The following is a 1,153,433-nucleotide window of genomic DNA, read 5'->3' on the forward strand; positions in this document are numbered from 1 at the left end:
TCATAGTCTTTCAGAATCCAAGTTAGTCTCTTTTGTTTCAAATTGTTAGGCCAGTTATAGTTTTGGCCCACCGGGATCAGCAATGATGATGAACCAATCATCCTGGCTAGAACTCTATGGAAAATTACCCCACTATTCCTGATTCTCCCCCTTGGGTGGCATGGGTCACAAGTTTTCATAAAGAGTCAATTAGTCAATTCCATACTTTGACCTTGAAGAAGAAGGTTAGCAAGCTGAGAGGCCCAATTAGTAAAACCTGCAAGATGTGTGCATATCAAAGTTGCATAAAAAGCCATGCCAGTAAAGTCATCAGCACAAATGCAGGATAGAATTAATAGCAGTGTATTTTAATTGAGGCTAGTATACGATCGTTCCCCAACCCCACCCCGTGGGAGAGCGAATATTAATGGGAGAGAGAAAGATTCATGTATGTTCATCGTTAGCATTTGGTTTGATGAGCGAGACCAAAGATAATTTTGTAAAGTGGAGTTAGAAACTGTATACTTCTTTATTGTCCCATCACAAAAAATGTTCAGTCTAAATGAACCTTAGATCTCTGGGTACTTTGTCATGCTAATGGTAACACGATGCAATTGATTTCCTTGAACCTTTTCTCCATCCCTTTCAGCGAGGTCGCACCTGAAAGCACCTCCTATGTTGCACAGATAAATGCGATCTATTCTGCAAGTCCTCTCTACAGAGGCACCAGATTTCTTTCTTTAGAGGACACTGGCATGGTGCCTTTGGCAGTGCAGGGTTCAAATGTTGCAATTCCAGACTTACACATTTTTGAAAAAAACCCTGCTCCGCATGTTATCTCTGACTGGCATTTTTTCACTTAGTCGTTTGCTCGCTGGAGAAATGTCATGTACAATTTGATCCGTCCTAGTGATGCCTGTGTTCTCTAAAGCAAAGTTTCTCCCAAGTACAGCAGGAGCAGCTGCAGTTGAGACCAGAGTAGTAGCTTACGTGTTACATTGCCAATGCAATCCATTTTGGTAAAGATCAAAGATCACCTCCAAGAGCAAGTCTCACTAAAGGCTATGTCATCATGTGTCTTTCTTCTGTTTAGGGAAGATCAAACCTCAAATTAAGGGTATGCCTGCTTATGGGCAAAGGAATTTTAGGGAGCAATCTGAAGGCGTGTCTACTTGTAAATATGTCACATTATTCAGTGGGGCTTTCTCCCATGGAAGAGTTTTTAGGATGGCAGCCCTTGGGATGGAGATAACATCATAATTCATGTAGTTTCATACCAATAGCAGTCTCCATGTTTCAATTATAGCTTCAAGAGATTGCGAACCAAGGGATGCCTGTCTGGAAAGCAAAGGGAAATACAAGTAATATTCAAGGCAGCAGTACAAATAGGTGGATAGTTGTGAAAGAAGCCTTTATTTAGTTAAAAACTAGCTGAATCCAGCAGCTTGATTTGTCAAGTTCATGGAGACTTTCCACCAAGGACCTGAAGTTTCCAATACTTCAGAAATGTAGAAGCTATTTAAATGCCTTAAGTATCCCAAACTATAGGAAAACCTTTTTCTTAGTTTGTTGTAATGTTTTGCCATCAGCAATTCTTGAGGGTCACTCTAAGTACATGCCTTTAGACAACTGATTATGTCCCTTGCATCCCTCTTGAAATTAGTATAAGAAGGTTTAGCGCAGATGGAATGGCTCTGTTTTTGGCTATGGTACTAGGCTGCTCAACAGAAAAGCTAGCTACCTTTCTACTTGTTGGGAAGAATGTACCCATTACTGAAAATGTGCCAATATTTTTCATAGTAGCCGTTATTCGAAATAAATTATAAGTGTGCTGGGGATCAAGGGGGAGGTGATTAGGCTCTCCTAGATCCCCATAGATTTAGCCCAGGATTCATTTTTGAGCCACAGTTTCTCAAAATAAAACTTTGTTGTTGTTATTAGGTGTGAAGTCGTGTCTGATTCATCACGACCCCATGGACAATGATCCTCCAGACCTTCCTGTCCTCTACCATTCCTCGAAGTCCATTTAAGTTTGCACCTACTGCTTCAGTGACTCCATCCAGCCATCTCATTCTCTGTCGCCCCCTTCTTCTTTTGCCCTCAATCACTCCCAGCATTAGGCTCTTCTCAAGGGAGTCCTTCCTTCTCATGAGGTGGCCAAAGTATTTGAGTTAAAATAAAACTACATGATGAAATAACTGTCAATCTAATGTTAGTAATGGCTATGTTCTGTTTTAATGCTTGTCTCTTCTGTTGACCGTAGAATAGACTTCTTGTTGTGCATGATGGTCAAGCTCCCTAATTTTGGGTTCACTTATTTAAAAAAAGAATCACAGCTTTCCTGAATAACTCTTAAGTTACTTTGTATGTTGGAACTCACTTCGGTTCTGCTCTGTCTGTCTTTTTGGTCCAGAATATCCCCACATAGGTTACTCACTATACTAGTAGGAAGCAAGGTGGAAGCTAAAAAGGCAAAAGAAGATAGAAGAGGAAGAGAGAAGACAAAGTGCTCACTTTTTGTACCCCACTTTTTACTACTTGGAGGAGTCTCAAAGCTGCTACAATCACCTAATCTTCTCTCCACAACAGATGCCCTGTGAAGTAGGTGAGGCTGAAAGAGCTCTGAGAGAACAGTGACTGGCCCAAGGTCACCCACCTGGCTGCATCTGGAAGAGTATGAATCAAGCTACAGAGTCGACTTTCAGCTTTAAAATAAGGTGCTTATGTCTTTGCAGTAGGGTTCTCTCCACAATAGCCTTTTCAGTTGAAGTTGCAGCTAAAAGACCTTGACTCTCACCTTTGGCTCAGGGCTCGTAACTCATGATACAGGCAATTCTCTTATAGACAGGTTCACAATGGCAACAACTGAGGCTAAAAGTGTTCTTGCCATCAGAAAGTGGACTATATGTATAACAATGGGGTCTCCCTTTGTCAACACATGTGTTCCTTTTTCTACCTTCAAAATGTTAAAACATCTGTTCACATAAACTTCCAAACCAGAATATAGTTTGTATTTTCTTTGACATGACAACCACTCTCAAAAGTCTGTTTCCTGTCTCTCTCCCTGTAAGTCTGTTATGAGTTCCCAGTTTGTAAAATAAGAGGGAAGAACTAAAGGAGAAATCTTCCTGGGAAGTGCACATTCTGCACAGAGCAGTGGTAGAACACAGACTTTGCCTGCAGAAGTTCCCAGTTCGTTTCTTGGATTCCTCTGTTCAAAGATCTCAGGTGCAAGATGTTGGGAAAGACCATTCTCTGCCTGATAGAGGTAGATGGACCGGTGGTCTGACTTGGTTTAAAACAGTTGCACATCAAGAGGAACATTTCATTGCCCTCCCTCATAGGTGAGTACTCAAAATGAAAACCTGTCCGATGTATAATGCTTTAGGTTCAGAACGTTATCCACTTAGAAAGTCTATAAACTGTCAATACAGCACCTATAATGGGATTCACCCACCATGGCAAAGGCAGGGAGGCTTGGTTATCCTTATCCTTTCCTAGACACAAGCGGAGAAAAGTTATATTCAGTGCCACTCAGGGGGTCTATATATGAAGCATGTTTACTATTTAAAACAACTAGTGGGTCCAGTAAGATGGGTAATTTCACCTGTTCTACATCACACTCTCTGGGATCTCCTTGCTAACCAAATTTCATTGCAATGTCAATTCTGCATCATCAAGGCAAAGTAGTTCTGTGCAAGGTGGTTAAGCAGCATACAAATGTCCACGCATGCTGGCAACCTGCCACAGTAACAGCAGTAGAGGCTTTAAACTTGAGTTGCTATGGCATCTTTACAGACAACCGTTTTGCGGCATATTAAATACATAGTGGTTACTCTGTTGTTATGGGGGGACCCGCACATCCTTTCCCAAGATTGCACTGATTGCCTCAGAAAGTTACACATTTCCTAGGACTCAGACTGCCTGGGAAATGCTTGTGCCACAATGGAAGTAGTTCGCGCTGAGCAGAATGTAGTTATGTGATCATTGCAGGTCTGCAGTCTCTCTGAGGTTCCAGGAACATTTTTTGGACATAACTCAAGGTGGTGGATGGTGCCGAGGGGGGGCAGGGCAGGCACAACTGCGTCTATGTCATCAGTGCAATCGCTTGCAATTCTTTGCAATTCTTTATTGTACTCTTACAGCTCCCCCCCCCACACCAGCTTCACAGCAAAAATTTCACTCTGAAAATGGGTGTGAGGGAGAGGGTTTTTGCAAAGAGTTGATTCTCCTTACCTTCTCCAGCACAATTCTCTTTTCAGTTAATAAAATACGAACAATTCCTTCTGCCTCTCCTCAACAGGGCAATCCCCTGCAACATCGCCAGCTATTTTGCAAGGATAAGATATTGCTAGAGTGAGTGGCAGCATGTGAGTGATAATTATAAGTAAGTATGAAGTGAAATTGATATATGGTCATTGCAGCAGCTATGTGAATATTATGGAATTTGTAAGTTGCTGTTTGTTTTTTGTAGGTGACATTGTTATATCACCAATAGAAGTGTAAGACTTACCTAACAGACATAAGTTAATGAGCTAATAGTAAATAATAATCATGAACATTTATAATATAAAAATGTCATAAGTTAATGAGCTAATAGTAAATAATAATCATAAACATTTGTAATATGAAAAATGTAAGAGAATATTGTTAATTTGATTTTTTTGTTTATTAGCAGCTATCGAAAAAGACAGTCATATCCGAAAATGAGGTATCCCAGATCTCGTTCTGGCATGTTTAAAAGTGAACAAACTTTTGCCATAGCAGCCAGCTTGATATTTCTTCATTTTGCCTGGACTCTTGGCTGGTTGGTCTCCTTGCTAGCAATTGTTGAAAATGTAACATGCAGGCATCCTTGCAGTTGAAATAAGGAAATCTAACTAAAAACCACAGGCTTGCCTGTAAATAACCACGGGGAGAGTTGCATTGCTTTCTCTTGTGCCATTATGATATCAGACTCACCGTGGATCTCATTCTGAACACTAAGCCTTTCGAAGCTTTTTGTGTGCATTTGAGTAAACGCTCCTGCTTCAGACGTATTTTTACATTGCTCAACATAAAAAAGCCCTGCCTAACATACATTGCCCCGCTGGAGCGGACCCTTCCTTTCTTCTGAAGCTGAGAGAACCATTGTGCTTGCCGATCAGTAGCTATGGTTTCTGACACTTGATCTGTTTATTCCACCTGAAAATCTCTGACCTCTGCATTACCTGTGTAAGAAGAAGAATGGAGCGGTGGAAATACATTGACACAGGATTCTCCCTTTACTTGCAAGACAGCTATAGATGTAGGGCATTTGAATTAGAATAGGCAAGCATGCCCTTTGGGATCCAGCTACAGTTCCCTCTAGTTTTCTGATTTCAAAGGCAATCGCTGAGGGGGAGCACTCCCCCTCTCCCCAGCCCAGCTTTCGCTGTCAAAGTCACAGGTTACATTAACCTGGACATTGGCAAATTCATCCTGTACTTTCTCCTTTGAGACATGGGGGAGCAGTCTGAGTTATTTTGCAATTACTCAGAGAAAGAGAGAGAGAATACTCATGCTAAGCCACACTTCGGTGTCTATGGGATAGAAACAGCCAGTGGAAATGCAAAGATCAAGCGCTAGGAGAGAAAGGTCAGAGGCTATACAGGACACCTAATGAGGCTGTCATTTTTCAAACTCATTGGCCAATGATGATGCAGCGACACAACCTACTGGGCACTATGGTTCCATGTCTAGCATCTCAGCTGAATTTGTTAATTCCAGCAGGGCCAAATGGTTGTGGATTGAATTTTTGTCCTCTACCAGATTCTTTAATGTCACATGTGTCAAGACAAACAGTAAACATTTATATATAAATATATATGGAGCAAAAAACCATCCAGAGAAACAGTGGGGCTTTTGGATGGCAAAGGGATTGCTAAAGGAAGATGGGGAGATGGTAGAGAAGCTCAATGACTTTTTTGCTTTTATGTTCACTATGGAAAGTGTGGGGCACATGTTCATGCCACAGCCCCTATTTTCAGAACAGAAGCATGAAGAACTGAGATGAATTGAGGTGACCAGAGATGAAATTCTAGATCTACTGAAGAAATTAAAAATCAATAAGACTCCAGGTCCTGATGGCACACCCCTAAGAGCTCTTAAGGAACTCAGATCTGACATTATTGATTTATTAACATGTATTGCTTAATTCAGGCACTGTACCAAGAGACTGGAGAGTAGCAAATATGACAACAATGTTTTAAAAGGGACCCAGAGAGGAACCCACTCATAAACACTACACCAAGCTGGGGATTGAGAAGGAAGGGGATTGAGAATAAAACGACCAATATCGTAATGCCCCTGTATAGAGCTAGGATACAGACATATTTAGAATACTGTGTACATTTCTGGTCACTGTATTGCAAAAAGGACATTGCAAAGCTGGGTAAAATACAGAAGAGAGTAACCAAGATGATTAAGTAGCTGAGGTACTTTCTGTACGAGGAAAGGCTGCAATGTCTGAGAGTTTTCAGTGTAGAAAAGAGATGATTTAGGGAGAAGACTTGATAGAGGCTTATAAAATTATGCATGGGGAGGAGAAAGAGCTTTCTCCCCCCACCCTTCCCAGTACTAGAAATCAAGGGCATCCATTGAAGCTGATGGGCAGGAGGTTCAAGATGGACCAAAGGAAATGCTACACAGAAATGATTAAAATGTGGAAGGATATAGTGAGGCCACAGGAAGAAATAGCTTTAAGAAGGGATTAGGCAGATTCATGGAGCACAAGTGGAGGCTGAGGGGAACCTCCACATTTAGAGGCACTAAGCCTCTGAATCCCAGAGTCAGGAGGCAGCATCAAGAGAAAGCTTCAGTCTCTCTGCCCTGTTGTTGGCCATCCAGAGGAACTGATTGGCCTCAGTGTGAGACAGGATGCTGGACTAGATGGATTGATCTACAGGGCTCTTCTGATATTCTTATTATGTGTGCATTCGGGCCTATAGTCTGTTGAGTACACAGGAGCCGGTTGCCTACAATACTCTTGTTCCCCGATGTTCCTATTTGATAACCCTACACATTCTCATGAATTAATAAAATGCATCAGATGGATGTATCTATAAATAATGGAAGACACAATGGTATTTCTATTAAAGAATGGTTGGCAGCGTGCTGGAGACTAAAATAGTAAATTGTGCGTTTTAAAACCCACACTCTTATTTACATCTGTACCATTCATATATCGTTACAGATTTCAAGAATATTTAAAAATGCACCTCAGAGGTTTTTTTGTAAAAAAACAAACAAACAATGTATCTGTGAGGAATTGTTTTAAAACAGGACAAGTGCATCTTGATCAGTCTCTGTCTCCGGAATGAAACCACTGATGGCTCCCCCTCCCCCCCCCCCGTTAATCTACCTAGATGTGATTTCAGGTAAGTGGCCAAAGAACAGGATTGCCAACAGCCTGAAGAAGAAAAAAAATGTCCTGCTTCTTTAACAGAGGCTTAATGGGTCATTATTTACTAGATGGTATTATTGACCAAAACTAATATGGAAAAGTAAAGATATCAGCCTTGATATCAACACCATTTTCTTCCCCATAACAACCTATGGATGCAAAAGCTGGACCCTAAAGAAAGAAGACAGGAGGAAAATAGAAGCTTTCGAAATACGGTGTTGGAGACGAAAGCTGTGAATACCATGGATAGCCAAAGTTACCAACAAGACAGTTTTAGAGAGGAGAAAACCAACTATGTCATTATTACGGCTAAAGCTCACTTGCTTTGGACACATCATGCGATCAAATTTGTTAGAAAAATCCTTAATGCTCGGCATGGTCAGTGGCAAAAGGAAACGTGGTTGCCAAAGGATCTGCTGGCTCGAAACGATCCTAGCATTGTTGTCTTTTCCAGTGACTCTTGTCTCAGTTTAGTCCTCTTGGATTCTAGGGAGAGTTCAGGCTTGATTTCGTCTAGGACCCACTTATTCGTCTTTTTGGCAGTTGGCGATATCCATAAAGCTCTCTTCCAAAACAACATTTCAAATGAAAACTTCCTTTCTGTCAGCTTTCTTCATTGACCAGCTTTCACACGCAGACTGAGTAGCGGGAAATACCACAGTGTGAATTAATTTGGCCAGTACTGTCACAGAAAATACCCTGCTCTTACCACTTTAGTATAAGCTAACGGTGATGATACATCTTGATCTTTTCAGGTCTATGAGTCTCTATGAGTGGCCCATTGGATGACATGGGGTAAGTCCCCACCTGGAGCAAATTATCTGCCCTATAACTATGTTGCATGGTTACTTTGATATTTGCAATTTAAGCTCCATTGTATGTAACAGAACTTCCTTCTAAACTAATCTACCTGTAAATATTGCGGATGGACCCCACCATTTCCCCCTGTAGTTCATCATCCCGTGGTTGAAACCTGCCGTGGAAAACCAGGTTTTGGAACCAGTTTCCTTTTAACAAGTCAAACAATTAGAATGTTGAAACATGGAGTTAAAGGGCATGGATTTACCCCCCCCCCCCAATATTCCATGAAAGCTCACATGCAATAACTGTGGCATGGGAATGTTTATACAAACAGGATTAGGATCTCTGAGCCTGTAGTTGACAGTTGTAGGCTCACGTGATGCCAGTGTCCATTCCCATCCCCAAGTCTTCTTCAGTCTGTGGTGTCACAGAAGGACAGACCCCTGTGGTCCAGCCAAGCTCCTTGCTGTCAGAGAGCTAGGGCCTGGGCTAATTCATTGCGGTGGAGTGTAATTAAACTGCACCAGAGTTGTTTCCCAGGTAAAAAAAGTGTGGGAAGAGAATGTGTGTCAAAAGAGACATACCCCTTACTGTGTGCGCTTTATTGTTATACCACAACTAATATATTGTGGGAATTCCCATGGCGTCCATGATAAACTGTATTGGCGGCTTCCCTAAAATAGACCTTCTACCAGCGCATGTTACTACAGTAGTCCGCAGTTCCATTAATCCTCCTAATTTATTATATTACAGCTGTATGTGAGGTCTCCTAAATTTATTGCACCCCTTTTATCTTGATAAAAATGCTTGTTTCTCCTCTGAGATGAAGCCATTTATTATTTGTTGTGTCTCTCTTTTAACAGCCACCCGCCTAAAAATATAATTACTGGCTGAGAAATGTAAACTGCATTTGACATATCTTCAGCTGTAAAATGTAAGGATTTTATTAGATCTCCTTGCTGCTGCAGTAGAGGAAGATACTAGCACATTGCATTTTTATTTAGTTAATGCTGGGTTTATAAACAATATATACACAGAGAAAACAAATAACCTACAAAATCTTTCTTTGTAAGATCCTTCCATTTTATGAGAAGGTTACGATATAACTTTATAGCCAGAACCTGAATGTTTCAGTTTATGAATGTTTTGGTGATACAGCTCCATTGTGTGTGTGTGTTTTTTTTAACTCAATAATATATTTCTCAAATTGTTTTGTATGAAATGAAAGTGGGACACAAGATGTGGCAATTTCACATGCGCATTCATCGTTCAGTAACTGTCATAGCAAATGATAATGTACATATCTAAATGAGACAATCATAAATGTGACATCGCAAGCAGAATTTTCATACGGATTCATCATTGATGCTTTTCTGTCGAATCCTTTCACACATTGAGTTGTATATATGCATGAACATTAGCATAAGGATCTGGCCTCATCTTCATTCTGCTACTTTGCATGCCACTAAATAACCTTTCAGTAATAAATAAATACTGTTTTGATGCATATGCAGCATATTAATATCAATTGGCAATAACACACAACTCCTTCTTCCACTTTCTCTAACCTTACAGATCCAAGTGGATAGCCGTGTTGATCTGAAGGAACAGCAATGAGGCCAACCATTTGCCCACTTGGCCCATGTCCATCATGACTCTTAAAAACAACAGACATAAGACTTGGGGGCCACCCTCCGGGAAATAATCAACCTCTCATTTTCAATAGGAGAATTCCCTGAGGGTTTAAAAGAGGCTGTGGTATGCCCATTGCTCAAAAAACCATCCCTGACCACTACCGCCCTGTCTTGCATCTAGCGTTTCTGGGGAAGTTGGGTGAAACAGATGCTATAGACCAAATATCAACATTCTTGGAGAAAACTTCAGCCTTTGACCCATTTCAGTCAGATTTTGGGCCTGGCCACTGGGTGGAAGCAGCACTAGTTGCCCTGACAGACTACCTTTGCTGCCAGCTGGACTGAGGTGGATCAGTGCTGCTTGTACTATTAGATCTGTCTGCAGCATTCAACACAGTAGATCATGAGCTCCTAGCTCACCGCCTCGCCAATGCCGGGATACAGGGGACAGACCTCAAATGGCTGATCTCGTTCCTCCGGGGTTGCAGACAGCAGGTAGTAATAGGAGAAAGAGTATCCAACCACCATCAACTCACATGTGGAGTCCCACAGGGAGCTGTCCTCTCTCCTGTCTAATAGCCTCATGCACCCTCTTGCTCAGCTGGTGCAGAGACTTGGTCTGGGTTGCCACCAATATGCAGATGACATCCAGCTCTCCCTCCTGATGGATAACTCTCCTGATCCCCCCCCCCCGAACCCTTAGCCAGATGCCTGGAAGAAGTGATAGTGTGGCTCAAGCAGAGTCACCCGAAGCTCAACCCTTCAAAGACAGAGGTCCTGTGGCTGGGTAGGAAGGGACCAAGCAAGGAAGCACACTTACCCAACCTGGACAGAGTGCGTCTAACAGTAGCCCACTCCACCAGAAACCTGGGTGTGATTTTTGATGCCTCCCTCTGCATGGAGGCACAGGTCACAAGAGTAGCGCGGCAGGCTTTCTACTACCTCCGCCAAGCCAAGCTACTAACACCCTACTTGGGTAGAGCCTGAGGAAGGTAGAGTTTGGGGAGGAGACAAGAGGGACTTCAGTAGGAATAATGCCACCTTCCAAAGTAGCCATTTTCTCCAGGTGAATGGATCTTGGTCACCTGGGAAACTGAAAGAAGCTGCTACTGTCATCTTCCAGGATGCTAGGCCCACTGGGAGTACCTTATTGTATTAATAATCCTCTCTCTGGTCAGAGAATAATCACCATTGCCCTTTCATGACTGCTCATAATGATTCCCCCAACCACCAAGAAACGTGGTGCTGCCACTGAGCAGACAAGAGTCACTGGAAAAGACAACAATGCCAGGAGAAGCTGATGGCAGTAGGAAGAGACTAAAGTTTCCACCCTATAATCAAAGATCAGCAGTTATTTGAGAGCCAGGGAAATGGGCATTTCAATTATATTACAAGGTGAACTTTAGGATGGAAAATGTTACCACAGGAGAAAGGGGGGAAAGGAGATGCAGGTTGCAGCTTTCAGTGACAGCCTTAAGTTGCGATTCCTCTCTAAGCTATTGTGAACTCTCCAAAGAGAGAGTTCTTGTGATCTCTCCAAACTCTCTAGTTTGTTGCTATCCTAATCTGAGTGGGAAGAAGAGTCGAGCCATTAGTAAACGCATATTTATAATATTTAGCTCTGTGTTGCTGGTCTGCTAAGAATGACCATCAACTGTCCCCCCACCCTCCCCCTGTCCCCCCACCCTCCCCCATCTGAGTGTGCTCCCTCCTCCAGCTTCTACCATGCTGCTAAGGTCTATGTCAGACAGATCCCCTGTCATGTCGCTCTTTCAGGCAAAGTTTTCTTCAGAGAACTGTCACCACCCCCTGGAAGGACCTCTTCAGCAGAGACAGAAATTTCACACAGAAATGGCAGAGTGGAGTACAGCAGTTTCAAATAGAATATATGTCTGGTTGATCTTATACTATTTAGGAGCCTGGATAACATTTCAAGGCTGTGGTGTACAAATAATATTGTGAAAGGGGGGGGGGGATGCTTTTATTTCGGCTTGCCTTTTAATCAAGTAGATGAGTGAAAAGGACTTTGATACCATCTTCACCCAGGTTTCACATTTTACTTAGACAGAAAACAGAACCTATCCCGGGCTATATTAAACAATTTCACAATAAATACAAATAAACGTTTCTTATCTCTTCTTGTAAATTTATGTGTATAAGCACAACCAGAACGGCCTCTAGATTAAACCGTTTTCAATTTTGTTTTCCTCAGTGGTTGTCCTTCTAAAATACAAAAGCATACAATTAATACAGGCTTATCAACCATTTTTACAAAACAGAAGAGAACATATTTAACTGAACATAGTCATTATTCTAGTCTACAATAGTACATACCTCCTATAATTTTTATAAACATACAGTCATTGTTACTTTAATATATATATAAATCAAAAGCCAGCTTTTTGGCTATTATCGTAAAACTTATAAAAATTATAAAGATTATACTAAAGGGCCAAATCTTACCTTTAAATTATATTATATATATGTGGCCTTTGGCTCTTAGGTTTGGGGAGGTCTGTTCAAAAGACTCATCCCACTGGGTTGTAGACTGCCTCTGGTAATTATACTCTAGCTGAGAAACTTACTCCATGCCACACCTATACCAATTAAAGCTGCAGTCTCATCTAAAAGCAGAGAGTTCCAAACATATGTAAAAAATATATTTTAAGGGCTCTAAATTCTCCCAATTGGCCATGAAGCCTATCAGTTAGGATTTAAATTATAATAAACTTTCTTCCAAGGTACCCCTATAGAGGCTATTGATCTTAAGTTTAAGAAATGACAGCATCATTTTGCAGTCCTTGTGTTTGCAGGTGCTACCTCACAGGAAGCAAGAAAGTTCCAAATTTGTGTTTAAGCCTTTAGGGCTCATGGTTTCCAGTGAGTAAATGTAAAAACTTTCACGTTGTCTCAAGATCTTATTGATGTCCATCTTGTGGTGTCCAACAGTTGAGATTTGTTCAAGTCCAAAGAATAGTAAATCTTCTGGTTTGTGTCCTTTTTCCATGAAGTGAGTCACCATCGGAGCATCTGTTATCTGGTGTCTAAGTCTGGACTGGTGTTCCTGGATCCGGACCTTAATTGGACGGCTGGTGATACCAATGTACAATTGCGCACATGGACATATAATACAGTATACCAAGTTTTTACTTGAACAGTTAATAAAACGATTGATCCTCACATAGAAGCCATTACCTGTTGCTCTGTATTCCTTGATAGGTAACAAATACTTACAAACCCCACATGTACCACATTTGTAATTGCCTTTAGGAAAGTTACTTGCTGATGTTTCAGTATTACATTGTTTTTTATTAATTAGTTCACCTATAGTGTGGTTGCGCCTCCATGCTAATCTTAACCCATTTTCACATCCAGGTAAGTCCCTGATTAAATGCCAATGTTTAAACAATATTTTTCTGATATTTGTGGCAAAATATGAATAATCAAAAGCACAGGTCAATTTCTGATCTTTTACTCTCTTTTTGTACTGTAATAAATCATGTCTCTCCTTGGCATCTACCCTAGTTTTAGCCTGCTTGATAATAGATGGTGGGTAGCCACGATGTTCAAGGGCTTTACCTAATTCCTTACTGGCATTTTCATAAGAAGAGGAGTAATAGTTAATACGTTTATGTCTCAAAAATTGCCCATAGGGTAAATTTCTTATAAGGTAGGGAGGATGAAAGCTATTGAAATGAAGGAGTGTGTTACGATCTGTTGGTTTTTTGTATGATGTGGTGGTCAATCTACCATCTGGTTTTAAAGTGACCAAAGTGTCTAAAAATGGTACTTCCACCATGTCATGATGACCTATAAATTTAATTGTGGAATGCTGGTTATTAACCCATTGTATGAATTGTTCTATGGAGTCCGGATTTAAATAAACAAGAAAAATATCATCCAGGAATCTGGTATAAAAATTAATATCAGACTTAAATGGATTAGTAATATCGTTGTACAACCACTGGTTTTCAAGGTAAATCATAAAGAGGTTTGCGATGGTCGGGGCCATCGGGGAGCCCATAGAGACTCCATGAGTTTGTAAGTATAAATTGTCTTCAAATTCAAAGTAATTATTTTCAAAAATCAAATCCAATAAATCCAGCAAAAAGTGTGTAGGTGGGATACATAATTGTCTATTGTCTAACAAATTTTGTATAACTAATCTTGCCTCTTCCAATGGAATGTTGGTATATAAGGATGTGACATCCATAGTCATTAATACTGCTCCTTTTGGTACCCTTAATTTTTCTATGAGGTTAATAAAGTGGGTAGTGTCTTTTAACAATGTGTCTTGAGTTGGAAGCAGCTTCTGAAAATGAAAATCTATAAATTTGGCTAAAGGTTCCAAGAAGGATCCACATTGTGAAATAATTGGTCTGCCTATGGGTGGACGGTCAGGTTTATGTATTTTTGGTAAAATATATATGTGAGGGATCCTTGGGTACTTGTTTTCAAGAAAAGCAGCTTCATTATTATTAATATATCCAAGTCCCAAGCCCTCATGTATTACAATCCTGATCACTCTTATGATCTCATTAATACAACTATAATTAACAGGTTTATAATATTTTCTGTCATTTAGTTGCCTGAGGACTTCATTTCTATAATCCTCTGTGTTAAGTACTACTATACCTCCTCCTTTGTCAGCTGGTTTTATAGTAATGTCTGGATCAGATTGTAACTGTTGCAAAGTATTAAATTCCTCTTGGGTAAGATTAAAAGGGCATTTCTTCTCTTGTATTTCAGTAACTCCAAATCCCTAAGTACCATTTTTTCAAAAGTGCTTATTTCAGGTACCTCTATTAAGGGTATAAATGTTGATTTTGCTCTAAATCTAACTGGTTGTGTAATCTCTGTAGACTGTGGAAAATAATATTTCAATTTAAGTAGACGTGTGAGCTTAAAAAGGTCTACTCTGGTGCGAAAGGCATTGTATTTAGGTACAGGAACAAAGGAGAGGGACAACCACTGAGGAAAACAAAATTGAAAACGGTTTAATCTAGAGGCCGTTCTGGTTGTGCTTATACACATAAATTTACAAGAAGAGATAAGAAACGTTTATTTGTATTTATTGTGAAATTGTTTAATATAGCCCGGGATAGGTTCTGTTTTCTGTCACAATAATTTTGAACCGTCCCTTTCTTTTCGTGGTGTACTCTTATCTTGTGATGGCTACTTGGAAACGAGGCTTTGCCTTTAATAATGAGGATAGAGATAGAATTACTCAAAACTTACCTCCTTTAAATGTGAATAATGATGCCCCACCTGGGGATTGGGAACAATTAACATATTTGTCTAAACATAAATTGAGAACCCATTTACATGCTGTTTACTTAAATGAATATTTAAACAATGATAGAATTCCCAGGGGCCTTAGAATACAAAAATATCCTACATTATTCACAGACAATGATGACTTTAAACAAAAATGGGCTGCTATTCTTACCAAATGCTCATTTGATCTCATGTTGTTAATCATAGAGCAGAGTTCCAAACAAATAGAAACCATGGACACTGAGATTTCTCAGCTCAAAAATAATCTTAAATCTAAAGTGACTCAGGATATTTATGATAATAAATTAGAAGAATTGGACTCTAATATTAAGAAACTGACTGAAAGTATTAAAGAATTCAAGAATCGTAAGTTCAATCGTGATCAGAGAGACTATGCTTCAGATAATGTTTACCCATGGTTAACATATAAACATCCTCGTTTTAAAACAAAAAATGTTACTTGGGATCCAGATACTTTTTCTGAATCGGAAATAGATACTGCAAGCTTTTCTAGTGAGGAACCACTACCTCCAAGAGGTGCTTTAAGACCCCAAAGACGCTTGCGTCAACCTAATAGATATCAATCGGATTTTCAGGGGAGCAGGAGAGGATCCCGCAAGAAATAGTCTTTAATTTATCCAATAAGACACTAACTGAAACACAAATCAAAGTTTTAAACAAAGGCCTCTCCTTTGTTCCTGTACCTAAATACAATGCCTTTCGCACCAGAGTAGACCTTTTTAAGCTCACACGTCTACTTAAATTGAAATATTATTTTCCACAGTCTACAGAGATTACACAACCAGTTAGATTTAGAGCAAAATCAACATTTATACCCTTAATAGAGGTACCTGAAATAAGCACTTTTGAAAAAATGGTACTTAGGGATTTGGAGTTACTGAAATACAAGAGAAGAAATGCCCCTTTTAATCTTACCCAAGAGGAATTTAATACTTTGCAACAGTTACAATCTGATCCAGACATTACTATAAAACCAGCTGACAAAGGAGGAGGTATAGTAGTACTTAACACAGAGGATTATAGAAATGAAGTCCTCAGGCAACTAAATGACAGAAAATATTATAAACCTGTTAATTATAGTTGTATTAATGAGATCATAAGAGTGATCAGGATTGTAATACATGAGGGCTTGGGACTTGGATATATTAATAATAATGAAGCTGCTTTTCTTGAAAACAAGTACCCAAGGATCCCTCACATATATATTTTACCAAAAATACATAAACCTGACCGTCCACCCATAGGCAGACCAATTATTTCACAATGTGGATCCTTCTTGGAACCTTTAGCCAAATTTATAGATTTTCATTTTCAGAAGCTGCTTCCAACTCAAGACACATTGTTAAAAGACACTACCCACTTTATTAACCTCATAGAAAAATTAAGGGTACCAAAAGGAGCAGTATTAATGACTATGGATGTCACATCCTTATATACCAACATTCCATTGGAAGAGGCAAGATTAGTTATACAAAATTTGTTAGACAATAGACAATTATGTATCCCACCTACACACTTTTTGCTGGATTTATTGGATTTGATTTTTGAAAATAATTACTTTGAATTTGAAGACAATTTATACTTACAAACTCATGGAGTCTCTATGGGCTCCCCGATGGCCCCGACCATCGCAAACCTCTTTATGATTTACCTTGAAAACCAGTGGTTGTACAACGATATTACTAATCCATTTAAGTCTGATATTAATTTTTATACCAGATTCCTGGATGATATTTTTCTTGTTTATTTAAATCCGGACTCCATAGAACAATTCATACAATGGGTTAATAACCAGCATTCCACAATTAAATTTATAGGTCATCATGACATGGTGGAAGTACCATTTTTAGACACTTTGGTCACTTTAAAACCAGATGGTAGATTGACCACCACATCATACAAAAAACCAACAGATCGTAACACACTCCTTCATTTCAATAGCTTTCATCCTCCCTACCTTATAAGAAATTTACCCTATGGGCAATTTTTGAGACATAAACGTATTAACTATTACTCCTCTTCTTATGAAAATGCCAGTAAGGAATTAGGTAAAGCCCTTGAACATCGTGGCTACCCACCATCTATTATCAAGCAGGCTAAAACTAGGGTAGATGCCAAGGAGAGACATGATTTATTACAGTACAAAAAGAGAGTAAAAGATCAGAAATTGACCTGTGCTTTTGATTATTCATATTTTGCCACAAATATCAGAAAAATATTGTTTAAACATTGGCATTTAATCAGGGACTTACCTGGATGTGAAAATGGGTTAAGATTAGCATGGAGGCGCAACCACACTATAGGTGAACTAATTAATAAAAAACAATGTAATACTGAAACATCAGCAAGTAACTTTCCTAAAGGCAATTACAAATGTGGTACATGTGGGGTTTGTAAGTATTTGTTACCTATCAAGGAATACAGAGCAACAGGTAATGGCTTCTATGTGAGGATCAATCGTTTTATTAACTGTTCAAGTAAAAACTTGGTATACTGTATTATATGTCCATGTGCGCAATTGTACATTGGTATCACCAGCCGTCCAATTAAGGTCCGGATCCAGGAACACCAGTCCAGACTTAGACACCAGATAACAGATGCTCCGATGGTGACTCACTTCATGGAAAAAGGACACAAACCAGAAGATTTACTATTCTTTGGACTTGAACAAATCTCAACTGTTGGACACCACAAGATGGACATCAATAAGATCTTGAGACAACGTGAAAGTTTTTACATTTACTCACTGGAAACCATGAGCCCTAAAGGCTTAAACACAAATTTGGAACTTTCTTGCTTCCTGTGAGGTAGCACCTGCAAACACAAGGACTGCAAAATGATGCTGTCATTTCTTAAACTTAAGATCAATAGCCTCTATAGGGGTACCTTGGAAGAAAGTTTATTATAATTTAAATCCTAACTGATAGGCTTCATGGCCAATTGGGAGAATTTAGAGCCCTTAAAATATATTTTTTACATATGTTTGGAACTCTCTGCTTTTAGATGAGACTGCAGCTTTAATTGGTATAGGTGTGGCATGGAGTAAGTTTCTCAGCTAGAGTATAATTACCAGAGGCAGTCTACAACCCAGTGGGATGAGTCTTTTGAACAGACCTCCCCAAACCTAAGAGCCAAAGGCCACATATATATAATATAATTTAAAGGTAAGATTTGGCCCTTTAGTATAATCTTTATAATTTTTATAAGTTTTACGATAATAGCCAAAAAGCTGGCTTTTGATTTATATATATATTAAAGTAACAATGACTGTATGTTTATAAAAATTATAGGAGGTATGTACTATTGTAGACTAGAATAATGACTATGTTCAGTTAAATATGTTCTCTTCTGTTTTGTAAAAATGGTTGATAAGCCTGTATTAATTGTATGCTTTTGTATTTTAGAAGGACAACCACTGAGGAAAACAAAATTGAAAACGGTTTAATCTAGAGGCCGTTCTGGTTGTGCTTATACACATAAATTTACAAGAAGAGATAAGAAACGTTTATTTGTATTTATTGTGAAATTGTTTAATATAGCCCGGGATAGGTTCTGTTTTCTGTCACAATAATTTTGAACCGTCCCTTTCTTTTCGTGGTTCACATTTTACTTATTCAGAAGCTGGAGCTTTCTTTTGAATAAATGTTCTTCAGATCAAGTGTTAGGAAGGATTATATAATTTTTTGCCTTGAGATAGCCATTGAAGAGATAATTTTGACGATTCAGTTATAATCTCTAGTCCTTTGATCTCGTGACTGTTAAAACAACAGGCCAACTCCTTTTTTTTAAAGTAATAAATCAATGTAATGCTTTGTTAGGCTAATTGTTTCTAGAAGAATTGGGGGGTGTAGTTTTAAGCTAACAATAAAACACTGTAAATTATATGTCTGGACCATATTACTGCATAAGGCAGACCAGAGAAGCACCTCATATAATATATTATCGGTACAAAAAGGTAATTATTTCATGTATTTTTACCTACAGCCTCAAGACTTAATAATTTCCACTACTAGAACCTATATAGAAATAATTTCCACTTTCAATGAGACTGATTCTCAAGTAAGTGCATATAAGATTTATTTACTTTTAGATATTTATACTCTCCTCGTTAGGGACCTAAAACGGCTTACAACATCATTTTCCTCTCCTTCATTTTGTCCTCCCAGCAACAACCCTGTGAGGTACGTTAGGTTGAGAGAGACTGACTGATTCAAACTTCCAGGGTAGAATGAAAATTCAAACCTGGTTTTATGTAGAATTGCCAGCTCTGGTTTGGGAAATACTTGGTGCTTTTGGTGCTTTTGTAGATAGAACCTGGAGAATGTGGGGATTGGGGAGGGGAGGGTAAAATGCCATAGAGCCCCTGCCAGTGTTTGCTAGTGTTTGTAGTCCATGAACATCTGGAGGACCACAGGTTGACTACCCCTGACCTAGAGGCTGACAACCTTAGCTGTCTAACCACATTGGTTCTGGATCCTTATATAACTGAAAGGGCCTAAAATTGGTCATATGTACCACAAAAGCTGTGCAAACATTTGATATGGGTATGGTACATATTGCTAGCAGTCTGTGCCCCAAACCTTGGCACACTCTGTTGTGCAGAAGGATCTGTTCATGCAGGGGGGACTTGGCCAGTTTTTTCATGCTTCCTGATCATGTCTTATTGGCCATTTTCAAACTAGCTTTGTATTCCATTTTGAACTGGTTGTGAATGGGTTTTTTCTGTCATTTCAGACATACCTGTTTTAGTAATTGGCTGCTAGCGGAATTTATTTACCTGTTCATACAAACCTGATTGTGTCCGATTAGCAAAGTGTGGTTGAGCCACTTTTGAGGGAAATGGCTTTCTTCCATTTTCTACTGTTTTGTTGCACTTCTGAACTGCTATGGTGTGCTGTTTAAAATGTCTATGGCACTTCCTACAGTGCCATTCCCCCCCCTTGTCCTTTTTCACTGCATGATTTTTTTAATGAACGTTCTAAGTTGAGTGCTATAACTCTAGACCAAGGCAGCATTTCAGTGCTATAGCAGCACCATTCAGATGCCCTGACTCTATTAACTCATAGTGCCTTTACAGTAATCAAGTGCAGTGTTGGTTTAACACTATAGCCCTCTACTCAAAATGTTAAAAAAAGCCCTCCAAAGAAGATTGTGCGGCTAAAAAGAGCAAGGAGGGAGGGATAGACAGCACTATTTGGAATGACCAATAGTGTTTCAGAGATAGCTCATTAATGGGAAAAAATTATCTGTATTTATTTCTTATTTCTTAAATTTCTAGGCCACCCCTCTCCAAAGAGGTCTTGGGGTGACTTACAACAGGAAGATAAATCTCGTACCGTAAAATGATAAAACAATAAAATCCTAAAACTAGTCTCCATTAAAACTACTCATTCACTCCGTCACTTAAAACATCCCTGTGGGCCTGATGTTATAGTAGTTTGAAATACCTGTCCTGACCTAGAAGGAGGGACTGGCTCAGCAAAATCTGAGTGAGGGATTTGGCAGGGGAGACCCCATTAGTATGAACCCGCCATCCCCGTGTCACTTTATTCGAAATCAGGCCAACAACGAATAATATCTGGTTTAAACGGTAATGTGAAAATCCTCTTTATAATGCACTGGCCTCTCTGTACACCTGCCAGCTGGATCCACATAGAGGTCAGAAGCACAGGCTGAAGGCACAATCCAATCCTTGCCCTTCATGCTTGTCCATCTTCACATATGAGTAGGAAAGCATGAAGGTGCAGTCAGAAAAAACAATCCAGCTTCTTTCACCAAGGTCTGTCCAACTTATGGCACTTTGTTAAAACCAATAGGCCTTCCTTTGGCGTAGATGAGATGAGGAATGAGTTGGGGTATCTGAGAGCCTCAGATCGCTTCCTCTGAAGCAGACCTGTTGGAGGAGAAATAGGATTGTTCTGGGATAAATAGGTTGAGGTGTAAACAAAACAGATCAAGAGGCTGGAGAGGGAGTGATGACAAAGGTGGGGGAACAAAGGAAAGAATTCTGAAATCCTGTAGCAGAGAGATAAAAATTTAAAAGGGGTTGAGAAATCCAATCCCTTCATATTAGGCTGTCAGTAGGGTTGCCAACAGGCCAGGGGAAAACAAAAGAGCTTGACCTTCCCCTATCGCTTTAGCAGGTTTGATCAAGCAAAACTTTTCAGGGGCTGAAGCTAAACATTGTCACCACCTGGTTCCTATAGATCAAACACTTACGAAAGGCAAAGCTAGAGGTACTTGCTTCAAGAACTGGCATCCCTTTGTCCTCAGGTGCAAACCTTAGGAGTCAGCTACAAGAGAGAGGATTTTGTTGGGTGCAGTTCCAATGGAATAATGCCAAGATAGAAAAGGTGGAAATAAAAGCATTTTCTTGTTATAAAGATACAGGAGCCTCCTTGGAGACTAGACTTGACCACCCTCTTATTCATGTCTATTGAAGTCCATGCTCAGTTATTTGGAGAGGACTCCATCCACAAAACTTTCACCCTGACATGCGCTCTCTCAATATGATTTGTTCCTAAACTTACAGTTTAAAAGCTTTGCCACACAATGTTTGCCACACAATCCCTATTTGAATAACATGCAATACGATGCAGTCGTTTGACTGTCTGATAAGAGACACACAACAGGACTAGCGATTTGATAGTGGACCATATCATGCTGGACAGAAGTATCTTGGGAGGTAAAAAGGTGTGCCAGATTTGTAGTTCGCTGCTGTGAATAAGAAGGTTCATGTCTAGTATAATCCTGAAATGTTCAAATCTACGAAAGAAGAAGTCTTATTTTCCTCTCTGCCTGGCTACTTTTGCTTACTGAAGATCCCCTGGCACTTTGGAATGATTAGAATTGCAATTCACCTGGCAAACATCCAGCCCAGATAATTCCATTTTCCCTGCTTAAGTTTCTTCCGTTGTTCCAATTGGATTAAACATTATGCTGATTTCTTGTACTCGTGTAATGTTGTTGTTGTGGATTGTTAAACTGGTATATCATGCCCCCTTTCCTGTTCCCTACTTCCAGAGAAGCTGAGTACCAGTACTGTATAAACTCTGTATATAATTTGATATGAATATTAAGTCATTGTCTATTCTGATGGTATCACCTGGGATGAGGGTGAGGAGATGAATGTATGGTCAGTCTCAGATTAATTAAGACAATTTTATTTCACTTCTGTTATACCCTCTGGCAGTTATACCACGCATTGCAACAGGACACTATAAAAGGTACATGGCACTTCATTTGTAAAGGGGAAATGGGAAAGAAGATAAACTGAGACACAAAGTTGGGACTCTCAGTTCCCAGTCCAGCCCTCGAATCACTATACCATACTGAGAGAGAGTGGTTTGCTTAAATATATTTTCTTTACCAGCCATTTGGGGTGACCTTTCTATGGGGCACTGAATGCTTACAGTTGAAACGGGAAACTGGACCAGGCCAGACTCCTTTGATGGGAGCTTTTCTTTCTTGTCAAACTGCTGAGTCGCATGTTGTACCTCAGTCGCCTGTCACAAAGCCCTTTCTGTCTGGATCCTGTCCTTGAAACGACTACAAGCCAACAGAGCATGAACCCCAAAGGTGGAACGACTAACCTAAAAAGCTCCCCACCGCCCAACACAATGGCTACAGCTGTCACAGTAGGACAATCAAGCAGATTTTCTGCTGGTGTATTTTTCTCATCATATGCATGACAGAAAATCTAATGGGCCCTGTTAGGTTCTTTAGTAACTTTTAAGGCTCTCTAAAGTTGCCCTTTATCAGCTCCCATCAATGTTTCCAAGATGTGAACCAGTTTTCCAGAGACTATTGGCTATAATTCCCTCTTCTTAAGCACGGTGGTAGTTATAAGCAGAGAGTAATGTACATTTAAATAATTAAGCACAAAGAATTACCCTTTATAATCTAACATATACTTTTCTTTATTTAGAATATGCTCTTTCGATTGGAGGTTTTGAGCCATACAACTAAATCACAAACTACTGCAGAATGGTGCTAAAAGAAAATTACACCACTAGTAAAATCGGATGATTGTCATATTAATCCTTAGCAGGGGAATGTCTCAACGATATTATGAGAGACAACAATTTGGCCATAGATATATAAAACTTGAGGACTAATGTCAGCCAACAAAAAGTACCTGGGGTTCAATGTCAAGTTGATACTTACTCAAAATGGGGGAAGTCCACATTTCTCACAATTAATACCATTGGTCACAGAATGACAAAAAATGATCAATGATCATGCCAGAAGCACAATAGCAGATTTGTCCAGAGAACGGATTATTAGCAAATCACCCCTTCAATTTGGCTGAAAGCAAAGCATTCAGTACAATAACATATGCACACACAGGCATGTGTATATTTTATTTATAAAAAATACCGGCCTTTTTGTTTTCAGCCCAATCTGTTTTACAATGTCTAGTAAAATAGCAGCAATAACTAGCAGCAATAACCATTTTCAGCATGCAATAATTTAATTTCTACATTGGGTTGTGAGAAAACAAATCTTCATCGTCCTCTAGAAAGGAGAGTGCCAATAAGACATTGTGGTGAAAGAGTGCCACAATTTCAGGGGCAACACAGGTAAAGGTATCCCCTGTGCAAGCACCAAGTAATGTCTGACCCTTGGAGTGACGCTCTCCAGCATTTTCATGACAGACTCAATACGGGGTGGTTTGCCAGTGCCTTCCCCAGTCATTACCGTTTACCCCCCATCAAGCTGGGTACTCATTTTACCGACCACGGAAGGATGGAAGGCTGAGTCAACCTTGAGCCGGCTGCTGGGATTGAACTCCCAGCCTCATGGGCAAAGCTTTCAGACTGCATGTCTGCTGCCTTACCACTCTGTGCCACAAGAGGCTCTACCACACAGGCAAAGCCCTGCTTTCACTGAGAGAGGAAAACACTTTGGTTGCTGGTGCAATACAAAGGAAGGAACTTAAAAAAAATTACATTGATAATAGATATGGTTTGCTATGAATTAGAAGCAAAATCACTTAACAACTATAGCAGGGTGAGTACATTTGGTAGAGACCACGCCGAACTATCAAAAGGTCTTAGTTTCAATGCCTCACATCACCTTAAGAGAGTTGGGGATAACAGGTGTTAGAAAAGCCTCAATCTGTCCGAGAACCTGAAGGGCCACTGCCGATCTGAACAGATGAAGTTCAGCTAGATTGGCCTATGGTTACCTTGGGGTAAAGCAGTTTTACATGCACTATTCTGCAGTTTTACATCTCCTTGCTGTGTCTGCCTAGCATTATGTGTATCAGGGGTGACCAAACTGTGGCTCTCCAATGTACCATGAGCCCCTGGAAATTGGAAGAACCACAGTTTGGCCACTCCTAATATAGAATCATAGCCATGAAAGGATGGGTTCAGCTAACTGATTTGTTTTCCTCCTAGCAACAGTGTTTGATTTCCCCAAAAGTTCAGAAGTTATAACATCCTATGAAGAATGTAACCCCCCCCCCATGAAAACCACCACTGTTATGCTAAAGATAGGTTTTCAGTGCAGTGGTAGACAGTTGCACCCTTTTAAACCCATTTGCATCAATAGGCTATGACCCTGCTTAGAATTCTTACTGATCAGTTGTGTTGCCTCTGTTATTTATTATATGACGTTCTATTTATCCCATGATGGTCCATGTAAACCGCCCGGGGCCGTATGGGAGGGCGGTGTAAAAATCTAACATAATAAATAAATAATAATAAATGACTATACTGTTAGAAACCACTTAGCCTAACCAGGGCAAATTCAGATGTCAGAAACACAATAGTTTCTTCCTTCTTGGGGAGGAACCACCATCCCCCCTGAAATTTAGCCTCCATCAGACCATTTGGGGGGCAAAAAGTACTTCAGTGCTTATTCAGATGACTTATTCATGAGGTCTATACAACAGGAAGGTGAGGGAAAGCAAACCTCTCAGGGCTCCTACAGAAAGGCCTGGGGTCAAAGAGTAGTCCATGCTTACAACAGAGCCACTGAAGGCCAAAAGGAAACTTGGAATCAACGCACCTTCCTCCATGCCGCTTCTGAATGGGAATGCAAGTTTGGTGTCAAATTTGAAGGCAGCGGGAGACTTCAATCGGCCAGCGATTGTGCTGAAAATTTAGATATTTTACCCAAACATTTTGTATATTTACTCTTGATTTGGAGAGACATGATACGCAGGTCAGCAAATGTCAATAACATTTTAATTGCCAAAGGATTTTTTTACAAAGCCACCTGGGAACGGGTAAAACAGGATATGGCCTATTATTCACGGCTTCTCTTTATGAAGCACGCCCTATTCTCAGCTGTACACATGATAGTTGCCGTGCATACAGATAGAGTCTTAACAATACCCATCTGACATTTAAGCATTTCACCCGCTGCTCAGGACGGCCCGCTTGTGCTTTTAAACTTGGTTCTTGGGCTAAATGCAAAGGAACCACTGTGTGACTCCCTGCTTATCTTCTGTACCTGAGTCGGCCAAGAGCTTAGATGTGTGTCGGGTATCACCTAGGGATTTAAGCAAGAGCCATTTTGAAGTTAACCCAATCCCATGCCCTGGACTGTGTTACCTTTGATTTGATGACAGTTAACTACCAAGCTGTCTTATGCCACTAATTGGCATCAAATTCATCTGAAATGTGTGTGCACAAGCAGTTCTGTTTTCCTCAAAATTACTTAAGTAATCTGTTACAGCCAACTGCAACGGTGCCAGTGAAAACGGCCAATGCTACATATTCCCCCAATAACTTTCCTTTTGGTTTATTCACTGAAACATGATTGAGTAGACTATTTGCATAATATGCCCTTGTCCTGGCATCTCATGGTTCCAGCACCTCTTGATGGCTGCATCCACATTGACCGTTTACGCACTGGGAACTTCACTGCCCCAACTCCCGTGCAGGAGCACAAATCGGGGGCAGATGAAGAGCACCAGGCCAAATGATCCCCTGTGTGGGTGCAGGAAGAGGTGGGGCAACCTGCCACGACTAACACTCCAGCCTGCAGCCCAGCAGGAAACCTCCAGTGCATAAACGGTCATGGTGATCCTTGGTTTCCTTCTTGCTGCCACCACAAATGCAGAAGCATTCATAAGACAACAGAGAGTCCACTTGGGAATTTTGCAAGCATGCGATCAGCCACCATTTCCCCTGATTTTTTTTTCTTCTGCCCCACCACTGTGTTTAAAAAACAAAAGCAGGAATGGAAGATTCCCTATAGCATTAGTGGAAAATGCGTATAGTGGTGGAAAATGCCATAAAGTCACATTTCAAGGCAAGAGATGGTGGTTTGCCATTGCCTGCCATTGCCTGACCTTAGACTTCCTTGATGCTGTCCTATCCAAAAACTAACCAGGGCTAGTCCTGCTTACCTTCTGAGATCTGATGACATTAGGCTGGAGTGAGCCATCCACATCAGGGCCTGGATTTACTAGCTGTTCTGAATTCCTTGGTTCATTTTTTTTTTATGTGAGCCTCTGGTTTTCTGGGCTTCGGCTACATTCTTTCCAAACCTGATTTGGGAAAGAACCGAGCAAATCAAGGGAGAGCCCAAAAAGTAGGAGATCAGGGGATTATGCCATGTCATGTGGCATTCAGTCTAGTTTGGATGCCAAAATTGATTAAAAACTCCATGTGGAAGCAATCGTGACATTTTGTTGCATGCATGCTTTGCAGACACTTTTCTGTTTGAAGGAAGAACTTATTATATTACACAAATTCTTCTGGAGCTACTTAGTTCCTTAAAGAAAGATGGGCCTGTCATAGCCAACCTGAGTTTGAATTGAGACTCAAGTCACATGGTCATTACTAATAGGTAGATGTTTTCAAAACAGGACATTGGAGGGGGAAGCAGGGCTTCTTCACCTCTATACCTTCCCTCTGCTGGTGGCCTGTTGGTTGCTCTCCTGTAGCCTGCGCTTTTTAGGTTGGGGAATACACTTTATGCACTTCCCCAACTGGTGCTTTAAAATGGCGGATGTAGTGAGCAATATGCTGCCTGGCCGCTGGATGTTGGCAACATCATGCGGAGCGGCCGGAATATAACGACTACCTAAGGCAGGGGTAGTCAAACTGCTGCCCTCCAGATGTCCATGGACTACAATTCCCATGAGCCCCTGCCAGCATTCTGCATCTGTTAAATGTAGTGAAATGCTTACCTTAGGCTCATGGGAATTGTAGTCCATGGACATCTGGAGGGCCGCAGTTTGATTACCCCCGACCTAAGGTAAGCATTTCACTACATTTAACGGGTGCGGAATTGCCCTAAACATTAACCTTCTATGTTTACTTAAGTGAGTATTTTATATTTACTGACATTACAACAATTCAGGGATTTCATTTCCACTGGTGCCTTGTATCTGTCGTTTTAGGACACAATTCTGTCCAAACTCCATTTCTACCATCTCTTTCAATAGGACTTGAAGTGAAGCTATTACAGGCTGGCTGTATTTAAAATGTGCATGAAGTATAACTTTTGGTAAGATTAGTGTCACTCTTGGAAAAACAAACAAACAGGAGCGCTCCCATGGGCGCTTTCTTTGGGGGAGGCTAACTCAATTGCTTTGATGTAAAGGTTCTGTCTAGTTCTTTTAAATATTCCTTTGACGTTGTATTGCTCCACTTGTAATCGACTGTTATTGCCCTAGATTGAATTTGCAGAGTGAAGGTAAATCTTTTGTGATGTGATTGTGCAGCCTTAAACTCAATATTGTTCAGAGGGTCCTTTATAACTCTCTAGTTTCTCTGCAACAAACAGGACAAATTTTCATTTTTACCCTTTTAGGTTTTTATTCTTTGTTCTGAAACCGAAACGGAGGATTTTTACATGCACATTCCATGAGCTGAGAATTCTTGCAGCACAGCAAAGGCCATTGGTAATTGTCCTCTGAACACCGGTGATGCTTTAAAAATTAATACATTTCCAGGATTATTATGTTCCAGAAAGCACTTGGCAATATTGTTACCCAAGTTGCTCCAGAGAAAGCAAGCAAAGTTTTGTGCTCATTCCAGCAAAGTGTAGCAATAGTTGTGGTAAAAAGGGGGTACACACTGATGGGGTGCAGTGTGGCCAGTGTGTTAGGGTTGGATGGGAAAAGCCCGAGTTCAAATCCTGGTGTGGCATTTATCGCAGTCCCACACTTCATATGGCAAATACAATGGCTGTATCTATACCAGAGTTATCCTGTTTCCTGCCCTGAGAATGTTCAGCTAGAGTACATGAATTCTTAAACATTCATGTCCATGCACCTGGGAATCATGATACTTTGTTTTCTGACATAAGGCCAAGGCTTGGCTGATAGATGGGGTGATTTTTCGGACAGGCTGAACCTTGCGCTGGTTAAACATTGCAGGCCAGCTCTTCCTGACAGTTTTCTGACTAAAACAGTGCAAACAAAGTGCCACAGGTTCAAGAGTTATACACGATGTATTCTGATTATACTTGCATGTGTACCAATGGTGCAAGCACATACACTACAGATGAAGCCAGTTCACCATCACCGACTGTGGCCTGCACATGCGTACTGACAGTAAACTACCATCTGAAGCTGATGTTGGATTGCGATATTGCTAGAAAATCTTAGTGTGTCATCAAGACAGGCCAGGCTTACTTGCACATGGAAACAATGCTTTTTAAAGGGGGGGGATTTAAACCCCTAATGCAATATTTTATCATTTCAGATTTTTGTGCAACCCTGAGGAGTTCCTCAAGTTTGCAAGAAAATATGTTTAGGTTTGGCATGTTTCCAGTCCATGGATTTAGGTATCTGTACGGACCACCCATCGCTGTTAGGTATATAGATATTAGGTTTATAGATATATATGTGCTTTAGCTGTGCATTAGCAAAACTTTAGCAATCTACTGGGGATAGCAGGAGAAGAAAATGAATTATTATTATTAGGATTTTGAAAGGCTTGCATGGTGTTGCTTCTCATGAATATACACTGTATTTCTGGTTGGAATTTCAGCCAAAATGCTCAAGAAAACCAATACTAATTAGCCTGAAACACATCAGTAAACACAACTTTGCTGGCCCAGAGTTGTGTAGGGTGACAAGCCAATGGGCTCAGACAAGGTCATTGTAAAGAATGGGGTTTAGTTAAACTCCCCTGAGTCTACCTTTCAAAAAGAGAAGCAGTCAACAAGACACAGTTGTCTTGATCAGCATTCAGAGTCATTTCTGTTCTGGAGAGGATGGTTGGTTTACAGGCAGTCTGCATACAGCCTGTCCCGGTTGTTTCCAGTACCCTCGGCGTGCTCAATTGTTCCCGGCTGGTGCTCTTATTCCAAAAGGTTTGGCTCAGGCTTTTCCTCCTGGCTGAGTGCATTTTGACTCTCTGTAAGTTAAGAGTCTTTTTGTGAGATGTAACTTTGTCTACTATAACATGATCTCCTCTCTATTCCTTGACCTTTTTTTAACAAGGCACTTTGGCTAAATTCAACCTTGAACTTGGCACAATAAGTAAAAAATGAGGAGGAGAGGAAAATGTGGCTATTAGCCAGCTTTATATCTCCCTTACTTTGGGGACCTTCATGACCTCAGCGAGAAAAAAAGAAACTGATTTGTATATAACCAGCAATGTGCTTTTTGAGTACCATCACCGCAAACCTTGTCTTCACAAAATAAACTTCTGTTAGGAAAGATGGGAAAGGAACAGAAATATTCTGTGAAACTAAGGGGCCTAAGATCTTTGAAAAGAAGGTTCCATTCCAGCCCCCTGGACAAAAAAAGAGGAGTCTTTTTGAAAATGAAAGGGGCTCAAAACCAGTTTGTGATCTGGAATTAAAGACCCTTTCTCTTTAAAGTTTTTTTAAGTTATTGGGTATGCCCAAGCTCTTACGTGTGCCTAAAGCAGTCCTTCATGTTCTGACTAATAAATATCTTATGATTTACATTTTCTGGGGAAATTTTCTGGGGAAATTCGGTGGCTGATTAAAGTATCCTGACATTCTCTTGTCCTTTAGGTTGTTGCCTGCCAGCATTAAGGAAACTGTTGGATGATGTAAGAGAAGGGTGCCTGGACAGTTACTGAAAATTAACAATAGGAGCTTAAATTAACTCAGGCTGTTTCCACATGGAGTATTTTCTTTATCTTTGCTTTCAAAATGGAGCACTTTGGGAAGAAAGGGAAGCAGCCACACAATTTCAATCTCTAGTTGTTCTTTTCCCAGGTTTCCTGCATCCTTTATATGCTCTTTCCCAAACTTGCTTAAAAAGGTAAAGGTAAAGGTATCCCCTGTGCAAGCACCGGGTCATGTCTGACCCTTGGGGTGACGCCCTCTAACGTTTTCATGGCAGACTCAATACGGGGTGGTTTGCCAGTGCCTTCCCCAGTCATTACCATTTACCCCCCAGCAAGCTGGGTACTCATTTTACCGACCTCAGAAGGATGGAAGGCTGAGTCAACCTTGAGCCGGCTGCTGGGATTGAACTCCCAGCCTCATGGGCAGAGCTTTGAGACTGCATTTCTGCTGCCTTACCATTCTGCGCCACAGGGGGTGGTGATAGTTCGCTGAAGAAACTTGCTTACATCCACTCTTTTAAGAAAGAATACTGTTTAGCTTCAGGCAGATGCCAGTGTACATGGCTTTAATTGAGGCAGATGACTAGCCTTGGTTATCAAAGGTAGGTTGCCAGCGTCTGTAAATGACACATGAATTGTCTGAATAGTCCTAGGTCAGCTTTATGGGAAAGCAATAGATACGGCAACAGCAGGTCAGCATCCAAGGGAAACATGCTGAAGTCATGTTGAAGAACTCCTCCCACAAGCTTTTACATGCTCCAAGCCCTACATCACACCTGCAACAGCTACAGTGGTCTGTGCAAATTTGCACCCGCTATCAGTAACCTTCCAGGTGGTGCTGCCAGACTTCAAAAGCTGAATTAATAGCCAGTAGCTCCCACTCCCAGATGGTGTAGTGAATAGTAGGCACAAGGCTGTAAGGGTCCTGTGGGGGTTTCTCACTGGAATAGCATAACACATACTGCAACACTGGTGGCATCAGTCTCAACCATGAATGATAGGCTTGGACTTGGGTAGCATAGCAGCAGCTTGGTCCCAAACTGGGTCTTTATTATTATTATTATTATTATTATTATTATTATTATTATTATTATTATTATTATTATTATTATTAGATTTATTTCCCGCCTCTCCCGATAGGCTCGAGGCGGGTCACAACAACTAATCCCATTAAAATTCCCATTAAAATATCAATCTACTTACTAACATGGCAGCTAAAAATCCCATCCCTCCCCCAATTATTAAGAGGTGAAGAGGAAAGGATAGGGGAGTAGCGTACACTCCAACTCCTAGGGGGGGAGCGATGTCCCTGATTTGCTGACCCCAGCCTCAACCATAGACCTGGTGGAAGAGCTCCGTTTTACAGGCCCTGCGGAAAGCTGACAAATCCCGCAGGGCCCGCAGATCACCCGGGAGCTCATTCCACCAGGTAGGGGCCAGGACTGAAAAAGCCCTGGCCCTGGTCGAGGCTAGGCGCACTTCCTTCGGGCCGGGAATGACCAACAGGTTCTCACCCGCAGAGCGTAAGGCCCTGCGGGGGACATAGAGCGGTAGGCGGTCCCTCAGGTATGTGGGTCCCAACCCGCGTATGGCCTTGAAGGTTAAAACCAAAACCTTGAACCGGATCCGGGCAGCAATTGGCAGCCAATGCAGCTGCCTCAGCACCGGCTGGATGTGGGCCCTCCAAGATGTTCCAGTGAGGACCCTGGCAGCTGCATTTTGTACCAGCTGTAGTTTCCGGATCAGGGACAAGGGTAGGCCTGCGTAGAGCGAGTTACAGAAATCTATTCTGGAGGTGACTGTCGCATGGATCACTGTGGCCAAGTGGTCAGAGGACAGGTAGGGCGCTAGTAGCCGGGCCTGGCGAAGGTAGAAAAATGCCTGGCCCACTACTCTCTTGACCTGTGCCTCCATAGTCAGGGAGGCATCAATGGTCACACCCAAATTCCTAGCTTGGGGCACGATGGTAAGTTGCACCCCTGCTAGGGTGGGTAAACGCGTTACCTGTTCCTGCCCCCTTCCCCCCAGCCACAGGACCTCCGTCTTGGAGGGGTTGAGTTTCAGGCGACTCTGTTCGAACCATTCTGTCACCGCTTCCAAACATCTGGCAAATGGTTCCGGGGGGGAGTTCGGGTGACCGTCCATTAGGAGATAGAGCTGGGTGTCATCAGCGTACTGATGGCAACCCAGCACAAAGCTCCGTAGCAGCTGGGCCAGAGGGCGCATAAAGATGTTAAACAATGTGGGGGAGAGGACCGCACCCTGAGGGACCCCGCAAGAGAGTCTATAGGGCCGCGAGAGCTCATCCCCCACAGCAACCCTCTGGGACCGGTTCTGGAGGAAGGAGCGTATCCAGCACAAGGCTGTGCCCCGTATCCCTGTACCGGCCAGGCAATGGACCAACAGTTCGTGGTCCACCATGTCAAAGGCCGCCGATAGGTCTAAAAGGACCAACACGGCTGACCCGCCTCTATCCAGCTGGCGACGGAGGTCATCCAGCAGAGCGACCAAAACCGTCTCCACCCCGTGGCCAGGACGGAAGCCAGACTGATATGGATCGAGTGCTGAAGTTTCCTCCAAGAAAGCCAGGAGCTGGTCCGCTGCCGCCCTCTCCACCACCTTGCCCAGGAACGCTAAATGCGACACTGGGCGGTAGTTAACAGGGTCCAGCGGGTCCAGCGATGGTTTCTTCAGGAGAGGGCGGACCACCGCCTCCTTGAACCCCTCAGGAAACTCTCCCGTACTCAGGGAGGAGTTGATGATGTCTCTGAGCTGGCCCCCTTTGTGGAAAGCCTATTGAGCTTCCGCTGACCAATGGAGAGGTTCTCAGGGCTGTAGCAACTTGGTGATAGACACAGGTGAGGAGGCTGTCAATAATAACTGACAAAATCCAGGAACTTCTGGACATCCTTCCAATTCCAAAGTACCAGCCAGGACAGCACTGCCGCCACCGTTTGGAAGGGGGCATCCTTATACCTTTTGGGGGCATCCTTATGCTTTTCCACAGCATCCCATTCAAACACACATTTCTCCAGTTTGGCATGCAACTCGTATTGCCAGAGGCATTGTAGGAAAGCTTACATGTGTTCAGTCATCAAAATATATTATGATGAAATGATCCAGCAAATCCTAAAAGATGCCATTCATAAAACTCTGGAACATGACTGGAGCATTACACAGGCAGAACTCATACTGGCCATACCAGATACCAAATGTGGTCTTCCATTTGTTCCCAGATCATATGCTCACCAAGTTGTGAGCTCCTTGAAGATCCAACTTGGTCTACCTCCTGCCTCCCCCCCAACTGATCAAAAAGCTCTGGAATCAGTGGCAGAGACAAGGGTCTCCAAAGTGCAGATCCTGCTTGCTCTACACGGTTACCGAAACATACATCTCCAATCTGGACATCCCCAATACTATTGGGAAACGGGACATGGTAATGATGTCAAAGCAAAGCTGCTCTTGATGGTGCTGAATGTGCAGGTCCAGAGGTAGAGTTTCCTGAGTGACAGTACTCAAACAGAAAGGCTGACCATCTATGGTTTCTATCAGGATTGCATGGAAGACTGCACATACGCCAAAGGGGGAAGACTCATGTGGAAGCAAATTACAAATCACCAAAGAGCTCTGTGTGTGCATGATGTGCCCTCAGAGCACATGCACCAATGTTTCTTGGAACTGCCTCCTGCCCCCCACCCCCCAAAAAAGCTTCCTCCCGTAGGCTTCTGAGAAAGCTCAGAAAGACTGGGCCAATTACGAATCGAGCTGGGGGAGATCTTGCCCATCATTCAAGGAGACATATGCACCTTATGTTTAAGGTTCTTTGTAGTAATTTTATCGCTGCTGCATAATCTACTATCAGGCCATAATAAAAGAAGAAAGATGCTTGCACAACTCAGCTGATAGCGATAACAAGGCTTTGATATGCTGAGCTGCCATCATCTCTGTTTTCAATGGGTGAATTCATTCAAAGCATTCTAGAAATAAAAGACAAGGAGCAATTGCTTGGTAGCCGCACAGAATGCCTTTAGATGAGAAAGATCACCTAACACATTTTCTTTTTGTTTCCCATTTGTGTGCTGCTTACATCAGATGCTGCTGCACAGATGCCGGTTGTTGAGTCTTGCCAGCGATGATCCTCCTTTGTGGTTGATTGCCGTTTTAACATTTAGTCGCTGTCCTCTCCCCCCCTCCCGCCGCCCAAACCCCCTTGCAATTCAAGATTGTTTTCCATAATATGCTGTTAATAATGATGCAAAAAGAGATTTGCTAAGAATCCAAGCCGATGAAAATATTGCATTGTTCCAATATTTCTACAATATTTGTTAATACGTGCAACTTGATTTCTTTTTTTTAAATAAGCTGTTTACCTTTAAGTGTTGCCAACCAAACAAGGCTAGCATATAGTCAAGTCAAATCAAACTTTATTGCACTAGCCCGTAGGCTGTCACTAGCATATAAAACTGCTTCATCCTGAATCAGACCATTGATCCATCAGTCTACCCAGACTACTCAGACAGTGGCTTTCTGGGATCCCAGGCAGAGGTCTTTCACATCAGCTACTCTGATGAGGGAGGTTATACATGATGCGGGCTGAACATTTGGACACCCTAGGTTTTTTTAATATATAAATATGTTCCTGTTTGCAATATCAATGTACAGTCAAGGCAATTATTTCAGTGGAACCATCTCACTAACAACAGGGATCTCCTTTTATCATCTCCTGCCTTGTCCCACATCCTGACCATATTCTAATACTATTCTTGAACCATACCAAAATTAGGTACTGTCTTCTCACGTTGTTCTTTAGTGGTAGTGATACATAAAGACTTCAAAGGCACCGCAAACCAAATTTTTAACCAGACAGCACGGTCAGCCCCACCCCATTAGAGTCGGTTTCCCTTGTTTTCATATATAAAGGAACTTTCTTCCACGAAAGGTGGGATTGTCCTAAAATCCAGTTTCTAATTAAGAACTTTGATATATAGCAGAGGTTCTGAACTTTTTCAGCCTGGGGAATTTTGACACAGGAGGGTGGGAACAAACACAAAATGGCAGCTACAATATGCCGAGCCAATGTCAGAATGTGAAGTGAGGTGATACGTAACTCTAATAGTTGCTTTTCAACATTTCAGGCAGAAGATCTGCTTAGTAAGATGCTTTTAAAAATGGAACTACTTCCTTTCAATTACACAATGAAAATCCTTGTGCTATGTTATCAGTGGCTGCTGAAGCAATGTGATTGGGTTTTTGTTTTTTGATTTTATCTGAATAGGCAAATCATGTCTCCAATAGCTAGTCAGAAACCCAGCTGGGCAAAAGCAATGTCTGAGCCTGTCAACTTTCTGAAACGCTCTGGAAAAGCTCCGGAAAAGGTGTTGACATGGCATCCACCATGAGGCACCGTTATGGGGACCTCTGCTATATACAGTGGCCATCACATGATATATCCTCCCTATAGACCAGGAATTTCCAACTAGGGTTCTGGTAAGAGCTCCCCAGGTGTTATGTGCCTTTTCCAGAAGTTTGGATGGCTGCTTCCATCATTAGACATCACTGGAGCCCACTTCCCCTGTTCTCCAGGTCTACTCTCTTTCTCCTGAATGCTGAAATGGTCAATGATTAGTTGATTGACTGGCTCCTACATCTTACTTCTGTGCCTCCTTCTCTAAAGGGCCATGTCACCACTTCTGGGGTTCCTTGAAGCCTGAAACATATTCCAGGGGTCCTTCCACAGTCAAAAGGTTGAAAAAGGCAGCTATAGACCAATATATGACTTTGCTTCCAAAATGGGCTTGAAGAATTTATGATTCTCCCAGTCTTAGTACAAAATTACTACTCAGTCGTAATGTGAGGAGCTGACCCATCCACAACCTGGTCTGCCAGGCACAGGGTCTCTGGATGCAAACCGAGATTAGGCTGAGGTAGAGATGATCCTTGATGGATAATAGGAGTTGGACAGCAAGAGCCTTACTGTAGGGAGCTGTCCAGGGGAAGCATACACTAAGTTAGAGAGCTGTCGGGTATGTGGTCCTTCTGCTGGTTGAGGTTTCAGTTCTGGCTCTGGTTCAGGGGCTACTGATTCTACTGGCTATTAAACAGAAGCCATGCTGGATAAGACTTGGGATCTTCCCCTAGAGGTTGTAGGGAGCAGGAAACTTCAGGTGTAGAAACCCCAGTGGACTCTTTAGTCCAAAGGACTGAAGTCCAAAGGAATCCAAAGACTCCTTTGAGGAGTCTTCTCCCTTAGTCTAGGTGAGACAAGGGCTTTCACCAGTCCAGATATGGTTTGTATTGTTATCTAGGTTCATGGACGTCATTTACATTTTCACAGTTCTATTTTCACCACTGAAATTAAGAAAATTGATCCTGATCTTCCATGTATTTTAGTAAAGTATCATAGATGTCCCAGATGCTGTATGTTCTGGGATGTCCCTGACACATAGTAAAGCCCTTGACTAGAATCTTTGGTTTTTATGGTGGATGGATTTCAAGGAGAAAGAAACACCACATGTATTAATGGATTTACATATCACTTTTCATTCACACTAGCAGAGTGTGTATTAGAACTGGATTGACCAGCTATGGAAATGTTTGTGGCGTTGTGTACTGCAGTCAGCCTCAGAAGTGTGTTTTTATTTGACCTTTCAAATTAGAGTCAACCAAAGTATTTAAAAATCTAATAATTTTCTATTCTAATCTAATAATTTTAGGACTCCATGTGTCAAAATCAGCAAATGCCCCCTCCCTAGCTTATAGTATAACTGCCCTGGGTGAAGGCTGTTGAGAAATATTTTCACTCAATGTTTTCCTGTGTAAATGGGATGTAACAGCTATATTTAAGTCCAGTAGAGACCAACAAGTTTTTGGGGGTAGAAGCTTTTGAGATTCAAAGCTCCCTTTCTCATATCTGAAGACAGGAGCTTTGAGTCTCGAAAGCTTATACCTCCAAGATCTTGCTGGCCCCTAGGGTACTCTTGGCCTCAGATCTAACTGTTCTACTGGAAACCAACATAGCTATCCTCTAACACTGAATACATGGTAGTGTTCATGTCTTAAAGTGATCACATGGGGTTTCCATGAACCACTGAAAAGAATGGATCTACCTTCTATCATGTTCAATGCATACATAGAGCTTTGAAACAAATTCTCTTTCTGAACTGAATCACACACTGAGATCATTGCCAACATTACCAGAGGACCATGTTTTTGAAAAATCAGAGTCTTCTCTGATGTAACTAGTTTAGAGCCTGAATTTAGCTAAGCCATGAATAAAATTTAACTTAAGGAAACCATCTTTTCAGAACTTGGAACTTAACATTTTTACCATTCAACAGAGACTGATATTTTAATATTGTCTTTGTTCCTGGGCTGGTATCTCTAATCTGGAGAGTTTCAGATATTGTTATTTTTAAGCTTTAGTTTGTTTTCCTAGACCCATAAACCACTTTAAATGAATTTCTTTCTCCCCATAAAGTGGCTTATACATTAATGAATCCTAACCTCAGGAGAAGGCCTTAGTATTTTTTAAAAAAACTAATCAGAGTTCTCCTGCTAACCTATATATTTTATTTTTTCCCTGGCCTTTTATCTATTTTTCCAAAAGGGTTAAAATTGGGTGGCGCTCTGGAGTTTACAATAAAAGTAACTATTAGTGAAAAACAATCTGATACCTTCAGCTTACTAGGACCCTGCTTCTTCCCTCTAATCTTTCAGCAAGACTCAAGGGAGGCTAAAGTTTAGATCAGTCCATTCTCTTTAGAACTTTGATTCATGATTAAATTCCGTCTAATGAAGATGACTTTGCCATCTCACGTTCATCAGCGGGCCCTGCACAGAACAATGACAAGATCTACCTTGTATAGAGGGGTATTGTTCCTTCCCCTGGTGTACCACAGCTGAGTGCAGCTCTGTGAAAATTTACATGTACAGGGGACCTGTGAAAACCAAGTAATGGTGACTAGTATTCTCAAGGGCACCATAGTGATCTGTGTTAAAGATGGTGCTATTTGGCTGAAGGATGTAAGTGGTACCGTCCTTTATATTCTCTTTGCACAAAAACAATATGTAGAATTACATAGCATTTAAATAAATTTAAAGCCTGTAAGAATCCCCCTCTTCAGATATTGCACTCATACCGGTAAGAGAATTTCTAGAATCTTTTACCTGCATAGATTCATAGCATGTTTCACCACAGGTTGTGTCAGTGATATGCAGTGGCTCGGGAACTCTTTGACATGTCACCTGTGGCTATTTTGATCACTGTCCCTCCCAGTGTGGCACCTATTCCATATTCCAGGGAAGTGGATAAAGCCATTGCCTCACAAAGCATGTGGTTGGCAGATGATCCGTACCTTGACACAGCCACTACTGGAGGGTAAGCTTCAAGCCACCATCATCTACAGGTCTTGTGACTGGAATGGAAGTCCAGGGCCCATCCAGCAATCCCCCCCGCCCTGCTTTGCAGCTTTTGCTCTCTATTCTGCCAGAGAGAGAGATTTCATAGCCCACACATGCAATTTCCAAATGTATCAGGCATGTTGAGACCTTAACAGTCAACTCTTGTTTACACACCCTAGTTAGTCTCAATATGCATCTTGAGTGTTTTTTCACCCCCATTCAAGCTCTATTTGCCTTCGTTATTTAAAAGATAGAAATGATGAGATTCTAGTTTTATGACGTGGACAATAGAACACAGTAAGAACCAATGCTGGCAAGGAACGTCTTAGCTGATATTGTAGTGAAAGGAAACAAATTGCTCTGTCCTTATCTTTGAAAGAGGATCCCGTGACAAGCTAACTTGGCCTCGCGGTAAGGTGCTCAGTACCAAAAAAAGAAATGCAAAATAGAAAAGCAAAGAGCCATTAGGCTCTCGATCTCCCCCCACCTTCCCCCCATTGCTTAACGGAGACATTTTCATTTTGGAAACATTATATGGAATAAAATAATAGGAATCAATTTAATACAATCCAATAAATATTTTCATTACATATGCATAACAAATAAAAAAGCATCCCAGGGACAGTTTACTGGGGATATTTCAGCACATGGCTGTAATATCTCATAGCTGAAAGATGTCCATCTGTCAGAGATGGAAGATCAAAATCAAGCTATGCTACAAGCTTAAACCAGGATTTAGTCTGCTCAACTGTACAGTTCTAAGCAGAGTTCTAAGTCCGGGGTACTAGAAGGGTGAGATTAGACTCAGGATTACGGATCATATGCAAGAGAGCCCAGTGCATTTTGACTGACATTTCTCTTTACAATTGAATCTATTTGCTTGCCTTGCAACCTATAGAGAGGAAATATGCCTATGTGTATCATCCAGGGATTGACTTTTAAATGGGAACAGGGAAATGCCAGTTATTCTTGCCTTGTTTTATCTGTGTCAGGGATCCTTGTTGTCAACCTTAGCACAATTACCCAAGCAAAATGATGAACGTGTGCCATTACACACTAAGGATCTATGTGTCAGATGGTAACCTATATAAACATGACTATCCCGAATCTTAAGTTCTTGTGTAATGGCTCTAAGGATTGATCCATCCACCCATACATCTTCATTATGGCCTGTGGTGGGCATTACTCTGCACAGAGGATAGGAGATTCATTCCATCAGAGTTGGCTCAAACCAAGAGGGGTTTATAAGTCAAAAAGTGGTCAATATATAAACCAAATGAGCAGAAGACTGGCAGGAAAATATGGGGGGAAGGAAAATCCTATCCCTGCTGGTCTCCACTCTGGCTTGCCATCACCTCTGCCTCCTTTCTCTGCCACTCTTCTGCCATCACCACCACCTCCTCCTTCCCACCGTTGTCACTTTCCCCCCCTCTCCCCCCATCATTACCACTATCTAACTCCCTTCCCTCAAACCTTCTGATAGAATTACCAACTCTGGGTTGGGAAATATCTGGAAATTTGGGGTGTGGATCTTGGGGAGGGCTGGGTTTTGGGGGGGGGGGAACTCAGCAGAGTAAAATGTCATGAAGCCCATCTCCAAAACAGCTGCTTTCTCCAGGGGGACTGATCTCTGTAGTCTAAAGTCCAGTTCTAATTCTGGTACATCTCCAAGGCCCACTTGAAGACTGGCAAACCTATATCACCAGCTTCTATTTCCTCCTTTCCCATCACTGCTGGTGCCTCCTACCCTACCATCCCATGGCCTGCTCCTTCTTCCCATTGTTGCTTCTGCTGCCACCACCTTCTGTTGCTCCTTGTTTCTTCTTCTGTCATTGCCAACACAATCTCTCCTCCAACTAGGGATGCCAGCCTCCTGGTTGGAACTGGGGGTCATCTGGAAATAGTTCATGTCCAGACAATGGAGATCAGTTCCCCTGGAGGAAATGGATGGTTTGGAAGGGGGACTCTATGCCAATGTACCACAATATGTATCCTGTCCTTTCGAAGCTCTACTCCTAATTCCCAACCTGGATCTGGTAACCCTGCCCTCCCATCCCCCACCAGTGGCCAGGGAGGACATGGGAACCTTACCCCTACTCTCCTGCTGTTGCTTTCTCCTCTCTTCCATCTGTTTAATAGGGTGCCAACTCTGAGTTGGGAAATTCCTGAGGAGGGTGGAGACTCTGAGGAAGGTGGAGCTTGGGGAGGGGCTTCTGTGAGGCATGATGTCATACAGCTCATCTTTCAAAGAATCTGTTTTCTCCGAGGGAACTGATCTTAGTCATATAGATGTAACTTGTAACTCTGGGAATTCACCACACTCCATCTGGAATTTAGCAACTCTACAGTTCAACCTTTGCCTATTACTTAGATTTTTTAATAAAATAACTCCTGTACTAATTGAAAATTTTGATCATTTATATAGTCTAGCTTGATGATTGATATATATTGCTTTTTATTGATTTACTGCTATATAGTGATGGTTGTTGTTATTGTACCATTTTATAGTTGATTGTTTTATACCTTTTTTTTGGAAATCAGAAATTGACCTGGGAATCGGTTCAGTTGAAACTGCAGGTTATCCATATTTTAAATAGCTATATAAATAAATTTCTTTTCTTTCCCCCCCAAAACAGGGTCATGTCTTAGATCTCCCAACATCCTATTATTAATCTAAATCTCAAAATTGTAATAGTTGGCTCAATTGTTCATGATGCAGGGGGCAAAAAAATAAAAAAAGAGTGCTGAAATATCATGTTTTCTTCCATCTTTCACTCATCTTTCAAAACTTGAATGTGAATGGGATTTTTCCCCCTTCCCTCCCAAAGCCTCTCTCGTTTTAAATGCTTGTTGTCTCTAACGCCGATCATGTTTCTGAGAAATTACTTTATGTAAAAGATTGAGCAAGATAAAGTTGCCACATTCCGTTTTATCTTCTTGGTTGAATTATTAGGGCTTAAAGTTGTGGTGACAAGCCTGCGGCCCTCTAATAGGCCTTGTTGCCATGGGACTGGCCGTTTTGAAAAGAACTAGACCTTCGGCCACCAAGGCCCTTTTTCGTATTATCTTCCTGCTTGGCCAACACACAAATCCTTAGTCAGAGATAGCAAAACTTTGCGTAGTATACATGGTAACACTTGCTGACAGTGCAACCCTTTGAAAAAACAAAAGGCCAGAAAGCCAATACCACTGAACGCCAAAGTGCATCACACAAATGACAAGCAGAGACTCTTCCATACAACAAGCGCTTTGTGATTCGTCTCCCACTCTTGTCTCTCCCGAAGTTGGTGGCAGGGGGGGAGAAAGAGTGAGGCTGTTCTCATGTAAGTCCTGCACACAGAGTGGTTGGACTCAGCCGAGGAAGGAAAACGCCTGCTAAAACTCTGCAATGAAGTGGCTAGATGTAACTATACACTTTCAATGTGCTTTGGCAGCTGGATTTTCCTGTGCAGAACAGGAAAATCTACTTCTAAAGTGCATTGAAAGTGCATCATCTATTGTGTGCAGAATAGGCCCTGGATATGGAAGTGGCTTACCCTAGAATTAAAGCCAGGGAGGAATCAGGGGATGAGAACATACGATGCTCACTGACCAAGAGAAACATCACCACTCTTAAATTTGGATTTTGTGTCTACTCTGAAAGACTCTGGACCTAGTTCCCTTAATCTTTCTTTAATCTGTAGGACCACAACCAAGAACAAGGAACTGAAGTATCCCCTCCCCAGTTAATTTGTGAAATGTTCATAGGTATTATTGAATAGCCATCTAGCCATAACATAGAGTCTATCAGTCTCTGAGTGGTAAGGCTAGGTGGGCTCCAAAAGCTGATAAAGATCTCTACCTTCAAAGCCTGTTGGAAAAGTTAGTCATTTTGGTAACAGTCTTTCCTTCAGGTTTTTAGCTCACAATGAATTACCTCACAGACCACTGATTGTGTCAGGGATCTCACAGAACCCAAAGTTTTCTTTCTGATTCATGCAGAGACTAGCTAGATGATAATGTTGTCCAGTTAAATTTTACAAAAATCACTTTGAGACAGGAAGGTTATTTGTAAGGGTGCTCAAATATAAAATTAATGTGTTTGAACATGTAAAATTTGTCTCATTCTTGAAAAAGTGTTTTTCCACCTGCCAGACTTGGCAGCCCTGACAAAGAAGGTCACAAGCAATTGGGTCAGAAATTCCGTGATATCTTAACCTGTTCGTTCATCATCTCATGTGACCATTAGGGAATGCAGGGGCAGGATAGTGGATGGTTTTGAAATTGTGGACATCTTTTTTCTCTTCCCCTTTCTTGTTGCCATATTCCCATGTATGGCTGCCACTGCAGGGAAGGTAGACGAAATCTTCCTTTCTGTTCTGACAAATACTATTGATTGGAGGTGTTCTAACATAAACAAAGTAGCAGATAAAGCAACCAGGCCAGCACTGCTGGTAACTCTGATTTTTTCGGGAGCAAAGGAGAAAATCTCAATGAGAATAAGTCTTGCTTCTTGAGCATCAAGGAATTTTTTAAAAGGCGCATGGAAGAATCGCATGCAACGTTGATGAAGGGGGGGGGGGATGAAGGCATCCAACAAAGATCATAACAAAGGCAGAGGTTGCTCATGCCGACAGGCTCCATATTTGAATTTGGACAAGCTGGGAGCAGAGCATTCTTACTCAGTGGGAAGCCCTCGAGACTGGCATTCACTTTACCCACTGGCCTAATACAGCCCCCATGCTTCTGTGACCTTCAAGACCCATCTCTCTATTCACTTGAACCTCAGTCCTCTGAAAGTATCATTAGATCAACCTCCTCTGAAGTCTTCCCTGAATATTGTAATGGGCAAGAACAGAGGAAACACGATGTTCATTGGTTTCTCAGTGTTGCTTGGGGAGATTTCCTTCCAGCGTTGAGATTGATCAAAATGAATATATCTTGTTTTTGCATTGGTAAGAACAATGCACAAAGTGATCCTTGGGTTGTGTATAGCAAAGTGTACGTGTGAGAAAGGATGCTTTGATATTTCCCTTTTCCACTCTGGGTTATGGAAATAGGCCTGAATGTTAACAGTTTCAGAATAAATGAGGAACAACCGGCAATGCCATTAACTCACACCCTCCACTGGTTAAAATTGGCTGTACTCATTAAACAATTAGCTTAACTCGCTAATTAAGCTGATTAAAGGTTTCAACATTAACAGGTGTGTATGTAAGGGGGGGGAAGAAATATTGGAAAAAAATTGAATGAAAACACATTTTAAAATTAATCCCAAAAGTTATGACCTCAGTGCAAGAAGAGCAAATGTTCTGAATCATTGGTGATGCCTCTCTTTCATCAAGTTCCCAAGATAACTCTGGAGCCCCAAACCACTCCTTATAGAAGCAGAACTTCACAAGGGTTCAGGTGCCATCCTTTCTTCATTAAAATAGCATCCACAGATGGTATTGGTTGAGAGACAGGGTGACTTTTTTTTTAAGATAGATTAAAGAATGGCCCTCATTATGTTGCTCTTCAACATGGTACTTTTGTTTACTGCATCTTACCATAACAGGACTGACAAAACAGAGAGGTTTTTTAATTGCAAGGGAGTTGGAGAAAGCTTGCATCTTTCCAAATTTCCTTGAGCGGTACTACAGAGTTTTCAGAACTGTGCCTTACATTTATGCTGCTGTATGCGCAGCCTTAAGAAAAATTCTCATTGTTAATCTGCCAGTGAGATGCTGACCTCTGTCCCCTCAGAAACAAACTCAGCCGTCAATCACATTCTCATTAGACAGAGATATGACTCTGGATCCACAAATAACTGTCTTGTGATTGACATCTCATCTGCAGTCATTTTTTTTTTTAAGAAAGCATCTTCAGTTTTTAAAGACTGGGCCAGTTAGCCCCCACAGCGCTGAGTGCAGATTTAATGGTAATCTGTAACACTGTCTGTAACATAATCTATGATTTACTTTACCACAATATCACTGAAAAGCAGGGGGAGGGGGGATGGATGGTTTTGTACTACAACCCCCCCCCCCCCACAAAAAAAATCAGGAAATATTGCTTTCCAGTCATGTTATTACACCGAGCGTCCCAAAGAGAATAAATCAAAACTGTTTTCTGGCTTTCCCCTTTAGCATCTAAACTTTGCCTTTGATTCATTTTATCTGTCAGTTTATACACTTCAGCAATATCCCAGATTTTAATTAACTATTCCCTACTGGCTGCGTTGATAACACTTTCCCGCCGTGAGTTGTTATAGTTTTGGCCACAGTGACAAGATTTTTCAACAGTGATTTTCTAGCCCACGGAAAGTCATTTCCAAAACAATTCAGGAGCAAAGTTTGCATGCCAAAGTTTAGCCTTATGTCAGCACCTCCTCTAGACATGATTTTAAAAGTTCTTGATTAGAACGACCCAGTGGAGGACAGTCGTCCCCCTGCCCAATCATTGGCCCATTGGGATTTCTCCTGGTGGCCTGAATAGCTACTCCATCCCATCCTCTGGGAGGTTGTTTTAGAAGCATGGAGTAGCCACTGAGAAAGCTTGGGCCCAGGGAGTAATGACAATAGACCTTGTTTTGAAGAATGAATGAAGCTGCCTCACAGGAAAGAGGGAAAGGCAGTCCTTCAAATATATGGGCCCTAGGTCATGAAGTGCTTTAAAGGTATGTAGAAACATTTTTAATTCGATTCAGGAATTATTCTGCAGCCAGTGAAGGGATCTCATAATAGCAATGGCATGATCCCCCCGGTTAGCCTCAGATGTCAAATACAGTTCGCACCAGCTCCAGTTTCCAGATTGCATTCAAGGGCAGTCCCATACAGAGTATGTAACAGTAATCTAGCTATCATAGACAGATTATGCACAGGGCGGGGTGGCACCAGCAGGGCAGCGGGGCTAATCCCCAATTATGCATGACTCTGCTGCCATCCCAGCGCTGGCCTGGTGTAGCACTCTGGATGTACGCAAACATAGAAACTCCTGCATTCCCCGCAATACTCCTGGGTGACATCTGCGGCCCTTCCAGTGCCGGCCTGAAGGGACACCTCATGCCTCTGTCAGCTCCAGGGAACCATGGAGCTGGACGGGGCATTCCCTTACCCACACCTTGGCAGGAAAGCAGCATGCCACTCCCCTGCCATTGTGCGGTGTGGGCACCGTGTCCCCCTGATCCCACCTCACTGCCACTGCTAACATGCAGCACACTGGGCTCTCCAAGACCTGGCATTGTGCACACTCGCCCGCTATGCCAGGGCAGTCTGCATACACCGTGGGATTCCCTCCCCCATGCATACGCTGGAAGTGGTGGGGCATGCCATCCCGGTGTAAGGACCCAGCAACTGCCCGGTGCATAATCGATCATAGAGTTGCTCAGTCCAGTCTGGAAATTCATGGAGACTTTGTGGTGGAGCCTAGAGAGGAAGCTCCATAGGGATGTAATGCCATAGGGTGCACCACCCAAAGCTGTCATTTCCTAGGGGGACTCATCTCTGTAGCCTGGAGATCGGTGGTAATTGTGTGAGGTCTCCAGGTTCCACCTGGAGGTTGGCAACCCTAAATCATGAACATGTAGTAGCATGGCCAGGTCACACCCCATGCCGGGACCAACAAAGGGCAGCAGGAGCTGCCGTTGCTGCAGAGCTGGCTGTCTAGACTAGGGTTGCCAACTGCAGGATAGGAATTTCCTGGAGATTTGTGGGTACAGTGGAGAAAGTAGAGTTTAGGGTGAGGTGGACCCTCAGCAGTGCATGGGGGCCATTGATTCTACTCTCCAAAGCAGCCATTTTCTACAGGGAAACAATCTCTGTAGTTTGAAGATTAGTTGTAATCTCCGGAGGTTTTTAGGCTAAACCTGGGGGCTGGCAACCCAGCTGAAAGCCAGCATAGTTGTATGATCCTAGCAGTCCAACCCTGCAATAAATCAGTCACATTTAGAACCCAGACTATCAAATAAGGCCCATAATCTAATATCTAATATCCATGTGGTAGCATTTGGACCCAATATATACATATATATTTCCCAGTAAACACTCTCCATACAAGTTTTTAAAGTGACCAATATTGCCATCAAAGTATGGGAACCCCCAAAGCAGGAATTAATGGAGTTTGCTGGAGGGGGGGGGGTTGTGGGCCCTGCTTTTCAGATTTGGGAGGAATTAACAGGCAGAGTCATAAATATTTCAGGCAGCTGACGACAATGAAAAGTAATTAAACCAGCTCCAGCAACAGGTGTTGTATGGAGAAATGCTGGCTTTTATCATGAAGTTGTGGGGAGGTGTGCTAAGGATGTGTGTGTGTGTTATTTTCTCCTCTTATTCGCAGCATCCCCTGGGGAGATTATTCTAATGCCAGCGTTTATAGGATATAATGAAGCCACATTAAATATGTATCTGACAGCTCGCAAACCTGTAGGAAAGCACCCACCCCTCTACCTGTGGTTACATAAGAGGAGCTTGCAAGGGGGACTCACAGCATGACAATGGCAGAGTTGCTTTTTTTGTGGGGGGGGGGGATGAATTCCCAGCCCTTGCGTGCAAATACAGAGGTGCAGGGTGTTTTTCAGCTCATGGCTGCTTATACATTTATTTATTATTCATTTATTCTTCATTATTCACTTATACCCCACTTCTTGGTGGTGTGATGGTTGAACAGTGACAGAGTTTAATCCGGAAAACCAAGTCTGATTCCCCACTCCTCTTCCATATGCAGCCAGTTGGGTGGGCTTGGGCCAGTCACAGTTTTCTTACAGCTGTTCTCGCAGAGCAGTTCTCTAAGAGCTCTCTAAACCCCACCTGCTTCTAGAACATCCTCAGATGGTCAGATGCCTATAGGCAAATCCGAAAGGTGGTCTGGAGAAAAGTGCCATGTTCTATTAGGGGTGTTAATGGAATACTATTTAGTATGTAATATTATTTACATCTGTGCTATGAAAAGCTTTGGCTGCCCATTTCTATATATTAAACCACTACTCAAGGGGCCTGATATCTTTTGCCAGGCCATGTAATATGTAAAATGGCTCCTAATAGCTTTCTAGAACTTTTCCCATTCATTCCAACAGGGTATGGGAAGGAGATCAGAGAATTCACACAAAGAGAATAAGAAGCAACTGCAAATTCTGTTGTTGTTTTTTTCGTGGGGGGGGGAGGAATAAGAAAACTGAAATTGAGTCCACTTATGACCCTGCTAGTTTAGCACAAAACATTTAGGATTACTTCATTTGTTTTAGTGCCAGCACTTGGGAGGTCTAATACCAAGCCCTAAATAAAAACCTCTTTGCCATCTTCAACTGCATTTCAGTTGAGGGAAACGACCCCCCAGTGATCAAATTAATACAGCCAAACCTGGAAGCAAATACAATAGATTTTTAAATGAAACATAAATGTTTTAGGACATGATCCAGCTGTCATCAAGCACTCTTGTTCCAGAACATGAGACCAGCATGTATTAAACTCTCCATTCATTCAAATTCCTTAATCTGTATCATCCTTTGTATTTTTTGCATACTGTGAAAACAGTATGGCAGACTAGACAGATCATGACTCTGATCAGCTAGGACTTTTCTTAAACAGTACATGTGGAAATGTGCACATGCAATGCTTTCATCTGTGCAGGGGCCATGCTAATCTTCTCTGTATCGTTCCAATTTTATGTGCTGCCGAAGTGAGCACGTGCACATGCAATGCTTGCATGTTAACAAGGCACATGTGTTAAGGGGGACGATGGCTGCTGCCCTAGTCTTCCTTCCACAAAGCCATATGCTCTTCTGTGAAAAGTTCCTCTCATCTGAGGTTGTGGTAGATTCAATAGCTATTCCCCTGTGTGTGGGCAGAGCAACAGCCGCCCCATTAAAAAGGTGAATTTATGGCAAACAGTTGATGGCTGCTGACCTTAGAAGACAAAGACTCAACTTGGCTTTGTTCATTTCCAAACTTAGCACCTGAATTGTGAGGCTAAGACAATGGAATCCCATGATGCACTGCCTGAAAGCAAGGGGCTTTGCATTTCAGCATTCTGTTTTAATTTTGTTGGCAGAAAAACAAACTTGTTTTAGGAAAAGGAAAGAGATTCCTAACTGTTCTGTTGTTTTCATTCAGGCTGTTTGTTCAGGAGGAGCAAGTGTGTTCAAAAGAGTGGGAAGTCTCCAATGAGCCAATCAGGACCCGGGAGGAAAGTATTTGAAAAATTACAGGAAGTTCCTCATTGAACTATGCTAAATACACCTCTCCTCTGATGCCCCCTGTAGGTTAGTCTTCATGTCCTTTTGAATCATGCACACTGCAGATCTTGCCAGTCCCAAGAAACTTGATCCTTCAGAATTCAGATATTTGATGTTCCTATTCTTATTATTATGTTGCTGTTCTGAACACAGCCTTAAAATATATATATTTTTATATATATGGAGCTTCCGTACTGCCCCAAGACCAACAGACTTGGTGCCTAAAAACCAAGATACATAAATAATCAATAGAAGGACAGGTTAAACAGGTTAAAAGTATAAATAATCATATATATATAATCTAAGCACTAAAAATGAAGACTGAGAGTTTGGTACTGTTTCTCTATCCCAAGCTGCTCGTCTCACTTCAGACAGTTGAAGCCTGATCCTGCCTATTAATCAATCGCATTTCATCCCCCATATCTTCCCAGGAGGACCCTTGTGAGGTATGTAATGCTGAGTGTGAGTAACTGACTCAAGGTCACCCAGCCAGGTTCCATGGCAGAGCTCCATCTTGCAGGCCCTGACCTGAGGCAGTTTGGGGGAGTTTAAATTCCCTCTGTGGTGGCAGGTGCTGGGAGTTACTCTGGGCTCAGCCACAGTGGTGGATGTGGAAGGCTGTTTCCAGCAATGGATTCTGGGATCCTCTTTGAGCTCAGAGCAGCTTCCAGACAGTGCTGCAGCCAGCCTCAGTGATGGTGTGAGGTCTAGAACTGTGCTGAACTTGGTAATGCAGGAGAGATGGAATCCCCCTGTGAGTATTGTGGGCACCCCAATTATGTAATATGTTGAGAAGCTAACAATTTTGTCATCTTTCTTTTCACTCTAGAGTAATTAGGCACAGGAGATAAAATGGTAGGTACCAGATTGAACAGAGGCTTAGTGAGGGCAGGAGGCCAGGCCAAGCAAAATTGCTTCCAGCTGATCCACGCCCACAGCTTAACAAAGTGGAACACATGGAGCTAAAAAGATTCAAAGATATGTAGCACTGAAGCCATCAGCCAGATGGTTTCTGTACATCAGCTTTGAACACAAGCAGGTTCTATGACGAGGGAGAAATCAGAAATGTTCAACAGTCCTATTTAACACCCTCCATCATCCTTCTGATACTGTTTCTTGGCATCATACACTATCTCTGAGACACAAATGATTTGTAAGTGCATAAAACATCAGGATTCCTTGGCACCTATCATTAGAGAAATATTATTTCATTGCCAGGAGTGCATTTGGATTTCCTGGAGACTTCTGCCTTTTTGCCTGAAGTGGAGAGAAGAGTTTCAAATACCCATATGTTCAGGTCTGCTCTCGGCATACAGCCTGTTAGATGTTGTTGCTGCTTGCCCTGATGTAATGTTACATTAGACCAGCATTCTTAATGGCTCTCTCTTGTGGCTTTGACACTTTAGAACTTGTTCTAGCTGTGTTTTAAAGGTTGTACTGACTTAAGGAGAATATGAACTTACTGAGACAAGGCACCAGGAAAGCTTTAACTGATAAGTCAGCTGAGCTCATTTTCCAGCAAATTATAATCATTAGGACTTCCATCTAAAACTCTATCCTCTGAAGTTGCAAACTAAGTACCAGGCAGAGATTCGTACAAAATTCTTCCTCTTCAAATTTCTTCTGTATTTCGGAATTCTGGATTTCTTAGGGTTTTGTTCCCCAGAGGGCTCCAATGTTCAAGAAACTCTCCATGAATAGGTGGCCAGCTGGATCCAACTATTACAGTGGTCCATCTATTACAGAGTCCTGCTCTACATAGTAGCCAGCTAGTTTCCCTGTAGATGCCAAGAATGTCTGCAGACTTCTAATCTGGCGAGCCAGATTTGATCCCCCACTCCCCCACATGCAGCCAAACTGGGTGACCTTGGGCTCACCACAGCACTGAGAAAGCTGCTCTAACCGAGCAATGATATCAGGGCTCTCTCAGCCTCACCTCCCTCACAGGGTGTCTGTTGTGGGGAGAGGAAAGGGAAGGTGATTGTAAGCCACTCAGACTCCTTCTGGTAGAGAAAAATGGCATATAAGAACCAACTCTTCTTCTTCTTCAGTAATATCTGAGCTCTCAGCCCCACCTACCTCACAGGGTGTCTGTTGTGGGGAGAGGAAAGGGAAGGAGATTGTAAGCAGCTGTGAGACTCCTTCGGGGAGAGAAAAGTGGCATATAAGAACCAACTCTTCTCCCTTTAAAATAAAATATATATATTAAAAAAGAAATAGCACTAGAAGAAAGAATTGCCTCCCCTCCTCTTTTGAAGGCCTCTCCCCTCAAACAGAGGCCTGAACATTTGCATCCTTTTATCTAAAATTCAGGGGATATAATCACAGCATTATAGGTCATGTAATGTTTTATGCCCACGTGGATATGAAAACAAGACAGCAAGGATAATTTAAACCTTCTTATGTAATACTCTTTGATCTTCCTGGTGCGTATTTCTAAAGACAGACAATGACATGGGTGTAGGATCATAACTTCAGCAAGAGCAGAGGGTCGCAAACTTTGGGATAAATGTCATTCCAAACAGCAAAGGGGCAAATAGCTTTAAATATGAACCTCAACAAGAATCCTGAGATTTTGGACGTGGCAAACCAGAAGAAATGAGCCCCCTATGGGGCTGTGGTATCTGGGGTGGTGGGGGGTGACAGAGGCAGCTGTTCTGACGGCCCAAACATGAAATGAGTCTAAACTTTAAGCCAGCAATAAACAAGTGTCTCAAAATCCATGCCCACGCAAGAGCACATGTTTGGCTTTCCATGCCCCACAATGGATGTCCCACATCAACTTCTTTTTTCCCCCTTGTTCTTCAGGTTTCCTGCAGCCTCTTGACTGTCCCTGTCACCCGGTGCCAGATGGGAACTGAGAGCTAAGCTGATCCACCTCTTTGTGGTGGAAACCCCCAGAGCTTCGGCTACAGGTTACTGAAACACTCATGAAAAATTCAGAGCCTCTATAACAAGCTTGCTGAAAGTAAAATGTGTGTCACATTATCCAGCCACCCTTTCTGATAGCCGAGAGACGCTGCTGCAAAACTTTGATATGGACATCGGAGGACGAGTCGAGGGGCTAAACGTATCTGTGATACAGGCCTGGAAGGATGACAGGGAGATGAACATCCCAGCAAGAAAACAGAGAGAAAGGATTCATGTTAGAAAAAGACAGACAGTTGAAACTTTTGCTTGAGCCAGTCCTAGGCACAGAGCGGAATAAAGAATTATTAGTGATTTTTAGAAGCGTTGGTTTTTTTACCCTGATTGGTACGGCAGCAGAAATGCAGTCTGAAAGCTCTGCCCATGGGGCTGGGAGTTCAATCCCAGCAGCCGGCTCAAGGTTGACTCAGCCTTCCATCCTTCCGAGGTCGGTAAAATGAGTACCCAGTTTGCTTGCTGGGGGGTAAATGGTAATGACTGGGGAAGGCACTGGCAAACCACCCCGTATTGAGTCTGCCATGAAAACGCTAGAGGGTGTCACCCCAAGGGTCAGACATGACCCAGATACCTTTACCTTTTTAAGGAGTCCGAAAGTGGCTAACAATTGCCTTCACTTTGTCTCCCCAGAAAAAGGCACCTTGTGCAGTAGGTGAAGCATTCTGAGAGAAGCATGCTAGGTCCAAGGACTTCACCTGGAAGAGTGAAGATTCGATCCTGGTTGGTTCTCTGGAATTTGCCACTCTTGAACACTATACCAGCCTGACTCCTAAAGATTTCACTGGAATAGTCCAGCTGATGCATTAAGAATTACTACAGTTCACAACTGCTGGAAATGAAACTGGAAATTCATAAAAATCCAAAAGACAGAAGAGCTTTGTGTTGCTGGATCACAACAAAGGTCCATCCAGTGTAGCATTGTTGATGGCATCTGGTTACCTGCTGTAACTCACAGATCATGCTTTGGATCAGAACCCCAAAATAAAGAACATTTGGTTTTGTTATCTCCTGCTTTTTACTACCCAGAGGGGTGTCTCAAAGTGGTTTACAATCCTCTGCCCTTCCTCTCCTCAAAACAGGCACCCTGTGAGGTAAGTGGGGCTGAGAGAGCCCTGAGAGAGCTATGAGTGGCCCAAGGTCACCCAGCTGGCTGCATGTGGAGGAGTGAGGAATCAAACCTGGTTCTCCAGATTAGAGGCCACCACTTTTAACCACTTCACCAATGCAGCAGGGATCCCTTCTGTTGACCCCTCCCCCCTCCAAAAAGCTGCTGCATTTTAATTTCTTAATTTGTTTTGTCCTGAGGTCTGAATAAAATATGTAGCAATTTAATCATGCAAGGTCAGGGGCTTGTCAGTGCTTTGAATTGGGTCTTCCACTTCAAATGCTGGGAGGGACATCAAATGACCATCTTCTTGGCAACACACACTTCTGCCTGCTCCACCTCCCAAACTGATAATAGTATCTCAGCTAATCAGTTTCCTTATAAGCCCAAACACCCAACAGGATGTGCTGTATGTTTATCAGTGACACGTAGAAACATCAGTCTCTCCCGTTCATATTTTTATTGCTCATGCTGTGTTCTTCCATTGATACCCAGCCCCACCAAATGGCTAAGATAGAATTCAGAGTGTTTTGAGTATTTTTTTAGAACTATAAACCCCTTCAAAGAGATGGCGCTACCCAGTATGTGTGAGTTAGCTTAGCATGGGACACTCAAACACACAGTAAGGTGGAACAATAAGCAATATCCTGGCAGGAGTAGCAGCAGAAACAAAGTCTGCGCAATTCAGTGAGGGTATCCTGGAGGTCATGATCTGGTCCCACCACCTTTCCCTTTCATCAAACCTTCCTGGACATCTCCCTCTGGACAGGCTCCTATGTTTACTCTCCCCCTCCATCTTTCTTTGTACTTGGAAGTATGCCTAGGTTAGAGCCTAACAGGGTTTATAGCACAGTGGTAGAGTATGTAGGTGAGAGTGCGTTTGCATGTTCTTTGTACCACGTTTTCCTCTTAGTTCTCTTAATAAAACGTTCAGCTTCCAGTCTCTGTTTATCCCTGGGGATCTCCCCACCGTTATCTGAAGCAGTGTCCCGATCCAGAACCCAGGTATACACTCAGTTCAGCAGTGGGTCCCAATCATAACTGCCCAAGATATACATGTAGAGTTTGTTTGATGTGCCAAAGGGGGTGCTCCTGTAGTTAGGAGTTACCAACATTGTGGGCCATTCAGGTAACTCTATGAGCAGAGAAGATGATAATTCTACCTTGTTCATCATCCCTATCATCTGACACTCAAAAGCATATTACTTTTGTCCAACTACCCATCACATTTAAAATATCATGGTAGAGCTACAGGAATTAGCAATCCTTGAAAAAATACAGACTACCATGACTTGTGGTAGGGAATTCCATATGCCAATTACATGGCTGATCAGGTCTGAGCCCTGCTGAGAAATTGCCTTGAGTGAAGGTTTCAGAGGGAAACCATGTTGATCCACAATAGGACAACAAGATTCAGCTGAAGTCACACCTCAGAGACTCACAAGCTTTTGAGCAGGGGTGGGCAAAATGTGGCCCTCCAGATGTCCATGGACGACGATTCCCATGGCAGGGCATTCACTGGCAGGGGCTTGTGGGAATCGTAGTCCATGGACATCTGCAGGGCCACAGTTTGCCCACCCCTGCTTTAGAGAGTCAAAGCTTGATCCAGTGGATCCAATCCACTGGAGCACTGGCTCTCAAAAGCACATTTTTCAAAAATGTTGCTTGTTTCTGTGGTGCTACTGGCCACCAATCTTGCTGCTCATTGAAGAAGAATATTTAACACTTGTATGGAGCTTCACGTTTTCAGAGCATGATACAACTGGCCTGTAAGGTAAGGCAGTATCATTATCCCCATATTGCAGTTGCTGTGGGATGGGCTTAAGGGAGACATGATAGTTCATCCAAGGACTTCATGGGTCACAGATCATTTGCTTAGCCACTGCTTTGCTCAAGTTCACCGAATGAACCTTAGTTTTCGTACAATGAGTTAGGAAACTGAGCGTTTTATTAGAATCGATTTGTAAGATCTCAACCCATCCAGGAACTAGTCTTGTGTTTCCCTCTCGCTATTTTATTGTGACTATAAATTGCTGCCCATCTCATTTATTGCTTTACATTTTGCAAGTAAACATACCTTTGCCTTTGTTAAACAATGACAAGATTAGAGCTCAATAGCTTCTGTCTGCTATCCTCAAGGCACTTGTTTCAGAGTAGACAGGCTGACGTCCATAGGACTGTGATAGCTTTGGAAAGGGCTTCATATGCTCATAGGTTATTTGCATAAGACACTGAGATAAGATACTTCTGAGGACAGAACAGACTTTCCTTGTAACACAAACCCAGTTCTGGTGTGCCTATGTTGAGATTATTACTCTTGAAATTATACCCAACCAGAAACAGGACAGAACATTTTTAATGTCACATACAGAATGGCTATCATTTGTTAGCAGGAAGTAATTCTAAACAGCTCTTCAAGGTAAGCATTCTGAAAGGTGGTCTAAATTCCTTCCCATTTGTAAAATGAAAAGCAGAGACTGTTAAAATCCTAATCCATTAATTAGTATGTGGACTGTATGCATTAGGGTATTATTACTAGAAATAAATTACTTTATCTTAGGAACATTTTACTTGTCTAGCCAGTACTGTTGAGAAAGATGTGCTAAAAGGGAGCTGAACTTTGCATAATCAATTGCTGAAATAAGAGCAGACAAATTTAATTTTGCACTGTGCATTTTGAGGAAACAGTACACAAGGTGTCCCTAAATAGTCTGGAAACCATAGAATGTCAGATAAATATGTAATCCCGCTCCATGTGCCCCCAGGAATCATTGTGACCACTTGCAGTAGGCCATAGCAGCTGCAGGTGATAACAGACCCCTGTAGAACCTACAGCTCTTGAAAAGTGTGTGCCCACCCTTGCAGTCCAGACATAAGACATTTGCATGCAAGGATGAGAAAGCACTCAGCACTAGATTCTTTGGAGGAAGAAGAGGGACGGTTTTATGGTGTCAGGCCATGAATGCATCTAGCAAGGTCATGCCCCCATGTGATGGGACTCCATATGACATACTCCAAGGCTCACATCTAATCCCAGTGACCCTCTATGTCAGGGGTAGTCAAACTGCTGACAGGGGCTCATGGGAATTGTAGTCCATGGACATTTGGAGGGCCGCAGTTTGACTACCCCTGTTCTATGTGTGCGGAAGTTGGGATGCCACCTGGTCGAGGAAGGTTCAGAGTAGAATCAAGCATTACCAACACCTTGGAGCAAACAACATTTTATTCCAGTTGCATTCTTTTTCAGGTATGTTTAAATCTTTTGAGATGGCTTAAACCCAGAGAAATTAACTTGAAGCTGTACTTACCTTTAAGGTTTGTGTAAAATAAAAACATAAAACCTGTGGATGAACATAACGCTAGTGTCAGGGTCTGAAGATTTGAGAGGTGAGTCCGGCATGGTGGGGCCCTCCAAGGTTCCACCTTCACTTGATGACTCTTTTATAGGCCTCAGAGAGTCAAAAAAAGGGAAAGGGGGTTCAGCTGCACCCTAGTCTGTCGCCCATGCACTCCTGGCCTCTCTGCAGATGCTCCTCATCCACCCTGAGCTCTTCTTTCTTAACTCATCACTTACCCATTGTTAAGTTCCACCTCCTGGGCAAAGTTCCCTAGGATTCACCAAGCCTCCCTCTCTGGAGGCCACTTCCCCCTTCTAATGGGATATCATTCATCTGACCCCCACCTCCCTCCACCTCCCGTGGTGACTCTGCTACCATCTTTCCTCCCTTCTTATCCTAACATTATATTTTATACATATTATAATCTTTAAACAGCCCTGTGGCGCGGAGCGCCACGGACTGTATAAAAGAGTAAGGGCACTGTGGGAGGAGTTAGGGCGGGCCCTGTCCAGGATAAAAACTCGGAGGGGCCAATCAGGAGCCGCGAAGCGGCTCCTGATTGGCCCCTCCAAGTGTCCATCCCGGCCCAAGCAGGCAATGGGGAGCCGCGCGAAGCGGCTCCCCATTGGGAGTCGGGGGCAGGAGGCCGCGCCCATCTAGCGCCCATTTTATTTGAGATTAAAATGGGCTTTAGATCTAGTGGTATATAATTCAGACCTGTGCTCAGTGAGGAATACGCTTTTCTTCCCTTGTATCCATTCAACTGTGTGTCTATGGGAAGCTCTGGTGCCATATTGACATGGGCTGGAGGGTTTCTACCATTAAAATATTGTTGATGTCTGGGGGAATTTCTGAACCTGACCACAGTGACATGAGAAATCCTATGCAACCCTTAACCTATACCCAGCAAGCAACATTAATGCTCTGTAAACTGTCTTTGAAGGGAGGAACACACTGACCTGTCTCCTGTCCCCAAGGTAGGCATGCTGGGATATCTGCAGAAGTCAAGTCAAAGGGTTGCCTTTATTTCTGAAAACAAACTTTTTTTGTGAAGCTGGAAATGGGAAGAAGAGAGCCTTGCTGGGAAAACAAGTCAGGTGAAAGTCTACCCAGACACTGTGGTCCAATTACCTTAATGAAATCCATGAATAATTCATGCCCTTTTTTATTCGTTTTCGCAAGGCCTCCAGCAGTTTCTGAATTAATGTCCAATTTTGCTTTATTTCATTTTCCATGTCTTTATTGTCCAACAACCTAATCCTCTGCTAACTCGGGTCTGGCTGCTTCTACACTCCTTCATTGTTTACCGAATGAATAATGGATGACTGATCACTTGCGGTTGTCGCTCGGCCCATCCCACCTTCACCTTCTCAGCTCACCTGCGTTGCTGTTTTCTGGGCTCCTCTCCCCCTCTCCCCTCCCCACCCCAGTAGATTTGTTGCATGGCTTGGTGTCGCTTACACGTTTGATAGGCATTGGTGGCCGCAAGTCCATTCCAATCTCAACTGCCTCCGTCTCTTTTCCTATGAAGGCTTCGGGCCAGAACAGAAAGTCCAGAACAGAAAGTCCAGAACCAAGTTGGGTCAAAAGACTGTCCAGAACAAAAAGTCCAGAACCAAGTTGGGTCAAAAGACAGTCCCGAACAGAAAGTCCAGAACCAAGTTGGGTCAAAAGGCAGTCCCGAAGAAGTCCAGAACCAAGTTGGGTCAAAAGGCAGTCCAGAACAGAAAGTCCAGAAAAGTAAGTCCAGAACCAAGTTGGGTCAAAAGACAGTCCAGAACAAAAAGTCCAGAACCAAGTTGGGTCAAAAGACAGTCCCGAACAGAAAGTCCAGAACCAAATTGGGTCAAAAGGCGGTCCTGAACAGAAAGTCCAGAACCAAGTTGGGTCAAAAGGCAGTCCCGAACAGAAAGTCCAGAACCAAGTTGGGTCAAAAGGGAAGGCCTAATGCTGGGCCCAGCGTACGTCATGCATACGGTGTTATGATTTTATGAAGCAAACCCTCAAGCATGCTCACAATTGGTTTTGTTGATGCTTTAAAAAAATCAACAGGGCGTGCCAGCAAGAGTTTGCCTACTTTGAATGTAAATCGAACTGCAATCGCAGCTCCTTTTTCGACGGTACAATGCCAGGATTATATGGGGATACCATTAAAAGTGCAGAATGCTGTTGCCTTACAGATCATTGCCAAGATAACCCTCGCATTAACACTCACGCAGAGGAGATGCCAAATTAAACTGGATGGCTTCTGTGCCCTTTCTTCTGGAAGACACAGTCATCTGAATGAGGTGGTAGAATTCCAAGGAGGTAGAATGGACCTATGATTGCCAACTCCAGACTGGGAAGTTCCTGGAGATTTTGGATGTGGAGTCTGACAAGAGTGGGGTCTTGAGGAGGGGAGAGAACCTGGCCAGGTGATAATTCCCAGCCAGTCGGTTTTTCCAGGGGAATTTATCTCTATCGACTGGAGAGTGGTTATAACCCCAGAGCTCCAATCACTGCCTGGAGGTCAGCAACCCTAAAGAGTCAATTCAATTTCCCCAACTGCTTATTAGCAAAAAAATCAGTTCAGAAAGATTCTATCCAGACTCCTTGGTTCTCCCAGTTTTGTATTTTTATGGGCAATTTTCAAAGTGGTGCATTAAAAAGAAAACACAATCCCATCTTCAGATCAATTACTCTCAGTAGCCCTCAGTCCCTAGCACTTGTAGGCCAGACCATAGCAAGGCTGGACTATCTGCAAACTAGTGGCAGCCCACTCCTGAGATAAAGCGAGACCAGGAAAAACAATGGCCTATTTTATATGTTTGAAAGCACCTAAGAGGCATGGATTTGTTGTATAAAAAGTACCATTCAGAACCAGGTGATCCTCTCTCTATAATTATTTCCAGTCCTTGTTCTATAGTGGGTCAATTAATTTATTAATTGTAGCTTTATTTTACTCCCTTTGGCCCGTTTTACACAACAATGAGGGGAAAATTAGTGAAAAAATTATAAGCAACATATTAGATTGACAAAGAAGTCACTCATAACATTTTGAATAATATTGACCACTTTGGTAAATACATTCCAACAAATTGACAACTAAGGTAGTTGAGGGTTTTTTCTCTCTCTAATACAGCCTTTAAAAAAAAAATCCGGCTGCCAAAGAATGGTGTACACGTTTTACAGTGACCATAAAAAAGTTATTTTATGGCACCAGCAACTTGCTACAGGATGTGTTTTATACCACTTTATTAGGACTTGGCTTCAGGCCTGGTGCTGAACAACTAAGGCATGGTGTTCAAGCCATAAAGCCCCCGCCCTGTCGTGTGTTTCCCATTTCTTATCCTCCAACGCTCTAAAACTGTAATCAGAATGTGTAGGTTGTAAAGGCCACAACAGGGATTTTTAAAATTCAGTATCAACATATGCAAAATGCTGGATTCAAATCCAAAATTATACTACTAATTGCATTTCCCTCCCCCTATTGCTTAGCATTGTAGTTACTCAGGAAATCAAACCTTGACCTTGTCCATCATAGACCGTTTAAGCACTAGGAACTTCACTGCCCCAGCTCCCGTGCAGGAGCACAAATTGGGGGAGGATGAGGCACGACAGGCCAAATGCTCCCCCATATGAGTGCAGGAAGTGGTGGCGCAACCTGCCATGACTAAAACTCCAGCCTGCAGCCCGGCATAAAACCTCCAGTGCATAAACGGTCATAGAGATGAGTATGCTTAAGGCTATTGAAATTAATATTCTTTAGCAGACTTAACTCTGTGTTGGCTCAAAGCCTTGAAAAGCTTTTAGAATCTGATTAATTATGTCTTGTCTGGAGCAATTCAGTATTTCATGGCGTCCTCAACAACCATGGGCCTGTCTTGGATAATAGCTGGTCCTACACATGGTGCGAGTCACGTTCTTGGTCTGGTATTTTGTTCTGGGTAGGATGAACATGGCCCAAGAGTGGAGGAACTGATGGCTGAGACTCTTCAGGAATTGGGGCAATCTATTAAACATGATCCACCCCAGGAACCAGGTGGATCCTAATGGTTTTCTGATGGCACTTATATATTTTCCTCTTGATATGCTTGTTGCTCCTTTTAGAGCAATGGATGACATCTGGATTGGGGTGTTTGACCCATTCATTCCCTCTCTCAGGTGTTAAAGCCCTTGATTTCCTTTAGTGATGTGGGTAATGAAAAGACAAGGGAGATGGTTAGACTAAAGGTAGAGGAAGGCTCCAGATGAATCCAATATGACATAGGCTAAAGCTCATTTTAAAGCAGACTCTGGAGCAGCAACATAGGTCAGTGAAGCTGTTCCAGGCGCTCACTGACTTGTCGGATCTGGTCTACAGCAGCAGGTGGACATGACTTTGTGAAGGTCCACTCCTGCCGTGATCCACCTCTTAGAAACAGGAGTTCTGCACAATAGCCACTCGTATCCTAGGATGCCATTGAGAAAGGTCAAACACAGTAGTCAGTTACACCCCACCCTACCCAGACAGGTTACTAATTGCAAATATACTCCTTTCCTGAGATGACAGCTGCAAAGACACTATAAACATTATAAGTGCATGGAATGATTATATGACATTGCCAGTGTGCTATAGTGGTTAGAATGTTAGTCTAAATTAGATGAGCAGCTGACAGTACTAGGTATGGAGTTCCCAATCAGGGGTTTTTCCCCTCTCTTTAAATAGCCGGGCTATGAAACTGCAATTTGGGTCAGGACTATAGCATGGGGAAAGCCATTTAACCCTTCATCTCCGCACCTTTCCCCCCTACCCAAAATGATTCTCATGTGCCTGTAATTCACTTCAATGGGGTGAACAGAATTCCTGCAGGATCATTTCAGATTCAAGAAATTATGAGGGGAGAGGTACTTAAACAACCATCTCCCCTCTCTGTAGCCCAAATCTAAGTCAGGGTTCCATGTGCCAAGCATTCAAAAGAGGAGGGAAATGCTGGGCGCTCACAGAACAATTTCTGATTTGGTCAAGGTATATATTTCTCAGCCTCAAAGGATTATGTGAGGATAAAATGGGGACAAAACCCATATGTACCACCCTGTAGTCATTGGAGGACAGGTGGAATAAAATGTGATAAATGCTATTAATCCACTAGATGTACTCAGAAAGCCTGCCTTTCTAGCTAACTGTTGAAGCTCAGAGCTGTCAGACAATGAGGAACAAAGGCTAACATTCTGGATAAACTTTAATGTGGTTGGCTTTTGTTACCCATCCCAAGCTGTCAGGTTTGAATGGGCTAAAACTTCTGCTGGGAAAAAAACAATCTCAAAAGGTGCTTATATAGCAACTAAAGGTCATGACTATACCCACAACATCAAGGAACTATATACCGAACAGTTATATTTTCATTGCTCAGTGATCTTTGGGGAAATGAAATAATTCCAAAGAGATACTCCAGAGCAGAGGTGACCAAACTAGGGCTTTCAAGATGTCCACGGACTATAATTACACTGAGCCCATGCTGGCAGGGGCTCATGACAATTGTCATCCATGCAAATCTGGAGAGCCATGGTTTGGCCACCCCTGCTCTAGACATTGTCTATATTGGCACAGTACCATCTTATACTCTTTGAGAGTTATTGAGGGCTATGGTCTTAAGAATGGTATGACTTTATGTTTGTGCTATTAAGTAATACTCAGCGGGTACTAATTTGCTGGTGCTACCTGCCCCCAGGGAGATTCACCTGGCCACGGCCAAGGCCTTTTCTGTCCTGGCCCCAACCTGGTGGAATGATCTCCCAGAAGAGCCAAGGGCCCTGCAGGAGCTCTCAGGGTTCCCCAGGACCTGCAAGATGGAGCTCTTCCACCAGGTCTTTGGTTGAGATCAGAGCACAGGAGATAGGATAGGCCTCTCCATGTTAGATTGTCATCTAGTGGTGGATTACTGGCACCCATAAATCATTCCCATGAGGCACAGAGAAGGAGCTATCTGAACTGGGGGATGGGGTGGAGAATAGGTTTCTGCCGCCAGGGTTTTTTAACACGAGGATTAATGATATTTCATGTATTTTATGTGGGGTTTTACTACCATGTAACCCGCTGTGGAACAGCTTTGCTGATAGCAGCAGGCAATAATAATGATGATAATGATGATGTAAAAATATTTTATTTCCTTACAAAGTTAGTGATTGAAAAAGGCAATTTTGGAGGCATTGATGACCTAGCCTACTTAGCAACTTCAGCATCCGAACTTGACGAGTCAGAAATATATTTTTAAAGGAAAAGAAAATATCTAATCTGCGGAAAAGCCAATGAACTTCAAAAAGGAAATATAGTCGAGAACAGAGGTTCTATGATTGCTTTGAAAGCCCACAATAATCCGTGGAGCCCTGATCCTAACCATGCTTTTTAATACAATTTTTTTTTTCAAGATTAATAGAAAATCCAGGCTTCGTGGCTATGTTTTTGGTTGACTTAGTTCAACTAAAGTGAAGTTTATTTAAGTCCTATTGATTTCTGTGGGGGGCTTAAATCAATTTGGCTTGATCAGCTTTGAGAGAACTGACTGCTTTGGCGTAACACGGTCTTGTGAATTAGGCTGGCACATTGTGTAGGCAGGGGTCACTCTATTGTGCTTTTGATCTAATGATGATATCAATGTTAGCTCAGCTACCAAGGCCATTTTTTAAAAAATGAGACACCTCTCAAAAGCATGGGAGTGGGAGAAATGGGAATATGGTAAGACCAGTTTTTGTGAGAGTGATGGTGGTGGAATGTGCCACCAAGGCACAGCCAACTTATGGAAACCCCAAAGTGATTTCAAAGCAAGAGGCAATCAGAGGTAGTTTGCCATGGTCTGGCTCAATACAACAACTCTGGACTTCCTTGATGGTCTCCCATCCAATTACTAACCAGGATCAACCTTGCTTAGCTTCCAAGATCTGATGAGATTGGACTAGCCTAGACCATCTAGAAGTAGCAAATGACTAAACATAGAAATCTGCACTATATTAACAACTGATATATCTAATCAAATGGTTCCCTAAGACCCAAGCCAAGCAGAAATCTCTTTGACTGGGAGTGCCAGTGATCAAACTTCAGCATAAAAGGCACATTTTCTGTCCTCTGAATAATAGGCCCTTGCCAGGTACACTTAACAACACAGCTTTGAACCTTCTGCAGGAACCAAGTCGTGCATTATTTGGTTCCAATAATATTATAGACTATCCCCTCCCTTTGTACTCCACCATGACACTTGAGACTAAAAGTTCACTCTGCCTATACCCATCAATGTACCAAGCCCCTGTCACAATAAGGAAATATTTTTGGAGGCCGGCCCACAATTTTAGCACTCTTTTCTTCAGCACTTTGCTATAACATGTGGGTTTAGGGTGGCTTTTAATAACTAGAATTAAGCAGATGTGGAATTGTTTTAATTGAATCTAGCACTTTACTATCTTTTAATGGGTTTCATTGCAGGTTTTATTGTCAGTTTGCTGATCCAAGACTTTGAGATACAATAACAATATGGATAAACAACTTGAAAACAGCCAGAATAGAAAGCAATCCAATAAATTACATCCTTGTATCAGTTTTGTACTTCTGCTTTTCTAGGATAAGTAACTGTCCATGTCCTACTATATAATGATTTGCTCCACGGAGATTGGTGGTGGAAAGTGCCATTAAATTGCAGTTGATTTATGGCCTTCTCATAGCAACGTAGTCTCCCATCCAGGCATTAATGCAGACCCTCCTTAGCTCCAGAGGTCTGACAAGATCTGGGCCATCCATCTCAGGGTGCGAAACTCACAGTCTTACAACAAACCTAGAAAGCACTCTTGGTGTACATTGGAAGCTAGAAGCCTCAGAAGGTCTACTACCATGGACAGATCCCTAATGGGAACACAAAAATTGCTGTATTTCTGCAGCTTTCTGTTTCTCAATGACAGCCCATAAAATGTACCAGACTCACAGAGCCTCTCTGACACCATGCCTTTCTCCCCTGTTTTCTCCTCTCACTCAACTCATCATTATTCATGGACCCTTCTGGTTGCTCCTATCCATCTGGTATGATTGCTATACCTAGAAAATAGTCACTGAATGTAAATCATCAAAGTGCAACGCCTTGCTTCCTTGCCCACCTAAATTATGAATATGACTTCAGAGATTGTAGCTACAGTGGTGCCAGTAAAAGCCACTGCATTGTGTCTATCTGCATTGCAACTGTTCTGCACCTCCAGATAAAGAAACCTCCTCCCTACTTTTCTTTTGTGTGTGTCACATCCCATCAGGCAGCAGCCAGCCAATGGCAATCCTATAGGGTTTTCAAGCCAAGAGATGAATGAGGGTGGTTCGGCATTACCTATCTCTGTTTCATGACTTCCTTGGTGGTGTCCCATCCATGTACTAACCAGGACTAACCCTGCTTAGCTTCTGAAACATGATGACACCAGTTAATTCCATGTGGCCAATAATGTGGCTAGCCTGGACCATATAGTTTAATGTTCTACATGCTTTGTATAAGCCATTTGTTATTCAGTATAAGCCACCAAAGAGAGGGAAGGAGGTGGCCAGGCACCTACCATTGTGGCTGCACCCGGGCAAGCTGAGGACCCCATCCTTCCAGATGCCATTGCTGAGGCCATGTGAGCACAAGAAGGAATGGAACTGCCAGTCTCCATTGCATCTGTGCAGAGGAAGAAACCCCGACATATGTATGTGTCTTCAAGTTGCCCAACTCACAGTGACCCCAACAAGGGGCTTTTAAGCAAGTGAGAAGCAGAAGTGGCTGGCCATTACCTTCCCCTGTAGAACCTTCCTTGATGGTCTCCTAGCCAAGGACCAGACTGCTTAGCTTTCCTTATCTGGCTAGATTAGACAGTTTTCATACCACTTCCTTCCCTCCCCATCTCTCAGAGCCCAAGAATAATTGACTGCTAAGCTTGATAAGCTGCTATTTCTGAAAACAGGGTGTTTTTAACCCTCTGATATAGGAAACAGCCAAAGCAACAGGAGAACCGTAAAAGGCCACTGAAACATCTGTCCCAGTAGTTCTATGTATTATTTCAATTTATATCCCGCCATTCTCTGTAGAATCATAAAACCAATAAAAACCCCATAAAAAACCCCAAAACAGTCATAACACCTAAAATAGAAGAAGAAGAAGAAGAAGAAGAAGAAGAAGAAGAAGAAGAAGAAGAAGAAGAAGAAGAAGAAGAAGAAGAAGAAGAAGAAGAAGAAGAAGAAGAAGAAGAAGAAGAAGAAGAAGAAGAAGAAGAAGAGTTGGTTCTTATATGCCGTTTTTTCTCTACCTGAAGGAGGCTCAATGCAGTTTACAGTCACCTTCCCTTTCCTCTCCCCACAACAGACACCCTGTGAGGTCATCCAGCTGGCTGCATGTAGGGGAGCACAGAATCAAACCTGGTTCACCAGATTAGAAGTCCGTACTCCTAACCGCTATACCAAGCTGGCTCCTAAAACACAAGAGGCGGTATAGCCCCCATTCTTCTCCCATTCGACAGTCAATTGTCATAGGGTGAAGATTTGTAGAGTGGTATCACGTTGGTTAGAGGAGGGGCCCCAGTTGTTCCTAGTCCCAGCTTCAACCAAAGACCTGGCAAAAGAGCTCCATTTTGGAGGTCCTGCGGAACTGAGAAAGCTCCGTATATACGCACTGCATATTTGTCATATTTCCTTATGATTTCGTAAGCTTCCTTGAGATCCATATACAGTGGAAGGTCAGAGCTATAAATAAAAATGAATATACTAACGAAATACTCACTAATAAAGCATTTTCCCTATGTAAAGTATGTAGAATTGGCCATACAAGTGAAATGAGCCTCACGGTTTCAGAAGACCATCGAAGCGTAGCATTCATGTGCACAGATGAACACAAGAGCAATTGTTTTTACATGTGCCTTTAAATTCATACCAGTGCAGATGCGGCGTTCGGTTAAATGTTACTGTTTGCAATACCGTTTATGACCTCAGCAGGTATAATACTGCAGACCTGAAATTCAGGCAGCTTACTGAGTGTGAAGTTTTATTAGTTCTGTTCTACCATCTCCCTTTTTTATGACAATTCCTAAATCAGTTTAGATTTTCATCTTGTTGTCTCACATCCTTGAGAACACCTGCCTCTGTGTTGTTAACGAATTATTATTAGGTGTAGAAGTACGTGCAATGTGGTTCAGTTGCAATGAAAAGTCAATAGAAAAGTTTATGGCAGGCTGTGTAAAACTTAAAATTTAAATTAATCATAGGACTGTGGCAGTAAAAAATAAAACACACACACCCCTTCAGACTCTGCATTATTAATTTGTTGTTTGGGAAACTTGGTGAACAAAAGATGCCCCAAAGAGCAAATTTTTCAGAGAGACCATGGTAGGTTTAAAATATAAGTTTGGAATTTTAAAAAAATGCAAATAATTTCCCAGTAGATCTGTACGATTATCTACATTTCAGCCACAATAATTTTTGGAAGGACAGTTAGAAATCTGCAGACATCAACGGATTATGCCAGATAGCTACACTACACAGTATAGCTAGGTAGCTGGTCAGCCACATACTGTATTTAAAAGGAACCACCATAAAGTAAACCTGATTCCTCCATTTGACTTCATGTATCCCGAATGCTTAGAAGGCCAGATCCTGAAGATGAAACTCAAATACTTTGGTCACATCATGAGAAGAAAGGACTCTCTGGAGAAGAGCCTAATGCTGGGAGCGATTGAGGCCAAAAGAAGAAGGGGACGACAGAGAATGAGGTGGCTGGATGGAGTCACTGAAGCAGTTGGTGCAAATTTAAATGGATTCTGGGGAATGGTAGAAGACAGGAAGGCCTGGAGGATCATTGTCCATGGGGTCACGATGGGTTGGACACGACTTCGCACCTAACAACAACATCCTGAATGCCCTTCGGGACATCAGGATGAATGAAAAGAAAGAGTATTCACTAAAAGCAGGCAAAGTTCAAAGGATGATTCACTATCCATTTTTGCAATGAGTTCATAATTCAAGAATTAAACCCTAAACTGTTTTACTCATAAGTCAAGGGTAATTTATGTATATCTGAATGGATGTGTCCTGAATGGATATGACCATTAAAGTACATCTGTATGGTAGTGCAGGCACCATTGGGAGACCACTAGAAATACCCACTACCCTGTGGTTTCTTGCCACTGTAGCTATGTCAAGGTGACATGTTTCAATATATTTTATGGATGACCCACACTGGTTCTAACCCCCTCGAAGAACAGAGATGACAGCTTATCTCCATGAACTTTTAAATGCAATTGGAGCTGTTTCTTAGGGTACATAGGCACAGAATTCCCATCCCTAAGAATAACTAACACCAAATACTCATTTTCTTTACTTTTTTTGAATAAACATATTAAACCTCTAATATATTTCTCCACACACACACATTAAAAAACCCCACCCAATTTCTGGCTCTTTCACACACATGCACACTCTCTCACATGAGACAATCATTCCTCTTCCTGATCCATTGGTCCAGTGAAAGATATTTCATCTTATCCAATTGCTGTTAACTGTGGTCCCATGGTGCCCATCCATTGAATATGGGGCATATCAAACACTGGACAGTTATTGTCCCTTCCCTCCCAATCGAGCGTATTTGCCAAGTACTTCTTATCTAATTGCTTTATGTTGTTCCCTCCCTTGGAGCAGGAAGCCGGCATGATTCCCCATCCCTCAATGTAAAATATTGACCGTAGATAAGATTCTGGAGGACTGCAGCACGATGGGAGTTAAATAGACACCTGACTGGGTTTCTGGAAGCTCAACGCACTTCAATGGACGTCCGTGTAATGCAGGAATGAAAAACACAAAGGAAGCAGAAACTGAAGCAGCTGAAATGAATAGGTTCTGTCCAAAATCTAGTTTAGAAAAACCTTCTTGCAGCAGTTTCACTAAAGAGACTAGATTTTAGCTCTGGTGCTAGTACAGAAGCTCTGGTATTCTGAAGGATTTGTACTCAGACACCTGAGTCAATTGGGTAACTCTGCATGTTGCTTTTCCTACTTATATGTTGCTAAACATTTGCAGGAAATATAAGAGGGGAAAACATTTTGAAGGCCTGAGGGGGAAATTCCACATGCACTCATTTTTGTACATTCAGAAGGATCAAATGAAAGAACTTTTCCTGGATTCAGCCAACAGATGGAGAAATCCCCATATTTAATACTCCCTTTGCCAATTCAATTTTATGATATTTAGACTAGCCTTATACCCTTGATGTTTCTCTAGAGGGAGGGAAGGAGTGAGAAATAAGAGTCAATTCAAATATGGATTGCCCTCCCACATACAGTCAAAGAAGTTTTACCATTCTCTTATCTTAGGTGTTTGAATTGGTTCTTCCAATTCAATAATATATTCACAATAAGGAAATAGCAAAGGCCTCTGTCTGGACCCTGGGTATCATGCACTGGAAGCTACCTTGGATGGAGCACTTTCAGATGGAGAGGGACTGGAGTTGAGCACCACTCTTTTGCACTCTACATTGGCAACCAGAGCTGGTGCATCCATGTCAGCCACCTTCCTCAGTCCTTTGAAAGGCATGCCCAACAGCCACCCTCAACCCAGAAGTTTTAGGAAGGCATGGCCAAGTCCATGAAGTACCAGTGGAAGCAAGCGCTCCTCTACTGCTCTCCTTCCTCACCGTAAGGGCAGAGGGGCTGTCATTGCTGTCATTGATCAGCTGACTGTCACATGGTTCTTTGCAGTGTACATGAGCCATCCCTGGTACATGACCTGGTGGACAACAGGTATGGTGCTGTCATGTGCCAAAAGATTTGGAGTTACCACCACTCCTACTACACAACAGCCTCTGGACTGTCTCACTGTAAATAGCAGCTAGAACAACTGAATATTCCTTACGAACATTTTTAAAACCTGCACTAACGCAACCTGCATATTAAAAAGGAAAGTTATAGCTCACGTCGTCCCTCTTCTTGTATATGCTAATTTTCTACACAAGGAGGTTTTTAGGGAGTAGTTATCTAGATAGATATAGATTTAGATGAGGGCCAGTTTGGTGTCAGGATCAGAGTTTGAATGTCCAGCCAGGTAAACTTGCTGGATAATTGTGATGGACCCAACAGAAAATGAGGCTCTAAGTTATCCTTTCTCAACTTTTCCATCATTGAGAAATGGTTGAAACATTCTTCAGGCTTTGAGAAACCCCAGAATTGGTGTGATCATGCAGAATACTATTGGGAAGCAGAGCTGTGTTCACGCCCAACTGGGGCCCCTCCTCTTCCCACCCCCTCCAAGCCCATCATTGGCCATTTTTTTTTGGGGGGGGGGATCAACATATATAGTCATATCACTCAATAAATGTCAAACAAATTTTAAAAATTCATTAAAAATTCATTAACTCCTACCCATTCAAGAAACCCTTCCAGGGCCATCAAGAAACCCCAGGGTTCCATGAAGCCCTCATTGAGAAAGCCTGCTCTAAGTGCTGAAATGAGTGCTGAAATCTAAGTGCTGAAATCTCACTATGCAGAAAGAGTCAGGGCAACAGGCTGCTCTGTGATTGGCCAGCCACAGCTGAGTGGGAGTTGGTATAATGGCTGTGAACCAAGGGAAGTCAGCTTGACTGAGAGTTCAGTCTGACTCTGATTTGATTCTCACGATCTTTAGCTGATAAACTCCTCCGAGGGGAAACTCTAGTGCAGGGGTAGTCAAACTGTGGCCCTCCAGATGTCCATGCCAGCGAATGCAGGGGCTCATGGGAATTGTAGTCCATGGACATCTGGAGGGCCGCAGTTTGGCTACCCTTGCTCTAGTGTGAAAGCAGAGTCTGCTGCTGAGAGTTAATCTACACAGTGCTTGGGCAACTAGAGCAGTTATTCAGCAGTGAGAACTTGGATAGGTGGTAACTCCAAAATTAGGCTAAAGTGAAATGTGACTCCTAAGGAAGAGGAGGAGAAACCCTTCCTAGATAGAAAGGATAATCAGGGGTGTGTTTCCTCAGATATATGTGTGTGAGGTAGAGCCCTAGTCATAGAATCATAGAATCATAGAGTTGGAAGGGGCCATACAGGCCACCTAGTCCAACCCCCTGCTCAACGCAGGATCAGCCCTAAGCATCCTAAAGTATCCAAGAAAAGTGTGTATCCAGCCTTTGCTTGAAGACTGCCAGTGAGGGGGAGCTCACCACCTCCTTAGGCAGCCTATTCCACTGCTGAACTATTCTGACTGTGAAATTTTTTTTCCTGATATCTAGCCTATATCATTGTACTTGTACCCATTACTGTGTGTCCTCTCCTCTGCAGCCAATGGGAACAGCATCCTGCCCTCTTCCAAGTGACAACCTTTCAAATACTTATCATCAGACTATTTTATGTATTGTTCTCTGTTATAATGTAAACCGCCCTGAGCCTCCGGGGAGGGCGGTATAGAAGTATGATAAATAAATAAATAAATAAATAAATAAATAAATAAATAAATAAATAAATATCACCTCAGAAGGCAGTGGACTAATGAACAAATGTGTTTGGGTAACTGTGAAGAAACCTCTCAACTTATGGAAACTATAACATCTGAAAGAAAAGCCTGTAATTAAGTACTAGAAGCTGTGAAACAATAAATTTGTTGAAAGCCAAACAGGTGTTCTTTTTTTTAAGAAAGGACAGCTCAATACCTTACTGAAACTGAGTGAAGCCAAAAAGACCCAATAGTGACAGAGTGGGACCACGAGCTTCATCTTTATATAACAAAGAAAACATTGCTACTACGCTAGCTTGGTCTCTGAGGAAACAACAGCTGTTTTGGAGGGAAAATTTACCTCAGCATGGGGAAGGGTATAGATCCATCACAGAGATCCATCACAGAGACCTTGGGCCAGTAATGCTTTTTCAGCCGAACCTGTGATGATAAAATGGAGGAGAATGATTCAAACTCCACCACTGTGGAGAAGGGTGGGATATCAATGAATTAATTACATAAATAAATATCTGGATCATTCGAGCATACAGTCACCTCTACAGTATGAAAGCGGGCCGGTACCAAAATGTCTCCCCATAATATTATACAAATCTGCTGTATGACAGTTCCATCTTTTCCCTCACAGGTTGGTGTAAAAATCACTTCTCTAGTTGTAGTCTGAGGCTCAACTACTTATAGAAGATCAAGTGCTATTTCAATGCCCTGAAATGCTTGAAAGAAGATATTTTGCCAGTTCTGAAGAGCAGTGGAACTGCTGCAGTACTTCTGGGCAGAAAACTGTTGTGCAGCATAAGACCTGCAAAAGAACACTGAACAATCTGTACTTTCCCAGCATTATCACAAAGCCTAGGGGACACTGGTATCCTCTGAATGGGAGCTACAAATGGGATGAGAGCCAGTTTGGTGTAGTGGTTAGGAGTGCGAACCACACCAGGTTCAATTCTGCACTCCCCCACATGCAGCCAGCTGGGTGACTTGGGCTAGCCACGGCACTGATAAAACTGTTCTGACCGAGCAGTGATATCAGGGCTCTCTCAGCCTCACCCACCCCACAGGGTGTCTGTTGTGGGGAGAGGAAAGGGAAGGTGACTGTAAGCTGCTTTGAGACTCCTTTGGGTAGAGAAAAGTGGCATGTAAGAACCAATTCTTCTTCTTCTTCTTCTGTAAGTCAATTAAATTAACGGCTGCTCAATAGAGCAGGATATCCACAGACACTGTTTATCCTCAGATGCATAAGAGAAAGCTGTACTTCCTGAATGAGAAAAAAAAATCACTTGGGAGGGATTATGTATTTTACTACCTATAAAAGGTTTAATATTTTAAAGCTGCCATATTATCAGAGAATCCCGATAACTACTTTTCGTGAGCTAGAACAACGGCTGAATTGATGTGCCTGAATCCCTCTCTTGCCTCTTTCCTGCCTCCACATTCGACTGGTAAACCCCAGATAAATGTTTGCTCAAGAAAGGGCCGCTTGTCAAAAGCCCAGTCTCAGTGGCTTCCCTCGCACTGTTTGTTCTGATCTCTCAACCACTGTTATAAAAGGGAATTCTGCATTATTTTGGCGGCTCTTACTCCACTATGAATTCAGGAGCGGAACTAACATGGCTGAACTGTTAAACTTTTAGCTGGCTTTTGGATAGCAATGCCCGAGACCAGTGTTATGGGCTATTGTGTCTCCTCTGTGTATGTTTTGAAGGAGGTTAAATTACCCAGCATGATCTCTAGGGGAGGAATTCTGACTTCAAACGGAGGTTCTCCCCTCTTGAATATAGATAGATCAGCCAGATGGGCTGGTGCACAGTTTCATTGATATACCACAGATTAGCTGGCCAATAAAACTTTAGCATCCCCCTTTCACTCCAGGCACACGTAGACACCCTGCAAAATGGTTTAGCCATGACTTAAAAAAAAGAAAGAAATCCATTTAAGGCTCAGTGCTGAGTAGCTAGTTCAATCCATTAACACAATGGGGGAAAAAACACAAGTACTTTAAGCTGAACATGGAATGTGGCACTTTATTAAAAGTGATGGACATGCCTAACTTAACATTGTCAGTGCCCTGCAGAAAGCAAAAGAATGTCTGTTCTGGCTGGAGAATCTGTTTTACTCTTGAATTGCCATGAATAAAAAGGAAGAAAAACCTCCTGCATCATTTGTGGAGAACAGTCAGAGATTGTGATACAAGCAAAGATTAAATCCAATGACTTTTGTTTACCTGGTTGATTTTTGCTGTCCCTACAATCAACATTGCTATGTTCAGGAGAACTAAGTGTAGCGGTGTCTGTTAGACCCTCCTTCTCATGTACCTGTTCTGGAGCTGAGCTATGAATGTATATTCAACAGGTTCACATTTTAAAAGCATTTTAAAAAATACCTGGCCAGCTCAAACCAATGGTCCATCTAGTCCAGCATCCTGTTCCCCACAGTGGCTACCTGGACCCATTCCGCACATGTTAGATAATGCACTTTCAATGCACTTTAGAAGCAGATTTTCCTGTACTGCACAGGAAAATCCAACTGCAAAAGTACACTGAAAGTGCATTATTCAACATGTGTAGAATGGGCCCTGGATTCCTGGATGGCCCGGATGGCCCCTTCCAACTCTATGATTCTATGATTCTATGATTCTCCAAGAGATCCACAAGTAGGAGAACAAGAATTAATCTCTGGAATGATACTGTCTTTGGAGGTTTCATTCCACTTACGGATCTACCTTGCTGGAACCTACTTTACCCTACTTGAAAATTATTTACACTTGTGGACCTTTTTTATGAGTCTAAATATGATCTTAGACCAAGGCACTAGCTAAGACCAGGAACACACACCACTGTTACCACACAAAAAAAAAACAGTTTCTAGAGCTCACACCTGGCCTATAGCCATGGTTGCTGTTCCCCAGCCAAGGAAAACATAAGAGTGGGGTGAGCTAGCTTTGTACGTGACGTTCAAAAAAGGTCTTAGAGAAAGATGTTCCTTTTGAAAGGCAGAGCACCCTAGAACACAAGAAAGGTGTCTGCCTTGTATCAAGTCTGACCTACTGCTTGATATGGCTGCAAAACAGATCAAGACAAGCAAAAGGTGTGCCGACTAAGGACTGTAGGATCTTGGGGAAACTGCTTTCTCCTAATTCTCTACCAACACTCAATGGGCTGGCAGGTGGGGCAGCGAGGTAAGCAAATGTGTGAAATACAGGCCTTACAACCAGCAGGTTAGAACCCCCTTTTTTTTCCTTGCTGGAATAAAGGTAAAGGTAAAGGTATCCCCTGTGCAAGCACCGAGTCATGTCTGACCCTTGGGGTGACGCCCTCCAGCATTTTCATGGCAGACTCAATACGGGGTGGTTTGCCAGTGCATTCCCCAGTCATTACCGTTTACCCCCCAGCAGCAAGCTGGGTTCTCATTTTACCGACCTCGGAAGGATGGAAGGCTGAGTCAACCTTGAGCCGGCTGCTGGGATTGAACTCCCAGCCTCACGGGCAAAGCTTTCAGACGGCTGCCTTACCACTCTGCACCACAAGAGGCTCTCTGGAATAACAGAGCCAAATAATGACTCCCCCCCCCCCCAGCTTCAATTGCTAGAGTTAGAACATTCCGAAGATGGTACAGCAGCCATACATGTCAAGGTGTCTGCATTCTGGCACTGCAACTGATGAATCAGTCTGTGAACCCCTACCATACCGAATATTAGAGGAAGAGTACCCGGCTCCTTCTCAGATACTCAAATTAGTTCAACTTTGCCTGCTCATTTGAACTCAGTTAAGGCTATGGCACAGGGGTATTGTGTGTTACATTCTTTCGTATGTGCAAGGAGTAAAGAGGGGTGCTGAGAACACCATTGTGACAACACAGTATCCAACCAAAGTTGTTGTGCATTGTTCCCGAGGTGGGCTGAATCCCCTCCCCCCTTTAGTTGGGATTTAGTTCATGCCCACCCAGAGGGACTTGCCTCTGTGCAAATATAGTTCGGACTTTGCTTGTGTTGTGTGCGAGGGCTCTAGCTCACGGTTTGCCATTGTTTACACTTGCTCCTGCTTTTGCGTGCTCCTCCCTCCAATCTAAATGGATATTGCACACTCTTAGGGCGGATACCTGTCATTTGCTTATAACCCCTTTTTAAAAGCACCTGTGATAGTTACAATGCAACAATAACAGTGGCTCATGTTCTGGCACTCTGCTCGGCCGAGTTCAAACACCTTTCTCCAGCCCACAGAGTCGTCTTCAGTGTTGGTCCTGGCCCTTCCCCAGTTAGAGGGGGGCTCTTTGAACTGGAGATGAAGGCTTCAGAGTTTTCAGTGAGCAACAGTATGTGCCTCTGGAACAAAAGTCTGTGCTTGTGCTACGGCCAGAGTAGCTTTAAGAGGCAACACAGCAAGTAATAGGATGGGATACTGATCAGCTTTGCATTGCTAAGAACAGGGATGTCTGAAGCTCCTCCTACAGAGACTATTTGATTGCCACTCTCATCTTTTTTTTTACCACTGAGAACCCCCTGAAATATGCTTCAGGCTTCGAGAAGTGGCACAACCATGCAGAATATGATTGAGAAGCATAGCTGTGGACATGCCCCGCCCCTTCCCACCCCCTCCACATCCATCATTGGCCACTTGGGAGGGGCAGGTCAGCTTGACCATATATGGTCATATCACCTGCTAAATGCCCAGGTCTATAGGTGCCCAATTTGGATCAGGGCCACAATGTGCAGTGAGAGAATGTGCCATCCTGTGCCATTTCCCCAAAACAGTTGTTGGGGCCACAATTTGCCTCAATGAGGAAACTCAGGTGGGTTCCATCAAGACACGTGGAGGCACCAAACACTACCTCCAGGGCCATTGCAGGAGGGGAAAGCATAAGCACCAATGTGTCATAGTCCCGATTAGGTTCCATGTTTCCATTCATCTGGCAGGAAACTTGAAGCATGCATCTGATCATGCAGATCTATGGAAAACTCAGGGGGAAACATGAAATGCGGTCAGATCTTCCGTCAGCCTTCCAGTGCTGCAATGCAATATATAGACCCTAGATATAGATCTCTGACATGTCAAGCGTACATGTCATAGGTAGAAGCAGAGAAGCAACAGGCTCATACCACGCTACGTGCATAACTTGTCTCTCCAACATCTCATTAAAATCAGGCAAACTGGACTGCTATGTATGCAGGTCCCTGAGAGACAGTGTGGTGTAGTGGTTAAGAGTAGCAGACTCTAATCTGGAGAACCGGGTCTGAATCCCCACTCCTATTCCACATGCAGCCAGCTGGGTAACGCTGGGCTAGTCACAGTTCTCCTGGGGCTGATGTTCTCACAGAACAGTTCACTTAGAGCTCTCTGTTGCGGGGAGAGGCGGGAAAGCTGTTTATAAGCCACTTTGGGATTCCTTTGGGGAGTGGAAAGCAGGGTATAAAAATTCGGCTCTTCTTCAGAAAAAAAAAAACAGAAGACCTAGCCAGGCCCAGACAGAGGTCCAGAGAAGCCTAAGCCTCTTGCAGTTTTTCAGGCCCCTGGCTGCAGTAAAACAACCAACCTCCCAAAAGACCACCCCAAGGACATAGGACAGCCAGCTTGGAGTAGAGGTTAAGAGTGTTGGACTAGCATCTGGGAGACCTGGGCTCAAATCCCCACTCCTTTGAAGATTAAATAGTGGAGAGGAGGATGAGGCACATTAAAACAAGGGGCAAAACCGATCAAGTGCCAAACAATGAGCAAGGGGGTGGCACCTCTGCCCTTTCTCCCTTGGTCTGATACTTGGGGCTTCCGGATTGTACCACTGCATGGCACGGGGGAGGGGAGGGGCGACCTTAATATATTGAAAGGTGGCTCACATTCCAAACCCCAGCGCGCTCTTTCCAAGGTGGCTGGGGGACGGGGGGGGGGGGAGGTTTCCAAGGGTGGCTCCCGCCAGGCCCCCCCCCCGCCGCAGTGGTCCCGTCCAAAGGAGCCTCTCCGGGCCCGCAGAAGGCTCCGTCGGACGAGAAATTACAGCAAATAGGGGCAATCTTGGCAAATAGATGGGGAAGAAATGGAGATAGTGACAGATTTTATTTTCCTGGGCTCCAAGATCACTGCAGATGGGGACTGCAGCAAAGAAATTAAAAGACGCTTGCTCCTGGGGAGGAAAGCTATGGCAAATCTAGACAGCATCCTAAAAAGCAGAGACATCACCCTGCCAACAAAAGTGCGTTTAGTCAAGGCTATGGTATTCCCAGTTGCATTGTATGGCTGCGAGAGTTGGACCATAAGGAAGGCTGAGCGTCAAAGAATTGAGGCTTTTGAACTCTGGTGCTGGAGAAGACTCTTGCGAGTCCCTTGGACTGCAAGGCGAACAAACCGATCAGTCCTAGAGGAGATTAGCCCTGGCTGCTCCTTAGAAGGCCAGATCCTGAAGATGAAACTCAAATACTTTGGCCACCTCATGAGAAGGAAGGACTCCCTGGAGAAGAGCCTAATGCTGGGAGCGATTGAGGGCAAAAGAAGAAGGGGACGACAGACAATGAGGTGGCTGGATGGAGTCACTGAAGCAGTAGGAGCAAACTTAAATGGACTCCGGGGAATGGTAGAGGACAGGAAGGCCTGGAGGATCATTGTCCATGGGGTCGCGATGGGTCGGACACGACTTCGCACATAACAACAACAACAAGGGGCAATCTGCTGGAATGGATGATCCCCATACAGGAGTGAGAATCGAGCCCTGTTTCGTGCCTTTTAAATCTTCCCAAGGGAGTGCGAGTAGACCTCTAGCAAAGCAGGCTTCTGGCTTCTCCGGCCCGGGCGCGCCCCTGACCCCCGGCCGCCGTGGTGGGGCCTTTGTGCCGCCCTCGCGTGCTGCCGGCTCCGGGGGCTCGCGGGCTCGGCGCTGCCTGGCTGCTGCGCGGCTCCTGGGGGGCTTGACTAATGCGGGCTCTTGTGCTCGGCCCATGATGAAGAGGCCGATAGGGCGGGCGGGCGCTGCGCCGCTGCCGCTCCCCGAGGGGCCGCCCGCATGAATGGCCTCGCCGCTCGCCAGCTGACAGCGCGTGCTCCGCTCCAGACGCCCGGCCGCGGCCGCCAGCAGCCCCTGCCAGAGCCGCCCGGCGCCTGCGCGCGCCCCATTGTCCCCGGGCCGCCCCCGGCAGCAGCCCCCGCCCCCCAGGCCCGCCCCCCCTCCTCGCCCTGCGCAGCTCTTCCTGACACCTGAAGGGGGGGCGGCGGCGGCTTGAACTTGGCCGCCGGAAGACCCGATCCGGCGCGCGTTTGCTAGCTTGGGAGTAAATCCCACCCAGCCGGACTTCTCCCAAAGGCGACCGCGCGAAGAGGAAAGGAAGGAAGGGCCGATTCCTTCCCCCGCCCCCGCGCAGCACGATCCTAGGAAGGAGGATTGCTCCCGGGGGAGTGGCCGGATCTTCGACCTAATGGCCCGGTCTCTGGCAGGGTCGGCTCTGGCTGGTATTTGGAGGGAAGACCTCCAAGGGAGACCAGCGGGGTGAAGCAGTGGCCACCCGCCTCGGAAGGTCTCTTGCCTTGAAGTCATCCATCCATCCAGTTCATAACACACTTTTGTGACCTGGTAGAATTCAAGTCTGTTGGAAAACGCCAAGGACGCTGGGACCATCGGAGTACTATCTGTTTCTGGGACCCAAAACAACTTGCGTTGCTCTACACTTTAACCTCACAACAACCCCGTGAAGTAGGTTAGACTGGCGGTGGAGGAATGGCCCAAAGTCACCTAGCAATCTTCCCCCATTGGAACAGGCTATTATGCAATTTCCTCATGTTTTAATATGGCACTTCCGCTATTTCTCATCTTTGGCTCGATTAGAGTGCGAAACTTGCAAACCCAGGGTGGGGGGACCCTGGTTTTGCAAGTTTCACACCCTAATCGCACCCTAATCCTATTGCACTGTTTATTAGATGCCCCATCCTACTGGCTGCTTTGCTGCACAACACTGTAATCCGCCGTGAGTGTCACTGGGGAAGGCGGCCTATAGCGAAGGTAAATAAATAAACTTGATTAAAGGAATATTTTTAAAAGCCTCCTGGCGCTTTGGGGGATTATTCCCCACTGCTAATTCACTAGGATTCGTTTTTTTAAAACGGATCTGGGTTTGGGACTAGACTGAAACCGCGACTCTGGTCCCGGTTCTAACACAACCAAGGAGAGTTGCCCTGAGAGAAACGCTTTGAAGGCCATTTGGTCACGCCGCCCTAAGGCTGCAGGGTCGTGCTGCAGCCAGATCTGAATTATGAAAACTCCGTCGAAGGCAACAGGATTCCCACCCACGTGAGGTTCGTAGGACTGCCGAGCTATTGTCCCGCCCCATAGCTTGCTTTTAGGACCTGCATCTGCGCAGCCCTACAGAAGAAGAAGAGTTATAACCCGCATTTTACTACCCGAAAGAGTCCCAAAGAGGCTTGCAAACACCCTTTCCTTTCCCCACAACAGACACCCTGTGAGGTAGGTGAGGCAGAGAGCTCTGAGAGAACTGCTCTTCAAGAACTTCTTAACCACTACACTACTGGAATGCAGATTTGTTCTGCACGAGCTTCTACTCCGGTGAAGCGACTGGCGTGCCCTGCAGTGCCTAAGCCTGGCCCATGAGGTTGCAGTCTTCCCCCGCATCGACCTGGGAGTCAGCGCCACTGAACTCAAGCTCACTCCCTGAGTGGCCTCAGGAGAATAAACGAAGCTGCCTATCAGACCCTTGGCCTGTCAAAGTCCATATTGGCTCCTCAGCGGCTGCCCAAGGTCTCAGGACTTTCCCATCAGGCCTACCTGATGCTTTTAACTGGAGAAGCCGGGGATTGAACCCGGGACCTTGGGCATGCCAAGCAGATGCGCTACCAGGGAACCTCCCCTCCGCTAAAGGCGGCTACTCAGAATCCGGGTGGGGCTTTCAAGGCAAGAGCCGTGCAGAGGTGGTTTGCCATTGCCTGCCTTCACGTCAGGACCTTGGCACCCCTTGGCGGTCTCCCGGCCAAGTACCAAGCAGGGCTAGTTTTTGAGATCCCACGAGACCCGGCTAGCCTGTGCTGCTCAAGTCTATTCAAAAGTCTGCTCGAAGGGAGCTTACTCCCAAACAGTGCGTTTAGCATTGCACGATTACTCCGGATCCCCAGTTGTATAAGCCCGGAATTGTGCGAGTACGCCCGTTCCCCCTCCCTTTACTTGAAAGCAAAAGTTAAACAGGAGTCCAGGTCCTTAAAGACATTAATAACATTCATTCCAAATTGGAGAGGTAGCTTGGTGTAGTGGTTAAAGACCTGCCGACTCTAATCTGGAGAGCTGGGTTGGATTCCCCGCTCCTCCACATGCAGCCAGCTGGGTGACCTTGAGCCAGTCACAGTTCTCTGTTCTCGCAGAGCAGCTCTCTCACAACTCTCTCAGCCCCACCTACCTCACAGGGTGTCTGTGGTGGGCAGAGGAAGGGAAATGTGTTTGTAAACCGCTTTGGGACTCCTTCCGGTAGTGAAAAGCAGGGTAAACAAACAGCTCTTCCCTGTCTCACACCTTAGAGCAGGGGTAGTCAAACTGCGGCCCTCCAGATGTCCATGGACTACAATTCCCAGGAGCCCCCTGCCAGCGAATGCTGGCAGGGGGCTCATGGGAATTGTAGTCCATGGACATCTGGAGGGCCGCAGTTTGACTACCCCTGCCTTAGAGTCAGGCAAGATTTCCTTGGTGTAAACTTTAGAGAGCCAGAGCTTTTGATTCTCCAGAGTTCACACCCGGACGATCTTGTTGTTCCCTAAACTGGCCCGGAAGCTAGCTCTTCCCTTGCAGACCAACCCAACTGAAACTTTTATTCCAATATAAACTTTTCTCGGGCAGAGCTCGCTTGGCCAGGTGCAAGGAAACAGTTGCCAATAGAGGCGAGACGATCGACTCCCCAGTTTTTTCCCCCCTAGAAAGCAAATAAGTTTATGTTTCCGACAGCCGTCCGGAGTTAATCTAAACCCTTCCGTCCCCTTTTAACTAGATTGCGGGCCTGACTCATGCGGTGAGCGCAGAGACGACGGTTTCCAGGCAAACGATTCCGTTTTAGGCGGCTTGTGGTTTCTGGGGCTGAAGGTCGGGATTTTTAGCCAGCTGGACTGAACGCTCCGGCGCTCCCCCACCCACTATGATCTAAGGCAACAAAAAAACTCTCTCCTTAACTAGACACACAAACACGCGCAGATCAATACGGGGTGGGATAGTTTTACTCAATTGCAAAGCTCCTCCCTCTACCCCGTCCCTCGCTCTGATGCCTCCAAAACATTTCACGCTCCGGTGCAAAAATTCCAAGAAGCCATCCTAATTTCCTAAACACGCGTTTCCTCATTGAAAAAGACCAACTTCCTTCACAACAAAAACATAAGAGGAACAGGTGAATTGGGCACCCATTGGGAGTGATGGCGCGTGGGGAGAGAGATCTGAAAGAGCCGCGCGTGAGCAGCTCCCCTGTTCTGTGTGCCCCTAAGAAGCCATTCGACCTGAGCCCAGGCTGTCCGAAGGCAGCCCCACGGATCCCAACGAGGCTTACTCCAAGCAAGTGCGCCCGGGACTGCTGCCTGCCTTAATGCTTCGGTAGACGTCACTTGCAGAGAAACCGGCTGAGATTTCAAGGAAGGCTGCAGTGCCCTGCCCGTTTACTCAGGAGTCATTGCCGTTGAACTCAGTGGGGCTCGCTGCCGAGTAAAGGTGATGCCACGTGTTTGAGAGGACCCCCCCCCCCCACCAAGGCAAAAGCCACCCACACCGCCCAACCGACGTTAAACCCTAGGGCAGGGGTAGTCAACCTGTGGTCCTCCAGATGTCCATGGACTACAATTCCCATGAGCCCCTGCCAGCGTTGCTGGCAGGGGCTCATGGGAATTGTAGTCCATGGACACCTGGAGGACCACAGGTTGACTACCCCTGCCCTAGGGCAACCCTACGCGGAGAAATTAGAAGGAAAGCGCATCCCAAAAACGAGATTCGATCCGAGTGGCGAGTATATGGCACGAGAGGAGAGCCCAACCGCGCGCGTCACTTCCAAGGGGGTTTGCGCGGGGCTTCGCTTCTGCCCATGTCAATTTCACTCGAGCGACTTCGCGGCGGGGTCCTCGGGAGGGACTCCTGCGCGACCCATTGATTCCGCGGGAGCTGCTTCCCAGCTGATGCGTAGGGGAGGAGGCGCCGGAGGGCTGATTAAAGCCACGCCGCGGCCTCGGGCTTTGTTCGCCCGGAGAGCCATTAAGCATGCTTCGCTCGCGCGCGCACATAACTGATTCCTTCGCCCGAGTCTCTTGGATACTTGGATCGGGCTTGGGAAGGCGCGAGCTAATTGCTAATAATGGAGTGAAAGGAAGCAGCCAGCATAGCGGGAGTGGCCCGGCATATGGCGAATGAGCGGCCTTCGACGCTCAATATTCACGTTTCCAAAATATTAATGAGATCAGAGCAACCTGCAGCTCCGCGTTACAGCTTGTTAACGGGGATCCGGGAGGGGAGGGGAGCGCTCGCGGGGGGCGGGGGGGGGTGGCGGTCTGGAAAACCGGTTGTTATGCAAACGCCGGAGGAAAACTTCGGAATGGAAATGTGCCCGGCTCCCTTATAATCCAGACCCAACGGGGGGGGGGGGGGGAGAGAGAGAGAAAGCAAAGATATTATCGCTCTATAAGCTATTGTTGTTATGTGCGAAGTCGTGTCCGACCCATCGCAACCCCATGGACAATGATCCTCCAGGCCTTCCTGTCCTCTACCATTCCCCGGAGTCCATTTAAGTTTGCACCTACTGCTTCAGTGACTCCATCCATCCACCTCATTCTCTGTCGTCCCCTTTTTCTTTTGCCCTCGATCTCTCCCAGCATTAGGCTCTTCTCCAGGGAGTCCTTCCTTCTCATGAGGTGGCCAAAATATTTGAGTTTCATCTTCAGGATCTGGCCTTCTAAAGAGCAGTCAGGGCTGATCTCCTCGAGGACTGACCGGTTTGTTCGCCTTGCAGTCCAAGGGACTCGCAAGAGTCTTCTCCAGCACCAGAGTTCAAAAGCCTCAATTCTTTGACGCTCGGCCTTCCTTATGGTCCAACTTTCGCAGCCATACATTGCAACTGGGAAGACCATAGCCTTGACTAAACGCACTTTTGTTGGCAGGGTGATATCTCTGCTTTTTAGGATGCTGTCTAGATTTGCCATAGCTTTCCTCCCCAGGAGCAAGCGTCTTTTAATTTCTTTGCTGCAGTCCCCATCTGCAGTGATCTTGGAGCCCAGGAAAATAAAATCTGTCACTATCTCCATTTCTTCCCCTTCTATTTGCCAGGACTATAAGCTATAGGCTGTGCTAAGTTTTTTTTAAATTGTTTTTGATTCTTGGCACAGTGACGTCAGTGGACGATTCTCGACGGCCAGCACAGCTGGAGGGACTCTCCGCGCGATTCTAAATATATTTAATGGGACTTGGTCCTTAACACCTTGACAGAGTCGTTGTAAACCACAACGGTTAATCTCTTGCTCAGGCAGAAAGGCTTTGCTTGGGATTTGGAGATAGTGGGTGTGGAACTAATCCAAGACATTCTGCACACTTTGGCTAATGCACTTTCAGTGTGCTTTTGCAACAGGAAAATCTAACAAAGTGCATTGGAACCACATTATCCAGTTTCTCTTTCCCACCCCCACCCCCACCCCCCTGGAAACGCCTGTTGGATTGAAGGATCTCACTCTTCTTTGAGACTAACAAAGTTTAATTCTGAGGCGAAGCTTTCCCAGTTCTCTCAGAGCACTCTCAGCACCGCCTGCTTCACAGGGGAGGCGATTGTCAGTCACTTGGAGGTTACTGAAGGTAGAGAAAAGCGGGGTCTAAAAACCAGCCCTTCTCCCTCCTCTTCACTTTAACCCCCACGCCGGGTTGGCACATGAAAGCTGATGCCCAGAATCAAACTGCATTGGCCTTAAAGGTGCCATTGGAAGCAAAGAGGTTCTGTTGCTTGGGACCAACAGGGCGACCCACCTGACTCTGCTTGCTGTGCTTTCAGACACGCTGCAGTTTCAGTCCAACTTCAGCGAGCCTGTGCAAGTTCATTTTGCCATTTCATCCAAAATCCAGCAGGAGTGGATTGATAGAGGATGGAAAGTGTCTTATTAAGTGCTGTGGAAGTGTTTTACTCTGCGGGGAAACTTGCAATTCCGCCTTGCCCAGCAATAGGGGACCCAGCGGAAGATGCCGTTGGACTCAGATTTTGCTGTTCCTCCTGAACAGACAGAGGATCCCACGGATATAAGCTTATTCCCAAGAATGTCAGCTGGGGGCTGCTTGCCAGAGTCTTGCCTTTCTTTGGAATCAACGGGGCCCTGGCAAGTCACCCTTGTCTGGCTCACGCAGGAGCGCTGGCAGGCGCGACTCTCTCTGGGGCACATCCTGGACACCAGGGACTGGCCAGTGAACCCCGCAGCGCCGGGGGAGGGCTCCGGGATCCCGACCTTAAATACAGGCGCAGCCCGACCCCAGGCCTCCGAAGTAAATCCTGCGGGAGTTTACGAGGCTTATTGGCGAGGAAACGCACGCAATTAGGACCCCGAGGCCCTGGTTTCAAGGCGGACCTTTGGCTTCAGGACTTCGCAGGATCGCTGTCAGCCGTTGCGTAAAGCGATTAATACCGTGGTTGCTGCCAGCGCCTTTCTGGCAGAGGAACAGACGCTACTTGAATGAGCTGAGAAACCAGTATGGCATTCGAGTACTCGATTATGCTACTGATTTGGTTATTATTATTAACTAGGCTGCAAAGTCCGCTCCTAAGAGCGGGCGGGGACCCCCGCGCCAGGACCCCCCCACCTGCCACCCCCTTCCCCGGCGACTCCCTTGCTTCCCTGGGGGCCTTGGAGCAGGCCTGCAGGGAAGCCTCCCACTGCAGTGGAGGCAGTTGGTCAGTGGGCCTCCGATTGTCAGTCCGAGGCCAAGGGGCCAATGGCCCCTGTTTCCTATCCCGGCCCGGCCCACCCCCCTTAGCCTTAGCGAATTATTTATACTGCTCCCCCAGCGGTTTACAGATAATTATATTTATTGGCTGTCCCTCCCTGACTGGCCCAAGGTCACCTAGCGAGTCTCCATGGGAGAGCGAGGATTTAAACCTGACTCTTTTAGGGACAGCGTTATAGAGACAACTGAGGCGTGGAGTTTCCTCATCTGATGAACTGGGTTTGATTCCCCGCTCTTCCTCCGCAAGAGGCCTGCTGGGTGACCTTGGGCCAGTTACTCTCTTAGCCTCACCTATCTCACAGGGAGTCTGTTGTGGGAAGAGGAAAGGCAGATGATTGTAAACCGCTTTGCTACTCAGAAAAACGGGGTATAAAACCCAACGCTTCTGCCTCTTCTTCGCTTTAACCACCACATCGCCCTGGCTCTATCGGCAACGCAGTAGGACTAGATGCCTGAAGGGTGTCCTCAGTAGGTTTGTTCTTTCCTCCTCACACCACCCCTGTAAGGTAGGCTAGGCGAAAGGAGAGGGACTGCCCCAAGATCTCTCAGAGAGTTCCAAGGCGGGAAGGGGGGGGGGACTTCGGGAGCTAAGTTAGCTCGGCTCCCTCCCTCCCTCCCTCCTCGCGTGGACTCGTCGAAGCACCGGAGGGGGTGAACTTTTTCCCCGGCGGCGGCGGCGGGCCAGTCACAGCGCTGGGCGGGCGGCGGCTTCTCCGGCAGCTCCCAAGTAACCCGAAGATGCGCGATGCTTATCTGGGGCCGGGCCGGGCGAAAGGTTAGCGAGGGGGCAGCAGGTGCTTTGTCCCGGGTCTAGACAGCCACGCTCTCGCCTACCTGCCCGGTGGGACCGGCGTTGGGCTCGCTGGCCAGGAGGGGGCGGGGAGCGGGAGGGAGGGAGGGAGGCCTGCAAAGGAAAGGGAGAAGGACGAGCCGAAACCTCATCTGGAGCCGCCGCCGGACTCCACCCTTTCCAACGCAGCCCCCTGCCGCGAGGGCGGGTCTCCCGGACGGGCGTCTGCAGCAGCAGCACCGCCCCGCGGGAGTCTCTTGCGGCCGGTAGAGACCTCCTTTCAAGTTGACAGATGGGGGGTGGGGGGCTTCCCCTGTCGTCTTTTTTTGGCGCAGGCTGCTCAAAAGCACAGCATCGGAGGAGGGGCGGACTGGAAGGACATGTGGCCCCTTAAACCCCCCTCCCCTCCCTCGGTCTGTGGCTGGGTACACAAAATAAAGCCACAAGCCCCGCCACACCAGAATGTTGGTGGGGGGGGTGGGGGTGGCAAAAGGACCAAACAGGGCTCGGGGAGGCAGGCCGAATCCGGTTTAAGGAGGCCAGGGGCGCTTTCACATGGGCTAAATCAGGCAGTTTCAATCCACTTCGGTGTCTGTTTGCAAGTGGATTTTGCCATTTCACCCAGTAAAATCCACCTGCGAAGTGGATTGAAAGCAGTTCGCAAGCGCGCGCTTTCCGAGGTGCTGTTCCACCCTAGGTACATATCCTCGGCAGTAAAGGCCGCTGAGTCCGCGGGGCTTACTCCCAGGGAAGTATGGCTAGGACGAAAGCCCTAACGGCACCCAAAGGAAAGGCTGCCCCCACCCCCACCCCCGGGCAGGTGAGGCCCTGCCGCTCATGGAGGCATCTGGTTTCTCTGCACTGGTCTGAAGGGGCGCCGGTCACAGGCGGGAATCGCCGCCCCGTCCGCATCCTGGTAGCCCCGGAATGGCTGGCCCGGACTGCCTCGGAAGTCGCCCTAAAGGCCTGAAGTCTTTCGGGCACCAGGAGACCCTTTATGGTCCGATCAGGGGTCCAGCCGCCAGCCAGGCGAGACTTAACTCAACTCAGGCAGGTCAGACTCCCTCGGGGAAGCTCCGGACCGCAGGGTAGAGAAATAGCCGTGTGGGAAACCGGACCAAGCGCTTCGGTGCTTTCGGATCTCAGAAATCCGGACCAGAAAGGGGCGGGGGAGTTCCTTTCCTATTTCCGGGGACTCCGATTGGGGACTGCCTGCTTGTCCAAAGGCGTTTGGTAGACTTCTGTTAAGTCAGCGAGAGTCACACGAGGAAGCGAGGGCTCAGCCATTTCCACGGGTCCCCCCTTTGGGTCAGTTCCGCTGGGGGCGCGCCCGCCGATTCTCTGGTCTGCAGTGCCCGGCGCTGGGAAGCCCCCTTCGAAAGCGCTAACTGCCCGTAACTCGCGAGTAGCCCGTCCAGAAGCTCCCATCATTTCTCGTAGGATTTCTCATAGGATAAAATCAGTGTCCAACAACGGATGCCTGCTTTGGAAAGCCTTTGTCGACTCCCCGGATTGGGTTGGATCGGTTTTGGTGGGTTTATGTCGGGATTTTTGTCTATAGCTGTTAGGAACCGGGCAGTTTCTAAGTGGAGATTTTGCGATTCGGTGGCCCTGGTTCTGGATCTGGCCTCCCTGGGAGAAGAGGGCGGGCGCGTTGAGGGAAAGGGTGCTGCTTCCCTGGGTCTAATCCAGCCGGTTCAGCAGGCGGGCAGACATAGTGAAGCGGGCTTTTGGACGGAGGACAGACCTCGTCACAGGACACACGATTACTGTACGGAGTTCATGGACACCAAGGATGGCGACGCCCACGGGCTGAGATTGGGGGGGGGGCGGTGACACTGTCAGCCCTCAGTCCTCTTCGGAGTTCATCTACGGCCAAGAAAAGGCTCAAATGGACACCCAGGAAGCTGCCTTATACGAAACCGGCCCTTGGTCTCTCAGGGTCTTTCCCCTCGCCTCCTGCCTGGCCCTTAGAAGTGGCGATGCCAGGGACTGAACCTGGACCTTTCTGCATGCCAAGCAGAAGTTCTTACCAGAAACCACAGCCCCTCCCCTCCCCCATGTGCTCAAATTCACCTCCTCCTCCCCCCCCCCTTCCACATGGATCCGGATTACCCTTGAAAACCCTTTCGTGGCCTAAGGTTCACACGGGAACATTTCCGCAGGGCGCAAAAGCAGCGGGCTAGGCTAGACGCAGGCCAAGGACGCCCTCGCTTTCTTTCACGGACGAAGTCCAGCATCGCGAGCCCTTTGGGAAGAACCCGGGCTCATTCGGCACGTGGGGGATCATGCACTTCCAATGTGTTTTTGCAGCTGGGTTTTCCTGTGCGGAAACAGGAGGGAAATCGACTTCGAAAGCGCCTTATCTAACGCCTGCCCGCTCCTCGGGAGTCCCTGCCGCTGAAGGGCCTCGAAGGGTGCTGTTCCCAACGGGTGTGTGTGTGTGTGTGTGAATCCCCCCCCGTTGGGTGTGAACGGGGGGGGGGGTTGGTGGAGTCTCCGCTTTCTCCAGCAACCCCCAGCAAGGCTGCCTGAGCGAGCCCCATCCGTAAGCACAAGGGACAGCGCCCGCCCGCCGCTCGGCAAGTGGAAGTTCGGGGGGTGAAGCCCTTGGCGCCGAGATCCGCGGCCTGTGAAGCGCGTGGCCCTTGCTTCTCCATCTCTCTCGCTCAATGGGCAGCGTGGCTGGGGTGAGGTCTGGCGCAGGAGGGCCCTGCGGGTGACACAATGGAGAGACGCCGCAGGGACCGCCCCTACCCCTTCCTCCAGTTACCAGGTCCGCACCTGCGCACTCCTCCGCCTAGTCCCTGGCCGCGCCGATTTGGGAGGGCAATCCCTCTCCTACGGCCATTGCTGGCTAAAACGGGGCCCTAGCCCCGGTCTACCCTCTCCCCCCCAAAAAAATCCCCCCACAGCGCTTCAGACTCGATGAAGCCCACTGGAGGGACCTCTGCAGAAGTTGGGTCTTGCATTTTCACATTTTCAGTGTGCGCGAAGCAGGAAAATCTACTTCGAAAGTGCACCGACTGCGTGTACCCCGAACTGTGTTATCCTGAGACTGGTATCCTTGGAGCAAGGGGATTTTTCTCTCTGGGAACTCGGGGGACGGGGGATTTTATTGTACTTTTCCGTGGGAATCGTCCACATCCAAGTCAGCTAGCCAGGCGTAATAGGGGTGGGGGGAGGAGTCCACCAGTTTAAAGTCGAGTGCGAATTTTATTGCGAAATCCCTGGTTTTAACGCCGAATGAGGCGGGAAACAGGGCTGCTGTTTAATAGAAGAAAGCCACGCGGCCCTTCAATCCGCGCACGCTGCATAATGCACTTTAGAAGCAGATGCCTGGATGCAGGGCAGATATCTGCGCAGCGCAGCGTGCAAACGGAGCACAGCAATGGGAAACAAACAAAACGGGCTCCCTTTGACTTTCAGAGCGCGTCTCCAACTGGTCCATTCGCCAAGAATTGATATTATTATAGTGCTGAAAGTGATCTTCTTGTGGTCTGTCATTGAACGCACGCGAATGCTTACATATTTCAACAGGATCGGGGTTAAGCGCCCTCGCCGTGCCATCAGCACACAGAGGAAGCGCCTCTGACTTCCAGGAGGCTCAGTCCAGCCTTGCACCGCTTCAGCTACAATTTCTTGCCCTTAAGCAAGTAAAGAAACAGCCGCTCGACTAATGCAAACTTTTAAAAACTTTTTTTATTTGATCTCGCTCTTTCTAAAAAAAAAAAGTAAAATAAACGTTACCTAAACAATGGCAGCCGGCTTTGCTAAAATAAAGGCTTTTGTAAAAAAGGTAAAAGAAGAACGAGTAGCAAACCAGACGGTGATAATAAATAAACCTCCTGATCTAAAACATCACAAAAGCAAATAATTGACATAAAAGTTTGACACAACAAACAGAAAATTGTTCGCTTTCCCCCTCCCCAATCCCGTCCCGTCCCGTCCCGTCCCCCCGCCCCCGCCCCCCGGTCCTGCGAGTCATTTGTTAAACGACCAGAGTATCGCAATGGCTGCGTTCACACGGGGGGACATCCCGTTGGCAATACGTCGTTTTTCCCCGGAGGCTTCGTAAAGTGCTGGCGGCAAATCCCACCTCCGAAAGGAGCAGGCATTCGGCCGGGAGGGTTCAAAGGGCGGGGAGGGGGGCGTCCGGAGCCTCCTTTCTCGCTGCCCCCCTCTTTGCAGGGGAGGGGGCTCGTTTCGGAAGACTTGAGGCGGCAGGCCCGCCAGCGGCCCCGGCGTCCTTGCAGACCGCGGCTCCGGAGCTCGAAGAGACGCCCTGGCTAAGGACGGAACCAGGGGCTGCGGAGTGGGGACCCTCTTCTAAGGAGGGACCGTCTTCTAAGGAGATCTAGGGCCGGCTCGCCTTCTCTGAGCGCTCGGCTCTGGGGCAGTCGCAAGAATGCGCCCGGCTTTCCTGGAAGGAAGGCCCTTTGCATCGGTGGGACAAAGCGCGAGTGAATCTTCTTTTTTGGGGGGGAGGGGGTGTGAGGAGTTGAACTGCGGGACCCGCACATCAGACAACCGGAGAGAGGTGGCAGTAGAAAGCACCGAACTGGCCGCCAGACGAAACCACCGCCCTCCGGTCACTGGTGCCGATTTTGCCACGTCCTTAAGGACTGGAACCTTGGCATGACGCCCGCCAGTTAGGATCTGTCGACGTTACGCCGCCCAGTTCAGCGGCAATGGTTGGAATTGCGCCGCATCCTACAATACAGCCCTGTGAATTGCGCAGTTTTTCCACGCTCAGCATCTCGTTCTACAGAGATGGGGGGGGGGGGCGGCGTTTAACTCCCTGCGCAAGCAGCCGCGTTTTGGCTAAGCTCCAGAAGGCTGCAAGGGACCCGCTCCCGCTTCAGCAGGCGGCACGTTCAGTCCCGATCTTTACCTGGAATCAAGTCCAGTGGATTTTTTTTCCAAGTAATGATCGGCTCTCTGCTTCGAGAGCGGTGAGAATTAACAGCGTTCATCCCCCGCGGAATGAGATGGCTGTCGATGTTTTGAGTAAACTGAAGTCCATAGTCTTACTTCCGAATAAACGAGTCTTCCGATCCCATTTCTAAAACTGCGCGGGGGGGGGGGGCGATCAAGCCACAATCAAGCACTTTAAAAAGTCGCGTTCCGGTCCAGGGCCTTCGGACATGTGTTTTACCTTCCCTGGGAAGGAAACGCCACCGAGTCCAGCAGGAAACGGCTTTTAAAGGGCTGATGGTGGGATCAGGTGCGAAGACGCTCGCCGAAAAATCTTTCAGACTTTTTCAGACTTTCAAGCTCGTTTGCAAGAGGAAAAACGGGGGGGGGGGAGTGGACTTGTTCAGGAATAATACGCACGTGCTTTGTGACCAGAGCTCGCAAGAATTAGGGACGAGGCGCTCTCTCCCCCCCCCCCCCCAAGTTCTGGAAACCGTTTCATGGCGACGCCTAAGGAGAGCAGCGGCCCCGAAGGGATGGGGGTTGACACAGTCCGGGTCTGTCCCCCGCACTGCTTTGGCCGGGATCCTGCCCTTGGGCCGGGCGCAGTTCTAGGGCGGCAGCGCTCTGCCCCCCGCCCGGCCTAGCTGGCTTCGTCCGAGTCACTGTAGTGGGATCGGGGCGAGAACTCGCCGTCGCTGCGGTGGGCCGGCGGCGAGGGTTTCCTCCGCTCGTGCGGCGGCTGCTGCTGGCCGGGGGGCGGCAGGAGCTGGGCGGCCAGGGGGGCCTTCTGCCCCAGCAAGGCGCTTTCGGCGAAGGCGGGGAAGTGGAGCGGGTCCAGCGGGCCGGCGTAGCCCCCTCCGCCCGCGGCCGGCGGCTCCGGGGCGAAGCGCGTCCTGATCGGGGCGCGGGGGGGCGGCGGCTGCAGCGCGCCCTCTGCCGGCGGGGGGCCGGGCGGGCGCTCGTAGACCGGCGGGCCGGCAGTGGCGGCGGGGGGCGTGGGCGGCGGGGGGCTGTGCAACAGCTCGGCCAGGGCGCTGATGTAGATCTGGGCCATCTGCAGCGTCTCGTACTTGGAGAGTTTCTTGTCGTTGTTGAAGGAGGGGATGACGTTGCGCAGCTGGTCGAAGGCGTGGTTCAGGCCGTGCATCCGCCGCCGCTCGCGGGCGTTGGCCGCCAGGCGCCTCTGCTTCTGCACGCCGCTCACCTGCGAGGCCGGCCGCAGCAGCCCCCCGCCGCCCGCCGCCGCGCAAGACGCCCGCGCCCGCTGCTGCGCCTGCGCCGGGCACGGGGAGGGGAGACGCGGCTGCTGCTGCTGCGACTGACGAGAGGCCAGCCGGCCCGGCGCGCCGGCCTCTCCCGGCGGCTCTTCGTCCTCGTCCTCTTCCTCCTCGTCGTCGTCTTCGTCGTCGTCCCCCTCGGCCGCCCCCGAGAGCAGGTAGCGCGGCGCGGCGGAGACGCGGCCCGGGCAGCAGATGCCCAGCCAAGCGGAGGGGAAGGCGCTGCCCCGGCCGGCCGCCGTGTCCGAGCCCAGCAGCAGGCTCTCCTCCAGCGGCGGCGGCGCGCCCAAGTCCCGGCCGCCTTGGCTCCAGTCGCCGGGCGCAGGCACCGCGCGCAGGTGGCTCATCGTGGCGGCCAGGGAGGCTGGAGGCGCCGCGCGGCGCGCCGAGTCCCGCCGCCTGCGCTGCTGCTGATGCCGCCGCCGCTGCCGCCGCACGCGCCCCCTTGGCTCACCCCCTCCCGCCGAGGGCAGCCGCTCGAGCGCTCCTTCGGCCCCGCGCGCGCTCATACAAGACGAAGCGCGCAAAAGAAACGGCAAGCGGCCCCTCTCTCTTTACAAACACACGGCCCGCGTGCCACCAGCCTTCTCCGGTTGCGCAGGGCGCCGCGCCCCCTTTAAAAAGCGGCACGCGCCGGGGTCCCCCCACCCCCTCCCTCGACACCCCCCCTCCCTCCAGCGGCGCCCCACCCCTCCACCTCCCGCCCTCCTCGCGCCAGTCGCGTGTCGGCTCAGCCATTGGAGCGCGCGGGGGCTGTCGCGTGCGGGGAGCCAATGAGTTAAAAGAGTTGCCGGGCTGGGTGTTTGCGGGCGCCTCCGTTTTTTTCTTGCTCTCTCTCTTTTTTTTTTTGGCCCGCGCTGGAGCGAACGGGCGGGGTGGGTGAGGGGAACGGGGTGGAGAGGAGAGGAGGGGAGGGGAGGCACGCAAGGCAAGAAAGTTGACACAAAAGGCCGAGCGGGAGCCCCTCGGGGCGGGGAAGGGAGGGGCCCCGGGAGGCACTGGCAGGGCGTCGCTCGGGCGCATCCAGGTACCTGCGAGCGGAGCCGGCCCGGCGAAGCGTGTGAGGAAAAGTGTGCCAAAGGGGGTGGCGCGCGGGGCGGACCGAATGAAAGCCTGGCCGCGCACACGGCCGGGGCTTTCTCTCTCCCCTCGCCAGCCAAGCGGCACCGCGGAGGGGGAAGTTTGAAGCTGGAGCCTGGAGCTCCCCAACGGCCGCGGGAAGTGAGGCGGCCGAGCGGCCCCGAGTTCCCTCCGTCGCTGTTTCCCAGCTGCCGGAGGCGCCTCAGGATTTGCCGCCCGAAAGTCCCCCATGGAGAGGCCAGGAGAACCTGCGCGGGGCCGGGCGGGCCGTGCGTCGCTGGAGAGCCTGAGCCGCATGCGCGTGGCGCCCTTGACGAGGCCAGCCGGACCGGTGGTCTGTCGCCTGAGTGCGCTGCGGGCCGCCGCGGCGCGCCTCGTCCGGCGGCTCTTGGCACGTGCCCTGGCTCCGAACTGAGGCCCCCCTTTGGACGCCGTGCATGGCCGTGTCAGAGGGGAGCCCTGTTGGTCCGAGGCGGAAGCGCTGCGGTCGAATGCAGGAGCGCCTCAGAGAGCAACAAGCCTTTGGCGGGATGAGCTTTCCACAGTCCAAGCTCCCTTAGTCGGATCGGAAGAGGGGCGCTTTGGCTCTTGAAAGCTTCTAACCCCCCCCCCTCTCGAATTTTGCTGGTCTCTGAGGTGTTCCTGGACTCGAATTGAGCTATATTGAAGTAAACTAAAAATACAGATTTGAGGATTTCAAAAATACTGCCCCTCCCCCTCCCCAGTTTCATACAAAATACACAGGGAGTTGGGAAGGGTGTAAACTGATTTTGTTCTTTCAGGAATTTGGGGGAACTCGTTGATAACTAGCAGGACTTGCTATTAATATTCCTAGTATCCTGGTCCAATTGGAGTACTTACTCCTTTGGTATTTTGCCTGCCAAGAGATTTAGCAAAGTCCGCAATTCGGTGGCTTTGGTTCAAGAGGAAATTTATATTCTCAGTCCTCTCAATTTGTATTCCAGGGCTGCTCACGTCTCCCAGCTACTTTACCTCCACCTTTTTATTCAGGTTCTCAGCAATTTTTTGTTGGCAGCCCACTATTAAGTCATCAACAAAAGTAGTCTTGTTTACAGTCAGGGCTTTCAGTCTTGTTTCAGTCTTGTTTACAGTCAGGGCTCTGCCTCGTTAAAAGCTTTGATTTTTCAGTAGCATTTTTGAATTCCATGCTTTTTAAAGTTTGCAGTTAAGATTCTCTTTTCCTTTAAAGTGATTTGGTTGTTCCATGTAGATCTCTTTAGACAAATCTCATAGAATCATAGATTTAAGGAATTAATTAAGGCATGCCACTTTAATGTCCAGATATTCAACATGCAATCCTCTTGATGCTGCTGTGCTTAGAAAATTCCAGATGGTGGTGTACTTGACAACAGGTGCAAAGAGAAGTCAGTCCCAGGTTGGGAAAATCCTTTTGCTACTACATGTGCTCCACACTTCCATCAGTATTGTGTCTCACCATGAACACCCATTTGCATTCCTCGACTGCCTCTATCTACCTGTTTCTTTCATCTGCAGGCAGTTGAAGCATTTCTTTCCAGTTTGAGGGTTCACTCATAGACTGGACATTTGTACACATGGGAAACATCAATAACACATTTATTGCTTCCTAGTACTCTCTGCCTTCTCTGTCCCAGCCTCTCCTGCTCCCCCCTCCTGAAAGATGGGTGTTTTGTTAACCTTCCTGGAGATTGTCAATCCCAGCCCCATATCAGTAAAAGAGACTTCTTCAGCTTTCTGGCTGGTTTGCCCTGTGGAATCTTTGTGTAGAAGGTTGGACTACATTGCTTTCATCAGCATGCACCACATTGCATATTTCAATGATAAGAGTGTTAGGATCCATTACTCTATATCCCTTTCTGCCTTGAGCATATCTAACAAGTATTCCCACTTCAGCTTTGGGGTCTAATTTCTCCCTTCTAGCCCTTGAGATGTGGGCCTTAACACCAAAAACCATGAAATACCTTAAGACTGGTTTTCCCCCATCCTACAATTCAACTGTTTCACCTATAAGTAACCTTAGGGAATTCTGTCGCAGAACCTTAGGGAAAGCTGCTGTATTTACAGCCTCTACCCTGCAGGTATCAAGCAGACTGGCTTGAAGAAAAGGGCAGTGTTCCCTCTCCTGTAGGCTTCCATGGAGGTGCTCAGCGGAGCTGTTTTGCTGTTTTGATCACACTCAGCCATTTCAGCACAACATTCCTGTAACAACTTTTGCGCAGATTGAGTTCTCCACAGATTGACAGAGGGCCTGAGGAGCACACATTGATGGTTCTTTGGAATCTGTTCTGAGAGTGCTTTAGGGGTATGCATTTGGTGTTAGTTTACCATGAAGGATGACAGAGGAGAATGATGGTAAGGGAGGTTGCAGATGCACCAGTGCTGGGGACATCCTGCAACTTCCAAAGTTCAGATACACCATGCATCTTGTGTATTAAGGTATACCTTAGTAAATGTATCATTTTTAGATTTTTCTGTGGACCTGTATTTTCTTCTCCTTTTTGTAGAAAAATGTGTCTTGTTTGTTCACAGCCTCAGTCTCTGGATCTAAGTATCCATAGATAGGGCCATCTTTAGGATTTATTGATACAAGTGGGAGGCCATGAGACTTGCAGGGTGAATCCCATCCCCCCCCCCTTGCCTGCTCAGCAACAGGTGCAGTTCCCTGTCACTGAACTGGACCCCATGTGGTTCTCCAGCAGTAGGTAGGTGAGGCTCTGATATCACTGCTCGGTCAGAACAGCTTGATCAGTGCTGTGGCAAGCCCAGGGTTACCCAGCTGGCTGCATGTTGGGGAGCGGGGAATCAAACCTGGCTTACCAGATTAGAAGCCGGCACTCCTCCTAACCACTACACCAACCTGGCCAGGCTTGATGCATCTCATGGATTCCATTGCCAGTGTTTGGCGGGGCCCAGTGTGGCTCCTGGAGTCTACTTGCTGTGCCTTTCTACCCCAACCCCAACACTACTGTTGCCAGAGCAGACTCCAATATAGGCCAGAAGGCAAGTGCATTGTCTAGGCATTTGCAAACGATATACAGTATTTTTGGAGGGGGAGATTTAACCCTCTCCCCCCCCCACAAATAATTTTTAAGGTTTTTAGCTGGTTCTGCAAATCTGGGCAGAGGGTCACCAAATTTGTATGTGTACGTGTTTTGGAGTCAGTATGGCTCGAATCTACAGATTTAGGTAAGTATTTGCAGATTAGGCCATACTTCATTAGATATGAGATCTGTCATTCATTCATTCATTCATTCATTCATTCATTCATTCATTCATTCATTCATTCATTCATTCATTCATTCATTCATTCATAGGTTGATATACCTCCCTGTCTTCAAAAACTCAGGGCGGTTGACAAAGTTCTAAAATACATATGCAATTCCAAAATATACATTTAAATTAGTCAAATTAAATTCTACATCTAAGTTTTAAAATATTAACATACCAAATGAAATTAAATGTTAAAAGCATTAAAACTGCCCAAATGCTTTCTTTCATGGCCATGGGAGGAGGTCTGTGTGTGTCATATTAAGGTGCCAGTAAAGGTTTCAGCTTGGCATAATCAGACAACCAGCGAATTCTGATGTTACTTCTGTCCTCAACCATATATCTGGTGGAACAGCTCTGTCCAGCAAGCCCTGTGGAAGTGTCAGAGGTTCCACAGTGCTCTGATCCATTCAGTGGAAGGTTCTACCAGGCTGGGGCCAGTGATGAAAAAGCCCTGCCTCTGGCTGAGGCCAGTCTAATTTCCTTGGGGCTGGGGGCCCTAAACAGATTTTTCTGTTCCTTAGCAGATATCACAAATCCCCCAAACCACCTCCTCCTTGTTTACAGTTTAGGTTCTTTCCATTTGTACCCTTTGTGGCCTCATAGCACTGCACCAAGATATAAACATGAGCCTCAACCTCAACCTGCTTCAGAGCAGATTTGCTGGAGGGACAACCCTGCCCAGGCACTGCCAAGTCAGACAGCCCAATCTGGAGGTCTGGAAAATGTATTTGAACATCAGTTTGAATATATGTGTGATTTATATTTAGGGGTTTAAAAAATGCACTGTTCTGATTCTATCTCTCAAATTTATTGTTATCCCTGTCTAAAATTTCTATAGTTCTGACAGTTCCATTAAATTCTGGTGGTGGGAGGGAGGATGCTTTACATGCCAGTATTCTGATTAGCAATTTAGCAGCCCAGTTCTATGCATGCTTGCTCAAAAGGAAGTCTATGATTTACTTCCCAGTGAATGTGCCTATGATTACAAGCTTGTAGATTACCTTCCTTCATTTTTAAGGTAGGTGTTAAGGCTCTTACAACATCTACACTGGTTACCAGTTTGCTTCTGGGTCAAGTTCAGAATTTTGGTTCTGACCTTTAAGGCCATACGCAGCCTGGGTTCTACCTATCTGCTTATGCCCCCCGCAGAGCACTTTGTGGGTATGAATCTGCTGGTTGTCCTGGGCCTCCGGGACATTTGCCTAGCCTTGACCAAGACCAGGGCCTTTTCAGCCCTGGCCTCAACCTGGTGGAATGAGCTCCGGGAACAGCTCCGGGCCCTGACAGAACTATCAAGGGAAGGATGTTATTCTGCCATCTGCTGGATTGTTAGATTGTAATATTGTTGTGTTATTGGGGATTAATTGAAGGGTTTTTTGTTGAAGCTGGATTGTTATATTTTTACTGTTCTTGTTGTGAGCTGCTTCGGGCCAACTGTGTCGGGAGAGGCGAGGTATAAATTAAATTATAATTATAATTATAAATAAATAAATAAAACATAGGCATCACCAAGCCATTGAAGACACCGTAGCTACCACTGCCCTTTGTTTATCCAACAGGAGGCCTGGGTCCAGCAACACCCTCAAGCTACAAACCTGCTTCTTTAAGGGGAGTGCAGCCTCATCTGGACAGGAGATGTCTGTTCCTTGGTTAAGCCTCCCCCACCCACCCAGAGGACCTGGGTTTTGTGGGTATTAAACTTCCCAACATTCGCTATTGCAGTTTCTGCAGCCTGGATCTGACTGTCAGCTGCATGTTGATGGCCACTCAGCCCATATCTCCGGATGACCTCTCACAGTTCTCTTATGTAGATATTGAAAGGCATGGGGGACAAGATGGAACCTTCTGTGACCCAAGGAGCGAATCGGCCGTCTTTCAACGCCACACTCGGACCTTACGTTCAAGGTAGAACCAAACCCCCCACAGTGCCTTCCAGTCCCAACCCCAAGAGGTCCAGAAAGATGCCATGATCAATGGTGCCAAAAAACACCAAGGAAAGCTGAAATGTATAAGGCCCCAAGCCCAAGTGAGCAGTTTCAGTAGATTTTGCTATGTCAAACTGGACTTGTGAATTCTCTCATGCTTATTGGGCTTCTTGATGCCATCTCTGGATCTGGCCTATGTCTCTTTTTTACAGCACTCTGCATTGTGTGAACAATTCTGTTTTAGTCCTTGATGCCACAGGAAAATTTTGCTTTGTTTAAATCCAAATGCTTTAGCACAATCTGACTGGGGCAAGCAGGTGGCCCATGAATGGATTAAATGTTTTGCTTTACATCGTGAAAAAAATGCCATCCCTAAACAAAGCAAGAACTTTTTTTGCAGTCATCATGATCCTAAACATGTCATAACCTGGAAATGCATCCTTTTAACATCAGGGTCATTGTTTCCAAGCAAGTGTGTCCAAGATCAGGACATACCAATGCTACAAAACTGAAAAGGTTTTGACCCCTGATTTGTCTGGATTCACCAGGATTCTGTTGAAACTACATCTTGAATCGTCGTGATATTCTTGTTCTTCTATAGTGACTGTTCCTGAGCAGTGTGCTGATATTTCCGATTCCTGTGAAGTTCTTTCTGCAGCAGGGTGTACCCTGAATCACATCAAAAGAACCAACTCCAACAAAAGAGAATAGAAACTCAAGTAAGCTTGAACATACAAAGAGAGGGGGAAGGAGAAGAGAAAAGAGCCAGGCTGTGTTGAATACTAAACGAATTCAGTCAACCCCAGGAGTTCTTCAACACTTACATTTATCTTATTCTAGGAGAGCAGAACTAAAGCAACACTGGCATAAACCACCTCCTGAATTTGACTTTGATGCTTTGCACGTAGGTGAAAGAGCAAAAGTCTTGTCAATAGACAGGAATGGGAGTTTTAATCGAGGATCGGATTTTTCCCAAAGGAGTTAATTGCTTGGTGAGACAGCTGCAGTCCTTCCACAGAGCCAATGCAGGGTAGTGGTTAAGCCTGGCAGCCTCAAAGCTGGAGAACCAGGTTTGATTCCCCACTCCTCCACATACAGCCAGATGGGTAATCAGTTCTCAAAGCTCTCTCAGCCTCACTTTCCTCACAGGGTGTCTGTTGTGGGGACAGGAAAGGAAGGCAATTATGAACCACTTTGACCGTTTATGCACTGGAGGTTTCATGCCAGGCTGCAGACTGGAGTTTTAGTCATGGCAGGTTGCCCCACCTCTTCCTGCACCCACACGGGGGAGCATTTGGCCCGGTGCTCCTAATCTGCCCCCAATTTTTGCACCTGCACAGGAGCTGGGGCAGTGAAGTTCCCAGTGGGTATATGGTCTTTGAGATCCCTTGGGTAGTGAAATTGGAGTATAAAAGCCAACTCTTCTGATGATGATGAGGCCAGGCTAGGCTGGACGCATTTCACACAGTGGTATAACTCTTAAAAGAACCTTAACTTTTAAATCGGTACAACGATTGGGAAAGCTGAGGCTATGAGAAGACAGAACTAAATTTACTTATGGAGTTCTTGGCAGAGGTGGGATTTGAATCAGGGACTTTCTAGTTTGTAACTCAGTTTAGCCACTAAGCCATTATGCTACACAACTAACTAGGATGATCAACTGATCAAACACAAATAACCCAGTGAGTTATTAATTAATCAGTTTAATCTCCCCAAGCTTCCCTATGAATAAGAAAGAAATGTTAAAAGTTATTTTGTGCAACTGCATATATTGCAGAAAGCACCAGTCTTAGAAGAGGCATTCCTCCATGTGAAAAAAGGGAGAAAAACTCTTTCGAGACAGCATTTACCATTTATCTTTAAATAAGCATTTACATAAACAACAGCCACCTTCCAAAAAAGCGTTGCCAAGTCATCCAGAATATCCTTGCAGTTTATAACCAAAGGTTGTTTATTTATTTAGTTCCCTTTCATCCTGCTTCTCCTCTAAGGATCTCAGGGCCACTATACCTGGTTCTCTTCCTTCTCCATCATCATCTCACAACAGCCCTTTGAGGTAGGTTAAACTAACAGTGACTGGGCTGCAATTACCCAATAGGTTTCACGCTGGGACTAGAACATGGGTCTCCCATGCCCTAGTCCAACATTCTACCTAGTACCCCATACAAGCTGTTTAAGAGGATTTAGCCAATCAATCACCTAAGAGTCTATAGCCCAAATATAATGTAAACATGATGTTCTATAGAAACTATATGTTTCCAGCCCAATCTTGCCAGTTTCAAAATAGCTGCACCCCTATGTCAAACAGCTGCCAAATGCCAAGGCTGCACCATCCTCCAGCAAAATAAGTTCAAATGGGGGACTCAAGAGCCAAACTGCAGAATTAGAATGCAAGAGGTTTAACATGAAGGACTGAACAGAGATTTGGGATTCTGTAGCCTGTACAGGGCTTTCTGCTATCATGCAGTCTTTGCCTTATGCACCTGATGGCTGTAGCCCCAATAAAATGTATGGTACACAAAGACTTGCTAGTCTTGAAGGCAGATCAAGATTTATTTTTGTTTCAACAAGCTAACCCTGCAGCAGGAAAGATCTAGATTTTGTCCACTATCATCTTGAGAGTCCAACAAGACTGCTGGGATATAACCTTTGAGTCTCAAAGTTCCCTTAGTCAGATACAAGAAGTTCGCCCTGACTCTTGAAAGCTTGCATCCCATCCTGTTGGTCTCTAAGAGCTGTAAAGAATGGGCGGTATAAAAATCCAAATAAATAAGATAAGATACTGCTGGATTTCAAACTACTTCATACTACTGCTCTAGATTGAAGCTTTTTTTTGGTAGAGCCTGAGGAGAGGATTGAGCTAAAATGCCACGGGGAACACCCTCCAAAACAGACATTTTCTCAGAGGGGAACTGATCTTGGTCGTCTAGAGCAGGGGTAGTCAAACTGCGGCCCTCCAGATGTCCATGGACTACAATTCCTAGGAGCCCCCTGCCAGCGAATGCTGGCAGGGGCTTCTGGGAATTGTAGTCCATGGACATCTGGAGGGCCGCAGTTTGACTACCCCTGGTCTAGAGCAAGGGTAGTCAACCTGTGGTCCTCCAGATGTCCATGAACTACAATGGCAGGGGCTCATGGGAATTGTAGTCCATGGACATCTGGAGGACCACAGGTTGACTACCCCTGGAGATCCATCATAATATTGGGAGATGTCTAGGTGCTCCCTGGAGGCTGGCCATCCTAGGCTGCTCTCTGAAACTACCTACAACAGGACAGTGAGCAGGTGCATTCAGAAGAGCTGGTTTATGTACCATGCTTTTCAGTACCTGAAAGTGTCTCAAAGCAGCTTACAATTGCCTTCCTGTCCTCTTGTCACAACAGACACCCTGTGAGGTAAGTGAAGCTAAGAGAGAGCTCTGACAGAACTGTGAATGGCCCAGGGTTATCCAGCCGTCTGCGTGTGGAAGAGGAGGGGGGAATCAAACCCAGTCCTCCAGAATAGAGTTTGCTGCTCTTAACCACTACCCCACGCCGGTGTTAGTAGAGTACATTGACCATTGTTAGAGTTGCCAACTTGCAGGTGGTTGCTTGTGTTCTCCTGGGACACCAAAGGGATCTCCAGGTGAAAAGCTGGAGAAAATGGCCACTTTGGCACGTGGGCTCTGTGGTATTACACCCCTGCTGAAGCCAGTCCCGCCCTCCTCTGGCTCCACCCCCAAAGTCTCCAGGTATTTCCCGAGCCAGTGCTGGCAACCCTATCACAAGTTTAGAATGAAAATGTATCCCAAATTAGCAATATTGCGCAAGTGGATGGCAATTTGACGAGGAGCAAGCGAGCAGGGCCTTCCGCACAGCTTTGAGGATGCATTTTCAGTGCACTTCTGCAGCTGGATTTTCCTGCGCGAAACAGGACACTGCACTTGCTTTAGGATGCTTAGGGCTGATCCTGCGTTGAGCAGGGGGTTGGACTAGATGGCCTGCATGGCCCCTTCCAGCTCTGTGATTCTATGGCTTTCAAAGTGCACTCTCCAAGGTGGCACCCAGCCTCCCGCAGCTCCCCGAGCCTAGCCGCTGCTCTCCTGCGTTGCCGAAGCGCAAAGGCACCTCTGGCATCTCTCTCTCTCTTTCTCTCTCTCACACACAGAGGGAAGGAAAGGGCGGCGCTTGCTCCCTTCCGCCCACGCCGCGCAGGGAGCGCCGGGCCGGTGGCGCCGGGGAGCGCCGGGTCTGCGCCGAGGCGCTCTGCCCGCCTGCCGCCCCCTCGGGTGGCGTTTTTGTGTCGCAGGGTTGTCCCCTGTGCAAACAACAGGTTGAATATTGTAGGTGCAGGTTATTAAAACGTCGCGCGGACAATGGCGGTCTGTGTCCCATTCGCCACGCTCGGCTTCCTCTTTGCAAAAGGGCGCGCACCATGGGACGCGGGGTTGGCTTCCCGCGGGGGCCAGTCTGCATAGCGGCAGCGCCAGCTCGGTCGCCCTGGAAATCGCCCCGCGCGGAGGGAGACGGGCGGAGGGACACCGAGCGTAGGTCGGCTTTTGGGGAGACCAAAGAAGCCCTTGAACAAATCGGGGCCTCAGGGCCCAGGGTTTGGGGCTTTCTTTTTTTTAAAGGTCTTAAAACCCCAACCTCTGGCCGTTTGGGAGACTCGCTTCCCCCGCCAAAACCTGGCAATGTTGCACCTTGAGGTTGCAAAGCAGGCCCGTTTGTGTGGCGGGAAGAAATGTTAAAAATACTGCGATGCCTGTTTGAGGCTAGATGATTTATCTGACTTTTTAAGAGTTCTAGCATAAGCTGTTCAATTCAAGCAACAATAGCAAATATGTATGTATGTATGTATGTATGTATGTATGTATGTATGTATGTATGTATGTATGTATGTATGTATGTATGTGTATGTATATGTATATGTATTTTAATTAAAGAATGGCAAGAGTTCACTGACTTAGGATCCCATCTTGGGACACTTGCGTTTTTGAAAATAACAATCAACCAGTTTCAAAAGACATCATATTTGGAGCAATAATTCAGCGTGTCCGGCAACAACCCACAAGGAACAATTCAGGCCCGTCTCAGTCTTCCTGCCTTGTGTCTAGCCAGTCCCTTGAAGATGCGCCAACTTGCAGCTGTGCTCTGCCTGGGGTTATCTCCTGTTCTTCACAGGAGTTTCTGGCATCCCTACCTTTTTAATATATAGTTTTATCCAAAGGAGTGCTGCTCAGGTGAGCCTGTGTTTGGAGCCCTCAGCTCCCCCTGCCCCCTGTTAGTGACAGGTGGCCTTGTTTTGCATTATGACTTTAAAATTAAAGCGGGAAATTATAAAGACATACACAAAGAATTTAGAATTAAATTCTAAATTTGTAGGCAGGTAGCATGCTAGCACAGGCTGCCCAAATCTCAGCAGATCTCAGGAGCTATGCAAGGTCAGCCCTGGCTATATTTGGATGGGAGACCTCCAAGGAATTCTGAGGTGGTGTCACGGAATCAGGCAACAGCAACGCCCCCCCCCCCAAACGTCTCTTGCCTTGAAAAACCTACAGCCTCGCCATAATTCAGCTTTGATTTAACTGCACTTTCGACCACCGGCACGCTACAGGGTAATCCAAGCCAGGTTCACACCATTCAAACTAAATTAAAATTGATGGGTTTAGGAAAATATAACTCTCTTTAGGATTGCACTGCTGGCATCTCACCAAAGATGTGATTTCCGGTTTGGGAAATACCTATAGATTTGTGGGGTGGAGCCCTTGGGGGCATGGTTTGGGGAGTGGAGGGGCTTGGTGGGCATAATACCATAATCCATCTTCCCAAGCGGCCATTTTCTCCAGGTAAATTTACCTGGAGATTGGTTCTAATAGCAGATGTCCAGCTACTACGTGGAGGCTGGCAGTCCTGTTTCTCACAGTGGAAATCTAAACATTTACCTTCATTTAAATGTTTGTGAGCCAGAAGCCTCATCTCCAGATGCAGAAACTGTCAGTTAGTAGAAATACAAACTGAATTTTGTGGCTTACAGATGCTTTTGCCTCAGCAAACATATTGTCTTTCCAGTGTCGCAAGGCTCTTTTTTGTTCAAAATAAAATATGTTATCTAGCTAAACATTGCATCCCTAGGCTAGCTTACCCAGAAATACGTACATAAAAATAAAGACAGAAAATACATCACACTGTCAAAAAAAGACATTTGGAACAACAAGAAGATATGATGCCAGAGATCTGGCATAAAAGACCAGGCATCAGGGCATATAACATTACAAACAACAATTCAGTACATAAGAAACCTAGTGTGGTGTAGTGCTTAGAACAGGGATCCACAGGTGCTCTGGAGAGGGTCCATTTCTGGAGAGGGTCTATTCCCCTCCTGCCTTAATGGATTTGAGTGCAAGCTAAGGAACCAGCTGCTTCCCTTGTTCCCCCTCCGGAGTGTGGGTGAGTTCTCTCATGGTTTCTAGGCCTGGGAGGGGTTGGAGCCTGTATACCTACTTCCACTTTAAACCACCATCTGTCTCCCCCCCCCCCAGTCCTCCTCTAGCCTGCCTGTTAATGCGGTCAGTGATGTCACTTCTGGTGACATGTCACTTCCAGGGGGCGTGGCAGAGGTGTGGCCAGCTGACATCACTTCCAGGGTTCCTTGAAATGTTGATGCAACCTTCAGATTTCCTTTTCTGCCTGGAAAGTTGTTATTGAAGGACACAATGTGGGCAAAGAATCATGAAAAGGTTTTTCTATGTACAGTCTCATCAGTTTGAGGTTTTAATTTTTTAAGTGTAATAGTTGTAAAACCTGACACGTGAGAACGTCTGCCAGTTTAAGTGGTCTGTGTATCATATGCCGGGGTCTGTGTATCATTTATGCTTCTATCCCATGAAGGATCAGCACAAAACTTACAAAAATGAACTATGAACTGGTAAATCTCCAGTAACAGTCCAGCCTTGAGTGTCTTAAAGCAAATTTGCTTTCTAAGTTTTTGGTAGGCTTGCCAAGTGGCCAGGAGACAAAAAAAAAACACCTCTGTCCCTTTAACAGAGGCCTCGTGCTTAGAAATGGACAGCTGTAGCTTTTATTGAATTGTAGCTTTTATTGAATTGGAGGTAAACAGCCCCCTAATCAGAGGGACAGGACAATTTTCCTCCAAGGAATCTGCAATCTTGCAGACTGCTGTTGGTGACCACTTGCTCTGTAATTGGAGGGGGACGCTTCAAGGCAGGGATTCCTGGAATCATCTATGCAAAATGCTTTGGTAACTCACGCAAAAGTGCTCTGTCAACAATTATTGTCTTCCAACTATTTATTGATGCACATTTCTTGTGGAGTCCTGGCTGGCCCTGGACAAGCTGAAGCCAGCCTTAGTTTAGCTATATCATTGTGGCCACTATTTTTCAAAATGTGCACAAGCAAGAATCCAATTTTTAGTACCAGCTTCACATCTCTTCATAGGAAAGTTTTCCTCTCCCATTCTCCACAAATCCTTTTGTACTGGAAATTTATTTACATACATCTAATCCACTCTAGAAGTGCAAGGCCAAATACAGAAAAATCTAATATTTACTAGTAGATCATCCCTCCCCGTTTCTTAAAAAAAGAAAAGGAATAGGATTGCAGTTCATTTTTTAAAGTAAAAAACCCTACTAGATGTACTACTAAAGCGCCACCTGCTGTCTACAGGAAATTTAACAGGTTTAAGAAACACTTGGAGACGATTTTCCCCTTTCAAAACAATTACAATTATGCCATAGTTGGATGAATGATTCAAGCAGCTATTTTCTTATGAGGGCTTTGATTCTGCTGATATGCAGTTAGTCCTGTATACATGTTTAAAGAGCAGTAACAACTTGCAGCTTGCATATCCGCACTGTATATACCTTTATCTGTATATTTCCCCCTGGCTACTGAAAGCCTTTCCAGGGCTGCCTAAGCAGCCCATACAGAGGGTCTCTTCTACCAATTTCTGCACAAATTCACTACAGATTTTTCCTAACTGAAAAGTTTGTGGCAGGACAGGGAAGTATTAGTAGTAGAAAAGTTAGTTCTTATACCCTGTTTTTATGACCAGGACGAGTCCCAAAATGGCTTACAAGCACAACAGGCACCCTATGAGGTAGTGAGCCGAGAGAGAGCTCTGACAGGACTGCTCTGTGAGAGCAGCACTATCAGGACTGTGACTACCCACAGTCACCCAGCTGGCTGCATGTGGAGGAGTGGGGAATCAAGCCCAGCTCACCAGATTAGAAGCCGCCACTCTTAACCACGACACCACCACAGTATTTGCCTTCTTGTTCTGTTTCCTTGCAGCTTCTGTTTCTCATTTATTTATGTGAAAAGGCAACTTAGGACTTCATTAAGCTCAGTTCCTTATTAATCTCCATATGACCAATATGTCCAATAACACAGTAATTTATGCAACATAGACTATGTTTGACTTCAGGTGCTTGTTATAATAAATGCTGCTTTTCAATATTGGGTCCAAGAATCGAAAGGAATGGGCAAAGTGGTAGGATGCTGTTTTCTGGCAGGACAGTACTTCTCTTGCAACTGCAGATGGTGAATGATACTGAAATAGCCCTCTGCTTTGGACTCTGGAGGTTAATACCAGCTGGCACCATCTCCTATAGGGAACTTCCTATAGGGAACTTCCTATAGGGAAAAGGTGGTTCTTTCAAACAATCCTTACCCTGCCTGTGTTCCTTGCAAGACACTCTTCACAGTCTGATGGAAGCTGTTTTATGCGTCAAAACAAAAAGAGAAACCAATCGACTGCCAAGATCTGGAGAAGACAAACAAGAACAGCTGTGCAGGAGGAAACAATATCCTTTCTTCCCAAAGCATTTCGATATAATTTTTTCTCAAGGGAATGCAATTAAGTAAAGTAGTTGAATCTGCTTAACCTTTCCATGCCGGAGTTCTAAACATTTCCTGTTCACAACGTTTCTGGAATCAGCGCAGCAGCAGTAGACCTGTACAATGCTGACTGACGGAACAGAACTAGAGTATTTCAAATGCATTGGGAATGGAAGAAAGTGATCCTTGTTTCCCACCACAGCTGTTTCACACACTAATTCATCATTTAATGGCTTCATCATACAGTATTCCACACATGCAGAACTTTCATATTGTTTCCTAAAATTCCCAGCAAGTTTCCCCCCCAATGAAATAGGTTCACATACAGTCATCAGGCATTGACAAAGAAGTGCCACGCATTCATGTATGAGCCATCCCATGCAGAATCAGATCTGCGTTAATAACATGGCTGATTTCTGCCTATTTTGTTTCCTGAAGTTAGATGTAATGGAGATGGTACTTCCAAGCCATGCCCTGCCCTTCTCCCCCACTAGATGGCGGAAGAGAACTTCATTCTTCCTCCAGGATGCTGGTCTTGTCCGCAGTGATAACCAAGTAGGGCAGCTCTGCACACAAACCATCACTTACTCTTTTGCAGAGCATTTCTGTCCCTTTAATAAGCATCCCGATCTACTATTTTGATTATAGCCAGGTTTAGGCCTTTCACATAAAGTCATGAAACAGGCAGCAGTTCCCGGATCTTATACACAAACTGAAGTTGCATTACAGACGATAATCAGATTGTGCTCAGTATGGTCTAATAAGTACTTAGTTATTGCATGTTTGTTACCACCCTTCCCTCGTGGGCTCAGGGGATAGCATGCAGGGTCTGTTTTCTCACACTATGCCAGCATTCAAACACAGCATCCATTTCATAGAATCATAGAATCATAGAGTTGGAAGGTGCCTCATGGGTCATCTAGTCCAACCCCCTGCACTATGCAGGACACTCACAACCCTATTGGTCATCCACTGTAACCTGCCACCCCCTTGAGTCTTCCCATAATCAGCCTCTCCATCAGATGGCTATCCAGCCTCTGTTTAAAAATTTCCAAAGATGGAGAACCTACCACCTCCCAAGGAAGCCTGTTCCACTGAGAAACCGCTCTGACTGTCAGGAACTTCTTCTGGATGTTTAGACGGAATTTCTTTTGAATTAATTTTATCCCATTCGTTCTGGTCTGTCCCTCCGGGGCAAGAGAGAACAGTTCTGCTCCATTTCCTAATGCATGGGCTGCCATGGTTAATGGTCAAAGTAGAAACTGCAGGCAGAAACCTAGACAGAAACTGCAATCAGTGGACCTATGGCAGCTGTAGGGTTTTGAATGCAAGGGATGTTCAGGAGTGGTTTGCCGTTGCCTGCCTCTCTGCAGCAATTCTGGAACTCTGGTGGTATCCCATCCAAATGCTAATCAGGACTGACTCTGCTTAGCTTCCAAGATTTGTTGAGATTGGGCTAGCCTGCAAGCCCTTCAGCTGAGCTCATTGCTGCTGAAACCTTCCACTTTATTTTAGCTTTCTAGAGACTCAGGCAGAAGTCTTTCTAAATTCTCTGCTGCCCTTGATATTTTATTTGTAAGGACTTGAATGTGAGACCGAGACAGTGCAAATCATATGGGGCAGTCAAACTGTGGCCTTCCAGAAGTCCATGGACTGTGCATTTGCTGGCAGGGGCTCATGGGAATTGTAGTCCATGGACATCTGGAGGACTACCCCAGTGGAGGCCTTTAATCTGGAGATCCAGGTGTGATTCCTCACTCTTCCACATTCAACCAGTTGGGTGACCTTGGGCCAGTCACAGTTTCCTCAGTTTCCTCTCCCAGCCCCACCTTCCTCACAGGGTGTCTGTTGCCGGGAGAGGAAAGGAAGGCGATCATAAGCTGCTTTGAGACTCCTTCAGGTAGTGAAAAGCGGGTATAAAAACTGACTCCTCCTCCTCAGAGATATGATTATTATTTATTCTTCCTTTTTGACATTGGGTTTATTTATTTATTATATTTTTATGCAGCCCTTCCCACATTGGCTCAGGGCAGTTTACAACATGACAAAATCACAGTTACAACTAAAACCATTTGTTATGCAATTCTAACCATGGTTACAATGATAAAATTATGTTTAATATTAAATTGTTCCCATTCCTGGCGGTAGTCTGTGCTTGCATTTCATCAGAGTGCATGTATGTGGGGGGGAATAAAGGGTCATGGAGATGTTTTAAGGCAACTGATGTTATTCATTTGCCTCTCAGTAATAGCTGAGTGTGTGTACGGAAACTGGTACCTTTGGAGTTACCTCCGCCCTAGGCCCGGTAGAACAACTCCATCTTGTAGGCCCCATGGAACTGTCTCAGGTCTTTCAGGGCCCTGATCTCACCTGGGAGCTCTTTCCATCTGGCTGGAGCCAGGGCCGAAAAAGCCCTGGCTCTGGTTAAGGCCATTTTTACCTCTCTGGGGCTGGGGACCTTCAGCAGATTTTGAGATCTAGAGCAGGGGCTCCTTTGAGGGATCTAGCGTAGGAGATGGTCCCATAGGTACGAAGGTCCCAGGCTGTTTAGGGCTTTGAAGGTAAGTACCAATGCCCTGAACTTGATTTGGTCCTCAAATTGGAGCCAATGCAGCTGAGAGAGCACCAGTCAAATTTGCTGTCTCCATTCTGTTCTGGTGAGGAGTTGTGTGGCTGCATTTTGGACTAGTTGGAGCTTCCAGATCAGATATAAGGCTAACCCTGCATAGAGCAAGTTGCCGTAGTTCAGTCTGGAGGTGACCGTTGCACGGACCACAGTGACTAGACCAGGTGTTGACAGATAGGACACTAGCAGTCATGCCTGGTATACGTGGTAGAATGCCAGGCAAGCAGTGTTCATGACCTAGGCCTCCATAGATAGTATGGAATCCAGGATCCAAGCTGTCAATTGAACCCTGTCAAGAGCTGGTCTTTGTAGTATCCCTTCAGGGGCTCACCGACCCAGACAGAGAACCTCTGTCTTAGTTGGATTTAACTTCAGCCAATTCCAGTTGAGCCAGTCTGCCACAACCTTCAGGAAGTGTACTTGGAGGTATAGATGGATGGCTATCCATCAAGAGATACAGCTTAGTGTCATCTGCATATTTGTGATGTCCTAGCCTGAAACTCTAGATGAACTGGGCAAGAGGATGGATATGGATGTTAAATAACATTGGGGAGAGTATTGCTCTCTACAGCAGGGGTAGTCAACTTGTGGTCCTCCAGATGTCCATGGACTACAATTCCCATGAGCCCCTGCCAGCATTTGCTGGCAGGTGGCTCATGGGAATTGTAGTCCATGAACATCTGGAGGACCACAGGTTGATTACCCCTGCTCTATGGGACCCCATACTGTATGACATACTGCTGGGAGATACTCTTCCTGACTGTCACTGTCTCTCCCTGACCTTGGAGAAAGGACTGTAGCCCCTTCAGGGTGGCGTTCTGTATTCCCATGTCAGCCAGGTGTTGGGTGAGCAGCCCAGGATCTACCACTGTAAGGTCTAACAAAAACAGCAGCGTTGACCCACCTAGATCCATTTTTGTCCAGGGTTCATCTGTCACTGCCGTCTCATAAACTTTCATAAGCATCTTATAAGATGCTTTTGCAACTTTGTCATGACTTTTTTTGCCAAGCTAGCTCTAAAAATCTCAGCTCCTGTTTCCATTCATGTAGCTCCTGGGTATATGATGAAGCCAGCTTGGGTCAGGAGTGAGGAGGATATCAGGGAGCAATTTTGTCAATGGCTTCAGAGAACCTGTTGTGCCAATCCCCTACCAGCTCATTGACAGGTTCACCTGGGGGCATCTGATCCTGCTTAGCATTCTGGAGCCCTATAAAATCCATAAGTCTCCTTGAGCAAGCACAAATTGGTTCTCCACCTGAACAGGATGGGGGCAGGTTGCTGATCTGAGCCTTCAGAGCAAAGTGGTCCAACCATGGCACAGGTATCACCTGTACCAGGCCCATAATAATGTATGGTGGGCATCTTAGGGGTGGTGGAACTGTGCCCATCACCATTGTACAAAGATTTTAGCTCTCACACCAATCACTTTTGGGTTTTTTTCTTCGGTATTTATAAAATGGTTTATTGATAGTGTTGCCTTACTCTGTAATCCACCTTGAGTCCCAGTGGGAAAGGTGGGCTATAAATTACACACATAAATTAAATAAATAAAGGTCACATAATTATTCCCCCCCCCCCACACACACATTATATAACAACAACATGGCTGGAGTTGATAAAGCTTTTCGTTGATGTTCCAGTGTTTTGTGAACTTTGGATATGACAGTTTCTTTTTCTGTTTAAAGTTGGAGGGATGCTTTCTGCTTACATTCAGAAAGGATTGTGCATCTGTGTGTAAAAGCTCCCAGAGTGAAAACATTCTCACTGCAAGTTTTGCTAATATTGCCTCTCAGAATCCTGCTGTTCCATTTGCCTAAGTACTATTCCGGACTGGCCTTGCTGAACTTCAGAGGTCTGCTGGGACCAGTCTAGCCTGGGGTGGTTGAGTCAGGACAGGAGTTCAGAAGTGGAATCAGCTGCCTAAGGAGGTGGTGAACTCCCCCTTCACTGGCAGTCTTCAGGCAGTGGCTGGACAGATACCATGGATGAGTTAGGCTGATCCTGCCCTGGGCAGCAGCAGCAAAATACTTTGTTTTTATATCTCGCTTTTCACTACTCAAAGGCGTCTCAAAGCAACTTAAAAACATCTGTCCCTTCCTCTTCCCACAACAGACACCCTGTGAGGTAGATGGAGCCGGGAGAGCTCTGTGACTGGCCCATGGTTACCCAGCTGGCTGTATGTGGAGGAGTGGAGAATCAAATGTGATTCGCCAGATTAGAAGCCACTGCTCTTAACCACTACATGAAGCTGGCTTTCCAAGCAGGGGGTTGGACTAATAGCCTGTGTGCCCCCTTCTGACTCTATGATTCTGTATACTAGTACAGGGGTAGACAACCTGTGGTCCTCCAGATATTCATGGACTGCAATTCCCATGAGCCCCTGCCAGCATTTTCTGGCAGGGGCTGATGGGAATTGTAGTCCATGAACATCTGGAGGACCACAGGTTGACTACCCCTGTACTAGTGTACCAATTTAGAATGACTATTTATTGGTTACCCCATTATTTCAACTTGTCAAATGTGTTTCTGTAGGAACCACATCCTGCTGGTAGCTCAGGGCATAGATGTTTTGAAAATATATCATCAGTATTAATGAAAGCGAGGGACCGATTTTAAGCAAGGGCAACACTCAGAGAGCAAGAATGAGTTGCCTGGCTTTTTGCTTAATCGTATTAACTTCTCTGGATTCATGCTCTGCATGCAGCCATTGCCCATGGAGAAGTTCCTCCTACATTTTTTAAAATGGGAATTCTTGCACATTACTTCTTCAAAGACAGAAATGTATCAACAGAACTCATCTCTGCAGAGGGCTTTGTGTTAAAGGGTTCCATGTGTTAAAGATTCCTGATGAAGGAACGCAACATGCACTAATAAAGTGCATGGAAATGTGTCCCATCGTGTTCAAGAGTCTTTAAGCCAGGGGTAGTCAAACTGCGGCCCTCCAGATGTCCATGGACTACAATTCCCATGAGCCCCTGCCAGCATTCGCAGGCAGGGGCTCATGGGAATTGTAGTCCATTGACATCTGGAGGGCCGCAGTTTGACTACCCCTGGTCTAGGCCAGGGGGCTCACGGGAATTGTAGTCCATGGTCATCTGGAGGGCTGCAGTTTGACTATCCCTGCTTTAAGCAGTACTAGTAAAGGCAGAAGTTTGGATCCTAAGACACCATGCCTCTTGCACTTCTTTCTGGCTGCTGCGGAGGCCTTCTTCCACTGCGGCATCTGCTTCCTCTGCTGCTGACAAGATCAATGTTTTGCAAGGAGCCCTTACATGGGAAGAAGCAAAAGCTCCAACTGCCATGGCAGAAAAACAGTGTCATAGGATCCAAGGCTAAGTTTCCTTCATCTTTGGTCTTAAGGTCCTAAGGTGTTCAGGAGAAAGAGAAATGCTATTATTTTGGTGTCAAATTGCAGCCAACGTATGGCAGGGGTAGTCAAACTGCGGCCCTCCAGATGTCCATGGACTACAATTCCCAGGAGCATTCGCTGGCAGGGGGCTCCTGGGAATTATAGTCCATGGACATCTGGAGGGCCGCAGTTTGACTACCCCTGACGTATGGTGTCTCCGCAGGGTTTTCAAGGCAAGAGATGTTCAGAGGTAGCTCTGCTATTGCCTACCCCTGCATTGTGACTGTGGACTTCCTTGGTGGTCTCCCATCCAAGTACTAACCAGGACTGTCCATGCTTAACTTCTGAGATCTGACCAGATAAGGTTAGCCTGGGCCATCCAGGTTAGGACTAGGTAAATATAATTATCCAAAAGAAAAACATTACTAGTGTGTCAGAGGGGGATTTGCAGGTGACAACCAGCATATGGAAGGGGTGCACCTAACTCTTTCCCCCAGTAGACAATTTTCTGATTTAAGCTGCTCCTCCTTCAGTCTTTAAAATCTTTTCCTCCAGCTAACCACTAAAACCACAAGTGACCCCGAATGGATAAAGATGTCCCCAGGTAAGGGAATTTTCAGGGGAGAAATGAGAGGAACAGGAGGAATTGTATTTCTGTCTCTCCCCGTCTTACTATTTTGGAGCAAAAGTCCAGAAGCTCTGAAGTGAGCGGTGACTCATGAAAGCTCATCCCTTGCCCCAGATTTTTAAGGTATCTTTGGACCCTTGCTGTTTCCTACTGCTAGAGGCACACTAACAAGGCTACCAGTTTTGATCTACTCTTTTGGGAAATGTATGGGTGAGGTCATAAATATGGCAAGATAAGATCAAGTTTTGCTTTCAGTTGGATCCTGGTGAATGTACCTTAGAATCCCGCAGAGCTACCCTTTGCAGCCTGTGTGCGTTTATGATAGTCTAAATAGGCAGGGAGGCAAGTTTAGAAAACAATTTTATTAGACAAATTATTTAGACAAATTATACACAGAAAGCTCTGCCACTTGTAACTGAGGCCTCCAAAATGTGTTTTGTATATCGGTATAATAGGCAACACATTGAAATAATTGGTTTATCACTAAAGTCACCGCAACATCTGGTATGTCCCTATAGCTTGCTGTAAAGAAATTTCCTTTTGTCCTTTTTTCTTATTTTTTTTAATAATCAGTTGTGTAGGAGCTCATGAATGTTACAAGGGGGAAACAAGTTGTGCATGCTTTTAAACACTTGTACCTTGGAAACAAAATGGCCTTGTTGCATGATAAGAAAATTGTTCTGCCTTACACAGTAGACAATATTATGAAGATTTCGTACAAAAAACAGTGACAGTACAAGATGCTCTTCCAGAACAGAATTAAGCATCAAAACAGAAGAGCTCGGAAGAATATACCTTTGAAAGTTTTCTTCTAAAGCAGATCACCTAATGGGTTCCTACACTCAAGTCCTAGCCACAGAATCAAGTTAGGTTAAAATAAGTATTTGAAAAAAAAAATAAAAATAAAAACACAAGATAAGTCGGCTTGCTTTCTACTTAATTGCATTTTAGTTTTTAAGGATTACAACTGAAAGCTCATTTTATGTTCTAAACAGGTAAGATTGTTAGCTTCAAAAATTGCCGGAGTGCCAAAGGAGGCACTATTTTCTTGGTCATCAGAAGACTTTATCATTCTATACAATTGGCACTCACGTCAAAAATACATCTATAATTGAATATGTAATAAAGATTTAAACAATAGCCCATTCTTTTTTCATTTTTTTCCTCTTTTCTCTTCTTGGAGTAAGATAGGACTGCAATTAAGGCCACACCGATCTTTTGCAATAGCTCCCCTTCCCCAACTCACTCCAGGCTTGCGATAATTGATAGTATTGATTTGGAAAACAGAGATTTATTAACTTTCCATGATCTGTTTTTCAAGGCCTTGAAGGCTAAAATCAACTGTCCCTGGATGTGGTTTCTACCTAAACGGGTTACCCATTTCGCCAAAGCAGTTCAAAAACAAAATGATCAACGTTAACCCTTATACGCTGCTGAAAAGCCAATGCGAAAAATTAAACCAATGAGTTACATCTAGGTACAAACATTACATTGCCCTGGATGTTCTAATAAAAAAGTATAAAATATGCTCTATCAAACAATGCAAATCAGAATAACATTAAAGCACCCTGCCTTTTCTTTGAGAAAAGACCCCCCTGCCCCTTAACATCTTTCCAGTATACAACACGTTTTTACTAAAGCTTTATTAGACAAATTGCAGTAGCATCAGCTGCCATTTTATAGATATATACATGTGTATATATATACATATACCAAGGTATGTATATGTATATATACATATGTATGAGATACTAATTTATCTAACAGAACAGAGGCTTCTGCCATATGATACAGTTTAATGTACATAAGAAAAAAAAACCCTTTTAAACACTGTACAATCACATAAAGGTCATATGCACTGTTGCAGTGCAGAAGTAGATCTAACTGTAGTCTTTACTGGCATAGCAATGGCTTCTTGAAATCCTACAAAAATTGCATTCTCATATTAGGTGGCCTGAATGGTCTCTCCCTTCTCTTTCTCCTTTCTTTCCTTTTGTTTTCTGGAAAGAAAAAACCTGCAAGGGTTTGCCTTTGGTCCACAGTTAAAAGGACACACAACAGTGGTGAAGCGTTGAATGAATGCAGCAGAACAAAGAGAAAAGACTGAAGTTATTGCAATTAATCATACTTAAAAGGAGAAATAACCCTCTGTCTTTGATGCAGACTCAATGTCCCTTTCCTATACTTCAAGTATATGAAATGTGTATTAATAGAATATTTAAATTGTGGCTCAGGTTGCATTCTCTATATCACTTGTTTCAGAGCAATTCCCTCGACCATAATGAGTTGGTTTCAACGTTAGGGCCATAGTATATTCTAGAGAACTCTTACTCTGGAGTCACAGCAGTTCAGACAGTGAAATTCCTCACGAGGAGCTGGACTGACAATCACGGCCTCAAGTAGTATCAGAGAGAAAGTGAGAAAGAGGAGGGGGAGAGGAAGGATAGTGAGTTGTTACTAATACTCCTGATTTCTTTTTAAAAAGTTACATCCATGTTAGTCCCACAATATCACAGCTGCTCCTTGCAAAGGGAGTCCTAAAAAGAAACAGTGACAAAACGCTGTTTGAAACTTTATATGGAGGTGCCTCGGTCTGGGTCATTACCGATGTTGAGCCCTAAGGTCGGAGTTGGTTGATACGGGATCGAGGACATTGTTTTGATAGGACTTCTGAAAAAGCCCCCGTTTGGGGCCCTGTGCCTAAAAGGGCCAGTTCGGTGCTCAGGAACACTGCCAAAAGAGAATCCAGAAGCAGCTTTAGCTGAAAGTGTACGACTAAGAGTCTGGATCTGTTCTGGTATGAAGGTTGTAGTGGTGATATGAGTGTTCCTGAAGTCACTGATTTGCTCCAGTGCTTGGCGTGTTGGTAAAGTGTCAATGTCCAGGGGAGTCAAGTCAATGGACGAGGTGGAGAACTGTTTATGGGGGCTCTCATCATCTGTGCAGAGGCTGTTCACGCGTCTATGGAGATGTTCCAGGTCAATTTCCTTGTCATCCTAGATGAAGAAGAAAAAACAAAGGGGGAAGAAAAAAAGGCAGCTTATTCATTGTTGTGAGGAGGGAAAACTCAACTGGAATTATCTGGACTTATTCAGATAAGGAACACAAGGCTTGCTAGATGTCACTAGGCTCAGAGTGGCCCCAACCATCTGCAAAGCCTGAAGAAAAACAGACAAATTAATGGGTTAATTTACAACCACTGAGGCAGGATGTAAATATCTGTGATCACTTCCCTGCAGGCTAGAACGGAGTGTTTTAGAAGGAATGCAGGTACCCTTTCCCCTTCTAAGGCATTCATCTCAGAATGCAGCATCTTAAGCACTGGGCTGTAGATGTTACAGAGAGATGCTTAGAGGGAATGTGAAAATTAGGAGTTAGGATGCTCGTGATTCAGAGCAATGACACATGGATAATAATGCTTAATAGCATGCTAAATGAAGATGAAGCATAGTGTAGACCTGGGTGGTGATGGAAGGAAGGTTGTGAAGGCTCCTTTCCCCCCCCCCCCCCTCTATAGATCACACTGCAATTCAAAATGTGGTGTGTTTTGCTGTCTGTTGGGGAAGAGCCGGTAAGTTAACAACGGAAAGATAACAGTGAGGGCATCTCTGCCGCCTCTTAGCTTGGTCGTTCTGAGAAGGCTATTGATCAGGGGTAGTCGAACTGCGGCCGTCCAGATGTCCATGGACTACAATTCCCATGAGCACCTTCCAGCGAATGCTGGCAGGGGCTCATGGGAATTGTAGTCCATGGACATCTGGACGGCCGCAGTTTGACTACCCCTGCTATTGATAGTAATTGGACGTGTATGTTTTGCACTGTAATGTTCCTACTGTGGCTGGACAAAGCAGCAACCCCTTCTAGTCATAATGAGACTCCCATTCATTTATCATTTGTGGTGGTTAAAAAGGTAAAGGTATCCCCTGTGCTAGCACCGAGTCATGCCTGACCCTTGGGGTGACGCCCTCTAGCGTTTTCTTGGCAGACTCAATACAGGGTGGTTTGCCATCCCCTTCCCCAGTCATTACCGTTTTATCCCCCAGCAGCAAGCTGGGTACTCATTTTACCGACCTCGGAAGGATGGAAGGCTGAGTCAACCTTGAGTCGGCTGCTGGGATTGAACTCCCAGCCTCATGGTCAGAGCTTCGGACAGTATGTCGGCTGCCTTACTACCCTGCGCTGCAAGAGGCTCATTTGTGGTGGTTAGTGTTCTACAAAAAGCAACATCTGGCTTCCTAAGTGGACAATTTGGATAAGTTATATATTAGTACTGGATTACTATTTTAACTCTCTTTGGGTGATTGAACCCTGGTGCAACACCTAAGATCAGTGTAATTACAACAATCTTTGCATGCAGATCCAGAAATGGGCTATATGTTATTCTGGGGTTCCACTTCCTTTAAGGGAAAAGGTTAATAACTTGGGAGTGCATGCTCTGGAACATCTAGATTAGTTTACTGCAATGTGTGCTGTGTGAGGCTGCCCTTGATGACTATTTAGAAGCTCCAGTTGATACACAAAGTGGCAGCCAAAGTGTTGACTGGAGTGGGTTGTATCATTCTAGTTGTACTCCAACTACACTGGCTTCCAATTTACTTTGGGGCTCAATTCTAGGTGCAGGTATCTTTAAAGTCCTGTCCAGCCTGGAACTTACATACCTTAAAGACTGTCCCCTCCCATATAAACCTACTCATACACTCAGGTCATCTTCAGAGGCCCTGATTCAGTTGTTCCTGCCATCTGAAGCAAAATGTGTGACAACTTGAGAAAGGGCCTTCTCAGTTGTGGTACCAAAACTCTGGAAATCTCTCCCCAATGAGATTGGTTTGTCTCCCTCTATTGGTGCAGGTGCAGATTTTTTTGTGTTGTTTTGTCTAGCAGACTGCCAATAATGGTGACTCATCCTTCTTCTAGTTTTTCATTGGGTACCTCCTGGAGCTGATTTTCTCAAAGAAAATTATAGAATAACCATAATACTGACATAGATATCAGATATCTTTTGCAAGCCAAATGGCAACTGTATATGGGCCTGGACTGACTGTGGCTTAATCCAAGTATAACAATAGGATCATCATAGAGGTGTGGGGGGAGGGGGGTGTTGCCAGGTCTCCCTGGCCACTGGTAGGGAATAGGGGAGGGGAGGTTGGGAAACTTCTGGAGATTTGGGGGTGGAGTCTGGGGAGGATAGGGACCTCAGTGGGGTACAATGCCAGAGAGTCTACCCTCCAAGGCTTCCATTTCCTCCAGGGGAACTGATCCAGGGGAACTGATGTCTGTAGTCTGAAGATGAGCTTTGTGGTGCATTCTGGAGGGTCCCCAGGTCCCATTTGGAGGCTAGCATCCCTAAGTGGGGAGAGGAGGGCAGAAATTATCATTCAAAACTAAAAAAAAATGGTACCTCAAAATTACTTAAACTATCATTGGGGAATCTCATGTTGACCTGCTCCGTCCCCTTAGATGCCTTTCACATGACCAGGTATTTTGTGTAATCATAGAATCATAGAATAATAGAGTTGGAAGGGACCTCATGGGCCATCTAGTCCAACCCTCTGCACTATGCATCCTTTTAATGTCTGATATATGGTCCACAAGTTTCCCCTCATGGGCATGTTTATAGATCAGGGCTGGGCACATCACAGAAGACAAGATAGGCAAAGAATAGAGGACACGTGAAGACAAGTAAAGCAAATGGGGACGAAACCTGCACAAAAGTCTCAGATATGGAAGATGTTGAGCCCTGCTGATAGAACAGGAGTGGACACACAATAGAGATTGAATTTTGGATGGAGGCCGTACAGAGGGTGGGGGGACTTCCTGGCAGGAAAACTGGGCCAAGGCCTGCATCCCTGGTGATGGGATGATGTCACTTCCAGTGTACAGTGCAAGTGATGTCATCACGTTAGTGGCAATGCAGGGATACTCAGGTATTTTGGCCAAACCTGTATGGAAGAAGTCCAGAGCTTACTTCAGAGCTATTGCCCAAACACCAAAGTGTCCCTGCCTCACAGGAAACAGATCAGGAGTGACATTTCTATGTTGTTGCTGACACAGGCCTGAGTCTTGTTTCCCTGCCTGTAAATCTTCCAATGGCCAGGGGTTCTCCTGCTCCCAGCAAAGGCCTGGCAGCCCTGAGGCCTTATGTATCCCAAATATTTACTTGAATATTGAACTATCCAAATCTTTGGCTGCTGATCTCTTAACAAGATATTAATTCAGATTTAGGGATCTGTCTGGCATGGGCATCTGAAAGTTCTGTCAGGATTAGGGGGCTTTAAGAGGGAAATTTAAGATACAGGCCATTTCAAATAGGTTTTTGCCCTGGGTTTGATGTGGATGGGAAATGCTTCCTCACAGCTTTGTGGTGCATTCATACCCGTCCCAGAGTTTCTCCAGCTTCCCCCTGATCGTTCCCAAATCTGGACTGCTCCAAAGTTTTGAGAAGGATTGTGGAAATTTACTTTAAAAATACTGGAAATTCAAAGAGACTGGTTCATATATTGTTATAGTGTTATATCAAGAGTCAACCGCAAAACATTTTTAAAATGGAAAAAGCCATGATAGCATGGGATGGAGGAAACGGCCGCTGCTGGGGGTCTGAGCAGGGTAACTGTGGAGGAAACGACTATGTGGAAAGCCCTACTGCTGTATTGGCTGCCACAGCCACAGCAGGGAAACCATGCATGCCGGAGTCTGTGTGGAAAAGACCTTGTAGTATTTATGAGAAATGCTGCATGGACATACATGTATGCTGCCTTTCTTATGTGTGACTTTGCCACACTTAAATTTTTAAAAATAAGCAGTGTTTTATAGTTAAATGGCAGAAGATTTTTTTTAAATAGCACTTAGGAAAGTAATGTGACATGCAGAATTACAGTATTATTTGGTACCAATAGGTGTTCAATTGCATTTCTTGTGGGGAAAATTTGTTCTACTGTCTGCTGTCATGCCTTTGTGGCTGATCTTCCACCTTTAATTCAGACCATTACCTTCATACTGCCTTGGCTGAGATAATTTATGTATATATTTAAAGGATTTGTATCTCACACTCTCCAGAATCTGTTCAGCTTGGGCATTTACTGAATTAACTTTAATGTATTATGGGTTTGCTCAATGTCCTCTGCTTTTATTTTTTTTTATTTTTTAAACTTTCCCCCAAATTTCAATTTAAAAAGCTATGACCATTGTGCGTATATACTTCAGTTGCATCCACTTATTCAAAATCAGCACAAGCCACATACAGACAGCTTGCAATATGGTATTTGTGAGCTTATATATGCATGTGTGTGTGTGTGTGTGTGTGTGGGAGGGGGTTCCACATGGGTTGTGTTTAGCTGGCAACCAACCACACTGCAATAGCAACAAGGCCAAAGCTGGAGTTTGAAAGCTTGCAACATTTTAAACATTTTAATCCACCCCGAGCCTTTTGGAGAAAGGATGGAATAAAAACCGAAACATAAAAATTAATAAGAGATAAACCACCATTTTTCCTTCATCTGATACAGATTTAGATACTCTGACAACAGTTTGCCTCAAGAACTGTATTTGTCTGAAAATATGCACTGAAGACCCACCTCATCATTATAGAAATGAACATTCTCAAAACCTCTGTACTAGTCTTGGTGAAATCCATTCATTCTTCTTGGCCACCACTGATGTCTCATCATGTATCATTCTGTGACAGCAGAGATGTCACAGGACTCAGGAGCAATATTGATAGAACTCACAACAGTTCAATAATTGACTCAAGGTCTGACAAATGTGAGAGGTTTGCATTAAAGGAGTTGTCCTGCTGAGATGTAAAGCCATCATGAACTACGATGTAACAAGCAGCAAGAGTCAGAAGTCAGAATAATCTAGTTAACGGGATCTCATTAAAGGATTAGAAAGTCTGAAATTAGATTATGATCTATTGGGATGGATTCCAAGGGAAACCTCCATTGAAAGAAGAGATCTGTGTCAGCAAAATGGGAATTTATTATCTTTCCCTTCCTGTTGTAGCCTAAAATATCCTCCTGAATGTTGCTCTGGAGGGCAGGAAATTCTGAGGAATAGCATGAGTACTAGGCCCATTCCGCACACACCGGATAATGCACTTTCAGTATGCTTTCGCAGCTGGATTTTCCTGTGCAGAACAGGATAATCCACTTCGAAAGTGCATTGACAGCCCATTATCTAGCATGTGCAGAATGGGCCCTAGTCTAATGTTTGCAGCAGGCAGAAGGAATCAGGAAAAATTCCCCAATCTCCCATCAGCAGGAATTTTCTGCTAGATCCAAGCCAGTATGCTTCCAGTTTTAAAACTAATTAAATATAAAATGTGTGGCATTAACAGGCATTAATTTTCATTCTGGAAGACCTCACCTATAAATATGGCGAGTAAAAGTTAAAAACTGGAAAAGAGCCTTTGTAAAATGTTGGGAAGTCAACCAAATTCTTCATCTGATTTACAGTATGAGGAAAGGCAAAAACTCTGTTTAAGCATCCTCTTTAACATGGGCAGATAACTTGGAAAGGAAAAGGAGATCCTGGCCTAATATCAGAAGTGAGGATTAGTTTGCAGATGGGGCTCTTGGTCCTGATTCTGGTATTATATCCATGGAGGGACTCATTTCACTTAACCTGTAGCAAGAAGCTCCAGAAGTCAACTGGAGCCTGCAGAATTGCAGCAGCTGTGATCACAGACTTTTTATTCGTATACTCGATAACAAACCCACATCACTTTGATGTGTGCGGATCTTTGTTCTAGCATCTGGGTTCACTTTTTAGGGTAGTTATTTTAATGACTAAAAAGTGACATGGGATTTGGTTAAACCCCCTGGTCCTTGGCTAAGGGTTTGGAACCCACAGGGGTATTACAGGTTCGTTAACACATTAACCTATTTTTCAAGCTTCTTCTGCTTAGCTCTTATATATTCTGTGTAGCTCCCTCTCTTCTTTCACTCAATTCCTTTAAAATTGGGAATTCTGCAATGTCGCTGTTGAGTTTGCTGCATCCCAGAATGATACATTATCTCAGCTGATGTCAGAATGAAAAAAAAGAGGAAAAGCTTAGGAGGGATATTCTCCCAAATGCCACCCCATGACCCACACTTTCACCCCTGAAGACATCAAAATGAGACATCACTCACAGGATGGCTTGTGCATAGCTCCATAAAATGATTGTTCCTCTTCTTTCACGGGTGCCTTGATCAACAGTGAAATATTCAACAATGTGGACATTTAAATTATCACCAGGCTTCAGAGTTTACATCCCATTGAGATTAATGGGGACAGGTCACACTTCTCTCAGAGCTACTGTTTAAGGCTGTCTGCAGACACAAGCAGACATGACTGCATGGGTTACTTTGGTTCACAACGGGAAAGTTATCTTCACAACCATAAGGCAATTTTTCAGTATGTATAATATATAAAAAAAAGAGTGAGAAGAAGCTTGCATTCTGAAGCACAGGGCAGATCCTGGGTAAGATGGACTAATATCACCTCCAATTTGGGGCACCAGAAGAGCCAATGGATTTAATGGATAGTCAAAATGAACGTTGAGAAGATTCATTCATAGCATAACCTTTGCAGCACTGAATAAACCCTGTGCATTGGATGAAGAGGGTATTCAGCACATCTTTTCATGCAAAGCTCCATTTATAAATGAAACTTTACAGCAGGGGTAGTCAAACTGCGGCCCTCCACCTGTCCATGGACTACAATTCCCAGGAGCCCCTGCCAACGAATGCTGGCAGGGGCTCCTGGGAATTGTAGTCCATGGACATCTGGACGGCCGCAGTGACTACCCCTGCTTTACAGGGTAACCTGAATTCATAGACTCAGTTGCAAGCCTGCAAATCATGTGTTAGATAACCAAGAGAACACTTTACAGGGTCTGTTCCCCCCACATTTGAACTGTTCAGGATCTGAAGTGCCTAGAGAGCCTTTTTGCCCCCAGGAAGTAAGTCACAAGGATGAATTTTGTACAAAGTTTCTTCCAAACAGCAGTCTGATAAATTGGAAACTTAGACTGATGGGGACTGCCACACTGTCCTTTTGTCAGCAGTCTGACTTACAAGGCCTGTTTACTATGCTGAATGTCTGCCTAAAATGAGCAATTCAAAAATTCAGATCAGCACATCAAAACAGGGCCCATTCCGCACACATAGGATAATGCACTTTCAATGTGCTTTGGCAGCTAGATTTTTCTGTGCAGAACAGGAAAATCTACTTCTAAAGTGCATTGAAAGTGCATTATCTATTGTGTGCAGAATAGGCCCAGGCAAGAAAACATGCTTTAAAAGAAACACTTCCTGTGCTTTGTAAAAGCAAGTGCAAGTTCACATTGAATTCGTAGATGACGATGAATTTTACAAATGCATCCCATTCTCTGAGAGAAATGGGTAAATGGGAGTTTGGAAAGCCTACTAGGGACATTTCACACATTATTTATGGGCAAATCCAGATCTGGCACCATACAAGAATGAGGGAGAGGGATGCAGTGAATTGCAGCTCACCGATATGTGTACCTGAAACACATTCCACTGCATTCACCTTTTAAGTATCTATCCGAAACACCCCAAATTGCAATGTGTGAAGTGGCCCTTAATAGCACTAAGGAAATTAAAGCAGACAGTAGATGCCTCTTGTAGTGAAGATGGTCTACAAAGGTGTTTGTTAACTGGAGAGCCAGTAAATCAGATTCCAAGGTCTGGAGTCAAGTAATCTAGATCCATACAATCATCCAATTCATTATGTATAACAAAGCAGTTCAGGTCTTCTCAAACAATTTATTGTATTTCGGAAATGAGGGAAGTTGTTAGAAAATTTGTGATATGCATCAAGGTCTCCTGGTCAACAAACAATCCCTCTATTTAGGCCCATGCCTACAAGCAAAACATTTCTTCGTTTCCCTGTGTTGAAAGACACTGGGGAGTGGGGTGGGGGATCAATTTTCACCTTGGTTTGCAAGTTTTGCAAATACGGAAAATTCTCATTGACTTGTCATTGTTTAAGCTAAATCACTAGTTAAATAGCCGAGACAGATGTAAAAGTTTAAGAATACAACGCAGAGTTAGCAAGCTGAAATCACACTGATTGTAATGGGATGTGTGTCCATTTAAGTTTTTGATATTGCACCCTAAATATTAAAAAAAAGCTCACGCAACACAAGGATGAATTCACACACGAGGGAGAATGTTGAAACTAGGGCTATTTTCTCAGTTAAAGCAGTTTAGTTAACTGATTTTCTACCGTTTAACCAATTAATTTGTTTATCAATCTATGTGTGTATACATGGCTTTTTGAGATATCAGACAAGTGTACGACAGTTTATACTTTAATACGTAAATTAATTCTCGATCGTTGTCGAAAGACCATGTGCAACTGTTCTCCCCCAGTGGGGCCCCCCACACTTCTTATTACTCTACTGTACCAGGATGAAAATGACTCTAAAGTATGCAAATACGCCCTTATTAAAATTTGGCCCAACTGAGTAATCAACTAAAGCTTTATTGGTTCATTTGCCAATTAAACTGATTAAAAGTCTCAGTTAACAGACAGCTGTAGATCACCAATCTTACCAATACCAAGAAAATATTAATTGCTAATTACGGTTAATGCTCAGGAGTAGCCGTTATCCAATTGTATTTAAATCCTACTGACATCAGTGGTGTAAACAAGGTAACTCTGCATTGGATTCTGGTGTGATATCGACTTCGTGAGACAAGTACTTTCAGTTTTTTTCACATCTGGGTGTTTAGAGAGCTATGTCTATCATTTCGAAATGCACATTTTCCTTCTCACCTCTAGTGCTATGATGAAATGGAAGGGTCTCATACCTCTTTTGAAGGAACCCGAGAGCCTTTTCTTTTATTCCACCATGTTTCCAACATTGCAATTAAACAGGAGAGAACTATTCCAGCAGCCAGTATGCAAAATACACCTGCAAAGCTCTTAATGTCCAAAGCTCCTCCTTTGTATTTGGGGTCCACAGAAGAGTATAGGTCACACTGGCCATTCTTGGGCCACCACTTATGTTTCAGTAGATCCATGTGTCCATTCTGCTGAAGTTCTAGAATCCTTGGGGAGAAACCACAAAATCATACCAAAGTCTGTTAGTGACAAAGATGGACATACATCCGAAAACCCATGCTATCAGGAAAAACCTCCCAAATTTATCAACATACCAAGGGAGGTGGTTCTAGTATCCAATTACAAGGCTACATCAATAACAACTAAAACATTGTTAATGTTTTAAATCCATTATTTTCAATGGGAGCCATAGGGATTTTTTGAGTGTGTGTGTTTTTTTTTTTGGCACATTTGAAGGGGGCCACAGACTGGGAAATATGAGACAGGGAGTCCAGAGTGTTTGGGGGGAGGCTGGTAACTGAACTGGTGAAATACCTTTGTGCCATGTATGATGTAATTAATTGCTAAAAAGTTCAACCTTTGTTAAAGGAAAGAAAAAGAAATCATGTATTTTGGCCCGTTGTGTGTACTTGAATTAATGCATTCAAGAAAAAACAACAACAACAACACACATGCTTCTGTTGGTCAAAAGTTCTAGAAACATTGAGTACAGTTAGTTTACTCTTAGCATAGGTCTTTGTTAGCCTAGTTCATTGTGCATGTGGCCAGCCTCCTGCAGGGGCCATGACCAAAAAAAGAGGGGGGAAAAGGCTTGAGAAGCCTGTTTTAAATGACCAGGCTCCAGCCTAGCACCATTGCTTGAACTCCACCAGTTTATATTGCCATTAGTTACATTTAAGCTCATCAGATTTACTTCTACGTAATGGCTGCAGCTACGCACCCTTTGAAAGCAATGGAGCATAAACATGCCTTACTATGCGCCCAAGGCTTTTAAGACCGGGAGGTGGTATGTTAAATGCAGCATGTCTACTCAGCCCTTGCTGCTGACACAGCAGAAAAAGAGAGGAAGGCTTGTGAGGTCAGCAGAGGCATAGCCACCTTAAGCTTTGTTTCGGGCATGGTGATGCCCACTGAATTGCCCCTGTACTGCTGAATGTTTGCACATTGCTTCACTCGATGCAGCTGATGGCCATCATGGCTGGCTGTGGCAGGGACCATGGGATGTTCTGGGAAGAAAGGTAAGTGGCTTTCCCTGAGCTACTTCACACAGTTCTGGCTCCAACAAAGAAACAGCCCTGTTGAGCAGGGGTAGTCAACCTGTGGTCCTCCAGATGTCCATGGACTACAATTCCCACGAGCCCCTCCCAGCAAACGCTGGGAGGGGCTCATGGGAATTGTAGCCCATGGACATCTGGAGGACCACAGGTTGACTACCCCTGCTGTTGAGTATCTGAGCTCTAATTAAGACACTGCATGGGCCAGCCAGAACCCTTTAAGCCCTGTTGCTTAAGACGTTCCCGTCAAAACAAGCAGGACTTGAGCAAACTTTAGCTGGTAATGTCTGTAGTCCTGCCTCTGTTGCTAGGGATTTCACTCAAAATATTCTAAGAGTAACGGTTGTCTTGCATGTTATTCTTTAAGATTTCATGGGTGCGCCAGCCAGAGAAAAGTCACACACCTTGCAACATGTTCAATGGCGACAGTAAAGGATCTGTGTATGTTGTGTGTGTTTCTCCTCTCGAAACAGTTCTCTCTTTTTCGTAGCATTTCAGTTGCGTAACGATTCTTTGATTCTCATTAGTAAATTGATGTCCCATTTTTGCCAGTATCGTTCTTAATAACATCTTTCTCAACAGAGGACATTTGCGTGTGACGATGCGCAAACATCAAGCTTCCTAAATGCAAGCCCACTAATGGATTTTAATGGATAGGAAAGAGCTCTTCCCCGATATCAAAAATAGGCGGTACTCAGAAATACGGATTTTTATAGCTAAGCAGAGGAGTTGCAGCCATGGAAAGGGGTGATTAAATCCTTCATTTGCAGAAATTATATATCAAGGCCAATGATAGGAGAATCAAGGTGACTTCTGTCTTCTTTTTCTTTTTTTTTTAATGAGGGCCAAAAGTCAGCCTTCCTCTCTTCATAATCAGCGAAATGTCCTAGCAATTTATTTCAGTCGTTTAATGTGAGGAGCTCACACGTGCTAGACTTCTGTGAGCACAGGAGAAATCTACTGCTTAGCTCCACTGCCACACAGTTTGCCATTAATTTTCAAAAGGTTTTGCATGGGAGAATAATGGAGGGCAGTTTGCAGGATAATATTAGTCACCGAAAGCACAGTTTTTAAAAAGGGTCCTTAGGCAATGTCATCCTTAATTTGACGGCAAACTTGTGCTGTGTTACGGATAGACTTCCCACAAGGTGGCAGCCTTTGCACACACAAGTATGTTCATTGGGAAAGTCGACAGGGATCTGACACTCCCCTCCTCCAAGAGACTTGCCTCCATGGACAAGCTTAAAAGGGAAGTTCCTTGTGTGTGTGTGGGGGCTTCTGGAAGTCAGGAACAAGCAGAGCTGCTGTTGGAGGTCTACCAGCATGGTAGGAGGCCAGTCCGTTGTGACCTGTCAACACAAAAGTGTCCACTTGAGCTGGCATGACAGAGTTGGGAGACAGGGAGGGGCTCCCTTAAAAGTCCCCACAAGAGCTGTTGCTTTAAGAAAGGAAAGCTATTCTTTACTGATAAAGAAATCTATGCTGGGATAGGAAAGGTTTAACTAGCTTTCTAAGTAGCAGCACATGTTGAGGGAGAGAGAGAGAGAGAGATCTGCTGCAGACCACCAGCAGGGTTGAGATCTAATAATTAAGTCACCTCCAATCTTTCCCATGTGATTATGCTCGCCAACTTACGGGTCTCTCCAGAGACTACACAGTAAGGCTCCGGGTGATTTTGCATTAAGGGCAGATCTTGTTCCTTAAGAGAGCAGCCAGTGATTTCTGCACTAGTGCCTCAGTAGATATGTGTGGTCAGTGAGGACCCGCTACGTACATCTGATGAACTGAGCTCTAGTCCACAAAAAGCTGATGCTTGAATAAAAATATACTAGTCTTAAAGGTGCCACAAGATTCTTGTTCATTTTTGCTGTAGGTGAACACATCTGCTGTTCATCAGATGCCCTCTACCTTTTTGATCCTCGTATGAGATATATCATCATGGTTATGGCTGCAAGGTCTGGATTGAAAAATACCTGGGGATTTAGGGGGTAGGGTTTGGGGAAGGGAGGGACTTCAGTGGTGTATAAAGCCATAGAGTCTGCCTTCCAAAGCAGCCATTTTTTCCAGGTGAACTGACCCTTTTTGCTTGGAGATCAGTTATCATCCCAGGAGATCTCCAGACACCACCTGGAAGTTGGCAACTTATAATACATTGCCCTGATAACAAAACCAGCACAGTAGGGTATAACTGCTCTGTTTGATTTACCATGTGGCTAAATCAGTACATGCCACGTACAATATCACATTGATGCCTCTCCAGGAATGGTGTGCTAATTAATGCTTTCTGAATATTTCAGCGGGAAGGTGGTATTATTAGGAAGGCGAAGTATAGCAGACAAAGCCATGATGAGTACATACACCAGTTTCTCTTTTTTCCTAGTTATATAGTCCTAAGAGTTAGAATCTAAACAGCACTTTCAGAGAGAGCCAGAAGCTCTTTAACAGATGGCTGGAGGTAGCATGTAATGCTGAATATACCAGGGCACGTTAACGGGGAAACATTTCTTCAGCTGCTGCCTTCTCTTCCTTGAAAACCAATGATGAGAGAAGTCAAGCTCTTGTAAAATGACCTTATGGAAACCATTTTAACTCCACACAGATGATGCTTTCCATGAGAAAAGGGTAAGCTCCTTGCTGCAACAAGCCCAAAAAGGCTTGCTTTAAGATTGTTGTTTTTAACTCTGGGTCTCAAGAGTTGCATTCAGATGATTCATTTCCCCCCCCCCCCCTGAAGTGAAATGAAAGCCATGATGCTAGGAACGAAGTCGAATCAAGGACAGGTTTAACACAGCAATGTAGATGTAAACATACCATTTACAATACGTTTACTACCTTATCCGGATGGTAATTTAAATACACATCTTATACGGATATATCAACAACCTCAGATATGCAGATGATACCACTCTAATGGCAGAAAGTGAAGAGGAACTAAAGAGCCTGTTGATGCGGGTGAAGGAGGAGAGTGCAAAGGTTGGCTTGAAACTCAACATCAAGAAAACAAAGATCATGGCATCCGGCCCTCTCAATTCCTGGCATATAGATGGGGAAGAAATGGAGATAGTGACAGATTTTATTTTCCTGGGCTCTAAGATCACTGCAGATGGGGACTGCAGCAAAGAAATTAAAAGACGCTTGCTCCTGGGGAGGAAAGCTATGGCAAATCTAGACAGCATCCTAAAAAGCAGAGACATCACCCTGCCAACAAAAGTGCGTTTAGTCAAGGCTATGATCTTCCCAGTTGCAATGTATGGCTGCGAAAGTTGGACCATAAGGAAGGCCGAGCGTCAAAGAATTGAGGCTTTTGAACTCTGGTGCTGGAGAAGACTCTTGCGAGTCCCTTGGACTGCAAGGCGAACAAACCGGTCAGTCCTAGAGGAGATCAACCCTGACTGCTCTTTAGAAGGCCAGATCCTGAAGATGAAACTCAAATACTTTGGCCACCTCATGAGAAGGAAGGACTCCCTGGAGAAGAGCCTAATGCTGGGAGCGATCGAGGGCAAAAGAAGAAGGGGACGACAGAGAATGAGATGGCTGGATGGAGTCACTGAAGCAGTAGGTGCAAACTTAAATGGACTCCGGGGAATGGTAGAGGACAGGAAGGCCTGGAGGATCATTGTCCATGGGGTCGCGATGGGTCGGACACGACTTCGCACATAACAACAACAACAACAAATACGGATTAGAAAACATGGAGGTCCTAGGTTCAGCCCCCAGGTTATATAAAAAAAACAAGCAACCCATAGTATTGGTAATGTAAAAGACTTCTACCTTAAATCCTGCAGAGCTACGGCCTGAGTAGAAGATACTGTAGCTACATGTGAATGTCTCCAGCCATTTCTTTGCCTGGTGAAATTATTCTGTCATTAGATGTTGCTGTGGTAGCAGTTTATGGTCACAGTACTTTCTATAGCTAATGGTTGAAATAAGCTTTCCCAACAGCTCCACCTACTGGCAGAATACACCATTACAAAGCACTATAAACATACAGAAGAAATGGACACCTGCCAAGAAAAAAGCAGCCTGCACAATGGATACTCATCCAGTAATTATCTGTAGCAGAGGAGGACAAATCTCATTGGTTTTGTCCAACCAGGATGAATTTTTTTTTAAGCAACCACAGGTAGAAGTCAAAATTTTTGCCCCACTTTGTGTAAGAAAGCTCAGGGCATGTGTAAACAACAACAGGAATCATCTGTTACAAATGACCCAAACCCCACATTATAAACAGACATGGGGAGCAAACCCCGCAAACAGTTTATCATGTAAATTCACCCCAAGCGATTTGCATTTTTATTTATTGAAATTATTTCTATACCATCTCTCAGCCATCAGTGCATTAGGCTGCCTTCACAGAGTTGGAAGGGATCTCCAGGGTCATCTAGTCCAACCTCCTGCAGAATGTAGGAATTTCACAACTTCCTGTCCACCACAGTGACCCCAATTCCATGCCCAGATGATGCCCTTCTGCCCACCCACTTCATAGCAGAGACGATGTAAGCAGTCACAATAAAAATGACACTGTACAAAAGCAACGCCAGCGCATAATATTTAATTTAGCAGCAAAGAGAGATCTTTAATCATGTACAAATATTTTTAAATGCCTAGCAACAGATAAATAACCCAAACTATGGAAAACATAACAGAATTAAAACGCCAAAGGTCAACCAGGAAAGAAAATAATAATCACATGCTTGGGGCGAAAAGCTTTGCAAAGAACGCATCAGACAAATAGCAGTGGGGAAGGCATTCCACTTGCTGCCACTACAGAAAAATCCCCCTTGCCTTAGTGAATGGGGGTGGGGGTGGGGAGGGCTCATTCAGTTAGGTCTTTAAAACAGACTTCAATGTTCAATCAAGTTCATAGGATTGGATCCACCAAGTAAGGTGTTCTGCTCACTGGAATGCTCGTTCCTGGGGAACGTGGCATGTGGTTGCCATGGCTTTGTGGAGGTACCTCCAGGACTGGGACCTGAAGTAGGAGAAGCACATGCTGGACTTCCATACTTGGCTTCCTGCTGTCAGAAGAATGCCAAGAAACAGTTCCACCTGCAGTTTATTCACAAGTTCATACCTGCTTCTCAGTCTATATTACATCACTCCAGTGGAGATTCCTCTCACTCCTCCTCCTCTGAAGAAGAGCTGGTTTTTCAACACTCTATTTCTCACTACCCAAAGAAGTCCCAAAGCGGCTTACAAAACAACTTCTTCTTCATAAGCCAGTGAGTTATGAAAGTGACATCCATGGAGGTGAATATGAGAAACAGTGTTCCTAAGCAGTTAGTATTGAAACATTAATTAATTAAATTTATATGCCACCCTTCCATGCAATTATTGTGAAAATAACTAATTCTGACTTGGATAGATTCAATAACCTTACTCATCTTAATGCCATAGTGTTCTATAAAACTGAATGCTTTTTATTATAAAATATAAGAAGAAGAAGAAGAGTTGGTTCTTATATGCCGCTTTTCCCTACCCGAAGGAGGCTCAAAGCGGCTTACAGTCGCCTTCCCATTCCTCTCCCCACAACAGACACCCTGTGGGGTGGGTGAGGCTGAGAGAGCCCTGATATCACTGCTCGGTCAGAACAGTTTTATCAGTGCCGTGGCGAGCCCAAGGTCACCCAGCTGGGGGCATGTGGGGGAGCGCAGAATCGAACCTGGCATGCCAGATTAGAAGTCCGCGCTCCTAACTACTACACCAAACTGGCTCTCAATTGCTTACCTAACTGGTATAGAGCTTCCTCTGGTTCAGTAAAACTGGCATTGGATACAAGGAACCAAGTTCAAGTCCTACCTCTGCCAAGGGGGTTATTTTGCTGAATCCAAACCATAGGGTTGGATGGAAATTTGCCTTTTTGCTCATGGAAGGAGACTCTTTATGAGTGGAAATCTCAACCTTGTGATTGGAACCAGCCCACAACATAGGAATTACTGTCTCTCAACCTCAGTTACCCATCTGTGATATGATAGGGACAGAGAATTCCATTAAGGACTTTGCAGGTTTTGACAATGCTGTTTAAATATAGACATTAATAGCAGTAATCATAATTCTCCTTGTTAATTCCAGGTGCAGATGGGCACAATCTCTTATCAGTGACTCAGGTATTCTTGCATTCTAATGCATCTGTGATTCAACTGATCTGCCCACCCCGAAAAATGAAAGAGAAAATCAGGAAAATTATGCCAAACAACTTTGCAGCCAAGTCACGTGTTTTCATTTTTGTTATCAAGAATTCAGTGTTTATGGGCCCTCAGATAACTTTGTTTTTCAGTACCTTCAGTGTACAGAAAACAACTATGCTTAAGCAAGTCTCCTTCATGACTTTCACTGGCTGTACATAGTAATATCTGTAGCCTATTTTTTCTCCTAGAAGCTCCACGGTGTATCTTCACAACAATCAGAATGAGAGAAAAAAAATGGTTACCCAGTGCTCTTAGTGGCTGAGCATGGATTTGAGTCCATGTCTTTCTGGTCCAAACCCTGTACTTTGTATATCACTTCATACTGGTTCTTCAGCGTGGCTTACTGAAACTTGAGGCACAATTGTAAACAGAGTTACACCCTTCTAAGTCCATTGAAGACAACGGGCTCTGAAAGGAACGCCTCTCCTTAGGGCTGCACTGTTGGTGTTCAGAACAGTGCAATTCATTTTACACTTTGTGGATGACGTTTTAACACCACCGTTTAAATGACAGATGATAATAACAGTAATCATAACTCTCCTTAATTCCAAATACCGAGCAGCACCAGTGACTCAGGTATCCGTGCTTTGTGATGTCTGTGATTCACCTATCTGCCCACCACCAAAATGATCATCTGGATTCAGACTGGCTTTCCACATGGAATTCTTGCCTATGTAGATGGCCCCATTACTTTAAATTAGATCCTTCCATTTAAAGTAATGCAAAAGAATTAGAAAAAAAATATGTCTTCCGTTCCGATAGATAATGAACCAACTTTACTGGAAGCTCACTCACTGAATTTGTATTGCGAATTATATAGCCATGCCTACTGGTACACTGCTAGGCATGAAACCTGACACCTTCTGCAAAATTTCATGAACTGATAATTGGATTTTACTTTTTAAAAAGCAACGAAACAATTACATGCTATTGAATCAGCTGGGGAAAAAATGCTGGTCTGTTTCCCTAATACCTGTAATTCTTGCAAGCATTTCCCCCGTTGTCGGAAAAAATAATCAGAGAGAATGAGATCACAGGGAGAAGCCCTCCTGATTATCACACCAGTCACAAAAGTTAGCTGTGATGGTTACCTTGACACACTTCCCCACTCTGAGATAAATTTTCCCTCCAAAATGGGATTTGTTCCCTCGCAGACTGTGTAGTCTTGTAGCATGGCTCCTTAGTTATAACAATGAAGCTTACTGTCCCACATTGTCCCTGTTAGATCTTTTTGGCTTTACTCAGCCCTGGAATTCTTTTGGGAAGTTGCAGAGACCTTTTTCTTATAACCCTTTATCAGAAAGGCATTCAGGTATTTTTGACAACACATAAATAAAAGATTTTATTTCACAAAGAGGAATAGGGAAGCTGGAATAAGGAATCAAGTGTGTGTGTGTGTGTGTGTGTTTTTTTTTTTTACAAAGCAGTTATTTTATCATATGTTCTTTGTTATAGGCTTTTGAGATGTTCATAAGCTTTTCTTTCAGATGTTAAAATTCTTTTAAACTGAGAGGTTTCCTTACTGTGTTTATCCACAAAATACATCTGTTTTCTTTTATCTTTTTATCTATCAAGTTGCCCTGAACTTCCATGGCTTTTACTTCTTCTTTCTCCCTTCTTAGAACAAAGTATCCCCTTGCCTACTGAGGAGTCTGAAGCTCTCTCTCTCTCTCTCTCTCTCTCTCTCTCTCTCTCTCTCTCTCACTCACTCACTCACACACACACACACTCACAAACACATCTGAGGAAATACACACTCCTGATTTCCCCTTTTTCAGAATTCTCTTTCCCATTTGGCCTGAATTGAGAGTTAACACATCACTACCCAAATTCCCATTGCAAAAAATCTGCTCTCATTGTCCAGACTCTGTATGGATTAGTTGTCAGTAAAAATCTTGGTTCTCTAAATAGAGTTTCTCCTCAGAGCAGATGGTCAGCTAAGAATCTGTCAGACTGCGCTCTGACCCAGCATCTGAATCAGAACAGACTCATATCAGACTGACTCCCTCTTCAGCACACAGCTAGAATATCAACTTCCCCTTAACTGTTTCTGGCCAATAAGAGCACTTAGAGCAGCCTGATGCTCTGGCTCTCTCTACCTAACTTTCATAGTACTGTCTGTTACACTGCCTGGTGGATATGTGAGAGGGAGCCTTTTCAGTGGCATTCCCATGATAATGGAACAACCTCCTCAGGGAGGTTTGCTTGGTCTCCTCACTATCCTTCTTCAGGACGCAGCTGACTGATTTATTTTTTATTTATTATTGCCAGTTCTAATTGGAGTTTTTAACTCATGACCTTTTATGGGTTTTTATAATTGTTTTATTGCTTTTTATCGTTTTTATATTGTAAGCTGTCTTGAGTTTAGCAAGAGAAAAAGGTAGCTAATTAATGTTTTAAACAACAACAACAAAATTGCTTGCAATGAACCTCCCCATAGCCAAGGTCAGCAGGGCAGTGTGACAAAAAGGAGAAGGGTGTTTTTCATGGGGAGCAAAAGGAATCTTAGAATGTGCCTCCCCTATTTTAGTTCACAACCTGTGTGAAATGCTGGGCATGTTCTCTGCGGACAGCCAAATACGTAAATTAAACCATGACGAATATTATGCACATTAGTATGAGATGAGCTATTCACTATGTTTAGTGTTCCAAATAAGCACTGGAGGAAGTTCTTAAAAGTAATGATAGTGTTATTCCTCAAACATGTTTGGTTATTCTGCGGAGTGCTTTGGTTTTGAAAGTTTGAAAGACAACAAAGTTCTTTTGCATATGGAAACAATGCTTTGAAGCTATATTCAATTATTGTTAGAGCAGAGGAAAATTAAAAATGCACAAGGGTCTGTTTACCAGCCCTAAATATTCTAATAACATTTTCTATCGGTTTGCCACCAATAAGCCTCTCTTAGGGATTTGAAACCAAGACATCAGTGTGGTGTTGTCACAACTTCATTCCTCAAATCCAGACCAGCGTTTAGACTGCCTGAGTCCACTCCAGGATTTGGTGTGGGTGGGAACAGGGCAAAAGGAAGCTCCAGAAAGACCAAGAAGTGGCTTTATTAAGTCCTGTTTGAAACCATGGAGCCTCCTTATTTTGATACCTAGCATTAAGAATACAACAATGAGCCAAGGTGGTTTGCTGTTGCCAGTTACTGCATGGCCATGTGGTCTCCCATCTAAGTAATGACTACTGCTAACTCTGCTCAGCTCTCAAGCACAGGGTCATCTGTGCTTCTAGCATTACATCCGCAATAATTCCCAAGAAAGCCACATGCATATTGGAGTTCTTTAAGCACAGTGCTTTTACAGCAAACAAGGAATGAATTCATAATGTTGTATTAAAAACACATATTGCTAGTGATATAAAACCCTGAATACCGGCATTTGGGATTTCAGAATCATAGAATAATAGAGTTGGAAGGGACCTCATGGGTCATCTAGTCCAACCCCATGCACTATGCAGGACACTCACAACCCTCTCGCTCATCCACTGTAACCTGCCACGCCCCTGAGCCTTCACAGAATCAGCCTCTCCATTATATGGCTCTCCAGCCTCTGATTAAAAATCTCCAAAGATGGAGAACCCTCCACCTCCCAAAGTAGCCTGTTCCACTGAGAAACCGCTCTAACTGTCAGGAACTTCTTCCTGATGTTCAGACAGAATTTCTTTTTAATTAATTTCATCCCATTGGTTCTGGTCCATCCCTCTGGGTTAAGAATTCGTGGGGCCCGCAGCACCAGAACCAGTTTAAGGATTTGCAGGACCTCAGCAGAGCATAACTGGTACTGGTACTTGTGCTACAACAGAGGGGCACCCTTACCAGAAATACTTGGAACTTTGGAAGCAACTGACTGCTTTATATTTTTCATTCTTATGGTCTGGAAACTGCAGAAGTATAAAGACCCCCTAACAGCCACAGTGTGAAGGCTTCCTATAACCGCTGGAACCATGGGCCATAGCACATGCTATGTGCTACTAGGATAAATCACCTCTGTATGATTTAGTTCAAAGGGCCTCTTGTGGCGCAGAGTGGTAAGGCAGCCGTCTGAAAGCTTTGCCCATAAGGCTGGGAGTTCAATCCCAGCAGCCGGCTCAAGGTTGACTCAGCCTTCCATCCTTCCGAGGTCGGTAAAATGAGTACCCAGCTTGCTGGGGGGTAAACGGTCATGACTGGGGAAGGCACTGGCAAACCACCCCGTATTGAGTCTGCCATGAAAACGCTAGAGGGCGTCACCCCAAGTGTCAGACATGACTCGGTGCTTGCACAGGGGATACCTTTACCTTTACCTATGATTTAGTTCAGTTTTCAAGCAAGGTTGACTTGGGGTTCCTCTTTCTGTCCCTTTCCTTCTGTCATCCAGATTAGCTTTTAAACTACACGTGGTGTCTTTATACAAAAGATAAATTATAAATAGAGAGAGAGAGGGAGGGAGAGTAAAGGAAGAAAGTGATGAGATTTCCAGAAGGGATGTAAAAACACACAATACTTGGAAAGACACTGAATAACAATAGTGCACAGAATTTCCAGTGAAAAGCAATACCATTGAGTTAATTACGCTGAACACACTTTCCTGAAACTGCAGCAGGTTCCTTAAACCATGTGCAGAGTTCTTATTGGTATCAAGAGGTCGAAGGGGCCATTCTACCCAGCCTCCTGCAGACCCAGTTTATGCTTAAGAGTAAAAACTGAAGACAAGTGAAAGCCCCAAGATCCAAATATTTATGGTAAATGGACCAATGCCAGTCTCCTTTCTGAGAGTGACAAGCTGACTTCTCTAATCCCATGCAAATTCCCATTTCTAATGTTGAAGGTTACTGTTTCCAACCAGAACCATATAAAATATAATCCCACTGGTATCAAGCATCTGGTTATGGCTCTAAACTTTCATAACAAATAGGTCTGCCCCAAACTAGAATGACCTTTGTCCAAAAAGGCCAGGATAGTCTAATATTAGAATGGCTCATTCTAATGGAAACCTCCAGGGATCTAAGATCCCAGACATTCTAGGTGACCCACAAGTTCCAAGGAGATTTTTCTCTTCCTTTTTTGCTCAGACCCAAGGCCAACATAGCTGACCATCCTGTTGCCCACAGTGGCCAACCAGGTGCCCCCAGGAAGCCAACAAGCAGCTCATGAAGCCAACTGCCCTCCCCATCTGTTGATCCCTCCAGCAGCTTATGCATATGCCTCTGATTCCATTCAGTAAATATGTCACTAATACATTTATTCTCCATGATTGTGTCTAATTTCCTTTTAAACCTTCTGTCCTAGTAGTCACCATGATATCTCGTGGCTATAAATCCTGTAAATCAATGTGAGAAGTATTTCCTGTTGTCTGTCCTAAATCTAATGCTCACTCATTTCATTATATGACCCCAAGGTTGTGTTACATGACGGTGGGAGAATTCTCTTTTATGACCATTTTTTATCCACTATGCATCATTTTGCAAATCTCCATTATTTCCTTTCTCAGTTATCTCTTTTGTTACAAAGTCCCAGATGTTACAAAGTCCCAGAGGGAAGCTTCTAAATAAGATCCTATGCATCTTTCTCAATTCTGTAATATTTTGTTTGGAGCTCAGAGGCGATTATGTCTGGTATACAGACTTCCAAATGTGGTGAGCCACAGATTTCTATAGATTCAGGTGGGCAGCAAAGTTTGAATCCAGTGGCATCTTTTAGAACAGTGGGGGTCGGGACCCCTTTGGGACCCCTTTCCCAGGGGTTGCAGCAAGGCAAGCAGCTTGGCTGTGGGGGGGGGGGAGCACCATCCACACAACATCCTTGCAGGGTAGATCGAGATAGAGAGTTTGTCTGTCAAGAGCAGTGGAAAAGAGCGAGATATGCATGGTGGGACAAGAGGCAGAACTGAACTGAGACACCCTGGGGGGAAAAACAATTTATATACAATCACGAACAATGGATCTTCACGCCATTGGCCAGTTTTGGTTTAATTTCTGTGAAAGAACATTTGCATAATTTTATGGTTGGGGGTCACACCAACATGAGGAACTGTATTAAAGGGTCGCAGCATTAGGAAGGTTGAGAACCACTATTTTAGACCCATAAAGCTTTATTCAAGGTATACTTTTTTGTGTGCACGCGTGCACATGAAAGCTGATCCTGAATATCAGAAGACGTGCACATGCATACAAAAGCTGGTACCTCAAATAAAACGTTGCTATTCTTAAAGGTGCCACCGGACTCAACTTTGTTCATCAATTTATGTGAAAGCATTATGTTGCTGATCTTATTTTCATATTCTTCCACAATAATCGGTGGGAAGCATGGGAGCATTTTAAAATAAAAACTGATATTTTTATTGTGCTATGCACCTGTATTGGATGCGCACATGGAAGACCATTGTATGTTGTGGAGAATCCTCACTGATGCTGTATTTGCCCTTAATTTACTCTTTCACTCTGCAGCCTGCCAAAGCCAATTCCTAGCTGGCTGTGCCTAGCATTGTAGTGCAACTCCTTCACAATTAGCCTATATAAACCCCCTGCGCCCCTCTTAGCCCTTCATACTTCACAGAGGGGACCAGATCTCCTTAGGGGGGCTTCTGTATACATCCCCAGGGCAACCACCTCCTCTGTTTTGAAGAAATGGGACCTTGCAACTCTGATGGAAAAAAAAATGCCAACTAGGATTTCCCAGGTCGGTATTACAAGGGAGATTAAAGGAAAACCTGAGGCAGGAAAGCAGGATGAAGATGTTAATGAGGTCTAATTATCAGGAGATCTCTGTTAATGAGACTTCTTATCACCTCATGGGGAGCAGGGGGAAGGGAGGAGGGACAGAAATAGGGTCCTGTGGAGATTGGGAGATAAAGCAGGCAGCCGAGAAAAGAAAGAAGGGAAAGAACAAGGAGCCTGTGAAGAGATGGAAGAGAACGTCAATGAGAATTTAAAAATTGTTATCAATTTGTACTCGATGCTTGTATTTTGGATCAGAAAAATATATTAAAGCTTAACTTCTGGCTTTCTGATGCAAAGATATGTTATAGAGCAAACTAAGATTGGAAAATGCGTCCTTAATGAATGGGATACACTAAAATTTCCTATGGGGGGAAAAATCCCTGAATCAGTGAAAGGATCAAGATCTCTGAAGGGACCAAGATCAAGGTTGGATACACACTTTTCTTGGATGCTTTAGGATGCTTAGGGCTGGTCCTGCGTTGAGCAGGGGGTTGGACTAGATGGCCTGTGTGGCCCCTTCCAACTTTATGATTCTATGATTCTATGACTGTCTTTCAAAGCTCTGTACAAAACCATTCCCTAACCACGGAGACACGGCATCCAATTAGCGTCTTAATGGCCCCTAAGTTGTTCTGACTAGTGAACTTTAATATTTTCATGTGTTTTATATGTTTATACTCAGCTGTAAAAGTCAAGCTCTAATTAAAAAAAAAAAAGGCAGACGTGATCTTTCCGATTGTGCTCTAAGTGAATAGATAATAAGTGTCATGAAACAAAGCTAAGAAATGCATAAAACTGCTGGGAAGGGCCAGACAGTGGTTCTCACAGAGACAAATGCCATGACAGCGAACTGATGAGGAGCAGTCTAGGTGATCTTTTTGAAATGTCAAAATCGTTCTTAGGCCCAGTATGATATTTAGGTCACAGTGTAAGGAGGGAAGTCGCGGGAAATAATTCCTTTTAATTGTTAGAAATAATAATCTCTGCTTGGAGCCAAGCTTTAGGCATAGTTGATGTTTGCTCTTAAGACAACTGCTGTTCAGGCACCCAATGTTGGAACCAAAGAATTTAAAGCAATACTATCAGGCCGAATTCACCTGCCCCAAAGAGGTTTTGTGTACATCTGCATATATTCTTGTAAAGTTATTACTGTCGATGCAACAGGATCAAAACCCTGACAACTCAGACGAACATTGTACTAAGCAAGCCACAAACAAACACAAATAGGTTTTCAAACTGTTCTTATTGGAAAGAGGTAAGTTAAATCAAAACACAGAGTCCAAGGGAACAAGGCAGGAGTATAGCCAAGGGTGCTAGAAAATTCCCTAGATAACAGCTTTTTCTTTTTCTTTTAAAGGAGATTTCAGGATAGCGTAAAAGCTACAACTGATGACTTTGGCACAAACTCAGGGACGGTGGTTTCAATTATTCTTTTAAAATGTAACTCTGAAAGCAATGACATTTACAAGGTTAAAAGGCCCTATCACATAGAGCATGCATCACATACAAAATCAATTTCAGTCACATGAAATAGAAATGGGAAAAGAAAAAGCTTTTTTTGTTGATTTTTTAAAATCCCCCAAAACTTATTATATAGGTACTAAGAATAACCCATCTACTTATTTAGAATGATCCCATGTTAGTCAATAATGCAGTTGAAGGGACAGCAGTTGGAAGATCATACCTATCAGTAATTGGAATGGAAGCTGGAATATAAATGCTGCATTTTCATTAGCTGAAACTCCAACCCCTCTATAAATGTCCAAGAAATTCATGGCAGTCCCTTGCATTCAGCTAATAATATGCACCAGCACTATTGTTTTAATGACAACTTGCCAGAGATAGAAGGAAAACAAAATCAGTGTTCCATCAGAAGACATTTTAATTTCCCCCTTTTTAAAATGTCTTTCTTGTTACTTTCTCACATAGTCCTTTCAGTGTTCAACCCATTAACATATGCCAAAAGTGCAAGATAGCAATGGAAGGAATCACAGAAGCTTAAGTTCTTAAGTCAACAAAAAGAAATAAATGAATAAAGCTTTTGTACACAGAGATCCTGCAAGTTGCAAATGTGACTGATCTGGGAACAGGACTGGCCTTACCCTTCCTCTGGAAAACTGCCTTGGGCACTAGATCCTCTTGGAACCCACTGCTGATCCTAGGCGATCAGCTGTTAGCAGTGGTCAGGAATGCCTTTTACTAAGTCATCTTGTAGACCAGGTGTAGTCAATCTGCGGCCCTCCAGATGTCCATGGACTACAATTCCCAGAAGCCCCTGCCAGCAATTGCTGGCAGGGGCTCCTGGGAATTGTAGTCCATGGACATCTGGAGGGGCGCAGTTTGACTACCCCTGTTGTAGACCCTTACAGGAGAGCAGTATACAAATTCAGATAAATAAATAATGATGATGATGATGATAATGAAGTTGGGGAGAAATGTTTAAATAAGCAAATGAATAGATATGAAGGGATATGTTGACATTCAGTCTTATCCTGGAATTGTGAGAAGGTGCCCTACAAAGAACATCAGACATTAAGGCTACAATTGCACAGAACAGTATTGCTAGCTGCTATAGTAATGCCTTTATTCACCTCAATGTGCAAGACTATTGTAAGTTTCCCATAAAAGTTGGATCCAGTCAGCTTTTTTACTCCATCTCTCTCAATTCCCCTCATTACAGTCCCTGTCCCGCGGGCCTTTTGTCCATTCACATTGCATGACTCTCCACAGAGCTTTTAAAGAATGGATAAGCTGGCAGGATCCAACCCGTAATCATGAACTTTTTGAAAAAAAGCAACAACCCCCCCCAGCAGTGACTGTTTGTTTGTTTTTGCAACACTGGCATAACCATCAACTATACCAGTATAAATAGCCAGCCAATGCTGTTGACTTCTTACAGGTTTAAACTTAATAAGGGATGCTTTATTGGAAACCGTGGTCATCCAGCTTCAAGAGCCAAAAATGTCTTTGCGTGGGGCTCTTAGCATAGAAATATTTGCTCAGTCAATCACACTACTGTGAGTTTCAATGACACAGAGAAGCGGTTTCATAAAAATGGAGTGCCATTCAATGGCGATCACAATTTGCAGAAGGACTCCACGTCTAGTCTGTTAATAATCAAATCCATCTGGTAACGTAGTGTGTGCATGACCCGAAGGATATTGTCAAGGCTGTATTTCTATCCTTGCCTTCCCAGACTTAAGTCCTTCTGCCCTTCCTCAGTCTTGGTAAATAAGACTGGTCTTCCCAAAGAGTAGTGGCTGATACAGCATTGTTCTAGTACTCAGGAGCCCTTGGTTCAAACCACTCAACAGCCAATAAGCTCAATGGATGACTCTGAGCCAAATTCTTTCTCTCTCTCTCTCTTGTAGCCTAATCTATATTACAGAGATATTTGCAGGAGTAATGGGGAAGAGCTGAGTGTAACAGAATTGTGATTGACCTTGGATTGTAGTAGAAGGACCTCATTTGGTCATATGCCTTGGGCAAGTCACTGTGACACTGCACAGGATTGTTTTGATATCAGATTCCACAACCCCATGAAGGACACATTCAATTCCTTGAAAGAAAGGCAAGATACAAGTGGGACAGATTATTTAAAAAAACAACATTGTATGGCATTAGTGTCATATAGCCAGCTGAAATTAGTTACAATTAACTTCCATGGAAAGCAATGAGACTTAAGACCCACTATGAATTACACAGGAGAACTCTAAAGCAGGACTGGGCCAGTAAAGTGGAAAAGCAGTGGCCTGTTAGGGGTGTTTGTCCCCTGCCTCTGCAGTCTCTCTTGCCTAGCTGGACTCTGAGCAGAAACAGGCTTTAGTTGTCTTATTTTATTCTGTAATGCTGAGTGGATTTCCTCTAGTCACCTAATGATAAAAAATTAAACACAACCTTGTAGGCAATTTGGCACTTAGCATCTTGGCATGCGTGATCTCTTGTTCTTGGGTTTTTTATGTGACCGTCCCATTCCTGCTATATAAATTGTCGCTTAGTCAGGCACACAGGCTGTCCCTGAGGAACAGAAGACTGTATAACACCAAAAGGATGCATTGTTTATATTATATATCCTGAGAGCATGTTACCATTTGGCCACTGACATTGGCAATTATACAGCAGCCCCTGGGAGAACAAATTCCAATGAGGGGGCCTGTTTTCAGGGCCCCAATTTGTCTCCGTTTTCATATGGCCTGTAACTTGGCCCATTCTAGATCACAAATTGGACAAACTCCAATTCTTGTTCTCAAAACCTTATAATTTCATCATCCAATCCTCAAGGGATAGTGTGCAGCTTGCAAGAAGACATTTCCCCCTATTTTCCTCACAATAAGATGTGTTCAGCCTCCAAAAGAGGTTTCTAACCATGCAGTGTCTTGGTATTTTAGCTGTTAATGTGACCTCAGTGCTTACTCATAGTGTCTTTAGCCGTATTAAAACAGAATACTAATGAACAGAAATTGAGATGGCCCAGTAATATGCCTCAATTTTCCAGAGTATACATCTTTGTAAGTCAAAGTTCAATTTGTTAGAATTTAATTCATGAAAGCTTATATTCTGGAAAAAAATTGTTGGTCTCTAAAGGTGCTACTGGTCTTGAATTTTGTGCTCCCTTGACCTGGATGGCCTAGGCCAGGGGTAGTCAACCTGTGGTCCTCCAGATGTACATGGACTACAATTCCCATGAGCCCCTGCCAGCGTTTGCTGGCAGGGGCTCATGGGAATTGTAGTCCATGGACATCTGGAGGACCACAGGTTGACTACCCCTGGCCTAGGCTACCCTGAATTCATCAGATTTTGGAAGCTATGCAGAGTCTGGGTAGTACTCTGGGTAGTACTTGGGTGGGATGACCACCAAGGTAATCATAAGTAAACAGTGACGTGACACCACTTTCTACCACCACTACAATAGAACATAGCGGCCACACACCCACCTGAAACTTATATGTTGCTGTTTGCCTGGTTTGGTCAGTTACTTTGAACCTTCTTTATGATACTGGGTTGGATCCAACCAGTTTTTTTCCACCGGGAGAAAAGGAAGGATGGGTGTGTCCCCTTTGATCGCCCAAAAAAGCTATGTTGGGGATCAGGGGACTTTCATGGAGAAATGCAATATGGCAATAAACAGGAAAGGCAATAGAGAGACTGATGAAAAAGCTGACTGAATCTAACCCAAGAGGGAAAAGATGGTTGGGTATATACATTCTTGTATAATAAAGATGGATGGGAAAACAGACAGGGAAAGCTGGGGAAAGAAATATCCCTGCAATAATGGCAGAGAGCGACATCTTGTAAAGCAAAGAAATACAGGAGTTCCGAGAACTTTGGAAAACAGATTGTTATAACAATATACTGATATTCAATTACTGATGAAAAAGAAGAAAAAAAACCCTGCTGGTGTTGGATGCCCTCCTGGTCCAACACTGGTAGGGGGGACACACAAAAACATAGACTGGAGGATTTTACTTCCTTTGGACTGGAAGCTTTGAAAACAAGTTTTGCAGCTATGGATTTACGGACCATTCTCCAGTAGAGAGAAGGCTTCTTTATGTTTAGTTTGGATGCAATTTCCCTGAAGGGACTTAATTCAATGATGGACTTTACCTGCTTTTTGTAGACACTTTTGCTCCTGTTGCCCTTTACATTAGTACATTATCTACACCCGGGATGTCAGGGTGAGCTTTAAATGTGAGATGTGAGACTAATAGGTTGGGCAGAATTGAAGAAGTGAGCCTTTTACTGAAGAGCTATTGCCAATGTGATATGCTTTCCTTTTGCAACTGAAATTGGTGATGTAAAATCTTTATATTAAGGGAGGCTATTTATGGATCTTGGTATAGTTCAGTGATTTAGATATAGTTTATTTTACATTATATTAATTGGGTACAGATGAAAGTATCATTTGATTACCATAGATAGTGTTGTTGCTTTACTTTAGACTAGCGATCCGCAACCTGTGGGCCGTGGACCACATGTGGTCCTTCAACTAATTGGAGGTGGGCCCCGAAGGATGCCTTCTTCCCCCCCTCCGGCCCTTTACTTCATCCTGCCCAGCCCTTTACAACACACTTCATTGCTGTGGCGTGTCTGTATCTTATTTTGAAGGGATGTTTAAACATTACCATAGCGATCAGAGAGCGTTAGGGCAGTGGTTGAGAGTAGAGGAGTAAACTACCCCCCCACCGGGCCTCAGTAAAAGGCGTTGAGTGGTCCCCGGCATTGAGTGGTCCCCGGTGAGTGGTCTCTGGCATTGAGTGGACCCCGGTGATAAAAAGGTTGGGGACCACTGCTTTAGACAATAATTGCAACCAGTGAAGAAGAAGGAGAAAGCGGGACTGAATACAGGGTTGGCCCCTCCAAGTTTTTATTATGGACTCGCCCCAACCCTTTCTCCTCCCACCTACCCCTTACTGCTTTATTCTTACCACTTCACAGGAGCGGTTTACAGATATGAGGATTGTTACTCACCATGAGCCACTACGTGGCAGGATACAAATTAAATAATTTGGCAGGAGTGGCAGGATACAAATTAAATAATTGAATAATAAATAAATAATCTGAGTAAGCTATTCATTTTACTCATACTTCTAACTGCTCCATAATCTTTGTGTCAAGATGAACATTAGGACGGTAAGGCAGGCTTTGTCAGTAAGCTGCAAATTCACAGCTGCAGGAAAAGACATCCAGTAAATCTCTGTCCTTCCTTTAAGAGCAGCAATAAATAACTCCAGAAGGAGTCTCACCCTTGGATCCAACAGCTGCCCAACTCTGCTGGAGGCTGAACAATCAGACAAATTGATAGGGGAAAACAGGAAGGAATATAGTGATCCTTGCTGAACCAGAGACACCTTATTTATGGTTTTATCAACCAACTATTCCCAAATTTTCACCTGTTACCAAGCAATTATGTGAAGGGGAAAAAACCCCCCAACTGCCCAAGAAAGCCCTAAGGAAATCTTTATATTGCCTTTCATGGAGTTCATTTCCTAGTTAGGAATACAGCTTGTGTGTACGGAGACTGAGAGTCTCAAACAACTGGTGTATGGATATTAACCCAGCTCATTTTTATATGTAGGAAGATTTAGAATGATAAAAAGGGAGCCTAGTTTATAATGACATGTTGGTAGAGTCGATGCACGATTTAGTTTGGGAAATGCCTCCCATTTCTCCATTTCCCTTTGGCTTAATTTCTTCCAAGTTTCAATATAATGGGTTGGATTCAGTCAGTCAGCTTTTTCACTCAGCCTCACAGAATTCTTCTCCTTATTCCAAAAGAAGGAGTTTTTTTAATACCGCTTTTCACTACACGGAGTCTCAAAGCAGTTTACAATTGCTTTCCCTTCTTCTTTGCACAACAGACACCCTGTGAGGTAGGTGAAGCTACAGCCCTAAAAGAACTGCGCCCCTCCTCTCCACACCATGGCACTGGCCTCCTACGCACCACCTCGGGTTTTGGTGATCACTGAGGCAACCAAGCAGAGCCGAAGCACACATCCCTAGATCCAAACAAGGAGGTTTATTGACTCTTTAAGTGAACCATCAGTCATGGCCAGTGCTAAAGTATACAGGTAGAATTCAACCAATGAGCTTAGATTTCTGTATCACCCACATGGTCTTGTCTCCCTCCCTGTCTCGCTTTTAATCCTTCCTGCATTTGGATTCAGCTAGTTCTATTCCCCCTCTTTAATCTGCGATGCTATTAAAGACGGTTGGAAATCATATAGCTAGATTAATGAATGGGTCCTTCTGCCTTTCTAAATTATAAAATGAATGGATTCCTGCCTTGCCTTTCCTCGGCTTAGGGTTCTTTCTGTGAGGAGAGACAAGAACATGGTATCCATAGCGATGTGCAGCTCAAGTCTTGATGCGGCACCCAAGTAGTAATTTAACACATTCACTATTCCCTTTATATATTTTTTTTGTAGTTTACAGCAGCCATAATGGTGTTGACTAAGTGTTTGTAGACTCTTAATGACCATCTACATTCAAGGCCAAAAGGTCTTGCAGCGACCACCCTGCTAGGAAATTTTTCATCACCAGGAACATTTTCCCAGGAACGACCGCTTGGATAAGTCTTGACTCTTGTGCTCCAAAATTATTCTGTAGCAGTCACATGCATAAAGGTAAAGGTAAAGGTAAAGGTATCCCCTGTGCAAGCACCGAGTCATGTCTGACCCTTGGGGTGACGCCCTCCAGCGTTTTCATGGCAGACTCAATACGGGGTGGTTTGCCAGTGCCTTCCCCAGTCATTACCGTTTACCCCCCAGCAGCAAGCTGGGTTCTCATTTTACCGACCTCGGAAGGCTGGAAGGCTGAGTCAACCTTGAGCCGGCTGCTGGGATTGAACTCCCAGCCTCATGGGCAAAGCTTTCAGGCGGCTGCCTTACCACTCTGCGCCACAAGAGGCTCTTAGTCACATGCATAAATGCTAATAAAGTCTTCTGCCCAGTTCATGCTGTATGTCCATGATTCTTGTGAGCAGTCTCACAGCTGATACACTTGTCTTGTTACCCACAAAGATTTGCAGCCAGACTGCAGCAGCAAGTCCCTGGTTTCAGCTTCTGTGTAGAACCGCAGCAGGGATCCAATTTAGATCAGGACCATGGTATGGAGGGGGAGGGGCTCCTGTCTCCTTCCCACATTGTTTTGGGGAGCTGAAACAGCATGTGGATGTCTGGGAGTAGAGGGGGGGGGAGCATTATTACCCCTACCAGCAGACTGCACATTTAGACTGTAATTGTAACCTGGGAGTTAAAACAACTAAAATAGTAGGTCTTAACATGCAAAGCACACCACTGTTAGTTTCCCCCTCACCGTCTCTCCCCCTTTTCCGTGCTGTTTATAAACAACTAAAGAAATTGAATTATCACGTGGCTGTATTCTATCATTGAATCAGGGAATTCACCAGAATAGAAATTAGGTATCACCTATATATTACTGCAAATGTGGCAGTTTTAAAATTCATTTTTACCCGAACAGGGCTTAAAATAAATAGCAGGAGAGCGTATTTTCCCTGTGTTTCATTTGTACCACTTCTTATATTCATGGCCTTTATATTCCTTTTTAATTATTTGTAAGCATTATGTTCCTTCTTTTGTCTAGGTTTTCATTAGAACAAGACACCTATTTGGGATAGAACCCCCTAGAGAAGACCCAAGCATAGAACTCACTGGGAAATGTGGGATTTAAGATACAACTTTCTTTTGGAAAGTACTGGCGAGAAAGCTTTACGGGGGGAGGGGAGAAAGGGTTAAAAGGTGTATTTTGGTCTCTCTGACTTTTGCTTCTCCATGTGACTGTTTGCGTGCCCTTCCTTCTGACAGGTTGTGCTCTCACCACAGAGGCAACTTCTGTGAAGTGACAAGAGGGTGTTTTAGTTGTCAATAGCCATGTTGTCTACTGACATCTTTATGCATCTTTCCGACAAGGCTACTCAGCCGGTGCAGAAGCAATCCTTCCATACTTTGCTTCAAGCACGGATGCTTTCATCTTCACTACATTGGAATAGACTCTAGATTTTAGGTTCTTTATCATTGGATTGAAATAAGGAAAGCAGAAACAACCTCTTCCAGGAGCACTTTCCCCTCTTCTGCTAGGCACTCTTGTGTTGGAAGGTAAAGCACAGCAAGGGAATGCCTAACTGAGGGAAAGAAAGGGACATGTGCACTATAGCCTTGTGCTGTAGCATAAACAAGGATGGGCATGAACCAGCCCACAAATAAAAGTTCATCACAAATTTTTGCCACGGTGTGTTCGCCAATTATAAAGCCACCATGAACGTCCATGATTTTTAAGACAATTGTGGCAGCTCGTGAAGAGCAGAAAGCGGGGGTTTAAATGGCCCCGAGCCATTTAAATGGCCCTGAGCCATTTAAACCCCTGCCTTCTGTAGTCTGTTGCTTAGCTGTTTGGTTTAAATGGATCAAAGCTATGCAAAGCCCTGCTTTTCGCTTCCCACAAAAAATGGTGGAGAGCAGAAAGCAGAGTCATGAACCAATACAAACTCATTCAATTTGCAAAGCGATGTGATGGTTCATGGTTCAGCCTTGAATCAAATGAGGTTTGTGCCCCTTCTTAAGCATAAACTACTTTTCCTTGTTTGAACAACGATGTGGTGAATTTGAGCAGGAAGTTTATATTTGGGCTCTGGACCTGCGCCACTCCCTGACACGACTGTATTAGTAAAGAATGACACGTGCTGGTATAGGTCACATGCTCAAATCTCAAGGATAAAAAGCCTTTCAGTTAAAAGCTTCCTCCAGTTTCATGTCTGCCTGTCCTGTGCAGGGGATGAACTGGATGGAGGCTAACTGGGTGACCCTGAGCTAGTATCTAAGGCAGGGGTAGTCAAACTGTGGCCCTCCAGATGTCCATGGACTACAATTCCCATGAGCCCCTGCCAGCATTTGCTGGCAGGGGTTCATGGGAATTGTAGTCCATGGACATCTGGAGGGTCGCAGTTTGACTCCCCCTGATCTAAGGGTTAAATGGAATAAGCACTCGTGTACCCTGGGTTGAGTATAACCAGCCTTTCCCTCAATCTCACTTTGCAGAGTAAAAGAAGAAGAAGAAGAAGAAGAAGTAGAAGAAGAAGAGTTGGTTCTTATATGCCACATTTCTCTACCTGAAGGAGTCTCAAAGTGGCTTACAATCACCTTCCTTTCCTCTCCCCACAATAGGCACCCTGTGAGGGAGGTGAGGCTGAGAGAGCCCTGATATCACTGCTCGGTCAGAACAGTTTTATCAGGGCCGTGGCGAGCCCAAAGTCACCCAGCTGGCTGCATGTGGGGGAGCGCAGAGTCGAACCTGGCATGCCAGATTAGAAGTCCGCTCTCCTAACAACTACACCAAACTGGCTATCAAGAAATTTGTTTCCTGACTCATTGAGCGTATACTTAAAATTTTGTTATAAGGGAGATAACCAAGAGGATAGGGCTTTTCTACATTCATTGTTTGTCTGCCTGTATAGCACTGTTTTTCCCGGACCATTTCTGCATGGAGGCACAAACATCGTGCTGCCTCCTGCTTGCTAATTGCTTGTCTTCATCTATCCATATAGTTCTGGCTACTTCCCCCTACTATTGCTGTCTTCCATCTTTGTTTTTTCAGCCGCATTCATGTGAAACACAGAATAGATTCTGTGATTCTGTCATTCTATGTGAAACACGTACGCTTTGTCAAAATACATTGTCTTGTACAGGGCTAGGCAAAAACTTCCATTGGCTCCAGTCTTTGTATCTTAGTACGCACACTCCTTTGAATAAACACACACTCAGAATCATTCGGTGGTCCAGGCATTCATTTTTTATGAAGTTGCTATGATTTTCTGTGCACAGAAGAAATCTTTTATCATTAGATTTCAGTCGTGACGGCGGAGACGGGAGTCAGGGAGCAACACAGATTTCCACTAGAAAAAGACAGATGTGTTAAAATAGCAGATCGCTTTTCAGCAGGCAAAAAGTATGTCCTGTTTCTGAGATACTGATGGAGTGATAAACAATGAAAATGGCAACCTGAACAGCAAAGTAATGAATTAGTAAATTTTTGCTTCACGCTTTATAAATGGGTACTTTTATATTCCAAGAAGCATCAACAAGACAGCAAGCTGCTTTAATGCAATGTACCATGGAGTATATTTTAATTCATGTTTGCAAAGGACTTACCATGGACGTTGCTTTTTCACAGAGCCCTTTCTCCACATCCCATACCCTTGCCCCACTACTGTAGTTCCTATGGCTTTTGCACACTATTGGTGTATGGTCTTCCACCTTCTGGGTATTTCCCAGTTCTGCTGCAGACTTCCCCAGAGCTATTGTGGTACGACCTTTCTTGAAAAATCATACTCAAAGTGGGTTTGGGAAAAGTGTGCCCAACTTGGGTTTGAGAAAACTGTAGACCTCTGCTCACAGCTGGAGCCAATTATTTTTGTGCTCTTTACCACCAGCAGTAGGCTTTTTACCAGCTTTTGTAAGTCAATAGTAGATGTATGGCTGTAGCGTTCTAACGCTATAGCAATCTACCTATTATAAGAATGCGAGGGGAAAGCATAGCTTCTGTATGGCGCTGCTTTGTCAGTGAGAGCAGAGTGGGGAATCATCTCTCCATGGGGAAGCAACCAAAGTTTCTGCACTGGGAGCTGATGAGGTGCACCGGGCCAAATGCTCCCCCGTACAGGAGCAGGCAACCTGCCTTGACTCAAACCTCAGCCTGCAGACCAGCGCATACACCCCTCAAAGAGCCTTACACTCTGCTACCTCCAACTGCCTGGTGATCCCTGGCCCCAAGGAAGCTTGCCTGACCTCAACCATGGCCAGAGCTTTCTCCATCTTGGCCTCCACCTTTTTGAATGAGTTCCCAGAGGAGATCAAGGCCCTAACAGAGCTGGAACAGTTCCACACGGCCCGAAAAAGGGAGCCTGGCATTGGGTTAAGGTCAACCTGAACCAATCACCTTCCATTGACCCCTGAGCCTCCCTCCCATGAAATCCACTGCCGATTTGTCCAACCCATGAGGCTGTCAGTATGCTGTAATTGAACTGATGTTCTCACCATTGTTCTCCTGTTCTATTGTTATCACTTTATTGTTATTGTTTTTATAACTACTGAGTTACCTGCATGGTTTTTCCTGTTTTATGTAAATCGCCCTGAGCCTCAGGAGAGGGCGGTATATGAATACAAATAAATAAATAAATAACAGAAAGGAATAATCAACTGTTGTTTTACTTTATTAAATTTATAATAACAAGCATCGGGGACGCCACAGGGGAGTGACCAGGGACACTGTCCCCAGCACCTGGCTTTACGGTGGGACCGCAAAGGACAACGGAGTCGCAGAACGTCCTTTCTGAAGGGGACCGAGAAATTCTGGAGAATGAGAAATTGGAAATAATAAACAATTTACTAGCAAGACTCCTGATGTAAAAACAATACCCAATGAAACTTCTGCCAGCATGAGTATTTGGAGAACGGCTCTACTAGCCATAAAAATGGATATGGCTTGTAAACACATAGCAGTTGTAAAAGATGGAATGGAGGGAGGCATAAAACCATCAGGAGGAGTTGCTTGATCCAGATGCAGTAAAGAAGTTTGTCAAATAAACTTTGTTGTGGAATATTTTTAAGGATTTTTTCCCTTCTTTGTGTGTGTGTGTGTGTGTGTTTTAACAGGCCATTTAACAAAGAGGGAGCATTTTTCATAAGCAACCCATTTCTCTGCCAGCCAATCTGTGCTGATTCTCAGGGGCTTCTGAAGGGCTTTAAGTTAAAAAGCATAATGTAGAGAAAGAGGCTCTCTTTGATTGCATGACTTGTGTGGGAGAATTTGTGACTCTTGGTTGCGAGCCCATCAGATTCATTTACCTTTATGTATATATTAAATAGTTTTGCAGGAGACAGGGTGAGCTGATGGATCCTACGTTCAAAGTGAAGATTTATTCAAAAATCCAAAAATGAAGAGATGTACCCAATTAGCCACTCACTTTGCATTAGCGCCAGCCAATTTTTATTTTGATGTGATGTCGACTGCAGATATATGAGAGACGCTCACTTGTTTTCTTGTGGAAAATTTATTACTGTCTGGTTTATTTTGTTGCTGTGCTGCCATTTTTATGCATAATGCAAAACATCCGTGTGAGCACAGCTGAATTTGTTATGCCCTTTGGCTAATACAAATTAAACTTAAAAAGAGGAGGAAGGTTTAGTTTCCGGCTACCAGGAAGTCTGGGTCTAAAGCTTGGATCGAGCCCAGAGAGCCTGCTGGGTGCTCAGGCCTGCCAAGAACTACTGCAGGCTCTCAGACAAAGATTTTCTCTGCCCCCCCATTACAGAGATCCAACTGAGACATTATACGAAAATGACTTGTCCAGCTTGGCAGGCCCCACAGTGACCAGGTCCCTTACATTTTGTCCCCATTCTTCTCTGCCTCTTGGCAACCCAGTTCCAAAGATGTCCCCATTTCAGACAAGAATGGCATTCAACAGCAGGTTGTGCACTTTCTGAGTGGGAAATTCCTGGTGATTCGGTGATGGAAGGGCAGGATTTATTTATTTGCTTGTTAGTTTATTTATTATATTTCTGTACTGCCCTCCCCGGAGGCTCAGGGCGGTTTACATAAACCGTATAAACAATACATGAAACAATCCATAACATATAAATAACCGTAATTTGGGGAAGGCAGGGATCTCAAAGGGATATAATGCCATAGGGCTGACCCTGCAAAGAATTATTTTATCTAGTGTAGCGATCCCCAACCTGTGGGCCACGGACCACATGTGGTCCGTCGACTAACTGGTGGTGGGCCGCGAAGGACGCTTACTCTCCCCCCCCGGCCCTTTACAACACACTTCAGGTGTCATTGTCTCCCATCACTCCCAGATGGGACTATCTCGTTGCAGAGAAACAAGCTCAGGGTTCCCATTGATTTGTCATTGTCATGAGTTAAAATTTCCATGAAAATAAAATGTTCCTTATGTTCATTGTTGTGGCGTGTCTGTATCTTATTTTGAAGGGATGTTTAAACATTACCATAGCGACCAGAGTCAGAGAGCATTAGGGCAGTGGGCCTCAGTAAAATTGTCAAGCGTTGAGTGGTCCCCAGTGATAAAAAGGTTGGGGACCACTGCTCTTGGGGAACGATCTTTGTAGCCTGGAGATCAGTTGTAATTCTGGGAGATCTCCAGGTCCCACATGGGGGTTGGCATCCTCGAGTAGGTATAGCCAGCTTGGTGTAGCTATTCATCTGTTTCTAATCTGGAAAGCTTCCATGCTCCCCATCCACATGCATCCAGTGGGGTCCTTGAGCTAGTCACAGCCCCACCTACCTTGCAGGGTGCCTGTTGTGGGGAGATGAAGGGAAAGCAATTGTAAGCCGCTTTGAGACTCCTCTGGGTAGTAAAAAGCAGGGTATAAAACCCTCCTCCTTTTCCTTCTTAGCAACAGAGTCCGGTTTACTGCATTTACTTCAGTAACAGAACTGTACTTTTCTTGCTTCCATTTCCCCAGTTTAAAGTAATGAGCTCAAGGGCTCTGAGTCAGAGAATATACCTTTTAGGTGCCAATTTGGAGCACAGATGCCATGGTTCATCTTGCCATTACACGCAAGTGCAGTTGACTTCTGCAGAGCTTATGCTTTGCATGCCTGATGTCCAGAACACTTTCATTTCCAAAGTAAAACTATTTCCTCTAGGAATAGATTTGCCTCAGTGAAGTTAAAGAAACTCTCAGCAGAGATGTAATGTGTGCATGAAACAAATTCTGCTTTCCCCACTGTGAGGTTGAGCCTCTGGATAATTCACGACCTTTAATCTCCATGGAACAGAATAACTGACATGTTCTACCTGTGTTGCTTCTCCTATTACAACACCCCTCAGTATTAGGAAGACCCCTAACTCGGACAAGGGCAGAGTCTGCACTTACTTTCTTTATTCCATTGTCAATCCTGTTGAATTCAGATCGCTTTGAACTCAGATCTTCCTTCCCCCCCCTCCCCATTGAAACAGGAAAGTCTTCTGCACGTGGTTAGGGTAGTTCAGAAGGGGGGGGGGAGCCAAGCCTCTTTCTTTCTTTTCTTGAAGGTGAGGGAAAGGAGCCAGGCAGGGAGCCTCTTTCTTTTCTTGGAGGGGTGGGGGAGAAGATCGAAAAAGGCAGAGAAGGGAGAAAAAATCCAGGACCGACAGAAGTTGAGAGAAATTAGGGGCTTCTCCTTTAAGGCAGGCTTGTCACATGACCAGGTGTGGCCTATCAGAGGTTCTCTACCACTGAGCTTTCTTTCCCAATCCGGATTTGAACAATATTGAGTGTTAAAAGCACTCTAAGATATCGCTCAATAAAGGTATGGTCACTCCGGATCAATCCTTCTTGCTGCAGAAGGAAAATTTAAATCACCCCAAATCCAAACGGAAATCGCATTCTGTGTAGAGGGCAGGGACTGAATCGATCTGGGGTTGGAATAAAAGCTCCGTGCAGTTTACACCAAGGTCTCGTTGTATATTACAGCCAGTGTCTTATGTCTAATTATCCTTTATGCCAGTGGTCCCCAATCCCCGGGCTGCGGCTCCCTCTTCCCGCCCCCCCCACAGTGAGAAGCTTGCCAGGCTGCGAACAAATCGGCCACTGAAGCGGCCGATCAGCTTGCGGCCCGGCAAGCTTCTTGCTTTGTGAGGGGGCGGGAAGAGAAGCTTGCCGGGCCGCAAGCTAATCGGCTGCTTCGGCGGCCGATTTCCTTGCGGCCTGGAGGGGCGGGGAGAGGCAGCGCAAACACGCACACGCAGACTTGCCATGCGTGCGCTTTTGCGTCCGGGGGCGCAAATACGCACACACGGCAAGTCCGCGCATGCGTGTTTGCGCCGGGGCTGCCGCGCACGCACGGGGCCCTGGGTCGCCCTCTCCCCGCACCCCGGCGCAGCGGTCCGCAGCCTAAGAAAGGTTGTGGACCACTGCCTTATGCTTATCCGGACAACCCTACCTTTTAAGAACAAACCAAGACAAACATGCTAAGTTAAAGCAGAACTGAAGTGGAAGCTTTACTAGAGTAATATCCCACATTCAGAGGAAACAATGGGCAGTTTTTATCCTTTTCCCAACGTGCTATTACATTTCCTCTCCATTGTTTAGATTCAAAATATTTATGTCTTCTTTCACCTAGTGGTTAAAAGCAAACTACAGACACATTAAAAAAACATCAGAAAACACAGTACAAGGATGTATTTAAATAATTAAAGCAGAAGTATCTGAACACCCCCTGAAATATGATGACAGTGCTTAACACGCCCCCCCCCCAAATGTAGCGGTAATTAGAGTATTAAACAGCAGGATGAGAGAACATTGGTGAAGGTAATAGCCAGATTTCAATTAGGAGGGGGGCAAGAGATTCAGGGGGTGGAGCCTAAGGAGGGTGGGGTATGGGGGAGGGACTTCAGCAAGTTATAATGCCATAGAATAGGGGTGGCCAAACTGTGGCTATCCAGATGTCCATGGTCTACAGTTCCCATGAGCCCTGCTAGCATGTGTTCATGGGAATTGTAGTCCATGGACATCTGGAGAGCCCCAGTTGGTCACCCCACCATAAAATATACCTTCCTAAGTGGCTATTTTCTCCAGATGAACTGATCTCTGATGCCTGGAAATCAATTGCAATCCCAGGAGATCTTCAGCCAGCACCTGAAAGTTGGCATCCTTACCTATATTACTTGTGCATCCCACTACTGACACTTGTGCCACCTGTTCAGACCACCATCCTATGCCACACTGCTTTTATCCCAGCAGGTACTCCCTTGATACTAAGTGTGGAGCACACACTCCAAATACCTCTTGCATAAGATTTGTTAGATGTATTCTTACATTGGGTTTTCTGAGCACAAGTTTTACAGGCATATTAAAATGTATGCATTCTGAAAAACTTGCCAATACATCTTAAAAAGCTTGTATACAGGGCAATATATTACTAACTGGAGTCAATTTTACTCACAGAGATATGTTGGTTAGGAATGAAGAACTAACATTTTTTCTTTCTGTTTTCTTAGAACACACTGAGAATGCCTAATGCAGCTTCTGGCCATGTTTATAAGCTTCTTGGGCAAAGTGAATATTCATGGAGCCCACTGCTAGCAGAAGCTATTTGCTGTTAATATATTATTTAAGGGCAGCACATAGACATTCATTCACTCCCAGTTTCACGACAGAAGACCCCAAAGTGAATGTGAATGTTTTGTTGCCATGTTAAAGGAGAAACTGACTGATTGATTTGATTTATTGCCCACCACTCCCAGGATGGCTTGTGGTGGGTTACAGCCTTTCATTAAAAACTCCCCAATAAAACAACAGCTAAAAAACACCATCCAAGACAAACTACAGTGCTTATATTAACTGTCCCTCACCTGGTGTCCCCGGAAAGAGCTATCCTGAGAGTTCACCCAATTAACTGCCATCACCTGAGGAGAGGCCTCTGATCTCACTGCCCTGACCTCAACCAAAGACCTAGTGAATGAGCTCTGCCTTGCAAGGACTGATGTCTTGAAAGCAATACATGGACCACTGTTTCTGTCTAGCTTACCATACCAGGGAAGCTGGTTGGAAAGGATAGTGCGTATCTCCATTCCTCTTGATTTATTTCCATTTCAGATTTTTTTCTATTGTTTTATTCACCTGTACTCAGCTTGTTTTAAATTCTGTGGAAGCCACCTTGCTGAAATTTGGAAATGAGGCCAAATCAGCTGAGCAAGGCTACAATCCCATGCATTCTCAACCCTGTTATGGGAAGGGGGAGCTCAATATATGTACCTGTAAATTTTCCTAACTGGGGCTTAAGCAAGAGCCAGCCTGGTGTAAGAGTTGCAGCTTCTAAAATGGTGAGCTGGGTTTGATTCCCCATTCTTCCACATGCAGCCAGCTGGGTGACCTTGGACTCGTCACAGTCCTGTTAGGGCTGTTCTCAAAGAGCAGTCCTGTCAGAGCACTCTCAGACTGTATCCACACTTGGGATATCATTTGGATTTGCATTTTTAAAGTGTCGAATTATTTGCTCATTCCTGCACTGAAATTTGCCACTTCGGGCCCAGACCCAAATTGCCCCCTCATTTGCCCCGCAGCAAAGAAATACCTAGAAAACTATATATATGTATATATTTAAGTAGGGACTAACAAGGTCTAATCGAGGGCTGCCAAATATGGAAATGCATGCAACTGAATTTTTCCCCTGCGCCCGCCATTTTGAATTGTTTGGTCCCATCTAAAGAATCATGTTCCTTTTTCTCAGCCTGACACCCTCCACCCTCGAGACCATCAATCTCCACAACAGCTTTCCTTCCAGTCAGCTCTTTGGCTGCACTGGGTGGGGGCACTAGTCCTCCCCGATCAATCAGGGGCACCTTCTGCCATGGCTGAGGCAGGAGGGGCCCTGTGCTGCAGTCCAGACAGCGTGGGGTGGGAAATTTCTCAAGCCAGCCAGTTCTGCTCCCACTCCAGCTCCACTGCATCCTGTCGGGCCTAGGCACATGCTGCAGCAAAGCACTGTGATTCCTTTGGCCAGCTACAGTGCCTCCTGCTACCTGCAGCATGGCTGAAGCCCCCTAGTCCAACCAGCCCAGGCAATGTTGAGCTACGTCTGCTGGAGACAGCAGGAGGAACAGCTAGTCCATGCAGGAGCTGCACTATCAGGGCTGTGTGGTGATGCCAGCCACAAAGGGCTGCTGATGCTGCCCAGCACAGCATGGATGTGGTTAGGGTTGGTGGCTGTGGGTTGAGAAATACCTGGAGATTTTAGGGGTGGAGCCAGGAGTGGGCAGGATTTGGAGCAAGGAGGGATCTCAATGGAGTATAATGCTATAGAGTCCACCCTCCAAAGCAGCCATTTTCTCCAGGGAAACTGATCCCTTTTGCCTGGAGATGAGCTATTAAACCAGGGGATCCCCAGGTCCCACCTGGGGACTGGAATACCTAGGCTGAGGTGGCACTGGACATAGATATCCTGCTTCCAAGCAATCCCAGGACACAGGAGGGAACAGGGCTGAGAAACCTGTGGGGGTCTGGGAGCTCAGGAAGAGGCAGCCCTCCATGGTGGTGAGCCATCAGAAACTTTTCCAGTGACTTTGATGGCTGGGAAGGAACATAAAGGAAACTTTGGAAGTCAATTAATTGGGAAGAAGCCATTTTCACAAGCCTTTTATACCCAGCACAAATCAGTCTGAGCAGAGTTAGTGCTTTGCACATGAAAAGAACATTGCAAATTAAATGTGCTCTATGAATTATTAATATATCAATTAACCGTTGGGTGATCATTTAATGAATCAATTAGAATAAGAATTACACCATCTCAATATACAGGTGACATTTTGAAGAGATTTAAATAAGGATAACATTTTCTCTTAACTAGTTATCGCAGTCAAATGATTTATTGTTGGGAAAAATCACACACTATCGAAATAATGAAATGTACGCCAGTTGTTAAACCTTCAGTTGTAAATCACAGTTCTGATAACATAGTTCTGATAACTTTTATCTCCAATTAATAAATCTGATCCCTGTGATTATTCAATTAATGCTTATAGTCATATAAACACCACAATTTTTCAGAATTTCCAAACATCAGGGTACTGTTTCATGTTCTTTCTTCCTTGTGTTCTCTTTTGAGATTTTTGTTTTTGCATTTATGTGGAAAATGGCATCTCTAATTTTTACACAATGATCATGTGTGGCTCTTGGAAAGACCTCTGTTAACCTAAGACAATGGAAAGCTTTGCTTGCCAGGGGTAGACCATATTAAACTTAGATGGAACAGTGGCCTGACTCAACAGGTTCATATGATTAGTGTGGGACAAGCAGGGGACCCACAAGGGCTTGCAGGGGGCATTTCATTTTCCACTCCCCACATCAGAGCTCTGTCAGAGCTCACTGAGTTTTGCAAGGCCTGTAAAGCAGAACTCTTCCACCAGACCTATGATTGAGGCCAATTGGCCTTCCCCCTAAATTGCACCCCCACCCTGGGATCCAGTTCCACACCCGTGGGTGGAATTTTCAGGTTTTAGAACTGATTTTAGAGTTGTCTAACTATGGAGTTACTGAAGCTGTCGGTGCAAACTTAAATAGACTCCGGGAACGGTAGAGGACAGGAAGGCCTGGAAGATCATTGTCCATGGGGTCGCGATGGGTCGGACACGACTTCGCATCTAACAACAGCAAACAATGTTTTTAAGTATATTATCAAATATATGTTGTCTACCACCCTGAGTCTACTTTGGCAGAGAGGGTGGTCTATAAATTTAAAGAAATAATATAAACAAATATTTCCTCTTTCCCTACCCTGATAGCATCCATAGCCTGTCCCTATTTCCTGCCTCTGTTTTTCCTTCCCACCTACCAGCCAACCTAAATTTCCTTCCTTCCTTCCTTCCTTCCTTCCTTCCTTCCTTCCTTCCTTCCTTCCTTCCTTCCTTCCTTCCTTCCTTCCTTCCTTCCCCCCAGTGGGAATACCAAAGCAGCTTATACAGCTGTCCTTTATTCTATCCTCACAGCAACCCTGTAGAGTAGGTTAGACTAAGAATGTGTGACTGGCCACCCAGCAAGCTTCCATGACGGCTCAAACATGGTGATTCAAACGTGGATCTCTGATATTCTAGTTCAACATTCTGCTCCCTAAACCACACAGGCTGTCATGTGGCACAGCTAGACATATGCAGGCGAATCATCACTGTAGGAGACATACTGCCAGATAATGTTATGATCAGGGACCACACTTCCTGCTTCATATAAAGCTAAATCAAGAGCCTCAGAATCTCCCTACCCTACTGGTTTTTGTGTTCAGTTCATCACTAGTTTCCTGGTGGTAGAAAGGGCTGGTTATTATGTGAGCAAAAGCTGCATTGCTGTTTCATGCATCTGGAACATGGAGCAATGTGTGGAGCTGAAACCAGGTGTTCCAGAATGGGTGTCAGGGGAACTAAGTAGTTTGTGACCTTATTGACACAAGATCTAAGAGAGAGGACCCAAGGTAAAAGAAGTAAGAGCACGGGGTAAATATTCTAAACAAATACATTCAAAACAAAAAGAAACCAGTTGCAAGCAACATGTGGTTTTGGCTTTCTTTTGCCATTGGAAAGAATCTGTTCGTTGTTGTTGTTTTTTTGCCACATCTGATAGAAATAATCCTACATGTTTATATAGCACATCAGTGTTCAAAATATCACATATTGTTTTGTAATCCTTATAAAAATGATGTACAGTAAGACAGATGTATCATTCCCATTTTGCCATGGGGTGGTGGGCTGGGGCAGAGGAACTTAAAACCAGTTCACAGCTCAATCTTTAAGGCAGTTCCTCATATATTTAAAACATCACTTTACTTCGGGGGATATTCAATGAAATTGATAGTAAATAGCATTGCAGTAGGTCTTTACAGGGGAACCTCCATCCTCTCTGAGAATCCGGCCCACAGCATGATGAGAATCTCAGCCTCAGATATGATTAAGACAGACAGGTTCATCAGTTTCCCAAAATATCTATGATTTTGAGCATTAGGGTAGATGCTAGTAAAGAAGGCTCACTATCACTCACTTCCACAGACACCCCCCCCCACCCCCCAATTCCTTAGCTTCCTGCTGAACGCCTATTATTCACTTAGAGCTTCCCCTTTGTATTCTCCACTGAAATGAAAGGGACTTGCACATGGTATCTGCTGCCTGTCACAAACACAACATCCATTTTAGCAGAAGACTTTTCCCAGTAAATTGTGCCCATGGTTCCTTAAAGGGTGGGAGGGAACCCATGAAGGATGTTTAACACCTACAGATGCAACTTCCTTTCCCGGTACTGCTTTTTAGCATGCATGAAACCAACGAGGCTTCCTGCACGAGGGATGAAGTCTATAAAGCAGTGTCAGAAACGATAACTTGCTGAGAAAGCAGCTTATTAAAAACGCGGCCACTGTTCATTTTTGAGTGACGCCTTCAGACTCCGGAGCGTCACGAATCTCAAAGAGGTGTTCGAGATCAATTCGTTCGGATGTTCAGGATAGGAGGAAAGGAAGGGGCTGCTTACGACAGCGTCTGGAGCTGTTCGGAGATGAAGTAGATTTCATTACCAATCCCCCATACTGCCGTCAGCAGGCAGGCATCGTCACCCATTACTGAGGGAACCCAGCTCCCCTGGAGGAATTCTGGGCAGTACCTGTGGCTTAACTTGCCTATGCAGTGAAAGGGTTTCTTCCACACACCATGGCTTCAGGACACGGCAAGGCAGACAGTGCCCAAGCAAGGTCTTTTACTGCCTGAGGCATAACATGAAAATGCCCCTCTTCCCAACTCACTGATCATTACTGCACATCTCTTGCACTTCCGCTGAGCCTTCACAATTTGTCACAAGTCGCCTCACACCACCTAGTGCTTATTTATTTAGGTGTTTTGTTGTTGTTGTTATTATTATTTCGATTTATTCCCCGCCACTTCTGAAGCTGGCTTGTGGCGAGTTACAATGTCTTATAAAATTCCCACTAAAACCCCCATTAAAAGACATAAAAGCCCAACATGGCGGAAGAACCCACTCCCAGCCCTCACTACTAGAGGGGTGAGGAAGGAGGTCAAAACGATGTACTTCTCATATCCGGGAAGGGGGCATTGATCTGCCTCGCCGAGCCCAGCCTCAACTGTAGACCTGGCAGAAGAGCTCCATTTCACAGGCCCTGTGGAACGCCAAAAGCTCCTGCAGGGCCCATAGCTCACCCACTAGGTTGGGGCCAGGGACCGAAAAGGCCCTGGCCCTGGTTGAGGCTAGGCGTGCTTCCCTGGGGCCGGGAACGACCAATACATTTTCACCCTGTGGGGGGCATAGGGTGAGAGGCGGTTAATTTTTTCCCCATGAGAACCTTTCTTTTTGCCTAGAGAGAAGCCCAGAGCATTTCATAATTGATGAAATTCATCCCATTTAAACATGTGTGATGAATTTAATAAACAGATCAGACAAAATGTAACAAAAACATAACAACCCCAAACTGTTCACAGTTTAAAACCATGGGCCGCCTCAACAGTTGCAGGTTGCGATTCACAGGAGAGACACAGGAATACAGCTGAGATATTGAGCTGCAATCGTTTGCAAATTATGCAGGGGTGAAAGGGTTAAATTCCCCCCCCCCCCCGCCCTGTGAAGCCTGAAACTGAATTGGGGCCCTGCACAGCTGCCTCTTATCTTAAAAATATGTTGGGAAGGTTCAGTCAAAGCTCCCCAAGAATGTCTTGTCTATTTGGCGCCTCGGTCACTGCGCTGGAGTTCCAGAATGCCCCATGGCTGCTCACCCGGCTCCCTCTTGCAATGCCAGAAATTTCATAGAAAGATCGAAACTTCCAGGCTTCAGAGTTGTTCAACGTAAATGTTATCACTGTTCTTGTATTATTTTATTATACCTTCTTTTTTTGTGCGTGAGATGCACCAGGGAAACGTGTTGAGGGCCAGCTTATAAATATTAATGAACGATAAAGCTTGCAAACGAACAAGGAGTAGGTTTCTCCTTTGTTGTAGAGGCCTCTTCCTTCCCTTCCCGCCCCCATACCTCCGTTGTCTCCTCGTCTATCGATCAATGATGCACAAGACTCTTCTGCTCAAATTGCAGCTTCATCTCAGATTGCCAGCAGTACTTCCGAATGCTCAAAAAAGACATTCAACCCGAAATTGCTCTAAATCATACTGCAAATGTTCTGCAAAAATTGAATGATCACTACTATCAATATTTAGATTGCAAACTTCTCTGTGCACGGGTTTTTCTTTGTCTTTGCGTTACTATGCTATATATATGCTGATGGAAATCAAAATAATACACTTTTTGTGTGTGACCATTTCCACATTTGAGACCTCCTTTGTTTCTGTCTCATTTTTGGTTTTCCATTTCATGCTGGGAGTCGATGCTAGGTTTTCTGCAATTTGGGCATCCCTCTGTTTCCCAGGCTGAAATTTGCCATGTTTTCTGCCTTTGGTTTGATAGGAGGCCAGCCTCCCATCATGCTTTGCTCCTGTTCTCCTTTTCCAATTTTTTCTTAATCTGATTGTGCATTTCTTTGCAATGGGCCTCCTCACTCCACCATTCTATGCATTTGCTGACTGCCTCCCCATCCCACTGCAAATATATTGGACATGATTATTTTAAAAAATAGTTTTATTACAATGCTGTGTTAAAATCAACACTGCTGCTATTTTTTTTCTTTAGAGGCAGCATTGTAACATGATCATCTTCTTAAAAAAATCAGGAGGGAGGGAGGGAGGGAGGATGGTGACGGAAGTGTTGCTGGAGAGGGGCGGAGCACTAATGGGGGCCGCAGCAATGAAAACCCAAATGCAAGAGTTTCCTCACTGGACGTCCCTGAATTAGGACCCGCCTCAAAAACGAATTCACCGAATCTGGGGATTCATTTGCTGCAGGGTAAGTGAGCTGGCAATTTGGGTCTGCACCCAAAAAGACAGATTTAAGTGTGGAAACAGATGCAAACTTTGGCCCTTTAAAGAGACCAAACTGATGGATATCACAAGCGTGGGAATGGTCTGCATGTAAACTGCCACATCTGAGTTGTGCCCACCGTGCAAGGTTTCCAATGCAGGTGACTAACAGAGGTGGTTTGCCATTGCCTTCCTCTGTGTAGCTCTGGACTTCCTTGGTGGTCTTCCATCCAAGTCCACGCCAGGGCCAACGTCCTTACCTTCGGAGTTCTGACAAGATTGGGTTAACTTGAGCCATTTCGGTCAGGGCAATATACTTTCTACTATGTACAAATATTTTTTTTAAAGCAAAGGGGGAAAGTAACTACTGAGAATTCATTGCAACCAAACTTGATCTTCTTATCGTGAGGAGTACCAACATTTGCTATTGTGGCTCTTTTTCTTTTCTTTTCTCTTTTCTTTCTTTCAGATTACAAGAAGGCCAAAGGGGACGTTTCCTTTTAGACACAATAGCACAACCTGACATCCTGCATATGGAGAAAGATGTCCAAGGTTGCTGATTGCAATCAGAGATATAAATTCACCAGTCAACCAACTACTCCCTAGTAACCTCCCTCCTTCTTTCTCCTGCTGCCGCTGCCAGATAAATTCTTGATGAATGAGAATTGGACTGCAGCACGGCATTCTGGAAACCTTGCTGCAAAAGAGCACTGATCTTTCTCTACGGTGTTGAGAGTTATACCTTCTAGAGTTTGCAAATATGAACAATACTTTTCAGTCTGCACTAACCCCCCCCCCCCCTCGCGAAAGCGCTGCAATTTCTTGAACAAAGAGTCAGAAGCAAGAGAGCCATTCTGGCCTCTAACAAACTTCGATTCTACAGGCACCTTTAAAACCAACAACGTTTAATTCAAGACATAAACTCTTGTGCGCATGTTGTTGGTCTTAAGGATGCCACTGGACTCAAACTTTTTGTTATGTTGCTTCAAACCAGCATGGCTACTCACCTGAATCTATTTCAACCTCTCTTTGTTTGTGCATGACTGGGGAAAGGGAGCCAAGATCTACAACAAGTTTCATAGATATCAGGAAAAAATTTTCACAGTCAGAGTAGTTCAGCAGTGGACTAGGCTGCCTAAGGAGGTGGTGAGCTCTCCCTCACTGGCAGTCTTCAAGCAAAGGTTGGATGCACACTTTTCTTGGATGCTTTAGGATGCTTTGGGCTGATCCTGCGTTGAGCAGGGGGTTGGTCTAGATGGCCTGTATGGCCCCTTCCAACTCTATGATTCTATGATTCTATATGTCTGCTTCTGAGAGAGGCTGTTGCTCAGCGGCACAAGACCAAGGTAACAATATGGGCCAAAAATTGCACTGCCAGGGGCCCTGGAGGGTTGCTGTTTGAGAAAACAACAGCAACTAGAGCGACAAGTAGCTTTGCGCAAAATAAGGCAGCTTCTCATGAATGTATTCAAGGTCAATCCCAGACAATCAGCATATGTTGAACAGCAGCAGTACCGACTTCTTAGATGCAGTTAACGTTCTTCATAAGAAAACAAGTCAAGTTCCTCTTGAGGAACATGTGAACTGGAAACGGTAAGGCGGGAAGACTTGCCCCCCTCATACCTCTGTAAAGTATGCCCTGGAAGGATGTAACCTTTACTGACATAAATCTGACAAAGCAACAGGGAGGTAAGCTAAAAAATGCTCTCTTCCAGTCCCTTTTTGCCACACAAACTATGGAATGAACAAAACTGGACCATACACAAAACCATGCTCTTTTCTCCCTTCCTTGCTTTCCCCTTTTGTCACTGAGTTTTTAAAATTTATGTTGTATTTGTTGCTGCGAGCAATGTTGTCATATAACGGAGAAGAACCTGCTCTTTAGAACAGGGGTAGTCAACCTGTGGTCCTCCAGATGCTCATGGACTACAACATGAGAAGGAAGCCATGGGCTATGGTTTGCAAGACCTGTGCAAAGATGTTAATGTGTTGGAGGTCATTAATTCATAGATTTGCCATAGGTCAGAAGCAACCTGACAGCACATAACACACACACTGAGATATGGTTAAAGGATACTGGCCTAATGTCCAGAACATGATTTTGCAAACAAAGAATATTTTCTGGAGTGACCTTTGTGGTGGCATGCACGCAGTAAGATTTGGTTCTTCTGTGCCACTTTTCTCTACCTGACGGAGTCTCAAAACGACTTAAAATTACCTTCCCTTTCCTCTCCCCACAACAGACACCCTGTGCGGTAGAAGAGGCTGAGAGACCCCTGATATTACTGCTCGGTCAGAACAGCTGCATCAGTGCTATGGTGAGCCCAAGGTTACTCAGCTGGCTGCATGTGGAAGAGGAGCAGGGAATCAAACCTGGCTCGCCAGATTAGAAGTCCACGCTCCTAACCATGACACCAAGCTGTGCTTAGGGCCATGAACTTTCAGGGACTGCTGATGAGTGATTTGCACACAACAGCCATGTTGAGTGTTACATTTCCTTCCACAAAAATGCAGTTAAACAGTCACATTGGTTGCTTTGATAGAGAAAACGATCACAAACTGGAAGCACAAACTAAAATAAAAAAGAAGCAACAGAAAACTCTCTGGCAGTAAGGGAAAAGAGTGCATTTGCAGTCCTTATGGAGAATTAAGTGAATGCAAGGACTATTTACCTTTTCACTGTAGGGAATGTAATGCATGGGAGAGAGACTTTCAAAATCGAATGGAAAGAGAAAAAAGATTTAGCAGTACAATTGAAGCTGAAAAGCGCACATTGATCTAGTGGAAAGCCGCGTAAGAAGTAGTTCTGCAACAGATGGCAACTTGCCATCTAGCGGCAAACTAGTGACCACACTTTCCTCATCTAATTTTCAATTGCAGCCGGACAGCATAATCTCCACTTTTTCCTAATGCACAGAACCCTATAACAGTGGTCCCAAACCCGCGGGCTGCGGCCCGGTGCCGGGCGGCAAAGGCCTGGCCGCAGTTCCCTCTTCCCACCCCCCCCAAAGCGAGAAGCTCACCAGGCCGCGAGCAAATCGGCCGCCAAAGCGGCTGATTAGCTCGCGGCCCGGCAAGCTTCTTGTTTCGGGAGGGGGGGGGAGAGAAGCTTGCCGAGCCGCCAGCTAATCGGCCGCTTTGGCGCCCGATTTGCTGGCGGCCCGGAGGAGCCGGGAGAGGGAGCCGTGGCCGCCGGCATGGCAGCAGCGCAAACGTGCGCGCGCGGCAGTCCACACACGCGCGTTTGTGCTGGGGCTGCTGCGCGTGCGCAGGGCCCCGGGCCGCCCTCTCCCGCCACTCCGGAGCAGCAGTCCGCGGCAACCGGAAGGTTGTGGACCACTGCCCTAGAATACAGAGCCAGAAGGGACCTCCTGGGTCATCTAGTTCAGGAAATACGGCAGGAAAAGAGTCACAAGTTAATACAGTTGCAAGGATTGCTAGTAGTATAATCTAGCGCAGCTCCTTAAATTATGACAGAGTAGTAAAATATACTGCTTATGGATTCTGTAATAACAGGACACTAAACCATCTAAAATGTCCCTTCAATGTATATCATGGTCAAGAAAGGCACTCTGCCTTAATAATGAAATACATTTATTCCATTCAGTTAAGATGCAATCCAAATAAGTGTGAATGAGGATGCCTGAATGAGATGTACATTTCCTAATTCTTAAGCATGCATCAGCCACTATTTTCCTATTGTCCATGTGGAAGCACATAGCTTTATATCCTTTCACTTGTAAATAATGAACCACATTTATATCACGCCTTCCTTTCTTTTACTTGCCTGCATATACAAATATTAAAAAGTTCCCCGTGTTTCCTGATTTGTATGACTTTTATGTGGGTTTCTTACAGGTAAACGTTCTTTTTTATGGGTTCTGAAAATTACCAGCTGCCTCACGCCTGGCCCTGCGAGATGCCAACCACCCCAAAATTTATGAACACTTAATAAAAAAGTTTTAAAAAGGAAAACAAGCTGGTCTGGCTCTTAAAAGGCCATAAATGAGTAATATTAAAACAAAAGATATATATAATATATATATATTACATTTTTGGATGGCAAAAAGAACAGTAAAATGTGTGGGTAGCCATAACACACATGCAGGAGTTTTCCCAGCATGCTGGCAAGAGCTAGATCTGCCAGGGGAAAACTGATAAGCTCTGTAACTGCAGCACTTAAGTCCAAGGGCCATTTAAGTGCCTTTGAATACAGGGCTGCTCCAAAGTCAGCATCTTATACATTGCTGACACAGGGTGGCTAATATCCCTCCCAGGCATATGCTGGTGGAATTCTCAGAGGCAGAAGCATCTTGCATCACATTCAGTACTTTAAAGCAGTGGTCCCCAACCTTTTTATCACCGGGGACCGGTCAACGCTTGACAATTTTGCTGAGGCCCGGGGGGGGGGTAGTCTTTTGCCGAGGGACGTCACCGCTGCCTGAGCCCCTGCTCCACTTGCTTTCCTGCCAGCTCCCCTAACTTCCCACCGCCCCTGGGGAGCGCTGCCAGCAACAGCTGCACAATGCCACGCTGAGTGGGAGCCCCAGCCACGGTGGCCGCTGGAGAGCACCAAAGGTGAGCCGGCGGCAGAGTGGCAGGGTTGCCCTCGAGGCAGCAGCTGGGGAGGAGGACGAGAAGGATCTGCGGACCGGTACCGGTCTCCGGACCGGGGGTTGGGTTTAAAGGACGGGTAACTCTGTTTAGGGCAGCATTTTAACAGTGTGATCCTAAGAAAGATCCTAAGATCCTACACAGTCCTGTGCAGTAGGGCTCGCTCTTAGGGAGGTGTTCTCAGGCTTGCAGGGCAAATTGCTCAACTCTTGATGAAGTCAACTGACTCCATTGCAAAGCTTCAGAAAAAAACCCAGCCGTCGCCAACTATTAGTTTGTTCCAAAGAATTCTCAAGGTCAAACTGTGCCCTGCTCCTTCCCTCTGCTACTGTTGGAGACCACTCCGTTTCAAGGAAATTATCGATCTAACTACAATCTGTTGAAATCCGGTGCTTTAGAAGGTTAGGATTTCTTTCTTGCCCACGAGTAGACTTTCCTGCATGTTATTGTGGTCATGCAAGAAACAGAGAATGGTAGTCACTTCCACTGTTAAACTTCTGCTTGCACAAGATATAGTGCGACCCATTTCTGGCAATATCAGCATTTGTTGCTGCACAAGAACTTGTGCAAGCAGAACTGTGCCAATTTCTTTTGATTCCAGTTTGTGCATCACTGGTTTACTTCTGGTGTAAAATCCTGGTAGGTGGACCTGGATCCCTCTCCCCCTGCCCTGTACCTGTGTGTGAAAGGAAGGGGAAGGGTGTACAGACAAATGATTTGAGGCTTGTTCATGCCACAAGAGACAAGATGTTAATTGTTCCGCATTTCTGAATACATCCCTTGTGTATGAGGCACAGGGAAAAGATATAGAATTTCTGCCAGGGAGGTTTCATCGACTGGCCCATTCACCCACATAAGGCAACACCTGAGGCAACCGTTAAGCTGCATCACTCCTTACAATTTTTGTGAATGTTCCAACATGCAACTTGTTCCAAACTTATGCTCCTGTTTCCCTGTTTCCCTAGAGAGAAGGTGGCGGCTTCTGGAATAATTTGATTTGAATCTGACGTATGAATAGTATTTTAGGGATTTCAATATTAAAGTGCGCACGATTGTTATTGCATTGTTTGATATGACTGTTGTCACCTGCCCTGAGCCCTCAGGGGAGGGCGGGCTATAAATAAAATCTGACTTACTTACCTGCACATGGATTGATTGATTTACGTGTTGGATTTATTTCTCGCTGCTATCGGCAAGCTGTCTTGCAGTGGGTTCCATGATGGAGATAAAACCCCACATAAATTAGGATTAAAAATTAAAACCATTCTCAACCCCCCCAATACAAAACTGAACTTGGTGGCAAAAGGTAACCCCAACCTCTTCCCCCATTTTCCGGCAGCCCTTTCCCAGTGCCTCAGAGGAGAGTCCCAAGGGGTAAGGTTGTCCTCTAAGGCAGGGGTAGTCAACCTGTGGTCCTCCAGAAGTCCATGGGCTACAATTCCCATGAGCCCCTGCCAGCAAATGCTGGCAGGGGCTCATGGGAATTGTAGCCCATGGACCTCTGGAGGACCACAGGTTGACTACCCGTGCTCTAAGGACTTCCCAGTTTATTTTAATAGAACAGACACCCCCAATACACAGATGTCCTGTGCATGCATGCAGCTGTTTACTCGACTGAAATGAATGGGAAAGCCACGCATGCAGCGGCAGCTTAGGCAAATCAAAGCAAGGCTTTGGAACAGGGCATGAGATTTGCATTCACAAAGAAAGCATGGTTGACATGACTGCCCTGAAGCTGGCTTTGCCGGCACTGGTTTCAGTGGAGCTGAACTAATCGACATGCTACTCTAAGCCCACTGCTATCAGTGGATAATAGCATCAGCGGCAGACAGAGAACGAAAAGAAGATTCCCAAGGGAAAAGGCCCATTCTGGATAGAAATGTCCAAAAGAGCCAAGCTTTGTTGCTTTAAATGAAGACAAACCTAAGTATTAGCCATGCCAATGTAGGGTAATGCTCTCAAGTGTGTGTTTTATTAAGGACAGATTTATTCAGGGCAAATCAACATGCTAGATTTTTAAGAGTCCTGGAAATGTTATCACATTGTTCAAACACGCCATTTCTCCATTGCATGTGTGAGGGGCATATCTGATTTTACCCATTCTGAACACAGCGGTGGTAAATTTTATTTCTTTTCGCTTTGGGCCCTAACCACCAAATGTCAAACTAAAATAACCACCTTGCATGGCAAAGAAATCCAAGAGCTCACAGGGGAGAAAAAAAAACTATTAGCAAGCACTGCCGAAGTCCAGCAGTAATACCCCAGTCCAAAGAATTATTTGAGCAAGTGTCCAGATCACAACTCGATTCATGTGGATGAAAATAATTTCGCTGTTGTTTCAGAACCATTAGGACATAAGTTGCCATGGTTTGACTGTGAGCACTGGCCAGATAAATCCTAGTCTGTCAAATGAACCCACATTCTTTCAGTAGTTTAAGGAGAAATTCGTTCTTTACGTTCATTGCAGGTCGCAGACTAATGACATCATGGAACCCAGGCATCCACACAGCCCCTTTCTACAAATACAATGACAGAGGGGAGAAGATGGAGATTTCTCCATCCTCTGTCTAATATTGCAGAAGGTCCTCGTTGAAGGGTCAAAGGGTTTGATGCCCTTGGAATTCATAGGTACTGTTCTGTACTGTGTTGTGGTAAGTCCAGACATGAACAACTCTTTCCCCTTCTCACATTTGTCCAGTGCCATTGTTTCTGGGGGGCTGTGTGTGTACTGTGGTTGTATAAAGAGCTTCCTTGTCACGAATCCAACCATTGGTCCATTTAGCTATGGAGACGGCCAGCAGCTCTCCAAGGTCTTCCTTAGCTCTGCAGCTTGACATTCATCCTCTCTCCCTTGCTATTTTTTTAAGCCTGAATGTCTAGCCTGAAGAAGAATCCTGGGAGACAGAAAAGCTTCCACTCTCCTTTGCGATAATTTAGCTGGCCTCAACAAAAAGCATTATGCCCTTGTTCTTTTGGGCTCTTATTTTAAAGCATCCTTTGCTTTGCTGCTTGGCCAAAGAGATTGTGGCTCAGAGCAAAGGCAGATTGGGAGGGAAAAATGGCCCTGGACAAGGGCCTAACACTGGCCTGTCTTGGCCCCACCCTACAATGAAGGAAGAGAAAGGAGTCATCCACCCCAGTACTTTGCACAGTGGGCCCAGGTGTGTTGGTCTGCACTGTGTGCAAGGCTCTTCTGGGCTGGTAGAATCTGCATGTTGCTTGCTTGGGCTAGAAACTGCCTTTCTTGAACCCCACACATCCAGCCAGACCTGAGAGCTGTCCTCCAGGGCCCTGCATGACTCACTAAGGATGGGAACCACCTTTCCCAGGCATGTGTGGCTCTTCCTTCTACCCTGGGCAGGGGGCACAGATCCACTGGGAAATTCCCTGATGGCTATAATGGTCAGGCCATCCCTGGTTCAGTGCCATGTAGAAGGTCCCAGGTTCACTCCCTTGCACCTCCAGTTAAAAGGATCTGGTAGCGGGCAGTGCGAAAGACCTCTGCCTGAGATCCAGGAGAGCCGCAGCTACTCTGAGTGGACAATACGGACCTTGATGGACAAATGGTCTGAATCAGAACCACACAGAGCTGGAAGAGCTCACAAAGGGCCATGAAGTCCAGCCACCTCCCCACCCCACCTTCTAGGTACTTAAAAAGCACACACTCTTGTCAGGTGCTTCTCCAACCTCTTTCTAAAACCTTCAGTTTAATGTAGTGGGTAGGAGTGCAGACTTCTAATCTGGCATGCCGGGTTCGATTCTGCACTCCCCCACATGCAGCCAGCTGGGTGACCTTGGGCTCGCCACAGCACTGATAACGCTGTTCTGGCTGAACAGTAATATCAGGGTTCTCTCAGTCTCACCCACCTCACAGGGTGTCTATCGTGGGGAGAGGAAAGGGAAGGGAAGGCGACTATAAGCCGCTTTGAGCCTCCTTTGTGTAGAGAAAAGCGTCATATAAGAACCAACTCTTCTTCTTCTTGTTGTTCTCTTTGTCAGTAACTAACACGAGAGCCATGTGGCAGGAACCCTTCCCTTCCTCTGAACCAGAATGCTGCTTTGTGTTCTGAAACCCTTCATCTGATTACTGCATACAAAGTGGTGAGTTCAGTCCCAAGTCTCCCTTTTCAACAGAACTGCGGGCAAGTACAGTGCATCAACAGCACCACGGAGTGCTGAGACAATCTGTTGTTTCTGTCTGCTTTAATGTCATTATAAGCAAGTTGATCGTGTACACTCCTTGTTGGCTGCATAAGTAGTAATTTACTAAACGGATGGGCTGTCACTAGAGTTTCTTGATGAATATTTAACTGCAGTCTCAGGAAGGCGAATCTGAGTTGGCAGGAGGGGTCAGCTGGTTGAAATACAGAAAAAGTCCCCAGCTCAGTAAATAAATGGAATCTGGAGGACAGTTTATGCACTGGGAGCTTCACTGCCCCAGCTCCTGTGCAGGAGCACAAATCGAGGGCGGATGAGCTGCACCAGGCCAAATGCTCCCCTGTGTGAGTGCAGGAAGAGGTGGGGCAACCTGCCATGACTCAAACTCCAGCCTGCAGCTCAGCATGAAACCTCCAGTGCATAAACGGTCGAGGAGATGCATTTCTGAACTATTATCCTCTGGGGTAAAATATGAGGCAAACAACGAAAGAGGGGAAACAACCCAACCCCAAATCTTCCGATCTGTGTCAAAAGGGTCAAGCTGTAACAAACAAAATTTTTAATATTTATCATATAGTGTGTACAACTGCACATATTAGATTCTAAACATTAGGGGGTTGTGCAATTTGCAAACATTCCTGGTGGATGGATGAATATGGCCTGTGACCCACATAATACCAGATGGGTTTTGGCCTCTCCTGCCTTCCTCAGTAGTTAAAATACATTAAGTATATATAACACACATTCAGAGAGTATTATATTATATGTTCGACTCTCTCTACTGGTTGATGTTACATTCCTCCAGAGCTATTGGGATTTCCATACCAGATCGAAGTTGTGTGAGTCCAGGCATCGTGAGGAAGAGCCCATGGAGGTTGAGAGGGGACATGATGGCTTACTTTTGTATTTGAAAGGCTGTCACCTAGAGGAGGGCAGGGAGTGTTTCCTGTTGGTAACAGAGGATAAAACTGGAAGTAATTGGTTTAAACTATGTGTAGTAAGGCAACGGACAGATATTAGGAAAAAATGTCACAGTCAGAGTAGTTCAGCAGTGGAATCGGCTACCTAAGGAAATGGTGAGCTCCCCTTCACTGGCAGTTTTCAGACAGCAGCTGGACTGATACTTATCCTGGATGCTGTAGGCTGATCCTGCACTGTGCAGGGCAATGGACCGGATGGCCTGTATGGCCCCTTCCAACTCTATGATTCCATTCTATGGCATACCTGTCTTTTGCCATCAGTGCTTTCTGAACACTCCTAGGCCACTGACTACAATGGGATTAGCGGGAGGCATCTCTTTTTAGGAATGCCGTGTCAATCTTGTTTAATAACTACTTTGCTCTTCACTGTTCAGTCACTTCACTCCATACATTTAACAATTCTTATATCACTTGCAAGTGGAGAAATATGTTTTCAATAAAGCAACCAGAATTTATAGACATATGCATATACATTTTTCCTATCGCCCCACTACTTTAAATATAGATGTTACATTACTGATCTGAGTATAATTTTCTGTTAGTAAGGCACAGGGAAGCAGACAAATCAACACACATATTATGCTGCTGAGGATATAAAACTCTTGCGTCGGTGTAAAACCATCGTATGGAACACAGGAATTGAAAATGGAATACAGTTAACGTCTGGCTTTCCAAGGTATGGGTAGGTAGAAGTCTATCAGCTTGTTAATGTAAATATACAACATTCACTCCCTGTCCTTCTCTCCTTTCTATGACCTTCAAGACAATAATTGTGCCATATATTCTATTGAGAATTTGCTATACTCTGGCAGATGATGTGAGGGAAATGCATCATTTGGTAAGGGACAAAAGACTAAGATGCCCTGGGATGTTTTGGAGGGTGCCTTTGTTACACTGTGGATAGAAGTTCTTGCATAGACTCCCTTTCTGTATCAACATGCCAACATCTGAAACATTCCACCCTTTTGCTCCTTCCTGTATCACCTCATCTTGTTCTCCTTCTGTTTACTGTCCTCCCTCATATGCTATAAACTGATACGTCTTTTTCTACAAGTCTGCCACTTAACCAGACTTCTGTCCATTGTGGCACAGATTTGTCCTCAAGGCACTGTAGTGCAATGGATAGATGGTCATATTAGGATTAGTGAGGACCATGCTTGAATCTCCACTGATGCATAGCAGTTGCAAACGTAGTCCCTCGATACTGGAAAGACTTAAGGCAGGGGTAGCCAAACTGCAGCCCTCAAGATGTCCATGAACTGCAATTCCCAAGAGCTCCTGCCAGCATACTCTGGCAGGGCTCATGGGAATTGTAGTCCATGGATATCTGGAGGGCCGTAGTTTGACCACCCATGACTTAAGGTTTTGCTTAAATGTACCTCAGCCACAAAGCTCTTTTGGGACCTTTTGCTTCTTTGTGGAAAAACGGAAAGTCTTTATCCCTTGGAAGATGGTCATGCTAATGATAATGGAATAATAGCTAATGCTAATGGAATAGCTGCCATGACCCAGGCTAGCCCAATTTTATCAGATCTCAGAACCTATGCAGGGTCAGCCCTGGTTAGGCCTTGGATGGGTAACCACCAAGGAAGTTCTGGGTTGCTAGGCAGAGGAAGGCAATGGTAAGCTGTCTCTGCTTGTCTCTTGCCTTGAAAACTCTTTGGGGTCGCTGTAAGTTGCGACTTGACAGCATTTCTCACCACCAATGGAGCAGCTAGATGGTTGAGCTTTTAGTTAGTTTCTTCCCAGACAAGTTAGGGAAGGTCTTGGGTATTTCAAAATCTGCAGAATTGTGGAGGAATAAGAGCCTCTTGTGGCACAGAGTGGTAAGGCAGCAGACATGCAGTTTGAAATCTCTGCCCATGAGGCTGGGAGTTCAATCCCAGCAGCCGGCTCAAGGTTGACTCAGCCTTCCGAGGTCAGTAAAATGAGCATCCAGCTTGCTGGGGGGTAAACGGTAATGACTGGGGAAGGCACTGGCAAACCACCCCATATTGAGTCTGCCATGAAAACACTGGAGGGCGTCACCCCAAGGGTCAGACATGACCCGGTGCTTGCACAGGGGGTATCTTTACCTTTACCTTACAGACTAGCTGGAGCTGGAGGATAAAGAAGATGAAAAATCTGCTAGCATGTTTCTCAAACCAGAAAAGTCCAATGTACAATTAGTGGTTTACGAATCATATTCTTCCAATGAATTTATAAACTAATTCAGTAAATTAGAAAAAATCTTTAAAAATTAATTAGACTTGGTGTATTAATTCATGTGTCTTGACAATGCCAAAAATTGTTGGAATAGAGCTATAGCTCCCCAATTTTGTATGAAGGGGAAGGAAATAGACAAGAAATCTCTAGTAAGGTTATGTCACCTGCAGGGCATAAATTCTTGACTGATTTCCATTTGAACCAATCTGTTTCCCCTTTGTCTGTCTGCATTAGAACATTAAATGTGCAGGCCCTAGACATCAAGGTAGATGTCACACAAACATTCAGTTTGCTTCAGCAGGATAGCGAGCTCGGTAAATACAGACAGATTTGACTTTTAGCAGTAACCAAATAAGATTGCATTCTGCTATCCCTTGTCATTTCCTTGGAATTGATGGAGTGAATAGAGATCCTTTCTGGATGTTTGATTACTGTACAATGGAAGCTGCATCCCTGCAGATATTTTCTGCATATCATTGAAAAAAGGCAATGGAACATATTCATTACTGAATCATGAGTAAATAAGTATCACAATAGGGAGTGAAGGCATGAAAAACAGGAAGGTGGGTTTGACACATAACCGAATTAAACGGAAAGATTTGCTAGGCTGGACAGTTTAACTGGCTGAGATCAAGTTTTGTAGTTCCCTGAGCTTTACCGTGTTGCAGGTTAGGCTAACTAAACAACAAGGAAATTTACATGAAAAAACTGCAGGGGGCAGAAACATGTTCTCCTTTTCAAGAATTACTTCAATTTTTTCCCCCAGAATCTCTCTAATACACCCATAGAAGAAGAAGAAGAGTTGGTTCTAATATGCAGCTTTTCTCTACCCAAAGGAGTCTCAAACCAGCTTACAGTCGCCTTCCCTTTCCTCTCCCCACAACAGAGACCCTGTGAGGTGGGTGAGGCTGAGAAAGCCCTGATATTACTGCTCTGTGCAAAGATTGCCTACTTGGCTACATGTGGAGATTGGAGAATCAAACCTGGTGCACCAGAATAGAAGCCACCATTCTTAACCACTATAGCAAGTTGGCTCTCTATATGGCATCCTAGACATGCCAGGTAAAGGTAAAGGTAAAGGTAAAGGTAAAGGTAAAGATAAAGGTAAAGGTAAAGGTAAAGGTAAAGGTAAAGGTAAAGGTAAAGGTATCCCCTGTGTATGCATTTTTCATGTAAGTGAAAGCCCGTCAAGTCACTCTCAGGAGAGAGTGTGCTAGAACTTTGGGATGTCATTAATTGTGTGGGTGCCCGTTGCCATCAACGTGAAGTTGATTTATGGTGACCCAATAGCGTTTTCAAGGCAAGAGACATTCAGATGTAGTTTGCCATTGCCTGCCTCTGTGTAGTCATCCTTTTATTCCTTGGTGGTCTCCCATCCAAATAATGATCAAGACCAACCCTACTTAGTTTCAGTCTAACAAGATTGGCTATTGTAGTGCAAACACAACCCCTCCCCCTGGGTGTAAACTGCACGGAGCTTTTATTCCAACCCCAGATCGATTCAGTCCCTGCCCTCTACACAGAATGCGATTTCCGTTTGGATTTTGGGCGATTTAAAATTTCCTTCTGCAGCAAGAAGGATTGATCTGGAGTGACCCTACTTTTATTGTGCGATATCTTAGAGTACTTTTAATCCTGAATATATTATAAAATTGCATTGTTTTGAATCGGGGCTCTCCTCCGTGGTAGAGGACCCGTGATTGGCCACAGTGGTCATGTGATGAATTTGCCTTAAAGGAGAAGCCCCTAATTTCTCTCAACTTCTGTTGGTCCTGGATTTTTTCTCTCTTCTTTGCCTTTTTCGATCTTCTCCCCCACCCCCTCCAAGAAAAGAAAGAGGCTCCCTGCTTGGCTCCTCTCCCCCAACCCTTCAAGAAAAGAAAGAAAGAGGCTTGGCTCCCCCCCCCTTCCGAACTACCCTAACCACGTGCAGAAGACTTTCCTGTTTCAATGGGGGGGGGGGGGAAAGAGGAAGATCCGAGTTCAAAGCAATCTGAATTCAACAGGATTGACAATGGAATAAACAAAGTAAGTGCAGACTCTGTCCTGGTCTGTTAAGACCAGCCTCACGCAGTGCTCAAATTTACTGGAGGAGGAAGATATTCCATTTTTCCTACCATTTGTGAGGATTCTTTATATTTATTGCCTAGGTAAAAAATGTGTGGGGTGGGATTGGTGGGAATCTCAATATGGAGCTCGTAGATTGCATTAAGGGCTCCTTAACTTTCACCTCATTATTTGAGCACTATCTCCATGAGTGGATTTTTGCCCTATATGCCATACCTCATATTTACCATCTTTGCCATACACCAGCATTAAGATATTTTTCTAGTGCAGCATAATAGAGACTTCCAGATAACTGGGATGGTTCCTTTTGGCTCGTTGTCCACAAATCAATTATACAATATGGAGCTTTCTTCACTTCTTTGCAAAATGGAGACTTATGTGAAGGACTGTTTTGAAACCTCTCCCGTACAGACAGTATAATACGTCAATTGTGTCATTGCGTAAAGAGAAAATAGCTACTCTGTGACATGTCCTTGGAGTGATTATAAAGAAAACAAGCAAGCTGTGATTGTTTCTCATTGAAGTCTGTGAAAAGTTAGTTCTTATCAGTCTATCGCTTGTCAAAATTAAGAGACGACTTCCATTCAAGCCACTACAAAATCAGCTATTACATTCCCAAGGGGGAAAAGAAAAATATTTGAGCCAACAATCTAAGTTGACATTTTAATTTGTGCTGTACATTTTCAGCCCAAATGGGCAACATGCTGACATTAAGAATGATGTTAACAACCCTCCACAGGTTTGGTGATTCTGTTTAGATTTTAATTGGGGATTTCTTGTTTTTCCCTCCAGTATCCAAAGAAACTGAAGCTTAAGCCAGGTACAACATTTTAATTGCTCAAAGCACCAAATTAGTGTTTGGGGAAAGCTGCTATTAATTTGCTGGCAGTAGAAATAATTAAGAAGAAAATTAAGGATATTTTCCCTTGAATTCCATTAGCCGAATAGTTAACTAAAATGGTCTGGGTTACACTGGGATCATATTCAATATCTCTTAATTCAGGCCACTGCACTGTGAGAACATTCTACATGCTTTGATCTTTGTACCACACTTATAAATAGGAATGTGTATTGACTAAACATCATGGTTACTTATAGGGTTGTGAGCTCAGGGTTGGGAAATACCTAGAACTTTGGGGGTAAAGCCAGGAGTGGGCAGAATTTGGGGTGGAGAGGGACATCAGTGTTGTACAATGCTATGGAACCCACCACAACACCAAGCTGGCTCTACCCTGATAGTGAATTTCCCCCACCCCCAATATCTAATTGGTACCATTCTACACACAGTTTAAAGTCTGAAAATTCTGCCCATAAGGCTGGGAGTTCAATCCCAGCAGCCAGCTCAAGGTTGACTCAGCCTTCCATCCTTCCGAGGTCGGTAAAATGAGTACCCAGCTTGCTGGGGGGTAAACGGTAATGACTGGGGAAGGCACTGGCAAACTACCCCGTATTGAGACTGCCATGAAAACACTAGAGGGCGTCACCCCAAGGGTCAGACATGACTCGGTGCTTGCACAGGGGATACCTTTACCTTTTATTTTACCTTCCATTTCATGTTCATTCATTCCTTCATGCATACGGCAGCTCAGTTGCGTATACTATCGGAGAGGGAATCTGTTCATGCTGCAGAAAACTGTCAGGCAGGAAACTCATGGTTACTGCCTAAAGTACTCAATTAGAACAAATAATATGCATCTTTTTCTTCGAAAGGTCACCACTCAGTCTGAATTACTCCCCAGTAATCAGAGCTCAAAAGCAGACTGAACAAAATAAAGAAAAGTGTCAAGGCTGCAGCTGAAATACGAGTTAGTGAGAAAGATTTTTGTAAGTGATTATTACTTTGAAGGAATGTGGCTATTGTCCACAATTTCCCTCGGTTTTGTGGAATTGCCCAATTTATCTGAATAACAAGACATTCAGAGGAGCTGAGGAAATAAAAAGCAACAGAAATACCTGTAATGTCAAGGATCTGCAGTGTATAATACTTTTTGGAAAAAAAAGTTAAAGAAGGTGCTTCTGTGGGAGATATGCATGCAAGGTGCTTCTGTGGGAGATATTCATGCTCCTCCTCACCCACGTTTTTGTAGACTATGTAAAAGCAGTATGTGCCATTTCTCTGTCTGTGACAAGGAAGAAATGTGTATATGTCTTGGTAAACTGGCTTTCCCCCATTGTTTATATTAAATTTTATTTAATGAATTTGAATATTTTCTACTTCTGTACTTTAAATGCTTTTTAATGAACTGTTTAACACCTTGGATACACTGAACTGGGTGGAAAGAAGGCATAGAACTGCTTTAAATAAATCAATACTTAGTCGGGAATTAGATTGTGTGATTTTTATTCTGAATCCTGAACCAATGTAAGTGAATTACAGTGCCATGCTTATAACCTCCAGAGGACTGACATCCATTGTAGCACTGACATGGCTAATATAGAATAGGAAATTGGTAGTTTATCCATGTGACTGGTTTCTTGTGTTTGGTTACAATTGTGCCAGCAAGTTGTAGCAGTTAGGAGTGAGGACTTCTAATCTGGTGAGCCGGGTTTGATTCCTCGCTCCCCCACATGCAGCCAGCTTAAAAAGCACACACTCTTGTCAGGTGCTTCTCCAACCTCTTTCTAAAACCTTCAGTTTAGTGTAGTGGGTAGGAGTGCAGACTTCTAATCTGGCATGCCGGGTTCGATTCTGCACTCCCCCACATGCAGCCAGCTGGGTGACTTTGGACTTGCCACGGCACTGATAAAAGCTGTTCTGACTGAGCAGTAATATCAGGACTCTCTCAGCCTCACCCACCTCACAGGGTGTCTGTTGTGGGGAGAGGAAAGGGAAGGGGATTGTAAACCGCTTTGAGACTCCTTCAGGTAGAGAAAAGCGGCATATAAAAACCAACTCTTCTTCTTATCAGATATGAAGCTTTATCATAGGATAAAAACTCTGCTTTATCTGGTTTAAAATGACCCTGTGCAAGGCAGGCAGGGACCTTAGACAGCAGACATTTTAATAACTACTGGTTTGAAACTCTGAATAAGTAAAAAAATCCACAGTATTTCTCTAATCAGCATTTCTCTAATCTCTTTCACACTTTAATTACCCTTTTCTATTCACACTGGCCATTTTTTAAAAAGTACACCATACATTGTTTTCAGAATGGAACAGCCCAGGCAAAGTTACGTTTTTGTTTGTGGCCAGGGTATGATTTATAAGAAACATTTCCCTACATGGAGTTATCTCTTGTGTTGGGGGGGGGGGAAATACATACATTGTTATCCATGAAGAGTAATTTGTGTACATGATACATAATGTTTTCCTTCATGGGGAGTTCAGCCCTATACAGACACCGAGCACAAAGATTTAACCTGCATCAATTTGAAGTGAGTATAGTCAACTGGCCTTGCATACAATTAAGAAGATAGCACTTTGAAACATGTCACAAAACAGGACACACCTAAGCTGTGTTTTAATAGTGCCAGGTACTCAATTATAACATGCCAGATGGATCCAAGAGAAAGGCTGTTTCTTTAGTTCTATTCAACTTCTGAGCACCCATCCAGAAATCTATTTCTACTCAAGAAGGGAGCAATCAATAGAGCAAAAGTTACACAAGTCCTGCATCAATGAGCAGAGAACTGATAAGTTACTGGCGCCATTCTTGACTCTTTTCTTGAACACAGAATTATGGACAGAAATAGAAACCTCTGGATTTGTTTTATCGCCTTTGAGCTGGATGTTATGTTATTCATACGGCAGGTTACCTCTCCCCCCCCCCAACCTTTAAAAGCAGCCATTCTCAGGAGACAGGCGGTGTAGATTCTCAAAACCAGACAGCTTAGCAAGGTGCTGATCAAAGCATTCTGCATCATTCCAAAAGCTTGCATACTCCCTTGCCAAGAGAAACAAAGTTTATGTTTTTTTTTAATTTATATCCCAATTGGCTCTTTATTCAGCATTAAAGAGCGTATCATATTGTTCTTCCCTCCTCTGCCCTTAAAAACAATCCTGTGAGATAGTTTATTGCTGGGAGAATGGCCCAAGGTCACCCAACAAGTTTCCATGGCAGAGGGAGGATTTGAATTCAATTTCCCCAGATCCTAGCCTAACACTCTAACCAGGGCCCAGTCTGCACACAATAGATAATGCACTTTCAATACACTTTAGAAGTAGATTTTCCTGTTCTGCACAGGAAAATCCAACTGCCAAAGCACATTGAAAGTGCATTATCCTATGTGTGCAGACTAGGCCCAGGGCTCACATACCCCAACCTAAGGCATATGATATCCTGCCCCTAAGACCTAACCCTTGCACCAATCAGTTATCTGGGGCAGGGGTTTACTTCCAGTGAGGAGAGGTTAGAAGGGCAATGTGATGACATCACTTCCAGTGCGCACCAGAATTGATGTCATCATATTGCCAGTGATATGGGACTCTCTGGTATTAGGACAAATGTCTTCTACCTCAGGGTTTTTGCCCAAATATTAGGGTACTCTTACTTGGCTGACGGTGGTACTGGGGGGACTGCTCACTGGCCCCATGGTACCCTCCATTCCTGGCTCAGCAAGTCTCTCCACAATTCCTATGATCAGTGGTATCTTAAAGTAGTCAAGAATCAACAGGGCCACACTCCCCGTAAAGACTGTTAATCAGGGAAACCTCTAGTCATAATGTAACTTCCAATCAAAGTTGATAGTCAATTTAGAAGTCACCTTTTAAAACAGAATATCTCCATTTTTTCACTTAAATAAAGAAAAACCTAATCAGACATTACTTTCTTCTAAGCATCTCAGGGCCATTTCCCACGGCGATCTTTGTTGCAAATTGTTTGCGGAATGAAAAATCGCCATTTAAAATAGTGGAATTCGTCGTTTTGCACACCTGGCTTTGTAGTGGAATCAGTTGCGTTTTTTAGCGTTTCCCACAGGCTTCCGGTCTCGGCAGAAATCGCTAGAAAGGAAGCGCTATTGCCAAGCTTGTCCCGCCCCTGGCCGTCAAGCAGCCAATGGGCAGCCGTTAGCATGCTCCCAAACAGCCCCTTTCCCTTTAAGAAAGCTTTTTAAAAAAAAAAAACAGACCCATAGCAACGAATCTACGTAGATTCCTTGCACTGGAGAGACCCATCCAGCTGCCTAATGTGATCTATCGTTTGATTGTATGATCGTTGGCACGCTGGCTCGAGTGATAAAAAAAAATTCCCCCCCCCCCTTCTCACGGGCTCGATTTTCGGCTGAATTTATGTGTAAAAAATAAAGGGACTTTATTTCAGCAAACGGGCTTTTATGTGGTTTGTGCTTAGTGACTAAAGGTGAAGGACTGAAGCCAGGGAAGCCTCTAAACAGAAAGAGGCTCGCCGGTGCGTTTATCCCCGCTCGCTCCGAGAAAAAAAAATGGCGATCGCTTCGCCGGAAGTTTGGAGGAGAGATCCAGGGGGAGGGACTTTGAAGAACCAGCTACAATGGTAACGCACAGGTCTTTAGCGCTACTGTTGCAGATTGGTTGCAGGAGTGTATCGCTATCCGGAGGGTGAATCCAGTTTTCTGGATTCCCCTGAAAGCGCCACAACGAAGCGCTTATTGCTGATCGGTTTCAGGATTGTTGCAGATTGTTGACGACGTCGTGCGTTATGGCAAATTAGTAGCGTTTTCAATCGGCAACCATTGTGCTATTTTTAAGCCGTGGGAAATGCCCCTCAGTGTTTTCTGAAGTGGAATATGCTGACTTGATACAGAATGCCCACTGAGTACACAGATAACCCGACATTTCTGTAACTCGCTGATTACAATAGGTAATCAGCAACTGAGATTTATACCATTATACTCAACTGCATTTTCTGATGCTATCTGCATACATCATCCTTAGCCTCTGAAGGTGACAATGGGAGGAAAGGAACAAAGGTAAGTCTCCTTTGAATTAATACAGACATCTCCAGCACTCTCTATGGACAAATCTCCCATTGAATAAGCGTTTTGGAAAGCCTGAAGGACTCGGAGTTTACCTACTACTTAATTAGTTCACTGAAATTAAGTATGGCATTACATTACTGTGGGGTTTGAATCATGCATTGTGGAAGATGAGAATTATCCAATGCATGTATGGAGAAAGAATATCAAGTGAACACTGGACACAGTTTGTATGTGTATTTATTGTATCTTGTGAACAGGTCTACAAGATGTTTGCACTGTGGTTGCTCCATGGAATGAAGCTGTCTGATACACAATGAGGAAAACACAAGGTGGACACAAGCTTGCTGCTTTGAAAGCAAAGTATTTCCTTCTCTTTTGTTATTACACTGGAGGGCTCCTCTCAGTTTTCATTTATATGCTACCACTTTTTGTCCTTGGGTGTTTGCATTCCAACCAATCAAATTGTGCTATTTGATAACATGACAGCCTTAGGTAGCAAGGCTGCCTTTATGATTTCATTGATCCCTTGTCTATTGAGCCAGGCTTTTCCCATTGATTTTAGCATGGATGACTTTGCTAGCAGATGTTTCATGTTTTATTTATCATTCAGGGGCATAAGAGACCAGACCAGACCAGAAGACTTCAATCTTTCTTGGTAAAATTTTTAAAAAAAAGATAATATGGATTGTGAATGAATAAAATGGGATTTACTTTTTCCATTTTCTTCTGCTCACTATTTGCTGATTTCTTTCACACCTTATATAAATAATGGGCATAACTCTGTTCAAAGATGAACTACAGGAGAGATTTTCTTGCAACTGGAGGAAGCTAAGGAGCTGCCATAGCAACAGCCTTAAAATGATCTACAAATGGTCCAGAATCATGGGACATGGGGTTATCTTGTGAAATCAGAAAAATAAACAAGAGAACTTTAGGATTTGTTCAATCAGGATCCAGATGTCATCAGAGGGTTTTTATTCTAAGATAAACATTCTTGCCTGTATTGATACGAAATGTTAGGTCATTTTCACATCGTTGTATGAATTTATAAAACTGTGAATGTGCCAGAGGATACGTATTTTTATAAGATGTGTATACTTCTTGGAGGTTAGCTTATTTTAAAATCAGGAATGCGATGTGATTTTCCACAAATTACATACTTTCCTTTCCATAAGAGGCCTGCTAGATCAATCCAGTGGTCCATACAGTCCAGCGTCCAACTAATTGCCCCAGAGAGCTACCAAGCAGGACCACAAATCTGTCCCCTGAAGTTGTCCACCTAATACTAGTATTCAAGGTCTACAGCTTCTGGATGTGGACATTCTCTTTAGTCATCATGATTATCAGCCACTGATTTCTCATCCTCAAAGCCCTCAGTCTAATCTAGAATTGGTCAGTCCTGGGATGCCTTTGAAGCTTCCTCACTAAGAAACTCAATAATGACAAAGAAGCTTCCCGGAAAGTCATATCTTGCTTTCTGTTGCTAATCTTACCTCACAAACCTGTGCTACATGGGAGTGCTAGCCGTGTTTAAGGGCACATGCCTAGTTACTGTGGGACAAAAACAAAACCCAGCACACTTGGGCAGTGCCACACATGAACTAAATGTGTGTCCTGGATAATGCTCTAGAACAGGTGTAGTCAAACTGCGGCCCTCCAGATGTCCATGGACTACAATTCCCAGGAGCCCCTGCCAGCTTTCGCTGGCAGGGGCTCCTGGGAATTGTAGTCCATGGACATCTGGAGGGCTGCAGTTTGACTACCCCTGCTCTAGAATCTTCTACAGAGTTCTGTGGAGGATGCTCAGTGGTTCACTGGAAGTCCCTTGACGGTGGAAACTTGACGGTGGAAACTGGTCTAATCTATCATCTCGGTGACTGTGCACCCTAATACACAACATGATAGAGCCTTTCAGTTTTATGACAGAAATTCAATCACATTACCCTCCACTGCCGAACATTCGCTAAGTCTATAAAAACACACACTGGTGCCCCACATAAAAAGAGTCCTTGAAATGCCACTTTTTAACTGTCGTGACAGGAGTCGTTTTAACTCTCTGACAGTTCTTGGATGGTCTGTGCTATATTGTTTAAATGCTTAAGGATCAAGTGCCTTTGTGTGGTAGGGCAGCGGAGATCTCACTTTACACCATAAGGCTAGCTAGAGTAAAATATGGTTTATTATATCCATTATTATAGATATATTATTATAATAGATATATTATTATTCACTATAGGTGGACTATCCAGATCTGTTTATTTAAAGATTAACTATAATCCACTTTTCTCCCCAATGGGAACCCAAATTGATTTACAACATCACTCCCTGCTTCCATTTTATCCTCACAACTGCCATTCTTTGAGGTGGTTTAAGCTGAGAAAGAGAGTATCTCGTCCAAAGTCATCCATGGCAGAGTGGGGATTCCAACCTGCATCTCCCTTATCCTGTTCTGACAGCCTCTATCCCACATATCATTGCTTGAGGTAGTGGATAGGGATGTACACACACCAAAAAATCCCATACTGTTTCAGATTCAGCTGGAAACTATTTTGATTTCACCTTTTTGAATTTGGCTGAATCAAAAAGTTTCATGGCTTTGGTGCAGATGCTTCACTTCCCACCTGTCTGGTGCAACATCCACCAAACAGGTGATAATGACAGGCGCCATGCCTGCTCCCTTTAAATCTCTCCCCAGCTAGGGAGAGATTTAAAGGGAGCGCGGAGGGTCCCTGTCATTATCGGCTGATTAGGGTGCTGGACCCTCCTTTTAAATGCTCACCCTACCTTTGCAGGCCAAGCTGAGAAGGTTGGTGAACATTTAAAGGGAAAGTGCCATGCCTACCAGCTGATGACAGCTGGGGTGGGATTTAAAGAGTGGACAGGGCACCTTATCAAGTGTTCAGTGTGCTGCTTGGTCCCTTTAAATGCCTCCCCCCCCCATCTTCACAGCACATCAAATAGCTGATAATGGCAGATGCCCCACCCGCTTGCTTTTAAAGTTTGGGGAGCATTTAGAGTGGCATGCCAAACAGCTAATAATGACAGGCAAGGGAGAGATTTAAAGGCAGTAGATAGGGTACCTGTTATTATTAGGCACACACTCTCCCTCTGCCTTCAGGTGCTGCCTGAGAAAGTGTGTATGTCTGTCGGGGAGGATTCCATTAAAAAATTGAATTGCCAAATTGCGATTCAGCCACCCTGATTTGGACTGTTTGAATGCAGGGAAGGGTGGATCAGATTGGATGAGCCGAATTATCACTGATTTGGCTACTTTTTGGCTTATCTGATCTGAACTGCCCATCCTACTAGCAGCAGCCCAGCTTTAATCATGGTAAATACTCCTTGGGACAGGCTATGAAAGTGCAAATATAGAACCAAGGCTTGGGTAGACTTTAGAAGCCTAAAAGTAACTATAGTAACTATATACAAGGACAATGAGACGATCATATTGTATGAACAAAATGACTTTGGAATTTTGGAGCCTGAACAAATTGTCTGCATTGGAACATATTACTCTACAAATGATCCCAGTTTGTTTGTTTGTTTGTTTGACATTTTCTCAAACCATATAACTTATTTGCTACATCCTGCTGGCTTGTACAAATGACTTGGTAGAGAATATGCTCCCCCAGAAGATAGAAAATACCATTGGCCTTGATGATATCCTGGTGGCTGACAGCCAAAACCCCTGCTTATGAGAAGAGTCTATTTTTAATCAAGTTGGTTGAGAGGATAGTGCCAAAATGAGTGCTGGAGATCCAGGGACAACACCCCCTTCCCCTGGAGCTGGGCAGGTAAGCATTTTTCAATATACTCAATGATTAAATTGTTGTACAGATCAAATGAAATCACCATAATGTCTGGGTTCTGCCTCCAATTCCCCGAGTGGCCAGAGGGATGCCAAGAGCTACAATCACTGATGGCCACTGGGGAAAGTTTGCAATTTATGAGTCTCCAGTTGTAAGAGCAACCACAGGCCAAGGACCAGCAAGCTACAGCACTGACAAGAGAACGTGACACAATCCCATCACAAGAGCTTGGAAGACTCACAGAAGGAGTTGGGGGCAAGCCCATGTGATCTTAGTACCTTCTTGTCACTGAAGGAACGAAGAAGAAGAAGAAGAAGAAGAAGAAGAAGAAGAAGAAGAAGAAGAAGAAGAAGAAGAAGAAGAAGAAGAAGAAGAAGAAGAAGAAGAAGAAGAAGAAGAAGAAGAAGAAGAAGAAGAAGAAGAAGAAGAAGAAGAAGAAGAAGAAGAAGAAGAAGAAGAGTTGGTTCTTATATGCCGCTTTTCCCTACCCGAAGGAGGCTCAAAGCGGCTTACAGTCGCCTTCCCATTCCTCTCCCCACAACAGACACCCTGTGGGGCGGGTGAGGCTGAGAGAGCCCTGATATTCCTGCTCGGTCAGAATAGTTTTATTAGTGCCGTGGCGAGGCCAAGGTCACCCAGCTGGTTGCACGTGGGGGAGCGCAGAGTCGAACCGGCATGCCAGATTAGAAGTCCGCACTCCTAACCACTACACCAAGCTGGCTCACCAAAGAAAAAGCAGTCTTGATATATTGCTTATTGACAGGTCTGTGAAGCCCATGGCAAGAATCTTTGCAGTTTTCTTTGTCATATAGCCTAGTTCCACCTGGGAGATCTGTTGGCAACAGTTAGAAGAATTGGTTTCATATCCTGCTTTTCACTGCCTAAAGAAGTCTCAAAGCAGCTCACAATCACCTTCCCTTCCTCTCCCCACAACAGACACTCTGTCAGGTAGGTGAGGCTGAGAGAGCCCTGACAGGACTACTAACAGCAAGATGGCCGCTCTTACACCAAGTATGCCTTTCCTCTCCTTCATAAAACAAGAACCGGAATAGAAAACCCAAGAAATCTTACACAGTCTTTAAGAAATCAATAGTCACAAGGTCTTCCTCATTCCCCTGCCACCTACGCCCTAATCCTCTTTTTAAAGCAATCTGGGAGAGCTTAAATGGAGAGAGGGAGAAAGAGATCTGTCTCAGCTGAGATGCTGGAAATAAATAGAAAACCATCCCAAGAAATGCCAGACAGGTGGTTTGTGGTCATTAGAGTGCATCTGCTTTAATGCTGCTCAATCTGTGCAGCCAGCCGCTGCGGTGTGTGTCTGCTGTGCTCGTCCCCCTATTCTCTCCATTATGTTTTATTTTGTCTGTTATGGAATAAAATACTGGAATCCATGGGACGTGAAAACCAAACCCGCGTAGATCTATTTGGAAGCAGCGGCCACTGATTTCAATAAGATTTACTCCTGCGCACTGTGAGCAGGGTTGCACTGCATACAGGTAACTCCTGCCCCTTCCTGCTGCAGTTATATATCTTCCCCTCCTGATATTACACATATGAAGCTGCCTCGTACCAGATCAGATCATTGGTCAGTCAAGGTCAGTATTGTCTACTCCAGGGGTGGGCAAACTGTGGCCCTCCAGATGTCCATGGACTACAGCTTCCTCGGGAGGTGGTGGGTTCTCCATCTTCAGAATTTTTTAAACAGAGGTTGGATAGCCATCTGACAGAGAGGCTGATTCTGTGAAGGCTCAAGGGGGTGGCAGGTGACAGTGGATGAGCGATAGGGATGTGAGTGTCCTGCACAATGCAGGGGGTTGGACTAGATGACCCATGAGGTCCCTTCCAACTCTATGATTTTATAGTACTATGATTCTGTTTTAATTTTATGTTGATTTTATTGTTATTAAACCTGTTACTGTTATTTACTGTACACTGAGTATTGTTCACCACCCTGAGATGATGAGTCTGAGAGGGGCAGCATAAAAATTGACAAATGATAGACAGAATAAATGCTGAAAAACAAACGAAAAATGACCTCACGGCTACTGAAAACAATTATTAGACAATATAACAAGATATTGTCAAAGTTATTATTAGATCAATTTCTTGGCCAGTGACAGAATTCCATGCATGGTATTTTCAACACAGACACAAAATAGCAATTTGTACTTTTAGTTTAATATGTTGTAAAAATGGCTGTCTTCCTTTATTTTGTGAAATGAAAAAAGGGACCTATTCAATCACAGCCATCTTCTACCTGCCACACAGCTATCAGTGGTGCAGTGGCAAGGGAGAAGAGATGGATTTGGGGGATCCAGGCTGAAGGCCTCTGTGGGCAAGGAAGCAAGCCGGCACAAGTGCTGACATAGCCTTGTGTGGCTACAAAGCTCCTGGAAGGAAGACAAATACGACAAATGGATGTGAAACTTCCTTTAGATGTCTCTTATCACTGAGTCCTTTGATCTCTTACAAGGACTTCTGACACAAGAACTGACTCAATGAAAGGGAAGGTCAGACATGATGAGTACATCGTGTGGCCATCAATATATTCAAAAGGCAGCATGAATCCCAGGCCCCAAGGGAATGCTTGTCCACATTCCGTATGCAGTAACTTCACTTGCTCTGCCAGTGGGCGTCACCCTTGAGCTCAGCCAGCTCTGGATCACACACTCCCTCCCATGCTAAACTGCAAAATTGAAAATAACAGGAAAGATGTTAATCCAGTCACTTTCTTAAAAGGAAAGAGCAGAAAACAAAAAAACCTTTCCGTTGCTTCTGAAACTGTGCCCGCAAAGAAATGAACAATTATTTATATGTATTCCAGGACTTTCTGGAAGTGGATCACTGGTTCCTCACCCTGAAGACCAGTTATGGCACAAGGTTCTCTGAAAGGTAGCTTGACTCGAAGAACCCATTGGTTCTTGGATAGTACAGCCACAGGGGAACACATCAGTTGTGCTTCTGGACCGAGTTGTGCAGAAGATGGACCACAATACACTATAAGGATGCCAGACCCTCTGGTGGGGTTGGGGGGGTCTCCCACTTTCAGTCCCCACTTCTGTGGCACTGGCCAACTGGCCAGCGCGGGGGGGGGAATACCCTCCACCCCCAGGGGAGGAACATTGGAAATTAATGCAACGTGTCTATATGACCGTGAAGTCAACTGTGGATTCTAACATCCCAGGATTTCTTACATCTCAGGGCTTCGACCTTCTTCTTAATGCCTGTGAAGAGGGACAGAAGCCTGAGCTCCCAACAGCACTTAAATTCACTTATGGGAAGGGTGTTTTAAGTGCTAAATCATAAGAAGATGGAACAACTTTCACGCTATTCCGTTGTTTGGCTCCTGGGACATATGGATTGAGGAGATTTAATTCCAAGGATTTCTCTCTTTTACCGCTTTGTCTCACTCTCAGTGTTTCGTTAATAGACTTTTTTGTGAATTATACAGAAAAGCAGCTTCTCTTTCATTTAAGCTCCCTGCAGGTGTTAGTTTCCATTATGGATACTGATGCTTTCCTTAGCGATGCTTTGTAACCGCTTACTGGAACGTATCAGTTATTTTTGCCATTTCGCATTTGCTTGCTTGTTTTTCAAACATTTATGGCTTGCTGCACGTATGACTGATGGGGGGAATCAGAGCATGCTGCGATGATAATGCCTGCTTTGAACGCCCCCTCCCCACCCTGGTTATTTTATGCCAGGCATTTTTTCTCATTATAATCTGTACCCCTGCTTTTATAACCTGCACTCCCGCCTGGGCCATACATCACCTGCGGCCAGCTATAGGGGCAACAGGGACTGCCAGCAGAAAGATCGAGAGCTCATACAACAGAGTACAAGAGAGTAGGTTGTTTTTTTGCTGCGGCCATCGATTGTATCGGGTTTTATGCTGTTTTTATTTGTTGTTGTTAGTTGCGAAGTCGTGTCTGACTCATCGCGACCCCATGGACAGCTTCAGTAACTCCATAGTTTGCTGTTGTTATGTGCGAAGTCGTGCCCGACCCATCGCGACCCCATGGACAATGATCCTCCAGGCCTTCCTGTCCTCTACCATTCCCCGGAGTCCATTTAAGTTTGCACCTACTGCTTCAGTGACTCCATCCAGCCACCTCATTCTCTATCGTCCCCTTCTTCTTTTGCCCTCGATCGCTCCCAGAATTAGGCTCTTCTCGATGGAGTCCTTCCTTCTCATGAGGTGGCCAAAGTATCTGAGTTTCATCTTCAGGATCTGACCTTCTAAGGAGCAGGCAGGGCTGATCTCCTCTAGGACTGACCAGTTTGTTTGTCTTGCAGTCCAAGGGACTCGCAAGAGTCTTCTCCAGCACCAGAGTTCAAAAGCCTCAATTCTTTGACGCTCGGCCTTCCTTATGGTCCAACTTTCACAGCCATACATTGCTAATGGGAAGACCATAGCCTTGACTAGACGCACTTTTGTTGGCAGGGTGATGTCTCTGCTTTTTAGGATGCTGTCACAGCTTTCCTCCCCAGGAGAAAGCATCTTGCTTTAAAAAAAATATTTGATGAAAACTACCACGAGCTGGCTTGGCTGAGAGTGGCGGTCTATAAACTCAATTATAAAATAAATTAACAGGCAATTGTCTGCATCATTAATAGCATTATCCTAAGCAGAGGCCACTGTCTTTAATGGACTTAGAACAGTATAACACTGTTTCAGATTTCACTGCGATTAATGCAAAAATGTCTTATCCAGTATGAGGACAGTATGTCTTATCCACTGTATGAGGACAGACATAACAGTGTTCTGCATTTTCAATCACTTACATTTCAGCTTTATGGATACCATGGGCCACCAAAATGACAAATGACAAATGAGTGGATCCTAGATCAATGCCTGAACTCTTCCCTAGAAGCTTTCATTCTATCCTGCTTTGGTCACATTACAAGAGGACAAGTGTCACCGGAAAAGATAATCATGCTAGGAAAGTTGAATGCAGCAGGAAAAGGGGAAAAGTTCCAAGAAGTAGCCACATTTCAACGCCCATCATCCTGAATCACTCCTATCGCAACTTCTATTGAATCAACCTATCCAAGGCTACTTTTTCCCGCTCTTCCCCTTTTATCAACCCGGATTGCTAGAAGGGGGCTGGATTTGATGGAGACAAATTTGATGGATTTGATGGAGACAAATTACTTTCCCAAGGTTATAAACTAAATATAAGAGAGAAATAAAGTACCTATGCAGACTCCATCAAATTTACTCACCAACATTCATCACACCCCCTCAAACATTAATTTCTCTCCTTACACCTCTCCCAGATTACACCAAATGTCCTTCTGTTACTTCATTTCACTACAAAACAAAAAATGCTGTCTAGTTGCAGGTGACTTACAGTGACCCAGCAGAGTTTTCAAGGTGCGTGATGTACAGAGATCTTTGCCATTTCCTGACTCTGCATTGTGACCCTGGTATTCCTTGGAGATCTCTCGTCTCAGTAGTGAACAGGGTTGACCCTGATTAGCTTTAGAGATCTGATAAAGCCAGGATCAACTGAGCTACCTAGCTGAGGGCTGCTTTGCTACAAACACCAATCCCTTCAAAAAATTAATTTCCCACCATTCTTTCCCTACTTGTAGTCAAAATTTCTTCCCAGATTTCCTGGGTCCTCTCAAGAAAGAAAAATTCTCCTTTCCTCATCTCATTCAGACTTGGTTGAGTTATTTACAGAGCTGCAAATTACTTTTCAGGAGAGAAGGCAGATCTACATTATGATGAGTCCTGCTCTTACGGTAAACAGTCCAAGGCCATCTTGGTGATGGAAAGTGTTGCTAAGTCAGAGATGACGTAGGGTTTTCAAAGTAAGAGGAGAACTGAAGTGGTTGGCCATTGCCTGCCTCTGTGCATCAACCCTTCACTTCCTTGGTGGTCTCCTATTCATGTACTAACCAACCCTCCTTAACTTCTGAGATCTGATGAGATTGGGTTAACTTGAGCCATTTAGGTGCACTTGCCACTCATATTAACGCCTTGCTACCAACATCTCTGCTTGTACTATCTAAGCCAGCCTTTCCCAACTTTTTTGCCATTGGGAGACCCCTGAAACATTCTTCAGGCTTCGAGAAACCACAGAAGTGACATGATTGTGCAGAATATGGTTGGGAGGCATAGCTGTGGACATGCACAGCCAGGGCCCCTCCCCTTCCCACCCCCTCCAGGCCCATCATTGGCCATTTTGGGAGGGGGTCGACATGACTATATATGGTCATATCACCCAATAAATGTTTTAACAATTTAAAAAACATAAATTAATTAACTCCCATCCATCCAGGAAACCCTTGAAGGACTGTCCAGCAACCTGATCTAAACCATGGCAACAAATGCTTAGTTTTAAGAGGCTGGGCTTGACTCGTGGAAAATTAAAGGGTTAAATTGACAGTAGCTACTGTTTACAAAACTGCCATCTGTGCCCAGTTACTAACCTGTTTCTACACCCTGTGGACTACAATTCCCATGAGCCCTTGCCAGCTGGCAGGGGCTCATGGGAATTGTAGTCCATGAACATCTGGAGGGCTGCAGTTTGACTACCCCTGCCCTGGCCCCCTTCTCCACAAATAACAATGCATTCTGCTGGCATTGTCTGAGTAAACCATGTCTGAGTAAACCATGAAACCCCCTTGGTGTCCTGGCACCAATTTTTTTCAACTACTAGTCAGGAGAGGAGGAAATCACACAAAAATCTATGTGCATTGATTTTTACTTGACTGCTTGGCCTTTCAACAGGCACATCAACTTGTGTGCAAACTGAATGGAGAGCTACTGGTGAGCGAAGCCAGGGCAATGTACAGATCTAGCTCTTTTTACTGCCTAACTAGGGAAATGATAACTGAGGCATACAGAAAACCACATCACACTTATGGATCCTGAGATACTGTAGGGGGGCTTCTTGTTGGGCTGCCAAATTTAGCTTTAGTCTAAGATGCTGGGAAATTTAATCTGTATAGCTATCAGTCAGCTCAGTGTGGTGAGCTCCACCTTGACTGACGTACATGGCAGCCTCTTTTTAAAGTTCCAACAATCCCTTTCTTATAGATCTGATGCGTCCATACCAAAACAGCACTCTTTCACACATGATAACGCGATGCCAGTGAAGCAAAAGAGATGGGTAAATAGAAGTTAATCAGACCAGTTAGCCTCCAATCTGATGAAGACTTACTATATTCTCAGGACAAGCTCCTTTGGGGATTACCAATAGTTGTAAAGAAGATAATATTTATTTGATAACTGATATGCAGTGAACAACTTTCCAGCATGATACAATCTTATTATTATTAAAAAAAAAGAATTAACTGTACTTTTTTTCTATACAAAATGAATTTCTAACCTGAATTCATGACTGTAACGCAGCTTTCCTTCCCGTTTGCCCAAAGTATATATTTGTATTAATTTATTCAGCATTACTGCTGTTTAATTTACTTTTTTATCCAACAGTTTCAATATTCTGAGTCTGAGCGGGAAGGTTTTCCCCTTACTCAGGAACATCAGTATTTAATAATAACAATCAGGACAGTTCATTCTGACAAATGTGTGTCAGAAAGAGACTGCTGTGACTTTGAAATATTGAAAGTGACTGATAACATAATGTGCAAAGCCGAATAAATGCATACAAATGGAAGTTTTAGCTGTGCCGTCAAAGCACAAACTACATCCAGTGTCTGGCCCCTGCACTGAAAGCGCGGCGTGTGAGTGCTTACAATGGCAAATTACAAAATGCACTCAGTAAAGTGTTTCTTATGAATAAAGAAGCATGCATAGATTTGGCTTGCCAGCTCTCTCTCTCTCTCTCTCTCTCTCTCTCTCTCTCTCTCTCTCTCTCTCACACACACACACACACACTGTCTCTCAACTCATTGGAACGCTACAAAGTGGAATAGCATTTGTTTTAAGCAAAAAGAGGGAGAGTTGAAAAGACTCCCATTTTGGTAGCATACAATAAAAAGCAAAGACACCAGAGCAGGGCTAGTCAAACTGCGGCCCTCCAGATGTCCATGGACTACAATTCCCATGAGCCCCTGCCAGCATTTGCTGGCAGGGGCTCACGGGAATTGCAGTCCATGGACATCTGGAGGGCCACAGTTTGACTACCCCTGTACCAGAGTATCCATTTTCATTGGGGATTGAACTGTATTGGGGAAATGGGCATATGGGTTGCATACTGAAGGTCCCATGTTGTGCTTGGCATAGGGGTGTAGGAAGAGCCCTGCTGAATTAGACCAGTGGTCTGGCTAGTTCTTAGGAGGGCATATTCCCTATACATGCCATATAGGGAATGCACCTTCATGGGTGCATATGGCAGTTGTTGCCGGCTTGGGTTGGGGGTTTACATTGGGATTGGGATGGGTGGGTTTTTTAAGGTTATCATTGTGTTTTCTTGCTTTTAAACTGTATTTTATGCCTGTTGTAAGCTGTCATGGGCTGGCTGGCTTGGGAGTGGCTGCATGAAAGTGGAACTAATAAATAAATAAACAAACCTACTTGACCTCCCTGGTCATCTTCAGAAGCCCTGCCTTGGGTGCCTCTGTCATCTGGGGCTAGACAGGGGGCAACCCAAAAATCAGCCTCCTCAGGTGTGATCTTGAAATTTTGGAACTCCCTATCCAGGAACAGCAGAACTTTGGCATCTGAGATCTGGAGATGGTAGGGATTGAACAAAGGACCTTCTGCATGCCAAGGAAATGCTCTTTCTGCTCTTAGAAAACTGAGTTGGAAGGCCTAGTGATCTAACTCAAGAGGAGGCAGCTTAACATGTTTGCTTGGTGCAGGAACACAATCTGGCATCATTTTGGAGGCTAAAATTTCAGTCTTGAGATGCAGATTTCCACATGTCGATTCAAGATCTGAGACTCTCCCAACTAACAATTCCTTTCAGCTTAACATAATATTTGTATTTAACCAATCTCATAAAACTCTCCGGAATGGGTTTTGCTCATATGCCGACTTAAGGCTACTCTGACCCCGGTGGGTATCGATTTATTTGGAAAAGTGCTTTCCTTAAATACTCCTTAGCATTTCACTTAGATTCCGTAAGACTCCCATTTTAATCACTCCCCCAAAGGATAAACATCTCTGTATGAAAGAGGATGTTACTGGCAAATGTCAGGGAACAGCTCGTTTCTCTAAGATTAATATTTTGATAGCCATATGCCAGTGAGAAATGCAAAGAAAACAATAGCTATGGAAACTAAGTGATAGTAGGCTTTCAGCCCTGAACAGCCAAGCAGGATAATTTTAACAATGCACCTGTGCTGACAGGAGTGGGGCGGGGAGGGAATGGAGGAGGACTATTTCTGCCCTGAACATGAGGTCATGATTGTGTGAATGCTTCATTCACCAGATCAAGGTTCTTCACCTCAAAGTCACATTTGAATGTTCTATTCCAGAGGTGGCCAAACTGTGGCTCTCCAGATGTTCATTGGCTACAATTCCCATGAGCCCCTGTCAGCATAATGGGAATTGTTGACCATGGGCATCTGGAGAGACACAGTTTGGCCACCCCTGCTCTATTAAAATATCTAACTGGGATGGTCTAGAATTAACCAATGTCATCAGATCTTGGCAGGTAAGCAGGATCTACCAAGAAGGTCCAGGGTTGCTATACCATAGTAGGCAATGTCAAACTTTCCCAGCCTGTCTCTTGCCTTGAGAGTCATGAGTCAGGTGCAACCTGATGGTACTTTGGTGGTAGCAAGTGCCATCAAGTTGCAACCAAAATATGGTGCCCCAGCAGGATGTTCAAAGCATGTTAATTGCTTGGCTCTACCACCAAAGTACCATCAAGTTGTATACTAGCCAGGTCAATCCTACTTATCTTCTGATCTGATAAGACAGGGGTAGCCTGGCCTCTCCCAGCCAGGACTATGAGGGCACTTTACATGCACACAAATGTTTAGATACATTTCCAGAAGCCTCCAGAATGGCATAGGAAATAGTGTGCAGACTGGATCTCAGTGTGCGGTCACGCAATTGCATTAAATCTGCATCGAATTTTTGCAGCCTGATAATTAGAACTGATAATTAGAGCTGTATACTGTCGCCTTGCCTATTTAACTTGTATGCAGAGCACATCATGAGAAATGCAGGATTAGAGGAGTCACAAATTGGGATCAAGATTGCAGGGAGAAATATCAACAACCTCAGATATACAGATGATACCACTCTAATGGCAGAAAGTGAAGAGGAACTAAAGAGCCTGTTGATGCGGGTGAAGGAGGAGAGTGCAAAAGTTGGCTTGAAACTCAACATCAAGAAAACAAAGATCATGGCATCCGGCCCTCTCAATTCCTGGCAAATAGAACGGGAAGAAATGGAGATAGTGACAGATTTTATTTTCCTGGGCTCCAAGATCACTGCAGATAGGGACTGCAGCAAAGAAATTAAAAGACGCTTGCTCCTGGGGAGGAAAGCTATGGCAAATCTAGACAGCATCCTAAAAAGCAGAGACATCACCCTGCCAACAAAAGTGCGTTTAGTCAAGGCTATGGTCTTCCCAGTTGCAATGTATGGCTGCGAAAGTTGGACCATAAGGAAGGCCGAGCGTCAAAGAATTGAGGCTTTTGAACTCTGGTGCTGGAGAAGACTCTTGCGAGTCCCTTGGACTGCAAGGCGAACAAACCGGTCAGTTCTAGAGGAGATCAGCCCTGACTGCTCTTTAGAAGGCCAGATCCTGAAGATGAAACTCAAATATTTTGGCCACCTCATGAGAAGGAAGGACTCCCTGGAGAAGAGCCTAATGCTGGGAGCGATCGAGGGCAAAAGAAGAAGGGGACGACAGAGAATGAGGTGGCTGGATGGAGTCACTGAAGCAGTAGGTGCAAACTTAAATGGACTCCGGGGAATGGTAGAGGACAGGAAGGCCTGGAGGATCATTGTCCATGGGGTCGCAATGGGTCGGACACGACTTCGCACATAATAACATAACATAATAAATTAGAACTGAACCTGGGTTACGAGAAACAAAATCACACAGCTTCAGATCTTCCACTGCCACAAGACACCGGGCACCCAGTGCTTCATTTCCTGCCCTGCACTCCTTCCTCTTCCAAAGCACACCTGTAGGTGTGCCACTGGGTGTGGACTTCAGGATCAGGGAGGCAACAGATAGGACAAATTTTAGGAGCATTCTTTACCTCTGCAGCTCAGACAATTTCAAGATACATGGGGATTCCGTGGCCTGCATCTTGACATCTCTAAAATGAAGACATCAGTCTTCCACAGGGGACGTGGAGACTACCCTCCCTTAGCCCTGAAGGTTAAGAAGATTAGAAAAACCAAGGGCCAATAAGCTAGAGTGATTCCCTCTCCTTCAACCCCAGAGCCCTTTCTGCAATGCATCAAATCCTTTAAGTGTCACACATTTCACAGTCCAATCAGCCTGTCCCTCTCCCGCCTTCTGACACACATTATTTCCATGCACTTGGCTATCCTTTCTTGGATTCACTGGCAACATGGTGTATCTCTAGAGGAAAAACCCAGCCTTTAACATGGTAAGGCTTGTACAGCCTAAGGCAAAAATGAAGCAGTTAACTATTTAAATGAGCAGGAAAACCATCTTTTCAGGGAGACGAGTTCTGGCTGTTTTAACACAGGCGGAACAGGCACGATGCTTCCCAGTGGTAGTTCAAATGTGATCAATGTGCGTGCATGTTTGTAATCTACCTAAAGAGCCTTTTGCTCCCTTCTCCCTTGGTTTCCCCCCCTCAGTGCGAATGAAAAATTCATTCTGAAATAAAGGTTGCGAACACGGCTGGGGAGTGTCCTGAAAGCAGATAAGTAATTTATACTATAGTAATGTGGCTGCTATATTACAGGACATTGCTTCCTGGAGAATTATTAGGGCTGCTGTCTCTGGGTTGGGAAATACCTGGAGATTTTGGGGGTGGAACCGGGAGTGGGAGGGATTCAGGTTGGAGAATAATGCTATGGAGTCCACCCTCTAAAACAGGGGTAGTCAACCTGTGGTCCTCCAGATGTCCATGGACTACAATTCCCATGAGCTCCTGCCAGCATATGCTGGCAGGGGCTCATGGGAATTGTAGTCCATGGACATCTGGAGGACTGCAGGTTGACTACCCCAGCTCTAAAACAGTCATTTTCTCCAGGAGAACAGATCTCTTCAGTCTGGAGATGAGCTATAATTCTAGGGGATCCTCAGGGAACTTCTGCACAGCGTTAGATGTTCTTGAAAACAATGCTACTGCTTATGTAGATCTGTTCAGCCAACATATTCTAACTATGCATTTGCTAGCACTGAAACCTTTAAAGCCCTTCTTAGACTAGGACAAGTGTATCTAGAGGACCCAAATATTGTATCTAGAGGACCAAAGTATTTGAAACTGAAATACTTTGGCCATCTCATGAGAAGGAAGGACTCCCTGGAGAAGAGCCTAATGCTGGGAGCAATTGAGGGCAAAAGAAGAAGGGGACGACAGAGAATGAGGTGGCTGGATGGAGTCACTGAAGCAGTGGGTGTGAACTTAAATGGACTCCGGGGAATGGTAGAGGACAGGAAGGCCTGGAGGATCATTGTCCATGGGGTCGCAAAGGGTCGGACACAACTTCGCACCTAACAACAACATCTAGAGGACCATCTCCTCCTGTGCCCTCTGGCACATGCTGGCAGGGACTCATGGGAATTGTAGTCCAGGGACACCTGGAGACCCACAGTTTGGCCACATGAATGATTGGATTCAGGGCAGTTGCTCTCTTCAAGTGGTATTCCTACTGGGAGCTGATTTGTGGTTAGGGTTGCCAACCTCCAGGTGGGTCCTGGACATCTGCAAATTACATAGGGGCTTCAGACAACAGAGGTAAAATGCTTGGATAGCTTTCTTATGACTTCTGTTATATCAGGGTTCAAAGCCAGTATAGTTTAGCATAAGCTGCCCATCTGCCATGAAAACATGGGGACACGACCGCTTTCCTGGTCTTCATCCCGGATCCCGTCCAGGTCCTTAAGAGTCCCGCTAGCTTGAGCCGATCCCGTGCAGGCACACAAGATGGGAGAGACGCGCGGGAGGCGAGGTGAGGCCAGTCGGAGGGAGGGAGCCGCCGCCCTGCCCCGCCCCGCCCCACCGGCGCATCCCGCCTTACAGTCCCTAAATTCTGGTCACCATAGTTTAAGCAGTTACACAAAGATGTTCCCTCCTGCTCCCAAATGCTGCTCTCTCCAGGCTCCATCCCCAAAATCTCCAGAAATTTCCAAGCCTAAGCTGGCAGCCCTACCACCATGGTAGAGAATGTGACTTGGCTGCTATTTTATTGCTTTCAATCCTAGAATTCTATTTTGAACTGAAGCCTATAGTTCAGGGAATATTGCCCAAGTTCTACTGCTTCTTTTTCATGTTGACTGCAAGAGACAAAGATGGACTTTCTTCTTCTGCAGCACTTGTTTTCCCAGTGTTTGTGCAATTGCAAGAAGCAACTGGAGAGCTCTGGAGAAATTACTTCTATTTCCTTGCTCTTTTGGCAATTTGTCCCATTATTTATGATTTGCTGTGAGTAAGCGCCAGCCTTCAGTGGGCTGCAACTTTCTATTAAGAAGTTCTCACAAAGCCCTGCAAATTGGCCAGCTTACTCTCACCCCTCATTCTCCCTTTGATCACAATAGTTAAGGATGAAAAGTCCAATTACACCATCATATTTATTCCCTTTGAAAGGTCAGGTGCACTTTCAGCCTCTTCAATAAGGCTATAAATGGAGTGGTGTTCTCTTTAAACAGGCACATTTTCTGTAGCGTTGAAGAAAGAAAAGCAACCATTTTAGAAATGGATACAGGCACTAGCAGGGTGTTTGGGGGTTTTTGTTTGCTTTTCTGTTTCAGTGATTCACTCGAACTTGTAGGCAGTCCTGATTGTCAGACAAAAATAAACAAAACAAAACAAAAGCAGAAGAGGACTGTGAACTTCTGCGATATCTATTATCCACTTTGGAATATAGCCATTCTGAGATGTCCAGCCGTATGGCAGGGGGTGGGGTGAGTTAAAATAAAAGATATGAGCTGAAATAGAAAAGAGAGTCTGTTTTCTGTGGAAATTCAGTGCACTAGCTGGATTATACAGGACAAGTTTTGGAAAACCAATGATTTTAAAAGATGTGGGTTTTCCTTCTCCTCTCCCCTTTCCATCCTGCAGTCCAGATACAAATTCCAGAATCTCCCCCACCTGGCACGGCCCAAGAACAAGAGACCTGAAACTTTTAATCAGAATGGTCCTTAAAACAGAGAGTTGACATTTGGGGATATGCCCCTTGGGGACATGTAAAGACATACCACACAAATCACTGAGTGGCTTTGCAAAGAATACTAATGCTCTTTGAATGATGTCACCAGCGTCCTTTCAAGATCTTTCCCCCTCTTTCCCATAGTGTTTCATGTCTGCAGTGGTGCTTGGGTTGCCAATAGGTGTAATAGCTGGGGGGAAGTAAGAAAGGGGAAGGGAAGGGCCTTAATAATGTTGCATAGGCACTGAAACACAAAGAGGGAACAAGTGAAGTTTTCTCAACCAGAGGGAGCAGTAAAAAAATTTCAGCAGGAGAAAAAATATATTAAAAGCTGGTGGCATTCATCTGTGCTAGGCCTGGACAGTTTGTGACCAGCCAAACATACCCCATTATCTGTGTAATATGCTCTTGTCATCTCTAGCAGTCAACCGTTCTCTGTTGCTGCAACCCAGGGCGGTAAGACAAGCCAGTGTGGTATAGTGGCTACAGTGGCAAACGAGGACTCTGGATGACCTGGGTTCTAATCCCAACATGCTCATGGGAGTGTTGTTGTGAGAGGGGTGGAGGAGGGAAAGATGGTATTCTAAAAGCCATTTGGGAGTCCAAAATGGGGGAGAAATGCGAGATGAAAATCAACAAATCTACCTGGAGGACTGGAGGACTAAAGGACTGGAGCGAATCCCTGGAGGGGATTCAGTTTGCTGGGGTAAAGGCTGTAAGAAGCAAGATCTAAACAGAAGTTTCCCTTTGTAAGTGAGCAATCTTATTTGCCTCCTTAATTTAAAAAAGTGGTATTCCTTGCTCTACGAAGGCAGTAATTTACATGATCAGTGCTATTTCTGGTACTATAATATAGACTTCATATTTTCTTAGGCTTCAAATATTATGGCACTCTTAACTCCCCCCCCTCCCCGAAGTAATACTTACCACTCTGTATGTCAGCAAGGATCTGCTGGCAAAAAATTGCAAAATGAGAAGCAGCTTTTTTTCAGGGGGCTTTCACATAGAAGGAAGGCCTGCCTGGCCAACTGAATAACTAACCTCATTCATTTTTGCTGACTCTTGCTGCTTCCGGTTATTCCTGGCTTACTTCAAATTAATAGTGTATCCTGTGCATCCATTTACATATAGTTTTTGATCTTTGTTAATACAACAGCCAAGGTAAGCAGAAAGACTTACGAGAGTACTGCCGATGTGCACGGCTGCGTGTGTTTTTAAACTCAAAGTGACTGGGTTATCGGATAGCAATGGGAACTGGGGGCTTCCAATTATGTTTAAGGGCACTAGGCTGGTAACCTCTCAAATCTATGAGATCTATCTTAATCCCCTTCTCTGTCTTTAGGGCCATTTATGATGCCGACTGTAAAGCAGAAGTGAAGTTTCTCATCCTGCTAATGGAGAGTGCAAGGAAGTGAATGAGATTGGAAGTCCTTTCTGTCACATTATCCTTGACCTCACAATAGATGGGACATGAACATAAATGTGCAATTACTGTACTGATAGACATATAGGCTAACCATGATAGAACTATGATGAAACCTGCTATTATTTTGTTAGATACACCACAGTGACCTTAATATACACATATAATGACCTAGCTCTGTTTCCTCACTTAGATACAGCATTTCCACCAAGTCCTGGCCCTACTTGGTGGAATGAGCACCCTGAGGAGATCTGGGCCCTCTCAGAGCTGGCACAGTTCTGCAGGTCCTGCATGACAGTGCTCTTCTACCAAGCTTTTGGTTGGGGCCAGTGATTCCATAACATCAAATGCTCCCTCCCCCCCGCGCATGGAGAACCTGCAGAACACAAGAATGGCAGAAGGTGGCATCTATTCAAGCAGGTAGGGCAAATGTGATATGACAGAAGTTTTTAAGTTTGTTCACCCAGTATTGCTCAATATCTGCATCACCTTAATCATGGAAGTCTTCACTCTTTTACGACAGCTCAGCTAAAGGACTCTCTTTGTCTCTCTTCCTCTAAGAGGGAGTTAAGGTATTTTTGGTCTGGATATCACTCAAGCATCACTAAGTCTTGCCTAAATTACATTAAGACAGTAATGGAAAGAGATGTGAAAGTGGGTATAATTAAAAAAAATAAATCACGCAGGGGAAGTAGTTTGGTTGGGAAGAATTTTGAGGTGCACTCTGATGAACTGTTGGCATGTCTATTTAAGAAACACATTAAACCTAGACCTAATTAGCCTAACTGATGGAGAAACTTAATGGGTCTACCAAGGAGGAGAAAGAGAAATGCCAGGAGGAGTGTGTGACTCATTTGGAAACTCTTAAAGAGTGTAGAATAATTCACAGAGCAGGCATTTGCCATTAACTCCCCTCTAAAGGGGCAGTTTTGCATCTTCTGCTTCTCTGCACAGTTTAATGAACAACACTGTGTCTGTAAGTTATCACTGTTTCATTTCACTTTAAGATCATAGCTTATAACTGTTGGCAGCATAGACTATGGAGACATATTGGTAGTCTGAGCTGTATGGTTAAAAACGTTTCTTTCTTCCTTTTCACCTCTGTCCATTGTGAATCCTTTTCTTCTCAATGGCTCATTTCCTTCTCTGAGAGGAATTAGTGCCTCCTTTGCATCTGGTATATTTGTTTAGAGCATCCCTCAGGGCATCCCTTTTCAGGGTACATCTATGTCAGCACTTGTAAACATGTTCCTACTTCTCTGTCCTGTAAAATGTGAAATGTTGTCTAGAAAAATAAATCTCCATCCTTCATCCAGAGCTTGCTCAACAAGGTCAAAGGCTGAAAATCCTTCCCTTTCCTTTCCCCACAACAGACACCCTGTGGGGTGGGTGAGGCTGAGAGAGCCCTGATATTGCTGCTCAATCAGAACAGCTTTATCAGTGCTGTTGTGAGCCCAAGGTCATCCAGCTGGCTGCATGTGGGGGAGTGGGGAAATAAACCTGAATAGCCAGATTAGAAGCTGCCGCTCTTAACTGCTACACCAAGCTGGCTCTCAGTTGGGGACAAACCTGTGGCAAAAAAACTTACCCACTGTATAGGCTAGAGGATTTGATGCCATTATTTGAGGGTGGTGGCTGCAGCTCTCCTACCATTTCTGAAGGCCTTCACATTCTTACATTCCCCTACAATCCCTGCAAGCACCACCATTTGGATTTTTAGGAATCCAGAAAATCAATGTTTTCTGTCAGTAAACCAGAACAACTTCCCATTATCTTCCTGTACACAAAGTGACCCAGAATATACAAAAAGCAATCATGATTATGCCATCAGGCTAAACCCAGGTAAAAGTTTGTGAGTATGGTTCGCTTTGAGTACACAAATAATACGAAACGTTTATTTGGCTGCTGATAGAACAAATAATGGTTTTCTTGAGTCCTAAAAATCTAGATGGTGGTGGCTAATAAGGTTTTTGCAGGAGACTCTTTCGGTGACCCTTAGCTGGGCTCCTGGAGATCGCTTTGGGTAAGAAAGGATCCTGCTTAAGATGTGGCCTCATTGACTTGATCAGCGGCCCCCAACCTTTTGAAGGCCGGGGACCGGTCTGTGGGGGGAGGGAGGGAGGCCCGGGCATCAGCGGGTGCAAACACGCATGTGTGAGCTGCCGCACATGCATGTTTGTGCAAGCCAGCATGCCAGTGGCTGTACCTTCCTCCCCCTGCAGCGCGGTGCTTGCCGGGCCTTTAGTGAAGCGGCCGCCGAAGTAGCCGATTCGCTCAAGGCCCAGCAAGTGCCGCGCTGCAGGGGGGGGGGAGAGGGTGGTGCCTCCCTCCCTCCACTGTGGCCCGGTGCCGAGGCTTTCATGGCCTGGCATCGGGCCATGGCCTGGGGGCTGGTGAATCCTGGACTAGATGACTGAATTGTGGGAGAATTCATATAAAAGCCAAAGGGTGAAATAACTTAATCTGGTGGTAAAAGTACACCAGGGTTGTCTTGGATGGCTCTCTCTGATGGCCACCCACCTTATCTCCACAGCACACAGAGGTGGGCCTGAGAGACAAATTTTAACTCAAAGAGGCAGCAGTGACCTCTTTGATGTTCCTGTCTATTCTGCCATCCTTCAAGGCTCCTTATAGTTGCCTCATGCAGATTCTAAAAACATGAAGCGTATATTTTTATTTATTTCATAAAAGCCATGTGTTACTAACCTTTTCCCCCCATATAAAAATGATTATATTGGGTGGGGAGGTGGGGAGAGACAGAATGAAACAGATTTCACCAGCAGATTTCAAACGGACCCCCATCACAGTGAGACATCTGAAATATTCATGCGAAGATTTGCTAATTCCAACAGCAAACTTTTAATCTGCTCCACTACTTAGAATGCAGAGCGCAGCAATTCAGCTTTCCCATTAGAATGCCAAAGGATGATTTCAAAAACCCACATGAGAGCAGTCATGGAAAACTGTGCCAAGGGAGCAATGAAAACCCTCTCTCATCAGAATGCTTTCTGTTGATGCATCTGCTTGCTGAGCTGCACTCTCATTTCTCATCACCAATGTTCCGATTGGTCCTCCCCTGCATCCGTGGCCCTCTATCCCTTATGACTCAGTCTTCAGTACTGATCATCTAATTATTTTCTCATTAATGCTACAATCTCCCTTCTTCATTCTCTTTCACCTCTAGAGATCTTGCAAACATCTGCTCATCCAGATAGGAAGCCTGCCACCAGACTTATGGGCCTAGGTACCGCTCAAAAATCTCCAGATGAAAAGTTGCTCCCTTAATATGCTCTTAGAAACCAATTGACACATAAATGCCACCACTTCCGTACATGAATCATCACTCTTGCCTTTAAAAAGTAAGAAAGCCTGTGGGCAAGTTGTGATTTTGTCCATTTTTTTTTTAATGCTGATTTATGGCAACCCCGTGGAATTTTCAAGGCAAAAGATGTTCAGAGGTGGCTTGGCTGGTTCCTTCTAAATCTGCCCCCTCCGTCCGAAATCTAATCACATCCAAAAATTGGCTCTAATTTCAGCACCTTGACTCTTTTGCTTATTAAGCAGTCAACACTCATTGCCCTATTACCTTTCAGTATGCAAAACTGACTTAAGCACCATAGAATGGTGGCCCACTATTTAGTAATTGGTATAATTGGCATAACGGTGGTAAAGAATGATTTGGAAATGGTACCTGGAGATCTCCTTGTGCTACAACTTGATCTTCCCATGGTCAGTGGCTGCTCTAGAGGGTGAAGTCTATGGCATTATACCAGGGGTAGTCAAACTGCGGCCCTCCAGGTGTCCATGGACTACAATTCCCAGAAGCCCCTGCCAGCATTCGCTGGCAGGGGCTCCTGGGAATTGTAGTCCATGGACATCTGGAGGGCCACAGTTTGACTACCCCTGCATTATACCCTGCTGAGGCCCCTCCCCTCCCTTCTCCAGGCTCCACCCCCAAAATCCCCAGGTATTTCTCAACCCAGAGCTGGCAACTCTATCCATTGATCAGCTTCTTCCCTCCCCTCCAAACTGAAATTGTTTATGCTTTTGGTTACCTTCTTTCTTTCAATACCTGAACACAAATCATGGCTTGGAAAGAGCTGCACAAAACACTCAGGATGTGGAAAAGGCTTCTCACAACCAGATTTAGAAAGCTCAATGTAACTTTTCCAGCTCTATCTTCTCTAAGTTTCACCTTTTCCAGTTTCAGCCAGGCTGGTTGCTGTGCCAGAGTGTTTGCAATTTCCTTTGTCGCTCAACAGCAAAAGCCTCGAATTTGTTCCCTTAAGTAAAGCTAGCTTATTGTAAGTATCTTGTATTACTTCAAGAGAATTTCCTCCGGCTAGATAACCGAGTGAGATCTGTGAAGTTGCTTCGATCCTTCCTTAATCAAAGTAATAGAGCAGACTTTTATGGGCTACTCCATTCAAATGTTCGTTTCCATTAAGAATGGAAACTGCAGAGTGATAACAACTGTTCTTGAGATTGGACAGTGTTCAGTCCTTTCTCTCACTGGGTAAAGAGCTCTTTCTTATTCGCCCAGCTGGGGAATCTCCATCTAAGGGGAGAAACCTGAAAAGTCAAATGAAGAGGTACTTCTAGTAGGAACTAATTTTATATGTGCCGCTTGCTAAACATTAGGCGTAATTCCTGTTTCTCCGTCTTGAAACAAATATGTGCATGATGCCACTAACTTTCGCTTCTTTCCATGCTGTTTACTTTTTGTTCAGTTTTACTTTTTAAGACATTGTAACCCGCCGCGAGCCATTTGGGAGTGGCGGGAAATAAATCGAAATAATAATAATAATAATAATAATAATAATAATAATAATAATAATAATAATAATAATAATACAATGCAAATTCTGATTTCTGTATGCAAATCATTTTCTAATTCTAAATCTGTGCCTGGGAATTTTTCTACTGTGCTGGCCCAGGATTCACTGCAAGTGGTATGTTTCCCAGGTGATACTGGGATTCTTGTTAGTATCAATGGGCATCAAAAGTGATGGTGTTTCTATCAAAGTACCCATGGAGCCAATTCCGAATCAAACCAAACTTAGTCTACCCATTGCATCTTTAGAGATCAATGCCTTTATTTCTTCGATGTTACATTTAGCAATGGCCACGCACAATATTAGTGCGAATATATGTAAATTAGGAATGCTTCCAAAAATTTGACATCGATGGGTGTTCATCTGTAGGTTCTACATATAAAGAATATCTTAAGAAATTCATATATCTAAACAAAACCATAACTGTAGCACCAGTATTGCTCTAATACTTTCTGATAGTAAAGAGGCTGTAGAAAGGGATGTTTTTTGCCTTAATTATATATAATTGAGGAGAGAGAAGCCTATGTTTTCTTTCTGGTTCTTTTAGTTGTCCTTGGTTCCCCCCCACCATTTTCAAAAGGGCTTAAAAGGCTTGACAGTTTTTTGGGGTTCTCTTCTCTTGACACGTTTTTAAGGATTTTTTTTTACTGCTTTGCATTGCTCAGTTTCTTAAACAGGTTTTTAATTTTTCTTTATTTATAATGTATTTATTTATCATTGCACTTGTTTTTGCCCTTTCTGTTTAGACTCAGGGTCGAGTCTGCCATAGGGTTTGTACTTTTTTTTTTGGGGGGGGGGCATTTCAAGTTTTTAAAACTTTAGTTTTTTTCATTCTTCTGTTTGTTGTTTTTCAGTTGGTCTTCTATAGTGGTTTTACAGATCTTTCTGCATTGTGTTTATTGAGGGCATGGTTTCAAGAATGCTCCTGTTGGGTCTGGAAAAATTAATTATTGTAACAGGTTTTGAAGCAAATTTCTTGTTAGGTTTTAGTAACAGTTAACTGTGAGGATCTTGCTATTTAAAAAAAAAATAATTTAGGTGAGGGTTTTTCCAAAAAAGTTAAGCAAGCTTTGATTTGACTTCCAAAATAGTATATTCTTTAGCCTGGCCTTTTGCTTGGTTTCTGTGGTTTGACACTAGTTCTGTTGGGTTTGCCACAGTGGTCTGTGGTTCTTCTGGGATTATGTGGTTTGATGTTGGTTTTGTGGGGCTTCTTGGTTCTGTTTACATTTTGAGGCTCTTGTCCAGTGGCTGCTCTTCTGTGTTTGGTTATTGGCTTCTTTGCCTTGGAGAAAGCATAAATTCCCACCTTTCCCATAAGAGAAAATGGAGACAAGTACAATGGCTGAGGCCAACTTGTTTTGAACCCCCTGGGATTTGGACCTCATGATCGAATTTGCTTAAAACTTGGGGGGTCTTTAGTAGACAAGCAGGACTAGATTTCATGCAATTATGGAATAATATTTTTGAAAACCAGCCCCTTCCTTCACTCATAAACAGTCTACCCATAAAAAATGGACCTCCAATTTTTTGGAATTTCACCCCCCCCCAAAAAAAAAATCCCATTCACATCCTGAAACAATACTGGGGATCCAAAATAACCCATAATACCACTATGGAAAACATTCCCCAAATCAAAATACTCCAATCCCCCCCACTCCAGTGCATATTCCTATCTGTAGATTTCAGGTAGGCATTAAAAATTTTAAAAAAACCTCTAACATGTCATCAAGATCTAACACAATGAGCAGGAAATACTATGAAAACAGGAAGCCAGGATATAAAAAGCCACAAACTTTCAGCTACCAGAGGTGGAAAAGGGCAAGAACAGAACTGAATTTAAAATCTGACTTGACACACTTATGAATGACAGGAAGATATATTTAACAAAGGCAGCCTAAGTATCTGTCAACTTTTTCAATAAACGTACAGGGAGAAGTGATCAACAGAGACCACACTACAGCACTGGTGTCCTAAACCTCCACATGCTTTCTTCAAACATAGTCTTTCTTGGAAGAACAGAGAAGTTGAACTAATTGGATGGATGTTCCAGTTATCTGTCCTATTTCTGGGCTCCATGAGAACAGCTTTCTGTTTCTCTTCCCAGATCTCATCAAATGGACTAACTTCCCCAATGTAGCTAACTCTGGAACTTCATGGGCAATTTTTGGATCTCAGTTATTTGTCTTTTATTTATTGGACTGTGATTCCCACGGCAAAATGGATACTATTCTTCTGACGCATTTCTTTGTTTTATTCTAATTCTAGACAAGAACGCAGTGACGTATGCAGGTTTGGGGGGGGGGTTTGGGTGTGTGCTTTTAAGTGACGATGGCATGTAACTACTCCAAAATATCTGCTATGTTAAGCACCATGGTTCATTTCATGAATAACCCTCTGGTCTAGGTAGATTTATACCCTAGCACAAGTATAAGATATATAAAACCCATAGTGTGATAAAAAACCCTATAATTTCACAGTTATTGTTCATACCACTTTGTTTCTTCATGTAGCACGCAGAATTTTTTTTTTTTGTAAAACCTTCCAAGTTTCAAGTACATGTGACAAGCTATTAAAAAGATGACTTTTGTAGTACTGGAAACAAGGTGGATGTCTGCTCATCCCCTTGCAAACTTTACCTCTGTGAGAATACATCTCTGTAGGGGCTGCCGTGTTGAAGAGCGATTCCATATCCTCGATCTGCAATGGTGTTTCCAATTGTGTAGAAAGAGCAATCTGGGTCATTGAGAGCAACATATTCTAAAACTGCCGCATCCCATACAAAGGCATAGTTTCCATATTTGACCTGGAACACCAACAGAAGAAGAAAGCTCAGGGTTTATTTTGAACGTTCCAAATGGGGCAGTTACAAAAGAAAGAAAATGTCCTTTTTTAAAAAAAAGTTACTGAGACTGGGTTAGGGAGATACAACTTTAGAATCATAGAATCATAGAATCATGGAGTTGGAAGGCGCCATACAGGCCATCTAGTCCAACCCCCTGCTCAATGCAGGATCAGCCCTAAGCATCCTAAAGCAACTTTAGCAACTTTAGCAACTATTCTAGTACATAAGAACACATTAAGAACTTCCTGCCTGTGTTCTGAAAGGAAACTACCATTATGATTATGTTTAATATCTGTCTATCATAACAAGGCAAAGCTGACCTGTTGTCTACATGAGCTTCATTTACTGTAACTTATATTGTGAAAAGAATCTGCTTGATAAGAACCTGAGTGTGCATGTTCGTGTGCACATGAAGTGCCATCCAGTTGCAGCTGACTTATGGTGATATCATAGGGGTTTCAAGGGTTAATCAAAGTGATTAAGCAGAGGGGCCTTCCTCTGCAGTTTTCTTTGGTGGTCTCCTATTCAAGTACTCAACCTGCTTAGCTTCCAGAGATCTGATGAGTCTGGGCTATACTATACCATCCCACTGCCCTAATGAGAACCTAGGAACCCTGAATTTGGGAATCTGGAGTTGAAGTCACTGTGTACTGTGTACTGTGCACTGTGTACTGTGTACTGTGACTACCCCATGTGTATTAGGACAGGGGGACCTTATTCACACAAGAAGGGAAATGACGCAGAACTGGGAGGAATTGGTTACCATGTAATCTCCCCCAAAGAAGAGTCTCCAGTCTGATTTTCCCTTCACATATCTGAAGACATGGCTCTGGAAAGCTCATCTGTAACCACTATGCCACAATTCCCAAAGGTCAGTCCTTTCCCATACTCAATGAACATTCCAAACCAAACATTTTGACACCCATATCTCCACATCCATGCCCTCATTTGTCTCCCTGCTACCACAACCTCCCACACAACACACACATTCAACCCCATGTCCTTACAAACTGGACAACCCCTCCCCTTCTTCTTCCCACCGCCAAGCTCTAGCACCCATTGTGTTCCTGGATACAATAGGCTTTGCCCCTAGTAGTAGTAGTAATAGCAGTAGTAATATAATAATAATAGTATTAATAATAATAGGCTTTATGCCCAAAGGAGCCTAAAAGTGGTTTACAATCACCTTTCCTTCCTCTTCCCAGCACAGATACCCTGTGAGGTGGGTAGAGTTGAGAGAACTGGTCCACAAGAACAACCCTAAAAGAACTGTGACTAGGCCAGGGTCACTCAGCTGACTGCCTGTGGAGGACTGGGGAATCTAACCCCGCTCTCCAGAATGGAGACCCCCGCTCTTAACCACTATACCATGTTGGACAAAGCACACAGGGTACTCACAGGAGTTCCTCTTTGCAGAGTGTAGCTCCCTTGAGCCATGAGGAAAAGCAGGATGTAAATATTTTAATTAATCAATAAATATATATTTTAATAAATATTACTCCAGGCAAGCATAGGGAAAGGCACTCCCAACATTATGAATAAAGTTTAATTGGCTTTATTTTGAGGATTTTGTCCTGGGAATAGGAAAATGAAATAAAGATCTATATAGCCCGCATTTTCTGCCCAATGTTATTTTTGGACGCAGTACTTCTGGTTACATGCTAAAGGACTAAACCAAGAAAACAGGAAGTTCCCTGAGGAAAGATACAGATGCTGGAAACACGTGACAAAGTTTAAGGGGTGACATGAAAACTGCCGTGTGTATCAAGCACCCCTTCTCCTTTATAATGTCTACTTCTTCTCTTCTGTGCCATCACCCCGAATATCTACTGCTTGTAGAGGCTGGGAAGTGCACAGCATAATGACATCAGGACGTGGGCGAAAGTGAATTATTATGAAGCAAAGTCATCAGGGATACAGTTTTCCGGGCTGCCCTTGTGCCTTGTACCATATAGCTCGCTCCTGAAGTGATCCCATCAGGCAACCACGCCCCAAGATGGTCACCTCAATTCTCTACACGCTGCTTATTCTCTGGCTGCCTGCAGAAGTCATGTTTCTTTGTCTCCAAAGTCCCACGCAGCACTTTCCCTTTAATACGCCAACCAATTATTCTGTCTCCAAAGGAAAGCTGAGGCAAACTCATTAAACGTACAGAGTCAACAAGGAATAAATATGTAACAGCTAAGTATAAAATAAACAATACAAAACAGGCTGCCTGGGCCCAGGCAAACCAAAAGGGAATTAAAAACCAAATAGAATACTAAATTGGACTCTATCATTATATCACTTAGATTACTGCTTCATGACACAGATGATATTTTGTGAAATCTGTTTACATGTAGGAGTTAGTCAAGCGTACCAGGCCAACTTCTCATTTGTAAGATGCGACACACATGAGACATTTTCTTTGGGGCTGCATTATTTCTCCCACCCACCCCCCCCGGCATAATCAATTCTTCCTTGCTAAACAAGACAGAGGAAAAAAATGTTTTCTTTCGAGATCACTTCGAGCTGAAAAAGTCCACTTGAGAAAAGTTCTGGTAGCAGATACTGGGGGACCCTGAAACGGTCAGGGCTTTTGCTAGTTTCAGGGTGCAATATTGCCCTGCTGTGATTTGAATATGCTGTGGACTTCCAGAAGAGTGGCGTTAACCATGTTAACCACAAAGGAATTCAGTATCACCATGCCCTGTTCCCATGCCTGTTGCTCTGGTTGGTTTGCACAAGTGACGTAGAATAGAGACACAAATTGTGAGGCATGAGCTGGCAAGGCCAGGGGATCAAAGGTTAGTTAGCATGAAGATTCTTTTATTTTCATTTGGCTCCTTGAAGAAGGTCAGCCTAGGCCAATTTGCTACAGGAAAAACCCCAACAGCAGTAGCATGGTGGATATGTTTGCTTCGGTGTCACTCCGCTGGCAGTGGCATGAGTGGGACAACATCTACTTGTAGGTGACAAAACGGTTGTGGAGGTTCTTTGCAGCCTGGCTTGAATGGGCTGAACAACATGAGGGGGGTGCTGCTTCTTGTGCCCCCCTGCGCATTTCAAGGCGGGATGTAGAGAGTATCTGCAGGCCCCCTAGAATGGGTGACAGTAGCATGAGTGGGAGAATGTCTCCTCTGGGAGGTGGTGATAGGCCCAAGTGAGACTGTCCTCTGCTGGATCACTTGGACAGTGAGTTGGCCCTAGAGTTGTGCAGTTGGAGGTTCTTAAAGGTAAAGTGGGTCATCAAGTTGCAACCTACTTATGCTTATCCCATGAATTTCCATCTCATTGGATTTTCAAGGCAAGAGGTGAACAGAGGTGGTTCGCCATTGCCTGCCTCTGTGTAGCAACCACAGACTCTCTCGGTTGCGAGTATTGACCTAACGTTGCTTTTGAGCTGTGATGAGATCAAACTAGTTTTGGAGGTTCTTAGCTACTGTGAAATTATAGAGCCGCTGTACAGCATTGGGTCAGGAAGTGGGTAATGTAAAGATCTAAATGTGAAAACCCAAGAGCAACTTAAACAATATAATACAGATATATTGCTTAGATCCCACGGCTTGACAAATGACACCTTGCAATTGTGAATGGAACAACAAATTGAGCAGTGCTGGAACTTTCTCATGGAAGGATACAAGTGGTCCAAGTGAGGGGCTTTCAAGGCAACTGAGGAGCAGGAGTGGTTTCCTAGAAAAGTCTTCTTTGATGCCCCCCCTCCAAACACCAACCCTGCTTAATTTACATGACCTATACAATGCTGCCTTCTCCTCCAAGGCCACAGGTGCCCTTATAATATTCTAGAACAGAGCCCCACTACAATGGACTGGAGCAGACGAACTTTAGATTTCCTTCCAGTCCCAATATTGCACTACCCACCGACTGCATATGAAAGGAAGCCCCTGCTTGAGAGAGGACCTGAGTGACCCCAATATAACTCCTGGCTCACAGGAGATTTGTATTCCTGAATCCTACATTTTCCTATCAGTGTATTACTTTTCATGTTGAGATAATAGCATTCCAAGAGGACAGCCAATTGGAATGCAGGGCACATTCGACGCCACAGTACAAGGGAGCAGCAAAGTGCAATTGGGACGAAGGAGTCAGATTGTCATTCTGCAGGAATCATGGCTTTCCAGTCAATCAGGGAAGAAAGCACCTGCACTACAAACTACATCCTCCCTCTCTCCATCATACTTTGGTAACATTAATGCGTCTGCTATGCTGGGGAGAAGCTGCCAAAAAAGAGAGAGAAGAGTTTGAGCATCTGATGAAAATTCCCCATTCGATATTGCCAACCAATCCAGTTCACAAGGGCAACTTTGTAATTCTGCATTAAACTGGAAATAACTTAAGGTAGATTGATTATCTGGCCAGAAGCATCAGTCCCTGTTGCTGTTGTTTGGTCTCCTGACACCTTAGTATGAGTTACCATAATAACAGAATGTGTATCGAGGCTGATACACAGCCTCTGCGCTGATTATATACATCAAGGGAAATAAGAACACCACCAGTGAGACATAAATCATGTCCCCGTGAGTGAGTATTGACATATTACAAGGCCCTCCTTCCTTGTAAGGAACATAATTGCAGCACAGACAGTCAAGCTGATCTCCACCTAGAGTAACAGAGTTACACCACTAAATTACGGGGAAATGAAATGCGTAATGATATGTTTTCCAGAATGACTGATAACATTTCTAAGCTTGGCCCATTACACATGCACATGTTCCTGCAGATTTTCAGAGCAGTAAGCCTTTAATCTTGACTCTGGATTCTGTGCCTGCCTTTCGCACCATTCTTTTTCCTCCTGTGTATTTATTCTGCAGCTACAATAAAAAAAATACGCATTTTCTAAATCAGGGTGGAATGTTACTTGTGATCAGGCTGTCCAAAGGTTTTTTTTTTCAATTGCCCTTTTGAAACTGCACAGTAGCACCCAGCCAGCCCCTTCTATTTAAATCCTTGTGGTTCAGGTTTTGTAGCATTAGTTCACTGAATGAAAGAGAACAGAAAGGAATGCAGGCAAAGGAGGGAGGGGGAACCTAATGTTGAAATTGATAAGACTATTTTCAAACTCTGAATGTTGGACCATAAGGAAGGCCAAACATCAAAGAATTGTGGCTTTTGAACTCTGGTGCTGGAGAAGATTCTTGTGAGTCCCCATTGCCTCCTTGGCCGCCATACACTACACCTCGATGCGGGGAAAGGAGCAGGGACGCCGCGTCAAAGACGCGGCGGCCCTGCTCCTTTCCAGCCGCACGACCTCCCAACTTGCCAGGAACGGAGCAGGGACGCCGCATCAAAGACGCGGCGGCCCTGCTCCTTTCCAGCCGCACATCCTACATGCTTCCTGCCGACTGTAAGGACCCTGCCGCTGCCTCCAGGTGCAGGTCAGCCACCCCCTGCCGCTTGCTGCCGCCCCTGGTTCTACCCCCCTCTCCAAACTACCCCCCCAGATCTCCCCCTTCATAACTCCTTCCCCGCACGCCGCCACGACCGACACTCCCCAACATCCAGCTCTCCTCCCTTGCGACCCACCCCAACACCGCCCCACAAGCACCCCCCCACTCCACCGCACTTCCCCGCGAAACTCTACCCCTCACACCATCCTTCGCCCCGCCACCCGCCCACACACACTCACACAAGACCTCACTCACCCCCTCGATGACCACACCGTTCTCCCCCGCTGCGCTCTGCCCGCGCCGCCGCGGCCAGACCACGCAACCCGTGCGCCTCGCCAAACTCCAACACACTGAACCACGCATGCGCCAAGTCCCGCGCATACGTGGCTCCCTCCCCCAACTTCCCCCACACCCTCCCCCGCTACCAGACACCACGCATGCGCCGGATCCGGAGCATGCGTGGTTCCCAGCCAACTCCTCCCAACCACCATCCTGATGCCCGCCGCTGCCTGATCCTCCTGCCCTCGCCGTCCACTACAGCCCCGAGCCTCAGGTGAGATCACCGGAGGACAGCGCGCCCTTCTCCAGCCCCAAGAACACCCTTCCCACGAGGCTTCCTGCCTACCCAGCGCCCGTTTCCGCCCCCCCCCCCAAAACAGCCTCGCTACCTCTCCCATGCACCTCGGCTCTCCCCGTACCTGGGACCATGCCCCACGTCCCGCACCCCTGCCTACCCCGGCCCAGCCCCCGGGAAGACTTCCCCCTGCCAAGCCATTCCCGGCCACTGCTCGCTAGCGCCCATTTTATTTCAAAATAAAATGAGCTTTAGTTCTAGTATTCTAAATAAAGCAGTTCTCTCTTAAACACAAAGGCCCATTATGCATGGCCACTGAAACGGTGGCATGAAGAATGCGGAGGAGGAAGAAGCGAAGCAAACCGCTTATGCATGGGACAGAACGCAACGGCGGCAAAACCCAGAGTATCCGATTGTGCACGCGGCTACTCTGAAGCCGCTTCTGGTTGAGCCCTGGTCCTGGGAAGCTCCACTTTCTTCCACATCTCACTAATGCGGCTTTTTCCACAGCATAAGTTGATTCTGCGCCCGGTTGCTGCCTGCAGCGTGCATAATTGGTGATTTTAGCCGCCGCCATTCCACCCCAATTGCGGACCTTCCACTCCATGCATAATGGGCCAAATAGAGCTGACTTAGAAGCATCACAGTTTCAGTAAAGGTCATGAACACATGAGTTTCTGATAGGAAGCTCTACTTTTTTGTATAGTTCCTTAAGCAGACTTTGCAACAAAGGCTTATTTGCTCATTTGCTATTTAGGCAAATAACTTCGGCAAAGCTTAAATTCCTAGCTTGCTGCTTAGAATAATATCAGCTGTGTATCAACATCCTCATACAAGACTAATGCACATTAACACAATATTAATGATAATTACCTTAGCCAGCAATGTCAAATCAACCTGACGACAGGAGCAGCCTAATGCATACCATTGCTGGGCAACTTCTATTCACTTTTTGGAAAACGCATGTCTTTCTCATCTTTCCAGTGTGACACCACAAAGTGCTAAAAAGCAGCAAGTCTCAATGATCACTAGCATTCACCTGAACCACAGGTAATCAAAACTGATGCCAATTTCAAGGAGGAAAAATTGGGGAAAATCCACAGCTAGACCAGGAAGAGAAAAGCCAAATGATCTCTTAACTTGACAAGGTCATGAACCACTCCTTCAGGGCAGTTCCCCAGGCATGCTGCTCTTTTTGAGAACCCTCAGGGGGTGAAATGATGATCTGTTTTAACTGAGCCCTACTCAAAAAAGCTGTCTACAGGAAACCTTTGCAGCTTTGTCCAGATTCCCCTGCTGGGGTTGAGGCTTATTAATTAAAAGAGAAACATTACATGTCTGCTTGGGAGGTACTTGAGGACTGATTCACACATGCCTCTCTTTTGCTTTAGGGTTCCAGCATCAAGTGATGGATGCCATGTGTGCATGAGCAGCTGCATCACAGATCAGACTTTCAGATCACTTTATGGTGCCCCCAAAGGTATTCAGTTAACACCACACATTTAGCCATGAACCAGCTGTGTTGGTTTAGCAAACGATGAGTAACCCTGTAACAGGTGAACTTTGAGGCATAAGCTTATGTAGGTAATAGTCAGCTTCAAGGGATGCATGGAGAGAAAGGAGAGAATAGTTTACTCAGTCCCCAGAGAGCGCCGTCAAAAGACTGCCTATGTTTGTGAGATCAGAGTGTTCGACTACTTATAAATGGTGAGTTTGCTTTTTGTGGACTGAGAAAATGTTACGGTCCTTCTTCTCTATCCACTTCAAAGCAGGCTATTTCCCCATGAAGCTCCTACCATAATTAACTAGTTCACTTCTACAAAAGGGAGCTTTTTGTGGGGATGAAGGGAGCTTTGAGTCTCAAAAGTGGATACCCTGAAAATTCTTCTTAGTGTCTAAGGTGCTACGGGACTCAAATCTAGCTTTTCTGCTGCAGACCAGCCTCGGAAACTCTCCATGAAAAGAATATCAGATGGTCTGCATTCCCCATATCTAACTAAATGAGGATCAGTGGTAAGAATGAGAGATTGTGCTTAGGTTAAGATTAATAGTCAGAGGGTTAAAAGGGGCGAGGGAGTGTTGGTGGAAATTAATTTAAAAATGCCAGAACTTTAAATTTTAAAAATGCTGTAAGGGGGGGGGGAAGCAGAAGGCTGGCATGATATAATCTAGTCTCATGGAATCAAATAAGGGCTGGTACCTGAAAGAGAAACTATCAAGCAAGACTCTGTGACCTGAGCCACAAGGGAGGGTGGTATATAAACAAACAAAAATCCATCTTTGGAGATTTTTAAACAAAGGCTGGATAGCCATCTGATGGAGAGGCTGATTCTGTGAAGGCTCAAGGGGGTGGCAGGTGACAGTGGATGAGCGATAGTGTTGTGAGTGTCCTGCATAGTGCAGGGGGTTGGACTAGATGACCCAGGAGGTCCCTTCCAACTCTATGATTCTATGAGGCCACCTCTGCTTCTCCCTTGCTGTGAAAGCCACTTTCTGTAACCTGATAGACACACTAAGACAGAATGCTTTAATTATTAGAAACAAAAAAGGAAGGTGTTATCATTAGGCTTCCAAAGCACAGAGATCCTGTTTCTTAAGCATGCAGAGACAGATTGGTAAAACTCCCTGCAAAATCTCCAAGATGCTCTTCTTAAGATTACTTCCTAGCAAAAGGGGCTGGCCACAATTGGGAAGGGTGGTGCTAAGCAGGCCTGGCTAAAGAAAGAAGGGCACAGCTATAGTCTGTCCAATAAAACTTTTGATGGATTATTTCCTGCCGATGCCCTGACCTGTATGGCCAAGGTTAGTCAGATCTCAGAAGCTAAGCTGGGTCAGGTCTGGCTAGTATTTGGAAGGGAGACCACCAAGGAAGTCCAGGCTTGCTATGCAGAGAGAGTGGCAATGGCAAACCACCCCTGTTCATCTCTTGCCTTGAAAAGCCCATGAGGAATTGCCAGAAGCCGACCATGACTTAACAGCACCACTCCTCTGACCGAAATATTCTTGGAGGAATTCTGAAAGGACCTTAATGAGTGCTAAGGACCCTGTGGTACTGTTGGTTTCATCACTGCCTGAAGGAGACAGTGTAAGGACACATGGCACATTGATCTATAATGACAATCCATATTATTATGTGTGTAAGACTTCGTCAAGTGATGAGAACTTCCAAAGGCAGGAGAACAGGACTTTGACCTCTAGTTCAAGACATGCAACTTCAGTGTCCCAGCTAAATATAAAGAGATTTTCCTCCCAGGTGGACCCAACATTTGTTCTACTGCTTCTGTTTCCATAAGAATCATGTGTTTGTGTGTGTGTGTGTGGGGGGGGGGAAGGGTAGTTTCCACTGATTCTCCCTGCTTAGTGCCACATTAGTCCATGACTTGATGAACTCAAAGACTAAGCCATCTATTCTTCATGTGTTTGCACATGGCGGTAAATATTTTAAATGTTAAATTCTTAGAGATTTTAATTGACTGTTAATTATTTTACGATGTTTATTATGATGCATTTTACATGATGTGCATCACCCTGAGCCAGCTTGCTGGGAAGGCAATATAGATATCTAGTAAATAAGTAAATAAATATGAAAAAGGAAGCAAGGAAGCCCAGCTCTAAACTTTGGCACAGAAACAATTCTTTTCCTGATCATTGTTTTGTGTTCTGTAACATGCTTGACTCCTACTGAAAAATGTGGTGCTTCAGGAATTTGGCAGGCAGATCACAGACATAGAAGGAATCAGACAGAAATGCAGGATGACATACTCTTTATCTTGGCTTGCTGCTTCAGGCCAGGCAGGCACGTAAATGAACACAGGAAAAGCTCTGTCTCTCCACACCTGTTAGATGTACTTACTGGTGTAGGTTGCCTCTGATAAAGACTTGCAGTGACAGTCTCAGTTACCTCCATCTACATGTTGAGGGCTGTTGCTGTGAAATCCCTGTATGTTGCATCCTTTCCATTGTATAAGTATTTCGGGGGGGGGGGGGAATCAGGAGCAAATTCTGGTATTGTTGAAGGAAAACCAACAAAGGACCCTGTGGTACTGTTGGTTTCATCACTGCCTGAAGTAGACAGCATAAGGACACATGGCACATTAATCTATAATAATGATCCATATTATTATGTGTGTAAGACTTTGTCAAGTGATGAAAACTTCCAAAGGCAGGAGAACAGTACTTAGAACTCCAGTTCTAGACATGCAACTACAGTGTCCCACCTCTACAGGAAACTGAGGGTAGCCCGGTGTGGCTGCTGCCATGCATAATAGGTCCTTGTGAAAGATTTTTTAAAAAATATTTCCAACTCTGACTTGGAGATCAGGTTCCCTTTTAGCAACAGGTAACGCTTGACATATTTAGTAGTAAACATGGTGGTTCTGTACAGACACATAATGGGCTGTTCTCTGCCATGCTAAACTGCCCTCCTTACAAAAAAATTGCTCCTCTAACAAAAAAATTCTGGCTATGGACCTGTCTCTAGATCATCGCGGACCACATACAGCCAATACAAGCCTCTTTTGTGTGATTAAACTTTTACAATAAACCCTAAAGATGATGTTTAGGGAAATAGTACAATATCTGATATCAATCAAGCATGTATTTCATTACATGTATTCCATTTCCTTGTGAACTGCCAGGAACCAGTAAGGAGTGGGGGTGTGGAAACTGAAACATAAATAACTAGGGGCAAAGCCCGTTGTATCCAAGAATACAACGGGCGCTAGAGCTTGGCAATGGGAAAAGGAAGGGGAGGAGTTGTCCTGTCTGTAAGGGCATGGGGTTGAATGTGTGTGTTGTGTGGAAGGTTGTAGTGGCATGGTGGCAAATGAGGGTATGGGTGTGGAGATATGGGTGTGAAGAACCTGTGGTTTGGAATGTTTGTTGAGTGTGGGAGAAGACTGACCTTTGGGAATTTTGGCATAGTGGTTACAGATGAGCTTTCCAGAGCCATGTCCTCAGATATGTGAAGTGAAAATCAGACTGGAGACTCTTCTTAGGGGAAGATTACATGGCAACCAATTCCTCCCAGTTCTGCGTCATTTCCCTTCTTGTGTGAATTAGGCCACATTCACCAAAATGCCCCTCTGCCCTAATACACATGGGGTAGTCACAGTACACAGGTGTCCACCCTGTTCCTTCTGTCTCCCATGTTTTCACTGTTGGTAAAATGTTATGTGCCCACATGCTTCGTTCATGGTTGCTCCTTAGAAGAACAGATTTTTGTACCCTATTGCTTACTACCTAAAGGAGTCTCAAAGCGGTTTACAAACACCTTTTCCATTCGTCTCTCCACAATAGTCAACCTGTGAGGTATGTGGGGTTGTGAGAGATCTGAGAGAACTGGGAATGGGCCGCAGTGACCCAGCAGGCCTCAGCATTTTCCAATCGTCTTCCCTTTCTCTCCCCATAGCAGACTCCACATGAGGGAGGTGGGGTAGCAAGCCTCACAGGGAAGTTGGCAACCCTAAGAGGAAGACTCTCTGTGCACAGCAGTCTTGACCTTAGTAAGGTTTTTATACTGTTTTTTTAATTTGCCAGGCCAAGGTTATTTGCCAGGCCAATATGTGTCTCCAGACATTTACTTGTTCTCTATTTAGTTTCAGGCTGTAAATATCTATTTAGATCTTCCTGCACTTTCCAGACTCACAGGACTGATGCTGGTCTGCCTGTCTGCACCCCAGAATACAAACAGTTGCTGGTAAGGGCTGGCCATAACCCATAGGCCAGGAGGGACACACCTGCACCACTCCCCACCAACTGCAGGCAAAAATGGCTCATTTGAAGGCTGGACTCTGAGGCATTGTATGATTTTGAATTCCCACCTCCAAACTTCCAGGAATATTTCCAACCCAGGGGGAGCCAACCTACAGGTGTGGCCTGGAGAGCTCCTGGAATTACAGCTCAGCTGCAGAGTATAAAGATCAGCTCCCCAGGCAGAAAGGGCTACTTTGGACAGGGTTGTGGTAGAAAAGAAACATTTAAGGCTTCCCACATAGGTTGTTGTTGAATTGAAAGACTTGAGGCCTACTGCACAGGGTTGTTGTGCAGATGAAACAGGAGACAAATGAGCCAGTTTCCTCTGCAGAATAACGCTGTGCAGTGGCCTCAAATCTGCAGAGAATTGCAAAGAAGAAAGACACATGGCTTGGCTGTGCCTAACCCCTGGGCTGAGCAGTATTTTAAGTGAGAAGGGGCTTTTCTGTGGCCTCCCTGTCAGGCAACTGTTTGGCAGAAGGGGAAAGTCACCCCCCCTCAAAAGGAAAGCCCTCAGACTCCCCTGCGTTGCTCTTGGAAAGGCCTCCTTTCCTCAGTCAGGTCCTGTCAGAAGCTCCTTCGCAGCAGGCCTGGAGGGGGGGGGAGGGGGAGCACTCTGCAGCCTCCTGCCAGCTCTGTCAGGGTTATGAGGCAATTTACAGTTGGACATGGCAGTTAGGACAGCCTTGGGGCGAAAAGGGCTGGCGCAGCCTGTCCAAGCCTCTGTTCTCATCCCCCTTGGCAGCCCTACTGACCTCCTCTCCCTGCGGTGGTCAGGAGCAGACTGGCAGCCAGACTGGGCTGGGTGAATGGAATTTTGGTCTGTCCTGGTGAGGGGCCAATAGGAAGGCACCTTGCGCGCCTCCCCATTGGCTGCTTGGCCCTGGATGGACACTCGGAGGGCCCAATCAGGAGCCGCTTCGCGATTCCTGATTGGGCCCCCTGAGTTTTTATCCTGGACAGGGCCCACCCTAACTCCTCCCCAGGTGGCCTTACTCTTTTAATACCGCAGGAGCGGTTAAAGATAATAAACTGAGAGCCAGTTTGGTGTAGTGGTTAGGAGTGCAGACTTCTAATCTGGCATGCCAGGTTCGATTCTGCACTCCCCCACATGCAACCAGCTGGGTGACCTTGGGCTCGCCACAACACTGATAAAACTGCTCTGACCGAGCAGGAATATCAGGGTTCTCTCAGCCTCACCCACCCCACAGGGTGTCTGTTGTGGGGAGAGGAATGGGAAGGCGACTGTAAGCCGCTTTGAGCCTCCTTCGGGTAGGGAAAAGCGGCATATAAGAACCAACTCTTCTTCTTCTTCTAAATAAAAACAACACCAGGCTCTTTGCACAATCATCGCTGTGTGGGGTCATTTCCGGACACTGAAATTTAAACTGTTCAAATACTCTTAATTCACCCTGCTGTTTTGCTAGGTCTTGTGGCTCTCGGTACCTTGAGAGTTTGAGCCCTTTGAAAAGAATTCTTCAAAGATGTTGGGGGCTTGAATCAGATGGGAACAGGTCTACTTTGATTTATATAGTTTGGCTTTCCAGAAGTCCTTTTTCTTCAAGTGCAGATTTATTTCCCCTGAAAACCTTTAGCTCAAATCTGACATTCACTGTAAACAGTGACAAATGAGCCTCAAACTGTTGTTGAAGTACAACTGAGTTTGTGGAATCCTCAACAACTCTGCAAATTTCCCTTATCCTATCAAACCTGTAGCAGTTCAATTGTCCTTTTGGGGATGCTCAAGTCCTTAGGGACAACATTTGCCCCTAGTGGGTTCCACCTTGTTAATATTTAACTTGTTTGCTAGAATTACATCCTTATCTTTTCATTGAAGGCATAAGGATCAGAATAGTTTGCATAAATAGTTACAAATGTGTCTTAAGGAGGGTGTGGGTGAATCTAAAAAAAACATCCCTCAGTATTCCACAAACATGCTCAACTATCTAGTGCAGGGGTAGTCAACATGTGGTCCTCCAAATGTCCATGGACTTCAATTCCCATGAGCCCCTGCCTGTGTTTGCTGGCAGGGGCTCATGGGAATTGTAGTCCATGAACATCTGGAGGACCACAGGTTGACTACCTCGATCTAGTGCATTATTATAGTGACTCAGGAGACTTTGCTAGGAGGTACTGCTTTCCAACCCTTCTTGCCAATGAGAAGGCAGGCTGTTCTCTTTGATTCCATGAGCTATCCAGAAACTGGGTGGCATGGCCTGCAAATACAGTTGGATATTGCTCTATCAATGTGTTACAGCAATCATTTGAAAATGCATCAGGTTGTCCAACAAGATAACCAAGTTTGTGAATGGCTGCTGTAGCATTACAACACAATATTCAAAAATAGGTGTGTGTGACCATTGAGTTGGACTGGAACACTTAATAATTCCAGCGTGGAAATATCCTACAGCCATGGAATGAATTCCATAGGATGTACTTAGAGGAATTCTTTAGGTCGTGGATGGTCTTCATACAGGCAAATTCATTTCAAAGGACAGGATGTAAATCCTGTCCGTCATTATTGGCAGACTGTTTAAATGGTGGCTCTTCCAGTGCATGCTAACTAAAAGGTGCTATCTTGTGTGGAGATCAGTCTTTCTACTGCTGTTGTGGGACTTCTGGGAGGGAAGGCGGCATGGTGTAGCCCAATCTTGTCATATCTGGGAAGCTAAGCAGGGATAGTACCTGAATGGAAGACCACTAGGGAAGACTCTGCAATGGCAACCCCTCTCTGCTTCTCATGTGCCTTGACAGCTTCTTGCTGGGGTTGCCATGACTCAGTATCAATTTGATGGTACTTTGGAAGCACAGTGGGACTTCCAGTTCTAGCCCTTGCTGAAGACCAAGGGCAAAACAGCATCTGAAGGGATGATAATATGTTTTGGTGGAATTATCCCTTTTTCTTATCAAACAAACCTTTCATGATAGATTCTGGATCAAAACACACTGTATTATGCCATCAGTTACATGATGCCATTCCTATACTTATTTCGTTGAGCTTTATCTATCAAACCTGGCAAAATTTATACCCAAGCAGATGTTTATTACACCATGTGACACATTTTATATCCATTATGTGATCTATGGTCTTCATTTCAGCAGGCTGTGCAATATATCTCTTCTATAAGTGCTTTTATTTGTTCTTCTATATGCTTTGCCATATTTTATGTCCCAGTAGGTCTCAATTTGCGCCTTACAGCTCACTCAAAAAGAAAGACCATGCATAAACATTTTTAAGGTCCAATTCCCACTCCCTCTTTTTAATACTTGGGAGAGTAAAATATGGGCGTGCAATTTCAATTTGTTGAGGTGGGAGAATATGTGACATTTTGTGAAATCCTGTGCCCCCTGTTCTGATAAATTTGAGAACTGAAATGAAAATACATGGCAGCAAAAGGCCGTCTGGAATTGGCTGCCCTCCTGTGATGTTGCTAAGCTCCTTGCGAAGTATATGCTCAGGCCGGCAATGTTGCTAGAAGCTCAAGTGACAGCTGTGGCCAGGCATGTTTTTCATCAGATTATTCTAACTTGTAGACCATGACCTGTTTTACACTGTTGGGACCTAGCCAACCAACATCCATGTTTGAGTCAGGTTCAGCTTCTGCAATTTGCTCCACATGGAAGGGCTGCTGAAAAGAGCTTCTTGTTATTTTAAGGAGACCGAATCCATAAGACTCATGCCTGCTCTCCCTCCTCTCCCAGCATGCAGAACGGTTATATGCTCAGGAGTAGCTACACCATATGGTCGGAGTCCAGACCACAAATAAGTAAAAATGGGAATTTAAAAGATACCAAGGGTAGCCAAGCTATGGTTCTCCAGATGTTCATGGACTGCAATTCCCATGAGCCCCTTGCTAGTAGTATGCAGCAATTTTGCAAAATTCTAAAACATAAAATAACCGGAAAATTAAAGCTCTAACAACAGAACAGTGGCAGTTATCCATAAACCCATCAATCACTGGTTAAAAACAATCCACAGGAAAAAATGTCAATAGGCATAAGAACATCAAAAGACTAGTGGTCCATCGGATCCTATACCATATACCAGGGGTAGTCAAACTGTGGCACTCCAGATGTCCATGGACTACAATTCCCATGAGCCCCTGCCAGCATTCTCTGGCAGGGGCTCATGGGAATTGTAGTCCACGGATACCTGGAGGCCCGCAGTTTGACCTCCCCTGCCATATACTGATCAACCGATTGATGTAGAAGTGCCAACAAACAGGGCATGGTGGCCAAGACCCTCCTTTGATGTACTGCTCTTGCACTGGATTTCAGCGGTGTCCACTAATGCAAGGGTAGTCAACCTGTGGTCCTCCAGATGTCCATGGACTACAATTCCCACGAGCCCCTGCCAGCAAATGCTGGCAGAGACTCATGGGAATTGTAGTCCATGGACATCTGGAGGACCACAGGTTGACTACCCCTGCACTGATGGACCTATTTTCCATGAATCTGTCTACCCCCTCTTTGAAGCCAAGGAGTGAAGATCAGTTCAGAAGCTCTATCAGGGGTAGTCAAACTGCGGCCCTCCAGATGTCCATGGACTAAATTTCCCATGAGCCCCTGCCAGCAAACACCATGGACATCTGGAGGGCTGCAGTTTGACTACCCCTGCAAAATTCACATTTAAATATACTGGGGCTTCCACTCAGTTGTGTTTCCTGGGGTAGCTAATGCAATCCTTCCCATTCATTAATTCAGCTGGTGAAAAGTGATGTTTTTTTATATCCCACTTTTCACTACCCAAAGGAGTCCCAAAGCAGCTTACAAATACTTTTCCCTCCCTCGCCCCCACAATAGCTACTGTGAGGTAGCTGGAGCTGAGAGAGCACCAACAAAATTACTCTGTGAGAACAGCTTTAAGAGATCTGTGATTAGCTCAAGGTCGCAGCTGGCTGCATGTGGAGTAGGGAATGAAACTGCTCTTTGACTACACCACACTGGGTCCTAAACTAAAGAGACATTCACTTCCCCAACATTGGCCATGCATCTGGAATCAAAAGGATGGTGTGAAGATAGGGATGCCAGTCTCCAGGTGGGACTTGGGGATCCCCCAGAATCACACTCATCTCATCCAGAAAATGGATGCTTTGAAGTGTGTATTCCAAAGAAGGAGGGTTGGTTCTTATATGCTGCTTTTCTCTGCCCGAAGGAGTCTCAAAGCGGCTTACAGTCGCCTTCCCTTTCCTCTCCCCACAACCGACACCCTGTGAGGTGAGTGAGGCTGAGAGAACCCTGACATCACTGCTCAATCAGAACAGCTCTATCAACGCCTAAGGTCACCCAGCTGGCTGCATGTGGAGGAGGAGTGGGAAATCAAATCAGGCTCGCCGGATCAGAAGACGGCGCTCCTAACTACTACACAAAGCTGGCTCTGGCATTGTGCCCCACTGTCCTTTCCAGTCTCCACATGCAAATTTCCATGGGCTTCTCAAGCCGAAGCTGGCAACCATCCCCCCCACTCCCTGCCAGTGGCCAAGGGGGACCTGGCAACACTATATAAATATACTGCACCTATTCCTAGACACAGATTTTGTTTGCAGAATGGGACTGGAATCCCCCTTTTGTCACTCACCAAAAGGCAGGCTTCCCAGCAGATCTGCTTCTACATAGAAACCCCGGCCAACCATGTCAAGTAGCTTGTTAGGATAGCAGGTAGTGCTCTGGACTGGTCCACAAAATTGCAAGCAACAGTCCTTCCCTGCCGGAAGAACTCCACAGAAGGGGGAGTTTCGCCATACCCAGGCAGCTAGTGGTTTCAGATCTCTGCTGGATTCCAGTTTGTTCCTTTGTTTGGCTTCAGGCACTGCATAAGTACTTCCCACTGTGTATAAGATGGAAAAAGCTGTGCCTCGTATTCCTTTTGTACATGTGTACAAAATACTAACAAATGCACCGCAAAGACATTCCATCTTGCGGACAGTGTGGTGCACAACTCATGCCTCCTAATTTATGTCCGGGGCCCAGAGCCTCTCGGTAGCAGTCCCGGCTTGTATTATACAGTTGCTTATCTGTTGCTTTTATTAATGGATGCATTGCATTTTGCTCTCTTTCTGATGGGATGCAGGTTATTTATGTGCCACATCATGCTATACTCCAGAGAAAACACAGTATGTTTTATGTGATTAAAAGGCATTCCTTGGGGGGGGGGGGTGGATAGGAAGAAACCTACATACACCAAATCAACCATTTGGGAACGTATAAGGTGAAACAGCAATAAACAACTTTCAGCAGTGGAATAGGCTGCTCAAGGAGGTGGTGAGCTCCCCCTCACTGGCAGTCTTCAAGCAAAGGTTGGATACACACTTTTCTTGGATGCTTTAGGATGCTCTGGGCTGATCCTGCATTGAACAGGGGTTTGGACTAGATGGCCTGTATGGCCCCCTTCCAACTCTATGATTCTGTGATTTTGTGAACTCCCCACCAGCATCAGGTCTGGTGTTAATTTGGACCCCCTTCTTATGCGGACCAAGGAGGAAATAAAATGTGGCTCCAGCTCAGAACAGACAGTGTATATCACACTTTCCCAAACCATAACTGTGCGCAGCTCCATTCCACAACACTGAATTGCGAGGATTGAGATTTTTACAGCTGAGGTATCTTTTCAGACTGACTTTTACAAAGATTGTTGACAACTCTTTGCGGTCTGTGGAGTATTGTGGGGGTGTGGACACAGCCCCTTACATTCCTAAAGAGCAATTTGTGAATTTCTAAGACCAAAAAAAGCAACCTGGATGAGGTTAGCAGCATTCCTGGAATGTACGCTGCTACTGCTGTTTACAACAAAGGCTTCCTCCAAAACAAGTTTCTTTGTTATCAAGGTCATCCAAAAAGGAAAGACAGCAGAGTGTCTGAAGCTGCAGGTTCATTGTGCAAAATCATAGCTTGTGGAGCACCTTCTCCCCATCACCTCTAGCTCTCTTGACAACAATCGGAAACTCAAGGGACAGAACTGCTAGATCTCTCCGACTTTCTCAGTGAACACCCTTGCCATAAGCCGCAAAAGCAGTTTATTGAGGCATCGGTACAAAGCTTATGATTGTTCTTGCTGGAACTGATCTAAAAGGCAATACATTGATCATAGAATCATAGAGTTGGAAGGGGCCATACAGGCCATCTAGTCCAACCCCCTGCTCAACGCAGGATCAGCCCTAAGCATCCTAAAGCATCCAAGAAAAGTGTGTATCCAACCTTTGGTGGAGACCGCCAGTGAGGGGGAGCTCACCACCTCCTTAGGCAGCCTATTCCACTGCTGAACTACTCTGACTGTGAATTTTTTTCCCTGATATCTAGCCTATATCGTTGTACTTGTAGTTTAAACCCATTACTGCGCGTCCTCTCCTCTGCAGCCAACGGAAACAGCATCCTGCCCTCCTCCAAGTGACAACCTTTCAAATACTTAAAGAAGGCTATCGTGTCCCCTCTCAATATAACCCCAGAAACCCCACCCCCAACTAACAAAAGGAGGGCTTCCCCTGGTTCCCAAGAAAAGTGTGAGAACTAGTCTTGTGCCCGTGTGCACGACTTCATTTGTGCAAGGCTGACTCAAGGCCAGCCAGCCTCACTGATACTGCCCAAGCTCCCTTCTCCTGTTCCCTCCCTTCCCAAGAGAAAATTAGCAATTAGGTTACACAAATGAGCAAGCACTCAAAGCAATAAAAAGAATTAGAATAAGTTAACGTTCCCAGACCGGCTTCTCACTGGCAGATGACAATATGCGGAATGACAAGGGCCATTGACAAATGACAGTGCCAAATGATCATGACAGGAGGCTGGCAGCCAGGCCGATTTGAGAAAACCTGGGACCTCCGACCTTCTGATGAATGGAGCTTTGACTCTGGAAAGCTCATGCTCTGAGAATCTTGTTACTCTCTAAGGTGCAAGTGGACCTAGTTTAGCTGTTCTTACCTACAGGCAGCACATCTTTCATGCAGGTAACATTAACGTCAGACAGTTTTAGTTTTCTCCTTCTGCATCTACCTTCTGTGTGTGCTTTTTCACCTTGTACATACATTTTTTCCCTTTTAGTCCCATGCGTATTTTAGACTCAGAAGGTGCTTTTGGAAGATGCCCCTGGGACCTGTTTGTACTATTTGGCTGAATTTCCAATGAGCGAATACTTCACAAATGGGCTCATTCACTATTCAGAAAAGACTTTAAAACTCCCTTATGACAACAGCTCTAACGGGAGCAACAACACTCCACAACACTTAGACTTATGTTTTCCAATCATTTGGAATGGTGTCAAGACGCGGAATTTTCACTCATTGTTTCTGCATAACATAATCCTTCCATAGAGGGAAAGGGGCTTGGTTATCACAGCCAGGTAATTGCTAATGGCATTCATATGGGTTAAGGAAAGGAAAGCTCAGCACTCAATGATCTATGAATTAAGGATACCAAGCATGATTCCTAAGGCTGAGTGACAACAAGTCTCATTTTATTTATGGTTATTATTATATTATGCAGCTAATCTGTTCCACATACTATATTTCTGGTATGAGCTTGGAGGAGGAGCGTGTCTCATGGCTTAAGTGCCACTCAGAACACCCACTTGGGGTGGTAGTCCCGCCCCTGAGTGCCTCCTAGCAAAGTCTCCTGAGTCACTATAATAATGCACTAGATCAGGGGTAGTCAACCTGTGGTCCTCCAGATGTTCATGGACTACAATTCCCATGAGCCCCTGCCAGCAAATGTCCCTGCATTAGACCATTACTATAGCTCATCAGCACAAATATTCTGGCCACCTAGTGCCAATATACACGCCCCAAGATACGTTTCACTGGGCTTGATTTAAGTTTGTTGCTGGCAGGCTAGAAGAACTGACCCATGCAATCCATGCAGCCAAATATTGTTTAAGCTAGGTCTTTAACCACTATGCATGCAGCCTCAGCACCCCAGAAATAGGAATCCTTGAAGAGCATTGCACTAGCACATTACTGCTGCATGCACAACAGCACTGCATATGTAGTGGCCTGGTTGAAGTAAGGAGCTGAACATCTGCAAAGTCACACAGGAAAATTCTTCTTGCCTGCCAGTGTACAGGCCTTATTTCTCCATTTGCATTCCACTTCTTTCCTTCCCAGCTATTTCAGGGGAAAATGATATAAATAATATATATAATATATATTTCAGGGGTGCCAACAATACTTAGCAGAGAATTCCTTTGTGATTATGGCCAATCTTCCGCAAATTTCTTTGCCATCAACAAAAAACCAAACCAACAAAGAAAAAAACTGCAAATTTTGCAAATTTCCTCCATGTGAGCAGAATAATAACTGAGCAGGCACATAGCAAATGAGACAGGTTATCCACAAACAAAAAGCAAGACATTGCAAAACAAACAACTGAAAAGTTTTCAGCAGGAAACAGAGTAACTGTGCAGACCTTTAATGTTTTACAAACCTTACTTTCAAAAGCACAGTAAATCGCGGGGAACATACACATTACTATTATCTTCTTTCATTTACTTTGAGGGTAGAATTTGTAATAGTAAAAAAGTAGATAAATGTGCCCCTAACATTCTTACTAGTATAAAGCTTGGAAGAGAAAATGAATTCTTAGCCAAGTTACCTAACAGCTCCTGCTAATAAGATCGTTATAATGATTTCAGTGGGGGGGGGGGGGAATATCAGGGCATGGGAATTTAAAAAGAAAATAATGAGAGTTATGAAACAATACTCCCCCCCCCCCCAGCTGACTGATACAAATGAAACACAGTTTGCCATGAGGCTATTAGGCATCCATTTTGCTAAGACATCCCTGAAGTGTTGACAGGTTTTAAGATACTGAATGTGGCTGCTGGGAAAGCTGGCTTTGGACTAAACATCATTCCTGTCATTATTGTCATCCTTCCAGGGGTAACACTGGCTCAGGGATTCTCTGTTTGAAAATAGGTCAGGAAACCAGCCTGATAAACTGTACAATTCCAGTGTAGACAGGGGCCAATCACTGCCAGATGCCAGCATTATTCAATGTTCTTTGTGATGTACTGTTTAAGTAGCCTTGATCAGGGGTAGTCAACCTGTGGTCCTCAGATGTTCATGAACTACAATTCCCAGGAGCCCCTGCCAGCATTTGCTGGCAGGGGCTCGTGGGAATTGTAGTCCATGAACATCTGGAGGACCACAGGTTGACTACCCCTGGCCTTGATGATTGGGGAGCAGGAAGCCAGTTTGTGCTGTCTGGCAGCCACATTCCCGTTTTTACTATTACAGGCCCTGTGGGAAATTTATAAAGGAGCTGAATGCAAAGATCAGGTTACACATTGGGAGTCTTCTGGGTAATTACAATGACACCCTACATCATGCCTCTGAGGGAGGGGACAGGGACATCATAAGAGCCCTGTATTCTGGGGCTTTTCAGAAACAGTCCAATCCCACATCTATAGATGTCTTTACACCCAATCCAAATTGTTGTCTGGCTTAGTACTGCCATTTTTGGGTCCACTCCATATCTACAGTCAATGTCATCAACCATTTTCCTCACAGCATTGATGCATGGCTTTAAGCTGATTGGTTAATTAAAACCCTACAGGACATTATCAGCAGCATAATAAACAACTGCCCATTCCAGTCAAGGCAAGCAGCCGTTGTGTGATTGGAGGGGAACATTTCTCCCTCTCCATCAGAATAAGGGAGGAAAAGGCAGAGAGAAAGCCTTGGGCCAAACAGTACTCCTATTGTTTGTGTACCTGAGTAGAAGCTAGAATATTCATGTCCTAGGCTTGAGGGGGGGGGGCAGACAAATTCCTTTTTATTGTGCAATTCGGGAGATTTATTTCACGCAACAGTAATTCAGTTTTCCTGCCGGCAAAATATTTTTGCATATCCCGTAAAATGTATTAATGTATTATTTAAGCATATTATGATTCCGTGCTACTCAGTCAAGGGAAGCAATTTTATGTAGAAGATGCAGATGTGTAGTCAGAAATGTGATGGTTTGGGGACATGGAGACACCTGATGCATCTGTGTGGTGATGGTGAGAGATTAAAGCTGTTCGGATCCCTTCATCTCAAACCATCTGTCTCATTGGATAATATCCTGGGTTGGGTCCAGTGATGTCATGGGGTGATGTAACATTTATTTAGCATTATTAGCAGTACTTTCACATACCACTAGTTATCATATGGCATGAGTATGTAGTCGCAGCTATGAAGCTTTTGCAGACTAAATAAAAAAATAACTAGGTAATAAACATAAAATGTAGTGGAAATGTTAGCACTAGATTATTGCATTCTGTCTCTACTTTACGCGTGTAGATGTTACCATAAGCAGGCCTGCATAGAAGTCTTGTTATAAGGAATATGTAACTTGGCATACTATCAGCTACCCAGGGAGAAAAAAAATTATTTGTCATTATACTGTCCTAGGGAGGAACAGGGGTAGTCAACCTGTGGTCCTCCAGATGTCCATGGACTACAATTCCCAAGAGCCCCTGCCAGCAAACGCTGGCAGGGGCTCATGGGAATTGTGGCCCATGAACTTCTGGAGGACCACCGGTTTACTACCCCTGCCGTAAAACACAACGGTATTATGGCCTCCATCTACAACACTCTTTTATTAATAAGCCTACAAAAAATCAGTAGTCCAGAAATATTTTTACAAACCTGACTCATGGGAACTGTAGTCCATGAACATCTGGAGGACCACAGGTTGACTACCCCTGGTGTAACAGTTAAGAGCAGCGGCTTTTAATATGACAAGCTGGGCTTGATTCCTTGCTCCTCCACACACAGCCAGCTGGGACACCTTGGGTTCCATCATAGCCCTAATAGTGCTGTTCTAACTACATAGTCCTGTTAGAAGCTTAGGAGACACAGGAGAAGACTCTTTTGTGTGCATGGTTGCGTATGTGTTTCTGGGAGGGGGAGCAACCGGGGAGCAGGATGGGGAAGTGAGAAGGGAGGGGGAAGTGGGGTGAGAAGAGGTCTGCATGTGTGCGTTTGTGTGTGTGTATTTGTGAGAGGGAGGGGGGGAGGGGGATGGATCAAAGAGCTCCAGAGCAGGCATGTGTTCCACATACCTATGAGAGCTTGGATGTCACTACTTTTGTTATAAGTCGCTTTGAGTAAGCAGAAAGGCAAATGATAGTGGAAACCAATTATCTCAAGTGACAGTTTTTAAAAAAGGAATTGTTTACAATGCAAAAGGCATCTGAGTTCATTCGTTACTGGATGGTTCACTGATACTTCCCATATTCCTACCATCCATCATTGTCAAGTGGATATCGGGGAGTGCCATTCAGCTTTCTGAACTACAGTAGAAGCATTAATAGGCAGTGTGATTTAGGTTAGATCCAAACAGTGCTATTCTAAGCAGGTTCTCTCCTAGGACCATTGACTTCATTTAGAAGGGTGTGATGCTGCTTAGGACAGCACTGGCAGTTCATTGCATAAACTGTAGCCCCTTCTCAGCACCAACAGCATGTGCCGTAGAACAGGGGTAGTCAACCTGTGGTCCTCCAGATGCTCATGGACTACAATTCCAATGAGCCCCTGCCAGCAAACGCTGGCAGGGGCTCATGGGAATTGTAGTCCATGGACATCTGGGGGACCACAGGTTGACTGCCCCTTCCGTAGAACACAACAGTATTATGGCCTCCATCTACAGCACTCTTTTATTAATAAGCCTACAAAAAATCATTAGTCCAGAAATATTTTTACAAACCTGCCCCTGCACAAATAACTTAACCTAAAAGCTGGATCCTTAATTGGATGTGCACTGCCTGCTTGTCCTGATCTGGATTAGCTCAGGTGAGCCTGAACTCGTCAGATCTCAGAAGCTAAGCGGGGTTAGCCTGGTTAGTGTTTGGATGAGAGACCACTAAGCAATACCAGGTTTGCTAAGCAGAGGCAGGCAATGGTAAATTACTTCGGGACATCTATTGCCTTGAAAACCTTACGGGGTCACCAGAATTTGGCTGCGACTTGCTGGCCCCTTCCACCACCGGAGACTTCATGCCTAGATAGTCACAGTCCTCCACATTCCAATTTGCAATTGGCCTAGAGGAAGTTTTTTACTTGCCACAGGCTTTCCGTAGGCTATTTGCAAAACTGATCTAGAGAGTTTGTTAGGTGAACAGCACTGGGGGGGGGGGGGGGTTAAGGAAGAGTTGGGTGATGAAAATGATTTTGTATGTGTGTTTGTGTGTGGGAAATATGTGGCCAAGAAGTGAAGGAGTACACAGAGATGACAGGATAATGGATCTGGTAAAGCTTTGCCAAAGATCTACCCATTCTTAGCCTTCCTTGTTTTTCTCATATCTGTGCATGGTAGAAATGCATGCACACAAGTGCATATATGTAGTTTATCGCAACCAAGACAAAGCAAGTCTAAAGACCAAGGCGAATGGCAATGTAAGAAAGGAAAGGAACAGAGAGAACAAGGGAGAAATGGAAGCAAACAAATTGTTGTTGTGTTTGGACAGAGGCCAGTTTCTTTGATAGACCCTGTAATACCTTTCACATATAATACTGAAAAAACCCAAGAATGATAAAAATAAATACATTTCACATCCTACCCCTGGATATAAATGATGCCTGGAAAGTCAATTCAATTCCCATAGAACCTTTATTCCTGTCAGTCATAGATCCTGTTCCAAACACACTGAAGCAAGTAAGCACAGAAGCCATACTGAAAAAAAAGCATACCGACTGCTGGATATTGTAAAACTTTCCAGGAGGGAGGGGTGGCCCTTTGAGCCTATCCAGAAATTTCAACTGGCACAAAACACTGCAGCCTATTTTTTTTTCAGAGGTGGGCAGAAAGAACACATGACCCCAGGTCTTCAACAACTTCACCAGTTGTCAATATGACTTCCAAACTCAGTTCAAAGGTGTACCCAAAACAAAACAGTCCGGGCCCAGAGAACTTGCAGTACCATTCCTATCTTTAGGTGTGCCACTGAGACTTTGGGATTATCAGAGGCACATGCAGAATGGTCCATCTCAGGTTTTGGATACCATGTAGAAAGCAAAGAGATATTAAAAAAAACAACAACATTGCAACAGTGGAGCAGTTCAGTTTCTCTCATTTTAAGGACTGCCAAATGCCAAGCCTCCAGGAATTTAGTGTGGAATTACCTGCCACCGTGCTACTCTATCCCCTTGCCTCAGCTAAAGGGCATCAGTCTCCACAGATCTTCTTTGGTTTTTATTTTCTAATTCCTCTTCCTCTTCAAGCTTCTCACCCTCCCATGAATTTCTGGAAGGAAAGACAGCCCTTTCCCCATTAGAAGACTTGCAAACTGGCCCAGAAATATTTACTCTCAACATCTACATCTCCTGGCTAATCAATTATTATCTGTCCTTTTCTTCCCCATTCTTTAGAAATGTACATATCAGAGATACTGCCGACTTCTGCCAGCATATCTTGAGTACATTTTAGTACTCTGCTTACCTTCCCCCTTTAGGTAACTGACTCTCTAGGGAACCTGGATTGATGGGACAGTATTAATAAGGAAGGGAATTGTGGCTTTTAAAAGCCTCCCCCCCCCCCCCACTCCTTGGGCTGTTCTGTTGTTATCGAGAGAGACTTCAGCAGAACTGGGCTCCATAATAGCCTACCCATCACATTTCAACCTTCTTTCTGAGCTCCTATCAAATGTCACAGCACTATTTAAGCAAGTGGATATCAATATAGGGGGAAAGTCTATACTACTAATTTGGCAGTGTAATGGGCTCTCTAAGGAAGTAGTGAGCTCTCCCTCACTGGTGGTCTTTTAGCAGCGGCTGGACAGATACTTATCATTGGTGCTTTAGGCTGATCCTGCACTGAGCCGGGGATAGAATTAGATAGACTGTGTTGCCCCTTCCAACTCAGTATTTTAGAGTCAGAGAATCTCTGGACTTTGGCAGAACCAAACTTTGAACTGGATGAAAAAAGGGGGTTAAGATTTTGCAATGAGATGGATGGAAATTCAAATTCAAATATAGAGCATAATCCAGAGCAAATTATAGGCATGTACATTCTAAGAATTCCAGTGTGACTTAAAGATGTCTAACTTCGCCTGGATTGCAATGACTCTAAAGCACATGTAGCAATCTGCTTAAATATTATGACTCAGTGGTCCAGAGAGAAATAAACAAGAGCTGTACAACATTTATCTGATCATGGTGACTCCCTGGCCATCTGATATGTCTTCCCAAATAACTCCAAGAAGTGGTTCACCTGCCATGACTCTTATTGACCGTTTACGCACTGGGAACTTTGCTGCCCCAGCTCTCATGCAGGAGCACAGATAAGGGCGGATGACACGCACCGGGCCAAATGCTCCCCCGTGTGGGTGCAGGAAGAGGTGGGGCAACCTGCCACAGCTAAAACTCCAGCCTGCAGCCTGGCATGAAACCTCCAGTGCATAAACAGTCATTGTGAGGGGAAGGTTTGTGATTTCTCTCTCAATAATAGCATGAACTAACAGGCTGATGCAAAAACTTAGTTCTCTTTTCCTCGAGGAATGCTACACATGCTTTGTGGGGCTTGTGCCTGTGGAGTGATCTCCAACTAAGAACACACCAGGGAACTCTGCACATGAAGCCCCAGTGAGGTTTGGACATAGCCATATTCGACCAATCAGGTTGCCACTCTTTCTCTGATTTAGAAGACCTCATTGAGCACTAGTGCAAGGGCACACACACACACACACTTTTACAAGCAGTGCATAGCCTACACCAGCCTAAGCAGGGTCAGCCCTGGTTAGTATTTGTTCGGGAGACCACCAAGAAAGCCCAGGGCAGCTTATAAGGCAAGCAAAGACAAATCACCTCTGAACATCTCTTGTCTTGAAAACCCCATGGGGTCACTATGAGTCAGCTGTGACTTGACCAAAAAAGAATTAACATGATTTTGCTTCTTCTTCTCTCTTTTTTTGAGGTTTGTTCTGAAACGTGCATGTGACTTTTCAACAGAGGAAATGTGTGCAGCATCTGGTAACTGAAAACTCCATTTTTGCAGACACAAATAGTAAAACAGGCGGGAAAAGGAATATTGCTTTTCAGTCACAAACATGTAGAAACTAGAACTGAATTCACAGAGAGCTAGTGGTTCACATATACATGATTATTCCTTGAGGACTGCAAGCCAGCTGTTTATTTGCATGTGAATTGGAACCTTCCCAGATCTAACACAATGGAGAGAACATTCATATGAGTTCATTGCATGCGTGCACACGCATATACACGCACACACACACAAACACAGAGGTAGGCTGTGGATTTTACCTTTTGAATGCCTGCTTGGGATTCCTGCACATTATTCTCGGAGCCATTGCTTCGGTTAATCATCTGCCATAGTTTGGAATACATGTTGTTCTTCTCAAAAGGATTCATCCCTTTGACCCGCACATGCTCATAGACTGCAGAATCCAAAACAGTGCCATAAGGAATATCGGTCTGCCTGGAGAGATCCTGGAGAGACCTTAAGTGTTGGAGGAGATATAAGAAGCGCATGAGACATGGATTCCATATCTTCAATCTACCAGCAAGCAAAGGGCAGCATGGATGATGACAGCTGTCAAGTCAATTTTAAAAATCATTTATTTTGCTTTATTTTATTCTTAGACATCAAAGATGGGCTAAGAGAATTGCCTTGGCAGAAGGGAAACTAGGGAGCCGAGGACAGAAAGAGAATGGATTCTTTAAACAAGCGACCTCTACAAGGGTAGTATTAGGCATTTTCTTTTAAAGAGCAAAACAGTAACTGTGGGAAAGGGGGAAGCTTTTTTAAGGAAGTAAAAGTTCACTGATCCACCTTCCACCAAGACTGCTCAAACATGCCAGCAAACAGAAAAGCAAAAAAGAAAAGAAAAAAGTCTAACTGTATTTCAGTTTTACAGGAAGAAAGGTTGTAAGAGTAGTGGTCAGTAAAAAGTGGAAATGTTGCACACAGAAATGCCTCTGATCTTGTTTACTGGGAATATCTGCTAAGTGTTCTGATTAGAAAAAGCCCCCATTATGTGATGGTCTCTCTTTTCACTCTTGCTGCTTCCACCTTGTGTAAAATAGACACCAACTATTAAACTAAAACTAGAAGAAGAGTTCATTTTTATATGCCTCTTCTCTCTACCAGGAATTGAAGCAGCTTACAATTGCTTTCCCTTTCCTCTCCCCACAACAGATACCCTGTGAGATAGGTAAGGCTGATATAACTGCTTGGTCAGAATAACTCTATCTGTGCTGTGGCAAGCCCAAGGCTACCCTGCTGGCTGTATGTGGAGGAGTGGGGAATCAAACCCGGCTTGTCAGATTAGAAGCCTCTGCTCTTAGCCACTACACTAATCTGACTCTTGTGAAATCAATGTGATAAGAATCACCTAATGCCAACAATGCAGTGTTAAATACTGAAATGTGAACAAGGGCTCAGCAATAAGGGATAAAGTCATCTCTTGATGAGTTTGTTTTACACTGTTGTAACAAGGAAGATGTTGCCACTGAGGTGGGATGAAAAAGGAAGATGGTTATTGAAGGAAGCGACTTGTGGAGGCAGGTACCTACCCAGGACAATAATAGAAGCATCTGCAATAAGTATTTGAATAACAGGTCGAAGAAACATTGTACCTGGGGATTTCAACATTACAGTAAGCAGAGATCAGAACTCTATGGTTTCCAGGGCTAGGCGTTATTGAGATATGCAGCTGAAATAGCTCACCTGTATTTTAATGAAATAAGGGCACATAGCAAATAAGGGTGCAAACAGGCTCTCCATATCATTTTAGGAAGGCTTAATCTTAACGAACTGGGATTTCTGGACTTTTTGTTGGCTTAATAGTTTCCCAGCTTCTTCATCTTATTTTTTTAGTATGTTGACAATACACCATCTAATATTCACTCTTTTATAGATTTATGCAAGTTCAAAATATTAATATATGGGGCTTCTGAAATATTACCAGCTCCAAATCAATTTTCTGATGATTCCTGAAAGTCTGCAGATTCCCCCCACCCTCTATTGACACATTCTTGTGGGCCACTTAACTGTGACTATTTTTCTTAATGACATTCATTAGACTTTCTGAAGGACTACTGCAATCTAACACCTAGGACCCATTAAATTTTGCTGGCACAAATTAGCTTTACATAAGTGCACAAATCTAACTGATGACACTTAAGGGCAGATATGAGGGCTAGAAGTGTGCAGTTTTTAAAATGTTATCACTGCACCATCAAATGTCCCTGTGTACATCTGAACATGTAAACATTAATATACAAATTTATTAATTTTATAGCCCAGCCTTCCTCCCAAGACTCAAGTTGAGTTATCAGGGGTAGTCAAACTGCAGCCCTCCAGATGTCTATGGACTACAATTCTCATGAGCCCCTGCCAGCATTTGCAAATGCTGGCAGGGTCTCATGGGAATTGTAGTCCATGGACATCTGGAGGGCCACAATTTGACTACCTCTGGGTTACATTAAATCCACACAAAATCCAACCCTAAAACAGCATTAATCCCAAAAAACTGATGATGTTCAAAGATCCTCAGCAAGTTTTGATCCAATCATCTTAATCATTTGGGGGACACAGTGGAAAAGACAGTTCTGTAGATGGTTCTAGACCATCTAGGGCTTTGAAGGCTGGCATTGAAACCCTGAACTCAATCTGGTCTCCAATCTGAAGCCAATGCAGCTGGGTGAACACTGGTGTCATGTGTGTCCTCCACTGGGTCCCAATGAGGAACCATGTTAGATTCTGAACCAGTTTGTGTCTCAAGGGAAGCCCTGCGTAGAGTGAGTTGCAGAGGTTTAGAGGTGACTATTGTATAGATCACCCTGGCTAGGTCTGGTGCAGAGGTAGGAAGCAAGCTGTCATGCCTAGTGCAGGTGGGAAAATGCCAGGTGAGCAATGATAATGATCTGGACCTCAGCTGAAAGGGAAACATCCAGAATCATGATGGAAGATGCTTCTTGATGGAAGACACTATCATTAGTTGAGCCCCATCGAGAGCCAGGAGGTATGTCAACCGACTCTCTGCCTACCGACCCAGCCCGAGGACCTCCATCTTCACTCCGCTTGAGCCAGTCTACCAAGGCCTCCAGGCATCTGGCCAGATAGTCCGGTGGTGTTGACAGATGGTTGTTCATTAACAGGAAGATTACAACTATATGAAGCATAAACTCAGCTCTACAATAAGCTGGAAATCAGTGTTTAATATTTAAAAAATAATTTTTGTCCTGAGTCTTGCAGTCTCGTTGGGCGTGAAGGTGGTACTAGACTCAAATCTTGCTCTTCTGCTGCAGGCCAATTTAGCAATGGGTCAAAATGAATTCTTCAGTACAACTCTTGTAGCAATAGCATAATAACACTGCCCCAAGACATCACAGAGAAAGGCGGTCTATAAATCAAAGGAATAAATAAACACCACTGTAATTTAATTATCAAAGGCTAGTGGTGTATAACCCATAATTATTGGTATCTTGCTAAGAAAACACAATTTATGCTTCATAGAAGAGCTAGGGCTGGTTTGTGTTCTTTCCTTACTTTCTTTAAGTCAGATTCAAAAGGGTAGCTGTGTTGATCTGAAGTAGCACAATAAAATCAGAGTCCAGTAACACCTTTAAGACCAACAAAGGTTTATTCAGGGCATGAGCTTTGAGTGCAAGCACACTTCCTCAGACTATGATCTCCTTACATGACAGGGACATGATATTCCCTGTCGTGTAAGGAGATCATAGTCTGACGAAGAGTGCTTGCGCTCAAAAGCTCACACCCTGAATAAATCTTTGTTGGTCTTATAGGTGCTACTGGAATCTGATTTTCTTTATTTCAATACACTGCAAAAGAGATAATAAAAAAGAAAGTATCCTTATTGTAAAATTTACCATTGTCCATTGGGATGTTCATTTCTTATGAGAAAGGATGAAGCCAACACAAATATGGACAAATCCATTCATAATAGGCTTTCCAGTAATTATGGATGGAGGTCCTGCAATATGAACAACCCATGCAAATTATGAGCAGGTGGCAATCACAGGGGGGCTCTCCAACACTAGAGGCAGGTTTTTCACACCTGCATAACTCAACTATGATAGATTATGAACACCTTTGGACAATAGCCAGCTTTCAGATCTTCAGAAATAAAAACGTGCATCCCATTATAGGATGGCATACCATTAATCTAACAAGAACTACAGGAATTAAAATACCAAAGTATTTGAGCCATAATGAACATAGCACTGATGTAATGAGTTAGCCCTGAGCCATTTCACTAACAGGAAAAATTGGGCAATATATCTCTCAATATAGCAACATAGAGTCATTTGACCACTGTCCTTTGACACTCATCTGCCTGATTGGTGTGTGCATCAGGGAAGATATCAAGGCCCATTTTTCATCAAGTAACCTGATCTTGTCAGATCTCATAAGCTAAGTAAGATTGGCCCTGGTTAGTATTCGGATGAGAGACCACCATGAAAGTTCAGGATCACAAAGCAGGGGGAGGCAACAGCAAACCTCCTCTTAATGTCTCATGAGTGGAAAACACCGCATAAATCTGTGGAGAGTTGATGGCACTTCCCAGTTCTTCCTACTGATTTTCTCATCTTTCCAAATCCATTGATTTTTAGGAATACCAGAATTGCTTTGCTGTATGGTTGTGACCTATCTAGTTTAGTATTCTATCTCCCACGATGCCCAGACTGATAGTTTGGGTCATGGGCAGGACATGTCGAGTTGCTTGGTTTTCTGCCTCCAGTCATTTGACTTCTTGTTACTATCATTGATGCACTGATGTATTTTTTATCTTTGTTCAATGACCTTTTTTACATTCTCCCCTTTTAAAATAGCTGCTGCTTTGATAGGGATCAGATTCAGAATTCAGGAAGCAGAGGTCACATGATTCTCTTAGATCCATCAGTGACTTTTGACACTGTGAGGCACTGATTTATTACACTGCTTGGAGAAGAAGTTCGGAATTACATGCAATGTATTCTTCTGATGGCTCAGTATTTCTTGTTTAATAGGACACAATTTCCAGTGGAAATGCAGAATGGCTTCTGAACTACAGTGGGGCAATCTTCATCCTTCCGGGGCCCTGCAGAAAAGTCCAGGACTGGGCCCCATAATTGCCATCTAGCTACCAGGGCCTCAATTTATGTGAGGCAGGCTGGAGCTGCTGTTAAAAACTGATGGCCAAAGTCTCAGATGGGGCAGACACAAACGATGGTGTGAGGCTGTTATCCTTCCCCCCCCCCATTGTAGGAGGGGCAAGACTGTGGGAAGTCGGCTCCCTACAGCATTGGGCCCAGGGACACTGACCCAATGTTTGTTGACTAAGACTGGCCCTGAATTGTGATCTATAACAGGGGTAGTCAACCTGTGGTCCTCCAGAGGTTCATGGACTACAATTCCCATCAGCCCCTGCCAGCAAATGCTGGCAGGGGCTCATGGGAATTGTAGTCCATGAACCTCTGGAGGACCACAGGTTGACTACCCCTGATCTATAACACTGACATTAAGTCATTAAACAAGATCACTCAGAATTTGGGAGTCATCCACATCCTGAAGATAACAGTTCTACACTTTGCTTGGTAAGTCCCCAAATGTAGTTATGTCTCAAACCAGAACCTGGATAAATGCACAGGTGGATGGGGGAGCAGAAATGGAAGAAAGAGGTCATGCTAGTCAGTACATTGGAATATTCTTTAGAGAATGGCCAGAAATTCTTTGTACAAAACCTTGAGGTGCTTTAGACATGATAGTTGCTTTTGGATACATAAGCACATGTCATGACAATGAAGGTTTTTAAAAATATGTTTAAAAATGTTTCATTTCTTCTAAATTCAGACCATCTGGCCATGCCAGTTACACTTCCAGTTAGCTTCTGGCTGGTTTACTATATCACGTTCTACACAGATTGTCCTCAAAGACCATTTAAAAGCTTCAGCTGGTGTAAAACACCAATTCCCTGTTGACCTATGGAATAGGCTGAGTTGAACATGTAACATCAATCCTGAATCAATTGCACTGGCTCTTATTTTGCCGCTGGGTTCAAGTCAATCACTTTAAAGGAGCACACACACCTGAAGGGACCACCTCTCCCAGGACAGGGTGTGCTTACTCTGATTGGCCCGACAATCTATCTGGACCATCACATGCAGTCCAGCTGACCTTGTTTGGAAAACAGTCTCTTAAATTCATCTGTCCCTCAATTCTGGAAAAGGCATTTCAGCACACAGTGCTTCTACTGTAGAGTGCTCTGGTTTTAAGAGGGATGTTTTCTGCTTGAGCAAGCTATTTTATTATTTGGGACTGCACTGGATGTTGGATAGTGGGATAGTGGCTGAGGTTTTGCCCCTCTAACAATAAACACATGGGAACAGACAGCCAGATGAGAGGCAAGATGTCCATGATTAGAATTGGCAGATGTTCCCTGTGTGTGACAGAAAAATACTGATTTCATTACTCAAGACAGTAGCTGAAACACCATGTAAAAGCAAACATGCCCTTTCTCTGAAAATGAATCACACACTGTTGCTATTCACTCAAGTCAATGTCCCATTCTTGTTCTAAAAAACTCCAAGATCAGCAAGGAACAAAATATATTTTCTGTGCACATCCCAAGTATATTTCATCAAGTATTTAAAAGGGTGGCCATATAGAGGATGGAGCAGAGTTGTTTTCTCTTGCCCCAGAGGGACGGACCAGAATGAATGGGATGAAATTAATTCAAAAGAAATTCCATCTAAACACCAGGAAGAAGTTCCTGACAGTGAGAGCAGTTTCTCAGTGGAACAGGCTTCCTCAGGAGGTGGTGGATTCTCCATCTTTGGAAATTTTTAAACAGAGGTTGGATAGCCATCTGATGGAGAGGCTGATTCTGTGAAGGCTCAAGGGGGTGGCAGGTTACAGTGAATGAGCAATAGGGATGTGAGTGTCCTGCATAGTGCAGGGGGTTGGACTAGATGACCCATGAGGTTCCTTCCAACTCGATTATTCTATGATTTCAGTTTGTTATTTAGGCAGCACTAGGACTGGGGAGATCAGTGATCAAAAGCTTTCTAGGTAACCTTGGACTAGCAACTCTTTCTCTCTCAGCCTGACCTTCCAGGTTGTTGTTAGGATGTATTAAGAAACGAGTGCTTGTTGGCCTCCTTGGAAGAAAGGTGAGGTCAAAGTATCCCCTGTGCCCACTGAAGTCCCTTAGTTGCCACCTATTAGCTGTTCACATTCCTAACATTGCCCACCTGGCATCTCACTTCCAATGCTTTGGTTTCATTAGTGGCCTTCATCCTGTGGAATGAGGTCCCTCGAGGGAGAGTGGTCAATCCTTAGGTGGTTTTAGAAAGTGCTGTACAGTTGTTGTTCTTTAATGCTTATGATGCTGCCTTATACTGAATCAGTTCTTCAAGCAGCAGGAGCACACCGAGATAATGGCAAAAAACTGTTTGTGTATTCATAAAGATATACAATATACAATAATGTACAAATCAAAAACTCTAAGTCTTGTTTATTGTCCAGTCCTTGGAAGCTAAAGGATAAACTCTCTAGAATGCATGCTGAACAAGGTTCCAGTACAGCACAGCCTGTTTCATGACTTTCTTCAGTTGCGTTAACATGCAGCTCTCAGTGGCATCGGGCTCACAATGGCTTGCCTCTCACCTTTAAATTAAGAGACTACAGAAGATATTTTTCTGGTACCTACTAATCCTCCATGGCATGAGGATACTGAATCAGCCCATTGGCCCAAGAAGGTCAGTATTGACTACTCTTTCATATCACTTCATATCATCTCACTCCCTGATCCTAGTCCAATACTTTAACCACTAGGCCAGAATAGCTTGAGCTTGCAGGGAGGTGTCAATAAGATGTTTGGTGTATTTGGTGGTTTTTCATTTGGAATTTCTAAGCTGGTCTGGAAAGGCAGGATATTCATATTTTAATTTCTCAATACATGCAAGAGATGTCTAGTCAGATTTACCATGGCATAAGTTTCAATGAACTAGAGTCCATTTCATTACACATATGAAGCACCACAATAAATCTGCTAGCTTTTAATGTGCTATCAAGCTCATTCCTTGAGTTTGCTGCAATAACTAACCATGGTTGTGCCTCTGGAACATGTCATTCATTGCAAGCCTGTTGCATCAGTCTACAAAGTCCAATGTGACACTATTTACCAGGAACTGAATCTAATTTCTAGGCCAGGGGCATCTGGTGTCCAGCCTGACAACACTGGTCTCTCCTGTCAATGGTTGGCTTTGGTCATTGGAAGAAAAAAATAACCAAGTAACACCCAAGGTGAGAATTTTCAGCACTGTTTTATTGTCTCAGGGCCACTGGGTCACCAGCAGCCCGAGGTTGTTTCAGTTAGCCTGTGGCTTGTGTGTCTGGGGCAGCCTTATGAAACTTGCCTTCCCCACATAGTTATCAAACTCCTGGACAGTTGTGCACAACTGCATGCAGGTAAGATGGGATTAACACATCAGTTTGTCAAAGCTTTGACATGACGGGATGAAGGCTGCTGTAAAAACCTGAGAAATTACAGTTCCCAATTTTCACATTGCCACTGTTTCTCTTAATATGTTTCGGAGTCTTCTGATGGAATTCTACAGCATCCGGGGTCATATCTTGTAATGCCCTGTAATTGCAAAGATACTTGCTGTGCCCATTACGGGAATGGGATAGGAAGGAGCAGTTCCTAACTCCCCAGTCTGTAATGAAAACACCTTGCAAATTTTAATCAGTGGCTCACAGGACTCCGTGTGGCTATATAACTCCCTACCACCAGAGCCAACACCGCTATTTCCCTGCATGTACTGTTAGTATAAATGATGGCCACAACAGATGGTGTGGAACAGGCTGTTGAGAAAAAGCAATGGGGGGGGGGGGAAAGGAGCATTCCCCTTGCACATCTTAAGGCTGTAGATGTTATTCCTTCCATCTCTCAAAAGGCAAGCAAAAATCATGCTGGAAACGACTGCATTCTCCATCATTTTGATTCGAAATCAAGAATGGAACAGGATCCAGGGGTAGTCAAACTGTGGCCCTCCAGATGCCCATGTACTACAACTCCCATGAGCCCCTGCCAGCATTTGCTGGCAGGGGCTCATGGGAATTGTAGTCCATGGACATCTGGAGAGCTGCAGTTGGACTACCCCTGGATAAGCAGAGCATGCAAAAGTAGGACTGCGATAGGAAAGTGGAGAAACTCTCTCGGTGGCATATCTGTGTACCTTTTGAGCTGTGGGCACATTGTTCTGCAAAAAAACAAATCTGAAACCTTCGATAGCCCAAGACAGGCAAAAGCAAATGGAAACCCTGATGTTTAAATTCTTATTGAGATGTTCATTGCCTTGCTATAAACTAACTGAGCAGAATACAGAAAACAACGCACCAAATTCTGCCAAGTCAAAGGTATCCAAAAAGAGCCTGCTGGAAGGATTTATAGCAGGGGTAGTCAAACTGCGGCCCTCCAGATGTCCATGGACTACAATTCCCAGGAGCCCCTGCCAGCGTTCGCTGGCAGGGGCTCTTGGGAATTGTAGTCCATGGACATCTGGAGGGCCGCAGTTTGACTACCCCTGATTTATAGGACAGAAAACATAGCCTGAGCAGGTTTGGATCCTGTTTGCCTAAAATGAGTATTAACCAGTTCTTGTAAATTCAGTTGCTCTCCAGAAGGAGAGCAATGCTATACGCTCAAATTAGTTATATATCAGTTTGGAGATTATGACTTCCCCAAATAATCTGTGGACTGAAGATTGGAGTCCCCCCCCCCCAGCCCCATTACCAACCAGGTTCCCTAGGGGTCCTTGCCACACTCAGTATTCCAGACCCCTATTGTGGAAGATCAGGACCAAAGCTTGACCCTGAACACCCTTAACTATTTACAGCTTCTACCACTGACTTATTAACTCTTCGTTCCCTAAATTCATGTATCCTTCTGAGGCATTTTACATGCTGCCGAGGGAGAAGATTTTATTTGGAAAGGCAACAGATTCCTCTGCTCCATCTCCACTACCTCCCATATAAACTCCTAGCAATGTTCCAGCCAGTTATGAGTTTTGAGGAAAGCCTTCCGGGATGCAGATTCACTAATGAGCAACAAGTTCAATTAAGTAGTTTACCAGATTCAAAGATGCAGAATCAATTAAGATTCAGTGCCTTGGGGGGCTTCAAAGATGCAGAATCAACAAAGTTCCAAGCTATCTTGAAACATCAAGGCCGACTACATGAAAACTGTTTCAGCCATATATTTTCTGGACAGAAACTCCTGACAATCTGTGATGGGGGAAAGAGTCATTCCTTGGCTCAGGAAATGAATATGGAGGAAGGAGTGGTTTGGCTAGCTACTCTGTAAAATTTGGGTTTCCTGCCTCAAGTTTTAAAAGGCCACATTGAAGACAATTTCTCCAGAGAAAATCGGAGTATGCCGCTTTGGTTTTGGAAGAGTGTAGGCATTACCTCAACTGTTTTGGTGCCAGGCAAGGTAATGCACAAAAGAATTGAGAATATAAAAAGGTATCAGGCTTGTTCCAATTACACATCCATCTCCTTGATGCTGGCTGTCCGGGGGAGATGCACAACTCATTCATTAGCATATACTTTGTGACAGGTGGGCCGGTTCCTGATGTCAAAAGAAACTTTGGACTGAAGACAGCCAATTAATCAAGACTGGCTATTCAGATTTTCTGTACCTGACTGGGCTTTTCATCACACAAGGGGAGGGGGCGTGGCTATTAATCAGTGTTACATCCATGGTATGAACATGCCTTAAGAAAATAAGGACTCAGATGTGGAATCCTAATGCAAATGGGTCAAAGGTATCAACCAATTGATGATGCTGTCATGGTTACACATAATGGCAAACCATAATTTGTTTCTTATGTGGACCAATCTTGAAGGCGCTTCAAGAACACTCATGTGAACCCTCCTCCCTTTCTTTCACCCCACAGCATAGCAAGGTAAATGGTTGTTTCTTTCACTTTTGCAGCAGGCCATAGCTTCATAGCTTGCCATTACATTTTATCTCTCCAAGTAAGGCTGGGGCTTAACCTGAAAACTGCAGTTTCAGACAGTGAAGACTGCTATAAGGACCTTCTGAATCCAAAGCAGATACAGCACCACTGAGCCGTTAACTCCTCCTCTATTTGTTCATACGTCCGGCAGAAAACTATGGCTTCCTATCACATCTGAAGCATGTTGGTCCCAGAGCCCAGTAGCATGTTAGAGACCAACAAGATTTCCAGGGTGCAAGCCTTTGCAAAAGTTTGGTGGTAGAAAGATGGGAAGTTCTGTCAACTCACAGCTGACTTAGGGTGACCCCTTAGGGTTTTCAAGGCAAGAGGTGGCTTGTGTTGGAACGTGCAAAATCTGTAGTGTGCCTGATTCATGAGAATATGAAGAATATCTTGCAGGGGGCAATGGAGGAGATGTGCCTTTAGCATAGTTAGATTAGGAACTTCCTGATACTCTTCAATCTCCTTCTATATCCTGATCAGCTCATTTGGAGACTTCCTGATCCCTTGAGCATATGCCCAGCCTGCCTCCAGAACAGACAGAATTAACAGAACCGAGCAGTTAGACAGGACTCTCTTCTTTTTCTATACAAGGTAGTTTACCTTCAACTAGTATTTTTTAGCAGCCTGGAGCTCTGCAAAACTTTACCAAGACTTCCCCATCGCCTGCCTCTGGGCACTGAGCCTTGATGTTCTCCCATCCAAAGGGTGAACCCCTGTTTAGCTTCTGAGATCTGACAAGATCAGGCTAGCCTGGGACATTGAAGTCAAGGCCTCACAATCTTATGCCCTCAAAATCTTGTTGGCCTTTGGGATTCAAATCTAGCTCTTGAAAACCAACATGGCTACCCACTGAAATGATGCCTGCGTCACTTTCCACACTCAAAGCAGAATGCTTCCTGAGCTGCCTAGTGAAAAATCTGTGCTTGGCACCACAGCAGTTAATGCTGCCCATAGAATCTGGCTGCCAGGTTTTACAAACCCCTATATTTATTATTTTAAAAAACCCAACAACATGCATTGAGAAAGAACAACTAATTTTGGCCTGACAGCATGCAATTCTTCAACAGTCCTTCGGCCAGAATCGTAATGTGTTGATTAGCTACCAGTTACATAGAACCCTAAAAATATATTTATGACGCTGTGCACGCGGTAGAAACAAACAACCCCAACCTACCCACTTAGTATGAGGGTGCTTTCAGTGCTGTCCTGGTGCACGTACTGCTGTCTGCCAGGCAGCAATTAGTCATTTAATAATGAGGGCAAACATCTGATTGCTTATTCTGAAGCACTGATTTATGACCGTAATTCAGATAAAGCTTCGCCTGTGTGGTTCTTCCCCCCCCCCCTGCAGTTCCAAGGATTAATTCTGAAGCAAGGAGACGAGAAGGGGCCCAGGAAGACAAGTGATCTGGCGCCCTGCGATGACAGCCATGTCAGAAAGTAATAACACTGCTAGCTGGGTGGTTTATAGGTCTGGATGGAACAGGTCTAGATGCCTTGAGAAAAAGTGCACACAGCAAGCTGAGAAAGGAATGGGATTCTGTCTTTGGCTGAATATAAGTGCTATCGGAAAAGGGTCAATGACCCTTTCATTTGCGACTCTCTAAACAGCCTGGCTGGCTTATACGAAAGTGTTTATGGGGTGTTCTCCATTTGATTTCAAAATGGGGGCCAGACCGCAACAGGGGAAGGATACTGAGCAATCTGATGTCTGCGCAATAACATAGATTTGTTGAGTAAGTATCAAGGCCCATTGAAACAACAGGCTCCAGAAAGTGGGGGCAGATGGAAGGGAAGCCAGCCAGTGGACTTGCAGAGGCAGGTGGCTGTAGGGCAAACTCCATGCTGGCCAAGGCTTGGCTGCGAGGTGGGAGTCTATGCCTTTGGTCCTCCAGAGCCTTGGCTCGGCTGCATTACGCAGACAGGCTACCAGGTATCAAGGCCTGTCCAGACAGTAGGCCCCCTGGACAAAATGGCTTCTTGGGAGGGTGGACTCTGGGGCATCACCACCAGTCTGCTACCAAAACGTGCCAAGTTGGAGGGATCACCCCCCCCCCCTTGCCAAGTGCCCAGGAGGCCCCAGCTTACATGCAAAGACTTGCTGAAAGGTCCTGGATCGATATGGAGGCAGCAGCTCCAGGGGGCACCCAATATCAGCTATGAAGTCAGCCTCCTTCAGGTGGTGGCCGCTGTCAGGACGCACCCTCCCATGGGCCACCCTGCAAAAGCAGGTTGTACAAGAAGAGCATGACTTTCTGTCAGCGTGGGGTGTTTCCCACCAACAGTAAAAAGGCAGTTCAGGTTGGTCACCAGTTGCCAGGCAGATCCCTCAGATGGCCTTTTTCCTATTGGTGGACCCCCGGGGCCAATCACCTCCAGTTTTAAACAGTGTGTAATTGAAGTCGCAAATTGGGAATTATTTAGGGGGGGGATTTACGTGGGTCTGTGTTGGTCTGAAGTAGCACAATAAAATTTGAGTCCAGTAGCACCTTTAAGACCAATTCAAGGCATAAGCATTTGCATGCATGCACACCTCCTCATACGATGGACTTTGAGGAAGTGTGCATGCATACGAAAGCTCACGGCTTGAATCAATCTTTATAGTCTGAAAAGTGCTATTGGACTCAAATTTTGTTTGGGAGATTTGTTTTCGATGGCATCATGTCAGGAACTAATGTTTAACGCCATTACTCATGGCTGCGGAACAAAGAGATGACACCTTATATTTTTACATCTTATTAAATTATATTGAAGCTTTGAAGATTGAAGTTCCCTGGCATCCCCAGTCAAGTGGTCCTAGGGAGCAAAACTCACTGTAGAAGACAATAATGCTAGGACATGTTGAAGGCGGCAGGAAAAGAGGAAGACCCACCATGAGATGGATTGATTTAATAAAGGCAGACACAGCTCTCAGTTTACAAGCCCTGAGTCCATGGCAGGATGTTTTGGAGGTCTTTCATTCACAGGGTTGCCATAAATCAAAAGTAGCTTGACATAACACATACTGGTAGCAAGGTAGGGATTGGCCTCTAGCTTGTCCAATAGACCAGTCAGATGGACCATTTTTTTGATTCAGTATAAAGGGAAATCCTGATGCCTCATAAGACGGCCCATGTCCTCCCAGCCTAGGAAGTTCTCTACTCCATTCCTTGGTGGAGAGACAAGAGAAGGCCACCATCACGCAGTTCTGCAGTTCCTTGGCTGAGTGGACTGGCCACTGGCCATACTGGAACTTACAGCATTCATCTGGGGCCATCTAATGATCATGGCAGAAGGTTTTGATGCCCAGTGCAGAAAAGCCCAATTTAACTGGCAGCAGTAGTTCAGTCCCTTGGTATCTTGATTCTACGTTAATAGGTACAAAGGAACCTGCCACAGCTACTGTGCTGAGCAGTAGCAGCTAGATAGATTTAGTTGGAAGAGATATGAGGAGAAGAGGCAAGAACTGAGAAAACTCATTTCTTTTTTTTGGTCCCCATAGCTCACAGATAAGGCTGGGTCTACATGGGCAGCACAATGAGGTGGGAACGGAATGGCAGAATGAACTGTACCATGCAGAAGGGGAAACGTCACTTTGTACTGCTGCACCATTAGCACATCAGGAAGAAGGAATATTCCCCAGCTCTTTGCCTTCTGTGCTGGTTTCCTATTTGCAGGTAATCTTTAACTTGGAGGGGGGCCCTCAGAAAAGTGCTTTCTCACATGCAATCTGCTAGCAGGAGCTGTCTGCGTGCAAAATGAAGGAAGGTTGCTTTAGAATAAAGTCTACTCCAGGCTTCTTGCTTTAGGACAGAAATAGATACTTATTAGTGTTAAAGAAATCCAGGTTGTGAAAGGAGAGGCAAGATATAGGCATTCTATCTGTCTAGCTCATGGAGGGAGAGAGACTCGGAGACTGCATGTTATTCCCTTGAAGGTTGGAGAGAGACAGAAATTCATAAAAATACTAATCTGAGATCAAAAAGAAAGCAGCAGAACTGACTAAGGAAATGATACAGAAAAATCTGACCTGTCCACCTTATTAACTCTATTGTGCCCACTAGTGCTGGTGCGCTTGATGTGTCCCAACACAATTTATATACAAAGTAATACTTATGACTTACTGCATACATCAGCCAATATTTCTGATTTACGTGATTGGGCATTCAAAGCTGACTCACTGATTGACCACTCTTCAATTCAGCTATCACAATCAGCCCCATGGTATAAAACAATTAAAAACGACCATTCTAGAGCATCATATTTAGTAAATATAACAACACGTAATCTTAGAATGGCCCTAACATCTTGGCAGTTTGAAATGATGCCATCATCCATGCTCTCTGGGCGATATCTCCGAATACCCACAGCCCAACGCATGTGTATATGTGGAAATCCATCTGTGGAGGACCTGCCCCACTATGTTTTGGCTTCCCTGTATTCTGAACCCAGGGGCAAATTCCTTGCCAAGTTATTACCAAACTCACACCCTATTTCTGATTTTAACAAAGTCACCTATCTGTTATCAGTTGTCGACCCCTATATCTCATAGAGGGTGGTACTTTTCCCTCTGGCTGCCAGGAAGATCCGAGCTAATGCATTTTTACAGGAGCCTCCACCTTGATACACCATTTTATCCCTTTTATTTAGCAGTCCATGTTTACAATTTTAGGTACACAATATTGGAGAAATATTGTTTTATTTATTTATATTTGTGCCATATTGTTTTAATTGTGTTTTGTAATGGCCTTTGGCTACAAACAATAAATGTTATCGTATCGTACAAAGTAATATTTGGTGGAAAGAGGGACAGGCCCTAAACCTGTCTGGCCCATGTGTACTGACCCTATGAATACAGACTCCTGCGTACATGACTGAGGCCTCCAGGGAAAAAGCAGGTTCTCAATCACATGTAGGCTATCTGATCAATGCACGGAGGCTGAATCAATGAATTTGATCCTACCCCACCCCCATCCCACTTGTTGACCAAATTCAGAACATTGACCTCCTAATGACTTCATTAGGAACAGCTACCAAAGACAGACCCGCAGAATGTAGGATTGGGACTGAGCACAGATTCTTTCCTTCCCCAGGATAGCCTTTGTGGCAACTTACTGGATGGAGTTTTCAATGCGAGTGATGGTGAGAAACGCCGCAAGATTTGCAGTGTAGGAGGAGACGACAATCAAGGCAAAGAGCCACCAGGCGCCCATCATCATTCGAGTAGCCAGTGTTGTATAGGGAACCTCTCCTCCTGTTAAACAGAAAAGGGGAAGTTAGAAATTGTGCTGCAAAGCATCCCTTCCTTATTCTTCAGGGGTGACTTCCACAAATAGCTTCTAGATGTCAGTACAGGTAGAGAGCCAGTTTGGTGTAGTGGTTAGGAGTGCGGACTTCTAATCTGGCGAGCCGGGTTCGATTCTGCGCTCCCCCACATGCATCCAGCTGGGTGACCTTGGGCTTGCCACGGCACTGATAAAATTGTTCTGACCGAGCAGTGATATCAGGGCTCTCTCAGCCTCACCCACCCCACAGGGTGTCTGTTGTGGGGAGAGGAATGTGAAGGCGACTGTAAGCCGCTTTGAGCCTCCTTCGGGTAGGGAAAAGCGGCATATAAGAACCAACTCTTCTTCTTCTTCTTCTTCTTCATCTACTTGGGTAAAACTGAATAGATTTTAGTCTGTAGTTGAGACATACACTATGCATGACACATGAAGCATAGAATGGGGTAGAAGGGCAGATGTGCCTTCATTCTACCTGTTCCTAACATGAGTGCCCACTTGAATTCATCAGTATATATCTGCCATGCATCTGTAAGCCATTTGTGAACTCTGTTTTGGGCCCATTTCACACACATCACCTAACTGTCAATGTGCTTTTGAACCTGGATTTCTCTGTACAAAATAAGAAAATCTACTTCTAAAGTGCATTGAAGGTGCATTATTCAACATCTTGTTCTTAATTATTAACTTTAATTAAGCTTTCCTTGTTGCTCTTCAGTATGTAGATAGTCTTCAAATGGGGAAAACTCCATTTAATACCGACATAGTAGTTACACACACTGCTTGGTGTAGTGGTTAGGAGCGTGGACTTCTAATCTGGTGAGCTGGGTTTGATTCCCCACTCCTCCTCTATATGCAGCCAGTTGGGTGACCTTGGGCTTGCCACAGCACTGATCAAGCTGTTCTGATCCAGCAATAGTATCAGGGCTCTCTCAGCCTCACCTACCCCACAGGGTGTCTGTTGTGGGGAGAGGAATGGGAAGGCGATTGTAAGCTGCTTTGAGCCTACTTCGGGTAGGGAAAAGCAGCATATGAGAACCAACTCTTCTTCATAATCTTCTTCAAGGCAACTGACATCTCTATATACAATGAAATGGTCTACAGCTTTCTTCAATATAATGTTAATTTTCTCCACTTATTAATACATTAGTCCTATTCCTAGGTTTAGAATGCTCATTGCCGGGATCATGTGTACTCTGGCCTTGGGAGAAGCCAGTTAGATTCAATGACTGTCTTCCTATAAAGATAGATTCAGATGCATAACTGTGTTGATCTGAAGCAGCAGAACAATATTTGAGTCCAATGGCACCTCTAAGACCAACAAAGCTCACATCGAGAATAAAGCTTTGTTGGTGGCTAAGTTTGGAGTTTGATGCTGGCTCAGTTTGGGTGTGTCTGCCCAAAAAGGCAACCATGGGCAGGACAGCCTATTTAATGATATGATGTTAATCAACTTACTTATTAAAATAAACCCAGTTAAACCCAAGCTGTTGTCTTGTGTCTTCATTTGCAAGCTGCCGAAGGAAAGGGAAGGCACTTTGAGACTCCTTCAGGTAGAGAAAAGCAGCATATAAGAACCAGCTCTTCTTCTTCAAACGATTTCTTCAGATATAAATGTAATTTGTTCTAGCTTCATATGGTTACGTAGCATCTTCATATGGTTACGTAGCTCTATCACATCACATGTTTTTTCCTCTGAACATATTATTATTATTATTATTTATTATTATTTATTTGATTTGTATGACTGCCACTCTCAGAAACCAGCTCACGGCAGTTCACAATGTTTCAATACAAATTAGTACATTAAAACCATTAAAATTTCCCATTAAAACCCCATAAACAATAGCTCAGTCAGCAATAATAGTTTAGGACACACACAATTATATCCCGCCTTTCAGATCCAAGGTTCTCATTCTCTAATGGCAGCAACCAATCCCCTCCCCATCACACGATGTAGAATCCAAAGTCTTTAACTCTCCCGCCCCTCCCCCCAAAAAACCCTGTGACTGAACAAAGGACAAAATGTCGAAACCAATAAAAATAACATCCACAAAGGTGTTTGTTAGTCATTGGGCTCTTGTACTGATTCATTCCAAATTAATTGTAGCTGTTAACTCTGTTCCTGCTGCATCACAATTTCAACTAAGGGCCATCCACCAAACAATTTTGAAAAACTGGGACTCAACCATGTAGTTATACTCAGCCCCAGGTTTGATTGAGTTAGGGCTTAACAGAGCTTTGACTGTGGTTAAAATGGCTCAAATTATCTAACCGGAAACATCTGTCAGATGCTGAACAAATCTTCACTGGGCTTCCTGCCCTTGTATCCTTTTGACACGAATAAGCTTTTAGATTCCTTCACAGACCTTTCATTTGGCCCATTTTAACACACAGACCTATATGACAGGTATTCTGGTATCCCCTGTGGACGAGGTATATACCTATGTAACTACTGGTGGCCTGAAACCAAGGTACATTTCCCCTGCTTTCATGATATCTCTGTGGCAGTTTGAAAAGTTCTTTGATAGTGCCTTCCTCTTGCAGTATTTCCCACCTATTCAGACTGATCCATACACTTACCCTCCTGTCTGGAATTGAAAAATGTATTACTCTTGCAATTGCTAAATAGGAATTAGTAGCTCTAAAAATCTGGGCTCCTGCTGTTTCCTGAACTTTGGAATAAACAGGAAGTACATCTAATGACTGTCTGGGTTTTTAATTTTATTTTCTATACTACTTTCTAACATTTGTAGATCTGCTTTCTGTGTGTATTTTTTTAAATGCTGAGTCTGTTGCTCTTATGAATTTTAACCAAGACTTTCTTGTGCTATCTTAAAGCCAATGTGCTAGGCAGACTTTGTGAATAAATGAATGGATTTTAGATTTATCGTTATATTAAAGAGTGACTCTGATCATGAACAAACTGCTTTGGCATACCCATACGTGATCACTTACCTTCATGCACACATGGGGCGATAATGTGTTTTAATCCAACTCGATTCTTTTTAGAAAGAAATAACAGAGCTTGGAAAGGTGCTGACTTACACCAACATCAAACGCAATCCAGTTATGTTGTTCAGAACGTCTAAATCAGGGGTAGTCAAACTGCGGCCCTCCAGATGTCCATGGACTACAATTCCCAGGAGCCCTTGCCAGCATTCGCTGGCGAATGCTGGCAAGGGCTCCTGGGAATTGTAGTCCATGGACATCTGGAGGGCCGCAGTTTGACTACCCCTGGTCTAAATTACTGAAATAACCCAACTTTTGTTTTATTAAGAAATACAGAGTGAGAACTACTTTAAGACTGCCCACTGCGAGAGTTTGAGCAGAACTAAGATTCTTACTACGCTTTTAAAGAAATTGAATGTTTCACATTCTGAGTTAATTATAAATGGGGTCCGCGCTACATGGATCTTTTGTCTTCAAAAACAAAAAAACGTCTATTAAATATGATAAGATCAACATAAGTTTCACGCTCTCCGACGCACGTTTCCACCTACTTCTGAAACTGTATCATTATCAGAAATGAGAATCTGCTGATTCTATCTGGAGATCTTAACTCAATATTAGGACTTTGGAAAGATGAATTGTTTCAGCTTAACTTGTAGAAACCTAATGTCATAGCTGTAAAATGAAGCATTTTAATGGGATATTTCCATTTCACAGTAGGTTTTACCACATCTTTTTGGAATTTTTCAATCTAAAACTAAATTACAATGAAATGGAACTTTTCAGACAGGCATACTAAATGAGCCCAATAGGGCTGATTGTCCCTTTGACCTTCCAGTGTCAATCTCTGTAGTTTGTGGTGATTTAAATTGAAATGGGCAGGGTGGTGAAGGGGAAACCTGTAATTTCCCAGGAACATTCACAGGCTCATTTTTCAAGCTCATGAATAAAAACCAAACGCCGTTTCCCCACAGTTTTTAATTGAGGTAAATTGGCAGGAGGAAGACGAACAAGTGAAAGTCAACCTCATGCCTTTCATTCATAGATAATATAGCTCTCCAGTTAGGAGGCCATTTGGCAGGTGGAAGGGAGGGCAGGGAGACCTGGACCTGGCAATGCCAGTCTTCTTCCATTCAAGCTGTATACAAATTTGACTTTTCATCTATTTCTAGACCACCTTTTGGCCCAAAGGTCCTCAAAGCAGTTGACTCAGGCTAAAATATCTTTAGAAAATCAGGGTAAAATTAGGATAAAGCCATCTTGCAAAGTACAGTAAAATGAAAAATTTAAGACACTCGGTAGTTTCAATAGCACCTTAGAGACCAACAAGATTTTCAGGGTGTAAGCTCTCAAGAGTCAAAGCCCACTTTGTCAGATACATATCCCAGTCAGAAGATGGGAGGGGGGATTACAAACCATGACACAAGCGTATAGTACAAATTATAACCCCCCCCCAAGCAGCCCCCCCTTGCATAGGCATAATCCTACAATGTCCACGTTTATACACTGGTGTCAATCAACATTTTAGAATTGATTTTGCAAAACAATATTTGCCTCCCTCTCTTTTACCTTCTCTTCCAATAGAAGAATCGTTTAAAGAGAATCTAAGGACAAACTGGTTATGTTCCTAACAGTCTTTCAGACAAAGTTTAATGACCAACAGACTGTAATTATTGTGCCTAATCAATATTGTCCAAAAAAAAAAAGAGAGAAAAGCTTGTAACAGAGAAATGTGACCCCTATTGGTTTAGTTGGCGTAATAAAATGGTCAGTTTTGGCAAATACAAGCTGTCATGCAAACTCCTCTGGACTACAGTTTTGATTCACTTGCTAGTTTTAAATTAAGGTTGACCTCAATGTGCCCTGAGAGTGGGCTGACCTAATCATATCTCCATGGAGTTAACTCCTATTGTCTCCAGGAAATGAAACTGTTTTCATTTCAGTTTTTATACCAATATATATTTGTACAACTGGATGGGACAGCCAAAGGAAAACAGCAAAGGAAAAGGGGGCTGCTCAGCCCAAAAGGAGTTAAATTGAAATCCTATGAGGGAGGGCGAAAACATCATAGTACCTGACAAAGGAAACTTTTGACTCCCAAATGCTTACACCCCCCCCCCTCCTCAAAACTGATCTGAGTATTAACTGGACACAAATCTATTTGGCTCTCTTGCTGCACACCAGCATGGTTACCCTCCTGAAACTGATGTAATAAGTTCTAATTTCGCTCCACTTTCAAAGCTGACTTGGAAAAGGAAAGTATTTGATTTAGAGGAAAAACAACATTACCTCCAGCCAGAGGGAATTTCACAGAAGGGGAAAAACTGGCTGAAAAGGTTCTGTAACAGTCCTAGCCAGACTAATCCCCATTACAGCAAGAAAAAGAACCATGTGTAGAACTCAGAAACACTTTAACCACTAATAAAATCCTTTTTTTATTTTTCCTTATTGAAAAAAAAATGAAACATGAAATATCTGAAAATTGGTTCTTCAGAAAGGAGCTTTTCCTCTGTGGAATACCACACAGGCTGTGATTTATACTCCTGTATCAACAAGCACATTCTTGACTGTCTGTCTGTCACATTTCTATCCTGCCCTTCCTCTGAGCAACTTGGAGCAATGTACATTTTATTCTCACAATGAAATCTGCGTGGGCAGATGCGGCTGAGAGGGAATGACAGGCTCAAGGTCACTCAATGAACTTCATGGGTGAGTAGGGATTTAAACCCAGTTCTTCCAAGTCGCAGTCAAGCACTCAAACCACAACACCAACTTGGTTCTCAACTACCTTAATCTTCTACCCTGACCACCCTGCCTGCCCTTCCATGACCTACTTATCTGTACTTCTCACAAATGTCTGTCTACTGTAATTGCAAACATGGGGTTATCTCATCTCCAATTTCTGTACAATGCCTGACTGAACACTGGTACTAACAAAACGCTACTTAATTCATTCTGTATTATGTTTCTGGCTGGTGAAAAACAAGGCCGCCTGTGAAGAATTCCAGGCAGATCCTGACAAAGTGGGTGAGTGGGCTACAATGAGGTAAATGAAGTTCAGCATAGGTAAGTGTAAGCTAACACGCACTGGAGCAGAAAATTCCAGCTTGCCCAGAGGGAACGAGACCTTGGGGTCATGGTGGTTAGCTCAAAGAAAATGTCAAGCCAGTGTGCTGCAGCAGTGAAAAAGCAAACTCTGTGTTAAGGATGATTAGGAAAGGGACTGAAAATAAGATGGCCAATAGTATTATGCCTCGGTATGAATCTACTTTGTGGCCTCGTTAAAAATACTGTGGGCTGTTCTGGTCACTATCTCATAAAGGGCAATGTAGAGCTGGAAAAGCATAGAAGAGGGTAATTAGGATGATTAAGGGGTAGGAGCATCTTTACTATAAGGAAAGGTTGAACAGCCTGGGACTGTTACTCTGAAGGGCCAAATAGCCAAACAGAACAGTCTGGGACTGTTTTGTTTGGTTGTTGGCCCTTCAGAGTAACAGGTTCATCACTATGTAAGAAAGATTGGACCACCCCTCAGATCCAGTGTGGCTTTACCCATCTTCTTACTATAATCTTGATGGCAACCAGCATTATGTTACCATGAGATCATGTCTTTGAGCTTTAATAATTTAAGCTGATAAAATGGAATGTTGCCATATGATTTGGCCTTCTATTGCTATTGTAACAACTGGTACAGTTTATGTATGGGAGGAGTCATCATATGGGAATGGAATTGCAGTCACTGTGGGTGGGGTGTGGGCAGGGAGCTGTGAATTTCTTGCATTCTGCAGGGAGTTGGACTAGAACAGGGGTAGTCAAACTGTGGCCCTCCAGATGTCCATGGACTACAATTCCCAGAAGCCCCTGCCAGCGTTTGCTGGCAGGGGCTTCTGGGAATTGTAGTCCATGGACATCTGGAGGGCCACAGTTTAACTACCCCTGGACTAGATGACCCAGGAGATCCCTTCCAATTCTATGATTCTATGAAATAATCCTTGCAGAAATATCCCAGATTTTCTTCAGGGATCATCTCTTGAAGGCCACTGCATCCTGTTGAGAACTGAAGGTTCAGCAAGCCTCAGAAAATTGGAATTAAAGATGTCAGCAGTATGATAATACAATTAAACAAAGTCAAATATTTTCCCATTTGGTGGTGCAAAAGCATGGAAAGAGCTAGCAGATTAAATGGCTAAATTGAACCAAGTTCCAGGGCAATATTGAACATGCAATTTCCTTACATATCTTAGAACATTTTCAAAGCAAGTTGGTCTTCATGGAGAATTAATTTGGATGTGTATCTGCATGAATTCTTCTTCAGAGACCCTATAAACAATTACTTAGTAGGCAAAAGTATTTACAAATGGAAGGAGAGATTTAAATTTAAGGCAGTTACCTGTGGGTGCGAGGACTTTTAATGTGCAGCCTCACAATTTAATCAGCTAAATTAGTATATCAAAAAACTGAAAGCCTTAGTTGCTTAATCGGTTGTGGCCAGTTTCAAGCCATGAGTGTTTGTTGGCTTTTAAAAGCTGTTTTTGCACTGGCGTGTTACTGTGAAGAGGAAAGAAAAAGGAAATAATATTGTGCTCCCTTATAACAGTCAGTATAGGGATAGGATAAGCAGCATATGGTAGAGTCCTTGCCAGCCAAATTTACAACCTGTACTACTCTCTTTCCATCACATAATCCTATCACACCATAGCTTCTCAATGTATCTGATTTTCATAGTGACCAAATATGGGGATCCTTAGGTCCAGAGATTGAAGCCGTGAAGAGACAACATAGACTTTCTACAAACTTGAAAAAACTCTACTGGCATGCAAAAAACCCAACAAACTGAAAATGTAAACAAGCACTAGGGGATGGGGTTTAAAACCCCCCAAATTAATAGAATCAGTACTTGTAGCTTTAAGAAACAAATGGCCTCAATGGTTGTTGCTAGGCAACCATGCAGAAACCAAGGCTTGATAGTTGGCAGTACTGAAAAGCAGAACCTGTTTTGGTCAGAGAACTCATCAGTGCCAAGCCCAGCAGTAGCTATTAGTCAACTTGCTACCACCCCAGTTGCATGATTTGCCCAAGCCTGAACAATTGCCACTGTGGTATCATGGTTAGAGCTTCACACTAGAACTGGGAGACCATTTTTCCATAGAAGCTTGCTGGGTGACCTTGAGCTAGTCACACCCAGTCAATATAACCCAGCTACCAGAAAGAATTATGTAAGCTGCTTTGCACCCCCATTATGGAGAAAAGTAGGTTATAAATGAAATAATTAAATGATAAGTATAACTGGAAGCAGATAAAAAGTTAGGATGGCCATTGGGTGGGAAGGAGAAAAGGAAGCTGGTGGCATGAGGATAGGGTGCTTCCCAGAAAGAGGCAATTATGCAGGAAACAGGATACAGAGAAAAAATAGGTACTCAATTCAGCCCATCAGGGCTGCCAGCAGCATACAACTGAGTCGTAGTTTGTCTAGGTAGAAGCTTCTGGGGTGTGGGAAGGAGGAAAAGCTTTCAGGGAAGGGAGGGGAAATGTTCCACTTGCATCTTCTATCAGGAATCATTGTTACCCGATTTTTAGAGACTTTCTGGGTATTTCCTGCACAGGACCCATCTACAGATCAAATAACTGCCATTGTTAACCCATGTACTATGATTTCCCTTTCCTTTTAAGCACCTAAACTCGTAAGAGATGCTTTCCGGCTTGGTTTCATGAACCAAAAGTCCCTTTGTTCATATATATTTTCCTCATTCCTGCAAACCGTTTTAACAGAGTAGTGTGAGACAAGAAAAATTATGTAGGCCTACTAAGTTGGATCAACTGGGCTGTTGACATAGCAACACAAGAGAGAGAAAAGAATAATAATGCTGCTTCCCCCAAAATTGCAATGCAGATTTTGAAGGTAATTGGATTTATCCTTATCTTCCAAACTAGTTTTACAGAATGGCAATACAATATGACAGCAAAGAACATCAGGTAGGGATTAAAGAGGGAGATGAATTAACCCAAATACCACAGGGTGTGTGAAGTGGAACTTTGCATTGTACAGCATCAGTCTAGAGTTTAATCAATCAAAACACCCACAGTAATACTTGGCTGTATGGGGGGGGGGGAATAACTCAGTGGTAGAGCCCACATTACCTATTTGGAAGGTCTCAAGTTCAATCTCTAGTATATCCAGATAAAAAGACTTCTACCTTTCAAAGTCTCTGTTCCAGCCTCAGCCTTTTTTCCTTCCTAATCTTGACACTCAGGACTTGTCCTGTAGACTACTGCTTGGCAAGGCAAGGTCTGGAATACAAAAGCTGGCACACCTGGGTTTTGAGTTGGTCAAAACAGCAGAATTCTCTTTCTGGCCCTCAGCTTAAATAAACTGATGCAAAGCAGCCACAGTTGTTCTGGAGGCAATTTCTGGAATGTTCCTGATGAGGCCTTAATTGGGTGAGGATCCTGCAGAGAACTAAGTCTAGCCTGGTTCTTCAGCGGGCATGCCAGCAGGTGTGCCTCCCCCCCCCATGGCACACGCTCGCTGTGCTGAGAGTGATTGGCTGCCTCCTGGTGCAGCAAGTGCCGTGCCGTGCCGTGCCGTGCCGTGCCATGCCGGGGGGGGGGGGAGGGAGGCATGCCTGCTGGTTTGCAGGCGGTGCCCACACCTCCCTCTCTCTCCCCAGTCCCCAGGCCTCCCTCTCCCCCCACACGTCCCCAGCCTGAAAAAGGTTGCGGGCCAGTGGTCCACAGTGTTGGGGGCTCTGCCTGAGCTCCCTGTTCTTCTTTGGGCCATATTTCTGGATCCCTGGGTTCCTCCTACAAGGTGTCCAAATCAGAGCCTCATATGAGACTACCAAAGCAGAGTCCAGAGCCAGCTCAGGCAACGCCTAGCTACCAGCAGGAGAGGGGGGAGCACCCCAGGAGAAAAATCGAGAAGAAACATAAAGTGTTGTCTAGTTACTGAAAGTTCTTACCATCGAGTTCCTGGAAATTCTGCAAGCTATCTGAAAGTTTTTACAATAGTTCCTAGAGCAACTTTTTGTCGCTTCCAGGAAACTCTAGGCATCACCAGAAATTCTATGGCAAGAAAACTGTACAAGTTGATAAGGGATTATTTTTCTTTTTGATTTTTCTCCTGGGACTTGAGGGAGGGGGATTAGCAGCCCAGCTGAAAGACAATCTATCAGACTCAAAGGATAAAGTGTCTGAAGCATACACGGCAGCTTCATTTTACATTCTTCTATCTTTTCAGGAGTCTAATATTTTTTGTGTTAATGAGAAACACACTCTAGAACAACAAAAGTTTTTAGGTTAGAATGTCCTTTTCTTCATGAGTAGCCAGGAAAGTGTATATTTGCCTGCTTTTAATTACTGTTGGCATTTCAAACTCTTGTGCTAGAGGCAACCATCTTGTTTCAGCTTGATCTTGTCTGTGCTTTCCAAAAATGACCTGATGCCATAAACTGTAAACAAGGCTCATATTTGATTTGATCTTAATTGAAAATGTCCAAATTTTGACGTTGAGTGATAATTACGTTACAACAGAATGGCAGGATGCTGCTTAACCGACAAACTCTACTATTATTCTAACACGTTGCATTGTGAATCTTTCTTGAACTTCTTTTTCTTACATTAGCTTATGCTTACCTGAAAAGGTCTGGATGGGAATTTTGCATCACATGAAATATAAGCTCACAGTCACCTTACTTACTAATACTTCAACCCAAAGCATCTTAATAAGCAGAAAACAATACTCACAATGATTCATTTCTTCCACAATTCTATTAAATAGACATCAATATATCCATTCAGTTAAGACTCTAGCCATTCTGCCTAGTGGATTGTGCCACCGGGCCCCAATTCCCTAATCTTAGCCTACTTCTATCCCCTCGATCTCTTCGCTTTCTTTCTATTCTTGTAATGAAGGTTCTCTCTTCTATCAGTGATATTAGCGTTGCTGTGACAAAGTAATTCCAAGAAAACACACATCCATAATGAAGACAAACAGCCAAGCAGTGAGTTCAGTCAGCCGGTATACTTTAACCTGCAGTTGCTCTATGGACTATTGGACTCCATGGACTATTGGGAATGTTCAGCCTGGAGAAAAGGAGGTTGAGAGGGGACATGATAGCCCTCTTTAAGTATTTGAAAGGTTGTCATTTGGAGGAGGGCAGGATGCTGTTTCCGTTGGCTGCAGAGGAGAGGACACGCAGTAATGGGTTTAAACTACAAGTACAACGATATAGGCTAGATATCAGGGGAAAAAATGTCACAGTCAGAGTAGTTCAGCAGTGGAATAGGCTGCCTAAGGAGGTGGTGAGCTCCCCCTCACTGGCAGTCTTCAAGCAAAGGTTGGATACACACTTTTCTTGGATGCTTTAGGATGCTTAGGGCTAATCCTGCGTTGAGCAGGGGGTTGGACTAGATGGCCTGTATGGCCCCTTCCAACTCTATGATTCTATGATTCTATGATTCTATGAGTATATGAGGCAACAGAAGCTTGGCATCAAGTTGGAGTCTCTACTTGGCATTGGTTCTGTTGGGCTTGCCCCATCAGCCCACGGTTCTGATTGGCTTCTGAATTTCATCGCCTTCAGTGCCATCATGCCTGATCTCATCAGACCTTTGGAGCTAAGCAGGGTGGACCCTGGCCAGCATTAGGATGGGAGACCTCCAAGGGCACTAGGGTCATAACACAGGGGCAGGCAATGGCAAACCACCTTAGGATGTTTCTTGCCTGGATGCCAGACAATTCTAGGATCTCCCAGCTATACTACGCACATATGATAAATAAATAACCACCACTACAACTTCCCACCCTCCCATCACTGTTAGGACACTTCAAAGCAAGGTGGTGTGGGATACATGCTAAGGCCAGAGAGACTTGAGAAAGAGGGGCAGCAAAAGAGGACAGAACAAATATGAAAGGGGGCCAAGGAAAGTGTGTATGTGGGATCGGGCAAAGGAGGTCAAAGGGAACTTGAAAGAAAGAAGTGTGGAAATAGTCAAGACACAGAGCAGCAAGCAGGCGTTTCCTGACCCACCAAACAAATGGAGGGGGTGTAATCTTTGGACAGGTTCTATACAATATGGTCAGTCTCTGCTACTCCCCTGACGTCTGTATCCTACCATTCTGCTCAGCAATCTGAAGTTTTCCTCCAGCTTAAGTGGATCTTCTGCCCAAGGAAGAGTCTCCTAAATTAGAGGAAGGCCTCAGACTTCATGGATGGGTCAGATACAAGCCAAAGACACCATTCCATCCAGTTCTCAAGAACATTCATGAAGTTCAGTGGATGAAGCAGAAGGAAGAAACGGTAGGGTATAAATTTAGTTTTATAACTAGAAATGTGTGTGCACATCTTTGGAAATGTTACACTTCCAATCTATTAGTATTATGCTTTCACACTGGTATTTCTCACCTAAGCTGCAGAATATTACAATTGTTACCACCCTGTCCAGCTTTTGTTTCCATTCACATTATTTACAGAAAAAATAATGAGAACACCAATTATTTCTGTAGGACAAGCTCCACTGCAAAAAAATAAAAATAAATAAATTACAGAGCTTGTAGACAAGTGTTACTGTTTTTTTAAGGGAAGAAATCACTGCTTGATCTGCGTGTGCTTATATTTATTTATTTGTACACATGTCTAAAGGCAGAAAACAGATAATGAGCCTCAAACACAGACATGCTATATTTTATCATGGGTGAACGCTAGCAGAAAGGGACAGGGAAGAGGGAGATAAGGAAGAAAAAGATCATTTGTTGCTACTTTCATCCATAATAGACATGATGCTTATTTTGTTCTCATCTTATCTCAGCCTAGGCCTTACACCTGTTTGGTACTTGCACTAAGTTGTATCACTCAATCTCTGCATCCACGCAGATTGTGGCTATTGTGGTTTCCGAGCTTCTGTGCGAAATGAGTAACTAACCAACACATTCTTGAACTACCCGCCAAGCTCTTTGAAACCATTATCTCTATAGACTTATTCCATCATTACGATGACATGTACTGGGAGTCCACTGAGAGAAATGTGCACTACCTGCTGATGCTCCTGATACGCACTCGTGGCCATTGCATGGGAATACAACAACACCCACATTCTTTGGGGTCAAACAGGGGAGCAAAGGTATTGGTGCACAGAGAATCCATGACAAGCCTTAGTGACACAAATGGCAGCTGAACATACCAGGAGATATGCATGCACATGCCATTGTTGGTGGTGGGTCCTCAGAGCTCTCTCAGCCTCACCTACCTCGCAGGGTGTCTCTTGTGGGGAGAGGAAGGGTAGGCAATTGTAAGCTGCCTTTGAGACTCTTTCAGGTAATAAAAAACAAGGTACGGAAACTCACTTCTTCCTCTTCTTCTGGCTTTCTAGATCTGACAAGCTTGGGCCATCCATGTCAGGGCTATGGTATATAAAGGTAAAGGTAAAGGTATCCCCTGTGCAAGCACCGAGTCATGTCTGATCCTTGGGGTGACGCCCTCTAGTGTTTTCATGGCAGACTCAATACGGGGTGGTTTGCCAGTGCCTTCCCCAGTCATGACCGTTTACCCCCAGCAAGCTGGGTACTCATTTTACCGACCTCGGAAGGATGGAAGGCTGAGTCAACCTTGAGCCGGCTGCTGGGATTGAACTCCCAGCCTCATGGGCAAAGCTTTCAGATGGCTGCCTTACCACTCTGCGCCACAAGAGGCTCTTATATGGTATATACTTGCCACTAGAATAATTCATCAGGACATAGCCTATATTACTTTTGTATATAGTCATGCTGGGAAGGGCAGGGCACTAACTAACTAACTGACTGACTGACTGACTGACTGACTGACTGACTGACTGACTGACTAACTAACTAACTAACTAACTAACTAACTAACTAACTAACTAACTAACTAACTAACTAACAAAACTGATATGGCTTGTGCTGACTACCAGGTTGGTTATACAGTTATACAGCAAGAAAAGTACCAGTAAGCCCTGTTACATAATTTGACCAACTAATTCCTTTCAACTCTACTCAGTTGCTGTGTTTGTACTGGTGGCTCTCCGTGCTTTGTGAGGCTACATTTATCGCATATGTATCATTGTACTCTGGAACATCCTGCCAAGATGGTTTAAAAATGGCCACAGAAATCTTCACTCATTCGGCAGTCTCTCATCAGAGTATACTGGTCAAGGTTCTCCCTGGGGATTCCCCTATGGCCCAGTAATTATTTTCAGAAGTCTCCATGCATATTTATGCCTCCAACAGCTGGTTGACACAAATCTCTATCAGTATAAAAACACAAATGTACATTGTACTTTTAGTAGAGAGTCCAATGTACCCAATATCAATCAATCCACAAAACACAAGAGTGTTTTTAATAGCAGCTGCAACATTTAATAGCGAGATGTGTGTTAAGCTTTCAAGTTCTGTACCGAGGTGTGCTGTACTATTGTTTATTCCAAATGGATCAAGCTACCAGAGGAAGCTCCTCTGGCATGATAGGAACATGTGAAATAATATTTATTTTATAATACCCAGCACAAATACCCAGTGCTTAGCCAGCTGCTGATCTCTTTAGGCAGTGCTATCTTTTGCCCAGCCTTACAAATCTCCCCACGAAGTGATTCTATCATTTTTATTCTGTGCCTTGATTAACAGAGAAGGGGAGAGGAATGTAAAGAATGAGAAAAAATTGTAGCTGTTTCCCTCCCTCCCATCTTATGAGTGTCTAGGGAGAAAGAATAGAAATTCAGGAGCTTTTATAAGTCTAGCTTAGATAGGAATTCAGGTCTCTGATTAAAAAAGAGGATAAAAAAGGAAATAAAAAAAGAGAACAGCCTTATAATAAATACAGTTACCCAGCTTCCTCTGCTCTTGTGACTTTTAGATGAAACTGAATGCATTTAAATATATATCGAACTCATAAAACAAAGGTCTAACAAGTTCACTCCATAAGCACAGGGATCCGCTGTAATAATGGGGAAAGGCTATCCCTTTAACTGAGCTCTGATGCCAATTTTTCTGCATCGCTACCAATGACAACGCTAGACAAACACTGAATTAATTCCCATTAAATCAGCATCCCAAAAGATCAAGTAGTCCTTTAATAATAACCTGGTTAAAATAATGTTGTCATCATATATTGGTTCTAGCAGGGTGGGCACCAGTCTACTCTGAAGTAGGGCAGCTGCCAGGGCCTAAGACTCCTAGAGTGCCACTGACCCTCAGTCATGCACCTCTCAGCCTCCTGTCTGTTCCTGTGGTCTCAACTGCCCAGGGTCCTTAAGAGTCACTCCTAATGGCAATGGCAGCTGCATGAGACCTGGCATAACCCACAACATCTGAAGGGCCCCTGCTTCCTCCCTCCCAGAACTCCATCAGTGCACTCTGAACCTGTTTGCACTATTTTCCACTCTTTGCACTGTTATAATTATCTGTTATTAGTGTCAATGCTGTGGTTATTTATATGTTATGGATTGTTTCATGTACTGTTTATACGTTTTATGTAAACTGCCCTGAGCCTCCGGGAAGAGCGGTATATAAATATAATAAATGAATGAATAATGAATAAATGAAAACACTGGCCACTGCTGCCAGGAATGAGGGTCCAGGTGGTGCAGGCAACTGAGCATGGGTGCTGATGTGGCTTTCAAATGGGAGAAGGATGCCCAGGAAAGTTGGGCACATGCAGTTGTAGGGGTGGACAAGAAAGCATGGAGGGGAAGGGGACCCGGTGGTGGTGAAATGAAGCCACCAGAAGTTAAAAGGGCTGCTCCTTCTGGAAACCAGCCAATCAGCAGAGACCAATCAACAAGTCAGTCAAACAAAGGGAGGGGGAAGAAAAAAGTCTCGGCAATCAGGTTTTTCTGGTTTCCAGGGGGAAGAGTCTATTTGGGTGCAGATTACAGCAGGTGGGTTAATGCTCTTTCCAGTTGGGGGAAATGACTGTTGTAGATCTCTGGCATCATTAGAGTCTGATTCGAACAGAAATCAGCAGGACCGAGGCTGAAAAAAACATGTGGGTGCCCACTCACCCCTGGTTTATAGTACATCTTGCAAACACGACTTTTCTCAGAGCTGGGAAGTGGTCATAGTGGCACATTGCCGTTGCTCTAAATGGCTAGTTGTCTCAAGTACAGGAAGCTTACCACATGGCAGAATGTTAGGCAGATTTGTTTTTTACTTCTTAAAACAAGTTCTAATGTGAGATCAAACTCGTTGGAGAAATCATTAATGCTCGGCATGGTCAGCAGCAAAAGGAAACGTGGTCGCCAAAGGATCCAGTGGCTCAACATGATCAAAGCTGAGAGACAGATGACCATGAGCCAACTGAAAGAAGCAGTCAGAGACAGGGATGCATGGAGAAGACTTCCCTATAAAATCGCTGAGGGTCGGACACAACTGAATGGATAACGTCGTCGTCATCATCATCATCATCATCATCATCATCATCATCATCATCATCATCATCAATAGAGATGAGCAATAGAGATGACTGGGCTGTAACAGTGCAAATAAACTGTTTCTGCAGCCCAGAATTCTACAGGAGCTTGATTGAAATGTGATACTAAGTGAGGCAATTGCAGTCTCCCATGGGACTTTGTCTTGTCCCTTACAACAGGGCTGCTACACTTGGCAAGTAGATATGTGCCATGTGTTCTGGGAGTCTTAAGGGGAGGGGCAGTTTATAAATACGATGATGATGATGATGATATAAATCTCACCCTCGCCCCTCCCACTTGGGAACCCCCTGATGTAAATAATGTATGAAAGTGGAAGAACAGCACTGCAAAGAGAGGAAACAGATTCTTACAGTCTGATCCTACATATGCGGCACTCAGAAATAAATCCCAATGAGATTAATTAATCAATCACGCAATTAGTCATGCAGATATAGCCAGTTGACTTAATCCTGGGCATTATTACTTAGCAACAAATGCAGCTAGCTTTAACCAGATGTACTCAAAAATAAGTGTGAATAGGATTCTATCCTTATGGGACATTCTCATGCATATTGACTCAGAAGGAAGTCTCACTGGAGTTTACTTATGAGTAAATGTGGATAGGTCTGCAGCCTCATGGTAAGACTGCCTGAATGGACTTCCCAAAGGCTTTTGACAAGTTCCCTTATCCAAGAATCCTTAGTCAACTTAACAGTCATGGAATAAGAGGATGGCTTCTCTTGTGGATAAAAATAATGGTTTAATGACAAGAAGCAAAGGAGAGGAATAAGTGGACAATGAAAGGAAGAGAACACTGGGGTCCCACAAGGATTGGTACTGGCGCTGGAACTATTTAATTTATTCATGAATGATCTGGAACTAGAGCTAAATAGCATTGTGACCAAGTTTGCAGATCACCCCAAATTATTCAGGATGGTGAAAACCAAGGCTGGCTGTGTAGAGCTCTAAGAATATCTCCACATATAGGCTGAGCAAGAGACAAATAAAGTTTAATGTCGGTAAGCATAAAAAACCCCCAACTTCAGGCTAACGGGGTCTGAATTTGCTGAGACTGAGAAGGCAAAACAATCTTGGGTCATAGTGGATAACTCAATGATAATGTCAAGCCAGGATGCTGCAGCAGTCAACAAGGAGCGGTGGGATAGAAATCTAATAAATAAATACATGAAACTCTATGTAAGGGATTATTAGGAAAAAGTCTGAACATTAAAAAGCCATGATTATAATAACCCTGGAGAGATCTATGTTGCAGCCTCACTTGGAATGCAGTGTACAGTTCTGGTCACCGAGTTATTTGCAGCCAGACACCCCCCCCCCCCATTCAGGGGTAGTTTATAGGTAGATATACAGAAAACACATCTCTTGAACCAGTGTTAAATCAAATAATAATTTGCTGCATACTACCTGGCTAAAATGGCCAATGGGATAGACATCAGTTGCAACTCAAATGCCAAAATGCACTGTCTATTCCCAAGCAAGTACAGAAAATATGGCCACAGGCCAGCTGTCAATCTCCAACATATCCCTGGACACTTACATTAGATTCTGTCAGCTCATAGGAGTGGTTTTGCTAATGGGTTTCTCTCCCCACCCAAAAGAGATGCATATTTTTGGGACAATAGGTTCTCCAAGAATGGTAAGCAATCTTGTCAGTTTCCCAATCGTTTCCTTTCTCTCACACGCACAGAATGGAATTAGCAATTCCTATTTACTGCCCCACTTAGACAGTTTCCCATCCAGCAATCAGCGTGTCATTAAGACACCTTAACATTTTTAGTTCTACTCTGGTAAAGCTATTACAGGTATTGTCTATCACCTGGGAACTAAATATGATTTATATATCTTATTTATATAAATATAATTTTATTTATAGCCTGCCATGCCCATGCAGTGGCTCATGGTGGGTAACAGTTAGATTTGGGGGTGGGGTCCGTTCCATGTGTTTTTTCCCCCTCTTGCGGTCGATTCGCTATACCATCACTCTGTGTCCAGCATATCTCACTGCAGATTTAAACTGCAGGTTTTATGCTAGACCCATTATGCACGGGCCAGAATGACCGAAGTGGCGGCAACAGGGCTTCGGGGAAAATCCCCGATTATGCCCGACGTCACTACCATCCAGGGCCCAACCCAGCCCAGGGCCACGGAAGGCCCGCGTTATGGAAACGCGAGAACTTCTGCAGCTTCCTGATACTGAGGGCGCCTGCAGGGGCTGGGGCGGGCCTTTTGGCCTGCCCAGCCCAGACCTATGGTGTCTCTGTAGGGACACTGCATGCCCCTGCAGGCTCTGCAGAACCACGAGCCAGCAGGGGCAACCCCCTGCCCCCACCAAAGCATGTGGAGGTGCCCCCCCACTCCTCCTGGCCATTCCCCATTTCCCCTGGGCTGCTGTCGCTTACCCCAGAGCAAAGCGCATGGGCACGCCACCCCTGTTTATTTATGGGGAACAGCGGAGCATCCTGCCCCACCGCAACGGCACGGTGGCAGTGCGGAGTAGCTGCCACCATGCATAAAGAGTCATTGTGATATAATATTGGATCAATTCCTAGAAGGAGCAGCCTACTGTGGAACAGACACACTTGAAGCAACAGGAACACATAAGCAAGGAAATGAGAACGCCAGAAAATCCCTTGATAGAAAATAGTCTAACTGTGGAATCTCACTGTTTACCTTGGGTTTACTATTGAAAATTGCTACCTTCTATTTTGGGACTGTCTCTCGACTGTATGACAATACAAAGAGTAGTTTGTCTCAACTATGAAATAAAATCTCATCACCATAATGCCTCTAATAAAAGAAAGTGAATGCAGGATTCTCCTACTGAATGGCATCGGAATAGCTGATGATGAGCCATTCATTGCTGTAGTAGAATTCTTATGAATAAAAGAATGGAGATGTAAAGAAACAAACACCACTTTGTACGGAGACAAAGATTTTGCTCAGAGGTTGTTTAGAAAGACTATAAGAATTAGCAGGCTTACTGTATCATGCATTTTTGAGTTCTACTGTTTCTATAGAACTTTATCAAAATAGCATACTGTCAAACTTTCAATGACTTCCAAACGGATGTGGTGATGTATTGCTTTAATGCCATGTGTTCAATGTGGCTGTCAAACAATAGGACAATAGGGTTTATTGTCTATTTCGGGGATTCACAACCAGGATTCCGTGGACCCCCTGGGGTCTGCAGGAGCTCTGGAAGGGGTCTGTGGCTTTTCTCTTCCTGACTTAATGGACAGCCACAAGTTAGGGAACAAGCTGCTTCCACTGGGGGACCTTCTCAGGATGCCCTGAACATTTACAGCAGGAGATGCCCTCCTCCCCTGAGGTTAAGACTACTCTTTCCCCATCAGCAGAAGCTCTCATGTTGGAATCTAATCTCTTCCTCTCCAGGTAATAATAATAACAATTATTATACTTTAGCTCATGTTCTTCACTGGGTGATGAGAGGAGACCTGTATGAGAAACTGGTTGAGGGACTCAAACCAACTCCACCCAGAACTGTCCTCTATGGGGAAAATGTCCATTAATTTCAGAAATGAAACACTGCATCACACTGTCAACATATCTCAGCATCAGGTTGGATATATCCAGCTTTTCCACAGAATAAAAATGGAGGAGAGGGTCCCCTAGTGCTGGGTATCATGGGATCTGCGTCAATGAAAGGTATGTGGGATAGGGGCTCGTGTAAAGCGGGAAATTAGTGATACTTACTGAGTGATAAATCTGGCTGGACTTGTCCATCTGCTATTAAGCAACAGAGGCTGCCTGTCAATAAGGTGCCCAGGACTACATTTCCAGGACTATTTACACTTGTACTACTGAATGCATCGAAGAGCCTCTTGTGGCGCAGAGTGGTAAGGCAGCTGCCTGAAAGCTTTGCTCATGAGGTTGGGAGTTCGATCCCAGCAGCCGGCTCAAGGTTGACTCAGCCTTCCATCCTTCTGAGGTCGGTAAAATGAGGACCCAGCTTGCTGGGGGGAAAACGGTAATGACTGGGGAAGGCACTGGCAAACCACCCCGTATTGAGTCTGCCATGAAAACACTAGAGGGTGTCACCCCAAGGGTCAGACATGACCCGGTGCTTGCACAGGGGATACCTTTACCTTTACCTTACTGAATGCATCAGATTTCATTTGATTGTGGCTAGCTCTTTTTCAGAATGATTTGGAGTATTTTGCAGGAGGGCTGACAAAGATCATCTTTGCAGCTTCTGGGGTTGTCATTTATTCTTTAGAGCAGTTTAGTGCTAAGCACTCCGAGTCACTTGTGTACCAGAGGACGGCTCCCATTTAAAACAATTTTGGTCACACAGATTTTCTTCTGGAATATTACAAACCAACAGAGAATGATTCACGGTTAATTAAGAAGAAATGTCAATAAGAAAAGAATGTTGTTGCAGAATAATGGCTTCCTGCCGGCAGGGATATGCCAAGAGAAAGATAAGACAAAGCCATTTATTAAGCAACTGTACACTACAGGCAGCGCAGTTCTACCGATTATTGGACGCCTCGGGTGGCAGTATAAGAAACAAGACTGAACGATGAATAGCTTCAAGGAGTAGGAGAAGACTGTAATCGCCCAGAAGTGCTGGCTTTTGCAGACTATCACATTGCACTTATGTAAAAGAACTCGGGAAAAGCGATTATAGCCAGCTCCGTTCCTTTAGTCTGCATATTAAAGGCACAATTTACGGGTTAGTGATTTCATCAGCAGCCATAATGTTCCAAATGTGACCAGTCATTCAAGATCTGTGCCACCCAAGACTTAATCACTGCATTCCATATTATTTCATATCACACAAGCAGTTCCCACTTCCCCAGGTGGTGGGCAAGTCCAGGATTAGCTGCTGCATGATTTGCATTAGAGGAGAATGTACCGGAGATGTGCTTGTTTCTGTGAGATTTCTTTACACACATATGCATTCAGCATTGTGGGAGCAAGCAAGTACCTGAACAGCCTGATCTGTAAAGTGCCATCATTTTTGAATGCCCTCTAGTACAGTCCTCTATGCCAGGGATCTGCAACCTGGGTTTGGATTGTTTGGGTTGAGAGTGTCCTGAAAACCCAGTTTATCTCAGGAGAGTATGAGAAATTTACAGTGCCAGAGTCATGCCCTCCTAAGAATGCTTAGTGTGGGTGAACAGATGACTATTGTGTTTTCTTTGTCAATATTTTGTCAAATTTCTGAGCAAAAATGAGGTTAAGGAAAGGGTGAAAAGGCAAAAGTGATGAGGCAGTTAAGAGCCATGAAACATTCACTGTAGTTGCAGAATGACCCTGCTGAACTGCAACAACTGTTCTTCCTTGAGTCCTCCCAAGAGATTGAGGCATTCATCTGCTATACCTGGTGTCTATCCACTGAAACATTATTCTTCTGAGTCTCACCCCACTCCCCGAGGGGCCCTTTGCTTTTCTCTATCTGCATTGACACCAGCAGGTCACCTGGAGTTTCTCTTGCAATGAGGGCCAACACTCTTATCCGGGGATAGTCAAACTGCGGCCCTCCAGATCTCCATGGACTACAATTCCTATGAGCCCCTGCCAGCCTTTGATCATGGGAATTGTAGTCCATGGACATCTGGAGAGCCGCAGTTTGACTACCCCTGCTCCTATCACTCTATTCTTTTTTACTTTGGTCTCAGACCAGCAAAATAAAAATGTACAAAACAAACATATACATAAGCAATCAGCAGTTATACAAGTAAGAAGTTGTAAATTAAAAGAGCAAAAATTATTAAGATAAAATGTTAGGTCACCTGTTGCTGGTGCATTTTCCAAGCAACAGCACAGAATCTTGCAGTTAGAAGTGTATGTTGGGGTACTTTGTCAGAGAGTAACAGCCTGACATATTCCAAATCTGGACAACCTGGGAAATTGTTAATAATAGATCAGATGGTCCTGGAAGGAACCGCTTGGTAGAAGGAGCAGCGGAGTAAGATATGCACTGTGGACTCGATTGCCCTTAATGCACAAGGACTAACCCTTTCCACAAGTGGAATCTTATCACTCTATTGACATCACTTTACAGGCTCCTCCTAGCTCCACATGATACATGTGGCCATCAAGGTGTGAGAGCTCCTTCCTGCAAGCTATCCCTAGATGGATTCGGCCAAAATGTACCTTGCTCCCTTTGTTTCACTAGTTTTATCCCCCTGGTTGCCCACCTCTCTTGGGATTAGCCCTTCTCTTCCTATTATTCCCAGGAAGTGATTCCATCTAGCCTCCAGCATCTTCACATCTCTGACACTCCTGAGAATCCCATTCCCATCAGGGTATGAGCTGGCCCTTTGATGTTCTCCACTGGATAGAAGCATTTGCATAACCAAACTGTAAGTACTGGGCGCTTGTCTGAGCAACTGATGAGATGACAAATGCCTTAGAGCAGTGGTAGTCAAACTGCAGCCCTCCAGATGTCCGTGGACTACAATTCCCAGGAGCCCCTGCCAGCAAATGCTGGCAGGGGCTTCTGGGAATTGTAGTCCATGGACATCTGGAGGGCTGCAGTTTGACTACCCCTGCCTTAGAGCCATTGATTGCCCTCCTGTTTCCTGACCTTTTACTGACAGAGAAATATCTTGGAAAGAATGCAGCCCCAAATTCCCATTCTCTTCAATAGGCTTAGAAGGGTGTAAATCAGTTTTAGGCTGGTATTCTCACTTGCTGCAGTGAGGGCAGACACTCACCTGCATCACCTAAAAAACCTACTTCACAAAGCAGGGACACTTTTAGTCCATGCAGGATGCCAGCTTCCCCTGTAGGAGTTAACTGAGTGCCCTGGAACATGTCACGTGGAACAGGTGCTGAGGAGGAAAAACCCTTACTGTATTTTGTTGTTGAAGATCCCTTAAAAAGCTCTAGAATCAGGGATATGTAAGCACTCCGATGAGCACCAGGATGCAAGGAACAGCAAAGATCCAGAAGTATCCTCCATCCTTTCTGCATCCTTCCTTGTTCCTGCGCCACTGGCATGGCTCTGATTGTTATAAAGCCATATTTCATAAGGCATTCCTGATAGTGCACAGAGGATAGCACACATCTGGGTTTTTACTGGACCAGAATTTGGGGAACGGGATTGTCTCACAGCAATAGAATCCAAGTAATAGAGTCCAATAGAGTCCAAGTAAACAACAAGGCAAAGGGGTGGCACGTTATAGTAGATGAGCGATTGGGATGTGAGTGTCCTGCATAGTGCAGGAGGTTGGACTAGATGACCCATGAGGTCCCTTCCAACTCTATTATTCTATGATTCTATGACTCTAACTACTAGTATTAGCAGCCTAATACCCAATGTTCTGTTCTGTTGCACAATGAAGAATAGATTAGGCATTCAGTCACACTACAATTTGAGAGCAACAAAATTTGAGTCCAGCCAGGGGCACCTTTAAGACCAACAAAGATTTATTCAAGGCATGAGCTTTTGTGTGCAGGCACACTTCCTCACATGAAAGCTCACGCCTTGAATAAATCTTTGTTGGTCTCAAAGGTGCCAGTGAACTCAAATTTTGTTGTGCTACTACAGACCAACATGGCTTTCCACTTGAATTTACAATTTGAGAAGAACAGTTTTCACTGAAGCTGCCTTTAAGGACTTCAGTCATTTTTGTTCAGTACTTAAAATTCAAGAGGAATACATTCAGACATCATGCAGCTAAGCCCTAAGGCAGGGGTAGTCGAACTGCAGCCCTCCAGATGTCCATGGACTACAATTCTCATGAGCCCCTGCCAGCATTCGCTGACAGGGTCTCATGGGAATTGTAGTCGATGGACATCTGGAGGGCCGCAGTTTGACTAGCCCTGCTCTAAGGTAAGTGATCCTGCCCCCCTTCTTGGTGAATATCTTCAAAATTCCTCTGCCGTCTTTGTGGTCATGCCGTATTAACTACAGCAAATCAATACAATAATTAAATAGTCATGGGCTTAGGGATGGGTGTTACATATTTTTATGCCTGGCTGAAAGGCTCAAAGTTAAGAGTTGATAAATAGCAGATTGCACCTGATCAGGTCCTAATTAGCTGTAACATTAGACTGCCAAGGACAATGAAAGGTCAGTTTCTGGCTGTTGTGTAATGGTACTGCACATTTTAACACACATGAATCCTAAAAACAAGCCTGACACCAGTAGAGGTGAACAGGAAGATCAGACAGAAATGTCCCTTCTTGATGTTACATTATGAGTTGAATCCAGAATAGATTTTCTGCTAATGGTAATATTAATTGAATTCCTCTTCCTGAAGCAGACCCCTAACTTGCCCCTCATGCCCTACCTGAGGGTCTCCTATTCCTCCAGGGAGGGGGGGGATCAATGGACTGCAGTGGGAGAAAGAGACAGAAACTTCTATGAGTGGAAAATTCATCTGGATACAGCCCTATGGTTGCTCTGTCTCAAAAAAGGATATTGCAGTGCTGGGAAAAAATAGAAAAAGGTTCAGATAGGTTGCTAGTCCTTAGGACTTTATAGCTGAAGGCAAAAACACATGTGTAACACCCACAAGATCTAGTCACCAAACATTTGTCAAGAATTAATATGAGTAGGGGGGAATTAGCATCTGCCCTCCCAATGTACAGTTGTTAAGTCAAAAATGTACAAAGCCTACCCAATACATTTTTATGTGAGTCCTTACCTCTAGTGTCCCTTTCTGAAAAAAAGGCTTAAACAAATGTTGGCCTCATAAATCTAGACTTTCTTGGAAGAAATGGATTACCAGGATGGATTTCAACTGGGTTTCAGGTTTGTTTGGGGGGACAAGAACATGTTTTGATACCCTGGCTGATGATGCTTACCATGAGTGGTTGTTTTGTTGCTGAATCCATGGACCTCTCCATGTCATGACTGGTAATATGGCTTTCCATCAAAACACTCTCTCCAGTTCCTTTCCTTATTCTCTAAACCTTGTGGGGTGTTTTCCAGTGTGTTTTCATGTGTTTACTGTACCCCTTTAACTCCCCCTAATAAAAAAGCATTTCCTGTTTAAAATCTGACTGGTTACTTTAAGTATCTCTAAAGGAACAATCCCTGTCAACATTCCTGGAGAGCTCAAGTTGTGTACCCATAACATTTGACAAGTACTTCAAAATGCTGGGAGTATTAGTCTGGAGGTTGGACTGAGGGGTAATCAGAACGTAGGTGACAGCCACTTCTTTTTTTCAAGTGAGTCAGGTGAGATTAGGGATGTCTTGAATCACTGCCGCCCAGTGGTAATGGGATGACCAAGGACTAATAAACAGAATGTCAGTCCAGATAAGACCCCAAGATGCTCAATCATCCAGTGCTTGCCCTTACAGTCTGCCTGAATGACCATCAGAGTCAATGTTCAAATGTACTTGTCACCTGTGTCTGAACTGCATCAGACTTTGAAAAAAGAAAGAAAACGATGAATGTACATATGCAATTATAGAGCACTTTTCCACAGCTGCCTAACCCAGTCCACCATGTCCACTCTTACCACAAACTCTAGTTATTAAAAGGCATTGGTATGTTAAAAGGGGAAAAATAATGCTGTTCTCAGAAGCAATGTATATACTGTATATTGGTGGTCATCAACCCCCAATCTTCAGCCCGGTACCAGGCCACGAAGGCCACGGTACCCGGCTGCCGGCAACCGCGCCTGCCTCCCCCCTCCACAGCGAGAAGGAAGGGAAGATGCAGGCGCGGCCACCAGCACATCAGCAAAGCAAATGCGCATGCTCACAGTTGCCGCTCATGCACATTTGGGCCCCCTGGTGACGAAAACGCGCATGCGCGGCAATTGCGAGCATGTGCGTTACCGCCACCTGGTGGCGAAAACATGCATGTGTGGCAACTTTTCCATGTCCACCAGGAAAAGCTACTAGCACCCTATCTGGTCCTGGAACACCTCGCCATAGTCAAGACTATATACAGGGCTGTCTACAAAGACTGGGACCATAGTTCACCATTTTAACAGCTCTACTGGCTGCTATTCAAAGAGCAAGAGCCTCTTGTGGTGCAGAGTGGTAAGACAGCAGACATGCAGTCTGAAGCTCTGCCCATGAGGCTGGGAGTTCGATCCCAGCAGCCGGCTCAAGGTTGACTCAGCCTTCCATCCTTCCGAGGTTGGTAAAATGAGTACCCAGCTTGCTGAGGGGTAAACGGTAATGACTGGGGAAGGCACTGGCAAACCACCCCGTATTGAGTCTGCCATGAAAATGCTGGAGGGCGTCACCCCAAGGGTCAGACATGACTCGGTGCTTGCACAGGGGATACCTTTACCTTTTTATTCAAAGAGCAGGGCCTGGAACAAGCACATTCAAAGAATCATCTCTTATTGTTTCATATACTAAACCACCTTGGATAGAGTGAGAGGCAACAGAAATATTTTAAATAAACAAATAAATGAACTTTTCGCAGCTCAGGCTAGCAGCATTTTGGCAGATTCTCCAAAAGACAAAAATGGGATCAGTGATCTATCAGAAACACATAGTAACAACACAAGGCCGCCCCTGGATGATAGAAACCAATGGAATGTGAGGGGGCTGAAGCCCCTTCCCCATATATCTCCATATAAAAAGGCTGATTCCCTTGCAGCTCTTATTAAATAAACATTTATTTTGTTTTCAAAGGGGGCATAGTTGTTTTTAGTGCCTAAATTGTACACTGTCTTCAATGCCCTGCAACTCAGGTACTCTGGCATCAATTTCAGACTGTTAGAAACTTGGTGTTTCAGCCATCCTTCTCCTCAGGTGAACACAAGCCAATTTCCTTTGCTTTGTCCTGCACCACGCCTCCTGCACCCATGCACCTCTGACTGAAGCATGTTGCCTGGCTGTGAACACCCTTCTCCAATGTGCACTAAACATAACCCCTCTTCAAAGACCTACAAAGCCTGTTCCTAAACCCCGCTCACATGAACCCAACAGCTGCTGTGGAATCCTCAGATGGGGGCTGAGTCAAGGTTAAGAAGAAGGGTTAGAATCAGCATGTACACGTGCAGCCTTCTGGTTTATCTTTGTAACAGAACTAGTTAGTAAAATTCAGGTGCAGGCAGATGTGATCACTTTATTGTTAAAGGTAAAGGTAAAGGTATCCCCTGTGCAAGCACCAAGTCATGTCTGACCCTTGGGGTGACGCCCTCCAGCGTTTTCATGGCAGACTCAATACGGGGTGGTTTGCCAGTGCCTTCCCCAGTCATTACCGTTTACCCCCCAGAAAGCTGGGTACTCATTTTACCGACCTCGGAAGGATGGAAGGCTGAGTCAACCTTGAGCCGGCTGCTGGGATCGAACTCCCAGCCTCATGGGCAGAGCTTCAGAGTGCATATCTGCTGTCTTACCACTCTGCACCACAAGAGGCTCTTTGCTTTATTGTTACACTGATTTTAATGCCTCCTTGAACAAGTGCATGGCAGAAAACCTTGCTCCAGGCATTCTTGGATGATCCTACAGCCTACACTTGGCAATGCCCATAAAGCGCAGTATTGAAAAATCAGCCCAACCTAACACTCGGGGACCAGAGCAGGTCAAAACGACATCTTTCTGTTACAGTCCAAATAGCGAGCCCTGTTTGGTAAATCACAACATGGATATTTTTATTCCAGAAAGAGCTATTTTATGCTTTCCACTCTGCCTCGCCTGGGGGTGGGGGAAAGGAAGGTCTTGCGCTTGCAAAGCTATGAATCTTTTGTCGACAACAAATAAGGGAGACACAGCCAGGAAACGTTTGGTGGCCGCAGACAAACAATTTGGAAGTACTGAAGTACCAACGCCACAAGGATCTTGCTGCTTTGTTCTTTTCCATGCAGGAAGCAGAAAGAGTTGTGCCTGTGTTGTTTGATAACAGGAATGACATGATTGTCATGTTTCAAACCACCAGTCGTAAGAGGCTTTCTTAAGTGAACATGACAATGCTTAGAAGTCCCATACTGCCTGGTTTAAGATCTGTCAATCACAATTAGCACCAAACAGATTTGCTGTTCTAAACTAAGCAAGCTCACAGACTTCTTTTTCTGTAACCTGGAAAGCTGATGAGAATACAGAAGCTAGATATAGCGCTGTAGCCAGTTAATCTGTCACTGGGAATTATTTTCAGATTCCCCCTCCTCCTTATTCAGTGGAGTTAGAGAGTTAGTATACATAGTATATATTTTGATACGTTGCCCATTAAATTTTTGCTTTCCTTTTTTTGAATTGCACCTTGTCCACCAGGCATTCGATGAAAACACAACTCTCTCAGCCCTTTCTAAAAAAGACCCTTGTCAATTTTCCCAATTCATGCACATCACTATTGTTCTTAAACAAACATCAAAGATTTGCACCTTTATTTTATAAAAGCAACACTATTGTCACCGGGAGAGCCCTAATATCAAAACGCATTTGAAACATTTTTGATATGAAATGCTCTGTTTCTTCTTTTAAGACCCTGCTCCTGACTTTGTGAGTAGGAAGATGATTGTTACACAATGGGGAAGACAAGGAGGAGAAACAGTTTTACACCAATGTCAGGGTCAACAGAAAGCATTTGTAATGTAAACACTTGGAGCATTGAGGAAATAGTTTTACGTCAGTTTGTTTTCAACAAAGTTTGCTTCAACAATGGGGCTTGTAAGAAGTATTAACTAGGCCTTTCACCAGCACCTTCATGATATAACAATTCTCAGGCAGGAAGGATGCAGGAGAGGAGAGGGAAAACAAGAGAAGCATTTCCAAACCTCTGAACAGTGGACAAGAGACATTTTATCTCCTCCTAGAGTTCAAACAAACCAAACAAATCCTGCGCCAGTACTTACATTCATAAAGCTGGCCACATGCCTCAGATTCATGCTCTAGTACTTCAGTCACGGGAAAATACAAGGCAAAAAGGGGCCATGTCATCGTTTATCTGACAGATGCCTGCGGAGTGGCCGGTACAGCACATTTCTGGTGCAGTACTGACCCATGAAAGATTACATTATCAATGCTACAAGCTATTGTTCCAGTCAACCAGCCAGTTTTAGAAGTCTGACTTCACTTGTATTCAGCACTTGAATCTGGCTGCTACTCTGTTCCCCGTTCCAAGCTGCAGTTGGTCTCACCATAATCCCACAGTCACGGATTTTAAAATAAGCAGCACCAAGAGTGAGCATCAGAGGTGAGCCCACCATTTGTGCCTCATTAGGGCACAATGCGAATAAGTATTACTTTGAAGAGGTTGAGCTGGAATCAAACAAAGAGGATTAAGGACACTATGGCTTCTCTCCCACCACTCAGCTTACCAAAACAGGAAGTCTTCCTCCTTCCTAAACATCTTTACTCTTCCAGCAGAAGAGCCATTTTCACCTGCTGACTAGCCCCTGTTAATGTCCCCCATTCTCCATAAGTCTTATAAGGCCAACAGAAGGGTGGAAAACGCTCTACAATGCTACCTGATACCCTTCACTGAATATGTCAGGGATTGAATCTGGAATTTATGGTTGCCAACCACAAAGTGTTCCCTGTAGATTTCCAGGTATTACATTTCATCCCCAGACTACAGAGATTGGTTCCCTTGGAGAAAACGGCTGCTTTGGAAGGTGGACACTGTGGCATTGTGCCCTCCTGGGACCCCTACCCTCCCTAAACCACACTCTCCAAATCTTCAGGTATTTCCTAACCTTGAAATAGCAACCCGCATAAACCTAACACAATGTAGGTGCTGGTTTTTATGCTTCTGTTGCCTAAGGCTCTACCCAGATCCATTTTCTTATTAAGATCCCTTATTTCTATCAGGTTTACTTGTGTCTAAGAGTCACCCTTTTCTTTCCATTAATGCCACTGCAAAATGGCTCTTTTCTCTTATTGTTTCTTGAAGTAGCTAGAAGAATGACCTACTCCCCAGGCACCATCCTCAAAATCTTCTAGCATTAGTGAGGTGGCAATTCTAATTCTGTAGGACCAACCCAAATGCTACAATACACAAACTTCTTAAGAGATGTTCTTCACTCTATGTTAAATACAAACAGCAACAAGGACTGTGAGGAAGGGTGCTCGGGGACATAGTAGAAAAACCTATCGAAGCTATATTTTATACATATGGCAGTGGTGAAAAATGGCGTCAAGTTACAGCTGACTCAGACAGATTTCTTGTGGTTGTCAAGGCAATAGACATTCAGAGGTGGTTTGCCATTGCCTGCCTCTGGATCATGACTCTGGCATTCCTTGAAATTATCTCAACCAAATATTAGCCAGTGGTGACCTTGCTTAGCTTCTGAGATTTGATGAGATAGGGCTAACCTGATTTCACAATTAAAACAGCAAGTTTCATTTCATGACTCATAATAAGATGTATGGGATGGGATCATGGTACATTTGTGGGCAGTGGACTATGCTACAAGTTTATTACTGGGCTCATAAATATGATGTTTCGTCCCTGGAGGCCTGAACATCTGACACTTCCAATCTTCTCTTCTGTTTTGCTTTCCAGTCTTCTGTGTCTTCCTCTGTTTCTTGGCAACATACATTCTCCTTAACCGACCCTTATTATTGAATTGCCTTCCACCCAGCTCATCCATCATCACCTTCAAGATGCATTTAAGGATTCGTCCCTTTACTTTGGCTTTTCTCATATCATTTGCTTCCTCTGTCCCTCTCTTTCCCATCCACTTTCCTTGTGAGTCATCTCTGTTCTCAGCATCAATGCCTATAGACAAGGAGTGTATCATTTTGTCTCCACAAGACTCCTTTGGATGCTTATGCAATCATAGTGGACACAAACACAAATACCTAAAGATACTTACACACATACAAAGCCTGTGTTCTATTACTAATGGGAGGGGTGTCTCCCCCTCCCCCAAGTTTTGCTGGGCAATTTCTTTTCTTACCTTGCTGGACAAAGGATCCGTACACAAACCACATGGAGTTGTAGAGGGTTGTTGATGTCATCGATCCCATTTGCAGACGTGGTGGATTAAGCCAATTTAGGAGGTATACCAGTAGTCCTACTAAAAGCACTGTTCCTGCTATGCAGGCCCAGAGGGAAAGGTCAAAGGGTGCCAGGCAAGCAAACATATCCATTGTCTTTTCAGCCTTCCGGAGTAGCACCCCCACGGAGTAATCCATATATCGGGTGGTAAAATCAACTACATTTTCTCTGTCTGGCGTTATGGTTAATGCAGAAATGCCTATGTCAGCTCTCTAAAAGAGAAGAAAAAACACAAAGAAGAAAATTAATTACATTAAATTTTCTGAACAAAAGGAAAATATAATGACAGTCACTTGACTTACAGTATTTGAACCTACCATGGATGAAAACCAGTTGCCAACAAACATCCATTACATTAAACACGACTGGCGCCTATTAACTCAAAAAAAGCAATTCTGCTAAGAGGAAGAGGAAAATAGATATCTAAATTTTGATAATTATTGGGGTGCATGACTAGATACAAGAATCTTATTTCTAAACTTTTCTTAGCATTAAAAAAGAACATTTTAAACATAGCTTGTCACCGGAGGATGTGGGCAATTTATCTTTTTATTCCCATCAGCACAATTAGCTATCCATTGAGTTCAATTCTTTCCTATCTTTCTTCTGAGCAATATACTTTTTTCATTACTAACATAGTACAAAGAGCCTCTTGTGGCGCAGAGTGGTAAGGCAGCCGTCTGAAAGCTTTGCCCATAAGGCTGGGAGTTCAATCCCAGCAGCCGGCTCAAGGTTGACTCAGCCTTCCATCCTTCCGAGGTCGGTAAAATGAGTACCCAGCTTGCTGGGGGGTAAACGGTAATGACTGGGGAAGGCACTGGCAAACCACCCCGTATTGAGTCTGCCAGGAAAACGCTGGAGGGCGTCACCCCAAGGGTCAGACATGACTCGGTGCTTGCACAGGGGATACCTTTACCTTTACCTTTACAAAGACTTAGTGGGTACTCATTTTGTTAGGGCTGCTGTTGTCCAGTTATTTTAACTTATGAATCATGAGTCAAAAATGTCATGCTAACAAGCAAAAATATATTGGAAGGAAACACATGAAAAAAATGCAGGACATATTAAAATTTAAATTCTCTATGGAAGCTAAGAATATGCTATTAGGTATATTGCATAATCAATTACCAAAAGTTTTAGAAGATATATTCCAATATATGGTGACAGTGGCTAGAATTGACCTACACAGCAAATTAGAAACTAGGTGTCTGTCCCTGCCTAGAAGAAAATTTTAGGATGCTTTGGGGTGATCCTGTGTTGAGCAGGGGGTTGGACTAGATGGCCTGTATGGCCCCTTCCAACTCTATGGTTCTATGATTCTATGAAAAAGAAAATATTCACCAAATATGTAGTAATGACAAAATTAACAACTTATCTGAGAAATAGATCAATCATGAAATTTGAGGCAAGATGGAGTGTATATTATTGCAAGGAGGAGACAAATTGAGCATGAAAAGTAGTTCAAAAATGGGTACACAAATGTGTTGAAATGTAGAAGCAGAATGAGAATACGTGCAACAGCATGGATATAAATGTATCAAGAAGTGATTCTTGAGCAGAAATATCCTCTACCTTGTTATTATGAGTCATATAACAGATTTCATTTATGTACTCTTATATATTACGTATTGTTAAAAGTTACGTTGAGTAGATAGAGGTGGCAAACATATATAATACCAAATATATGGTAAAGATGAAATAAAAAAAACATAGGTGTAAAACAGATTAGTTACGGAATTTAAAATCCAAAATGATGAATATAAATGTACCCCAACAGACGTATTATTGCATTTTATAGATAGTGTTTTAAAAATTATAATGGAGTGTTCGGGATAAATACTTTTTGTTTCATACATATCCTAGGTTACATTAAAAAAAATACACACAATTGTGATTTGCAGTCCCCTTTTACCTTTTTCTATCCCCGTCATGTCTTTACTTTGTTTTCTAAAAATACAAAAAATATATCTAAAAAATAGCAGGTTAACAATTTTATGTGAGTGGCTTTTCAGGAGAATAAAAGGAAATATGACATTACTATCAGCCATTTCAAGGAAACACTATGAAGTATTACCATCACAAGAGCTAAAATAGCCTTCAAAATAAAGAACTATGTCATCCAATATTAGCTATCTCAATCAATTAATATTGGACTCAGTTATGGGAACAGTACTACCAAACTACTTTTAAATCACATTGATGCAGAAAGAAGATCTTAGTTTCTGGCCTATTGTTTCAACCGCATTTCATTGTCTTCCAGTACTGTTTTGCATATTCCAGAATTTTGGCTCTGATGTGCAAGCTGTGTCCAAATTTCAAAAAAACAAAACACTAAAACTTTGATCTTTTTCTTAAAGCCAAATATAGCTTTCTTTAAGTTCAGTTTTTAATGGCCTCGCATGGGTGACTTAAGAGCTAATTGTGTTATAGATTCTGACCTGTAATCATTAAGCTCTTTATCACTTGACCTTTGATTTAGGCTCATTCAGGCTCCCCCCTCCCCCCCTCCCCCGAGGATTTTGTGCTTACTTGTCTCTGGCAAAAAGCTCTCTGATACAGCCATTTGGAAAAACAATAAATGCTATAGATGTGATGGTTCACAAGAAACTTTGGTCCATTTGATTTGGAAAGGCCCCATTATTGAATCCACTTGGAAAAAAATGTTATTGACAGAATTAATGTAGTCTTGCCCTGAAAGCTAGAACTCCCCTCTAATCACCTCATTCTGGGTTATGTCCCTGCCATCTGGAAACTCCCCAAACCTGTCATACTCCCCATTACCAGAGCATCTCTTGTAGCAAAGCGTATTATTTTACAGTTCCGGAAATCATGTTCTGTACTCATAACTGAAAATTGGGTTGAAGACCTTTCATATCTTTCTATTAAAGGAAGAATCATGCACTACAGGAGAGATAAAGCAGAGAAAGTTAATGCAGTTTTGGCAATCTTTTTGACAATTGTTCTCTAATTGAATGTTCCTCTTTCACTAGAATCTCGCCCATGCATAAAAAGTCTTTTCCCTCCCTTTAATGTTTTTAGGGGTCCCCCCCCCCAAATTGGATTTTATTCTCCTAGAAAATATGGACTGAGAAATGGAATTGTTTGTATGCATCAATGGCGGGCATTGACAAATGAAGAGATAACAAAACCTTAACTCTTCTTTCATACTCAGCAATTGTTGATATTCCACGACATTTAACAACAAAATTGGTGTTAACCCGGGGATAGAGCATGCCATATAGATTTATTTTATTAATTTATCCTTTGCTGACTGAAGTATAGCTGATGTATCTTCCTGTATGCTATCAAGATATCTCACAGTACATATCTGCCATGAAGTCACTATGAACTTACGGGGACCCCACTAAGGGCTTTTCAAGGCAAGGGAGAACAGAGGTGCTTCACCACTGCCTTCCTCTTCAGAGTCTTCCTTAATGGGCTCCCATTCATGAAATCATTGGAAGGGACTTCCAGGGTCATCTAGTCTAGCCCTCTGCAGAATGCAGGACATTCTCAACTTCCTGCCCACCCGCAGTGGCCAGCAGTTTCATGCCCAGATGATCCCCCCCCCCCTCAAGCTAGAATCCCTGGCCAGTCTGGTCTGGAAGAAATTCCCCTCCTGACCCCAAAAGTGACTATTGACATTTCCCTGGGCTGGTTAGAAAGGGCCACAAGAGCCAAGCATTGACACAATCCCTTCTGCCCACCCACTTAAAATCTGCCTAAATTCACAGAATCAGCATTTATGTAAGGTGGTTATCTAGCCTCTGCTTAGAAACTTCCAAAGAAGGAGAACCCAACACTATCTGAGAACCCACTGAGTACCAACCCTGCTTAGTTTCTGAGATCTGATGAATCTGGGCTGTACCATGCTACCTTCCCTCCTGGCTCACAGTAATGAAAGCATAAAACACACTTTTTAAAGGGGGGGGGGTTCTGAAGAGCAGATAATCTGTTTGGGCTGCAGAAGGCACCAGGTTCAATTCCTGGCATCTCTACCTGAGGACTTGAAGAACCTGCTTCTAGCCTTAGTACATAACACTGACCTTGATGGTCTGACCCAACCAGATGAGTGACTAAAATACCATATTTGCCGGCGTATAAGACGAGTGGGCGTATAAGATGACCCCCCAACATTTCCACTCAAAATATAGAGTTTGTTACATTACATCACAGTACTATGGGCCACTATGTGCAGTTATGTCTATCCCAAATGAAGTGCACCCGGCGTATAAGACGACCCCACCACTTGGAGGCATGTTTTTCAGGGGGAAAATGTAGTCTTATATGCCAGCAAATACTGTAAGTCTGCATTTATCACCCCAGCTCCTGTACTTACACATCTGTCTTGCTTGGAAGAATCACGTCCCCTGCTTGAAGTGAATGAATACCTAGAACTTTGGACACAAGGTTATGGCTAAAGAGCAAATCTTTTTGATTGGTTCTCATTTGTAGTGTGGATATTGAAGCTGCAAAGTAATTTCAGAATAATGAATTTCTTCCTTTGCCGGCAGATGTTTAATAGCACCTGAAAATGAAGCTGCTGTACCATATGGCTACCTGTCCCATTCATATCAACCACCCTGCCTTTGTTCCTCCAAGATCCATTTAAGATATGAAGAAGGCTATTAATACCCCTTCATCCAGCCCGCTTATTGCTCAGCACGTCTCCAGAGACAGCAGTCACAACTTCAGTAGGTGTTATTTTAACTTTCTTTTCACATGTGCAATTATAATTTCAGCAAAAAAACCCCCTAAAGACAGTCATGTTAACACTTAAAAAAAGAAATTTAAATACTGAATAAGTGACCGTCCTTTAAAAAAATAGCTATAAAAAGGAAATTTTAAATACACCAAGCCTTGACTCATTTGAACTAATGAGCTTTGTCTGTAATTAAAGCTGTGTGAGAGTCTTTATGAGAAGATGAAGGGGGGGGGGGAGGGTTGTGCAAGGCACACGGAGAATCTGTGAACAGTCGAATAGTAGAACTACTCAATCAGGGTACTGACCCCTGGGGATTTCCTTTCATCTCTGTCTAATGAAGGTGATTCCTCCTTATTACCCTAAAAGGGGGGAGGGGGATGTAGCTCACATCACATCTGAAGTGGCAAGATTTTTTTTTACAAAGGAGATTCCTCCATGTTTTTGATTCAGGGCCTACTTATTGATTCAGGAGAACCAAGGAATGGAAAGAAGGACAAAGAGGAGGAACATCTTTGCTTGTTGCTTTCCATCATTTTAAGAGATGAGGGCTGCTTTCCATTTTTCTGACTCCGGTATCTTTCTGAATTCCACATTGCAGGGAGAAGTTTGGAATATCCTCCCACCTGGATGAAGTTGCCTGCTCCAGATTGGGAAATGTCTGGTGGTGGAGCCCGAGGAGAGTGGTACTTGGGAGGGGGTACTTGACCAGAACATGTGCAAAGTATAACTATGGGCTGCCCACTCCATCGCTAAGCTCCAGAATGGAAGCAATGCTAATGGCATGCAAATAAAGTCAAATTACCTAAAACCTGGAAAGCAGAAAAGTGAAAGTGCCTATCATTACCCTGTCAAAACTAATCAATGAAACAGCTATTTACACAAGCCAGGTTTTGCTAAGTGCTTCATGGGGGTGGGGGATCTTCATGGGCAATCTTGTCAATATTTAGATGCTAAGGTGGCAGCCCATAATAAAAACATGTAGAGTGCAGCTCATGAGTCTTCAATAGCTAATGTTGGAGCATTATTCATTGTCATTTCTGGAGCGGCAGAATAATGCGTATTTGTCTTAGCAACATCCATAAAACGTCAAGAGAGACATCAAAGTCAGATTATGAACATGCATTGCAAGGGATGAGCCCCTTGTAGACATGAAATGAATACAGATTGGGGCCCACAGATATGTAATAGCCACGGTAGGTAGAAGCTACCACCAAATGGCAAGTTTCTAGCATTGTCACAGTTTATCACATACACAGAGAGATTTGCTTCCCTTCCTAATATATTGAAATGGTCCTAGCGCCTTTTGTTTGATTTTTGACCCTTGAGCAGATTTGGGGAGGTAAGATTTCCAGCATTTTCACCTTCCAAATTTGTTTAAGGTTTAATTTGCACAGTGAAAGTGACTGTTACAGGAGATGTGGAAATGATACTCCCCCCCCCCAGCCATTACATGTAGATTTGGGCCAACTTCAAGGTGAAGGAGGAAAAGGGAATTACTATGTTACCTGAGCAGATAGGATTTGCCATGCTGCACTAACATTTCCACTGCCTGCTGGTGCTGCATGACAAGACTTTCACCTTGAATTAGCTAAGTAGTAAATTGATAGACATGATTAACTGGAGCAGAATATCAATAGGGATGTGCGTCTCATTGAAGTAAATGGATGGATTTTCACATTCAGCTATGCATCCAAGGATAGATGCTGTCTGTCCATATTGCACTTCTTTGAACGGGATGTACCCCTTCACAAAGTACTGTACCTTGACAAGTCAACTAAGCATTTGTTTTCTTAACATATATAGCTCTCTTTCTTGCAGAGACCTGGCTGGCGGCAAAAATATTTAAAAACCACCAACAATGCAATAAAAGCATTAAGTATAATAAAAACTATAGATACTACAAAAATTATACAGAAAATTTCCAGGACATAATTGAATTAAGGCAAAGTAGCAGTGATCTACATAGGGTAAACTGTGTCAGTGGTAAACTGGGTCCAAATAGAACACGTTTGGGTATCTCACGACCCAGCTGCTGCCATGGGACTTTTCTGAGGATGAACTGAGTTGTGACAAAGCACCCCTTCAACTGCTGTGAGAAAGCACCCCTTCTTTAAACAGAGACCGCAGAAGAGAAGGTGGGAGAGCCAAAAAGCAGGCCTGCTTCTAACACACATTCACTCTCAGACAACATTCCAAGTTGTTTTTTTTTTCTGGTATCAGAAAATCAGAAAAGGGGCTTAGGGTTGCCAACTCCCAGCCTGGAAATTCCTGGAGATTTGGAGATGGAGCTTGGGGGGGGGGGGACCTCAGCAAGGTGTGATTTCAACAGAGCTGCCATTTTTCCAGAGGACCTGTTCTCAGTTTTAAATCTGGGAGACCTCCAGGCCCACCCATCTGGAGGTGGGTAACCTCTAGCAGTAACTACAGCTCCTTAACATACCCGAAGATTAGTGCCAGTGATGCTTCATGTGACATGAGCACACTCCCTCCGCTCGCCACACGCACATGCACTGGATTCTGGGAATGAATATTGCATGGGTGAAGCCAACTGTGACGATCTTTCCCATCCAATTATCACCCTCACTGGGAAAGGAAAGATTTGATGACAAATATCTCTGTGGGTTGCACACATGATCCATAGTGATCTGAAATTCTATCATGAGGCAGCAGCTCCTGAATTGCTAACTGTGTAAGCAGAGAGGGATGGTGGCTTCTGCATTTGCAAATTCATCCCAGCTATTCAACTGTGTTAAGTTCTATTTATGAAAAAAAACCCCACCAAAATCCTGTCGTTTTAGAAGCTTGAATTATACTTACAAATGCATTTCACATGAAATAGCTTGCTATGAAGTATACCTGCGGGCCAATTTTAGTTTTCCATATGCTTTTCTTCCAATGTAACAAAGGAATCACTGGTGCAAGCAGATTATAGAGCTGGAACTGGGGCATGTCACATGATGCTAGGGCATACGGCAGACCACAGGGCAGCTGCTAGACAGTCTCAATGAAGCCCTTTTTACTGATGTGCTGCAACGGCAAAGGACTCAGATGCGGGGAGAGAGCTGGGTGCAGCAAGGGAATTTTTATGCCATGGTTCATGCTCTGCTCCCTTGATTACCTTTTCTAGTTCATTTTTCCAGACACCAGATATACCTTCCGGTTATGTTCCCTGGAAATGAAGGCAGACTAAAAGACACAGCTATTTCATATATAGCGGAAGATGACTTTCCCAATGATTCTGGAGAACTGAAATGGGCTTATGACTGTTACAGTTTTGTGATTGTGTGGTCACATGTGGCACAGAAGTCAGAACGCCTTCTCCCTTCTCTTAATTAGATTTAATTACATTTTAAACACTGTTCGGGCAGCGCTGTTGCTGTTGCTGTATTGGTGGGATGTTGACTGTTTTGCTACGGTAGGCATTAAACTTTGTGTTATTTATTTGGCAAATGATACAGTCTTTTTAGAAAATATGTCAGCAGCATCAGTCCCAGTGATCCCAGTGCTTCTCATCCAGCCCCCTGCATTTGTGCTAAGTAAAGGGCCTCTTGTGGCGCAGAGTGGTAAGGCAGCGACATGCTGTCTGAAGCTGTCTGCCCATGAGGTTGGGAGTTCGATCCCAGCAGCCGGCTCAAGGTTGATTCAGCCTTCCACCCTTCTGAGGTTGGTAAAATGAGTATCCAGCTTGCTGGGGGGTAAACATTAATGACTGGGGAAGGCACTGGCAAACCACCCCGTATTGAGTCTGCCATGAAAACGCTAGAGGGCGTCACCCCAAAGTACAAGGTACAAGGGTCAACTGATATATCCTTCTTCCTGATTTACCTACTAAAGATTATGCCATGCAAACTGCAGCCCACATCATCGGATGCAAAAAGTGTATCCTATACTGGTACACAACGATATGTGTACAAATTTAAAATTACAGAATGAGAAACATGGTTTGGATCAATGTCCTAGGGCAATGGGCCGGTGGAATCTTCGTCCGGGGGCCCATAGTGCCTCTAAGCAACCCTGGTTGGAGCCAAAAATATCTGGAGCTACTTGACTGTGATTGCACACTGGGTCTGCATTAGAGCAGTGGACTCTAATGTGGAAAACAGGTTTTAATTTTCCACTTCTCTCTTGGATGCTTTGGGAATCTTTCAGGTAGTAAAAAGCAGAGTATAAAAAAAGCAGCTCTTCTTCTTCTAGTGAGAAGGAGATGTTCCCAGTGGCTATCACCAAAGCTTTCATGATCAACAGCAACCCAAACTGGGGGAGTCCCGTTTTGAAGAAGAAGAAGAGCTGGTTCTTATATGCTGCTTTTCTCTACCACAAGGAGTCTCAAAGTGGCTTACAATTGCCTTTCTTTTCCTCTCCCCACAACAGACACCTTGTGCGGTAGGTGAGGCTGAGAGAATCCTGATATTACTGTTTGGTCAGAACAGCTTTATTAGCGCTGGCTTCATGTGGGGGAGGAGCAGGGAACCAAACCTGGCTTGCCAGTTTAGAAGCCGACGCTTCTAACCACTACACCAATTATATCATTGTTGACTCATAGCCTTTACCTGTCATCCCTGCCTTCATAAGAGGCTGGGTGGATGTGGAGCCACAGGGCCCTACTCCTAGAAAGGGCTTTGGATGGCTGGCTTGCATTGCCAGGTGTCAGTGGTCTCCATCCTGCCTGCCACTCCCCCCCATTGGCCCAGCAGGCTATGAGGGTCCAGGGATCCAGGCAGGCCCATCGCTAGATCCTTATGGCTGCAGCCTGCTGGTATAAATTGCTGCCTTGTGGTCTGCCAATTGCAAAAGTGCATGATCCTTCCATGCTGTAACACGCTCTGTTGTATCAATAAAAGCTGCGGCCATTTGTATGCCAAAAGAATTTGGTGCCTGTATCCTCTTTTAGGTGTGGAGAAATGTCCCCCTGCCAAGCAAACTACTTCCTCTCTTGCCTTGAAAACCTGGTTGAAGATCCAGAAGTTGGGTGCCACTTGATGGAACTTTCCCTCCTCAATGTAAACGGGTTATTTTTTTAAAGAGGTGTAATCCCAACTAAGAGCCTCGTGGTGCAGAGTGGTAAATCGGCCGTCTGAAAGCTTTGCCCATGAGGCTGGGAGTTCGATCCCAGCAGCCGGCTCAAGGTTGACTCAGCCTTCCATCCTTCCGAGGTTGAAATTAGTACCCAGCTTGCTGGGGGGTAAACGGTAATGACTGGGGAAGGCACTGGCAAACCACCCCGAATTGAGTCTGTCAAGAAAACACTAGAGGGCATCACTCCAAGGGTCAGACATGACTCAGTGCTTGCACAGGGGATACCTTTACCTTTACCTTTCTCTTAATCCCAACCAGTGTGTCTTCAATGGCAAAATACATATTTATTGTGTTAGCATCTCCTCTCCTTTTTGTACCTCTCTTGCTCTTTTTCAGTCTGCTGTGATCCTCAGCTAACAGTTCACTTCTACAGAAACCTGCTCAAGCAAGCAATCCCCTCTTACAAGCATTATTAACTTTGTGGTCACAAGTGCACAGAGCATCTTCTGAATACTGGGGGTGGGAGAAAGTGTTTTCATAGCTTCCAGTTTTCTACTTCACAAAAGGGAAAGCTGATCTTCTGCATATGGCTGGTCCTAAGGATGGTTTTTGTTTCCTTCACTAACCGACTTACTTCCACTCAAACTGTTATTTGCTTATGCTGCTGGAGCCCCTTAGGGCAGCAAGGAGAAACGAAGGGAGAGGCTGGTAGCCAAGAAGCACAAGAAGAAATGAGAAAGCCAGAGTAACAGCTCGATTCAACAGGAGATCTCTGCATTTCTAAATAGTTGGTTATTTAGGATGAACTGCCATTAAAATGGGATAATTTTAACAAGCCAACCACCTGATGAATAATTCCAGCTAGAATGATCAACAAACAAGAGGAGGGTAATCTAGGTCTTACTGGGAACTGTGAAAGGTGGGATTTCCCACATGCCTTGGAGAAAATGCCATGCAGGTGCACCGCACAAAGCTCTGCTCTATTTAAATGCAGAAAATTTGTACTTGTCATAGCAACTGCCACCTCCTGCGATACATCTCCTGCAGTGGCACCGTTGAGATGTGACACGCCTCCTCAGTGAGGTGCTTTCAGCAGCTCATCATGCAAATGCGACTTGTGTGCAGGCGTAATTTGATGTCTCAGTAGAGCCTCAAATGCTCAGATTCATGCAGGCACCCCAAAAGACAAACTGTGGAATATGCAATTTGGAAGTGTTTGAACTGGCTATGGAAAATATATTGACAAACCAATCTGTAAAATTGTGGCTATCTCAAAGTCAGCCAGGACTTCAGTCAGGAACCTTTTAATGTGCTAGCACCCCCTTGTGCTGAATATAGGTTGGACTAAGTAGGGTCTAGTAGGTTTCACTCTTTGACTGTTTATGCACTGGAGGTTTCATGCCAGGCTGCAGGCTGGAGTTTTAGTCATGGCAGGTTGCCCCACCTCCTCCTGCACCCACATGGGGGAGCATTTGGCCTGGTGCACCTCATCCACCCCCGATTTGTGCTCCTGCATGGGAGCTGGGACACTGAAGTTCCCAGTGCATAAACGGTCTTTCTCTTGCCCACTGGTTCTCTTTGTCCTGGTCTGGGACCAGTATATCTGCAGGACTAACTCTTCCATCATGCAGCCTAAAGAGCACTGAGGTCATTGACCAAAGAATGCTTAGGTCAGGGTCTTTTTGGCCTGGATCCTGGCCTGGTGGAATACTTTGCTGAAGGAGATCAGGGTAGAACCTTAATCAGTTAATGAGGTCTCCAAGACTAGTAGGACACAGCTGTTCTACCAGGCCTGTGGTTGAGGCCAGGTGAAACATCAGACATAACATCAAGAAGAGCTGGCCTCACTGCGAAATCACTGAGGAAAATATAAAGATCACCCCCCCCCCCAAAGAAAGAAATGTGGCTGCATAGAAATGATAGATGTTTTAAATAGTTAATATTTATACTGGCTTTTAGAATTGATGGTTTTAATATATTTTAACCTGCCCTGAGCTATTAGAAAGGGCAGGAAATAAGAATAAAGGTGGTGGCAGTGGTGGTGGTGGTGGTGGTGGTGGTGCTCATATAAATGCTTCCAGTTTGGTGTAGTGGTTAGGAATGTGGACCTCTAATCTGGCATGCCAGGTTCTATTCTGCACTCCCCCACATGCGGCCAGCTGGGCGACCTTGGGCTCATGAAGGCACTGAGAAAGCTGTTCTGACCGAGCAGTGATATCAGGGCTCTCTCAGCCTCACCCACCTCACAGGGTGTCTGTTGTGGGGAGATGAAATGGAAGGCAACTGTAAGCCATTTTGACTCCTTCAGGTAGAGAAAAGCGGCATATAAGAACCAACTCTCCTCCTCTTCCTCTTCCTCTTCCATGGTTTCCAACAGTGCAACAGGTGATCTTGGCTTTGCCTAGCAAGTTCCGAACACACCTACTTCCAAAGCTTTGCGTCTTACATGAAAACTTAGGGCTGCCAACTCAGGTTTGGGAAATTCCTGGAAATATGAAGGCAATGCATGTGGAAGAAGCTCCATGACGATGTAATACCATTGAGTCTACTTTCCAGAAAGAGCCTTTTCCTCCAAGAAAGCTTTTCTCGGTAGCCTGGAGATCAGTTGTCATTCTGGGAGATCTCCAGCCACCACCTGGATGATGGCCACCCTAGCAGACCGACAGGCTCTACTTGGAGGTTGGCAATCTGAGACTCCTTGTGTTCCAAGAGCTACTGAACAAGCCTGTTTTCCCATTGTCATTTCTATACAATGCCATGAGTCCTGCAGCTCACTAGCAATACCAAAACCAGTCCCTACAGTGTCCCTATTTGGAGCTCTTTGATTGTGGCCCAGTGCTGACAGGGAGCAAAGCTAAGCATACAGTAAATCAGACAGAAGGCCACTTCTCAGGAGCAGCTTGCACTCAGCATGCGAGGAATCAATGCTGGCAGCTTGCCTAGTGGTTCTGTGTTGCCTTGAATGAGATAGGGAAACAGAACAAGAGGATAAGGGCCTGAAGAACAGAAGCTGCTGCTAAGTATATCAACAGATAATAGAGGTCAATAGCGTTTCGTGCTGAGGGGAAGAAACATACCACTGACAGGCCTCCTCAAAACATATCAGAGAAAGATTTCATTAGATAAAGGTGGCTTCAGAGCCTTCAAGCCCAGTTCAAAGGCCCTTTAAAGTTCTTAGAGGTTGGGAATCGAGTAGGGCTGCCAACATCCACATAGGGACAGACGGTCTCCCAGAATCTCAGCTCTTGTTCCTTTGGAAAAAATGGCTGCTTTAGATGTTGGACTCCGTGGAACAAACCCATCGAAGTCCCTTCCTCCCCCACGTTTCATCCTCCTCCAACTCCAGCCACAAAACTCCAGGAATTTCCTAACCTGGAATTGGTTAGAACCAGGATACCCCAAAAAACTTCCTAGTGTACCTATCCCATAAAACTCCCTAGTGTAACCAAAAAAACTCCCAAGTGTACCTATCCCATGTACCTATCCCATAAGCTTAAAGCTGTCAGGGGAAAGCCCTGCTGCCATCAGATGGGTTTTCTTAATGGAAGGACCAAGAACATGGAATTCTCTTCTTACAGAGTTCTTCTCTGCCCCAGTCTTCTTTAGGCACTTGCCTAAGAGAGTTTGTTTCAGCACCCTGTAAATCAGCCATCCCATCCTCATTTTAATGTCCATATGACAAAGGGTAAGATTAGGTTTAATACAATATCAGGAGCACTGTTCTGATATTTCTGGCATGACTTTCCAGAATAATAACAATATACCTAACATTTTCTATATACAATACTCATGCTCTTCCCAATTTTCTAACATGGTACTGAAATGATTCTTTTTTCATATTCACACTCATAGCTCCCATATGGACTGATTCCCTTAGAACCCTGCTTATCATCCCCAAATTATCACCATAATTAGTTAAAATGGCAAGCCTTGACACGAGCATTGAGTTTTGCATGAATTCAGTCCAGGGGAGGCAAAATATGCCGAGGATCCAATGGGAATTGAGCAGTGAATACATTATGCTGATTTTGTTTAATTTATTTATGGTAGTAAACATTTAATACAGAATTAATTAGAGGAGGAGATGGTTTATTAATTACAGATTAGAGCGCACACATTCCGTTCCCACATCTACATAACGTAAGTGTTATTGTGCCATCAATAAAACATTTTTCCGCTTATCGTATAGCTCAGTTATTATTCATAGTTATCAATATTTCCCCCTAAGTGCTGTGCATTATTCATGTAATATGTTAGTCATTAAGGCCATGTCATAATTTTTCAAGAATGGTTTGCCTTGCTTACTTATGGGCTGGTTGCTTAGCATTCGCCAGTGTAATTGGGGACTGCAATCTCAGCCCCCCAGGTCTTTGTGCTGCGAGGAAGGCATGACCAGCACAATAAGCACACCTCTGGAGTAATGCATCATCAACCACAGTCACGTTCACTGTGTTAAGTGGGCACAATGTTACGCCACATCACTGAATCCAGATCTGCATGAATGGATCACATTGCCTTTGCTGAAAACAGTTTCATTTTGTCCCACAAGATATCCTCCTGCGGAGAATTCTGAGAACTGGTGGATGCAGACAGAGGCCATTGTCACCCTGAAGATTCCAGGCCCCTGAGGAATTGTTTGGCATCACTGCTCCCTCTCTATTCTCCCCACCCCCACCCCCATGCTCATAATGTCAGCCATTGGCAATATGAACCATTGTCTCAGTGGGAAACACACAAGGATGTAGAGTGTGCCAAGCTTCCGTCTTGCATTTTAACAGTTAAGGACACCAGATCTGGATTGTGTGAAACATCCACAGGAAGAGCAAATATAGTTTCCTGCAGGCGAACACGGGCGCTTGTGGCAAGAAGCCAGGAAAGCAGAAGGCAGAGCTAATAGATCAGTTATCCTTGTAAGTCAGCGCCTCTGATTTTGTCAGGAATTGCCACCAAGCAAGGCTCAAACCCCGGGAGTTCCACTTTAAGAAATATTTATATTTTTAATTTTATTTATAACTTTTTTTAAAAACCTGGGCAAGAGACATCAGAGAAGACGAAGGCCATTTCACTGTCTGCTCTCTTGTCCCCTTTCAGGCTCCCACTACCCCATACATGGTTGTTATGGTTGTTGTTAGCTACATGGAACAAGATACAAGAACATAAAGTTTCTACAGAATCCCACTGCATGCGAAAAAACCAACAATTTAGACATAAGAGACCCTGATGACAAATGTTAAACAGACGGTGTACACCTATTTCTGTATACCTATTTCCTATTTAGGCAACCTGCACAGGTTGCGTTGAGTTTAAAAAAGAACTGTGGAGCAAAGAATCACAGAAGTCAGTTTGCTCCTAAGGGTGGTTTGCCATTGCCTGCTTCCATATCATGATCCCGTTATTCCTTGGAGGTCTCCCATCCAAATATTAGCCAGGGTCAACCTGGTTTAGCTTTCAAGATCTAATAGGACTGGACTAGCCTGGACTATCTAAGTTGGGGGTTATAATTTAAGTATTTAATTAATTATTGCAAATTAGAAGCTAGATAGGAAACTATGGCTGTAAAATAATACATCATAGCAAGTGTAAAATAATAGCTTAATATTTGGTGGGAAAGTCAAACCTGAATTTGGGGAAACAAGGGAAAAGATGAACACAGAACCCAAAAATAAATTGACAGCTTCAAACATTCCCAGCGTTAAGACAAGAGGTAGTAACAGCCTTACCTTAAACACTAATTCTCCTATCAATCCATTCCAACTCCCATTCTCCTGGGGGCGTCCATATTTGTGATCTGGTGCTACATAAATTTCATATGTGAAGCCAAGATACGTGGATAAGGATTCTAAGACATCGATCGAAAAGCCTTGGTATTTCTTTGGTTTCCCCAAAACATTTTCTGAAACCATCACAAATGGCTCTTCCTAAACAGGAAAGGAAAAAAAAGAAACACACCTGGATTTGTAAAAAAAAAAAAAAAAAAGGAAAAATCATGGCCTGAAATTGAATCTAAAGGCTTTAAAATCATGTTTTCTCATCATGCTTTATCGCGGCCCTTTCCCAGTTGCCTTGGAGTTGCTCTAAATTTTGGTCAAACTGGCAACTCTAAGCTACTATTTTTCTGTCATGTGGCAAAGGAACAATTGTCATGTTCTGACAGGTAGAAAAATTTAAAGGGGCTCATTGTTGGTTGACAGAACAAGCACTCTCCATCTTCTACACCACAGTATTCCATCAGTTCCGTATGAGCAACTGTGTACTGTGCTGTATAATGTGCCGTAAGTTCTTGTATGCTACAGGTGACTTCAACAGGTGCATAACTTGACTTGCAAACTCCTAAATCAATCTGTAGGCAGATGGACAGACAGAGAGACGAGGGAGCTGTGTAAGCAGTTTTACATAGTAATGCAAAGTCAATACTAGAATGGCACTTTGCAACCTGATCAGTTAGATGGATATCATTCCTTGAAGTCAAGTGACTTCCCATCCCATCCTAAGCAGTGCTACTCAGAATCCTACTCAAGTGAACTCTGTGGGGCTTGCTCCCAAAAACTTAGGATCACTCTCAGGTGGGTAGCCATGTTGATCTGAAGCAGCAGGACAAAGTCCAAGTCCAGTTTAAGGCCAACAAAGATGTAGTCAAGGGATAAACTTTTGGGTGCATGCACGCTTGTTCAGATACATTGAAATGGAAGTTACCAGGCCATATGTATAAGTAGAGGGTGAATAGCAAATTAGCATAAGCAGAATAAACAATGTTTAACAGATGAAAGGACCAAACTGGAATAACAAGTTCCAGTTTGACCCTTGCATGGTGTGTGCATCATTGATTTTGCTTATGCTAATTTGCACTGTTTGTTGTGAGGGAGGGCCCTTATGCATGGCCCTAGTCCAGCACGGCCTCTGATGGCCACCACAGCAAGAAAGGGAAGGTGGAAGAATCTTTGTTCCCTTGCTGCAGGCCATCGGAGGCCCTGAAGCAGGACACGGCCGGGAGGGTGCCAAGCTGGCACCAGCATCATGCATAAATGGGGATTAGTCCTGCTGTCATGCAGGCGCCAGCCTGCCTTTCCATGCCTGTGCATAATCTGTCTAGGCACCCTTGAGTATGTTTCACTGCCTTGACTTCAGTCCCCAGGTGGGACATGAGGCAGCTATCATGTTGAAAGAAAATTTCTAGTGGTAGTGGAAAGTGCTATCAAGTGGCAGCTGAATTACAGTGACCCCATAGGGCAGGGGTAGTTAACCTGTGGTCCTCCAGATGTCCAAGGACTACAATTCCCATGAGTGTTTGCTGGCAGGGGCTCATGGGAATTGTGGTCCATGGACATCTGGAGGACCATAGGTTGACTACCCCTGCTATGGGGCATGGTGCTGATAGGGGGTTATGGTAATTGTAGTTCATGAGCATCTGTAGTCCATGGACATCATGTTTTGGCCATCCCTGCCATATATGGTTTATAAAGCAAGAGGCAAACAGAGGTGGTTTGCCATTGTCTGGCTCTGAATAGCAACCCTGGACTTCCATGGTGGTTTCCAATCCAAGTTTTAATAAGGGTTGACCCTGTTTAGCTTCTGCGATTGGATGAGATCAGGATAGCCTGGGTCATCCATGTAAGGGCAAGTTTCTGGTATCTAACTCAGATTCTATCACATTCAAATCCTGACAAAAACCTGATCAAGTATACAACTGAAGAAAGATGTAGAGAAACTGGAGCATGGGAGGGCTATGAAGATGGCGAGGGGTTTGGAGTTACCAAGACATATGAAGAAAGGTTGGGGGAGCTTGGTCTGTTTAGCCTGGAGAGAAGACAACTAAGAGATGATCTTCAAATACTTGAAAGACTGTCATATAGAAGATGGAGTAGAGTTGTTTTCTGCTGTCCCAGAGGGTCAGACCAGAACCAATGGGTTGAAATTAATTCAAAAGAATTTTCAGTTAAACATCCAAAAGGTTCCTCACAGTTAGAGTGGTTCCTTAGTGGAACAGGTGTCCTTGGTAGGTGGTGGGTTCTTCTTCTTTAGAAGTTTTTAAGCACAGGCTAGATAGTCATCTGACAGAAATGCTGATTTTATGAACTTAGGCAGATTGTGAGTGAATGGGCAGGAAGGGATGTGCCAGTGTTTGTCTCTTGTGACCCTTCCTTGCATACCCAAGGAATTGCTGATTGTCACTGTGGGATGGTTGGTGAATTCTCTCCAGGCCAGGCTGGATTCTGGAGATTTTTTTTTGGGGGGGGGGAATCACTTGGGCATGAAATTGGGGTCACTGTGAGTAGGCAGGTAGTTGTGAGTTCCTACATTGTGCAGAGGGTTGGACTAGATGACACTGGATAACACTTCCAACTCTAGGATTCTATATCTTATTTTAGATAAGAAGGTTTAATAGCAAAATGGATAATATTCAACAAATTAATATCCTGAGATAGTCACTCAGTATTATTCATTTTCAAAAACAGGTATTAAGAAACTGAAAGACAGATATGTAAATCAAAGCCTTTACTTCTTTATCACTGATTGGACCAAAAGAAGCATTTTAAAAGCATCTAAGGAGTTAAACTAGTGAAAACCTGCTTGTCTATTAAATTAAAACAAATTGTGAATTCTTAGCACTGACCATTATGGTGTCAGATTTCTCATGTAATAAATCTGATCTGCTGGAATAAATGTGGACTAGCACACTCACACACAGAGAGCCCAGTACTTTATCATAAGTACATTATACACAGAATGTCCCCAGATCTGTTTAGAACACTGGGTGAAGAGTGTATTTCAAGTGCTGCTAATTTTTGTATTAGGAAGGATTTATTCACATCACTTGTTAGGTTATTCGATAATAGTGGCTCATAATTCAGAATTTGCATTCAGTCAGTTAAAAAGTGACTGCTAATTGCTCATTTGATTTACAAGACTGTTTAAAGCATACCAATTTTGCAGCTCGTTCTCAGCTTTTATTAAGCCATGTAAAAAGCTGATAGGTGAGGAAGGAATGGCTTCTAGAGACCTGAGCAAAATGCTTTTCAGATCCAAAGTTATTCCGGATATTATCAATTCTACTGAGCATGAAAATATGCTAAGGTGACCAGATTTCAATGCTGGTAAAGCGGGACACCATTGACCGGGGGGGGGGGGTCCTTGATTAAAATTTGGACTATATGGAGCAACAAATATTTGCATAGAACACATAGAATGCAAAAATAGTATTGTAATATATATATATATATTTAGAGCCTCTTGTGGCGCAGAGTGGTAAGGCAGCAGACATGCAGTCTGAAGCTCTGCCCATGAGGCTGGGAGTTCAATCCCAGCAGCCGGCTCAAGGTCAACTCAGCCTTCCATCCTTCCGAGGTCGGTAAAATGAGTACCCAGCTTGCTGGGGGGTAAACGGTCATGACTGGGGAAGGCACTGGCAAACCACCCCGTATTGAGTCTGCCATGAAAACGCTAGAGGGCGTCACCCCAAGGGTCAGACATGACTCGGTGCTTGCACTGGGGATACCTTTACCTTTACCTTTACATATTTTTAAATTTCAACATAGGTACAATTTGCCAGGTACCCCCAGATGTCCCTCCAAAAATGGGACAATCTGCTCACCTTAAAATATGCCCACAGCACAAGCTTTATCTAGTCTGTGGCTGACATAGCATATCTTGTTCCTGTATATGCCCTGATCTGGATAGGCCAGGCTAGCCTGATCTCGTCGGATTTCAGAAGATAAGCAGGGTCAGCCCTGGATAGTACTTGTATGGGAGATCATGACACGAAGGTAGGCAGTGGCAAACCACCTCTGAATGCCTCTTGCTCTGAAAACCCTAAAGAGTCATCAGAAGCCAGCTGTGACTCCACAGCAAAATACATGACAAGACTCAATCACCTGTGGAAGCTAGACTCACATTGACTCTTCAGCTAGTAATGTGAGTAATACTACGCTCCAGCCCTGGCCAATGAAGGGAACTGCAAGGAAATCAGCCATGAAATTCTCCAGGTAGTAAGAGCCCAATTTGTCTGCATTCTGCAGGGAGTTGATGACCCTGGAAGTCTCTATGATTCTAAGAGTGATAGTTTCTCAAGAAAGAGAATTTGTTCTGGTTTGCTGCAAGACTGCCTTCCTCTTTGCTTTACCCAACTGGACCTAAGACATGAAAACCGTCAAGATACCCACAGGCTAACAGAAACAGTGGTGTCCAAATAACTAAAAACAAAACAAAACCCTGCTGCCCACTTTTGGAGGACATAGTCAGGCATATTTCAGAAGGAACTCTGTCAGTGGGCGTTCTTATGTTATCAGCCTTCTGATATTACGTGTAAGTGAGTATGTAGACCAGGGGTAGTCAAACTGCGGCCTTCCAGATGTCCATGGACTACAGTTCCCATGAGTCCCAGCAAACGCTGGCAAGGGCTCATGGGAATTGTAGTCCATGGACATCTGGAGGACTGCAGTTTGACTACCCCTGGCTTAGACGATGAATCTTAAGCACAAGTCATCCATTGACCTTTTACAGTGCTGTAGTCCTGCACTGACTTGAATAAAACTACACAGTAATAAACCAACGCAAAGGTCTTCGGCCCATCTTGAAAACAAATCTAAAAGGAGCAGGAGATTACTTGTTAATGCTTCTGTTCCCATCTTCAACATGTGGTGCCTGTTTGAATGTACTTCCATTAAAGTTTCCCTGCTTATAGAAAACCTATGTGTTAGGAATCAAACTCTGCCTAATCTCCTCTTAATGGGAACTTTTTATGGACAGAGTGGGAGTTTTGTGAGAGGGCATTCAATTATACAGCCAGAGGAAGCCCTGTGGCTTCATTCCCATACCATCGTGGTAACAGATCGGATCAGAGCAATGGTCCATCCAGTTCAGCACCTTTTTTCTCACAGTGGCCTCCATATGTTCCTGAATGGCATGCAAGCAGAGCATGGGGGGCCAAAGCCTCCTATTATTCTCCACCTCCCTCCACAGCATTGGCATTCCTGTCTGTGAATATAAAGGCTCTGTTTAGTCATTATGAACAGTCATTCTGTCCTCTGTGAATGCAGTGCATCTCTGTACAAAGCCAACTAAGCTAGTGGCCTTCAATTCATCTTTTGATAGTGAATCCCACAAGTTCATTACTCCTTCAATGAATAGATATTCCATCATGTTCATCCTAAATCTATTGCCTATCAACATCACTGGGTGCCCATGACTTCTGTGTATTATGGAAGGAGACATGTGTAAAAGGCCAGCATCATGTAGGTGGGGCCAATCAAGTGGGTGATTCCCATGCAACAGTGACATGACTGGGAGCAGCAGAACAATCAATTGGAAAGGTTAATTTCACTGTCATGGTGCCAGACTCAAATGTAACCACAGCAGGAGCATGAAACAAAGCCATGGAGAAACCATTTCTACAAGACTGCTGTAATATTTAAAGGGCTCTCAGAAAAAGCTTTGTCACTTGATTTTGTCAACTTGGTAGCTAGAATAGGAGATAGACCATTCAGCTTCTGAATGAAGTCAAACTGACTTCATGTCAGTCTGCAGACTTATAGAACTTGTTTTGCTTTGGTATAAAGGTAAAGGTAAAGGTATCCCCTGTGCAAGCACCAAGTCATGTCTGACCCTTGGGGTGACGCCCTCCAGTGTTTTCTTGGCAGACTCAATACAGGGTGGTTTGCCAGTGCCTTCCCCAGTCATTACCGTTTACCCCCCAGCAAGCTGGGTACTCATTTTACCGACCTCGGAAGGATGGAAGGCTGAGTCAACCTTGAGCCGGCTGCTGGGATTGAACTCCCAGCCTCATGGGCAAAGCTTTCAGACGGCTGCCTTACCACTCTGCGCCACAAGAGGCTCTATTGCTTTGGTATAGAGAATTTATTATTATTTATTTAATTTACTTATCAATTTTACTCACTTCTCCAAAATGAGAACCTAAAACAGCTTATGTCATTCACCTCTCCTTAATTTTATACTCACAGAAACCCTGTAAGATACATGAGGCTGAGAGAGTGACTAGCTCAAGGTCACCTAGTGGTCTTCTGTGGCCCGAGTGGAAATTCAACCCTGGGTCTTCCAGGTGCTACTACAGCACTTTTAACCAATACACCACACTGGTTCAGTCCCTGCTGAGTGAAAGATATTCTTCTCAGCAATGTATGCAGACCAAATCAAAACATGAGCCCATTTTCGTTATTCTCCTGGAGATAAAAGGGCAATTACTTTATTTCTGTTTCACAAGTTTGACAATTATCAGAATAAAAAAACAGGCCCATCCGGATATGGCCATGTATGATGGGGAAAAGGAAAGAGGATTGAAAGAGACAGCTGAGCAGTGAATTTTTCTAAGGCCAACAGGAAACCAAAAGAATATGCTGACATTTCATTATTGGAAGCTATGAGTTCAGTTAGGGTAACACGAGACTGTTAAATAGTTTCACAAGCACTCTCATCAAATTATAGGGAATGCGAAGAAGTGATTTCTGCTGGTCTTCTTTTACTGGTACCCTGCTGAGGAACCACAGGAGTTACCACCCTCTAATTCTTTCCCTTCCAGAAATATCTAGAGATTGGTGGTAGCAGAAAAGGCCCTTGAGGATGAGAGCTCTGCAGGAGTTGTTCAGAACAGAATAGAGATTTTCTTAAGGGTGCTTCAGTCATTACAGGCAAAGGTCCTGTGTTTTCATCATGCCAACCATGGAGAAAAAAGGTTCCTCATCAGGCTCTAGTTTATTCTCTCCCCCTACTAGGCTATCCTTACACATGATGCTGCCTTATGCTGATGCATACCACAGGTCTATCAAAGTCAGTATCATCTACTCTGACTGGAAACAGCCCTCCTGGATCTCAGGTAGATGTCTTTCAGGGCACCTACTAGTTGATTGCTCTGACATGGGTGGCTCAGGCTAGTTCTTTGATCTTTTCAGAACTTGGAAGCTAAGCAGGGTCAGCCATGGTTAGTACTTGGATGGGAGACCACCAAGGAAGTCCAGGGTTGCTATGCAGAGTCAAACCACCTCTGAACATCTGTTGTCCACTGGATTTGCCATAAGGTGTCCACAACTTCATGGCACTTTCCGCCGCCACCATCGGATCCTTTAGATAGAGATCCCCGGTATTGAATCTGCAATGCTGTGCTTTCACAGTGGAAGTTCTACCAATGAGCCACAATTGTTTCTCCCTGTTCAGCCCATCCCCTCTGGGTAAATTTCTGCAAGCTGTTTAGTTTGAAGCACAGTTCCCTCTAGTATAACAATAGTGTGCTGAGAACAAGAGTTCTTTGATGGAGGAGAGGACAAACAGGAAGTTGCTTTACACCTTCTCACAGCTCACACAGCTCCTGAAGTTTTATGGTGAATCTCTTTTCTGTGTTAGAAGTGAGATTTGCATTAGGGATGCCAGTCTACTAGAATTATAGCTCATCTCCAGGCAACAGAGATCAGTTCCCCTGGAGAAAATGGCTGCTTTGGAGGATGGACTCCATAGCATTATGCCCTATTGAGGTCCCTCTTTGCCCCAAATCCCACCCACTTCCAGCTCTCCCCCCAAAGCCTCAAAGTATTTCCCAAGTCAGAACTGACAACCCTATAAATAGATGCAAACAAATGAAAAACAAAGACTTAATCCCATGTGTATGCAAAAGCACCTCCAAGTTTCACAAGAATAGCTGTCATCAGAATTCTGGGAAACTGGGACCATATCTTTGCAGAAGCCTTCAACTCTTATTTCTTCACTTTGTGAAGACTATATTCAGTTTCATCTACAGTTTCAAAAGGCACCATTGTTTTAAAATGTTACTGTAGTCAAGTGAGCTTTGGCTTTTGAAAGCAATCTTGTTGGTCTCTAAGGTGCACCTGGACTCAAATATTGTTCTTGTACTGCACATCAGCATGGTGACCCTCCTGAAACTACTGTTGGGAGGAAGTTTTCTTTTTTGGTCCACAGATACTAGTAGACCAATTTTTTTTTTAACTGACTGCAGAGAATCTTCTTCCCCAACTGGTAATTGCTTTTCACTTTGACCTGGCAGTGAAACCAACTGAGCCCTAGTACTCCTTAAACTCTGGGTACCCGATCTGCCTGGACAAAGCACCCCTTACCTACTAGCCATTGCTGCCATAACACATTGCGGGATGAATGCGCATGACCCAACTATTTGGAAATCTCCCTCCCCATGTTCCCTTTAAAAGTCATTTCATGGCTGCTAACAGTTATTTTGTTGTTGGAACTGTCTTGGTTTAATAAGGGAACCATCCGACCAAAGCTAGATAAAAGAGCATAGGAAAAATATGTTGATTGGTGAGAAATGGAAATGGAATCTGCAGGGGTCCACAGCATACAGGAAGGTTTGATCTGCAAAAAACATGACCTTATACACTGCAGTCAAAAAAAGCGAGAAGTTCAGGTAATTAAACTGCCTGTTAGCATTCACCAAGCATATACTATGACCCCAGTGCCTACCCTTTATACTTTTATGATCATACAGGGATATAATGTTTTAATATTGATATTTTAATCCATTCAGTGGAACTCAGCAGAGGAATCCAGGTCTAATTTTCATTTCTGCTAGGAAAGGCACAACTCAAGTACCAACCATAAGAAGCCGGATAAGAGCAAATGTGCAGCATCCTATTTCCTATGCTTTCTCTACGGGAAGTGATCTCTGTCACCAGGAGATCCTAAGGCACTGCCTGGAGGTTGGCTACCCTGTCCCCACAAGTCCTTGTCTGTTCCTGTTTCTTTCTCTCTAATACTTACAGACCAGGCTCATATAATCATATATCACTCTCTCTCTCTCTCTCATTTTGTTTCAGTAGGGAAAATAATGATAGAAATGTCTTCTCTTGCAAGGGAAATCATGTTCATTGTGGCAAAATCATATCACATGATAAGGGATGGGAACTGCAGCCTAGGATCCCTGTAGGACTAATCCATAAACACCTAGTTACTTTAAATGAAGCGAAGTCCTCTGGACCAGATGAATTACATCTGAAGGTCCTAAAAGGACTTTCAGATTTAATTTCTGAACCTCTGTACATTATTTTTGACAATTCTTGGAGAACAGGTGAAGTGCCAGAAGACTGGAAGTGGGAAAATGTTGTCCCCATCTTCAAGAAGGGGAAAAGAACAGAGTAACTACTGACCGGTCAGCTTGACATCTATAGCTGGCAACATTTTCGAACAAATCATCAAACAATTAGTCTTTGAGCAGCTACAGCAGATGGCCAGAATTACTAGGACTCAGCAGGGCTTTCTCATATATATATATATATATATATATATATATATATATATATATATATATATATATATATATATATATATATATATATATATATATATATATATATATATATATATATATATATATATATATATATATATATATATATATATATATATATATATATATATATATATATATATATATATATATATATATCATCAAACATCATCAAACAATTAGTCTTTGAGCAGCTACAGCAGATGGCCAGAATTACTAGGACTCAGCAGGGCTTTCTCATATATATATATATATATATATATATATATATATATATATATATACCTTTACCTTTACCTTTACCTATATATATATATATATATATATATATATATATATATATATATATATATATATATATATATATATATATATATATATATATATATATATATTGGATCATGGGAATGCTGTGGATATATTTTATCTTGATTTCAATAAAGGTTTTGATAAAATTCCACATGATATTCTTGCTGATAAGTTGGTAATATGTGGTATGGGTTCTATTACTATTAGGTGGGTCAATAACTGGTTGACAGATCACACCCAAAGGGTGCTTGTTAATGGTTCGTCATCTTCTTGGAGAGGATTGACACATGGAATGCATCAGGGATCTGTCCTGGGCCCTGATCAACAAAGTCATAAATGATTTGGATGAATAGATGTGATGGTGTTTCTGTGTTGGACCTGAGAATGACTCCTCTGTTTTAAGAGTCTATTCTTGTTCCCCTCCACAGTAGTTTCAGAACTTGAAAAGGCCTTTTGGGGGGTCATGAGAATTTGGTCCCATCACCCTGTGGGCTTTGAGGCCCTCACAGTATTTTAAAATCTTGTGTGCCAAGCTCTACAATGATGTCATCATCTCTAGGTGCCCTAAGGTAGCTGTGAATCTTGTTCACATAATAAAGGCATGTCCAAAAGAACATTTCAATAATTATTTGACCATCATCTGTCTTTGAAGACTAGTTAAAGTCCAGATCCAGTTGTCTTCTGGAATCAGAGCAGAATTTTCTTCTTCAAACTGTCTTCAGGAGAGTTTTTAAAACTGTATACTGTTAGATGTTTGGGTTTCTAATTATTCTGGAACAGGCTATCCTACATTACAAATGGAACGGTAACTCTGTTAACAGCTGCAGGTGTTTTGTTCTTGCTTGCATGCATACTTTTCTTTCTTTTAACTTGTCCATGTCTTAGGCCCCCAAATGTAAATGTTAATCATGCTGGACATTCTTGCTTACAAGTTTTTAGAAAGAATCTCGAGGCACTAATATTTCATTTTCTTGATGGTTTTATTGACCACGTTCCCATCTTTTACACTTGGGTGAAGAACAGCACAGCAGCTTGTTATTTTGAATGGAACAGCAAAAATGGTTAACCTTGATGTTGAAATCGATGGCTAAAATTTAATTGAAACATTTAATATTCTCATTATAGAATCTTTCTTGCTAGTCAGGCTAAAATAAAAGAAATTCTTTCAAAGACCATTCCTGATTGGGTTATAAACTGGCTATAAACAAACAAAGTTAACACTTCTATTTTTTTTCTTGTTTGTATTTCTACCTTGCCTTACTTCTAGCATTGAGCTCAAGGCAGTGTACATTGGATTTCTAAACTGGCACTGATTAGACCTTCTTAGCTTTAATAAGTTAGCTGTACCATATGTCTTCAGGCCATCTCCACCAACAGCTGATCAGGCCAAGCCAGTAGAAATCTGCAGACCTGAGGCTATGGACCAGCTGTCAGACAAGGTGTGAGCATGATAAATGTTTTTGACTTCTTTTCCATTAACATCGAGGGAAGATCCGCTGGTTGAATCTTCAGCTCATAATGAATTTCTGACCCAGTGCTGTCCAAACTTACTGTTGATGTTTTCCTTAGCTGGACTTAACCATTTTGAATCATTCTGCCAGTTCTGTCTGAAAGAGCACCGTGTCATACAAGGTCAACACAGGAGATCCTTCCAAAAGTCCAGCGTTCCTAAAGTTACGACAAAGAGTCCTTTCTGGGAAGTTCTTGTGGGGACTTGGTGGGAGGAAAGAGCTTTTCCTTCATAATCCTGAATGAAAGAAACCTTTCTCTGAGGCAGCTAGTTGAAAGTGAGGCAGATCAAAGCTTCTTCAAGAGTCCCTGTCCTAACAGCAATATCTATTTCTCTTGCCCTGAGAACTGTTGCTTCTGTTTCGAAAGGCTGTTAAGGCCTTTTGGAAGGAAGTTGGCAACAGGAAACCAATGTGATGTTTGAAGGCAGCAGCAGTAAACGTTACAGGTCAATAACTAAATCAGAGTCCAGTAACACATAGAATCATAGAAACATAGAATCATAGAGTTGGAAGGGGCCATACAGGCCATCTAGTCCAACCCCCTGCTCAACGCAGGATCAGCCCTAAGCATCCTAAAGCATCCAAGAAAAGTGTGTATCCAACCTTTGCTTGAAGACTGCTAGTGAGGGGGAACTCACCACCTCCTTAGGCAGCCTATTCCACTGCTGAACTACTCTGACTGTGAACATTTTTTTCCTGATATCTAGCCTATATCGTTGTACTTGAAGTTTAAACCCATTACTGCGTGTCCTCTCCTCTGCAACCTTTAAGACCAACAAAGATTTATTTAAGGCATGAACTTTCGAGTGCAATCAGTACTTGCACTCGAAAGCTCACGCCTTGAATAAATCCTTCTTGGTCTTAAAGGTGCTCCTGGACTCTGATTTTGTTGTGCTCCTTCAAGACCAACATGGCCACCCATTTGAATCAGGGCAATAACTAGTCAATCAAAACATACTTTCTATCGAATTTAACTGTTCTGTATTTTTTTAAAATCATAACTGTCCTTTATTTAATTCTTTAAGGACTACTTAAAAAAAAGATGTAACAGGAACAACAAAGTACAATTTCTTACCAAAAAATAGGAAACTTTTTCATAAACAAGGATAAATACCATACAAGGCACATTTCAGCAGTTTATCAAGTCCTAAGCTCTTTCGTCTATTCTCCTTTTAAATTTTCCCCTGGTATTTGGTTGATGTGCATTAAAAGAACTGGCTGTTGTTAGATGACAACAATTTTAAAGGTTCAAACAACTGAAAAATATTTATTCCTGAAGTCTGGGAGTTATTTTTAAAATACAGTCTCATGCACATGAACAAGTATTAAAAACAAGCTTTGCTTCGCAATTTTTCAAAAAGTTCTCATGATTCCATTATTCTAGTTTAGAACTTTAAATATGACATATAGAATTTAAGCAAAAGAAGGCAAAGAAGGGAATATCTGCATAAGACCTTTAGCAACTCAACCAAAATTGGAGGACAAAGAGAGAGTACCCTATTTGTTGTGTGCATAGGGAGAAGGTCAAGGAGGCCATTTCAGGTCTTGGATATACTGCATATGTCACACCAAATCATATTTGCCTCTGTGCAGAAACACATGGGCCCAGGCTGGCTAGTTCTTCTCAGATCTTGGAAGCTGATTATCCTTGGAAGTCCAGGGTTACTTTGCCGACCATGTAATGGCAAACCACTTCTGTTCACCTCTTGCCTTGAAGATGCTACCGGGTCTCCATAAGTCATCTGTGACTCGATGGAACTTTCCATCACCAGAAACACATAAAGGTATGCACTTATGGTAAAGACCCCTCACACAATTTGCTTGGGGAAAACGAATCCTTACATGTCATTTTGTTTATGGGAAAACTCCCTGTTCAGCTTCCACAGCCTCTGTTCTGGTTGGAAAGTATCTTGGACTCTCAGCTGTAGCAGTGAGAAATAATGTCAGGGATATGTTGGGACTTTCTCTAAATTGACCTGGAGTATATATTCTGAAGTCCCATTGACATAATCTAACAGAGATGAAATTCAGCACACAAGAGACTGGAGTGTTGCTTAGACTCCTAGTATTTACAACAGGCTTTGCCAGTGTAGTCGTTTCCTTCCTTTCCTCTCCCTGTGAAGTGGCATAGAGGAAGAATAGAATATAATTTTTCACCCTCTGTCTGAATTCTGTTACCATCCTCCAGTTGTGGCCTAGAGGTCTCCCAGAACTACACCTAACCATACTATAGAAATAAGTTCTCATGGAGGGTGAAATCTGTGGTAAAGCCAGTTGGGTATAGTGATTACCTGTGGTGACTTCTAATATGGTGAGCCACATTTGATTTCCTGCTCCTCCACATTCAGCCAGCTGAGTAACCTTAGGCTTACCACAACACTGATAAAGCTGTTCTGACAAAACAAGAATATCAGGGCTATCTCACATCCTCACCTCCCTCACAGGGTGTCTGTTGTTGGGTGAGGAAAGGGAAGGCAATTGTAAGCCACTTTGAGTCTCCTTCCGGAAGAGAAAAGCAGCATATAAGAACCAACTCCTCCACCCCTTCTTCCCTGCTAAGGTCCCTCTCCTCCCCAATAGTGTCCTTTACCAGACTCTGCTCTCAAATCTCCAGGAAATTCCCAACCTGGAGTTGGTCGCTTTAAGACTCCTTTGGGTAGACAAAAGTGGCATATAAGAACTTATTCTTCCTCTTCTTCTCTCAGTAAGAAAGAGGGGCTATAAATGAGGCTATTACTACTACTCTGATGATAATGATGAATTGTCAAAGTCGGATATATGACTGGTAGATGGTCTTCTGCAATTCAAGATTTAGCCAAGTTCTTGTGAACTGCTGATGCATCTTTGCAGGATTCTTGCTGTTCCAAACAACACTGTCTTATGGAGCTGAGCTGGTGTTATTTATTCAATGTCCAGAATGTTCAGGTGTTTCTTGAGACTACTAGGCATTGCTTCAAGGGCTCTAATGACAACTGGCATAACAGTAACCACCTTCTAGAAATTCTGTTTGTAGGTCTTGCTATTTGGTGGTCTTCACCTGTTCTTTCTTTTGTATTCTGCTGTCTCATGGGATTGCACTGTCAATGATCCAAATCCTATTTCTCTTTTTTTCTTACATTGTTGGTATCTGAAGTATTATGTTCCAGATGTTAATCTGTTCGAAGCTCCAGAAGGCAGTATTGCTTGGAACAGCAAGAATCCTGCAAAGATACATCTGCAGTTTACCAGATCTAGCCCAAGAACTTGGTTAGATCTTGAACTGTAACACTTCATCTACCAGTCAAGTATCTGACTGTGACAAACTGATAACAACCCAGAAGTTGAGATGCAAAACAATATTTAAAAATCATTATAAATATTTATTAAACAAAGTGCACCATTACAATATATTAAAAACAAAATAAAATCTTTTGGGTTCCTGACTTCTGTTCAGGCTGGGTTTTGGTTCCCTTTTTGGGGTTTGCAATTTAATAACAACAATAATAACAACAACAAGAAGGACATATCCTGGTTTCAGGCCACAAGTTGCCGGGTTAGGCATTCCTGCCTCTTCAGACTACAGAGATCAGTCCCCATGGAGAAAAGGGATGCTTTGGAGGGTGGAGTCTATTGCATTGGCCCTCACTGAGGTTTCTGGCCTCTCCAGGCACCATCCCTAAATCTCCTGGAGTTTCCAACCTAGATCTGGCAATGCTACCTCTCAATCTCCCGTTGGTGGCCATGGGGGTCCTGGCAACCCTATGGAAGGTTCAAACCTGCAGACATCTGTTCAACCTGCAGACATCTGCAGACATCTGTGATCTGTACAAAACAGAAGCTACTTTTTCCACAATTCGTGGAATAGCCTTCCAAATGGTTAAACTGCAGCTAGCTCCTGCGACGGAAGCAATTAGTTCTGTTTAGATACTGCATTACCTGAACTATTATTTTTTAGAAGTGCCAACAGTTCCCAAGCTCCTATTACTTACTACAAGTTATCTGTTTTAAATTAAAAATGACTGCCTCCCAGGAATCTCGTGAAGCGTATTTTATATTTACTGACAGCTTCCAATCCAAGGCCTGGTACAGCTCGAAAGAATAGCAAATAGCCAAGCACTTCTGTCATGCATCAATCCTCAGGATGATTTTATTCATCCAGCAATAAAATGAGCCCATTTATCAGTGCCGCTGTAAATTACCGGCATTTTAGAGGAGATTTTTCTTCATGGGGTTTGCTAGGAAACAGTTGTCCAGCTGCCTTCCCTTCTGCAGAGGACGTGACCAAGAGAGAAGTACAGAAAGCAAGGCATTCAGTGGTTTGGATAGATCTGTTTTTTTTCCCCAGCTAAAAATGTTAAGCACAGTTCTGTTCTGTTGTTTTTCAAATACATTTTTTCAATGCAAAACATGTAAATACTCTCTAAACCAAGTAGAGTCACAACCATCTAAACAAAGCAGCTTAGAAATTTGTCACTCTGCTTATAACTGCAGTGCGAATCCTACGTCTAGCTTGATGTTGCAGTGCATAAAAGTCCCACTGTATTTCACATAGATACTCCAAATCAAAAAGGAGAAAATATCCTGACCCAAGTCAAGAACCCACGCCCCCAACGGGTCAAAATAAGGAAAATGTGCTCAAGCCTCTGTAGGGTAAAACGTGTTGTAAAATTAAATATTAATATGTATTAAATTTTTTTAAAACCCAAGGCTTAAAATATGGCCTCATTAAAATCCAAGTGTATATTCATATTAATGCCACCACTGACCAGATGCATTTTGGCATTGCTGCCTTAATCAATGGTCAGGAATAAATAAATAAAGAAGCATACATAAAATACAGGAACATATATGTTAGATGTACAGTTGGCTCCTTTACATACAGTGATATAATATATTATGTAGGACACTAAGGACCTTAATTGATTCTATAGACCAGAAGGCCAGATAAAATTCTTTGAAGCCTCTTATGTTTCTAAAGCAGGTGCTGGTCCAGATGAGCACTTCCAACATCCAGTGAATGTCCTATAGGAGCCAGCCTTTCTCCGAAGTAGCATATTTTCACATATATACAACATAAGAGACTAGGGATACCAGCCTTCAGGTGGGACCTAGGGATCCCCTTGAATTACACTTCATCTCCTGAATACAGAGATGGCCTGGAGAAAATGGATGTTTTGGAGGGTGGACTCTATGGCATGAGTTCCCTGTCCTCCCTGTCCTCTACCCCCAAATCTTTAGGCGTTTCCTTACCTGGATCTGGCAACCCTATCTCCATCCCACACCAGTGTCAAGGGGGACGTGGCACCTATATAAGGAAGACATGGGTGTCAACCCAGAGAAATGTTCAGTTCAAACTAAGAGGGAGAGGAAGGATAATGTGAGACGAACAGGGCCAAATGGAGTTACATATGCATGTGCTTCATTTCAATATAAGCACTTCTTAAAACGTCTTCTGCTTGTCCACTAATGAGGGATTCAAAATTCTCATTCTTGCTCTTTTGATCACGAAAACCTTGTTTCAATTCAGCTAAGCTCTTGTGCAAATCAAAGCCATAAGACTTTATTTTCATGACATTCTCTGTTCCCTTGCTCCAAATTTCCACGTTATCTGTGCATCAATTAACCAACATTACATATTCCCAGAATTCAGAAAGAAAATCACTCCCCCCTTCCACTATAGCCCTGACAACCTTCCAAATGTTTATTTATGGGGATCAGCAGAAACTGAAGAACAACATAGCAGGGAAACACAAGGGCCTGTGAGAATGATCAGAAAATGCCACCTCCTCTTCTGTACCCTAAGTCAGGGGTAGTCAACCTGTGGTCCTCCAGATGTTCATGGACCACAATTCCCATGAGCCCCTGCCAGCAAAAGCTGGCAGGGGCTCATGGGAATTGTAGTCCATGAACATCTGGAGGACCACAGGTTGACTACCCCTGCCCTAAATCTCTGGAACTTCATTATTGGCTACATGGCCCTATATGTGGTGGTAAAATGTGCTGTCAAGTCACAGACAAATTTTGGCACCACTAGAGTTTTCAAGGGGAGAGATAGGCAAAGATGGTTTGCCATTACTTTCTTCTGCATAGCAATTCTGGACTTCCTTAGCAGTCTCCCAAATACTAACCAGGGTCAACTCAGCTTAGCTTCTGAGATCTGAAAAGATCGGGCCCATTTGGGCTATTTCAGTTCAGGAGGACATCTCTACACGTACAAATGGCCTATACTGTCGTTTATAAATTGTATATAAAGTGTACAACATGCATTCATTATAAAATGAAAGCTACAAAACCAATGAGGAATGTTGACGAGGTCAAACCAATGAAAAAAGAAAAGCTAATATGGTGTTGGTGGTGGTGGTGGAAAGTGCCATCAAGTCCACGCTGATTTATGACAACCCCATAAGGTTTTCAAGGCAAAGACATTCAGAGATGGTTTGCCATTGTCTGCGTAGAAACCCTGGACTTCCTTGGTGGTCTCTCACCTAAGTCCCAACCAGGGCCAACTGTGCTTAGCTTCCAAGCTTGGACTAGCTTGGGACACCCAAGTCAGGGTAAGCTAATGTACAAAGAAATAAAATAAGGAACATCTACACATCCCTATAGGCTAGCTACTTCGTGATACTGATATCCAAGACCAGATCTTCTACTTTGCAGACGTCCGCCACACACACTGTGTCTGCTGTTCAACGCTTATCCACAGAAGGTAGAAAACAAGGGAGAAGAGTAAAGACTGGGACCCGGTTCATGAAAGAAGGAAATAGTGGCAGGACACAAGCAGGAGGAACTATGTAAAGCGCAGCAGCTGAGAACTGGAACACTGGTTTCATTCCAATTTTTCTTTTGTTGGCCTTTTAGAAAGTGCTTCCTTGAACATATGTCATAATGCTGTGCTCTTTAAGTTTAACAATTTTGAGGCATTGTTAAGGATGGTGCCACTAGCCAGTTAACTGCTATTATTTGGGCTTGTGAACTGTAATAGCAATTTTAAATCAAACTAGTAATTTCTGTGTCATGGATTCTTTTTCATAACATAGCAAAGATTTTTATTCATCTTAATCACATTTATAGTGACAGGCAGCCAAATCTTTCATTTTAAAGATGAGATTATAGAGTCCCTCTAGTGATACTTTAGAGGCAATGACCAATGGCACTCATTTACATACATTTGCATTGCAGGAAACACTTCTTTTGGAATACAAAGTGTCCTATTTGTTCTCATTTTACAATGAACATTTCTTGGGAACAGAGAAAGCTTTGAACATAAGAGAAGCCATATTGAACCAGGGCAATGACCCATCCAGTCCAACACTCTGACCCATTTTGCACGGCAGCAGCCACGCCATGTACACATGGGGGAGAAAATCCCCCGGAGTATGGGCTGCCCTGATGTAGCGCATGCATGCAAAACACTGGAAAGCCCAACATGCTGCCTGGAGGCAGCAGCAGAGAGGAGGGGAGCAGGGGGGAGTGGGGAAATGGGCCCCCCACTGCATGATGCTCTCCCACCAAGGTGGGGTTGGGGGGACTCCAACTAACGCGCATGCGTGGCAGTTCCGCACATGCGCGTTTGTGTCCGCCAGCGTGCCGGCGGCCGCGCCTGCCTCTTCCCCCCTCTAGCAGCAAGAAGCTAGCCGGGCGGCAAGCTGAGCGGCCGCTTTGGCGGCTGCTTCTCTCGCGGCCTGGTGAGCTTCTTGCTGTAGGCGGGGGGAGAGGCAGGCGTGGCCGGCTGCGGCCCACTACTGAGGCCTTCGCGGCCCGGTACTGGGCAGCAGACCGGGGGTTGACGACCCCCGATCTACACCACCAATCATTCTTCTGTGTCAAAGGAGACTAGTCAGTTCATTCTTGAAAGATAAAATTAATAATGTAAGCCAGTGCTTGGCAATCCAAAATAACAATGAAGGGTGCACAAAAAATTCAACATTGGAGCACCATGGTAACCCGATTCTCAGTAATAAATGAGAGGTGAATGTTGTATTTGTGAAAAAGACTAGTAAGGCCTTATGCTATACCCCCAATCCCCCAGCCATTTCCAATCCGGTAGCTGTGAGCAAGGTAACATGTACCAAGCAAGGGGGAAACTGAGAGGGGAGGAAGGAGGTGGGAAGGAAACACAGGCATGTTTAAAAGAAAATAAATAAATATTAGCTGTCGGGATTCATTTTCACACTTCATTTCTCCTTTCTTACTTTCGACTTTGCAATTATCTTTTGTCTGATGGAAAAGATCTCCCCATCCAATTCAGTGCAGACTTGGCATTTATGTATGTGCTAGGACCCATGGCCATGTGCCAGAATTTATGATCATGCTGCAGAGTAAGTGAGGGAAAATATCACAATATAATACAACCCCCTCAAAAAAAAGAGTGGGCAGGCTTCCGGGGGGGGGGGGAGGAGAGTGAAATGTCAGTAATATGAGCAGAGGAGGGAATTGTCAGTGGCTGACATTAACTTCTGAAAAATAACACCAATACTCTAGAGCAAGATGGCCAGCTGGTGCCCTGTAGGCCAGATGTGATCCCTGAAGCTATTTCATCAGGCCTCTGGTGGCCTCACTAAAAATGTTTTCAAAGTGTAACTAACAGAGATTCCAGCAGCAATGCTTCATCTCTCTGTCAGTCTTCTTTTAGAATACCTAAATAGACAAATTGGTATATAATGCTTCACCTGAACATATATCTTCCATAACACTAATCCCTTTCTGCTGTTGCTGCTGCTGCTACGACCAGTAATACTTCTACTACTACAACTCATTAACATTTGTATAGCGCTTTTAGTTTTCCAGCACAAGACATGTATCTCATCATAGTAAATCTTACAAGCCCAAACTCTCCCTAGAGGCTAAAATGACCAAAACGAGACGCTCATACTGGTCACATTATGGTCACATTATGAGAAGACAAGAGTCACTGGAAAAGAAAATGCTAAGAAAAGTTGAAGGCAGCAGGAAGTGGGGAAGATCCCACAAGATTGACTCCATCAAGGAAGCCTTGGCTCTCAGTCTGCAAGCCCTGAACAAAGCTGTTAATGACAGGGCATTCTGGAGATAATTGATTCATAGGGTCACTCTAAATCGGAAGTGACTTGAAGGCATTTAACACATATGCCCAATTCTTACAATAGCCCTACAAGGTGATTCCCCCACCCCGAGGAAACTTCTATGGGAAAACTATTGGAGCATCAAGGGCGATTCCATCTGCTGAAGAACGAGCCCTCCTCAATGCCAACTGTAAAATGTTTTCAAAGTAACAGTGATTTTGATCTTGCAGCTCTTTAGTCCCTTCCTGCTTGCCTACACATATGGATTGAGAACACAAGTGAATGAGTCTTCATTTTTGCTTAGTATGAGAAGTGACAGGGGATAAGGCACTGTGCTCTGTGCCAAGTGGTTATCATCGTTTTAAACTGAGAATCGCCAGAGGTCTTCAACAAGAGCATTAAAGTGATAAGTGAAGAACACTGTAAATCTTAGCTGGGACTCTCTCTGCAGGGTTAGCTATCTCCCTCTCTCTGTCCATTAGGCAACTCCCCAAGGGGAGAGAGTTTAACATGAAATAAACTCTGCCTAATAGAAGCACCGCAAAGTAACGTATGGGAAGCAAAACATTAGCAGAAAAGATTCTATTTGTCCGTCACTGTTTTAAGTAATCATTGCTGAAAGCAAAAACAATACTGAGTGTCAAATTATATCCTGCCAGGGCCTTGTTGGTGGAAATGAAGGCTATTGCCTCCATGATCATGGCTGACAATTTGAAAATCATGAATAATATTTATCACATAGAATCATAGAATCATAGAGTTAGAAGGGACCTCAGGGGTCATCTAGTCCAACCCCCTGCACTATTCAGGACACTCACATTCCTATCACTCATTGACTGTAACCTGCCACCCCTTTGCCTTCACAGAAGCAGCCTCTCCATCATAAAACATATTCCTATTTATTATTTGAACTTGAACAATTAGTAGGGTTTCCAGGTCTGTGTTGGGTTGGAGATGTGGGGGATGGAACCTAGAGCGAGTGGGGTTTGCGGAGAGTAGGACATAATGCCATATAGATTCCATCATCCCAAAGCAGCTATTGTTTCCAAAGGAACTGATCTTGGTCATCTGGAGATTAAAGTGTAATAGTGGGAGATCTCCAGGGGCCACCTGGAGGTTGGCAACCCTAATTATATACAAAGATCAAGCATCCTGTTAGCACAGTTGCCATAATAAATCTTAGAGAATCAAAGTGTGAAGTATGAGTTGCCATTGAAATGAAATGTTCAAGCGAAACATCTGGAATTCTGACAAAATTTTAGCAGAATTTTTAAGCACAAGGTACCATCCAATTTCATCCCAAAGAAAAACTGATACAAGTTGAAGGACATGGTCTAGGATAGCCTTTTTCAAAGTTTTTACTACTGAGAAACCCCTGGAACATTTTTTCAGTCTTTGAGAAACCCCAGAAAACATGTTTGCTTACCTGTAACTTTTGTTCATCGACGTCTTGTGAGCAGACACACACTGGGCCTGCTCTTGCATAGGCCTGCCATGGAGAAGAGAGCACCTGCCCTCCCCAACCGCGCATGCGTTGGCTTTGAGGGAGTCAGAGCAGAGGCCGTGGAAACTGGGGCGGTAGTCGATAGCACCTTCTCCCACTAGGCCACCTTCAATCTAGACACTCTATCCAAGCTAGCTTTCAGGATAAATCGCTGACAGATTAGGCAGGAACCCACTACATGGGTCTCCCCCAAACACAAAAAATCATGTTTGTTAGACATTGGTACCTTAGTACTGCAATGGATGCAGTTCTTGAAGACTGCCTTTGAGGCCATTATGTAGACACTTCCACAAAGCACAAGATCACTCAGTTAGAATTAGAAAGTCAGAGCAACCTAGAACAGGGGTAGTCAACCTGTGGTCCTCCAGATGTTCATAGACTACAATTTCCATGAGCCCCTGCCAGCATTTGCTGTCAGGGGCTCATGGGAATTGTAGTCCATGAACATCTGGAGGACTACAGGTTGACTACCCCTGACCTAGAAGACATCCACTAGTTGCACGGCGAAAAGGGAAATGATGAGGTTGGGCACTCCACCCCTAGGTTATGTGCCCGACTGGCAGGAAAATCCTCACATGAACAGTCGGGCTGCCCTCTAGCAGAGCTTTGCTATAGAAGAGTTCTCAGAGGCAGGCCTGTGCAGGCGCAATCTCTATGTGGGGCTGCACATCAAGATGGAAGATGAATTGTTGTAAGCATGCAGAATATGATTGGGAAGCACACCTACACAGAGACCCTCCCCTTCCCACTCCCTCCAGGCCCATTATTGGCCATTTTGGGAGGTGGTCAACATGGCCATATATTACCTGATAAATGTTTAACAAATTTTGAAAATATATTAAAAATGAATTAACTTGCACCCATTCAGGAAATCCTTCCAGGGTTGTCAAGAAACCCCAGGGTTTCACAAAACTCTTTTTCACAAGACTCTGGCCTAGCAAAACATCTGAAAAAAATTAGGAGAGCTAACATCAGTAGTAAGCGTTACTCATTTTTGAAAAACAGCTGCCAAAGTATATACTGACTCATCCAGTTTTGATTTGCTATCCTTAGTGGGAGGAAAGGCTCAGTGTATATATTTACCCATCACCTAAATATTCATCGTGACAAGTGTCAAAGTTGAGTCAAAGAAAAGCATTCAAGCAACCTAAAATAGTACCAAGTAACAGATATATAGGGTTCATTTTGAAAAGTTAAAATGATGGCTGGTTCCGTTTTTACTCCTGGGTTGTTGTGTGTGTATGTGTTTTTCTAAAGGTTGTATCTCACACACTGTTAATGCAAGAAACAATGCATACCCATGAAGCAGACCCTTGAATCTTTGTTGGACTCAGTCCCAAATGAGCTATGTCCTCAGAACTAAGGGAAATTGCAAAGGCTGTCCTACCATGATACATAGTCAATGTATGGTGCCATCCTAAGCAGAACTATGCTCTTCTAAACCCATTGCCTTAGATGGGTGAGTGGATGGGTCATAGTCCTTTTCAGGATAGCACTATAAACCTTGTGAGCAAACAAATTGAAGGCCACAAATTAAAACAACTAAACTTCTTTTCAGTATATGTATCGCCATGACATAAATGCAGTACGGTGAGAGAGTCCTCTTCCTAGTTTTGGAGGAGTAATACCACTGTCTGACTAATACAGGCCATTTTGGCAGGACAGAAGATGGTTTTGCACTCAGGACAATATAGAACTATCTCACGCTTGTTCAAATGACTCATGCCACAAGTGTAGAAGAGTAGCCAGGTCTGCACCTGGGGATGGTTTGATCTCTCCCAAGGCAGGAAGGCAAGATGGACCTACTGTTTCATCTACCTTCCTCCTCCTTCAGTTCCTCCATCCACTTTATTCTGTCACTTGTTGAGAGCAAAAATAATTCTACTTTTTCACCAATGCAACCAGATGTCAACAGGCAATTAGTTTCAGAGGACAGTCATGTTGGTCTGCAGTACCAGAACTACATTTGAGACCAGTAGCAGCTTAGAGACTATCAAGATTTGTGGGGAGAGGAGGATAAATTTTTGAGAGTCAAAGCGTCACACCTCAAATGAAGCTGTGGCTCTCACACTTACCCTCAAAAAAATCTTGTTGGCATCTCAGCTGCTGCTGGACAAGAATCAAGAATTTTTGGGAGGAGTATAAGCTTTTGAGAGTTGAACCTCCCTTTTTCAGATGGGAAATTAGTGGATGCTGCCACTCCAACCCCTTCTTGAGACTTCTTTTCATTCCCTGCATGTTAGAAGCTTTCTTCCCTCCCTGTTTGAAAAGGGGAGTTATGCTGTAGGTGAAGCATGATTGACAGGAATGGAACAAGCTGCAGGAAAAAGCAGAGCCAGCATCACAGTGGTATGGCATCCCTAGCCCTCTCCCCTTGTGCTCACCTCTGTGCCGCATTGCACAATACCTTTGGCCCCTGCTATCTTGTAATTACTGCTGCTTCAGGCACAGTAGCCTTAGAATGTGTGGCATGCTGGATCTTCTTCAGGTGGAAGCAGGCTGTGCGCATGCCATTATATGAGTGGGAGAAAGGGACTTGCCAGATGGTAGTAGAAACTTGTTGTCTGAATTGATGCTCGCTCATGAAAGACTGCTGCACTGATGAATGGGCATGGGGGGTGCCTTAAACACAGGGTTCCCCCCCAAATATCTGCAATGTGCCATGTTTCCTAAACAACAACAGCCTCCCCACTTACAAACCGAAAGCCATTGCTGGCTGCAAATATCAGCCAAAAGACTTTGGGCATGTGGCGATCGTGCTGGGGGAACAAATCCACTGCACGTGAAGTGCTGAACTTTAAATGTCTCTCTCGTTTGGATCATATCAGCCTACTGGCACGAGTAAGAAGGCATTTCTTCCTCCTATGCGCATGAGTATCGAAGTTGCTAAATGTTCATATTATAATTGTTTGCCAGAAGAATGCACCCGCCAAGCTAACTGAGACGATAAAGTAGGAATGAAATTAGAGAAGCGGGGAGGGGGAAAAAAAAAAGACGACATGAAACTAATTTGAATTTCTTTTGATAGGGCACACTCACTGAGCGTTTTCATCGCAGAGATATTATGCGGAATCCATTTAGATCGGCATCAAGCAAAAATTACAAAGGCCAGCTACTGCTGCCGCAATGTAACTCTGATGAACATCAAATTAGCTTGAATTTACAAAGCTATAAATACTACTTTGTCTCTTCATAGTTAGCCTAATTTATTTTCATCGACAAGAAGAGGCAGCACAATTCCATTACACAAAACAAAGAGCTCTGAAAGAAAGAACGGGCTTTGAGCAGGCCTGCCAGGCTCAGAATGGGAGCCAGGTGAACGCAGGGTTGCCAGCTCTGGGTTGGGAAATACCTGGGGATTTGGGGGGTGGAGCCTGAAAAAGATGGGCTTTGGGGAGGGGAGGGACTTCAGTGGAATCCTATGCCATCGAGTCCACCTTCCAAAGCAACCACTTTCTCCAGGAGACCTGAACTCTGTTGCCTGGAGATCAGTTGTAATCCCAGGAGAATTCCAGCCACCACTTGGAGGTTGTCATCTTTAGGTGAATGAGGCACAATTTTCCCCTCCCTACTTCCAAATGGGCTGAAGGTTGGAGGAAGGAACAGCATACTGAGCTGGAACTCTCATGCCACAACTCAGAATTCTTCTGGGCTGCAGTGTCTGGTGACAGTAGAAGCTGTTCCTGTACTACTTTCTGTTATACGTTTCCTTGACGTCCCTAATGGAGTTTATCTGTATCACAAGGTATCTGGTTTCCTGCCTATCTGCTGCTAGATGGGTTGACCTTTGGCAACTTGCCAGCTGTCATCTTGGATCAAGGTATTTGCCAACCTTTGAGCTGCCTGTATATTTATTTAGTTATTTATATAATTTGCTCCTTTCTAGAGGTTCAGGTTGGGTAACTAACACTAGCAAAACAGTACTTTTGCATCCATCCAAATTTAAAATTCTCTACTTCCCTTCAACTTTGAAATGTGATGTTGGAGGAGAGTTTTACAAACACTGTGGCCTGCCAAAAAGACAAATAAGTGGGTTCTAGAAAATGAAATCACTAAACTGAGGCTATCATAGTTGGGTTACTTTATGAAAAGACTAGAGTGACTGAAAAAGACAATAATAAGAAAGGTGAAGCTGAAGGCAGCAGGAAAAGTGGAAAACCCAACTGAGATGAATGGACTCAATCAGGAAAGCCACAGTCCTCAGTTTTCAAGGCCCGAGCAAGGCTGTTAATGATAGGATGTTTTGGATGTCATTTATTCATAGGTTTGTCATGAGTTGGAAAGGAATAGCCAGTGCTTAACCCATATACACAGACTTCCCATGACTTAACTCTGAGACTTGCAGCCAATCAGTCTTACAGTTATATAGACGATGAAGGGCATCGTGAAGTTCCTTGAATGCCGTTCTGCCATATGATGGCTAGTAGAAAGCCTTGGATTCTATCTCCATGATTAATCATGCCACAAGACTCTGTGCTAGATTCTACAAAGAACAGCCTCAATGCAGCAGGTCATAGAATCATTCCATCAGCTTTGCTCCTCAAGGAAGCCTCAGGGCTGATTCTCACATAGACATCATACACTACCATGTATTTCATGTAGTGTTCTTTTGCAATAACATACAAGCCCATGTGTTTTTTTTTCTCCTTTGCATTAACACAAGCTGACATCAAAACCATCTGAGGAGGACTAGCATACTTAGTGAGGTGCTGTGGATGCAGCAGCCATGACCTATGCCTCTCAGTTAGCCAATAGTTATTTATATAATTTGCTCCTTTCTAGAGGTTCAGGTTGGGTAACTAACACTAGCAAAACAGTACTTTTGCATCCATCCAAATTTCTTTGTCTCCCTTTTTTGCCCTGCTGCAATTCTGCTTGCCTTCTTTGTTCCAGCACTGATTTTGATTGCAGATTTTCATGTCTTTACTTTAAAACTTGCATTGGTTATTTCTTTTTTTAAACATTTATACTTCCATGTTTATCTTCATTGGATATTGGATGCAGCTAACAATATAATATAAAATACTTTCCCAATATAACAATTAGAACATAGCAATACAGACCTATAAAGATGGAGAATCTGAATACAATTTCTCTCAAACACCATCCTAAATAAGAAACTTTTATCAGCCTTCTAAATAGTGGGGATGAAGCTATCAGGAAAATTCTTCTGGATAGGGCGTTCAGTTTGGCAAAAGCACTCCAGAAAGACCCAGGGTCTGGTAGACAAGGGGTGGTCAACCTGTGGTCCTCCAGATGTTCATGGACTACAATTCCCATGAGCCCCTGCCAGCATCACACCTCAAAACATATTTTGTTTCCGCTCCAATATAATTAATCTGTACTTAATCATTAAACTATTAGTAGAAATCAAGAGAAGCCATTAAAATGTATGTATATTTACATATTCAAGGGAAAGAAAACCCTTTCTGCTTACCAGAACTGTAACTACACGAAGGACCACCCCACGCATGTTATTCTCCAGCCTTCTGTCTGTTAAAGAGCCATTGAGACCAGTGACAGGATTCCAGCAGCCAAGCTTTAAAAAAAAAAAGAAAGATCATGATCATAACATATTTTCTCTTCTTATCATCTGGTCTTCCTGTTTACAATCCAATGCACTTTTGGTGTGCAACTCTCTATGATCAACAAAATGACAATCATTGCAAAATTAAGCCACTCTGAACCCAGCATCACCCAGCATTTTTACTGTAGAGAAACACCTGGAATTTTTTTCAGCCTTTGAGGACCCCCAGAAGACATGTCCCTTCAGGAAAGTAGGTGCAGAAGTAAGATATAAGAGCCAGCCAATCAATCAATAGATCATTTACCCTTTTTCCATTGTGATGAAAGAGACAGGGGAAGTGCACTACTGTGACATGTAGGCCCACCCCTGGTTGGGAATCCCTGCTCTATGAGAACGGTATGCCTTGTGTACTCCTGTTCCAAGCAGAAATATTAAAATGGAGAGTCGCACTAATACAACAAATCTTTGCAGTCTCGTCTTCCAGGAATAAGTTGACCCAATGCAGCCCTGTTCAGGTATCGGATCATACATCAATTGAATATAGGTAGCAACATTGTCTGTATGGCACAGACTCTTTTGTGCAAACAAAAATCCTTAAAAACCAGTATCCTCGCCCACAGGTACTGAACATACAGAACAGGTCAGACTTTTAGCTTAATATGCACAGGTTTGAGCAAAGCCAGTATTCATGGTGGCCAATGGTATCCACTCAAGAAAGAGCATCACATCCCTTTAAATTAAATGCATCTTCTGTATAGTACATTTTGGGAAATAGTACAATGTCACTATTATGCTGACCTGCATGGCTCAATCTTGTCAAATCTCAGAAACTAAGCAGCATCAGCTATGGCTAGTATTTGGATGAGAGACCACCAAGGAAGTTCAGGATTGTTAAACAGAAGTAGATAATGGCTACCTTCCACCAAGGTCTTCTCTTTTCTTGAAAACCTTATGGGGGTCACCAGAATTCAGGTGCAAGTTGACAGCAAAACAAGAACAAGAAGAGTTATTTTTTTTATATGCCACTTTTTACTCAGAAAACCTTACAATTCCCTTCCCTTCTTCTCTCACAACAAACACCCTGTGAGGTAGGTGAGGCTGAGAGAGCTCTGAGAAACACTCCTCAGTGAGAAGAGCTCTAACAGAACTGTAACTAGCCCAAGGTCCCACAGCTGGCTCCATGTGGAGGAGTGGGGAAACAAACCTGGCTCTCCACATTAGAGACCGCTGCTCTTAACCCCTGTGTTATTCCTAATTCTTTTTTTTCCTTTCTTTTTTAAGGTGTGTATTAATGTCACTTCGAGGCTCCTGCTCAACATGGACTCAGTTTAAGTTTCCCTGAAATTAATGGTGAGTTCCCAAATAGATTAGGATCTGTTTCTTTATATATTAATAATAAAATAGCCATTATTGAAAAAGACGCCAGATAATACAATTCAGTATTCCTCAGCTGTGCATCAGAGGCAACCCAGACAGCTGAACTGAAATGCAGCCACAAATCCTCCATCTAGAGTTTGCAAACTGTCTTCAATAATTTTTGAAGGAGATGAGTGCAAGGAGAAATCAATCTATAATCTACTGAGCACCACTGCTGTGAAAGCTGCCAAGGTGGAAGGACAAATGACGTGCACAGGAATGGCCAAGAGCGCTAATCAATGGACACCATAAAAGTTTCATTCTTTTCCTGGTCCTCCAAAAAGACCTCAAAGTGTATATGCAAACAATTTAAAGTGACTTTGTGGACTAATACAAGGATCTGGTTTCTGATATAACCGTAACACAGCAGGAAAAAAAAAGAATGTAGGCTTAGTCTGTAGAGGAGGCTTAAGGTTCAGAGTTGGCACTTCTAACTGAAATCATTTGTTCATAAAGAAAGCCTGCTGCAATTCTCGCATGCATGTTCATCCCTTGTCAACCCTGAATGATAATTTTCATGGCTGAATGGGCCATCAGAAACACAATGCTAATAATAGAGCTCATGTATCTGATGCCACTATGATGTTTTTCAATGAAATTGCTGGTTCCAGCTGCCATTCACTGGGTTGGACCCAGACTAATTTCTGCTAATGGTAGGGATGGAGTAATTTCCACCAGTTCCCTCTTCCTGCTGCAGACTCTCAATGTGCTTCTATCTAATCCTGTTCCAGAAGGTCCCCTGACCACCAAGAGAAGCATTTTGAGGGAGATAAATTAGTGGCCTGCTGGGGTGTGGGGAGCAGGAATGTTGTGTTTCCTTATCAGAAGTGACCTGATTGAGTGGAAAAGTTAGTATGGATTCATCCCCTTGAGGACACTAACGAAATGTAAACCAATTAAGCAATGTATGTGTCAACCAATCAAAAGAGACCCGGAAGCCAACTCATGACGGATTAGCACAACAATCTTAAAGAGGCAAGCTTGTTGAACATTTGATGGATTGCTTCTCTGCATCTGAAGAACTCAAACATGTCCAATTGTGGGGAAAAAGATTATTGCGCATTCATCATGAGCACATGTTGCTTTCTCACAGATGCTGCCACTGCCTGCTATTGTGTGCACCGCTGCCTCCAATTCAAAAGGCACATGAGTGTTGAGCCTTAAACCTTTGGAGTCTCTGTTTGCCTTAGTATGACAAAACTAATTAACAAAACTTGTGATTTTATTTATTTATTTATTTATTTATTTATTTATTTATTTATTTATTTATTTAGATTTATATACCGCCCTCCCCGAAGGCTCAGGGGAGGGATCAGTTCTTGCACTCAAAGTAGATCCTGCTGACCACACAGGCACAAAATAATGCAGGCCACTAAAAATAAAATAAAATAAAATAAATAAATAAATATAATAAATAAAATAAATAAAAGAAGCATCTTACTGGGTAGATGCAAATTCTGAGTGATCTGTCTGTACTTGAAAAATAGGTCACTTAAAAAACCTAACCATGATCCTGGGGGAAGATGTGAGATCAACTACTGCTGAAGTGCAGAAACAGTCATGATATACAACGTGAATAAATCAAATGCATCTAAGGCATGACTCCATCCTAACTCTAACCAAAGTGGCTACCATTCAGGGGCATTAGTACAGTGTTTGAGCTGTACAGCATTGCAAGGGACTGAGTCAGATGTAAGCCAGAATATCAATCAGGCTAGGTTCTTCTACAGTATTATTTTCATGTAAAAGTTCTCAGCATCTCTTGGGTAGAATGATGTAGAACATTCTGTTGTCAAGAGCACAGGTTAGTCCTATCGGAGAACAAGAGACCAAGCAAGACACATGGTTGTCATTTGTGCTAGTCATCTATCTGGCCCTGAAGTAAACCTTTCCCATTACCTGATTTACTGAAGTAATACATTGGCAAATCCACACTAATACCCAGGGGCTTATCAAAAGTTCCTATTCAACCTGTCCATAGATATATATTCTCATAAAGTAAATCGCAGGCCTCAAAGGGAAGAAATCAAACCAGGCATTTCTGCATTAAAATGGGAATGGAAAACTAACTGCTAGGTTGAGCAGTAAAAGCACATTAAATTTATTCAGCACTGTGTCATTCTTACTTACATAAAGAAACTAATTAGAACTTGGATCCAATTAGCATAGCCAAACGTGTTGAAAGTCTAATTACCAAAGATACTGTACTGCTCTTGTCAAATGTAAAACCCTGTGAAGTTTGCAGAGCGCTTTTGTTCCCTTCAGAGGTCAGCAAAAATCCATTTTTTAATTATATTCGTTAATGTGTACTTTTTATATAATTAGCTTTTCAGCCTAGTCCATTCTAGCACTTTGTCTGGTAAATGATATTATTGCACTAAGGCAACAAAAGTTTAGCCTGGATCTAATTTCCCTGCTTAAAAGGGACATTATGCTTTTTTCAATTATCTTCTTTGCTTTTTAAATTCAATCCCACTGCTTACATGGCACAATCATTCCTGAGACAAATGTGCAGCCTCAACCGTGGCCATTGAGAACATTGATCTTCAGCTGTAGAGTTGCTTGCTGGAGATAACATGTGGCAGAAGAAAAGAGCAAGCATCCAGGAGCACTTTAAAGACCAACAACATTTGTGCTCTTTCTAGTGCTACGGACGGACCAGCATGGGTGCCCGTCTTGGAGACAACATAACTGATCATTGTGTATCAGTGATGACTTGAATGGCTCTCAGTCCAATCAGTGATGACTTGAATGGCTCTCAGTCCAATAGAAATATATATAAATATAATAGAAATGTGTGATGTCAAGTCCATTCCAATGTATGGCAATCCTATGAATTAATGACCACCCAAACATCCTGTCATTAACAGATTTGCTCAGGTCTTGCAAAGCAGTACTGCGTCCCACCACAGAAGTGGTAGAAGTGGTATCTCCCGTCTTTTGCTTCATCCCCAGAGAAAGTCAGCAGGGCAAACCCTACCATTCCACTGAGCAACCTGTTTTTGTTTAATAATTAAAATATTTATACCCCACCATTCCTTATCGCTCAAGTTTACAACTTTCTTGCAATCTTTTCTGAAGCGCAAAGTGGAGAGAGGTACCTTAGGCTGGTAAAAGGCAATTTGAAGGATGCTTGGATTCACCCCACTCTTGTCAAGAAACGGAAGTCACTTTCACATCTCTTGGAAAGGCATTTATGTGCCTTCTGACTCTTACGCATACACACCTGCAACTCATCTTTTCTCTCATGTAGAATCACCTTTCTCTCTGTGTGTATTTCTGAAATGGAGAATCGAACCGACAGTTGCATGATACATCCCAATCAAAGGATTTCTTTTTATAGTCCAAGCATATGAAATGACTGACTGAATTTACTTGGTTCAGAGAATTATGAATAAAAATACTTATGTTTCTGGCTAATTAGGAAGACTTGCACCGAGTTAGTGGAGAGATCCATGAGCTCCAGAAGATCTTTGTGGCCCTCACAATCAAGTTCTTTAGGCAGCCCCACCCACTGGCTCTATCCGTGCAACAGCATGCACCATGAACATGCTGTAGCTGGCCACTTTCCCCTTGACTGAGAGGAATGATTCTCTGCATAGGTCTTGTCAGCAGCCAAATGCCTTCATTTGGAAACTTCATTTCTAAACAACAGACCCTGCAGCAGAGAAAGTGTGGTTGTGTGAATGCAATCAAGGTCACTTGAACAAGATGAGTTCAAGTCTTTTTTCTTTTTCATGGTTGCTCTGTATTCCGGCCTATGGTGAATACATAGTGTAGGATTAGTGCAGGGTGCATGCCTTTTCAAGAATATAAGGCTTTCAAGGCTGCATTGACGAATACAGCATTCCCTCTGAAATGTCAGTCCAAAGGCATAATGCTTTATAAATGTGGCAACCATTGGTCACATGGCAGCTTTATGTAGGTTTGTAACAGACATGCCACTCACAATTGCAGAAGGAGTGGGCACAGTCAATGGAGAATAGTTCTTTGTGCCAGATGGAAGGGATTGACATAGCCGATTATTTATTTAGTTTGCATACAACCTGCCTTTCTCATTGAGACTCAGGTCAGAGTACAGAGTACCCAGGCAGGAAAAAAAATGCAATCATATGGTATAGGGCATGAACTGAATAATGCAATAGGACTAGAAGTACAAACTGAACAATGTCAGCAACAATGTGACCGTACAGTATACGATATACATAAAGAATACAAATAAGGCTAGGAATACAAATCAAATGGCAATGTGAACAGTGCTAGCCCAGGCGAGCACAATGCAAACAATGCAGGATGTAGGATTACAACGCTACAGGTAATGGCGTTCTATCCAACTACAGATCAATTCCCTTACAAGAAAAAGCCTTACGAGCATTTCTGTTGTGCACATTCTGTGGAATGATAGTCCTGCAGGAGCCTCCTGAATGTGATGGAGCTTTGTATATTCACATTTAAAGGGTGTAATTGTGAAGCCTCTTGAAAAAGTCAAACTAAGTGAGGAAGGAAAAGCAAGCAACACTCTGTGGGTGGAGAGCAGGTAGAGATTGCTGCTAAATAAAATCACAGTAATGAGACAATAGAAAATGGCTTGGACAGAAGCAAAGCAGGGATTACATCCATGAGAACACACAAACCAAACAAAAATACGCTTACTTGTTCCTATAGGATTTCTGTGGAAAGGCTTTGAAATGCTGAAGCTGAATGCAAGAGTTAGAACTTGCCTGCCTTAGTGTTTGGAGGATCTTACAACAGAACTGAGAAAGGAGATTGGTAAGTAGATGGAGAAGAAAATCAGGATTAGCATGGTTGCCACATAGGCCCATTCTGCACACCTTGGATGATGCCCTTTCAATGCACTTTAGAAGCAGATTTTCCTGTTCCACACAGGACAATCCAGCTGCAAAAGTACACTGGAAGTGCATTATTCTAGGTGTGCAGAATGGGCTATAGTGATTAAGATGCAGCTGATATTGTCTCTGGATATTGGTTGAAAAACCAACAGAAGGGGGAAAGGGACACAAGAGCATCCCTTTCTTGCAGAAGATAGCCAACTTGGTATTCTCCAGTACTGCAAAAAAGTCAGTTTGGCCTGTTATGCACGGCCGCTGAAATGGCAGCATGGAGAACGCGGAGGAGGAAGAAGCAAAGCAAACCGCTTACGCACAGGATGGAACACAATGGTGGCAAAACCCAGAGTATCTGATTATGAATGCGGCTACTCCGGAGCCGCTTCTGGTTGTGCCCTGATCCCGGGAAGCTCCACTTTCTTCTGCATCTCAATAACGTGGCTTATTCGGCGGCATATGTTGACTCTGTGCCCAGTTGCTGCCTGCAGCATGCATATTTGGTGATTTTAGCCGCTGCCATTCCACTCAGAATGCGGACCTTCCACTCCATGCATAATGGGCCTTTGGGGTAACCCTACACATTGAAATAGGGCATGAAGAATCTGGAAACCATTCATGAGACACCTTGGTGATATATTCAAAGCATCTCCTAGTAAGATAAACTGCAAAAAAAGATGTTGTCTGAAAGGTACCATTCTCTTAGTGCATTTACCAATGGATTTTTAATGCTTCCTTGCTGCTGCAGAATTTGATGGCTATCTGACACCAGCCTGTAATGTTCTTTAATCACAGATAGACCTAGGCTGATTCTGCAATTATCTTATTTTTTCCGTTGTGGATCCTGCTGAATTCAGATCAATTTGAACTCGGGTCTTTCTCTATTCCCCACCCCCTTGAAACAGAATGTGTTTTGCACGTGATTAGGAAAGCTCAGAATGGGGAAGGAAGGGAAGGCTCTTTCTTTTCTTGAAGGGGTGGGAGAGAGGATTGGAGCCAGCAGAGGAAGGGGAATAAATCCAAGAAGCAAATATCTGCTGAGAGATGTTAGGGCTTCTGGAGTGCAGTCACTTTAAGGGAAGCCTTACAACCCATAGCCAGGAAGTCCTTGAACTGATGTCCTGGCCAATAAGGGAAGACTCCTTTGCTCCCAGGCACGGAGCAGTAAGTTAATTCGCAAAAAGGAGCTATCTGCACATTTACTCACGGCGGTCTTTCAAATATCAAGGCTTTTATATCCACTCCAGGATATTGCGGGGGAAAGGTAGGGTCACCATGAATCTATCATGGATGTTGCAGAGAGAAAATTTAAAGTGCCAAAAATCAAAGTGGATATCGAATTCAGTGTAGACTGCAAGGATTCGTTCGAACTGGGAATGGGTAAAAAGCCTTGTGCAAACTACACCCTAGTGTCTCCTGATCACAAAGCAAGAGATGTCACAGATATGCTTATAATCACAACCATATGCACTTAAAATGGGAATCTTTGAAGTCCATGGGAATTAGCTCTAAGTAAATAGGGTCTGCTTGTTCATATTAGCCACTTCAGGTGTGATAAAGATAGAGTAGAACAAGATCAGTAATTCATTTGCACATATTCTTTCTTTATTTCATGTCCACAATAAGCAGACGCTATTTAATTGGGCCCCACCTTGTGCATCGCATGACTCCAACAACAGCAACTTTGAGTTCTGCTCACACAGTCACATCCAAAATGACTCCATGCTCTAAGAAACCATCCTGCTGCTTATCCATTCTTCAGCACTGTGATATTCTGGGTTATGTTTAAAAAAAAACCTTTTAAAAATGAAGGATAGCCTCTAAAACAGGGGTAGTCAAAGTGCGGCCCTCCAGATGTCCACGGACTACAATTCCCAGGAGCCCCCTGCCAGCATTCCCGAGGAATCGCATTCGCTGGCAGGGGGCTCCTGGGAATTGTAGTCCGTGGACATCTGGAGGGCCGCAGTTTGACTACCCCTGCTCTAAAACATGAGGCATCTGGCTAACCTATGTGTGGTAAAAAAAAAAGCTGCAAATCACTGGCTATTGCTGGTCTGAATGTCTAATACCAGGAAGACATGCTGCTCTTCGGAAATGTAGATTTATAGTTTGGGTCTCTCTCCCCCTCTCTTTTTTAATCTTGATGCATCCCGGCTAGTTCATGATGGATGAGCTGGTCTTTGATGGCCTCCGATGCGCAGAAAGGAGAGGATATGGAGAAGAATGAGGGTGCTAATGGAAATGAGTGACATTTCTGTCTGGTTTCTAAGAAGGCAAAAGCTTGCAAAATGTTCAAGACGTAATGGTTGTTAGTGTCAGGTTCAGTTCAATAGAGTGAAGACATTAAAATAAAACAAAAATGACTTTTCTGTAAAGGTTTTAATGGCCTTCTCTTATAAGAAAATATAAACACAACTTCAGAACATATTTTTTTTCTGCAATTCTGTTTTGAGAGTATCATAGTATGAGCCAGCCTAAATGAAGACAAAGTAAGACTGGGATAATGTTTAAATCCAATGAGTTTTGTAGTCTAACGGTCTTCAACTCATGGGTCAAGATTCTTGAGTGGATTTGAGAGCCATAGGATTTACTTTAGGGAAGAAGAAGAAGAGTTGGTTCTTATACACCGCTTTTCTCTACCCAAAGGAATCTCAAAGTGGCTTACAATCGCCTTCCCTTTCCTCTCCCCACAACAGACACCCTCTGAGGTAGGTGAGTCTGAGAGAGCCCTGATATCACTGTTCGGTCAGAACAGCTTTATCAGTGTTGTGGTGAGCCCAAGGTTCCCCAGCTGGCTGCAGGTGGGAGGAGCAGGGAATCAAACCCGGCTTGCCAGATTAGAAATCGGCTCTCCTAATCACTACGCTAAACTGGGAGGAGCGTTTTGCTGCTCCACAGCCATTAAGAGCAAGGCTGCATTATCTCCTCTTCCTCTTTGCATGCAAAGAGGCTGTAGAATGGTAAGGTGATGTCACACAGTGGAAAAGGTTACTTTTTAGCAAAAGCTCCTTCTACCACATGACTAGGATGTCATAGTGTTGTAGCGGTTAAGAGCAGTGGCTTCTAATCTGGGTTTGATTCTCCGTTCATCCATATGCAGTCAGCTGGGTGACCGTGGGCTCATCACAGCCCTGATAGTGCTGTTCTCACACAGCCCTGCCTACCTCATAGGGTGTTTGTTGTGGGGAGAGGAAGTGAAAGTGATTGTAAGCCACTCCTTTGGGCAGTGAAAAACGGGGTATAAAAACCAACTCTTCTTCCTGTCATTGTTGATGTTTCTACACTCAGGGGAGGGGCAAGAGCTCAGTGGTAGAGCACCTGCTTGGAATGCAGATGGTTCCAGGTTCAATCCCCAGGAACTGCAGTTAAAAGGATAATGTGAAATAAATTTGCAATTGACCCTGGAGAGCCGCTGCCAGTCTCAGTAGACAATATTGATCTTGATAGACCAATGGTCTGGTTCTCTATAAGGAAGCTTCATGTGTTCATGTGTATATTCATTGACCTTTTCCTGGGTGGTCATGCAACACAAACATCAAGAAGAAACAGAAAAGTGGCAAAGTCAAGTGGGTGGAAAATCAGAACAAAACTTCAATAAAACAGCAACTTTCATAGAATCATAGAGTCAGAAGGGAAATCAAGAAATTTACAACTACCTGCCACCCACAGTTCCATCAATTCAATACCCAGATGTTACCCCCCCCAATAAAATAGTAATAATAATAATAAAAAAAACAGAATCCCTAGTGAGTCTGGCCTGGAAGAAATTTACTTCTCAATACCAAAGTGGCAATCAGCATTTTTCTGGGTATGCAAGAAAAGGCCACAAGAGCCAAGCATTGACAGAATCGCTTCTGCCCACTCATATACAATCTGCCTAAGTACCGTATTTGCCGGCGTATAAGATGACTGGGCGTATAAGATGACCCCCTAACATTTCCACTCAAAATATAGAGTTTGTTACATTACATTACAGTACTATGGGCCACTATGGGCAGCTATAACTATCCCAACTGAAGTGCACCTGGCGTATAGGACGACCCCCCCTACTTGGAGGCATGTTTTTCAGGGGGGGAAAGTAGTCTTAAACGCCAGCAAATACTGTACACAGAATCAGCATTTCTGTGAGGTGACTATCTAGCCTCTGCATAAAGACTTCCAAAGAAGGTCAACCCACCACCTCCCGAGGAATCCTGTTCCACTGAGGAGCCGCTCTAACAGTCAGGAACTTCTTCTGGATGTTTAGCTGCAAATTCTTTTGAATTAATTTCATCCTACTGGTTTCAATCAAACCACTAAAGCCAAGAGGAGGAGAAAACATTAATTTGGAACATAAATCATAGAACCATAGAGTTGGAAGTGACTATACAGGCCACCTAGTCCAACCTCCTGCTCAACGCAGGATCAGCCCAGAGCATCCTAAAGCATCCAAGAAAAGTGTGTATCCAACCTTTGCTTGAAGACTGCCAGTGAGGGGGAGCTCACCACCTCCTTAGGCATTCCTATTCCACTGCTGAACTACTCTGACTGTGAAATTTTTTTCCTGATATCTAGCCTATATCGTTGTACTTGAAGTTTAAACCCATTTACTGCGCGTCCTCTTCTCTGCAGCCAACAGAAACAGCATCCTGCCCTCCTCCAAATGAGCTAATAAAGGCATTTCACTGTATGTTTCATAATGGAGTGCCACCACTGTAATGGTGCTCTCCCCGGTGCCTTGCAGCACAATCTGAAAACCACTACCAATAGCTTGATTTGGGGACTGGGGCTTACTGTTGCTTAGCTGTACAACCAGTTTTGATTGACAGATTTCTTTGCAGGTGGTGGGCTGATTATACCCAGAAACACTTTCAGGCTGCATCTGACATGCTTTTAGATCTTTCCCCGCACTGGTGGACAGAAGAATGAATGCTAAGAAGGGCAGAAGGAAGAGGCTTCTTTGAGCTTTTTACCAAAAAGCACCCAAGGAGCCATTACTTGTTCCTTTCTTTAAAGAATAAAGGTCTTGGTTTCCACTGCAATCAGTAAGGTTGTCAGAACAACCTACCTTTTGTAATAATTTAAATGACAGGTAACATACAAGAAGCATTACAGGAGCTTTATAACCCACAACAGAGAACCCTTGCAGAGCTAAACTGCTGGTAAACCAATCATACAAAGGACGAGATGAATGAAGGGAACATTCTTGTCAGCCGTCTCCATAACAGCTGAATTGGTACAATACATTTTTATTATGGAGAAGAATCATGGTAGTAATGACACTGAGGTTTACCACAAGAACAAATCTGCAATTTATCCTGGAGATTAAATTACAGCTGTGGAATAAATCCCTTTTCTAAGAAAAAAGGAAACCTGTTGCTTAGGACATTAGATTCTTGAAACAGTTCCACATTAGTGAGTTTATACATATATCTCTGAGTTTACATTAAAGCTCAAACTTCTGGTACCTGCAGCACACATTCTTTCATAATGAACAGCGGAGGTTCCTTTTGTTCCTGGACTGATTGAACTTGCTTGCTCTCAGGTATCTGCTTCCTGCATTTTTGCTCCCTTCCCTTAGAGCAGGGGTAGTCAACCTGTGGTCCTCCAGATGTTCATGGACTAGTCCATGAGAATTTGGAGGACCACAGGTTGACTACCCCTGCCTTAAAGCACAGTTCTGATCCGAATTGGGACTGCACACGCCTGCTATTTAAAGAAATATCCAAACACTGGGAGTTCCAGCCACAGAACCTCCAGCATCATGTCTAGTTTCAAACAAATTCTTACCACCTCTACTAGCTGCTTTCATATCCCTAGACTGGGTCTGTATTTCCTCAAAGGGCTATTTATGAGTAATCAAGCCTGCAATGAATTGTCAGTGTTTAATTTGTATCATCCAGACACAAACCAGCCACGAAATAAATCACATGACTTGGCTCTATGGGTGACCCCTATTTAGAGTTGCCAAGTCCTTTCTGGCCACCGACAGGAGGTGGGCGGTATAATTGCAAGATCCAGTCTAGGAAACTCTTGAGATTTGGAGAGGAGCCTGAGGAGGATAGGGGCCTCAATGGATGACAATGTCAAAGAGCATTCATTTTCTCCAGGAGGACTAATATCTGTAACCTGGAGATGAGGTGTAATTCTAAGTGATCTCTAGGTTCTTCCTGGAGACTGACATCCCTATTTCATGGCAGCCCTGCATCTAGGTAGCCACTGAAGGAATTTTTGGACTCATCCAGCTGTGATTGGATCAAGGAGATCTTGATCTTGATATGTGCTGTAACTGTTTCTGCAAATTTTATTTTATTTTATAGAAAACGAGTGACTCAAGTTCTCCTTGAGATTCAGCCACTGGTACCCAAAACTCATTTCCAGTATTTCAGACGCTGTAAAATGAGTTGCTACAATCCTGCAAACCACTGCCAAAAAACAGAAGCTGTATCCATGGATCCATAGAAATACGTTCCCAAAGACAGCTTGCATAAACTGTGTGGAGTTTTTAAATGTACAAGAACTTCCAAGAATTGGCTGGTTTGCATTGGAAGATACAACATTCACAGGGCTGGAATGAATAAGCCAAATGAACAAGCAACCTTCATACAATCTGGGTGTGTACCTTGCCAAAGGATTATCAAAATATTGACTTCAAAACAGACTTTTTCTTGCATCCTCTAGAATAATCTTTTGATATTGATTGTTCTATCATTTTAAAAAAGCTGCACTCCCAAAGTATTAAAATTGTCAGGATTTAAAAATTCACAAAAATATTGTTAAAGCCTATTTCCAGAAATAAGACAGAAGGCATCGTGCCAGCCAAATGGTTCTGCTGGCAGACAGACTCTGGGACTAGATGACAAAAATTCAGCACAGTTCAGCAGTCTATTCATTTAGTGAGAAAATAGATATTGCACTGATTCTTCCAAGAATTTCTGTTGGTGTAAAAGTGTCCCCCTTCTCCATTTTGTCTTCGCACTGACAAAAGCTGTGTATTAGGGTAAGCTGAAACTGCCTGGCACAAAGTCACCCAGCAAAATCCAAGGCAAGCAGGGAATGTGCCCCCCCCCCTCCGCCAATGGGCCATCTCAAATTATTTTGTGCCTCAATCAAATTATGGGTGGCCAAGACTGGACTATATGTGTCACATTCTTCTGTACCACCATCAGCCAAGAGGAAGAAGAGCTCCAAGGAGGTGTTGGATAGTTGATGGATGACACTTCACCTATCACATTCTCAGGAAGGAAGAGGAAGGAAGGAAGGAAGGAAGGAAGGAAGGAAGGAAGGAAGGAAGGAAGGAAGGAAGGAAGGAAGGAAGGAAGGAAGGAAGGAAGGAAGCCCCCAATATAACTGCCAGCATCATGGACTGGGAGGAATTTGGAAAGCTGCATTACGTGCAAACCATAGCCATTACATCCTCCCATGCCACCAAGCCGTTCAAATTGTTACATTCCAAACAGTTGTGTGTATGGTGAACCATTCCTGGTCTCCCAGGTGCCCTTTAACAACTACATCCTGCTGCCTGCGGGATGAATCTTAGACAAAAGCCAATGCGCATTAGCAAAAAATGGAAAAGTTGATTGCACATGTCTGCTTTGTGCAAGACTAACAAAATAACTCCGCTGTGAATTTCATTTAGCCAAGAAGCAGTTTGCTTCACTGTGGAATGGGATTACACAGGGACAGCGTGCAGCAGAATCAATGCATAATAGCTATAATGGACATTTAAGCTGATGCACCATATCATCAAATTATTTTTCTTTCATGCACGCGCTGTTGATTAAATGTCGGAAAAATCAAAATGTTTCCTAGTTCACAATGGAAATGTAAGTGGTCAGTTTTCTAAAAAAAAAGAAAAGAAGGAAGTGTGACAGGAGGCTGTGAACCTTATTATCAGTTCCAAGAATGACAAAGCTTCTGGCCAATCAAATTATTGTAGCTGTTGAGCCAGTGAGCATGGAATGGAAGAAGCAAAGAAGAGTCAAAAAGAGAAGATTTCTTTAAAACTTGATTTGGGATAAGTTATAGACATATGTCCCTGCTAACAACGGATACCATTCTGGGGTGATAAATCATCAAAGTTTATAACAATCAGTGATTTCCAAAATAGATTATTTTAGAGGTTAGAAATAGCAATAATTTCATACACTGGTGCACAAGAAATAGTTTATATTGAGAATTCTCACCTGTGGGTATCATTTAATGTACAATTCTAAGGAAGATACTTGTTGCTGTTGGTTGAAATACTACCAATTAAATATATCGTTATTGGTAGCAATAAAACTTTCTCCGAACACGCCTATTTTAAGAAATCTGATTAACAGGTTTCTTAAATGGAGGATGTGTAAAATCTGAAATTCATAGAATCATAGAGTTGGAAGGGACCTCCAGGATCATCTAGTCCAACCCTCTGCACAATGCAGGAATTCACATCTGGCTTCTCACCCACAGTAATTGCAATTTCATGCCCAAGTGATCCTTCCCCCCCCCCCCCCAAACATCTCTGAATGTTGGCCTGGAAACTGCATGGGATCTTACTGAAACAGTCCTTATTTAACCGTTCATAGAATGCATTATAGGAAAATTAACTTAAAGGTGAAATTTTAATTAAGAATCAAAATAGTTTGTTATGACCATTATTAGAAAATATACTTGGGCAGTCACAGAACGGGATTCTGCATCCTTAAAATTATATTCTTTAAAATTGTAGCAAATCTGTTTGTCAAAGAACATACCAAGGGAATATAATCCAATGCAGAGTCAATCTTGCCTAATTGTATGGATTTGTAAATTTCCATGCACACAAATTGTTTGGTTGATTTTTTACAGCTCCACCCTCCCACAGCAGTCCTCTGACTCTCCGTAGTGATGGCCCTAAAGGAGTCATGTCCCACAGGATCAGCATTCCATGGGGCCATTTTGCACTACAGGAAAAGCGGGAGAGGCAGGGAAGTCATGCTTAGCAGATGGAAATTTCTTCTAAAAACTTACAATGGATCCAAGCTATTGATTTCAGGGACCTTAGGTCTGACCTAACTTGATTAGACCTAAATGTAAAGCTAATGGTATCCCCTGTGCAAGCACCGGGTCATGTCTGGCCCTTGGGGTGACGCGCTCTAGCGTTTTCATGGCAGACTCAATACGGGGTGGTTTGCCATTCCCTTCCCCAGTCATTACCGTTTACCCCCCAGCAAGCTGGGTACTCATTTTACTGACCTCGGAAGGATGGAAGGCTGAGTCGACCTTGAGCCGGCTGCTGGGATTGAACTCCCAACCTCATGGGCAGAGCTTTCAGACAACATTTCTGCTGCCTTACCACTCTGTGCCACAAGAGGCTCATTGATTAGACCTACTAGAGCCTTTTCTGTCCCAGCTGAAGGTAAAAGACATATTTAGGGAATTTACTTTCAGAGTAGCCCACATAAAATTCTGTTATGCATTTATTATTGCTAAATAGCAGATGCAGCACCCCCCCTTTCAGATTGAGTGCACGGAGGGGGGTAATGTTTACCTCTTCCTCTATCTTGGTCAGGGAGGCCACGTAGACAGCATTAACTGGGTCACTTTGGGTGTAGGAGATTGAGGGCACCTGAATATGCCCAGTGTCTCCAATTCTACCTGCTATGCTGTTTCTCCCATTCTCGATCATATTGCATATGCTTTTCTGTAAATGAACATTATGAAGATGAGTGATGTTCTGTACATATCTACGAACAGAGTACAACAAAGTATCACAGGCTGAAAGAGGAAAATAATATCTTGGAATCTCATTATATGGCATTGCATATATCCATTATACCAAGCATAAGCAAAAGCAATTAGCCAACCGGCATTAGTTCTGATTTAAACACTTTTTACTCAAGACACTTTCATTAACTGTGTTGACAGTCACTATCTATTATTCATTTCACCTGCACTCCACCGCTCTTAATATGCAGTCGTTTCTCACAGAGGCAGAGCCACGAATAAGTAACACAAGTCTAGATCATCAAGCTGGTATCAACAGAGAACAATTTTACTCTAGCTCAGGGGTAGTCAAACTGCGGCCCTCCAGATGTCCATGATCTACAATTCCCATGAGCTGGCATAGACATCTGGAGGGCCGCAGTTTGACTACCCCTGCTCTAGCTAAACTGAACCAAAAACAATGAGAATATGTCCCCATAGAATCTGATTCAGAACCGACACCTCCACCCCCAAGTTTACTGAAAAAATGACACCATCCATTTATTAAAAAGCTATCTTTTAAGATTATCCTCTTAGAAGAAAGCTGATTCAGGACGGGAGTATTGCATAAGTTGGCCACAACTCTAGTAGTGCATACACAACTCACAACCGCCTCCAAAGTAGCAACTCCTTGGCTCACGGACTACTGGTAAATGAAGACACATGAGATCGGTTCGTAAGAATTACAAGAGTCAAGTAACAGCTACCTTCAGGATTTATGGAAGAAATGTTCTACCTGCCCTTCCAATAACTCACAGTGGTTTAGAATGGATGACAAGATGAAGGTTTCCATAAGAAATCCCACCAAACTTGAAATTATAGATCCCCCCCGCCACCATCGATACATTGCCTTGAGGCAACAGGGAATTTGCATAGTCTTCTTCTGAGTAGACTGCATGAGAGAAAGACAAGCAAAATCCCCACCCACAAATAATTGCATGGTCCATGTCAAGAATGGGCGTTGTGATTTGGTGAATCACTCAAGAGGCCTACCATCAACCTACAATGGACACTATCTTCATTGCTATTGCACAAATATGCTATTACATGTTCCACTACTTTGTGTATTCTGAAGACCATTTTCTTGTTTATTTATATACTGGGGCAGTAATAGATGCAACATGTAGGTAAACAGCCTAGGGTGAGAACTTGAGCTATCACTGCCCCATCCCCTAAGCCTCTTGTGAATGTCAAAAAGAAGAAGGAGGGGAGACAGAACTGCCAGCCAAGCTACAAGTCTGAGTGAAGAAGCCCTTCTCAACTATTAACTGAAAAGATTAGAGAAGACAGAAATAATTTCACTCTATGCATATGGAAATAACAGCAGCCATAGCTACAAGGAGGGAAGCTGGGGGCGATGACTAGATGACTAGAACTGAACTCTTCAGGGATGGCATGAAGGAGAGGACATCGTACCTAACACTGCCTTTTCTCTAATTCCATGGCATCTAGCACTGAATAACTGTACCTTTACCACACAACACATAGACACATGAAGTTGCCTTATACTGAATCAGATCATTGGTCCATCAAAATCAGTATTGTGTAGTCCAGCCTTTTTCAAGTATTTTACTGAAACATTCTTCAGTCTTCGAGAAACCCCAGAAGTGGCATGATTGTGCAGAATATAGTTGGGAAGCATAGCTGTCTACACGTCCACCTGGAGACACTCTCTTTTCCATCTCCACCAAGCCCATCATTGGCCATATATGGTCATATCACCTGATACATATTCAACAAATTTGAAAAAATATATATTAAAACTATATTAAAAATTAATTAACTCCCACCCATTCGGGAAACCCTTCCAGGGTCATCAAGATACCCCAGTTGAGAAAGCCCAGTCTAGTCAAACTGGTAGTGGCTCTCCAACACCTCAGACTGAGGTCTTTCATATCATCTAGTACCTTGTCCTTTTAATTCAAGCTGTCAGGAATTGAACCTGGAACCTTTCACATGCCAAGCAGATGCTCTGCCACTGAGTCATGGTCCTGTCCCAGCAAGGTCTGCATATTCTCCAAAAGCAAAAGCATGCTTTCTGCAAATTGCTTCAACAAAGTGTTTCACTGTTGGCAAAGTAAAGTGATAGATTTGAATTGTAAACTGCTTTGTGGGGAGAGGAATGGGAAGGTGATTGTAAGCTGCTTTGAGCCTCCTTCGGATAGGGGAAAGCGGCATATAAGAACCAGCTCTTCTTCTTCTTCTACCTACTTATACGTAGCCATATACTCATCCCTATTCATAGTGGTAGAACATGGTAAGGATATTATTTACTCAAAACTGAAACACATCCTGTTATTTAATATTAAATCTGATTTTTAAAATATGTTCATGGCACCCAGTCAGTTATCATTGGTATCCTTTTTTATTTTGATGACTCAATTTGGCAGAGAATGTTGGATGGAAGTGAATGTGTCAGATAAATCAAGCGATGTGGATAATGTCCAACCAGCATAATACCCTGCTCTTGCCAACAAAAAGGATAGTACTGAATGGTTCCTATGTGCAACATTTCTGCTGATCATTGAATCAGTAGTCTGGAGAGGACTTTGGATTTCCTATAAACAGGAGCAGTGCTCCTGTCATTCTCTGCCCATGCACATTACTCCCAATGTGCATTTACAGGTTCCTTAAAAAAAACAAAAAAACGTGCAGTGCAATTGCTCCTATATGACTGAGCCGGTGTGTGAAAGAATGTTGGTCTTCATGCTCCAAAGTGCTAGCTCTACCCTCCCACCCTTCTACAATGCTGCCTATCTTCTTGAAGTACAGTTACTGCTCAATGGGTGTATTGGAATGCGTACCTTTATCGCTCTGCTGTCTTGAAATGTCAAATGCAAAACTCTGTGCCAGCTCTTCCAAACTCTTTGCTCGAGTTTCTTGGAGCGCATGTAGGGGAGGACTGGTAGGCCAAAACATCCCTAGAAGAGGGTTCCTCTCTCTCCTGCTGCCAAGCTTCTCCCACTATCTCATCCCCCACAACTGATGAAGGACTGAAGATCTGGCTGGAGGGAAAGGAGTTGCCACCACATTCCTCGTGGTCTTGTAAATGCTGCTATCTCAGGTTCCTTCACGCTAAAACATGTGCTGGGCTTATAACCTTGATAGCATAGTAGAGCCAGCAGAGACATTTCCCAGGATTTCTAGCCTCTGCTGGGCCTGATTCAAAGGTGCTCAACTGAGATGGCAAAGTGCATCTGAAAGAGCTCGAGAGAGAGAGAGAGAGGAGAAAAGGCACTTCAGCATTATCAAGCTGCTTTCCAAGGCAATTACAGCTGGGGGTGGGGAGGTGGGGAAGGATTCCTTTAATAATTCTTCATTCTCTCTTTTATTATTTCTGACCTTTCTGTGGATGCTTTACAACCCTATAGGCTATGCCGCCATCAGTGGCACATTAAAGCCGTGTGCCAGGCGCCTACCTCTTTGAAGCCCCCAGGAAAATAATGAGCTTTAAAAATAGATACACAGCTGAAAGTAACATGTTGACAGCTAAGATGACAACAAAGGACTTCTATTCAACTAAACTCTGTGCCTTTTAGAACTGCCATACCCTGGGGCACTGTAAGCTTTGCATTCCTTAATGGAATAAGGCTTAATTTAGCAAAAACAGTCCAAATAGGTAACAGGCAATGTCACTGCAGTACCAGAGGTGCCTACACGGCAGTTCTGACTTCTTCTCCAAACGATCTGAAAATTATTCCTCGGAAATGATTAATATTTCTTATCAGGGACATGCATGCAATGCCCTCAGAACCCTAACTTCCAGAGCATTCCTCCCCTTTGTCATGGCAGTAACGGAACTGGAAAGTAGCATTAACTCCATGCCGTAGAAATTGGTACCCAGAAAAAACAGAAAAGATGCTTTGCATACGACCCGCCAGTTGCAGGATGCTGATAATACAAGCTGAAGGTTCCCCATGGAGGCTTAAGAAGAACTGCAGCCTCACTTATGTGGAGAACCAGCACAGAGAAGCTGTTTCATTGGCCTCTTAGGGCCATAATTAAGGAACGATGCCCGCCTCCTGCCAATATGAACAATGAATGATAACTAATAACAATACTTAGAATTTATGTTGAACCATCAGTACTATTGTTTAATACAATGAGAACACCATGTATGAATCACATATACCCTTTGATATAGTTCATATTCAACAGTACATTCATTGAGGATTGTTGACACGATGTCAGGAAGTTCCAGATCTAAGGTGCTTCTAATTCACCTGCCATATGTTAGAGAAAACAGTAACAGAACCAGGACTTTATATGGGAAGCACCTCTTCAGCTGACCAGTTTGAAACAGAGCCTCTTGGCAGGTTTTTTTGGCACCAATCACTTCATTGGTGACTAGACATGAGGGAGAGGCATAGAAATCTCAAAATAAATCAGTAAATGAGTTTGTGCAATAGTGCTGCACATTCCTCTGAGAAACTGTTACAGGTCTTTGTCCATCCAACAGGTAAAGTGCTAAAGAATCTAGGATATTTGTCCGTACCAGTAAACCACGATATCTTTGTCAGAAATTCAAGCACAGAGTCTCTGCTTCCACAAATGAAAAATGTTCATTTAAGTGTGTTTCATTGAAACTTGAAATTTGTGATAACCATGCGGGGAGAATAAACATAATAATTTGCTGTTGATTTTATTTCTTCAATTCTCAACACGGAAGAATTAATTGAGCATATACACTTGTTGGTTCTTCTCAAAATACAAAGAAAAGCAGTTGGATAATTATATGAAAGGCAACACAGAACTGGAAGATGGGGCAGATGGAATCCTATTAACACTAGCTGTTAATTGGCCTGTAGAGTTAATATAAGAACAGATTTTCTCCCCCATAGTTTGTACACAGGGAATCTGAATTTCAATTCCCATTGCTATTAATGAGAATTGTGCATTTAATTTCCTCTGCACTACATTAAAAAGATGGTAATGCAAACATGATTGAGTTAAATCTCTGCAAGCTTCTGAATGCCTGTGAAATCTACAAGACTATACAAAAAAGTTAAAACATTTATCCTACATTAGGAATATCAGGGTACTTCCATGCAGAACCAAAACACTGACAGTGGAGGTAAATCCATATTTTGGTAACATTGATGGGAGTATTACTTTTGATCACCGGTCTTCATAATTCAACATGGTCAAGGTCACTTTCTGCATGACTGTTGTCCAAAGTAGACTCCAGATGTCCATGGACTACAATTCCCAGCAAATGATGGCAGGGGCTCATGGGAATTGTAGTCCATGGACATCAGGAGGGCCGCAGTTTGACTACCCCTATTCTAAGGGCACTGAAACATATAACTCTGCTAAGGACAGCACTGTGAATCTGTAATATTGGATTCTCATGCACCACATTTGCTTACCATAAAGTATAGATATCATAAAGGGGATGTTTCCTGAGCCAGTCCTGAGATCTACAAGATGCAGACATAAACGATAACGGATGACTGGTGCTTTTCAGTTATACAGCTATCAGCTAGAGTACAGATGAGTAAGCCAAGTAGTTTTGCTTATGTGTATTTCTCACATAGGAGAAACAGTTGGGAGTCGTAGCTGTAAAAAAGGCAGCAATCTTAATCTTTGCTGAGGGACTCCAGACATATGCTTTTAGCTTTGAACGATGCTTTCGAGAGGAGCGTGGGTAGCTTCCCATGATATGTTTGTAAACAAGACTGCTGAAGACAAGAAGATGACTTTCGCCTCAGATGGAAACCAGACCGGCACAAACTACTGCCATTAACCCTCCATTTGGCATATCTCTCCGCCTTCCCTCCACCATGGTACCAAGATAGGCCATAGGGCTTAGCCAGAGTCATAAGCTTCTGACATGAGCTGAGGGACAAGAGACAAAGGGTTATTGGCCTATTTGTCCCTACATGCAGTGTGTTGGTAGAAGCATTCTTGTGCACATTGACTTCAAATTTTACTGGGTGGGTTAATGGGCACTCATGTTTCTGTAACGTGAAGTTCATTTTATAAACTGCTTGCAGCCCCCGGAATGGAAGAGAAGAAAGAACATATTCCAAATAAATAAACATAGGGCTACCCCTGGCACAGGGTTGTTTGGTTAATCACTCAGATTGTTTCTGTTGGGAGCCAAGTTTAAAGAAGAAGTTCAGACAGAGAACTGTAAAGAAAGGAGAAGACATACCCCCTACTCACCACGTTGGGTGAGTCTGTCTACTTTCCCTGAAAGAAATGATAGAACACAGAGGAAATGGGGCCCCGGAATAGCCTTCACCTCTTGCCAAGCTGCCTTTTTATGAATTGTTGAAAGGTTTGAGTATAGAAATGTAGGAAGGCGAAGGGCTTGTTTAACAATAGTTGACAATGCAGGTAGAACTATGGTCTGGAAATAGATAAGATAAAATTTTATTTATAGGTAGCTAGTGTTTCATTTCTAGTTAGTTTTCCAGGGGTAACCCTTGGTCTTTTAAAACATGTCGCAGATAGATCTGACCTTTGAAAGGGACTTTTTTAACCAGCTCTGTTACAAAATCAGGAAAACCATGGGCTTAGAGTTACAGGAAATCATGTTATTACTATACCATGAGTGGTGTCCAGATGCATTTTATCCCTCTTTATAATTTGCAGGAAGCAGGATCTTAACCTGTGTAAATAATGTTTAATGTATGGACAGTATTGTTGATGCACCATGCTATTCTCTATTTCTTATCGGAGGTCATATCCCTTGAACTTGTCTTGAAACCCCTTTACAACTTTGAACCTATCACTCTGTTTTGACTGGTAACATGCATGCACTTTTACCTTGGTATTATTTAATAATCCAGTTCCCTGTGCTTTGATTATTGACCTAAACCACTGCAAAGGATATGAGAAATAAATGGCATCCATACTGCACTGACCTCTGGGCCCATAGCCAGAGGTCCCAGGCAACGTTCAGCTCGACAGCTAATAATAGGTAGAAGCAATTTCACAGGTCATAATGACTGAATGCATTTCTTATATAATGAAGAGACTTCTGAACTTCAAAGCACTTCAGGCTTTGACAGCATTGCTCATACCCAGACAAATGTGGTGATAATTGAGGTGCAGGAAGAGAACAAGAATTAGATATGCTCATTTATCCAACAGAATTATATCTTCTCCAGCTTTCCCCCCCTCAAAATTTCAACGTATTTGCATCTTTTCTACCTTCTGCACTGCCAACAGATATGTGGACATTGATAAAACACAGCCAAAAAAAGAATCACTATTGATGTAGCTGAATAATTATGTCCTTGACAAGTAGGTCAAAATAGTGAGCGAATCATATTCCCAAGGGATACCTGCCTTCTTTTCCAGGAATTTGGTTTGCCAACTGGGCAAACACAAGAGAACTTATAAATGCAACATTCACCAGGACATGGCTCTGGAACACACTTGGCTAATGCTTAGCATTGCGTTCCAATTGTACCTTAAACCAGAGGTAGTCAACCTGTGGTCCTCCAGATGTCCATGGGCTACAATTCCCATGAGCCCCTGCCAGTGTTTTCTGGCAGGGACTCAAGGGAATTGTAGTCCGTGGACATCTGGAGGACCACAGGTTGACTACCCCTGCCTTAAACCACATCATCAAGGAGATGTGGCGAAAAAGCTCAAACAGCACGTGAATCGCAAGATAAGTGAAGGTCATTCCGGAAAGCAATCTCACATCAGAGCTTTCCAGCATCTCTGATCATAACTCCCCTCCCCCAATCAGGTAAAGCCCACACACTTCTGTGATATGCTAAGTGCATAAGAAGAACACGAGACTCTCTTTAGAGACATTGTAGGGGGAAAAAGCTGAAACCAATCTGCTGTCACTCTGAACAAGGAACGATGATGGGATATACTGGTCAGCATTATCAATGTAGATAATTTGGGGGGAAGAATTAATGCGCTTTCTATACCAATTTAGAAGAAGAAGAGTTGGTTCTTATATGCCACTTTTCTATACCAGCAAGAGTCTTGAAGTGGCTTACATTCGCCTTCCCTTTCCTCTCCCCACAACAGACACCCTGTGAGGGAGGTGAGGCTGAGAAAGCCCTGATATTACTGAAGAAGAAGAAGAGTTGGTTCTTATATGCTGCTTTTCTCTACCCAAAGGAGACTTAAAGCGGCTTACAGTTTCCTTCCATTTCCTCTCCCCACAACAGACACCCTGTGAGGGAGGTGAGGCTGAGAGAGCCCTGATATTACTGAAGAAGAAGAGTTGGTTCTTATATGCCGCTTTTCTCTACCCGAAGGAGTCTCAAAGCGGCTTACAGTCGCCTTCCCTTTCCTCTCCCCACAACAGACACCCTGTGAGGGAGGTGAGGCTGAGAGAGCCCTGATATCACTGCTCCATCAGAATAGCCTTATCAGTGCCAGCTGGCTGCATGTGGGGGAGCGTGGAATCAAACCTGGCTTGCCAGATTAAAAGTCTGCGCTCCTAACCACTACACCAAGCTGGCTCCTTAGAAATCCAGTTTCTCAAGCTCAGCTTTTGGTTATTTGGGATAGCTGAAAATGCAAGCCTGTAGTACAAAATCAGCACATTGTACCAGAAGAATTATTGTCAGAGAGGCTACTATTAATGCCATAAATGATTGCTTGATAATAGACTCTGATACGGCGCAAGTGGAAACTGCTGCTTCTGATTGATTCCTGCTATTACAGAAGGTAGAGAGAGAGTTATGTTAATAAGCTAAAATTATGAAGGGAAAAAAAATCAGACAAGAAGAGGAAACATGATTTAAGACGAGATAAGAGAGTATAGATTGGAAAGTCAGTGCCCTGTGAAACATTGCATTTAAGGACTTATTGTAGGCAATTAACAAGAAATAAACTGATCCAGAAAAGCCAGAGTACATTCAATGGATCATTTCAACTTCAGCTTGCATAGGCATTAAGTTCAGAATATTACCAATTTAGAGATATAACATTAGCCTTTCAAACAAGCTAGTAACAACCCCGGAACATATTAAACCCAACCCTATAATGCTCAGCCATGTCCGCAATTAATTTTTTCCTCCTCAAGCCTGGCTGTAATGCATCTGACCAGAGGACATGTGCACACCCCTGCTTTGAACACATTCTGATATCATGGAACATGAAAGGCAAACATGTCCACAAAATTATATTGATAAATGTTTGCTGAATTATACCATGCTTTCTAGATATATCGGTCTTTGGGGCCCAGCAATAAATCAGCCAGTACTTAAAATTGTCTTTCAGGAAGATAGACATGTTGGTCTGCCAGAGATCAGCTGGATTTGAGTCCAGTAACATCGTAGAAAGCAACAAGAGTTTTTTGGGAGAAGCTTTGCAGAATCAAAGCTCGCTCTGTAAGAAACTTGATGTGTTTGCAGACTTCAAATTTGCAAAGAGGGTCAAAAGTACCAAGCTGCTTAGAATAATATAATTTTTTTATTCAGAAGAGAAATAACCTTGTGTGTGTGTGTGTATACACAGAGAGAGAGAGAGAGAGAGAGAGAGAGAGGGAGGGAGGGAGGGAGGGAGGGAGGGAGGGAGGGAGAGACAGTCAGTTTTGTCAGTTCTGTTCTGGAGGCAAGCAGGGAGGAAGTATGCTCAACAGGAGCAGGAAGTCTCCAACTGAAACAATCAGGGCATAGGAGGAGACTATTCCTAAACTAACTATGCCAAATGCACATGTCCTCTGATGCCCCCTGCAGGATATTCTTTTTAAGCTGGCGAATCATGCACACTACAGATCTTGCATAATCCAACACGATGGAGGGAACTTTGAATCTCTGCTACTAAACTTGAATCTAGCTCTTTTAAAAATACCTTGGGACTCATGGAAGTGCTAAGGAACAGCAAAATACATCCTTAGGTCTGAGGACAAAATGGAAAGGGACTCCCTAACTGCATACTATATGCATATTCATTTCTACATATCATTCTAATCACACTCATTAGATACAAACAGAGAAAGTTGATAAGGTGAGATACTGCTGATCTTAGCAAAGACAATCATTTCTAATGATGAGATGCAAAATTAGGGGGAGTGGGAAGAGAAGCTTCATTGCATGAAAATATGGGTTCTCCCCAAATCAAGACACTGATTTTATTTCTTATTTATTTAATGATTCTTCCAAAGGGTCTGAACGGTTTCCATAGTGATAGTTAACAAAAGCTTGCTACATACAGCATCATTAATTTAACTGAAAAGATGAATGTACAAAGGGATGTATTTTTGTTTTTGTCTAAAGCTGCTTTCCGTATCTGGAATTTCAGTGGGAGATAAATTGAGTTACACCCACAGGACCAAGAGAAGTTTTTTTAATCCTATATTTTTGGTGTTCATGTCAAATACAGCAAGGCCTCTTCAAGATGTTTTCCACATTTAGCGTCCCTCCTGTGAACAGTTTGGACTAATTTTTAAAGCACCTAGAGAAAATGGTACTGTTTGAACATTCAAAATGCTTTTCACACCAAAGCCTTTGTAAAAGACAAGGATAGCCAGGCCTTTTTAACATTATCCTCCCCTTCAGAACACCTTCTGTTGTCACAAAATAAAACACTGTCACTGAGATTTATTAGCCTGATGTTTACCCTCTTATCCTAATAGCTATGCTTAATAAAACACCCGTGACTTTCTTTTTTGGTAACTACACAGTGGTTGCTTTACTCTAGCGGCTCGCAATGCCAGTTTAAATATTAACGAGGTTTTCATTAAGATGCGGAATGATGGGTGGATAAGTTAATGGGAACTGCTTTACTCTACCTCCTCCAGTTCTGAGTATAAGTATGAATTAAATCCTTCATTAACACTACATACCGAAAGAGTTTTCACCTCAGTTTTGATGCAGATGATGTCTTATTTATAAAATGATTATTTTCATCCCTGCTTCAGCCATTTACAAAACTGAAAGTTTAAGGAATAGGTATCTCTTTATTATGACTTCATACCCCACTATATTCTATCATATCTAAAGTCTCAGATGCTTAAACACCCAGTCATGGGTTTAGATGAAGAGATGAAATGATGAAGCTACTTAATATTATCATCCTAAGTAGAAGTATATCCTTCTGAGTTCATTGACTTCATTTGACTGACAGGGGACATCATCTGCATAGGAGGGGCACTCTTAGTGGTCAGGATCGTCTGTGCCACATCTGGATTTCTTCCTAAATTTTCTAAGCAACAGATTATCCAGTCTATGCAAATTCAGAACTACAGGAAATAATGAATGTATTTGTGGGTGGGTGGAAAGACACATATGACACTCACACACACCTTGTATATTAGACAAGTAGATATCATGCGATGGAGAAAAATATTTATTTAGATATTTATACCCTACTTCCCCCTGCCCATGAGAACCCAAAGTTGTTTACAGCATCATCCTCCCCTCCTGGGAGAATAGGGGAGGGGAGGTCCGCATCGCACAGGACTGGCATGGCGCTGGTGCGTCCCTAATGGGACGTGGGCAAGGAGGCATGGGCTCAGAGTGCCTTAAAAGAGATTGGATCCCAGTGACAAGGGGAGCAGCATTCCCAGCGGGGGAAATGGGTGGGCCCCACGGCGCTACTGGGGTCTGGGTTCTTGTGGTCAGGTGACGACAAGTCAAGCTCCCTTTCATGCTGTGACAAGACTCCTGTAGAGTTAACAATAAAGCTGCGATCTTGTTTAAGCCAACAAAAATGTGTATGCGTCATCTTTGAGCCCAAGGTGCCCTCTTACAAGTCAAAGGTCCTGGCAATACCCTAATAGTGCCAAAGTTGGAGGCAATCTACTGAACTGAATCCAAGAGTGAGTTACATCGCAGTCCTATAATGCTAGTTGCACCTAAGGATTGCCCCTTAATGTGTTCTCAAATATTCTTAACTATGCTCTTTTCTGGACTGTCTCTTATCAACACGGTGCAGCGATTCTAAAGGAAGCCCTAGAAAAAACTGACTACAGCCGTTGTGGACCTTCAGATACCCTGGGCAGTCTTCTGTCTTGCAATATAACAATTCTTTCTGGGGAGAGGGGGAAAAAAGAAGAAGACCTATCCAGTTTTTAGTTTGTGAAAGCCTCTACAAATTTCCTTCCATGTTGTCAAAGTAAGGAATGGTCCCCGCTGGCTTTAAAGTTCCCGTAGTCCTCTTTATTTCTTTGAAGAATCGCCTTTTTGAACCAGGGCAAAAGCAAAGAACTGCTTGGGATAAATAAGCTCCCTCTCTCTCCCCTCAGTCACCATCAAAGCAAATCATTTTTACAGGATCGTGAAAGCTCCACTCACGGTTTGGTTCCCTCCATGCCAAAACCATTCATTAGCCTAAGATAAAATTTGGCATATTAAGCAGAATACCTGTAGAGCAATCTGAGCTCCATTAGTGAGCACGTTATATACATACAAACAGTACACATCCCAAAGACTTCTTCTTTGAAAGTGAGCAGTCGAAGGGGGAGTTTTTTTGATCATACTTGTACCACCGTCTGCTGAAACCTAACACGTAGTTCTACTGCTGGCAAAGAACGTCATACAGTGAGAGGTTGGAGCCATTCTGTACCCCACATAATCCGATCTGCCTGCCTCTGAAAAAGTAACAGAAAGCAAGGGAAGCACATTGTACTCAGGGAAGAGCAGAAGCCGGCCTGCTTGGCTTACGGAACTTTTGTGGCAGCGCCAAATCTTATTTTAAAAGCAACATTGCTGACTGGATGGCTCGAGTTTTATAATGCTGGCTGTATGTAATGTGCCTCTGCTCAATCTACAGCCATTGATTTATTACTATCCATTAAGGTCGCTGCAAAAGTGGCTTTAAATTAGTGGGCAAGAGGGCCAAACTGAGGCCTGGCGTTTTCTCTGAATCTGATCTCAGTAGTACAGAGATCAGTGTCCATCTAAGAGCCAAAGACTCTAGTAGAAACAGACGTTCTAGAGCAGGGGTAGTCAAACTGCGGCCCTCCAGATGTCAATGGACTACAATTCCCATGAGCCCCTGCCAGCGTTTGTAGGGGCTCATGGGAATTGTAGTCCATGGACATCTGGAGGGCCGCAGTTTGACTACCCCTGTTCTAGAGATTGGATGCTCTAAGGCTTCTGTTTCTTCTACTGTGCCTGCCGCTGCCGTGGGGCTTGCCCATATCTTTCCTGGTACCTGCCGAGTGTTTTTAGAAAGTGGGTAGGGACAAATGAGGCTTTTTGCAATATAACAATTAGCCATTGGAGATCTAATTGGGTGTGCAGATTTTTAGAATTCCTGCTTTGGCAGCAGATGCCACCACAGAAAAAGGAGTTTTAGTGTGTGGCTGAAAGGCAGCCATTTTGTCACTGGCTTCACCTCCTATGACAGTCTGTTTTGTGGCTGTGTCCTCCATGCTGTATAGGGATTTCAGTGGTGCCTGCAGGTTCAAGAAGGTCGAGGACTTCTGTTCTACAGTGTGCCATGGAGATTGTGAGAAACTATAAGGGTGGAAGATTGAGAAAGAGACGGGACTGCTGTTGGCTGGTGTCCTGTGGATTTTTCTCCTTAACACTGAGCAAAACCTGAAAACAAATTTGAGAGGGTTTTAAAGTTGAGTGATAAGTGAAAGAGGATTTAAATTTAAAATTCTGATTTTGGAGGGGAGAAGGGATCTCATAGGAAGAGGATGAGTTAAAAGGGTTGCGCTCTGAGGTGGATGTACTACCAGAGGATGTGCCATGACAGGAAGTGACATCATATCAGAGACAAATTGGCCATTTCACTTATAGGGAACTTTCTTGGTGGGCTGCTGGTGGCGAGATGCAAACAAAACCAAGATCTAGCAACTCTGTCAGAGCCTGAGACTCTACATTGAGAAAAGTCTTGGTTCATCTTTTGTCTCTCCCACACTGCTGCCAGTTTTCAGGAAGTAGCAATTGATGAACTATTCCTGTTCCTTGCCCTGCTGAGTGACCCCTGAAGCAGCATGGGGCCCTCTGGCTTGCTCCAGGACCATTTTCACTTCCTAGTCCAACTGGGCTCCCTCTCCCAAGTCTACCATCCACAGGAACCACAGTTAAATCTCCAGAAATTTCCAAAGAGCTGGCAACTCTATTTGCACATTTAGTATGAAAACCAGGAGAATGTGAAGATTCCTACTCAGAACCAGAAACTGAATTATGGTCTTTAAAAGGATCTTAAAGTTACATTTACCATTTGTTGGTCAGACCTAGGATGCTGAATTAAACTCTGGTAGGATATCAGGGGGGAAAAATTCACAGAGTAGTTCGGCAGTGGAATAGGCTGCCTAAGGAGGTGGTGAGCTCCCCCTCACTGGCAGTCTTCAAGCAAAGGTTGGATACACACTTTTCTTGGATGTTTTAGGATGCTTTGGGCTGATCCTGCGTTGAGCAGGGGGTTGGACTAGATGGCCTGTATGCCCCTTCCAACTCTATGATTCTATGATTCTAGGATGTGGGAGGTCCAGGTTATCACAGAAGGTAAGAAGGTCAGCCCTGGTAAGCATTTGGATGGAGACTACCAAGGAATGCCAGGGTCACAGCACAGAGGCAGGCAATAGCAAACCACTTCTTCATGTCTCTAGCCTAGAAAACCCTACTGGGTTGCCATAAGTCAGCTGCAACTTGATGACACTTCCCATCACCAGGATGCAAAAAAATAGAACAACCAACTATATTTGTGATCCGTTCTCTGTTGCTTTTTCTGAGCTAAAGGCAACCAGATCTATGACCTGTCCTCCAGCTGCACATATTTAACAGGCACGGCTCCCGCTTTCTCGTGATATGTGCTGGGTACAAGCACACAGTAAATCTCTAGCTAATCTTGGCTGGCTTTCCAGCTGTATTGATTCAATTCAAACTCTGTCTTTTTGAATTACCAGTGAAGCCTAAACACTAAAAACTACAAACCATTAATAAAAAACAAAGGGCTGATACTCTAAAACCATTAAGCTGTGCAATTAAACATGTACACAATGGTAACTGTGCCATTTGCACGATAGCATCCCATGTGTACTTTTGCATGGTAAGTAGCATTCGTGGATCTCCTCTCCCTCCACTTCCCTCTGCATAACAGATTCCTTCTGAGAAAGGGGGAAGAGGATATTCTGGCTGTGCCTTCTCTCTTCATGAGGGGCTGCCAAGAATGCAGAGCCTTTAGCTAGCTGCTATCCATATGGATCACAGGTCTGGCGACTCCTTCACATGAGCAAGCCAGGCTGCTGGACCCATTGATTTGGCACATATGTGCATGCATGCACACTCTACAGCCCATCCTTTGGGCATGAATTATGGCATGCTGATTGGCCTTGGCTGAACTGAGACAGGGAGGAACTAGCAATCCCCAGAGGCATTCTGTCTTTCAACTTTGCTGAAGTGTAGCCAGTGAATTTAGAAAACAACCTTGGGAATAAGCAGTAAGGCAGTTTTGAAAGTACAGGAACGTATTGTTGTAAAAGGTGTCTTCTACACAATACATGGGTTTGTGTTCAATGTAGTATGTTAAATATTTAAAGTATATACAAATTGTGGAAGCTTGAGGATGGTTGCCCACTTAAGAACATAAGAGGAGCCCTGTTGGATCAGAGCAATGGTTCATCTAGTCCAGCATCCTGTCTCACAAAGTGGACCACCAGTTCCTTCGGGCAGCCAACAATAAGATATTGAGGCTTATTTTTCAGGTTTCAAGGAATCAGGCCAGAAGTGATGCCAGCTGGCCACATTTCCCTGTCGTGCCTGAAGGGGACCTGGGGGACCTTGGGCTCACCACATGACTGATAAAGCTGTTCTTGTCGAGTAGTGATATCAGGGCTCTCCCAGCCTCACCCACCTCACAGGGTGTCTGTTGTGGGGAGAGGAAAGGGAAGGGGATTGTAAGCCGCTTTGAGACTCCTTTGGGTAGAAAAAAGTGGCATATAAGAACCAACTCTTCCTCTTCTTCCTTCTTTCTCCTTCCTCCTCTCCCCACTCCTTCTACCAGAGAGCCTCATATTTGATGAACATCTTTTTTTTGTGGGGGGGGGTCAGTTCTTTGATTGTTTCGTGAAAACATTTTCTAAGGTTCTCATCCAGTTTCTAAAACCCTTCTTTTTTCACCATGTGTTTCATTCAGGGAAAGTAAACAGGAAGCTGATATTTCAAGACTCTACCATAGCTGGGACTGTCATGTCTTAAGGGAGCTTGCAAAATCAAGCTATACTCTTCATCCAAGAAGCTATGAAAAGTATGACAAGCCTTTCCAAAGAAAATCCAAAATACAGAGCTGAACCCAGATTAAGCCCAAGGGTATTTGCCCACCAATATAAGCTTATAAAAATCATGCATGGGGCAGAGAGAGTTGGCAAAGAGGACTTTTGCTTGTTCTCCCAAAATACTAGAATTCGAGGGCATCTAATAAAACTCAGGGGCAGCATGTTCAGGATGACAAAAGGAAATACTGCTTTACACAGAGAGCCAGCTTGGTGAAAAGAGCCAGTTTGGTGTAGTGGTTAGGAGTGTAGATTTCTAATCTGGCCTGCTGGGTTTGATTCTGCACTCCCCCACATGCAACCAGCTGGGTGCCCAGGGCTCCACTGAGGAGAAAAGTGGGGATATAAATATCTACATAAATAAATATCTAAATAACCGCAACTTCATTTGCTCCCATGGACCATCTAAATTGATGTTACCACTACTCCAGTCTTACCAATAAAAATCATGAACTGTTCTGGTCAAAGTTCAAAACATTTTCAGCATTTAGATATTTTGTTCTAAACACAAGATTATTAATTCTGCATTTATCCATGGCTGGTAAAAATGAAAACAGAAAAGTGTGGAAATATCCACACAGCTAATTAAAGGAACAGAAGGAAGAAGTCAAGGAGCAGAGGTTATGCTGACTGCATTTTTCTTATGCTGCTTATGCTGTAAAAAACCCTGTGCATTTGAACAGTAAGTTATTATTTGATGGTAGCAAAAAACAAATATAGAAGACTCTTTTTAAAAATTTACATTCAAGTTGCATAAGGCTGAAGCAGAGTTGTTCTGAGTATAGTAAACCAAAGACTCACATGGCGAGAAAGAATAAGGTCACTGTGTCAATGATACCAAACAACAACTCCCAACAAAATAGCTCATATTTAAGCCATACCACATAACAACAAATGGCTTTCTGCCATTTGTGGGCAGAGCCCCATAGGCTCACCGGACTCCATCTGAGGCCAGAAGTTTCCCAACCACAGAAATCAATCCCCCTGGAGAAAATGACAGCTTCAGAAGATAAACTCTATGGTATGCCAGATTTCCTCAGATTTCTGTCCCCACAAATCTCCAGAAATTTCCCATGCAGGAATTGGCAGCCCATTTTCTTAAGAAAGGCCTTCCTAAATTGTCTGATACATGTTTACCTCCAAAAAACTCTGAAGCACACATTATTCGTCAAAAGTCCACATGAGGTAGATTGAACTGGGAAAGAGTAAAACGCCCATATCAATCCAGTGAGTTTGATTCCTAAATAGTAACTAGAAACTTCTCATCTTCAACAGCAAATGTAGCTACTGCACACGCTGGTTTCAACTTCCCTGTTGTTCTACTCCATGGGGACTCCAATGTACCACAAGTGGTATGCAGGCAGCACAGCTATAGCCACGAAAGTAAGATCCAGACTGTTTCCACAAGAGGAATCGGCCTCTGGACAACCTCTGGTTGCTGGCGTCATTTAGTATTATTTATTTATTTTTATACCTCTTACCCAGCAGGCTGGTTCAGGGCGGTGTACAACAATTAAAACATATGGATAATACAATCAGTTTTCTTTTTGATTTAACTGTCAGTGGTTTCAGTTCTTTGTTTATTGTTACAGTTTTTTAGATGTTTTATGTATTGTGTACACATGCTCTATTGTTTTATACAGAGTCTATACACTCTATACACAACATACTCATAATTTCATTCACGGATGCACACATAATGCTGAAACATGCATATACCTTGTAAAAAATATCATGAGTTCAATTTGCACGCGAGAGAGAGAGATGAAAAATCACAATGAAGGCAAGAAAATCACGGTCACATCCTCCAAGCCAGGGGTAGTCAAACTGCGGCCCTCCAGATGCCCATGAACTACAATTCCCATGAGCCCCTGCCAGCGAATCCTGTTTGACTACCCCTGCTCCAAGCCTTTGATTTCTACAATCCATTTCCTATTAAGTTCTAGAGAAGAGCTAAGCAAGTAAAACAAAGAGCTTGTCTGTTCAGTTGATAAACCACTAGAACAGGGGTAGTCAAACTGTGGCCCTCCAGATGTCCGTGAACTACAATTCCCTTGAGCCCCTGCCAGCAATGTCCATGGACTACAATTCCAACGTTCACTGGCAGGGGCTCATGGGAATTGTAATCCATGGACATCTGGAGGGCCGCAGTTTGACTACCCCTACACTAGAGCATATAAACTCATATATGGTCCTTACAAAGATGCTTCTGGGATAACTGAGGCCCTGGGGAGGGTACTGTAATGCAAAGACCCCTGTGGAAGATGTCCATTTGCCATGCTACAGCTGTTATGAAAGCCCCACATGGTGGCTCAGATTGTGGAAAGTTGATCTATTGAAGGCAAAGGCAGAAAACCATGGAATAGGTAACCTGAGCCTACATAAAACTAGCTCTCTGACTGACTACTGGGATGCTTTGAAGCACCAAGGACACAGTAAATGGACACTCTTTTCTTTCTCCAGTGGTTAGATGTGTTAAAAAGAAAAACAGACACCAATAGAAATGACAAGATACTTCCATCCGCAAGTTTGAGCATTTTTTTTTTAAATGCATAGTTCCCTCTCAGGTGTTAAGTTGTAAAGAAATTAAAGTGCACCAGCAAGCCAAGAATAGGATTGATTGGGAGCTGTGATACCTTCACAAGTTCATGCTGGGAATCTCCAGTAAGCACAATGCCTCTCTAATGTGAATCAATATAGGCAGCCTCGAGATGGCCCTTGTAGAAGAAAATGCAATCAAACGACCACTCCAAGAGAGCAATGATAATGCTACGCCCAGAGAAAGCCGTCATATCTCTGCATCAGAGGAACTAGCCAGGGAAAATAATTCATTCAATAATTGGAATTCTCTCTCTCTCTCTCTCTCTTTCTCAAGCCAACAGTAAAACTCGCAAAGATGTTTAAAGAGATTTGGGGCTGTGTTTTTTTTTAATTTTAAGAAAAGTACTTTTAAAACTTATTTTGACCAAATATACTCAGGTCAGCACTAAGCAGCCTTCAAAGGATCAGTGTTACATTTCCCACAACACGGGTTTCCAGCCTTTTTGAGCCTGTGGGCACCTTAGGAATTCTTAGAAGTAGAAGAAGAGTTGGTATTTTTATCCTGCTTCTCACTGCCCAAAGGAGTCTCCAAGCAGCTTGCAATCGCCTTCCCTTCCTTTCCTGAGAAAGCTCTAAGACAGGCTTACTCAGAACAGCACTATCAGGGAGGAGGGCAGAATCAAACCCGATTCGCCAGATTAGCAAGCCACCACTCTTAACCACTACACCACGCTGGCTCTTACATGGGGTGGTAGATGCAGCCATGAGCCAGCTTGGTATAAGTGGTTAGGAGTGCAGACTTCTAATCTGGCGAGCTGGGTTCGATTCTGCCCCCCCCCACATGCAACCAGCAGGGTGACCTTGGGCTCACCTCGGCACTGAGAAAGCTGTTCTGACCGAGCAGTGATATCAGGGCTCTCTCAGCCTCACCCACCTCACAGGGTGTCTGTTGTGGAGAGAGGAATGGGAAGGCGACTACAAGCCGCTTTGAGCCTCCTTCGGGTACGGAAAAGTGGCATATAAGAACCAACTCTTCTTCTTCAGTAATATCAGGGCTCTCTCAGCCTCACCTCCCTCACAGGGTGTCTGTTGTGGGGAGAGGAAAGGGAAGGTGACTGTAAGCCACTTTGAGACTCCTTCAGGTAGAGAAAAGCAGCATATAACAACCAACTCTTCTTCTTCTTCAGTAATATCAGGGCTCTCTCATCCTCCCCCACCTCACAGGGTGTCTGTTGTGGGGAGAGGAAAGGGAAGGCGACTGTAAGCTGCTTTGAGACTCCTTTGGGTAGAGCAAAAGTGGCATATAAGAACCAACTCTTCTTATTATTCAAAACCCTGCTCAAGACGCTCATTCTTAGGTCACCTTTCCATATACAGTCCAGTGGGACAGATTTCTTTCTTTCTTTTTTTTTACCGCAGCAGCACAGCTAAAGTTTTAAGTGAGGAACAGCCCCAAGATGTATTTTCTGGGTAGTCACAGACAGTTGAGACTACATTTAGATTTCATTGTCCCAATGTGCATTAATCAGTTTACACAATTGTATTCCTATCTGTGTCCATCTGAAGGAAGCCTTTTTGGGAGATTTCAATGTGCCTAGAATTTTATATTCCTGACATCTGGTCAATTATAAATCAATTCTCATTATTTTCAAAACAGATTCCTGGAGTTTGATCTCTCTGTCTTTTCTCAGACTGTTCCTGGTAGAGACCAGGGCTGCCAAGAGTCCTGTGCAGGTAAGGCCTCCCCCCCCCCCCCAGCTCCTGTTGTCCACTGCTGCTTGGAACAGGAGATTTTTTTTAACATGGATCTTCTAGAAATTCTTACCAAATGTGATAAAGGGTAGCTTTAGCAATCACCAGAAATTCTATGGCTTGGGTGGTGGAAAAAGCCATCCAGTCATAGCCATCTTATGGAAGCCCCATAGAGATTTTAAGGCAAGACAGGAACAAAGATGGTTTGCTATTGCCGGCCTCTATATAGCAACATCAGTATTCCTTGGTGGCCTCCCATCCAAATACTAAACAAGGCAGATCCTGCCTAGCTTGCAAGATATGATGAGATCATGCTAATCTGGGCCATCCTGGTCATGGCTCTATGGTTTTAGTATCTTTTTACCATGAGGATGCATTTAAAACAAATCTTCCATAATGCTGCAATCCCCCACAACCACCCCACTGGCAATCCTATGGGACCAGGTTGGTAAGCTCTGTGATAGTGATATGATTTCTTACTGTAACTATTTGAAAGGTTGTTACTTGGAGAAGGGCAGGGGATAGTTCCTTTTGGAAACAGAGTATAGGACCCATGATAATGAGTTTAAACTATGTGTAGAATCATACTGGCTAGATTTCAGGAAAAAAATGTTTTCACAGTTACAGTAGTTCAGTAGTGGAACAGACTACCTAAGGAGCTCCCCCTCACTGTCTTCAAGAAATGGCTGGATTAGGCTGATCCTTCATTGAGCATGAGGTTGGACTAGACAGCCTGTATGGCCCTTCTGACTTCATGTTTCTATGATTTTATTAGAAATCTTCTGTCCATAATAAATCAGTAGTTTGGGACATATTATTTTAACCATCTATATTCAATACATCCCTCCATTATAACCAACAATCGTAATACTAGCCAAAGTTTGATTCAAGTTCATGGCTTGATCAGAAACCATGTACTACTGAAGTAGTGAACTTTTTCTGCATGGGACATCATTGTTCTGGAATGAATTATATCACTAAATTGTTATATGCCAGAGAAAGGGTGTGAATATTTAAAATGGACATGAAAAATATTGATACTGCAATATTAATTTCAGAAGCAGCTTCTTCCAGTTTTCTACATGTCTTCTTACACACTGGTAACAGAGGGGGAAGAATCAATGGGTACCTTTGCGAAGTGCCGACATTTTAAAACCCAAACCAGGAAGGAATCCATTATATCTGAACTAAAGATAAAACACAGCACACAGCAGCGAGGAGGTTATATCATAGTGAATAATTCAGCCAGTCCAATCAAAAAATCAATGCAATATTCCACAGGAGGAAACACAACTATGAATCCAACAAATTTGCTATTATTCACACACCAAGGGTAAAAACCGGGCAGCAGCAGAGACTAGGGGGGAAAAAATCAAAGAGGAATATGAATCATGGAGTGACCTCAGGAACAGAAATAAGTATAACCTGACTGACTGATTTATTACCATCATCAGATAACTCTTTGAAGAGGACATATTTTATTAATCCCCGCTTTTCATCCCAGAAGAGGTGATGGGGACTCTACCAGGAGACTTTGGCTAGGGAAATTTCTATTCCATTTCCTGTTTAGCCACAACAGTTTTCAGTCTAGCCTCCCTCAGACCGGATTATTGTAAGGAAAAAAGAGTAGAGGACATGTGTACTACCCTGAACTATGGATTCAGGAACTTAGGATGGAAGGAAGGGAAAAAGAGAAAAGCAGATGAACGCTTACTGAAATGTTGACAGTTTGTCTTATGCTAAGTATGATTTGTGGAATCGGTTCAAGGAAATCAATGGAGTTTGGCTTAAATCTTGAACTTCGCATGGCATTGTACTGCCTCTAATTTAAAAGGCGTAAATTTATAAGATATACATTTTAAAAGGTGTAAATCCAAGTAATGGACTTATAGCAGTGTGGTAATCACAACGCGCCCATGGGAGTTAATTTAAGGCTGTCTCTTTCTCTCTAGGCACTTTCACACACAGTTGAATAATGCATTTCCAATCCACTCGCAATGCACTTTGCAAAAAGGATTTTACTGCGTGAAATGGCACAATCTACTCGTAAACAATTGATCAGTGGATTCAAAGTGCATCACTCAGCCTGTGTGAAAAGCCAGGCACCTTCAACTGCTGGAGCCACTGCTAGATCTCTGTAATGGTGCGTAAGAGACAGACATACCATTATACCCATCATGGGGATGGCCCTGAAAACAGCTTCTTCGTGGCAAGTTCCTGCCCTTCTTACCACAATGCGTAGGAAAGCTCAGCACTGACAACTATTGGCAGCACCAAAACACTCATAACAAGATGGGATTCTACTGCATGTTTCTAGATGTGACAACAGGGAGGGAGCTGGAAAGATTTAGTGTAGAACTAAGTATATGCCCTGGTTCAAATTTCACCTTTGCAAATGAACTCTCTGGATGGTCTCAAGAAACACCATGCTTTTTGGTATCATTACGTGCAGGTTTGGCATAAAAATATCTACCTGAGAAGACTGCAATTGGGTTTGTTGATTGCATGGATTTTGAAGATCTCTAAATATTTAAGGCAGGGAAGGCAGCATGGTCTAGTCCAATCTCATCAGATCTCAGAAGCCAAGCAGGTACTTGATTGGGAGACAATCAAGTAAGACTCCGGAAAGGAAAGCAATGGCAAGCCACCTCTAATTTTCACTTTCCTTGCAAGGGACTTGCTAGGGTTACCATAAGTTAGTTGCACAGTGTTGCCAGCCTCCAGGTAGTGGGTGGAGACCTCCCACTATTACAACAGATGTACAAGCAACCCTTTCCCTTATTCTAGCCTTCTAAGCTTCTTATATAGAGCATCCTGCTGTATCCTATCATTTATGTGTGTACATGGAGGGGTGTGTGTCCAGTGTTCTTCTTGGGCTCTGCTTCGGGGACTCTACCCCAATGGCTTCAGAGCATGAGAAGAATATTTATAGTGGCTCCCCTCTAATGTAATCTGGGCCTATTCTGCACACATTGGATAATGCACTTTCATTGTGCTTTTGTAGCTGGATTTTCCTGTGCAGGACAAGGGATATCTGCTCCTAAAGTGCATTGAAAGTGCATTATCCAACGTGTGTGGAATGGGCCCTGGAGTGGGCAACTAGGAGCTTCCTCATGGGTTTCTCCCAGACAGCCAGTATATTGTCATGGGTAAGGGTACTAGACTAGTAATCTGGAAGGCTCAGGTTTGAATCCCCACTCATACCATGGAAACTCGCTGGGTGGCCTTGGACCAGTCACACTCTCTCAGCCTCACCTACCTTACAGGGTTGTTGTGAGGATAAAATGTAGGCTAGGAGAATGATCTAAACTGCTTTGAGTCCCCATTGAAGAGAATGGTGGGTATACATGAAATAAATAAATAGGCACATGCTCACTTGTCAGCTGCTTCTGGCTCCTAGTGAGGATGCCTCTTCTCAGCTGCTGCAGCTGTTCCCAGCTGCCACGAGAAGCCACTGGTTCGTGGTTGCAACAGCTACTGGTGGAGACTGGGTGGGGCAGGTCTTCCCATCCCTGAACACTATTCTATAGGCAAGAGCTGTGAATTGTTTGTTTTGTATTTTAATGACTGGTATACTATGCTCTGTACCAGATTTGGTACCTGACTTGGCTTATAGTTGTTGCAAGATGAATAGTATATCATAAATAGCAAGGACAGCCATCAACACCTCTCCCCCCCCCCCCCAAAGACTTAAGGTCTTTTGTCAATGGGAGCTGGGAGTGGATCCAGAAAAATCAACTGACCATAAAGTAAAGCTACAGTTCCCAGGGAGCAAAGTGGATCTTACATCTTCGTGTTTTTGCTTTCTTCCTGCATCGTCCTGCTTGATATTTGAATATCTAATATGGAAAAGGAAAAGCGGATCTGACTTCAACTCTCTTTCTAAATTCTTTCCCTAGAGCTGCTCTTTCACTTGAGCTTTCTTTGGGTTTTCCCTGTCTCTGCCCCCACTTTCAAATGTGTCTTTCCTTTCTGCGCCGTGATTAATGCTCTCAAGCATCTTGTGCTCCCGTGTACAAAACTACAGCACAACTGCATTGTATTCCAAGAGATGTTTCCATTATTTTGGCTGTGTGTGAAAAAGATACAATTGTTCTCCCTGTCAACAAAGACAGAAAAGGAAAATTAATAACCATCTTCTGACCTGCAGCTTGAATTGTTTTTGCTCCTTCTAATTTCCTGCCAAAGCACACCGTATGGTTTTGCAAGGTGACATTTTCAGAAGCTCCGTACAGATTGATAGGCTAAACTACTGAGAAACAGAGAGGATTCTTATAAAGAATGACCTTCATCCATTATAAATTCAGACCTCATGATGCTATTACTGCTAAGAAAGGAAGAAGAAGAAGAAAAAAACGCTTCCCACAAATAAGCAGAAGAAAAAAGCTCCAGCAAGATATAGATCACAAGGCAAACAGAAAACAAAGAGCAATATTATCTGAGAAACCAAGATAATGCTCTGTGGGAAAAGTCTAATTTCAGTGTTTCTGCAAGGCATAAAACAGAAAGCAGCAAAGTAGTGCTAAAAACTTTTGGAAGTCTAACCCAGACTGAAACATAGGCCAGGGGTAGTCGAACTGCGGCCCTCCAGATGTCCATGGACATCTTCCCATGAGCCCCTGCAAACGAATGCTCACTTTTTTTTAGTGTTATGTCAAAACTGATTGGGCTAGGGTTGCGAACTCTGAGTTAAGGTGGACCTGTAGTCTTGGGGGGGTTGAACCTGAAGAGTATCCTCAGTTATGTTCAATGCTACAGAGTCAATCCTCCAAAGCAGATTCTGTCACCTGGAGATTGGTTCTAATTCTGGGAGGTTTCCCAGCCCCACCTGGAGTCTGGCAATCCCAGGCTGGGTACATGCTATGGCCCATTATGCACGGCCGCCGAAACGGTGATTGCGGGTCACATGGAAAACGCGGAGGGGGAAGAAGTGAAGCAAACCGCTTATGCACGGGATGGGATGCAACGGCGGCAAAACCCAGAGTAACCGATTATGCACGCGGTGACCCCGGCACTGCTTCTGGTTGTGCCCCGGTCACCCGGAAGTTGCACTTTCTTCCACGTTTCGCTAACGCGGCTTTTTCGGTGGCACGCACTGAATCTGCGGCTGGTTGCAGCCGGCCCTGTGTGTTATCAGTGATATTAGTTGCCGCCATTCCACCCCAAATGTGCACTATCCCCCCCGTGCATAATGGGTCTATGACTGATTTGATTTAGGTTTGATAGGGCCGAACAGCAGCATTGCAACTGGATTCTGGAAAGGAAGGGTTAACAGTACTGCAGAATGGTGGTGGGGGTACTGTTCTCCCTAAAATTCCCCTTTCCTTTCTGTAACTAAGGTGATAAGGTTTCTGTAACTGAACATCCAGAATCTTGCCAGCTGGCATGAGCACTTAATACAGTGGCTCTCATCCTGGGGGTCAGGACCCCTTTGGAGATCGAACGACCCTTTCACAGGGGTCACAGCAGGGCGAGCAGTTTGGCCGGGGTAGATCGAGATAGAGCGTTTGTCTGTCTGGTGCAGTGGAAAAGAGCAAGATCGGCATGGTGGGACAAGAGGCAGAACTGAACTGAGAAACCCTGGGGAAAAAAACAATTTATATACAATCCTAAACAATGGGTCTTCATGCCACTGGTCAGTTTCAGCTTACTTTCTGTGAGAACACTTGCATAATTTTATGGTTGGGGGTCACCACAACATGAGGAACTGTATTAAAGGGCCGCGGCATAGAAAGTTTGAGAACCTGTGCCTTAATAGAAGGCAGGCCCCACATCCCCGATGCCACAAACGGTGATGGTTCTCTGAACTGTGCAAGCTAGCAGAATGCTCTAGGAATGTTCCCCCACATCTTTATACCTGTCCCTGAACACCCCCTCCAGTAGGACCACTTGAGGGAAAGACTCCTTCACCCTGTTTGCTCCTGGAATTAATCCAACAGGTTGTCTGGGCAACAGCAAGAAAATGATCTAGAAAAGGGAACTCCTAATCTGTTGAGTTTTCTTGCTCCTGGCCATCAATGCCCTGATCTGGATAGTCCAGTCTAGTCCAATCTCAGAAGCTAAGCAAGGCGGGGCCCTGGTCAGTATTTGGGTGGGAAGTTCTGGGTTGCTACATAGAAGTAGGCAATCAAAAACCACCTCTGGATGTCTGTTGCCTTGAACACCCTATGAAGTTGCCATAAGTTGGCTGCAACTTGACAGCAACAGCAACAAATCACTGGAGAAGTGAGCTAGGCTTGTCACATCAGCGGTGAAGTATTCTTGATTGCTAAGGAAGATGCCAGTGCACTAGGCTTTGTGGATGTCTTGCCAAGTCGTTACTGACTCTCAAATAAGATCTATGCTTATGCCAAATCCACTTTCCGTTTTGTCCTCTCTCTCTCTCTCTGTGTGTAACAAAATAAACGGCTTTGCTTTTACTCTGCATAAGCTGTCACCGTGCAATGTGGTATCAAGCACTTCTGAAAATATGATCGAGAACCTCAAAACTACTATGTTCTGGAAGATTAGTAGCCATCTAGTACAGGCAGCCTTAGGAAGCTGAGCCACCTGCTGACAACTGAACTCCAGCAATAGCTCATAAACAATTAAGGACTTCTTTGGGGATCTGCCTACTGAGAATGAGATTGCTTGTGCTGATTTATCTTTTATTAGCTTGGAGAACTGAACAAAATCCACGCGCTGCAGCTTCATGCCATACGTGCCAAGTTATTTATCGCACAGAGAAACAAAATTCATGGAAAGCTAGACTGTTGTTGTTCGTAACACTTGAATAATGATTCCACTTCTGCATCTAGTCTAGTACAGTATCGCCACTATAGACACGCTGATTTAATTTAGAGCAGACTGGAGTGAATCCACATCCAATGGGCATAAGTGCAAACCAAGGAATGGGAAACAGCCATTCAAATAAAGTGCTATATTGAGACAGAATCATCCACTAGATGGCAATATAACTGCTCACAAGCCATGACTGCAGTTCTGTTCGCATGCATAAACAATACTAGGGATTTGTGAATCCTTTCCCTTTTTTTCCCTGCAGATATCTTCATGTCCCCAAACCGTGGCATCCCAGTTCAAGCCACTTCCTTGCATTTCCCTCCTTTTTTTGTTGTTGTCTGGCTTACGGCATTTCCCATACGGTTTTCAAGGCAGGACATGTTCAGAGATGGTTGGCCATTGGTCGCCTCTGTGTAGCAACCCTCAACTCCTTTGATGATCTCCCCTTCAAGTACTAGCCAGGGCTGACCCTGCTTAGCCTGTGAGATGTTGCTAGATCAGGCAAGCCTAGGCTAGCCAGGACAGAGTTTCTTGCAGTAGTGGACATTCATTTCAAAATGGAGTTATTAAGTCACTGCTGTGTGTTTTATGCACATTGTCATCTGCATTTGGATTAATAGTGTATTGTGCTCCCCATAAAACTCACAACCCGCTTTCCAAGCAGCTCAATGAAGACCTGAATTGCGGGTGCCTAGTCTGTGTATCGTTAAGAGTGGCTGAAATGCGTATTACCTTAACAACGACTTTGTTTTTCTTTTCAGATGGAATGATAAATTTTCTTACGTTTTCTACCTGTGCAAGATACCTATTAAAGGTAAAGGTATCCCCTGTGCAAGCACCGGGTCATGTCTGACCCTTGGGGTGACGCCCTCTAGCGTTTTCATGGCAGACTCAATACGGGGTGGTTTGCCAGTGCCTTCCCCAGTCATTACCGTTTACCCCCCAGCAAGTTGGGTCCTCATTTTACCGACCTCGGAAGGATGGAAGGCTGAGTCAACCTTGAGCCAGCTGCTGGCATCGAACTCCCAACCTCATGGGCAGACAGCTTCAGACAGCATATCGCTGCCTTACCACTCTGCACCACAAGAGGCTCTAAGATACCTATTAGCAAATGGAAATATGCACTTTTTTTAAACTGGGAAAAAAAAAAGGAATCCCAAATATCCACAAGTTTCCCTTCAGTACATCCCATGATAGATAAGCAAAAAATGTTTTTAATATATTAGAAAGTTATGAGGATGATGGATGCTCTAGAACAGGGGTAGTCAACCTGTGGTCCTCCAGATGTCCATGGACAACAATTCCCATGAGCCCCTGCCAGCATTCGCTGACAGGGTCTCATGGGAATTGTAGTCGATGGACATCTGGAGGGCCGCAGTTTGACTACCCCTGCTCTAAGGTAAGTGATCCTGCCCCCTTCTTGGTGAATATCTTCAAAAGGTTGACTACCCCTGATCTAGAAGACATATAAACAAATACTGAAGGAACAGGAAAGAATGTGGAGACAAGCTGATGTGATAACTGCTACAAGACGTGGGCATCCATGTTCATGATGTCATCACTAAGCCAGACACACAGCTACTGATACTACTGCTACTTATACTACTTTAAAATATAATGTTATTTTGGAATGCATTCAAAAACTCAATCCAATTCCCTTCTTTGCAAAGCCTTTACTTGCTTCTTCAGGAGGAATGCTGGATCAACTTCAACCCCTAGGCTCTTAACCAAGTCTGCACGATAAGAGACTTTTTTTTTCAGTGTAAGAAAATGAGCAAAAATACATTAGAAAAATACAGGAATCAGGTAAGTCAACTGGGCATTACATTCTCACTTGGAAGATTTATCACTTTAAAAAAAATGTCTAAGAAAGGAATCTAGAATCAGCTGGTCTGCTGAACTTAATTTACAGGTTTGACTCAATTTCCTTTGGCTTTAAATATGACTATGACAAAGGGCACGGGGGTTGGACAGAACAAGATGGACACTGGCCAGAACACTGCATGGCTGAGGGAGGTGGTGCAGGATCAGGGATCTTGGCAGCAGCTGTGCCATGGGATCGCCAAGAGTTGGACACAACTGAATACATGACAACAACAACATAATTATTAATAGTCTCAGCTTGTGTGTGCCTGAACTCATCTGCAATCTCAATATTTGCTCATGAATGAATGTTGTTTACTTCAGGGGTAGTCAACCTGTGGTCCTCCAGATGTCCATGGACTACAATTCCCATAAGCGTTTGCTGGCAGGGGCTCATGGGAATTGTAGTCCATGGAAATCTGGAGGATCACAGGTTGACTACCCCTGGTTTACTTTATATGGTTGACTCAGGCATCTATCTGTCTTATCAGTTTGTTTTCACTCTCTTATAATCTCAGGCTGCAACAGTCTTTCAATTGAACCCAACCTGCTTTTCCACAAAAGAAAGCTTGACTACAAGGATGGGGATCATGGGACCTACTTGGACAAGAGCCATTGGGAACAGGGGCTGTAATAAGAAGGAACACTGGGTGCAATTGAACTGGCTGGAACTAACCCATCCCCTCCAGGAAGGGTATAGATCTGTATTTGTACATATATAGAAATACACAGATATATAGAACTAGCCTGAAAGTTTTGGGCAATGAGGTGGACCCAGGGTGCAATAAGAAGCTGTGAACCCAAATCAAGGTGCAGCATGCTGCCTGATGACTGGCCAGGCCAGCACAAATCCCACATGAACTTCCATCCAGATTGACTGGGGTACTTGCGGTCTAAGGTGGCTGACCCCTCTGCCGCCATCTACGGGGAAGGCGTTGGGTGACGGTGAAAGCTCAGGGCATTGGTGGGCATTTCTCTTGGATGGCTATGGGATTTGGGCCCCTCATCCCCTACCCTCCATCTCTGCCCAGCTGTCCCTGGTGCAAAATCAGCTAGGTACGATACTGCCCACAGGAAAACCATACTGGGGATCACTGGGTTATACGTTTTCATATCATAAACTGTGTATAAAGAGTATACTTCACACATATCTGTAAAACCAAGCAGAAGAGTTTTGTGGAGTAATGAAACTGAAAGACACAGGACTGAAAGATAAAAGTTATCGAAATATGGAACATTTGGCTGATCCCTGAGGTAAAGCTTGCTTGCTTGTTTATCTGATCACCTAGAGGAATGCTCTTATTCTGTCTCACTGACTGGATCACTTTTTTCTCCTATCTCTACCAAACCCATCCTGCTCCTGATACGACAAAGGTTTTTGGTTTGCGGATACACAGGCGTCTTGCGACTGAAAGTCTAAAACAAAGGTTACAGAATCTTATCTTGCTCTCTGTTTTAAGTACTTGGAGTTTTAAAGGGTCTGTTTCAGATCATGTGTTTTAAGGAAACTGGCATCCCTCTTTTCAGTTGAAAGACATCAATGCAATGTTCAGATCAGCCAGGCTTGATCTGATAGCCTCCAAAAATTGTTCATGAAAGATTTATGGGAGTTATGTTATTTTCAGCCTCAGGAGAACTGACATCTCCCTTCAGGTCAACAGCCTGTTAGTTATAGAGCACTTGCTGCTGCCCATTGGTTTGAAAACATAAATCAGGCTATTGCTTTTTATATATATATATCAGCTTCATTTTCTGGAACGCAGTTCAAACAGCTTTTTCCCCATTGTGTCTGGGCAAAGATAAGTGCCGTGCAAATCTGGAAAATCTTTAGCAATTATCAGTCTTCGTGAGAGAAAAAAGGGTGGGTGTGCTGCTTCTAAGAACTTTTATGTCTTTTAATTATAAATAATATGCAGATCTAATTTAATCTGATAGAAGATGAAATTCACTGGAGTTCTTACATGCCTTCCCTTACAATCACTCCCCTTGGCTTCATTCAGATGTCACTCCAAACTAACAATTAAATCTTGACGTGTGTAAATTCACCTTTGCTCTTCCTCTTCTCCTCTGATCATTGCGGGAACTCACGGTTCATACAGGTAGCCGTGCAGGCTACTTGGAATTAGTTCTCACACAACACACTGGGGTTCAGTCTAAGTGTAGAATCCTAGGGGGTATTAATTCTGCTTAATGCATGAATTTACACTGGTAAGAAACCAATGGCTGGAGTTATTCTGCAATCCTAAGAAAAATTTCCTGTGAATAAATCTTATTGGGAAAATAATTGGGCTTATTTCTGAGTAGACCTGCTTGGGATTGCTCCCTGAAGACACTTCCAAGTGGGTTATCTGCCTGTGCCATGGATGCTCTAGGCCGGGGGTAGTCAACCTGTGGTCCTCCAGATGTTCATGGACTACAATTCCCATGAGCCCCTGCCAGCATTGTAGTGGGAATTGTAGTCCATGAACATCTGGATAATTACAGGTTGACTACCCCTGCTCTAGGCTAGTCTGTTCTTGTTGGACCTCACAAGCAAAGCACAGTCCACCCTGGTTAGTATCTATGATGGGAAACCACCAAGGAAGTCCTAGGTTGCTACACAGAGGCAGTCAGAGGCAAACCACATCTGTTAGTCTCCTGCCCTGTAAACCTTACAGGGTCACCCTAAATTGCCTGCAATCATTGATAGCAGTTTTCCTTCCTATCTGCCCTGGGGTTCAACACTGTTGAGGACTGTCTCCCCACGGCACCATGGCGCATTTCTGTTTCCTGTTTCCTCACACCACCATTTGTGGACTTTCCGGTGGTTCCCTGGCTTCTCTTTGATCTTTTTCAAGCCTGCTTTGCTCCAAAGTTTTGGGAAAGATCAATGTAAAGCTTGGATGACTGCAGTGTGGGTGGGAAAATCTGGATTTATACAGGGCATAAAAACCAATTCTTCTTCTTCCTGGGCCTCAGTATCAGTTTACAATGCTGTCTAGAGTACGATTCACAGGTGCAGCAAGTTGTGAACATGTCAACAAGCTGAGTTGTAGCATAATATTAGCTGCAATTGATATCTGAATGCCGCCGGTGTGCTTCAGACAAGCAAACAATGCATGTAAGTTTGAAGAGGAGGGCTGATAATAAATGCATTGTGCATTTATTATCATCCCTCCTCTTCAAACTTACATGCATTACATGCATTACAGACGCTAGTGTGCATGTGCTGTTTTTCCCCCACAACCAGAGTTAAATCGTCCTTTTAAAAAACTTTAAAAAAAAATTCCCATTCATGCATGTACTATGATACTATGGGTTTATTTGGGGGGGGCACCAATTATGCATTTGAAAGGGGACTCTTCCTCTGTTGTGCTGCAACCTGAACTCCACTCTAGCACATGCTGCTGGCAGGGTCTCATGGGAATTGTAGTTCGTGGACACCGAGAGTTTAGAACAAGGCATTTCTGTGGGGATACACTGGCTTTTGAATGTCAAAATTAACAGTTTTCCCCCTCTGTGGTATACTGTTCCTAGTAGAGAGTGGAGAGGTTGGACCACAGCAGACCCCAGGTCCCCATGCAAACTCAAAGCCCCCACCATACCATCCCCTCTCCATGAAGGATTTTTTAAATCACTGGTGAGCCCAAAATGGGATCCTTGACCCATAGACTGTAGCAGCTCTGCTTCCTCATTCTCCCACAAGTTGGAACCAGCATTTCAGACAGCTGCTAGGCCAATGCAAGGCAGCCCAGGGAAGACCCCTCCCATTTGGCAGCCTGATAAAATGTCAAAGAGTGGCCCCCGTCCCCCCAGTCTGCCATGGTCACTGATCAGAGATTGAGCTTTGTAGTCTCAGGAGTGTTTGCTATACTAGGAAAACCCACACATACGGGAGAAGTGATCCTCCTCATGTTTTTGTATGTGTGTGTATATATATATATATAAAAGACAAGGTACATCAAAAATAGCAGTTCACTCTTAGCTTGGGCCTGTTAGCTCCTACAAGAACCATGGCCAAAAAAAGTTTGAGAATGGCTGGTCCAGAGATATATCGGCATTTATGTGAAAAACAGAAGAATACTGCTTTAAAAAAAATGAAGAGGGTTATGAAGATGATAACAGGGTCATCAAGATGAATTTGGGGTTTCTTCAAAATGCCGAGGGAATCATAGATTCCTTGTGCTTCCCTCACCAAATTATGTGTATATATAAAAAGCTAACTAAAGATAATACAAAGGGAAGAGCCCTAAATATTTCCCCCCCTCAGTATGATTTCAGTCCAAATTGATTTTGTTTTTCTCTCATCTGTCAGTGCTACAGCATTCACAGTTCTGAATAAGAACACGCTGAATTTGGGTTCTGAGGGCACTGCTTGAGAGAACATTCCGATTTTGAACCAAAAGCCAAACAGTCAAAAAATTGTTACCTTGTGCCAGGTTTGTACACAGATGTGTCTCTAAATGCTTGGATAAAGGAACATTTTGTTTTTGTTTTCAGTGTCTGCATAGAGACAGGACAAAAACTCTTGCATGCTTCCTTCAAACCCAATATATTTTAATACTTGCATTTATTCAAATCACATCTCTAAGGTATATTACAAGCAAAACCATGGGGGGAAAAACCCTTTATAATGTTATTGATCTTACAGAGCTGAATGGTAGCCTTAAATCTTTTTAATGTGTATGTATTCCTATCAGGCTATACATATTTTATATACATACATTTCTTACTCCTTTGAATGCTAGTAGGAAAACAACTAAAAAGGAGGGGAGGGGACCCCCAGTAACGTAATGGAAACATAAAACAGAAATAAAAACCTTTTCCTGACACCATTTCAGAGAATTTTGTGTTTACATTACTGATGCTTTCATTTCTCCTGATGTAAATTTCTTTGGAGAAATGATTTGCCTCAGTATGTAGCATACTGGAAAACAAACAACTTCTAATGACGAATGGACTGACTGACAGTCTAGGCATCAGCAAATAGGTAAAAAATCAAAATAACGTGTGGATTAAAAAAAAAAGTTAGAATGGAATAAGCTCATGAGAAATCCAATCAACTGCCCTTTCACTTTTTAAAAAAATGTACATTTGTTGTTAATCTCCTTTAATATTCCCTAAAATGTCAACATCAATAAAACAATGTCAAAATTAAGGGAATGAGATGTAATAACATTTTCTAACCTATAATGTTGTGCCATTATTATTATTATTATTATTATTATTATTATTATTATTATTATTATTATTATTATTATTATGCTGCTGCTGCTGCTGCTGCACCTTTTCTAAGTGCTCAAAGTACCATGGATACATTGAGTTGAATCCAAACAATCTTTATAATGAATATATGGGTGGATGGGTCAAATTCCGCCATGAATCTTTTGCTCAGTCTCATCCAGTTTTCCTCCTTACTGTTTCATTTCTATCTCACTTTTGGGAACCCAAAGTGACTGACATCCTTCTGCTCTCCTCTGCTTTATCCTCCCCAAAACCATGAGAGATGGGTTATGCTGAGAGTGTGTGATTGGGTAAGCAAAAGTCCCTCGGCAAGCTTCCATGGAAGAGGAAGGATTCAAGCCCGGGTCAGACTAAGGTCTCACACTTTAACCACCATACCACACAGGCTCTCTTCCTTCCCCTTGTACCACCTGCCTGCTCCCCTGGCTGCAACCCGTCCCCCAAGGTGTTCATCTATGCAGTTTCATGATTCTGAATATGGCTTTTTTGAATGGCCAAAGATACCCATTCTTCCTTTTTTCACCACCACAAGGACCAGTTTGATTGAACTCATTATACCAGTAGTTCTTACATTGTGGTGGCAAGTAGTACCAAGAAGGATAATGAGATAAATGGTTCTGTCTAATAGCTTGTCATGAGCGCATGACCTTACAGGCCTTAAGACTGTAAAAGAGTGGATGGGGAGAGGCTTGTATCCCTCTAATATAATACTTTGACTGGGGGTCATCCACTGAAGGTGAAAAATGGGAGATTCAGGACAAACTAAAGGAAGTATTTCTTAACCCTTACTGCAACAGGATGTCTTGCCAGCCCACTTGAAAGGTTTTAAAAGGGGAAGATGGGGTTATCACAATGGCTACTAGTCATGGTGGATACATAGCCCTATCAGTACCAGAGGCAGTATTCTGGGGAGTATTGGCAGGGGGGTGCTCTTGCAGTCATCCTGCTTGTGTGATTCCTAGAGACAGCTGATTGGCCACTACGTGAAAAAAATGTTGGACTCAATGGGCCTTTGGTCTGATCCAGGACGTCTCTTCTTATTTGTCTATTGTGGGACAAGGAGAAGGTGACAAGAGACAAGGGGAAGGTGATTGTAAGCCAATTTGAGACTCCTTTGTGTACTAAAAAGCGAGGTACAAAACCCGACTCCTCCTCTTCTTCTTAATATAATTCTCTTCGCAAAATTCCGCAATTAAGTTATCTTGATCTATAGATTTGCGTCTGTATTTCAGTAGTGGTCCAGTTATTATTGCCACAATTTCTCTTGTATATCAATAATTAGACTCAAGACAGGAATCAGATCAGTACAGAAAAGCTCACTTTTTTTTTAAACTCCCGAATTGACAACTAGGTTTTGCTGGAGAAAGAAAGTGTGTGTGTGTGTGTGTGTTGTGTGTGTGTGTGTGGGGGGGGATTATGCTTCTCAGTTCCAAAGTTGCATACACAGCTTATCAACATTCTTTTCGGCTCTGGGGGCTGACATTTGGGGGTCAGATGATATCCACCAGGAAGGTCAAGTTGACACAGAGGTTGTGAGTTTCTGATCCTATTCCAGCCTGTTCAAACTTCAAACATATAAACAGCGTATGGTGAGTCATCAAAGCTGGGAAGCTGCGGACCTTAACTTTCCTGTTGGTATGTCAAATATTAAATCAAGGCAAACCACAGAGAAAAGGAAGCCAAATAAGCTGCTGGTGATGTACACTTGGAAGTGAGTGTAAAGGACATGGAAGCAGAAGGACTGGATTACAGAGGAAGGCTGAGGTGAAAAAACAGGCCAGACCTAGTGTGAAAAAAGGGCACTGAGATTATATATATCAATATTATCAAAAGCAGGGTGAGCAGATGAAACAGCTCAAATGAAGAAGTAAGATTTACTGGGGGGCAATTCTTGAAAGTGGATTAATCACAGCAAGCCTGGGGAAAGTATTATCAAGAGGGACACTGGATTTTCCATCACTTGCAAGCCTTCGGATCAAGGCTGGCCCTTGAAAAGATATATTTCAGCTAGCATACAGGTTGGTAGATCTAATATAACGATACCTGGATGAATTCTATGTTTCCCAAGGAAAGACGAAGCAGTGTTCAATGGTTCTTTTTAGACTTTAAATACATACGTCCATGACATGAGAATCCAGCATGCTCCTTGCCACTTGGTTGCTCATTTGGCAACCTGAACAGTTCCACTGAAGTCAATGAGTATAACTCGGTTTAGGATTGCATTCTATGATATCATCATGGGATTTTTCCCAGCCAATTTGAACCAAATGGACAGGGAAGCAGCCCTAGCAAGGACCTGGCTGGCAAAGGCAGGACTGTTTTCATATGAAACCAGTGAGGACAAGCCTTCTTTCAGTTTTATCTGTGCCAGTGAAGCAGCGTTTGACAGGCTGTGCTTCAGCTATGTTTTCTGCCCATCTACACTGACTCTTACATGGCTGTTTTGACTTAGTGACATGAGGGCTGTGCCAGTGGGTAGCCAGCTGTCACCTGGATGCACATTTGAGACTTGTCAACTATTACCATGCCAAAACAAGCAACAGTGCATTCTTTATAGGGGCATTTACCATGACAGCTATTACCTTAAAGGACTGCACACTCCCCTCTTTGTTCAAAAGGAGTAGCTGTATAGAACTACACATTCCTACCAAGGAGCTGAACTTTACACCTCATGCAAATGCAGTCTTCAGAAAGCTGCGTGTTTGTGTGTGTTCCACCTCACATTCTGACTGCTGCAAATCCCCCCTCCAAAATTAACACACATTGCTCATACTTCTTGTGCACTGGATCAACAACTCTTCCAAACACATGGTAAATATGCATAGTGCAGAAATAGGAGCCTTTCCATCAGAGATATCCAGACAGAACATGACTGTGGTGTTTTAATTGCTGTTTCATTGATTTTGTATCTATTTTAACTCTGTTTTTAGTTGTTTGAATAATGGGGGTGGGGTCTTGATTTTAGTGGTTTTAAAAATGTTTTATTATCATGGATGTTTTGGATTAGCTGTTTTGGTTGGCCTTGTGAAGGCAGAAAGGTGGGGCATAAATTCATGCGGGTATCTGTGTTGGTTTGAAGCAGAAAAACAAATTTTGAATCCAGTGGCACCTTTAAGACTAACAAACTTTTATTCAAGGTAGGAGCTTTTGTGTACACACACACATTGCATCTGAGGAAGTGTGGTGTGCACACAAAAGTCCCTACCTTGAATAAAATTTTGTTGGTCTTAAAGGTGCCCCTGGATTTAAATTTTCTTCAGGTGGGATATAACTTTTATAATTTTTTAAAAAATAAAATATTGTTTAGTACAATGCCACTGGACTATTATTGTATATGCCTCTAAAGGTAAAGGTATCCCCTGTGCAAGCACCGAGTCATGTCTGACCCTTGGGGTGACACCCTCCAGCGTTTTCATGGCAGACTCAATACAAGGTGGTTTGCCAGTGCCTTCCCCAGTCATTACCGTTTACCCCCCAGCACGCTGGGTACTCATTTTACCTACCTCGGAAGGATGGAAGGCTGAGTCAACCTTGAGCCGGCTGCTGGGATTGAACTCCCAGCTTCATGGGCAAAGCTTTCAGGTGGCTGCCTTACCACTCTGCGCCACAAGAGGCTCTTAGTCTATGCCTCTAAGAACTCATAATTCCTAACGCAAAGCCCTAATGTTATCTTAAATAAACATACTTCCCTATTACAGTAAACTGATATCATTTCCATCAATGTTGTAGAGTCATCCAACAATTTGTTTTGAAGAATGAATTATCACATCTTTTTGAATCAACAAACAAATGAGGATGACGGACTGGGCAATGGGTAAAAGCCTCTTGAGGTGTCATGGGCACAAGTTATGAAAAAATATCACTTGGCTGATCTTGGGATATTTTGGTAGCCTTTTTTCCTGTTCCAGGAGAGTTGGGTCAAAGGTCAGACAAATAACTGAATTAGAGATATATCATTTCCTACAGTACAGAAATCTTAAACTGTAAATGTGAATGTTTTAAAAGTCTCATTTTTGTTTTGTTTTACTCACCATATTTTGGGGGACTGCTTATGTTGTTCTTGGTTATTAAAATCATAGAATCATAGAATCATAGAGTTGGAAGGGGCCATACAGGCCATCTAGTCCAACCCCCTGCTCAATGCAGGATTAGCCCTAAGCATCCTAAAGCATCCAAGAAAAGTGTGTATTCAACCTTTGCTTGAAGACTGCCAGCGAGGGGGAGCTCACCACCTCCTTAGGCAGCCTATTCCACTGCTGAACTACTTTGACTGTAGTTAGCATTCACTTGCTCAATTAGCATTCACTTGCTCAGTAAACCTTTACAGCTGCAACTAATTTCTTAACTTTTAACAAATCTTTTTATCTAATACATTTTTGCAATGATCATTGAGTTTCAAAATCAATGAAATATGCCACAGTATTCCAAACTGCACTTTCCAAACTGTAAAGCATGGGTATCAAATTCAAAAACCGTTCTTGTGTATGCACACACACAGATGTGCGTGTGTACTTTTGCGGGGAGTAGCCCTTTTGCCAAAAACCACATGTACAAAGATAGGCTCATAAAATGTGTTAGCAAGGCCTTTGTGATCAAAGATCAGCCAACAGTGCACCTGTAGGGAGCCATGTGTCGCTAAAAATAGCCACTTTAAAAGTTTCCCTTTGTTTAATCACTAGCACTTTGCTTCTGTTGGAAAGGGTGAGCAGCACCACTTCCCCTTCTTCCTTCCGAGCCATTCACTGCTTGTTCCCTAAGAGGTTTTTAAAAATCTCTCCCACCTTCTTACAGTAGCAGAATTGACTACCAATCAATTGCAATGCTAAAGCACTGTAACGGGAGTTAATGAAGTGCTCTCAATCAGTGAGTAGCAAAATAATCTGAAAGCCACTTTAGTTCACTCACAGTGTAATTCTTGATCTAAAGTCTTTACACAAAGGACAACAACAATACATATGAGCTGTTTAACGGTTGTTGTTCGAGGTCAAGGAACACAGCTATGGTTATGCTTCTTAAAGTGTGAAATGAGCTTGTTTCCTCAAAGAGAGGCTGGGATGTCCCCTGACTCCAAAGCCACCCCAGATGAGGCATAGAAAGATTTCCCATTTCTTTCAAATGAAAAGTACCCCAAGGAGAGGCCTGGATCAGAATAGGGTGACCATTTCCACACAATATTTTTCCCCAATGCAAATCACCCTTAGATGCACACACTCTGTTATACTTATTAACAATGCTACAAGGAGAGTAGATTTACTAGTTACTTTATTTTTGGTTTCCTCTCCATTATTAATGCTCCAATAATGGACAATGAGAGAAACCACTACTGTTTTTTTCCAGGATACCAATAAAGATTCATGGTGAGCATGTGAATATCTCCTACAATATCATGCCTAGGACATGCCTTAGGGCAGGGGTAGTCAACCTATGGTCCTCCAGATGTCCATGTACTACAATTCCCATGAGCCCCTGCCAGCAAACACTGGCAGGGGCTCATGGGAATTGTATTCCATGAACATCTGGAGGACCACAGGTTGACTACCCCTGCCCTAATGGGTATGACAGCTTGGTGTAGTGGTTAAGAGCTTCTAATCTGGCAAGCTGGGTTTGATTATCCACTCCTCCACACACAGCCAGTGACCCTGGGCCAGCCACAGTCCTGATAGTGCTGTTCTAATGAAGCAGTAATATCAGGGCTCTTTCAGCCCCACCTACCTCACAGGAAAAGGCAGGGAACGCAATTGTAAGTTGCTTTGAGATTCCTTCTGGTAGAGAAAACTGGAGTATAAAAACCAACTCTCCTTCACAGAATCGTGTGGAAGATCATTAAGAAATGTTGATATAATAAAAATCCTTGACAGTCTTTGAATGTTTCACCCAATCAAGAGCTTCCATATCCAGTCTGACATCTTAATGAAGCTGAAAATCAGTATCAACTAATTTAAATTCAGGATTTTAAATTGTACAAGAATAAGTTCTTATTTTACAGATGCCTCTGCCTAAGTTCTTCTCCATAATTGGTCTTGGGGATTTCATGGGGTGGGGGTGTTCCAATGGCTTCAGCATTTCTGGAAATGTTACACTTTTAGCCCCATAGAGGAATATTACTCTTTATGGGCTGAAGATATAAATGTTGCATCCATTTTACAGGATTCAGAATGCCAGAATAAACCTGAAGTGTGTTTTTCTCCCAAACCATTTATTTGGCTCCTGTTCCTTTTGTTTTATTTTCTGCGCCATTAAAATACAAAGAGGGTTATTCCTGAGGGTCACCAGTTTTTCTTCTTGTTGTTTTGTGTTTCCGTGCTTGTTAGGCTTGTTATTTAGAGGAGTAATAGTTGGTGTTTCAGTAGTACAGGGGGAAAACACACACGCGCCACTCCAAACAGTAAATGTCAATAAATACATACCAACCAAATGTCAAATGCCAACCAACAGATGTCAAAACACGATGGCATTTTCCATTCAAGTTATTTCTTTACTTCATAAACTCTCGCCATTACAAGCTGAAAAGCCAAGGCAGAACCCCTCTGCAGATCATGTCAAAACATCCCCAGAGCCATTTGGCATTGACTGATCCATGAATTGGCAATGATTTGCTTTGTGCATTCCAAATGCCTGCCATAGGCCACCTATTGTGCACAGATGCCATCTGCTATCTGTGGAAAACCTGGTTAGAATGATAGCAGAAGACAGTGGGTTTCACAGCTCCTGCATGGCACACCGAATATCCTGGGAAGAATAAGCTGCAAATACGATCATGTTCTTTCAGGCCCCAGGTTGACAGCTCAGAATGCCTTGTGGGAAACTCAACACTTGCTCCATATATCAAATTCCATCCCCCACTCCCATGTAAATACATGGCCATTTCTTGGGGTATTGCTGAATGGATCAGCCCTTGGGAACAGTTAACATCCAATAATTAAGAAGGCAACAAGTAGAATGGCCATGTACTCTAGCTGGAAAGGAACCATCGTATTCCACTTATCCTTTTGGAAGAAGCATATATTATCAAATAGGATACCTATTGTACAATAAGATACAAGAACCATACATGATACAATAGGACATCTAGTGCTTCTAGCTGTGAATTATGTGGAATGGAGCAAATCAGCATAACACTGTTCTCAGCATGTCTCTCATACAATTCTGCCCTTATAGTGAATGTTGAAAGGTTGTGCCTTGGAGGAGGACAGGGAGTGATTCCTGTTGGCAACCGAAGATAGGGCCTGCAGTAATGGGTTTAGGCCATGCATAGAACAGTACCAGCTAGATAAGGGGGAGGGGGGGAGAACGGATTTCACAGAATAGTTCAGCAGTGGAATAGGTTGCCTAAGGAGGTGATGAGCTGGCAGTTTTCAAGCAGTGGCTAGACAGATATTTAGCATAGATGCTTTAAGCTGATCCTGTATTGAACAGGGGTTGAACTAGATAGCCTGCACGGACCCTTCCAACTCTATGATTCTACAAAGTCCTTTGATTGACGAAGACATAGCAGAAGACAGTCATATTCCTCTAAAGCTAAGTCTACATCTTCCCCAAGAGAGGAAATAGCAACTCACTGAATTCATTTCTGGTCTGGAAAGTGGATCCAGAAGATGGCATAAAAACCACTTCCTTGTAGTCTCAATCAGAATGCATTTTGAAAGAACCGAACACCGAATTCCCAGTGTCTCATCTCATTTGATTCTTAGAGAACAGGAGAGTGATGTGTCCACAATGAACCTACCATATCTGACATGCTGATTTATTATTTATTTTATTAGTACATTTTTATCCCAGCCTTTCTCCAAGGAGCTCTGTGCGGGATATCTTATTCTACCCTCCTCCATTTTCTTCTCACTCTGTGAGGTAACTTAAGCTGAGTGACTGACCAAAGGTTACCCAGCAAGCTTTATAGCAGTGACTTCATCCTGGGTTTCTCAGATCCTGTTCTCCACTTAAAACACCACAGTCGCTCTCACCTTACACCCTCTAGCACACTAGTTCTTCCATTGTCCTCAAGAACAATACCATTCCAAGATTTCCATTAAGCAGTCTTATGTCAATTATTTTAAGCTCCTGCTATGTCTTCATCCCTGCCTTAATTATAACTCTCAGACTTAGCAAAATAAGACTATCAAACTCAGACAGGCAGCTCATGGAAAGATACGACAAAAGTACCCCCCACAATAAAATTAACATTTCTTACATGGAACTTAAAAAAAAGAAAGCACACACAATCAGCAAAGACATCATAGTATGGCACAAATAGCTGCAGCATAAATGCTTTGTCCATTTGTTCTCCAAATAGGTTATTTTTGATATTATACCTATTTCTCAAAACAGCTGGAGTTGAACATTTGAGATGAAATCAAATTCAAAGGGCTCATTAAGAAAATACACTCCAAGTATCATCCTTGTTTATGTTTTCACACAAGGTGTTTTTTTTAGTAATTAGCTTAAATGTACATCTTAACTGTATATAAAATGGCAATGGAATCCACGGGTAGGTTAAAAATGTTTATGGAGTATTAGACTGAAGGGAAATAATTGTATAGTTAAGCTGAGAAAGGAGATTGTCATTTATACATCTGTAAAGGCCTGTGTTTTCAATGGAAGAAAGGTTCTTTGCCAGGGCAAAACGATGTCCTTTCCTCCAATGGAAAATACATTCAAGAATGGGTGCCTTTGGGCTTTGTCTCTTCCATATTTTCCTGCCTGACAAAGTCCTTGGTGCACCCTCATCTGTGTACTCACATCGGTTGAAGCAAGGGGGGTAGTGGCCAAAAGCACAAGAATGGGGGTATTTTTCCTGTGTAATACCCTGCTAATGGAACTGTTTCCCAGTGAGGGCTTGTCTAGCACTTAACATTATTAGTTTCAAGTGCTGGACTATAGTTGCCAGACCCCCCCCCCCTGGCCACTTGCAGGGGATGCAGGGGTAGCATTTGCCAGATCCAGGTTGGAAAGTCCACGATCCAAAGCATTCATTTTCTCACGGGAAACTGAGCTAGGACAACATGTTGACCCCCATATATATTTTCTTTCCCCTGAAGCACGGGTTGGATAGAAAGGGTGCTCCAGCTACGGCAAGTGGGGCAGGGCTGGGCTAGATCGAATGCTGCCGGGGTTTTAAGGGAGGGGATTTTTAAATGTATTTTATTGTGTGGGTTTGAAGCATTGTAACCTGCCTCAAGGCAGTGAGAAAATGGGAGTGGTGGATAATATATTGAATTAAAAAGAAATCTCTGTAGTTTGGAGATGAGCTGTGATTCCCGGGGATCCCCAGGTCCACCTGGAGTCTGGCATCCCTATCTTTGGCTGCATCAATACATTATATTTTTAAGGCTATTGTATGTTATAGGATTGTGAGCTGCCTATAGCTGAGAAAATGGAACATACCTGTTAGAAGAAACAAATATGCAAATAAGTGGGCCAGACACATACTGGAATGATCAGAGTAGTTATAGGACCATGATACCATTGCAAATTGATTCAAAACTTCAACAGTACATCAATAAGTGATGTCTTGAAGACATATTAGTTTATCAAATACTGCTGCTCCTGTTATGTTATATAGGAATTCACACTTTGAATGGCTCCTGATTTAGTAAGTGTTAATTAATAAATATTAGAAGACTTCTAATGTGTTCTGCTTCTCCATAGGTTACAGAAAGCAGAGGAAGTTGTGATTTCAATTACATCCATCTTTGAAAAAAGCAAAATAAGGAACAATAGCTCTTAAACTGGCCTTCATTTAAAATGTATTGGAATAAGAGGTTTCATAGCAATTTTGAAGGCACAATAATTTATCACACTAGAAAACAAAACAACACAAAAAGGCAAAATAGACCACAGCAAAGGACTTTATATGTCAGCAAAGCTACATAACACAACTTCTTTAAGTGCTATAAGCTTTACTTATCATTTCAATAAACCACAAGAAAATTATTTTCAAGGCACCCTGACTCTTTTTGGCATTCTCTAAAAGTGGCAAGAGGAAGGTTGGTGAACTGTAGACTTCTTGTATGTCTAAGCACAACCCAATTGGGGAAGATATATAAAGAAATGTGTGTATTTTGTCCCAGTGCCAGAAGATTAGACATCTTTGTATACTGTTCTGAATCAAAAGAAGAGAAATGTGAGCCACTCATGCTACCCCTCTGAACGAGGGTTGTTAGGTCCTCTCAAAGTTGCCTGTAGGGATGGCAGGGTAAGGTTGCCAGGTACAGGATAAGAAACCCCTGGAGATTTGGGGATGTAGCTTGAGAAGGACAGGAGCATCAGCAGGGTACAATGCCATAGATTCCATCCTCCATAGTGTCAATTTTCTCCAAGGGAGCTGATCTTTGTAGTTTGGAGATGAGATGTAATTCCAGGGGGTCCCCAAGCCCCACTTGGAGGCTGGTATTGCTACTCTGAATATTTCCAAAGAACATCTGAATCAGCGCATATAGTTTAGTCTTGCTAAATAACAGCAGCATTTTAATAGAAAGAAATAAACATGGCATTCTGGCTGTTCTTAGTTGTTCTCTGTTGTTAGAAAGGACAGAGCTGGTAAACATCTAGATCAGAGGTCATAAAGCACCAACACCCAAAGATACTATTAAAAAGTTACTAAAATTGATTTAAAAGTCAATTACTGGCCCCACAGAGAAACAACAGAAAATAGTTATCTCAAGACCATGGGAGCTCCTTCTTATAGCTCCTTCAGTGTGTTTTTGGCCGTTGCATGAAGATAATTAATGATGTACAGCAGAATTCTACTGACTTTGCTTCCCCTCAGGTCACATTCCTATATCTATGTGCTCCAAATATAAAGCCTGCAGCGAACCCCCACATATGATAGTGATGCCCTCTGTATCATGCCAAGCCATCCCACTGCGTGTAATAATCACTCTCAGGTAGGTTATTATTAACTCTGATGACTTGCTTGAAATGGACAGCTCCAAAAAAGAACATATAATCTGTGACCGAGGAGGCAACATGTGTCTAACCTGTATTACCTTGGATCACTCAAGGGGTAAGAAAGCAAGCAAACAAAAACCTGTTAGAGAACAAAACACTCATATCATCTCACCAGGAGATTCCCTTGTATAATATTTCATGCTGGCCTAACTAACCTTAAGAGGCTTTTTCTTTGCTGTGAAATAGGTGGGAAAAACACCTCTGAAAAATCAAGTAAATTAAGTGCTAGAATTCCTATCATACCTGTCAAGACTGAAATAGCTTTTTTTTCGGGGGGGGGGGAAGGGAGACCATGACATTCCTGTCATTTGGCAAATCATTCATCTAATGTCCATTTGATGAGCCTTTTTCTGTATTTTCTATTCCACATCTCTCTTATTATATTTATTTCCAGAAATGTTATCATTTATTTAGAAGAAAATGAGAAGCTAACATACTGGAATATATATATATATTGCAGATGATTTTCCATTTTATTTCTAACATCTGAAGTGATAAACATTTTGTCTCAAGAGAGATTGCAGAAGTTTCCATCATGGTGTCTGTGGTCGCCATGTTAACACCAACACCTTTTTCTAGTGCCCACCAAGTCTTTTTACAAAGTAAACAGAGCCAGATGAGGGCTTCTAATCAACCACGGAAGATTTGATTGGCTGAGTGCATTTTTTTAAAATCGTTGCTTTGACAGCAGCTACCACCATACTGTGTGATGGAAAGGGAATGGCGGCAGCCATTTTGTGGCAGCCGTTTTGTGGTAGCACCCAACATGCTTTGTCAAAATTCAAAAGGTGTCTGCAGGCTCAGAAAAGTTGGGAGCCCTTATTCTAATTAAATGAATGACGTGTTGAAAATACACTGATTATCTTTACAGATGGGCAACCTTGCCTTTACCAGGAGCTACTAACAAACTACCATTCTATACAAAGTGTTACCCACTCCTCCTCTTGAGAAAAAATACCAGGCAGTTGCTATATCTTACACAATGTGCGTAAGCTTCTTAAGAAATTGTAGTGTTTTAGCCAAAGTCCAAAATATTCCTAGGATGGTTTGCCCCATCAGAATGTTCAGTTCCAGTTCTCAATTCATTTGAGAATGAGTGTCAAATGCCAAAAGTTATTTAAACCCAGTATTCCATATCATACAAGAATGAGGTCTTACTTTGCGGATTCCTCTGCTAAGTTCTTCCCCATAGTTGGTCCCCAGGATTTCAAACAGAACGTTGGGATTACCGCCATTTTCTGCAAATTCCAGTTCACCCGTTAAGCCATTCACTCCGCCCTGAGTGCATGAAAAAAGGAGGAAATAAAATTTAGCCATATCTATGCCTTTATTTGTACAAAATGCAGTTCAGGAGTAATTGAGGACGTTATGAAATCTGCAATCTTTCTCCACCTGCCTTGTGAAACAGTAAAGATATTTAAGATCCGAAGTGGAGAAACATACAGTATTAACGATACTCATCCAGCCTTCTGTATTCCAAGTGCTTCAAGTACATTATTTTTTTATAGTCATTACAATGACCCGGTTACATAAGCCATTATGTCATTTTACAGATGGGAGGCTGAGAGAGAGAGAGAGACTTAAGACAGCCTAGAACAGGGATTCCCAACCAGGGGTCCATGGACCCCTGGAGATCAATGGGAACTTCAGAGGGGGTCCACAGTCTTTCCCCTCCTACCTTAATGGACTTGGACACAAGCTAGAGAAGCGGCTGCCTCCACCCAGAGGAATTGGTGGTTAGGTCATGGGTTTAAAAATCAAATGGGGGGGGGAGAGCATAGTTTGGGAGGTCTGGGCTATTTTCTCAGCTCCTGCCATTCTTTCTAGCCAACATGAGGTGTAGCCACCATAGAAATAGTAAAGGCGGGGAGAGAGAGTGAAAGGAGAGTAATGGGCATGAGTGGTGACGTTATTTCTGGGGGGTATGGCAGGGAGATGTGGCCAGCTGACCACTTCTGGGGATCCTCAAAGCCTGAAAAATCAAAGTAATGAAGGTAATGAATTTGTAAGCCAATACCTTAAACTGAGCCCGGTAACAAATGGATAGCCAAGGGACTGTTTGCAGAATATGCATTGTTTTGGATGATCAAAGACCAACCCCAAATTACAAAAATCAATAAATGTTTGTGGGACTGTTCTATAATCAATACTGCATGGTTTTCTGAATAGAGAAAGAAAATTTGGGACACAATTTTAGTTGTCTGCAGGGGACAACATCCCAAAAGAAAAATGCTGTACAGTGACATCTCTCTGTGTGTATTCTGTTGATGTCTTCCCAGGGGGGGAAATCCTATTAGATTTTTTTAAAAGTCATTCTTTGCAAATTAATAATAGTTACAATTTAATTTTTATTTCAATGTCAAGTAGCAGTTGAAGTCATGCAAGACTGAATAAGATCCAAAGCAGCATTTGTTAGATGACAGCAAAGAACTTTGTAACAAGATAACTTAGCGTCTTTCCTCTGAAGAATATACATATTTAAAATGTCAGATCTGGCTCAACTAGAAAGTGATTGCTCTTCTCATTGCTAATACTGACCTCAGCCAAGCGTACGAACTGAAACATGGTATTCCAGACAACATTTTAACCTTAAACACAAAATTGTATTATTTTGCACTTACGTATTACACCTTGGAAAAATTGTCCACAAACAATGATTAAAAGAACCACAGATATTAAGTAAATAGTGCCATGTATTAGAACTTTAATGAGGAAGCCCAGAAATGCAACATAAGCCTAGGGCCAAGAAAATTATCTTTTATCAACATCTGCATTATTATTCCAGCACCAGTTCCAGTTAGGAAACTCAGGACTTAATTACATGTTATATTTTCCCCAGGGATGTCCTCTCTAGTCTGGGTGTACTGAAGTGCTGTGCTTCCCAGGCACAGTTCAGGTTAGAACTACTGTACAAAGATCTAAGCCCCCTGCCTCCATGAGCCATGGTCCCAATACCAACTGGGGTCCCACACATCTGGAAAGCACAGCATTTCAGAACACACTTTGAATCATAGAATCATAGAGTTGGAAGGGGACATACAGGCCATCTAGTCCAACCCCCTACTCAACCCAGGATCAGCCCAAAGCATCCTAAAGCATCCAAGAAAAGTGTGTATCCAACCTTTGCTTGAAGACTGCCAGTGAGGGGGAGCTCACCACCTCCTTAGGCAGCCTATTCCACTGCTGAACTATTCTGACTGTGAAATATTTTTTCCTAATATCTAGCCTATATCGTTGTAGTTTAAACTCATTACTGCGCGTCCTTTCCTCTGCAGCCAACGGAAACAGCATCCTGCCCTCCTCCAAATGACAACCTTTCAAATACTTAAAGAGGGCTATCATGTCCCCTGTCAACCTCTTTTTCTCCAGGCTGAACATTCATCAACCTATCTTCATAGGGCTTGGTCCCTTCTCTACCCAAGTCAAGGGAGGCCCTGAGGAAGAAAAAAAAAACCATATAAAGAGCTATTTTCATCAACCCCCCAATCTACTCAAAGCCCACAGAGATTTTAAATGTTTTTGTTTTAGCACTGAGTTATGCTTCTTTCTATCACAACCTACTTTTAAGTTAGTGTCTGATATGATGGATCACATACAACAAAAGACTGCTGTTCAAGAACTTAAGTCCAAAGTTTCTTCAACACTTTGACAGAATGGCCTTCAGGTTCCAGTTCATGAAACTAACAGTGGAATCCTAATGCAGCCCATTGTTTTAACTGGATGGAGTAATGCCGCACTGGATTTCCCTGTGAGCACTCTGACATATATTCATACATTACCTACCTATACCTGACTGCCTCCTATATTTTCTTTAAGCTACCCTGCTTTCCTTGCTGTTTTGCCATGCTATCCTTGACAGTGTCCCTGATTCCAGATTTTGCCTCTTGGATCTGCCTGAACTCTTCTTCATAGCTGGAAGCTATTCCTGACCCTTAAAAACAAAGACAGAACACTTGACAAAGACTTAAGCATTCTACTCAACTAGACATCTCCTGCAAGTTATGCTGATAAGACCTTAGAAGCCAGCAATCTAACAGTTCTGGTTGAGAGATGTGCATCACAACTTATGTTCTGTAAGGGCTTACTGAAGTCTGGTAACTGAACTTGCTAGATAAAAGCAAAGCACATCACCAAAGTGATCAGCATTTTTGAAAGCTAATGGGTCGGAAGAGTACGACTCTAATAGACTTATAGATAAAATGCCAAGAGAGTAATGCAGTTACTGCTCCTCTTGTTAGCATCCTCTCTGTTCCTCTCTCTGTGCCCTTGGCCAAAACAACTGGAACACATCTGCACAGGTGTGATGTCATTGCTCACCATCTCAATTGGTGGCTGAGCAGCTCATTCCCATATATGGATATCTCAAAAGCCAGCGAGTTCTAGTGGTGAGGAGCATGGACTTATAATCTGGCGAGCCAGTTTGGTTCTGCTCTCCCCCACATGCAGCCAGCTGCGTGACCTTGGGCTTGCCACAGCACTGATAAAACTGTTTTGATCAAGCAGTAATATCAGGGCTCTCTCAGCCTCATCTCCCTCAAAGGGGAGAGGAAAGGGAAAGGGATTGTAAGCCGCTTTGAGACTTCTTCGGGTAGAGAAAAGCAGCATGTAAGAACCAACTCTTCTTCTACTTCTACTTCTTCTACTTCGTCAGATGTGACAGAATCATTTCAAATATTCCTCCAAGTACTGTTCCACTTGAGAATGTAGATGTGGCGGAAACTGTTTGAACATGCTCTTCATGTACAAAATGCCATTATATAGAAATTTAGTAACTTTTGGTGACAACTAGACTAGCACTGTTATCTCTGCTCTGGGAGGTTTACACAAGTGGAGAATTTTGACATGGGGCAGCACTCAATGTTGAGCCTTGCTGCCCCACTTCTGCATTATAAGGTGGCACTGGGTTGGATTCGATCAGCTTTTCTGTGGGCATAGGAAAGTTTACTGGCAACTGACAGAATATTTTACCTTTCCCATACTCTTTCTTCTTAAAAATGTTGACCCTTTTTCTTAAAGACGAGACACTTACGACAGAGATGGCATAAACAAAACCATTGTGCTGTGCATTTATTCTCTATTAGTGTCTTCCATATCTAATTTACTGCATCTACAAGCCAAAACACAATTTTTCTAACCCCAATCGGTTAGCTGAAATATCAAGCTTTGCCTTTTCTACTTCATAACTCATCACTATCCATCATTGACAATAAAAAGTCCGAAATCAGAATTTAGCTGTCAGACCCACAGATGATGCATGAGGCATTGGAGGTGGTACATGGCCCCCATTTCCACAGGGCACACCAAAGCCTCCTGTTTGTCAGTAACCTAAACAAATGTGAGTGGAAAGACCTAGGGGCTAGATACACGCAATGCTGTGGCATCATTTTTCTTTAGCTTATATCGTTGCTATAAGCCTTGCTTTAATAATTTACATGGATTACAAATGGAAATTGATATTTTCTAGCACTATCATTATTTCATATTACGACCCTATTCACTGAGTTCTTGCAGTCTCTTTACTGACTAATGGGGAAATTGTCACATGCCTGAGTGATGGAAATAGGGCCAGGGGGGAGGCATCCAATCCAAAGCAAGAAATATGTGGATAGATTTATTGTTTTCAAAAGCTTCAGCTAATCTAATTTATTACCTTTCCTTGCCGTTGCAGATGTATGATTGCATATGCATTTTAAGTCCGACACGACTTTTACTAATTTCGCTGGACTTATATTGCATTGAATGCAGTTCGGTATTTCCGGCCATTTCTTCTTCTTTTAATAGGATCTCTTATTCCATCCTTAAGTTACCTCTAGCTCATAAGCAAAGAGTAAGAGACCAGTAGCACCTTAAAGACTAACAGAATTTGTGGCAGGCTTTTGTGAGTTACTACTCACTTCTTCAGTTACTCATGAAAGCTCATACCTTGCCACAAATTTTGTTAGAGTTTAAGGTGCTACTGGGTTCTTGGTCTTTTCTGCTGCTGTAGACAACTACTCATCTTGATCTAGCACATAAGGAATACTGAAACAACTAATATCCATCTCTGAAATAATTTCTGTCATTAAAAAGTCAAAAACAGGTAAATACTATGCTGGCCACATTCTCAAGGCTATGCATCCCTTCCTTATGGGAGATAATTGTGTCTATGGATTGTTACAACAGCCATATCACAAACAAGGGCACAATGGGATCCAGCTGAGGAGGACCCTGTGGTACTAAAAGAACTTGCTCCTGGCCACCTGTGGACCTTCAGGGACTCCAGGAACCTTCTCTGGTCCACCAGGAACTTTCTTGGTAAATTAAAAGATAGATATGTTCATCATCTGAAATGCTTGTATTGATAAAACATGGTGTCACTGATTTTTATGCATGCAAGAAAGTGTACCTATAGCTGAAGAAACTTTTACTTAGATGTTGGAAAGAATATTTGTGTTTGCAAACAGCACTGCATTTTATTGGCAGGATAAGTCAATACGCTACTTAAATCCAGTGCGGCTTTGAAGGGCATGAAATCCAATGGCTGTCCAGTGAGCTTGTGGCTCAGGAACATAATTTAAGATGAAATGCATGGCTGTTGTCAAGGGCCCAGACTGGATACTTGGCTCAAAAGTGTGATGTCTGTTCCCATTATTGTTGTTTTTAGCAATATTCATATTTATTGCTGTAAATACAGTTGTTTGCAATGCCGCTGGTTTGAATGGGAAATATTTCTGGATATTTTCCACTCAACACCGGTGAAAATTTCAGAGATTGTACATCTCATCCAAAATTGCTTAGTTCCAAAGTTTCCAACAGATCAGAGGAAAGGTTCAACATTTATAGGCCATTAAAATAAAAGAGTATGAATTGACAGATGCTGTACTATTGAAAGACACAAGGGGCTTCTTGTATGCAGAGAAATGGACCATTGGCACTCCAAGAAGGCTGACAGCATCACAGAGTGGGATCAGGGAGACATCCGGGTACCGCCCTCCCCCAGGCATTCAATATTATATAGTGGGCACAGGCAGTGATTGCATCTGGTGTCCCCACCCCATCCAGATGGCCTGGAATTTGGGAGCCCCAAGCAGACGGGCAACAGGGCCTTTATAGTATGAAACATGCTATCCCAGGAAGCCAGGCAGTAGAACAGCAGCACAGGCAGAGGCTGGCATCTGAGAGACAGAGATGAGGGTTCCCTTCCCAAACCACTATCACTGATTGATAGAAACACTATGGAAAGAAAGAAGAATTCACAGAATTGTTTTCTTTAAAAGGTCTATTTGACTTTGTTAATGAGAAAGCTTCAGTGACAGTTTCATATAATTCAGGATTGCTTTTCTATCTGCTCCTGCCTCTGGCCACCTTGGACTCTCTTAACCTGACTGCCCTTCCACAGGAAAACAAATGGAACTTCCATTCATTTTTGTGACCTCATGTGATGAAAGTGTTTGGGAGGGAGGTATTAATTTGGACATGAATGCACAGTTATGCTCACAGGAGCTAAAGGAGACTTCTAGGAGTTTATGGGCAGAAGTGTGTCACATTGGGGCAGTTTTGGAATTACAACCCCCACTCCCACCCCCCACCTGCCATAGCACTGTGTGGATATTCAGTTGTTTGTTTGCAAAGATGAGCATTCGTTTTGCTTGGAATATGCAGATACTTTCTTTCCTTACCATCAATTTATCAGTCTCTAGTGCAATCGCTTGTTCTTGTGAATGAAGATTGTCCAAGCAATCTATATGTTTTTAATGGCCAATTAATGGATGCTGCTTCTTGTGCTGTCAAATGATGACGGTAATAACCAAAAGACATTTACTGCAATGGCAACTAAGCTAGGCATTCTCTTCCAGAAAGTGTTTGGAAAGCAAGACCTCTTTTCATTTTCCAGAAATGATATCAGACGTGTTTTTTTTCAAAACGCATTTGAAAGAACAAGTTAGTCTTTCTGCTTGGAGTTCACAAGCTAGCTACTCATCTCATATTGTCCTCTCGAGAAGCTAGACCAATACAGGTTGTATATTCTTCCTGGGGTTCCAGGGCTTCTTGTGTTTTCATAGGGATACAATAGAAAAGTATGCACAATGGCTCCCATGCTGTGAATGTAACTCAGAACAAACTCGGAGAGACCTTCCGTCTATACAAAGAAGGGGGGGAAATACACTTCTCCCCCCTTTTACAAAGATGGAAAAATCACACTTCGCTGAATTTGTCCTTTTATGAGAGGTACAGAAGCTTTCTCAAGGTCTATGCTTGGAAATACAACCATCAGCCACTTCTGGAATATCTGACAATCTGAGCCAGCCACTGTTTGCACACCTACAACATCCTCTCCCTGAATCCCCCATAACTAGGGCACCTAATTTTGGTCATCACAATAAATTATAACTTAATTTGCATGGAATGGATTGGACTATATTTCTCAAAACTGCAATTGCCAAATTATGCATCCACATCGGAAGGGGAAGCTATGAAACAAGGCAAAGTAGCCATTGTATTGGCTCACCAAGAATTGTCAACTTCAGATTGGGAAAGACCTGGAGATTTGGGGGTAGAGTTTGGGGAGGTCAAAGTTGGGGAGGGGCCTCAGCGAGGATCAAATGCTCCAGATTCCATCTTCCCAAGCAAGCAATTTTTTCCACAAGAACATATCGCTGGAGTCTGGAGATATCCAGGCCCCATCTGAAGGCTCCCAACCCTACTCACCAAACAAGCATGCAGTCCACAACATACTACCATCTCAAACTCCCACTAACTTTAGTGGCTCTGGATTGTACCACTAGCCTTTAATAACGATTAACCACATGGAAAATCACAGTTTTCTGATAGGAAGCAGCCACATTGATAGTAAAACATTCCTTTGCGGTCATCTTTATTTGCAGATGACAGGCTATCTGATGGGTATTCTGAAAAAAGAAGGGAAAAATAGATCTACAGATTATGCACAGCATTTTATCGGAAGGCTAAAAGGTCTTGTCTGTAAACTCTCCAGCTGTCAAATGCAGAGAGAGAATTAGTTACTGTGCTATTAGCCAGAGTTCTGTCGGAACCTCTGGAAAGTACGATTGCTATTATTTATGAAGTACAGAATTTGTGGGCTTTGACAAAGTAAAACAAATGCCACCCTGAAGGAGAACCATTAAAAAGCAAAAGCCCAGTGGTAATAGTTTGAAACCAGAAAAGAGATTAGAAATCGATTATTTCCACTAAGAAACACCAAGGAAAAGCTGTATCTGGCAAGCAAAGCCCCGTTGCTGCTGTCTGTGTTTCCACCGACCTGGAGCTCTAAACATAAGGGTCAGTTTTATATATCATGTGTGATTTAAATACAGATTACTTTGGATGCGAAACCTCTGCAGGCAAAAAGTAATTCATTAAGGAAAGGGGCTGCATTCAGGCCCAAACTCAGAGAGTTTCCTCCCAGTATTCATAGAGTCTCCTCCCAGTATTTCTTTTAGGGAACAACTTGGACTGTTTCATCATAAGAATCTACTGACTCTAACTATTTCTCTTTGAATGCTTGCATAAAACAAACAACAATTATTTTGTCTCTCTAGGAGAAATTCCAGCAGAATGAATGGACAGCCATGACTGAACAAACCAAATAAAGGATTAGTTTTGCTATAGCGCAAGAAAGAAAGTACATCTGCAGTTTAATATTGCTATAGCACAAAGAACAAAAATGCTGTATTTAACAAAATTCTTTTCTTCAACTGGACAAGGAAGTCTTATTAAGAAAGGTGTTTTTTCTTCAACATGCCAGAATGGAATGGACTAGTACCATCCTACTACCTTATAACATACATTTATGTTGCTATCAAAGAAAGAAACCTAAGGTAATGTGACTCAAGCATTAGGCTTTTTAAGTCATAACAGATTACAATTTCTTTCTCATATTACAAATTTATTTATGCACAATTTCCATTTTTACAAGACAAAACATGATTTGATAAACAATGTAAGTCGGGGAAATTTTGTTTCAGAAAAGAAAAATCTTATCCTTGTGAGAGGAATTTGACAAAGAAATAAATGGATACTGACTCTAAAGGGGGGTCACATAATGCCTAATGCCAAAGATTTATCGATGAATCATTCCTCTCTTTCAAAAAAAATTCAGTGTGAAGTGAGAGCACAAGCCTCAGCCAATTATTACTGAGACAGAAAGTGAGATCACAAGCATCAGCCAATCACTACTAAGACAGGAAGTGAGATCCCAAGTCTCAGCCAATCAACACTGAGACAGGAAGTGAGATCATATGCCTCAGCCAATCAACACTGAGAAAAGAAGTGAGATCACAAGCCTCAGCCAGTCATCACTGAGACATAAATTGATATCACAAGCATCAGCCAATCAACACTGAGAAAGGAAGTCAGACCACAAACTTCAGCCAATCAACACTGAGAAAAGAAGTCAGACCACAAACTTCAGCCAATCAACACTGAGAAAAGAAGTCAGACCACAAACTTCAGCCAATCAACACTGAGAAAGGAAATGAGATCACAAGCCTCAGCCAATCAACACTGAAACTGGAAGTGGGACCACAAGCCTCAGCCAATCAATACTGACAGGAAGTGAGACAAGACTCAGTCAACACTGAGATTGGAAGTGAGATCACAAGACTCATCCAATCAACACTGAGGCAGGTAGTGAGACCACATGCTTCAGCCAATCAACACTGAGACAGGAATTAAGATCAGGAGCCTTAGCCAATCAATACCATGACACAGGAATCAGATCCTTGATCAACTAAAGCCATTATTGTCTGCTCAGACTTGCAGTGGTTCTCTCCAATGTGTAAGGCTTCACCTACAGCCAGTTAATTGGAGATGTTGGGGATTGAACCAGAGACTCTCTGCATGCTATGCTGATGCTCTGCTACTGAGCCATTGCCCATTCCAGATCCAAAAATAACAATAACAATGAGAAATAAAAGGGATAAAGAGCCAACTCTGTTATTACCTTCTTAAACTGTATCTTTTTATTGGTGCTTTGCAAATATGCATAGCAAAGTTCATTTTTACCCTGTGGGAACAATCAAATGCAAGTCTGAGACGTGGGGGCTGACCAGGATCCCTGGAACTGTGCTAGATATGCATCTTGGACTTTGCATCTGGCCCTATCAATATTTCAAAGGTATGGACTTTTTTTTTTTTAGATGCTTTCCTAAACTCATTTTTTAATGTCAACAAGTAAGAAAACCTAAACTTGTTTAATGTTCTTGAGCCTCCATATCTTTCAAAGCATTCGCAAGAGGGATCTTTAGTTTTCCTTAGTCTTTTGCTGCTGCTTTCGCCTCCCATCTGGCCTGCCATTTCTCTTCACATTGCAAGGAGAATTGCCTCACACATGAATCATCCCACTGAAAGAGTGCTGAAAAGGGAAGGAGGAGTTTGTTTGTTTCTTTGATTAATTATCCCCCTTTTAAAAGGCAGAGGATAGTAGGTGACAAACTAGAAACATTAGCAGGATTGACAGAGCAAAGGACTGCATGCACTGAAGAGCTTTCCAAAGTGCAAAATCCTCATACTGAATGAACTGATGTCACATTGATAAACATTAAAAAAAACCAAAGCTAAGCAAAGTTTTAAAAGAAGATACAGGGCAACAAACAAAATGACTCTGTGGATACTCATTTCTAGTTTACAGTTAAGAAGTGTGTTGCATAGAACAGATGTAATTTCATCACCTATGTAAATAGCTCTTGGACTACACAAGGATTCCTGCATACAAACATGAACCTGCCTCACAAGGAATTAGATCCTTGGTCTATCAAGATCAGTATTGTTGACTTTGACTGGCAGCAGTTCTCCAGGGCTGAATCTGCATGGAGCTTTTATTCCAATCCCAGGTCGATTCAGTCCCTGCCGTATCCACTGAATGCGATTTCCATTTTTATTTTGGCTGATTTAAATTTCCCTTCTGCAACAAGCATGATTGATCTGGAGTGACCCTAGCTTTTCCCCGCAGTATCCTGGAGTGGATATAACCCTCAATATTTGAAAAATCGGCATGACTAAAGGTGCAGCTCTCTGCTTGTCCCGAGCTAACTAGCTGCCTTGAGCCTCCAACGTAGCCCTGATTGGCCAGGGTGTCAGTTCAAAGGCTTCCTCATTCATAAGCTGCAAGGTTTCTCTTAAAGGGGAAGCCCTAACTTCTCTCAGCAGAGGCTCCAGAAGTCCTAACTTCACTCAGCAGAGATTTGCCTCTTGGTTCCCCCCCCTCCTCTGCTGTCTCCAATCCTCTCCCCCCCCCCCCGCTTCAAGAAAAGAAAGATGCTCCTGCTGCTCTTGGCTCCCCATCCCCTTTTGAGCTTCTCTAATCACATGCAGAACACTTTTCTGTTTCAATGGGGAGGGAGAGGATAGAGGAAGACCCGAGTTCAAATCGATCTGAATTCAGCAGGATCCACAATGGAATAAACAAAGTAAGTGCAGAATCAGCCCAGGATCTGAAGTCAAGGTCTTTCACATCAACTACTACTGGGTTTTTTGTTTTTGTTTGTTTTTTTAACTGGATAAGAGAGGGATTGAACCTGGGATCTTGTGCAAGATAAGTAGGTGCTCTGCCACTTAGCCTTCAAACTCTGTATCTGTCAGGTCAACCCTGGTGAAGTATGGGGGAGGGGGGTAAAGTGCAAGATCCAGGCTGGGAAACTCCTGGAGATTTGGGGATGGAGCCCTGGGAGTACAGGGATCTCATTGGGATCCAATGCCATAGAGTCCACCCTGCAAAGTGCCCATTTTCTCCAGGAGACAACTTTGTAGTCTGGAGATGAGCTGTCAATCTGTGGGATCCCCATGCCCTACCTGGAGGCTGACATGAAAGATCCCCCAGTCTTCCTCTTACAATCTGCCTTTGTGGTGAGAAACATCCTAAAGAACTCCATCCTGACACACAAAGATGGTAAAATCCTTGATAGGCAATATCGAATGTCAAGTTTGTATATGCAAAAAAAGAAATGTAAGAAAGAACTTGTGGAGTTCTTTTGAGTTATTAAGAGAAAAAACAAACCACAAACTAAAATAAATGCAAATCATCAAAGAGTATACTCCTAAATTCTGAATACCAATTGAAAGTTGATGTTTTTAAAGGTTCAGCATTATAGATGCAAAAGTACATTTCATAAAAGTGAAAATGCAAGAAAGAGAAATTGCCCCTCGTGGGGGGAAAAGAGCATTTGGGGACAATACCTTTTTGATTGTATCCAACATGGACCTCCCTCCTTGCCACGGTTTCGAGTTCTTCCTAATGCAGGTCAAGCTTGCCATGCTGTGCCACTTCCGGTCCTCCAGCTTCTTATGGAAAGCGTTTGCCAGCAAAAGCACCGTATCATATATGTAGAGGTTGGTAATCTGTCGGAGAGATTAAAAATTGATTGCGAACAGCCAGCATGCTCGTGCTGGCAAGATTCATAAGCGGCTTGTCTCTCTGCTGTCATCACTTCGACTTTCATTAACTTTAATGCACTGCTATGAGGAGCAGAGTGCCACACGCCTTGGAAAGCGAGCGGGTCTCAGGGACTCCATATGAGATTGCGGTAAAACACACTTTGCATGCAAAGTGTTTGCGGCCGCTGCTGGCAATCCCCTCTCTCCATGCTCAAGCGCGAGCCCTGTTCACAAGTTATGGTGAACGAATCTACAATCAGATATACATAAGAACTTAAGAATAAAGGAAGAGTCCTGCTGGATCAGATGACCGGTCCATCGAGTCCAAGCACCTGTTCCACACAGGAGCCAACCAATAGCCCTGGGGGGGGGGGGCTAAAAGCACATGTGTTATACATACATACATTGGATGTACTCATGTTTCCTGCCAACATGTACAGAAGAGTATAAAGTGAAATGGTCAGCACCTCTTTATGCTAATGCATGGAAGTTGTCAGGTTCTTCCTCACAAACAGCAGGGAATGGGAGAGAGACTTACCAGGAGAGGAGAATGGCCCTGGTGGTATCACCAGCAATGTGGTGAAGTTTCTTCTGTGCATGCTGGAACTCTTGCCATGTCATGTCATGGCTTCCTTTTTCTCCTGGTAAGTCCCCCTGCCAGTCTCCCCCTTGCCTTGGCTGGAGAGCTGGCAGCCCTACAGTGCATACTTATTCGCTGGAATTTCTGGTTGGTCAATGAACCTTCCCAGAAAATATGAGCCTGTTCCCATTGTATCTTATCCTGCTATGATCTGGAGTGTTGATTTCTATTATTTATGTATTTATTTATTGCCTGGTTTTCTCCTCAGTGGGGATTCAAATTAGCTTTCAAACTGTTTTCCCTTCAGAACTTTATCATCACAACAACAACAACCTGTGAGGGAAATGAAGCTAGTGCCTTGCCCCATGTCACTCAGTGAGCTTCTCTGCCAGAGTGGGGATCTGAACCTGGGTCATGCTAATCACTACTGTTTGTATGCATGCATGCATGCATGCATGCATGGATAAATGAATTAACTGTCACCCATCCAGGAAACCCTTTCAGGACCATGAAGAAATCCCAGGGTTTCATGAAACCCAGGTTGAGAAAGCCTGCCCTATAGGGTAACCATAATGTTCCCAGAGATTTCTAGAGCGGTATTAACACCACTTTTAGGTTTTTTGGGTAGTAATGTTGCAGTGCACATGGCGTTCCCCATGTCCCTGACATGGTAGTTGCTGAGCCTAGTCTGGACTGGTATTGATGGAGAAGGAATATTATAAGGATGTACAGAGGCATGTCTGTAAGACTGTAAGGTTGTAGGAGATGGACTAAACTGCCAAATGTATATCCCTAACCTAGTTTGCACTGAACTTTTTTTCAAAGAGAGGGATAATTCATTGATAAGTCTTTGGTTAAAGCTCTATAAACCCGACTTAATTCAAGATCTGAAATTGTATTTCTTTGAAATCCTAACTCATTTAGTATTCTTTATACCTATGCTTGTTAAATTAAAACACACAGCATAATTGCTGCAGAATTATGTGTGTATGTGTGTGTGTGTGTGCCACTGAAATACAAAATTGGAATGAACTATTTTTTGGCATCTGACTTTAGCAGGCTTACTAACGAGCTGGAGGGCCTGGAAAACATTTCATTTTCAAGAGCTTATTCTAATGACAACACGGCATAGATGAGAAAGCATAGATGAGAAAGCAAACACAGTGTGATCACTAATGAGAAAACTTAGGATATAAATTATTCCCGTTTCCCTGGTCATTATTCTTCCATGGAATATTTTTTTCCACTGTAGCTTCCATAAGTTTACATTAGAAGATACTGAGACTTTATCACAGTTTATATCGATGTACATATTTGTTAATTTAGGAGCAATTTTGTGGAGCATCTATCAAATGTTAATGGGGCTCCAGAGAACAGAGATCAACAGTCATTCAACAAATATTTTAAGCCTTTAGCAATAGTACAGATGAGTACTTACAACACATTCAGTCATAGATAATTCATAAATGAAAGTTAATTTCTGCATCTGTGAAGACTCTTCCTGTGAACTCAGAAGACTGCTGCATTAATCCTTGTCACCTCAGAACACATTGTAGGGCAGCTGCTGAAAGATTGCTTTATATATTTATTGCTCTTCTACCTAAACACAACAGGTTTCTTAATGCACCATATAATTCAATGGCTGATACTGTTTTATTGCATGTTTCTCAGAAGCTATAGTGTTCTCTTGGAGAACAGAGACAGGAGGAAGGAATAGAACAGATGCAATGTTCAATAATGGCCCTGCTAGGAACTAAAAGATTAAAGTTTTTGTACTTGTTATTTGCAGAACTTCAGAGAGGATACCCCCTCCCTCCCAAAGGCAGGGGTAGTCAAACTGCGGCCCTCCAGATGTCCATGAATTAGTCCATGGACATCTGGAGGGCCGCAGTTTGACTACCCCTGGCTTATACTATGAACTTTGTGCTTACATGAAGCATAATGCAGAGAAAAATGTAACATGCAGCTGCATGGGATTGTAGGAGATAGACGTCACATGAATACTGTTGCCAATACTTGTAGATCAATCTAGACTGAGGGCCAGTGACATTCTCGACAAGGCATCTTGTGGCGCAGAGTGGTAAGGTAGCAGCAGACATGCAGTCTGAAAGCTCTGCGCATGAGGCTGGGAGTTCAATCCCAGCAGCTGGCTCAAGGTTGACTCAGCCTTCCATCCTTCCGAGGTCAGTAAAATGAGTACCCAGCTTGCTGGGGGGTAAGTGGTAATGACTGGGGAAGGCACTGGCAAACCACCCCGTATTGAGTCTGCCATGAAAACGCTAGAGGGCATCACCCCAAGGGTCAGACATGACTTGGTGCTTGCACAGGGGATACCTTTACCTTTACCTTTAGGTGGAAGAAAGAACCAGACCATGTTGGTGTCTCCTCAAACACCCAGCCTGTAAACTATGTGGGGTCATTTTCCAGTGATTTGGAACTTCGTTGGGTTGGAGGATGACCTGACATCACTGAAGTCTGCATAGGTGGAATGTTTATTCTCCGTAGCCTGACTTTTGGACACATCATAATTTTTATGTAGTATTAAGCAAGGCATGCTGAAAAGGAGTGTTCAGCTCCCACCCATACCTAGTTCCTAGCATCTTCCAGAAACACGGTTCTTGCTGCTTTTGACCTAATGGGACTGGAGGGACATGAAATGTCACTCTCACCTACCCTGGTGGCTGGCTATTATTCCAAGGCCTGACTTTCAGTCAGCCTAGTTCATTTGTGCTGCAGTGACGAAGAGACATCCTTAGCTGTATCAACAAAATGTAAAGACTAAGTGTGCATTAAAAGTTGCACTTGGGAAAGGATAATGGTCCCATATGTGCGGTGCTGAGCCGAAAAGAAAACATTTAAGATGTCCATAAGGAGAGAACAAAGGATATACACAAAATAGGGGAAGGTTCTTCACAGCTATGGGTAAGAAGATCCTCAGTTTTCCATAGGGCAATATGTTCCATAGGGCTAGGTTAGTGAATTGGACGATAAGGGTTTTCTCAGATGAGTGCTCAATTAAAGATAAACAGAAGAAACTTGAATTTTCAGTGCTGAAAATCTTTCTTAACAGGGACCAGCAGGTAGAATGGAGAAAAACAGGCCACGATGAAAACAATGCTTTCCAAACCTCTCAAATCTAGTGGCTATTCAAGATGAAGGGAGTAAGAATTCTGCATAAATGTTTACCTCTTTGTTCCATCACACCCCTTGCAAATGATTCACCTAGAGAAATTAAATTATTTAGGAAAAAATTATATGCTGTGTCTCTGGGGAAAGCAGCCCAAGGTGTAGGGATGGCGATTTCTGGGTGGGGGCAGAGAAACTGCTACCCCCCTGCTCCAGGTTCTTGCCACTGGTCTGGCAGCTGGTGAGAGGGGAAAAAATATAATGCAATTATATTATATCACTTCTAGGTTTCCCCCAGAAGTGTTGTCAGTATGCTCTAGGAATTGTCAGCTGCCATAGAGTTTCCAACGATTCCTAAAGCAGAAATGCTATTGCCTTTCTCTGCCTCCCTAGACTCCCACCAGCAGCTGGCGACCCTGCCAAGGCAACTTACAAAATAGAATATAGAACTAATTAGGTAACATTTTCTGTTTATCTTTTCATAGCTCTCGTTGCACCAGCAGGGAACGTTAATGCTAGAATGCTTTACAATTTACAAAACTGTAAAGTGCTGGGAATCCATTTAGAAGATACTGAATTCGAGACTTCCAATATCTCTGAGGCTGCAGATATAAATAAGGCTGTCTGCCACCTGTACAGTCTGATTTATGGACATCATCTCACAGGATGTACTGGAGGGGTGACAGTGACCCTGAGAGGCCATTAAACATTTTTTTATTAGTGAGTGGGAGTGTACGTTATATATTATGTACTACAGGGAGAATGGCCCCTATTGACCACTAAAAAGGCTATGCAGAGAATGATGGGACCCACAAGGACAAAAGTTGCAGTGAGAAGAGGAACCAAGTGAGATGGAGTAGAAAAGCTGGTCAGATCCACCCACTAACATTCCGTTTCAGGAGAACGGCTTTATCAGTGCTCGGACAAGACCAAGGTCACCTAGCGGGCTGCATGTGGGGGAACGGGGAATCAAACTCAGCTCGCCAGATTAGAAGCCCCCACTTTTAACTAATAAGATTGTCTAAAACTTTCTGGAACACAAGTTCAAAAGATATTAAGAGCATTTCAACCCCAGAAATGTGATGTAGGTCCTTTCAAAATATAGTCTGAATGCTGATGAACTGAAAGCTGCCCTTGTAGATCAGATAAACAAGATAATTAAAAAGAGGATTAAAGGGATTAACACACAGGCAGGCATGGATTGTTTTGCATAAAATGCATTTTTCATTATGGTATAGGCTCCTAAAAGTTAACATGATTTCTGAGACACATTTGGCTGATTTAACGTTCCCTCTCTTGCAGGAGTCTCTTGCTGCTCTCCAAATGCAGAAAACATACACCACATTTGGATGGCAAAGAATTCTCACCAGTGGGAGACTGTATGGCTGTATATTCCATACTTTGATATCTATTTCATCTGACATGAACATGGCGGTTGCAGGATATGCGGTTCATAATAATAATAACAACAAGGCTGCCATGTGGAAGATGGAGCAGAGTTGTTTTCTCTTGCCCCGGAGGGATGGACCAGAACCAATGGGATGAAATTAATTCAAAAGAAATTCCTTCTAAACATCAGGAAAAAGTTCCTGACAGAGCGGTTTCTCAGTGGAATAGGCTTCCTCGGGAGGTGGCGGGTTTTCCATCTTTGGAGATTTTTAAACAGAGGCTGGATAGACATCTGACAGAGAGGCTGATTCTATGAAGGCTCAAGAGGGTGGCAGGTTACAGTGGACGAGCAATAGGGTTGTGAGTGTCCTGCATAGTGCAGGAGGTTGGACTAGATGACCCATGATGTACCTTCCAACTCTGTTATTCTATGATACTATGATTCTATGAACTTTATTCTTATAACCTACCCTTCCCTGTGTGGCCCAGGATACACCGTGCTGAGGTCCCTTCTGTCCCCAAACCCCATGCCCTTCAGGTGCCCCCCAGTCTCCAGGAATTTCCCAACCCAAATTTGGCAATCCTACACATAAACACTCTTCTTGATTGATAGTGGGGTATGATTGGACTGTATCCCTAATACATGACTTAAAAGGAATTTCCAGGGTTTTACAGACTACAGACTACCATGTTTTGTTTACTTTTATTCTCTGTTTGGCAAAGGACTACGTGATCCAATTTGTATTTGAAGCACATCCAAATTACTCCAGAGAGAAGCAGCATTCTTTTTTTCTGTCCCAGAATGCTTTGGGCTAGGCAAAGATCTTTTTGCAGCAAGTGTGGTATAGCCAAATGCTGCCTGCATAATGCCTCCTCTGTGCACGTGTGTTTGTCCATGTCAGCCTTTGATGTGATAAAGGATTCAGTGCACAGCTTTTTAAAAAATCCAACGAATAGCTGCTTCAGTTACAACTATGGGCCAGTGACATTGGAGTTTTGAGGATTAAGGGAATACATAACAGGCCATTAGAATGTAGTTGCTAACACACTTGCATTATATAGGCCCTGCAGAGGCACTGCCTTTGGTAACTGGGCACAGATTCTTTTCCAATGGATGATGGTGGTTATTGGGAATTGATCAGGGGAGGGACTGGGGTTTCTTTAGATTTGTTTTTTCTTGCCATCGAGGAATTTGTTGTTCTCTTTATGGGCTTGTATGGCACCGTTTTATTACATTGTATTGTACTCTTTTATTCTTTTATTGTAAACCGCCATGAGCCCGACTGGCTTCGGGAGTGGCGGGGATAAATCCAAATATAAATAAATAAGAAATAAATAAATAAAATCATCTAAGGGATAAGGCTTACGTCTCTGAATAAAACCTAACTTAGCCAGCTTTGTAGTTGGGATTTAACCCTTTGCTTTCCACCTTAGAGGTGGGGGGATGGGACAGTAATTCTCTTGCTGCTGAGAAGAGTTTGAGATACTTACATGGAAATACACACAGGAAGCTGCCTAGTACTGAATCAGAGCACTGGTCCATCAAGATCAGTACTGTCTACTCAGATTGGCAGTCATTCTTCAGGATATTTGGATGATATTTGCAAAAGGGAGCTTCTCCACCAGGCATTTGCCTTGAGACCGACCACAGGTCCCCCTCAGACATCCCCTCCATGGCCTGAACCAGTCCTGTTCCTGTTATATTGTTGTTTATTTAAGATCACTGAAACTGCGTTATTGAGATTATTGTTGTTGTTGTATTTGTTTATGTTATATATTAATTTGTTCCATGTATCCCCCAAGTTGTTGTATGTAAACCGCCCTGAGCCCTATGGAAGGGCAGTATAGAAATCAAACAAACAAACAAACAAACAAATGAGGTCTTACACATCCCTTACTGCCAGATCTTTTGAGCTGGAGATGTCGTGGATTGAACCTGGGACCTTCTGCATGCTAAGTGGATGCTCTACCACTGAGTCAAAGTCCATCCCCAAATGGGTGAGAAGACTTTACTGGTTTTAACAAAGCAGAAGAGTCATAATGCCTTTCCATGAACAGAAGATACCTCCATGTTTTGGGAGAAAGGGTCCTTAGGATCACACAGTGATGAAGATATTCGGTGGTTCCCACGGAAACAGCGCTGACTTATATTCTGCGGCACGGGAAACGTTTGCCGAATAATAGTTAACCTTCCGATTGACTTTCTCACCAGCTCCTGCACGTCTGCATCATTTATTTCCTGCAGGATAAGGCATAATAAATATGGAGAAAATGTAAATGCCACTAACATATTATGAAGGAAAAAACAAGTGCTGGAAAAAATGTTCCATTGTTACCACATTTAATCAGGCCCGGGAAGGCTCCGTGTGCCCCAACCGTAATAACCTCCCACTGCTATAATCACCTGAAATTGTCAGTGTTTTCCACTGAAGCTGCAGGTGTGAGAAACCCATGAGGGGAACTCAACTGGGGGTCTATTTGGCATTCCCTTTCCATGCATATATCAAGAACAAAGGAAAGAAACAAAAGGGAGAGAAAGCTGCAGCCTGGAAGGGAGAGAATTTTTTAAAAAAATTGCCAGGGGAGAGGCCATAGGTGGGGCATCTCTCCCTCCAGCTCATTCTAGCATGATCAGCATGGAAAACAGTGCTGAGCCGAGGATGGAATCATGGGAAGGCAGAATGGATTGGGATCCTTAGCATTGGGATATGGAGGGTGCAGGAAGGCTGTAAGAATCTTCCTGTGACACTGAGGATGACTTTGAGGAGAACAAAAGCTCCAGCTGTCTCTAAGGAGGGAGGAGGAATGAGAGGAGTACCCGAAACCTGCTCTCCTCTCTGGCCAGGGGGAAATATGAACATTCTCCATCACTGCTGAGCTAGAGTGGCTGGCTGTTTGGCTTTCCAGATGAGCCACTGTCCTGGAAGGCTGCTGGTGGCCAGGAGCAAGTAGGTTGAAGCAAGAAACAAGCCAGGCTGAGTGTCTGTGAAGCCACTCAGCTCAGCCCTGGCAATGATGATTAGGGCCACTTTTTGGGAAGAGGCCTGGTCATAGGAACCACTGGCCAATTCTGAGTTAAGTGGCTCCAGCAGAGCTGGCTTGTCTCACCTTAAGGCCTGCTTAGCTTGGTTTCCTTCTGGGCCATTTTAACTTCTCAGTCTTCTCCTGCCTTACTATGTGCCTTTATTCTGGGTTTAGTGGGGTTGGAAGATCTCTGTTCACCTCCTGCTTAAACTTTTATCCCTTAAAATATTTTACAGCATCTTTTTATAATAACGGTGGCCCTCCAACATCAATGCAAGAAGTACAATATCACAGAGTCCTCTGTGTGTATGTGTGAAGTACCATCAAATTGCAAGCTGACTTGTAGCGACCCCATAGTGTTGACAAGGCAAGTGAAAAGCAAAAGTAGTTTGCCATTGCTTTCCTCTGGAAAGTTTTCCTTGGTGGTCTTCTATCCAAGTGCCAACCCCACTTAGCTTTCTAGATCTGATGAGGTTGGCCTATACTTTGCCATTCCATATCCTTCATAATTCTACTTGAGATGAAATAACAGGTATGGATAGATCATGTGGCATTAATAAAGATGGAGAATGGAACCCTGATCTGGTCAGCATTAGGATTCCTATAAGAAGGCATAACCTGTCTTTGTGTATCAGGCTGTCCAAAAATGACTTTTCAACCAGCTGATATATTAATCCATATTTAAATTAGAAAACCATAATTATCTGACACTAATACTCTGGAAGAGCCTCTTGTGGCGCAGAGTGGTAAGGCAGCCATCTGAAAGCTTTGCCCATGAGGCTGGGAGTTCAATTCCAGCAGCCGGCTCAAGCTTGACTCAGCCTTCCATCCTTCCGAGGTCGGTAAAATGAGTACCCAGCTTGCTGCTGGGAGGTAAACGGTAATGACTGGGGAAGGCACTAGCAAACCACCCCGTATTGAGTCTGCCATGAAAACACTAGAGGGCGTCACCCCAAGAGTTAGACTTGGGGTGCTTGCACAGGGGATACCTTTACCTTTACCTTTAATACTCTGGAAATCTGTAAGGTGCTTCTGGATTGAAATTTGTTGCTTGCTATTGACTGCTATTAAAGACTTCCCAGCTGATCCCTTCTTAGCTAATCCCAGACTTAAATCTAACCTAGGCCAGAGAGAGAATGTTAAAAATAGACATGTTAAATAAAAGGTAAGAGTTGCCACATGTAAATGAATATACTTAAAATTCCCAGAACAACTGGGTCAAATGGAGCTCCATTGTGATTTATTTCTTAGTGATCTTGCAAAACAAAATATGCTGAGAGATGTGAATTTTAAACATCAGTCTTTTCGACCACACTAAACCTATTTTATTCCTCTTTGTAGCTTGTCATATCTTTTGAAGCTGTCTGTTATTTATGTTTTTTATGAAGTATAGATTTTTTTTTTTTTGCAAACAAAATAACACCTGGCATCAGCTTTGTCCAGTGTAATATCCTGCATTTCTGGTCGATTAATCCTTAACGTACCATAGATAATGGCTTTTCTCAGTGTTTGATGCTGTCTTATCATTTTGACTGTATCATTTTGCTAGCTACAAGGAGGAGGGAAAAAAGCTGCTCTTTTGCACAAAATGCTAAGTATTTTTTTTTAAATACACTTGCAATATAATTAGAGGGAGGAGTTCAGAAGAACTTTACAAACTCCATTCAAAGGCACAGTTTTTATTCAATTGGAATGAAAGTAAGTAAGTTCATCATGGGTCATTTTGCTTATACATCTTGCATGCCACGAAGAGATGCATCTGAGTACGTATGGAAAACAGACACATAGAACAGTGGCAGCCAGCCTTTGGAGTCTTTGTTCCAATTCAGCACATAGGCACTCAGCAAATGTTCTCATGCCCAGTTGGGATTTCAGCCCAACAGCACAATTCTAGCTGCCAAGTGTACATGCAGAGACACAACAATGAACCCATTCGCCTCCAGCTCATCCTCTCTCTTCCTCACACTGTTTCCTCCATTGGTTAAAATTTAGATTGCAAACTGTTACAAGTGAGATTGTAAAATCCATGGATAATGAGCTTGTTCTACAACGTACTGTATACACGGATGGCACATTATTGACAACCGCTCTATTCTACTGTGGCTTTCCAGATGTCTATGGACTACAGTTACCACGAGTCCCTGCCAGCACCATGCTGGCAGGGGCTCATGGTAATTGTAGTCCATGGACATCTGGAGAGCCACCGTTTGGTCACCCCTGGTATATAACCTGCCTTTCTCCCCACTGGCAGTTTACATCATTTTCCTCTCCGTTTTATGCTCTAAACCAGGGGTAGTCAACCTGTGGTCCTCCAGATGTTCATGGACTACAATTCCCATGAGCCCCTGCCAGCAAATGCTGGCATGGGCTCATGGGAATTGTAGTCCATGGACATCTGGAGGACCTCAGGTTGATTACCCCTGCTCTAAACAACCCTGTGAGATAGGTGAGGCCAAGAGAGTGTGTGATTTCCATGGCACAGTAGAGATTCAAACTTTGGTCTTCTAGATAGTCTTAACCACTACACCACACTGGCTCTTTCTCTTTGTCTCATATGAATGGCAGACCTCAGTTCCCTATTAACATAAATGTGTCTACAAAGCATCGGTTCTGTTCTGTTAGCCCATGGACCCTACGTCATGTAGGACCGGGTCATCAGATGGGCGGTGTTTGCTTCTGTAGCAACGGAGTAGTTGTCATGACATTTAATGCCGTGAAATATCAAACTCACGTGACCACACGGCACTGCCAAGTTCTATTTTCTAAGAAGTTTAGACTTTCAGCTGCACAAACATTTATCATTTTGTCACTCCCCCCAAAGCATACAGCCTTGTTTCTTCAGTGTTCAGCAGTTCTGTGCATTTTAATTATAATTCACAGTTTTTCGGATTCTTCCTTTGCCTTCTGGCAGTTGCTGCCCCTTAGACATAACTGTGTATTTTATAAACACTATCTGAGAATAAAAATACAGTGGGGACAAGCTTCAAGCAGGAGTGGGCAATGTACGTATTGTCGCCAGAATGAGGCAGAGGACAGATTCACAGCTGCAGCATTTTGTTTTTATTAAATACACTGACGGGTATTTATTTTATATTGCCCTTCAATTTGATATTTAGAAGCAACTTCTTATGATTCATATTTTCTATAACAATATGATGGGAAAAAAAACAAATCCCGAAACACATTATATAAAATGAGTCAACTAAACTTTGTGTTATTTTTTTTATATACACAACCACAGAAAGGGCAAAACCGAATAGAAACTCCCTTGACATTCTTTTGAGGGGGAGTGCTGAAAAAATGACTGCATTGCCCCCAATGATGTCGTTCTATAGCCACATTTTATTGGCTGTATAACTTTCTGATATCATTCAGCCTTGGGGCTGCCAGTCCCCTAGCACAGATGGGGGACTCCTCAACCTCTGCTTCTTGCTTGAAGCATCAGCAGAAGAAGAAAAAACAAAAATGGTCAATGGCAACAGTATGATGTTACTTTGGGGGGAGGAAACAGGAAGTGAAGTCACACCTCTTACCCCTCCAAAGTGATCACGATGATAATGAGAAGTTTCAGTCTACTCTTATTGGAGGCACAACAGGAACTGAGCTTTGGTCAAGTATGCCAAAGGCTACCTACATGTCTCGCCATCTCCATCTCCCTGTCTTTTCTTATATTTTTTCCCTCAAACCTGCTTTTCTTTAAAATTTTGGGAAAAATCACAGTAAGGCCTTCGTGGTTGCTGTGTGGGTGGGAAGAGCTGAATGTTCTCATGAAAATTGTCTCTCCTGACCCAGTTCCTGCAGCAACCATTTCTTCACTTGGTAATTTTCCCTTTCCAAAACTAAGGTGAACTCTTGATTTCTTAAATATACAGATAGCAATTTCAAATATTTCAAAAAGACACTGACTCCCTTCCCAGATGGGGGCTCAAGGGAAGTAATACGCCATAATATGCATATTCCGAAAAAGCCTTCAGGTTGACAAGTGTGATGCATAGTATAATAATCAGTCACTGTCATGATGATCAATCTGATATAGCAACTGGAAAGGACTGGAGTCACCCGGGTTCAAATTCCTATTCAGACAGAAAATTCTCTGGTACCTTTTCCACACTGATGGCACATGGTTCTTTGTGATGGGGCCGTTTGCCCCGCTGCTTCCTGTGTCCTCATGAGGGACTGTTTTGGGGGACGCACACCATCCACCCTGGATTCCTGCCTCAACAAGGTAGCCAGGGCAGAATGGTTCTACTGTGGAGGGGTGGGGGGCTGGTTTTTTTTCCATGTTTAGGAACATGGTAGCAATATTATGTTCCTAAACCACAACAAAAAGGCCCAGGTGTCTCAGCAGCACTGTGCAGCACCGTGGAGCCACCTAGGGCAGGGGTAGTCAACCTGTGGTCCTCCAGATGTTTATGGACTACAATTCCCATGAGCCACTGGCAGTGTATGCTGGCAGGGGCTCGTGGGAATTGTAGTCCATGAACATCTGGAGGATCACAGGTTGACTACCCCTGACCTAGGGCATTTTGTGTCCCTTCTGGGACACTAGAGTCAGCCCATGGGCCTGGCGCTTGGGGCAGAAAAGAGAATGCGAAAATATCCATGTTCCCTTGGCACGGGACAATGGAGGGCTTGAGCACCGGCCTGGGCCTAATGCCCCATGCAGAAAAGGTCTGGGTCAGCTTGGGACTGTCACCCCTCTCAGTCTAGCCTTCTCATTCAGGAGTAGTGAAACTCAGGTGGGGAAATGACGGGACAATAAAGAGAAAGAAATCCATCGATCCAATGTATAACATCTCTTAAAATAGCAAGCAAATCAAGGACAGATTTTAAAACATGTTGAAAGGAACAAAATAAGCTGCAAAAAAATCACAGCATTTAGATCATAAGTGGACAATCAGAAGTCCTTGCAGCATATTTGGGGATTGTAAGTTTTCAATTTTTAAAAATATTGCTATTTCTAACAAGAACTGACAACCCACCAAAGAGCTGGAGAATCTTCCTTTTCAGTGTGTGCATTTTTGTTTTTAAAAACGTCTCATATGATTGTGGGGAGATGTTAGAAATGTCTGATGGGCAGCTTGTGCGCCTGGGGCCCTTACTGAAGCCTGTGAGGTTTTGCTGGAATATATCTTTCCATTAGAAAAACTGAAGCATCCTTCTAGGCTCCATGCTTGCAAAGATAAATCTCACTAGGTAACGGGCAAAACCAAGTTCTCATGTCACTTTTCAGTGCCAAGAAGGATTCTCTTCCTTTTATTAAAGAACTGAAGACAACCGCTGAGTACCATCTGCTTTCCCTGTTCCTTTCACTCTGCTTTTGTTTAGATTTAGAAGAACAACAAGAAGAAGGTTCTTATATGCTGCTCTCTCTACCAGTGACTTCTGTCAAATATTTCCATCTACAGGTCAAGGGTTCGATTTTGTATACATTTTGTATGAAAGCGTGACTTTCCCCACCTTCTTTTTCCAGCTGGAGTCTGAAATACCCCCTGAAATGGTGCTCCTCAGAGATGGGAACCCCCAGAATCAACATGAGGGGCTGGAACTGTCACCCTAGAGCAGTGATTTCCAAAGTGGGCGCTACCGCCCCCTGGTGGGTGCTGCAGCGATCCAGGGGGCGGCGATGGGCCACAGGTGCATTTGGGGGCGATGAATAACTATTAAAATTTAAAAAAATTAATTTCCAGGGCGCTGAGTAATATTTTTTTCTGGAAAGGGGGCGGTAGGCCAGATAAGTTTGGGAACCACTGCCCTAGAGGAACAATTGGTGAAAATTCTCTCCTACATATAGAAACTAATATTTTCTCCAGGACCCAATCCAAAGTGGATTAACTGCACTCTATTCGATCCATGTGACCTAATTCCATTGATATTGCAAATTGTAGGGTGCTATCATGACAATTAAAAAAAGGTACTCTTTGTTTTGTTGTAGGACACTTCTTGTGTGAACCAGACACCCAAGTGCCCAAAAAATAAATGCCTTTCCTTTCTTCATTGTTAATTTCATTCATTTTGATGGGTTCACTATTATTCCCACTTGCCTATTTTATCCTATCAAAGGAGTCCCCAATAAGGAGTCCATGGGTGCCTTGCTGTCTAGTCTACCGGCACCTCTCCTAACACTCACCAAATGATTTTAGAATGTGGATGGGGTCAGATGGGGCTCTTAAAGTTATTGATGTTTATGGCACAGCACAAACAGTAAGCTTCATGCAAAGAACTTTGTATATGCTAATAGAGCAGTGATATTCTTAAAATACAATGGAACTCGATTGTCATGAACATGATTGGGCTGCACCACGAAAATGCGTAAGACTGGAATATTTATTGAAGTGATCAGAGTTTTTCAAGTTTTAATAGGCTTTCTTTAAAAAAATATGTATTCCAGAGTGCTTGCACATGAAAGCTTAAACCTTGAATAAAACTCTGTTGGTCGTAAAAGTGCCACTGCTGCTTGAGAACAACATGGCTATCCCCAAACTAGGGTTGGGAGGCGCCATAGTGCTGGCTCACACTTTTCCTGGTGCTCGCCAAATGTTTGTAGAAAGTGGGTGGGGCTTGCACCCAGGAAGGCTTCTGACTGACCGTTTGAGTTTTGATTGACTAAGCAGATGTTGCTTTGGCAGGAGCTGCCACCCTAATAGAAGGATCTTCACTATATAACTAAAGGAAAGCCTTGGCAGCCATCTTATTATTTGTTTATTCTTACATACTTCAATGTATAGCCCACCACTCCCACACAGTGGCTCGTGGTGGGTAACAATCCTTCAGAATAAGCCCCATACAAGATGTAAAACCTCCATTAAAACCCCAAACAACTCCCACTAAAACCCACCCTGGTGGTGACAGAAACGCCCTCCTCCCAATTCAACAGACTTAAAAATTACCTCAGGCGGACAACCACAGGGGTGGCTTGATGGCCTGGCTAGCTCAGGGAGTGATCCAGACCCTGGCCTCACCTGAGGACCTGGCAGAAGAGCTCCATTTTACAGGCCCAGCAGAATGTAGAAAGTTCTGTCAGGGCCCTCAGCTCTCCTTGGAATGCATCCCACCAGGTAGGAGCCAGGGTCAAAAAGACCCTGGCCCTGGTTGAGGTCAGGTGTACTTCCCTCAGGCCAGAGATCTCAAACAGATTTGCACCTAGAGGGCAAGATGGCCTGGGGGGGGGCATAAGGAAGTAGGCATGTGGGGCCCAGGTATTGTGGTGCCCAGACTGCTGATAGCCTTAAAGATTAACACCAAAACCTTGAACCTGATCCAGGCTGCAACCAGTAGCCAATGCAGCTGCCTGGATGAGGGCCCTCCAAGATGTTTCTGTGAGGACCCTAGCAGCCAAATTTTGCACCAGTTGCAATGAATGAATGAAAGAAAGAATTAATTAAGTAATTAATTAATTAATTAATTAATTAATTTCTGGGTCAGGGACAAGGGCAAGCTTGAATAGAGTGAGTTACAGAAGTCGAATCTTGAAGAATGTCATGCAGGCTACTCCTGTGACCTGAGCCTTCATTGGAAGGGAGGCATCCAGAATCACACCCAACTTTCTGGCCAAGTGTGAGGTGTTAAGTTGCAGCCCAGCCAGTGTGGGTTTCAGGGAACTCTACTTTAACCATCCAGCCACAGCTACCAAACATCTGGCAGCCATTTTGTGTCTGTACCCACCATGCTAGGTCAGAATTCCCAAAGCACCTACAGGCTAGAAAAGGCTGAAAACCCCTGACTTACAATATACATTGTAGTTGCATCATCTGCATTTTCCAGTTACAGAATCTGCTGTTGCCAAGACCTGCCATCCCCACCCGCTTTTTAGTTCCTGATTCTACATTATGTACCCACTACTTTAAAAAGACAAGTTAAAAATATTACTCCCCCCATCCCCCTCTATGTAGATTGGCTGCCTTGAAGCACAGGTTTCCTGTTAAATCATAAACCGGGAAACAAACAAGCAAATAAAGCCTGATTACGCTAATTTATTGTAGTGTGGTGCAATTAAGAAATTCTAATAATTAAACATCAAAACAGATGTCTCTGGCAATCAAAAACATATCAAGGTGTATGCATATAACTTCTCCAAACAATACTTGATGCAGATGCAGAAAATTCAGGTAAGTAGGTGCTGTAGACTTTACATGAGAGACCAATTAGCTCCGCAATTAATTAAGATCAGGTAACACAGATGTAATAAATTGTTCATAAAATACATGGAGAAACAAGTGAACCCTTTGTAATAACAGATTAACTGATGGTATAACATCCCACTGTATAATATCCTAAGCCAGTAACATGCCATGGCATCTTTTCATGGCTTAAACTGATTTTTAAATGGATATTTAAATAGCTAAAATAAGTATGCAGAAAGGCATTAATCCTAACACTCAGGGGTTCTGTTGAGGAAAAACCTAGCATAGCCCCATAATCTACTCTACATACTAATATAATCACTTATTACTCCATGCATGTATGGGCATCCTTTCAGGAGAGGGAGGGAAAAATGACTGTTCCATGCACACATTGGGGGAAGCAAGATTCCCAGAAAGATTTTGGGACATAATGAACATTGAACTGTGAACAATGACAACAAAAGGAATGTAGTTTAAGAGCATTTGGTGTGCTATGTCCCATATTTTAGAAAAAAAGAAGATATACATGCATTCCAACAGCGGTATTGCATGTAATCTGAACTGAACATCATGGTGTACTGGTTAAGAGCAGCAGCCTCTAACCTGGAGAGCTGCGACTGGTTCCCTGCTCCTCCACATGCAGCCAACAGGGTGAGCTTGGGCTAGTCACAGTCCTGTTAGAGCCTGTTCTCGCAGAACAGTTCTCTCAGAGCTCTCTCAGCCCAACCTACCTCTCAGGGTGTATGTTGTGGGGAGAAGAAGGGGAAGTAATTCTTAAGCAGACTACTTTGGGTAATGAAAACTAGGGTATAAAAACCAACTTTTAGGAGTTCTGTTCATAGACACCATGTAGAATGAAATAACTTGCAGCCATTTCATCCTGACAGTGGGGCTTGTGGACCTTCCAGCTTTCAGGCCAAAAGGGCTGCAAGCCACTTCAGTGCTCCGGACTACTTCCCCCTATTCCAGTGTGGTTCATGCTCTAGTTTGTGCCCATCCCAAATCTCCACTTCCTGTTGTCAAAATTCAGAAAATGCCCACAGGTTCAGCAAGGTTGGGAATCCCTTAGTGACCTCTAAGACAAATGGCTAATTTGTTGTTTGAAAGTTTAAGGCCTCTCACAACCATTCTGCATGCACTGGCTCAGAAAATGTCAGCTTCCCAGGTACATCCCAGTTAAAATCACCTCTCTCTCCATTCACATTTTCGTAGAGGTGTTGGTACCATTAGTAACAACAGCCTCAGTCAAAGTTTCTTTGTCTTTTAAAAATTTAATGGAAATCAAACATGCACAATACAGCCGAGAAGAAGAATCAGGAAGGAGAGCGGGTGAGCTTAGGAAGGCTTAGAAAGGCCAGGGACAGAAGGCCTAGGTCAGGGGTAGTCAAACTGTGGCCCTCCAGATGTCCATGGACTACAATTCCCAGGAGAATTGTAGTCCATGGACATCTGGAGGGCCGCAGTTGACTACCCCTGGCCTAGGTGCTCAAAGGAATTCCTCATCCCTGACTGTGGGCCGGAGTGCTTATTCACGTTCCACTGAATGATTTCATTGAACAGATCTTACTCAAGCGTTCCTGCAATGACCCACTTATGTAATTAATGGGGAAACGAGAGGACCCAATTAAATCTTGTATAAATAACTTTGATTTTTTTTTTAACAGAGACCCAGCAGTGGCACTGGCAAGGATTCACTATCATCCTTTGTGAAGATTTGTGTGTGTGGTTCCTGTTAATCTTTATTTAAAATGTCTCCCCAAAGTGACAAGCTCTGGCCAGAAGAACAAAATCCACCAAACTCAATACACTCAGTAGGGGAGTGTTTTTATTGACGCTATTCAAACTTTCAAACTTCTTTCACTTCTATTCTCCCCCTCCTTTATTAAAACACAATTTCCCACCCGGCAGCGGGCCTGAACTTTGCTGCTGTAACTGTTTCCTGTTGGCCAAGTCAAGGCTGGCATGAACGCTCCCCAGCGCGCACGAAAAGAGGATTCACGTTCCCCGCTGACAGTTACCTCATTTATAATGATCCAGTGACAGTCAAAGGCAACCAAATTGGCTTCCACGACCTGAAAATAGAACACAAACCAGCCATCAGTCATCTTATCTCTGTGAAAGCCAATAGACTATTAAGTAGATGCTTCCCACCAATGACACAATAAATAAATAAATAAATAAATAAATAAATAAATAAATAAATAAAGCACCAGCTCTGAAAAGACCTTTTGCTATTCAAGTGGGAGAGAGAGAGAGAGAGAGAGATCCTTTGAGCAAAAACGCTACCCAAGGCTTCAGAGGTTACTGTTTGGCTTGCTAATTAAACGTGCATTTCCAGTGCAGCAGAGGAGACTGTGCCTCATCTGCATTCAGTATTTTTGTGTAAAAAGGCCAAATGGGTTTAAAATGTAATGCTGTCTGTTGAGTTGGGGAAAGTGTACGAGTTCAGTTGCTTCAAACCAGGGGGAGTCAAACTGCGGCCCTCCAGATGTCCATGGACTACAATTCCCATGAGCCCCTGCCAGCGAATGCTGGCAGGGGCTCATGGGAATTGTAGTCCATGGACATCTGGAGGGCCGCCAGTTTGACCACTCCTGCTTCAAACAATTGCTTCTGTAGGTGAAGCCTGGGTGGTGGAGTAGGATTGCCAGGTCCCCTCCTGGACATGAGTGGCAGAAGGGGAGTAGGGTTGCCAGATCTAGGTTGGGGAACTCCCAGTGACCGGAGGGTAGGGGCTCTGGGGAGCCTGAGGATGCAGCCTTGGGAGGACAGCTCAGGGGGGTCCAATGCCAAAGAGTCCCTTTTTAAAAATATCCATTTTCCTCAAGGGAACTGATCTCTATAGCCTGGAGATGAACTGGAAGCTGCCATGCCTATAGTGGAGTCACTTTTTTTGCATTCTGTTCCATCTTCTCTCCAGGGAGAAAAAACTGGTTGGCTGTGCTTGGGACTGAAAGACCACTGCAAAGGAGTCAGACCATACGGGAGCTTTTTCTCCATTCTCCAGCTATATTCAAGGCCAGTAGCACCTTGGAGAGCAACAAGACTTGGGGGGTATAAGTTTCCATGCGTCAAAGCTATAGATGAAGGGAACTTTTACACTCAAAAACATGTTGGTGTCTAAGGTGCTACCAGACTTTCACCATCTATTTTACTGCAGGCAAACAGGGCTACTCTCTGAAACGTTCTGCTCTATGAAACTCGGAGGCCTGGAAGCCATAGTTACAGTAGGTTCCGATCAAGAATTTGCTGTAAGAAGCCACTGTCAATGGCCACCACTTGTTCTTCCATAATGGGCTGGATCCAACCAGCCTTTTCAAGGACTCTTGACTAATTCCTCTCCTTATTACTGCCACCATCGCTCCTCATCAGTGGAAAACCTGCTTGGATCCAACCCAATTTTTGCTCTCATTCTTACAGGTTTCTTTTTTTCTTTTAGCTGACCCTACCACCCCCAGCTCTAATTCCCTGCTGAGAATGTGTTTATATACACTTAATAAAAAATCAAAAGAATTTTCTATCGAGTGAAGGAAGAATACCCCCTGCTCCCCCCCCCACGGTCCATACATAATAAATGACACACTTCCATTCCCATCTGATGAGAAATGATCTTAAAATGTAAGGATTTTGCTGCCCTTCACTCCAGTTTCCTTCCTGCAGCTCATTATAATAATAACGGGAATAATTTAACACAGGCATAAGATTTCCCTTGATCAGCTGTTATTAGGAACACATTTACACATTCATTATTATATTAAAAGAGCTTTAAAAACCCAAAGGCAGCACTAACACAACCCAGATCCAATTATCTGTCAGTACAGCAGTGATTACTTGGACAAGACGTGCCTTTTACATTCATGACCTAATGTTCCACAGCGCCCTTGTCTCTCCCCTGAGTCTGCAGTTTCCTTCATTTAGGAAGTCCATTGTAACATCCACAGGGAGACAAGGAAAGCAAATGGAATTGCACTGATGAATAGAGAAGGGCTCTGGAAAACATTGCTTGTGTTCTTAAATTCTGTGAAATAATTTGAATGAACTCTCAGAAATGTCTTTATTCATTTATATCCCATGGGGACACAATGCAACTTACATCATTTTCTTCTCCCTTTTACCCTGACAACAACCCTGTGAGGTATGCAGAGGTCTTTGTGGAAAGAAGGACAAATTAGGGGGAGAGTTGACTGTGCCAAGTCACCTCCAAATACCGCGCTGGAATCCAACACCCATTTCAAATGTAACAAGGCTACGATTCTTTCTCACCCCAACAGTAGTTTCCTGGAACACAGAATCGGCCACCTTCCTTTTAAATTATATTCAGAGATCCACTAATAATACTGAGATCTAGTATGGATAAAAGTTTCAATGTGTAGGTAGGTATACATTGCATTTCTAAACACACACACACACACACACACACACAATGCTGAGCCTTACAAATATTTGCACACATACCCACATTTATTCATGCAGACAACATCAGAATAAGTTCGCCTCAGTTCATATCAGCATGAAAATCACTAGAGAGAGAGAGCAAACTGGGGGGACCATCACCAGGACAATTTCATAGCTAAGAATGGGTTTATAATAAGATGTTCCCAGGCCAAGTCCAACTCTGTCCTATATCCCATGCTGTCCCTCAATGGATGCTGAGATGACACGCGAGCCACAGCCTTCTTGGCACAATTTTAGGGCCAAACTACAAGTTATGGAGATTATGGGGAATCCAGCTGGCTTAATATCCTAAAGCAGCAATAAGGTTTTTTGGGGTATATAAAAAATTCTGATTAAGTAAAGTAAAGTAAAGTAAAGACTGGGAACTGCAAGGAGGCTGCCATATGGAAGCTCCAGTGCTGCGGCATTTTATCTGAAGCTGCACTAGCAATGGGGGAACCATAGAATTGTGTCCCTGTATAGAGGCCGCGTTAGACAATGTGCACAGAACCAACAGGAAGGAATATAATGGTAGCCTACTCTTTCCTTGCTTGTGGTTTGCTCCAGCACTGGAGGCCTATGACAACCTAGCCCACTTCACTTTCTCAGCAGCAAGTTTTTCTCTCCCTTTCTGAGCAGCCTTATTTAATGACTAGAAAATAAGCCCGCTGTCTCCTAAATACAGCGGGCGCTAGCAGAGATGAGACCATTCCCGGGGCGGCCTGCAGCGTTTCCCGCTGCCCCACCCCACAGGCGAGGCCGGGGATGTGGCAGCCCGGGAGGCTCCGGCAGCGGCTCGGCAGCATGGTGGATGGGCGCAGCGCGGCCTACCATTGTTGATGCCGGCGTAGATTGGGGCCCAAGTGTGTAGAGCGACCTGGCCTCCCGAGTAGTCAGTCCTGTGGCAAGGGAGCGGGGCGAGCGTCCTCCCTGGCAGCCATCTGGCGAGGATGGCTGTTCGGGAGGACTGCAGAGTTGGAGGCGCGGCGTCCGGGAGATGGGCCAAGTGTTGGCCCTGGAGTGCCACTCGGAGGAGTTTTTATCCCAGACAGAGCCTACCCTAACTCCTCCCCAGCAGCCCTTACTGCTTTATTTAGTCCGAGGTGCCCGCGGCGCCGCAGGCGGTTTAAAGATTTGCTTCTTTTCTGTAGAATTATAGTTGTCCTACCATGTCACAATATGAAATTTTGCTGCCGTCTCAGCCCAGGGGCTTAAGTGAAGGGCCCAGGTTCCCCTTTAATTTAAACACCTGAAATGGCCCGTAAGTCAAGAAGTTGGGGATGCAACGGATATGGAATCTAGGGTAAGGCCATTCACTGCAGTAGCACAAGGCAATTTTTGGCAAAGGAGAGCAATAATGAGCAATCATATGGATGCAGAACATGGAGAAATCCATTTGGTGGAGGGCATATAAAGACATCCAGCAGTTTAATGGCCCACACCTCTGAGGGTTGTGCATGTTTGGAATTCATCTGTCTACATTGCTGGCATTGTGACAGCAAACAGTGCTCTGCACACATAAAAAAAGAGGGACAGATTGGAAATTTCCATATGAGACAGAAAGCTCATCATGGTGTTATTTATGCAACTCACATCTCACGCTGAAAAAAAACGAGCTAAACTATAGAATGCATTCCTAATGAGACTTGGAAAAGCATATAAAACTTTAAATCCTTTCCTCAGTATATTAAGTGAAACAACATTAACCCCTGGCAATCTCCTTTCCATAAATTCTTATGGAAATGTGAATGGTTTTCAAATACACATTGAAATACAAAGCCCAAGTTATAGTCCATATGCTAAGAGCTAAGAAAGAGCTAAGAAAAGGAGCTGTGATCTCATTTTAGCAATAATCGCTAACAGTACATGTCTAAGCAGAGTCATATTGTTCTAAGCCCTCTGAGGTTAACGCGCTTAGAAAGGTGCAGCTCTGATTATGATTATGCCTAGACCTACCAAGCCTTGCTGGTGGTGGGAGATTCTCTGCCACCAGACAACAAGCCCCACAACTGCTCAGCTGGCTGCAGGGGGGAAATGGCCCCAAACCACAGAGACTATTGGCAGTATCCCAACATGCTTATTTCATTGCCCTTGATCCTGGAAGTGATGTCAGTGTGTTGCTGGGGAATGTTCTGCATCGCCTGCAATGCACAAATGTCACTTCCGGGTCCACAAAGAGTTGCCTCATCATGCCGCAAGTGACATTATTACGGTATGTAGCCAGTGGGAAAGCCCCCCAATAAGGTAAGTCTCCCTCCAGTTGCCAGTGGGAACTTGGCAACCCTAATAGTCCTGCAAATGAGCTGAGATATGCCCCTCTCTTTCAGGCTGTCCTTCTTCTACAATGTGGAAATAGTTATTCTGGTTCATTCTTGCAGGGCTGTTGTAAAGATTACGAAGTGTGTTGAACAGTGTGTTGAAACAAATGCTGAGGCATTTTGAACGTGCTGCAGAAATCACAACACATCTTATTACACAACTACCATTTAATTTAATGGGTCTTGATTTGAACAAATTCTGACTTGTATATTTCTGTACCTAATTTATAAAATACTATTAGAAAAATTTAACTCAGCACAATTCACAATGAGCTTATTATTTATTTGAATATTTTTAAAGTTCAGTGATGGGCAGGCCCAAAGCTCTGTCACTCAAGGGTAAAGATCCTACAGAATCCGTGCTTGTAAAACTAAGCTCCAGGAAATTCTTCATCCCAAAATACTTGTTTTTTATTTTTTCCTCCCTTATTAAATCCCTTAGCTTTTTGCTTTTGGGAAAAGACTCCCTGATGTCACAGTGTTAAGCATGTCTGTATGTACATATGTGTCAACAGATTTATCACTGAGGTTTCTGGGAGTCTTCATAAGCAGAAGAGCTAAATGACAAAAGGGTAAGGGGGGGAATTAAATTGTTTGAATTCATGGCTTTTCCCTGCAGTGCCAGAGCAATAGGTTTCCCCATTGCTGAACCTTTAAAATGTAACTCCTTGTAAAAGTTTTCTTAAAGAAACACTTTGCCTGGGAATTGAGCCAAGGTTTAACTGCATTTGATGCAGATGAAGCAGCTTAGTCTTTCTAGAGTCCAGCCGGAAAAAAATTAAGGGAAAAAAAATCAGTGCCTAAAATATTCAAAACGCTGTATTTTAAAGTAAATGAAAAGAAATGAAAATGTTAACAATGCACATTTACTCGTGTTTATGTCCAAAGTCAAGAACACTAGAAACCCACAAAGGCTCCCAAGAATTTTGTGCAAGGAGAGTTCTGGAACCTCAGGAACTTACCAACCCCTGTGTCTGATCAAACATGGAGAAGTTCCCAACCCAACTGAGTATGAACTTTAATTCATAGAAGTATTTATCATGGAAATAATGGTCAATTTCTAACAAATTTCACATATTATGAGCTGTTTACAGGCAATTTTGAAACTTCATCTCTGGATGCCGGAACACCTACCAGCTTGATTCACCTTCAAGGATCCCGAGAGAACCGAAACTGACTGATCAGCTGATCAGGGATAAGCTATGGAATGGCCTCTATCCCTCCCAGCTTTATTACCTACATTCTTTTCATAGAGGACTTCCAACACAATGTGCTGCTGATCAGGAACCTACACATCCATAAATTAGGAACAGAAATCTTTTTTTCAACACCAGGGAATAACAATGGTTGTGATTAATCATTAACTACACCAAACTGACACATTGTATTGTCAAGATGACATTGCACTTCATCAGATCTGGGTGCCACTCAACCAATGAGCACAAAAGTGGATGAAGCAGGGAAGAAGATTATTATTTCTCTACAGAATGTACATTGGGGAGAGATTTTGCAGAGCGCAGGAAAAAAAATGCTGTCAAGAAGACAAGGGATGAGCGAGGAAAAGCCATCTGTCACTGGCAGGAACTCCGAAACTTCTGAGTGTTGGGAACAGCCTAACAATTTATCAGTGTTTTCTTCTGTCATTCCCTCTCAAACCTTCAAACCAACTAAATGTAAGACAATCTGAAGCAAACAAGTTGGCCATGCTGCCAGTTTACAAGCTTTTCTCATGTGTAACAGAAAAACAAATCCCCAAGCATTTGAAATAGCTACCTTGCATGAAGACCTAGCAATTTGGTAGAATGATACCAAAATAAGCTGTTAGGTTTGCTGTCACTCTTAGTGGTTCTGTTCTATTTTACCAGTTCTCTTTGGGGTATGTCAAAGCTAGCGCTTCTACCAGAAGTTCACAATACTGGCTCTATGACAAAGCTCAAGAGGAAGATGTAGTATGCTTTACTTAGGAGTTATTTTTTTCCAGAAATGAAGGCTTAGAAATGCCTTAAATACAGGCACAAATCAATAAATGAGTACATTAGAGTTGGTCAAAATGCATCATTCATTTATTGATTGTGTATTGCTAAGGCACATTATTGTGGGTCTTCAAATGTTTCATTACTTGTTCCTGGAGGACACAGAATGCCATGTTCTATTATCCTAAGATACAGTGAAGCTCAGAAATGTTTTCCAGTTCTACTAGGGCATCCATGTAAATCAAATTGTTGAGCCCAAACAGAATTGACTACACATTAGCTTTCAAACAACTGAATTGGGCCTTCATTTGAAAGTTTCTTATGATTCGTTCTAGTCAGATCAGTAAATGTACTATTTCTTCTGCTCTAACACTATTCAGGCCCAATTGCAAATGCTAGGAGCATATTTATCTTGTTACGGTGCCTGGAAATGAGGTTTGTGTATCATCAATTGTGTGCCACCTATATGGCCAAACTCAACATTTCATTAAAAAAAGAAACAGAATTTTGTCTGGTTTCCTCTGACCACACTTACTTTCCTTGTAGTAACATAATGGCTGAAAATAATGTCATTTTAAAAACTGGAGGAAGTCCTGTTTCCCCTGGAACTGTAGCATGGGAGGAAGAGACACGCTTGAAAACAGCATGGGACAAAGCATATATATATACACATTGTTATTCTGCCTGCTGCAAGCCCTGTCCAGTATTAATATACTCATGGCTCTTTACATATCCTAAATCAGGGGTAGTCAACCTGTGGTCCTCCAGATGTCCATGGACTACAATTCCCATGAGCCCCTGCCAGCATTTGCTGGCAGGAGCTCATGGGAATTGTAGCCCATGAACATCTGGAGGACCACAGATTGACTTCCCCTGTCCTAAATGACATCTATTTCCCATTTTAAAATGTTCATACAGTCAACATTTCTAAATTGAGCTTTTCACAACTCCCCAAATTTAGGACCATGAGATGCAGTGCTAGCCAGCAGTGAGAAATTAATAGTGGGATCCCAAGCAGAGTTATGTCCATCCAAGTTCATTGAAGTCAACAGACTTAGAAGGGTGTGACTCTGTATAGGATGGCATTGCAAGTCTCTTGGGAGCCATAAAAAGAGAAAGCTGCTTGCTGTATCTTAGGACAGCATGCTAAACTTGCTTTGTCCTTGCCTCCTTCTAATCAGTCTCAACAGAAGGCAGGTAATGCTGTCGCATCTGTGTACCAGGTGCAGCCAACCAATTCTATCATACTGATAATGACAATAATTACCTCCTCTTGGAGGATGCTAGTCACCAAGCTAGTGACATGTATTTTTTTTAAAGTATGTCCCCTCTCTTAATTAAAATTAATATCCCTCCAAGAGGGCGGCTGGAGCAGTCATGAAATCAGACTGCTCCTGAAACTAAACAGGCCCAGCCCAAAAATAGCCGCCAAAAAGCACCCAGAATTGATCACTCTAAAAAAAGAAACAAAACCAAAAAGAACCCCACCAATTTAACTACAGATATCTGAAGAAACGCAAAAGAATTGAAATAACAAAACCACTACAAATAGAAACAAGAACAGATAAGAAGAACCAAAGAAAGAAAAACAGAAACGGTAAGAAAACCAACCAAAACAAAACAAACGAAAACAACAACGGCTGGCTAACAACAAAGCCCTCCGGGATTGCCATCAAGGACTGTGCTGGGGCTGCCTACTGACCATCTACCAAGCCTGAACAGCCCCACGACCGGAGGAACCTGGAGCTTGCTGAGAACAGCCAGGGAGAGCCGACCAGCAGATCCACTGGAGCGGCCTGTCAGCGTCGCTGCGGGAAACGGCCTGCTGCAGAGGGACCCTCCTGCAGCCGCCCAAGCGGAGCCGGACTTCAGCCACAGCTGACCGCTGCTACTGTGCCACGCCCACCATCAGCACCGCGGCCACCACGTGAACGGGGCCGGACCCTCTGCTGCGTCTGTTCCACCGTCGAAGGTCGACAGGACGCCATTACCACGCTTCGCCTTCCATTCAAGCCCACAGCTGCCGCCCGATCAGAGCCAGGACCCCGCAGGAACGGAGCCTGGACCTCTACTGATTCCGCCTCGCCATAGCTGCGCCGTGTCCACCACCCGTGCCCAACCACCACCAAACAAAGCCTGACCCTCTGCTGCTACTGCCTGCCCATTGCCGACCCTGCACTACAGCCGAGCGACAAGGAAAAGAATCAAACAGAAAAGAAAGAAGAAGGAAAGGAAAAGGAACACTCACCTACAGAACAATAAAGAAAGAGAAGTACCAAGCCCTGGGGGGGGGGGAACGGGACTTGCCATAACTATCCCATCTGTAGGGGGGAGGGAAGAAGGTACAAACGGACCATTTATTTATTCTCAGAAGGGGGAAGGGAAATCAAACGGACTAACGAACTGAATAAGATTAATACCAAATCCTGGGGGGGGGGATTGCCATAAATATCCCATCTGCAGGGGGGAGGGAAGAAGGCACAAACAGACATTCTCAGAAGGGGGAAGGGAAATCAAACGGACTAACCGAGCTGACTAAGGTTGATGCCTATTTCAAAGGGGAGGGAAATTAGAAATTAAGCAGGAAGAATTTTGGCGGGAAGAAAAAAAGCGGGAAGAATTTAGGCGGGAAAAACTGTACAGACAGAAAACGGAGGGGAGGGGGAGAATAAGGGGAAAACTTCAAACAAACTAAGAGAAGAATCAAGTGGAAACATTGTGGTGTGCACAGAAAAGGGGAGGGGAAAAAAGAGGGGGGGAGGGAAAGAGCAGGGGTGGTGGGGGGGAATAGAAAAAGGAGAAACATTTTTAAAAGGGAGGGAAAGAGACAACAATCTATGCACAGGAATTATAAAAAAGGGAGAAGAATTAACCCCCAACCCTCAACCTAACGACAACCCATCTGACCATTGACTGACCCCAAATTAAATTAACACTTTACCCATCTACCCATCCGAACAATTATCATCAACTGATCTACCACAACCCCACCATCAATTTAACTATCCCAAACCCACCCAAAACAATTAATTCCACCAATTAATCAACTAAATCCTAAAATTGAACTACCCAAACCCACCCCAAAACAATCAATTCTACCAAACAATCAATTCTATCAACTAATTGAACTACCCGACTATCGCCTGAACTACCCAAGCCACCCCAAATCAATCAACTCCACCAACCAATTGAACTACCCAACTACCAACTGAACCACCCAAACCCACCCCAATCAACCAATTCTAACAACTAATTAATTCAGACCATACCTAACAACCCACCCTCCACTTGCCAAACAACGCTAACTGTCCAACCCAATTCCACCCAACCCACAAACATCCAGTCCCAAATCACAACATGAAATAACACAGAGGCCACACATACACCACACCCACCACACACCCTGGACTGGGCAACCCTGAGGTGCCGCAACAGGCGATCGGGGCTACCCCTCCAGATACACATCCTACACATAGCACATAACTGTCACAATTGGAACTGGGAAGTCCTGAGAGGCTATAAATAGCGATCGGGACCAACCTTCCACAGATACACAAAACCCTACACCTACATTAGAAACCAGCAATAAGCACAGAACCAGGGTGGGCAACAACCCTAGCTAAACCGCAAAACCAAGAACTAAACCAACAGCGTCCATGGAGCCCATCATATTTGAAAGAACGGAGGAAGGGGAGAAAGCGGGGGCCCTGAAAGGGTCAGGGATCCCAACAATAAGGGGCAGAGGCAGAGACAGCGGATGGCGGCGACCAAGGGGCCCAGAAATCAACCATACACGGGCCCCCTCCAGACTCCGCCCCATCCCTCGCGACACTAGGGTGGAGGCAAAGGTGAATAACCCGCCTCTGACACTGGTGCTGTGCAACGCCAGGTCAATAAACAACAAAACCTCTACCCTGCAAAACTATTTTGGACCGAGGCGGGTCGGCACTGCTGATATTACTAGACCTCTCAGCAGCGTTCGACACAGTCGATCATGAGCTTCTAGCTCGCCGCCTCACCGATGCCGGAATACGAGAGACAGCCCTCCAATGGCTGATCTCCTTCCTCCGGGATCGTGGACAGAGGGTTGCAATTGGAGAGAAAACATCAGACCGTCGTCAACTTACTTGTGGAGTCCCACAAGGAGCGGTCCTCTCTCCTATCCTATTCAATATCTTTATGCGCCCTCTCGCACAACTGGTACGGAGGTTTGGGCTGGGTTGTCATCAATATGCCGATGACACCCAGCTCTTCCTCCTGATGGATGGCCGCCCTGACTCCCCCCCAGAAGCATTAGCCAGCTGCCTGGAAGCAGTGACGAGATGGCTGAAGCAGAGTCGTCTGAAGCTCAATCCTTCAAAGACGGAGGTCCTGTGGCTGGGTAGGAAGGGCCCATGCGAGGAAGCGTGCCTGCCTGCCCTGGATGGAGTACAGCTCTCTACGGCTCACTCCGCCAGGAACCTAGGCGTGATTCTGGATACTTCCCTTACAATGGAAGCCCAGATCACAAAGGTAGCGCGGCTGGCATTTTACCATCTCCGCCAAGCCAAACTACTAGCGCCCTACCTGGCCCCGGAACACCTAACCACAGTGATCCATGCGACGGTCACCTCTAGACTGGACTTCTGTAACTCGCTCTACGCAGGCCTGCCCTTAGCCTTGACCCGGAAACTACAGCTGGTCCAAAACGCAGCGGCCAGGATCCTCACAGCAACACCGTGGAGGTCCCACATCCGGCCCATTCTCCACCAACTGCAGTGGTTGCCAGTTGAATTCCGGATCAGACTAAAGGTTCTGGTAATTACCTTCAAGGCCATTCACGGTCAGGGCCCAGTGTACCTGAGGGACCGCCTCCCTGCCTATGCCCCTAAAAGAGCTCTGCGCTCCACCGCCACCAACCGGCTAATGGTCCCTGGCCCTAAAGAAGTCCGCCTGGTCTCGACCAGGGCCAGAGCATTCTCTGTACTGGCCCCCACCTGGTGGAATGAGCTCCCGGAGGAGATCAGGGCCCTGACGGAGCTTAAACAGTTCCGCAGGGCCTGCAAAAAGGAGCTCCTCCACCAGGCATTTGGTTGAGACCAGGCACAACCAACAGCGAATGAAGGGCCCCCGCTCCCCCCCTCCCCCCATCTCCCCCCTTCCTCCCAGAACTCCACCAGAGCGCTCTGGACCTGTTGTGGTATTGCACCGTTCCATCGTTATATTATTTTATTATACTGTTATACTGTTACATTATTCTGTTATATGGTTACAACCACTGTTATTAATTACTGTATGTTTAATGAAGACTGTTTCATGTATCGTTGATTAGTTTTAATGTAAACCGCCCTGAGCCTTCGGGGAGGGCGGTATATAAATCTAAATAAATAAAAAATAAAATAAAAATAAATAAAACTATGCTATTGTTTTGAGATTTTCCCCCCATCTTGGGCCAAGCTTCACAACCTTACCAATATAAACAAGGTCTACTGGGGAAAAGGGTTTAGACCAGGGGTATTTGACCTGTGGTCCTCCAGATGTCCATGGACTACAATTCCCATGAGCCCCTGCCAGCATTTGCTGGCAGGGGCTCATGGGAATTGTAGTTCATGGACATCTGGAGGACCACAGGTTGACTACCCCTGGTTTAGACTAAGCCACCATTGCCAAATTAAGGGGGGAAAACCACTTTGCCTCATCCCCCATAGAGACCTGCTTACAGAACAATATTTTTTTATTAGTCCCTCTCATCTGGACTCTCTCAGGGAGAGACAGTGCTATCAAACTGGAGAATTAGAATACTAAACTTAAGCAATGTACCTGTCTGAGTCTAGTCCTAGATTTTTAATATTTAATGTCTTTACCCACTGCAGTCTGCAAACTTTGCCAAGCAATAATAGTAATAATATATAGTAATCATAAAATCCATACAACTGCAACAATAAAAGAAGCAATACCCCCTATAAGACAGAAATTAATTCCAGCAATTGAAAACAGTTGGAATGAGGAAGACCCACTCAACATGAGATGGATTGACTCAATAAAGGAAGCCTCTTCTACCAGTTTTCAAAACCTGAGAAAGGCTGTTAATGACAAGACATTTTGGAAGTCATTAATTCATAAGGTGACCATAAGGCAAAAGTGATTTGGCTGCACATAACACACCCACACGTACGTCAAGAATTTACTCTTGTCTATAATCTCACACCATAACTGAAGGGATTTATGAGGCAGAGTGGAGTACTATTATCACTATTATCTCTTTAAGTATTTGAAAGGTTGTTACTTGGAGGAGGGCAGGATGCTGTTGGCTGCAGAGAAGAGGACACGCAGTAATGGGTTTAAACTACAAGTACAACGATATAGGCTAGATATCAGGAAAAAATTTTTCACAGTCAGAGTAGTTCAGCAGTGGAATAGGCTGCCTAAGGAAGTGATGAGCTCCCCCTCACTGGCAGTCTTCAAGCAAAGGTTGGATACACACTTTTCTTGGATGCTTTAGGATGCTCTGGGCTGATCCTGCATTGAGCAGGGGGTTGGACTAGATGGCCTGTATGGCCCCTTCCAACTCTATGATTCTATGATCACTGACCAGTTTGCATATGTCAGCTCAGGAGTTTCCATGTTTCCCACCAATCCACTGTGTGCTGGAGATTTCTGAAGGTTCAGCTCCTTCAACAGAACTAAAAAGATCCAATTAACTCCAAATAACTGAATTTATTGATCATTCCCTGGATGAAAAGAAAGTGCACTTGTTTTTTTGGACCAAGAAAAACTCTCTCACAAGTGCTGTTACAATGTCCCTTGTTTGTTATCACCATACATGATATAGTGGGAATTTAATTCAGAAATTCAGCATATTATTGTTATTGTTGTTGTTGTTGTTGTTATCATTTATATGCCACTCTTCCCTATGGCTCAGGGCAACTAAAAGAATTTCAGATATAAAATATAAGATTTCAATAAAATTGCAATTACATAATTTAAAATAATTTAAAATCACCAGTGCTCATTCCATCTAAACATCTTCTATACCAGTGATGGGAGATGGCATTGTAGATGTCCATGGGTGGGTTTGGGCAGGAAGGCCAGAAGATGTTAACGCTGGTTCCTGGTCTCAAACATAGTAATTATATTATCTTGAAATTGTGATTTTCTAATTATATGGACTGGCTGGAAGCTGTTGCTAAATTTCTTGCATATGTTTTGAAATATAGTATTAAATGATTTATTGATTGGGGGGGCTCCCTTTTCAGAATCCTACCAACCTATGGTTGAAGGGATAGGAAATAATACAATAAATGAAAAGGCATACCTCCTGGGGGCCAGGGACAACCAGGAGATTCATACCTGCACAGCAAAGGGTTCTGTGAAGGACATAAGGAGATATGTAGTCTCTCAGACAGGTAGGACACAGAACCTTGAGCCTGATCCAAAAGCCAACTGGCAACCAATGCAGCTGTCTCAGCATAGGCTGGATGTGGGCCCTCCAAGAGGACCTAATGAGGACACTCACAGCCGTGTTTTGCACAAATTGTAATTTACACGTCAGAGTCAAGGAATGGCCTGCATAGAGCGAGTTACAGAAGTCTAGTCTGGAAGTGACTGTTGCATGGATGACTGTGGCCAAGTGTTTTGAGGACAGGTAAGGCATTAGTAGCCTAGTATGGCGTACATAGAAAAATGCCATTTAGGCTACCTTCATGATCTGCACCTCCTTAGACAGGGAGGCATCAAAGATCACCCCAAAATTCCTGGCCGCTGGCACAAGTGTAAGCTGCACTCTGTCTAGGCAGGGGGGATACGCTTCCTAATCCTCCTGCCCAGACACAGGACCTCTGTCTTGGAGGGGTTGAGTTTCAGATGACTGCTTGAGCCACACAGACACTACTTCCAAACATCTGGCAAATGTTTCCAGAGGGGACTCCAGCTGGGGAGTCCAGCTGGCCATCCTGACACCAAGGAGATAGAGCTGGGTGTCAAACCCCAGCCCTAAACCCTGGACCAGCTGAGTCAGAGGGTTAATATAGATGTTAAAAAGCATGGGGGAGAGTATCACACTTTGTGGTACTCCTCACGGGAGCACGAAGGGGCATGATAGTCTGACCATGGGATGAAATTACTCGATTTAGCTCTGCGTTCTGCATTCAAGTTGATAAGATTCCTTCCCTCTGCCTGTCCAATTCACAAGAATGGAGATCCCTAAATCTATTCTTGGTCCCCGTGACTTCTATGTGAAATCCCCATTACTTTATTTTAAAAAGCAACAACAGCAAGATTCAGCTTGGTGCAGTGGTTAGAAGCGCTGACGTCTAATCTGGCAAGTTGGGTTTGATCCCCTGCTCCCCCACATGCAGCCAGTTAGGTGACCTTGGGCTTGCCACGGCACTGATAAAACTCTTCTGACCGAGAAGTAATATCAGGACTCACTCAGCCTCACCTACCTCATGGGGTGTCTGTTGTGGGGAGAGGAAAAGGGAAGGCGACTGTAAGCCACTTGGAGACTCCTTCTGGTACAGAAAAGCAGCATATAAGAACCAACTCTTCTTCTTCTTCCTCATCACCATCTATGCACTTCTGATCCCACAGCATAAATGCAGTTGTGTTCAGGCCATCTAAATTGCTTAACCCAAATTCCGTTCGACGTTGCTGCTAAGACCAATTGAGCGTCCTGTTCAGAACTGTAAGCCCCTGAAATTCAATGTAATCCTTTTGTCATGCCAGGAATATTGAACAGAGCAGTGTTTACACAGATAAGGCTGCAAAACGGACCACATTATGAGGCATAGAATGACAACTGATACTCTTCCTCCACACGCACACACTTTACAACAATGTATGGCATGGTCTGGAGCTGTGTTTCTGGCGCACCCATCTCCCCTTACTTTCTGGCATGAGTTCAATTCCTCGCAACACAGTAAAAACCCATCAGACAGCATCACATAACTCACAGAAGTACTGCTTGGATGAGAAACCAATTGTCACGGTGCAGTCTCATTGGCTTTTCTCTTCTGGCTGGGTAGAGATGGAGGCACTGCAAAATCCTGATCTACCCATCCGTGGTCTGTGCTACAAAGAACAACAAATGCCTGTTTGACTGCAGACCTGGCTCTCCGTTCCCAACTGGAATGTCACTGAGCATCTTTTAACATTCAGAACCACCAGCCAACATTACCCATGCTAGTGCAGAGCGATGGGCTGCTCATTGTTAGAGCTGGGTATAAGGCTCTCTCCAGGCCCTTCTTTCTCCCTAAAGCCAGAAAAGTCACAAGTGTGCTTTGGTGTTCAGGTTATCCAGGAAAGCAAAAAAAAGAGATGTAAGCTCAGGCAAATTATAACAACAAGCTCTAATAGTGTGATCCTATACAGAACGATATGAGCCTCTTGTAGAGCTGGGTGGTAAGGCAGCTGATATGCTGTCTGAAGCTCTTATCATGAGGCTGAGAGTTCGATCCAAGCAGCCGGCTCAAGGTTGACTCAGCCTTCCATCCTTCTGAGGTTGGTAAAATGAGTACCCAGCTTGCAGCTGGGGGGTAAAATGGTAGTGACTGGGAAAGGGAATGGCAAACCACTCTGTATTGAGTCTGCCGTGAAAACGCTGGAGGGCGTCACCCCAAGGGTCAGACATGACTCAGTGCTTGCACAGGGGATACCTTTACCTTTATACAGAACTATGGTTTTCTAAAACTATTGATGTCCAAAAGCCGAAAAGGGTATAACTCTTGTTTAGGATTGCAACTTTCACCTGTTTGCTCATCAACCTGTGTGTGTTTGTGTGCAAAAGGGAAGAATGTTGGCACATACATGGGACTTCAAGATGCCAAATTAAAAGATGATGTGCTTGAGAACAGTAGGGGAGGTGTCAAAAGATGAAAGCTTGTTTATTTAAGGGCAGGAAAGAAGTAGGAAAGAAAAGGAGAGCGCTGGAGAATTTGCGCCAGGATCCAGGTTGGAGTTTGAGCTGGGGCAGGTTCTTCATGCTCCTGCACAGGGCAGCATGTGGTCCAATGCACCTTGTCTGCCCCAGATATGTTCTCCCACACAGGAGCCAGGACAGTGAATTTCCCAGTGCAGAAATAGTAAAAATGTACCATTTGTTGCAAAGTTAAGAGCTGGAATAGATTTGTTCCCTGCAAGGCCTCTGTCCAGATTCTCAGCACCTGTCTCCATCCTTTTTCCCCACCCTTCCCCCAGTTGCTGTTTTATTAAACTACTGCCATGTTATCAGGTTATCTGTACCAAGATGTCCTGCTGAGGACGCAGCTAGGCCCATCTTTTGTCTCTGTCCATAGCCTTTGAGTTTCTCAGTGGAGAAATCAGTTGCAGTTTTATAAAGCACGATTTTGCCCACCAGAAATCTAAGCTCATAAAGCTATTGTCACCACAGGCAATAGGCTGGGAAGCAGCATTAATCTCTGTTTCCGAACAACAGACAGGCGCATGAGCAGACAAACACACAATTGCCGATGTAATTAAGAAGCACAGACCAAGGCAGGCTCTTTTCTGGAATGTTTTGTCTTCTAAAAGAGAAAATATAGCGCACTGTGGCATCTTTCTTTTCTTTTACTTTCTTTTGTGTATAATTTTTTGCTAAGTGGTCAGTAGTTGGATGGAAGACCACCAAAGAAGTTTGATATGTGAAGGAAGGCAAGAAAGAAGAAGAGTAGACCTTTCTACCCTGTTTTTCTTTACTTTAAGGAAGTGGTTCTCAACCTTCCCAGTGCCGTGACCCTTCAATACAGTTCCTCATGTTGTGGAGACCTCCAACCATAAAATTATGCAAGTGTTCTTTCACAGAAATTAAACCAAAACTGACCAATGCCGTGAAGATCCATTGTTCATGCTTATATATAAATATCCCCCCCCCCCCGGGGATTCTCAGTTCAGCTCTGCCTCTTGTCCCGCAATGCCGATCTCGCTCTTTTCCGCTGCTCCAGGCAGACAAACGTTCTATCTCAATCTACCCCACAAGGGCTGTTGTCTGAATGGTGTCATCCCCCCCCCCCGGCCAATCTGCTTGCCCTGCTGCGACCCCTGTGAAAGGGTCATTTGACCCCCAAAGGGGTCCTGACCCCCAGGCTGAGAACCACTGCCTTAAGGAGTCTCAAATTGACTTACAACTGCATCCCTTTCCTCTTCCTACAACAGTCATCTGGTGAGATACATGGAACTGAAAGATGCCATTTTCCAACCTCATTCTGTTTTATTCTGTTTTAGTAACTGGTTGCTAATGGATTATTCCCTGTAATTTCAGACAGACTCATTTCAGTAACTGGCTGCTAGTGGAATTTGGTTGCCTGTTCGTACAAACACACTTGCATTGAGTTAGCAAAGTGTAGGTGAGCCACTTTTGAGAGAAATGTCTATAGCACTTCCTCCAATGCCACTTCCCCCCCTGCCCTCTTTCACTGTGCAATTTTCCACTGACTTTTTTTAGTATTCTGAGTGCTACAACCAATATAATATTTCAGTGCTATAGCAACACCACTGACTCCATCTCAACGGTGCCACTATAGCACTGAAGTGCCATATTGGTTTAGAACTATAGTGCTCTAATTAGAAGACTAAAATCCTCCCTGTAAGGGAGATCACATGTCAAACAGGGCAAGGGAAAAAAAGTGGCACTGTTTGATATTACCATATTGATTCAGAGATGGGACAACTGTGACTGGCCCAAGGTCACACAACAGGCTTCATGTAGAGAAGTGGAGAATCAAACTTGGTTCTCCAGATTAGAGCCCACAGTCCTTTACCACTACACCTCAGCTTGTCTCTGGCCTGGAATGCCCCATGGATAGGGCTGCAATTTGATAATGTGTTCTCCTTCAGTATCTTTCTGCTTCTCTTTGTTCTTCTGGCTGATGCCATAAAGTTAGGAGTCTGCCTGGAGAGCCAGGCAATACACTCCACCCATCACAGAATTATACTGTGAACAGCATTACAGGGGAAATTCTAACCCTCATTATATCATTTACAAACAATTCCCACATAATGCAACTTCACCAACACAACCATGTTTCTTATTCCCTCTGTACAACATCTTGGCAGGATCAGGAAACACACAACTGGACAACAGTTGGTTACATGCTAACTGTTCCTAGGTCTGGCAGCAGGCAGAGAGTAGAGATCTCCTCTAGCATAATGCCTGAATGATCGATCTGCCAGGCAGAAGATTGGTGTTCCAAACATTATCTGTGCCATATTCTCCTCAGGGGCAGAAAGTGTTTTCAAGCCACAGCTAGCATATGATGACTTTGAGGGGTTTTCAAGACAAGAGAGGTTCAGAGGTGAATTGCCATTGTCTGCCTCTCCAGTACAACCCTGGACTTCCTTGGACTTCCATCCGAGTACTAACCAAGGCTTAACCTGCTCACCTTCCAAGAGTTGACAAGATCAGACTAGCCATGGCCATGCAGGGGAGGGCATGGTGTCTTTAGGGAGTTTTAAAACAAAATCAGGCTTTCCATGTGTAATATGGAGTTCACGTACTTTAAGTAGTACTTAGATAATATCTGTGAAGTACTTTGACTGCTCAGTAAATGGTGGTAAGTGTAACTTAGGATCAAATAATATCATGATCATGGGTCTCTTATTATCTTTTAAAAGCTCCTTAAAGCACTCAAGTACAGCTTCTCCAGAGGCCTGGGTTGAACTCACACTGGGAGGGGAGCAAAGATTTATTGCATTACAACTGATTTGAAGCAAGTAAATAAAGAACTCAAACTGGGGAAAGCCAAAAGAATGTGCTAGATCGTACCAATTTTTCTGCTGGAGCAATAGAAAGGAGGGGCCTCCTTTGAGTTCTGAAAGGACTATGCTGGGGATCATCAATGTTTGTATACAAAAAAGCCACATGATACAGATTGAAGGAAGAGCAGAAGTGGGTAAGAACAATATTCTTTTTCCACTGATGAAGATAGAAAAAAATAAGATTGTATCTTAGAATGGAGTCAGTATGTTACCATTTTAGCCATACCACAGCCAAATTTTATTTATTTATTTATTTAGGTTTTTATACCACCCTTCCATATGACTCTGGTAGAACACACAGAGTGCCTGCAGAAAATGTCAGGTTCTATTACTGATATCAACTAAAAAGCACCAGATGTGATGTATTCTCTGTCCTAGCCCCTGGAGCAGTGCTCCCAGCCTTTTTCAGGCCGGGGACCGGGGAGGGGGGAGGGTGGCCTGGGGACTGGAGGGAGAGGGAGGCACAGGTGCTGGTGGGAGGCATGAATGAAAACGCAAAGGGTGGGAGGCTTGGGAACAAATGCGCAGGTGCAGCAGCTCCACGCCTGCGCATTTGCACCCGGCGTGAGTGCCACGCTGCGGGGTGAGTGGAGCTCGCCGGCGGGCACAAATGCGCAGGCATGGAGCTGCAGTGCCTGCTCATTTGCGCCCATGCCTCCCCCCTCAGTGCGGCACTTGCCGGCAGATGCAAACGCGCAGGCCATGCCGCTGGGGGAGGGAGGTGTGCCCACCTGCGTGCCGGCACCCACGCCTCCCTCCCCCGCCATGGCCCGGTACCGGGTTGTGGCCCAGGGGTTGGGGAGCACGGCCCTAGTGTACAGCTACCCATCGTAATACATAATGTAGATAGGCCAAGAATTCAAATAATTATAAGGCAGTGTCACATCTGGGCCATCCTGTAGTTCCGACATATATTAGAATGCCTTAACTCATTAGCCACTTTGGTGGCCAAAAATACTGACAAGTCACAGCTAACTTATAGCCACCCTGCAGCATTTCCAAAGCAAGAGATGATTTGCCATTGCCTCCCTCCACATCACAATCCTGGTATGCCATAGAGGAATTACACTCCAATATTAGCCATGGCCAACCCTTCTTAGTTTCTGAGGTCTGACAACATCCGGCTAGCTTTGGCTATCCAGGTCAGGGCATTAGGCACCTTACCTACATAAAATACATAATGTTGTTTCATCCTCTACTTCTAATACTGTGCACACACAATATTAAGCTGATTAGGTTGCAGTTATTTCTAAAACCATGACCACGGACAGCTCTGAAATCACATGACTGAATTACTGGCTCTCTAGTGCACTTGAAGCAGAACCTTTATTGTTCAGTTGTAAAACGGGCTGAAGGACAAGTGAAAACCACTCTATATTTATTAAGATAAAGTTAAGAGGTTAAATGTGTTCATTCCACAGGTGATGGGAACCCATGAAATCCCCCATAAAGCCAAGCTTGACATAGTAATGAACAATTTTCCCAGGTACACCATGAAGAAGGCCAGGCATTTTGATCAAGTTGTGATCAAATGGACTTTGCTGACAGCAAATATCTCCAGATTTGTGGGGTTGTGCTACAAACGCCGCAATGCATTGATGTAAACAGCCATAGCGGCAACAAGGATCGGGTAGAATATACTTTTGTATGTAAAGTAAATGCTTTAAACACCTGCTTTAAAACTGAGATTGGATTTCAGCTCCTCAATTTTAAGAGCAGCCTGGCCAGTTTTCCACTTGCACTGGCATAAAAGCCAGTTAACATTCTTTTGAACAACTTCTGATCCTTGGAATTCAATTGCCACAAAAAGGTCCCCATTCTGTTTATCTTGTGGCACTCATGGAAAGCTAAATTTGCATGGCAGTTAGAATTACAGAATGTATAAGCTGAAGACTAGCACTATCAAGTCCCTTGAATGACTACAAAGTGAGTTACCACAAAGTACAAAAAACAGGATGGAAAAAAGGGGAGATTAGAAGAACTTTGTTTTTGTAACTTGGTCTATTTGAATCTTCCCCCCAAGCAATAAATACATTTGCTTCAAATAAAACATAGCTGTGCTTACCTACAACTGCTATTCTTTGAGTGGCTCTCTGTACAACCAGACACACAGATGCAAATATACACCCATACAGGCTAATTCCTGGAAACAGGAGTACAAAAAACCTACTCCATAATTCTTTTAAGTGGAGGAACTGCATCAAAGTCCCCTGGGACACCAAAATTCCCTTGGGCCAGCCTTGACTCAACCAGATTTCCTTCAATGGATACCTGAGTAGTATCAGATCACTTCTGTGCCAGATCCCAGACTATTGGGTTCAGTTCGCCCAAGAACCTCTTTAGTCTTTCTATGATTCTTTTTGCTTCAAGCCTTTTAGAGAGGGCATAAAAAGGCATTACAGTCTCACTGGAGGTTAAGGACCCTGAACAGACTTATGATGACTAGTAGTTAGTATTATCACTAACTCAAACCTGTTTAAAATCTCTCTTCATAGCCTCTGTCAAATGCAACTTTGAAAAGGTTTTGAGAAATATACATTCACATGACTTAAAACTATTATCCCAAGTTAAGTCTAGAGTCTCCAAATAAAATGGCCTTTTTTGTAAATTAGCATTTCTAAATAACTCAAAACATTGGGGCCCTTTCTCCAAACAAGTGTGCAATTAGTCTACCAACTAAAAAGCACACGAAGTCATACTTTTAAAATGATTCTACAGAGCTAAAAAATTTCAGTATTCAAACAATGGCTCTGAAAAACTAGGGCCGTTTCCAAGCTAGTTATTTGCCGCAGGTTTGGTGTTCCAGGTATCATTACTGCTTTGTGCTACATCTGTTCACCTCCCAGGACTTTCCTGGCTTTCCTCTGATCTTTCTCAAACATGCTTTGCTATAAAGTTTTGGGAAAGTTCACATCAAAGGCCGGACTGCTACTGGGCAGCTAGGATTTTCTTTATCCTGCCCAACATGGTAGCTAATTTTTCCACAATGGCCATGTGGAAAAGGGAGCTTTTTAAAAATTGGCAATTGAAGGAAATTATATTGATATAATGGCATAACAATATATGTCATGGGTTCAAGAGCCAGCATGGTGTAGTGGGTAAAAGTGGCAGCCTTTAATCTAGAGAGCTGGGTTTGTTTGTCCACTCCTCCACATGCAGCCAGCTGGTTGACCTTGAGCTAGTCCTGCTAGAGTAATTGTTCTGGGGTACTTCTGTCAACCTCAGATATGCAGATGATGCCACTCTAATGGCAGAAAGTGAAGAGGAACTAAAGAGCCTGTTGATGCGGGTGAAGGAGGAGAGTACAAAAGTTGGCTTGAAACTCAACATCAAGAAAACAAAGATCATGGCATCCGGCCCTCTCAATTCATGGCAAATAGATGGGGAACAAATGGAGATAGTGACAGATTTTATTTTCCTAGGCTCCAAGATCACTGCAGATGGGGACTGCAGCAAAGAAATTAAAAGACGCTTGCTTCTGGGGAGGAAAGCGATGGCAAATCTAGACAGCATCCTAAAAAGCAGAGACATCACCCTGCCAACAAAAGTGCGTTTAGTCAAGGCTATGGTCTTCCCAGCTGCAATGTATGGCTGCGAAAATTGGACCATAAGGAAGGCCGAGCGTCAAAGAATTGAGGCTTTTGAACTCTGGTGCTGGAGAAGACTCTTGCAAGTCCCTTGGACTGCAAGGCGAACAAACTGGTCAGTCCTAGAGGAGATCAGCCCTGAGTGCTCTTTAGAAGGCCAGATCCTGAAGATGAAACTCAAATACTTTGGCCACCTCATGAGAAGGAAGGACTCCTGGAGAAGAGCCTAATGCTGGGAGCGATCGAGGGCAAAAGAAGAAGGGTACGACAGAGAATGAGGTGGCTGGATGGAGTCACTGAAGCAGTAGGTGCAAACCTAAATGGACTCCGGGGAATGGTAGAGGACAGGGAGGCCTGGAGGATCATTGTCCATGGGGTCGCGATGGGTCGGACACGACTTCACACATAACAACAACAACTTCTGTCAAAGCTTTCCCAGCTCCACCTACCTCACAGGGTATCTGTTATGGGGAAAGGAAGGGAGGGTGATTGTAAGCTGCTTTGTGTCAACTTTGGATAGTGAAAAGTACAGCATAAAATCAATTCTTCTTAGAATCATAGAATGACAGACCTGGAAGGGGCCTCCCTGCCCTCATCAGGCTCTACCCTCAAAATCACCATGTAATTCCAAACTGGGATCCTAAGCCCTGGATAATGGTGCACAGACTTGACGATCAATATTGTTCATGTTTCACATTTAAGGGCTAGTAGTGATATTAATATTCCAGGCATCTGTAGAATACAACAGAATATGCAGGACAACAAAAACATGCAACGAAAATTCTGACTCTTAGAATTCATAACACTGCTAGAAGCCTGTCAGTGTCTCTCTCACATCAGCACATCACTGAATTTTTTCTATTACTTTATTTTGCTTAATTCTGAGTTTCTTATTTGATAGTTAATCATTTTATCAGTGAAAATATAAAAATAATTAACTGTTTTTAAAAAAGCCACTTGAAATTCAGAAAAGCAAAACCTCTATCTTGTTGGTACAAAATGATCTGGAAAGGATAAGGCCCATTATCCAAAAAGCCAATTTAGTTGCATAAAATCCACTGAGATGTCCAGAGATGCTCTTGAGGAATACTTAAATATAGTCTGAAGCAAACGCACAGAAAAATATTGCTGCTTCAAACAACAACAACCCACTAACAGTATAATTTACTTTCAATGCTGAGACTCTCCAGTGTTGTTGTTAGTTGCGAAGTCGTGTCCGACCCATCGCGATCCCATGGACAATGATCCTCCAGGCCTTCCTGTCCTCTACCGTTCCCCGGAGTCCATTACTTTGTAATAAAGTTTGCATTGAATGAAATAGTTCAATTGTTCCATAACTAAAGAAATAAATCTATTACTGGGAAACTGGATTCTTTTATCATTTCAATTTAGAAGCTTGTATCCTGGGTCCTTCTATTGAAAAGGAGAAGAAAGAAGAGAAGAAGAAAAAAGAGGAGTTGTTTTTCATATCACACTTTATTTATTAAATTTATATATTAAATTTATATATACTTTTCTGTACCATAAGGAGTGTTAAAATGGTGTTACAAGCACATTCACCTTCTCTCCCCACAACAGACACCTTGGGAGGTAGGTGGGGCTGAGAGAGTTCTAAGAGAACTTGGAGTAGCCCAAGATCACAATGGAGGTTTCATGTGGAGGAATGGAGAATCAAACCCACTTCTTCAGATTTATGTATTTATTTTTCAATTTATACCCCATATCTCCCAGAATGTGAACTCGAGTCCACCACTATTAACCACTACACCATGTTGGCACCTTGCCTTGTACCCATCTATAAACAAATATGTTCCACTTAATATTTTAGGTAAGGCCTAGGGGGAAGAGCTGGCTTAAGTGCCACTCAGGGCGGCTGTCCTGCCCCTGAGTGCCTCCTCCTCCAACTGGCTTGACTGTCTGTTTAGTGTCCAGTCAATCACTTTCTGTCCCCCATCTCTGACCACCCCGTCCTCCTTCTACTTCCCTCTGAGGCTCAGAGGCTTCAGTTCCCTGCTCCGTATCCTGCGTATCTGCAGAGTTCTTCCACCCCACCCCCTCCCCAATCTACACCCATTCTATTCCTGAATGCAATAGGCTTTGTCCCTAGTCTATCATAAGATCATATCAATGCTTTTTAGATTATTAATCTAGGTATCAAACCCACTTCTTTTAAAACCAGATTTTACAATACATGAATCCAAGTCTTTTGCTATAATAAGTTTCAAGATTACCAATGGCTTATTGAATTCCTTACTGTGATGAATAATATTCAGTACTTTACTAATGTTTGGTGTTTTGGAGACATAAATTTTGTTTATAGAAAAGTCATGGTCTTATTAAGTCTTTGTAGTGTGAGCTGTAAATATTGTGGCATTCTTACTGATGAATCTGTATAAATTTCCTAAGGTTTCTGTGAAACATTTTCTTTTTTCCAAGCTTCTGCACCATCACCTTTCTTCAATAGATAAACACTTTAATTATGGGCATTTACAAGGTTCTTTGAAAGATACCATAGTATTCATCAGTCACACTGGAATTCTGTTTGTCCATTAGGGGAATGTAGCAAAGCTTTTTAAAATACAACTGTCGGTCTGATAAGGCCAGACAAGGGTCAGATTCCACAGGCAGTATCAAAAGATCTGAAGAACCAGAAGCAGATAACATTGCCCCACACAGGCAAGAGTTTATGTTCTAAAAGCAGAAGTTGAAGGTCTGAATGACCCAAAGCAGGGAGATTAATCCAGAGTAGGCATTAGATTATGTTTCAGGGCAGTGGAGTGACAGCAAGGAGCAAGTACTCAGTAGAATAGGATTCTCTCTTCAATGAAATTTGTTATTCAGAATGAAAACTATTCTAAAGATGGATGGAATGAGCCTAACAGATGTTGAAATCAATTGCCAGCCAGTGATATCCTAAACAGGGTTACACCCTTTCATGGCCATTGACTTCAGTGGATTTAGAAGGGTGTAACTCTCCTTAGGATGGAGTGCTACATCAGCCAATACAGCAAATAAGGTAGTTCCCTTGAGGAATATGCTTTAGATCTCAAAGCTTGCAGCACAAATGTTGCCTGGGTGGCACAGGAGATAAGATGGTATAGCCTGCAGCAGGAAACTACACCTGCAGTATCCCCACCTTCACTTCAATGTACAACACTGCAAATAATGGAAAATATGATACCAGCTCCAAATTCAATCTGTATTTTACTCCTGTCTATTACAACTGTATATTCTCCTACTAGAGAATCAAAGAAAATCTCCACAAATATTGACTCAGAGGTTTCCACATCAGCATCTTAGCGGAGCAAGATGACATTAGTTGTTGGCATTCAGCAGCTATGTTGAATTGTATATTTAAGTTAATTCGGTGTGCATGAGCTTTCATTAACAGAGCAACTGTTCAGTCTTGCTGCTGCTTCCTGTTCCATTAAGGACAACTCAAGTCTATTCAAAGAATCTGTAATTATTGGAACCTTGATTCTCCACCAACTTATTGGTGATGGCAAGCGCTGTTGAGCCACAACTGACATCTGGTGACCCCATAAGGGCTCTCAAGACAAGAGATTTAAAAGAGCGACTTGTCATTGCCTGCCTCTGTGCAGCAACCCTGCACTTCTTTGGTGGTCTGCCCTTAAATCAGGGGTAGTCAAACTGTGGCCCTCCAGATGTCCATGGACCACAATTCCCAGAAGCCCCTGCCAGCATTTGCTGGCAGGGGCTTCTGGGAATTGTGGTCCATGGACATCTGGAAGGCCGCAGTTTGACTACCCCTGCCTTAAATAAACAAGCCTTCATCTTTTGACACCTCCCCTACTGTTCTCAAGCACATCATCTTTTCATTTGGCATTTTGAAGTTTGATGTATGTACCAACTTTCTTCCCTTCTATACACAAACACACACAGGTAGATGAGCAAACAGGTGATAGTTGCAATCCTAAACAAGAGTTATACCCTTTTTAGGCTTTTGGACATCAATAGTTTTAGAAAACCATAGTTCTTTATAAAGGTAAAAGAATCCCCTGTGCAAGCACCGAGTCATGTCTGACCCTTGGGGTGATGCGCTCTAGCGTTTTCATGGCATACTCAATATGGGGTGGTTTGCCAGTGCCTTCCCCAGTCATTACCGTTTACCCCACAGCAAGCTGGGTACTCATTTTACCGACCTCGGAAGGATGGAAGGCTGAGTCAACCTTGAGCCAGCTGCTGGGATCGAACTCCCAGCCTTGTGGTGAGAGCTTCAAACAGCATGTTGGCTACCTTACCACCCTGCTCTACAAGAGGCTCAAGATATCAGGCAAAGATGGACCAATCAGGTACATTTATTATAGCTTTGCACGTCAAAGGCAATATTAACCACCAAACCAGCAATCTGGAAAAGGCTAGTCCCAATGATATTCAAACTGTCCAGGGCCAGAGACAGCAAACCATGGACTGACAGCAGGAGAGCACCCGAGCCTCAATCCCTGCATCATGATGGTAACTTTCCAGAAGAGGGAAGGGTTGAGCAGCTCTTCTGTTACACAGGCAAAATTAGCAGGGGGAAAAGCAAAACATCTGATCACACTAATAAAATAGTCTTCAATCCTTCTAATTTCTCACATCCTTCAGAGTTTATTGTGAGCCTGAAATGTCAAGAACAGAACAAAACAAAACAGAACAGTCATTTCCAAAGATAAAATTGGTGAATCATCCAATGTTAATGGTGGGCAGAAGTCATCTTGTGCCGTTAATTTAAATGGGAGAGAGTTACGTCTGTGAATTACCTCCTATTGAAATCAACAGCATTTAAATATGCTTAATTTTGGCTAGATATTTGCTCTTTGTTGTCATATGTGGTATGCCATTTCAGTCTTTACCCTTTCATTCCCGATGGACAAATTCCAGGTCAAAACAACAGCGCAGATTTCTCTTTTGGCTTTTATTGTACACATGCTATTGGAAAGATCTCTGTTACAGGACACATCAGAATGTGAGAAGCCTGCCCAAGAGCATCTCCCACACAGGTCTTTAGCCAGGTGACCACCGCACAACATTGCGCCCAGAATGTAAAGCTGCAGAAGTGGTTGCAAAGCCAGATTTTCATCACAATTAAGCAGGGCAGCTGCTGAAAACATTCTGTCCATGGAAAGACAGATGGAGAGTTCTTTTCACCAAACACATTTAGTGTTAGAACTCTACGAGGCCTTTGCAATTTTTTCTAAAGCTTACAAATGTGGCAGGATTGTAGTCAGTCCCTTGTGGCAGGAAGAACCAATGATGGCACTAATTTATAGTGAACATGCATGCATATTTCTATCAACATCTTGCTGTTGTTTTCCCCAAGTGTTCTAGTGAACTTTCTAATTGAGAAACATTGTCAGCTTATACCCTAAAATGATGACTTAAAGCAGAGGTTCCCAACCCCCAGTCCAGGGACCAGTCCCAGTCCGTGGATTAGTCGGTACCAGGTTGTGGCTCCTCCTCGTCCTCCTTCCTGGCTGCTGCCACGGGGGCTACCCTGCCACTCTGCCACCGGCTCACCTTTGGTGCTTTCCAGTGGCTGACATGGCTGGGCCTCCCCCTTGGCTTGGCAGTATGTAGCTACTGCTAGCAGAGCCCCCCAGCGGGTGGCGGGACGTCAGGTGCACCGGCGGGAAAGCAAGTGGAGCAGGGGCTCAGGCAGTGGAGGAGATGCCCCTCAGCAAAACACTACCTCCCCCCCCCCAGGCCTCAGTAAAATTGTCAAGCATTGACCGGTCCCCGGTGATAAAAAGATTGGGAACCACTGACTTAAAGAATGCTGTTTCCTACTTTTGTTCCATTTCTTCTTCAGGTCAAAGGCCATTCAAACCTCTTTAGGAAACATGGGCGCACGGACACCAGAATCAAAATGGATATCCAAATATGACATTCTGCTTGTGGTTGGTCATCCTCATTCCCTTCTGCTATTTTTATTTCCACTGGGGAAAGAACCATATACCTGGATAGCCCAGATTAGCCTGATCTTGTCAGATCTTAGAAGCTAAGTCAGGTCAGTCATGGCTAGTATTTGGATCAGAGACCTTTAAGGAAAACTTGTGATAAATAGGCAAGCAATGGCAAGCCATCTTTGGAGGTCTCTTGCCTTTAAAAACCCTGCAGATTGTCATAAATCAGCTGTGACTGGACCACATTTTCCACCACCATCCATATTGTGCTTATTGTTTTAGTAGATGCCCCATCATTTGAGAGCTGTACCATGGGAGCTCTACCCTCCTGTCAGTAACTAAGGAAGATCGAGAACAGCTGATTACAAAGGTCAGTGAAATAAGCAAGAAATCTGGTCTTGTCTTAAACTCTAAAAAGACAAAAATAATGACCACTGTAAAAACCAGACATGTCACAATAACAATTGATGGTGAAGAGATCGAATGTGTTCACGAATTCATTTTTCTTGGATCACAAATTGATGTGAGTGGTGATGGCAGTAGGGAAATAAGACGTCGTATTGCTCTGGGTTACTCAGCAATGACGAGCTTGAACTGAACATGGAAAAGCAAGGATGTAAACCCGACTACCAAATGTAGATTAGTTCAATCTATCATATTCCAATAGCCACTTATAGCCATGAAAGTAGAATGATGAAAAAAAATAGGACAAGAGAAGAATCCATTCAGTTGAACTCTGGTTCTGGAGAAGGCTTCTGCAGGTTCCATGGACAGCAAAAGTCACAAACAAGGAAATACTACAGCACCTATATCATTGGTAGGCAAAATCAAGAAATTGCAGCTCACTTACTTTGGCCATATCATGCGAACCAACTCAATGGAGAAAGCAATTATGCTAGAACTGGTCCATGGAAAAAGGAAACTAGGCTGACAAACAACATGGTAGTTAGACACAATCAAAATGGACACTGGCCAGAGCATTATACAGCTAAAATAAGTGGTGAAAGATCATAAATCATGGCAACAGCTGAGCAAAAAGGATCGCCAAGACTCAGACTCGACTGAATGGCTAACATCATCACCATCAGATGTCCCAGTCTGCAATCTATGTACAGAGAGCCTCAAAAGGCCCAGTTGGGGGTTAGTGTCTGCAAGGCTAGACATGTGTTCCCTGGTAACATTTGCTTAGAATGCCAGGGGCCTTCAAACTTCCACTGTTCTTAGTATTTATTTAATGGAGCTACCGAGAAGTTGTATTTTCTCCAACAATGGAAGGTAGGAAACGTGTGAGAAGGAACTATGGGACTAGAATGTTTGCACACACTGAGTATTTAGAAAATCACTTATTTGTGACAATAGCGTGCATTTCTGATTTGTGTGCAAATTAGAGAAATATGTAGCTGGGGCAAGAGACAAGCAGTGTCATGTCAGCAAGCCAAACTTAATGATTATGACATTCAAACTCTCTCTCACACATACATCTCACTTTGTCTGCATTGAATTATCTCCCATTATCCTTCCATACACCAGCTGTATTAAAGACTGTCTCTCCTTTTGGTGCCCTCTCTTAGGATTGTCCAATCAGGCTACCCGCTTTTTATGGAGAACGTCTAGTCTTTTAGAAAGTCTCACAAGAGAGGGAACAGAGCACTGTAGGAGACATGTAAAATAATTCCATTTCAGAGGCCATTTGGTGGAGAATATTTAGGAAGAACTGGCTGTGTTTTTATCTTGACAGACAGTTGTATTGTTTTTTATGTGTTCGCCTGGTATGTGTGTAGGGGCCAGTGCATTATTAATGGTGGAAGAAAACATCTTAGACCTCAACTGTTTGGCAACCAACCTTTTTCTCCCTGCCTAGCTGCAAACATCATGGCTCAGCCATCAGCTAAGATGTGACCTTCAACGCCCATGCTTCAATAACCAAGTATAATTACCTGAATCTTGGAGCTTTCTTGGCAACCTGATGAGGCGTATCAGATTTCCCTGTCTTCCTGGCCTGAAAACTAGTGACCTAAAACACACAAAATGTACATACCCTGGAGACTCCGGAGCAGAGCACTGCAAACGATAGTGTTAGGCTCAGACGCGAAGGTGTTTATAAAAGCGCCATCAATTATTTTGGCTGAGTTTCGGATGTGAGATTTAACACAAGGCTAAGATCTGCACTCAGATGTGAACTCAAATGCAATCTTCTTAGTGCATTCATTGATTGCTGAATGCTTTGCTTCAGCATAGAAAATTGTTCCAATAAATCACCTTAAAGCATGTAAAATAAATTGAGTGCACACCTTTCCCATTTGTGGCCATTAACTGCAGCAACACTAAGGCAGTGTACAGGACATGACACGACGGAGAATTTAGCACAAGTTGTTTGTTACACCTGGTAGACTCATCCACTGTTACTGAATCCTCCCCCATGGTTCTTTCTTTTAATGGCTCCCTGGTAGCATTGTGTTTCCAACTGTGTTCCTAGGAGCCCTGGTGTTCTGCAAAAGCAGAGCTGATGTTCCTTGCTGTGAAGACTACTAATCACAGACAAGCTGTCTAAAAGACAACTAGGTTGCCATTTCTGAGAATCTACCCAGATGTTACAAAAGAGAAGTGATTGTTCCTGTATTCCCCACATCTTCACTCAGCTATCACAACCAATATTTCCCTGCCTTGAGCAAGGAACAGCCAAAGATCTAGAGTTCTGACAGGGAAACATTACATCAAGATTGTTGTTTACTAAGTACAGCAAGCACATATCTTCCATAATGTCCACATAGACCTTGTTCTTCAGAGGAAGTTCTAAGACAGGGGTTACCAACATTTAATTTTTCAGTCAACAGGTAACTTTGGAATGCTGATAGAGCATGGTGAGCATAGGCACAAAATGGCTGCCTCAGGAGGCAGTGCCAGCCACAAAAAGGCTGCTAGAGCTTATGTTCAGTCATACAATAGAAAACCTTGTGTTTTGTTGGTAGCTGCTGCTTAAACAATCTTAAAAAAAATCTGCATAGCCAATCCAGTGGCCAGTCAGTAGGCCTGCTAGCCAAAAGCCTCAAATGTACACACCCACTTCCTAGAAACACTTACATGCACCAGGAGAAGTGTCAGCAGTCACTGGGGCACAGGGACCATGCTGGGGAACCCTGTTTTAAGGTATAGTCTAAGTCAGGGATAGTCAAACTGCGACCCTCCAGATGTCCATGGACTACAGCGAACGCTGGCAGGGGCTCCTGGGAATTGTAGTCCATGGACATCTGGAGGGCCGCAGTTTGACTCTCCCTCGTCTAAGTATTCACAAAGCAACAATGAGTCCTAAGAGCCCTGGCTAACATTCCATGAGAGCTGTGAGAGTTCTGAAAAAAAATGTGTTTGAAACATCTGCAATGCACATGCATTTCATGTGCTTTGGAGACAAATCAGAGTAAGAATGATTCCCTGTGACAAGAACTGTACATTAAATCGTAACACTGGTGCATGTGGCCTGCTTTTCAATTTAATGATTTACTGTAATGAAATCCACAACCCTTTCCAAGAGTAGCAAAGCAGCCGGGACCATGACTTACTTCTATTTTAATTCGAAAACATCCTCAGTAGTCTGGCTGGAAACAGTACTTCCAATTTCAGAAGTGCAAAGAACTGTCCAAGGTACTGATTCAAAACATGTTTACAGAGGGAACTGCAGATGATACAGTGGTAGGATCATAGAATCTATATGGTGCCATTTACATGTCTACTGTGATGGATTCTCTCCCCTCCCCTCCAATTGAAAGTAGGCGGTAGAAATTAAGAGGGGGGAGGGAACTGGACTGGCCAAGTGACAGATGGAAACACATATGTAGAGGGACACAGGTATGTGAAAAGCAGCTGCTGCGGACGGTAACTTCAGGAAATAGAGGATACAGCAGCCATTAGGCAGGCTTGCTGTGAAGGGGGTTTATGAACAAAGTGAGCCAGACTTTACTGAGATCTTGATCTACTAATCTCATTGGAGCCTAAAGGGAAAAAAAAATGTAAGACTTCTGCAAGGGTACCTTCCACTCTGTAACCTGAATAATTTGTGCTAGTTTCCAGAGGAATCTAGCTCCACATTTTTGTAATCTCTGAATTATCTGGATGTGATTCATGTTTTTTTTCCCCCTCTGTCACAAGGGGAAATTTCTTTCATATATCTCTGGAATGAAGGCTTCACAGTCGGACAACCACAAAGAATGGGATGCCTTAACAATGAATTTATATAAAGGATCACATAATTATTCTTGTTAGTACTGGCATACAATAGCCTCTCCCTATCAAAGACAGAATACACCAGGGGTAGTCAAACAGCCGCATTTGATGTGGTCGACCACGAGTTATTGGTACACCGCCTCGCCGGAGCTGGAATAAGGGGGACTGCGCTTCAATGGCTGGTCTCCTTCCTCCAGAACCGGATGCAGAGGGTTGCGATGGGGGAGTGTATGTCGAGTCCTTGTGAGCTCCCTTGTGGGGTTCCACAGGGGGCGATACTCTCTCTCACACTTTTTAACATCTATATGCGCCCTCTAGCCCAGCTGGTCCAGGGCTGTGGGCTGGGTTGCCACCAATATGCGGATGACACCCAGCTCTACTTCCTAATGGACGGCCGGCCGGACTCCACCCCGGATACATTTGCCAGCTGTTTGGAAGCAGTAGCTGGATGGCTCAGGCAGAGTCACCTGAAACTCAACCCCTCCAAGACGGAGGTCCTGTGGCTGGGCAGAAGAGGGCAGGACCAGGAAACGCGCCTCCCATGCCTGAACGGGGTGCAATTAACACCTGCACCAGTTGTCAGGAATTTGGGAGTGACATTTGATGCCTCCCTCTCTATGGAGGCTCAGGTCACCAATGTAGCTCGGACGGCATTTTTCCATTTTCGCCAAGCCCGGCTACTAGCGCCCTACCTGTCCTCGGAACACCTGGCCACAGTGACCCATGCAACAGTCACTTCCAGATTAGACTTCTGTAACTCGCTCTACGTGGGCCTTCCCTTGTCTTTGACTCGGAAGTTACAGCTGGTCCAAAATGCGGCTGCCAGGGTCCTCACTAGAACACCTTTGAGGGCCCACATTCAGCCGGTGCTTCGTCATCTGCACTGGTTACCAGTCTGTTTCCGAATCAGATTCAAGGTATTGGTATTGACCTTTAAGGCTATACGCGGCCTGGGTCCCATCTACCTGCAGGACCGCTTGGTTGCTTATGCCCCCCGCAGGGCACTCCGCTCTGCGGGTATGAATTTACTGGTTGTCCCGGGCCCACAGGATGTTCGCCTGGCCTCGACCCGGGCCAGGGCCTTTTCAGTCCTGGCCCCAACCTGGTGGAACGAGCTCCCAGAAGAGCTAAGGGCCCTGCAGGATCTACCAGCTTTCCGCAGGGCCTGTAAGACGGAGCTCTTCCGCCAGGCATATGGTTGAGGCCAGGGCAGCTCTCCCACTAATCCATCAGAGGATCCCCTCCAATATTGAGATCTCTAACACCGAGATCATGGTTAGATCTATTGTATTTGTGCCACCCTCTTCTGAACATTATTCTATCCACCAGGCTGAACTAAGATCAGAATTGTGACCACCGCCGCTATATGTTATGTGATATGTTATATGTAACTTTTAATTGGGGTTTTTATGGGGATTTTATTGTGTTTTAACTATTTATGTTGTAAACCGCCCTGAGACCTATTGGGAGAAGGGCGGTCTAAAAATTAAATAATAATAATAATAAACTGCGGCCCTCCAGATGTCCATGGACTGCAATTCCCAGGAGCCCCTGCCAGCGAATGCTGGCAGGGGCTCCTGGGAATTGTAGTCCATGGACATCTGGAGGGCCGCAGTTTGACTACCCCTGGAATACACGTAAGCACTTCCTATTCTGATAGGTCATAAAAGCAAAGATTCAGCTCCATGTGAACACAAACTTAAAGGCCCTTTACACACGCCATTTTCACTTGGCACTTGTGCATTTATATTTTGATGAAATTTGGCAAATGCATCTCCCAAAATCTCTTCTGTTTTCTAGAAATATCATATAGCAGTGTGAAATGGGAGCTTTGGAGTACAAAAAAAAAAAAAAGGAAACATTTTGGTTTAGTCCCGTAGCTGTAAACTTTTTGCTAGCATCAAGCTGCTATGGCAGACAGTTTGCATTTTTATATGTCAACAGATACTCCAGTGGATTTTTATACCAAATTAAATGTCTATATTTCTACAGCAAGCCACATCAGTCCAAAATGTGAAAGAGACAACATTTGTAGAAACAGATAAGAAGCTATCCTCTTATATTTGATCTGCTCTTCTTTGTATCCCCTAGCCATTACTTGGCCAGAACATTTCTAAAAGGCCGTGACCATGCAGCAATTACAGTATTTTATATCTGGCAAAGTATGTGAACCATCTGGAAGGCAAATACTGTCTCCCATTTCCCTTTCAGGTGGTGCTGGTTTAAAGTTGTTTCAGCCTCTGGGTCCTAAAGGATGCCATGTTACACAGCCAAAATGGGATCCCATCAAAAGCTAACACAATCTGCCAAGTACTGTAATGGATAGCCTCAGCTAACATGTGGTTTCTGCATTCGTGTTACGATTATTGTTGGAAGCTACAAATTTGAAAGATGATGTTGCAGGCAAACAATGTTTTTACGGTGTAGTCTAAGAGTGGGGATATTCATCTAGAGCTCTATCCTACCCATGAGTCCATTTTGCCTGTGTTATTCCCATAGTAATTTCTTGCTTGTGTATATTCCCAGCTCAACATGACTCCAACTGAGCAAGAAAAACTTTAGCATTTAGATTAGACAAAAAGCATGCCTGAAGGTCCTTGACTCAGCTTGGTAGAGTGGTTAAGAGTGGTGGCTCCTAATCTGGTGAACTGGGTTTGATTCCCTGCTCCTCGACATGCAGCCAGCTGGGTGATCTTGGGTTCATCACAGATAAAAGCTGTGCTCACAGAACAGTTCTGTCAGAGCTCTTTCAGCCCCACCCACCTCACAGTGTAGGGAGAGGAAACAGAAGGTGATTGTAAGCCACTTTGAGATGCCTAGTATAAAAAAGCGGCATATAAAAACCAACTCTTCTTCTTCTTCAAAACATTGTAAAAAATGGTTGTTAAAATACTACTTGGTAAATTTCAGGATTATGTTAAGCAATCTCAAAGCAGCATTGTTTGGGAGTTCCAAAGAACAGAAGGCAATGTAAATATATTTAATAAAGACCAAGTAGTTTGGGTTTTTCCATATTGAGAAAAGGTTTCTGTAGAGCAGAAAGTGCTCAGAGAGCTTTTAATCTCTTTTTTCCTCGCGGAAGTTTGAACTCAACTAGGTGGATCAGCAGTATGTTCAGTTCACTGCCTCAGAACACCATGCTGGCCATTGACTGAAGAAAGGGATTAGGCAAATTCATGGATAGGCCCATCTATAGCTATTAATCAGGATGATATAATGGAACAAATATGTTCAGAGAATTGGGGTGGTAGGAACACAGAGATTCTTTGGTGCCTGTGATTTACCTGTAGGCCACCTGGCATGCCTGGTTGGCCATTGAGTGAATGCTGAATTAGTCTGATCCAATTTTTCTGCCCTTATGTGGTTCCTCTGTTAGAAACGCATAACATGAGGCAGGCTGCAAAATATTGGAATTCTGCTTTCCCCAGACCAGTCCCAACACCATGTATCCACAATGTATTTGTTGGGCTGAAGGCCAGATTGCAGAAATAGAGAAAATAGCAACTGAGCTGCAGCATGCTGTGTGCTTTCTGAGACTCCTCAGAGAGCTTCAGCTGTGTGGAAGTATTTCACATATGTCTCTAATCCCCTATTAAAAGAACATCAGAACATCCTAATGACAACATTAGAAGAACTAGGCTACACAGAAGGAGTCTACACCGTGGCTCTCTTTATCATGCTACCATTGCTTGGGGAACGAGACACTGCAGGATGGGAGCATATCATGGCCTCTTCCCACATGGCCTTTGATGACAAATGCAGCATGGAAACACACAGAACATGCTCCCATGATGCTAAAGTAATGCAGAGAGGCTGACAGTTATACTTTTGTGTTTCAACAGATGAAAAAGATATTGCTATATCTTTTAATCAATTGTTAAACTCTCAAAACAGTGCAATAGAATCAGAGTCCAGTAGCACCTTTAAGGTCTTAAAGGTGCTACTGACCTCTGATTCCATTGTGCTACTTCAGACCAACAGGGCTACCCATTTGAATCTCTCAAAACAGTGTGAGTAAACTGCCATTTCCCCGCCTGTACAAAGTTAAACTGATTACTTTTAATTACTTTAAAAGACAATTTTAACTCTTCACAATTTACTAGGTGACACTAAAATAAAAACCATTTCAGTGCCCCTGAGCAATAAAAAGAATCTGGCCATTAAAAAGCAGTTCTGAAAAGTGGCTCCCACATTCTCAAGAACTCTCTCTACGACTCCTAGGAGCTACAATAAAAACAACAAAAGCAAGCTGGAAAGCACTTTACTAAAGTACTTATATAAATGGGTGAGAAGGGAAGACTCACTTATTGGTTATCAAAACAGAAGCACTGTCTCCAGAAACTGTTTCTTCAGCTCCTGACATAATAGAAAAACTATTAGTAAGTCAAGGGGAAACCGAACTGGAGTTGCGGGTCCTTCTACAAAAACATGATGGGGGACACAATGCTATATAAATACAAATAAATTAAATAAACAAACAATACAAGATGGAAAAAATATCAAACTGTGAGCAATGGCACACAACTGCCACACATTTTGGTAAGTGGTAAGGTGCAACTGAACTCTTATTCTTTTCTACCAGTGAAGGGGGAAACCTCTCACAAATGTAAGAACCACAGGAAAGCTTTGCAGAATAGAACCATGTGCTCAGACATTTTAGTAGCTCTACCTTATAGATGTCTGGGCGAAAATCTGCAATCAGGGCAGTAAAGTGAGCAGTCCAATAGATAACCAATAATAATTTGTATTCAAAACCATACATTTGTATAGAACTTACTTCAACTTAGTTTTTAAATATTTCCCTTCTAATTAAATAACTTTAATCCATTTTATCATCTTCATATTTGATAATATTTTACTATAGATTTCATATTACATAAGTATTTTCTTTTTATCCTCTATTTAATGTAATTATTTATTTTCAGCTATATATCTGAAAAAGACTCAATTTTTCTTGAAATTCCAGTGTCAATCTGTTGTGTATTAAAGTTGTCAAGTTTGCCATTGTTGCATATTGATTTTGTTTATTCTTCCACTCCTTCAAATCTGGGCATTTCTCTGTCTTTCATTTTGCTGCAAATATTACTCTGGCCATTGTCACCATATAAAATAAATCACTGTATATTTTTGCTATACAGCTTGGTAAGATTTAGAGCCTCTTGTGGCGCAGAGTGGTAAGGCAGCCACCTGAAAGCTTTGCCCATGAGGCTGGGAGTTCAATCCCAGCAGCCGGCTCAAGGTTGACTCAGCCTTCCATCCTTCCGAGGTCGGTAAAATGAGTACCCAGCTTGCTGGGGGGTAAACGGTAATGACTGGGGAAGGCACTGGCAAACCACCCCGTATTGAGTCTGCCATGAAAACGCTAGAGGGCGTCACCCCAAGGGTCAGACATGACTCGGTGCTTGCACAGGGGATACCTTTACCTTTACCTTTACCTTAAGATTTAACAGCACATTTTTTGGAATCCACTCCAAACATTAATATCTTTTAAAATTCCTTTGCATTTCTTTATGTATTTCTATCCAATATGTTCTTGATTTGTTACATGTCTACCACATGAGAAAATGTCACATTTGTATTTTAACATTTCCAAAAATTCTCTTTGTAGTCTTTAGTTACTTTTGCAATGCCACCTAAAGATCTGGTGGAATGAGCTCCCAGAAGAGATCTGGGTCCTAATGGATCTAGAACAATTCTTTGGGCCTGCAAAAGGGAGCTCCTCCACCAGGCATTTGGTTGAGGTCGACCGGAACCAACATCTTCCACTGGGCTCCCAAGCCTCTCTCCCATGAAATTCAACACTTTAGCTGATCAATCATGGATCCATTCCTATTTGTAGTTATACATTTACTGTCCCCACTGTTTATTACTGTTCAATTGTTATTTAAGGTGACTGGTTTTCTCTGTACTATTCCTGTTCCTTTATGTTTTATGCAAACTGCCCTGAGCCTCAGGGGAGGGCGGTATGTAAATGTAATAAATAAAATAAATATAAATTTTATACTAGTTTTTCATTAGTATTTGACAATCAGAAAACTTAATTTCCTTTGCCCATAAACTTTCACATTGCCAAATATGTATGTTTTCTCCAAAATTTTGCATCCATTTTATCATACAACTCTTACTTGGTCTTATTCAGAGTTATAGTACAGCAATATTTTATAACTTTTTTCGTATTAAGTGTTTTAGATTCCCAGTGATTAACTGTTCAAAAAATTGTTTTCTTTCTTAATCAGCCTCCTTCTTTAGTTATTTGTTCTTTTAATTTTAGTGATGATTTAACACCAATGGTCTTTTTTGTCCTTGTTTGCCAGGGTTTTATCCTTGTTTTATCCATGTTTATCCAACATATTCTCATAATTATGTTTTCAATTTTCTTTCTTGTACTATTATCACAATATATATCAATTGGAGATGTCAGTGGCAACGTCAGCGAACTTATTCTATTTTTGTATTGAAACCATATTCCTTACAGACTATTTCTCCAGATACGATGACCACCTTGTTTTTAAATCATTTTTATTGATCCCTTAATCCATAGGTAATTAACTTTGCCTTCTTTAATGTCAATTGTTTCCAGTTTTATATTTCTTGGATGTAAATTTGTAATCCAGTCTGACACCCAGACTAGTGTAGCTGCTTGGGGAAAAAATGTGATGTTAGGTATGGCTAGACCTTTTCTTTTTTCCTCCTGTAATACTTTAAATCTTATTCTTGGCTTCTTGCTGCTTCATATAAAATTATTTGGAATCATAGAACCATAGAGCTGGAAGGGGCCAGGCCCTCTAGTCCAACCCTCTGCTCAGTGCAGGATCAGCGTAACGCGTCCATGATAAGTATCTGTCCAGCCACTGCTTAACAACTCCACTGAAGGGGAGCTCACCATTTCCTTAGGCAGCCTATTCTACTACTGAACTACTCTGTGAAAAATATTTTCCATGATATCTAGTCAGCACCATTCTACACGTAGTTTAAAGCAGGTCCTGTCCTCTGCTGCTAACAGGAACCACTGCATGTATGGACATTTTCATTGAGCCTAAGGTCTTTCCCTCACCGGTTACTGTAATTCAGGATGACATTTTTTATCAAGACATGATTTGCATTGGCTTGCAGTGACACCATTTTAGATTGTAGGACAAGGCGTTTGGAAAATTTGGAAAATGCCAGGTAGTAAAGTGGACATTCTACACATTTAATTTGTCTTTCCTCCCTCCTCAGAAATGCAGTGAGTGGTATTTCAAAGGAAGTAGGCTGAAGATACAAGGATTATTTGTGGGAAAGTTTTTTTTGGGGGGGGGGATCACCAAGTCATTGCCAACTTATGGTAGACCCACAGGATATTCAAGGCAGGAGATGTTCAGAGGCAACTGCCATTACTTGTCTCTGAACTTCCTTGGTAGTGTCCTATATATATAATGACCAGGATCAACCCTGTTTAGCTTCTGGGATCTGACAAGATCAGGGTGGCCTGGGATATCCAGATAAGGGCAGAACGAATATAGAATGGAAAAAGACTGATTGCCCAGGATAACCCGATTTTGACAAATATTGGGAACTAATCAGGGTCAGCCTTGGTTAGTGCATGGGTGGGAAGCCACCAATGAAGCACAGGGCCACCACACTGAGGCAAGGGATGGCAAACCATCTCTGTCCATCTCTTGCTTTGAAAACCCCAACTCACCAACTACACTGAAATGGAGATGAGCCAAAGGCAGAGACAAATTCATACCAGGCAAATGCAAGCTAAAAAATGGTCAAGTTCATCTGCTGTTGATAGGAAACCACCAGCTAATCCTTTTAGCCCCAAGCACTATTAGCACATTGCTTTTATTTACTGTTTCTGAAAGCATGCTGAACCGCTAAACACCTCTATAGTACAACTGTCAATATTCACAACACAAACACATTTGTAAATTTTGTTGTTAGTTTTAGCAGATGTTGGGCTGTTTCTTGAAAAGTTGTGGCCTTGAATCAATGCTCTAACAAGCCTTAACCAAAAATATAACACAGTAACTTATTCCACATATTGCTCAAGAGGCATGCAGCAAAAATGTTTTGTTGCCCCTGAGTTATTAAGATGGTAAGTTTTCCAAAGTGTGACATGTCTTATAAAACACTTGCTTGTTGAGTGTGCCTATGATCTTGAGGAACTAGCAGCTGTTAAAGGATACCAGGTTTGTTTATGATGTATGCAGGGTTTTTTTTTTTTAGTTTGCAGACAACTAAAAATGGAAGATTGCTTCGCACAGAAGCATATTCTGTACAGATAACAGCATGAGTTCTGCCTCCTAAATTTCCTACTTATGGCAGCAGGGCGAGATGTTCCTTTCATGGCTATATTTTTAAAGTAGGTTATTAAAGCTGTAGTTGAGAGGTGCATTGCTCGTAGACACCAAAGGTGCAGCTCGAGAGGAAAATTTGCTGGATTTTATGAGCTTGTGTTAGGTATTTACAATTCACTAGGTGCCCTCACTATTCCGGCAGTTGCTTCTAGAACATTTTAACAGGCCTCTCTTCCGGTATTTGACACTATCCTTCCTTTGACTTTGCATTTGTTTGCAAAGTTGGTTTCCTGTAAAAAAAAAGTTAAATAAAAAGTATATTGTGTGTATCTGCTGCACTATTAGAAAATACATTAATATGGGCATAAAAGGCTAAAGGAGGATTGAAGCATAGAAGAACCCTTTTCCTTTGATAGTGCTACACCTTCTTTGGTTTTTCTTTAATGCCACAGGATGATGGCTAAAAACACATGTATCATGCTGTAGGGCTGATATTGGCTATAAATGTTTGTTGAATGCAGAATGGTAGTGGCTAGATTATGTGTATAACAGTACTTACAAGATATCGGGGGGGGGGGGAGGATTCAGAGTAAATCAGCTATGGATTCTGCTGCCTAAGGAGGTGGCAAGCTCCCGCTCACTGGGAAGTCTTTAGGCAGCAGCTGGACAGTTAGTTATCATGGATGCTTTAGGCTGATCCTGCATTGAGCAGGGGGTTGGACTAGATGGCCTGCATGATTTCTTCCAACTCTATGATTCTATATCCAGTGGTACACCTACATGGCCAGTTGGTTGTGCCGAGCTAGGGAAGCGTACCAAGTCCAGAGAGCAGTCCAAGGTCAATAGCCAAGGGAGATGGAAGGTGGGCAGATGGAAGGTGGGCAGGGAGCAGAGTCAGAACCGAGCTGAGGTCGAGAGCCGGGGAGCAAGTCAAAGCCAAACTGGAGTTGGAATCCAGAAGTGGGATCCAGGAGTCGAAGCCAAGGGTCAGGAACTAGGAACATAGTCAGAAGTTGAAGCAAGAGTTTGGAGCTTGGAGTATAGTCAGGATCCGAAGCCAAGGGTCTGGAGCCAGGAGCACTGTTAGCAGTCAAGCTGAAGTCAGGAATCGGAAGTCAATCAGTAGAGCTTCACCGCAGCAAACTGGAACAAGGAGTCATCTGGAGAGGCAGGTAGGTGAACGCATGCACTGTACCTATGGAGGACCTTGCCTCCAAGGTCCTCCTGAAATACACCATAGCCAGGTGGGGCAGCCCTCAGCCAGAGGGCTTACAGCTGGACCTAATCCTCATCAGAGGGAGGCATTGGAGCTGGATCTCTTCTAGCCTGACAACTGTCAGGGTGGACCTGTGGCACCGTCTCTGCCACTTGAGTGATTGTCCCAGGATAATGGGGGTTTTGGGCCAATGGCACCATTGCTGTCACTCTGAAGTAACCTCAGGACTAGAAGGGGTCTTTTCTAAAGGCTTGATATACACTGGCACATATGATTGGGTCTCCATCTGACTGGTGCCAGGCTACTTATCATCTGGGGCCTCAATGGTCTGGTTTCCTTGGCTCTCCAAGAAAATACTTGGCCCAAGCAATGCATCCAGGTCGGCTGCAGCCTCCAGAGATCCCTTGGATGCCTGAGCTGGGAGCACAGCCAGATCAGGCATGACAGAGATCTCTCAAAACTGCAACTGATCTCCAGATTACATACATCACATTTATTTATAACTTATTAATTTAAAACATTTATTTCACTTCTCCAGGAGAAAATGGTGACATGGTCCCTCCCTTCTATAAACCTGATCAATATTTAAATCCATAATGACTTTCATTACCTTGGACTGCACTCTAGTCTTCTTGGAATAACTCTACAGTTACTGATTCACCTGGTAACAGGATTTAAATGCATTTAAATGACTGGTTGAATTTTTTAACCCTCTCTTGGCTGCAGGTTGGTGGACAAAATACTTTATGATGGTACCAAATGTCCTAATACTTCAAGGAAGAAGTCACACAGGCCAATACAATCAGGACTATTTTGAACTTAATGTAAATAAGAAACAGGTCAACATGGATACTTATTTGGGGAGAGCAGAAGGGAACAATTGCCTACCAGCCAGTATTTCAGATATGTGATCTCTGCTCCATTATAGGGTACTGCCAGTCAACAGAGGGTAAAATCTAATGTTATTATTTATACAACACAGATTTAAAGGGAAAAAAGATTATTTTATTTGCTCTACAGCATAAAAAAGAGATGATGTTGAATTTTTAAAGGCGGCAAATCTCCTGTGGATTCTGCCGTGATGCAGATATTATATTGGTGCTTGAGAAAATAAGCCCTTTTCTCAAATTTCCATAAAAATCCAATTTACCTACTTTATAATTTTCAAGGCTTAAACTATAGGGCATGCTTTGTGTTTTCTAAAGCTTTGGAACTGATGTAGATTCATCCTAAGCTTTTCTGAATAGGTCCTGCCTTTCTCTCTGTCCTCCCACACTTCCTAAGCAGCTTCCTTTCTAAATACCTTACGCTTGCCAAGGCAAGTTAATTTGGGCAGAATTGTAAGACTGTAAGAAGACATTTGCATTTTGGATTTGCAAAGCAAATAATAATGTTTGGGAAAGGAGGGGAATTAAGTTATTCTGGCCCCAGTTAGTCCAGATACACCCCAGCTCCAGCCAACTGAGCTAGGTATTAGTCGGGGCCCAGCTATGACTTTAGCTTGCAGATTGTCCATTCCAAATTCCACCTGCAGAGCTCCATCTCCATCCCCCTGTCTAGAGATGATATGAAGGCCTTTACCTGGGAAGGAGAAAGGCTTGCAGACTGATAGCTTTATAAACCTTCACTGGCATGACATTTCCCCCAAAGATCAACTGCTGATTTAGAGACCTTTCTGCAGTGATCAAAACAAGTTTTTTTTTGAGGTGTGGACAATGTGCCAGCTGCAGCTTCATAATAATAGTGGCATCAGTCTTGACACATTTGAGTTTTGAGTCATTATGATGTTATTTTAGATTATTCATGACTGAAATTTGTAAGCTGCTTTGAGTCCTTATGTAAGGTGACCAGATTTTAACATTGGTAAAGCGGGACACCATTGACCGGGGGGGGGGGTCTTGATTAAAAATGTGGTCAATATGGAGCAACAAAAAGTTTCATAGAATGCATAGAATGCAAAAATAGTATTGTAATATATATATTTTACTTTCAACATAAGTACAATTTGCCAGGTGCCCCCAGATGTCCCTCCAAAAGTGGGACAATCTGGTCACCTTATCCTTATGCATCACGAGAAAAATGGCACATAAATTATAATAATATAAATATATACAGTCAGAGTTCCTGGACAGAGTGCAGGGATAGTCTAGTTATAACAAAATCTAGACCAAGGACTGAAGCCCGGTGCTCAGGGTGCTAGCCAACATAAATACTGCAAGCAGCATGAATACTGAAGGTCAGAGACACCAACAGAAAGTTCTTGTATTCCAGCTGGTTATCTGAGACCTTCTGGAGCCCCAGTGGCACCCTGATCCTGCCAAATTATTATCTCTCCTTTTCCACCCAAGCAGATACCGGGAGTATCTAGGTAAGCACTACATTTTCTTGTCTGGGTATAATTCTATCACTTTTTTTGTGGCCCGAGGGGTGATCACAGGGGTTAAAAAGGTGAATGGTCCAATTATGGTACATCTGATTCCTGTTTACAGGATTTTTCTTAAAGTGCCTCAAGTTCATGTTCATTTGTAGTAGGATGTGCACGGGGGATTTTTGGTGTCAGCAAAGAAAAAGAAGAAGGAGGAGGAGAAGGAGGAGAAGAAGTAGAAGAAGAAGAAAGAAGAAGAGTTGATTCTTATATGCTGCTTTTCTCTACCCAAAGGAGTCTCAAAGTGGCTTACAGTCGCCTTCTCTTTCCTCTCCCCACAACAGACACCCCGTGAGGTAGGTGAGTCTGAGTGAGTCCTGATATCACTGCTTGGTCAGAACCACCATGAAAAGGCTGCAGGGTCATGGTAAGTCATTTATGACTTGAGAGCAAAAAAAGAAAAGAAAAAGAAAGTCATGTTTAGATGGTGATAATTGGAGTTCAGAAGAGGCATGGGGTAGTTTTTACACTCACCCAATACAAGCTATCGGCATATTGTTATGTATGAATTTCTCAGCTCTGGATTTCAGTGCTGCGGTTTTCTTTTTCCACAAATGCCTTGGGTAAAGAGCTTAGAAATGTTATTTCATTCTTAAATTCAATTTGGGTACAGTGGGAACATCATGAATGTTCATTCATTCATAATTGCTTTTATCTATGCCACTGCTATGCACCTATTTCTAATCTTTTTTATTTAATCATTTCAGAAAGTATTACATTCCTTTAAAAAAATCCTTAGGTAGAACACTGAGTCATTGTTAGCTGGGGAATACAAGATTTTCACATTGAACCTAGAACAAATAAACTTCTGATTATCCCTTAAATCAGAAAGCTGAGCTGTATAAATAATGAATATTTAAAGAAACATTCACTCACCGCACAATACTGTAATTGAATGCCTTGTGTGTTATTTTGATTTCGCCCCAAAATATTTTTGTTACCGTGTGATTGTTTTCAGATAATCCTTACAAGTGGATTTCACAGATGCCTTAAGAGGTCTCATCCCAAAGGAAGACAGGTCCTGACAAAAATGTTTCAGAAACAAGCATCCAACCAGCTTTTCTGCTTGGTATTCAGAATCACATAGAATCACAGAGTTGGAAGAGACCACAAAGGGCCATCCAGTCCAGCCTTCTTGGAGACTTGAAAATCACACACTCTTGGCAGGTGCTCATCCAATCTCTTACTAAAAATATCCAATGAAGAAGACTCTACTACCCTCCAAAGCAGCATATTCCACCTACAAACAGCCCTCAGCATCCGAAAATGCTTTCTAATATTTAAGTAGAAACTCCTTTCTCATAATTGGAAGCCATTGCTCCTAATCCTAGTTGCTCCCCTCTTCAACATGTCTGTCTTCTACAGAGTTAAACACGGCTATCATAGCATCACCCCTTGCTCTACTCTTCTCCAAGCTACACATACCCAACTCTCTCAACCTCTCCTCATAAGCCATGGATTCCAAACCCTCAACCATCTTAGTTGCCCTTCTCTGGACATGTACTAACTTGTCGATATCCTTTCTGAACTGTGGCATCCAGAACTGGACACAATATTCAAATGAGGTCTAACCAATGCAGAATAGAGTTTTATTATAAGAAGGGAGTAGGGGGTCACTATTGAAAAAAGTCAATGCTAGGGATCATGGGAATCTACATGTTGTTATATGGGGACTGTATTGTACTGTTGAAAGAGATGGAATGAAAAACGGCTCTGGATCCAACTCAGAGCTCCTCACTGCACAGAACAATATCTAGGGCAGGGATAGGCAAACTGTGGCCCTCCAGATGTCCATGGACTACAATTCCCATGAGCCCCTGCCAGCGAATGCTGGCAGGGGCTCATGGGAATTGTAGTGCATGGACATCTGGAGGGCTGCAGTTTGACTACCCCTGATCTAGGGCATGGAGCTGTTGCTGCTGTTCTTCTTCTTGCCTACCTATAATATCAGTGTGGTTGAGTGGTTATAGAGTCAGGCTCAGATCTGGAAGACCCAGGTTCAGATCCCCACTCCGCCAGTAAGCTCATTGAGTCACCTTGGTCAGTCACGTGCTCAGCCTAACCCACCTTAAAGTTTTGTCGTGAGGATCAAATGGACAGGGGAGGTGTATACTTCACCTTAAGCTCCTTGGAGAAAAGACAGGATAAAAGATGTACTAAAAATACATAGAAATTGCCATCATGCTGTGTATTTCCCCCTCCTTGTTGTGCATCACTGGCTGCTGCTGTTGTGAAATTGTGCAACGTGATGGAATCAAAATGTGGGGGTAAATTGATAGTGCATTAGGTGCGGGAGAAATCCACAGGCAAATGACAGGCAAATGACAAGCATGACTGGTATCACAAGACTAGGACAAGCAGAAAGAGAAGAAAGGAGGTGTGCTTTCCGTATTCATTAGCAGCTAACTCCTTCCTTCTAGGCAATGCTGTTTTGCATTTCAGAATTGAATTCCACCATTCCCTCCTTCATGCTGACAAGTAATTCCCTGCTTGATATGTTAATCTTTCTTCTCCTTCTCCTTCTCCTTTTTTTTCTGCTTCCCTGCTGAAATTAAGAAAGAGCTTTTCTGTTATGGAAGTGACTCTGACACTGATAGTGCTTGTAAGTACTTCATTGTTCCTGAACGTATAGATGGAAAGCCCTGAGTGTAATTTTATAACCTTTGCTTTGATGTAAAGACAAAATATAGGCCAAAACATAGGCAAACAGCCAGATGCTCCTACGTACAAGTACTCTGCTTTTGACAGTTGCCAAATCAGAAAGAGTGACACGCTGTCTTGCGCTACAGATATATTAAAGCAGCCTAGCTTCACCTCCTAATTCTGACAGATGTCTGTTCTGTCACCCGGGATGAATGATGTGAGAGCACAATATCTGTTTCCTTACTGCAAAGTAGGATGAAACCATTTTCTTTTCCCAAAGTGCTCCCTTTAGGCAGCAATCTCTTCTTCCTTAGCCAAATTTCCATCTTTTGAAAACACCTAAAATATTGTAAGTACTGTAGAGCAAGGGTAGTCAACCTGTGGTCCTCCAGATGTTCATGGACTACAATTCCCATGAGCCCTGCCAGCGTTTGCTGGCAGGGGCTCATGGGAATTGTAGTCCATGAACATCTGGAGGACCACAGGTTGACTACCCCTGCTGTAGAGAAACAAAGAGTTTCCTGTTGATGTTCTAGAAGTCTCACATTGCCGAGAGGCTCAGAAGATGGCTAGTTCAACATATGACATTGTCTTATCACAAGGTAGATGATCAGTTCATTGTCCCCAAAGCCAGTGGCTTTCTAGCACAGGGGTCTCCAATCTGGTTCCCATGAGCACCATGACACCTGTCAACACCTTTTCTGGCATACACCAAGAGATTTTAGAACATGAAGGGGGGGGGGATATGGGGCTTATGCCCAGCAAGGCTTCTGACTGGCTATTGGAGATGTGATTGACTATGCAGATTTTTTTAATCTTGCTGTGGCAGCAGTTGCTCTTCACTGTTAACCTGCAGCAAATATTTTATGGCTGACTTCACTTCCAGTGGCATCTGTTATGTGGCCACGCCCACCGCACTGAGTCAGAAGTCCAAAGTTAAGCAATGCAAGCAGTTCCGGAAAACACAGTGCCAAGAGCAACACAAAACAGAACCTGTGTTGGTTCTATGCTTCAAACATGCAAGATAATGTGTGGCAAAGTCTCTTCTTTCATTCTGGTTAGATCTTATAAAAAAACAGGGGACAGAGTTTCCGGATTAAGGCTCTGTACACCTGTATGCTGGGGCAAGTCAGACTCCCTAGGTTGCATTTTATTGGACCTGATTCCCTATGTGGAAAAACTAACCACACAAGACCTTATCTGCTGAGGAATACAAAAAAGAGCCTTAATCCAGAAACTCTGTCCCCTGCTTTTTTACAAGGGCTAACCAGGATAAAAGAAGAGAGTTATGTTGCATGAACTTCATCTTTGAAGCATACAGCCAACACAGAATTCCAAAGGTGTGGGGGGGTAGGCATTAAGATCTCCCGAAAATATGGGTTTTCCTGAACACCTGATACCTCTTTCCCTTATGAAGATGGATTAAGTGGGTAGCCGTGTTAGTTTGAAGCAGCAGAACAAATTTAGAGACCAGTGGCACTTTTAAGACCAACGAAGTTTTATTCAAGATATGAGCTTTCGTGTTCACGCACACTTCCTCAGATATAATACCCATGACATATTCTCTTTCCCTCATGTCTCTTAAGACACTTCTACTTTTCAGACTAAATGGCCATTCTCAGAAGCCGTTCCCTGTTACCAAAGAAACTGCAGTTGTATGATGAGATCATGAATCTTTCACAGAGGATTCTCAGTGGCATAATGTATCACACATCTCCACTATTCTTTCATGACAGTTAAAGTGACATAAAACTGATATAGTGTGAAGTATGTCCAACATACAATTACATGGTATTGCTTACAAATATAAATACTCTTATGTACCATAGATCCAAGAGCCTCTTGTGGCGCAGAGTGGTAAGGCAGCAGACATGCAGTCTGAAAGCTCTGCCCATGAGGCTTGGAGTTCGATCCCAGCTGCCAGCTCAAGGTTGACTCAGCCTTCCATCATTCTGAGGTCGGTAAAATGAGTCCCCAGCTTGCTGGGGGGGGGGGGGGTAAACAGTAATGACTGGGGAAGGGAATGACAAACCACCCCGTATTGAGTCTGCCATGAAAATGCTGGAGGGCGTCACCCCAAAGGTCAGACATGACTCGGTGCTTGCACAGGGGATACCTTTACCTTTTTACCATAGATCCTTCACAGTTGCTAGCTTGCAATCTGGGGACTACCATTCAATCTACTATTCATTAGAGAGAAAGAGTGCCCATGGCTCTCAAACCCCCCTCCCATTTCTCCCTTTCATCCATTTTTCTATCTCTACCTACTGCACAGTACATCTAGAATCCCTGCTGTTTGTTATATAAATGATGACCGGGGGTAGGGGGAGAGAGATGAAATGACCAAGAAAGAAATGGGTTGGAGAAACCATGGTTGTCTACTCTCCATGTTACAAGTAGATTGTTTGGAACCAAGTAGATTGTTTGATGTCACTGTGCAGAATCCCTGAAGGGGCAAAATTGTGAAGTTGCAGTAGAACAGTACTTTCTTATAGAAGTAGAGCAGGAGATTCAGTAAAAGGTTGCATCCACTGAGCAGTAATGTGGGTACACTGTAATAGATCTGCAACTCCATATAGTAGGCCTCTTCGGTCATCAGTAGCTATGGGGGGATATGCATTTTTTTGGGGGGGGGGTTCCTGTGGAGCAAGAAGAAAGGGCCGCATTGTCATGTGGAGTCCACTGGATTTTTCCAGCCTCTCTAGGATCAACCAGAAGCATAGTAAGAACTTGCAAGTTTGTTCCTTAGGCTATTTCCATGACTGTTCAGAGATCAATCCCAAACTATATGTATTTCAGTTATTAAAATCTACAGCCTCTTTTAGTACAGGATGATATATATATATATATATATATATATATATTTAGTAAATGCTGAAACAAAGCTTTGGTTTTACTTTCCTATTCTCACCAGACATACTGAAAGATATGGCTACCCATACTCCCAACAGTTAACAAATTACTGCAGAGACAGAGTACAGAAATAGCAATATTGAATAACATATACCTCATGTTAAACACCAGCAGTGTAAATCAATGCAGACATCTTCCTGAACAGCTGCAATCAAGGACCCTAGCTAAATATATTTAAATTCCACTCAATTCCACAGAACCCATATACATATAGCAGGAAACAGAGCAAAATACAAGATTGCAACATGTTCATAGAATCACAGAATCAGAGTTGGACGGGGCAATAGAGGCCATCTAGTCCAACCCCCTGCTCAACGCAGGATCAGCCCAAAGCATCCTAAAGCATCCAAGAAAAGTGTGTATCCAACCTTTGCTTGAAGACTGCCAGTGAGGGGGAGCTCACCACCTCATTAGGCAGCCTATTCCACTGCTGAACTACTCTGGCTGTGAAAAAATTTTTTCCTGATATTTAGCCTATATCATTGTACTTGTAGTTTAAACCCATTATTGCACATCCTTTCCTCTGCAGCCTCCTGCCCTCCTCCTAGTGACAACCTTTCAGATACTTAAAGAGGGCTATCATGTCCCCTCTCAACCTCCTTTTCTCCAGGCTGAACATTCCCAAGTCCCCTTCTAAATGATGTTTCCTCCCTCTTCTAAATGATACGGATATAGAATAACCTTGAGTCCCCAGGGACATAGTCTTTCTTAGTTTTGGTTGATTTCAGGAGAGCTGATTAGATGCATGCTCTTAGCAACTTGAAAAACATTATCGATGCAATGAAATCATACAGCACAACCATTGTTACAGGACTGGGCAAGGCAACATGAGATCAACAGTATAACTCATGAGCTGCCTTCGGAGTCTAGCTGCCTTTTGAGTCTAGAAATTAACAACCATCATTGCTGAGTGATTGAATTCCTCATAGGAACTATCAAGAAACTCAGTTTCTTATCCTCAGCTTTCTTCTTTTAATTTCCTCTTGTTCCAGATGAGATATCACTAGATTTTATAAGCCAGAACAGGTTGTGTTTCCTTCTGGTCTGAGCTTAACAAAATGCATATTCGACCAAAGCTCCTTTGTAGTATTTTTACATAGCCCAAAACCCATTTAAAGTACACGTCTGCATTGCTATGGGGAAATGCCTCAACAGAAAAAACATTTTTTTAATTGCATTTTTGTGTTGTTTCGGGATCACACCACAACAATAAAACATTTTCTTAAATCCCTTTTTGGGATTCTTTGTATGATGCTGTCTCTATATGCTTGTTATAGGCAGGCCATGATAACTGGACTCCGATGATTGTATGTAAATGATAAAGATTTAAAACAAAGAGTACGGATGTCAAGCTAATAGGGAGAGGGCTGCTGCATCACAAGCCCCCCTTCTCCCCCTTTCATACCCCACCACCAGAAAACACAAACAGGAATGTATTTTAGCTGCCTGATCCCAATATTACCATGGACAGTGAAGAGGACATTTCATTTGAAGTGAAGGCACATCACTTTGTGGTCCCATTGTTACCCGGACCATGCCAATATTTTTTTAAGTAATTCAATCCCTCCAAACATGCTTGCCTCTGTTTGCACCCTGATTTGCAGCGTGACAATAAGAGGGAAATTGGGATTTTGCAATTTCCCTCATAGTGAAGCAAACTGGACAAAAACTGTTGCCACCCAGTGGAGAGCTCTGGGTTGCTGTTGACATGTAGAAGTGGCTCTAAAACCTGCGAGCAATATGAGGCTGTCCAGGGACAAATTCCTCATGCAGAATAAGTCTCTCTGTGTTTTTTTTAAGACATGGTGGTTGTATTTGCTCCATAATGCTCATCCACACCAAACCCAAGTAATTATATGTTAGAACCTTATCAAGGCAGAACATTTGGAACAGGAAAACAATAGAATTATTACTTAACTAAATCTTCTTCAGCCCAGATAATCTTCTGTTGGTGTATGAATCGACCTGATTGGCCTTCAGTAGGATATATGCCCCCAATGGGCAGTGGGCACTTTCCCGCTGATGGTCAATCATGGGACTTCCCCACCACAATCCTCCCCCATCCTCCAACTTACTGCCCCTTCTAGGAACTTGGGAAGAGAAAAAGCTCTAAGCAATCCGGAAGAGGCCGACTGTACTGGCATTGGCAACCCAGCCCCGGCATTCTGGGGCCTCTTGCCCCCTGTGTGGGGGAGGCTGGGCAACTGCACTCCACTCCAGACCTCCTGCCCACCAGACAAGCAGGGAGAGGGCAGTCAGCTGGGCTTCACAGTGCTGCACTAGCCTCAATGGCTCATCTTCCAAGGCCTGGCTGCCATGCTCCGCTCCAGTTCTCCTGCCCAAGAGCCAAGCAGGGGGAGGGCAGCTGGCTGTGCCCTGAGGCACCATGCCAGCCTCAGCAGCCTGCACTCTGCTCCAGCCCTCCTGTCTGCCATCCCTTTCAAAGCCCATTTTTAAAGCTGGCTTTGATACCAGATATAAATGAATGCTAGTAAAACTCATCATGACAATATTCATCATTATCATGTAAGATATTGCACATTGCTTAGATAATGCCTCTTGGTATGTTTCCGTGCTGTCCCACAGTACATGGTATTTAAACAGGAAAGGAGAAAACCAATTCTTTCTTCATAAAGATAAGAGAATACACTGTTCTAATTTCCATCCACTTTCAAATACAAGAGTATTTGTCATGTTTTACTGAGTCATGACTTGTGATTGTCTCTTGTATTTTCAAGGTTCTATTAATCATTTCCTTTATGAACCACAGACACATTTTAATAACCTTGGCTTACAAATATGTGTCCCATTAAAAGGATTAATTACACACATTTTTGTAATGTTGGAGCAATAGTCTTATTTTTCTTCAAGTGTTAATGGATATTATGCACATATTTTGAAGGTGTTTTCACTTGAAGTTCCTTATTAATCTCACCAGACTGGTAAAGGAATGTGAGGTCCAGCTGAGATGTGCAAAGTCACTCTTGCAGTTATGGAACGGAAGGTAAGAATCATGCAGCAGCTGCTTTCCATTACTAGCAATTCCCAACCTTTTTGAGCCAGCAGGCACACTTGGGATTTTGAGAAAGGGTGGTAAGCAGTACCCCAAAAATGGCTTTCACTAATGGAAGAAGAATAAAAGAGCTGTTTTTTCATACCCCACCTTTTATTTTCATACCCCATGTTTTACTACCCAAAGGAGTCTCAAAGTTAGGACATGCCTGACTGATGTCAAGCAGAACAGGGAATTAGCCCCGCCACCGGACAACCAGTAAGGCAGGGAAAATTCTTGGTGGGGGAAAGGTCAAGGTCCTTCCATCCCAATCAGAAGGTGGGAAGAATGTTGCAAAGAAGAAGAAGAAGAAGAAGAAGAAGAAGAAGAAGAAGAAGAAGAAGAAGAAGAAGAAGAAGAAGAAGAAGAAGAAGAAGAAGAAGAAGAAGAAGAAGAAGAAGAAGAAGAAGAAGAAGAAGAAGAAGAAGAAGAAGAAGAAGAAGAAGAAGAAGAAGAAGAAGAAGAAGAAGAAGAAGAAGAGTTGTTTCTTATATGCCGCTTTTCTCTACCCGAAGGAGGCTCAAAGCGGCTTACAGTCACCTTCCCATTCCTCTCCCCACAACAGACACCCTGTGGGGTGGGTGAGGCTGAGAGAGCGCTGATATCACTGCCCAGTCAGAACAGTTTTATCAGTGCTGTGACGAGCCCAACGTCACCCAGCTGGTTGCATGTGGGGGAGCACAGAATTGAACCCGGCATGCCAGATTAGAAGTCCTCACTCCAAACCACTACACCAAACTGGCTCTCAGGATCACAGAAGGATCTCAGGATATCTTCCAAGGAGCCAGAAAAAGCCTAGCATAACAAGAATATACTCCACTTGAAGTACCTGGAACTGAAAGTAACTCACATTAGTATCTGCCCTAAAGCAGTGCTGTCAATAATGTACCATTTCACTTTTCAAGGTAACAGCTAGACTGGAGTCCAGAAGCACTTCAGAGATGACTAAGGTTCTTAGACCATAAGCTTTTGAGAATCAAAGCATCCATTGTCAGGTATCTGATGAAAGGTGCTTTGACTCTTGAAAGCTTATACGTGGACATTTTGTTGGCCTCTAAGGTGCTACTGGACCCAAACCCAGCTGTTCTGCGGACCAACACCATTGCTTTCTGAAACTATTCTTATAATTTGGTGAATCTGTGGCTTTATGGCCTGATTCAAACTAAAGATAGGGATGATATGACAGACCACTCTCTCATGAAGTGCAGTAACCTACACATTTAGAAAAAGGTCTGCTCACCCAGCTTTTCCCAGCTGTAAGACCATGTGTGGACAGTGGCTATCATACTGCCTTATACAAGGTGTGAGTGAGAAAGCTAGGACAGAATCCTTTCCTTTGACACTTAGGTATTTGTTTTTAATGTGCATATATTTCCCTTTTCTGGTTGAATGAGAATCTCCTTTGTAAGTTGATTCCCACTCCCCTTGCTGGACACTTTGGGGAAAGAGATGGGGGATGGGGAGTGTTACTTGTGATCCAAATCTATCAGTCAGATAGACAAAGCAGAACCAACAGATAGACAAAGCAGAATTACAACCAGAACCAACAGAGCTCCTCCTTCAAAGCAAGACTTAAAGATGGAAAAAGCACATGAGCAGAACATTTTTATTACGTATTCAAACATTCTCTCCCCCCCGCCCCCATTTCAGTGATCCAAATGGAGGGATGATTAAGCATCTCTTTGGCAAAGTGGGATAAACTTTAATTTTTTTTCATGATATCTTCAGAACAGAGGAACTTTTAAACTGGCCCTTTTGCTTTCTGAAAAACTGTCACTGTTAGGGTGAAACTGTTGGGTTCCCCAATCCCAAATAGCCTTCAGATCACCAAAAATGAACTGACCCATTCGCAGGCTTCTTGCATATCTTGTTTCCAGTAAGGTTATTGTTTTGGAATTTTTGATACAATGCAAGGCAAGGAATTGGTAAACATATTTGATCAGCATGAGGCATATTTCTTCAAATTGCAGCACTTACTTTACAGCATTTATAATAAAATATAATACATATTTTATTATATATTAATTGCACCCGATTCAGTCTTTAGTCTTTTCATATGGATAGGATCTACACATGAAAATAAATTCCCGGGAACTGGGTACAAAAGTCCATATTCCTATCTATGGTCTAGGGATGACTCCGCCACACAACTGAGTCAGATAGGAAGTAGGCATGGCTAGCTGGAAACTGAATGATTTGAATAACACATTGCATATAAATTGAACAACACATTATATTCACTTGTATCTTGAAGCCAATGACTTTTTAATACCTGTCCCATTTAAGAAATGTTACTAGGGCAATCCAAAGCTATATTTAACTTCATGCCTATTTTGTACTATTGAGTTTTGAGGAAAGTTTATATACTGTCACTAGACTTCTATTAATCTCTCTCCATTGGAAATGTCACCAATATTGAAAAATGATAATGTTAGCTCAACCATGATTCTAAGAGTCTATTGAGGAACTCATTCTTTGAGTACTTGGTTCCCCAATCCCAAATAGCCTTCAGAATCACATATCACCAAAATGAACTGACCTATCCACAGGGTTTTTACATATCTTGTTTCCAGTAAAGTCATCGTGTTGGAATTTTTGATACAATGCAAGTCAAGGAATAGGCAAACATATTTTAAAGGTGAAAGCAATAAGCAGAATGGTCCTATATTTGATCTCTTACACTTTATCTGTTCCAGTAAAAACCCAGTGAGTAGATATGGAAAAAATCACTCAGGTGCCACAGACACCTAATATCTCAACTCACTGTTGGTCGACCTTTTGACTGGGGCCTGCATGAAGAATGCAATTACTTTAGCCCGATGATCTCTTCCTGAAAATGGATAGATGGAAAGTGTCCATGCTGTGTTTTGGATCTTTTAACAGTCTTTGATATGCTTCATCAGCAAGGGGCTGTTTGCTCCCCTGCAGGAAATGGCAGAGGCAAGCAGGACTGTTTTACAATGATTCCATTCATGCTTTTCAGGTGTGACCAGAGGGTGTGATGGGTAATTGGTTTTACTCCCTAGGTGCTCTCCTGATACCATTCTTCCCTCTTTCTGTGCAATGCAGACATGAAATGAACAAGGTGACTGGATCATGGCGCTGAAGGATGCTGAACTGATAGTTTGCTAGTAATTCTTAGTTCTGTGATTCCTCTTTCCATACTGGAGTCAATTTTATCTGGTCAGCACATGCCCATTCTAAAGTTTCCTTGACCTACATAACTTCAAGTTACATTACTTCAAGCAACCGTTAACAGAGCAAATGTTCCCCAATGGGTTGATAACTCAAACACATAGTAAACTAACCTGGCAAAGAGAAGAAACCATGCTAATCGATATAGCTAATTCTTAACATGGTCCCATCAGTGGATACTTAAGTTTGGAGACTGGAGTCTTCATGACTTTTTTTTAAAAAAAGTTTTTTAAAAAGTTTTTAAAAAATCATTCTATACAGATGAGAAAAGCTCCAGGTTTGCAGAAGAAACTGGAAAACAATGCATTGGGGATGACCAATCTCTGGAGTCCAGATGGCTACTAAGCCTCTCACATGGCATGGACAGGGTTAAAAATGCCTTTTCTGGGAGAGAGTAGACACAGGTTGAAAAGAAAAATCCACACAGGTGGTCAAGGCTTATAAAGAAGCCAATAGTATGGATTGAGAAGGTGAGTGTTGTGAAGAAGAGGAATCTGAGAAACTGCAGAAGGCAGAGGCAGCGAAAGAAATCTCAAATGACAGAAGCAGCACATGTGTCTTTAAGAAATAGATTCCTCTGAGATTTCAGTGACTACTGTGGGGGTTACTAGGCAACCACAACAATACTGCCAGCCTTTAATCCTTGAGTTCTACCTAACTGAAGGGAGGAGGAGGGAGGAGGCCCCCACCCAGAGCAGTTTTTGCCTTGGAGGACCTCCCTACACACACACACACATCCTACTCTGGAGGGTCAACTCAACAGAATCAGGCCTGACTCACTATCACATTATTTACCTGATTCACCTCAACCCAGCAGCAATCATTTGATGATTCACTACTATTCAACAGCAGCAATCTCGTAGCACAACCAGTAGGATCTGGAGGATACAGGTTCAAATACTCATTGTGCCATGACCTTGAGTCATGCATTCATTCTGGGCATAAAATAGCTCAGGGTGGTTGTGAGGACTAAATGGAAGAGTGGAGAACAAGGTACTTTGGATTCCCACTGGGAAGAAAGGCAGGGTGTAAACAAATAATAATAAATATAGCTGAAGATCAGAAAGGCAAGGGGGACTAGTGGATGAGAAGGAGAGAAAGCAGCATGGGAAACGATGAGGGCAAGAAACAGGAATGAGGAAGCGGAATGGGGACAGGAATTCAGGGGGAACTGAAATCCCCTACTGTAAAGCCTTGGGGGTTTCCTGTTTATCCTCATCTTAAGCATTCAAAACTAAATGCCACAATATGTCGTTAGAAGTGATACAGTCCATGTTTGAATATTGGAGCCAAACTACTAAAAACTGGTAAAATTTGGTTTCCAACCTCTACAACTCCGTACCCCACACTTTCCTCAATTGCTCTGTGGTGTTTCTTGCTCCTTTCCTAATCTTTCTGTAAATAACAGTGTACATATTGATGATGTATGTGTCATTTCACCTTTATTTTCACTCAATGGGAAAGTAAAATAAGCATACACAATGAAAACAATATTTTCCTAATATATTGTCTCTCTCTTTTTGTCTGTTCTACCTGCAAGACTGCCTATTTCCTTATGCCCCCCTTCACCCTCCCCCCCAGCTCTTTGTTCAGTGGGTATGAACTTGGTGATTCCTGGACTGCAGAAAGCACACCTGGCCTCAACTCAGGCCAGGGACTTTTCAATCATAGCCCTGACCTGGTGGAATGAGCTTCAGGGAGAGCTAAGAGCCCTGCTGGAACTTTCCCAGTTCCACAGGGCCTGCAAGGCGGAGCTCTTCCACAAGGTCTTTGGGTGAGGCAAATAAGTTCTGGGGCTCCTCCTGAACAGGCAAGGACAACTACTCACCCATTTTCTAACTGTTCTCCAAGGCACGTGGCTCGGTTAGTGGCAGTTCACTGAGCAGGATGGAGGGGGGAAAGGCTGAACTTTTTGATTCTGGGAAGGGATAACATTTACTTGTTTTATTGGGATTTTATTGTGGGGTTTTATGATGTTAGCCACCACAAGCCAGAGGCCTGGAGGGGCAGGCTATACATGTAAATGAATGAATAAATGGATGGATGGATGAATGTTATGCTCAGTGAAATCTGCAAGTTTTTTTAATATATCTATGATCAATGGGGCCTGTTCAACCCCTACATTGTATTAATAAAGTACAATTTTTGTTCAGTCAGGCTACAGCATTTAATTTTGCTGATTACATCACTGGCCCAGTTCCAAATGAAGAATATAATTTAAGCCTTTCCACACAAGACAAAAATTGGAATGGGATGAGTTAATCAGCCGGATATTCATGCCTCTATTCACTCCTCCAGCTTAATCATTTCAAATATGGTTATTAACTAATAATACATCATTGCTTTCTGTTTTTGTTGCCTTATTCTTTATACATCTCAACTCCCACCTTCAGTGCTTGCCAGTTTGGCTCCATCCTCTCATTTATCCGTCCCTGTGTCCTCTTGCTTTGAATTGCCATTTTGTGTCCTCTGTTCACTTTTTACTCTTTTTACTCTAGAAATCTACCGTTATGGATGTGATGCACAGATCTATTACTGATAACTGATATCGTGGTAGCAGAGAGAGAGAGAGAGAGGCAGGGAAGTCTGGTTTCAGTAGTCTGCTAGGTACCATGCTGGTTTTCATCCATCTCTGCATTAAGGTGTTGGTTATCACCTTTAAGGCCATACGCAGTCTGGGCCCAGTATACCTGAGGGACCGCATCTCCACCTACCGTCTTCAAAGAGCCTTGCACTCTACTACTTCAAACCTCCTAGTGGTCCCTGGCCCCAAGAAAGCCCACTTGACCTCAACCAGGGCCAGAGCTTTCTCTATTCTGGCCCCCACCTGGTGGAATGAGCTCCCAGAGGAGATCAGGGCCCTGACAAAACCTAAACTTTTCCACAGGGCCTGCAAAAGGGAGCTCCTCCGCCAAGTCGACTCAAATCACCACTTCCAATTGGCCCCCAAGCTCCCCCCCCCCACGACTGACACTAATCGGCTTTACGCACTGGGTCTCAGTAAGAGTTGAGCTGAGGCTCTTGCAATTTCTATTTTATAATGTTATTGTTATGATATTGTTATTATTGTTATAATGTTATTACTGTTATCACCTGTTACTATATGTTATCTGTATCTTTTCCTGTTTCCTGTAAACCCCCCTGAGCCCTCGGGGAGGGTGGTATATAAATATAATAATAAATAAATGAATAGAGGTAGATTCTAAATTGCCTTTCACTGAACTGATCCATTGGTCCATTAAGGTCAGTCTTGTCTACTCAAACTAGAGCAGTTCTCCAAAGTCTTAGTCTGAAGTCTTTCACACTTCCTACTACCAGATACTTCTGAGGATACTGAGGATTGAACCTGGGAACTTCTGCATACGAAAGGACGGTCTACCACTGAGCCATGTCCCTCTCCCCAAAATGTATTCAATCAGAGTGTAATCTACTGATGAAGGGGATTCTCCTAAGCTAGTCACTTTAAAAAAAAGAAATTCCCTTATTTTATCATAAAGTAATAAAAAATAGCTCATGCACACAATACATTTATTTGGCATAAAATAAAAATAGCTGTGGTTGCCAACTTATAACAACTTGTGTAAAAACAAAAACAAACAAAAATACCTGAATATATATATATAAAGGTAAAGGTATCCCCTGTGCAAGCACGGAGTCATGTCTGACCCTTGGGGTGATGTCCTCTAGCGTTTTCATGGCAGACTCAATATGGGGTGGTTTGCTAGTGCCTTCCCCAGTCATTACCACTTACCCCCCAGCAAGCTGGGTACTTATTTTACCGACCTCGGAAGGATGGAAGGCTGAGTCAACCTTGAGCCGGCTGCTGCGATCGAACTCCCAGCCTCATGGGCAAAGCTTTCAGACTGCATGTCTGCTGCCTTAGCACTCTGCTCCACAAGAGGCTCTGAATATATATATATAGTCAGGGGCTTTACGCACCGGGATCTTTGTTGCAAATTGGTCACTGAATGAAAAATCGCCATTTAAAGTAGTGGAATTCGTCGATATGCATACCTGCCTTTGTAGTGGAATCCAGTTGCGGTTTGTAGCGTTTCCCACAGGCTTCCGGTCTCGGCAGAAATCGCTAGAAAGGAAGCGCTATTGCCAAGCTCGTCCCGCCCCTGGCCGTCAAGCAGCCAATGGGCAGCCGTTAGCATGCTCCCAAACAGCCCCTTTCCCTTTAAGAAAGGTTTAAAAAAAAAAAAAACAGACCCATAGCAACGGATCTGGGTAGATTCGTTGCAACGGAGAGACCCATACAGCTGCCTGGTGTGTTTGAGCTGTCGTTTGATCGTTTGATCATTGCCACGCTTCCTCCGAGTGTAAACCCCCCCCCTCTCATGGCCCGATTTTCGGCTGAATGAATGTTTAAAAAATAAAGGGAAAATACTTCTGCAAACGTGCTTTTCTGTGGTTTGTGCTTAGTGACTAAAGGGGAGGGACTGAAGCCGGGGAAGCCTCTAAACAGAAAGAGGCTCGCTGGTGCGTTTATCCCCGCTCGGTCCGAGAAAAAAAAAATGGCGAACAGTTCGCCGGAAGTTTGGAGGACAGGCTCAGGAGGAGGGACTTTGAAGAAACCGCAACAATGTTAACGCACAGGTCTTTATCGCTAGTGTTGCAGATTGGTTGCAAGAGTGTATTGCTTTCCAGAGGGTGAATCCACTTTTTGGGATTCCCCTGAAAGCGCTACAACGAAGCGCTTTTTGCGGATCGGTTTCAGGAGTGTTGCAGATTGTCAACGACGTTGTGCGTTATTGCAAATCAGTAGCGTTTTCAATTAGCAACCATTGTGCTATTTTGAAGGCGTGCAAAAAGGCTCCCATAGTTATACAGTAAGAATGATAATTCAGGACAGTACACTAACTATCTATCTGCACTCTGCTGACTTTGGAATGATGAGAGACTAAATTTTTCAAATATTTCCATAACTACTAGAAAGCTGAAAACTGATATAAAATTGAGCCAGTGGATTACCGGGATTAATAGGATTCCTGATTACTAGGATTATATTCAAACAGGACATTTATTACATTTGATAATTAAAACAGAGAACACCAAGCCCTCTTTATAGCAGCAGGTAGCACTCAAGTACAAAGGATGCCAATCTGAGCATGGGGTAGAAAGTTTGGCTGTGGAAATTCTGAGATCTTTTCCACATGCTCCAGTTACTCTTGATTTTCTTGGGAGTCTGCCTACAAGGACTGGAATTGGCTTGGGCAGTATTCTTCTTCTTTTTTTTTTATAGAAAGTTTTTATTTTATTTTCCAGAGTTGAAGACAGTGAGATACATGCAATCTACATTGTTAATACAGAAAAGGAGAGCTATACTCTTCATTTGATACACTTGGTTCCCCATTTTTAATCCCTTTTGTAAATAGTTCAGGTAAGGGCCCCATTGTTCTTGAAAGGCCTCTTAGTGTCAGTTTGGCTATCTTGGTAAGATCAGCTAGTTTATTCACCCAGTCTTCTGTCGAGGGTAGTTCTTACGTTTTCCATTTCTTGGCCAATTCTAGTTTTGTTGCCGTCGTCGCATAGAAGAAGAAGCTCTGTATGTGGGTTAGGAAGCACTGTGGAAAAACATTTTGGTTCCCTGTTTCAATCTTAAAAACCCTCTTCTCTCCATTTAAGATTATAGACTGGCTACAATATTATGGACTTTTACCCAAAGCTTATAGACTTTTTATAGACTTTTTCACGTTTTCACCACATTTAAAAAGAGAAGTCTACTTTGTTACCATCATTTCAACATTTGTTTGCATAGTTTCTGATAGTTTTAACAATCATAAACAGTTTATACTTAACATAGTCCTAGAGCCCTCCACATTTTCACTAGAAAAAGGGAAAAAGGAAAAAAAAAATAAGCCTGCTTAGTTGTACGGAAAGAAGAGAAACAAATATATATAAGTATACATTGTTAATACCAGAAATAATAAAATGGAGTCTTCATTAATTAATAGAAAAGATTTTTCGTTAGTTATATATACACCTCCTCAGTTAGAAACCTTCTTTTAGTTATGCTTTAAATTTAGGCTGAAAGTCACTACATAGATATGCTAGATAATTCAAATTCAGCTATCATAGGAAATCTAAAACCCCACACTATAATGTAAGCCCATTCCATTAGGTGTCTCCTTTTAGTTATGCTTTGATTTTGGGCTGGTAGCCACTGCGAAATTAGGTTTAATAATACAAATTCAGCTTACTTAAAAGATCTTAGTCCCCAGATTAACTTTTTAACTAGTTATATTGCCTATATGGCTACATAAAGGAGGTAAAAGAGGAAAGGAATTTCGACCACTGTGTTGCATTTCCATTCCCCAAGCTTCTTAAGGAGGTCTCATTTCGAGGCTTATTACGTCTTGTGGCTCCCGTTGACTAATGTTCTGTCCTATTGGTCTTTGGCTGGGAAAGTACAGTTGTAGTCTTTCCCTCGGAGTATACATCGATAAATCTTGAAGCAGTTGTACCTCCTGGACTCCAATATCAGTACAGATGTTTTTCCATGAAGCTCCTTTCAATCGATTGCTTTCACCGCAGATCCATATATCTTTCTTGTGTATTGGTGCTTTGGAGTGGCTGTATATCTTCTCAGGTAGGGTGTCCTTATCTGAGCTGCAAGACTCTGACATCCCTTTTTCCATCTCCATAATTTCAGATTCCTCTTCTGCTGGTAATTTTCCATCTTGTTTAGAGCTATCATCAGCCACTACTATTGGTTCATCATTCCTGTTAGAGACTTCTTCCTTAATGCCTTTAAACTCCATGAGCATATTTTTAAGTGAACCATTTAAAGATTCTTTCAGGTCTTGTGTTTGTTTATCTAGAAGATATGCAAATTTTTTAAACGAAAACATGTTCCAGGTTTGGAATTTTGTTAGACTTAATCAATTATGCATATGTTGTTTCCAAAATATATTTGCAATTTTGCAAATAGCCAGTAGAGGTCCTACAGAGTCCTAACGAAAGCAACAGTCTGTTTTTAATTAAAGGAATGTCTCTAAAGCTTAGTTCTCGCGAGATTCCACGGCTCTAATCTCTCTTATCTTCGAAGACAAAAAACAGATACAATAAGAGCTGTTACTTATTAGTTTGAGTTGATTTAAGTCCTTCTTCTGCTTAGAAAAGAAAATTAGCCTGCCTCAAAATGAGGTGGCATCAAGCAGAGCCAGAAACGGGGGGAAAAGTAAGGACGGAGAAGCGGAAAAGCACTTGCATCTCTGCGTTGATTAATGACTCAGTATCTTGGAATTTGGCAGCTTCACCCCCTCAGTGGTAATAAATAGTCCTGTCACTCTGGCTTGTTTGGATTAGCGAGAGCAACTCTCCACGCCGAGAGTTCATTCCAGGGAAGAAGGTGCCGAGGGAAACCCCACTCACTGTTTGTAGGCTCGATCTGATGTCTGCCAGATGTTTTCACTCCGGAGTTGTGGTGAGTCGAAGGTCTTGCTGGGAGGTATCCAATTAGCTTTGTAGATTAAAATAAGCTTTGTAGATTGCAGAGTTGAAAAAGGAGGAAAAGGAAAAAAGATTTTAAGATGGCGGACGGCGCTTGCTGGACCCTGTGCACACTGAGCTTACGTTCCAGTGGGAGATTAATTTCCCTGCGGAACAGAGAGGCCCCAGAGATTCACAAGGAATTCCTGAGAAGATTTATGGGTGGGTTGGCGTACCCAAAACCCGATTCTGTCAATCACAGCAGCGATTGACCCTCAGTGGAACAGGAGCTCGAAGTATTCGAGCTATCCAAGTGCCATGGCTCCGCCTTCTCTCGGGCAGTATTCTTCTGAACGTCTGGCCTCCCTGTGCATTTTTACAGTTATAGAATCAGGTTTTTTTCTTCCACTTGTGGCTTATGGGAGAGGAGGGGTAGGTAATTCTAAGTTGCTTTGAGACTCCTTTGGGTAGCAAAAAGAGGTAGAACAAAAAAAAAACAGCTCTAAATCCTAAATAGTGTGTATTTTCAAGGGCGGGTGCTATCATCTGTGTCACTACCAGTGGTGTCACAACACCTTCATTAAAAAACATACCCTAAATATCCATATAACCCTGTCGTTTATTTATTTTTATATATTTATATTTATATACCGCCCTCCCCCTGAAGGCTCAGGGTGGTTTACAGAGAACAGGAAACAGGTACAGATAACTTAAGGAAACACATGAGACAACAGAAATAACAATATAGCAATAATAACTCCAACATGATAACAACAGTAATAATATGATAGAACTGCAAAGGAGCCTCAGCTCAACTCTTACTGGGACCCAGTGCGTTAGGCAGATTAGTGGCAGTCATATAGGACGCGGGGGGGCCTGAGGGCCAATTGGAAGCGATGGTCCGGGTCAACCTCAACCAAATGCCTGGTGGAGGAGCTCCCTTTTGCAGGCCCTACGGAACTGTTTGGGTTGTAATGATAGTTTAAACTGCTTCTCTGAATCCCCAGCTTTCATTTTATAGGGAAAAGTAAGTCTCTGGCCGAGGGATCCCCAAACTTTTAGAGTCTGTGCACACATTTGGAATACTGACAAAAGGTGATGGACGCAAATACAAAATTGCTGTCATGGGAGGTGCAACCAGCTACACATAGGAAGAAAAAATACAAGGAAGTAATTGACTACTCGGAAAAAGCACAGAGAAAGAATAAGACTAAAGCAGTGTGGGGGTCAGAACATTTTGGTGGTCATTCATTCACATGGAAACCATAAGTCAGATGCAACTTGATAGTAGTTAACACACACACATGAATTCAAGACCTTCAAAATATGCCTATGATTAACATCCTTGCTCAGGTCTTGGAATGCCCAAGGCTTCTTTTACTGAATTGATCCATCTCATGCTGGATCATCCTCTTTTCCTATTAGATTATGTTCATGGTTTTGAAAATTTTCCCATAACCCTTTTTGGACAATTCAGTAATTTATGGCAGTGTGTTCACTATTGTCTATTGTCTATCAGCTTCCAAGGTCAGCTCCATCATGTTTATTCAAGGGGGGAAAGTGCTGTGAAAGCTCCTGAGATGCATTTTCTCCCTTTGTTCATATATAGCTGGCCAATTTTAACCTGAACTCTGTTCTGAGAAGATCACACATGAAAGGCTTTCATTCCTTTGAGCATCTCCAGTATGCCAACTATATTATTTCTAAAAGTCTGGGTTAAAATTGAAGCTTGTGGGAGGTTGCTTTCATCACAGGCTTGATTGCAACTGGAGGAAAGCTGAATTATCCATCTGCATTGCATTCCCCCAGTTCTTTTGTTCCCTTCTAGCTTTAACATTTTTCTAATTCAGTACACTGTTTCATTGTCCTAGCATTCATGTTTTAACTTCTGGGGATTCCCTCCTCCCCTATCCATAATTGCAATGATAAATATCACGTCCCATCTACTAGAGCATGAAATTGCTGACACAAATTATGTGTGCGTATGTGCGCACATGTCCTGGGTGACATGAGGCCAGTCACCAGCTCAGTTATAAATTCCTTCTCTTTATGTGTATGTGTGTATAAATACACGTACACATAAACACATACATATTGTGTATAGCTGCAAAGAAGAGTTGGTGTTTATATGCCACTTTTCTCTACCCGAAGGATTCTCAAAGCGGCTTATAGTTGCCTTCCCTCTCCTCTCCCTAAAACAGACACCTGGCGAGGGAGGTGAGGCTGAGAGAGCCTTAATATTACTGCTCAATCAGAACAGCTTTATCAGGGCTGTGGCAAGCCCAAAGTCACCCAGCTGGCGAGGGAGATGATGCTGAGGGAGCCTTGATATTACTGAAGAAGAGTTGGTTCTTATATGCCCTTTTTCTCTACCAGAAGGAGTCTCAAAGCGGCTTACATTTGCCTTCCCTTGCCTCTCCCCACAACAAGTCAGAACCGGCCATAAAAGGGGGAACACAATAATTTGGGAGATTCCCAGTTACACGTGCAAAAGGTTACTAGAAAATGCTTAACTAAGCTTATGTGATTCATATTAAAATCTCCTCCACACATCAAATTCCCTGCCCCACACACTATCATTATTGTATAGTAGTGGGTGGGGAAAAGATAAGTTGATCGGAAAGACTGTGAGCTAAAGTATCCTAACCAATGGTTGAAATGGAAAGGGACCTGATGGACGGTATAAAATTAGATGTTTGATTTTTGCTTGTTGAGCTAGCTTATGGATGGCTTTGCTCCTCATATTAAACGCCTTTGATATGATAAGGGAGAATAAAAAAAAGTAAGAAACCCTTCAAACTAATTAGCTTCTTTGCATAAAAAGATATCAAAACACTACAGTTGTGCTCTTTACAACCATTTCCCCCCTATTATTTATTTTGTCTAAATGAGGGCACACAGAAGGACAAACACAGATCTTAATCCAAGTTCACAAAGATAGGACATTTTTAACATAAAAGTATTTGACAGAGGAAATACACTCCTTCCTTTAAGCAAGGAGAGCCCACATGTTCAGTCTGGTGACTAAGGGAAGAACCTGAGTTATTGCAAAGTGATCCTTTAAGCCTTAAACCCAATATCAGCTATTGTGAAGACAACTGTGTGGGTGCCTCTTGGCAGAGCTGCAAAGCACAGCCAATGAAAAGAAAGAAAATCCGCTTATTATTAACAAAGATAACATACAATAGGACATATTGTACTGCATTCACTGTCGTGAAAGAGGTTACCAGTGATGCCAATAAATCAGGAAAGGATAACACTCTTCCTCCAAGGAGTGCAGTGGAGAACAAAGAAAGGTCTTGTAAATGGTATTAATGAGCAAAGTCAGTCCTTAAGTGATTTAAGGAATGAAAGAGAAGTTAAAAGAGGGGACAATGTCAGTTAAGAAGACCTAATGTTTACCTTCTAAAAAGAACTGTAGTTGTAACCGTGCTCAATTAAGACAAGCCGGGGGAATCCGATCCTCTCCCTTTGCTTACTTGCTGTACCGTCCACTCACTTCCCTGCAGTGCTGCTGCCTCTGCCTGCCAGATTTTGGAGGTAGCTGGCAACAAGGGCTTGTTCACCAGGACCGTTTATGCACTGGGAACTTCACTGCCCCAGCTCCCATGCAGGAGCACAAATCAGGGGCGGATAGGCGCACCATGCCAAATGCTCCCAAATGTATGGTGCAGGAAGTGGTGGGGCCACCTGCCACGACTAAAACTCCAGCCTGCAGCCCAGCATGAAACCTCCAGTGCATAAATGGTCCAGGTCACGTCCTCCTCTAAAGGCTTGGGCCATGAGACACTGGCGCTGGCTTCTTCTGCCCTACAATGCCACTACAAGGACCCAGCATATATTTGTGGGGAAGGGGGAATGTCTGCTTGTCTCTCCCCCAACTCTTTGCGACTCTGTCTCTTGTGTACCCCGCCATTTTCAGTTTCTTTACTTTGTCCATACAAACACAGTCCACATTCCGGTGTTTGCAGGGATTTGAATCTCTTCTATTTTTAACAGTTTGGATTTTTCTACAAACCTGGAGGATCCCCCAGGTGTGTATATGGCCTCAATCCATAGCTGAAGCCATGTTGAGAATTATCTATATTTTATTTCTTCATTTAAAATTCAACTTGTAGAACCACCCCTCTCAGCCCAGCCATCTCGGGGCGGTGTACATCATATTAAAATTAAAATAATAAGATAAAAAACACCATAAAATAGATCAGTAAAGAAAAACAGTAGAATCACCTGTGTATCCTTATTAGCAGCCTTATTACCACCATAACATTAGCTATGTTTGTCAGAGTATGGATGTTACAAGGTAGAGCATGGGGGGGGGATTCTGAGATGTTACTGGCCTCAACCAAATGCCCGGTGGAAGAGCTTCGTCTTATAATTCATATATTCAGTTAGCAATGTGTGGTCCCCATCTTCAGATATCTAAATCCGTGGAAGGGGGCCACATAAATAATAAAGAGATTTTGCTGCAAACTCGGGGAACCAAGTTTAACAAAAAAGTTGAGAAAGGCTAGGTTAGAGGGACAGACCATCACTGGGGACACCCATATACAACACATTTTGACATGAATCTCACTGGGTGACCTTGGGACAATCACTCTCTATCAACATAACTCCTAGCACAGGCTTGTCATGAGGTTAAACAGCGTCAACCTGAGCACCCAGGATAACAAATGGGACAAAGCCCTAATAAACTTGTGGGATGTATTTTATTTAATGAGTCATGAAATGATGAAGCCTGTTCAGGAAATACAAAAGACAGCCAAAATTCTGGCTTTTCCAGCAGTGAATACATGCCCACTTATCTATTCTATACCACTGGAGACAGAGTTGCAAAGAACATTAAGGAAGCACAGGATTATTTTTATAATCCTGTTCCCCGAAGGCTAAAGATCTGGTTTCAAGTCTGGTTTAAAGTCTTAAACAACGACGGCTTTGTTTTAATTTCAATATCTTTCCATGTTATCAGACCACCAAGATTGGTGCTGAATAGTGATTCTGAAGGAAAGGCAGCATAACACGCCATCCAATACACAGAAGCTACCATTCAGCCGATCTAAACATTCTGTTTCCTTCCCGGTATTTTTTTCTCCTTCTTCTAATGTATTAACATAATCTCAAAAGCCAAACATGAACTCTTAAATACTAATTAACTGATTCCACTGACTCCATTGATTAATCAGCTGAAGCTGCTTTAAGTTCGTTAACCAAACAATACAGCTTGCAGCCATATTCCTGAAATGCCTTTCCTGTGTGTCTTCATTTTCGTGACCTTAATTTCTTCAGCACAACTGAGCAAATGTTTCTAAATGTGTCTACTCACATATGTAATTCTTTAACAACTATTTATCAACACGCTAGTAGCTATCTCCTATAATAACATTCTACATATCTGCAAGCAAACCACCTCCTTTGTCATTCAGCTGCTATGGATAGGAAAGGTACTATTAGAATTCTGAAAATCATTCCTATGGGATAGGAATATATGCGCAGTAAAGTCACAACCAACTTATGACGACCCCAACAAGAGGCTTTCAGGAAGCAGAGATGTTTTGCCTCTGTTTTTAGGTTGTCTTTGGTGGCCTCCTATCTAAGTACCCCCCCGCTCGCTAAGTTTGTGAGAACTGATGAGATTGGGCTATACCAGGGGTAGTCAAACTGCGGCCCCCCAGATGTCCATGGACTACAATAGCATTTGCTGGCAGGGGCTCGTGGGAATTGTAGTCCATGGACATCTGGAGGGCCACAGTTTGACTACCCCTGGGCTATACCATACTGCCTTCCCTCCTATCTCACTTGAACAGAAATGCCTCATATTTCCACAAAAAATAAACTATAAGGAAGAGGACCGCTCCATGCAGAGAAAAGGATTACGGTAACAGAATCTGCCTCTGCCTTCCCCACAAATTAGATATTGAAAATTTTGAGAACAAAATGATAGAGAGCAACACAGAAGAATACAGAACATCCTCACCATTTGGTAGGTATCGTGCTAGTACCAAAGTTAATGATTCTTAGATTATTTTAATCATCCATACGGGAGTTCATTGACATGGAAGCAATGAGACCGAAACTCAGGGGAGGAGCTACAGGCGGCAGGCACATTGTTTTGTACCTAAATAAATTACCAGCTTTACTGTTTCTTACATTTTTCATTAAATGCTGAGGACATGATTTTCTCATATGGCCCTTCCCAGGAAACTGATATTTAATTCTCCATTCCTTTTTTTTAAGCTCATGCCAATAAAGTACAACTATAAAATAAATGTGAAGGAATATATCAGACAGGTAATTAAAGCAGACGATAACCATAAAAACTAATGAGTTTTGAAGCAAATTATGTTATGGAGTCTGAATATCTTACTCATTAGAATACAAGCATACTCTCCTGAGGACGCCATAATATGAACCTTGTATTCATAATATGTCATAATATGTTGCGCATATACATACACTAGCAGAAAAGCCCATTATATCCACTCCCCCTCCCGCTGCCCCAACAACTCTACCAGGGCCTAGCAAGGCCGTGATTGGAGCTGCTCGGGGCAGCAGGAGCGCTGACAGGGGCTCCATCCCCTCATTGGCCCACAGACCCAGGCCCTCCGGTGTCCCTCTCAGCTCCTGCTTACTGGGCTGGAACTTCTTCCAAATGGAAGAAGTTGGAGGGGAATGTGACCAGGGATGGGACATCCTTCCTGATTGACTGTTTATTGGACGGATGGCCAATCAGGAATGGGACATCTGGGACAGCTGACCTGATTGGTGGTTAGGTGGTAAGTTCCAGACCCTCCCAACAACCCTTACCAGCTTTATTAATGGCTAAAGATATTTATCTCTATAGAAGACTGTTGACGATACTACTGTATACAGTACATACTATCTTGATGGAAGCAGAGCTTTTCCACTAGTACCAGCACCAACACCTTTTTATGAAATGAACACTGACTTTTAAGTATAATCATACTATGTAATATCTGAATATTAATGCTTAAGCCAGGGGCCTCCAAACATGTTGAGTTTGTGACCAGCTTTGGAATTGCTCTGTTTACTGGGTGTCCCATCCTGTCAATTGGTTTGACTTGCTCTGTGAAATCTGCCTTGAGTCTCAGTGAGCAAGGCAGACTAGAAATAGCACAAACAAACCAAACAACAACAGAGAGGAAAAAGAAGTAAATTGGTATGACGTCTTCTTTAAGCAATCACAACACAGCAATGTAATCGAAAAACGGATAACCTGCAAAACAAAGCTGCGTTTAAGTAACATGGATTGTTGGGTGATGTTCACACTTACCTCAGCAATGAAAGACTTGGCTGTTGATGGGTTCATTACCAGAATGGCCCGCCTCAGAGTATCCCGGTAACGGTTCAGCTCCTCTATCCGCATGGTGGCAAAAAGCCCTGTGATCATTTTATTGATGTTGTTCTCTACCTTCTGCAGTGCTACATCCATTCCCTGCTGAGATACTTTGTCCAGAAACTCTTGTATTCCACGGATATCTGGGAAGACCAAAAGACCATCAAAATGTTAATTAGCATATAGAAAGAATACAAAAAAAACTTATTTGGGGAGGGGCATTCTGCCTCATGTCAAGCACTACCCCCTGAACATTAACTTAATATTCATCGGACGTGTTCCTCAGCTATGCTTGCAACATGTCCTAAAGTGCTAATTTGTGAGAGGGAATTTGTATGCATTAGATGGTTCTTTTCAAAACAATCAAAAATCATATTTAATTTTTTCTTGGTGGTCCTCCTTTTTTGCTCATCATTTTCCAGATTCTGACTAACCCTATGGAGCACCAAAAATAACAGTATAACACTTGCTGAGAAGAGGGCAGTAAGTTATCAGAATGTAATATACGGTTGCTTTTATTTGCCTCCTCAGAGACAGCCTGGAAATCACACTATGCCAGGAACACGCCTGTCATCAATTGGACTAGGGTGTTTAACTCAGTAATGTAGAAAGTTAGCAACAAGGACACCCATATCACCTACTTGCAATAAACAAATGACAATTTGGAAAGAGCAAACCAGAGAGACTAAAGGTCCAACCTAAGAGGGCTGAAAGAAGCCCGTGAGGTAAAAATTCCAGAGTCCTGGAGGAGGAAAAGAGCTGTAATATTCATTTACACACCATAATAGTCAGTGTGGGGGAAAGTATAGAGAAGGAAGAGACTCGTCTGCTTCAGGTCAATATTGTCTACTCAGATTGGTAGCAGCTCTCCATGGTGTCAGGTACAGGCCCTTTGTATCACCTAGTCTAAGGTGACCAGATTGTCCAACTTTTAGAGGGACATCTGGGGGCACCTGGCAAATTGTACCCATGTTGAAAGTAAAACATATTTATTACAATACTATTTTTGCGTTCTATGCATTCTATGAAAATTTTTGTTGCTCCATATAGACCAAATTTTTAATCAAGAACCCCTCCAGTCAATGGTGTCCCGCTTTACCAATGTTAAAATCTGGTCACCTTAACCTAGTGCCTCATCATTTCTCTGCTGGAGATGTCAGGGACTGAACCTGAAACCTGCTGCATGATGATGATGATTGATGATGATGATGATAAACATTATTTTGTATCTCGCCCTTCCTAGATAGCTCAGGGCAGGTAACAGCATGGGTTAAAACAGTCAATTATTTAGAAACAGCATAATCATTAAAACATCTATTTATATTCCATCACCCTCTCCAATAAAACTTTGTCTGAGTGTGGGGGTGGGGGTGGTGGATTCTAGATCTTTCTTGGAGAGGTAAGTCTTCCATTTCAGCATGCCAAGCAGATTCTCTACCACTGAGCCACGTCCCCTCCCAAATCACAGTGTTCTGTGTTGTTGGATATGAGAGTCATTATCTGGTTTTAGTAACAATAAAAATGGTGGCATGTGGCCATGGGCTCTGACCTGGATGGCCCAGGCAAGCCCAATCTCAGCAGATTTGGGAAGATAAGCAGCGTTAGTGTATGAATGGGAGACCCCCAAGAAATTCCAGGGTTGTTATGCATAGAAAGACAATGGTAAATGACCTCTGTTAGTCTGTTGCCTTGAAAACACTGAGGGAACACTACTACAGATCGCTGAGAGTTCCTTGCAAGCTGTTCTAAATTTCTACAGGAAGAACAGGATATGCACACATGTTATCATCACTATCACTTAACATCAAAATTTGAAGCATGCACTCCCTACCTGAATGGCCCTGTTTGGAGATGTGTCGCCAATAGAGAACACTCTGCCAATGAAAGCCAATCAGTTCAACTTGCACTCTCCCAATGAGATTCAATCAGTTCAAATCCAACTGTGCCAGTGAGGACCAATCAGTTCAAATTGTACTCTACCAGTGAGGGCCAATCAGTTCAAATTGCATGCCAGCAACTCACTCCTTACCTGATTTGCCCTCTCTGGGGGGGGGGGGGGTGCCACCAATTGGGAGAGAGCATTTTCTCAATTAGGGCCAATCAGTTCAAACTGCATGCAGATGACTTACTCCCTACCTGATTGGCCCTCCCTGGATGTGTGTCACCAATAGGGAGAGATCACTCTGCCGATAAGGGCCAAACATGGGGCTTATTTGTCCTCTTTTTCTTCTGCCTGCTGCTTGCTGGGTGGAAGAGGTCCTGGCCTCCCTGAAAAGCTACCCCATCTTTAGCCTCTTCCCACTCTCCATCTCTCCCAGGTAAAGGAAGGTAAGCCTGATCTCTGTCACCTGGAGAGCAGTTTTAATCCCAAGGGATTTCCAACCCTACTCCAATGCAATGGTCAAACCTTCTATCTTGAGGTACTTTTCTCCACATCAGCTACCCCGAGGCAGAACCCCTAAACATCTACCACAGGGCCTCTGTGGAGGATGGCAGCGCATACTGTGAAGCTCACATTCAGTTTAAACAGAGCACAAACGGACTGGAAAGGCAGGATAAAAAAAGAGGTAGAAAACGAAGCCGCCTAAAATAAATAAATAAATGCCAATAGATTAGGATGATCGCCACCTGCAATTTGCAAATCTGATTTAAAATGAAATATCGTAATGAGCTGGAGCCCAAGGGAGGCAATGGACTTTACTTGAGGAATCAAGGGATGTAATTGCTGTATTTAGACCCAGATAGCAAGTTTGAAGCGGTACTAAGGATGGCTTAACACTGCTAAAATGTGTGCTCATTCTATAAATATACTTCCAAAAGATAGTCAGTGATGCTTAATTGCAGCTCCTATTTAATGTCTAAATCAGGGAAATTAAATTCACCCTAATCAGTGCTGTTAGAGGTCTTTTTGGCACTTCAAGGCCAATTTAAAAAGCAACACAATTATCTGAACTGCTGCAAATGTGCCTGATTTTAAGTGCACCATAAAAATATATGCTCTTGCTTTAACCCTGATATATATATAAATATATATGAACATGTTTATACATGCAGTCTTGGAGATCCATCTGAAAAAGTAGATCCAGCTGAACCATTGAAGTAGCATAAGTACATTCCAGTTCACACGTTACAGTGTATCCACGTAGAATATATGCACACTAAATACTTGATCTTTTAAACATATGTTTTGAGTCACTCCCCAGCTACATTCAAAGCATGTACAATGGAAGGTGTGATTGACACACCACGTTTATCCCTGGTTTTGTTTGTACCATGAATGTGTGTTGTATTTTTATGCACATTCATGTAGATCAGGGGTAGTCAAATTGCGGCCCTCCAGATGTCTATGGACTACAATTCCCATGAGCCCCCTGGCAAGGGCTCATAGGAATTGTAGTCCATGGACATCTGGAGGGCCGCAGTTTGACTACCCTGATGTAGCTTGTATACGTCTTCACTGTAACCCCAGAAGTAGGATCTCCAGGTCTCAGCTGGAGGCTGGCTTCCCTGCCACTTTTCAGGGATGTCAGACTCCAGGTGAGACCTGGAGAATCCCTTGAATGAACACTCATCTCCAGACTGCAGAGATCTGGAGGAAAAAGCTACTTGGGACAGGGATGGCACTATCTATACTGTAGAACAGCATTCTGCACTGTTTTCCAAGCAGTAAATAGGGGATTCATACCCCCCATGGACTTTTCTGGCTTTAAACTGAGTGATGCATCACAATATACAGAATGAGTTGTTTACCGATTGATGTGAGTCTTGCTTAGACTCACACCATCTTTTTACCTTCATACGCTGAAATCTCTTAACATAAGCAACACTTCCACCCAGAGCACAAACCCACAAAGAAGCCCTGAAGAAATTAATGGTAGCCCTGGAAGAACTCAGTTAATTTAACATGATATTAGCCCAGTGGATGCCACGGCTATTTTCCCGCCCCTAGCAGTTATTCCCCTGTTGTTAAAGCCTGCCATCCAAGGGAATCCCAGACGTATCAGACAATCTGTCACTGGTCATGAAAAATGACCAGGCAACAACAGCCAGTGAACAACCACGAGGGTCAAACATGTTCATCCAAACTTATGAAAAATGAATCAGTCAGTCCGCATTCACAATGAATAAGCTGCCCAGCTGTGGAGGAGGAGATCATACTCCTTGATAAAGGCAGCAGAACACGGCCAGGTTTTTCTAAACCTTCCCAGGTTTTTCTAAACCTGATGGAAAACTACGTGGTCATTCAACTATAGAGCCATCAAACCACCATTAAGAAATGCAATTATATAAGCCACAAAGCATTGTCCTTCCCTGTTCTGCTTTTGGGAATCTCAAATCACTCAATTAAAGGGGGAATAAGGTCTGAAAATATCCTGTGGCTGATTTACACAAAAGACTGCTTTGTCTCCACCACTGATGGAGCACGATGCTGTGGTAACAAATGGCACTGTCCAAATTCTTATCAATGGTGCTTTTCGAGCCTCCTGCAGTCATCCTTCTGTGCACAGTGATAGCGGCAGGGACAGGGAAGACCTTCAGTCTTCCACAGGCCAGGCTGAACCTGCTGCCCTCATCCCCATGAGGATGCCAGCCCTGCCTCGGAATGGGACCACAAACTGCAGGTCAGCCATTCTCAGCCTCGGGTAGTGCCACAGCTCTCTTCTCTGCATTATTTTTAGCTTTCTTGTAAATGCCATCAACTGCTTTGCTCAGCTGGAGTCACCCAATGTGGATTTTAGCCTTTAAAAAAAAAGTCATCATGAAACAGTAAAAATATGGTGACTAGTCCCTCCCCTTTTTTGTGGTAAAGAAGGAGGAGCTGTTTTTTTTTGCACCCTGCTTTTACTGCCCACAAAAGTTTCAAAGCAGCTTACAGTCACCTACCCTTGCTCTCCCCAATACAGACACCCTGCGAGGTAGGTGAGGCTGCGAGAGCTCTGAGAGAACTGTCTGGCCCAAGGTCACCCAGCTGGGCTGCATGTGGAAGAGTGGGGAATCAAACCTGATGTTCCCAAGATCGTCACAGGGCCGTGGAAGAAAATCCCATGGTATTATATCCTAGAATCAGCCAGTTTCTATTTCTTCTACTATATATGAGCCTGCTGAGATGCTATTGCTCATTTTCTGTACAGGTAGCACCAAATGAGTATTTTGAGAGCAATTAAAGGGTCATCCTAAGCGCGACAGAACTGCAAAGCTGTCTGCTCCTAAGGCACAAGGTTTTTCCAGTCGGCGCCATAGTTAGGCTCCTCCCTTGGTTTTATTGTGTCACTGTTTTCATTGTGGATTTTGCCAGCTCCTCTAAACCAAGAAAAACTCCAACCAGCAAAGCATTATGGATGGTGGATGAATTGTCTGCTCTTTTCCACCAGCTTTTTGCCCTAGACTGTGTGATGTTCCTTTGCCACGTACTGGCTTCTCCCAAAGGCCAAACAGTTTATTCCCTGTCTCATTTAGTTGACTGTTCTGATTCAGTATGTGTAAACTGCCTTGAGTCCCTGTGACAAAGGTGGAGTATGAATAATACAAATCAGTAACTAATTTATTTATTTAAATATTTATGCCCTGCCTTTCCTCTTGAAACAAGGCAGCTCTAAGCATAATTAAAACCAGGGATGGCAGTTCCCAGGTGGGACCTGGGGATCCCCAGAATTACAGGTCATCTCCAGGCTAAAGAGATCAGTTCCCCTGAAGAAAATGGCTGCTTCAGAGAGTGGACTACATAACATTATACTCCACTGAGGTCTCTCCATACCCTAAATCCCACCCACTCCCAGCACCACCCCCAAAGTCTCCAGGTGTTTTCCAACCCAAAGTTTGAAACCCCAATAAAAGCATTACAAAACAGAACATCAAATAACACCTACTGTAAGAGCCCTCCTTCCATAAGAGCCTTGCTGTTCATATGCCATCAGTATCCCTAGCAAACAAACAAGGCCTACAATTCCTCCTGAAGCTGTCCAGGGAAGGGGCTCCCTGTATCTATTAGGGGAACTCATTCCACAGTGGCAGCTGCAATGGAAAAGGCTTATACTCGAGTGCACTACCCTGAGTGCAGGCACAGCCAGCAGGTAGTAGCCTACGAACTGTAGATCAGGGGTAGTCAACCTGTAGTCCTCCAGATGTTCATGGACTACAATTCATGGCATATAAGAACCAACTCTTCTTCTTCTACTACTACAATTCCCATGAGCCCCTGGCTGAGTTTGCTGGCTGGGGCTCATGGGAATTGTAGTCCATGAACATCTGGAAGGCCACAGGTTGACTACCCCTGCTGTAGATGTTACTTGGAAGCTTACAGAAGGAGACTAATTGCACACCTGGTGAGATTCTTGAGACCAATCCCTAGCCTGGTCTGTCCCTGAAAACAAGGCCTTATGGAGCACAACCCTAATTACCACATACTTAGTTGGAAGTTACAGGGATGTAAATGAAACTAACTTTCAAGGAAAATGTGCTTAGACTGTCAGGGCCAGTTTACAGATTATACTCACAACCATTGCAACATCCAGGTTATATGAAACAACCTGATCGTTCTCTGCAATAGCAGAGATAGTAGCATCTGACCCAGAGACTCCTGTCTGCCTCCCAAGAATAGCTGCCATTATTTAGTGTTGACTGATTTATTTACTTTATGGATGGATAGCCTGCCTTTTTCCCCAGTGGGGACTCACAGCAGCTTTCACCTTTCTCCTCTCCTCCATATGACTTTCAACACAGCATTGTGAAGTATGTTAGATTAAGAGTGTGTGATTGGCCGGTGAGCTTCCTTGGCAAAACAGGGGTTTGAACCTGGGTCTCTCATATCGTACCCCGACACTCTACACTACTCCTGATGTGCATGAAATCGATCATTTGAACTGCCCCTGAAAAGCAGTAGCTGTATTCTCAGAGGACGACTTAGTCATAATCTTCAAAAAGGTACTTGTCTGTTCTCTGATCCTCTTTAATAGAAAGCGCAAGACAGCAAATGTTGACAAAAGGTTTCGAGTGACAAGGAGGAAGAAAATTCTTGTAGACTGTTTTTGAACCAAGAGGCTAAAGTCACTGAAACGATTATCTGTGAATTATTCCCTTGGCTCCTTTGTAGATACATAGCTTCCTCAGCTTTATGACAAGAACCACCTTGGCACTAGAAGATAGATGGGTATTTGCTTCTTATTTCTATGAGCTGGTTAGACAAATGCAATAATTGTTCCAGGTGCTAAATCACAGATGGATTTACTTCGTGCCCCTAAAGTCACTTTGATGCACTCATCAGCAAGCAACATCTGGAGAAACAGAGGTGTTTCAGAAAACCCTTAAATCTGTTAAACTATCTTTGGGACAGTGAACCAGGCCAGGCAACTTATATAGATCTTATTTACTACGGTGTTTACCTATATAGTTAGTTTATTTTGATGCTTTTATTGGTGGAGTTTTAACACTGTCAATTACCCCATAAAACCTCCTGCTTTAACTCCCTGAGAATAAGATATCCCACTGTTCAAAATCTGTATATTCAGATATCTTTGAGAAGCAAATTAGTAGTTTTCTAGTTTAAGACTCTTCCCTACGACACTCAGAGGAGCTTACACTCAAGGATGAAAAATCTGCTCCAGATCACCAGTCCCAGAGAAGTGAAACTGGCTTCAACCAGAGCTGGGGCCTTCTCTGCCTGGTGGAATGTTCTCCAAAGTGAGATCAAGGCCCTGCAGGACTTAAAAGCAGTTCTGCAGGGCCTGTAAGACAGGCCTGTTTCACCAGGTCTATGGTTGAGGCCTATAGAAACATCATCAAGATTGACCTCCCTATGTAAACAATAACATCTGGATGTCATATAGTAAATTGCATCTCAGCACTTTATTCTGGGAGCCTGCCAAGCTGCTGATCATGATATATCAGCTGCTTAACATGTTTTTCTCCCCTCCCCTTCCCTGGCAGTACCTGAGAAGGCAGGGGGCAGGAGGCATTTAAAGGGTGTGCCAAGTGGCTGATCTTGTTGGCCATTTCATCACTGGAGCTGTTTCCTGTGGCCACCATTTTGTTGTTAGTGCTCACCAGCTTGTGTCACAATTCCAAAGTTGCCACCAGCTCAAAAAGAAGAAGAAGAAGAGTTGGTTTTTATATGCCACTTTTCTCTACCCAAAGGAGTCTCCAAGCGGCTTATAGTTGCCCTTCCCTTTCCTCTCCCCACAACAGACACCCTGTGAGGGAGGTGAGGCTGAGAGAGCCCTGATATCACTGCTTGGTCAGAACAGTTTTATCAGTGCCGTGGCGAGCCCAAAGTCACCCAGCTGGCTGCATGTGGGGAAGTGCAGAATCGAACATGGCAAGCCAGATTAGAAGTCTGCACTCCTAACTACTACAACAAAAGGCTGGGGACCCTTGTGTTAGACGTACTATTAATCACAAATTCAATAAATTATAAACCCTAGTAAATTTAGAATTCAGGGAGGGGGTGGAAGAATTTGGGTTCGCCCATGTCCATCTGACTCATAATGAGGTGCCTAACTTGGTTAAGTTTCCTCAGCCAGTGCCAAAGGATGAGGCCATGGCAGGGAGCAATGATACGGGTGTCTAAAAGAGATGGACTTAGACCAGACTTTGTTTCACTGGCTAGCATGCCTGACAATTTACTTATGGTATTGTAGTACTTGTAGTATTGTTAGTCCTATTCTTATATTACATCTATTTTTTACCCCAAATCAATGTGAAAAGAAAATCACAGCTGACTGCGAGTATCTCAGAATTATAGCTATATAACTATTGCACAGGTTCATGACAATCCTTGGATTGGAATCCAAGACGCATTCAAATACAATGCGCAGCATCACAATTACTACCAATAAATTAAGGTCACTAACTTACAGCCACCTGAAGTCAGGACAAATCTAAGAGTGAAGCGCAGTTATAGCCAGTGTTTGTCTAGAACGGAGGAGCTGGCTAAGACCGACCTTATTCTCTACCCAGCATATTGTGAAGAAAAATGGTGGATTAGAGCAGGGGTAGTCAACCTGTGGTCCTCCAGATGTCCATGGACTACAATTCCCTACATACTCATGGGAATTGTAGTCCATGGACATCTGGAGGACCACAGGTTGACTACCCCTGGATTAGAGAACCGTGTATGCTGTCCTGACCTCTTGCAAGAACTGTGGGATAGAATGTAATAATAGTAGACAGCAACACGAGGAAACCATATTAGAAGCCAGGCTATGCTTGAAACAACATTTTGATCAAGCCAATTAAAAGCACAGACCCAGGTCAAAGAAAGGTCAAGTTCAACGATATGGTACAAGGTTGTTTTTTTTTTTTTTGCCAATCTCAAGTGCCAATTTTAAACATTTAGTGTTTAGCAAGCTCCATGCCTGTCATAGTTGCCAACAATGCGAAATAACTCTAGACCTTGTCAAGACTGGTTCATTTCACTACCGGAAAATAGTTTGGCAAAAGACATTAAGTTCATTCCTGTGCATGCCAAACTTAGAAGGAACCCCTACTGAGTTCATTCGCACTTACTGCAGAATGAGCGCGCTTGGAATGCGTAATGCGCACCATGACATTAGAGCACCAGGCAAAACACTGATTTCAAAACAGCCTAATCCCTGTCTCTTTCTTCCTGCCAATAGTCTATCATGTTGTTTCCCCCTGAGTGTTTAGAAAATGGCAAGGCTGGATGATGATGTTCCAGACTGTCTTGACCGGTTCATTTAACAGTTTTGAGTGTTCAGCTGCTATTTCTTTTCTTGGTCCTTGGCATTAGGGCATTTTGAAAACTGTATGGTTTTTTTTTTTAATTTTAAAATAGTTTTCCAAATGCTTGCGTAATTCAGGACTGAACAGATTACCAAATGCCTCCTCCCAGCCTTCAAAATCTACTGGGTGTTCTCCTACCACAGCTAGAGTTCCTCCAAGGAGCCTTCTTCTACCATAAATGGAGAAAGGAAGGCCACTGAAGGTGTGGGAAGGCTTCAAACTTTGCTAAGTGGAGTGATATAGAATAGGGTTGTGAGCTTTGGCCACCGAAGCAGCCGTTAGAGCCCGAAGTGGGCAGCACTGTGGTGTGGGAGAGGCGGCGCCAGCATGCCAGTTGGCACATGAATGCATGTGCAATGCTGTGGTGCTGGCCACTTTGGCCTCGAACGGCTGCTTTGGCAGCCGTAGTGCACAGTCCAGAAAATGTAAGTCTCTGTGATAGCAATTGCCTTTCTCCACCCCACTGTAAACAATTGAAGGATATCACTGACAAGGACAGATTTCCTGTCCATTATATTGTCTCAAAAATACGTATAGAATATAGAACAATGCATAGTCAAGTTAGCAGGGAATGAGAAATCAGACAAAGTATATTCCCCAAGAAAGGATTCTGCTTCATTCATTCAACAGAGAATGTTTCTGCCTGTCTTAACACCAATAAAACATAAAGACTAAATATTTTCAAGCGGTGAAAAGATCTGTCTTTTAACCAGAAACCTGCAGAATACCTGCACTGTTAAAATGGCACAACATCCACTATTCAGTTTTTTTTCTCCATAACTGATTCCTTTCTTTGTGAAGAATTTACTGGGGATGCAAAGAGTATGCCTTCCGATTTGTTCTTAGCCAGCCTAACTCGAGAGCAAGAAGCCTAGTGGAGAAAAGACTTTTGAAAAGCCAGTCCTTTTTGCTTCTTTAAAAAGTAGTAGGGGCCAGCATGGTGTAGTTCAGGGGTAGTCAACCTGTGGTCCTCCAGATATCCATGGTCTACAATTCCCATGAGCCCCTGCCAGCAAATGCAGGCAGGGGCTCATGGGAATTGTAGTCCATGGACATCTGGAGGACCACAGGTTGACTACCCCTGGTTGTAGTGGATAAGAGCAGCACACTCTGAGCTGCTGGTTGTAGTGGATAAGAGCAGCACACTCTGAGCTGGAAAAAATGAGCTTGATCTCCCAGTCTTTCACATGATGCTTGCTTGGGCCAGTCACAGTTCTCTCAGAACTCTCTCAGCCTCACCTACCTTACAAGGTGCCTATTGTGGGGAGATAGATTCAATTGGGGAGCCATGTTGGCCTGAAGTAGCAGAACAAATTTAGAGCTCAGAGGCACCTTTAGGACCGACACATTTCTATTCAAGGTATGAGCTTTTGTGTGCACGTACACAACCTCAAAAAATACTTTGGCCACCTCATGAGAAGGAAGGACTCCCTGGAGAAGAGCCTAATGCTGGGAGCAATTGAGGGCAAAAGAAGAAGGGGACGACAGAGGATGAGGAGGCTGGATGGAGTCACTGAAGCAGTAGGTGCAAACTTAAATGGACTCTGGGGAATGATAGAGGACAGGAAGGTATGGAGGATCATTGTCCATGGGATTGTGATGGGTTGGACACGACTTCGCACCTAACAACAATAACAACATCACCTCAGATCCAATATGAAGAAATGGAAGTAATCAGCTCGTACTTCTAGGCAATGTGAGGGTAAATCAACATACAGCATAATGAAAATGGTTAACAGATACCAGAGATAAATGGGGGGGGGGGGGTGGACAGCAATTTGGATTTGTTTGTGTTCACTTGAGATTGAATTGCTCAAGAAATATCCTGGGTTCAATAAATGTCTCCATTAAGAAACATCTTTATTCTGTTCATTGTGTTATCCATGGAATATGTTTATTCTCCAGGTTCATCCTGTACAATGAATCACAGGCAAACAACAGCAAGGCAAGGGAAATTTGAAAGGACAAATTTCTAGGGGATTGCATCCTAATTGGTTAAAAGAGACAGTCAGTAGTTAGTTATCAGTAATTCATGCTGAAAATTCATGCAATTTACTTTTTGAAAATAGGGCTGGGATTCAGAGACCCATGTCCATGCCAAGGAAGTAGCTGATTCTGACACCTGGTAGAGCATCTCTCTGGAAGTTTGTGCTGCCTGTATTTATTTTTGCATCACTTTCTCCCCAATGGGAGAACTTTTCCTTAGGTGTCACATTGTATATCATTAGTGTATATGGGACAAAATAAAAGGATAAGTTCAAGGAAACCATTATGAGAAAACAATGCCTGTCATAGATTAGTCATTTGTTTGAGAGGGACCATTTTAAATCAATTTATAGAATCATACAGTTGGAAGTTTCTCCTTATTCTTCTACTCCTATGCGTAACAGCCTTCCATTTAATACTCTCCTGTGTTCGGTGCTCCTGTGTTTGTTTTGATAACTTTCCCTCCTCCTGCACTTGCTCTCTCAAGAGTGCTTTATGAGTTCTGTCCAAGAACTCTTCACCATCCCTATATGTTGCAGTGTATTCAAATGTTCCTCTAATCTCTGTACCTTCTCCTCTAGCAGAGCCACTAATTTACACTTGCTGCATGTGTAAAAGCCTTTTCCCCAAGGTCAAAAGACAAAAATGGCACAGACTGAACATGTCACTACCTCAAATTGTAAAATGTACAACTCAATGGGAATGCTGGAGGATTGAGCCAGGGTCTGCATAGACCAATTCATCTCAATTTCCTGAACAAAGTATGCCTTAGGAAGTAATTACCAAGACGATGGATGGATGGATGGATGGATGGATGGATGGATGGATGGATGGATGGATGGATGGATGGATGGGTGGGTGGGTGGATGGATATGTTGGCACTTTATTAACTTTATATTTTACATGTATACTCTGATTTTTATTAGTTGATCTCTACTGTCACCCAAAATAAAACGTTTATTTGAATGTGCCCCATCAACAAAGATCTCGCTTATCTCTGGGTCTGAAGCGATCTTTCAGAATAATTTTCCTTTCAGATAACTAATTAGAACATATATGCAAATGATAACTTCTTTCAAAAGCTTATTTTTTCTTTGTTGGAAAGAGAATTTAACATTGACTGAAGTCTTCTATCAACCAGAAATAATAGGGACAGTTCTCCGTCCCCTCAATAAATCAAATGAATAGGTCCAGTTGCACTCAAAAAGAATTTGGACTACTTCATGGAGCAGAACGGAATGCAAATAACATTTTGCCTTGCAGAAATATATAATTCCAAATACAAATTATGCTCTGTCACTCCTCTAATGAAAGGCAATCATTGATAGCTAAGATAAAAGTCAAATGCAATTCCAGTGTGTTGAACTTAAAACCTATGACACTGATAAATGGATATGTAAATGAATGCAGCCTCTTGGTATGATATGAAGTATCTGGATTAGCATGCTGTTTATTCTGGATTCTAGCCCAGTTTTGTTGTAGCAAGAATGATCATAAACATCAATGGCCTGTTTTTGTTTTGTTTTTTTCATCCAGCAAGGCAATGGCTAGAGATAATTTCAGTAATGCAAACTAAATATTTCCTTTTAAAATGGTGACATGAAATAATTTGGGCAAGGAAATGGATTCTTTCTAATAAATGCATAAACAATTCTTCTGATCACTCAGATACTCAGTTATTTATTAATTTAAAGACTCCTCACGCACACTGAAAATTTCATTCTACTTCCTGGGTCTCAGGGGTTGACTGGCCTGGAGGGCCTCCAGGGCTGGTCCATAACATTTGTTGGGCAGGCACAAGCCAGCAGCCCAAATCCTACATGGAGCACCTTCTTAATTAAAAGCCCGAACGGGGAAAAAAAGGGTTTGGCCTGTCTCCTAAAAGGGTAGTGTAGACACCAGATGGTCAGCACTCTACAGGTGAGTAGCCACTGCTGAATAAAGCTACCTCTTTCATCTCTAGATGGGGCACAGAACACAGAGCTTGTGAGGAAGGTCTTGGCTAGTGGGATGGAGGCTTGAAGTACCCAGCATGTTCAGAGAGGGGGGATCTGATGCAAAATGGATGAGGTTACATTTCTGCCATCCATTCTCCAGCTATTGCTGTTGCTACAGGCACTATTTTCAGGGAAAGACAAAGGCATTTGGGAATTAAAAGTGATGGGTGTTATACCTTACCAAGCAAGGAAGACCTGATTAAGCCAAGGATAAAGCACCACACTCAACAATAATCAGTCCACTGTGTGAAAATAAAGACATGTCTAAATGTAAAGACAACCAGCAGAATTCTATGAACCTGCTAACAATGGGGGGAAACTCTGTTGGTACTCCCTGTATTTATTTTTGCATCATTTTCTCCCCAATGGGAAACCAAAGCAGCTTACATTGTCATTCTCCCCTCTTCCATTTAATTCTCTTCCCAATAATGCTAGGAAGCCAATTCCGCATGGGTGGAAAAAGCTGGGAGGGTGCTCACATGGAAGCGAGGCTAATCCGTGCTTCCACATGACAGCACCGCTGGGCTGACCCCCTCTCTGGCCTGATGCACGTTAGGCTTATCTTGCCCCACTTTACAGGAACACGGATATATTCTGTGTTCCTTTAAGTGCTTTGGGGGTCAATGAAGCCTAGCCCAACAGAGGCCCATGGGGACATAAAATGCCCTACGTGGTGCTTCACATTGCCATAGGACTGAATGGGCCATTTCTTTTTCTTTTTTTGCAGGAAGGTGGGATTGCATTCTCATACAATTCCACCTTTCTGCAAAACAATCCCCCACAGTGGAACCCTTCTGCCGTAGCTGCATCCCCCACAGGGACACAAGAAGTGGAGGACTGGGTCCACCACCGAAATGTGTCCCCAAGAAACGGTGGAGCATGCTGCTCTGGCAGCAGTCTGGCATGGCCACCACCATGCAGAATGGCCCTGAATGAGGTTAGGCTGAGACAGACAGACTGGCCGAAGTGAGCTTTCATGGTAGAGGAAGCTTTTCACAGCCCCCTGGATCCTACTCCTACACCACCCTGGTTCTCCGCAAACTGTGTTCAGAAGAAGTTCTCAAGGAATGGGACTGATCCACTTGCTCATGGTGTGACAGCCAGCAAAGGAGAATATGGTTTATAAAGAACCACTTTAAATTCTGAGCTTCATTAAAACTTTAAAAGATCAGCAAAGAATGAATTTGTAGCAGAAGGAAAGCAATGGCATTTTTTGTTAATATCTAAGTGCTAAACTTCTTTAGGTTACATTAAATATTAAAGTAAATTTAGCATAGTATTGCTTTATTATGTAATTTGTATTTTTACATTGAGTTTAAAAGTATCTCTTTGCATGCTTTAAAAATGCCATTTTGAGTTTAGTTTTTCTCTCACTGAAAATTCATTAAAAAAAGAAAAGCACCGCGAAGAAGACTTCTAGAAATTTGAAACTAAGCTAGCTTGGCACCCTGGGAGTTATAGTTAGTCAAACAAATGGATCGTATTTTGGTTACGAATCAGACATCTCCCCAATGTGTTGGGGAAATAAGTCTTAGCTGGGGTTTAGAAGTGAGAGTATCTTGCCATAGGAATAGTGCCAATCCCAAGGGAACTCCAGAGGAGTACAGCTTCCAAAGGGCCCCAAGATGAGCCAGGCCCTTCATAAGGCAAAGGGAATGCAGCCAAGGAGGACATGTTGGTTCTTGCACCTGAGGTTGAATGGAGCAGAATCAGGACACAGGTGGAGAAAAGGGGGGAAAGATTTCTTCCCTCTGCATCTGAGGCCAGTGGGAGAGCACAGAGTGTCTCCTTCTGGCAAGGATTTGTCTGAATCAGGTATATCTTCTTCATAATGGACCAAAATGTCAGACACTGGAACTGTGACAGAGAATCATGTCTTTGTTGTCTGTTCTTGAACTGATTTCCTTTTTGTCCATTCTTCTGGAAATCGCATTTCTCTTGTGAGATGAAGATTCCAAATGATGGTTGCATCCTTTGCCAATCTCATAAATGAGAACACAAGTGAAAAATGGAGATCAGCCACAGATGCTAAGTAGACTCTGGCTACAAACCAGCTCTTAATGACTCTCATCTTTTACGACTTGATATTGTACAAGTGACAATGTGTGCTGACACATTGTTTTCATTCATTAACTGCTTCTTTCTTTGAATTTTGTTCAGACCCAACAGAAGAAGGAAGAGTGCAAATTAGGTTACTGGGTGATGCTCAGTCCTTTATGGGTTTCTTGGCAACAGATATACATGGCTTCCCTTTTGTCTGGACTTGTCAAAATGTTTGGAGAAAGAATCAAAGTTGTCTGCCAGATATGGCAATGGAATTGCACAGCAGCCAGTTGCTGATCTTGGACCAGAAAAGGTGCAAAGAACACAATAGTTCTAAGATGAAAACTGGTAGGAAGAAGAGACAGAATGAGGCTGGGAAATGTGTGAAAGACTGGGAATTAGGGAACATAATACACAAGTTTCTGCTCTTACTCTAATTCTAGGTTACAGAAGATGTCGCCCAGTAGACCATGTTCGGTGGCATGTGGCTATTCCCCCCAATCCTCTGCTGAACCCTACCAAATTTTTTGAGATGGGTATCAGGACAGGATGCTGGCATCCTGTTCCTTCCTCTCACATCCCATTCTGGAACCTCCTCCGTGCATCCCAGCTGGGATGGGGCAAGGAGTTTTTTGGGGAAGGCAGGAAGATCAAAATGTCAAAATATCTATGTAGTGTCCCCTCCCCCTACATTATTTTTCCCCGATAAAGGATATGGCTAGAGGAAACTAGTTTCTGATTTTCTTAACTTTAAAATTTAACATTCTTAAATTGTTGATATTGTAAATCTGAATTGTATGTATGTATGTATGTCCATCCATCCATCCATTTTATTATTCGATTTTTATCCCGCCACTCTCAGGAACAGCTTGTGGCTTAACTTCTGTTAAAACCCCAATTAAAACCACACACAAAAACAAACACAAAATAGGTGGCAATATTCCCCTACAGCCCACCCAGCCTGTCCAGACAAACCATCTACCTCAGGGTATGGGGTTTGCCTGATGTTCTGGCACAGCCTGAGAGGCTGCTGACCTTCCTGGCTCTAACCTCAGCCAAAGACCTGGTGGAAGAGCTCTGTTTTACAGGCCCTGTGGAACTCTGACAGCTCTGTCAGGGCCCTTAGCTCTTCAGGGAGCTCATTCTACCAAGTCAGGCCCAGGCCCAAAAAGGCCCTGGTCCTGATCAAGGCCAGGCATACTTCCCTTTTAATGAGGGAACCCACCCTGAGCCTCCGTAGAAGGGCGGACTATAAATATAATTAACGCTAACAACAACAACAACAACAACAAAGAACCTCTCCAATAGTCAGCATTATTTGTTCTGAGACATGTTCCCTGGTGAGACATTCTAGGTGCCTGTTTGCTGGCTATTCTTTGCTTTAAATTGGTTATCCTGAGTCAATATGCAATATTTTATAGGTTCTCAGGGTACATCAACATAACATTTGGATTTTGACCTATCATGGAACTATAGGAGAGGCCCCCAACCTTTCTGAGCCTGTGAGCACTTCTGGAATTGGGAAGGGATGGTGTGGACCACCCCAAAATGGCTGCTGTAGAAGGCAGAGTCAACCCGAAACTGACTTCCATGAGATTTGTAGTCAAATTCAATGCCTCCCTCTTCACTTTGCAAATGAATTGCAAAAGAGAAATAATTCACATAATTCAAACCAGAGAGAGAAGGGAAGGTCACTGTGGAAAAATATACCTGTGGAGGAAATCAGTTCAGATGACACCTGAAAATAAGAGAAGCCATATGCTGAAGAGAAATAACTAAAACATCCTCTTACGGTTTTAGAAAATCTGACATGGGTGTGTGTGTGGGGGGGAGATTACTTCCTAAACTCGCGTGCACAAAGCTCACATGCACATTCACAAAGCTATCCAAGGAAAATGAGTGAGTTTGAAATTCATGCTGTTGCGTTAAATCTCCAGAGAGAGAGACTCCTCATTCAATTCACCAGCATACAATACTTTTTCCCTTCTCAATAACGGTAATAGGACTTATATAAAGGGGCAAGCGTGTTCCCTGCTCCCACATGGCTATTTTAAATTCCTCCTCCTCTAAGGACAGCATAACGGGATGAAGATTTGTTAAATTATGCTGTCTAATTTAAAAGGAAAGATATCATGTGTGCTGCCCTCTGAATTGCCATTATCCATTTCAGTAGGAAACAAGACACTGGGAAGATGACAGATGAAGAAAGATGGGGTAATTTGCACACATGAAGGCTCATCTTGGCTTTCCTTTAAATTGGCTCCTAGGTCAAATCTGAAGCCTGTTTCAGCTGAGTTGCATATTCAGTTTTTCTTCCAAATGTTCTCAGGCACATAAAGAACATTCGCATGTGACACAAATTGTTCAAAAGGGTTGCAAATGTGCTTCTCAGAGTCAGAAAAGGGGGGGAGGGAGGATCCCCAGAAATGCTTAATTTGGCTGTTATCAAAAGAATTATCAAGCAAAGCCGTAAAAGTTGATGATGGTTTTCGGAAAGAAGGAGGATTTTTTTTTAAATGAAGGATTAAGTGAAATGCTAATGCTGTCATAAAATGCTCCAGGAGCAGTGTAATCTAGTGGAAGGTTTTAAGGATCTTAATGCAATTGTGTTTAATGATATTATATGCATTTAATGATAACAATTACCCCCTGGTACAAACAGTAAATACTTACCGTACTCGCTATCATAGAAAATAATGAATTTTTGCCAGGCGTATTCTGTGACCACCCTCAAGATGACATCATTGATATAGACAGGCGGGCGAACAAAGAGCGTGTAGTCATCATTCCTATTGCTCCTGGTGGTCCCACAGCCACTTCTTGGAGTTCCAGCTGTTGACCGCTGGATGAAGAGGTGAGGGATGTGCATAGCATCTGCCAGGGACTGGAGGGATCCAGCTGACGTACAGCCAATGGAACTGACAAGTGCCAGGATGCCATGGTTCATTAGGTCACAGGCTGAAAGAAAACACAATGATATTCAAGATGATGTGGGCAATTCAGTGGGCACATGCCTTGTTGGGTATGGAAAGGGGGAGATGATGTGTCTCATTGACCCAAAATACCAAGGCCTGGCTGACCTGCAACCGCTCCAGTCAAGTACAAAGAGGCTGGAGAGTTTTCATGAATTCATTGATCTTGTCTCCTCTTAAAAACAGTCCATTCTGAGCTGTCCATGTAGTGATATCGAAATCATGAGGCATGTCTGTATTCATTTCAAACTGGTAAACATATTACCACTAATGAGAGCTATTCGACTGGCTATCCTTCACAGACTGGAAGCAGAATATCGCCAGAAAAAGAATCTACATCTATAAATATAGCCTTCTGAGGACTCATACAGACATTAATAACAGAATTCAATATTAAATTAACTGGAGTTCCCAGGGAGATAAATACTCAAAATCCAACACAAAAAGCTCTTGGGGTAGGATATTTGAATTAAGTGTGGAGAGATTTTGAAGGGATATTGGCGCAGATTAGTTGTCAGTTTTTGAAGGAAGATGTGTGTATATTTGTATAAAAAGTGCAAAAAGTACTATGAAGAAAATAGCAGGCAAGATCTAGACCTTCATCTCCTGCCAAGGGCAATTCATACCTGATTTGTGCAAGTATCATCCCATTAAGAGGGATTTGTTTGAGATAACCACTTCCGCTGGAAGGATTTGGACAACCTACAAACTGCTGGTGCAAGACTTTCTTACGTTCTGAACACCTGGACAAATGGTAACACAGACCTTCCTGGCGAAAAATTAATGGATAGCAATTCTAAGTACATGGGTAAGATTCAGGCATTACACAGCTGACTGGTAGGCCATATGTTTTGCATGCAGAAAGTTCCAGGTTCATTCCTTGGTATTTTCAGTTAAAGAATTACATGGGTCAAGGGAGGAAAGCCCTCTGCTTAAGACTCCAGGGCAGCCTTCCTCAACTTTTTAACCATTGAAACATTCTTCAGGCTTCAAGAAACCCCAGAAGTGATTGTCCAGAATGTGTAAATGCCCACCTGGGCCCCTCCCCTTATTTATCAGATGGTATGATCATATATGGTCATGTCAACCCCCAATGTCTAATGATGGCTCCCACCCATTCGGGAAACCCTTCCAGGGTCATCAAGAAACCCTAGGGAGATATTTGAGTAAACAGCAAGGAAGTAGATGGAACAATTTCTGACTCACTTGTAGAGCAGCATTATATGTTGATGTCCAATATTATTCTTTTATCTATGTTCCCTATAATGAAGATTACCATGCACCCAGAATTGGTTAGCTTTCCCTGAGGAAACTCTGGATTTAATGAATGAACAGACATGAAGCTGCCTTTACTGACTCAGAGCATTGATCCATCAAGGTCAATACTTCCTACTCAAACTGGAAGCATCTTTCCAAAGTTTTAGGTAGAGGACTTTCACATCATCTACTATACACATCACCTACATATTTAAGGGATTACATCTCCTAATATGTTCCCCAGAGAACATTACACTCCACCAACACCAATTTACTGGTGATCTCTGACCCCAAGAATATGCACCAGGTTTTGACCAGAGCCAGGGTCTGGCTCCAACCTGGAAGAATGAGTTGCCAGCTGAGATCCAGATGGATCTGTCAAAGTTCTGCAGGGCCTGTAACATGGTACTCTTCCACCAGGTCTATGGTTGAGACCTGGGTTGTAAGAAGCTTTTTGGGCCTCCTTTCATTCACATCTCTCTTCGCTCCCTCTATTTATTGTTGTCATCTCCAGGCTTGAGTAGCCAGAGAGGGAGCTAAGAGGGTGAGGGGTGGGGATTTTGAATTTTAGTAATGGATTTTTACTATTGTAATATATTTTATTGTGTATGAGATTTTAGTGCTGTGAACTGCCCTGAGAAGAGGCAGTATAGAAATTCAATAATGATAATATCCTTTGAATGTCTAGCAGATACCTTCTTGCATGCCAAGCAGATGTACTGCTATTGAGCCACATCCTCATCTTTGAGTTCCATATGTGTTCATTAAATAATTTTAACTGTAGGGCATCAAGTCACAGCCAATTTATGGCATATCCCAGGAACAAGGAGTTTTCAAGGCAAGAGATGAGCAGAGATAATTTGCCATTGCCTTCCTCTGCAACCCCAAACTTCCTTGGTGGTCTCCCACCCAAGTACTAACTATGGCAGACCCTGCTCTGATGCAGTCGAGCTAGTCCGGTCTAGTTAAGATGCCATGTTAATTAACCATGAGTCAAATGTATCAAAATGGTAATTAGGTTGTCAAGAAAGGGAAAGACAACCCTGCAGATTTCTACACAGAGATTCCAGGCATGTGAAGGTCCAATCTGTCCAATCTATGCGAAAGATCTGAATACATCCTGATACACTTGTAAACAGAATTCATGTTTGCAAACTGTAGTTCAGAATTTCTGCAAGACTGGAATGGGAGAGCACAGGAAACATGGAGCTGTTTATGCATAAAGTAACACCTTGTAACTAATGGTCCAGTTAATGAAGGCTGAGCAACAGTAGAAAATCTTGAAGTGCTACACTAATGACATCCACATTAATACCAGGGGTGTTTATCATGATTAATGTTACTGCAATTGATAAATATCAAAGGAATTAATAATGATTAAGTCTATAATTTTGACACATTACCCCAGTGAGAAATAAGCAGAGGATGAAGTGTTTACTCTGGCTTTCTAACAGAGCGAAGAAGCAATGCAGATTAACTTGTGCCGAGGTTTTCCATGCCCAATTTGCACTTGGCCAACAACATGGCCAGCTGACCTACTCCTAAAGAGCTCCTTGCAAGCAAATGCAGATCTAATAAACTTCTGCTTCAAACTCCTGCTGCTTCCGTGTGTAGATGTGCTAGAAACTTTGGCCATTTTAGTACTCACTGGTCATCATTGAGCATGTTTAATGCGTGCTACAAGAATGCAAATAGCTTAACCCAAGTCAAGATTTAGGTCTAGTACATTTCAATACCAGGGAACATTACAGTATTACAAAAATAATACCTTTGTACATAGTCATTAATTCACCTGCAACAAACATATCAGTACAGGCTAATGGGCGATATTCCATGGTTTCGTAGATGTATTTACCAGTCCTGTTACCCAAGACCCTTTCTTCAGCTGGCATGGTGTAGTAATTAAGAGTGGTGGACTCTAATCTGGAGAGTCGGGTTTGATTCCCCACTCCTCCATATTAAGCCTGCTGGGTGACCTTAAGCCAGTCACAGTTCTTCGGAACTCTCTCAGCCTCACCTACCTCACAAGGTGCCTGATGTTGGAAAAGGAAGGTGCTGAGATGCTCCTTAAAGAAATGTGGGGTATAAAAAACTATTCTTCTTCTAAAACCCAACTCTTCTTCTGCTACTTGGAGATGTTGGTGATTCTGCCTTCAAGAGAGAAAAATAGTTCCTCTACCTATTGATAGCTTTCCTGCTCTTCTGCTAATCTGGAACTAACAATGCAATCCTAAACAAAGTTATACCCTTGTATGTTTCACCAAGTTAATAGTTTCAGAAGGATGCAACCCAGTTAGGATTGTATTGCAAGTATAATATCTTAAATCTATTCATACCATCTCTCATCAAGGTGATGCACATTGGGGCAAATGAGCCTTCGGGGAGGGCGGTGAATGAATGAATGAATGAATGAATATCCCAGCTTCAAATACAGGCTAATGGGGTCTGAACTTGCTGAGACTGACTGGGGAAAAGAACTTGGTTGGCATCACGGTAGAAGCAAACTCTTATGCTAGGGATTATTAGGAAAGGAACTGAGAATAAAGTGGCCAATATTGTAATGTGCCTGTATAGATTTATGGTGTGGCCTAATTTGGAATACTATGTACAGTTGTGGTCACCATTAGGGATAGGCACAAACCAGTTCACAACCTCAAATTTGTAACAGTTTTGGCTGGTTCATGCCTTACTGGACCAAGTTTCAAAGAAGCTCCCGCTTGAACATTTCCCAGATCTTTTATATGGTCGGATTCAGAGTTTGGACCATTTAGACCTAGCAGTTAAGCAGGGTGGTCCACTCCTCAGATGGCAGTTTTAAATGGCTCTGAGCCATTTAAACCACCCATTTCCCTCACTTCCAAAAGGGGAACAAAACTGTTCACTATTTTTTTTTTAGTTTGCCAGCCATTTCAGACTAATTTTAATGCCACTATTCATGTCAAGCATTTATTTGTTTTATCATTTTGAAAGAAACACTTCATATGCTATATTATCTTTATTTTTATAACAAACAACCGGAAGAATAGTTGTTTTTTATACCCTGCTTTTCACTGACAGCAAGAGTCTCAAAGCAGCTTATAATCGCCTTCCCTTTCCTTTCCCCACACCCTGTGAGGTAGGTGAGGCTGAGAGAGCCCTGATATCACTGCTTGGTCAGAACAGCTTGATCAGTGCTGTGGCAAACCCAAGGTCACCCAGCTGGCTGCGTATGGGGGAGAGGGGAATCAAACCTGGCTCGCCAGTTTAGACGCTGCCACTCTTAACCACAACACCAAGCTGAATCAGACTAGTATTCCATATAGTCCAATACATGTTTGCAGGCCTGCACGTACACACACGCACACACACTGCACCATATCCCAAATTTTGGACTTTCTAAAAGCAGCCAGAAAAAGGAAACACTAAGGATGCACTTGGCACTTTGTCGCACAGCACATTTTCTTCATTCCCAAAGTTTGCATTTTTATTACTCCAGCTGATTAATACCAACTTATCTTGTTAATTATTCAACGTCTAAGCTCCTTGCCTTCTCCTTTTCATGAAAACAAAGAAAATTAAGCAGGCTATATTTTTAGTCACTTTATAGTCATTTCCCCCCTATTTAATTCTCGAAGGGGAAATGCTGCACTATCGAGGTTGCAAATCTGCCTGAGAACAGCTATTCCTTAAAAAAATAATTAAAATTTCATATATATATATATATCTCCAAAGCCTTTGTTCTAGAAATAATTTTTTTTGAGTGTGGAGGAGGATGTAATCATATTTGATTTTACAATGCTCTCTTTACTGCTTTGAGTCTTTAGTCCTTAGTACACAGAAACCTGCTGCCACATGGAGACTAATTTTAAGATAAGAGGTGCCCTGCCAGATCAGACTAGCGTTCCATCTAGTCCAGCATTCTATTTCACACAATGACCAAATAGAGCATAGAGCAGGGGTAGTCAAACTGCGGCCCTCCAGATGTCCATGGACTACAATTCCCAGGAGCCCTTGCCAGCATTCGCCAGCGAATGCTGGCAAGGGCTCCTGGGAATTGTAGTCCATGGACATCTGGAGGGCCGCAGTTTGACTACCCCTGGCATAGAGCCTAAGGCAACCCCAAGCCTCCTAGTACTGGCATTCAAAGGTTTCATATCTCTTTGGCTAGCAGCCATTGATGGATTTGTCTTCCATGAATCAAACAAACAGATGTGACTTCCTTGACTGAGAATCCATGTGGACATTCACTGGAATCTAAACAGCACACCTGGTCAAAGCACTACTGTGGGGAACATCTCCTGGAGATAGTGGTCCAACTACTATGCTGGGAGATGTCCTCTTCAATGGCAGTGGTAGAATGTTCCACAGTGGAATGGTACTCTTCCACCAAACGTAGAGAAACCACTCCACACGTCTTCTTTGAAACATCAGAACTACAGTTGTTAAGCTCTGGAGACTCTTAAATAACACCCATTTCCTTGAGTCTCAACAACAAAAACAGACAAGGAACTAAGTAAATACATTCAATTTCCCTTTAAGGCTATAAGGATATAATAATATATGAACATATTCAGTTGCCTTATCAGACTTTTGAGTTCAGTACTGTCTGTTTTGGTCTTTCCCAATATCTGCCATCTGATCTTTCCCAATACCTGCTATGTGAGATCATTTAAATGACTAAAATGGGGGAGGCATGAAAATCTTGTTCTCCACCAAACAAGCTGCAAAATCCGATTTTCTCAAAGTCACCTTCAACCCACCCCACCCCAAATGATACCTGTCTTAATTGCTGCTAATATATTTTAGCATGGTCAACCTCCAGGTTACACCTGAATATTTCCTATTATTAAAATTAATCTCCAGACAACCATGATCCATCCTCCTAGAGAAAACAGCTGTTTTGGAAAATGGTTTCGATGGCATTGTATCCTGCTGAGGTCCCCAAGCATCAACCCCAATATCTCCAGTTATTTCCCAACCCTGTGTATTTCAGGCCGCCCCTTTACCAGTGGCAAGTTTAAGTAAGAATACTAAAATTAAATGTGCCTAAGTAATTTCCAATTGTGTTTCAAAGTAAATGGCCAGTTTTCACTATATAAAAGTTCCAGTGGCAATTTATTTAAGATTATGTGTTTGTCTCCTCCCAGTTGATAATTATCCATATGTCTTTACATTGTCTCTCTTAAGTAACCTCTTAAGGTCTAGGCTTACAAACCATTTTCCTCCTTTGCCACCCAAATTTATAGCCACTATCCTAAAGTCAATACTGAATGGACTGCCAATGTGATCAAGCTACATTAAATGTGCCATTAGCAAGACAGAATGCTTTCCTTCTAAAACATCTTTACATGGTGTTGTATGAAATGGTACATTCAAAAAAGCAATTCTATTAGAATTGTGATTACAAGTCAGGGATAAATCTCCTGTTTGCAGATGAGAAGTTGTACTGTTACAAGATTAAGAGCCTGATTCACAGGCTATTTAAGGTAATGGAAACATCTAGTTGACTTTAGCATATCAGACGGATGATTCTCGCTTTATTTAATCTTCCAGAAAATCTTTTTGCCATCATCTTTTCTGGCAAACAAGCACATGTGTGGCTCTGATGTATTATCAGAGTGTCTCAAAACAAAAGTTTTTCTTCCATGGAACACTGACAAATCCAGGTGAGCTGCCATGTTGTCTTAGGTAAAGATACTCACTTCCTCATACGTGCCCATTGCAAAGGAAGAGTGGTAGCAAAAACAAGCTGTCCTTTAGGGAGATGTGTACGACCACTGTTGATCTTCTCACAGAGGGACCCCGGGTGCAGCCATTCTCAAAGGGGGCCATATGGACTCCTGAGGGGTCATGGCATATTTGAAGGAGGCCACAGACTGGAAAATATGAGGAGGGGAGCCCAAAGGGTTTATGGAGCTACTGAACTGATGAAATATCCTTTTTATAACATATGGCATCATTAATTGCTAGAAGGTTTGACCGACAAGGGAAATAAAAATAAACAAACTGTTCCTTTGTGTATGCCTGAATTAATGTATCCCAAAAAAATGAACGTGCATGCTTCTCTTGGTCAAATGTTTAGAAATCTGTCTCATGTGCATAAGTAAGGCTAGGTACACCAAGTATAGTTAATTCAATCTGAGCTTAGGCCCTTTTTAGCCTAACTCATTGCACAAACCTACTGCAGGGGGTCCTAGAACCTCAGAAGAGCTTCTGAAAGGTTTGTGGCCAAAAAAGGGATAAGAATGGCAACCCCTAGTGCAGTGGTCCCCAACCCGCGGGCCGCGAAGGCCTTGGCGCCGGGCCGCGGCTCCCTCTCCCTGCCCCCCCCCCGCAGTAAAAAAACTTCCTGGGCCTCAAGCTTGCGGCCCGGGAAGCTTCTTACTGCGGGAGGGGGGGGAGAGGGAAACAGGGCTGCGCGGCTTCACATTGCGCATGCGCGGCCCGGCCGCCCATACACAATGTGCGGCCGTGGCCGCGGGCAGTTGCCCTGCCGGTCCCCAGCCTCAAAAAGGTTGGGGACCGCTGCCCTAGTGGACTCACAAAGGCCTATTATGCACGGGTGATTTCCCTTTGTTTTTACCACGAATGTCTGACAGTTTTCCCCCTTGTCCTCCCAATAGCACTCAGTTTGCTATGTAGTTGCTGTTTTACTGGGTTGTCTGAGAGGGGGTTTGTGCTCATTTTTCTCTTGCTTCACTTCCAAGATGAAGGTAAATTCAGAAGCATACAAGTGCTCTTGGATTTCCCCTTCTTCCCTTCTCCCATCCCTTGGAGGTCCTTCCTCCCACTCTACACCCTTTGCCATCCTCCCCACTTCTTCGGTGTAATAAGCTCCAATATTGCTTACTTTCCCCATCATGAGCATTTTGGGATATTCTTATTATTTAATTTATAGGTGACATCTCTTCACAAACAGGCTTGGGATGAATGTAGCGATATGAGCTTATTGCTAAACTTGTATTGCTGGGCGGGGGGAATTAGTGACAAGGAAAGGCTAAGGCACACGCAGGAGTCTTTTTATAATTACAGAGAACACCATTCAGAAGTAGTGATTTGTGTGTGTGTGCATGCCACACATAGATTGGACTAGCAAACACTTTCTCACAAAATGTTGCTCTTCTAAATATAATTCCTCCTAACATTACGCAGGAAAATCCCAAACATGGGACACAGCTTTTTGGTAATAGTGCGGGCAGCAAGATGTATCAGTTAACTGCTGACAAGCATATAACTCTTGTCACGTGGGCTCCAATTTTAATGCTGGTTATATAAGTCAGAAAGACATGTGGCATGGATATGAAGATTACATTTGGAGGTGTATTGCAAGAATTAATCACGATAATTGCTGTTAACAATGCACAGATGAAGTATTTAACTGGTAAAGGTAAAGGTATCCCCTGTGCAAGCACTGGGTCATGTCTGACCCTTGGGGTGACGCCCTCTAGCGTTTTCATAGCAGACTCAATACAGGGTGGTTTGCCATTCCCTTCCCCAGTCATTACCATTTTATCCCCCAGCAAGCTGGGTACTCATTTTACCAACCTTGGAAGGATGGAAGGCTGAGTCGACCTTGAGCCGGCTGCTGGGATCGAACTCCCAGCCTCATGGGCAGAGCTTCAGACAGCATTTCAGCTGCCTTACCACTCTGCGCCACAAGAAGCTCATTTTATTTAACTGGTAGTCTCCACCAATATCCTGGGGATTCCTTCAGTGATTTCCCATGTTGAGCACTGATGCAGATATCACGGAAGGTCTTCACAAACCCATTTCCACACTTTTCTACTTAATAATACAAAAAAGAAAGGGGGGGGGGAAGCAGACTGGGAGTCATATTATACTCTCAAGTGATTGTATTCCAGCCCCATTTATCCTGGAGAGAGGAGTTAATTTATGCCCTAACAAATCATTCATTGCAATGAGCCTGCACTGAGCAAGAAACATGTATCCTAAATACCTTGGCACATCCGGAGGCACTGATGAGGGTCTTAAATCATCTCTTGTTGAAAAAGGCAAAGGGGAATTCAAACAATTTCACTTTTCAATCCAGAAATAAGCCTAACTGAACTCAAAGGCAGCAACAATTGGAATCTGAAAGCACTTTTGTTCTGTTATTGTATGGGATTCATGTTGGGCGTACTTGAAAAGACAGAGGCTTTCCCTGGTGTCTGTACACCAATTCAGGGCATCTGAAACCTTTAATGTATATGGGAAGTGTACTAATATGCATAGTGGTACCTGTTTGTGCAAATTACAGACTGGACGATTAACATGACCATTGCAGCTGGCATAGCCCACTTGGGCAAATTCAGCATAATGTGCACATATTTTATCTATTCACTTCCTTTCACTGTGTGTTTAATAATTCACAATCAACAGCATAAGAAGGCACTAGTTGGATGCAGCCTACAAGTAGCACAAGGCAATGGCATTTAGCAGAATTAGCCTGTTTGAAAATTTCACCTCTCATCTCCCTTTATTTCTTTGACTAACAAAGACAACAGTTCAGATACAGCAATAAAGCAAGGTCCAGAAGCAACAAGGTTGAGAATGAGTATGGCATTCAAAAAGCAGTAGCAAGCTACTAAATCATGTCCATACAATTCAACACCAGTGTGTAGCTAACTTGGTAATGTGATCATAGCAAAGGCATCAAATGTAATCAGACTGAAGAAGAGCCAAAGGGAGGGCTTTGAGATCAGATTTCAGATGGCACAGCAGATGGAGTGTCAAGGGACGGCCAGAATAGGCAAGCCAAAACCAAGGATTACTAAAATAATCTGGGAAGGGAAGTTAGGCCAGCCTTGCCCACACACTAAAGTGCATATTTATACCCACATATCCATACATTCGGTAAAATGAGTACCCAGCTTACTGGGGGGTAAACAGTAATGACTGGGGAAGGCACTGGCAAACCATCCCGTATTGAGTCTGCCATTAAAACACTGGAGGGCGTCACCCCAAGGGTCAGACATGACCTGGTGCTTGCACAGGGGATACCTTTACCTTTTTTATCCATACATTAGAGCCTCTTGTGGCTCGGAGTGGTAAGGCAGCAACATGCTTTCTGAAGCTGTCTGCCCATGAGGCTGGGAGTTCGATCCCAGCAGCCGGCTCAAGGTTGACTCAGCCTTCCATCCTTCCGAGGTCGATAAAATGAGTACCCAGCTTGCTGCTGGGGGGTAAACGGTAATGACTGGGGAAGGCACTGGCAAACCACCCCGCATTGAGTCTGCCATGAAAACGCTGGAGGGCGTCACCCCAAGGGTCAGACATGACCTGGTGCTTGCACTGGGGATACCTTTACCTTTACCTTTACCCATATATCATCCGACCATTTGATGGGTATCTCATATATCTACTTTCCACAAAGAAAATCCACAATGGATGACACCCAAAATTGAAACAAGGCAAGAGTTTCTTTGGTTATTCAGTAGTCATTAATACTTTTCAAGTGGACTAGATGACCTAGGAGGTCCCTTCCAACTCTGTTATTCTATTATTCTTATTCTAGGTTATTATTCCTAAGAATTGTGTAAGGTGGTACATGTATGTTTTATGCATTTGTAAAATTAATACAACTGCTTATAGGAATCCAAATTTTCAAAAAAACCAAAACTTATTAATTCACTCAATTGACTCTTAAGGTTAAACTGAAACCATAGCTAAAGCTCTTAGTTTGCTTGCATGGTGAAAAGGATCTTGTAACCACCAGTCTGGTGTGAAACTAAGAAGTACCCCAGTGACCTCCAAGGATGTAAATAATATTCAGTGGGAGTGGACAAAAATATTGATGGCAAACCACGTATAGTTCTTTCAGTGTGCTAAAATTAGAATGTCAACAGTTTTCAGTGCTTTCACTTCCTCCTCAAATTAACGCTGTAAGTGAAGTCTTTAATTTTTTAAAATTATCATTCCAGTAAAAAGACTTTCCACACAATGCTCTGAATGTTCTTGAATATAAGATTTTGCCCACATCTGATTCATCTTTCCCCCCTAATAACATATTTAACTTCAAATATGTGTTGCCATTCAGGCATTACATTAATGCAGGGTAGTTATAAAAATTCGCTTTATGGAATATTATTCAAAATTAGGGTTGCCAACCTCCAGGTGTGTCAGCCAAACATGAAGACCATGGGAAGCAAATGTTTAACAAAAGTCCCAAGTTCATTTTGTAATGGTAAGAGCTTCAATAATGACAGAGATATTTGGAAGGGGGTATGTGCCTGTTAACACCACTAGGGACTTAATTCGAATTCTGATGAAGATTTATTATTTGAAAGTTGCGTTACCGGAAACTGTTTAGTTCTTGGTAAGCTAGTCATCAGGGAGTTCTTAATAGAAGAAGAAGAAGAAGAAGAAGAAGAAGAAGAAGAAGAAGAAGAAGAAGAAGAAGAAGAAGAAGAAGAAGAAGAAGAAGAAGAGTTGGTTCTTATATGCCGCTTTTCCCTACCTGAAGGAGGCACAAAGCGGCTTACAGTCGCCTTCCCATTCCTCTCCCCACAACAGACACCCCTGTGGGGTAGGTGAGGCTGAGAGAACCCTGATATCACTGCTCGGTCAGAACAGTTTTATCAGTGCTGTGGCTAGCCCAAGGTCACCCAGCTGGTTGCATGTGGGGGAGCGCAGAATCGAACCTCGCATGCCAGATTAGAAGTCCGCACTCCTAACCACTACACCAAACTGGCTAAGGAAGTAGATAAGGAAGATTTTATTGAAGCTACCACAAAATAAATTTGGAATTTTATTAAACATTTACCTCTCACAGTCTTCATGCTTAGCTACCCATACTATGTGGCTAATTTATTTATGTGATTTTATCCTCCTGATGTGGCCTGGAGATCTGCTGGAATTACAACTGATTTCTGGACCTCATGTTCTAATTAGGCATCAGAAAGTTTTCTGAAAACCTTTACAGAACCAAAGCAAAATAGCATAATCAGGGGAGGGGAAATGGATATAAAAATGGTGGGAGTTAGCAAGGGAGGTAGCATTTCTACCTCAGATTTTTCTGCACAGCTGAATCTCAGTTTCATTACTTAATAGAGATACTAGCAATGCCATTTTAAGCAGAGTTACACTCCTTTTATTGTTACTACTACTCAGGATATATTGCATAATAATGCATAAGTAGAAATAATAATTCATAGCATGTAAATGAATAAACTTCCCTCTTATTTTCTCACTCCAAAACATAATAAAAATTATCCAATGGTCATTAAGTCTGTCAGAACATTGTGAGTTATTATTTTGAGGCCTTTGATAATATGCTAACTCTATTAACAAAGCAATGTACCAAATATGATTAAACCAATTGCTCATAAAAGGAGGCGCTAATTTTTTCCCTGTTTGCGGCCATAGCCAACTTAGCGGCTGTAAACAAACTCAAAATGAGCTCCAGCAACATACTCCTTTAAATGTTCTAATAAATTGTCTTACGCTTAAAAGGAATACTGCAACACAATATTCCATCAACAAATGCAACAACATCTTTCCAGAAAGACTGAGTCTTTGAATAATGAACCAAGCAAGTGATGAACCATACCTAAGCAATACCGTGTAAAATAACAACCAATATCAAGAAGATATCACTGAAAAGCAGAAAAGCACCTCCAAGGAGGTGCAAATAACCACCACCCAGGGACATTTCATCTTGGGAAAACAGCACAGGAGAAGGCAGGAGTTCCCCTCACCTCACACTACAGCCCTAAACTGAATTAGACCCCACAGAATTTAAACTACAGTTATCAACTCTGCATTAAGAAATGCCTGGAGATTTTGGGGCAGAGCCTGGGAGGGTGGGAAAAAAGGGAGATGAGGGGTTTAGTACGGTATGATGATATACAATCCACATTCCAAAGTAGCCATTTTCTCCAGGAGAAGTGGGATAAAATAAATAAATGAGCACTCTGTCTGGATGTCAGTGGTTATTCTGGGGAAATTTCTGCACATTAGTAAAAATAGTGTCATGCCCGTGGAATGGCAAAGTGTGACATTATATCGCGACCCCAGGCCCTCCTCACCTTTTTGCTGCCTCAACTTTACCTGCCTTCTTTTTGCACATCTTACCCTCCTCACCTGCTGCTGGAAGAGGCAGAAGTTAATGATGTGCCTCATACTCATCGCACTTACACCTGTCAATCAATTCAGGCAACCAATCCCCTTCCTTCATATTCTGACACAATTTAAAGGTCCCATGATGTTCGCTATTTTTTAAAACCATACTTCTCCGTTGCAATGCCTATGCAGATGTATAGTGTTTTTGAGCGCCACCCCTTATGGGGTCATGAGTAGGCTTGTGCACAAAGGGCCCGATTTGGCTACCTCAGCTTCTGCGGCCATGAAAGTCATTGGCATCATAGACTATAATGTGAATTTTGGCATTCCCAACGTTCCTGTAGCCTGGGGGGTTGAGGTACAGCATTCAAACTTTCAGGGTAGCTCCGGGAGGCTCTTCCCTGACTCCCCTAAACATTTCAAAATGATTGGTCCAAGGGGTCAATATCCAGGTGCTCCCAAAGAGGGTGCCCTGTTCCCTCCATTATATCCCATGGAGAGTCCGTCCCATAAGATTTAATGGAGTGTATGGGGGCACCCTCTTTGGGAACACCTGGACATTGACCCCTTGGACCAATCATTTTGAAATTTGGAGGGAAGTCAGGGAAGAGCCAGATGCGGGATCTGGATGACGTCATGTGGAGGGGCCGGAATATAGCGTCTTCATTAGGTAAGCATTAAGCTACATTTATGGTGTGCAGAAATGCCCTGGGAGATCTCAGCCTTTGCCTAGAGGCCCAGCAACCCTAAGTTAAATGGATATGCCATGATCTGCTTTAGGGAAAACAAACTGAGTCTGGGTTTGACTGGTTAAAAAAAAATCTATCCGAGTGCATTTTGACACTCAGGCATCTGACGTCAGTGGACACACAAGATCTCTGCTCAGGATGGCTCCACAGGTCCCTCCATGCCAAATCTGTCATATTGTAAAGGATCACATTTCCCCATGGTCATTGCTACTCACAGAAAATTTGCCCTTAAAAAGATTAAGCTAACAGAGCACCAAAGGTGACAAAAACAAATTTAAATGGGTTTGAGGAAGAAGAAAAAAGTTTTACTTGCATTTATCACAGAATGTTTAAGGTCTGACATAACCCCAAGCATTTCCCCAAAATCACTTTTCACGACTGGTTAAGGTTGTGGTCAGCACAGGCCATGGAGGAATGAGAAGGAGATTTTTGCGAAACAAATACTTTATATTAAGGGTGATTTCAGACATGCTGGATAATGTCCGTCCACTCCTCTTTCAGTGTACTTTAGCAATCATTTGCAAGTGGATTTTGCCCTTTCACACAGTAAGTTGCAAAGTGAGTTGAAAGTGCATTATTCAGCATGTGTACAAGACCCAAAACTCTGGTGAAATAATTTCAGATGAGTCTTGTGTGGCTGGTTTCAGCCCAATAGTGTTATACTGTGCCTTCGTCAGAGCGCATCTGTTAGAATCTGCCAGTCTTGCCTGATTGTCAGCATTTCAAAGCATGTCAGCATGCAGCACTATCAGGAAAGCAGATGAGAAGCATGCAGCTATGAGCCATAGCCTATTCTGAAGCCCTTCAGTGGAGAGATCTGCCTTTGAGTAGATTTCTTTGAGCAAGTTGGGCTTTTTTTCAGAAATACGGATCTAAAAAGGGAAAATACAGGCAAGGTCACCTGTGTGAGCTTTTGACCTTGGCATGGTACAAGAGACAAGAATGCCAAGAGTCTTTGGCAGAGACAAGCCAGGTATGTCTTCTACACAAACGATAACGTCTGTAAAAGTTGCACGTTCACTCCCCTTCCACTGAGGCCCCATTTTTTATTCATTAAAGAGACCAGGAGGAGAGAAGGAACAATAAAGCAACACTAAATCCAAAGCCTTCCTTAACACTAAAGAACATGGGCAGAGTTAGACACTGCACATTAAAGAGCTTTGTGTAAAGATAAAATGACGGCAGGGAGAAAGCACATTAACTTCAGAGGATAAAAGGGTGTGTGTGTGGGGGGAGGAAATCTTATAATTCAGCAGGAGTTCTAGAATGCAGGATCCATTAAGAGCCTGGCTCCTTGAAGAAACTCCAGAGGAGCCTAATAACTGTCACTGTTAGTTATGTGTCAAGCACAGATGCTGAGTGTGGTGCTAGCTAGACACATAACAGGTGAGCATCCATATCCCTGAACACAGCACATGAAGCAAAGCAGAACCTGAGAATTTCTAAACGCAAAGCAGGTGCTCTGATGTGAGACTATGGGTCCTCCTCAGCTACATTTCACCCCATGACCATACTCCTGTACTTCTCACAATTAATGTGGAATTCTCAGCACCACTAATTCCATAAGTCCTTTAGGGAAACTATCTAAGATTTCAGAGATTTTAATACATTTCAATCTCTCTGTTATTCAACCACACTGCCAAGCAATTATATTAGATCTGGGAATACCTAGGGTTTCCAAATGTATGAAAATTAATCTGGAGTACAAACATGAAACAGCCTCACATTGAATCAGACTGGTCTTACTGCTCTGGCTGCCTAGGAGCTTAGACTGAGATCTTACATCACCATCCACCTGACCATTTTTAACTGGACACCCTAAGGCAGGGGTAGTCAAACTGCGGCCCTCCAGATGTCCATGGACTACAATTCCCATGAGCCTGTGGCAGCATTCGCTGCCCTAAGAGCATTCCACATACAAAGCAAATGCTCTACCTTTGACCTACAGCTAGCACCTATTGGGAGACTGGAGAGGTAGAGACATGGGATGTACCATCAGAACTATGGTTTGATTTCAGTTCTGGGGTGAACTTAGAAGGGACATTGTTCCATAGATGCAATGCACTGGGATTCACTGTAACTCTTATAATTTTACCATAGAGCATCTTGACCTGACCTATGGCCCCTCCACCATAATTTTAGGACGCTGGATGCAAAACTAAAGAAAGGCAACAGGAAAGTTGTTTTCAAATATATTGTGGGGTATTTATTGGGTTGGGCATAGCCAGCTTTTTCACCCATTTCCTGAAAGATCTTGACAATACTATCCTTACAACACTCCCCATCCCACATGCCTACTGTCTGTGCAGGTCCAATGACCCCACCCACCCACAGTGTATTTTTCCTCATTTTTCACTAGGAGAAAAGCTGAACTACTCCTTTGATCTAGAGGGTGTTATCCTGGTCTTCTTTCCAGCCAGAACTAACTCTCAAAGCAGCTTCCAGGATTCAACATGACCAAATTACAATTAAAATGTAACACCGACATTTCATGGGGAGGAGATTCTCAGCTGAAATGTAATGGCTCCTTCCTGTTCTCCCACTGATGACCCCAGCTGGAGGCTGAATGGAAAGGGGGGGGGGGAATTACCTGGTGGTTGGGAATTACCTGGTGCTGGGGGGGGAGTAGCCTGGGGAGGGTGTGTTTAGGGACCTTGACAGGATATAATGCCATAGAGTCCATCTTCCAAAGTAGCTATTTTATCCAGGGGAGCTTATCTTGGTCATATGGAGATCAAGCTGAAGATGGAGGATGGAGGATGAAGATGGAGGAACCTGGAGGATGGCATCCCTAGGCCAGCCACGAAAGAAGGCTGGCAAGCGGACAGAAAAAAGAAAGGCAGCTGAATAGAGCCTGAACAGGCAATAACCTGGCTGAGTCTGTGTCTCAACTGTGTTGTCTTTTCCCCCCACAGAGAGCGGTGCAGAGCTCCTTCAGTGCCGATCGGAACCTTTTAATGAGATTGCTTTATATTTTAACAGGTGCAACTGAGGTCAGGAACAGCATAGGCAGTGCACACTTTTCTCCTCCCCCCCTTCCCTTGACTTTTGCAAAATGTCATGGAGCTGCCTACCTTTGCAATATAAAATGGTCAGTATGAGGCATTTGGGTAATGTTGGATAGTCTGTCATAATAGGGCAGGCACGAAGACGGAAATTCACTGAGTTAATGCGCTCAGTTAATGAGACTTCAGAACAGCTGCACCGGCTGTTAAAAACCAAGGTAAGGAACATTCTTGCTTATGAAAAGTCAGTCTCCAAATCCTTAGTAAAACACATTTAGAATTCTGTGTTAAGATCCCAGACAGAAATATGGACCCTGAGGAGAATAATTTAGCTGAATTAGAAATCCAGCTGCTTCTTTATTCAGCTTCTTTATTCAGGATATGTGAGCTAACTGAACTAAAAGAACCATATGGTGGAGAAGGAACTCCATCCAGGATATCCTGGAGGTGAAAAGAAACCATGAAGGCAATGGCTAAGGATGCCTTTCACCAGCTCTAGCAGCTGAGCCAGCTGTGGTCCCTCTCGGGACAGAGTGAGGGAATCTCACCTGGGGCAGAGTGGGGGAATGCCCACAGAATCCCCCATGACTACCATTCCATGGGGATCAGTAGTCTGCAGTATGGGGGATGTGAGGCAAGAACATCCCATTCTTCTATGAAAACATCTGGATTCAACCCATATTCAATGGTTCCCTTAAAGCAGGGGTAGTCAACCTGTGGTCCTCCAGATGTTCATGGACTACAATTCCCATGAGCCCCTGCCAGCATTTGCATTTGTAGTCCATGAACATCTGGAGGACCACAAGTTGACTAACCCTGCCTTAAAGAGATGAAGTCCTTCTCCTCTGGGCAGTGTAATCTTGGCTGGTAGGAGAATGCGACAACACAGCTCATATCAACAGGATACCCTAGAGATGTAATGGGGAGGAATGGCATGCCCCAGGAATGCACAGAATCACCTTATAGGTAACCAAGCAGCTGAGTTTTACAGGCCAGATTTTTAAAACTTCTTTTTAACAATAGTCTGCAGGGACATAAAATATCACCATTGAGTACTTTTGTAACCTGGGCACAAAGGCTGGGAAATTCCTGGGGATTTGGGGATGAAGCCTGGGGAGGGCCTCTGGCTCTTTGGGGGATCATCTGCTTTATGTGCAAAAGGTATCAGATTTGGGGGCAGAAGGGCCCTCAATTGGACATAATACCATAGAGCAGGGGTAGGCAACGTGTGGTCCTCCAGATGTCCATGGACTACAATTCCCATGAGCCCCTGCCAACAAATGCTGGCAGGGGCTCATGGGAAGTGTAGTCCATGGACATCTGGAGGACCACACGTTGACTACCCCTGCCATAGAGAGTTCGCTCTCCAAAGCAGCCATTTTCTCCAGGAGAAGTGATCTGAAATTGATTCCCCGTTCATGACGCAAAATCACAGGGTAGTGGCTCAGACGTCCTGGGAATAAGAGACATTCCTGCGACTTACCTGGAGCGTCCGCAGCACTGTTGTCAAAGAACTTGATGAAATGCCAGAACACTGTTTTCATGAAAGCAACAGAAGAAGATTTATCAAGACTGCTGTTCCCTCGTGTTGTTCTGAGACCAAGTGACAAGGTGGCCGTAAAAAAATGCTTTAGGTTTAGGATTTTTTTTTTTTTACACCTCAAGCAAAGAAAAAAAGAAATTTCAAAATCACTCCTTTCCCTGCTCATTATTTTTAATCACACGCAGAGAAGGAGGATGGAGGCAAGAAATGGTGCCTCTTCTGGAACCTGCTGCCTGAAGCGCTGTGCTCGTATTGCTTCCACTGCTGGATGCTATACAGTCATGGTAAATTGGACCTGATCAAGTTCTATATCTGGCACTGCGGATCAGCCCGAGGCAGACATCTTTCTGCACTGTCTCGCTTCATGAGGAACAGACTGCTTTTGGTCTACCATGTTTGAACAGAGGAAGCTGAGCAGATGAAACTTTTCAAAGGAAATTATCGCAGGCTGGAAGGCTGAGAGGAAAGTCGCAGGTTATGAATTAGCGGATGCAGGCTATGTCTGGGAATTAACCTTTGGATCCATTAAGTCAGTCCTTACAAATAAAAACATGTATATATTACTCTGTTTCAGGGGTTAAAAAAGGTGAATGCCATTTTGGGCTGTATCAACAGGGGCATCACATCAAAATCACAAGATGTCATTGTCCCATTGTAAACGGCACTGGTCAGACCACACCTGGAGTACTGTGTGCAGTTCTGGAGGCCTCACTTCAAGAAGGACATCGATAAAATTGAAAGGGTACAGAGGAGAGCGACGAAGATGATCTGGGGCCAAGGGACCAAGCCCTATGAAGATAGGTTGAGGGACTTGGGAATGTTCAGCTTGGAGAAAAGGAGGTTGAGAGAGGACATGATAGCTCTCTTTAAGTATTTGAAAGGTTGTCGCTTGGAGGAGGGCAGGATGCTGTTTCTGTTGGCTGCAGAGGAGAGGACACGCAGTAATGGGTTTAAACTTCAAGTACAACGATATAGGCTAGATATCAGGGGGGGGAAATTTCACAGTCAGAGTAGTTCAACAGTGGAATAGGCAGCCTAAGGAGGTGGTGTGCTCCCCCTCACTGGCAGTCTTCAAGCAAAGTTTGGATACTTTTCTTGGATGCTTTAGGATGCTTAGGGCTGATCCTGCGTTGAGCAGGGGGTTGGACTAGATGGCCTGTATGGCCCCTTCCAACTCTATGATTCTATGATTCAATTCCCCCCTCTTTGTTTTTGATTTCTGCAATCCTAATCCTAAAACAGTATTTATTTAGGGATGTCAGCCTCTAGGAGGGATCTTGGGATCCCCTGAAATTACAGCTCATCTCCAGGCTACAGAGGTTGGTTCCCCTGGAGAAAATGGAAAATGCTTTGGAAGATACACTCTCTGGCAGTGGACCCTGTCCTCCTCAGGCTCCACCCCCAAATCTCCAGGAGATTCCCAATCGGGATCTGGCAACTCTACCCCCCATGCTCCACCTGTGGCCAGGAGGACCCTGGTAATCCTATACTAATTGGACGACCTATCCTGTTGAATACATTGATTTACACTTTGGGATTCACTCCAGGGAGAAAGATGAGCTATATAAATAACAGGAAGGGCAGGGCAGGACAGGGCAGGGCGGAAGGGAGGGAGGGAGGGAGGGAGGGAGAGAGGGAGAGAGAAAGAAAGAAAGAAAGAAAGAAAGAAAGAAAGAAAGAAAGAAAGAAAGAAAGAAAGAAAGAAAGAAAGAAAGAAAGAAAGAAAGAAAGAAAGAAAGAAAGAAAGAAAGAAAGAAAGACGGTTGTGTACAAACACTTTCTGTCTCATTAATCTGGATGCAATTCTTACTGTCATAGGTGAGTGGCTGTTTGCAAATATGCATAAACCACTTGAGGCCACTTATGATATTCACCTGGCATCAAAAGTGTGAAGACCTATACCACAAACTATAATATATGCCCCACGACAGGTAGGTGCTCAAAGTTATTCCCCAAAAGCCTTTGTGCACAGAATCTGAGAGCAAAGAGGCAGGGCCACGAAGATGCAGATATTTCATTATCAGTAGCAACACACCAGCCACTTTCATTCTAGCCACTTGGGCCGTTGCTGCATCAAGGTTTTTAATAAGATTACACAGTGGAAAGCTTCTCTTACATGCTAATACATACAGTGAAATTCTTCCATTTCCACAAAGTACTGTTATCTTGATTCATTATGAAAGCGCTGCTGGCATGAAGAAGCTCCTCTCTCGCTCTCTCTTTCTCTTTTAATCTCTTTCTTCCCGTCAGTCTCTGAGTTTTTCATGTCATTTGGTTGTGAATAAGAATGACATTCCAAAACATTTTTTTTTGCATTTACATCCACATACTCCTTTTGGACTGTAGAAGAATCTGAACATTTTCAAATACTGTCTCACAGATATCTGTCCCCTCCCCAGTATGTAATTTGCTTTGGCCAAAATGTTATAGAAACAAAAGAAACAAGACAACAGGCTTGGGGAGTGAAGATGGGAGACTCCCAGCTGCCTGACAAGGGGTGTCATTTCCTTTCTAAATCCTGCTGCAGCAGAGGAAGGAGGGGAAAGAAGAAGTCCTCAAGTAGTACATATTGGTTCAGGTTTGCTCATATTTCGTTCCATTTATTTTCAAATACAAAAAACGGCTCACAGTGATTGTGTTCCACTGACTGACTGACTGACTGACTGACTGAATGAATGAATGAATGAATGGAGCACCCACATCCTAAGTAGTTCAGTATCTACATCAGGAACTCAAAAGTTGAGCTATAAAACCATATACAAATTATAATGAATATTTATTAAAGTGCATCAATATAATGTTAAAAACCTCCTAAGATATGTAATGTCTAGGACCACCACTCTTACCTATTGTCTTATTCTGCACAGAGAGTGCATTGCAGGTGTGTCAGAAAAAAAGCTTTATACATCTTAGAAGGTGGGCTCCAGCCAGCTAAACTTCAGAACTGGTTTTAGATAGGAGTGCATGGTATAATCATATTGACCACTGAGGAAGACGCATGACGGTCGAAATGCATTTGGTCTGGTCATGTGCAGCTAGATCTGAATAGTTTGGTTTTTAACATATTGGTGCACTTTAATAAATATTCATTATAATTTTTATATTGTTTTAAAGCTCAACTTTTTGAGTTTCTGACTTTTTAAGGTTGGGTTTCCATTCCCTTTTTGGTTTTGCATTGTTCAGTATCTACAGAAAAGATTGTGAAGTGAGGTCCAAACTAAAAAAGGTTGAGGGACAAAAACATCCACTGATTTTTAGAGAGGTGTGACATTATTTCTGAGGTGTTCCCAGAAGTGGCATCACACCATTGCCAACAGCTACCTGTCTAATTGCTCTTCCCCCAATCTCATCTTCAATGAATTGTGATTTCATGATACTAATATTCCCAAATTCTCTGTAACCAAAATCAGCTCCGGAGTGTGGTGTAGACAGGGGTAGTCAACCTGTGGTCCTCCATATGTCCATGGACTACAATTCCCATGAGCCCCTGCCACCGTTTGCTGGTGTAGAGAAAGGAGGGGGCTTCAGTCTGCCCTTCTGCACTGCTTTGCTGAGCTGAAATGCCCACGGAGGATAGGGTGGCACTCTATAATAGTGAGTGCCTGGATTTGGGGCCAAAGTGCTTGCCTCCTTCCAGTCTCTTCAGTTAAAGTTGAGGATGGGGTGGGTGGGCAGGATGCCTGTTGCAGAGAAATTGAGAAACTGGTGTGGAACCGCTCTACTAGTCTGTGATCTATGGGGAAACAGTAGGAATGCAAAGATAGAGAACTGGTGTCAATTGCAGCTACATGTGCATGCCATGTGACACCCTTAAGTCAAATCTTGCTTCAGATACAACTCTCCAGATAGTCTTAGGCAAGCATCTTTTCTCTCAGCCCCAGTTCTACAAAATGAAGATATTATTATACAGGGGAACATGCTAAGATGTTACCATGAAGCTCATTCAACATTCTGAAACAGTTATATAAGGATTCATTCAACTGGCCCCACACACATGGTTGCAAGAGTCATGCAAAATTATTAGAAGTATCCACTATGAGAGAGAGCAGCATCTCTGAGCAAACCCAGGCCTAACTTTACACAACTCAGATGCCTATTAGGTCTGCTCATTCAGCCACTACAGCTGAACAGAGGTACTACTTTCTCAACGACAATGGTAAGCGTCTCGTGGCTCACTTTCTTAAGAGTAAAAAGTATACAGATAACATGGTTTAAAACATAATAATAATTGAGACATTCTTTCATACACTCAAACCCTTATTGTTATTATAAATAAAAAATTATATCTAACGAGCTCTTTTCTCTTGTACAAGAAGTGTGCATGCACACGAAAGCTCATGTCCAGAATTAAACTTTATTGGCCTTAAAGGGGTCATGGGACTCAAAGTGGGAGAAGGTGAGCACTCTGAGTTATTCAAGAGTCATACTATGGTCCCCACCACTACTTGTGCAAAGATCATTTTGTTGACATTTCATAGATGCATGCAACTGTTCTATTCTGTGATGTATGCACAATGTAAATCCACTAATTCACCTGCAATCTTGAACGAACAAAATGAAAGTGTTCTCTTCTCTTTCAGTATTCTATCCATATCGGGAACAAAATAGGTTTTCGTATGAATCCCATAACGGTTTTGTATGTTTATACCATGAAGTAGATTATAAGAAAACCTGCTCCTTTCACAAATGAAGAACCCCACTCCCACATAGTAACACCTTAGATCAGGGGCTCATGGGAATTGTAGTCCATGGACATCTGGAGGGCCGCAGTTTGACTAGCCCTGCTTTAGATGGAGCCTGGATTACAAATGTGAACATTGAAAAAAATGGCATATGAAAATCAAGGGGAAACTCGTGAGACATTCCTTATTAATTCTTTTCACAGTGGAATTCTTACAGTCAGATTGATGAGGTTGATTAGCAAGCGAAAACTGACAAATCTTTCTGCAGTCCCTCTATAAATTAAGTAATTATGTGAACTAAGATATGAAATGGACCATATGGGACTATAGATGGAGCTGTATATACACTCCTCCCGAAAAAATTCCCAAGTTCTTCCCCACAATTACTGATAATATCCAGATGTCATTATGCTTTTCCATCAGGAACAGCTGATAAGGTGGAAGAGGGATCAAGAATTATACAGGGAAACTATATATTATGAAGCAAAAAGATAGTGTGCTCTCAGGGCTACCATTTTTCATCACTAGGCTTGCGCGCTTCGGTGCGCTTCGGCCAGTTTGACGGCCATTCAAGCCAGAAGCAGTCGAAGCACGCTGAAATGCACAAACCTATTCATCACAGCCCTGTGTTTCTCAAAACATGTACTTTGATCCTAACAAGAAAGAAAAGCAGAAGGGAGAAGTACCAAAATGTACTTTCCTATTACAATGAGACCCATTTTGTAGGGATAATGCACATGAAAACATGAGGCTACCTTATGCAGAGCCAGGCCCCTTTGTACTCGCCAAGACCGTTTATGCACTGGGAACTTCACTGCCCCAGCTCCCATGCAGAAGCACAAATCAGGGGGCGGATTAAGTGCACCAAGCCAAATGCTCCCCTTTGTGGGTGCAGGAAGAGGTGAGGCAACCTGCCACGACTAAAACTCCAGCCTGCAGCTCGGCATGAAACCTCCAGTGCATAAACGGTCCAAGTCAGTCCTGTTGGCTCTCACAAAAAAGTGACCTTCTGGGATTTCAGACAGAGGTTCTTCACATGTATAATATGATCCTTTCAAGTGGGGACTCCGGAGGATTGAATCTAAAATCTTCTGCACATGAGACAAATGCTCTCCCACAGAGCCACAGACCCTGAGCACTAGACACGGGTGAACTGTATAATTGGTCTCTCAATATCACTCCCTCTCTACTTATGCTAATGTTTATAAGGCTATCCAATCAATTTGGGCTTCCAAAGGGAGAAAGCACCTTTGGATCCTTTCCAAAGGAAAGATACATTTCCATGGAAGGATGAGCGTTTATGGATTTTATTCATCCTGCTGCATTCTTGTGACACAGTATAGATAAGTATGAAAATATTAATAAATTAACATTAACAAGTTTCAGGCTGAAGCCATGAAATATGTTTGACTCAGCAAGTTTTCTTGCTGATCCACTGGGAGAAAAAATGTTAGTGCTGGAATGTTCAGTACACATCAAGAAAAATAAGATGAAGGTATAAACTAGAGATTGCCAAAAAGTTGCCTAGTTGCCCAGCTGACAGTGACAAATAAATGTGCTCCATTAAGACCTGCCAAATTCCATCCAAGAAAGAGGCTTGTTGAATATTTACACTGAGGAAGAATATTTTGTAAGCTTTGCTCATCACAAGGAGCCCAACCTGTATACCTGTTGATATTCAAGAACAGAAGAAGAAGAAGAGGAGGAGAAGGAGAAGAATTGGTTCTTATATGCCATTATTCTCTACCCAGAGTATCAAAGCAGCTTACATTCACCTTCCCTTTCCTCTGCCTATAACAGACACCCTTCCCTATGATAACAATTCAACTGCTGAGCGAAGTGAGGTCTTTTATTTAACTTGGCCATTTGACATTTGGCATATCTGTTTGTGGATCAGGCCATGGGAAAAAATGTTGACAACATTTTCTTCTTTCTCCGCAAAATCTTAGTCTGCTCACTCCCTGGCACAAGACCTCAGAGATATGGCACACTTTATTGATCATGCTCAACTCACTCTTCTCATTTTGCAGCTTATGCAATACCAAAATAAACAGCAGATTTAAATAGGTACTGACGGAACATTGTATGATTTCATGGAAATAAGAATTTCATAGTGAATAGTTACATAACTATATACTCAAATGGGTATTTGGGGGCAGTACACTTGAAACATTCCAAACAGTGGAGCAGAAAGCCACAAGAACATAATGTTTGCATGTAAATAGAGACAATGGTGAAATGGAGCCAGAAGAGCTCATGATGTGGTAACTCCAATATCTTTGCACCAGATAGGAGATGAGACAGGTAAAATATATTATATGCCTTGGAGACTCAGAGAGAGAGACAGAGAGATCCTGTTCAAATACAAATGTCACTTTCCTATGCTAACTTTCAAGAGAGCCAGGAATGAGCTATACCTCTCTCAAATGCTGTGCTTGTTAATTAAAAAGTAGCAGAAATAATCTAAACAATGTACAGCACATTACGGCAAATCTGGAAAAAATACATGATCTCTTTTTATTTGACCAATTTATCAGTATTACAACTAAAAAAACAGCAACAACAATACCAGAGTGCCTAAGTATAGTTTTGTGTCAGTGGTTCCGGATCGAAGGCATTTGGATTTCACATCCACTTCTACACGTGGCCGATGTTACAGTTGATAAATTACTGTTAAGGTACATGGCATATTCAAAACTCAGTATTAATACTGATTTCTATCTTGAGCTTATTTTATCTGTACTTCCAGAACAGGAAGGAGCAAACTGTTAAAGGGGAGGGGGATCCATTGAGCAACACCTGTTGTCAGCTAATGTCCCATATTCTCTAGTGCTGTGAGCAGAGAAATCTGGTAAAGAGAACAATGCATCTGGACCACTCAACATCAAGCCACTGTTTTTGCACATAACAGAGTGTCCATTTTTGTAAAACTCGGAGAAAGCTGGAGAGTCCCTGTCCATATCACCCAGTAAAACAGACCTGTGCTGTAATATGTAGACTTTTTAAATTTAATATAATTTTTTGTCATATCATAAAAAGGTAAAGGTATCCCCTGTGCAAGCACCGAGTCATGTCTGACCCTTGGGGTGACGCCCTCCAGCGTTTTCATGGCAGACTCAATACGGGGTGGTTTGCCAGTGCCTTCCCCAGTCATGATCGTTTACCCCCCCCCCCAGCAAGCTGGGTACTCATTTTATCGACCTCAGAAGGATGGAAGGCTGAGTCAACCTTGAGCCGGCTGCTGGGATCGAACTCCCAACCTCATGGGCAGACAGCTCCAGACAGCATATCGTTGCCTTACCACTCTGCGCCACAAGAGGCTCTATGTCATATCATAGAGTGAAGAAAATCAGAAGATATGTGGAAGTCTATCTCAAAGAAACATTTGTGATTAGTTTGGCTTTGAAATATGTGGGGAAGGGGAGGGGGGCCAAGGAAGGAGCTGGAGAGAGAAGGAACACATACACACAAATTTTAATAGGTTCAGGTTGATGATAATTGCGCTGTCCTCTCATTTGGGTAAAAATAGCAGAAGTAACTCAGAGTGGTTGTTGGCTAGCACAAAAGCCAATCAATCCATTATAATTTAAGGCCAAGCTGTTCTAATACTCCTTAGTGTGCTGTAAGTGCCAACATGAGGGTTGACAGAGATGTTGAGTCTGGGTATTTTCCAGCTTGGTACTCACCAATAGCTCACAGATGTCAAAGGAAATCTTGTTACTAAGAACAGCAATTAGTCAAAGCTTTCAGATTTAGGCTCCATTAAAACTATTCATTTTCCCAGAAACCAACAACAAATTTAAAGTGAATACATCCATTTAGAGCAAGCCAATAAGAAAAATCATTAAAAAATAGGCATTTCACATCTGCTTTGTTATCCATTCTCAAATAGGATAATTGCTCCATATGCAATGTAAAGGACAAAGTCTCCATACGCTTACACATTTTTTCTCTGCATATCATCCTAGAAACTGCCAGAAATATACATTTTAAAAGGTATATCCTTGGAAGTTTCTGCAAGAAGTCCACCATAGTTTCTGCAAGAAGTCCACCAAACAACATGGCACAAAAGTGGTATTCAGTCATGCTTACACAATATAGTTTATCAAGTATACAAAATTATGGGCTCCATCACCATTACCAGATATTTAGAACAGGCTTTTTTAACATGCAGATTCACTCCCCTCACCCCAAAAAAACCCTTCACTCTGGATTTGTAATGTTTAAGATATTATGGTGGTAGGCCTGGAATGGAAAAAATGTTATCATGAATGCTGCTAAGAATTCATAGATCAATCTTTGATGCACATACCAAACTCTGAAATGCCATCCATTTTCCTTTGTATGTTCAGCAAGTTTTTTATTCAAGAGACTGAGGTGAAACCTTAAGATGGTGGCAACACCAATGGATCTCTGTTCCCAATAAGTCTAACCTCCTGCCCCTGTTTTATTTGCTGGCATAATGATGTCTTTCTAGACAAACATTGAGGGGGCTTTTTTTGAATGTTGGCTGAAAAGAATGTCCCATCCTTGTCACCGATCATTCTGCTCACCCTAATTTTAATTTAAATTAGACTTCCAAACTTTAATATAGTGAAAATTCCAGAATTTTCACTATATTAAAGTTTGGAACCACCATAATTAGAAGCAGCCAAATCTGTGTGTGTTGTCTTCTACCAATCTCTATTGATGAATAACTCAACACAAAATACTGTGTAAAGAATTCCTGATCTGATTGCAAAATGCACTTCTCTGTTTTGAAAAACAAAAGGCACGATGAAAGTTACACCCAAATGAAGGCAAGTTAATAGTAGAGAACAACGGAAAGGAAGAAAGTGAAGAGCCGAACTAACTGGTGTGGTAAAACTTTATGAAAAAGATCAGAGGAATTCTGGGAAGGCACGGTTTTCTTGAGACTGGACAGGTTGAAAAGACGGGGATGAAGGGGAGGGGTGGTGCCTAGCTGGTGAAGCACATCTGCTATGCCTGCAGAATATCTCAGTTCATTTCCTGGCACTTCCAGTTAAAACAATCAGGCCGTGGGAAATCTGAAAAAGTCTCTACATGAGATTCGGGACAGCTGCTGCTAGTCAAAGCAGGCAATCCTGGATCTGGTTTGATCAAAGATATGACTCAATATAAGGCAGGTATATAAGTTAATGAAGAAAATCATGGAATGTATTAAGTCCAAATATGTTCCTAAAAGGGATACTCCTATGAGTTTAGTCCCGTGGTCTTATTAAGTGAGAATGTTATTTTGTAATCAAGCCTGCTGGCTTTTCACTACCATTATACAGTGGTGGTCAAACTGTGGCTCTCCAGATGTCCACGGACTACAATTCCCATGAGCCCCTGCAAGCACAATGGGAATTGTAGTCCTTGGACCAGATGGAGCTTTTATGCAGCAGGGCTTCTGACTGGCTCTAGGAGACCTTGACTGGCAGAATGGATTTGCAACCATTGTTTAGGACATCAACTGCCACCAAAGCACAAGGAGATTCATTGCGTGACTGAAGATACGCTGCATGTATGAAAGCAAATATTTTAATATATGTTCATTTAAAAAGTCATCCAGTTAAGCAGAAGTGTTAGTCTTAAGAGTTAAAGTGCTACACCTGCAGCAGCCATTTTGTACTTGTGGCCACCACCCTCTGTCAGAATTCCAAAGGTACCTGCAGATGCTAAAGCACACACCTTGTCCGTTTTCTCCAGTCACATATCATATTATCGTGTTGACAAAGAAAGCCAACTATAAGTTTTGAGCAAATTTTTCATCAGTTCATTTCCAAACCAGAAGTAAGGCCTCATTCAAATGGGCAGCCGTTTGTGTGTGTAGCACAATACAATCAGAATCCAGTAGCACCTTTAAGACCAACACAGATTTATTCAAGGCGTGGAAGAGTGCTTGCACTCGAAAGCTCACGCCTTGAATATATCTTTGTTGGTCTGAAAGAAGTAAGGCCCGTGAGACTCCGGAACCCACAATGCAATACAATCTCAAGTGGTAAAAAGTTTGTGCCGAGGCAGCTAAGAGCTAAGTGAAACTAGAAGCTGAAGATCGGGGAATTAATGGGACGGCCCATGGGAGCAGGCAGAATTCACTTTGTCAATGGACTGTTCCATTGAAACTCATTGATTAGAACTGGGGAAATAGGACAGTTGGCATGATAATTCCTCAAAGAGTTTTCTCAATCCACACGGTGCACCTGTTTAAATACTGACAGAGAAAATTGAGAGAATGACAAAACTCATTTCCGACACTAAGTGGGGGGGATTAACTTACCTGCACTGTTTGCTAGAGACTGAGCTTGTACACAAGCAAACCGCTCACTGGTGCAAAGTATATGTAAAATTTTTAGTGCTATTTAGCAAATATTCGCTGGGATAAATATTGGTGTTGAAATCGATGTGAGGGAAAAGAAAAAGAGGAAAACAGGTATTATTCCTTTTCAGGTATTATTCCTGGTCAAGGGCTGACTTGAATGTTCCCATGGAAACAGCTCAGGGCTCTCCTTAGGCAGCTGCTGATTACAATTTGAATGTCATTTGCATCCATGATTAAGGAGACTATAAAAGGACTGAGGTAAAGAATGTTTCAAAAGCAGTAAGAGAATAAGGGGACTTTCAATCACTGCTCCTCAGCAGTTTTAATTAAATTTTTAAAAAAGGGATGCTAAAATTTCATGAAGTTTTCTTTAATGGCCGGCTGGCTGTTGCTGTAGTGTTTAAAATGTTCATTGTCATGAGCCGGGGTAGTCAAACTGCGGCCCTCCAGATGTCCATGGTCTACAATTCCCAGAAGCCCCTGCCAGCAAATGCTGGCAGGGGCTTCTGGGAATTGTAGTCCATGGACATCTGGAGGGCCGCAGTTTGACTACCCCTGCTCATGAGCCTGAACTGAGACAAAGTGAACAGCTAAATTCTCATCAGAGAATAAGAACAGGTAGATCGATCTCCACTTCCCAGTCTTCTTGGCCAACAAGTATTAATTAAATCACACTCTGGGCTGAAATTCTGACAAATACCCAAGCTCCAAGGATAGCTTGTAATCAGGCACGCACATTGTTTGGCTTGCATATGTGGTCGTTACCACCTTCCCCAGAAATTCACCACTGATGGCTGCCCAAGGCTGAGGAATGAGATGTATGTCAAATGAGCCTCTTGTTTTGACACACTTCTGAGCGGAAAGATATACTGTTTTGAAGGTAGGGTTGCCAACCTCCAGGTGGTAGCTGGACAACACCTGGGATTATAACTGAGATCAATTTCCCAGGAGAAAATGGGTACTTTGGAAGATGGATTGTATAGCACCATACCCTGCTGAAGCCCTCCCCACCTTAATCCCTGTCCTCCCCACCTCCAAAATATCTAGGAGTTGTCAACCCAGAGCTGGCAATATTTTCTGAATATGAATACCAGACTGATTTTGGGATTCCGTAATACTGAGAAATGCCAATAATTTCTGGGTTCAGTATACCCAAACCCAAAAAATACTGGGTTGTTTTCAATGCAGCTACAATTATCTAGTTCACACTACTAGGAATCATCATACCTATTAAAAAGCATTGGGTACCACCCGAAGATGTGCCAGCCCTATGATTGGCCCTTAGTGGAATGGCCCTCCCTCACTTAGATCCAATCAGAGGCTCTTTCCTGCCCCCTCCTCCTCCATACTATTTCTGGGACTTGTCAGAGGGAGAGGGAGCTGGCAAGAGATGAACACCCAGCTCTAGCCAACCATCTACCCCCTCTGTGCTGCTCTCCTGTCCACTGGGGAAGCTTGGGGACAGCCAGCCATGGGGTTCACCATTGCCACGCTGTTCTTTCTATCTATCAGGTAAAGGTGGGGAATCCCCTCCAACTGTGTCCATCACCCCCCCCCTCTCCTGGCTGCCAGAGGAAGGTGCGGAAGGACTGCCTTGCATGCTCTGGGGTGGCAATCCCACTCTTCCTCACCTCCTTACTGCCAGCAAAGGGCTGGGAAGTCTGGATGTATGAGCTCCATGGTGCCCATGCAGCTCTTCCTGCCCTCCTGGCTGCCAGGCCAGGGTGGGGAAGGCCACCCCACCCTTATGGCCTCCGCAGTGCCCATGCTACTCTTTCTAGCTGCTGGGGTAGGATTCGGAAGCCCCAGCCCATTTTTAAAACAGGCCTTTCTACTAGTTTTAAATAAAAATAAGTTTTGCCTTCTAAAATCTCCCAATATCTGGGAAACAAGCCTACATCCACATATTAAATTGGCTCTACTGTCCTCTTGAAAAATGGCAGTTTCCCACTATGCTGCCTGGTGTAGATAAAGGAAGTATTCAAACTTTAGACTGTCAAAATCTGTTCTGGATATCTGGCTCCCGGGCTGGCGAACCCTTCAATATCCTTCTTTCAGGGACCCTTTATTATCTATGAGATTCCCCCAATGAACGCTATTTCTACCTATGTTAACTGTCCCTATTCTCCCACAAGGTTGGTTTCATAATATGTTCAGCAGGAACATAGTAAAAGATGATGGAAAAACTAGGCATGCAGTACATGTAATGTTCATAAGAGCGTAAGATGTACAGTGCTAACGCAGCCTCGCAACCAACATAATTTACAGTTTGGTGCTTAGGAAAAAAGACAAGAACATCTGGCTTTACTTCTTGAAGAATATATTAATCAGATATGGAAGGAGAACTAAGGAGTGAGCACTAACTGCTGTTGATAAAATGTATTATTGTAATTAAAAGTACAAAAAATAATAGCTCTGCATTTTGAATTACTCCAACACATTTTATCATTTCATTCCTTTGGTCGATTTCTCATTTTCTTCCTTTCTCTTTTGAGTCCTTTGCCGTTATTTGTCCTCCAGTGACCCCAATAAGTTTCAGCCTCAACATCCTACCATTCTTTCCTGCAATGGCTCTGAAAGGAGGCAAAAGACATTACCTGTACAAACTGGAGCACAGAACTGATTAAATCTAAGGTAATTGTGGATGGTCGTGTAATTAGGATTCAAAAGAACATCTTGATCAACCTGAGGACATGCGTGCTGAACATTATTTTCATGCTCCAGTTGCACACTGGATTGTGAGCTTTATGCATCAGACTATGCATATGGTCCCCATGCCTGGATTGAAACCTGAAATCTCACTCCCAATCACTACTGTAAATTACTGCAGCACTAATTGCTTGGGGGATAGGAGAGATTGATGCTAGCTTCCTTTCCTTTGCAATAAAGTAATCAATGCTGTCAAAGATAATAACACAAGCATCTGGTTTACGGAAGTCAGGGCCAGTTGTCCCAAAACTATACCTTCCTGTTCAGGTTAAGAGGATGGGAAATGTGGGACTCAACTCATTTGATTTTAATAAAGGTCTGCAGAAAACAGATTAATCCAGATTATTCCAGGCCAGTTATTCTAGTTGCAAGGGCAGATGTTATACATAACTTCCCCCTTGTTGATGAAGAAAGGCGTGGCACTTGAGTTTGTACCCCACAAGGTGTTTAACTAGACTACTCTTTAGCCTCAGATGCTAAAGATTCATGGTTCAACCCCCCCGACTATTTGTGGAAGAAACACAGTATGGCTCAGAAAACTGAATACCAAAATAATTAAGTCAATATTTAGAAAAACAGAATAGCTTAGATTCCATTTGCGGGTGCAATAGGATTACCAATTCCTAGAAATTTTAGAGTGAAACTTGGGGAGAGCAGGGTTAGGGTAAAGTAGGGAACTCATTGGCGTATAGGGCCACAAAGTCCACCACTCAAATCAGTCTTTTTCTCCAGGGTAATGGATCTTTCTGTGGTTAGGAGTGCGGACTTCTAATCTGCACTCCCCTGTATGCAACCAAGTGGGTGACCTTGGGCTTGCCACAGCCCTGATAGAGCTGTTCTGACCGAGCAGTAATACCAGGGCTTTCTCAGCCTCACCTCCTTCACAGGATGTCTGTTGTGGGGAGAGGAAAGTGAAGGAGAATGTAAGCCACTTTGAGACTCCTTCAGGGAGAGAAAAGCAGCATGTAAGAATCAACTCTTCTTCTTCTAAAGAAAAATGTTGTAAAATGATGTATTGGTGGTATATGACTAGATAAATTGGGTAAAATGTATAAAAATGCATTAAATGCAGGAAATGTGAACAGGAAGGACCTTTTTACCGTATGTGGTGGACTTGTAATAAAGAAAAGGAATGTTGGATGCAAATACGTGTTTTTTGGAATGATTATCTATTTGTACAAAAAATACATAAGAAAAATGAAAAAAAAGAATGAAAAAGAATAAATAATAGAAAGATAAATTCACTACAATAGGTTTTTGAGTTTCTAGTCGACCAGGACATAAGCAATTACCAAATAATCATAACAAGATTACTTATTTAAATTAAGACTAAAATTATTTCAGAATTTATTTTCTTTATTCCTTAAAGCTGCAAATCATCATATCACCCCCCCACACACACACACACACATTTTCATGCAAGAAATCAAGGAGATTATGGCTCTCAGGCTGCAAGACTTGCATAAAGCTGTCAACATTTTGGAGGACATTAATTCATAGGGCTCCCATAAGTCAGAAGTGACTTGACAGCACATAACACACATGCACATAATGTACGGAGAGGAAAGTACTAGGTTTTGCACCAGATCTTGTATCTGTGGAAATATGCTAATTCTGTCTCTGCTTGCACGTCACTGGATGCCAGCTGTTTGCTTCACTTGGATCCTGCTATAGCACTTCTCCGTACTGACATTATAATGCAAAACAACTACTTACATGTCACCGTTTCATTAATTTTTCTTCAGCAGCTACTTTTCACTATATAAATCTACATGTTTTAAAGTTTGTGTTTCTGCTTGTACTTTGACTTGTTGAAACCCTTTAAATTTAAGTGCTCCGTTTTGCAAAAAGAAAATGTCCACATGAACTTTTATGAACCTTCTAAGAAGGAGGAGGCCATGTGAAACACATTAAAAACATAATTACTTTACAAATGGGAATCAGCCCCCCAACTGCCTAGAATACTGATCAAAATTCATTTCTTGTGATACTATAATGGCCACTTATAAAACATGGGACAAAATTTGTCTCTCCCCCCCAAAAAATATATTGCCATTATAAATGAGCAGCATAAACATTTGCTTGAAGTTAAATTGAATTTGTTTAAAAAGCTTATTTTAAATTTACGTTTTTCAATAGCAATTTTCCTGTTTATCAGTCATGGAGTTCATAGTCTCCATCATACAGAAATGTTCAGCATTAACTGAGCATGTCTGTGTTCAACATAAGAAAAGTTCTGAAGCACCAATAGAGTCAGTCACTGATCATTTATGCTGTTTGAAGTATCAATCAGTTTCCCCACAGTCAGAAATGACAAGTAGTTATCATGGCCTCAGGCATCCACTTGCTCAAATACAAACATTCCACGGCATGGTGCCATGTGGACGGTTTTCTTGCAGCTGGCGGAACTGACTGACCTACCTCCATAAGTCTACACACCTTCGGTGCATGAAACCACGGAAATCAGAGCACCGTCCATTTGGACTTACATTCCATTTGTTGGTCACAAACATGGCGCCAGCTTTTCATCGAGCAGTTCCAACGTGAGCTGCTTGAATTTGTTCAACATATTACTTCCCACGTATTCAAACCAGTCCAGTGCCAATTAGCAGAATTTCACCTTTCACATTCTCACACAGCTCAGTAGAAACCCCACATCCTTGCCACAGGCCAGGCATCCCTGTGCACTGCTGCACAGCCAATCATTTCAATAAAGAGCATGCAAACCAGTCAGTTAGAGGGAAGGCAATGTGATTTAGTCCAATCTCGTCAGATCTTGAAAAGAAGGGAAACCACCAAGGAAAGCTCAGTGGAGGAAGGCAATGGCAAACCACATCTGCTTCTCACTTGCATTGCAAGGCCCTTGCTGGGGAGGTAACTGTAAATTGGTTGTGCCTTGCCAGCACTATATATATATATATGCGCACGCACATACTGTCTCACACAAAACAGTTACCTATAAAACACTGGGGGTAAAATGACAATACAGTCCACCCTCCAAAGCCTCAATATTCTCAAAAGGAACTGATCTCTGTACTCTGGCAATGAGCTGTAATTCCAGGGAATCCCCAGGTCTATCCCTAATGTATAAGTTATAACTGTGAATCCTACGTTGTGCATGTACATTTTTGCAAGATTGTATAGGAGTCGTAGTCTGCCTCTACCATCAACAGCCTGCAAAGGAACCAATTTCACATGCTGTATAGATGCAACATAAATAAATAAATAAATCTGCAAGACACAAGGGAATGATCACCAAAGCTACTGCACAGCTGCAAAGCTGTTTGGCACACAACTCAAATCAGATGGAGACAAGAGGAGGAGGTCTGAAACTCAGATCACAAAGTGATTGTGGCTGTCAAAAAAGCATATTCTCCTTCCAAACAAGTTTCCCATGAAATCTACACCATCCCGCCCCCTACAACCTTTGGCTGGTAAAAGGAGTGGGTGTGTTTAAGGTGCTGTCAAGTCACAGCCACCTTATGGTGACCTCATGTATTTTGAACATATTAATTTATTTAATTTATTTTTTTCTTGAAAGGCTGTTTAAAGGGTAAATCTTCCTTCAGTCCAGGAAAGTAATTTTTTATGAGGTTATTAACCAGCTCACTTAAATCAGTGGGAATGGTTGCAATGCCCTTGACTGTTCCAGAGACAAGACCAAGCTGATTTAAAGCATAAATGGAAACATCTTTTCCCTGTAAATATGAAGGGTGCATCAGAGCAAGAATAGAGTAGAAAAATATTTGCTTTTTACTAAGAAAAGGATATGAACAATGGCCTATTCCCCTTTGTTCAAAAGGGATGAGCCATGTTCTTTATTAGGGCCCAAACATTTTCCCAAAAATGTTTTCAGCAAGATGTTATACATTAGGGGTGTTAATTGGGTTAATATGAGGATAATACCTTATCCTTTCTTGAGGATTAATTCAGCTGAACAGATATTTTGATATTGTTCAGTTAAGCAAAATGGCTAAGCCTGAAAAATCCCAAAAAAGATTTGAGATTTTTCAGGACCACTAGGTAGCTGAAGTCGAAGGGTTTATAAAGGGGAAGCTGGATGAACTTCTTACTTGAAGAAGGTATTTAATGGGATTGTAAGGCCTTTAAATACCTTTGAAGTTTACTCATACCATGGCTTGCAAAAGACATTTTAAAGGGACCACTTTAAAGTTTAAATGCCTTCTCCCCATTGGAAACAATGGAAACAGGTGGTACCTTCTTTGGGGGCCCATAGAGTTTAATCTTTTTCAAAGTTGGTGGGCTTTTGAAGAGAGGCACCAACAACTATGCTATAGATCTGTTTTGGAAGCTCTGTTTTAAATGTGCCTGCCATTTGAGGGTATATAGATGGAAACTCAAGGAAAGGCGTTCTCTGTGGAGGCACTGAAACTCAGCAATTCCATCTCCAAAAAGATTCACCTGTCTCCTTTCACCTTCCTCCACCAGGTGAAGACTTTTTGACTGGTTTCATGTTTTCTTATTAATTCAGATTAGCCCTCCTTGTTTGTATATATTTGTATGTGTTTTTAATGCCTTCCAATGTCAGAAATGTTTTAATGTTTGCCACCTTGGGGATGCTGAATTGTATGAAAAGGTAGCACAGAATGTTTTAAAGAAATAAGTAAACAAATAGATTGTAACTAGAATGTACACATTCCAGACATTTTCAGTTATTTTTACAATCTCCTTTGTTTCCATCAGTTCTATTTCTACTACAAAACAAATATGTATTTATTTTTACAATAAGCAGTCAGGCATTTAATTGTAGAATGTTAATTTGAAGATGAAAACAAATGAGGGGAATATAATCCATGAACCAGCCAAGAAAAGATGCTCTTACAAACCATTAATGAAATTTCTGTACATTTGGGGGTGGAGCCTGGAAGATGTTGCTTGGGGACAGGAGAGATCTCCACCAGGTATAATACAGGGGTGGGCAAACTACAGCCCTCCAGATGTCCATGGACTACAATTCCCACAAGCCCCTGCCAGTATTTGGTATAATACTAGTATTTGGTATAGTATAGTATTTGGTATAATACTATAATAATAATTTGGTATAATAATTTGGTATAGTATTTGGTATAATACTATAGAGAGCACATCCATTTTCTCCAGGTCTCACTTGGAAGCTGATCAGCTTACCTAAAAGGGGCTACAAGATATGAGCACAGTTTGTGGAAACTCCCCAAACTCAGTTTCAGCATCAAAACATGAATGTCTGTTTCGAATTATGATAACTCAGTTTCAGAGATTGGCACTAACCAGAACAGTTTTTTAACATCCTGTGTCCTCTAAAACCTTCAGAGGAGACCCTGTTCAATTCTGTTTATTTAAAATATTTCTGTCAATTTCCCTCCCAAAAAGAGTCTCCAAGGGAGCGAACATCAAAACATTTGAAACAATACTGTTTAAAATAAACATTTAATAAAATTATGTAGACATAGAAGCACACATAATCCAACTAGAGAGGTAGTTGGGATAACACAACTTTATACCCTAAACCAGGGGTAGTCAACCTGTGGTCCTCCAGATGTCCATGGACTACAATTCCCATGAGACTCATGGGCTCATGGGAATTGTAGTCCATGGGCATCTGGAGGATCACAGGTTGACTACCCCTGCCCTAAACTACTGATCAGAAACATAACAGGAAACAAAACTGCAATGCAATACATATTAATTTAAATACTAAAATACACACGATACTGAGCTAGATTTTTAGTCCAGTAGAATCTAGAAATCAATACGTTTTTCAAATTATAACTTCCCTTCAACAGAAAGCTTTTACCCCCCAAAATCATGCTGGCCTCTTAAGATGCTAATGGACTCAAATCAACCTCTTCTTTTTCAGACGAACGCAGCTATCTTCCTGAAACTACTTATACTAAGGATCTACAATAAAAGCACTCTGGAAATTTCCTCCCACCACAAGGTATTCTGGACAAATACAATAATCTATTTGTGGATTGTTATGTTTGATCATTACCTGCCACAACATTCTTACTGGCAAGCCCCATGATAATTTACAAGGTATCTAGTATACTAATTTGGATTCCTTTTCATGTGTCACCCCAAATGCAAATGTTACTCTGGCCTAACATGAAGCAGATCACCATTCAAAGGCTCTGCTGCATATTTATGAGAAAGTTATGACGGCCACATACCTTGCAAGGTTGCTCAAGGCAAAGCATCCTAATAATTTATTCATTAAATCCCTAGTGTACATTGGAGAATTACGCTGATTAAATTTTATCTGCTAGCACTTGCTAAACTAATGGCTTGAAAACTTTATGTCAAGTTACCCTTGCTGGATTACCTCTCTAACCATCCACTCACTGAAACTGGCTGTTTCCACTGCAAAGATTTGTGAACCTCAGAAAGGATGCACTGAAGCAGGGGTAGTCAACCTGTGGTCCTCTAGGTGTCCATGGACTACAATTCCCATGAGCCCCTGCCAGAAAATTCTGGCAGGGGCTCATGGGAATTGTAGTCCATGGACACCTAGAGGACCACAGGTTGACTACCCCTGCACTAAAGGTATAGTCTGTTACTGGTAAGGAGAACATAACCATCGTTTAACAGTCTGCACCATTTCTTACAACTCTCTCTGTCTCTTCTCTCACTAATCTGCTTTTTTGTTATATTACTGGTATGGGAGCTGCAACAGTTCATCTCCTAACTACACCCTTGAAAATATGAGGCCTTGCAGCTTTTGCCACCCATCTTGGAAACAGGAGTGACAGTGGTAAGGGATGGGTTTGGAGTATCAACCAGTTCAGCTTCCAGCCTGTTTGCCAGTCATGAGTGAGGAGCTAGTTCTTCATTGGGGAGCTGAGCTGTTCATGAGCAGTTCGAGCCTGTTTGGTGGGAGACTTTCCACATATTCAAACAGTGCCGTACAGTGCCATTGGCAGCATTTCGCACATTCTTGTACGAATGCATCCCATTCAATGGGATACAAAGTTGATCCTCCTCTGACTTGTTCAGTAGTTCTTTTCTTTTAAATAACAAAGTGAACAAACCAATAAGTCACTGAGTTGATAACTAAATACGATGTTGTTGCTGCTACTGTTTTAAGTCTTAGTCTATGGGGTGGCAAGCAAGACAACAATGCATGAACTAGATAAATACCTGAATAGATCATAAGGGAATTATTTCGCAGCAAGTTGCAAGGCCAGTGCAATGTTGTAAGGGAGCCTTTCTTTTTGTAGATCCAGATGCTAGAACAGGTGAATCAGAAGAGATAGGATGCTAATGAGAGAACACCTTAGTAGGCTAAAAATTCTAGCGTATACATACAATGTGCAAAAAGGGACAAGCAGGGAAAACCCAAGGAAAACAGGAGGATAGTGAGCGCAACCTCTTCCCCAACACATCAGAAGCTTGAGGGACCTGGAGGCTGAGACCCATCTCCAGATGGGAGTTGGGAAAAGGTTCCAGCCACCAGGTTAAGCTCCTTCCTCCTCTGCTGCATTACTCTGATCAGTTACACCTTGGCTTGCCAGGTTCACCTTGGCTACCAGTGGGGGATGGGGGAACAAAATTGCCAGACCCAGGTTGAAAAACACTTGAAGATTTGGGGATAGAGCCTGGAGAGAAAGAAAAGACTTTGGTGCCATGCCATAGGGTCCACCCTCCAGAGTACTGATTTTCTCCAGAGGAACTGATCTCTGTAGTCTGGAGATGAGCTGTAATTTCAATGGATCTTCAGATCCCACCTGAAGGCTAGCATCTCTACTTACACCCACATTTCTATAGCTGCTCTTCCCTGCTGGAGTTCTCAGAAATCCTACTTAGCCAGCATGGCAACTCTTATGTAACGTGTTTATAGGGATTTGTTATTATTACAAAGCACCGTCTCCCTGCTTACACCCCTCAAAGAGCTCTACGCTCCACCACCTCCCACCGGCTAGTGATCCCTGGCCCCAAGGAAGTCTGCTTGACCTCAACCAGGGCCATAGCCTTCTCTGTCCTGGCCCCTGTTTGGTGGAACAAGCTCCCAGAGAACATCAGGACCCTTAACAGAACTAAAACAGTTCCTCAGGGCCTGCAAAAGGGAGCTCCTCCACCAGGCATTTGATTGAGGTTGACCAAAACTAAACAGCATCTACTGGGCCCCGAACCTCCCTTCCTTGAACTCATACAATGGATCTGACCAACCATGGGTCTGTGTAGTTTATTTACAGTGTTAGAATGTTATTTTCTCTGTTTATTATTATTATGGTTACCTTTCATTCATTATAATCACTGATTTTGTTGTATTGTTCTGTTTACGTTCTATGTGAACCGCCCTGAGCCTTAGAGGACAGTCCACGAATGTAATAAATAAATTAATGAATAAAGTACATCTCAAGCTATTAGAAAGTCCAAGAAAAGCATAAAAGTTATGAACAAAGGGAAGAAGACTTCCCTCCAAGTATGGCCATGGATGGATCTCTTCCGCAGGTGGACTTGCGATCTCAGGATTGTTAGCGTATACCAGGGGTAGTCAAACTGCGGCTCTCCAGATGTCCATGGACTACAAACCCCATGAGCCCCTGCCAGCATTTGCTAGCAGGGGCTCATGGGAATTGTAGTCCATGGACATCTGGAGGGCGGCAATTTGACTACCCCTGGCCTATACCATGAAATGGCTACATTGCATTCCGACTAACAACACGCCAAAGAAACACCAGTTCATTTCCTAACAGGCAACGGGAGCTACTGATTAGGAACACTATGCACATACAAGGTTAAATGCTTTACTCATTGGCTGTTTGATTTACAGTTGGAAAATGTTGTGCACATTTCTCCAGCTGTGCTTCCTTAAGTAGACTGCAGTGTGCGGCAATCTGTCGGAGTGCAGCTGTTAGCTCACATGTCCTTTTTTTTTTTATTTGCATGGGTGTGAAATAGCGGCTTGCTGTATGAATAAAACATGTTTCCTCTTTGCCCTATCCTGCCGGGAGAATGCATCTAGCTGATTTACTTCTGAACGGGGGGGGGGGGGGGATTTTGTTTCTAAACAGGTGCACCTTACTCATTGCTTTTCCTGAATATTTGTCCTCACATACTTCAAGGTGCTAAGCAGCCATTTCCCCCAGGTGATACTGCCATGGCATTAGTCTAAATTTTCACATTTAATAGCAACACAGCTTCAGATAGGGGCTCACAAGCAGCAGATGTAAAAAAAAGGTGGTGAATTTGCCGCTTATAATGCTTATCAAGTCTTAGCATAAGAGGAGCTCATTTAGTCCCCTAATACAGCCTTGCCAGAGAACCCATAAACCAGGGGTAGTCAACCTGTGGTCCTCCAGATGTCCATGGACTACAATTCCCATGAGCCCCTGCCAGCATTTGCTGGCAGGGGCTCATGGGAATTATAGTCCATGGACATCTGGAGGACCACAGGTTGACTACCCCTGCCATAAACCAACTGGCAGTGAAAGTCATGCTGCCATCCCTTTGTTGGGCTTGAACACTGACAAAAATGTGGACAGAGTTTGAATCTGCTAAGCCAACAATGCAATTTGTAACAGTTATCCAAACCCATTGACTTCAGTGGATTTAGAAGGGGCCAACTCTATTGGGATTGCGTCTGACTTCTATATGTCATTTTCCTAAGTGGCAAAAATCAAGGAAGGTTCTCTTTGGTGGTGGACATACCCGAAGGCCACTCCAGACCTGATGATTTTTAAGTATATACTTACAGACATCTTTGCATGTTGCCAAATGTATATTCAACAATTACACTTGTGCAAAGTACAATTGCCACCGAAGCAACACTGAGCAGAACTGCTGATATGCATTGAGCAGCAGAAAGAACTTCGGGGTGTTTTAATTTCCTGTGTTTTCTACATTAGCTAATTGGAAGGAAAATAGGGAACTCAAGAGTGTGTTTTCTAAGACAGATGATGCACACTTGCATGTTCATTCCCTAGCCCATCGCACAGTCCCTATTGTCTGCCTGAAAGCACTATTCTAGTTCCAATGCAAGATATACTATTGCAGAATTACCCCCAAAACTATTGTTAAATTCCACTAGCTACACATTCAAGCAAGTGTGATACAAAGAGTTTTCTGGGGCAGAGAACTATATAAAGCAGGGGTAGTCAAACTGCGGCCCTCCAGATGTCCGTGGACTACAATTCCCATGAGCCCCTGCCAGAGAATGCTGGGAATTGTAGTCCATGGACATCTGGAGGGCCACAGTTTGACTACCCCTGACTTAGATCCTTGTAACGGGTAGTATAAGCTCTGACTTCAACAATGGTTTGAAAAATGGGGGAACATGAAACCTGTGTAACTTTTTCCAACAAACTATCATCTGACAAGATGTCATAGTCCCATTGTATACGGCACTGGTCAGACCACACCTGGAGTACTGTGTGCAGTTCTGGAGGCCTCACTTCAAGAAGGACGTAGATAAAATTGAAAGGGTACAGAGGAGAGCGACAAAGATGATCTGGGGCCAAGGGACCAAGCCCTATGAAGATAGGTTGAGGGACTTGGGAATGTTCAGCCTGGAGAAAAGGAGGTTGAGAGGGGACATGATAGCCCTCTTTAAGTATTTGAAAGGTTGTCACTTGGAGGAGGAGGGCAGGATGCAGAGGAGAAGACACGCAATAATGGGTTTAAACTACAAATACAACGATATAGGCTAGATATCAAGGGGAAAAAATCACAGTCAGAGTTGTTCAGCAGTGGAATAGGCTGCCTAAGGAGGTGGTGAACTCCCTCTCACTGGCAGTCTTCAAGCAAATGTTGGATACACACTTTTCTTGGATGCTTTAGGATGCTTAGGGCTGATCCTGTGTTGAGCAGGGGGTTGGACTAGATGGCCTGCATGGCCCCTTACAACTCTATGATTCTATGGTTCTATGATTCTATGATCATAGCCACTAAAGCTGAGCACATCAAATATGTGCTGGACAGGTAAGTACTTGGGAATTCTTGAGTATAGCACAACTGTAGATCAAAACTATCAATTGATGTATTTGTATTCCTGATTCACATGGTTGAATTTACAAATTCTATTAAAATAAACTGTGAAGAAGGGAAGATAATTTAGCTAGTGTGCTTGTTGAATAAATATGACTTGAACCACATATTTTCTCATTGTGTTTGTGTCTGTGTATTCAGTGAGATACTGGAGGGAGAATGAAGGCATAAGCAAATACAATTATTTAAAATATATGTTTTCAACATTTAACGGAAAGCTGAATTTTTCTCCTTGTCACGTGGAAAAATATTTAGTGATATTTCCTAGCATGGTGTCCAATAATAAATCCTTCAAGGATTTATTTCAGTGAATATAGCAGGCCTTCAAAATTCATAGTGAATTTTCTCCATACAGAAGTTTGTTTGGAATGAAGAATTCAAGTATTTTACATACAAATCAGTTATTTTACAGTTTGAAGTTTTGTTATAGGCTTTAGAGAAATGTCAATGTTCTTTCTTACTATTTGAGTTTCTGTTACTTTGAGAGGTCTGTTTTCCTTTTGTCTATGGGTTCCCCTGAACTCTCCTGATTTCTAGAAGGCAGGTACCTTTCTGCTAGTACCCCAAATCTCCCCTTCCTAGAAGTACCAGTTTACTTCTGGCTTCTGAAAAGTCTGAAGCAAGCTTTCCCACACTCAGTGCTCCATAGTAATGAACAAGGCCTTTCAGTCTTTCAGGCAGCTTATTGCTCAGAATCTTGCCCTGTTGCCAAGAGTGAGGTGGAATGAAAAGAAGTAAACAGGTGAAAGGTAAATAGAAGCATGGCTTGTTCCATGATGGAAAAGGATACTGCAGGGATGGAAAGGCTACTTCCGAGAGGAAAAGGCAACATGAATTCATGAAACTGCCTTATACTGAGTCAGACTATCAGTCTGTCATGCTCAGTATTGTCAAATCAGACTCTCAGGTGCTCTCCAGGTTCTCAGGTAGAGGTCCTTCACACAACCTACTACCTGTTCCTTTTAACTTCCGAAATTGGGGATTTAAACTCTGATTCTCTGTATACAAAGCACTTATGCCACAGACCCACCATTATATAATAGAAATCCTATACACTGACAGCGGTCATTAACAGGGACGAATGGAGAAGACTTTCCTACAGAATCGCTGAGGGTCGGACACAACTGAATAGAGAACATCATCATACATTCATATAGTCAAACTGGTTCATTGAGATGGTGCAACACAGTAAACAAGAGGTATGATTCAGGAAGTCCCATGTTAAAATTTTCTATTTGCCCCTAATTCACTTGTTGGCAAGCTGTCACAGACAATCTGTGCATAATACTAGTTCCTATTCATGGGCTACGAGATAATGAATATAAGGCTCTTCCAACCCCTGAATGCATTATAGAATTCCCATGTGATAAAATCGTAATGCAGATCTGATTTTTACTTGGATGTGGACCATCTATTTGGAAGCTAAGGACCTCTCTACTGCCTACATTTTCATTACATTTGTACATGTTATTTATGTACTTTAAGGAAAGCTGACTTGGCGCACAATGCTGCTGCTGTGACTCGGTATGAAATTGTCATAGCTCATTGTTTAGGAACAAAAAACGGAGGAAATCAAAATGACCAGAAATCCCCTGAGTTAGCCATTGTCTGCTACAATGATATCATCATCCCCATGCAGAATTGAAAGTCCTGCCTTATGCGAACACTGAATACCAAAATTATATTTTCCTCCATCTCTCTCTCATTTCATTGTCCTTCCCTAATGGGGAATGAAAGTGCTGCCAGTTCACAGACAATTCATGGCAGCACAGACCATTCAAGGCAGAAGGCTTCAGAGGCGGTTTGCCATGGTCAGTGTCACAACCCTGTCATCCTTTGTCGTGATCTCCCACCCAAATGCTAACAAGGGCCGGTGCTGCTTGGGTTCTGAGATCTGACAAGACTAGGCTAGCCTGGGTTAGTTCAAGGCAATGGAAAGTAACTCCTCATTCATAAATTACACTAAGATGATATATTTTTAAAAAATCTGCTTTTCAATGTTCCTTAAGGCCTTTGCCCTCACTAGAAAACTGTATTCTAATAATTCCTGCTCGCATACCTACTGAGACCTTCAACGAACTGTAAAGAACTAAAGAGGCAAAGCACTTTGGCATGCTGAATGGCAAGTGAAGTGGGGCTTGGGGTAAAGCCTAAATCTGCCCTGACTTGGCCTTTAAGCCTTGTCTTTAGCGATGAGTCTCTGTCGTGACTGAAAGCCTGATCTTGATCTCCGTAACCAAATAAAACAGCTTTCGGGCTTTTCTATGGAATTGCGTTTGTCTGTCTCACGACCCTTGGATGTGCATTGCAGGGTTGTGACACTGCAGCGGCCACTTTGCAATTGTGCCCACCACCCCGTATCAGAATCCCAAAGGTGCCCGCAGACTCAAAAAGGTTGGGGACCGCTGCTCTACATAAACAGCAGTTCATTCTAAGAGCCACACACATATTTGTCCCCCTGCGGTAAGCCACACAAGAAGAATAAGAAAGAATGGAAAAGGAGGGAGAGCCTATATGGCTGCAGAGAGAGGGAGGAAATTGCTTACCCAAAGCAAGAGATGATATATAAATATTCACGTGTAAACAACCTCTCCCAGTGCAGCCTCCAGAGAATGGCAGTGCCATTCATTTTGGTGTTGCTTGGCACCCAGCAATTCCGATTCCAATAAGCCATACAAGGTTTAGGAACATTAATCTTGCTCTGAGTAAAATCTTTCTTCCCATTAGATATGCTCTGGCTTCTGCATTCAGTGTTCCGTGGGCTCGCCTAGGGCTCCGGGTGAGCGGATTGTTCTGATTACTTGATCTCAGCCAGCCTCATTATGGATGTACGTTTGGGGAGGTCTTCTATAGCAGTACTCTGTAAACTCCTGACTCCCACATGAAACGCCATCCTTCAAGTTAAGTAAGGCCTCCAGTTCAGATGGTTTCAATTTATTTTTTTATTTTTTTTGCGCTTGGCCGTTGATTAATGGCGGGGAAAGTGTATCTGTTTCTATGCCTCATTTTCAGGTGCCCAACATTGTAAAGCTTGATTGCTTTCTCCTTCCATTCAAGGAATCTGAAAGGGGAGGAAGGGAGGTACAAGTCTCTGTCATGACAGCTATTACCCAGATGAGGCTTCACTAAACCTTCTAATAGGAAGATGGTTTCTCTCAATTGGGGAAAAGATTGCCAATGCTACTTGTGAAACACCTGGGGGGGGGGGGATTTTTTTAAAAATGTATATTTACAAAGATTTTAAGTTATTGCAGTCTCTGCAATTTATCCTGCAGTCCTGTTGAGCTAATTCCTATATTCATTTGCCTTTCAACCAGGTCTTTCAAGGAATGAATGGGTGAGCAACTGATATGTGTTTTGCTTCTAATTTAGGAGAGAAGTTGCTTCCCGGAAAACAAGTACCTGTTTTTTGCCTACTTTGGAAGAGCAGCAAAACTACCGTAAATGCAGTTTGTGCAGTTTGATCAAATATGAGTTCTTGAGAAAATTCATGGAAGCAATGCTCTTTGGTTTTCCATTCTGCCAGTAATCCACATGAATATATGCAAGACGTAGACCGTTTATGCACTGGAGGTTTCATGCCGGCCTGCAGGCTGGAGTTTTTGTCATGGCAGGTTGCCCCACCCCTTCCTGCACCCACACAGGGGAGCATTTGGCCCGGTGCATCTCATCCACCCCCAATTTGTACTCCTGCGTGAGAGCTTGGGGCAGTGAAGTTCCCATAAATGGTCATACAAAGCAAAACAAGGCTCCAGACTAGATGGATCAGTTTTCCTGGAGAAAAATGGCTGCTTTGGAGGATGGAACCCATCTTTGTCAGGGTTGCCCCCTCCACAAACCCTGCCAACATGATGTAGTGGCCTCTAATCCACTCCTCGACATGCAGCCAGCTGAGTGACCTTGACTAGTCATAGTTCTCTTAGAACTGTTCTCACAGAGAAGTTCTCTTAGGGCTCTCTCAGCCCCACCTACCTCACAGGGTGCATGTTGTGGGAAGAGGAAGGGAAAGGTGTTTGTAAGCTGTGTTGGGGCTCCTTTGGATGGTGAAAAGCATGTAGAAAAGCATGGTAGAAAACTCTCTCCTTTCTCCTCTCTTCCCAGGTTCCAGCTCACCCCAAATTTCCAGGGATTTCTCAATCCAGAATTGGTGACCAGCACGGAGGTGGGGTTAAGCAAGAATTGGGACTTGGCAGGAACTTCACTCTCTCCTCCTCGCATCAGTAGGATTGGAGTTTGCAGAATGATTTCACAAATGCACAAGGAAATTCCTCCTGATGCCCTTCTTATTTATTTATTAATTTTTTTATTTATTTAGATTTATATACCGCCCTCCCCGAAGGCTTACCCCAGCTTCCCATGACACACAGCAGTCTGTACTGCACATTTCCCCTGACCGTGGCTGCAGCTTTTCAAGGAAGCTGGGTAAAAAAAAGGAAGTGAGAAATAATGGCTTCCATGAAGATCCTCTGTACAAGACGCCCACCTCCCCGAACATACATCCATAATGAGGCTGGGCCAGTCACACGCTCTCAGTCTAATCTACCCCATGGGTTGTTGTGAGGATAAAATGGAGGAAAAGGGGAAAAATGCAAACTGATGTGGATCCCCAATGCGGAGAAAGGTGAGGGCATAAATGAAATTACGCCCCTAAATATTTTTTTTGCTTCCTCCAGAGCCGTTTTAACTTCCCAGTCCTCCTGTGCAGGTGGCACCTATTCATTTGCCTGAGTAACAAGGCCTTTGACAGATATTTGCCCTCATTTCGAGTCCAGTTTGACAATAATACTGACATGTTTTCCCTCAAGTTTACAGACAGGTCAAATTGGTATAAGAAAGCCTGAGCTGCAAAAACTGCATCTTTTCAGTTTTGTCTTTATTAACCTTGGGAAGGTTTAATTAATTAGAGAGGCTCGCAAGGACAAAGTCTGAACAACTCTCTTTCCTAAAAGCTTAGAAATCGAATGGGGCGTCATGTGGAGCAGCAACACTTAAATCTGAAAGACAGCGTTCTCTCTCCTGTGAAAAGGAACGGGAAATATTTCACTGAAATACAATACAAAATCACTCCAGATTTGCTTGTGGAAAATTAACAGTGACAAGCCAAATGGGATTGTATTTACTTTCCTTTTGCTTTGAAGGTTTTTCAGGTGGCAGAGGCCAGAGAGAAGGCTAAAGCACAATTTAAAATCAAGTCCCTTTGAAGTATGCTCCTGAGGTACACTTTTACAAAAAAAAAGAATTCTACATTATTATTATTATTATTATTATTATTATTATTATTATTATTATTATTATTATTATTATATTTACCACTGCTATCAGTAAGCCATCTCATAGCGGGTTACATAGTAAAAAAACACACATAAAATACAACAATTATAATACCCCATTAAAAGTACAAACCTATCCTTGCACTACTCACTTCCTCTCGGTGCCACCATAGGGGAATCCATGGATTCCGGCAATCTACCACAAGGCGATGGTCTGGCCCAGTGGTTATCTCTCCTGATCTTCCCTGCCCTGACCTCAACCAGAGACCTGGCAGAAGAGCTCCGTTTTACAGGCCCTGCAGAACATAGACAGCTCCTGCAGGGCCCTCAGCTCTTCTGGGAGCTCATTTTAAGTTACTGCAGACTCTGCAATTTATCCTGCAGTCCTGTTGAGCTAATTTCTGAATTCATTTGCCTTTCAACCAGGTTTTTCAAGGAATGAATGGGTGAGCAACCGTTATTTGTTTTGCCATGGGTTGCTGTGAGGATAAAATGGAGGAAAGGGGGAAAATGCAAACTGATATGGATCCCCAATGGGGAGAAAATTGAGGGCATAAATGAAATTACATACATAAATATTGTTTATCAACGATTGCTCAGGAAAGAGGTGAGTTTCAGAACCTGAGTAGATGTTCCATCGTAGCCACTTCTTTCTTTTAGCATAGCTTTCCAAAATTCCACATAAGCAGAAATTTGGGGCTCTTCTGTATGAGTGGGAGATGATATCTAAATGGTACCAAGTTGCTTGTGAATATCTGAATATCTCAATTCATTTTTTTTTATCATTACTATATTATTTGGCCTACTAGAAGCAAAAGAAAAACAGACATTATAAGGGTTTATCACCTCATGAAATATTTCCTCTGTAATTCGGCTTCTGATTGGAGAGTTACACAGGATTTACCTCAGCAGTTTAAGATTTTGATCTTTCACTTGGGTAATCTTTGGGGAAGATCTTGAGAGAGGTGCCCTGGGAGGTGCACAAAGGTGTCAAAATCAAGAAACTTGACAAATATTAGCTTGCAATTCAAGACTAACCTACTTGACCAAAATTAGATTAAATCTGTGACAGCAGCAGTGTTTGCTTTATAATTCAAGACAGAACTACTAGAAATCCCCAAAGTCCTCAAGGCAAATAAGGAGAAGTCAGAGTTCCAGCCAGTGTCAGTGTTTACACTCAATTGTGAACTTGCTTGACCTGAAAGTGGATGTTAGGACAGGACACTGTCATGTGCAGCTCACAAGTAAAGATGCAATAATACATTCTGCCCCAACTCACAATTGGCTGATTCATCTGGCAAGGAGCAATGGCTTCTTGCCAGCAGAGTATCAGACTTTACCTTTGTTGTAGTTTATGATCTCGGAGAGACAACAGAATGGCTTTGGTCCTTCTAAAACACAGAGATGACTTGGCAGATGTTGTATCATAGTGGCCTAGTTTTTCCCCAAGCGATTGTCTTCTCAATATATTCTGTTCCTCTGTTGTGCATACAAATTAAGCCACTGTATTTTATGCGTGTTGTACGAACTTTGATTCATTTCCAAAACTGTAGGATGGAGATGTGTGACTTTTACAAAAGAAAAACATCATGGCATTATTGTTCTTCTCAAGAGTCTACTGTGTATGTACATAAGGATTTTTGTTCTGTTCTACGTTAAGTAAGTTACAACAGTTTGTAAGTTATTCACCAGAGTACCTTTGGCCCTGAATCATGTTCACCCTCATTATCACATGACTTTTGCCAGGCATTTGCGCTTTAGAAAGATATGCAGGGACTTGGAAAAAAATGTAACATGGCTCACTGAGCTGGGAATCAAGAGGCAAGAATTAAGCAATCTTGTCCCAACGGTGAGTTTAAAGCAGATCTTTCAGTGAAGGCCATCTGGAATTTCACTGCAGCACCAATGAATTGGCTGGATGAAAAGTAGCTGTGTAAGGATTCGACACAAACAAGAATAAATTGGAGAAGGAGCAAAAGGGAATGTCTAGAGGCGAAGATGCCATAGATCAGCATGACTGCTTTGCATTTAAATGACCCTAGATACCATCCTGAGCATACCTGCTTCATAGGGTTGTCAACCTCCAGATGGGTTTTATGGAATTATACCCTGCTGAGGTTCTACCCTTCCACAGACCCTGTTCTCCTGAAGAATTACAACCAAAATCTCCAGATATTTCCCAACCTAGAGCTGGCAAGCCTATGATGCTCAGGGGACCCAGACAGTAGGCACTGGAAAAGATCCTTCATGACCAGCTTCCTGGACAACCCATTTTGCATGGCAGCAGCTATGCTGGGCCACCAACAGTGAGTTGCTGGGAAGCTGCATGCTCCACAGCATTCTGTGCCCCCACTGGGACACATTTCAGCACCAGATATGTTCCCATGCCGAAATGTGCCCCATGGGGGACACATTTCAGCGGGACACCTGGTGACCCACTGAAATGTTTTGCAATCTACCTGAAGAAGTCATGGCTTACTGTGTGAGAGGGGATGGTGGTGGGGATTGTTGTGCAGGAAGGTAGGATTGCATGGGAACGCAATCCCACCTTCCTGCAAAATAAAAAAATGTCCTGGTCCAACTCACAGCATTGTGAAGCACCCCAAAGTTGTCCAGGGTATTTTTTGCCTCCTGCCAACCTCCTTCCAAGCCTGGCTCTTCCCATCCAGATGGGCCTACCATGGGACAAGCCCTGTTGGCCCCTGCAGTGCCAAAATGGCACACAGAAGAATTCACATCTGGGCTTCTGGGGCCTGATCCATGCCAGGCCTGGAAGGGTGGCAGCCTAGAAGTGATCTCATATGGACACGGGGATTAGTCCTAGGTCCATACTGATGCTGCCTCAGCCTTTTCTGCCCATGAATAATCAGCCAGAGCCAATGATACTAAGCAGTGTTGGCCCTGGCTAGTATTTGGATGGGACACCTCTAAGGAATTCCAGGGCCCTGATGCAGAGGTTTGCCATTGTTTGCCGTAAGTCGGTTGTGAGTTGACAGCATTTTCCACCCCCATCAAGTGATTACAACCTATTGCTGATACCCTACAGTCAATGGAGACACAAGGAATTAGATATGAGAAAAGTTTGCTTGTTTGTTTTAATCCCAATAGGAAGAGAAGTTTAACTGGACTTTTGAAAAAAATAAAATGTCCCCCACAAAAGCAAGAAGTGCACGGCATGCACAGCGGCTTGCTGACTGGTTCTCTCTGTGCTGCTTTGCATGACAATACTTGGATCTCGCACATATTTCTAACCATTGCAGCTAATTCATTCTTGTTCAAAGGAAATATACTCCTGAGTATGAGATGCTGGGGGCAAACAGCAGAAGGATATGCTATCATATTAATGTTTTGCTTGGACACTTCCACAAGCATATGGTTAGCTATAGTTCGGAAAAAGACTGCTATACTTGTTAAATCCAGGAAGGCAACACTTACACCCTTTATGGGTGTAACTTTGCTTGAATGGCAGTTCAATTCCTGGAATGTACACGAAACACGATTGAAAGAAACAAGGAAAACAAAAATGGAAGACTTCATCATGAGTGTGTTCTGAATTCCATGTGGCGGTTCACACAATGGCTACTGGTTGTGAGCCATAGGCTATGAGCCACAGGCCAAGGGCCCTTATTCTTGCCTTTCAACTTGTACCAAAAAGCTGACATCTCTAGCCACAACCAAGTTCTTATACCTGAAGACAGGAAGGAGACAGAAGCTTCCTTTCCTATGTTCAAGGCATTTTGGGCTGAGTTACATAGGAAATTACTGAAAGAGAAGAAGCAAGATATATCTATTTAAAAGGTAGAGCTGGCAAGCTCCAATTTCTTCTCTTTACCCAGATATATTATTAGTTACAGGATACATTTCTTACTGATCAATTACATGACACCAGCCACTGTTATATCTGACATTACAGATAGTATAATTATCCTAACCAAAAGTTTAAATGTAGCTTTTCATTCTTACAATTAAGCGAAAACACCTGTGTGTAATTTAAGTTGTCCAAAACTTAAGAGATTGTGTATAATTTAAGTTATCCCAAACTTCAAGAGATTGTGTTGTCTTGTCCCTGACGCCGTTTGACCGAGACATCCAGAGCCTGTAGGCTACACCTGCATCGTGCAAAATTAATAAGCCCAGCAGAACACACAAAGCTTATTCCGGCTAGTCAATCATTGTCTTGCTTGATATCTTGCACACAGTACCACAGTGGATGTTTGGAAGCTCAGCCGATATCCATTTCCTTGGGGGAACTGATTTGAATAAGTCGTGGAATAAATCAAGAGCAGAAGGTTATCAGACTCCTAGAATTGCTGCTTGGCAGCATGGAGATTGGTGGTCTTTTCCAGTGCGCAAACTAAATCTGTTGAGAGTGTCAAGGAATAAAATCAGAATATCAAGCTTGGCACTTGAGAAAGTATTTCATGATTCTCCACTCTTCATCCTTTGTACCTTGAGGCCACATGGCAACACACAATTAAGGGTTATTGCAATCAATAAACTTGAGTGCACTTAATATCCGTTTGTGAACACGCTGTTCCTCTGCAAGCTATAATGTGCCTACACCAATCCAAGGGCAGTTCTTTTCACCTACTGTTTAGTTAAACATTAAGGCCGCTGTGATTGGAGGCTCAGAGCAGCAGTGAGAGAGTGAGGAAAGCTGTCATCTGAGTTGCTACATCACTTGCAGTGAAAGCCTGGACATGACATAGAACACGGGTAGTCAACCTGTGGTCCTCCAGATGTTAATGGACTACAATTCCCATGAACCTCTGCCAGCAAACACTGGCAGGGGCTCATGGGAATTGTAGTCCATGGACATCTGGAGGACCACAGGCTGACTACCCCTGGAGTACTTCTAGGAAAAACCAGAAACTATATCTATCTCCTACATAGCTCTAACACATTAATATAGGAGGGAGAGCTGGGTCTCCCACAATAGAGACCTCGTAGAATTGGCCTGTCACCACTTCTCAGGTCTGCAAGAAAAATATTGGCTTGAGCATAAAGTTTTGGGCAACTCCTAGAGTGCCTGTGCAATGTGATGGTGTCGCATCTGGTTTTGTACCAAAAGTCACATAGCTCTTTGTTCAGACATTAGTTTGACTGCCCCTCCCCCAGAATCTCCTGGTGGGCTCTGCAGGATCTTCTAGGCAGGTCACTAATTGCAGCTGGCAATCCTACATTACTCGAATCAGCAAACCGATGCCTATTTTAAACTTGGTGCCACAGTACAGGAATAGATTTGTGGGTAGCAAACAAAACAATGTACAGAAAGAAATGAAAGACTTAACAACATTTCTTGCCTTATCACTGCACTGTTAATCATTGGGATATCAGGGAAGCCCAGTTCAGGGAGAAGATGGCACAGACAGTGCATATGAAGCTGCCTCATATAGAACAAGAGCCACCCATTTAGTTCATCACTGCCTATTCTGGTTGTTTGAGTCCCCCAAGATCCTGAAGATAATTTAACAGAGATGCTTGGAACCTAGTGGGACATTGTGCATGCAAGGCACTTGCGCTCTCAAGCTGTAAGCATGGGTAGCATTGCTATGTTCCAACTTGCAACACACTGTGTGTCTACCTCAGACTTTCTCAACCAGGGGTTTCTTGATGGGCCTGGAAGGGTTTCCCAAATGGGTGAGAGTTAATTAATTTTTAATATATTTTACTTAAATTTGTTAAACATTTATCAGGTGGTATGACCATATGTAGAGCCTCTTGTGGCGCAGATTGGTAAGGCAGCAGACATGCAGTCTGAAGCTCTGCCCATGATGCTGGAAGTTCGATCCCAGCAGCTGGCTCAAGGCTGACTCAGCCTTCCATCCTTCTGAAGTCAGTAAAATGAGTACCCAGCTTGCTGGGGGGGGGTAAGCATAATGACTGGGGAAGGCACTGGCAAACCACCCCATATTGAATCTGCCATGAAAACGCTGGAGGGCATCACCCCAAGGGTCAAACATGACCCGGTACTTGCACAGGGGCCACCTTTACCTTTTATGACCATATATGGTTGTGTCAACCCACCCACCCCTTCCAAAATGGCCAATGATGGGCCTGGAGGTGATGGGAAGGAGAGGGGCCCTAGGTAGGCGTGTACACTGCTATACTTTCCAACCATTCTCTGCACAGTCATGCCATTTCTGGGGTTTCTCAAAGCCTAAAGAATGTTTCAGGAGCTTCTCAGTGGTAAAAATGTCGAGAAAGACTGGTCTAGCTTTTTATCTCCAAGGGGGACCAGTGGCTTCTTTGCATTCTTTCCCAGTGGAGATAATTGGTGGGCTGCCTCCTGTGACCGCTAATTTGCAAGGTGCCAACCCTGCTCAATGTTAAATCCATATAATTTATTTATCAATATAGTCATTTGATTATGTCGCTTGCTACTCTCATACTGCCATGAGGATCAAGTGGAGAATGGTTGTGTGAAAACAGCCCCATTAATGATAATGTTATGTTTGCCTTGTGTCTCCCCCCCCCCCTATAAATCTTGAGAGAAATAAAGAGCATTCTGGGATTTTTCTTTTTTTAAGGAGATGAAAACAAGACAAACTCTTACATCCAACACTTACTGGACTTGAAGGTAGGGAATGTTATCACGTGGAGAGAAAAGATGTAAAGTCCTTAGAATGATCAGGGTCACTCTGGAAGCTTAGTTCCAGCAACAAGGGTCATGGCCTTAATTCCCTTGTGATCCTAACATCAATAACACTAAAGTATGTGGATATGGGTTTTTCCCCCTGTCCTTTCTTGCTTCTAATTTGTTGCACTTTAAGAGCTAAGAATAAGGGGGGGGGGGGCTGCTAGCTTTCCTGTCTACCATGCATAATTTATAAAACAGTTAATTATGAGACTCAGAAGCACAGAGCTGAATGAAGCTCAGTGCAGCCGATCCTAATGAAAGACCCCAGCTGGGTAATTAACTGGTCCAGAAAAAACTCATGGGGCAAATGCTCAACAAAAGAGAGATGCCTCTCGTAGAGACCAGAAAAGAGATTTCCTGGGGACAGCATTAACCCCCTCAACCCCCCCTGCCAAATTATTCTACTTGATCATAAATCAATTCAGTATTGAAATGACAAAATGCAATCTGTATGTTTAATACAGTCCTAGAATGTACATATAAGGAAGGCTAGACCTGCTCGATTGCAACCCAGATGGTTTCTTACTGAAATTTCCTGCTGCCATTGGATTTTTCTCCTGGTTCTTGCATCCACCTGAGGCTCGCAGGGAGGGAATGCCAGCCTCCCCCCCCCCCTCATGCCACCTGCCTACAGGACTGTCATCCCCGTCCATCTGGCTCATGTGCTTGTAGCCACTGCAGCAATCAGGTGCGGGGCTTTTCCTGCTTTCCTATCCTCCTGTTTGCACCACTGACTCCTTCACCCATGTGGGTCATGCAGATACAGGGGGCAGTAACTCCCATTCCTCTTCACCCTCCAATCCCTGTGGTGGCTGCAGATTCAATCACCCGGCCCTGTCCTGCCATGCTGCGGTGTACTCCGGCTCCCTGATTGCCAACCTCATGCACTCAGTGGCTCTGGCACACTCACCTCTCTCCTTGCCTATCCAGCCATCTGCCCAATTCATGCAGCTGTGGTAGCTCCTGATCCTCCCCCCTCTGCCCACCTCTGGTCCACAGGACACTCCTTTCTGTGCAAGAGCAGACAACGTTCTTCTCTTCGGGGGTGATTTATTCTTCTCTCCATCCCCCATTTCTTCCTGCACATCTGCAGAAGAAACCCCCTTTCCTAAACTTGGCCTCATTCTCTTGTTCTATCCATCTGCATGGGGAAACAGGTCCAGAATATGGTGCTGCAAGAATTAGAACAGGTTTTCCAACAGCACCAATTGCCGCTGGGAGAGACAAACAGACATTCTCCTTCTGCAAATATAAAAGACTACACTGAATACAAGGCACACGTCCCTTCTGCAAAAGAAAACATGTTATTTATAGTAGCAAAGTTGGAAATTAATGTAAAGAGTTGAAGTAACTGAGAAAACAGTTAGCTGTGAGCTCACACAGAAAACCATGCCAATTGTAACCCCCCCTTTTTTTAAATATGCTGTCAAGGATTTCAGAAGTACTAGCCGTCTTCTCTATTTATGAGTAGCAAAGTATGAGCAGACAATTGATTCCACTTGAATTCCTTTCACAATCCTGAAATGGGTGAGAAAAACAGATCTCCAGTCAACTTTAATCAACATATTTTGTTAAATCTTTGTAGCTGTCTTAATGACACCCTTGGAGAATGAAGATCTTCAGCATGCTAAGCATTTTTCTCCCCCCAAAAGGGAATAATTTATACGCAGAAAGCAAGAATCACGTGGGACGCTGGACAGCACTATATCTTGGAACGTTAAAAGGAAGAAAATGGGAAATGCATGTTGGATGGACGTCTTCTCGAGCATAAGGAAATCACGCCTGCAAACTGAATGAGGGTGCGGCAGTGTTGCTAAGAGGGAGGCTCCCAGCTGTGGAGGAGTCCCAATTAGTCAACTGCTACCAAATTACCCAAACCACAATTAAGAGAGCTTTAAGCCCATTTCATAATTTTAATTATTCACTCCCACAACAGTCCTCAAAGGTGCTCTTGTGGTGCCAAGCCAAGGAGGAGATGAATTTTTTAAAAGGCAGCACACAGAAAATCCAACTCCCTCTCTTCTGGGCTTAGTACTTTATCCGCCTGGCAAAGTACCGAAACAAACTGAAATCACACTGATATGATATATGGAGCAGAGGGAACAGAATGTTACATCAAACAGATTTGTTTCTTAAAGTAGTAGTAGAAGAAGAATTGGTTCTTATATGCCGCTTTTCCCCACCCGAAGGAGTCTCAAAGTGGCTTATATTGCCTTCCCTTTCTTCTCCCCACAACAGACACCCTGTGGGGTGGGTGAGGCTGAGAGAGCCCTGATATCACTGCTCAGTCAGAGCAGTTTTATCAGTGCCATGGCAAGCCCAAGGTCACCCAGCTGACTGCATGTGGGGGAGCGCAGAATCCAACCCGGCATGCCAGATTAGAAGTCCGCACTCCTAACCACTACACCAAACTGGCTCTCAGTAGCAGTCTTTGAAACACAACAATGACACAACCCTTAATTTCATAAATGACCACAGGTCCCCCCCCCCCACCTCTGACATCCCCCCTCCATGGCCTGAAGCAGCCTGACCTCTCTAAGGGATTTAGCTTGTTATATTGTTATTGTTGGGATCACTGAAGTTGCTGTTTAGAACCACTGTTGGGTTGTTATTGTTGTATACTGACTATGTTGTATGTGGACACGTTCCATGTATCCCCCTATGATGTTGTATGTAAACCGCCCTGAGCTATATGGAAGGGCGGTATAGAAATAAAATAAATAAATAAGACATGCTGACAAGGAAAGATGACATTTTAGATCGGATGGGATCCACTGGTGATGGCTGGAGCAGACTTGCTGTTTGCCCATTGGGTTGCAAGCCTGGGGGTGCTCCTTGTGGCTGGAAAAGAGAGCTGGTGTTATCTCTCAGCTGCAGCTAGTCTGCCAACTCCCCCCTTTCATAGACTCAGCCCACCCGGCCATGCTGATTCGTACTTTCGGAACCTAACAGCTGGATTACTTTCATGCACTCTATGTTGGGCTGCCCTTCGAGGTAACCTGGAAACTACAGCTGCTTCAGAATGTGGCAGCCCAGTTTCCGTCGGGGGATATATCTCCCCCATCTCCAATCAACTACATTGGCTATCAGTTTGTTTCAGAATCCAAGTCAAGACCTTCAACGCCCTTCATGGCCTAAGAACCACATTTCCAAAGAGCCATCTCTTCCTACAGTTCCCTGTGTGCCATTTGCACTGTACACTCTCGCCTGCTAGATACCCCCACACACTCACACACACTTAGGTTTCCAATACACGGTGTCCACTAGAGCCCGTGTCTTTGCTATTCTAGCTCCCACTTTGGGGAAACAGCTGCATGAAGTGGTGAGGGGTGTGCTCTGTCTAGACATGTTCAGGAAGCCTTTTTTGGGGGAATGAGGATTTTTAATGGGATATAGTATAAATATATTCTTTATAGTGCCCCCCCTGTATGTTTGATAATGATAATGTTACCTTTATTGGCATAAGACAAGTAAAAGACAGACACCGTATGTTTTAAATTGTGATTTGTGAACCACCCTGAGCCACAAGGAAAGGCAGGAGATAAATATCTTATTAATTAATAAAGCCATACAAATGTACATTAATAAAACCAGTGATCCAAACTGAGAACTAAACGTAATGTATGAAGATAGCTTCACATGGTGCTGTGCCAATAACATAAGATGGGTGTGTTAAGTGCCATTGAATCGTTTCCGATTTCTAGTGACCTTAAAAGGTAAAGGTATCTCCTGTGCAAGCACCGGGTCATGTCTGACCCTTGGGGTGCTGCCCTCTAGCGTTTTCTTGACGGACTCAATACAGGGTGGTTGCCATTCCCTTCCCCAGTCATTACCGTTTTACCCCACAGCAAGCTGGGTACTCATTTTACCGACCTCGGAAGGATGGAAGGCTGAGTCAACCTTGAGCCGGCTGCTGGGATTGAACTCCCAGCCTCATGGGCAGAGCTTTCAGACAACTGCATGTCTGCTGCTTTACCACTCTGTGCCACAAGAGGCTAGTGACCTTAGGAAGTTATAATCTCCTGAACATCCTATCGTTAACATTCTAGTCCCAGTCTATGGCTTGAACTTTACTTACATTCCTCGTAACACATCTTGTGTAAGTTGTTCGTTTTTGTAGGCCCTTATCAAGGATGTTTTCTCCCCCTCTTTTATTTCACCTGAAACTATTGGGAGATGACTTTGGCTAACGTGGCCATCTCAGATGAGGCCTCTGCAGGCACTTGCTATCCTTTTCCTTCTCGGTCAGGCTTCTTTTTCCCCTTCAGAAACATCTCTCTGAAGAATCGCACTCCCCAAGGAGCACATTATAATGAACAAGCATATCTGGGGCAGCAAGAGAGCTTCAACTTGGCCATAGCATGCTAGACTTCCTGCTTACGTATGAGATTTGGGGTGGCAGCGTGCCAGGAAATTTGTGTGGACACACACATTTTGCAGTGGAGCAATTTCAAGAGGAATCGTACGACATTTCTTAAATCCAAGGTGGTTGTTTTAAAAATCAAATATATCCCACCTGCGGATCGTGACACTGAAAGCTCAGCTACAATTCAAATTCACCTTTGACACATCCAGCATTGACAGCAGAGCAACACAGGCCTTCCCTAAGTGCAAAAAGCAAAGCAAAATCAGACCAATAAATTCATTCCTATAGCTGTGGCAGCATGAGGATCCATAACCCTGCAGAGTTCATTCTTCCTGATTCCCTGTATATTACTTTGCGCACCTCAGCATATACTTTCATAAAGCTAACTACTGCAAGCAAAAATAATGAAGGTTTGGATCCTGCAACACGTTAGCACAAGGAACACAGATCATAACCACATTGCCCCTCTCCTCATCAGTCCGTTCTAACAATGAGAAAGGTAATCAGTTGGAGGATCTGTGTGGACAAACAGCTACCACAGATGATGCTATGAGACACAATGGCTACTAGCCGTGAGGGATACCTGCTTCCTCCAGTGACACAGGCAGGATGCCTCTTTAGAAGTCACAGTGAGGGCCAGTATATAAATCAAACGAATGAATGTCAATTGTTGAGGATCGTGAGTGGAATCATGCTGTTGCAATCCTCCTCCTAGGCTTTCTAGAAGCAGCTAGTTGGCCAAGTATGTGAACAGCTTTAAAAGGAGATTCATGGAGGATGGCTACTAGCCATGATGGCTGAGGGGAACCTCCATATTCAGGGGCACTGATCATCTGAATCCCAGAGCCAGAAGGCAGCATCAGGCCACAGTCTCTATGCCCTGTTGTTGGCCAACTGGGTGAGACGGGATGTTGGAATAGCTGTACCAGTGCTCTGATCCAGCAAGGCTCTTCTTATGTTCTTATATCCTGATTTGTGAAGGTGTATTCTATCTACATTATATGAGGAACTGATCACTGTTTTCAAAAACTGTTTTCAGAAAATGTGCTCTGCTAGAGTCTCAGTTCTAACTGACATAGCTGACTATTTCTGGGGAAAGATGAGGCCTGGAGTGACTTCTATAATCTAATTCTGGCATTTCTGCACTAGATGTTTCCCGTTCTGTCTGGTTGCTGATTTTGAGTTTCCTTTAATATAGGGTTGAAAGTTGACAGTCTTCAGAGAATACTCCTTTATTTGAGCACTGTGAAATACTCCAACAATGTTGGGTACGTGGCATTATTGGTACAATGGAGTCTGCTGGTAGCAACATCAAGTTTCAGGAGCTCTTTCTCTCCACTGATCCCTACAACCTCCCGAATAAGCCAAATTGATTAGCTTACTTCACTGGCCCATGGTTTTAATTACAGCTGTATCTTGAAGGGTACTAAACTCAGGGGAAGCATGAAGTCCCAAACTAGCCCAATCTTGTCACATATCAGAAGCTAAGCAGGATCAGCCCTGGTTACTACTTGGATGGCAAACCACCAAGAAAGTCCTGGGCTGCTATTGTTCTCTTGACCCGAAAATCCCCTGGGGTCACCATAAATTGGTTGTGATGGAACTTTCCAATATGAAACACACACACACACATTTATCACACTGGCATCTGAATTACTCCTAATCCCCTTGCATTTGGTGAAGAGAGAAGGGGCTTGCGTGCTGACATAGTAATATTTAATGCTTATAGGAAGGAAGGAACTCTGGAGTCTTCTAAAGAACAGTTTTTGCAATAAGCATAATTCTCTTTGTTACAGCCTAAAAAGATTAAGGTAGTGCTCTTTTTGCAATTACTCAGCTACTAACTGTATGAGGCAAAAAAAAAAATCTCTTGAGCATTTGCATAGATGTACCTGGAAATAATAATAATTTTATCTATATAAACTGAGAGTGTTAAAAAAGAGCCAAAGGCAAAATTGCATACAGTCTGAGCCACTGGAATGAAATTGCTTTTGGGGGGCCTAAGGATTCTTGTATTTACAACTGCATTATCATATGTGAAATTATGCAGGCTACATAGATACCCCCACAATGTAAAACCCAAAGGCAAGTTGTCCAAAGCATTAAAATAAATGATGCATATGAACAAATAAAAATCAGCCAAGAAGATACTCTATCAAAACTGTTGGCTGCAGCGTACCTTGAACTGACAATGCCGTGGGACTTTTTCCATCTAGCTAGCATTTTTCTTTATATCTTCCTTGGTTTTTAGTTAGTCTAGTCTTCGACAAAAAAAAATCAACTTGTAAGAGCCATTTAAGCTCCAGTTTGATATAATCAATGCAAATTACCCACCAGTACAAGGCAAAATAAACCACTGTGTAGGTATGCCCTCTGTCTCATTAGATCGCCGTTCATTCCCACAGAGAAAAAGAAGAAGATGATAGTTTTCCACCCCCAAAAACTTGATTGCATATTACTGTTGCATCGGAACACCTTCCATGTCAAACCAATAATTAACAACACACATAGTCCCTGACTTGTCTCCTTTTCAGAATGCACAGCAGCTTTTAAGATGTTTTTATTTAATGGACTAGTTAAATTGCAGGTTTATTAAAAGAGTTATGTGATAACCATTCACTAGTTGGACTGTTTGCAGAACTTCCCTCTTCCTTACCCCCTCCCTCTCTCAATCAGGAAAGAAAGCTCCTGGATTCTTTTCCTTTAAGCTGGAAAAGAAACCTGGACTTGGGGAGGGGCGTGGGTGTCAGTCTTTTGTAGTAAGCGTCTTGATTCAGTTTTTTCTCCTTTGGCAGTGTATTCCACTGCCTGATTTTATTTGCCCTTTTGTCATCTGTATTATCCCAAGGGAACACAAATGACTACGGCTTTTGTTATAAACTATCATTCTGCCATCTGTGGCTTGGGCAATTAATTTGTTTTTGAAGATAGGATCTTAGGGCTTAACCTAGTTTCGGAAGAGGTCCTGGAAGCCAGCAAAAGCAGAAGATGACCACAGGTTTGGTGGTGGCACGAAACCAGGGCTGATCTGTAACAATTGCTGTGTTAGACTCTTAAAAAAAAAATCTAGCCCCCAAAGGGCCATTGTGTCAGATGAAACAAAGTCCATCCCTTTTTATACGATCTTCCAGTCAACATTTTACCATGTGAAAGACACACAGAGAATGAGAAAGATGGACAGAAAGAAACAGCCAAGACCTTTGAACCTTTGGAGGGAGAGGTAAGGAAAGAAAAGAGAAACTCATTTGGGCAAACAAGCTTTATGCAGGTCAGAAATCTGGCTCTCAGTCCCTTCAGATGGAAGTCATTGCATTTGACATGAAGAAGCTGCTTCCATTTTAAGTCATTTATAAATCCCACAAGGGATTGGGCCCACAGTGTGGTGCTGTTGTTCCCTGAGTATTCCTCAGACTCTTGCATGCTACCATCAAGAGAACAACGGCACTGTACTGAGTGGGGACTTTTAATTTTCATGAGTATTATCCCCCAAAATTCAGTATGTAAACAAAGCAATGCTTTCTCTTCCATCTAGAAACACCACTTGAATGGGTTACAAGGAAACTAGAATGAAGCTATTTGAAGACCACCAAAATGTGGCTCTACCTCCGTAGATGCTGGAAGATTCTGGAAACTTTGGGGGTTGTACCCTGGGAGGGTGGAGTTTGGGAAGATGTGATCTCATCCCCAAGTGATGTTTGAACCAGCTTCCCCTTGTCCTAGAATGTCATTGGATAGAGGTGATTTTTTTTCTCCCAATCTTTAGTTCTTCAGGGTGGAAAACAGTGGCAGGTTGCAGATGTAGGTAAATGGCCAAATCATAGATATCCCCTAAAAACAAACCATTTTTAAAACACCCTTCAACTGCATATATATTTGGTCTCTCTCTCTCTCACACACACACACAATTAGGATTGTAATGTTGTGTAGCCCCCAAATTCTCAAAACTGTATACGTAATTGTTATAAAAGCTAATATTGCCATAATAAAATTTCAGGCAATACTTTGGTGCAGAAGGGATAGAATATAACAAGAATACAAATTGTATAAATGGCTTGCTCCATATGTTTAGTGGAGTCAGATAACGCTGTAAGAGTTTACGGAACATGCTTCTGATTTATTGCAGCTACATTATTCAATCTGAAAACACTTCAGGAATAATAAATAATGTGTGTGTTGTGCCAGAGCACCTTCCTTTATTGCAATTCCCTACATGCAGCTTGTGTGTTCCATTGCCTCAAACACGTACTGTTGCTTACCATCTCCCCCCTCCCCCCAAAAGTGTAACTATCTCACATCGTAGCATGACAGCATGAAACTGGGTATTATAAGTACTATTCTGTCCTAGATAGGGTCTAGAACACCTGAGTCAACTGGGGGGTAGCACAGGTTGAGTATACAACCCCCCCCTTTCTGCAAGTAATTGAATGTCTGGGTATGGCAAAATATATGAAGACTTGGGAACATTTAGATCAGGTGAACAAAGACTACCTACCCCTCCTCTTTTGCAGCTAATGCAATGCCTTGGCATGGTCAAAGGTGCAGGTCAAAGGGTCAGAGCCAAAGGGCTTTGACCCTTGGTCTGTAGTCTACAGCCCTGCAACCTGTGGCCTCTGCTATAGAGCCTCTGCCAGCTTGGGACCTTCTTGTGTCTAGTTCCTGCTTGAAACTTGAATTAGAAGCCCGATGGGGTGTGTGTGTGCATGTGCTTTAATAAACTGCATTGTTATGGGGGGAAGGGAGTTATCTTTCACTTTGTAATTTGCTTCAGCCCTGACTTGGATGGTCCTCATGATGACCTCATCAGATTTTGGAAGCCTACCAGGGTAAGTCTTGTTAAGTATTTGGATGGGAGACCACCAAGAAAGTTCAGGGTTGTTGCAGAGAGGCAGGCAATGGCAAACCACTTCTGGTGTCTCTTGTCTTGAAAACCCTACAAGGTCTCCATAAATCCATTGTGTCCGATGGTACTTTCCCCCAGCAATCGGCTCTGAGTCTCCGATGGAGAAGAAAAGTGGGATAAATATAGTCTAAATCAGGGGTAGTCAAACTGCGGCCCTCCAGATGTTCATGGACTACAATTCCCATGAGCGAATGCTGGCAGGGGCTCATGGGGATTGTAGTCCATAGGCATCTGGAGGGCCACAGTTTTACTACCCCTGGTCTAAATCAAATCAATAAAAGGTGGGGTGTACAGAAACAGAATGTGTGTGTGAAAACAGACTAAGCTTACTTTATGCTTGTGCTGCAGTTTCCCCTTTTCTGTTTGAAACGTGTCTTGTCTGTTGAACTGTGGAAACTGGAAGCAGCCAACAGGATCTGTGCAGTATCTCCTCTGAGGGAAACTGTTTCTCAGCAGCACTATGCCCCTGAGCCCTGAGTAAGGGATATGTGGTTTACAGCAGTATAAAGTCATGGAGCCTTTCTCCTTGAAAGAAGCCCTTGGGCAAATAAGGGAATTCACAGGCTGTTGAGGCACTTGGATTCCACCAATCATACCATTTACGCATTCACAACTTATGGGAAATTATTCTTTAACCAAATCTACATCTTGTTAGCCTAGCCCGCAGATGAAATGGGAAGTGCATTAGGAGAAACAGAACAGAGTCTGACCCTAGAAGGCGTTCAGATCTGATGGATGCAAAAATTATATTCATAATCGTCTGAGACGAAATTAAAGTTCTGCACCCATTTCAACTGCACAATAAACCCACTGGAGGCTGAGTGCTGATAATGCAACTGAGTACACAGAAAGGGAACAATGTGTCTGCTGTGCCCATAACAAGGTCGTTAAGTAAAATGGCCCTCCAGCATTGTGTGGAACAGGATGCTAGACTACGTGGACCACTGGTCTGATCCAGCAAGGCTCTTCTTATTGGGTTCATTAAATAAACAGACCTGTACCTAAACAGCTGTATGGAAGTGGTTTGTAAAGGTCAATGGCATCCCCTTATGTTGTCATTCCAGTTGTATGGAAGATCGTAACTGCATGGATGGAATTATTCCATCAGGGCTAGACTTTGGGGCAAACACCCAGGGCTCTGGCCATCCGGACTCAGCAGCCCCCCCTTACTCAAAGCTCTGATGATTCCAAAAAGCTTATACCCCCAAACCCTCAATGGTCTAAGGTGCCAGTGTACTCAAATCTAACTATCCTAAGCAGAGTTACCATTTCATCAAGACACTAAAGCCTATATACTTAGAAGAGGTAACTCTGCTTTGGATGTTACTGCATATCTGTTAAAAAGATGCTTATGGCATAGTTAGGACAACTCTGGGTCTTTGCTGGAACTGATTTATGGGCGAAAACCTGAACAGCTGAACAGGCTACTCCGATGCTCCGAGATAGATCTAGTGAAGAAACAAAGGCATAAACAAATAAATCACATAATGAGTTCCTCCAGAAGGGTGTTGTAAAGCCAAACCCACACATACTTCTCATTTGTGGCACTAGGGCCAACTCAATTTTCAATTATTTTCCATTAATTAACTTTACACCTCCTCCTCCACATCCTTGCAACATGAAGGAAAGTTGGAGAGGCGGGGAGGCATGAGTTCTGCTCAAGAATTCTCCGCATCGTAGCCCTGTTTTCTATCCCATATAATCCATAAGGATCAAAAATAAATTAATTTCTCTCCTTTCTATTTGGAAAGGAGGGACGGGAAACAGCAGTCAGCAGATTTTCCTTTCAGAAACATGGACCAGCTTGCCCCCAAAGTCAGAGGTGGCGGGAGTGGTTGTGTTCCCCCTAGACGATCTTCTCTATTAACCCGGAGGCCCCTGGAACCCTGCTGTCCCGGGCAGCTGCCTACACAGCTTATAGGACGGGCCTGACCATTTAACACGCAGCAGCCTGCTTTCTGCTGCTGCTGCAATTTTTAGCATTTGAGTCTCTGTATAGAAAACAAGACAGAGATATATGGGAGGCTTATTCCCTGACAAAGACCAAAGAGGCTGTCCCCCACCCCACTAATATAAAATGAGAGAGAGAGGACAGCAATCTATTCATCAGAGTGCAGCATAATTTATTCTAACCAGCACTCTCTTAAATGTCACGCTTATTCCCTGTTACTCGCTCACAGTCTATTATTTATTAAGAGAATAAACTGATCACAAGTAATTTTGGACCATATGTGTAATTTAATGCTACTTTGCAGACACAATAAACGGGACATTCAAAACAGCAATCTTTACTAATGCGTTAATAGAACCATCACTCTGAGCGTGTGCATAATCTGAGGCAGCTCTAGCTGAAACAAACATTGCATTTAATTTCCAGATCTTGAGGGTATTGATTATTTTATCTCATGTGCCGCAGTGAGCTAGTGGGTTCTGCGCAGAGGACTATCTACAATTGAGGCAGACAGTATTTTTATTACCGCTCGAAGATACGAAGCCACACTTTCTGGGGAAGGGGGACGGGGGAGGGAAATGACACAGATTTCCGGAGGGAAGAAGTCATACAAATCTGACACACCACACAAGCAGAAGAGGCATGTAGGTGACAGAGTTTCAAAAGGATTTCGAGCACTTTTAAGGAATGTTTGGCCCGTTGCTATTTTATTATCTACTGGCAATGGCGATACCTGAGACGAGGTCCTACCATTCTGGGAAGCAGCAGGTGGATGGACAGGAGCAGTGAACAGAGGGGAACTGGCCGTCAGGCACCCAAACCATTCCACTCGCAAGCTGTCCACAAGTGAGATCAACACAGGCTGTATTCCAGTAGTCTGCATGGGTTCTCGAGGGTGCAAAACCACTGACGGAGCATGCACATTTTGTTCCTGCTTTCCTGCTGCTTCCCCCATCTGCTGGCTCCATTTCTCCTCCCAGTCTACTGTTTAACTGCATGCAGCACTTATATTTCATAGCCAGTGAGGTATTTCCTTCTGTCCCTTACAGCTGCCCGACTCAGTACGCATTAACCGGAAAGAGAGATAAATGGTTAACTTGACAAAGGAAGGGAAACGGTGCAGGCCAGCTACAATTACGATTCCAGGATTCCTCTGCTGCTACTACCAAATAGTGTCTCCTGGGCAGATGCACGGAACTGGAAGTGAAACAGAGACCTTGCCCCTTTTCTGATAGCAAAACCACACCAAGTGGAGGAATCCCCTCCTGCCAGCAAGCCATGCTTGGGAGATGATTTACCCCACCATGCTAGTTTTAAGGTGAGTTCCAGGTCATGTGTTAAATATTAGTTGAGTTGGGGTCTCTCCCAACCCTATTCGGATTTAATCCATCATCTAATTGTCCCCCAATAGGAAATATTTGCCGTCTTCTTGTAAATCGAGTAAAGCTGCCTGCTGAGGGCTACTTCACATAATATGAAGGCCATGAATACTTCATGCCAGATGTCTGATGCTCTGTGCCTCCCAGCCACATTCAGACCATGCCACTGTCAGAATCAGGCCTTAGTGTGCCTGGGTGGCATGGAAGTCAACCAGGGCATCCGACACCTCCTGGCCCTTTTCATATCCCAAAACAGCCCCAGGGAGCTGCTATTAAGACTAGCAGGTAACTGGCACATACTGATGACTGCATGCAAGTTTCCCCACTGGAGGAAAGGGCAGGTAGCTAAGGATGTGGAAATGGTACCAGGGAAGCTTAAATAAGCCTCTGCTTTCACAGTGTGGTTGTGATCAGAATCGGGATGAGTTGTGTCTGGGAGACAAAGAGCCCCCATTGCTCGTGGGAGCTGTTGGAATTTGGTATCTTGCAAATTGGCTGTGTGTGTTGGGGGGGGGGAATCTCTCATTTTGGTGGGAGATATTTCATCCCCCCTGCCAGCTCTTTCTTCTGCAGCTCAACTGGGTAGTGGCAGAAAAATTCTAGAGGAATGGCTAGGCAATGCTAGTCATGCCATGTCATGGCCAGTGCATCCTGTAAGTGATGTCAATATTTTGGGCAACACTCTAGCATTCCCCAAAACTCTAAGATTAAACCATAGATTTCTTTGGCAAATGCTAGAGCATCACCTCATATGTGATGACATAACTTCCATGCTGGAAATAATGTCACATCATCACCGGCTAGGGTCCCTCCAATAGTATTCTCTTGCCAGCTGTGGTCTGGCTACCCTAGAATTAGCCCATGGTCCAACCACTAGTTCCTCTGGCCTATTACTGTCTCTTCTGATTACCTTCAACTCCCCATTGCTAGATTCTCCTCCTCCACTTTTCATAAAGCAGAAAGGATGGGAGCCTGCAGTACGTACGTGCTTGATTACTTGCTGCCAGCCTGCTTTTAGGAAGCTGAAGACAGTGTAATTGAAACTTCCAGTACATTAATAGCACTTTATAAGTTATTATGCAAACCACATGACTGTGTCACTTAAGCTTTTTGCAAGAACAGAATTGATTTAGTTACCACTGACTGAAAGCAATGGGCTATGTGCTCCTCCACCCCCTACTGAACCTTGGCGAGCTGCCCCTGCCTTCCCATAGACACCAAGACGTTTTCTTGGGTGATTTACTTATCTGTGATAACAGTCCAGTAACATCTGGTCATTCCCGTCTCTGCCTTGCAGGGTTCCATACACCTCTAATGACATCCATTTTACTCTAGATCCCCCCTCCCCTCCCTCCAAGTCTCAATTGATCAAATGTAGCTAGTCCTTCAGGTCACACATTAGCCATCGCTGTGGAAATCTAATCTCACCACTGCCCTCTTTCTAACAAGGTCATCTGAACTTCACGTTTCCGTCCAAAATATGATTTCATTATTTCTCCGAAGGGTGACAGAATAAGTTTTAGGAGAACACACACACACATGCAGTTCTTCACTCACAATCCAACCCAACCATTAGCTTCTGTTCCTCATTGTCATGGCACGAGTTGGGCCGATTCCATGCCTGTGATTATTTGCACACTGAAGACGCAACCGTCTGTGAATAACAAGGCTCCCCAATCGAAACATGACTGTTTGAATACAACACATTGAAATAAATTATACTGAAACGAAGACCTATTAAGGAACTCATTACATGGGTCATAATAAACACACCGGCACATAAACAATAGTTATGCTAATAATAACAAACACAACTCCAAAGTTTAAATATTTGGAGCAGAAATTACCCAGAAGATTTCTCAACCCGATGTGTGTTTCACACCTGCGGGGGTTTCTTCAGCGGTCAGTCCTCCTCTGTTGAATACCAAATCAAATCTATATGTCTACTGAAGATGTACTCATTTACAGAACGGTAAAGATCACCAGTAAGCTTCAAAATGAATTCTCAAAAAGGGAAGAAATGCAAACTGAGTTGCATGGCTGGCCTCTCCATGGGTAACAAACCCTTTGCTTTGGTGTAATTATTTGCAATCAGCCACAGGCATATTGTTGGGCTGCAGACCTCATCGTCTCTCTTTCTCTCTCCCTTTCTGGTTACAGCCTGCATGATTATTCTTTGTGTTCACACGCCATCGTCTTACACTTACTGCTCTCTAAGCCTATAATCTATCCAAATCATTCTAAATTAGTTTGCATTGGGGCTCTCTGTTTGCAGAAAGCAGCTTTCTTCCTTTCCTTTGTTATGTCCCCTCCCCCCTAACGTTACACAATCAAAGCAATGTGCATAAATACAATTGCCCTTTATTGTTATTTATTTAATTTATAACCCGACTCTGCTCTGAGCTGCTTAGGGCAGCAAGCAGAGTCACCCTCCTGTGGATATCCCCAAAACAGCCTTGTGAGGTGGGTACAGTCGACCGGCTTAGTATCAACCCAGTGACCTTCATGGCTGTAATTATTTGAATGCAATTGTACATTTCCACATCAAAAATCAGGGAAGCAGATTGTGCCAGACTGCCAAAAGATATGGATTGCAACAACTGGATTTCATTCTACAGCTGTCTGTCTGTGGATTTTGTTTAATGGACTTCTGATTGGCGGTTATGATTTGGTTTCCCCCTCTTTTATCCCAGAGTCATGCACTGTACTTTCTGCACTGTTGTTGTAGTGAAAAGAAATCTTTCATTAAATCTCGATCAATAGATGGGATACAGGATTTCTAGTCCTAGAGGAACCTTTGGTAACCCTGTTGAATGGCCAGAATCCCACTTCTGGCTATGCTCAGTAACCTGATTCTAAAGGGACATCATTATTTACCTACAAATGGAAACAATATATGTTCTCGTAACCAAATGGAGCTCAAAAGATTTCCTGATGGAAATAGGCAAGTGACCTAAGGTTGCAATCCCTGGACATGAGAAGCCTGGTTTCCTAGATGCCTCTTATTATATGCATCTATGGTAGAAGGATTTAAACCAGCAAGAATTCATTGATTTAGTTTCTGCTAAAGACCAGGGAGAGGGTAAGGCATATGCTAGAGTCCAATCACATCAGAGCTCAGAAGCTAAACTGGTTTGGTACTTGAAAGGAAAAGCACGGAGAAGTGGAAGACAATGGCAAGCCACCTCTGTTCCAATTTCCCTTTGAAAACCCCTTTGCTGGGATCATTATAAATTGGCTGCAACTTGACAGCACTTCACACGTGCCCGTACAGAGGGAGTGGTCAATAATCCATGTGAATACTCAAACCACCTGAAAACTGCAGGTATGACTATGCTCTAATCATTATGATGTTAGGTTCTGAATGATCCCATGGCCATTTCCACACAGGTTATTTGCCCTGGGTTTGGCAAAGTTTTGATTTGTTTCTACTGCTTCCCTACAGCGTTATGGTGGCCCTCCTGGGGCTTCTCTGGTTTTCCTTTGCTTTCCCTCCAATCTCCCTTGTTGAAAAATTCAGAAAGAAAGAGCACAGCAAAGCCCAGTCGCTTGTTTCATGGGTGGAAAAGTTTGGATTTCCCCAGACCCAGCCATGCTGCAGTCAGTTCCCCAGCTCCTACTCAAAAGCCACAGTAGGTCTTTTAACATGATACAGTGGTTTAGCCATCTAATCAGGTTCTCAAAGTCCCCAATTTTCTTTTCTTTAAGTATGTCTCTAGCCTCATTTCACTGCAGACTTGTAAGAGAAAAGGCCTGTCTCCACAACAAAATGGGCTAGCCCAGGGGTAGTCAAACTGCGGCCCTCCAGATGGACTACGCTGGCAGGGGCTCATGGGAATTGTAGTCCATGGGCATCTGGAGGGCCGCAGTTTGACTACCCCTGGGCTAGAGACTTAGTTGTTGTTGCTGTTGTTTTTTTATAATGAAACCTGGGAATTCAGAGAACCTGATACACAGATTTTGTAATGCTACATTGTTATAATGGTGTTCAATTGGCAGCTTGCTCAGGGGGGATTGAAAATATATGTTATTTTGCCTCAACCTTTCCTCCATTTTTAAGGTGACCAGATTGTCATCTGGGGGAGGGAAAGAGCAAGAGAGCACCTGGCAAATTGTACTTATGTTGAACTTTAAAAATATATATTGCAATACTATTTTTGCGTTCTATGTATTCTATGAAACTTTTTGTTGTTCCATATAGACCAAATTTTTAATCGAGAACCCCCTCGGTCAATGGAGTCCCGCTTTACCAATGTTAAAATCTGGTCACCTTATCCATATTAGTTGAGCTTCCAACCTTAGGAGAAGAGGGCATAATGAAGTGAAGGCTGCTTAAGAAGGTGAGAAAACAGAGCTAGAATCTTGATTTTAAAAAAAGCCCCAGTCCTGTGCATAAACATAAATGTATGCACACATAAACATAAATGTATGCACATAAATGTATGCACACTGAACATTACCACTGAAACACACACAAGCAGCAGTTAAACATTCCTATGTCCTCAAGTGTCCCAACTGATCGTAATGTTTCCTAACATCTAAATCGTGCTTTCATGTAATTAATGATCAAAGCCTTTGGAAGAAAATGCATTTGTTACCAGGAGTGGTGTGTTATCAGGAGATGATAATCTAACAATTAACACCCACAGAGTAAACATCAGCCAATCATTGCTACAATCAACATAACAAAAGAACCATTCGCCAGCAACAAGAGATGCAGGGTAGAAATAAAGAACCGGAGAGTGTGTTTTGATTAAGAAGGGTACTTATCAAAAGTTAGCTATTGTGGGACGTGAGCCAGCTGAAAGAGTGAGGCAGCAACGTCAGTCAATGAAATAAAACATGTCCAAGCTTCAGGAACTCTTATCACCCAATCTATACTGGTAGTAATGGAAAGTGCCATCAAGTCACAGCAGCCAACTCTGTAAGGTTTTCAAGGCAAGAGAAAATCAGGCGGTTTGCCATTGCCTGTCTCTCCATCACAATCCTGGACCTCCTTGGCTTGGCTTCTGAAATCTGAGATCAGGATAGTCCAAGGGCTGGAAGAGGCTCTTATAGGACCCTTGAGCAACTAGTCCTTTACTGCTTCCTTCTCCAGGGCTGCTGCCACTGCCCCCATGTCACTGCTCACTCTTACCCATCTGCCTTAATCCTGCAGGGTGAAATACAAAGCCAACCCTCCATCCCCCCCATTGGTTGAGGACTCCTTTCCCCTCTCCTCCGCCTTTATCCTTTGCTACCCACTGATGGAAATGGGGAAAGAGGAGGAGAGAGGGAGGGAAAGAGCAAGAGAGCAAATGAGAGAAAAAGGAGAGAATGGGAGTCTTCTGACAAGAACAATTTACACTGCGATTGTCCTGCTCTACTGATCAATATGGGTTGTCTCTAGTCACACACACACAGACGTGTTAAAAGAAAAGAAGGAGCATGGGAAATGTGTTGGGATAAAGGGAAAAGAGGAATTAAAATGAAATTATTTTGGCTTATAAAAGGGACCCTTGGGTTTTCATGGCAGACTCAATACAGGATGGTTTGCCATTCCCTTCCCCAGTCATTACCGTTTTACCCTCCAGCAAGCTGGGTACTCATTTTACTGACCTCGGAAGGATGGAAGGCTGAGTCAACCTTGAGCTGGCTGCTGGGATCGAACTCACAGCTTCATGGTCAGAGCTTCAGACAGGATGTCAGCTGCCTTACCACTGCAAGCCATTAAAGCAGTCCATTTTGCTTCCCTACTTTTGGAAGTTGAAGGGAAGCATATGGGAGGTCCAGGAGCAGCACAGGTGGTAGGAGCTGCCAGCTCACCACCACTCAAGCTATGTATAAACTGAGCAGCCCAGGATAAGGGGAGCCAGCCCAGGGTTGGCTGTTTAATGGGGTGGCTTGGATCTAACCAAGCAGACCCCAAGTCAGTCCTGCAGAGAGCTTCCTTTCCTCAAGATCAGCTGTTTGGTGACGTCTCCTGGGAGGTCTGACTCAAACCGGGCAGACCAGCAGACCCCAAGTAGAAATATTCAGCATTCCTGAATTTATTGAATCCAAATAACCGTATAACAGAAATTTTAATTTGGTAATATAGGGAAATACCAATGGGGCAGGGGGTCAGTATACCTGAACCCCCAAAACACTGTGTGTTTGATTTTTTTGTGTGTGTGCCTCTAATCAACTGTTTATTTCACGGAGAGATCTACCTCTTTCTTTCTAAACGATTTTAAAAGAAGAAACCTAACAGCACAGATTGTAATCTTTATTCATGGGGTTGATGATCAAGAGATGCGTGTTACACAACAATTTGTAGAAATCATTCCAAGATAGAACTACGGGTGATGATAACTTCATGAACTTGGCAGGAGCTCCAGGTATAATTGGTGCTAACTGGGCAAATACAGTAAGCTTAGACATATATATGAAGCACCACAGATGTTTGGAGGGGTTGCTGAAAAACTCAGACAAAAAAATGATAGCTGCAAACCCATAGGTATCCCCTGTGCAAGCACCCTGTGCAAGCACCCCCTTGGGGTGATGCCCTCCAGTGTTTTCATGGCAGACTCTATACGGGGTGGTTTGCCAGTGCCTTCCCCAGTCATTACCGTTTACCCCCCAGCAAGCTGGGCACTCATTTTACCGACCTCGGAAGGATGGAAGGCTGAGTCAACCTTGAGCCGGCTGCTGGGATTGAACTCCCAGCCTCATGGTCAGAGCTTTCAGACAGCATGTCTGCTGTCTTACCACTCTGCACCACAAGAGGCTCTAGCAAACCCATAACATCATTAAAAAAAAATTTTCATTTTGCACCAGGAAACTTTGTGCATTAGTACACTGAAGATGGGGAGTGACAAATGTGTTAATAGAATTAACTTTTTATTTCAGCCCAGACCGTTAAATAAAGAAATGCTGTAAGAGTGTTTATGTGTTAAGCATGGTTGCATTTTGAGTGAAGATAATATCATTCATGAGGTTTGTCAGTGTCCTTTATAAAGTTTATATCTCTGGTGCCTGGCATTAAATTTTATGATTGGCCTGGCCTCTCAAACTGACATTTAAGTCAAATCCGGCCCTTGTAACAAATGAGTTCCACACCTCTAGACAAGTACATCTCTCTTATTTGCATGAGAAAAGATTACCTAGTTGTATGTGTAGGGTTGCCAACCTCCAGGCAAACAGATGACCGCTCAGTAGCAGGATAAGCCGACCAAGAGCAGAAAAGAACTGAATGCAGTGGCCATTCCAGCGGTAGCTTTGAATAAACTAGAAGCTCTTATCACAGTGGTCTTGGAAGCCTACACTAAGTGTTTTTTCGGCTCTTGGTTGGCTTAACCTCCAGGTGAGGCCTGGAGTTCTCCTGGAATTACAACTGATCCCCAGATTACAATGATCAATGCTATGGAAGGCAGTCTTTCTGGTATACCATATAGTAAGGAGAAACTCTATCCCTAGAGTTCTACATTTTTCCGGGAACAAAAGGGGTATCTCCCCCCACCGATAGCTTCAAGCTGTCTAGAAATTTGGTGTCCCTGGTGCATATTAATAAAGAAGAGGAAGAAGAAGAGCTGGTTCTTATATGCCGCTTTCCCCTACTCGAAGGAGGCTCAAAACGGCTTACAGTCGCCTTCCCATTCCTCTCCCCACAACAAACACCCTGTGAGGTGGATAAGGCTGAGAGAGCCCTGATATCACTGCTCGGTCAGAACAGCTTTATCAGTGCCGTTGTGAGCCCAAGGTCACCCAGCTGGTTGCATGTGAGGGAGTGCAGAATCGAACCTGGCATGCCAGATTAGAAGCCCGCACTCCTAATCACTACATCAAACTGGCTCTCTTAATTTGGAATTAAAAATAATTCCACTTAGTCTCCAAAACTTGATTAACAGATTCAACCTCAGGTATGTTTATTTTTCTGCCAAATCTTGTGGCTGAACACCTTTGGCAGCTGTGATTTCATCCCTCGGATTAAAAGAATGGTTCTATTTGAAGCATCAAAGTTCAGCTTGAACTAATGTGTGAGCTTTTCTCCCTGCCCCTGCATCTCAAGCACTTATTTCAAAGGATTCCCTGGCATGTGCTCCTCCCAAAGGACATTCAAACTTTGAAGCGGAGCCACTGACAGAAGCCATCAGACAGGACAGTGGAAACGCACCTTAAAAATTTTTAATTGAGCTGTCCAATGTTTCAGTTACTGTACAAAAGTGGTAGAAATGAGAAATTAGGTCATTTTGGCCCTTTCTGAACTCAAAGCTTACTTCTGATTATTGGTGAATTCAAGTCAGTATTCCTTTAATTCTAATCCTGTGCTTGCATTCTGCACCTTTTAAAACAACAACAACAACAACAACAACAACTTTCTCGTGGAATATGTGTTTGTTACCCCAATAGAGCCTCTTGTGGCGCAGAGTGGTAAGGCAGCAGACATGCAGTCTGGAAGTTCTGCCCATGAGGCTGGGAGTTCGATCCCAGCAGCCAGCTCAAGGTTGACTCAGCCTTCCATCCTTCCGAGGTCGGTAAAATGAGTACCCAGCTTGCTGGGGGTAAACGGTAATGACTGGGGATGGCACTGGCAAACCACCCCGTATTGAGTCTGCCATGAAAATGCTGGAGGGCGTCACCCCAAGGGTCAGACATTACTCGGTGCTTGCACAGGGGATACCTTTACCTTTACCCCAATAAGAACAATGGATAGTTTCACAGTACTGGTTTTTGAACGTGCTGGGATCAGCAAAGATTAAAAAACAGGAAAAGGAGGCTTCCCACCCCAAGAAACAGAAAGAAGGGGAGGGAGAAAGAACGTTAGCAGTTAGGCCACTGGCCATCTGCATTTATCAGTTCCAGAGGGTGGTGGAGCCAGGGGTGGATTAGGCCCAGGGAAGGGGGGTATCCTGAGGCCAGTTGGGAAGCCTGCCTAACCGTAGCCGGGATGGCAGTGGTTGGACACACTGGATCAGAGCAGAGTAGGCCTCAATCCAGGCCTTATAGATGGTTCAAATTACTCCTCCCTCAGAAAATACCCCTAAATTGCAAATAACAGTAATGAAATTAACCAAAAATAAAAAAAGAAGCAATAATTATATTTTCTGATATAGTCATCTACAATGAAATCATACGCACAGCATTGGAGCAAACAAAAATAAGTTCTTAGTCTAATTCAGGAGAACATGTCCTATCTACTTAAGAAACGCAGGACAAGGACTTCTAGCCTATCACCCTCAGTGGAAAATTATTTCAGGCTGATCAAGATAATTAATTACAAGAGAACCTAGGAAAGGTTTGTTCTCTGGTTGCTCTTTTTTTTTTTTAGTTTCTGTTATCTGTGGTTACAGGACACATCCCTCCCTCACCCAAAAAGACTAGGGTACTATCGGTTTTCCAAATGTAGTAGCATATAGTCAATAGGAGATATTCCACTGTCCACAGGATTCCCACAGCTGAGACTCACTATATGTGCTCCTGAAGCAATGGTCATGTTATGACCCGTATAGCAAAGAAAGACAGCCTCGAACAAAGCACAGCAGGGTTTGAAAGCTTTATGGCCAGAAATTACTAACTTAGCTGTGGAAAGAAGAAAGCTGAAGGAAAAGATGCTGCATCAAAACTGAAAGCAAGTCAAAGGGCAGAGAAAAGTCAAGTGGGCAAGGCTAAAAGTGGGCATAGGTTGATTTAATAGAGGCCTGGGGACTGGTGTTTGAGTGCTCCTGTATTTAGTTCTGTGGCCTGGATGAAGATGGGTTTAAACTACAAGTACAACGATATAGGCTAGATATCAGGAAAAAAATTTTCACAGTCAGAGTAGTTCAGCAGTGGAATAGGCTGCCTAAGATGGTGAGCTCCCCCTCACTGGCAGTCTTCAAGCAAAGGTTGGATACACATTTTTCTTGGATGCTTTAGGATGCTTAGGGCTGATCCTGCATTGAGCAGGGGGTTGGACTAGATGGCCTGTATGGCCCCTTCCAACTCTATGATTCTATGATTCTACTAGATATTAAGCCCGCTGTGGGCAAAATACAGCGGGCCCTAGCATGATGGATGGGTGGAGGGATGGGGTGAAGGAAGGAGGAAAAGGAGAAAGAGAGACAGAAAGACAGAAAGAAAGGGAGGAAGAGAGACAGAAGAAGAGGGAGAGAAACAGGTAGCCAGAAAGAGGCAGATGGAAGAGAGGGAAGAAGGGAGAAAGGGAAAAACAAAAGGAATGCTGGGAGGAAGGGAAGGAGAAAGGGAATGCTGGGAGGAAGGGAAGGAGAAAGGGAATGCTGGGAGGAAGGGAGGAACAGAGGAAGGTAGGTGGCCTTGGGACCTTCTGCTGGGCCCAGGGGCAGGCTTGGCTGCCCCAGGGCCCGGCAGAAGGCTCGGGACGGGGGCGGCGGGCTTTGCGGCCTACTGCCGGGCCCAGGGGCAGGCTGGGCTGCCCCAGGGCCCGGCAGAAGGCTCGGGACTTTGGGAGTGGGCTTTGTGGCCTTCTGGCGGGCCCAAGGGCAGGTGAGCCTGCCCCAGGGCCCGGCAGAAGGCTCCCTGGGCGAGGAGAAGCCGGACGGAGGACTTACCACCGGGGAAGGCTTCTTCCTCTGAGCGACAACTCCCCGGCCGGCCCAGGCAAGGCTGGGCCAACCAGCCAATGGGGAGCCGCGCTTTGCGCGGCTCCCCATTGGCTGCTTGGCCCTCGAGTGACACTCGGAGGGCCCAATCAGGAGCCGCTTCGCGGCTCCTGATTGGTCCCTCCGAGTTTTTATCCCGGACAGGGCCCGCCCTAACTCCTCCCCACTTGCCCTTACTCCTTTATTCCTCCCGCTTCTCCGGAGCGGGGGGAGGGTTAAAGATGATTCTATGATTCTATGATTCTAAGATGAAACATAGCGCAAGAAGCCAAAATTGTGTGGTAGGCCCATGACATCTTGGAAGTCCAGCCTTTTGGCTTTCTCCAAAGCAAATATCCATCATGGTTTCACTGGATTGTAACTGGTTATGTTTGGGTTAATCAAGATAAGGGTACGATCTGGGGGCATCTACAACATCACACTGTTTACCTGAGAGGATAAAGATAACAAAGAAATGCCTGAGAATAAGGAGCTCAGCTGTGAATCTTGATTTCTGTCAGTCTGGATTAGAGATGTGTTTCTTCTATTCTAATTAGGTACAGACTCCAGGATTCTGACAGGTTGCCAATGTAGCTGATGGACACAGGTCATCATGGGATTGCTCTTCAAAGCTGTAAACAGAGCCAGTTTCCAAACTCTCATTTCTTTGCTTGAGTGAGTAAAAAATCCAAGTGGTCATTCCAGGTAAACAAGTTATTTACAGTCAACTTACGGCAACGTACTGGCATCCCCTTCTGCCTCCAGAGGGCGTTAAGATGGCATGCTGGGAATGGATATGCAAGGTTTACAGAGGCATCTCAGGTTTGATTGCAATGTAATGAAGAGCCATTTAAGTCATTACTTCTGCATAAATTACTCAGTGCTTGGAGGTTCCAATCCATAATTGCTGAACATTTTAAGCAGCATGGTTCCTAATCAAGGGGAGGGAAGAACATGAATCCTAGAGTGACAGAAGGGGAACTGCTATTGAACAGGATGTTGTGTATTCCACCAGCAAGCCTACTGTTTATTTCTGTCCATCTCACCATGCGTTTGGACACGTTGTCAAGGCTGATCTTGTTCTAACAAAGGGAGGAGGGGCTAATAATGGGTGTACAATACATTTATATGGGACACTGAGGACAAGACAAAGCAAAAATCTGTGCAAGGTTTCATGTGGGCCACCAACACCGTTAATAGATACGCAACCTGAGTGCTGTTTTCTTTGCACCCAGCATTTGCTCTCCAGCACATTGTTTTGCATACCAAAAGTCTGGCAAATGAGGTCAAAGCAAGATGCTCGGCCATATGGAACTCTGCATAAGGAAGTGAACTTATTCATGAATACGTGAAGCAGCTTTATACTGAATGAGACTAGCTGTCCATCCATCTGTTCTGACTAGTAGCAAGGTTTCAAGTAGAGGCCCCAGGCCGATCACTGGAGGGCCAAATTAGACGTGACACACTCACACCCATTTAACAAATGCCCCGTGGTCCTTGTCTCTCCCACAAAGAACAATTTTGGAAGGAGACGATATGCAATATGGAAACAGGGAAGGGAACAATTAATCTTCAGCACAGGCAAACATATTTGGAACTTTATTGGTGGTAGAGTGGGGATTTGTAGCAGACATATGGCATTTAGGGAAAGCAGTAAATACCATCTCAGTCCTCTGCCATTTATTTACTTCATTACTCGCCTCCTGAAGTCATTTTTGTGTGCCTTTGTTTACAGCATCTAAATTGGCCCTTCAATCCTTTTAATTGGAGATTCCAGTGACTACATCTGGGACCTTCTACATGCAAAACAGTTCTGCTGCTGAGCTATGATCCCTTCTGGGAGAACTCTCACGTCCCTTTTCTCATACAAGCTGGCCTCTAGATATTTTCTCACAGCTATACCAAGGTGATATAAATGAATGGAAATCAATAACCAGAAGCAGGCGTTATGATGTCCTGCTTTTTTTTTCCTTTTGCTGTTCTTTCATTATTGCCAATGCTTCTTTTGGGGAGCTGCGGTGGAGTTTGGGGAAGGAGCTTGGGAAGGAGAGAGATCTCGGCAAGGTATAACACAATGGAATCCCCTTGCCAAAGCTTCCATTTTCTCCTGGTGAACTGACCACTGTCATTGACCTTTTCCGCACCAGGAATCCATCCCAGTGCAGCACTTGTCTGGTTGTGGGGCTAATTGCCACTTCCAAACAACATTGGCACCCGGCCGGGGTGGTCCTAAGCCTGGCATAACACAAGCCCACATTTGCCCCATGCGGAGGGAATGTGTACCATATTCCCTTGCTGTTGGGCAAATGAGGGTCTGCATTGGGCCAGATCTAGGGCCGTCCTGGCCTGGAAATGATGTCATCTTGTGTTAGCCCCACAACCAGATGAGCACCGTGCCGGGCCAGATACCTGGTGTGAAACAGGTCATCTAGAGATCAAATACAATACCAGAAGATCTGCAAAGCTACACCAGGGATATGTAACACTAGAGTGCAAAGACAGTTGAGCAGCAGGGGCAGCAGATCTGCTCATTAGCATTCCCGTTGCCCAGTGGGACAGACTCATGCTACAAACCTCATGGCAGGCAGGTCTGGCAAGCTAGCATGCCATTCTCACCTAGCCTTAGACCTGTTCAACTGAGGCAGCTAGGCTAGGGGCAGCTGCATAGGTCTGCAAGGGAAGGGGGCAAAGGGATGCTAAGGGGCCCAACCCAGTCAGTAGCTGCCTTATACTGAATCAGACTGTCAGTCCATCAAGGTCAGTATTGTCTACTCAGACTGGGAGTTAGTTTTCATGGTCACAGACAAAGGTCTTTAACATCACCTTCTATCTGGCCCTTTCAACTGGAGACGTTGGGGATTGAGCCTGATACCTTCTGCATGGCAAGCACATGCTCTATTGAACCCTTGTCAGACCTCTCAAGCATAGCACAATGAAAGAGAGGACTGCCCACTGAGTTGTTGTCTCTTTAAACTGAGCTAGCAGGTATTTAGAATTTATCCGCTGCTCTTCATTGGTCTTAAAGGGACTCGACTTTATTCTCTCACACACGTGCGCTCTCTCTCTCTCTCTCTCTCTCTCTCTCTCTCTCTCTCTCTCTCTCTCCTCACTTCCTTCCAGAAGGAAAAGGGAGGAGACCTCAGCCAATGGAGGGAAGGGCTTTGTATCTCTCCCATGCAATTGAGGAAGCCTTGGGAAAGCCAGTTGCAATGCAGCAGTCCTGGAGAAGGAAAACAGGAGAGAGTAATTGAGGAAGCTGGACAAAAGTGAGCCTGTTTTTGTGGGTTGGGTGGGTATTTCTCCTGGTTTCTTGAAGCCCTGAACTGCGAGAAGACATGTGAAACTTAATGATTCCCCATGTCCTGAAAGGGGAATGGCAGCCTTATTCCTGTATTCTAATAATAATAATAATAATAATAATAATAATAATAATAATAATAATAGGGTGAATCCATATTCTACAGAGAATCCATTCCCAAGGAGCTTCTCTTCTGCCCTACCTCTGAACAAACACAGGCTGATCCAACCCCATAAGAGAACAAGCAAGACTCATGAACTTTCCAGAACAGGGGTAGTCAACCTGTGGTCCTCCAGATGTCCATGGACTACCATTCCCATGATCCCCTGCCAGTGTTCGCTGGGATGGGCTCATGGGAATTGTAGTTCGTGAACATCTGGAGGACCACAGGTTGACTACCCCTGGTCTAGAACGTTAGGTCTTCTTTCTTACTCTACCATTTGAAAATTCAGGGAACAAGTTTAGGGCAGATCTGAGAATATGAAATCCAAGCCAATGCTAATCTCGAGTGCTATTTATCTTTTGTTAGGAGAGTTTTGCAAGTGCTGCTTTCTTAGGGAACTAAATCTCTGACAGTAAACAGAGCATGATAGAAAGGTCTGGCACAAGATTCAAGTGCTCTTTGGCCTCTATTGATATGTGACATTTCTTGAAAACCTTTATTGGATAACCCTCCAAGGAGCCATTTTTCAGTTTTCTATGGTATTTCGGGACTCTGGCATGAGGAAAAGATGCACAGAAGTATTGCTAGATGCAAGTAGGAGGCTGAGGTATGAGCTAGCAGAGAACAATCACATTTCTGAACAGAAAAGACAGAAGGCCAGCATTAGTTCCCTTCCAAACAGTGTCAGTACAGTACCAGTAATTCATGGAATTGCATCCATTATGTTTGGCATACAGGTAGATCTAAACAGACCATCACAGTTTATTTATGTAAATCTGTCCACAAATGTTTAGTTCTGTTCATAAAACTGACTCCTAACCTACTTTTTTAATTTTTAAAAAAGTTAACATTTTGGGATCAGTAAAATTTAACACCCTGCCTTGAACAGCCTAAGCCAGGGATTCCCAACCAGGCATCTGTGGACCTCCAGGGGTCCGCAGAAACCCCAGAGAGGGTCTGCAGCCTTTCCCCTCCTGCCTTAATGGACTATGGAAGCAGTCACTTTCACTGCTCCCATCCAAGCAAGTGGGTTCTCTCACAGTTTCTGCACCTGGGAGGGGGCGGAGCCTGCATGCCTACTCCTGGCTAAACCACCTCCTGTCTTTCTTCCCCTTAGTCCTCCTTGAGCCTGCCTGTTAACACACGTCACTTCTGATGACATTTCACTTCTGTGGGTGTAACAAGGAGGTGTGGCCAGTTGACGTCTGGGGCTCCTTGAAGCCTGAAAAAATATTTTAGGGGCTCCTGGATGGTTAAAAAGTTGAAAAAGGCTGGTCTAGGCTATTCCCAATCGCATCGGATCTCAGACATGTCGCGTTCTCAGCCTTGGTCAGCTTTTGATTGGGAGACCTCCAAGGAAGTCCAGAGTCACAACACAGAAGCAGGCAATGGAAAATCCATCTCTGTTCACCTTTTGTCTTGACAGCCCTATGACATCGCTGTAAATTGGCCGCAACTTGATGGCATTTGATGCACACGGGCACAATTCAAAGGATAAAGTGTTATGTGTGGAGTGCACAGGGTCTATACAGATCTATCCTGTTGCCAAAAGCTCCAAGCACCGTTTCTGCACACAGCCACCTTTCATTCCTAAGCTGGCTGCACATGGGCCTGCTTGCCTTTTCGACTCAGGAGCAAAATCACTCTGGGCTATTTTGTAAATCAGCACCCTGTCTAAGCAGGGCAAGATGCAGAGGCATAAAGCATCTTCTCAACCCGTTCCTCAGCTAGACAGCCGTTGGGACCTAAACACGGAACAGTCTTTTTGGTGAATAAATCGTCTCCTGTTCAAGTGACAATTCCACTGTCTGAAGAACTTTCACAATAAAACTCTCATTATTGCTCCCCCTTTTTGAGAATGATAGTGTTTATTTCTTTTAAATGTTTTCCTCTCTCTGCATCAAACAGGACACCTAACAAGGAAAACAAGAAAAATAATACAAGACATATAGAAGCAGAGATAAAGCCACGTAACCTTTAGCATTTCTTTTCTTCTTTATTTTCAAGATACTATTTCTGAGAATGGCATTTGTTTGCTTCTTTTAGGCATTCCTATGTAATTTATGCATACAGCCGCAACTATAATTTCATAAATACATGCCTAAAATAACATTGAGATACAGGCACATGATTTTTTGTTGAAAACTGCATATTCTTTATAAGGAAAAATTGGCTCAAGAAAACGCACAACTTCAAATTACGCAAGGAAGGCGTTAAACTGATATGGAAATATGCAAGCTTAAGCAGAAGGCTTGCAAAATATAATCCTAAGAAGAACTACTCAGAGTCCTACTCAGGTGTATTTAACAGGGTTTACTCTCAGGAAAGCATTTCTATGATTGAACTGAAAGCCGAGACAACCCGAATGAACAGAATGATTAAAATGATTTCTCCCAAATGCCCTCTTAAACAAAACAGCCTTCTTTAATGCAGAAGTCCGTGGCAGCATATGTTATCCCCTCCCCTCCATTTTATCCTGAAAACAACCCTGTGAGGTAGGTCAGACTGAGAAAGAATGACTGGCTGCACCAAGGTCACTCAGCAAGATTTATTTATTTATTGGATTTATATTCTGCCCTGTCTTTGGAAGCTTAGGGTTTGAACCTGGGTCTCCCAGATCCTAGTTTGGTGCTTAACTGCTACACCACACTGGCTTTCATGAAGATATTGGAAGGCAAGAAGAGGGCAGATGGGATTGTGCCAATGCTTGGCTTTTGTGGTCTTTTCTTGCATGCCCAGAGAAATGCCCACTTTGGGATTAGGAAGTAAATTTCCTCCAGGCCAGACTGACCATGGATTCTGATTTTTTTTTCTGGGGGGGGGGATCATCAGAGCAGAGAATTCAGGTCATTGTAGGTGGGCAGGTAGTTGTGAGTTTCCTGCATTCTGCAGGGGGTTGGACTAGATGACACTGGAGATCCCTTCCAACTCTACAAGAGATACACACACACACCCCAAAAATTGGGAAACTGGGATTCAGACCACTATGGCTAGCCCTGTTCCACATGTCTCTCACCTTTCTCATACATAGTATGGGCCCCACATAAATCTCAGATCATGGGTAGACATATATGGAGAGAGATGGTAATAATTACCAATAAGTGGTTCTCAAAGTGTCTTAATTTCCTAATGCACCAAAATAGAAACACTTTCAAGCAGAGAGAGGTCTGAAGAGATTGATGGTTGACCAGACAGGCTGTTTGTTACAGATGGTATTATGATTTGTTTTCTGGTTACAAGCTATATTTATAGCCTAGCTACAAACATATACTTGACCAATCAAGAACAGGAAAGATAAGGACAGGTTTTGACAGAGCCACAATGAATATAGTCTGCACATGGCAGGACACTGGGGGATCTCTTGGGCTTGAGCCCAACCCATGAACTTACACCTAGTGCAACTAAAACTAGTATGAAAACTACTGGCTTGGTTAGTGTGACTGTTTAAGAGAGGAGAGGAGATCTTAAAATGTACTGGACATGGAGCAAGCAGAAAACATAATAGTATTTAAAGTTCACTAAATACTCAATGTCAATGGTGGTCAAACCATGGCTCTCCAGATGTCCAAGGACTACAATTCCCATGAGCCTCTGCCAGTGCTGGAGAGCCACAGTTTGGCCACCCCTGGTCTAAGGCAACCCAAGCTTCCAAGCATAAAGGCCAGTCTTGTTCCCTTGATTTTGTTGGCAGTATTGGACACTGTGATGGCAGGGGCTAATGGAAATTGTACATATGGAGAGCCACAGTTTGTCCAACCCTGCTCTATAAATCTCCCCCCATAAATCTGTTCCTTGCACTGACCTTTCTGTCAATCACCACTTTGGGATTGTAGAAGAACACTCAGGATCAGGGATGTTGAGCAGGTGATAAAATAGTAGGGCATTAAAGCGTTGAGGGCATTCTGCTTTTGCGAGAGCCAAGCTGCCAACCTGGGGTGTGGGAAATTTGGGAATGGATCCTGGAGAAGGTAGGGGTTTGGGGAGGAAAGGGCCTCATAGAATCATAGAGTTGGAAGGTACCTCCTGGGTCATCTAGTCCAACCCCCTGCACTATGCAGGACACTCACAACCCTCATTGGGTATCACAGAGTCCACCCTCTAAAGCAACCACTTTTTTCAGGGGAACTGATCTTTGAAGATGGTGCAATTTCAGGAGATTTCTAGGCCTCACCTAGACTGTTTATGCACTGGGAACTTCACTGCCCCACCCCCCTGTCAGGAGCACAGATCGGGGGTGGATAAGGTGCACCGGACCAAATGCTCTCCCATGTGGGTGCAGGAAGAGGTGGGGCAACCTGCTATGACTAAAACTCCAGCCTGCCGCCCCGCATGAAACCTCCAGTGCGTAAACGGTCCTAGGGAAACCATTAAATTGTCTTGACATGATGGAAATTGTAGACAGGTTTGCAGGGTTATTATAACACAAACATATCTAGATTAAGAATATTTTTCCAGTATTAACAACTTAATTTATCCCTATTCTATAATATACATATTCAGTTTGCATAATAAAATAATTGATCACTGAATAAACATATTTGCTCACCCAACTTACTTTTTCTAGAGTTGCCTCAACGCTCAAGTCAAGTTGATGGTACAACAAATGACAGTAATGACATTTTATAGAGACACTTTGAATGCAAATGCCTGTCATTTTAATATCACAATGAAATTGTGAAACTACTTTTGCTAACTATACAGCACTTCTTTGTATGTCCAAAGGATATGGAGGCACTGCTTATTTTTCTGCATTGGCTCAAGGCCATGTCACTTGGCCAATTCCTCCACAAGATATTTGATCTAACAGAAAGTACCGATTAGAGCAGAGCAATTATTGGTTTGCTTTCTGTCCTGATGTGGTTTAAAGAAAACTGAGAATTAAATATGGAATTTCCTTTCTATTAATAGACTTGGAACTCTGGAGTTGTTTTTGTTATTTAACAAATAATAATCAGTTTGCTATATCTATCTGCTGTAGTACTAAGCAATCATTATGGTTTAAAGATTTAAGAAAACACAGCTATGCAGTTATGAATGAGATTGAGCAAGCGTCCTTTCCCACAAAAATAGAGATCTGAATCATCTACATAACGGGGAGAGAGAGAGAGAGAGAGAGAGAGAGAGAGAGAGAGAGAGATTTGAGGCTCATAGCAGTGAAAAATTTCTCTTCCATGCAGAAATAAAGAGATTATGTCAGAAACTGGAGCAAGTATACTGATGCATTTTTATGCCTATCACAGATAGACAGATGAGAGAGAGGCCAGTCCCCAAGAGGGACCTGGGGATCCCCCCGTTTTACAGCTCATCTCCAGGTGAGATCAGTTCCGTTGGGGAAAAGCCTGCTTTGGAGGGAGGACTCCACAGCATTATACCCAATTGAGGACCCTCCCTGCCCCAAATCTTACCCACTTCTGGCTCCATCCCCAAAGTCTCCATGTCTCCCTCCCCCAAAGGAGGACAAAGGAGGAGTAAGAAGTTTCCTCCATATTACAACAGTGATGACCAGTGGCCCACTGGTTTCCCAGCGGGGATAGGTGGAGGGTGGGTCGCCGCCATCTTTGTGTGGGTTGTTATATGCTGCTGTGCTTTAATTGGGTTATTAGGGGACTGTTTTTTATTCATTTTGTTTGTAACCCACCATGAACTGGCTCTGCCGAGAGTGGCAGACAATAAATCCAAATAATAACAATAACAACAACAACAATAATAATAATAATAATAATAATATTTCCTGATCCACAGCTAGCAGCTCGTTGGCAGGCAGGCAGGCAGGCAGACAAATTATGATGATGATTATGATGATGACAACAGATAGGTGGGTAAGAAGGCAGAGAGATAGATTGTTAGGTTGACAGACCGATTAACTCAGGTGAGTAGCCATGTCTTTCTAAAGCAGCAGGAGAAAGTTTGAGTCCAGCGGCCCCTTTAAGACCAACAAAGTTTTATTCAAAATAGGTAGACAGACATCCAAAGGTATGTTATTGTTAAAGAATTTTTTAGGAAGAGTCAAAAGGGGCCAATGTTCCTGACAGCTCAAGTTCAGCCTGCAAAGCCCACTGACTCCAAGTCTGCTTAGGAGTCTGCCTATCAGTCTGCCGGCCTTGTATTTTGTAGCAGGTGGTGTTTTGCAGTGGGACCTGGTGAGACACCTCAGTGCTGAAATAAAAGAGATAATGGCTTAAACCTCTGGGGAGGAAGTGGAGGAAAAGCAAAACAGAACATGCTGCTGTATCAAGTGGAGTCTGCTCACTTTTTTCCAGCAGCAGTATCAAGGTGTTTGGAGCAAGGAGAGGAGTGCTCCAGTGGGAACAAGAAGCTCCTGATGTGGAATCACAGATGGATTAGCCTAGAGATAAAAACATGACTCCACGGTTTACCTCGCTGCACCAACAGAGAGATGCCGCAAGAAAGAGGACAAGGTGTGTGAAATTGAAAGGCAAAGAAATTCAGGTTTGGTTTGCTCTGTCAACTTTTTGTGTGTGTTTTACGCGCATGCAGGATTGCAGGCCAGTCGGGCTGCTCTGATCCCGTTGAAGTCAGCAGGTTTTAAACAGCTTCTCTGGGAAGGAGTAGAGCCTTGGGACCTACCTGAGAGCATCCAGCCGGAACCAATAGAACTAGCTCCAGACACCCAAGGGAAGCATTCAAGGTGGGTATCAAACTGCAGCCAACGCCTTCCTTTATCCTTTATTTGGCAAAACGTCTTTTCAGAATCACAGAATCCTATAGTTGGAAGGGGCCATACAGGCCATCTAGTCCAACCCCCTGCTCAACGCAGGATCAGCCCTAAGCATCCTAAAGCATCCAAGAAAAGTGTGCATCCAACCTTTGCTTGAAGACTGCCAGTGAGGGGGAGCTCACCACCTCCTTAGGCAGCCTATTCCACTGCTGAACTACTCTGACTGTGAAAAACTTTTTCCTGATATCTAGCCTATAACGTTGTACTTGAAGTTTAAACCCATTACTGCGTGTCCTTTCCTCTGCAGCCAGCAGAAACAGCATCCTGCCCTCCTCCAAGTGACAACCTTTCAAATACTTAAAGAGGGCTATCATGTCCCCTCTCAACCTCCTTTTCTCCAGGCTGAACATTCCCAAGTCCCTCAACCTATCTTCATAGGGCTTGGTCCCTTGGCCCCAAATCATCCTCGTCGCTCTCCTCTCTCCACGTCGCTCTCCTTTTGGCACAGCAACTCCTTCTATAGTAGAGTTTGTGGCACTGCTCGTAGTGGGATTGGGCCTGCTGGGCCAATAAAGGAACAAAGTGGCTCTTTGGATTTCAGCCGCCATGTCTAAAAGACCAGGAAATGGAGTATATCCGCTAGAGAAGAAAATGGAACTGGTCAACAGGGAACCCCTTGTATAAGTCTCTGAGTCACACAGGATTTGAGGAAGATAAAGATGGGTACCACACTGACTGTTTATGCACTGGGGGTTTCATGCCATGTTGCAGGCTGGAGTTTTAGTCATGGCAGGTTGCCCCACCTCTTCCTGCACCCACATTGGGGAGCACTTGGCCCAGTGTGCCTCATCCACCCCAAATTTGTGCTCCTGCACAGGAGCTGGGGCAGCGAAGTTCCCAGTGTATAAACAGTCACTGAGAGGAAGGAAGGATTGCAGATGGCCATACAAGCCATCTATTCAACCCCGTTCAATGTAGAATCAGCCTAAAGCATCCATAAGTATCTGTCCTGCTGCTGCTTAAAGACCACTGGTGAAGGGGAACTCACTACTTTCCTAGGTAGCTGATTCCATTGCTGAACTACTCTGCAGGGGGAAAAATCCTGATATCTAGTTGGTACTGTTCTACATGGAGTTTAAACCCATGCCTGTGAGTCCTTTCTTCTACTGCCAACAAGAACTGTTCCCTGCCCTTCTCCAAGCGACAACCTTCCAAATACTTAAAGACAGCGTGTCCCCTCTAAACCGCCTTTACTTGAGGTTGAACATCCCAAGTCTTTCAGTCTTTCCTCATAGGGCTTGGTTCCCAGGCTGTGGATCCTCCTTCTTGCTCTCCTCTGCACCCTCTCAATTTTGTCCACATACTTTTTGAAGTGAAGTGAAGTTCAAAAAGAAGAGGCACTAATTTCTTGTGCAATGCTGCCAAATGTTCAAAAGGATAAAAGCAGCACAGAAAAAAGCTTCTCCGTATACAGATTGGATGGCCAGTCAATGCCAATTAAGGATAATTGTCCAGCTTACACAGCACAAATGGGCATTAGCATTGGTATTAGAGAATGCCCTTGTAGAGCAGTTAGTTAAATTTATAGCAATGCTACTTAAAAGTGCATTCAGTACATTCAAAAGCTCTCATAACAGGTCATTTATTCTAATGCTACATTCAGATTTTAAACCTTTGGTCACATGTCAGGGTTCTGATCTACCTGTTACTTACTATAAGCCAATGGTCTGGGGTAGGGATGCCATAAGCCAATGGTCTAGGGCAGGAGTAGTCAACCTGTGGTCCTCCAGATGTTCATGAACTACAATTACCATGAGCCCCTGCCAGCAAACACTCATGGCAATTGTAGTCCGTAAACATCTGGAGGACCATAGGTTGACTACCCCTGGTCTAGGGTAGTCTCCAGGTGGGACCTGGGGATCTCCCAGGTTTACAGCTCATCTCCAGGCAACAGAGATCAGAGAAAATTGCTGATTTGGAGACTGGACTCCATAAGATTATACTCGAGGTCCCTCCCCATCCCTAATCCTACCCTCTCCCAGCTCCACCCCCAAAGTCTCCAGATATTTCTGAACCCATAGCTGGCAACTCTAGTCTGGGATAAGTCTACCTTGGGAAATGAAGTGGTGTAAACAGTGTTCTTGTTGATAGCACTACATTTCTGAGAATGCCTGGATAACCAGTATAAAACGTAAGTTGTGGCTTATGCCAACTATTTCCCCATATTCACTCTGACAACATAATCACTGACCTAATAGCAGCAATCATACTATCTCAGGTTCATTCGCTTATTCGTCTTCCAGCATTATATATGCCATCAAATGTCAGCAATGCCCTTCTACTCTCTACATCGGGCAAACAGGCCAGTCTCTACACAAAAGAATAAATGGGCGTAAATCTCATGTTAAATGCCAGAACATTTTAATCTTCCCAGTCATTCCATTGCTGACCTAGGAGTAGCAGTCCTCAAGGAGGGAAACTTCAAGGAGAGATTGTTGAACCTGACAAATTGCAGGACCCCTCCCCCTGGGCTGAATTGAGGTACAGGAGTCGTATCTCTCACTACAGTTGCTAATTTTCTGCAAGTTGTACGTCTGCATCCTTAGTTCCTTCTTTACAACACATCGACCACCTTCTGCCTGAGATAGAAGGACTCTGAGTTCTCCATTCCAACTCATATCTGATGAAGGGAGCTTTGACTCTTAAGATCTCATATCCTTAAAATCGTGTGGGCATCTAAGGCACTACTGAACTTGAATCCACTTGTGTGAGAGTGTGCACATATGTGCAGGGAGAGAATGCATCATGAGTCCATTTAAACGGCAAATACACTAACTCTCCTATCGATTTCTAATGAAATCACCAAAAAAAGCCTAATCCTCCACTGCAAGACTGTAAGTTGGAGAACAAAGGGAAGCATAAATAACCAGCAGGGTATATTAAAGAATTCAATTATCTTAAAAATAATCATAAACCTTGCACGGAGGAAATGGTATCTTTCGTAATGATACACATGCAGGTATAGTGAAATCAAAGCGGCAACACACACAAAAAAGTGGGAGACGTGATTAGTTCTGTTTTTCATAACCCCGCAGTTGTAACAAGTAAAACAAGTTAACATTGTTTGGCATTCTAACCTTGGGTGTTGCGCTCGTTCCCCTGTTCAAAGGCAGCCATAAAACAAAGTAATTTCATCATTATTCCCCAATCTATCATTTGCAAATAGAGCGCTGCCGCCATTCGTATTGTTCTCGCGAGCAGAAAGACTTCTCTTTTGTTGCCTCTGATTTGTTTCATTCACTCCTGATGTTTCACTGCTCCGATAATCAGCTCAAGCAAGGTAGAAAGGCTCTAAACACCTGCCGAGATCCAGCAGGAAGTGGAAGGGGAGGAAAGGCCCGGACCACCTGGCAAGGGGGAAACAAAGGCATGCATGCTTCCAAGCTGGCAGAAGTCTCATTTTAAATCTCTCAGGTGTTAACTTCAAATGAATCTGACAAAGTATATGATTAGTTTGCCAAACCACAGAAGTACGGTCCGGAAATGTGAAGGTTTAAGCTTCCTTCTATCTTTATTCATGTACACTGCTGTACAGTAGATACTCCGTTGCAAGAACATCTTTCTTGTTTCCTGACAGTTCATCTCTCCACACTTAGTTCCTACAGTCATTTTTCCCTTATGTGTAGGCAGCAATAGACTGCAGCAAGGCTGCAATTGTGCGGGGAAGCTGAAACATAAACCAGGCTGGACGGCGGTACAGATAGCAGCAAATTATGACACTTTTCCCAGCCACCCCAGTTGTGGCAAATACTGGGCCATCGCTATGTATCTCATGTTTCTAGGCTTTCCAATATTTCTCCACTAGCGTGTTGTAGTGCTCTCAGGGTTGCTACATTTCCTGTGGTGTCTGGAGTTCTCCTGAAATTACAACTGATTTGAGTGACAGATCAATTCTCCTGGAGACAATGACCCCTTAGGAAGGTGACCTCTATGGCATCATAACCCATAGGCCCCTCCCTTCCCCAAACCCAGCCCTTCTTGGGTTTCACCCTGCAAATCTCAAGTTAGCAGAAGGAACAATTGTGGGGGGACAAAGGTGCGTGGACACTGTTAGAATCATAGAATCATAGAGTTGGAAGGGGCCATACAGGCCATCTAGTCCAACCCCCTGCTCAACGCAGGATTCTCATTCTGTTCCCATTCTGTCCCACATACATGTTCCTGCTAAGGTGGCAGGGCCGTGTTTCTACACCCTCATCATGGAGCGGCCCAGGGGAACAAGCCCTGCATTTCCCTCTTCTTTCCAGGTGGGTTTAGACAAATGACTTTGGTCTTGTTACATACAGAGTGGAAAACTATGGCTTGAGCTTCTCTATAGGGCAAACAATAGTTGGAAGAATTTATTAAAATATCTGAACCCCATTTTTTCCATTCTGATTCAAGGCAGCATATAATAATAATTTAAAAAAACACTCTAGTGAAAACCAAAATACAAGAATAACCCCCAAATCTTTCCAGATCACTAAACTTCAAATCACTAAAGGACTAACCGAAGAGAGAAAGGGGCTCATTCCCAGAATGGGAAGCTATTTATAATATGTGTGTGTATGTCTAAACACAAAAAGGGAGGAGTCCTCCAAATAGGTCAAAACACCCCCTATTTCTGTGGCTGGCCCCAATTTGTTAGGACACATACTCAACTCCAGCAACAAGGTCTACTATTGCATGGGGTCCAAAGACACCACATGATTTCCATCGACAACCATTTACACCAAAATATATTACATCTGACTGCCCCTTTCCCACAGGGAAACGTATCTGACAGCTAAGATGGAGCTGAATGTAAGCATTTCATTCTCCTTGCATGGCAGGGGGAAGTTGACAAACAGTGTTTTTTTTCCTATAAATACTGGCTTCAGCTCAAGTTCTGACGGAAGAGTGTGTTCCGAATCCCAGATTCCAAAGCAAAGCCGACATTATTTACAATACCAGAAAGATGTATCATGAGCATGTGACACAAATTATTATTTTTTTAATTAGTCAAAATGAGAAAAGATGACAAGCAATTTTGTGCCAGGGCTAGTCAATTAAAAAAAATTAAATCTGACAGACTCATTTATACTTGGCCTCCACGTAACATGCGAAGCTTTCAAACAAGATCTCCTTGCATTCCACTGTTTTACTGTGCCCTGCATCCGCACTGGGGATTTTTCACAAAGATTGGGGGTGGAAAGTGCCATCAAGTCACATCCAACTGATGGTGATCCTCTGGGATTTTCAAGAGGTGAACAGAAGTGATTTGCCATCAGTTCCCTCTGCAGAGGCACCCTGGGCTTTCTTAGTGATCTCCCATCCAAATAGCCAAACATAACCACCAACCCTTCTATATCAGAGGTCTCCAACCCCCGGTCCGCGGCCCGATCCGCGGACCGTTAAGGCCATGGTACTGGGCCGCCAGTGGCCGCGCCTGCCTTTCCCTCCCCCCATAGCGAGAGGGGGGGAAGAGGCAGGCGCGGCCGCTGGCACGCCAGCGACGCAAACGCGCACGCGCGGAGCTCCTGTGCGTGCGTGTTTGCGCCCCCTGCTGGTGAAAATGCGCATGTGCAGCTGTTCTGCGCATGCGCTTTAGCGCCACCTAGTGGCAAAAACGCATATGCGCGGCAACTGCCCATGCACGTTTACGTGCAGCTGCTGTGGCCGGGCCGCCCCACCCCCGGAGGCGGTCCCCGACTACAAGAAGGTTGGGGACTGCTGTTCTATATCACCATGGACTTTTTCCTGTATCACTGGACTGAGGAAATGACCCAGGTTTCAACACAACTATCAATCTCAAAATCCTGCTTTCTCCCCCCCCCCACCACACCATTATTATGCAACTCAGTTGCCTTCTCTTAAACTAGGCCTCAAGCAAACTACTCTTTAACACGTTCTAGAGATGTAAAGTTTCCAGAAATGTTGAAGTCATCATGCACCTTCTCCTGTTTTGTTTTGTTTTTCTAGAAGGGAATGGAAATAACAAGAAATGCATTACTCATTTTCTACATGTAAACATTTAAGAGAATGCACAGAGAAACTAAGTAGAGCTGCACCCTTATAATCACACAGACTTTGATGCTTTTAGAGGGGCATCACTCCGCTTTGGATTGTGCTATTGGTTATCAACAAACAAAATTACAAATATCCCCAATATGGGGGGGGAGGGGGAGGGATGCTGTCACCTGCTGTGCCTATGCTGCTTTATCACTTTGCATTTTAGATTTTGCCATCTGAGAGGCAGCAGGGGGAAAGTTGAAACTAGAAACCATTTTTTTTTGCTGTAAATTAAATAAAGTGTTTCACGAGGCAGAAACAGCTTGACGTTGATTGACACACCACACATGTTGTGTTGTATACATCTATATTACAAAGTGGTATTATGAGTCTCTAATGCTGCATTATTATGGCATGGGTACCAGTGCCATTGTCCTGGTACAGGAAAGTGCCGTTAAGCTGCAGCTGATCTGTGGCAACCTAAGGCAAGGGACATTCAGGGATGATTTGCTATTCCATACTTCTGGAATTCCCTGGTGGTCCCCCATCCAAGTACAAACCAGGGCAGACCCTGGTTTGCTTCTGAGATCTGATGAGATCAAGCTGTCTGGCCAATGTAAGTCAGGGACGGCTGCACCATACATTTTGCATGAGTAAAACCTTGTCCAGCAAGTTAAAGAACTGTTTTCTGTTGTTGTTTTTTTTTGCACTGCCCAATACTTTTCTATTGGAAAACGTGGGAAGGGACATTCCTGGGGAACAAATAGGGGGAGGGCAAATTAGCACATGTGCTTAAAAAAAAATTCCCCAAGTTTCACATTTTTACTCTCTCTTTCACATTTTTACTCTCTCTGCCCAAGTGTGAACAACCCCAGAAGTGGTTGCAGGGTTAGACAACTGGCAGGCAGGTCTACTGTGCTCTGCAGCTCGGCCTCAACAGTACCTATGTGCATATTAAATGTGCATGCGTGCAGCTCAATGATTTGATTCTGTGTTACAGCACTCCTAATCACTCAGGAGCTAAGATTATTGTCACTGTTGCCCCATGAAACAGACATGGATAAGCAGAGAGGCTTAAATAATGCAAATATGTTGCAGAACACTGAACAGAAATGAAGAGGGGTGGGGAGCAACTTGTTTCTTGAAAGCTGAAATACATTATTGAGACAGAAACCCTAAGACTTTCCATGTAAGATTTCCCCTTAGAAACAGAAGAGCCAGCTTAGTGGAATGGTTCAGAGTGTTGGCCTCTTATCTGGAGAACTGGGTTGGATTCCCTGCTCCCCCACATGCAGCCAGCTGGGTGACGTTGGGCCAGTCCCAGTTCTCTCAGAGCTCTCTCAGCCACACCTACCTCACAGGGTGTCTGTTATGAGGAGAGGAAAGGGAAGGCGATTGTAAACTGCTTTGAGACTCCTTCAGGTAATAAAAAATGGGGTACAAAACCTCCCAACTCTTCTTCTCTTCTTCTTAGCACATGCACATTATCATTTGCAGGCTTCAGAGCATTACGAACATGCAAGCACGGTGCCATGAGAAACTGAGCTTACTGATGAACAGTCCAAGAGTTTATCAGGAAGGAATTTCTCGGTCCTGAGGTGTATCATCACTTGCACTATGGACATTTCAGGGTTGGTTACCACAAAAATCTCTCTGCTCACAGCAGAGAGGAATTAGTTTTAAGTGGAACACATTCAATTGTAAACCCCAAAGTCTACGACCTTTTGGAAGCAGAGAGGATCCACTACTAGTGATCACAGAAGTCTGCAGTTTAACAGCTTTTATCTTCTTCTTTAAATCAACCACTGTGTGGTTGGAACAGTCACATTTGGGCTTTGCCAATTAACCCAGGTTGACCTATGAAAGATTAAATGGCTTCGCAGTGAGGGAAAGGGCACAATCATAATTATTATGCTTTTTGTCATTTTTGCGTGAAGTTACCCGTAATACTGTAGTTTTAAGGCAGTCATATAATCTTATTAAATCTGTCTCATGGCTCACGCTGTATTCACCGAGTCTTTAGCTATGGTGATAAATGTGTTTGTTCCTGGCAGGAAGACTGTGCAGATTTAAAGGGGGGGGGGAACTATGTATTCGGTGTTGGTATTTAATCATCTGGAGGAGAAGGAAAGAGGGCTTGACAATCAAAAACTACATTATCTTTGGCTTGTATTTTGTACTTGGCCAGTAATCAAAATGTAAAATGGTATAAACAAGCAGAGTGATCCAAAAAGAATATGTTGCTTGAGTTTGGATTCATTAATTCATTAATTCATTCATTCCCCTGTCAATTATTAACTGTCTTCTTACATATGAGAGATGAGCCTCTTGTGGCGCAGAGTGGTAAGGCAGCTGGGAATTCAATCCCAGCAGCCGGCTCAAGGTTGACTCAGCCTTCCATCCTTCCGAGGTCGGTAAAATGAGTACCCAGCTTGCTGGGGGGTAAGCGGTAATGACTGGGGAAGGCACTGGCAAACCACCCCGTATTGAGTCTGCCATGAAAACGCTAGAGGGCGTTACCCCAAGGGTCAGACATGACTCGGTGCTTGCACAGGGGATACCTTTACCTTTACCTTACATATGAGAAAATGGAACTCTGATAGTAGCATACACTATAAAGTTTCCTATACAGATTAGAGTGTTCACTACTTTAAGATACGGGCTGGTAAATGATGTCCTCTGTTGGTCAAAGCTAACTAGGGATATTTGATTGGATCTTCCTAGGCCTATTATGCACGGCCGCCGAAAAGGCGATTTAAGGTCACATGGAAAACGCAGAGAGGGAAGGAGCGAAGCAAACCGCTTACGCATGGGACGGGACGCAACGGCGGCAAAACCCAGAGTAACCGATTGTGCATGCGGCGACTCTGGAGCCGTTTCTGGCTGTGCCCTGGTCCCGGGAAGCTCCGCTTCCTTCCGCGTTTCGCTAACGTGGCTTTTTCGGCGGCCTACACCGAATCTGCGGCCGGTTGCAGCCGGCGCCGTGCATTATCGGTGATTTTAGGCGACGCCATTCCACACCGAATGCGGACCTTCCCCTCCGTGCATAATGGGCCCTAGATAGAACTATATGTTGTCTCAATTTGGATTTGGGCCTATACAGGGAGGCGAGAAATTGCATCCTTTACAGATCTGCTAATTAAAACTCACCCAAACATGAATTCTTGTTATTATGGTCTTTAAAGTAGCGGTCCCCAATCTTCTTGTAGTCGGGGACCACCTCCGGGGGTGGGAGAGAGCCAGTGGCTTGGCCACAGCAGCTGCATGTAAATGCACATGCGCAGTTGCTGCGCATGTGCGTTTTCGCCACTAGGTCAAAATAGTGCTCCCCCAGGACTATTACAATTTAGAAAAAACAGCACCATGAAGAGGGACGCTGAAGCTCAATCTCCATGTATACTCTGACCCTGATATGAATTTGACGATCTTCATGTAGAAAGTGAGTAGCACCTTCAACTCATTTCTGACATATGTCTGATGCTAGACCCAACATGCGTGCTGTGCATGTTGGTCTTACCTTTTAGGTTTAGCTTAGATGCATACTATAACATATATGATTCCACCCACCCCCCTTTTAATTTTTGCTTTTAAAAGAAAAAAAAACAACCACTTCTTTTCACAACTTCCTGTTTCTGACCACAAGGAAAGAAAAAGCCCTATCTGAAATCTCATAACAGAATATATGTCTCAGATATTTTCATGAGAATCATCTCTGAAGATTCAAGAAGCTTGGTTTATGGATCAGATAAGGATGAGTGCTAATCCAAAAAAGCTTTCTTCAGAGTGTTTATCTGAAGCTTAACTTCATAGTGCTTATCAGAACCAAACCAAAATGCCACCTCCCCTGCTGCCCCTGGCTTTCAGTTCAGAAATTAGCATCTTCCTGGGAAGATGAGTTGCTTTAAAGTTCTTAATATCCAGTTTGTGAAAGGCACTCCTGTGCCATCAACAGCTACACTAGACTTAACTTTCCTTTTCAGTACGCCCATAAAAGATACATCAGTACGGCTCACAGCTCATCTGAAGGGTGTATTTGTTCAATATGGGATTCAGTTCTTAAACACAAAGCAATCTGTAAAACAATATACAATGGTGTGACCCAGGCAGAATTTCCTCCCGCACAAATGCTATCAATTCATTAATTAACCAGGTTAGGGATATGGAAAACTTGCATGAGAAATTCCACTCATGCTTAGAGATGCTCAGACTATGGTTCAGCTCATAACCCACTTGACGGTAGTAAACTTGCTTTAGGATGCTTAGGGCTGATCCTGCGTTGAGCAGGGGGTTGGATTAGATGGCCTGTATGGCCCCTTCCAACTCTATGATTCTATGATTCTACGATTCTAAACAAAGAACTGTTTTTTCTATAATTGGCTTGATAGTTTTCTAATCTGTTTGGGTGGGTCTGGCAGATTGTTTCACCGCATTCTTTATTATCCATTCTGTACAGTGAAACGGACTTTCCCACACATGCATATTTTCATAGAGGCCAAGTAAATTCCATTAACCCTCCATCCTTGCTGCATAACTTTGCTCAGCATGTAATTATTTAAATAGATAATCAGATCATTCATAAATCACATACATCTATCATCAATAAATGAAGTCCTTAGTAACATTAATTGCTGACAATCACTTTGAAATAGCAGCATCTTGGGTCATGTGGAGGTTTGAGAAAACCCAGTGCAAACCAGTTCTGGAAGACACTAAGTTGTGCATGAAAAACAAACATTCAGACCATTTCAGATTCAATCCAATTGTGATTAGTTCCAATCACTCGTAGCTTTTTTCAGAATCGGCAGAATTGATTTGGTTATCTGAGGCTATGTATAAAGCCTTTGGGTGCTTTTCATTGAAATTGTATTATCAATAAAATAGTGGTACATTATATTTTAGAAACTTTATAGTGCACCCCCCCCCCCTTAGGCCTATAGACATTTTTTTCTTTTTCTTAACATTTTTTCTGTTCCTGGACTCCTGTTTGGGTTAAGATTTTTTAAAAGATTTTTCTCCTTTTTGCTGTGGGCAGAGGATGCTTTAGGATGCTTAGGGCTGATCCTGCGTTGAGCAGGGGGTTGGACTAGATGGCCTGTATGGCCCCTTCCAACTCTATGGTTCTATGATTCTATGAAAGGGAGAAAGGGATTCCATAGAATCCAAACCTAAGCAATGAAAAATGTAGTGTTACTCCAAATCACTCATTAAGTGGCAAAAAGTAGAAAACATGAAACCCGGTAATTGAATGAAAGACAAGAACCAAACTTCTCAGAAGCATGTACAACCAAAGGCCAAAGATCACAACGCACACAACACATAACTCAAACAAACCGCAAAAATTACACCTCTCTTGAACTCCGGCCTCAGTGACCACATGTGCTCTCCCCTTACTAACCTTTGATGGGGGAAATGTGAAAGAAGGACTAGGTAGTGTTAGTAAGAAATTAACCCGATAATTTGTGGAAAAGGGCCGTCCAAGTAGAAAGCATCCAGCCAAGGTCTAGTGAACTACAAGCAAGATAAAGTGTGTAGCTAGGGCTCCTAATCTTCAGGTAGCGAACTCCTGGCGATAGAGATGAATTCCCCTGGAGAAAATGGCTGCTTTGGAAAGTGGACTGCATAGCACTGTACCCTCCCCACCCCAAACTCTTCCCTCTTTGGCCTGCATCCCTCCAATTCCCAGGAATTTCCCAACCCAGAGCTGGCAACCATAAGCAATTCCACATGAAGCGCAAAATGGCCAACATAATGGATGGCTACACTTCAGTTTTCCTGCAGGAAAATGAGCTGCAATCTGTGTGACTGTGTAGGGTATTGTTAGCAAGATAGATTCGAGTCAGTAGCACCGTAGAGACCAACAAGATTTTCAGGGCATCAGCTTTTGAGAGTCAAAACTTTGACTTTGGGAAGCTCATACTCTAATAAAATCTTCTTGGTCTCAAAGGTGCTACTTGTCTTGATTATAGCTCTTCTACTGCAGAACAACATGGCTGCCCCCCTAGAATTATCAAAACAACAACAACATTTTTGTACCCCGCTTTTTACTACCGGAAGGAGTCTCAAAGCGGCTTACAATTGCCTACCCTTCCTCTCCTCACAGCAGAAACCCTGTGAGGGAGGTGAGGTTAAGGGAGCTCTGAGAGAACCAAGACTAGTGCAAGGTCACCCAACTGGCTGCATGTGGAGGAGTGGGGAAACAAACCTGGTTCTCCAGATTAGAGGCCACCAGTCTTAACCATTACACACTCTGTCTGTCTTTGTAAATTGTAGTAGCTCCATACAACAAATCATCAGTATTAAAGTATATCATGATATCCGGTGTGGTTCTAGAAGTGTCACTTATGCCATCATAAATCAAAGATAAATGGAAGCCAGTGTTCATTCTGATTTCTGTGAATTCAGACTGAGCGGGGAATGTTTCAGTCTCTGAGCTTGGATTAGCCACTCTCTCTGCAGCTGTTAATTCTTTATCGGGTTTCTTCTTCTTCTTCCAGCTGAGTTTTCATCTATTTGTGCTGCAGGCCCATTAACGGCCTCGGCGGACGTGTAGCAATCCCTCCCCCAATTCCTGCCTTCCCACTGGGACAGTCCCTGCTGCATAGCTGGCTCAAGCAGCACCCTGAAGTGACGTCTCTGCAGCATTTGCCTTCCACTTGCAAACGTGATCTGACTCCAGAGTCCAGAACGGACAGTGCTGATTTCAGAGGTTAGTTGCTCAACAACAAGCTCATCGCTCGGCTCAGATGTCTGCCGTAGGTTGTCATATCAAGAAAGACACGTGAGCCCAGATATATTAAAAACGGACACAGCAGAACCACAGGATCAAAGCAACGCTGTGAAAGGCTGGTGAATGTTGCTTCTTAAGCTACGGAGACGGCACTGCTATTTTGCAAGTCTGGAAAAAATGGCGAAATTAAAAACAACCATGAGTTCTGTTTCCAGTTCAAAGCCTGTAAGGATCGGGGCGGGGGGGGGGGGAGGGGGATTGCTTTAGATCCAAGAGCTGGGTTGCCAGCCTCCAGGTGGTAGCTGAAGACTACAATTGACCTCCAAGCGACAGAAATCAATTCCCCTGGGAAAATGACTGCTTTTGATAGAAACTCTTCTATTAAATAAGCTTACCTTCCCAAATCCCATCCTCAGGCTCCACCCCCACCAATCTTCAGGTATTTCCCAACCTGTAACTGACAACCCTCACCGAGAGGTACAAAATCATCTAGATCTGTAGAGCAGGGGTAGTCAAACTGCCGCCCTCCAGATGTCCATGGAAGAGGAATGAACCTATCCTAGAGTTGCCTGGTACAGTATATCAGGGGTAGTCAACCTGTGGACCTCCAGATGTCCATGGACTACAATTCCCATGAGCCCCTGCCAGCAAACGCTGGCAGGGGCTCATGGGTATTGTAGTCCATGGACATCTGGAAGGCCACAGTTTGACTACCCCTGCTGTAGAGACTTGAAGAAAACTTTGAACCCATGATCTTTAAGAAGTGATTTGAAAATTGTTAAAACAACAACCCCGTTCACTTCGTCCCTGCAGGGTGGGAGCCAGAAAGGGAATGAAGCCTATATTTTATTATCCTGACAGTGCGGTATCTTTCGACGAGGACTTCAAGTTCCCAGAGAAAATCACAAAACTAAGATATTGATCAGTTCAGGAAGATATTATTCTGTTGACAGAGAAACTGCAAAAGACTGATGAGCCGGGCTCTCATCAACCATCCCTCGGAAGGCTCTTTACTGGGAGCCGAGACCAACAGGACAGCACTGTCCGCGGGACAGCATAATCATTTCCAAGACAGGACTGAAACGGAAAGCATATTTTCCAAGCTTAATTTACGGTATTAAACTTGAAAAAATTAATGGTGGCATGGATCCGGCATAATTAAGACATTTCAAAGTTTTAGGGGAGGAAAGAGCAAAATCATTGTATCAAAATTATGCATACGCTCAAAGAGCATTGCTGTGGAGTGGCAAAAAATAATTAATTCGTTAATTGATTAGATACGTAATTTGAATAGGATTGAAATGGCTCGCTTTGAATCTGAATGTTTTGAACATGCTGGTTGGGGGTGGGGGTGGGGTGGGGATAGCCATGGTACTGGGGAAGTAACAGAAGGTGTTAATACTGCTTAAATTCCTTAAGGCCCAAGATAATGGGGGAAAGTTTCATGCACTCACATGAGTATTGCAAATGTACTTACTACACATGCTAGCCATGGATGCAGAAACTCTAGTTTGCAAAGTCACAGGGTTTTCCATGTGCAAAAGGGATCCCCACACCAGAATTTTAAATTAGGGAACAAGAATTAGTGGAACGGTATATAAATAATATGTATTTGAAGATATCAGAACACCTAAAGTTAAAATGAGGATTATTATTTCCACTGGATTTTCTATTAATTTCCCCTTTCCCACCTGAGATTATGGCAAAAAAAATTCTGGCTCATCCCACCTGGTCTCTTCTAGAGTACCTCCTAATCCAGAGAGGTTGGAGAAAGCCAGAATTGATGGCTATAGATCCCAGTAAAAGTCCAGGACAAAAGTCAGTATCACAACCCCCCCCTCCTGCTATAACCAATCAAGAAATGGCCCTTACCCCACGTGAGATGTTCAGTAGCCACCACTATCACCAGAAGCCACATGCCCAAGTCTAGACAGAGCAGCTGAAATGGTGGTGGGAGCCTGCTCTTCTTCTGCTTTCCCCCCTCCAAGCACAGGGCCATGGGGCAGCTGCCCTAATTGCCCATCAGCTAAGACCAACCGTGGTAGGCAACACAAATCCTAATGGTGGGCACCAAATTTGAGATAATGGTGTTTGGTTATGATAAGATTGTAAGAGATTGTAAGTTTACTTCAGTGTTTCAAAGTAAGGACCCTGTATATGAGACAAGTATGTATGGTTTTTGGTTATATAGCGTCAAGCGGAAAGGTCCAAATAAGCCAGTACATCTCTGTCAAGCAAAATGATATTGAACATTTCTATAATGAGTAAGAGAAAGTCGAATTCACTTGCATATATATTTGGTCTCTATTTCATTATTTTTTTTTAAGATAAAGGAATCCGTTCCTTTAAATAAGGACTAATTGCACCAGGCAACTCTCCTTAGCTCAAGGGCTGTTTTCTCTCACCCTTTTGCAAATCATTCTCACATATCTTAAGCTATTATGTCACCTTCTGCCCTCCAAAGCCTCCTACTCAGCTGGAGGTTCAGAACAACACTACTAACGTCTTCACTTATTTTCTTCCTGCTTTGAGACAGATGGCCACATTGTGGAGTTCACCAGATTTCACATTGCAGGAAGACTATGGCAGCTGCACGTAACTATTTCATTTGAAACAACAGTTCTTTGCGATGAATGCAGCAAGCTATGCGGGCAATCATGCCTCAAGCCTCAACAGAAGCCATGTGAGACAGGAGGTTGCAAACAGGCCTGGAGGAAAATGTCCTGCCCCTTTAATATAGGTTTAATATCTGCAAATATTCAGCTGAAGCTTCTCATTGGTATACAGAGGAAAATAATGTCACCTGGTAACTTAAGCCTCATCTAAAGCAGGGGTAGTCATCCTGTGGTCCTCCAGATGTTCATGGACTACAATTCCCATGAGCCCCTGCCAGCAAACACTGGAAGGGGCTCATGAGAATTGTAGTCCATGGACATCAGGAGGACCACAGGTTGACTACCCCAGATCTAAAGATACATCACTTCATTTTGGAATGGAGGTAACACTAGTTCATCTCAGCAGTAGGAATAGCTGGCTTGGTGTAGTGGCTAAGAGTGCCGACTTCTAATCTGGCGATCCACGTCTGATTCCCGGCCAGCTGGGTGACCTTGGCCTCGCCACAGCACTGATAGAGCTCTTCTGAGTCCGAGTAGTAATCTCAGGGCTCTCTCAGCCTCCCCTCCCTCACAGGCTGTCTGTTGTGGAGAGAGAAAAGGGAAGAAGAGTGCAAGCCACTTTGAGACTCCATCTGGTAGAGAAAAACGGCATATAAGAACAAACTCTTCACTACTCAAAGGTGTAGTTGTTATTTATCATTCCTTCCTTTCCCCACAACAGACAGCCTGTGAAGTAGGCGGAGCGAACAGAAAATCTATTGAAAGCAATTAAGGTTTCTTCCTCTCAGTGGTGGAGTGGGAAGTTCAATTAAGTTCTGAATCATTTCAAGGATGATGAAAAATGCAGATTGCTGTGAATGGGTCCAGCTAAATTCCAAAGAAGAATGCTCACTGTCAAGCTGAAATGAGGCACTTTTTATTAATACGTGTATGCAGTGGGTCTTTAAAACTTTTAAAAAATATCCCACTTGGCAAAAAGACTGCATTATGTACTAAAAAAAAAAAAAGCACACTGCCTTATTTTAACTTGCAAATTTCAAACTTGCTGAAAACTGAAAAAGAAAAAAACAAACCAGCGGCCAAAAGCAACAAAACACACTGTATTAAAAATTAGTAACAGTTTTGCCTTCACACACTTAATAAAGCACTGAGTGTCCTTGGCTTGCTGGGCCATTCTAATATATTTTTTTTTAATGCTTTTCTTTCTGTTTAAATAATACATGCTGTGTATTTGCTCTGCTCTGGGGAGGGAAGGTTTGGGGAAGGGAAGAGATGATGAATGACTTGAAATTCTGCAGGGGGCTTCTGCTGCTGTAGCCGTTTAGAAAAATGCCAAGTCCCTGTCACGCCACTTTCCCTTTCCTCTGGGCTACCGTGAAATGAGTGCGAGGGAATCGTAATCCTGTGCAGCAGCATGGCTTCATTGTATTTTCTTTACAAAACAAACAAACCTCTTGCTATGATTTATTGGCCTACATGATACATTCTCCTAAGACAATATTGTTTTCTATGAGGCTAAAGAAAAAAAAGCAAATTAACAAAAACCCTTTTTATAAGTGTCACAAGCACTACAAAACCTATCAACTCCACTCCAGGCAACAAAGGAAGCCCTAATTCTCAGTTATTTGGTAACCCTTTGCATGGCTTGTATTTAGGGTATCCAACTATAGACTGGGAAATTCCTAGAGGTTGGGGGGGGGGGGTTGAAGCCTAGGATGGGCAAGGCTTGAAAAGGGGAGAGACCCCATCAGGGGAAAATGCCATTTTCTCCCAGGGAAGAAATTGCTGTTGTCATTCTGGGAGATCTCCAGACCCCACCTGGGAGTTAAAAGCTCAAAATGGGGTACATAGTGTATCGAAGTTGTACAAAAGAAGAGAAATCGCTGTGTAATGACAGCACAACTACATAAGAGTTTATAAAATACAGAAAATGTGTATGCAATGCTTTAAAGGCACAAAGATAACATTGCAGTTCTACAAAGGTGTTGTGTAACTGTAGGAATGCCACTGGAAAGTCAAAATCTAGATGAGGAACTAGGAAAGCCTGCATTTCGCTTGTGACTGCTTTTTCAGTGGACCCAAATGCTACTGTACAAGTGCCTAGAGGCCTCTAGATCAGTGGTCCCTAACCCCCGGTCCGAGGACCGGGACCTGTTCGTGGATCAGTTGGTACCAGGCTGTGGCTACTCTTCGCCCCCCTCCCTGGCCCCTGCCTCAGGGGCTGCCCTGCCACTCTGCTGCCGGCTCGCCTTTGGTGCTCTCCAGAAGCCGCCATGGCTGGGGCTCCCCCTCGGCGTGGCATTGCACAGCTGCTGCTGGCAGCACCTCCAGCAGGCGGCGGGAAGTCAGGGACACTGGTGGGAAAGCTAGTGGAGCAGGGGCTCAGGCGGTGGTGGTGACGTCCCTCGGCAAAAGACTACTCCCCCCTCCTGGGCCTCAGTAAAATTGTCAAGCATTGACCAGTCCCCGGTGATAAAAAGGTTGGGGACCACTGCTCTAGATAACATTCATGGCCTAGTGATTATCTTCATGGTTTTATTTCACAGTAACAACTCCTAAAACATGTAAAGAAATTTCCAGTGGCATTCCTATAGTAACTCAACACCTACGTAAAATTACAACGTTATATTTGTGTTTTTAAAGCATTGCATAAACTTTTCCTATATTGTTTAAACTCTTGTGTTGCCATTACACAGTGATTTTTCTTCTCTGGTACACCCAACGAGGAGATAGCAACCTCAGACCACAGGAGAAGACACACCTGAGTACTTCTTCACAGGAGAGAAAACCTCTATGTAGAAGACTAGCTAGCTAAGAGGGGACGTTTCTGTAAGGTGAAATCTTTCTTGTTCTTTGTGCATAAATCCCATCATATGAACCACTGCTGCAACCTGAAGTGGTACAGTCCTGGCACCAGTTTACCATCTTGGTGAAAATGAGGTCACCGTCAAGGGAGTCTTGCTCTGCAGACCTGGAGGACACTTTGTTCTTCCTGTTACAATCAGCAGTAATTGATGTACGTCAACCCCATCCAGGCATCCTTCTTTCTTTCACTCATGCCTTCTTTGCTCTGCTTGGCTCCTTGATGTCATTGAAAGGACAACAAATGATTCATCTACCTTTCCATTTCCTCCCTTTACGTGAAGCTGCGTTACCTGCGTCGCACATACATAAAAGCAGATCAATTTTTAAATTGTGCTTTCTCTTCTTTTGAAACCGATGTGGTATTTGTAGATACAAGACCGGATAGAGTACAAAAAAAAGAAAGAAAGATAAATGAAAGTGAATATTGTCACAAGGCTATAGTTATTTTCAACAATCTCAGGGATAGCATCTTTTTTTTCAGAGAGGAAATTAGAAGTTTGCAGGGGAAGGAAAGCAGATAGATAGGGTTAAATTGGCATGTAGTAACCAAGCTTGACAGAGCCCTGCTCAGTGTTATTCCAGTCGTCAAAACTCTGCTGCAGGAAGTGCATAAGTCAATGTCAGAAGACACCCTGTCTTGGCCGGGTGGAGCTTGCGAGCAGCTTTGGAATTTTGAAAGGGGGTGGTGAAGGCCACCCCAAAATGGCTGCTGAAGAAGGTGGAGCCAGATGCTATACCTCCCTCCTTTGTTCGCAAAAGCATCACAAAGGAAGCCTTGAGTGGAGGGAGGGGAAAAGGAACAGAGGACTGAAAAGAAAGAAAGCCAGAAAATGAAATAGAACCACAAAGTAACTAAAAATGGGTGGGTCCTTCTGATGCTATAGTGATGGTGGATGCTTTTGGAGTGGAAAATTCTTCACATGAATAAGGGCAGCCAATAACAAGCCCTGTGTTACTATGTTCCTGCCCACTTTGAAAACCAGTGGGTATCAGGCAATTACTGCTAGGTGACAAGACACCCAGAACTCCAGATCCCCAGGGTGTAAGCTTTTGGGGATCAAAGGTCCCCTCACCAGATACAATGAAGGCTTGTATCCCTGAATACCTCAGTGGTCTTAGAAGTGCTGCTAGATTTGAATCTCGCTCTCTGAAAAGCACAGTAATCTTTTCTTTTTCAGGCTGATCCATATGACATACCATCTGGATTTGTTTTTAAAATTAGCTTTTATTTAAGACTATTTGAGTTGGTTTGGTTCGTTCTCAGTGTGGGTTGACTTAAAAATGATTGTTACCAAATCTGAACCCAACAGAAATCAAACAGATTTTTTTTTAATTGAAGGGTTTTTACAAGCAGACTAAATCATTAACTACTGAGATTTGTTAGTTCTGAAATAGTAGATTATGGGGCAGTTTTGCTTTGTTGTTATTCTTGGGGTTTTTTGTTATTATGATTCATTACCCCCCCCCCCCAAAGGCAATAATGAAAATCGTTTCAGATAATTTCAAGGCACTCTTTTGTCATAAACAGAAACATGTAAATTCTTCCTAAAACAGTTTAGCAGCTGAGAGAGGTAGAGGGTTCACTCATGTTTTTTATTTTTATTTTCTATTTTTTGCAGTTTGACTTCCACCCAGCAAAGTCTTATTATTATATCCCATGCACTTTTAGAAGACTTATAGCATTATAAAAATCTCCTAGTGTGTTTTGAATACGTGCAGAAAATCATTGCCTCATTATCAACAGCAATATGCATATTTTAGAGCCTCTTGCCTAAAAACAAACTAGCCTGAGAGGTCATGAAAAACCTAGAGGGAAACCCTAATGTGTCCTGTCTCACAAAGATTAAAAACAAACCCTTAAGTAACGTGACTCCTGATTCAGGAGAGCAATATCTCTTAAAGACCTGAAAGAATAGGGAAAAGCTCTCTCTGTCTTTTTCTTTCTTTCTTTCTTTCTTTCTTTCTTTCTTTCTTTCTTTCTTTCTTTCTTTCTTTCTTTCTTTCTTTCTTTCTTTCTTTCTTTCTTTCTTGGAAAAGACATGGTCAGTTATTCCTAGGGTTGCCAGCTCTGGGTTGGGAAATACCTGAAGACATTACAGGTAGAGCCAGGAGTGGGTAGGACTTTATTTATTTATTTGATTTTTATGCCACCTTCCCAGCAAGGGAGGTATACAACCGGACATAAAGGTAAAGGTAAAGGTATCCCCTGTGCAAGCACCGAGTCATGTCTGACCCTTGGGGTGACGCCCTCCAGCGTTTTCATGGCAGACTCAATATGGGGTGGTTTGCCAGTGCCTTCCCCAGTCATTACCGTTTACCCCCCAGCAAGCTGGGTACTCATTTTACCGACCTCGGAAGGATGGAAGGCTGAGTCGACCTTGAGCCGGCTGCTGGGATTGAACTCCCAGCCTCATGGGCAAAGCTTTCAGACGGCTGCCTTACCACTCTGCGCCACAAGAGGCTCACAACCGGACATAACAATACAATAAATAAAAAAAAAATAAATTGACTTAAGATATTAATTGATGATAGTGAAGCTAAGTCAGCAAATACCAACCATTTAAGTTGTTTCCTATATAATTCTCAACGCCAGGATATAATTTAGGGCTTCTTGTGATGATGTCAAAACAAAATTAATTATCAATTGATAAGTGATGATTGGGTGGGGCCCAATAGATTTTACCACCTCATTGACCTGACAGAAGAGCTCTATTTTGCAGGCCCTGCGGAACGGTGCTGGTTCTGGTAGGGCCTGGGTATGTTCCAGGTAGGAGCCAGGACAGAAAATGCTGATTTGCCAGACAAATACATTATATGATTTTTGCACTTGATGAAAACACACATCTTCACCAAGGCCTTGGAAGTCTAGTTTCCTCTGGGTGATGTCCTGCCAGAGTGTGTGTGTGTGTGTGAGAGAGAGAAAGGATGGGGCTTATATTTTAAAAGTTTGTAATGTATTTTAGATTATTTTATTCTATTTTGTTGTGACCCACCCTGGGGCCTTCAGGTAAGTCATGGGATATACATTCCTAAATAAATAAAACAAATATGAATTTATGGTGAAAAAATTAAGGGTTGAATCCTGTACAAGAGACTCTTTGCCAACAGAAGGGTCTTCATTCTGAAGGAAAGTGTTGTCATTAATGGAATTAGTTCAGCAGTAGAATAGGCTGCCTAAGGAGGTGGTAAGCTCCCCCTCACTGGCAGTCTTCAAGCAAAGGTTGGATACACACTTTTCTTGGATGCTTTAGGATGCTTTGGGCTGATCCTGCGTTGAGCAGGGGGTTGGACTAGATGGCCTGTATGGCCCCTTCCAACTCTATGATTCTATGAATGGAAGCACAGAATCCAACCCTGAGTTCCATGAATCTACCTCCATTATGTTTTTAAAAAACAAGTAGTTTGGCTCCACTGTCTTTTAGCTTGGGTTCCTTCTCTCACATCCTCACAGCAACTAAGAAGTAAGGTAAGGTAAGGACAGATAATTCACTATGCCTCAAATGGATCATGTCAGATGATTGATTTTTGCTCTTGGTGCAGAATAAGCTGTATTGACATGGCTAAATAAACATGAATCTGTGCTTAACCAAGAATAAACTTTTTAGATGATTGCACAGCATAAATCAGATGTATTTAGCTTCCAGATTTCATTCTGCCAGTTCTGTTATGCATACCAATGATCAAACAGCAAATGCTACCAAGAACGGAATGGAAATAAACATTTCCTATTTACCATGCAGAATCTTCTTCAGATAGGTTTGTGATCACGCAGATTAAGCAAAGTCTAATTATTCCATACTGCTATAATTGTCCCCTGTAACTCTATAAATTAGAGAGTTGATTTCTAATCCAAGGGTATCCGTGTTAATTAACTAGAACTGGTACCCTTGGAATAGAAGTCAATCCCCAATGACTTAAGCTATAAAGGTCAACCATAAGGAAGATCCAGAAGAGTTACCAGGGAACTTCCACTCGCAAGCTATCACTGAAGGGATGCACAAGGCATTATTTAGCAGGTATCAAGTAGAAGTTGTTTCACCATCATCTCCACAATATATTACTTTTTTACATCTGGAGGACCACAGGTTGACTACACCTTCTCTAGGGTACTAATGGATTCAGATATAACTCTTCTATTGTAGACCAACATGGCTACCCTCCAAAGCTATCTTCCATGCTAGACATAGGCCCATTATGCACGGGGGGAATAGCGCATATTCGGGGTGGAATGGCGGCGACTAAAATCACCGATAACGCACGGTGTTGGTTGCAACCGGCCGCAGATTCGGTGCATGCCGCCGAAAAAGCCGCGTTAGCGAAACACGGAAGAAAACGCAGCTTCCGGGTGACCGGGGCACAACCAGAAGCGGCACCGGGGTCACCGCATGCATAATCAGTTCGTCTGGGTTTTGCCGCCGTTGCGTCCTGTCCTGTGCATAAGTGGTTTGCTTCGCTTCTTCCCCCTCCGCATTTTCCATGTGACCCGAAATCACCGTTTCGGCGGCCTTGCATAATGGGCCATAGAGTGGCACAGGTTTTGTAGCCATCATTTTATTAGATTCTGCATCAATTCCCATTCCAAGTGGCCTGGGTGATGAAAGAGAAGGCACTTTCAACCCCACCACCTCAGGCTTTTGGGCTGTCATGCCCATCCTTTGCTAGCCAATCAGCCAGCCATGCTTCCCTCCTCCAGCTGTAAAGGGGAAAGAAAAACTATCATCAAAAAGCAATGCACTTCTCCTAACCCCAAAGTTACAGCTGAGTCTCTTGGCCAGTGTAGGAGGGCAGTGAACATGACAGCAACAACTTCTGAGAAGAGCCAGTTTAGGAGACTAATCCACATTTAAAAATCACATTGTCTCTTAACCTGGTGGCTCCTTAAAGAATGCACTATGACATCATCAAGAATTCATTACTGGTTCAGAAAAGCTGCTCTTGTGGTATAACCTGCTTAACAATTCAGCTGTGCAGTAGCTAGATTCCAAGTTTCTAGAAGCCTGCTTATTATAAAAGAGCAACTGACTGCCAAGAAAATATTCAAATTAGGCCCTGCACCAGATTGTCCCCATCCTCATTGCAACTGTGGACACTCTGAAAACAGAAAGTGCATGTCACATCAAAAAAAGGAGGAAGGAGTATCCAAATATTGAGAGTTTTCACAAAAATCTTAGGAAGTTTCAAGCAAGCACCCTCCTACAATGGAAGCAGCCAACTCTTAACTGCTGTACCCCATGGACACTATGGTGATGCTTCCTGCCTTCTTCCAGAGCACCTCCTGTGCCAATGAAGTAGTGAAAAGCCAGGATTTGCTTGATGCTTTGGGGCAGTGGTCCCCAACCTGCGGTCCGCGGCCCGCTGTCGGGCCGCGAAGGCCAGGGCGCCGGGCCACAGTTCCCTCTCCCCGCCCCCCCACAGTAAAAAACTTCCTGGGCCGCAAGCTTGCGGCCCGGGAAGCTTCTTACTGCAGGAGGGGGGGAGAGGGAATCAGGGCCGCAGCGCGCATCGTGCATGCGCGGTCCGGCCACGCATGCACACATGCGCGCTGCGAGGCCGAAATCGCGTGTGCTCGGCAGTTTTGCACTGCGCGGGCGTGGCTGTCGTCTGCCGGTCCCCAGCCGAAAAAAGGTTGGGGACCACTGCTTTAGGGAACAGATTGTTTTGGGGGAAAGCTAATAAGCTCCACAGGACTGGCAACCCTAACTGTGTTCCTCCATTGATGCTGTTACTAATCTGCCAGGAACGGATAACAATAACTCCGGTTTCTACTGCCAGTGCATGATGCAATGTAGTGGTTATTAGAAGACACGGACATTTGTATAATGCATTATCTAATTAATGAAAGATGCTATTATTTTATATATACTATTTGCTGGCAGGGGCTCATGGGAACTGTAGTCCATGGACATCCGGAGGGCCGCAGTTTGACCACCCCTGTCCTTGGCCAACAGAGGAACTGCCTGACTTTGAACTGCGGATGAAATAAGCTCAAAAGAGCAGGTATCTTAGACCAGGGGTAGTCAACCTGTGGTCCTCCAGATGTCCATGGACTACAATTCCCATGAGCCCCTGCCAGCATTTGCTGGCAGGGGCTCATGGGAATTGTAGTCCATGGACATCTGGAGGACCACAGGTTGACTACCCCTGTCTTAGACCACAAGACAAATCTATGTTCAGGACTAGTGAGGAGCAGTCCCCTGTAATCCCTTTGCCTAGGAGCAACTAAATCTTGCTCAAGGTAACCTAAGAATAGGCAAAGTTAAAAAAAAAGAAGAAGAAGAAGAAGAAAGGACAGCAGCAACAAGGGTACTTTTTAATTTCCTGAGAAACCTCCACATTCTACAATATAGAAATAAACCAGGGTGTTTGCCTGTTCGTTTGGGGGGGGGGGGGTTATGCGTTGCAACTATTTCCATGTGAGATCCATAATGTACAACCTTTTAAATAAGAATATTGTCACAGAATTCATGTTATAGGCAAAACTAAATCTACAATGACTCGAAAGCAAGAGCACTGTTGCGGAAAGATATGAATCTAGTAACACCAACTTGGCGTAGTGGCTAAGAGTGGCAGAGAACTGGGTTTGATTCCCTGCCCTTCCTCCATATGCAGCCATAGACAACAGCAAAACGTGCAGTGGCACCTTAAAGACTAACACAATTTGTGGCAAGGCACCCTGGGCTCTTGCTCTTTTCTACTGCTATAGACAGACCTCCCATCTGGTTCTACTGCAGACCAGATCAACACAACTAACCCTCTGAAACTATCTTCATGGATTGGTGTATTTTCCAAAGGAAATACAGAGCGGATAATACTTGCGTGGGATACAGCAAGCTGCCGAAACCCTGTCTATTGCATACCGGATTTCAGAACTTTAAATAATGAATTCCCTTTTCACAAAAACCATTACTGTAAAAAGGGTTACCTGTGCTCTATAAAAACAGAGCACTCCCACTTGTCCATCCCCCCCCCCCCAAACACATCCCATTTTTTAAATACATTTGCAGATGGATCCTAAAGCAGAGTTCACTGAAATCAACGGGCTTAGAAAAGCATTAACACAGTTTAGGATTGTCTTGTGAATCTACCATACATGTTCCAGTGAAAGAACCTTATTTCAAACCGAACTTTACAACACTGATGTAGATGAAGACCAGAACTAGTATAGTGCAGTTGCCTCGTATCTATACTTCATGTGCCATATTCAACTTTACACTTCTACTTAGTAGGAATCCAGCATCTTCACCAATGGGAATACTGCAAGTAATGATTGATATGGCTTATGCTGCTTGGAGTTGACATACAACACTGGCAACATTCCCAGCAGAGCACAAGGATGAGATTTCTGTTGTTGTCATTGCTATTACAAATATCTGAGATGGCCATAAATTAACAAGGCCATTATCAACAGAAGCTCCTCTGCAGTCTGCTGTCAGAAATTCATTTTAGAGGCAGCAACACAAAGATTAATGCTGCACAGGAGCCCTGTGCTAATACATGCTGCGTAGCTGTATCATGGCATTGTCCTGTCTTGGAAAGCTTTTGATGTACAGCCCAATCCCCGTCCAGGGCTTTGCTCTGTCAAGGATGCTGGATGATCCTGATGTTCAAAATGCAATTGATGCTAAGAACCAGATGGATTTAGTGGCTAGTCTGGGGTTCAGGAGACCAAGGTTCAGATCTCCATTCCTCCATGGAAGTTCAAAGAGTTGTTTTGAAGATAAAGTGTTGTGGGAGCGAAAAATGTTGTAAGCCACTTTGGGAAGAGAAGCCAGGGTATAAATCAAACACATTCATTCTTCAAAGACTAGAAACTGGACCAAAACCATTCTCTGCAGGTGCATTTTCACACTGCTTATGCCATCCCTCACCTTTGTTAGATAGATAAAGCCATCTGTAATTTTCTGTCTGTAATAGCAGAAAAGAGCAAGAGTCCAGACCAGGGGTAGTCAAACTGCGGCCCTCCAGATGTCCATGGACTACAATTCCCAGGAGCCCCCTGCCAGCGAACGCTGACAGGGGGCTCCTGGGAATTGTAGTCCATGGACATCTGGAGGGCCGCAGTTTGACTACCCCTGGTCCAGACTCTCAGAATTTGTGGCAAGGGATGGGCTTTCTTGAAGACAAGCCAAGTCTGATCTTGCCTGATAAGCAGGGTCGACCCCGGTTAGTATTTGAATGGGAGACATCCAAGAAACATTGGGTCATGACCCGGCAGCAAACAATGGCAAACCATCTTTGAACATCTCTTGTCCGGTTTCCGGACAATCCTAAAAACTCCTGGTTACACTACACACATGCCATATGATAAATAATAAATAAAATAAATTGTATTAATGAACGCTCATCCCCTGGCACAAATGTGTTTAGTCTTTAACAAAATCATTAAAAATTATAAATGCTTCACTCCTCTTTTTTTTTTTGGAGGGGAGAGCTGCATGGGGTTCAGATTGCCAATAATTTGTAATGATTCCCTGCCTGACTCCAAAAGCCAGGTATAATTGTGGTACTGACCAATCTATTCATGCATGCATGGCTCCCTAGGAACTACCATTTAATCTAATCAGTTCTGAGCACTTGCCATCAAGATGATGACCACCAACAAATATCATCAGTTGTACACATGCAAGACCAGCCCAAACACTCCAACGTGGTTAATTTTAAATGGTACATGAGATCCCCAAGGTGATTTTGGGGCATATGTAATCAAAGCAATCCAGTAAACTGTAAGCATGCCTCAACAAATCATCAGCCAGCATATGTAATGATGATGCTGAGCAGATGCAAAACTACTCAGAATACTGATTTTTTTTTTGAACTGCGAGAATATCATAAAGGCTATCATACGAGATGTTCAACACAACACAATACAAAACAGGCACCACAAAAAAACAGACGTTTAAATGTCAATCTCCTTCCTTGTGACGTTTGCAATGTCTCAGGCTCTTAGGTAGAGTGGACACTTTGGCCACTTTGTCAGACTAACTCCCACCCTTAGCCTTGGCAGGGCAGGAGAGCAAACAGGAAGGGGGAGGAAGGTATTCCCACAATAATGTGAGGCCACTTATGGGGCCAGGGGCATAGAGGTGAGTGCAGCTGAGGGAAGAAACGCAAAACACAAGTAGTTTGGTGAATAACATGGCCACAGCTTTTATCGAATTCAAAGGCAGGAGTACGGGTGCAGCATGGGGCCAGACCTTGCATTGGGTGATCCCCCTCCCTAACATTGATGAATCTGGTCTGCCTGCTGGGGGTGAAATTGAGGTGGTGGCAACTCCAAGAGTCATGTGGGTGTTGGCCACTGTGTGGTTCATTGCCACCCAATGATAGCCCCCAAGCTGGGAATGCCACTGAGTTGGATGCAGCCAAGACACTTTAAGGGGTCCCCAGAACACGGGATGCGGGCATGCAGGCACTGCGTTCCTAGTCAAAGGAACCACCCCAATGCCCAACCCACCCAGCACTGTCACAAAAGAAAAGAACAGTAAACATAAAAGAAAAAAATACATAACTGTAGCAACTGAAGCAGGGAGAGGAAGGTAGAGAAAGCCACACAGAAGCTGGCACAGGTGCTCGGTAGTGGTGCCAGATTTAAAGATGGAGTGGGAGCAAATTCACGAGCAAAGTCCATTAGCCATCCCTCAATGTGGCACTAGCCCCGTATGCAAGGGGGAGCCACTGGTGCTGGGCAATAAGACCAGCAGACCAGGAACTACATGGCTGCTCAGCCCTGGAACTCACAAAGGTGGTGGTAGAGTAATTCCCAGCCACTGCTTCTGGCTGCATTTTACCAGTTTTGGAACAATCCTAGAATGTCTTGGGATGCAGTGATGTCACTTCCAGATATACAAGCCTACCTCAGTTTCCTAGAGGTTCTCGAGGAGCTGGCAATCATTATCTATGCCACTCTTTTGGGTGCATTATGACACCTTAAGAGCCAACTTTTGTCAGATGAGTGGGAAAGAGTTGGACAGCCTTGTTTCCATATTTAGCACTTCCATGCCACCATTTTGCGCTGGTGCAAAGGTACTATAGTAGATGAGACTATTCTAATGGCAATTTGGATGCTGTTCTAGGAGGCACAGGAAACCCAACCCCCCCTCAGTGTTCAAAATGGATACTGGACACTTGGAAAGGGATTCAGAGAAGACATACACAGGAAGAACATGGATTTAGAAACAAATCCTGTAAGGGAAAGACTGAAAGAAATAGATCTCTTTGTCCCAGACAAAATAAGATCCAAAGTCTTCCAGAAGTAGAAAGAACATATATACTATTATTTTCTGAGAAAGGGATTAACAGCAGATTTGAACTAAGATAATATAGATTTAGGTTATTCTCTAAAGAGAGGTGCAACAACACAACGGAACACTTCGTCGATAAATGTCTTGTCCAGAGCATGTCAAGAAAAAAATTCTGTTATGTGTTCCTGGTTCTTAGTTGTTGGCCACTACAAAGTCAAAGGAAAAACAGACAAAATGCTGATGTGGATGCATTAGCAAAATCATAATTCCCCATACACCATATGCACTGTTCACTGGGGTTAAATGCTGATGCAACCATTGGTACATCCCTGAAGAAACTAGGAAATGCGCAGTCGTGTCACAGTTGGTAACTGGCAGCAGCTGAGGGCTTGGCTATTCTCTTTGTGTTGCTTCATCATTTTTGCTAAGATAATGGCCTGAGGAAGGCAGGGATGGATAGGAAAGCAAATCCACACAAAACAGAATAGGGTGGTAAAGGTACAAGGGACAGAACTAGGGCTCCTATGCAGGATAAACCTAGTGAGATTTGTTTTTAATGTCATGTTCGCTGGTTCAATTTAAACACTGATGGATTCACAGAGATCTATTTAAAGCCAAAGGGCAAAATTGTGCCTTTTGTTTCTGCTGAAGGACAAAATATCAGCAGCTGTGAAGGCATTCTTCTCATAGTCAGATCAGACATCAATTGACCATTGTTGTTCAGGGTTTGGGGATACAATAGACCCCCCCCATCCTGATGTTGGCTGCCTGATCGTCTTTTCGTTATGCAATAATTTGGCATGAATATTTACTGAATGGCTCTAAATTAGAAGATGAAAGCTCTAGGCTACATCAATTTAACAAGATAAGGCAAGGGTGGCTGAACTCTGACTCTCCAAATATCCATGCACTACAATTACCAGGCAGGGGCTCATGGTAATTGTTGTCCATGGACATCTGGAGAGGCACAGTTCAGCCCAGGCTTTCTCAACTAGGGTTTCGTGAAACCCTGGGTTTTCTTGACAGCCCTGAAAGGGTTTCCCAGATCGGAAGGAGTTAATTAATTTTTATATATTTCTTAAATTTGTTAAACATTTATCAGGTGATATGACTATATATGGTCAGGTTGACCCACCCAGCTCCTCCCAAAATGGCCAATGATGGCCTTGGAGGGGTGAGAAGTGGAGGGGCCCCTAGTGGGCTTTTATATAGTTACTAGAAATTAAGCCCATTTTATGTCTGAATAAAATGGGCGCTAGCAGACTGGAGCAGAATAAAAGGTGGCTTACCGTTGAGCGGGTGGGCTCCCTGGTGGCGTCTTCTGGCTGGCGGCCATTTTCTTTACGGAGGCGGCGTGTGCCGGGCCGCTAGGGGCCTGGGGAGGTGTTTTCTCCCTCCCCCCCCGATTTGGAAAAAAGTTCCCCAGGCCCCGGGGAAGGCGCTCCGCGGCTCTGCGAGCTGCAGAGCGCCTTCCCCGGGGCTTGGGGAGCCTTTTTCCTTCCCCCCCCGTTGGGAAAAAAAGCTCCCCAGGCCCCGGGGAAGGTGCTCCGCGGCTCTACGATGCCGCGAGGCCGCTCCACTGACCGGGAGAAGGCTGCGAGGCCGACCGCTCACCCGTGGCTGTCGGCTGAAGCAGGCATTGGCTGCTTGGGGCGGGATGGACACTTGGAAGGGCCAATCAGGAGCCGCTTCGTGGCTTCTGATTGGCCCCTCCGAGTTTTTATCCCGGAGAGGGCCCGCCCTAACTCCTCCCACAGTGCCCTTACTGCTTTATTCAGTCCGTGGCGCGGAGCGCCACGGGGCTGTTTAAAGATGCTATCCAACCATATTCTGCACAATCGTGTACGTCTGTTTTTTCTCATATTTCAGGAGGTTCTCAATGGCAAAAAATTCGAGAAAGAAGAAGAAGAAGAAGAAGAAGAAGAAGAGTTGGATCTTTTATGCAGCTTTTCCCTACCCGAAGGAGGCTCAAAGGGGCTTACAGTCGCCTTCCCTTTCCTCTCCCCACAACAGACACCCTGTAGGGTAGGTAAGGCTGAGAGAGCCCTGATACCACTTCTCACTCAGAACAGTTTTATCAGTGTCATGGCAAGCCCAAGGTCACCCAGGTGTCTGCATGTGGGGGAGTGCAGAATCGAACCTGGCATGCCAGATTAGAAGTCCGCACTCCTAACCACTACACCAAACTGGCTCTCACTACACCAAAGGCTAGTTTAACCACTCCTATTATACAGGAACCTTTCAAATCTGCTTGGAATCTGCAATTTCAATAACATACAGATATCCACAAGTGTTTTTTGATGGGTTCCTGTCACAGAGAGCCTTTGTGGTGTCCCTGGATGGTGGCAATGTTGGGCATAATTGGAGATAAGTCCCGCAGCCCTGTTGCCACCAGCCTAGGCATTCCACCCCATGCATAACTGGTCACAAAGAGGTATTCCATCCACAATTACTTTTGTAGCAGAGAATACTTTCCCAACCATGTAGCATACTCCCTTTCCATCGTTTAATGAGCTCTTTGTTCTTACAAATCATGCTTTAAAAAAATAATAAAAATAAAATAAAATTGAATCCGCGTAGAATAAATGTTCTAAATACCCATAAGTGAAACACAGCCAGTTCTGGCATTGACATAATTGTGTAAGAGAGAAAAGCAGGTAATAAGAATCAGACAGGTGACGACTGGAGGGTTTGATGTGTGAATGTGTTGGCTTAACCCAGCTGGATTTCTTTCTTGTTTTGTGCTGCATGCAGAGAATTGATAATTGTTTAACAATGGAAACTGTGCTAATAATTCCATTACAGCTGTACTGCCTTCTAGAAGTACAGCCATGTGGCCGAGTACTAGGCGGATACGACATAGTAATGAAATGAAGATTCAAAAATGACTCCGGGGTAACAAGTACACCAGGAACCAGCTATCACATCTTAAAGAATATATATGGTAATCATTCTTATACAGCCTGCCATGAAAGGTCTGCACTCTGCTCAAGAGTACGCTAGCAGCAAAAAACGGCTGGTGATGGTGGGGACAACACACATAACTTTGTACTATTGCTGGGGGAAAGTACAGAGAGATGACATCTCGATTTTTCAGTACACTCATTGCTACTTTGGGGTACTTGTACCACCTCCTAGACCATTTATGCACTGGGAACTTCACTGTCCCAGCTCCTGTGCAGAAGCACAAATCAGGGGTGGATGGGGTACACCAGGCCAAATGCTCCCCCATGTGGGTGCAGAGAGAGGTGGGGCAACCTGCCCTGACTAAAACTCCAGGCTGCAGCCCAGCATGAAACCTCCAGTACATAAATGGTCCTAGAGAGCCTTGCACAGTCATGGGAACTGGAAATTAGAGTTCGGTTCTGGAGAATACCTCAACACCCTGTGCTGTTTGTGGGAGAGGATGTTGAAAGGTGAAGACAGCAACATTTTCAGATAACTAAACAACTGTTTCATGGCCTGCTTCTGGCCTCCTTTACTAACATTGAAAGCTATGTGGTGTTTGGGGGTGGTTTTATTAAATTCCTTGGGTTTTTAATGCTATTTTGTGATTTTTACCATACTGTTTTACTAGGGGTCCTAGGGCCCCTGATGAGCGTGGGGGTCCAACACTTTTGGGCCCCATCTCTTTGCCATTGGACAGCTGGACACAAGAAAATATTAAACAATTAATAATTAAACCAGACCCAGGCCAGGAAATATCTGGATATTTAGGGAGTAGGGCATGAAGAGGGCAGGGCTGGGGGTATTTTGCCATTGCAGGGTCCACCCTCCAAAGCAGCCATTTCCTCTATGGGAACTGATCTCTATTGCCTAGAGCAGCGGTCCCCAACCTTCATCTGGTCGGGGACCGCCTCTGGGGGTGGGGGGAGCCAGCAGCCCGGCTGCCGCAGTTGCTCAAAAACGCGCACGCGCGGAACTGCCATGCATGAGCATTTTGGCCACCAGGTGGCGCTAACACGCATGCGCAGAGTTGCCGCGCATGCACGTTTTGGCCACCAGGGGGCGCAAATGCGCATGCGCGGCAGTTCCGCGCATGCACGCTAGCGTCGCTGGCATGCCGGCTGCCGTGCCGGCCTCTTTCCCCCCCTCTCGCTGCAGGGGGGATGCAGGCGCGGCCGCTGGCGGCCTGGTACGATGACCTTGGCGGCCCAGTACCGGGCCGCAGACCGGGGGTTGGGGACCCCTGGCCTAGAGATTAACTGTAATAACCAGAGATCTTCACCTAGACGTTGGCAACCCGATTAGATACTGCCACTAGTCTGTCACAATGTGCATGGAATAATGCCATCCCCTCTAAGTCCACAATATCTGTTTTATCGAGAGTCATCCGCAGAAGCAATAGGACTACCTTCCTGAGGTAATTTTGATCACTTCTTTTCTTACCCACAGAGGGAAAAAAAACCTGATAAATTCTCCTCAGTAGGCAGTTTAAGAAATAAAGTCCCTCATCTTCCACCTTGCTATGAAAAGGGGGAGAAAAGGGAAGCCGCTTTCAGCAGAAAGTGTCAGAGCCACAAAGTTAAATCAGCAGAAAGTCCATTTCCCCAAGCATCCAAGGGGACATGCTGTCTTGCCTGTTAGAGAGAGATTTGCCATAACTGAGTTCACTGCGACTGCTGTGCAGCCTTCACTAAGGTGTTGCCACTGAAGCATCAATGTCCCCAACATCATTTCAGAATAAACAGAGTGTGTGTTCTTTATGCACATATATAAGCTGGGAAACTTTCACGTTCACTGCAGGGTTAGTGAGCCTGCAAAACCTCCAAAGCCTGAACAGACTTCCAAATGCTGCTGCAATTGTTTGGAGGAGGGGGAGATGGGTTTTTATTTCTGGAGAAATAAACCTTGCAGATTCAGCCACTTAATTCAGCCCAGCACTGGTAATGGGGAGGGAGGAGCAAAAACACCTTAGAAATGTAATGAATTGTGAAATGTCTTTTTTGGTATCTGTGATGGAACTGGAAGGGATTCGATGACTATGTCACGGCCACCTTATCTGTCTTTCTCTCTCCGATGCAGAATGACCCAACAAAGTTACCTACACCAAGTCAGAGCATTGTTCTGCCTAGCTAAGCCCTACTGAGAGCCAGTTTGGTGTAGTGGTTAGGAGTGCGGACTTCTAATCTGGCATGCCAGGTTCGATTCTGCGCTCCCCCACATGCAACCAGCTGGGTGACCTTGGGCTTGCCATGGCACTGATAAAGCTGTTCTGACCAGGCAGTGATATCAGCGTTCTCTCAGCCTCACCCACCCCACAGGGTGTCTGTTGTGGGGAGAGGAATGGGAAGGCAACTGTAAGCCGCTTTGAGCCTCCTTCGGGTAGGGAAAAGCAGCATATAAGAACTCTTCTTCTCTTCTAATTCCTCTCCTCTTGAGAAATCTGGGGAACTTTTTAACTGAAGATTTTCTAGGATGAACCTTGGACTTTCTGCATGCAAACTACAATTAAGATGCAATCCCTTCTCAGTTTTCCAAGTGAATCTGGCTACAGCACTTCCTCCATTTAATGGACACAATGGAAGAGCCTTAATTGGACAACCAAGATAAAATTGCTTGGACAATTAAGAACAAGTCAACTTCCTTTTCAGATGTCACTACCACAGCAGCAGCTCTGGGCTCTGAGTACATTACATGTTTTAATTCCAGGGCACAGCCATCAGTAACCACAGCTCCCAGGAGACCAGCTGCATTAGGGTTACTAGCATCTACACGGGGCCTGGAATGCTCGTGAAATTATAAGTGACCACCAGACTAAAAAGATAAAATCTCATGGAGGAAATGGCAATTATGGAGGGTAGGCTCTATGGCAGGGGTAGTCAAACTGCGGCCCTCCAGATGTCCATGGACTACAATTCCCAGAAGCCCCCTGCCAGCGAATGCGATACCATAGAGCAGGGGTAGTCAAACTGCGGCCCTCCAGATGTCCATGGACTACAATTCCCAGAAGCCCCCTGCCAGCGAATGCGATACCATAGAGCAGGGGTAGTCAAACTGCGGCCCTCCAGATGTCCATGGACTACAATTCCCATGAGTCCCCTGCCAGCGTTCGCTGGCAGGGGGCTCCTGGGAATTGTAGTCCATGGACATCTGGAGGGCCGCAGTTTGACTACCCCTGCTCTATGGTATCACATCCCAGGTGAGCTCCTTCTCTACCCCAAACTCCAATACTACTTCCAAACTCCAGGAATATCTCAAGTTGGAGCTGGCAACCCTATTTTATAGGCAAACATCATCTGTCCTTTCCTCTGAGTCTCTTCTTTCAAAACATACACACCTACTTCCTCTCTACATAAAGCTACAACGTGAATCCATCAACAGAGCAACACGGCCTGGCTCTTCCTGGTTACCTCTCAGGACATTAAAGACAGCAGCTCCTGGCACAAGAGGCCAGAACATCCACTCTGAATGAGGTCTAATATATTGGAAATGGGAAGGGTGAATGGAAGAAATGACATTTCATTTATTTAGTAAAATGTTCATACCCTGCCTTTGCTCTCGGCGCAAAGAATTTATTGTGAAAATTGATATAGACAACAATCTTCATTTTATGAAAATGGTTAAATCTCTTTTTTTAAAAAAATGCAAAGCTAAATTTAACAGATTTCAATATGGACATAAGCAAATGACTTAGAACTGAGAATGTTGGTTTCAGTAGCAATAATGTGTACATAAATATCATAGTCCAAAATACTACGAATCTCAAAAGGGCAGCAGTGTCCTGCCACAAAGCTTTTAAGGTGCTACCGGAATCTCATTGTTTTCTACTGCCATAAAACCAAAATTCAAAATGTTAAAAAAAACCCTCTGAAATAGCAAAACTACATTTTCATCTGAAATCATTTCAATTTCTGCCACATGCATAAAGGTAAAGGTAAACGTATCCCCTGTGCAAGCACCGAGTCATGTCTGGCCCTTGGGGTGACGCCCTCTAGCGTTTTCATGGCAGACTCACTACGGGGTGGTTTGCCAGTGCCTTCCCCAGTCATTACCATTTACCCCCCAGCAAGCTGGGTACTCATTTTACCGACCTCGGAAGGATGGAAGGCTGAGTCAACCTTGAGCCGGCTGCTGAGATTGAACTCCCAACCTCATGGGCAGAGATTCAGACTGCATGTCTGCTGCCTTGCCACTCTGCGCCACTACATGCATACGTTTCATAATTCACAGTCCCATTTTTTTAAGGCATCAAGTGTTACATTTGTGTTATATCCAGCTGCATACTACTGTGTTTGCTGGTTGCTAGTGCATCATGCCTCTTTACTTCCAATTCTGTCCACTGTGAGACAACATTTTAAGTTCAAATTCTTCGGGAGCGTGCTTAATCTTGCTCTTCCAACACCTTTTAATGATATACTTTAAGATTAATGTAGGCCATCATATGGATTGAAAAGTAATGGTTTTCAGTTAAAATTTGCATGAACGACACCTGGCTTGGCTTAGAAAATGACATTTCTGCCCGCATCTAGGTTGCTACTTATCTATGTAATCAAAGCTCACTGCAGACTGAGCAGAAATATTGATGAGCTGTAAATGAGCCTCCATCAATCTAAAGGAGTACCTGGGGAAAGGAATAAAAGGAGGGGATTCTACTTTACCACCAAGAAGACAGATATTGTACTTGTAATACTGCAAATGTTTTAGCAAAAGCCTATTTGAGTGATAGACACTTTATATGACCTTTTACCAATCAATGATTGCCAGATGGCTTTTTACGCCCCCTAGAAGCCCTTGGGCCCCATGCAAAACCATCAAGAGACCTTCATTTTATTACATATTGCTGAACTGCATTCATAAACTGAGCAATTACACATGCAAATAGATACAAAGTAGAAGTTACTGGCAAATAAATAAACTGCAGCATTTTGGGAAACCATGCACTGCTTTTCTAGGACAAGCACAATTCATCCCTTCCCCTCTTGTGAGATCATTTTAACAAGCAACAAATAGCCTATAATGAACACCTCTGTAAATATTATCTAAATGAAAACCTCAGGTGAATGGAATACCAGGGATATGCACCAAAAAAAAATATTTTGGATATTTTGAGGAGTCAGAATTTTGGAAGGGCCTCTTGTGGTGCAGAGTGGTAAGCGGCAGAAATGCTGTCTGAAGCTGTCTGCCCATGAGGTTGGGAGTTCAATCCCAGCAGCCGGCTCAAGGTTGACTCAGCCTTCCATCCTTCCGAGGTCGGTAAAATGAGTACCCAGTTTGCTTGCTGGGGGGTAAATGGTAATGACTGGGGAAGGCACTGGCAAACCACCCCGTATTGAGTCTGCCATGAAAATGCTAGAGGGTGTCACCCCAAGGGTCAGACATGACGGTGTTTGCACAGGGGATACCTTTACCTTTAAATACTGGTATTTAGAGGTATCTGTGTCCCCAGACACTGTTTTGGGATTAGGATTTGGGATTTTTGAGGGGGAGGGATTTAAGAATGTTGGCATCACATCATTCCCATAGGGGGATTTGGGGAAGGCTGGCATGGCTGTTTTTCAACTGAGAATCCCAACAGAAATGGCATAAGCTGAGTTACTGTTGTAAGGTCAACACTATCAGGGTCAAACCTGAAAAACCCACCAGAACCCAGGGCTACTGCGGCAAGCCCAACAGAAGCAACGGTCCTGCCTCACTGTTATTCTTGTTCCACCACTCCTATATAAAGAAAATCACAGTTGCAATACAGCATATATGAACCTCATTTTAGGTGCTTTTGTGGGGTCTGCTTGTGCTTGTTTTAAATTGAGATGCTTCCTAACGTCTCTTGTTCCAATTATATATGTGGGATTTTTCTCTTCTTTATGAGAGTGGCAAGAGCAAAAACTGTGGCACCACATTTACTTTCTGTCCAGAAGAGCAGCCTCCCTTCCACCATTGCCTCAAAAAATTATAAAATTGAAGAAATACGAGCCTGGGAGCTTTCAGGGTTCTATAGGGCCTGCAAAACGGAGCTCTTCCACCAGGTGTTTGGTTGAAGCCAGGCCAAAGCCCAGATCAGGTCCCCCCCTCCCCATGGTCTTGGTATTAGACTGTGCTCAGATGACGGTAATCTATCCCTGGTTTTCTGTCAAGAGCTTTATATCTGTAACCACACTAGACACCACTGCTATGAGTCAATGGGGGAAGAATTTTATATTGTGTTATTGTTATCTTAATTGTATACTTTGGGGTATTAATGATTGTATTGTGGGATATTTTTTAAACAACGTTTTATATAATGTTTTAGGTAATCCGCCACAAGCCAGGTTGATGGGAGTGGTGGCATATAAACCTAAGTAATAAATAAATAATAATAAATAAATAAATAAAATACTAGCCCTGAATATTTTCAGATTTTCCTAAATATGTTAGGATTTTTTTTTTGAACTGGTTACTGGTATTCCCAAGAACCACAAAATCACCCAGATACCTGAATATACTTGGGGGAAAAAAACCAATGTAAGTACTTCTTTTCCATATAGGATTGGACCATAAAAATGGAAAAAAACTATGTTGTAATAAGACAGAATAATAGACTATTGTTCAATAGGAAGAAAAGGAAGGCAGCAATTCCTTTATTATTTTGAGAATTCTTCTTGTAGTAAAATTCCAGTTTCATGTATATCAATTTAATACATCTCAGATATTACAGTTATTACAAACCTTCTTTAGTTAAGGACTAGCCATATACCAGTATCAACCCTGCCAATTGTGTCAGTCGGTAACAAATGAGACAAATCTTAACTCTTGCTAGAGAAATTTCTTTACTGAGAATCATTATGCCAAAGATATAGAAGAAAGTCAATTATCTTAGAAGTGTATATCTTGGGATCATTTCTGTACCGAACTCAAGAGATCGTAATGCTTTCCTAGTAACAAATTTCCATGTGTGATTATCAGAACCACCTTCATCCCGAAGACTAACAGCTGATACAGCAGGGATCCTACTAACAACCAGAAGATAATAACAGAAGGACCACTGATGACACATCCTGGGTCGAGATGCATAGAGGGGGATCTGCCATGGTAACCGCTGTTAGAAAGAGAAGCCATCCCCAACCATACAAAACTCAGGGAGATAAATTAGATGTTGCCTCCATTTAACTAAGTCTTTTTAGTGATCTCATAGAGCAAAAAGAATTCATGGCAGATTAGAGATGTATTCTAAAACTTCATATTTAGCCTTGGCAGAACATGCAGTCAATCCACAGTCAAATTATGACTACCCTGCAGTTAAGAGATGGACAGAAGTGGTTTGCCATTGCCTGCCTCTGCACCGCAAGTGCTGGACTTCCTGGTGGTCTCCCATCCAAGGACTATCCAGGGCTGACCCTGCTTAGCTTCTGAAAGCTGACAAGATTAAATTACCCTGGGCTTTCTAGAGCAGAGCTATAGTGTTTTTAGTAGGGAACTCTTCAGATAATATATGGCACTAGCTAAACATGCTGCTCATGACTTGTTCTGCATGAGCTGAGCACACACCTAACTCTTTCTTAGTGCAGAGGAAGGTTGGTAATGTTAGGCAAGACATATTTTACAGAAGGCAGTTTCCCCACTGCTTATTTTCTCTTTGAGGGATCCTTGATAAGCAGCCAAGGCATCCCAGGAAGGAACATGGGTAAATCTTTAGTGTGTGTGAAGGATATAAAGAATAACCACCTTGATGATGCTGAATTTATTTTTATTTTTTTTTAAATCAACATTCTTGTCTTGTATGAAATCCTGGCATGAAATGAAATTATAGCTGCCGCTATAGGGACCCTATTTCTGGCTGTCATATTTCTGGGATAATTGTGCATGCTGCAGAAGAGAGTTCTAATTAGAGTCAAACATGGCTGGAACCGCATTATAAAAATGTGTGAAACTATAATTATATTTAATAAGAAGCTTTCCCAGCCAAGACATTCCCCTATCAATAGGTGCTCCTGAGTCAACAGAACAGTGTTCAACTAATCAATAGAACAGAACTTAAATCTCAGCTTGAATCCTCTGAAAGCTTTGCTAGAATGAAATATTCCCCTACCCCACAAAATCAGCAACCCTCTTATGGAAAATAGAGATGGTGCTACAGCGGCTACATGATTTGTGAATTCACATGTACATTATTTAATTGATAACTTGACTATACAATACTAAGTAGATTCCATATAGCTGGATCCAAGTAAAAGTTTTAGGAAGAAACCACACAGCTTGGAAGAATTATTTCCCCTACCACCAGAACTATCATCATCCCATGAAATTCTTTATTGCCATCAAGTCACAGTGGACATATGGCGACCTGATATATGGCAGACTTTCTTGGTCTTCTTGATGACTCTGGAGAGGTTTCCAGAAGGGGTGGGAGTTAAGAAAGCCCATTGCAACCATTAATACAATGGGCACTAAGACCCAGGGGACACCAGCAGGTGCAGGTATCTCTCTCTCTCCATTGCAACAGGAGCCATAGGAGGTAATCAGGGCTGTTTGTAATAGGGAATGAAGGATCGTTTGGGTGGCTCTCTCTGTCTCTGTCTCTCTCTCCCCTGCAGCAGGAGCCATAGCAGATAAGCAGGGCTGGTTTGTGGTTTGACAGGGTTCTCTGTGTTTCTGTGTCTCTCTCTTACAAGCTGGCTCCAACAGCGTCTGAGAGCAAAGTGGCTAGCGTCCAGGGAGGAGCTGTAGGTGCAGGGCCAATCAGGGTGTGGCCAGCTTTGCTTTGCTGGCCGCACCCTGATTTGCTCTATTCCAACTTGGACAGCCAGCACACTCTCCACCCCCAGGGCTATTTCACAAATATTAAGAGGAACAATGGATAAGTTAAATGTTTATCAGATTATATGACCATATAAGGTCATGTTGACCGCCACCCCTTCCCAAAATGGCCAATGATGGGCCTGGAGTGGATGGGAAGGGAAGGAGCCTTGGGTGGGCATGGACACAGCTCTGCTTCCCAACCATATTCTGAACAATTGCACCCTTTCTGGGGTTTCTCAGAGCCTGAAGAATGTTTCAGAGGTTTCTCAACAGTAAAAAAATTGAGAAAGGCTGCTATAGGGTTTTCAAGACAAGACATATTGAGATTTGCCATTGTCTGCCTCCATGTGATATACAGTACAAATAATAGAACATGTAAGATTGTGTAATCCATTGAAGAGATACTCTTTGTATGCAAACATATGTGAAGATGATTTCATGGAACTCCTAGATGCTATAGGATCTCCTTTGTTATTTTTTAATAAACTAATGCCCAAGTAAATATATGCTTGGACTCTATTATCAATTATGTCTGAAATCTGAATGATTCTAAGAACACACCATTGATGAAAATTAATTCTGACTGCAATAGGAAGGTTTTAAAGTGTATATATAATAGGCATCAAAACAGTATTTTTAGAACATTACATTAGAGATGGTACAAAGTTGTTTTTTTAAGAATAATTTTAATATTTTCTGGTTGAAAGCTGCACAAGTTGGATCACCGAGATAAAATTACACTACTAATTTTTGTTTCCTAGGGACAAGACAAGGAAGGTTGTTGTTTACTGTCAAGCTAAATATGTTTCAGGAAATTTGGCATGGATAATGAAAATGGACAGGTGGGAAAGGATGCTAATGTGTTTCAACCGAGTGTCAGTTTTGTTCAGTTCAGTTTGGATACAGCTCATTTCAACAGGTTACAGAACACAGACTTTACACACACACAAAATACACACACACGTACATCTTTTTCAAAAAAGGCTACTTTGGAAACAGTCTGTCATTCTGTATTCAAAAGTCTCCATTGCAAGCAGCAGTCTGTTTTACTGACATTTCGGAGTCTGATTAAAATTCTGTCTACTTACCCTGCAAAAACCAAGGCACACATTGTGATACCATTATAATCAACCCCCAAATGATTTTGCGTGGCTTGGCCACATGTTGAGAAGCTCAGAAATCCCGTCTGCAGGGACTTTCATTAAATTCATCCTGGAGCCGGATATCTACACACATCTTGACAGCAGTGTGGGCTGGTTCGCACCAGTAAACAGGTTCTATTACTTCCGACTGCAAAGGGATCGAATAAACCTTCATTAAAAATATATATATTTGCAAATAGAAAACTTGTTTATTCAGATATTTACATCTTGCCTTTCTTCAGGACTCTAAAGAAGAGCTCTGCTGGATCAGACAAATAGTCCATCTAGTCCGGCATTCTGTCTCAGACAGCAGACCATCTACAGCAGTGGTCCCTAACCAAAGGCCCTGCCACGAGGCCGCGGCTCCCTGCCTCCGCAGGGCCGGGCCGGGTTGCGCATGCGCGTTTGCATCATGCACGGCCGCAAATGCACATGTGGGCACTCCCGCGCATGTGTGCATGCACGGGAGTGCCGCACATGCATGTTTGTGGCTGCGCATGGCGCAAACATGCATGCGTGACCCGGCCACGCATGTATGCATGCACGGGAGTGCCGTGCATACGCGGCATGCGCAGCTGGCCGATCGCCCTCCCCACCGCCGCTGGTCTGCAGCCTGAAAAAGGTTGTGGACCACTGCTCTACAGGGCCAAAAACAGGGCATAGAGGCTGATCCTTCCCCTGATATTGCTTCCTGGCAGGAAACTCATGGCTAGGCATGGGCAGTTCGGCTAGGATAAACCCAAAAGGAACCAAATCAATGTTGATTTGGGTTCTTTTTCAACTCATCCTAGCCAAACTGCACATTCACTGCATTTCAACTGGACCATTCAATGGCCGAATTGCTATTTGGAGATCTGGCCATGATTTGGCCTGTTAAAATGCAACCTGCAACCCACCCACTTCTCAGCCAGTATCTGAGAAGGCTGGGGGTGAGCTGCATGCCAAACAGCCGATAATGACAGCTGCCCTGCCTGCTCCCTTCAAATCCCTCACCAGCTGGGGAGGTCTTTAAATGGAATGGGCAGGGCACCTGTCGTCAGCTGCTGGATGTGCTGGCTGCTGTGTTTAAATGCTCACCCCACTTTTGCAAGTAGCTTTGCCTGTGAAGGTGGGGGTAAAAATTTCCAGGAAGCCATTGTGCATGCTGGATGCTCCCTTTAAATGCTTGCCCCACCTTCATAGGCAGTTTTGCTTTCAAAGATGGGCAAGCATTTAAAGTGAGAGCGGCACACTAAACAGCAGATAATCATAGGAATGCTACCTGCTCCCTTTAAATCCCTCCCATGTTGTGGAAAGATTTAAAGGGAGAAGCCCACTTATTATCAGCTGTTTGGTACACACTCTTTCCCCCATTTCTCAGGCAGTGGAGACACACGCTGCGGCCTGGAAAGGGGGTAAGCATGATCACAAAACTCCCAAAATTGTTCAGATTCGACCATTCAGCCGAATCCAAAAAGATAAAGGGGAATCATCTCTGCCTTGTAACTTCCATAATACTTAGATTATTTTCACCAGCACAGTACAAACTTGCATTGTTGGACCCATTTTTATTTTTTAAAACCTCAGAAAAAATGGTTTCCCCAACATTGTAAGGCGAAGAGGGTCTCTCCATATTAGGGGTTCCTTCCCCCACCCTCCCCAAGTTCCCAGCCAGCCTCTGTCCTGCAGCTCCTTTATGCAACTGAGTCATGGCTAGAGGGGTACACAGAATGTCAATGTTCACCGCAGGAAATTGGTCCAGGCATGGTTATGCACAGCCAAAGCCTGTAAATTGTATGTCTCATGGCCTGATGCCACACCTTCCAGGGGAAACCAGGAGTTTGTAGCAAGAGCACGTTGGAAAATATTGAAAAATAAATGTTGAACCAGTCATTCTCACCACCCCCATGTACATTGCCAGAGAGAGATCAATGGAACTCAGATGTTCCCTTAATCCTGTCGAGACTGTTGTAGTTCCAAATTTCTACCTGGGGCAGTAGTTAATCTTCCACTTTTCAGGAATGATATCCTACCTCAGTTTTCTAGTCTGTTAACAACTGCAGGTCATCAAATTTATTGTAATTTTTAATCACCTATTCACAGACCATCTGGTCTCCACAATCTGCCTACCATGACTCTTCGGCACCTGGCAGGAAACTCTGAATTGCCCAACTTATTGAATACCCCTGGCATTTGCCTCATGACAGGCCAGGAAATCACTCACGTTGCAATCTTTTCCCCTTACACTAATCCCTCTCCCCTCATTGTCTCAAACCATGCCATGCCAGGTAGACTTAAGGTGACCAGATTTTAACATTGGTAAAGCAGGACACCATTGACCGGGGGGGGGGGGAGGGTATTTGATTAAAATTTCGGTCTAGGTGCAGCAACAAAAAGTTTCATAGAACACATAGACCGCAAAAATAGTATTGTAATATATGTATTTTTAATTGCAACGTAAGTACAATTTGCCAGGTACCCCCAGATGTCCCTCCAAAAGTGGGACAATCTGGTCACCTTATACGGTAGGCTGCAGACTACTTGTGCAAGGTGCAAATACGTGTCAGTGTGTATCCGTCTTGGCACCAGACAGACCACCCAGATACAAGTTGGTCTTGTGTCTGCATCCCCCTACCCTATTCCTACTTGGCAATGGATCTTCAGTAGCTGATTATGAAAACAAGTCAAAAAGTGTGTGTTAGCATAGCGATCCCCAACCTGTGGGTTGTGGACCACATGTGGTCCTTCGACTAATTGGAGGTGGGCCCCAAAGGACGCCTTCTCCCCCCCCCCCCCAGCCCTTTACTTCATTGTTGTGGCATGGCTGTATCTTATTTTGAAGGGATGTTTAAACATTACCATAGCGATCAGAGAGCATTAGGGCAGTGGTTGAGAGTAGAGGAGTAAACTACCCCCCCGGGCCTCAGTAAAAGGCGTTGAGTGGTCCCCGGTGAGTGGTACCCTTCGTTGAGTGGTCCCCGGTGATAAAAAGGTTGGGGACCACTCCAAAGGTTGGAGACAGATCTGCATCTCGTCTCATGTCAAAGCATGCTATCATCGGTATAAAACTGAACTGGTTCAAGCAGTAGCGGTGAACAGTCTCTAAAAGAGCCGCTCTAGGTTTTCATAGGAAGGATGAACAGAAGTAGCCGATAGAATGCAATATCTTTTTCTTAAAAAAAAAAAAAAAGTAGAACAGGCTGTTTCTGATTTCTGTGATTCATGCTGCTCTTGCAAGTTCAGGAACAAGGAGTTCTTTCCTAGGACTCTGAAATAATTCTTTCAATGGCATGACACAGTTTTATTATATTTTATTATCTTTTCTTCAGAAGAGCTTCTGGACAGAGGAGGATTGGATGAAAGAGGAGGAAGGTTAGGGACAATATGGCTAGCTTAAACTAACTTTAATCCGAGACAGATTTATGAGCTTTAGCTAGGTATTCAGTCTTCCAAAGAGTTTTTGTTAAGTACGCTGGATACTCAGTAAGAAAAGCGTTGCCCCTCATCGCTACCTTTCCATGCCAGGAAAAGCTCTTTGCAATGAATTTCTGCCCAATATGCAGCTGCAAAAGACACAAATGGAAACTATTACTAGTGAAAAGAACAGGATTTCTAGTATAAATGAGCCCATCCTTCTCGTCAGAACACTGGCCAAAATTCTCAAAGGGGTGCCTATCACAAAGGAATTCAAGTTGAATCTCTAAGTTACTACTCCTAATCTACATCTTGTTGCTACTGAATGCCAGTTTCCCAGGAGGTTGTAAGGCTTGGGGAGGGGGGGGATGCCTATGTCATATGTGTTGAATGCCATCCGCAGCAGGCAATCCCACGGGAGGAATATGGGGCAGATGCACTGGTGCATGACATTACTTTGAACCACTGCCATCTTATCTACTGGCTGAAAAGCCACAGCCTCAAAACAGACACAATTACTGTTGTATTATTTTGTCTAAAAGTCTATGTCAGGCTTTCATGAAACCCTGGGGTTTCTTGATGGCCCTGGAAGGTTTCCCAAATGGGTGGGAGTTAATGAATTTTTAAGATATTTTTTAAATGGTTAAACATTTATCGGGTGATATGACCATATACGGTCATGTCAACCCACCCCACCCCAAATGGCCAGTGATGGGTCTGGAGCCTCATGTGAAAGGGGAGAAGCTCTGGGTCGGAGTGTACACAACCGTGCTTCCCAACCATATTCTGCACAATCACACCACTTCTGGGTTTTTCTAGCGCCTGATGAATGTTTTGGGGGTTTCTCAACTGTAAAAAAGTTGAGAAAGGCTGGTCTATGTGCTATGAAGAAGAGAATGCTATGTGCTATGAAGAAGAGAAGAAGAGTTGGTTCTTATATGCCGCTTTTCCCTACCCGAAGGAGGCTCAAAGCGGCTTACAGTCGCCTTCCCATTCCTCTCAACAGACACCCTGTGGGGTGGGTGAGGCTGAGAAAGTGCTGATATCACTGCTTGGTCAGAACAGTTTTATCATTGTCGTGGCGAGCCCAAGGTCACCCAGCTGGCTGCATGTGGGGGAGAGCAGAATCGAACCCGGCATGCCAGATTAGAAGTCCGCACTCCTAACCACTACACCAAACTGGCTCTCTATGTAGGCTTCCTAGAATAACTGAAATGACATTACTTTGGTGAAAACTGGAAGTGACGTTGCACACAGTGCATTGCTGAAATCCTCCAATTTCCCCTTTTTTCCCTTTCTGCCAGCCTTAGAAGTGCCAGTGGGGAACAGGGGCAAGTGGCAAGAGGCTGCCCATCATAGCAGGAGACCAGAATTGTCTAGTATTTCAGCATGCCAGCATGTGGGCAAAGTAGACATGTTTGCAATCAACATGGCCTAGCACAGTCTATTTAGCTTTGTGTTTCTCCTTTGTTATATATTTGTTCCACATGCATTCAGGAGCCGAAATAAAAGACGCTAACGCAGAGCCCCATGGAACAGATGCCTATGGGAGAAAACAAAGGCAAGTGAAGCACCTCTGAAGGCCAGGCTGTCTTTGAACAATCCCTTTTCTGTTTTACAAACCAGGAACTGCAACGAAAAGAAGCACAAGCCTATCTGCCTCACAGTGTGTATGGAGAGGGATGAGTTAACCTTTTGTAAAATGAAGATTTCTTTTCAGCAGGGAAGAATTGAAGCATGGTTGCTTTAATGGTAATTGGAGCTGTGTTTAATTCAGTGGAACTTTTTTTTTCTAAATTCTTTTTCTGGCTGCAAGTAAGAAGGAACAGAGTTCACAAATAAACTTTGTATAAAGCCATTTTTCAACTGTTCATTTTATTAAAGCTTATCTGTGATTTCCATTTTGCTACACAGCTCCAAGAATATTGTAGTGTCTATAGCAACAGAGATAAAGCTTGATTGCCTGAGAAGATGAATGAAAATCTTTACTAGTTACATATTTTAAAATCTAAATTATACTTCCATTGTAGCTGGATGATGAAGCTAGGAGACAGGGGTATATGTGTGAAAGAATGTATGCATCCATACATTAAAAAAAATAGATGTCATTGACCACTGCAGCCTGAAATGAGATAAAATTATATAAGGCAAACTGATGCAACTCTAGAATAGATTTTTTTAAAGAGAACAACTGGACGCAAGAAATGTGTGTTTTTGTTGTTAACCTGCTGGTCAGATTGTTAAAAAAAAGAGCATAGACCACCACCACTAACATCTCGAATGTGTTTCTATTTTTTATCAGCTTGGCGTAGTGGTCAGGAGCCAGCTTGGTGTAGTGGTTAGGAGCGTGGACTTCTAATCTGGTGAAGTGGGTTTGAATTCCCGCTCCTCCTCCATAGGCAACCAACTGGGCGGCCTTGGGTTCGCCACTGCACTCATAAAGCTGTTCTGACCGAATAGTAATATCAGGGCTCTTTCAGCCTCACCACCTCTGAGGGTGTCTGTTGTGGGGAGAAGGGAAAGCCATTGTAAGCCACTTTGACCGATCATACACGGGGCTGATAATCTGGGATGGTGGCAGCAGGACAGCCCCAATCATGCACCCTGATGCTGCCATCCCAGCCCTGGCCCACCACAGCACCCCAGAAGACCCGCAACAAGGGAACACAGGAACTTCCGCATTCCCTGGGATGCTGCGGGTGTCAGCGGGGGCTGGGTTGGGCCAGCCCTGTGCAAAAGTAGTAGAGCTCAGCCTTTTGTCCCGGCCCTTTCCTCAACCTACGGTGTCCCTGGAGGGACACTGCATACCCCTGTAAGCTCTGCGGGGCTGCGGAGCCGACCAGGGAGTCCCCTCACCCTCACCTTGGTTGGAGAGAGGCATGCCGCTCCCTGCCATTGTGGGGTGGGAGCCCCATTCTCCCCATTCACCATTTCACTGTTGCTGCCCCTAGGCAGCGAGTCAGGCTTTCCAGCCCCAGCGATATGTGTGTGCGTGTGCGCACGCCCACGCTACACCAGGGCAGCCCTCATACTCTGGTGGAATTCTTCCCCATGAGTACACGGGAAGCACCAGGGGCATCCTGCCCCAGCACAATGCGCGGCAGCAGCCTGGTGTGGCTGCTGCCGTGCATAATGGGTCATTGAGATTCCTTCTGGTAAAGAAAAGCAGCTTATAAGAACCAGCTTCTTCTTCTATCAGTACAGTTTCTGAGATCAAAACAAAATCACAACTCAATCCTTTGCCGGTATGGCTATGCTGCCTGCGAGTTATGAACAGAGTGTCAACAGTTCAGTAAGTTATCTTGAAAGTAGTCAGCAATCAGAAAGAGATTTTCAAAGAGAAAGTATTGTCACAGGCAAGATAACTGGCCATCCTATAGGATTCTGCCTTCTTTATCTGCACATAAAGAGTAGGAGAGGTTGCAGTGAACCATATCCATATCCATAATGATGGGAAACTGGACACCGAAAAAACCCTCCTTACTTCAACTAAGCTTGAGTCTTCAGACTCTGGATCATACTGTGGATCAAATTCTGGGTCATACAATACAAAGGCTAGAGATGTTCAGTCCAAGATTCTGGTGAAAGGGCACCTGGAAGAACCTCGGCATAGTGGTCATCAAAACTTCATGAATAACAATGCTGGCCCACATGCTGTTATTACTGTGTAAGCTTGGGGATCTCAAATGACTCCTACTGATCCCCCCCCCATCTTTTCCAGAGTGATTCATGCCAACAAGTTCATTGCACAACAATAGAAATAATTGTATTGTCTCTCAGGTTTATACTTAATGGTTTAGTAGATAAGTGAAGGAACCTCTTGTGGCACAGAGTGGTGAGGCAGCAGACATGCAGTCTGAAAGCTCTGCCCATGAGGCTGGGAGTTCAATCCCAGCAGCCGGCTCAAGGTTGACTCAGCCTTCCATCCTTCCGAGGTTGGTAAAATGAGGACCCAGCTTGCTGGGGGGTAAACGGTAATGACTGGGGAAGGCACTGGCAAACCACCCCGTATTGAGTCTGCCATGAAAACACTAGAGGGCGTCACCCCGAGGGTCAGACATGACCCAGTGTTTGCACAGGGGATACCTTCACCTTTACCTTTACCTAGATAAGTGAAGGAACGTAGCAAGGTATCAGACATGAACAGCAAGGGAAAGCAGAAACTCTGCTTTAGAAAAGTTAGTTACACAGAGAGAGAAAGAGAGAGAGAGTTTCCCCCCTGAAATAACAGGCTGTTCCTGTAAGAGAGGGAGAGCATGAAGGATTTTATTTTGAACTTCTTCCTAAACTCCAGAATCTCAGCATCTTGAAATAGTGTTAGTTTGTCTCATGGGATACTTCAAACAGTCCCCTCACAAGTCGCTACCCAATATTTCCTGCAGGGAACACAGGATACTTGCTCCATTACTGCCTTTCCATAGGTTCCTGAGCCTTATGGACCTAAACTAAGGATGTCCAAGATCCTTCTTCTTCACCCGGCAACGCCTAACTACTTAACTGTGCCTCTGAGGAGAAAGAATCTTCACTCCCAAAAATGAAATCTCAAAGCTTCTGGAACAAAGCTCTGAGCTAGTGCAATGCCCATCAGTGTAATGTACAAAGACCACTATATCCTTCCTTCTTCTTGCAAGGTGCCACACCCAATATCCATTCATCTTAGCATGACTACAATTAATGCTAAGCTCCAAATTGGATTAGCCATGCAAGACGGTTCTGTAAGCAAGTTAATGGGATCTATCTGCTAATGGTGCTGTTTCTGATATCCAATTACTGTAACCAGGTATTAATCTAATACTGTTAATCTGCCAGATTAAGAAATTTAGAATGCATTGTTGTAACAGTTTAAGGAAATAAAAAAGTAATTATTTTCCCAGGTCTTCGAGTAGCTCACTTTATTACCAGAATGTTTCTTTTAAATTGTCACCGACATTGATCTCGTAAGAATGCATAATTAACAAAAGAGTTCATAACTTCTTGCTATTCCTCGTCTTCTTTTTTATAGTCTTCTAAGCAAAAATAAAAACAATAACATCCCACGCAGTTCTCTCAAGCAACGTTGATGGGAACTCTACTTCTGATAGTTCTTTTAGGATCTTAGTTATAATGTTAACAAATTAGCTCACAGGAATTCATAATGAAAAGGAGGGGGGATATATTTATAAATGCCTCATTGTGAACCATTCATCAGCCACATTTTCAATGCAATATTTCAAAAGAGGAAGTGCAGAGTAGTGAGAGAGAGAAAATTGTAATTGGAAACCCATTATAAATTATCTTGCCAAATGTATTGCATTTAATAAACGAAAGAAAGATGTGGGTCTCCAAAACACATTTCTGTCAGAGGCCCTATACCAGGGGTAGTCAAACTGCGGCCCTCCAGATATCCATGGACTACAATTCCCAGGAGCCCCCTGCCAGCGAATGCATGGACATCTGGAGGGCCGCAGTTTGACTACCCCTGCCCTATACACTTCAACAGGTCATGCACAAAAGAATATCATCTGATACTCTGCACCCTTAATCCTGGTTTAATTTGCAATACCTTTGATAGTATCACAAGAGATCCAGATTGCTAATAATGCCCACATGTTTAGCCATCCAAAAAACGATGAGATCTACAGGGTTTTTTTTTTGTTTGTTTTCTTTGTTTTAAATACAACACAGCTAGTGTCATATGTTGCCCCTGTAAGGATATTTAGCCATACATTTCAGAAATGGTGTAATGAAACTTTAGTTTTAGCTTAATAGTAAAGTATATTATTGAGTAGTGTATTTTAGTGGCATTCTTCAGACAGCTACAGATTGGGGATCAATATGTGATCAAATCATGGCCAGTATATTCAGTGGCTCAGACTTTAGTTGCTCATACAAGAAGAATAATAGACTTTTTTTTTTTTTACTGAACTATAAAAATCAACTTCGCTAACATCCTCAGATCATTCAACATCAAAACATTTCCAGATCTGAACTACTGACAGTGCTCCTTTTCATCAGTGACATCTTTTGATTTCTTTGGAGGCAAAAGGCTGGATCATGTTCAGTGTCAGAGTAGATGCGCTGAGGCTGTTCGTATTTATGCTCAGGAGACCAATGGTCTTACCAAACAAACCAAAAAAGAAGTAATTTGGCAATTTTAAGGTTCTTTTTAAATGTCGGGTCCCCTAGAAATCCAAAACCTTAGCTGTATCTTACTTAGTTTGTACATAAATCCAGCTGAGACTTAAGCATTTAGCAGCAAATAGACAGCCTTCTCTCCTGACATTTGCTATGGGCATGTAAAATGTGATGCTCGGGAGCACTGACAGTGGATGGAAAGGGCACACTTAATCCTTGCCAAACAGGCTGCTATCCCCCTGCCACCTTCTGCTGACTGCTGTTTATCTCTTGACCACAAAACACATTTAAAGTAAAGGAGTACAGCTAGGAAGGGCAGCCTTTTCTTCCCCCCCCCCCCCAACAATCTTGCACCAGGTGCCAATATTGGGCTTGCAACCCTATCCCAAGCAGGTCTATTTAAAGTCCTACTACGGTCTATGCAATGAGGCTGACTCCCATGAAAGATTTCTTTTTCACCCAGCAATCCCCAGACCTGGTATAATTTACTCATTACCGTGTTAAAGTGGCTCTGTCTAGCTCATACCAGCTTTCGTTATTAATTGTTAGAATTAATTATCAGGTATCACGTGTTGTCTGAATTCGAATTCCCAAGCCTAGCGTTTTTGCTTGTACTTCTGTATCAATCATCATTCACCAGCCAGAATTTCAACACTCCCATTCATTTCAGGGCATGGCACAAGATCACAGTGAAGGGACTGGGCCAGCATGTAGGTAATTCCACCCTCTTCCTTCATTTAACCCTCTCGACGGGCATTCTGTTAATTGCAGAGGAAGACGAATCAATAGCCTCTTCACCCTATGTGACTTTATACCAACAAATTATTAGCCTGCCACTTGAGAGAGTTATTATTCTCAAGATTGACAAGACTAGGGGCTAAGCCATTTGAGCTCAAAATCCAATCATCCATTAAAAGACACTATCACCAATACTTTGGAAGGTGGAGAATTATTTTACCTGGAGTTTTCTCTTTTTGGAAAAACTTGAGAGCCAGGCTTTCAAAAAATTAGCCTATTCTGGACAGACGATTGGCAGGATGTACACAGAGAGGGTTGTGAAAATAAGCACTATGGGATCAGGGGTAATGCTGAATGTCAAAATGGATTATCATCATCTACAGTGAATCCTTAGAGAATAACTACTCTTCAAAATCGAACTTCAAATTCTGCTTAAGAATACACTGTAAGACTAACGGATTAAGGTGGGACACATCTATTACTAAAACAATGTAATAATGCCCAGTATGATACTGTACAGACGTGTTTTGCTTCACTGTCTAAACAACTATATACAGTGGATCTGGCAAACAGGAGTGGATGGAGCATGCCAGTGCTGAGGCTTAGAACTGTACTGTTCAGGCATACTTTTCATTTGTTTTGTTCTGTTTAAAATATACAGAACTTCAAATGGGTCACACAATGTTTGCAAATAAAAAGTGGGCTTTGAATGGCTTCACAAGTATTTGTTCACCCTCTGATGATGGCAAGATCAGAGGACAACTTGGATACATTATGGGACATCACAGAAAGTAGTTTCTTATAGGATTTTTTAAAAATGAAGTTGAGTTTATTTTTATTTTACTTATTTATTAGTTCATTTATCAAAGCATTTATAAACCAGCTTTCTCAGTGGTTCAAGGTGGCTTATGATAATAGCTAAATATTTCTAGTTAAAGCAAAAAATAAAATAGGGAACCTCAAATCTATCCCACATTAAGGGATTCCTTACAGCACCTCCTGAAGATCTCCAAGCAGGAGGCCCCCTCACCTCTTCAGGGATCCCATCCCACAGAGTGGAAACCATGATGGAAAAGGCCCTAGCCCTGGTCAGTGTCAGAGAGACCACCCTAAGTGGTGGGACACATTCTGCTGCCAGTCATCAAATATTTGTTGTTGTTTTTAGGTGCAAAGTCGTGTCCGACCCATCACGACCCTATGGACAATGATCCTCCAGGCCTTCCTGTCCTCTACCATTCCTCTAAGTCCATTTAAATTTGCACCAACTGCTTCATTGACTCCATCCAGCCACCTCATTCTCTGTCATCCCCTTCTTCTTTTGCCATCAATCGCTCCCAGCATTAGGCTCCTCTCCAGGGAGTCCTTCCTTCTCATAAGGTGGCCAAAGTATTTGAGTCAATTTTATGCAGATGTCAGTCAATTTTATGAATGAGTGGCACTGTGAAGGTGCATCTAATAAACTGGTGGGCTTTTTAAGGGAAAGATGGGGGGGATTTTAGTGGCGTTTGGAGACACTGGAATTCTGTTAAGAAGGTTTTGATGGGGACCTATGTGAAGAAAGAAGTATTCCTAGCATTATAGAATTATGGAAGGGGTCATACAGGCCAACTAGTCCAACCTCCTGCTCAATGCAGGATCAGCCTAAAGAATCCATGATAAGCATCTGTCCAACTGCTGCTTGAAGACTGCAAGTGAGGGGGAGCTGACCAACTCCTCTGGTAGCCTATTCCATTGCTGAGCTACTCTGACTATTAATTTTTTCCCATTCTACAAGTGGTTTAAACCCATTACTGAGGGTCCTATCCTCTGCTGACAACAGTAACCTCTCTCTGTCCTGCTCCAAGTGACAGCAATCATGACCCCTCTCAACCTCCTCTTCTCCAGGCTGAACATTGCCCTTAGCCCTTCTTCCTAGGTCCCAAAGCTCTGGATCATCCTTGTCACTTTCCTCAGCACTCTCTCAATGTTGTCCACATCCCTTTTGAAGTGCGGCCTGCTTAAAGAGTGAGTTTTTGTATTTAAAGCTTATCCAAAAGGGAACCCGCTATATTTTCATCCACTAGTTTAATTCAATACTTCTTATCTGAACATGAAGCACAGAGGTTCTGAATACCAAGCTCAGGGCCTCATTGTTGCTTAGCAATATTTCAGCCATGAAAACGAATCACTACCTGAACCAAGTGACATGGTTAGTGTCTCCTGACAGCTGCCTTGGGTTTGTAAACTAATCTTGAGTTCTGTGAGTTTTATTTGCAGACCACAATTATGTTTCACTGAAGCTTCCGCTAACAGGTTGTCCACTTCGAGGTAGGGCTCTTCTCAAAAATCAGCACCCGGTTGTTAATCAACACAGCAGGCTACATACGTAAAGTTTCCCCTCCTTTTTACTTCCTCCTCCACAACCATTATGCTGTAGAGAACAGTTTTATATCTCTATCGTCATATTTCAATTTAACTAAAAGGCTTACGGTATTTGCTTGCAATTCTAAAATTGCTTCTAGAGTAATGAGAATGTTTCTTCTCTGTAGCCCCAAGCAATTACACAAATCATCATAATACTGTTTCTTCCCTTCCCCTCTGTCTTCAAACCTGTATCTACATAGATGCCACAGCACAATTTGCAGATGTTTCCTAGGCAACTAAACTTGCTAAAAGATCGGTCAACTCAAACCTTGACCCTTTCTTTCCTGCGGAAGATATATTGGTCTTCACCTTTTCAATCTACAAACTTAGTAATGAAAATGGCACTGTCCTACATTCTACAATAGCAATGCCCTTACAAGCTCTGGGGTCATTGCTGAGCAGTGCTATATTGTAATTTTTAGGATGCCAGTGATCAGCATACACCTTCTACAGCAGGTTCATGTACCTTTCAGATCTATCAGAAGTGAGCAGTTCTTCACTCAAGGAAGCACATACGATTTCTCAGTGCAGGTTTTCAGTTAACATTTAATTACATGAAAATGCATAATACACAAGAGTGTAGTGGTTAGAATGCTGGACAGAGGCCGGTCAATCACCCAGGAGTGAATCAAGAGTGACCAAAAAGGGGAGAAAAACATAACCCTTCACAAGAAAGAGCGCCAAAAAGGTTGAGACAAGTAAAAATAAACTAAAATGTTGCTATGCATGTACTTCTAATATACAAAATATCATATATAATTTAATTATGTATCCAAAAGTGCTCAAATATCATTTAAATACCATAATTCTATGGTTCTGCATAAAAGCTCCTAATATAAAGAAAATTATCCAATCATGCAAATAGAAGTTAAAAGGTACACATTATATCATTAAAAAAAAAAACTAGTGTCAAATGTGTTTGTCTAAAAGCCTTCTTCAGTGGTTAAATCCAACCTAATTAAATCCATAAATTTAACAAAAATATACATAAAACTCATCATACAGAGAATGGACCTAAAATGAAAGGGAGGAGTAAGGAGAAAAGTAATTATTTATATATCTCTTAAGCAACCTTTCTTTTAAAAAAATATATGGAACTAGAAAATATACCTTTCTCGCTCTGAGATGTCCACCCATGGAGGAAGTGGCAATAAATATTCTTGAGAGGCAACATGGGCTACTTATGAAGATGTAAAATATTTCATCTGCCAATGGATAAAAAATACACGTCAAGAATATGACTAAACCACTGAAATTTAAAAGTCTGAAAACCTTAGTATCTATGGGACCATGTCTTCCAATACACCTCCCCCTCCAAAGAGCATTAAGATTTAGCAGCTAGAACTTTTTCATTGTCCCTGGCCCCAAAGAGCTGAAACTAGCTTCAACCAGGACCAGGACCTTTCCACCCTTACTCCATCCTGGTGGAATGTTCTTCCTGATGAGACCAGGACCCTGTGAGACCTTAATCAGTTCCACAGGGCCTGTAAAATAGTGCTGTTCTGCCAGGCCTATAGTTGAGGCCTAGAAATAAATTCAAGAGGCTGCCCTCCCTGCCTGGAAGGCTACCCGTAGACTATCTAAGGTCTTACTTGAACCCCTCCCCCAGCAGTTTCTGCAATCATCTAAGCATCTTATTAAGAGGCAGCAGCCTGAAGGTTGAATGAATAAATGGGTTGATTTTAATTGTAATTATGAATTTTAGAGTTTTAAAACCTATTTAACAAATGTATATTTTAAAATGTTCTGTAAGCCGTCATGAGCCTCTAGGGTATTTTAGAGGGGAAAGTATGTAGCTGACTGGGGAGAAAAAACACCTAAATAGTACAATATTTACCTACTTAGGGCCAATCTGTAATGCTCAAAACTCCAATGGAGTGTTCAAGTACAATTAGAAAAAAAATCAACACTATGGTAGCCCATTCCCCTGAATATATGGAAAAGGTGGGGATGGGGAAAGTGTGAAACAATAGGAGAAAACATGATGACACAGGTAATCAGTGGAAAACTGAACCAGTCTACTTACACTCCTCAGTCCAAAAAGCAGCAAAGTCCATCAGATACACAGTCAGTCAATTTCTTCATTTAAATCCCTTGGCACTAGAGTATCTGACAGGAAGATCCACTGATGAGCGCACTTGTAATTTTTCTAGCACCCCAAAATTAAGATCCTTACCAGTATGTCCCAAGGACGTGAGGCTGAAATGGCAACCAAAATGGTGTCTTATTGGGGTAGGCATATGGATAGACCTCAATACATCTGAGTAGTTGCCTATGTGATATCCTGATATTTATACTTATTGTATTAAGCAATACATATCCTGAGGAAGTAATCACCAAGGAAGAATTCCTGGTAAACGGGTATCTTACCTAGGACCCCGTTTGATTACTTCAAATACTTTGATCTGAATTATCTACAATTTTGGAAATAAACTACATAAAGAAGAGTTTGGACTTTGTAAATTTTTATTAGCCAGCCTACTGATTTTCTTTGTTTCTTTGGCTTGACTTGGTGAGGAATCGAAAGTTCTTCTTTGTGATGTTACAGAAAGCAAATAAATCCTCTACTCAGGAACTGTAAATGGGTCCACAAACAATGCCTGGTGGATGTTTATACTACCTATGAAGAGACTCTTTCCTTCACTTCGGGCTACAATAAACAGACAAGACCTTAAAAACAAAACAAAAATGCAGACAAACTCTTTATTGAGTTTCTCAGAATAAATGTTTTTTTTGTTTTGGTCCACAACTTTCAGCTGTGCAACACAATCAGTGAGGCTTTTACTGAACTTCTGGCACATATGTAATCATTTCACAACTGACTAGAAACTGAAATATTTCAAAACCTCCTCACGCACAAGGTAATAAACAATATCTGGTGAAAAACTGGCTTAGAATAAAAAGATTACCGAGAACACACTGCACTAATTGATTATCTTTGTTCAAAGTATCATTAAAATGCAAATATTTTCAGAATGCATACTGTTCATTGACAGTGTTATAATAACAATGAACCATCTAGGGGTTTTTTTCTCTCTCTCTCTGAATAAATATTCCAGTGAATTCAGTGAACTTCAATACGACTTCAATAATTTTTGCAAGAACATGCTATTTAAAAAAAAACCCTTGAATATTTTACCTGAATTCCATTTCAATAGGAATATATTACCTGTTATCAAGTTCACTTCCTTTTTCAGCAGGGATTTTAGGTATAATGAATTTTTTGTAAAAGCAATGGTAAAACTCACTGAATGCAATCAAACAGTGGTGTAGACAATAAGACCCCAATTAAAATTCAGTAGAAAGGAGAAACAGATTTAATACACTTTTATTTTTATATTATACATGATTTTAGCTTAGTGGGTTGATTAGTATACTCAAAGGGCTTTAAAGCCAGGTGCGGATCAACACAAAAGAGAGAGGATTGCTTACAGTACTGCCTTAGTAATTAAGAGTTGCTTTAAGTTTGCATAAGAAAAGATTTACAGCAGTTAGCTGTGATCCTTTGTATTGCTATTAGTTAACTAATGAACACTGGAATTCCAAGCAGGTTAGACAAGCTTCATTAAAAGAGGCCTTGAACATTTTACTTGCTGTCTGACGAGCACTAGCATCCCTGGGAAAGAAACTAAGTTGTCATTTCATTGATGGATGAGAAGGCAATAAAATAAAGGGTTTTTAATGACGTGACAAGACTATATCTCTCTGTGTGTGTATACACACACACACACACACTTTTGGGTATTTGGGCTGCTTCTGCCTGGTCACACAGAGGTATGCCTCACAGCTGTGAACTAAATTTTTAAAATTCTTCTCCCATTCATGGTTGTTGATTCAATTAAAAAAAAAAAAAAAACAGCACCAAGAGCACGAACTGGGTCAGATTTGACCCGTCCAACAAAATGACTTATTTTCACATCTCTTTCTACCCTAATCCTAATAATTTTTCATATCAATCCGTGTTCACATGTATGTGTTGAACCCTCAAGAGAGTGGCATGAAAGGCCATTCACCGAGGAACTGATTCACAAGGATTTCCCTTCCTGCTGTTTTACCAGCCAATTAAGCTTTCTTTCCCCGCTGCCTTGCTTTATAGGCTTCACAGTTGGAAAAGGAGGACAAAATGAGATCCTTGGAGCGCATATTAAAGAGTTAAAAAGTTCTGTTCAAAACATTTATTTGCAAGCAGCACTTCAAACATTTCAAAAGAGTCATTCTTTCTGAGCATCCATTCTATGCTTTGGATAGACAGTTTCCAGCCATTTCTTCTTTGCCTTTGAGGACTGTATTTTAGGGTGTTATTGATTAATTTTTTTTTAATATATGGCTTTTGCCACAAAAAAATTCCCAAACTGAGTTATAAAACATAACAACCAATAAAACAAATGAAGTAATCTTCTGCTTAAACCAGAAGAAAGCCTATAATCAGCCAAGCATAGTCTAATATCAAAGGCAGCAATAAAACACACAGAGTTATCAGAAGGCACAGAAGGCTTTTGTAACTTAAGGCTGCAACAAAGAATATCCACTTATGTGTGGTTTCCATCAATTTTTTTTTACAAATTAAATACTTTGCCTTTCTGCCCTCAAAAAGATCCCAAATACAGCTAACCATTTTTGAAAACTACGTAATAAAATCAAAACTAGAAAATCATTAAAAATCACAACTTGAAAACCACAAAAATAATATTTGAAACAATTTAAACCAGAGATAAAATACATACAAAACTGACTATTAAAATATTGGGAAGGAAAGGCAGATCTCTGTGGAAATACCAAATAGCGTGGAAGTCTTTACTTGTTGGTGGAAGATGGCTATTGAAGATGAGTTTCCCTGTGGAGAGAGTTTTGGCACCACAGCCAACCGAACCATTTAGCTCTCAGCAAAGGGAAGGAAAGACATGGGAGAAGGTGTTCTTTCAGATTATCTCACCAGTACCTTGAATTTAACCCAAAAGCAAACTAACAGCTAATGGTCCAATATGTTATTTGCAGCAAGCGTCAGAAATTAATCTATCAAGTTCTGAATCAAGCATAACTTCCCAATGACTATATACCATCATTTGGAGATAATGAATTTGTTCTTGGTAAATTACAGGTTGGCTCCTATGGAACTTTTCCACTAACAGCAGAAGTTTCCTTGGGGGCAAGCAGCTTGGAATCAGAGGAAGAACCTTTTCTGCCAGCAGAAAGTTCCTTGAACCAGAAGACAAGGTTGTCCCTTGATGGAAAGGCTCTGTAGGATCCAATCCTATCACATTAATGATGGCTCATGGCTACAAGCAACATTATCAGCAGCTCCTTAATTGATATATTCTATATATGCAACTGCAAGGTTACCAAGTGGGAGTAAACAGGAAGTTGCATGAATTGCATGAACGTCAAAATCAGAATCCATTAGCACCTTTAAGACCAACAAAGATTTATTCAAGGTGTGAGCTTTCGAGTGCAAGCGGTCTTCCATATTTATAATATACATTTTGTAGGCACATATGCCACTTTTATATTCCTCATTGTTTACGTATGAATTTAACAACACTTTATTGCTAAAATACAAGATATTAATTGCTTAACAACCTAAGCCAAAAGATCATGGAGTTCTATATTTTTCAGATATGTCTGAATTTGTATTTTGAAAAATGTTATTTTCAAGTTGCTTAGATTTCATAAAGCAACATAAACCGAATATCATGATTTTTACCAGTTGTTTGGTGTTCAGCCGTTTTCTCAAGGAACGCTGTGTGAAGAACTGTCAGTTTTCATTTGGGGTTTGGATTAGGCAAACATGCGGAGAATATTAACGAATTGCCAAGAATGAACCACAGCAAACATCAGGTCTCGTCTACAAACGCTACAGTTTCATAAGCCAAAATTCCACTTACTTGCATTAACAAAATGTGACGCGATTAATGCAGAATGACCAGAAATGCGGAGTCCAAAAGAGAGAGATGCTCAATAAAATAGCTACACCCAAAATAATGTTTGATTCCAATTTTTTCAGCATGTGCTCATAATTCTAACCTACACAAAATTCATATAGGAAAGGATTCTGTAAACAGTGCCTATGGACTAGGCAGCAAAATACATATTTACAGATAACTCTCCCTTTTATTTCAATTACTTTGCTTGACTCTAAGGGATAGAACACTACAGGCTGCAAATAGAGTTATGCTTAGTTAAAGTCATGCATACTAAGGGAAATTCCTTCTCCACTATATGATCTGCCATACTGATTAAAACATATACTCTTGGAATTCTGCATTTTAGAAAGGTAAATGCATTTGGTTGCATATATCTCTCCAAGGTGGTCTTCCAGAGAGAGCTATATTTATATCTCCCCAATATATCTCTATATTATATCTCCCCAAAGAACAAAAAAAAACAAACAAAAAAACCTAATAAGAATGCTTTAGTACAACTGAGCATCAGTATATCTCTCCATTTGGAGCTACACTTGAAGATCAGATTTAATGCTGGAACTATTTTTTTTAAATGAACATCTGGATTAATCAGATAATTTGATCCCTGGTTTCAGCCTTCATATTGTGGTCCTCTGAATGTCATAAAATCAAATTAGGAGTTGTGCATGTATCTATCCTCCTCTTCTCCCATATCCTACTAAAAATTTGAAGCCAAATCAATTGTGTCTTCTACAACTGGAAATAACAGGAAATGCATAAATGGATCATCTTCCTGTTTTTGCAATTTGGCCTCACAGGATCCTGATTTGGAAAGTACCAATATGTTTCTTTACTTGGGAGTAAGGCAGTTTACAGTGTAGCTCCTTCCCTTCCAATCCCAGGATCAATTCTAATCAGAGTCCTTATGGCTGCAACACACTTAAAAAAATGCTTATGAATCTCCTATTACTATATCATGTTTGCTCCTAAGATAATAGCACAATTTTTGAAGCAAGCTTCTTTAAAACAAGAGTTTATTAGCTGAACGAACTAGCCCTTCCAGTTGAGTGTGTGTGTGTTGGGGGAAATTGTTTTTTGCCCTTTCTAGGAAAGTCATCTAGAATCTATCTGCACCAGTAATTTCAGAGGCCCTTACTAAGAAAACATTACCGAACAGCTCTGCTGGATCAGACCAGTAGTCCTTCTAGTACAGCATCCTGTCTCACAGTGGCCAACCAGTTGCTCTGAACAGCTAGTAACAGGGCATAGAGACCAAGGCCTTCCCCTGATGTTGTCTCCTGGCTCTGGGATTCAGAATACAACTTCCATCCCCTGGAATTTTAGCTCATCTTCAGACTTGGAATCATTTCCCTTGGAGAAAATGGCTGCTTTGGATTCCATAACATTACACTCCACGGAAGTCCCTCCCCATCCCAAATCCTGCCTACGCCCAACTCCACCCCCCCCCCCAAAGTCTCCAGGTATTTTGCAACCCAGACCTGGCAATCCTAAATCAGAAGACTACTGCCTTTGAATGCAAAGGTTCCCTTCAGTCAACCATGGCCAGTAGCCACTCTTCCATGAATCTATTTAACTCATTTTATTATCACATTTCATATTGTGCCAGCTTATGCAAAGCTGAATATGCAGTCTAAAGAACTGGTGGCCAAGCATCATCTTAATCAAAGCCTAATTATCTGCATGACAAATGTTAACCTAATTTAGGTTATGGTTCTCAATCAGATGAAAAGTCACCATTCCAAGATGACTCTCTAGTTCCTGAAGGATGCACTAGATATCATATCTGCCACCGTTAGAGCAATTAAAATGATTTCTTCCCTCCACCACATTCATTAAGTGCTTCCAATGCACAACCAACTATTTCTTCTGGAGCTAATAAAAAACCATGAGGACTGCTCTGCTGTGCACATTCTGCCAGTATTTATATTCACTTCAACACTACGAACAGCTCACCCATCACAGTTATTATGGAGACACCAATGGCGCTTCTGAAAAGGAATGAGCCCAAGCTGATGACATTAGGGTCAGGACATACAAAAGAAAATACCACTCTACAACAGAAAGTCGTTACAACATGGAATTTGCTGGCAGAGGATGCAGTGATGGCCATAGGAATAAACAGCTTAAAAAGAGGATTAGATAGATTCACGGAGGAGTCTCAAAGTGATTTACAATCTCTTTCCCTTCCTCTCCCCACAGCAGGCACCTTGTAAGGTAGGGGGAGCTAAGAAAGTTCTAAGAACACTGTAACCGGCTCAAGGTTCCCAGCTGGTTTCATGTGGAGGAGCGGAGAATCAAACACAGTTCTCCAGATTGGAGTCCACCAGTCTTAACCATTACACTGTTCTGACATTCTCTTTTTCACTATGCAGATTATCTGCCGTTGAACCACAGTCCTTCCATAATAATGCATGGATGCATTTATTGATATTCCTTATAAGAGAATTTGGAATGGCTATTTTTGCCCTGGATTTAGATAATTCCCAAGACTTTCCTGGTAAACAAACCCCCAATGTTGATTTGAGTGACAGCCGATCTTGAGAAACAGCTTAAACTGTGACTGCTGTTGACTATAGCGTAGACATGGAAGTCATTTTCAGTTTGTACTATAGTATTTATGTGCTTTACACACAACTTGCTTCACAGGTCTTATTATCACTCCCCTTCTCTTTTTGCTAACTAGGCTTCACTTTGTAGTTGCGGTAACTTTGATTTCACTTTAGGAGGTAAGACTGCACTGTTGGTTTTCTACTAATTATCGCCATCTCCATCTGATATACTTTATGTATGAGTAATGAATACTGGAGAATGTTCCTATTTTAGCAGAAGCAGTGCTCAGGATTGCCCCTCCCATCCGAATGGAGGCCAGGCCAGCTTGATGTGTCAGCTTCCTGAACTCTACTTTCAAGAACATATATGTCTTCGGTACAAGAATCGGTGTTTTTGTTGACTTCAGCGCTTCAGGTTTGTTTTTTCCCCTCATCAGGCTACTTGAACAGTTCCCACCCCTTTCCATCACCTTTTATTCACAAGAAGCCAGGCGCGGATAGACCAGTAGTTCTCCACCCTTTAATACAATTCCTCATGTTGTGGTGACTCCCAACCATAGAATTATGCAAGTGTTCTTTCACAGAAATTAAACCGAAACTGACCAATGGCATGAAGATCCATTGTTCATGATTGTATATAAATTGGTTTTTTCCCCAGGACTTCTCAGTTCAGTTCTGCCTTTTGTCCCACCATGCCGATCTCCCTCTTTTCTGCTGCTCCAGAAAGATGGATGCTCTATCTCAATCTACCCCACAAGGCTGTTGTGTGGATGACCCCCCAGCCAAGCTGCTTGTCCTGCTTCAACCCCTCTGAAGGGGTCGTTCGACCCCCAAAGGGGTCCCAACCCCCAGGTTGAGAATCACTGGAATAGACACAGAGGTAAAAATCAGGACTACAGTGCCTCATGTAAGAAAAATAAACACTAACATTGCTACCCTATGCAGAACCACTGACATTAATAAGTTTAGATGGGTAGAAGTCTGGCGAGGACTGAACTGTAGATCCTCTGTATGAGTAAAACCTTGTAAATTTTGCATAATGTACTCAACTCTTCCCCCCCCCCCCTTGCAGCAAATGTCATCAAAAATTGCCATATTAAATATTGGCCCTGTTAGCATCCTTTTTCATCTTCTTTGTAGATAATATTTCTAAGTCAAGCAATTCCCTTTGGGCAAACAATAATTGAAATTATACCAATGAATGATATTACTTATTTATCATGAAATATGCATATACCAAACTCAACATTTATTCCAATCCAAAGAAGCTTAATCAGATCCCCCCCCCCCCCCAAGAGGCATCCCCCAACAAACATTTCATAATAAATCTACAGGCAATTCTGTAACTAGTGGGGGTGGTTAGCAGTGTAACACTATTAAACTTTGAATTGTACTGATAAAAAATAACTGAATACGTAGTGGGATCTGTGATGAATAAGTACAGAGGGGAAATATCAAGATTAATTTCAGTGATACGTTTTCAGATTAATATCTATTATACTGGATAAACATGCAGCAACACATGCAAGTACATGTATGAACCTGACCTGGATGGCTCAGGCTAGCTGGATCTTGTCTACTCTCAGAAGCTAAGAAGGGTAGTCTCTGATTATGACTTTGATAGGAGACCACCAAACTCGATGGTAGAAGCCATTTTTTTCTACAGAGTTCTTGCCCAAATATCAGAGAACATTTGTGATGCAGCCAATACGATGACATCTGGTGTACGCCAGAAATGGGGTTGCCTAGGAGTCCCCCCTCCTGCTGGAAACTCTAATCATGACCAAGCTGCAGTATTCTATACCAATAGGAGCCTCCTAGTAGACTTTGGTGAGATATCTATGTAGAGCACAATACAGCCGTCTTGTCTTGATGCTACTCTCTCTATATATCCCCCTAAAGATGTGATTACCCTTGTTGTTATTAAAAACAAATGAGGGCATCCAGATCATCACGTTAAAGCCAGAAGTGGCACACTTTAGAAATGGAAGACCATGAACACCACCAGTTCTAGTTCCTAGTGCCAGCACAGCATGCTGCATCAACAGGCAGAAGGTGATCTTGGGGAATCTCAAAAATAACGTTGATCCTAATCTGCAGACACTACAGATATTTAATAACGCAACAGCAGGTGTCTAATTTGCAGGCTTAAAATATGTCAACCTCGTTTAATTAAAAGTCAATATCGTCATTATACCATTGGTGAAAGATCAGCTTCTGTCACCATGCCAAGTAGAGACACAGGCCCTTTAGATATGGAGCACTGAGTTTTATGCTCATCTGCTTGTATGTACAGGAATCCATTACTCATACATATACACAGACACACAGCCCCTTACTACAATCCTGAAAACCCAGCTTCTATACACCAATCTGTCCTCCAAAGAAGGAGGAGGAGGACATAATCGCTGCACACAAGACACTCTGCACACTGCTATTTGGAGCAATTTGTTAACAACTGCTATTTGGAATAATTTGAAGTTGCTCCCACATGGCAGACACACAACAGCCACAACAGCAAAGAATTTTTTAAAAGCACAGCTTGGGGTGGCATGCTGTCACTTTTTGTCAATGACTGTCAAACTCAGTTCATGTCAAGTGCTGGGATGTGAGAGAGCGGGAGATCAAAATAAAAGATGTCAAATACACAGGACACGCATAATCTCACAGGGAGCACAGCAGATTGGTGAAGTGGGAAATATTAGAAACCCACCCTGTCCTGTTACTGCTAACGTGTGCTGATGTAGCCACTGTAGGGTTGCCAGGATCCCTCTGACCATCAGAAGAGGATGGAGGCATATGGTTGCCAGATGTAGGTTGTGAAACTCCTAGAGATTTGGGGGTGGAGGCTGGAAAGGACAGAAACTGGGGGGGGGGGGGATGATGTCACTGGCAGTCTTCAAGCAAAGGTTGGATACACACTTTTCTTGGATGCTTTAGGATGCTTAGGGCTGATCTTGCATTGAGCAGGGGGTTGGACTAGATGGCCTGTATGGCCCCTTCCAACTCTATGATTCTATGATTCTATGTCAGAGTCCAGCTTCCAAAGCCTATATTTTCTACAGGGAATCTCATATCTGTGATCTAGAGATGAGCTGTAACTACAGGGGATCCCCAGGTCCCACCTGGAGGCTGGTGTTCTTAATCCTTTCTGTTGCTTCCTCCTTTGTCCAGACCTGAGTGGAAAGGCAGAAGCTAAACCCCTGATTGACATTCCTGAGGTCTCATATTCAGAACTGGCTGGGTTGGGATGGCATGCCAGTTCTATGCATGCTTCTCTTTTGTCTTAGAGAGCCAATTCTCCTGGCCTCTCATAGCAGGACAGCTCAAGTTGCTCGCTCCAGTTTGGAGAAAGCCCCTAAAGTTTGTGAGTGGAGCCTGGGGTAGATAGAGTTCGGGGACTGGAGAGACAGCAACAGGGATGTGATTCTTCAGAGCCGCCCTGGTGCCTCTGGGTCTGAGACTGTGGCCGGTGGCTGAGGGTCAGGGGCCAATCCTGGCAAGACTTGTAGATCTGCCTCTTCTTCAGAGTCAGGCAAGGTTTCAGCTGGCTGGCCCCTGACACCAAGTAGGTAGCTCTTGCTGCGTGAAGGGGGAGACTTCTCCAGAGGTCTCAAGCTTTTAGTTTGGGCATCCAATGATCCTCACTCCGTGCTCTGATCCAATTGCAACATGTGCCTACTTGATCTTGAGGCCCTTTACAACCTTCCCTCTCACATTCATCTGTCCCTATTTATAAAACACAGTTTTCAACAGCCACCGCTGAAGGCGCTTCTGTACCACGACTTTCATTATAGTAGTTATTGTGCCTAGAGGAAACATGTGTGTCTGCCTTGCTTCTGGTCTCTGGAATAAAAGATGCATTTGCTCAGCGGGAGAAGACGGGGGAAGCAAACAGACAAAACCAAAGGCAAGAAACCAAGAACACTGAAAGCTCTGAATGTAACTGAGATAAATGGAGGACGTATAAAAAGCAGAAGCTTGAGCATACATGGCATATGACTCCGAGGCAGGGCTGTGAAAATTTTTGCTTGTGTCACAAGGAAACATCTTAGCAATACTGACTGATTCCATCATTCCTCCGGGTGCCAAGATAGCCTGTGATGTTTACTGAACATCCTCGGATGTAAAACTGGACCGGCTCCCTGACAACCACATCTGCATAATTACTCAGCAGGACCAGAGCTGGTCCCGAATCCCCCAGGACTCTCACACAGCTGCTAAAGTAGCCACTGGAGGAAATCGGCACAAGGTCATGCAGCCACGTGCTCTGAGGCCAGGGCTGGAAATCTGTAATGACAGCCCAGGGTTTTCACCTGCAGGGTTTGCCACGCATTTGCTCTTCTTAGCAGTGGGCCTAAACCAACACAGTCAGCCCGTGAATGGAAGCAAATTAATCAATGCCATGGCAGGAAGATGATGCCTGTGTGTGTATGTGTGCGCATGTACACGTGCAACGGTAATGAATAATACTGTATTTGCATACATCTAGCAAAGTGTTAAGGGACCGTGAGTTGAATTTATGAGCTCCAGTTTGCTGTTTACCTACTTGCTGCTTATTTTCTTCATGTCTGCTTCTGCAGATTTATTCACTTCTTCTCTTAACCTGGAAAAGCTTAATGTAATGGAAACAGCTCCTAGGAAAAATACCCAAGCCGTTCTTTCAAAGAGGAAGCTGCAAACTCCACAAGTGAGTGGACAGCTGAATCACATATTCGTGAGATTTTCTTTCTTCTGTATATCTTGATGCCACCTAGGTGTTGAACCACCTCAAGGTGTTTTCCCCACAGGTGACAATAGCTGCTGGCACATAATGGGGTGGATCCTATCCTGCTCTTACCACCCCACCGAATATTTATTCATTTATTAAAATAAGTACACCCCTCCTTTACTTTTGATTCAAATCTGAAGTCTTCTTCAAGTCTAAGGAGTCTTCCTCCAACTTAAGCAACTCTTCCAATGGAGGAGAAGCCACAAGATGGTGAAAGAGTCTTTTACATTAGAGGAAGGCTACTTAAAGATGGGTGGATCCTCTCTGGTGTCTGGGTTTGTAACAAAACCTTTGTATGATATTATAGGAATCCTAATTAGATTAGTGATGAGCCTCTTGTGGCGCAGAGTGGTAAGCAGCAGGAATGCTGTATGAAGCTGTCTGCCCATGAGGTTGGGAGTTCGATCCCAGCAGCCGGCTCAAGGTTGACTCAGCCTTCCAGCCTTCCGAGATCAGTAAAATGAGTACCCGGCTTGCTGCTGAGGGGTAAAAGGTAATGACTGGGGAAGGGAATGGCAAACCACCCTGTATTGAGTCTGCCATGAAAACGCTGGAGGGTGTAACCCCAAGGGTCAGACATGACTCGGTGCTTGCACAGGGGATACCTTTACCTTTAATACTTTGACCCTCTATTTAGGCAAGAAACGTCTTGCAAAGATGATGAAGAAGTCCATAGAACCTGGAAAAAAAATACAGGTTGGGACACTCAATGAATGATGCACTAGTGGAGGCCCGTAGAACCAACTGTAAGTCTAAAACCAGAACCTAAGCAAAGTTATCTGAGCTCCTTCTTCTGGTATCAGGTGGGTAGTCATGTTGGTCTGAAGAAACAGTACAGACTTCGAGTCCTGTGGCACCTTTAAAATCAACCAAATTTAATTTTGAAGACAAACACACACAAAAGCTTATTTATTTTATTTATTTATTTATTTACATTTATTTTATTTATTTACATTTCTATCCCGCCGCTCCCACAAGGGCTCGCGGCGGCTAACAATAAAACCCCAATACATAAAATCACAATGCCTAACAACCCCAATAAAAACTTATCAAAACCAATAATTAAACTACATAAAACAATCCAAGCACGGCGGTAAAAACGGGGGGGAAATAATTCCCTTCCCAACACTAACCTCAGGATGGATGGGGGCTGATGACCTCAGTCTGCCTAATGGCCCCGCTAGATTTCAAAAGCAGGGCAAGGCAGGGGGGGGGCAGATGTACTCTTGCGTGCTGGCCTCAACCATAGACCTGGCGGAAGAGCTCTGTTTTACAGGCCCAGTGGAACGCCAGAAGCTCCTGCAGGGCCCACAGCTCTTCTGTGTCCACCAGGTGGGGGCCAGGACCGAGAAAGCCCTGGCCCTGGTCAAGGCCAGGCACACTTCCCGGAGGCCAGGAATGACCAACAAATTGGACCCTGCAGAGCATAAAGCCCTGCGGGGGACATAGGGCGAGAGGCAGTCCCTAAGGACTCAAACTTTGTTCTCATCCTTCCAGTCTTTGATATCCTGAACTGGAGATGGCAGTGTCTAAATCAGGTAACCTTCTTCATGCAAACTCTGCTGCTGAGACAGCTTTTCCTCTAAACCATCTTGTAAACCAGACATTTCTTCCATTCATACATTCATGTACCCCAACCATTTTCTTTACTCACGCCCAAGATCATGACAACTACTGGCAGTAGCATCAAAGTCCTGACAACGAGGACACTGAATGTATTGATGATTTCATCTTTCTTGGCTCTATGATCAATCAAAGTGGTGGATGCAGCCGTGAAATCAAGCGACAAATAACACTGGGCCAGACTGCAATGTTAGGCTTGAACCAAGTATGGAAGAGTAAGGATATCACCCATAATACAAAGTGCCGGCTAGTCAACGCCGTTGTCTTCCCCATAACAAGTTATGGATGCGAAAGCTGGACCTTGAAGAAGGAAGACAGGAGAATAGATGCCTTCAGATTATGGTGTTGGAGATAAATGCTGTGAATACCATGGACAGCTAAAGTTACCAACAAGATAGTTTTACAGATGAGCAAACCAACTATGTCATTAGAAGGGAAGATATTACTGTTGAAGCTCACTTACTTTGGACACATCATGCGATCAGACTCACTAGAAAAATCATTATGCTCGGCATGGTCAGCTGCAAAAGGAAACGTGGTCGCCAAAGGATCCACTGGCTCGATACGATCAAAGCCCATACAGGGATGACCATGAACCAATTAAAAGAAGCAGTCAGAGACAGGGACACATGGCGAAGACTTTCCTATAGAATTGCCGAGGGTCGGACATGACTGAATGGATAACATCATCATCACATCATACATCTGATTAAGTGAATGGTTGCTCGCAAAATCACCTGCTGAAATAAGTTATTACCTTGTGTAGATGTTAGAGGACTCTTTCTCTTGTTTTCCCTTTCTCTGTCTCTCAGTTTATCTTCCAGTGCTTAGCTTACTCCTAAAAATACAGGGCTCATTTGGGCTCTGATCCGCACAGTTGAGAGAAAGCTTTCATATCTCACATTCTTTGCTTTCATATTGTTTTTTTCTTCTGACATCACTTAGATCCAGCGGTATTTCTGGACTTTCAATAGTTGTTAAACTGGAAATCTTTGAAGCAAGCATGTGTATATTTAGACTTTCCTGATGCTTCTTTGAAGACACACTCTTATGTTCGTTCACTCATTCTAATGAGGTCTCCCTAGTTTGATTTATGAGCGCAGTATCACAACTTGCAGGTTTTGATGAGGCTCAATGTATTATTCAGAAAACATTTCAATGCTGCTGAAGAAGAAAGGCATTTACTCCACTTTATTGTTTGATCAACACAGTTGCAAACAATATAGTTGGAAGTAATAGAAGTCGGGCAGAGGAAGAAATAATTCAACAACAAGAAACTCCATAGAAAAAAGGCAATCAAGGTCCTCATATTAAACAATGATGAATGAGGAATACAGTTGATTAAAAAAAAAAACTTCTGCCATTTTGCTCCAAACAACAGTTTGTTCAAGGCTGAACCTCTTCATTGCCTAACTGCACTACAAAAATGATGATTTTTGAAAATAGGAACGATAACTGATCTCCAAGCAACAGAGATCAGTCCACTTGAAGAAAACAACCAGTTTGGAAGGTAGACACTCTGGCATTATACCCCACTGATGAAGTGGGGTATACCCCTTCCCAAACCCTGCTCTCCTTAGGCTCCACCCACAAAACCTCCAGGTATTTCCCCAACCAGATATTGATACTACATATCCTCTTAATATCAGTCTGCTTGAATTTCTTACAATACTGTATTGATTAGCAAGCACAATGTGCTTCTCCATTATTAGATATATTTCCCTGTGGGGATCTGGGGAGGGTTATGTTTGCCTTTACAATATTTTTCAGCGCAATCCTAAACAGAGTTACCTTCGTCTATGTCCACAGAAGTCAACTGGTGTGACTGTGCTTTGGGACAGTAGTGTAAACTCATTAAAAAGAGCCATCCTTGTTCTGACCTTGCCCAGCCTTGTCAGATCTCAGAAGCGAAGCAAAGTTGGCCCTGGCTAATATTTGGATGGCTGACCACCAAGAAATACCAGTTGTGAGGCAGAGGCAGGCAATGGCAAGCTACCTCTGAACGTCTCTTGCTTTGAAATCCCTTCCAGTTTTGTCAAGAAACTCAAGACTGTTAAAACCATAAAAGCCCAACATTTAAAAATGTGTTTTGTTTTATATTTGGCTTAATATTGCAGTGTTCTGATGAGACTTATTTCTAAGTTGTTGACTGGTTAAACAGCAATAATGGCTTTGTTTTGCCATCAAGGCACAGTTGACTTAACGATGACTCAGAGGTAAAGTTTGTATCATGGTGCTAGTCTACGGCCAAACTATGCTGTTTTCCAGAATATTATTTAGATAGCACCTGATATTAGCCATTTGAAGTTTTGCTCAGTTACTTGGGGTGAGACACTGAGCTTCATTTAGGGAAAAATGTTTTAATGATGCTAGCAATGGCAGGATTATCTATTTGAGTAGATAATGGTGATGATAGTGTTGCATGCCCAATTCTGTTATATCATAGAATCACAGAATCATAGAATCATAGAGTTGGAAGGGGCCATACAGGCCATCTAGTCCAACTCTCTGCTCAGTTTGGTGTAGTGGTTAGGAGTGCGGACTTCTAATCTGGCATGCCAGGTTCGATTCTGCGCTCCCCCACATGCAACCAGCTGGGTGACCTTGGGCTCGCCACGGCACTAATAAAACTGTTCTGACCGGGCAGTGATATCAGGGCTTTCTCAGCCTCAACCACCTCACATGGTTTCTGTTGTGGGGAGAGGAACAGGAAGGCGACTGTAAGCCGCTTTGAGCCTCCTTCGGGTAGGGAAAAGCGGCATATAAGAACCAACTCTTCTTCTTCTTCAATGCAGGATCAGCCCTAAGCATCCCACAAAGACTGGCAAGCTTTCACAGCATTGGTCAAAAAGGCTGGAAAGATGAGGCCAAGACTCATTCATCAATCCCACTGATGGCCCTGGAAGGGAGGGGGGAGTTAAGGAAAGTGACAGTGACCAGTGGCAGCTGTGCCTGGCTAGATGGGCCGGCCACACAGGCAGGTGAGGGGACCAGGTGGCTATAAGGGTATGAATCTCCAGACTGCCCCCTACCACTGCCAGGCCTATCATGGAGGACCTGGAAGAGATAAGGAAAAGAGTTGGTTTTTAAACTTCACTTTTCACGGCTCGAAGGAGTCACAAGGCGCCTTACAGTCGCCTTCCCTTCCTCTCCCCACAACAGACACCCTGTGAGGTCAGTGGGGCTGAGAGAGCTCTGACAGGACTGCTCTGTGAGAATAGCTCTAAGAGGGCTGTGACTAGCCCAAAGTCATCCAGAGGGCTGCATGTGGAGGAGCAGGGAATGAAGCCCAACACTCTGGATTAGAAATTGCCACTGTTGACTACTATTTATTTATTTGATTTATAGCCCACTACTTACAGACAAGCTGGCTCACCGCAAGTAATATAGAATAAGAGTTGGTTCTTATATGCCACTTTTCTCTACCCGAAGGAGTCTCAACGTGGCTTACAATCGTCTTCCCTTTCCTCTCCACACAACAAACACCCTGTGAGGGAAGTGAGGATGAGAGAGCCCTAATATTACTGACTGGTCAGAACAGGTCTATCAGTGCTGTGGCAGGCCATGTGGAGGAGCGGGGAATCAAACATGCATGTGGGGGAGCGGGGAATCAAACCCAGCTCATCCGGTTAGCAGTCAGTGCTCCTAACCAATATACCAAGCTAGCAAAATGCCCACAATAGAAACCTATTTTAAAAAGTAAAAACAGTAATCCCACCCCCGGCAGTGAAAAAACTCCTTCTCCCCTGCTCAAAGGACTACCAATAACCCTGTGCCTCAGGGAAACAGTTGGAAAAGGGCTGGGCAGTTGTTCTAGCCCCTGGGAGAGGGGCAGATCTTAACTGCCCTGGCCTCAACCAAACACCTGGTAGAAGAGCTCCATCTTGCAGGCCCTGTGCAACTGAGAAAGTTCATTACATCAAGCTGGCTCTAGGGGCAATCCAGGGTGCCAGTTAGGTGCCAGTTAGGGACCCATCTGGCTGTTTCTGGGTCTGTTGTGCTTGCTCCTCATCGTTAGATCTCTTCCCTAGTGCAGAAGCAATGTTTCACGCTCACATAAAATCGGACAAAATTGGAACAACATCTAAAAATGTGAGTTTACATCTGAACGGGATAGCTTTTGCCAATCTGTTCCAGTTCTAGGAAAGAGAACTGATCCATATTCAAGACGACAAACCTTAAAAATTCAATTTTGCTAAGATGAGTCATATATATTTGTAAATAACACAGAGAGATGCTTTAATTAAATAACTTCAGTATGCAGTTCAATACTAAATTCTGCAATTGCTTGCCTCCCATTTTTCTTCGAAGAAGACAGAGAAAAATCTCAGGGAAAGAGAAAGAGAGATAGCTTTCAACTACCCTTGTGTTTTCTCCCCCCTTTTCATTGTCACAATGCAAATTCTTAGTTACAAGAGGAACAGGAAGTGCAAAAAGCCTATTATTGCTGAAGAGGAGCCTAAAAATATTAACAAATTTTCCTTCAGCTCTACTTTTGGCAACTCACAGACATTAATTACAGGTTGTCAAACATGTTCAGGCAGAAATGCTTGATTCTTTGTGCTAGTTTAAAACAAACAAATCCTTCTCCTGTCTACCGTATGTTATTTGCATATTTTAAAGTTTTGTGGGGTTTTTTTTTACATTTTCTTTAATCTACTCCCCCCCCCCGCATGAGCTTTTAAAAATGGAATTGGAACCCATGACTCACTTCTGGGGATGGTGGCTCTCCCCTCCAGAGCAAGAGAGATTGTGCTGGCAGAATCATAGAATCATAGAGTTGGAAGGGGCCATACGGGCCATCTAGTCCAACCTCCTGCTCAATGCAGGATCTGCCCAATGCAGGATCTGCCCAATGCAGGATCTGCCCAAAGGATCTGCCCAAAGAAGTGATGTGTTCTACCAGCACAATGCCCCTTTGCTGGCAAAAGACTTCAACACTGGCAGAAGAGTGCCATACCAACATGCTCTTCATTTTTGTCCTTCTTCCAGGACCTCAGTAAAAACCTGAATGCCAAACACTGGTTCGAACATGCACATCTCAAAGTACAGAGGTGTCATGATTTTATGTTCCACACATTCATCAAACTTGTTACCCCTGATATGGCAAGGCGCCAGGCTCTGGTTCCACTCTGGCTATACATTATCACATGCCACCCAATCTATAGAGGAATGCCATGACCCTCTGTTTCTTTTCAGAAAAGAAATCACCGCAGGCATCAGATATATGTAATTCAGAAGTCAAATGTTTGCACAGAGGGGGGTTGCACATGCAATCCAAACACCTTCCTACTTTATAGAAGGTACAGCTTTTCTGGCATGTAGCTGTAGATGTGACTTGATTCAGAATTGCAATGAAACGCAACTATTCCACTGAATAATTTTGGTGGCCCTACTATGGAGCAACTTGGCATAGGACTGGCACTTCTCATCTAATTCATCACACAGCCTTGGATACGCCTGAGTATTTTTGCAGACAAAAAGATTTCTACTCAGAACACATGTGCTTTTTGCCTTTTTATTCCCAATGAAACATCAAATGCCTACCCCCAATAATGCTCCAGGGGATCCCTTGTTCCACTGGCACATTTCCAGGGTCATTTGGAGCTGCAGTAAGAGGGAGTCATGGAATTCATGTTCTGCAGGTGGAAATATTTTTTTTGTACTTTCCTTGTTTAAAATTTTTTGAAATGCTCAATTTTAAACAACAGTGTTTAATGTTTCATGTTTTTATTTGGTAAGCAATATTAGGTTGGTGTCCTGGAACAGATGGCATATTTTTTTTCTAAATAAAATGATCCATGGAAACACTTTGGGGTACCTAAGCAACAGTAGCCCCCAGGCTCTTTTCTTTAATTCTGCACAAATTTCAGGAGGGGAAAAAAAGAGAGAACCTTAAATACCAGGCTTCAACTAGCAAAAGATAAAGTCTCTCCATCTTGAAAATATGACCTGCCATCATTTCACAGTTGCCTGGCAAATCTGCCACGCAGCTGCAGAAAAGGTAACTTGGCCTTAATTTTGCTCATAAATATTCACTAAGAGTTTTCAGAGGCATGAAAAGCAAATGAAATTGGAAAGGCCTCTTGCCTAAAGGAGAGACCTCTTGTACAGCCTGGTTCATTTTCATACTTTATCAACGGATTGATCCTGTTTCACTCACAGATGCTTAGAGAAAAACCCACACTGTTCCTGGGAGCCCTTTTAGCATCCCTAACACCGCGAGGGGTCCCTTGGTTAGAGGGAAGACCTTGGAATTGTCAGCTGCAATTTTTGCTCACTGAGATCGTTTGGTATTCCTCCCCGAGCATCCCAACAACGCAAGTTGAGAGCAACACAGGCGGAGACATGGCACAACGCGAGAAGCTGCTTAGTAAATGTTAATGCAGAACCAGTGAGGCATTGCATTTTAATAGACATACCAATGGGCAGATGCTTGAGCATTCAAAACGAAAAGTAAAATAAAGCATTTATTGTAAAGGATGATGCTATTGGGCAGGCAGGGACAAATTAAGACATGCTGAAGCTTTAAGGGGCAGGGGGGAAACACAGCATGGGAATAGGAAGGAGAAAGAGTCAGCCTCCCAGCCCTGCATAGCTTGGCTAGGCATCTCCTTTTCTTGACCACATCTCATTCCCTGTCTGAAGCTTGGCTGGGGCCACATGCCTTGCTCCCCACCCCACACAAAGCCTGCAGGCCAGTGACCCAGCAGGCCTTTTCCCAGTAGCCGTAATGGCTAATCCACCCATAAAGAGTGCAAAGCTGGGAAAGATGTTATGACATGGTTAGGAAAAGCTATGGAATGTATAACTATTTTTTGACATTATTGTACGTTAAAAAATATGGGAATTTATATTAGCATAAATTCTCAGCTTAGGGTTAGCTTACATATGGTTCTGGATGTAACGTTTGTAGGTTTAGTGGGAATGTTAGGACTGGGAAAGTTGTTGTGACATGGTTAGGAAAGGCTATGGAATGTATCAGTATTTTTTAACATTATTGTACATTAAAATATAGGGATTTATATTATCATGGATTCTCAGGCTAGGGTTAGGGTTAGCTTAGATATGGGTTCTGTTGGGGAGTTTGTAGGTTTAGTGGGAGTGTTAGGGGTTGGTTGGGAAGATGTGACATAGGAAAGTCTGTGTAATGTATAAGTATTTTCTTAAATTATTGTATATATATGTAATAATTGTGGGATTTATTTTAGCTTAAATTCTCAGTTTAGGTTTAGGGTTAGATCAAGTATGGGTCTGGATGTAGAGTTTGTAGTTTTAGACTGTGCCAGAACTCCAAAGGTGCCCACAGGCTCAAAACTGATTTTGGAATGTGGGCACCAAGGATGGGAAATTAAAAACTGCTTTACTTGGGAGAAAAACTGGTTTATGTAAAGATCAAGGCTTAACATGAACATGGAAACAAATCCCTGTGACTTTTTGCCGTAGAAGGTTTCCTGTTCCTGCTTTCCCAACACCCATCTTCCAAGTCTTTGTGGTACTTTGATTTCAACCACCCTATGATGTAGAGAAGTAAAGTAATATTATATCTCAGCAAAGACACATATAGAGAGGCTCCAACTTGTACTGCTCATTTAGTGACAGGCTCACTTGATCTGAAATCTAACACTCTTGATATATGTTGAAAGCTGGGGGTGGCACAGCAGATAGAGTGTTGGACTCTTAGAAAGCATGTGTTTATATCTTCACTCTACCCTGGAAGCTTGCAAGGTGATCTTGAGCCAGTCACATTCTCTCAACCTCACCTATCACGTGAACCCCAACCTATGGTGATTGGCTGAGGATGGGGGAGGGTGTATATGGGGATTATGCCACCTTTCTAGGGCAGAGTCTGCACTTACTTTCTTTATTCCATTGTCAATCCTGTTGAATTCAGATCGCTTTGAACTCGGGTCTTCCTCCCCCCCCCCCCTCCCCATTGAAACAGGAAAGTCTTCTGCACGTGGTTAGGGTAGTTCAGAAGGGGGGGGGGGAGCCAAGCCTCTTTCTTTTCTTGGAGGGGTGGGGGAGAAGATTGAAAAAGGCGGAGGAGGGAGGAAAAATCCAGGACCGACAGAAGTTGAGAGAAATTAGGAGCTTCTCCTTTAAGGCAAGCTTGTCACATGATCAGGTGTGGCCTATCAGAGGTTCTCTACCACGGAGCTTGGTTTCCCAATCCGGATTTTAAAATATATTCAGGATTAAAAGCACTCCAATATATTGCACAATAAAGGAAGGTTCACACCGGATCAATCCTTCTTGCTGCAGAAGGAAAATTTAAATGGCCCCAAATCCAAACGGAAATCGCATTCTGTGTAGAGGGCAGGGACTGAATCGATCTGGGGTTGGAATAAAAGCTTTGTGCAGTTTATACCCAGGTCTATTTTTAAGAGGGAGTTGATTGGTTTTATTTGGGATTTTATCTGCTTTTATGTAACCCGCCACGAGTTTATGGAAAGTGGCAGGATAAAAATCCAACAAATACAAACAAGTATGCTCAAGGGCATTCAAGGGCTGCAGGATCATTTAGGCATCAATGGGGAAAAAGCATTACCATTATGCAGCTCTGCATCTACAAAATAAAGTTCAGATTGAACGGATCCTAATTAAAAGTTCACTCCTGGCCTACTTAATATATGTAGAGAGGAAAGAGAATGAGAGATACCCAGAAGGTATTTATTGGGTTAAATTGATCTCAAGTAATTAAACCTCAATAACTTTGATCATAGCTGTGTTCAGTAGCTGACTACAAAAGTGCCTTGGAAGTTTTTTTAAAAAAAGGAATAAAAGCAATTACGGGAAATCGTTAATGTCTTCCACGGTAGCAAATCTCTTTCCTTGATATCCCTTGCCAAGGTAGATGTATGCACTTGCACATCAACCCAGCATCAATAAATGCAACTGTGAACAATATGGTTTTGGGTGGGCTTTTTTTTTCTTTGTTTCAACTCCATTAAAGAGAAAGAAAATAGCCATCTTTGTCCTGCATTTGAATAAAAGGAATGAAAGGCTTCAAGCAGATTGTTGTTATGTTTGCAGAAGATGAATGCTAATTATGTTTATCTTCCTAAATAATCAATGGAAAGCAGATTCATTGTTCTTAAATGAAGACCCATATGGTGGTTAAGCAAAGGCTATACCTTTTCAAAATATGGAAACACTCGAATCCAGGAACACTTGCCATATACTGGTAACCAGAAGGCTAGAAAAATGACAACAAATAAAGGAAAGGCCAGTCTGATAATGCATGCCATGTGACACATTTTTGCATATTCTAAACAGAGCAAAGCAAGGCACTGTCTTGAGTTTTTGAAAGGATGAATGGATTGTGGAAGAGGCATTTATATTGGAACAACCTGGGGAAGAATGCCAGGTCAATGCAACATATGGTCATATCTTCACACCAACCAACAGGTATTACAATCTGTTTATTTAACCATTGCCCATATGCATGTCCAGTTTAATATTTTAAGACACAGTAATTCAGCTAATTGAGAACATAATTCTATTCCAGATCTATGTTTAATTCCTTTGCACAGATGTATATATTACCAAATTCTGTCAAACATGCATTACAAAATGGCCACTGGGAGTACCGGGGGGGGGCACCAGTAACAAAATGGTTGGTGTAGGTGCTGGATTTAATCATCAAACATTGGAAAGTTGCACAAAATGTCATGGAGCTCCAGGTCAAGTAATAAGTATCAGAGGGAAGAAATCAGAGAAGGTAAGAATTTGTGGTCAAACTGACCAGAGCGCAAAAGTTCACACTTGAGAGTGCCTTATCCATGAACGTCTAGAAAACTAGGAAACATCTTATATAAAGTTATCATTAGAATACAAACTACAGTTTGAAGAAATATGCAAAAGTCGTCTGGAAGGAGATGGAACAATTGTTGGGTAAACTGAATTCAAGATTTTGTTCTTACAAACGTATAAAAAGCAAGCTTGTGGTCAAAACATGTGCAGGACAGAGAGTTACATAAAGAGGGGGTAACTGAACTTTTGCATTGCTCACAGACAGCAAATACAGATATTTGCCAACCTCCAGGTGGGGGCTGGAGATCTCCTGGGATTACAATTAATCTTCAGACAACAGCGATCATATTCCCCGGAAAAAAGGGCTGCTTTGGAAAGTGGACTCCTTATATCCTGCTGAGATCCCTACATATAAATATCCACGTATTTTCCAAATGTGAGTTGGCGATCCTAATATTTAAATATGGACTATCTAGACAAGAGAAACGGAGAACAATCTAGGGAGGGAGAAGCTCAAAGCAATTTAGGGAAGGAGAAACTTGGGGTGGGGATACCATCTCAAGAAATCCAGCTCTCAAACATATTGCTAATACTGTAAGTACCAGTTTCCTGCTTGCCATCCCTATGACCATTAAATGCTCTCTACCTCTGAAGTGACGGACTGCTTCCCCTATTGCTTCAGGTGGTATCCTTAATTTCCTGTGTATATTTTGCTACTTTTGAATGGACTGTACTACATGCCACTGCCAATTAACTAGGTCACAGATTGCTGTGGTAGTGGACTCCATGCTGCAAGGAATGCATGCCAGCCTGAGGTGGGGGCAGGAAGCCTACAGCCTCCTGACAGGCCTTGTACACCGGCCACTGTGAGCATGCAGGGGATGGCAGAAATGAGGAGGTCGGGCTGCTTGGGGCGGGGGGGGGGCTGCTGGCTCAAATTTCTGGGTGGCAAGAGAACCCATCGGGATCTCAAGCTGGATGCCACCTCACTTAATTGGAAAATGTAGCAAGAGGCCTCCTCACCTGCAGGCAAATTTTTGACACAATTTCAAGTCAAGCAAAGGTTAAAATGAGCAGTTATGGATTCCAAGAGAAGTTTCAAGATATCCTGGAAGCCCAGAACTTGAAGATAACAGGATGGAACAACTGGCTTATCTCCAACTGACGCACTGTTCTCTTAAGACAACAAAAAGAGGCAGGTGGATTGTGTATCATTTGCAAACTTTAAGAGCAATCTGAGACCTAGGAGTTTTGAACTGCTTAGGTATCTGCAGGACTGCAGCTCCAAGTATTGCTTCAAATAAAAGAAGGAACAAGTTTTATTTATTTATTTATTAATTTTATATACCACCCTCCTCGGAGGTTTACATGAAACTGAAACAATACAATTAACTCAGTGTATAGTGATGTGTTAACAACAGTAACAATAAAAACAAGATAATGATAGTAATAAACATTGTAGAACAATAGAATAATAGAACATTGGTTAACGCGTACTGAGGCCCAGTGGTTTTGGCGAATCTGTAATGATAGTTGGAGGGAGGCTTGGGGTGGCCAGTGGGAAGTAGTGGTTCAGATTGACCTCAACCAAATGCCTGGTGGAGGAGCTCCCTTTTTGCAGGCCCTGCAGAACTCTTTGAGTTCCATCAGTGCCTGTCACCTCTGGGAGCTCATTCGACCAGGTGGGGGCCAGGATGGAGAAAGCTCTGGCCCTGGATGAGGTCAAGCAGGCTTCCTTGGGGCCAGAGGCCACCAGGAGTTTGGAGGTGGTAGAGTGTAAGACTCTTTGAGGAGTAGGCAGAGAGGCAATCCCTTATACTGGGCCCAGACCACACATGGCCTTAAAGGTGATAACCAAAACCTTAAGCCTGATCCAGAATTTGACCAGAAGGCAGCACAGCTATTGGAGGATGGGCAGGACGTGGGACCTCCAAAGTGTTGCTGTGAGGACCCTGGCAGCTGCAGATAGCGAGAAGGATTTGGGAGAATGACAGAGGATGAAGAATGACATAATGAGGGTGTGTTACAGGCATATCCAAAATATGAACATCTGAGAGCCATACAGATTGGCTTCTTATATAGCACATATTTTATGAAGCATCTTTTCCCTTTGCTGTCTTTTTTTGTGATGGGCCATTAAAAAATGAAACAAAATGAAAACCGAGGGGGGAAATAAAGCATCCTCTGAAAGCTCGTGAAATTTTTCATCTTAAAAAACAACTACCGACAGGGATCTCATTTAAATTTTGATAAATGGAGCAAGCATGACCCAAACTCTTTCCTAAAAGAAAAAGTTTATCAGAGATGCCACTTAAGGACAGAAATATCAAAATATTTTGATAGTTCTTTTTCTTTTCAAATTTTGAGTTAAAAAAAAGAAAAATATTGAAATAGCATTACGTAACGTACAACAAAATAGAAATAAATGACTGCTTTAGAATACTTCCCTTGGATTGAAATCTACACATTTTCATTGTCAGGTTTTTACTCATGCCCTTCTCAATTTCATATAAGAGCAGACCTGCTGGATCACAGAACTGGACGACTCCTAGTCCAGCTTGCTGTTACCACAATGGTCATGGAAGACTTGAAGCACGCAAAAAGCAATAACTTTCCTGCCACTCTGGTTCTCCACCAACTTTCTGCACCATACTGCTTCCAAACATGGTGATTCTATGGCTGATGGACCTATCCTCTATGAATTTCAATAATACACACTGAAAGCTAATTCTTAATCCTTGCTTAAGCAAGTCTGTGTGCCTTTCCAATTCCCACCACCATCCTTTCCCATTAACTACAATTAATGACTATACTAGCAGCAATGCTCAGTGTAATTAGGACTAACCAGAGCATCTGCTTAATCCAGGTTTTGGATCCAGGTTTGTACAATGGTGCAACTCGATGCATGTGCAACCATGAAGGCAATGTATATATAGCACTTCTCCTGACAATGCTGTAAGTATTATCTGTAAACCGCTCCGCGGTTATTAAATAAAAGAGTAATGGCAAGTTGGGAGGAGTTAGGGCGGGCTCTATCCGGGATAAAAACTCGGAGGGGCGATTCGCCCATCCGAGTGTCAATCCTAGACCAAGGAGGCAAAGGGGAGGCGCGCAAAGCGCACCTCCCCGTTGCCTCCTTGGCCGCCATACACAACACCTCGATGCGGGGAAAGGAGCAGGGCCCTGCTCCTTTCCAGCCGCACTACCTCTCAACTTCCCGGGAAAGGACCTGGGACACCATGCCGTCCCTGTTCCTTTCCGCCCACGCCCCCCAACGACCCTCCCAGAAACGGCTGACACCGCCCTTTGCCCCCGCCGCTCGCCGCTGCCAACCGGAGCTTTCCCTCACCAACGCCGCTTTCTGCACGTTGCCGCTGCCAGCCGCTGCTCCTCCAGCGTCACCACCCTTCCCTGCACATGGCCACTGCCTCCCGGAGCTCGCCTGCCACCGCCATTAGCCGCACCTTGCCGCTGCTGCACGCTGCTCCCCCAGTGCCGACGCCCTTCTATGCTGCCACCCACAGATCGCCCGTCGCCGCCGCTGTGCCTCCAGCACGCCCCATGCCCCTCTTCTGCCTGCTTCCCCACCAGAAGCCTTTCGGGATCGCCGCACTGTTCCTCAAGCCCTTCTAGCGCCCATTTTATTGCTCTTTAAAATGGGCTTTCAATCTAGTTATGACAATAATATTGTAAAGAGATTAAGATATATAACGCACAATCCTATGCAGAGTAGCTCCAGACTAATATCATTGAAATAAATGGGTATAGAACTGGGTAGCTACTTTTAGGATTGCATTGTTAATTTGCCAAAGGTCATTCAGCACAACTTAATAGGATTTCAACCAGCAAGTCCCTAGTTCAGTTTGCTATTACTTATTGGAACTACACAGAAGCTAAAAGCTCCTACTTTATCAAAGTAAAATGAAGTAGCACTAGTTAATTACAAAAAAATTGTTAGAAGGAATTCATATTCCTTCACATCATTGCTCCAGAAAGATTATAAACTTACATCTGGCATCTACACATGCAGGTATTACCTTGTGACAGTTATTGGTTGTCTCATCCCAAGCCATTTTTCCCCCTGAATATTTTTCATACCTATGATGCATCTACAATCTGACAATGAAATTATTACATATAAAATTTGCAGAACTTTCAACTACCTCTGTGACCTCGTCTGCTGCTTAAATTGACGAAATCCTTGCAGCACCTGGCTGGATTTGCTTTAAATCATATTTCTCTCCCTTCTTGATTTAATCTTTATTTTAAATCTTTAATGTCCAATTGCATTGCTGCTGAAGAAGCTCCACATATTGTTACAAATGAAAACTCGAGGGAAACCCCTGTGTTGTATACCACAGATGTTCTTCTCATCAAAATGTATGTTCTTCTCCATTTCTATTAATGTATAAAGGCAGTTTCAAACACATTTTAAAAACCCAGCCTTACAACCTAAACTAATATAAATTCCATAAAGAAAGTTATAGGAATCCCACATGCGATGATGATGCACACTGTTTACATATGGTTGGCAACCCCAAGGCAGCTCAGATTGAGTATTTTATATTTGTTTTGACCTACAGTAATTGAACAGAACAATACTGAAAATTATTCTGCAGCTTTAGGCCAACATGGCTTACCCACCTTTAATAAACAGAATATTTGCAACATCATACCAGAGTGTTAGATATTTAAAATTCGGTTTTGAAAGTCAGACAACAATTCTATGATTAATCCAGGGGATTGCTAATTTAATTAGTGCTGGGGCCAGATGCCATTCTCTACCCTCAACATCTGTACAAAATTAGATACTTTACTTCTTGGGGTAAATGGTAGAAATAGAGTGTTCACCTTTCCTAATTAAAGGATCAGTTCTTCAGTATTTTCAGTTCCTAATGTACTTCAGTATTGTGCATTTATTAAATACAGGTGCTTGCTGGGAGCCCTTAAAGCCTTTTAAGAAAGTGACTGAAAGAAACCTAAACTCTCCCAAAGGACTAGTCGACTTATGAACTGACCCAAGGTCAAGGATGAGCTGAAGTTGATTGAACCGGCAGCAGACCTGCAGTGTCTATACTGAAAGCGTTTGGGAATTGGGATAAGCACATGAGGAAATTACATTTGCATGGCTCATGGCAAACAACTCAGAGGAGCACTCCCTTCTAAAGCTTTAAAAAGGTAACAATTAGCACAAAGCATTTTCCCATTTATGCAGTAGATTTTTATCCTGTTCTGCAGCCAAGAGGCTCCATGTGGTTTTTCTACCTCCATGGAATCAGGCATCTAACTTAACTCAGTCATCATGGAACTAAATGATCCACCTATATTCCTTTCCTCCCCAGTATTTTTCCATTCTGTCTGCTTGTAAAAGCAAACTAGAGGGCAGTGCATGCTGAACTGGGACCCCAATTTGAAAAAATAAACAAACAGTAGGAAGATTAGCATTAAATCCACCTACTAAGTCATTTGTGCAGTAGGTGGCATGTAGGCTGGGGACAATTCGGGATGTCAGCCTCCAGGTGGGACTTGGCAATCCCCTGGATTTGTTATTGATTGTATTGCAGAGTTACACACAGGAAGGATATATTATAGTATAAAATATTTAACCAAGTTGATTCAACAGGTGTGATTGGGTAATCTGCCTAAATACTAATATCTAAATTTTCAATCCACTCAACTGCAGCTGGGGAGAGTTCAAAGTTCTCTGTTGAATTTCCCTACAATCTTCCTGTGATAGATGGAAAACAGTTTGGTTGTCTGCACCACAAACACATTCAGGTTCCAGTATTTTGCCCCATTCAAGCAAAAGGTCCGCACAACTGTCAAAGCCGGTATGAATGTGGAAAAACAAAAGCAGTATAGGGGAAATCTGCTTAGAAAGACTATTTCTGTTGAGACTGCTATATGGGCCTTAAGTGGGAATGCCTTCTGGGGCAGCAAATCAACATCTTGAGTATATATGGGATATTCATCTCACACTATTGTCTCCCTTCAAGGGGAAAGAGTACAATTCATTTCATGTAGCTTAGGGGAGATCTGTGCTAGGGTGATGTTTCATTTTATATTGTATTTGGGGCTTCCTGTTGTATTTGGGGCTTTTTAGAAATCTTCCCTGCACACATTCCCAGCCTCAGTCTCAAGAGCTCGGCTCATATACCTATTGAATGCTGAAAGAAAATGCAAAACTATGGGATTTGGCCTCACTCTGGGTAACTGGCTTTTAAATATAAGCAGTGGTGTCTCCCATGAGTGGAGAAGTGAATAATTACAGCTGCCCTCCTGTAGTCAAAAACATTATTCTGAGATTCATTTCGGCTGTCTTTGGAATAACATAACAAGTAAATCTATGTTGAGTTGCTCGGCAATATATTACTGGCATTTTCTTTGATCTCAGAACTGTAGGCTAAATTATGGTGGAAGAAACCTGATATGAGAAAGAAAAGAAAGCACAGTTTCGCTGGTTTCATATTAATAATTTCACAATGCCAAACAAACAATTCTAGAGAATAAAACATAGGAAGCACTGTGGTAGGGTCAAAGGGGCCATTAAATTGGCACACAACAATAACCTTTTTTCTATTTTGATTCAACACTATAAAATATATAACATCTATGTACAATTGTAAACTATTTAGAAAACTTTATTTATTTATTAAATTTTTATACCATCCTCGCATACAGCTCAGGGAGGTTTACATGCAACATTGTGGAGTATTACGTGGAATGACTTAAGCATAGAACGCAGTCAAAATAACATCAACAATAATCCAATGGTGGTTTAAATTAACATAATATCAATGAATTTGGCTCAATGATAAATATAACAGGAACAACAACTTAAATAAACCCCCAGTGAGGTCAGACTGGTGTGGGCCATGGAGGTCTGTGTGGGGACCTGTAGAGGTTATTGGGTTGGTCAGTCTCAGGGGAATGCCTGGTGGAGGAGCTCCCTTTTGCAAGCCCTGAGGAATTGTGGGAGTTTGGGCAGGGCCCTGATCTCTTCAGGGATCTCGTTCAATCAGGTGGGGGCCAGGACGGAAAAAGCTCTGGACCTTGTTAAGGATTGATGTACTACTTTGGGACCAGGGATCACCAGCCAGTTGGCAGTGGCAGAGCTCTTCTGGGGGTATAAGCTGAGAGGCGGTTAAAGTATTTTTAAGAAGAAGACTGTTCTGGTGAGGTGGTGCATGGATACAGCAATCCCTGGCTTATCCCATTTGACGATGGTGTTTTCATACTTCCTCAACGCTGGCTATCACCTATAAGGATAGATTCAAGTGGATAGCCATGTTGGTCTGAAGTGGCACAACAAAATGTAAGTCCAATGGCACTTTTAAGAACAACAAAGATTTATTCAAGGCATGAGCTTGAATAAGCTGTTGTGTGCATGTGCACTTCCTCAGACAGTGGAACAAAAATCAGAAGAATAAAGATATAAGAAGAGAGTAAATTAGTAGCAAGGTAAGCAGTATTACAACAAATATGTAGCATGGTGACGAAGACTGGCTAGTTCCTTGCTAGAATAATAAAATTTGCCCATTGGGTTCAGTTGTCATTCACAAAAACATGAGGGATATAAAAATGTTAAGGTTAGTGATTAATGGCAGATACTTTCCCAGTTGTGGAAATAATTAATTAAAAGAGACCTGCTGCAAGGGGGGAGACAGATGGGACTAGCAACAAGCCTCTTTTAATTACTTCTTTCCACAACTCGGAAAGTGTCTATCATTAATCACTAACCTTAACATTTTTATATCCTCCATGCTTTTGTGAACGACAACTGAACCCAAAGGACAGAGTTTTTAATTCTGGCAAGGAACTAACCAACCTTCATCATCATGCTACATATTGACGCTGTTTACTAATTTACTACTAATTTACTCTCTCCTTGTATCTGTATTCTTATGATTTTTGTTCCATTATCTGAGGAAGTGTGCATGCACACAACAGCTCACACTTATAAGGACCTTGTTTCCGCACCTAAGTGATGAAACATAACTTTGTGTGTAAATGGTTCTAGGTGCTGTCTTTGCATATCTCCACTTATAGGAATTTTAGGTAGCAGTGTTGGAGAAACACTTTTACTTTCTAGGGAGAGTTTTTCATATGAAACAAATCACATTCCTAAACATGCCTCTGAACCCAAGTTCCATTACTGTACACAATGTGGGTATTCCACAACTGCAGTAGCAGCAACACAGAACTATTTAATGGCTTGTCGTCTAAAAGCTTGTATTTTAATATTGTGATTTTTCAATGTAAGCTGCCTCGAGCAGGACTCTGTAAAGGTGGAACATAAATATTCTGAATAAATATAGAGGTTCAGTGATGTGGAAATCAGGCTTCTCTGCTTAGGGTCCTAGAAGCCATAAAAGACTGAAGTAGTCCTATCTCCTATACCGAATGTAAGGGATGATGAATTTTAAGAATTTTATTCATATATTTAATTTTTTCCCCTTCTGCAATCTCAGACTGGTGTACATGGTGTCCATCTGATCTTATCTTTCCTGCAAAACAATGAGATAACTTAGTCTGAGAAAAGTGCCTGGCTCAAGGTCACCTGGGAAATTTCATGACCAAGTAGGGATTTGAATTGGCATCTTCCTGTCCACGTTCAGCCCTCTGGCTGCATAGAATGAGACCAGGTCTCAGATCTGCCTTCCTGTAAATGGGACCATATATAATCTCAGCCCAAAGATGGCTTCTGCTCCATTGAAAAATTCAAGCTCTAAGATAGCTTTCACAGGTGCAGCCTCTCTCCTGCTGTGCAACCACTCTGCATCTGCCCTTGCTCTGGCTAGACAAGCACCATTTGGGCAGAGTGCCAGGCAGACAGCAGCGAGAAGCAGAAGTTTAGCCAGCCAAAGTTCCTCCAGTTCAAGCAGAAACATGTAAAGGAAATGCTGGAGCATTGTGTGCTGTGCATGTCCTTGATCAACCGCTTGTTTTTTTGTGTCCTAGCTGAGCAACTAATCAAAGCTAAGGCAGCTTCTTTACAAGATCATTGTCTCAATGAAGCAAACATATTTGTCACTCTCATGACTGTTCAATCAGCAGAGAAAAGCAAGGGGGCTTCTGAGCTCAGCTGAAAGCTCAAAGTTTGCTGCCATCCTAGTTCAATAGATGTTCATCCCCACAAGTGTCTGAAGGCCAGCCAATTACTTCTCGTGAGTAAAAATGAGATGGGGGAGCAATAACTATCAGAATTCTCCTAGTGAAGTACAGTGTCTCCAGTTCCATTATTAAATTTTAACTTGTCAAATTTTCAATAGGTTTCTTTTGTTTGCTACTGACAATAACCAGGTATAATGTGCCAGCTGCAAACCGCTCTCCTCTTTGTCAAATAAATGAGGGCAAAGAATGTATGGGTACATCTGTGTTTTCTCCTCCTTGCCAAAACACTGGTTTTGTTCCTGAGTCTACATCTGATAAACAGAGTGGGCTGGGAGAAATCAATAGGTGAACAGAATAGAATAGAGATTTTATTATGGTTTGCACCAGGCATATAACAGAGGAATCAACAGGTGAATATGTGAGCACAGAAAGCAAACTGGAGACCAAAAATCATGGTGGCTGATGGCCTGGAAGCGCCCCCCACCCTGACAGAAGCACTCTGGCTCCAAGCAAGGTACCCATTCAGGACAGCCCCTGCTGCAATGAGCTCTTATCCCAATAGGGGACAAAGTTGGGTCCATAATGTTCTTCAGAAACATGGTGTAAGCCATTCAGTGGGCTAGTCACACAATTATCATGGACCAATACATCTCACGGCCATCTTTTCAAATGCAGGGGAGTATACATATTCTCAAGCTGCATACTTTTATGAGACTGGTAACAATAGTCTACTAAGAGATCTTTTGCTGAACTACAAGAACAAAAGAAAATGAAGCCAAAAACAAAACAAAACACCCCACAGATGTCAGGGACTAGGCTTCACACAGAGAATCACAAGTATGAAATGCAAAGACATACAAATGTAACAAGCTTTTGGCTGAAAATAACAAGAGACAAGCAACAAAGGAGGTGAGAAAACTGGAGGAGGAACAAACAGCACAAGACAACAAGCCTTGATACGCAAAACAGGCTTTGAAACTGAGTTCTTCCTTATCTCTTTGTTATCATTTTAACAGTGAAATTAAATGTGACTGCTCTTTACCAAAACTCCCACAAAAAACTCCCACATTTCTATTAGCTATGCAAAACGCAGCATCTATTTTGATTGAATCAGAGGATATGAATTTTTTCTCTTCCTTTCATTTTGCATTTGATTGATCCTTCCTTTATTTCTTTCCTTTTTTGCTATAAATTTCTTATTAGCAGTGGAGAAAAGTTCCAGGTGAACATGTTAGTTGTTGCTTCACCCACTGCTTCCTTCTGCATTGTCACCTGCCAGAGGAGGGAACAGGTGAGCAGATAACCCTTTGATGGCCTGACTGGTCAGGTCGATGATGAGTGGCCCTGGTTTGAAATGCCAATTGGCCTACTCATGTCTTGTTCTTGGGCCATTTTAACTTCCCAGTCAAAATTTAACTCTTGAGTATGGATTGGAAAGCTCACTAATAGAGTAATTGATGGATTAGCCTTTGATTGACATTTCCTGACAATGTTTTGGGCCAATATCTTGTTTTGAATTAAGCCTCTAAAATGGGAAAAGAGCATAGCTCAGTGATATAGCACATGCTTTGGATGTACAACGTCCCATACATTGCTAGTTAAAAAGCAGAGGATATAGGAACAAATTTTGCCTGAGATACTAGATTTACACTGTCTGCCAAACTACACAATAGTAAATTAAATGGTACAACAGCCTGGACCCAACAGAAGACAGCTAGACCCAACAGAAGACAGCTAATGAGATATCTAATTCTCAATTTCTGTAAATACTTAAATCTAGAGACTGGAAGTATGGGCAGACAAAAATGGTCTGCATTACACCTTCCAACATTTCATTAATAACTACTAGAGATATTTTCTCTTCCATTAATGTGTAGGAATAACAGAAGAAAATAGTAAGGTACTAGTCTCAGTGTGAATTAAAATCCAAAACCCTGACTAGTTTAAGCCCATGCCCAGTTGATTTTTATCTTTGGACTTTTCAGCAGGATGCAATTACTTCTCCCATGTGAACACCACAGAAATTTCTCCCATTGAATCTTACCATGGCTACAGACAGTTTGAGGTATTAATTATTGTGACCTTTAATGAGAATAGATCCATACTGAGAGCGATGGTTTCCTACAATGTTTGGCTCAATATCAGCAAAATGCTTGAAAACGATAATTCATATTGACAGTCTTCCAAAATAATAAAGATAAAAGCATAAATCTCTGTCTTTTCTCAAAATCTATAGATCTGCAGGGGATCTAGCTATATTAGTATAGTAGTTTCCTATTTCATGTAACAAAATCAATGTAAACAACAAAGAATCCCTCTCTCTCTTGTGCAATATTTTTCTTTAATTTTAAGAGTGTTTTCTCTCCCTACCATCCAAGAATCTTCTGTCATGAACCAGCTGCTGCTGACTCTCCCATGGATGAGCTGAGCTGTGGGAAAGCACAACAGGCAGCAACTCAACTGGGGGAGCTGGAAGAGCAGGCAGTTCAACCAGAGACTGCAGAAGAGCAGGTGGGAGAGCCAGAAAGCAGGTGTGCTTCACCCTGTTCAAGGCAGTCTAGAGAGCAGACTGAGTATCTGAAGCGAAGATAAGTTGGTCAAATGAAACAGGAGAATGAAGAAAAGACCAGCGATATGACATATCAATATGGAAATTTTAATAATCAATTCTTCAGTCAAGGTCCTGCACTGACTCAAAGCAGAGTCAAGCTAAAATGGGGTCCACTTTCAAGATATATACTTTTCATCAGTGACTTTCCCTTAAATGAATATACAGTACGTACATTACATAATGTTCAGAAATAATATCAAGTTAAAAATACATTCAAATTGAAATCAATATGAAGAATCCCATCGCAAATACTCAAGACATGTATATTCATGAAGCTGTTCATACTTTACAGCCTTTTGCACTATCTAGAAAGATGAAAAAAATCTTACATGAATGCTATAAGGCAGTGGTCCCCAACCTGCGGGCCGCAGCCCGGCGCCGGGCCGCAAAGGCCATGGCGCCGGGCCGCAGCTCCCTCTCCCCGCCCCCCCCCCCGCAGTAAAAAACTTCCCAGGCCGCAAGCTTGCGGCCCGGGAAGCTACTTACCGCGGGAGGGCGGGCAGGAAATCAGGGCCGGGCCGCGCCCGTGCAGGCCGCGCCCGCTCGGCCCGATCCGCGGGCGAGGCCCGCGGGCGCGGCCCGATCCGTGGGTGCGGCCCGCGGGCGCGGCCCGCGGGCGCGGCCGGGCGCGGCCCGATCCGCGGGCGCGGCTCGCGGGCGCAGCCCGAAGCATGGGCGTGGCCCGCGCGGGCGCGGTCCCTGCGGGCGCGACCCGATGCCCTGCCGGTCCCCAGCCTAATAAATGTTGGGGACCACTGCTATAAGGAATCATTCCTTCAACACCAAAATACTGAATAAGCATTTCCCATACATAATACACATGTCTAAATACCTTATATTATCCATTGGCTATAGGTCCATACATAATACAGAGGATCCCACTAAAATCTGTAAATGGATCCTCAAACGCACAGTGCTGAGTCATCATTTAATACCATCTAACCCTAAACAGCAGGTGGATGTAGCCAGCGCTGCTTAAAGGGATAGATCTATAAAAAACATGACAGGTCCCAGATTACACTGTACAACATGCCTAATGAGGAGGCAAGAAACACCATAGCAAATTTACTTAATTCTTGCAACCACTCTTGTCCTCCCACTCATTTTTGGGTTGAATTTGTTGGATATAATTTTGGAGAACAGCTTTTTTGATTATAAGGGGGAGTTATTTTTACAGACATATCGAATTACCATTGCCCCTGTAGTTGCAAATTTATTCATGAAAGAACTAGAGGAGGCATGGCTATGTAACCATAGCATCGATCTTTGTGTTTTTATATAATTTTTAATTCAAGATTTTTGAATAATTTTCAAAAACCAAATTTTACTCACCATGACAAATTAGAGGGTTTTGAAGAATGGATTAATTGCCAACATCCAACCATTAAATATACTGTATGAATAACAAACAGATTGCGTTTCTTGTTTCTTTGAATGATCAGGACAAATTGTTAATTTCAACCGACCATAAACCCACAGACCAAAATACTCTTCTTCATCACTCTTCTCCATTCTTTTATCCACATCATTTAAAGAAAACCTCCTTATTGGCCAATTTCTTCTGAACAGACATAACAATCTAGCATTAATGATTTCAATAGAGCTTGTGACCAGCTGGCAGCATCTTAGGGCCATCCTAATCAAACCACTGCAAGGACCCAGGAAAGAACATCCCCCACTGAATGTAAAGATCCTTTGAAATACAAAGAAAGACTGACATTTATTAAAATTGTTTGTTCATCTGAATTTTTGGTTTATGTCAATCTGTTTAAGAACATTATTTCTACTTTCTTTATAGAAGATATTAAGGAGTGCCAGAACAAACCACTGTTTGCATGGTGGAGAGGTCACAATATTAAGGAGTTGCTGATGACAAGGATTGGTTGTAAGGACATTCTGTAATGTATGTACTATATATTCATATAGAGTAAGAATATCATCAGACGCACTAGGTTTTGCTCTAGTCCAGCTGCAGGCCATCAGGCTGATTGTTCCCCTGAAACATTTGTAGGTCATTACAGCCAGCATGGTCAGAGGGAGTTAGACAGACAGAGGCAGAGCAAACAGCTCATGAGACACCAAGGGCTGCTGATTGACTCTAGATCTTCTCAAGAGGAGACCCGAAAGAAACTCAGTTATTTAAGGGCAGCAAGGGGAAATGCTCATGGTGGAAGAGATCAGATCAGATCAGAATACCCTTATTGTCATATTCAGTAATAACACAATGGACTATAGATATGGAAATACAATATACAAGATACCAACTTTTAAGTCAACTTCACCTCTAAATTAATTGATCACTACTTGTTTTGTATACAAAAGGTTTTCTCTAGAAACTTCTAACAGAAATGTAGCTGTCCTCAAAATTTGGGTCGCATTCTCCTCGTTTAACATGCTTACAGAGAGTTTCTCATTTGCATCCAATTTATATTTCTTAAAATAATCCAAGAGGGAATGACAGTATTTTGAAAATTTAACACAGTCAAATAGCATATGGGCTAGAGTATCTGGCACTCTATATCCATGAAAGCAGTCTTTCCTCGAAGGGGGGTTGTAAGAATTGACCTTTTGCTACACTTGAGGGGAAAAAGTTAAATCATGACATAAGGTAGGCCATTTTGGTTGACAGATTGTCTAATGCAGTGGTCCCCAACCACCGGGCTGCGGCTCCCTGCCTCCGCAGGGCCACGCAGGGCTGTGCATTTGCGCCATGTGCAGCCGAAAACGTGCATGTGTGGCACTCCTGCCCATGCGCATTTGTGTGGGCGCAAACACGCATGCACGGCTGGGCAATCGCCCTCCCCGCTGCTGCCGGTCCGCAGCCTGGAAAAGGTTGCGGACCACTGGTCTAATGTTTGTAAATACGGGGGCATACATTTCTATTTTGCCAATGCATCCCAATGCTACTCGTAGTTGTTAAGGGTAAGGATTGAGCATCTAGATCAGGGGTAGTCAAACTGCGGCCCTCCAGATGTCCGTGGACTACAATTCCCAGGAGCCCCTGCCAGCTGGCAGGGGCTCCTGGGAATTGTAGTCCACGGACATCTGGAGGGCCGCAGTTTGACTACCCCTGATCTAGATCCTCCAACCTCTGAATTATTTGCTTTCTGACTGTGTAACCAGAAGGGAAATATCTAGGCCTTCATGTTGTAATTTCTGAAGGACCATTTTATTGAATCCTTAGTAGAAATTTAGGTCTCTCAGTGAATCCGGTAACAGCGAATGGGGTTGTGGGCGGAAATGTATCTGAAGCCAGTAGCCAAAAGTGAGCAACCGTGGTCTTGTTCCTAGCTTCTGTTTTCCAAGTTCTGCTATAAGAGTCCTATTTGCTGCAAAATTGCGAACTTATAATAATTGCCCAAAGATATTGTAGGTTTTCCAGTTCATTGGCAAAAGCCTTGATCCAGACCAGAATTCCAAAAAGGAACAGGGGGATTAATTTGGCTTTAAATACCTCTGGCAAGTTTTTATTCCCCTTCCAGTGGAACATTTGGCCAATATGGCCATTTTCCCTTTTGCAGTTCTTATGACTTTCCTTCTGTTTCTTGCTCATCTGTTATTATAGGAAAAAATTATGCCTAGATACTTGAAGACACCTATTTGTATCTTATCTTTGCAAAGACCATTATTTTGTGTGTGTTTTCATAATTTATTCTAAGTTGATATATTCTAATATAAGAAGAATTGGTTCTTATATGCTGCTTTTCTCTACCCGAAGGAGGCTGAAAGTGGCTTACAGTCGCCTTCCCTTTCCTCTCCCCACAACAGACACCCTGTGAGGGAGGTGAGGCTGAGAGAGCCCTGATATTACCACTCGGTCAGAGCAGTTTTATCATTGCTGTGGCGAGCCCAAGGTCACTCAGCTGGCTGCATGTGGGGGAGCATGGAATCAAACCCGGCTAGCCGGATTAGAAGTCCGCGCTCCTAACCACTACACCAAGCTGGCTCTCAATAGTCTATAAATTCTTTAAAATAGTGATTTGATCCTACCCTTGTTCTTGAGAGGATAACTGTGTCATCTGCATAAAGCAATAATTGGGTTGGTCTTTTATTTATTTGGGGAGGGTGCCCATTTACCTTCCCAATCCAGGTTGGTAAATCGCTGAGGAAAATATTAGATGTGGGGTAAGAATTGGTGAAGGCAACTGAACACTTTGCTTCACTAACCACCTTGCCATAGTTCTGCCTAGATCCTTGCCTGACAGCTTTCTTGATCCTGACCCTGGACTAGATACAACCATCCTCTGGATTGACTGACACCTATTCCTTGGATCTTAAATGTGGAATGGAAAAGAACTGCAATTTAGGAAAAGCCTTCTCTCTGCCTGAACACCACCTTGCATTCCAGACCAGCAAGTTGCTAAAACACACACACATCTGACACACACACACACATCTGCCTGCCAGCTAACTGTGAAAGCCCATGACATCTTCCATTTGAACATAAATGGTTCACACTGCCTTAACAGAACTATTTACAAGATTTCTGGAAAAGGAATTTTTCCAAAGATCCCCAGTTTCTCTCTAAAATTAGCATAGAAGAAATTGGTTTTTTTTTCTTACAATTTATAGACACATATATGTGGCAGCAGTTCTTGGATCAATGGAAGGGGATTATCAGAAAATAATACAGAAATAACTGGTATCATACAAATTAGCTGCCAAAGAATTCTTATCATTGTTGTATATCCAATTCTAAATAGTCAATTTGTTGAATATGTAGTGCTCAGAACTTATAAACCATGCCAGTGACAGTTTTATTAAGTGAAACAACATTGTTTGAATTTATACTGTTCTTCAGCAAATTGCTAGCAACATGAACCAGGCTAACAGGGATGTATGTCTATTAACAGAAGAGCAATGAAGTTCATATTTTTCTGTTATCTATTATTTATATTAATTTTTAAAGACAATTTTACCTTGTTTTCCTCCAGGTCCCAGTGAAGAACATCAACATTTCATTATAAAATGTGCAATCAAATAAATCAATACAAAATAGCTAAACTTCAAACTATTCCAGACTAGCATAGATCAATAAAATGTGCCCAGGATATAAAGAAGAAAAAAATTACTAATTGTATTTCAGATCACATTAAAATCCAAGTGTCTTGTCAGTCAAAACTGTTTTTAATGTCCTGAAAGTCAGATGGGACAAAACAAGATCTCAGTCCCAATTTGTGTATGGCTTTAAATGTTCTGGGATTCTAGTATCAAAATTCATTAAGAATTAAAACAAATGTTACTAAGGCATCTCCTGTTTCCAGAAAGTTCCATGAAACATAACATTACACACCATCTTACAAAGAACTGATAAGTAAAGCCATCTAAGCATAGAGATATTCTCTTTACTCAGCCAAGTTTGTGGCGCGTCTGTGTATCAAAACACAACACAATCTGATCTGTGAAAGAATTATGTTTGTCACTTGTATTGATTCTCAGCTGGCAGTGCCCTTCAGTGGGGCCAGATCCTACTAATTAAAATTAATCACATATTGATTTAATTGACTTGACCCTCTCCAGAAACTTTAAAAGAGGAAATTAGGCCAGATACAACAGTTGTTCCTCCTAAAATTCTACTCAAATTCTCAAGTTATAAGAGTTCCTTCCTCTTTTGCACCCATGAGATACTGTCATACCTGCTTAATTAATTAATAATTATTGTTTTGTAATTTATTTTCCAGATTTTTGTCCACTGGTACTACCCTCATCCAGCCTTATTAGGTTTATTCATTTAATTCACTTATTTTCCATATGTTTTCCACTATAGAGCTTAAGGTGTCTTAAGGGTTGCCAGATCCCCCACTGGTGACCAGTATGGAATGGGGGGACTGTGGTTGGGAAAATCCTAGAGATTTGAGGAAGAAACCTGAGGAGAACAGAGACCTCAGTGGAGTATAATGCCATAGAGCCTATACTGGGGGAAAGGAATTGTTTTCTCCAGGGGAACTGATCTCTATTGTCTAAAGATCAGCTGTAATTTCAGAGGATCCACAAGTTCCACCTGGAGGCTGGCATCCCTAAAGTGGTTTACACAAGGGTTCCAGAATGTCTTCCATCCAGGCCTTCATCTGGTCCATAATTGCTAAGCTTCAGCAAACGTGTTGTCTCATGTGTCATATAACCATGTCACTCTCATCAAATTTGGTTCAAGCACTTTGTTCAGTTTATTCCAATACCAAATTAGTAAACAATACTGTCCATTGCAGAGTTGGTAGTGGGAAGTATCAATGTTAAACATTTATTGGTTGATATGACCATATATGGTCATGTTGGCCTGCCTCCCCCTCCCAAAATGGCCAAAGATGGACCTGGAGGGGGTGGGAAAGGGAGGGGACCTGGGTGGGTGTACACAGCTATGCTTCCCAACCATATTCTGCACAACTGCACCTGAAGGTTTCTCAATGGTAAAAAGGTGAGAAAGGCTTCCATAGGATTTTCAAGTCATGAGATGAACAAAAGTGGTAGCAAACCTGGACTTCTTTGGTGGTCTCCCATCCATCTACGAATCAGTGCTGACCCTGATTAGCTCCTGAGATCTGATGAGATTGGGATAGCCTGGGTCATCCAAGTAAGGGATTGCATAGTCAATAACATAGTCAATGGGGAATTTTAATGGTTAATATATTGTATTTGTATCAAAATGTTGTGAACCGCCGCGAGCCGGTTTCCGAGAGCGGCGGTCATACAAATCAAATAAATAATAATAAATAATAATAATAAAATTTAATGAAGACACGGCTCAATGGCATACAAATGTTTTAAGAAGAGTTGGTTCTTATATGCCACTTTTTTCATGTGGAAATACTTTTTCCATTTTGAAAGGTCTGCATATATGAAAGCAAAGACAGTAGTGTAAGTGATAACATTAGCTCCACCAAAATTGGGGAAGTATATTTAAATCTAGACCTAGAAGAAAGGAAATAAGATGGCCTTAATTAAAATTCCAGCAGAGCGTCACTAATGTTCAATGGGCTTGAAAAAGAGAAGGTCACTATGATGCATAATTCTGGGCTCTGCTGCTGATGCCACTGCTCATGCTCAACAATTATGGTCCTATTCTCTTCCCAGGGCCTCTGGTATTGGATTTATATTTTATTGTAATGCTACGGCCCAGAACTTACTGATGCTTCCAGTTTATCACACCAGTCATCTTGAAGGGCGCAAAACTTGAACATTTTTATTATTAATAAATATGTGGTGCTTACTGTTAGGAAATTGGAACATTTAGCAGTGTGTCATTCCTCAACCTAGCTTTATGTCTTGTGTGAGCAGCACCTTGAATTTTCCTCATTTTTCAGGCTCTGTTCCTATAACGTTAAAATATTCCCCCTTCTCTATTTCCCATTGTTTTATGTTTCCTATACTGAGACGATAAAAAGAGAAGAAGAAGAGCTGGGTTTTTCTACCGGCTTTTCACTACCCAAAGGAATCATAGAATCATAGGATCATAGAGTTGGAAGGGGCCATACAGGCCATCTAGTCCAACCCCTGCTGTTTGAAAACTTGCGAACTTTTAACTGAATTTAGTCCCATAAAGGTACCAGATGAACCATATTTAATAATGTATTCATGCAGTGGAAGCAAAATAATATGTTTAATCAATGAGGGGAATACACAATATTTCCTGGGCCTTAGATTATAGGTGTTTGTACTGTCTACAACAGTGGCCCCCAACCCATGGTCTGGTGTCCGGTACCGGTCCGTTTATCAGTCAGTACCAGGCTGCAGGTCCTCCTCATCCTCCTTCCTGGCTGCTGCCTCAGGGGCTGCCTGCCACTCTGCCACTGGCTCACCTTTGGTGCTCTCCAGTGGCCACCATGGCTGGGCTCCCCCTCAGTGTACCACTGCACAGCTGCTGCTGGCAGCGCCCCACAGTGGGTGGCGGGAAGTCAGGGGTGCTTGTGGGAAAGCAAGTGGAGCAGGGGCTCAGGCGGTGGTGGCAACATCTCTTAGCAAAAGACTACCCTCCCACGAGTGTTGACCGGTCCCCAGTGATAAAAAGGTTGGGGACCACTAGTCTACGAGGCAAATTCGAGCCAAATTTATCCCATCAGACTTAGTATTTTTAACCCTTTAGTGCTTGGTCTTTACTGGGATCTGACATTCCCATACCTTTATTTATGCTATTTTATTGCTTTGTCAGATATTGATTTTAACTGCATATACAGTGTGTGTATATGTATATGTATATGTATATGCAGAGCAACTTATCAGTCATGCCCAGTGCTTGGATAGGAAACCACCAAAGATGATTTTGGTTGCTACACAGATCCCCTAAAAATCCCATGGGGGTCACCGTATAACGCTTACAACTTGACAACACTCCAGTATTATTAATGGTCCTGAAATTTGCCCTAAAGTGACTAAAAGAAGAAGAAGAAGAAGAGTTGGTTCTTATATGCCGCTTTTCCCTACCCGAAGGAGGCTCAAAGCGGCTTATAGTTGCCTTCCCTTTCCTCTCCCCACAACAGACGCCCTGTGGGGTGGGTGAGGCTGAGAGAGCGCTGATATCACTGCTCGGTCAGAACAGTTTTATCAGTGCTGTGGCGAGCCCAAGGTCACCCAGCTGGCTGCATGTGGGGGAGTGCAGAATCGAACCCGGCATGCCAGATTAGAAGTCCGCACTCCTAACCACTACACCAAACTGACTACAGAAGTTGTCTGTTACTGGACTACAGTGTAGTTGTAGAGCACATGATTCTTCTGCCTTGCTGTACCCAATCTTGTTAGGGTCTGGACATGAGACAGTCTGGAAACTCCATGCACACAGCTTTAAGCCCTCCAACAAAGATGAAATACAAATGAAATAAAAATAAATACTATATTATTAATGGAAAGCAGTTGTGCTCTAGCTGTTTGTCTTTTGAAGTGGCCATGAGTCCTACTGTATTATTTATCTCCTGTAATACTAAGCTGCTTTCCCACTGAAGCCTTCTCTGACAGCTTGTTGTCAGTAATACAAGTGATTCAGTAATTAGCAATTGGGACTCAGACAGCCATCCGTTTTCTGATGCAGACTTCCCTTTCATTTTTTTTTTTTTTTGGAGGACTACTTTTTTGCATGCCGTCCAAATTGTGTCTGTGCAGGGACTTGAAATGTTTTATGTCACAGCCTGCCGTACGGATGCCAACGTTCTTCAAAATGCACGCAAGTCTCCTGCGAGGGCAAGATTTATTGTGGTCAAATAAGCTCAGACTCCGGTATTCCAAAGGCTGCTTTCATTGTTTCTAATAGCTCCCTTGGCATTCAGCTGAGGCTCCTTCAGACTTAAGCTGTAAGATTCAGTGAAAGGATCTCCAAGTGGTGCCCAGCCTGGAGAGACCGAGAGGCAAACTCTGAGATACTTAAGGGGAAAAGACAACCCACCTGTAAACATTCAGTTCTTCATGCATTCAAAAGCTCATGCACTTTGGAAGGAGGCCCAGTGGGAAATAACTTGTGCCATAGATTAAGTTCTTCTGCACCAAGTTATTGCACTGTTTTTTTTTCGCCCTTCCCTTACAGTCTGTGTTGTTTGCAGGTCATTGCTCTCCCAGGTTTTTTATCTTTCAATTTTCCCCTGTGTTTTAAACTGCTCCATTAAGTTTTTTGTTTGAGCCAAAGGCATTGTTTTTCTTGAGCAGTGGTTCTCAACCTTGGGGTTGGGACCCCAATTGGGGGTTGAACGACCTTGTCACAGGGGTCGCGGCAGGGCGAGCAGCTTGGCAGGGGGGAGCCACCACTGTGGCTGCTTCTCCTGAAGGCGTCCACCAATTTATATACAATTTATTACCAATTTATATACAATAATGAACAATGGATCTTCATGCCATTGGTCAGTTTTGGTTTAATTTCTGTGAAACAACCCTGTATTGAAGGATCACGGAATTAGGAAGGTTGAGAACCACTGTTCTAACGTCTCTCTCCCAGCAAGAAGTATATGGGTTGAATGTGGACCTTCCATGATATAGCTGCGAGGACCCTGGCTGCTGCATCCTGGACCAGCTGTAGTTTCCAGATCAAGTTTAAGGGCAGGCCTGTGTACAGCGAGTTTCATAGAGCGAGTTGCAGAAGCCCAGACTAGAGGTGATTGTCACATGGATCACTGACTCCAGGTGTTCCAGGGCCAAGTAGGGCACTAGTAGTTTGGCTTGGTGTAGGTGGTAGAACGCCAGCCGTGCTACTCTTGTAACCTGTGCCTCCATAGAGAGGGAGGTATCAAGGATAACACTGAGGTTCCTGGCAGGGCCAGCCACTGATAGCTGTACACCATCCAGATTGGACAAGCATGCTTCCTCGCTTGGACCATTCCTGCCTAGCCATAGGCTGCCCAGCCGCCTCATCATAGAGTACCCTCATCAATAGTAGCATGGATTGGCAGAAATAAGAATTAAGCCTTCATTTCTAAACTAGTTAACATGGTCATAATTCTAAGCAATTATATTCTATATTACATAATATATTCTATATTGAAAGCTAGCTTGGTGTAGCCTGTAATCTGGAGCAACAGCCTCTAATCTGGAGAACCAGGTTTGATTACCTGTTGCTCCTCCACATGCAGCCAGCTGGGTGACCTTAGGCGAGACACAATTCTCAGAGCTAACTCAGCCTCACCTACCTCACAGGGCATCTGTTGTGGGAAGAGAAGTAGGTGATTGTAAGGTGCTTTGAATCTCCTTTGGATAGTAGGACTGTACAAAGGACTGTACAAAAAAACAGCTTCATTATCATCATAATATACACTATATTTTGTACTGGAGGTGATTATGACAGGAGAAGGATTATCTTGCTCTGTTTTCATTTATTTGAACCATTATGTTCTACCTTTCCATTGACAAGCTTCTAAGGCTGCTTATATCAAACTAGCACAGCAAAATCTATTCATGTGCAGAAATCAAAAATCTAATAAATCATTTAAGATAATAAGAACAGATAACAAGAAGGGGGGAGGAACCTTTGCTAACATCAGAAAACTTCTTTACCTAAAATATAATAAATATAGTGTCACACAAATGTTTCTCAAAAGTCTGTTCTACAGAGAAGTTGCCCTTTAAATCTAGGCTCTGTGCTAAGACTTGCCCTTGTTTTCAAGTAATGGTTGCCAGGCAGGAACTGATAACATTAAGAAACTGGAGAGGCAGGGACACAGGGGGATATGACCATCAACAAGACATCACTGTCTTTGAAGGACTGCAGTCTGGATTTTCAGATAGTTAGGTGGATAGGGAATTGGTTAGAGAACCGCACTCAAAGAGTCGTTGTCAATGGTGTTTCATCATACTGGAGGGAGGTGAGTAGCGGGGTACCTCAGGGCTCGGTGCTCGGCCCAGGACGTTTTAACATATTTATTAATGATCTAGATGAGGGGGTGGAAGGACTACTCATCAAGTTTGCAAATGACACCAAATTGGGAGGACTGGCAAATACTTTGGAAGATAGAGACGGAGTTCAACGAGATCTGAACACACTGGGAAAATGGGCAAATGAGAACAAGATGCAATTTAATAAAGGTAAGTGTAAAGTTCTGCATCTGGGTTGGATAAATGAAAAGCATGCCTACTGGATGGGGGATACGCTTCTAGGTAACACTGTGTGTGAACGAGACCTTGGGGTACTTGTGGATTGTAAACTAAACATGAGCAGGCAGTGTGATGCAGTGGTAAAAAAGGTGAATGCCATTTTGGGCTGTATTAACAGGGGCATCACATCAAAATCACAAGATGTCATAGTCCCATTGTATACAGCACTGGTCAGACCACACCTGAAGTACTGTGTGCAGTTCTGGAGGCCTCACTTCAAGAAGGCCTCACTTCACTTGAAAGGGTACAGAGGAGAGCGACGAAGATGATCTGGGGCCAAGGGACCAAGCCCTATGAAGATAGGTTGAGGGACTTGGGAATGTTCAGCCTGGAGAAAAGGAGGTTGAGAGGGGACATAATAGCCCTCTTTAAGTATTTGAAAGGTTGTCACTTGGAGGAGGGCAGGATGGCCCCTTCTATGAGTCTATGATCACACATCTCTATGAATTAGAGGAACCTTGATGGTAAACCCACAGATTTTTTGGCAATTCCTAGAAAGGAACTGATGTCGCTTCTTTGTGAGAATGGCTCTTAACAGAGGGCAGGGTTTGGTGAGGGGAGGGACTTCAATGGGCTATAAGGTCATGCAGTCTACCTTCTAAGCAGCCATTTTCTCCAGGGGAACTGATGTCTATTGGCTGGAGAAGAGCTGTAATTCCAAGGGACTCTAGGTCCCACTTGGAGGCTGACATCCCCAGACAGGCTCTACCATGGGAAGTGGGAATCAGGAAATCAATGCACTCTTCCACAAGCAAAAATTTATTCTGTTGAAGCAGCTGCATCTTTGGATGCATCCTGGTGTACAAATGAGTTAGTTTAATGTAACATGAAGATCAGCTCCATGACAGAATGTATTAAATAATGAAACGTTGAATGATCAGTCCAGATTTTGTTTTGATGAGAGTTGGCAACTCCTGCTCCATTCTCCATGTGATCAAAATGTCTCCGCCTTCATCCTAGCTTGTTTGAGCCTTCGCAAGAAACAGAACTAAAATCATTCCCTGTTTAAGAGTGCTACAAATCTTACTGTTATCACACAACCTCCGGGAAGTGTTTAAGCCTCCAGCACTCCTACCCTTGGAAAGCTCCACAAAATTCTGTCAAAGTTAATATGCTTAGTCTTTGCAATTCTACACAAAACTGCTCCAAGAACGATAAATGAGCCATGTCGGCGATCTGCCTTCAGAAATGTACATCAAGCAGCCTCAAGTGGGCTACTGATGCCAATATCATATATAAATGCAGCTACATTATGCTTGGGCCAAAGTGCTAACAATCTGGCAGGGATTTCTTTAAAACCTACAACATCCAGGTAGAAAGACTCAGAAACATTTGGTGGCCAACTTCTAGTTCGACCCTCAGTCTCTGGAAACCCATGAAGGCTTCTGGCAAATAAAATGCGGAGGCTGAAGCAATGTTTAAATTGCTTTTCCTCAAAGTACAGTTATTTTTACAATATACCTAGAATCCAAAAGTTTACGAGGTTCAAAATTACAAGGCTCCAACCCTGTCAATAACATACAGAGTACAAAAAACTATTCCTTGTACTATGTCCCTACAATTTGTAGCCCATCAAACCAACTCCTGTCCCTTAGTTACGTATTGTGGCCTTCTAGACCAGGGGTAGTCAACCTGTGGTCCTCCAGATGTCCATGGACTACAATTCCCATGAGCCCCTGCCACCATGGACATCTGGAGGACCACAGGTTGACTACCCCTGTTCTAGGCGACTGACATACTCTCTGTCTGCTTTGCAGTCCCAGATAGGCAGAAAAAGGCTTATGAGATGGAGTCATACAATGTCAGCAGCTCTACTTTTTCATCTTGACTTCCCTTAGACTTTGAAGTAGATAAGTACAGCACCTTCACTTGTTTCCTCTTTCTATAAAGGCTGTTAGAAATTAATTAGCTTTGCATTTGCAACAACGTCCTCTTCATTATGCAGAATGAGGTACTACAGCTCTTTGCTGGTCTATGTCAGGTGGCAGATGGGGAGGACCATCACTTTAATGTTCCATTCATGTAAGAACAGAGAAGTTTAGGACAACTTCCCATCTTCTGTGCCCCCCCCCACTTTCCCTCTTGCAGCTGCAGCTCCACATTTATACCAGTTCATTGCATATGTGGATTGAATCAGCTCATATTTCCACATTGCTTTTTCATCTGCACAAATGGGTACAAACGGGGTTTTTAATGGGTTTAAACAAACGGTTTTTTAAAAAAAAAAACAGGGTTTTTAATGGGTTTAAACTACAAGTACAACGATATAGGCTAGATATCAGGAAAAATTTGTCACAGTCAGAGTAGTTCAGCAGTGGAATAGGCTGCCTAAGGAGGTGGTGAGCTCCCCCTCACTGGCAGTCTTCAAGCAAAGGTTGGATGCACACTTTTCTTGGATGCTTTAGGATGCTTAGGGCTGATCCTGCGTTGAGCAGGGGGTTGGACTAGATGGCCTGTATGGACCCTTCCAACTCTATGATTCTATGATTCTATGGAACAAATCAAAAAGCACAAAACACTGGCTTGGTTCATGCAAGTCCAAGTGATCTCCCAAAGTGACTGCTGCCTAGCAGCTGAATGTGTGAAACAGCCCAACTGAGAAGCATTCTGTCTGAAGCAGTATGACAGCATGAAACAAAGATTCCTCCTGCATTCTTGGGATAGCACATTCACACATGCAAGTCACCGCTGGATGTTGCAGCCATCGGGTGATAAATATGCATGCGTGAGCCAGCCCGAATTCCAGGGGCAGAGCAAAAAGGAAGCGCCGAAACAACAAAATGGCCCGGAGGGTGCTTTCCTCACTCCATAAGGAGAGAGACGTAAATTTACTTCTTCGGCTTAGAAAAGTATGTCAGGCCTTGCTTTAAAAAGTAATGTATATATTTTAATAGTACCTGCAACAGACAGAAGCCAGGAAGGTGCTATTTATTTAGCTCTGACTATAACTCAGCCCTGCAGATGACAAATCGCCACCTTCCAAAACTACTGCTTTCTGGGAAAGTGGTCATTCTGCAGATGACATATTACATTCCTTTAAACTGCATGGCTTGGGTAAAGTGGGCAACTTGTAATATTATGATGAAGCAACAGCTCCTGTCTCTAGCATGTGATAGAATTTTACTTAGCATTAAAGCCTCAGCATCAGCCTTCCAAATTCTTCCTGTAAGTCCGTCACTTAGAGGTGCCAGCTGTGGGTTAGGACAGGGGTAGTCAACCTGTGGTCCTCCAGATGTTCATGGACTACCATTCCCATGAGCCCCTGCCAGCAAATGCTGGCAGGGGCTCATGGGAATGGTAGTCCATGAACATCTGGAGGACCACAGGTTGACTACCCTTGGGTTAGGACATACCAAGACATTTGGGGGTAGATCCTGGGAATGGTGCCGTTTCATGAGAGGAGGGCCATCAACATATATATTGTGTGAACCTCCAAAGCAGCCGTTCTTGTGAGACAAACTAATATTGGTCACCTGGAAATCAACTATAATATTGGGAGATCTCCAAGTTTTGCCTGGCTTCTCTATGTTAATTTCTTAACAAACCTCCCCAGGCCACACGCCTCTTGGCTGGAGCATGAATAAACATTACCACCCTTTGTGTAAAAAAGCTGAGAATCTAAAACTCGAATCTCCAGAAACTAGATGCAAGTCTTTGTCAAGAGAATGCAAAACAAAAAGCAAGATTCCCTGTGAGTTTGGTGTCTCTAGCAAACAGGGGGAGGGGGACATTCTAATGCCTTACAGGCTGAACCAGTTCATAGGGTGGCTAAAGGTTTGTGATAGTCCATGGTTGGCAGATGGGAAATGTCAAAAACCACAAATTGAACTGAACCATACTTTCCCTGCTTGTGCCCACCCCTACTTGAAAGCTTAAAGTCTTAATGGACTATAAGGTGCTACAGGACACCAATCTAACTTTGGAAACTCTAATTCACTTATTTACTTTTGGCCAAAGGGAACCCAAAAGTGGCCCACAGCATTGTTCTTCCCACCCCATTTTATACTCACAACAGCCCTGTGAGATAGGTTAGGCTGAGAGTGGCTGACTCAGGGTCATCCACAGAGTTTACAAAGCTGAATGAGAAACTGAACATGGGCCTCCCAGATCCTAGCCCAGCACTAAGTCAGTTAGAGAGCCAGTTTGGTATAGTGGTTAGGAGTGCGGACTTATAATCTGGCATGCCAGGTTTGATTCTGCGCTCCCCCACATGCAACCAGCTGGCTGACTTTGGGCTCGCCACGGCACTGATAAAACTGTTCTGACCGAGCAGAAATATCAGGGCTCTCTCAGCCTCACCCACCCCACAGGGTGTCTGCTGTGGGGAGAGGAACGGGAAGGCGACTGTAAGCCGCTTTGAGCCTCCTTCTGGTAGGGAAAAGCGGCATATAAGAACCAACTCTTGTAAGTATTATAATTCTTGATATGCCCTGAATAGGCTGTTAGCACTATAAAACACTGAAGATTTGCAAGGGGCCAGAATGTACAAGGTGAACTGATATAGTATACTCCGGCCGGTACTCCAACAACTTGGCTGGCTCCCAGATGAATTCTGGATTTAGCTTAAGGTTTTGGTAATCACCTTTAAGGCCATACACGGTTTGGGGCCAGTGTATCTGAGAGTCCGCCTCCCTGCCTATACCCCCAAAAGAGCCTTACGCTCGGCCACCTCAAACTGGCTGCGAATCCCTGACCCCAGATAAGCTCGTCAGACCTCAGCAAGGGGCAGAGCCTTCTCAGTCCTGGCCCCCACCTGGTGGAACGAGCTTCCTGAGGAAATCAGAGCCCTGCCTGAACTCTCACAGTTCCGCAGAGCCTGAAAAAGGGAGCTCCTCCACCACGCATTTGCCTGAGACCGACCGACTTGGAACATCTGCTGGCCCCCCCCCAGACACCCTGCCATGACTGAACAATTTGATCTCCTCAGCGTTGTTGTTATTCATGTTGTTACTGTTAGATTGTGATGTTCTATTGAAAATTATATAATGTTATAGATTGTTATAATGTTCCATGTAAATTTATGCAGTGTTCCATGTAAACCGCCCAGAGCCGCAATGAATGGGTGGTATAAAAATCCAAGTAAATAAATAAATAAAATTAAAATACTGGTGTAATTTTCCATTGACGTTATAACAAGAGCAGTGACTCATACCGTACCACATTTTTTGTTCATCTGCAAGGTGCTTTGGGATTCCTGCTCTTTTCCATTGCTGCAGAAAGACTAACACAGCTACCCGTCATTATTATAAACATCAAATGGACTCCACAATAAAACAGTGGTTGATTTTAGTTTATGCTAGATTTACATGAATCAGGTATTTTTCATGTTCCTCCTTTCTGATTCTTTTGAAGAGGTAAGCGCTTCCAGCCATATCAATTACTTCATGAACTGAATCCTGCTAAAAAATTAATACGCATTTTTCCTCTGTGTGCAAAACAATTAAATCTAAATAGCTCAGGAAACAACAGTATAAAAGGCACATCAATATTGATTTTACAAGTAGCACATGACTGGGTCAATTAATAAACCGCAACAGTTTCATCAATACAACGTAAATAACTAGATTTTTAAAATTAATATTCAAGGGAATTGAACATTTATTGTCTTTAAAAAAAACAAAACATAATTATCCCAACTTAACCGCCTCAATGCCCTTTTTATCTATAACCTTGGGGACACTGTTCCATCAAAAAATTAAAGATGGGGTTTGGGGAAGGGGCTGCTTGCACAGAGAAACAATGCCAGCCCCTGACTCACGGAAAATTAATTTTACACCCTTTCCTTTCCCATACTTGAGGGCACTTGTCAGCAATGCTTAATTTCCAGCAGAGGCACGTGCCAGAGCCCCCTCATGTCTGAAATGTTTGTGATACCTGGCCCAGAAGGCCTTATCTCTCATTCTTGGGCTCAGTATCATAGGAATCACAGAGACATGACCATTTTCTTTTAATTCTGCTTTTCACATTCTTCAGCATTTCTTGTCAGAGCTCCAGCCTGAATCAACCTATGAGAATCAGCCTGTTGATTGGTTCTGATTCAGAGACCAGAAAATACCTTTGCCTTGACCAAGGACCAGTCGCCAAGAACTCTCTACATACTCTGTTCTGTGTTTAGCATGCCACCAAAACTAGAAGACGTGTCTCTTGTGAAATACTAGCAGGGACCCCTTTCTTTGAGCCAAGAGGTCCCACAGATTTCCCAGGCAGGGTTGCACTACTTTCCCCAGAATTGCTCCAATCTGCATTGTGGGTTGTGGTTATCTCCCATCTGCAACAGAGTTTGGATGTTTATTTAATATAAATCCAGCAACTTTCAAAACATCTGTTAATTGGCTCACTGGGGGCCTCTGTTCTAAGATCTGAACTACATATTCAGAAATATTTCATGCTGCAGCCCTAGTAGTACTACACTGCTTCAAACAGTTCGGAATCACACATACCCCAATGTTCTCCTTCACAAAAACCTCCTTATATGAGAAAAAATCAGCATATAGGCAGGAAAGAAAACTCAGGAAAACTTCTTCAAGAGGTTTTTGACATCACACCCTCCTGAAGTTTCAAGTGATATAAGATGCAAGGGCAGTTCCATGTGATATATTTCTGAATATGGACTTTTACCTCCAATCTGTGAACATAGCCAAATTGATAGTGGGTGGGAAGAAGGGATTGTGTCAGTGCTTGGGTCTTGTGGCCCTTTCTTGAATGCCAATCATCATTTTGGGGTCAAGAGGCAAATTTCCTCCAGCCAAGATTGGCCAGGGATTCTGGGGTTTTGTTTTGAGGGGGGGGGTGGCATCATCTGGACATGGAATTGCAGTCACTGTAAGTGGGCAAGTTGTTGGGAGTTTCCTGCATTCTGCAGGGGGGTGGACTAGATGAGCTGGGATTCCCTTCCATCTCTATGATTCTATAATTCCAGAACTGCAAGGCCATAAAATAAGAGTAGATAGGGTGGCTCAAACCAATGGATTATCTAGGCTAGCATCCCATTTGCACAGTTGCCAACCTAGGGCAGGTCAAAGTTTTCCCCCTGTTATTGTCACCCATCACCAGGATTCAGAAGGTTATTGTCCCTGAAGATGGAAGTCCCATTTGGTCCTCATGACCAATGATGGACTTATTCTTCATGAATATGTCCAGTCCGTTTTAAAGCCACCTAACCCCAAAGACCATCTCTACATCCTATGGCAGCAAATTCCATTTAACAAAATACTCCCTTTGATCTATGTGGCTTCTTGCAAATAGCAAATGAAAAATTACAAATGTATTAATATTGTCCTTTAGTGCCCCCAGCCACAATCAGTCACTCATTTAAGCAGAATAACTGGACTTCTACAAGACAGAAGGGCATAAGAAGCCATGCTTTATAGTCAGTTAAAAGCAAAGGTGGGCCATAGTGCTAGTCGCGAGAAAGAAATTCAGGTAGCTTCAACTTTACGACCCATTGTATCACTGGACCTTTAGTAACCTTCTCAATGCATGCTTTACAACAGGCTGGAACAAGCAGGGTCTTAAAGACCGTGTTCTTGCATTTCCCTGGGCAGAAAGCATCAATCAGCTTTAATCACTGATTAACACCTGCTCTCCAAATCTTTGATTAATAATTTAATCAGAGTTTCACCCTGTTAAAGGATATTCAGCGCTCATGACAGGTTTGGTAAACAGTCATTGTGTGCTTGTTTTATTCATACAATGCTATTAAGATTTTTGTCCCCAGTACAAATTTTGCGTCTCTGCTACTTAGTCAAACGGTTACCAGTCTTAAGTGGCCTTGGACTTTCACCTGGATTGAAGTACTGTAATATTTTTAATCAGATAATTCATCAATTGATTCATAGTAATACCATTAATTGACTCAAGGAACTTGAATCAGTTGGCAGCCTCGTCCTGTTCTCCCTCGTTCTTTCAAGGAATGTAACAACTTGTCATTCCTGCAAAAACGTTTAATGTCCGTGAGTGAGATCTTGGCAACATGCAGGGCCATTGGTATGCTTGCACAGTTATATATCATATTCATCCATCCCACAGCTTTGGAACATGCTGATAGAAACAGTACTTAAATAATGCAACGGCTTTGCTTTTACAGATCAAATGGTGCATTTCATTCAGCACTGTCTCCAGCATAAATCAGAAGGAGGGATCCATGTCCACGTGAATCAGGCAAGGTATTTCAGCAATAGTATTCCTGTTCATCTTAATTCATACCATTAAAAACCTGCTACAAGAAACACCCTTGCCCAACCTTCTAAACAATGGCGTAATCCAGAACTATCTTGAAGGGGTTGTTGTGACAACTGTAGGACTTGCCAAGAGAAGTACAATCTTGTGGAATCTTAAGGGATAATGCTGGTTGCAGTATATATACTAACTCCCATCCATTTGGAAAAACCTTCAAGGGCTGTCAAGAAACCCCAGGGCTTCACAAAATCCTGATTGAGAAGGCTTGATCTAAAAGAATGGGGTTCCACAACAATTTTTTTCCCACTGCAGCCACAAAGAGTTTCAGAAGGTAACCATGTAGGTCTACCATAGAACAGCTAGATTCAAATTCAGTAGAACTTCAGAGACTAGCAAGATTACCATGGTAAAAATAATAATAATAAGCCCTGCCCAACCAGACCAATTGTCCATCTAGTCCAGCATCCTGTCTCTCACAATGGACAACCAGTGCCTCTGGACAACCAACAATAGAGCTTAGAGGCCTTCCCCTGATATTCATAGAATCATCGAATCCTAGCAAGTTGGCGTTTGCTGAGTGAAAAGCTCGTTGGGGAGCATACATGGAGAGAAGAGGCAGTCCCTCAAGTACACAGATCCCAGACCCCATCTATCTAATCCTCACTTTACTTTTTTTTTTTTTGCTGTAGCTATCAATAAAATCGTCAGCAGAAAAAAAAAATCTACATCTGAATCACTCACTGTTTGAAGATGTATTTTGTTTTATATAAGTTTTTGAGAGTCAAAACTTGCCTTGTTGGCTACTTTGTCACTGTCCTCAACTGCAAATACAAGCTCAAATACATTTCAATAACTTGAGTATGTTCAGCTGTAGGGTCTCAAGAGTATTAGGATGGGCTGCAAAGAGGGGGTGCAGTTTCCATGGAAACCAGAAGCTGTTCACCTTGGTTTGTACGCGTTTTCCCTGAGCCAAACCGGGATGAACCTTCAGTCAGTCTCAGAATGGGAGTTTTGCATTGCTCTGGTGTTGATTTGACAGTGCTTTTCCCAGGCTTTGTGTTTTATCTGAGAGACCTGTCCCTCAGAGATCTTTAAAAATGCCAGTCTTTTGTATATTCCCATTTCTTTTTGTTTTCTTTGATCTGTCTTTCCAGGGACGTGGGACAAGTAGGAATGCTTCCAGGCTAGACTCTCTCTCATCTTGAATAGGACAACCCACATTTCTCACTCCACCCTGGCAACTACTTAGGAAATACTGCATCCATGTTGGAAAACCCCTGATCTAATGAGACTAATTAAGTATTCTGAACTCAGTTCTACCCTCGTTGTTGAGCCATTTTCCTCTTTTAGCAATCCTGCTGAAGTCAGCTGCACCTTGCAAGGGATTAACTGGACCTGATGCCAAAGTTAGGACCCCTTATTAGTTGCAAAGCATCTTCATTCTGCACTAAGCAAGGCAGAGAGGTAATCAAGGCGATCCCCAAACTGCTAGAGAACTGCAGTCCATTAGATAGCAGCATCAGCCTAGTTCTAAACATATTTACTGCAGCTCTAGCCGACATCTCATTTAATTAGATTGTGTCATGTAGAATTGATCGGTATGGCAGGTTCAGAGCAATGCAAAAAGGGCATAATACTGTACGAAAATTGTACTCACAGATCACATTAACCTCTTTCATGTCTGGCTAATAAACAGGTTCTTTTCTTGGCTGGTGAAAAAGAGCACTTTAAAACTTGATTCTAGCCCTCACCAGAGTGGGGAACGTCTTGCAGTCCTTTATTTAGCGTTGACAAGGACAAGGTAAAATGTTAGGCGAATATCAACAGCAATTTACCAGCTTACCCAGGTGTGCATGTAAGTACTCAATGAGCTGGCCATCTGGATCAGGTTGTCAAGTTGGAAGCTGAATGTTGCCCACTGCCTTTCATCCTGAAATTTCTGATCAAGAGCACTATAATTTTCCACACTATTAGGCAGGGAGATATCATCAATGTCTACCTGGGCAAGTATTTACATGCATATAGTGGTAAGCCACCATTCGGTAAACGGTTTTATTTTTCCTCTATATTGTTCAGGCCTGGTGCCAAAAAAATACTCTCTTTTTTTAACCATTTAGCAGAGCAGTTCAGGGAATCCATGGATATAATTTGCACCTTTTCACCTGCATTTATGACTGGACATTTGTCTTTATATTAGGATTAGGCATCCATATGCAGAACCGTAGGGTTGTAGCTTTTAAATGACATGTTACTCAATGAGGTCATTAAGACAATCTGGAACTTTCTGTCAGAGCCACACACTGCCCTATAAGCATGCTCTTGGCCATCCTGGAAGACTCCTCCTATATCCTTCTTCATTTGGAAATATAGGACAGTAAGCCAAACCAATTTAGCTTCACACTATGTCTCTCCTCTTGCTTCCTCTCCCTGCCTTGTCCTGAATGTAACACCTTTGAAATCTCTTAATATACTAGTTGTAGACTAGTATAATATATATATTTACGTGTTTTGACTGGTGGAATATATTACTAGCCATGTGATTAGGCATAAGCTCCACGTTTTGTTTACTGGAGCAAATATTCTTCTTTTTCATTAATGACTTTAATTCAATCATGTGGATTTTTCTTGACATATCTTAAGGAGACAAAAGCATATCTTAAGAAGCCCAAAGGAGATTTAGGAAAACAGACTAACAAATTGAGAAAAATTAAAATAGACTCTGGTAACATTTTATTTATCAAAAATACTAAGATTATTAAAAAGCAAGTAATTCCCAAACAGAAATGCTGATATCATCAAAGACCACAAACAACCCGCACGTGTTCAAGAACAAAAAGTGGGGGTGGATAAACCTGCTAATCCGTTAAAAACAAGCAGGAAGAAAATGTCTTGGTCCTGTGCCTAAAGAGAAGATAACAGAGACAGGGAAAACAAGGTAATTTCCAAGGTGGGCAGAGCCTTTCATGGCCACTGACTTCACCTTAGAAAACCTCAGGTGAACCTAAGAGAATACCATATCTGGGTAGGAGTGTGTATGAGAGAGAGACTGGCTGTTAAGTTCCCAGATCCTAAACTGTACAGAGTTTTATTGGCTAAAGATAATACTATGAACTGGAACGGAAATCAAACAGGGCAACCAGTAATGACCTCCAGCTCACAACTCCATGGTGTTATCCTATCGAGGATCCACCCCACTGCATTCTGGACTAATTGAAAGTTCTCAACCATCTTCAAAAGCAGTCCCACACAGGACACTTTACAGTAATAAGTTGACTAGACTATGGGTCATGTGGCTACCATTCACCTGAGGCACCTTGCTCCAAAAGGATGTAAGGGCAACAAGCCAACCATTATTTAAGTCTTCTTGGTTGAAAGAATATCTTTTTTTAAGTACAACCATGGCCTCCTTGAGCACCATAGACACTACTGTCTCTCGGGGGGGGGGGGTTATTGACTGGCTTTTGCCCCCTCAGTAGAAGATAGTACAGTACCACTTCATTTGCAGGGGGGGAAGAGAAGTGCCAGACCTTCATCACGATGAGCTATATTTGGTTCTCTTTGCAAGGGTTTGTACTGCAAACATTTACATATTTGCTGTATAGAAAGATATATTGGACCAGTTAGTGACAAGTTGAATGTCTTTTAGCAAATGGTCAAAGGCTGTCCAATATGTTTACTGTTCATGTCATTGAATGAATTCTTTGGTACTTGCTTATTCTAGATCTGCGTCTTTATTTTTTTCAAAACACTTTTTTTTAAAAAATAGTATGCATTGCTTTAGTTTACAATGACCAATTGTCAGAACAAGGAAAGAGTTGCACAGCTCCTCTGATATTCGGTCCAAGGCATATAACTCCTCTGATATTTTGAATTCAAGTGACATTTTGATCACAATTCGAGATAGAAAGGGGGGGCAGCAGTCTCACCATCTATGAATGAGTTGTTAGCGACTTTCCATGATTTATTGTGTCAATTATTTTGTCATCGGAAGGCATTTCAAGAACTGCTTTTATTAATTGCAGTGACAACTGGCCATGGGGTAACCCAAGAAACTTGTCAGAATGGTGTATCCTGTGCGGGTTATGACACTCCTACGAGCTACTGTACACACCCATGTCCTCACGCGGTCAGCTTGAGGCTTTCATAGTTCTGTCAGATATTTATTTTGGGAAATGCCTGCTTAGAAGACAAAGTGGTCTGCCTGCTGTGATAACAGTAACTATTAAGTGTGAAGGGAAATGTGCTTTGAAGGAAATGGAAAATATGCATTAGCAGAGACATTTTTATTTCAGCAATTAAATAAATTCTCTAAATTACAAGATGGATCTTCAACGAATCTAAAAAAAACACACAAATCACTGGGGGGGGGGGGGAGAAACACGCACGCTTCTGATAGTGCCACTGAAACCCTTAGAACCATTTGGCTTGATACACATGAAATAAATTTTCCCTACAATACACAATGATACCTCAGCAGCATTCAAGACTCTTTGGTGTATCATTAACACCTTGGAATGTCCTGGGATCTTAATTTCTTTAAATCAGAGTTCAAACAGTCATAATCCATCCCTGCCTACGTTCTGTTCATATCTGTGGACAACTTGGCTTAAAAAACTATTGAGTTTATGCTCTTGGTTTTGTGCCAAAAATTTGTCCCTTTTATATCAATGCCAGGATTGTAGCTGACATAGTGGAGCATTCACAAGTTATCAGGAAATGCAGTTTTGCTTTTGTTTGCAATGCACTGTTGAAGACCAGTGCTTATATTTATGCCAGTGTTTTTTCTTGATCCTTAGTGCCAATGGCTTGATCAGATGATGTAAGGTCCCCTGTTGAGCTATGCGTGGAGAGAAACAAAAGCATACTTGCCTCGACAAATGAATTGGGCATGTGCACACAGAGACAAATCACCCAGTTCATTTCCTGGGTTTTATTTTGAAAACAGATGAAACCATTTTGATATGAATGTGATTTTTACCTGCATATACAATTTGAAGTGGTATACAATGGGCTTAATGGCAAAACATGTTTTACATGTCAAAGGTCTCCATACCGTGTGTATGTAAAGTGCACTCCAGTCACAGCTGACTTCTGGTGAGGCAACAGGGGCTTCAAGGCAAGACACTAGCAGAGGTGGAGTGCCATTCCCTTCCTCTGCATAGCAACGTTGGATTTCCTTGGTGGTGACCCATCCAAATACTAATCCGGTCCAACCTTCTTGGCTTCTGAGATCTGACTGGATAGATCTAGCCTCAGCCATCCAGGCCACGGCTCCATTCCTAACGTGTCCAGTTAAAGGATATTTAGTATTCTCTCCTTAAGGTTCTGTGCAGCTACTGCCAGTAGGCACTGGCAATAGTCAGCTAAGTAGACCCGTATTCTCTCTAGATACAAAATTAAGCAATTTTGCATGCCCCACCAAAGTCATATGTCCATCCCAATTCAGATGTTGTGGTTAAAGAATGTATTGTGTAGTTAATCCTTGGGTGAGAATGATTGCGTACCACATCCTGTATGGGAATAGTCACTGTACCTCTCATGTGATGCATTCTGTCAAGGACTCAAACCTGGATGAAAACTGCACCCACCATAATTCAGTGTAGACTTCATGTTATTCTTCCTACAAGAAGCACAGGGTGGGACACAACAATCCTGTAAAGTAGGTTAGGATAAGGGAAAGGGGCAAGACAGGATCACCCAATGAGTTTCATGGCTGAGTGGAAATGTGAACTGTACCTCCAATACCCTGATCTGACAGTCAATACCTGCCTTTACACCACATTGCCATCATACAGTAGGTGTTTTCACAATCTAAGATATTCACTGGATCTCTCTTAACACATGTGGGCTCAAGCCCACCTTAACTGAAAGTGCATCCTCCAGGCACTCTCTACAGTGTATAAAAGTTTGTGCCTACAGAGCAAAGCAGTAATCATGAAATAGCACACCTATATAAACTAGACCAAAACCAAATCAATAGGAAGTAAACTTAGAAAGATGCCAATGTAGCAAAAAAAAACAAAACACCCAGTCATTATTTCTTATGGCCACAGTCCTAGTTTCCTTTCCATGTTTTCATTCCCAGATTATGCTATTTATTATTTAACACCATCCATTGCCTTGTGAAGGGAATTAGTGGGGAAAGAATAATGAAGTTCACACAGTAAAAAATAGGAGAGCAGGGAGACTTTGACTTGAATAAGATTTCTCCACTAAACAAATGTCCACTGCCATCCTAAGCAGTTGTGCCATTCTGAGAGCGCAGAAATCAATAGAATGAGAAGGGTACAAGTTTGATTCCCATGGCACTTCCATTTTTTCTGCAAAACGCATTGGTGGTCCGTTTGGACAGTGTGAATTACTGCTGATCCCTTTACTGTAGCCCTATTGCTGATGTATTCACTTTTTAAAAGATGTAAAGTAAAGCAGTGGTAGTCAACCTGCGGTCCTCCAGATGTTCATGAATTACAATTCCCATGAGCCCCTGCCAGTGTTTGTAGTCCATGAACATCTGGAGGACCACAGGTTGACTACCCCTGAAGTAAAGCATTCATACATGTTTGTTGACTTCTCCGTAGCTGGAATGGCAATCTTCTTCTTGTCTGGAAAACCAGATGTGTATCCATCTAGCACCTGCTCTTCTGACTTTTAGGTACAAGATGATGGACAAGAAAAGTGATCCAGTAAACACAAACTAGTGTAAAACTAGTCATGGTGATCCATGTTCTGATTATTATATCCAGATTAGATTACTCTACTGACCTGAATAGTCCACTGTAGCCTAACATTGATGAGAGCTAATCAGGTTTGGTTGCAACAATCTTTACTGGTTCTACATCTGTTTCCAGGCACAATTCAAAGAGCTGGGAAAAGTGACAACCAGGGACAGGGCATTTTCAGTGGTGGCATCTCACCTTGTTCCTTTCAAGCTCACCTGGTAGCTATGAACTGTTTTATAGGCAGCAAGCCATTTTTAAAAAATTATTATTTTTTAACCAAATAGTACAATAAACTGGAAGGAGAATGTGCTATTTTATGGTCTTTTTGTGTGGTCTCTTTTATGGATACTTTTAGGCTGTTTGCTTGATGTTTTATGCTATTTCGATGTCCATTATTATTTTAAAAATACAAATAATTGTATTACCCTGAAGATTAACATTATCCATAAATCAGACCTCTGATGTCAGCACAAAACACCTCCTGCAAGCAGAGTGCTCTAAAGATCGCATTCAAAAATAAATTGCATGCTGATCTAACAGAAAACAGTTCTGATGTTATTTTGCTTCTGGGTAACTGCACAGCACCCCACAGCCTATATAATCAAGCTCTGAAAATCATGAACATAAACCAGCCCTCATTAGACAAGCATTTTCCAATCTCAGGTCAAGTTAGACAGCAGATGTTGCCAATTTACACAACAAATTTTAAACTTACTTCCACTTAACGATAGTAACTTGGGAAACACAGACATGTGACACACAGGAACATCTGACGGACAGGTACAGATGACGTGTCCTTCACATATTCCTATATTATTCAATATAACGAACACCAGTGCAACTATCTGGAGACAGGAATAATGTACAGAATAAGAACAGAGGTTCTAATTAAAGGGACGGCTTTACAGTGGGTTTTCAAGCACAATCACTTATGCATTAATTACTTGAAAGCACAGGCATGCAACAAATGAAATCTCAAGGTGTTCAAAACTCATGTTTGGAAACCAATGGAATCCAATGTGCTTAGTTATTTCAGGGGTTGCTATTCCAAGGTGTCTGCCCTAAGGTTGAATTATCCCAAAATAATCAATCATATCAGCTGACCTTTTGCAATATCCTGAACTTCCTAAAAGGGTGTGTGTGTGTATATATATATATATAACATTGAATGTTAAGATTTTAATTTCTTTTATTGTAAAATTATTTCTTATGCTGTGAGCTGCCCCAGGACCTTTTCAGAGAGGGGCAGCCTAGACCAATGAATGAATGAACGAACGAACAAACGAACAAACAATTGTTAAAATTACACTGGTTATAAATTTTATGGGAATACCATGAAAAAAGAAACAAAAACTATTAAGTAGAAATGTATGCGTAAAAGGTTAACAATAAAAAAAGAACTCAGTGTTTTTCTGCTGCAATACACATACTCACTTAGCAATTCTTTTTCATATAGTATTTGGATATGTTTTAAATAAGCAGATGGGAAGTTATACTGTGATTCAATGCACATTTCGCTCATCTCCCTACTTTTAATGCATAATTATTGTAAAATACCAAGTGAAATTAACACCCCACCTGCCTGGTGCTGATTAATGTAAATTAAGTGTAATGCTAAAAAGCCCAATGATTGAACATCCTATACCTAAAATGTAGTTTCCATTGATTGGTATGGTATTGCTGAAGTAGGAGATGACCCTAACCCCACCCGGACACCCAGAAAAGGACTAACAAAGATGCTGCATATCCAGCCAGTAGTTCAGCCTTTTAAAAATGTGCCTACAAATTATCCGAACTCATACATAGCAAAGGGAATGCAAAAGATGGCATCAGTTCACTTTATTTCTTGATAAAAAAGAGTTTCCAGAGATAAAACGATCAGCGGCAATCGTCTTGGCAATTTATTTTACAACTGACCTTGACACGACCACCATGTTATCTGTTCTCTCGCTGCAAAAGTTGGGGGTGGGGGGGGAGAAATGGTTTCGGCATCGTAGAAAAGGCATCAGCCATCCCCTGGAGAAAGGATGCAGAGCATGAAGTGAATGGTGATGAAGCCAGTGGAAGGAAGGGAGAGTTACTCAGCTGCCTTCACACTGAGAGTTTAAAAAACAGCTTACACTCTGAGCCTTTTGGCACTTTACAGAATACCAAAAACCCAGGAGGAAATCCCAGTGAGTTTCGAGTCAGACTTCACAACTCCAGGAGAACATTCAATATGCCTGCTGATCCATAGGATTCTCAATATAGTCTCACCAGCACTCTCACTTTTGACTTTCCGCTGACAAAGAGATCAGGAAACCCTTTAAGAATACTGGAAACAAACATGGGGAAATGGAGCTATTTGCCAAACAGTTAACCCCCATCCCAAATTCATGGGGTGCTTCTCAGGAAATGGAATGGAAGTATCACAGCCTGCTGTGTTCCCTAGACACCTATTCTTTGTGGGTGGGTTGTCAGCTTCCAGGTAGGGCCTGAAGATCTCTCAGAATTAGAACTGCACTCCAGGTAACAGAGATCAGTTCCCTTGGAGAAAATGGCTGCTTTGGAGGGAGGATGCCATAGCATTATACCCTGATGAGGTTCATCCCCTTCCCAAACCCCACCCTACTCAAGCTTTACCTGCAAAATCTCCAGGCTCTTCCCAACTCATTCCTGGCAATTCTAAACCCTTAGAAACACTGGGGGGGGGTGTTTGCTGGTGGAATACTCACATGAGAAAGGAAAAATTGGAGGAAATCTAGCAGGAGTGCAGCTTCATCTTGGCCCAACTCCATGTTCTTCTCTGAGCTAGGGTTGCCTCAGAAATCTAAATGATTTCCCAAAGGTGATAGTTATTAAGCTAACCTGAGAACTACATTTCCCTTCCTAAATCTTAGTGTGGTGCTTTCAACACGGTGCTTCAGACAGTGTTTGTGATGCAGGTGGCAACAAGAAGGATTTATTTATCATATGAAGAAGAGTTGATTCTTATATGTCACTTTTCTCTACCCAAAGGAGTCTCAAATTGGCTTACAATCAACTTCCCTTTCCTCTCCCCACAACACAATGGGGTAAGCAGTATAGCTAAAAGACCTGAGGATTGGATGGCAGCAAGGCAAGATGTGTTTTGGAGGTGGCTTTCCATTTCTTGTCTCTGCATCATGAACCCTGCTGTTCCTTGCAGGAACTACCAGCCAAAACCTTGGAGGTCTCCCATCATCAACCCTACTTAGCTTCTGAGATCTAACAGGATCAGGCTTGCCTGGGCTATCTTGTGTAGTGTCTGCACTCCTTCCCCCTGCCCCATCAGTCCTGCTGGATTCTTATCAATCTGAACCTCGATCTTCCAAGAGATCTTTCAATGTCCCTTTTACCCAACCGGAAGCAGCTTTTAGTAAGATGCTGCATTCTGCACTTGAACTGTTCCAATTGTCAGTCTTCTCTCTCCTTCCTGCTTGATCGAGGGGGGGGGGGCAGTGGCCACATGCACTGTCATCTGCCTTCCCAGCCAGCTCTGAAGCTAGAGTGTGTGTGTGGGGGGGGGGGGCTCCAAACAGCACTGAAGGAGCACAAGGATGAAGAGGGCTTTATTTCCAGCCTTTTGTCCCCGACTCTACAGCCAGAGCAAACTGCAGGAGGGAGAAGGAGAGAGGGGGAAGCCTCTTACAGTCTTTGAATTGACGCCCTGATCAATCAGCAACAGACTACCATGCTACTACGTCAGCAGTGGAGGTGTGGAGAAGAGGGTGGAAGATAAACCGAAACAAACGCGGATGTCTACACTTGCAATGCTGGGATTTCAGAGAGTGTTTCTCAGATTTATTGGATAATATCTGCACCAAGATAGAAGAAGAAGAAGAAGAAGAGTTGGTTCTTATATGCCGCTTTTCCCTACCCAAAGTAGGCTCAAAGCGGCTTACAGTCGCCTTCCCATTCCTCTCCCCACAACAGACACCCTGTGGGGTGGGTGAGGCTGAGAGAGCCCTGATATCACTGCCCGGTCAGAACAGTTTTATCAGTGCCGTGGCGAGCCCAAGGTCACCCAGCTGGTTGCATGTGGGGGGGTGCAGAATCGAACCCAGCATGCCAGATTAGAAGACCGCACTCCTAACCACTACACCAAACTGGCTCTCAGCACGGAGAAGCATCACCATGATGTCAGTCACGGGCGTTGCAGATGGAAAATTTAAAAATCAAGATGGAAATCGGAAAACATGCAGTTTACTTTTTAAAATCTGGGCTCATAGAGAGTAAGACCTCAGTAAGAAGGCAGACAGGTTCTCTTACCAACCACATGACTGCCTATTGCTGCCAGCTTAAACAGCATCTAAGTTGGGAGATAATGGTAGGAGGACCAAGAGGAAGCACAGGAGTCCTTTCATTTACGCTCCAAACCAAAGGAAAATTTTGGGTCTCTAAAGCTCTCCTTTGTACTGAAGGGGAATATTACAAAGCTGTATTCTCAGTTCAGCTGTACATGCTTTGGTGATTCTCTATGAGCAGGTGATGGGTTGCAGACATGTTCAGCATTATAAAAAGCTCATACGCTCACCCGTTCTACTAGCACCTGAATGGCTGCCTCTCATGCGGCCTTCCCACATTAATAGTTCCCCTGAAGGCAGCTGTAATTGGCACGCTGTAAATTGTTAGTCCTCAGGTACATGAACGCTTCTCAACAACAAAATTCATGATGGGCAGTGGGGAAATCTGACAGCCATGACTAACAACCCCTTCAGAATGGTTAGCTCTTCATTATGTGAGGCAAGTATTACCAGAATGCGTGAGTGTGGAAAACGTGCCCAGGACTACTCAAAACATTATGACTGAACGTACGTTTTGATAAAACAACATACAATTCAAGCAACATCCCCATCACTTATGGGGTAAGTCAAACATTTTAAACCAATAAAAAATAAATGCAGAATCCAGTGGCTTCCCCTGTAATAATCATGGTTTTCTGATTGGCCACTTTTAGAAGAGGTCTGAGGTGAAGGCACATGCTAGAAAATCTGCCTTGGGAAACTATTACGAAGAAAGAAGGATGAAAACCAACAAAGGTTTTCCATTTTTTCTTGCTATTGCCAATGGAATCACATACACTTACCAGCCTGATGCTGTTCTCATCACCCAGGCTAACTCAGTCTTAACCAGTTCTCAAAAGCAAAGCAAGGTCAGTCCTTGTTTGGACCTAACCGTGAACCGCAGACATAACAATAACCATTGAACCTACTTGGCTACATATTTTATACCGTTATATGATTCTTGTGTGTAACTCAGGAACAAATAAATATGTGGGAGAGTTTTCTGCTGATATCTCCCTCCGTAGACCCCCACTTTTGTCTCCTGTGATGTCTTTTGAGGGTCTGCTGACCTCCAGGAACAGTTGGTACAGCAGCAGGTAGTGAGAAAGTCATTTTGACCCAGGCAGAGATTCTGGAAAGAAGCTAGAATGAATTAGGAGAATCTGAATCAGGAGATTCTCGGGGAGATGTCCAAGACTATCACTGATTGAGCCAAAGACAGCACCCTCTTTCAGGATTAACTTCCAGGTAGCTGGGGAAGGCAGGAGGGAAACGTTGGGAGAAAGAGAATTTCCCTGCCTATCTGCTAGCCAAATGTCTGCAGTTCATGCCGCATACTGCAGCAACCAACTACTATAAGGAAGAGAAAAGGAGAAAGAAAAAATGAAGAATGGGAGAATATCTTTGGCTCAGGAACACTAAGTCACCTAAAAGAGTTGGGGTGACAGTGATAATTTCTGCTGAAGAAGAGTATTACAAACTATCCAGATTCATACTCCAAAGCCAAGGGAATACATGCCCCAAGTCCATCTCTCCTGCGAATCTCCTGAACAGGTTTGGGCATTTGCAACAGAATCATATTATCAAACATCATGGTGACTGATCTCCATTCTTGAGAATGAGATGGAACAGATTGTTTCATGCAGATGATGCAGTTCTAAACGTATACAGCAGGGATAGTCAACCTGTGGTCCTCCAGATGTTCATGGATTACAATTCCCATGAGTCCCTGCCAGCAAACGCTGTCAGGGGCTCATGGGAATTGGAGTCCATGAACATCTGGAGGACCACAGGTTGACTACCCCTGATATACACTATTATGGTCAGCGGTCTTCTGTCGGTTTTCTTTAATTTTGCTAAGTACATTTTAGAGAGATGATAGATATTGAAACAAATCTAATGATACATGACACCAAGCTTCTCAGCAGCATCATGACACGGATATCTCATGGTCCAAGATGATAGCATACTAAAAAATAATATATATTACCCCATTGCTTTTTCCCCTGTTAAAACAAATGAAAAGTTAAAAACATCCATGCAATATCCCTGGTGCTACCATGCAAAAATTTCAGCCTCCTCCTGATCTGGTTTAGTTACGGAACTTCAGCCATTTATTTATTCTAGTTGCCAAACAGTTTTTTTGCCAACATATTGTACATAAGCATCAGCTGAAACATTCCCCAGTTGCTATCCAAAGGAGGAAAGAAGGATTTAATCAGTCCTGCACTCATTAAAACGAGGATTACTGCAAAATTTACTAACATAATCTGTCATTCCCAGAAAGCTTAGCTTTAGACCACCACCACTACTATTTTAATTATGTTTTAGATTGATTGTGTTTGGAGCTATACATTTACTAAGCTAAAATAATTCCGTACACCATCTTCTGTAAATGTCTTGCACGTACACACATACACAAAGTTATTTCTTAATACAGGCAGAAAATCAAGAACACTTTAGGTTCAACAGCATACATACATTCTGTCTCCTGCTATCCTTTCCAATTATTTGAGGAATGGCACATTTAAAACTTGTAATAGATGTATACAGCAGGGGTAGTCAACCTGTGGTCCTCCAGATGTCCATGGACTACAATTCCCATGAGCCTCTGCCAGCATTTGCACCTACCCTGACCTGGGTCAATCATGATAGCCTGTTCTCATCAGGTCTCAAGCTAAACGGGGTTCGCCCTGGTTAGTCCTTGGATGGGTGACCACCAAGAAAGTCCAGGGTTGTGATTGTGATACAGAGACATGCAATGCAGTTAATCTCATGCCCTGAAAACCCTACGGGGTCACCAAACTTGATGGCCCTTTTCATAACTATTCACATCAAGAAGCATGCAAAAGTAGTATACTGGGAGAGCAAATCTCAGCAATATTGCCTAAGCTTACTGTTTTGGTCAGAGAAAAATCAACACCCAGTTCTGTGACACAGTGAAAATCTTTTATTCACTTTTTACAGGGAAGAGGAAAAAAAGGGATGGAAAATTTCTGGATTTGAGTTACATAACATCTGGACAACATTTTATAAAAGTTTTCTTTTACGTTTGAACTTAAAGTAAATTGAATACCTTTTCCTGACACGTCCCCCCATTGCTCCATTTGAATTTCGTGCCCCAAATTTTGACCCCATTTTGTCATACAATCTTTGGCTTGTCCATCTTCCATCTCATATTTCAATAAAAGCTTATACATTTTAAGAACACATTCATCATTTATACAATGTTCTGTCTCAAAAACATTTGTAGATGATTCAAAGCCATAGTTTTTCAGTCAATTCTCAATCAATTTTATATCCATCAAGGAGCTGAACATAAGAAAACCATTGACACGAAAAACGTTCTTTCGCTAGTTCCTCCCTTGACTCAAGTTAAACCTTAACACCTGTGCAAGTCCTATTACGATCTGCCTTCCAAACTCTTTCTCTGAAAACCCTCCTGCAGTGCAGGGGGCAACCAGAGGCAGGGCCTTTTTGGTGGTTGCATCTGGCCTTTGGGTTGCCTTTCCCATTAAGGATTGACCGCTACCTACCATACCTCGTGCTTCAAGAATTAAAATTTTATTATTATTGTTATTTGCTCCTACTGAGTGAGCCTCTTGTGGCACAGAGTGGTAAGGCAGCAGACATGCAGTCTGAAAGCTCTGCCCATGAGGCTGGGAGTTTATCCCAGCAGCCGGCTCAAGGTTGACTCAGCCTTCCATCCTTCCGAGGTCGGTAAAATGAGTACCCAGCTTGCTGGGGGGTAAACGGTACTGACTGGGGAAGACACTGGCAAACCACCCCGTATTGAGTCTGCCATGAAAACGCTAGAGGGCGTCACCCCAAGGGTCAGACATGACTCGGTGCTTGCACAGGGGATACCTTTACCTTTACCTTTTACCTACTGAGTAGGTAATTTGAATAACAGGAATATATGCAAAGCTAACATGTAAACTTGATAAATCCTGGGAGTTATCTAAGATTAGCAATACCCCCTTGGTATTTAAAGGGACTGGGATGGTTTTTATAGGTGAATAATTGCAGTAGGAGAGTCTTCCCATCTGAAAGCCAATTCTTATCCCAAATAGTTTCACAATCTTGGTTAAGGGAGGATGTCACTATCGGTCTGTCTTTTTTGCTGACATTAACAAAATAGATGTGAGTGTGCTACTTCTGCTAATGCCACAAAATGGATCACGGTCTGCTATTCCCTTCCATAGAGAGGGATTAAAACATAAAATGTAGCAATGGCCTCAGCAATAGTGCTTTAAAGAGGGATTAGATGGATTCATGAGGGACAGGTTGATCAGTGGCTACTAGCCAGGGTAACTGAGGGGAACCTCCACATTCACAGGCACTAAGCCACTGATGCCCAGAGCCAGGAGGTTACATCAAGAGATCCCAGCCTCTGTGCTCTGTTGTTGGCCCTCCAGAGGAACTGGTAGGCCACTTCGTGAAACAGGGTCCTGGACTAGATAGCTCATTGGTCTGATCCAATAAGGCTCTTCTTATGTTCTTATATAAATGTTGTTAATTTATTGCTGTTCTCATTGGGCAGCATGCAAGCATATATTACACAGAGCCAACTGGTGACACACTGTCTGACTACCTATCTCAGATTACTATGAAATTAAATCCTGACACTTGGAAATAAAGTATCCTGGACAGAAAGCATACCATTTTGCACATGGAGTTCAATTCCTGCTATTTCTGCTTAAATGGATCTAGGGTAGTAAGACTTGGACATTTTATTTCTACATTAATTCCTGTATTGAAGACCACATGGGGGGGGGGGTCTCACAGGCATAGCCTCATCCCTCACCCTCAACTGCCATTTGCCTGGAGCTCTAGATCTACTCCTGAGTAATCTAATGGTGGGGATTTTTGCCAGTTTCCAATTTCTGACTGAGTCTATTGCTGTCAATGGAATTACAAAGGTATCGTTTAGGATTACATTGCTGCATTTATGTTCACTCTCATGGGAATGCCCCTCTCTTTGGATAGATTCAAATGGGTAGCCATGTTGGTCTGAAGTAGCACAATAAAATCAGAGTCCAGGAGCACCTTTAAGATCAACAAAGATTTATTCAAGGTGTGAGCTTTCGAGTGCAAGCTCTGCACTCGAAAATTAGTCTGACAAAGAGTGCTTGCACTCGAAAGCTCACACCTTGAATAAATCTTTGTTGGTCTTAAAAGTGCTCCTGGACTCTGATTTTATTGTGCCTCCCTTTGGAGTTGCTGTGGCCACTGACGCAAACAGTGCTCTCAAGAGATTCTCAGTTCTTCCATCTTGTGGTTTTCTCTAAAAAAAGAGGTCTGAGTCTCACCTTGGGAGATACTTGGTTCAAGACTGATCAAGGATGATTGTGGAGATCATCTCTGTAGGCCGACACTCAGGTTTTTCAGAAAAAATACAGTTTAGGGGCATATGGCCAGCAGCTGCAATATGCTTACTGGCAGTGTTCAAGCAGCAGCTGGACAGATACTTATCACGGATGCTTTGGGCTGACCCTGCATTAAGCAGGCTGTTGGACTACATGGCTTATATGGCCCCTTCCAATTCTATGATTCTATATACTTGAACCTCCTCACAGATTCCCATGAGCATAATCAAGTGCCAAATCTAACCTCAGCTTGAGACTCTAGAGCAGGGGTAGTCAAACAGCATTCGCTGGCAGGGGCTTCTGGGAATTGTAGTCCATGGACATCTGGAGGGCCGCAGTTTGACTACCCCTGCTCTAGAGAGCCAGCCTGGTTTATAAGATATCTCTTCTCATTTGGCTTTTTCACAGATGAGAAAAAAAGCCCAACAATCTCTGGTGTTTCTTCAGCTTGGTGTGGAGCAGTAACCTATGATCTAGAGCAGGGGTAGTCAAACTGCGGCCCTCCAGATGTCCATGGACTACAATTCCCATGAGCCCCTGCCAGCGAATGCTGGCAGGGGCTCATGGGAATTGTAGTCCATGACCATCTGGAGGGCCGCAGTTTGACTAACCCTGATCTAGAGAGCTGGGTTTTATTTCCTGCTCCTCCACAGGCAGCCACATGCAGGGTTATCCACAGTTCTTCTAGAGCTGTTCTCATAGAGCAGCTCTGTTGGAGCTCTCTCAGCCCCACCTTCCTCACAGGATACCTGTAGTGGGGGGGGGGAAGGTGATTGTAAGCTGCTTTGAGACTCCTTTGAGTAGAGAAAAGTGAGAACCCTTCTTCTTCTAAAAGTCCATTCTGTGCAAGTCTGAACATCTGCATCACTGAACGTGAAATATGACTGTGGAGTTAGTAGTTGGCAGGAATTGTGATTTCCAGCAAAATAAAATCAATCAAGAGGAACTGGATCCAAACATCAAGACTGGACTACTGTTGTCCCAACCAAGCACACAACATTTGGATAACACAATATTTGGATAAAAATCCAGATAAATAGACAATAAATAAATAAACAATAATATCCAGGTAAATGTGCATGTTATAGAAAGGTTAATCAGTGAATAAAATATCTGCCATGTATCACTGTGATTATAGTCCAGCTGATCCTAAACCACATTTTAATTCTCATGGTCATTTCCAAAGGTGATTTTTCACAATGTAGGAGATCCCTTAATGAGATCATCCAGGATGTATTTTAATGTTTGAAAGATGCCAGCGTTAGGCATCACACAGACATGATGGCCAGCTGAACATCCACTGTTAATGCAGTACAAAGAAGTTATAGGTATGTTGGGATTACATACAGCCCCAGGGGTCATCCCTGGGCCAGTCATGCATCATTGTAAAACCAGCTATCTCAGAATATATGCACTGCCTTTACACCTGTGCACATGGTGCTTGTGGAAACATGAAGAAGTTTCCTGCCAGCAGTGGAAGAGCACATAAATAGAGTCCAAATAACATACCACACGCCCACATGTAGAGCTTTTGGAAGTCAAGCCTGGATCATTAGAAATGCAAACCATAGATCCAGCTAAGGAATGCATTTGTTTTGTAAGTGTCCCCCCCCCCCCCCAATCTGGTGCATTAAGCAGATGGATGGGGGCCAGGGACAGCTTTAGGAAAAGCAACGATCAAAGCATTTGCAGTTGGACCTGTCTGCTCCCATGAATGAACACCAAATCTTCCAGGCAAAATGGGCCCTGCAGCTGGATCAAAGCACCTCTTTCTCAACTCATTAACAACAATACGTCTTTGGCAGACGAGAGAGACAGGGACGGCTACAGGGAAAGCACTGTGGGAGAGTGCAAGAAGAGAACGTGCGAAGATATCAGTCCTAATCAATCCCATCAACAAGCACTGAGACAGCCAGGCAAAAATGGTTGCAGCATATTCAAGAGCCAAGTCATGCTGATACCCTGTGCCACACCCACGCCATATGGATGGAAGTGCTTTTTTGTTTTATCAATTTTTCAATCTATAACAAGGATAATGGACGAGCGGCAGTGGTCAGGTGGCGAAGCTGTATGAACATATATTCACAAAGTATTGGCAATCTAATTTTGAACATGCAAAAAAAATGAAATCTTCTATTATTTGAGTGTCTGAGATTGCTTCTTGCATAGGGCTGCCAGTTCTGGGTTGGGAAATATTCATAAAATAAAAATAAAGGGAAGGCACTGGCAAACCACCCCGTATTGAGGCTGCCATGAAAACGCTAGAGGGCATCACCCCAAGGGTCAGACATGACCCAGTGCTTGCACAGGGGATACCTTTACCTTTACCTTTGATGATCTGAATGAAGAAGTCATAGGTTAATAAATGCTTACCCAGAATGTGCAATGTGCAATGTCACACCAGAATATCTGTACTACAAAGTAATCACAGTGTCATTTTTACCTTGTTATTCTACCCTCTTTATTCATCTGGCATAATCCCCCAAGAATTACTCTTGCATTAATACAATCAAGACTATGTTATTAAGCAGGCAATACAAGCTTGACTTTCTATTATCAGGTTTTGCAACAGATTGATATTATTTTCCCTACAGCATTCAGAAAAAGCCATTTGGGTGCATATTGCACTAGGTTATCAAAATCCATCATCTGGCAAATGCTGGCTTCATGATGATAGAATCGTTCCCAGGAAGAGATGGATTTTTATCCCAAAAAAGAAAACTGTACCAATGAAGAGTGTAAAGAATTACGGACACCTGAAGTCAAACGGTAAACCAGGGGTAGTCAAAACTGCGGCCCTCCAGATGTCCATGGACTACAATTCCCAGGATCCCCTGCCAGCATTTGCTGGCAGGGGCTCATGGGAATTGTAATCCATGAACATCTGGAGGATCACAGGTTGACTACCCCTGATATACACTATTATGGTCAGCGGTCTGCCTGCTAACGAGCTGCCCAAAGTCACCTTAAGCTGCCTGGCCAGGGGCCAGGGAAGGGGACCCTTTCAAGGCCCGTTCTTAGGAATGGGCTTTGAAGCTAGTCAGTAATAAACCGTTAAGCCATTGCCTATTTAATCTGTGAAATATTTTGCTCTGTTTTTTTGTTTTTTTAATAGCAGTAATTTATTTAAAGAGGTTTTGTAGCAGGATAGCTGAAATCTCAACCTAAAGCAGTGTCACTGCTAGCTACAGGAACAATACAACACCTAGGGCCATTTATGCTCTTACCTTAAGTTCAAATTACTGTAACGGCTGAGACAATCATACTCAAAGCCCCACCTCTAATAGTACTAAAGCACTTTACCTCTTTCTACAGGGGCTAAAATGACTTAGAGGAAAGCTGAAGCGACCAAATTGTAAGCACTCAGAGGTGAAGCGAGTACATAAATTAGACTCAAAAACCTGAAATGTCACATTTTGTCCACTACCGTATCATCTCTTTCACCAAACTTCAATGCATTAGACAATCTGGGTAAATCCTTTACTTAGCTTTTGCATAATGCATTATTCAATCTCACTTTTCTCTTGGCAACTTATGATAAATGGCGAGTGTAAGCTTCTGAATAATTTAGCCTCTCCTGCAAAGGTCCAGAATAACAAAGTTGTGCTCAAATTAAGGTGACCATCTCTGCCCTTGCGCAAGTGGATGGGTGGGGGCAGCCTCACTGAATCTCCCATGGCAATCCCATGTGGGGGGGGGGAGCTACACGAACATTTTGGATAGCACTCTACTGAGCTTATCAGAAATGATACCACTAATTACCATCCCAAGTACTACTAAGAAGGTCAATGCAAAAAAATCTGGTGTATCCATTTAGAACAAATTAGATTCAAGTTGGTGGCTGTATTAGTATGAAGGAGCACAACAAAAATTGAGCCCAATAGCACCTTTATGACCAACAAAGATTTATTCAAGGCGTGAGCTTTCAAGTGCACCAGGAGGAAGAGTGAATGCAATCGAAAGCTCATGCCTTGAATAAATCTTTGTTGGTCTTAAAGGTGCTATTGGGCTCTATTTTTGTTATTTAGAACAAAGTATGAGTTCAGGACCAAACATGAATTTTGCCATGTGCTCAGACAATAAAAATGTCATCAATGTGTTGCAGGTATAAGGTATAACTGTACACAGCCTATCACCACACTTCAAATAAGAAAATGCTGTAAAGATGCCTCCATACTTGAGTCAGACAGATGGAGTGTAGTGGCAGGGTCCCAGTTACTTACTTTTATCATGTCGCAATTAAGGATACATCTGCCCATTAATCTCCGATTTTGACATTTTTTTTCCTTCGCTAAGTTTCCCCACAGTATTAAAGCAAAATAAATGGTAACCTTATATACTAAGCTTGTTATTCCTGTTTGGACTTTGAATCTGTAAGACATCTTCATCATGCTGTATGCTAATGCACTGATCACCCTCTACCTATATGTATGGGCTGGTATTTCCCATTTCATTGTATCTGAGGAAGTGTGCATGTGCATGAAAGTTTATACGTTGAATAAAACTCTGTTGGTCTTGAAGGTGCCCCTTCGCTCTGTTGCTTCAGACCAACATGATTACCCAAATGAATCTATTTGGAAGTTCATTTAAGAGCGCATAATATAACTTCAAATAAACAAAAATTAACCAAAAAATTCAGTACTCATTAGCTAACAGCTAATGAGTTTCACCATTGTTGGCAAAGATGGTGGGGGCACTAGAAGCAAGGCCTCCCAAGATAACCAAAATGGACAAGTAGGTGCACATGGGACAATCCTTAAGGAGCCATGAATTGGGCCCAGAAGCAAATTGGGACTCAGTCCAGAGCATTTGGATTTAAAGTGATTATTGATAATCTCAGACAACTATTGTTCTGTACTACAACTTGATTTATGGATTTTAAGGAAAGCCATCATTGTGGCATATTACACTTTTTTGGCATTGTTCTCTCAAGTTTTTAATTTAGCTTTATTACTCTGTTTATGGCATGTAATACAACGTTCCACTGCATTGTTCTTGAATCTAGTAATTCCTGTTTTACTGTCAGAATTATAGTGTGTTCTTTATGTGATGTTCTCTAATTGTGTTTGGCTACACGTACTACAATGTTCTCACTGCCTAGTTTTAGTTGCAGTATAGGAGGCACCCTTTGCTTTCACTTATGTCTAAAATGAATATCATCACACTTACTTTTTGCTTGAAAAATGACATCATGGGTTCTTAGAAACAAAATAGCTAGTAGGATTATGGGGAAATGGGGCTGAGGAACATGAGGGAAAAGGAAGAAAAAATATTGAGAAGCTAGGTAAAGGTAAAGGTATCCCCTGTGCAAGCACCGGGTCATGTCTGACCCTTGGGGTGACGCCCTCTAGCGTTTTCATGGCAGACTCAGTACGGGGTGGTTTGCCAGTGCCTTCCCCAGTCATTACCGTTTACCCCCCAGCAAGCAAGCTGGGTACTCATTTGACTGACCTCGGAAGGATGGAAGGCTGAGTCAACTTTGAGCCGGCTGCTGGGATCGAACTCCCATCCTGTCTGCTGCCTTACCACTCTGTGCCACAAGAGGCTCTATTGAGAAGCTAGCCAAAGGAAAAAGAAGAAGTGCTGAACCATACTGAAATGTAAATAGTTGCTCAAACATTTTATTTATTTTCACTAAATGTACATACTGCCTTTCTGCTTTGTAGAAAGCACTCTAGATGGGTAAAGAAGCCCTGGACATATCCCACCAGACATTCAACAGCTTTCATCCCACCATCAACCTGGCCAATGAACCAATCTATGCAAGAAATACATTTTTGATACTACTGTAAAAAAAAAAAAACAATGGACTCAGACTCCACCTAATACCAGAATCTACTGACTGACAAGCATACCTACATGCTTCTAGCTACCATCCTAATCACACCAAATGATCAATTGTATACAGCCAGGTTCTAAGCTACAGCTGCATTTGCTCTAATCCTACAGACAGAGATTCTCACCTGAGGGATCTACAACAAACCTTATTGGAACTAAAATATCCACTTGATGAAGTCAAGAAACAGATTAATAAAGCCAGAATGGTATCCAGGGGGAACCTTCTGCAAGCAGGGCCAAAAGAAGCAATAACATAACACCACTAGTGGTCACACAGGGCTCTCAACTCAAAACACTTCAATGCATCATGAGCGGCTTAAAACCTCAACTGGATAATGACAGTTCTCTTTCACAAGTACTGGGGGAGGGCTTTTTCTTACACACAGACAGCCCCTCAGTCTCAAACAACAACTCACCCACAATAATACAACATCTAATTCAATCAGCATGGATACCCGAGCTTACAATGAACCCAGATCAAAACATTGGATCTTGCCTGAAGGTTTCTTCTCTTCAGTGATGCGAACTCACCCAGCTGGCTAGGTCATGCCTCTGCTTGCTCAGGTAGGGCAAACTGAAATGCAAATTTTTGCCAGTCCTCATTGAGTGACCGCTGAGTGACCTCTCTAGTCTTGTCCAAACCCCTGCTGAGTAGTTCTGTTATTGCCAACTTAGTACTCCATATGATGTGCCATGTTCCCACTTCCTTTCTGCGGATTTATGTCATTTAGGTGGGAAATGGATGACTTTGCCCCCACTGAAGAGAAGAAACCTTTGGATAAGATCCAATGTTTCATTCTCCTTCAGTGGGGCCGAAGTCATCCAGGTGGTTAGCTGTACCCAAGCTTACACCAGGGTACGTCTCCAAAAACATGTTCTACCTGCTGTATCAACCTTTGCTGGAAGGAAGCTTTGTCTAATGTTGCCTGATCAGTGAGGTCGTGCCATACCAAGTGGGATAACAGTGACCAAGTAGCCACCCTCCATATCTCCGTCACATGGGCCCTGGTAGAAAAGGCAGCTGATGAGGCCGCAGCCCTGGTAGAGTGCATCATGATCACTGATAAAGCTGTTCTGACCGAGCAGTGATATCAAGGCTCTTTCAGCCTCACCCACCTCACAGGGTGTCTGTTGTGGGGAGAGGAAAGGGAAGGTGAATGTAAGCCACTTTGAGACTCCTTCGGGTAGAGAAAAGCAGCATATAAGATCCTCCCCCTCCTTCTACGGCAATTCTCTTCTTCTGTCTTCCTCTGGCTATTTTTATTTTTATTTAAAAAACGAGTCTAGGGTCTGTGTAGCCTCAGAACAGGGCTCCAGTCGAACTACCTGATCAGTAGGGCAAAACAGACTGGGGAGCTCACTGAGTGGTCACTAAAGGAGGGCTGGCAAAATTTTGCATTTCAAATTGCCCTACCTGAGCGAGCAGAGGCATGGCCTTACCACCTGGATGACTTCAGCCCCACTGAAGGAGAAGACAACTTTGTAGACACGTACATCCAGACAACACAATCACTGTACCTAACAACATTAACTACACCATCGCTGTCTTATTTACATGCTCATCTTTCTAACACTGTATATGCTATTAAATGCCAACAATTTCATTCTGTTCTCTACATAAAAGGTAAAGGTATCCCCTGTGCAAGCACCGAGTCATGTCTGACCCTTGGGGTGACGCCCTCTAGCGTTTTCATGGCAGACTCAATACGGGGTGGTTTGCCAGTGCCTTCCCCAGTCATTACCATTTACCCCCCAGCAGCAAGCTGGGTACTCATTTTACCGACCTCGGAAGGATGGAAGGCTGAGTCAACCTTGAGCCGGCTGCTGGGATTGAACTCCCAGCCTTATGGGCAAAGCTTTCAGACGGCTGCCTTACCACTCTGCGCCACAAGAGGCTCTGTTCTCTACATAGGGCAAGGTAAAAGGTAAAGGTAAAGGTATCCCCTGTGCAAGCACCGGGTCATGTCTGACCCTTGGTGTGACGCCCTCTGGCGTTTTCATGGCAGACTCAATACGGGGTGGTTTGCCAGTGCCTTTCCCAGTCATTACCGCTTACCCCCCAGCAAGCTGGGTACTCATTTTACTCACCTCGGAAGGATGGAAGGCTGAGTCAACCTTGAGCCGGCTGCTGGGATCGAACTCCCAGCCTCATGGGCAGAGCTTTCAGACTGCTGCCTTACCACTCTGCGCAACAAGAGGCTCATACATAGGGCAAACTTTCCAGCAAAGAATAAATGGGCACAAATCTGACTTAAAGAATCACAAGACTGAGAAAACAGTGGGTGAACACATCAATCTTCTAGGACATTCAGTGGGTAACCTCAAAGTAGCTGTTTCATTACAAAGGAACTTCAAGAACAGACTAGAAAGGTATACTGTTGAATTTAAAACTCTGAATGACGGAATCCCCAGGGCTCAAAGAAGATATCATTCAGCCCTTACATCTGAATTTTAAACAATCTCCCAAGAAGGGTCATATTTTATTTTATCTCTTGTTCGGAATAATAGAGTAGTAGAATGCAATTTGTAATGGTAAACTGATATGTTCTTCTTTGGGCTGGGAACAGTGAACATTGGCTTTGCACAGCTAATCACCTCAATTCAAATAGGACAAAGTTATAAAGACATGTCCATGCTTAAGAGAAGGTAGAAGGGTTTCAACTAACTGTTCTCAACATTCCACAATTACAGGTAAGTCTGTCCTTTACTCTCCTAATTTGACATATTTATTTCCTACACTATGTTTTTCCATGAAATTGAACCCAAATGAAAGGAAACTTTATAAACTAAGCTTGTTATCCCTGTTTGATTCTGGAATCTATGAAACAATTTTTGTTGTACTGTATGTTTGATTTACTGCTCACACTTGATCAATAGGTATAGACTGGTAGCTCCTATTTTATTCTATCTGAGGAAGTGTATGGATACATGAAAGCATATACTTTAAGTAAAACTTTTTTTTCAACTTAAAGGTGCCACTGCACTCAAAATTGTTCTGCTGCTTCAAACCACTTGAATCTGAACTCAGATGTCAACAAAGATGGAATCCACAAATTTAGTTTGTCTGGCAAACACTGTTTAAAAATTGGTGCTGGGGGGGAGATAAAGAACCTGAGACAATTGAGATATCCATTTCCACAAACTGGATAAATAAAGCAGCTGGCATCCTCCACAGATTATTTTCCCTTACACTCTTGCCACTACTTATGTTTCATTTATACAAACTACTAAGAAGGAAGAAGACAATAAAGAGAAAGAAAACAATTCCTAGGATACTTTCTGACTCAGTAAAGTAAATATTAGCCTAGCCAACTCTGGCTGAGAGAGACAGAGAAAGAGAGATGTTTGAAGGAGAGAAATAAGAATATTTATAGGCAGGAAGTCCTCAGAGCAACAAATGGGTTTATTATGTATGTGACTGACAAGACATAAATGGTGAGTTTGTTTACATGCGAGGGAAGAATTGTCTATTATTCTGTCAAATCTGTGTCTCACTGTGCATACCTCCACACTGTTAATGGCATTACCTGTGTCACTAAAACATCTCGAAGGCATAGAAGTTCCCATCAAATCACCAAGAGAGATAATTAGTTCTAGGAAGAGATGTCCAAGCATCTTCACCAAAGCCCACTTGACTCAACGTGTGCCACTTTTGTGTGCCACCAAGCATGTGCTCTCGTCCATGGGAAGATCTCATTAAAATAAATAAAAAGGTGTCCACTTGCTGAGTTTGCATCAGCTCCGTCAACAGAGTGGAAACATTATGCGCAGCACATGTATAATGCACGAGCAACAGAACAAACCACTGTGGGTCTCGTCAAAATGCAATAACATTTTCCTTTTGTAATCGGAAGAGCAAGGAACACAGGGTGTTCTCCATAATTGATGGCATGGGCAGTCTGCAATCCCAGAGCCAGGGTGCTGGGTGGTCTCACTCGTTCTTATCTCCCACCCAGTCGTTCAGAAGGCTAAAATAGGCTGTCAGTATTTCCTCTTGTGGCACAGAGTAGTAAGCAGCAGGAATACTGTCTGAAAGCTCTGCCCATGAGGCTGGGAGTTCAATCCCAGCAGCTGGCTCAAGGTTGACTCAGCCTCCCATCCTTCCGAGGTCGGTAAAATGAGTACCCAGCTTGCTGGGGGGTAAACGGTAATGACTGGGGAAGGCACTGGCAAACCACCCCGTATTGAGTCTGCCATGAAAATGCTGGAGGGCGTCACCCCAAGGGTCAGGCATGACTCGGTGCTTGCACAGGGGATACCTTTACCTTTACCTTTACCTTTATTTCCTCAGCAGCTTTTCTCATCCATGTGAGACCAGCTCCTAGATGTCTTATGTTGATAGATGTTGAGAGTCAGTGCAAAGAGACTTTTACTCACAATTTCCACCCAGTCAGGGCTTGTTTCAGCTGCACTCCCTGAAGACATGTGCCGTGTTTAACAGCCAAGGAAACATTGTCACATATATATGACTTAGTAACCCCATTACACAGGTTCTCATTCTGAACTTACAGTGTATCAGCAGGAAATAGAAATAGTGGGCAGGGCTGCGGGGAAATCTTCCCAACTGAAAACCTCCTTTAAAATAAAAAATGGTATTTGTGGTACAAATGAAGAAAGCTAAGAGGTAGAAAGTTAATTCATTTGAAATGTGGTGCTGCAGGAGAATTTCACAGGTACCGTGGACCAATGAAAAGACAAACCAGCGGGTTCTAGTTAAAATCAAGCCTGAACTCTCCCTAGAAGCTAAAACGACTCAACTGAGATTACCAAACTTTGATCACATTACGAGAAGACAAGAGTCACTGAAAGAAACTACGGCCCTGAGAAAGGCAGCAGAAGCAGAGAAAAACCTACCTTGAGATGGGCAGACTCAGTTAGGGAAGTCCAGCCCCCAGTTTGCAAGACCAAGGCTGTGAGCAATCAATTGTTTTGGAGGTCATTAATTCATGGGATCACCATAAATACTGGAAATACTGGATGGCTCTTAAAATATACACATGTGATAAGCATTTATCCAAGAAAGAAAGGACAGACAGATAGACAAACAATTTCTTTTAAGGGGAGATTCTGCTACTAATAATATGTTGCCCATGGCACCTGAATAGTGGAAGAAAATAAAAGTTTTGTTTTTAGCAAGCATTTTAATCGGTAAATGACAGCTATATAGCCCTGCTGAAGGACAAGTGTGGCTCTGCTGTGTATGCAGACCTGCCGAGGATTGAGCTTGAGGCAAGATCGAAATTCAGAGACATTGATTGGCTTGGGTCTGGCTGGCTCATCAACGAGAGCCAGTAGATTCATCCCGGGTAGCTGCAGCCGGATTGGACAGCTCACAGCAGGATCTACCAAGGATCCAATCAGTTCAACCTGTCATGTAACCAAACACTGTGACCACTGATAGATCTATTGTTCTATGTGTATATATATTGGAGGGCTGTTTGGAGGTTTCTTAGCACAGTTTCAGTAGTCCTTGTACTATGAGCTGATTGCTAAGAAAGAGCTGAAGGATTCCAGTGCCTCTGTATCCCTTGACCCACTGATCTAACATTCCCCATGATCAGTAATGACATACTATGCTGCTGCACAAGCAACGTATACAGAGCAACCACAGTAACTATGAGATGCTAGTCAGGGGGGAAACAGTGGGCAAGGTTAATCTCAGCAGAGGGGCAGCCTGGAAGAAGATTTTCCCTGCCACAGCCAAGCCCCTGATGACCACTTACAATAATCATCTTTTTAAAAAGCCTTATGATACCACAAGCTTCTGAAATGCCTGACCAAGTGTACTCAAAATGACAGGAAATAGTTACATAACTTTGATTTTACCATGTCGAAATCAAATTGATTTGATATTGTCCCGAGACGGCCTGTAGCTAATTTTATAAGTTTAGTAGCAATGGGACAAGATGACATCTGACATTGCCATCCAGAGCGGAGTTACACCCTTCTAAGCCGATCGCCTTCAATGGAGGGAAACCATGCTGTAGAGGGCATTGTTGCTCTGCTTCGTTCCACTTCTTTCATTTTATTAGGAAGTCGTCTTTATTAGCTACTTAGCCAGCAATGTCCACATTCATATACGGTTTGATAACTGCACATCAGGTGACTACATCCATCGCCCATTCACGTCCATTCATGCCACCTCAAGCGACGTGATTTTAACTGTATTTCATGTACAGCAATCAGGGGTAGAGTAACCAAAGAAGGGCTCATCTTTGTGTGAACCTATTTCCAGAATAACGGCTAAATTTGAGTCCAGCGGTGACTTAGAATCATAGAGTTGGAAGGTATCTCCTGGGTCATCTAGTCCAACCCCTGAACTATGCAAGACAATCACATTCACAACCCTATCACCAATAGAGATCAGCAAGATTTTTCAGGTATACATTTTCAAGAGTCAAAGCTCACTTTAGCAGATATGAGACCTCTCCAGCAAGAATGTCTCATGTTCTCTTTACTGAAGGAAAAATTCCCTATTCAAATATTTGCAATATTATAGAGCAGGCGTAGTCAACCTGTGGTCCTCCAGATGTCCATGGACTACAATTCCCATGAGCCCCTGCCAGCAAATGCTGGCAGGGGCTCATGGGAATTGTAGTCCATGGACATCTGGAGGACCACAGGTTGACTACCCCTGTTATAGAGGACTTGATACATACTGCGCAGTGCGATCCTATGTTGCGTAACTCCAGTCTGTCCACTGAACACAATGTTTTCATACTGGGATAACTCTGTGAAGGTTGCATTGACAGATACCTTGATGTTGTGGTAATCAACATGATACAACATCGTTGAAATCTTTACATATGTACAGTGACATCCTCACCCTTCTATATTAACAGCACCATTTTGAACGAACTCCATATTCCTTCTGTCCCACACAGCAGAAGAATTTATAAAATCCGTTTTCCCATTCACTTATGAAGAAAGCCTATTTAACCAGTACCATAAAAACCCAGACACCTTAGGTATTTAGTATCCACATCTCACACAGAACTTGCTGCTAAATCTTCAAAATGAGCCATTCAAATGATTCAATCACTGATGAATGATGCATTTCTTTAGCACCTAGATCTGCCTTGAAACCCCAGCTCTCAGATCAAGTTCTCAAGCCATTCGCACAAGTCCATGACGGTCACTATTTGGACTGAGCCCCTTTCCTCCCTAACATTCTCTCCAACTGGTTTTCCACGCTCTTCTGTTTTGATTCTGTAACTCTAAACAATAATCAAAGGAGCCTGTGGAATTCAAACATGAAGATAAAGAGTTTCCTACTTTAAAGTTTATCTAAGGCACTGAATTGCCCTGAAAGGAATTAAGCCTGCAAACGTTTCCTCGGGAGAACTGCCCCCTGCATACATCGGCTCATACCTGCTGCCTTCAGAGAAGAAAATGCATTTTCATGTTTCCTATTCCTTCCGAGGCGCTGAAAAACTAAGTGAGCAAAAGAGATTCCTCCTGTACACTGAGTCTAACTTGTTTACTGGGTTTGAGTTGAGCGTATACCTTATGCCAACTCTCAGAAAGCCATGGGGTTTTTCACAAGGGCATGACTGTGCATTGAGAAATGTTATCGGTGGGAGATGATGCAGAAATCACATTTCAAGATCCATATCCCCAGTACAAGACTGGCAGATTGGGAGAAAATGTTGCTTGTCACAGAATATTTGATACAGAAATTGCTGAAATGCAAATCTTGATACCTTACATTTAGTTTCAAAGTATTAAATGTTTCAAAGTTTCAAATGTTTGAATGTTTCAAACATTCTTTTTAAGTGCATCATGGGGACAAATGAGATTTTTCTAAAAGAAGAAGAAGAAGAAGAAGAAGAAGAGTTAGTTCTTATATGCCGCTTTTCTTTACCCGAAGGAGGGTCAAAGTGGCTTACAGTCGCCTTCCCATTCCTCTCCCAGACACCCTGTGAGGTGGGTGAGGCTGAGAGAGCCCTGATATCACTGCCCGGTCAGAACAGTTTTATCAGTGCCGTGGCGAGCCCAAGGTCACCCAGCTGGTTGCATGTGGTCCCCCGGAATCGAACCTGGCATGCCAGATTAGAAGTCCGCACTCCTAACCACTACACCAAACATAAAGCATCAAGACACTACTCCTAGCTACATTTACTAAAAGGCTGCTCACAAAAGAACTTTTTAGGAGCAATATTTCTGCTGCGGCAACAGACAGTGCACAAGTCAGAAACTAGAGAAAAGTGTTAACAGTCTAAACTGGAGATGTGCTGCCCTTCAGAGGCCTTGATTCTCACTGGATCAGAACTCCACTGCAGCTTTGCAAGGACAACAGCTTCCACCATACTTCTAGAGACCCTTACTCTTTTCTAAAGCTATCTCTACTAGAATAAGGAAACAGAATCAAGCATTCACTTGGCATGTGGAAGGCCCCAGGTTCAATCCCAGCTCCTACAGTTCAAAGATTCAAGAACTAGGTGATGTGAAAGACCTCTACCTGAGGCCATGGAAAACCACATCAATTAGAGCAGTCAGTACTGACCTTGACAGACCAATGCTTATATGTTACAGTGAGCACAGCTACTCCTTCATGCAGATTAGGGTTGCCAATCTCCAGGCAGTGGCTGGATATCTCCTCGGATTACATCTGTTCTCCAGGAGACAGAGATCAGTTCACCTGGAGAAAATTGCAACTTTGGAAGACATTGCCAATATGCATCCATTTTACAAATGAAAACAGGGACCTGGATAAACAGTACCTGGATAAATGTGGGCCATGAAACACACTTTGAGATGTACATGCACTGGACATGCCATGAGATGACTAAGAACACAAATAAAGATAAACCAAATTACACCGATGTCACACTGAAATCTAGGGGACTCCTGATTGCTAACTCAAATTACAAAATTAGTCAGTGCTACACAGGGATTCATGTAAATGAATCATCTGACATTCCCAATGATCCCTGATCTTCTGGGTCCAGGAGACAAGACTTACAGTGCCATCAGAATCAGAGTTACACTCTTCTAAATTTCTTGACATCAACGGGTTTTCCAGGGCATAAGTCTATTCACAACAGCACAGTTAAAGTGTAGGACCTTGACAATGCTAAAGACATTTTAATCCTTCCCTTGTCACAACAGCTCCTCGTAAAGCTTGTGGAACAGGTTTCATAGATCACATCTTCTTATAAGCCAGAAAGGTGCCACACTTGTACACTCTGCCATGTGCAGGATAATGCATTGCATAAAGCATATCCTTGGAAATGGAGGAATGGACTTAGGAGCATAACACTTCAGGGTACGGTATGAAAACAAAAAAGATTTCCGGAGGCCATAGCTAAAAATGGTTACCAATAATAATGTGCTGATCTCAGAATTCACATCACCTTACACCAGTATGCCAAAGGATCCGCTGGCTCGACATGATCAAAGCCGATACAGGGATGGCCAAGAACCAATTAAAAGAAGCAGTCAGAGACGGAGACGCATGGAGAAGACTTTCCTATAGAATCGCCGAGGGTCAGACACGACTGAACGGATAACATCATCATCACACCAGTATGCCACTACCAATATATCCATAAGGTTTTTTTATTTAGTTGTAAAAACCTGAACATTTGAATGGCTTTAAAAATTAAAAAAAAAATTTAAGCAATCATTTGACTGTGAGTGAATGTTCCAGAGAGTAAATGACTTCTGCAATGCAATAAATGGCACTGCAAATTGAGGAACATATTTTAAAAGTGTTAGCAATTTTCCTTCCATAGCCTTCAGTCGAAAGAACGTTCTTGCTATTTTATTAAACGGGCTAAATGAAAAATAAATTGGAAGGCTTTCTTTATGGAGGTTTAAATACACTTAATATCACAGTTAGATACGTTGGTTTTAATGGCAGGTTGCTAAATTATATTGCTTTGGCAATGTACAATATGCAGAACAATTCACAAAAATAATCAAGTGGCATGGTGGGGCATTCACTTTCATTTTGTGCAGGGCCAGATGGGATACCGGGGGTCTAGCTTATCTCTTCCCATGCAACTTAATTAGCAAAAATCTAGCACTATTTCTCTTCAAGACGTTGGCATGCAGCAGTGCCCTTGTCTTAAAAAAAAGGGGGGGGGAATGGTGATTACTGAGAGTACAATTATGCCACATGCTTCTATACAAACACCCACTTTGGAGGGCAGGGAGCCACTGGGCGTATTGTCAGCAGAGTCTCTTGCACTAAATATGTCAACTTTGCATGAAATATTTCCTGTTCCTAAATGAGGTAAGCCAAGCAACGTCTCCACAGAATTTTGCCTCACATACAATTTTAAGATGACTTTGGAGGTCTTCTCTTATAAGAAAACACCAGCAGAATTTTGTTGAAAGCAAAAGCAGCTTAGAAAAAAAACTAAGAAAGATTTCCAAGATGAACAGCCCTATCTGTCCACCAGTTTCTGCACACTGGGCTCCCTAGCGTGGTGACCACAGTATCCACCAACCTTTTCTAGTGCTCATCAAGTACTTTTAGAAAGTGGGCAGGGCCAGGTGGGGATATTGGCTACGGGAGATTTGATTGGCTTTAGAGATTTTTTTCAAAGCTGCTTTGGCAGCAGCTGCTACCACAACAAAAAGATGTTCATGTTGAGACTAACTTTTTGTTGCTCCATATAGACCAATTTTTTAATCAAAAACTCCCCGGTCAATGGTGTCCCGCTTTACCAATGTTAAAATCTGGTCACCTTACTCTAGGCCAGTGGACTGCAACCTTTTCTAGGCTGTGGACCGGCGTCAGTGGGAAGGGCAATCGCCCGGCCGTGCATACGCGGTACTCCGTACATGTGTACATGCACAGCCAGGTCGCAGACGCAAACGCGCATGCGCGGCATTCCCATGCATGCACAATTTTCTTGAAAGGATATCTGGTTCTCCCCATTCTATTGTTTTCTTCTATTTGTTTGCACTGTTAATTTAAGAAGGCATTCTTATCTCTTCTAGCTTTTCTCTGGAATTCTGCAACTGCAAGCCCATTGCATCCAGGATCTTTCATTTGTTTTCTACTAGAGAAAAACATCTTGCATACAAACAGTAGCGCCTAATTTCTACTTGTACTGGGCACTGGGATCGGAGATGTTGATTTACAGTGTAAATATGCCAAACTATTAAAAACAACTGTATGAATAGCTGTAATGAAATAAGTGTAATTGTGAACTTCATGAATAATTTCCCTTTCAAGATTTGCTGTTGTTTGAACATGCTGTAATTAGCTGCTTTAAAAGTAATAATTAGTTCTTTAAAAGTACAGGAGCAGATTGGGTATTCTGGATTTTTGAAATGGCATATTTATCTCATGTGCATGTACAGCGGTTACAAGATAAATATACACAAGCTGCCCCTCCCAACCTGATCTCCTACTTCTATAACAAAACTCTACTACCTTGAACCTCAAATTCTTATCAATCTAAGGGTGACTCAAGAGTTTCTCAATATTCTGGGCTGAGATCTGCAAGGAGAAGGGTTTGCCGGTGCACACTCACTATTGTTAGATTCAAATGGGTTGCCGTGTTGATCTCAAGTACTGAATCTGAGTACTATTGAGTCTAAGGAAGAGTGCTTACACTCAAAAGCTCATGCCTTAAATAAATCTTTGTTGGTCTTAAAGGTGCTCACTCACTATTGTTGTCTACACTACCTTGCCCTGAAAATGTCTATGCTGAAACAATGTCCATCTCTGTTTTCCTCAGAATATAACCTCGGTGCATACAATAGAAACAGAATAAAGATATGCAATGGTTGTGGCCAGGCAGATACTGCCTCCTATACGCTGACTTAAATGCAGAAGTGAAAGCAGGCTCTTTCATTATTTATCATAACTTTTCTGATTTCTAGATAAGGCTGCTATGACATTTTGACATAATCACCTACCTAGCCACCACTGTGGTGCTACTTGGAATTACCGACTTCTAAGTGGTGGATGGAGATATCCTGAGATTACAATTGATCAGTTCTGGAGAAAATGGCTCCTTTAGAATTTGCCCCAACCCGTAAGGCACGGTGTCTTCTTCCTCATGCATAATCATGCTATGTCGTTGGCTAAATCAAGGTTCCTGTCCTCCCCAGAATCCATCCCCAAATCTCCAACCTGGATCTGGCAACTCTATTCCTCCAGAGGGACACTGCAATCTTACCTTAACTCCTATTGCAGGGGTAGTCAAACTGCGTCCCTCCAGATGTCCATGGACTACAATTCACTGGCAGGGGCTCATGGGAATTGTAGTCCATAGACATCTGGAGGGCCGCAGTTTGACTACGGCTGTCCTATTGTATTTCTATTGCAAGTTCTCAGGAAAAACATTGGGCAATTTGAGAGGGAAACGAAAATAATTACTTTGATGAATTAATTCAGCATGGTTAAAAATGGCAGACTCTAATCAGGAGAACCTTTTTTGATTCCCCACTCCTCCACCTGAAGCCTACAATGTGACCTAGGGAAAGGCACAGTCCTTTTAAAGCTGTTCTCTCTCTCAGTCCCACTTTTCTCACACAGTACCTTTTGTTGGGAAAGTAACGTGACTGTAAACCACTTTGAGACTCCTTAGGGCAAAGAAAAGTGGCGCATAAAAAACAGCTCTTCTTAAATTTCCCAAAGGGAACAGAATGCTGTTTGCTATTGAAGCCACATCTGAGGCAAATGTGAAGGATCTTGCTAAGACAGAACACTTAAACATGTCTAAGAAAGCTTAAGAGAATTGTGTTAAGTACTGTGAGAGTTCACAAGTGGATTTTGCATATATTTAATTTCAGAGATTCTTCTTAACTAGGCAAATATTTTTTTTCTTGTCAGAGGACTATCGTAATTGTTTTGTTTTACTTCTCCATCCTCTTATAGAGACTAAATTTCTGATTGTGATTTTTTTTTTCTAATTCTTGATTTCACAAGTGCCCATCTTCAAAATACTTTATATTTTTTGATGAAGAAAATGAAGAAGGGTTGGTTCTAATATGCCACTTTTCTTTACCAGAAGTAGTCTCAAAGCGGCTTACAATCACCTTCCCTTTCCTCTCCCCACAACAGACACCCTATGAAGTAAGTGAGGCTGAGAGAGCCCTGATATCACTGCTCGGTCAGAACAGCTTTATCAGTGCTGTGGGTCACCCAGCTGGCTGCATGTGGAGGAGCATGGAATCAAACCCGGCTCACCAGATTAGAAGTCCTAACCACCACACCAATCTGGCTCAAAGACAGTTCATATGAGAATTTTGACTGGGAACACAAGAAAGAAAGCAAACATGTAACAACCAGAAAGAAACTGCCCAAACAGAATTCTGTAACCCATCAACCTATTCGAGCCTCTTGACTAATACCATATGGTGTAGATCAGTGGTCCCCAACCTTTTTATCACCAGGGACCAGTCAACACTTGACAATTTTATTGAGGCCTGAGGGGGGAGTCTTTTGCTGAGGGACATTGCCACTGGTGCTGCCTGAGCCCCTGCTTCACTTGCTTTCCCACCGATGCCCCTGACTTCCCGCCACCCATTGAGGGGTGCTGCCAGCAGCAGCTGCACAGTGCCACACCAAGGTGGAGCCCCAGCCATGGCGGCTGCCAGAGAGTGCCAAAGGTGAGCTGGCGGCAGAGTGGCAGGGCAGCCCCTGAGGCAGCAGCTGGGGAGGAGGATGATGAGGAGCCGCAGCCCGGTACCAATTGATCCATGGACCGGTCCTGGTCCCCGGACCGGGGGTTGGGGATCACTGGTGTAGATCATTAAACAAAGTATACCAACAAAAATCATTTAATTTACATAGAATTCCAGTCATGCTACAGCCCCTGACAATTACTATTCAGAAGTAAAAATAACTTAATTAAATTCCATGAACCAAAGAAGTCAAGTTGACAATGGAGGCCAAAAACAAGAAGCGTTGTCAAGGCAACATAGGCCAAAAATTTCTTTTGATTTCTGCAAGACCTGACACTTGATCATATTAGGCAGTATTGGTGCAGAATACTGATGCATCAAACTGCAATTTTAATTTCTAATGAGTACCAAAAAGAATGCCTATAAGTGAAGAGAAACCATCATGTTTGGAAAATGGGAAGTAATTTTTAGCATGATTTTTGTTCATGCCAATCACGTATTCCCGGACACAGCCTCTGGAAGCTAGTGTCAGCCTCGGCATAACACTGGTTGCAAAGTGTTATCTCAAAGGGCCCAATTTAATTTTTAGCCACTTGGAACTTGACAAATGTTGGAAGCCAGGAAATTTCCCTCTACCCAGCCAAGATGGATAGTTTTTTATAATACTAATCACTCAATCTTTGTCTGGTAATTAAGAAAGTAAAATGTCAGATGTTTCCCTAAAACTCATACCAGTGCATTCAGGTTTTTAATCATTTTTTTAAAAATAATGGGTTAGAATGCAAGGTAGATAGAATGCAAGGTAGACAGACCCCAATTGATTTAAGTCCAAGCATTCTGGGGAATCCTAGACAAGACAATGGATTTTGCCCTTGTCTACTTTACGGAAGCCAGTTTAGGGGGAGGGGCAGCTTACAGCACCTTCTCCCCATGGGCCACCTGGAGCTTGGAGGCTCTACCAGATCGTGCCTTAGCAGTAAAATGCTGGCATTTCAGATATTTGCCCATGTTACGGGATTCACCCAAGACCAGCAGAGTTCATGCATACTGAAGGAGGGCATTTAGTGTTGCATTTTGCACATTTTAAACATTGCACTTTGGATGCCATAGTCGTGGGTCCATAAACGAGTACTACCGAACAACAGAAAGAAATGTACTGGGAGTCCTCGAAGGCAACAAATCCTCAAGTGAATACCAAGTAGACACCTGTCTGGTGCAAAGATAAGAGACAAACACACACAATCCAATGACAAAGCCCACAAAGGCAAATGCCGAAATTCACAGCAGTGAAAAAGGAACTGAATGAAGGGGGGCATCCTGTTTTTGGAGCATGTGATGCGAATGGCTGGTTGGAACCCCCCCCCCACATGTGAGGCTCTACTGGGGGTTGGACACCCCATTCTAGAGTCTGAAAGCTATAAATCGTTCTCTGCAGTCAGCCTGCCCAGTCCCAATGTGGAGTTGAACAACAAGACAGAAGATTAACCAATTTTTACTTATTTTTCATTCCATACAAACTAAAGCCTACACGTGTCTTAACTCTCTGATCTCATACGGATTGGTATGAACCCTATGTGGCAGTCATCATCAAAAGTCCCTTATCTGATTGTCAGCCAATCAGGAACCCACAGAATTTCACTGGGTGGGAGGGGGTGAGAGCCAACCTCACCTTAAATCTGATAAAGAATTTTTTCTCAGGGATTTTGTATCTCTGGATAAAAGCGTCTGTTTAGCCAGACTTTAATTGGGCTTTTAGTAAGGTTTTGGAGTTGGCTTAAGAAAGAAATCTTGTTTTAATGGAACAAACAAGCATTCAGTTAAGAGCCTGTCATTCCAAACATATGTGTACAGGTTCTGTGGACAGGAGCATTGTGCAGTGAAAGAATAATCTTGAGTCTGCTGAGATAACCTGTCTGGAGAAAGGGGAAGCAAATGTCCTTTCAGTGTTTATTCACCTTATACTTGAGGCTCAGCTGTAGGAAATTCTTTAACCTATGGGGGTGAAGATGAGACCCTATTTTACTTTACATATTGAAGGCATCCACATATAGCATTTGCCTTATTATCTCCATCTGTGTCTAGTCAAATATTATGGGGAAAATGACTTATATTTAACTTACAGATAATTACTCCCTTGGTCTACCAAGTTTCCAAATGACCGTTTATGCACTGGAGGTTTTATGCCAGGCTGCAGGCTGGAGTTTTAGTCATGGCAGGTTGCTCCACCTCTTCCTGCACCCACACGGGGCAGCATTCGGCCCAGTGCACGTCATCCACCCCCAATCTGTGCTCCTGCATGAGAGCTGGGGCAGTGAAGTTCCCAGTGCGTAAACGGTCAATGAGAGCTTACACCATTTAATCAAAGTTTATGCCCCACTTCTTACTTGATTGTGGGTGGTTGGGGTTCAAAGAACCCATAGGAGAGACCAAAGTCTTCAGTGCAAATTGCAGTTGCCTCAAAACTTCCTACCCCCAACCTAATACATCCTCATTGCTTCAGCACTCTGTGCTGAAAACAAGTTCAGTAATTTGCTTAATCATAATGCTGATGCTGGGGGGACAGTGCAGAAACACATCCATATTTGCTCATGCAGACATATTCCATATGCAGACCTCAACATCATAATAGGAACCTATTGTATGAGATTGGTGTTTTAGTATTCTTCAACCTCCCTTCCCCAAGAGAAAAAAGCATCTCTGAGAATTAACAAAGGAAATCAAAAAAGAAAAGAAAAAATCAATGTTGCTGACAAATAAATAAAAGAAGGCCTTGGTGGAGGTCCTGCCACTGGTGCTAGTAAGCATTTACTGAAAACTAAGGCCAAGAAACTAAACTTTTGACTGATGATTCATTCCCATTAAATACATTTAACCTCTGCTAAGTTACATATTTCTAATTAAAAGTCCAGAGGAAAGAATCAATTTATATTCCCAGCCTTTGCTGCTAAGCTATGTGTGTTACTTATTTGATCTGATCTCCTTTCTCCATTCATTTAAGTAGCTTCATGATTTAGTCACATTTCTTTTCTTACTTTGTTTTAAAGCAGAGTCCAGATGAATGGCCTTTCACATGCAACTCAGGGGCCATTAAGAGATCAAAATAAACTTGCTGTGAAACAGAGGGCAAAAAGTGTGTAAATTTGTAACAATCCAAATTAAGTATTGCCACAGTCGGTGAAACAGAATTAGTCTACATATTTCCTTAATCCCAGTCAATACCCCAGTACCACATTTAATGAAGTGGGGGGAAAAAACACTAAAAACTAATGCATCTGAAATGCTTAGCTTGTTAATTATAGAAGCCAAGGAGGGAAATGTGCAGGTGTTATGAAAAAAAATAAGATTGGAACCGGGCATAATTTATGCCATGCAATCTTTGCTAAGAAAATGGTAGCTGCATAGCAACTAACCTGATATTCCAGTTTACTATGTTGTGCTTTGAATACTGTGGCAATGCTTGTGCTGCATGCACAAATAAGCCTGGGACAAAGGTACAAATTTGTGAGAGAGTGGGAACTACGTATTCTCTTTTGCCGGGCCAGGAAAAATACTGTAAAATACCCTTATTGGGTTTTTTCCAGCATTTTCTAAGCTGAATACTAATTAGAAGAAGAGTTGGTTTTTATACCCCACTCTTCACTACGCAAGGGAGTCTCAAAATGTCTTACAATCGCCTTCCCTTCTGCTTCCCACAATAGACACCCTGGGAGATGGGCGGGAGTGAGAGAGCTCTGACAGGACTACTCTGTGAAAACAGCTCTATCAAGATTGGGACTAGTCCAGGGTCACCCAGCTGGCTGCATGTGGAGGAGTGGGGAATCAAACTTGGCTTGCCAGATTAGAAACTGCTACTCCAAACCATTACAGCAAGCTGGCTCTGGAAAGCTAACTCAAATAAAAACCGGGGTGGGGGGTGGGCTTTTTATTTGGGGTTATTCAATTATACTAATCAACTGAGGTTATGATCACAGTTTCTTCTGATAATATAACCTCACCTGTACTGCATTATCTGCCTCGTTGCCAACCATGTAATCATAGAAACGCATGCAGACAAAAGTCTTTAGTATTACAAAATTGTGGATGCCCTTTGGACACTCTGCTATAAGCAACCAAGTAATTTTGACCCTTGCATGCCAATGTTTATCTGATTAGTGGGTAGAAACTGAAACCAAATCTGTCCGGAGACTTGGGATCAGAGTCTCTGAAGGACTGTGTATACACACACAAACACACACAAACACACACACACACACACACAGGAGAACTGTATACATATATTCCTGCTCAGGATCACTGGAGAAGCCCTATTGACTGTCTCATCAGTTACAGAAACTTGTTTTGTTGCTGCATTAGAGAGGTCCTTTTCTGTGGCAGCCCCACCCATTTTTTTTAGATTAAAAAAGCTTCCCCAGGAAGGGGTATCTGGCCCCTCACTGTCCATCTTTAGGAAGCAGCTGAAGAAATGTTTTATTTATGATTGCATTTAATTAAAGCAGATTTTAAAATGCTGGTTTTAAGTTTTTTAATGTTTTTATGTACTTCATTCATTTTGTAAGCTGTATTGAGGTCTGCAAGCTAGAAAGGCTGATAATAAATACATTAAATAAAATCAATATTAGGGAAAGTTGCTGGAACTGCCTTTCTGCCTACACCCCTCAAAGAGCTTTACGCTCCGCTACCTCCAACTGGTAAAGAGCCTCTTGTGGCACAGAGTGGTAAGGCAGCCGTCTAAAAGCTATGCTCATGAGGCTGGGAGTTCAATCCCAGCAGCCGGCTCAAGGTTGACTCAGCCTTCCATCCTTCCGAGGTCGGTAAAATGAGTACCCAGCTTGCTCTTGCTGGGGGGTAAACGGTAATGACTGGGGAAGGCACTGGCAAACCACCCCGTATTGAGTCTGCCATGAAAACGCTAGAGGGCGTCACCCCAAGGATCAGACATGACTCGGTGCTTGCACAGGGGATACCTTTACCTCCAACTGCCTGGTGATCCCTGGCCCCAAGGAAGCTCGCCTGACCTCAACCAGGGCTTTCTCCATCCTGGCTCCAACCTGGTGGAATGAGCTCCCGGAGAAGATCAGGGCCCTAACGGAACTTGAACAATTCCACAGGGCCTTCAAAAGAGAGCTCCTCTGCCAGGCATTTGGTTGAGGTCGACCTGAACCAGTCACCTTCCACTGACACCCAAGCCTCCCTCCCATGAAAACCACCACCAATTTGTCCAACCCACAGTGCTGTCAGTATGCTGTAGTTGAATTACTGTGCTCACCGTTGTTCTATTGTTCTATCATATTGTTCTATTTGTTATCACTGTATTGTTACTGTTTATAACTGCTGAGTTAGTTATCTGTTCTGTTCCCTGTTTTGCCAAGTTTTATATAAACCACCATGAGCCTCAGGGGACGCCAGTATATAAAATAAATAAAATATATAATATATAATCACTTACAAAGAAATAAGCAAAGATGCTTATATGACATTTCCAAGCATCTTAGGTATGAATAACTACGGGCAGACAACCTGTAAAGCCACAATCAGCACAACTATTTCATGCCGTTTCCTACCATTCAGTAGCCAGCATCTCAAAAGGCAAAGAAAATAAACAGTGACTCTGTGAGCAGACAAGGAATTACATGTGTCATAGGGTTGCCAATCTCCAGGTGGTATCTGGAGACCTTTCAGAATTACAATTGATCAACAGATGTCAGAGATCCCTTCCCCTGGACAATATGACTCTCATATGCCGCTAAAATCTCCTCAAACCTCACCCTCCCCAGGCTCCATCTCTAGGAATTTCCCAGCCCGGAGCTGTCAATCTTAAAGTCGTGAAACAATTTAATTTGGAATCAGAACCAAAGGGAAGAATAAAAGCCATGTATTACTGAATAAAAACCATGTATTATTTTTAGATTCAACCCCCCTTTGTTATCTCAAACAACCAAGCCGGGGAGTTCTTTGGCAATGGAAACAGATATTGATGAAACTACTGTTGAAAAATGCAGGGCACAAATAACATCCCAGTCAAGTTAGAGTATGCGCTCATGTATGCAGGGATAGGTGTGGGAATCAGCTTGACAAGGAAAGGCAAATTCTCAAAGGTACAATGAGAAACCATCTGCAGGAATGCTTTTGTAGAGCATATTCCTGATGCCCATCTATATTTTAATCACGGATATTGATGCAGACACATCCCATGCCATTTTCTGGACAGGAGTTTAAAACAGTAGTTGCCTGAATTCCTGTATAATTTTCAAACTAGATATACTCTTGATAAATCTTTAAAACTCTAGATAAATCTTTCCCCACCACCACCAAAAAGGACTTGTATTGTATGTTGTTGTTAGATGCAAAGTCAAGACCCCATGGACAATGATCCTCCAGGCCTTCCTGTCACCTACCATTCCCCGGAGTCCATTTATTGTATTGTATAGCCATTGCAAATTGTTCTGCTGCTTTCCTGGACCCAATGAAGCATGGGCAAATCCCCCTTCCACATTTTGTCTGCATTCTGCCTAGTTCTTCTTGCAAAAAGATCTGAATGCCTTGACAGAAAGGCAGACTGGTAAATTTAAAACATATAGCTGTTTCTAACCTGACACAAGCAATGGCATTGAGGTTGGAGATCATTTTCCACCTCTGTTCTACTGAGCAGTGGTTTATACAACCAAATTGTATGATAGTGAGGGCAATACCGGATCTCTCTTCATTGCAGGCTTGGACAATGGTACGGCCAAGCCCTTCAGGCAGGCTCCAGCATGACTGAGTAAACAGCTGTAGGACTTTGCACCCACCTCTGACTCTAGTCTGCCTGTGGCATCTTAACATTGGAATGGAGAAAATGAGCTTCTGGATAAGGCCAGAAGAGTTAGTCCCATTTGCCTCATAAGCCATAATTGGTTGGCCAAAAGAAAAGTTACATTTCTGCCTACTCTGAAATAAGGTGTTAATGCGGACGCTTTTGCTATCTGAGACCCAAACACCACCTAATGACACAATAACTGTGCACAGAGCACTTTCTTAAAAGTAAAAAAAAAAAGTAAAGTAAAATGAATTGTGTTTCAAATAACAATCTAATTGAAAATTCCATTACTGGAGATATTGCAGTGGTAGCGAGATTACAGATTAATCAAAGGCTATTAAAACTCTCTCCTGTGGCACTAATGATTCATTGGCCTTTCAGCAGAAAACTCAGCAAGATCTCCAGCTATTTTGACTAGCACGGGAGATGTAAAAAAGTACTTTCGGTGACTTCCTTGCAACTTCACCTCCCACCTATTGTGAATCCACTCGTCCTGTCTTCTCAGCATGACGAGACAAACACCTAGAAAGACAGTGCTTGAAGCCCTATGCCAGGGCAACACAGCTCCCTGAACCCACCATCCCAGTATCAGCAGCACAGCAGGAACAATTAAAGCAGGAAGGAAACTAAAGCACTGGACCTGGGTTACAAAGCTGAAGGGTACAGGAAAATCCATAAAACATAGATCTACTAGCCTTAGTTGTCATGCCAGCAGGAGAAGCAGGCCAAAGCGGCCGCTTTGCTCACGGCCTGGCTAGCTTCTCGCTGCGGGGGGGAGGGGAGAGGCAGGCGTGGCCACTGGCACGGCAGCGGACGCAAACACACATGTGCGGAGCTGCCGCGCATGTGCGTATGCACTCTCTGCTGGTGCAAATGTGCATGCGCAGCAACTCTGCACATGTGCGTTTGCGCCCCCTGCTGGCACAAACACGCATGCGCAGCAACTGCGCATGCACGTTTGCATGCAGCTGCCGCTCGTGCGTGGCACCCAGGCCGCCGGCTCTCCCCCACCCCCGGGGGCGGTCCTCAACCTCAAAAAGGTTGGGGACTGCTGAATTACGGCACAAGAGGCAATGGACCACCAAACCAGCTCCTTGTTTCCTTTGCAGAAAAAGTAAAGTAAAACTAAAACCTTACTGAACTTACTAGTAGTCCAGGGCACTAACAGACTGTTAGCTCCCTTCTTAAACAAGAAAAATTGAGTCCAATGGCACCTTTAAGACCAACAACAATTTATTCAAGGTGGGAGCTTTTGTGTACAGGCACACTTCCTCAAATTTTGCATGTACATGAAAGCTCACATCTTGAATAAATTGTTGTTGGTCTTAAAGGTGCCACTGGACTCAAATTTTATTGTTGTACTTTATTGTTGTATTTATTGTACTACTTCAGAACTCATTGCTCAATATTTGTTTTCACAAAATCTACTTCCCTTCTGACTATATCTTACCTTGAAAACTCTACAGGGTCACCATAAATCAGCTGAGATCTGATGGTACATTTTGCCATGAGATTAGGATGAGGGCATCTACCTTGGCACCTTCTCTCTCCACATATGAAAAGAGGGCACATGAGTGTAGCAGACTGGTCTGGATCCTGTGCCTTTCCTCTCTCATCTCATGCCTCAAATACTCTTGACCCTCCAACACTGGACTTGAGCCACATATCACTCCACAGAGATAAGGGGGCACAGGTTTACAAGCCCCTTGTCCACACATCCATTTTGATATTAAATTAGACCCCTAATCCCCAATTTTATATGTGAACAAGGAGTGAACAATCATGGCCGCCCCATCATATATTGTTTGGTTCTAAAGATAGCTAGTTAAGCTTTCTGAAGATCAGTGAACCTGTCTTATCCATTTACTGAACAGTGGAAGGGGGCCAGAAACAGAAAATTTGCCAATGTTTACAGAATTGGTTATTTCTAAACCATTTGATGTACTTTAGAAACCACAACTGTATGTCTTCAATCGTTACAGAGTAATTGCATGTTTTTCTAGTGTCACAATGTGCAATCATTCATACCTCTCTTGAATTCTTTTGGCTTTAGCAGCCACCCCCATCCTACAATTGCACATTCTCCTAATGGTATAATGCAGGGGTAGTCAACCTGTGGTCCTCCAGATGTTCATGGACTACAATTCCCAAGATCCCCTGCCAGCAAATGCTGGAAGGAGATTGTGGGAATTGTAGTCCATGAACATCTGGAGGACCACAGGTTGACTACTCCTGGTATAAGGGACATGGCTGTGGTTCCTCAAACTGATCCAAGAACTTTCATTACTTCCATGGAATTGCTCCCAGTATACAAAAGAGGCAATGCTGGGCCCTTCAGGAAATGCAGTGGCTGTATATCTCATAACCATGCTACAGGAAGCCAGCACATGGGAAACAGCCTGTTAGTGTTCCTGGACTACCTTTGGCATGAGCATCGAAGCAAAGACAGCTATTCTGGTGATGGAAAATGTACCAGGTTTTATTTCTTCAAGCGGTATTTGGGAAATAGAAGCGTGAACTATATTTGAAAGCCGGTTTGAGCATAACAAGTATCTTTGATGTTCCACTAAGTCCATTTACTCCTCTAATCCTTTGAACAATTCTATTTTAATTTGATTCTTATATCAGTGAAGAGATAAGTGAGCAGAGAAACTGGCAGCATTCTAAGCAACGCTGGATTTTAACAAAAAGAAGGCAGGGAAAAACAACTCGCATCAGTCTTAAAGCATTTAATAGTTGGAATCATACTCAATTAATTTTAATTACATTACTCCATTAACACCGATTTCACTCAACACTATGGACACTGACCTCCTATTATATGCTGTGAGTTAGTAACAATACAGTGGCTTCATTGTAACAAAGTGCTTCACTTAAATGCCATTATTTCCTCTATTAATGGCCTGGAAAGGATAAAAGGTACATTATAACTTTTTACTGCATCAACAGCTTTGACCACATATGCTTATCAAACTGGAGGAGGATGGCAAAGAAGCACAGTGCAGTGCTAAGAATGTGTGCTTCACAATTCACCCATGATGGTGACCGTCTGGTGTGGTGAGGTGGCTAAGAGAGGCGAGCCAGGAAATTTCCCTTTGCAAGGAACTGAATGGCTTCAGGCAAGCCATGCCTCTGCGGTGTTGGGACTCAGATATAGTAGCAACGTGATAAGTGCTATGAATATCTCAAAAGAGATTATGCATAAGTGAGCTAGCCCAATCTTGTCAGATTTTGGGAGCTAAGTAGGATCATTTCTGGTTTGTACTTGGAGGGGAGTTTGCCAAGGAAGATCAGAGTTGTTACACAGAGACAAGCAGTGGCAAACCACCTCTGGTCATCTGTTACTTTGAAAATTCTATAGCAGATGCTTGCAGGAGCTCATGGTAATTGTAATCCATGGACATCTGGAGAGCCACAGTTAGGCCTTCCCTGCTCTACAGCAGCGTTTGCTGGCAGGGTCTCATGGGAATTGTAGTCCATGAAGATCTGGAGGACCACAGGTTGACTACCCCTGCTCTACAGGACTGCCATACATCAGTTGCGACTTGATGGCACTTTCCGTTCCACATCATATATGAATCTGTGTTAATACCAGCCTGCTATATCTCAATACACAGTTAATTGCTAGGGAGGCCAGTACATCAATTCAGTAATAATAACAAACATACCTCAGGAAACATGCAAGATACCTCAGGAAACAATTTGGTTTGGGATAATGCCTATGACTTGTACATCAGGGGAAGGAGGGAGGGGGGGAAGGAGGGAGGGGGGGAGGGAGGGAGGGAGAGAGAGAGAGAAAGAAAGAAAGAGAGAGAGAGAGAGAGAGAGAGAGAGAAAGAAAGAAAGAAAGAAAGAAAGAAAGAAAGAAAGAAAGAAAGAAAGAAAGAAAGAAAGAAAGAAAGAAAGAAAGAAAGAAAGAAAGACATTTCTTTGGCTAGCCTGACTTCTAGCTGTTGCTATGGATACAACAGCTAATTTGAAAGGATGAATTAAAGGTGCAATAATAATGCATTAAAAATCATGTGCCATTATGGGAGCAATCCTATGCCATTCCATTCAAAAGAAAGGTTCCTCCCCAATGGGGCTTACTTCAAGGAAAGTGTCTTTTAAAATTGTGGATTAATTATGTCACATTTGGTTGACTTCTTAAAATGTTTGTCTCACATATGTGATTCAAGCAACTGCTGATTTGTTTACATAGTGTAAATTAGCAGACATGATACCGGGTGGTAAACGTTATCATGAATGAAGCTATAGTTCTGTTTCACATTCCAGTCAGTCCAACATGTTGTCTTAAAATCAAGGCATCTTGGCAGAATTCTAAACACTGGTACAACTCTTAAGATGCTTTAAGTAGCCATGCTGTTCTTAGTGGACTTCATCCATAGATACGAATCTTTTGAAGGCAAATAACTCATAACATAACTGTCAGTGTTGAATTTTCAGCCTAATGAAGTTGAAGTCCCTGTCCCACTAATCAAATTACTTCTCTTTTCCTAAGGTGCTTCTGGAGAACAGGGACATTTAAAATAATCCACCTCAATCAAAGGATGAATAATTAGCCCTCCCTTTCTTGACTCACTTTAAAAGTCTTGCTTACAACTCAGTAAAAAAAAAAAAAATCCCCATAGAAATGCTTTTAATAATTTCCTCTGAAAGTTCTGAATACACTTCTACTGAGTCAGCTTCAGTTTCACGCACAGAAAACCTAATTAAGCCTTTTTTTTTAAAGAAGGGGTGGTGGAAAAGGAATAGAGTTGTAACATTTAGCAGGCAAATCATGACTTTACTGTTACAAGTGAACAGTATTAGAACAATTAGATAAATGATCAGATGAATCAAATAGTCACTATTGCTCCAAGGCAGGAGTTATCTATATTGTCCTAACTGCAGAAATGGAAAGCTAAAAGAAAATGCAAGGAGGAAAAGGATAATAAATGTCAGGGCAGACTAAACTTAGTGGAGTTAAAGAGTATTAGAGTCAAGAAGCTAAGATCTGTACAGGGTAGTAGTAGTAGTAGAAGAAAAAGAAGAAGAAGAAAAACGAAAACGACAATGACAACAACAGCAACAGTAGTTGGTACTTATATGCCGCTTTTCACTACCCGAAGGAGTCTCAAAAGTGGCTTACAGTCAGTCACCTTCCCTTTCCTCTCCCCACAACAGACACCCTGTGAGGTGGGTGAGGCTGAGAGAGCCCTGATATCACTGCTCGGTCAGAACAGCTTTATCAGAGCCGTGGTGAGCCCAAGGTTACCCAGCTGGTTGCATGTGGGGGACTGCAGAATCGAACCTGGCATGCCAGATTAGAAGTCTGCACTCCTAACCACTACACCAAACTGGCTAGTAGTCAGTATTGGATTATAATTTGGGATACCTAGATTCAAGGTCTACTCGCAATGAACTTCAGCAAGTGGCTCTAGCTTTCTCGGTCTAACCTATGACATGAGACTGCGGGGATGATAAAATGGAGTGGACATTTTCCATGCCATCCTGACCTCATCTTCTGCTAAACACATGAGCACGCATTTTGAATGAGAGTCGGACAACACTGAGAGTGGTGGCTTTTGAACAGTGTTTCACAACGTGGACTCCATATTAAACATTGTTCTATACAATGTATATCGAAGCTTCACTTTCCAGACTCTTACAAACCCTAATAAGTCCACCCCTGGAGGTTGGCCACCCCTGGAGGTTCCTCCTCCTTCTGCCAAATCGTGGTCAGTGCATAGTTTTATGGCCATTTAATCAAGGAGACAGCTATTTGTATATTTTTACCAACCATGCTGGCAATCAAAGGGTTGAAAGGGCTCAAAATGAAAAAAAAACATGTTGGAGTATATGCTGAATTTCAACCAGTTTGGTGTAGTGGTTATTAGTGAGGAGTTTTTTTCTGGCATGCTGGGTTCGATTCTGCACTCCCCCACATGCAGCCAGCTGGGTGGCCTTGGGCTTGCCACAGCACTGATAAAACTGTTCTGACCGAGCAGTGATATCAGGGCTCTCTCAGCCTCACCTCCCTCACAGGGTGTCTGTTGTGGGGAGAGGAAAGGGAAGGTGACTGTAAGCTGCTTTGAGCCTCCTTTGGGTAGGGAAAAGCAGCATATAAGTACCAACTCTTCTTCTTCTTCTGTACATAGGTCCCAAAAGAGAAGCATTCACTGCCAACCTACTCACTTGGTGTTCACAGTTATCAGCCTATAAGCATACTTGCCTGATGATGTACGAGGCAGACTGCCCACAGAAAGAGGTTCTCTTGCCCTGCGTAACTGGGGGCCACTGTAACTGGGGGCCATAAATACTGAGGCTGCTCCAAATCATCTTACCTTTCGCTTTTTTCAGAATGATTTACTTTTGCATGCAGGTTTAAAATTGCAGCTGTAATTCAGACCAGGGCTTGAAAAGCAGCTTGGCTTTAAGGCTTTGGGGAGTTATTACCCAGTTAGAGGGTGGAAAGAACAAGCCCCAATGGCCTGATTTGCTGGCACTTGCCCAAGAAAGCTCTGAAGCTAATCAATTGGCCTTCATTTGAGCTGGGCAGGGGGGCATCCATTTATTTGGGCTCTTGTAAGTCGTGACACCTGCCGCTCACCGGATCTCTTGCAGTTTGCTGAAACAAGACCAAATTCCAAACGCTTGCAGGCTATACCAATAGCTAAGGATCATATGAAACAGCCTGAAGTATTTCCTTCTCCCACACTGTTTGCAACATAAGCATTATTAAATAAAATTAGTTCACAGGGGAAAGGGGGGGGGGGGAAGAGAGAGAAAATCAGCGCTTTGTGATAACAGGCCAGTTTTGCCAGCAATATTTGCAGTAGCTTTCCGATTGGCCTAAGAAAGCAAATGGAGCAGCTCTGTGGTTGTTAAACAAGGCAAACCAGTTGCTGTAGAACTCGATTCAAGCAAGTCCGTTTCGTAAGTCCAGAAACTTTACCTCCATTTAAAGTAGAGCACTCAGAATTTTTAATTTCTGTACACTTGCATGGACTTTAAAAACAGTTCATGGCTGTTCATAGATAGAGAAGAAAGAAGGGGTTTAAAGGAATGCTTGAATCCCCTTAAGCCCCTGCTTTCTGTTCCCTGCGGAAGCTGCAAAAACAGCTGAGTAGCAAGGAGGTGCTGCTCAGCTGTTTCAGGCTGTCTTGTGCAGCCCCTTTAAACTTTAAATTGTAGAGTTTGTTGTGTGGTAATAGGTACCTTGAAGTTATTCAGCAAGCCTAATCTTACATTTTTAATCATCCAAATTTTATTTCATCTAATTATTTATTTCACTTTATGTGAGCCCTTTGAGGATAAGGGGGGCATAAAGACTGTGAAATAAAATTACATGAAAATAAAATCGTAAGCATCAAGCAACATTCCACTTCCATAACCAACAGGACCTTAAATTCCAGCAGACCATCATGCGGTTCATTTATACACATTCGGAAATAACTCTTACTGCAGCCCTACCCGTTTCTCTGCTGGTGGCTGCCTTTACTACTTATGGTATTATATCACAGTCAATCCCTTTAGTCATGAACCTCTCAGGAGTAAGGATGTTTGTAATTTACCACTCTCACATCCCCCCCCTGCTCCATCTACTGACAGCTGACCTCAAACAACCTCCTAAAAGTTTGAAGCACTCCCCTCCTCCATTCCCATCAGCCCTCCAGCTATACAGCAGTCGCCCTGCCGAAAGCAGAATGACCTCATGAATAACGCGATCACAAAACCCTCTGCATTCATGTCCAGCACTTTCATAATAAGTGGATGAGATTATAGCGAGCTTTTAGTAGATTGGTCAGTTTCCCTGGAGTTTGAGTCTCCAAAGTGCAACGGTGGTTTGAGAAATCGCTGCATGGCAGATCATTTCCTAAAGGTATAATGGTCCCGTTCCATTACAGGTTTGGGCACAGCTCCCTGCAGGCAATGATGGACTAATTCATAAACAGGTCTGCAAATACAGGAAACCCAGCCTAACACAGCCTTTAAAAAAATGCATAAAATTCAATAATAAAACATCCAAAATATTTTACATGGTTTCTTTATAAAATAAAAAAAAAAATAGAGGACAGTTCCCAAAATGTCTGAGTTGCATCAAAATCAAAGGTCTTCATAATTTCTTCACGCTTATCACAAGTAGCAAAGTGAAATGACAGAAAGGACAAGTTCCCCTTACAAAAAGGGAGTCTGGAATTCTATTTTTTCTAATAGTCCACCGAATACCTGCCACCTCAGAAGAGTGAAAAATAGAACAATTTAAAGAGGCTGGGCTCATGCCTTTCCCCTGATGTGCTTATATTTTCAGGGATTTAAAGCCTGGGGAAGTTGTTTTTAGTTCTGTTCCCATACGTACACTAGAACAAAGCACGTACAGGACTAAAAAGAATCTGAAAGCAGATCCCTCCTGAAGAAGCTGCATGTGAAACTTCTGCCCTGCTGTGGGCCCTCTAGGGCAACTGGTTGACCACTCATGGAGGAAGGATGCTGGACTAGATACTAGTCTAATCCAGCAGAGTTCTTATATTCTTATTTTTTATGCCAATAAAAGGTTACTGACTGACTGATATTCTTATGTTTGTTTGTTTTAAACAGCTTTTAAAACTTTGTGAGTTACCTTAGACGACAACTGAAGCAGAAAGGCAGCTATGTGGGCTTCTAATAAACTCTGTGATTGACATCATCCTCTTAAGGATCTCTAACCTCACTGATTACAGTGTGGGTTATTTGCTCTTCAGTTTTATTTATATAAAGCAAGAGCCTTATTTTCAGACTCTAGTGCTGGATTCTGCATATCAACACGCCAGCGACAACTCTTAGATCATTAACAAATAACTCCCACCCGTAAGAACTATAAACTGTTTACAGGAAGCGTAAGTAGATCTTTCTTAGTTTTCGCCAGTGAGCCAAAACCCAACTGAGTGTGCACAATACCCACAAACCTAGAAATGGCAGACTTGATTCCCCCATCTTCCCTCTCTAACTAGAGGTTTTGCAAATTAATTAATGTTACGGGCACGTGACCTACAATCAAGCATCGTACTCTGCCAGATGTAATGGGGCTTCAACTGATTCACTGAGAAATGCTCAGCTGGACAGTCTACAACAAACACAGAGCAAAGGATTCAGTGCCAGCAAATAAATACATGCCCTTCTGTATGTCTATGGATGTTTTTCCGCACTTATACCCGCATGTAAATATAACAGGCCAATGGAACCATGATCCAAGTGAAATGTTTTTACTTATTTCTCAGCTATATGGAGAATCTGCATATTGTTTTAAAATAACAACCCAGATGATTTTAAAGATTTAGAATTAACTGGGTAGTTACGTGTGTAAAAGTAGTCAGGACAGTCAGTTCTGCATAACAGGAAACCAATTCTCACCCTGTGGCTTTTACTCATGCTTCAAAAGATAGGAGAACAGCTGGTTTTTACAACCCGCCTTCTTCTACTGTAGGGAATAACTAAGCAGTTTACAATTGCCTTCTCTTCCTCTTCCCGCAAGGAATTACCTTGTGAGATAGGTGGGGCTGAGAGAGTTCTGTGAGAACTCTGATTGGACCAAGTTCACCCAGCAGTTTTCATGGGGAGGAGGGGAGGGGGAATTAAACCCAGTTCTCCAGATTAAAGTCCACCACTCATAACCCACTACACCATGCTGGCATGGCAATCAAGGCCAAACAAAATGTTTGTATGTTTATTATTTGATTTTTAGCCTGCCACTCCCGCATATGGCTTATAGCAGGTAGCAAGAATGCCCAATAAAACTCCCAGTAAAATCAGCCCATAAAACTCCAGCATACCTGGCAGCTAAAACCCTCCCTCCCTTCTCCCATACACCAACATCATGCCTCAGGGATGGTGAGGAGTGGGCCCATGACTTGGCTCAGCCTGGGCCCAACAAACTACAGCTAACTTTACGTGCTATAGAGAAAATATTTTCAGACTGTTCTGTGCGAAAAGGCAAAGATTTCCGTCACAGAGAATTAATATCATAGGAAATTTTGCTGCAGATCTGCAAAGTGACCATGAGGCATGCACCATTATCTCTGAAGATATGTGTCAACTTTACTGCATGCAACAGATGAAAGTAGGAACACCCCAAAATTATATCAGTTTATTTCAGATAAATAATAAATATAACAATATAATAAACCAGAACAGGGTCAGTACCCAGGAAGCTTTTCCTCATGATATACAACTAAGAGTTCTTTATTGCAAGCTGAAAGATTTTGTTCACGTTGCAAATGTTTCTTTTTAGAGGGATGATGCGGAATAGTTTTTGTGCTTTTCATCTAATTGAATGAGAACACTCAAGTCATGTATGAAGTAGTCCATAGATTTTTACGCAGATTTATCAAAACACTTCAGAATAAAGGACAGCCAAGGGAAATGAAATCATCTTGGTAAGATGGATCTCAGATCTCTCAAGATGAGTATGTCTCACATATAATAAAGATGTATAAAACCTTCTGAAAAGGATTTTGGCACCTCTCAAAATTTATCAGAAATCTTGCCTAAAAACAAATCTTCAAATACATTACAAGAAAAATCTGGCAACAAACTAGATATGTGTAGAAGGATAGACGTCAAGGCTCATCTAGTCCAACCCCTGCACAGTGCAGGGCTTTCACAGCCACTCCCTCGTGATCCCTGCTCTGTGCTCAGATGTTTTGCTGTCTGATGAACTTATTTTTTAATTGCCTTGAAATCCACTATTTTGCAGCGGGGAAATATGGCAAAATTTGCTAGACAAATTTTTGGTAGCAACTCTAGCTTCACAAAAGCCTTGAAATTCATTTTTTTTTAATTTGTGGATCCATTCCAGTCTCATGTAAACAGAGAGGTGCTTTAAACCGTCAACTGTGCCAGAAATTAGAAATGAAGGATAAACCTGAGAGTTTTTAAGGAGCAAATTAAGTGTAATGCCAGCTGCGATAAATCTGAAAATCCCTTCTTACTTGAGAGCCAGTTTGGTGTAGTGGTTAGGAGTGCGGACTTCTAATCTGGCATGCCGGTTCGATTCTGCGCTCCCCCACATGCAGCCAGCTGGGTGACCTTGGGCTCACCACAGCACTGATAACTGTTCTGACTGGGCAGTGATATCAGGGCTCTCTCAGCCTCACCCACCCCACAGGGTGTCTGTTGTGGGGAGAGGAATGGGAAGGCGACTGTAAGCTGCTTTGAGCCTCCTTCGGGTAGGGGAAAGCGGCATATAAGAACCAACTCTTCTTCTTCTTCTTCTTCTTGTTAAAAGGAAGCACACAATAAATTATTGTTAAACAAAAATAGAGGCTTTTAACTATTTTGAAGGCTGGCAATAATTTGACTTGTACACCACAATGATGAACAGAAGCCCCTGCCTCTCACCATAGACAGTGTGGAAGTATTAACATAAAAATGTATGACATCTATAAAATTTAATAGGCATAACGCTAAAAGCTGCCAAGTGTAAGAGTTGAATAAAAATGAAACCTCTTGCCTTATAGCATACCACAGTGGAGAAACATAAATCCCTTGACGCAAAAAAAAAAATTGCCCCGGGTTTTTCAGCTGCAAGTATGATGCCTTGCAATTAAATAGTATTGATTAACATGTAGGGTGAGCGCATTTATTTTTAGAAGCACTTATGTCTTTGTGCAACAGGGTTCAAAGTGAGAAAACCCATGTTAATGTCTTAATCATTCTCCAACTTTAAGCAAATGAGACCTAAGGACTATTCACACATACACACCCAATTAAATTTTTTCGTGTCTTTGATTTATTTGATTTCATCAATTCAGAGAAAAATGAGACAAGAAAATTAGGATATCATGAATCTAGCCATTTTTTTCAGTCAGTTCCCCTCTTTAAAGCCCATTTTTTCCATGGCTTTTGACCAAGGAGGTCCCATGATCTCAAACATAGCGATTGGATGGCCCTTTCTTTTTCCCCAGCAGAAAAACTAATAGGATCCAGCTCCCAGTTTCTGAGAGGATTCCTAAGTAGATCAATGCTGGTTATCTATGCCACTGTGTTAAGCAAACTTTCTCAACCAGGGTTTCATAAAACCCTGGGGTATCTTGATTGCCCTGGAAGGGTTTCCTGAATGGGTGGGAGTTAATTATATTTTATATTTTTTTAAAAAAATTCTTAAATATTTATTGGGTGATATGAGTATATATGGTCATTTTAACCCACCCACTTCTCCCAAAGTGGCCAGTGACGGGTCTGGACGGGGCAGGAAAGGAAGAGCCCCTTGGTGGGCATGAACACAGCTATGCTTCCCAACCATATTCTACTTGATTGTGCCGCTTCTGGGGTTTCTCAAAGCCTGAAGGATGTTTCAGTGGCTTCTCAAGGATAAAAAGTTGAGAAAGTCTGGTGGACACTATTTTTTGCAACCCAGATTTCAGCTATGCATTTATTTTAGAATCTTGACATACTGATTAATGACAACCCGCAAGGCAGCCAGCAATTAGAGTAAATGCAACATACAAAAATCAATGAAGAACTTAGTAAGACTGGGAGAAAAGTGGGATATAAGTATTTTTTTTTAAAAAAATTAAAAATATATATTAATAGTGTATCCCACCAGGGAGAAAATAAAATGCTTAGATTCCCAATAAGGCAAAAGTTTCAGAACAAGGTGAAACGAACAGACCCAGCAGGGGCTTTTATTATTCCCTTCTGAGCCATTCAAGTAGGAAGTGCCATGAAATATAAGGCTGCTTTTTACATCACTCTCCTTTACTATTAACACTATATGTTGTAGCTGGCTCACGTGAATACACATCCTGACAATGCCTACAATTAGATTTATACTCCAAGGGTAAAAAAGAGTTCTATATTACTACGACTGTGATCCTAAACAGAATTACTCCCCTCTAGGTCCGCTGATGTCAATGGGATTAGAAGGGTGAAACTCTGCTCAAGATTGCACTGCATGGTTGCTAGAATTCAGATGCCCTCTTTCATTTTTAAGGCTTTCTTACATGACGTGTAATACTCTGAGTTCCAAAGCAAAGACCAGCATTGAGAGATTCATCCCAACTGAGAGACAGCCTTGTAAAGGTATGAAATCCACTTTACATAGTCACACTCTGATGTAGGCACCAAATGTTGAGGAAACCCATTGCCATGGTAGGGCTAAGTAGATCAAAGGGCACTACACATTTTCTTGTGACAAGCCAGCCGGTCCTTGTACCGTTTCAGATCCAACAAGCCACATGTCAGTATTTCTACCCAGCTGGTTCACGTCCTTTTTCCCCCCTCTCTCTCTCTGTGTACCCATCATGCTTTCCAGTTTACTGACTCAGCCCATTAACACACTGTCAGTAGGCTGAAAATGGTCTAAAGGACTGTTGACATGCAGGAAATCTAAAAGTAAAATGTAACTTCTGAATGTTTGAGACTGCAGTGTGCTTGTTAACTCACTTTCCTGAGACACACCTCACTGCTCAAAATGTAACCTGACATGGGTTGAACTGTTTTGTCTCCAAGGAAAATGCAGATGTTACTGAACTGTTCCCGGCACACGTCAATGGGTAGACAGATACTGCAACCTAGTTCCTAACATGCAGATGATCATTTCAGACATAGATATTACTAAAATCTAACATGGAAACTAACTCTCTAATGTCAAAATTCTCTGTCTTTATGTTCTGGCTCACGTCTGCATATTTTGAAGTATTTCCAACAATTACTTTTTCCCCATAAAACAAAACAAATTAAGAGTACTCTACAGCAGGGGTAGTCAACCTGTGGTCCTCCAGATGTTCATGGACTACAATTCCCATGAGCCTCTGACAGCAAACGCTGGCAGGGGCTCATGGGAATTGTAGTCCATTTACATCTGGAGGACCACAGGTTGACTACCCCTGCTCTACAGGTGTGGTCGCCGAGACCTAGATAGCCCAGCCTAACCCAATCAAATCTGATCTTGGAAACTAAGAGGGTCAATTCTGCTTACTACTTGGGCAGGAAACCACCAAGGAAGTCAAGGGTTGCTACGCAGAGGCAGGCAATGGCAAACATTTCTTGACTGAAAACCCTATGAGGCTGCCATAAGTCAGCTGCAACTTGATGGTCCCTTCCACCACCACCACATTCTTAGACAGAATGCAAGGCAGGCATTTTCAAGTAGAGTTTTTTGAAACCCTGGAGTTTCTTGACGGCCCTAGAATGGTTTCCCAAATCGGTGGGAGTTAATTTATTTTTCATATGTTTTTTTTAAAATATTTATTAAGCTTTTATTGGGTGATATGACCAGATATGATCATGTTGACCCCCAACCCTCCCCAAATGGACAATGATGGGCCTTGATGGGCCTGGAGGGAGTGGGAAGGGGAGGGGCACTGGGCAGGCACATACACAGCCATGATTCCCAACTATATTCTGCATGATTGCACAACTTCTGGGGTTTCCCAAGGCCTGACAAATGCTTCAGGGGTTTCTCAAGGGTAAAATAAATTAAGTAAGGGTCTTTTTGCCCAACTTATGTTACATTGGAGTTTTCAAAGTGCTTTAATCTAAAATGCAACCATGGGGTGTTTGTCAGATTGTCTACAAGAGTGATACAGATATTTGTTTTTTTTTTGTTTTTTTTGTGATGTCCTGCACCATTCAGTATATCAAAACAGCCACATGCTATTGCACTGCAAGAACAACTTAGGGGCATGGCTCCAAATGTAAACTCCCAGAGAAAAAAAATTACATCCAACTTGATAGCAATTTGAAGTAAACTGCATGAATCTAAGCTTACAAATTAGCTTCCTTACATTTAGATACAAGAGACACTCTGAGGAAAAGAAAATAGCTTCGAATGCAAATTGGCCAGGTTAGACATTACAGGACAATCTGTCATTCACAAAGAATCTGTACTAGTTAATTAAGAGAGTGTGCTTTGTAATGCAAGAAATCTGTGATAGGAAGTGCCTTTTCAATGTGTCCTTGTATTTACACAAAGGTATAGGTACCTTGGTACCTATACACAGCCTAGTCTATTCTTCTGAGGAGCAAGCTCCCTCAGCCCATAGTTCCAAAATTTTAATGAGCATCTTGGTTTCTTTGCTTTGATTGTTAAACTAGGTCCAGGTTTCAAGTCCAGGTTTGCCCTACAAATAATATGCCAGGCTTTCTGCTATGAACTGTTGCTTTTTTATTTTAAAATGATTTTTTAAATGACATCAAGTCATAACCAACTTATGGCAACCCCAGAGAATTTTCAAGGTAAGAGATATTCAGCAGAGGTCTGACCTGGTGGGGGAGAGGTCTGACCTGAATAAAACCTTTACTAGGAGGTCTTAAACGTTTTTCTATCTGGGTAGAGTACAGGCAGGAAGGGGGAAGTCATTTCAGTGGCTTTCCGACTTCATATAATCTAGCTCTTAAAAATGCTTATAGGGCCAGCTAAAGACAATAAGATGGTCCAATTCTTCCCCCTATCCCCACAGCAGGGAGCTTACATTTGGAGGTAAATACTAGAAGGACTTCAGGAAGAAACATCTGGAGTCTTCAAGAAGAGTTTCTTTTTAACACAGGCTGACCTGAGAGCCTATTCTGCACATGTATGTTATTGCACTTTCAATGTGCTTTTGCAGTTGAATTTTTCTGTGCGAAACAGGAAAATCTACTTCTAAAGTGCATTGAAAATGCCTTATCCAACATGTGTAGAATGGGGTGAGTAGAGATGTAATAAAAACTCCTTGCAGCAAGGAGAAGATCTCTTTTGTACTGAGTCCATCATATCAGACAGAGGTCATTACTGAGGTCTGGGGAAAGTGGTCATTGCCAAGTGCTGGCCTGCACAGTTAAAGAAAGCTGCAGAGCAATGGAAACTCTATAACATTTTAAGCTAAGAAGCCAGCCCTATATTTAACAACAGAATAGAGAGGGACAGAGGAATTGTGTTTTAACCTTCTCTTTTGAATCCTTTGCTTGATCGGGTGCTGTGCTAACAGGATGCTTGTAAACATTTTCTTTTAAATAAATACATTATAACTTTTGATCTGGAAGATATTCTCTACAGACATCCCACTATCTTGCAAACATTATTTTAAAAGAAGCATCAGAGGAATGCGGTCAGTTGGCAAGCAGCTACTCCTCCAGTGGTGACAGGGTAGTAAACTGTCCCTTTGGTGACCAGGTGGGTGTGGGAGACACAGAGGCAAGGCTTCCGAACTTGGATGGGAATTTGGGAGTCCTGACCCTCCCAGTCGTTAAGTCCTAAAAAGGTCATGTGGTGTTGGGAAAGCCTTGGAGGCCTGGGTGGAATAGGGCCTGCATGCCAAAGCAGAACTGTTCCACCAGTCTTCCATCCAAATACTGACCAGGAGTGTTTCTGTTTAGCTTCTGAGGTCTGATAAGATAGGGCTAGCTTAGGTTATCCAGGTCAGAGCTGGACCATCAGAGGCGGTTATAATTTATCAAAAACCAAGACGTGTAATTTAAAACATCATAGCCCCAATCACCAAACTAGCAGGACCTGGGAGAATTCTGTAGAGCAGATGTGTATGTTTTTCCCCTCTTGCTCTCCCTTCTCCTCCCCTTGCACACGTTCTGCCTTCACTTTTCTGGTTATTACTCACTGTGACACACGAACTATCACAGTCTTATGATAACTACCACAAACCACAGTTTCCTCTGATACCAGCAAGCAAGTCTGAATGCAACACAGTTAATATGGCAAGTATGGTAAAACCACTTCAGATGTCACAGTAAATTAAAGTTATCACTAACTAGGAGGCAGTCAAGAGGGAAGACATAAGCATCACCACTCACGTTCTAGCGGCCTGTGAGTTTTGAATTAGGTCACTGTGTAGCAGCAAGTAATGTTCTACAATCTAATCTTCCTTGGGATATGGAAAGACAAAAATCTCCTGACAGGTATTTCTTTTCCCCTTTCACACCGGCACTGGCTACAGTGCTTGAAGGCTCGGTAAGGACAAGGGCTTGTGCTGTAGTTGCAGATCAAATATTTCAGGACAAGCGAAACATGTCATGTACCCCCTGGGAGGACATTTATATTCAGCAAGTCAAGAGCTCCGGTAAAGCTTGCTGCCATATATAAACCTCATGATTCACAAGAGTTCAGGTATTAGAAATGCAATATGAATAACAGCATAACAACGAAGGAAGGGCTAATAGGATCGGTTCTAATCACTGGGGAGCTGCTGGAGTCATTACAAGTCCTGGAGTAAGGCATGCCAGTCTCAGTGTGAGGTGGTACTGCCACAACAGCACAACTACATGGAAATTAAAAGTCTCTTTGGTTGAAGTAAAGAAACACACAAACTAATAGATTACAGTACTGAATGGTGAGTGAATGTTCCCCTGGCTCTTCATGCCCTTTCAAGGCCAGGCTACAGAACCTAAGGAAATATCAGAAGTTTTTATGAAGAAAAGGCAGACTAACTGAATCCAGGTGTGAGAAGTCCATACTCTGCCATGGGTCAGTGGCAGAGCATTAGCTTGGTATGCAGAGGGCATCCCTGGTATCTCCAGTTAAAGGGATCAGGAAAGAGGAGATGTGAAAGACTTGTGCCCGAGATCCTGGAGAGCCACTACAAGTTTGAGTAGACAATGCTGACTTTGATGGACCAATGGCACTAAAATGTCAGGCCCACTGGAGCCCCTCAGAATTACCTGAGCAAGTTTCAGTAGTTAGAGCACCATGGTCTTGAAAGCAGTTGACCAATGGTGGCACAACACCCACATTGAAGATGCTGCAGCCTGGACTTAATTAGGCACTTCTAGTTACCTCTTGTAGAGCCTCTTGTGGCACAGGGTGGTAAGGCAGCAGAAGTGCTCTCTGAAGCTGTCTGCCCATGAGGCTGGGAGTTCAATCCCAGCAGCCGGCTCAAGGTTGACTCAGCCTTCCATCCTTCTGAGGTCGGTAAAATGAGTACCCAGCTTGCTGGGGGGTAAACGGTAATGACTGGGGAAGGCACTGGCAAACCACCCGGTATTGAGTCTGCCCTGAAAACACTGGAGGGCGTCACCGCAAGGGTCAGACATGACTTGGTGCTTGCACAGGGGATACCTTTACCTTTACCTTTAGTTACCTCCAGTCAGTCTTAGTCACTATTACCTTCTTCATGATTACAGGCCAGAAAGTTTATATCCAATCTGTTTGCTCATTTCCTGACCTTTCCAAACATCAGCCTTGTCAAGACACAAGGTTGGGATATACATTTTGTAAACAAATAGATATAACTTTGTGTCAAGAGTCAGATGAGTACTCAATACAATAAAACTTTAGAGTTGGATCAAGTCATTGTGAGGCCCTAAGCTATGATAAATTTAAGAAGCTCCATTACATTACCCCATAGAAGAATTAATTTAGTTAAAATAATTATTTAGGGGTAATTGTAATCAGAGGTCTTAAACTGTTGCTTATTTAGCTGTGCTGAAATTCAGTTTGGAAAATACTGGAACATCAGCTATTTTCCTCCACGGTTGCTTTGAACATGCATCTGTCAGAGATTCTCTTCAAAGCCAATCCTCCTATTAGCAACTCTCTCAAATGAACATCTTCTAAAGGACTTTCTAGAACAAATACATTCTAGCTGGCACTGGTGTAAAGGAGATGGATGGCTTCAAATGGGCACAGACTACGTGCAGTGTCCAAATCCTATGCCAACAACATGGAGTATCATCATATCTTAGTGCCTTTCAGCAACCTCCTTGTCTAGTCTGCAATATTTAAATCAGTTCTCAAGTTCTTTTTCATCCCAAGAGGCTGGCTAAGAATCAATTGAGACTGAGAGAGTCTTATAAAAAGAGGAACTTGCACAGCGCTAGGGACATTTGAACCTTGTGCATTGCCCACATTTCAATGGAAGCCATGCCAGCATTTCGTATAACGTCCAAAGCTGCAGATCCTCCTAACTGTTAATAGCTTGGAACTCATAAACACCAAGAAAAAGCAGGAACCATGCCAATTTAATATGAACAGCTGTAAAATGTGTTTTGCAACTCCTGTCCCCAGTAGTTAGTGCAGAAGCATACAAGGGCAGCTATACCTTCAATTCAGAATCCTCATGCAGGCCTATTACCCTCTCCACAGCTGAGCAGGGAAGTTCTCTAAGTGGTTTACTGGCCACTTGCCATTTGCTGGATGGTAGGATCCAATTCATAACCTTTAACTACACAACAATTCACATGAATTAAACAACCTTACAAAATTCTGTGCTTCAATGCAATCAAAAGACATGTGACCTAATTTTATGAGGTATATATTTTCAACATGTTTCTCTCTCCACTGCTTAACTGCACCTCATCCAACTTTGTGCCAAGTACAGTATGGTTAGAGCCTCTTGTGGCGCAGAGTGGTAAGGCAGCCATCTGAAAGCTCTGCCCATGAGGCTGGGAGTTCAATCCCAGCAGCTGGCTCAAGGTTCACTCAGCCTTCCATCCTTCCGAGGTTGGTAAAATGAGTACCCAGCTTGCTGGGTGGTAAACGGTAATGACTGGGGAAGGCACTGGCAAACCACCCCGTATTGAGTCTGCCATGAAAACGCTGGAGGGCGTCACCCCAAGGGTCACACATGACCCAGTGCTTGCATAGGGGAAACCTTTACCTTTACCTTTACTTACAGTAGGGTTAAAAATTTAAGGATGTATTATTTTGTTTATCTGAGATGTTCTGTCCATGAAAATTTTTATGCAGTCTAAAAATATAATAAACGTAAGAATAGTATCCCCAGATCATGTGTGAGGGCAAATAATCTGAGTTTCAAAAAAATCAGCTAAAATGATGAATGGTGTATGGATCTACTACTTTGACCTAGCACAGCACTGTCTACTTTGACAGTCAAACAAAGATCTACCCCAATATCTGAAAACCAAGGTTCTGAGACCATCTGTACACAAAACAGATGGTCTTGAATCAAACCCATCCTATCCATTTTCATCCAACTGCCCTGTCAATACTTGCTCATATAAGAAAATATTTCATACTTTATTGGGTATGTCAAACAATGATTGTTTCACTAAGGTTATGTGGTTCCTTAATTTGTTTGGATTATTAATGAGATTCCAGGATGAACGGAAAAGAAACCAAACAGTCCTGGAATGATTTGAAGCTCCAGACATGTTTCTACATAGCTCATCTCAGAAGCATACTGCCCTCGCACACTCATGTGGGTAAACATGTATTTATCTCTGGTACAATCAGCAAGAGACCATGAGAGACACTGGAAGTGGCCATCAGCAAAAGTGTGAAGTCACTTCCAGGGAAAACCTATAGGTAAAATCATGCATATCTAGGAAATACCAGAAATACTATGGCTTATCATAGAGTTTCCAGCAATTCCTAGAGAGGCAAGATGTTCCTTCTGGGTTTAACCAGATCATACATCATGCCATCCCAAACTTTCTTCTGCTGATGAGGCCCATGGGGTGAAAGATGTCATGGCAACCCTACCTCTGCTTAATGCAGCGGTTCTCAACCTTGGTGTCATGACCCCATTTGGAGTCGTTTGGCCCTTTTCCATGGGTTGCCAGGTTGCCCGGCAGTGGCCAACAACAGGCGGCGGCGTGTGGAGGTGGTGGTGCCAAGGAGGGGGCCAATGGCTGCCTCCACACCGCCTCGATTGTCATGCACATGCGAGTGCGCCTGCACATGCTGCCGCTGCTACCGCACCGGTTGCTACCGAAGTTGGAATCACAGCGAAGAAAAGGTTGAGAACCACTGGCTTAATGCATCAATTCCCTAAGGCCCAAATGGCATATTCCACCACACAGACTGATACAGAACAATATCTATTTTTTCTGGTAGTTGGACTGCTGTGCGCAAATAGGTCCAGGGCTTTTGTTGTTGTTGCTTTTTTACCCCTTCCCACACTGTCATAAGCTTTCTTGTATGAAGTGGAAGTATCAAGTGGAACATAATTTTTTTCCCACTTTGCAGCAATGATGTGAGGTTGGGAAATAAATTGTTGGAGCATTCCCACGACTGAAAGTCAAAATTTAAGCAGTGTCTTTCACTTCCTTTTAGCCATTTTGGAAACTTCTGCAGATATTTCCCCAGAGAGGAAAGGAAGAATATAAGCAGCAAAACGCCATTTTCTTTCATTCCAGGCGTGGAACAGAAATGCCATTACCTTCTGTAATATTACGTAGCAGCTCAGTCCTCTTACCGGAAGTGGTGGCGGGTTTGCCAGGGTGATCTGAAGCTGAAAACTTCAGTTACCAAATTACAAGAGGCAAGGGAAAACTCACTGGAGGAAAACTGAAAGTCTACTTTATAATGATACCAGTACAGTTACCGTAAATCCTGAGCTGTTCCCCAAATGGCATCCTACCAGCATTAATATTCAAGCTCTGAAGACAGCAGAGTGAAGAATGACTTATATCCACTTTTTTTTATTGTGCTACAGTCAATAAACATCTACACTCTTGTTTATTCCACATCAATATATATTCCAGCGGGTAAAAAAAAAAATCAGCCCACCTTGAACTTTTTACTTTTGCCCTTCAGTTATTTTAACAAAGCTCGCAGCACCAGGGACATGGAATACAAACAAACCCAAGCTTGAAAAGACAGTCCATGTATTTTGCTAACCTTTAAAAAAAAAAAACAGCCTTGGATCAGCTTGTTCAGAGAGGTGGTTTGAACCTGAAAAAAAAAAAACTCTGCTACTTAGTCAGCATTTGACTAATTCCTTGAAAATGCACCAAATGATGTATTAAAACTACTTTCACGATGGTGGTGCCTGGGCCAGCTAGGTCCTGGGCAGAAGATCTGAAGGTGGAGTGTGAGAGTTTGAGAAGGACCTCAGTGTGGTATCATCAGAAGTGATTTAAGAATTCACAGGACCCATACCACCAGAGCCAGTGTATGGATTCACAGGGTCCTAGCAGAGAGCCATTGCAATGGGAGCAGCCGGATTGGGGGTGAAGGCCCCCCCCACTGTGAATAGGGGTCTTAAAGAGGGAAAGGGGGGAGCAAAGAAGCTACAGTCCTAATCCATGGGAGGGAAGGCATCGTGCAGGGCCCCTGGAAGCGCAGGGCCCATAGCATATGCTACATGGATAAACCAGCCCTGGACATAATGCTGTAGAGTCCATCCTTCAAAGCAGCCATTTTACCCAGAGGAACTGATTTCTGTCATCTGATGAATGCACTGATCCTGCTTACCTTCCAAGATCAGACTATACCATGCTGCCTTCCCTGCCAACTAGATACTTATGCACATTCACTTGTAAAGCTGCATCCACATTTATTAGAAAGCCAGTGTGATGCAGTCAACCCCAGATCCAGGTCCCCACTCTGTGCTTTCTTGGCACACACGTGGCACTACTGATGTCATTGTGGCAGCGCTCTTCAGTTCCAAAGCACATTTATGTTGTTATTAATTAGTATAGCACTAACAAAGACCAAAAATGCACCTGCCACAAAACTGTATAGCAAAATAAGAGTGGGTTCAACTTTGCAATACTTTTCCTTATTTTACAAATCCATCTGGCAAAGAAACTCTTTTATTGCTTTATCTCATACCACTATGCAGCAATCGAATACATTGTTGTTTGTCAGGAGGTTCCTGACAGCATTTTGCCTACCCAGAAGATCCAGAAACCCATCTAAAGAATGTCTTATTGACCTAAAGATCATCTGGTGGGAGGTAAAGGTGTTTTGTTGCTTGAAATATGAGTAATACTACTCCTTTGTGACACAGACTAGGCTGCCCAATAAATCCGCAAAAATGTATTTGCCATCCTCAGATTGCCAAGGGTCAAAGAATCATATATAGAGAGGGAGAAACAGAAGCTATAGTGCAAAATCTCCCATGGCGCAAAGTCATAAAAGGAAAGGAGGCGTGTGAGGACAGATATTGGTTACAAGAATTCAGAAGCCACAAAAGGGCAGCTATTTGTAGCAACTCAGAGCTGATTCAAGCCATTCTACGAGAGCTTGTTTCCCCACTTGTGGTGACTCTGAGTGTCGGAGCATGCTGAGGCACCAGTTTCTGAGATACCATCCCTTATGATCTTGACACGGATCCTATAAATCAGTTCCTGGTATGCTAGAGAGTGCTGTAGAGAATGTTTCCACAAGTGCTTACTTAAAAGGCCCATTGATCTTGTGCAAAAATAAGTGCTAGCAGAACAGGAAATCTACATTGCAACACAGGCTGTCGAAGGTGCTCAGAACCAGGCCATAAAGATCGTAATTCCTGCCATAGTCTCATATCAGGAGACATTTCATCATGTCCTCTCAAACCTATCTTCCCCACCACTGGCTTTAACTCTGTACGTTATTGCACCACTATTACAATTACTAAGAGCCTCTTGTGGCGCAGAGTGGTAAGGCAGCATACATGCTGTCTGAAGCTCTGCCCATGAGGCTGGGTGTTCGATCCCACCAGCTGGCTCAAGGTTGACTCAGCCTTCCATCCTTCCGAGGTCAGTAAAATGAGCACCCAAGCTTGCTGGGGGGTAAACGGTAACGACTGGGGAAGGCACTGGCAAACCACCCCGTATTGAGTCTGACATGAAAACGCTGGAGGGCGTCACCCCAAGGGTCAGACATGACTCAGTGCTTGCACAGGAGATACCTTTACCTTTATTACTATCACTACAACTATTATTTATTAAATTTATTATTTGCCTCTCCCCGGAGGCTTGAGGCGACTTACAACACATAAAACCCCAATAAAACAATACAATAAAACCCATAAATCAACAATACAAACAAATAACTAAGCACAATAAAACAGAATGTGGTCAAAAAGAAACTCAAACCTTATCTATACTACCCCTCGATAACCCATTCTGGGGGGGGGGGACAGAGGGTGCTAATTGGTCTTTGTTACTGCTATCATCAGATATAAATAAGACATATGAGTTTAAACCAGTTTCCAAACATGCTTACAATGGGAAACCCAGCTAACTATGAACAAGTAATCAATCATGGATAAGAGTTACGTGCAAATGACCAAAATGAGAAGAGTACAGGGACAGATTCTAGAGGGGCCTAGGGGTGAGAGAAGCATTATTTTCCTTGGGTTTCTTTCTGATCTCTCATCCATGGTAAAAACTTGCCACAGAGTCCACGGAGCCTTGCCATGGAGTCCACATCTCCTGATCATCTCTAGGACATGTTCAAATTGATTTTGTTGATTAAGAAAGTAGACTTCATTGTACTCGATGGCAAACATGTAAAGCATCTGGTGCCATTGTGAGACATTCAAGCCACCAACTCACCTGCTTTATTTGGTCTTTTTAACAAAAGCACAGTGTTGCATGAGAAAAATAAGCCCAAAGTAGAAGTAAAATGGAAAAGGTTATTTCATGCTTCATCAGTGCATATGTCACTTCTGTTTGGCAGTTAGTTATTTCATAGAAAATATATTATTTTAGCACTTCTTTAGATTTCTATCCTGCTTTGCCCTCAAGATTTGAAGCGTGGTCATAGAGCATACCAAAAATTCAATGTTATCACCGCAGCAATTCTGAGGCTGAGAAATGGTGACTTGTCCAAGATTGTCTAGTGAACCACCTAACCAAGTACGAATTTCATCCAAGGCTTCTGAAGGTCACTGTATGTGCTGTAGGTCAAATGTGTCACCTCTAGAGCCCAGTGCCCAGTTTGTTACCATGGATCTGTTCACTTCAGCAGGACAGGCTTCCCAACTACAGAAGTAGTTGGTATTATCTTTACACTGTAAAGTTTACAGGCTCAGTTTCAACTCCTTTATATTTTTATGGTTATCATGTTCCCCTTGCCCTACATTACCTTTCCACCCTTTCACTTCACCTAGCAAAGTCTATTTGGGTTTTTTTTTGGGGGGGGGCGTTATCAAGTCACAGCTGACTCATGGCAACCCTCTGGGGTTCGAGGCAAGAGTCACACAGAGGTGATTTGCCATTGTCTGGCTATGTCAGAGCCCTGGACTTCCTTGGTGGTCTCCAATCCAACTATTAATGAGGATTGATCCTCCTTAACTTCCAAGACTGGATGAGATTGGTCTAGCCTCGGCTATTCAAGTTAGTGTTAAACTTTGGCTAACCTGAGGAATTTGAAAGTGAAAGGACTATACAAAAGAAAGAGAACAGAGTACAGAATGGTTTCGAAATCTATGTTTAGTATATATTCTAAAATAATATTCTATATAGTGCTCTTAGAAGAAAAAAAGGGTAACTCTACTGGAAACTGCATTCTGTTTATGAAAGGAATAATTATGCGACTGAGCGAACAAACAAACTTTGAAGTATCAGCTTCAGTAACCTTTCCTAAAGCTCTTAAATGATTAAGACTGCAGTACAGATTTATACAGGAATGACCCTTATTAACCTTCGCAAAACTAGATGAGCCATCTTTTAAAATAAAACGCCTCCCCCAAAGCCGTAGTGGTGCTTTCTAAGTTATGTTTTCTCATACGGGTATCGATACCTGTGTTGGATAAAGCCCACAGAACTATCTGGTACCACATATCCAACCAACTGCAAGCTCAGCCTCTTCCCAATTGATTAAAACCATGTGCTAATTATGCAGGCTGCCATCCCTGCCTTAAACTCCTCCCCACAGCTCTCAGAAAGGGGGGGGGGGAGGGATTGCCTCCCTCCCCACTTTGTCTTTCTCTCTTTAAAAAAAGCATTATCTATGTGACTGAATCTGTGGAACTGGCCAAATTTCAGGGTAAATTATGCATTAAGCATGTCTCTCTGACGGTGTGTAAATGAACTGTGCGCTTCCACGGAAGTGTTTAATGGGCTGCTGTGTTCGCTGTAGTAATTAGACTTAGTTGGTGATTAATGAAGATTTAAATCTTGCCACGGCAGGCAAGGTCAAGGTACAATGAGTCCCCTACAGTAATAGTTGCCTTCTGCAGAGATAGCATGTGGCTGACCTCTTGTCATAACACAAAATGTTCTAGCCCGTGGATGGCTTGACACACGCTTAGTGGAGGTGCCGCAGAGGTCACTTCACAGAAGGCGATAACTTATGTTTCAGGCAAACATAATTCCATTCCAATTCCTCAGGGACCCTTCTTTGATTTACCATTCCATGTTCCTGCCTGAGATCCTTGTGGTCATTAATTTCAAGAAATAAAGCACCTTTAAACTTATGCACATAATATATACTCAGAGTTCAATACCTTCAAATACTTAAAGTTTTCTTTCTCTCCCCCAAATATTAGCACTCAAGGGCATCCAGTGAAGCTGATGGGCAGTAGACTGAGAATGAACAAACGGAAATGCTTCTTTACATAGTAAGTGATCAAAATGTGGAATTAGCTGCCAGAGGATATAGTGATGGCCACAGGCACAGAGAGCTTTAAACGAGAGACAGGTTCCAGAGGAACTAGACCTTTGAATACAGTGCCAAGATGCAACATCAGGGCAAGGTCTCAGCCTCTATGCCAGGGATTCCCAACCAGGGTTCCAGGGAGCCCTGGGGTTACATGAAAGCTTCCCAGAATTTACATGGGCTTTACCAGTAGTTTGGATGGCTGCTGACATCACTAGGCATCACTGGAGTCCACTTCCCCTGTTACTCTACAGGCCTAGTCTCTTTTTCTACAATGGAAATGGTAAATGATCGATCAATTGATTGGCTGGCATGTCACCACTTCTGGAGTTCCTCAAAGCCTGAAAAAAATATTTCAGAGGTTCTTCCACAGTCAAAAACTATACCCTGTTGTTAGACCTCCAAGGGTCACTGTGTGAGACAGGATGCTGGACTAGATGGACCACAGGAGGCCTCTTCCCATGTGTTTATGTGTAGGAATTATTATATCAGTATATTTACATGCATTAAGCTGTAAGAAGATTATGTTAACTTTGAAGCAACAAAAATATGTAATTTTTCTGCTTAAGAATTAGTTCAATTGTGACCTTAGCCATAAGCTCAGTAAGCATTTTTAGGTTAATATAATGTCCCTTTGCAGCCCTTCTCCATTTGTAAAGAGCAGCGTAAGAGGAATGGGGTACCACACAGGAATCTTGTAACCAACAGTGAAAGAGTATATGAAGAGTATACTAAATACCACATGATATATATTTCTGGACAAATTTTGCACAAATTAACAGTGACATCATGGTTACAGTAGTGGAATGGGCTTGAGGAGACCCATGTTCAAATTTCTGCTTGCCACACAACTTACTGACTGATGCTGGATCAAGCCATTCTCTCAGTCTAACTATCCTCCAGCAGGACTAGTTGGGAGGCAAAAATTCCAGTAATTCTGATCAGCCTGGAGGTCCATGGAGTTAGGCAATTTCACATCACTGTTTTTTTCATATGATGTTTGCATGGATCTATTTGGTGTCAGGCAGTGGTGTATCAAGCCTATTTGGTGCATGGGACATTTTTTTTTTTGTCTTATAGTGAACCCAGAGGATTTTTCAGGCAAGAAACCTTTGGAGTTGGTTTGCCATTGCCTGCCTCCATTTGGCCCTGTTTAGCTTCTGATATCTGATAAAATCAGGCTACACTGGGGCTATGATTTCAGAGGGGGGAAACTGGGTCCTACAGACTGTTGGCCTTGCTTCTCCATGGGTAGGGGGAGATGATCTACTGAAGAAGAAGAGTTGGTTCTTTAACAGAAGGAGTCTCAAAGCAGCTTACATTTGCCTTCCCTTTCCTCTCCCCACAACAGATACCCTGTGAGGTAGGTGAGGCTAAGACAGCCCTGATATTACTGAAGAAGAAGAGTTGGTTCTTATATGCCACTTTTCTCTACCCAAAGAAGTCTCAAAGTGGCTTTCAGTCACCTTCCCTTTCCTCTCACCACAACAGATACCCTGTGAGGTGGGTGAGGCTGGGAGAGCCTGATATTACTGCTAGGTCAGAACAGCTTTATCAGTGCTGTGACAATCCCAAGGTCACCCAGCTTGCTGCGTGTGGAGGAGCGGGGAGTCAAACCCAGTTTACCAGATTAGAAGTCAGTGCTCTTAACCACTATACCAAGCTGGCTCCTCTGAGCAATCACAGTCACATATCTAACCTAATTTTAGATATATCTCCAGGCAGGCCAAGAGCCAATATGGGCCCCTGGACAAAAATTTTAAAAATAACCAGCAACCTTCTTTGATACTTTTGGAGCAGGGAGGCACAGGGGCTTTGTTGACCATCTTTTATGTGAACCATGTTATCAGCTGTGGACTCTGTCATCACAAAATTTATTCAGTCAGTTCCTTTATTCTTCTTTGGTTGCTATGTTCTGAAAACATACCTAAATGTTACAGAAGACAGATAGGACAGACAGATAGCAGAGAACTTTTCAGAAGCACCAAGGGAAATGTTTAATGAAAATTATTAACCATATATGAATTCATTCCTTCTCCACGAATACAGTTTTCTTTGTAAAGTATTCCTATTGAAAGCAATACATTTAGCTTAATATGATAATAATCATTACCAATTGTTTCAAAGGACAGAGTAATCACCCAGACTGAGATCAGGCTGACATTTAGCTATACAATTAAAATTGCAATTCAATAGCCGAGGTTTCCCTAAAATGAGAAAAGGTTATGTTCTTCAGATGTGATTAGTCTTTTAATAAAGCATTTGCCTCTCTTGCAGAATTTGTCCTTGTTATCTGTTCTCTTTTGCTCCAATAAGTCTTTCTTTCATAAATAGATGTTTAATAAAAATTACTTGGTAAAGGTGCAGTAGAAAAAGAGGGCTCCATAACAGGGAGCATGACTAAAATGCAATTAATTTCTACACCTAAGGAAATGACCTTCATAATTCACTCTGGGCTTCATCTCCAAAGAGTTATGACTTATTCACTTATTCATGAAATTAAGCCACATTGGCCCGCTCCTGTTTGCAATATATGCTTAAGGTCATATGAGACTAGAAATCATGGCACTCTAGTCTATGCCACTATTGATTTCCTTACTTATTGTTCTTTCACAAGAGTTGGTTGACAGCGCAGAATAGAAGTCCAAAGAAATAAACAAATAAGAATTTGCCTTCCCCCCTTTTTTTAGAATGTAAAATACAATAATGAGCTTAACACCATATCTTCTGAGAATTCAGCTCTGAGATGCTATACAAACTCTATCACTATTTGCACTGACAAGCCAAGAGAGCATAAAAGGAAAGTGCACACCAAAATAGTAGGGGGAAATGCAACAATGAAGAGCTATCACATGACATCATACCTGTAGGACTGCCTCACTTACTACATCTCCCAAAGAGCTCTACAGTCTACAGACAAAAATTTGCTCAGGGGCCCTGGCCCCAGAGAGGTGAGACTGCCCTCAGTCAGGGCTCTGCTAGGTGAGATAAGGCCCTTTGGGATTCTGATCACTTCCACAGGGCCTGCGAAACAGAGCTATTCCACCAGGCCTATGGTTGAGGCCAGGAAGAACATCTATTGGCTGGCCTCCCTAGAACACCTAATTCTGAGACAGAGTGGTGGGCACAATAGCAAAATGGCTGAAACAAGAGGCAAAGCCAGCCATAAAATTTCAGGAAAAGAAGTTCAATATAAATGTCATATCATTCTGACATTTCAGGCAGAAGCTCTGTTAGGATGCCTTTTTATGTGCACTATAAGTCATGCTGGACAAAAGCCCACCTAACTAACCTCTCCCACTTTCTAAAAGTACTTGGTGGGCACCAGGAAAGATGCTCACAGGTGACATGGCACCCATGGGCACCACTTTAGGGTGCTCTGATATTTAGGGTTGGATCCTCTGTATATTTAATCAGAAGTATGCCTTATTGTATTTCACTTAATACGTTTTATTTATATTATATTTTGATTTCTAGGCTGCTGCTCCCCACGAGAAAATGCAATATAAGGCACATATTTTGTACATAATAGTGTTTAACACAAATAACCAACTGAGATTCAATTTTTTTTTAAAGAAATGCAAATAGGTATTATCATTAAAGTGCACTAAGAATCTTTTCCAATTCAGAAAGAACGTGGTGATCCCAAACCAAGACAGGCAGAGGCGATAAATTCTAATGCAAATCAATGGGGGGGGGGGGACTAATAAGCTGCTTCACAACTCACCCAAGTGACCGGTCCTGGTATATTAACTTGTATGGAGTGCCAATCACAATGCCCAAATTTGGAGAGATCCACAGTAAAAAAAAAGAAAAAAAGAAAAGAAAATGTATTCCAAGTGACACTTGAGTACATTGGGGCAATTACAATTGTCATCTGCCAAGAATACAGAGTGACTGAGCTTAAGTCACATGTTGGTGTCCGTGTGGAAGGTGGAGATAATTACCTAAAGTCTGAAGCCTCCAGTCACTTTATATTTTGAGTAAACTTATATTTTTAATTAGGCCAATTGACGTCTTGCAATTGTTGCATGCTATATTTGCTATCAGCATGATTTGTACCGACCCAATTAACATAAGTGCTAGCCATGATCCAAAACAGAAACCCATTGAATTCAGCCCTGATCATAAGTTACAGTGAATGCACATACAATCCATGTATAGAGAACACTTGATTTTTCTACATATGGGGCATGGAATATGAGAATAACAGAGTTGGAAAGGACCTCCTGGGCCATCTAGTCCAACCCCCCGCACTATGCAGGACACTCCTAACCCTCTCGCTCATCCACTGTAATCTGCCACCCCCTTGAACCTTCACAGAATCAGCCTCTCCATCAGATGGCTACTAGCCTCTGTTTAAAAATTTCCAGAGATGGAGAACCCACCACCTCCCGAGGAAGCCTGTTCCACTGAGAAACCGCTCTGTCAGGAACTTCTTCTTGATGTTTAGATGGAATTTCTTTTGAATTAATTTCATCCCATTGAATTTGGGCTGTCCTTCTGGAGCAACAGAGAACAACTTTGCTCCATCCTCTGTATGGCAGTCTTTTAAATACTTGAAGATGGCTATCAGATCCTTTCAGTCAATTCTCATGTAACATTCAACACAGATTACATGCTGTTTTACAACCTCCAGAAACAGACACACATGTGCATGAAGGATGTGGAAGTGTTCAGTCTAATTTGAGAACAGGGCTACAGTAAAATTTTGTATGAATAGCTCCTCTCACAGAGAGATGAAAATTGGGAGGACTTGCAGGATTAGGACTTTGGGAACCAGCCACGTATCTTAGCCACTAAGGACAAGGAAAAAGGACAGGTTGAAAAAAAAAGGGGCTTACCCTTAACCCCCATGTTCTTGGGATTCAGCCAATGCCTCCAGATTTCATCCAAGACAGTCAGTAGCATTCAGCCAACTTTTCATTGAATATGAATTCCTTCCTAAAGCCCCCTTTCCACATGGCTTTTGAGTATTCAGCTCCCCAGCATAGGGAAGGGGAGTTGTTTTTGATGGACCTCCTTCAGTGGGGGTCCAAATATCAAGTGGGTAAATAAAAAGTCAATGTCATACAGAAATGCTGAACATTAAGGAAAGCACAAGTATATTGATTAAGAACTAAGGATGCCTCCCTTCAAGTGGGACCTGTGGATCACCTGGAATTAACTCCATACTACAGAGATCAGCTTCCCTGAAGAAAATGCTCCTCCCCAGGCTCCACCCCCAAACTTCCAGTAGTTTCCCAACCTGGATCCAGCATCCCTACCCCCTGTCCTGACCATGCCCAGGGGAGACCCGGCAACCCTATTTATTGGCCAATTTACTGGCCAGAGAAACAGATGCAAATTGAGTTTCTTTTATCCTCACCCTCCCTTATTGTTGTAAAGTTCAAAAATTCCTCTCCACCAAATAGGTTTCTTTCCCCCCTTAAAAATGAATATATCCACTTTACATCAGAGCCATTTTATTGTAGGATAAGAAAGCATACCCAAAATGAAATTGAAAGGTAACAAAGAACTGCAATGCCATAAAGGTTTAATCTCCACCTGAATACGTACCAGCTAATAAACAGCTCTGCGAAATGCTAAGAAATCTGCAGCCTCAATGCATATGGCAGAAGTTTAGCAGCCCATGAAATATGTGGATTTCAACCGGTTTCTCAGGCAATCAAAGAAACAGGAAAGGACAACCTTATTATGTCGCTTCCAGTCGCAAACAGCTAGAGGAGCTGAATCTGCCAGGCAGCAATTTCTGATTGTAAAGCTTTCCTTGTATGAAATCCTGCCAGTGACCTTCACATATCTTGTCCACTTACAATCCTCTGCTATCTGAAGTTAAAATACCATTCATAAAGGCTCACTGCCTTATGATCTTCTCCAACCGCAAGTTTCCCCCCCCCAAAAAAAAATTAATGATGATTCAATTAGTATTTGTATATGCATTCCAGTGAATATCCTGAATGGCAAATATTTTGTGTTTGATCTTTTTCTCCTCCAGTTCCAAGCTCAGAACATCATGCTGTGTTTGTCAAACATAATGAAATTGAAATACCAGTATCAGTGATTATTTATAGTAAGGCAAAATTATAAAAGGCATTATGGAATGAGGGCTTTGTTCATTGGTTTTGGCATGTTCTTTTGTTGCAAAACATTTTGGCTAAATTAACTAAATCCAATGCACAGGCAGTCAGTTCAGCTTACTTCTATCAAAAGCACATTAGAAGAGTCCACATGCATCCGTGCGTAAGTGTATCTTGAGGACATAAGTCTGGTACAGCTCAGTTCCAACCTCACCCTGTGTCAGTTTAGTAATCCAAAATCTAGTTCTGCAAGAAACCTTTGGGCTACTGCTACAGTTTGGTACCATCTACTTAAAGATCCTGATGCGTATCGCCAGGGTTGCCTCTACCAACCCCAACAAAGAGCCTCTACTGACCCCCATACCAGAAAAACCATTCTATGGAGTTTCAGTTCACCAATAAAACCAGTTGCTCTAGATTAGCTCCCAATCTTCACTGAAGTCTCAGTGTCTTCTACTATTTTCCAGTTCCATTTTGGAAACCCCACTCTAAGGGTTGCTAATGCAAAAAAATACTTGATAAGGGAGCTGCATCCTTTAAAAATCCCCTTGAATTTAACAGATCCTTCCTCATGAATGGACACAGTCATGGGTTTAGGTGATTTCCAAAGATGTATAATTAGGGGTAGATGTCTACTTTGAGAACCCAGTTCACAGGGACAGACAGAGAAAACTGATGAAAATGGTGCTAATCAAATGGAAAGTCATTGCTCTTTAGAAGCAGAGAGACCTTTCTGTAGTATGTTGTGATAAAATGTGTTTAAAGAACTGGGTTATCATGTGATAATGACATGACCAACAAAAACACCTTTTAACTGGCTTTTTAACTGGATGGAGATTCGGTTGATTAACTGTGCCAAGCAAGTGTCCATGCCATTGATTGTCCACATGTACACACCAGAATCGAAGGTGATATGCCATTCTCCCTGTCCCATAACTATAGAATTTTGGAGCACCCAGTAAAATATTCAGGCAGAACTGTCTCAGTTTAAAAAAACAGCTGTCTGTTGATGTAGATGGCATTGAATGGGGATTAGATTACTGGAGGATACATCCATATATGTCTGTTATACATCGTATCCTGCACATCTATGGGCAAGTCAACCTCTGAAAACCAGTGCTAGGAGAAAATTCAGGAGAAGGCAATTGGTTGGCTCTCCAAGGCAACTGGTTGGCCTCTGTGTGAAACAGAAGGCTGGACTGGATGGTTCACTGGTCTGATCCATCTTGTGTTGTTACTAAAGCATAGCCAACCTGCTAAATTTGTGAACTGGGTCAAAACTGAAGCTACATAAGTGAAACAGCCATGTACTAAAACAGGGGTAGTCAAACTGCGGCCCTCCAGATGTCCATGGACTACAATTCCCAGGAGCCCCTGCCAGCATTCGCTGGCAGGGGCTCCTGGGAATTGTAGTCCATGGACATCTGGAGGGCTGCAGTTTGACTACCCCTGTACTAAAACCTACAATTGGTACTTCCGTTTCAGCCAATCGCAATACTTTCCAGTGGAGATGGTTCCCATTCAGAAATCCTCACGTGATGTCCATGGAGCTGTGTATCAGCCCCCAAATGCCTCCCACCCTTACATCGTTTCTAACCCCACTGGCCATTTACACTAGAAAAGCAATCGAGAGAGGCTACTTCAAACAGTGATCTGTCTCTGACTATTTACTTAGGGGCATGCTATACAAAAAGGACAGGACTTTTAAAAGTCAATAGTATAAAGGAGGGAAATGGCTCACGCTGAAATTTACTGTCAGGATGCATCCTTGAAAAGCTCTGTGAAGGCAAGTGTGGCAAGTCCAATTTATGAGATCAGAGTTGTGAGCTGACAGAGCTGAAGCTTTGAAGGATTTGAAAGCCAGAGGTTTGTGGAGGCTGTCAGAGGGGGAGCTCCTTTGCCAAATCCACTGAATGGAACAAACAGTCACCTAGGTGTAAGCAATGCCTCAGGCGGTACTAAGTCTTGCAGAACTGCTCCATGACCGATTCCTTGGAGCAAAGGATGAGACGGAGAATGATCTCTGACAGCCCAGATCCTGAAAAAGTGATGTCACCGGAGGGCAAAGCAGTATCATTGCCTAACAGAAGAACAGGTGTCCATCCGGGTGGCCGGAAAACTTCAGGTCTCCTCTGACTTATGTCTAGGTTTCCCTTCCACCTTTTCCTAAACCCAGTCTTCTAAAAAAGAACAGTTCATACTATTTTTAAAGCAGAATCCCTACTTCCCATCCTGCTACATTTAGATAGAAAGAATTAATATTTCTTAATAGTTAAAGTGCAACAAAATCCAGGATATTGCAAGTAGGCAAATCTTTAAAAAACCCTTTTAAAGCATGTGTAATGTCTTCTAATAAATGTCGAATAAGTGATCTTTCTCTGTGAAGAACTGTCCTTATCCATGGTTCCTCTCTCTATATATATATGTGTGAAACAGCCTGGGGTTGGAACATGTCCAGCTGTCCAAGTTGGAATAGGGTCAGTCAGCAAAGCTGGCTGCACCCTGATTGGCCCTACCCCTGCAGCTCCCGCCCTCTGTCCCGGGACTCTAGCCTCTTTGCTCTCAGATGCACCTCAGTGCCTGGAGCTAGCAGCAGGTAAGGGGAGAGGGCCCTGGGCAAAGGGTCATGGTGGAGGGCCTGCTAACGGGGGCCTCTTGCCCTGCTAGGCTGCGGCTCCTAACGAGGGCCTCTTGGCCTGCTAGGCTGGGCCTGCTAACTAGAGCCTACTGGCCTGCTGACTGCCTGCTAAGGAACTCTGTCCTGGGCCTGCTAATGAGTTGGCCAGGCCCTGCCTGCCCGACTTGATCCGGCTGCAGACTGTGGCCCAAAGCCACCTTAAGCTGCCTGGCTGGGGGCCAGGGGAGGGGACCCTTTCAAGGCCCATTCTTAGGAACGGGCTTTGAAGCTAGTAATATATAAATAAGAAATCCAGTACAATCCACAAGGAACATCACTTCTGCAGACCCTATTGCATTATTTAGAATTGTAACAATATAGTGCCTTCCATAGTCACAGAGAGATAGCTGATTGACCATTTCTGTTTCAAAAGCTGGTAGAGTTACAGACACATCCAGGTGATCATGATTTACTTTTACCCAGCCAGCAATGGATATAAACAGTCACTACATTGAAGCATTTTGCTAGCCCTAAAATTCCTTTTTAGATCATTTTATTGTATTCCTACCATGTTGTGGCTATGACCTTAGGGCACTTGTTCAGAACTTAATGTGCTAACTCACTTTTCAACACCCTCAGAGAAGGCAAAAAACATACAGCCCATCCCAGCCAAAGCCCTTGGTGGCATCCATGTTACAGAACATATTTTCTGTTGTCCTTTTCTCAAACATGCCAGTGGTTGACCTCCTGTGTCAAATCTACTCCGTATATAAATGCTCAGGGATTGGCCCAGACTTCCTAAGATTCATGGCTCAATTACAATGGATCTGAATAGCTTCTCCAAACTGCCTTCAGTGCCAGTTGGACAAAAATCTAATTAAATGCTCAATGAGATGATCAGTTTGCCACTTATTCTAGCCACTGTGTTTGATATCACTTTAATATGGCTTTACACACAGACTGAGTGTACCACAGGAAAGATTCACGTTAGGTTTAAATTAGTTGGCATTTTTCATTCCCCCCACCCTCCCACCCACCCACCCACCCACACACACCATGAACACTGGGAAAAACATTTCTCATTAGAATTCAACAGGTGCATATTTGTTCAGCTCAGAGATTCAACATTTCCAGGTAAAACATTTTCATGTTTTTCAAAATTGAAACAAAAAGGATTATAGAGAGAAATAAATCCCTCCAAAAGGACTTGTGTCCAATGCTGAAAGCATGGTTTTAGAAACCTAAAGAGCTAATTTTGAAGACTTTCTCCCCTTTTGCTGTATTGGAGAAATACACCACTGCATTCTTTTCATCCGGGGGTGAGGGGGCCTTCAGTACACACAAATAGTTTTGTAGAAACATTCTAGATTCTGTTGTGTTCTTAAAAATCTGTACAGGAATTGTCCAAATTCACAGGACTATACAAGATAGCACATGTAGAACTTTCATGTTTGCCTCCTTTGTCCAAGATCTCCATGGATAATGGAAAAAGAGGCAGGAACATTTTATTGTTTGGAATCATTCTAGGTTTCACAACATTTGAGGGGGAAATCACTAGAGTGAAAAACCTTGAATTAAAGGCGGAATTAGTCTTGATCACAATGGAATAAAAGGATTCTGATCATCCCTAGTAAATTCACATTATTTTTATATGCCTTACAATCTCAGATCCTCACTAATCAAAATATGCCATAATTTTATGTTTCATGCCTTTTCAGAGCACATAGAAAAAGGAACCTCCACTTTACACATTCTCTACAGACAAACAGAACTTGTCCTATCAATAAATGCCCTCATTAATGAACAGAATTAAACAAAAAATGTAGAGTTCATGGCCACCATAATATTGGCACCACTCAATAACATACTTATAATTTGAGATCCTCCACAACAATCCATCCAGAGACACAGATCCAAATAAATTATCCAGTGTCTACGATTTACAGTATTTTAAAAACAATCATAAGACGTTAAGATTTTTCATAAATTCCACTTGAGTCATAAAAACACATGGCTATATATCTAGAATTCAGCACTTTTAGTGACACACAACCAGGAAAATACACCATGCTCAAAATCCTACCTTCTTGAACTGCCTGAAATGGGTTGTTGCCATCCACAAAAGTCACTGAAATTGTGATTTTCTCTGTCTGCAAAATTTCATCGTTCTGGTTAAGGTCAGCAACTGCCATACGGAACACCTCTTCATCCTTTTTTGCAGATTCATCAAATATTGCTCCTACAAAGGAGGAAAGAGAATACTTAAATGTAATATTAAATATTAATATTAAGCACATTGATGATGCAGTAATTTGCCCCTTTTGCAACTATTTGACCACTATAACAAATACCTGTTATGGGCAAAAGTTAATTTTCCAAGCCTGGAAAAGGTTTGAGATAACTTAGGGGGGAAATAAGGAAGATGTCAATCTATACTGGATTGGGAAATACCTGGAGATTTGGTGGGGGGGGGATGGAACCTGGGAAGGGGAAGAGAAGGCACTTCAGCAGGGCACAATGCCATAGAATCTACCCTCTAAAGCAGGGGTAGTCAACCTGTGGTCCTCCAGATGTTCATGGACTACAATTCCCATGAGCCTCTGCCAGCAAATGCTAACTCACGTTTCAACACCCTCAGCAAATGCTAGCAGGGGCTCATGGGGATTGTAGTCCATGGACATCTGGAGGACCAAAGGTTGACTACTCCTGCTTTACAGCACATGTTTTGGTGAAAAACAGCTTGCTGTCCATTGCAGAACTTCCTCCAAAATGTATAGGATTCAGTCTCATTTTGCCCAAGGAAATCATAGAATCATAGAGTTGGAAGGAGCCACACAGGCCATCTAGTCCAACCCCCTGCTCAACGCAGGATCAGCCCAAAGCATCCTAAAGCATCTTTTTTGAAGATCGGAATGGTGGAGTACAACTAGCCTAACAGGCCCCTTAAGTGATAAGAATGCAAGTCTAATGACATGCCCAAGAACCTTTGAAGGGCTTCTACAGCTTGCATTAGCAGAAAAGCTGGCATGAAAAATGTTCTCTTAAAAGTTTAACAAAGAAAAAGGAGGGAAAAAACCCAAACCACTAGCAATGAACAAAATTTTGGAACCGTGCCATTGAGTCCAATTTCACTCTTCTTCATTTGACACTTCTTTTCATTAGTCTTACAGGTCATGAATCATCACAAGAGGCCTCTATATAGGAGTCCCAGGAGATTATTGGGAGCCCCCTACAGCAGTGTCTTCTCAGACACGTCTTCATTTTTTTAATTTTAAAGGACACAAACTCATGGACAATTTATCATGGCCTCTTTTCGATGCCCTTCATCATCTGTTTTCCTGCCAGATCTGTCCATTCAGTGCCAGCATCTTCACTACACAAACTTGGCCAACTTTGACCCAGGCGTTCTCTCCTTGTCATCACTTTCCATCTGGAGCAGCTGTTTCATACCTCTCCATATCAATGACCTGTCATTTCCTTGCATATCTCAGCTAAAAACGCTCTTTTCCCTCTCCCTCGTTCCTTCATTTCTCAGTCATTTGCCAGAGTATTTACAGGCAGAGGGCTTTTGCTTAACTCTTCGTATGGAATCCTGCCACTGCTGGTGGGAAAGCAGTCCCTAAGGAAAAGACTTATGCACTATTTAAAGAAAAGAAAGCCGCTTGCTGAAAAATCCTGGACAGTGTCCACCGTCTCTCCCGGTGTCACTTTCCTTGGTTCGGTACTGATACAAACTTTGCTGCCTGTTATTAGCTACTTATTAAGATGACGTAGCCCATTTAATTGTATTCTTAACATTATTATTGTTACTATTATTCCTGTTGTCACAGCTGATTGATGGAATCCCCATAGGATTTTCAAGGCAAGAGGCATTCAGAAGAGGTTTGCCATTGCCTGCCTCTGCATAGACATCCTGGCATCCCTTGGTGATCTCCCATCCAAATACTAGCCAGGGCTGACCCTGCTTCGCTTCCAAGACCTGATGAGATCGGACTAGCCTGAGCCGATATCAGACTTATTAACGTATAATAGACTTAATCGTTATAACAGACATTAATGCATGCTGGTAATAGACATTTATTTATTTGTTTTTCAATTTATATACCACCGCTCCCCGAGTGGTTTTGTGGCGGTTCACACAGTAAGACATTAAAATACAATAAAATCCTCCCAAATTACAACAACAAAGGCAGCAGTGGTCAGATCTTCTTTACCCAGTCCTATCCCATCCTGTTCAGCTAGTCAAGTCTTCTTCAGTGAGAGTGGGAGCAGGTCTAATAGACCTTGTGGGGGGGGGATCCCTAGTTGGAATGCCAGGACTCTACCCTGGCCTCAACCATGTGCCTGGCGGAAGAGCTCCATCTTGCAGGCCCTGCGGAAAGCTGGCAACTCCGTCTGGGCCCTCAGCTCTTCCGGGAGCTCATTCCACCAATTGTTCTTCTGTTGTTTACCTGGTAAACCTTATGAGAGTGCTGCAACATAACATAAGCAGCATACTTTAGTTTGGGGGGGTAAATATTACTTTCGGGGCATGAAAAATCATGAAATGCTCCGTAGTCCTTAGCTAGCTAATCAATGACAAGATGTTCTAACTGCAAGCTACAAGCCACAAATTTAGGAAAAGAGAACTGCAGAGCAGCAAAGAGAATATGAAGAATCATTATAACAGAATGCTATGGGGGAAACAGTCACGCATACACCTAGAAATACGCATCGCACACTTGACTACTTCAACCAAACACCTGCTCTTCTAATAGATCACAAGTGTTCTGTGATGTTTTTTGGTGTGTTTTTTTAATCATCCATTTGATGTTCTAATGAATGTTGCTTAATATGATTGCTCCTTGTCCCCAGTGACATTGTTAGCTCGTTCCAGCGTGTGAATCCAATTACAATGTGTTTCCCAAACTGCTGATACTGCATTATTGTCCTAATAGTGAGCCTTGGTGCTGCTAGAAGGCGGGCTCAGTTACAGGACAAGGAAAGCAGCAGCTCAGAGATTCCTAGCTCCTCTTGACCAGTTTTGGTGGCAATGGAGATTCCTTTGAGGCTTCACGTTTCCCATTTATGAAATCAAATCATTATATTTGTCCTGAAGCAGAAATGAATACCTGTTTTTAAAGTAACATGAAATCATCAGAATAAACATATTGAACCTGGCACAGGAAACAACTCTCTACATGGGTTACACAAATTTTGTTGATATTTGTGGCCTGGTTTTCCTTTCTCCTGGGCTTCCTGAGCAGAGGTTCCATTTGTCTTTCCACTGAAGCCCAGGAGCAGAGTCATCTCTGATGCCATCATTAAGTCTATCATTAATACAGCTTGCAAGCTGGACAAAAGTTACGCTCAGATATTCTCTAAATTGTGGGGAGAGGAAAGGGAATGTGGTTGTAAGCTGCTTTGAGCCTCCTCCTCCATCATAATAATATGCCATCAAGTTGCTTTTGACTCACAGTGACCCCTGGGCCATAGAGTTTTCATGGTATGAGATTAGCAGAGGTGGTTTGTATTGCCTTCTTCAGTATAGCATCCCTAGTTTTACTGGTGTTTTTCCATCCAAATACTGAAGGTAGCTGACCCTGCTTAGCTTCTCAAGTTCAGGCTAGGCTGGGCTTTTAGCCTCTTAATTCTGTGCTTACATATAACTAAATGTACAGTTAGGCTGCCACTCACCTTGAACCCTACTGTGTCTAGCAGGGGTTACTTCTTCACAGCTTTGAGTATGCTTACAGTTGTAGTTATGATTAAGTTTAGCTGGACTAAATCCAGCATTGTCCCATAATCTCAGAGAACAGATAACATTATTTTGGAGAGAAATTGTTTAATAATATTGGCCAACCTGGAGAGAGCAAAATTGCTGAAACAAATGATGAAAATTCAAGGAAATTTCTCACACAACGCATCTTGTGAGGATCTTCAATTGCCCAGAAAAGCAAACTCTTGAAGCAAAAGATTTCAGTTATTGAGCAGGAAAGTCATCTCATCGAAACATTGCCGAAACTGGGGCCAAAGATACAGGTCTTCACATATATTCCCCATCCCGTCTCCCCCTCCAATGAGAATCCAGAAAGGCGGGAGACTATCACATAGCCATAAAACTCAGATTAGGGATTCAGCTCCAAAATGAAGGGGAGGGGAATGGAACAAATGAGAGAGGTTAAGAGGAAGGCAGGGATGGGATGCAGGGAAGGGAAATGAGGGGCCATGAACAAAGCACAGGAGACAAGCTGCCCCCAACTCTTACAAGGCTATAGTCTACATACCTAACTACATAAACATCACTAAATAATGGCAGAAACAACAGGATTCTGACACTTAGATTACAGTAATTATTCTTTGCACTTAAAAATGATGTGGGATTGAGGGTTTTAAAAATATGCCACTGATCCAATCCTATTCAGAATTTAATCCTGCTCAATTCAATTTAGTCAGCGTTGCAGCCCTAGTGTAATGAACGTGAAATGCTAAAATTCAAGTATTTGACCTCATATTTTGAAATGCTGTTGATTGGCACCATATTACAGACACCAGTTTTGAGTAAGGAAAGCACACATATATTGATTTTAAAAAGAAATGTACAAAGTGTTCTCAAACATATGTCTTGATACCTGGTTAAACGACTCATAAATATGCACTTGAAATGAACCATATTATTTTCTAGAAGGTGAGGATAAAGGCAGGCTACAGTAGCTGAACCATGGCAATCTTTGAGAATGGAAGCTTTCATTATTTTATTGTGAATATAGCAATTTTGGGGAGCTTAATAGCAAAGTGTTCATTATGTAACCAGTGATCTGTTGATTATCAGTAGCCCCTCAATTTCCTACTCTACCCATTATAGCCAATTTGGGCCTTAGCTGTTAAAAATGGGTGGTTTGGTAGGTATTATTGCCATATTATTATTAATGCCCCGGAAAGAAAGTTACTATAATGGTAATAAATCTGCTGAGTGTTATTAATGTTTCTGCAGTGGAACACACTAAAATGTGCCCTTTATAATGGCCATTAGTAACCTACTCTCAGATATTTTATTGCCAAAGGGAAGGCTGATACATCATAATATTTCTCTTGACTGTTATTAGCAATGAAATACTGGGCACTAAACAAACCTCCCCTCCCACCCCAAAATAGGGATGAAACTTTACCAGTTGAGTAGCATACCAACTGTGACAACGTTTCATAATATGCACTTATCATTGCAATGAAGACCTAAATCAGAGTACAACCACACTATCCATGTGAGACTGGGTCTGGGCATGAGTGTCTACATTTCATGTCATAGATATAATGGCTCAAGCAGAAAATCTCATTTTACTTACTAAAATTCAATAGGTTATAGCTAAGTTTACTAAGCCCCTTGTCAGGGATTCCCTGCTCCCAGGTTCTATTGCCCACAGTCCTTGGAAGCAGGGACTGGTGTCTGTGGGGGGGAATGAAAAATTATACTTACATGAAGTTTATCATACAGTTTCTGGAAATTCTAGAGCTACCTAGAAGTAACAAAGGGCAGCTCTAGGGATCAGAAGAAACTCTATGGTAAGAGCTGTTAGTAAGAACTCCGCAAATCTTTGCTTTGTTTTATGGGGGGTTGATGGGTTTTTATGGGGTTTTATATGTATTGTAACCGGCCACGAGTCTTCGGAGAGTGGCGGGCTAAAAATGTAAAAATAAAATAAGGAAGCAGGCAAGGCCCTATTTTTCTTTGAATTTTTCTTCCAGGACATTACACACACACATACAAACCCTCCCACCATTTGCATGACACTGGGAGGTGTTGCAACCATGATCCACATGCATGCATGAACTCGCCTGCAGTTTGACAGGCCATGACACTCTATCAACGATATCAAACGAATGTACACAGCAAGTGAAGTCAAACATTTTACATTCAGTGAATGCTATGCAATATTCTGGCAGCAAGATAGCTAAAGGTTGCCCACAGGTTGAAACTGACAAATTGTTATTCTAATAATTTTCTGATAACGGAATTGCTCCTGGGACAGACTTTTAAAAGCCCTGTATGTTAACACCATGGATTATCTTTACTGAACACTATTCTTCACTAGCAGCCTCCAAGCTGACAAAAGGCCGTGTTTTTTTCTTCCATATCGAATTGATAAAATCTGATTTCTAAATTTGTTTAGACTGACCCCAATGTTTCTGAATCGTCTCTGACTTTCCCACACGATAATAAAGGTTGCAGTGTAAGTGAAAAATGAAGAGCAGCATAGATATAAATGGACATTTGCATTCCAGTCTCTTGTTTTAGAGTTCAAGGGTTGGGAGAGGAGTATCTAGCAGGAATGGAGCTCAGTCTTTCTGTTTCCTCACACTACGCTCTCCTCAAGATTGAGGTGAGAATATTTTAAAGGTAAAGGTAAAGGTATCCCCTGAGCAAGCACTGGGTCATGTCTGACCCTTGGGGTGACGCCCTCTAGCGTTTTTATGGCAGACTCAATACAGGGTGGTTTGCCAGTGCCTTCCCCAGTCATTGTGAGGACAAATCCTGTAAACAACCAGCCTCTGACAACAGTGGGTATGACCGGATGTCACTGAACTTGGATCACCCTTCATCAATTAAATCTTGTAAGAGTGAAGCACAAAGTACTACTGCACCACACCTTGCATTTTTGCAGCATTTTGCAGCAGAGAGAAGCAGGTAAGAAGAAGCAATGCTGCTTTCAAGGCAGCTTCTCATTCATAGTAATGCCTCTGACCCAAGATTGCTTCTCCTCAAGAGCCAAACCGGATGTCACATGAGACGTGAGTTGTGACACAGGCGTCCATCCCAGTTCACTGTCATAATGAAGAACATTGCAGGTGACATTGAAATGGTTCTGTTGCTTCCTTGGACTACTCACTGCTATGAGGGGGAAGGAAGGTTACCCATTCTAGGCTAGGAAATACCTGGAAATTTTAGTAGAGCCAGAGATGGGTGGGCTTTTGGGGAGGGGAAGGGAGGGACTTCAATGGGGCATAATGTCACAGAGTTTGCCTTCCAGAGCAGCCATTTTCTCCAGGTGAATTGATCTGTCACCTGGAGGTCTGTTGTAACCCTGGGAGGTCTCCCTGGAGATTGGCAACCCTTATAGGGTACAGAAGAGGAAACTGGAAACCCCTCTTCTTCTTTTCAGATATGGTGTCAAATCACAAGAACGAAACAAGCTGATGTACTTTTGAGAACAAAGTAAAAGATGTAAAATATTGTATAAGGAATATAGTAGAACTCGACTAAGTAATTGTTCTGCTCTTGGCTGTCATGCCCAACCTTTTAGCAGAAGAGCTAATTACTCTTTACTTTGCTGGGGAACGGGCATAAATTACTTAAAAAGTGGCTTTTTACATTAGTCTTTGAGTCTAGATCTGTTAGCCAAACACATACAAATACTAAAGGTAAAGCACCGAGTCATGTCTGACCCTAGAGGGTGACGCCCTCTAGCGTTTTCATGGCTAGACTCAATACAGGGTGGTTTGCCAGTGCCCTCCCCAGTCATTACCGTTTACTGACCTCGGAAGGATGGAAGGCTGAGTCAACCTTGAGCCGGCTGCTGGGCTTGAACTCCCAGCCTCATGGGCAGAGCTTTCAGACTGTATGTCTGCTGCCTTACCACTCTGCGCCACAAGAGGCTCTATACAAATACTACTATTTGTCTAATGGCATATAAAAACATCTGTCTTCAGGTGGACATTCCTTGGTTCCTATTCTGACAAATGGTATGCATGGAAGAGCCTGCTTTCACACTGGACCAGGACTTACATGCTTTCCTTCTTGATTAATTACTATTTTTAGTCTATTTATAATGCAATAAATGGTATAATATAGACAAATATAAAAGCTTAGGGATTTCATTTCAAATGTAATTTGAAGTCAAACATGCTACCTCAAAGAGCTATAAATAAAACAAGGCCCTGCTTACCATATGTATTTTGCTATGCACTCTTAACCCAATTTTTAATCAAAAGTAATGGAAAATGAAATCCATGCAGTTAAACTAGCACATTGCCACTAAGATGAATCAAACCTGATCTGCTACCGCCACCACCCATATTTACAGAATTACTCTGAGCTCTCTTAAGTTAATGGAGTGAAACCAACTCAATGCCAGATCTAGACCAGAGACCTGGGTTCGAATCCCTGCTAAGTGAGGGAGCTCACTGGGCTGGCAAATCCCTGACGCTCCATCTAGCCTACCTCAGAGGTTTGCTATAATAATAAAATGGGAACAAACTCATAGATGTCACTTTGGCTGACTTGGCACAGGCGGAAAAGGGCAAGAGGGAGCGGGGCTAATCCCCACTTTTACATGATGCCACCACCAGGCCAGCCTTCTGCTGAAACTACCATGGATTGGGCCTTCATTTGCCTTTCCACTGCCTGCTGAAGTGCTTCCCCTGTGGGGACACAGAAAACTGCAGAGCATAAAACTCCACAGCATCACACCTGCAGCGGCCAGGTGTGGCTGCCGCAGTGCAGAATCAGCCTTTGAGAAAGACTGAGACAGACCCATGGAACTGTATTCCATGTAGAACATTTTCAGAAACAGCACAACAATTATGCACTAGTGCAGAGGTAGTCAACCTGTGGTCCTCCAGATGTCCATGGACTACAATTCCCATGAGCCCCTGCCAGCAAACACTGGCAGGGGCTCATGGGAATTGTAGTCCATGGACATCTGGTGGACCACAGGTTGACCATCCCTGCACTAGTGTGTTCAACAGGATACCTCAATGTAACCTTAAGATTGCAGTCACAAACAGTATTGTGAATAAAGGGCATTCTTATTCTCAGCAGGGTTTATTTTTATATCCTTAAAGTTTTTTAAACTCCCCCTTTCTAGTTCTGTTTGAACTAGAAAGAAAATGCCAGTTCCAAGGATAGACATGCTCTCACAACCTCCACTCATAGTTGTATATAAATCTTTACAAAGGTTCAGCATGCAGAACAAGGCACCAACCAAAGGACAGTCAAATAGATCATAATGATTCCTCATGAGAGAACAATTTGATGTTTTCAGGAATACAACAGGCGCTAGATGTGGGGGTGGAAGAACTCTGTGGACGGCCTCCTCCTCCTCCCAGGACCTGGAAAGGCTGGATGCAACTGTTAGGGAACTCACGGGCAGGGGGGAGCTCTCACACAGCAGGGATCTGCAGCCTCTGAGCCTCAGAGGGAAGTGTAAGGAGGAGGGGGTGGTCAGGGGTGGGGGACAGAAAGTGATTGGCTGGCCGCTGGACAGACAGGCAAGCCGGTTGGAGGAGGAGGCACTCGGGGCGGGACACCCTGAGTGGGTGTTAAGCGCTTGAGTGGCACTTAAGCCATGAGACATGCTCCTCCAAAGCCTTACCAGAAATATACAGTGGAATAGATGTACCTGAAATCACTGCACTCTCCAAGAGAGCCAGTATAGTGTACTGTTAAGAGCAGCAGGCTGTAATCTGGAGAACTGAGTTTCATTCCCTACCCCTCCACATGAAGCCAGGGTGTCTGTTTTGGGGTAATATATATATTGGGTGGTAAAATATTTTTTATTAAATTATCTCCATTATACAAAAGTGTCTGTTGTTGGGGAGAGGAAAGAAGATGTTTGTTACGACTTCTCGAGGTAGAGAAAAATGGGGCATAAAACCCAACTCTTCTGCTGCTGCTGAACTTTGAACATGAGGCTAATCTGACCTGAAACTGGAGGAAAAACCCTCCAGTGAGGCACAGCTTCTAGTCTGGCTCCAAAGGAGAGGCTTAAGGGATGCAAGGCAGCTACTGGTAGCCCTCATTTGGAGTCCCTGTGCTTTCATCAGTTTTTAAATTGGACCATTAACATAACAGTAAACAGCGATTTGTATAGAATGTATTTACTTTCCAATGGCAAGTGCTGCAAAGAGGGACCACAGAGGGACTCAGCAGCTGGGAGAAGCAGCTGGGATTGCAACGAATGGCAGGCACGTTACCAAAACAAGATTTTTTAAAAAAATAAGTATTTCATGTCATGCTATTTCCAGCAGATTTGCAGCAAAGATAGCGGCATTCTCCAGACAAGCTAAGAAGTCAACAGGCTCTCGCTTTGCATCCGAATGCCAGAGAGAGAGAAGGGGAAAGACTCAAGTGCCTGACTCAAGCACGAAGTAATTGGGGTTTCGCTTTTCATTTTATGTTTCATTTTCAAGCACATTAGTTGCCAAATTAAAGGGCTTGGCAGGTGATTAAATGAGAAAGCTGAGGTCATACTTAGCAAAGCAGATCTCGGCCTCGGGCAGCATTTTGGTGACAGAAGGTGGAGGGGGGAGGGGGAGCAAAGGGAAGCGGGTGGTGTGCCATTTAAGTCCTTCCAGAACCCTGGACGGTGGATCCGGAGCTCAAATCTAGCATTAACAACAGTCGTCCAGAGCGTCGAGGCCACTGCACAATTACAGCCGGAGGACAGCTGCGTTCGGTGTTGCGCAACCATTGCACGCTTATAGGTGTCCCACTGGTTTATGGCTGGCTGCCCTGTCCCCAACACAGTCCAGTCTCCTTTTGAAAGAGCTGGCAGTTCTATTAAATCTGAGCCTCTCCTTCCCCCCGCTGAGATTTTCAGATGAGGAGCCAAAGGGGACCTGGGAGGTCAAGGAAAATTTCTCTGCATACTGTACGTTTCCTGCCGCTCTGATGCGGTGACGGGGCAAACATGCCAAGTGCTGATGGGTGAATGAATAGACCCAGTCATGCTTCACATGCATCCCATTGTCTGGCATCGTAAACAGGCAGACACGCTGTCAACGAATTTTCAGTTCCTTCCTCTCTACCCATCTTTTAATTCCAGGCCACTGGCAAACTCTTCCCATCAAAACTGAAGCCAGTGACTGAGAGCTGGGAGACATAGTGTCCTTTCAGGCATCCTATATTTCAAGGGAAAATATGCTACTGTTTCTAAGTCCAATGGGTCGACTGCACATGAAGTGGCATTTCCCCTTAAAAGTACATGGTTGGGTTTTCATCCTTTACTTACTGAGCAATTTTTTTAAAAAAAATTGTGTTCATCTTGTGGTGTGACCGAAAGCACAGCAATTATTGCAAAAATGGGCTTGTTTTTGAAGCAGCTGAAAACCCTTTGTTAATACAGGCACTGTGGATTAACAGCATAGAACTAAATTAAATATCCATAACAGAGTGTGCAGCTGTAAGATTTTGATAATTTTAATTTCCCAGTTCCACACACAAAGCCTTCTGTGTTTTGTGAGCTTGCACATAGATGTCGTAAACATTTTTTAGAGCTAAAAGGAACTCATGACATGCCAAGAAGCTTAAAAAAAACACACACAACAACTCTCTTTAAAAACTTTAATTTCAAAAAGTGTATTTTTAGGAAACAATCTATGCATTGTGGCTTAAACACTGTATGCTATACTTTACTTCTCCAAATGAACAAAAATGTGATACGCAAATGAACCTAAAAGAAGCAGCTGAATGATTCAACAGTTCACAAAGTGCATTATGTTACATTATGCTTAATAAGTTTTAATAATTCTTTCCTTTTAACAGCTATTACTGGAATTGCTATTTTTCTCTTGCTCCGAATCAGTTCCGGGCAAACTGTGGCACAATACTGTGCAATCTGAACATTTAATAGTATCAATAATTCTGAAATGACATTCTGTTCTAATTTGCTTAAGTAGAGAGAGTAGGCAGAGCACAGAGAGAACTGCAAAAGAAAAAAAGGGGGTAGAGGGCTAAACACATTCCTAAATCGCTTCAGTTTATCTATGTCAAAATTGCCTCTTGAATCATTTCTATGGAGTTGGAGAGAGGCCACAGCTACGCAGCAAGTAGAAGTGCTTGAGATTCAATATCCAACCAGTCAGAGACTCAAGAAGCAATACTGGCCTAGGACCAGAGGAAGCAGTACTAGAAGAGCTGTTTTTTTTATACCCCACTTTTCACTACTTTAAGGAGTCCCAAAGCAGTTTACAAATACCTTTCCCTTCCTCTCCCCACAACAGACACCCTGTGAGGTTGGACCAGGCTCAGTTGGGCCAGTTGGCCAATGGCATAACTGCTTTGTTAGTTTAGCTTCTTGGAATCTTTTCTGATTTCAATCACACTGAATTATTATACCAAAACCATCAGAGAGAATGGCATTTCTGTTTGCACAACTGAGGTTGATGACTTTCACCAATTCCTCCTCCTCTGCAGTCACTCCATTGATAAATGTTTAGCATCCAGGTTCAACTCAAAGTAGTGGTTATTACTAGGATTGCCAGACTTCCTCCCTCCACAGTGTAGGTTGCTACCAGATCCCACCACCAGTCAGCTGGCTGGCAAAGGGGGATCTGGGCAATGAGGGAGATGCAGCCAATGTGTAGCAACATGTCTATATCCCTGCCCACATGACCTGAAAGTGTCAGCACGATGTTGGGTGACAGTCTGATATTCAGGTGAAAGCTCTATGGTAGAAGCCAAATTTACCATAGAGCTTTTGCCCAAACACCAGAGTGTCACCCCAACATCTCCAATGCGATACGGCACAGCTGGGCAGTGACATAGGCATGACACTACACGTCAGCTGGGCCTCCCTCCTGAACAAGGTAAATCCCCCTCCATCCCTAATTATCACCTTTGAAGCCCTTCAAGGTCTAGAACCTACATATCTGTAGGACTACTTCTCCCGATATGCTCAACTGCAGCGCCACCCCTCTCAGCTATCTGAAGGTTCCACCCCACAAAAGGATTCTCTGTTGTGACTCCCCAGGGATTCTCTGTTGTGACTCCCACCTGGTGGAACAACCTTCCTAGTGAGGTCAAAAAGTCTCCCATATGCTCAGGTGACTAAATAAGGCTTTCATCAATGTCTGAGGAAATTAAGGAAATCATTGTAAATACTATATTGTTTTTAATACCTCATTCTCAAATTCTGTAATCGTTTTATTACATTGTTTGTTGCATGCCACAGAATGTTTCCTTGTTGCATTGTTCTCCAGTCTTGTAATGCTGCTTGATTTCTCTGCATGTTACTGTTTTTTGTTTGTTTGTTTTTTAGTGTACAGGTCACTAATTTTTTTGAGGGGTTGCATGTATTGTATGGGGAAGGAAGATGACATGATACAGCCCAACCTCATCAGATCTTGGAAGCTAAGTGGGGTTGGTACTCAGATGAGAGACTGTTTTGAAAGCCTCCACAGAGAAAAACAATGGCAAACCACCTCTGCTTCTCACTTGCCTTGAAGGCCCCTTGCTGAATCATCATAAGTTGGCTTGACGACACTTGCATAAATACAGAAGTACTAGACCGTTCTTGTTTTCACTTATAACCTCCCTTGAGACTCAGAAAGATGAGACTATAAATCAAGGAAGTAAATATATAAAGAATTTCCCCTTTCCTCTGAAGAGGCCAATCTTCTGTTCCACTAACACCCCCCCCCCTCCACACACATTTCATAGGTCTCTCTGAGCTACAGCAGGGAGGGGAAATAGCAAAGTCCTGTCCTGTGAAGTCTATGGAGGGTTGGATAAACCCCAATATCCTAGATGCACCTTACCGTTATTTGCTGAATACAGTTCTGTTGCTTCCTCAAACCACTACTATTGAAACAACCCAAAGCAACCCATTCTCCATTTCTTACTTTGTAGCATTGTAGAACACCAGCACAGGGTGACAGTTGTGGCTAGCATAACACTAGATTAGCTAACAGAAGGGAAGCAAGGACAAAATGATTTGCACAGCAAATTAAGATACTAGATAATACTTTTCTCACATCTCCTTCAGAAGCAGTGAAACAACTGCAGAACAGGAGTACTGAAGCCTGTTGAACGACAACTACATGTAGGCATTGAGCAGAGAGAATCTGGCTTATGCAAAATGAGATTTTCTCCCAATTGCCTCTTGTCCAAGGGCAATTCCTTTTGATTTTTTTGGAAGTCTGCTTAACTCCTATGAGAAACACCTCATGTAGAAAATAGCATGGAAGGCTGCTCAATGTCTCATCCAAAGTGGAAAGCACTGAGAAGATGGGCAGATGAGTTGCCAGGAAAACTAGCTGTGCAGAGGTTGAGATCTTGACAGTCTTCCTAGCTCCAGCTCAGAAAGGATAGAGCCAGGATGTTCTAGTACAAATAAGAGTCAACATAACAGTCCAGGAGTAGAAGGGAGAAATAAGAGAGCTAGAAATAGGGAAGTGCTTCACCACCTGGGGATATATCTGGAGATAAGGAGAAGAAAATTGGAGATGGAGACCCTAGAAATGTCATTTGAAGAAGCCATTCAGCGCTGGGTGTCCGAATCAGAAGACCTTCATTGGCATATAAAGAAAGATGACTGAAGAAGAAAAATACATTTAAAGCATTAATAGTTCTACAGTTACAGGATCTCATAGACAGCTGTACAAAAATGGCAATCGAATCAATAACTTGAGAGTTGTTTCCTAATACGAAAATGATCTAAGTCTCACTGGGTGTCAAGCTGATATCTGCTCAGAAGAAGAGACTGCACTGTAAGCCCCTGATTTCCTTGACTGAAGTCAAACTAAACGTTGAAGGTGAGAGGTTAGGGAATTCTCCTTTTCACCAGGGAATGGAAATTCTTCACAATTCATGTACCGGAAAGGAAGATTTTAAAATGATATGCCTAAGGGTTTTGTTTTCTTTCTTTGCAAATCTTACTTTCTTGAGGGGGGCAGGCCTAAAAGTTTCTGCAATTATTTTTTAGTCTTTTCCGTATTAGCCTTCAGGGATAGCCAGAGGTTTAACTCCCAAGAATCTACCACATCATGCTTACCCAGGGACTATGAAAAAATGTTTTGAAAGGAAGAGAACCTCAAGAAGGCTTCTCTACCTTAGCCACAAGGACTGGAATCAAATGCCTATAAACAATACCATAATTTGGTTCTACATACTCTTGAAGGCGGACTGAAATCATAACCCACAGGGAATGCCTATCAAAGCAACAGATGACAAAATTACACAGCAGGACAAAATAAGGAAGGCTGCAATATCCTTTCACTATCAATCACAGAGAGTGTATCACATTACTCTTTAATCCCTCGGCTTCACGAGAGAAGACAGGCATCTATACATCCCTGGGTAATAACATGATACCAGATAAAAGAGAAATCAATCACTTGTTGAACTGCAGATTCAAAACAAAACAAAAAGTGATAAGTCAATCTGGCTCAGAAAAGTTGGGTTATCTGTAGAAAGGGACCTTGAGACAAAGAGCAATACACGGTGTGTCCATGCAAAAAACCATGGTGTGTCCATGCAAAAAAAGGCTGCTACAGAGATACGTGACATAGACAACATTCAATGACAAATCTGAACATAGTAGCAGAGCAAAACACAGCATGAGTAAATTATGGATGTGTGTGTTTTTTTTAAGTGTTTTGCTTAAATTTGACTCCTGATCCAACAAATGCTACCTCAAATTCAAATCTCCATGCAAACACTGAAAAACATGAAAATTCAGGGGAGTGTTAAGCACTAAGGCTAAATAAATGTTTACATAGTAATTGCTGGGTAAAGTAATATACCTAAATTATAGCTTTGTAAGGATGGAACGGTGAAAATCACATTGCTGAACTCCTTTTCCTACAGAACAATGCTCTGTACTGAAGTATTTTTGAACTGTGCTTTTTTCAAAGTACCATGTTTACTGTGACTAAGATAACAAAAAGCAGGGAAGAAAGAATTAAGCACAGTATAAAGTACTAACTAAATTCAGCTGTCAAATAGATGTCATACATGTAAGCTTAAAGGTTACGTTTTCCATATAAAAACTAAACTAGCTTGATTCTGCTTACTTAAATGATACTACTCATTTAGCCTATAGGTTTTGAGTAGTACCACATCTGCATAAACCCAGCTACACTATTGTATTAAAATATGTTTCTACTCACTATTATGTGTGAAAAAAATGCAATAGCAAAGTAATCTCCAAATCTCCCCCAGCAAAAAGCCTCCCCAATTTTTCTCCCAATGATGCACCTACCATCCTTCCTAGCTCTGTTCAAGTCTTTACAGATGTAATAAGGCCTTGCCGATATGAATGGGCAAATGTTGTGCCAAGCTCTGCAGATTTCTGGAGGCACCATGCTTTCCGCAGTGCATACATCCCTTGGACCACCCAGTAGGTTCAGAATGCTGCAGGCAGGATATTGACCGGAGTGGGTTAGATTCCACTGTCATACACTAGCTTCAAAGATGTTTCTGAGACCAACTCAAGCTGCTGGTGTTGATGCTTTAAAAAAACTAAATGGCTTGAGACCAGCATTCTTGAAGGACTGCCTGCTCCCATATAAACCAACCTGACTTCTAAATTTAACTTTCAAGGCCCTTATTTGGGTGCCCCTACCTTCTGAGATTATTCAGGTAACAACCCTGAAAAAGGGCCTTCATGGCACCAAAACTATGGAATTGCCTCTCAAAGGATATTCATTTGGCTTCTTCCATCACTGTATTCTGCCTGTACAAACTCATTTTTGTGTTTCATCTTGGTATTTCCTCAATGATCCCTCCTGTTTTAATTATTTAATGCTATAAATATATATTCTATTGTGTTGTTTTGACTGTTTTCATAAACTAATTTTAGGATATGTTTCCATAATATCCTGTTTTAGCTGTCTTGGTAGCTCTCACTGGGCAGAAAAGCAGCATATAAATTTTGTGAATGAAATTAAAAATAAATCACTAAATGGGCAGGCCCAATCCCTGGAATCTTTCAAATTTAATTAATATCCTCTCTCAGCACAGACCTGATCTTGTGGGAAGGGCCCACTTGACTGACCTATAGAAGAGAGAGAGTGAAAGAGGGAGAGAGAGCAAGCGAGAAAAGTCCAGGATTGACTTACCTCATGACCATAGAAACGATACATCTCCTAATAGTACAACCCTTCATAGCCAGATTTAACTCACACTTTTATCATTGGTTGAACACCAAGCTATTAATTAAACTTGTATGGAACAGTACTATTTTTAAAAAGTTGAGAAACATTTATATTTTAATTCCGACCCCAAAGAAAGATGACAAATGGAGTCTCATTTGCCTGAATGGGCTTTAACCTTATGGCAGATGGACCACTGCTCTTTTCCTCAATATGTGGGAATGACTCACTCCCTTTCATTGACAGAAGGTTTAGGACCAAATTACACAAGCCATTGCCCATCCACAGTGAGAGCCTGACGCTGAATTAAATTCCATATGGTCTCCGCAGTTTGTTCTTAAAATATTTACTGAACAAGCAAGGATGTCTAGTAAATACCATCAGCATTTGACAATTGTCTTAATGGAATGCATTTATGTAGCATAATGAGGACAAGTTTCTAAATATCATAATTCATACGTGCTAAGGAAATAGCATTTCCTAAAAGCAAGGGAAGCAGAGCACCAGCAGTTAAAATTCAATAAGTAACGTATTTTTTTCTGCTGCAATAATCCTTTCAGGACCATATAGGCATATGTTGGCCAACTTCATAAGGGGGGAGGGGAGAATCCTTTTCTTACAGTCTTCATCAAATCCTTCCCATTCATTTACAAAATTTAGAAGAAGAAGAGTTGGTTCTTATATGCAGCTTTTCCCTACCCGAAGGAGGCTCAAAGCGGTTTACAGTCGCCTTCCCATTCCTCTCCCCACAACAGACACCCTGTGAGGTGGGTGAGGCTGAGAGAGCGCTGATATCAAGGTCACCCAGCTGGTTGCATGTGGAGGAGCGCAGAATCGAACCTGGCATGCCAGATTACAAGTCCGCACTCCTAACCACTACACCAAACTGGCTCTCAGTTTACCTGCCAATCAGAGTAAGGAATACTGATGACTTAGAACCATTTAGCTGACTCTACATAATGCAACTTCATATATTCACCTTCTCTCCACCTTATGCTTCCCTGGATGCTATCCTACCTCAGCCCAATGGTAATCTCTCCTCTACAACATAGGCTGCCTCAAGGTGAAATCTCAGGCCTGTTTTTATTTCTCTGTTCCAGGCAAGGGACAGGCATGCAATACTTTAGCTTCCTTCTCTGAGCATGTATAATGTTAATGTTTGCTGGATCGGGGAAATTTGGTTGATGTCATTTACTTGGATTTTAGTAAAGCTTTTGACAAGGTTCCCCATGATGTTCTGATGGATAAGTTGAAGGACTGCAATCTGGATTTTCAGATCGTTAGGTGGATAGGGAATTGGTTAGGGAACCGCACTCAAAGAGTTGTTGTCAATGGTGTTTCATCAGACTGGAGAGAGGTGAGTAGCGGGGTACCTCAGGGTTCGGTGCTCGGCCCGGTACTTTTTAACATATTTATTAATGATCTAGATGAGGGGGTGGAGGGACTACTCATCAAGTTTGCAGATGACACCAAATTGGGAGGACTGGCAAATACTCCGGAAGATAGAGACAGAGTTCAACGAGATCTGAACACAATGGAAAAATGGGCAAATGAGAACAAGATGCAATTTAATAAAGATAAGTGTAAAGTTCTGCATCTGGGTCAGAAAAATGAAAAGCATGCCTACTGGATGGGGGATACGCTTCTAGGTAGCACTGTGTGTGAACGAGACCTTGGGGTACTTGTGGATTGTAAACTAAACATGAGCAGGCAGTGTGATGCAGCGGTAAAAAAGGCAAATGCCATTTTGGGCTGTATCAACAGAGGCATCACATCAAAATCACAAGATGTCATAGTCCCATTGTATACGGCACTGGTCAGACCACACCTGGAGTACTGTGTGCAGTTCTGGAGGCCTCACTTCAAGAAGGACATCGATAAAATTGAAAGGGTACAGAGGAGAGCGACGAAGATGATCTGGGGCCAAGGGACCAAGCCCTATGAAGATAGGTTGAGGGACTTGGGAATGTTCAGCCTGGAGAAAAGGAGGTTGAGAGGGGACATGATAGCCCTCTTTAAGTATTTGAAAGGTTGTCACTTGGAGGAGGGCAGGATGCTGTTTCTGCTGGCTGCAGAGGAAAGGACACGCAGTAATGGGTTTAAACTTCAAGTACAACGATATAGGCTAGATATCAGGAAAAAGTTTTTCTCAGTCAGAGTCGTTCAGCAGTGGAATAGGCTGCCTAAGGAGGTGGTGAGTGCCCCCTCACTGGAAGTCTTCAAGCAAAGGTTGGATACACACTTTTCTTGGATGCTTTAGGATGCTTAGGGCTAATCCTGCGTTGAGCAGGGGGTTGGACTAGATGGCCTGTATGGCCCCTTCCAACTCTATGATTCTATGATTCTATGATTCTATGATTAATATCCCTCCAAAATGTTATAAAAAGGGAATCAGAGGGTATGGTTTCCAGGATATTACTTCTGGGAATATTTTGGAACCCACACTTTTTTCTCCCTCTTATTCTGTTTTACAATGATTGAAAAATAAAATAGTATTCAAACTTTTAGTCCATGCCTCAGGACAGCTGCTACTAGTCAGAATATACAACATTGAGTTTGATAGATCAATGGTTGGATTGAGGAAAAAAATGTTCACAGTCAGAGTAGTTCTGCAGTGGAGTAGGCTGCCTAAGGAGGTGGTGAGCTCCCCCTCACTGGCAGTCTTCAAGCAAAGGTTGGATACACACTTTTCTAGGATGCTTTGGGCTGATCCTGCGTTGAGCAGGGGGTTGGACTAGATGGCCTGAATGGTCCCTTCCAACTCTATGATTCTATGATTCAGTAGTCCCACCACAGTGCACTAATTATTTCCAGTTTTTTAGCCTAGCATATTTTTTAAAAAATTAAGGTAAGAGAAAAACCTGGGAAACATCTTTTGTAGGCAGCTGGATTAGAATTTAGCCTGCTTCTGGAAGTCAATTTTGGTGCTAAAGCAGAGCTATGGATCTTGTTAGTTAAAAGCCATGCATCTGAACACATGCAAAGTCATTCTCAGTTCTGTTGCTGAGAGAGTTTCTCTTCAGCCAGTGTTCAAGTCCCTAGCACATTCTCTGACGGGAAATTATGGAACTGCACCATCTACAAAACTCAAGTTTGACCCTGCTGTAATTTCATGAGCTTCTTGATTCTACATATTTTTTCCTTTCATTTGTATTTCTCTGTACAGTTCCTGTTTATTCATTACATTTTTCTTCAAAAGCAGCAGCAGCCCACTAACAAACCTGAGCAAGTCCGATCATTGTCTAGACAGAGGAAAAGGATTTTGCCTTAAAGCAAGAAAAAACAAACTTGTTCAAAAAAGACTCGGGAGGAAGGGGAAATGCACAGAAGGTCGGTCCCCAGGTCATCTTAAAACTCTACAGCAGGGGTAGTCAAACCTGTGGTCCTCCAGATGTCCATGGACGACAATTCTTATATGCCAGCAAATGCTGGCAGGGGCTCATGGGAATTGTAGCCCATGGACATCTGGAGGACCATAGGTTGACTACCCCTGCTCTACAGGATAATTCAGATTAAGACTTCCTCCACTACCACCACCACCTTAAGCAGCATTTAGTCACTAGCTCACATCCTTGGGAGCAGAAGACACTGCCATCAGCATGGGGTGGGGGAACGTGGACAATGTTATCTGAACCTCTACCTTGTCCAGGATGGCTGCCACACAGCAAGGATCCTCCATTTGGCTTCTACATAATCCTGGCTTCCACCTTTGAGCAGCTAGCAAAGGCAGGGGCTGTAGAAAGGTGAGGCTTTGGAGGCTGGCCAGGGGCCATAGACCTACTCTAAAAGTGATGAAGAACCTACAGCATGAAAGAGGCTGTAACTTATGGGGATAGACTCCTCTCAATAGCTGGAATGAGATTCAAAAGCAGTTGTTAAGAAGGAAGCAGGCTTGAAGAAAACAATTCCTTTGCACAGGTCTTCCTGTGCCATCAAAGCTAGTCTACACCCCCCCCCCCCAAACACACAGCAAAGAAATTTCAAACACACTAGAACTGCGATCTCTATTGGTAAGAAATCTTAACTTCCAAACTTTCTCACTGTGTCCTGATCCACTGGAGAATCACAACTAGCTATTCCGTAGTTTAGCTGGAAGGAAGGGCTCTGTCAGTATAGAGAGTGAAATACAAATAATGTTGCTATAAAGGAACAACAGCAACACTGATCTACCATATAACAATACCAAAAAGGTTTGACTCTTATCAACATTCAAAATTTAAATAGGGCTAATACAGTACTAAGAGCCTCTTGTGGCACAGAGTGGTAAGGAAGAAGAAGAAAAGAAGAAGAGTTGGTTCTTATGTGCCGCTTTTCCCTACCCGAAGGAGGATCAAAGCGGCTTACAGTCACTTTCCCATTCCTCTCCCCACAACAGACACCCTGTGGGGTGGGTGAGGCTGAGAGAGCCTGATATCACTGCTCGGTCAGAACAGTTTTATCAGTGCTGTGGCAAGCCCAATGTCACCCAGCTGGCTGCATGTGGGGGAGTGCAGAATCGAACCCAGCATGCCAGATTAGAAGTCCGCACTCCTAACCACTACACCAAACTGGCTGTCTGAAGCTCTGACCAGGTGACTGGGAGTTCGATCCCAGCAGCCGGCTCAAGGTTGACTCAGCCTTCCATCCTTCCAAGGTCAGTAAAATGAGTACCTAGCTTGCTGGGGGGTAAAACAGTAATGACTGGGGAAGGGAATGGCAAACCACCCTGTATTGAGTCTGCCAAGAAAACACTAGCGGGTGTCACCCCAAGGGTCAGACATGACTTGGTGCTTGCACAGGGGATACCTTCACCTTTAATACAGTATTAATGGGATGATGCCAGATGAACACTGAAAGAGACAAAGACAGCACACAAATATAACATGACTATATCAAGTTCATGGCAAAGCCAGTATTAAATCAAGCTGCCACTCCTTCAACATATTTCAAGTGTCAAAATCAGAGAATGCACATCAGGGACATTTGCTCTGCAGGTAATCAACCAGCACTCCACTTTAGGACTATAAAAGTGGGGTTTCCAATAGACTGTTTGCTCCCATAGACACGAACCTATTAAGGGTTCCATCAGAGGCCCCACTCTGGGCGTCCCCATCTTTTGATTTGGATGGGTGGCTATCAGAATGGAGCTCTTCCACTTGTGGAACTTCATCTATTTGTCTTGCTACCTAGCACTCTCAAGTTAATTTTAGGGTTGCCATCCTCCAGTTGGGACCTGGAGATGTCCAGGAATGACCTCGTCTTGCGGAGATACAAGATACTTTTTTTAAAAGCTGGGAATTCAGAGAAACCGCTACACTAATCAGCAGTGCTGGTGTTATCTAGTGTTGATATTTCCCCCAAAAGCTCCCTTCTCCACTGCTTGGTGGCAGAATTGGTTGTCATGGAGACAGGGAGGGGGGCGGAAATGGCTGCCCTATGGGTCAGAAAATCTGCAATTCCCATTCACAAAGCAGGCCTTACTATAACCCTTCCCAAGACTCTGCAGTAAAGCAGGTTTGATAAGGATCAAAGAAAAGCCAGGAAAATCCCTGGAGGAGCATAAATGCAATACTGTGTGGAGAATTTGGTGGCGAGGGGGGAGACACAAACTTCCCATTAGCATTAAACTCAGGGGCATATAACTAGGAGAGTATCTAGGGAACATTATGCCTATAGCAATCACTGAAATTGCACCCCTCATGGGGGTGGGGGAGAAGATAGTTGAGTACCTGGAAACTTGTGCACACCCTCAGACAAGTTCTCTGCAAAAGTATATTATATAATATACATAATATAATATATATAATAAAGACAGCAGCTGCAATAATCACAGCAGTCTCTTGCTTGACTAACCAAGTCCAGAGTTCTGTTAGTTGTAAGATATGCATAACTGAGCTCTCATACGCAGAAACCCCACTTGCCAGTGCGTCACAGTCCCATAACAAGCCACCTCCATCTCTCTCCTCCTCAACCCCCATCCCTTTTCTTCTAACGCTCTTTGACCCCTCACAAGACCCCCCCCCCAAGGGAAGGGCTACTAGCCTAGAATCATCCACCAACCACCCTTTCTCTTTATCTTCCCACAGGTAGTGAGAGAAGTCTACAAACATAAATGTTTGCACCTTGTAAATTGGCATGGGGGCAAGGGGAAAGATAAAAGGTAGTTCTCACCCCCACCCCATTGAAGCCTTCCCTTTCAGCCCCTTGTAGAGGGAAAGGGAGGCACTTTTCACCAAGGACTCCCTTCTTCAGTAGGCCTACGCCATCCTCTACAAACTGCAAACTTTCCTCATCATGGAGACACAGCAAAACTTTACCCAAGTCCAGCTGGGTTTTCTTCCCTCACTTCTACGCAGAGTTGCAGCCCCTCCAGTAGACCAGGAGACTCACCACAGTAGCATCTTGGGGACACCAAGAGATGTCATAATATCCTCTCTCTTCTCCCCCGCCCCAGCTTGGGAGTTATCGGTATGTCCTGGACCTCCCTCTCTCCTTCCCCAACTTATTTCTGGATAGGATTAAACCCCACCCTACCACCAAGCTCGCCCTTGCCAAAATGTGAGATTTTTCAGAAGCTGCCTGGCCCAAGATCAGAGTCCAGAGTGACCCAGGACTGCTGGACAGCATGAAGCTCCACTTATTGCTGCTCTGTGGCGTTATTCTTCCATGAGCAAGCCAAAACCAGGAAGGGGGGGGGCCCAATCCATGAAAACAGCAGCAGGGCAGAGCAGTCAAAGACTGAGGAGCCCATGAGGGGAGGGACAGCCGAACTGCAGAGCCTCTCTGCCCAGATAGCAGCTTCTCAGATTGCTGCCTTCCAAGCAGGTCGGAGTGCTCAGCTGGGGCACCCAGCTTAAAGACACCTACTATTGTAAATTTGGCTCATGTCCCAGCTGGAAGAGCAACAGGACTTGCCAGATGTCATGTGTTCCATAACCACCAGCAGAGTGCACAGCGTGCATCTGCTGTGCCACCTGCACAAATGTGCAGAAAGTAGCTCAGGTTCTCCTGTGCACCCCATCTTGAATGGTGCCCAGGGCTGCCATACTTTAGATATGCTATTGCATATAACCCACACTGCAGAGACCTTAGTCATTGTGGTACTCCAGCTCTTTAGTGAGGGGGTTAACTGTCAATAGAAACCTTTAGAAGCCTCAACTGCCTTACTTTTGTTTGGCCAAATTGAACTAGAACAAAGGCAGCTTTTAACAAGTAATCAGGTAGTAATTGAAGGTGCTCTTAAATGCAGAACAACATGCAATTAAGAAATGGAATATCCAAACACTGAATTGTAAATTAATGCTGTCAGGTATTAGGGCATTAGCACACACTGCCTTTGTTTGACAGCGGGAGAAAAAAAACATTTTGGAAATGAAAGGCAACAGCTCTCCTGCAGCCAGCCAATTCACCCTAGGCTTTGGTGTATGGCAAACTGCTCTCTTTGTTTGTGATGTTCGCATCTTAACAGAATTAAGACTTGCCCCTAGGACTTCGGCTCCTGCAATCCATGTAGTCAAAACACACTCCGTAGTGCACCGAATGGGTGCCAAAGTGCCATGATACCCTTTCAAATGCAGATGGGAAAAGACAACTTGCAATCTCGTTTCAGTGTAATTTCCTCACCGATTTTCTTTCTGCTTTGTCTCTGACCGGTTGGCATAACCTGGTCCCCTCCAGCAATAATTCCATTAACGTAGGCCCCGCTTAAACCTTGCTGCTAAAGGAACTGTCACCAAATATTACCTTGAAAGGATCAGCTCAAAGATCTTTCCATACAACCCCACCTGGGTTTTTATTTCCAAACTACAATGTTCTACTCCCATGCTTGTGCTAGGATGTTCCCCCTCCCTTTCTCTCCTGAGGTTAAGACCCATAGTAAATCACCCTCTCCCCACAGCTTGCATGGCTAAGAAAATCAAAACAGTTGTACATGTAGGGGCTCCCCCAGATCAGCTTATGACATACATTGGAGCAGAAAGAGAAGACAAATCCTGATTAAAGTCTCTTTACTAAATTGGTAGGGATGTCAGCTATGGGTTGGGAAATACTTGGTGATTTTGGGGGTGGAGTCTGGGGAGGGACATCAGCACAGTATAATCCAACAGAGTCTACCTTCCAGAACAGTCATATTTTTTCCAGGTGAGCTGATCTCTGTTGCCTGGAAATCAAACCCAGGAGATCTCCAGCCATCACCTGAAAGCTGGCAACCCTAGGAACTGGTCAAACTGTCCTACACTACTTTAATCTGCATTTTATAAACAGTGCAAAGAAACACCTAGGTTTGTCACAAAGGTAGGTTTACCACCTTCCCAGTAGCACTGGGCAATCTCCCATTGACTTTCAATCCAGCACCCATAATAATTTGCGGAACAGGAGGAAAAAAATGGTGGGACTCTATTCTGTTCCCAAAACACCTTGTGCTGTGTTTGATTGTTTTGGTCACATTCAATGTTTACTACAAAGATGAAGAAGTTTCGCAACAAAACTACAAAAGGGAGATCCTCCACCAAGCATCTCCTTGAGTCCGACTGACCCAACAACATCCACTGGTCCCCCCTCAGACACCCCCTCCATGACCTGAAGCAGCTTGAGGTTCCTGAGGGTTGTCCAAGTTATCATTCTATTTGAAGCCACTGTTAGATTAATGTCAATATGTTATTTATATGTATTACTCCTGCAATGTTTTCTGTGAACCGCCCTGGGCCATATGGGAGGGCAATATAAAAATCTAATAAATAAACCGATCTCCAGGTAGCACCTGGTGGTTGGCAACTCTACATTTTCACTAAACACAGTCATCCCAAACTGCAAAGTACGGTCTCATTTCTGATCACAAATCCACAGTAAATTTTAATTCTAACTTTCATTTGTGGAAATCTCTCCACAGACAGGACATTAATCACAGTTATATTAAAACTGAAAAGGCTTATTCGTTCCAAAGGAAAGGTCAAGATACAGGACAGAAACATGAAGGTCTATAATTTCCAAATCTCAGTTTGCTATTTGACAGCATTTGGTCTGCCTGGGATACCAGGACTGAAGTGTACTAAACACTTGATAGTTAAGAGTCTGAAGTTCTTACCAAATGGCTAAATATCCACATTAAGCTCCAAAGCTTTCTTCCCACTGTCCCATGATGGAATGAACCTGAACTCACCTCAGCTGAGACCAGCCATCTATAGCTAGCAACTGCTTCAGCCCAGCTGGTAACTCTGAAACTGGCAGGGCAAAGCAGTGCTGCAGATTCTGGGTTAAGTAATGGTGTCTGGCAGTCAGGTGGAAGTAATTACATCATGAAGCCCTACTTGAGGGAGGTAACAACCTAAGAAATAAGCTCCAGGACATACCTGGTTGGTTGAAAGGGTAGCGGGGAGGAGCTAACCATCAGTGGGGATTGGAATAACAGCCTATTTAAGGAGGTTCTGCGGAAGGCCAAGGAGGATTGCTGTTCAGGCAATGGGTAAGAGCAGAGGGCAGAGAAAGGAGGGATCAGGTGGCACAACTCTCCAGTTTCAGATCCTGAGAGTCCTCTGCAGCAGGGAAAGTCATGGTGGAAGGAAAGAGGTTGAAACCAGGAGGAGTGTCACATGTGGTATAGTGGTTGGAGTACTTGACTACAATCTGGAAGAACCAAGTTCGAATCCCCATTCTGGGATGGAAGCTTAGTGGGTAACCTTGGGCCAGTCACCCCTGCTCAGCCCGATCTACCTCATATGGAGTTTATTGTAAAGATAAAATGAAGAACAGAAGAACAATTTGGTAAGCTATTTTCTGTCTCACACCAGGAAGAAAGGTGGCATAAATATCTAGGTAAAAATAAAGCAAAACATTTCAGATTGAAAACATAAAAGGAAGCATATTGTTAAATTCTCCTGAAAGAGCTGTGGGTTAATTTTTTTCCCCTGCAACATGTTTTTTTCCTCTACCGTCCTCAGTAACACAGGGAAAGTTGCATCAGGTTGTTAGACATCCATTTTCTTGATGTTCTTTGTACAAGCCTGTCACATTCTGTCTATTACTGGGGATGACATGCTATGAACAAGACAGTTATACTCCTGGGCTGTCCTAGCTAGTGTCACAGCTGAAATTAAGCAGCTCATAGATAGCACAAAATGGACTGGAAAGATTAGTTAGCAATTATATTAAAAACCAAAGGGCCAGCTCAGGTCTGAAGCCTAACTCCACAGGAATATAAGGTGAGCTTGTGGCACTAGTGCCCCTCTTTGATGCTTTTACTGCACTTACAGTATTTGCTGGCGTATAATACTTTCCCCCCCTGAAAAACATGCCTCCAAGTGGGGGGGTCGTCCTATACGCCAGGTGCGCTTCAGTTGGGATAGACATAGCTGCCCATAATACTGTAATGTAATGTAACAAACTCTATATTTTGAGTGGAAATGTTGGGTCGTCTTATACGCCCGCAAATACGGTAGTTTTTCCATTCTGGAGTGGCCTATCACTGTTTTTTGTTCAGAGTTTGTTGAAGTTGGGGAGGAGGACAGAGAACGAAAACAAGGATGGGAAAAATACGCAGGGAAGGGGGACCAGAGGCTACAAGTCCAGTATTCTCAAAGAGTTGAGATGAAGATTAAATGACAGCAGGTCTACTTTTTTCACCCAGTCCTAGCTAGCCCAATTTTGTCAGATCTTGGAAGCTTAAACAAGTATTTGGATGGGACTATTTGGATGGGAGAGCAAGTATTTGGATGGGAGAGCATCAAGGAATGCCAGTATTGTGACACAGAGACAGGCAATGGCAAACCACCTCCGAACTTCTCTTGTCTTGAAAACAAGACAGAGTTACCGTAAGTCAGCTGTGAGTTGATGACAATACAAAAACTTGACTATGACATGTTCTACCTGTAAAACTTTTCCTCCTGCACAACATTAAAGGAAAGAAGGAAAACAATTGACCAGAATGGCTAAAATGAGGCATCTTAGAATTAAGCCTCTTGTGGCGCAGAGTGGTAAGGCAGCAGACACACAGTCTGAAAGCTCTGCCCATGAGGCTGGGAGTTCAATCCCAGCAGCTGGCTCAAGGTTGACTCAACCTTCCATCCTTCCGAGGTCGGTAAAATGAGTACCCAGCTTGCTGGGGGGGGGGGGTTAAAATGGTAATGACTGGGGAAGGGAATGGCAAACCACCCCGTATTGAGTCTGCCATGAAAATGCTGGAGGGTGTCACCCCAAAGGTCAGACACGACCCGGTGCTTTACCTTTACCTTAGAACTTAGTGGGCAAACTTCTGGCATCAAGTTTATGGAAGCCCTGGAATGAAGAAAGGCTCACAGGTTCAACAATACAGGCTTATGGCATGTCTTACACTGTGTTTTTGCACTGTAGTTGTATTTTGTGATCTGCTTTGAGTATCAAGAAAAGCAGACATTAAACAAACAGATTCTTGCATCCCTAGTCAAGCAGAGTCACAGTGAACACTCATCTGTGGATGGGGACACTATAACATGTGGTGGTGTGAAGGGCCATCAAGCCACAGGTGACTTATAGAGACCGCATGGGATTTTTAGGGCAAGATACCTTTGGGGGGGGGCTGCCATTGCCTGTCTCTGGGCAGTTCTCCTTAACCTCTTTGGTGGTCTCCCATCCAAATACTAACCTGGGCCAACTTTGCCTAGCTTCTAGAGTCTGATGAAACTCAGCTACCCTGGGTGATCCGGGTCAGGGTCACAAGAGCAATTCTTGTGCAACATACCAGTATAATTTGACACACTATTACATGTAAGAAATGTGATGAAAAGGGATTGAAATACTTTCAGAAACAAGAACATGTTCTAATGGTATACAATGAGCATGGCTGGAAGGGAGAAGCAAGGATAGGGGTGCCAAGCAGTGCCCCACAATTAGCTGGAGGGTGGGGATGCAGCATAATGGCAGTAATTTTGTAAAATGTACCTCCCTGGATTTCCTGGAAGCACTTACCAGAAGTGACAAACAATAGCTCTAGGAATTGCTGGGTGCTCTATGGTAAGACCACAGAGTTCCCAGCAATTCCTAGCCTTTGCTGCTTCCCATAAGAGCAGGCATGATGTAGTGACTAAGACCAACAGACTCTAATCTGCACCAGGGTTTGATTTCACACTCCTCCATGTGAAGCTTGCCAAATTACTTTGGACCAGTCACACTTTGAGAGCCAGTTTGGTGTAGTGGTTAGGAGTGCGGACTTGTAATCTGGCATGCCAGGTTCGATTCTGCGCTCCCCCACATGCAACCAGCTGGGTGACCTTGGACTCGCCACGGCACTGATAAAACTGTTCTGACCGGGCAGTGATATCAGTGCTCTCTCAGCCTCACCCACCCCACAGGGTGTCTGTTGTGGGGAGAGGAATGGGAAGGCGACTGTAAGCCGCTTTGAGCCTCCTTTGGGTAGGGGAAAGCGGCATATAAGAACCAACTCTTCTTCTTCTTCTAGCAAAACTCTCCTGTGGAGAAGGGAAGGTGACTGTAAGCTGCTTTGAGGTTCTATAGGTAGAGAGAAGCAGGGTATAAAAACCAACTCTTCTTCAGTAAGTATTTAAGGCTGCATTTTTAACAGGACCGGGGTGAGAGTCCCCCCATTGGGGACTTCGGCAGCCCTAGGCAAAGATGGAAGTTGATGGCACTTCTTGAAAGGAATGTGTTGATTATATGCACGTAGGGCTATCTCCACATCATCACCGATACTGATCTTCCAGAGTTTCTAACTACATGGTGAAAAACCCACTTACGTACAAAGGTGCACGTGTAGAGCATGAGGAATAGAATCCGCTGCCACAATCCCATTTCCCCTGCCCCCCACTGCATAAAGGAATTTATTCATATGTCTGACTTAGCTGTGTGTTCCATATTTAGGAATCTCAGGAGAGCCATCACTCAACAGCTGTTCTTCTCTACGGAGAACGGGAACAATTCCGTGTAGCATTGTGTGACTTTCAGCAGGACCGCCTTTCAATTCCTGCCATCTTATGTTTTCATGCTATCAGACGGCGATGCTGCTCTGTGTCCTTCCTTTTTTAATGCAAGTGGCTATTGATTTTAAAAAACATGGTCTGTTGGTTTGCAAAGCTACATAAAGTTGGCTGTGATTCATTCAACTTTTTCTTTTAAGTGCCGATGGAAGGCGACTATAGGGGTAGTCAAACTGCGGCCCTCCAGATATCCATGGACTACAATTCCCAGGAGCCCCCTGCCAGCATTTGCTGGCAGGGGGCTCCTGGGAATTGTAGTCCATGGACATCTGGAGGGCCGCAATTTGACTACCCCTATACTAGAGTCTTGGCTGCTTGCAAGAAAGAACCTCCGTATAAGGCAGGCAATCTCTCAGGAAGCAGCTAAATGGAGACATCTCAACATATATCCTATTAGTTCCCTCTCCTGTAACTTAGAGAAATATCACAGCCACTGGAGAGGGGGGAAAGATGCAAGAGCCCAGGCACAGGAAATCAATCCTTTCTGACGTGCGGTGATGGTTTCAACAGAGGGACTAACATACAGGTAGTCAAAGAGGAAGCAGCTACTTCTGGGGCCAGGCATTCAAAAATAACTTCCGCATTAATTTAGCAAATGTTGAGCTAAGTACTTTCATCTCACCAATTTCATTAAACCAACAAACTCCATTATTTACAATAATCAAATCAAGCCCTGCTTTGTCACAGTGAGAATGAGTTTACTACCCAAGGGAGAGCAATTTTAGCCAGCTTATGTAATTCACTGTCGCTATTTTAACCACATAAAAAATTAAAATATAGTCAGACCTGGTTAACCTACGCTCGGGTTATCCAGATGTCTCTGCATCTCAAAGCCCTAAATTCTAAGCAGGGTGATAACCTCAAATGACTTGTTGATGGGTTATTTTAATCCAGATGAGCACGGACAAATGGTTTTCCTTGAGACCTAATCATAAATCTGAGTCAACTTAACAAGAACTACTTAGCAATTATGTCTGATGCATTTGCATATTACTGTCTTTGGGGAAAGGTCACTCAATGAATTTGGTTGGTGCCAGGAGTACTTGCAGGTTATAAACGAAAGATCAATTAAAAACATTTATGGATGCAATTTGCAGCAACTGACAAATCAGCCTTCACTTTTTCTTTTTTTAGCCATTCATCTTTCTTCTTGGAGACATATCTAACCAAAAGGGACACTCAGTGAAATGACCAGCCTTATCAGAATTACCCTTTTAAATTATTGTGTAATTTTTTATCCCAACCTTCTGGCAAGGAGATCTCTCCTCCATTTAATCAAACAGGAACCTTATAAATAATCTGCGTGTTAAGTGCCATTATGTTGCTTCTGACTGATGGTGACCATATGAATTAATGACCTCTAGAATTTCCTATCACTTATAGCCTTGCTCAGGTCATACAAACTAAGGACTATGGCTTCCTTGATTGAGTCAATCCACCTTCTGTTGGGTGCAATTTTCCTGTTGCTTCAATTTTCGCTAACATTATTGTCTGCTCCAGTGGCTCTTGTCTTATCATGCACGGTCGCTGAAACAGTGATTTTGGGTCACATGGAGGGGGAAGGAGCGAAGCAAACCGCTTACGCACGGGACGGGACACAACGGTGGCAAAACCCAGAGTAACCGATTATGCACACGGCGACTCTGGCGCCACTTCTGGTTGTGCCCTGGTCCTCCAGAAGCTGGCTTTCTTCCGCGTTTCACTAACACGGCACCAAATCTGCGGCCAGTTGCAGCCAGTGCCATGCATTATCGGTGATTTTAGGTGATGCCATTCCACCCGGAATGTGAACCTTCCCCTCTGTGCATAATGGGCCATAATGAGACCAAAGTATGATAGCCTCAGTTTAGTTATTTTAGCTTCCAGAGAGAGTTCAGATTTGATCTATAACATACCTTTTTTTGCGGGGGTGGGAGTTCTATGAAGTCGGTCAGTGAACTGAATGTCAAAGTGGGGGGTTGAATTTGGACCTATTGTGTAGGGCTGTTTTCCCTCCCTTTTGCTGTACATCTGTTGGGGTTTCTTTTTCATTCTGCATTGATTTCCCCACCCACCCGCAGCACTCAATTAACTTTCCAGTTGCTGTTTCCCCAGATTTTCTGAGAGTGGTTTTGCGCTGATTTTTCCCTTGTTTTACTTCTCAGCCGAAGCTAATTCAAAAGTGGACATATTCTCTCCAATTTCAGCACACACAGACACAGCCTTTACTGCCCCTTAAAGGTCACTCCCCCACCCACATCAAGGTTGTTCTGTCCACTCTGCACCTTCTGATGGTCACTCAGAGTGCAAGCTCCATTGATTACTTTTTCCCTCTTTGTTTTACATTTTAATTTTTTTTTTTACAAGTCGCACAAATCTAGCATTATGAGTCTATTATTCATATCAGATAGCTGGAGGGAAGAATAAATGACAGGGAAAGAAATGTGCTTCTCTGGCAGCTCTCAGAGAGGGGGAGAAATTCCTCCCTCCTTCATCCCCCGCATTTTTCTCTCTAGGATCCTGCAGAAAGTGACGCAGACTTCCTTCAGGATAGAGAAACTGTTCTCCACACTCCAAGCCCATGCATTAATTTTAGTTTCATTTCTGAAAAATAATAGATCTCATTGTGCTTGCATGGGAGGGAGGGTGGAGCAGAGGGAGGGGAAAACTGGCAATGAAAGAGGGGGGTGGCAGAGGGTGGTGACTTTTCCATTTTTTACAGTGACCGATAACACAGCAGAGAATTGACTAGACTAGAGCTTGGCGATAAGAAAAGGGAACTTTGCAGATGGTCTAGTCCAGGGGTAGTCAAACTGCGGCCCTCCAGATGTCCATGGACTACAATTCCCAGAAGCCCCTGCCAATGCTGGCAGGGGCTTCTGGGAATTGTAGTCCATGGACATCTGGAGGGCCGCAGTTTGACTACCCCTGCTCTAGTCAGTTTCAGAAATAATTTGTTCAACATTCAAGACTGTTTTAAAAAAAACTATCTGAGTTCCTTTACCTTCCCTTTTGTTCAACCACGAGGTGCTTTCTAGATGCCATTCTGCAGCTGCAGTGGGTCAATTACGTACATTTAAAAAATATCTTGGATGCCTCCCCACACACATCACGAGTGTCATTTAAGAAAAATTGTGGGTTCTGGGTACAGCTGTAGAATACGCCAGAGAAAAAAAGAACGGAGTGCAGATCAGGCACAGAATCCCAAGTCAAGCTAAAAGGTTTGACAGCTTGGATTCTCTGCACAATAAAATCAGAGTCCAGTAGCCCCTTTAAGACCAGCAAAGATTTATTCAAGGCATGAGCTTTCGAGGGCTTTGTTGGTCTTAAAGGTGCTATTGGACTCTGATTTTATTGTGCTACTTCAGACCAACACGGCTACCCATTTGAAACTATCCTTATGGGTTCTCTGCAGTAAGCTGTGTGTGTCCTCTCACACTGTTACCCTAAGCAGGGTTACACTATTCTAAGACCAGTGAAGTGAATTAACTTTGAAGGCATGCCACAATTTAGGATGGCACTATTACACCACTGTAGTGCGACATTTTAACTGATTTAACCATAAAGCGGCACACTGATGTGGCACAATGTTACTTATTTGAATATATACCCAAGATTTAGGAATATTTATTATTATTCCAAACCTGTAAATAGTCACTTTCTTTGTCACCCATAGGAATGGCTTCCAAGAAATAAACGGCTTTTATTTTTTTCTATATACCAATACATACAAATTCATTGCAACTATTAAATCCAAGTGTTCTTCCGTTATTTTATCAATCCAACAATGCAGACAGCTTAATATGTACATAAAACAACTTGACTATGGCATAAAGAGAATTTATAGAGAAAGTTTTCTTTGTCTTTCCAGGCCTTGCAAACTATGTTCTGCAGCCATAATAATATCAAGGATAGGAGTCAAAAACATTCTTGGGACAAGATTTGCTGTGATTCCGGAAAGAATTTTGCCATGCGTTGAATAACCCTGGAAAGCATAATTCTAACCTTGTGCCCTTGTACTAGGGTTGCCAACTCCAGGTTTGGATGCACCTGAAGATTGGAGTGTGAATCTCGAAGAGGCGGGTTCAGGCAGGACCTAACACCATAGAGTTCACCTTCCAAAGCAGCTATTTTTTCCAGAAGTAGAATAAATGTTTTATGTATGTATGTATTTATTTGATTTCTATACCGCCCTTCCATATGGCTCAGGGCGGTTTACATACAACATCATAGGGGGATACACGAAACGAGTCAACATACAACATAGTCAATATACAACAATAACAATCCAACAGTGGTCCTAAACAACACAACTTCAGTGATCCCAACAATAACAACATAAGAACAGAAATGTAGCTAAACCCCCTAGAGAGGTCAGACTGCTTCAAGCCATGGAGGGGATGTCTGAGGGGGACCTGTGGTCGGTCTCTCTGCCTCTCTGGATGCCTGCCAAGGGTCTTACCATGGAGGAAATATTGTGACTGGTCACAATATACTTCCCCTGTACGAAGCAATCTGAAGTAGAGTTGGTTTTCGTATTCCCCTTTTCACTACACAAAGTAGTCCCAAAGTGGTTCACAATTGCCTTCCCTTCCTCTCCCCACAACAACCCCCTTGTAAGGTAGGTGAGCTCTGCTAGAACTGCTCTGTGAAATCAGTTCTAACAGGACTGTGCCTAGCCAAGTTCACCCATCTGACAGCATGTGAAGGAGCGGGGAATCAAATCCTGCTCTCCAGATTAAAGGCCACTACTGTTATCCACTGCACCAAACTGGTCTAGATATTGGAGAACCTCTGTCTAGAGGCAATCTGTCTTGACATTATTTTGCTGGCATCTGCTGCCAGGGGATCATGGGAATTGTAGTCCATGAACATCTGGAGGACCACAGGTTGACTACCACTGGAATACATGATGGCAGCAAGGTAGAGGGAAAGCAAAGCTTTTCCTACAATGTGCATTGCTGCACCATTGAAATGTGCAATTGCCTAAGAATGGAAATACTGCTTGGGAGACTGAGTTACCGGTCAAAAAATCCCAGGCTACTGAGGAAAGACAGAATGGGAGTCATGAATCTCTCCTTTTGTTTTTTTGCCCCTTCTTTCAACTCTGTTGATGATTTGAACAGGGTTTAGATCAATGGGATAATTATGGTCTTTTAAGTGGTCCACTTGAACAGAAATGGTTTAATGAAATTTCATTAAGGAAACTTTAGCTATCTTTGAAAATCCTAATTACAGAACTCTAACAAGTTTCTGAGCACACAGTTCAGCCACCAGAAGTTCTGAGGAACCCAACACCCTTTCATCTTCAGTGCCAGCTTTAGAGGTGAACCCTTTAACCTTCCACTGCCAGTCAGATCTGAAAGTTGGCGGTGGAGAAAATGGAGAACTTTCCCAACGTCTCAACTTCTGAGAAAGAATTGGGCTCAGAGAACTAGCAGGTTACAAGTCGCCATCTGAAGGCTAACAAAGTCAATCTGACCCTAATTCTCAGCTATTGGGGGAGGGCAAGCATTTTACTCCTCTTTAATCCTGATTAGTCCATCGTCTACTCAACAGAACAATTGCATATCCCTGCAGATTTGTTCCTTATTCTGAAGCTCATTGTTCTACTTCTCTGTCTGCCGTCTAAAGCTGTCAGTAATGATGAGGAGAAACATCAGCTGAACAGACCATCAATCAATTGCTGGTGCTGCATACACTGTATTTATTTATATTTCTATACCGCTCTCCCATAAGGCTCAGGGGAGGTTGCATAGGTTTCTGGTTCTACAGTCTAACCCAGGGGTAGTCAAACTGCGACCCTCCAGATGTTCATGGACTACAATTCCCAGGAGCCCCTGCCAGCGAATGCTGGGAGGGGCTTCTGGGAATTGTAGTCCATGGACATCTGGAGGGCTGCAGTTTGACTACCCCTGGTCTAACCTATTGCATTAGTTACTTTCAGTAAACTATACATTAAGAATTAGTCATCTGAACTTATAAGAATATTTCTTCCCAAGCTAGACATGTTTAAATCCCACTTTATTCCTCCAGAGAGGTTCTGTGTTGAAATCAAATTAAAATAAGAAGCTCTATCTTCAGATGAATTGTGGCTTTGATGTAGCCTGGAAACTGCTGTGGCACATTGCTTATATGTAAATACAAGAGTATACACCCAGTGTTCCAGAAACAGCAGATAGTTTATAATGAAAAACATAAAAACACTCAGGTATAATATAACAGGTACCATATTTTCTCTATTTCTTCCTCCAGTTAACCAGGGTGCTGCAATTTGCCCCTTTTCACTTAAAATTAGACTACAGGCTGTCAAATCTGCCTAGAATCATAGAGTTTGAAGGGACCACATGGGTAATCTAGTCCAACCCCCTGCACTATGCAGGACACTCACATCCCACATACCTTCTGCCACCAATTCAACTGTTGTGGAAATTCTAACCCATCACCCCCACCAGAATGCTTCTCTACACTAGCACCATTAATAATTGGTAGGTTCATTAACCAATTAATGATTTGCAATTAACTGTCTGACTTTCAATTGATTAATTAGTATGTGTGGGGGGGACTGATTACATTTAAATACATCTGTCAAGTGCAAAACTTTGATTTCTTGAGACTTGCAAAGGAAGAACGTTTTGGAACACTGTGCAGGCCAGCAGACAACACAGGGCAGGAATCTTAACCCAAAGCTTCATTCTTCTGTCCTGCTTGAACACCCCACCCCCACTTTACTTTCTCCTCTATTGTTATTTCCTCTCTCTTCACTCTGCTCTCTTCTCTCAGTATAAAGGGTACCAGTAGCCTGTTTAGTGATGGACTACATTATTCCTAATGGCACAAGGCCCAACTAAGAAACAAACTGCAGCTATTAAAGCACAACAAAGTGTCTGCAAAACAGGAATAACTCCAGAGACTAGTGCTTGTGGTGCAGTCAGTGGCAATAAATATCTGTCTGTCTGTTGTTTACATTTATAGACCGCTCCTATCAAGCCTGTCATCTCAGGACAGTATTCATAAAATGCAACAAGCAGTTAAAAACAAACACAACCATACATTATTAATGGTATATGCCAGGTCTCGTAGGCTAGACCAGTTGGTGAATTTGGTTCTGGATGTTTATTATCCTCCTCTTATGAAGGAGGCAAGCAAGAGTGGGGAGCTGGCTATGTTGGAGCTTGAATTGCTAGGTTGAGCCTGGCAACTGATAGGAAGACTTCAGGGTCGGGACATGATAGGGAGTCTCGCATCATTAGTGGGATGACTCACTAGAAACTCTATGGTAAAACCAAACGTGAAACCATAGAGTTTTTGAACTACTGCAAATACTTCTGGGTTTTCTCTGAAAGTGACATCATGGCACCTACAAGGCAAGTGGGTTTAAAAAGGATTTCCCCTGCTGCTGTTCCAAGCACTAGCAGGCAACTGGACATAAAGGTAAAGGTAAAGGTATCCCCTGTGCAAGCACCGAGTCATGTCTGACCCTTGGGGTGACGCCCTCCAGCGTTTTCATGGCAGACTCAGTATGGGGTGGTTTGCCAGTGCCTTCCCCAGTCATTACCGTTTACCCCCCAGCAAGCTGGGTACTCATTTTACCAACCTCGGAAGGATGGAAGGCTGAGTCAACCTTGAGCCGGCTGCTGGGATCGAACTCCCAGCCTCATGGGCAAAGCTTTCAGACGGCTGCCTTACCACTCTGCGCCACAAGAGGCTAATCGCAACTGGACATAAAGGTGGAGAATTCCCCACCCAATCCAGGGACTTGGCAGCCTTAGTTGGAACTCAAAACAACTATAATGAACCCAGCTTGTTATGCTGAGTGATGCCATCAAACAGTCTTCATGCAGTATCATAAATTTTACTGACATTCAGCCAAATATAATTACACTGTTTTTGATTGTAGCTACTTATTACACCATCCCAATGATGGCTAATACTAGCTGAATAAATACCTAGTAGACATTTCCCCAAAGAAACAGAATTTAATGGTCATAGTCAAATCCCATTTTCCATCTCCTGCACCATTAGCAAGGAGGAAAATAGGTTATCATTGACTCAACAAATGATCTGAGAGAATCATCCTCCACTATGATAAATAGTATCTATCTCTTCTAATCAGCAGGGAGGGGAGTATCACTGGGAAACAAAAAAATTGCCTTGTTTGTATGCATTACTTTGGAAGGGGGAGGAGAAAATGAATATCCACCAAGGTCCCAGAAGTTATTTAGTGGTGTTTGCTAGTAAAGGTTGAAAAATTAAGGAAATTAAGACTAGGGGAGAAAATGCCCACTTGTGAAAATAATTTTCATGATTGGCATTACCTAATTAATGGGGATGCCAACCCCCAGGTGGTGGCTTAATATTATACCTGATGATCTCCAGTTGACAGATGTCAAGTCGTCTGGAAAAAACAGCCAGTTTGGAAGGTGGACTCTCTGGTATTACACCTAATTGAAGTCCCTCCCCAAGTCCCACGCTCCTCAGGCTCCACCTCCAAAATCTGCAAGTATTTCCCAACCCAGAACTGGCAACCCTACTAACACAAATCCAATGGCCTGAATGTACTTCATTCGTGATCTACTTATTTACAACAGGAGCCTAAATCAAAAGAAATCATTAGACACAAAGCTGGATGTCTGCCCAAAGTTACCATTATTCTGTTTCAAAAGCTGATCCTTTAGAGACTGTCAAAAATACTGAAAGGCCTTACTGTAAATAACCACAGGATTACATGGTGTAAGGCTCAAGTCCGTTCTTACAGCACGGGGCTCCGCACATGCAGGTATGCATGCACATGACAAGCTGAAGGCCTTTCTTGTCAGAATGATGGTATCAATCACCTGCTAGGAACAGCAGAGGGTCTTTGACCACTCTGTAAAACTGCAGGGCAATTCAGTTACTGGAAGGAAAAGGAAAGAAAGAACAGGAAAATGTGTCCCTGTGGTTCATGATTAGCTTCGACCTATGTGATCTTGTCAATCATCTTGGATGAAGCAGCAAATAACCACTAATCCAAATACCAAAGGAAAAAGTGTGGGGCAACAAACAAGTTTTGAAATTATATGTCTGTGCAAACAGGGGCAGCCCATTAAGGTTGACATGTCTTTTCAGCTACCATGGAATTACCAGATCACATAACTAAAGGTCCCAGCATGAAGTCCCTGCTTCTAAAAACAAAAGGCAAGTCCAGCCCTACCACAGGTGAGATGGCCTTTTTTAGAGGACAGACTTTATCATGGTCCTAAGCAGAAATATGACCATTCACAGCGGTGGACTCAGAAAGGTCCAGCTCTGTTTAGAATTGCACTGACATTATGGTCTACACTGAAACACAACAAGAGTGATCTCCAATGAAGTTGATGGGTGGTAGATTAAGGTCAGAAAAAAAAGAGTACTTCACTCAAGGAGTAATTAAGGAATTCACTGTCACAGGATGTCACAAGGGACAACATTTCAAATGGCTTTCAAAGAAGATCAGACATATTGTAGGGGTGTGCACTTCAGCTGGCATGCCGCAACTCCCCCTCCTCTCGTGCCACGGCACTGGCCGCCTCAAACTTCGGTCATCCGCGAGGTGGCCGAACTGAGCCAAAGTGCACACCCCTAATCCCCAGTGTCAGTTAGCCACGATGGAATCTCCCTAACCAGAGATGGTAAGACTCTGAATCCCAGGACAGGGAGGCCATAGCAGGGAGAGACCTTGCCCTCTTTGTAGGCCTTCGAGGGCAATCTGGTTGACTCTGGTGGAAAAACAGGATGCTGGAATCTATCGATGACTGGACTCACCCAGATGAGCTTTTCTTTTCTTTTTTGGAGGGGGGGAAGCTCTATATCTCCAAGACAGATGCAAAGCAGCATAGTCTGAAAGGCACCCACTTGAATGGGTTAATCAACTGCTGTGCAATATATTTTCATTTATTCATGCACGTCATCTGGCTGGAAATTTGTAGACAGACAGAGCTAAATTATAGTTTATACAGTACTCCAGTAACACCATCTAATTCTTTTATTATTATTGCCAGTCTGGATTCCCATCTGCCTCCAGTTACATCACCGCCCTATGGGGCCCTGGGGAAATGTATGTTCAGAGAGGCACACTTTCACTTTACATTCACATGAATGGCAAGGAACAAAACCAGCTTGGTCCTTGAATATTTATGTCTATGTGAATCACTCAAGGGGTTCGCGTCTCATACAGTGAAACTTTGAAAAGCCAAGCAGTCACTCTGCTTTTACGTCTGCATTCCAGCAAGCCATGTAGGGTTGTCAGAAATTAGATTCATAGAAGTCAACAGTCAACTACACTGTATTTAAATGTAGCACTGAACTCTTCAACCCAGCTCTGTTTTGGAGTCGTGCCTGTTGCTTCCACAACAGTCAACTCAAAATCCACTTAGCAAAACCATGGTGAATATCTGCAGTTTAATTTAATCCCTAGGTACTGGCGTTTAGCGCAAAAAAATTTGCAAGATGGAAGTAATGAAGCAGCAGGGAATTTCACTTAACTGAGGTTTTTTCACCCATTGCTGTACTTTCATCTTCCAGAACAATCTTTAAAAAGCTTTGATGGTTGATATTAGGAATTTATGGCCATTCTAAAAGCTGCCCGCTCAATTCTTTCTCAGCTTGGTGTAGTGGTTAGGAATGTGGTCATCTAATCTGGCAAACCAGATTTCATTTCGTGCTCCACCTCACATGCAGCCAGCAGGGTGACCTTGGGCTTGCCACAGTGCTGATAAAGCTGTTCTGACTGAGCAGTGATATCAGGGCTCTCTCAGCCTCACCCACCTCACAGGGTGTCTATTGTGAGGAGAGGATAGGGAAGGTGGCTGTAAGCCGCTTTGAGCCTCCTTCGGGTAGAGAAAAGCGGCATATAAAACCAACTCTTCTTCTTCTTCAGTAAAATCAGGGCTCTCTCAGCCTCACCCACCTCCCAGGGTGTCTGTTGTGTAGAGAGGAAAGGGAAGGTGACTGTAAACCGCTTTGAGACTCCTTTGGGTAGAGAAAAGTGGCATATAAGAGCCAACTCTTCTTCGCCAAATTACAAGTTTTCTTTAAAAACGGTCAAAAACAAAAGGGAAAACCAAAAACACCCACATGTGCGGCATATTTTCTTGCATGAATATAATTATATTCCTCTATATAGAAATGTAACAAACTCTAATGATTTTCCCACTACCACCACCACCACCACCACAAAAAATAAGAAATAATTTAGAAGGCAATTTCAAGTGGAAAAGTGGCAAACGCTTTGCCAACCCACCACATCTCCAATCACAATCAAAACCTTTAAGCTGCCCCTCCCCCCCTGCAAGAGATCCCACAGGACTCTTGGCTTGCCTGTAAATAACTTGGGTCCTTCACTGAAGGGAGCATCTCCTACTCAAATATTGCTGTAGACATCCTTTCAGTGCAGCACACATCCCAGAAGCAAAACAGATACAACATTTATGCCAGTCATTTGAACACACAAAGTTTCCTGTCCCAAAACAGATGGTTCAGAGACAACAGACAACCACAGAGTAAAGTGATGCACATTAGTAGGCTTGCACATTAGTAGGCTTGCTGAACTTGCTGATACTGAAAAGGAATAAGATCTTGGGGTCCATAGCTCAATGAAAGTGTCAACCTAGGTTGCTGTAGCTGTGAAAAGGGCAAACTCTGTTTGGGATTATTAGGAAAGGGAAAAAAAACTGTTGATATTGTAAATACTCTGTATAGATCTATAGAGCAGTCTCATTTGGAACACCATGCACAGTTCTGGCCTCCCTATCTCAAAAAAGACATTGCAGAGCTGGAAAAAGTACAGAGGGCAACCAAGATGATTAAGGGGGTTGGGGCACCTTCCCTATGAGGAAAGGCTGAAGAGATCGGGACTTCTCAGTTTCTAAGGGAAGACATAATAGAGATAAAATTATGCCTAGGGTGGAGAGATGAGAAAGGTAATGTTTTTTTTTCTCTCTCCTAACATACTGGAACTCAAGAGCATCCAATGGAACTGTTGGGCAGTAGGTTCAGGACATACAAAAGAATATATTACTTTTCATAAAGAGTGATTAAAAGGTGGAATTTATTGCCAGAGGATGCAGTGATGGCCACAAAATCAACAGTTTTAAAAGGGGGTGAGATAGCTTCATGGAGGACAAGCCTATCAGTGGCTACTAGCCAAGGTGACTGAGGGGAACCTCCACATGCAGAGGCACTAAACCTTTAATCCCAGAGCCAGACGCCAACTTCAGGGAAAGGCCTAAGCCTTTGGGTGTTGTTATCCACTCAGAGGAACTAGTTGGCCACTGTGTGAGACACTGGACTAGATGTGTGAGATACTGGACTATTGGTCTGATCCAGCAGGCCTCTTCTTATGAACATCCAGAAATAAATCTACATAAGGACAGTGCAAGAAAGGCACACAGCATTAAGCCTCTTTGTCTTCAGAGGCTGTTCTTTTAAACTTGACATCTTGCCTTTTTATAGCTGCTTTTACTGAACACATTAAAAGACCAACTTTTCCTGCTGAGAATATGCCACAATTATTGCTATAGAAGATTTCAATCCAAAGGGTGTCATTAAAAGAAAGAGACAGGAAAACTGATTTGCCTGGGGACTGCAAACAGCTCTGAGCTTTGAAATGATGTGCGCATAGATACAGCTACATCTTAAATCTGACAAAGGTTTCTGTTGTATGGCTCCCCAAACCATTCTCTAATGCCTGTTCAAAAGAAACTAGCTGCAGAGATTCTCCTCTTTCTTCCATCTCCAAATCACTCTTTCTCCAATTTTCTTCCATGCTATCTTAGGCTGAGGCCCCAAATTCTGTTATGAAAGCCAAAGCTCTGCTATCTCTGGCATTCAATTTTTTTTTAAAGGACAGCGATATAATATGCAAGCTTATTTGGCTAGCAACATCTAGAAATCCACAAAATGCTACACAAGTCAGCAAGAGGCCTGAGAAAATGTAAGCAAGACTAACCGATCAGAGTACCCTTTAGGGAGGACAGGAGGTCAGGCCCTCCCGCAACCATTACATATTTTAGACTTTCAAGTAAGCCCCAACAAGTTCAGTGGTCTTATTCCTTCACAAGTGGATCCAGGGTTGCACCCTTAATGGGGAATACAGGCAGGTGATCCCAAGTGCCTTGTATTTCTCCCCTCCTGAAAACCCCAATAGCCTGTACCATTTCCTTGCTACCTTCTCTCCTTCCCACTCACCATACAGCCTACATTATTCACTACATCTTGCCTCTCTTTGGCAGTGTCTCCTAGAAAAAGTCTTGCCCGGTTGCACAGGACATGGCCAGCAATCAGGTTGGACCAAGCTGCACAATGGGGAACCTGCGAGGACTTGTAAGGAGCACTTTACTTTCTTCTGCATCCCTCCTCTCCACACGAGTTCTGTCTTCCTGTCAACATCCGTATCCTCAGCTTTACCTGTTTCCTTCTCACCAACCCACCAACTGCAAATACTGACAGACTGGTGATCCCCAGATTCACCTGGCCTTGCCCCTGGCTCCCAGAAAAGCTACAGGCCCTGCCAAAACTAATGCAGTTCCACAGGGCCTGTAAGATGGAGCTCTTCAGCTAGTCCCATTGGTTGAGGACATTTTGGGTCTCTCAGGGTTCCCCAAGATCCACATCTAGGTAGAAACTTCTTTTACCAGTGTGTGGCCAGCCAGGTGCTTTATGGGTGGGGATGAGAGCATTCTTATGTTATTTTAATGTTTCATGACTTTGTTACTGGTTTTAATATTGTATTTTGGATTTGCTGTGAGCTCACAGCTGTGAGCCAGTTGGCCAGGAGCAACAGTCTACAAATACAATGAAATAAATAAAATATGAATTATGACGAGTCTTTGCTGTGAGTCTTCCCCACCAAGCATCTTCTGAAATGATGTCCTTGCAGCCACCCTTTTGACCAAGTAGCTTTATGCAGAACACACATGCTGCCACATATTTTATGCAGAACAGCCTGGAGAGGAAAGTCAGCTGAAGGGGAACACTGCAGTAAATTATATACATATAATTTGGCCTGTTAGGGCAGGAGAATACAGCCCTGAAACTACAGAGGAAGAAGAGAGAGGATTATTTTTTACTGACATTATGTCACTATCCTTTAATAACACAAGCATCATTGACCACTGTAAATTCAATTCAAATGTTAGCTTGTCCCACACACACACACACACAATTGTTTTTTACAAGGCACACATGGTTGGACTGATTGGAGTCAAATGGCACAACAATAACTTGGCTCCAGGACGACATTTCAATGATCCACATGAGCCTTATGTTCCCTTTGGTTGGTCCTAATAAAAAAATGTTTTGCATAGACTTTGTTCTTAGTTTTCATAGAATCATAGAGTTGGAAGGGGCCATAAAGGCCATCTAGTCCAACCCCCTGCTCAACGCAGGATCAGCCCTAAGCATCCTAAAGCATCCAAGAAAAGTATGTATCCAACCTTTGCTTGAAGACTGCCAGTGAGGGGGAGTTCACCACCTCCTTAGGCAGCCTATTCCACTGCTGAACTACTCTGACTGTGAAATTTTTTTTCCTGATATCTAGCCTATATCATTGTACTTGAAGTTTAAACCCATTACTGCGTGTCCTTTCCTCTGCAGCCAACAGAAACAGCATCCTGCCCTCCTCCAAGTGACAACCTTTCAAATACTCAAAGAGGGCTATCATGTCCCCTCTCAACCTCCTTTTCTCCAGGCTGAACATTCCCAAGTCCCTCAACCTATCTTCATAGGGCTTGGTCCCTTGGCCCCAGATCATCTTCGTCACTCTCCTCTGTACCCTTTTTGCTACCTGTTGATTCCAAACATGGTTAGTTTTTATGATGGCACTACTCTCCTCACTCTCTGAACACCTCTTGTCTTGAAAACTCTATCAAGTCACCATAAGTTGGTTGCAATTTATTTATTCTTTCAGTTTCTAGCCCGCCACTCCTGGGAATTTTGGCTCATGAGGGCTTATGACTGTTATATCACAGTATTAAGAACAACATTAAAACCATTAAAGTAACCGGATACTACAAAGTACATCCTAAAAGCACTTTGTTGGCACTTTGTACCACCACCACAATCCTCCTGTCACACAGAGAGAGGAAGAGAGCCTGCCATTACAGAAATATCAGCTCCAGCTTCCCATGTTTAATTTAATGGATTTCTGTAGCTCTGCACAGAGAATGTAAACAAGGTGATACTAATAAGGGCACTACAGGGTGGACCTCAGAAGTGCCAGCACTATTGACTGGCAGCCAACATCATATCAATGATCTCTGCTGACTCTGCTTGCTAAATTCAACTGGATAGCTGTGTCTTTGTTGGTCTTAAAGGTGCTATAGGACTCAATTTTTTGTTGTTCTACTTGCTAAATGTTTTCCTGGAGGTTTGCTAGGAAAACAAACCTAATAAGTACAAGATGTAGGAACAGATCTCATGAAGAATAGGAAAGTAAGACAGTTTCAGACAAGAAAGGAGGGAGAAAAGAGAAACGGGATGTCCAGCCCTCATGCGATGTCATCATCTAATATTTCCTTGCCAAGTGTGGTTATTGTGGTATCTAATTTTGAAGCTGTGGTCCCTAGTCATATTTCTAATCCATGAAGGGCCTAATTAAGATGTGTGTAAAGTGTCACGTGCCTCTCATTGACACAGGATATCTTGTTGCTTGCCTGGGATGACAAAAATCACACAACAGGCAAAATGCTAATCAAATCAGAACTAGAATTGTCTAAACTTTTTGAGATAAATCTGGGAGATTCCTACTGAGAAAAGGCATCTGAGAAAGTTTGAGGAGCAAAGGTTTCCGTAAGTCCAGCAGCATTCCTCTGAACACTTCCACGTATCCTTGCTCTTTCAGTTCTCGTTTCCAAGTCAACTGTATGCTTTGCAAGTATATATATATTTAAAAAATGGTTGTGAAGCTACACGGTTTACAAGCCTTCATCAGTATGCAAAAAAGGGTCAAAGAAATGTCAGGTTGCCAGCGGCATGCCTGTAAAAGATGGATATTTGTTTCTTTCATTAATCCTGGAGTTTGACCTCCCTGTTGGCTCACACATGAAAATCTAGAAAGCATATATTTGATCTTGTAAAGGTCGGACAAGTTCTCAGATTGATTTGGAAATTTAAAATAGTATATTAGTGCATCTCATTTTGACAATCTGTAATCTTCATGACTGATGTGCCACTTTAAAAGTCACTAAGAATATCTAATGAGACTAAAAATGTCTGATGACAGAAGAAAGATTAGAATTGTCATCTGACTTTGGTTGGGCCTTCACTTGTGTCTTCCTCTATCTCTTATGTGAAGCAAGTGCTAGCACAGACACCTTACAAGCATGAGCATTTCGTCTGGGCAATGCTAAAACTCTGCATGGCGCTCCATGACTGCCGGATGCATTCTAAACTACCTAACTAGGAAATATCTTGTTTATTAACTTCTGGAGTCTGCTCCCATTCTTTCCAATGTGGACTGAGCAGGGAAGTGTCCTACTAGATTGCACCTGAGTTCAATTTTACAAGAAGATTATGATTGGTGTAGTCATTGCTGTTGTTAGCACCTTCTACACTCATGGTTTGGAAACCAACACGATTCGATAATAAAGGTGTTGTGAGATTGCTGTCCAAGCAGTGAGAATGAAGTCGCTCTCTGGAGCCAGAGTCTATGAATTTTAAAGCTCCTTAATAGCTATAGATGTTTCTCCAATGAGAACCAATTGTTAAGAGATGATCTCCTGATTGCTCTCTCATTTTCTTGCCCAGGGAACCACTGAAGCTTGCAGGAGGAACATCCTTCCATGTGCTGAAGAGGAAGGGGGGTAGGTATGCGCACACACGCATACACACTTGAGACAGCAGACAGCTTTCTAGAACAGGCAACAAGAGATTCAGGCAGACAAAGATAGCTGTGAATTGCCTGAAGGTTAAGCATCTTGGAGCGCAAGACTTCTCTCCTTCCAGATGTGATGTAGGACAATAGATCCGCTTCTTCTTTGACTCTCCCATTCTCTGTTTGCCTAATTGTATAATTATTAGAAAAAATGAAATATAAAGTTTCTCCTGTATATTAAAAATAGAAGCAACCTTGTGTAACGCCGCCCTTGAAACTTCTCAGGGAAGTGGAGGGTGCTTCAGTATTTATTATTTTGATTAAAAACAAGACAAATATGTTCCAGTGTTCTCAGGATACTTAGCAGCTTCTCTATACAACTTTCTCCCATTCCACCAGAACATATAGCAATATTTACAATCATTAAATGGTCCCTGATAATGTTAGAAAGCTCAGACCTTCACAGTGTGAACTCAACATTTCAACCAGCTATAGCCCAGTCTTCCCAGATGCTGGAAGCTAAGCAGGGTTGGCTCTTGGATGGAAAATCACCAAGGACGTCCAAGGTTGCTACGCAGCAGCAGGCAATACAAACCATTTCTGAATGTTTCTTGCCTTGAAAACACTGAGTTTACCATTCGTCAGGGGCAACCTGATGGCACTTTCCACCACCACCACTCAAACTACAATGTAGAGATTGTCTCCCAACAGATTCTCTTAGAATCTCTTAGATGCTTTGGCATCAAAGTGCAAGCCCACTTTAACCTTTCATAGGGAAGACGTTCATTAGACCTTAACCTAAGTTTTGCTTCATTTTAGGATCACCTCTTAATTATTCATGGGTGGTGGTATCTCCCCTCCCCTTCAGTTTTCAAGCTACATGCCAGAATTTAAAAATAGCAAAACAGAAGCATAAAACAGAATGAGACACTGTAAATAAATTATGTAGCCTTTTATCTATTTCTCCTTCTACTGTGGAGATTGCTTTTGTCCTAAGCTGCTAGAGCAATGCAATTGAAGATGGAAGACAAGGTAATTGATTGGAAAGGTGGAACAAAGTTTCCATTTCGTAAGCATGCTACAATGCATTCAAAATTTTCTCTCTGATTTCATATTCTTTACATGTTACTGTATCTTTTGTGCCACCCTGATCATGACTAAGAAACACATTAAAAAAGGTTTGCATTTGATGGCCCAGTAGTCCTTCTGTTTACAACACTTCTTCATCCAGAATGGTTAGAATCATAGAGTTGGAAGGGACCTCATGGGTCATCTAGTCCAACCCCCTGAACTATACAGGACACTCACAACCTTATCACTCATCCACTGTAACCTGCCACCCTCAACAACACAGATCCACATCACTCAACTCCCTATTATCTCCACACACTAACAAATTCATAAAAAGCCATAAATGCTCTCAGCCCAGAGCACTCAAGGGAGGGGCCTTCCCTCCTGGGGATCTGTCTATTAAGATCTGTGGACAAGTTCACTGCTCAGTATGGTTAACATGGTAGTCAACTGGCCATAATCAGACAGTGCCAAATATGCCTGTTTCTACAAATAAATAAATATCAAAATATTCCATGGAATTAAGAATGACAGTATATATGTTAACTGCTAACCATTTTGATTTAACTAAGCCATTGTTTGTAAGGGCAGGTGTGAGGACTACTTGCCTAACATCACAATAGACAGGGTGCATTTATCAATACAGCAAAGCTCCTCCTTGTGGGCACCTGCGATAATGGAAGTAGGACTGCAGTCTTTCCTAGTATTTTTACCATTAAGACACCCCTGAAACATCCTTCAACCTTTGAGAAACCCCCAAGGTGGCGTAATTGTGCAGAATATGGTTGGAAAGCATAGCTGTATACATGCCCACCTGGGGCCCCTCCCTTTCCCATCTCCTCAAGGCCCATCATTGGTCATTTTGGGGCAGTTCAGCATGACCATTTATGGTCATATCATGACAAATTTTTAACAAATCTAATTTCACGAAACTCTGGTTGAGAAAGCCTGCTCTGAGGGGAAGCTTGTAGGTTGTCCAGAATTACAAGGGATCTCCAGACCACAGACACCAGTTCCCCCTGGAGAAAATGTCAGTTTTGGAGAGTGTGGGTCTATGGCAACATACCACACTTTTTCTCAAAACTGAACTCCCCAGGGTCCACCTCCAAACCAACATTTCAAAACCCAAGGAATTGTCCAACCCTACAAGTTTTAACTAACATGAATACTGGGCTGTTCAGAACATTGCAGTTACACTGAATACTGACTTTCTAACGAATTGCTGCTTTTAATGTTTTAAAAATGTCACTGCAAATCCAAAGAGAAAATCATGCATCAGATCCTTTCAGTTTGTAGCCTTCTAACAGTCTGAAGTTTCTAAAGCGTGGGTTTTATATATTCAGTTAGCACAAGTATTACAAACTGTTACAGCCTCTTTTATATTGTCCTAATAAATATAGTGTAAAACAGTTCACCAATATTTTCCATAATCATTTTTGACTAATTAGATGTCCAACCCTACTGGTCAGTTACAAAACTTGGTCACTGCTAGTAATTAGGACCCCTTTAAGTTTATTTTGTTTTAAGATTGCCAGCTCTTGGTTGGGAAATACTTGAAGACTTTAGGGCCAGAAGTAGGTGGGAATTGGGGTGGGGGTGATCTCAATGGAGTATAATATGGAGTCCCTCCTCCAAAGCAGCCATTTTCTCCAGGGGAACTGATCTCTTCAGTCTGGAGATGAGCTATAATTCCAGGAGATCCCCAGGTCCCACATGGGGACTGGCATACCTATTTTATTTCCACAGGTTGCTACTGTGCATAGTTTTGGATTTGCCCATTCTGTTGCCTGTAAAGATTACTTAGTGTTCTTCCTTTTAATTATAATTTGTGTGTAATGAACATCATAATCATAACTTACACATAATGCTGATTTACTGATGTACAAGGAACACTGAAAATATGTAGCACAAGAAGACATAAAATAATTTGTACAAGTGAAGAAAAACAAAATGAAGAATACTCCCATCAAATGACTCCTTGTTCATATTAATTTAGGGTTTTTTCACTTTCAATTTTGATTCTGTGCTATAAATTGCTCATTAAGCAAACATTGAAAACTGCTATACAAATATAGCTAAAGGTAAAGGTATCCCCTGTGCAAGCACTGAGTCATGTCTGACCCTTGGGGTGACGCCCTCTAGCGTTTTCATGGCAGACTCAATATGGGGTGGTTTGCCAGTACCTTCCCCATACAAATATAGCAGACAAAGAAATTTGAAAGTGCCAGAAATCAATGTGGAAAAATAAAGAATTTCCATGCTTTTTGCTCCTTTGATATAGACCTGTCCTTCACTTGCATCATCTTTTCACTGCAATAGGGTTGCCAGCTCTGTGTTGGGAAATACCTGGAGATCTGGGGGGTGAGAGTGGGCAGGATTTGGGGTAGGGCAGGGCCTCGATGGAGTATATTGCTATGGAATCCACTCTCAAAATCATCTATTTTTTTCCAGGGGAACTGATCTCTGTTGCCTGGAGATGAGCAATAGAACCAGAAGATTCCCTCCTGGGGACTGGCATCCTTAAACTGCAGACTAATGGGAAAAGATACAGGGACAAGAATCATGTGGGCCAATCTAGTATAGATCTTAATATACTACAATTTTCACACCAACTCTCTCTTTAAACCAACCCTTCCCTCACATTCTCAAGAAAAAGAGGTGGGTTTGTTGGACTTTGACTGGTGGCATGAAGACAATTCTAATAAGCACTGAAAATGTTTCAGGTCTTCTTGAACATCTAACAAAATTCAAGGTAATGTTTTTTAAAACCTAGAGTTCATCCAAATAATCTAATCTGCATTTATTTCAGAAATTTATTCCACAGGGATCCCACTTTGAAACAGCCATCACAGGTAAGTTGCAAGCCTCCCAGTGGTACTGACCTAATGCCACAGATGGAAGTAAATGTGGCTTCTTTGATCAGGGCCAGTGTCACTGTACCTTGAGGTGGGGCAGCTGCCAAGGCCCAGGTCTTCTGATGGGGTTCACTGGAGCCATCCACCCTGTATCCACTAAGCTCCCCCGCTGACTATCCACTTGTTGTGAGCCATACAGTCCTAGTTGCACACACTACCCACTGCTCAGGGAAGGGTGTGTGAGCAGTGAGAGGCCTGAAAATGAGCAAGTGGGTGGAGGCAAGAGGTATGAGTAGGAAAGGGAACAATGGGGGACAGAAGAAGGGAAACTAGCTATGCTTTTGGTGCTCCTTGAGCTGTGCCACTGCATACCATTGACTTAACCAATCATTTGGTACATAGATAAAAAGGTAAAGGTATCCCCTGTGCAAGCACTGGGTCATGTCTGACCCTTGGGGTGAAGCCCTCTAGTGTTTTTCATGGCAGACTCAATACGGGGTGGTTTGCCAGTGCCTTCCCCAGTCATTACCGTTTACCCCCCCCCCCAGCAAGCTGGGTACTCATTTTACCGACCTCGGAAGGATGGAAGGCTGAGTCAGCCTTGAGCCGGCTGCTGGGATTGAACTCCCAGCCTCATGGGCAGAGCTTTCAGACTGCATGTCTGCTGCCTTACCACTCTGCACCACAAGAGGCTACATAGATGTAGCAACCTAATTAACACAATATAAAGATTATGTAAAGTAGACTATAAAACATATGGCCCTTCAGGTAAAAGACATCTTTTCAACCATGCCTTCATCATACAAATTGAGAACGGATCCCTCAAAATACGGGGATGGAAACATGGGACACTTACTCCATTTGTAATAACTGCCACAAACAACTGTCTCCTATGAATTCAAAAACTAGTTTGTACCTGTAATGCTTTAAAGAATATCAAAGAGCCTTTCCAAGATACACACGTTGTTTCTTTCCCTCTGTGTGAAAAAACAAAATGTCCTCTATTGAATTCTCTAGTTTCTCAGATTTTCTTCTATTGGAAGCTACTCAGGGAAACTCTAAAAAGGATAATGAGGGGACCCCCCCCCTCCAGCTTTATGTTCAAAGAGACTCATCTGAAACAAAGAAGTACAGAAACTTCTCACCTTCAGCATGATTATACCAGAAGAGAATACGACGTATTCATCTGTGAAAAACGCATTACGCTGGTGTATAAAAATTCTGCAACATTTAATTGTCTTAACATTACATTATAATTACCAGTGTGCTTTGCAATGACAGAGAAGTGTATAGGAAATGGCAAGGCAGATGAACAAAAGGTTATGCCTCCTTGTCTGATAGCACAAAGTGTTCAACTTCATGATGATGGAAAGCAAGATTTATATTTCCGTCTAATCTCACTTGCAGCTGCAATCATACATACAGGATGCCAGACTTGGCTTCTCAAGAAAAAGTGCATATAGCAGATGCTGCCAGCTCATTTAGAAGGATTTGGGTGTCATTTCACCAACATACGAATATGAAAAGATTTATAACCCTTGACTTATTGCAAGTGCTCCTCTCCCCACTTTCTCTATCCTTATCTGATTTTCCACTCCATCCTGCTCTGTTTCCCCATCCCAGTTTCTTGGTGGCTCTTCCTAGGACAGAGGTTTTGTCTTTTAAGGCAGTGGTTCCCTACCTTTTTATCACCGGGGACCACTCAACGCCGGGGACCACTCACCGGGGACCACTCAACACCTTTTACTGAGACCCGGTGTGGGGGGGGGGAGTTTACTCCTCTACTCTCAACCACTGCCCTAACGCTCTCTGATCGCTATGGTAATGTTTAAACATCCCTTCAAAATAAGATACAGACATGCCACAACAATGAAGTGTGTTGTAAAGGGCTGGGGGGATGAAGTAATGGGCCGGGGGGGGGGAGAAGGCGTCCTTCGGGGCCCACCTCCAATTAGTCGAAGGACCACATGTGGTCCGCGGCCCACAGGTTGGGGATCGCTATTTTAAGGTACTCAATAGGGATATTTATGGACTTTGGAAGAAACTGTTTTGGATTAACTATACAAAGCTGCCTCATGCCAAGTCAGACCATTGATCTAGTATTACTTCAATACGTTATCTTTATTAACTTTACAAATACATTCAACCAGGGTAAGACTGGATAATAAACATCATACTGAGTTATCCCATCGCTTAACAGCATCCACTGAGCAACTTCCCCATGACTCACTCATTTCTGCCACATGCAGCACAATAGTAAGTGGGGTTAACACTGCGTACAACTGTGTGGTAATCCCCACACTTGATTTATCACTGCCAGAGCCCTATCCAGGTGAGGGGAAAGGTAGAAGAGATTTTGTGTGATAACTGGATGGGTCTGCAATTCTGAAGATTAGCTTTGTATTTGGAATCCTCCTCAACTTTCCCCCTCTAAATAGCTTTCCAATTTTTCCACCACTTCGGGCTCTTGCTCAATTCTCAACAGCTGCTGTACCAATTTTGAATTTAGTTAATCCTGAGAGCTTGCTGTCTTGAAATTATTCTCCCTTAAAAACAGCAATCCCCTCAATTGTCCTGATTTAGAATGCAAGGTCATAAATTTCCTCTTGTAAATGTATTTGGAAATATTCATTTAATGTTCCAGCTGTTTTAGTACCTCGGATGACTATATTGCTTGCTACAATCTATAATACTGTTTCTTTCTTCACTGACCTCTTTTTTTTGGCAATGCTGAAAGGGGAAAACAGCTATTTTTATTGCTTTTCTTCAATCCATTAAAATCAAAAAAGCTTCAGGATCTACGAACTCTCATGTAGCCCATAGTGCCCTGGATGCACAAGAAATTACAAGTGCTATACTAAAATTCTATTGGAACAAAGGTTGTGGGAATGTCCCATGAACTCTTAAAATATGCAAGACTAATCCCCTGGTGCAAATGTTATATGGGCACCACTGACAATCTCTGCCAATACAATTCGCCTGGAGAGAGTGCAAACCAAATTGTTGAGAAATAATCTGCAGCTCCCCACAATTGTCTCTAACTTTGCACTGCATGTGACCATGGGTTTGACCATGGTCAAGACAACTTTATGGTCCGCTGCAATATTGTATTGGCTGAGGCTGATCTTATTTGGGGGTCTATCCTATTTAATGAGGACCCAGCTTGCTGGGGGGTAAACGGTAATGACTGGGGAAGGCCCTGGCAAACCACCCCGTATTGAGTCTGCCATGAAAACGCTGGAGGGCGTCACCCCAAGAGTCAGACATGACTCGGTGCTTGCACAGGGGATACCTTTACCTTTACCTATTTAATACTATTTAATACTATTTAATACTATTTGACTCATTTATTGCTCCATGGGTACAGGCCATCAACAGGAAGTTAGGATTTTATGGTCTATCCCAACAATTTCTACTAGGGTTGTGCGCGGCCGTTCCAGGCCGACACAGCCAGTGCCGTGGGGGGGGGGGGGGGAGGGGAGGTGCAGGCACCAGCACCCGCACCTCCCCCCCCCATGGTGTGGCACTGGCTATGTCGGCCTGGAACGGCCAATTCGGATGCTGCCGCACGCAACCCTAATTTCTACTCCCTTTGGGTTTTGACCATGCCAAAGATCGGTAAAACTTAGAATGCAGGAGGTGGAAAGGCAGCATGATTTGAATAGAATCAATAATCCATTCTATAATGTAAATAGATTGTCTTTTATGCTCTATCTTTCTAATAGAGAACTCTGAATTTAGAAGGGCATTTACTTTACTGCGCTACAATGCTCTCTCTTCAGCATGGGTAGAGGGAAAATGTAATAAGCTTCCACCCCAGGAATGTACCTCCATATGTCAGGGTGGTAACACTGAGAACACCAGACATGTGATTTTTGATTGCTGTATTTCCAACCAATTGTGTCAGGAACTGCTGTTTTCCATCTTCACTGATTTAAGAGCTACTTCAAGTCAAACTAAAGTAAAGGAACTCCTTTTGGATAAAAATAAGAATTTATCCTATATTATTACCAATGACTGGTAATGACTGGGGAAGGCACTGGCAAGGCCACCGTGTATTGAGTCTGCAATGAGGAGGAGGAGGAGGAGAAGGAGAAGGAGAAGAGTTGGTTCTTATATGCCGCTTTTCCTACCCGGCTTATAGTCGCCTTCCCATTCCTCTCCCCACAACAGACACCCTGTGGGGTGGGTGAGGCTGAGAGAGCCCTGATATCGCTGCTCTGTCAGAACAGTTCTATCAGTGATGTGGGGAGCCCAAGGTCACCCAGCTGGTTGCATGTGGGGGAGTGCAGAATCGAACCTGGCATGCCAGATTAGAAGTCCGCACTCCTAACCACTACACCAAACTGGACGGCATCACCCCAAGGGTCAGACATGACTCGGTGCTTGCACAAGGGGATATTTTTACCTTTATTGCCAAATATGCAAGATTAGCAATTAAATGTAGAAGTGCCTGGCTGAATATGTACAAGGGTTGGGATGGATCTATTGAATATATGAAGTATTTTGGAATGTTTACTCCATCTTATACTGCATTCTACTGTTTTGTGTTTTGTACTGGTCACTGACTGAAATAAATGTATCTGATCTGTACACCTGAATGTGTAAGTGATTCTTCCCAGTTAACCAAGCACTGGTGTCTTGTTTGATTTGTAAAGCGAACATTCATTGCCTGTTTCTCACAAAAATATATATGTACATCCATTCAGCCTGTAGGTGCATTCATTGTGTCATTACTGTAGGAGAGTCATAGCATCCAAACCACTGATTTCAATGCACCTAATATTGTATGGAGACAGCTAGTGACAAACCTGAGTCAGCCAACGTGTTGCATGGAACCCCACTAAGTGCTCCTTGAGAATATGACAACAAACATTTATTCTCCCCTGTAGTTCAGTGCTGGATAATCACAGGGATGTCCCAGACAAACCTGAGTGCTAGGCTTTCCAGTTCCAGGTTGGGAAACTCTGGAGTTTTCAGGAGATCCCAAGTCTCACCTGTAGGCTGGAATTCCTAATGGGAACTTTAACATCTAAGGAGGATAAAAACTAAACTTTGATTTCCTGAGACTTGCAAAACAAAGAATACGTTTTTATATTAAAGCGTTTCTTACAATGCCCATTCTCTAATATTACTTCTATACTTAATATTAATGCTGCCTAATTAGATGGCCCTTTAACTCTTCTAGTAGTTTAAAAAAAAACCTTAGTACACATCTACTTTGGGACAATCTTGTTTCCAACTGAAGTGGAAAGTCTTTCCAAGAAATGCTTCTCTCAAACATGCCTAGAAGAAAATTGGACAAGGAATAGACATCTTCACAAGATGGTGGGGAAACGGAGCTGTATTCATTCCAGTCTTTTAAATGTACACCAGTTTCTGTTGGCAAGAAGCAGGCCATGCTCAAGAACACATGAATGCATCCCTCTCTGCAAAAGCCAGATAAATTCCTTCAGCTTTGCCTCTTTTCAAAATAAATCTTTGAAAGAAAATAAGCGTTTCTCAATTCTCATTTAAACTCAAATAGGTTTTGATTTATATTAACTCCACCTAATGTGACAACCGTGAGTTTATCCCAAACAGTATCACACATGACAGGACATCCTTTGGACTTAGCCAGGATTCACAGAGCCATGTAACTAACTTGCATAGTCAGCTGACTTTTGATTTATTTTTTTTATGCTGCAGCATGAGAAATCTCAAAGAAAAACAGAGCTGGCACAACACTTCATTGCCAAATGGTGCAAGATTGATGGGAGCCCTCCAACATAGCATTAAAAATGAAATTGTAAAAAGACAATTTGAGTCCAGTAGCAACTTAGAGACAAACAAGGGGGTGGGGGATATGAGCTCTTGAGAGTCAAAATTCCCATCCTCAGATACCTAAAGGAGTTTCAACTCTCAAAATCTCCTACCTCAAAAATCTTGTTGGCCTCTAAAGGGCTACTGGATGTAAATGTAGCTGATTTACTTCTACCCGACACAGCTGCCTACTGAAACTGTAAAAAAGGAATCTATAGTAACCACCCTGTAGCAGTTAATGTTTATATCTCATCAGAATTACAGTAACATTATTGCCACAAGTCAACTCTTCCAAAAGGAAAGAAAATTAGGAAAAAGGGAACCACCAGCTCTCCTTTTGCACAAGTATCAGCTTCACAGCTCACCTCAAATCATTAATATTAGACAGAAATGTTAAAATTTGCCTCCCAGAGAACACACGCTTATCCTGTGCCACTTGTTTTATGTTGCAATGTGTGGAGAGCTATTTTTGCTCTAGCTCAAAGGACTGCTACTGTAGCTTAGCCCTTTATGGGTACACTCCTGGATCTGTCTCTTTGCTATATTCCCCATCTACTGTACTTTCATTCCTGTGCAATGACAAAGCACGGTTCAAGAAGCACAGAAGATGCAAATCTCTTACGGATAGCCTATAGCAGTTACAGATGTGTCCATGTCACGATGCAGACATTCTTATTAGATTTTCCAGCTGCCCAGAGCAAAAGGCAATGTTTCCATCAAAACCCATGTTTTTCTACTCGTGTTCAACAGGCAAGCATGGCCTTTTTGTTTTGGATTGAACTTTTTCTACCGATGGAGTCAATAATTCAATAAAAGCTTGGGAAAAAATGTGCTCAGTTGAGGAAAAGACACAATCACCTTGAGGCACTGATTAGTCTGCAAAAATAAAATAAAAAAAATCAGTCCCAAATATGAACATTCTGTAATGCTGCAAAGGTGTGGAAAGCAGGTATTAAAATAGAAGATGCTCTGCAGTGTTATGGCGGTTGCTAATAGCAACTGATACAATATCATGTTATATACTTCATACTAATCTCTTCTATTTTGGCCTTAGGTGAGTCTGAGCTTGTATTAAAATCTTGTATGCTGCACTCTTAGTAGTTAAGCTTCCTTTATTCTTAGAACTGATTGCGGAACTGGTTCGCTATCTTTTAGCATAATAGATTTCAAAAGAATTGCTAGGCTGAATTTGGCACAGCAGACCTAGAATCAGAGCCATGCAAAGCAGCGGTATGCCCATCAAAGCCCCCTGACTTCAATGGAGAAGGAAGGGTGTAACTCTGCAGAGCATTGCACTGTATGATTCTCAGCATGCTACCGCAAAGTAAGGACCAATATATCCAATGATACTTTGTTGTTGTTGTTAGGTGCGAAGTCATGTCCAACCCATCATGACCCCATGGACAATGATCCTCCAGGCCTTCCTGTCCTCTACCATTCCCCGGAGTCCATTTAAGTTTGCACCTACTGCTTCAGTGACTCCATCCAGCCACCTCATTCTCTGTCGTCCCCTTCTTCTTTTGCCCTAGATCGCTCCCAGCATTAGGCTCTTCTCCAGGGAGTCCTTCCTTCTCATGAGGCGGCTGAAGTATTTGAGTTTCATCTTGAATCTTTAGATACTTTAGATATGACTAAATGTTGGGACAACGCATACAATCTCCACTGTAGCTATGAGACCTGAAGCCCAAATATTAGCAATGGAAGAATAACCGTGTACTCAGACTGATAGGAAGTTGAACAGTATTCCTTATTCACAGACATAAATGGGAGATCCAGGTCTTTATCAAGGAAGCACATTGGCAGATCTGTTTATCCCAGACTTTGCTCAAGCCAATACTACTACTACTATTACTAATAAAAAAATGTATCACCCTGGTTGACTCATGATGGGCAACATCGATAAAACAATACAATTTCAATAATAATCAGTTCAGTTTTAAATGTTAAAATAATAAAATAGCCTATTTTACAGTTATAAAACCACCGAGGAGTTAATTGATGTTCCATCTGGGGAAGGTTGAGTGGGTTCTCGAATAGGAAGGCCAGCAATTTCATGATGTCATTTCCTGGCCCCCTCCACAGGCCTTCCTGAACTGTTTAAGGTCTCAGAGGGCCCCGATCTCACTAGGAAGAGCATTCCACCAAGCCAGGGCCAGAGCCAAAAAAGCCCTGCTTTTGGTCGAAACCAGTTTTTCTTCTTTTAGAGCTGGGGACCTAGAGCAGATTTTAGTCACTGGATCTTTTTTTTTGGGGGGGGGTATCAAAAGGGGATGAACTATGCCACGGAGACATAAAAGGACAAGAGACAGGTCTCAGATCAAAAAGCCACGCCAACCTGGTATTCCGAGAAATACAAAAAGCACATTTGAAAAGCAAGTATTGCAGAAACTAGGCCAAGCCTCATACACACAAATTTCTATATCAATTAGCCTCTAACGAATATATAAATCTTGCTGTTCATAACCTAAGACTGAGTTTAGGAATTTCTCCTTAACATAATTTCTGTGTTTTGCACAAAAAGGCTGTGCATGGCTTTTTTTTTAAATTAAATACTTGGTTCTGCTCTTCATTTGATTAAGTCTCATGTGCCAAGTTTTGTTTCAATTGTTAGAAAGAGGAAAGTCAAAATAAGGAGTACTACAGATTCAGAGTATGGACAGATTCCAGGAAACAATTCTCAGTCAGCTGCAGGGTGATTCTGATTTGAGCCCTCACTTAGGTTCAGCTGAACTAATAATGCTGATCAGCGATACTGTTGCCTCAAGACTAGACTACTAAACAGTCTTCATTTGGCTGCCCTTGAAGATAACTAAGAAACTTTAATTAGTACAGAATGGAGCAAGAAGTTATTGACGGGGACAACTATGTCCACTCATATTATGCAATTGGCTGCCAGTTTGTTTCCAGGTTCAGTAGACTTTAGAACCCTTCACTGCCTAGATATTTACTCCTCTCCTGCTATGGAAGTGTGGAAGCAGCTAGTCAATGCCACAACATCCGCACAGACACACACCAGCATGCATGCACTCTCCTACCCCTGTGGAATGAGTCCCAGTCAGAGTGGCACCCAAGTGAAAAGAACATGGCAAACAGCAGGCTCCAAGCATTCTAGAGGGAGTGCCCTCTTTCTCCAAAAGCCCAGCAGTGAGAACAGCAGCCTGGGACCATCATGGCTGGGGGGATGAAGACGAAGAAGAGTTGGTTCTTATAGGCCACTTTTCTCTACCCGAAGGAGGCTCAAAGCAGCATACAGTACTTGCACTTACAGTACATGTACTTAAGTCAAACAATTCTGGTGTCTGAGAGAGCAAATAAAACCCAGAATTTATTTATTATTGGACTTATTATTGGAATGAAGTACATACGCAGATGGGAACCAAATGAGTTAGACTGAGTTGAATGGCCACCCATGAAATCCCTTCATGTTTCTTGAAATCACAAATGAACTGGAATGAACCAGACTATATATCTCTCCAAACCTAGAACATTTAGATAGGATGCGGAATGGATGAAGAGCAGAGTCCAACCACAGAGATGAAAGGAGCCATTCATATGATTCATTTCCTGATTTCAGTTCAGTTTATACATCCACAAGGAAAACTGCGACTTATTTTATGGCACAGCTAGGTTTTTTTTATATGAATTAAAAGATCAGAGCAGAAAGAGGAAAATGTGATTTGCATAAAGTGATGCCACAAGCACTTGTCAATAGCAATGAGACATTTGAAATTTGCATTTGTTATCCTTTTCAGAGACAAGATCCCGTTCAACATGAACTTTGTCAGGTTTCTCCACCAAGGGACAGGGGAAAAAATATGTGTATTACATGCAACAAAGATGCTTTTAAGACATCCCAAATGCTTTCAAATGTTTGTATCAGTTTTCAGCTATAGGCAGCTTGACACTGCCAGGCAGTAGCATCTCATACATCTCTATGGGGGAAGAGAAAGCTCTCTGCTTTATCACATACAATTGTATCTGACAAAGACCCAGAACTAAATGAATTATTTCACTGGGCTCATGCTTCCTGATGGCTTTGAAGTTCACTAACAATCTGTACAGTGCATGCCTAATTCAAATGTTGCAAGCAAAATGACAAGGGGATTGCTAGTTTGGTGTAGTGGTTAGGAGTGCGGACTTGTAATCTGGCATGCCGGGTTCGATTCTGCGCTCCCCCACATGCAACCAGCTGGGTGACCTTGGGCTCGCCACGGCACTGATAAAACTGTTCTGACCGGGCAGTGATATCAGTGCTCTCTCAGCCTCACCCACCCCACAGGGTGTCTGTTGTGGGGGGAGGAATGGGAAGGCGACTGTAAGCCGCTTTGAGCCTCCTTCGGGTAGGGAAAAGCGGCATATAAGAACCAACTCTTCTTCTTCTTCTTAGAGGAGGCTGTTCAGAAAGTCAAATTCCTTAACCTCAGATGCTTCCAAATTTTCATATTAGACGTGTTGCCTAGTGCTGGACTCCCAGCAGCTTTATGTCTTTTATTCATTCTGCTCCTCCCATTTAACCAAACCAGTTAGCAAGCTGCTTGCCCCTGTCTTTGGCCACAACAGTCTGTGGAATCACAACTGGTATTTCTTCGAATACGAACATTTTTATCCCTCCTGGATGAAAAAGAAAAGAAAAGAAACATCGACTGATGGAGACTTGCTTGAGAACCACTAACATATCTCTTTGCTGTTCCCTGGAGGAAATTTTACTTAGGCCCCGTGAGTCTCAAAAAATCTCAAAGCGATAGAATAATATATTGGTTGGATTAACTCAGCTTGGACCGCTGCCTGTGTGACTGAGTTAGACAACCATTTTTACAGTGCTCTATATCTCCACTCCAAAGTTGATGCTCTGTACACAGTATTCCAGTAAAGGTACGTGGGGGAAATTTTCAGCATTTAAATAAGGATAGATAACACCAAGGAAGAGGTCAGAATGAAGGAAAGGTGAGCACAATGTGAAACCTTTCTGCGTTTTTGCTTTGATTTTTTAAATTAAATATCTCACATCGCGATCTGTTTAACTGGAGATGCTGGCAACTGATCTCTGGCTCTCCTGCATGGTAAATAGATGATTTACCACCTCGCCTGGCTGCAGCACATTTTCAATTTGTCCCATTACAAGGGCAAACCTAGCTTTCTACACATGCTTATCAGGTAAGTGACCCCCTCCCCTTCTGGAGACACAAAATATATGTAAACTGTGCAGGGAAATGATTAGGGGTGTTTTTTCTTTACTATTCAAGAATATGGCATCCTTAAAAACTTCCCATCCAAACCTGGAGAGCTTCCATGAAGGTTCTAGGGGCCCTATAAATATCAAATCAAGAACAGTTTCATACAACGTTCGGTAATGTGACATTCGCATGCTATACTGCTTAGATTTTTATCTCTTCCTTTCTCCAAGGAGCTCAGGACATGATTCTTCTTTAATCTACCCTCAAAACAACCCCATAAGATTAGATGGACTGATGAACTCAAGGTCATTCTCTGAGCTTCATCAGTGAAGATATGAAGGAACATGGACCATGCTCAAATGACAGAACAGAGCAAGAGCCCAGTAGCACCTTAAAAACCTAAATGACAGAATCCAGTCATTCATCTCAGCATTCATATACAACAGGATACATAAAAAGAATAACCGTTCACATGTAAATATACAATGTGAGCATACCTATGTATGTAGGGGAAATTTTGGGGCCATTCTGCACGACTTTAATATAGCACTAGTCTTACATTTTGTTTTCGCCACTAAAACAACGTTCTGCATGAACAACGTTTCATGCATATTCAAAACTATGTTCTGCTTGGGCTAGCTGGGCATAATCACACTTGTCCATAAGTGACCACTTTCTCCTGGAATGGAAAGGCTTTCCACTGCATTTCCCAGTGTTATGACACAGCCCAGTATTTTTAACCTGCCTTCTTGTCTTGATATTCTGCCTATTTCTGTACTTAATTAGGGCTTAATAAAGGATGATTTAGAGCACGTAAAATTGACTTCCATATATATCATTTCCCCTAAAACCATCCTAAGTATTATCTATGTGCCTGTTAAATTGCAGCCAACTTAATGGCAATCCCATTTCTTATTAAATTTTATTTGGCAGAAGCCATTTAAAGTTATCAGTAAACTTTTCTGACAAAGAAGATTAAATGAATATGCTGTATCAAGGGCACCTATCGCCTTATAAATTAGCAAAAATATACCAGTAGGCTAATGGGGATTGTCAGGTATGTGGAGCCGACATGTCAGGTATGTCGGTTATGCCAATTTTATACACATCTAGTGTGAGCAGTAGGAGAGCAGTAGAAATCTTGAATATGATCGCAACAGTTATCTCTAAAGGTATAAAGAAAGAGCTACCATTATCACCAATAGTTTTGCTGTTGTTAAATCAGATAGAATCATATAGAATCTCAAACCTAATTTCCTGCATCGTGCAGGGGGTTGGACTAGATGGCCCATGAGGTCCCTTCCAACTCTATGATTCTGCTCAGAACTTAAAGAATCCCAAAGAAAGAGATCCTGTATTTAATACAGACTCAGGACTAGGCGGTGCATGGGTAAAGGCCTCAACTGTGTGTCCCCTAGGCATTTTGTTCACGTGCAACATACACAGAGTCTTTATATTTTTACATCACCACTATGAGTTAGAGAACCGTAAATTCTAAAAGCACAGGAATCACAGCTAGACACTAAGTAATGGCATTCTAGTGGAAGATGGAAGTGCATTATTTGCAGAGCTGTGCCAAAATGGTAGCAGCACCAATCTTGGTCAAGAAAAGGTTACCTGCATAAATTAGATATCAATAAATTAAGTCTGAGTTATTTTGCTTCTGGTAGTCATGGAAAAGAGCAGAGAGGTAGGCAAGGCACTAGAGCAGCCATTCTCAACCTGTTTTTGGCCATGGCCCTTTTAGGAGCTCTTCTCAGGCTCCAGGGTCCCCTGCGGTAGAGTGGCCACTTGCATAATGAGCTAAAAGGTAAAGGTATCCCCTGTTCAAGCACCGGGCCATGCAAGCACCCTTGGGGTGACGCCCTCTAGCGTTTTCATGGCAGACTCAATACGGGGTGGTTTGCCAGTGCCTTCCCCAGTCATTACTGTTTACCCCCCAGCAAGCTGGGTACTCATTTTACCGACCTCGGAAGGATGGAAGGCTGAGTCAACCTTGAGCTGGCTGCTGGGATCGAACTCCCAGCTTCATGGGCAGAGCTTCAGACCGCATGTCTGCTGCCTTATCACTCTGATTGAACGAACAATACTTGACGTACTTTGTTTTATATATACGTGAGAGAAATTTCTAGAACATTCATCCAAGAGAAGCATGTGCATGCATTAATTGAAGCACAAAGAAATAGATTACATCATTTTGTTTTCTTTCCCATGGCAAAGGTCAAACGTTCTGGTAAATAATGATGTCATATGTGACAAATACATGATTCCACTCGTTCAATTACCAGAGCACCACATAAACCCTTCAGGCTCTTCCTTTTCACATTTTTCAGTCTGGCCCCCCCTTCAAATGAGCCCGGGGCTCAGGGGGCCATATGGCCCCTGTTGAGAATGGCTGCTTTTGGACTCCAAAGTAACCTACTGAGCTTTCCTTTGCTGGCTGTAAGGCAGTGGTCCCCAACCCACGGGCGGGCCGCAGCTCCCTCTCCCTGCCCCCCCGCAGTAAAAAAACTTCTTACTGCAGGAGGGGGGAGAGGGAATCAGGGCCGCGCATGCGCGACCGAAATCGCGCATGCGTGGCATTTCCGCACATGCGTGAAATTGCAGTGCATGCGCTATTTCGGCTGCGCATAGCGCATGTGCACATGCACGGTCTGGCCGCGCATGCGCAAAGCGCGGGCGCGCGTGCATGGCATGCGCGGGCAGGCAGTTGCCCTGCTGGTCCCCAGCCTCAAAAAGGTTGGGGACTACTGCTGTAAGGGATTCATTTTGTCTATGTACACTATTGTACAATGAAAATCAGAAAAAAATCCTTTTGAAGAATGAACCCGAGATGAGATGAGATGCTGACATGCACACAGTACCTGATTTTTTTTTCATTCAATGCTGATAAAATGTAATAATCTGACCGAGTTTTCCTTCTCTCACCTTCCCTAATTACTTCTAAGATTCAGTTTACTAACTAGACTTTAAAAAGCCAACCAGTACAAAAGCACAAAGCCTGGCTAATATAACAGAGCCAACAGGATTAAGCCAAAATACTGTGCTAAATCTTTTATACTGTGAGAATTGGAGCGTTTCACATTGGCAGGAATTCACTTGCTTGGCGATGTGTCACGTCAGGTATCTGTAGACAGTTCAATATGGCACCTGAAAGTAACTAAAAACAGTATTTGTAGTTTCCAATGATTATATCTTGCCATATTTTTTTCAATGCTAAGAACAGAAGGAACACTTATTTCCATACAACCTGATCATTTGGATGCAGCTGTAAAAGGAAATGAAGCTGAACTTTGGAGGGGCACCAGCTTTGGGTAATTGTCTCCTTTACCTTATCTAATAGCATATTGTTCATCTTTGGCATTTGCAGTCCTGCAAAGCCCCCTGGAAAAATGCCAATAGCCAGTGCACATTTCTGTGTTCTCCATCTTTCTGGAAGTGAGATACCAGGAAACCATCCAGGCAACACAATGGGATCATCCTCCTCTCTCATGCCACTAACCAATGAATAATTATTGCTCAGAAGCCAGGTTTATGGCATCACTGGTTCTACTCAATATAGAGTAGAGTGGTTCTACAACGATATAGGCTAGATATCAGGGGAAAAAATTTCACAGTCAGAGTAGTTCAGCAGTGGAATAGGCTGCCTAAGGAGGTGGTGAACTCCCCCTCACTGGCAGTCTTCAAGCAAAGGTTGGATACACACTTTTCTTGGATGCTTTAGGATTCTTTGGGCTGATCCTACGTTGAGCAGGGGGTTGGACTAGATGGCCTGTATGGCCCCTTCTAACTATGATTCAATGAATTGGCATCAGTGGTTCTACTCAATGAATTGTCATCCATAAGTAACAGCACTATCCTTTCTTCAGCTCGTCCTCACTCCTGGAAAGGTATGGTTAATCCTAAAACCTTGTTGTGTCAATGGAGCAAAGCTAAGCAGAAGGCAAAAATAATACCAGAGTAATAATATCCGTGGGGTGGTGAGAGACGAATTCCAAAATTAACAGGACTCAGTTAGATCAGCAGTTACGGATGGGGAGTATGGTGGGTGAGAAATGCACATGGTTGTTTTTCAAAATTCAGTGCTCATTCATGGTCAGTCCCAGCCTTGGAAGCAGTGAAATTTGAAATGTTCCCACTGACACTAGTGAAGAGATGTAGGCAACCCCAGATTTCATCAAATCTCAGAAACTAAGAATAGTCAGCATTTGGATGAGAGACTACATAGGAAGGAAATGGCAAACCCCCTCTATATCTCCCTTACCTTGAAAGCCCCTTCCTGCAGTTGCCATAAGTTGGTTGTGATTTGACAACAGATAATGTATACAATCACATATCATAGTTGCATTACAGAAATCATTTACAACTGGCTTATTCATGCATGAAAATTCAGGTGCAATAATTTACTATAATGCAATGACAGAGGTGTATCCAGTTATGCATGGGTGTGGTTCATGCTGGCTAGGAAGGCCTTCTTGATCTCTGGGACTCTGCCCCAGGCCCAGCCACAAGAAAGACACAAAGTTCTGCCTGTGCCTTCTTCAATGTGGATTGTGCGTAGGACTCTGGGGCTTTCCGCACTCCTTCAAAATCGCACAATGGTTGCCAATTGAAAATGCTACTGATTTGCCATTATGCACAACGTCGTTGACAATCTGCCACACACCTGAAACCGATCCGCAAAAAGCGCTTCGTTGTAGCGCTTTCAGGGAAATCCCCAAAAGTAGATTCACCCTCCGGAAAGTGCTACACTCCTGCAACCAATCTGCAACACTAGCGGGAAAGTTCTGTGCGTTACCATTGTTGTGGTTTCTACAAAGTCCCTCCCCCTGGCTCTCTCCTCTGATCTTCCGGCGAAGCGATTGCAATTTTTTTTCTTCGAGCGAGCGGGGATCAACGCACCGGCGAGCCTCCGTTTAGAGGCTTCCCTGGCTTCAGTCCCTCCCCAGAGCTGTTTAAGCACAAACAACAGAGAAGCCCATTTGCTGATGTATTTTCCCTTTATTTTTCACACTGTTTTCGGCCGAAAATCGCGCCCGTGAGGGGGGGGGGTTCACTCGGGAGGAGCGTGGCAACGATGAAACGGCAGCTCAAACACACCTGCAAGCTGGATGGGTCTCTCCGTTGCAACGAATCAACACAGATTCGTTGCAACGTGTGTGTTTTAAAAAAAAAAAAACTTTCTTAAAGGGAAAGGGGCTGTTTGGGAGCATGCTAACAGCCGCCCATTGGCTGCTTGACAGCCAGAGGTGGGATGAGCTTGGCAATAGCGCTTCCTTTCTAGCGATTTTTGCCGAGACCGGAAGCCTGTGGGAAACGATACAAAACGCAACTGGATTCCACTACAAAAGCAGGTATGCATAATGACGAATTGCACTATTTTAAATGGCAATTTTTCGTTCAGCAAACAATTTGCTACAAGGATCCCGGTGCGGAAAGCCCCTCTGTTTTGAGATAATGATTAGTGAACCAGTAATGGTATCTTTGGGAATGTTTTTCACAAATGCTTTCTGTTGTATTTAAATGAATTGGATTTACTTTTTGAATTACAAACATCACCCTAGACTTTGAATGCCAGGGGTCACATAAGTCTCCAGAAGTTACTAGCTAAGAAAAATGTATACTACTCCACATGGCCAAATATACAGAAGCCTTGAAAGAACAAGAGCATCAACTTACTTGCAGAAATTCTGATTTGCTACCGGCAGACAATTTATAAGATGGGCAAAAACTCCCCTTACATGCCTGAATGAAAGGGACTGCAAATGGATGCCACAGACATCAAATCATTTGCTTGATGAAGACTGCTAGTATGGAGTTGCCACTGCATGAGGTATATATTATTATAAAAGAAATAATCAGAGAAAAACTTGCCACTCTGCAGCAATTTAACCCTAAATGTACCTTAAGTGCGTTTTTGCAGTATGCATCATCTCAGACTCCCTTAAAAATACTTACTGTCCCTTACTTTCTTCCGAAAAAGTCTGAAATCACTCTCCTGCAGGAAACAACCAAAACTGATTTGATGACATTTATATCTTTGTTCTGCAAAGGATTCAGAAGAAGTGTATGGCCAGGGGGAAAAAATCTATACCAAAATCTGAGAGAGAGTGAGAGAGAGAGGGACCCTGAAATCTGACCCAATACTTTAAGGCAAGATACAGACCAAATAACATCCCTGCAGAGTAAACATCTCACTACACTCAAGTTATTAATGTTCCTCTAGGACAACCACTATAAAATCAAATTTACAGAGTCTGGCAAGGCTAAAACTTCTACAAATAACACAACTGGCCAAAATAACACACCCAAGGATCTGTTGCCATAAGAAACAGGCCCTGAGGTTTGCTAAAGACCTTGCCGTCAAGAAATCTGCTATACAAAACATATTATTTAAAGCAGACCATGAACAAATATAACATGGTTACACTTGCTTGTGACTACTGTTCACCGAGTACCTTCTGTGCAAGCACACCTAAGGACTGTGCATGAGCAGGCCTACCATCAGAGAGTTATATACAGCTAAGAGCCTCCAGAGGTCACCCATGTACCATGTGCTCCTGCGCAGCAGCACCCCACCCACACCAACTTTACCACCTGCAAGGCAGAACATGCAATGGGGCGAGGGAGAAATACTCAATGACCAATTATTACAGGTAAGTGCAATTTTGTTTTCATCATCTAACCTTTGTGCTATCCCATATGGGGATTCTCAAAAAGCTACTCACCGGACAGTGGGGCATGCTCTCCTCACTTGAACAGTGAATACAGAACTGCCTTCCCCACTTCAGCCGCTCACCTCACCTGCAGATCCAAAGCACAGTGGTGGATAAACATGTTTGCTGATGACCGTGTAGCAGCCCAGAAAATCTCCACAAATGGAACCGCACCAAGGAAAGCTGAAGAAGAAACTACAGCTCTGGTAGAATGGGCATGAATGTTTAGTGGACACAAACTACTGGCGAGGGAATAACATTCCCTAATGACAATCTACTTCAATGATGTCTGAGAAGAAGCTCTCTTCCCTTTATTAGAACCAGCAAAGCATATCAAAAGTGCTCTATCCCTGCAGAACTCCAGGGTTCTTCTCAGGTAAAATAGAATAGCCCTCTTAATATCTAAGGAATGAGAATAATATCTAAGGAAAGTGAGAAGTCTCTTCTCACTTTCAGAACTTGGTGTGGGGGGAAAAGACTGACAAAATAATATCCTGAGGTAACCGGAACTACTTTAGGCAGGAACTAGGAATTTAAGGTTGGGTTGGAGAATAACTCTCTCAGGAAAAATCTTCAAAAATGGAGATCCATCTGAAAAGCTGCTAGCTCACTCTCCTGGCTGATATAATAGTAACCATGAGAAAACAGACCTTCATCAAGAGTTCAGATGACTAACATGTGGTAAAGGGCTCAAACATACATAAATTGTATCAAAACAAGAGAGACCATTGGGGAACCAAGGGGTCCTGAGGCAGGCAAAGGTTACCTAGCCCTTAAGAAACCTTTTAGACAAATGGTGGAAAAAACTGACTCTCCATCTGCTCCCCTCTGTTAGCAGGATAATGGCAGCAAGATGTACATTAGGCAAGAGAAAGCTATGACCCCCCCCTTATTTAGGTATAAACAAATATGATTGTAAAGAAGCCCTACACCATATGTAAAATTGTACCTACTCACACTTCTGGTAGCAGGTTTGTGAGAATGCAGGAATGTTATTAGCCTCCTAAGACAATAGGGAGTCTTCTATCCCAAGCCTCCAAACTACCAGGTTGAAGCAATTTAGATCATGATGAGAGACCTGAGTGATACTGATTACATCCACCTGTTTGGCTAAAGGGAAATAACATTTCCTGGAAATCTCCATAAAGGCAAGGTAAAAAGTAATGTCATCAGTGGTCTCAAGGCATCTTTTTAAAAGTGCACCAAAACACTGATATATCACCAAAGCATTGTAACAATAGAATTAGCAGGTTCTCTAAATTTTCAGCTTTCATTTTTTTGAAAAAAATCAGTCTCTAGGTTCTTCCATACGAAGAAGCTGAAGACTTATTTATTTATTATTTAAAGAAAAAATGAAAGTTGTGAGTTCAGAGAACCTGCTAGGCCTATTGTTACAGCTCTCAATGAATTCGTTAATAATTTAGCGCTGATTTTTTTTAAAAAAGCAAAACCACATGCCCTCAGATGGAGGGGTTGGGGTGGGAGTGGTTTGACCATGAAGTCCAGTTGTCAAAAAGGGGGCTGGAGGATGAGAGTAAAGGGCCCCAAAAAAGTAGAAACATTGTACCCAAAGAAAAAGGGTAAAAGTAGTCTAAAGGACTGAGAAAAACACATGGGGGGAACACAAAAAAAGACAATATAGTAACTAAAGGCACAAAAATGCATACAGACATCAAGAGATAAGCCAATATATTGCTGGAGCCTCCTTGCCCTTATACCATATGTACACCCTACAACAGTCAAACTGCGGCCCTCCAGATGTCCATGGACCTACAATTCCCATGAGCCCCCGCTAGCGTTCGCTCGCAGAGGCTCATGGGAATTGTAGTCCATGGAATCTGGAGGGCCGCAGTTTAACTACCTCTGCCCTACAACAACAAAAAACATACAGAAAACTCCACTTCAGTGACATTGGGGCACATTCTTTCATCCTAACCTACCTCACAAGGCTGCTGTAAGGATAAAATAGGGAATATCACATACACTGCTCTGAGCTTTTGGAAGAAAGGCAGTAAAAAAACATACTAGGCAGGTAAACAGATACAGAGCATCACAAGGGGAACAGTTAGCTTCAGATGCATGCTGAACTAGATACCAATCTTCAAGTGAAAAGTGGATATTCCAAGTGTACTAGTGTTCCTATCGCCACCTGTGTAATATGACACAGCTGCTGAATTAGTGGTAAATAATTTTTAAATTGAAGTCAAGAGTTCATGATCCTACCCACGTAAGAGAAGGGATAAAGTATCAGGCTTGCTATGAGACTGTATTTCCTGCCCCCTTAAAGGGCTGTGATAGATGACCAGTGGATGCTTGCAAGCAATTAGGACAAGCTGGCAGGGCCCTACAGAGGAAACAGTTTAAATAAATGAGAGCAAAACTCTAAATTTGGAGCCATTCATTTTAACTAATCTGGGCTAAGACTTAATAAGAGAGTGGAATTTGTCTTCCCTTTTGGCACAAGTTACCTTGAGAGGTACCAGCTGATGGACAGCAGGAAATCTCAGCTAACAAATTAATTATAGATCGATAGTGAGCAAATCAAATGACATTTGGATGCTTAAGCCAGACTCCCTTCCAAGTTATTTTTCTGTTCAAGTGGGTTAAGAGCTATCATTGTTCAGCATCTTTAGCATTCTCCAAGATTTCTCTTTTTGCCCAACAACAGGAAAGGGTTTCTGATCCAGCTTTATTATTGGTTAGACAAAACAACTACAATCACAAACAGTAGAAAACTCCTTTACATAGAAATAAATAAATGTGATCTCAGCAGCTCTCAGAAGCTCTCATGGTCAGCCTTGATAAGTACTTGGATGGGAAACCACCAAGAAAGTCTAGAGTTCCTGTACAGAGGTAGACAATTGTAAACTACCTCTGCACAGTTCTCTCAGAACTCTCTCAGTCCCACCTACCCCACAATGTTGTGGGAAGAAACAAATGTGATTGCAAGCCACTTTCAGACTCCTTACGGTAGAGAAAACTGGGGTATAAAAACCTATTCTTCTGCATTTCCTGCCTAGAAAACCCTACAGGGTCATAGTAAGTCAGTTGTGTCTAAGCAGCAGTTTCTATTACCAACTTGCAGGTCGGGATAGCACTAATACAGCCTCAGAGTTGCAAGCAAGGCTATAAAAGTCTGACTTTTCCACAGCCAGGCTTACAAGCCCACCTGTATCAACAGCAGCAAATCTCTTCTCTGATGCAAGGATATAACAGAATTCCTCACTTAGTTTCAAATAATTTTTATGGGGGGGGGGGCTCTCTGTTCACCAGTGTCCAAATATTTGTTTTCTTCATACTTGTGAAAAGTCAATTCTTCCTTGACAACATAAGAAGAGCTATGCTGGATCAAACCAAAGGCCCACTAAAACCACCATTCTGTTCACACAGAGGCCAACCAGCTGCTTCCAGGAAGCCCTCAAGCAAGATGAGTCCTCCCACCCAGGCTCCCCAGCCACTGATATGAAGTGGCATTACTGCCTTTGGTACTGGAGGAAGTTAGTATCAGTCATGGCTATTAGCCATCAATAGCTCCATCCTTCATGAATTAGACTGCTTCCCTTTCAAAGGCTTCTTTCCCCTCAAGTCTGCTTTGGTTGCATTCTGCCCAATCACCCCTTTCACACCTGGTAGGCTTCACTACAACAAAGACTTCAAACAACGCACCTGATTCATTCGCAAAGCAGGTTTGTCATGGTATGTATAGAAGCTATGATAGCGTTAATGCTGCAGAGCAAACCCAGACAGTGTGCTGGATTTGCATAGGCAATACAGGAGAAAATCTATTTTGCTACCAGTGTTGTACACAGACTAAGTCAAGAGAGAGAGAGGAACACTGTTAATTGAAACACAACATAAATGACCAATATGAAAGAGCTAGTGCTGTGGGCAATAAAAATACTCCTCAACAAGACTTCTTGGCAGCTGAACTGCTGCATAAAGCACCAACAGTGGGACCCACTCCCAATAATGGCCAGTTTGTGTACCTTGCCACATCCAGCTGTGATTTCTTTAAGCACTTTGCAAAGCTCTGTGGTAAAAAGGAAAAGACACTGGTACACCCTTTGCTCTGAGCAGCAGGTGAAAGGGGGAAAAAGAATTAATCGCCTTTGGCCCTATGGTGTGACATCACACCTGTCTAGGAACCACCAAACCTTTATGGTCAACCAGTTTCCACCAAAAGCAGCCTCAGACTGAGATTAGCAGCCCTATTAGGAGACTAGAAGAAGCAGCTGGTGAAAAGTGTTCCAGTGCCTTTAATGTTTGCAAAAGGGGAACAAAAACAAAACTTCATGGGGGGGTCACACGATATCTCTTCTGTTCAACTACTGAAAGGTATCCATCCATCTATAGCTCCTTGCTTATGGTTAGCTTTCATGTTCAACCAAAAAGCAAATGGTTTATCCCAGATGGAGGCAGGGGGAACCAAGAGAAATCAGAGGGAGGGAAGATTAACTCCCCTCCTCCCCCAAAACTATAAATCACCTGCCTCTAGGAAAAAGAACAAGGCTCGTATTCTGCTTCAGAAGAGTCTGCTGCCAGTGACCAACAATATGAAGGAAAGAAATGTCTTTTCGTTTTAACAGAGGCTGAATGGCAGGTGAAGCTTTTCATGATATGGAGGTTAAGTAACAATGGGCAAATTACCCAGGTATTCCCCCAGGTTTCTGGCAATCCTAAGAAAGCAACTGGTCTTTCATTGCTTTGTCACTGTGCCATGAGATGGTTCATATCTCTCAGCTGCTAGAAGTAAAACATTTTTTCCTACAGGATCACTACTTTCACCCTGCCCATCTCCTGTGGCTGTATCAGCAAAATGACACTAAGATAAGGTGACCAGATCTTAACATTGGTAAAGCGGGACACCATTGACCGGGGGGGGGGGGGGGGTCTTGATTAACATTTGGTCTATATGGAGCAACAAAAGTTTTCATAGAACAGAAAAATAGTATTGTAATATATCTGTTTTTATTTTCAACATAAGTACAATTTGCCAGGTGCCCCCAGATGTCCCTCCAAAAGAGGGACAATCTGGTCACCTCACACTAAGAACATAAAATAAGCATTGTGCTGTGCCATACCACCTACCCTGAAACGAAGAAGGCACCTTTTCTTTTGTTCAAGGGATTCATGATTCACTGGTGCAGGTGGGCAAAAAGAAAGACACACAGTGTCTGGAGGAGGGAGGGGAACCCTTGCAACTTTCAAAACATCTCTCTGTGTTAAATTATTCTTCCTTAGATCTGCATTATTATTTTTTCCAACCACCCTAAACCTTTCCCGCTGTGTGACTGTTGGAAATTCAACAGGTGCTGTTTCCCCCACAGCACATATCTTTGGCCAGGAAAAGAGCCTAACCTTCTAAAGCACAATTTATAAGTCCCAAAAGGGCTAGAACAGTAACTGAGTTTCACCTAACTGACATCAGAGTTTCCACTCAAAAGGCAAGCCTCAGGCCTTCACAGCTGCTGAGAGGCAGGTTTTTTTTTTTTTTCTGAGGGGAAAGGCAGGGTTAGAGGAAAGAAGATGACCTCTTCTCTTCTAGTCTGTCTTTTATAACTGCAGAGGGAGACTCAGCCCTTTACTTCACGCACATTCTCTAATGGTGCGTTTGATTGTTTCTCTCCTTCTCACCTAAGGAATGGGTAAGGGTAATGAGAGATCAGAACAGGAGCACACCGGTTTATTCCTACTGTTTCTGGTAAGGTGAATTCTTTCATCTTTTCTGCTCATCTAGCTTCCATGGGTTTCTTCCCTTCCCTACTATGTAGGACTGCCAGCTCTGGGTGGGGAAATTCCTGGATATTTAGGGGTGAATCCTGCGGCAGGATTCAGCCTTAATGCAGAATGCCGGCTAGTCAACGCCATTGTCTTCCCCATAAAAAGCTATGGATGTGAAAACTGGACCCTGAAGAAGGAAGACAGGAGGAGAATAGATGCTTTCGAATTATGGTGTTGGGAGACGAATGCTGCGAATCCCATGGACAGCCAAAGTTACCAACAAGACAGTTTTAGAGAGGAGCAAAACAACTATGTCATTAGAAGGCAAGATATTACGGCTAAAGCTCATTTACTTTGGACACATCATGCGATCACACTGGTTAGAAAAATCATTAATGCTCGGCATGGTCAGCAGCAAAAGGAAACGTGGTCGTCAAAGGATCCGCTGGCTCGACACAATCAAGGATGACACAGGACCAGCTGAGAGAGGCAGTCATTGACAGAGATGCATGGCGAAAACTTTCCTATAGAATCGCCGAGGGTCGGACATGACTGAATGGATAACATCATCATCATCCTGGGGTAGGTGGAGTTTGAAGGGGGAGAGACTTTAGCAAGAGGTATAATAATCCACCTTTCAAAGCAGCTATTTTCTCGAGTGGACTTGATTTCTGTTATCGGGACCTTAGTTGCAATTCCAGGAGATCTCCTGGCCTCACAGTGGCTGGCAACCATAACCTACTGCATAATGTTTCCTAGTAACGTCTAGTAGCAACCATTTTTGGTCTGAAGTTGCCATTTCCCCCCCCCCTATTCCCTCTATCAGAATGCCTGTCCCCCTTCCTAAAGAATATGATAGCTTCCCATCCAGCATCCTGTCTCTTGGGGACCCAGTGCCCAAATCCCTAAGAAATAGCTGGTTATGTTTTTAAAAAATTAGTTTATACAGAAACTGAAGAAAAGGGTTTCTTTTTTATCACTGGTTTTCACTTGATGTGCATGCCCTGGGGATTATCAGCATATTAAAAATCTAACAGGGAATATATATAGTGGTATAAAATATTACTTTAATTATCAATTCTGGGGAGAGATTCAGTGCAGTGTATATATGCAATACATGAAGCAGACCAATGCTGAAGGCAAGGAAACCCGTTCTGCTCCTTCAGATGTACGGCTACAAAAAAAAAACACACACACCCTGGAAAATTAAAACAGCCAAATGACTTGCGAAATCTCAGGAAACCTTCCACTTACTGGAATCATTGGGAAGCTTTCACCCCCGATTAAGCCAAACTCATCTGAATCCGGCTAAATTCCCTTCTGAAAAGCTGCAAGGGAGATTAAATTTGACATTTTTTCTTTTCAAATAGGCCTCGCGGAATTGAGGCAAAACAGTTTACCTGTTTCTTTTATCTGGATAAATATTATTATTGTAGCTACTGAAGGACTGCGGAAATCCACAGCGTGCCGATCACATCAGCTGCAAGTTTAAATGGATCAAAAACACCCTCATCTTCCCATGTTTCTGATTATGCCCTATCTTACTCTGATGCCATTCGGATGAAACACTATTATTGTGTGATGCAATCTAAGAGCACTACTGAAGTTCTTTCTATGCGCATGTAAGGCGCCGTACATTTGTGTGGGCAGATGCCCTCTCTGGAAGAGGCTGACAGCTCGTAATGGTGAGGTGATGGAGATGGGTGAGGAGGAACACTGCCAGTAGAGACAAGACCTGTTACTTATCAATTATTTGCCACCACAGAAAAGCAATAGAAAGCTAAGCAAATTTTGTCGATTAATGTTGAAAAAGATGGTTGCCTCCTCACTCCTGTCACATGTTTCTCAAGTAATGTATAAAGTCTTTTGCAGTAATGAAGAACTGGTAGGGTGAACTGCTTTCAGAAAAAAGCTTTAGACTCCTACTTATAGGCCCTTCAGAAATATTTTTGCACCAGAGAATGCCAGGGTTGGGAATTCTCTCCCACCAGCCAGGTCCTTGTTGGCGTTCTTCCCCTGCAGTGGCAATGGCCCCCTTTAGATGAGTCTTGAGGGCTTTTATTTGTTATAGCCCAGGGGTAGTCAAACTGCGGCCCTCCAAATGTCCATGAACTACAATTTCCAGAAGCCCCTGCCAGCGAATGCTGGCAGGGGCTTCTGGGAATTGTAGTTCATGGACATCTGGAGGGCCGCAGTTTGACTATCCCTGTTATAGCCAGTTGGCTCCTTTACATAAAAAAATAAAAAAATAGTATTCAGGGTACTATGGACATGTAGTCAATTCTCTGGATGAGAAGGCCTAGCATTTCAAAAACAGGCCCTGGTCAAGGCAAGCACTTTCAGTGTCCAGTAAGTATCTTGTAATCAAGTGCCAACCTTCATCCAGGGTATGCTGCAGAAGTGGGCTGTGTAGGCGAGTCACTGTGGCAATTGCCACCTTCTCTGGTTACTATATCTGAAAAAGGACCTGGCAGAGCTGGGAAAATTACAGAGGAGGGCAACCAAGATGATTAGGGGATTAGAGCAACTTCTGGATGAGGAAAAGCTGAAGAGTCTGGTGCTTTTTAGTTTAGAAAAGGAATGACTCAGGGAGGGACGACGACATGATAGAAGTTTATAAAATTATGCAAACGGAGTTGTCAAAGAGACACTTTTCTTCCTCTCCAAAAAGGCTAGAATACAATGAAGCTGTTGGGCAGTAGATTCAGGACAGACAAAAGGAAATACTTCTTTACTCAGAGAGCAATGTTGAATTTGCTACCAGAGGATGCAGTGATGCCCACAGGAATAAATAGCTTTAAAGGGGGATTAGAAACAACCCTGAGCCCACACAGGAAGGATGGCATATACATTTAATAAATGAATTCATGGAGGTTAGGTCTATCAATGGCTACTAACCATGGTGACTGAGAGGAACCTCCATGTTCAGAGCAGTCAACTTCCGAATCCCTGAGCCAGAAGCCAACATCAAGGGAAAGTCTTGGTCTCTGTGCCCTGTTATTGGCCCTCCAAAGGAATTGGTTCACCTGTGTGAATCTGGATGCTAGTCTAGATGGACCACTGGAATGATCCAGCAGGGCTATTCTTATGTTCTTAACCCTATAAAAAAAGGTAAAAGTATCCCCTGTGCAAGCACCAGGTCATGTCTGACCCTTGGGGTGATGCCCTCTAGCGTTTTCATGGCAGACTCAATACGGGGTGGTTTGCCAGTGCCTTCCCCAGTCATTACCGTTTACCCCCCAGCAGCAAGCTGGGTATTCATTCTACCGACCTCGGAAGGATGGAAGGCTGAGTCAACCTTGAGCCAGCTGCTGGGATTGAACTCCCAACCTCATGGGCAGACAGCTTCAGACAGCATTTCTGCCTCTTACAAAGAGGCTCTTCTTAACCCTATGTACCAGAAAAATTAAGAGGCATAATGACGGAAGGCATGATTGGTGCTGGTGAGAAAAGAAACTCACTCTCCTTAAAATTCCACGGGCAAAAGTTGAATCCTAGTCAGACATTCAGGTAAAATGACAACCAAGAAGTCAATAAATATATTGCAGTGTACTACTTCCAACAAACTCACCAGCTTCCCAAGTGTCTCCAATAAATGCAATTTAACCAAGCACTCTGGAACATTACATCAAATTGCCCTATCATATAAGCAAAAGTGAACAATAACAGTCCCCTCCTTTAAAGTTGCCTTTACTTGTTCTATTTGCAAGACAATTTTTATATGTCCCTAATTCATTCTGAAAGTCTGCCATCTGCCCACACACAATGTAAATGCATTTCCAGAACCTTAACTCAATGAAGCCTACACAATCCACCTGAATAATTTTCCATACATTGTAGGCAATATTCATTCTTAGTATTTTTACCTGGAAGCAGACTGTGGGCACAAGTACTCAGAAAGACTTGAACACTTCCTCTCCAAACCCAGTTCTATGTTGATCCTTTTCTCATAATAGGGAAACCTTCTTTAATTAGATTTCTCTTCATTAAATAAAGGCCCAGCAGTTGGTGCCCACGTGACATTAGTAATTATATAAATTGTGTGCTACATCAATTTACCCCTCTGTAGAAAGCATTGCTGCTGTTGTGCCAAAGGTCCGTGATCCATGGGACCTTCCCTTAACAATGTAGGAGCGGATTCCAGGTAACTGTTTATTGATCAGTTGATTGGTTTTTACAGAACTTATATCCTGTCTTTCTACCCTCCACAAGGCAGATAACAAATTCAAACAAAATATTTTATTTATTTTTTATACCTCCTAAAACCGGCTAAGAAGGTTCTTTCTACTCAATCTCAGAAAATGCCCAACTGAGGGCATCCACGGCAGGGTCTTATAAGACAACTTTAAAGGTAAGGGAGTGGGCAGTCTTTCAGATATGTTAGTTGCAAGCCATACAGGACTTTAAAAGTCATCACCAGCGCCTTGAATCATGCCTGCAAACAAACTGGGAGTCAGCGTAGATGGACCTATGTTAACAACAGGGCTGCAAGATTCTAAAACAGTTGAAGTTTCTGAACACTTTTCAAGAACAGCCCTATTTAGAGTGCATTGCAGTAATCTAATCCAAAGGTAACCAGAATATACACCACAGTGGCCAATCTTTTATGCCCAAAAAAGTCTGCTTGTGACTAACCAGCTGAAAGTAATAAAAAGCACTGCTGGCCACAGCTGCCATTTGCTTATTTAGCAGGTGGATCTGGTCAAAGAGCACCCCCAGATTACAGACATGTTATTTCAAGGGGAGCACAGTTCCATTCACCATGGGTGACACCTTAAATAATGGGCTTCCAAGGTAGCCTTCCAATTTCAGTTTCATTACAACCATGAAGGACTTGTTCCCACTGAAACTTATGTGGGAAGACCTACCTAGTCTACAGGGATGGGATAACCACTGTGTCCACAATGGCACCAAATGACTATAATACAGCTATATAAGAGGGTTGCATGAGCCCCTGCCCTGGTGTTTGGTCATCGTTGCTGAGCGCTTAAAATAAATAAGATTTTGAATGCATTGGTACCTGTTCTCCAAAAGTATCAAATGCTCAGGCCTTTCATGTAGTATGAAGCAAATGGGTAATAAATATCCTGCACTGGATTGATTATGTGGCTTCTAGACTGATGAAGGGGTTTTTGCTACACATTTTCCTTACATCATCCCATCTTCAACTTGACAAAGATTTATGTTATTAATTGACACTTTCCTGAAGAATGAAACCAAACTCATTTTTCATCTTTCTTTTCCCCTCCTGAGTGCAAATGCCCCACTTTTATACAATACATAGCAAGAAAACACTACAGATTTAGCAACAAGTTAACTTATTATTTCCAGTGAGTCTGCAGTCAGACTCTATATGGGGCCTGGTGATCCAATGGAATTAGAACTGATCTCCAGACTACAGTGATCAATTTCCCTGGAGGAAATAGTTCTTTTGGAAGGGTGGATTCCCTGGCATTATACTCCATGGAAGTCCCCCCTTCCTGAAACCAAACCTCCATAGGTGCTCAGTTCTCTTCTGATTGCTGATTCCTTGAGTTTGTTGAGAGTGATTTGTGCCAATTTTCCCTTTGTTTTGCTTTCAAACTGAAAGTCATTAAAACGTACAGATATCCTTGGACCCCCCCCATTCTGCTGCCCTTTGAAGGTTGTTCACCCACAAGTTTGTTCCACCCACTTTGCACCTTCCGCCAACATTCCCCCTTCATTAGCGTACAAGCGCCATTATTCCTTCATTTTTATTTCTTTTTACAAGTGGCATGACTCTAGCTATGTAGCATTACCAATAGTCTTGTATCACTGAATTAAAAAAAAGAAGAATGAGGAGACTACCTAAAAGGAGCTGTGCAAGGTTTAGTTCCTTGCTAGGATTTACTTGAAAGAGGAATTGGAAAGGAGGCCAATGACTGTCTCCAGTGCAGAAAAAGGATTTCAGTGCTGCATGCAAACAAAATAAAGGGGGGACATCATCAGTGTGGAATGAAATTGACATGAGATGTAAAGGGAGGGGCATAGGGATGGGAAGCCTAAAACTAATAAAACATTTTCCCCTGTAATGTTTTAGTGAATGCATTAGAAGGAATCATGTTGGCAGTATATGGAACCTTAAATTAAAATGGTGGCTGAGCCACATGGACCTTCTTGTGAACCATTTGCTTGAGGCCGACCAACTCAAAACATCTGCTGGTCCCCCCCACCCTAAGACACCCCTTTCCATGACTGAACAATCTGACCTCCCCACGGATTTTTCAGTGTTATTGTTCTGTTAAAATACTGTTCTGGTTGACATGCTACTTTATCTTATGATTGTTATTTGACATATTGTTAAAATGTTCTATGTAATTATTTTACAACATTCTATGTAAACTGCCAAGAGCCATATGGAAGGGCGGTATAAAAGTCCAAATAAATAAATAAATATGAGATTTTGTGACTCCCATTTTTCACAGTGGCTAAAATCACAGCAGAGAATCCCTGAGTGGACATAATACAGGACTTCATAGCTGCTTGTCAGTTCCAAAAAATAATCCCATAAATTTGGGTTACTTTCTGTTCCCTTTAATTCAACAAACTAGTACTAACATGCATGCATGAAAACTGAACCATAAGGATTTAAACGGAAGGTGCTTGCTAGATGCTACAGTACAGCTACAAGAGAACAATTGCATACATTTTAAAACAAACTTTGGATGACATTCCACCATGACATAGGAAAGTGCGGGTTTTTTAATTGCAGCTGCAGAATACATACACCAGAAGAAAAAGAATGGTGTGTAAGGCGGGCACAGAATCCGAAGTCAAGATCAAAGGCTTACTGCTCTGAAAATCTGCAGTAAGATGTGCGTGCATAATGGGCCTGCATTTGTGATTAATCTGTTCAAAATTAGATCATAGTCCAAGAATAGTTCTTTCATTAAGAACTGGCCATCCTAGCTCTTTCACTGCCATGCAACTGACATGCTATTTTACTCTTATCTCTGCCTTCCCCATGCACTTCCCTCCATTCCATACCTATTAATAAAAGAAGTGCCAGCTACTGCAGACTCAATTTACAATCTGCCCAGAATCAAGCTGCAGGAAAGATGACCCCCCTCCACCCTAAAAAAAGATGACAGAGGAGGACAAGAACAATAGAACACCAAAACTCCAAATTCATACCCAAACACAAGCTCCAAGTAGAAAGAATATCCATTAAGAATTTCTATTCTTTCTAATGTAGAAAGAATATCCATTAAGAAATCCAAAATAATATAATTTCTGATGCCCAAAAGGATGGTAGATCTCTTAGACTTTAGGGTCAGTTGCAGAAATATTTGCTAAAATCCATCCCATGGTCACTGACACTATTTAAAAAGCATTTGCAGTTCTTCAAAAATTTCTACTAGGCTCTGGTCTAGATCAGGATTGCAGCAATCCCAGGAATTATTCTGTCCACCTCCTTCCTCTTGCCTTTTCAAGTGTAGGAACAATGCTCCTGAAGCTGGATGCTCAGTCTATAGTGCATCTTCTGTTGTATCACTGGTCAGAACATGGACTTGGTCACTTCAGCACTATGTTAAGGTAGTTATTTATGGCCAAATTGTTTCCCTTGGGAAAAAAAAGAGGGTAAGAAATAATAAAAACTGTTGAGTAACTTTGGTTAACATGATGTGTCCACCTTGGTTGCCCACATCACAAATTCCAATGGACTCCAAGTGAATTTTATCTCATTTTCCCATTCATACACAAAACTTATCACAAGTGTATTTCTGAAGTAAGAGTCCAAATTAATGTTTATGGTTTTAGAATAAGATGTATTTGGGGAGGACTAGGTTTACAGCGGGCGCTAGGCATGGGAGCCCCCGGCAGTGGCCTGACGCGGCGAGAGGCGCTTTGCGCCTCTCGCCGCATTAGGCCGCCAGGCAGGGAACCCCCAGCAGCCGCGCTTCGCGCGACTGCCAGGGGCTCCCTCGAGCGTCAGGCCGGGAGCAACTGCGAGCCGCGCGCTGGGGATGGGAATCGGAGGGACCAATCGGCAGGCGCTTCCTCATCACAGACAAAGCCCACCTCAAGGCCCCTTAACCATTTATTTAATCCGTGGCGCCCGCGGCGCCACGGGCGGTTTAAGAATATATATATATATATATACACACACATACATACATACATACATACATACATACATATATATACACACACACACACACACACACACACATACATACACACACACGTACGTACATACATACATACATACATACATACATACATACATACATACATACATACATATATATATGATTCTGAACAGAGATATTTCAGGACACTTTGGTAGCCAGCAGTAATTCAAGCATATTAACTTTATTCTCTGTAGGGGATAAAAAGCAGAACAAATCTAGCAAGATTGGTAGCTTGGTTTTTAATTACTTATCAGACCTGGGATATGACTCGAAAGCCAACTTGAATGACTAGCAATATCATCCAATGCACTTCCCCATACTATTGTGGCCCTAGGTCAAGAGGGAATAGACTCATGGCCTAAAATGAGACACTGTGTATGGCAAAGCACCCACAAGGATTAATGTGATTATTAGCAGGCCTGTTCTGGCTCACAGGTGTCTGTAACTAGGCTTCCTGCTGGCACCATCCTTATCTCTTTCAAGGCTGCATTCAAGAATGTGGTAATTGGTTAAATGTGAGAACTTCTGTTAGGTGTGTAACTAGAACTAAAAGTGGATGTTAACATCTTCTGGAGACTTCCATCAAGTGAGATCCTTGATTGGATTTGAGAGACTACCTGGTGCCAGAAGGCAAAAGACTATAACAAGACTATTAGCCACCAGAGGAAAGCCATTTGATTCCATCTTGCTATGTTATGCTACATCATGATGGACAGGTGTGTAGACAATGCTTAAAGCTCTAGTTTGGAGTCTTACATTCTAAGAAGGTGTACTGCCTAACTCCAGGTACTGAATGTATTAGATGGAAAGTTAGCTTTTTGATGTCATCTTGATGCACGTCAAAAAAATCCATCTGGAAATGAGGTACCATGTATTTCCACATGCAAACACATCTGGATTTGAAATGGTAACCTGTTTGGGATAATTGTTATGTTGGACAGGGCATTCAGCAAAGTGGCAGGGAACTGAAGCTGGTCAGTGGGGCTCCTGTCAGACTGAACTGCACTTAATCTGTGGTGGAACCAGATTGGACAGGAACCTATTATACACATCTGTAAACCGTTCCGCAGGGGCGGTAGTAATAAAAGAGTAAGGGCAATGTGGGAGGAGAAAGGGCGGGCCTGTCCGGGATAAAAACTCCAAGTGTCAATCCAGGGACAAGCGGCATGGCTCCCCATTGGCTGGTTGGCCCGGCCAGGGACTTGGCACAGGAAGCGAAAAGCCTTCTCCGCTGGTGAGTACCTGAGGGGTGACCAGGGGGTAGGGGATGGCTTCCATGAGGCGAGTGGAGCAGGCCCAGCGCGTCAGAGATGCACCCAGCCTGCTCCTTTCGCTGCGCTGAAGCCAGTGACCGGGGGGAAGTGCCTGGGGGGAAGGGAACGCCTTTAGCCTGGGGGGAGAGAACGGCCTTCCCAGGGCCCGGGCAGCGCGGTTGTCGGCTCAAAGAGCCGGCGAATGTGTTTCCCGGGCACCTGGGAACGGCTTTTGCGGTGAGGGGGGGGGGCGGATGGAAAAAGCCCCGGGGGGGGAACCCCTCCCCAGCCACCCGGGCACCACTGCCAGGGTGGCTGGGAATGGCTAGCGCCCGCTGTATTCTTTTCACAGCGGGCTTAATTACTAGTTATTAATAAATCAAATAGGACAACAAATAGGTGTAATCTTAAGAGACTTACAGTTCCAGTGCCTGCCATCATAAATATGATACACAGGAATTGTAGCCCACCTTTCGTAGGATCAGAGTAACTAAAAAAACCCAAAGTAAACAATTCAAGCCTGAAAATACTATTACAGGCTGCCAAAAACACAACCTTGTACACAGGAGATGCCAGGTAAGCATTCTAGCCATATTCCTCTGTCAGTCCAATCTTTGCCCTTAATTTAAACATCATCTCCTCCAGTTTTCCATTGTGCAAGTTAGTTAATATTGTCATAAACTATGGCACCCAATAACCCATCTTGGCAGCCGTCTACCGGGCCAAATAAGGAGGGCATTTTGTTTTCTCTCTATTTTTCATTTGCTGCAGGTGAGGGAGAAGGCCCTCATTTATCAGCGGTCACAATACATGACAGGACTCACGCCCAGAAAGATTGCTTTGTTGTACGGGTACCCTCCAAGATAATCCTATTCTGCGGCAGACAGACGTCTCTAGGAAAAGGATGTCAAGTCCCAAGGGCACTGACCAAAGTGTCTGTGGAAGCTGCAGGAATATTAATTGTTGAGGGGAAGTAGCTATCCTGACAGTTGCTATAAAGTTTGCATTTAGTTTTACTAGCCACACGATAGATACAAATGAAATTATATTTCCAATTATTGCAACCAACCCATTTCCTGAACATTTCAATACACAAAGAGAGCATCTGGATCAGACCACAATCCTACCATGCCTCACAGCGTGTGTGTGTGTGTGTGTGTGTGTGTGTGATGGATTCAAGTACAAATGTTTGGCACTTTTGATAATCAGGTGACCAGCAGAGATTATTGTTATTTCTTCAGTATTCTCTGTTATGGAGGATAAACGAGATGTAATGATCATAGATTTAGGAATCAATCCTTCTTTGTAACTTTTAATTGCAACTTCAGCTCAGATCACAACCTGAACCCCCACCCCACCCCTACACACACAGCTGCTGTTACTAGTTCTTTAGAAAGAGACATGCTGATATCTTACAGGGCCTGGAATTAGTATCATGTGGGAATACAGTATAAAGTTTAGAACTTTCTTCCCAGTTTGCCCTCAAGACATTCAATTTGCTCTTGAGAAACAACAGCTCCCCCATTTTATGCCTTGAACTTTCCTGGTATCCTTAGTTGACATCCAAAATGATATAGCCAGAAATACTGAAAATGTTGTGGCTTCAAATATATACTGACATAGAGGTCCACTTTAAAGGGATACAATTTAGATGAGTTGCTCCACTACCAATGTGCTCCTGTGGAATGGTATCTGTACTTTAAACCCATCCTGCTTATTCCTTCCTTACAGGAAGGAACATACAGAGAAACATACTGTAAAACTGTAAAACATACAGAGATGTTTTAAGTCAGGGGTCCCTGGTGTCTATGGGCACCATAATGGCACCTGCCAAGTGCTTTTAGAAAGCTCGTGGAACCAATTGAGGCTTTCCCCAGCAAGGCCTCTGATTGGTCAACGAAGAATTGATTGAATTTTCAGATTGTTAACAACATTACTGTGACAGCAGTTGCCACCACAAGCACGAATATCTTAACTGTGTGACTGAAAGTAATTGACAGCCGTTTTGTTGTTGGCTCCACCACCTGCAGAAGCAATTTTATGGCTGTACCCACCACATGGTACTAGAATTCCAAAGATGTTTCCAAACTCAAAAATGTTGGGGACCTCTGTTTTAAGCCATCACTCTTCCCAGTCATTTTGTCTGGCTTTCCATAAGCCAAATAATCTACCCTCAAGCCATTGTTCATCTTGGTTCAAATCTTCCCATTGGTCAAGTCCATAAGTTTTATCTCTTATTCTCCTCCTAAGTTAGGATGGCTAGACCAAAAGGGGAGAGACCAGGAAGCTTGCTTGCCCACCTTAGCAGGGGTGCAGCTTAACATCTCAGCCTCGGCCAGGAACTTGGCTGTGATCCTGGATGCCTCCCTATCAATGGAGGTCACTAATGTAGCCCACTGGACATTTTTCCTCCCACACCAGGTAAGGCTACTAACACACTATCTATCCCCAGACCACCTGGGCATGGTGATCTATGCAACAGTCACCTCCATGCTAGACTTTTGCAACTCGCTCTATGAGGACCTTCCATTGTTCTTGACCCAGAACTTGCAACTGGTGCAGAATGCAGTGGCTAGGGTCGTCACAGGAACATTGGAGGGCCCATATCCAGCCAGCACTGAAGCAGCTGCATTGCCTACTGGTTGCAGCCTGGATGAAGTTCAAGGTTTTGGTATTAACTTTCAAGGCCATTTGTGATCAGGGCCCACATATCTGTGGGACTGCCTACCCCCCTTATGCCCCCTGCAGGGTTCTTCACATTGCGAGACCAAATCTGTTGGCCCTGCCCTGGCCTGAAAGAGGTTCACCTAGCCTTTGAACAGGGCCAGGGCCTTTTCAGTCTTGGCCCTGACCTGGTGGAATGAGCTCCCAGGAGAGCTGAGGACCCTGACAGAACTTTCTAAGTTCTGCAGGGTCTGCAAGAAGGAGCTCTTCCCCCAGGCCTTTGGTTGAGGCCAGGGCAATTAAGATTGATGGGCCCGTTTCTGAGCTAGCCTGCTACCTTCTATCTGACCCCCTGGCACAATGGGGGCAGTCTGTTCAGCGGATCTATTTTTGGCCACCAAGAATGTATTATTTTATACTGTGATGGTTTTATTTGGGGGGGGGTATTATGGGACCTTTATGATGTCACCTGCTACAAGCCATTCTTTGGGAGTGGCGGGCTACAAACAAACAACCATATTCTTTTTTTTTTGGCGGCTTCCCATCCAAGTACTGCCCAATGGCTGGCCTTCCTTAGGTTCATCTGGGCTATTTAGATGACACCTAAAGAGCCACATGACAGGACTCGTACCCAGTGACAATAACTTCTAATTACGTTCCTACCTCTTGCTACATATATCTACATTTGCTCACTTTCAAAATTGCTTCATATGGGGAGCCTGATCTACGACGAAGTTAAATAAAATACTGAGTAAATACTGTCAGTGTTTCCCTTGTGTTTGCCTTCTCACTACTGTCTACGTCAATATCAGCATGCAAGGCTTTCAGGAGAGGGACCTCTTTGGTTTTTGCTAATGTTAGTTTGTAAAATCCCATGAACATTTGGTGCTATATAATAATTCCCTTTCATTATATACTTGTGGCAGCTGCTGAGGCTAGGGTTGCCAGCTCTGGGTTGGGGACTTTGGGGGTGGACCTGAGTGTGGGGAGGGGAGTATAACAGTATGAAGTATACCTTCCAAAGCATCCATTTTCTCCAAGGGAGCACATCTGTGCTACCTGGCGATGAGCTATCATTCCATGGGATCCCCAGGTCCTACCTGGAGGCTGGCATCCCTAGCTGAGGCATTCTGTGTCTTCTGAAATGGATATATGGGTTCTACTAATATATTCTGGCACCTAGTTCCATATAATTTCTAATGGGAGGGTGCAGCAAAATAACAAATAGGTTGAATACAGTCCTCTTTTTCTAAAGACTTCATTTCTAACATTCTTCAGCTGTGGACAGACACTATTAATTATAATGATGAAGCATTCAAACAATGCCAACATATCATAATTCATCCTCTGGGCATCTAAGTGATTAGTTATACAATCCTCTGTTTATGGAAGTCAGTCTGCAGCAAGCAGATCTCACTTCTGGAAGGCTAGGAAAATGCTTAAATTTATTTACCATGACCATTGTGTTTACATGCCCAATATGTGTAGCTATGAGCCTGTGGATGGATTTCCTGAAGGCATCTGCTTAGAGGTGAACCTGCTCAGATGGATGATTTTGCTGTCTCAACTCCCTTTAGTACGTAGTAGCATAATACTTGTAATAGTTAGGTTTTATCGCTAGGTTACTCAGTATTGCTGCTTACATCACTAGAGCATTCATTCCTAAAAAGAGCTCCCTGGGGGAGCCTGTCTGCTGTTCATTCTGCATGAGTAACACTATTCCAATTCTGGGGCAAGAGACTATATTTACCTTATACAAACAAGCCGACTTTAAGGAGGGCCAAAACACTTGAGTAGCGTCTCAGTAAAGAAATATTGCAGTAATTACGGCAAGAGCCATGTTCACTCACGTGAACTGTAATCCAAAACTCTAGGATACCGAGGGAAAACCTGTTAGTCACTTCAATGGTTTAATTCTAGACATAGTTCCTTGTATTGACTTTGTTTCAAAAGCTGAAGAACCAAATTATATCAAAGGTATGTAAAGAGGAAGTGATGTTTTCAATAGTTGTTTTTTTTCTTTTAAAAAAAGGACTGTAACTCAGAATCTAACTGGTTCTCAAAGTTCTTCTGCTCACATAAGACCAATGTCTTCCAAGGAGCCAAAAAATGCCCACCTAGTATGACAGGAAAATACTCCACGGTGGAAGACCACCAGATGTACATGGAACTGAAGTAGCATTGTCAATAATGCCCTATTCCTTTTTTAAAAAGGAACAGCTAAATTCCAATCCAGTGAAATGATCGATTCAGAGAGCTGATCTGCAGAAGAGCTAGTCCTATAGCACCTTAGAAACCAACAAGCTTTTCATGATACCAGCTTTTGAGGATCAAAGCTCCTTTTTTTCCAGTATCTCTCATGAAAGTTTATACTCCAGAAAGCTTGTTAGTTGCTAAAGTCCAAATGGACCTGAATCTAGCGGTTCTACTGCAGATCAATAAGGATTCCCTTTGAAACTATATTTTAAAGAAGTGCTGCATTGCATGTTGACTTATCTCACAACAGGAGAGGTTGCCTTTCTTGGCTATAGCACAAACATGATACATACACACACACACCATGTATTAAGTAAGAAGAGTAAGATCTGTATTGCCACAGGAATTGATTGAGTCCTGTGTTCTAAAATTTCTATATTTGAACCTATTTGAATTGCCACAAATAGGCAAGATGTAAAATGAACAAAGATCTACAACCCTACTACAGGTGTTTGAGTATAGAACTTTACTACTGCCTCTTATTTACTTATTCCCAGTGAGCATCCTAAACACAATTGGAATTTATTCTCAACAGCAGGGAATAGTTACAGACCAATAACCGTAAGTCTCCTGAATGTTTTCAGTGTAATTTTACAGTAAAGAGGGGTCAACTTAATTGAGAGTGCCTACAAATTATTGGAGGGGGGAGCAGGAAAAAAATCCCTGCTTAACTACTATTTAATGACACATCAGCCAGTGATTTCCTTGAGATGAAAACCAAGTTTTTTGCATGCCCTTGGGGAAACTCATTTCGCAGTTATCTCTGTTTTACCATCTGGGGTTTCCTTCTTCCAAATAAGTCTTTCCTGTAGATTAAGGTAGAACGGTTAAAGTGTTCCTTCTGAGGAGTTTGACAGATGATGTCTATTCCAAAAAACCTACAAACTGACTCAGTAGAATACAGACATGTTTTCTCTGTGGATTTCAGTACAACACTCTTTACCTGTCTCAGTTTTTCCTTCAAAGGGGCTTAAGGTGACACAGATTATTGCTCTTCTCTTTTATCCTCATAGAAACCCGGCAAAGTAGATAGGGGTGATACAGCAAGATCAAGAGACAGCCCAAGACAGAGCAAGTCCTATGGACAGACCATGGCCAGCCAATCAGCTTCTTTATTACTGTGGGGTTTGTAATCCTGATCTCACTGCCCATATTCTGACATTCTAACAACTAACCTCTTGCTTTGTGAATTTGTAGCATAACTTCTTAAGAATTTCATGCCCATTTCAGTTGGATTGTGACAGTTTATGAATTAACCAGCATGGTTAAGCAAAAATGGGGTGTTGTACTGGTAATAAATGGCTCGGTAAATGTGCATGACCATTTTTACTAGTTTACCAATCATGATAATGCAATATTGAGTAGTTACCACTTACATGCTTATCAATACCAAAAATTAGATTTTTTGTTTATGAAGAAGAGTTGGTTATTAAACCCTGCTTTTTCACTGCCAAAGGAGTCTCAAAGCGGCTTACAATCACCTTCCCTACCTTTCCCCACAACAGACATCCTGTAAGGGAGGTGGGGCTGAGAGAGCTCTGAGAGAATCTGCTCTGCTCAGCTTCTGTGTCTAGCCCAGGGTCACCCAGATGGCTGCATGTGGAGGAACAGAGAATCAAACCTGGCTCACCAACTTAGAAGCCACTGCTTTTAACTAATACACCAAGCTGGCTGTATAAATATGGAATTGAGAAATCAAAGACCCACTTTTCCAATACTCAAGATGGGAGGAAGCACTCCTTTGACTATAAAAAAGGCTGTCTTCTGAACCATGGGACAAAATACCATGGACAAAATACATGTATGAAGAGAGCTGGAATAAGGAGTAGAATTAGTGAAGACTGAGCAAGCTGCCTGGATCCAACCCATTCTTCCACTGAAGAAATCTGGACAAAATATTCATCTTGTGTTTCATAATGTTCACAGAGTAGTAAGCTCCTCACATTCCACAACTTTGCAGGATTCTCTGTATCAAGAAATAGCTCGGCAGGAATTCCTGCTTCATTGTGGATAAATTCAGGAATGACAGAGAAGGGGTTTCCAGCATGTGAAATAACCCCGAGTTATAATTTTAAACAAAGTATCAATCATTTCTATTAAAAATAGAGAGAAGGCAAAACAGAGATAAGCCTCGTTCTATTTGCTTTTCTAGTAGCACAATAACAAATCCATTACATCCCTCTAAGATGTCCATCAAATTCTTCAGTACTTTTCAGATTCATCTCTCATCAGAAATCGCCAGTTTTTTCATGAATATTGCTTTCCCCTAAAACTATGTTCTTGACATCCAATCTCGCTATGTATTTTTTTTAAATCCACAGCTATATTTTAACAGCTTTGAAAGATTATGTACACATTTCCACATATTATGTTTTTGGAAATATTTGTCTTCAATCAAAATCATTGGCGTCTGAAATCTAGCAATTGCATTTCCCCCCCTTCATTTCACATAAATCAGATTCTTTTCTGTCACCACTTAAAAACAGAGTCAGAGTACCTTTATTGGCATAAGGAACAAAACCAGAAAACCAACTATCACACCCTGTTCAGGTCATACATACTTCAATTGGGCTTTTAAGCTAGGGAATGTGGGTTACTTCACCAGGAGTTTCTCACAGAGAAGTCACACGCAAGAGCTTCTTGTCAAATAAACATCTTGAGATAGAGTGGAAGTGGTCATTTGATGGCAAGATTAGCACTATTTATACGCTTCCTGCTGGCACAATAAGTTAATGGAGTGGGCCTATTGATGAACATATTTCTTCTGCCTACCACTGTTCCTTTACAATCCCTCTTTCAATGATTTTTTCTTCACTTGCCTGGGAAGTATCTCCATGGTCAAAACAGTGCTGAGCTCCTGCAACAGGGCAAGTCCAGTCTTAATGAGCTGTTCCCCAAGGGAAGCTGTTACCAAAGACTGGAGAGGGCAGACATCCTTAAGTGTAAGGATGTGTCACTGGTGACCAAGATCAAGATAATCACAGTATTTCCCATTGCTATGAATTTGTGTGAAAGTTGGTCAATGACGAAAGCGGACAGCAAGAAAGCTGATTCAGTTGAAATGTTTTGGAGAAGAGCTTCACCATGCTGTGGATCTCTAAAGAGACAAACCAGTGGGTTCTCAATATAATCAAGCTTGAACTCCCCTAGAAGCCAAAATGACTAAACTAAGGTTATCGTACTTTTGATACATTGTAAGAACACAAGAGTCACGGAATAATACAAGGAAACTGTGAGGGCAGCAGGAGAAGAGGAGCAACCAACCTGAGATGGATTGACTCAATAATGGAAGTCACGGCCCTCAGTTTGCAGGGCCTCAGCAAAGCTGTTAATGGTAGAATGTTTTGGAGGTCACCTTAAATCAGAAGTGACTTGACAGTACTAAAAATAGCCATCTATTGGCTTCCAAAACTGCTACTGAGATTTTTCAGTTGCACCTGCAAGCTCCTCCCATTGAAGTTCTGGTGCCTCATAAGAATGAGAAACTCATAACCTACACCTTGATAAATTGTTTCTAAATATCCTCTCTTGTTGAACAAGATACAAGGGAGGGACTGCATGATATAGCAGGGACTTAAAAACAATGAAGCATTAGGGATTAAGACTGAAGTGCAAATTTTACCAACTACAAGAAAGCGCTCATTCAAAACTTCTTCCAGAACACCCTCCATCACCTATTTGATGAAAGGAACACTGACTCTCAAAAGCTTATAACCTGGAAATCCTGTTGGTCTCTAAGATGTTCCTGGACCCAAATTTAGCTGTTCTACTGCAGATCAACATGGCCAGCTTTTGAAGCTATCTCCCGCACCACTGCATCTACTCAGCAAGCCAAGATAGAGTTGCTGGCAATGCGCAGTCTGCCTATGATATGATAGTCCACCCTGGATAGGGTCACACTACTCCAGAAGGGGGTTTGCTGGTTGGAGTTGCATCTTGATAGGTCAGTAACAACCATAATAGTTTCTATGTGGGTCTGTCATTAAAGAGTTTTCTGAAATTTAGCTCAAAATGTGTTGACAGGCCTGTTAATGGGATATTAGCCAATGTTTTACACCTGTTTTTTCAGGTATTTGCAATCATTACCAGTTTGTTTCTAGTTTCTGCTCCAAGTGCTGGTTTTGATTTTTAAAGCCCTAGTTGCATCTGAAAACATGCTCCTCCTTGATGTATGGCTCCATGCTCTGAGATCATCTGAGTCTGCTTAAGATCCCCCTTTCTGTTGGAAGTATGGACAATGTTGAAGGATGGCTTTTTGTCATGGAGACAGTAATTAAAAAGAAGAGAACAAAGTCAAATCTCAGGCTGCCGATATAATAGCATAATCTCTTTGAGAGAACCCATAGGGAGAACCCATTGTCTACTGAATTCTCATTCAAGGTTATTGAGACAGAATCAAATATTTTTATCAGACAAAGATTCTTAGGCTCAGCAGCAATTGTGTGTGTGTGTGGGGGGGGGGTTGTATTTAGTTATGAGCATTTTTAACATTGCCATTTTTTATTTTAATTTTGTTTGCAATTCTGTATGCTGCTGTGATTGCTACTGAGCATAAAAGTTTAAAAATATTTACAGCATTCTAAAAAAACCTCAACCCTGACAAGTGAGATAGCTTACAGAAGGAAAATGGTTTGGTGGGTTTCTAGTTCCACAACTGATAAGCCACACAGAGGACACACACGATTCTCTATATGGAAATCTCAAGAAGGAAATTCCACAGTGTGTAAAGTTAATTAACTCTGTATCTGAATACCCTTTGTTTTAGTGCTGTTTTCTCTCAGTCATTGATACGTTAAATCTATGTTCTAATTCCTTCAATTAGCAATCTATGGAATATGGTCCCCTTGTTGAGATTGCTAATAATGCTTCTGCTTGCAAATGACTCCACACAGACTAAGAAGAGCAGCATTGCTTACTATATGGATTGTCCACATCTTAAGCAGGTTCACCATAAGAGCTGCAGCAAAAATTGTGATTCTGGAAAGGAGAACCTTGTTTTAATGTGCAATATCAACATGTCTATAATAAGTGATACACCAGAAGTAGGAAACATTTTATGTGTCACTACTGCCTGGGGTAAGAGAGGTTTTAGGAGGGACCTCAGCTGGGTATAATGCCATAGACTTCATTCTTCAAAGCAGCCATTTTTTCTAGGACAACTGATCTCTGTGGTCTAGAGACTAGTTGTAATTCTCTACATATCCCTACTTGGAAGTTCGAACCCTTTTTTTTTTCTGTCATCAAGTCTGACCTATGGCCACCCTGTAGAGCAGGGGTAGTCAAACTGCAGCCCTCCAGATGTCCATGGACTACAATTCCCAGGAGCCCCTGCCAGCAAATGCTGGCAGGGGCTCCTGGGAATTGTAGTCCATGGACATCTGGAGGGCCGCAGTTTGACTACCCCTGCTGTAGAGTTTTCAAACCAAGAGATGTTCAGAAGTCGTTTGCCATTGCCTGCCTCTGTGTCATGACCCTGGTATTCCTTGGTGGTCACCCTTCCAAATACTAACCAGTACCAACCCTGCTTAGCTTTCAAGATCTGATGAAATAGACTAGCCAGGACAACCATAATTTGTACCTCCACCCCCAATGGCCTACTTATAAAATACTGTTGTTGTGACAATGATTATCAGTTCCATTTATAGCCCACCTCTCTCACGGATACTCAAGGCAGATTGCATAATGTGAAAAGCAATCAGACAGCAAAGACCTCCAAGAAACAGCAGCATTGAACTAGGATTATATAAATTGGAGGAAGAATGTCTATAAAAGCTGCCTAAAGCAACAAAAACTCTAACACATGACATACCATAATGAAGGAAGGGGATTGATGTGCCGGTAAACAAAACAGTGAAGACAACAGAGGTTGTACTTTGTGAGACACCTTGAGAGCAGGCTGAGTCCCAATGGAACTGCCAACATCCTTGGAGACTCAGTTTGGTCCCCTTGGCAGAGAACCTTGTCGAGGAAATTTGGTATGCTGCCTATCTCTGGGGAAGGCACTTAATGAAGTCACCATCATGCAGAGTTCTTTCTTCTTCAAGCAAGCTCTGTGTACTGCGTTGAAAACTTACATGTTAGCAGATAGTACAACCACACGAAGCTGCCATACTGAATCAGACCTTAGTACTGTCTACTCAGACTGGCAGCAGCTCTCCGGGGGTCTCAGACAGAACACTTTCACATCACCTACTGCCTGGTCTTTTTAACTGGAAATGCTGGGGATTGAACCTGGGACTTTCTACTTGCCAAGTAGAGGCTCTTCCATTGAGTCACAACCCCTCCTCAAGCGAACCAAGCAAATACCAGGAGACAGTGCACATAAAACCTTTTAAATAGCCCCAAAGACACATCCTTTTAAAAACACTGTAGCACCACTTGTTTAAATAAATGCATGATCCTCTAAACAAACAAGTACTTTGGAGAGCCCCTGAGGTGAACCTTTGGGGTGAATGGCAATTTATTTATTGTTCATTGTATACATGTGATTATTATTTTAATGATTATCTATTTTACAATGCCATTTTCCACACTGGGTGTTTTAGTCATGCCTTCCAATTCCTGATTGGTGACTAATGAAATTTGCTCTTTTGTGGTTTTATGACCACATTTGCAAGGGAAGATTTATGCAAATGTGCTAAAAGCTCCTGCATTAGTGCAATCCAGTAGTAAATTGGGTTGACCTCTGGATTAACATCACCCAAAACTCATTATTTGTTCTATTCACACATAATTTACAACCATGACAACCTGGTAGGGCATGTTAAATGTAAGTACAATGTTTGCTGCACTGCATACATATACTAATTATCCAGCATGCTTTAAAAAAATCAATTAGGCTAATGAAGACTGCCCTAGTTAAAGGTTCAAAAAATATCATTAGGAACTACAGTCATGTTAGTTTCCTATTAAAACTTCATTTCTGTAACTTAAATATTTGGTTCATAAGTGATTAAGAGTCTATACATACATACATACATACATACATACATACATACATACATACATACATACATACATACATATATACAAAATCTATAAAGAATATATATATATACACACACACACACACACACACATACATACACACACATACATACATACATACATACATGCATACATACATGCATACATATATATATTTATATATATGAAGAGAGAGGTGGTATCATTTTATCATTTTAGAAGAAAAGGTAGTATTTATTTTTATTTATTTATTTAGATTTATATACCGCCCTCCCCGAAGGCTCAGGTAGTAGTGGACAAATTCAACATAACCAATCTTAGTGGCTGATTTATCCTAAGGAATTTGGAAGCTTAATGTATCTTCCTTGCTTAAACACAGAAAAGGAAGGAAAAACCTAGAGCCAATGACCCTGAAGAAATATCGGCTGCTGGTACTCTCCTTGCCAGTGCAAGGCAGTTGTGTTCTCAGTCACAACCAAGCATGTCCCTTCAGTTTAATAAACCAGAACAAAATACCCAGAATACTCTTACTAGTACTGATATAGTCAGCATCCCCCCCCCAGAAAACCCAAAATATTCAGGAGTACAAAATATTTTCAGCTTCATTATACCCTATAGCAGGGGTAGTCAAACTGCAGCCCTCCAGATGTCCATGGACTACAATTTGCGAATGCTGGCAGGGGCTCCTGGGAATTGTAGTCCATGGACATCTGGAGGGCCGCAGTTTGACTACCCCTGCCCTATAGGGCTATTAAAGTCAATGGCAAATCTAGCCTGAGTATATCCAGTGGTCTGGTGGAGGCGGGGTTTGAGGTAGAGACAGCAAATTGGCAGCAAATCTCTTCAAAAGAATCCCCAAGTTCCAAAAGGACTGGACTAGCAGGCTAAATTCTGTGGGTACCCAAATTAGGTTCCCACTCCGGGGAATGGTAGAGGACAGGAAGGCCTGGAGGATCATTGTCCATGGGGTCGCGATGGGTCGGGCACGACTTTGCACCCAACAACAACATTCCTCCACTGTTTCCAAAGGGGAAAATACCTAGGCAGCAGTGCAGCTCAGCAGAATGTCCCAGAACATTTCTTCAGGGAAAGTGTATGTGGGGGGGGGGATGACATTTTTTGCAAGGCTAGCCCAGCAACAGGATCAGTGCCACTGTGGCAGTGCAAAACCCAACAGGACAAAGTTCTCACCTGAGAATTTTTGAAGTGGAAACTGAGTGGGTAGAGACAGGGACAGCAGAACCAGTGCAATGTTCTACAGCCCAGCAGCAGAACTCAGAGCCAACCTACTGCCAGTCTTCACTGGCAGTCTTCAAGCAAAGGTTGGATGCACACTTTTCTTGGATGCTTTAGGATGTTTTGGGCTGATCCTGCATTGAGCAGGGGGTTGGACTAGATGGCCTGTGTGGCCCCTTCCAACTCTTTGATTCTATGATTCTACTAGTGCCCAGCAGAACCCAGTGCCCCACTGTGGCGAATTCAACAGGGCAGCAGCACAGAATCATAATCCAAATGAGGGTGAGGGAGCCTTGTAAGGACAACAGAACCAGTGCAATAATGCCATAATAATGCAATATGCAATAAACCAGTGCCCCCCTCCCCCTCACTTTCTACTTCAGAGTTTCTCAGATGTAAACTTAGTCCTGTTGGGTTTGGCACTGCCACAGTAGTACTGGTGCTACTGTCCTTGCAACCCCACTCCCCCTCACTGGGATTGTTCCTATTGAGCTGCATTTGCCACAATGGGGCACTGGGTTCTACTGCTGGGCTCTAGTAGTGTGGCAACTTGGCACTGGTTTTGGCCGCTGGGCACTAGCACAACGATTGCACAGATTCTACTGTCCTTGCAGAAATCCTCCCCACCCCTCAGTTTCTACATCAAAGATTCTCAGATTTGAGAATCTCACTCATGTTTGGTTTTGGCACTGCCACAGTGGCACTGGTTTGGTTGGGCACATGGCAATGTGTCTTCTTCTGTGCTGGCCTTGCAAAAATGCCCCCATTTCCTTTTCACTGCAGAGATTCTCTGGGACATTCTATTGGGCTTGTACAACTTCCTATCAGACCACTAAATTGACTCAGGCTACATTTGCCATGGGCTATAATGGAGCTGAAAATATTTGGTATTTCAAATATTGCTGAATCTGAATACCTGTGCCAATATTGGTATTCAGGAATATCAGCAAATGCCAATAAATTTAGGGTCCAATATACGCGAACTCCTAAAATACCTACACCAGTTTGGTGTAGTGGTTAGGAGTGCGGACTTCTAATCTGGCGAGCCGGGTTCGATTCTGCGCTCCCCCACATGCAGCCAGCTGGGTGACCTTGGGCTCGCCATGGCACTGATAAAATTGTTCTTACCGAGCAGTGATATCAGGGCTCTCTCAGCCTCACCCACCCCACAGGGTGTCTGTTGTGGAGAGAGGAATGTGAAGGCGACTGTAAGCCGCTTTGAGCCTCCTTCAGGTAGGGAAAAGCGGCATATAAGAACCAACTCTTCTTCTTCTTCTTCTTCTTTTTTTTTTACATGCCTACAACACAGCTTCCACAGAAGTGCTCCCCACATCCTTTCCTGCCTTCAGCCACCAATGTCCCCACCATACCGCACTTTTTAAAGCCCTCCAATAGTGGTCTTGTTATGTGGCAGAGAAGATGGCAACTGCAGGAAATGGCACCAATATGGATAGGGGCTTTGAAAATGTACACCTTCCCATTCTGATAGTGAAATCATGCACTTGGACTATGGTCATTGCAAACAGATCATAGTGAAGCATGTCTTGGAAAAATCATTCTGAAGATGGGGAAAATCTGAGAAAATGTCACTGGCAAGCTTTAAGCAGCAGCTGCACAGCTATTTATCGTGGATGCTTTAGGCTGATCTTGCATTAAGCAGGGAGATGGACTAAACAGCCTGTATGGAGCCTTCTAACTCTATGATTCTAGGATTAGAAGGAACATGACGTGTATCTCCCCATGTGCTATGGTGCAGAAGAAACCCTCCATGAAGAAGCAGCCATTCTACAATCTCAACAGCTGGGTCTGCAGATGAGAGAAGAAAGGAAAGATACAGACTAGTAGCTAGTTGTACAGGTCCCACTAAGATCACAGATGCCTTGTATGTACCAGGGATTAATCAAAGTCAGGACTTTTATCAGCCTTTCAACAGGTTAATCCACTTTGATTTCTGATTATCCTGGCTGGCAGGTTCTATTCAATACATTTCATACTGCCTGAGATAACTACACAAGCCAAAGCAGAGTGAGTAAAATGGAGCTATCTTTCACTACACTTTCATTACTATCTTCCTAAAATGGCAAAATGAAACAGGGGAGGGAACTGCTTTCAAAAAGCAAAACTGTATTAAAATACTGCAACAAACCCATGCATAATCCAGGGCCTTGATGGAAAATATTTAACTTGTACATTATTAACATTCAGAGGTTAACCTAAAATGCATTTGTAAATAGGATCGGCTACTATGAAGCCAGCCACATCACTAGAAATGAATATCCAAATTTGCCCAATAAAAAGGTGATTGTGCATTTCTTCTGCCAAATGTCTTAGAAGAATCACAGAATTTTAAATGGAAGAGGGCATACAGGCAATTGCTCAATGCAGGATTAGCCTAAAGCTTCTCTGACAATAGCTTGATGACTCCCAGTGAGGACCTCACTAACCCCCTATGAGCCGATTCTACTACTCTTACAGTAATTTTTTTCACCCTCAATATCCAGTCAGTTTCATTCATAATTTATACCCAGTATTGTGAGTCCTGTCCTCTGCTGCCACAGGAACAGCTCCCTCAGTGTTTTCATTAGCACAAGAAAGAGACCCAAATTAGGCCTGGCTTTTCATATTTCCACGTCTTTGTCCCCATTGCCTTCTCTGCATCTAGAATGACTTGACTTAAACTTGGCTGTTTAAAGCTTTCTGTACTCTGCTTATAGACAAAGGGGCACTTCCATAAATCACTGCATCCCCCTTCTTGTTTGCTTTCTTTAACATTCAGCCTGATGAAGAGTTCGAAGGAATTTGCACTCTACTTTGAGACTTTCTGGTTGGTTCTGATAGGTAAAGGTAAAGGTATCCCCTGTGCAAGCACCGAGTCATGTCTGATCCTTGGGGTAACGCCCTCTAGCATTTTCATGGCAGACTCAATATGGGGTGGTTTGCCAGTGCCTTCCCCAGTCATTACCATTTACCCCCAGCAAGCAAGCTGGGTACTCATTTTACCGACCTTGGAAGGATGGAAGGCTGAGTCAACCTTGAGCCGTCTGCTGGGATTGAACTCCCAGCCTCATGGGCAAAGCTTTCAGACGGCTGCCTTACCACTCTGCGCCACAAGAGGCTCTTTTGGTTCTAATAAGTGGAACACTAATAGTGGTTGCGAATGCATTCTGACATTCTAGCCCAGGGGTAGTCAAACTGCGGCCCTCCAGATGTCCATGGACTACAATTCCCCTGCCAGCATTTGCCTGTTCTAGCCAGTCTACTGCTTTAACACCAGTTCCCCTGAAAGAGTCATGTTCAAAAAATGTTCAAAATGTTCAAAAAATATTAAAAGTGCACAAGTTCATATTGGCAAAAAACTTTTTGTTCCAGTCCTCTACAAATAATGCAGCATATTCAGAGGTAATGGATACCAGCAGCAACTATGCGTCCCAGGGTACAGTACAGCCACATGTAAATAATTTGGTTCTTATACAGAGATAACCCAAAGTTCTTGAGAAAGAACCAATGAAGGCATCTTCTGTGACACAATTTTCATTATTATTTACCTGACCTTGAAAGGATAATGAGGTTAGTGCATTGCATTTCAAATGTAATCTCTCTCTCATCAACTGACACAATGTCTAGCAGAGGTACCAGATGATAATGAAATCTAATGCTTGACATTGCTGAAATAAAACAGGAAAAAAAGGATATTTCCAAAGCCTGGCTGATGTTATTTATGTTGGAGCAGCAGTTTAGTAAAAAGCTTCATTAATCTCAAATGACTGTCTACAGGCCTTAGTAACCAACATTTGAATAACTGTATGAGCCAATGGCAGTCCTTCATCAAGAATAGCATTCTGTTGCTGGGTTAGGACATTGCACTTGTAATCTTCATTCATATTTCACACCATTGAGAAACTGATAGAAGGTAGAGACTGCTCTCAGGCTGAGGTAGGTCTTTATTTGCATGCTTACTGAAGTGGACATTACTGTTTCAATGACAGCTCTCTCCCACACCATTCTCGGTATATGCAAAGACCTCCAACTACACTGTTTGGCTTAGTGGAATCTTTGTAGTTTTCCCAGAAACCAATTGTCATGTGTGAGGTTATAAAGATGTATAAGAAGAGCCTCTTGTGGCACAGAGTGGTAAGGCAGCAGACATGCAGTCTGAAAGCTCTGACCATGAGGCTGGGAGTTCAATCCCAGCAGCTGGCTCAAGGTCGACTCAGCCTTCCATCCTTCCGAGGTCGGTAAAATGAGTAGCCAGCTTGCTGGGGGGTAAACGGTAATGACTGGGGACGGCACTGGCAAACCACCCCGTATTGAGTCTGCCATGAAAACGCTAGAGGGCGTCACCCCAAGGGTCAGACATGACTCGGTGCTTGCGCAGGGGATACCTTTACCTTTACCTTAAAGATGTATAAAGAGGGGAAAGGGAAGATGATTGTAAGCCACTTGGAGACTCCTTCAGGTAGAGAAAAGCGGGATATAAGAACCAACTCTTCTTCTTCTTGAAGAGCTGGAACTTTTTACTACCCGAAGAAGTCACGGCTTAAGTTGAACAACATGGGTTAAACCTTTACATCTTGAGTGGGTATGGAAGCAACCAGTGGTATCAGCCAACAGAAGTTAAAGGCATAGGTGGTCTTAGACACTGGTGAGGTATTGTGGGCTCCAGGGAGGGAAGGCAGCATGGTATAGCTCAATCTCATCAGTTCTCAAAAGTTAAAAAGGGTCAGTTCTTGGATGGGAGACCACTGAAGAAGACTGCAGAAGAAGGCAATGGCAAACTACCTCTGTTCCTCACTTGCGTTCAAAACCCTTGCTGGGGTTGCCATAAGTTGGCTGTGACTTGACAGAACTGACAGATGCATTTGGGTATTCCAAGAGAAGACATCACTGTTTGTTTATTTAGAACTTTTCCTACTTTTATCTCCCCCCAATCAATTTACAAAAATGCAAGTATAATTTAAATAAACAAAACACAGTGTAAATCATCAGAAAAGCAACCAAAGGTACACAGAACTTTCTGCTTTGATCTAGTATCCACTGGGGGAATCAATCAGAGCTACAATTTGCGTCACTCTTTCTTTTTAAAAAAGCCAGATTCTAATATTTGACAATGGTCAGCTTCAAGTTTGCATTCATACATGTCAGCACTGACAAATCTCTTATTCTCGGGAGCAATTTTTTACAGCTTCTTCAGTATCCCATTTTGAAGATAGCATGATTATTCCTAATGAGGTTCTAATATGAGGTTCTAATCCAATTTACAGCAAACTGTACACAGTAGTATAGACTACAGTCACTAATAATTTGTTCAAGTAACTCTGTGAATCATTTAGTATAGAGAAACTCTACAGCCTCCATAGAAAAACCCTGTTGAATAATTCAGTTTTGCATAGTTTGTGGAAAGCCAAGAAAATGGGACTCCTCAGGATTGCCATTCCACAAGGCTGGGCCACAGTGTAGAAGATATGTGTACAGGCAATTGTTGATTTTGCCCACTTGCAGGTTGGCAAAAAGACCATCTGCTCACTCTTCTTTAATACGTTATAGGGGAATAATAGTAAATCTCTATAGAGATGATCACATATTCTGAACTGGTCTAAAGAAACATGCATTGAAAGAATGAATAAGCAGCAGTTTGTCCTTTAATTTCTGTTAGAGAATCTGATATTCTACAAGTGGGAGACTCACAAGATCTTGAAGGGAAACGGGCATCTCATTCCCCTCTTGGTTCCTCCCTTCTCCCCCATCCCATAAAGCCTTTCTCTATTTTTTGCTTGCTTCCTACCTTTCTCAACTCTTTCTAGCCAACCTTCGTCTCAGTTTCTCCCCCTCCCCTTCTCTCACAGTTTCACTTGATTGGTGGCAGTAGTGCCTCATGTGGTTTCCCATACTTTTTTCTTTCATTTTCAGATTTTTTGCAAACCTCAGAGATCTCCCAAAGATGTCCTTTCTCTCTATATGGTCCCAATGCATGGATTTAAGTAGCCATAGATGAGGCTGTGTTGACATTTCGATTTACTGAATTCACCATTCATCAGTTTTTCCTGAAGATGCAAGGGACGTTTTGGTGGTGGAGAAATATAGCTGAACCCAAATGACAAGTAGATGCACAAAAATGGCATATTCATGGACCAGTCCTCATGTAGCTGTATTTCAAACAGCATCCAAGCCATTAGCATGTTTCCAGCTATACAATTTCCCTGGCAGAATGACATTTCCTTTTGTAAATGATCATTGGCGATTTCTGCCAATTACCCCCTCTCACTGCAGAACCCCAGTTTATCCTTATGCTGTTCCTGGGGATCTTCTGGGGAACAAACTGGGAGGGAAACTTCAGTGGCTTTCAGCAAGGGGGGGGGGAGAGGAGAAATGCTGATCTCCAAACTTAATGTCTGGCTTGAGACATGTTAGTTTCTGCACATAGTCTGGGCTTCAAAAGACATGACCAGAATCTTGCCTGATGTGAAATCACCACTTTTGGAAACCAAAAACTTGTTGGAAAAATATACTGACGTCTTAATCACCTTTAGCGCTGAGATTCTGCTTGTGGAGCAGCAATTTCCCCAGTTCTGTAGGAGAATTACACAGCCCGCTGCAATTGAAAATAGTCACAATGCCCCAGAGAACACTGCTAAGCTTCCCAAAGCCAGTTTCATGCTTCCAGATCGTCTCTAAGAGAATGACACACTTGGGCTTAGTTCAGGTATGAGGATTTCACATTCTCACAATTAGCAGAGAAAGTATTTACCACTGAAAAGTGGGTCAGGTCTTGTTTTGCTTTGTTCCTGCCGTTTTAAAGTGGTTAGTTCTGCATAAAGTCTTTAGCCATGCCATGTCAAGTGCCAGTGTTAACAATATGTTCACAACACAATTTGCAACTTAAGCTGGTGAGATAAAACGCTGATGTTCAAGAAATGATACATAAATGAAAAGAGAATATGACAATATTAAGCATAGTAATTTCATATGTTTTAGAGGAAAGCCAAAAGACATTTCCCAACATTTCTACAAATGCTACTTATTTGCAACAGCAGAGCTCCATGACAGGGTTTAATTCTTTTACTTACTTCATTATGATTTATATCTGTTTCGTTTATAACGTGGCTTTCACCCTAATGGGGACTCAAAGCACCCTCCCTCATGCCTTCCACTTAATCTCACAACCTAACCAGGGTGTTAGGTTAAGCACCTCACATACATGTATATTATCTGATACTATGTAACAGCACAGAGCTAAAAGTATGAAGTGACCACAGCGAAGAGCACCATGTGTGAGGTAACATGGGTCATCTGTGATAACTCATTCACATGTGCAAACCATTACCAGATTTGGGAGTCAATTAGCAATCAGAAAATATGTGCGACCCAATCCTTCTTAAGAATGCTACTCCTTTGGAGCTACAGTAAAACATAATACTTCTTCCTAACCCCCCCCCCCATTTTATTTCCCATGCAAGAAATCTTCAGCACTAGTCATCATATGGAAATGGCTGAGGCCTCCCACAACCCTGAGAATCAGAAACTCTTATAAAAATACAATCATGTGTTATAAAATTAAAAAATGACATCAGTATACCAGAAGTGCCTCAACATCCCCCCACATTTGTGCAATCACTGAAAAACTAAAAATATTAGCTCTTATGTGTGCACTTAAAGGACTTTAAAAATAATCTATATGTTCTATATAGAGAAGAGAAGAGAAGAGAAGAGAAGAGAAGAGAAGAGAAGAGAAGAGAAGAGAAGAGAAGAGAAGAGAAGAGAAGACTCATGAGAGTCCCTTGGACTGCAAGGCGAACAAACCGGTCAGTCCTAGAGGAGATCAGCCCTGTCTGCTCCTTAGAAGGCCAGATCCTGAAGATGAAACTCAAATACTTTGGCCACCTCATGAGAAGGAAGGACTCCCTGGAGAAGAGCCTAATGCTGGGAGTGATTGAGGGCAAAAGAAGAAGGGGATGACAGAGAATGAGGTGGCTGGATGGAGTCACTGAAGCAGTAGGTGCAAACTTAAATGGACTTCGAGGAATGGTAGAGGACAGGAAGGCCTGGAGGATCATTGTCCATGGGGTCGTGATGGGTTGGACATGACTTCGCACCTAACAACAACAAATATATTCTAGCTCCACACAGGTACTGGGTTGAATATTGGGCAAATTTTAGAAAATGGCACACCCATAGAATCATAGATTTCTTAGAGTGTTCACTGAAACAGAGTTTTATGAAGGAGCCACATTCAACTCTGAAATGCATCCTAATGAGGTTCACTCCATGTCTCAGGCCCCATAATGGGAACCATCTCCTAAACATAAATTGAAACTGCACTACTGCAGAATTTTCATGATAAGAGGTTGTAATTCTAAAATATTTCAGCCTCGAAAAATAACCACTGATTTGTGCAAGTGTTAGGACTACCATGCATATTTATCCATGACCAAGCAGTAGGAAAGCACGACATTGATTTTTGACAAACATCTTCTACTTATTCACTATATTAGGCTCTGGCAATTTGCCTTCCACTCCCATAAATAACCTCAGGAATGAAATTCTATAACGCAACAGGCCAGGAGTAGTCAAACTGCGGCCCTCCAGATGTCCACGGACTACAATTCCCACGAGCCCCTGCCAGCATTTGCTGGCAGGGGCTCGTGGGAATTGTAGTCCGTGGACATCTGGAGGGCCGCAGTTTGACTACCCCTGCAATAGGCAATGCACCAAAAAGAACAGACACAGTCCAGCCTTTTTACTATACCACATATATCCTCTTCTCCGTCGTCATTTGGAGAATCAGAAATGCTGAGATAAAATGGTTCAAAACCTACAAACTGTAAATCAAAGGAGATGTCGGGCCCAAATGCATGCTTTGACCATGATGCCTATTCCCAGTATCTCAGTGGCACCACACGGCTGAATAGACTATCAGCTATATCCCTCTGCAAAGCTCACACAACTCCCCCATTCAGTTTATTTGATTCATAGTTGTAAACAAAATCAATTTCCTGCAGTTTGTTCCAAAACATCTGCAGTGTTAAAATGGAATAATAACTATAATGACAGATTTAACGTAGCAGACATTGAAGTCTTCTAATTCCCAAATGTCAAGCAATAAGAAAAATAATGGTGGGCAAATAAGGTATTTAAAAGCTGACATAAAAGAAAAAAAAACTGGCTGAGGTCGACATAGGATGCATCGTAATTTGATTTTATAAGTGACATTTTAAAATGCCAGTTAGATGGTGTCGGGTTTTCTTTTCGGTCCATAAGAATATGGATGCAATTTCAAATATACAATTTATAAGAACTGACCTCACAACCCTCACATTATTAAAAAATAATTCAGTGGCAACATTTGCTCTGAAGAAAAACCTGTTGTTGCTTAAATAATGGTTAGGCAGTTAATGATGACATTACGTTTTATCTTAGAAAACGAAAATGTACATTCAGTCTCAATTTCAGTTCTTTCTATGGCCTCCATTCCACATGGCTTTCATCCAAGCAGGTTCCATGATCCCCAGCATCAGCAGTCATGCTGGACCAAGCTCACGGTGCCTCCACCCCAACCTATGGTGTCCCAGCAGGGGTAGAAATGTCCTGTCCAGCTTCATGGCACCACACAACCAAACGGTATGTTTATTTACCTTCCACAAAGGTGGGATTGTCCCGTCCCAGATGGCATGTGTACACACTGAAATTGGGGGTAGACAGGGTGTTTGAATAAAGATAGCTTATTCAAGTGCAGAAAAAGGTTAGCTCAGGTACACAGAATTATGGACAATCAATGATACTGATGACTGGTCAGAGGAAAATAGTCCCACTTGTTTATATCAGGGAGCCTTTGGTTGTAACACTGAGGTCTGCAAATGCAATGATGCATGGCTACGCTTTGGTAACCTCAAGTACAGAAGACTTGACTTGATACTGTGTTGGAAATAGACTTTCAGAACAAATTTTCTGGAAAACATGATTTTAGCGATTTGCTTCAAATGTTGGCCCAGGCAGAAATTTCAAAATACTGCAAATGAACAGCAGAAAGTACTCATGGAAGCTTAATATGAAAACAAGAGAAAGGTGAACCTCATCCTCAGTTGTCCTAAAACTCTTTCTCAATTTTTCAGGGGTAAAACATACAGGAAGGGACAAGGATTTGCCACAATGAAGATGAAGTTCTCTGTCAATCCTTTCTTGATATTGGATGGTGTTCCTGAGTAAAACATACCCAAGGCAATCTCATTTTTCATCTTTAGGTACATATTAGAGGTACAAATCTAACAAAGTTCAGAAGATGTAAAAAATTGGGCAGGGGCTAGAAAAATAGGAGTCATCATCATAGCAACTTCAGATTGGGATAATGCTTAAAAAGGGTTTCTGAAGGCTAGATTGGGTCACTATTCCTTAGAAGGAGCCAATCATATAGGTTAACTATCCAGACATCTTCCCTATCACTCTGCTTAGCACCTTTTGAAGCCTTCCTCCAACTTCAGGCGACTTCTTCCAGTTAGCAACAATAAAAAATGATATGGGGGAAAGACGCTATAGAGAAGAAGCATTTCAGTGATTTTTTTTTACTGCATTTTAAATGAATTTTATTGTAGTTTAGTGGCTTTTATTGTGTTTTATTGTGTTGTAAACTACACTGGGGACTTTTTAGATGAGAAGTGGCCTTGGGTGTTATGGTCTGCTTTATGTTATTCATTTTATTATTTTGCTGTATACCCTGGGAGCTTCCTTGAGTCTGTCTCTGGAGAGATGTCATAGAAATTTCCTAAATATTGTTCATACGTAATATAAGCAAACTAAATTTGCCAGGTTCTGAACTGGATCATTCTTCAGCAGAAAAGTCATTTAAGTTGAAAGATCGCTCGATGGGCAGATACCTGCAATATTATCAGGGTTGGCCGAGTATAAGGCGTTTCATGGCAGAATCAAAATCCCAAACAGGGACTTTCCAGCTTATATTCTTAACACACTGCGACACACTACAGTTGAACATATGAAATGTCCTTTTCTATCATGTCAAACCACTGGTGCTCCTAGCTCAGTACAATAACTGGCAGCAGCTGTTTAGAACAGTGATACTCACTCAGTGGCTTGACAGCCATATGTGGCTCTTCAAAATGCCACTCTTCTGAACACTGTTATCTATTGTGTCACCAGCCCTACATTTCGTGAAAGTGGGCAAGGCCTGGAAGGGCCTGTGTCTGACAGGTGGTCATTCCTTGAAGCAACTGCCACAGGAAGAATCATGTAAGCCAGGGGTAGTCAAACTGCGGTCCTCCAGATGTCCATGGACTACAATTCCCAGGAGCCCCTGCCAGCGAATGCCAAGTAAGTGCAGTGATTTGGTTAAGAGCCAAGTAAGTGCAGTGATTTGGTTAATGGCAATGGCAAATGCAGCTCTCTGACCTGTAGAGTATGTGCTACTCTTCTAGAGCCCCAGGGGAAGCCCAACAACTGGCATGCATTACTCCAGCAATCCTGTGCATAAAAGGCAGGTAGCCATCATCCTTCACCTCAACCTTCTGAGTTATATTTCCACACAATTCTTAAAATCCCTGAATGTGGACTATACTGAAAAACTGATAATGGACCAGATCCAAGTAGGAACTCCATTTGAATGGATCAACTTGTTTGAAAATTATCACCGGAACACTTCTTTACAAGCAAGACTTGCTCATACACACACACACACACACACACACACACAAGTCAGGGACCCATGAGACAAGTAGGGGAAATACCCACCCGCACATTGCCAAGGCTGCTATGACTCTAGGCCCCATGAGCAACTTTTGAGCCTGGCTGAAGCAGCACTGCTGTCTGAAAGCTGGCTTATGCCCACAGTGACTTCTGATGCCTACCACTCCTAGGCCCAGAAAGCCTCCCGGCATCTCCTGCTCCTGGCATCTACCACCACAGCAACCACGTCAAGAGTGGCTCTGAGCTTCACCCACCATTGCAGTCATGTCTGGGCAATTCCTACAGTTCGCCTCTGTGGCCAGGCCCAGAACAGCTCCTGGAGTATGCTATCACAGACTCTGAAGAAAAAAATGCACAGACAACTTCCTTTTAAAAATTTTGTGGGAGAGGGACCGAAATACTCAATGCTAACCCTCAGGTTAGCAAGAAAATCTGTTAAGTGATGGTGTAGCCCCAATCCACACAGTATTCTTATTATTTTTATTCATTAGATTTATAAACCACCTCTTCCTAAATAGGTGGAGGGCAGTATACAATGTATTAAAATTCTCTATAAATATAACATTTGTTTTTACTTCTATGTCATTGGGCCATCTATACTAGTATACCCTGGGTGGGCTATATTCTGGAGCAGGGGTAGTCAACCTGTGGTCCTCCAGATGTCAATGGACTACAATTTCCATGAGCCCCTGCCAGCGTTTGCTGGCAGGGGCTCATGGAAATTGTAGTCCACGAACATCTGGAGGACCACAGGTTGACTACCCCTGTTCTGGAGGAAGGAGAGGCCCATTGATTTTATTTGTTTGCTCTGGCCTCAACAGCTGCTATTAGATATTTAGATACACATATATAATAGACATCTTGAGTTTTTCTGCAATGTGATTATATGGCAAAACCATACTTACACTGAAAGTAATTCTTTCAATATTCAGAAAGGGCATAGCAGAGCAAGAGAAATCATAATTACAGAGCAGCAAACGTTTAGACTGTAACAGCTACTCAGTTTTAATTTTAAACATGTTTAATAATCATTTTGAATAGCTAAGAAATGGGGGATTTTTTTTTAGTGGCTTCTGTTGACTTTGATCACATAAACAAGCCACCAGTATTTCTCAGAAAAAGAAATCTAGGACAAAGACATTTTTAGGTCATGTCCAGCTCTATTAATATAGAAATACCTACAAGTCGTATATTGAATATGAAATAGCCTGCATAATTTACCTAGCATTCTAGTGGGATTATATCTCTTCTTAAAGTGAGGTCCATTTTTGCAGACTAACACATATACAGAGAATAACTTGTTCGTCTTAATAAATCAAATTCACAGTCATTTTTGTGGCAGTCAGGTGCCATCAACTTGCAGCCAACTTACAGGGGCTTTTCGCACGCCTTCAAAATCGCACAATGGTTGCCAATTGAAAACGCTACTGATTTGCCATTATGCACAACGTCGTTGACAATCTGCCACACACCTGAAACCGATCCGCAAAAAGCGCTTCCTTGTAGCGCTTTCAGGGAAATCCCCAAAATTGGATTCACCCTCCGGAAAGCGCTACACTCCTGCAACCAATCTGCAACACTAGCGGGAAAGTTCTGTGCGTTACCATTGTTGTGGTTTCTACAAAGTCCCTCCCCCTGGCTCTCTTCTCTGATCTTCCGGCGAAGCAATCGCCATTTTTTTTTCTCCGAGCGAGCGGAGTTCAACCCACCAGCGAGCCTCTGTTTAGAGGCTTCCCCGGCTTCAGTGCCTCCCCAGAGCTGTTTAGTCACTAAGCACAAACAACAGAGAAGCCCGTTTGCTGATGTATTTTCCCTTTATTTTTTACACTGTTTTCGGCCGAAAATCGGGCCCGTGAGGGGGGGGGATTTTTTTTTTCACTCGGGGGGAGCGTGGCAACGATGAAACGACAGCTCAAACACACCTGCCAGCTGATGGGTCTCTCCGTTGCAACGAATCAACACATATTCGTTGCAATGGGTGTGTTTAAAAAAAAAACCTTTCTTAAAGGGAAAGGGGCTGTTTGGGAGCATGCTAACGGCTGCCCATTGGCTGCTTGACGGCCAGTGGCGGGACGAGCTCGGCAATAGCGCCTCCTTTCTAGCGATTTTTGCTGAGACCGGAAGCTTGTGGGAAACAATGGAAACGCAACTGGATTCCACTACAAAGTCAGGTATGCATAATGACGAATTCCACTATTTTAAATGGCGATTTTTCGTTCAGCAAACAATTTGCTACAAGGATCCCGGTGCGGAAAGCCCCACAGTGATCCTCATGGTTTTCAAGGCATGAACTGTTTGACATTGCCTGCCTCTGCATCATGACCCTGGACTTTCTTGGTGGTCACCCACCCAAATAACAACCAGGGCTGGCATGGCTTGGCTTCTAAGATCTGATTGAAACCATTAGCATTATTTAAATCCTGTAACAATAAATATATTTTGGCACTCTTCCCTCTTCTGTAAAAAGTAGAGAAGTCGGGACAGTCTTTCACAGGATTGCCCACCTTGGAAGACAAACACAGGAGACCACACGTGAAACTCATGCAAGAATGTACACACAGACATACATTGCATCCTGTACAATTCCTGAATTTTCTCTGGCTCTGCAGTAGCCACTTCTCAGAGGACTGCAGCTTGCAGTACCACACCTAAGGCAGTACAGATCCGTTCTAGGAGTGGAGCTCTGATTGCACTTCATCTGGGATCCCTAACTTGACTTTGAAGCCACGTTGTTTCAATAATTGACCATATTTCATACCAGGTTTTATGTTTGGTATTTTTGTTCCCAGACATGTTTTTCTCCCTCCTCTCCAGGGCTGTTTCCACTCTGAGCTTCTCTTCTCAGATCATATCACCGAAGGACTAGTTGTGGTATGCCTGCATCACGTGGTTTTAGTGATACCTAGAAGATAATTGGAGAACGCAACTTAAATGATTCTCCCATATCACATTGCAGATGGTCTCCAAAGAGGGCTTCCAACCTTCAAGTAGTATCTGGAGATTTCTTGTTATTACAACTGATGATCTCCAGGCAAGGGAGACCAATTCACCTGGAGAAAAATGACCCTTGGGAAGGTGGACTCCATGGCATTATACCCTATGGAAGTTCCTCCAATCCTTCAATCCTGCCCTCCTCAGCCTTTATTCCGCAAATCTCTAGGTGTTTCCCAACCAGAGCTGAGAATCCTATATCCAGAAAAAGATGAAAAGCTGGCGTTTGATGGAAAAAGTAACTGAAATAACCACATCCATCTACTTTACAAACATTTCCGGATTATTAATGGGGCTGAAAAATCCATGTTTGAACTCGTTACATTTTTTAAAAGCACCTCGAAATTCACATGAAATCCTCCCCTAGAAATCCATTTAGCCTCCTTTTCATTATGGAAATTAATTCCAGACATTCCTTTCCATTCTTTTGTGCATAAAAACTTAGACGAGGCTGTATATCAGCCGAAGCACAAAATTCATTCCAATAGAAAATATAATTTTGGCTCAAGTTATAATTTAAACTTGATGGATGATCAGTTTCCTGCATTAGACTGCAATAATATCCCAACTATCCCTAGTAATTCAGCTTTTAGAGTAGGAAGTCGCTTTTAAAAATTAGAAATAGCCTTAGAATAAAATTCTGCCTTCTATCTCTTGGTGAAATACTCCCCCTGCAAAAACAACAACAAATAACCCTTACCATGAAAAAAAAACCCTCAACAAAGGCCTATCCAGTTATCTTCACCATTGACTGTTTCCCTAATTCTTCTAAATTCTTTCACTTTGTCATGACAAAATTTTCAATGAAGTCAATGAGATCTTAAGCAGACTAACAACTTAGAACATTCAATATACAGATATTCAGTAGATCACGTCCTCTATTACATTTTGCAGTACTTTTTAAAATCCTACCCTTCCCCCGTGCAAGAGATGTACAACACACAACACACATAGGAGACTACTACAAATGTATACATCATCAGATCATATAGATTTAATGGTCAAAAAGTGATCCACTGGATCCTCTGTGGTATGGCAAACCTTTATACTTGCACTACAGATTGCTGACAGAAGAAGAGTTGGTTCTTATATGCCGTTTTTCTCTACCAGAAGGTGTCTCATGACCCTTGGGAATTGGCTTACAATTGCCTTCCCTTTCCGCTCCTCACAACAGACACCCTGTGAGGTAGATGAACCCTGATATTACTGCTTGATCAGAACAGCTTTATCTGTGCTGCGGTGAGCCTAAGGTCAACCCAGCTGGCTGTGTGGAGAAGTGGGGGAATCAATCCTGGCTCACCAAATTAGAAGTCTGTACTCCTACCACTACCCCAAGTTAGCTACTAGCACTGACATAGTGACCTGACTAAAATCTCTACAATGCAGTTTGCCAGCCCTACTTCTTGAGTTGGTATACGGTATGAGTGAATGGAATTAACACAAGGCCAAAGGAAAAGATGCTCTGGTGGTTCTGACATTTCTGCCTGATCAGGTTCAAAAAGAAGTCATCAGCTTTGGAGTTAACTTTAGGACTGCTGTCGAGTTCCATTCTGTTGCCAATGCCTTTTAACATCTTTGGTAGCTCTTTAAATGAGTTCAAAGGAGATTTAAATAAGACATTGGTGGGGAGAGGGAGGTGTCATCAATAATCTAATGATTCAAAGTCTTTATTCCATTGACTAAGTACCTAAAAATGACTATCTCTACCACTAGGCAATCCTTGGATAATGTGGTCAAAGAGCTGACAGACCAACTTCAGAATGAATCAGTGAAGGTGATGCTGGCTGATAAAGTTGATATTCTAGAAGGGACTGTGCTTGCTACCCCAGCTGAAGTAAGTTCACCTCATGGGGTACTAGTAGTTGTGCTATTAGAAAGGCAGGGTGGTGTTATCCTGAGAGTCTTCTTCTAATGATTTCTTTCTCATGAACTATCTTTCCTTCTTTACTTAGCTTATTTGACTTCATGCTACTATAACCTTAAGACTAGATTACTGTTAACACATGCTTCTTGGGGCTGCCCTTGAAGGCAACCCCAAAGCTTCAATTATGGCAAATGCAGATTTTCAACTTGGATATGCTTATATATGAATACAAAACAATTGCTCTAAAACAGGGGTAGTCAAACTGCGGCCCTCCAGATGTCCATGGACTACAATTCCCAGGAGCCCCCTGCCAGCAAATGCTGGCAGGGGGCTCCTGGGAATTGTAGTCCATGGACATCTGGAGGGCCGCAGTTTGACTACCCCTGCTCTAAAACAATTTGCCCTCAGGCTCCATTCAAAGCACTAGTTCCTTCCCTTCATGTCCTGAGTGCCGTAGAAGTGAAAGAACAGCTCTTGTATGGATCTTGGATACCAGCAGCAATCATCTTACCGTCTCTTTCTTACTATACCCCCCTCTGGAGTATTTGTTCCTCGTTAACCCAAATGTTATATTTTTCACGGCACCAACCCTTTCAAATGGCTTGGAGGAAGAGATGAGGAAACCATCTACATTAGCGATCCCCAACCTGTGGGCTGCGGACCACATGTGGTCCTTCGACTAATTGGAGGTGGGCCCCGAAGGACGCCTTCTCTCCCCCCTCCCCGGCCCTTTACTTCATCCCCCCAGCCCTTTACGACACACTTCATTGTTGTGGCATGGCTGTATCTTATTTTGAAGGGATGCTTAAACATTACCATAGCGATCAGACAGGGCAGTGGTTGAGAGTAGAGGAGTAAACTACCCCCCACACACAGGGCCTCAGTAAAAGGCGTTGAGTGGTCCCTGGTGATAAAAAGGTTGGGGACCACTGATCTACATCACTGTTTTTTAAGGAGAGGCTTTGGCTTCAAAACAGTTAAATTTCAGAAGGCTTTCTATTGATTTGGGTGTTGATTTGATCATTAATTTTTATTGAAGGGTAAATCAGAAGTGAGATGGTATGATTAATTTACTTGCTAGGGTGGTAAACAGATTATGGGTTGTGTTGTTTATATACACAGCGGTTTTAGGTGTTTTATATGCTGTGATGATGCATGAAGATGGCTTGGGCCCCTTTCATTTGAACAGCAGGATATAAAAGCCAGTGTTAGGAATTCTGATTCCCCCCCCCCCCCATCTTTCTTCAGTATGGATTTCTTCTTCTCCATTGTATTATTTTGCATTATTATGTACACTGGTACATTTGATTGGCTCATTCATATTAAGATGAAACCAGACAACCATTATGAAGAACAATAATAACGACACTGCATTTATCCAACAGTGTGCTCCAAGTTTTGTGCAAGCCTCGTTGGCAGGGCTTGCACTATAGACATTTCTGATGAATTGTGTTGATAGCTTTCAATGAATTAAAGAAAATAACATTATTCAAATGAATATCCTCGGCTTTCTTCATATTTATTTTAAAATTACAATATTTAGTAAAAGCATAATTAAACTTAACAATTAAAGGGTTGCTTTTTCTTTTTATTTCTTTCAGAATTGCGTATAATACAATTATTCTTCACCAGATGTTACCCCTTTCTTTCAACTCAAATGATTCACCCCCTTTGCAAAAAAAATATATAATTAACCTAAATATAAATAAAATGTCATTAGGAAGCATTAGAAATGCAAACCACAACTGGTAAATTTTACCCTAGACCTTTATGATTCATTGAAGTTTAATCGTACATGTGCACAGCTTAATAGATTTTATGATTGCACACTAAATTATATATACATAATCAAGAGAAATAATGGCTACTATAAATTAAAGGATTACTGAGGACCACACAGCTTGTGAGTTTGTTTTTAAAAGATGATGCATACTTAGACAGAGGCAGCACAGTCATGGGTTTAACCATGTGCACAATTGAACACAGAAGGCAAATAATCCTAACTATTAATTTCTTTGTATAAAGGAGTCTCAGACTATTAATATGTAAAACTGATCCATTGTGGAACCATAAACTGCTTTTTATCCTAGCAAAAAAGTTTAGAACCTTTTAATAAGGTGAGTTTGTTTGAACAAAGGCAAACAAAAGTCATAAAGACCTATGGAACTGTAGAGTATGACCAGAGTCAAATCAACAATAATCAATAAAGCCAGTGGTCTGCATTGGATACAGTATTGCATTATGGATGGATAGCAGCTGTTCACAACCAGAACACATGATTGGCATCATAGTGAAAGTCCTAGGTTCAGTTCCCAGAATCTCCAATTAAAAGGATCAGGCAATAGATGATGTGCAACCTCTGTGACCCATTATGCATAGCAGCATCCACGCTGGGGTAGGGAATCCCATGGCATATGCAGGCTGCCCTGGCATAGCGCACATGGGCCCAAAACACCAGAGCTAGCAAGCCTGGTACACTGCTTGGAGGCAGCAGCAGCAGAGGGGAGCATGGAGCATGGGGCTCCCACCACATGATGGCTGGGAGCGGCATGCCACTCTCCCACCAAGGTGAGGGTGGGGGGACTCCTTGGCCAACTCCACGGTTCTGTGGAGCTGACAGGGGTGTACTAATTTACTTTCCCCTTATATCTGTACTCATATGATCCCTGCTGCATTGTCTGCGGAAGTGTGCAGGCACACGAAAGCTCATGCCTTGAATAAATCTTGATTGGTCTTAAAAGGTGCCATTGGACTCCTGTTCTGTTGGATAAGAAATAAAGCTTTCAAGAGGGAGACTTCTGTGCACTCGATGAGCATAATGAGAATGGGGCATCATATCTAAGCAGTCCAGCCTCACTATAAAGTATTTAAAGAACGACAGAATTGAGATATAGCAATTAATCATTGTATTATTTATAGCACTCCAGGAGTAGCTCATACTACATTAATCAGAGATAACATCTGCTTAATTAACAATGCTGCCAAAAATGTCCTACAAGCCCATAAAAATAGCACCAAGTTGGGGAGGGGAGAATTGCCAAGGGATTTATAGCTAGGAAACAAAAAGACATTTCAATTTGTCCAGGTGCTTGCCCCTGGTCATCTTCCCGTTCTGAGCAGGAAGCATGAAGTGAGGCAATGTGAATGGTAAGAATATGATTATTTGTATTTTCAGTGGGGCAGGCCCGAACACACAGGTGAATGAGGCACTCACATAGGGTGCTAAAATGTCCAGGAAGAGGGCTGCAAAATGAAATTCTGAGTGCAATTTTGGGAAAAACGCAAAGACAACTTAGCAATTTATTAGCTAGCTTACACCTTATACCCCAGGAGAGATAACTGAAAACCTTCCGATCTACCAGGGCATATAGGCACAGCCATTAAAAAGAAGGAAGACAAGCAACAGCACACATTAACTAAAGATACTTTAACACAGTGGTCCCCAACCCTTTTATCACCGGGGACCGGTCAACGCTTGACAATTTTACTGCGGCCCGGGGAAGGGGGTAGTCTTTTGCCGAGGGTTGTTGCTGCCTGAGCCCCTGCTCTGTTTGCTTTCCCACCGGTACCACTGACTTTCCGCCGCCCGCTGGGGGGCGCTGCCAGCAGCAGCTGCACAGTGCCATGCCAAGGGGGAGCCCCAGCCATGTCGGCCGCTGGAGAGCACCAAAGGTGAGCCGGCTGATGAGTGGCAGGGCAGCCTCTGAGGCAGCAGATGGGGAGGAGGACGAGGAGGAGCCGCAGCCTGGTACTGACTGATATACGGACCAGTCCTGGTCTCCGGACCGGGGGTTGGGGAACACTGTTTAACATATTAACATCACATATTAATTCATTTAATCTGGTATTGTTCCATTATTGAGCAGACCAAGATAGCCAGAATGGCAAAAAAATCCTAAGGGGCACTTCCTAGCCACAGCCAAGGGGGTCCATGGATCCCAGATGTGCCTGGCCATTCATGGAGCAACCTCACAAACCTCTCTGGATTCCAGAGGCCACCATGGCTCTGGAAGCTGGGCTACAGGCTTGCATGCACAGACCTGACTGAGTTCTATACCTAGTCAGATGTGCCCAGGTGCAACGCTATGTTTGATTCGTACTGACAAGAAGACCACTCTGCCTGTTCCAATGATACCTGAATGGGGGCATGTGCCGGGGGTCCAGCCCTTGTTTGTGGGAGTAAGCCCATATAGGGCCAATGGGGTTTCAATGCACCATGAGCAGGCTACCAGTGGGTCCAGTTTGGTGTCGTGGTTAAGAGTGCGGACTGCATAACTCTGGCGCTATGTCTGATGGAGGCACTGGAATTGCATTGTCAACTGGCCAGTGCCCACTTGATAACCATGCATGTTTGTCAGTGGGCTTAGCTGTAGGATGCACAATCTTCAGTAAACAACATCAGCAGATATGGCAGCAAGGGATACTCTTGTTCACCTGGAGAGAATAGCATGTGAGGTATCAGGGGTGGTATCATCTGCTGTATGTCTATCCAGCCATGCACACAATACTAACCCAGGAGCCATCCTTTTCCCCTCTGGCCAGGTGGCCACTAGGTCACTGAGGCCAAATAAAGCAAAGATCTGGGCATCATGAGCACTGCCCAAGAAGTTGGCCAATAGGTTCATAAAGATGCTTTGGTGGTCACAAGATGCCTGAATATTCAGGCTGTAGAAGTGGTAGTGATTATGGTGTACCTGTGATTCCTTTGGGAGTAGGGGTGATGAGGGTTATGTGGTGCAATGAACATCCTGAAAGTTGTGCAGGCAGTAGCTATCCAAGGACTGCAACAAGTAAAGCATCTTTGTGGTGAACCCCTGGAACCCCACACTTTGGTATGGAGAAATTCCCATCTTACTGTGTCCTTACTGTGCTAGCCACAGGCACTGGTGAAATATCGGGGACTAAAACTACCAGACCACGGCCACACAGTTCGGAAAACCCACAACTACTAGTTGAAAACCTTTGACAATTCAGTCCTACGCCAGCTCAACCAAGCCCTGTACATATCAGGCACAAAATAGGATGTTTGCAGAGCAATCCTAAACAGAATTAAAGGTAAAGGTAAAGGTTTCCCCTGTGCAAGCACCAAGTCATGTCTGACCCTTGGGGTGACGCCCTCTAGTGTTTTCATGGCAGACTCAATACGGGGTGGTTTGCCAGTGCCTTCCCCAGTCATTACCGTTTACCCCCCAGCAAGCTGGGTACTCATTTTACCGACCTCGGAAGGATGGAAGGCTGAGTCAACTTTGAGCCGGCTGCTGGGATTGAACTCCCAGCCTCATGGGCAAAGCTTTCAGACGGCTGCCTTACCACTCTGCGCCACAAGAGGCTCTTCAGAATTATATCCTCCTAAATCCACTGAATTGCAAAGAGCTTAAAAGAGGCTAACTCTGCTTAGGTTTTCACTGTGAACCAGCTGCAGAAACAAAACAATCTAATTTTTACCATGTCATCCATATGTTGCTAATCATTAAAAATAGTTGTTAATCACCACATAAGACTTCCATCCCCCCACCTCATGTCCTCTTGGCTAAGAGGTTCATGCTTACACAGTGTATTGAATTCACAACTTGCATTGTATGAGGAGTGACTTTCAAGTACACAAAAGTCCAGCTAATTCCACTGTGCCAAGAGCATTTCAGCCCACCTTCTCAAGTAATTAAATGATGTGGGGGTTCTCTCGATGCTTGTGTGTTTATTAGGAAATCATTCACAGAGTTGGATTATGTGAGCCAATGCCAAATGTTAAGGGCATTCCTACTTCTATTCCTTGAAAGGAAGTCTGGTAATTAAAATTAAGTGAAACCTTAAGATACATAGGAGATATATGCCTAATTTGCATGTTAGGCATAGACAAATTAGAACACAAGATCTAGCTTAAGAGGATGGTAGAATTTCACAAAATTGCATGGCTATTAAAAGTTGGTTATATGCAAAGAGGTATTCAGATTTACATAAGCAAATTTATTTCAATTAGTACATGCAAATGGTAATTATATCAAGTCAAAACAATTTTTGAGAGCTTATGTAATTATAGCAAGCATTAACGAATCTTTCAAATTTAAGACTTCAATTTGGAGGCTTGCTGAATAAAATATAGAGAGAAAAAAAATCACTTCTGTTATTTAAGACAAGTCTTGAATTTGATACAGTTCCAAATTAGTTGATCAGTCTTCATTACTATGTGATCTGCAGACATTGATGCAAATAAAAGGAACAGACTTCTTACATTTCTAGACAAAATAAAAGGAAAGAAAAAAAGTCAAGATAGCAAATTAAGCTTTTGCTTAGCAATAGTCACAATCTCAATGAAGGCAATCGTTCTTTTCTCTTCCCTCCATTGCCATGCCATCCTTCCATCACTTGCCATGAAGTATAGGCCTTCAGAAAACAGGAGCATGGAGATACCATGGATGTCTCATCATCCATTTTAGTGTGGGTTGCAGCTTTCCGACAACAGAATAAAGATTTTATTTTAATATAAAAACTGAGTAAGAACATCAAAGTACTGATTTGGTTAGACTAAGAGTCCATATAAGGCAAGTTCATGTGCTCAGATGGCTCAGAAGACTCTAAAGGAGCAGATTAGGCTAAGAGTAAGAACTTCATTCTGGAGGGTACGACTTGAGCCCAGGTTTTCACAAACCTGATGTGACTACTATACTACACCAGCTCCATACTTAAATGCTTAGCTATTAGTGGCATAGCTTATAAGCTTGCCCAGAAAATAACAGAATTTTTAAAAACAGAAAGAATAAATTTCTGTCCTGGAAAGGCTGTGTGTTTGAGTGGTGTCCTAGGAGTTTCTTTTACCAGCAAATTACACAGCATTCTGTGTAAGTTTGATCCTTCCTTTTGGAACAGCCAAAGGTAAATGGTCTATTTTATATACAAGTGGGCTATTTAACTTAACACCTCTGTTCCATCTTCATTGGCAACAGATGCAGCAAAGGGGTCATTCAACATACATTTTCAACTCTCCTGGCGTTTAAACGGTCTGGTTGCTTGCGTAATGGCGTTTTCTCCAACCATGTGTGTAAAAACGGTAATGAAAAATATTATCACTAACATTAGCTGTGGTTTTGATCCTTCCGCTAAGCCTTCTTGGGACAGTTCTAATGCAATTTGCATTTGAATTTCAACACCAATGAGGCCTGAAGAAGGAAGGCTAGCTGTATTGCATGGCACTACAATACTTCCCCAAATGAATCGATCAATCATGAATCCAATAAATTACACAGGTGCATTATACCAGTGCTGCTTTTTTAAAATGTTTGTTAGTATTCAACAGAGGAAGAGAGACAGGCATTTGCGTACATGTGGTATCATTCACTGTCAGGAATGCAAAGCAATAAAACACCAGGCTAATAAGTCATGAACAATGTTGAATAAAATGTGTTGTCTCTTCAACAAGTGCAGAGAACTTATGCGCAATTATGCATACCCAATGACAGGGAGCAATTCATCTTTGTTAAGATTCCAGAAGGCCTAACTTTTCCTTTCCACAGTCATTAAAGTGAATGGCAAACTAAGCCGTGATGCCGATACCAGTTATCTTAAACTCACCAAGCCCTGCTAGGGTTGATTTAACTTAGTAAGAATGAAGGATAAAAGAGAGGCAAGATGAAGCCCACAAATGTATTATGACTAGAGTATCTCAGTTTAAGCCAGTTAATGCATGTAACACTACACCAGGACCAGCCTATATGATGAAAACAAGGCATAACCATTTTGTTTGCTGTGTATCATCTGGATTATTCCACTTCAGATGCTAGCATAGATCTGTGCTATCAAGAAGGACTTGCAGCTCAGCTGTAGAGCATCTATGTAGAGTATGTAGAGAGAGTTACATAGATGCATTGATAACTATGTTCCAGGTTCAGTCCCTGACATCTCCATTTTTTTAAAGGATCTGATAGTAAGCAATGTGAAAGACCTCTGCCTGAGATCCTGGAGAACCATTGCCAGACAAAGTAGACCTTATTAGACCAATGGCATGACCCTGTACCAGGCAGTTTAAACAATGGGCCATAGCTCAGTGGTATAGCACCTGCTTTGCATGCAGAAAGTCCCCAAGATCCACCCCCCACCCCACCACTAGGCTTGTGCACTTCAGCACACTTCGGTCACTTTGGCAGCCATTCAAGCCCATTAAAAAAAAACTGGATTCAACCACTAATTCTAGTAAAAACTAGCCCTAGATCTAAAACTGTAGATGTAGACCTCTTGTTCAGCAGGACTAATTGACACAGTTCTTAAAAGTCCTAGTGTCTATGTCTCTACTTACAAATTTTAGTCTCTACAGTTTCCTCTTCTATGGGCAATATGGGCCTTATTTATGAATTAACCCAACTGTGAATGAAACCGCATTGTTCCCACTTTTTTTGTTGGTGCTGTTGGTATCCTGAATCTGTATGCTTCTGTAAGCAAAGATGCGGGGAGAGAGAGTGTTCACAAATAGTAGCTTCTGAAATGTTAAGAACATAATAACCATGCTGGATCACACCAAAGGCCCGTCAAGTCCGGCTTCTTGTTCACACAGTGTCCAATTTAGCTGCCTTTAAGCCTACAAGCAAGATGATTGCAACAGGATCCTATCCAATTATCTATCTGAAATATATTCTTGGGTGGCAAGTAACTTCTGTATTATTTGTGCCTTCAGCATATTCAAATGGAGCTATGCATGTATGGATGTGCTGTATTGACCCCTGTTCGATATCCACATCGTAACACAACTAGTCAGAAGTATTTCTAAATATGTGCGGCATATGTTTAATTGATTAGTCATCCAGAAGGGTTTTTTAAAATATAAAATATCCAGGATTACATTGTCATTGTTTCATTAGGCACTTTGCAAAATAAGTGGCATTTATTTTGGCAACATGGCAATTTTTAAGAAATATGTTCAGTTATGATGAAAGGGGAAATGACTACATTTGGTATGTCTTTTTATGCTACCAAACAAATACCAGGTGGATACACGTGAGATAGAGTTGTGTGAAGACCTGTATTCATGATCTTTGTTTCCTTCTGTTCCTTCCCTTCTTCCCACCTATTACCTTTAAAGCAGTGATCCCCAACCCCCGGTCCGGGGACCGGTACCGGTCCGTAGATCAATCGGTACAGGGCTGCAGCTTCTTTCGTCTTCCTCCCCGGCCGCTGCCTCAGGGGCTGCCCTGCTACTCTGCTGCCAGCTCACCTTTGGTGCTCTCCAGCAGCCGCCATGGCTGGGGCTCCCCCATGGCGTGGCACTGTGCAGCTGCTGCTGGCAGCGCCCCCCAGTGGGCAGCGGGAAGTCAGGGGCACCGGCGGAAAAGCAAGTGGAGTAGGGGCTCAGGCAGCAGCGGCGGTGGCATCCCTCGGCAAAAGACTACCCCCCCCCGGGCCTCAGTAAAATTGTCAAGGGATGACCGGTCCCCAGTGATGAAAAGGCTGCTTTAAAGGACCACAATCATCCTCTCCAAGAAACAATCAGAGAGTGCCATCAAGGGCACTGGGTGTGGGCCTTGTGAAATGAATGAGATATTCAATCAATCAGAGCTTTAAAAAAGCAGTTGGCTATCATGCTGGTTTCAGCAGTGCAGAGATCTATTCAACTGTATCTACTGAATCATGCATAAAAACATGTTGTGAAATTTCACAAGGTTCACAGCAGTTTGTTCTTTTTGTTACAAAAACAAAAAGCCCCACACCAGTTTTGTAACTGGTCCCCCTTCCCCACTGGTCTTTCTACAGAATAATAGCTGAATTTTGAATTGCCACTTTGTGTTATCTGAAACCACTTATTCACTCTCTCATTTTAATCCATGGGTCTTCTCTAGGGCTGTGCCAGAATTTACCTATTTGCAAGGAGCTTTGCAGAAAACTGGTATTGCCCACTTTGATCCTACACCCTTCTGATGACTTCTAAATTGCCTTCTTAAAAAGGTAAAGGTATCACCTGTGCAAGCACCAAGTCATGTCTGACCCTTGGGGTGACACCCTCTAGCGTTTTCATGGCAGACTCAATATGGGGTGGTTTGCCAGTGCCTTCCCCAGTCATTACCATTTACCCCCCAGCAAGCTGGGTACTCATTTTACCAACCTCGGAAAGATGGAAGGCCGAGTCAACCTTGAGCCGGCTGCTGGGATTGAACTCCCAGCCTCATGGGCAGAGCTTCAGACTGCATGTCTGCGCCACAAGAGGCTCTTTTGTGCTAATGCTATAGCTTTGCTTAGGGAGACTGACTATTCCTTTATGCTACCATACTACAAGTAAGCTACAGAAATTGAAATAGCACACAGAATTCTGGTCAGCAGACCTACATTAGAATACTGGAAATGGACCTTCCCTGGGCCAAGGATTTAAAAATGGGGCTGTTCCAGCTGATCAGAACACTTGGAGGACATGGAAATGGCACAAGTGAGAAGAAGCAAAGATTGGTTAGGTCTTCTCCTTAAAAGACAGTAGTCTGAGAGAAAGTCCTATATTCTTATTTAAGCAAACTGCTTAAGGTCAGTTAAACCCAGACCAGGTGAAATTTCACAGGACTCAGAGAGCTGGATCAGGATTTCCAGTGTTCAGACTAGAATCCCCTGATAACTCGCAGTAACTGGAAACCCAGAGCTTCCTTCTTGCAGGGCACTTTTCAAGCAGAAGGTAAACAAAGACCCAGTTTTGAGAATTCAGAGAATTCTGAATCTTAACACTGTACAAGACATTGAATGCCTACTCTGCTGGGTACTTGTGCCCAAAAAGAAATGGATTAAAACCTACCACAGATATACAACCTGTATTCAATTTTCTGATTTTCATTTTGGAAACCTGTTAAGCTACTCCCTGATCTGGGATTTGAATTGCTTTGTCTTTTATATACATGTTTTGCTATTATGCCAATAAAGGTATTTGACTTGACTCGACTTGGCTACTCCCCAAATATCTATGTTGTCATTGCTAGGTGAACTTTATGATTCCCCCAGCTAATCTCTTAAAGTTTGTAGCAAAGAAAGCACACAAAGTTTCTGTCCCTAACTTTGCGTGGATGGAGATCACATCAACTTAAAAGTCTGATTCCAAGATAGCTACATGCTATAGTAGCACAGGATATCTGTACGTTTGATTATTTTAAAAATATAAAACTTCCAATCCCAAAAAGATGGGAAAACTAACTTGGAATAGCCTATCTAGGGTATTTTTTTCCTGCATACGTTGTCAAATGATATTTCTTCAGATATAGTAAATCATTCACTTTGCCCAAGAGCTATTGTATATCACCGAGGCACATATTTTATGAGCACAAATAAAAAGAGAGAGAAGGAGAATAAAGTGCAGGAAATCAAATGAAGTTATTCAATCATCCCATAGCATCCATATATCTGCAGTTCTTTTAATTTATGAGTTACGGAATGACATAGCTTCTGATAAAAAGAAAAAAATCCAGAAGCATGTATTCATTTTGCTAGGGAAAAATATATATATAAGGAAGCATTTCACAATAAATCTAATGGCTAGATTGGGGCCAAAACAAACAGTTAAGAAAACAGAGTTAGAAATTAAATAATAAATAAAACTAAATATGGGAAGAAGATGAAAGGTAGACTGGTAAATGGCCAAGAAGGATAAGGCAGGGAAAGGGTAGAGCAGGGGTAGTCAACCTGTGGTCCTCCAGATGTCCACGGACTGCAATTCCCATGAGCCCCTGCCAGCATTTGCTGGCAGGGGCTCATGGAGATTGTAGTCCATGGACATCTGGAGGGCCACAGGTTGACTACCCCTGGGGTAGAGGATATGAACTTGCCAGGACAAAAATATGGGGGGAAGTGCTCCTCTACCACGCAAGTCATCCTGGCCTGGGCAACAGTTTTCTCAATCTGATGCTTCTGAGGAGATGGAAAGATGAAGGACAAATAAATATAGGAAGGCTGTTGTATGGGAAGGTGAGAAAGAAGAAAAGGGGAGACACTACAGAGCTTTCAGGAAAGAGGAAATAGCGGGAGACAGAGAAATGGGATGCCTCCACTTCCTGCTTGTTATTTTCCTAATCAAGATTGTGCAATGCAGTCCCCAAAATGCACATTTTTCATAACGGGGCAAATTTCTCTTCCCCAGGGCTATTTTTTAAATCAGTAAATTGGCACAGGAGAAAGGTTGACCAAGTAGTATTGCAAGCTCTGAGTTTCAAAATTCCTGACAATTCGGAGGTGGATCCTAAGGAAAGCTGGGTTTGGGGAACAGACAGACCTCAGAGGGGTATCATGCCATAGAGTCCATTCTCCAAAGCAGCTGTTTTTTCCATGGGGGGGGACTGAATTCAATAGTCTGGATATTACTTGTAATTCTAGGAGATAGAATCATAGAGTTGGAAGGGGCCATACAGGCCATCTAGTCCAATCCAGATCTGGATCTTAGCAGCCTTAAGTCCCTGTCCTTGTATCGGTCCTCTGATGTGTATCAGTGAGTTAAAAAAGAAAATGCTGGAAGCTCTGTGCATAGAACTCTCTATCCTGTAGTAGTGCCCCCCTCCACACACACACACCTGGGGTCATGCAATACTTCCTGAATTGGATGGAGCGTTTTCTGTCTCATGAGAGTTTATTCCATACCTTTAGCCTTTAAGGAACTACAAAACCTCTTGTTGCTTAGTCTGGAGCAATAAGACCACCTCTCTGGTATTGCCTGATATTTATAGAGGGAAAACAGTAAACTGTGCAGTACTGTATCGTAAGGAAAACCTTTCATGTCAGAGCACTTCAAAAAAGTTAATACATTTTTACTACCTCTTAAGGGGGGGAAATGCTTCTCCAGCTGTACGGCTCACTTTAACAGTAATATACAGGTTGCATTCTCCTCCTTTGAGACTTCATAAAAGAAAGCCTGCATTGCACAATGCAGATATAAGTGGTTAGGGTTCTCCTGTCATTTCCCCCCTATTCCAAAACAGGAGTACAGCTCTCATTCAGAAGATAAAATGCCCCACATATTAGATATTGCCCAATATCATCACAAACCAAGTTATTTTCATCACCCAAAAGAAAGTCTCGGAAAAGAGGAAGACTCTTTCATTGTCTCCTTTGGTCTCCCTCCCATATTTCTGGAACAACAAAACTGGCTAGACAAAGTTCTGTCTCATTTTGTATGCTGTTTTCATGTGAGTATGGAAAAACTGCAAATTTACAAGAAGAAATGTTGTTGGATACAGAGTCCTCACGCAAATGGATAAAGGCCTCTGTCTATCTGTCTGTCTTATCGCCAGCTGGTCACATAAGAACACGGGGATCGGACACCCCACCAAATAGCAAGAACAAGGAAGACCACAACTTTATTACAGTGAGACCTGCAACAGCATAGCAATGCTATTGCCATTCCTACTGAAGGCATTCAAAACTGCAATGATAAACAAAGCATGCTTAAATGCGGTACTTATTAATAATGTCATATTATTATGAAGAAATCTTTTATTATCCCAGAAATCTTTTTTGATTTTCTAGCAACTATATATATTACAGTTTCTTGCTTGCAAAATCCCTTGACTGCTGTGAAAAGCCAATGTTTATCCAGAACCTGGGCTAAAGTTCAGTTATGCTTTTTAATTTGAAGGTTTCATGTTCAGTCCTTGACACCTCTATTTCAAATTCTCAAAGAGCAGGTAGAAGGAAGGACCTTTCTCTGCCTGGGGGACTAAACTACTTGTCCACCCTGCTTACTGACATGGGGAGGCACCTGTTGGCAGGGAGCCCAGTTTGCACACTGCCCTCCCTGAGGTTGGGGGGTCTCAATAAGAGGCTGGCTGGGAATGAGCATGGCCTACCCGGCTGGGAGGCCAGGGACTTGTAGCCAGGTGATCAGGGTAGCCAATCCATTGGCCCCCATTCAGGTTGCTTCCCTGGAATGGGAATCCAGGTGGCAGGGGACCTGCTCTCCTAGGTGAGAAGGTGTGGTCCCTGAGTACGGAGCAGGGTTAAACTCACTGATCTAAACTGGTCACCTTCAGACCTTAACATGAAATTACCTGTTGCAAGAAAATGTCTGTGCTCCCTCCTTCACCCATCCACTGACCCCAGTTTCATGTAGTATGTTTTGTTTTATAGGAGGTATTTTACGGACAGGCCGGAGTGAATCTACTATGGCCACAACACAATACCGTGTGTGTGTGAAGTGCCATCAAGTCCTAACCACCTTATGGTAACCCCACAGAGTTTTCAAGGCAAGCAGAGGTAATTTGCCATTGCCTTCCTCTGCGAAGTCTTCCTTGGTGGACTCCCATCCAAGACCTCCACATCCCCAGCAATCAGCCTGTAGGTGTCATACATATTTTATGAGGACAGATCAGTGATTTAATGCAGGCAACTATTCAATCAGAACCACTTGACAGCATCAAAAGAAACTTAATATTGCTGGACTTGTGCATGCATTTCTGAGATACTTAGCAGTTGCTCAATAGGGAAGAGTCGTTCTTTGCACAAATTCTTGGGTAAGAAAAAGAACATATCCTATTTGGAGGGCATCTTTGAACAACACCACCTATGTCTGTATTATTAGGACTGTGCTGGCAGCCAATGTTCAGCCACTGTATAAACAAGTACATAGCTTGCAACACAGAAATTCATGACTACAAGCTGCCTCATAGAATTGCTCTCTACGTGCAGTAGCCATTAAGAAATAATCTGTCCTTTCAAAAATAAAGTGACACGCTTGGAGGTACAGAATGTGCCTTGTGGGGAAAGTTATTTTCCCTTTGTAATGCAGCCTGTCAGGCTGAATCATGTCCAAAATATATCCTTTGCTAAATGGCTGGTTGCAGTTCTGGCCAGATATATCTAAATCCTTTGCCCTCCTTTTCCTTCCTCTGCCCCCCCCCCCAAATATCTGCTGTTGCCATGAACACAGTTGCTGGCATGTGTCCTGCCCCACGTGGTTCTCTCTTAGAAAAGTGCTTGGCTGTTTCCATGGATACTTCCATCTGTAAAATGTTTAGCTTCCCTTTGCAAAAGGAAGCACCTTCACCTGTCTCAGGAGACAATGTAATGTCACTGACTCAAGTCAATCGTTTTAATAAATTGAGGGAAAGTACAAACTCTGCAGATAATCTTCTGTTTCTCATTCAGTCATGGAGGGATGGTCTATTCCAGAACCATTAAAATCATATTTGGAATGTGTCTCAGTGCAAGTCTAGCCTTGAATGCCTAGTTCGTACATACAGGCAGATTCATATTGGTATGCATTAAATGCAAACCATGTGGAAACTGCTTTATGTATAACAGCTTACCAGGTGACTTTTCATCATCCTAAAGCAAACCCATTTTTTTGTGGCATGGTGAAGCTTTCAGTAGATCTACATGGCAAGAAGCATCTTCCTTCAGGTTAGAATATAAACTACCTTGGGCCCAACATTTAGGTCAAGTCTGGAGGTGTCATGGAAATACAACTAACCAGACTACAGAGATCAGTTACCCCTGAAGAAAATCTTCATGCATTTCCTCACCCAGAGTTGAACTACGTACTCAGCTACTTCCTGTAGTGGAATGGAAATCTGCATGTGCTCAAATCAGGAAGAGAGTCCAACCAAATGCATAATAGGAAAATAAAAGGAAGAGTTTTTATACTCCACTTTCCTGTACCATAAGGAGTCTCAAAGTGGCTTACAACTGCCTTCCCTTCCTCCATCCACAACAGGCACCTTGTTAGGTAGGTGGGACATGGAGAGCACTGAGAGAAATGTGACTGGACCAAATTTGCCCAGCAGGTTTCATGTGGAGGAATGAGGAATCAAACCCATAACAGAGTCCTCCATTCTTAACCAGTACACCAAACTGGGGGATTGGACTGACAGCTCAAGAATATGCAGGAAATCCATTATTAGGATTTCCAAAAAACTGATTAGCCGTCCCAAATTGCTGCTCAAGAGATGAGAGAACAGGGATGAGAGAGAGGAGGTAGCAGAATCCTTTCCAGCTGGGCCATCTCACCAATATAAACTGCCCCTCGAAACTGCAATTCCCCCCCCCCATTCCAGAAGGTTCAAGGGGCAGATAAAACTCACTTTAACCACCCCTCTGACCTCTGTGATGGAGAAGGGGAATAACAGGGGGTTTCCAGTGGGATATCACATATCCCCACTGTTGTGTCTAGTCTGGCTCCAACAGTAGCTCCCTTGTTGTTGTTATGTTGCTAGGTGCGAAATCGTGTCCGACCCATCGCGACCCCATGGACAATGATCCTCCAGGCCTTCCTGTCCTCTACCATTCCTCTACCATTCTACCATTTAGCTCCCTAAAGCAGATTTAATAGACGTGTATAATCACCTGAGAAAATGGTCAGGCCACAAAATCTCTGAGAGCCAGTGTGACCAAAGAGCTGGGCTTGGAGGCGATCAAGCCATGTTCCAGTCTCCACGGAGCCAGCAAGCTCAGATGCCTTTCAGCAAGAATTTCTGCCTTAACCTAACATGCCTGACAAGGCTTACTGTGAAGATAAAGGGATGCTTTCAGGTCCTTGAAAGAAGCACAGCATACAAATACATGCAGAATGAAGGTCACAAGACAAGCTGCATTAATTTGCAGATTTAAAGATTTAAAAAACCCCTCTCTTATTGGAGAATTCCCAGAAGATACTGGGTGATAACAGTAGGAAGAGTCTAGACCACAAAGGAACTGGGAGCAAAGACAAAAAGGAGCAGAAGGGTGAAAGACAAAGAAAGGCACATCACATGCTAATTTAATCTACAAAGCAAATGTTTGGCTATATATCAATGTCCTGCTTTAATTTCCAGTAATCAACACTACCTATGAGATCCATCTGTAAATGGCATATATAGTTGATAATGAAGCAACTTGATATAGTTGATATAGGGCAACTTGAACAATATGACTCATACTTGCATATCCTGGATGTAGTACAATCGCATTCATTGAGAGCCGCAGAGTCTACTCCCAATTCTGATACATCAGCTTGAAAGTGACCATTGATTACTTACCAAGAAAGGTCTTTTTCTTCTAGGGTAAGGAGTACACCTTAGATGGGTTTTCCCACCTTTCTCCAAGGAGGCAGGATGAGAAAACTTCTTAACTTCCTGTCTCCACCTGTGGGGCAACCCCTCCAAGCCAGTTAAGAAGGTTTTTCATCCTGCTTCCCTGAGAGAATGGTGGAAAAACCCATCCAATGTCCTCCGCCCCAGGAGAAGAACTGATACTTTCTCCCATGTAAAAAAAAACCCATCATGCTGTTCAGCAGGTTCACAGGCACAATTTTGCTGGGTTTGCCCAATAACATCCCTAAATGGGCTGAGACATTAACCTGAAGGACTGCATACTCCCGTTAGAAGCTTCACACCCACAATAATCAAAATAAACAGATGAAGCCTTGATCTGGGTGTTGCCACTGGAGCTTGGCTGGAGGAAATCCTTTACACAAGTTATTAAGATGTGGAATTCACTGCCAGAAAACATACTGGAGGAAACAAACTCAGACAACTTTAAAAGAAATTTAGGTCTATCAAGTTATAGTGACTAAAGGGAACCTCCACATTCAGAAGCAGTAAACCTCTGATTACCAGTGCCAGGAGGTAACAGCAGGGTAGGACTAGGCCCTACAGTTGCCAAGTCTCTGCTAGGATACGGCATCCCCAGCTCTAGGACCTGCTACTATGCCAGTCTGCTGATTGGTAGAGCAGGGGTAGTCAACCTGTGGTCTTCCAGATGTCCATGGACTACCATTCTCATGAGCCCCTGCCAGTATATGCTGGGAATTGTAGTCCATGGACATCTGGAGGACCACAGGTTGACTACCCCTGTGGTAGAGGACTCACCAGCAACCACTGTATGAGGACATCACTCCCAGTGTGGGCCAGAAGTGACACAGCCATGTCTCTGGCAATGCCTACCTAGGCTTCTCTTTGCTCCCAGCAAATCCCCCCCCCAACTTTCTGCTGGCTGCTGAAGGTGCCTAGCAACCCTAGGTGATTCTCTTGTTGGTGCTCCAGATGAACTGGTTGGCTTCTGTATGAGACAGGATGCTGGACAAGGTAAATCGCTGATCTGATGCTGCACAGCTTTTCTTTTGTCCATATGAATGAATCACTATCAAAGAAAGGGCCCTTGGATTTGATGGGAAAGCAGGATATAAATATTTTCTATAAATAAATTAAAAGGCTAGGGGAAAAATCAGCCAACAGAATTAGATGGTCTCTGACACAAGGAAACCATCTGGTCCCTCGGAATGTGTTGCTACTACCTGTAAGAACTTGTGCGTTCCTTGTGAAGGGATAAATTCATGTAGCATTTCTCTTGCACTGCTGATCCAAGTGAAGCCAGTGAGAATGTAAATCACGTATGAGGACCAATATTTTCCCAATACCATCATGCATCCTACTAGGGCTTTTTTCATATAATGAGACTATTTTTTAAAAACTCCTTGACAATTTTGCTTACTGCAAATATTATTGTAAAACTAATAAGCTTGGGATTATTATTTGTGTGGTACTTGAAACTTCACAGCTATACTTCAGGGACAACTTGAATTTAGACCCACGAAATAATTAAGCACACTGAATAAATGTGCTCCTATGGACCGCTTATGCAGCACATATGACAAAGGCAAACACCAGACTAGGGGGAAAAAGTTTTCTCCTGCACTTTTCTAACTGAAGCCTCCTCTACGACACTAATTAAAGTATTTGCCTAAGCACAGCTTAGATGAGGTGCTGCTCTGTGTTGAGTCCCAACCCTCGGCATATGCTGAGCAATTCCCCAAGTCCCCTTCTATGCAAGATGACCCAGATTTCTGGGATTCCCACTCTTGGCCACATCTCTTCTGTAGCTCCCATTACTAGCAGCTGCTTTTGTGTGCTAGGCCTCAGAACTCTAGTCAGCCCTTGGATTATTGGCTCCCTCTGGAAGCCTTCCCCCTCCTGATGGCCACCTTTTGACCGTTTATGCACTGGAGGTTTCATGTCAGGCTGCAGGCTGGAGTTTTAGTTGTGGCAGGTTGTCCCACCTCTTCCTGCATCCACACAGGGGAGCTTTTGGCCTGGTGCACCGCATCTGCCCCCGATTAGTGCTCCTGCATGGGAGCTGGGGCAGTGAAGTTCCCAGTGCATAAACGGTCTTTGTGAGGCTGGCTTGGTTTACCGCTGTCATGTTGCCACCTTTTGTGATAATGCTTCTTTCTAAGTCTCAGGCTTCCCTGTCATACTTCTTCTAGCCTTTTTTCTTTTAAGGGGATAGGGATGCCAGTCGCCAGGTGGCTCATCTCCATGAAATAGAGATCAATTCCCCTGGAAAAAAATGGCTGCTTTGGAGGGCGGACTCCATGGTATTATACTCCACTGAGGTGGCCCAAAGTCTTCAGGTATTGGCCAACCCTGAGCTGGCAAACTCTATGCCCAAAGTCTTCAGGTATTGGCCAACCCTGAGCTGGCAAACTCTATGCCCAAAGTCTTCAGGTATTGGCCAACCCTGAGCTGGCAACTCTATACAAGGATAATAATACCTCAGGGAAGGTATAATTTTATTCTGCAAAGCCCCATCAAGGGGAGGACTAAAACATTTGGCATGTGTGAGTCAGACCTTAGCAATGTCATTTCATTCTATGCTTTTTCTTACCACACTATTGTTTCTCAGTGTTGTGCCCTACAACCATTAAAACACAATTTGCAGGAGGTGTTAAGATATATATGTGCGGGTTGTCATGTTGCAACTGATTTATGGCAACCCCAGCAAGGACATTCCAAGGTGAATGAAGCAGAGATGGCTTGCCATTGCCTTCCTCTGCAGAGACTTCCTTGATGGTCTCCCATCCAAGCACCAACCATGCCTCTGAGATCTGACAAGATCAGGCTGCACTATGCTACTTTCCCTCTCACTCTTAAGATAAAAAGACCCCACTTTTCACTACCTAAAGGAATCTCCCAAAAACAGACACAAATTCCAACTTGTTGGTGCTCTCTGACCCGAGGGAAGTGTACCTGGCCCCAACCAGAACCTGGGCCTTTTCAGCCCTGGCTCCTGCCTGGAGGAATGAGCTGCTGGTGGAGATTTGGGCCCTTAAGGGAATTCAAAGTTCCAAATGGCCTGCAAAACAGCACTCTTCCACCAGGCATTTGGTTGAGGCCAAGGTCGCACTCCGACCATCTGAAAGCCACTGCCCTCCCCCCAATCTAGTCCCTCACCTGGATCTCTCCCAGTCCTTTTGTAGCCATCTGATATGGGCTGGAAACCAGACTGTGATTTAGGCCTGTGATAGACATTTCATATGGCAGAGGGATTAGTATATTTCATAAAGATTTTTTAAAATTTGTTTATATTGGTTTATATTTTTTAAATTTGTTTATATTGGTTGTAAGTCATTCCAAGGCTGATTGGGAGAGCTCTACGAACTGTGACTAACCAAAGGTCTGGCTGCATGTGGAGGAGTGGGAAATCAAACTGATTAGAAATCGCCACTTTTAACCTTTACACCTTGTTTTCCATTCAGGCTACACAGATCTCTTCTTCATATTATTAAAAAAAATAGCTGGCAAAGATATGATGTTAAATATTCTATGAAGTTTGTTTCAACCTCAATATAGAAATGGGTAACTCCCTTGCAGACTAATTATGCTTTAATTTTGGTACACTCACTAAAGGCATGTTGGGGCAGGGAAGCAAGCCAGTGTATGGCCATGGCTGATCCTAGCTGCACCAATGCCAGGCAAAAGAGAAGCTGCAGCCAATGCCGTTCAGACAAATCCCCTAAAAAGGCAGCCAGTGAGTTAAAAAAAGGATTGTTTCAAAAACAAATATTGAAGTAGGTGTTATAGATTTACCAAAACACTCCTCCTAATGAATGGATTAATCCACATCAGTTTAGGTCAAGGGAACGATTTCTTTTGAGTTCGACATTAGAATTAGAACTTCATGGTTTAAGTGATTTAAAGTCCAGGAGCTAAAAGGATTGATGCAATTTGTTCTCCTTCACTTCTTGGTCAGGCTTGAATCAAAGGTTCCTCAACAGGTACTGATAGAATCAAATCTAGAATTTTACAGTTATTTAATTCCTGTTATGCCACACTTAATGGCATGATGCTACAAAAATGCATCCCCTGTTCACAGAACTATGGTCAGTTAACTATGATCGGATGAAACAGATAATAAACTAGAGTAAAAGACAGTTTCAAGTGGTATCTGACAAACGGGGGCTCTGAATGATGATAGCATATACCCTGGAAATCTTGTTGGTCTATAATGTGTTATTGGTCTTGGCTCTTGCTCTTATACTAAAAGGTACATCAGTGTGGTGACTATCCAAATAACAACGTTCACATATTTCTGCTGAATATCAAATATTTGCTGTTCTTATATCAGGGGATGAGACATTGAGGAAATAAGGATGACCAGTCTTGTATAAAAGAGTTTTACAGACTAGAGTCATTAATTCCCTTTCAAATGAGAAAACAAACAGGGATGCTTGATTGCCAATATCTATTTGCAAAGTGGAATCTTCAAAAGGAATTTTCTCTGTCTTCAATGGGAATATTCATCTCACCTTTGAAGTACATGGAAATAATACTTCTTTGGTCGCTTTCCTTGGTCTTGATGATTTGGGAAGCAAACTGACATATCAGTGTGTACAGCTGGAGTTCCTAATGCTTGTGGGCACCATGACACCCATTTGACCTTCCCTGGAGCTCACCAAGTCTTTTTAGAAAGTGGGGAGAATCATGTGGAGCTTTTGCCGAGCAAGGTTTCTGACAGCCATTGGAGATTTGATGGGCTGTGCCTATTTTTAAAATATTGCTTAGGCAACAGGTTCTTCACTGTGTGACTAAAGGTAGACTTTAATAGACATTTTGTACTGGCTCCACCTCCTTCAGCAGGCATTTTGTGGCTGCGCCCATCATGATGTGTCAGAATTCCTAATGTACCTTCAGGCTGGTCTACATTTGTGTAACTCTGACATTCTTGTTGTGGCTATGGTGGCACTCAGGTGTATTATACATGAGTTAGCCTTCCCGACTGCCATCCATTTTTAAAAGCAACAGACCTGCTTCTTCAGCCACTGAAATAGTGTTCTGCAATTTTTAGATTACTAGCATCCCTACGGTGGGCAGTGCTTGGTAGGACACCATCACTCAACTCACCCTTCCCCCCATTAGATAATATTATAGAGCTAATTTTAAACATTCCTAAAATAATGTACCGGAATCCTTTGAAACAAACACCAAACAAACACATCAGTGGTTGACAAGAGCAAGACTGTTATTCTGGATAAACAAGACTTCAAACTATTAATTCACCTTGTTTGATTTGGGCCTAGGTTCAAGCTTTCTTTCTTTCCTCCTTTCTAATTCTGACAAGTCTTTTAAGATCAAAAGCTAATGTACTCTCATCAAAAGAAGCTGAACTAATGAAATGGATTACCTTTCATGCCTTACTGCGCATAACTTCTCTTATGAATAAATTTCAACAGTCTAGTCTAATTTTTCCATCCCTTGTCAGTGCTTTATCAACATAGTGATAGGGTCCTGTTTTGACATGGTGGGAAGAAAGCCTCAATGTTCTGGGCTATTGAGGAGTCACTGGAGAAACAGAAGAAGCTACTTAATAAACTTTTAAGTTCTAATTGAGCAGAAAGGGGAAAGAAAAACCTGTCCATCTTATTTTACTTCTAGAGGACCTGATACCATTCTTATGTATTGTGGAATCTGGCAAAAAGAAGACTTAGGTCACCTAAGGAGTCTATAGGAAGCCAACTGACTATTAGAACTGTTATTACACATACTGAAATTTAGGTTCTGATTCTTCCAATCTGATATCTTGATGGGATTGTGCAGCTCACTAAAATTATTAGAAAATAATAATCTAAAAGGGAAAAAACCTATTCCCATCTAATTGTAAATGCTCCAAATTTTCAAAATGTATTTTCATGTAGGAATCCTCCTCCCAAAAATGCATTGTTTATGTCCATACCAAATGAACACAACTTTTAAAATGTATATCAGCCAAAAAGGGCACATGTAGATAATCTGTTTGGTAGATTTTTTTTTAATGCTACTATCCATTGGTTTTCTGCTCTAGGAAAAATCTTAGGAAAAATGCTGTGTCTATGGTTATATAGGATCTCAAACTACGGTATATGTTCAGAAGACTCATCAGTTATAGCCCCACTGCATCTTCACCACTTTAGCAAGAAGGGTAGAGTTGGGTGGACTGAGTGAATGTTCCTCATGAAAAACACTTCATGTACACAGAAACCTAGTGCTACAGGGAAACACTTTAGAATCCCTTCCCTCAAGTAGCTACCTTTTCATAGGAAAACATTCAAATATGTAAAAAAACGTAAAGGTATCCCCTGGGCAAGCACCAGGTCATGTCTGACCCTTGGGGTGACGCCCTCTAGCGTTTTCATGGCAGACTCAATACAGGGTGGTTTGCCAGTGCCTTCCCCAGTCATTACCGTTTAGGCTGAGTGGAAGGCTGAGTGAACCCTGAGCCAGCTGCTGGGATCGAACTCCCAGCCTCAGGGGCAGAGATTCAGACTGCATTTCTGCTGCCTTACCACTCTGCGCCACAAGAGGCTCAAATACATAGTTCCATGATTTCATCTTGAAAGCAGGATAGTCTCTAGAAAGTTAGGCAAAGATGCACACCCCAACATCGCCCAATACTATACCCCATTTTCCTCCCCACTGAGGACCTGAAACCACTTAAAACAGCATTCCCCATTTTATGAGAATGGCGCGGGTCAGAGAGACAGAGTGACCAGCCCAAGGTAAACAAGGGAGCATGCACAGCAGTTTCAAACCGTGGTTTCCCAGATCCTATTCTAACCACTCTGGCTGAGACCAGGCTGAAAGCTTGCCTAACACCATCCAGTCACTTCACAGCTAATAGTGTATTTGAAATCAGGGGCTTTCCAGCTCAGTTTTAACTGCTCCAAAGCAAGTGTCAAGTAACAGCTATGAAGAAAGTAAAAAGACTTGACAAATGAGGCTACTTGGCAGAAGATACAGACAAGTCAGGGATGGAGGATATTAAAGGGGACCTCTTTAATCTACATGAATTGCAAGCCCTCTTGTTTTCCTCTTCTTGGAGTTTCATTGTTCCCTTGAGTCTAGCCTGCCTGGTCATTCATCTCTTTCCAACCACATTCCGAAACACATCACTTCTTTGCTTATCACTTACATGCCTCGGCTTCAAAAAGAATTTACATACCTCAGCTCATTAACCCCAGCAAAACTCTGAGGAAGCTAAACATTATCCCTGTTATTATACATGTATAAAACAAAGCAAGAAGATTAAGACACAAGCCCAGGAGAATACAGGGCATCAGTGCTGCTGCCAAGATTAGAATTTGCACGTTTGGCTTCCAACCCTCCACTTGCACTATATCTTTGTCATGGTCTATTTGCTCTATTGGGCTGGAAAGGAATTTCTTTCGAAAACATCATACTGTTTGCATGACAGAGGTAGCTAGGGGGAAAAAATGGGCAGACGCGTCTTCAACAAGATGCAAAGCACCCCGCAACTAGTTCAGTATGCCCAAGCGGGCTGGGTTTTTTTTTGTTTTGTTTCTTGAACAGTAGCCCCATATATCACATGGTCAAATGCTTTGGGAACTGAAGGGAACCTTCAAAAGCAACTTGCAATGTGGCCTTTGCAGGAGAAGGGAAGAGTCTGCTGTTCTTTATTTAAAAATTCAAAATTCCATTTTTGCATTCCAAGTAATCTTTATGAAACACAACTAGGATTAAGTCAGAGTCCACTGCTCCATTTGGAGCACTGATTTTCCCCTAGGATTGCCAGCTCTGGGTTGGGAAATAAGAACATATGAGAATATAAGAGAAGCTATGTTGGGTTCAGGCCCATTCAGTCCAATAGACTGTTTCACACACAAATCCTGGTGCCGTCAGGAGGTCCACCCGCAGGGCCAGAACTCCAGAAGCCCTCCCACTGTTGCCCGCAAACACCAAGACTATAGAGTTTCATTACCCCTGAGATAGTGTTCCCATGAGCTCCAGATGTCTTGAAGGAAACTACAGAGGGAACCAGTTACTAGTTGGTTTGATTAGTCTTTCTCCCCTATACTCAGGTGGGATGAATACCCTGGCATAGTTCACCATTTTTCTGGCTCCTACCTTGAGAATTAGGGGGTGGAGCCTAAAGATTGCTGGATTTGGGTACAGGAGGGACTTCAGTGGAGTATAATGCCACCTTCCAAAGTGGTCATTTTCTCCAGAGGAACTGTTCTTGGTCACCTGGGCCACAACCTGGAGGATCTTGACCCTACTTGTCCATCAACGTTATTTGTTTGTTTCTTAACAAAATATTTTTTTAAATCTGTGACATTAACCTTTTAAAAATGAGCTGGTTTTTGTCTAGGAACAGGGGTAGAAAGTGGTAGAAAGTGATGTCAAGGCTGAAAAATCATTACAGGGGCTCCTCCATGGTCAAAAAGTTGAAAAGATCTGGATTAAACTCTTAAGGAATCATTTATTCAGTGTCTTTACCACCTGTGATTGAAGACAATGCCTTCAAGTCCATAAGTACAGTCACCCCCCATGTGGCCACCCAGACTAAAGCCTGTCTTCTGACATCATGCTATTAGGGGACACAAGGGCATTTTCATAACTCTCTGCATCATACTCTCAAAGGACTCTGACCTTCTGAAAAATTATTTTCCAAAGGTTCTGTGTCAAAACCCAAATAAATATGTTTCTAAAAATGCCTAACAGACATCACCAAACATAGATAACTACCCAGGAGAGCATCCATCAGCAAGCCGCCAAAACTAATGGAATTGAAGAGCTAAACTTGATCATATGTGCACACCTTTTGACAGACCTTTTCAAATAAACATCAGCCCAATTAGCCAAGTTTAGCAAAAGTTCATCAGAAATTGGGAGCCCAATCCACTGCACAGGTTCTTGAATGGGAGATCAACAAGGAAGACTATGGTCACTATGAAGAGGAAAGACATGGTCTTCCATCTCTCCCTTGTGGCCAATGGTGAAGCATTGCTCCATATTAAAATCAGAGTCCAGTAGCACCTTTAAGACCAACAAAGATTTATTCAAGGCTTTCAAGTGCAAGCACTCTTCCTCAGAATATGAAGAGTGCTTGCACTCGAAAGCTCATGCCTTGAATAAATCTTTGTTGGTCTTAAAGGTGCTACTGGACTCTGATTTTATTGTGCTACTTCAAACCAACATGGCTATTCATTTGAATCTCTGCTCCATATCTTTATCTAATCCCCTCTTGATACTGTCTGTGCTTATAGCCACCATCACATTTTAAGGCAGTGAATTTTCATATGTTAATTACTCTTTGGGTGAAGAGGTATTTCCTTTTGTTGGTTCTAGCTGATACTATTTGTTGTTAAATAATGATAATTTGTATTTTAAATGTTATATTATTATATTGTTTACCCATATTGTATTTTTAACTTTTGTGAGCCATTGTGAGCTATAGGGGAAGGGTGGCATATAAATACAAACATACATGCAAGCACACGTAAACCACCTCTGCTCATCTCTAGCCTGGAACACTCCATGGATGGGATGACTAAGAGTTGTTTATTCAAGTAAAAGTCACCAGGAGGGGTGGCTGAGGGTGGATACTAAGTTGAGCTCTCTTTGTTCCCTTCTCAGATCTTGATCTTCACCCCCACCCCCCAAAAAAACAGCAATTTAAAAGCCCAATGAAATTAAGTTCTATCAATTTGTTGTACCATCAAGTTTTAAGCAAATGAAATGTTCTGAGAAGTATAACAAGAAATCTCCATCTCAGGTATCTGACTCCTAAAGTGTTTTGTAAAATGTCTAATCAAACAGATAGTAAATGTTGGAAATGCAATGACTGGGGAAGGCACTGGCAAACCACCCCGTATTGAGTCTGCCATGAAAACATTAGAGGGCGTCACCCCAAGGTTCAGACATGACCCGGTGCTTGCATAGGGGATACCTTTACCTTTACCGTTTATGCTATTGTGTATTTTGCCAACGGGTGTATCTAAGGGTTTTGCATAATTCTTCTTTCATGCAACAATGGCAGGAAGACTCATCATTGTTGCTGGATTGAAGCAACAACGGTTGCTGCAGATAGATTCCTGGTGTGAAAAGATCAGGGAACTGGCCGTGGTGGCTAAACTAAAAGCTATTGTGAACCACAGGCCAGCTGCAGAATTTCAAAGTCACTGATGTTTGTAAACATAATGTTTGTAAACATTAATTTTATATCTTGCTTTTTCTATTCTGTAATTAACTAGAAAGTCAAATAAAACTCTATTAAAAAAGAAAAGAAATCTCCATCTCAGGTCATGCAAAGCGTTTAGTACTACACAGTAGCATGCGTTTGTACATGTGTCCAATCTATGGTAACACAAGGCAACTTGAAGCTATAGAGAGGCAGCTTGGTGTAGTGGTTAGGAGTGTGGACTTCTAAATTGGCGCGCTGGGTTTGATTCCCAGCTTCTCTTCCACATGCAGCCAGCTTGGGTGACTTGGGCTTGCCACAGCACTGATAAAGCCGTTTTGACCTAGCAGTAATATCAGGGCTGTCTCAGCCTCACCCACCTCACAGGGTGTTTGTTGTGGGGAGAGGAAAGGGAAGGCGAATATAAGCCGCTTAGAGCCTCCTTCAGATAGAGAAAAGCAGCATATAAGAACCAACCCTTCTTTTTCTTCTTCTAAACTTTGATGGTACTGTGAAAAGTGTAGCAGAAAAAAAGGTGTTCCATACACAGAAACCCAAGATAGTAGAAAAAATGAAAATAAACTATCAACTATAAAAGGAAAACATAGACCGTTATTAATCACCAGCACTGCTGGCATTTGTGATTATTTTTCTGCCTAAAGGATATATCTATCTGTAATGAGGTAAATGTTCTCCCGTGAAAACCCAGAGGGTTGGATCCAGCAATCCATCTATGGACACCACTGACACCTACAGATCTTTACTGCATTCTCCCCCCTCCCCCCATCATATCTTTCTGTCCCCGAGGAAGTTAATTCCCAGGATCACAGCACTAGCATGGACCCACAGCCATGCAAACTGGGAGGAGGAAGAGAAATCACCCTTTCACTGCTGACATTCAGCCAAAAACAGCGCAACCAAGGCAGACTTTCTCCTCATATTATACACAATTAATTGTAGTCGGAATAAGTTATCACATTGACATCACTATCACATTTCACTTTTCAGAATTCCTTGCCTCAAACTCTGAGTGATCGATGGTTCTATTTTATTCCAGCTCCCTTCCTCTGTTTTTTGTAAAATGTGTGTAGGTCTATAATTTACAGAATGTTCAGGAAACAGAGAATTTCCTATTTGGGAGCTATTCAAAGCACATTTGAAGCTTATTAAGCAGCAGCACTCTGCATGAGAAATTTAATGAGTTTTTAGGGGGGCCGCAGCAATGGGAGTGATCTGAGACTTCCCTTTACGATCTCAGGATTTCAGACAAAGCTGCCATTTAAACTCATTAGGAACATGGCATCTATAGGTGTCACACTTTTCACATGCTTTTCAAAAAAAAGGTTTATTATGATGCACAATCACCACAAATTAACCCTCTCTTACTCCAGTAGAATAATAAAAAGGGCAGGAGCCAATTCATCAGGGTTTAATAGGCTTCTTGAAATTAATCGGCAGAAAACAATTTTCGCAAATTTTACGAGGGTGTGGGCTGAAAGTAAAAAATTAAACCTCACCCTCCTAAATCTGTTTCAAAATAACCCTCCCCAACCATTTTCTTGCATGGGTTAGTAACCCAATGTGGTGTCACGGGACTACTTTATGGAAGACCCAGGTTCAAATCCTTACTAATGCCGAGGGAGCATGCTTGGGCCAGTTGCACTCTCTCAGCCTAACCTACCTCACAGGATTGTTGTGAAGATAAAACAAAGAGAACTATGTAAGCTGCTTTGGGTCCCTACTGTAGAGAAAGGCAGGGTACAAATGAATTAACAGAATAAAAATAAGTAAATAGGCAAATAACCAAAGCTGTAGCATTCTCAAAGCTAAGTAGATGTGGTCCCTATCATGGAATAGATGGGAGAAATTATCGGAAATCCCATATAAACTGTCTGTAAGAAAAAAAATAGAACATTCATAAATAAAATTAAAAAGGGAGGAGTGTCACAGGTAATTCGGAATCACCAAAACAGGTACATGGAATGAACTCTGCTTTCCATTTTCATATGATAAGTATAAGGTATAAAGCAAGGCCTTGGAGGGAAATGCACTCACATCAGGAATGCATTCAGACTAAAGCTAGACATGACCTGTAACACATGACCATTGTGGGGAACTGGAATTTAACCCCAAAGCCCTGCAGTGCCGTGATTGGAGTACAAAATGGTATCAGAGAAGGAGGGGCTTCAGTCTCCCTCCATACCATTTCCCTAACCCAAAATGGCCACTGGAGCTCTTTGCTCCATCCGCCAGTCTCCTTGGCAGTCATGCCCCAGCCTGGATAACTCAAGGTAGCTTGATCTTATTTATTTATTTAAATTTTTATCAGATTATAATCAGATCTCAGAAACCATCAAGGAAATCTAAGGTTGGAACACACAGGCAGACAATGGCAAACTACTGTCAAACATGCCTTGAACACCCTTCAGGGTTGCCACATGTCACCATAGACCTATATTGCAATAAGGTATAAGCATCCCCTTTTGGTCAGTAGGCATGTTTGAAAGGGTATTGCTTATTTGAAGCCATTGCTTATTTGAAACTGGATCCTATACCAATTAATAATCTGTTTCTAAAATTATTAACTTTTTACCACCTTTCCATTCCATCTGCTAAGAAATCTGCACTTTGCCTACACAAACGGCGAGAAACTGTTCCAACAAGTCATGTTCCCCCTTAACTCTTATTATTGCATGTACCAATGAAAAGATATAATGAAACTTTGCTCATTGTTTGCATATGGTATACTTTAATATGATTGAAGCCTGCAACAGTATTGGTTATAGCATCCAGTTGTAACTGGTAACAGATTGGTAATTAAAATGTTCATGAGTTGACCTGAGTATCCTCGGGCCCATCCCTCTCTCTTCCAGACTTACAAACCTCACGGGGCTGTGGTAAAGAAGGAAAAATACCACCTACATCAACAGAAAGAGGAATAAAACATGACTGACAAGAGACAGACAGGACTTCAGCCTTTGAAAAAGATGACAGAACCAGGTTCGAGGCTGGAGAGCAACCTCTGCAGTTAGAAAAGTACAGAAAATTAAATTGTGGAAGCTACTCTTAACAGGAGCCCTGAGCTTGGATAGCAGAGGCTCGCCTGGTCTCATCAAATCTCAGAAGCTAACCAAGGTTGGCCCTTGCTAGTATTTGGATGGGAGACCTCCAAGGAATACCAGGGTTGTGAAGCCGATGTAGGGAATGGCAAACCACTTCTGAACGCCTTGAAATCCCTGTGGATTTGCCATAAGTCGCCTGTGACGTGAGGAAAAAAAGAAACCTCTATTACCAATGCTACATTTATTGAACATTTTCAGCCCTACAAGAGTTCTGTTGTTTACCTCTTGACAATGAAACGGCTCAAAAGCAAGGAATCCAAACTAAAAACACAATCTCGTTTTTTCTCTAAAGTTACATCATTAAAGCAACATTAGCCTCTGCTGGAATTGCGCCCATTCAGTAATTGTAACAGCAGCAGATTAAGCCACTGGACGCTGACCTCCATTTTCCACACAGGTTAATCTTTTTTAAACCTCAACACTGGAAGCTAGCCGTAAAAAACCTCTTTCTACCCTGCAAGTCTGCATTTTAAGGATGGCAGCATTATTCTAGAATAATTCAGCTGAATCGCTGTGGTCTGAATAGATTGAATGAATACGTGATAAAGAAAATATCTCTTATTCTTTTTCAGTTTTTTTTTTTAAATCTCTTCCAAATAAATCACAGATCAGGTCAAAAGTTGCTCTTCCGCCACTATAATGCCTCTTGTGCTAGCAACATGGCACTTCTGTTGCAAGACGATTTTCTGACAATTCCCCCTCCCACTGCAAACCCCCCCCCATTTCATAAGCGTTTGACACCTCCCCCCTCATTTTCTCAAGCAGATTTTCAGAGAAGGTTCATTGGGTTGCAGCTGTTAAGGAGAAGACAATGAAGTCCTGTTCTTTAAAGCTTCTTCTCCAATTGTGGGTCTTTGAATATTTCGAAACAGAAGGATAGTAGGCATGAAACAGATGTGTAAGAGATATATTCTCTATCATTCCACACATCTACATGTTGCACACTAAACCAACATAGTCGAAATGGTACTTGTGTGGTCTCCTATTTAACAAGCAAGAGGAAGGTGTGCCCTAAAAACAAGGTATACATGAAGGACCAGTTCACATATGCATGAATGTCATCTATTTATTAACAGCATTCTGACCAGCAACTTGCTGCTACATAGATGAGCAGACTTCACTGAAAAGCATAGGATATGAAGTCTTGACTGCAATAGTTTAAAAAATGTAGATTATTTTGTAAATTTGCTGTCTGATAACTGTAAATGCACTTACTACTAAAGTAACAGACAATGAAAGTCCAGGGCCTTGAAAATTGAATAATGATATTGTTCATTATTCAAGTGGATGTATTCTCCAGGAGAACTAATTTCCTCCAGATTGCCCTGTGTAGTTGAATGAGATACCCCTCGAAGCTTGGAGAAGGTGTCAGTCCTTCAGCTGAGGGGAACAACAGGTTCATCTGCAGAAACAGCTGTTTAACAGTTTAGACACGACCAACAGGCAGGCATGAGCTGGCTGAAAGCAAAGCACAAGCAAGGTTTAGGGATGCATTCCTGTGAATATTCAGGATTTTTCAGGACCGCTGAAAATATATAGTTGATGTACACTTAAAGGGCTCTTAGTCTCTTTAAATAAATGCCTTCAGAGTGAACTCTCAGCTTGGAGAAGGCATTTAATTTAAAGGAACTGTGAGCCTGTTAAATGCCTCTGGAGTTCACTCATGCCACTGCTATGGCTTACAAAAGGCATTTAATTTTAGGGGGGGGACTGGGTCCTTTTAAAGTTTAAATGCCCTTCCCTCTAGTATTGGAAACAATGAAGGATGGGAGCACCTTCTTTGGGAGCCCATAGAATTAGACTCCCTTGTACAGTCTTGGAATACAAGACTCCCTTGTATTCCAATTGGTGGAATATCCTCCAGTCAGGGCCAATTGCAGCCCTTGCTCAGGATTCTGCAGCCCCTCCCTCCTTTCAGGCCTGCTGTGAAGGAAGCATCTAACAGCAACTGACTGAAGGGAGGAACAAGTTTCTCTGTCAGTGTCATGCTGAGGAGAAGCCTGAGTGGTCCATGGATGTCTGTGGGCCACGTACAATCCTGCTGTGGCCGGCCTTGCTGCTGGAGGGAAGATGCAACCAAACCTCATGTCTCTTCTCCCCTCCCCCTGCAGGCTCCCACGATTGCCACGGCATCGGCCTATCAACCAGCAACAGCTTTCCGGAGCCCGTTGTATATTTTTTTATTACTAGTCCATCATAATTGTGAAAGAGAAGCCACACAGAGCAATACTTCAAATGTAATATCGTAATTGTATGTCCCACTGTGGTAGACCACTGGCTTTACCTCAGGAATTCATTTCTTAGCCTACTATTACAAAAGCTTGTTTCCACTGACTGTCCCTCAAGAACATGCCATACAATTCTTCCAAGTCTTTGTAATAACTTGAATAGTCAAAAAAATTAAAGACAGTCTTGTGTTTGAAGTTCTGCAACATAAGCAGGTTGTTCTCCTCTTCGTAAAGCAGAAAAAAAAAGATCAAAGCACAATGGTTTTCAGAGATCATGTTGGATCCTGAGATCCACAGACACAAGGACAGTGAAGGTTTTCCACCACGTCCCGTCCCTCCCCTGCCAACAGTCCTCGTTGTACGTAAGACAATTCATTCCTGGCATGGCCAGTTGCAGTAAGAAGGGAAATGAAACAGCCTTTCTGCCTTCTCTGTCCTATTATGATATGATTTTCTTTGGAGGTCTGCTAGCTCTTCCAAACACTTCTCCGTAAAAGTGAATATGCATGTTTCACTTTGGGACTAGTAAACTGCGGGTATTTTCAGCATTCCTCACTGAGAATTGCCTCAAGGTTCCTCGCAGATTTCTCCAAGCGCTAACCAGAATCCATTTTGCTTATTAGTTTTAGCTGCTGTGGACTGATAGGGAATAAGAGCCCATATGGTATTTATTCACAACAAGCAAGCCATTTCAACACGGAATGTAGGTGGACTCTTTCAAGGATAACGGCTTGCGTTAATGAATCTTCATGCTTTATGATAGATTTCATACCAATCAATGTGGCTCACAGTAAACTGACAAGGTTTTGCATAAACTAATCAGCAGAAATCCCTCTCTTTTTTTCACAGAAAATAAATGCGTTCTCGCTGCCTCGTATTCCCCTGGGTATCAATTTGACATCTTTCTATAATAAACTTCCACTCAATTCTTTTTATGTTCAGATATAAAACAGTGGCTCATTATTTATAGTAAACCGGTCTAAAAAAAGGAGTTTTCTGTATTTAGCCTTATGGGACAAACATAGCATGGCCTCATTGCTATGCCATTACAAGAAGAATCAATGTAAGAAGATCTATGGACAAGTGAATCTCTTTCTCTCTTTCTGCACTAAAAATTGCAGGAGGAAAATATGTCCCCACAAACTTCTTAAATGTAAGGTTTTGTGATGGGTTTTATGTGGTTTATTCCATCACAAATCAGCTCTACAGCCATCTGGTTGAGTGAACAGTCATATGCAGTACAAAACTGCTTCAACTGTTCCCAGTTGTCCACATCTCAAGGTCAAACAAACTCATAAGTCTCTTCCCTCTGCTACAACTAGTGTCACAGGTGTCTAAATGGAATGTTACATCACATGAACACCCATGAAGCCACATTTTATTTAGTCAGACCATTGTCTATCAAGGTCAGTACTGTCTACTCCAGCTGGCAGCAGCTCTTGAAGGTCTCTCGTAGAAGTCTTTCATATCACCTGCTGCCTCATCCTTTTAACTAAAGGATGCTGGGGATTAAACCTAGGACCCTTGCCATGCCAAGTAGATGCTCTACCACTGAGCCAAGGACCTCTGGTTATACTTCTTGCAAAGTTACGATATCAAAGGAAGGGATTCAGGTCCAGCCATCTTCCTGGACACAACCTGGAAATAACTGGATGTTCCAAAATGTTTTCAAGGCAGGTATATGCTTCTCCAGTGCCAGTAGAACAGAGCTTCAAAGCATGATCACCAAGGCTTTAATAATTTGCCCCCCTCCAATTCTTTTTCCTAGTGCTAGCCTTGCAATCCCCCCCCCCAAGGGGGAGGATGAAATGTTTATTTAGTAGCCTGGTTTCTCTCTAGGAAGCAGTATGGATGGAAAGAGAGTAGTTACCTTTGCCCAGTATCACAGTTGAGGCCAAATTGCGCTACCCTCCATCTTAATAGCTAGCTTTAACAAAAAGTAAAGTCATCTGGAGATTCCATCCTAGATCTCCAGTTTCTCATCTAGTAATAATCATTTTATGTAAGAGTTTTTCTCTGGACAGGAAGCTTCTGAAAGGGGAGCCATTAAAATACGCCGCAGCTTGAACTGGCAGCTTTTTAACCACTGAAGCCAGCTTCAGCTTAGAGATTCTTAACAATTTGAAACATATTCAGTTACAAAGAAAGATAGCACTGAAAGCAAAGGATATACTGACCAATATGTTGCTCTTACACATATATATCTGCAATACCAAGGGCAGTATCAAATGCTAATTTTCAGTGCAATCCTAAATTGTGCTACAGTCTTAACATTGTTATTAATAGTCTTAGTAGGGTTTAAATCTAGAATCATAGAGTTGGAAAGGACATCCAGGGTCATCTAGTCCAAACACTGCTGGAAATCCACAACTACCTGCCCACCCGCAGTGACCCCAATCCCTGTTAAGGATTCTACTACAAGTGTCACACAACTCACGTATTGTATTACACACATTTGATTTTCTATATTTATACTTCCCCATGTACATTGGTTAATCACTTGTCTTCAATCTGGTCTCCTCTAAATTTAAGCCAGCTCCAGGTTTTGATGGTCCCTTGAGAAGCCCCTCTGGCAGTAAGCACAAACTCCATCCCTTGAAAGAGGGAATGGAGTACCAGTCTTCCATTGGTACTATCTGACTTGAAGGTTTTCAAATTTTAAAAATGGAAGCACATAAATAATATTTCATTCACACTGCACTTTTCATTCACTTCATACTTTTAATTTCCTGCAAATATAACAATCTAACTTGGTACAAATTTTCCACCACAGACATGTATAGGCTATTCACAGTTAGCTCTTGAGATAAGCACAAAGGACTTTCCCCTCCTTTTCTCTTCTGAAAAACATGCTCTGGTAAAATGAACTAGTGTTCTACTCAAAGCAAGTACACCATTGAACAATTTCACATAAAATAGAACACCCCATGTGCATGGGTGAGTGAGATTAGCTAAGGAACACAGTCCAGCACAAACTGATGGAACCAAATCAATCTGGACTCCAATGTTTCATAAAAAGAAAGCTGCAGCTAAAAGTGTGCCTGGGGGCAGGAGTTCCCTGCTCCTGACTATTGGTTGTTTCAAACTGGTGGCTGCAGTGATGGAGGGGTCTTTAACATGCTCCCACAATAGCTAAGTGGCGGCATTTAGGTAGCATTTGGACAAGAATTTTGTCTTAGCGTACCTCATGGTAAGGCAGCAGACATGCAGTCTGATTGAACTCCCATGAGGCTGGGAGTTCAATCCCAGCAGCCGGCTCAAGGTTGACTCAGCCTTCCATCCTTCCGAGGTCGATAAAATGAGTACCCAGCTTGCTGGGGGGTAAACGGTCATGACTGGGGAAGGGAATGGCAATCCACCCCGTATTGAGTCTGCCATGAAAACGCTGGAGGGCGTCACCCCAAGGGTCATTCATGACCCGGTGCTTGCACAGGGAATACCTTTATCTTTACCTCCAGAACAGCTGAGCTATTTCACCTTCCACAGGATAGTCGAAGGCTATGTGGGAGACTCTGCATTTTGTTGCAGGAAAGAGGAACAAGTTGTATTTGGGTCACCAAAGAGAAATCAGAGCTATAGAATATATGAGGTGATTATGCTTCTTATCAATTCTGTGACACTTGGTCTATCATACAACACTTTTCTCCAGGAGTGGAACACTATTTTCCAGTCTAGCAACTTCAGGCAACTGACTGAACTCTGGCTGATAAGAGTTTGCCCACGACTGGAACGGTGATGGATTTGACTATGTACAAAACCTTTTGAAGCATATCACGCATACACTTATGGTGAAACTCCAATGAAAAAAATGAAAAAAAGGGACAAATTAATAATAATCACAAAAAATATATATGTGGCGGAGTGCAGACTGAAAGTGTAGGTTGTGAGTAGGAATATCCTTAATTCAACCTTCACTTTAGCCATGAACGTATGTAGTGCTTTGCCCAAGGCCATCAGGTCAGCCTTCTCTATCTGCAATGCAGAGATAATGATACTGACTAGAGCAGTCAACTCAAGTTCACATACAGAGAACTCTGGAATTCCACTTCAGGCAAAACATTTCTCAGGGGGTCTTCTTACATCTGTAATACTCATCTATCTTACAGGTTATGTGCTATTGCTTACAAGCTTTATAGTTAATAAGTGAGCGAGGAAGTCAAGATAAAGACCCAGACGGACATCCAGGCTCTGTTTTCAGTTCTTTCATCAGTGACAAGTCCTTATATATATTAATAGTATAATACTGGTCACAGCCTCACATAGGTATGGGGATACCAGTCTGTATTGGCACGTGTCGATATATGGGGAACGTGTCAATACTGACTGGTATCCCCATACCTATGTGAGCCTGTGGCCAGTATTATACTATTAATATATATATAAGGACTTGTCACTGATGAAAGAACTGAAAATGGAGATTACCTCGATTCCGTTTTGACAGAAGTCCTAAAGAATAAAGAAACAAGGAAAACCACAAAAATAGGACATTTTTCTTTATTTATCATATTGCCAGTGGATTGGTCTGTTTCTCTCTGTTTGCTTTAATTATTAGACCGTCCTTCTTATACTCTCGTAAGACATCCAGGCTCAACAATGGAATCGAATTGTGTTTCTTATAACATGAGTGTGAATGCCAATTTTTATTCATTTATTTTTGCCATCGAGCGACAGCAGACCTATGGTGACTCTGTGGAGTTATCAAGGCAGGAGACATTTATAGGTGGTTGGCCATTGCATACCTCCATGTCATGACCCTGGTATTCCTTGATGGCCTCTTATCCAAATATTAGCCAACACTGATTCTGTTTGGCTTGAGATTTGATGAAATCAAGCAACCTGGGCTAAATACCAAACACCTATGACCAAATATAGTGAATTCCCAGTCATTTTAAACAATCCTAGCGAATTTAGACTAACAGAAGAGAGTTGTCCACAGTTAAAGGAAGGGGGAGATTTTCATGGACTAGTGGTTAATCAGAGATTATGTGAAGGTTGTCTCTAAATTGTGTTTTTTTGCACAAACGCCACTACAGTTGGCATGTATTTTAAGCTAAAGAAAAGGAAAGCTGATCATTTAAACTGTATTAACTCTCCCCAGTCTAGAGAAAATGAATCCTACTTAAATAATGAATGAAGGTGTCATACATTTTTTAGTTACTGCAACAAAAAAAGAATTCTGTACCTGTTCATTCTTTATGGTGACTTAGTTACATCAGTCACTGTCGAGTTGGGCCCTCTTTTACATCCCCTGTATACCAGGGAAACCAGGCAGTCACATAAATCACCTCTAATTTCCAGGCTGAGAACTTTCCCGTGGTCAACAGAGAGCAGACCACTAATGTACTAAAACATGAACTGCTCTGAAGTACATCTGGTGTCGTGTTAAGATGGAAGAAAGCTAAGGAGAGAAGTGACAGAAGACCCAGTAGAAATACCAAGCAGTCAAAGAATGCAATCAGCAGACAACGTTGCTGTATGACAGAACTTTTTCTGTGGACTGTGCCCAAAGTTTCTAAGATTAGAAGCCACCAATAAAAAACATCTCAAGAGGGAAGGTAGGCATGGTACAGCACAATCTCATCAGATCACAGAAGTTAGTAAGTAGGGTCAGTACTTAGATGGAAGACCACCAACGAAAACTCTGCAGAGGAAGGCAATGGAAGGCAGATGAAGCACCACCTGTGCTTCTCACTTGCCTTGCTAGGGTCACCAAAGTTGGCTGTGACTTGATGGTGATTTACAAACACATAGAACCATCAATGAGCTTCTTGTGGCGCAGGGTGGTAAGGCAGCCAACATGCTGTCTGAAGCTCTGACCATGAGGCTGGGAGTTCGATCCCAGCAGCTGGCTCAAGGTTGACTCAGCCTTCCATCCTTCCGAGGTCAGTAAAATGAGTACCCAGCTTGCTGCTGGGGGGTAAAACGGTAATGACTGGGGAAGGGAATGGCAAACCACCCTGTATTGAGTCTGCCATGAAAACGCTAGAGTGCGTCACCCCAAGGGTCAGACATGACTTGGTGCTTGCACAGGGGATACCTTTAAAACTATCACAGTTAAGAGCAATACATTCACACAAACCACGTTGCAGCTACTAAGAGCATCTTATCGCTGTAGCTCCATCCTTTCCATAATGTAATCTACAATGACTGCCCATGATTTCTAGAGATCCTCTTTTTTGGAGGCCAAGAGACTACTTGACTATATAATCTATCTCATCCTTTTTCTATACAGGGGATGAACTGTATCATTTAGTAGGGACTGCTCGTGCATTCAGCAGTTACCATTAATTACAGTCAGAATTCCTAATATTACATTTTAAGGGCCTGGGAAAAACTGTGGAAACACTCTAATAATCATAGCAGTAATATGTATAAAGAGTTAAAGGAAAACCAATGAAGGAGTAAAAGGGAAAAATACAATAACCAGCACCCTTTTAACCATACAGTGTTAATAATGGATTTAACTATACTGGTCTTCACTTTGAGTATTGTGGCTTTCTGTTTTATATCTCAGATATATCTTTGGTGCGGAGGCCAAAGAAGGGCCTTATGACATCTTGCTTCAAAGCTTCTCAAAAACACCTAGCCGGCCACTGTTGGAGAAAGATTGCTGAAACCAATGGAGATTTGTTAAGACTTGGTAGCTTGTTGTAAACAGATTGGATTTAACTATTCTCATGGTACATTCTAAAGAAGCTGAAAGCTTGTACCCTGCTATAGTTGGTCTTAATAAAAAAAACCTTTGGTTTGGGACTTTTCTTCAGCCCAAGGCAGCGACCTGAGACCAACAGTTTTCAAGCATGTAATAACCCATCCTGAGTCATGCAGTGATTCCAGAGAGAAATCCAAATAAAGGGAAGCAGTTCTAATGATAACTTTCAAGGGTTGAAAGAGTTTCTAAAATCTTATGTCTTGTTTTTCCCCTTCCTCCTCACTTAGCGGGTCCAGTCACCCACTCTGCTACTATGATTTGCAGTAAGAATTAGGTTAATATGAAGTAGCATGCTGAGATGTTCTGAAATGTTTGCCACAAAGCCCAAGTTGCCTTCTTTTTTGTAGAGAAAAGCATTTGAATTGTATTCTAAAGGCTTCTGGATTCTTACTTCCACAGACACTGAATTGAAATGTTCAAAGACCACTCCTACAGCTTCCAAACAACTTCCGACCAACCAGTAAAGCTATCATCAGAACACTAAGAGAATGCTTCCATCTGCCTTGGTGATATGGCATAATGTGCAGGTATTACTTTCTTTTGCAGTTTTCCAAATAAGGGCACAACACCCAAGCGATTTTAAAATGCAGAAAGAGATTTGGTCTTTCAGTTTCTTGCCTGACAAGCAAAGTACGGCAGAGGGGCTTTCTTTCATGCCACTTACCCAGCAGGCAACTGAGTGCCTTTTTTCTTCCATTTACAATAAAAAAGGGGTATTGTGTCTTACAGAATCTCTTTCAGAAAACTGTGTAAAACCGACATGTCAAACAAATGGCCTGAGGGGCCAGAACGGGCCCATCCAAGGCTCTGATCTGGCCTATGAGCAACTGGGAGGAAACCAGTCCAAACGAGGATCAAAAGGAACTCTATGGCAGATTATGCACGGGCCAGATAGACCAGGGTGGTGGCTGCAGGGCATCGGGGGTAATCCCCAATTATGCATGACACGGGCGACATCCTGGCCCTGGCCTGGCGCAGCGCCCCGGATCGCCTGCGGTAAGTGAACATGGAAACTCCCGCATTTCGTTTGCTGCTGCAGGTGCCATCCATGGCCCTGCTGGGCCAGCCCCGTGCCTAATGGAAGAGCCAGTCCTTTGGGCCTTGGGACCCGGCTCCTCCCCTGATCTACGGTGTGCCTGCAGGGACACTGAACGCCCCTGTCCACTTCATGGAGCCATAAAGCTGGACGAGCCTTCTCCCACCCCCATGCTGGTGAGAGAGCAGCATGCCGCTCTCCTGGCAGCATGTGGTGGGGCCCACATGCCCCCACTCCCCCCCCTGAAACCACCACCATGCAGTGCACTGGGCTCTCCACGCCCTGGCATTGTGCAAATGCACTACATTGGGGCAGTCTGCGTGCACTGGGGGATTCCATCCCCCGTGCATTCTTAGGATGCGGTGGGGCATGCTACCCCACCACAAGGATAATTTGTGCATAATTCATCTATGTGGGCTCTCCCTAGAGTATTTCCTCAGAGCTCCAGGGATTAACTTACCGAAAGTTGGCAAGCATAAGAAGCGAGGAGGGCTGGTTTGTTTCCAAGCTTCTTCTGGTTGATGCCACTTGGCTACCTGTCTTTGGCAGTCACACCTTGAGTTTGCCAGAACAAGGTTGCAGATTCTAGGTCCATTTTCAAAAAAGTAGCACTTTTCTCAGTGGCTGCTCCCTTAAGAACTTCCTAATATTCTTGTTATCAAATATATTTGTCAGCACCAAGGAATGTCTTATTGTATCTCCTGGGCCACACAGTATTGGAGAATCCCTTGAATTTCTACGTGCTTCACATAGCTGATGAATGTATCAGGTTCCACTCTCAAAATCTTCATTATCCCAGAGTTGGCAATCTATCTGTGTGCCACCCCACCAAACACACTTTTACTATAAATATTAAATATTTAGAAGAAGAAGAAGAAGAAGAAGAAGAAGAAGAAGAAGAAGAAGAAGAAGAAGAAGAAGAAGTTGGTTCTTATATGCCGCTTTTCCCTACCCGAAGGAGGCTCAAAGCAGCTTACAGTCACCTTCCCATTCCTCTCCTTTATTAACGCTTTTAAATTACAAGCAAAATTGAATGAACTGGGAGGGGTGGGTCCCAGTGAAGAGACAAATATAGAATAGTACAGACGCACTGGGAAACCAATATGGCAATTAAAAATATCCAAAGCGGACTTATATAGTTTCAGTTGTTCTTTAATTCTTATTTCACACAAGTCCCGACAATGGGAACCCAAAGTCACACCTGTGACAATGGAATGCAGCACTTCATGCTCCGGCTCATGAAAAGCTTCTGAAATGTGTTTTTTAAAGAGCAACAAGAGCCCCTGGTTGTTCCACTTTGATTGTCAGGCAATAGCTCTCTGTGGTGTGTAAAACTTCTTGTGCATATCGAGCAAAAGGTGGTTAGTCAGGTGCTGAGGAGGGGTGTGGGTCACAGCCAGTGGTGAAATATACCTCGTACCTGGCATTACATTTGATGGCATTCATGGCCCGTCCTGACAAAGTAACATTTATGCCAGACCTGGCCCTTGTAACAAATGAGTTCGACACCTCTGGTCTAAAGGCTGCAGCGGCACAGAGATCAAATTACGCTCCCGTGTATTGAGCTGTCCAGCACTTTGGATCTAATCAAAGACTCTCAGTAAGATATTTTTTATAACCAGGTCATGCAGATCCTTAAATAAACTGAACCAACAAAAGAGGAAGTGTGTGCTAGAAATGTTGATGAATTACCGTTAACATGAAAGAGCATTTTTGCTCTATTTGTGCACTGTACTGAGAAGCAAGTAAAAAGTTTCCTCATTCCACCAAAGTCCATCCGTCCGTCCCATCCATCCATCCCCCCCCTCTCTCTCTCACACACACACACACCAAGGCTTATTGTTCCAAAGATTTGTTTCCAACTGTCAATAACTTGGACAGAATATACACAAGGCTTATGATGGCTTAGGGATGCAGCAACGGGCAATTCAAGTATAAATAACACTCCCACATCTTGAGAATGCAAGCATTTCTAGGCTTGATTTTAGTTTTATTTGTTTATATAAGTATGCCCCGCTTTCCTCCCTAATGGGAACCCAAAGCCACTTATAACACCATTCTTCCTTCTTCCCTTTTATCCTTACAACCCTGTGACTGAGGTTAGGCTCATGGAGAGAGAACATCCTAAGGTCATCCAATGAGCTTCCTTGGCAAACTAAGAATTGAGTCTTGGGGCTCCTGGATCCTACTCCAACACTATAAACACCATATTGTATTGGCTCTGATTTAACCACACACACACACACACAATATATATAATCAGGCTTTTTCAATAAGGGCTTCATGAAACCCTGGAGTTTCTTGACGCCCCTGGAAGAGTTTCCTTAATGGATGGGAATTAATTTGTGTGTGTGTGTTAAACACTGATTGGATTTTATGACCATATATGGTAATGTTGACACTCCCCCCCAAAAAAAATGGCCAATGGTGGACCTGGAGGGCGTGGGAAGGGAAGGGAAGGGAAGGGAGTGTCCCCAGGTGGCCGTATATACTGCTGTGCTTCTCAACCATATACTGCATGATAATGGCAGTTCTGAGGTTTCTTAGAGCCTGAAAAATGTTTCAGGGGTTTCTCAACAGTAAAAAAAGTTGAGAAAGGCTGATATAATAACTCAAAAAGTATAGTACCACACAAGACAAATACAGCAAACGCGAAGAAAGCAAATTCTCTCCTGTTCCTCTAACAAATGCTTGGGTTTCACAGGTATCCTGTGTACAACAGGTTCCCTTTTCTTCCATAAGCGCACTTAACGAGGTTTATGAAGCGAGTTTATGCAGGAGTCCCATCTCAATTCCCTTAACAACATGTGCAGTACATCCCCTGTGCTCGTATGTTATCATCTTTTACCAACATGCATTAAGAGCATGGCACGGTTGCTCCCCAAACTGTCTTTTCATGGGAAACAAGTTTTGTGCTGCAGCCATTATGTCCAAAACAAGCACCAAGCGGGGATTGGCACGCATTTATTAACAAAGGAGGAAAATGCTCCAGGAACTGTCACGATGCAAGTTTTCTGTGCCAGGCTAGCAGCCTTTCTTGAGGAGCCAAACACTCCCCTCTGCCCATTGTACAGCGATGCCTTCCTTTTCAGAGCATCAAATGGAAGCTGCTGCCCACTGTGCAAACCTTTCTGCCTTGCTTAGAATACCCAAAACAAGAAGGGCTGCAATTCCAACTGGGAAAAAAAATCCCCAAATATAGACTGAACTACAAGGTGACATTCCGCAATGATACACAGATAGAAGCCCAGTAACGCCTTATGCCTGGAACATCTTGTTGGTCTCTAAGATCCAACCGGACTCAAGGCTACCTGGCCTATGGAAGACCAACATGGATAACCTCTGAAACATGCAGAGGTGCTGTAACACCTGTCTAACATGGCAGAATCCACTGGAAAGAATCTCCTTGAGCTGATTTTGCCATGTTCAAAAGCATGGCTTGCGCCAGCTTAGACAGAAAGAAAGGGCAGAAACAGCATGGGCTTTGAGCAGCCTGTCATGAATCTGGAAGGATGCTATTTTCTCCAGCGCAGGATCCTGGAGATCAGTGAATGAAGGCAGAGCTAGAGAGATGAACTGGCGGACGAAGGTTGCTTCTATTCTGTTGACCAGGCAAAAGCACATGGCCAAGCTCACAGAATCTGCTTTTAATAGCACAAATATCACACAAGGCTTGGAGGAGTGGGGAATCAAATGTGGCTCACCAGAGTAGAAGCTGCCACTCTTAACCACTGCACCACACTGGTTCTAAGCACACACACACTCCATGGCAGCTCACCAGGCCAGGTCCCAACCTCTGGCCACAACTAGAGATTTTTCTTAACCCCTCTTTGCAGATGCAAATTCTCTGACAAATGCACACATATACTAGGGACAGAAAACGATTAACAGGAATGCCAGGAGTTCAGCAACTAAAGCCTTTTCTTTTGTCCGCATGTGTACTAAAGTCTAACCACCCATTTATGCTAGGCGCCAAGCATCAACATTCTAAAAGGTCAAGATTCTCAAATGAGGGTACACTGCAAGCTGTCCAAGACTGGCTGCTGTCAATGGAAGGGAAGGGTATCCTTTCCCAGCCCCCAGCTTTAGTTTTCTTACCTGTGTTTGACAGCAAAAAGCCAAGGAGCACAGATGTACAGACTCCCTTTCTCATAGCGACCTGCCCAAAAATAGTTCTTTTCCATACTGAAGAGGCATGGGACAGTATAAAATGCACAGCCAACTACTGCAGTCTCCTGATGAAGCAAAGCAATACAACATGTGTGGAAACGCCGGGGGGGGGGGCACACTAGATCAATACATATCACAGCAACACATCATTGATGCCTAATGAAAAAGAGGAACAGGCTGGTCAGGGGGTCACCAGCAGGGTGTGAAGGAGTAAGAAGGCAGAAGGAGAAGGAATTGGGGCAATCCTGTCTCAGACTCCTTCTCTGTATCTCTCCTGCCTCCACCAGCTCAATAACTGATTGCACTGTCTTAGAAACAAGAACAGCGGCTGGTGGGACAGCTTTGGGTATTAGAAAATGCAACCGCTTGTCTGTTGTACCTGCTACAAATTAGGCAATGAAGTTCCACAATGACCTCTGCACCTTGGAAATCCTGCAGCATTGGAGGCACATTAGTGATCTATGGTGATGGCTGATAACGCAGGTGGGCCTAGTGATGCTACAAGTAACAAGAGGTGGATGGAGCCTCTGTGTCAAAGTGCCAGATGTGGAATCCAAACCAGTAGGAACACTCATTTCCTTCTTGTTGCGAGTCTGCAGAGGCATCTGCACAGCCACTATGAGAAACTCTGGCTTTCATCCAGCAAGGCCATTCTTATATCATCAGGTCTTGTATTCTTTCTTAAGAACATGTACCACCAATTTAGCAAAGAATGTTCCCTTCCCCCAGAATTCCAGGCCGCTCCCAAGAACATTTTAAGAATGATTTTTTAAAAATCTCTTATGGACCAGGAGGAGGCCTAACCAATCCAGAATTCTGGCTTTCACACTTCCATTTTTATATATCCTCAGCATCTGGTGTTCAGACTTAGAAGAAGAGTTGGTTCTTATATGCGGCTTTTCTCTACCCAAAGGAGTCTCAAGGCGGCTTCCAATTGCCTTCCCTTTCCTCTCCCCACAACAGACACCCTGTGAGGTGGGTGAGGCTGAGAGAGCCCTGCTTAGTCAGAACAGCTTTATCAGTGCCATGGCGAGCCCAAGGTCACCCAGCTGGCTGCATATGGGGGGAAGAGCGGAATCAAACCTGGCTAGATTAGAAGTCCGCACTCCTAAGCACTAAACAAAGCTGGCTCTCTATATACTTATACTGTTTCTGGATCTGGGGGGTTTATTTAAGACATCTTGGCTAACAGCAATTGATAGATCCATTCTCTGTGACACTGACCACTTTTTCTACTTGATAGCAAAGGGTAGATGGGAACCAAAGCACTATTCAGCTAATGTCCAAAAGGCTGCCAAGTGATCCTTAACTTCACAGCAGCTGAGCTGTGCAAGCTTAAAGAGACTGTGCAAAGCACACACACATACACCAAGTAAGTGTCACAACTTAAAAATAACCTTTCTACTACAGATGTTTCCTGTTTTATTTATGATGATGATGATGATGGGGTGGGTTTTTTATCCAAATAACTTTCTTGGCTCTCACAAGCTCATCTGAAATATTACAATAACTGCAAACCAATAAATAAATAAAACCAACAAACAGCATTTCAAGAAAGGTTTTTAAAAATTCAGCAAGGGGACTGGGGACATTCATACACAAGTTTTAAAAGCTAAGAATTTGCTAAGAAAAAATGCTACCTTAAGCTACAATGCTAACTAAGTTAGCAGAAAATCACATCATTTTACAATGTGCAACAATTCTGTGGGAAGGAGGAGTGTGTGTGTGTGTGTGTGTGTGTGTGTGTGTGTGTGTGTGTGTGTGTGTGTGTGTGTGTGTGAGAGAGAGAGAGAGAGAGAGAGAGAGAGAGAGAGAGAGAGAGAGAGAGAGAGAGAGAGAGAGAGAGAGCGTGGCTAGGTTTGGACCTTCCCTTTACATGGGAAACGTAAAATTTCGCAGGGCAATGAGTTAACCTTCAGTGTCCTTCACAACGGCTGCTCTTCTGCCTTCCAAACCTGTTTACTGACCCTTGATCAATTATAAATCTGTCACGCTAGCTCAGTTGATTAAAATCACATTAATAGCTCCATTTTGGAAGACAGCAGTAGCCACTGGGGAAAAAAGCAACTACTGGTAAACTGGTGCCAACATGCCCATCTGCCAAGAAATTTACATGCTTGCAACTAACAACCATGGTCTTTGCTTGCAATTCTATGGACAGAGCTAACACCAACAATAGATCTCAGATAGGAGGCTAAGCCCTCCTCTACCTAGCATGCAATGCAAACAGACTTTTACAACAGTGTTTTGCGGTCTTCCCTCAAATACTAGGTCACTGTTTTTTCCATATTCAGCCAACAAGGACTTTCAACAGAAGGATGGTGCCTTGGCCCAGTCTCTGAAGCACAGTGAGATGACACTTTCCTATACGTATGGGCACGGCCTGGTTAACTGAGTACGGTTGTTGGGACCATCGCTGAGCAAAGCCCACAGCAGAACTCAGCCCACAAATAATACTTTTAAATACTTAACATTTACACTGTTTTTAAAGAATAGATTAACATGCTGTAACCCACCCTGAACTATCAGGAAGGGCGGGAAATTATGTTGTTGTTCTTATTTTTATTATTACCGTTATTGTTGTTAACATATCCAGTTACTAAAGGTGCTGGATACATCCTTTTAATATCATCAAGAAAACATCAAGAAAACAAAGATCATGGCATCCGGCCCTCTCAATTCCTGGCAAATAGAAGGGGAAGAAATGGAGATAGTGACAGATTTTATTTTCCTGGGCTCCAAGATCACTGCAGATGGGGACTGCAGCAAAGAAATTAAAAGACGCTTGCTCCTGGGGAGGAAAGCTATGGCAAATCTAGAGAGCATCCTAAAAAGCAGAGACATCACCCTGCCAACAAAAGTGCGTTTAGTCAAGGCTATGGTCTTCCCAGTTGCAATGTATGGCTGCGAAAGTTGGACCATAAGGAAGGCCGAGCGTCAAAGAATTGAGGCTTTTGAACTCTGGTGCTGGAGAAGACTCTTGCGAGTCCCTTGGACTGCAAGGCGAACAAACCGGTCAGTCCTAGAGGAGATCAGACCTGACTGCTCTTTAGAAGGCCAGATCCTGAAGATGAAACTCAAATATTTTGGCCACCTCATGAGAAGGAAGGACTCCCTGGAGAAGAGCCTAATGCTGGGAGCGATCGAGGGCAAAAGAAGAAGGGGACGACAGAGAATGAGGTGGCTGGATGGAGTCACTGAAGCAGTAGGTGCAAACTTAAATGGACTCCGGGGAATGGTAGAGGACAGGAAGGCCTGGAGGATCATTGTCCATGGGGTCGCGATGGGTCGGACACGACTTCGCACATAACAACAACAACAATATCATGGCTGAACAGGCACGTAAACTCAAGTTTCCTGACATGGATCAGGGTTCCCAACCTTTTCAAGTCTGTGGGTACTATTTTAATTCTGATGAAAGGTTGTGCACATAAACTCTTCTTAACAGATTGCCTTTTGAAATGAGCATATTACAAAAACATTTTCTTGCAGGAATGCAGTTACACAGTAAATATTCTTGTGCTGTAGTGGAAACTGTTGCAACTTGAACTCCCCACAGGCAATCAGTTTTCCAATGGCCCCGCTGTGTAAAACCCCCACCTGACTTTGTCCACTTTGAAAAAACACTTGGTGGGCACCATGAAAGGGGTTGGCAGCGTCGTGATGCCCTCAAGCACCATGTTGGGAAATCATGGCATAGATGGTCTTTCACTGAATGACAATGAATGTATATCAATGAGGGCCAAACTGTGGCTCTTCAAATGTCCATGGGCTACAATTCCCAGGTGCCTTTGATCAGCTGGGAATTGTAGTCCATGGACCTCTGCAGAGCCACCCCAGTCAGCCTGAGAAGGGCAGAGTTTCAGGAGGGGAAGAACTTAATGGGGTATAAGGTCATACAGACCTCTACTGCACTATGGCTGTCGTGCTGGGCTGCTGCCTGGCATTTGCCTCAGGGCAGGTTTCCCCACTTCTTCCTGGCTCTACACAGGGGAGCCTTTGGCCCGGTGCACCTTGTCTGCCCTGGATTTGTGTTCCTCGGAAGTGAATCTATAACCCTCTGCAGTAGCTTCTAGGCTGTCACTGCATACCTTCTATTCCTGGTCTGAACAATGTTAAAATGTGTGCACGTAAAGTCCTGCATCATAACACGTTGTGGGAACCATGGTTGGCTAGCTGTCTGATAACAAAATACTGCTATTACCTTTTGGAGACAGGTATAAAAACATTTCAGAATTTTCTTATAGCGACTGGACGCTGCCAAATTTCAGCTGTGCATCTGTTTCTAAAATAGATACCAGTGGGTAGCCATTTTGGTCTGAAGCTGCAGAACAAAGCTCAAGTCCAGTGGACTCAAACTTTGTTCTACCTGTTAGGAAAATGCTTTAACACAAAATATGCACACACTTAAATAAACACAGAGAGACAAGGGTGAGGACGAATATTCATTCCTGTAGTGGAGGGCTGGGGACCATTTCTAAAAAAATCTCCACATAGCTCTCCTGTGGTTTTTATACCTCAGGACGGAAGAATGGTCCTGCTGTAGAACTTGGCCCCCTGTTAACAAATTCCCCCCCAAAAAAATAACTGTTTGATTTTAATATATAGGGCTCATTTCGCAAGCTTAGATATCACTACAGCAGGGGAAGATGTGAAAGGTGTCAAGAGCTATGATTCACAGTCGTTTTCCATTTCTGCCGTTTGTTTTACCTTCTCCATAAACTTCTGTACAATGTTTTCTCCATATTGCATAAGCTCCCCAAGCTCTCTAAGCCTCAAGTCATGCTTGCTTTTGCTATACTGTAGGAATTCCTAATCTCTGTGCTAGTAGCCAGAGAAATTGTCATCATACGGTGATTCAGCAGACTGATTGTTTCCAGAAGAGACTGGGCCGACAAAAATATTTGCCAGATGCACAAACAATTGACTCCCACAGAAGTCTATTTTCTTACATTTAAGAACACCACCTGCATTACCCAAAAGCTGAATCAAGGTCTCACGAAGCATGCAAGGCAGTCGGAGAAGTGTATTCCCAAGGGCTGTTCTCTAATCAGGAGTTTTCTATAGTTCATGTCATGAAAACAATGAGTGTGCAAAGGATCATGGGGGGGGGGGTCATCTCCTTAGTCATACTTGCACTGATGGCATAACTGCAACACAATAAATGGATTAAACTCTATTGCAGACGGCCAAGGTAATGAGAGGAAGGCTGAGAAAATACTTTCTGAAAACCAAATCAGGAGCTCACAAGTTCACACACTGACAACTTCAATAAATTACTAGGGCAGACCAAAAAGGGACCAACATGAACAACCCTAGCATTCTTCATTATGGTTCACAATGCACAAGGAAGCCACCTTTCTCTTTCTTGTTATTGATAGGCGACTATGAACCTAGTATTTTCTCAAACACTTCTACGCTCCTCAAACAAAGGAGCACTTAATTGCAGCTCTAGGAACCGTTGGCAGGCTCTTGCACAAAACGCAAAAATAAATTTTACAAAACCCATAAACTCAACCGCTAATTTAATGACCAGGAAGAGTTTTTGCTTTTGTTTCCAGCTCCTTCGGCACTTCGCTTTCTGTGATAATGGTGCTAAAATTATGGCATTATCTTCCTGCTCTCTTCTCTTCGCTGCAGAATATATTTATGCTTCTTCCTTGGGGATTTCACGCTGGCTTGATGTTTAAGACAATGGAGCATAAGCAGGGATGCGTATTACTTAGCAGCATCTGTGGGTTTAAGTCCAAGCTCCTGAATAGGTTATTCAAGTCCAATGGCTCTTCTGCCTCATGCCCCCTTATTGCTGAGGATACCAGAAATGGCATCAAAGCAACTGCAGACTATTTAGACAGGACAAAGAGGCATTCTGGAGCAGGGGAACTCTGGGATGGAAACAGCACATCATGTGCTCTCACAAGCGAGAGTGTCAGGAGAAGAGAGGAAGGAGCTGCAACCCATAGGGCCATTCATATACACTTGGAAATGGGCAGGGTTGGCATTGGTGGAAAACATTGTCAAGATGCAGATGACTTGTGGTGATCCCCCCATGGTGGTCTCCTGGGTCGACCTGCTTAGCTTCTGTGATCTGACAAGATCAGGTTAGCCTGGGCCATCCAAGTCAAGGCATAAGTTATTTAATTCTTGATAATTTTGAGTCCAATCACACCTTAGAGACCATACAGACTTTCATGATACGAGCCTTCAAGAGTCAAGAGGGTAGACTCTGGCTAGGCTCAACAGCATTTTTATGTTATCGCATGGCTCTGTAAGTGCAAGGTGATTCATACCCATTTCTCTCTCCTCTCCCCTACCCCTTCGGTTAGCCAGTAACAAGTTTATAAACTCTGTGCCTATACAGAGTGCAAACCCAAGACTTATATTTTTGAGTTATACACTTTAACCCTAATTCTGGGATGTACCCACAGATTCCACCAGAACCAGCAGAAAGTACAAGCAAAGTTGGCTTCTCCTGCTTCCTCCAGTGGTGACTTGTGAACCCTTAAAAGGTGAGTTCAATATTTGGATCACCTGTATGTATAGAAAGCTATGCAACATGTGTGGCTGCACTGAAGACTGTTTATGCACTGGAGGTTTCATGCCAGGCTGCAGGCTGGAGTTTTAGTTGTGGCAGGTTGCCCCACCTCTTCCTGCACACACATGGGGGAGCATTTGGCCTGGTGCGCCTCATCCGCCCCTGATTCGTGCTCCTGCACGGAAGCTGGGGCAGTGAAGTTCCCAGTGCATAAACGGTCGAAGAGAAGATGATGAGGGAAACTGCCTCTCCATACAGCTTCTCTCAATGGAACCGTGGAAGAGGGACAGCAAAAGGGGCACTTTTGAGCACTTTTCTATCCTCAGGGGATCCCCTCTGTGGCTTTTCATTCATGTATGTTTCTTGACCCTCAGTGCTACATTTTCAAGACACACCAGTACCTGCAGTAGTAAGGTAAGGAAGAAAAGACAGGCCTCCTCCATTTGCCTGTCTATTTTCCCAACAGGACTGATCAGAAAGGGAGGAGACTTGGTTTCAACCTGTGAAATTGCCAGGGAGAAACTATTAAACTGTTTCTTTCCACCCATCACAGCCGTGATCAGAATCTATGCCTCACATTACTACTTAATTCCCCTTAAAAGTAAATAACAGGAAAATCCATTCATGAAACTCCCAGTGTCCCTTAATCTCTTAATTCAAATCGCATGGCTTTTTCCCCCCAGCTTCAGTGGTGGACTGTCTAATTCTTATCTCTTTGCATTTTCTGCTCTGAAACTTCACCAGTGGAATTTCTCTTCTGATACACTAAACAAACTTATTCATCATGTGGAATCAGATAGGGAATGACAAGGGTCACAAGATACACTCCTTGTGTTTATATTCTATCTGTTTATACAACTTGGATGGGCAAAGAAATGTATACTGGGAATGGAAGTGTAACTTGCAGGAATTTCTAGTCTATTAATATTTCTGGGCAGACAGGAGGAGGGGAACTAGGGGAGGACTAGATACACCCCCCCCCCAAGAAACTCAGGAAGGATGCCGAATTATTTAAGTCAGCATTTTAAAAAATGCAAGAAAAATTATCCAGTGAATTCAAATTTGTATTTTATTAGCTGCATAATGTTTTATTAATGAGCAAAGGAAATACAACAATTAGGAGTAATTAGCATTCCTTCAGTATGCGCTGGCTAGTTCAGCAAAGCACAAACAATATTTTCCAGTTAAACTCTCTGTGTCTTCTGATTTAAGTCTTTCCCACTTGGCCTAGATGTTGCAGAAATATCATCCAATACTCCTGCACAAGCTGCAGCTTATAACCTACCAGAGGCTTTTGCTTTTGATATCTTATTTTCTTCTCCTTTCATTTTCTCCCTCATCTTTCTTTTCAATTTCCTTTTAAGCATGGCTTGTCAGATAAATCTAGCGTAACTTTCAAGAAACTTTTGCCTTTCCTCTCTCCCTTCCTCTCCTCTATAATTCCCAAACCATTGTATGCATAGAAACCTACTTTAAATGCAACCTTACATTTACAAATCTCATTCCAGTCAGCCCACAATGGCTGTAACTATAGTGTTTACCACTCTACTGTAGCCCTCAAGTACAACTTCAGTGTTACATATGAATATTACAAATTACTAAACAATTGTTGCACAGCTTCTGAAGCACCCTTGTAACATAGTTAATCCAACACACCAAAATATCCCTAGAGGGAAGCAAAAGTGTATACACCCTCACAGATGGGCCTACAAATATTGTTAATTCACCTGCCAAAGCATACCTATGGTAGACATATGGTAGAAACAAGAACTGACCTGCAAGCGTGTTCCTGGCTTGTTACTGGTATCATCATCGACATCATCATCAGAACATAAAAATAGCCCTGCTGGAATAGACCAGTGTTCCATCTATCCTGCCAAACTGCATCATAGGGTTGCCAATAACTTGAAGGAGGAAAAATGACCTTCTCCCTTAATAGAGACTTCTGTACTTCTGTATATGTGCTATCAAGTCACAACCAACTTATGGCAGCCCTAGGACAGATTATGCACGGGGCAGAAAGGCCAAGCTGGCAGCAGCAGAGCACCGGGGCTAATACCAGCATACGCACAATATCACTGCCATCCCGGCCCCCTCCTGGCTCTGGTTCAACTCAGGGCCTCGGATGGCCCATGGCGACGGAATGTGCATTCTTCCATGTTCCCTGCAGCAGAAGCCCAGCTGGCGCAGGCCTGTCCACACCTATGGTGTCCCTACAGGGGCCCGTTATTTACAGGGGGGATAGCGCGCATCCCGTCCTGTGCATAACCGGTTTGCTTCGCTTCTTTCCCCTCCGCATTTTCCATGTGACCCAAACCCGCCGTTTCGGTGGCCATGCATAATGGGCCAGGGACATAAAATGCCCTGTTCAGCTTCGCAGTGCTGAGGAACTGAACGGGGCATTTCTACATCCCTATGATAGTGGGATAGCAGCATGCCTTAATCAAATATACTTATAGTCCTACCTGTTCTGACTACAAGAGAGTGTTTCAGTCCAAATAATATATTTTCATTTCTTCCTTTTACTGTTATTTTTTCTTACTTCTCAGATACTAAAAAATGTTCTGTGGTAGCATAGGATGCAGCAGTTTACAACCTCGAGTATTTGGTATACTTTACAATTTTGCTTATAGAAAATTAAGAGATTTATGTATCGAAATTCCATAAAGATACCGAACTGTACAATTTTATATGCTATATAACTTTTAAATGATGCATTTTATGTTCAATCAGTAAAAGAAGGTTAGGTTTGATAGGAAAGTAAATATTGTATATATTTAAGTTTCTTCCCAAATTATTTTTTTCCCCATGTCTTCAATGCATCTGACTGTTTCCACCCACAAAGCGAGTAGTTTGCTTGCTTCCACCTTTCTACCGTTGCCCAAAAAAGCCCTATGGAATGCAGCTACCAGGTGTTCCCTATACCAGTGGTCCTCAACCCGCGGGCCGCGGCCTGGTGCCGGGCCGTGAAGGCCTTGGCACCGGGCCGCGGCTCCCTCTCCCCGCCCCCCCGGCAGTAAAAAACTTCCCAGGCCACAAGCTTGTGGCCCGGGAAGCTTCATACTGCGGGAGGGGGGGGAGAGGGAATCAGGGCCAGGGGCCGCGCATGCGCCATGTGCGACCGAAATCGCGCATGCGTGATTTCAGCCGCACATAGCACATGTGCGCAGGTGCGCAGGCGTGGGCGGGCAGTTGCCCTGCTGCTCCACAGCCTCAAAAAGGTTGGGGACCACTGCCCTATACCATAGAAGTAGCATTTTAGAAGACATATGAGCTACTTCGGGGGGCAAACAAGACAGGCACACTCTACTGATGGGAGTCCTTCCAATCACATAAATGTTCTGCTGAATCCATTACCATCTTCCCCAGGAATACAACTCTACTGAACCAGTGAGGTACAGTACTTAGAACAGAAGATTAAAGAAACAGGAGTTCAAAATCCCCTTTCACCAATGAACCTCACTAAGTGATCTTACAGCCTAACCTGCCTCACCAGATTGGTGTAAACATTAAATGGAGGAGGGAAGAAACCATGTTTGCTTTCCTAAACTCCTTGGAGAACTATGGTGATAAAAACTGGATAGGGAGATCCAAACACACAGATTACACTGGGCTGGATCCAGTCTAAATGGACAATACCTGCTGCCTCCTCAGTCCTGCTACATATACCCAACTAATGTCATTCCTGAGGATCTCCTGTTGCCCAGGAGCACCATTTCATGGATATCATTGGGTTGCAATGGGAGGCAGAAGCCAGGAGAGGTTCATTCTGCCACTGGAAAATTGGGGTCCAATCCATTGCATTTGACCTGGCATTCACTGATGCAACTTCGGTTCTTTAGATTTAGCGATTCCCATGCTGAGAACTATGTGGATGCACTTGCAGAAGCCGTGGCTATTATTTAGAGAAGAATCCCCAGAGGACAGCCAGGTCATGCTACGTGAAGACATTTCCTTGTATAAATCATCCCAAAGTAAGCCAGATATTCTTTCAGACAAGATAAGTAAGATGAATTCAACTCCCCTCTTCTCCATTCTGACAAAAATACAGGACATCATTGCAATGATAAGGCTTCTCTTCTCATATCCATCACCTAAAAGGCACAGCATGGCCACAGCTATGCCAAAGGGGTAGCTGTCTTCTTCTATTGCAGCAAAAATAAACAGGAATTTTGTGGCACCTGGAAGGCCAAGAATGTATATTGTAGCACAAGCTTTGTGAACTAGAGTTCACCTACTTCTTGCAACCAGAAGATATTAGGCTAACGGATTATGCAGGGGGCATACAAAACAGCAGCTGAGTCAACTAGACATGAAACCTATGAATTAGAAGGCAAAGTGTAATCATGTACGGTTCAAATCCAATCAAGAAAATGGGCTTTGCATTTTTCCTTGATTGCATTTAAATTGTGCATAACAACATTGCACCCCATACTTCCTGTATTTCTGGGCTCCTTAATCCCGAGTTTTGCTTTGCTTTTGCTTTTCCCCACCTCCTACATGAAAGGTCTGCACAGTGAGGATGCCCTTATTGCATCTGAATTAGTGGGCTCTACTCCATGAAAGGTTATGCTAGAATAACATTTTGTTAGTCTTCAAGTCACCACAAGACTCCAGCTTATTTTAGGCAGACCTGTGTTTGTCTTCCAGCTTGAAATACTATTTCTGGTCCCTCAGTGACATTCAAATAGAAACCCAATAATTGCCAGCCATGTGGGTTCACTGCCTTCTAAGCTAACACTTTATCTTATTTTCGCTCTTCTTGCTTCAGCTGCTTTTCTTAGAGCAATGACATAAGCATTCCAGTCCCAGAGAAATAAGATATTTTCAGGCCTGATAGATACATGCAAAGGAACACAAACATATCAATACAGAAAGCTGCCTATCAATGTCAGTATTTACTACTCAGTCGAGTAGTAGATTTCCCAGGTCTCAGGCAGATTTAGCATATCATTTACAGCTAGATCCTCTCTAAACCAGAGATGCCAGAAAATGAACCTGGGACTTTCTGCATGCAAGACAGATGCTCTGCCACTGAGCCACAATGGACCTTTCCCAAATAACACAGATCACTTGATTTTTTGCAACTGACACAATGCCAAGTAATATGAATGATCTTATCTGTTAGAACTTGAACATGTGGGTCAGCCTTCGTATGATCTATTTTGCAGACAACATCAGAACTGAACAGCAAATAAAGAACTGCTTTGCCCACTTGAGCTTCATGTCTCCCTTGCAGATCCAAAGTATGGTGACATACAAAGGTGCTTGATGATGAGCAGCTCTGCAGATCTCCACCAAAGACACTCCCAACCAGGAAAGCTGCTGAAGAAGCCACTGTCCTAGTGGAATGGCCATGAATGCTCAATGGACATGGTAATCAGGTCTGAGAGGACATTTTTCCACCTCTCTACTAAAGGGCCACTAAAACAAACAAACATGGATCTCAATAAGAGACTGTATTTGTATAACTCCAGGGTTCTCTTCAGGTAAAACAATAATGCCCTCCTAACATCTAGGTTAAGAGCCTCTTGTGGCGCAGAGTGGTAAGGCAGCCATTTGAAAGCTTTGCCCATGAGGCTGGGAGTTCAATCCCAGCAGCCGGCTCAAGGTTGACTCAGCCTTCCATCCTTCCGAGGTCGGTAAAATGAGTACCCAGCTTGCTGGGGGGGTAAACGGTAATGACTGGGGAAGGCACTGGCAAACCATCCCGTATTGAGTCTGCCATGAAAACGCTAGAGAGCGTCACCCCAAGGGTCAGACATGACTCGGTGCTTGCACAGGGGATACCTTTACCTTTAACATCTAGGTTGGAGCCTCTTGTAGCTCAGGGTGGTAAGGCAGCCAACATGCTGTCTGAAGCTCTGACCATGAGGCTGGGCATTCGATCCCAGCAGCTGGCTCAAGGTTGACTCAGCCTTCCATCCTTCCGAGGTCGGTAAAATGGAATACCCAGCTTGCTGCTGGGGGGTAAAATGGTAATGACTGGGGAAGGGAATGGCAAACCACTCTGTATCGAGTCTGCCAAGAAAACACTAGAGGACATCACCCCAAGGGTCAGACATGACTCGGTGCTTGCACAGGGGGTACCTTTACCTTTACCTAACATCTAGGTGCTCATTCTCACAGCGCAGAGAAGAAAAAAAATACGGGTAAAACAGTATCTTGGGATAAATGGAATCTAGAAATGTCATTAACCTCCTTAGAAAAAATAATTAGGTCTCTGTCTGAAGCTTCCAAGCCATTGTCCCCAGAAGACAGTGGTTGCTCATTTTGCCTAGGCTGATTGGAATCCTGTTGTGGGATAGATGGTTTAGGGGTTGGTTACTATGACCCCGAGGGGCCAGAAAAGCAGTAATTCCTTTAATATAGATGCCAGGACTGTCACACAAATTACCTCTACTTAAATTGGTACATGGACAGTTATGAGACTCCTAGGGACTTAGCTGTCTGCTTGTTCTTCTTTACCAGGGAAAGCACTTTGTATGTCTTGGAAGAGAAGAGAGTGGGATCTCAGAAAGATAAGTCCTCAACTGTAAGCCTGGTTTTCATAGGCAATGCCATTGATCTATACAAATGAGAGGAAAGATTCAGAATCTATGGGAACCTTACAGATCTGGCAATTACGAGGACCAGAGTAATGGTTATATCCTTGGAAAGAGATGGCTTGCTTGAGCAGACCTATCCCTAAAAACAACTGAAATTCTTTTTTAAAGAAATTAAAAAGTGCATGCTGCTAGATTGTATTGGTAGGAAATATGACTTTAAAAGGTGTTCTATGGGTCTTGGAAGGATTCCTCCTGGTCCCCTTCATTAGTTCTTATTCTTGCCAGCTGCTACTTAATGTCTCATCAATTCTACCCCTGCATTATATTTGTAGTCATAGAATCATAGAGTTGGAAGGGGCCATACAGGCCATCTAGTCCAACCCCCTGCTCAACGCAGGATCAGCCCTAAGCATCCTAAAGCATCCAAGAAAAGTGTGTATCCAACCTTTGCTTGAAGACTGCCAGTCAGAACACACCCCCTCGCTCAAGCTTGTGTTGCACTGTTAAGCAGTAATAAACTTTACTGCAGGGATCTGCAGCAGTTCCAACTCCAGGACCCACTGAATATGGGTAAGCATGTAACATCACCCATACGACAGGAAACCAGAGTTACAAGTTCATCAGTGTCAAAACCCTGACTATGTGGACCACAGACCAAGACAGCAGGAGACAGGAAACATGAGCCAAGTGCCAGGAGCTGTGATGGAGTAAGGAACAAGCAACTGCATGGCTATTTTAAAAATTGTAGCCACTCAGCAAAGAAAGAAGACATTAGAAGTATGAGTTCTGACCCCTAGCTCAGTGATTCTGACCTTTGTTTGGCCTTCTAACGCAGCGATATTCACCACCCAGGTTAGCATCTAATGGAAGGTCATCTAATGGAAAGTACAGGACCAGGGTTCAAGTTATGTGTACATCTGAATTTCTCAGTTGTAACTGTTCCAGAAGAGAAATGGCACTCCATTATGGTTATAATTAAATTAACAGAGGACATCTTACCTCTACCTCAGCTGGTGTTGGCAGCAGCTTGGTTGCATTTTAAAACATGGGCATGGAGGCAATGATTCCATAGCCTAATTTGCAAATCATTTACATATTTGTGTCTCCAGTGCATCACTGGATGGAAAGATGAAAAGCCTGGGCTGAAATGGCAGTGAAAATAGGCTCAACCCTGCCTTTGCTGATCCGAATAAAATCTATCCAGTTTTCTCTTCAAGAATTATTACTTTTCAAGACTATTAGCATGACAAATTTGACTTCAGCCTGTTACTATTTCCAGCTTCCCTTAAAATATATAGATAGGTACATTTTAAAAAGAGAAAAAAAGATTAACAATCTTTTGGCAACTGCAGGGGAAGTCAGGGCCAAGGCAATCCAAATCTATGCCCCCAGACAGTTCCTGAGATCTGTGTTACAGTTACAGAGACGGGTGGATGAAGACTGCACCAGTAGCCAAGTTAAGCTGTTTAGACAGATTCCTAGTATTGTACAAGGCTCAGTTGGTTCCCAGGTTTCATACCAGTTGCCAAGGTCCTCACTGGGTAAGATGGCCATGTTTCCCTTGGACTGTTTATGCACTAGGAACTTCACTGACCCAGCTCCCATGCAGGAGCACAAATCAGGGGCGGATGAGGCACACTGGGCCAAATACTCCCCCATGTGGGTGCAGGAAGAGGTGGGGCCACCTGCCACGACTAACACTTCAGCCTGCAGCCCGGCATGAAACCTCCAGTGCGTAAACGGTCTTGAGGATGCAGTATCATGGTCAGCTGTCTTTACAAGGAACCATTTTGGGAAAGGGGACCAGTGACAGGAAGGACAACGCTGGGTCAGCGGCTTATTTCACACACCTGAATTTCAGGAAGTCTTGTTTCTGAGCTTGCCAAATTCTGAATTTCAGCCCCCTCATGCTATTCACGGTTGCAAAGAATGAATCGGCTACCGAGGCTCAGAGCCAAAGTTCAGACTGTTGTTTATCAGTGCCAAAGTTTAGATTTGTTCATCAAACGGTTTATGATCCAGACGTAGTTTTAGCTGTACCTGCCTGAAGAAAAAGTTGGTTCTGGGAGTATCTTTTTAGCCTGTACGTCCGTCTTTGTATTTAAGTTTAACAGAGAAGCATTTTCCTAGACAACTATTCCCAAAACAACTATCTGTGAATGTCCTTTTGGTGGAGAACAGGTTACTTTTCTTTTGATGATCATTATGCCTTTCATAATGGCATAATCCCAATCAAGTTTTCTCCTAAAGGTTGCTTGGAAGTTGCTTTATTTGTCTCAGTGATACTCAGCAGACCTCCTGTGCTTCCACCAGAAACCTCAGAGCAAATCGTAGCCATTTTCCTGGTATGCTATTGGTCAACGTGAAATCTAAGAAGCCCCAAATGAACATTTAATAAAAACCTGCAAGTGACTTAACTCCATTCATCTACTTAACCAAAATGAAGTGCAAGGGTGCCTCATTCATCTGACTCAGTCACAAGGAATGGGAGGCCTCTGGTTTGATTGCACCATAACCACCAAGAACGCTGGGCCCTCTTGAACATTCATTTCAATGGGATATGATCAGGAGTTTCCTCCTGCATTTTGCCCTGTGTGATGCTGGAATGCCACTCACTCTCCAACACTGACTACATACCTGGGATCCACCAGACAGCAGCAGAGGGCCAGCAGAAAAGGAGTCCTCCACCACTGAATGGCCTCACAAGGCCCTGCTGATGGACCTCTCCATAGATGTGCTAATAGAGGAAGGAAGTGTGGCACCCTTGCTACTTACACATGCATGTAAGCAGTTAAGGGCACGTAGAACATCTTGAACACTAGGAGGTGAGGTGCCACAACCCACCTATGGAATGAAGATCACAGCTTTAGGGGAGCAGGTTATGTAGGAGTCATAACGAAATCCTCAACAGCTTTAGTCACATATCATGGTTTACATAGTTTCTGGTTAAGTGATGTGGGGCCACAAGACACTGGACAGGGCAGATTGCTACCAGTACCGAGCCTTAAATGGTACTCACATGCCTTCAACAACTGTGCAAAGGGAATGCTTTCTTTCTCATCACTGTAGCAGCAGCAGAGGAAAAACGGCACCAGTGGCCTTGAAACAATTATATGGGGGAAATAACCATATACAGCCAGTGGAGCTATTTTTATAAATTACTTTTCCTAAACATGCTCACTAATATTTCTTTGCCACTTCCACAAAATGGAATTCATTCAAGAAAGCTGTGCTTCCATTCCTGCTGCCCATTTTATCTTCTGCAATCTACAGTGATACCTTTCTGTCTGTCTTGTAGCAAATCAAGGCTACCGATCCATCTAGGTCAGTGTCCAATAACACAACAGCTGTCCATGGTCTTGGGCAGATAAAAGTCTTGCTTTATGGCAAAAGATGGAAGGAAGGAAGGAAGGAAGGAAGGAAGGAAGGAAGGAAGGAAGGAAGGAAGGAAGGAAGGAAGGAAGGAAGGAAGGAAGGAAGGAAGGAAGGAAGGAAGGAAGGAAGGAAGGAAGGAAGGAAGGAAGGAGTACATTTGTATAAAGAATCCTAAAAACTGGAACTTGGAAGATTGATAGATGCACGATCTGTAGGCATTGCAGTCATGTCCACTTGGGTCAGGGACAGGATGTCAGGTTCTTTCTTCCCCTGGTTAACTGATATACTTTCAGCAAGAAATGCTGAGACTCTGAACAAGAGAAAAAAAGAATCTGGGACTCTGGGCATACAAAAGCACATGCGCCTGTCACTGAATTACAGATCCTGCCCCAATGAATTGGCCATCTGATGCTTTATAAGCTAGCTATCTTGTGGCAAAACTAAGCATATCAGATTCCATTTTATGACAGTGAAAAAGTAGCACATGAAATGACTGAGAATGTTTAGTCTTAACCGGACTGAGCCAATCATTTTAAGTCCTTAACCATGGACACAACACTTCAAGAGGATGCAGGGACACCGTGAAAATGGCTCTCTTAAGTAATTTACCATCACACTTCCTTGGTATAGGCTTGCGTTTGAAAAACATCCAATGCTGAAGAAGTGGAACGACTAAATGATGTTTAGAAACACCTTAACTATGCAAAAACAGAACTTAAAGCAAAACCAGGGAATCCTCTGCAGCAATAACATTCAAGAAGCTTTCATATGACTTCACAAACTTCTCATGGACATTTCATACATTCCCATCAGTGAATCCTTACTTCTAGAAAGAACATGGAATGAAGAAAATGAAGCCTACACTGTTCATTAGTAGTTTCTAGCAAAACAGTTGGCCCTTTTTTTTTTCCTCCCAGGGAGAAAGCAACACCAAAATTCAAAGCACCTGAAGTAGTTTTTGACTTGACACTGTTAACTCCCACCAGCTCTTCCTCCCCTCTACCCAATTCAGCAATGAAAGCATGTGCTGGCTTAGGGTTTTAAGATGTGGATGATAATTAAATCAAAGCACTTCCAAGGGAATAGCAGCTGAACAGAATTATCAGCCCTAATTGTAAGAATCTCTGAATCCCTGCAGATGCATGTCCTTAAAAGATAGAAGCAGAAGCAACTAATCTGGGATTCAAGCAAGGGCAAAAGCATACATGAGCATGGAAGCAAAACCACACATGCCAGAAACATTTGGAATGGGGGGGGGAGTGTTTCTTTAAAAGTGAATAGACCTTGTTATTGGGTTTTTATGGAGTTGTATAGAGTTTTATATACTGTAACCCACCACGAGTGGCAGGTTAGAAATGCAACAATCCATCAATAACTGAAATGACACATAATCCAAACAGATTTCTACAAAAAGACAGGATCTTCCCCACATGCTGAAGAGGGAAAAAGACACAGGAACAAATTAATCAGAAATGCTCCATTGCAAATCTCGCTAAATTAATAATAAGTGTGCCATCAAGTCACAACCAACTCATGTTGACCCCAGGACATCAGGCTTTCAAGGCAAGATGTGAACAGAGGTGTTGGCCATCACCTCCCTCTGCATAGCAAGCCTGGACTTCCTTGGTTGTCTGCCATTCACATACTTACCATGGCTGCTTAGCAAGTACTGCAAGTACTGAAAAAGGACATTTTGGTTTGCGGTTCCCATACCACAAAGCATGCTAACTATGGGTCCTTGAGTTATTAACCTAAAAAACCTCGCCCACCTGCCAGTCTTGGCTCCTAGGTCAGTTAATATATTGCTTTGTCCTAGTTCCTTGCGGCATTACTGCTGCAATCCGATGCACATTTACCAAGGGGCTTAGATCCTACTGGCCTCACTGGGATTTACTTCCGAGTAAACACGCATAGGACAGTGCTGAAATCTTATCAAATGACAACCAGTGTGAGACCCAAGATGGAAATCTACCATGCAATGCTGCCGTGTATCCTCCAGTTGGGTTGGGTGGAATTTGCATGCAGCTCCTACTGAAATGAACAAAAGTTGCATCAGAATAACACTTGCTACATTCCATCCCAAGGAACTTCCTTTTGGCTGATATGCATTCCTTGTTCTGTACACTTACAACCCATCCCCCCCCCACACACACATATACACAGTACTCCTCATTACACTCCTTAGTGGGTAAAATCAATGGACACACTCATATCACCAAATATTAAAAAATATGAGAGTCTCCATAGTAGAAGATATGAGCCAAGCACAAATTGTGCGGTTGGCTGGAAGTGCCACCTAATCCCTGCTTAATTAAAGCAGTGTTCTCAAACTTGTTATGTTTAGGGAGCAAAGAGTATAGGACAACCAACGTACGAAGCAAACAGCAAGGCAGCGTAACTAATCTTGAAGCCTTCGGAGCTTCTGAGCTGCATAAATCAGAGCGACTTTTTGAATAGCCTCATAAAACACAATATCATTGCCATTCTGTGCACAGCTTTCGAGTTCTTCTTACAGCATACAGATCATTAGAAAACTTCTAAGCAATCAAGTAATGTGAGCCTGATGAAATTATTCAATCAATGCATAGGCTAAGGAAGTGGCATAATGCAGCACTGCAGAGTTTCAGAATGTAAAAAAAAATCCCTATTTTCTTAATATGATGCTCAGGAAAAAAAACTGCAGCAGAGGGGACAGGGTTTAGCATTTCCATAAGCATGCTTAATATAGTCTTTCTCAATTACCTATCCCCATCTGTAACACTCAAGCCAGCAGAAATACATAAAACCATAGTCACCACTTCTGTGTTCAAAACACAGCCTATAACACAGGGGTAGTCAAACTGTGGCCTTCCAGATGTCCATGGACTACAATTCCCAGGAGCCCCCTGCCAGCAAATGCTGGCAGGGGGGCTCCTGGGAATTGTAGTCCATGGACATCTGGAGGGCCGCAGTTTGACTACCCCTGCTATAACACATATGTCTCAAGCGTATCCAGAACATACACGAACATTCGTCAGTGAAGGGCATTTGTTTACCAAGGAACGGCTCTGTTTATAAACTCCACCTGCTGCCACACATATTAATCACAGCTTTCCAACTTCAGGCATCCGTTCTTGATGTGGCCAGCTCACAGGAGTTTGTTTAGACACATGCTTCAAACACATACAATAAATGCTAACTGTATTCAGTACAATGTATACAGTCAGTTGAATTTCAGACTAAAGGAGGGGAGAATACATATCTGCAGCAATCAGTTGGTGAATTCCTGGTCTGCTTCCACAAAGTCCCCCCTCTGTGTGTGTGTGTGTGTGTGTGTGTGTGTGTGACAGAGAGAGCGAGATGCATTTAAGAACTTTTTGATATAATTCTAGCAATATCATCTGTTCTGTTTTGTTCACTGATTCAAGGCATCTGTAATTACCTGCTGTTCCGTTTTGTACAGAATCTTAAACCTCATTCGGAAACCGTAATTTGCCCATTGATTTTTTTTTCTCTCCCTCCATCCAGATTTAAACAGGAACAAAAACCCTCTCCTGAAATTCGAAATGAACTAAATAATGGATTTTGCATCCTTGTTGCTTGAATGGACCTTCTACAAGATAGGAATTCACCCGGGGGAGGAAAGAAAAAAGCAGAACACCCCAAACCAGGATCACAACATTTTCAAAGTCAGGGGCTTGTGGTGGATTTTTCTCAGCTTTTGAAACAACTGCTAAGTTTAGCTGCTGACCCAATTTAACATGATGTTTGTCTAGTCCAGGCTGTTTATCTGTCTGTGTTCTGTGAAAGATTGAGAGCTCCGGATGACAATTATCAATTTGCCGGTTTCAGGACAACATAAAGCCATCTATAAAAAGGAGCTAATCCCCCTTGTCAAATGTACTAATTGTCTTTCCAAGTGAAATTAATTGTCGGAGAAGCCACTTTGTACACTCCCCTCCCCCTCTAAGCAAATGTACTCCGTTCCTGCTTCTGGCCACCAATGTATTTTTTGTTGTTGTTTTTTTAAAAAATCGCACAGTGCTGTATTTACCCATTATAAATAATTGAACTGGGCAACCAATAAAGACAAACAGCAATTACTGTGAAGAGGCAAGAAAGGAAGGGCTTGATGCTAAAGCACAGTGCAACAGTACACGCAACTGTTCGCTCAGTGAAAAGGGAGGACAAGATGGGTAAGGCGCCTGCAGTTTTTCTTCACAATAAAAGTATTCAGTGCACAAATCATTGTTAATGTATGCAGGAAAATCAGCCCCTGACCCCCTTTTCATACAGAGGGACTGTAACTTTGCCCAGTTATAACAAAGCACACATTGTCCCCCAAAGCACCTTTCCTCAGTAGTTTTCAACTCCCCCGCCTCCACGGGGCCCTTAATAAATCACATGCTATCTCACTTCTAGGGGAAGTCTGATGCCCTTCATTAACTCATCTAATGTGCAAGGATCCTGGCAAGCCACAGCGCCTAGGAGCTCCCGTGGACATAACGGAGCACTTAAAGAACACCAGAGTTATAGCCAGGCTTGGGGGGGAGGGGGGGAGCAGGGTGGAATCTTAGCCAAACCGCAGGCAAACTTGCCAAATCCGAGCCTGGGTTTTGGTACTTGGCTTTTGTTCAAAGCAAGGATTTCATGGCTGTGATCCTCTCCGCTAAAAAAAAACATCACGGCTGGCAGACCTGTTTACAAAGGAGAACCTCTGAAGTCAGAGACACCAAGGGAGGGAGGGAGGGAGGGGGGGAGAGAAGAAATATTAGCTTCTTGGAGAAGCAGAGGTTGTGCTTTATTTGGACTTTATGTTAGGACGTCCAGGAAGGGAAGAGAAGCCTCTCCAAGTCTGCCTGCACCTGACAGCAGCTGCTCCATCCTCCCACCCTCTCAATCTGGCCAGCAGGGAGATTTTGGAGGTTCCCTTTTCCCACCTCTGGCACATTTGGATCTCTTCTCTTGCAATCAAAGGACCCCTTCCTTCTACATGCTCTTGCCTGCGTGTGTTGCTTGTAAAACAGTCAGTAATCCAGCCGCCGATTGGGAGGGGGGAAAGAGAGGATTTTGGCTAAGCAAGTATCCCCAGCATAGGTTTTTTTTTTTCCCTTAGTGGAGACTAAGAGACCAAACGCTTCCAGGGAAGGGGGGAAAATGATACATTTTGCAGGGGTCTTGGGCTCGGTGGATACAGTCTTCACTCCACTCCCTCTCCCATGCCCTTTCCTCCCCTGTGGCTGGTAAATGTGGCTCCAGGCTGAGCTTACCGCAGAAAGCTCAGTGAATCGTAATCAAGCCCCCCCCCTCCCCTCAGCAGCCAAGTCCCGGAGTGGCCGCCACGCTGCTGCCAATAGGTGGGGCCCAATAGCTTCGGGGGCCGGTTCCGTTAACGCTTGCTGTGCCGGATCTCAATCCTCCTAGCTGGGCGACTGGGGCAAGAGGGGAAAATGGGTGTCCCTTGCCGTCCAGGCGTCTCCTCTTTGCAAAGGAGACGAAAGGTGGCCGGGATGGGGGTAGGTTTGCAAAAGCCACCCTTTCCGAGGAAGTCAGGCAGAGGCCGGAGGAAGCTCCTGCTGCGGGGGGAGAATCACTGCAGCGCCGGGTGTTGCATGCCGCCGCTGGTGAAATGCAACGGCTCCCCCCCCCCTTTCCCAAAGCTCTGCTTGGCGAAATGCAAGCGCTCACGTTGTCAAACCACCTGTTCCTCCGAGGCCGGGGGAAGGGGTGGCATCTGATGGTGTACAGTACAACATCCGAGCGGTGTGTGTGTGTGTGTGTGTGTGTATTTCCTGCTAGAGTAGAACAGCAGCAAGAAAGCCAAGAGCTCCCCAAAAGGGAGGGCAGAAATAATGGGTACATGCGGGGCCAAAAACTCTGCCTGGATCCCCTGATTTGCCCCCTCCATCGATTTACTACAGAAAAGGCCCTGCCCCCCTCCCAGGGTGTTAATAAACAACTAACTTAACTGTAGCATCCAGCAGAACCATGAAAGCATCTAACAGAAACCAAAGCAAAACCCCCAAACCGCGGTTCGGCGAGTGATTTTTTTGCAAGAATTTCGCACAGAGGGCTGCTTCTCCAAGACAATGCCCAGGCTGGATTAAATCTGCGAAGAGAAGGTTAGAAAGGAAGGCTGCGAAAGAGACGAGGTTGCCAAAGCCCCAGCCACCTGCTTGAAGGAACGGCGTCCCGGATTGCTCGCTTGCTTTCGCCTTACCGATATGAATGATCGAATCCGCCCGCGCCGCTTCCCAGGTTCGAGTCCAACACGCGGACACCAGCAGCCAAGCGAGGGGAAAAACTTCCATCTCCTGCGCTTCGGGCCAAGCCAAGCCAAGCCGGGGGTGGGGAGGAGGGGGGCAGGAGGTGAGCGAGGAGCCAAAAAGAGAGAAGAGTTTGAGAACCCGGTTTAAATCCCGCTTGAAGTCTGCACACACAAAAAAAAGAAGAAGACGAAGAAGAAGAAGAAAAATCCCCCCTAAAAAATGCAGCTGGCTGCAAGAGCGAGCGAGCGAGAGAGAAGAGCGAGAGCCGATCCAGCCGGTCGGGAGCCTCTTGCTGCGAGAGCCCCGCGTCACTTCGGGGGGCGGCCGGGCACCACCAGAGTTGCAGCGGGGAGTTGCTGCAGCAAATCCATCCAGCCCCTCGGGGGTGTCAGCGGGGCAGCCTCGCCGGCGCTCATCACACCATCCGGAAGCCTTTCTCGTGCTCTCCTCGCAGGCAAACCCAAGCAAAGGTTCGGCTCTTCTGGCGGGGTCGACCCCCGCCGCCGCTGCTGCTCCCAACACGCCGACTCGCGAGTCGCCAACCGAGCCGCGCACTGGGCCCCCACCCCGCACCAGCCCGGCCGCCCCGTCCCAGGCGCGCGCACGCACACACACACACACAACCGCCCTCGCCTTCCTTGCGGGGCTACAGACGGCGGCCGGATCCCTGCATAGGAGAAGGGGGCACACGCCTGCTCCAAACGTCCCCCTTCCCCTGGTAGAGAAAAAAGAGAGAAGAAGTGAACTTCAAGGCAATGCAGAGTCGGAGATGCGGGAGAAAGCCTGGCTCTTTTCGGCCCCCCCCCTCCAAAAAAAAAACCGCCGGGGTGGGGGGAGCAATGGATCGCCTCGCCAACGTGGGCCCCCCAAGGCAGCAGTGGCTCGCGAGCCCCGAACCGAGGAAGCCAAGCGGAGGGAAAGGCTTGGTGTCTCGTGGAGGAGGAAAAGAAGGAGGAAGACCCGTCTTCTGCAGCGGCGGCGGCAGTGGCGGCGGCAGCTTCGTGCCCGAAGAGGCGCCTGGATCTGGCTCGGTGAGGCTGGAGGGGTGCGGAGGGTCCTCCTCGCCGGCAGCCTCAACCGCTCGCCAGCCACGTTACTTGGAAATGGATCGCCCGGGCGAGAGGAGGGCGAGCACGAGATAAGTGCTATCAGGCAGGGACAGGAGAGGAGAGGGGAGCGAGCGAGCGAGCGAGCGAGAGCGAGAGAAGACACAGGCTGTCTTTACAATCCCCTTCTCCCCCTATCTGCAATACGAGGGAGAAACCAAGCCGCTTCTGTCGGCTGCCTTGCAGAATCCCCTGCTGCAACTGGAGGGGAAAGCCAACGCGGGAACCAGACAGCGGAGATCAAATATGAAAAAAAAAGGGAATCGTTGCGAGGCTAGAGGGCAATAAGACCTCAGCCTGTAGGCTTTTGGTGGAGGGTGGGAGAACACATTAGGATCCATTTAACCTTGTAGCTCTTTCAAGTTGAAAGCTTTAAGGGGGGAGGGGAGACCAGGTCTTGGGAAAGTGAGTCAGGGTCGTGACCTCAAGAGAGGGTTGGGGTGTGTGTGTGTGTGAGAGAGAGAGAGAAAGTATCCAGGACACCTATTTCCAAGGGGAGGCCCAAAATAAAGACCTCGTCTGCTATTAATAGGAGGCTAATTATCAAAGTTTTTGATGAGTTTGTTCACAAATTGAGTCTGGGTCCCTGGGGAGTTCCTCTTGGGAGCAGCGGACATAATCATGGTGCCATCAGCATCAGGAATATGTTATAAAACCACTGCCTGATGGCTCCCTTTTTTGGAGTCAGTACTGTAGGGAAGGATATTCATTCATCCCTTTTTGTAGGTTGGAATATGTTGTGAGGAGGAGGAGGAGGAGGCCACGCAGAAGGCATGCAACCAACATTCAACTTTACTGGCACTACCAAGAGGACATCAGGAGGAAATTTGGAACTCACCTGGCTGAGATGAGGCAAAATAAGAAATTCAGAATGGACTTCCCTGATGCGCAGTCACTTTCGCTGGTTAGTTGCTTCACACAGGAGAAGGGTTGTCCCATGTGGTTGAAAGAATCTTCTGCCTCATATGAAACAGACCAGGTTTGGGCTTCATGTGCTTTTGTGGCCTCAGAGCTGACTTTCCTTCTGCTGGACTCCTGGAGATGACTGGTTTCATTCTCGGTATTTCCAGTCCAGTTTAAAACATTGATACTCTCCATTTCTGAACTGTGCACCATTCGTGGGGTCCTCCACAGTCTTTGTGGTACACCTAGGGATGCCAACCTCCTGGTGGGACCTGGGGATCTCCCAGAATCACAGGTCACCTCCAGACTACAGAGATCAGTTCCCCTGCAGAAAATGGCTGCTTTGGAGAGTGGACTTTAGGGCATTGTATCCCAAGGATGTCACTATCCTACTGGATCAGAACCTGGGTCTCCCAGATACTAGTCCAACAATCAACCACTACATCACATTGGCTGAGGATACATGAATAGCCAGACCTCGTCGGAGGAAGAAGAGTTGATATTTATACCCTGCTTTTCATTACCCATAGGAGACTCCAAGGAGCTTCCCTTCCTATCCCCACAACAAACATCTTGTAGGGTTGGGGGGGGGGGGCTGAGAGCTGTGAGAGAACTGCTTTGTGAGAACAGCTCTAACAGGACCGTGACTGGACCAAGGTCACCCAGCTGGCTATAGGTGGAAGAGCAGGGAATCAAATACGACTCTCCAGATTAGAGGCTGATGCTGTGGTGGTTTTGTTGCAAGCGAGGCACCTCTGCAAGGCTTCATCATGCCATCCACGGACTAAGTGACCACGTGGTACCTCCAGGTTTGAAAAACTAAAAGGCTGAAACACGCACTTGTCTTCAGGAATTGATGCAGAGACACTTGATGCTGAGTGAGCCCTGCTTGCACATGTAGAAGGACATGGGTTACACTTGTTCAAAAGACTGCTGGGAAAAAATGGTCCCATCTGATCATCAGGATAGAGCCCCTGAGAAGTGTTAGCAAGCTGGTGTCAGAAGAACTTGTGCTAAGTCAAAGATGGCTTCATCGCAGACACTGAGCAATAAATGCCTCCTAGATGGATCTGCAAACCATTTGTTGCTAAATCAAACCCAAGCTTCCTCATAGCCAGGTAGATCCATAGGATGAGCGTTGGGGATTGGGAGAGAGGTAGAATATGAGGTATAAGTGATATATATTGGAGTGTTGGCTAACAATACGACTGAGATACCTGTTGTCAGATTCCCCCCAAAGCCAAGATGCATGCAATGGGAGCAACATGGCGACATCCTAACTCCTGCCACCTTCTTGAAGACAACCTAGTCTTGATACAGTAGAGATGTCCACTTTGAATAGGCCGGAATGCAATGCTAGGATGAGCTCCCAGACAGTCTCCAAGTGACTGAGGGCAAGGGAGAAAACTCCTGTAAAGAGTCCATAGTTCAAAGAGAGATAATAGAGAATGTCTCCTGCTTGGGTTGAGAAATGCTGAGAGCCCTACGTACCAGTTTGTGCTCCACGGTCAGCTGAGGTAGGCCTTATAGGAACCCCAGTTAGAGAAGTCTGATTGGTGGGAAACGGTGAGCACTTTCTTGGCAGGCATCCCAGCTCTTTGGAATCTGGTCCCTCTTTCAATGCACAATCCACACAATTCCCTCCTTAGAAGTTTCTCAGTATCAACTGAAAGCTTTTTTATTCTAGAAGGCCTTTTTTGTTGTTAGGCTCGTTTTGAATTTGTGCGGATTCTAACACGGGAAGCTGTTTTCTTCATTTACTTCTACGTTGGAAGGCAGGGCATAAATGTTCAAAGAAATAAATAATTGGCGGGTGGATGCTCATGTTGCTTGTGGACTGCCAACATTAATATACCGTTTACGAATTCCATGAGCAAGTGGGAAAATTACTCAGTTGGTGGTATGGGCACTCAAAATAGCCCTTCTGCTGTCATCTTTATCCAAGCCCATTTTGTTGAGGCCTGTAGAAAGGAGAGAGACAACAGCAATGAGGGAAGGAAAGGCTTACGGGGCACAGAAATATATTTGTTTTGACCCAGCAGTTTGGTTTCCGAATCTCCCTTTGATTAGTACATTTCCACCCAGCCCTTCCACTAAGGAGATCAGAGTGGTATGTATGGTCTCTGCCCATCCTCCATTTCAGCCGCATAACAACCCTGTGAAGTTGATAGGTCCAAGAGAGAGTGACTGGCCTAAGACCACTGAAAGTTTCATTGTCCGGGGGGGGGGGGGGGCGTTTAAACCTGGGTCTCCCAAGTTCTAGTTCTACACTCTAACCACTAGTGAGCACTTTACATTAGGATTTCCAGTGACCTTAGAACCGGGATGGCTAAAAATACAAATAAATAAAATATAAATAAATAAATAAATAAATAAATTATGGCTCTCCCAATGACCATGGACTACAATTCCCATCAGCCCCTGCTCGAGAGGCACAGTTTGGCCACCCCTGTATTAGAATTTTCCAGCTGGCATGGAAAGTGGATAAGAGCAGCAGACTCAAATCTGGAGAACCTGGGTTGATTTACCACCCGTCCACATGAAACCAGATAGGTGACATTGGACCAGTCTCAGGTCTCTCAGAGCTTTCTCAGCCCCACCTACCTCTCAAGGGAGTGGTGGCAGGGAAAGGAAGGTGATTGTAAACCTTGTGAGACTCCTTATGGTAGGGAAAACGAGTATAAAAAACATCTCCCTTCTACCTGGAGGGGGTAGGAGCCTTATTTCTTTAATAGAGGCTTAATCTGGTGCTATTTACCAAGTGTTATTTATCTCGGTGCTACGAAAAACATCAGCTGCCCATTTCTAGACATTAAGCCTTTATTAAAGGGAGGGCCTAAATGCAACCTTGCCCAAAGTGGGCCATGGCCCTGATCTCTTTCAGCCCTAATGCTCATAAATATTTTTCTGGCAATATTGCCATGCCTCATTATACAAGTTAAACGCTCACAAGACAAAATGGATAGCTAAAGTGACCCGTGTTAGGTTTATGACAGTGGGCCAATTCCCAGTTTAGAAGTATGAGACTGTACAATCCTCTTGCAGCAATGTATAACTTCACTTTCTGTGTGAGGAGTGCTCTCTTGGAAGTTTTCTGCTCACATGAACATCCAAACCAAAACTTGGTCATTCAGACAGCATTCGTAAAACTGTTCCTGAGCTCTTCCTCTTGAGACTTTGTTTGCGTGCACAAGTGAATGAGTGTGTGTGTGAAAGACAGACAGAAAGACAGACAGACAGACAGACAGACCCACCTCATGGCTGAATACCAGCCTACAGGTGTGTCCTGGGATCTCCTGGAATTGCAGCTCAGAGAACATGGCTACTTTGAAGGGTGAACTCTGTGGCATTGTACCCCATTGTGGTCCCACCCCAGGCTCATCCCAAAATCTCTAGAGGTTTCCTAACCTGCATTTGGCAATTCTACCCCATCTCCTCAGTAACCAGAGAGGACCTGGACAGTCCTAGTGGAATCTTTTCTTTATAAAATAAAGGATGTTCACATAACAAAACTAGCATACCAAACAGGGAACTAGACTAGAACTCTGACCTCTGGCTTTCTATATGTTGGGATGTTTCTGTTTTTCTAGTTCACAAAGTCTGTATGAGGGAGCCACACGGCATTGTGAATGATGTGGTTCCTTGCAATGCCAGTATCGTCCTTCCTGGAGGCGAGGGCACAATTGTATAATTTGCCATGTTGTATCACGAATAAGGCCTGACCACAGAGAAGAGGCTCTTGTTCTCACGCAGGCCTTATAAAAATAATTAAAATAAAATAAAAATAATAAACTGGGTTTTATTTGGGAGGGGGGGCCTGTTAGGAATGGTTTTCCTGTGCATGTGAGGAGTTGTGAAGTATGAACAGATCTCCTGGTCCTCCCAGTCTAAAATGCTAAGATGGTACCTGTGAGGAGACTACACTGCCTCATCCTGACGGGGTCTGAACTGGCCCACTAACAACTTAAGTAAAAAACTGGGCCTGAGTTTCCTCCATTTGTAAAAGTGACCAGCCTTGTAGGACTCTTGTGGTATGAGGCAAAAAAAAAAATCCACCCAAAATGTGCCAGTGTCCCAGGCAAACTGTAGATTTAAATATAAATTGGCTGCTGTCATGGGATAGTGGAATGGAGGTTGCCGTGACAACAGGCATGGGGTACTGTTTTCTGGCTTGGCTTGGCTTGGCTTGGCTTGGCTTGGCTTGGCTTGGCTTGGCTTGGCTTGGCTTGGCTTGGCTTGGCTTGGCTTGGCTTGGCTTGGCTTGGCTTGGCTTGGCTTGGGTGCGCTAGCAGCCATTTTCACTGGCACTCCATGAAGAAGTTTCCAGTCAGGGAAAGAATCTTCAACATGCATGTGAGAAGAAAATCAGAGATGCAGAGAGCTTCATATACTGCGCTGCACTCCAGCATAGTAATTACTGTCAAACAGCTCATTAGTAACACACAACACACACCAAGAAAAGACTTGAGTAAATATTTCCACAAACAATGACACTGGTTTCCATTTTATATCCAGTGTATGTGCCCTGCTCCAGTGTCCTTTCTTTCCTTAAGTGGGGACCTTTATGTTCTTAGCAGGCCCCAAGCTATGATCATTTGATTTATTCTAGGTGTGACCTAAATTCTCCAAAGGAAAATGGTTACTGCTTTAAATCAGAGTCTCACCTAAGTTGTGGCCTTACATTTTTACCTTTGAGATGCAGGAGGCTGGCACAGGAAGAGCAAATGTGTTCTCTGAGGCAATTACTGATATAAATCCCTTCAAATCTTCTCAGGTCAGATGAAGTTAATGTTTGCAAAAGTTTTTTTTATGTTAGAGCAGCCATTCTCAATAGGGGCCACAGACTGAAAAATGTGAGAAGGGGAGAGCAAAGGGTTTATGGAGGGTCCTGTTAACTGAACCAATGAAATACCGTTTTAGTCACATATGACGTCATTAATTGTTAGGAAGTTCGACCTTCAAGGGAAAGAAGAATCATGTAATCCATTCCTTTGTGTGTGCCTGAATTAATGCATTAAAAAAACTAATGCACATACTTCATCAAATATTCTAAACTTTAATTTCATACAGTCTTTTCAAACTTTTTTCCAGTATGTTGGATTGTTCACGTTTTCTTGGTGTTCAATATTAAATTATTTTCCATTTGTTCATGTTGTGTTGTATCCTTGTTTGACAGGGGGCGCTGGAACCCGAGAAGAACTCCTAAAGGGTCCTTGGCCCAAAAAAGGTTGAGAATGGCTGTTTTAGAGAATGGGTCACAGATGAGGCATCCCCCCTCAGGCACTGCCAACAGACTCAGACACACCACAACTATGGAGCCCAGCCCAGAACCTGAGCCAATACCAGGCCCAAGGCACCCAGCAGCTTCACCCTTTGGACACCAAGCCTTAGCAGCAGCTGGCTCCCTACCCTTGTCTCTTGAGCCTAAAGAGTAGCAGTGTAAGAACAGCATTTTGCTCTGCAAGAAAGATAGAGTACAAGATTAGCCGCTCAGGACAGAACTGGTGTTCAAGACTCTTTGCAGAGTTTAGACTTAATTATGAGTCAGCTGTTCATGTTCTGACAGTTCTTTCTTACCGAACCTGCACCCCCAGACCCTGCTCTCTAGCCTTGATGTCCTAGACCAGTGGTTCTCAACCTTCCTAATGACGCAACCCTTTAATACACTTCCTCATGTTGTGGTGACCCCAACCCTAAAATGATGTAAGTGTTCTTTCATAGAAATTAAACCAAAACTGACGAATGGCATGAAGATCCATTCGTCATGATAAATTGTTTTTCCCCCCTGGGGTTTCTCAGTTCAGTTCTGCCTCTTGTCCCACCATGCCGATCTTGCTCTTTTCTGCTGCTCCAGACAGACAAACGCTCTATCTCGATCTACACCGCAAGGCTGTTGTGTAGATGGCGTCCCCCCACCAAGCTGCTTGCCCTGCCGTGACCCCTGTGAAAGGGTCGTTCGATCCCCAAAGGGGTCCGACCCAAAGGCTGAGAACCACTGTCCTAGACCCTTACTGACCTTCAGCTTGTGACTTTTGACTACAGACCTTTTCTTGCCCCAGTCAGACCTGGTTTATGTGAGTGAGTTATTTTTGCATACTGACTTTGGCTCCTGTTCTGTGATTCGCTTTGCATACCCTCTTCAAGGCTATCCAGCTGGCGACACACCTCTCTGCCGGAGATCTGACACTTTCCACCAGAACATAAATGCTTACCCCAGTGGAGCAGCTATCCTAATAATAATAATAATAATAATAATAATAATAATAATAATAATAATAATAATGTTGTACCATCAAGTCACAACCTACACACTGTGACCCCAGGACCATGAGGTTTCAAGCAAAAGATGAACCACAGTGGTTTGCTATAGCCTCGCTCTGCAGTCTTCCTTGGTGGTCTCCCATCCAAATATCTTGCATAATTTCCAAGCTCTGATGAGACTGGGCTGGGCTGGATGCTCAAGTAGCTCAGCTGTCTGAAACACATTTCTTTTGCATGTGGTGTGGCGCAACGTTTGCTTTCAACTGCACAACTCCAGTTTCTGTAGTTACTGAGGAATTAAACATGGCAATAAAACACTCATTTATAACCTTCTGTCGGCTCCTATGTTAGGAGGTAATTAGCACACTGGAACATTACTGTGCAATTCAGAACTTTTAGTGTAAACATTAACATTTCCATAAATGACGGTTAATTTAAACATATGTTATTGTTGCAGTAGGGCAAGGAGTTCTGTCTTGTGCTGCTGTGCAAGCTCTTACTGTTGGCAATATCGAACAAGGGGCGAAGTGCAAGGACCCACGGATCTTGTTTTTCCAGCTGCTGAACAGGATCAATTGGAGCAAGGCCACGTCCATTGCATCCTCTTTCTTGTTAGGCACATAGCTGGAATATTCAGTCAGTCCGAAGGCCCAGAGAGACTCTAATGCAAGGCTGGCCACACTGTGGCTCTCATGTCCGTGGCCTACAATTAACTGTAGTCCATGGACATCTGAAGAGCCACAATGTGGCCTCCCCTGGTCTAATGGCTTCCATTAGCTCTTTTGGGGTGATGGCTCTTTTGGGGGTGAAGAGAACTGTAATGTAAAATGAGAATTTGCTGCTGTGCTCCCCTCTTAGTTTGCATCCATACCAAGTGGTTGAATGCTGGTTCATCTACCTGTCTTGTCCCTCCATATATGCTTGCCCACCTCCTACTTTGTACTCCTCTAACTGGGGATGGGAAACAAAGTGATCCAAAGACAGGTCTCCGATTCAAAAAGAGACTTCCTTGGGAGTCCTGTCTGGGTAGGCTTGTCACTGTTGGAAAAAAAAAACAAGATCTAAAATGCATAAATGCAGACTGGTGACTGGAAAATCCTGCAAGGACAGTAAGAGGGACAGCTAGCTAGCTTAGCAAAGTCAGGGACCTCTCCCTATTTCAAATTGTACCCTTCTTATCTCCAATTGGCCTATTTTTTCCTCCTGGTTCATTGGAGAAGCACAGTTTGTTCAGGTCTCTCCCAGTTAGTATGGCCAGGCAGGCTTCTACCTCTTCAGTTTCCTATAAGGTATATTCTACAATAAATCAATTTTGTTCCTAAGTAGGCAGTACTGAGCTTTTCTGCCCGTTTAGACTCTGCCAGCAGTCATGACCCTTGCCGCACCCCTTCCAAGCAGAGGGCTCCAAAAGAAAGGTAGAAGGGAAGTGGTTTTCTTCCTTTTCAGGCACCCAACTCATGAATGCATTGTGAACGTTCCCCACTTGGATGGAGGAAGCAGTAGCGAGTGGGCAAAAAAGTGGGGAGAGACGAAACAATTGGCATTCAGACTGCTTGAATGCATGCCCTTTGGGTTGTAAAGCTTAGCTTGTAGTGCTACTCAAGGATATATGATGAGTCCCCTTTTTATATTACATTTGTCTTCATCCTCAGATGATCCAGTTCCAAAGAGCAGGACAAATATGGGCTTTCGGCATTATTGTCAAAACTTGATCTACGTACAGTTCAATACTCTCCTTGCAGAACACAGAATCATTGTGTGAACCCAAGTTATCCCAGCACTCATAGAAAAGGGGGTAGATGGACTTGACCCAACAAGGGTATTCTAACTTTGCATAACTAGAACAAAGCTTGAATCCAGTGGCATCTTTAAGCTCAGCAAAGTTTAATTCTCAATATAAGCTTTCATGGGCATGCACATTTCTTCAGAGGCCCACGCACTAGAAAGCTTATACTCAATTAAACTCTGTTGGTCTTAAAGGTGCCACTGGACTCCAATTGCTTCAGACTAATACTGCTGCCTACCTGAATCTATGCATAACTAGAGTACAGGATTTATTGAATCTAAGGGCAGCCATCCATTTTCTCCTACTGTAGCAGAGGAATTTAACATAAAAATACAGATTAGCACATTTCAGGTGTTCAGAGCAGCTCAAAGATAGTACTTCTGTAATCTTTAAGTACCTCTGCAGGTGACGGCAGTATTATTGCACTCCTCTTACAATTGGGCTGATAAGGCCAAGCTAAAATTTGAACTGTTTCCTAGCTTACACTCATACCATTACAATGGTATCAGCTCTCTACATATATATACTCATAATGTATGACAATACCATATTGGGAATTCAGGCATGAGAAAGACCGTTTATGCACTGGAGGTTTCATGCCAGGTTGCAGACTGGAGTTTTAGTCATGGCAGGTTGCCCCACTTCTTCCTGTACTCACATGGGGGAGCATTTAGCCCGGTGCACCTCATCCGCCCCCGATTTGTGTTCCTGCATGGAAGCTGGGGCAGTGAAGTTCCCAGTGCATAAACGGCATAAAAGAGGCAATTGTTTCCTAGACCCCAATAAGACACTTCAGAAAGCCACAGAGCAAGAGATCCATTTTGATCACCTTTATTTTATCTTGCATAGTTGCAAATCTTGTTAAGAGTCATAAAATTATCCTTGAAAAAACTCCAACCACAGCATTTAACTCAGTGAACTTCCGCAGCAATGAATTATGGCATTATGAGACAACTGAAAAACTAGCATTTCCCTTACCGAGTTCAAAATAAACCTCTTCCCCCCCCCCCCCGCTGCTTTATATAGCTCAATATTTTTGTATTGGCGGGTATGAATCTCAAAGAACTGATCAGCCCTAAAAGCAGAGAACCCATCTATCATTAATGCAGAGAAGTCATACCCAAATTGTTATTGATGCCATTTGAACTTGTGAAAGCTGCCAGAAAAGGACCACCTAGTTTTGGCAAAGATTGGCTGCTATTTTTGGACTTTTAATAGGGCTTGTTTTCATTTTTCACTGCAGCCTCTTTTTCCTGGAGTCCTTTACTGTCATTCTTTATGTGGATAGATACAACAGGGGGAAATTAGTTGTAATTTTGAAAGTCCATCTCCTTTTGATGAGTGTAAAGAAAATGTTTGCGAGAGTTGGACCATAAGGAAGGCTGAGCGTCAAAGAATTGAGGCTTTTGAACTCTGGTGCTGGAGAAGACTCTTGCGAGTCCCTTGGACTGCAAGGCGAACAAACCGGTCAGTCCTAGAGGAGATCAACCCTGACTGCTCTTTAGAAGGCCAGATCCTGAAGATGAAACTCAAATACTTTGGCCACCTCACGAGAAGGAAGGACTCCCTGGAGAAGAGCCTAATGCTGGGAGCGATCGAGGGCAAAAGAAGAAGGGGTCGACAGAGAATGAGGTGGCTGGATGGAGTCACTGAAGCAGTAGGAGCAAACTTAAATGGACTCCGGGGAATGGTAGAGGACAGGAAGGCCTGGAGGATCATTGTCCATGGGGTCGCGATGGGTCGGACACGACTTCGCACATAACAACAAAAGAAAATGGGTCTGTGTATCCCCTAACCTGGATAGCCCAGGCTAGACTGATCTTGTCTCATCTAGGAAGCTCTGCTGTTTAGTAGAACTTGGATAGGAGACCACCAAGGATGTACATGGTCTCTGTGCAGATACAGGCAATAGCAAACCATGGCAATGGAGACTTCAGCTCAAACTCTATAACTTTCCCGTATTTAATATGATGAACATTATGTAATATTACTCTCCAATTTGGAGCCTACTTGCTGTCAATCTAAAAACAGCTAGTAAGCTCCAAACTGGGGAGGGATCTTGCATTATGAAAATTGAAATCTGAATACTAAAATCACAAAGCTCTGTTTAAATGATCCAGAATGTTAGCGAGAGAAGTGTGTGAACACCCATGATTTCATAATGCGCATAGATACAACACTAAAATTATAACTTGAAGAACATGAACAGTGGGCAGATGGCATCAGATACAGTTAGATAAATAAAATACATGTCGCCTAGTTTAGAACCCTGTTGGAGTATTGCCAAAAATAAAACAGCATGATAAATAAAAATAATTTAGCTTTATTTATTAAAAAATGGATGACTGCAATCCTGCACTGGAAAGAAAATTGCAAGGAAAAGTTAGCACTATCATCCTGAAGACACATGGAGAGAGAGAATACTCGGGGCCCAATTGCGTTATGACAAAAAACTTTTTCAGTATTCTGCAAAGAATTTGCATCTATTTTCCCATCTGTAGAACAGGGAAATAAATGATACTTCCAGGGATGTGCACTCTAGCAAAATGTATTAGACATGGGAAATATTAAATATCACTTTACAGTATCAGACTGCTGTCTTATCTGTTCCCCACTGTCCTAAATGTGTGTGTACAGATAACTGTACATTCCTTTGATGTTTTTTGCAAGTAAATCCAAAGTTAGAATTGCAGCCAAAGGATTTTCTTTCAAATTGGGATATTGAGTCTTGAAATGTTATCACAAAGAGGGTATCCACACCAGGCTGTGCCTTAGAGGTATTTACCTCCCACATTGTTGAAAATGTTTAAAGTCCAATGCACAACAAGAACTACTGAGCTTTTTTGCTTCTCCAGGCCTTAAATCTACTTGAGAGCTCATCATTTAGCTTCAGTAACCAGAACTGGGAAAGAGGTTATATGGCTTTTCCCGCATCTCAGTGTTTCTGCTGCTTCCCAATAACTTGAATGCTCTGAATTTGTGGCACTCTCTCTGCAAAAGGGCATTTATTGGGGGGGGGGGATTGTTTCTTGAATTCAGATCTGACTTTCCCCGTGTGTTCCACATTCCTTAGAAAAGGTTGTGTGGCCTTATTGTGATGTATTTAAGGTGACCAGATTGTCCCACTTTTGGAGGCAAATTGTACTTATGTTGAAATTATATATATATATATATGAAATTGTATATGTATATGTATATGTATATGTATATGTATATGTATATGTATATGTATATGTATATGTATATATAAAATACTATTTTTGCGTTCTATGAAACTTTTTGTTGCTCCATATAGACCAGAGGTCTCCAACCCCCGGTCTGCAGGCCGCCAGTGGCCGTGCCTGCCTTCCCCTCCCCCCCACAGCGAGAGGGGGGGAAGAGGCAGGCGTGGCCGCTGGCACGCCAGCGACACAAACGCGCACGCGCGGAGCCGCCATGCATGCGTGTTTGCGCCCCCTGCTGGCGAAAACGCGCACGTGCAGCCATCCTGCGCATGCGCATTAGTGCCACCTAGTGGCGAAAACACGCATGCACGGCAACTGCGTGTGCACGTTTACGTGCAGCTGCTGTGGCCGGGCCGCCGGCTCTCTCCCACCCTTGGAGGCGGTCCCCGACTACAAGAAAGTTGGGGACCGCTGATATAGACCAAATTTTTAATCAAGAACCCCCCCGGTCAATGGTGTCCCGCTTTACCAATGTTAAAATCTGGTCACCCTAACTTAATCAATATTGGAACCTCCTGTTTTGTGTGTGCATGTGCAGTAATGTTAAACCATCACAGCACTGTAAAAAAGGCTGAATATATCATGGGGATCTGTGTTGGCTCTAAACATCAACATGAATAAAGTTGCAGAGAAACTTGTGTCAAATGTCTTCTTTCTTTTATTTTGATAAACCTTGTGAAAGAAAGACAGAGTTTCCGGAGTGAGTCTTTGTTTTAAATTCTTCTTCAGACAAGGTCTAATATGAATTGTTCCACAAAAGGAATCTTTACAAATATACACACTCTTAAGAGGCATGGCAAGTAAGATTCCTAAGGTCGTATATTGGTAAAGATCCTGTTTGTGGAACAACTCATAATATTATATCTTGTCTGAAGAAGAATTTGAAACAGAGACCCACTCTGGAAACTCTGTCTTTCTTTCACAGGGCTTATCAGAATAAAAGAAAGAAGACATTTGACACAAGTTTCTCTGCATGAACTTTATTCATGTGGATGTTTAGAGCCAACACAGGTTCTTGTTTTGATCGCTTGTTGTATCATGTTCTCCAGAATTTTTTTTGTTTTTGTATCATGGGGAGGCCAGACTAAAACAACAACACTTTATTTACCGTCATTTAGACCAGTACAATAAATGCTGGGGTATCAAAATACGAGGTAAAACTCTGAATGCATTTAAAACTAAGAATCACAAAAATCATAACTAAGCAGTAATGTATATAAAATTTGTAAACTTATGACTAGTATAAAAATGCACAAACGTTTATTTCCCTGTGAAATTTTTGTGCGGCTTCTTAAGCTCAGCAGCACAGGATTTGGTGGGACACAGGATTTGGTGGTTTGGGGGTTCTCGTCATTCAAAAGTTTCTTCACCTTTTCTTTTGCTATCAGACCTGACAAACTCTCTAATGTAAACTGTACTGTTTTGTCATGTAACGTATTACATATATATGGAGCAGTGGTAGACTGAACCTTGCAACCAGTGGGAGGACTGGTTGTGGGAACATGCAGGTTGTAACATTGGTGGTCTCTCTCTATTACTTCTGGGAAAAACCTTGAAGGGGGAAAGTGATTAACTCAAGGCCAGCTAGGATGAAAGGTTCCAACTCAGGACCCTTGGAGACCTCCCACACTGGTTCGTGTCACTTCCTCTGACCCTCCTTTCTTCAGACAGGTTATTATACCAAGCCTTCCACCCTTCCTCCCCCTTCTCTATACAACTGTTTGTAGGTGTGTTAGCCATTTGTGTGTCTTTTTGTTATTTTCTTTGAATGAAGCTTATATGTTCTGTTTTACCATTTGCATCAGTGTCTGTCTTGAGTTGCTATGGGTGCAATAACCCTGGTATACATAGGCAACTATCCATAATGCTAGTTACCCTCCTCTCGCTATAATTGAGCTAACTTCCCCACGAGCTCTAAGACACATGTTCTAGGACAGGGGTAGTCAACCTGTGGTCCTCCAGATGTCCACGGACTGCCATTCCCATGAGCCCCTGCCAGGGGTTGACTACCCCTGTTCTAGGACACGTGTCCACGCGATTCAGGTAACAGATTTTGAACCCAGGGCTCCCAAGTGCTAGCCAAAGTGCTAGCTGCCTCACCAGATATGCTACTCATTCATGTTTTCATTCCAAAGATGTTTCCCCCATTTAGAGCAGCCAGCCCCCAGTATTACAACTAATCTCCAGGCAACCACACTAGCCCTAATATGAATCTGGACCTTGTGAGGCTACAATTTGCGACATCCCACATCTTTGTCATGGAGAGACTGATTTATTTAATTCATTGAAAATACTTTTTAGCCACTTTTTTTTTCTCTTACAGAACTCAAGGCAGTTTACAACCTAGATACATAGAAGTAAATCAGGATTGCCTGTTCTGGGTTGGAAAATAGCTGGAGACGTTTTGGGGGGATGCAGCTATACATGGGCAGGAATTGGGCAGAGAGAGACCTCAATGGAATATAATGTTATGAAGTCTACCCTCAAGGGGAACTGCTCTCTTTATTGTGGAAATTAATTATAATTCCAGGGGATCCCCAGTTCTCATCTGAAGACTGGCATCCCTAAGTAAAATATGTTAAAAACACAAAACGTACAGTTTAAAACCACAACTCAGGACCGCTGGTATACTTAACACAGTCCTGAATAAAACTGTCTTTACATGAGGGGGTCAGGCACCCCTCTCTGGATCTCCCAGCATCCTACCAATAGGCCTTGAGCTTATTTCTGCTTTTTACAACTCTAATGACAACTGCACTAGGACATTACTCTCACATTCCTGTTTTGCCAGTTTTATATTATTTAACATGCTTTTCTTTAATCTCTCACTGTTCAGAACCTGTCTGAGGCAGCCAACGTCATAAAACAATAAAGAATACAATTGAAAATGAAAAATGTAATTCAGTAAATTATAACCAATTAAGCAGCAGTAATAAAGTTATCCAGAAAGCGGCTGTTCTAGGCACTGCCTCTCACTTTGGTGAGGGGGACGCACACCAAAACATGGTTTAGGCTGGCCAATTGGCCTGGAGAAAAGTGTTGCCTCTTCAATAGAGGCTTAATCTGTGGAACCGGTTCTGTTGAGGCCTTTCATGGCCTGTTGTAAATAACATCGCCTGCTATTGAACATGCTATTAAATCTCTGTTAAAGGGACAGGACTTTTTTCAACATTCCAGATGTTGGCAACCATAGTGATGTTTGAAATGAGGACCTTAACTAGCAAGCTGAACAGCAGGACAGGAAATGATACTTCATGTTCCGGTTCCCCGATCCTAAATGCATTGAGTGAAGGCAATCCTGACTCCTACCTGTTCTTTTTTTTCTTTCTCTTTAGGTGGTGAGTAAATACATCAGATGCTTTCTATTATAAATGAGAAAGGGTAGTAACTATCTGGACTGGAAAACTAGGCCTTTAGTGCAGCCTGGAGATTCCTGGAAAGGGTGGAATTTGGGAAGTGAATAGATTTTTTATGATTTTTGCACCGATTATAGAAAAATCAAACAAACCAACTACAGAGCAAACAACAGGCAATTTACATCACTTACATTACATTGTAAGATTACAGTCTCAGCCATTTCTCTTAACTTCTCCATCCCCCATATTGTAAATCATAAGCTATATAACATTCCATTTTCATTACGCCGTACGTATCTTTCATCATATTCAAATTATAGGTGTCTACTTTGACTTTCTTCAATCTTTTAAACTCCAGGTCATCCAATCATTTCTTTCTCTTTCCTTTAAAAAAGCAAGAAAAGGTTTCCATGGCATCATAAACAAAGTTGGGTTTTCTCTAACCATTCCCAGCAAGGGGCGTTTCAAGGCCAATGAGAAACAAAGGTGCTTTGGTGTTTGCTTCCTCTACAGAGTCTTCCTTGGTGGTCTCCTATTCAAGAACCAACCCTGTCTCGCTTCTGAAATCTGATGAGATTCGGGCTATACCAAGCTAGCTCCCCTGTCTCTGAACTGTCTGCTTTTGTTTAAAAAGTAATAAGAAGAAGTTCGTTTCTTTACTTGTAGGGGTATAATGAAAACACCAAGGAAGTATTCTACATAATTGCTAAATAAGTGAATCTGATCCTGCCTTCCAGCGTTTTGTCCAATGTGTTCAAAAGCAACATGATAAATTTTAAGCCCTTGGCACTTATTTTCTAACAGTACTTTTATTTCCTTATTTATTTACATAGAATCTTTAAAAGTTCAGTGTATTAGATTACCTATATTTAGATTCTGGTATCCCTAGGCCAGTTCTCTGCAATATTTCTGATTAAGAGTCTGATTTCTTGCTACCCAACTCTAAAATGGGGAGTATTACTTAGTGGGTAACTAGGATGCAGCTTTTGCAATAGACAGATCTTCATTTGGAAGACTCACCTTGTTTCCTCCTTTATTAAGATCTGATGGAAACATCCCATTAAAGAATTTAGGAATTCTTAATGTCTAAATGGATCCTGTAACTCTTTTGTACAAAGTGAGGCATCTCACTCCAGAGGAAGACAGTGGCCCATTCCGCACACATAGGATAATGCACTTTCAATGTGCTTTGGCAGGTGGATTTTCCTGTGCAGAACAGGAAAATCTACTTCTAAAGTGCATTAAAAGTGCATTATCTGTTGTGTGCAGAATAGCCATTGTCCATCAGGACAAGGTTCCTTCGTCAGAAGCAAGATTCTCACTTTGTGAAATCATAAGTTTCAACCCCCCCAATTCCCCTTTTGTTTCAATTTCTCCCCATTAAATAGACCCAGTATAGTGTTATGGTTCAAGTGTTAGACTAGGATTTGGGAGCCCCAGGTTCAAATCCCCACTCAAACCACTTGGGCCAGCCATATTGTCTCTTTACTTAACCTACTTCACACAGTTGTTCTGAAGATAAAATGGAGGAGAGCATAATTATGTAATTCCCCTGAAGTCCCATTGGGGGAGAAAGGTGGGGTACAGATTAAATATATAAATAAATACATTAGTTGCCCTTAGTATGGAACCAAAACAAGACTTCAAGAGAAGAGAATCACAAGCTCCAACCTCAGCCCAATTAGGAGGACACATTGCAGAATTAACTTATACAATCCATAATTATGCTTCATGTTGTGGCCTCCTTGTAAAACATTTTCAGCATGAGACCAGATGCTTTGTTAAATTAAGAACCTGTGAGCCATGTGTGAGAAGTACTGCAAGATGGACTGTTCTCAATGGACCGTGGGTTTACCCAGAAAGAGCCATGCTACAAAGGTAAACAAAAGGGAGATTTAGAATTGAAAGGGCCCCACTGGACCACAGAGTGGCATCTTTCTCATCCTAAAAAAAGGGAGACAATACATATAATTTCAGTGTTGCATGTGTGTCTCTGTGTGGGTAGCCATGTATTGCACCGTATCCCATAAGAAAACAGTACTCTGTCTACCTAAGACTGCAATCTAATGTGGGGTAATGGGATACCAACCTGGCTCACTTCTGTTCTTTCCCCAGATATATTCTGGGGATATATTCCTACTGTTATGATGGTCAATTCATAGTCTGATGGAGAGTGCTTGCACTCAAAAGCTCACGCTCTGAATAATTCTTTGTTGGTCTTATGTGCTACTGGTCTCTGATTTTATTGTGCTACTTCAGACCAACACGGCTACTCATTTGAATCTTTTCCCAAAGGTACGATGAGCCTCTTGTGGCGCAGAGTGGTAAGGCAGCAGAAATGCAGTCTGAAGCTCTGCCCATGAAGCTGGGAGTTTGATCCCAGCAGCCGGCTCAAGGTTGACTCAGCCTTCCATCCTTCCGAGGTCAGTAAAATGAGTACCCTGCTTGCTGGGGGGTAAACGGTCATGACTGGGGAAGGCACTGGCAAACCACCCCGTATTGAGTCTGCCATCAAAACGCTAGAGGGCGTCACCTGCTTGCACAGGGGATACCTTTACCTTTACCTTTTTATGAGATGCAGAAATCAGGAAGCAAAGCTGCTCATGGCAAGGAGCTGAGGACAACCACTGAATGGCTGCAGATCAGACTGCTGTTAAAAAGGACAGCTGCAGAGGGTCACTGAAGATCTGACACCCCTGAAAACTGGTAAGGAAATGGCATTTGGTCTGAACATTATACATGTGGAATTGTGAAAGAGAAATGCAGCTGTACTTCCTGACACGTTTACATTGGCTGCTTGGCTTCCTGTTGTAACGGTGAGGAGAAGCAAGCAGAGAAATGGAATAAAAGCAGCAGAGATGGAATAAAAGCAGCAGAGGTTTCCAGCTGCGGAGACTGCCTGGCTGCTACGGTACAGCTCCCCCTAGTGACCCAACTTAGAATATTTTTTTCTTTAGAAGATATACTACTTTCCCTTCTAATTTACATGAAAAAACTGGCATCAAATATCACATTTCTGGCTTTGGCCACAGTTAAAACAACTTCTTTTCCCAATAATTTGGATTTTACTTGTGTAAGAATACCACAGAATCTTAATATGTCTTGGGCTTTTTGTGTGTGTGTGTGTTTGTGTGTCTGTTTGCAGACTGTCCAGAACTTGTTTCTAGCTAGCCTTCCTTTTCTGCCTGCTTCTCATTTGGGAGGTAATTGTTCCAGATTCATTTGAAGAAAGGAAGATTAGGAAATGCTAAAGGGTGACTCTTCTTGAAGATCTTTGGGAACCTATGTATGCACGGTGCCAGCCAGAGCACCTCAGAATTACAACATGAAATATCAAAATATAATATGAGAATGAAGGAAACCTACTTAAAAACATGAACATCACTGTACAGGAGCACACGAGAGAGTTAGGACTAGTCAGCACTTCCTGTCAATGGCTAGGGTTGCCAAACTCCAGGCAGCACCTGGAGATCTCTTGCTACAGAAACTGCTATTACAATAGACTTCTAGACAACCAAGATCCTCTGGAGGAAACGGCTGCTTCAGAGTGGACTTTATAGCATTATACCCATTTAATGTCTCTTGCTTCCTGAAACCCTACCTTTCTCAGGTTCCAATCCTCAAATCTCTAGGTATTTCCCAACCCGGAACTCAAAACCCCTTCAATTGCAACCTTAGTCACAAAATGTGTTGCCATTTGATGGGTCAAAACTGCCTCATCCCCCATGCTTATCCATGGTTTCTCTATATATTTGTGAAACAGCCTGTGGGGTTGAATGTGTCCGGCTGTCCATGTTGGAATAGGCTGCACCCTAATTGGCCCTGCCCCTGCAGCTCCCGCCCTCTGTTCCTGAACTCTAGCCTCTTTGCTCTCAGATGCACCTGGGCAAAGGGTCGTGGTGGAGGGCTTCCCAGCCTGCTAGGCTGGGCCTGCTAATGAGGGCCTCCCAGCCTGCTGACTGCCTGCTAAGGAGCTCTGTCCCAGGCCTGCTAACAAGCTGCCCAGCCCCACTCCCACCCCACTTGATCTGGCTGCAAGCTGCAGCCCAAAGCCACCATAAGCTGCCTGGCCGGGGGCCAGGGGAGGGAACCCTTTCAAGGCCCGTTCTTAGGAACTGGCTTTGAAGCTAGTAAAGGAATATGACAGAAGCCTGAGGAGGAAGTTCTTCAATTCCAGCAGCCTGACCATCTTTTGGGGTGAGGACTGTGGATCAGTGGTATGGTGCATGTGCAGAAGATGGCAGGTTCAGACCTTTCTCTGCCAGATCTAGGGAAGCTGCTGCCAGTCTAAGCAGTGCTGATCTAAGTAGACTGACTAGGCAGGAAGCAGTTTCATCAGTTTTGTTTGGAAGAAGATTCACAATGGGATACATGAAGGTTTCAGGCTCCAAAGGAGACTGCCTAGTGCAGGAAGCAGGTGTCACCATTGTTGGTCCCCTGCTGAGGCTCACATTGTACAAGCTCTGTGTTGGCATAACAGTGGTTATTTTGGCCTTTACTGGCACCGTCCTCTCTGAACAAACAAGCTATGGCAGGAGCAGGAAAAGAAAGAAAAAGGAGCTGTGGTTTTTCTTCTATCAGAAGAAAAACCACAGCTGCATCTTCTCTTCTGGGCTGTGGTGCTGAAAGGGTGCAAATGAAGGAGCAATGGTGAGGAGCTAAGTCCATTCAAGGAGAAGAGCTGACTGGGGGCATCTTGCCCAAATCTTCTCTAAGTCTAGGCCTAGCACTGAAGAAAAGTAGCATGTTAGTTTGCCAAAGGAGACCCTCCATTTGAGCAACATGTAGGAATGTATTCTATTGCATTTAAAAAATGGTCTCCGTAAAGGTCAATTGCCATAAAATGTCTTCAAGTTACTGGATAGTGGTGGGGGTGGGGAAGCATTTATAGTACACCATAAGTTAACTGTGCACTTTTCAAACACTGCAGGAAATGTGACAGCGCTAGTACCGATCCACACAAGGTTCTTTCAATAACATGGCAAAAAGTCCAGAATAAAAAAAAAAGGGCAACGTGTTTATATAATCTAGGAAGCTTGTTAATTCAGAACCTTACATCTATTTGCATGTATATGTCTTTTGCTGCCCTCATATGAGATAGGATGAATGAATCTGGAAGCCATGTCAACCACATTCTAAAAACAGCCATATTAAAGAATGGTAGCGATTGATGTTGGTGTCTTTCCAGGAATAAATTTGTGTGTTCCAACCATCCCAGATCTTAGTGTAGTGGTTAAGAGCGGTGGCTTCTCATCTGGCAAGCCGGGTTTGATTCCCCGCTCCTCCACATGCAGTCAGTTGGATGACCTTGGGCTAGTCACAGTGCTGTTAGAAGCTGTTCTCCCAAAACACTTTTTCTCAGAGCTCTCTCAGCCTCACCTGTTGAAATGAAATGAAAGTGATTATAAGCTGATTTGAGACTCCTTCAGGCAGTGAAAAGCGGGTTATAAAAAACAACTCTTCTTCTTCTACATCTGCACCCCTCAAACCTCAGCAGAACTGAGCAAGACAATCAGCATATATGCCCCACCACATATAATTCTTGCTGGTTTGGAGGTTAGGGAGGAGCTGTTAACTGATATTCTCTAGTAAGGTTACTTCTTGTTTTCAGATATTATGTGGAAGTCAGTGGACTGTAATCATGTAAGTGGCAAAGCACAGAATTGTCCTAAGAGCTGTTTGTTTTATTAATTTGTGTGCATGCACACTGTCAAATCATTGCTGACTTAGGGCAATCCCGTAGGGCAGGGGTAGTCAACCTGTGGTCCTCCAGTTGTTCATGGACTACAATTCCCATGAGCCCCTGCCAGCAAACGCTGGCAGGGGCTCATGGGAATTGTAGTCCATGGACATCTGGAGAACCACAGGTTGACTACCCCTGCTGTAGGGTATTCATGGCAAGAGACATTCAGAGGTGGTTTGCCATTGCCCGCTTCCATATCAGAATTCCATATCAGCTGCAAGAGACTACAAAGGACCATCCAGTCCCAACCCATAACTTCTTGGGGACTTAAAACACACACACTCATAACAACCCTGGTATTTATTTATTTGTACTTTGATTTTTACCCTGCCACTCTCAGCAAAAGTCATCTCATGGCGGCTTACATATATTCTCTAATTCTCTATTAGAGAATATTCTCTAATATAAATTAGAGAACCACAATATAACCCATAACCCCCCCGTTAAAACATTAAACAGTATCAAACAGTAAAAGACAATGTCAAAAGATGGCAGTGTAATCTTCCTAATAGTCCCAATCCAACTCAGCTGTTCCAGCCTTGAGGCCAGTACAATGGCCCTAGATCAGGGGTAGTCAACCTGTGGTCCTCCAGATGTTCTTGAACTACAATTCCCACAAGCCCCTGCCAGCGTTTGCTGGCAGGGGCTCGTGGGAATTGTAGTCCATGATGTAGTCCTAGATGATAAAACCTGAGGGTTCTTATCGTAAACGTTTAGCGCAGGGTGCTTAGCGTAGGGCGGGACCATTCCTCAATGGCCTCCTATCAAAGTACTAGGCAGGGCCGACCTTGCTTCACTTCTGTGATTTGATGAGATTAGACTAACGTGGGGTATCCAGGGCAGGGCAAGGCTGTTATCATTCATATTTTATGCCACTGGATTGGTTAAACTGACTTTAAAAATGTTTATTATTTCTAAATGATTTTATAGTCATGTATCCAACCATAACTGGGGTCAAGATCAAATCAAGCCTGAACTCTCCGTAGAAGCTAAAAGAACCAAGCTGAGGCTATTGTACTTTGGTCACGTTATGAGAAGACAGGGGTCACTGGAAAATACAATAATGATGGGAAAGTTGAAGGCAACAGGAACACAGTTGTTAAACTCAGTTGGCTGGTATGCTGTAGCCTTTTCTTCTCAAAGCCCTTTTGAGAAACATCGTCATCTGCCTTATTAAACGGTGTTCTTCTGGCCAACATCTGCTAAGCTGCAACATGAATGTCTTCAGATATCATCAATAGGCAAGTGGACATTAATGCAAGAATGAAGTTGGCAGGGGACAAAGCAATTCTGCATTTTATTTCATCAGAAGCTCACCTCCATTATGAGTTCCTTGCTAGATTCCCAGTGTGGGATTGCACAGTGTCTTCTACACAGGCATACATTTCCTCCCTCCTATTCCCACTGTGAGCCTTCGGTTGATTTGGTCTTACTCAGTTCTTCTTGGTGGTTCAGGAGAACTGGGGGAAAGGGATGCTTCTTCCTTGTGTCACAGGCTGGTTTCAGTGGGAAGCCACATCACACACTTATGAGGAAGATGGCCCCCTTTGGAGCAATGTTGAAACCGGAAAAATTCACAGCTGGCTTGTACATACTCCAGCTCAACATGTACCTGCACAGAAGAAGCTGGATGAGCAGTTACAGGTTAAGAACAACCTTGTTTTTAAATATCTCATCAGGGCTTGATGGAAGAGACTGTGCATTGAATTGCCATTCCATTGCCATAAAATATCTCACATAAAATTTGGTCACAATTCATCATTTTATACTCTTTAAAAATTATCGTTTGTACTCTTATTGGAAAACAATGAAACTGCTGCTTTTGACTTTTACAACCCACTATGGTCTGGGCTCAGCATAACTCAAGAACCGGCCTATCATGTCTGTGATCCAGCCATAAAATGCCTTCATTCTCTTCCCCCCTCCCCCAGAGGGAAGGTAACAGAGGAGCTTAATGACTGGATCATGGACAACGCAAGGTGACGGGGCAAATGCCTTTTCTCAGCTAATCTTTAGAAACCTTTCCAGAACTATTGGGGGTAGCAGTAACTATGACAGGGTCTTTTTAGTGGCAACCCCAAGGTTATAAGAAATTCCTTGTGTTCCACAATGGTCAAAGAAATAGTAGGTCATGTAACCTACTAGGAAAAGAGAATGAGCTGTGATTCAGGAGATCGCCAGTTCTACTTTACTACTATTCAGCAGCAAGGCTGTCCACAGAAATAATTTTGGGGAAGAGTACGGTCACTCAAAGATCACTCTATGCCCCTTGTTGATTAGCTGGAAGTGTGTGTCTGAGAACATTAAAAAAAAATCATTCCATTTAGAATTCGGGGAGGGGGAAACAAACAACTTCTTCCATCCTACACAGACCCGCATAAACAGCAACCATGCATCTGCATGGTTCTGTTCACCAAAGCTTCCTCTTTTTCCAGATTTTGGTAAAACATGGCCAGAGAATTACTTCCTCTGCCCCACACCAGGTCCTGCTCACATTCTCCCCTCCCACCCATCCTCATGTCTCTACCTGCCCATGCATCCGCCCCATGCCTGCATGTGAGAGGTCTTACTGCCCATGCTCACAGCCAACTACTCTGCCCACAATCCTTTCCATGGTGGCAAAGGGAAGTGGTTGGAACATGGGTGGTACAGCATTAACTAATGTATCAAGGGAGTTGGCAGAATTAGGCCCTCCTAGAAGATCTGGACCTTATGATATGTTGATACCAGCCTGTTCTCTTCTCCTTCACACACTCCAATAAGGGGTCAGATATGCCTCCTCAGTTCATCAGTGAACAGTGTGGAAGCTGATAATCTGACAGCAAACAGCCCCATACGCTGTGTCTGTACCTGTTATGATCTCACTGATTCTGAAGGGCAAAGCCCACTCTTAAAGACACAATGAATAGCTGATAACCTGCTTGAAATTTCTTGCTTTGATGCATTAAACATAATTTCTTTCTGTCAGTGTTTTCTGCCGTAGAAGGCAGAACATCATTACAGCTGACATTTACCATAGAACCATGATATTTCTGTCATAAATTAAGAAAGAACTGTTAAATCTGACAACATGACAAGGATGAACGCATCTAGATAATGCAATGAATTATTCGTAGTAAGTTTAAGATAAATTAATTTTTTTTCGCCTTAACCGGAATTAAAATAACAAACTCATTTCTTCATCGGAAACCAGGCCTGACAGCAACTTCAGACTCATCTTTGCATTCAGGCCTGGGTTTTCATTATGCGAAATAAGCAAGTAGGGTTTGTGAGGTAGCAGACATACTGTGAAGTTCAACATTGTAGGAAATATGCCCACTTACTTTGTATTCCTTTAAGCTTCCCACAATACAGGTGGCTTTTTCTATAATATCTGCCACCCTCTCAGCCAAGTATTGGAGCTAAGGGTCTCAAGATCCTTAGCTCCAAGGATCTTAAATCTCAACCTAGAAAGGCCTAACAATGTGTTAATTTCCCCCCTTCCCCAGAATCTTTTAAGTCCCCTTTGGCTTCCAGACCTCACCATTCCCAGTGTGGGACGTCTTGGTAGCAACTATGGGCATGCCTGGCCTGGCTTCTTCAACCGTGTCTTCATGCATGATTGCTGATCTCTTTCCTAAGATTTCTTCTCCAGTTCCATCTGAAGCACCTTCTTTGCAGGCTGGCCTTCATGGCTGACAATTGAAAGGTTGATGCAACATACAAACCAGTGGGACAGTTCACTCAACTCATTGCCATCTTACTACAACTCACTCAATTTCCTTAGAAGCCCATTTTCTGGCATGCTCTGCAGGGTAAAAGCATCACTGTAATGCTGCTGTTCACATAATATATTTCAGGTAAGGCCTTAGAGGAGGAGTGTGTCTCATGGCTTAAGTTCCACTCAGCGCTGAACAGCCACTTAGGGCGGCTGTCCTGCCCCCGAGTGCTTCCTCCTCCAACTGGCTTGTCTGTCTGCCCAGCAGTCAGCCAATCGCCTTCCATCCCCCACTCTGACCACCCCCTCCTCCTTCTACTTCCCTCTGAGGCTCAGAGGCTTCAGTTACTTGCTGCGTGAGAGCTGCCCCTTCCCGGGAGACTCCAGCTTTTCCACATCCTGGGGGGAGGGAGAGGCCATCCACAGAGTTCCTCCCCCCCCCCACTCTCCCAATCTTCCACCCCATTCTCCCATTGTATTCCTGAATACAATGGACATGGCCCCTAATAATGTAATAATTTGTGCTTGTGTGATGTCTTGTGCTGCTTCCCTAATTTAGGTTTTATATACACAAACGTTTTGGAATGTGTACCCAGATTTTTAAAATACAAATTCAATCATCCCATTTTGGATACCCATACTCATTACAGAGTTGTCCAGGTGTACTCATTACCATTAAGTCCCTGTCTGCACATTTTCTAGATGTTCTGCTGGATTATGCATGAAACATCCCCAAAAGGTAGAATTGCTGATTCTAGATCCCGCTGTTCTGTTTCGCCATGCAAATTGACTTTCTATAATTGCATATGCAACAGGACATTGTGTTTTTGAATGTCCATGGGGAAAGCACACTTCATGGCGATTTCCTCATTTTAATTTCTTTAAATGGCTTCTGGTTTAGGGCAGTGAGATTCTGTGGGAAAAGGGACAGTTATTTCTTTGTTGTGCTAATATTCCATAAAGGAAAGAAGGAAGAGAGCCTATCGAAGGAGAGAAGGAGCCAAAGGTGCTCTGAGGATGGTGTTACGTGTTCCATCTTGAGAGGAGGGAAGGAAATATGAGTGACCTCAGCTTCCTGGGCTATTAATTTAATTAAAATTTAATTGATTAAACTGGCTTACAGGTTTGTTCTTCCTCAACTGTTTTATGCCTGTAATGCAGGTTATGGAGCTCTCCTGTAACATCAGGACCACAGACCCACATAACTCCCTATTGAACTCCAGAGGTGATGACCTTTCTGTGCTGGATGTCTGAACCTCTTCTTTAGAATTAGGTTTTGCTGTGAATCAGTGAATCGGGCAGGAAGAGCACGCCCTGTTCCCCTTGGCCATATTGGGAACTACAGCAGCTCACACAAAGATAACTATTTCATCTATTCTTCCATCAACACCCCTGCAAGGGTGGCCAAACTGTGGCTCTCCAGATGACCATGAACTACAGTGACCATGAGTCCCTGCCAGTAGGCAGCAGCTTATGGTAATTGTAGTCCATGGTCACCTGGAGAAGCCACAGTTTGGCCACCCTTGCTCGAGGGGAAAGGTAAAGTAGCCAAGTCCCTTCTTTGAGCTTGCTTCTACTCAATTTTTGTTCATAGTGCTTTTATGAGTCCAGGCTTTCTCAACCAGGGTTGTGTGAAACCCTGGGGTTTCTTGATGGCCCTGGAAAGGTTTCCCAAATGGGTGGGAGTTAATTTTATATATATAATATTTAAAATTATTAAATGTTTATTGATGATATAACCATACATGATCATGTCAACCTGCCCCCTTTCCCAAAATGGCCAATGATGTGCCTGGAAGGGGTGAGAAGGGGAGGGGCCCCAAGTGGGCCTTCTCAAACACATTCTGCAGGATTGCATCCTTTCTGGGGTTTCTTGAACAATGTTTCAGGGGTTTCTCAAGAGTAAAAAAGCTGAGAAAGGCTGATTAGTCACTCTGGAAATGTATGGTGGGATGTATAAATGTAATAATGAAACAAATAGTTTTCCAGTTAGAGATACCTCTGCTCAACCCCTGCCCCCACCCCCTTATGATGTTCTATACCCTCTCATTCTGGATGATGGGGGAGAAATACCATTATGGTGGAGGGGCCAGTTTCTAGAATCACATTGCGGAGCCAGTCTTTCCTGTACCCAACCAAGGAATAACATCAGCTGCCGCCGATATCTCAGAATTTTAATAAGAGGATGAAGACACCTTGAACTCCCTTGCTATTAAAGGCTGCCAAATATGCCTTTTGTAGAAAACAAGAGTTTTTTAAAAAGTCTCCAAGTATCAAGAGACAAAAAATCTTAGTCAATGTAACTAAAGCTTATGCAGGAAGACACAGGGCAAAGGCACAGTTTGATAGTCAATGAAGGGCAAATGTTGAAAAAGTGGAAAGCAGAAGTCTCGCAAAAGTATCGGAAGGCAATACACTGCAAACTTTTCTACAGTGCTTAATCATCTAGCCCTGTGGTCTGTAACAGGGTCCTTTGCCTAGCGTAACACCCAAAGACACGCCAGGATGGATAACCGATTTTGTTTTAGCTGCAACAGAAGGAGAAACAGACACAGGTTGACTGTTCTCAGTGGAACGGGCTTCCTTGGGAGGTGGTGGGTTTTCCATCTTTGGAAATTTTTAAACAGAGGCTGGATAGCCATCTGATGGAGAGGCTGATTCTGTGAAGGTTCAAGGAGGTGGCAGGCTACAGTGGATGAGCAATAGGGTTGTGAGTGTCCTGCATAGTGCAGGGGGTAGGAATAGATGACCCATGAAGTCCCTTCCAACTCTATTCAATGACGAAAACCTGTGTAAAGCACAAAGTGTTATATACTCAAAGTGTTATATACATAGTGTTATATACCTACTAGTAAATAAGCCCGCTGCAGTCTTAATGCAGCGGGTGCTAGCGGGGCTTCGGAGTCGGCGGGTCCGGCGGGGCCGTGGTTCGGGGCGTGAGCGGGGCCCGGGAGTCGGTGGGGCGTGGCTGCGCGGCACTGCTTGGCCGGGTCGCAGGAGTCATCGGTGTTGTTGCGGGCGTGGCACAGCGCAGCGCGGGGTGGCTCATCGAGGCCCCCTGCCCACGTCGCCGGCTACCTGGGGCCGTGTCGAGTCTTGCACCTCCGCGCTGTGTGCAGCTCGCAATTGGTCCCTTGCCGCCGGACTGACAATCGGAGGGCCCAATCAGCAGGCGCTTTGCTTCGTGCCTGCCGATTGGGCCCCCTGATTGTCATTCCAGAGGAAGGGGCCTATGGGCCCCATTCCTCATCACGGACAGGGCCCACCTTTGGTGCCCTTAACGAAATATTTTATCCGCTCTGCTAGGAGCGGTTAAAGATACTTGAGAGGTTGGCTGCATCTCTAGACCAATGCAACAATATCACTTCCTCAGAGTCATCATCTCCAGGTTCACTCTCCTCCCCCCAAATCTCCAGGCTAGCCCAGGAGACCTGATCTTATACCTCTGGCATGGAAAGGGTCACCAGGTCAGTGCTTAACCTTCAAGCTCACACTAAACAGAGCATATTGCTAAACATTCATTAATTAGCCACACAAGTCTGTATGCTGTATTATCAAAATGGGAAATTAACGTGACCGTTTTAGCCCCGCCATCTATCTAAAGGGCATTCTGGCCTGCAGTTGGACATTTCTTGTTCCAGGGAGGATTTTTTGTTAAGGGGGCCATTTAGCAGCCTATTATGTTCCTGTACAGAACTGCCATGCTTAGACTTCTAAATAATTTAAGTCAAGTAGCATATTATGCAAAAAAAGGTTTCAGGTTTATTACAAAGATAATACTAATTAGCGTTACCAATTTTTAAATTGCTCCTCTTGCTGTCACTTTAACATCAATTGGGTATGTAGCAAATACCAAGTGATGTTACTTAAAGTAAGAGGAGAAGAAGAAGAAGAAGAGTTGGTTCTTATATGCTGCTTTTCTCTACCAGGAGTCTCAAAGTGGCTTACATTCGCCTTTCCTCTCCCCACAACAGATCCCATATGAGGGAGGTGAGGCTGAGAGAGCCCTGTTATTTCTGAAGAAGAAGAGTTGGTTCTTATATGCCGCTTTTCTCTCCCTGAAGGGGTCTCAAAGCAGCTTTCAATTGCCTTCCCTTTCCTCTCCCCATAACAGACCCCCTGTGAGGTGGGTGAGGCTGAGAGAGCCCTGATATCACTGCTCAGTCAGAACAGCTTTATCAGTGCTGTGGCCAGGCCAAGGTCACTCAGCCGGTTGCATGTGGGGGGAGCAATGAATTGCCAGATTAGAAGTCCGCATTCCTAACCACTACACCAAGCTGGCTCTCACTGCGAAACCCTTCCACTGTCCCTTTAAATTAGTTAAAACATTAGTTAAAGTGACATGACATTATTTTTTCTTGGCTAGCTGGCAACCTCAGACATAATCAAGGCAAGCCGAAAGCACTCTAAACTCCCATTGACTACAGGGAAGGAATTAATTGCCTATTAAAATTAATAGGAAGGTGGGGTGTTTAACGCTGGAGCTTCGTCAGTCTCATTGAGGCTGTAATCTAAGCACTGTTTCCCACGAGTAAGCCCCATTGAACAAAATTGGACTTGCTTCCAAGTGAACCTCCAAGTGTACATATTTAGCAACGCAGCCTCTATTTACCAACACTGTAGTATAGCCGTACTGGATTCTTTATCTTTATGTCTCAGAAGAAGGGTAACTTTCCTTTAAAAAAGAGTTGCAAGACAATTAGGATATAAACAAAGAGACAATGAGCAGAGACCAAGCATGGACAATTGACAATCAGGCTGCATTCCAACAACCTGCGAGGCTGAACACAGAACATCCCCAAGGGCAGGAGAGCAGTTCACTCAGGGCTTGCTGGAATGGCCCATTTGAACTTCAGCCTGACAGAATGCCACCCCCAAGATGAACTAAGAAAACAGCAGGAGTTGCAGTAAGTTACCTTCTGCAGCAGCTGCTCCAGGTGAGCTGGAAGCCAAGCACAGCAAGCATTTCCAGCTGGGAGAGCTTCTTGTCTGGCAGGCAGCACCTAAGGCAGGCTAGTCTTGAGGCACAGAAAGTTGGTGGTGAATTCCTTTGCTCATGCAAGATGCCTTGGTTCAGCTGTGTTCTGTTTGTGGTCCTCTGCAGCTGGCTAATCAGCACCTGTCTGTTGTTTTGCCTCCTTCACCAGCACAAGTGTTCCTAGAGCCCATCTCTTCTAATTCTTTGTACATGGGGCACGTCATGCTGGCCTTGGTATGACTGATGAGGAGACCTCTTTCAAGGCTGTTTGATGGGGTCAGGGCATCACTGTTGTCACCCCCCCCCCCATCCCCATGGCCTGGTAAAAGCTCTGCTGAATGGAGTTTTGACTCTTGAAGCCTTATACCTGGAATTTTTATTTATTTATTTTTGGTCTCTAGGCTACTGGTTGCAAATCTAGCTTTACTAACTTTCTTCCATCCTTGCTTTTGCTGTGTGATTCTTCCAATTTGGGGAAAGAGAATGAGTTAGCCATGTTGGCATTCTCCCCAGAGAGGTTCACAGTAACTCAAACTCTGACATCATTCCTAGCAACCAGCTTATTCCCTTTTCACTATCAAGAGAGTGCAGTTTAAGTTGGCTGCGGGTACGAACTTATTGGTCATTTCCAGCCCCAGGAGAAGCGTGCCTGGCCTTGACCAGGGCCAGGGCCTTTTCAGTCCTGGCCCCAACCTGGTGGAATGAGCTCCCGGAGGAGCTGCGGGCCCTGTGGGAGCTCTCAGCAATCCGCAGGGCCTGCAAAACGGAGCTTTTCCACCAGGTGGTGGGATGAGGCTAAGCCGCACAGACGATCTGGCCCCCCCCCTTACAGCAGCAGTAGCAAAGTCTATCTGGCACCCTCTACCCCTCCCCTCTATAGTGGGGTTTCTGAGGGAAATGTAGATGTGAGTTGAGTTTTTACTGCATCTTCTTTTATTAGGTGGGGAATGGTGTATAATCATGCCTTTAGTACTTAAAGCATTAAAGGCCTGATGTTTCTTTTAAATAACAGTATCCTTCAGCGTAACCAGAAACCATAATATTAAAAATGGCATACATCTACAGCGGCCAGATTGCAAGCATATATACCAGAATGGAGCAGTTTAATACTACTGGTTATCTGAAAAGAAGTAAAAGAGATAAATTTGGGTTTGGTTTTGAGGGAAGGAGTGTAATCATGGAGGTTTCTTAGAAGGAATGAATGGCTTTGTAAAAGCTGCATTTTTACACACACACACACACTTTGCAGTAAGTTCTAGTGAAAAAAGAAGTTCTGTTAAGGTAAATGCAATATTTATGTACTTATTTTAAATATGCCTATTCAGCCATTCAAGCAAGTAGGTTCTTAGAGCAACCTAACCAAAGTCAAGAGGCAGCAAAACAAGAGTGATGGGCTACAATTCTGGGAGATCCAGGATAGAAAGAGAATGATGGTCATACACTGGGTTGCCAAACTCCAGGTGGAACCTGGAAATCTCCTACTCTTATGATTAATTTCCAGATGACCAAGTTCTGTTCTTTTTGAGAAAATGGCTGTTTTTGGAGGGTGGACTCCAGGGCATTGAACCCTACTGAGCTCCTCCCTCCTCCCCAAACTCTGCCCTCTCTAGGCTCCATCCCCCCAAATTTCCAGGTATTTTCTAACCCAGATCTGGCAAGCCTAGCCATAAGTCTCAGTTTTTCATACTTTTTTCAAATTTAGCTAGGTCATGGAGTCTCTGTACCTCTTGAATTTGTGGGCACTTTAACAATTTTGAGAACATTTTCTCCAGAGGAACTGATCTCTGTCTCCTGGAGATGAGCTATGATTCCTGGGGACTGGCATCCCTAAACAGCTCCAGCTCCTGAGGCTGTGCATCAAGCCTGCACTTGAGACCTCACCATTGACAATGTAGTCATTCCAGATCCAGTCCCAGCTATTCCTCATCCAGACCTGATTCAGCCACCAGCTGTAAGGGAGTGGCAGAGACAATGGGCACATAAAGAAGTAACTCAACAGAAATGTACTGCCAAGTTGTGCTCCAGCTCTTATCCTGCCCCACATAAGTGCTGCCTCAGACGCTTTCCCCTTCTCAGTCTGTTCTAATCTTGAGCTGGCACAAGATTTCTGCATCAACCTGTTCCTAAGACTCCAACCCTGATGCTCTGGCTTCAGCTGCTGTACTTTAGCTGTGGGATCCAAGACCATGGCCTCTGACCCATGTTCCCAAACTAAAGCCTCCAGATCTATGGTTCAGACTACCTAGGGAAATCTTGCTCCTAGGAAGACTCTTCTCATTGTGATGCCTGGCATTTAGAATGGGCACAAAGGAGATGCCCCTGGGGATCTTCTCAAGCACCTTCTGCTGCAGTGAAGTAGAGAATAACCAGGATTTTATCTGTGAATTGGCAGACAACCAAGTTGATAAATAGGTGACCATTGGGGGTTGCTGGGCTAGGTTGACCCACATGGTTTTGGTTACAGGAGTCCATGTCCTTATCATACCATACATCTAAGAACCAATGAGGCCAAGACCAAAAAGAATGGATAAATCAGAGAAGATGAACACAAAGGTATTCACAGATAAGTGCAGAAAATCATTGAAAGTGTTGAAACACTTTTCAACACTTAATGGCAAAGGACGCAAAATGTTTTGTTTGGTCCTTTTGGCAAAATTGTTCTCTACTGAAGTCTTCGAATGTCCTGGTTATTGATGAGGGGCAGAGAACACACTAATGAGCTCTTTGATATCTTAAACACCTGGAATGCTCCCTTCTACTGAACGATGCATTAATCGCAGGGATCATCCTACACAAACAGGTATGGGATGATTCCAGAACACTCTGTCTTATGTGACACTGTCGCCTGTCGGTAAATAAATCATGTGTTGTTGTTGAATTTAGCAACGCTGATACAAGTCTGGGGAAGAAATGAGTTTGTTTTTTTTTAAAGGAAAGCAAAACTTTTTTGCAATGCAGGACAAATTACACCAGGGGTAGTCAAACTGCGGCCCTCCAGATGTCCATGGACTACAATTCCCAGGAGCCCCTGCCAGCATTCGCTGGCAGGGGCTCCTGGGAATTGTAGTCCATGGACATCTGGAGGACCGCAGTTTGACTACCCCTGAATTACACCAAAAGGTGGCATTTGGAAATGGTTTAAGAACTGAAACAGTTGTTAATCAGTCCTAAATGAGACAGAATTGAAAAAAGTAGGATAGAAAAAATGGCACATGTTTTTGAAAAGTGCTAATATCCCCAAGAGTCTCTTTGGTTCAGCAACTGATGGGAGCTTTCTTAGGGCAAATATATGTGTCAACATGAGGGAGGGGTATGTATATCCAAGTATATGAAGGCTAGCTCTATTTTTTATTCTTTATTTGCATCCTCAAAATACACGCCGTGAATAAATGAAAACCTTTTACGATTCATTATTTGTGTGTACACAGGACAGGTTTTAAGAGTCTAATAAAAAGAAAGGCTGCGGAAGAGTGAAAGGCTTTTTGGTTGATTAACTATGGTCTTTTGGCTTATAAATCAATGGCCTGATGAAAACACTCTGAATGTCTAAGGCAGTAAACACCTGACCCAAAGGAAGCTTCTTTAACCTGACTGGCTGTGTGGTAGACCATGAAATGTTCTATCCTGGATAGCCCAAACTAGCCTGATCTATATCTTAGAAGTGAAGCAGGGTTGGCCCTTGTCAGTATTTGGACAGGAGACCACCAAGGAGGGCCAGAGTCATAATATAAAGAAAGATATGATGACCTAGACCCATTCTCTCACTCCAGTGCAGAATTTCCCCTCCATCTTTTCCTTCCTTTCTTCTTCTTTTCTGAAAATCTATAGCTGTCCCACCCAGTTACTTATTGTATTTTGATTCAGGCTCAGGCTAGGAACTTGGGGGGAAAAGAAGCAAAATCATGCTCTTAACTTAAGCTTCTGAAAATAGGAACTGCTGGAAACTCTGTGGTAAAACAATGTCTAGAGTTACTCTCTGTTTTCCCCCTGAAGTGGCAAAACAGCACACAGGACCTCACCCTCTCCTATGTCCCCGCCACCAAACCTTCTGGCAGTTGCCAGAGTTCATGATATGCCTGAATGCAGCTTGTATAAGTATAGCACATTGCCCTGTCTATAGTAAAACCATAGCGTTTCTGCTGATTTCTAGAGCTACTCGGCTTTTGGGATTCCCCCCAAAATGATGTAAACAGCCACTGCTTCCATATTTTTTAAAAAAATTATCCTGTTGCCACGAGGACCATTTATGCACTGGAGGTTTCATGCCGGGCTGCAGGCTGGTTTTAGTCGTGTCAGGTAGCCCCACCTCTTCCTGCACCCACATGGGGGAGCATTTGGCCCGGTGCTCCTCATCTTCCACCGATTTTTTTCTCCTGCATGGGAGCTGGGGTAGTGAAGTTCCCAGTGCATAAATGGTCTAGGAGAAGCAGTAGGAAACAGGAACTGGGGCAGATCCCCCAGGTCAACTGGCAAGCTTATGATGAACAGTTTTGACTCTGATGGGCATGATAACATGCTGAGTTTACACTACCCGACGTTCAGGCCTAAGGGTGAGCTCCTCAACCCAGAAGACTTCAATCACATATCATGCCCAAGAGGAGAGGGTTGAAGGAAATGCTGGAGCTCAGAAAGGCAATATGTCGATGCTCATCACTTTGGTTGGCTGTTATGCTTGAATGGGTCCACAGTATTTTTCTCTTCCTTGTTCTGGATAGGTTGTGGCCAATTGTGCAAGACTTCAGTAAATCACAGATGGCATTAGCAACAGTACACTCTGCGGCAAATTCTTACTATTTTTACCACTCGGGGAACTGCAGTAGAATTTCCTAATTATTGGACACTGCGAGCCTGAGAGTCATAACTCTGAGGAAAGCAGAATTAAAGCTACCCTGAAACACTAAGCGTGAGTACAATTGGTGTTCTGGATGAATAAATAAAGAAGTGTTAATTCAGCTAGAGTCCCAATGCAGTTCGCAATGGCCTTTCAGATCCCTGTAATGGAATTGGAAAGCAACAGCAGCGTGTGGTTGATGATTGGTCCAGATGTATATTATTTGCAGGTAAAGATAAACTCATTTATCTCCGGTGGTCCATTTGTCCACAAAGGATAATGCCCCTTGACCCTTGTGAAGGATCCTTTCTCTTCTGCTAATCCAGTGGCCTGGAGACGTTTTAGCAAAGTGTCTGTATGAATCAAATCACGGCTGCCTTGTTCACTTTCAGCCATTCTAATCTCTTTCTGCGGAAGGTTTTGATTTATTCCAACCAGAACACCCCCCTCCCCCCCCTTGAATCTAGACTCCACTACGGCATGATAGCATGGTGGACTTAATCCTCCTTTTCTTTCTCCTTATGTATTCCCAGGTGGGTTTTGCATGCAGGCAGATTGCGGAGCGGTTTTGTTTGTGCCTCATTGTAAATATTAATTTCATACCTAATGACCGGCTGGAAGGCAACTGACCGGCTGCTGAGAAAGCCGGTCTGTGTGAATTTTTACAAAATTGCCTCATTTGGGGGGAAAAAAAACAGTAAGCATTTTTAGACAGATGTGGATTACATGACTTCCTTTTGTATAAGGTACACACACCAGATAGAAGAGTTAGTCCTTATATGCCACTTTTCTCTACCCGAAGGAGTCTCAAAACAACATACAATTGCCTTCCTTTCCTTTCCCCACAACAGACACCCTGAGGTGAGGCTGAGAGAGCCCTGATATCACTGCTCGGTCAGAACAGCTTAATCGGTGCTGTGGCAAGCCCAAAGTCACCCAGCTGGCTGCATGTGGAGGAGGAGTGGGGAATCGAACCCAGCTCACCAGATTAGAAGCTGGCGCTCCTAACCACTGCACCAAGCTGGGATAATTGCTTGATACTGTAGACTATACTGGCATACAGTGCTTCATCTGGGCAAAGTATTCCACTTCATTTAGCCTTAGGAAAAGGCAAAGATGTAGGGCTTGGAGACCCAGCCCAGTGGAGTAGATTTGTCTCCTCTTACCATCAAAAAGGCTGTTCTGGGGACCATAGGCCCTGCTTGGATGAAGGCCATGTTGGATGGGGCTGTAGTTAGGAGGGGAAATAGGTGTGATGGAGTGAAAAAGCTGTGTTGCTCCAGGCCATTGAGGTGCTGACTACATGCTTTCAATCACAACTCCATTGTTTTAAAGACTAGAAACTGAAGCTTTCAGGAAGCTGAACTCCATATCAGCTATGGAAGGGTTCAATACCAAACATTTAGGGTTTAGGGCCCAAGGGAACAAGTACTGCAAATTCACAGCAGGTAATGGTCATGTTCTAGAAGCAGCACTTGAACATGAGATGTAAGGATACACAAAGTATTTTCCCTTTAAAGTATTCATATATGGTCAGGAAGACCATTTTCATCCCACTGGCTTTCTTTGGCAATCTTCCCATTGCTGCTATTAAGCATTTTAAGTCCCCCCTCCCAGCTGATCCCAGCATCTTGAGGTAGGCCCTGGCTGTAGGAGACCCCCACCTCCACTGCAGGGGGTTGACAACTCTACTTCAGAGCAAATTGTTGGCCATTTAGTAAGCACTGTTTAAATGGCACATGTTTATTTCATGTAAAGTAAGGAACTAGACCCTGGCTTCAGTTGAGCTTGAGAGCTTCAATTAAAGATACCTCTGATGCTTTACCCATTCTGTTTCTCCATAGCTTCACATAATAGTGGAAATATATGTTAGTCCTAGCAAATCACTGAAGCTTTGGATGTTTTTACCTCATTCATGCATAACTGCTAGAGTTGCCAACCTCCAGCTAGTGGCTGGAGATCTCCTGGGATTACAACTGTGCTCCATGAGATCAGTTCACCTGGAGAAAATTGCCACTTTGGAAGTTGGACTCTATGGCATTATGCCCCACTGATGTCTCTGCCTTCACTAATCCCTGCCTTCCCTAGACTTCACCCCCCCCCCAAAAAAAAACCCCACAAATCTTTAAGCATTTCCCAACCTGGAGCTGGCAACATCTGCCCAGTTTCTTTTCTGAAGGAAGAAGGAGCTACAACTACCATTGCAACTTGTGTTAGAGAAAGTATTTGGGATTGGATGACATTTGAAATAGGGTTTAATCAGCCATTTGTGACTGCTTTTGGTGTTGCCTCTTTAATTCCACTAGAAAATGATAACTCAGGAAGAATTTATCTCTGTATTTACTTACAAGCTATCCCGGAAACAGTCCAGCATACTCAACTTGCAAGCAGATGATGGCATAAATCCTTCCAATACACCAGTGCTGCTGCAAACAAAGCTGCCCCTCTGCCAGGAAACTCTGCATTTGCACACCCCAAGAGACCTTCTGATTTAGCAGCCAGAAGCCGGGATAAAATGACCTCAAATAATTCCCAACGTCTTAGCTGGTTTTTGATTTGAATTTTTCCTTCATCCTTTTCTTCTCTTCATTCCATTTACGAAAAGGCAACATGTGTTTTTATTTGCACCCTTTATCTCCCCTTAAGATTCCTCATTTATCTCAATTAGACAACAACCAAGGATAGCATTAGTGGAATTCCCTTTATTGCAAAATCATTCATTTTTTTTCTTTCCCTTATATCCCATCTTTCTAGATTTTATCTTGTTCATGGAAGATGCATTGCTGTCTTTTATGATTCTCTTATTCTGTTTCATATTTCCTTCCCAGGCTAGCCTGATGTCCTCAGATCTCAGAAGCTAAGCTGAGTTTGCCTTAGCCAGTGTTTGTATGGGAAACCACCAGGGACTATCAGGGTCACCATGTGAAGGCAGGCAATGGAAAACCACATCTGAATGTCTCGTGACATTCTGTTATTGTGCTGTGTCAGACTGGGACCCAGGTATATGACAGACCCACCTCAAAATAATTATCCTGGCGATATGGTCTGACACTTAATGTGTAGAAGACCTTTTGCGTGTTATGAGCCCCACTATGCAGGATACAAATCCTTTTTTCATAGAATCACAGAATCATAGAGTTGGAAGGGGCCATACAGGCCATCTAGTCCAACCCCCTGCTCTACGCAGGATCAGCCCTAAGCATCCTAAAGCATCCAAGAAAAGTGTGTATCCAACCTTTGCTTGAAGACTGCCAGTAGGGGGAGTTCACCACCTCCTTAGGCAGCCTATTCCACTGCTGAATTACTCTCACTGTGAACATTTTTTTTCCTGATATCTAGCCTATATCGTTGTACTTGTAGTTTAAACCCATTACTGCGTGTCCTCTCCTCTGCAGCCAACAGAAATGGCATCCTGCCCTCCTCCAAGTGACAACCTTTCAAATACTTAAAGAGGGCTATCATGTCCCCTCTCAACCTCTTTTTCTCCAGGCTGAACATTCCCAAGTCCCTCAACCTATCTTCATAGGGCTTGGTCCCTTGGCCCCAGATCATCTTCGTCACTCTTCTCTGTACCCTTTCAATTTTATCTAGGTTCTTCTTGAAGTGAGGCCTCCAGAACTGCACACAGTACTCCAGGTGTGGTCTGACCAGTGCCGTATACAATGGGACTATGACTCATTTTCAGAGTCAGCCCTTCTAAACAGAGTATTTACACCCAACTAGGAAGCAGCATCTACAAGATCAGGAGTCTGAGTCAAGCCAAGTATTCCTGAGCTTCGCTACATGCCATTGGAAAACCCATGGTTTTGAGGATACACATGCTGGAAAATGTGTGTGTTGCCCTGTCAACACAAAATGGCCACCATGCACATTGAGAAGATCATGCACAGTATGCTTTTCCGGTGTGTGAGGTAGGAGTGGCAACCTCGCAATGACTGTAAAGGGCTTCAATGAAACTCCTTTAAAAAGCAGTCTATCAATTCACTCCTTTGCTCTGCAGAAACCAGATCACTACATGGTAAACTTGCACCAAATTGCCCAGCAGCATTGAAGTCCATCAGTGCCTAGCTGTACTTTTCTTGGGGCAACTGTGCTTACAGGGATTACTGAAAGCCTCTTGCATATATCTTAGAGCTCAATCTCTACCCAGCATGATGGATAGGCGATGCCAGATTTGAAACTGGCCAGAAAACATGATTAGCCAAGGCGCTAGCCAAGACGATACAGCACTGTGGGAGAAGGGAATATCAAAGATACCCATTTTGTAAAAGGATAAGAGTAATCAAAGAAGTCTGCTCACTGAATTCCTATTCATAAAAACTATCTCAGTTATTTTTATTTTTATTTTTAAGGAACAACATCATCAGTAGCTCCTTTGGGGAATGGATCTTACATCTCAAGACATATTCTCAAAAGGATATGGATTCGTTGTTTTAATTACTGCTGTTGGCAGATACTTTGGAGTTAAAGCAGTTTATTGGCGATGCATTAATTTCAGTGGCAACAGATTTACATTTGAGATGAGTCCTGTTAGCTTGCAAAAATGTGGAACTTCTTATTGGCTTAGTTCTGGAGATGGTATTGAGCAGGGGTAGTCAAACTGCGGCCCTCCAGATGTCCATGGACTACAGTTCCCAGAAGCCCCTGCCAGCGAATGCTGGCAGGGGCTTCTGGGAATTGTAGTCCATTGACATGTGGAGGGCCGCAGTTTGACTACCCCTGGTATTGAGTATTGCCTACCTATTGAGCCTGTTGCATTTGATTTTTATATCTTGAATTTCCTTTCCTTCATAACCTCCACCCCCCCCCCCCTGACAGATTCATGGCTTTAAATATTTGCCAGTTCAGGGAAAGAGCTGAGCTGTCTCTTGTAAAAAAGAGGATAAAGAAGGATTGGCATAGATGTTTTAAATATCCAACCCTGCAATCTACTCCCCAAAACCCCTGTTTTCCATTTCTGTAGAGAAAACATTTTCATCTGTGCAGTGCTCTTAAGTGCATGGAACCACCCACTCCATTGAAAGAAACAAGAAAGCCGGCTAATGCAGGATGCTTTTTGGAAGACACATGGAATGCTGGAAAAGAGAGAGAGAGGAAATGCAGCTCACTGAGAGTGCCTAGATTAACTAGCATGGCTTCCTGTGGGACTTCAAAAAATGTATGGGCAACACTTGATTTCAGTAGAGGTATACAAGCAGCTATTTTTTTAAATTGTCTCACACCACAAGCAGGCAAATGGGAACCCCACCAAGGGCATAGGGTGGGCAAGTTTATGTATTTATTTATAATTGGATTTATATACCGCCGTTCGCCAAAAGGTCTCACGGCGGTTCACAATAAAATATAAAGTCAAAGTAAATCACATAAAATCCCATAAATACCCCATTATTACAATAAAAGATGGCATTCTATTCTATAACTTTCCCCACTTTCCCCGCTTGTTCAGAGAGAGGTCGAGCGTTAATCCTGTAAGAGAGAGAGGAGAGAAAGCCTGGCCGATGGATTAGGGATCTTGGATGGAACCCGGGCTCTGCCCTGGCCTCAACCATATGCCTGGCGGAAGAGCTCTGTCTTACAGGCCCTGCGGAAAGATGGTAATTCCAACAGGGCCCTTAGCTCCTCCGGGAACTCATTCCACCAGGTTGGGGCCAGGACCGAAAAGGCCCTGGCTCTGGTCGAGGCCAGGCGAACATCCCGGGGGCCCGGGACAGTCAGTAGATTCATACCCGCAGAGCTGGTTCCACTGTTATATCACAGATTAAATGTATTAAATGTATCTCAAGATATTCTTGGTAGGCCACTTATGCTACTTGAAGTGTGTCACAAAGACAACTTTTCATGGTATCTGTTCCTTCTGAATTGCTGTTTCTGTAAAACTGAATGCCCCCTTGTGTCAAGAGAAAAGGTGAGTTATGGTTGTGGCCTGAGGCAGAGGTAGTCAACTTGTGGTCCTCTAGATGTTCATGGACTACAATTCCCAGGAGCCCCTGCCAGCATTTGCTGGCAGGGGCTCATGGGAATTGTAGTCCATGAACATCTGGAGGACTACAGGTTGACTACCCCTGGCCTGAGGGACATCAAAATTCCAGCTGACTTCCCTGTCCAAATCTCGGCCTATTTTTATATCTATCTGTCAATCCTATATTTTTATCTTATTTACAAACTGCCACAGGCATCGCCCCTACCTCCCTCTCTGGTTCGTTTGTGGCACTCGTACAGTATTGGTTTTATTTTTTAAGAATGTATTTTAATAGATCACTATGAGTAAGATTTTATTGTAGTTTTATAAAACCCAATTGTATATTTTTAAACCCTGTTGTAACCTGAACTGAGCCTTTTGGGAAGGACAGGCTAAAAACACAAAATGAATGTTTCTGAAAATATTTTTAAAAATACTTCCTTTTACCTGGATTTCTGAAGTTCTGTTCCAGACTCTCCGAGCAAGGCTGGGTCAAAGCCTAAACTATATGTCAGTCCTTGAAAAATGGAACTTTCTTGGTTTGGCCAACTGTGACAAAGCTTTCATTTTCACCAGGTGACACCTGTGATCAGAATCCAGCCATACATCCCTAAAGCTTTCAGGTTGTGTGACATGTGAAATGAGTTCTCCTGGGAGGACTCAGAAGCAGTACTTGTATGAATTTTACAAGATTGCATTAAAGAGCCAGCTTGGTGTAGTGGTTACGAGTGCCAACTTCTAATCTGGCCAGCCAGGTTTGATTCCCCGCTCCTCCTCCACATGCAGCCACTTAGGTGACCTTGGGCTTGCCACAACATTGTTAAAGCTGTTCTGGCTGAGTATTAATATCAGGGCTCTCTCAGCCTCACCTACCTCACAGGGTGTCTGTTGTGGGGAGAGGAAAGGGAAGGTGATTGTAAGGTGCCTTGAGACTCCTTCTGGTAGAGAAAAAAGAGCATATAAGAACCAATTCTTAGAATCATATAGTTAGAAGGGGCCATACAGATCATCTAGTCTTACCCCCTGCTCAATGCAGGATCAGCCCAAAGCATCCTAAAGCTTTGGCCATCCTTCTTCTTGTTCTTCTTCTTAATACAAATTTGCTCTATTAGGAAATGGAACAGGTATTTTGAGGGCCAAAGTAATATGTAATGAAAACTGTCACATCACATGAAGGCAGAACCCCAGATCTGTTTGTTCTGATTTCTGAAGCCTATGGCCATCTTAATTTATTGATTCATTTTGATTTCTGGACTTATCCTGAGGAGTCAGGTTGGGTAGTAATGTTTCATGGAAATGTTTGCTGATATATACGGAGGATGTCTCTGTTTTGCACTGAAAAGTGAAGAGAGTCGGACTTTTTCTATATAACCCACCCACGAGGAAAGAAGGTTGCATACTATATTCCTTCTAGGACTGTGAGTCTACAACTTGTCTGTGTTTCCCCTTTGCCCTTTCCAATTTATCTAAACAGGCAGCCTATGGTATTGGGTCTGCTGAGTCCCCGCTTGGGGTGAGGAATCCCCTACCCTGAATTTCTATTCTACACCACCTTTTAATATGCCAGCAGGGTGGGAGATTTTAAATTAAAATAAAGTGAACATCAATAGAACACACAGGTGATATAACTTCTAGAAAATACTACCATAGAGTTTCTAGTGATTCCTAGGGGTACTGCTGTTGCTTCCAGGTATTCCCAGGAAGTGATATCATTGCACAGCCATCGCTGCTTCCCCACACCATATCCCTAACCCTAACCCTACCCCTAACTTTCTGCCAGTTGACAGACACAAGCAGCCAATCCTACCTGGTCCTGTTATTATCTTACTGTTGTGCTTCTTCACCCTTGAGCTGTCCCAGACTCCCCACGTTGAAACTACAGTACAAATGTGTTGTGTGCAGTATTTTATAATTTCCTAGAAGATTAAGGCATTGCTCCCAACGTAGGTCTTAAACCTTTCCTGTAAAGTCCAAATAAAACATTATCTTTAGTTGGATCTCAGTTCTGCTGACCCAACTTGATTTCTGTGTCATCACACAGCAGCCATTGGGGATGCCATTGAAAGAATCCAAGGAACCTCCTTGGGCATGGAACTGCAGCATGGTGGGGCCACACCACTTTCAGTTGCTGACAAGGTCCCAGGCTTACATAACTTCAGAGCAAGTGCTTATGAGCATTCATATCACCTTTGTTGCATTTTGAATGAATGGGGTCTGTAGTCAACCTTAATGGGGCAAGTAGAACAGAACTCAAGCCTTTCCTCCCTCTACCTGCTTTTGAAAAGACAACAAGCAACCAGTTCTTTATAGCAGCAATTTATGTCCTTGCTACCCCTTTGCTACAAGTTTCCATCATGGCTGCAGCACATGGTCCTTGCTTCTGGCTGTTGTTTACATAGGAGCCACTAGCTCCGCCTCCCCCTCAGGACTTGATTTACTCTGGCAGCATTTGTTTTCCCCTGAGAGTGCATGGCCTCCTTGTTCTAATGGAGTGACACTGAATGGAGGGGGAGGGAGAGCAAGTATGTTGCCGCTGTGTGATATATTGTGATATTTGTGTATAAAGCTTTACGAGAGGCTGTAACAGCTCACCTTCTGTCTCTGCCTAAATCTCTTCTGTTTTCTTCTGTTTTTCAAGCCAGTCAGCCCCACCATAGACAGTCTTGCTGCAAGCGATAAAGCTAATTGTCTGCAATGAGTCCTCCTCATATCTCTGCTTCTTGACTCTGAGAGCAACAGTGCTTTAGGCAGCTATGTTCACCCTTGCCTTTTGAATCTACAAGGAAGTGGTAGAAAACAGCCTTCTATGTAATTTAGGAGTTAGGTTCGTATTTTATCATATGCCTTTATTTTTTAACTTTAGAATATATTTGCAGCAGGGCAGGTATGTACTTATGGGCTGTGATTTGAGAGGTCTACACAAAATAGCTGTAAGAAAAAAAGGACAATGCAGAAATTCAGCAAAGACAGTCATCTACAATCCATAGTCCATGGCTTTGGGGGTAGAGTCCAGAGTTAGAATCATAGAATCATAGAGTTGGAAGGGGCCATACAGGTCATCTAGTCCAACCCCCTGCTTAATGCAGGATTAGCCCTAAGCATCCTAAAGCATCCAAGAAAAGTGTGTATCCAACCTTTGGTTGAAGACTGCCAGTGAGGGGGAGCTCACCACCTCCTTAGGCAGCCTATTCCACTGCTGAACTACTCTGACTGTGAAATTTTTTTTCCTGATACCTAGCCTATATCGTTGTACTTGAAGTTTAAACCCATTACTGCGTGTCCTCTCCTCTGCAGCCAACAGAAACAGCATCCTGCCCTCCTCCAAGTGACAACCTTTCAAATACTTAAAGAGGGCTATCATGTCCCCTCTCAACCTCCTTTTCTCCAGGCTTTTCTCCAGTTGCTAGGTCCAGGTTGGGAGATTTTGTGGGTAGAGTCTGGTGGGGGGAGGGACTTCAGTGGGTATAATGCCATAGAGTCAATCTTCCACAACAGCCGTTTTTTCCAGGTGAACTGATCTCTGGTACCTGGAAATCAGTTGTAATAGCAGGAGATCTCAAACAACCATCAGGAGGTTGGCCACCCTGGTAGAGATCCAAGTTTTACTCTTGAAAGTACATGGTAACTAGAAATTTTTCAGTTTTTCAGTGATTTCCCCAAGCCTAAATTTGGGTCCAGTTTAAGAAGCTGGGAATACTCAAAATTGGGGTGGAAAACTGTGGTTCTCCAGCTGTCTATGGACTACAATTACCATAATAATAATGCTCTAAATCAGGGGTAGTCAAACTGCGGCCCTCCAGATGTCCATGGACTACAATTCCCAGGAGCCCTTGCCAGCATTCGCCAGCGAATGCTGGCAAGGTCTCCTGGGAATTGTAGTCCATGGACATCTGGAGGGCCGCAGTTTGACTACCCCTGCTCTAAATAGTGTGGAAGGTGGCCAGCATGTGAAAACGCAGGGCTACTGAGGTGAATAGTGAGGGCCATTTCGCACGGCTTCAAAATAGCACAATGGTTGCTAATTGGAAACGCTACTAATTTGCCATAACCCACGACGTCGTAGACAATCTGCAACAATCCTGAAACCGACCCGCAAAAAGCGCTTCGTTGTAGCGCTTTCAGGGGAATCCAGAAAAGTGGATTCACCCTCCGGATAGCGATACACTCCTGCAACCAATCTGCAACAGTAGCGCTAAAGACCTGTGCGTTACCATTGTTGCTGGTTCTTCAAAGTCTCTCCTCCTGAGCCTGTCCTCCAAACTTCCGGCGAAGCGATCGCCATTTTTTTTTCTCCGAGCGAGCGGGGATAAACGCACCAGCGAGCCTCTTTCTGTTTAGAGGCTTCCCTGGCTTCAGTCCTTCACCTTTAGTCACTAAGCACAAACCACATAAAAGCCCGTTTGCTGAAATAAAGTCCCTTTATTTTTTACACATAAATTCAGCCGAAAATCGGGCCCGTGAGAGGGGGGGGGATTTTTTTTTTATCACTCGAGGCAGCGTGCCAACGATCATACAATCAAACGACAGCTCACATTAGGCAGCTGGATGGGTCTGTCCGTTGCAACGAATCTACCTAGATTCGTTGCTATGGGTCTGTTTTTTTTTTAAAAAAACCTTTCTTAAAGGGAAAGGGGCTGTTTGGGAGCATGCTAACGGCTGCCCATTGGCTGCTTGACGGCCAGGGGCGGGACGAGCTTGGCAATAGCGCTTCCTTTCTAGCGATTTCTGCCGAGACCGGAAGCCTGTGGGAAACGCTAAAAAACGCAACTGATTCCACTACAAAGGCAGGTATGCATAACGACGAATTCCACTATTTTAAATGGCGATTTTTCATTCCGCAAACAATTTGCAACAAAGATCCCCGTGCGAAAAGGCCCTGAGGATAGGATGGAACATGAATAGTCAAAAAATTAGTCCAAAAAATTGTTGGGTGATGGAGATCTCATGGGGCTTCAATGGCGGCCACAGAGAACAGTTCCTCGGGGAAAATTGCTGATTTGGAGGGTGACATTGTACCCCACTGTAAAAATACAGGTTTGCTCAACAAAGATTAGTTAGCTAATTTGTAGGATGGGTTAGCGGGAGCAGAAACATTTCCTAATTTTTTACATTTCCTGTAGTTTTGGCATGTTTTGAGATAAAGTTATAATCTTTCCTGAGCAAAATTAGCAGAAAAATAAAGTAATTTATGTTTAGTGTATTTGCTCTTTTCTTAGAGCAGGCTCTTTGTTGTTATATGAATATTATCTTCAGATTAAGAAATGTTTCTAAAATTGCTAGAGCTGTATGAACAATTTATTGCTGGTAATTTAATGAACCCAACGCCTTTCTCTATTGCAACCTTTGCTAAGTTAGTCTGGCATTCTTAAATGGCAGAAAAACCTAATTTGTGCAAACTGTTGTGTCCTACAAATTTCATTCTATTGTTCAAATTAATTAGATCTTAAGTCAATGTTGTCATCGTGTGCTTGTCTGGTTTGTAATTCAAAAGTTGAAATCACTTTAATTTCTGCCTACCATGGTATTTTCAGTATATGGTCCATTGTTGTTAGGTGCAAAGTCGTATCCGACCCATCATAACCCCATGGACAATGATCCTCCAGGCCTTCCTGTCCTCTACCATTCCCCGGAGCCCATTTAAGTTCGCACGTACTGCTTCTGTGACTCCATCCAGCCACCTCATTCTCTGTCATCCCCTTCTTCTTTTGCCCTCAATCTTTCCCAGCATTAGGCTCTTCTCCAGGGAGTCCTTCCTTCTCATGAGGTGGCCAAAGTATATGAGTTTCATCTTCAGGATCTGACCTTCTAAGGGGCAGTCAGGGCTGATCTCCTCTAGGACTGACCGGTTTGTTCGTCTTGCAGTCCAAGCTAGCTGCTACTGGGCAACCATAAGAATATTGCCAGCCTTCAAGCCTTGACCTCAATCAATAAAGACAGGGCAGGGGGGGAGGGGCAGGGTCCTTTCTAAGACTGTTTTGGACTTTGAAGGAGGAGTTAAGTGGGTCAAACCAGTCAACAACCACCAAGTGACCTGCAACCACTCAACTTACATGATTCATTCAGGCCCAGCTGCCTGTTACTGCCTGTTACTATTCAGTAACTGCCATAAAAGCCCATGTGGTATAGTACTCAGCATTTCAAATTAGGTCTGAATCTCCACCCTGCTAAGGAAGCTCACTTGGGTGTCTTGGGTCACACAGCCTAACCCATATCACAGGGTTGTTGCAAGGATAAAATAGAGGAAAGAAGAATGATGTAAGGTGCTTTTGGTTTCCATTGTGGAGAAAGGTGGGATTGTTGTTGTTATGTGCGAAGTCGTGTCCGATCCATCGCGACCCTATGGACAATGATCCTCCAGGCCTTCCTGTCCTTAAAGGTGGGATATAAATGGATAAATAATTAATGTATCTAAGGATTAGGGGGCAGATAAACCCTTGGTTGGAGCGTTGGTAGGAAAGAGAGAAGAAAGCAGGGGAAGTTGAGGAAATGGGAGCTGCCAAGATGAAGGAAGGGGCAAATAACATAGGGCGAGGGATTCAGGAAAAAAACAACAACAAGGTTTCTCACCCAGCCTGGCACCACCATGTAACTGAGGGAGAGAGGAAGAAAAATCTGAAAAGACAGAAGAAGTTAAAGTTAGGTTGGCTGCTTGCTATGAAAAAAAAATAAGGAAGTAGGTGCAGGGGGGAGGCAATAGGGGCTTTGGGGAAATGGAAAGAAGAAATAGTGGGGGGAGGGGAATTCCTTGCAGGTTCTCCACTTGTTCTTTCCCTAACGAAGGAATTTTTAAAAATATAAATGGGTTTAATTAAGGGCACACCTTCCTGCAAACATTTATAAGGAGGGTAAGTGACTGTGCTGTTCCAAGTGGACCACTGTCAGCCGTTAATTCGCATAGTTCACCAGTTCTCGAGATCTCTGCATTTAAAACCACATTGGCAGTCGTCATACTCTGGACCTTGAGATGACCATTTTTATGAAGAGCTCATTGTCCTGTACTTCTAGGCTCATTTTGTGCACTGGGAATAAAAAAGCATGCGGAAGGAACTAAGTTTTTGTGAAGCTGGGCATGTGGAATTTAATAAGAAGCTTGGTTCCTGCAAGAAAGAGGAAAAAAAGAAATGGAAAATGGAGATGAAATACTATTTTACTTTCTCTGTCATTTCCCTTTTCTTTGGGTTAGAAAAAGTTAACGTCTTCAGACTGGGCATGGGGACTCCGTACTAGCTGTTTATGCAGTGCATGGGGAAAAGCTTAGAATTAACCTTTGTTTCATCAGTGCTATTGGGATTTTCCCTCAGTGGAATGAGGGAGAAAATGCATTTTAAAGCTAGCTAAAAGATATCTTGGCTCTCTATTTCAGCCCAGAGGGATGTCTGGGACTGGAGCTTGACTGAAGCAGAGAAGGCACTCTGAAAAGCAAGAGCTGGTCTCTGAAGCTGTGAGCTGCACTTTCCCATTTAAATCAAAGTGAATTAGGACCCCCTGAAAGGCCGCAGAGCTTGCTTTTTCCATGGCGATGGCTTTGACAGTGGGTGATTGGGTTGCCAACTCTGACCTGGGAAATTCCTGGAAATGAGGGGGCACTGGCTGGTCATTGTGTGAAACAGGCTGCATGGGTCTCTGGTCTTGCTTCCTGGTGTGCCAAGGATACATGTACAGGGCCTCTGGTAGTGTAGGCTGGGCTGACTGGCCATAGGAGAACTGAATCATAGAACTGAGAACATAGAGAACTGAATCATAGAATCATAGAGTTGGAAGGGGCCATACAGGCCATCTAGTCCAACCCCCTGCTCAACGCAGGATTAGCCCTAAGCATCCTAAAGCAAACTGCTCCGTACACGTGTGGTGCAAATGAATCAGTCTTTATTGTGGGATTCCATGGGGTACAGTGAGTGAGACAGAGCTTGGAAGGAACAGGAGCATTGGCAGAGACACATAACAAAGGGGGGCACAACCTTATACAGGGGATGAGGTCAGAGAGTCCAAAGCAGGCAAAGTTCTGGCGGGAAAAGGGAGTTCTCATGGGAGGGAGGTCCAGGAGGTGGGAAAAACAGACCGGCTTTTCTCAGGCCAGCCAAATGTTGTTTCAGTTCTCCATTTCTAAGGCTACCAGATAAGGGGGGGGGGGCAGCAGGGAGGAAGGCTGGCTCTGCGGAAAGTTTTTGAAGTAGGAGTCCAGGAAGCCTCAGAGTGGAGGGAGGGGGCAGGATGCATGTGGCTCCTGGGGGGCCCAGGAGATCAATGAGGCACGGAAAACAGGGGTTTATGACAGGCAGTAGAACCAAGATCAGGCCAAGCTGGAGCTGGCCTTCAATACTGGAGCAGGAAGTAGCCAGCGGAGCCTTTGTGTATCGGATCATGCTCTTTAGAGACTGCTTACAAATGGATTTTTCACAGGAACACATGAAACTCCCTTATAGTGAATCAGAACCTTTGGCCTTTGAAGTCCGACTGGCAGCAACTCTCCAAGGTCTCCGGCAGACTCTTCACCTCTACTGCCAGGTTTTATTTTATTTTTTTTAAACGGAGATGCTGGGGGTTGAACTTAGGACCTGCTATGTGCCAAACAGATGCTCTACCACTGAGCCACAGTGTGTGTGTGTGTGTGGGGGGGCACTACTTACAAACAAAATGCATTCAAGGTTAGGACCTGCAAAGGAATTTTCTTCCTTTACTCATAACTGGTCTCTGAATCCTGCAACGATCTGGAGAAAGGTGTTCCCTTCCTGTTGGACATTAGACTGTAGGATGCATCAAGCTGCCCATTATGTGTTTCCTTGCCTGGTCCTTTTTTTGTTCCTGGGGGCACTCCAGAGTCCTGAAAATGATCTGGTCCACAGGTCTGGTTCCTGGTCTCTTTATCCCATTGATTCTTGAATTGGAGCCTGCTCAGGTCTTCTGCTGTAGGCCCTGCATGCAGGTAGTTTCAGATGAACTACAGACCATGGGAGGCTCCTTAGCGTCTTCCTCTAAGCTCAAGGAAAAGTCCTGACAGATCTGTGAGATGTCATCTTACATTCTGAAAGAAAATACAAAGGGGAACTTGTGAGAAATGAACTTATTGAAACTGAAACTTCTTCACCAAAATATTAAGAAGAAGAAGAGTTGGTTCTTATATGCCACTTTTCTCTACTTGAAGGAGTCTCAAAGCGGCTTACAATTGCCTTCCCTTTCCTCTCCCCACAACAGACACCCTGTGAGGTGGGTGAGGCTGAGAGAGCCCTGATATTCCTGCTCCGTCAGAACACTTTTATCAGTGCCGTTTGCTGGCAGGGGCTCATGGGAATTGTAGTCCATGGACATCTGGAGGACCACAGGTTGACTACCCCTGATCTATATAATCTGGTGGGAAGGAACAATAGTTTAATGACTACACCAGTATTCTGTGTAGACTTGCAACATTAAACACAGTACAAGAAGGTGTATGGTTTGGTCCATATTATATTATAATACTGTTTCTACAATATTTGTACTGCATGCTTCCTCTATGAATGTCAGGACTGCATAAAGGGCTCTTTTCTCCCCTGTTTTTTCCCCCAAAGCAACCCCATCAAGCAAGTTAGGTTGTAAAATGGAACTTTCCATCATAGATAGATACTGTAGCCATCCTGACTAAGAAGAGTTACCATGGAAATATATAAAGGTTGTACCTCCATGTGAGACAACAGTGAAAATATGGTAGATTTTATAGAAATTCACAGGATTAGTGTCTGTGTTTAAGACTGTCCTCCCTTAAACTAGCTGTCCCAGTAATATCGGTTTGATTTGCAAGTAATTCTCAGGAGATGTTCTTTAAGTGCATGCCTTGAAAAGCTTCTACTGCCTTTTTCATTCACTAAGCTTCTGTTAAAAGGATGAGATATGTTTCTCGTCCAGTTGGCAATCTTCATTTGCACATATATGAAATATATCGGAATAATAGAATTCCAGCTGTTTTGGATTTGGTTAGCATTTCCTAAACTGGGGGGGGGGGAGGGCTGGAATCGAGACAAAGAAATGAAGAATAAGTAATATTTATATGTCGTGGTTTCTTGTGTAGCTTTCAGTGTGGAGAAAATCCTTTTAACATTTGCCCTTCAGAGCCAGTAGTATGAGATACCTATTCAGTGATATTCTTAGAAATGCTTCTCCTAGCAAAAGGTTAGGTGTCTGTTAAGGGCAAGTGAGACACATTAAATACTATCAAGATTATTTCCCCTTAATGCCTGATTCACCATGCTACAAACTTCTCACTGAGAAGATTTCACCTATGAATTTAAAATTAAACAGTTAAGAATAAATATTGTTTTTGCAACAATTTTTGCAGGATATATATCCATGAAATAAAATGTGGTGTGCGCACCCGATGATGCAGTGGTTAAAACTGAAGACAATTGGCCCTGAATGAGGGATATTAGCCCAATAGGAAAAAGGCAGTCAACCAGACTGCCCATAAATGCTTATGTCCCTCTGGACACATTACCACACCCCACTACACAAAGCTCACACAGGCCAATGGGCTAATGCCCATTTCTTTTCAGCAAGCAATGGGCTTTGCCATTAGCCTATACAATATAATTGAGTGGCTGTATTTCTGATGAGAGCCTCTTGTGGCGCAGGGTGGTAAGGCAGCAGATATGCAGTCTGAAAGCTCTGCCCATGAGGCTGAGGCTGGGAGTTCGATCCCAGCAGTTGGCTCAAGGTTGACTCAGCCTTCTATCCTTCCGAGGTCAGTAAAATGAATACCCAGCTTGCTGGGGGGTAAACGGTAATGACTGGGGAAGGCACTGGCAAACCATCCCGTATTGAGTCTGCCATGAAAACGCTAGAGGGCGTCACCCCAAGGGTCAGACATGACTTGGTGCTTGCACAGGGGATACCTTTACCTTTATTTCTGATGAAGCACACATTTCTGATGAGCAAAACTCAACCCATGTCAGCAAGCTTTGGAATATTCAGGATGCAGCCCCCAACTTTTCAGGCAAAGATTTGACTTTGGTGGAGGAGTATTTGAAAGCAGTCATGATCATCTGAAATGTGGGGTCCCCAGTCCTTTTAAATTCTCCCCCTGTTTTGCCAGGCTGACAGGGAATGTTTAAAGAGACTGGGCCCCGCATTACAGCTGATCATGACAGCCCCACAGCTGTCACGATCAGCTGTTATGCAGCCCCTACTCCCTTTCAGTACTCTTCCCCCTATCTTTGCAGGCCTGGGGGGAAGCACTGAAAGGGAGTGCGGGTGGTCTAGAGCTTGATGTACTTATTTATTTATTTATTTTTGCAACAGGCTTTACTGCTAATATATATATGAAATTGATCGATGCTTTTATTTTTCCTCAATTCTCAGTAAATGTTTTCCGGAAACATAAAAATAGCTTTATCGTAAGTACAGTGTGTATGTCTATGTGTGAAATGAGCAGACAACATGACAAAGTGCTCATGTCAGCTATGAATTTTGTTCATCATATTTTGCCAAAAGTGAGAGAAAGAGTAAACAACGTATTTTAGAAGGCACAATCTCACATAGACAAGTGACACAGAGGCTAGAAGGGAAACCATTATGCTGGCCCGCCAACTTGTAATGGATGCCAGGGAGGAGAAAAAGGCTGTTAAGAGGACACACAATTGGGGACCAAAATCACAAGAGATGATGCTCCCAAGGAACACTGGCAAATTGATCATTGAAGCTGTGATGGTACCGCAATTGAAAGATACGTGAAAGACTTACCTAGGATCAGGATTTGTTTTTATTACAGAATAAGACAATTTTATAAGCATAATCATCTTTGCTGTTATTACACCCATAGAACTGACAGCATGACACCGAACATGCATTCAGAATAACAAGAATATGTGGTCCTGTTGGGACTATACTTAGTTATTTCATTTATTAATAGCCCACCTTTCGCATTGAAACTTCTAGGAAACTTCCATGGTGTAAGAAAATGCAATTCAAGACTAGCATGAGATATTGAATAAGCAATGTGACAGGACCAGGATTAGAAAAACCAGAAACAGTGATTCACAAAGGACATGGATCAAATATGACAGATGCAACACAGATTAGTAAACTCAGTAACTATCAACATTAGTGCTGCCGTAGAATATTCTCCACCTGTGTGCTTTCTGGCTTGAATGATGTGGCATGGATAGTTGGGAATTGTGTATTTCTGACAATGTGTTGAACATTCCGAAACCTCCAGGCAGAACCCTGCCTATGCCAGAAAGCTTTGGAATGTTCAATATGCAACTCCAAACCTTTGCATACAAAGGCTTGTCTGTGAAGTTGGGGGAGTATTTTAAAGGAGTGCACTTTGAAGGGGCCCCGCGAGGCTGTCCTGATCAGCAGTAATGGGGGGGGGGCTACTCCTTTTAAATGTTCCCTTTGCCTTGCTAGGCTGGTAAAGAGTGTTTAAAGTGACAGGACTACCTATGCAAACCTAGTAATTCTGTCCAAACACATGAAACTGCCTTATACTGACTCAAGATTATTGTTGTCTACCCAGACTGGCAGCAAGTCTTTAAGGTCTCGTGGAGAGGGCTTTCACATCACCGATCTTCCAATTCTTTTAGCTGGAGATGTCAGGGATTGAACTTGAGATCCTCTTTATGCCACCATTGAGCCCCAGCCTCTGCCCAGACAATGAAGCTTGGGATCACACCTGATGTCTCTTACCTTGGACTTCTATGCCGCTCTATAGGCTCGTGTGTCCTGAACAGTAGGTTTGATTATTGTGGTTGAAAGTGTACAGATCTCATTTCTCTTTGTATTAACAGTACTACTGCTCTGCCAGAAATTGTGGAGGGATTACAGGAAAGAGTGACAGCCCTCATGTATAATGCCTGAAATTCCCTAGGTCAGGGGTAGTCAAACTGCGGCACTCCAGTTGTCCATGGACTACAATTCCCAGGAGCCCCCTGCCAGCGTTCACTGGCAGGGGGGTCCTGGGAATTGTAGTCCATGGACATCTGGAGGGCCACAGTTTGACTACCCCTGCCCTAGGTCATCAGTCTAGTGTGTATCCAACAGCAGAACGTGGTGACTATTGAGAAGACCTAGCGCTGCAATTTAGTGTTCTCATGCCCATGCTGAAAATACAAAGCAAGATAACAGGCAGGTTTTCCATCAGATCTTCTACAAAAGAGCAACCTCTCTTTGAGGAGAGTGTTACAAAAAAAGATGAGCAAATATAATCTCTGCTACCTGGCATTTAAAGATAAGAGAGACCAATGAATTGCAGTGGGAAATGGCTTCATATTTGGTTTGCTATAGACAATGGTTACATTTAGCTCCAAAGAAACATTTGTCATGAGACTTCCCTGGAGCTTTTGCACATAGATTTAGTTGAAGAAAAGTACTTTATTTGTCCTCCAGTTCCTTCCCCTTCACATTAACTTCTTCCTGTCATGTCTTTGCAACACGAATGCAGACAACTGGCCATGCAGATCTGTGGGGCTCCTTCATGTCAGAAAAATGATACAGTGGGAAAGGGGTTAACATTCCGCTTGGCCTAAACTGTGATCCTGATCTGACTTAGGGTTCAGCAGGGTCATTATTTACAGGTTAAAATGCACTCTAAGATTTGGAATTCAGAATTCCCAATCTACCATCTAGTAGGATTTGAAGATACAGGGTAACAAGTGGACCGTGGGACGTGTACTTTAAGGAGATTTGCAAAAGGACTGTTGCTGTTTTATTTGGTGTGGATTTATTTGGAACAATACACTGGAATCTTCCCTGTAATAGGCCTTCTCATTCTTCCTTTAACCCAATGAATCCATTCAGACCATTCAATGTGACCAATCACATCCATGGGAGCAGAATACGATACAACTACCACTGCAGAGGAGGGGCACTAGCAAATTCAAACCATCTTCAAACAGACCTTTGAACAAGCACCAACTCCACCCCTAGCCATGTTGCTGAAAAAAAACATTTGATTTTTTTTCTCTCGACAATTTGCAAACAGAAGGAAATATGGCATAAATGGGAGGATTAATTAGTTATTTGGTTACAAGCAACCAAATGGTCATATGTACTTGTGCCGTATGGGCGGTACAGATTGCTGTGGCTGTTCCCAAACAGGTGCCTGTCTGTCACTTGTTTGGTAACATTGCTAGAGTTATTAGGAGATATTTTAAAACAGCTGAAGATAAACCAGAGCAAATGCTCTCTACATGCACATTTCATAATTTAAGGATGGTTCCACATGAGTTGATTGTGGCCCTATTGTCGTCATTCTCATACACAGTGATAACTGGACTTCCAGGTCTTTTTCATTAACAATCTTCAGTTCTTCTGTCTGTGCTCTATTACTCTCCTGGTTTTCCAAGAACCAGTTTATTGCAATAATTTTCTCTTGTTCTGGAATACAAGCGCAATTGCTGTGTTGTGAATGGTCTTCATGTTACTCTTTTGGTTGATCCTTCCTGTTTGTTGCTAATTTCCTCTCTTCTGCCTCTGGACTGTACAACAACAGCTATACCAAATGCCTTAATTTTAAACAGCAAAAAAATAATAATTTTGGCACTCTAACATCATTAAGCATTAATACAATATCATGGCATATTTCCAAAGGTCAAATCTCAGATTTAGAGGGCCATCTTGCAGTTAGAACTAGAGTTTGTTATATATTTTTAATTGGAGGGGGGGAGTTAATCCCTAAATAACAGAATTAGTTCCTGTAGCAGTAAGAAATGAAGTGCCCATTATAGGGATTACTAGGCAACCACAACTGAATTGCCAGCCTTTAAGCCTTGGTTTGTTTCACTAAATAAGAGGGAGGACACTTTCTAGGGCTTTTTTGGCCTTTGAGGGACAGTGATGGGTGACTTGTTACTAAGCAACTTGTATGTCTCACCCAGAGCTTTCTGCCTGTTACTGTTCAACAGCAGCCATCCCACAAAAGCCATTGTTGCTGTCATGTTTGATTGAAGGGTAGGAAGGAAAGAAGGAAGCAGGGATATGGGCTTGCCAAGAGAATGGAAAGATTAAATAGCGTAGTGAGGGGAAAGTGAGGTGCCCCATAGAGTCCTTGTGATTTTCCCACTATTTGAATGGGCCCAGCTGCCAACCCTATGCAGCTCAGCCCAGCCCAGTGGCTGATGCTGTATAACTGAGAAATGATTTTCCTGGGTAGAGTCTGCTAGGAGGGAAAGTGGAAGAAAGAGGGCCAAATGAATGTAGGTTGTCTGGTGGGTGGGAAGCAAAGAAAGAAGCAGGACAAGGAGGAATGCTAAGGAAACAGAAAAAGGAAGTGGGGAGGGTTAACATTGGACGCCCCCCCCCCACTTGCAAGTCCTGGCAGGGTCTCTGCATATGTATCCATAAGTGTGTGTGTTCAAGTTCTTTCAAGGGGGGGGGTCATCCAATGTTCATTTATATATGCAATAAAATGTTTTGAAAACATGTGCCATTAAGTAGAGCTTCTGCCTAAAACAATGAGCTAATATCACATTTTTCATAACCTCACCTCCTGATGTTTTGTGGCTGGCTCTGCCTACTATTGCGGCTACTTTGTGGTTGGCGTTGTCTTCCCGGGCAGCCATTTTGTGTTGTGCCCATCACCCAGTTTCGGTATTCCAAAAGTTCCCATAGACTCAAAAGTGTTGAGGACTCCTGGTGTATACTGACTGGTAATGGCTCTCCAGGGTCTCAGGCTGAGGTCTTTCATATCACCTACTACCTGATATTTTGACTGGAGACTCTGGAGAGTTTTTTCTGCAAACAAAACAGATGCTGAGCTACTGAGACTCACACACACAAAGGAATGTCAAGAAATCCAGTCAGAGATCTCCTACATAATATATGTGCTCTGCAATCCTTAACACTATTTGGCTCCCCTATATATTTGAGAAACAGCCTCCTGGGAGGAGACTGTCCAGGACCCTGTCCATCCAGGTCTACCCTGATTGGCCCTCCCCCTCCAGCTCCCTCCCTCCCTCTGTGCCTGCTAGAAGCCTTGTGGCTGCGGCCTCCATTGTCGCCCACAAGGAGAGAGGCAGTGACAGGGCTTTGTGGCCCACAGGTACGCTCCTGCTGGGAGGGAGCCGGGGGGGCGGGAGTTTACAGCCTCCCTGCAGGATGCAAAGCCCTGTCACTGCTGGCGGCGGCGGCGGCGGGGGGGGGGGTTCCACTCCCTTTATCCTGTTTTGTGGGACAAAGGGAGCCACAGCCACCCTCTCACTTCCTATTGGCTGCTGCCCCTTTCAAAGCCCATTTTTAAAATGGGCTTTGATCCTAGTATGGAATATAATGATATTCTCTTTGTGTAGGAAGGGAAGGTGGCATTGTATGGCCTGATGTGATCAGATCTTGGAAGCTAAGCAGGGATGGTTCTTAGAAGAGAGACCACCAAGGAAGTCTCTAAAGAGGAAGGCAGTAGCAAACCACCTCTGCCTCTCACTTGCTTTGAAAGTCAGCTTTACAGCACACAAACAGACACACACACACATGCTGGAATGAGGTTCATGAATTTGCAGAATATTCCATTTATTTATGTCACGATGATCTCTGGCAAGCATATTTTGCCTGTAAGACAAACAACGGATACTCTGACAGTCTTTGTCTTCTTTTTTTTTACTTGATCAGTGGTTGCTGGAATTGTAGAAAGTGGTGAAGGGCAGAACATGGCCATATCACTTCAACCTGATCTTTTTTTCAGAGCAGCGTATCACTGTACACTTTCAAGAGGTGATATAGAATGCTGACAATGGGAAAAAAGGTTCTTTTAAAATGTACATGCAGAAAGATTCTAAACCACTTGCCCAAGCTCAGTTCAATGATGGAGCTCAGCTGCCTCATTAAAAGTACTACTTGAAGGAGAAGGGGAGAAAGGCACCCAGATGGATTATTGAATATGAAGATTTTATTTTTTATTTTACCTCTTCCCCCGCGCTTTTTCAGTAAGCTGTTTCTGCTCCGGCTTGCAGGAACTGTGAATAAGCTACCTTTCTAAAAGTACAGGTAAGTGTGCTTCTTAAAACATCACAAACCATTTCCTCACATTTTGCCATTCAAAAGTAGTATGAATTTCAGCGAGAACTGAGAACAGATTTTTAAACAGCGCTTTCAAGAAGGGCAGAAGATCTTGAAACATAGCCATGAGGGGAAAATAATAATTCTCTGAGTGCTTCTAGCCAGAAGTCTTTTAAAAATGTGTCGCTTGTAAAGCACAATAGAGACAGAGAATTCTGTGGCAGAACAGGCCTGCTCTGGCCTGTAGGCCTTATTCCACCTTGCCCTGAGTTTCCCAATACCTACAGAGACTTTTCTTTCTCTCAGCCCATCACCACCATCTCACCCTCATAAATAATTGCCCACTGGGAGGGTCAGGACTCCCAGCTTCCATCCCCAGATCTGAGGCTTTGCCTCTGTATCTTCTGTTGCTCAGCACCTGGTCACCACAGGGACATTTACTGCCTTGTGGGTTCCTGGAAGAATAACTGGCTGCCAACTGCTGGCCTTCCCCCTCAGTGCTCCTGTTACAATAATGTGTCCAAGATGGTGGAGGTCTATGAGGTACAGAGAACCACTACCAATATCAAAATTTATAAAGCATTGACTAAAAAGAAAATGTTCACAAGCATACTTTTAACACAGCACCAGATTTAGCAAGGGATTCCTAAGAAATGGGGATTCTTTCTATATGTGCCTTATTAGATGTTATAGAAGTACAGGACAGTCTCCTAAGCCAGGGGTAGTCAACCTATGGTCCTCCAGATGTCTATGGACTACAATTCCCATGAGCCCCTGCCAGTGTTTGCTAGCAGGAGCTCATGGGAATTGTAGTCCATGAACATCTAGAGGACCACAGGTTGACTACCCCTGTCCTAAGCCTAGGAAGTTGAAGCATTTCCATTATCTTGAAGCTTCTTTCAGCTGTCCAGGTGAGCACATGATCCACGGTTGCCTTCTCCAGACCTCAGTTAAGAGTTCTGTCTGCTCTGCTAGCCCAGCACCAGAGAACCATTCATCCTTGCTCCCCTGAGTTTTATCACCTCTCTTTCCCCCACCCACTGACTGGGTAAGGCTGGGTCACAGATGCATTACATGAAGTCTCCAGAAATGTCTTCCTGAAGTCTCTCTAATATTATATTCCTCCAAATCACCATTCCCTGCTTGGAGTGGGGGTCTCTAGCTTAGACCTATTAGCACTTGTATGAAGGTGAGCTGAGGTAAATCTGGAAAGCAATTTAACTGGCTTCCGTCTTCTTGCCTGTTCTCTGCCCAGAGAGGGAGGGGAAAAGCTTTTAAAACTCAGATTGAAGGTTTTGCTCAATTCAAATCTCAAAAGAAAAAGATGCATTTTGTCACAAATGCCATAAAGAAGTCTTAGAACCAGGGGAAAACAATTACCCACATTATAGTAATTGGTAATTTTGTCAATTAGGGCCTTTGCATTTAGTTTTGGCAAGAAGTAAAGTGGTAATTTTGATAAGACGCAATCCATTACAGTGAATGGATAAAGGAAAATCTCAGTCTTGTGCAGCAGAAACATCCTGACAGCTGAGATTTATACTTTAATACGGATAAATTGAAAATGTGGGGGAAAAAACAGTTGTCTCAGGCAGGAAGGCAAAAAGAGCCATGCATGTTATCCTGAATAATTGCATGGCTCTATCAGTTTCAATAGCTCAACATTATTAGCCCTACTTCACCCAGAAACATAAAGAGCAGCTCACAAGAGATTGATTAATTAGCCATTGTGGTGTAATGTTTAGAGTATGGATTAGGATCTGGGAAAAGTGGGTCCAAATCCCTACTCTGCCATAGAATTTCATATGGTACACAGGAGGAGGAGGAGGACCACCATATGACCACTAGTGGTAGGAAGTTTCCAGATTCCAGCAGATCTTGCTGGAGGATGGAGAAAAGTCAGCGGTGGCACTTCTGGGAAAACCTGGAAATTATAATGCACTTCACTTTGAATCAAGTTGAGCCCAATGTTTGGGGTGCAAAGATGCTAATAGTGACATGGAAGGTTCTTCACCAGAGAGTCACCTTATTTCCATGGAAGGGTCCTCACACTGAAAGCTTGGATGTATTTGGAATTGTTCTCCCACCCATGATAATTTGGATCCTCTAGTAGAAGGCAAGTTCAGGGCATGCAGAAGTATTTTGCACTGAAATCAATAGGTCTTATTTCTACCAAATGCATTTACTGGGACTATGGTTGCCAAAAAAATCCAAGAGGTTATTTCCAAAGAGGTTTTGCATCCCTTTGAGCATACAAGAGACCCATCATACAGCTTGCACAAGTTCAACAACAGGAATTCTGGTTAACAACATGGGGTGGGTTGCATTGTACAGTACATTAGATTTAATGCCAGATAATATGACACTGTGCGTGAAATTTATAGTGCCATTTTCAGGTGAACTTTAAGTATCTCGATGGATGATTAAGCAATTTTATGACTTTGGACAGCTTAAGCAAATGACATACAACTGTGTTGAACCAGGAAAGAGAGATGGTACCAAGAAATGTGGAATTGCAGAACTTCTATGTGAGTGTAACATGGGCAGACCCAGTTCATATTTTCTCAAGCCGTCCATGTCAGATGGTGATATGAATGCAGCCTGTGGAGGAAATAACTCATGAGCCCAGTCACATCGCCAAGGTTGCTTCCTGCAAGCCATTTCCTGAACATGGTGGCACATTTTCACTCATGCAGTGAAACGCATGAAGCTTGCCTTATACTGAGGTACACCACTAGACTATCAGTGTCAGCATTATCTGTTTTGACTACCTGTGGCTCTATGGGGTCTCAAGCAGAGGTCTTTCATGTCACCTACAGCCCGACCCTTTGAACTGGAGATGCCTGGGACTGTATCTGAGACCTACTTCATGCAAAGCAAACCTTCTGCCACTGAACCATGGCCCTTATTGCCAATTGCATGTTACTGCCTCCTCTTGGTTGTTCCCAAGGAGCTATTCTAAAGAGACAATGCTAGGGTAGATGGCCAAGGCTTGAGTGTAAAACCTGAGCTGCATATATGGCATGGCATTGTGTTGGAAACTGCCCCAAAACAGTGACTAGAAAGGGGCAGTTTGTAAATCAAATCAAATAAGGCACGTACATTCCCTTATCCCAAACTCTTTCCTACTCCTAAGATTCATAGAATCATAGAGTTGGAAGGGGCCTTACAGACCATCTAGTCCAAACCCCTGCTCAACGCAGGATCAGCCCTAACCTTCCCTCCTGTCTGTAGACAAACAATAGTTTTCAGTTATATCCAACCTAACAAACCATGGTATATGCTTAGCCTCTAAACCAGAATGTTCACTTTTGTACACAATTTTGGGGTAAAGAACTATGGATCAGAGTACCTTTACTGGCATTTATAGACAACATAGTGAGAAAAAAATTAGACATTTAGATAGCTACAGAATTCATGAGTATGATTTAAAATAGCCAACAGTATCTTGGGTACTATCACAATAAAAGTAGGGGCTTTGTTGCTTAATATTACATTGATCACATGCTTCTCATCCACACAGAACAGTTTCATTTTCTTTTAAAGTACCCCACTAAAGGATGACACAGTTGAACAAACGAGTGAGTCCAGAACATTACACCCATACAAACAGATTCTTTTAGAAGCAGGAATTTGGAGAAATCTGCCTTGAGCTACATTTGAGGGGAAGATGTTTAAACGTGCTAACAAATATGCACTTCTTGAAGGGTACATCCAAAGTTTGGAGGTATAGTGGGGATATCCTAAAACTGAGGTGAGCATGCACTGTTAGCAAGGGATCCCAGTAGCTGGGCATCCATGTCTTCCAATCTCTGCATTATTAGTTCTGCAATTACCATTTCCTCTTGGACAATAAGCAATGGAATATCCAAAGCAATTCTCTGTAGTTTGTAAATAACTTAAGTAAATCAGTTAGGTGAATAATGATCTCCCAAGAGGTTAATTAGTAAATTTTTGGGGTGTGAGTCTTCAACTTACTTAAATACTTAAAGAATTGCAACCAAGTTCTGGTTTCTGATTTTTGTTGGCTGAGCTCTGCAATTAAAGTGTGGTTTGCCACACAATTTGGAACTGCTAATAATAATCTAAGCAGGAAGATTATGTTTTCTAGGTCTTCATTGAATGCCTCCATCCATAGTGAAATCTGTGGGATTATTTTTACATTGTACAATTTAAGAGTAGCTAAAAGATTTTTTATTACCATTATGATAGTAAGACTTTTCTAAATGAGCCAAAAGGCCTTCAGTGACTTTAATAACTTTTCTCCCATGATTTGTCCAGTTATTGCTGTAATTAAAATTTATCCCAGGATATGTGAAATTATTTACTTGTTCTATTTTATTTCCATTAACCAACCAATTAAATTTATAGTGAGTTTTAGAAAAAACCATGATCTTTGTTTTATCATAGTTTACTTTAGTTGGTTTTTGCTACAGTAAATCAGTAAACATTTGAAAGGAACAAATTAAACCAACTTGAGTTTCAGGTAGGATTATTGTGTCATCTTCATATAGTAGAAGTGGGGTTGATTTTTTACCTATTAAAGTGGGATGACCATTTACTTCTTCACTTAGAAAAAGATTAAATAAATGGGTGGTGTGAATGCACCCTTATTTTACTCCTTTATTTAATGGGATTTTAGATGTTAAGTTCCCATGCACAGAATATTTTCAATTTGACAAGTGTTGTTAAGATGGAGCTATTGTACTAAATATAATAGTCGCTGGTCAATTTCTAAATGTGTAACATGTCCATAGTTTTTCCATGGAAACTGAATCAAAGGCCATTTTTAAATCAATAAAGGCCACAAATAGCTTACCCCTCTTTGGTCTCGAGTATTTCTTTCTTTAAAATGAAAGAACAGTACAATGATCTGAAGTGAAGTTTCCTTCCTGAAATCCATTTGTTCTGGTCCTGGGATATCATTATTTCCAATCCCACTTGTAAGTTTGGAAGTTAAATGTTTGTTTATTTTCTTAGATTTTTATACTGCCCTCCCATACGGCCCAAGGCGGTTTACATGAGAACATTGTGGGATACATAGAACATCGTACATTAATAGTCACAACAACATATCAGTAACAATTCTAACAACAATTTAGTATAAAGTTTGCCTATCGTAAACAGGAGGCTAATAGGGTGATAATTTCCAGGCAAGCCAGTGTTGCCTTTTTTCATAGACCGGAGTTATTATGACATTAATCAAGGGTCAGGGATTTGTTCTGATTAGTCATAGTGAAGAGATTTGTTTCAGTTCTAATCAGCTTATTACAGTTTAATGGCAGACTATGGTTTGCCTCCCAATAGGGAAAGAAGAAAGAGAATCAAAGTAGGCAAGGGAAATAGAAGGACGGAGGAGGGAGTATGTGAGCTTGAAACCTGGTAATGGAACACCAAACTGCAGTTTGGTGTTCCATCTGGACTGAACCTAAGAGTAGCCTGCCAGTATTCTGAGTCTGCTTTGTCACCCTTCGGCCAATTAGCCAATGGTCAGAGTCAGTATAAGGCTGAAACATCAGCTTTTTAAAGCCACAAGCCCCTATTTGATTCCTGTGCTTCCAAGAAAATGCTTGTTAGTGTGTGTTTTATGACTGAATCACTTACTCTGGTGAATGTGATCATGTCTCCTCTCTTCTTTTTCTGAAGGCAAGATCATAGAATTTTTGCTGCCTTTGTACTGAATCCTGCCTTACACATCTTCTGCATTCTGTTCATGGGTCATATTAGGCAGCTATGCAATAGAACAACAATTCCTTAAAAATATCCCATACTATGGCTCTAACCATGAAAACAGGCAGTTGTCTGTAGTTTTTGTTCCATTGGTCTTCTGTTTACTGGATTGTGAGCTGTAATTGGGTTGCACCTTGACCTAAGGTGGTGACATCACTGGCACCATGAATGTAGGAAGAAGATGATGGAGAAGGGTTTTATATCCAACTCTTCACTACCCAAAGGATGTCCCAGAGTGCTGGGACTCCTTCCCTTCCACTCTCCACCACCTTCTACTCTCCAATCACCTTCCCTTCCACTCTCCACCACAGACATTCTGTGAGGAAGGTGAGGCTGAGAAGGCCCTGACAATACTGCTCTATGAGAACAGCACTATCAGGGCTGTGGTGAGCCCAAGGTCTCCCAGCTGGCTGCGTGTGGAGGAACAGGGAAATTCAACTTGCCAAATTAGAAGCAGGCCCCTTTCAACCACCACACCAAGCTGGAGAAGGAGAAGGGAAGGGGACACAGAGAGAAGGGAAAATGTATATACCCCAGCCAAAAACACACAGTATATGGAGGTGACTATGTGAGTTTGCGTCCTGTGACACTTTCAAGACCAACAAAAGTTTTATTTAAGGTATAATTTTTTTGTCTGTGGATGCATACTTCTTCAGATACAGTGAAACAAGATGTCCTCAACCATTAAACATAGGTGGTGGTGGTGGGGCGGGTGGTAGTTGCCAGGAAGAACTCGTTAGTGTCAAGATGCATAAGGACCTGCGCAATTATAAATGCGATCAGTTTAAAGCAGTTGGTAAAATCTGTGAATAGCAATAAATTAGCATATAAATCCAAGAATTAACAAACAATTGTAAGAATTGAGTTTGAGTCCAGTGGTTCTGCTAAGATCAACAGAGTTCAATTCTGGGTCTAAGCAAGAACTGGGAGACTTAGGATTGGAGCAGATTTGGCTGTAGCTTAGAGCCTGGCTGTATTCAACAGATCTGTATTCAACAGTATCCAGAGGGTACTTGTTAATGGTTCAGCATCTTCTTGGAAAAGAGTGACAAGTGGAGTACCCCAAGGATCTGTCCTGGGGCCTGTGTGGTTCAACATATTTATAAATGATTTGGATGAGGGATTAGAAGGGATGCTTATTAAATTTGCAGATGATACTAAACTGGGAGGGGTAGCAAACACAACTGAAGACAGCAACAGAATACAGGATGATCTTGATAGGCTCGAGAAGTGGGCTAAACTGAATAAAATGAAGTTCAATAGGGACAAATGTAAAGTTCTGCATTTAGGTAGGAAAAACCAAATATACCAATATAAGGTGGGGGAGACTTGTCTTGGCAGTAGCATGTGCGAAAAGGATCCAGGAGTCTTAGTAAGACCATATATTGAACATGAGTCAGCAGTGTGACTCAGAAGCTAAAAAGGCAAATGGGATTTGGGGCTGTATCAAACGGAGTATCGTGTCCAGGTCACGGGAGGTAATGCTACCGCTTTACTCTGCCCTGGTTCGGCCTCACTTGGAGTACTGTGTTCAGTTTTGGACACCCCAGTTGAAGAGGGATGTTGACAAACTGGAACGTGTCCAGAGGAGGGCAACAAAGATGGTGAGGGGTTTGGAGACCAAGATGTATGAAGAAAGGTTGGGGGAGCTTGGTCTGTTTAGCCTAGAGAGGAGACGACTGAGAGGGGGGTCTGATAACCATCTTCAAGTATTTACAAGGGTGCCATATGGAGGATGCAGCAGAATTGTTCTCTCTTGCCCCAGAAGAACAGACCAGAATGAATGGGATGAAATTAATTCAAAAGAAATTCCATCTAAACATCTGGAAGAAATTCCTGACAGAGCAGTTTCTCAGTGGAACAGGCTTCCTCGGGAGGTGGTGGGTTCTTCATCTTTGGAAATTTTAAAACAGAGGCTAGATAGCCATCTGACGGAGAGGCTGATTCTGTGAAGGCAAAAGGGGTAGCAGGTTACAGTAGATGAGCAATTGGGATGTGAGTATCCTGCATAGTGCAGGGGGTTGGACTAGATTACCCATGAGTTCCCTTTCAACTCTATTATTCTGTCATTCTATGATTCTGATATGCTTAAGATGGTAACTGGAAGCACATAAATGCGTTTGTTGGTTAGTAGGTATAAAATGATGTCTATGCATCCATTGTATATTTTAACAGTAGTATGCAGTATTTCATGCATAGATTGGTTCATTCTCAGGTTAATGGTGCGCTGAAAGTTATTGAATGCCTTCTGGAATGTGTCTAGTTAAGTTTATGATAGTGATGTTTACTTTAGTCTTGTCATTACAGAAACACACATGCCACCTTATGACAATCACAAGATAAATATACTCTCAGGAAATAAATAGGACTGGGGAAGGAACAGCTCACTAGAACCATGAAGCCAAGGACATGGCCTTGAGCACTTTTGTGGGTTGGACCCAACCAGGGCCCATTCTGCACATGTTGGATAATGTACTTTCAATGCACTTTAGAAGTTGATTTTCCTGTTCTGCACAGGAAAACCCAGCTGCCAAAGCACATTGAAAGTGCATTATTCTATGTGTGCAGAATGGGACCAGGTGTTGTTGTTTTTTTGACCACCAAAAAGGCTATGCTGGGAATTGGGGGACTTTTGTGGACAAAAGGCACATGGACCAAGGGTCACAACAAGGAAGCAAATTGCTTGAGATTGCGCAAAACCCCCTGTCTGGACTAACCTATTTTCACTCAGCACCACCCACATATTTCTGGTAGATGATTCTGCAGCAGGGACAGCATAGAATCTTAAACGCTAAGAAAAGCAGGCAGAACAAAGGACCAGGGAAGGAACAGCAGCCAATGTTTCTCTATCTTGTGCATCATCGGCGCATTCAGGTCAATGCTTGTTGTCCACATTGCAACCTGACGGTCCCTTTTCTCTCTTGTCACATTACTTTCTGGCAACGCAGGATCTGATACAAGCAGCCCTAATGTGCAGTTGTAATTTTATCCTCGATCCAACAATGGGTGCCCTCTCAGATATCAGCGGAGGTGTCCCAAAGCTATTTCGGTGGGCAAAAGAGCAAAAACTCATGACAAGGACAGCCATTGGATACAAGCGAGGCTGAATTGCGAAGGAACAACACAGACACACACGCCAACAGTAAGAGCATTTATTAGGCTTAAGTTTTTAATACTGACCACAATTAGAGCAAAACAGGTCAAGCCAGTTGTCAGGGTTGTTTTTTTTTTTTTAAGCAAGAGTTTTGTGCTTTTTTGAATACATCCCCTCCTGCACAGCTTCACTGCCTTCATTCAGGCAAGAGGCACTCGGTATGCAGGGCCAGCAAGCTGGTCGGAGTGACCATAAGGAATAATCACAAAGGGTCTCGGCCACGCAGCACTGGCGCTCTGCAAACTGGCCGTCTCATCAGAAAGTTAACAGTGATGATTAATATGCCTGTGCTGATAACAGCAATCCACAGTGAGGCATATGAAATACAGCAAAAAGTAGACTGGGGCTTCACGCGCACACAGCGTTGTAACTGGAGACATCTGTCCATGTGCAGCCATTACAGGGAAAAGTGCAAGAAGGTAAAAAAGGAAGGAAGGGGAATCCGCTGAAGGCAAGAGAAGAAATAGGCACTGGGCAGCATGGGGAAGGGACAATGTGGAGGCAGCCCAGTGATTCAGTGCTGAGGGAATCCCAGCAAGGAAGGGAGGAAGCAGGGATATACAAGGCAAGGGCTTTCCCCTCCCCTGGGCATCCTAGTGGGCGACACCTTGTAAATTTTATTATTTATTTATTTAGATTTCTATACTGCCCATTTCTTTGCAGCTCTGGGCGGTTTACACTGAACATTATATAATTTACATGGAACATTATACAGGCTCTAACATCAAAACAACTTTCAATAAAGCATCAAAAGATTACAAAACCACATTTATAATATAAATAACAATTAACAGTAACATTGGGCAGGTGTCTGGGAGGACCAGCAGGTGTTCTGAGTCAGTTGGCTTCAAGCAAATGCCTGGTGGAAGAGCTCCCTCTTGCAGGCCCTGCAGAACTGTGGAAGTTCGGCTAGAGCTCTGATCTCTTCAGGGAGCTCATTCCACCAGTTGGGGGCCAGGACTGAAAAGGCTCTGGCCCTTGTTGAGGTCCGACGCGCTTCTCTGGGGCCAAGGATCCGCAGCCAGTTGGAGGTGGCCGAGCGTAAGATTCTTTTGGGAGTATAGGCAGGGAGGTGGTCTCTCAGATACACTGGGCCCAAAACGCGTATGGTTTAGATGTAATGCTCACATTTCAGAGTAGGGTGACCAGCTTGGGCTTGGGGAATTATTAGAGATTCCGGGAGGCTAGGGCTCTGGAAAGGGAAGGAGCTCTGCAGGAGTGTGATGCCAGAGAAGCTACTTTCTGAAGCTGCCATTTCCCCCCCCCAGGAGGTTTGATATCTGTTATGTGGAGATGTGTTGCAGCCGGCACAGTGCGTTATCGGTGATTTTAGTCGCCACCATTCCACCCCAAACGTGCGTTATTCCCCCTGTGCATAATGGGCCAGTGGGATGCCACAAGTCCTGTTCACCATAACAAGTAATGGGAGAGGGGATAAATCTGAAATGGGAAGGAGATGCTGTTAGCTGCCTCATCCTGCATCACAATCCTGACAAAATGGTATCCTTATAACCACCTGGTAGGTCCTGAAGATCTCCCAGAATTACAACTGAGACTACTGCCATATTCCCACTTCCTCTTTCAGATATTGCTGGGGGGATTGGAGGTTGGGTTACACTGCCCTGTACTTTGAGATTTTTGTTATATATATCGGGGTAGTCAACCTGTGGTCCTCCAGATGTTCATGGACTACCTCATGGTACAATTCTCATGGGAATTGTTGTCCATGAACATCTGGAGGACCACAGGTTGACTACCCCTGATATATATATAACTTCTTGTTATATGACTTTTACAAGCTAGTGTGTTTTAATGGAGCTTTATTGGGGGTTTATTATGGACAATTATACCCTGCCACGGGCCGGTTCCAGGAGTGGCGGGAAATAAATCAAAACAACAACAACAACAACAGTTACCCTGGAGAAAACGGCTCCTTTGTGGGTGGACTCTGTGGTATTCTACTCCTTGAGGTTCCTCCCCTCCCCAAATTTCACTTTCCCCCGGCTCTGCATCAAGTCTCCAGTATCTTCTGAACTCTTAGTTGGCATCCCAGTGCCCCTGCTCTGTTTTGGTGGCTCTGTATTCTTCCAGCAATTCAGGGTCCCCAATGTCTCATTCCTGCAGATTCACTTTCTAAATTAGCCCACCAATAAAGGAAAAACAACCCTGTAATGCAATAAATACCCAAGGAAAGGGGTTGAAAAAAAGAAAGGAAAGCAAACCGCGGAAGCCTACGCATGGTTGTGAGTGACATTTATTCCAGCTGTGGTTTTTGAATTTAATTCCAGACACAAACAAAGCCCTTTGTGTTTGCAGGGCCAAGCTTTTAAACGGTCTTGTGGGAGGGAGTCATCAAAGCACAATCTCGGTAAATGTGGAATTAACAAAGCAAAGCTTGACACATCACTCTGTGTCATATAAATTACAGCTATTGTCTGGAGGAAGGTCTAAAACTGTTTCCTGGGTTATCTAATTCCATCACCTTTCAGATCTCTTTTGCTGATGGAACCTGGGAAGCCTCTCTAATTATGTGTACTCTCTTCGTGGCAGGCCTGGCTGTAAATACAAAGGGGGCCTGGACATCTGACTGAGATGCAGGCATTATTCTCAGATGACTGCCAGGATAGTAAATTGGACTTTCAAAATGAAATAGCGCTGGGAGAAGGGGGATTCCGGAATATTGACAGTTTCGTTTGAATGACTGTTGGATTGCAGGTATGATTGAGGGCCATTCCACACATCTAAGAATATAGCGTTAAGCCAGTGCAATTGCTTAACGCTATTAAAAACCCTCCCCTGCCGCCATTTCTCACCTCCTCGTGCTCTTATTTTCTTCTCCTGCTTTCTCATGCTTCCTGGCACTCCGCATGGCTGATTAAAATGGCAGAGGAGAGGGACTCACTCTACCCACGAAACTCCCCCCACCTATCAATCATGGCAGCCAGCCAATCACCTTTCTCCCAGTTTTAAAGGGAAAACGATGCAAACAATCTCTTTTTTAAGGAGGAGGAGGAGGAGTTGGTTCTTATATGCCGCTTTTCTCTATCCAAAGGAGGCTCAAAGCGGCTTACAGTCACCTTCCCATTCCTCTCCCCACAACAAACACCCTGTGAGGTAGGTAAGGCTGAGAGAGCCGTGATATCACTGCTCGGTCAGATCAGTTTTATCAGTGCTGTGGCGAGTCCAAGGTCACCCAGCTGGCTGCATGAGGGGGAGTGCAGAATCGAACCTGGCATGCCAGATTAGAAGTCCACACTCCTAACCACTACACCAAACTGGCTGTCAGTTTATGGAATTGCAGAGGAGTTATTAGCATAGAAGCCAGGGAAGAAGAAAAGTTGGTTTTTTATACCCTGCTTTTCACTGTTCAAAGGAAACTCAAAGCAGCTTGCAATTGCCTTCCTTTCTCACAACAGACATCCTGTGGAAAGGGGGGGGGGCTGAGAGAGAGCTCTGGGAGAACTGTTCTGCCAGAACAACTCTGGGGAAATAATGACTAACCCAAGGTAACCCAGCTGGCTGCGTGTAGAGGAGTGGGGAATCAAACCCGACCCTCAATATTCGAAGCTACCACTCTTAACCACTACACCAAGCTGGTTAACTTGTAATGCTGGTAACTCTTGGATGACTGCCCTTCAAAGAGAGACTTATTGTCCGGGTGCTCCTGACCTCTAGCTGAATATTCCATTACCTACCCAACATCCATGCTTGTCACAGGGCCGATGGATTTTGGTCTTGTGTTTCTCCCCTGCATACTTCAAATGAGTGTATTAGGCATGTCTCATTTAAAAGTCAATAATAATTTATCTTAAAAATTGATCTGGGGGGTGAAATGGCTTGAGAACAAACCTTCTGGTAAAGGCCTGTTGTAGTTGTGCAAACTTGCACTTAGTGGAATGTTAACTTGTTATTCAACTTTCAAACCCAAGGCTTTTGTTAACATCAGTGTTCCATAGATTATACCACCCATAATATAATAATAATAAAAAAGTTTAAATGGGAAAGCTCTTATGGGCATCCAAACTAAAATATGTACAGGATATTGTTTGGAGGACCAAGTTGCTCTGTCTATATATCTCCTATTTTTTATGATTGGTTGCCAATCACTTTTGGGCACTAATTGAACTTTAAAAGTGTTGGTTCTAACCCTTGATGTTCTGAACTAGGGGGTTCCAAAGTAGGTGGGGTGGTGGAAGAATCCAGCGAGGCAGTGAGGAACTTAGGGGCAGTATGTGGGAGTAGGACACAGTAGTCTGATGCTTCCAGCTGCAGCTGTGTTTTCCTAGGAAGAGATGTCCCAAGGTGGCTTGCCATTGCCTGTCTCTGAGCATAACCCATAGCCCACCCATAAGTCCTCCTGGTGAAGGTGGCCAGTTCCCTAGCTGGTGCCCAAGTCCACTTAGGCAGGAGGGGAAAGGCCATGGATATCCCCTGGAGCTCCACAGACCTCTGGTAGGGAATCCCTGCTTTAGAGACTGCTTCTAGTCTTCATCCTGTGGCGTCTTTATAACTACCAACCTGCTTCTTCAAGACCATTTTTTTAAATTTCTATTACACAAAATATTGACCAGCTTATCATTTTGCACCCCCTCCTTTCTCTTTCAAGGAATGCACAAGCTTAATCAGCTTCTGGAATAATTGTGCATTTTAGCATCTCTGAGCTAAAAACTTCCTTTAGCAGGAGAATTATAGGGATAAAATTTCAATTTGATTAAGGCAGAGAAGCCTTTTTGTTTCGCTAATTTCATTATAAATCTGCATTCTTACTTATTTTATAGTATTTCAAATCATTTGGCATGATCTAATTCACAGGTGTGCATACACCTGTCTCCTTTGGTGAGTGTAAGTGCTTCTGAATATATAACGTGGAGAGAAAGAGAGGCATAGGTTTCAGTTCTACAGAGCAATTGTCAAAACCTGTGCATTTACAAACTGGATTATCTAAAGAGCAGTTTACAAATGGTCCTTGTGGCTCCCTCGGAGAAGAATGATAAAAATTTTGTTCTTGGAGTAGCTTTCTGATGAAAAAGAAGTCAACAGAATTTAAAGTTTTTCTGTTGTCAGCTGCAGCAAGGTAGCTCAATTACAGCCAAACCTGATTATATGGACAGACTGAAGTGAGCAACTATGTTGGTCTAAGCAGCAGAACAAAGCTTGACTTCAGTAGCACCTTTAAGATCAACCCAGTTTAATTCTGGGACTGAGCTTTCATGTGCATGTGCAGTTTCATGTGCATGTGCATGTGCAGACCAATTGAGGGACAGGCCTTTAAAGCTATCTGTTTGCCTCTGGAGCACTGTGAGGGAGAAGGTGGAACTTCCGGTTTCTTTCCTAGGACAGGACAAAAAATGGAAGACCCAGCATGCGGCGAATTGACTACATCCTCAGCTTGCAAGACCTGAGCAAGGCTGTTCATGATGGGGGTATTTTGGAGGCCATTATTCTGTAGAATTGGATTAAGTCTGAAGTGACTTAATGGCCCTTTACATATTAACTTAGGCTGTGATGTGTTTCATTTAGGACAATGTGATATTGAATGGTTTCCCAAGTATGTATGTATGTATGTATGTATGTATGTATGTATGTATGTATGTATGTATGTATGTATGTATGTATTTATTTATTTATTTAATGGATGGATGGATGGATGGATGGATGGATGGATGGATTTCTATAATGCTGAATGAGCACATTTTTCCCTTTGAATTTTGTTATTCAGTAAATTACTTCAGATCAGTTTTATTCTATGGGGAAAGGGAGGGAGACAGGGGTTCAAATTCCTCAGGATTTCAGGACTCGTTCCTATGGTTGTTCAGTCCCCAAAGCCTCAAGAATCACTGCTGTACAAGCCCCGGAAAGGGCATGAAGATGCCACCTGTGCCTCTTTTCTTGTGCCCAGCCTCTCGAGCACAAAGACCTGTCCTAGACTGTAGACCGTAAGCAAGTTTATATTTTATAGGATGAAAAATCTTCACAGAATTCTTTCAAATAAAAGTTTTCTCCACCTTTCCATGCCTGTGTTTCACGACTGCCATCAAAGGAAGTAGATTTTCCTGTTCTGCACAGGAAAATCCATCTACGAAAGCATATTAAAACTGCATTATCCACTGTGTGCGGAATGGACCCGGGTTCGGTTTCCTAATGGCTGTGTTTAAAAACCAATGTTTTGTCCTAACAACTTAATGCAAGTGAGTTGGCTAGCAGCAGCTGAAGACATTCCAGTGACAAAGTGGTTAAGCTGCAAGTGTTGGTGAGATGATGCATGTTCCCCTCTCTTATCCCGGTCCAGGTATGCCTTTTTGAACAGGCAAGTTCTCGCTTGTCTGTCTCCCAGGGGAAACGTGTCACTGGACATTTTGCACTTAAATGGAGAGAAGCAGTTATTCAGGCGAGTCAATGTTTCCATTAGAGCTGCAAAGCATCACTTCCAGCCTTCTCTCGGCTACCAAGGTCTTGGTCCCAATGGACTTGTGGCAGTGGTGCCCTGCCTTTTCTTTCACATTATAAAGCTATATTCATCCAAGTCGTGTATATGGGCAAAGTGTTTCTAGGTCACAGAAATAGCAGAAAGAAAGGCAGTTTCCTGCAATATAACCCAAGCCAGCCTAGGCACAAGATGGGATTTAGGCAGTGTTTGTATCCACATTTGTTTCCAGGGCTGGTTCAAGTTGTTGAAAGTAATTGTGGTCTTTTTGTCAGCTATTTCCAGCACTGTAATGGCACATTGTACCACTGTGTGGCTATTCATCTTATAAAATTATGACTCTGCCTTACATGGAGTTGACACCATTGGTCCATCTAACTCAGTACTGTCTGCTCTAATTGGCAGCACCTCTTCAGGGTTCTTGGGCAGAGATCTTTACCAGCATTTGGTGCCTGAGATCTTGTAACTGCTGGTGCCAGGAACTGAAACCTGGGACCTTCTGCATGCAAACCATTAACCCATGGGCCTCCTCTGGCCTTATATATTCCTCTGGTTGTAACCACTGAATTCCATCCCAGGACCAGGAAAGATCAGTGCTTTCCTTGGTACCCTTTAGGCTTTTGTCCTCAGCATGTCTCTGAAACCCTTTCCTCCTTCAGCTTCCCTCTTCCCACTCCCCTTTTATTAGACTTGGAGGAGGGCAGGATGCTGTTCCCATTGGCTGCAGAGGAAAGGACACACAGTAATGGGTTTAAACTACAAGTACAATGATATAGGCTAGATATCAGGAAAAAAATTTCACAGTCAGAATAGTTCAGCAGTGGAATAGGCTGCCTAAGGAGGTGGTGAGCTCCCCCTCACTGGCAGTCTTCAAGCAAAGGTTGGATACACATTTTTCTTGGATGCTTTAGGATGCTTTGGGCTGATCCTGTGTTGAGCAGGGGGTTGGACTAGATGGCCTGTTTGGCCCCTTCCAACTCTATGATTCTATGATTCTATGTTTTATTGGGAGGATGGGAGATTGGGGACTACCACCATGTTGTTGGGTTTGTTGTTGCATGTTTTTGTGTCCTTGGATTATTTAAATTGGATTTTATTGGGGTTTTTTTAGCATGGGCGATTGTAACCCACGACAAGCCGCTCTTGAGAGTGGCAGGTAACAACAACAACAACAACAACAACTTGTCTGTCCATTTCGTTTCCTGAATTCTCAAAGAGATGTGATGGCATTTAATTGGGTAGAAAGAACAACATAACTTTGCGGGGTAAATATCCCATGTTTTTGCGTTGAAACGAGAATTCTACGAGAGATACCTTCTTCTATCCCAATGGCACTGTTGTGGGGGAGGAGCACAGCAAGCCATAATGTATGCAATTTTTAAAGATATAACAGGAGTCCTTTCAAGTTCTTGACCTGGCAAGCCCGTCTCAAGGAAACATGTGGAACAGGCAGAGCAAACAAATTATATGCACACGGAGACTGTTTGAAGTTAAAGGAAGTACACTCATGTAAGTGGTCCCTGAATTGCAGCATATGATTTTTAAAAGCCAAATGGTGTATTTTCCCTTGAAAGAGTGACACGGAGCCATTTTAAAATCACTTTGAGAGACAGATCTGGCTGGAGGGTTGCAATTTGGGCATACTTTGTCTTATCATCATAACCATTTCTTTTCCCAGGCTTTTCTAATGTGTAGCAAATGCGCAGCTTCAGACGTGTGCCTTTGAGCAAAGTAGAATCAAAGGATCAAACTTCAACATGGCCAACTTTTTCTTTTAGCAAATGGTTGCTTCTGTCTGTTCAAGTATTGAACATAAATGGAGCTGATCAATGGATAAAATGGAAAACTAGAAATACAGATGCACACCTCTCTCTCTGTCTCTCTCTGTCTCTGTCTCTGTCTCTCTCTTTGTTTATTTTATCTCAGCCATTACTATTACTTTCAGCTCAGGATGCCAACCAGAGATCAGGTAACTGAGGAATGTCCCTTTTAGCAGGAGCCTCATAACGTCCAGCCCATTCTTTGTTTCATAACCAGCTTTCAACAAACATTAGGACAAACCGAAATAACACAAAATGTTCACAAGTGTTCACAGTCTGTCTTGAATGGGCTGGATGGTGTGGGGCTCCTGTGAAAAGGGACAGTTTTGGTTTGTGTCAGTATTGTTATCAGCAATGATTGTAATGTAAGTCAGGGGTAGTCAACCTGTGGTCCTCCAGATGTTCATGGACTACAATTCCCAGGAGACCCTGCCAGTGTTTGCTGGCAGGGGCTCATGGGAATTGTAGTCCATGGACATCTGAAGGACCACAGGTTGACTACCCCTGATGTAAGTCCCCTCTTGGGCTGAGGAATCCCTGAAACCAGCTTTCATTTCTTGCCATTACTCGGAGTGGTGGTGGGTGAAAAATAAAATTTAAAAAAAAATCACTGTCTGGCTTATGGTGTGATATCAACTTCTTGTGGAAAACACAGAAAAGATGCCACATCTCCTTAGGAATCACTGAAAAGTCCATGGTAAGTCACACTTTCTGTTGATTCCTCAAGAGGACTGTTTCCTCTAGAAGTGATCAACGTCCTCTCTATGAATTTCTGGAATCTTTGTGATTTTTACCATTCTGCCAATTCCTAGAGAGGGATAACATCAGTCCTGTGGTTTTCCTGGAAGTGGCATCATGTCCCTCTGCAAAGGAATCCTCAGAAAACCAGGTTTCATATTTTCAAGTGGGCTGTCCAAGTCAGAGCTTATACTAATGTCAGCAAAGGTGCAATGTCAATATAGCCAATGGATATTTTTGGTGGGGCTGGGCTCTGAAGGTGAAGCGGTTAGCAGCGAAGGGCAGGGAAGTTTTGCTTGCTGGCTGTTGTTCGAAATAATCAGGCAGTTTAGAGGCCAATAACCCACAGTTTGGGATGTTCTGCAATACTTGACAATGCCCTTTGAAATACAGTGGCTTATCTGCATTTCCCCAGTGCCAATTTTCCTGGAAAGGAAAAGAACAAAAGGCAGCGACTGCAGTCCCGTGTCAGTAAAATCAATGGGCGTTTTGCAATTGAATTCAGTATAAGCAGGATTGGATCCAGTTGCTACAGAGAATGAGTCATGAGTTTCTACGACCTTCGTTAATAGTTGACCCTCAGCCTTATCCAGAACGGACGCAAAGCTGTCGATCCCTGACGTGACTCTTCTTCGGCTTCAGTGAAATGTGCTGCGCAAAGAGCAAATTAAGCCGGGTTTCCTGGGCACCACGCTGCTTTTGCAATGCAAACGGAGGGCAGCAACGGAGGGGATGGGAATCGAGCAGCCGCAGCATCAATTTTTTAATGGGCCTCATCGCGCTAGCACAGAGGTGCCGTTTTGCCACTTGACTTTGCCTGCCGTGCGCGGCAATGGTGCCCTGGCGAGGAGATGTGGCACCGTGCCTTTGCTCAGCTCTCCTTCCCAGTCTTCTGCCTGGGGTCGAGGAGAATGCTGCCGAACTGGTCCTGCAGCTCCTGCTGGCCCTTTAAAGCCGAGACGTGGCCTCTGCAGTGCATTTTGCCCAATTCCTCAAAGCCAAGCGAGACAGGCAGGATAGCTTTTCGGTGCGATTTCTGCACCAGGGGGAAACTATGCTCTGCTTTTGTCAGAGCTAGAAGGAGCACTTGGAGGCTTTGCTGGCTGCTTCTTCCTCCGTTTAGAGGGTTTGGAGATGGTTCCAGGTTAGGAGGGCTGCAGTATTTTCCAGCTGGGAAATAAGGGAGCACTCCAGTGTGTGTGGAAGAAAGAGAGAGAAAGGGGGAGGAAGATTGTACCGTTTCAGAGGTTAGCCGTGTTGGTCTGCAGGAAAACAGATTTGAGTCCCAGGAGCACCTTGGAGAACAGCAAGAGTTTCAAGGTGGGAGGATTTGACAGTCAAAGCTCCCTTCATCAGACACAAGTAGGAATGGAGATCTCTGAATGCCTTTATATCCTAGTCAGAAAGTGAGTTTGTAAAGCATGTTTGCAAAGGGTGACAAATGTACAATGCATGTTGTATACCATGCACATTGTATACCATGCAGGACCCCTGCCTCACCAACAGGCACAATTACTGGTACCCCTTTATAATCTAGGCTTAAGCCAAATTCAGAGACAGGGAAAGTTTGGTGTGGCATGTTGGAGTTGGGGTAGAATCTGTGTCAACTTCAAGTTCAAACTGCACCTGCCATGTGGCTTTATTTGGTTACCTTGGGATAGAAACAGTCTCACCCTACCCTGCCTCAGAAGGGTTGTGCTGAAGGGGAAATGCTGGGAGAGAGAACAATGTATGTCAGCCTGAACTTCTTGGAAGGAAGGCAGGAATTCAAAAGAAATTCCGCCTCAACATCCGGAAGAAGTTCCTGACAGAGCGGTTTCTCAGTGGACCAGACTTCCTTGGGAGGTGGTGGGTTCTCCACCATGGGTCATGGGAGACACCTGATAACAACAGCGTGATGTCACCTCTGGGGAAAACCCAGAAGTGCTGCCTCTCTAGGAATAACCAGAAACTCTGTAGTAAAACCCATATGGAAAACCATCGTGTTTTCAGTGATTTCTGTAGAGGACTGACATAACCTCTGGGTTTTCCCTGGGAGTGTCATCATGCTATAGGCACACTGGCCATTTAAAAGAAATTATTTTCCTCCTACCACAGCTCTGAGCAGCAAAAGAAAATCTGAGCTGGAGATAGGGCATCCCACACCTCTACCAGGATACTGGCAACCTACCAAACCTTTTCAGCTGAAGGTTCTTGTGCAATGACATTACACCAAATCATACCTGAGGCAGTACTGTCTTTCCAGTAAAGTGCTGGTACTCACATATAACATTGCACCGATTTCCATGTATTCCCCTCTTTCTCTGCAGATCTCCAGGAAGCTGTTCCTGAGTATTCTCAATCAGGTAGAAACACAACTTGGCAGGGCTCAGCAAGCTACAGCAAGAGGGAGACCACTGGTGCATCTCTTAAGGTAAGGCTGCCTAAATTTTCTTAATGGCCATTATCTGGTGATCCTTACAATGAACCTGTAAAGTAAAGAACCTGAGTTATTACCTTCAGGAGGTAAACAACCATTGGAGCTTGAGAAGCTGTGGCTTGCCTGACCTAAGGCTACCTGTGAGTTGAAAGCAGGAGTGAGAATCGATTTGGGGACCCTCTGATTTTATTTCTCTGCAGCTTCCCATATGCCTGCAGAGCTCGTCTGGTGTCGCTTTGCTAGCAGAGTCTCCCATTGACAAGGAAAAAGCCTGACCTAAAAAGAAGTCGATCTGCAGAAAGCAGGCCAAGCCCTGTAATAATGTGAAAAATCAGCATTAACATCTACAGAGCCAGCGGCTCTTAAAGGCATGGGAGCAAGGTTGAAATGTTTGCAAGCCTATTTAGGAAATATATTCATTGCCTTGATATGGATGCCCCAGGCTAGTTCAATCTCATCGGATCTCAGAAGTGAAGTAGGGTTGACGCCGGCTGATGTTTGGATGGGAGACATTCAAGCAGCATGTACAGCCCCAGTGGTTGCACATGGGATGACCATAGAGTCTATGGCATAGAGCCAGTTTGGTGTAGTGGTTAAGGGTGCGGACTTCTAATCTGGCATGCCAGGTTCGATTCTGCACTCCCCCACATGCAGCCAGCTGGGTGACCTTGGGCTCGCCACGGCACTGATAAAGCTGTTCTGACCGGGCAGTGATATCAGGGCTCTCTCAGCCTCACCCACCCCACAGGGTGTCTGTTGTGGGGAGAGGAAAGGGAAGGCGACTGTAAGCCGCTTTGAGCCTCCTTCAGGTAGGGAAAAGCGGCATATAAGAACCAACTCTTCTTCTTCTTCTTCTTCTTCAATGCATGCCAGCCCAGAGGGTCTTCATTAGTGGTCATATAAAATACACACACACACAATACTGCAATAAGACCTGGTAGGTGTCATAAGAATCCTGAAATTAAAAAAAAAAATTAATCAGAATTTTCAAAAGCATCCAAGCTGTCCATGCACCTAGCAGCCACCACTTCCTGCAGCAGTGGATTCCACTAGTGAGGATGTACTTTCCCCTGTTAAGTGCAGAATCCTAATAGAGCCAGTTTGGTGTAGCGGTTAGGAGTGCGGACTTCTGGCATGCTGGATTCAATTCTGCATTCCCCAACATGCAGCCAGCTGGGTGACCTTGGGCTCACCACGGCACTGATAGAGGTGTTCTGACCAAGCAGGGCTCTCTCAGCCTCACCCACCCCACAGGGTGTCTGTTGTGGGGAGAAGAAAGGGAAGGCAACTGTAAGCCACTTTGAACCTCCTTCTTCTTCTTCTTCTTCATCCATTATTGACCTCCCTCAGAGGCATGTATTATCACGAAAAGCATCCTATTCCTCTCTGAAGAAGCACCTTTCTTTTCCCTTTAGCAGGCACCTCAGTCTGTCAGCAGCATCAGGTGGGTGCCACAGGAGAGTTTACAATGGTTTCCCATGTGTTGTACATGCAAGTGCCAAAGTGGTCTTGCAAAGAAAAGACAGTTCTGGATGGCCACCAAAGCACATTGTGCCGCAGTGAGAACTGAGAAGCCAGTTGCAGCTCTGAGGACACTCTTGGAATTGTGGCTCACGGTTCCTCAAGCATTTGCCAAGTTATTACATTTAGGGGCATTGTGAGATTTCAGGGGAAATATTAGGTATGTCACACATATGAGAATCCTCAGTACTCTATGCTCTATCGCATCTAAATACCATTAAAGTTCATCATCAGTGGCCTCGACATATTAACTTTGGTTGATCATAATACTCACCTGTAACTCTCAGAAATCTTCTCTAACTTTGATGGTTCATCAGAACCAGGGAAAATGTCCTTCTTTCCTTTGATTTTCTCCTCCCTCTCCCTGCCCTACTTACCTGCTGTTGCTCTGCCATCAAGATCAATCCCTTTCTTTCCCTTCTCGAGCATCTAAATAGGCAGCTTCTATAGGCAGCCAAGACTGCCTCTGTCCACTGGATGATTATTCCGATCTTTATGTCACAAGTCCTAGAGACGCCACATCCCAATGTGCATCTCAATGGCTGATGAAAACAGGCCATGTGCTGGAGATGTGCTGCTTTCCCACAGGCTCTCAGGCACAACCCTAAACACCATGACTGAGTTTGCAATCATGCTGTGCCTTGTAATTTGAATATGCTTTATACGAAACCCTTGAATTTCTCTTTGTTATATAATTTCTCTTTAAAGGTTTTGCATCTTTTTATGTTAGTTTACGTAACAAAAGGAAAGCAAACACACAAAAACCTGGGGCGGGCGGAAAGCCCTAAATAAGGTACCTGGAGAACAAAGGAGCACGGAGCCTAGACAGTAAGGCATAGAAATAAAGCATATTTTCAGAATTCAAAAATGAGAGAAAGAGAGAGAGAGTGAGAGTGCAGAAACACCGTTTTTGACAAAGAACATGCACTAATCAAAGGCAGCATGGTAGAGAGTCCAGACTTGTCAAATCAGTACAATCTGCATGTAAGATTGCAGATGAAGACAATGGCAAAACACTTCTGCTTCCCACCAGCCTGGAAAGCTCCTTGCTGAGGTGGCCATAAATTAGCTTTGACTTGCTGGCACTTTATGCAAACTCATGACTCTGGCACATGGGCAGTCATTTCTGATTCAAGTTGAGATTCAGCTCCCATCTATAGACACCTTTGTGGCTTAGCTTATTCTCTGGTGGCACACTGGCTGATATTATGAAGGAGATTTCAGCTCATGATGAAGAAGAGTTAATTCTAACCGAAGGAGTCTCAAAGCGGCTTACAGTCGCCTTCCCTTTCCTCTCCCCACAACCCTGTGAGGGAGGTGAGGCTGAGAGAGCCCTGATATTACTGAAGAAGAAGAATTGGTTCTTATAGGCTGCTTTTCTCTATGAGGAGGAGTCTCAAAGTGACTTACATTCACCTTCCCTTTCCTCTCCCCACAACAGGCAACCTGTGAAGGAGGTGATGCTGAGAGAGTCCTGATATTCCTGCTTGGTCAGAACAGTTTTATCAGTGCCATGGCAAGCCCAAGGTCACCCAGCTGGCTGCATGTGGGAGAGCACAGAATCGAACCCAGCTAGCCAGATTAGAAGTCTGCATTCCTAACCACTACACCAAGCACTCCTAACTACACTACACCCTGGTGAGCTTTTAGGCCTACAAATGTGTATTTTTTAGAACAACTAGTAACTTCCCATGAGCCTCTGGTGGTGCAGGATGATAAAGCAGCTGACATGCTGTCTGAAGCTCTGACCATGAGGCTGGGAGTTTGATCCCAGCAGCCAGCTCAAGGTCGACTCAGCCTTCTATCCTTCTGAGGTCAGTAAAATGAGTTCCCTGCTTGCTGGTAATGACTGGGGAAGGGAATGGCAAACCACCCTGTATTGAGTCTGCCAAGAAAACGGTAGAGGGCATCACCCCAAGGGTCAGACATGACTCGGTGCTTGCACAGGAGATACCTTTACCTTTAGTATCTTCCCAATTTCAGCCTCCTGTCTATAGCGGATCAATCAGTGACTGAGAAGCAAGCATCTTCAGCGTTGTGTTTATCATACAAACGCACTTGCATCGTATTAACATTTAGGGTGCTTTTTGTTCTTGTTCTGCAGTCTGTCTTTTGATTCGGTGAAGAACATTTGATGTATAGAAATTGGTCTTGCCTCCAGATCATCTAGCTGCTATGGATTGCAAAGTGAAACGCACGTCAGGATTAGAGAACAGAGAAAAAGATTTTAAACAGTTGTGTTAAAGGTCATGAAATGCAAGTGGTGCGGTATGGTGATATTTATGGGGGAAAACTCAAAGTTATAGAAGCATTTGTAACAGCAGTGACAGGTGATGCCGCCATCTGCCTGGCATTTCTAAACTGAATAAACAGTATAATCGTGCACATGGTTTTGCCCTTCCAAATCCAACTGGTTTGGTTTCTCATTTTTAGTTGAGGCCATTACGCACTCAGCATTTTTGTGTTGGGGTCTCTCTTTGTAACTGTGGCATAGGAGCCAGAGCGTCCGTTACAGGTATATGAATGTCACCATTTTGTGTACATTTCTTCTTTTGCATAGAGATTAGGGGTTCTTAAGCACCCACCCGTTTGGCTCACTTTTTTGTATGACGGTTGCAAGAATGAATCCAGTCTTTTGTCGGGCAGTTCAGCTAACTGTGAGCAGCTTGAGCCCATGTGGTGGACTGGTAGTGGTAAGTGCCATCAAGTTGCAGTTGACTGATAGGGACCCCGTAGGGTTTTCAAGGCAAGAGATGTTCGGGGGTAGTTTGCTATTACCTGCCTCTGTAGTGTGGCCCAGGACTTTCTCAGTGCTCTCCTATCAAGCACTAACCAGGGCTGAGCCTGCTTAGGGTTTTGTTTTGTTTTTTGGTCTGTGGCATCGATAGATAAAGACTCCCCAACCTTTGATGGTCTAGCTGACCTATTTTATCCTCATTTTCTTGAGAAGATATTTTCTCCTTTATCCGGACTCTGTCCCTATCTCACATTTGCCAGCAACATAAATATTCTACAGTGATATGACCCTGATCCCAAATCCAGTGAGGTATCCTGAGAATTTTACTGACCAATCTCTCTTGCTTTGGCCCTGGCGATCTTCCCGGTGCTCACCTTTCTCCCCTTGTAGAAGGGGACGAGACAACCTCCTTCCTCACATCTTAGTTTCAGTGCAACCCTCCTTCTTTTCTGCTCTTTCCTTTATGCTTTTACTGTTGGATCCAAGCAAAACAGCTGTGGCCACATATTTGACAAGATAGCTGGCTACAGATCCAAATGCCCGGCATTCAGACAGATTCCATACACATCTCATGAGTGTACTTGGGCTCTAATGTTGCTAGCTCTGACTGGATTATTGGCAGGGTCTTCAGCTAATTTGATTGTTGGTATTTTGACAGCTAAGCTGTTATGGCATGCTAGGCAATTCTCCCGGAGGCTATCTCAAAGTGTCCTATTGGAGCTCAGCATAGCATGAGATCTTCTAGAGATGTTCCCATGGAGGTATTTATTGCATTTTTAAAATTCCACCTGTTCTCTGAGGAGTCCATGCCAGCCTATGCCATTCCTTCTTCCTGCTTTATCTTCACACCATGAGATATGCTGAGCTATGAAAAAAATGACTGGCCCAAGGTGAAAGTCTGGCCAAGCTCACTTTAGGAGACAAGAGGATAGCTATTTTATCCTCATTTTTCCTGAAATGAGGTTTTCCTTTTGATGCCTCTGTTATCAGAATCGCACTTATACATGTATCCTGTGACACAGGTGTATTAAGCTATGGCGAACTAGCAGAGTGTGGTAACATAGTATTTGAGGATCAATTTGCCAATATTTTACGAGGTGATTATGCCCTCAAGAACTCAAGAAACAGGGAACCCTGTGGCAAATCCAGCAAGAGGTGAATAAACTAACCACAAAGAAATATCAAATGCCAAAATGATTATACAATTGGAAAAGGTACACAAACATTTTAATTAACAATCTACATTCTTTAATGTACAAAGATAATGTACAATACAAATTGTTTAATTTTTGATAGATACCTGAATAAGGCTTTCCTATTGATACGAAGTTGATTACAGTTTATGTGGAAGAAGGGGAATGAGGGGAATAAGCAAATGCTTTGCTTATTCAGAGCCACAAACTGGTATTTAGAAAGCTTCTAAAAGACAAAGAAAAACAATTAATAAAGATGTAAAATAGGATCATGAAGCAAGGGGATTACTTGGGAAAAGAGAAAAAAACTATACTTACTACTATCCAGGAAAATGTGAGGTAAATGTGAGGATGCCCATGACACCATACAGGATTAAATAAAAATTGGAGCTACTATATGGTATTTCAGCAGATAGAAGAATTAAGATTTTCTGAGACCTTCTGTGTAATCCTAAAAAGAGTTACACCCTTCTAAGCAAATCGAACCTGGGCCCATTCCACACATGTTGGAATGCACTTTAGAAGTACACTTTCAATGCACTTTAGAAGTACAAAAGCAAACTGTTAACAATAACCAGCTGCCCTCCTAATTATGGCCCTATCCTACATGGCTTTTGTCCTCGCACATCCCATGATCCCCACTCACAACCATTTTAGTAGTCAAAGCAGAACTAAGGATGGCATTTCCCTACTTACAACCGGACGGCTCCTATCAGTCATTCCCAGCTACTTAATGCTCTTTGAATAAGCAGCTGAAGAGGGGGAAATGGCACTGCATAATGCATGGCATCACTTCCAGCCTCTCTCTTCAAACAAAAAGTGATGTTAATGCATTGCAGTGACACTCTAGGAATCAAGGAAATCACTAGGGCAAAACCAGAGAGATTTGTGGGATTCCTAGAGTATCACCCTGATCTGGTGACAGCACTTCTGGTTATTCAGCTGGAAGAGATGTTACACATTGCGCAATGCCATTTCTGCCTCCCTACTCCCCATAGCCCAACATGTTGCTAGCTGGTTGCGAAGAGCCAGAAACCCTAAAGGAACCTATTCTGCTTTTTGTTAACACTGGAAAAGCATTGTTGGATCCAACCCATTGATTTCAATGGACTTAGAAGGGCAAGGGTAATGACAGCAGAGTATCACATAATCCGGGGGAGCCCATGTAGAGTTCTTGCAACCAAAATTCATTTATTTCGATAGGCTTAGTCTCAAGTAATGTGAAAGTCATTAATTCTTCCGAAAGTGAAAGAAATACCTATCACGGCCGTTTCATTGCAAGACAATATTAATTGGCTTAAGGCACTGACATTATTCTGACTATAACATCATTGTTAATAGCATGCTATAAATGGATGTCACTTGGTAAGGAATCAACAAGGAAAAGAACCTCTCGCATATGACACCTAAGGGCCAGTTTATGCCAGCAAACAGCAAATGATGTATTGTCATGCTGAGAACACAGGGACATGATCACAATAAACTGCTTTTCAAGAAAGCCAAGTTTAGGCAACAAAAGCTGAAGCACACATATAAGAACATGAGGAGAGCATTGCTGGATCAGGCCAACTGCTGTTCCCATAGAGGCCCTAAGAAGACCCTACAGAGCCTTCTCATGTATTCATGCCCTTATAACCAGCCTTCAGACATAGATTACCTCTGAGCATGGAGTTTCCCTTAGTCATCATACTTACAGAGAAAAGTATCTTTGATAAAGTGGTCTAGTCTTCTTTTTAAACTAGCCTAGCTACATATGATGGCCTTGAATCCCATATGAGCAAATTTTGAAACCAGTATTACCTTTAAGACCAACAAAGTTTTATTCAAGGTATGAGCTTTCGTGTGCATGCACACTTCCTCAGAGACAATGTCATGGAATGGAAGTAACCAGTTCATAATTACTGGCAAAATGTAAACAGTAAATTAACATACAGCAGGATGAAAATGTTTAACAGATTCCGGAGGTAAATATGAATAACATGCATTTTGGACTTGTTCGGCTTCAACTCCAGTGGATTGAATGTCAGGGGAAAAGAAGAGTGGGCTCAATAAATATCTCTAAATGGGAATGAGCAAATATATAATCAACTGCTGACAGCAATTAGCTGAGACCTTGCCCTTATGCTTCATATGTTCTCAAGCATGAAGGAATCTTAGGGCATCATCTTCTTTGAAGTGGAGCATTTGGTTGTGCAAAGCCATCTCCTCTGTTCACAAACCAGAGAAAAACATATAAATCAGCCATTCCAAATTATATATTACAATCTACTTGTTCAAATTAATTATTTCAAATAAAAAGATAAAATAAAATGGTATTTGGCCTTTCTGGGGGATTGTTAAGAATGCAGGTTAGTGTATTTAGTGAGATAAGAAGCCAATATCCCTGTTGAGTCCTGAGGATTTTATTATTCTGAATGTTGTAATAAAATTCTGCAATTTCCCTTTCCATTCTGTTCTTGAAGTTCCTTTGTAATAAAGCAGCTACTTTGAGGTCACCTATTGGATGTCCTGGAAGGTTGAAGCATTCTCCCACAGATTTTTCAGTCTTATGATTCCTGATGTTGGATTTGTACCTCTAGAACTACCTCCTCTCAGACAAGCAACAATTAAGACTGGCATCAGAGGTCCTGTTCTGCCTTTCCCCATCAAGGTAGTGTTTTTAAAAATCACTTCAGTCCTTTGTGGAATGCCATCCCTGTAACTATTTATAGGGTGCCAAATTGGCTGTCCTTCTACCACTATCATAAAAATGTCTGTCTTCTGAAGTCTTTAGCTGATTTTAGATTGCATCGTGCATTATTGCTGCTCTTATGCTCTATTCTGCTGTTTTAATGAGTCACCATTGTTTATGCTGTTTTTATTATTGTGCAGGTGATTTCAGTCTTTTTGTCTCTTTTCCGTTTTAAACTTTTACTGTTATTAATTTTAACATATTAATTCAACATCTTGGAAGGAGTTCAAGAATATTAAATTAAATAATGTTCAGCTTCTAATGTCTGTCAGCTTCATTGGTGGCCCATTCACCAGGAGACCTGAACGATAGCATCTAGCTATAGACTCTGGTCAATCAGTGAATTCTGTTTCAAATACAAGTGATTTACAAAACCTTCTTTCTTTTCTATTTAGAAAAATGAGCCATGTCTGACTGGTTGCCTGACTGGTTGATTGGCCATGCAATCCAAAATATCTTCTCTTACAGCAATGATCATGATGAATATTTATAATAATTGGGGACAGTCTCAAGTGTCATATTAAAAACAAACAAACACCTGGTTCTATTGGAACACACAAATTTAAGCATTCTTTGGAGTGGTGTTTTGAAAATGCTAAATCACTACAAGGCGTTATGCTCATCAGTGTGTCCGAAGCATCTGTTAGATGTCAAGGTTTCTTCCATAAAGAAAGGGTGGCGGCCTGCTGAAAAGTAACCATCTGATGAATTAGTGGGCTAAGCATAGCATGTAGTCTCAAACCAATCAAATTTGGCTGTGGATTGTCTGCACAGGTGTGGAGTTTCTGATGAAAAATGCACGGTAGTCATGTTGGAAGAAGATGGAAATGAAATCTTTGTAACCCCACGAGGAAAATGTTCTACAGCCTTTTCCAAACTGGTATATATCACACCAAAATATCTCTGAGCAGATCTGAGAAGAGGAAAACACATCCTATTTTGAAAGGCTCAGTATTTATTTTTGCATCAAGTCATTAAATCCTTTTCTTGAGACCAAAAGAAGCAAGAAATGTGTCTACGATTTGACAGAATTCGATTCAGGTTCAATTTGGATAACATACTGGACCTGAATATAGTCTACCACATCTTCAAGTGCTGCTTCTGAATAGGAGACACCCCCCCCCAAAAAAAAAAACCCACAGCATTATGAGGAGGGAATTTGAGGGCTGCTACAAGATTTTTTGTACCCATGGAATTTTTGTTTTTAATGCTTCTCTTCTGTGTTTTTCCAATGTAAAGAATACTGTTTCTGTTGACATATAATAATGTATGGGATGTAGTTTCCTTGTGGCTTATTTTGGTACTTCCGAGGCAGCTAGAAGGGTATGTAGTATTATTATAGAGAACTCTCATACGATAGCTAAGGTAAGGAATCATACAGAAGCAGAGTGAGGTTATAGTGGAAACAGAAGCGAAAAGAAAAAGGGAAGCGCAGGAGAGGAAAGAAGGTGATTAAATAAGATGTGTGTGTGGGAGAGAGAGAGAACGGCAGAAATTTTATTGATTGATTGATGGTTGGATTTTTATCCCACCACTCTTGGGAATGACTTTTTCCGGGTAACAACTGTTACCTAGAGCCCCTGTTAAAAACCGCACACAAAGTAAAGGAAAGTTTTAAATTTATGAGGTTAGAACACACACACACACATACACATTTTTAAAGTTTGCCTTTCCTATATAAATAGCATCAGGTTCATAACAACAAGAGGATGAGTATTGATTCATTTCAAGAAGTCTTCTTTGAGACTCAACAACAAAAACAGATTTTTCAGATTTTGTGTAGGTGTAGCACATGTTCAAAAGCTTTGCAATATCTCCTGTGGACTCATATTTTTATCTAGAATGGCCATTCATGTTTTACCTGCAGGTATTGACAAGAAACTGCATTCAGGCTGTTGAAATAAATCATTATTAGAGCTTCCTAGTGCTGCTCATGAATTATCCCCCCATCCTCAACCATCCAAAATGGTACAGATACGGGGTTGGACCCAGCCAGCTTTTTTTTTACTCAGTCTGACTCAAGTTTCCTCTTTCCATAACCCCCACCCCATGTGGCTTTGGCAAATGCAGGTCCTCTGATCCCCAGTATAGCCTTTTGGATAGTCTCTCTGTTTCACCAGTTGAAAAGCTGGTCACAGCTAAACCAATATTTTTATGCATAGCATACACTGGTAGAAGAGAATGCCAAGATTTTGTATTACGCTGAGTTCAAAGATGCACGCTTTTTTTTTTTTACACACAGTGACTCATCCTGTAGATAGGCTGGAACATTCATAACTCCAACTGGCAAAATAACTGGAAAAACATTTAAATTGACTGGACCATATAAAGAAGAAGAGTTGCTTTTTGTATCCCACTTTTCTCTACCCTAAGGAGTCTCAAAGTGGCTTACAATGCCAATGTGATCAAGTTTGACCATGCAAATAGATAATAGAAGCAATGAATATTCACTAGAAGGCTCCATTCATGATGGGGGCAATGTGCCTAAAAGGAGAGCATAATATGTTTCACCTTCCATGCTTGGAATCTCATGATGATTCCCCAGGTCAGTAAAACACAGAAGATGGTTGCATGGTACAAGATCTTTTGAATACAGCCTTGTAAACTGGAGACATCTCCTTGGAATCCAATGCAGGAACATTCCAATAGATTCCCCCCTCCCTATCTTTTCTCTAAAGATCTTCAGCAGTGGAAATTAGCATGCCTGGCTATTGGAAAGACTCAGTCTTTCAAGAATCTGTTGCAGGAACAAAATCATAGAGAATTTTTAGTTTGAACTGCCTCCATGGGTGCTTAAATATTCCTTGAAAGAATCATGCCAGTCTTAGAGTAATAACTTTGTATGTGTTTTTGTGAGGGTGTCCTTTCAAAACATGATAGCATCAGGACTCTCATCAAATGTTTGAAATATCTGTGAATGCTATATGTACCATGAATTTGTTTAACACAAATCCTGTTCACAAGGTATGTTGAACATTAGTGAAACTGCTGTGCAATGCACACTTCTTTTTTCTTTCTATGTGCATTGAGTAATTCTCATGTCACATTTAATGCATGTACAGGTGGACATGCTAGTTAAGAAGAAGAGTTAGTTCTTATATACTGCTTTTCTCTACCAGGAGTCTCAAAGTGGCTTACCATCACCTTCCCTTTCCTCTCCCCATCACAGTCAACCTGTGAGGTAGGTGAGGCTGAGCCCTGATATTACTGAAGAAGAGGAGTTGGTACTTATATGCAATTTTTCTCTACCCGAAGGAGTCTCAAAGTGGCTTACATTTGCCTTCTTTTTCCTCTCCCCACAAGAGACACCCTGTGAGGTGGGTGAGGCTGAGAGAGCCCTGATATCACTGCTCGGTCAGAACAGTTTTATCAGTGCTGTGGCGAGCCCAAGGTCACCCACCCAGCTGGCTGCACGTGGGGGAGCTCAGAATCGAACCCAGCATGTCAGATTAGAAGTCCGCACTCCTATCCACTACCCCAAGCTGGCTAGCTTCTGGTCCAGGGTTTCATTTGTAAAGTGAATGCATATTGGCTCTTTCATACAAACAGACATACATATGTATATGTAGGATGCACATGTGTTACAGTAACATAAACAGGGCTTAATATAGAATTATTAATTAGGGCATCTATTTAATACTAACAATTATTTCTAGTCTCTGTACAGGTTTCCGATGTCTCCTGACAATTACTACATTGTTACCAGTAGGTGTGTTATTACTACTAGTAGTTGTATCAGGAGCCTCTTGTGGCGCAGAGTGGTAAGGCAGCTGTCTGAAAGCTTTGCCCATGAGGCCGGGAGTTCAATCCCAGCAGCCGGCTCAAGGTTGACTCAGCCTTCCATCCTTCCGAGGTCGGTAAAATGAGTACCCAGCTTGCTTGCTGGGAGGTAAACGGTAATGACTGGGGAGGCACTGGCAAACCACCCCGTATTGAGTCTGCCATGAAAACGCTGGAGGGCGTCACCCCAAGGGTCAGACATGACTCGGTGCTTGCACAGGGGATACCTTTACCTTTACCTTTAGTTGTATCAGTTATTACAGATGGGAGGAGGGGTTTCTTTCCTTTGGCTTGCCTTCCAAGGAAAAATAGAGCTTTACACATTCACCCCATTTGGGTAACAGAAGGAATGAAATCAGCACAGGGATGTGTGGGTGGTGGGGTTGGAAATCCCAGGGTTGAGCAGTTCAAAATCATGCCCTAGTTGTAGCTGCCAGGGACTGAGCTTAGGGCCTTTTGTGTCTAATTCTTGCACTGTATCACTACATAAGGAGGACCAAAAGAACAACCGTGATAGCATACCATACATCAGTGGGACAGAAATAAAAACACAAGATGGAAATAGAACTTGTAGCATCTGTCTTAATCTCAGTAAGCAACAGGAACTCCCACCCAAGTGGCTCAGAAAGAGCTGTTCAGGACCCTGTGGGAGTTTTGCTAGTAAGAGCAACGGAGAAATCTAGGCAGGGTTGCATGCAAGAATAATCCAGCCCATGGCAGCCATCAGCAGAAGCTCAGCCAGCTCTCAGCTAGGAAAACATGCCTTATCCACAGGTTATAGCATAAACACAGATGCAGCAAAATGAGTCACCAGAGGAAAACAAAAATTCAAATTGGACGCAAATGAAGCCTTGTGCGCATGCATGACAAGAAAGCCATTGAGCAAAACTAATTCTATGCCCCTGCCAGAATGGCTGCCTTGCATGTCAAAAACGAAAACGAGGCATTTGTGGAAGGGCCCTAGCTCAATGCAAGAACTCGTGCTTTGAGTATTTAAGGACCCCGACAAATCCACGGAGAAGGCTCCCTGGTAACAGGTCTTGGGTCAGAGCTGCCAACTGACTAAAAAAAAAGAGGCCAGTCCTGCTGCTGTGCATCCGTTGGCTTGCTGAGATCAAAATTCTCAAGCCATAGATTCAGGTAACTGAACCATAAACCCCCCTCAATAGTATTGTTATCAGATATTTTGAAATCCTAAAAATTAATCTATTTAAAGTTGAACTGCAATCACTCGCTCTGTTGAATTTGTCCCCAGGAGCGTGGGATCACGAGAGATGGAATTCCCAATTCCAGCATGGCTGGAACGGAGGGATACGGTCCAGGGTGAAGCCCTGGCAGGTGAAGGGGCCCATTCAGACAGGAGAAGTGCATCCCTTGGCCTCAAACTAATGCCTGGTGGAAGAGTAACATTGTACAGGCCCTTTGGAACTTTGAAAGATACAGATACCCTTTAATGACACAAAAAACTCAAATGCATGCCAATGAACACAACTCAAGTGAGTACTCAAAGAAAATATACACAATAACACCAATGAACAATTTACAGTTTTAACAAGCAAAGAGTATTAAATCTTAACACTGAACAGAGTACGTTGGCAATTTTGGACAGTAGAACGTGAACCTTTTCACTGAGCAAGGCTGTGATGATTTGCAATTCATTCCTGCAGTTCAAACTTAACTATATAATCTTGAATTAAGCTACACTGACGAGAAAAGACAGGGCAGGCCTAAATAACATGAAGAAGGGTCTCGGGAACATCACAACCATGAAGTTCCGTAAGAGTCTTTGAAAGTTCCATAAGGGTCCAGGTCTCTTTCTTAAAGTTATAGGTGCAGCTTCTAAAATAGGGGTGGGACCTGTAATATATTGGCATGTTATATACCGTATTTGCCGGCGTATAAGACGACTGGGCGTATAAGACGACCCCCCAACATTTCCACTCAAAATACAGTACTATGGGCCACTATGGGCAGCTATGTCTATCCCAACTGAAGTGCACCCGGCGTATAGGATGACCCCCCCACTTGGAGGCATGTTTTTCAGGTGAAAAAAGTAGTCTTATACTCCAGCAAATACTGTATATATTACATTTCACCCTGTGTCTTTTCTCAGGTTTGTAGAAAGGTCTGTTTAGGGTTCCATTCTCCAAATTTAAGTATCCACATACTTGGCCATGCTGAGTATTCGATATATTGTCACAAACTGTGAGCAGCACAAAACACAGGGCAACCTCAGTTATATTATTTAAAATTCCTACACGATCAAGGGAGGTGCATTCACAATTGTTTTGCAAAGCTTGTTAATACCTGTAAAGGTTACATTTCATCAACCACACAGTTTCAAAGAAGAATAAAATGACATAAATCGTAACGAGAACCCTCTTCCCTTCTCGCTTTGAAAATAAGAGACGTCAGAAATAGCATCACAGAAAAGCGTCTTGCATAAAACAGGGTTCTTGCCTTCGCACAAAGAAATGATGAAACGCAGGCAGAGCTGTTGAAAATGGATCTTCTCACACCAGTAACTCTTCCTGTTGAAGGCTCAATGTCACCTGAGAGCACGCTTACATGCAGTTCCATGCACACAGTCAAAGAAACGTGGGTCTTAACCTTTAATGCTTTTCCCAGCTTCTGGTGACATAGAGTGTGAAAGCACATAATGAGTACCACTCATGTACTTCTTCAACTGGAGGTTAGGGAAAGAAAGCAATTTCAACAAAGGACATTGCTGTGCAAACATATCCAGAGTGCCACAGGGCCATCTTCAGTGGGGTTCGAGTTTGTTTCTTTGCTGTGGCTAATAGGAAACGTCATTTTCTGGCAGGTGACTTTTCAGTGACGATGGTGGAGGCTCACGTCAGCTGGCATGCTATAGGCATGGGTAGGCTGGCCTCAGTGTGGAGGGCATATACGAATGGCCTTACAGCTAGTCTAGTATTCTGTTTCCCTGGATTAAATATATAAATATATGTCTGGACTCCAAAGAAGCAGGCAATTCTACAAGGATGTGAAATCCAAACCACATGAACGTGACTTATGCAGAGTCACACCTTTGGTCTATCAGGGACAGTCCTGTCTGCAGCAGCTGGCCCAGAAGAAGTGAGATTGGCCTTGGCCAGCCCTCAGTTTGGTGGAACGCTCTGCGGAAAGAGATCAGGACCCTGCTGGACTTTAACCAGTTCCGCAGGGCCTGTAAGACAGGGCTATGATTCAGCCTCCCCCCGTCCCCCTAAAAAAAACCCGATTAAGGTGCTGGCCTCACTGCTGAAACAGAAGTTCTATTCAATGGGGCTGATGTAATGTACATAGATGTTTTAATGATTATTTCAGAAGTTTAAGTGATTGATTGTTTTAGTCTACGCGGTTACCTGCCCTGAACTATCTGGGAAGGATGGGATACAAAAATAACGTTGTTTATCATCATCAATATTATTATTATTATCTGGCTCTTAGCTAGAGGCTTGTCACATCACCTACTGCCTGATCTTTTTAGCTGACATACCAGGGATAGAACATGGGATCTGTATGCCAAGCAGATACTCAGCCTCTGAGTTGTGGCCCCTCCTTTATCTAGTGATGAAAGGAGCACAAATTCAGCCCAACAGGTCACTTCTAAGTCGCACCATTTTGTTATGTCCCAAGGCCGTAGCCAGCAACTCGATTCCTAGACCGTAACTTTCAGCAGGTGTTTGCAGGAGATGGAGGACCATCTCTTTCCCCAAAGCGAACTTTCTAGCAAGACCTTTCCTATAGCCCCCGTTCTGCCTATACATTCAGCAAGGTGACCTCATTGCAAACCTGAAGTGTCACTCTTGCTTCTTCATGCTTCTTTATTTGTTTTTCTCTTTTTATCCTACATCCTCTCCTGTGTGGTCTCAGAGTGGTTCCGGCTGCATCCAGTTCTTTAGAATGAAGTGTGAGCACACATAAACTTTGTTGGTTTCATAGGTGCTACCAAACTCAAAGTTTGTTCTGAAATTGCCTTGACTTTGATGGCAGAATAAGAATGTACATGTATATTGATATAGTGCTATGAGCCTACATGAGGGTTGGGGAAAGAAGAAGAGAAGAGATGGAAAAAGCTAAGAAGGAATGAGCATGACTAAATGTAAGGGTGTCTTTGGAGGTAGGATGAGGTCAAAGGAGTTAAACCAATGGCATCCTGGAAGAGATGAATTTAGAGATTAAATGAGGCCAGATGAGACACCATGGAGGTGTTCCTAGAACACAAGTTCCAGGCATGAGAGGCAGCAAGAGAGAGAGGGTAGTCTTCCAGAGAACAAGAGACCTTTGGGTAGGCTGTGATGACAAAGGTCATAGAGATGTATAGGGATATGAAAACAGAAGGAGGGAAGGAGTCGGAGCATGTGTTCATGATGGTTAATCAATCCATACATACTAGTCGGCAGTGGTTAAAGGTTGGTCTAGGCTCTCTCTCTCTCTCTCTCTCTCACTCTCTCTCCCCCCTCTCTCTCTCTGAGAATAAAAGGTTAAGGGATCACCACCTATGTCTACAGCTCTGTGTTTCTTGCAGGAAGAATGAGAAAACAGAATAGGTTAATGTTTGAGAAATAATGTCCTTCCTCTTGTAACACCCACCTTGAACGCGGTTTGATGTGGTGGATTAATGTATATCCATTGATGGAATGTATTAAGCTGTGCAGCTAAACTTTACTACAGTGCATCTCTTCCGGGAAAGCATAATGTCCAACGTTGTTCTCTGCCTGCCTGGCAGGGGTTGTTTTGGTTTAATTTTTACATTACTTATGCATTCGTATCACCAAGAGAAATGAAGTTTACAACATTTGTGTATCTCACAGAGCAGTTGTAAGGCTAAATTGATGTTTGTTAATAAAAGGCTGAGAGATCCTTCGTTGAGACATAGCAATAAAAGAGCAGTATTAAGGGACACATGTTCAAAAGCAGGTTGCTCACTTGTGGGGCGCACTGAAGGCATAAGCGGAAACATTGCTTCCCGAAGGTGCTCCTATGGTGTGACTTCTAAAGTGAAGAGTCCACATTACAAGAGAGATCAGGAAGTTTCAGTGGACATCTGTGCCTTTTTACTGTTTGGCCCTTAGCTACAGCTAAGGAAATAATTGTTAATTTATTAACAAGAGAAGACGAGCTGGGTTTTGGTACACCACTTTTCACTACACGAAGGAGTCTCAAAGTGGCTTACAATCACCTTCCCTTCCTCTCCCCACAAGAGACGCCCAGTGAGGTTGGCAAAGTTGAAAGATCCCTGAAGAAGAAGAAGAAGAGTTGGTTCTTATATGCCGCTTTCCCCTACCCGAAGGAGGCTCAAAGCGGCTTACAGTCGCCTTCCCATTCCTCTCCCCACAACAGACACCCTGTGGGGTGGGTGAGGCTGAGAGAGCCCTGATATCACTGCTTGGTCAGAACAGTTTTATCAGTGTCGTGGCGAGCCCAAGGTCACCCAGCTGGTTGCATGTGGGGGAGTGCAGAATCGAACCCAGCATGCCAGATTAGAAGTCCGCACTCCTAACCACTACACCAAACTGGCTCTCAGAGAGAGCTGAGATTAGCCCAAGGCCACTCAGCTGGCTACATGTGCCGAAGGAGTGGGGAATCAAATCCAGTTCTCCAGATTAGAGGCCACCACCGCCACTGTTTCTCAGTGGAAATCTGAAGAGGCATCTGCTATGAATGACTGGATGTTGAGAACCTGGAAAACAAAATACCAGTGTAAAAGTACTGAGGATGTTGGTGTAAAATATATAAATCCATTGAAAATTGGTCACTGCTTGTAATGGCACAGAAAAATAACTTTAGAAATGGTATGTGTGTGAAATGTCATCAAATTGTTTCTGAAAGAGAGCCAGCTTGGTGTCATGGTTAAGAGCGGCCAGGTTTGATTCCCCGCTCCCCCACATGCAGCCAGCTGGGTGACCTTGGGCTCGTCACAGCACTGGTAGAGCTGTTCTGACTGATATCTGGGCTCTCTCAGCCTCACCTACTCTACAGGGTGTAGGGAGAGAAAAGGGAAGACGATTGTAAGCTGCTTTGAGACTCCTGGTAGAGAAAAGTGGCATATAAGAACCAACTCTTCTTCTGGAGTAAGGCGAACCTATGAATCAATGTCCTTCAAAATGGCCTTTGGTCTGGATATAAGATGATCAGAGGTGCTTTACCATTGCCTTCTCCTGTGCAGCAGTAACCAGAGTTAGCTGAAGTCTCCTTCCACTATTGTTGCTGCCCAATAGGTACCCTTGAAGGATTCCTCCATCCCCATGCCCATTGTAACTGTCTGGTCTCTTCTGCTGATGAGTCCTCTGATCCCTTAATGGAGGGGGGGGGGCATCTCATGTCGGTGGCTCAGCTGTGACCATTCTGACTTGAGCGACTCTGCTAGGAACTTAGCCTCTTGACCAAGTCTAAACTCCTTATCTTTTCTTGCATCCCAAAGAGGAAGAAATGGGATTAGACCTTCCAGAATGTTATATGATAGCAATGATATATTGTTAGAGCCAGCACTCCTAGTTGCCTAGGGCCTCCAGTTGGGATAGTACATAGTACATATAAAAAAGGCAGCTAAAGGCATTCCCATCCCTTAAAGGCATTCCCGTCCGACTCTTGGTGATCCTATGGTGCAGCTGCCACCACATCTTTCAATCTTGCACGGCTTCATTTAGCTGTATAATGTTCTGGCCAATGTTCATTCTGCTTGTGTCTAAGCACTGTGTTCTTTGTCAGCCCGGTTTCCTTTCACCACAGACCAATCCCAGCATAATTGCTCTCTCCATTGAGTTGGATCACATGATGTGGCTAAAGTAAGTGAGCCAGAATTTGGTAATTTTGCCTTTCAGTGATAGATCAGGCTTTATGCCTTATGGTATTTCCTTATTTGTGACTCTTGCTGTCCATGGAATCAACAGAAGCCTTCTCCAGTGCTAGAATTCAATTGAATCAATTCTCCTCTCGTCCGATTTTTTCACCATCCAACTTTCACAGCCCTAAGGCTCAGAATACAGATTCCAAAAGGTCAGGTGAAGCAGACTCTGAGTCTCATAAAGAAATCATAAATCAATCAAAATTGGTTAAAATGTAAAGTGAGGTCCCTATTTTGTGAGAAAGTTCATCCTAAAAGCAAACAACCCTGACTTGCTCCTCCTCCCCCAACTGCTGTGATGCTGTTCTTCATTCTTGCTGTGGCATTCCCTACCCCTTTCCTCACCCAAGGCCCCTCTCCAGTTCCCTTGGTTCTTTGGCTCCTGCCAGCCCCCCCCCTTCCAGTTATTTCCTACCAGTTTAACAATGTAGCACATATAGCATGTGCTATGGGCCCAACATGGTGCCTCCCCCTTCCTGGGGCCATTTGCCCCCCTGTGCTCAGAGCCAGGAAGATAAAAGAATCCAGCCAGGCTGCAGCCCTCTGCAAACTAATTCCTACAATGGCTGATAGTGGATAGCCTGCCCTAACTTACTACCTTCTGTTCCAATGCACCCCCCCTTGCCTCCCCCTCCCCTGCCATTTTAATGTGATGCCATGAGGGCCCGATCCTGATTGGGCCTGCAGCCAGGTGGGATGAGATGTTCTTGTCTCCTCTGCACCAAGTGCCAGAATGACTGTGGGGAATATGTGTGCCATCACTTTGGTACCTGCAAAGGTGCATGGGGGAGACGAATATGTCTCGGTCCTGGTGTGCTGTGGGCTGAATCAGGTTTGGTCCCTTCCAGAATTTTTAAACCACTTTGAAATGGCACCGCAGTGCCAACAGGATGGCCCTGTAGGCCCCAAGGTGTCTAGTCTGGCCCAACATTTGAGAGATGCCCAAATAACATCTTCTAGGTCGTTGTTTTCTGCACAGGGTCCTATCTTGTCATAAGAGCCAGTCTTACTCACGGCAGAATTAATCTTTGAAGCCATTTTTATTTTGGATATGCGGTTTGCTCAGTTGGTTTACTTATGTGTTAGCTATGTTTAAAAACACATTAGAGGTTAAGATCTAATTTCCTAATTTCACTAATACGTGCAAATGGTTTTGCTGCTGCCAAAAAGATATAGTGTGCTATAAAAGCCAGTAACCTTCTCTCTCTCTCTCTCTCTCTCTCCTTTCTCCCCTCCCCTGTCTGTATCCCCAAGAATAGGGATGGACGATATATCTGCTATCCAGAAGCATGTGTGAGCTTTTAGATATAAGATGGTAATACAGATGTTGTAAAAATTCATTTGTGTCATGTATTTCAATTAGGTCTCCATATAATGTTTATATTATTCCATGTTGATTACTCATCCTCTCCCCTCTCAAGGTAATTACTTTGCAATAGACTAGGCTATTGATTGAAAAGAAAACCCGTGAAAAGAAAGAGGATAGTTGAAATAAAAAAAAACTGCAGTGCGGTTGTTAGATCCTTTTGGGGATGCAAATCATACGACAACATTTTAAAAGAAAATGCTTAACAGTGACAACAGGGGATGCACATCAACAATTGTTCATATGTGCATGCACAAATAGAATGAACATAGGATATAGACCACCTAGAAAGAATGTGGAAGAAAGTCCGAGAACAATTATCAGTACACCAACAGTTTTGCTTGTGTTTTCCTCCTCCTATAAAATAGAAGTAATGAAAAGAATGCCTTAAAGCAGTGGTCCCCAACCTTTTTATCAACGCTTGACAATTTTATTGAGGCCCAGGCTGGGGGGATAGTTTTTGCCGAGGGACGCCACTGCCACCTGAGCCCCTACTCCACTTGCTTTCCCACCAGCGCCCCTGACTTCCTGCCACCCACTGGGGGGCACTGCCAGCAGCAGCTGCGCAGTGCCACGCCAAGGGGGAGCCCCAGTCATGGTGGCCACTGGAGAGCACCAAAGGTGAGCCAGCAGCAGAGTGGCAGGGCAGCTCCCAAGGCAGCAGTCGGGGAGGAGTACAAGGAGGAGCCGCGGCCCGGTACTGACTGATCCACGGACCGGTCCCAGTCCCCGGACCGGGGGTTGGGGACACTGCCTTAAAGCATGATCAGAACAAATGCCCTTCCTGTGGACATCCAGTGTCTTACACTGTCCAAACAGTGTCCTACACCGCACAAGAGCCCAAGCCTTGCGTGGATCTTTACACGCCAGTAATGTTGCTGGGAGGAGGATGGTTTATAAGGTTTATATATATATAAATGCCAGCATAATTAAATCCTCGCTGCGAACTCATAAGTGAAAATCTCCCTCTGGAACACATATGGAACTGTTTGTTTTCCCTCCCTTTGATTGTGTCGCAGTTATAATTTATTAGTGAACATTACACTTTTGTTTTTGTAAATAATATATTCAGCTTAGGAAATGTGCATGGCTCAAATTCTCTTGGCAAAAACAATTGCCAATCTGCTGAGGTGTGTGTGTGTGTTTATCACTCATATACGCAGCATGTATATGAGTGCCAATATATCAGACAGCAATATGAGGGGACGGAAATATTTTCTGTCCTTCAAGAGGAGGATTGTATTACTTTATTGATTCCAGGTCTAGTATTAATGGAATAAAATATATGTAGCAAAAAGGAGAAAGTACTGTATTATGAAAGGGGACAGTGACATTTTAGCTGCCTGGTTACAAATGTCCATGATGATTGTTCTTGCGGTGTTCCAAGGCAGTCAGGAGAACCAACAGCAATTCATGATTTCTTTCTGTATGAAGTTTAACTTGGGGAACTTTATTTGTTATAGTTGGGACTGATGGGAGGTAGTTGAGACCACTGAAGCTGGATTCAGACAAAAGTGATATATGATAACCTTAGATTCAGGTGGGTAGCCATGGTGGTCTAAGGCAGGGGTAGTCAACCTGTGGTCCTCCAGATGTCCATGGACTACAATTCCCATTCTCATGGGAATTGTAGTCCATGAACATCTGGAGGACCACAGGTTGACTACCCCTGGTCTAAGGAAACCGAACAAGCACTTCTCAGTTCCTTAATCAGTGAAAAGGAAAGATATGAATGGGAATGAAATTAATAATAGAGGATCCCGCCCTGATGAAGCTGCACATGAAGTGCATAGGGGTTGTGCAGTTGTTAAAGATTCTATTTCCTCTGCATCCATTCATTTTGATTGTTTTTTCATCTGCCTTTAAGACTGTTCTGGATTTAATTCTGAGTACAAGCTTGCAGGTGCATACAACTTGATCACACTTCATACACACAAAAGCATATACCCAGAATTAAACTTGGTTGGTTTCAAAGGTGCCACCAGACTCCAAATTTGTTTGTTCGATAACCTTGTGAATATGCAATTTTTATGACTTATAATTTTAGCCCTTCTTGGTTGCCCGTTAGGGTTGCCAAACTGAGCCTGGCAATTGGTAGAAGGTTTGGGGCAAGGATATGTGGAGGGCATGGCATCATTGGGGTCTTTACCTAATTTTCAAGGAAAATCTATGTGACAGGGGGTAACCCTTGGAAACCCTGTGGTAAAACCAAGACCGTTTATGCACTGGGAACTTCACTGCCCCAGCTCCTGTGCAGGAGCACAAATCAGGGGCGGATGAAGTGCACCAGGTCAAATGCTCCCCCATGTGGGTGCAGGAAGAGGTGGGGCAACCCACCACAAGTAAAACTCCAGCCTGCAGCCCAGCATGAAACCTCCAGTGCATAAACGTCTAAGTGTTGCTCATGATTCCTAGATGTACTCTGTAGCTACCCTATGTATGAAGAACTTGGAAGTAACATAGTGGCTCAGCTGATGCAACTGTTTTGTAAATTTTCCTGATCCCAACAAAGAAGGCCTCCCTTGCCAGCTCTATCACCCATACTTGAAGAAGAAGAAGAAGACTTGGTTCTTATATGCCGCTTTTCCCTACCTGAAGGAGGCTCAAAGCGGCTTACATTTGCCTTCCCATTCCTCTCCCCACAACAGACACCCTGTGGGGTAGGTGAGGCTGATATCACTGCCCGGTCAGAACAGCTTTATCAGTGCTGTGACGAGCCCAAGGTCACCCAGCTGGCTGCATGTGGGGGAGTGCAGAATCGAACCCGGCATGCCAGATTAGAAGTCCACACTCTTAACCACTACACCAAACTGGCTCTCTGTAAATACTTCATCGTATTGATATCCTTCTAGATCTTTTCTTGAGTTTTCAGGTTGCAATGGCTCAGGATAGTCAGGCATTTTCAGATCTCAGAAGCTAAGCAGAGATAGTCCTGGTTAGTACTTGGATGGGAGGCCACCAAGGAAGTCTAGGGTCACAATGCAGAAATAGGCAATGGCAAAGCCACCTCTGAACATCTCTTGCCATGAAAAGCCTACAGGGTCTCCATAAGTCATCTGCAACTTGATGGCACTTTCCACTGCCACTACCATCAGCAATCTAGAACTTTCTAGTATTTGAAGCTCAATTGCATGAGACAGTGACAGTTAAATGGGTGCTGTTCCAAATGAGTGCTGTTCCAAGTTCTCCTTTAAAAGTCAGGTGTGTAGGGGCAAAGGTACAGGAATTATTGGAGTCAATGGTGGCTCCCTGGGGTCCTTTCAGAAATGAAAATGGTATAAGAGAGGCTTAATATAACTTTGCACAATGGTTCTCTTTGGAATGGGCATTAGTATACCTGATATTTTAAAAGAAAAAAGCCCTCCCACTGTCTTCTTTACTTGAGCCCTTGCTGTGAACAGCAAAACATATATATATATATTTTAAAATCAACTGATTAGTTAAATATTGGTCAAATATTTTTGGAAAATCAACATTACAAGAATAATAACCAAAGAACAGGGTGTGAAGTTTGTGCTAATTACAAAAAGAACAGATAACTGTTTTGAAATAATTAATTAGTTATTCAAACATTAAAGAACCCTATTAGGTTTCTATAGCTGAGAAGCAATTTTTCATTTTGGTTTGTATCTTGGGACAACCAGGTTAGTTTACACACAGCAAAATAAAGAAAAGGAGAGGGGCGGTGGTAGTGGGGAGAGGGCTGGCCATGGTGCAACAGATAGGGAGGCTCCAGATTCTATTTTTTCTCATTTCCGTTTATATTTTTTGTCGGTGGTTTCAGTTCTCCAATTTTCACTGTTGCTTTGTAGACTAAATTTGTGTCGCCCTGTGGTGCATATATGCAGGTACTCTGGTTTCTAATGTGTATTTTAAAGGTAATTCAACATACACGTGAATATGTATAACAAACATAAAATGGATAATGTTTATTGGTGCAACAATAATGTCCAAATTTGTAAATTTAATGAGGCAAAATCTGTAAGGGCACAGAAAATGATCATAGGTTTTACTTGAAAGAGGAGTTTGAAACAGCAGGGAGAAGAAATTCAAAATCACCCCAGGAGCATGCTGGAAGCCCAGAGGAATAAATTCACTGAAAGTAGTTTAAGATGAAGGCGGTCTGGAGCAGGGGTAGTCAACCTGTGGTCCTCCAGATGTCCATGGACTACAATTTGCTGGCAGGGGCTCATGGGAATTGTATTCCATGGATATCTGGAGGACCACAGGTTGACTACCCCTGGTCTGGAGGAGTAACATGAACGAAAGCCAGACTACAGCTTTCCCCTGAATTGTTTAATTTTGGATCCTTTTAATTTCAATGTACTTAAAACGTTTCTGGAGCACTTTAGAAGTACTCAGAAGTGGAGTGTGTGTGAGAGAGCTCCTTCTCTCTCACACACGCATGCACAGGTTTCAAAAAGAAAGTAAAAGACAACTTTGTGTGAGTCGAGAGATGAGAATTAATTCCCTTCCTGCTGGGTGCCGAAAGCAGTCCAGGAAGTATAAATTCAAAAGTGTAAAAATAAAATAAGAAGCTTAAGGCATTCCAAAAACTTTCCTCTGAAACCCTAGTAAGTTTCTTTTAGTGAGGCATTAAAGTTGACAGAGGAAGAAGCAGAACCATTTAGTGAAGTTAAAGGGGGGGGGGGGAGAGAGAGAGATGGCATGGAATTCCAGACAAGCTAGTGTAGCTGAGGATATCCGAAGCACTGATAATAATCAAAGCACCTGCAACATGACAAAGCAGGTGGTTTTGAATAAGCATACTAACAGAAAAAAGCAAGAATCTATCCCAGGCTATCAAAATAATTAATGAAGCAACCAGAACGGACTCTAGATTTGTGCCGTTTTCAATGTTGAACTTTCATCAGTGGTTGTTTCCTCCTATGATGTGTAACTTATCCTAACAAGTTTCCAGTATTTCAATATTCATCCAACTCAAAGTTGTATCCTACTGATACAATTCTACTGATATAACATCAGTTCTCCTGGAGAAAAAGCTGCTTTGGAGGGGCACTGGCTCCCCTACCCCCACCCCTACACAACAATGTCTACATGGGTCAGCATGTCCCCACCTTCCCATCAAACCCCACATTTCCCAAAGGCCAGGCCAAGTAGGCCATGTTGGAGTGGGCTGCCACCTTCCCACCCCCCACATCTTCCAAGGGCTGGGCCAGGAAAGCTTCAGGGAGGGGTGGGCTGCCACATCCCTGCCTCCCCATTTCCCAAAGGTTGGGCTAGGCATGGAAGGTTGCATGGGGGCTGCCTCATTTCCACCCCTTCCTCCACCCCTCCCAAAATCCAGACTGGGTGGGGAAGGCCATGCAGGACTGGGCAGTCATCCTGTCTGAGATCTTAGACAGTTGCTACATGGTTCAACACGTGGCATGTGTTCCCGTATTAGCTGAATCCTGTTAATTAAAAGATTGTTTTAAAGGAGTTTTACTAAAGAATGGAATTATTAATGATTTCTAAAGATCACACATAGGACAGATATCCATAACATATGAGGTTCCTTTATTACCCTATGCTCGTTAATAACCTCCTATCTGAATTCCATTTACACCTACAACAGATTCCTGGTAGAAGTGGTGTTAATCTAGATTTTTATCCTATCTGTTTACCTCCTTTCTTAGGTTGTCAACTTCTTTCATAAATATTTCAGTGTTTGGGACGCAAATATACCATGATTAATTAGGAGCCGCTTCTGTACACCGGCTTCTAAAAAGCTGTGAAGTAACACTTCGGCTTTCAGGCAGGCAAGAATAACTAGTCTGGGAGTTGATAGTAACGATTTCTTTTTGGTGTGTGAATTTGGTTTCACAAGAGCCAGCACAGCCCATTGGAAAGATTGTCAGCTGTGTGCTGAACAGAACTTTGACAAGGATTAACTGTAATATACAGCCCAGCCGCTTGGGGCTCCGGTAAAGTCAATCAAGATAAAGGCTGAGAAGTACATTATGCATACTCTTGCTCTTTGAAGGTTCTGGGGAAAGTAGATACTCTGCATCTGCAGTTTTAATTAACTGATGAGGATGCAGTTTAAGCATCCTCTCCTCCAACCATGCTGGGGTGGTTTTAATGACAAAGCAGTGAGAGGCAGGCTGTAACGGAACATCCTTACCTGCTTGATCACCTGGTGTGCTGGTCTCTCTTTGATGTTAATGGTCATCTACATCTTCACTCAATCCAGTGTAGAGGTGGCAACATATCCCATTTAAATGAAGATGCCATAGGCACTGCTGAAATCCTCAGCTGTCTACCTGTGGCTTCTAAAAACCTGGAGCTGGCCCTGGTCCATCCACAAGTGTGATGGACATCACTTTAAAATCCAGGCCCCAGGGGCTGAAATAACTGGAGGTTAAATCTTCAGTGAGACAGAGAGCTTGAGTGGCAGGCTGCCCCAAGCACTTTGATTGGTCAGCAACCACTGTGAAAGAGCTGGAGGGAAGTTATTCACATTCAGAATCCAATAGAAGTCTAGAGAAGACCTGTCTGTTACTTAGTTGAACAATAACTACTCTGAGGAGAATTTTAGTCAGATAAAGCTTTCTTGACTTATAGTGTGAACTCAGCAATTCTACACAATCAGGACGACTGGGAAAGTTATTTGGCAGAGTGTTTTAAGGCAGTGTGGTGATACTCTCAATTCAAGCCAAAGGAAGAGAGGAGAAATTTTCTAGGGAGAGAAGAAGGTAATCCCTGCCCAGTTAAAAAGGGGAAACTGCTTGAGGATTTCTTTGGACTGGCGTGAAAAGAAAGTTGATTTAGACACCTCAGATATTAGTGGAAAGCTGGTGGTTTCAGGAAGGAGGTTTTCTATCTTCTAGAATACCAGAGGAGTTCCGAAGGATTCAAATCACAAAAGAAAATACATATGTGTGTTGATAAACACAGAAACAAAAGCCTCACAGGGTGAAGAACTTGGAAACTAAGAAAAGTATCTAAACCTAGCCAAAGCCTGTAATTCAAATTCTACAAACTGTACAAGTGGTTTCTTTTATTAAAGCTTGATCTCCTCATTCCATCTAACCTTCCCCTGTATGATAAATAAAATCTTTTGTTTCAGGTGGACTTTAAAATGGTCTCAGTGCCATTCTCAAAAGGGTTAGGAAAAGAGGATTCTTACACCTTCCCATATATTTCCAGGGCTGAGTTACAGCCAAATTCTCTCTCAGTGACAGGGTCAGACAGTCAGCTTTATTATTTTATAACTAAGAAACCACATTAGAAGGAAAACTCAGTGAGGGAACAACAATTTATTTTTTGAGGGAAAGTTTTTGCCTTAGAGTGGGGGAAATGTGACAGGGGTCTGTCATAACAAGTTACAGTACCCTGCGGAGACCTGCTGGGAGAGGCCTTATACCCATGGATGAAGATGCAATTAATTATTCTTCATGGCACATAGGGGGTACTGCATTGTTGGAAGAGACCCACAGTCTAGCACATCACAAACTGTGTTGGCTGTTGGAGAAAAAACAAAAGGTGTTACTGTGTTTATCTTTTCACTTTGGATTGCAGCCATGGCTTGGCTTAGCAATTTAAGAATCTCTGGGATTCTACTGAACCAGAGCTCCCTCATTGAGAAGGTAGTAATGGCAGCCAAGCTTCTCTGAAGAACACCTTGTTGCTGATCTTCACAGCATGATGAGGAAAGTTTGCAGTTTTTAGAGGATGGCGTGGGCCTACTGAAGAAGGGAGTCCTTGGTGAGAAGTGTCTCTCTTTCCCTGTACAAGGGGCTGAAAGGGAAGGCTTCAATGGGGTGGGGGTGAAAGCTACCTTAACCTGAACCACCAGACCCTTGATCTAGAAAGGATAGTATTGTCTACTCAGACTGGCAGCAGCTCTCCAGGGTCTCAGGTTGAGGTCTTTCACATTGCCTACTACCTGCTCCTTTTTAACTGGAGATGTTAGGGATAAGACTTGGAACTTTCTGCATGCCAAGAAGATGTTCTATCACTGAACCACAGTCCCTCCCTGGTAACTAACTCTAGTATATTTATGGCCTTCAACCAATTTGCCTTCTGTAAATCACTGTCAGAATTAAATTTTTGGTGTTGGCCCCAAGTTGATCTCCTGGGGCTTTTGTTTTTTTCCTGTGGGGAAACTTCTCAGCAGTCCTTGAATTTCTAGCCCATGGTAGGGACAGAATGGGTTTCTCTTTATTTCTGCAGTCCCTAGGCTGCAGGCAGTTATGACAGCTATTTATGACAGCTAGATTCAAGTCAAGTTCCTATGGTAGCTGCATGAGTTTCTTAATCTTCAAGTCTGTTAGGGAATAATGGCATTTTTTATTTATCCTTACATTTTTATTCCACTCTTTCCTGAGGGTTCAGGGCTGATTCATATGCTTAAAAACATATAAATATATACATATTTATGTTTATATAAATACATATGCCTAAATTTAAAACTAGTATTAACACGAATATTGCCTGAGCTGCCTCTTATATAGAAGAAGGAAGGGTGGGAGCATAAAATATGATCTGCTGATAAGGTTTAATTGGGTTGGTTTGAGTGGAGTTTGAATAGGGAGTCCAGTAGATTTAGATGTTGTTTACAAGGCTTCAACCATAGGCCTGATGGAACAGCTGTCTTACAAGCCCTGCAGGACTGTTTGAGGTCCTGCAGGATTCTGATCTTTCCAGACTGTGCATTCCACCAGGCTGGGGCCAGGGCTGAAAAGGCCCTAACCCTGGTTGAGACCAGTTTTATTTCTCTTGGGCTGGGGATCCTAAGCAAATTTTGATCACTGGATCTTGATGGTGTTTGGGAAGCATAGTGGAAGAGGCAGTCCTACAAATACAACAGTTCCCGACTGCTTAGGGCTTTAAAGTTGAGAACCAACATGTCAAACCTGATTGCACAGGTCATATATGTACTCTCCACTGGTAAGGACCTGTGCTGCTACATGTTGGATCAGTTGAAATTTCTGAAGCAGCTTCAAGGGCAAATCATACAACCATGATTCTTCTCCTGTGAGCAAATCCATGCAATAACAAACCAAGTCAGGATGAATGAACATGACAAGGGTTCCGTCATTCAGCTGCTGTTGACAGTTGAGTGGGGATGGGATAATCTCTACAGTCAGTTTGTGCCTAGAAAAATATGTAATAATCAATGTAAGGCGATCCTCATTGCTGGAGTCTCCTCTTGGCAGCCTGTGTTAATCTTGAACAACAATGGGAATTGGAATCTATTAAGAAAAACCTCAGGAGGTTGACAATGAAGAGCTCTCTCTTTTTGGAAAGAGAGCACAGTCTATTTGGTAGCAGGGTCATTACAAATAAACCAAATATTATTATAGCTTCATTCAGAGCAATATCTGTGCTATTTTAATTATTCAAGATGTTTTATTGTTGTTTCAGCTTCTATTTTCACAACAATGCTTTGAAATAAATCCTTCCTCCAATCCGTCATGTAGGTACCTCTGTCAGCAAGAAAGCTAGAAGAAGCAGACCATGAATCATATTTTCCTTCTCTGGTCCCAATTCTGTAAATATAACTCTACATTGGTTGGTCTCTTCTAGGTCAGTGTACTCAGACAGGGGTAGTAATGTCACCATAATTCAGTTCTCCCAGTTGGGTTGCATATTCACTAAATGTGGACATAGGGTTCCAGGGAACCTGGCATTACACAAGAACTCTGCAGGGGTTATGTGGCTTTTTCCAGAAGTTCAGATAGCTGCTAACATCACTAGATTTCCCTGTTGTTCTACAAGCCTAGTCTCTTTATACACCATGGAAACATTAATAATCAGTTCATTGGCTGGTTTCTAGAATCAGAGAATCATACAGTTGGAAGGGACCTTCAGGGCCATCCAGTCCAACTCCTTGCAGAATGTAGGAAATTCACAACTACCTACCAACTCACAATGACCTCAATTCTATGCGCAGATGATGTCCCCCCAGCAAAAGAAGAAAAAAAACAGAATTTTTTTTTGGCCTGGAAGAAATTCACCTCCCAGTCCCGAAGTGGTAATTGGCGTTTCCCTAGGCATGGAAGAAAGGGCCATAAGAGCCAAGCACCAGCACAGTGCCTTATGCCCACCCACTTACAATCTGCCTAAGTTCGCAGAATCCTGCGTCTTGCTTCTCTGCCCACTTCTCTGAAGGGACATGTCACTATTTCTGAGATTCCTCGAAGCTTGAAAAATATGTCAGTGGTTCCTCCATGGTCAAAAGGTTGAAAAAAGTTGGTATAGAATAAGAGGAGGGAGTTTCATACACCATTTTTCCTACCCTTAGGAATCTCACAGTGGCTTACAATCAACTTTTCGTTCCTCTCCCCACAATAGGCACCTTGTGAAGTAGGTAGGGCTAAGAGAGTTCAGAGAGAACTCTGACTGGTCCAAGGTCACCCCGAAGGCTTCATGTGGGAAAGAGGAAAATCAAACCTGATTCTCCACATTAGAGCCCACCTCTCCCAGCCACTATACCATACTGCATACTAACATAAGCTAGGAGGCGTTCGGGGCATGACTGATAGAATTCACAATGTGCATGTACATCAATTATAAAACCACAGTTAAAACATTATTAAAACTAATAGTGCTCTGTTGTTTCTCCTCATTGGCTCATCGATCTGGCTCTAGTCCATTTTAATCAGGTTCTAGTTTAGTGGAAGGAATAACCTAGAGATGAATGGAGGGAGGCTCGTACACTTTCTTGGCTGCAAGCTTGTTCTGGCCTCATCCAAAGGCCTGGTGGAAGAGTGCTGTTTTGCAGGCCCTGTAGAACTTAGATAGTTCCGTAAGGGTCTGGGTTTCAACTGGCAGCTTGTTGTACCAGGCTGGGGCCATGGCTGAAAAAGCCCTGGCCCTGATTGAGACCAGATACAATTCCTTTGGGACGGGGACCATCACCGTTGATACTAGAAGATCTCAAGTTCTTCTGGGGGCATACTGGGAAATGTGGTCTCGTAGATTTGCAGGGTCCAGATTCCATATGGCCTCAAAGGTTAGAACCAACACCTTAAGCTTGATCTGGAATTGAACTGGCAACCAGTGCAGCTGTCCTAGTAAAGACTTGAACAGCTAGGAGATGGATCAGTCTAAAACATTTGTGATGGCAACATAGCAAGGTTAGAACAAGCAGATACAGGTGTTTCTCCCTCCTACTATGATTAAAAAATTCTGGAAGACCATATATACTAATTAATGCAGATGTCCTTTTGCCTGATGCACTTGAATGTGCAACTCTCAAATGGATGTAAGGGGGCCCTGTGCAAGAACCTTTCCAGACAGTTCATGTGAACTTGGATGAAGGCGTGAATTCACACTGTTTTGCTAGCACCACTAGAGCTGTCTAGGACCTCAGCTAAATGCTCCCCGCTCACTTTTATATTCAGACACTGGAAGTCAAAAGTCCAGGAGGAGAAGCAGATTAATCAAAAGCCAAGGAAATAATTATCAAAATTTGTTGATGTGCCAAATTCAGTTTCCAAGTACCCTTTGCAATAAAGCTCGCTCTAAAAGCAAACAATATTTATTGACCCAATATTTATTGTCAACGGCCTCTTCAATTTCCTTCCTGCCTTACTTTCAGTTTATCCATCTGTAGTTAATGCGTATGCAAAGGCCCAGGTCCCGAGAGGTCCAGAGCTGTAGGTGCATAAGTGAATGGCCATATATGTTAGCTACCCCAGGGTGATAACATTAGCAAATCATCGTGAGATGTTATAGGTCCTAGACTGGGGCATTTGGCAATAAGCTCTGTCCACCAACAATGGCTGTTATCTAAAATTTAGCACGTCTCTTAGTTTTTTCTAACCTTTTCAGCACCACCAGTTGTTAGCCTTCATTGGTACAGTAGATTTTGGCACCCATATGGCATAATATTAACTGACAGAAATTGTCCCTCTACAGCAATACCAATTTGGTCTTATTCCATTCCCCCCTCCCCTTTTTATTTTCAGTAGTTCAAAGTAGGCTGCTCACCATTAATTATGATTATTTTTAGAAAATAGATCACCAGGTACACGCACAAGAAATGTCAGCCTCTTTGTTTCCTCACCTGGGGCTAATTCGTTTTCTAAAATGACTGGTAATCATTTACAGCTTTTCCACTTGAAAGGTTATTCTGGATAAAATGTAATCCCTAAATAGCCAGCCAAATATGATTTTCTTTGTGACATCTTTCCTAAAGTTGCATCTTCAAACTGTTTGCCAGGTTCATAGTGAAGATTGCCTTTAAAAACAACAATACATCATACCTGGTCAATTTTTAGTTGCATCCTCTAGACAGAGAAGGGGGTTTCTGAAAGGTGGACAATATATCCAGTCTTCTATATGTACCACTGTACCCACTTCTTCAAAGGACTTGGCACCTACTTAGTTCATGTTCAAAAATTAATCACCTCTTTTATAATGGAAGGACTGACATGTTTTTCTTTATTTCTGATGTCTCTCTTAACAAAAGGCTGAAAGCTGACCTGGCTTTATATATTTCCAAAGGCAGATATTCCATTTCCATCTTCATCCTGCCAAGCCTTTGTATAATCTGAGATCTTTTGCAGAAGGTACGTCTAACACCAATAGGCTTTAAGAGATTTCATTCTTGTTCCATCAAAAGACTGAAACAAACTGCCAACACTATATTCTGACCCAGAAACCTCTCCCTATACCTCTTACACTTTTTTAACATCCTTGTCCAATGTGTTCTGTGTAGTTCTAACAAAGAGATCAAGTGAGAAGTAGTGCCTAGAATTCAAGGAGAACAAATTGCCATTCTGGCATGAAACTTAGAAACTTACTCTCAACCTGACTGACCAATGACTGTATGTGAGGCATGCAGCTTGGTGTAGTGGTTAGGAGTGCAGACTTCTAATCTGGTGAGTTGGGTTTCATTTTGCACTCCCCCACGTGCAACCAGCTGGGTGACCTTGGGCTCCACACGGCACTGATGAAGGTGTTCTGACCCAGCAGTAATATCAGGGCTTTCTCAGCCTCACCTCCCTCACAGGGTGTCTGTTGTGGGGAGAGGAAAGGCAAGGCAAATGTAAGCCACTTTGAGACTCTTTTGGGAAGAGAAAAGTGGCCTATAAGAACCAACTCTTCTTCTTCATATACCTTGTAGATAAGAGCCAAACGTGTTGACTTTGAGCAGTATTGAAGACTGAACAAAGAGGTTAAATGAAAAAGGAGTGAATGATTAATCAGACATTCTGCTGCAGCAGCTCCACATCCTCTTAACATATGGTGCTCAAAATGCATTCAATCAACATGGAAGAAAGCCATCATAGTGCCAATCCTGAAGAAAGGTGACAACTGAGAATGTAAGAATAACTGTGGCATCAGCCTCTTGTCAGTTATTAGGAAAGTAATCATGAAGATCATACAATCAGGGCTATGGGAACATCGCAAACAGACTAGTAGAGAAGAGCAAGCAGGATTTAGGACGCATTGGGGCTGTATTGATCAAATGTTCACCATCCATCAACTAGCAGAAGAAAGAATTACTTGTGAAAAGAGAACTGCCATTGTCTTTATTGACTTCAAACCCGCTTTTGACTGTGTTCATTGGCCTTCTCTATAGAAGATACTACAAACTGAAAATGTACCCCCCCAAAAAAATAATAATCACAGTCCTCCAAACAGCATATGATGGTTCAACAAGCCAAGTGTGAATTTGAAATGAGCTATCAGAGGAGTTCACCATCCAGACTGGAGTCTGCCAATGAGATGTGGCCTCTCCCTTAATTTTTAACATCATAGTTGATGCCATTATGAGAAAAGCATTTTAGAATAGACGTGTTCAATATTGCCAAAACAACTTCCTGACAGATATTTGTTTGCAGATGATAGTGCCATATTTGCTGATACAGATGCAGAGGCTACTAACATCTTCTATGACTTTGCTTCATTTCCCAATCTTATGGCTTAAAAATAAATGTAGATAAAACCAAAGTCATAGCCACAAATATATCACCAACAAATGTATACCTCAATGGAACCCAAATTGAGAAAGTCAAAGAATCTAGGCTCATTGGGACAAGAAAAGAAAGTGTCATCTAGCACTGAAGCCCAAAATAGCATTTGCCACAATCAAAAGGTGCCTCTGGAAGAAGACGAACATTTCGCTCAAGACCAAAATTTGTCTCCTCTGGAAACTAATCCTGCCAATCCTCCTATATGGATCAGAAACATGGACTTTACTAACACCTGACATAAACAAACTCGAGACCTTCCAAATGCGATACCTGCAGCAGATTCATGGTGTCTCTCTATGCAATCATAATCGAAATGAGACAATTTGGACAAAATGTGACAACCAGCCGCAAATTAAAGAACAAATCCAAAAGCGCAGACTGCAATGGTTTGGCCATGTTTGCAGAATGAACACCAGCAGACTGTCTCATAAACTCCTCTGGCGAGAACAACCAAATGAATGGAAGATCCAACAACTTGTGCCAAAGAAAACATGGCTTAAACAGATCGAGGAAGACCTTAGAAACCAGTGGTTGACTGTCCAGATGGCCAAAACTGCTGCCACCAATCACCAAGAGTGGAAACATATTATAAACAAGGCAAAAATCCAGTGGCACCTACAGCAGCGTATTGGTTGAGAGGACAACCTGCTCCACCAATCACCAGCTAAAGGATAAAAAGAAGAGGTGTAATAGTTAGTGTGTTGGACTAGGATATGAGAGACCCAGGTGTGAATACCACCCTGACATGGAAACTTGTGGGGTGTACTTGAGTGAGTCACACAGTGTCAGCCTAGCCTACTTCACAGAAAGGCTGTGAAAGTAAGATGGAGGAGAGGAGAACAATACAATCCTCTTGGGGGCCTCATTGGGGAGTTGGATATAATATTAGAATCCAGATGGTCCTTGAAAAGATCTTGACAATGTTGTTGTTTGTTGCCCTTGAATAAATATGTTTAATTTGCATTGTACGGATGATATTACAGATACTGATATATCCTCTTTGGGGCCTCATTGGGGAGTTGAATATCAGTGAAATAAATAAATAGAACACCTCACATTCCTGTTGCAAAGGTACAATGGGAAGGGAGGGCCTGTGTGCCTTGAACTCCCTGGATGAAGGACTGGATAAAAATCAATAGCCCAGATGTTTGTGTATCATATTGGGAACCTTGGTGGAGTTTTTTGGTTCCGTTCCACTACATTTTTAATTTTAAAAAAATAGTGTAACATTGCATACATACAGGTGAACAATTACATTGAAGAAGTGCACTTATAAAAATAAATAGGGAAGCCAAATGTCTGATGCTGATGATCAAAGAATGGTGTACTGTGTTAAGTGCCATTGAGTCAATTCCAACCCAATGAATTAATGTCCTCCAAAACATCCTGTCATTAGCAACCTTGCTCAGGTCTTGAAAAGCGAGGCGCGTTGATTCCTCCTTTGAGTCGATCCATCTTGTTTCCTGCTGCCTTCAACTTTTCCTATTATCGTCTTTTTGGGGTCTCTTGTCTTCTCATAATACGACCCACACTCTGGATTTTTACCTTTAGTCACTTCATTTATGTTTCAATAAATCAACACTGCAGATGCCCTATATTGCTTATACAAAAACACATGGTAACATCACAAAAGTTGTCAAAAGAATTTTTGACTAAACATCCAGAAGAAGTTCCTGATAGAGTGGTTCCCAAGTGGAACGGGCTTCCTAGGGAGGTGGTAGGATCTTCTTCTTTGAAAGTTTTAAAGAGAGGCTAGATAGCCACCCATCAGAAATGCTGAGTCTGTGGATTTAGGCAGATTGTAAATGGGTGGGCAGAGGGATTTGTGTCTGAGCTTGGCTCTTTTGGCCCTCTCTTGCATGCCCCGGGAAATAAATATCCACTGCCACTTTGGGGTCATGAGATGAATTTCCACTAGGTCAGAATGGCCAGGGATTCTGTTTTTTTGGGGGGGAGGGGGCATCACCTGTACATAGAATTGGGGTCACCGTGGGTGGGCAAGTAGTTGTGAATTTCCTGTATTCTGTATGGGGTTGGACTAGATGACACTGGATGTCCCTTCCTTCTCTATTTTTCTATGATTTTAAGTGGATCTATACAATTGACATCAAATAAGAGGTGTAACAAAATGACAGACAAAAATATAGATGTATATGAAAAGAAACAAAGTATAAAACATTTGCTTATCCCCACTTTAGTGAAAGTAATCCACAGCTGTAGTGGTCAGCTACTGGACTATACCAGCCATCATATCAATGGCCTGAAATTTATGGAGAACTTACTAGAGATTTGTTAAAGCTTCTTTTCTATATCCTTTATCTGCCCACTTAATTAAAGGAACAAGAAGGAAAGGTGCCAACTCTTAATTAGATATTTTCTTAGTATTCTTTCCATCATTTCCAAAGTGAAAAAATGCAGCCTTTTAATACATACTTCATAACTTCTTCACTTTATTACCAAATATTAATACCATCAAATAATACTGATGTTAATTATTTCAAGATGACAAGGCTTTAATATTAGAATCCAGATGGTCCTTGAAAAGATCTTGACAATTTTGTTGTTTGTTGCCCTTGAATAAATATGTTTAATTTGCATGGTACGGATGATATTACAGATACTGATATATGAGCTAATTGTACCTATAACTCTTCTGGAATTCGTGGGATCTATTTATATAGGGGTCTGTCTCCCAAATGGTGTGTTAAATGTAAGTAAGCATGGACTTTGTTTTGACAATTGCTAAAATTCAAATGTGGCATCAAAAATAGTAGCATCTTTTGCAGGGAATAGAAAACATTCTCTCTTTACATAGCCATTCAATTGTTTAGGGCAGGGGTAGTCAAACTGCGGCCCTCCAGATGTCCATGGACTACAATTCCCAGGAGCCCCCTCCCAGCGAAAGCTGGCAGGGGGCTCCTGGGAATTGTAGTCCATGGACATCTGGAGGGCCGCAGTTTGACTACCCCTGGTTTAGGGTCTAGAATTAGGCAGGGCATCCTTTTTTCCCCTACAGCAACCAGAGTGTGTACTCACTCAGCAGCCTCTTAGCCTTCGGTTTAATTCTTGGCAACCGATTAGCCCAGCTAGAGTTGCTGTCATAGAGTTGTGAAATTGCTGACCATTGGGGTAGAGCCTGGGGAGGGCAAGGTTTGGGGAGAGGAGGAACCTGAAAGAGGGAAAATGCCACAGAGCCTCTTCTGTCATCTGGAGATCAGTCCTAATTCCAAACCTTCAGGCTCCCCCTTGAAGCTGGCAACCTTATGTGAAGATCACTGTTAAGCTTGTCCTCCCCCACCCCCCTTAGTGCAAGGGGGACTCTTCTGGGAGCATATTACAGCTGGCCTGGAGCGGTGAATTCTGTAATGAATTCCGTATTTATTCTACCAATTCCCGCAAAAACATTAGTGAAATGATCTATGGTGCTACTTCTTGGTTCCGGGGGTATGTTCTTTTTATTAGCCCCAGCACTTCACATGTTTTAAGGCCCAATATAGGTGTTTCATTTTGAGGTGCAATTACAAACAGCATTCTCAACATTGTTTTCCCATTTGACCTGCAATTCACACCCCCAGTTGGAATTATCCCTCCCATATGCGTTCAGTTTCATTTTCCTTTTATCTCTCTTACTGGGTTTTCGCTGCATCCCAGTTCTCTAGATTTAAGTAATCATATTGGCTTGTGTTCCAGTGTCCAATCTAAAATTCATTGCAATACTGTTTGATGGGGGAGGGGGTGGTAGAGGAGGGAGGGAGGGAAGGTGGCATGGTAGATTTCAGAAGCTAAGCAGGGTCAGTCCTGCTTAGTACTTGGATGGGGGACCTCCAAGGCAGATAAAAATGTCCTCCTGCTGTTTGTCTCATCCTGGGACCAGCTGGTCTTCCTTGTTTTGTTTTGTTTTGTTTTGTTTTGTTTTGTTTTGTTTTGTTTTGTTTTGTTTTGTTTTGTTTTGTTTGGTTTGGTTTTGTTTGGTTTGGTTTGGTTTGGTCTGGTTTGGTTTGGTTTGGTCTGGTCTGGTTTGGTTTGGTTTGGTTTGGTTTTTCCACCTAATGGTTGGCAACCTGTGCAAATAAGTTGAGTCTCCCAGGAAGTACCATAAAGATTTAGTGTTCTCTCTTTCAAAGGAAAGAAGGATAGCAAGTCAAGCAACATAGTTAACCCAAATGTGGCCCAGACCTTACCTCCGGCTGCCCATTGATGCAGCAGAGGAGCCGGGCAGAAAAGGAGGAGGCTCTGGGTGGCGAACCCGGTGGTGCACGCGCATGAAGTGGTGGCATGGTGTCACCCTGGGGCAGGGCAGGGAGGCATGGGCACTGGGCTCCTTATAAGGCACCATGTGCGAGGAGCCCGGCCACTTTTGCCTGAGCCACTGATGGGGCAGTTTCCCTCCCACCCACCCTGTGAGGTTGGCTAATACTGTTTATGGTTTGGCAAGGGCCACCGTCATATGTATTTGATTTGCGAAGGTATTTTATACCCTTTCCCCAGCCATGTACATGATGACAGAAGGTGTGATGGTCCTCTGATAGCAGTGATGGGCTTAATGAAAGGGGATAAAAGGTAAAGGTACCCCCTGTGCAAGCACCGAGTCATGTCTGACCCTTGGGGTGACGCCCTCTAGCGTTTTCATGGCAGACTCACTACGGGGTGGTTTGCCAGTGCCTTCCCCAGTCATTACCATTTACCCCCCAGCAAGCTGGGTACTCATTTTACCGACCTCGGAAGGATGGAAGGCTGAGTCGACCTTGAGCCGGCTGCTGGGATTGAACTCCCAGCCTCATGGGCAGAGATTTCAGACTGCATGACTGCTGCCTTACCACTCTGCGCCACAAGAGGCTCTAATGAAAGGGGATACTCGAGGGGCAAAAATTGAATCCTGGAAGGTTCTGGGAAATGGTTGATGTATGGCTGATGAGAGTAATTAAACTCTGGCAGGCTGGTTTAGTGCTTGGGACAGGAAGGGGATGAGACTTGGGATGAGACTTGGAGAAAGGAGTCTGCCTTCCATACGTAGCAAAACAATAGTTGAGATGGGAAGATGGTCAGGAAGGAGGATCTTCTTTGCCTTGATTGAAAATGTGTTCGTGATGCCCAGGCTGTGCAGAAAGGCAGAGTTTGTGAGCAAGGTCAGTTGGTCCAAACAAGGCTACGGTTGCTCTTTCAGAGTGCCTTGTGCTGGTGGCCTGCCTGGCTTGCCTTTGCCTAGACCAATGTTAGTATCGATGGCAATTCAATGCAGGGGCACACTGTGCCCTGTCTTGTTTGAAGTGGTCTGTTGCTACTGGTAACTACATCAATGTTCAGCACTATTCTTAGATACTAAAACTCAAATCAACTTTCTGTGAGTCACTGAGCACTGTTGTGTTGACAAATAGGATGACTCCATGTAAGTGAGGTGATGTTCATGTACCTTTAAGAGATGAAATTTAATTAGCTTAAAGGTAAAATTATCCCCTGTGCAAGCACTGGGTCATGTCTGACCCTTGGGGTGACGCCCTCCAGCGTTTTCATGGCAGACTCAATACGGGGTGGTTTGCCAGTGCCTTCCCCAGTCATTACCGTTTACACCCCAGCAAGCTGGGTACTCATTTTACCAACCTCAGAAGGATGGAAGGCTGAGTCAACCTAGAGCTGACTGCTGGGATTGAACTCCCAGCCTCATGGTCAGAGCTTCAGACTGCATGTCTGCTGCCCTACCATTCTGCGCCACAAGGGGCTTTACTTAATTAGCTTAGCTCCCTGCAAAAAGTGATGGGGAGCAAAACAAAAAACTCGTTTAAATTGCTCAGAATTATTTAACCTCCTGCTTGCTGCTAAACCATTAAAGCAAATAACTATTATTTAACCCCTGCTTTCCGCTCTTCATGATCAGCCATGAACTGCATCAAGATTCGTGGAAGTTTTTGACCATTCTTCAGTTTGTGAACATTTCTTAGTGAACCACAAGCCACCCAAAATTTGTAATGAATTTTAGTGTGTAAGCTGATTTGTGCCCATCCCTAGTCCTAATTAAATATTATTTAGGGGTCCATAGTATAGGGATATAGGTCTGCATATTTTGTTCTTTCCTTTGTTCACTTGCTCAGCCTGAAAGGCTGAACAGACCTTTTATTTCATTCATTTATTAAATGCTCTGATATTTAGAAGTTTCAAGGCTGGTCTCTGAAAATACCAATGCTAATTTGATCTTGCAATCTGAAGTTTGGTAATGGAGAGAGCAGCAGGTCAGCTTGTCCCTGCACTTCCATGTAAAAGTATAGCAGAAGACATGGAAATGAACTGTAATTCTAAAAGATACCCAGTTCCCACCTGGAGTCTCATACCTTAGATTTAGCAGAAGGGTTATGGATAGCAGCAGTTGCTTTGGTACACCCAAGGAGCAAGGGGAAGGTGTGGTGAAACCAGGCAGAGAGGATAAGTACAGTTTTTCCCCCAAGCTCCCAGGTCCAGTCAGAAGGAACAGGAGGAACATGACATAATCTGTTCCTTAAAAATTGCATTATTTTCCTGCATATTTTTCTGCCTCGCCCACCTGTTTTATGTATTTTAGTGCAGGGGTAGTCAACCTGTGGTCCTCCAGATGTTCATGGACTACAATTCCCATGAGCCCTTGCCATCTGGAGGACCACAGGTTGACTACCCCTGTTTTAGTGCATTCAATGAGGGATAGATACTTATTAAAAAACCACACACACAGATACCAATCCTCAGAAATCTGTAACGTAACTGAATATCATTTTACAGCTTTGGGGCATCGCACAAAATAGGACAAAAAATAACCACTCTTACCAGCAGCGCTATTAGGTACGCTTTGAAATGTCCTTGTTGCTTATTCTCTGCATCATTTTCAGAGTATGTAGTCATCAGCCAGCCTGTCTCCTCCCACTCTGCTTCACAAAATTTGAAGCCTTTCTCAAGATTTCTTCCAAAGTTAAAGGTGCTTCCATGGGCAGAATTGTGCCTTAAGTCAGAGGAAGGGTCCGTAGGCTAGGGAAAGGCTCAGCAGTTGAGCAAGGAGAGTGGTAGGCTCTCAGCCACTGTCTGGATTAATGCTCTGTGATGAGTACAGCAGCTTCCAGCACTGAAGATAAGGTGAAATGTGTCTCATCAGTGAACAGGTGCGCACCAAACTGTAAAACCTGGATTTTTGGCCTTATTAATTTTTAGTAAAAATATATCAGACCATATTAAGAAATGACAGTGTAAAAAAAAATTGAAAGCTCTCAGGCAGCGCAAATACTACACTGATTTGTTAATCCTGTTTTAATAATTAAACCATGTGTCGGTAGGATGCCTGAACCAAGCCTGTTATGAAAAAGAACAGCATGCCCCCAGGCAAGCCTTTCTGCAGATATTCCTTATGAAGGTGAAAGTGACACCATGACCGTTTATGCACTGGAGGTTTCATGCCAGGCTGCAGGCCTTTTAGTCGTGGCAGGTTGCCCCACCTCTTCCTGCACCCACGTGGGGGGAGCATTTGGCCTGGTGCGCCTCATCCGCCCCCTGATTCGTGCTCCTGCACGGAAGCTGGGGCAGTGAAGTTCTCAGTGCATAAACGGTCCATGACTCACTGAGATGCAACAGGCAGACTCTTTTGGGGGGAAAAAATGTCTACTGTGTTTCTGAATCAGCAGTGAATGAACGATCCAATGGAGCCTGATGCAGAGAGACGTCACAATGACTCTCGGAGGAACTAGCCCACTGCGAATGTGGCTGCTTGGCCTTCGAGGAGCTTGCAATTATTTCATTAACTGAGTTCCCAGGGCACGGTAGCAGACCTCTGAAGGCACTCTGTGGAGGAATTCCTTTCCTACTGTAAGTGCATCTTGGGTGTATCCTGTTCTGGTGTGTACCCGCCACTGTCTTTAATTACCGTTTTCAATTAATCATGCTGGGGCAATTGTTGCAATTCCTTGCAGATTAATGAAGGAAGCCAAGAATGCATAAAGGACTTCTGGGAGGAGGGAAGGGAGAGAGAGAGAGAGAGAGAGAGAGAGAGAGAGAGAGAGAGAGAGAGAGAGAGAGAGACTCTGCCTTTATAGGGACAGAGGAAAACAAACAACCAGGGAATTGAGACTATGATATAAAGGAGAGGACTGCCAACAATTAGAGGGAATATATTCAACCTCTCACCTCTGTCGTGCCAGTTTAAAAGGAAGAGTTTTTAATGAAATGGCAATAATAATGGATGAAGGAAACAGAAGATGCAGCTCATTAACTGGACTGGGCTTTGGTGGTCTAGTAGTAAAGCAACTTTACTATAGGGAGGGTCTGCAAAAAGGAAAGAGGATATTAGAGTTGGGATAATAAGGAAGAGGACAAATGCCATGTAGGGATGGCTTCTCATCATAATTATTTCAAAAGCATCCAGGGATTTAGGACAAAGGTAGAGGACTGGTGGATGCAATTTAGTCAGGGTTCTCCAAAGGCAATATTGGCTTCCCTAGAGGCCAAAGATGGTTATCAGTGAAACATGAGAATCATTTAAGTCCGTTGTGTTGAGACAAGAGCAGAGAATAATTGGAGACATTCCGGTGCTTAATAAGGAAATATGTATTTGATACAAGCATTCTCCAAACGATCCAAGGCAAAAATGTAGAATGGTGTAATAAATGTTGGAAGAAATAGCTAATCTTTGTCTTTTGGACTTAGCTTATTCTTGTTAAATGATGAAGCAGTGGTAAATTGCCTTTCAGCAATGTATGGATACTACTGAATCAATGTTCTGGAGTCTCACAAATCTCACAAAAAGCATTGTGAAAAACAAGAAGAGAGTCACAGAGAAGCCCATTCCAGCAGCAAGGCTAGGAGATGACTGCTCTGGCAGGTCATGAAGCAGAGGTGGCATACTTGTTTGACACACTTGGTCCCATGAAATAATCCACATGTTCAATTACTGTATGAACATTTATCTCCTCACATTTATCTCACTGCTAAGTGTTTGGTGGAATTATTTTGTAATTGGCTATGGAGAAACCGAAGCTGTCTGTTCCTTTTCATGATCCTTTGATCAATGTCTAGGACCATGTCTGTGCTTCTTGGGAACTCTTCTGTATGACCAAGTGCTTCTTCCCATTTCTTCTTCTCTGTATCCACACACAAGACTTCCTTCTTCTAGGCAGCTAGCTTAGATCTTTCTAACCTGGATCCTACTTTGTTCAGATGTGGCGATGTCTTGAACACAGAGGAAGCTGCCTTATACTGATTTAGACCATTGGTCTTTGAAGACCAGGATTGTCTGTTGTGACTTTCCATGGTCTCAGGAAGCCTGTTCCACACATCTGGAGCCATAATGGAAAAGATATGGACTCTGGTTGATGCTAGACAGGTGGCAGGATAGCCAGCAGCTGCTTGGTGACTATAACTGGCACACAGGGTCATATGGAAGCTAAACGCTAACTCACTAACATCTGAGGACTCACCCCTAAAAGCCATCAATTGCCTAATTAATCTAAATAATTGCGCTGGATGTGATTCAGCCAGCACATGCAACTATATATGACATAGCTAGTGATATATGCAACAATTAATCTTTAGGATTATTCAAGTCTTCCATCAAGTTCACTGAGCCACAGCTCTCTTGCCAAGCATTTAGCTCCTCCTACCTTTGTCCCACTCTTTATTTGATTCAAGGAAATATTACAACCTTGTTGTCCCTTCAGAAAATAGCCAAAAGGGAATTTCTACTCTGCTGCCAATTAGTTACAAAGCCGTGGATGAGAATGTTTCATGCTGAAATATTTAATAGACTAATTACAGCAGGCAAAGGGAAGGCAGGCGATGTATTAAGGTCTTTGATCTATCCATCAGGTGTATCGCTTTTCTGCCAAAAGCATACATTCCCTTTAAAAAAGAAAGATAATTGAGTTAGACGTCATCCAGGGATTTATTCATGAAATCAATCATTTTAAATTGTGTCTGGAAGTGGGCATGGAAGCTCAGTTGATCCCGAAACATAATTATAATGAACATCGGATGGCCATCTATCACTGTGTTTTGCAGGATCTGCAATCTGAATAAACTACAAGGGAAGTTCCATACTTCATAAATTGTAGAAGTCCATCCTTGAGATTGTAAAGCCTTGGTTGACCATTGGGACACTTTTTAAACTGAATAAGGACATTGGCTTAACTGTCCCAATATGTCAAGATGTAGGCAAAAGGCTCATTAACCCTTTCTTCCCTAAACTGGTTGACGACTTTGGCATTTTAGCTACTATACCCTCATTTGTCCAACCTTCGCTTGTTAGTGGGCAACTCAAGAGGAGAGATTTGTGCCAGAGAACTAAATTTCAAAGCATTCCTTGTACCTAGAATGTTGGCCTGCTCCCCAAGAAGCAGTTAAAGAGCCCTTTGCTTGTGCTCAGCAGGGGAGAAAACAACTAAGGTGAATGATGAGACTTCCTTCTATAAGGATGAGACTTCCTTCTATTAAAAAACATGTCCACAATGAGGCAATACAGTCAGGGGGCTCCATAGTGAAGTTCACATGCATAGCACCCCAGGAAACAGCTAAACAGTTAAAGAACTCAAGCGAAGCCAAAGATTCATGTAATGGGGGAGTCTGTGCAAGTTCGGTGTTCAAGGTTCGTGACTTCCCCCTGACCCATGACCACCCACAAAACCAATGAACCTCCATTTTCCAGGTTTGAGCCCACCTCTAGTTGTGATATATAAAATACATAATTGCATTTTGTGTCTAGGGAACTACAGTGAATTCCGATAATCAGGAAGTCCTGACTGCCAGTATTCCACTGATCAGGATTCGGTTGAATTTCTGAGCACAAAGGCATTTCCACAGTTTTGAGCACTTAATGGGCAAACAATGTTTCTGGCTTGCCTGTACAACATGCTTGCTGTTTGCCTGCTTTCTCAAACATAGCATCTTAGAGAAAGATGATATATCATGACGAGCACATTGGCCATCAACGACATTACGTTCATATTACACCATTCTTCATCATAAAATACTCTCTGTGAGGATGGCAGATTCCTAACAATAACCACCAACAAAAGCAAGCAAAATCAGTGCTAAGTATTCGGAGTCAGCTACCTAAAAGAACATTATGCTTCAGCATTATGTTTAATCAACATTATCGTTCCCACAGCAACTGTAATTCATTCTTATTGCATAACTGTAGCTTCTTCAGGTGTATGATTATATTACGGTTTATTGTAAGACAATGATACTAGAATGAGAACATTGCTTCAAAAAAGGGGGAAAGTCTAATCTCCTTTTAGTAGACACTGTATATTTGAAGGGGTCTTCCAGGTTTTGCTGGTATCTCATATTTTGAGATGTAATTTAACAAATCATAAGAACCTCAGAGCTTTGTTGGATCACACCATGCCTGATGGCTGAATATCTAGCATCCAACTTTGCACAGTGGTCAACGAGTTGATCTAAAGGGCCAGTGAACAGGGCATAGGGGCCTCCCCTTGATAATAGAATCATAGAGTTGGAAAGCCATCTAGTCCAACATCTTCTCAGTGCAAGATCAGAATAAAACATTCATGACAAGTGTTTGTCCAGCCACTTCTTGAAGACTGCCAGTGGGGGAGCTCACCACTTCCCTAAGCAGCCTATTCCACTGCTGAACTATTCTTGCTATATTTTTTACAATCCTAATATCCAGCCATTACTTTTCTGCATGTAATCTAGATCCCCTACTGCCAAACTGAAAAGTTCCCCAACTTCCTTTAGGTGACAGCCTTTTAAATACTTTAAGAAAGCAATCATGTTTCCCATCAACCTCCTTTTCTTCAGGTTGAACATTCCCACGTCCTCCAGGCTTTCCTCACAGGGCTTGGGCTCCACCCTCCTGATAATTTTTATTGCTCTCTTCTGGATCTTTTTGAAGTGAGGCTTTCAGAAATGGACACAGTGCTCCAAGTTAGAGAGCCATCTTGGTGTCGTGGTTAAAATTGGTGGCTTCTAATCTGGGTGACCTTGGCTAGTCTCAGTACTGTTAGAGGTGCTCTTACCAAGCAGTTCTGTCAGAGCTCTTTCAGCCCCACCTATCCTCATAGGGTGTCTGTTGTGGGGAGAGGAAGGGAAGGCAATTATAAGCTGCTTTGAGACTACTTCAGGTATTGAAAAGCAGGGTATAAAAGCCAACTATTCCTCTTTGGTAGTCTCCCATTCAAATACAAACTAGGACTGAATCTACTTAGCCTCTCAGTTCTGATGAAATTGTGTTAGCTGGGGACACCCAGGTCAATAGGTTTAAGCTACACACTTCATTATTATCTGTGGTCATTCCCAATGACTCTCCCCCTTTTCCAACTTGTCTTTGTCCTGTTTTTTTTTTAATCCACCCTGTTTTTTATCTTCAGTAAGGAAAATTGATGGGTACTCCAATTTTTAACACAACATGAGTATAAGGAGCACAGGCCATTTTCAGAAGAGAAAGTAGTTTTGTAAATGGTTAAAGAGCTTCTCTCTTTCCCTCCTGAATGCATTCCTCCTGTTGAGAAAACATCATTTGTAACTGCTTTAGGAAAAGAAAAAAAGGCATGTAAAATAACTGGGGGGAAAATTTAATGTGTAGTTTCAACCTGAAAAACACCTCCAAAAAACACAAATGGGACTATTTTGCCTGCCGCAGTTGCGAGAAGGCTGGACATGGTAACTGAAGCCCAAAGAGACATTTTTTGTAAACGGCTGGCTGAAAAACAAAGTGCTCAGGCCCCTGTATGATCAGGAGAAGGCTGCTCAGTCACCTGTCCCCCCCCCTCTTTCCCAGTTCTTTTCCCACCTCCAGAAAACACAAACAGGGCTGTGTTTTGCCTGCCCGATCCCAAAAAGATTGTGGACACTTTGCAGAAGATTTTATTTTACCTTTGACATCGTAGCTTTGCAGTTACACTGCAATGTGAACTGTACCACTTAAAATAAAACTAGTCCAAGAAGGAAATGGAGAGGGGAGGGGAGGTACGAGTGTGGGACAAAGGTGCAGTGACTATTGCACCTTTCCTCCTCCATACAGGTTTGCCCCTGGTTGTTCACTGATGGGATGTGAGATAAAAGGTGGCAAATCCACTTTTTGTGACTTCCCCCCCATCCCGAGATAAACCTGGACAAAACATGAGCCAGCCCCTGGACAGCCGTGGGATGCTCTAAAACCCAATAACACCCAGAGGCTGTCCAGGGGCAGGTTGTTTGTGTGGAAATGGTCTAACTTAGATTGACAAGTTGACTACTACATATAAATTTTTTTAATGTCATTCATTGTTGAAACAGCTGAAGGGAAGAACTCCAGGTGGAGCATGGAATGGTTTGATGCCAATTGGAAAGTGAATGGAAAAGGGACCCAGTTTAGGGATAAGAGGAGTGAGCAGACAGAGCAAGTGGGAAAAGATACTGGCTTAAGGATGAATGTAGTAATAGGGCAAGAGATGGGGAAAGGACTCTGTTCTTAGAGGAAACCCAATATAATTTTTAAATATGGGGGGGGATGTGAAAAACAAAAAAATTGAAAAGCAAATATATATGTATATCTGAAGAAAGACACACAGAGAGAGAATGTGAATAGCAAAAGGAGAAGTTTCCAGCAAAGCTCCAAACTAGCAGAGCAAATGTAAATAGAATTACACCCTTGAGTCCCATGGAATTCCCTGGAGTCCATAGAATGGTATAGGTCTGCTTCCGACTGCAATGTGATATTTCCAAATTCAAAAATGTGAAGTTGTGATCTTTGTGTTGTTCCATTTTAAATACCCATTAAGATCATGAAGTCTATAAAACTCTTTCATTTTTATTCTTTAGAGTCCAGCAGTTGTACTAGGGAGGGGGATCCCCCCATTTTTTGTAGATAAAAGGGTTTCAAGAAAAGATAATTTCTCATTTACAAATCTATGCTCCAGGCAGGATTCAATAAACTATATACAGCTCTTGAAGCCTTCTGGGACACTCCCATGTCGAAATATACCTTTATTGAGCGCATCTTGTAGAATTTTATCGAGAAACAAGCGTTAGGCTTTGTTTCAAATTTGGAGAAATAAAGCAATTTTATTATTGCAGAGTTCAGTTGTGTCACTTGGCTTGGTCCCCTAATTGAACAAGCAACCATATATAAGTGAGAACACAAAAACTCTCCCCTCTCTAGTTTCTCAAGAAGTTTAATAACAGTCACAGATGCACAGTATGCTGATTAAAGTTCATTGTTGCTTCATTTAAACTCTCTAACATGCTGTAAGGAAATCTACACATTTTCCATTGGGAGTATTTCTACTCCAAACTAACGTCCAATGCATCTTGGGGTTGAAAATGCTGGAATATGTGAAATCTGCAGTGTGCATGATTGAACAGAATATGAGGAATGTCCTGCAGGGGGCATTGTAGGAGAGATGTAGTTAGCATATTGAGGCCAGGAACTTCCAGATATTGTCCTGATGGGCTTAACTGGAGACTTCCTGCTCCTTCGAGCACACTTCCTCCCTGCTTGCCTCCTGATCAGAGAGAATGAGTATCAGAACCCACAGTTTAGACTGTTAGTTTGGACTATTTTCTTTCCTCTTTCTATATACACAGTTGTTTATTAAAGCAGTTCAGGCCCTCATCCTTTTGCAAATATAAACTCTGCCTACAGAAAAAGGTAGAAAAGTCCCACAAAACTGTTTTTGATTGTGGTAGCTGAAATCGCTATGTTTCACAGTACTGAACTGGTCAGTGCTTGAAAACACACTTTTTTATTACAGGATTTTGGTTACATAAAAAAGAACAAAAGTAATAAAGAAAGAAAAATTTAAAATAACAAGATGGAGGGAGGAAAAAGCAATAGAAAGGAACAGACATACAGAAGTCATATAAAATTCAACATATCAAGTTTCTCATTTATCAAGCCTAATAAAATACATTGAAATAGCTTATTGTGCTTCAGTAATTGTCTGAAGTTATTCCAAGATTTCTATGTAAATACATCTATGCAATATTTAATATCTCCCCATTTAATCATTGAATCCTTCAGTTAGTAAATCATTGTGTCATGGACCGTTTATGCACTGGGAACTTCACTGCTCCAGCTCCTGTGCAGGAGCACAAATTGGGGGCAGATGAGGTGCACCAGTCCAAATGCTCCCCTGTGTGGGTACAGGAAGAGGTGGGGCAACCTGCCACGACTAAAACTCCAGCCTGCAGCCCGCCATGAAACCTCCAGTGCATAAACGGTCATGATGACACAAGAAGTCTATAGCAGGTTTCCATTCTATTTCAAAAGAAGACTTCTGCCCCTATGCATTTTGCCATTTCAGCAAGTTCTCTTATTTTTAATATCCAGTCTTCGATTGTAGGTATCTTTCCATTTTTCCAGTTCTGTACCCAGTGTATTCTTGCAGCTACTATAATTTGCCTATTTTTTTTTCTGAATTTTTGTCTACTGGTGCCAGTAAAAAATATCTCTGGTTCCATTTGCATATTAATCTTCATGGGAATTGGAGACCAATTTTTATACCAAGTACACCACATATGAAAAAAAAACATCATGAGGATTTGTTTACACTACCAACACTTAGGTGACATTTTTAAAATACATTTTACATAGTCTGTTCGGCATCAAATATGACCTATACATCAATTTATAAAAATTGGCATGCAGTGTAAAATTGATCCCCTTATTCAACATTCTTTGGCTAACCACTCCAGTAGAACTCTGCCCTATACTGGAAGCAACACTTCTATGTATAATAAAAACTTGTGGCCAGGTTACGCCTACATAACAAAAGTGTGGGAGTCATTCTTTGGGCCAATGATGACCAACTGCCTGTCAGTAGACTTTAGTGAAATCTAAAACAGTGAACTATTAGTCCTGCTTTCTACATTCATGCAAGCATTATGCTTGCCCCAGCCTTTCTGGTCATTGCTGGAACACTTTGTAAAAAATCTGTCTACATAGTTCCATTTTGCAATGAATTTATGTAACACGCAAGCAGTATGTGTTCTCTTCAGCATGTTCAATCAAAGCTATGTGGGCAGAAGTGCTTAAATGTTCCTGCATGGGTAGGATCCACAGAGGAGACAGAAACCTTGTTGCTTGTAGGTGTATATTAAAAGGCATAAAAAATATTAACCTGAAATTAATATTGTGAGAGCAAACACTCTATTAACAAAAACACCTTTAAAAGCAAGAATGTGATGTTGGAAATGCATACATGTACTTGGTTTTTGGATGACGCTAGAGAGCTTATTAAATCAAGCTTTAAAAAAAAAACAGACTTCGACATTTCTGTCTCTCTTTCTGTGTGTGTTTCTGTACAATTGTATGATCTTTCCCTATCTCAGTGGGAACTGACATTTTGTTGGTGTTTCATCAGATTAAACCTACTGAGAAGTACACTGAGATAAAGGAAATCCAGTTCACCTCTGAATATGAACGGCACAGTAACATTTTTTGAAGCCTTTTGTTATTTAAATTTGAATGGAACCATCGGGAAGGTTGATCAGATTATGACTTTTACAGCCACAGATAGAAAACGACCATCCAAATCTATAACCCTGTATACCTCTATGAATGGGATTTGCCTATCTGACTGAATACATTAAACCAAAGGTTCATTGGTTCAGAAAGTAAAAAATGTCACAACATATACTTAAAAATGAAGAAGTTGCAATCTAACAAATCAGTTTTGGTTCCAGTGCTCACAACAGGATCCAGTAGAATTTAGGTTTCTGAGACCTACTGGATTTTTTAAAAAAAGAGCCTTCAAACCTGCCATCACAAAATGGCAGCATAGTAGGTGAGTCAGTTACAAAATGGTGGCTTGAACAATAATTACAGCATCCCAGAGCAGGTCTGCAGTGCACAGCAGGGAAATCTTTCCTCTGCTATTTTCCTAAGACCTCCATTGTAAATTGCCCTGCGGGGGGGGGGGGGATATACAGTTAACCCTATGTTAACTGCCCTAAGCCTCAGGATAGGGCGGTATATAAAAAGAGAGAGAGAGAGAGATGTAAGTCATAGAATCATAGAATTATAGAGTTGGAAGGGGCCACACAGGCCATCTAGTCCAACCCCCTGCTCAACGCAGGATCAGCCCTAAGCATCCTAAAGCATCCAAGAAAAGTGTGTATCCAGCCTTTGCTTGAAGACTGCCAGTGAGGGCGAGCTCACCACCTCCTTAGGCGGCCTATTCCAGACAGCTTTATCAGCGCCGTGGTGAGCCCAAGGTCACCCAGCTGGCTGCATGTGGAGGAGTGCAGAATCGAACCTGGCTCGCCAGATTAGAAGTTGGCACTCCTAACCACTACACCAAACTGGCTCTCATAGCATAGACCTGGGATACTGTGCTGGATGAGGGAATAGCAGCTGGGTTAGGGTTGCCAGGTCTCCTCTGGGCCCTGATGGGGGACGGGTGGGTGTTTGAGGGTGGCCAGGCTCAGGTGAGGAAACACTTGGATCTGGGTATGGATTAAAATGGACGGTAGTGAAAAGTATTGTATAACCTCCCCACTGTTACTTTTGAGAGCAAATTCAGCAACTCCAGAGTGACAATTGGGGGTTCATGAACCACATTGGTGTATGGTGCCATTTATCTTCTTATTTATGTTGTGGTATATAATCCCTCTTATATGGACTTATGAGCCTCTTGTGGCGCAGAGTGGTAAGGCAGCGACATGCTGTCTGAAGCTGTCTGCCCGTGAGGTTGCGAGTTCGATCCCAGCAGCCGGCTCAAGGTTGACTCAGCCTTCCATCCTTCCGAGGTCAGTAAAATGAGTACCCAGCTTGCTGGGGGGTAAAACGGTAATGACTGGGGAAGGCACTGGCAAACCACCCCGTATTGAGTCTGCCAAGAAAACGCTAGAGGGCGTCACCCCAAGGGTCAGGCATGACCCGGTGCTTGCACAGGGGATACCTTTACCTTTATATGGACCAGATCAAGGTCCCTTGGGACACCCCAAACTAGAAATCCCCACAGATGATCATTTCACATACAAAAGTACTAAACAATAACAGACAGTCGGCACCTTCCACTCTCATGAGTGCATTAATCAATGCATCGACAGCTTCCTTCAATGTGGGCAAAAAAGTTATGTTTTTCTTTACTACCGTTGTATTAAAATGGAGAGATTCTTTTTGTTTGTTTGTTTTCTAACCTCATATCTTTTTATTAGCAGTGCTGTCTATTGATCCATTCCTTTGTTTCACCTCACCACCCTGTAGTGTATCCACAAACTAGGGATTGTCTTCTCATTTGACAGCTTATTAATAAACTTCTAGCTTCTGACTAGATTAAAATTTGATTTCTCCAATATCCTTTGGGTTGCATTTGTTTGTTTGTTTGCTTTTTAAAAATGGGGTCTTTTATGGATAAGAAGGGAACAGGAGAGCAGCTGTCAATTAGTTTTTAGAACCTGGTGCTGACAGGGACATTAATTTTGCCGACTCTTGAGTCAGAATTGTCTTGGAATTGATAGTCCAAGGTCAAAATGCAGCTGTCTGGAAAGTAAACTAGCAGACCTCTTCCCAAAATATTCTGACAGGAGGCCAGTCATTTCCAGCAGAAGAGATCTGGGTCCTTGCCACATGTGTGAACATGTGTGCTTTAGCACATGAGAGATCCCATATTTTTAAGGCTGTGGAAATGATTTACAGATCAAAAAATGTCATTGTACAGTAGTATTCTGTGTTGTGCTTTGCTTATTCCTGATCACAGTGTTTCACTATGAGAGAGAGCAGAGCATCAAGTGGCTTAATAAAAGAATAAAACAGTTTAGTTTAGAAGAGAAACAAACTTTGTGTATAAAGAGGAGCGAGAGAGAGAGATTCCTATCTGTCTAACTGTTGTCTGCAGTCATTCTGTCTGGCAAGCTGGGAGGAACTATACTCAAAGGAGCAGAAGCCTCCTATTCAGTCAATCAGGACACTGGGGGAAATTGTTTGGAAATCATCGGGAAGTTCTTCTTCTAACTGTGCCAAATACACATCTCTTCTGATGCCCCCTGCAGGACACTCTTCATATTCTGTTCATTCATGCACACTGCAAATCTTGCATATTCTAACACTTTTGGGGAAAGAAGAAAAATATCTCTGGGATGAAACTGCAGTGGAATAGGTGGATGGGAGATTTTATTTGAGAAAAAGATATGATTGGCCCATTCATATCCTCCTTGAAGGTAAGACAAAAAGCAAAAAGTGACAAGCAACTGTTCTGGCTGGTTGTATGGCTTTTAAACATGCAACATATATGACATCTATAAGTACAATGAATAGCGTATATAAACGCTGGTTTATTTATTCACAAGCAATATATACATTTGATGAGAAAATTTTGGATTTTGGTGGGGGGAATAGGTAAATGGGGGGAAACACACACACTTGTTGAGTCACACAAGGAAGACGTGAATTTGAACTGAGGATTTGGGGGCTGAAAGAACAAGGATGAAAAATTTACAGTTATCTTCATCCCCCAAAATATTGAAACCTATCACTCCATTACAAGAGTTGCTAACGTCCAGATATAGCCTTGAGATCTCCTGGCATTAGAAGTGATCTCCAGGAAACAGATCAGTTCCCCAGGAGAAAATGATTGCTTTGAAGGATGGACTCTATGGAATTATACCCTGCTGGGCATCTCCCCTCCCCAAACCCTATGCCTCCCACCCCCCAAAATCTTCAAGAATTTCCCATCCTGGTGTTGGCAACTCTGCTCCATTCATTGAAGAGTAACCTCTGCAAGGGAACAGCTTTCTACTCATTGGTGCTCCCTTTTTATAGTGTAGCTGGTAAAAAAGCACTGCCCATTTTTGCACTGAAATTAATTTTAAAATACTTGTATTTCTGTTGATCTCTGTCGATCCAGGACCCAAAAAATTCATAATTGCCTTACAGAATTCACTCCCAGAAGATCTGGGGTTGACCATTAAGACGTCTTTTTAAAAAGGAGTTTAAACTGATTAATAAAGGATAGGTCTGTCACATGACTGTGATGACTGTTGGCTGTGATATATTCATGGTCAGAGGCAGTATACCTCTCACTCCCAGTTGTTGGGAAGGGTCAAACAATGGGCTATTGTCTCTGTGTTCTGTTTGCAGGTTTTGCAGAGGCACCCAGAACTAGTTCCTGACAGTTCCTCAGTGGAACAGGCTTCTTCAGGAGGTTTTGGGTTCTCCTTCTGTGGAAGTTCTTAAGCACAGGCTAGATAGTCATCTGACAGAAATGCTGATTTTATGAACTTAAGCAGATGGTGAGTGAAAGGGAGGGAAGGGATGTGCCAGTGTTTGTCTCTTGTGGCCCTTCCTTGCCTACCCAGGGAATTGCTGATAGCCACTGTAGAATGGTAGAGGACAGGAAGGCCTGGAGGATCATTGTCCATGGGGTCGCGATGGGTCGGACACGACTTCGCACATAACAACACTGTAGAATGGTAGGTGAATTTCCTCCAGGCCAGGTTGGATTCTGGAGATTTTTGGTGTGTGGGGAGATCATTGGGCACGATATTGGGGTCACTGTGGGTAGGCAGGTAGTTGTGAGTTCCTGCATGTTGCAGGGCACTGGACAAGGTGACCCTGGAGGTCCCTTCCAACTCTATGATTCTATCTGGTTTGCCATTGTCCAAAACACAACAGGAAACTCCAGCTGGTAGCCACGTGGGACTGCTGTGGAAGAGTTAGATTCAAGGCCGGTAGCTCATTAGAGACCATCAAGATACAATTGGGGAATGGCAATTCATGTGCCCTCATTTCCTAGTACAGATGCTAATTTTCTGCCCCTTAGCATTTCTCTCCTGCTCTAATCAAGCTGATTATATTTTGCATTGTATCTTTGCAACCTGGCTCCCTTCTTTGCAACGCCCCTCCTTGCTTGTGACTGAAATATAAAGACCCAGAGGTTTCCATTCTGACTGCCATCTGATGAAGGGAGCTTGGACTCTCAAAAGTTTATACCCCCAAAATATAGTTGCTCTCTCAGGTGCTCCTGGACTTGGTTCTACCTCTCCCAGTCTTCTGATGTCTGCAGTATTTATCCTGACCATACAAACTGGGAATTGGTTTAAATTCCCAGGTGGGACCATACTGGTGAGAGAGGCTCAGAGAACGGATCTGTTTGACAAACAAATAAATGGACTGCTGAAATGAGCAGTTCTGTAGATCTGTGAACAGTTTATCACAACCCGTCCTCGAGAGTTAAACTGCCTGACGCCGTTTCTTAATTCCTCACAAATGCGTCTTCTGTTGTTTTTATTAAAAATTAATTTTAATAAATATTTAGGGAGCATTCCTTAAGCTACCTCTGCATATTCACGACACTCGTAATCATTTTGGTTGAATGGTGCTAATATCCCAAGGTCCTTGGAGAAAGTGTTTCCGCAGGATAATACATAAAACATTTGCATGCCAAGTAGGTTGTGTATCTTACATTGGGCATGTGCTTCTGCTTATAAGGACCTTTGCGATCAAGTCAGGAAATATTGCTGGAGTTCTTTTTGACCCTGCACTGTTTGATTGATAGAAAAATAGACAAAGGACGGTCTTGAACCACAGCTTCTCATGTGCTTTCTTATGCTGCTACAGAAGAGTTTGGAATCTATCCAGTGGCTTAATAAAGCTTGAAAAGATAGTCTCTTATGTTATTTATTCAGGCTTTGACTCTGCCAGAACGGTCTCTAGATTTGTTTTCCGTTTTCAATTTTTCGTCAGTGGCAGTGAGTCCGTCCTTGTTAATATTTGAGTATAATTAGGCAAACGCTCCTGTATCATGGAGAGTCAAGGCTGTGAGCTCTACAGTTGAGGCTGGGGCAGTGGGGGCTCACAGCCTTGACTCTCCATGATACAGGAGCGTTTGCCTAATTATACTCAAATATTAACAAGGACGGACTCACTGCCACTGACGAAAGATTGAAAACGGAAAACAAATCTAGAGACCGTTCTGGCAGAGTCGAAGCCTGAATAAATAACATAAGAGACTCTTTATCTTTTCAAGCTTTATTAAGCCACTGGATAGATTCTGTTTCTCTCTTGTCACTAATTTGGAATCATCCATTTTTTTCATGCAGCAGCTACAGAAGAGTTTGCCTTTGCTCATTTGTGCCTGTTGACGGTGTTGATCAGCTGTTTGGGAAGAGAAGTGGCGGCAGGATTCATCCCCCCACAGGGGTTCCCTGATGCATATTTGCTTCTTTAGATCTCGCCTTTCTTCCATCCTAGCTTCTCACATTTGCTGCTGTGATGTTGTGTATTGATATTCAAGCTCAGGTAGTTAGTGAATGTTTTATTTTATAATGAGATGCTATTGGGATTTTAGCTATGTTAATTAGTTTTCCTGAGTTTATTGTATTGTATGGTAGTATAGTGATTTTATGTTGAAAGTCACTTTGAAGGCCCTTTGGCAAAGAAGGCGACAGGCAATTTTTAAATATATCTAAACCAGGAAACCAATACATTTATAGTTGGGGGGTGGAAGGACTATTCCAATACTGTGTGTGAGCTATTCCGTCGTTTTGCTGACTGAATCACCTTTCCACACTACTTACAGAAAAAAGGATGCAAGCTGAATTTATGGAGTTTCAGCTACTTTATTGAATCAATATTACAGTGCAGGCTACTGATCAGAGGATCTTCTTTAAAATATAGAGTCATAGAATCAGAGAGCTAAAAGGGGCTCCCAGGGTCATCTAGTCTGACTCCCTGAAGAATGCAGGAGACTCACAACTACCTCACAGTGACTCCAATTCCATGTTCAGATGATGTCCTCTCCAAGTCCACTCACAGTGACTCCAATTCCATGTTCAGATGATGTCCCCTCCAAAAAAGCCAGAATCTCTGGCCAGTCTGGCCTGGAAGAAATTTGTCTCTCAACCCAAAAGTGGTGATTCTGTGTACATTCACAGAATCAGCATTTCTGTGAGGTGGCTATCGAGCCTCTGCTTAAAAACTTCCAAAGAAGGAGAACCCACCACCTCCTGAGGAAGCCTGTTTCACTGAGGAACCACTCTAACTGTCAGGAACTCCTTCCGGATGTTCAGATGAAAATTCTTTTGAATTAATTTCATCCCATTGGTTCTGGTCTGACTCTTTGGGGCAACAGAAAACAACTCTTCTCCATCCTCTGTATGACATCCTGTTGAGAACTTTTCCATCAGTCCAGAACATGAGAATTTCACTAGTGTCTCCTGCTGTTGACCACAAAACAGATGCAGCGATGTGTTAACATAAACCCATTTTCATTATAATTTACTGCTCACTCCCTATCTATATCAGACAAAATTGTGATAACATATATTGGGAGGATCATGTGTAGTGTGCTTCCTCACATATATGAGGGCTGCTGGACCTTCCCCAGGGGTGGAGGGTTGACTGGCAGGAAAACCAGACCTTCATCTGCATTGGTAGCAGTGTGGTGATGTCCCTTTCAGCATGGACCAGATGTGATGTCATCATACCCCCAGTGATGCAAAGATGCTCTGGTATTTGGCCAAGAACTCTATGGAAAAATGATTTCTACCATAGAGTTTGGCATTTGTATAAATAATAGAACAGCAGATTTTTGTGTATGAACTAAATTCAGTGACTGAACTCCTATTGACTTTGACATTGAGCTGTCTCTCGCTCAGGAAATGCAGTGTTACCACTGCAAAGTAATTCAGCCTACACTAATTTAAAAAGTTGCAAAGGATGGCTGAGGATTGAAACCTGCACCTGGAAGTTCAAACCTAGGAGATGTCTCTGGGGTTCTTTATGTGTAATATTATATGACTCCAGAATAATGTGTTTTCTTCAGTATTCTGTTTTTTGTTGGTTAAGGTAATGAGATTTTTCCTGTGCCTGGAGGGGGAAGATATAAAAAAACATCAATACTTTGCATCACAGCAGGGAAAGGGTTTGTGCATCCAGAATTTCCCGGTGAAGCACAAAGTCCAAAAACGCTCAAGGATAAAAATGAAACCTGTTCTTTTGGGCGTAATGGTCTTCTGCATACTTAACTGATATCAGCCTCTTTGGGGTTTTGATGATGGTACATCTTTCCAAAAGATATGTCCAAGCCCCACAGCTGTTACTTAGTGTAGGGATAAAGACAATCCTATTCAATGTACTAAAGAGGAGCTCAGAAAGATTATACAATTTCTACCTTGCAAAGTGACAAGCTATTTGAAGTCATCCTTGATGGCATGGAGAACAGAACGAACCAGCTCTTCCAGGACCAAAGTCTTGATGCTATTTGGACCCTGAGGCTAACTTTGAAAAAGAAATGCAAAAGATGTCTTTCAAGCCTGCCAACTCCTTTGGAATCCTGAGACAAGGTGGTGGAGAACGACTCCAAAATGACTGCTGCCTCAACCATCTAATATCAAGAAGAGAGGATGTGCATAACTAAGTAATTCTTCCACATTTCAGGCAGAAGCTCTGATTAACAGGATGCTTTCTTTAAATGAAGGTATTTTGAAAAAACACTTCTTGCTTACTATTACTATTACTATTACTATTACTATTACTATTACTATTACTATTACTATTACTATTACTATTACTATTAATAGTAATAGTAATAGTAATAGTAATAGTAATAGTAATAGTAATAGTAATAGTAATAGTAATAGTAATAGTAATATTATTTAATTTATTATCGGCCACTCCCAAGCAGGGTCGTGACGAGTTACAGATGTCCAGTTTAAAAAACCCCAATAAAACCCCATTAAAATGGACAGAAAATACCAATACAATAGACCAACAACCCAACAACATGGTGGAGAAAACAACCCCTACCTCTAAAGGGAGGAGGAAGGAGAGACAAGGTAATCAAAGTTGTAGCTTGACACCAGGGGGGCCCCGCTGATCTTTCCCCACTGCCCCAGCCTCAACTGTAGACATGGCGGAAGAGCTCTGTTTTGCAGGCCCTGCGGAACGCTGGAGTGGTGTGGCGAAGTGTACAGAGTGTACAGATTTGTGCTGTGGTGTACACATTGTATTTATATTCTGCCCTATCTTTATGACATCATAACTGAAATACATTGAAATACAATCTAAGCTAAAATTTACATGAAAATTAATACATTGCGAAGTTAAGTATTCAAATAAAGCCCGGAAAAGTACGTAAGCACTTTCCAACAGTCTGCCGAATTCCTGTTATTAGCTAGAGAAGGAAGACTCATTAATTGGAATAAGGATTAGGACAGATTTCGGCAGGAAGGTCAAACTCTCAGATGTTGTTCAGGACTCAGCTATTGGCCTGACACAACAGCTGTTTTACAAGGAAGCAAATATATTCTCCATTTTTCATACAAAATGGAAACTGAGTGAATGAGGAGCATTGTGGGTAATATACCTTCCAGGAATGAGTGGTTAGATCCCTCCACAATAACAACTGAAGAGACCGCTAGTTTGAAAGCAATGGCAAAATGGAAGGAAGCATCAAAATTCAGGTCTTCTGAAAACACCACGAGGGGCTTTATGTCATGCAGGAAGTGATACCCCACCAGATGCATACCCTCCCATCTCCTTCCCCCATTATCGACTACAATGCATTGACTGGTAATGGCTGTGTAATGCGTGGGGGAGGGGGAGTGGTATAGGGCAGGGGTAGTCAACCTGTGGTCCTCCAGATGTTCATGGACTACAATTCCCATGAGCCCCTGCCAGCAAACGCTGGCAATGGCTCATGGGAATTGTAGTCCACGAACATCTGGAGGACCACAGGTTGACTACCCCTGGTATAGGGTATCCCCCCTTCCTCATCATTCCTTATGGGTCTGTCATGGGTAGGTATGCTGCAGTTCAACCTTTGAAACAAGAAGCAGAAGCATTTAAAGGTTATGTCTTTCTTTAGAAAACGTGTATGCCACCTCAACCTGCTCTAGCCGACTACTCCCGCCCACTTTTATGATGCACATCAAAGGTGTCTTCGGAAGGACGCTCCTGTCTTCCAGTTAACCGTGAATTAAAAGCAGAGTCCACAGCAGCCTTTTAATTGTACCAGAAGAATGCATTGCAAGGAATAAATTACTTTCCTTTGTTCTGGTGTCAAACTCATCTGATCCCGTCATATTTATAAAGTCTGTTATTAATCTGTAGGTCTGACACCAGAACAGCTACTTCGGGTTGCTTTGGGGGGGGGGCTAATAAAAGAAACCATGTTCTGCGGTACTTATTAAAACATTCCCAGCGTGGGTAGACAGCTGATTTTTTTTGTCCTATTAAATAATAGCAGGAGACTGACCTAAACATTATTTGCACTAATAGCTAAGGATGGTGTCTCTTTCCAGTCTGTCACCTAAAAGCATGACTATTTGATACGGAGATAAAGCCGGGATTAATGTATTTTGGAATAAAATTCCTCACTGGTATTTGCTGAACAGTGCAGAGCAGTGAAAGAAGGCATTCAATGAATGCTACGGTTCCCATCTATTGCATCCAATGATGGGACACATGGATTCAAATGAGCACCACTCGGGGCGCTTGCCTGCACCGCTCGAGCATGTCCTCGTGATGAGGAGCATCCCTCATTTTGATTTTCGGAAGGCTCTTAAAGCCTTCTGTGCCCTTTTTAGTGTTGGCATTGCAGGCTTAAGCCTCCCAGCTCTGTCATTAGACAGCAGACTTTAGCTGAAATTCCCCGCCCCCCAAGGAGAAACACACGAGAGGTATATTTGCATGCTCTATTTGCTATGAGTTCTCACAGTGGGAGTGACTCATGCTTTTCCAGGAAGGTCAGACAGTCGTCAATGAAGATGCTAGCTGCGCAGTGCATTGTATCAATCTAGGTTGTCTTGTGCTTAGTCCATAAAATTCATATTTTTAGTGGCAGCCCCATGGTTACGGAGCAGCCTTTACAAGGAAGTGCACCTGGCGCCCTCCGTCTTGTTCTCTAGGAGGCAGCTGAAGGGTTAGGATTTGATTAATTTTTCTGCTTACCGGAGGTTCTAGATTATTGATTTTTTAACTTGTGGCTTTTATTTGTTTGATGTATTTCATTATCCTTACCATAGTAACAGGCTTTGAGTTGATAAGAAAGAAGAGCCAATTGTACAACATCCTATCTCACACAGTAGTCAGTTCCTCTGGATGGCCCGCAAGAGGGCATAGAGTCTGAGGCCTTCCCCTGATGTTACTTCCTGGCACTGGAATTCAGAGGTTCCATTTAGTGAAAAAGAAGAAGTAGAGTTGGTTTTTATTCCCCAGTTTTCACTAATCTCAAAGTGGATTACAATGGCTTTCCGTTCCTCTCCTTATAACAAACACCATGTGGGGTAGGTAAGGCTGAGAGCAATGACAGAAATGTTATAGGAAATCATATCCAACAGGACTGTGACTAGCCCTAGGTCACCCTGCTGTCTGCATGTGGAGAAGTGGGGAATCAAACCTGGTTCTTCAGATTGGAGACCGGCCCTCTTAACCACACTAGCTAGAATCCATTCATCGTCTTTATCTTCCAGGAATCTACCTAACCCCCTTTTAAAGCTGTCCATTCCTGTGGCCATCACTACATCCTCTGGAAGCGAATTCCACATTTTGATCGCTCTCTGTATAAAGGAGTATTTCCTTTGGTCCATCTTGAACCGATTACCCATTAGTTTCATTGAAAGAAGTTCCTGTAAGATAGAAAGGCAGCTAATAAGTGTTTCCCCACCCAAAACTGGCACCTGTCCTGGTAGGAGACTGTATAGCACAGTGAATTTACAATAAAGATGTTTGAACAGACATTTAATTCTTGCTAACTAATATATATTGTAGTTTACTAACTAATATATATTGTATCTTTAACTATAATTCTTGTGGGTGAACTGTACCCCAACTGCAGTGGGTGAACTGTACCCCACCATAGTTGCTGCTGGCATAAGAAGCCCCTTTGGCACTGGCAGAGCTATTGGGTTTAGCTGGCAGAGCTATTGGGTTTAGCCAATGGCCATCCAAGGCAGCAGTTCATGGAGAACATTCCTTGTAAGTTAAGGGGTCAGCCTGACCATGCTTTCTGTCTACCTTTATCCTTTCCCCTTCTGCATTACTGAAGCAAAGATGCACATGGATAAGGTTCTATAAAACAAAGAAACCTGGAGACAATCTATGGTGATTGCATGGAGATATTCACAGAGATGTGGTCCCATGTGTGATGAGTAATTAAATTGTGGAATGATAGCCGCTATTTCAGATGCCTTTTAAAGGGTATTAGAAAGATACAAGGAGGATAGGTCTCTTAGTCAGTTTGCAAGACCTGAGCAAGACTGTTAACAATAGAAGGTTGTAAGGTTGCTATAAGTCAGAAGCAACTTGTTCCACCAGTGCTCCTAGTCACAGTAACTAAAGGGAATACAAGTATGAGGAGATAGTCTGAGACTCCTTTTTGTTGACCCTCCCCAGCAGCTGGCTGGCTCCAGTGTGATGGAGACCAGATGGACCATTGGTCTGACCCAACAGGGTTCTTCTTATGTCCTTAAACAAAATGTAAAATGATTGAAATGCCCTCAAACATGACCTATATGGTTTTGTATGCATTTCTAGGTGAAATGTGAATTTCATTGCCCCAAGCAAATCTCAAAGATTTCATGCGCAAGATGTGCCTGCTAATAGTCCCTCAGATGCTTATATTTCAGTATCTAGTGCCTCATGCACAATTTGGTTTGGGGCAAACTCATTGCAAGACAGTATCTGCAGCAGTGTGCCCAAAAGCTAATCCTGTTCATGGTGACAAATTGAGGCACCTGGGAGGCTACCTGCCTCCAAAGAGACACGAGGAACTAGCAGATCAAGAGAGGCATAAAAATCACCAGCATGCCTGCCTTCAAAGTGGAAGCAGAGTCCTTTTTTTATTATTTCAAAAGTATGTATAGCAGTGAACTGAACTGGGCACTGGAGTATTTGATTGGAAATGTGCTAACGGGCACCTTCTAACACATTGACTCAAGCTGCTAATCCAAGAGCCTGGGTAGAAATATGTTTTGCAGCTTTTAAATCTAATGAGCCTTGCTATGTCTTTGCTATGCTTGAAAGCTGGGGGAAGATTATCACACAATTTACAAAGAAGGATTAAGCCTTTGTAGGACATCATTCTCAAGCGACATCACTCTCCCTTTGGATTGCAACGGAATGCAAAATAGCACCTTCATTGATTTGTGTGCTGCATCTCATTGGCCGTTCTGTTGCCTGGTTTGGAGAGATTCTGCTTGGGTAATCATGAATGATTTGGCATTATCTGCAAATGTGACAATCGCTCTTTCCTCCCCAAGTCTAGTTCATTTCGGAATTAGTTAAATAGCACGGGGTCCTTCCAAACAATTCTTTCCTGCTTATCTCCCATCTGCTCCCTTGGCAGTCAGAACCCGTGACAAGGTCTAATGTGGCTTGAAAAACCATTTCAAGAAGCCTACAGCAGTCAGGTCTAGCAACCCCTGCTACCTATGGTAGTAAAACCATTTAACCTCTTTATAGAAGGGAAATGTAACAGAAGGAGAAGAAACAGATTCTAAAGTGTGCCATGTTTCTCAACAGAGCCACAGATTGAGAAAAGATTCTGGACTTTGGTTCTGAGGTTGTAAGACCATTTGTGTCCTCACAAGAAAGGAGGAAATGTATATTTCACCGCTGATTTATGGTGACCCTGTAGGATATCCAAGACAAGAGATGTTCAGAGGTGGTTTGCCATTGCCTGCCTCTGCAGAACAAATCTGGACTTCTATGGTGGTTTCCCATCCAAATCCTAACCAGGGTCCATTCCACACACATCCATTAATGCACTTTCAGTGTGCTTTGGCAGCTGGATTTTCCTGTGCAGAACAGGAAAATCTACTTCAAAAGTACATTATCTGTTGTGTGCAGAATAGACCCTGGGACAACCTTGCTTAGCTTCTGAGATTGAGCTAGCCTGGTCAATCCAGAACATAGCTTCACTATAAAACTGTTGTGTTCACACAACAGCAAAGAATATGTGACTCTGCCTTAAATAAACAATGATGCCCAAATTCGTTAACCAAAAATCCCAAATACAGGATGACCCTCAATGATTCTATGATCCAGGACAGAATACTATATCTAGTGTAAAGCCTATTTATGTCCTCTTCAACTCAGCCTCCCAGAAGACCCAAAGAGCATAATAGGTCATACCGTAAACAAATTATATGTCTTATGTATAGTTTGTTAAATCAAGATCTGGCCAGCAATGATTTTTCCCCTTAGATTCTGGCTTGGGTCAAGAAATATGACAAACTTATGTTAGTTTGTCTTCTGTACCAAAATGCCCCTTCAGCATGATGGAGAGAAATGTTTTTGGACCCTTTGAAGAGAGAAGCATGTGCATAGGGCAGATACCTGACTGCATCTGCTCCAATGCAGAGCATACCAAATCTGGGATTTTGAAAGCCATTTTAATTTATTTTGCTCCAATGGCAGACCAAAGGACCCCAGATCCAATTGATCTGTGCTAAAAATGTCTGTGTGTGTATGCGTGTGTTATGAACTGAAAGCCTTGTAGTGTGAGGGACCTAGCTATGTGAGTTGTCTGGAGCTAAGCATTTGTCCTTCAGGGCTACCTTCAAGGGCAGACAAGTGTGTACAATGTCAAGTGCTGTAAGTGGCCAGCTTTATGAAGCCTGTGTATTGACTAGGTCTACAGTAAGCCTCAAAAGGCAGGCTCTCCATCATTTCACTGGTCAACAGAACAGTGCCTGCTGCCCGTCAAGTGCCTGCTTAACTTAGCTTTGAGCATGGTTCACCTTGTCTTCCAACAGGTTCATGTTGAAGGATGCCAACAGCATGAATCCACACTCCTTGATTTTGGTCCCGGTTTGGTGAAAAGTGACAGGTATTTCTAGGTTTCTCTCTACCCGTGTTCTGTTATGCAACTGGGTATCTTGCCGCCTGTCTCCTTTTGTTTGAAGAACAATAGCGTATGTGAGTGGATGTCAGCGCTTGTGTGGGATGAATGGTGATGGAAGGCTTTTGAAGTGAAATATGTCAGAAGACACTGACATCATCATAACAATGTACAGAGCTTTGATTATATTCACTGAGCAGCATCAACTCCACTGGGGCAGCTTATGAGAGTTCAGCCTTCGTTCCTAGGCTTCAGCTCTCCGTCACTCCTTCCTTCAATGTAATCTCAGCAAAATTTCACAGAGATGAGAGCCTGCTCCAAAGCTCACTCAGGCAAGTTATTAAGTATTTGCCGCTTGAAGTGGCTGGAACCCCAAACACGAAAGGAATACATTGACTGGTATACTCATTCTGAGTTTCCCAGAGTTCTGGTTTGGAAAGGCTGAGGGGGAAGAATGTAATTCAGAGTTTACAGACAAATAAGCAAGCTCTAAGGGGTTTGGGAAGAATTGCATGCTTGGCTCAGTCCACTGGAACCAACTTGTCATGAAACCGCCTCCCACAAACACACACAACACTAGTTGTAATGGATATGATCTAAGCTATTTGGTTGCACTCACACCTTTCCATTGATCAGGTCAGGGTACATAGGATTGTTCTGCTGTGATTTTAGCATCACAAAAGCCCTGTGTGTGCGGGGCAGGGAGAGAGGAAAACCGTGGCCAGGTCTGCAAATTGTAACTCCACACTTCAACAACTACACTGCATCACTGTAGTTGTAGAGGTGCTGACTTCTAATCTGGCAAGCCAGGTTTGATTGCTCCTCCACATACAGCCAGCTGGGTGACATTGGACTCGCCACAGCACTGGTAAAGCTGCTCTGACCGAGCAGTAATATCAGGGCTCTCTCAGCCTCACCTCCCTCACAAGGGGGTCTGTTGTGGGGAGAGGAAAGGGAAGAGGATTGTAAACTGCTTTGAGACTCCTGGTAGAGAAAAGCGGTATATAAGCACCAACTCCTCCTCCTCCTTCTTGACATACTCAGCATCTATATGCTCTGTTTCAATCCATGGCATCGCCAATCAAAGATTTTCGTCAGGTGGCAGAAATGGGAAGAATCTGTCTCTGTCTTTGGACAGAATAGGCAAAATTGTTCTAGAAGGATAAGTGGTGAGAGTCCATCTCAGGTAGCATCATCAGAACATAAGAAGACCCTGCTGGATCAGGCCAATGGCCCATTTAGTCTTACACAATGGCCAGTCACCTCTAGAGGGTTAACAACAGGGCATAGAGGCTAAGGCCTTCCCCTGATGTTGCCTCTTGGCTCTGAGATTCAGATGTTTAGGACCTCTGAATGTGGAGTTCTTCTCAGTCACCAAGGCTAGCAACCATTGATAGACATCTTCAAAGAATCTACTGAATCCCCCTTAAAAGCCTTTAAATACATTAAATGTTTAAAATTTAGTAGTGGCTTGTGGTAGCAGCTGAGGATTAATTTGATGTAAACAAGTAACTATGGGTAAATAAATCTGCCCTGGCAGTCAGCATGGGAGTTCATTCAGTAAGTCTCTGCTTCTGATCTTGCCATATCTGTGAGTAGCCTTAAGCAAACTACTCTTATTTTTGATGCAATAAACCCAATTGTAGGTTTGGCCTCTGATCCCTGGGTTGCAGTCTCTGTCCTGAGTGACTCAACAGATGTCAATATCCCCTCAGTGGGCCTTGAGTGTTAGGAAAGAGTCTTGTTCAAGTGCTTATTATGGTTTGTAACCTCTTTGAGTGTCCTAACTAGCTGATGGGACAAGATGTATCTCTGTGAAAAAAGAAGGGCGGTTCAAATGTTGAAAAGGACAGAGAGATGCGGAGAACTGAAGCACCTTGGGGGTCTAGAACTATGATCTGATATGGAGTGGTGGATCTGCTGCTTTGGAAAAGTGCCTCTATGCTTCCACCATGCAGTTATAAGGACAGTAAATACAAGTTTTCTCTGATGAGTCCCTTATGCAAAGCTGGATCCTATGGCTCTCTTCTACTAAGTTTTCCTTCAAGGGAGAAAGCCTTCATCCAATGAAAAATGATTTTCTCTGGTGGAGAACAGCTTCCTTTGATGGAGAAAAGGCTTTGTTTGTTGAAAGAAGTCTCTTTCATTTGGGGAAAAACTTGATGGAAGGCAGCCACAGCAGCCAACTCTGTGAATAAGAATCAGAGGGTCCAACCCACCAAATTCCCCAAAGGGAACCAAATCCTGGATGTTCTTGGCCCTAGGGGAAGTAGGGTGTACATAAAAACCTGGCAGTGCAATATAGAACATCGAGTATTGGAAGTGCTAATGAGATAATCTACGCCAAGCCCTTTGGGCACTCAGGAAGAGCATTATATAAATACAATTATTAAGGTGAGGCTTGGCGTATCATCACAACTCAATGATGCTGTGCTGACATTCGTTGCACTCCGAAATATTGGCTGACCTGGTGCATTCACCATGGGAATGTTTTGATTTCTGTCTCCCCCCCCCCCACCACCACCAATGTTAAGAAACTGTGTGTTTCCAAGGAACTCTGAGATGCCTCAGTAAAATGCCATTTTTCAAAAATAAAATGGTACAAACACAGGAAATCGGAGCAAGATCCAGGGAATAACAAGAAGGTTCTTACATTGTTCAAATCAGCCCCAGAGTATGACAGGTCTCTCTGTGATGCCATAGAGTGTTCACATCAAGCATTGATGAGTACTTAGTTCTGAATGTTCTTCCGCTTCACTTCCCAGAGGTTTCTAGAGGGCAAACTCTGAAAATTCAGGACACAAGACTGAGGGTGGGTGGAAGGAGAGGAAGAGGGATTCCTAAAGCTCTGGAGGGGGTTCCTCAGATACAGGCAGGATGAAAATATCAAAGAGTTGTATGAAATTTGAGGAAGCTACAGAATGCTTGATGTGGCTTGCCCTGTGGAAAGTGTATACATTGTGATTCAAGGGATAGAATAGGAACCCAGGGGCACATTAAATACTTTTTAAAAAATGAAGATTTTATTAAGAGGGGTATTTTTAAGGGGAAAAGATAAAAGCTAAGATAAATAAAAACGAGACACAGAAACCAAAAAAATCCAAATAAAGATAAAACTATATAAAGTGTAAAGTGAAGGCTTCCGATTTTCTCTACAACAAATGTAGTTATTTTATTTTCTCTGGTCAAAGAAGTAAGTTTCTCCATCATCTTCGCCAACCAATTCTTGCTGCCATTTGTCATGTATAAAAACATATATAAAAACAACTGTCACTTATAAACACAAAGTTCTATGACTTTTTTTTCCTAGTTGTCTGTCCATTAACGTCCAAAGAAAAGCCTGTGGTTTCATTTATACATTTGTCTTAATGAATGTATTGGTATCTTTACATGCTCACCATAAAGAGTAAAATGTCTTTCATGCTGTTCACATTTCCAATGTACTTTCAAAATATTTTTACACATTGTAGTTCATCTATCTGGTGACATCTACCAATGATGCATCATTTTATAAAAGTTCACTTTAAGACTGGAATTTAATGTAAATGTGAGACCCTTCAACCATGTATTTTTCAATCATTCCAAATTTTTCAGCCCATTCAGTGGCAACGAAAATACCAAAGATTTATTCCAGCATACACTTTTTGCAAGCGGGAGCTCACTTCATCAGATGCATGGGGTGCTCATCCAGCAGGTTTGTGTGTTTATTTGTGTATATTTAGATACAGAAAGGTGGAGAAAGAGGCTGGATCAAAACAAGATACAGTCACAACAGTTCAAGTGAGTGTTAAAGACTCTTTAACTTTCATAGCATAGCCAAAATATAAAGTCTAATACAGGATAAAATGAGATAAGAAGTTACAGAGATAGAACTGAAGTAATTAATACCTGTAACAGTTGGGATATGCAAATCATTCCTATATATTAAGAATCCCAGTCCCTATTAAATCTTAGGTGGGTAAAGGTAAAGGTAAAGGTATCCCCTGTGCAAGCGCCGAGTCATGTCTGACCCTTGGGGTGGCGCCCTCTAGTGTTTTCATGGCAGACTCAATACGGGGTGGTTTGCCAGTGCCTTCCCCAGTCATTACCGTTTACCCCCCAGCAAGCTGGGTACTCATTTTACCGACCTCGGAAGGATGGAAGGCTAAGTCGACCTTGAGCCGGCTGCTGGGACTGAATTTAGGTGGCTGAATTGTCTTAAAGTTTTAAGCAGTTCTATTGAATTGGAATGTATTGTTGAAGCCGAAGCCATAAGCACCATCTAATGGTGGTTGATCTAATGCAGCCATTTCACGTTGGATCCTCTGTTTTAAGCTCTCTTTGTGAGTAAAGGGATGACCAGGGGCCTGGAGACCAAGTCCAAGAGGAAAAGTAGAGGGACTTAGGAATGTTCAGCCTGGAGAAGAGACGGTTATATGGGAGAACACGGTTGCTCTCTTTAATTATTTGAAAGGTGGTCACAGAGGAGGGCAAAGAGCTGTTCCTTTTAGTTGTAGAGGATAGGGCACACATTAACAGGTTTAAATTATGGACAGGAAGGTTGCAGATGGAGATTAGGGAAAAATTTGCGACAAAAGTAGTTCAGCAGTGGAATCAGCTGTCTAGGGTGGGGGTGAGCTCCCCACCCACACACACACACTGACAGTCTCCAAGCAGTGGCTGGATGAACATTTGTCAGGAATGCTCTAGGCTTATCCTGCACTGACCAGGGGGTTGGACTAATTGACCTGCATGGCCCCTTTCAACCTAATGATCCTATATTTCTATAAATTGCAGTCGTAAAAAGTATCTTTCACCGTCACGTTTCCCTTTTACTTCCATTCTCTAAATTTTATGGCTTCCACGCAGCACCACCTGTTGAAATGCATGGTATTCTTTCAGAATGCTGCTTATTCTGTGATTGCTGTCTTGCAGAAAGTAGAAGAGCTGATTGTGCTTATTAAGGTTCCTGTCCTGCCCTGTATTATGCTTTAGAAGAGATTCCGCAATGCAGTATGCCTGTTTTTTACATTGAAATACCCGTCTTTAAGCCTGGCAATTCCAGTTGAAAAGACCAGGTGGTATCTATGTCCACTGCTTGAGACTCTGGGGCACCACTGCCAGTCAGCGTAGACTTAGGGCAACAGTCTCAGAATAAGACAGCTTCATGTGTACCGTGGTGCCCACCTTCAGGAATTCCCTGCAAGTCATCTGCTTTTTTCTTTTCTGAGGACAGGTGAAAACATTTGTATGCATATGAGTTTTCCCTGGTTACTGTTACTGTGTGTAGTGTGCCACAGCTGCTAATTTTCTTTTCAGAGCCTGAACCAAAGTTTTAAAACTTTTGGGGTCCGTTAATCACTGGCACCTCAGACTAGCCTGGTAATTTTGGTAGCCAGGTGTTTGGTAGTGAAAAGCTGCTACTTCCAGGAAAATGTGAACCTTTCGGCAAAGCATCAATGTGAGAATCAGAGTCTATCAGTGAGCAGGATCCTGCCTCCCAATGATATGCTCAGGTCCACATTTCTCCTTCCTTCCCATTTCAGTTTTTCAAATAAAAACACACTCCAAGTTTAGCTATATCATTTAGCTATATCATTACTCCTGTACTTTATTGTATTTTTACAAGGACGATAGTATTGCATGTTTCTTGGTTTAAGGGGCAAAATCAGTTAACAAGGTTATAAACTAAATGGTTATATAGTGGAGGGGGACCAATCCGTCTGTAAGATATTACATGATCTCACAAGAATAGTCTTGATTCTCGTCTTTATTCTCATCGCTTAAGCAATGCGTTGCATGAAAGAACATACAGTTCTGCAGTATTCAGGACACTCCCATAGATAGGGGTGGAGTGCCATCGCACCAATGGTCTTCCAGTTTTTACATGCACAAAAGACCATATTGTATGTATATGTGTGTGATGTATGTCTATGTGCATGTATGATCTAATACACCAACAGCCCTAACAAAAACATTCTTCATCCAACTTGGATTAATAGTCCAGGTATTTTGTATTATCATGTCAAGGTCTAGGTCTGTTATCCAGTGGCTTGGTTTGTGAACCAAACAACTTTTTGGAATCGTGTCTGTAACTATCGGCTCGGATATCCTGCTCATTTATTAGGAAGGTGATAAAACCCCATTTAATTGGTTCTTTGGCTTTAATTTATTTTTCTTTATTACATCTATTGATTAATCTGAAGCCATATCATAGTCAGACATTGATTCCTGCTGAGAATCATTTTAAGGCTTTGGCATGTATTTGGTCTTCCATTGCCTTCTGCTATTACTCTAATGAGTTATTGTAATTTGCTTTTGGAGATATAGATTCCAGAGTGTTTTCTTTAATTATGCCTTCCCCTTACATACATCTCGGTGAATTCTTCCTTTTCTTAAGGAAAATGTCTGTGTTTCAAAGAAACTTGATTTAGGCAGTTACCTTCTTTTTTTCTTGCAGAAAAGAAATAGAATCATAGAATCATAGAGTTGGAAGGGGCCATACAGGCCATCTAGTCCAACCCCCTGCTCAACGCAGGATCAGCCCTAAGCATCCTAAAGCATCCAAGAGAAGTGTGTATCCAACCTTTGCTTGAAGACTGCCAGTGAGGGGGAGCTCACCACCTCCTTAGGCAGCCTATTCCACTGCTGAACTAGGAGGAAAATGAGACATCTGAACTCCTATTGTCTCGACATCAAATGTTTTTCATAACAAGCATGCAGTCCTCCATAACTGGAATGGGGTCTGCAGTATAAGTCTTCTAAATACTAGCCTGGGCTGCCTAGGCTCCCCCATTCCCAGTCTATGCGGTCATAAGGCAACACATAATCCAGGGCTTCATGATGGTTTTCTTGATGGCCCTGTGAGGGTGGGAATTACTTAATTTTAATACATTTGTTAAAATCTGTTAAATATTTATCAGGTGATATGACCATATATGGTCATGTCGGCCCTCCACGCCTCCCAAAATGGCCAATGATGGGCCTGGAGGGGGTGGGAATGGGAGGGGCCCCAGGTGGGCACATACGCAGCTAGGCTTCCCAACCATATTCCGCCATATTGTGCCACTTCTGGGGTTTCTCGAAGCATGAAGAATGCTTCAGAGACTGAGAAAGGCTGACATAATCTATGGAATGGTAGCTCTGCTTTTCTCCAGAATAAACTCTTATTACCAACAGACTGTCCTTTTTAGAATACAGCTCATTGGTTTTCAATCAGGCTTTTTTTACTATGTAGAAATGAAACTAAATGGATCAAGTAAACTCTTTACACGGTGGGCAGAGGGCCGTGTGGTGCCCCGCAGCCTGGAAGGAGGCGAGTCGGCCAAGCGGAGCCCTCGGCAGCCAGGAGTTGTGTGGCGACGAGGCTTGGCGAGCGGTGCCACATGGCTGGGGGAGGCGGGCGCTTTGCTGGGCACGTCCGGATTGGGCTGTTGGGGAGTTGGACGATCTAGGGATTGGCCTGCTGCCCGTGGCTGTCTGTGGATTCCGAGAAGTTCATTCCGATTGGTCCTGTTTGATTATTTAAAGGTAAGAGGAATATGCTCCAGAAAAGCCATGTACTTACTTGGGGGGGGTGTCACTGTTTCTCAAATACTGCTTCCTGGTCCCACCCTTGCTATGCTGGTGGTCTGGCAATTGCTTTACTTATAGCCTGAGTCCTGGGTCCCTTCCTTCTCTTGGGGGTTGCCTGACCCTCGTGGCCTCCCATCACCTCCCAAGGGTCTTGCTGTCTAATATAGCCTCTCTGCTCAGCCAGCTGCTTGAGCACATCCCCACTGCTTGGTATCTGAACTTACCTTGGCCCTGCACTCCAGTCAGCCCTTGCTGGTTTGCTGCCCATGTTGATGTTCCCCACACTCCACTGCACGTCCTAGTGCTCAGCCCAAGGCCTCCTACAGCCTCTCCTGCTGCCCTCTTTTCTCCCCCCGCACTGGCCAAATGCTGGCTTTTGTCAGCTCCAGTGGCCAGGCCACGTACAGTGCTAGTGTTTGCCATTCCCAGTTGGGAAAGAACTGGAGATTTCTTTGGGGGGGGGGAATAAAGTCTGGGGTGGGTGGAGCTTGTGAAGAAGCATGGTATAAGGCTGTACATCCCCCATGGCAGGCTTTTTCTCCAGGGGAACTGATCTCTGTAATTTGGAGAACTGTGGTAATTCTGAGAGATCTCCAAGCCCCACCTGGAGGCTGGCAGCCCAAGGTCTTGCCCCTTCATTGGCAGTGTTGGGCAAGATCTAGCCTGGCTGTATTTACTTCTGAATAGGCCTTTTAAATTATCTGCTGTTGCCCAGGGCAGCCCATCTGGCTCCTGGGGACAACTTGCATCTGGATTCTCCTTGAATACATGACACGTAGTCCATAAAACATTCAGGAGAAAGAGGTGGTAGGTAGAAAGAATTGCCTTTGGATCTCCTGAAAGACAGCACAGCACAAAGGGCTGATGTAGTGTCCTCATTTCTTATGTTCCATTTGTTTGTGAGCCGATATTATCTTTTGGCAGATGACCTGAAACATTGTCTCTGCCTCTGGGAAATACCATCCTAAGTGGCACATTGGTTTCTTATTTGAATGAATATTTATAACCGGAATGAAAATATGAAAGGGAAGCTTTTCTTAGGAAAATTAACTGCCGGAGCTAAAACACCTCCTTCAAATATGAATAATTTTCTAGATTTGTATGATGCACATTTAAATTTAAGTGCTTGACAAAAGCAACAAGCGCTCGTTTTTATTTGCAGATTTAGTAAGTGCGTTCAGCTCTTGCAACAGCTCTGAAAGGCAGCTTGTTGGAGTGAATGCCATTTTAATTGCTTTTAAAAATAAATTTTGAGTAGTAAATCCCAAGCATTGACAGAATTAAACTCATTGCAACTTTTGTTTGGAGACATTTGCTCTTGCAAGATCACAAACACAGGAGCCAAACCAAATGACATTTTATGACAATAGTATATATTAATGAAAATTTAATTTAGGGCAGGTTATAAATAGATCATTAAGAATTATCTGGTGGTTTTGTGCTCAACCAAATCTATTAAGACATTGAAATACTGTTACATCAGGATGCCAGATAGACTTTGGAGATCATAAGGAAGGGTAGTGTTTCTATTCAAAAGAAATAATTATTTGATTAGCTTTGATTTTTTTTTTCTTACACGACTTGGAATAGACTCTTTTTGGGAGAGCCTGTCACTTAATAAGTCTGACAGGCTTTGAACTGTATTAGTCTTTGAGTAATGAAGATCACATCCACCCTTCTAAAATGTATGTGCATCTGTTTTAAAATCTGTTTCATATCCTTGGACAAACTTTGGGATTGATTAAAGTCAACAATCACAGAAACTAGCAAGTCTTCTATGTGTTTGACACTGATATGCAAAAAAAAAATTAAAAAGCAGGGCATGCATTTACTTTGTCAATGGATTGACAAATTTTATTGTTACAGAATAAAGCAAATTCTAACTTTCAAAGGGGGTAACTAGAGAAAACAGCTTACTGCATATAGTCTTTTTTGCTTTGGACAGTGGTCTTCAAATGGTAGGGTTGGTTGCACTGCTAATTTTAGGGGAGTGCAAAATTGGAAGGAAAGAGACAGGAAGCCTCATACAGAGCTTTTGGGGGTAGTGTAGATCAGTAGAAGAACTCTATGCAAAAGTAACTCAATTATCTTGGATGTATTTGCTTAAATCTCCCAAGCAGGAGAACTATTCTATTTTGTTTGCTCTGCATTAAATGTTTGGATGTGAGGCAGACATGTTTAAATTACATAATGAGAGCCTGTATGTACAGTGTTGAGTATTAGCCCATCTCTCTCTTTGCCTTCCTCTCTCTAGTTCTCAGTCCAAGTCCATGTTTACTTGTTCAGTTTCAAAACCCAAGCTCCATGTACAGGATTGACTGAAAAAACCTCCATCAGTTTTTCTGGGGGCGTCCTATAGTAACCGGCCTTGTCTCTCATTAGAGAATTAGCAAGGTAACAAAGCCTTCATGGTGCCAGAAAAGAATGAGTGAAAAAAAATATCACAAGGGTGGGCCCTACCATTCCACTCAGTGAAGTTGGGATCCTTTGTCCAACCTTAGAGAACCTTCCTTCGTCTTGAGTGCTGCTCTGTTGGAGGAAGTTTCTGTAGGCAAAATAAGGCTGCAGCGGTACAGTCAGGAGGCCAGTATGCAAGGCTCCTCCAAGAAGTTTCTCTTGGTCCACAAATGTTCCTGAGGAGTTGACTTTTAAAGGAGAATGTACTTCTGATCCCTACACTGCAGTAGGAATATGGGTGTCCTCCTTCAGAAAACCCTCCAAGCCAAAACCCCAAATGTTTTTTCATCATGACACCAACTTTTACACTGTGTGGTTAGTTCACACTATAGGCCATACCTCAGTCTATGGCTGTCGGTGGAGATGTGGGCACTACACAGATGATTTGGGCAAAAGCTGTGTGTCAGGAACCAGGCTAAGCCAAGCCTGCAGAGTCCGTGATAAAGACTCATCCGAGATCCAACAGTCAGTTCTAAATCCAAAGAGAGCTTTATTAAACGGAGTCAACAGAATGCTAAAGCAAGCCAATATCTTCCTAAGCAAAGATCTTGATAATAACAAAGAGCAATAGGCAATACAAGGCAGATATAGAGTCCTCTCCATAAGGGAGGGGTACAAAGGCATTTTGGCGGGAGAGCGAGAGGGCACCAAAAGTGTCAGGGTTCACAGGATGCCAGATGGCCAGGAATCTAATCTAAGTTGTTACAATATTGTTGAGACTAAGCTGTTTCTGCAAGGACACTTATAGTGAGATTGATACATCAACAGCAGAAAACTGCCTCTGGGAAAAGAAGGGAGGCTTGGAGCCTAAGGACAGATTTACAGATTTATGACCCCCGGTCTGCCAGGCTGGTGAAACTTAGCTGGCATGAATCGCGGTTCATGACACTGTGGTGCTGACTGTAGCTCTCTTTTATGCAGTGTAGAACCCTGACCACAAAGAAAGAAGGTTTCAGCAGCTACCATGTTGCCATGGTGGGGTATGAGCCATACCCGTGAAAGGACACGTTTCACAAGGCAACGGTAAGGGAGATTACAGAATCTCCAGAAAGACATATGGAAAATACTTTTCTGATTACCTGATAAGCTAGCTCTGACAATGGCCAGGAAAATCAAAAGCTTCATTTTATTTCTAATGACAGCGACGTTGATTACGGATGTGGTAGCAGAATAAATGCATCTATCAAAGGTTGAACAGAGCTGTGCGTGCTTCAGACAGGATAAAAATGAGACCAAAAAAATGCTAATGATAAAAAAGCAATAGAAATCTCACTTGACAAATGAGGTGAAAAATTTGAAAATAGAATGTGTTAATATTAATAGTGCAATTGCAAGACAGAGACCAGATTAAGGAATCCATCTGCTGCAGGGGCTCAAGCCTGTCTTGTCTTATCACAGATTTTGAATGAAGTCATGTTATGGATTTCGCTTCAGAGAAATTTGCTTTGCCTACCACTTATTGGTTGGGCCTTTCTGCCTTAGCTTCTGCTACACTACAGTAGTCATCACCCACCCACCTAGTTGCTTGGCATACTGAGTGGAATAGTAATTCCAAACACTTTGTGGCAGATACAGCCTCATCACTGTAAATGCAGGGGTCTAAACGAAAATTCAGGAGGTGTCCACACTTACATTTCCAACAGGAGGGGTTTCAATCCGACATTACATTCCAAAGTCTTTTATTCCTGTTCTATTTCAGTGTCACTATTACAACTTCTGCTTCATCCCAATGAAACTGGTAGTTATTGCCTGTATCCAGATTAAGGTCTCCCTTCCAAGTACAGTCTTGCTTAGTGGTCTCCCTTCCAAGTAACAACCCTGCTTAAATTCTGAGATCTGATAAGATCAGGCTATACCAGGGATTCCCAACCGGGGATCCGGGGACCCCTGAGAGTCCACAGGAGTTCTGAAGGGGGTTTGTTGGAGCTCTGAAATGACTTGGTCTGGAGTCTTCTCAGCTCCTACTTTTCTTTCTGGCCTACATGAGGCAGAGTCACCATAGTAGTTGTAAAGGTAGGGGAAGGGAGCAAAGGGAGTGCTAAGAGTGTGGGAAATGATGTCACTTCCGGGATATGGCAAGGGGGGCGTGGTCAGCTTACATTACTTCCAGGGCTCCTTGAAATCTGAAACTTTATTTCAGGGGTTCCTCCACAGTCACAAGGTTGAAAAAGGCTGGGCTATACCATGCCACCTTCTTTCATCTCTGATTCCATAGGAGGGTGATAAAAATTGAAAGAAGATTTCCTGCAGACATCATCTTACAATGAAAATGTCCCAGGATTTTACAGCTAGAAGATCGTAATACTCATGGCCAGAACTATTGCCAAATTTAAATTGCAACAAACCCACTGGATATGCAGCCAAACAGAATTCATGGTGGATCACTGAAAGCATTGTGGGAAATAACAGCAATGAATGGAACAGAACGAATGCCAGTCAGTGGACTGTACAAGAGGTAGGGATGCTAGGAATTTCACAATGACTATGTTTGACAGTTGAATTTAGCATGCTTGACTGTAATGATCAGACGTGAACCATTCACGGAGTCTGGCACCACATGATTCAAATGAGCCAATAAGGAGGTCTTGCGCTGCCAGACTCCAATGCCTGCCCAAACAAGTTTAAATCAGGTTTTTGCAAAAGCACATGTGGACAAAAATGTTGCCCAATCCAAACAGATCTGCAGCCATTAATGTTGCTCTAGAAGACTGGGACAAAAAAAATGACTGGTAAGGTTTTTAAAAGTAGTTATATATCATTGCTTTATATGATTTGTGACTGATTTATCATGTCTGTTTAAGCCAGGGGTAGTCAAACTGTGGCCCTCCAGATGTCCATGGACTACAATTCCCAGGAGCCCCCTGTCAGCATTCGCTGGCAGGGGGCTCCTGGGAATTGTAGTCCATGGACATCTGGAGGGCCGCAGTTTGACTACCCCTGATTTAAGCCATTGCTTTTCAAGTGGACCAACTGCACAGCAAGGTTGGGAGGCAGCAGAACTTCACTGGGCTACAGTGAAGATGCACATGTGTGAGAACAACCTTCTGAATAGTCCATTGTACAATCAGCTCCCTGTATGTGACCAGCTAACAGGACATAAGCTAAAGCGCTGGGTCTTCAAGCATCCCTAATCAGAGGGAGCAAAAATACAAAAAGTAGCCTTACCATAGCTGTGTCCAAGAGATGGTATCTGCATATATTTTTCAATTCAACCCGTGTCTCGAGTTGTATCACCTTCTATTAAAAACTCTCGATAATATATTTGAGTAATAATCTGGTGCAAAATGCAGGATATTTGAGGTTCAGTAGTTGCAAGAGAGTCATGTTTCATTCATACAGAAACAATCATATAAAGTAAGCGCATTCAGCCTTGGCGGATTCACGGTGGATTGCTTGCAGGTAGTTTAGTTTATTCAATACCGTAAGGCATACGGTATTATTTTCCTTAGGTGACAGCGAGTAAAATTAGCTGATGTTCCCCATTTACAAGTCCCCATCAGCAATGCATTATTCATGGAATTTTTCAATGGATTCATTGAAAGGGCAATAGCATTTCCCACAGAAATTCTCCCCCTTCCTTATAAAAATGGCATGCAGCCCTAGTACAATAAAGCTCTTTTAAAGCCTGCAGTGATTCCCCCAATCCCGCATTTTATTACAATAGAGTAATTGACAAAGGTATATCTTTGGGTGAATAGGCTGGCAGTAATATACCAAATAATTCCAATAAAATTGTCTCCAATGAACAGCAAGATGTTAAAGCTGAATGTGTTACTAAAGAATGTGCTGCTGCTTAATATTTAAGACTTATCCTCGAAATTGCCAGCTGAAGATATTTGTATGTAGCTTTTATGGACCGATTTCATTAGCATCGGCATTGTGATCATTTCTGTTTATCAGCAAGCGGGCTGAACGTGGAGGTCAGAGAATGGTGCTGTTGACTTTCTCTGCCCGTACGAGACCTCAGGATGAGATCTGGTAATGTGACCTGCTCTGAAAAGCGTGCAGGAATACAGCTAAAGTTCATCTTGTGTACATATTTCAAATGACTTTCTTTTGTAAATGTGTACTCTGTCAATGTAAGGAAAGTGCATCCTGTGCATTCTGGCAACATGGCACATTTTTATGACAGTCTGGGCAGATTCTGACATGTTTTTATTCCTTTGTGAGCTGACAGTACTTTAGGGACCAGAGGATGAGGATCAAGGAGCGTTGGGCTAATTATATAGCGTACAGCAAACCATGGATTCCAATGTTTTTGTAATTGCATGAAACCATTGTGTATCTGATAAATTGGTCATTGGGCATCTGCAGGAATCTGCTTCCAAAAGGGGCAATGTCATTGAGGGCAACTTGATTGAGTCCATCTGGAGATCTTTCAAGGCGTAGGATCGGTAGGCTTCAATGTGTATTTGAGCAAAGATGCAGCAGATCCAGGGATTGAATGCTGGATCCAGAGAGTGAGCTTGTTTGTCAAGATTAGGAGTGATGGCTTCTAATCTGGAGATCTGAGTTTGATTCCTCCCCCCTCCTCCGCATGCAGCCAGCTGGGTGACCTTGGGCCAGTTCTCAGAGCCTCAATGATCTCACAGTGCATCTATTGTGGGGAGAGGAAGGGTAGGTGTTGGTATTCCGCTTTATTACTCTTTTCTGTGATAAAAAGCAGGGTACAACCCCCCAGCTCAGATCTTTCTCGAAGTGATAACCTCTCCTCCAAAAATTAATCAGATATCACATTTCCCTGATTGTTCACTCACTTTATATGAAGCCCTCCCTAAAGGGGTGCATCTCTTACCACCTGATATTTAGGATTAGGCAAACAGGAAATATTTTCTGGACTTTTTTCAAAGGCAAAGGGCAAAAATAGTCCACTGTAAAGCCAAACTTTCTGTATTTGGTATACACTCTTTCAGTTCATACCCTGACATTGAATAAAAATTGCATGCTGAAACCCATAAGAGAAATCAACCTATTTTATACTACCATTTTGTATGACTGATACCTAGATAGTTTTGGGAAATTGAACAAAATAATTTCTTCTTTTTGGCTTTGGTTGCCTTGGAGAGACTCAAAGAGCATTTTCTCCCCTTGGCTCTGGAAAGTGTAACAGGACATTGTTATTCTGTTGTGTTGGCTGTGATCCTAAATACATTTTCTTGTAAGTGTTCTTGACAAATCATTTATTTATGGGTAAATCCCACTGTGATCAATGGAACCTACAAGACTATTCCATTTGAATCCTAAAGGCTGCAACATTGTCTGAGTAAACAGATTGTGGATTGAATGATAGCTCTATTTTTGGAGTCCAGCCATGGACTTTCCAAATTTTCCACCAAGAAAAAACAAATTCTAATGTATGAATAACACTTAAACAGACTGATATATTTTGCATACTTTTTTGTTTCAGATACACACAGGGAATAGGATATGAAGCAATGCCCTGTAATGTATCCCTAATCCATTACTTCTGGAAATTCTGCAAATCCCATTCTTAATTCTGAAATTAGATGTGATACAGTTCACAGCATTTCAAAGCCATTAGTATAGAAGCTAAGAGTATCACTGAATTTCCCAAGCTTGCTAGCCTGATGACTGTAACATACTCTGCATAGGTCTCCACTCAACTTGAAGACTCCAGTTCGTGCAAAATGCCACAACTTGGCTATTTGTGGGAGTTATTTGGAGAATACACATTACTCCCATTCTGTAGTCACTCCACTGGCTGCCAATCAGTTACCATGGTCAGTGTAAGTTATTGCTTCTTACAAAGAAAGCCTACAATGGCCTTGGTCCTTCATAATTGAAGACTCTGTTGATCTGTTTCTTGACTTCATCAGATGGATACTTTAGTTCCAGAGAGGTTTGTTGTAGTTCCTTGGGGTAAAAATCTAGGTCTGTAGGATTGGAGCTGATGTAGCTGTAGTATAGAGTCTGAATTGTTTCGTATGTGTTAATTGTTTGCCCAGTAGCTTCAAGTCTGCCATTAAGATGTTAGCATACTGTAGGGCCATGCAGGTTACCATAGTTGCATTACTGAACTGAAGGAACAAGTCACCAAAAATGAAGTGGAAGCAATGCTTCCTAAATGCCCACCCACTCATACCTCTCATATACCTGCAATACATGGATGATATTTTCATTGTCTAGGCATGTGAAAAAGAAGCCCTGACATATTTCACCAGGCATTCAACAACTTCCATGCCACCATCAACCTGACAATGAACCAATTTTTGCAAGAAATGCATTACATTTTCCAGACAGTACTGTAAAAATACACAATGGACACATAGATAACACCTAATGTTGGAAACCTACTGACCACCAACCATACCTGTATACTTCCAACTACCTTTCTAAACATACCAAGTGATCCACTGTATACAGCCATAGCTTAGAATCATAGAATCGTAGAGTTGGAAGGGACTTCCAGGTTCATCTGGTCCAACTCCCTGTAGAATGCAAGAAATTCATAAAAACCTGCCCACTCACAGTGACCTCAATTCCACATCCAGATGATCCCCCAAACAAAAACCCAGAATTCCTGGTCAGTCTGGTCTGGAGGAAATTCACCTCCTGACCCCAAAGTGGCAATCAGCATTTCTCTAGGCATGCAAAAAAAGGGCCACAAGAGCCAAGCTTCCGCCCACCCACTTACAATATGCCTAAGTTCAAAGAACCCGCATTTCTGTTAGATGGCTTTCTAGCCTCTGCTTAAAAACTTCCCAGGAAGAAGAACGCACCACCTCCCGAGGAAGCCTGTTCCACCAAGGAACCACTTAATGGTCAGAAACTTCTTCTGGATGTTAGGCTGAAAATTCTTATGAATTAATTTCAAAAACTTAAGCTTAAAGCTTAACTTCCATTTCATTGTATCTGAAGAAGTACACGTGCAAATGAAAGCTCATATCTTGAATAAAACTTTCTTGGTCTTTAAGATGCCGTTGGACTCAACTTTTGTTCTCCAACTAATCAATGCCTTGCCACTTACTCCAAGTTATGTTTGATTAAGTAAAATGTGTCTCTGCTTTCTTCCCTGCCAGGTCAAACGGTAAAGAGAGAAAGTGGGAAAACATCTTACATTCTAAATATTGCATGACTAAACTCATTAATCAAACTTCTACTGAGAAAACAACTCATGTTGGCCCTAGCGACATGAAAATCCTCTTAAAAGATTATCTTGGAAAATCAAAAGGAGGACTATTAAAAAAAATTTTTTTAAGTCACTGCTGGCCTAAAAAGCTCACAATAAACAATGCCACTAATTTATCCAGGGGAAATAACAGGGTCCCTGCAGGACACTTGTTACAAAAGGAGGAGTGGAGAGAAGAGGAAACTGCAATGCAGATGTACAGGACAGTTGCATTGAGCAACTTGAAGGCCTTAAAGGTAAGGGTATCCCCTGTGCAAGCACCGAGTCATGTCTGACCCTTGGGGTGACACTCTTCAGGGAATTCATGGCAGACTCAATAAAGGGTGGCCTTGCTAGTGCCTTCATTACCGTTTTCCCCCCCCCCCCCAGCAGCAAGCTGGGTACTTATTTTACTGACCTCAGGAGGATGGAAGGCTGAGTCAACCTTGAGCCGGCTGCTGGGATCGAACTCCCAGCCTCATGGGCAGACAGCTTCAGACAGCATTTCTGCCGCTTACCACTCTGCGCCACAAGTGGTAAAGTTTAGTGGAATATTAAAAATGTTTCTGAAAACATCACTAATGTTACTAGGATGGAGCAAACAGGAGCAAGCTGGATGCCTGGATCAGGGGCATAACCTAGAAAAGGACACACCAAGGGATCATTGATTAGCCATCCTTCAATGTAATAGCTGCAATTACAAGACAGGTACATTCTGTATTGATTTCTTATAAAAGTATTCTTTCAATAGTAGGTTAGGGCCAGGTATCAGTTCATGCAAAGGGTTAACGAGGACCTTAAGATCGATAGGTTAGGGTCATGGCAGCTTTTCATTGGCCCAGTGGTGGCTGAAAGAATTGATTTGTCAGAGACTACCACTACTGTATGTAGGGCTGCCAGATCTGGGTTGAGAAATTTCTGGAAATTGGAGAGGGCAGGGTTTGGGGAGGTGAAAGAGCTCAGCATGATATAATGCCATAAAATTTGCCCTTATGTTCTCCAGAGGGAACTGATCTCTATAGTCTGGAGACCAGATGAAATACCAAATTACACACCCACACAGAAGAAGAAGAAGAAGAAGAAGAAGAAGAAGAAGAAGAAGAAGAAGAAGAAGAAGAAGAAGAAGAAGAAGAAGAAGAAGAAGAAGAAGAAGAAGAAGAAGAGTTGGTTCTTATATGCCACTTTTCTCTACCCAAAGGAAGCTCAAAGCGACTTACAGTCGCCTTCCCTTTCCTCTCCCCACAACAGACACCCTGTGCGGTGGGTGAGGCTGCGAGAGTCCTGACATTACTGCTCAGTCAGAACAATTTTATCACTGCTGTTTTCCTTTTTACCACTGATCTTTTTCTGCAAGAATGTTTTCAGATTCTACAGTAGTGTTTATATTCATTTTCACATAGCTCAGAAACGCATAGGTCTCTATGGAATCACTCCTTGGCTGTCTTCCTTCCTTCCTCCTCACCCCCAAGCAAAAAGACTGAGTTAAGCTTTCCTCCTCCAAGGTTCCTCCTCCAGTCATTTTGGTGCCCTGTGCTGTATTTCACATTAGAACTGTTGCACTGCATTGGCCCGAAATTCGTGAACTATCACCTCAGTAGCTCTGTGCACTATGTGGCAGACAGTGTACAGAAAACATTTGATTTTTTCTTTTTACGTACATTGAGTAAACATTGTTACATTCAATGCATGTTTGGCTAAAACCCTAATTGAGGTATAGGTGCCTACTGTTTATTTTTCAAGTGAATGTGCATTGCAATTTTTTTGCAAACAGATTAAGGAGTGTATAGGGCTTGTGCAGTACACTGTTCTGTGTACAGGAGTCTATGTGGGTTTACTATAGATTTAAAATGTAAACAAACTCATGGAAGATAAGACTGTCAAAGGCAGTATGGCTAAAGCAGGGGTAGTCAAACTCCAGATGTCCATGGACTACAATTCCCAAGAGCCTCACTGGAGATTTTGGGGAGAAGCCTGAGGAGTGCAGAGTTTGGAGAGGGCAGGGACCTCAGCAGTGTGTAATGCTCTGCAGTCTACCCTCCAACGCAGCCATTTTCTCCACGGGAAATACTCTTAATCATCTGGAGATCAGTTGTAATAGCAGCAGAAGAAGAAGAGTTGGTTCTTATATGCCGCTTTTCTCTACCTGAAGGAGGCTCAAAGTGGCTTACAGTCGCCTTCCCTATCTTCTCCCCACAACAGACACCCTGTGAGGGAGGTGGGGCTGCTCGGTCAGAACAGCTTTATCAGTGCCGTGGCGAGCCCAAGGTCACCCAGCTGGCTGCAGGTGGGGAAGTGCAGAATCGGACCCAGCATGCCAGATTGGAAGTCCGCTCTCCTAACCACTGCACCAAACTTGGCCCTCCAGAAGATCTCCAGCTGCCCCCTGGAGGCTGGCAACCCTATGTGTCCCAGAACCATCCGGTGACTCCCCTTTGGAAAGATAATTTGAGACTGAGTTCCCAGTTTAGCCAATGAGGTAGGCTGAGGTATTTGAGATTCAGCGACTCTTTCTCATGGTGAAAATACGCTCCACTTAAATGGCTTCTTCACCACCACCCCAAGATTATTTGGCTTCCAACAGATCTACCAGCATCAGTCCTCAAAGCCTTACACAAGATGCACATTCATAGACAGATTACTGCCTCCAGGGAAAGGTTTTTTTTCTTCTCTACCTTCCTCTGCTATTTCGTGTTTTTAAAGCAATCTAGCCTCCTGGGCAGAGAAGAGTAAAGTCCACCAAGGGGACAGCATATTGCATGCTGGGCTATCAGTCTACGGCGGTAGGCTTGTGAAGGCATTGAGACTATATCTGCAAGAACGAAAAGAAAATGCTTCCATGGCTGATGAAAATGGGAGTGTAACGACACCATTTATTTCATTATTTTGCAAGGGAGAAATCCCAGCAACGGTGCCCGCATTCTGAATATTGTCGGTTTAATATGTGGTGTCAAATACACCTACACAACAACAGAGGTGGGAACCTCTCCAAGTATGCATTGTACCTGCAATCGCATTTACCTACAGCACAATAAGCAACGTGTGACTGATTTGTTGCATTACTCCCACAAAACCGTAATCATTAAGCGTGATTTTGCAAAGCGATTGCTGTCGGTGTTCATATGTGCCGTGTTCAGAGCAGCCAAAATGAAATGATCTATTGATTGCCTTGAGGGATACAATGCCAATGAAGACACCCAGCTCAGATAGTTTGCAGTTACATTAAAGTGATACTTATTCTTGATGCCACTAAATCATATAGAAATTTCCATGCTGGAAAGATTCTTGTAGCCTGCAGTGAGAGCAGTGGTTCCCATTCTGAGGTATAGCTGCACAGCCAGGAGAAGACATAAGATAAGGACCCCTATTGCGTTTTCCCTCTGCCCCATCGTGGCTTTTTGCCTCTTGACGAGGCTGCAAGGGAGAGCAATACAACCTCTGCTCCTTGGCTTGTCAATCACAGCACTGCAGTTCTCTCCTGGACTGAAACTTTCTAACACACACACACACCCCAGCCCCGAATTTTCTTTTTTTTAAGGCACTTCCGCATTGGTTGCGGTAATACCATAACACAGATGCATTTTTAATAGAAATCAACACTGACCCATTGCTATGGATAAATGCCAGAAAGATTCAGCCTCTTCCCCCCCCCCCCCGTCCCCGCTTTGGAATTCATGTTCTTTTGCAGTTTATTTCTATACTCGAAATATAGCCCGCTGTAGAAGGCATACAGCGGGCTCTAGAAACTAACCTTTGATGGTGTCCCGCGGCGACGGGTCTCGGCGTCGGCTCCGGCGGCGGGGGAGGCAGGGAGGGCCCGGCAGGCGCGCTTCTAATGTGGTACACCAGGTTTATTTCTCTGCTCCCCCATGTGCAGCCAGCTGGGTGACCTTGGGCTCACCACAGCACTGATAGAGCTATTCTGACCAAGCAGTAATACCAGGGCTCTCTCAGCCTCACCTACCTCACAGGATGTTTGCTGTGGGGAGAGGAAATGGAAAGTGACTGTAAGCCTCTTTGAGACTCCTTCAGGTAGAGAAAAGCGGCATATGAAAACCAAGACCATTGCCGCACAAGGAAAATGTTCCTGAACAGCCTTCATATATTGGTGGCATATAGAGTGGCATATAGAGCCCCCTCCACATGACGTCAACAACCTGGCTGTCCAGTAGCCGGGTTGCAATTTGGTCATTTTTAACTCTCAGTTTTGGGAATCCAGAAAACTGGATTTATCATCGTAATTCGCATGAACCACCAGTGAGCAACCAGCGATAAGACTGTATGGAGGGGAAAATGTGCAATAATCTGGCCAGCTTTGGCCCACCCTCACACTCACTCTCCCCTCTCCATTTCCTGTTCCAAGTAATTTTTTTAAAAGATGAGACGGTCCGTGTTACAGCACAACTGCAAGCCTACATGGTCAACTGCCGGGGGCTCCCTTGGGCAGCGGGCTGACGCGTCAGGCCGTTGGGCAGGGAGTCCCCGGCAGCCGCGCTGTGCGCGGCTTCCAGAGACTCCCTTGGGTAGGCGGCTGACGCGGCGAGAGGCGCTTTTCGGCTCTCGCCGCATCAAGACAGGAGCAACTGCGAGCCGCGCTGCGCGTGGCTCGCAGTTGCTGGGTCTGGGAATCGGAGGGACCAATCGGCAGGCGCTTTGCGCCTGCCAATTGGTCCCTCCGATTGTCTGTCCTGAGGATGGGTCCAACCCGGACCCTTCCTCATCACGGACAAAGCCCACCTCAACAGGGCTTAACCATTTATTTAGTCCGGTTTAAAGAAGATGGGTGGATTTCTGAGACCCTGAACATGATATCTGGAGTCCCAAAAGAAATTTTGTGCTAATGGTTGGCTTTAAAGCAAGGTGTTCAGACCCCTGTATGATTAGAAGAAGGCAGCCCGATCACCTGCCCCCTCTTTCCCAGCTCATTCCCCACCTCCGGAAAACAGAAAAGGGGCTGTATTTTGCCTGCCTTATCCCAAAATGATAGTGGACATTTTAAGGAAGGTTTTATTTCAGAGTTGACCATGTAGGCTTGCAGTTGTGCTGTAACACAGTTGTGTATGTAAACTTACTGAGGGTCCTAGAACCTTCCCCAGAATTCTTTGCAATGTACAAGACTGTGTAATAGTGATTTTTCCACAGAGAAGTCAGTGTGGAAAGGATTTCCTTCAGGATGACAGTTTAAAAGCCGTCGCTTTCTGCACGTTGATTAAATTTTGCCCGCATAGAAGAGAGCACTCCCTTGCTAGCAACTCTGTCTTTAAAACGAACAGCTTACCTGAAGGCGGACAATGCCTGTTATTTTCTCAGATTACATTTCTTCTTTTCAGAGCCCCAGAATGATGAGAAGAGACATTGCATTACAAAAGAAACCAAGGAGCTGCTAATAAAGAGATTTTGATCTGAGTGGGAGCAGCAACATGAGTTGGTGGACGGAGGTGAGTGACTAAGGAGAGAATTAAAAAGAGTAACACAAACAACCAAACCATTTAACAGCAAAGCAGCAAGGATGGTGAGGAGATGAGAGGATTAGGCGGGACGGTTCGTCGCTGCTGAATCGGAGTTTGCGCTTTGTTCGGTGAAAGACAGAAAAACAATGGTTTGACGGCTGAGGGAATTATATATATACACACACGCATATAAATCAAAGGGCTTTATTTCAGAATCCCTATCAGGCTTAGAATGGAGCTGCTGTATAGCATGTCTACGGGAAGAAGTGTGAGGTGATTGTAGCAAACAGCCCACTACATCCATTTGGGTTCTATGCAGGATTCTGGCTGCTGCGGTATCCCTCAGCCCCTCTGGTTTTGGTATTAAAATGGAAGGCACTCCTCCCATGTATATCTGACAAGATGACTAGTTTGAGTGTGAGGGGGTGAGAACTTCCTGTATTCAGAGAAACTCCCCCTTCTGTTTCTTCATGAGTCACCTGCTTCTGATTAGAAGGAGGCGAGTCTAGGTGAGCAAAGCCTGTGGGAGACCCACTTCTCTGAGGACTGATAAATCTGTCTTGCCTCTGCATCAGGCTTGGAGGAATGATTCAACCGCACACGTACAATATTACAAACTTCTATTATAACCCTCCTTAATAGTTTCTTCCAAAGCAGAAGTCCCAAGCTCTTTAACTGTACTTCAGACCAACACAGCTACCCACCTGAAAAACTTTGTTGGTCTTAAAGGTGCCGTTGGACTCAAATTTTGTTCTGCTACTTCAGACCGACACGGCGACCCACCTGAATCTGTTCCAGCCTCAATAATTTTGGTTGCCCTTGTAACGGAGCATGGAATCCTCTGTGGGGTGCATATGTTTAATTAGAACGTATGCATAATGCCCGGTCATCTCAGAGCTTCTCTTCTTGAGCACAGATGCCCCATCGGGAGGTTAATTCTTTGTGGCCCTGATTGATGGCCAAAACAGTCCGAGCAGCCAGAATATATGGGAGGAGACACAACAGTTCCTTCTCTGCTTGGGAGAAGGAACTATGCAAGTTGCTTACCTCCTGCTAAGCAACTGCCTCTAACCTTTCCCATATATTAAGCAGCATGAGCTGAGTATCCAGCTGGAGGGAAAAGCTAGCCTAAAAGAAGCCTCTCAGGGCTTGGATCCAATTTTTAAAAGTTTATTCTAAGTCCAGAGAGAGAGAGAGAGAGAGAGACAGAGAGAGAGAGACAGACAGAGACAGAGACAGAGACAGAGACAGAGAGAGAGAGAATTTAGGAAGGGAAATGGAAAACCTAGAAAAGCCCAGTTTTTAGCTAACTCTAAAGGTAAAGGTAAAGGTAAAGGTATCCCCTGTGCAAGCACCGAGTCATGTCTGACCCTTGGGGTGACGCCCTCTAGCGTTTTCATGGCAGATTCAATACGGGGTGGTTTGCCAGTGCCTTCCCCAGCCATTACCGTTTACCCCCCAGCAAGCTGGGTACTCATTTTACCGACCTCAGAAGGATGGAAGGCTGAGTCAACCTTGAGCCAGCTGCTGGGATTGAACTCCCAGCCTCATGGGCAAAGCTTTCAGACAGCTGCCTTACCACTCTGCGCCACAAGAGGCTCCTAACTCTAAAGGTATATGTGCTTTTTGCTTTGGCTGCCTTCTCTGCAGACTTTGTAAAGTTTTTTGTTGAAAGAGGTCCAAGACTCCCTTCTTTCTAGGCCTTGAAGTAACACGTTTATTGGGAAGGGACTGTCTTTGACCAATCTGAAAATGGATGGTTCAAGAGTTCCCTTCACAAAGAGTGGTTTCTTCCCTTTTGAGGCCCTTTGCAGAGCTAGATTCTAGAAGGTAGGATGCAGAGGTTAGACATACCTTGAGTGGTGTGGACCAGGGGTATCAGATTGGTGGGAAATGCCCCTGAGGTGACTCATTATGACCATTGTTCTCTTTTCCAACAGAGTTACCTTAGATATAGCTTGCCTCAGATAGTGAAATATAGTTTTGATCAGTTAGAATCCTCACAAAAGTGGGATTGGCAGAGATGGCCACTCACTGCTAACTAGAAATCTCTTAGAGACTTTTTTTTTTTGCATGATATGAATGTGTGTGGTTTTGAAGATTAAGGAGGGGGAGATATGGGTTTATGGGAAAAAAGAGGAATTTAAATTTTTATATTATCATGGTAAAATTGATATTGATATATATTGGTCATAGATAAAATTGAAAGCATCTTTTTAATGTATTCTTTCTTGTATCTCCCTTTCTCCCCCCCCCCCCCATTGCCTGCCTTTTATGTTATGCTTTAAAATTTCCAATAAAATTATTTTTACAGGGGATTTCTTATAAAAACAGCAGATAGGGAGTGTGCATTTATTACCACCCTGTTTGCATTTTTTCCAGCAGTAAGGTAAAGGTAAAGGTATCCCCTGTGCAAGCACTGAGTCATGTCTGACCCTTGGGGTGACGCCCTCTAGCATTTTTATGGCAGACTCAATACGGGGTGGTTTGCCAGTGCCTTCCCCAGTCCATCAGAAGGATGGAAGGCTGGAAGGCCGTTTTCATGGCAGACTCAATACAGGGTGGTTTGCCAGTGCCTTCCCCAGTCATTACCGTTTACCCCCCAGCAAAGCTGGGTACTCATTTTACTGACCTCGGAAGGATGGAAGGCTGAGTCAACCTTGAGCCGGCTGCTGGGATTGAACTCCCAGCCTCATGGGCAAAGCTTTCAGACAGCTGCCTTACCACTCTGTGCCACAAGAGGCTCTATTTTTTCCAACAGTAGACACCTGTAAAAATAAGCTTACTGGAAAGGTCGATAGATCATAGAGAGATGCCACAGCTGTAGGTGAGTGTTTGGGGTTGGAAAGAGTCTTTCTTTCCCAGGGCACACAAGCAGTTTCCTTGTGCACAAGTGGAACACTACTTACAACTCAATTTCCACCTCTGGGGGTTTCTATGGCCTCCTCCCAGTTTCCCCAGGGGTGAATTGAATGGACTTAACTTGCCAAATCAATCAAAGATCTATATTTCAATTGGTTCTTAGAGGAGGGATGGAAGCCATGACACATACTACATTCACAGCATTGGAGAGACCACAACAAACTCTGTTTGGTTTGTTGCATGGCTTGAATATTCTGTCCAATGTGCTTTATAGTGCAACTCTATGCAACCCTCCACATCCTTCTGCATCTCTCTGTGTTACTGGTTTTTTTGACCAGCCTGGCTCATGATCACCCAGTAGAATGGAGATTTGAACTGAGGTCCTCCAAATTCCAGTCCAACAGTCTAATCACTGTGCCACACTGTACCACACTGCAGTAAGGTAGCCATATCATGGACCCTGGCACCAGCATGGTGGAATGAACACTCAAGAGAGATCAAGGCCCTGCAGGACATAAATCAGTTCTGCAGGGCTTGCAAGACAGAGCTATCCCGCCAGGCTTATGGTCGAGACCTCATCGCTCGGGGAGTAAAGAGGGGAAATGGAAGATCTGCTTCTGCTAAACCTGTCCCATCTGGGTCTGAATTGAGGGTATGACTGGCAGAATTCGGAATGTTTTAATGTTTTAACCTTGTATGTTTTTTAAAGTCTGTAACCCACCATGAGCACTGGAGGGGTGAGATATAAATAAAATTCTATTATTATTATTATTATTGTTGTTGTTGTTGTTGTTGTTGTTGTTGTTGTTATTGTTATTACTCTTCAAACAAATTCTGTATTAGCTCACTAATAGCAGCAATGATAACACCCCCAATCATCAGAACTTGTGTTGTGTTAACAGAAAACTACAGAAATATTTAGGGCATGAACTTTTAGTTTGGTTGCAAATTTTATTTTAAATCCTGTCCTCAGCTGATAAAAAAGGCCATAGCAGCCTCCAGAATATGAAGACCTCCCCTCTTTTTCTCTTCTATTCTGCTGCCATCTGTTTGTTTCCTCCTCTGCTAATCTCAGGGACTTCTTTCCTTCCTAGCTGCCTTCCTTCTTTCTCTCCAACCTTCCAGAGGGCCACATGTGCTTTCTGCCTCTCTCTCCAGTCTGCTAGATGGAAATCTAGTTAGAATTCCCGTCTTGTCTTTTGCATCACGGTATGGAGGTCTTCAGCAATGAAGAACTTCCTTTTCTTTCCTAAAGCAACTAGATTAGATGAGGCCTTGTTCTTAAAGCACAGGTTGGATTTTCCAAGACAATCTTGCTTTTATCATGCCTAACCGGTCAGAGCTGCTTTGCACTAGAGAACAACCAGGTGCTTGAGATGGGTAAAGTACTTAAGGAAGTAATTATTGATTTAAGGACAAATTCACTTAGAAGCCGAACAAAGCTTCTGAACTTAAAAAAAAAAAACTCACCTTGTTCTTATGCTATTGATGTATGTTTCCGGCACTAGCAAGCCAACACATGCAGAGATGCTAGGACTTGGCAGGACGGTTAACAATGATGTCTGTTGATTGGGAGGAAATATGGCAGCCTTGCCTGGCATGGAAGGCTAGCAACAGTCTTGTGGCATATGCTTCCATGAGCCAGTGCCAACTTTATCAAAGGTACGAAGGGTTACATGTAGTGGGCAGAAGTAAATATGTACTCACAAAGGCACAATCAGGAGAAAGTGGAGAGTTCTTATAAAGAGAAGCCAAGAGACTCATTACTGCAAGACACAGCTGTTTGCACATGTACCTTGCTTATATTGCCTCGAAAAGTATAGTGGGAGGGGAGAGGCCTACATAAATAAACCTTAATAATAGATTTCTTTTTCAACCCACATTGCCATAGTGCTGAATGGATTTCAGCCTGCAGGCACATAAATGGAATAATCTATTGAGCTGTATGATTGGATATTATTATTATTGTCATTAATAATTGATTTTTCCTCTTCTTTCCACATTACTGTACATCTTAACAGAAGCAAGTTTGCTTTAAACATTTTTATTCTGGCATGGAAGTGGGAATGTCATGAAAAGCAAAGTGAATTAGCACTGGATCTATGGATCTATCCATAGCACTGGATCTATCTACTCAAATATGGAGAAGATCACAGATCTCCATGTGTCTGGGCCAAACAGAGAAAGGAGGGATGATTTAACTCTTCAAGCTCTCCTTGATTTCTTTAATCATAACTGTGCTGTTCTTAGAATTCTAAAGGTAAAGGAGGGAATTGTATAGTAAAGGTCAAAGTATTTTTTGTTTTAAAAAATTATGCCAATAGTTTAGTTTATTTGATTTTTATCCCACCACTCCCAAGAAGGCTCATGGCAGGTTACAACATATAAAAACCTCAGATAAAAATACCCCTAAAAACATACAATTCAATTCAAGTATCCTATTCAATATCCAAGATATCATACGGCGACAAAAAGGACCTACAAACTGCCCCTAAATTACTACCTCTCGGGGTGGACATACTCATATATAAGATTGTACTGATTTCTACTAATTCTACTAATTTCTACTAATTCTACAAAGGATATCAGTTCTTTTTCCGAGTGAGTACTGGCACACAAAAAGCCCTGAAAGCAGTTCCCCCAGTTGTGATTAGTGAAACCAAGATGGTATTGAAAAGTTAAATAGTCTCTTCTCTAGAGAGCCAGTTTGGTGTAGTGGTTAGGAGAGTGGACTTCTAATCTGGCATGCTGGGTTCGATTCTGCGCTCCCCCACATGCAGCCAGCTGGGTGACCTTGGGCTCGCCATGGCACTGATAAAACTGTTCTGACCGGGCAGTGATATCAGGGCTCTCTCAGCCTCACCCACCTCACAGGGTGTCTGTTGTGGGGAGAGGAAAGGGAAGGCGACTGTAAGCCGCTTTGAGCCTCCTTCGGGTAGGGAAAAGCGGCATATAAGAACCAACTCTTCTTCTTCTTCTTCTTCTTCTTCTTCTTCTTCTTCTTCTTCTTCTTCTTCTTCCCTTGTGTGAAGGGCAGAGCCAAGTCTATCCATTTTTACATGTCCTACCCATCTCCCTTTTACCCTAATGGTGTGGTAGAGACAGACAGAATGAGCTCAAGTGCAGTTTTCAGTAAGTTAGGAAACCTAAAGGAATTTTGTCTGATTTCACATTCAGAAAGCATTCTCCAAACTGACACATTATATTTATGAGGAAACTGTGTCTCCAGATGTTAGTCTCTCAATAAATACATTTTTAAATAGCTGGTCATGACTACTATAACTTCACTTCCCTTTCCAGGAATGTAAACTTATTTCTTGTTGTGTTGAAACTGTTTTCCTCTGGGGGTAGTAGCCGTGGGTGGTAACCTGTAGTTTCCAGCCATTCACAAACAAAAACAGGGGGGGGGGGGTATTTTGCTGGAGTTTTACATGCACCCCCCAATGAAAAAGAACAAAAAATAAAATGTGACACACACGCTCATGTATTGAGCAAGGGGGCAGCCATATAATTGAAAGGGTTCTGAAGAGACTTGCGAGTATACATTGCTACTCAGCAGTCTCTCAGTCCTCACTCTGTGGTGACTCACAGTCTTTTGCAGTCAGCCACTGTCTTGCTAACATCCTTTGGTGCCTTTTAGATTGGAGCTCCCTTCCAGCATATAGCTGCCATTATTCAATTGGCTCAGGTGAGCCAGGTGTGGCGACAAGGCAAGAAGGTGCAGCTGGAGGTTTGGCAGAAGAATGAGGAACTTCTGCAACAACTTTGGAATTAAAGCCCTGGTTTGTCTGTAGCTCCATTCTCTTCTGCTGGTCAGAGCTCTCTGCCTGCTGGTTGGGCTAAGCTCTCATCCAGCTGAGGCTTGGGTGAAGCTGGGTGTTCCTGGCAAGGCTTTTCCTCCAAGGAGTCCTAACTGTACCTAGGCTCACAACAGCTCCCCATAGCCCTGCCATTGGCCATTGGAGTGCTCATTGCTTCGCCCCCTCCCTCTCTTCAGAGAGGCTGGGGGGATCCAGCAGCCTTCCCCACCCAGCCTAACCCTTGGGAGACGTGGAGGAATGGGAAGGAGGAAGCACATTGTTTTAGAAGTTGGGTTTAATTTTTTTTTGAGGACTCACATTTGTTGAAATGTGATGACTTATCGAGTTTGCTGGATATGGATCTATGTAAATCAAATGAATAAATAAATTTCAACAAGTCAAGGGATAACTTCAAACAGGGAGGACCATCGTCATTAAGATGGGGGCCAGCTCCTCCCAGTAATGATGTCGCTGCTCTCCATCATGCCAATTGGCTGTGGTGGGTTGGACTCTCCTAGAAATGTTGGAGTCCCATCAAATGAGAAAGACTTTGTGCAACCTGATTTGTAACCTCTTCCCCTGAGCTTCATTTTGAAGGCAAAAAGTCAGCAGAGTCAAATTTAACGGGGTCATTTTTCCAACCAGGGTTTCTTAGCAGTAGAAGGAAACTTTACAAGCATACTGCTACCAATATTTTAGTTGTAGTTTCTCAGTGTCACAAGTTATAGGGGGCAGCAGCTAAAAACGGCTTGTGCCACCAGCCTGAGACTCCGAGCTTGACCTTGACATGCTAGCCCTCTGAGGAATGTTGTAGCCAATTGAAAATATGTCACATTTCATCCAGAGTCAGTCCGTTGCCCTGTTGCATTTGATAGATGCGTTTAATTTGCGCTAAGTGAAAAGTGGGTTTAGCTACTGAAAATTATGGCATGCTTTTAGCAAATACCTCGGTTAGCATTTTAAAAAGCCCTAAAAAAATTCATTCCACATTCCCCCTCCCCCTTTTTAGAAATACAAAGGGAGTCTGAAAATACAAAACATTATAATACTGGAGATATACATAATAAAGGTAAAGGTAAAGGTATCCCCTGTGCAAGCACCGAGTCATGTCTGACCCTTGGGGTGACGCCCTCCAGCATTTTCATGGCAGACTCAATACGGGGTGGTTTGCCAGTGCCTTTCCCAGTCATTACCGTTTTACCCCCCAGCAAGCTGGGTACTCATTTTACCGACCTCAGAAGGATGGAAGGCTGAGTCAACCTTGAGCCGGATGCTGGGATTGAACTCCCAGCCTCATGGGCAAAGCTGTCAGACGGCTGCCTTACCACTCTGCGCCACAAGAGGCTCATATATACATAATACAGCTAATATATGGGGCAAATTCATGTGACTTAGAACCTAGCGTATAAATAAAATTAAAGCACAGGTCCTCCTCACCACTCCAGAGTTTCATTGCCATAGTCCCCTTAGGGTCTACTAAGGGTCCAAGCCTCTAGCACAGGGATGGCCAAACTGTGGCTTATCAGATGTCCATGGGCTGTAATTTTCATGAGCTCCTGTGATGGATATCTGGAGACCCTGAGTTTGGCCCCTCCTGCTCTAGCCTTCCTGAGTCTAAGAACAAAAGATCAGCCCTGCAAGGTTGTTCACGTAACAGAAGAACAGTTAGCTGTAATCAATATGGGCTAAAGTACTGGATTCAGATTGAAGTGCCAAAGTTCAAGAACATGATAGAGAGTAAGTAAAGTAATTTACTAAAAGATTGTGCAAGACTATGCAATGAAAGAATGGTGAATAGCGTGGATAAAATAAGAAAGTTAAATCACTAGCATAAGCACTTTTACAAGCATGGTTGTAGTCTGGGGTTGCCAAACTGTGGCTCTCCAGATGTCCGCGGACTACAATTCCCATGAGTCCCTGGTCTAGATGTTACCTTGAAAAAAAGGAGCCCAAGACAGTTGCAAAGTCAAACAAGCCAACCTGGCCCACTCAGAATCAAGAAGTGTCCCAAAGCTAGTTTGGAATCCAAACAGAGAGCAAAATTAGAATAAAAGATCTTTATGTCCCATAGCCTTTATTGGCATGATTCTGGTTGACCAATCAGAAGTATGGCCATTAGCAGCCATAGTTGCAGCAAAAATAACAAAGAATTTTTGGCACCTTAAAGACTAACAAGCTTTTACTCTAGCGTCAGCTTTTGTGAACTGGAGCCCACATATTTTTAAATTCTACATATTTTTAAATTCTAACATAAGGTTTCATGGACTAGAGCTGACAGCTGTGGTCCGTGGAAGCTTATGTTAAAATAAAAAATTGCTAGTCTTTATGATACCCCAAGACTCCCATTTATATATACTAATATTTCCTGGAATGGTTCAAAATATATCCAAATAATAAACAAGACTTCAGCAGAATTCAAATTGCTGGTTGGTCATGGAAGTACAGGCTGGCCTTGGGAATACAGAATGTCTCTGTTTTAGTTATCTCAGAAGTTGTGTGGTGAGTGAACCTAACAGCGGAGCAGAGCAGGTCCATCCTCCAAACTGTTATGTTTAAATGGCTGTTTCCCCACCCCCACCCCCAAGCAGGGTGTAAGTGAAACAGACCAGTAAAATGGCTTTCTGCCAACAGTTTGGCGTGTCCATGCATTAAACTCACCCATTTTGTTTCCCCCAGATTTGAAGTGAGGGGAAGTGAAATGGATGGGTTTAATTATTTCTAGCCATTTAAGTGTTCCTGGTTGATCCTCCCCTTTCTCCCAGCTGTGACTTTGATCAAAGGGGTTTGAACTCACCAGTTTGGAGTTCAGTTCAGAGGCTGGAATTTTTATATTCATGGCCATCTCTATAGTTCAGAAATGTCTACAAGCTGCAACTTGTTACTTATTTTCAAGGCATGACTGGTTCTGGAACACAAGTGGTTGTTGGCTGGCACTGTGCTCAAGATATGTTTTTAGCAAAAACAAACAAACAAAAAACCAGTGTTAATCAGGAGCTCATTTCACATATAAGTGAGGAAGTTTGATCAAGTTTAGTTCTCTTGGTTCAATTCAAAGTTCAAAGTTTTTAGTGCGGTTGCTTGTATTGAAGCAACTGCCTTTACAATCACAGTTCTGAGCTATACACCTGTAATATATATTAAGATAACACTGGGGATATATCTTAAAGGTGTATGGCTTAATACAACAGTAGTTTATTCTCTGACCGCCCTGTGTGATCTTTGCTGATTACTGTTGATAGCTCTGATTTCCCAGATGGCTTGGTACATGTTCAGTTTATTTTGGGAGCTATCTTTCTGATTTTCACCGTAAGGTGACCTTATGCTCCATCAATAGTCATTTGCTCACTTTAACGCCTACAAAATATATTTTTCTTCTATCTCAGGTAAGGCATTTCCTGAACTCTTTCTGGTATTCAATCGCTTCCTTTTTGTAGTAATGTCGGCAAGGAAAATGGGTAGTATTTAAAGGATTTCCGTCTGGGTCAGCTAAAGGAGTCATAAAGTCTTGCTTAGTCTTCAGAAAACACAATACGAAAAAAGGAAGAAAAGTTCAAAACATAAACACAAAAAAGCAGAACCTTTCCAAGGCAATTGGTACAATAAATTTTATATATTGATAATTTTTAAGGACCAACCATAGGTTTAAGGTTGGTCCTTAAAAAAATATCAATATATAAAATTTATTGTACCAATTGCCTTGGAAAGGTTCTGCTTTTCTCTGTTTAGTCTTCAGAAAACAGCTGGAATGTCTTGTGGAACTTCAAAATGGTGCCATGGCTGTATGTGGATTGGATCTTGATTTATTCTTAAGGGCTGTCAGATTCTATTGTGAGTCATATGTCATGTGCAACTGGGAGTTTCAAAAATAACTTAAATAAATGAGGTAGGAGAACATGACAGCAGCAGCTTGTATAGGATTTGAAAATGTTGTCATGCCTCTGAAGAGTGAACTAAATGGTAAACTCAAACTGCTGGAATAATCCTTCTGCAAAATCTTTTGGCTCAGTTTCTGATTTCAGAACTAGAGTCAGCTCTTCCGAGTCCAAAGGCAAAGAGCCTCTGTGGCAATTCCTCATCTTAGCTAAACCCCGATACCACATAGCTATTTTAGTCCACGGAAACAATGCAGAAATTCCAAAAATAGCCTTTTTGGTGGTCAATGGAGATCACTTTCTCCTCTTTCTTTTACTAGTGAGAAAGCTGGTGAGCTCCAGCCCAGAATGTGTGTATTTCTCCCCCTCAAATACCATGCATGAAATTCTCACACATGCACAACCCACTCGATATTAGTTCATAGACCCAACACACATTTATGGGATTAGGGTTGCCAGTCCCCTCGGCTAGCAGGACCCACCCTACCAAGAGAAAGAGAATTCAACACTGGCAACATAGTGAAGTTATTTATAACAAGCACAGGAAGTGATGTCATCACATTAGCGACATCTGAGTGATGCTCTGTTATTTGGGACATTTTACCATAGAATTTTTGCCCAAATGCCAGAGTATCACAGTGATGGCACAGCATGATGATGCCACTTCCAGTGCATGTCAAAAGTGATAAAGCCTGAGCCTCCCCCCATGTCCTATTAGTCCCCACCCTTCCCCCGCTGGTTGCGAGGAGGGACCCGGCAGCCCAACAGGTAAGGCCTGGAGGTACAGCTGAATTCCTTTTCAGCAATATCCATGTGTTATGTTGACTCAAGCTGACTTTAAATTGAATGAATGGCTTAGCTCCTTAACTAGAATATTTTTCCAAAAATGATAAATTGTTCTATATATGCAAATCTCTTTTCTATTTCAACATGCAATGTGGCTAACAGGTTTAAGAGACTGAGAATGGAGTTGTCCATTGACATAAGTCTGACTTGATAAAATCCATTTCTGTTATTAACATTGTGTTTACACGCAAAAAAAAATCTAGAAGATTGACGTGATTGTTATATGCAGCCCCCAATTTCCTATATTCTGTGGGTTGACACTGGTAGTTAAAATGTCTTAATTGGAACTTCCAGCTAAGGCACTTCTGCCATCTTTTCAATTCCATTGTTTGTTTTCTTTAGCCCTTGCAAATGTCATCTGAAGTTAAAAACAAAGAGCCAGAGAGAAAAGGAACACAGAAAATGCAATTTAAACTAGTTTTCTTCGATTGCTCCAGTTGGAGCAGTATATTAATTTTGTTTGCTTTGTACTTCCTTCCAGTTCTCTTTAATCCTTTGCTATTGTTGGCTGTGCATCTCACCATCTCTAATGAGTGGGAATAGATGCAGGGTATTGTAGCTAATGGGAATTTGGTAAATATATGTCAGGCTGCTTTAATGTAGATTCTAAAGGAATACCCTGAAACTGGGACCATTTCTCAGCAAATCTAATTAACACAGAGTGAACAAATAAGAATTTTCTGTTTTTTGGACAATTGTACTGTGTAAACATGGCTGTAGGCTTCAGAAGACATTTGCAAGTATCTCACATGTTCAAATGTCCAAGGTCCCTGCACTACCACTATGAGTTTTACTGCAAGGATGCCCAAATTTGTTTAACAAGCCCTATTTCATTGAATCATCTACCAATCCTTCATATTATCTTCCCTTTGCATTCATAAGATGGAGCCAACTGTCAAATCCTGCCATCCTTTTTGTCTCCTCAAGATATATTTAGGTACTTAGTTCAATGAAGTGAAGTATCATGGGCAGTTAGGAGACTTGAATAACTACAATCCAGTCTCAAATGTGCCGTTCTTGAGCAAGGTCACATGGACACATGAAGATTCTTTATACTGAATTGGTCTCTTGGTCAATATTGTCTGCACAGCCTGGAGGTAGGTCTCAATGGTCTCAGACAGAGGTTTTCAACTGGTGATGCCAGAGATTCAACCTGGGACCTTCTGCATGCCAAGCAGATGCTCTATCACCCAGCCATGGCCCCTTCCCAATCAAGGTGATTGAACGACTGGTAGCTGGCCAACTTCAGGGATTCCTGAATGAAGAGGATTGGTTGGATCTGTTCCAATTTGGTTTCAGGACTGATTGAGGAACTGAAATGACCTTAGCTCCTCTGATGGATGAAATGCACTGGGAGATGGATCGAGGGGTGTGTTAATTAACCCTGTTAATTTTTCTGGACCGTTTAGTGGCTTCTGACAATATCAGTCATGATAGCCTTATGGACTGCCTTTTGTGATTGGGACTGAGAGTAACCATTCTACTTTCAGGGCCTACCTTGAAAGTAGGTTTCAGATTGTGGTGTTGGGAGACTATGCCCCTTGGCCTATGGGGCTCTGCAAGATTCCATGTTGTCTCCCATGCTTTTAGCATCTACATAAAACCACTGGAATAGGGATGGGAAAATGAAATGTTATTTCCCTCTTGCACCTCTCCCGCTTGCCTTTTTTGTTTTAACAAATTTACAAAGGCAAATAAAAGCACATTAAAAAGTCATATGATAGGGGGGCATAAATTATGATAATCACTTTTTTTTTAAGATGTAAAGTACCTTTTGAAAATTCTGATCTTCGATATTAAATGCTATTGATTTTACTTGTAACACTTGCTGGCTTCTCATTAGTGCTTGCAAGACCTATGACAAATTAGAATAAACTTCTCTTATCTTTTTGCTGCCAAAAAATGGTTTTTTTTCTACATTGAACAGTTCACCTACATCATAGACTCTCCTTACAACAAATCCTTAGGATTCACCCTTTTTTCACTCTAAGTTTGTGTGTGTGTGTGTGTGTGTGTGTGTGTGATGTCCTTAAACAAGAGCACCCATAAAGCTAACAGAATGTATATTTTGCAAAGGAATCCTATCCAGAGTTACTGCATTCTTAGACCATTGGTCTCAATGGACTGAGACCAAGTAATTCTTCATAGGATTCAGGTGGGCAGTGGTGCAGTTGTACCTTTAATTCTGTTAATTCTGGGTATAAGCTTCTGTGTACATGCGCACGTCTTCGAATATCTGAAGAAATGGGCATGCACACAAAAAGCTTACGAAGCAGAAGAGCTGGTTTTTATACCTTGCTTTTCACTACCAGAAAGAGTCTCAACACGGTTTACAATCCTCTTCCCTTCCTGTCTCCACAACAGATGCCCTGTGAGGTAGGTGTAGCGGACAGAGATCCAGCTCTAACAGGACTGAGGCTAGCCCAAGGTCACCCAGCTGGCTGCATGTGGAGGAGTGGGAATCAAACCCAGATTAGAAGCCACCAAACAACAGGCTGGTTCAAAATTAAACTTTGGCGGTCTTAAAGGTGCTTCTGTTCTGCTGCTGTTTCAGATCGACGTGGCTACCCACCTGAATCTAAGGTGGAAAAGTAATTTTCACCCTTGAATGAGATAAACACATTGGGAAACATGAGCATGCATCAAAAAGGTATACACAATAGAGAACCAGCACTGATTTCAGCTACCATGTATTGTAGTTAAGACACCCAGAAGGCTGCTGGCATGTAATGGATGGAGAAGTCCTCATACTCAAAGGAAGGGATAAGCTTCCATTCGAAGAAGGCAGCTTCATACATCTTTTTAGACTCTCCAAAAGAGCATCGCAGAGATAATGGCTACAGCTCTCTGGATACTCTTTTTCTGCCAAGTTGAGAGAGAATGGGCTGCTGCCTCTGTTCAGTCTTTACAGGGCTCAGCCTCATATGAGAGGTAAATTATAGCCAAGCATTTTCATTCCTGATCTTTTAGCGCTATAATTTTTAGAGTGATATATGAAGTGAATGGGGAAAGGCAAGTGGGCAGTGTGGGACTTGCATAGAATTTGGTCATTTTGTTCTGTTTTCAGCCTATAAACCTCTGGCATATAAAATGTACTAGAATATGCATTTAAGCACACAACCTCATTGTAATTTACAGTCACATCCCAAAAGGCTTCCAGTTCAAAACAGTGGGTTGCATCTTGCAGTCCATCCAGAGATGTTTGGAGATTCCTTCAGGAAATAAAAAGCAGGATACCCCAAAACATCTCTTCTTCAGAGAAGACAGAGTCAATTGGGTAGCCATACTGGCCTGAGACAGCCAAACAAATTTGGAATCCAGCAGCACCTTTAAGATCAGCAAAGTTTTATTCAAGGTATGAACTTTTATGTGCATGTGCAATGTGTCTTAGGAAGTGTGCATGTACATGAAAGTTCCTACCTTGAACACAACTTAGTTGGTCTTAAAAGTGAAAAAAAGTGAAAAAAAAGTCCTGACATTTGTTCTGCTGCTTCATAGAAAAGACCAATGCTGTTGGGTCCTCCTGGCTCTCTCCTTCCACTGTCATTTCCAACCCCAGGAAACTGTTTTAAGAGCTGCAGGATCCACATGGAGCAATGGGTCAGAAGGTTACAATGGGAAATGGGGAGGGGGCGAAACCAACCTTTCTGACTCAAGCAGGAGCAAATTTTTGCTGACCAAAGAGGCAGAAGGGAGAGCTTTCATCCCTTCCCACTGCAGCCTCCCAACCCACTGGGTGACTACTCTATGTGGTCATGATTGTGGTGGTGGAAACTGCAATCAAATCAGAGCTGATTTATGGTGAATCTGAAGGGTTTTCAAGGCAAGCTACAAACAGAGGTGGTCTGCCATCGCTTGCCTTTATGTGGTGGCCCTGGGCTTCCTTGGTGGTCTCCCATTCAAGCACTAACCGGGCCAACCCTGCTTAGCTCCTGAAATTGGATGAGATCAGGCCAGCCTGGTCTTCAGACACTTTCATAAAATCATAGAATAGAATCATAGAGTTGGAAGGGGCCATACAGGCCATCTAGTCCAACCCCCTGCTCAACGCAGGATCCTGGGGTTCAACATAGCTAGTGGTGGGAGTGGAGAGCCAGGAAGACAAGAAACCCTTGCCTACATTTTTCAAAGCATTTAAGATGAATCCAGCTCATCTTCTATGAGTGGAGGAGGAGAGAAGGAAAAGTGACTCACAGCTGCTACCTATCATTTCCACTTGACCTGAGGAGGCTCCTACCGCTCCTACTCTCCAAGTGAGTTACGCCAAAGCCCTTGATGGCCAAACCAAACCCATGAGGTCTGCAGGCTAGTTGGCTGTGGCCTCGAATGGAGATTTCTCACATTTGCCTCATTTCTTTGCTATAAATGGTTTTCCAGGTAAATGGGTCACTGACTCTTGCAAGTGCTGCCTTAAGGCAGGCCACCACCAGTACAGCATTGCTGAAGGAGCAACACCAAAATGGGTCATCATTGGGGAGGGAGGTCAGATAACCTTATTCCATTTTGGGGAGCAGTTTGTCTTAACTCTGCAAGAAACTAGATCAGGGGTAGTCAAACTGCGGCCCTCCAGATGTCCATGGACTACAATTCCCAGGAGCCCCCTGCCAGCAAACGCTGGCAGGGGGCTCCTGGGAATTGTAGTCCATGGACATCTGGAGGGCTGCAGTTTGACTACCCCTGAACTAGATAGAGGAGTCTCTGTCATTTCAGTTCTGTGTCATACTCAGTCCTAGTTCTGAGCTTTTGGCATCATCCCCTGCAGCTGCCTTACCTGTAACTCAATCAGTACATATATTTAACTGCCCTAATTTTGCTTTGTTTTTAGTTATCGTTGGAGTTATTTTGGGAAAG

The 1,153,433-nt window shown here is 43.2% G+C and overlaps 2 protein-coding genes, 3 long non-coding RNA genes and 1 pseudogene across 12 annotated transcripts; 3 read left to right on the top strand and 3 right to left on the bottom strand.

Annotated features, from left to right (window-relative positions):
* Positions 1–48,093: 48,093 nt before the first annotated feature.
* On the bottom strand, positions 48,094–48,193 carry LOC143820085 (U6 spliceosomal RNA; annotated as a pseudogene).
* A 41,532-nt stretch (positions 48,194–89,725) lies between these two features.
* Positions 89,726–92,008, bottom strand: ATOH1 (atonal bHLH transcription factor 1). The gene has a single exon (XM_077300871.1). The coding sequence runs from the start codon at positions 91,942–91,944 to the stop codon at positions 90,799–90,801; it is 1,146 nt and encodes a 381-aa protein (XP_077156986.1). The 5' UTR covers positions 91,945–92,008; the 3' UTR covers positions 89,726–90,798.
* A 21,488-nt stretch (positions 92,009–113,496) lies between these two features.
* Positions 113,497–971,412, bottom strand: GRID2 (glutamate ionotropic receptor delta type subunit 2). Of its 8 annotated transcripts, none has more exons than XM_077300874.1 (17): positions 859,720–859,801; positions 858,775–858,850; positions 790,628–790,783; positions 512,162–512,446; positions 493,662–493,867; positions 422,064–422,117; positions 410,964–411,137; positions 403,606–403,767; positions 391,591–391,710; positions 329,116–329,217; positions 301,799–301,996; positions 286,257–286,569; positions 254,906–255,044; positions 239,081–239,276; positions 210,937–211,103; positions 124,969–125,209; positions 113,497–116,145 (listed from the first exon to the last, which is right to left on the bottom strand). In XM_077300874.1, exons 3-17 carry the CDS (start codon positions 790,734–790,736, stop codon positions 115,723–115,725), a joined length of 2,889 nt encoding a protein of 962 aa, XP_077156989.1. In that variant the 5' UTR covers positions 790,737–790,783; positions 858,775–858,850; positions 859,720–859,801; the 3' UTR covers positions 113,497–115,722. The 8 variants fall into 8 exon arrangements, 7 of the variants coding, with proteins under 7 accessions (XP_077156989.1, XP_077156990.1, XP_077156987.1 ...); XM_077300875.1 differs by having other exon boundaries at positions 859,716–859,765; XR_013224929.1 differs by lacking the exons at positions 858,775–858,850; positions 859,720–859,801 and adding exons at positions 122,278–122,457; positions 970,630–971,412 and having other exon boundaries at positions 116,008–116,145.
* Positions 125,948–132,785, top strand: LOC143819342 (uncharacterized). Its single transcript, XR_013224930.1, has 3 exons — positions 125,948–126,240; positions 128,150–128,231; positions 132,349–132,785. It is a non-coding gene; the product is annotated as an uncharacterized LOC143819342 (long non-coding RNA).
* LOC143819255 (uncharacterized) lies at positions 580,107–592,612 on the top strand. Its single transcript, XR_013224886.1, has 3 exons — positions 580,107–580,200; positions 591,378–591,495; positions 592,556–592,612. It is a non-coding gene; the product is annotated as an uncharacterized LOC143819255 (long non-coding RNA).
* A 30,094-nt stretch (positions 971,413–1,001,506) lies between the features above and the next one.
* Positions 1,001,507–1,053,750, top strand: LOC143845329 (uncharacterized). The gene is made up of 3 exons (XR_013234365.1): positions 1,001,507–1,001,661; positions 1,049,657–1,049,760; positions 1,053,392–1,053,750. It is a non-coding gene; the product is annotated as an uncharacterized LOC143845329 (long non-coding RNA).
* The last annotated feature ends 99,683 nt before the right edge of the window (positions 1,053,751–1,153,433 follow it).

The sequence above is a fragment of the Paroedura picta genome, chromosome 10 (genome assembly GCF_049243985.1).
Source record: "Paroedura picta isolate Pp20150507F chromosome 10, Ppicta_v3.0, whole genome shotgun sequence".
Classification (NCBI taxonomy): Eukaryota; Metazoa; Chordata; class Lepidosauria; order Squamata; family Gekkonidae; genus Paroedura; species Paroedura picta.

Coding starts and splice junctions, on each gene's coding strand:
- ATOH1 (XM_077300871.1), bottom strand. CDS start 91,944: ATGAGCGCGCGCGGGGCCGAAGGAGCGCTCGAGCGGCTGCCCTCGGCG.
- GRID2 (XM_077300872.1), bottom strand. CDS start 970,720: ATGGAAGTTTTTCCCCTCGCTTGGCTGCTGGTGTCCGCGTGTTGGACT. Junction 411,138..422,063: donor ACTGGATCATTATAAATGAG/GTAACTGTCAGC, acceptor CTTATCCTGCAG/GAAATAAATGATGCAGACGT. Junction 329,218..391,590: donor TTAGCAGAGGAATCCGCAAA/GTAAGACCTCAT, acceptor TTTTTTTTAAAG/CTTGGCTGCTGGAATCCTGT.